The sequence below is a fragment of the Eurosta solidaginis genome, chromosome 1 (assembly GCF_040869045.1).
Source record: "Eurosta solidaginis isolate ZX-2024a chromosome 1, ASM4086904v1, whole genome shotgun sequence".
NCBI lineage: Eukaryota > Metazoa > Arthropoda > Insecta > Diptera > Tephritidae > Eurosta > Eurosta solidaginis.
The window spans coordinates 44137627-45129594 of NC_090319.1; the positions used below are offsets into that span (position 1 = coordinate 44137627).

At 36.9% G+C, this 991968-nt stretch overlaps 9 protein-coding genes, 3 long non-coding RNA genes, 1 other non-coding gene and 2 pseudogenes across 25 annotated transcripts; 7 read left to right on the forward strand and 8 right to left on the reverse strand.

The window, feature by feature from the left end:
* The first annotated feature begins 12317 nt into the window (after window positions 1–12317).
* Pif1A (PFTAIRE-interacting factor 1A) lies at window positions 12318–476013 on the forward strand. Of its 4 annotated transcripts, XM_067788427.1 has the most exons (15): window positions 33194–34212; window positions 39716–39806; window positions 81791–83145; window positions 87194–87449; window positions 101695–101808; window positions 121102–121413; window positions 380412–380996; window positions 381090–381191; window positions 396072–396206; window positions 396274–396426; window positions 453009–453200; window positions 453259–453459; window positions 455175–457265; window positions 459319–459423; window positions 475827–476013. In XM_067788427.1, the coding sequence occupies exons 3-15, from the start codon at window positions 82334–82336 to the stop codon at window positions 475878–475880; spliced, it is 5112 nt and encodes a 1703-aa protein (XP_067644528.1). In that variant the 5' UTR covers window positions 33194–34212; window positions 39716–39806; window positions 81791–82333; the 3' UTR covers window positions 475881–476013. The 4 variants fall into 4 exon arrangements, with proteins under 4 accessions (XP_067644520.1, XP_067644528.1, XP_067644509.1 ...); XM_067788419.1 differs by lacking the exons at window positions 33194–34212; window positions 39716–39806 and adding an exon at window positions 12318–12875; XM_067788408.1 differs by lacking the exon at window positions 39716–39806.
* Ir85a (Ionotropic receptor 85a) lies at window positions 90932–125414 on the reverse strand. Of its 2 annotated transcripts, none has more exons than XM_067788584.1 (2): window positions 125324–125414; window positions 90932–92637 (listed from the first exon to the last, which is right to left on the reverse strand). In XM_067788584.1, coding segments are annotated over exons 1-2 (1698 nt in total). In that variant the 5' UTR covers window positions 125326–125414; the 3' UTR covers window positions 90932–90941. The 2 variants fall into 2 exon arrangements, with proteins under 2 accessions (XP_067644685.1, XP_067644680.1); XM_067788579.1 differs by lacking the exon at window positions 125324–125414 and adding an exon at window positions 125145–125275.
* Window positions 108516–109307, forward strand: LOC137252635 (uncharacterized). Its single transcript, XR_010953640.1, has 3 exons — window positions 108516–108652; window positions 108730–108907; window positions 108969–109307. It is a non-coding gene; the product is annotated as an uncharacterized lncRNA (long non-coding RNA).
* On the forward strand, window positions 459431–461165 carry LOC137252619 (uncharacterized). The gene is made up of 2 exons (XM_067788615.1): window positions 459431–460461; window positions 460561–461165. Exons 1-2 carry the CDS (start codon window positions 459655–459657, stop codon window positions 460720–460722), a joined length of 969 nt encoding a protein of 322 aa, XP_067644716.1. The 5' UTR covers window positions 459431–459654; the 3' UTR covers window positions 460723–461165.
* LOC137237930 (uncharacterized) lies at window positions 464413–468756 on the forward strand. 2 transcript variants are annotated; one of them, XM_067762444.1, is made up of 3 exons: window positions 464413–465715; window positions 465787–468056; window positions 468124–468261. In XM_067762444.1, exons 1-3 carry the CDS (start codon window positions 464944–464946, stop codon window positions 468127–468129), a joined length of 3048 nt encoding a protein of 1015 aa, XP_067618545.1. In that variant the 5' UTR covers window positions 464413–464943; the 3' UTR covers window positions 468130–468261. The 2 variants fall into 2 exon arrangements, with proteins under 2 accessions (XP_067618545.1, XP_067618456.1); XM_067762355.1 differs by having other exon boundaries at window positions 465787–468756.
* A 2065-nt stretch (window positions 476014–478078) lies between the features above and the next one.
* On the forward strand, window positions 478079–483215 carry Pif1B (PFTAIRE-interacting factor 1B). The gene is made up of 3 exons (XM_067788625.1): window positions 478079–478419; window positions 481251–481388; window positions 481454–483215. Exons 1-3 carry the CDS (start codon window positions 478369–478371, stop codon window positions 481754–481756), a joined length of 492 nt encoding a protein of 163 aa, XP_067644726.1. The 5' UTR covers window positions 478079–478368; the 3' UTR covers window positions 481757–483215.
* A 3979-nt stretch (window positions 483216–487194) lies between these two features.
* js (jiangshi) lies at window positions 487195–760365 on the reverse strand. 6 transcript variants are annotated; one of them, XM_067788525.1, is made up of 7 exons: window positions 760201–760365; window positions 752465–752828; window positions 602553–602867; window positions 499653–499754; window positions 499433–499583; window positions 493437–493558; window positions 487195–493340 (listed from the first exon to the last, which is right to left on the reverse strand). In XM_067788525.1, exons 3-7 carry the CDS (start codon window positions 602640–602642, stop codon window positions 491631–491633), a joined length of 2175 nt encoding a protein of 724 aa, XP_067644626.1. In that variant the 5' UTR covers window positions 602643–602867; window positions 752465–752828; window positions 760201–760365; the 3' UTR covers window positions 487195–491630. The 6 variants fall into 6 exon arrangements, with proteins under 6 accessions (XP_067644626.1, XP_067644635.1, XP_067644646.1 ...); XM_067788534.1 differs by having other exon boundaries at window positions 760187–760365; XM_067788545.1 differs by having other exon boundaries at window positions 752465–752690; window positions 760201–760211.
* LOC137252630 (uncharacterized) lies at window positions 530112–542349 on the reverse strand. Of its 3 annotated transcripts, none has more exons than XR_010953636.1 (3): window positions 542303–542349; window positions 531029–531451; window positions 530112–530969 (listed from the first exon to the last, which is right to left on the reverse strand). It is a non-coding gene; the product is annotated as an uncharacterized lncRNA (long non-coding RNA). The 3 variants fall into 3 exon arrangements; XR_010953637.1 differs by lacking the exon at window positions 542303–542349 and adding an exon at window positions 540084–540192; XR_010953635.1 differs by lacking the exon at window positions 542303–542349 and adding an exon at window positions 531531–532145.
* TRNAK-UUU (transfer RNA lysine (anticodon UUU)) lies at window positions 615894–615966 on the reverse strand. Its single transcript has one exon. It is a non-coding gene; the product is annotated as a tRNA-Lys (tRNA).
* Window positions 760366–778214: 17849 nt separating the features above from the next.
* Window positions 778215–779425, reverse strand: LOC137238016 (trypsin delta-like). Its single transcript, XM_067762562.1, has 2 exons — window positions 778650–779425; window positions 778215–778446 (listed from the first exon to the last, which is right to left on the reverse strand). Exons 1-2 carry the CDS (start codon window positions 779411–779413, stop codon window positions 778380–778382), a joined length of 831 nt encoding a protein of 276 aa, XP_067618663.1. The 5' UTR covers window positions 779414–779425; the 3' UTR covers window positions 778215–778379.
* A 6414-nt stretch (window positions 779426–785839) lies between these two features.
* LOC137238067 (uncharacterized) lies at window positions 785840–789205 on the reverse strand. Its single transcript, XR_010949098.1, has 3 exons — window positions 789049–789205; window positions 786253–786519; window positions 785840–786188 (listed from the first exon to the last, which is right to left on the reverse strand). It is a non-coding gene; the product is annotated as an uncharacterized lncRNA (long non-coding RNA).
* A 98182-nt stretch (window positions 789206–887387) lies between these two features.
* Window positions 887388–891056, reverse strand: LOC137238107 (uncharacterized). Its single transcript, XM_067762766.1, has 3 exons — window positions 890236–891056; window positions 889994–890154; window positions 887388–887650 (listed from the first exon to the last, which is right to left on the reverse strand). Exons 1-3 carry the CDS (start codon window positions 890901–890903, stop codon window positions 887496–887498), a joined length of 984 nt encoding a protein of 327 aa, XP_067618867.1. The 5' UTR covers window positions 890904–891056; the 3' UTR covers window positions 887388–887495.
* A 4499-nt stretch (window positions 891057–895555) lies between these two features.
* On the forward strand, window positions 895556–896295 carry LOC137236505 (uncharacterized; annotated as a pseudogene).
* Window positions 896296–899031: 2736 nt separating this feature from the next.
* LOC137236508 (uncharacterized) lies at window positions 899032–899769 on the forward strand (annotated as a pseudogene).
* A 45855-nt stretch (window positions 899770–945624) lies between these two features.
* On the reverse strand, window positions 945625–966565 carry bumpel (brother of rumpel). Its single transcript, XM_067788662.1, has 9 exons — window positions 965924–966565; window positions 954403–954468; window positions 954227–954346; window positions 954015–954169; window positions 951922–952171; window positions 951450–951830; window positions 946518–946705; window positions 946249–946441; window positions 945625–946180 (listed from the first exon to the last, which is right to left on the reverse strand). Exons 1-9 carry the CDS (start codon window positions 966281–966283, stop codon window positions 946118–946120), a joined length of 1776 nt encoding a protein of 591 aa, XP_067644763.1. The 5' UTR covers window positions 966284–966565; the 3' UTR covers window positions 945625–946117.
* Between the last annotated feature and the right edge of the window lie 25403 nt (window positions 966566–991968).

Below are 991968 nucleotides of genomic sequence, written 5' to 3' on the forward strand. Positions count from 1 at the left end.
GTTGTTGTTATAACAGTGCTTCGCCCCATCCAATAGGTGTGACCGATCACAAATTGTCATGAATATCCCCTAACGGGAGTCCAAGGAAACTTGTTGTTTGAACAAGTGTGGAACATAAGGAGAAGGGTGTTACAGGCGTTGGTTCCACATTACAATTGAAAAGATGGTTGGTGTCATGTGGGGACACATTGCAAGCAGGACATATGTCGGGGTTGTTTTTGGTTAGGTAAGAGTTTAACCTGTTACAGTATCCAAATAGAAGTTGAGCTAGAGTGACTCGCGTTTCCCTAGGGAGTGTGCGTTCCTCTTCTGCAAGTTTAGGGTATTGTTCTTTGAGTACAGGATTCACCGGGCAATTCCTGACGTATAGGTCCGACGCCTGTTTGTGGAGTGCACTGAGTGCACTGTTTTTTGGCTTTATACGGCTGTGTTCTCAGGTGCCGTATTTCCCCATAATGTTTACGGAGATTGCTCCTTAAGCCCCTGGGCGGTGTTGGCTCATCAACCAGCTGTCTGTTGGGATGCCCAGATTTCTGGATATTCAACAGGAACTGTTTGGTTAGCATTTCATTTCTCTCCCTGATGGGGAGTATTTTGTGTCGTATTCATTTGTTATATTGTAGTTTATAATTGCGAGAAATGTTAGAAAAGTCGCCAACGACTGGGGAAAAAATTTCACTTACAAAGTGTGCCAGCACTTTTAGCCCACAATTCACACACATAAGATTGTGCATTCACGAGTTCAAAATTGCTTCGATCTGCGCATTAACGTCACACTTTACTTCTTCAGCGAATGAAAGAAAGAGAGAAAAAAACAAGAGCTAAAGGAAAATGACGTAAAAATTGCCTTTAAAATCGTGTTTACATGCACAGTGCGCCACCTTCTATAATGCCATCATGCTCTTAGCCAAAGCAAATGTCAAATTCTTCTTCTTATGCTTTGCTTGCAACAAAAGTTGTAAGTTGGCTATTTTTTCATGTCAGATGGCGCCAGTGTTGCTCAATCTACCGTTCTCCATAAAAATACGCGCAATCTACTCATAATGCATACGATTGAGTTAAACACATCTATATATAAAATGCTTATGTGACGGGGCTTTTAATGGTAGTGGTATTCACGGCATTGGACGTCTTCAGCAAACACAACTGTTGAGGGGTTCTTGAGTTATAACTCTGAACGCTTAAACAAATAAATGCAAGGCACGATAGCCTCCGAATAGAGGGGCTCGGCCTTAAATTTGCGTTAATTTTTCCTACCAATTGAGACACTTTTCATGGCGGAAATACATTCTGAGTGGTTCGCAAGTCAAAGGCGAGAAGCGAGTCCGCTTTTTTCAACTCAAAAGAAATTAACACGCTTTTATTAGAACAATTAGGACTGTGATATAAACTGTAAGATTTAATAATTTAGGTGTAAAATTTAATGGTAAAAACATGTAATATGTATATGTAATATAATTATGTACAATATGGAATTTTTGGCGGCCATCGTGGAGTGATGGTAGCGTACTCCGCCTACCACAACGTGTGACCTGGGTTCACACCCCGGAAAAAGCAAAATCAAAATTTTAGAAATAAGGGTTTTCAATTAGAAGAAAATTTTTATAAGCGGGGTCGCCCCTCGGTAGTGTTTGGCAAGTGCTCCGAGTGTATTTCTGCCATGAAAAGCTCTCAGTGAAAACTCATCTGCCTTGCACATGACGTTCGGAGTCGGCATAAAACATATAGGTCCCGTCCGGCCAATTTGTAGGGAAAATCAAGAGTTGCGCGACGCAAATTGCAAGAGAAGCTCGGCCTTAGATCTCTTCGGTGGTTATCGTGCCTTACATTGTTATTTTTATTTAATTATTTAGGTGTAAAGTTTTAATGTTAAAAATATATAATTATGTACAATATGGAATTTTTTTGTCGCAGACGAAGAAGCCTAATTATCGTTAAAGGTTACAATGAACTTATAAAGTGTTATATTTCTTTACAGTCAATTTATTTTTTACTTTTTAGTTAATTTTATTCACCAATAATAAAAGCTTATTTTTAAAAAAGTTGTTTTTTCTTTAATTTTATTTTGACTTTTTAGTTAATTTTATTAACCAATATAAAAAAATTTATTTTTAAAAAAAGTTTTTTTTTCTTAATTTTTTTTTTTACTTTTTAGTTCGTTTTATTAACAGGTAATAAAAGCGTGTTCTTAGAACTTCTTAAATTTAATTTAAATATCAATTTTTTTTAATTTTTAGTAGGATAAAATATTGTTTAAGTTAATTGTGTAATCTTTACTTAGTTATTTGTAACATTCCTCATCCTATCTATTTCTTTTAATGCATCATCATTACAAGGTTTATTCGAAGTCAACTTTGAACAGTCAAGTTCTTCGATTCGAAGACCTGCTAAAGACCTAACTTGGCCTAAAGCCACATAAGCTTGTCCAGCAGCAATTTGCAACCTAGATAAATAACAGCATGATCTACAGCAGTTCCTTCATTTTGTGCAAAGTTAAGCCCACGACAAGACAATCGGGAGCATTCTCCTTTCAGCTGTGCCGTGATTAAATTTAGAAGGAAATTGAACTGATTTAGGCTGTATTATGCGAACGCCATCGTTACCAAAGTCTACGAGAACCGATGGTATATCGTTATGATATAGTTGAGCACGTCTGTAATATGGCCATATAATTTCAGTGATGTGACCTATTGCTCCATTTACAAGTCCCTTAGCAACGTCAACGTTAGATCTCAACATAACTTTAGCAGCAACAAATAATTCCAGTTCTTTTGGAGACATCTTGTTTTGATAATGTCTGAGTGTATTATATTATTAACATCTATCTGATAATTGTTTTTTGTTCCATCAATTAATTGATCTTGCTAATAATCAGTTATCAGCTGAGTGAAAGAAATTGTGCTTTTGAAACGATACGTTGAGCCAACTGTCAACAACCAATCGATAAAAACGTTGAGTGAAGAGAGCGGTAAATTTTTATGCTCACTAATTTGTCATAAAGTTGCACCAGTGCGTTCCAAGAAGTTATCACTAATCAACTTTGGCAGCAGTTGTGCTTTTGGAATGCTTTGTTCAACTCATTCAAATGAATTTGTATATATGTACATACACATGTTCACGTGTTCTTGCAACAACAAAACGTTAAATACATACATACATACATATGAATATACAGATTTTCGAGAAAACATATCGTGTGTGTAATGTGGCCTCACTTCGGATATCAGCATCTTCGGTTGTCCGCGGTCTGCGGTTGAAAACCGTGCGCAAACTATTTAACCAAGCGAGGCGCACGGGAAACTGGGAGCAATACACAGCGAATCTAACAGCATATAACAAAGAAATTAGAAAAGCTAAAAGAAAGAGCTTCAGGAAATTTTGTGAGGGTATTTCGGAGGTTCCAGAGGCGGCAAGGCTCCACAAAGCCCTAGCCAAGGACCAAAGGGAGACACGACTATCAATTAAGCTCCCTGATGGAACCTACTCAAGGACTGAGGAAGAAAGAGCACGTGCCCTGCTTGCAGCTCATTTCCCGGACGCATCCTCGGATACCTCAACGGAGGAGGCTCGAGAAGGGAGACCAACACCCACAGATTGGAACCTCGCTAAAGAACTCTTCAACGATGGCACAGTTAAGTGGGCAGTAAAGTCTTTCCAGAGCTACAAGTATCCGGGAGTGGATGGTATATATCCAGCCTTTCTGCAGCAGGGCGAGGAATTGATCCCACACCTGGTCAGGATTATGAGGGATAGCCTCGCACTGGCATACATCCCGACGATGTGGAGAAGAGCAAAAGTGGTCTTTATACCTAAGGTGGCTAAAAAGGACTACTCCAGTCCTAAGTCCTTTAGGCCTATAAGCCTGACATCCTTTGCTCTCAAAGCAATGGAGAAGATTGTAGACCATGAGATTATATCAAAGGCTCTCGTTAGAGTGCCACTACATAAAGATCAGCATGCATACAGAACAGGCAGGTCGACAGAAACTGCACTGTATCAGCTGTCCACAGAAATCCAAAGTGCGCTCGAGTGCGGGGAGATAACTCTATGCGCATTTTTGGACATAGAGGGGGCTTTCGACAACACGATACACGAAAGTGTGAATCGGGTACTCGAGAGAAGAGAGATACAGCGTCCAATCCGTATGTGGATAAACGCCTTATTGCGCACGAGGATTGCCGAAACCTCAAGTGGGGACGGTACAGTAGAGATTAAAACAACGAAAGGATGTCCACAAGGGGGCGTCCTGTCACCCCTGCTGTGGGGTTAAGCATCAACCCTAACAAGACATCCATTGTGCCCTTTACCAGGAAAAGGAAACTGGAAGGGATTAGGCAAATCACAATGGATGGAGTACAGATGGAGTACACGTCTGAGGTGAAATACTTGGGAGTCACGTTTGACTCTAAGCTCTTATGGAAGAAACACGTCGACAACACCATATCAAAGGCTACAAGAGCAATAATGGTGTGCAGACGTATTGCAGGAAGATCCTGGGGATGCAGCCCAAAGATCCTAAGATGGATGTACACTATGATAGTGAGACCTATCATAATGTACGGAGCAGTTGCGTGGGCATCAAGAACAACCATGGTGACCGTACAAAAATCGCTCACGAAGCTTCAACGCTTAGCGTGTGTCTGCATTACGGGAGCCATGCGAACATGCCCGACGGCAGCAATAGAAGTGTTGCTTGAGTTAACGCCTCTACATATAATAATTGAGCAGGCAGCCAGGAGTACTTTAGTAAACATAGCTAAAGAGGGATGTGGAAGAGGCAAAGTGATACAGTCACGGAGCATGGCGAAGCTGCAGGAGCAGATTCCACTTATCCAACTTCCCAGAGATGATACGAGGAAGATAATTAAGTTTGAGAAGCGCTTCAAAATAGAGCTGGGGAACAAATGTACGTGGGACACCTCCAGGATTGAAGCGCTTCACCAGGAACACACTATAATATGGTACACCGATGGCTCGAAGACACCGGAGGGCATAGAAGCGGGGATCTTCGGGCCCCGTCCAAAATATCCCTACCACTCGGAAAATATCCGAGCATCTTCCAGGCCGAAGTTGTTGCCATAAGCCGGTGTGCAGAGATAAATTTACAGCGGGGATATACCAACGAGAAAATCGTTATACTCAGCGACAGTCAGGCTGCACTCAAGGCATTAGCTTCGGTTGAGATCAAATCATCAACAGTCCTTGAGTGCGTGGAGAGGTTAAACAATCTAGGAGTCAACAACACCATCCGTCTGGCATGGGTACCTGGACACAGAGGAGTGGATGGTAACGAGCGAGCCGACGAGCTTGCCAAGTTGGCAGCGGCCGGAAAGCCAATAGGACCCGAGCCTATGGTGCCAATAGGGTCACATACAATAAGGGAGGACTTTATACAAAAGGAGGCGTGCCTCAGAGAACAACACTGGCGCGAGAGTTCAGGACTTCGGCAGGCAAAGGCACTAATAGGAGGGTACAACTCGAAGCGATATAAGGCTATGATTAACCTCCCAAAAAGTAGCCTTAGGATTGTAACAGGTATACTCACAGGTCACTGTAGGCTAAAGAGCCACATGCATAAATTGCGCATATCAGCTAGTAGCCTCTGTCGCTTCTGTGATGTCGAAGATGAGTCTGCAGAACACATCCTGAAGGAATGTGAGGCAGTCGCGAGACGAAGACTTAGAATCCTAGGATCATCCAAACTAGGAAATAGTCACATACACTATCTGAAGCCGGGAACCATTCTGGATTTTCTCAGGGAACTCGGCTTGGATGAAGTGTTGTAAAGAGAATTGAGGGCACAATAGACCAATAGGTCGTAGTGCTTAACCTCACAACATCTATCTATCTATCTATCTATCTTCGGTTGTCAGATTTTTCGCGTTCAACGCTAACGCGGTGTCAGGATGAAAATCTCAACCAAATTACTCATACGAATCGCTACGTTTAAATAACCCTGACTGAGTACACGATTTTTTTATATCTTGATCCGAATATATTGGGGCATATTCATAATGGAAATAAAATGTAACTAAGTTAGTTGAAGCATTTTTGACAGATAGCACATATAAAGTTGTGTCAAACAGTGCTAACTAACTTAAAATCATATTTTATTGTGACTTTACCTATCAAACAAAATCAAGTGCGCAGAAAAGTATGCAACATTGAGTCACACCAGCCTTCTACGTTCGTTGTATACACAAACAAAGCGAAGTTACCTCGTTCTTGAGCCGCTGTTGGTTATTCACCACCCCTCTAAACAAAGGACTTATGCGGCAATTACCCACCGACGTGTGCCGTACGTACGGACGTTGGTCGTACGAAACACATTTGACCGAACCCTCAAGCCCGTACGAATCAATGTGTGCGTCTGTGTACATGTACATAAGATATTTGTGTGTGTATTGTTTACAGATAAGCACTGTTGCCATTGTCCATTTTGCATGCATGCTTATGGAAACATCAACTTTTTCCAATTTAATTTTTGATGTTGCAAAAGGCTGGTCAAAAATTAGCGCACAAAAGTTTACTAGGCAACTCTGTCTAGTGAGAGAGCGATCAGCTGACACGTTCATACGGAAAAAATCAAAATTGTTTTGATTTCTACGTTCCGGGCTACGTACGTACGGGCGTTGCACGTCGGTAAGTTTTCGTTTACATTGCACACTCATAAGATAGGTCGTGTCAGCTGACACGTTTTTTCTACGTACGTTCGTGAGTAACCACGGCTTTAAGCGGGAGTCATTGGTGCCGTATGTCGTATCGCTATAGTCGTATCCCTAACGTAATCAGCTGTTTATCGTTACGACGGTAAACCAAAAACCAATTGGTTGGCTACGATACGGCTTTATCGGTAACCGTTCGGTAACCTTTTAACAGCTGATTCGACCAACCTTATGCGAATCAATGCAATCGATTATTGGTGCCGCTAAGGTCGTAACCGTATCGTAGCCAACCAATTGGTTTTTTGTTTACCGTCGTAACGATAAACAGCTCGTTACGTTAGGGATACGACTACAGCGATACGACAAATGGCACCAATGACTCCAGCTTTAGGCTTTTATTCCCTTGTGAACACAAATCTTTACCGATAACTTTGTTATCGATTAATTTATCGAATTCTCGCAAAGTAATATTGCATTGTCATCGGAGTTATACATGTGTGCAAAATTTCCAATCAATCGGACACCGGGAAGTGTATCAAATTTAACTTGCAAGATTTGATTACAGACAACAGCCAAGTGAAAGCAAATAAAGCTTATAAAAAGGACCAAATAGCAAAAAAGGACCAATTAATGATCATATGCGAAGTCTTTAGGATGCTTCACTTCTATTGCGCAAGGAAGGTTTACCTCCTTTCGTTTACCGAAAATTTTTCATAAAAGCAGTCAGGCTATGTTGATCTGGCCGGTTAATAAAGACCTCACATAGACTGAATGTGTCCATAGTGTTACCAGAACGGAAGAACCCAAATCAGGTGCCGGAACTCATGTTATAGAATAACTGCACCCTCTTGGCAAATACTAGCAGTTTTCTGCGACCAAGCTTAATTGCTGTCTCAAGATCTGGCAACTCTACCGCCCCTAATAGCTGGAGCCTTGACCTGGCGAGCGCAGGACATGAACACAGAACGTCTTCAACCGTTTCTTTCTGCAGCTCACACTTCCTGCTCTTGCTGTTACTGACGAGGCCTAACTTCAAAGCATGTGCCACCAGAAGGCAGTGTCCAGTCAGTATGCCCATCGTGAACCTTAAGTCTTCTCTCTTCAGTTATATGAACCACTTTATGAGTCTTATATCTTAGGCTTTTGCAGCCCCTCGCTTTTGTCTACGGCTTTCCTGCTTGATGGATTATATGCAACTCCTGTCTCCTTTTATGTTCTCCCAAACGGATTGGGACATCTAAGCGAGTGCTACACCCTCCTTTGCCAACTTATCGACCTTTTCGTTACCTTCTATCTCTTTATGACCGGGAACCCAGTAAAGATGTATGCTCCGGCCTGAGCGATGTTTTTCCAATGCTTATTTGCATTCCATAATACTTCTTGATGAAGTACTGTGTGAGATTATTGCCTTAATCACAGATTGAGTATCAATATATTGTAACGAATTTAGTGCAATTTCCCTTATTTGCAACCTACTACTAACGTTCGAATCACTAAACTGTTGAATAAATAACTCCACTATTCAATAATGCGAAATGGCCTTATTTAAAGTACTTCACAATAACACTTCTACTTCTCGACAGATAGCGTGCTTAAATCAAACTGATTGCCATGCCTCAGCTGGTGTTGCCTTTATACTCTTCGATTTCCTCGTTTGCATATTTCTAGGCGTTTCTAGAATTTACTATTTGTTTATCAGCTATAAAATTACCAGCTATACTTATTTCTGGGCCAACACAGTAAACAGCAGACCCAACGCCTTCCATTAATTTGGAGCCATCCGTATACACGTGTATAGTATGTTCTGCCATTTTTGCGCCCTGACACAAACACTCCGGTCCAATTGTGGCCCCAAGATCGCTTTCGAAGCTCAGGCTCGGGACCATATTTTCCGTTTGACGGATATCAGATCGCGCTATACTGCTGTGGCCATAAGGCCTGCACTCAAGCTGCCCCCCGGCCTAAAACCTTGTTGCAGTTGATAACGCGATCTTTTTGGGCGTTAGGTCTGTAGGCGGGATGTGTGGAATGCATGCAATGCTGCTTTCGGGGTAGTTTTTAAGGCTCCCGTTATGCTAATCCATGGATAGGTGAGGTTAACAATTGATTTGGAGGACTAAATCATTGCGCTGGAAACCTCTTTTTTCTTTCGCCGCACAAATTTCTAATAACACTATGAGAGGTCCTTACGGCCCGACCAGTTCCACCCAATCTATTCTAGGACCGACACATGTTTGCCAAGAAGCTTCTCATGGCAGACATACACTCGCCAGCGTTGCCAGACCATTACAAAGGGCGAGAATAATGGCGTTTTCTTTTTTGGCAAAAGTATTTTTGTACGCCGCGCAAGGGTGTTCTATTCTAAAAAGCAGGTAACGCCTTTACGGGGTATTTCGTTCTTTTGTGAAATTTGTTGCCTGCTCGCAACGCAAGCGTTACAATTTTACCTTGCATAAAATGGCGGAGTAGCTGTGCATCTCTGCTAAACCAGTTCGTGACAATTTATTTTCGTAACTTCACAAATTTTTAGCGAAGAAAATTGAAATGAAGGAAATAATTGCTAATGAATTTTTATTATCATTGACAGCGCGTTTGTGAAAATCAGCTAATTCACGGGCTATCCATTTATATTCTTTACATGCACTATAAATGTTGAAAATTTTCTGGGGTAAGAGTAAGGGCCAATTAAACTTCCTTAACCTTAACGCCATAGTCGTAACCATACCCATATTCATACACATCTCCATTGTGATCGATTAATGGTGCCATAACCTTAAACAGCTGACATTTTCATACAAATGGGGAATACGCAAAAAATTACAAACATATTCCACAACAAGTAAGGAAGGTTAAGTTCGGGTGTAACCAAACATTACATACTCAGTTGAGAGCTATGGTGACAACATAAGGGAAAATAACCATGTAGGAAAATGAACCGAGGGAAACCCTGGAATGTGTTTGTATGACATGTCTATCAAATGAAAGGCACTAAAGAGTATTTTATGAGGGAGTGGGCCATAGTTCTATAGGTGGACGCCATTTAGGGATATCGCCATAAAGGTGGATCAGGGTTGACTCTAGAATTTGTTTGCACGATATGGGTATCAAATGAAAGGTGATAATGAGTATTTCAAAAGGGAGTAATCCTTAGTTCCATAGGTGGACGCCGTTTCGAGATATCGCCATAAAGGTGGACCAGGGGTGACTCTAGAATGTGTTTGTACGATATTGGTATCAAATTAAAGGTATTAATGAGAGTTTTAAAAGGGAGTGGTGGTAGTTGTATATGTGAAGGCGTTTTCCAGATATCGACCAAAATGTGAACCAGGGTAACCCAGAACATCATCTGTTGGATACCGCTAATTTATTTATATATGTAATACCTGCCACGATTTCAAGGGTTTTTTATTTCGCCCTGCAGAACTTTTTCATTTTCTTCTACTTAATATGGTAGGTGTCACAACCATTTTACAATAAGCCAATCCAATTACCATGTTTCATCCCTTTTTTCGTATTTGGTATAGAATTATGGCATTTTTTTCATTTTTCGTAATTTTCGATATCGAAAAAGTGGGCGTGGTCATAGTCGGATTTCGTTCATTTTTTATACCAAGATAAAGTGCGTTCAGATAAGTACGTGAACTAAGTTCAGTAAAGATATGCCGATTTTTGCTCTAGTTATCGTGTTAACGGCCATGCGGAGGGACAGACGGACGACTGTGTATAAAAACTGGGCGTGGCTTCAACCGATTTCGCCCGTTTTCACAGAAAACAGTTAACGTCATAAAATCTATGCCCCTACCAAATTTCAAAAGGATTGGTAAATTTTTGTTCGACTTATGGCATTAAAAGTATCCTAGACAAATTAAATGAAAAAGGGCGGAGCCACGCCCATTTTGAAATTTTTTTTATTTTTGTATTTTGTTGCACCATATCATTACTGGAGTTGAATGTTGACATAATTTACTTATATACTGTAAAGATGTTAAATTTTTTGTTAAAATTTTACTTAAAAAATTTTTTTTTTAAAAGTGGGTGTGGTCCTTCTCCGATTTTGCTAATTTTTATTAAGCGTACATATAGTAATTGAGGTAACGTTGCTGCCAAATTTCATCATGATATCTTCAACGACTGCCAAATTACAGCTTGCAAAATTTTTAAAATACCTTCTTTTAAAAGTTTTTCCTAATTTTCTATTCTGCGTCATAAGTTCAACTCACCTACCAAATTTCATCGCTTTATCTGTCTTTGGTAATGAATCATTGCACTTTTTCGGTTTTTCGAAATTTTCGATATCGAAAAAGTGGACGTGGTTATAGTCCGATATCGTTCATTTTAAATAGCGATCTGAGATGAGTGCTCAGGAACCTACATACCAAATTTCATCAAGATACCTCAAAATGTACTCAAGTTGTCGTGTTAACGACGGACGGACGGACGGACATGGCTCAATCAAATTTTTTTTCGATCCTGATGATTTTGATATATGGAAGTCTATATCTATCTTGATTCCTTTATACCTGTACAACTAACCGTTATGCAATCAAAGTTAATATACTCTGTGAGCTCTGCTCAACTGAGTATAAAAAATAAGTCCCTTAGTCAAAACGTATCCAAAACAATAAATAAAATATACAAAAAGTTAATAAATTCACCAACTCAAATATTTTTAGGTTATGGATATGTCGAAAAACCAAAAACCAATTGGTTGGCTATGGTATGGTTATGGCTTTAGCGTTATAGTATGGCACCATTAATCGATTACATTGATTTCCATAAGGTTGGTTCGATCAGCTGTTTTATCTGGTTATGGATAAGTGAGAATTAATTGGCCCTTAACTCTATTAAGGCTTTACCATTTACTTAGGCAACAATTTATTTCAGAAAAGAAAACGCTATAAGATAAAGTAGAATACTAGTCTAAAAATAAAACCAAAAATCAGGAACGAAGTTATAACTTTGCAAATTTTCACATAATTTCGCAAAATTAATTGCTTTGTCGTTTTGCTTGCTGTGCTCTAAGCAATTACAAACAAATTTTTAGGAAATTGTTGTTTTTCACTGATTGGGTGTCGAATTGAAGTGCCGGCAGTCACCGTGTACAAACAAAACATACTTACAAGCGCCACCTCTCACCGCGGGATCTTACTAATACCCAACGTATGTATACATTGCGATCATTTACATGTATGTGTGTATGTATGTATGAAGTCATCGTCATTTTGACTGACTGCATTTGAATGCGTACAACATGTCGTATGAGTAACACTATTTTTAGCTGAAACAATTTCTAAGATAATAAAAACAATCAAAAGTGAGGACAGCGGTGATGCGTACGTATAGAGCCATTACAAACACACACAAACTTACATCATATGTAATACAATTATAAACATACAAAATTTTGTATAAGAAAAGTGTGTTTTGATATTGTTGTGCTGCATTTTTTTGTGGAGCCCAAAAGAGCAATGAAAAGAGAAGTACAAATGTATTTTGTGAAAGTGAGGTAAGACGGGGAGTACACAGAGCAGCCACAAGTGGACATGGACATTTTCGAATGACTTTAGTTTGCCCACATAACTCGAGCGAGGTAGTTGATGATGAGATTTTAAAAAATTATGAAGGGAAAAGGGCAAAAAATGTAGTGAAGCGATATTTGAAGAAAATTCAGGTATTTCAAATCGTCGAAAAAAAATACAAAATTCTAAATCTAATTCGGCGAAAGTGAATTGGAAACTTAGATGAGAAAGTAAAAAAATTCACGAGATATGCAAAGCATCCTTAAAATAGTTTTAAAGATATTTATTTGCAAACTTCGAGAGTAACACAAATGAATTGCAATGAATTTTAATTAATTTTTTTTAATGTGTAAATGGATTTTGTAAAATAGTTGAAGAAAGCTGTGTCAGTCCGTTGAAAGTGTTTTTGCGTTAAAGTTATGGAAATCGTTGCATGCGAAGAAGTGAGTTTTTTTTTATTGATATGAAGTGATTTGTTTGAAAAAGATTGTAAAGTGGTAATTGGAGGAATCTATTCCATTGTTTCATGTGCGAAGAGACTTATATAACTGTACAAATGTTGCAAATTTTTTAATATCCTAAGTGAAAACTTTAAATACAAAGAAAAAAAAAAGAGAGAGAAAAAAGACTGGAAAAATAAACATTAATTTCAAGAATCGAAACATATTAACGACAAAAATATACATTTTTGGTAAGTAATTTTTTCACCTTTTTTGTGTGCGCATAATTTTAAGGCCACTGTACTGATATACAAGAAATTTCCAATATTTCATATTTCATATTTATTTGTTTGTTTACTCCCTTAGCACATTAAGACGCTGAGTCTTTTTTTGTACGTTTTACATATAAATTACAGAGTTTACTGATATTAGAATATAAAGTAACTTAAATTAGAAGAAACCTCACGAGCGAGGCAGAGCGGGATGTAAGAGACATCCCTATGAAAAATGATTTGCAACTGCCGCCTTAAAGCATCTATCTGATTTAATACATTTAATTGACATTGGCAATGAGTTCCATAGTCGCACAGCACTAACAAAGAACAATCTAGACCCCGGTAGAGATACAAATCGTGGTACTACAATATTATTAGTACGGGAATATGTTACAAAGCTGAGTTTTTCATAAAGATAGCCGGGTTTCTGGTACCTAATAATTTTGAACAAAAAAAAAATTACGTTCCTAGTCTGAAGGTAATTTTCCAAGCTCCTTCCATGAATATTTTTTGTGTAGATGGAGATGTGATCAAACTTTCTCTTACCGTATATAAACCTCGCAGCATTATTCAGAGCTAGGTTTAATTTCCTATTGGATTCTGAGTCAAGATCTCCATATACAAGTTCGAAATAGGTGAATTGTGGGAAAACGAGAGCCTTTACTAGTTTAATTTTTGTGTTAACTGGAAGATAAGAACAGCCAAGCCACAACCTACTAAGAACATAATATATTTTCGAGACAGCAAAATTAATGTGGTTTATGCAAGTAAGCCGGGAGTTCATCCTAAACCCAAGATTAGTCACAGCCGGAAGAAAAGGTATTTTGGTTTCATCCAGTACTATAGATGGCAATTCATTTAAGTCATGGGAGTTGAAGGATATTGGCAGGACTTGTGTTTTTGCCGGATTTAGGCTAAGTCCATTCACCTAGGCCCAATCTGATATAGCTTTTAGGTCATCATTCATTCTACATACTAAATCTTCGCATAGACCAATAGGACGCGAAAGGTAGATCTGAGTGTCATCCGCATACAAGTGTATATATGTATTTTGGCAACAGCTGACAATGTTATTTATAACAAGTAAGGAAGGCTAAGTTCGGGTGTAACCGAACATTACATACTCAGTTGAGAGCTATGGAGACAAAATAAGGGAAAATCACCATGTAGGAAAATGAACCTAGGGTAACCCTGGAATGTGTTGTTTGTACGATATGGGTATCAAATGAAAGGTGTTAATGAGTATTTTAAAAGGGAGTGGGCCTTAGCTCTATAGGTGGACGCCTTTTCGGGATATCGTTATAAAGGTGGACCAGGGGTGACTCTAGAATGCGTTTGTACAATATGGGTGTCAAACGAAAGGTGTTAATGAGTCTTTTAAAAGGGAGTGGACCTTAGTTCTATGGGTGGACACCTTTTCGAGATATTGCCATAAAGGTGGACCAGGGGTGACTCTAGAATTTGTTTGTACGATATGGGTATCAAATGAAAGGTGTTCATTAGTATTTTAAAAGGGAGTGGGCCTTAGCTCTGTAGGTGGACGCCTTTTCGGGATATCGTTATAAAGGTGGACCAGTGGTGACTCTAGAATGCGTTTGTACAATATGGGTGTCAAACGAAAGGTGTTAATGAGTATTTTAAAAGGGAGTGGGCCTTAGCTCTATAGGTGGACGCCTTTTCGGGATATCGTTATAAAGGTGGACCAGGGGTGACTCTAGAATGCGTTTGTACAATATGGGTGTCAAACGAAAGGTGTTAATGAGTCTTTTAAAAGGGAGTGGACCTTAGTTCTATGGGTGGACACCTTTTCGAGATATTGCCATAAAGGTGGACCAGGGGTGACTCTAGAATTTGTTTGTGCGATATGGGTATCAAATGAAAGGTGTTAATAAATATTTTAAAAGGGCGTGGGCTTTAGTTCTATAGGTGGACGCCTTTTCGAGATATCGCCATAAAGGTGGACCAGGGGTGACTCTATAATTTGTTTGTACGATATGGGTATCAAAAGAAAGGTGTTAATGAGTTTTTTAAAAGGGCTTTGGCCTCAGTTCTATAGGTGGACGCCTTTTCAAGATATCGCCATAAAGGTGGACCAGGGGGGACTCTAGAATTTGTTTGTACAATATGGGTATCAAATGAAAGGTGTTAATGAGTATTTTAAAAGGGAGTGGGCCTTAGTTCTATAGGTGGACGCCTTTTCGAGATATGGCCATAAAGGTGGACCAGGGGTGACTCTAGAATTTGTTTGTACGATATGGGTATCAAATGAAAGTGTTAATGAGTATTTTAAAAGGGAGTCGGCCTTAGCTCTATAGGTGGACGCCTTTTCGGGATATCGTTATAAAGGTGGACCAGGGGTGACTTTAGAATGCGTTTGTACAATATGGGTGTCAAACGAAAAGTGTTAATGAGTATTTTAAAAGGGAGTGGGCCTTAGTTCTATAGGTGGACGCCTTTTCGAGATATGGCCATAAAGGTGGACCAGGGGTGACTCTAGAATTTGTTTGTACGATATGGGTATCAAATGAAAGGTGTTAATGAGTATTTTAAGAGGGAGTGGGCCTTAGTTCTATGGGTGGACGCCTTTTCGAGATATGGCCATAAAGGTGGACCAGGTGTGACTCTAGAATTTGTTTGTACGATATGAGTATCAAATGAAAGGTGTTAATGAGTATTTTAAGAGGGAGTGGGCCTTAGTTCTATGGGTGGACGCCTTTTCGAGATATCGCCATAAAGGTGGACCAGGGGTGACTCTAGAATTTGTTTGTACGATATGGGTATCAAATGAAAGGTGTTAATTAGTATTTTAAAATGGCGTGGGCCTTAGTTCTATAGGTGGACGCCTTTTCGAGATATGGCCATAAAGGTGGACCAGGGGTGACTCTAGAATTTGTTTGTACGATATGGGTATCAAATGAAAGGAGTTAATGAGGATTTTAAAAGGGAGTGGGCCTTAGTTTTATAGACGGACGGCTTTTCGAGATATCACCATAAAGGTGGACCAGGGGTGATTCTAGAATTTGTTCGTACGATATGGGTATCAAATGAAAGGTGTTAATGAGTATTTTAAAAGGGAGTGGGTCTTAGCTCTACAGGTGGACGCCTTTTCGGGATATCGTTATAAAGGTGGACCAGGGGTGACTCTAGAATGCGTTTGTACAATATGGGTGTCAAACGAAAGGTGTTAATGAGTGTTTTAAAAGGGAGTGGGCCTTAGTTCTGTGGGTGGACGCCTTTTCGAGATATTGCCATAAAGGTGGACCAGGGGTGACTCTAGAATTTGTTTGTACGATATGGGTATCAAATAAAAGGTGTTAATGAGTATTTTAAAAGGGAGTGGGCCTTAGTTCTATAGGTGGACGCCTTTTCGAGATATCGCCATAAAGGTGGGCCAGGGGTGACTCTAGAATTTGTTTGTACGATATGGGTATCAAATGAAAGGTGTTAATGAGTATTTTAAAAGGAAGTGGGCCTTAGTTTTATAGGTGGGCGCCTTTTCGAGATATCGCCATAAAGGTGGACCAGGGATGACTCTAGAATTTGTTTGTACGATATGGGTGTCAAATTAAAGGTATTAATAAGAATTTTAAAAGTTGTTGTGGTAGTTGTATATGTGAAGGCGTTTTCGAGATTTCGAACAAAATGTGGAACAGGGTGACCCAGAACATCATCTGTCGGGTACCGCTAATTTATTTATATATGTAATACCACGAACAGTATTCCTGCCAGGATTCCAAAGGCTTTGGATTTCGCCCTGCAGAACTTTTTCATTTTCTTCTCCTTAATATGGTAGGTGTCACACCCATTTCACAAAGTTTTTTTCTAAAGTTATATTTTGCGTCAATACTTACTTACTTACTTAATTGGCGCTTAACCGTCTAAACGGTTATGGCTGTCCAACAAGGCGCGCCAGTCGCTCCTTCGCTCCGCCAACCGGCGCCAATTGGTCACAACAAGGGATTTTAAATCGTTTTCCACCTGGTCCTTCCAACGGAGTGGGGGCCGCCCTCTACCTCTGCTTCCATAGGCGGGTTCCGATAGAAACACTTTCTTGGCCGGAGCATCATCTTTCATTCGCATAACATGGCCTAGCCAGCGCAGCCGCTGCGTTTTAATTCGCTGGACTATGTTGATGTCTGCGTATAGCTCGTACAGCTCATCATTAAATCTTCTTCGGTACTCGCCATCGCCAACGCGTAGAGGTCCATAAATCTTTCGAAGAACTTTTCTCTCGAACACTCCCAAAGCCGCTTCATCTGCTGTTGTCATGGTCCATGCTTCTGCCCCATATAGCAGGACGGGTACGATAAGTGACTTGTAGAGTATGATTTTCGTTCGCCGAGAGAGGACTTTACTTTTCAATTGCCTACCTAGTCCAAAGTAGCATTTATTGGCAAGATTGATTCTTCGCTGGATTTCAGTGCTGATGCTGTTGCTAATGTTGATGCTGGTTCCCAAATAAACGAAGTCTTTTACTATTTCGAAATTATGGCTGCCAACAGTAGCGTGGTTGCCAAGGCGCATATGCGCTGACTCTTTGCTCGATGACAGCAGGTACTTCGTTTTGTCCTCATTCACCATCAAACCCATCTTTACCGCTTCTTTTTCCAGCTTGGAGTAAGCAGAACTACAACTTTTTTCGTATTTGGTATAGAATTATGGCATTTTTTTCATTTTTCGTAATTTTCGAAATCGAAAAAGTGGGTGTGGTCATAGTCGGATTTCGGCCATTTTTTATACCAATACAAAGAGTGTTCAAATAATTATGTGAACTGAGTTTAGTAAAGATATATCGATTTTTGCTCAAGTTATCGTGTTAAGGGCCGAGCGGAAGGACAGACGATCTACTGTGTATAAAAACTGGGCGTGGCTTCAACCGATTTCGCTCTTTTTCACAGAAAACAGTTACCGTTCTAGAATCTAAGCGCCTGCCAAATTTCACAAGGATTGGTAAATATTTGTTCGACTTATGGCATTAAATGTATCCTAGACAAATCAAATGAAAAAGGGCGGAGCCACGCCCATTTTGAAATTTTCTTTTGTTTTTGTGTTTTGTTGCACCATATCATTACTGGAGTTGAATGTTGACATAATTTACTTATATACTGTAAAGATATTAAATTTTTTGTAAAAATTTCACTTAAAAAAAAAATTTTTTTTAAGTAGGCGTGGCCCCTCTCCGATTTTGCTAATTTTTATTAAGCATACATATAGTAATACAAGTAACGTTCCTGCCAAATTTCATCATGATATCTTGAACGACTGCCAAATTACAGCTTGCAAAATTTCTAAATTACCTTCTTTTAAAAGTGGGTGGTGCCACGCCCATTGTCCAAAATTTTACTTAGTTTCTATTCTGCGTCATAAGTTCAACCCACCTACCAAGTTTCATCGCTTTATCCGTCTTTGGTAATGAATTATCGCACTTTTTCGATTTTTCGAAATTTTCGATATCGAAACAGTGGGCGTGGTTATAGTCCGATATCGTTCATTTTAAATAGCGATCTGAGATGAGTGCCCAGGAACCTACATACCAAATTTCGTCAAGATACCTCAAAATTTACTCAAGTTATCGTGTTAACGGACGGACATGGCTCAATCAAATTTTTTTTCGATACTGATAATTTTGATATATGGAAGTCTATATCTATCTCGATTCCTTTATACCTGTACAACCAACCGTTATCCAACCAAAGTTAATATACTCTGTGAGCTCTGTTCAACTGAGTATAAAAATAGTTAATAAAATGGGGCCTAGGATAGAACCTTGAGGCACACCAGAAGATACTACGCTCCGTTGCGATGTTATTGTCACACACAGTCTGCTGTAACCTATCTGAAAGATGACTCCTAATTAATTTTATAGACGTTGTGTCGAATCCAAAATAATGTTGTAATTTAAGTAATAAAATCTTATGGTTGACAGTGTCGAACGCTTTCAAAAATTTAAGAGGGCTAATATCGTTACCATTTTATTTTCAAAAGCAGGACGGATATCATCTGTTACTTTAAGTAGTGCAGTGGAGCAGCTGCGCCCAAACCTAAAGCCAGATTTGTACTCAGATAAAAGGTTATACTTCTTTAGGTGCAACACTACTTGGCATGAGATTAACTTTTCGAAGACTTTCGACAGTGATGACAAGATACTGATAGGTCTGTAATTTCCTGGGGAGTCATACGCATTTCCTTTTGCGGTCGGAGTGACATTTGATACTTTCCACTGTGAAGGAAAGGTAGATGACGCTAAAATAAAATTAAAAATATGCGTGAGGAAAGCGCACAAGGCTGAATTAGCTTTAAAAAGCGTAGATTAATACCGTCCACACCAACAGCATTTGATTTGATGGCGTAAAGGTACCTAACTTCATCCTCTTGGGTTACTGAATTAAAAGTAAACTCTACAGAACGATGGCATACGAGATCTTCATTTATTTCATACAATGACTCGTGTCCATCCGTTCTATTCATCCCGATAAAGTAACAGTTCATATCGTCTGCGTCAATCGTACATGTTACTCTGTCTTTTACGCCAACTCCTAGTGACTTAAGGTTTTTCCATAAGTTTTCAGTGGAAATACCATCAGCAAATTTGTTCTTAAAATATAACGATTTAGCTTGGCGAATTTTCGTCGTTGTCTTGTTTCGCAAACTACTATATGCGCTCCACCGTTCCCGAGTAGGATTACGCTTCCAGTACTTGTACGTTTTTTCTCGATCCTTAATGAGGTTTAAAATGGGTTTAGTGAACCACGGCTTTCTGCTATCGGTGATTATTATACACCGAGTAGGTACATATTTTTCGAATAAGCTTGTAACCATTGTTGTGAAATAACTTATTTTTTCATCAACACTTGGGAGGAACCAGCAGAAAGTCCAATCCATTGTACTAGCTGCACTTACTAAGGCAGGCATATTTATATTCTTAAAATCACGAAAAGTCAAGTTGGTCATTTGACGCGCCTTATTAAACATAATATCGTAACACAAAAATATCAATTCATGATCTGAAACACCTGCCAAAGGAAATTGATCAATGTGGTTTACTTTATCAACATCACTGACACCAAAAATATCTAACATGGATGGTTTGTTTTGATATGCAAAACGGGTAGCATATTTATTCACGATCGAAATGCCTACACTATTTAAGCTATTTTGTAGACTTTTGGATTTATTATCCTCATTTAAAATATCAATGTTAAAATCTCCGCATACAATGAAATGAACATAATTAACACATAGTTCATTAATTTTTGCAAATATTGACGTTAAGTCATTATATTATTTTCACACAGACGGCTTATTGAATAATAAAGTCAATTTTCTACATTAAGACGATTATTGAGCTCAATCTTCCCTACAAAATTCGAATCTATTATTATTTCATTAGTAGCTAATCGAATGCCTAATGAAGTCAAAAGCACAATGCAACTCTGTTGGTAGCGTTCCGCTTCCGTTCCCGCTTCTTAGTTTTTGGTGTGGTCAGTGCTTAAAAATGTCATTTGTCAAAGCAAATGTCATTGTCTGCATGGCGGAACGGTACAAGGTGGCCGCATCGAACAGCTGATTATAACCTTTTTTATTTGATTTGATACATCAACTACCGCCGCAGTACGATTTTGACATTTGTCCATCGAATTTACAAGTACATGGAATTTTTGTTGTTTGTAGGTATGCTACTCCTTGCTTCCACCTTGTATCGTTCCGCCATGATTGTCTGTCTCATCCTTCATACTAATCGAGCAGTTACTTCTGTGTGAAAGCAAAAAATTTAGGATTTCATTAGCAGGTGAAATGAGATCATTAAGTTTCTGTATGAAAACAGTATTAGACTTATGCGGGTTGTAAATACAAGCAACTGTGCACTTATAAGTATTATCGCTGAATTCAACGAACATACATTCAACAACATCAGTACAAGTGGACACATGTAAAACTTTACACTTTAGCTTGGACTTAAAATAAATAGTTATACCGCCACCTCTGCACCCAGTAGACCTGTCATTTCTCAAGAGGGAAAAGTCGCAAAGAGCATACCCTGAATTCGGGATATCTGCTTTAAACCAGGTCTCAGTTACACAAACCACATCAATTTCCGTTTTATTAAATATATGACTCAAATAGTCGAGTTTGGCCACCGTCACACTACGAGCATTAAAATGACAGATATTTAAACCTCGGTGATAATCGCATACTAACTTAAGTGCCACCCTAAGACTTTCCTTGCAGGGAAATACACACAGATGGCTGTTGCGCATTTATTATTTACTTCTCTAACCCATCTAACCAAGGTTAGGTTAGATTGAACTGCCCGGTCAATAAAGACCTCACATAACTAAACTGAATGTGTCCATAGTGTTACCAGAATTCGTATGACAACCAAACGGAAGAACCCCCAATCAGGTGCCAGGACTTAGTTACAGAATAAAGCCGTCCTCTTGATAAATATTAGAAGCTTTCTAGGTCCTCTAGCTTAATTGCTGCCTCGAGATTTGGTAACTCTGCCGCCCTTCATAGCTGGAGCCTTGATCTGTAGAGCGTAGGACAAGAACATATATCTTGCTCAAACGTCCTACACCTGCTGTAACTGACGAGGCATAACTTATAAGCATGTGACTCTAGAAGGCAGTGTCCAGTTAGTATACTTGTAAGTCTTAAGCCTTCTCTCTTCAGAGATATGAGCCATTTTGTGAATCCAATATCGTAGGCTTTGTGTATGATCTTAGAAATTTTGTCCACGCCTCTCCTACATGATGGATCATATGCAACGCTTTACCTTCTATCGACTTGTGACCGGGAACCCAGTAAAGATGTATGAACCGGCCTCAACGTGGAGGGAAGAATGAAGAAGGCATCGACGGTACTTTATGTATGTAAAAGAATGCTGGGGTGTACTTGTGGCTTATCACCCTCTCTCTCTCATTGGGTATTTTCAGCGATTGTAAGCTTATCCTATAAACGCAAAAAAGAGCCTTCGAGTGTCCTGAAAACCACCCCTATGGCTGCACTGTATGCCATTCTATATGCTCAACCTGTTGACCCGATGGCAAAAAACCTAGCGCTAACAACTGCAATGAGGCTAAGTGCTTTGTAGCAGTTTGAACGCCGATCATACGGCCATATTAGTATAGCGTCATCAAATACAGGACGAACAGACTACCTGATTTCGTATGTGCGCTTCGCAAAGGCTCTTAAAGCTACAATAGAGGGGGATGGTTGGCGCTAGGGTTCCCAAATGGCGGACGCGTGTACACCGATGATTCCAAAATAGTGGAAGGAGTAGGGTCTACTGTATACTGTGCTGATCCGGAAAGAAACAGATCCTACATGCTGCCAGATCACTGCAACGTTTTTCAGGCGGATGTAGTAGCCGTAATCAAAGCAGTAGAAACACTGTACAAAAATAGCTTAAACTGCAGCCGTGACAACTTTTATATTGACAGCCAAGCAGCAATTAAGGCAATAATCTCGTATAGCACAGCATCTAAATGCGTGTTAGTGTATAAGCAGTCTCTGGAGAGAATCGGGACAGGGAGAAGAATACATCTATATTGGGTCCCAAGGCATATGGGAATAGATGGGAATGAAACAGCAGATGAACCAGCTAAAAAGGTCGCATCCCTTGAAGCTTGCTTCGTAGACGCCCCAATTAGACTGGGCGAGATTAAGCGAAGGCGAGAGGTGCACATACTCGACCAAGTGGGAAAGGCGTGGGTCAAGCGCGGGACTGTAAAGTGTCGAAGATTATATGTAGGTCTCACAACCTTAGACTAACCAAGTTACGCCTGTCATTAAAAAGAGAGGACTTTAGACTCATAACTTTTGGGTATTGTGACTAGACACTTCCGGCTGCCTTTAAATTAGGCTTGGTCAGTGATAGCAGATGTAGGATTGTTTTTTGGAGAAGGAAACGATCCGCCACGTGTTGTAATTGCGCCCGGCGCTTGCCACGCTATGACTCTGGCTATTAAGAGTTATACTGCTGTCAGATATAGAAGCAGTAAGTGGCACAGGTCCTAGTATTTTAAAGCATAGGTACTGGTTTTGATAGGGTTTTTAAGTTTGGTTAAACACACTTCTGGTAAGACTACGGACGGACGGGGTGGAGCACAGGATCGCTTAGAAGGTACAATACGGTCATCTAAAATAGCTCCCGAGATGTTCGGGATAGTACCTTAATGGTGCTTGTTACCGGGATGTACCGGATTTATATCCGGCAAAGGACCATCAACATCGATAACACTCTGCAAAATCCTTGAAGCAATTGCTTTATCACTACAACAACAACATAAATAAACGTTGCTAACCACGTACAGGGCCGGCCGCTTGTGTGCGACGCGTCACTAGTTTTGTCGCCTGGCCTTTAAAACACGCACTGCAAAAGACTACAGGCTTTACAGATGCTGCACTCAGAACTACTTTCTTATGACCCCTAAACATCATCTACATAGTGAGGCAAATGTGCTCAACATTAAAGAACATAATGAAAGGCTGAACAGAAAGATTTTGCTTAGTTGTCACAATCTTGCCTACACAGCCGTTTGATCTAGATAAGATTAAGGAGGCCCTAAGCAAAATCCACACAGAATCGGTAAACGCCATTGCTAGGTCGCACTCTATTGTCAATATACACTATCCCACTTCGTTCTGGATACTGTAACAGGTTAAACTCTAACCTTGTAAGATTCCACCCCGACATAGTACGTAATGTTTGTCCTGCAGGAGATGTGTCCCCACATCATACCAACCATCTTTTCAGCTGTCTTGCCTCTAACAGCAACTTCCCTATGATCCACCTTTGTTGAAATTGATAGTTTCCTTGTACTCCCGTTAGAGCACTTTGATGACAATTTGTGATTGGTCGCACCAACAACAACAACAGAGATGGCACAAACAAAATTGTGAGCAAAAAAAATATCCATAAAAAAATTTTCGGGGAAACGCATTTTTTATTTGGCCACCCTAATACATATAATAGCAGGTGTGCGTACATATTTCAAAATTCATTCGAATAAAAAATTAAATTTTGTGGTCGCACGCGTTTGTAACCCAATTTTATATTTTCATAATTTACTATGCAATACAACTTGTCGGTGTAAATTATTTTCGTAACATGAATTTTAAAAAATATGGTATTTTCCTGCATCTTTATGTATTAACGAATGTAAGCTGCTCAACTCAGGTAAGATCATACATTTTAGGTGTAAGAAGAATGACATCTTTACATATGCCAGTACCGAAGAATCATCATTTTAATATTTGGATATTTTCATGTATTGACATATTCTTGTTAAGGTACAGTACATCCAGTCAGAGGCAGTGAGTTCTTGTTCGATATTCGTGCATCGCTATTCGCACCTTAGCTCCGTCATCAACCATGTGCGAGCATTTCTTTTGTTCTCAGAGACTTTTTTGTTTCAGCCTTAAATCAGTTTTTAAAATTGGTACCTTCTATGATCATCTATCAAGGTGACTCCTATTCGTGGAATTCCTTTAACCTGGTGTTGAAAATACGAAAGAGCCAAGGACTTAGTCTATCTGTGAGCCATACCCTGCAAAAGTCATCAGTACTCCATGTATGCATGTATGGGGTACTCGCTATGGACCAACCGAGTGCTCCAAAATTAACCACAATTCATACAAAAACAAGTAAGAAAGGCTAAGTTCGGGTGTAACCGAACATTACATACACAGCTGAGAGCTATGGAGACAAAATAAGGGAAAATCACCATATAGGAAAATGAACCAAGGGTAACCCTGGAATGTGTTTGTATGACATGCGTATCAAATGGAAGGTATTAAATAGTATTTTAAGAGGGAGTGGATCATAGTTCTATAGGTGGACGCCATTTAGGAATATCGCCATAAAGGTGGACCAGGGCTGACTCTAGAATTTGTTTGTACGATATGGGTACCAAACGAAAGTTGTTAATGAGTGTTTTAAAGGGCGTGGGCCTTTGTTCTATAGGTGGATGCTTTTTCGAGATATCGCCATAAAGGTGGACCAGGGGTGACTCTATAATGTGTTTGTACAATATGGGTATCAAATGAAAAGTGTTAATGAGTATTTTAAAAGGGAGTGGGACTTAGTTCTATAGGTGGACGCCTTTGCGAGATATCGTTATAAAGGTGGACCAGGGTTGACTCTATAATGCGTTTGTACAATATCGGTATCAAACGAAAGTTGATAATGAGTATTTTAAAAGGGGGTGGGCCTTACTTCTATAGGTGGACGCCTTATTATTAATGAGGGTTTTAAAAGGGAGTGGTGGTAGTTGTATATGTGAAGGCGTTTTCGAGATATTGACCAAAATGTGGACCAGGGTGACCCAAAACATCATCTGCGGGTACCGCTAATTTATTTATATATGTCATACCACGAACAGTATTCCTGCCAAGATTCTAAGGGCTTTTGATTTCGCCTTGCAGAACTTTTTCATTTTCTTCTACTTAATATGGTAGGTGCCACACACATTTTACAAAGTTTTTTTTTCCAAAGTTATATTTTGCGTCAATAAACCAATCCAATTACCATGTTTCATCTCTTTTTTCGTATTTTGTATAGAAATAAGGCATTTTTTTCATTTTTCGTAATTTTCGATATCAAAAAAGTGTGCGTGGTCATAGTCGGATTTCGGTCATTTTTTATACCAATACAAAGTGAGTTCAGATAAGTATGTGAACTAAGTTTAGTAAAGATATATCGATTTTTGGTCAAGTTATCATGTTAAGGGCAGAGCGGAAGGACAGACGGTAGACTGTGTATAAAAACTGGGCGTGGATTCAACCGCTTTCGCCATTTTTCACAGAAAACTGTTATCGTCCTAGAATCTAAGCCCTTAACAAATTTCACAAGGATTGGTAAATTTTTGTTCGACTTATGGCATTAAATGTATCCTAGACAAATGAAATGAAAAAGGGCGGAGCCACACCCATTTTGAAAATTTCTTTTATTTTTGTATTTTGTTGCACCATATCATTAGTGAAGTTGAATGTTGACATATTTTACTTATATACTGTAAAGATATTAAATTTTTTGTTAAAATTTGACTTATTATCGCACTTTTTCGGTTTTTCGATATCGAAAAAGTGGGCGTGGTTATAGTCCAATATTGTTCATTTTAAATAGCGATCTGAGATGAGTGCCCAGGAACCTACATACCAAGTTTCAGCATGATACCTCAAGATTTACTCAAGTTATCGTGTTAACGGACGGACGGACGGACGGATGGACAAGATGTACAAACAACCGTTATCCAATAAAAGTTATAAAATATGGTATGAGTATAAAAATATGGTCTTTTCCTCTATCTTTATGTATTAACGAATGTAAGCTGCTCAACTCAGGTAAGATCATAAATTTAAGGTGTAAGAAGAATGACATCTTTACATATGCCAGTACCGAAGAATCATCATTTTAGTATTTGGATATTTTCATGTATTGGCATATTCTTGATAAGGTACAGTACAGCCAGTCAGAGGCAGTGAGTTCTTGTTCGATATTCGTGCATCGCTATTCGCACCTTAGCTCCGTCATCTACCATGTGCGAGCATTTCTTATGTTATCAGAGACTTTTTTGTTTCAGCCTTAAATAAGTTTTTAAATTTATACCTTCTGTGATCATCTATAAAGGTGACTCCTGTTCGTGGAATTTCTTTAGCTTGGTGCTGGAAATTCGAAACAGCCGAGGACTTAGTCTGTCTGTGAACCAGAGTAAAAGTGCAGCAGAGAATCATTGCTACCGACTACTGTTACTGTGGACTGACTAAGCAGGTAAAAGGAGAAGTTTTCTCCATACGAACAGTAATAACGCTCTGTAAGTGTCGTCTGACAAGAAAAGATGGAATAGCACTTGAAGTGTTTGAAAATAAAACCTTTCAGAAACTTTATACTGATGTCTGTGGCATGTATAGAGTGAAGTGTATTGATGAGCAGGACGAGTTTTATGAAGATATGAATACTGTTAGACTATGCAATGCGAATATTTTAAAAACTCCAGCTGCCCGCATACCTCTACTAAGCTAGTTAGAGAGGAAGGCTCGAACCACTTGGTGCTCCCAACTGGAGAAAGTTATTGTGAAGCAGAAACGATTAGCGAAATAGCCAAAATGCCCTAAGGTGGCTAGGCGCATACATACATAAACTAAAAAGCCATAGAGTCATGCCGGTAGAAATGCAAAATGACCGGCTGTTCGAAGCATCGAACACATTTATAAATAATCGTCTAGGAAATTAAAAGAATTTCGACGGTATGCACCCAAAGCTTTGCGTATGCCATGGTAACCAACGATGGGTAGCATTGCGACTACATCGATGCACACACAAACATATGTAACAGTGACTGCCAGTAGAAATGGTACATACAGTTTTTATTTACTTTTACATATTGTGAAGAATATCAGCATCACTAAGCTGTTAGTTAATAATCACGCAACAACTAAAACATGAAGCAGCCACTCTTATGTACAAGGCAACGAAGAGATACCTCACACAGAGATGTAGTCATCAGCGAAGTAGTTACTCACACATACACACGCATATATGGGAGAGGCGTGTACTACAGATATACATGTATATATATAGCTGGTAACTAACCAAGCATGTGCTACAACTGTTCGCGAAATTACTAGACTTTAGGAGAAATGGGTGAAAGAGGAAATCAGTTTTGATTTAACCGTCCTGTGCATAGATGGGTACACGGGTACCTTTTGCATATTCAAAAGCCATTTTTAAATAATCTACAAATAGAAACGAGTTAACATTTTGTGGCATCGTATGGGAGTAAGTTTTCTACAAAAAGGAGAGAAAATATTTTCAAATATAATTTCATAAAGATGATTTTTTTAATAAATTAGTTTTTTATTACTAGTTCTCATGGCAGGGATACCCAGGTACCACTCGTTCTCACGGTTTTACGTAATCTACAAATAGAAACATGTTAAAATTTTGTGGCATCCTATGGGAATAAGTTTTCTGCAAAAAGGAGAGAAAATTTTTTCAAATATACTTTCATAAAGATGGTTTTATAATAAATTAGTTTTTTATTGCTAGTTCTCATGGCTGAGATACCCAGGTACCACTAGTAGTTCTCACGTATGAACTGCCTTGCCATGCGAACTAAGAAGAAAAATTATTCATGAACAGGACGGTTAAACACGCTATTGGTTGTGAAGTATAATTGTGAAGTACTACCCCCAAAGTACTATAAATTAAGACCAGTTTGCAATACTGAATATTGGAGTGATTTGTGCAACAGTTTAGCGATTCGAACGTTAGCAGAAGGTTTGAAACAAGCGGAATTTCCCTAAATTCGTTACAATATTCTGACTCGCAGTGAATGGAAATTATTTCAGTTCGGTCTTCACTAAAGCATTAAAAAATATTGAGACAGTTGCAATTTTTTATAACAATTGACAGTCACCGGGAGCCAGCATAAGGGCGTTAACTGAAATATAAAATTATAGCAAGCCTTCGAATACCCAGTTTTTTAGCTCGTGCAGTTTTATATAACAAAGTGTAAACTTGAAATCGTTTCTAGTTACTGTTGATTTTTGAAAACAATTTTGACAATAGGAAAAATTACAAAGGAAGAAAATAAATAATAATATTTTGAATAATAAAGTAAAAAGAAATAAAGTAAAGAGGCCTAAAGGCCCAAGCACATTCGACGTTAGCGTTTTGGATCTTACGCTGCGTTAACAGCTGACTTGGAACACATACGTCTACATAGCTATATTCCAAATCAACAAACAACACAACGGAAACACCAAAGTAACGCAAAGAGAATTCAAAAACTTACCTTTTGCTATCGTAGTCAGTCAATTTCCTTGCGGTCTTCTAATTTTAACTGGATTCAATTTACAAAAATATTTCTCTTTTTAAACTAAAAAATTTGTAAATGTAAGTATTACAAATCAAAACTTGAGCAAAAGTTGAATGTGTTCGGGCCTTAATTTGGGAAAAATACAAAATTATATACCCGAATGTTGGCTATCACACTTTCATTAAAAAATGTACAAAAATGTCAATGTTTGTACTTATATTAATGGAATATTACATCATCTCAGGTGTCAGTTCGAAAAGTCTTTATCTGAGAATATTTTTCCAAGACACCCAATTTCAGAATTTGTTTCAAAAACTTTTATCTCGGAACTTTTTTCTTAAACGCCCTAGCTAATGGCAAAATGTATTGACGATTAAGAAAATTGGATTCAAGGGGTTGATAAGCGCAAAAAAAAGCTTTATAGCTTCACAGCTCCACAAATTGTCTACCTGAACTACCCTAGGGGAATCATGCTAAAAATGTCAATAAATCATGCATATAACTATGTGGCAGGCTAGGTTCTTATTGATAAAGTAGTAAAAAGCTTTTTATACTATTACTAGAAGACCCGACAGACGTTGTTCTGCCCTAAATTTGGCCTATCTGCATACATTTTAATGAGCTTTTTCCGTCAAACTCTGCCCTCCCGCCCTCTTCACTTTTTCCTAATCCTTTTACTCACTCCCCCCTCCGTCTTTTTCGCTTCATCTATCTCCATCTTCGTCTCATTCTATCTCTTTCTCAGTCTACTTCTCTCTTTTCTCTTCTCTCAAGTTCTTCTCATTCTTCTTCATCCCTTATTGCCTGCCCAGAGGGTGGTATGTATTTTGTTCCAGTCCCAGTCCCAGTCCTACTCCGAGTCTCAGTCCCAGTCCGTCTCTGGTCTACTTCCCGGAAAAAATGACCGTAAATACTAATATTACTAATATAGGCAAATTTATATACCAAATTTCAGGCAAATCGAATAGAACGTATGTAAATAGGTATGTTTGAACAAAATCGACCGACGCATCTCTTCAAACACCGGCGACCAACTAACATACATTTTAGCCTTTCTTTTAATATATATAGATTTTTATTTTTCACACTTCACTATAATATTAAAACGAAATGCAGATATTTGTTGCTTTTGAAATTCGACTTAAAAATTGCACATGGATGCTATACTTGATATCATTCGCTATAATATTTTTTATTGATAAGCACGTTGTTTCATTAAACACCAACCAATTATACGGAAGTATATCCGCACCACCTGAAAATGTGATTGCCGGTGCGTATACGTAACATTTTATTATTACGTATAAACAAATAAAAAAATTTGCAATAAAATAACATTGCGACTATAAACTGAGATATAACCTATCCTATATTTTAAGTTATATCAAACTACAAACGGGAGCAAAACAAGTTCAAAATCGGTACAGTAGTTTAGGAGTGCATTGGCCCCAAACATAGTGACACGCGTTTTTTATATATTAAGATGAAAGTCGTATACCAGGTTTTCACGTTAGTTTGGATTACCCTCATATTAAAGTACGTTTTGAGCAGAAGTCTTCGTGAAGGAAATGATATGGCTGATGAGCTGGCACTTTGAAGATCAGCATAGCTTTGAACTAGCGTATCGCGAAGCTAGCGCTATTATTACTGCTTGGCTATCAGAAAATATATGTAGACTTTGCCAATCATGCTACGAGCCTCGAAAGATATACAGGCTTGCCAAATCTAGAGTGCTGCTTGAAACACACTAAATATGATGGCAGTTTCAACATAGAAGCCGGGTATAAGGCTTTCATTATAAAATAAAAAAGTTATTGGTATTGATAGAATTACTGTCCGCTCCTCTTCCCCGAAAAAAAAAATTTAAATAAAAATAATTTTTTTTAAATTCGCATTTTTCGAAATGCACTCATTCTTTAAACAAAAAAATTGTATGTGCTATCACTGCGTTGTTGTTGCAGCGGCGCTTCCCCCCATTCAATATCTTCTAACGGGATTTCGAGGAAACTTGCAGTTTCAACAGTGTTGTACCAGGGAAATAAGGATGTTACATGCGTTGGTTCCATTGGTTGGTGTCATGTGGGCACACGTTACCTTTTGTATTTCGGGGTTGATTCTGGATAAGAACGAGTTTAATTTATAATATTATCTAGATCAAAGTTAAGATTGAGTGAAGTGCGCCTTCCTGTGGTGGTTGCTTTCCTCAACTGCGAGCTCCGGGTATTTGTGTTTAAGTAGGGGGTTCACCGGTAATCCCTGGCATAGTAGTCCAACGCTATTTTTGGATGTCTCTGATGGACTTTTCATTATTTTTTTCTTCATACGGCTGAATTTTTAAGTGCAGGATTTCTTCATATTGCTTACGAAGATAATTTCTTAAGTTCTTCGGAGGCGGGCCGTCTTAAATGAATGCTCGGTATTCCGCAAAAACTGTTTGTTCAGCATTTAATTTCTCTCCTTTAAGGTGACCACCGTGGTGTGATGGTAGCGTGCTCCGCCTGCCACACCGTATGGTGTATGGGTTCGCACCCCGGGCAAAGCAACACCAAATTTTAGAAATAAGGTTTTTCAATTAGAATACAATTTTTCTAAGCGGGGTCGCCCCTTGGCAGTGTTTAGCAAGCGCTCCGAGTGTATTTCTGCCATGAAAAGCTCTCAGTGAAAACTCATCTGCCTAGAAGATGCCGTTCGGAGTCGGCATAAAACATGTAGGTCCCGTCCGGCCAATTTGTAGGGAAAATCAAGAATAGCACGACGCAAATTGGAAGAGAAGCTCGGCCTTAGATCTCTTCGGAGGTTATCGCGCCTTACATTTTTTTAATTTTTTTAAGGTGAGTATACTCGCCTCATTGTGTGGATGATGTTCTGAAGAGATAAGAAAACATCCTGTGGCAGTTTTGAGTGCGGTGTTAAGTATATTCCAGTGCGTTTCTTTTAGGCTCGACAACCATGTTGGGGACGCGTAGCATGCAAGCAGCCGACCAAATGCTTTATAAGTAGTTGTGAGGGTTTTTTTATATCTTTACCCCAAGTGCGGCAAGAAAATTGAGGATTTTGTTATGGCTCTGCATTTTAGGTACGATTGTGGCTGAATGATTTTTGGGTGTAAGGCAGTCGGTAGCGTATTGTCAGCTTTCGCCAGGTGAAAACCCTCATTAAATTTGTTGCGTATATCCCACAAATTGTTTATGACTTAATTTTCATTCAGGTATTTGGGAATGAACTATCGTACGTTTTAAGTTTTTCTAAATGTACGATATCGATTTAGCCTAGCTTCAATACCAATCTTTTCTGTGTGCAGATAAGCTACTCGAACATGACTCAATCGAATTCTTCGACTCTGATAATTTTTATATGTATAAGTTTATGGTTATTAGATATTATCATGTTATTACAATCCACTGCACAAATACAGTTAGTTATAAAAATATAGTAAGCAATTTTCTTTTTGTGAGAGGGCTAAAAAATGCCTAATCCACGATAATTGCTACCATCGCAGCAACCGTGTGTCCGTAGACAACCAACCCCAGTTTTGGAACCGTCGCCAGCCCCGGTACCTCTTTCGCATTACTTCAGGGTGGCGTTCCATATTTCTCAATTTTTAAGAGCCTACCATTGTCCCCGCATCCAGGTTTCCGCTATTTGCTCTGAGTGTCGATTTAATTGCCACTGCTTCGCCTACTTCGCATTTCTCTATGCTCCCTCTCAGCATCCATCAGGCGTGTCATGACTATAAATGCCATTTTGCTCACTGCAATCCAGCATTCCTTCCTATTGTACATATGTGATACTAAATTTCTCGTGGTAGGTTACTCGTCAAAAACTCTATGCAACGTGAGTCTTTCCTCGTGAAAACGGGGGCAATGGAACATGACGTTTTGTGCTTTTTCTAACTCCTTGGTACACCTTGGGCAAAAAGAATTTTCCTCTATCCTACGCTTACATAAATACTCTTTGAAACCGCCATGCCCACTCAGTATCTGCGTGAGATGGTAGTTCAGTTCGCCGTGCTTCCGCTTATTCCATTGAGCTACGTCCCAAACTAACTTGAAGGTCCAACGCCCTTTACTCGAGGCCTCCCACCGCTCTTGCCACTTAGCTATTAAGCAATTAAATGTCCCACTTTGCCTTAGATACACTGTATGTAGGCGCCCTAGAACAGTGTAAGTAGACAACCAACCACCAACCGGCAGTCTCAACAATTTAAAGCTTTGTATGGCATATATACATACATAAATTCATATGTTTATTATTGACTTTTACGCTTATCGCTTCATACTCGCTACTCGCTCGTCATTTGCGTGCAAGTTAAAGAGCAATTAGCAAAACACAAACGAAAGCAAACGTCAGCTGTACACATACATATGTAGTAGGCATATGGCAAAAGCGTTCGAAAGCGATGACGCTGACAAAAAACTTGCGAACACTACAAGCTGCTAACTATTTAGTCGCTAGCGTGTAAAGCTCAACCGGCTGAGTTAGTCAATCGGTGTCCGACCGAAACGAAAGATCTCACAACACATTGGTCAAAGAGAAATATTCTACTAAAAATTCATAAATATTTTAGATTTTCTGATAAAAAGCACTAGTTTTAATTAAGTAAATTGAGAAAAGAAATGCGAAACAAAGAAACAAACGAAGCGATTTTTTCTTGGAAAAAATTAAGAAAAAATCGAAAATATTGAAAATAATAAGGAAATCAACTAAACTTTGAGACTTGAAATATAACGAATTGAAAAACGAAATCAATTGATAAACTAAACGAACTATTGCAACTTTAACCTAACTAAGTAAAACGAAAAAAAAGTTCTAGGCCCTAACGGTATTTATAGTAAACGTCAACATAAAAATGTCATTTGTAAGGAATTAAGAAGTCAAAAAAAAGGACTTAGTTAACAATATAAAACTTTTCTAAATTGAACGAGAAGAATAAGCGAGTAAATACCTAATAACTAACATTTGGAAAAATAGTATTAGAAAACCCTATAAAACAGTGTTAATTTGTGAAAACACATACATATAAAAGTGTTGAAATCATTTGTATCCTGTCTATAAATTGTATGTGTAAAATATTGCGACTCATTGGCTAATTTTACAAAGTGACGTCACTTCCGTTTTTCATACGAGTAGAGAAGTGTTGAATAAATCGGTTGTAGATATTTGTATATACGTAGAATTTTTCGTACACTGTAAAAAATTACTGCACTACAATTAAATAAAAATTGAAATAAAGTAAACTTAGCAACGTAAGCGAATTAAATGTGATTTGTGTGCAAATTTTATATGAGGAATTAAGATTTGAAAAAATTCCAAAGCGAAAAAGGACAAACTGATAAAGGCCAAGGCTACATAAATGTACGCGAATAAAAGCGTATGGTAATATACATAAGTGCCTAAATTTCCACAAACGAATGGAGTGTAAACGTAACTCAAGAAACGCAGAGTTGCATAGGAATGGCAAAATAAGCCTGAGGATTTAAAAAGAGTTGGTATGTACTAAAGTTCAAATAAAGCTTCCTTCTTTTTTAAATCAAAAGTACCTGGGCGACCGAGTTTTACTTCGAGTATGCCGCATAACATACTTTTTTCTACATGTCATCATTAATCAAACTCTACTTTTTTATATGTACATATATTATATATTTTACTTACCAATATTTGATTTCCTTAAAAATCGATTTCAAAAAGATATCAACCACTAACCGCAAAATGAACTGGAATGAAAAATTTGAAATGGGTAATTCCAGCCTATAGTATAAGGGATTGTTATGACAATTAGTGAAATCGAGAACCAAGTTATTTAGGTCGAGTATCTTCATGCGCCGAATTATTAATTTCAAAAATTTTTTTTAGTTATACACTATGAAAGTCTCACAATTTTATTACAATCCAAAAACTTGTAAATTTCACGTATGACAACTATCAGTTATGACAACCATCAGTTAGTTTAATTAAATGTCAAATTACTTCCCTAAGCGCCATCTGTTGGTAAGTAGTTAGATGTCGTTTTCAAACTGAACATATCGCTCATTTACTTCAATAGTGTCATAACTCAAAAAACACAATTTTCCAGGAGAGCCATTCAAAGATTTTAACTGCCATATTTTGCGCATATAAAGGCATATTTTCATTTTTATAGCACGTGGCAAATTGTTAACGGATCACAAAGATTTGTTTTATACAACATTGATCATGATATTGGGTACGTCTTTATGTTATTAACTCAAAAGTAATATTTTTTGAGTTATGACACCATTGAAGTAAATGAGCGTTATGCCTCTAGTGTTCAACGGTAGCAAATTACCATGGTGAGATATCCTTTGCTATGGTGAGAAATCTTTCTAATAGTAATCTGTGAGTAATTGCAATTATTCATTTCATTATTGCCAAAAATATGCATTTAAATATATTTTGCTAGAATTTGCCACGGTGCCTTGATATTGCATTTCAATTTTATTAACGTGTGTGAAATTATGAAAATTAAGTCGAATCATGTGTAAGATTTTTTTACTAAGATTTTTAACTTTAATGTTCTCCTTTAAAGCTTTAATAGAATATGAGTATGTAGAGTACTATTTCGCCTAATTACCCAAACCCTACATGGCAACCCAACTCAAAAATTTCCCTGTTGTAATGCGGAGGGAAATACCTACCGTTTGATACCCATATCGGCATATCTAATGCAATTTTTTAAATTTAGAATAGGTGGCAACCCTAAATGGCAACCCAACTCCAAAATGTCCCTATTGTAATGCGGAGTGAAATACCTTTCGTTTGATACTCATATCGGGATATATAATGCAATTTTTTTTTAATTTCGAATACGTGGCAACCTCGTGAAATATTCTGAGTGGCAACACCTAGGTAGAAAGTCTTAGAAGGTGACACATTATCTCTTAGCCAAATTTCATTTAAATCGGTTGAGCCGTTCCCGAGATCGTTCGGCTAAACAAATATACAAGAATTGCTCGTTTAAATTTATAAGATGAGCCGTTCCCGAGATCGGTCGGCTTTTCAAATATACACGAATTGCTCGTTTAAAGTTATAAGATAAACGTAGCAGTGCTTTGTAGCAATGTTATTGACATAAACTTTGTATGGATCATTCCATGTCGCAACGCGCAATCTTTCGAATCTATTTCCGTAAATATTTGGATACATTTCGGTCAAAACTACATTTTCACCACATAATTTTGTAAATTTTTTTTGCTACAGATTGAATAATCTTATAGACTAGACATGAGAAATATCTGTGTGTTGAGAATGTAATAAAGATAACAGAAAAAGAGGCTTGGTACTGCGTACGTCTAGAAAACTAATGTTTTCAAGTTAACTAGAGCTCTCCTATAAGCTGAACAGAGGCAACTTTACCATAAACAAGTAACTTCGTTCGTTTATATATCACGTTTACAAATGCCATAATCTACAATAAATCCACATAAGTTAATCTGACCTTTATGTGTCCCATCCCTAAAACCATATTATTAACTGTCAAATTTTCATATTTCTCTTATATTTCGTGCTTCCATTTCAACACGACACACTAAAGATGCTTCCAAAAAAAAAAAAAAATCGAAATCTCTAAAATTTGGTCACAATTACCGAAACTATTACAGAAAAATTCATAAGAGAAATCTAGTTATTTAATAACGGATTAGCAGTTAAGTATGAAAATGAATATAGCCTCGTTATATGTAAAATAGGTCTAAAAAGAGCTTCATCAACTTCTTATCGATAACATTCGATAACGACAAGCTATTGTTTTATTATCGGCTTATTATTGAAAGCAAAATTATTGTCGAGTTATCGGTTTTCTATCGGCTTGATATCGAAGGTGGAACAGATTTGTAATCGTGTTTCAACAATTTCATAACACACCGATGAGTGGTCGATAATAAACCGATAACATATTGGTAGCACTCCGATAATAAATCGATGACTTTTCGATATCAAATCAATAATTCAGTTACCACAAATCGATAACTTTTCCATTACAAATTGATGACTTCGGTAACAAATCAATAATATGCCGTTTAGAAAATGGCAATACTCCAAAAAAATTGATAGCATTTTCATTACATATTAATACATTTTCGATAAATATTGATTAACTTCGAAAACAACTTTTCGAAAAAAAAATCAATAAGCAACGCTCAATTTTGCATAACAAACCTCGTCGATAAAATATCAGATAGCCTTTGTTATCATTAATAAATTTAAAAGACTTCGTCTAGACTTAGCCGATAATGCACCTACATATTGTGACGAATACTAACAACACTAAGGGATACTATCATCTCTAAGCCGATGCTAAGCAGTGACTTGTATGCACATAACCAAATTAATCATTATGTCTACACATATGTCCATGCAAGCAGCGGAGAGTAACGCACAAACACATGCATATATCTGAGATACTCACAAAAGTAGGCAATTATTTGTGCAAGTATCGCTGATATATACCCGCGGATATGAGAAGCTATACACGTGCATCTATAGTTATAATTTTATAGCTGGTGACTAAGTGAATTCTGGAAACGCCTAAAAGTATGGAACGAGGAAATCGAAGACTATAAAAGAGCGCAATCTGATTTAAGCACGCTATCTGTCGAGCAGTAGAAGTGTTATTGTGAAGTACTTTAATAAAGGCCATTTTGCATTATTGAATAGTGGAGTTATTTATTCAACAGTTTAGTGATTCGAATGTTAGTAGGAAGTTGCAAATAAGAGGAATTGCACTAAATTCGTTACAATATGTAAACAGACTGATAACTCGTCGATATGAAATGGGTGCCACTTCCATAACCCGTAGATAACAAACCCATAACTCATAGATAACAAACCATTAATACTTCGATAACAAATTGATAGCATGCCATCCAGTTTTGGTTTCAGCTTCGGTTTTAGCTTCTAATCTTTCCGTTCCTCACCAATTTTTTTCCCTTTCTTTTACTTTTCTTTGTTCTCCTTTCTTTTCTTTTTCTACATTTGTTGTCGGATTTCGCTCATATCTCTACTATACCAAGTACATTGTTTCTACATTATCCTACAGTGAAGAGACTATACTTACGCGTAAATTCGGTATTTTTCCCCATACAGCATACCAATATCACCAGACTCTATGTCTACACCGCATACTAAGCTTAGATTTCACATTCCCCCATATAACGTAACACTTCCAAAGACTATTCTTACGCTAACCTACCTTACGTTTGCATTCTTAATTCCCCCAGACCGTTAGCAAAGATGTTTGCAGACCAAACATTTTTGGGAAAGTCTATAAATAACCAGGGGACTGCCAGCTCGTACCCTATGATAGACAACTCTATCTAGTAAAAATTTAGCCAGGTCTTTGGTATATAATATTTGGGGTCCTATAGTTGAAGAACATGCGTTTCCATGCCACACTTTTATTGTCTTATTTATTTAGTCGCATTAAAATCATCTTGATCCACAAATGATAAACAAAAAAAGTCGGGTTAGAGAGCTTATAAAAAGGACCCAGTAAAACGCCGATAGGCAATTTAAGGTAAAGGTCTCAATGAATCCGACCTACCAAAACATCTTCATTATCCCTGTCAGAGAAAAATTGTAGGAACGGTTTTCAATCAATAAATTTGATACACTTGGTTTCAATGTATTGATAAGCTTGTTCCAAAAACTGTTTTGCTAAAGCAGCATGGAAACATTCCCTAACGTAGGGATCTTTTAATATGTCAGACTATGGCCAAAAAAAGATGGAACCGCTAAATTAAACAGTATACTTATGCTATTTTGAAATGGCCGAGATGGTCGGGCTAGTACCTTAATGTTACCGCAACGTACCGGAACTGCATCTCTACTCGCTCATCATACCTGTCCTGATGTTTGAGAGAAGAGATCTCCGGATGATTTATGGTGCTGCCCGTGATGCCTATGGCGAGTTTCGAAAGAGGTATAATGATGAGTTGTATGAGCTTTACGCAGATATGCAGAGAATAAAAACGCAAATGCTTCGCAGGCTTATTCATGTTATGCGAATGGACAAAGACGCTCCAGCGAAGAGAGCATTTCAGTTGACACAGCAGTTTGAAAGCAGCGGATGGGTGAGACCTCCACTGTGTTGGGAGAGGCAGGTGGAGGAAGACTTGACCTCCCTTGGTACTCCCAATTGCCGGCAGCTATGGCGAAACGGGGATAGCTGGCATGACTTGTAACGAAACGGACAAAATCGCTTAAGCGGTTGAGCGCAAATTAATGTTGATGATCTTTATGCTAAATGTTTTTTATCAATACATTCGAAAAGCTTTGGTGTGTCATAAAATTTTGCAAATGCTTCTAGTTCACAATGCACCACCACTAGCATAAGAAGCTTCCGGATTTCAAGTTCTAATTATATAAACAGAGGGTTCGCGCATGAAATCGAGCATAGGCAAATCAACTGAAGATCTCGCTTGTACTAGAATTGACTCATTATTGCATTTTGGGCCGAATTTTTTACAGTGTGTTCATTAATTTTTCAATTTATTTATGCTGCATATAAACGCTACAGTGTAGTGTGCAATAATTCATATTACTATTCAAATAATTTATATATGGGGTATTCCATCCCATTTCGACCAATTTTGAACCCGACCCCTTTAGAATTGGCTGAAAGTTTTTCTTCTTTTTCTAGCTTACGAAAGACGTTTTTCAGAATTTTTTCAAATTTTTTCATCCAACTCAAAAAAAGTTATGAATTTAAAAAAAACACCGTTTTTGTTTTCAAAATGCTATAACTTTTTCAAAAACAGTTTTTCGAGATTTTTCGAATTTCCCATTTTTTTTTCTCATAAAAAACTTCAATCAATTCTGCAATCATCCCCACTAATCCCGGAGTGGGCCGATTTTTGTTTATATTTTTTTTTTATTTAATTGAAAAAATTTTTTTCAAAAATATAATTTTTTTATCAATTTTGTTTATATAACAAAAAAATGTAAGAAAATGATTTTTGAGTATTCTTTTCTTTTTAGTCTATTGAAGAACGTCCATTGCTTCAAGCGGATTTAAACTGCTTAGTTGCTTGGTGCAACGCGAATTCAATGCCGCTGAACATCAATAAATGTAAGTTCATGTGCCTCTCTCGGAGATCTTTGCCAGCAGCCTCTTACGTTATTGATAATTTTTGTCTTGCATCAGTAAATTATTTTGTTGACTTGGGAGTCACGATGGATGCTAAACTTAGTTTCAACCTTCATATTATGACTACTGCCAATAAGGCTAGAGGTGCTCTATCATTCGTGAAGAGATGGTCTAAAGAATTTAGTGACCCTTATGTGGGATATGGATCAGTAGTCTGGAATCCACGAAAAAACACGTGCAATAAGATTTATGTGGGCACAACCAAAGCAAAATTAAAAACTCGACTGTCACAACACAAATCTGATTATAAACAATGTAATTATACTAACAACCATAAAACAGCTCTCATGGCCCACTGTGCCAGCAGTTATCACAGTCCGAACTTCGACGACGCTTAAGTTATTGAGAAAGGAGAGAAATGGAAGAAGAGGTACACATTAGAAATGTTACATATCATTAACACACCTTCAAACATACGAATTAACTACAAAACAGATATTGATAATACTGCACAGTCATACAGACACTTGTTGACAAAAAATAAACAGTATAATACTCCACGCCAGAGAGTGTAAAAGTGAAATAAATGTATGTAATTAGTTTTTTTAAAGAAAACTTATTGTTATTTGTGATATATTGTTTCATTATAATTTTCATGTTGTTTTTTATTGTTAATAGTTACCCTGAGGACGATTACCGAAGGTAATCGAAATATATCGGTTATTCAAGAACTTCTTGTGTTTTATTACACCTGACCTCGAGCCAGCTTAACTCACAGTTAAAAAAAAAATGGCGAAATTCGAAATATCTCGAAAAACTGAAAAATTAAAAAAAAATTTTTTTTTTATTTTTTTGTATTTTTTACGAAAAGTACATTTAAAAACAAATAAAAAAAAAAAAGATCGCAACCGGTCAATTTTTGAAAAAGTTATAGCATTTTGAAAACAAAAACTTTTTTTAAAAATTCATAACTTTTTTTGAGTTGGATGAAAAAGTTTGAAAAAATTCTGAAAAACGTCTTTCGTAAGCTAGAAAAAGAAGAAAAACTTTCAGCCAATTCTTAAGGGGTCGGGTTCAAAATTGGTCGAAATGGGATGGAATACCCCATATATAGTCCATTGTTATGTTGAGGAAGGAATTTTATACTTAGTAAATTGTCATAATTTGGATGATACCGAAGGAATGCCTTATGTGCATTGCGTATGTACATTGTACATTTGTTTCAGTGGTGCACAATGTCGGCACAACTTCGAATACAAACACGGATAATGAATGAGTACGCATTTCGCGCATGAGATGTTTATTGTTTGAACTACAAGCTTAAACTGATTGACTGTTTGCTCTACTTACGCCTGGTTTTCCAGGCAGCGTTAAACTCTAGTCAACTTTAACTGTAGTTTAAACGCGCACTGAAAAACCGGGAATTAATTCCTGCCGCAGCGCTCACACGGCATGTAAGTGAACTCCGAAACTCTAAGAAGCTCTCGAGTGCACCACTGATATGTTTATACATATATGAAAATGCTTCAACCTACTGCACAGTTTGCCTCTTTAATTGAGATATGTACTAACATAGATACATATGTATACATATTTTAAAATTGTGCATACAATACAAAAAGTTGTAAAATTTGATGATCCTAATAAATACAAATTACTCATACGCCTACGCACACATCTAATCTCTTTAACTAGTAATATATTTGTAACTAAAAGTTAGTTTGAATATAATATTCTTAAGTACAATGAATACTTTGAAATCATCTGAATCCACTTATTAAAAAAAAGTGCATACATATATAAATAATTTGTTGATAATGTTTTGCATGTTATGTAGAGGTTGACTTCGTTAATAATGAGCACTGCTATCACTGGCTTGGCATTTATTTAATAATCTATATTCAAAAGTAAATAGAAAACAAGTAAGGACGGGACTTCATACCTTTCATGAATGGGGCTGAGCAATAATCTTATCCCGTTCGTAATATCCAAATAATCGGCCGTATAAGATATGGAATATATAGTGAACAGATGTACGTACATACCTAAGCGATTTTTAAGATAAATATAAAATAAACAAGTAAGGAAGTCTAAGTTCGGGTGAAACCGAATATTACATACCCAGCTGTACATTTGAAATGCTGTTGTTGTTTGTTTTGTGTGCTTAATAGTGTTACAAAGCTGCGCAATAATGCATATACATATGGTTCTATTGTGAACTAATTTTTCTTCGAGTTATGGCTTCCGAAACATAGAAATCTGCTTAGTCATAAAAGGGGCGGTGCCACGGCCATTTTAAAAATTTGAAGTTTTTCCTATTTATTGTTATAAATCCACTTGGGAAATGAAATACTATTGATATAAAGCAAAGATATAGCTTATTTTATTCGTCCACGACCCTTTTAAAAATCTTTTATATAAAAGTGGGCGTGGTCCTTAACCTATTTCGTTAATTTTTCTTCAAAGCATTCCTTATAGTAAAGGCAACCTCTGCCGAATTTTATTACGATAGGTTCAAAGATTTTTGATTTATGATTAATAATATTTGTAAAATTGATTTTATCACAAGTGGGCGGTGCCGCGCCCATTTTAAACATTTTTTTTAATATCAGTCCCCACGTCAAATTTCAACATTCTAGGTGTATTATTTACTAAATAATCAGGTTTTTGTGTTTTCCAAAATTTTATATATGTAAAAAGTGGGCGTGGTTATCATCCGATTTCGTTCATTTTCAATACCAATCCATTCTGCGTCCAGATAACCTCATGTACCAAATTTGGTGAAGATATCTCAATATTTACTCAAGTTATCGTGTTAACGGACAGACGCGCGAATGGACGGACGGACATGGCTCAATCAAATTTTTTATCTGTGCTGATGATTTTGATTTTTGGAAGTCTATATCTATCTCGATTCCTTTATACCTGTACAACCAACCGTTATCCAATCAAAGTTATAATACCCTGTGTACCAAAAAATAAATGTAAGGCGCGATAACCTCCGTAGAGATCTAAGGCCGAGCTTCTCTTCCAATTTGCGTCGTGCTCCTCTTGATTTTCCCTACAAATTGGCCGGACGGGACCTACATATTTTATGCCGACTCCGAACGGCATCTGCAAGGCAGATGAGTTTTCACTGAGAGCTTTTCAAGGCAGAAATAGACCCGGAGCGCTTGCCAAACACTGCCGAGGGGCCACCCCGCTTAGAAAAATGTTCTTCTAATTGAAAAACTTTATTTCTAAAATTTTGATGTTGCTTTGCCCGGGGTGCGAACCCAGGGCATACGGTGTGATAGGCGCAGCACGCTACTATCGCACCACGGTGGCCGCCAAGCTGGGTATAAAAATAGGTAGGTAGTTTGCGTGAGAATGCAAAGATCCACGTTTTTGTGGTCTGCATGAAATAGCTATGAAAATGAATCATTTATCCTAACAATGTATAACGTAAACGTAAGTATTTGATGAAATTTGAAGATTTTAGCCGTTAAAAAGGGGGCAGAAATTACGAAAAGTTTCTTATCTGAACAATCGGTTGTATGAGATATATACTATATATACCACCGATCTCTCTCTTTTTCAGACAAAAATATTTGCAATATACGAAAGCATATGGTGAAGTTTGAAGCTTTAATCTGATAAATTGAGGAAGATATGACAAAAAACCAATTTTTTGAAAAATCGGTTGTATGGGGAATATATGCTATAGTGGCCCGATCCGGGCGGTTTCGACAAATGTCTAATCGGACACCTAAATATACCCGCTTAACAAATTTTATCAATATATGTAAAAGATTGAGGGACTAGTTTACAAACAGACAGACGGACAAGATTAAATCAACTAAGCTTTTCATCCTGATCATTTCGGTATACTTATTGGTGGGTCTATCTATTTTCCTTTAAGGACTTACAATTTTGGGATTCGTGACGAAGTTAATATACCACTTCATTTTCATGGAAGGTATAATTAGGGTATTTATTTATCGATAGGTGACACTGAAATCCATAAGAGTCGTTTCTTTTAACCGATTTTTATCAAAGTTCAAGTATAAGTTCACGTCTTGACAAGAAACATTTTGACTAAAATTTTTACCATATCATTGTTCTCAAAAGGGTTGAAACAGGAGGCAGACTTAGAGATGTAAACAGAGGAAAATAAAAAGGTAAGGGAAAAATAATAGAGGAAGCAGGAGAGATATATAAAAAGGAGACCGAGAGCAAAGAGAAATACACAGTAAGAGAATAGTGAAGTATAAGAATGAGAGAGGGGAACTCAATGAAACTCTTTTAAAAACTTCACTGAAAAGGCAAAGTCCGGACAGAGCAACGTAAATCTGAAATTTGATTTGATCAAACGAGTTTGAAATAAATTCGTTTTGTTTAGTTGATTTACCGATAGCATGTGGATAATTTATGTGTATTGCAATGGCTTTCTAGTTTCGGCGTAGTGTTATTATCATAATTTCCGAACGTATACAAAAAACCACCTGCATATTATATACATTCATAACAGGCAGACACATTCACACCAAGACCAAACCAATTTCGACAAGAAATTACGAAACATCTTTCCAATAAACATCGATTTGAAATATCTATTTGATAGATTAAGTTGACGGAACTATAAATCGTTGGTCCCATTGAAAACTAACACGTTCCAAATTCCCATAGAAGACTAGCACATTTGGTTGTTCGTGTGGAAAACTAGCAGTTTTCTGTGGTTCGAACGAACTAAGCTAGTCTTCCATGCGATCAACGGACTGTGTTACTTTTCAACGCGAAGAAAAGTGTTATTCTATGGAACCGGCGAAACACAGCATAAAAAATCGCTTTGAAAACGATTTTTTCAATCAATGTATATTGGAAAGAGTTTTTGTAATTTCTTGTCAAATTTGGTTCATCGTGTCATCGCACAGTGTTTCGTGTAGAACAAGCTAGCTGGACAAAAACAAATTTCTTATTCCAAGAAAAGTGTGATGAGAAATGAAAGAAAACAAACAAAATAACGGGATTTTTGCTTTTTTTTTTTGATATTTTTGCTCATATATATTGAGTAATTGAAGTAAGAAGGCAGGAGTGGCCGTAAAATGCATTGATTAATTTGCAAAATTCTTGTTGAATATTAAGATTCATATTTCTTTTAAGTGAACACTTTTACGTAATTTTTTTGATGGATTCTAAGCTCGAAGGTAAGTAAAATTTTTTAATAGTAATTCTTTCGCAATAAGAGTATTTTCAATATATTTAACATTCCGTTATTAAGAAGAAAAGGTATTTTTTTTCTATATTTTTAACTTTAGGAATAAAAAAGTTACATACATCCGCCGACATCCGGGCTTAATTTTACATTTGTTATAGTCGCAAGTATTCTCTAATAGTCGAAAGAAAAAACCATTGCGAATTCTTTGCACATCTATTTTTAATTTTTTTTTTTTTTAGATTTAGTTATCTCTACATATCAAATAGGATGTATGTACGTATCAGCTCCGACGAGATATTTGAACCTTTAAAGCTGATCTACAAACGGCAAAACCAATTCCCTGGTACAGGGAACAAACACGTAGCCATAAAACATACAAAAATAAACGCCCAAGGTCAACAAGATCACACCAAAAGCAAAAAGGCGAAGATCATTGACTTCAACCTGCCACAACCTACCGCACCAGTCACCAAGGCATAAAAACAGGTACATACAATGGATTGATGAAGATAAACCAAAACCAGGTTTCGGCAATACCAATGACGGCAACACTGCTCGTGGGTTTTTCGAAAATTCTGAGGATAGTGCTGAGATTACGGGTTTGGATGTAACGCTCATCAAAAGATTCGACACTCTCCTTCGCGCATTAGCATCTGGGTACAATATAAATATCCAAAAATTTGAAAAGTTTGCGGTCCAGACTAAAAAACTATACATAGATCTCTATCCATGGTTTAATATGCCTGCTACAGTTCATAAATTCTTAGTGCATAGTACTGATATTATAAAATCAGCAATTTTACCTATTGGTCAACTCTCCGAGGCACCACAGGAAACCCGTAACAAAGATTTGAGATGATTCAGGGCTGAAAACACACAAAAGCAGTCGCGTGAAGCCACGAATAGAGATCTTATGCATATGTTGCTTATAACATCGGATCCTTTAGTTAACAGTTTTAGGGAGATACCTAAGAAAAAATTTAAAAGTCTGACTTCAGAAGTCTTAAATTTACTGACCCCCGATAATGTTGAGGGGTCAATAAATACCCCAGTTGTTTCAAGCTTTCACAGTAGTGTTGCTGATGTTCATGACTATTCCACAAGTGACTCATCCAATGAAAGTGATGATAGCGAATAATAACATAATTATAAAAGATAACCTACCCTATAACTTTTTGTTGGATCAGGTTTTATTTAATTTAAATCTATTGTCTTTTCTACTTTGTATTATACTTTACTTTTAAGTTGTAATAAGTTATTTTCACATAATTAATTTAATTATTTACATTGTTATTATTATTATTGTAATTCACTTTTACATTCCTGACTGGTACTATAAAATAATTCTGTAAAAATTGTAGTGCCAGGATAAATACTCAAATAAATACAAAATATGTATGTACATATGTACAGTCACTCACATAAATAAGTAGACACCCCTTTTTGGACAATTCTTACAATTTTCGCTTTCGCAAATTTATTTTTACTAATCTCCCATAAGAAAATTTGTCACGATCTATAACAAAAACTAAATTATATTTAAAAAATTCGACGAATTTTCATAAAAAATTTTAATTTTTTTTTTTCAGAATTTTTAGAATTTTTTGGAGTATTAAGATTTGTATTCCATTCAATTTAAGTACAATAAAGTAATATTCTTAAGTCCTTTAAATTTTTTTGGATCTATGTCACTTATTCACATGAGTTACTGTATATGAAATAAGCAAATGTATGCATATGAAGTAAAATTTTGGAAAAAAAAAGAACATATGGCTGAAAAAAATGACGTAGTTGTAATAAATGACTGCATATGAAACGGAAAATCTCATAAAATAATTTTGTCCAGCTAGCTTGTTCTACACGAAACACTGTGCATCGTTAGGGCAATTTTTCGTTCTAGGTTCGTAATACGTTTTACGATCAGTAACTGCAAACCATTTTCACTCACCGATAACTATGCAACTGTTAAACTATTTCTAAAAATTATAATAAGTTATGCATCCAAAGAATACTTTTTGTTGTTGCTGTTTTAGAGATAAGAATACTCCCCGAAGGCCTTGGCGAGTGTTACCGATGTTGATGGTCCTTTGCTGGATGCAGATCCGGTACGTTCCAGTAAAAAGCACCATTGAGGCATAAGCCCGACCATCTCGGGAACGATTTAGTATGACCACATGAGACTTTCAAGGTCATACCGCCCTCCCACATACTACATACATGAGGAACTTGGGGTCACTAGAGCCTCGGCTGTTAAAGTAACAGGATTCGGGTAGATGAGGTTGACAATTGGGTTGGAGAAGCTGGCAAACCTTGAAAGTGTTGCGCTACACATTGAACGCTTGAATCAATTTGGGGATCCAAAGAGTACTCGTTGACGCTAGTTCGCATATGTAAGTCATTCATTCGATCAACCATTTCAGAGCTACTTTTATTTTAAAAATGAGTTTCGATCACGGGTCGTAAAACGTAGCACGGGCCCCCATCTGTTTTTATGATTTTTATACAAAATAAAGGGGCACGCTTCTCATATGCGAGTACATACAAATATAGGTGTAAGGATGTGTAAGTCTTTGAAAGTAAATACTCGCACTATAATTAATTATATATATTTGCATTACCCATTCATCACCTAATTTGGAGCAAAGTAAAAATAATTATAATATGGAGTCTAGTATGGCATCTATTTGCCATACAAAATGCTCTTGATGCGCTAAGCAACTGATGAGATTTTTGTCTACAAAAATTACCGCCAAGCAAATTGCAACAAATTAATACCTAAATATATGCACATACATATGTACATTTTTTTGTATATATAAATGCTGCTTAGGTGCATGTATCGCAACCAAGAATGCCTGCATGTTACACTGGATCACAAATTCCAATTTTTTTTCTGCACCAGAGACGCCATTATGAAATTCCTATGTAAAATCACCCCCTGATTCCATAAAATCAAGATTATATTTAATTCTATGGTTTTTGAGATATTTACGAATTACCGTTTATCAAAAAAAAAAAAAAAATTGGGTCCACATATACATATCTGAAAAATGAATTGAGCAATTCCAAAACGGGTTGAAGCTTTTAAAAGGTAATAAAATTTTCTATAAACTGTGCATAAAACACTTTTTGCTAGACCCTGCAGATTCAAAGATAACGAACAATCATTACGGATTTTTCCAATTTTTTTTTGTAAAAATATAAAAAAATTGTACTTTGCGAGGAAGGATCTCGAAAACTTTTTATTTTTTTGCAGAGTTTTTTTCCTATCTAAGCCCTGTTTTATTACAAAAAAATTAAGCTTTCATTCAACAAAATCGAATATATCCATTTAATACTTAAGTACCCTACTGGTACAGTATTCGCTAACTAATTGATATACGAATACTAACACATATGTACCAGTAGGGTACTTAAGTATTAAATGGATATATTTACTTGAATGCTTATAACTTTTGTACTAGTTCATCGATTTTGTTGAATGAAAGCTTATTTTTTTCGTAATAAAACAGAACTTAGAGAGAGAAAAAAATCTGAAAAAAAATAAAAAGTTTTCGAGATCCTTCCTTATATTTACAAAAAAAAAAAAAATTGAAAAAATCCGTAATGATTGTTCGTTATCTTTGAATCTGCAAGGCCTAGCAAAAAGTGTTGTATGAACAGTTTATAGAAAATTACCTTTTTTTACCTTTATTGCCTTTTAAAAGTTTCAAACCGTTTTAGAATTTCTCAATTATTTCTTGAGATATATATGATTTAGTGGACCCAATATTTTTTTTTGAAAAACAGCTTATTCGTAAATATCTCAAGAACCATAGAATTAAAAATAACCTTGATTTTCGGAATCAGGGGGTTTTTTACATAGGAATTTCATAATGGCGTCTCTGGTGCATTTTGGCTGTAAACCAGTGTTATTTGAGAGTAATTTTCAACAGTTTTGGTTTCTGGAACACTGCTAAGTGGCTTGCATCAACAAGTGCAGATGCCGAAGCAATGCACTAAAAATAAATAAGATGGAAAAATCATCAGTGATTGCAAAGTGTGTAAAAATAATAAAAAAAAAAAAATGGAAATAATACAAATCTACGTATGTGTGAAAAGATAACGGGCTTGCACTTTGAAACGATGCAACAGCAACATTTGTGTGAAAAACATTTTTCAGTTAATCGCTCAGACAAAGTGTCGACGCGTTCAATGAAAGACAAATTTAAATCTTTTAAAATGCACTTACTGAGAAAAATCGCATGTAAAAGAAAAAGATTTTGTTGACGGATACCTAGGCGAAAAAATGTTTAAGCATCAAGATACCAATACGCTCTGCAAAATATACAACTAATTTTGGATGAGTCCGCGATAAGTCGCAAAGGAATATACGACTATAGCCACTTGCAATATTTTTATATGGTTTGGAGTGGTCTCGTTTGTTTGAGCATATCCTATGGAGACCAATCGTACCTGTTTATGCCTGAACTGGTAGTGTCGAACTGGTTCTTCTTTTAACTTAAAGGGGTCTTGTCTTTATACCCCTACGGTTAGTGACGTATAAGTGCTCTTTGTACAGTTTGGGTACTGTCGGACAAGTTCTTTTCTACGCCTACGGATACGGTCAGACCAACCCTCTTTCTACTAGTACGGTAATTCTTACTCTTTTGTAATTTTTTTTAACCCTATTTAAATATTTAATTTAGTATTTTAGGCTACTCATTATTCTTAAATAATTCGTTTCAATTCTAAATTTTTTTTATTTTACACATTTCGTTCCCGACGCTTTTACGTTTCTTAAAATTGGCTACATAATTTTCAAATTTAGTAGTCCGAACTGTACTCATTCCCAAGCATTCTTTGAAAAACGTGAATTGTACTTCAAAATAGTCAATTGCATCAAAAGAAGTTATTCAGAAGTTGTTTCTGAAGTTAGATTAGGTTGAACTAGCCGGTCTATGAGCACCTAACATAGACTGAACGAATCCGTAGTGTTTGTTTCTGGAGTATAATTAACGCTTTCTGAAATACAATACACAATATAAGGTTTCTGAAATTAAATTGACTACACTGAAGTACATTTTACCACTTCTGAAGTACATTTCATTATTCTGAAATCTAATTTACCACTTTTTCCAGGGTGTTTCGTATGAATGCATATTTTGTATGGATGTATGTACATATGTGAACTACCTACAATATTTTATGACAATACCTGAGAGTTAGTCGGCTACCGTGGTGTGATGGTAGCGTGCTCCGCGTACCACACCGTATGTCCTGGGTTCACACCCCAAACACATCAAAATTTTAGAAATAAAATTTTTCAATTAGAAGAAAATTTTTCTAAGCGGGGCCGCCCCTCGGCAGTGTTTGGCAAGCCCTCCGGGTGTATTTCTGCCATGAAAAGCTCTCAGTGAAAACTCATCTGCCTTGCAGATGCCGTTCGTAGTCGGCATAAGAGAAGCTCGATTCATATTATCAATAGTTTACAGCCAACTTGCTGCACATCTGTTATACCTAAAGCTTAAATTACAAATATACCTAAAAACATCACGTCGGTGTGAAAAAAATCAATTAAATAAATTTATCCATTAACATAATGTCGCATCACCGAGCTGCCCTAAATGAGGTCAATTAATATTAATTTTCTATTGGTCATAAATTTTATATTCCCTATATAAATTATTTATGTGCATTAGGGTGGGTCGATTTCTATGGACGGAAGTTAACCGATATCGCGCCATCGATTTTTCGATAGGATTTGGGATCAGGAAAAAAAGTTCCACTACGCATACCCAAAAAATAATTTTCGAGCTTGCGAAATTCCATTTTTTTGACTTTTTTCGACTTTGATTTTTAAGGCTTTTTTCATGACCTACTAAAAAAATTTTCATTTGAAAATTTAGTGAAAGATAGTTCGACTAATTTTGATATAACAAGTATGTCGATACAAAACAATTGAAATGCCATCGGACTGAGTGGGAAACATTTTGGTAGTGAGTACAAAAACAAAATTGTAGTTCCATAGCACAATATGCTATCAAATATCGATTTTTTTGCCGAAAAGCTAATAAGTTATTATCGAAAAGCCACCCATATATAACAGAAAGCGGTAAAAGCCTAAAATGAAGAAGCTCAGTTCTTTTTATGGTTACTGTCAGGGTGAGAGGTACGTAAGGAAGAAGTGTGGCAGCTAAGAAGATATTTGCTCTTTTAACGGTTTGTAACCAATGAAGAATGAGTTTGTTGCTCAATATTGGGGTTTTGAGGCAGGAATTCTGAAAACGCGACACAACACAACTTGTGAAACTGCGCCACTGCTTACATCTGAAATGGACTGGTTTTGCTTTATATTCACAAAATTGAGCAGCTACATATATGTGATGACGCGATTCACCTCCCACATGTGCACATAAATATGTACTTGTCAGATTGAATTCGATATGGACCGTTTCGCAATATATTAAGCTTTTTGTCTGCATTATGGAAATTATTTAGATTGCTCGTAAGCAAATATGACGATTATTTTATTATATTTGACATCCAGTATGTGAGTTGAGTGCTCTGGATTTCAATTCATATTCGCATCTAGTCAAGCGGTCGCAAACCTCCACGTAATTTGATGGATTTCCGAATAGAAAGAAATAGAGTAATCGACAAGTCCACACACATTTATAGTTGTTTAGCAGATCTATACAGTTTTGAGTTTATTATTTTAACCTATGGGGCTAGCATTTCCTTTATTTCAATTATTGCATTCGCATTCACAAAGTGTTATGATCTTTCAGAATTTGTTCAAAGTACTTCGTTGATTTTTATTGTATCTTGTAAAAATAATTTGTCAGCAAAATTATAAAACTAATGCATTGAAGTTTTAATACAACAACAAAGAGATGATATATGTAATCATGTGTGTATAAATATACACGTTCCATATAGTGATGAATAAATTGTATGATTCACAAAACATGCCGGCGACTTTGCATGGACTCTAAACACGCACGATCTAGTTTTTCTTCTCATCACACAACGAAAGTGAGCATCTTTTCTGCCATCACACATCAGACCATATTTTAAGTCACAAAATTAGTCAAAACAAAAAATAACACGAAATTCAAAGAATACTTATATAAGGGGTATTCCATCCCATTTCGACAAATTTTGAACCCGACCCCTTTAGAATTGGCTGAAAGTTTTTCTTCTTTTTCTAGCTTACGAAAAACGTTTTTCAGAATTTTTTCAAATTATTTCATCCAACTCAAAAAAAGTTATGAATTAAAAAAAAACACCGTTTTTGTTTTCAAAATGATATAACTTTTTCAAAAATTGACCGTTTGGGATCTTTTTTTTTTTAAATTTGTTTCTAAATGTACTTTTCGGAAAAAATACCAAAAAATTTTTAAAGTTTTTTTTTTAAATTTTTCAGTTTTTCGAGATTTTTCGAATTTCGCCATTTTTTTACTCATAAAAAACTTCAATCAATTCTGCAATCATCCCCACTAATCCCGGAGTGGGCCGATTTTTTTTATATTTTTTTTATTTAATTGAAAAAAAAAATTTTCAATCAATTTTATTTATATAACAAAAAAATGTAAGAAATGATTTTTAAGTATTATTTTCTTTATATATTATGGTAATATTATGGTAATGGTAAATATTATGGTAATGGTCATTAATCCTGGTTATTTTAATCGTAGATTACCATAATATATAAAGAAAAGAATACTTAAAAATTATTTTCTTACATTTTTTTGTTATATAAATAAAATTGATAAAAAAATGTTTATTTATGAAAATTTTTTTTTTCAATTAAATAAAAAAAAATATAAAAAAATCGGCCCACTCCGGGATTAGTGGGGATGATTGCAGAATTGATTGAAGTTTTTTATGAAAAAAAAAGGGCGAAATTCGAAAAATCTCGAAAAACTGAAAAATTAAAAAAAAAACTTTAAAAATTTTTTTGTATTTTTTCCGAAAAGTACATTTAAAACCAAATTTAAAAAAAAAAAAAAGATCCCAAACGGTCAATTTTGGAAAAGTTATAGCATTTTGAAAACAAAAACGGTGTTTTTTTTTAAATTCATAACTTTTTTTGAGTTGGATGAAAAAATTTGAAAAAATTCTGAAAAACGTCTTTCGTAAGCTAGAAAAAGAAGAAAAACTTTCAGCCAATTCTAAAGGGGTCGGATTCAAAATTGGTCGAAATGGGATGGAATACCCCATAAATATTCGCTAATTTGCTAATATACTCACTAAACGTTATTGGGTCATTCCATGTTAGGTTGCTCAATTAAGAAATGGAAAATGGGAGCTATATTTGTTCAAACTTCTACATCATAAGCAATTGAATGTCTTTAGCTAGATCTATTACTCATCATCGCCATTAATTGTAGCAGCAGGTCAAGCTCGTTACCCCTTTCTCGCGATAGGTGTTGGGGGCACTAAAGAACATCAAGTTTTCCTCGAGTAACCTCTCCCAAACTTGTCCCTTGTTGAGGGCACTGAGGGACATCAAGTCTTCCTCGAGTAACCTCTCCAAAACTCAGTGAATGCTTTTGCTTTCTTCTGATACTAAGCACAGGTGTGGATAGGAATAATTTCTGTGCTGGGGCGCGTATTTGACATGTTCCGGTTACCGAAGTGTTTGGACTTTTATTCGTAGCAATATGTTCCTAGTTATCTATTATGCAGTGTTTGAACAGCGTGACGGATAGTCTTTGCTTTCAGGTGCTTTGTTATTTTTATCTGGAATATTAAAAGAAGCGGTAAAGATGGGTTTGATGGTGAATGAGGGCAAAACGAAGTACCTGCTGTCATCGACAACAGCAGGTGAAGCGGCTTTGGGAGTGTTCGAGAGAAAAGTTCTTCGAAAGATTTATGGACCTCTATGCAAGTTCCGAAGAAGATTTACTGATGAGATATACGAGCTATACGCAGACATCCACATAGTCCAGCGAATTAAAACGCAGCGGCTGCGCTGGCCAGGCCATGTTATGTGAATGAAAGATGATGATCCGGCCAAGAAAGTGTTTATATCGGAACCCGCCTATGGAACCAGAGGTAGAGGGCGGCCCCCACTCCGTTGGAACGACCAGGTGGAAGACGATTTAAACTCCCTTGGTGTGACCAATTGGCGCCGGTTGGCGGAGCGAAGGAGCGACTGGCGCGCCTTGTTAAGTACGTAATTAAGTAAGTAATATTAATATAACTTTGTCGAAAATAGCCTGATGCCAGAAGAGGTACTCGTCATTTTCCCACTATCTTGAAATCAGGATAAACATTCTCTATTTAACTTACGCATGCTTTGTAAATTGTTTGCCAGATCGTCATTCCTGCAAGAGTCTAGCCCGGTTTTAAAACCTTACTTCCGGAATGTCGTAGAATTTTTAGGCATTATTTTTATCAGTCCGTATCTAAGGCACTTGGAACTGACGCCGTTGACAAACTTTCAACGTATTACTGCTCACAGACGCCGTTGCGGTATGGACGTACATATATTGACTGTCACAAAGTAATGATTCAAGTCAATATTTGGGCACCATTAAGCAGGCTCATACAGTACACTAAGGCTATGCCCGAAGTCAATCACGCCGCGTTCAATTAAGTCTCTTGATACTCGACCAGGAGACAGCAAAGTGGCTTGACTTATCCGTTTCTGCTGAATGCAGGTGTAGTGAATCAACCATAAGCTTTTGGGAGATGACTCCGAATTCTGCTTCCTTCTTTATGTCCACTGCGGCAGACCTCGCAGAGCTTTATTACCGTTATGTCACTCCCGAAAAACCATAATACGGTCATAAAGCTTCGTCCTACCGCGTCTACTGATTATGTGGCCTCACATGGGCCGCAAAAAGAAGTTATCGTACTGCAGGTTAGCATGTAGCCAATTCAATATGTTGCTTTCACCAATACTGCTCAGGCGGTCCGACCCAGGACTAGTATAACTCACGGCAAATGCATATGAAGTCTCAGTCATCATAATTGATAAATGGCTGCCAAAACTAGTTATCTGATGCTGCAGGATCTTCAGGAGGTAAATACCGAGAAATATGACCAACGCTGGGACAACGTCGATCTTGGCTGATACTTTTTACTTCCATTATATTACGTCGGTTGAATGTTTGTCCGCTTTTCATACAAATCTTGCAATCGATTTTTAAGTAACTTCTCATTGAGCTACAAACGTGAAATTATACACATAGGTTAGAACACCGTGACAAAGCAACAAAAGGAAAAAATCCGTTAGGTGGCGCACGGATCGAAATAATTATATACGAATTTGAAAATTTTCAAACCAGCTTTTAAGTACAAACATGAAACCTTTGAAATCGGGTTTTAAGTAGCTTCTCGATGAGCTAGATACTTGAAATTTCTAACTTAATTCAGAGGTCGACAGTCGATGAACGATACAAAAAGATTCGCTAGGGGACGCATGGGATGAGATATTTAGATAAATCTAACGGAACTGAGGGAATTTTGGGATTGATTTTTATGTAAGTTCTCATTGAGCTATAAGCGTAAAACTTAACAGATAGGTTAAAAAAAAAATAAATGTAAGGCGCGATAACCTCCGAAGAGATCTAAGGCCGAGCTTCTCTTCCAATTTGCGTCGTGCTCCTCTTGATTTTTCCCTACAAATTGGCCGGACGGGACCTACATATTTTATGCCGACTCCGAACGGCATCTGCAAGGCAGATGAGTTTTCACTGAAAGCTTTTCATGGCAGAAATACAATCGGAGCGCTTGCCAGACACTGCCGAGGGGCGACCCCGCTTAGAAAAATTTTCTTCTAATTGAAAAATCTTATTTCTAAAATTTTGATGTTGCTTTGCCCGGGAGTTGAACCCAGGGCATACGGTGTGATAGGCGGAGCACGCTACCATCACACCACGGTGGCCGCCAACAGATAGGTTACGACACCGATAAAATGTAAGAAAAGGAGAAAATAAAAATAAAATAAAAAATAAAATAAATAAATTTTAAGCACTTCCTTTATATAAATGGACAAAAATCAGCGAAACATTAATTCTTATATAAAGACTTTGATTTTTAATTTTGGACATAGAAAATATTTATGTGAAGTAAAAATATAGAAGTGGAGCGCAATTGATTGACTAATAATATCTCCTTTCCAACCAACTTTCCAATCCAAGTAATGTGCGCTCCACTTTTATATTTTTACTTCTCTTAAATATTTTGCAATTTCTATGTCAAAATTTAAAAATCAAAGTTTAGCAAGAATACATCTTTATATAAGGAGACATCTGTCGCTGATTTTTGTCCATTTATATTAGTACTTACGATTTCTCCAACATGTTCGAGAAGAGATTTCTCGCGAGTCTCGCTTTCTCGCGAAATTCTCGAATCTCGAATTACTCGTAAGGCTCGCGAGCTTCTCGACATTCAAGTTAATCGATTCACTGGCTGTTTTATATAGAGCTTACAATTTCTTCTGGAGCACAAGCAGCAAAACCAAAAGTAGAAAACCCCGAAATGTATAGAATATTGCCAATACAGCGACTGAATTGAAAGTCGAGAAGATCGCGAGTATTACGAATAACACGCAAGAAGCCGTGTTCTTCATGTCTCCTTGAAAAATAAAATATTGCGAAGGCCGAGCTTGTCCAAAAATTATATGTATAATAAATATCTTTTGAGTTAAATGTCATTGAAGCACTATAATCAAAACAAAAAAGTCACAAGTAAAAAAAACCAAGTGTATAAATCAGGCATGCTTAACGAACGAAACGATATCATTTCGTTACGATAATCAACGTTAATAAACGAAACGAAGTCATTTCGTTTCGTTTATTAACGTTAAGAACGACAAATTAACGTTAATTTGACGATCTTAACGTTAATAAACGAAACGAAGTGACTTCGTTTCGTTTATTAGCGTTGATTATCGTAACGAAATGATATCGTTTCGTTCGTTAAGCATGCCTGGTATAAATACTGTCCATACCGCGATTAAGTAAGAATGTCAAGAAGCTCGCGAGATTTACGAGTACTTCGAGACACGGAAATCTCACGAGAAGTCGAGTTCTTGATTTCTCGGGTTTCGTAAATCTCGCTTGTGTTCGAGAAGAAATCGTAAGCTCTAATTTATATAAAGGAAGGGCTTAAAAAATGTTTATTTGTTTTTATTTTTTATATTGTAACGAATGTTAGCAGCACTGACCGATGCTATCGTCTCTAAGCCGATGCTAAGCAGTGACGTGAATTCACATCCATAGATCAATCATTATGTATCTACATAAACGAAACAATAATTGCGTCTACACATATGTACCATGTATGTATACGAGCAGCGGAGAGTCAATGGACAAACACATGCATATATCTGAGATACTCCTATAAGTATGCAATGAGAAAAACTATAAAATTGTGCAATTGTTGTTACAGCTGAGAAGTTTGAGAGCTGCTGGACTAGTAGATTCTGGAAACGCCTAGAAGATGCGAAGGTTGAAATAAAAGAGTATAAAAGGCGGCAATTGTAGAGGCGCTGGAATTCAGTTTGATTTGAGGTTTCGATTAAGACGATATCTAGCGAGCAATAGCAGTATTATTTTGAAAGTCAGTTTCATTTAAGCTATCAGTTTGGTTATTAAGCCAGCTAATTGCAAAGTATAAGTGTTATTGTGAAGTACTTTAATAAAGGCCATTTTTCCATTATTCAATATTGGAGTTATTTATTCAACAGTTTAGTGATACGAACTTAGCAAAAAGGCAAATAAATAAGAGGATTTGCAAGTAAATTCGTTACAATATGTTTTTAAAAATTTTTTGGATATAAGTTCTATCGTTATCGAATTTTCAGTTCATTGTGAATAAAATAATTCGTACCAAAATTTATGTATGTTGGAAAGGAACGATTCCATTAATTTGTCTATTTATTATGGACTAACCCAATAGGTTACATTAAGTGTATATGGACATATGTATGTATGTGTGTACACTTGTGACTAACACAAACCATCATCATCATAAATACGGAGGCGCGAAAATTTAGGTCAAAGATTTTCCAAATGTTTGAGCATTCATTTCAACGAAACTTTCAAACTGTTGGCCCCTTCATGGAATGTCGAACACATCGTTCGCACCCGCTTCACATTATATATGTACATATGTAAAATACATATATATACAAATAATGCTTAAGTGTTTATTTTTATATTAGGAAAACATTAAATACTTGAATTATGATTGCCAGTGTCAAGCAGCAAGTTTGATGCGTAAAACAAACATACAAACATACATAGATATGTAAATATGTTAGGGTAAAGTTAAGATGCCCTCCCAAATTAGAAGTGTCAGGCATGAGTGTGTTGTTGAAAAATTTATTTGAAAATAAACAAAGTTAATCCAAATTAGTATTGAACTGCACATTTTGTATACCCTGCTGTGTTTTGTTGTGTGCGCTTTTGAAGTGATTTTGTTTGAAATGTTAGAAGACTCGGTATATGAGGCACACCTGGGCATAACAAAATGCATTTAACCAAATGTGTTTATTGTTTTATTTTCCGTCACATAAATCAGTACATCAACAACAATAAATAGAAAAAAAGCACTAAATCTTGACTAGAAATATAAAGAACACACTTAAATTGCTTCGTTCTTGTACTTCTTTGTACTCCCTTCTCAACCAATTAAATTCTGATTGTTTATAGGGGCCAGTAATTTTTTTTTTCTTCATAATCCAAATATTTCTGAACAAAAATAGGCACAGCGCATAAAAATTATGTTTGACGTGTGCCGACAGGCATTCCTGTAGTAGGAGCATTTACAAATATGCTGTAGAATGAGGGGTAAGTTGCGCTAAGGGAGTGCCAAGAAATTCTATTGTTCTATGGTGTTTGCCTCACAAACTTTTTAGGTTAAAGTGCCTAATTATTTTGTCGAAAATTTTCCTACAGTGCATGCACTTATATATTTTTATACTCAGCTGAGCAGAGCTCACAGAGTATATTAACTTTGTTCGCATAACGGTAACCCGTAATGGCATAAACTAGTCGAGATAGATATAGACTTCTATATATTAAAATGATCTGGGTGAAAAAAGAAATTCATTTAGCCATGTCCGTCCGTCTGTCCGTCTGTCCGTCCGTCTTTAAACACGATAACTTGAGTAAATTTTGAGGTATCTTGATAAAATTTGGTATATAGGTTCCTGGGCGCTCATCTCAGATCGCTATTTAAAATGATCGAAATCGGACTACAACCACGCCCACTTTTTCGATATCGAAAATTTCGAAAAACCGAAATGGTGCGATAATTCATTACCAAAAACGGATAAAGCGATGAAGCTTGGTCGGTGCGTTGACCTTATGACGCAAAATAGAAAATTAGAAAAATTTTGAACAATGGGCGTGGCACCGCCCACTTTTAAAAGAAGGTAATTTAAAAGTTTTGCAAGCTGTAATTTGGCAGCCGTTGAAGATATCATGTTGAAATTTGGTAAGCACGTTACTCCTATTACTATATGTGTGCTAAATAAAAATTAGCGAAATCGGATGCCGAACACATCCACTTTTAAAAAAAATTTTGTTTAAAGTCAAATTTTAACAAATAATTTAATATCTTTACAGTATAAAAGTAAATTATGTCAACATTCGACTCCAGTAATGATATGGTGCAACAAAATGCAAAGATAAAATAAAATTTCAAAATGGGCGTAACTCCGCCCTTTTTCATTTAATTCGTCTAGAATACTTTTAATGCCATAAGTCGAACAAAACAATCCTTGTGAAATTTGGTAGGGACATAGATTCTATGACGATAACTGCTATCTGTGAAAATGGGCGAAATCGGTTGAAGCGATGCCCAGTTTTTATACACAGTCGACCGTCTGTCCTTCCGCTCGGCCGTTAACACGATAACTTGAGCAAAAATCAATATATCTTTACTAAACTTAGTTCACGTACTTATCTGAAGTCACTTTATATTTGTATAAAATATGGCCGAAATCCGACTATGACCACGCCCACTTTTCCGATATCGAAAATTACGAAAAATGAAAAAAAAATGCCATAATTCTGTACCAAATATGAAAAAAGAGATGAAACATGGTAATTGGATTGGTTTTTTTACGCAAAATATAACTTTAGAAAAGACTTTATAAAATGGGTGTGACACCTACCATATTAAGTAGAAGAAAATGAAAAAGTTCTGCAGGGCGAAATCAAAAGCCCTTGGAATCTTGGCAGGAATGCTGTTCGTGGTATGACATATATAAATAAATTAGCGATACCCGACAGAATATGTTCTGGGTCACCCTGGTCCACATTTTGGTCGATATCTCGAAAACGCCTTTACATATACAACTAAGGGCTACTCCCTTTTAAAACCCTCATTAATACTTTTAATTTGATACCCATATCGTACAAACACATTCTAGAGTCACCCCTGGTCCATCCTTATTGCGATATCTCGAAAAGGCGTCCACCTATAGAACTAAGGCCCACTACGTTTTAAATAATCATTAACACCTTTCATTTGATACACATGTCATACAAACACATTCCAGGGTTACCCTAGGTTCATTTTGCTAAATGGTGATTTTCCCTTATTTTGCCTCCAAAGCTCTCAGCTGAGTATGTAATGTTCGGTTACACCCGAACTTAACCTTCCTTACTTGTTTTTATTGCTCTTATTTTTTGTAAGTGAATTACCAATTTGTTTACTTATTGAATCCCACAATTTGTAATGCCTCAATACTCTGTTTTATGTTAATTTCAATTGTCTGTTGAATTTTTGTTTGTTTCCAATGTTGTGCAAGCCCATTTCCTTTTAAGTGTCTTATGAAACCTTGAAAATCTATAAGTGATGGCGTTAAAAGATATTTCAGTGTTTTAAATTTTAAGAACTTGATTTGATTTTGTAAGAGATAATAGATCAAGCCCTTGAGTACACAAATACAAACACGAAAAACTGAAGTAATTTCTGCTAAGTAAATTTATTCTATGAATAAAATCTTTTCGATATTTTGCAATTGATAGGCGGATTTAGAAAAAGTATATTGAATAAACATAAGTTTCTGTTTTCACTGATTCCACGGTTTATTTCTGTATCAGGGACGTAACAGTTATAAGAGAAAGGAAATAATGAGCTTATTTAACCATAAAGAATGATTGGATCGTTTTATTAACCGATATCTCGCCATCGATTTTTTGATAGGATTTGGGCTCAGGAAAAAAAGTTCCACTACGCGTACCCAAAAAAATAATTTTCGAGCCTGCAAAAAAAAAATGGCGAAAGGGTGAATTTTTCGACCAAAACACTCCCCAAAACCCAAAAAATATTTTTTTTTTAAAAACTGTTATCGCCAACGTTTTTACAACAATTTTTTTGAAAAAAAAAATATTTTTTGGGTTTTGGGGAGTGTTTTGGTCGAAAAATTCACCCTTTCGTCACTTTTTTTGCAGTCTCGAAAATTATTTTTTTGGGTATGCGTAGTAGAACTTTTTTTCCCTAAGCTCAAATCCTATCGAAAAATTGGTGGCGCGATATCGGTTAACTTTCGTCCATACAAATCGACCCAGGTTAATATTCACCCTTATTATGGTTGTCAACGTCAGCCATCACTTCGTATCGTCATCGACATCACGTCGTATCGACATCAACGTCATGTCAATACGAAATGGGTATTTACTTAAACAATGTATGGACGTTGATGTGTTATCGATAGTTTTATAGAAAAAGTATGATCCCTGTACTTTTGACAATTATGGATTTACAATTTGTTCAGTGGTTATTTGGTTATTTGGTAATTAGTGTAAAATTTGTGATTTAAAATATTTTTGTTGGTTATTTTTACTATTTTCTGAAATTAAATTAAAAATAAATAAATAACGTGTACTTGTAAGAATATATACATAAAGCTTATTTCAGCAATGTAATAGTCGAATGCCGTATTGCTGCGCTTTTCGTCACCAAAAACTATGTTGACAAATTTTGCGTCACGTCACGTCAACACAACTTCAATATTGTTTTAGCCGATACCAAAAAAGCATCAACACCTGTCAATAGCTATCGACTTTGACAACGTCGATACCAATTCATGAGCATCGACACTAATTTTCTCACTATTGACAACCATAATAGGGGTGATTGACATATTGGTTGTCAGAAACAATTATCAAGATAACTTTTTTATTTAGGTTACGATAACCATTATAACAACAAAAAGTTGATTGTGACAGCAGATAACCATTATGGTAACCAAAATGTGTACTTAGGTTATAAATAACCATTATAATAACCAAATTAAACATTAAACTTAACATTTCTTTTTTTGGTTATTAAAATTTAGACAAGCTTATACCTAGACTTCAAGAAAGCTTTGAAGTTAGTACATTTTCTACATTAAAAAATAAAGACAGGTTAATTCTTGAAAATTCTAAATATGAAGCTTTGGCTTCTGCGCCTCAAGCATTGACGAAGACCTTTCAGCCATTTGGCTCAGATGAAGAAGCAGAAAAAGTGGGTCTTGCGACGAATGACGGCAAACCGGAATAGCTACTGCCATCTGCACATTCACGACTTGGCAACCATGCGAGTGGAAGATATAAAATCGAAACTCGCTAAACATTCGCTGTAAGATATGGGTATTAATCAATTCTCTTCTATGAAGTTCTTGTCTTGCGAACCGCACTAGACACTACTTCCACGGTCTAAAGTGGCTTCCGCTATAAGGGATGCGGTAAATGGGATTCCATCAAAGCACTAAACTCTGGAAAAGTGAGTTCGGGGCCTCAAAAGCAGTGATTTTCTGAAAAAATTTATTCGGATGTCCCTATGAATTGTGCCTCTTATATTTTTGGCCGGAGTATGCACTTGTTCTCTACTTCTGGACAAGTGGGCCTCGAGTCTGCTGCATTGACTACCTCGTGTAAGATGACGACGTGACTAGAGGGTTAATACGACACTGTCCAATGAAAGTATATGCAGTGCATTGCAATATCGTTCACATCCCCATTTTTGTTCGCTTTAGGCAGGATGACAAGCTGCGTACCAAATTTCAATCAACTTCTTTGAGCGGATTTCGAGATTGTAGTCATTACTGGAGTAACTCAAATCGAGCCTAGCTCCAAAGAAAGAAGCTTAATTTGCTGCCAAAAGCAAGTCAATGAATAGTAAGGACACAGTAGACAATATCTGCTTTCAACCCCGTTTCGTAATCCTCACATATAAGTCGCATTTGATATTTTGAAGTTGAAGGTAAAACATGCACGTTGTATTGATACTCATAACCCGGGCTGTTAAAAATTAAATGTACACCGAGATTTTTATTGTGTCAATTTGTTAGTGTAAATTTGAATATCATACCGAAGTGTCTTCATATGGAAATGCTTTTTTTGTGTACTTTCATATGAGATTCAGGCACTTTCTTATGAATCGATTCTATATGTGAGGGCATATGGGAGTGCTATGAAATTTTTTGTTTTATATTCACAATGTGAATTTGTATCTGCTCCTATTCTTCAGGAAGATCCATAATGAATTTTGGTTGCGATAATAGTTACAAATTCCCTGTAAATAATTAAGGTTGTTTCCTGCAACCTTTTCAGACATATTAAAAAATAACCATTCTTTCCCCTCCCTGGTTTATATTGGGTGCAACATACAACTGACTAGCGATATCCTTACAACGTTTTTCCTTTAGATCAGGTCAATAAATTTTGTTGAGTCAACTGTCAAATTCATTAATAACTAAAGTGTGCCCAGATTCAGTCACTACAGACGGCATTATACCCTGCTTTCCTTTCTATTCCTTTCTTCTCCTTTTTCTTGCCTTTCATATAAGAATGGCTGCCAATTGTTCCGCTCTGGATCCATTTAGCACCAGTTTGGAGGTAGTCATTAAAGCTGTAGTGCTAAACTGGCGCTTTGCGTGGATCTCTCCAATATTCGCTGATATTACACACTTAACAATACAAACTTAATATGATTAAAAGTTTCACATAAAAGTAACTTTGTTACTAGACAGATAATGTCGATGCACCACAAACACTTCGTACTATACAAATATATTCGTAATAATGAACACGCAGCGTTTAAGTGCCATTTCTTTGTAACATCCTGACCACATGTAATCAACCATTGTTTACTCTTGGCTTTCATTCGCACTGCTTGACATAACAAAGAATTTGAGCGTTTCATTGTGTAATGTCAGAAATGCGAATAAAGAATGAGTACAAACCTAATTTCTTTTAGAAAAAGGCACAAAATAAAAAATGTATGTTAGTATAAACAACGAAAGTATATAGAAATTTCAATATTTCGCCGGTGTTCAAATAGCAAATTTTTTTTTAGAACTATGCGTGTGCAGTAGTTTGGTATATATGTATGTATGTATGTGCTGCTACCCTGCAGTCAAACCAACCAAGTCGTATACTAGAAGAATATTAGTTTGCCAAAATTTTCAACTAGTTAGAGTTCTATCTTTTTCCATATTAGCAACTGGTATTTTTAATAAAGCAATGTCCTACGAAATATCAATAGCCTCAGCACCATACCTGTTGACAAACTACCCTGCAAAATATCGTGCGATATATCCCTAAAGAGAGCGGTCTGCGATTGATCTCTTTTGTCCACACTGGGGTATAATTGATCCCCTATATTCCTTTTTGTGTATATTTGGCATCAGTCGGTTTGAAATTTATGTAGCCAATTAAAAAAAAAAAACAATAAAAAACAAACTGCAATGAAATGAATAAAACAAAAAGTTTAAATGTGATTGAATTATTTAAGAAATATGCGGTGTTCTATACCGAACCTAAAATACTACTATATGTTCCATTATCGTAATATTTGTTTTGTTTTCATTATTCTACAACACCAATATGAAAAAAGAAATAAGAATACTGTATTAGAGTTTAAACAATTGTAAAACCCGTAAGAAATTCCGTACTGCTAGAAAGATGACTTGTCCGACAGTACTCATAGGCGAACAAAAGAGACTGGTGTGAATCTGGCTGTAGAGGCACGAAGAGAATATGTCCGACACTACCCGTATGGATACAAAAAGAGCCTGTCGGACACTTCCCATAGGCATACAAAGAGGAAGTGTCCAACATTACAAAACGGATCTGTCCGACAGTACCCGTAGGGATATAAAGAGGACCAGTCCGACACTACCCTTTCAGGTATAAACAGGTACAATTGATCTCTCCATAGGACATGCTCAAACAAAAGGGACCCCTCCAACCCATATAAAGAGATCAGAACTGGCTATAGTTGCACACCCCTTTGAGACTCATCCCGGATTCATCCTAGACTAGTCGCAGTTTTTGCAGAGTAGTCATTATATACATAAAAATCGCACCAGATGCGATACTATTCAGTATATGCATCAGGGTTATACCAATTAACATACTAGTCAGCCTCTGTCCCAGCATGATATTAGATTTCATACCAGTTATTCAACATATCCTACCAATTGAGCAAAAGCTTTCTCTTTGGCATTTCATTATGCCCTTTTAAGTCGGGCACTTTCACCTGACAATGTAGGTGGTGTTCAGGGGTCATGAGAAAACATCTCGTGGTAGTTCTGGGTACAGTTGTTTGGTACTCCTGCAGCCTTTTTCTGTGGGAGTTTTTGCTTTGTAAGTTGTACTTCCGGCAAAAGAGTTGGAGAATTTTCGTGCTTTAAAAGTAAAAGTACTGCCTAGCGTTACACTTAAGATCTTTGAGTGACCGACAGTCTCGAAAGCTTAACGCCATCGACGTGTGTGTCCAATATTTGCGTTCACTGTTCATTCTACTTCTTAAATAGTGCGGCCGTGAGCTTAATCGGCCACAGTTTCAGATTGCGCGAGGTGAAAGAACAGAAAGACTGGGTAAATAGCTGTTTATTTTGGAAATTTATTCGTCTATTGAGCGGCCTGTTGCCATTATCGTGTAGTCGTTGGTATAGGAAATTTAGGTCCATATTTTTAGACAAGGGGGAAGGGTTGCACCTTCTATGTCTTTGAATGTTGTGCTGTGGTTGACTGTGTCAAACAGGTCTAGTGCTACAACCACCGCTTTGTGATGGAGCTTTGGGTGGTTCAGTGCGCAATATACGTGGGTGTTTCTTCATTTTACGGAAGCCATGCTGATGTCTGGCTAGCCGAAGACTTGCGTTTAAATCAGGGACAAAGAAAGGGTGCCAACATTTCTATACTAGCTAAAGGAATGAAAGCGGTAGACTCCACTCACCATCGTTAGCTGGGTTTCCAGCCTTTGATAGTGGGATTATCCTTGCCACTCTTCATTGTTAAGGAATAACAAAGGCTAAGACGGTAAGTAGAAAACATGCTTTTGGTAGTTGATGCCCTTATGCACAAGGTATTTCAGCAACAGCAGAGCCATTTCGTCTGGGTCTATTTTATTGGCTTCTTTAATCTGCAGAAGTAACGGTTAGGTGCTATGTGCTAGTGTTTGTGTTTTGTGTGCTCGTTGATTTCTACGACATCTAGCCTTGTTAACTTAAGTATGCTTTGCGAATTGTCGACCGAAATTACTCGCGCATTTCATCGAGTCCGACAGACAAAATTCTTGTCAATGAGCTATTCAAAACCTAGCCAGTATTAATAACCCCACAAATTTCTAATCAATTAGCTATTCAAATACCAACCAGTATGAATAACTGCACAAAACTCTAGTCAATCAACTAGAATGTTTGCTGACTACTTTGGCTTTTAACTGTAGGGATAGTTTCGCCTTCTTTGCGAAAAAATTTCATTCAATTCAGATGAAATACATTTACTTAATTTTTTTTTTTTGCAAAATTATAAGTGACCACTGCGTTGCAGCGGTTTATGAGCGACCAGTTGCCGGCTAATGTGTTGTAGACGTGGAATTAACTTTTTCGAAGTATAAACTTTAGGACGGGTCTATTTCGTTTGCGACATCATTTTCAATGAGATAGGTTTCATATAAATTTCTTTGACAAAAGGGTTCATTGATCTCAGAGTTTAACGTCAATTTCGAATCTGATCCCTGAGTAAGTGAAAATGTTTGGAAGACTTTCTTCCACATGTGTAATATAAATCGGTATTCTTGAACGTTTGGAGCCACAGTATTAAGGTTCCAAAATAAAAAAATAGGACCACGTTATTTAAATACACGTTGACTATTACCTTAGTAGCCCAAAAAATTCTTTTTTACAATAGATGGCTACCGAGCAATATAAAGACCCGAGTAGCTAATCATGTTCTAGTACAATTTTTTCCCAAAATTTTCTGCAGTATCAGAATCTTCTATTGACCCATCCTAATAAAGGTAGACACGTGTTTACGTAAAGGCATAACATTTATGAGCTTTATTGCTGTAGATGTATATACATATACATATGCGAGTAATGGTTGGTGGACGTCAAGGACATTAACTAAATGTTTGCAACCAAGGTGTGATTGTATTACCCCAAAAGGATTGGGTGAGGTCATTTAGCCTGATTTTAGAAAAAGGTGTGTTATTACCTACTAAGTAAATTGGTAGTAATAAAAATGTTAAAAAGTGAAAGGATGTAGTTTTACCGGGTGAATATGGGTAGGTATGAACAAATATAAAAGAGTGTAATGCGATATTTACTTACAAAAGTGGCTTCTGTTTTTGGTGTCCTGTAGCTTATTTTAGGTTTAATCATTTAAAATTTGCTTTAATTTACTGTGCTAGAGTTGATCTGACAATAATCAGGCAGAAAATGAAGTCATATCGAAGTTAGCAAAGCAAAAGAAAATAAAGTAAAAGAAAGGAAAGGGCGGCGTGTTACCAATTTGTTATCGACGTGTTTGTTTTCGATGAGTAATCAGTCTGTTATCGCAGCTTATGGCCGTGTTATACATTTCTTATCGACGAGTTATGGATTTGTTATTCGGCATTATCGAAAAGCCAAAGAAGATCTATCGAATTGTTAAATTTTCTATCAACAACTAAAGTTAACAATGTGACAATGTTTTTTTTCATTGACGAGCTTTCAGTTTATTATCGAAAATTATCATCGACAAGTTATCGATATGGTATCAAAGGGTTATCGATCTGTTATCGAAAATTTAGCGATATGTAATCGAAAATATATCGATTATATATCAAACAATTATCGATATGTTATCAAACGGTTATCGATGTGTTATCCAAAAATTATAGATATTGTAACGAACTTAGGGGAACTCCGCTTATTTTACACCTTCTGCAAACGTTCGAATCGCTAAATTGTCGAATAAATAAGTCCACTATTCAGTAATTTAAATTGGTCTTTATTAGATTACCTTGGGAGTGGTGCATTTATACTTCACTTCACAACTGATAGCGTGTTTAAATCAAACTGATTACTGACTACGCAGCTTGTGCTACTTTTATACTCGCTGTTGCCTTGTCCGCATATTTCTCCAAAGGTCTAATAACTTCGAGAACTTCATGCTTGGTTACCAGCCATATACGTACATGTATATTTGTAGTTTACAATCTCTCGCATAGCCATATGCGTGTGTATATGTCAGTACTACTTCGGCTGATGAGTACATGTGTTTGTGCGTATCTCTCCGTTGCCTTGTATGTATGCGAGTAAATGATGATTGATTTGTTTACGTACACAGGAGTGACAGCTTGCTTTATTTAATAACCTTAGTAATGTGAGTATTAGCTAGTGATGCTAATATTCGTCACACTGCCCTCCACCTAAGTCTGATCGCCCCGATCAGACAAATATCTCGATCTAACCGCTGCTAACCTCTCCAGATGAACCACCCTTCTATTTCTTCGTTTCCCAATGGTTTGTATGGGGTAGATGACATCACTGATCCTCTTGGCAACTCTGCACGGGCCTTCCCAACTGCACCAAAATTTGGATGGAACACCTTTGCGCCGGTGAGGGTTGTATTGTGGTGCCAAATCTCCCTCCAGGAAACCTACCGAATTATTGTTCTCGTCGTACCTGTGTTTCGTCTTACTACTCGTTATCCTGGTTCGTTCCCTCACACTATCTTGTTTGGCCAATGAACTACTTCGCAGATATTGATCTTGGCAGTTTGTCTTTGCATATCAGTATCGTCTTGACGGTTCACAACAGTAGTGCGCCCTGGCTTGAAACCACGCTTGCATTCTTTTTGGGAAATTCTTTCCTTCGTTTTAGTGCGTCCATTTGGGTTTGTCAATGCCAGTGTTTCTCTCGCAGGTATCTTGATTTTGCTTTGTTTGGCCCATTCTTTCCACCAACCTTTGTCCGATCTACTACCTTTGACTTTGGTCGTCTTTGTCGCATCGCCTCCACCAACACTCGCTTACTGCTGAACCCTTTCTCCAAACTGAAGTCAAGTGGCACATCCTTGTTATTATAGCGCATAATCCTTCTCTGCATATCGATGCTGATATGATGGTCAACTAAGAAGTTCACTACCAATATGACTTCATCATGATACGTTTAAGATTAATTGGAAACCTAATTCGTTTCTTGTTTACATAGCGTCAAGCGTTTCTGGGCAAGTGATATGTGGCTTCCAGTGATCATCTGCCATAAGCTTTTTCGGTAAAGGTAGATAGATGGAGCCAGCATTTGCATGTGAAAAGAGGAGAAGCGATGCTAATCAACTGTGTTAACTCCTCCCTCAGTTATGGGCAGCACGGTTCTCAGATACACCACTATGGCCAGGGATACCTGTGATGCACACCGAGGTCAGTTTGTTAAGCGAGAGCTTGTAATCTGTTGCTACATACCTTTGATGTAGTAGCCCAACCTTGAAGATATTTAAAGACTGTTTGAAAGTCAGAGCAAACTGTCAAGAACATTGGATTTTAGGAAAGCAGTCATCGAAGAATTATGGACCTGTCAGAGATTTGAGAAGAAAGTATGTAAGGCTTATAACCCGGAAGTCTATTTAGTATGAAGAGTGAAGACTATATTCTGCCTCGGTCCATCTATATTAATAAATAGCAACTCAATATAATTGGCAGTCATAATAAACCGCAAAAATGAAGGAGATATACATTAATATTTTCTTAAAAGTGTACATGCCTCGCATGTATAAATATTTTATTTATTTATGTGTACATTTCGGCCACCACCGTAGTGTGATGGTAGCCTGCTCCGCCTGCCAAACCGAAGATCCTGGGTTCACGCCCGCGCAAAGCAAAATCAAAATTTTAGAAACATGTTTTTCCAAGCAGGGTCGCCTTTTGGCAGTGTTTGGCAAGCAGTTCGAGTGTATTTCTGCCATGAAAAGCTCTCAGTGTAAACTCATCTGACTTGCCGTTGCCGTGCGTAGTCGGCTTAAAACAAGTAGGTCCCCGTCCCGCCAATTTGTAGAAAAAATTAAAAGGAGCACGACTCAAATTGGAAGGGAAGCTCGGCCTAAAATCTATTCGGAGGTTATCGCGCCTTATATTTATTTATATATTTCTGCACATTCATGTCGACAACCCCTTTCATTGAAAATTCCGCACGAAGTTCATAGCGGGTGATGTTTGCGCTGCCAGTTTCTCAATAAGAAAATTGTATCAATTAAGAAAGCTTTCATGTAGACTGCCAAAATTTATGTATGCATTATATTATATATGTACATATACATAAATATATATTTTTTAAATAAAAATATAGTATTTTTGTTGCATTCTATCTCTTTGCTGCCTTATGGTCCATCAAGCTAGAGATTTTTATTTAGATTTTGGGCAAAATTAAATCATTAGCCTTGGCAAAAGCAATGATCTTGCAAAATTAAAAGAAGAAACAAACAAACAGAAAGTCTTACACATACATACAAACAACGTCAATTGAAAAATAAATGGTTGGGAATCGATAAGTTAAATCTTGGCAAAATATCACAGTCAAAACAATTGATGGAGTTCTAATAGAATGGCCAAAAAGCTTTTGGTGCCTGGCCTTACTTCTATAAGGAATATATGTAAGTTAGTATGGCGTATTTCTTATAATAATCCTTGCTTTTCTGTAATTTTTTGAAGGGAACTATTATAAGCCGTTGGATAGAGCAAACAACTTCATTTTGAGTCCTATGGATCAAATAAAATCAGGCTTACATAAGACCTTATTGTAAGATACTAGTAGCTATATAAGGACCTTTTATTTAAGGCTTATATTTACTTACTTACTTAATTGGCGCTTAACCGTTTAAACGGTTATAAAATAAAATAAATGTAAGGCGCGATAACCTCCGAAGAGATCTAAGGCCGAGCTTCTCTTCCAATTTGCGTCGTGCTCCTCTTGATTTTCCCTACAAATTGGCCGGACGGGACCTACATGTTTTATGCCGACTCCGAACGGCATCTGCAAGGCAGATGAGTTTTCACTGAGAGCTTTTTATGGCAGAAATACACTCGGAGCGCTTGCCAGTCACTGCCGAGGGGCGACCTCACTTAGAAAAATTTTCTTCTAATTGAAAAACCTTAATTCTAAAATTTTGATGTTGCTTTGCCCGGGAGTTGAACCCAGGGCATACGGTGTGATAGGCGGAGCACGCTACCATCACACAACGGTTATGGCCGTCCAAAAAGGCGCGCCAGTCCTTTCTTCGCTCCGCTAATTGCGACAGATTCGTATCATCAAGGGAGTTTAAATTAGAGATGCCACGAATAGTGAATTGGCCGAATACCGAATATTCGGCAACGCTGTCGGCCGAAGCGCCGAATTTCAGGCCGCCGAATATTCGGCACGAAATACATGCTTGTCGGGGCGAGTTAGTTATGATGAATCTTAGTTGTGATGAATCTAGTAGTACCGATGACGATTCTTCTCCAGTTCATAAGAAAAGAAACTTGAATGAAAATGATAGGACTACTGTAACACACGACAGTTTCTGGAACTGCTTTGAGGAAGTCGCTACAGATAATATGGAAGTGCTAATGATGAGGAGAACGTGGAGAAGAATGCTGTCGCAAACGAGTTGGATTTTTATTTGAAAACAGTTCGCCTAGATCGGAAGGCCGATCCTTACAAGTGGTGGTTAGTAAACGAAAAACAATACCCAAAGCTTTCGAAATTTGCTAAAGTTTATCTTTCTTCTGCTGGAAATAGCATGTATAGTGAGAGGTTATTTTCTGAGGCTGGTAATATTTACGATGAAAAGCGTAATCGTTTGCTACCCAAAAATACTGAAAAGCTTGTTTTATCCATCATAACTTACCACTGATGAATTTTAAATACTAAAGTGTTGTAATTTGGAAATAAATACATAATTTTGAGTAATATAACGTGTCTTTTTTACATGATTTGGTATTCGGTATTCGGCCGAATAGTACGTATTATTCGGCCAAATACCGAATAGCAAAAAAAGTGGCCGAATAGTTGCCGAATATTCGTGACAACTCTAGTTTAAATCGTCTTCCACCTAATTATTCGAGTGGAGTGGGCGCCGCCCCCTTCCTCTGCTTCCATAGGCATAGATCGAAATACTTTCTTAGCCGGAGCGTCATTCGCATAATATGGCCTATACAGGGTGGCTGCTGCGTTTTAATTCGCTGGACTATGTTGATGTCTGCGTAAAGCTCGTACAGCTCATCATTAAATCTTTTTCGATTGGGTAAGGCTTATATCCTACTAAGAATCAGGCTTACATAATAAGATAATACATCGAGCATAGGACTTATAAAAAGATGTCCTTTATTTACACCTCTACTGTAGTAGTAGTACTTCACAATTACAATACTCTCGTACTTCACTAATTGGGAGTTAAAATCAAACTGAGTCATTATTCCTCATATACCCTCAGTTGTCTCGTTTGCCTATTTCTCCCAGAGACTAGAATTTTCGCGAACAGCCTTCTCAAACAGCTGCTTATTTATTTCTACTTTATGTATCTGATATTCACTTTTGTCTTCTAGTTGTGTGCGTGTATATGTGTGAGTAATAACTTATGCCCTTGTGTGATGACTACTGTGTGTATGTGAAATAATCTCTTCGTTCTTAGCTTCTCTGTTTGCATGTATGTGTGGTTGCTTACTTTGCTGTTGTTATGCAGTTATTTTAATAGCAGCATAGTGATGTATAGAACTGCTAATATTCGCGACAAACTTTTTGTTATACAGGATGACTCCTAGCTTGTGGCTCGGCCAGGCCAGAAAGCGTACACCCGTCATAAAAATATTATCTTCAAATATTAATTTTCTAAATGTCATTTCCTGGATTTCGTTTGGAGTCGGTTATAACACGTAGCTCCCTCCAATGTGTAGGAATGATAAAAATGCACTATATAAAAAAACTTGAAATAAAGCTTCTAAGACAGTGAGAAATATAGAATATACGTCTTCTATAAGGCCGGAAGAAAGAGCTAAAAGACTGCCAAAATTTATCGACTAGAGTTAGGTTATATTTATCATGTATCCTTCAAGTTTGGACAACATTTTTTTATATTTTTTGTTTTACCTTAGGGATAAGTGTTATTTTTAGCATAACTAAGCCTTTTTTGGGGTATTCCGATTATTTTGCACTTTCTACTAACGTTCAGTATTGCAAAATGGTCTCTATTTATACTACTTTGAGAGTAGTACTTCACAATTATACTTCACAGCTAACTGATTCGTTATTCCTCAGCTTGTGCTGCTTTTATACTCTATGTTGCCTCTTTCGCATATTTCTCCTAAGGCCTAGACTTTTCACGACATTGCCTTCTGGAACAGTTGTATCTCATACTTGGTTATTTAGCTATATGCGTGTGTATGTGTGAGTAAAAACTTCTGCTCTTAGCTGCCGGCTACATATATGTATGTGAAATAATGTCTCTGCTTCAAGCTGCTGGTTATGTCTATGGAATATTCTCTATTGCTTTGTACATAAGTGTGGCTGCTTGCTTTGATGTGTACATGTGCATAAGTATGGCCGCTTGCTGTTTTTGTTTTTGTGATTATTTGATAACAGCATAGTAATGCTAACAGTCGCCACAATATATTATTTTTACTTTATTCTAAGGGTTATCTGTCAGCAATGAAACCAGTATTCCTTATTGCCTACAAAAGCTTATGCCAGGTTTTGCTGGGTTTAGCTACTACAACAAATTGCCACAGATATAATGATAAATTTATGTACTAACATAAGCAAAACGAATGAGTTATTAAAGAACAAACAAAAAATAATTATCACCTTTCGCTTAAGTCGACTTAAGTTGTTTTATTTATGACAACACATTTTTTGCGTTTTATGCATTATTGATTCCCTCCCAAAGATTCACCTTTGCAAAAACATGCGTTTTACTTTTAAAATTTTCTTTCTTGCATTTAATTTAATATTTCATTTTGCTTACAAGCTTTCTTCATTTACAGAATTTTTTTGATGGTGAAATGATTTCGTTTGCTTTGGAAAAATTAAATTTTCAGTATGTGCGTGAATCAGTAATAGCTCGTTGCTTTCGGGAAAACTTTGTAGAATTTTTTAAGAAAAAATTGCATTTGTTAATGTTTCAGAAAGCTAATCAGTATCTCACTGAGCTTTACGGTGACTATAATACTTAGATTTAAATGATGCTGATAAATAATATTGCTATGAAATAGACATCAATAAAACATAAATTACCTCGTAAATTCGAGAAAAAAGTTCGCGTAATTGATATTAAAGTATATACACACACTAATACTAAGCGGAAACTATTCTAGTTGCATTAATTGTCAGATGGGATGACTGCATTGAAATCCTTAATGACGTGGGAGACGAAAAGAAGATTTCGTTAGGACGGTTTCCCGGACATCAGGAAAATTAAGGTAATGAACATGCAGATTACCCAGCCAATCAGGGTGTTACAGCAGCATTCTATAGCCCAGAGTCCTTCTGTGGACTCACAAAAGGCCATAAGTAACTGGGAAACAAAACAATTCAGACGTCACTGGGTTGACTGCCCAGGGCGAGTACAGGCCAAACTCGTTCATACTCCCGGCAACGAAAGATCAGGCAAACTCATTAATCTAAGCAGGGAGGACCTACAAACTTTCACTTGTTACTATACGGGACACTATAGTCTACGATATTACGTAACTAAGTTCAATCTATCCGATACACACATGTTTTAGTTTCTGTGAGGATGAAACGCCGGTTCTCATTCTCTGCGAATGTGTCGCTCTGGCTAGGCAGAGACACTCCGATCTAAATGGTGTGACTCTTAATCCCCTTGTGATATGGAGTAAAAACCCTGAAGAGGTACTTAGATACATTAAATGCCTCAACATACAAAATTAGGCTGAAAGGCTATGTACCATAGATCAATACAATGGTCGAAGTGCTTCCAATCCTAATAATAATAATAATACAAATAATTGTCAGATGGGGTAAGCTTTACTAAGAAAAAAACTATCACTAGGTTTCTGTATGAAATCTTCCAAAAAGCATCGAATTACCCATATTCAAAACATAACCTCCGAAGAGATTTTCATGTCGAGCTTCTCTTCTAATTTGCGTTGTGCTCCTTTTAGTTTTTCCTATTAAAAAAAATATTGGGACGGGATCTACGTGCTTTATGTTGACTACGAACGGCATCTGCAAGGCAGATCAGTTTTCACTGAGAGATTTTCATGGCAGAAATACACTCGGAGTGCTTGCCAAACACTGCTCAGGGACGACCCTGCTTAGACATATTTTCTACTAATTGAGAAAACTTGTTTCTAGAATTTTGATGTTGCTTTGCCGGGGGGTGAACATAAGATCTTCGTTGAGGTAGGCGGCCGCCAAAACGTGACGTTGGCCCAAACTGTTACTTGAATGTTTATAATTATATCGAACATTCTATGGAAAATGCTTCATTTTCGCCGTTTTTTGAATTACTTATTAATTTTCAATGCCACTATATTTTAAATATATTAGATCTCAACGCACTCAAGAGGAAAAATGTAAAACTAGTACGTCTGTAGAAAAAAAAAACATGGTGTAGAGAAGAAAGAAAATAAAATTGTATCAACTGCGCATTCCTGCATTTTAAATAGCTGAAAAACTTCAGAATGTTCTTTTCTGGAATAAGACTAGAACGTTGAATGTTGTCATATTAAATAGTTCCTGACATGGTCAGCCTTATACCCTAATGGTGCTTCTTACCGGAACATACCTTATGAGATTTTCGTTGAGATTCTACGTATAATCTGCTAGGGTAAACTTATTAAACTCCCCATAATTGCTAGTCAAAAGGAAATGCTTGGAATTGTATTTACATATGAATAAATTACTAAATGGCTCGGTCTGTAGCCCATTCCTACTGAGCGAAGTTAGCTTTTATGTTCCTTCCCACCCTTCAAGACATTTCAAACCTGTTTACCTAAAACACTGTAGAACAAATTTTTAATTAAAAGACCCCTTCCGCTGTTTGTGTTTAAATTACAACTCCCACATTTGATATGTCGCACTCGCTTTTTAGCATTAAAGAATCTGTTCTTTCCTCTCTTAATCGCAACTAATTGTATTCCTTAACATATTCAATTCAATTTCTACTGATTCTATACATCTTTATAATTACTTCCTTATAATATTACTATTGTAATATTTAATTTCCCTAGCTGATGAGGTTCCCTCTGTAGCTGAGCAGTCTTAGATCTCGACGGCTAACGAACCATTGCCTTTAAATGACTTGGCTTGAACTGGACTAACATGGTTTCATTGGACCACGTGAGGGCCGTGCGTTGTCACAACGTCCATTAAAAAGATCATCAACATAAATAACACTTCCTAAAATCTTCGGGGGGTGCCTTTTTTTAGTTTCAAATATAGTCGTACTGGGATATTTAAATTATTTTTACATCTTTGAATGTATGTGACGATACGATATATCTAACTGCTCGTAAATCAATCAACTTTAATGGTTTTCCTGAGCCAACTCAGATCGACATTGAAACAGTTTTGACAGAATGTTCAATATGGTGGCGCATAGCGCCGGCTATCTTCAGCGGGTGTTAGAAAGAGATACAGAATGAGACCACGATAGTCAATTAAAAATCAGGTGATCGGTTCTATTTGTAATTTTTACGTCTATGCAGAAGCTATCACACTTATCCACAATGCTTCTGTATTTGAAAAGAAAATAAATACATACAGTAAATTTAAAAAAAAAACTAAACTAAGTATAACAATATATATGCATATTAGGGCGGGTCGATTTGTGGGGAGGCAAAAAAATCGCCCATTGCTCTGTGAAAATCATATTCTAGGGATCAAAATAAGAAACTTTGCCGAAGGAACCATACCACTAAAACGAACGAACTTTTGGATAGGGTCAAATTTTGAAAAATCCCACTTTGACCCATTTAGAGTGCTCCAATCGAGTCCAAATGTATGACCGACCCCCACTAACTTTGAAGGCCCGACCCACCGATGCCAGTGGCACACCCCTGGAACCCCCTGGGGTTTCGTTCATACATTTGGACTCGATGGAGCACTCTAAATGGGTCAAAGTGGGATTTTTCAAAATTTAACCGTTCGATCCAAATTGGGGGGGGGGGGGCATCAGAATTCGTTTTAGAGGTATGGTTCCTTCGGCAAAGTTTCTTATTTTGATCCCTAGAATACGACTTTCACAGGGCAATGAGCGATTTTTAAATCGACCCGCCCTAATGCATATGTGATAAAATAGCTTTTTTTGGTTGTCTTTTTCTTCACCAATCAACAAAACATATACAAGATTAAAAGCGTTTAAAATGTCCATGCATGCTAGTTCAGGGATTATCTTCACAAACATCCCTAGCACTAAGAGACTGCATATTAATAACGTCACGTCACATCAACAATCTTGAATATAGATTTATGATTTTGAAGCTAATGTGCTTTATTCAGCCGTTGAAATTGAGTTCCGAGTACATTGATTTTTTTGTATGTATAACAGAAACTAATTAATGTAAAGCATTAGACTCCCCTTTCATTCCAGTACATTCACACATATATGTAAATGTATACCTTATACTATTTTGCTAGCTCAAGTTGTTTACTTCTTCCTCTATCTCCCCCAATTATCAAAATTCTATAATAGTCATAAATAGTTTATTAATAACGGCATCAATATGTAGCCGCCAATCAGACTGTCATTGTGTTGAGACAACAACTTTATTTAGTGTAGATATGTTCATGTTGTTCAACTTCAATTGGGTTAATAATTGAGAAAGTATTTGTAACAATAGGATTTGGCCAATAAGTTTCTTTAAGCAATAGGTCCTGGCGAAAACTACAGTAAAGTTCAAATCTTAATATTCCCTTTAGTACAACTATGCATGTCACATAAATTTTGTATTTTAAGCAAAAAAATTATGCTAAAATCGAAAACGATGAACTTTCAGAATATGCTTATTGTTGTTGTAGCAGTGCTCATATATGAACATTGCCCCTTCGACAAAGTTATTCCAATATTGACATTCTGTATAACATAAACGCTACCACTTATGTAAATATTTACAAACTAAATATTGATTTGCATTGATATAATGACATAATAAACAAATACAAACCCCCATATATATTGACCGTTGAAAGCGAATAGGTAATCGACCGCCACATGGTTAAAATGAATACCTACAAGTGCTGTTGTGACCCTTCACCATTCACGTCTGAAAGAGTGGCAAGTGATGGATACATATTACATACGCCAAAGAACGTGCTTCTCTGTATATGATAAAAATAGCGTCTCATTTGTAAGTTTTTTTATTTGGTGGCTGGTTCAACAAATTATTAGGCACTTTTTCTTGCTAACTAGTTCGATTTTGTATTGCATCGAAATCAAAATTTGTGTGAACTTTTTGATTCTCACACCTTAGAAATTTTTATTTTTTTTAACATCTTGCACTTAGTTTACTTTTGTAAAGTGCAAGCAATTCAAATAATAGCAAATACCAAAACTGGCTTAACAGTGATCACTTTTTTGATGTGATCATCAGATGTGATGTGATCATCATATGATCATTACATTTTGTTAAATATTGTTGCCTATTTTTAGGCGGCGACCAATGCGAAGTAATAACAGAGTCGAAACAGTCACATTAGTACGTGTGTGTGTAAGTTACATTCATGTAAAAGATTGTGCGTATATACCCTACAGCGGACTTGGAGGCCATTGTCGCCTTGTGCATTAGTTACGGTACTAGTTTTGGGGATTCATATGCTCAGGGTAGAAATATTCCAGACAAAAACCGATATTGAGAAATGCTTTTGGTAGTTAAATAATTTACATTTAAACATTATTCTTTTCAAGTAGTATTTTATAAGCCAAACAATCACGACTTCCTTCTTCCGTCTACGAGTTCCGATCGTGCTCAATTTAACTTGCATTGCGCTCGTATGGCTCTGCTGGCAGTGTTCATAGATTTCCGGAAGTGTTAGCTATTTTTCATCTTCATCAGGTCGCTCCCGGAAATAAGTACCACTAAGGCACCAGCCCGATCATTGCGGGAGTTAATTGAAATTAGCATGTTGAACCTTCAACCCCCTCCTTCCGTGAGGAACCAGCGGTAAAAGGAGCCTTGTCTGCCAAGTAAACAAAATTCGTCACGGGTGTATGAGGTTAGCAATTGGGTTGGAGAAGGTATAAATTGCGTTGGCGACCCCTTGACAAGGTAGCGCAAAAAAACTCATCGCATCCCTTGAAGTTTTCATCGTACCGGTTGATTCTTCGAACTCATCGAAAACATATATATGTCGCTGCACTGGTATTGAGATCCATCAAATAAACAACTTTTCAATGAAAACTAAAGTTACAAGGCATATGACTAGAACTCTTGTTGGCGACTAAGGCAAACGGCGACTAGAAGACTTTGATATTCGAATTGTACGTGAAAATGCCAAGAAATAGATCCTCGATGCATGACTCTATAGCAAATTTGAAGCCCTAGTCACCGCCAACAACCTGTCTCCTTAATTTGAGAAATATTACGAACCCCTTTTAAGATAGCGAGACTTCTGACGCTTTATGCTATTTTCTGAACATTATAATATTTTGTAGAATAGAATACCTGGGACACATTTGTCTATCTATATCCGCAACGGAGTTCAACCTATGGAACAAAAAGCTAACCGATATCTTTTTTTTTGGGATTTTGAAACTAATTGCGTAAACGTCAGACCGATGAGGTAGATTAAGCGGTAATGCCTTGAAAAAATACTCAATCACTGAGATTAGCTTAGAGTAAATGCCACATTGCAAGCAGAGGAGGATATTTACGTTGGGTGGTACATTTTGATACCACCGAAAGAGCTAATGGCCCTCTTCCTTTATATGTACAAAAAGTTTGGCCAATTGGTACATCTAGTGTTCCTGGGACGCATATCACCAGAGGCTAGTTCGCTTACCAGTCCATTGCGATCTTCGATGAAGAATTTCGGCCTTGAAGGAGTTTGATTGTTGTTTGAGTTTGTAAACAAATGGCAGTGGCTCTCGGACTCGTAGATAGCAGTAAAGAAGCATATTTTATGGCTGCTAGCTCCGCCTCAAAAACGCTGCATTGGCTCGACAGCCTTATACTAAAGAAGCACAAATTCCCTGGTCATAACACCATTAAGTTTCGAGCACTTCGAGACGGATGGAGTGAGCCCAGATACTTAATAGAGATATTAACCCATGCCTGGGATTGTGCCTAGATTTGCTGGAATAAATATATCTGATGTCTTACGAACGTTCAGTCTGACTGCATTACAACTCGCATGAACTTTACCTTACAGGTTTATCGAGAGAAAGTTGAGCATAATGTCCTTGTATTTATAGAGTAGAACTCTCTTGATATAAGCATTGCGGTTGACCGTTGCACTGCGATCATCTAGCAGAATGTGATACATCGCACGATTGCTGGGAAAAAATCCGTAGTGTCATATAGTAAGATTGAGCTAACTAAAATTAATTAATACAAGGCGCCGAGCTTCTCTTCCAATTTGCGTAGTGCTCCTTTTAATTTTTTCTACAAATTGGCGAAACGGGACCTACATGTTTTACGTCGACTCCGAATGGCGCCTGAGTTTTCACTGAATGGCAGATGAGTTTTCACTGAAGAGCTTTTTATCGCAGATATACACTCGGAGTGCTTTTCAAACCACTGCCGAAAGCGACCCCGCTTAGAAAAACTTGTTTCTAATTGAAAGAACTTGTAAATTAATTTTTGATGTTGCTTTACCCGGGGCTCGAAAACAGGATCTTCGGTGGGGTAGGCAGATCATGCTACGACCAACTCACCGTTTTTCCGTCGTCTTAAATAACTGAACATAACCTATAATGAAAGTTTTAGTCTCATAAGTTTGGAGAAGTCTTTGCCGAATTCACTTTGGAACCGCTTCCAGTGACTCATTCTTTATGAGCAATAATACTTTACAGCGTAAGCAATGACTTGGCAACGAGTCCCTTTCAGTTTCAATGGGAGGGTTAAATGTTAGATTCCAAGAGGGGATAACACATCTCCTTAAGGGAAGCTCTAGATACGAGGGTTTTTGTTGTGGATTGCAAAGAGACATTTTTAAATGCTCTCTCTATATCGAGAAAGAAGTCCATAGTTAAGTCCTTAAAGGAAATCGCTTTGTCCATTTTTGTTGGGATAGCGAGGACAGCATGGTTATAAGCCATGCGTAGTGAGACCTAGCACATCCGGAAATCTCTTTGGGGGTTTCTGAAAAAATGACGTAAAGTTTATCGGCGTCAGTGATCCACTAAACTTTTTTGGCATGCTTACTTATATTCGCTTTACTTGAATGTTTGTATGTATTTAACTCTAGTTTTATGTACCAAATAATGAAAATAAAATTTTACGTATGCGAACCTGTACCCGTCTTTTCAGGTGGTACGGATATGTTTGCGTGTAATTGGCTGACTATGCTAGAAATAAGGTAACAAAAATTCATAATTTAATTTGTTTTCTCTATTTACAGATAAAACGAGTACAAGAAATCCCAAGAAGTGCCATTAAGAATACTTAGCTACATACAAACATCATACGAGAGAGATCAAAGAGAGCGAACGTAACGGATTAATTGAATATCTATAAATTATTTTTTTACATTAAAAAGAAGGAAACGGGCAAAATATATATGTAAGAATAAAAAATCGATATTTTTCGATAACACATGACTTATATGAGCTCTAAGGATTGATCATTGAATTAGAAACACTCGCGTCGCTCTCTCCCTATACAAAGAGAAATAAGACACATATTCACGCCTTTGATGAATAAAAACGCATTGCACCTAGAAAATTAATTGAAAGCTTACGCTGAATAAAGCAGCAGTATTTACAGTAATTGGAACCAAGTAAGAGAAACAAAGAGTTTCACGAGCAACTTTCGAACTGGTCGGACCTACCATTTAATTTAAGAAATTAATATATAACATAAAAAAACAACGAAATTCATACAAAAAAATTTTGTATGAATGCAAAAAATATAAACAAAATTTAAAGAATAAAAAAAAAAAAAAATGGCAGATAGTAAATATACTACAGCAAAAACGACCTCTAGCAGTGTGTTAGATGGAAATAACGATAAAAAATTTAGTACACAACAAACACAAGCCAATGCGTGCCAGTTGCCCGGTAACGCGGCTAGTGCCATTAACACTCACACATCATCACCACCTGCCAAGAATGTGCAAATACTCACAAAGCTTGCAAATAGTTTGAGCGAAAGCTATCAACTTGTCAAGCAACGTCAACAAAAATATAATGAATTAAGCACCAAAATGGGTGCAACAGATGATCCAAAGCTTCTAAGCTACTATACACAACAAGACTGTGAAGATTCCAATGCTGGCGAGTGGCAAGAAGTAAAGAATAAATTGAAACGTAAAAAGAAATTATCAACATCGCTCACCTCCGTCTCGGATTCGGTGAATCAAGAGAAACGTACACGCATTGAAGGTATTCAATTAAATTGTCGTGGAAAATTACATTTGAATGGACTGCAAAGTGCGCAAATGACACAAAACGTAAGCGTGACGCAACGCAACGAACGCTGGAATGGCTCAAAAGTGTCCACAGCTTCGAGTACCTTAGTTGCAGTTTCGAATAAAGAAAAACAAAACTCGTGCAGCACAGCGCCACAATCAATGGGTAGTGCTGGTACAACACCAAACGTAACGACAGCAGCGCCACCACCACGTCTCAAACGCAAACTGCAAGAAAATGTGCAAACAATACAAAAGCTCAATGCACTCACTGAGCAATTGAGATTGGAAATCAATGAGCTAAAGTCAAATTTGACAACTGAACGTGGCGCTGTGCGGGTATTGCGGTAAGTATTGACATATTATAAGACAACGTTGAAGAAACCCTGCAAGAAAAAGAGTGCTGAAATAGTTATCGAGCGGTAAATTTATGATTATTGCAAAGCAGAAAGACAGTTTATTCCCGTAGCTAGAGGAAAGATTATATTTAAGCAAATGATATCGTAGGTTCTATTATACAGTCTAATATCTGGTATAGACCTTTAAACTCAAGAGATTGCTAGAGTAAGGTTTGCTTATATTTTATATTTCACTTTTAGTTTGCCTTTACTCTGCTATCAAACTGCCCATTTCTTTTTCGGGACTCGAGCTGTCAGAACGATCCCTGCACACTGACAGCCCAAAAATTCCTCAGGCCGATTAAAATATTTTGACTTTAATCATATCACATCAAACATAACACCATCTGTGTCCCGTTCACTATCACGCTTACCAATAATGGCAATTCAATCACAGATCTGCTATAGTAAGGACCAATGCCCTTGAGATTTGTGTTGCGGCCTTTTCAAAGTGCAAGAAGCGCACATATGGAAGAGTAAACATATAGTTGACTGCTCCCGCGATTTTTGAAGAATATGTGTGATAAATGATCTGTGTTTGTGATTGACACAGCCAAATTTTATCAATGCCATGAGCAAATTATCATTTTTTTAAATCACGGTTGCCAATAATTAAAGTCATAGACCTAGCACTTCCTTTCCTCACAGCAGAACATAAAGCTGCGACAATATGAATCAAAGAGTACGTGATTTATGCTGCTATCTTCTGTGAGATATCCCAGTAACCTACGTGACAGTGCGTCTGCATAGTTCCTTATCTTGCAATTTACATCTAGCAGCAAGTAGCAGTAAAAATCTGGATTAGTCAATTCATACTGTCGAAAATAAGTGCTCTACACTGACGAGGGCGTGACTGTGAATTGCGATTTTGGCTAAATTGCTTTTCTATTACTATTCAGTCATAGTCACAAAAGTCGCTGTGACTGCAAAGGGTTGGTGTCGAAATTCTGTATATACAAAATTCTAAAAACCAAATTCTGCTTTCTAAATTCTGTATTACAAAATTCTGTATTTAAATATAATGTTAACAATGTTAAAGAGGTCATGTAATTATTTTGAAAAAGTGCGCCATGCACAGTAATTCTACGTAGAACACTTTCCTGCATAGGCGGCCTTCTTGTCCTTCTCCGTATGTCACCCTTCTGCGTAGGCGGCCTTCGGCCGCACTTTAAAAAAAGAAGTACCGGTTACGCCATGCCATGATTCCGGAATTTTGACTTCCAGAATTAAACATGCAGAATTTTGAAAAAGCAGAATTTTAAAAAGCAGAATTTGTTTGCAACTTACAGAATTTTGTCACCCAGAATTTTGTAGTGTTCTTTGGTAGTGTTAAAGGGACTTCAAAAACAAACCCCTGAAGAGATTCAGTCATGCGCTTGAAACGGAGAAGGTTTAGGGATCTAAAAAGAGATTACTGGATGATCTACCTCACACGAGTATAGCCGAAATCTTCAATGAAGGCTGAAGGGATTTCCACTTTTTAAACTCCGAAAGGACCTACGAAAACATACCCTTGATCATGCACTTGAGAGAGAGAGAATGTTCAGGGATCTATAAGAATGGATGGATGTTCTACTTCACACAACGATAGCGGAAGTCTTCATTGACCTTGGAAGAGACTTCGAAAACACACCCCTGTATAAATTTAGTCATGCGCTTGAGAGGTAGAATGTTCAAGGACCTATCAGAAAAAGGATGAATTATCTACTACGTACAAGCGTTGTCGAAGCTCTAAACTACCATCAAGCAACGGAGTCTTTAATTAGAAACATGCCAGGGAAGGTAGGGAGCACTCTAGACGATATAACCCAAACAGCGCCAAGGCTGAAGAAAGATGTACTTGCCGAGCTAGGCAAGAATATTAACTCGAGTAGGACGGTCAAGGTTCCTTTGGAGAGAACAAGTTCCATAAAAGAAATTATAGCAATTGCCTTGTAAGCAGTAATGCTTAAGTCGATATTATCCTTCCTTTTTTCCTATATATTTGTTTGGCCTATAGTTTTATTTCCGACGCCTTATTTTATCTTATAGGACGAGTCTTGTCACATTAAAGTTTGCAGATATGCACATACAATGCAATAGGCCGAATACCAACCATGATTTTTTGTGGGTCATGGCCGACTTATAGGTAGTAGACTCATATTTTGTAAAAAATCTGTTCTCTTCTTAGTCTTTATTGATGTGGAATTAACGCTTAACTCCTTTATCGAGTCCAGTTTTTGATTATGTTGACATTTTACATGACAAGTTTTCGTGATGGAGTAGTTCAAGTTTCTGCCATCTTCCTTGGATTTTATCTCCTTCTTTAGCTGTTACTACTCTTAAGTTAGCAGTTGCCGATATTGAAGAAGGGCGACGTGGAGGTGTGAATATTAAAATACCTGGGATTTAGTTATTTTCAACTACTTACGTGCATTCAATGGTCTAGTTTTTTTTTCCTGACATGTAGGCCCATGCTGTTGATATTGATGCACTTATTACAGCCGTTGGTTATTCTTTTGGTCTACCGAAGGCGACAAAACTTTTGGCATTATCGCTGTGCATCGTTCAGAGAACATCCTTGCTTTCATGAGGACAGGGAATAAATAGCCTCGTGTTTGTCTTTTACAACCAGCTTTCGGGTAACTTAGCGAATGCAGATTTCAGTCTCAGTTCTCTTCAGGCACGTTAATGACTCATCTATGTATCCACTGAAGATTCCTTCAGACCGCAGCAGAAACTGAGTTACACTGAAAGAAATGGTGCTAGTAAAATCAACAAATCGGTTCTGTTGTTCTTGACTTAACGGAGATTCGGTGAAATTGATCGAATTATGGTTAATTCGACCGAGTTCTTTGTCAAGCGAACAAATTAGTTTAGTCATTTCAACAGAAGAGAAATTGTCGCTCTTAAGTTAACAAAATTCTGTAAAATTGACAGATTCCTAATCAATCTAACTGATTTTTTTGTTAACACAACTGATCTCACTGATCATTTCAACAGCGATCAACAGTCAATACATGAGCAAATCTCAAAGAGAATTTTACGCTTACTGCGCTCTCTACTTTGTACTTATGTATGCTTTGTACTATATGTATGCACATATTTACGCATGTATATGGCGGCCGCCGTGGTGTGATGGTACATAGGTACTTTCGTACAAAGCTGTCGCAACAACTTTTTTTGTTCATTTGACTACTAAAACGGTCAATTACGAATCAACGATTTGTGCGCAGTTGATTCAACATCTTGTTGCGATGAATAAAAATTTACAGAAATTTCGGTTGAATTGACCCGTATTTCGGTTGACAAGGCGCGCCAGTCGCTCCTTCGCTCCGCCAACCGGCGCCAATTGGTCACACCAAGGGAGTTAAAATCGTTTTCCACCTGGTACTTCCAACGGAGTGGGGGCCGCCCTCTACCTCTGCTTCCATAGGTGGGTTCCGATAGAAACACTTTTTTGGCCGGAGCATCATCATTCGCATAACATGGCCTAGCCAGCGCAGCCGCTGCGTTTTAATTCGCAGGACTATGTTGATGCCTGCGTATAGCTCGTACAGCTCATCATCAAATCTTCTTCGGTACTCGACATCGCCAACACGTAGAGGTCCATAAATCTTTCGAAGAACTTTTCTCTCGAACACTCCCAAAGCCGCTTCATCTGCTGTTGTCATGGTCCATGCTTCTGCCCCATATAGCAGGACGGGTACTATAAGTGACTTGTAGAGTATGATTTTCGTTCGCCGAGAGAGGACTTTACTTTTCAATTGCCTACCCAGTCCAAAGTGGCATTTATTGGCAAGATTAATTCTTCGCTGGATTCCAGTGCTGATGTTGTTGCTAGTGTTGATGCTGGTTCCCATACCTTTAGATCCTACTATATTATACCAAAATATATCAAAGCTATTATTAGACGCATCTCCCTCCACTGCTAATACAGGACTTCTCCAACGAATTTCTTGCAGGGAGCTCTTTTATATTCTCATATAAAACCACTAATCTCTTTTCTGTTTTATAGTGCGCAAAATGAATCAGAGACACGCAAATGGAAAAATGAAGTTAAGCGCCTACAAAATGCCTTAGAGCTTTTGAAGAAGAGTAACAATACAACGCCTGCGGGTGCCATAAAGAAACCAATAGAAGTTGGTAATGAGAATCTGCCAAATGCTTCCACAACTGCTAATAATTTAATTATGAATCAAGAAGTACAAAGATTGACCAATGAAGTTATTGCGCTTAAGGAAGCGAATAGAGCTTTAGAAGAAAAGAAAATGGTAAGTGAAAATCTTGTTATAACAGCATGCGTTTTGTTTCTGAGTTAACTGCATGGGTTTATCAAAGCTTTTGTTTGTTATTTTGTTTTTGAGTCGGATTAATAATTTAAAGGAAGGCGCTTTATATCAAGAACATATACGTTTGACGTATTACGCCAGCTGTATGCATAAACAATTTCTCTGACGACGAGATTCCATAGTAGTTCAGAAAACTCATCTTGTAATGATTCCATGAATCCCACGAATTGAGAAAATATTTTCATGAAAACTTCATTTCTATTCTAATTATTTTAAATATACCAGAGCATCTGCGTCCAAGCGGCAAAAGAGGGTCCAAAGTGAAGATAACGACTTTTCCTGAGCAACGAAGGAGACTTGGCCTTGTGAAACTTCTCGCCGCGCTGCCTGAGAGTCTTTTGATCAATGCACTCGGGGTCGTATTAGTCGCATTACCACCGAAAGCGAGTATTGATCCTATATGCCGAATGCAGCACTGTCTGTATATTCGAAACAGTATCTTGTGGCAGCCAGTGAGCTTTCGAGAAATGGCTAAAGCTAGGTGGTAGCTGCCATGGTAGCTGCCTTCTGTATATTTTACAGTCACTCTGAAAAAATAATAGATAGTAGTTACACTGTGAAACATATGCTCCTAATTGATAGACAGCGCAGGGGATGAACCTGACTATGACAAACAGACTCACTCGAAATAACACTGTAAGTCGATCGGGAGAACACTGTGAGTCAATTGAAGTCTTAAATTACAAATAAAGACTCGGAAAGGTCCTTGCCAAAAATCATTCAAATAAAAGCTCGATCCACAATATTAAGTATAGCCAGGGGTAGAAACGGTTTAGGGCATCAGGGAATCCTAAGTGTCAGGTTGGGTTGGAGAAGGTATTTTTGGGAAAAACTGGACCTTGGCTGCTTTTGCCAATCTAAAAAGACTTTAACGTGAAAACTTACGGGAGAGAATCCCTCATTGCTAGAGCTTGGAAGAAAGATCCAATAAGGAATTAGATCTGGTCCCTATTCTTAACGAATATAAATACGCAAGTACGTTGAAGATTGAGACTAACGCTGACGATGACCATTTTTGATTTCTATTCGCCTTCCCTTCCATAATGAGGGGACTCATGCAACAAACCATATCCACTCCTTCTTCCCCTCTCCTTCAGTTACCATATATTTTTTTCAAATAGATCTATCTTTGATCCAGGTGCTCCCAGTAATAGTTTGCATAAAAACAAACCGCATATATAGGAATAATTTATCGAAATGATCAGTCCCTCGTGCATTTCCAGGAGAAAAGGCCTCCTAAATAATAACATAGGTAAAAGTCTACTTAAGCGCCGAATTTCAAGAGATTGGAGTCATAAATAATATATTTTATAGATCACTATCTGACCCATTTCCCGGACAAAAGAATTTTCTATAAAAGCTACTTAAGTATAACCTTTTAAGTAAATCGGATATAAAATTTCGGTGATGTCACAAACGATGCGCAACATATGTTGTTGAAAGGGCTGCAAGCCAAGCTACGCCTACCACATCGAAGACCCTGGGTTCACGTAGGTTAGATTAGGTTCAAGTGGCTGCTGTCCACATCGGAGCGACACACTTAGGCCTTTCTAGGCCCATTGTGAAACCACACGGCTAACTAAGCGTCGTGTACTGACCTAAGCTATATTAGTCAGATCTACTAGAAGCATCTTGCCCATGAAACGTTGCCTTTTCCTACAGAGCGCTGGACATTCGCAAAGTAGATACCTAATAGCTTCAGGCTCTTCTTCGTTGCCGCAGCTTCTACAATAATCATTAAATGGAGCGCCAATCCTTTCCGCATGTGGTCCAATACAAACGTGATCAGTGAGAAGACATACGACTAGGTGAGATCCCTCTTACGGAGGGTGAGAAGTTCTCGTGATCTCTTCTCAATCCATTCAGCCTATGTGAGTTTTGCCGTGTGGCATCTATCATGATGCTTTCACTTGGCTCCGACTTCCATCAGTAGAGCCTCCTTTATCTTGAGCTTACAGGTGGAGAGCGGCATGCCCAACCGCTTCCAGGATGGCGAAAGTGGAAGGGAGGTACCCTTTCTTGCAAGCTCATCCGCCATCTCATTACCTGGTATGCCCTTATGTCGCGGAACCCATACCAGATACAGAGTAAACTATTCAGCCATCACGTTAAGTGATCTGCGACAGCCTACTGCAGTTTCAAAATTAGTTGTGACAGAGTCAAGGGCTTTCAGTGCTGCTTGACTGTCTAAGAAAATATAAATGTGCTTCTGAGAGACTGAGACTGGGTTCACGTAAGCAACATAAAAATTTTAGAAATAAGTTTTTTCAATTAGTAGAAAGTTTTCCTAAGCGACGTCGCCCCGCGACAGTGATTTGGCACACACTCCGCGTGTATTTCTGCTATGAAAAGCTTCGCAGTGCAAACTCATCTGCGTTGCAGTTGCCGTTCGGAGTCGGCATAAAACATGACACCTACATCCCGCTAATTTGTAGGAGAAACTAAAAGGAGCACGACACAAATTGGAAGAGAAGCTCGGACTTAAGTCTCTTCGGAGGTTATCGTGCCTTTTATTTATTAAAAAAATATTTTTATTTTACTATGAAAAAAATTCTCTTATATAAATTTTGGGCAGACGTATGTCATTTAAAGACTGGTATTGAAAAGAACGGGCCAAGTAGGTCTTGGTGTTTTGCTCTAAGAAAGTTAGGGTTTTAAATTTTATATATTTCAGAGATAAAGAGGCTAATTGATATGCTTCTTTTTATACTCAGCTGAGCAGAGCTCAAAGAGTATATTAACTTTGTTTTTATTGATATTGTGACGTATATTAGCAACATTAAGGGATACTATGATCTCTAAACCAATACAAAGCAGTGACTTGTATGCACATCAACAAATCAATCATTATGTCTATACATATATCCATACAAGCAGCGGAGAGCAACGCACAAACACATGCATATATCTGAGATACTCCCAAAAGTAGGCAATCACATATACACGCGCATAGGCTATGCGAGAAGCTATAATAATCGTGCATCTGTAGATATAGCTAAGAAATTTATAGCTGGTAAACGATTAGTAAATCCTAGAAATAGAAACGCTTAAAAGTATGCGAACGAGACATTAAAGTGTATAAAAGGAGTTAAAGTTGAGAAAGCAGTATTCAGTTTGATTTAAGCACGCTATCTGTTGAGAAGTAGAAGTGTTATCGTGAAAGTAGTCTAATAAAGACCATTTTGCATGATTGAATATTGGATTTATTTATTCAGCAGTTTAGCGATACGAACGTTAGTAGAAGGTGTGAAATAAGCGGAATATCCCAAATTCGTTACAATATGCTTCTTGTTATACTCAGCTGATCAGATCTCACAGAGTATATTAACTTTGTTTTTATTGATTTCAATGCAATAGCATAACGAGAAGTGTTTTATTTATTCTATTGATACATACAACAACAATTTTGCACATTTAAAAAATCTTTCCATAGATTTTATGCATACATTCCGTAAACTTATTGATTGTACGACCTAGAGACGGACAATTGAAAATTTCCCAAACAAAAGCCACAAAGGCCATTGTTAGACCTATAAACAGCAAACCAAAAGCTGCTTGAAAATGAGCCAACTTAAGCACTACCGGATCTTCATCATTAATCGGATTTCGTACGTTCTTCTTACCGGACTCCAAGAATTCTGCATTTATCATACTCTCCCAATGAGTTAAGAAACCAAATTCAAGCGTACTACGCACCAAATTGTTAATGAAACCCAAATATGGTGAACCCAGCGGTACAATGTAGACGGAATGAAATGGCACCAAACAATCGGGCATGACGTGAAAGAGAGGACGGCCCTTTGACGAGTGCCTACGTGCATTCGCTGCAAATAAAGCAAAATGATATTTCTGTACATAAGCATACGACAAATTGGTATTCTTAATTTTTTCCACAATATTTTCATCATATTCAACCTGCAATTTTCTTTTTAGTGCAACTTCATATGGATTTGTGTTATTCAAATATAAATCCAAGTGTTTCTTATGACGCGCATAAGCCATTATTGTATAAGGTGATACGGCAAGATCTTGTATCGTATTTATATCCTCATTATATTTGCGAAAAACGAGACTACTTGTTAGATTGCCCTTGAAAGCATTACAAATCAACATACCATAGAACAGCCAAAAAAATAGAAAAATACGTAAAGATATACGTTTGGGTATGCGTGATGAAGCCATAGTTAATGTTGTGGCATAAAGTTGCAGCAAATCAAATTCTCGCTTAGATAAACGTAAATGTACTAAATTACAAAATGTATATGCCAGTGGTATCGATAAGAGTACCGTTAACCAAACTGCTAACGTAAACGAACGAAATAAATTCCAAAATATTGATGCTAATTCAGCTTTTGGTACCAAAACGCATAGATCATTACGTCCAAGCAACGACGTATATTCCACTTTTCCCTCAAATGATTTCACAGCCAAAAAACGTGTATTTATTGCTAAATCATCAATTTCCTGTGTAATCTCTTGTACACAAATATCCGATTGTAACGAAAAATCACCAAAACTACTAACACGATGTATAACACGCGTAGCATTTAAACGTTCTGCTATAAATCTTGACATTAATCCATCAGCGCCCTTTACAATTTGTTCATTGCAGTTATTTGTCATAGTTGGTATTAAACCATTGGCACCAAGCACAATTTGATTAGTACAATCATTATCGAATATAGCACGCACTTCATCGTGGTACATGCACATACGTAATGGTTTACCGCCCATATTTGGTATATTCCTTGGAAAGAGTTGTGCTTGATTTGGCAATTTATCACCCTCTAATAATGATAGTTTTATAAGAAAATCATTATTGAATGGATTGTACCGGTAGATGTTTAGCTCTCCGTCACGATGAAACATTATAACAATATTAAGAAACCAAAGTTTCCAAAATTTTTTGAAAGCTCGTTGCAACCATGCATCGTTGAGATTAGCCGAGTTCACGACAAGCATAATTATGTAAGATAAATGTTTGGCACGTGATCTCTTTCGTAGGATTGAGAGATCAATTTGTTGTGAGATATCATGAAAGATCATTATCAAATGCATTAATACACCGTCGTTTTGTATGACTTCTAGTGGTGCGGTTTTGCGGCTGTTCCTGTTGAGCAAAATAAAATGCATTACATTATATAATTTACTATTAATAAGCTCTCGCTCGTTTTATTCTACTCGTTGTTGTAAAAATGTATTATTTAAAGAAAGGTGTGAGGACCAAGTATTCTTGAAGTTCGGTGTGTAAGCAAAATGGTTTTAAATTAACTATGGCTCGCACAGCGCACGGTGGGGTATTTGATCAATTTAGCTGACCAAAAGTAGATTTTTCAAAATATTCCAATTTTTTTTATGCTCAGCGTGCTTTGAACACAGAGTGTATTAACTTTGATTGGATAACGGTTGGTTGTACAGGTATAAAGGAATCGAGACATATATCAAAATCATGAGTATCGAAAAAAAATTTGATTGAGCCATGTCCCTCTGTCCGTCTGTCCGTTAACGCGATAACTTGAGTAAATATTGAAATATCTTCACCAAATTTGGTACATGAGTTTATCTGGACCCATAATAGATTAGTATTGAAAATTAGCGAAAACGAATGATAACCACGCCCACTTTTTATATATAAAACATTTTGGAAAATACAAAAAACCTGATTATTTAGTAAATAATACACCTAGAATGTTAAAATTTGACGTGTGGACTGATATTGAGACTCTTGATACAAATTTAAAAAAAATTGTTAAAATGGGCGTGGCACCACCCACTTGTGATAAAATCAATTTTACAAATATTATTAATCATAAATCAAAAATCGTTAAACCTATCGTAACAAAATTCGGCCGAGAGTTTGTCTTTACTGTAAGGAATGATTTGAAGAAAAATTAACGGAATCGGCTAAGGACCACGCCCACTTTTATACAAAAGATTTTAAAAGGGTCTTGGACGAATAAAATAAGATATATCTTTGCAAAAAAGAGCTTCGTATCCATGGTATTTCATTTCCCAAGTGGATTCATAACAATAAATAGCAAAAACTTGAAATTTAAAAAAATGGGCGTGGCACAGCCCCTTTTATGACTAAGCAATTTTCTATCTTTCGGGAGCCATAATTCGAAGAAAAATTTACAAAGCGTAACAAAATTGGGCACACATATTTTTCTTATAGCAGGAAATATTTTTAGAAAAAATGGGCGGGATGTTAAAGACCACGGCAACTTAGATATAAAACAAATTTAAAAGGTTTAAAAGGGTCGTAGACTAGAATAATAACCTATAACTTAGCAAAAAATAGTTTTGAATCAATGATATTTCACTTATCAAGTTTTACTGTAAGAGGAAGTGGGGAGACATTTTTCTTTTAAACGGGCGGTGCCACGTGTTATGTAGAAAAGTAATTTATCTGAAATGAAATGTACAATTGAAGCTCACGATAAGTATGTAATGTTCGGTTACACCAGAACTTAGACACCTTTACTTGGCGTTCCTAGATGTCCACTGAATATTAGTATACATACCCCAAAACCTATCTGCAACGTCAACGATCTAACCGCGCACATGCAAAGTTGTATAAAAATTGTGTGCAGTGGATTAAAAAGAAATATACCTTTCTAACCTAAATACTTGTTCACTTGTTTAGCCTTAATCACATCTAGTTACATTTTCTTTTAGGACAGGTAAATGTGGTTTTAATTCATATGGTAACGAATATTAGCAACACTAAGGGGTACTGTCATCTCTAAGCCGATGCTAAGCAGTGACGTGTATGCACATCAATAATTCAATGATTATGTCTACACATATGTACGTACACGCAGCGGAGAAGCAACGCACAAACACATGCGCATGAGCTGTGAGAGAAGCTATAAAAATTCTGCATCTGTAGTTATAGCTGAGAAACTTATAGCAGATAACCACCTAGTAGATTCTAGAACAGAACCGCCTAGAAATGTCAACGAGGAAACCAAACACTATAAAAGGCAGCATCAGTAGAGGCGCGACAATCAGTTGAATTTAAGACGCTAGCTAGCGAGCAATAGCAGTATTATTTTGAAAATCAATTTGATTTAAGCAAACTATTGGTTGTGAAGTATCAGTGTTATTGTGGAGTACTTTAATAAAGGCCATTTTGCATTATTCAATATTGGAGTTATTTGTTCAACAGTTTAGTGAATCGAAGTTAGCAGAAGGTTGCAAATAAGAGGATTTGCAGTAAATTCGTAACAATATGTTAGATTTTTTATATCGAATATTTTAAACTGAGTTATTCTACTTGTAATGCTACTGCTTTTAAATTTTAAATTTTTTAAAAATCTTGCAAACAAAAAGGTATATCTTTTTTTCATGGCATATCACATCAGGAATTTTTTCATAGTTTAATAAGAACGGCTGCGCATACCCGCGATTTTTTGAGTGGTAAGAGACTGTCGTGAACACTGCAGAGCTGTATGTTAGCTGACTTATCTTGCTTTGTTGATTTTCCGACAGGGTGGATAAATGATGTATATTGGAACGATTTTCCGTCATCCCTTGTCAAATTTGGTTTTGAGACAAACCAGTTTCGGCGTTGTGCCATCATAAGTGTCGATCTTCGTTCTCGACACTGTATGTTAGTCTTTATCCTTGGTATCCGATGTATCCAACAGTACGAACAATTCTAATTCATGGCACAATTGTTATTGAAAATTCTTTATTGCCTATCGACCAATTATCAGAAGAAGCCAGTGAAGTAAGGAACAAACATTTTCGACTTTATCGTGATAGTTTTGCAAGAAAACGTTCAAGAACTTCTTGCAACTTCGATGTAAGGAACAGATTGCTCTTAAGTTCGGATCTTTTTTTCACGGGAAGGAGGCCCCCAATAAAAAAAAACATCAATGCCATTGTCAAACGAGACTTGTTGTTTTTGTTGTAGCAGTGTCAAAAGAGAGTCAAGGGATGCTGCTTTCTGCTGAACTTTTTTTCATAGAAATTGAATATGACGAAGACGACATTTTGATTGATACTAATGATGAATAATTGAATCATGAATTTACTATCAAATACTTCTTTTTCTTTTTTTCGAGAAAGTTGTGGATATATGAGGTTAAAACCCTACCTAAAAATTTATTTATTGGAAAGCGGGAGCGGAATACCTTTCCTTTGATACCCTTATTGGCATATCTCATGCAATTTTTTTTAACTTAAAAAAGGTGGCAACCTTGCGAAAACATCCACAATGGCAATACCTAGGTGAAAAGTCTTAAATTGTAATACTATATCGATGTTCCAAATTTGATTCAAATCGGTTAAGCCGTTTCCAAGATGGTAGTGAATATACAAAATATATAAAAGAAGGTGTGGTGGCAGCCTTAAGTGGCAACCCTACTTAAAAATGTCAATAGAAATGCGGAGTAAAATACTTTTCGTTTGATACCCATATTGACATATCTCATGCAATGCCAAAAATTGCCTCGGATCCATCCGAAAACGGGGGCCCGTTGTTTCCATTCATAGCAATGAAGTGAGACAACCCTTTTTTGAACGGAAATAACTGCTGTTTCAATTTTGGTCAGCTAGATTGATCAAATACCCCACCGTGCAGCGGTTGAATTCAAACAGGGGCAACTTAACCAGAAACAAATAATTTCTAGGGTTACGAAAAAACCTACTTCATAGTTGTATTTTTATTAAAATTTCTACTCGGCGGAATTAGTTGATATCTCTTTTACAATTATTAAGCGGTCTAGCAATGCATACTCATTTCAAAGAAGAGTTCCTGCATATTTGTCACGGGTGGGACAAACTTTGTCGTTGAATAAGTCCTTAACAACTTCAAAGAAATCAAAGCTGTATTATTTCTTTATTTAAAACGAGTTTCTAACATTGTATAACAATATGAAATAAGAGAAGAACTTGCAAAATTTACAACAACAACTTTTGACTTTTTTTGTAACTGGTGGGACAAAGCTAAACATATTCGGTAGATCTAATAAACTTAATATATATAAATTTCGTGTTACGTTGTTTTTATCCGATGCACTCCTAAGCTACTAAACAGATTTCAATCAAATTTTGACACCGTGTGCAATTTGATCAAAGAAAGATAGGATAGCGTTCCTGTGAAATTTCCAGGGACCGATCTATTCAAACAAATTCTAATTACGGTTCGATTTGCCTGAAATTTGGTTTAAAGGTTGCCCTATGCCTAGATTAGTATTTACGATACTTTCTTCCGGGAAGGGCCAGGGATCAATCTTTTCGAACAAATTCTATTCTTGGTTCGATTTACCTGAAATTGGGTAGCCCTTTGCATAGATTAGTATTTTTGACACTTTTTTCGGGAAATAGAGCAGGGGCCGACTTGGACTAGAACTGGGACTGCGACTGCGACTGGGACTTACACTAGCACTGGGATTGTGACTGGAACTGGGACTGGGATTGGGACTGGGAATGGGACTGGGACTGGGACTGGGACTGGGACTGGGACTGGGACTGGGACTGGGACTGGGACTGGGACTGGGACTGGGACTGGGACTGGGACTGGGACTGGGACTGGGACTGGGACTGGGACTGGGATTGGGACTGGGATTGAGACTTGGACTTGGGGTGGGACTGGAGAAGAACAAAAAGAAATAGAGAGAAGGGAAAAGATGAAAGGAGAAAGAGATAGAGTTAGAAGAAGATAGAGGGATATGGATAGATGGAGCGGAAAAGACGAAGGGGGAGAAAGAGACGCAAAAAAGAGAAGGGGAGAGGGAAGAGTGAATAAAGAGATAAGGAAAAGGGGGGGGGGGGGAGGGGAAGGGAGAGTAAGAAGTAAAAACTGCTCAAAAGCTGTGCAGATAGACCAAAGCTAGGGCAGAGCAACGTTTGCCGGGTTTGCTAGTAAGAATATGTGGCGTATGTTATTTTGTATTTTAATCAGCTCTATAAAACAATGATAAGTTAAAACTGCAGTTTTTCAATCTTTACTTTAACTGAAGTTTAAGCTGAGCTTAAGCGGCCGACCTGGCAGGGTTAAACTCTAGTTAACCTATCGGGGATTTGCGTTCGTTCGAAATGGCGTCGAGTATACCCAACAAACATTTGGGCTTGAGTGCCATTAGAGCTCATGTTGATCACTAGCATACCTCAAAATCACAAGAGTTGTTAGAAAACAGTGGGGCAACTTGAGAACCATATCGTACTCAGCAAAAGAGGGAATTTTTTATAAAGCGATAAACGCTATTACACAAGTTGCAAAATTGTAGTTTCCAGCTTGTGGTTTTTTGACTGGACGCAAGTAAGATTCCTATACTAAAGTATTTTCACGAAAACAAAAAAAAAATATATATAAATATATTTTTGATAAATTACGCTTCGTTATTGCTATCAATCAGGTGTTTATTTCCTACAATAAATAGCTGTCGGCTTTCATGGTACCAGCTTGGAGATTTTTCAACTCTACCTCAACTCGATATCCAATGTAGGATATCAACTGGAGAAAGGTGTTGAATATTCATTTGAAAAATGTACATTTCTCAAAATCTCTCAAAGGTGGAATAATAATTTGAAAATGCTAATGACGTTGGTGATCAACTCGAGAACTATAAATTTTATAAAGTTTCTGAAAGGTTGGATAGTGATTGGAGAATGAAGTTGGATATGAACAAAGGTTGAATAATAATTTGAAAATGCTAATGACGTTGGTGATCAAATCAAGAACTAAAAATTTTACAAAATTTCTCAAAGGTTGGATAGTGGAGAATGAAGTTGGATATCAACTTGAGAACTGTCTGTTTAACTAGATAATGATGTTGGATATCACCTCCGGAACTTGATATATATTTCGCAGTAGAAATATCTTTTAAATATTTGTTGGGTAAGCAAATTCCAGCTGTTGTCGTATCTACAAATTATCTAGATAATAAAAATCCAATGTTGCCGTACAAAAAAGCCTACCCCAAAGGTAGCCTTAAACTGTGACAAAAAAGCTGCTCACTAGTTTAACTGGAGTTTAAATTGGACTAGAGTTTAAGCAAACTTAGCTTAAGCTTAGCTTAACCAACTAATGGAAAACCGTGCCTAAGAGGAAAAAAGGTAATGAAAATGCATTTAAAGAATAAATTTAATAATTTTGGGTTGATTGCAGGTTTTTACAACTTTTGTTTCCACACAGACTCAAGTTTTTTGAGAAAAATTATCTCCACACCAAGGTTCATTTTCTCATGGAACCTCCGAGATTTAATGAAAATTTCCAATAAATATTTTAGAAAAAAATAGTTTTCCACTAAAAAAACTTTCTCGCCAATTACACACCTCAATGTTACATATGATGTACCACAATCACTTAAACGCCGTAATATTTCACCCGAATACCCCGATGAAGTTTTATTTTCGAAATACACATACACCAATTTCGTATGAAATCCGCACAAAATTGAGCCCGCATCCTCAATTACAGGCATCTTAATAATCGACCTGCATGGCAGTAGACGACCTTCAACTGAAAATGCAAGACCGCATAACGCCAAAGAAATGCAAGCGATTTGAAGCAAAATTGTTATTGACATTCTGACAAGGACGTGTGAAATGAAGCACAACAACTGTTGACACTTACTTGGTGGTCGATTGTTTTTATAGATGGATAGGACATCCAAAAAGTTGCATACGTACTTAGTGACATGTATATACATTTAGAGAACAGCGTAATGCATTAATGGACGGTTTTTTTAAACAAAATATAAAGTAAATACATCACATTTGATGACAGCTAATATTATGATTAATTTCATTAATGTAATCCATTTATAGCGCATTTGACAGTTGATGTTGTTATTATTTTCATATAACATATATAATTTTCAAACCTTTCAATGTAAGAATTGCAACCATGTCATGCTGTACTGAAATTGGCGCTGAATGGCAAATGTTGTTGCTTCATAGATAATTACAATAATTTTGTTTGTTTTTGAGCATGGATGGGTTAGATAAAAAATATTGTGTCACTTAGTGTTAATTAAAGTTTTGTAATTGAATAAAAGTTTTCGATTGACCTCGTTCTATTCAGCCTGGTTGGGACGGACAGCGCGTTGAAGTTTACGCAAATAGGAAACTGTTCTGATCACAATTTCCCAGGGGGCCGAGGAAGCCGATTATTTTGCATGCGATTCAAGTATATTTTTGGTAACCAATAAACCGCACGAGTTGCAGCTGTCGTTGATAGCGGGTACTACTCTGATGCTGAGGGACTCTGCTTAATACAAATGAGTAGTTTTGGAAAGGAAACTATACTAGAGGGAAAACGCTCAAGAGCGTGTAAAGAAAGCAGCGTTGGCAATGTAAAGCTTTCGAGGAGCTGTTGCGCGAATGTGAGGACTATCGCCGTGTATTAACATGTGGTTATACACTGCTGTGGTTAGGCCAATCTCTTAGGTACTAAACCATATCCAGAAGGTACAAAAAGTGCTCTATTCTGCGTGGGGGGAGGGCTCTGCGTACTACCTCTGTGGAAGCGCTGGACACTGTTTTTATTGTCTTGCCAATAGATATAATGGCCAAGCAATGCGCGGCCTATTCTGCTATGCGGCTGCGAAGCTATCCGGGTAGAAAGGCAATGTGGATGGCCATGTAATCATTTTTAAGAATCTGGATTAGCCCTTCTAAGAACATTGCGCACCGAATATCTTTTTTGATATGAAGTACGATGTGTTCATCCTGAATGTTGGTTAAAGAAGCCACCGGACTTGGCAGCTCCAAACTGCATAAAAAGGTGGGAAGCCTATCCAAAACTTGCAGCATTTTTCAAGCAGAGGTTGCTGCAATTAACGAAACCGAGAAAGGCTGTTCACGGCTGTAATAAAATTTTTATATATTTTGACAGCCAGGCTGCACTAAAGGCGTTTGAATTGATTACTTGTAGGTACAGGACAGTAGAAGGGCGCGAATCTCTTAACGAGATTACTGAGCAAATTTTCCTAAGTCTGGTATAGGTGCATGGACACTCGTATATACCGGGCACTGGACACTCGTATATACAGCTCAGTCATAATTACGAAGGGCCTCTCCGAGTCGTTCGAAACTAAACGAGGTTTTAGACAGGGCGACCCTCTATCGTGCGATTTCTTTAAATTGATGATGGAGAGAATTGTACTAACTGCAGAACTTAACCACTCTGAAACAGTGTTATATAAAAGTATAGCGATATCATCGGCCAGAAAACCCGTGTCGTAAGTTTTGCTTACTGAAAACTGGAAAAAGAAGCGGTAAAGATGGGTTTGATGGTGAATGAAGGCAAAATGAAGTACCTGTTGTCATCGATCAAAGAGTCAGCGCATATGCGCCTTGGCAACCCCCCTATTGCTGGTAGCCATAATTTCGAAATTGTAAAAGACTTCGTTTATTTCGGAACCAGCATTAACACTAATGAAAACAACAGCTCTGAAATCTAACGAGAATCAGTTTTGCCAATAAATGCTACTTTGGACTAGGTAGGCAATTGAAAAGTAAAATCATCTCTCGGCAAACGAAAATCATGCTCTAAAAGTCACTTATCGTACCAGTCCTCATATATGGTGCATAAACTTGGACCATGACAACATCGGATGAAGCGGCTCTGGGAGTGTTCGAGAGAAAAGTTCTTCGAAATATTTATGGACGTCTACGCATTGGCGATGGCGAGTACCGAAGAAACATTAATTATGAGCTGTACGAGCTTTATGCAGACATCAAAAAAGTTCACCGAATTAAAACGCAGCGCCTGCGTTGGCTAGGCCATGTTATGCGAACGAAAGATGACCCTCCGGCTAAGAAAGTTATTTTATCGGAATCCGCTTATGGAAGCAGTGGAAGAGAGAGGGCGGCCCCACTCCGATGGAAGGAACAGGTGGAGCGCGATTTAAAATCTCTTGGTGTGATCAATCGGCGCCAGTTTGCAGAGCGAAGAAGCGACTGGCGCACCTTGTTGGACGGCGATAACCGTTTAAATGGTTAAGCGGCTACTAAGTAAGTAAATAACTAACTTGCATGTTACCCTCAATTTTTGTTGTTCTGTTCTTGAAAATTGTTCTATAAACAGAACTGTTTTACGCCAGCTAACATTGTTTACAAAGCTGTAAGTGTTGTTTCTTGTTCGCAATTTCATTGCTAAATTTTTCAAAGGTTAAATATTGAAATATCGAAAATCACAAAATAATTGCAGATCAATTGCGACGCTGATAGACGTAAAGCAGCTGATATGCGCACAGTGAAGGATTCCTATGAAATCCGATTGACTCAATTAACTAAATCTGCCAAAAATGAAATTTCACGACTGGTAAGTTTTACGAGGAAGATAAATCTATAAATCTTATAAAATAAAGTCGCTAAATGCCATTTATGCACATAACTTCACACAGAATGTTCCGATTTTAAAACGGTTTTTTGCATTTGAAAGCTTAGCAGCGTGAGATGGTACAGTTAATATAATTTGAAGGTATATATTATAGGGGCGTGAGAAATTGCCAAAATGTAGTAAAAAATCATAAAATTTTTGTTTACACAGCTATAACTCATAAACGGAAGGATGAATTTGAAAAATTCTACTTTTCAGTAAAACTTTGAAATATTTACATTCGTTCTGCATCAAAAAATACTTGATTCCTTCCTTATATCAGCCAAATTGTTTAAACAAAAATAACATTTTTACCAAAAAAATCGTATGTGTGATTGTTCGGTGTCAACTGTGCGAGCAAATTACTTTTGAGTGAGACAGTATGCGACACATACGTATATACACATAGCATTCGCTGCGTTATTTAACTTCGGCCGTAGGTTTATAGGTATGTTTGTGTTTTCATATCAGCTTGACATACATATGTATGTAATAATAAATGGTTAAGAATGCATACATCTCTCGAAAAACACTCTTTCGTTAAAAATATTGAACATTTCCTTAAAATTCTTAAACAAAAGTTTTATTTTTTGGTATTTTTTATGTATCACTATCACTACGTATTATAAAACAGAGTCGCTTGTTCTGTCCCTATGTCCCTTTGAATGCTCAAACCTTTGAAAATAAGCAACGGATTTTGATGCGCTTTTTTTTAGTAGATAGAATGATTGAAGAGGAAGGTTTATATGTATAATAACATCCATTAAATAGTGGAGAAATTCTGTTATTTTTGAAGTTTCTAATGTGATGTATATATATAAAAGAAAGTGGTGTTAGTTACACTATTTATAACTCAAGAACGGATGAACAGATTTGGCTGAAAATTAGTGGAGGGGCAGCTTAGAACCAGGAGACAGACATAGGATACTTTTTATCCCGTTCTGTCTAGGGTCTTGAAATCAAAACGTGGACTTGGGTAATCCTGGGATATGTTTGTCCAAATAGGTATCAAATGGAAGCTGTTTATGAGTACTTTGACACTGGGTATTTTTCGTACCCGCGGGTGACTAGGTTCTCGAGATATAGGCCAAAACGTGGACGCGGGTGCTCCTAGAATGTGTTTATAGAATATGGATAACAAATGAAAGCTATTGATGATAGCTTTACTACAGGGAAGTTTTCATACCTATTGGTGACTATGGTCTCGAAATATAGGCCAACTCGTGGACCGGGGTAACACTAGGATGTGGTTTTACATTATGTGTATCAAATTGAAGCTGTTGATGTGTGCTTTAGTACAAAGTAATCTTTATACCCCTGGGTGACTAGGGTCTCGAAATATAGGCCAAAACCTGGACCCGGATACCCCTAGAATGTGTCTGTAATATGGATATGAAATGAAAGCTGTTGCTGAGAGCTTTAAAGTAGTTTTCATTGTGATATTCGATTTAGTCGCATCAACCTGGAAAAACTGATAAATATGCATGCGAAGCCGAAATAAAGACATGAATTAATAATACCCACATACCTATTTACATACGTCCTATTCAGTTTGCCTGAAATTTGGTATATAAATTTGCCTATATTAGTATTTACGATCCTTTTTTTCCGGGAAGTAGACCAGAGTCGGGTTGGGACTGGGATTAGGACTGGGACAAGGGCTGAGACTCGGAGTGGGACTGGGACTCGGAATGGGACTGGAACAAAATACATACCACCCTCTGGGATTGGCAATAAGGGATGAAGAAGAATGGGAAAAACTTCAGAGAAGAGAAAAGAGGGCAGGAGACTGACAAAGATATAGAGTGAGACGAAGATAGGGATAGATGAAGCGAAAAAGACGGAGAAAGGAGAGATTAAAAGGATTAAGAAAAAGTGAAGAGGGGGGGGAGGGCAGTGCTAGACGGAAAAGCTTATTAAAATGTATCAGATAGACCAAATTTAGGGCAGAACAAAGTCTGACGGGTCTGCTAGTTAAATATAAGCATAAAAGATATATTCCTTCTATAGAAATAGAATATTTCAAAGAGCATCAAAAGCCTAGACTGTTGAGTTACCTCATTTCAGATCAAGGAGCGTCTTATGTACTCACTTAACATTTGATGTTGGTATGATCATCAGTGAGTCATATTTTAAATGACAGCTTAAGTTAGATTAGCAAGCCATGCACTATGAATGAATAAATGAATGAAATAATTTTATGATACAAAGAATGTGGCTTCAAAAAATTGGTTACTCTTTTTTTATTTAATCATAGCCTCCGGTAAGGCACAAGCATTCTTTGGATGTGGAAGGCTGCAGTGAATTTTCGATATATTTGAGTAGCTGCAGGCGATTTTGTGTTGTTTGCTATAATTTTGTAATTGCATGTGATATGCTTTGAGCCGTTGCAGCCGGAAGTGGGTTGGAAAGCGAAAATTTTAATTTACTCTGCGCGACTGCAATTGATATTGAAATATAAAACTTCGCATACTATTTTATAATGAATGCAATGAAGGAAGACATCAAATTTCGTTATTGACCATGCTCTTGGCCAAAGTACTAAATCAATTGGAATAATAAAAATATTTGAAATTTTAATGTATATTTTAAGAGCGTACTAATAAAACCTAGAGATTATAAACTTTTTGTTTTCGAGTTATACCCAAACAGAGAATTGGTATCGCAGAGGAGGGAGAGATTTTAAACAAGAGTTAGGAAGTATAGCTAATCATAGAGATAAAAAACTTAGTGCCTATAACTTGAATGATTTTAGTTCAGTATTTCACTAAACAAACGGTTTGCTATTTGTTAATATAACCAGCAGTTAGGTAAGGTTGAACTGGCCAGTCCGTGAAGACCTCACATAGATTGAATCAGTCCGTAGTGTTACCAGAAGGTGGTTTAAAGATCAAATTGAAAAACCTTATCAGAAACCAGGACTTTTGTTAATAAATAATTCCGTGCTCTTGGAAAATACTAGAAGCTTCTGGGACCTATGCCACTTGCTGCTTCTAGATCTGAAAGTTGTATCACTCCTAATATCTGAAGCCTTAGCATGACAAGCCCAGGGCACGAACCCAAAACGTGCTCGATCGTTTCCTTCAACCCACACTTCTCACATCTTCTGCTGAACAAGCTTAATTTAAAGGCATGTAAGGCCAGAAGGCAGTGCCCAATCAGAATACCCGCCATGAGACAACAGTCCTCTCTTTTTAATGATAGAAGTACCTTTTTTAGTCTGAGGTTGTAAGACCTGCAAATGATCTTCGACATTTTGCAGCCCCGCGCTTGGGTGCACGCTTTTCCCGCTTGGTCGATCATATGCAACTCTTGTCTTATCTTAATCTCGCCCAATCTAATTTGGAAGGCTATGGAGCACGCTTCGTTCGTTCCACGATCGGTAACGTCTCAGGCTATTAATAGTAGACACAAAATCTATCTAAAATGCAATGATCGCCTATAATCAAGAGAGCTTATATCCGATACCTTATCCAAATTTAAATTCTTCCTAGCCTTAATTATTGTGAGGAAATACTTAGGTTTTAGTTAAAACATATTTTGGGCGATATCTCCGATGCCTGTTGAGATATTGAAATAAAGCCCGGTCTAAATAAAGGCTCTGGCTAAGAATCGATGATCATTTCATAAGCGCGGTAGCATTAATCTTAAAATCTTATTAGCGCAAAATCGTACCAAAGTAAAGTATATTGACTTTATATATATCATAACATTATGATATTACCAGGGTCTGTAAGTAATGGTCATTCCTAACAAATTTAACCAATAAAATCATACTAAGTCTTGATTTTGTATTTTTGGAACCATGCAGGGATTCTTTCCATACCATTTTCCATCTTAAATTTTAGGATGATTTTTGTAATTATGTTGGTATAATTAGAGATTTATATTTTGAGATCACTTCGGGATTACATTCGGTACTTTTTCGGAATTATTTGACCAATTATTTCGGAATAGCTTAGAGACAATTTCGACTAATAATTTCGGGATTATTTTAAGATCATTTTGGAATAATTTCAGTTATCCGGGGTTAGTTCTAAATAAATTCGGGACTATTTTCGCGAATGTTTCGGAATGACTTAGGGACTATTTTGGAAATATTATGACATTTTTCGGAGAAATTCCTGTGTATTAATTAGATGATCTGTTTATTATCGGCGAAATATCAGCCCATTATTGTTTTGTTATCAACGTGTTATCGATAAGAAGCGATGTTAAAGAGCTATCGTTTTATTTTGGGTTTATTATCGATAGCAAAATTATCGCCAATCGCTTTGATATAAACTTGTTATCGCTTAATTATCGGGCTGTTATTGGTCGACTTGTTGTAGACGCACTATCAATGTAAAATTTGTAGTTTTATCGTTATCTGTCCGTTGACAACAAATCGATAGCTTTCCGATAGCAAGTTTAAAACAAATCTATTCATTTTAGAGAAGAAATGATAGCTTTTCGATAAGAAGTCAATAAAGTTTTTATAACAAATCGATAACTCGTCTATACTTCGCCGATAAAACGCTGATAACAAACTTCTAAGAGGAGATAACAAATTGATAAAATGTCTTGCCTCCCCGCTCCTTTTCCTTCGCCTGCCGTATTTGTGCAACTTATAAGAATTCACAGATATGGTATTCGTTTACGGAAACTCTGTAAGCTAACACACATGTTTGTAAGTACATACGTCTTAACAGAACGCGATTTATGTATATACTTTCAGTAATTTCTGGCTGACGGACCAAACCTATTATTTAGCTGAGAGAACCCGAAACCAGCAAAACCGATATTTTACAATTATTTAAAGAGTGAATAATAAATAACTGTTTTAATTGAAAATGTTCCTGGCAAAACCCCTGTGAGATTTTTTTTATTTTAGGGATATTGGTTAAGAAGGTCCGGACAATTCAACTCGTACCTATAGGTATAAGTGTAGCATTCCGTAACACACCCAAAATGACATTGAGCATCTGATCAGATACCCTTTTAAATAAAATCAGCTAGAATGACTTTCCTACTGACACCATCAAGTCGAAACATCTACACCTGTTTCAGTTTATATTTAGATAGTTCCAATCCATATTCACAAAATTACAGTTAATATTCGGAAAGTTACAATTCATATTCAGAAATTTGATTCCATATTCAAAAAGTTAATATTCATACTGACTGAGCTGCAATTCATATTCGGAACTCCATTTCATATTCAGAAAGTTGCAATTGATATTCAGAAAGTTACAATTGATATTCAGAAAGTTACAATTGATATTCAGAAAGTTACAATTGATATTCAGAAAGTTACAATTGTTATTCAGAAAGTAACAAGGCATTTTTAAAATTTTCATTTAATATTCAAAAACTTGCAATTCACATTCAAAAAATTTCAACTGATAATCGGAAAGTTATAATTGATATTAAGAAAGTTGCAATTCATATTAGAGCTTACGATTTCTTCTCGAACACAAGCGCGATTTTCGAGACCCAGAAATCGAGAACTCTACTTCTCGTGAGATTCTCGTGTCTCGAGTACTCGTAAATCTCGCGAGCTTCTAGACATTCTTACTTAATCGCTGAATGGACAGTATTTATACACTTGTTTTTTTTTTTTTTTTACTTGTGACTCTTTTGTTGATTATATAACATTATTTATATTGCTTCAATGACATTTAACTCGAAACATATTTGTTATACATATGATTTTTTTTGCAATATTTTATTTTTCAACGAGACATCAAGAACACGGCTTCTCGTGAGATTCTCGAATCTCGAATTACTCGTAAGGCTCGCGAGATTCTCGAATTTCTCGTAACGCTCGCGAGATTCTCGAATCTCGAATTACCTGTAATACTCGCGACCTTACGAGTAATTTGAGATTCAAGAATGTCGCGAGAAGGCGAGACTCGCTAGAAATCTCTTCTGGAACACGTTTGAGAAATCGTAAGCTCTATTCATATTCAGAAAGTTTCACTATGTAGCAAGTGCACTACGTCTGGGACCATATTCCCCAATGTTGAACATAGTAAAGGCATAATGGTCTAAAATAAAGTCCACTATCCCTATCTAACTTAGATTTATTTCAAATCACACAGTTTCCCACGGTGGTCCGCCATGTTCAGATCATTAAGAACCTGCATCCAATTCGAATTACTCTATGTCTAACAACCTATTGAATGTAAGATGTAAAAAAGCACTTCAATATATTCTGAATATGAATTGTAACTTTCTGAATATCCATTGAAACCGTCTGAATTGTAATTTTCTGAACATAAATGTAATTTTATGACTATTAATTGTAAGTTTGTGAATATTAAATGGGACTTCTGAATACGAATTGTAACTTTCTGAATATCAATCGCAATTTTCTGAATATCTATTACAACTTTCTGAATATGAAGTGGAAGTTCTGAATATTAACTGGAATTTTCTGAATAAGAAATGAAATTGTGAATATGAATATTAAACGAAAAAGGTGTGGTAACTTCAAAGTTTTTGATGAAAGTTCATGAACTAACGTGTGAGCTGAGAAGGGCAAAGTTTTTTTTATAACTATAATGTAAAGGCAACCACAATGCAGATGCTAATCAGAAGGGCACATCAGCATTTTGTATATGGCCCCTATTATGAGCATCTTTCGATCTTCGATGTTCGTTGGCTATCGAACATCGAAAATCGAATTAGAAGTTGGTATTATGACACCTCATCTCTGTCGAAATTTTCGTTGTGTACCGAATTTTGTAGCGAATAGAAATTTGTTGTCGACGCTGTATCGAACAGAAAAAGAATTGTTTAAAATGTAAGTTTTTTGTATTTATGTTCTAATTTTTTACTACCTAGTAGTAATTTTAAAATATTTGAATTAAAATTATATAGGTCCAAGGTCGTGAGTACAAAACAACAGCTTGAAAGACTGGTTTCAATTATGGAAAAAAATTCCCATATAGCAAAATGAACTTGCACAAAGGTTCAGGTGACAAAAAAGTGGGATGATATAACAGTGGAGCTGAACTGTTTAGGGCCACCAGTAAGAACGACGGAAAAGTGGATTAAGGTGAACTAGAGAACCATAGAAGTCAATTCTGTATAATACAACTTTATTTTTGTCGTCTCAGGTGTGGGCTGACATGAAGTCAAAAACAAAAACAAAAATGTCGGAGAACATAGTGGAATACCGTGCAACTGGTGGTGGACCAAACAGGTTAAATATCTTTACGCATTCAGAAGAGTCTATAATGGGTTTGTTATGTCTTCAGACCAGTGTAGATCCACCTGGACAAGAGCATGGCCTTAGTACTAATGCGAATGAAGAATGTGAAGATATAATTGTGGAGCGATTATATAGTGATAACTTAGAATCGGATGAGAATTTGGAAGTAAGTGGACAAAGTGGTGCACCTGATGAGGAGAGGCCACGAAAAGCAAATCGAAAAAGTGCAGCAAAAACGATAGGCTCAAACTATTGCAATAGCAGATAGCAAATCAAAAAAATGTTTAAGAAGAGATGCTGAAAACATTGGAAGAGATCAAAAAAAGTGCTCTGGAGACAGAAAAGTATGCGAAGATAACGTATAGCTTGGAGTACTATTATAAACGTGATTTTTTGAAATTGAAACAGGAAAAGCTGGAGTTGTATAAAAGCCAAATGAAAAAATAAGGCCATCACAAATTTATGCTTTAAGTGCTGAACAATACCTGATTTTTTTTTTAAACAAACATATGAAACTGAAGTGATATTTTTTATACCAAATTTATAACAAAATTTAAGACTGTATTATGAAAACTGAAAATCTTTAGCTTTTAAGAACCATAATGAATTTACCAAATATTTTTTTATATATATACATATATATGAATTTTTTATTTCAATAAAATGAAGTATCTATAAAACTCGCAATATTTAGTTTCTGATTTCTTCTGCTTCCGAGTTGGTTGTGGATTCAATTTCGGCGAATGGGATATCATGGTCGTCCTCTTCATTAGATAACTCTTCTACAGAAATTTGTATTGTGCAAAGCCGCACACACGTTTATAATTTGTATTGCTTTTTCTGGTGTGTAGTGAAGGGCTCCTGCTGTTCCAAATGTGATTTTAAGGCAGACATATTGAACACACAAGAATCACGTGTTGCTCCAGGATATTTTGCATTTATATATCGTATAGTCATAGAATGGTCACAAACCTAAAAAATATTTGTATAAAGATGTAAACTTATGTATTTACAACCTGAAACTAATATCAAAATGGTATACTTACAATCATAGCATTAATGCTGTAGAATCCTTTTCTGTTGTAATATAAATTCTGTAATTCTTTTTTGGGAGCAACAATTTTAATGTGTGTGCCATCAACACAGCCAATAATCCCTGGAATTCTGCTAACATTATAGAAATGCAACTTTGATTGATGTAGCTCAGCCTCCTCATAATTGAATTTTATCCATCTTTCACAAATAAAATTTTCCAAGACATTCAACACCTCTGTTAGAACCACAGACACATTCGGCTGGGCAAGTACGAATGCATTTTCATTTCCAATGCTCAGTTGGTAGGATCCCCGAGCACAAAATCGGAGAACTGTTGCATATTTTAGAATATTAGGAATATGCTTGGCTCTTGTGCATTGCTGAAGCAGTTCATCTGTACTGGACAACAAGTCCATGAACGCTTCTTTGGACAGTCTGAAGTTTTGAATAAATCTATAAACAAAACTTATAATTTCAACAATTTAACAACTTATTTAGAAAGCTACACTTACGTGGTGGAATTCATTTTCAAAGTATTTGAAGCATCCCTCACGCGTCTTCTATTTCTGGCTAGCTCCAGTAAGCTTTTCTCTTCATCTGACGAATCATCAAACCACAATTCCGTCGTATTCATACTTTTATTTTCAATATTTGCATTTAATAACTAGTTCTGCTTTTGTCTATTTATTTTATTTTATTTGACAGCTGAAGGAAATGTGCTATTGTGAACTTTTGAATTTATCGAAATTCACAATAATGCTTGCCTTCATCGAACGTGCGTCATAATACCGAATGAAAATTCGTTCGATCAGCTCTTTCGACCACAGTCGGGTTAGGGGGGGTCAGAATATACCCGCGGTAGGTATGCCTGTCGTAAGAGGCGACTAAAATACCAGATTCAAGGGGCTGTGTAGCGCAACCCTGCAGGTTGCCAGCGCAACATATAGCTTCTCCAAACCCAATTGTCAACCTCACCTATCCGCGGCGAATCCTGTTTCACTAACAGACGTGGCTCTGGCGACCCTAAGCTCCTTATGGAACTTGGGGTTGGGGAGGGAGGGGATGGCCTGAAGGTTTAATGTGGCCACATAAATCGTTCCCGAGATGGTCGGGCCAGCACCTTAATGGTGCTGTGGTACCGGAGCGTACCGGATCTGTATCCGGCAAAGGACCATCACATCGATAACACTCCCCAAAGCCTTCGGGGAGCAACCTTATCGCTACAACAACAACAACAACAACATCGAAAGATGCTCATAATAGGGGCCTATATTTGACAGCCAAAGTTCAATATTTTATCTTAAGGACTATTATTAATGTCAGATTACGTACAATTGCCACCTATCCATGCCTGACAATAATAAGTCACAACAAGTTCTCACATTGATTGGTTATTAAATTTATGAGTTGTTTGATCAAAAGCTTCAAACAACATACAGTGGCACAGCAAAAAGGAGTATGGAAGGTAGTAGATTGGTGATGTGGAATTATTTATTTATTTTCCAAAGAGTATTTCCTGCGAAGTATTTATAGATTACTTTTTTACAATAAAGCTACAAACTAGTGTTAGATTTTGTAATATTTTCTACTATGACCAAGACAGTTCTTATTGAAAAATACCTCTTGATAAACTTTAATCTACACCACTGCTCATTTACATTCATAGTGCCTCTTTGACTGCACCCATTCACACTGCCTGCGTTGATTTATTACCACGTATTCAACAAGTGTTAGCCGCAGGCCAATTTAAAATCTGTTCAAAATTGCAAAGTTGGCCGCCAAAGTTTTTGGGGGGTTATTAGCTTGCTTGAATGTTCCGCACGCTATTTGCACTACACTGAAAGAAAAATACTGGTAAAATCAACCGAAATATGGGTCAATTCAACCGAAATTTCTGTCAATTTTTATCCATTGCAACAAGATGTTGAATCAACTGCGCACAAATCGTTGATTCGTCATTGACCGTTATAGTAGCAAATGAATACAAAAAGTTGTTGCGACAGCTTTGTACGCAAGTACCTATGTTGCGGCATTTGCAAGGCAGATGAGTTTTCACTGAGATCTTTTCATGGCAGAAATACACTCGGAGTGCTTGCCGAATAGTGCCGAGAGGCGACCCCGCTTTGGAAAATTTTCTTCTAATTGAAAAAACTTATTTCTAAAATTTTTATGTTGCTTTGCTCGGCGTGTGAACCCAGGGGGTCTTCGGTGTGACAGGCGGAGCACGCTACCATCACACCACGGCAGTCGCCATATACATACGTAAATATGTGCATACATATAGTAAACAGCATACATAAGTACAAAGTAGAGAGCGCCGTGAGCGTAAAATTCTTTTTGAAATTTGCTCATGTATTGACTGTTGATCGCTGTTGAAATGACCAGTGAGATCAGTTGTGTTAACAAAAAAATCAGTTAGATTGATTGGGAATCTGTCAATTTTACAGAATTTTGTTAACTTAAGAGCGACAATTTCTCTTCTGTTGAAATGACTAAACTAATTTGTTCGCTAGACAAAGAACTCGGTCGAATTAACCATAATTCGATCAATTTCACCGAATCTCCGTTAAGTCAAGAACAACAGAACCGATTTGTTGATTTTGCTAGCACCATTTCGTTCAGTGTACTTAATTCTTTTATTTTGAAAGCAGCTATTTGGTTAAACGTTCTTGTTGCGTGGTATGCTGGTTTTGTTTTTTTGTTTTTGTAGATATATACTATTATATGACCATTGAGAATTTTTTTTAAATACGCACTCACCAGTCGCCGGCAGCTGTGCGTTTATGCAATTAAAATGGGAAAAAAGTGAAAAAAGTAAAACGTGCAAAAATTTTGAAAGAAAATTTCTTCCCACGAATTTTGAGTGCCATTCATAAATGCAATGTAGAGTGAGTAATGCCTAAACCTTTTGTGCGTGTTTACGGCTTAAGAAAAGTGAGTTTGAAAAAAAAAATGTTGTTGTTTTGCATAAATTGTTAATAGCTCAGAGAACGGTTTCTATAAGATCAAGTAACAAATGCGGAGTGCGAATGAGAATCGCTTCCAATAATGACTAAAGTGCCTTCCTGCCATGTTCCAGCAGTGATTTTGTGGATGATTGTTAGCAGCGGCCGCAATTACATGTCCTGAACCGTATACACTGAGACCATTGTTATGTTGTCCGTACTGAAATTACTTACAAAAAAAACCTTAATCTACCTCTGTAGCAGAACATAAAACTTTGGTCAAATCATGCTTAGACCGCAGAATGCTGAAAAAAACTCTATTAGAGGCTGCCTTAGCATACTGAAGGTTTGACCAAAAATAATGCCCCTTTTACGGTATACAACTCAACTTAGTTTGGTTGTAATTAAAACAACTCAACTTTCAGACAACTCAACTCCTGTTTGGTATTACAAATTACAACTTATTTCAGTTGAAGTTGAATTGATGTTGCCAACCTAGGAAAGTGATGATTTCACAGATAAATGAACAGCTGATCAATTTGTGGCGGAAATTTATACTGTTTTCACACAGATACTTAATGATCTCATTTCAGCTTCTAATGAAATCGTAAATTGTTTGCTTTCACACAGAAGCAACTGCTAGATTAGTATGAAGGATGAAATGTCAAGCGAATAAAATGACAACGCTATATGACAGACAATCATGGCGGAACGATACAAGGTGGCAGCATGGTGACATACCTACAAACATAAAAAAATTCCATGTACTTGTAAATTAGATGGACAAATGTCAAAATCGTACTGCGTCTGTAGTTGATGTATCAAATCAAATAAAAAAGGTTATAATCAGCTGTTCGATGCGGCCACCTTATATCGTTCCGCCATGTAGACAATGACATTTACTTTGACAAATGACATTTTTAAGCACTGAACACACACCACTAAGAAGCGGAAACGGAAGCGGAACGCTGCCAACAGAGTTGCATTGTGCTTTTGACTTCATTAGGCATTCGATTAGCTATAATTAAATAATTATAGATTCGAATTTTGTAGGGAAGATTGAGCTCAATAAGCGTCTTAATGTAGAAAACTGCCTTTATTATTCAATAAGCCGTCTGTGTGAAAACAGTATTAAGCATTTGCAAAAGTGATTTTGTTATGACAAGATGTTATATTGTTACGAATGTTAGCAACACTAAAGGGTACTGCCATCTCTACGCCGATGCTAAGCAGTGACGTGAATGCACATCAATAATTTAATCATTTTGTCTACACCTATGTACGCACACGCAGCGGAGAAGAGATGCACAAACACATGCAGATATCTTATCTGAGATGCTCCTAGAGGTATGCAATTATAATTGTGGAAGTGTCGCTCACACATACAAGCGCATGGGGTATGAGAGAAGCTATAAAAATTATACATCTAATTATACATCTAACTAACTAGTAAGTTCTGGAATTAGAAAAGCCTAGAAATATGCAATGAGGAAATCAGACAGTATAAAAAGGCGACAACAGTAGAGGTGAGAACCAGTTTCACTTAAGCTATTAGTCAGTTTGGTTATTAAGCAAGGTAGTCGAAAAGTATAAGTGTTATTGTGAAGTACTTTAATAAAGGCCATTTTTCCATTATTCAATATTGGAGTTATTTATTCAACAGTTTAGTGATTCGAACTTAGCAGAAGGTTGCAAATAAGAGGATTTGCAGTAAATTCGTTACAATTTGTGTCAGAAGAGGAATTGTTGAATAAATTCTGGAGATTTCAAATAAAACTTGGACATGCCAAAGTTAAGTGAATTGAAGATCCAGCAACTGAAGAAGGAGTTGGAGAGCCGTCGATTGAATACCACCGGCATTAAACTAGAACTTCAGGAACGACTACGACAGGCAATGGAATTAGAAGGAATTGACGTGGAAGAGTGTGAATTTCATCTTGATGGCGAGGAAACAACAAAAACGGAAGAAACACCACAGACAGTTACGAGCACAGACTTGAACATGATTTTAGCTGCAATATCTGCTCAAACAATGACAATGTCATATCAACTGGAAGAACAGAAGACAGGTATGGCATCACAACTGGAGGAGAACCGTATAACATCGAACATTGAAGAACAAGAAAAGCGTATATCCGAAATGTCGGCGCAAATTTCAGCACAGATATCATCGCAGATCTCTGCCCAACTGGAAGAGCAAGAAGGACGTATTTCCTGAAAGTTGGAGGCGCAAGATACAAAAATTTTACAGTTTGAAAAAAAATCGGGGCCGAGGTGGATGCTTTGAGAGGGCTTATTGAGCTGTTGCAACTAAATCGCCCAGCAGTTTCAACGAGTAATACAAAGGTAAAAACACCATCCTTTGACGGTTATGTTCCTTTCTAGGTCTTTAAGCTACAGTTTGATTAGACCGCGGCAGTGAACAACAGGAATGCGGAAGATAAAGTTGCTGCACTCTTCGTAGCATTGAAAGGACCAGCTACCGAAATCTTACAGACTATTCCATAGTACGAACGGAGCAGTTATGACGCATTGATGGCTGCTGTGGAACGGCGATACGGAAGCGAACACAGGACACAGATATTTCAAATAGAATTGCAAAACCGTTACCAAAAAGCTAATGAGACTCTGCAAGAGTTTGCTTCTGATGTTGAAAGGTTGGCTCATTTGGCAAATGCGGACGTACCCGTGGAATACACCGAGAGGGTAAAAATCCAGAGTTTTATAAATGGCATACGGGACGTCGAAACGAAGCGAGCGACATATGCAAACCCAAAACCCACATTCGCAGAAACGGTATCCCATGCACTGATTCAGGAAACAGCGTCGCTTCTGTGTAAGCCAGTTTTCAAAGCACGCCGTGTGGAAGTAGAAAGGCCAGAGTGGGTAGACGCAATATTAGAGGCGCTGAAAGGATCGCAACAGCGGAGTGAAAGAGTTATTAAATGCTTCAAATGCGGAAAGCCCGATCACATTGCACGTCATTGCGATCTTGGTCCTGGTAGTTCCAACTTGGGTGCCCGTAAACGCAAAGCCGGAGGAGATGAGCAAGAGCTTGCCAGATTTAAAAATCGAGAGCTAGCTCCAGCTATTGAATGTCCTGTGATATCTGTGGCGCAAATTGGAAGGAAATCAAGCTGTCTTACCGTCAGAGGGAATGTGGATGGCAAGGAGCGTGTACTGACTGTAGATACGAGCATCTCATTCCTTGATTCGATCTGATTTAGTCAACAGGACAGTAAAACCGTTACCTGGAGCAAGGTTCCGTACGGTCACAGGCGAGTAGAACCAAGTCCAGAAGTGATATGTGAAGTCCTAATTGGGAAGGTCATGGTTCTACACAAATTCGTTGTGGCGGAGATCGTTGATGAAGTCATATTGTGAGTGGACTACTACGAAGTAGAGTGTGAAGGAACGAACCAGGGTATAGAGTAGTACGATGAAACACAGGTACGATGAGAACAATAATTCGAAAGGTTTCTTGGCGGGAGATTTGGTACTGTTATACAACCCTCACCGGCGGAAAGGTGTTCCATCCAAATTTCGGTGCAGTTGGGAAGGCCCGTCCAAAGTTGTCAAAAGGATCAGTGACACCATCTACCGCATACAAACAATTGGGGTGGTTCATTTGGAGATGCTAGCAGCGTTTAGATCGAGAGATTTGTCTGATCGGGACGATCAGACTTAGGTGGAGGGCAGTGTTACGAATGTTGGCGGAACTAAGGGGTGCTGCCATCTCTATGCCGATGCTAAGCAGTGACGTGAATGCACATCAATAATTTAATCATTTTGTCTACACCTATGTACGTACACGCAGCGGAGAAGAGATGCACAAACACATGCAGATATCTTATCTGAAATGCTCCTAAAGGTATGTAATTATAATTGTGGAAGTGTCGCTCACACATACAAGCGCATGGGGTATGAAAGAAGCCATACAAATTATACGTCTGTAGTTGTAGCTGAGAAATTTATAACTAAATAGTAAGTTCTGGAATTAGAAAATCCTAGAAATATGCAACGAGGAAATCAGACAGTATAAAAAGGCGACAACAATAGAGGCGAGAATCAGTTTCATTTCAGCTATCAGTCAGTTTGGTTATTTAGCAAGCTAGTTGCAAAGTATAAGTGTTATTGTAAAGTACCTTAATAAAGGCCATTTTTCCATTATTCAATATTGGAGTTATTTATTCGACAATTTAGTGATTCGAAATTAGCAGAAGGTTGCAAATAAGAGGATTTGCAATAAATTCGTTACAATATGATATGAAATCTATTTTATAATGGCGAAAATGTTGGTGATTGACATGTCGCGAATACAGAAAACATTCGCGTGATCATTGCAATCCCTTGGGAACTACCTAGCTCCAAGTGAGAAAATGTTTAATTGAGAAATGATGAGTTCAAATGAAGTTATTTTGCAGATTTGAAAGGAAGCATTTTGCTCATTACTAAGCAAAATTAAGGACCATTCCCGTAAACGCGTTCGAGGGAAAGCTTTACCCCTATTTTAAATTTATGCGCCACACTCAGACTCCTTGCTGATGGCAGCTATCAAAAATGCTGTGGAAATGATTTTGGTGTTGGACTGGTTTTAGATATTATTGAGGAGCATATGTGTGCGAAGTTGATTAAAACCCAAACAGCAAAAATTGTATTTTACTCTAAAACAGGATTCCCGGGAGTAGTGATTAGTATCGATGGGACTCACGTTCGCATAATTTCACCTATATTGGCTGCATCCGAACTGCGGCCAGCCTCTTCCAACTTCAGAATGTCGTTCCATAAAGTCAAAAAGTTATTCAATGTAATCCTTCGTTTAAACGTTGTTTTTTCTATAAATGTGTACAAAATTGTTGATTATTGTTTGATTAAAAAAGGTTTAACTACCGGCTTTAAATTGTTTTTTTTTTTTTTGGTAACGTGTTATGAGCCTGTGCACCTTCTAACTTTTATCAGAGGTGTAATCAAAAGACGCGTTTCTATCTCCGTTTTTAGGATTCGAAAGCGCAAATTAAAAATTTTATTTCTGTCGAAAAATATTTACAAAAACCCACAAAATGGCCCGAGAGAGTCCCAAATATGAGACGCGATCCACAGTTTTTTTGCACAGAACATCTTTCTGCGTTGGCGGCCTTTGGCCGCGATTGGAAAAATAACCCTGGGTGGGTCCAACGCCTTTCTGCAATAGTGTGTACAAAAAATCTGGCAAAATACCAACTTTGAAAATTTTTGTTAAAAATTAGGTGGTGAACCGTACGTTACATTTTTTCAAAACAACTGCAAAATTGTATGAGACAACTGCTAGTAATCAGTTGTAAGATTTTGACGTCTTTGACAACTACACCACAACAAGGTTGTAAACGGTAATGCAACAAAAAGTTGTTAGACTAGACAACTCAACCGACATTTTTTTTTGAAAGGTTGAGTTGTAATCTGTAATACCAAATTGCGAAATTTCAATCCAACCAGAGTTGAGTTGTAAACGGTAATAGGGGCATAAATATCATCAGCAATGCTCAACAGCTCACAACATCGGAGGCTAGAAGCTGCTCTTCGTTGCGCTATCAAGCAAGTGACCATAACTGCCAGTGACAGATGTCTTAGCTTAAGTAAAATCAACAATTATTTCACTGTCCGAGTTCATGGAGCCTACCTCTTTAGGGTACTCTTTATGTACTTCTTAAACAGTTTTCGATCATCTGTTTCTTGCTAAAATTGTTTTTCTATGGCTGCATAGCAGAGTTTAGAGGGATGACTGTCATATCTATTTAAGCCGTAACTGGCGCTAATTGGTAGTAAAAATAGAGATATAATCTTTCTTAGTCTGTTTCTGTCAACTCAATGGAGGGGTTCACTTTCTCTTATGCCAAATTTGGCTGTCAATGGGAATACTCTCAAAACCAGAAAAAGTCTCGAAATTTTGATGATGATATCGGAAGTAGTTTAGAAACAATCTGGAATAACTCAAAAATATGTTTGAATAAACTCCAAAATGGTTATTCCAAAACAACCCGGAACCAGTTTCAAAATCCTCAAAAATGATCCAGAAAATAATCCAGAAATAGTGTGGAAGAGACGATCCTGATATGATCTGAAAAATAAACAAGAAGTGGTGCCGTAATGGTAGTAATGTAGGCCATAAATTATTCCAAAATATTCCAAAATTGCTCTTGAAAATATTCCTCAAAAAACCGTAATTGGTGCAGATGCTACCAAAAACAATGGCTAAATAGTCTCGAAAAAATTTTGAAAGTAATATCCCGAAGAAAAACGAGAAACAGCTCGGTAAGTTTATTAAAAAATCCTGAGAACAATTTAAAAATGACTAAGAAGCTATCACGAAATATGAAGAAGGGAAATCCCGAAATGTACCGGAGACAGCTCCAAAAGGTTTCCGAAATGTTTTCGTAAATAATTCTTGAAATATTCCTCTTAATAACACTGCGGAGCTATAGAAACTTATAATCATTTTGGGATTGCCCAGATTATTTGATAGCAAATTTGATTACTTTGTATTGTGATTGTAAAATGTACAATCTACAATCAACTATTGCAATTAAATTTCATTGCTTTTTTTGTTCGTCGTTTGCAACCTAATTATAATGAATTTAGAGAAGCAATCAATTATTATGATTGCAATCACCACGGTGCGCTAACCGCCATTCTGGTACTGTATTCATTAAAATAGATGTTACAAAAAACCAAAATGGTTGTTTTTTTTTTGATTGATTCCATTTTTACAATTAATAAAGCCAAGATATGCTTGCAGTCAATGATTGTCGCCGAGAAAATAAATGATTGTAGCAGAAAAGTGATTGCACTGACAATTATAAATGATTGTAAATTGTAATTTTTTGTACAATCACTGATTGCTCAAAGACCAGAACTTGTCCAGATGTTGCCAAAAAACAATAACAAATTGGTGTCGAATTATTCTTGAAAATATAATCCCACATTTGATTAAAATCTAATGTGATTGCAATCTTTGCTCTACTTTTTGCTTGCAATCAAATTTGAGTGCAATTGAATGTAACCCAGGAATATTCCGAATAAAGTTTCTAAAGTAATTCCGAAATGGTCCCGAAATGATGCGAAAGTGATGAGAAAAACGTTTCGAGGACATTTGAGAGGACATTTGATTCGAGCACCAATTCCAAATGATCCTGTAACTGTTCTAAATTTATTGCGAAACCAATTTCGAAATGATCCTGTAATAATTCGGGAATAGTTATGTATGATTGAATGTATATTGCAAATTTTATACAATCAATGATTGCACATTCAACGGTTGCACTAAAATACTCAGAAGTGATTGTAGATTATAATTTTTACAATTATAATCACATTTTATTTAAATCATAATGATAAAACTCGAATATGGTTGCAATATTTATTGTACTTTTTGCTTGTAATTAAATTTTATTGCAATATTTTACAGCTCTGTAACCCTGAAATATTCCGACTAAAGTTTCTAAAGTAATTCCGAAATGGTCCCGAAATGATGCGAAACCAATTTCGAAATGATCCTGAAATGATTGGGGAATAGTTATGTATGATTAAATTTAAATTTTATACAATCAATGATTGCACATTCAACAATTGCAATAAAATACTCAGAAGTGATTGCAGATTATAATTTTTACAATTATATAAACACAATCCATTTTATTTTAATCATGATGATTAAAATCAAATATGATTGCAATATTTATTGTACTTTTTGCTTGCAATCAAATTTAATTGCAATACTTTACAGCTCTGTAACCCTGAAATATTCCGAATAAAGTTTCCAAAGTAATTACAAAATAGTCCCGAAATGATGCGGACTCGATCCGGCAAAGGATTTCGGAATAATCTTTCAATAGTCCCACATTGATTGTGCAAACAATTCCTAAATGATCGTGAAATGATTTGGGAATAGTTCCAACATATGGGGAATATTTCATACATTTTATACTCATGCGAATAACTTTAAAGCAAAATTTCTTAAGATTCAGAATTTTTTAAAATTTTTTTGTAAATAAATTTTATTTAATTTTTTTGAAAAACTTACAGCTGGAGGAAATAAAAACCAAAGAACGTAGTATTGGGCAACTTAAAAAAGAACTACAATCACAACAAAAACGGCCACAAAGCCAAATTGAGGTGAAAAGCAGAAATGCAACGATAAATCAACAAACGACTAATAAAACGACGAAACCAAAGAAAACTAACAATAAAAGTAATATTAAGGCAAATAAAATTAATACAACCAACAATACCAGATTGAATGAAACAACAACAATAAACGCATCAACCTCTGTTTTGACGCAAAAGACGGAGGACAGCAAGGACATAACACGTGATGAGACTCAAAATCCAAATGAGGTGAGTGAAAATACTTATTTCTTTACATATTATTAAAACTTCAAAAGCAAAAGCACAAAAACATTTTTTGTTTCACACATTCTTATGCTAAATTTTTCAAAACAATGATTTTCTTCAACATATTTTAAGATAAACGGTAAAACTAATTTTTACGACGTAAAATAAAAAAAAAGAAAAATCAAAACGCTAATCATATGTTAATTTTATAGAAACAAAAGTCAAACAGTTTTGCGCTGGCATTCTTTTATTTACTTCACGCGTTAAAGTGCTAATTTTTTTGAAATTTTTATAAACCATTTCAATGCCTGAGGTGAGCAACGAATTAATGCTGACAATTACAGCTTGATTAGCATAATCTTCAATTAAAGTTAAAACTACACTATACCAGTTAGTACTTAGATTTTACGGAAGAAAGGAGTAAGAATACATCAAGTTAGATTAAAAAAAAGGAAGACTTAAGAAATGAACTTGATTTTTTATACGCTTTACATGTGAAAAACTAAAAGAAAATTTCAGTCCTTTATTCTATACATATTATTTATGTAACGCATTCTGGGAAATTACTGATAATTGTACACCTTCTGTTAACGTTCGAAGCGCTGAACTGCCGAATAAATAACTCAAATATTCAGTATAGCAATATCGCCTTTATTTAGAACTTTACTGTTGTAGTACTTCACAATTACAATACTCGCGCACTTCTCTAATAGCGTGTTAAAATCATTCCGATTGACTCTTCCTCAGGTTGTGCTCCTTTTGTACTCTCCGTTGCCCCGTTCGTCTTCTTCTACTAGGGTCCAGACTTTTCACGAATAGCCTTCTAGAACAGCTGCTTATTTATTTCTCTTTTATGTATCTTATTTATTTATTTATTTTATTACATTTGTCTTCTAAAATTATGTTCGTGTGTTTGTGTGAGTAATAAATTCTGCTCCCAGGCGATGGCTACATGTGTGTATGTGAAATAATCTCTTCGCTGTTATCCTCGTTGTTTGCATGGGTGTGTGGTTGCTTACTTTGCTGTTGTTGTGTATTTATTTACTAGCAGCACAGTGACGCATCGAAATTGCTAACATTCACCACATTTACAATTTATGCACTAATTAAATATAGTATAAAGCCTTTTCTCAAATATGATTTTATACACTTTTGGGGTTAAAAAAAATGTAAACAGGCAAGCACAGTGTTGACAATCATTAAAATTTTTAGCATTTCGTCAAAATTAATGTATTCCACAATGTTTGATTTCACTACTTCTTCTTTCTTTGCAAAATCATTAGATTCTATGTATATATTTTACATTTGTTTGATTTTTTTTGCTACGACAGCTCTCAGTTTAATACTTATCTTCAGCATTATACATTTTGTTTGCTAATCAGGCGTGACGCAAAAATAACTGTAGTTTTAAAGCTTTTTAATTAATAAATAGCTATAAAATTATCATTTCTTATAGAGTAGAATTCATAGTATATAATGCTTATCATTTCTTCATTGTAGAGGGTCGTCAAAAAGAAAGTCATCGTTAAAAAATATTAAAGATAGCTTTAAAATTTACACTAAGTTATGATGTTCATAGATTGCTCTAAATTTTTTAGACAACCTAAAATTCTCCGACGCGTTAAAATCAAATATGGAAAAAACATTTTTGCTTGATTAAAATCAAATTTTTCAAATAATTCGATCAAATTTTCCAAACAACAACAGCGTTAGTTGTCATTTTTAGAGATCCTTCTCCTTTGTATAACTGACATACACAACTATTGCCATGTTTCCACAAACTCATAAGACGCTTTACATGATTTTGAATAATTTAAAAACTCATTTATAAAGGATTTTTAAAGCACAGGGACAGTTTTTGATTCCAGAACATACTCTAAAATAATTCTAAAGCCATCAAAAAACAAACATAGATGAATACGAGGAAGCATTCCGAAAAGAGTCCCTACGGAATAGTTTCGAGCTTACCTATATATAATCGTGAAATAATTCAAATAAAGTGCAGCCATTATTCCACACCAGTCCCAAACCATACCGAAATAGTCCTAGAATGATCTTGAAACTATCGCTAGATATTAAAGAAATTATCACAAAAATATTCCCGCTATGGTCCCGAAAAAGTTCAGCAATAACCCAGAAAATATTTCCCATTAAGCTTAAAAAAAGCCCTAAATGATTTGGGTACGATTATTAATTGTATTAAAGTGCTCCCAAAAATATCCCCATTTAGTTCTGATGGGATCCCGAAGTGATCCAGTAAACAATCCCAAAATGGTACGAAAATAATTCCTAAGGGTTCCTAGAAACATTACTAAGCGCTTCTAAAGCTGTTCCGAGTACACTGAAGACAATTATATATTAATCATAAAATAGGATCCAAGATAAACTGAAATGGTCCGGAAAAGTTTCCGTACGAGTTCCAAAATTTAACGTGAAATAGGTGCGCATGCGTCTTTAAATAATCCGCAAGGAGTTTTGAACTCAATTCGGAAATGGTCCCATAATGAGCAGAAAATTTAAAAATTCAGAGAATTTAAAAAATCATTTATAAACAAATTTTGAAGCCACCTTGGAAGTTTCTGACGCGTAAACATATTTTTCCACGGTATGGGTGAATACAAAATGTATGCGCAAGGTAAGTGTAGAAGAAGGCGTAGTGTTTGGAAGTTGTATCTGAAATGGCGGAATACAGCGAGTAAGCGTAAGTGTAGTCACTGCACTGTAGCGTTATGTGGGAACAATGTTTCGTATATTTGATATTGGCGCAGTTAGAGAGCAAGTACTGGGAAATGACCAAAGTTAGAAAAACAAATCGATGATATCTGTATAATTGCTTTTGTTATTGATATTAGAGAAAAATTACAAAGTTTACAAGCGGCTATGGCTATTAGGACATGTTTCTGAATTTCACTTCTTAATCAGCTAGCTTTTCGTGAGCTGAGTATCGAACTCGAAATCTCCAACATTCATACTTTATAATAGTGTAAACACAGATGACTTTATCCACTCAGCCATAAGAATGCCCGCTGCTCGCTTTGCAATTGGTCTCTAAGTGTGGCCTTTTTGTTGCTAATCCTTTATTCACCATTTATGTATATACTTATTCTATATACTTTTAATCCTAATTGTGTGGAATAATTATAGGCGCGCTACAAGAGCTTTGGTTTATAGCATTGCTTTTATAAGCAGCACTTCGGCTGTTTATTATTTATCAATATTATTATCTGTATTTAATAAGCGAGACATGGCGTTTGTAAACTTTTTAATTTTCCTCTTATATCAATAACACATCGATGATAAATAAAAGAGAAAGTGAAACGAAAAGGGAGAAGAAGAAAATGTAAGGAAGATGAATAAGAAGAGAATGAAAGATAGCAATATAATAAAAAACAAGTAAGGACGGGACTGTCTTTGGCTGTGCCGAAGACTTCATACCTTTCATGAATGGGGCTGAACAATAATCTTGTCCCATTCGTAATCTCCAAATAGTGCGCTGTATAAGATAAGAAACAAATAGTGAACAGATGTACATACCTAAACGATTTTAAGATAAATATAAAAAAATGGCAAAAAACCCAGAACAGAACTGTTTAAGGGATCAGACAATGAACCAGATATATATCAGGATCACAGCGTTGTTGTTGCATTTGAATGTTAAATTTCTATCCGTATCTGGTTCACGCGCCATTGGAACGTGACTTGTATGAGTCACTTGTACTTTTTCACACATTTACCTATTCATTAAATTCTAAGTTGATAGCATACGAGTGCAGTAAACTTAGTGTGTAGTCATAGACGCCGATCATTCCACAAAAATTTAATTACAAATCATTGTTCAATAAACTTTCGGGCCGATAAGAAGATCACATATTTTACGAGACTTTTCCGAATATTATTACATACACACGCTTACATTAATTCTTTGGAATGATGAGAAGTTATCGCTGCTTAGTCATTTTTGTTAAGCCATTGACTTTTTTTTGTAATTCTAAGTTTGAAGACATTTTTGCTCCATTTACATATTTCTACCAACGCGGTTAAGTGGATTCTAATCAAGATGTAATTTACAAATGACTGCATGCTGATGTTTTCGTAGTATGTAAATACCTTTACTGTAGAGACCTACAGCAACGCTGATCGTTTAGCTGTGGAGAATCACGGCCGCGTCGCAATGAACCTTTCTATACCCAGCGTGCTTTGCAAACAGAGTATATTAACTTTGATTGGATAACGGTTGGTTGTACAGGTATAAAGGAATCGATATAGGTTTTAGACTTCCATATATCAAAATCGTCAGCATCGAAAAAAAATTTGATTGAGCCATGTCCGTCCGTTCGCCTGTTAACACGATAACTTGAGTAAATTTTTAGATATCTTCACCAAATTTGGTGCACGACTTATCTGGACCCAGAATAGATTGGTATTGAAAACGAGCGAAATCTGATGATAACCACGCCCAATTTTTATACTCAGTTGAGCAGAGCTCACAGAGTATAATAACTTTGATTGGATAACGGTTGGTTGTACAGGTATAAAGGATTCGAGATAGATATATACTTCCATATATCAAAATCATCAGTATCGAAAAAAAATTTGATTGAGCCATGTCCGTCCGTCCGTTAACACGATAACTTGAGTAAATTTTGAGGTATCTTAATGAAATTTGGTACGTAGGTTTCTGGGCACTCATCTCAGATCGCTATTTAAAATGAAGGAAATTAGACTATAACCCACTTTTTCGATATCGAAAATTCCGAAAAACACAAAAAGTGCGATAATGCATTATCAAAGATGGACAAAGCGATGAAACTTGGTAGGTGAGTTGAACTTATGACGCAGAATAGAAAATTATAAAATTTTGGACAATGGGCGTGGCACCGCCCACTTTTAGATTAAGGTAACTTAAAAGTTTTGCAAGCTGTAAATTGGCAGCTGTTGAAGATATCATGTTGAAATTTGGCAGGAACGTTACTCCTGTTACTATATGTATGCTTAATAAAAATTAGCAAAATCGAAGAACGTCCACGCCCACTTTTAAAAAAATTTTTTAAAACAAATTTTAACAAAAAATTTAATATATTTACAGTATATAAGTAAATTATGTCACCATTCAACTCCAGTAATGATATGGTGCAACAAAATATAAAAATAAAAGAAAATTTCAAAATGGGGGTGGATCCGCCCGTTGTCATTTAATTTGTCTAGGATACTTTTAATGCCATAAGTCGAACAAAAATTTACCAATCCTTGTGAAATTTGGTAGGGGCTTAGATGCTAGTACGATAACTGTTTTCTGTGAAAATGGGAGAAATCGGTTGAAGCCACGCCCAGTTTTTATACACAGTCGACTGTCTGTCCTTCCGCTCGGCCGTTAACACGATAACTTGAGCAAAAATCGATGTATGTTTATTAAACTTAGTTCACGTACTTACCTGAACTCACTTTATCTTGGTATAAAAAATGGCCGAAATCCGACTATGACCACGCCCACTTTTTCGATTTCGAAAATTACGAAAAATTAAAAAAATTCCATAATTCTATACCAAATACGAAAAAGGGATGAAACATGGTAATTGGATTGGTTTATTGACGCAAAATATAACTTTCGAAAAAACTTTGTAAAATAGGTGTGACACCTACCATATTAAGTAGAAGAAAATGAAAAACTTCTGCAGGGCGAAATCAAAAGCCCTTGGAATCTTGGCAGGAATACTATTCGTGGTATGACATATATAAATAAATTAGCGGTACCCGACAGAAGATGTTCTGGGTCACCCTGATCCACATTTTCGAAATCTCGAAAACGCCTTCACATATACAACTAAGGGCTACTCCCTTTTAAAACCCTCATTAATACTTTTAATTTGACACCCATATCGTACAAACAAATTCTAGAGTCAGCCCTGGTCCACCTTTATGGCGATATCCCCAAATGGCGTCCACCCGTACAACTATGGCCTACTCCCTCTTTAAATACTCTTTAACACCTTTTATTTGATACACATGTCATACAAACACATTCCAGGGTTACCCTAGGTTCATTTTGCTAAATGGTGATTTTCCCTTATTTTGTCTCCAAAGCTCTCAGCTGAGTATTTAATGTTCGGTTACACCCGAACTTAGCCTTCCTTACTTGTTTTTACTTTTTGTTCCTTTATCACTGTGGCTTAACCTGTCTCTGAGGTTTCATGTTTGTAGCTCAATGAGAAGTTACTTTAAAATCGATCTCAAAACAACAAATTTCCAAATTATTATCTAAATATTTCGATCCGTGCGCCACCTAGCGGAATTTTTTTCTCCTTTTCTTAAATTTTCTCGGCGTCTTATCCTATCTGTGAAGTCTTACAGTTGTAGCTCAAAGAGAACTTACATAAAAATCAATCCCAAAATTCTCTCCGTTCCGTTTAATTTTTCTAAATATCTCAGTCCGTGCGCCCCCTAGCGAAACTTTTTGTATCGTGTCATCGGCTGTCATCAACCTCTGATTTAAGTTTGAAATTTCAAGTCTCTAGCTCATCGAGAAGTTACTTAAAAGGTGATTTGAAAAATTTCAAATTCTTATCTAATTATTTCGATCCCTGCACCACCTAACGGATTTTTTTCCTTTTGTTGCATTGTCACGGTGTTCTAACCTATGTGTAAAGTTTCAAGGTTGTAGCTCAATGAGAACCCTACAAGAAACGCTGATAGTTTTACTAATACACTCACACTTGTAATTGACAATGCTGATCCTGCGATGACGTAAACATTGATACTCAAATTTATGAATGTTCCTTTGTTCGCTCACGCATGTCCGCATGTTCCCAACGACAGCCTATAATCATGAAAAAGGACTGAAACTGGGAAGGCTTCGGACACCTGGTACAGAACAAAAGAACATACAGCAGATACCATAATGCATGTGAGAGAGACACATAATTCTCAACGGAATTTTATGTATGCGAGAACAGATTATCCGATTTAATCATGTTGTCACTACTGACTGTCATATGACAATCAAATGATTATCACGGTTGTTTTGTTATTTTTTAAATTCCGCCATTTTCAACCGACGAAAACCATATAAAAAATAAGTTTAAAAGATGAAAGCTCCATGCTAAAAGAAAAAAAAAAATCGAAAATAATATTAAAAAATACCAAAAGCTGGCGGAATGTGTGGGGCGCACTCAAAAAATTGATACGCGAAAAATAATAGTGGTTAGTGGTGATTCACTTTTAAATGTGTTTCCGCATGAGGAAAGCGCTCTTCTGTTGTTTTGTTATTTTCTGAATTTAAATTGAACATTTTGAACTCGAATTCTTATAAAACTATTTATTTTAAACAAATAAGAAACACGTATGCTTTTATCACGTACAAAATTAAAAACGTAATGAAATAAAGTAAATAAAAAGCAAAAAGCATTGTTTCATTTTTGGCGGAATATAACAATGGTCATTTATGATAGTATAACAGTCAAACCTGATATCTACAATAAACTATCATTTATGACACTTTTTGATAGTTAGAGTGTCAGCACTGATCCAGGAAAAGGAATGAGAGTGAGCAGTAATGCTATATACTTAATCAGTAGGCCATGTTGGTGTATAAGAAGGATACAAAAACTCACACGTACACAGTTGTTTACATCACATTTGCGCAAGCCCCCTTAAGTTTGTGATAGAAAGTTCGTATGAGGCGCTGATCGTTAGGTTGACATTGCTGACAATCAGATGATAGTCATATGATAGTCAGTGTTCTTGTAGGGAAGTTACCTAAAAATCGATTGCAAGATTTCTATGAAGAGCGGACCAACATTCAACCGACCTAATATTAAAGAAGTAAAAAAGGAACGAGAACTAGTTTCATTCCTGAGGTATATAGATTTTGCTTGGGTCAGAACTTAGTCTTTTTATACTATACAATAGCCGTGTTTGTTTTTACATGTATATACATCTACATTTGCGGGCAAAAAAAAAAACGCTTATCATCACTTAGATGATGCCTTACCCATCTAGCGGCAATTACCGAAGACTCACGACAGTGGTAAATAACTCAGTACAAAACGGGTTGTACCGAATAGCGGAGACACGAACCTCTGTTGGTCATAGTGTGTAACCTATAGCTGAATCGATTGCGATGAATAGTGGACACACGCACATTTTTTGGTCATAGACGTGGGGAATAATGTAGAGATAAAATGGAGAGATACATTTCAGTTGCAACCGAATTATTAGCTGTATTTTTTACATCTATATACATATGCACTTAAACTTTATATGGACTGCCAAGTGCATAACTGTATCTTCACTACTGAAATTGCTGCGCAAAAAATTATACTCCTAAATTTCAATACGTATTATACTCAGATGCAACTGGAATGTGTGTTTATGTTTTACCTCTACACTACCTCTATTTTTTACCTCTACAAATGGTGTGTGTCCACTATTCACCACAACCGATTCAGCTTTAGGTTAGTCACTATGGTGCGTGTCTCCGCTATTCGGCAGAACCCGTTCTGAAGCTAGTTCTATAACCACTGGCTAGATGGGTATCCTAAACATTATCTAAGTGATGAAAAGGTTTTTTTAAGCGCAAATGTAGATGTACATACATGTAGATGTGTATACAATGTATACTATACATGCAACAATTTCATTAGTGTAGAAGAAGTTAGGAGTCCATATAAAGTTTAAGTGCATATGTATATACATGTAAAAACAAACACTGCTAATATGTACATATATTTTCTTGAACTCATTTACAAATAACTACTGCTTTGTTTACCGTCTTTTACTGGTGGGAACGGAGATGATTGATGCGTAGAATTTGAACAGAAATACATATATATATACATATGTATATATTTACGTAAATATTTACAACTGCAGTGAATTCATCCCAGTAGACTTTTTGCATCAATTTCAATATTTGCTTATAAATATTTGTACAATGTGTACATATATTTTTAAAATATTTACTCATTAGTCAATGGTCATGGAAGGTAACTGAAATACAATCAATTGTATTAAATATATTTCTGAAGTGCGCTTTGTTCAAAACTTATACATACATATGTATGTATGTACACATGTATGTATATCATAAAATTGAAATCGCATACAAGTTAATGCTCTAGGAAGCATGTAAAAACCTATAAAACATGGAAGGCATCATCCGGTCGCAAAAATCCTCAACCAGATAAATAATTTTGCATCTAAATGCAACAACGAGGATTTGAACCAGATAGCCTAGATTGAACTGGCCCATCAATAAACACCTCAAAACAGTGTGCTGGCTTAACTAACATCAAAATACTTAAGAAATGTTTTGTAAAACCTGCTCAGCCCTCGGCTGTGGTTTACTAAGCTATTTGAGGTATTCCCACTAGGGCATGGTGCGGGTTGCCATTGACTTCACAATATGAAATAGCTAATTTGTCATTTTTAGAGAAAGCTGCCTTTTTGTTGTTGTATGTGTGATAAAGATACTCCACGAAGGTTTTGGGGAGTGTTATCGATGTTGATGGTCCTTTGCAGATATATATTCAGTAAGGTCCTGGTTACAAGCAGCATTTAGGTAACAGCCCGATCATCTCAGGAACGATTGATAAGGACAGATTCAACCTTCTATGCCATACCGCCTCTCATCCCTAGTTCCATAAGGAGCTTGGGGTTGCCAAAGCCTCGCCTGCTAAATATGCTTCTGATACTTTCATATTTGTTGCACGATTCCCCTCGCTTAGGTGAGGCTGACAATTGGTTTGCGGAATCTCTGAAGCTTTGTATTGCGCTTTTCAACCCCTTGAATCTCAAATTTTTTTTATCGGGACGCACGAACGCTATTCCAAAAGTTGCACGCACGAGTTATTCGCATTAAAAATAGTCGGAGAGATCAACTCAACCGAATGTGCAATGCTCAACCTCCGCCCGGAGGAACCATCTCAATGATAACGGTAACCTCTTCTCCTTTTTCCACGAGAAATTTCTTATGCTTTATTGACAGGTCAGGGGCAAGCGAACAAATAATTTTAATATTCCGCATAGCGTATTTGACTTCTGATTCGGTAGCTTTGGTACAAGCATACATACTCTAAAAGAACTCTTTGTATTGTCCAAAGCATAAAGTCTATGTAAAGAAGGCAATAAGAAGTTGCACAACAAAAAGGCATGGCTTTGCGGAAGGTGTTTCTTGTTAGTTCAATCATCGCAGGTGTGAGGTTCCATAATTACTCCCGGGAGAAAAGCCGCTGAAGATATCAACAAGGTATAGTCGAAACAGCTTGTCCAATCTGATGTCATGTTGTTTAAATTTTTCCCAAATTATTAAATGAAAAAGTTCCTCCCAGCAAAAAGTTCAGAAATAATAATAATAAGAACAAGTAAGGAAAGTTAAGTTCGGGAGTAACCGAACATTACATACTCAGTTGAGAGCTATGGTGACAACATAAAGAAACTCGCCATGTAGGAAAATGAACCTGGGTAACCCTGGAATGTGGTTGTATGACATGTGTATCAAATGGAAGGTATTAAAGAGTATTTTAAGAGAGAGTAGGCCATAGTTCTATGGATGGACGCCATTTAGGGATATCGCCATAAAGGTGGACCAGGGCTGACTCTAGAATGTGTTTGTACGATATGGGTATCAAATGAAAGGTGTTAATGAGTATTTTGAAAAGGAGTGATCCTTAGTTCCCTAGGTGGACGCCGTTTCGAGATATCGCCATAAAGGTGGACCAGGGGTGTCTCTAGTTGTACGATATGGGAATCAAATGAAAGGTGTTACTGAGCATTTTAAGAGGGAGTGGGCATTAGGTCCATAGGTGGACGCCTTTTCGAGATATCGCCATTAGGGTGGGCCAGGGTGACTCTAGAATGTGTTTGTACGATATGGGTATCAAATGAAAGGTGGTAGAACGTATTTTAAAAGGGAGTAATCCTTAATTCTATAGGTGGACGCCTTTTCGATATATCGCCATAAAGGTGGACCAAGGGTGACTCTAGAATGTTTGTACGATATGGGTATCAAACGAAAGGTGTTACTGAGCATTTTAAGAGGGAGTGGGCATTAGGTCTATAGGTGGACGCCTTTTCGAGATATCGCCATTAGGGTGGGCCAGGGGTGACTCTAGAATGTGTTTGTACGATATGGGTATCAAACGAAAGGTGTTACTGAGCATTTTAAGAGGGAGTGGGCATGAGGTCTATAGGTGGACGCCTTTTCGAGATATCATCATTAGGGTGGGCCAGGGGTGACTCTAGAATGTGTTTGTACGATATGGGTATCAAACGAAAGGTGTTACTGGGCATTTTAAGAGGGAGTGGGCATTAGGTCTATAGGTGGACGCTTTTCGAAATGTCGCCATTAGGGTGGGCCAGGGGTGACTCTAGAATGTGTTTGTATGATATGGGTATCAAATGAAAGATGGTAATGAGTATTTTAAAAGGGAGTAATCCTTAGTTCTATAGGTGGACGCCTTTTCGAGATATCGCCATAAAGGTGGACCAAGGCTGACTCTAGAATGTTTGTACGATATGGGTATCAAAAGAAAGGTGTTACTGAGCATTTTAAGAGGGAGTGGGCATGAGGTCTATAGGTGGACGCCTTTTCGAGATATCGTCATTAGGGTGGGCCAGGGGTGACTCTAGAATGTGTTTGTACGATATGGGTATCAAACGAAAGGTGTTTCTGGGCATTTTAAGAGGGAGTGGGCATTAGGTCTATAGGTGGACGCCTTTTCGAGATATCGCCATCAGGGTGGGGCAGGGGTGACTCTAGAATGTTTGTACGATATGGGTATCAAACGAAAACTGTTACTGAGCATTTTAAAAGGGAGTGGGCATTAGGTCTATAGGTGGACGCTTTTCGAGATATCGCCATTAGGGTGGGCCAGGGGTGACTCTAGAATGTGTTTGTACGATATGGGTATCAAATGAAAGGTGGTAATGAGTATTTTAAAAGGGAGTAATCCTTAGTTCTATAGGTGGACGCCTTTTCGATATATCGCCATAAAGGTGGACCAAGGGTGACTCTAGAATGTTTGTACGATATGGGTATCAAACGAAAGGTGTTACTGAGCATTTTAAGAGGGAGTGGGCATTAGGTCTATAGGTGGACGCCTTTTTGAGATATCGCCATTAGGGTGGGCCAGGGGTGACTCTAGAATGTTTGTACGATATGGGTATCAAACGAAAGGTGTTACTGAGCATTTTAAGAGGGAGTGGGCATTAGGTCCATAGGTGGACGCCTTTTCGAGATATCGTCATTAGGGTGGGCCAGGGTGACTCTAGAATGTGTTTGTACGATATGGGTATCAAATGAAAGGTGGTAGAACGTATTTTAAAAGGGAGTAATCCTTAGTTCTATAGGTGGACGCCTTTTCGAGATATCGGCATAAAGGTGGACCAAGGGTGACTCTAGAATGTTTGTACGATATGGGTATCAAACGAAAGGTGTTACTGAGCATTTTAAGAGGGAGTGGGCATTAGGTCTATAGGTGGACGCCTTTTCGAGATATCGCCATTAGGGTGGGCCAGGGATGACTCTAGAATGTTTGTACGATATGGGTATCAAACGAAAGGTGTTACTGAGCATTTTAAGAGGGAGTGGGCATTAGGTCTATAGGTGGACGCCTTTTCGAGATATCGCCATTAGGGTGGGCCAGGGGTGACTCTAGAATGTTTGTACGATATGGATATCAAACGAAAGGTGTTACTGAGCATTTTAAGAGGGAGTGGACATTAGGTCTATAGGTGGACGCCTTTTCGAGATATCGCCATTAGGGTGGGCCAGGGGTGACTCTAGAATGTGTTTGTACGATATGGATATCAAATTAAAGGTATTAATGAGGGTTTTAAAAGCGAGTGGCCCTTAGATGTATATGTGAAGGCGTTCTCGCGATATCGACCAAAATGTGGACCAGGTGATCCAGAAAATCATCTGTCGGGTACTGCTAATTTATTTATATATGCAATACCACTAACAGTATTCCTGCCAAGATTCCAAGGGCTGTTGATTTCGCCTTGTAGAACTTTTCCATTTTCTTCTACTTAATATGGTAGGTGTCACACCCATTTTACAAAGTTTTTTCCAAAGTTATGTTTTGCGTCAATAAACCAATCCAGTTACCACGTTTCATCCCTTTTTTCGTATTTGGTATGGAATTATGGCATTTTTTTCATTTTTCGTAATTTTCGATATCGATAAAGTGGGCGTGGTTATGGTCGGATTTCGGCCATTTTGTATACCAAGATAAAGTGAGTTCAGGTAAGTACGTGGGCTAAGTTTAGTAAAGATATATCGGTTTTTGCTCAAGTTATTGTGTTAACGGCCGAGCGGAAGGACAGACGGTGGACTGTGTATAAAAACTGGGCGTGTCTTCCACCGATTTCGCACATTTTCACAGAGAACAGTTACCGTCATAGAATCTATGCTCCTACCAAATTTGAGAAGGATTGGTAAATTTTTGTTCGACTTATGGCATTAAAATTATTCTAGAGAAACTAAATGAAAATGGGCGGAGCCACGCCCATTTTGAAATTTTCTTTTATTTTTGTATTTTGTTGCATCATGTCATTACTGGAATTGAATTTTGACTTAATTTACTTATATACAGTAAAGATATTAAATTTTTTGTTAAAATTTGAATTTAACAAAATTTTTTTTTAAAAAGTGGGCGTGTTCTTCATCCAATTTTGCTAATTTTTATTTAGCACATATTGAGTAATAGTAGTAACGTTCCTGCCAAATTTCATCATGATATCTTCAACGACTGCCAAATTACAGCTTGCAAAACTTTTAAATTACCTTCTTGTAAACGTGGGCGGTGCCACGCCCATTGTCCAAAATCTTACTAATTTTCTATTCTTCGTCATAACGTGAACCCATTTACCAAGTTTCATCGCTTTAACCGCCTTTGGCAATGAGTTATCGCACTTTTTCGATTTTTCGAAATTTTCGATATCGAAAAAGTGGGCGTGGTTATAGTCCGATATCGTTCATTTTAAATAGCGATCTGAGATGAGTGCTCAGGAACCTACATACCAAATTTCATCAAGATACCTCAAAATTTACTCAAGTTATCGTGTTAACGGACGGACGGACGGACGGACGGACGGACATGGCTCAATCAAATTTTTTTTGGATCCTGATTATTTTGATATATGGAAGTCTATATCTATCTCGATTCCTTTATATATGTACAACCAACCGTTATCCAATCAAACTTAATATACTCTGTGAGCTCTGCTCAACTGAGTATAAAAATACAGACAAGCAATAGAACGTTGAAAGCTATGACTGTGCACTGAGTTTACAGGACGCAACGACTGAGAACTTCTTGTAGAAATATCTAAATGCGAGTTCCAACGTGATTTGGACTTGATGTCACGATGTTGAACCTTAATCCTCTCTTTTCTAATCACAATTTATGATTACCTCAATCTAAGCAGATCACTTGTATATGTATGATTTTATAGATCTATTCATATACATATGTACATATTTAGTCTACAAAAAGCAATTGTCAACTAAATAATGTTTCTCTAGTCTATCCGGCACACAACAACAAAAACAAATTTTCAAGAACGGTGCTCTGTTGATCAAGTTTATAAAAGCATGGATTTAACACACATACAAAGACAAAAAAACTCTTTTGTGGGGAACACTGACCTAACGAAAGGTGACAAAGCAGATAATTACAAAGACACAATAAAAAATTGTACAGAATTATTGTGTAGGAAGTAAAGGGTTAATTAATAACCTACATACCCGCATGTAGGTATATGTTATAGTTTTATGATCGCTTGAATACGTTGTGACTGAAAAAAAAAAAAACATTAAAAAACCTTTAGAAACGCATTAAATTGAAAATTCTTAATCTTAAAATAATCTATTTTTTTTTATTGAATGACCGCAAGACACACGATCAACAAGGTGGCACGACAATATGCTAAGAACGCAGTAGGGATTCGTCACCCACACGCCAAAGAGTAGAGTTAAAAGAAGAGCAATTCATGCGAAGTGATAATAAAATTAAAGAAAAAACTTTTTTAAAAATAAGCTTTTATTATTGTTTAATAAAATTAACTAAAAAGTAAACAATAAATTGACTCTAAAGAAATATAACACTTTATAAGTTCATTGTAAGGTTTAACGATAATTAGGCTTTTTCGTCTGCGACAAACAAATTCTATATTGTACATAATTATATATTTTTAACATTAAAACTTTACACCTAAATTATTAAACCTTACAGTTTATATCACAGTTCTAATTGTTCTAATAAAAAACTTGTTGAATTTTGATGGTATATTTAAGAACATTTAGGATCTCCTTTTCTTGCTATCGCAATGTAACACGCTTTTATTAGAACAATTAGGACTGTGATATAAACTGTAAGGTTTAATAATTTAGGTGTAAAGTTTTAATGTTAAAAATATATAATTATGTACAATATAGAATTCTTTTGTCGCAGACGAAAAAGCCTAATTATCGTTAAAGCTTACAATGAACTTATAAAGTGTTATATTTCTTTAGAGTCAATTTATTGTTTACTTTTTAGTTAATTTTATTAACCAATAATAAAAGCTTATTTTTAAAAAAGTTTTTGCTTTAATTTTATTTTTTACTTTTTAGTTCGTTTTATTAACAAGTAATAGAAGCTTATTCTCAGAAAAGCCTTTTTCTTAAATTTAATTTAAATAGGAATTTTTTTTAAATTTTTAGTAGGGTAAAATATTGTTTAAATTAGTTACGTAATCTTTACTTAGTTATTTGTAACGTTTCTCATTCTATCCATTTCTTTTAATGCATCAACTTACTTTTTAGTTAATTTTATTAACCAATAATAAAAGCTTATTTTTAAAAGTTTTTTTCTTTAATTTTATTTTTTTCTTTAATTTTATTATATCATAATCCGAATATATTGGGGCATATTCATAATCGAAATAAAATGTGACTAAGTAGTTGAAGCATTTTTGACAGAGAGCGCATATAAAATTGTGTCAAACAGTGTTAAATAACTTAACTTTGCCTATGCCGCGTTCAGTTTACTACTACTTATTGCAGATCTCTCATCTGTGGGTTAAATCTGTTTTAAAATAAAATTAATACTTTCGCTTAGCTAAAATTCCATCGCCAAAAATTTGTAAAACAAAATCAAGTGCGCAGAAAAGTATGCAACACTTACCGATAACAGCCTAACGGCGATATACTATTTTCACACAGACGGCTTATTGAATAATAAAGGCAGTTTTCTACATTAAGACGCTTATTGAGCTCAATCTTCCCTACAAAATTCAAATCTATAATTATTTCATTAGTAGCTAATCGAATGCCTAATGAAGTCAAAAGCACAATGCAACTCTGTTGGCCGCGTTCCGCTTCTTAGTTTTTGGTGTGTTCAGTGCTTAAAAATGCCATTTGTCAAAGCAAATGTCATTGTCTGCATGGCGGAACGATACAAGGTGGCCGCATCGAACAGCTGATTATAACCTTTTTTATTTGATTTGATACATCAACTACCGGCGCAGTACGATTTTGACATTTGTCCATCGAATTTACAAGTACATGGAATTTTTTTTGTTGTAGGTATGTCACCATGCTCCCACTTTGTATCTTTCCGCCATGATTGTCTGTCTCATCCTTCATACTAATCGAGCAGTTACTTCTGTGTGAAAGCAAAAAATTTACGATTTCATTAGCAGGTGAAATGAGATCATTAAGTTTCTGTGTGAAAACAGTATTAGCGTTCGTTGTATCACAGAATTTTTACACTTTGAAAATGACGGCTGTTGTTTGCAAGGTTGCATTCCTTTGAGTCTTCGTTTTCACCATCTGGATTAACAAAGTCATGAGCCTGGACATTCGTGCAATTTTAGTGATGTAAATTGCATGGCGCCAGCGCCAATGCGGTGCCAGCTCAATGGTAGCTCATTGACGAAATGACTCCAATCGAATTTTTGACGCTACTTAGTAGTGAGTGCGTAGTACATTTCACTTGCGCTATTGAGTGAAACGACTTTTGTGTGTCAGGCACGAGTTTGGTGTTATTGGCGCTACTGGCAATGATGACACTAAGCTGATACCCCCAGCGGGTTGGGGGGGTCAGAATATACCCGCGGTAGGTATGCCTGTCGTAAGAGGGGACTAAAATACCAGATTCAAGGGGCTGTGTAGCGCAACGCTGCAGGTTGCCAGCGCAACATATAGCTTCTCCAAACCCAATTGTCAACCTCACCTATCCGCGGCGAATCCTGTTTCACTAACAGACGAGGCTCTGGCGACCCTAAGCTCCTTATGGAACTTGGGGTTGGGGAGGGAGGGGATGGCCTGAAGGTTTAATGTGGCCACATAAATCGTTCCCGAGATGGTCGGGCCAGCACCTTAATGGTGCTGTGGTACCGGAGCGTACCGGATCTTTATCCGGCAAGGGACCATCACATCGATAACACTCCCCAAAGCCTTCGGGGAGCAACATAATCGCTACAACAACAACAACAACAACACTGAACTGATGGCGGTAGCGCTGGTAGTTCAGCTTTTGAATCAGAGAAAGAATTGATGACCCGTGCAAATTATTATGGCTTTGGCCGTGTAAATTATTTTGTTGTATTTGCACCAAATAAATGCTGCGGACATAACAACCGGAGTCATTTTTGAGTTGTATATTTTAAATTTAATGCACAATTAATATGGGTGTGTTTGAGCGGCCAAATAATAACAGTAGTATTGCTAAAGTGCTGCTAAGTTGATGGAATGTCGCTAATTTCCTAGCGATGATCAATAGATTGTCAATATTTCGTTCAACGGACACGCGAAATTGCCACATCTGCTCAAATTTTCAAAGTTTTTCCATTCTTGATTTAACTTAAGCTGTTATGCCAATATTTTTCAGCCAGCTTTTTTCAAATAGGTGATTTTTCCAAAAGCAAAATAAATTACAGAAAAGATACAGAGTTAAACAGCCTTAAAACTATGTTGGTTATACACAGAAATACAACAGAGGGTTGTGTCTCCGCTTTTCGCAAGCGTTGAGATTCACCACGAGTGACACGCGTGATTCACCACGTCCAAGTATCACAATCCACGGATAGGTACCGCCGGGTTTGTATGGGACTTAGGCTGTTATGCCAAAGTAAATACAAATCTTTACCGATAACTGTGTTATCGATTAATTTAGCGAATTCTAACAAAGTAATATTGCATTGTCATCGGAGCTATACATGTGTGCAAAATTTCAGCTCAATCGGACACCGGGAAGTGTATCAAATTTAACTTGCAAGATTCCATTACAGACAACAAAAGTGAAACTAAAAAAAAGCTTATAATTATAATAAAAATACCGTCGGACTCTAAGCCGCATAATGCATACAAAAATCATGTGTGGGTGCGCATATAAGAAACATTTGTTGAATATAGACTGTGTCCCGAAGTGCTTTCGTTTATTATTTTGACATATATTAGATTCTTTGCTTAACTTTTTCATAGGATTGCTAGGGGAGTGGCAGCTCATGTTGGTAATAAGATCTGCCTAAATTGGGAGTTAATTATCTGCTCACTAACAAATTTATCCCCGTGGACTTTAAGAACAATATTTCCCTATTTATGCCCTTCGAGTTGTTCCACAGTCTAAGTGTAAAATCTTCCAAAGATTTTCGATCATTTTGCGGTTTTGCGTTCTTCGAAGTTATTTCAGTGTTTTTCTGCTTTCGTGATTGCATCGGGGTTGGTTTCGTTTTTAAAAATACCTTGGGTCTCGTTTTTTTTTAATTTTTTCAGTTTTGTTCCGGTTTCGGTTCTAGTTTTGGAAAGCAGTATGGCTTCGGTTTTGGATTCATTCTCGTTTGATAAACTTGATTTCAGATGCGTTCTTAAAAGCTACTACTGTTTCGGTATTTCAAATTATTTCGGTTTAGTTCTGTTCTTGATCTAAAAAATTATTTCGGTTTCGTTCAGGTTTCGGGTCGTTATTCAAATTATTTTTGTAGAATACTTTTTTACATTAATTTGAGTTGGCTTTTGGTTTCGTTGTTAGATATAATCTATGTGCCTACTAATTGGACATACTAACTCCACATTAAGACAGACATCTGTATTAGATGACATGGCAAGGAAACTATATTCAGTTGTTGACCAAGAACACAATACATAATATCCTAAGAGGGAGTAGTGGTAGTAGGTTTTAGACGAAGGGAGTATTTCGAGGAGGGTAAAACTCCGCGGATTCATAAAAAATCAATAACAATCTATTACTGTATGTGGAGGCTTTTATTTTATCTAAGTACCTCTTCAGGCTTTTTATTTCATATACCGAGGGAGGTGGCGTGACTCTTAACCTAGATGGGAGAGTTTCTACCTTGCCAGAGCCGCACATTTAACTACAGTGTCCCGTAAAGTACTCAATGAAAGTTCGAAGGTCCTCTCTGCTTAGACTAATGAGTTTCGCTAATACTCTCGTTGCTGCATAGGTAGTAAATGCACTGTTGTCTGAACAGCTTTGCATCCCAGCTGATGTGCCTCCCTTAAAGTGTGACTTTGTGTGTTCACAGAAGGACTCTGGTCCTTAGAATGCTGCTATAGCACCCTGCTTGGCTAGATAGTCGGGCTGTTCATTACCTGCATGTCTCATCATAACAAAACTTTGTTTTTGTGGGAGGCAACTGGAGTCCTGAAACTGTTGTGCAAAACTGCAAGGCTGCCTGACTATCCAATATAATATCCGAGGGTCAATCCGCAGTATTTACTTCGTGATGCTTATAGAGTCTTCCAAAGGGAAAGTAATGCCGTATAAAGTGCAGATTGATTATATCTTAAATTTAAGCCCCTGTGGCATCAACAGAGTATCTCACCGTCTATCTATACCTTACGGCAGTTTCGAAGCGAACAATATTTTTGTTACGACGGTAAGGCAAGGCACGGTAATGGGGTAGGATAAACTCGCGGACTTAGAAAACAACTGCGGTAAGGCATGCGTGTTATTAAAGCTGACTAAAATCATCATACCTAATGGTTCCAGGGGTAAAAAAAATCACCCCACCATCCCGGAGTGTACCAAATTCATATCAAGACAAGAGCTTCCAAAATTAGTAACACCTCCCTAAACTTTTCTAAGAAAATATTGTTTGCGTTAAAATAAGAATAACAACTATAACGAGGAGGACGTCATTGTACGACCACCATTTGGTTGATAATCTGAGGCAAATCGAGAAATACACCCTTGCTTCATAGTAGTGGGTATGAGTGTGCGATCTTCTTGTATGGAAGAAGAACAAACCTAAATCTCAAACGATAAAAATGTGAGAGTATTTATTGGCTTCATTACAAGATATTTGGCTAACGCATTAATGCTTCGACGTTGAACAGACCTGCAAGTTGCCTCTGCAGAAGCTGCCAGGCTAAGAAGGATGAAGTTGTGTTTCGTGACTTTCGTTGCCAATGATCTAACTGCAGAAAAAGTTTCTCATATAACTGAGCACTTGTTTTTTCTATAACTTATTGGAGGCAAGGGGACTTCTCGCTTCCTCATCATCATCTTCAGCTTCCTCTTGTTCTTTTATCGATAGAGATAATCAAAGGGTTTGGCGAGTGTTATCGATGTTTTTGGTGCTTGGCCAAAATAGATCCGGTAAAGAACCAGGTCATCCCGCCCGAGGTTGAAAATTGCATTAGGGAAGCTGTAAAGCTTTGTATTGCGCTTAGCAACCCCTTGAATGATTGAGTAGGGAATATTTGGTTGGGCCAATGTGCCTCCATTCACTGTTCGTTGACTACTTTTATTTCTATGGTCAAAAGAAGTCGCCAAGTGATAATGTGGGAATTTTCCATGCACACCCTCTCAAACAAATCTAACTTTAGCTTGATAAAGAACGCATAAATTGTACTTCAAGTGAGATCTTCTAGATATCAATCAATAAAAAACCCGAAAGCACTTCCATATAATAAGTACAATGGCCCTCAAACTTGCATTAAAATAGCAACTTACACACTGTGCATATGAAATGCTTACACCAATGCCAGCGGTCCAAGTAATTGAAGAAGATGCGACTACTGCTGCTGGAAATGATGAATGAACTTAGCTTAGTTGCAAGAAAGAGCGTAGCTAACTTGAGGGTGTAGTAAACTTGTCTAATGCGGTAATGAGTTTTGGAGCACAGTACAACGTCGTATGTTATGGAATCTTTAATGGGCGAAAAGGTAATTTACCGTTACTAGATTGAAAATGCGTTAACGATATTTTAACTTTGCTTCACTTCCATTTGTTTAAACTATGAGCGGCTTATTAGTAAATTTATAATAATAAAAATGTTTCACATCGAACATGCAACCAACCAACATGTTTGATGTATGAACTGATAAAAAAAGAGCCGGCTTTCCATAGCAGGTATTGCACATGTATTGTATGTTATCTTTTGTTTTTGTTGTATTGCCACCGCTTAACTTGGCCAACCTGCCTTTTAGCTGTGCGCAAAGTGCATTAACATACATTCACACATACATATATACGAGTGTTCATTGTAAAAAGTAATAGCTCCGACACATAAGCAGTTTTTCAAATAGATGAGTTTAACACATGCTTATGCATTAAGCTGCATACATGCAGACGTTGGTGCTTTATCGGTAACCTTATAACAGCTGATTCGACCAATCTTATTGGAATCAATGCAATCGATTATTGGTGCCGCTAAGGTCGTAGCCGTATCGTAGCCAACCAATTGGTTTTTGGTTTACCGTCGTAACGATAAACAGCTGATTACGTTAGGGATACGACTACAGCGATACGACATACGGCACCAATGACTCCCGCTTTATGAGTATATTGCACATATTTTTAAGGGTGTTGGCACACTTTGCAATTGAAATAATTTTTCCCACTGGTTGGTAAATTTTCTAACATTTTTCGCAATTAAAAACTATAATATAACAATCGATTACGATACAAAATATGTCAGCAAGTATTTTTTTTGTGTAGGGAGAATTTTTATAACAGTGCTTCGCGAAATTTTGTATGAGAATGGGCAAGGCGTAATAAACTTAAATTGCGAAGTCTGAAGTTCCTTCATATTTACAAACGCAACATCTTGGTTGATTGTGGCGATGTTATTGGAATGCATAAGCTTGTGTTAAACGCATCTATATGGAAAATGTCATTGTGTCACGGCCTTAAAGTTTCAGCTAAGTGCTGCGAGTCAACTGCAGACTGAGGAAGACTTTTCAGTTGGTGCCTGCTTGTGTTTGTAGAAAAAGTGGAAGAAAACAGAAAATTGAAAAAAAAGTGAGAGAAACGTGTTTAAGCCATCATACGAATTGCTTTTATGAGTCAGTTAATAGCAAAAATGCTCAGCTCTCGCATGCGACGAATATTTGGGTTGCGTCAGTTTAGTTTGTGTGATGTTCAGGTGCGCATGCTTGACAGTGTGACGCGCGTGTTTACTAACGATGCTAATTTGTTTTTTTTTTTTTAATGAATTACTAATTAGAAGCAATAATGAAAAATTTTTGAAAAAAATATGAAATACTAAATGTAAAAAATTAGTTACGACAACTCGAATGTGAAAAAATTTTATTAAAAAAATATTAAGTGATAATTTTTATAAACAGAGAAATTAGTGCACTGAAAAATAAGTGTAAAGCAATGCATAAAAAATGCATTCAAACAAATTATTTGAAAGTTTATAAATACCAAATCACTGTACAATTTCAATATTTTGGAATCCATATATTTGGTTTTCGGAAAGAAAAAAATTTGATAAATCAAAATTCATAATAACAAAGATTATTATTCAAGGAATTAAAACAACAGCAAACAGTATTGTGTCCAGCATTCATCCACAGCATAACGTTTATATGTACATATGTGGAAACATTTTAAATTAAAAAGTGAATGTGCTTGTATGTTTTTTGAAATTTAATATACCCGCTTTACTCAAACATATCTACATATGTATATTTGTTTGGTCAAACGGTCACTTCTACAGATTATTTACTAATGAAACCTGCACAAACAGCAAAACTAATGAAGTTGCAAACAACAACAAAAATGCGCTAACCAGCAAAAAATAAAAGTGAAAAAAAGCAAAATAAGTGATGCGATAATTAAATAAAGTAAAAGAAGCAGAAAATGTTAAAAGCATATAAATGCAACCCCTTTCTTTAAGACAATTTAATTTAGCTCGCTCGTGGTTACAATACATACACACATATATACAGAGTGCTTAAGTTCTCAGTTGATCCCTGTAGGGTACTTGAGTGTAATTAAAATTATATTTATACATACATAATCAGAAATAACACCACGGCAATTTACAAATAAAATACTTTCGAAGTATCAGTTTCGAAATAGCTCAAAAGCAGTTGTGTAAGTTGATAGTAAAAGTTTTGTAATTTCAAAAAAAAAAAAACACACACATTTGTACTAATTTAAAATATAACTCCTGAACAAAATTTGTTTTCTGGATAAAAATTTATTTCTAGAAAAAGTAATTTATTTTCGAAATCGAAAAAAGGCGAAGAATTCGATATAGCAAAATATTTTTTTTTCTCATTTTCAAAACTGAAATTACTTTTTATAAAATATCTTTAAAAAACGTAAAAGAGGCTTAAAATTTATTAAAAATTTGGGAAAAACTTTAAACAACATGACATCAGGACGTACAAGGTGACAGCTGTTTCAATTATACCTTGAAAATCTCTTCAAAGCCTTTTCTCCCGGGAGTGGGATTTGAACCCGCACTCCCACGATGGTTGAAGTGTTACAAACGCATTCAGCCACGTCATGTTTTACATTGAAAGAAAAATACTGGTACAAACAACCGAAATACGGTCAGTTCAACTGAAATTTCGGTCAATTTTTATCCATCGCAACAAGGTGTTGAATTGACCGCGCTTAGAAAAATTTGCTTCTAATTGAAAAACCTTATTTCTCAAATTTTGATGTTGCTTTGCCCGGGGTGTGAACCCAGGGCATACGGTGTAATCGACGGAGCACGCTACCATCACGCCACGGCAGCCGCCATATACATACGTAAATATGTGCAATGCACATTGTGCATACATATACTACACAGCATACATAAGTACAAAGTAGAGAGCGCAGTGAGCGTAAAATTCTCTTTGAAATTTGCTCATGTATTGACTGTTGATCGCAGTTGAAATGACCAGTGAGATCAGTTGTTTTAACAAAAAAATCAGTTAGATTGATTAGGAATCTGTCAATTTTACAGAATTTTGTTAACTGAAGAGCGACAATCTCTCTTCTGTTGAAATAGCTACACTAATTTGTTCGCTTGACAAAGAACTCGGTCGAATTAGCCATAATTCGATCAATTTCACGGAATCTCCGTTAAGTCAGGAACAACCGAACCGATCTGGTGATTTTACTAGCACCATTTCTTTCAGTGTAGTTGTTGTAAACTTTATCCCAATTGACTTCTTTGCATATTTGATTATTTTGCATATTACATACTTTGTATACAATCATGTGTTAAAGTTATATTTGTTGGTAAGGCGGTTTCAAAGAAACTGGTATTATTTTTGCTTTTGTTCTATTTATAGAACTACACTGAATTAACCAATGTTGTATATTTGTATGAATTAAGCGTGGGTTGCCCTTATTGCTTTTTAAATATATGAAAACATTTATTTGAAGCAATTTTTAATTTTCATAATTTATTTAATAATTTGGGAAACATTTAGTTTTTTGAAAAAAATTCGTTTTGAGAAAAAAATTTTTTTTTGACATCGAAAAAAAATCTTGTTTTTTTTTCATTTTCAAAACGGAAAATTTTTATTTAAAAATTTCTCTTATTTTTTTTTCTTTAAACAAAAAGTGAAGAATTCGATATCGAAAAAAAAATATTATTTATATATACAGAGTGCATAAATTCCGATTTGGTCCCTGTAGGATACTTAAGTTTAATAGAAATAATTGCTGTACCCAAGTATAAGTATAATAAGTATATTAACAAATATGCAACTTTCGAAGGACACACCAGTTTCGAAATAGCGCAAAAGCAGTTACGTAAGTTGACAGTAAAATTTTTGCAATTAAAATACAAGGAAATTTTATTAGTTTAAAATATAATTCCTGGATATAATTAGCTTCCTGAATAAAATTTATTGCTACAAAAAATAAGAATTTTTTTCTTTTTATTTTCAAAACAAAATTTTTTATTTAAACCTTTTTTTTCTTGAAAAAAATCGAATTTTTTTCTCATTGCCAAAACTTAAAATTTTTTCTATAAAATTTTCTTAAAAATAGTCTTAAAATTTGTTTCCTGGATAAAAATTCCTTTCTAGGAAAACATATTTCTTACGACAACGAAAATTATTTTAAATTATTTTGTTTTTTTTAAACTGAAATTTTTATTTCAAAATTAATTTTTTATTTCTATTTTTTTTGCTAAGAAAAAGTAGAATATTCCATATCGAAAAAAAATTTGTTTTTCTTCTCATATCTAAAACTAAAATTTTTAATTATAATTTTTTTTTTTTAAATAAAAAATAAGCGAAAATATTTGAAATTTAAATGGCAGAGCGCAAGAAAAGCTACCGTAAACAGCTATAAACATTATCTTTTTCATACCCAGCTGTACTTGTAAGCAGCGTTTTAGACCTTTAATCAGTATAATCAAGATTTAAGAATAAATAAGAATATCTTTCAGTCACTGAGGTAAATGAACACCCTTTTAAGAGAGAAATTTGGTTTAAGGACACAAATTTGGTCCGTGCACCGCGTTCTATATAACTTGGCCATAAATAATTACGAGACCAAACAGCGGCATTTCTTTATGAAAGACTCAGTTTATCATACATCCAAAGTATTGATGAGAAACTAAAGAAATTGTCAGTTGTTCTTGCATTTACATGAAAAATTGTTTATCTGGGTCCGCATCATTACCACCGGTTGACAAGGAGCAGTGAATTTTTTGTCGTTTTTAAAAAAAGTTATGTTAGATAATCGTTAAAATTGTTATTAATTTTTATTATTATTCCCACGACTTTTAATAACTTTTCATATTTCAACTAAGTACATAATCATCCATCATCATTTTTACAATTAATTAGTTCATACCAAAGTACTACGCATCCCTGCAGGGTTAATAATTATTCTTACTTTCATTTTTTTGTTGCTAATTTTGCTTTATCGATACTGTACTTCTTCCAAACTGAAATTCGACACCCTTAAACTAATTTCGCTTTGTTAAGCACCGCTCCACTGGTAGACTTGCTCGTTGTTGCAATCTGGATGGCCACAAAAACTCGCGCAACAACCAATGAAGCGTTAAATGTGGCCACACAGCAGCGAGATTTTTAAAATCGGTCAAACACAATTTGTTAGGTTTCGTGAGTTAGTTAGTAAGTAGTGAATAATGAAATGGGTAGAAAACAAATTTAAGCCACTTGTTTGGGTTTAATGATTGGATGCAATATCTGATTGCTGACTGATTTTAAAAATGGGAATAACAGACGTTTTAGCGCATCAGTGAACCCTAGTGCTGCACTTAGGAATGTAATTTAGCTTTTGTTGTTTTACATCGCAAATACTAATTATTTTATTCTGTTTTAACAGAGTTGCTCAACCCTTATATACTTATAGCACTTTTGTTTTTACAAATTCCCACTTTGAATATAAAAACAAAATTCATAGCGCTCCCATATGCTCTCACATATAAATTCGATTCATATGAAAGTACCTGAATTTCATATGAAAGTGCAAAGAAAAAGCACTTCCATACGAAGCCAAGGCACTTCGGTATGATAATCAAATTTACACTAACAAATTAGCACCCACAAATTATTCAAAAATAATGTAGCACTGAGAAAAATTTGAATTAAATTTTTTAAACATTTAAAATACTCAAAAAAGTTTGAGTGTATATCTACACTGTGATTTGCAGCTCAATTTTTGAACAGCCCTTTGTTTTAAATTTCTTATTTTGATATTTTATTATGAAATTTTCTCAAAAATAACACTGGTCAACACAGGATCTGTTGCATGGGATGTTATGCATGATTATTCAAGTACTTTTTATCTTTATTCTGAATGTAGAAGTCGTTTTATATACTCAGCTGAGCAGAGCTCACAGAGTATATTAACTTTGTTTGCATAACGGTAATCCGTAACGGCATAAACTAATCGAGATAGATATAGACTTCTATATATCAAAATGATCTGGGCGAAAAAAGAAATTCATTTAGCCATGTCCGTCCGTCCGTTCGTCCGTCCGCAAACACGATAACTTGAGTAAAGTTTGAGGTATCTTGATGAAATTTGGAGTGTAGGTTCCTGGGCACCCATCTCAGATCGCTGTTTAAAATGAACGAAATCGGACCATAACCCCGCCCACTTTTTCGATATCGTAAATTTCGAAAAACCGAAAAAGTGCGATAATTCATTACCAAAGACGGCTAAAGCGATGAAACTTGGTAGGTACGTTGACTTTGTGACGCAGAATAGAAAATTAGTAAAATTTGGGACAATGGGCGTGGCATCGCCCACTTTTAAAAGAAGATAATTTCAAAGTTTAGCAAGCTGTAATTTGGCAGTCGTTGAAGATATCATGATGAAATTTGGCATGAACGTTATTCCTATTACTATATGTGTGCTAAAGAAAAATCAGCAAAATCGGATTATGAACCCGCCCACTTTTTAAAATAAATTTTTTAAAAGTCAAATTTTAACAAAAAATTTAATATCTTTACAGTATAAAAGTAAATTATGTCAACATTCGACTCCAGTAATGATATGGTGCAACGAAATACAAAGATAAAAGAAAATTTCAAAATGGGCGTAACTCCGCCCTTTTTCCTTTAATTCGCCTAGAATACTTTTAATGCCATAAGTCGAACAAAAATTTACCAATCCTTGTAAAATTTTTTAGGGACATAGATTCTATGACGATAACTGTTTTCTGTGAAAATGGGCGAAATCGGTTGAAGCCACGCCCATTTTTTATTCGCAGTCGACCGTCTGTCCTTCCGCTCGGCCGATAACACGATAACTTGCGCAGAAAACGATATATCGTAACTAAACTTAGTTCACATAATTATGTAAAGACACTTTATCTTGGTATAAAAAATGGCCGAAATCCGACTATGACCACGCCCACCTTTTCGATATCGAAAATTACGAAAAATGAAAAAAATGCCATAATCCTATACAAATTACGAAAAAAGGGATGAAAGATGGTAATTGGATTGGTTTATTGACGCAAAATATAACTTTAGAAAAAACTTTGTAAAATGGGTGTAACACCTACCATATTAAGAAGAAGAAAATGAAAAAGGTCTGCAGGGCGAAATCAAAAGCCCTTGGAATCTTGGCACTGTTCGTGGTATGATATATTTAAATAAATTTGCGGGTCCCGACAGAAGATGTTCTAGATAACCCTGGTCCACATTTTGGTCGATATCTCGAAAACGCCTTCACATATACAACTAAGGGCTACTTCCTTTTAAAACCCTCATTAATACTTTTAATTTGATAACCATATCGTACAAACATATTCTAGAGTCACCCCTGGTCCACCCCTATTGCGATATCTCGAAAAGACGTCCACTTTTAGAACTAAGGCCCACTACGTTTTAAATAATCATAAACACCTTTCATTTGATACACATGTCATACAAACACATTCCAGGGTTACCCTAGGTTCATTTTGCTAAATGGTGATTTTCCCCTATTTTGTCTCCAAAGCTCTCAGGTGAGTATGTAATGTTCGGTTACACCCGAACTTAGTCTTCCTTACTTGTTTTCAGCAAATTTCGTTTTATAATTTTTTTTTTTTAATAAGTAAACTCTATTATCAATTACAGTGAGTTAAATTCTCTCTTAAGTAATTTTGTTTTATGAGATGTTTCAGGAGCACTACTTTGAATGCTCTAGCAGTAATCGGCCAACATATGCGCTTTCCACTGGCGTTGATATCGCTCTTCCATAGTGCGGAGGTCATGGTGAAACGCTCAGCATGCTCTTCACTAAAAGAGACTACATTGTCAGGAAAACGGTCCAGATGGTTATGGATAAAGTACATCTTCATACTCATATTTACACGCAGCTGTTCCTAAAAGTTTTTTGTAACCCAATCGAACTCGTTCCATGCAAATTTTTCAAGTGCTTTATGCGGCTAGTGAACTCCGGATGACAAGTTAGTTTTCTAATCCGTGCGTCATTGAAAATCGCAGCTTTCACCTTTTCAGAACTCAGCTATGAAAATGATTTAGAAATGTATTTAGAACATTCACTTCTTTCGGCTAAGGCCTTTACATATTTTTTCATAAGACCAAATTTGATATGCAGAGGAGGTAATATTATACGGCGTCTGGGTACTAATGGGGTCAGTAGGTTGAAATATATCAATTTAGGGTGATTTCTGCTTATCATTTTTGTTATGTTTACTATCGCTGTGATGGTGCGATGGCTCACGCCATATTACAGTAGTTTGGAACCTCAAATGAAGTCGTTTTTTATTTGCCCATAGGCGTAATAACTCAACACTCATGTGCTATGTGGTGCTAGTACTAGTAGGTACTAGTGTGGTCGCCTGGTCTTAAAATCACATACTGAAAAAGGCTGCAGGCCCGTCAAAATGTTACAAGAAGAACTGCCACGGGATGTCTCCTTATGATCTCTGAACAGCACATATATAGCGAGGCCAAAGAGCTCAATATTAAAGTGCACAACGAAATACTGAACAGAGAGTTTTTGCTAAGCTGTCACAAACCAAGACACCATAGCAAACAATTGCTTGCTCTAGCCCCGCCTCCAGTGGGGTAAAGGTAACATCTCCGTAAGCTCTATGTTGAGATCCGGCACCTGCCAACACAGCCTTTTGATCCAGACAAGCATACGGAAGCCCTAGGCAAAATTCACAGAATCGATAAACACCTTTGCCAGGACGCAGCCGGTGAACACTGTTATCAATATACAATATCCTAATTTTGCAAACGAATAAAGCACATGACCGACACGAGTCACCCTTGCCCAACTTCGTACTGGATACTGTAACAGGTTAAACTCTTACTTGTCCAGAATCAAAACTGACATTTGTAATATATATCCTGCAAGCGATGTGTCAATACACGACAACAAACAATTATGCAATTGTAATGTGGAAGTTACGCCTCTAACACCCTATGGTCCGCCCCTGTTGAAACTGCCAGTCCTTGGACAGTCGTTAGTGGACAACTTGTGAGTGGTCGTGCCCATTGAATGGGTCGAAGCGGTGTTAAAACAAAATCAGCTCAATACAACTTGTACATGTGAAACTTGGAATCCAGGGATTGTTATTAGTTTCATACAGGGAACCGATTAAGTCCATATAAGCTCCATTCGCTAGGTCTGCCGCATTAAAATGAAATCCCATAGTTACAAATATACGCACCAAAAATAAAACAAAGATTGTATGGATTATTTACACACATTCTCCTTAATAAACTCATAACAACAGGTACTACACCTACTATGGTAATATGTCAACCGAGAGGTGTTTTTTTGAATGATGCCCACATTTCAAAAATTCGAGTTGCTAGAAGAAATCTGAGGGCAGATTTGAAATCCACAAATTGGTGAGAAACAAAAGAAGAACTCCATGCGACAGTAAAAATGTGCTATTTTGTCTACCAGCGTAATGAATCCCCTTTTCATTAGCAAGCAACATTCAATTTTCCCTTTCGTATATACGCAGCAAACTTGGCAAGTGCGATTTATGTCTTCCTGTTTTTAAATTCACCTGATCCTCTGTGAGATCATATATTGTATATTACATAAATGTTTGTTTTTGAACTCATAAGCGAATTTATTTTATTTGTATGCGTTTTGCGTGTGAAACGCATTGAAATTCAATTCACACATTTCCTTTTCTGCGTTTGTTTCGCTTCTTGCTCTGCACTTTAAATGATTCCTTTCAGGAGAGTAGTGCAGGATGAACAGTGCTTGGATATTTTGATATATTTTTAGTATTTTGTTGTATATGAAGACGGATGACTTGTTAATTTGTATATGTATGTATGTACGTTATTTTGGTATAATTTTCATTAACGTCAGCCTTTTGGTTCCGATTCAGACTCATACATTGGGTAATTAAAAAATTTAACTATCTTGTCATTTTACACGAAAAAACTAAGTTTGAAGTGTCGAAGTCGAGCTCGTTGGCCTTCGAATTTAGATATTAAAAACAACACAGTACAAAGAAAAAGAATTTTTTTTGCAAAACGCAATCATAGTATTTTTATAAAGTGGACTTCGTTTCATTCATTTACAACGAACGTGCTTTTAGTCCAACAAATCTGAGTTATTATACTCAGCTGAGCAGAACTCACAGAGTATATTAACTTTGTTCGCATAACGGTAATCCGTAACGGCATAAACTAATCGAGATAGATATAGACTTCTATATATCAAAATGATCTGGCGAAAAAAGAAATTCATTTAGCCATGTCCGTCCGTAAAAACGATAACTTGAGTAAATTTCGAGTTATCTTGATGAAATTTGATATGTAGATTCCTGGGCACTCATCTCAGATCGCTGTTTAATATGAACGATATCGGACTATAACCACGCCCACTTTTTCGATATCGAAAATTTCGAAAAACCGAAAAAGTGCGATAATTCATTACCAAAGACCGTTAAAGCGATGAAATTTGGTAGGTGGGTTGACCTTGTGACGCAGAATAGAAAACTAGTAAAATTTTGGACAATAGGCGTGGCACCACCCACTTTTAAAAGAAGGTAATTTCAAAGTTTTGCAAGCTGTAATTTTGCAGTCGTTGAAGATATCATGATGGGCATTTGGCAGGAACGTTACTCCTATTACTATATGTCTGCTTAATAAAAATTAGCAAAATCGGAGAACGACCACGCCCACTTTTAAAAATTTTTTTTTTTAAATTCAAATTTTAAAAGAAAAGTTAATATCTTTACAGTATATAAGTAAATTATGTCAACATTCAACTCCAGTAATGATATGGTGCAACAAAATACAAAACTAAAAGAAAATTTCAAAATGGGCGTGGCTCCGCCCTTTTTCATTTAATTCGTCTAGAATACTTTTAATGCCATAAATCGAACAAAAATGTACAAATTCTTTTGAGATTTAGTAGGGGCATAGATTTTCTGACGTTAACTGTTTTCTGTGAAAATAGGCGAAATCGGTTTGAAGCCACGCCCAGTTTTTATACACAGTCGTCCGTCTGTCCTTCCGCTCGGACATATAAAAAATGGCCGAAAACGAGTATGACCACGCCCACTTTTTCGATATCGAAAATTACGAAAAATGAAAAAAATGCCATAATTCTATACCAAATATGAAAAAAAGAGATGAAACATGGTAATTGGATTGGTTTATTGACGCAAAATATAACTTTAGAAAAAACTTTGTAAAATGGGTGTGACACCTACCATATAAAGTAGAAAAAACTGAAAAAAGTTATGTAGGGCGAAATCAAACGCTCTTGGAATCTTGGCAGGAATACTGTTCCTGGTATTATTTAATTTGATACCCATATCGTACAAACACATTCTAGTGTCACCTCTGGTGCACCCTTATGGCGATATCTCTAAAAGGCGTCCACCTATAGAACTAAGGCCCACTCCCTTTCAAAATACTCATTAACACCTTTCATTTGATACCCATATCGTATAAACACATTCTAATGTCACCTCTGGTTCACCCTTATGCCGATATCTAAAAAAGGCGTCCACCTATAGAACTAAGGCCCACTCCCTTTTAAAATACTCATTAACATCTTTTATTTGATACCCATATCGTACAACACATTTTCTAGAGTCCACCTTAAAGCGATATACTGAAATGGCGTCCACCTATAGAACTATGGCCCACTCCCTCTTAAAATACTATTTAATACCTTCCATTTGATACGGATGTCATACAAACACATTCCAGGGTTACCCTAGGTTAATTTTGCTAAATGGTGATTTTCCCTTATTTTGTCTCCAAAGCTCTCAGCTGAGTATGTAATGTTCGGTTACACCCGAACTTAGCCTTCCTTACTTGTTTTTTATTTGCAATCAAAGGTTAAGGCGGTGACACAATGACATTTTTCATATAGATGCGTTTAACACAAGCTTATGCATTCCAATAATATCGTCACAATCAACCAAGATGTTGCGTTTGTAAATATGAAGGAACTTCAGACTTGGCAATTGAATTTTATTACGCCTTGCCCATTCACATACAAAATTTCGCGAAGCACTGTTGTAAACATTCTCCCTATACAACAAAAATACTTGCTGACATATTTTGTATCGTAATCGATTGTTATATTGCAGTTTTCAATTGGGAAAAATGTTAGAAAAGTTACCAACGAGTGCGAAAAATAATTTCACTTGCAAAGTGTGCCAACACCCTTAGCCAAAGCAAATGTCAAATTCTTTTTCTTATGATTTGCTTGGAACAAAATTGGGGAGTTGGCTACTTTTCAATACCAGAAGGCGCCAGTGTCGCTCATTCTACCGTTCTCCATAAAAATACGTGCAATCTACTCACAATACATAAGCTTGTGTTAAACTCATCTACATATATGAAAAACTGCTTATGTGTCGGACCTATTAGGGTGTAAGCGAGAAGCGTTGCTACGTGATAAACACAGAAAGCTAAAGACATAGTTAAAAGCCTCCTCGATTTCTAGGAAAACACCTAGAGTAAACTTTTCGTGTTCAAGGCAGCCTTCTATTTGCTTTACAATCGAATGGAGAGCCGTAACCTTATCCGTGTTCCAAGACCTCGGAGTATAGCTAAACCTAAGGCAGTTAGTGTAAATGATGGCTAACTAGCGGCAGGAAATCCCTTCTTAAATCTAGCGAAGGACTGTTACTTCATCTTCCTAAATCTTCCCCAAGTGTAGGGGGTGATATAGGGGCATCAACAACAATTAGAAGAAGACAAAAAATAAAAATTATAACAACAAAAATGGTATATATGTACAAAACTAGTTATTGCAACTATAATAACAAGTACAGAATACCGGACCCGTGCGCATCTTGTGCAACCAATATAAAAGCCTCTTATCAAATATGAACAGAAATCAGCTGTTCTATCAATCAATTAAAACTTACAGCTTGTGCTGCTATCTCACGTTTGGGAGCAACTGCCGGTAATGCAGTGCAAATATTCACAATAGTGCCATAGTACAAATATATTGCTTTGTGCGCTCACAATCGTTTATTTTTAACGAATCATTTTAATAAAATATAGCTAAACAAAAGCACTATTACCCAAAGCTCGCTAATAGCCCGAATCTCCATCTTTACACCCCAAACTGTATTTATAGATTTGGATTCCAAATAAGATCGAAAAAGAGACCCGTACATAAAAACAGCAATTAGAAATAATATATACGATATTAGCTTCACATGCAACTCTCTAGGCTAGTAGCCGCATCTAGCGGCAATTAGCGGCAGTGGTTAAATAAGTTGCTACAAAACGAGTTGTGCTTAATAGCGGACGCACGAACCTCTGTGCTACGGTGCTATCAACATCAAATATCTAAGTGGATTGTAGATACCAAAACTAAATATTTAAAAGCGTGTTTTTTTTTATTTTTTAAAACTATATTGGTATTATTATTTTAAGTTATGTTGTGATATAAGTTATGTTTTGATAACTCGATGTCGATGATATCATCTTCCATTAGCTTTCTACGTTACGTCAGACGCAAACGCAGTACTTGCACTTGTGCTGAGGAGTCCCAACTCACGGTATTTCTCGATTGATTCTTTCCAGTCTGTTAAGTGATCTTTCTCACTCGGTTGTCCGTCTCATTTGATTCTTACTTTCGGTAAAGTATTCTTGCCCCAAAGGCTTTTGATCTCTATTTAACTGTCAGGATTTTTAGATGCTGAATATCATGATTTTTGGTTTAGCCTGAAATACTCTGCAATGACTTGAAAGGTAACAGTGAGTGAAGGTCAATGATGCCCACGCAATGGTTCGATGGCTATCTGTTATCTACAACAACAAACTTTGGCTCCTTTTAGCTTACAACAAATAAATAAATCGATTTGCAAACGGCACAAGAGTTGATCGATACTCATTCGCTGATGATCACTGTGAAACTTATGAATAAGTGGTACGACTCCGAACTAGCGAGTCTGCACAAATATAAATGCAATCTATACAAAATAGCCCAAAGAACAGGTGAATGGAACGAATACAACCTTCCTAAGTGCAGGTATAAACGTCTTATAAAGATTAAACAGGCCAAGTATATGGAACAAAGAATCACACATAATGTTGGGGATAGTAAAGCAATGTGGAAGCATTTGTAGTAAAGCATATGTATGTCAAAAGAAAATAATGGAATAAATAAAATATTGATAAGCGACCAACTTTTTACTAATGAGAATGAAATAGCCCAGTCGTACAGTAATTATTTCATCAACGGTATAGTCGAAATCAGCTCGAATATTCCAGTTAAAAACAACAGCGTAGCACTTTCGGCTGTTCAAAATGGCACTCTTACCTCAAAATTTCAGAAGGTATCTGCAAGCGATATACTAGAAATAGTTAGTAAATTCAGAAATAAAATTGGAGGGAAAAAATTTATAACAGAAGAAGTCATAAGGGACTCTATAACTTACACGGGTTACTTTTATACTCAAATAGTAAATGAAAGTCTAGACAAAAGGGTAGTTCCTAACCTATGGAAAAATTCAATTGTGATACCAATAGAGAAAGTCAAGAATACTATAAGAGCTGATGAGATAAGACCAATTAACACGTTAGCGTGTGATGAAAAGTTATTGGAAACTGTAGTTAAAAACCAGCTAGTGAAGTACCTAGATGATAATAAAATTATTATACCGCAGGTTTTCGGAAAAAACATTCTTGTGAAAGTGCCTTGAATCTTGTTTTAGCTAACTGGAAAGAAGATCTGAGCAGAAATAAACATATAATAGCTGTATTCCTAGACTTAAAACGTGCTTTTGAGACTATCGATCAAAATTTATTGCTAAAAAATTTTATAGCATAGGTGTTACTGAAACTAAGTGGTTCTAAGACTTTATTATGAAGAGAAGTCAAAGAACTGTAATTGGATCATCCCTGTCAGAAAAAAGGGAGGTGCCTGTTTAATATTTATATAACCAATTCTCTAAAGTACTGTGATATTAAACTCTTTGCTGACGATACATAGTTGATGCTTAGTGGATATAATATCACTGAAAACGCTTAGGAAACGCTATGACACACCTATCAGAATATCGTCGCCGCTCTAAATTGGCTAAGCATTAAACAGATACTGTTTTATCATACGATGGATTTTATTAGAACCATAAAGCAGGCAACTTACCTGATTATTTGAAAAGTATGTTCATTCCGTAAATACAAGAAGAAGGTATGATTTTACTTTAACAGCTTATAGAACAGAAGCAGACAAATGTAATTTGTACTATAAAGGACTATAATTTTACAATGAATTACCAAATGAAGTAAAATCTAGTAACATAAGGGAACTTAAACACAAATTGTACAATTACTGTAGAACACTGCCATTCTGGTGCAAGGTGGGCAAACTTTGGAATCACCAAAATCATTGCATACATCCCGAGTACTCTACGCTGGCAATAGGAAGCTTTCCCACGTATGCAAAAAGTAGCCGAAGCTCATACTGTAACGCATCACTCAACTTAATAAGTGCATCGCCGTTCAGATGTTGCCTACGCACTTTAAATACGTTAACAGCGTCAGATACAAATGGTACAATCCTTGCGTTGGTGTAATTCGTCTGCTACCTATCTCTCATATAAATTTAAATCTTTACATATAAAAATCACGTGTCACAATGTTTGTCCGCGATGGACTCCTAAACTACTGAACCGATTTTGAACTTGTTTTGCACCCCATGTGTATTTTGATCTAACTTGAAATATAGGGTAGGTTATATCTCAGTTTATAATCACAATATCATTTTATTACAATTTTGTTTAAATGTTTATATGTATTAATAAAATGTTACGTATACGCACCTGCACTCATATTTTCAGGTGGTACTTCCATGTAATTGGTTGGTGTTTAATTAAACAACGTGCTTATCAATAAAAAATATTATAACGAAAGATATCAAGTATAGCACATCACAAGGCCCGTCAAGATGGGGGGGGGGGGGGGGGGGAGGGGAATGGGGGATCACCCCCGGGCGCGGGGTTTCTGAGGTGGCCCTCGGCTTAGAGGTACTAAGACATTTTTTTTAATTCAGGAGAGTCTTTAGGTTTTCAATTTGCAATTTTTAAGCCGAATTTCAAAAGCAAAGAATATCTGCATTGCGTTTTAATATTATAGTGAAGTGTGAAAAATACAAATCTATATATATAAAAAGAAAACCTAAAATGTGTGTTAGTTGTCCGCCGGTGTTTGAAGAGATGCGTCAGTCGATTTTGTTCAAGCTTTCACACAAGTTGCGTATACCTCATGTCATACCATTCTTATTACATAGCTTTTGCGATCGACGTACAGGGTCTACAGATATAGTCTGAAAAATGGAACCGGGTACCCCTAGAATGTGTGGGTAATATGGATATCAAACGAAAGCCGTTGCTGAGTTGTTAAAGTAATTTTCATTGTGATATTCAATTTAGTCGCATCAACCTGGCAAAACTGATAAATATGCATGCGAAGCCGAAATAAGGCCATGAATTAATAATACCCACATACTTATTTACATACGTCCTATTCGATTTGCCTGAAATTTGGTATATAAATTTGCTTATATTAGTATTTACGATCCTTTTTTCCAGGAAGTAGACCAGAGACGGACTGGGACTGGGATTAGGACTAGGACTGGGACTGAGAATAGGAGTGGGACTGGGACTGGGACTAGAACAAAATACATACCACCGTGTTAGACAGGCAATAAGGTCCCCCAGCGGGTTAGGGGATCTGAATATACCCGCGGTAGGTATGCCTGTCGTAAGAGGCGGCTAAAATACCAGATTCAATGGGCTGGGTAGCGCAACCTATCAGGTTGCCAGCGCAATATATAGCTTCTCCAAACCCAATTGTCAACCTTACCTATCCACGGCGAATCCTGTTTCACTAACAGATGAGGCTCTGGCGACCCCAAGCTCCTCATGGAACTTGGAGGCGGGGAGGGAGGAAATGGCCTGAAGGTTTAATGTGGCCACATAAATCGTTCCCGAGATGGTCGGGCTGCACCTTAATAGTGCTGTGGTACCGGAGCATACCGGATCTGTATCCGGCAAAGGACCATCACATCGATAACACTCCCCAAAGCATTCGGGGAGCAACCTTATCGCTACAACAACAACAACAACAGGCAATAAGGGATGAAGAAGAATGAGAAGAACTTGAGAGAAGAGAACAGATAGAAGGAAGAAAGGGAAGAAGATGGAGATAGATGAAGCGAAAAAGACGGAGGGAGGGGTGAATAAAAGGATTAGGAAAAAGTGAAGAGGTGGGGAGTTAGACGGAAAAAGCTTATTAAAATGTATGCATATAGGCCAAATTTAGAGCAGAACAACGTCTGCCGGGTCTGTTAGTTAGATTATATATTAATTACTATATATAGATATAAGCTAGGCTTAATATAAGCTGTAAGAAGAAATAAATAAATAATAAATGATCAGTCATTGTTGTCAATGCGTCATTGATAATCATCCTATTCAACACACATGACATCGCATACGAATTTCTAACTGTGTGATAATCTCAGAAATGCTGTTGCATATTTTCAGATGTTTGTAGTAAATCAGAATTGTCTAATTCGTCATTGCTATTTTCCAGGCAATTACAAATTTTAATTAGCATTTTGCTAATTCGAAAAATTTACTTAAAGTACATACCTACATATGTGCTTATTTGCTGTACGCATATAATTGCGCATACATACATAAGTATATAAATAGATATAACTCTTTAACTATATACAAATGTAAAAATTAAATTAGCGAATCCATAATAGAGTGTGAGAATATATTATTATGATACAGCCACCGGTGTACTCTAATTATAGAGTTAAGTTTAAAGTGTTCATACAAACAAACAAACAAAAAAAAAAAAAAACAAACAAATGTAGATACATCGCACACACCTCCTAACCTTCATATGTATACATGCGATTTATAAAAGGCCCGCAGCTAAACTCGCTAAAACAGCATTCAAACACAATGTTTTCATAGATATCCAAGGTATCTAAGGGTGTGTGCGCGTATGTGTTGATGCGAGTGATTCACGCGGAGGTGCAAATCTTTACTGCTAAATCATTCACATTTGCATTATTCATTGCTCTTGATTTTTAAGTCATAGCAGGAGCGGAAAGTAGTATCTACTCAGTGTTATGTGGGTCGTCTGCCTTTTTTGCAAAAGATATGAGCACATACAGAGATGCATACATTTACACACATACACACATACAGGGCTAACTATAAATACATCTGATTATACAAAGAAATCGCGACTGAAGACGGCTAGATTAATATCTTGGCAGGTGTGTAGAATTATTGCAAGCAATGAAAAGTAAATGTAATGCAATATTTTTGCGTGAAAGTGGCTCATAAATGCATGTATACTTATAGTGTGTCACAGTGTAAATCGTATTGTACACTAAAGGGTTATTAATAGCTGTGTTTTTTACATCTATATGGGGTATTGCATCCCATTTCGACCAATTTTGAACCCGACCCCTTTAGAATTGGCTGAAAGTTTTTCTTCTTTTTCTAGCTTACGAAAGTTGTTTTTCAGTAGTTTTTCAAATTTTTTCATCCAACTCAAAAAAAGTTATGAATTTAAAAAAAAAAACCGTTTTTGTTTTCAAAATGCTATAAATTTTTCAAAAATTGACCGTTTGGGATCATTTTTTTTTAAATATGTTTTTAAATGTACTTTTCGGAAAAAATACAAAAAAAATTTTAAAGTTTTTTTTTCAATTAAATAAAAAAAAAAAATTCTCGGCCCACTCGGGGATTAGTGGGGATGATTGCAGAATTGATTGATGTTTTTTATGAGAAAAAAAGGGTGAAATTCGAAAAATCTCGAAAAACTGAAAAATTACAAAAAAAAAAAACTAAAAATGTTTTTGAATTTTTTTCGAAAAGTACATTTAAAACCAAATTAAAAAAAAAAAGATCCCAAACGGTCAATTTTTGAACAAGTTATAGCATTTTGAAAACAAAAACGGGGTTTTTTTTAAAAATTCATAACTTTTTTTGAGTTGGATGGAAAAATTTGAAAAACTTCTGAAAAACGTCTTTCGTAAGCTAGAAAAAGAAGAAACACTTTCAGCCAATTCTAAAGGGGTCGGGTTCAAAATTGGTCGAAATGGGATGGAATACCCCATATACATATGCACTTAAACTTTATATGGACTGCCAAGTGCGTAACTTTATCTACACTTCTGAAATTGCTGTGCAGAAAATTACTATCTAAAGGTCAATACGTATTATACTCAGATGCAACTGAAATGTGTGTCTTTGTTTTACCTCTACATATGCTGTGTGTTCACTATTCACTCCAACCGATTGAGCTATAGGTTGTACACTATGGCCAACAGAGGTGCATGTCTCCGCTATTCGGTGCAACCCGTTCTGTAGCTAGTTATTTAACCACTGCTGCTAGATGGGTCTCCTAAACATTATCTAAGGGATGGTACGCGTTTTTTTACCCGCAAATGTAGATATATATACATGTAAAAAACACCGCTAATAACTGGTTAAGAAGTACACAAGCGCATTTCTTCTTACATTGACTATCAACAATTGGCTTGAGCTTTCATTTGTACAATTGCCTCGCGCTCAAAACTTGATTTAGAACATGTAGCAGGAATATTTTTTTATGCTTATGATGACGGTAGAACTTTTGAGGCTGAATAAATCTGCCAAAATCTAACCATAAGGCCTTATTTGGAAAAGTTAAAAAAAAAACTTATGTTTATATTGTTCGCCAGTGAAAATGTACCTTCCACAAGATGCGACCTAATGCCCAAGCAATGTGCGTCCCTTTCTGCTCTGCGGCTGCGAGAGTTATCCGGCTGGAGAGACAATGTGGATGGCCGACATCCTTAAGAATCTGGATTCGCCTTCGTCGGACTATTGCGCTCTGACTGTCTTTTTCGATATTAAGTACGAGGTTGTTATCCCGGACAGGGATTATTGGTTGAAGGAATGCTCCAAACTGGATTATAAGGTGGGTAGCGGTGTCTTTGCACCTCAATTAAGGTGGAATCTATCCTTTAGCTTACCCGATCATTGCAGTGTATTTCAGGCGGTAGTGGCTGCTATTGAATCCTGCTACCACACTAAGCTCGTGTGGCCTGAATGGAATGCGGGATGCTCGCGAAGTCTCCTTCTTCTTGAAAGTTTGAACATATCCCTGGTGGTTGGACTTACAACCGGCCAAATAGCAATCGTGAGTCATGCACAATGGCTGGGTGTTCCCTATAATGATTACTGCAAGAGCTGAAAAGACGAAGAGCAGATAGAAATCGTCAAGCATTTTCTGTGCGGCTGTCCAAATCCTAAATCAAAGCAGCTCGAAGAATTTACTATTTTCCCCTAAAACTATCGGATCCCCTCAGCAGGCTTTTACCGGTGAGTCGCTTATATAGTTTTAATATATGGGAATACTTTGAGTGCCTAAGCACTTTTATTCTGTTTCTATTTGTCTTGGTTAAGATCCTCGATGTGTGGCTGTATTTTCTCAGTTGCAGTGATTTTTATGCGTGATTGTGAATGAACAGTGATAGCAAAGAATAAGCTTTAAATCGTTATTTACAATTACCTGTACTTACAATCGCAATGACAGACACGCTGAAAAGTGTCCTCAGAGCGGTAAAAATTAGCTTCGACCATTATGAATCATGGCATCTATTGCTAGATGTCGCAGTAAACTGCTACGTTGCCGGTTATGCCAGCGCCCATACATCGAGCATCGAATATTATCGTATTAAATATGTGTGTTAGGGCGTCTGCATATTCGCCAACCTAGAAGTTTACCGCATGACATCTCGCGTTACTTATCACTGCACAGATCACATACTCACTGTTAACTTCTTCGCAAATAACACATGTCTGCACGAATTTTTCTTTTTTAATAGCAGAGTAATACCGATGTAAAGGTACTTTTCAACTTCAGATTCGTGGTCAGCGCACACAAATTTATGGGAAATCGTAAATAATAATAATATATTATGGATCCAGTGGGTACGCGTTGTCCCTAGTTCACATATTTCATTAATCCGATACACAATTTCGGAGCTATTGTGATTTAAAAGACCGCACTCGATCACGGATCGTATGTTACGATTCGGCCACAGATCTTACTGTTGGCGAAGTTTGTATTAATCAAAATACCAAATTTGTGAAAATTGGCTTAATTTATCGCTAATCTAGGACAATGCGAAATTTGAGCGACTGCTCGCGCTCTCCGCGCTATAACCCGGAATGTGGAAAATTTCATGATGTTAAACTTCGCACTGAGCGCAGACGTACCAAGCCATAGGAAGCGAGCTATTTGCCAAAAACTTGAAAACTTAAACGCAATTCATTGCGTATTTTTAAGTTTTTATTAAATTGTGAGACTTACCTCTTTTTTACCTAAAATGATTGTCTCATTTTGCTTGTGAAATACTGCATGCTTGCTTTGTTGTGGGTGAATTGTTGGCACTTCGCATGCAACACTGCGTATACGAGATGTTCACAATAGAAGTAGTTTAAAAAAAAATTGTTGTAGGTACATAAATAGTTTTTTTTTTGCAACATCTCACTATAAGAGCCGCTGCTGACATCATTGCAGTGATTTTCTCTGTATATGCGTTATGATACATCTGAGTTTAAGTCTATTATGAAGTCAAAAGCTAAAGAAATCTGAAATGGATATAAACATTTAAGTATGTTTTATTTAATAATCATACATTACGAGAACATACTTACATTCAATTCTCCCACCACATCCTCTCATAGGTACACGCACATACATACAAAGATAATTATTTAGATTCTAGCGTAACTGGCAGACGTTTTCCTGCATTGTTTTTGAAAAGTGGACTTCCCTTCCCGCTATCACTCTTTAAATCATCGAATAGACTACAAAAACTTCACTACTTTTTCTTAACTTTTTCCTTATTACTCCTGTGCTTTCCATAATCCCTTAATCACCATTTGCGTCACTCTCATTCCCATTACGGAGATATCGCGAATTTACACTTTTTTCCACTCTCACTCCTACTGCCACTCCCACGGCCTCTACCGCACCTATTTAATTTACTACATATATAGAATCTATTTATAGAATCAACTATGTACCAAATAATGCAAACCCTCTTCAAATAATTACGGAGATATAGCGAATCAAAATATTTGTTTCACTCGCACTCTCATTCCCCCTACCACACGCGCTTCAACTCCCAAGCCAACTAATTCTACTCCTTTCACCTGAATATCCTCATGTTTAGAATTTATATATCAAATATTGTATACAAATTTAAGATAATTACATAACTATAGCGAATTAAGATTTTTATTTCATTTCTACCTCTCCTACCGAAATAACCACATATCTCACCCACTCCTACCTCCACTTTCACATATTTGTTAATAGGGGCTGACAACGCTCACTTTTCCAAAATTGTGTATAGCCAGAAAAGTATCGGATGACAACGTGAACCTATTGTGAAACTTTTGTTCAGATCCGATGAGTACTTTGGACGCTCATAGGTCACACACACGTCCGTTTTTATACTCAGCGTGATTTTCTTTGGTAACAGAACGGTTGGTTGTACAGGTATAAAGGAATCCAGATAGATATAGACTTCCATATATCAAAATCATCAGTATCGGAAAAAAATTGTATTAAGCCATATACGTCCGTCCTTTCTTCCGTATGTCAGTTTGCCAGGCCACCTGTCCATCTGTTAACACGATAACTTAAGCAAATATTCAGATATCTTAACCAAATTCGGGGTATACGAGGTTATCTGGACCCAAAACAGATTCGTATTGAAAATGAGTAAAATCGGTAAAATGATAACCATGCCCTCCTTTCATATATATAACATTTTGGTAAACACAAAAAACCTAATTTTTTAGTAAATAATTCACCTAGAATGTTGAAATTTGATGCGTGGACTGCTATTAGAACTCTTGATAAATATTTGAAAACATTTTTGGAAATGGGCTTGGCACCGCCCACTTGTGATAAAATCGATTTTACAAATATTTTGTATTAATCATAAATCAAAAACCGTTAAACTTATCATAATGAAATTCGGCAGAGAGCTTGCCTTTGCTATGACGAATGCTTTGAAGAAAAATTAACGATGTCAGTTAAGGACGAAGCCCACTTTTACATACACATTTTTTAAAGGGGTCGTTGACGAATAAAATCACCTATATCTTTGCAAAGAAGAGCTTTTAGCAATTATATTTCTTTTCACAAGTGGAATTATAACAAAAAAATAGGAAAAAATTCAAATTTTTGAAAATGGGCGTGGCACCACCCCTTTTATGACTAAGCAATTTTCTATGTTTCGGGAGGCATAACTTGAAGAAAGATTACCGGATCTTAATAAAATTGGTTACACATATTTTCCTTATAACAGTAAATACGTGTAGTAAAAATGGACGCGATCGGTTAAATACTACGCCCTCTTTTATGTATAAAGGACGTTTAAATGGGTGGTAGACTAGAAGAATAAGCTATACCTTAGAGAAAAAGAGTATTGTATCAATGGTATTTCGCTTACCAAGTTTTATTATAAGAGGAAATTGCGAGACATTTTGTTTTTCAAATGGGCGGTGCCACGTGTTATGATAGCTGAAATGAACTGTACAACTGAAGCTCACGCTGAGTATATAATGTTCGGTTACACCCGAACTTAGACACCCTTACTTGTTATTTACATATATGATATCCGCTATTCACTGTAACAATATACAAATTTTCAAACAATCTAATACTAATATTGTCAACATAAATAAATTCTACAAAAATGCAAATTGCTTTTTTTGTTTTCATGAATGGCAGCGGTGCGTGAAGTGGCTTTCAGCATTTGCAATAGCAGAACATTAAATAGTTCCGTGTCAGACCTGTTTAGATTGTTGATGGTGCTCGAAATAAAGTTGAACCTTTTTAGTTTGGCATTAATATAAACAATTAATGTTTTAGAATGAAAAAATTATTTTAGTTTATTTTTTATTTGTATGTGGCGTCCTCAGTGGTGTGGTTGTACCGTGGTAGGCTAACCACACCAAGGCCCGAAGTTTAAGTCACGGGCAAAGCAAAATCGCAATTTATAAACAAGTTTTTTCAATTAGGAAAAACTTTTTGTGAGCGGGTTCATCCCACGGCAGTCCTATGGCGAACACACTGAGTGTAAGTACTCAGCTGCCGTTCGGAGTCGGCATTAACCTGTAGGTCGCGTCTCGTCGATTTTTAAGAAAAATTATAAAGAGCACGACGCGAATCGAAAAAGAAGCTCAGTATATATTTTTTATTTATTTATGTGTATGTATGTATGCATATGCAAACTTAGCAAATAATTTTCCGCGCTATGCAAATAATTTATAACAAAAATTTATGCGCGGGTGCTTTTTAGGAAGTTTGCGTTATATAACTTATTTTTCGTTATACGAGCCGGATCCGTGCGCATCCTGCGCAACAAATATAAAAGTATCATATCAAATACCAACAGAAATCAGCTGTACTATCAATCAAACATCTATAAATGGCATGCACTTGCGCTGCCATCTGACGAATGCTAGCAACTGCCGGTAATGCAGTGTTAGTTCTAATCAAATATTCACAATAGTGCCATAGTAGAAATAGATTCCTTTGTGTGCTCACAAGCGTTTATTTTTAAACAAATTATTTTAATAAAATATAGCTAAACAAAAGCACTACGACTAATAATGCCCAAATCTCGCTAATAGCACGAATCCCCATCTTTACAACCTAAACTTTATTTATAGATTTGGATTCAAAATTAGTGCGAAAAAGGGACCTGTACATAAAAACAGCAATTGGAAATAATGTATAAGATTCGAACTAGTGTCACCCACAGTTTTATATAAAAACAAAGTAGTTGTCAAATACCTTTCCAATGTTTGTTAAAGTTGTGAGCCCTGTGAAAAAACAAACCACTATCAAATTGATTCACTTAAGATATTCGAAGTAGGTATCGAACTCGCGCACTTGGACATGTAGAACACACACTCATCCACTGCAAATTAGAGGTTCATTGAATAAACACAACACTTGCGAATGTTGCGTGCTGTGTGATGCTTTCGGCTTTCAATTTGTATTGTTTACTTATGCGCTTAATAATTTATCTGCTGTTTTTTTTTTTTTTTTTTTGTTTTGAACTCGTTTTCGGATTTGTTTTCCATAAATAATATCATTTTTATAACCAGCACTTCTTTGCAAGTGATTTAGCAAATAAAATATTTTCTGCTGCACGTTATTTGTGATATGCGGCCAGTAGTATTAAGTTGGCTGTTTAATAATTCGGAAGCTTTACGCTTAATATTTCTAGCTTACTTACTAAATTGGCGCTAAATCGTTTAAACCCGTTTATGCCCGGGCAACAAGTCGCGTCAGTCTCTTCTTCGTTGGGCTAACTGGCGCCAATTGGTCACACATAGGAAATTTAAATCGCTTTGTACCTGATTCTTCAAGCGGAGTGGGGGCCGCGCTCTTTTTCTACTTCCGTTGGCGGGTTTCAATAAGAACACTTTCTTTTATCTATCATTTGATGTTTGCGTAAAGCGCGCACAGCTCATCAGTAAATCTTCTTCGGTACTCACCGTCGCCAACGCATAGATGTCCGTAAATTTATTGAAGAACTTTTCTCTGCAACACTCACAGAGTCGCCTTATTGTGCTCTATGTTAGGAAGAGTGCGATAAGTGACTTATAGGGCATGAAATGGATGTGTTTGCTAATTGGATCCAAATGGAGCCAAAAGTGATGTTGTGAGCTACAAGAGCTATTGCTATCCTTGCTAGAGATCGTGATGCAAAAACGAAGTAAAATGAGTCAAAGTTTTCAAGTCTTACTTTCTTACTCAATAGGCCCTTAACCATTTAAATGGTTATAGCCGTCCAACAAGGGGCGCCAGTCGCTTCTTCGCTCTGCCATGTGTTTGGTATAAATGAAGATGCTATAAACAGATTACATATATGGAGTACTTTATGTGGGAGAGTTAGAGGCCATGGAAGTGGCAGTAAGAGTGAGAGTGGAACAAAAGTGTAAATTTGCGACATGTCCGTAATTATTTGAAGCGCGTATAAAATATTTGGTTTATAGATTAAATATATGAGGTAATTTGGTGGATGAGGTGTAGGCTGTGGAAATGGGGTGATCGTGTGAAGGAAACAAACATTTTTATTAAATTTTTGAACGGGGTATCTAATATTTGATATGTGTATGCATTTAATATATGACGTAATTTACAACGTAGAGATAGAGAGTGAAAGAGGAAGTAAGAGTAGGAATGGTAATGAGAGAGGGAATGGGAATGAGAGTGGGAGTAGGTACACGAGTAGGGGTGGAAGTGGGAATGGGCTTGAAAGTGATAGGAAGATAAAGATCGAGAGGGAGTGGAGATAAAGTTAATAACGAGAGGACAGGAAAAAACAGGAGAAATAGAAGAAAAAGTGCAGAAGTTGTAGTGATGGGGGGAAGGTAAGTGCACTTTTCAAATACATGACAGGAAAACGCCTGCCAGATACGCTAGTAAAAGACAAAAATTATGCACAATTTGTATGCAACAAACAAAAAAACAAACAGTCTTCGAAAAAAAAATTTTTTTTTTAATCTATAAGAATTTCGAGAGACTGATTGGGATACTAAACTCCATACTCATAATAATTCAGTGAACTCCAAATGAAAAGCTTGAAATTTTCGTAACATTTTCACTACTTTTCGAACTTTTCGAAAAGGTTTTTGAGATTGGTTTCCATAATTTATGTTACAAATTTCATAATAATTTTTTCTTCGAATATAAAATTAAAAGAAAATGAGTGTTTTGATGAAATTTGATTGAAAATTGTCAGTGTTATTTTTCTATTCACTACACTGAAAGAAATGGTGCTAGTAAAATCAACAAATAGGTTCTGTTGTTCTTGACTTAACGGAGATTCGGTGAAATTGATCGAATTATGGTTAAGTCGACCGATTTCTTTGTCAAGCGAACAAATTAGTTAGTAATTTCAACAGAAGAGAAATGGTAGCTCGTAAGTTAACAAAATTTTGTAAAATTTACAGATTCCTAATCAATCTAACTGATTTTTTTGTTAACACTACTGATCTCACTGGTTATTTCAACAGCGATCAACAGTCAATACATGAGCAAATTTCAAAGAGAATTTTACGCTCACTGCGCTCTCTACTTTGTACTTATGACGATAATGCCACTTGTTAAAAAAAAAACACCAAATTAAGAAAACCTTCAAATCGAAAAAACGCACAAAATGGGAAAACAATGAAAAACTAGTTTTTCAGTTATCAATACAAAACGAAAAAACCCTTTTTTGAATTTACTGTGCAATTATAGACAAAAAAAAGTTTGAGTTGTTTTGGAATCGTTTCAACTTAATGTGTTACGAAAATTAAACTTGTAAAGTTACTCCAGTGGTGAATTACCTTCCTGCGATTTGATTCTTTACTTTTCTATAACTTACAAGTTCTCTTTTTAAAATGTTACGTCAAACATTTACAATATAAGTTTTGTTCGAAACAATCAAATGTGGCAACTACATGCGAGAGAAGAAATTGAGAATGAGCTGAGCTGCAACTGAAAGAATTGAGAATCAGTTTTGTGACTACTATTTTCATTTCTATATTCATATTTATGTATATGTAGCAAGCATGCGTATTTATGTATTCACATATTTACGTATTTATATGACGGCCGCCATGGTGTGATGTTAGCGTGCTCCGCCTACCACACCGAAGACCCTGGGTTCACACCCCGGGAAAAGCAGCATCAAAATTTTTCTGCCATGAAATGCTCTCAGTGAAAACTCATATGCCTTACAGATGCCGTTCGGAGTCGGCATAAAACAAGCAGGTCGCGTCCCGCCAATTTGTAAGAAAAATTAAAAAGGAGCACGACGCAAATTGGAAGAGAAGTTCGGCCTAAAATCTCTTCGGAGGTTATCGCGCCTTACATTTATTTATTTATATGGCAACATAGGTACTTTCATACAAAGCTGTCGTAACAACTTTTTTTGTTCATTTGACTACTAAAATGGTCAATTACGAATCAACGATTTGTGCGCAGTTGATCCAACATCTTGTTGCGATGGATAAAAATTGACAGAAATTTCGGTTGAATTGACCCATATTTCGGTTGATTTTACCAGTTTTTTTCTTTCAGTGTACTGTATTTTAACAATTTTGTGCAAATATTAAAAATTCACTATAAGAGTTGGCTTATATAAATCAATCATAAACAAAATTGCACGGATTGAATGCATTAAGTCACAACCTTAACAGCATTTACAACTACAAATGTAATTAGCTTGCCAATGTGGTAGAAAAATACTAAAATAAAAACGTAAAAAGTAAACAAAAAGTAAAAGTCTAGAAACCGAAAAAAAAATTTTTAAAACTGCACCAAACTGACGCAAGAAAAACTATAACACCAACAATCACAAAAAAATCCAACAACTATGCACGTGCTGACGCTTAAATAAAAACATTACGCAAAAAAAATTAAGCGCAGCAAATTATATTTAAATAAAGAAATAAAATGAAAATAAGTTACAAACAAACATAAAACAAGTAAGAAAGTCTAAGTTCGGGTGAAATGAAGTTTTTTAGAGCAAACAGTCGAAGCTAAGAAACAAATTTGTATGCCAAATTTCGTTCGTACAAGGTCCCAAATTGGATCAGGCCTAAGTTAGGAGGTATGATCCTACAGGAGAAACCTTGCCAAAGTATCTACGAGTCATCCTAGACAGTAAGCTGTCATGGAACCTCAAAGTGGAGGAGAGGGTGAAGAAGGCTTCAGCGACACTTTATGCATGTAAAAGAATGCTGGGGTGTTCGTAGGGCTTATCGCCCTCTCTTTCTCATTGGGTTTTTACAGCGATTGTAAGCCCTATCCTATACTATGGAGTCCTTGTTTGGTGGAAAGCCACACAAAAAGCAACCTACCTAAAAAAATTAGAGGGAGTATGCAGACTATCAATGGTTAGCATTACGGGAGCCCTGAAAACAACCCCGACAGCTGCACTGTATGCCATTCTGCACATTCCACCTGTAGACCTGGTAGCAAAGAACATAGCGTTAACAACTGCAACCAGGCTCGGTGCCTCGGGGCAGCTTCAGCGCCGACCTTACGGCCATAGTAGTATAGCGTCATCAATCACAAGACGAACAGACTACCTGATTCCCTATCTGCGCTTCGAGGGTGATCTTGAGGCTACAATAGAGGTGGACGGTTGGCGCAAGGCTGCTCAAATGGCGAACGAGGCGATACATGTGTACACATATGGTTCGAAAGTAGTGGAAGGAGTAGGGTCTGAATTTGCTGCCATCGTGTTAAATTTTATATTGACAGTCAAGCAACAATTTAGGCAATAATCGAACACCACCACATCTAAACGCGTGTTAGAGTGTAAGCAGTCCCTGGAGAGAATCGGGACAAGGAGAAGCATACATCTATATTGGGTCCCAGGGCATATGGGAATAGATGGGAATGAAAAAGCGGATGATCTCGCTAAAAAGGGCGGATCCCTTGAAGCTTGCTCCGCATACGTCCTAATTAGATTGGGCGAAATTAAGCGAAGGCGGGAGGTGCACATGATCGAATAAGCAGGAAAGGCGTGGGTTCAAGCTCGGGGCTGTAAAGTGTAGAAAATTATGTGCAGGTCTTACAACCTTAGACTAACAAAGTTGCTTATATCATTAAAAAAAAGAGGACTGTAGACTCATGACGAGTATTCTGACTGGACACTGCCTTCTGGCGGCACATGCCTTTAAGTTAGGCTTGGTCAGTGATAGCAGATGTAGGAAGTGCGGGCTGGAGGAGGAAACGATCGAGCACGTTCTGTGCTCTTGCCCTGCGCTTGCCAGGCTAAGGCTACAGCTATAAGGAGTGATACAGCTGTCAGATCTAGAAGCAGGAAGTGGCTTAAATCCTAGGAAACTTCTAGTATTTGCCAAGAGGACGGCGTTATTTTATAACATAGGTCCTGGTTTTTGATAGGGTTTTTCAGTTTAGTCGTTAAAACAAACTTCTGGTAACACTACGGACTTATTCAATCTATGTGAGGTCCTCATGGACCGGCCAGTTCAACCTAACCTAAGCTTCATTCGGATTGGGAGATTTTTATTTATTTTATTTATTTAGTTGAGTCTTTGAATTTATTGATTCTTACAGACTATATCATGCAACTTTTAATTAGCTTCATCCTAAGAAAAATAAGATCTTACTTTGTTAATTAAGGCAGATATAAGATGCCCGATTTCAGAACTCCCTCGATTGGAGAGGTACCGTTGTTATTTTCCGATGGGGCTAAATATTTGGGGATTGTTTTGGACAAGAAACTGTCCTGGAGACCCAATGTGGAAGATAGGGCCATTAAGGCCGCGGTTGCCTTGTGCTGCTGCAGAGGGCTATCGAAAAGAGAGGGGGACGCTCGCCAGGAGTAGAACACTGGCTTTGTGAGATGTTGGTCAAACCGATTCTGCTATATGGGGTGCTGGACTCATGGAAAGCATTGGACATGGCGAGCACATCCAAAATGTTAGTGTCAGTGCAACGGACGGCGCTGATCGGTATCAGTGGCGATCTCAGAATAACACCTACCTTGGCACTGAACGTCATGCTGAACATATATCCAGTAGATATTGCGGGAAAGGCGGCCGCGTCCTGGTCGTTGGTCAGGCTTGATGATAAGGGCTTTGGGCTTTCTGACTTCGGACACTCTAACCTTCTTACCAGTTTCGACTTTATCCCGGACAGTACGGATTATTGTATGCCGATAACTGCTCCCTATACAACCTTCATCCCAGCCATTCCACCGAGAGAGGAGTGGGGAAGAGGAATTATCTGCGGCATGGGACCGGTTAACTTGTTCACGGATGGGTCGAAGTTGAACGGAAAGGTGGGGGGGGGGGTCTTTTGTCGAGAGCTAAAATTAAGCCGCAAGTTTAAGTTGGCTGATCAGTGCAGTGTATTCCAAACGGAAGTTGCTGCGATTAAGGATGCGGTGGATGAAATGCTATCCAGCGCTACTATGGTTAGGGAATTTAACATCTACTCTGATAGCCAAGCGGCTGTCAAGGCCTTGAGCTCAACTACAGTGCGATCGAAAGTGGCCTGGGAGTGCCTGACCTCGCTTGCGATTGCATCGAATTATTTTATAATTAAGATTATCTAGGTCCCGGGCCTCGAGCAGCTCAGCAAACGTTGGGCGGACACCACGTCTTGCAGGGTAGCAGGATATTTCTGGCCGAAAGTGGATGGCAGGAGGTCTGCTGAAATAATTGGTTTCACTAAGGCTCACCTATCAATGGTCGTTGGGGTTTTGACAGGGCACTGTCCCATGGGTATCCATGCGGTACGTCTCAACGTACTGGAAACTCCATCCTGCTGCAGCTGTATGGAGGATGATGAGGTGCAATCACCAAATCACTTTATGATTGATTGTCCAGCTTTTGCCAGAATAAGGCGAAAGTACTTTGGGCGCGACTCACTTGGATCTCCCGAGGATTTATCCAAAGTTGAGATCGGTGCCATTTGGAGCTTTATGTTTGCTACCCAACGATACTCTAAGTATCTAGATCTAAGTCACCGTTATTTTTGTCATATGTGGTATCACAACGGACCTTCGTGTTGCCCAAGTCAGCTTTCCTTATCAGGGGAGCTACCACCTAACCTAACCTAGCCTTGTTAATTAAGGCAGCGTAAGGAAAAGTGTATTCAGCACCTGAGGAGTTAAAAAACATATTCAGATCAGCGCAAGCCCTAGACATAGAACCATTTACACCATACATAGTTCTGGAAAATCCAATTTTTAAGGGTTCAAACCGTCGGAGGGTTCTGCATTGTACATTTAACTTAATTATATCAAGAATTGATGGACAATCAATGGTCCCTGAAATTATGCCAATGACAAATGAGCAAGATAGAATGGATCGCCTATTTGCAAGCGTGTTTAGTTCAATTAAAAGGAATCGAGATTCATACGAAGGCATTGGTTCAGAAAAGTTTAAAGATCGAAGAGCAAATCGTAAATGTACTTCTTGATCACGCTCAAGTCCATTAGAGAAGCCAATTTAGTAGGGTATCCATATGACAGCCGCATACTCCATCCTCGATCTGACAAAGGCACAATATTGTGATTTCATAGTGTAGGGGCTAGTGAATCTGGAACAGTTACGCAAGCATTGCGTAAGATCGAGTTATGACATAGTTTACATGCGTAGTGGAATTAAATTTAGTTTCAAAACACACACCTAAGTTTTTGATTTCTTCAACATTATTAAGGTCTGATTGCATACGTTCAGAGTCACCAAAACTATTTATAACAGCAAACACTTTTAGATCATCCGCATACAACAGATATTCCGCAAACGAGAAGCATGAGCCAATGTCATTTATAAAAAGTCTAAAGCGGAGAGGTCCTAGTATACTACCTTGTGGGACTCCTGAGGATGCAACGAAGGGGCGGGATGTGGTATTATCAACGTCTACGACACAACGCCTGTTGGATAAGTAAAATTTAATCCAGATAAAAAAAGTAGAGTGAAAACCCATAGCAGCCAGCTTCAATAAAATTATTCTGTGAGAAACTTTGTCGAATGCCTTCGAGAAGTCAGTATAAATTGTATCAACTTGAAATCTATTCTGAGAAGCAGAAATACAGTATTCACTAAACACTGTTAGGTTGCTTACAGTTGAGCGATTTGGTATGAAACTATATTGGTTATAGTGATTTGTTGGACTTATTACATTAAAAGTATTGGAAAGAGTAACAAAAAGGGGCGACCCACGCCTATTTTCAAAATTTCTTTAAGTTTTGTTCTTAGCTCAACCATGCCAGTACTGAGGTAGAATATCAGTCAAATGTATTTAAATAGCATAGTGTTATTGCAAACTTTGTTCAGGTTAGACTTTTAGGAAAAGTTGGCGTGGTCTTCAACCGATTTTGATTATTCTCATTTAGTCTATATATTATGACAAGGTTAGTGTCTCTGCCAAATGTCAATGTAGTAGGTTAGGTTAGGTTAAGAGGGCGTGCGTGGGTATTACCCACACTTCCACTCGGAGTGTGAGTGTCCTCAGTAAGTGCAGGGTGGCGGCACATTCCTTTAACACCATTACCTCCTAGTGGTCCCCAATGAACCACTTGTTTTCCCTGATGGACCCAAGAAGAAGCGAGACGTACACCTTCCCAACCTTTGTCTGAGCCTTCTTCTTTGAAGAGCCGGACATCGGCAGAGAAAGTAGTTGATCGACTCTTCCTCCTCATCCTGACAGATTATGCAGAGGGAGCTTGTTGGTATTCGCCACCGTCGGAGCATTGGTGCGATAGCACAATGATCTGTGATGACACCCGTAAGTACCCTCACCGCAGATTTCGGAAGGAAGCCGGTGCTTTTCCTATCAAAGCATGGCAATAAGGACCTTGAGACCTCGAACTCAACCATTTTGGTCCATAGCAAGTCCGTTGCCCTGTTCTCATATTCCTCGATTATCCCCAGGAGATAACTCAGAGGTGGTCGAATGGAGCTTTCCAGCTCACTTATGTCCAAATAGGCACCTTTCCTAGCCATCTCATCTGGGAGTCCATTCCCTTCAATACCTCTGTGCCCAGGAACCCAGCAAAGGGAGACATTGAGATAACTTATAGAAGCCAGAGAGGCTCTAAACCTCCTCACGATATCCGATTTTATCATGTAGTATCTTTATCAGCGGCCATCGTGTTGTGATGGTAGCGTGCTCCGCCTGCCACACCGAATGCCCTGGGTTCACGCCCCGGGCAAAGCAGCATCAACATTTTAGAAATAAGGTTTTTCAATTAGAAGAAAATTTTTCGAAGCTGGGTCGCCCCTTGGCATTATTTGGCAAACACTCCGAGTGTATATCTGCCATGAAAAGCTCTCAGTGAAAACTCATCTGCCTCGCAGTCGGCATCGGAATAAAACAAGTAGGTCCCGTCCCGCCAATTTGTAGGAAAAATTAAAAAACAAGCAAGACGCAAATTGGAAGCGAAGCTCGGCCTAAAATCTCTTCGGAGGTTATCGCGCCTTACATTTATTTATTTATCTTTATCAGCTTTTGATTTATGGCTTGTTAGACTTCCAAATTTGCATCTTCTAAATGTGGGTTGTGGTGCCACATCCATGTTCCAAAACTTTTGGAATTTATGTTTGACGGTATTCATTTTTGAATTATCGCATTGTTTCCGTTTTTATAAATTTTAGATATCAAAGAAGTGGGTGTGGCTATCGTCTGATCTCACTAGTTTTCAATACCAATCTATTCAGGGTCCAGATAAGCTCGTATACCGCATTTAGTGAAGTTATCTCAATATTTGCTCAGGTTATCGTGTTAACGGATGGACAGACAGACGGGCGGACATGGATTAATCAAATTTTTTTTCGATACTGATGATTTTGATATATACCTGTATTACCAACCGTTATCCAATGAATGCCCTGTGTACAAGTGCAGCTGGGTATAAAAATAGCTAAAACAAGTAAGGAAGGCTAAGTTCGGGTATAACCGAACATTACATACTCAGCTGAGAGCTTTGGAGACAAAATAAGGGAAAATCACCATTTAGAAAAATGAACCTAGCGTAACCCTGGAATGTGTTTGTATGACATGGTTTTCAAATGAAAGGTGTTAATGATTATTTAAAACGTAGTGGACCTTAATTCTATAGGTGGACGCCTTTTCGAGATATCGCAATAGGGGTGGACCAGGGGTGACTCTAGAATGTGTTTGTATGATATGGGTATCAAATTAAAAGTATTAATGAGAGTTTTAAAAGGGAGTAGCCCTTAGTTGTATATGTGAAGGCGTTTTCGATATATAGACCAAAATGTGGACCAGGGTGACCCAGACATCTTCTGTCGGGTACCGCTAATTTATTTATATATGCCATACCATGAAGAGTATTCCTGCCAAGATTCCAAGGGCTTTTGATTTCGCCCTACAGAACTTTTTCATTTCCTTCTACTTAATATGGTAGGTGTCACACCTATTTTACAAAGTTTTTTCTTAAGTTATAGTTTGCGTCAATAAACCAATCCAATTACCATGTTTCATCTCTTTTTCATATTTGGTACAGCATTATGGCATTTTTCTCATTTTTCGTAATTTTCGATATCGGAAAAGTGGGCGTGGTCATATCAGGATTTCTGCCATATTTTATAACAAGATAAAGTGACGTCAGATAAGTACGTGAACTAAGTTTAGTTAAGATATATCGTTTTTTGCCCAGGTTATCATGTTAACGGCCGAGCGGAAGGACACGCGGTCCACTGTGTATAAAAACTGGGCGTGGCTTCAACCGATTTCGCCCATTTTCACAGAAAACAGTTATCGTCATAGAATCTATGTCCCTATCAAATTTCACAAGAATTGGTAAATTTTTGTTCGACTTATGGCATTAAAAGTATTCTAGACGAATCCGATTTCGCTAATTTTTATTTAGCATACATATAGTAATAGGAGTAACGTGCCTACCAAATTTCATTCTGATATCTTCAACGACTGCCAAATTACAGCTTGCACAACTTTTAAATTACCTTCTTTTAAAAGGGAGCGGTGCCACGCCCATTGTCCAAAATTTTTCTAATTTTCTATTTTGCGTCATAAGGTCAAAGCACCTACCATGTTTCATCGCTTTATCCGTCTTTGGTAATGAATTATCGCACTTTTTCGGTTTTTCGAAATTTTCGATATCGAAAAAGTGGGCGTGGTTGTAGTCCGATTTTGTTCATTTTAAATAGCGATCTGATATGAGCGCCCAGGAACCTACATACCAAATTTCATCAAGAAACCTCAAAATTTACGCAAGTTATCGTGTTTAAAGACGGACGGACAGACAGACGGACGGACGGATATGGCTAAATGAATTTCTTTTTCACCCAGATCATTTTGATATATAGAAGTCTATATATATCTCGATTAGTTTATGCCGTTGCGGATTACCGTTATGCGAACAAAGTTAATATACTCTGTGAGCTCTGCTCAGCTGAGTATAAAAAAATGAGCACCCACTGAGGTCAGTCAGAAAAAAATTTAAATAGCCAATGTTATTTTAAAAGTATTTAAACAAGCAAAATGAAGTATGCATATATATATGTATGTATGGATAAATAGTTTTTGTTTTTTTTTTTGTTTTTGCTACGCAGCCATAGAAAGTAAAGCCTAAATGAGTTTAAGCAGAATGTGGCCTATTTATAAATGTTTGTATGTAAATACTTAAAAGAGTGTTTAACAAAAATTGGAGTAATTACTTTAAATAAGTAGACTAACAAACATACTTATCTACATATGTGTGCAAAAAAAGGGTATCACCTTTAAGTACGTATAAAAAGCTGCTAATGCACTTAATTCCAAATAATGTATAACAGCACTTTGAACTAATTACAACAAAAGAAAAAAAAGCATTAACATTGTCACCTATAGCCGCATTGTCATTAAAACTAACAACAACGACAACATAATAAAAAAAACGCACCACCATCTTTGCACTTCTTCATCAACGCTACGCATTGCAAGGTGAAAACATTCAGTATCAAGTCTAAAAATTTGCATCTTAATCGTTTGACAACAAAATCATCACTTAGCATTTATAACTCAAAATTCAGCAACAAAAAAAAAGGCGTCTAACAAGATCAGCAAAATAGTTCGAGACTTAGCATTTTTTGTGCAGCATCTTTGCATGCGCTAATGATGATTAGAAACAATTTTCACAGTTCAGCTGAATTTATTAGTTGACAATTGAGCGAGAGAGATTTGAGTTTGTCTTTTGTCTGCAATGTTTTTTGTGGAGATAATCACAACTTATTTCATACAAAAAATCTGGAGCAAATAATTTCATCGATTTCTCTTGCGGTTTAGTTTTTTTGTTTGTAAATTTTCATAGAAATGTTGTTTCTACAAATGGATTTAGATGCCCATCGTTCGGAAATAAAGGTGAGTGTCAAACAATGTACACAACGCATACCTAGATTAATAGAGAGCTAACTCAAAAATCTGAGATTTTGAGGTTAAGACGACCTCTGGGCCTCCGAATTCAATATCTACCGAGATGTGCAGTCGGTTTACTAACACCTGCACTAATAAGCGGGAAAATACTTTCTAAAAAAATTTAATTGCACATAGTTTCTTGTTAGCGTTTTTTAAACACTGTGTTATTTTAAGTTGATCAAAGTTCTGATCTAGGCGTGCGATTTGTACTTTGGAATAAAAAAATGTAGTTATCTAAATTTAGTAATATGAATAGAATATTAACGCCCCGATTTTGAGCGTTACCGGTAAAATAGTACCCAGAACATTATGTAACCGAATATCGTTACCAGTTCTTTTATCCGCGATTCTGGCCCAAGTGGTAACGCTGTCATCACCGAAAAACTCACCAGCGTCTGTGGAGAAATTTGAAAGGTAATTTTCTTCGTTTTCACGGTTGCCACTTTGGTCCATTTGGACCAAAAATGGTCCCTTCGAACCCCATTTGGTCCGCTCGTCCCTTTTCTTCAATTTTGGTCCCTTTTAGGCAGTAGCCACGATTGGTACTTTTCTTTCTTTTTCACTTAGGTAAACATTCACAATATTGCCCAAAAATTCGCCACACTTACGTTAGCCCCCATATAATTTTGAATTTACTTCAATGGAACTCTCACCATAAAAAATTGCTCAGTGAATAAAATGCACCAGAACAATAACATTTCATCTAGGATATAATTTATGCCGGGCATTAAAAAAAAAGTGTTGGCAAACACATTGTCGTTAATTGTTGATGAAATAACCGACTAATCAAAAAAAAAAAAAAACTCTTGTCTTATAATAATATTAATAATGGCTAGATATTTCGATCGATTATACAACACTATGTAAAATATATAAAATAAAAATTGTTTCTCGCCTAACATAGCTTATAGCGAGCACTCTGCCGTGAGCCTAACATTTTCAAAACTTATACAAAGAAATTCTATGCATTACTTCTCGTTTGGCACATTGATATTTAAATCTTTCTCACCCAGCTCAATGAGTTCAAGAAATTTGAGGACTATTGTGGTGTAAAGCCACGCAAGGTAATTGAAAACTAAGTATCTTGGCGCAAGAAATATTTTAACTCGAAGACATAACGAAGCAAATGCAAAAGAGATTTGATTTCGGAAGAAATGTTTTGTATGAAATTATTCCCGTAGGTGCTAGCAGAACCCGTGAGGCCTGGGATTAAAACTCGCACTTACTGAAATTAGGTTCTGTAAAGTTTAAACCTTAAGGGAAAAAGTAAGCATCTATAAAAATAGCACTAACAAAATTGCCTAGTTTTATTTATAATTTACTGAGTTTTCCACATACATAGTTCGGCAGCACCAGAACGCAATTTTTGAACCGTTTCTTACTAAAATCTAACTGCACTATACATTTTATTTCATTGCAATCAACAAAATAATGCTAGAACCAAGAGCTTTGTGACCAAAACTAGGTTCACAACGTTTGGTTGGTGAAAGACATAGACTTGTCCTTTGTCAAATTATAGTACCATTTTTGGTTGCATGCACATATATTTGTTTGTTCAGCTTGAATTAAAGGAAAGTCTTCACAATATTTAGTAAAATTTTATATGGAAACATCCTAAAATTTTATATTTTATACTAATAAAATAAAACAAAAATTTGGTCCTTTCTTTCGATAAATTTTGGTCCCAATGGAAAACGTGGTGTGGCAACCGTGTTCGCTTCACCGAAAATTTCTCACTTGCAGATACGAGGTTAACGAATAAACGGGACGATGTGTATATGCATATTATGCATGATAAGTTTCTACATAGGTATATTGTAATCCATTCTGTGAAAGTGCATAATGTAAACAAATATGTATAGCAAGAGGCAACCCTTTTTTACTATTATCTTTACATATTTGCGCTTACAATTCTTTATTTTTCAGTTTTGCATTTTTCTAAACAACAGCTGTTGTGTGGTTATTTCGATGTAACCACCTACTTTTGTGCGTAAAAAATTATCCGGCTACTTTCGCGGGTAGAATACCAAAATGGTGTAAAAGTTACCACATGATTTCGTTACCTTGGTGAAGAATGTTGTTACCACACTAGAATCGGGGCGTAAGACTCATGCTAAGAATGGTAAAACTTTTTAAGCTAAATTCTGGTACAAATTCGCTTACGAAATTTTATGACGGAAATTCAGAGAAAACGAATTCTTTATTCTATGTGAAGAGAGGTCGAGTCAGGACTCTGTACAAATATTTATGAAATTTCATAGTATTTTTATGTGGTTACTCATCACAGCACTGGCCATGAGTAGTTTGAGAAGTGTGGGCAGTGCAACGCTCCCTCTTAAGATAAATTTTAAATTCGTCTAAACCTGTTTTGAGCATTTTTTTCCTAAGTATAATGTTCGCTGCACTAAAAAAAAACTTTCTTTGGACATGAAAAATGTGAGTGATTTTTCCCCATACATATTTCTTTTCTTAATTTGATATACAAATAAGAGTTAGAGAGAGAATGAGAATCGTAACGGGAAAAGAGGAGGAGAAATGAGATGGAAAGAGACAGGCTGTTGCAGAAATTTTTTTAAATATATACGAACACATGTTCGTGCTGATGAAACTCCGCTTGGTCGTCTCTTCTTCGTAGTCATGGCGGGAAGTGTGAACAGATGTACCGCTTTTGCGAAATATTTCCTTGTTGTGTTTGGTATTGTATTAAGTTTGGACCGATGTTTGTAACGTTGAGAAATATAGAAGATAGACTCGCCATTAAGTATACCGAATTGATCAGGGCGATGAACTGAGTTGATATAGCCATGTCCGTCTGTCCATCCGTCCGTCTGTTCGTTTGCCTCTTTGAACGCAAACTAGTCCCTCAAATTTTGAGATATCTCAATGAAATTTGGCACAAGGATGTATTTTTGTATTATATTAGACATTTGTCGGATCCGGTAGGATCAAACCACTATAACATATATCTCCCATACAACCAATCGTTTAGATAAGACGATTTTGGTTATTCCTGCCGCAATTTAAAAAGTATAAACATGAAACTAGGTGATATATATTCTAATATATCATAGAAGATATCCTGAAAAAATCACTTTAATCGGAGCTATATATAATATATATCCCATACAACCGATCGTTCAGATAGAAAGATTTTTGGCAATTTCTCCCTTAATTTCCAATATAAAAACCTTAAACCTGGTGATATTTATTCTAATATATCGTAGAAGATTTCATCAAAAAATTATTTCGATCGGAGCTATATATAATATATATCCCATACAACCGATCGCTCAGATAAGGGGGTTTTTTGCCATTTTTTATTTTATATTTATCTTAAAAATCGTTTAGGTATATACATCTATATATTTCTTATCTTATAGATCTGATTATTTGAAGATTACGAACGGGATAAGATTATTGTTCAGCCCCATTCATGAAAGGTATGAAGTCTTCGGCACAGCCGAAGACAGTCCCGTCCTTACTTGTTTAGTTTTAGTTCAGTTTGTTCAGTCCAACTGTAATTTTTTGAACGTCGATTGTAACTTTCTGAACTCCAATTGTAATTTTCTTAACTTCAATTGAAATTCAGGAAGTTTTCTGATTTTCAGTTGAAAGTTCTGAGCTTCAACAGCAATTTTCTGAACTTAAACCTTTTATCCGATTTGATTGAGGGTTGATAAGAAAATAGCTTACTCTGTAAGTCGTTTGAGGAAAGTTGAAAAAATCTTTACTATGGTGCGATTCACTTGAAATTTGGTACGTTTTTGACATATTGGACCCGGTAGCTTTTTTTAGAACTCGTAACTTTATCGAAAACTAAACATTTTTGAGTAAGGATACATTTTTCGAATTTTTACATTTCTGTTAGCCTGTTGTTTTTTTAGAGCTGTTCAGTTTAATCTGTAACTACAAAAATGTTCTAAGTGTAAGCTTTTATTTCAAATTGATCCCAAAACAAGTGAACTGCCAAACATTTTGGAAAGCCGTTTCATTTACGAAGCAATTGCCAATTTGTGTTAGTTGCCTTACTTCATCTTGTATATAAAATTCTCGTTTCGTTGAACTCTTTTGTCCTTAAATTTTTTTATGAGACAGCAATTAAATATACATACAACCCTCTGCCACTGGAACTGGGACTAGGACTGGGAATAAAGGATAGAGAAGAATAAAAAGAGTTACAGAGAAAAAAAGAGCGAAGGAGAAAGAGACAGAGAAAATGATAGAGTTAGATGAAGGAAGAGGGATTGGGAAAGATGGAGGGAGCAGGAGAGGCAGTTAGAGAGAAAAGAAGGGATGGAAAACACGGAGAGGGAGAAAGAGACACAGAGAGAAGAGTGAATTAAAGGGTAAAGAAAAGGGGGAGAGTGGTGAGGGAGATCAAGAGGTAAAAATTTCTTAAAATATATGCAGATAGACCAAAGATAATGCAGAACAACGTCTGCTAGTATACATATATAAATTCTGAATATTAAGTAGAGTTTACGATTTCTTCTTAAAATTTTCGCTTATGTTTGTTAAGAAATCGCAAGCTCTATATAATATTGGCAATATATTTCGAGAGTCGCAAGAAGTCGATATTGGTGAAAATATTCTTCTGGAAAAGATAGTTCGCCCTTTTATTAAAACCATGCGTTTGGGATGAAAAACAGAATATTTAGAGCTAGAAAAATAAAAAGATTCATCTTATCCTAGATTTTTTCCTCGGATAATTTTTCGAGGCGAACTTTTTGGACCATCGTTCAAAAGTTTTTCGAAGTTTAACAAATTTTATGATAGGTCCTTGTGCAACAATTTAAAGCATTCTCGGACAACAGCCGCCAAATTTCTCTCTTCCAGTCTTTATTTCCTGATCATTTTTGGAGAGAGGAATCTGTACAAAATAAAGCCACAAAACCTTCATATTTGAATAACAATAAAAATGCCCATCAAACTCTTTTTTTCTTGCATTAAATTGTAAAAAGTTAGAATGCTGCCTAATTAAGTTGGATTTGTTTTTTTTTTTTTTTGCGTGCGAAATATTTTTTTTCTTTTGATGTATCGACTAATTACTATGCCACACGCTCACACTCATAGAAATTTTTAGATACAAACAAAAAAGAAAATGTAAAAAATTTTTATTTATGCGTTGTTGTTACTATTCGTTTTGATTGGCAAATTATTTGCATTTTTGATTATTTATTGACACATTTTAATACAAGCCTCGTGTATGTGTGTTTGTATATATTATGGGTTAGATGACTTGGTATGGGTGACCGCAATCCTAACTAATGAAGAAAATGAAAGTTTAAATTTAGGGCTTTAGGGCGTATATTTTTATTTTTAACTACGAAATTTGCTTAATTAAGTGATTCGTTAATTTGTTGCAAAATCAGTGTCATCAATTAAATACCAACACCTATAAACGCATAAATATCTGTATAATCAATCATCGGAGGTCGTTATAGCGAATCTCTATATATAAATGTGAAAGTCTGTACCTACGGGGTCGGAGCATTAAGCCTTAACCTTATACAGTTCTAATTATGCCCTCAAAACGGTAATAGGCATGTTTTTCTTCACAACAAAAGTCGGGAAGTAGACCAGTGCCGACCTATTCTCAGTATATAGTGTACGATGTGATTTGCTTAAAATTCAGTATATGCGTACGACTAGCTCGTTATTTGAGAAATTTTTCTTTCCGGGAAGTGAACCAGAGACCGACTTATTGCTATATTTAAATGTGAAAGTATGTATGGGGTCGGAGCATCGCGCCTAAACCACATCATCGAATAATGCGAAAATATACACAGCCTCAGCACAGTAATAGGCATGGTTTTTTTCCCAACAAATATTGGGAAGTGGACCAGGGGCCGACCTTCTCTAAGTATAATAGTATACGGTGCGTTTGCTTGAAACTCAATACATGGGTACTTCCGTGACTTGCTCATTAATTGAGAAATGTTTCTTTCCGGAAGTGGTCCAGGAACCGGCTTACCCAAAATACTCGTTTTTTAGCGAGTTATTGAACCACTGCTGCGAGTCTTCAATAATTGTCGCTAGATGGATCTAACTCTCCTTTGCGCGCCTAGCCGAAAAAATGTTGATTGTTTATATAGCCGAGCGATTGTATTCAAGTTAAATTTGTGTGAAGCTAAATATGTACTTGCGTATTTACATACATACAACATTATTCTTAAGTATACTATACAGTTATAAAAATGCATCTTTTTACTTGTGTCGAAAAGTGCGACCATGTCTTGATCTTTCATTTTTGTATTATGAGCATATGCTTTTGACCCGCTTTCATCAAGTATATGGTTAAGGGCATATACATATCTACATACACAGGCGCTATACCTTGGTATATTTATATGAACATAGCATACCTACTTATTTTATATATAAGTGTTATTGAAAAAAAAGCAATAATTCAGTCTCATATATCTACCTAATAGTTTTGATTTGATACGCTCTTCATTTCTCACCAAAACTTTGATCAACCTGTGATTTGACCTAAATGCTGTTAAGCCCACACTCTACTAAAAGCGTTTTTGGAACAAAAAAGAAATTAAAAAAAAAAAAGAAATTACTTATCAAAATAATGAACAAAATATTTCAATAGCACTTTTTAACCGTAATGGGCAAATGGTCAGTGGTGAATGTGTAGGCTCAATCTTGAACAGTTATTTACAATGTGCCATCTTTGCGTTACCGTTTGGTAACGTTTACATTCACCGCTTGATGAAGTGCTTGCTTTTGTAATTAACGGTCTCTTAACCTACAATCTTTATACATATGTACACTGAAAGAAATGGTCCTAGTAAAATCAACAACTCGGTTCTGTTGTTCTTGACTTAACGGAGATTCGGTGAAATTGATCGAATTATCGTTAATTCGACCGAGTTCTTTGTCAAGCGAAGAAATTAGTTTAGGCATTTCAACAGAAGATAAATTGGTGCTCTTAAGTTAACAAAATTCTATAAAATTGACAGATTCCTAATCAATCTAACTAATTTTTTTGTTAACACAACTGATCTCACTGGTCATTTCAACAGCGATCAACAGTCAATACATGAGCAAATTTCAAGGAGAATTTTACGGTCACTGCGCTCTCTACTTTGTACTTATGTATGCTGGGTACTATATGTATATGTATATTTACGTATGTATATGACGGCCGCCGTGGTGTGATGGCAGCTTGCTCCGCCTACCACACCGAAGACCCTGGGTTCACACACCGGGCAAAGCAACATAAAAATTTTTGAAATAAGGTTTTTCAATTAGAAGAAAATTTTCTAATCGGGGTCGGCCCTCCGCACTGTTCGGCAAGCACTCTGAGTGTATTTCTGCTATGAAAAGATCTCAGTGAAAACTCATCTGCCTTGCAAATGCCGCAACATAGGTAGATACTTTCGTACAAAGCTGTCGCGACAACTTTTTTGTAGGAAAAATCAAAAGGAGCACGACGCAAATTGAAAGAGAAGCTCGGCCTAAGATCTGTTCGGAGGTTATCGCGCCTTACATTGTTTTTATAAGCAATCCGTTCACCTTGCAAGACAAAGCGAATCTTGCTTATATTGGTCGTATGCCCAAAGTCAGTCCACGCTTTTTTTCGCTAGCCCACCTTTGGAAAACAAATTATTGGGCACAAAATTTTAAGCTACAAAATTCCCAAATTTTAAAATAAGTTCGGCCTTAATCTCCTGGCATCAAATGTCGGGTTGAAAGTCAACGCGGATAAGACGGATATAGTCTTGTTTACAGAGAGGTACAAGGTCCCGAATTGGATCAGGCCTAAGTTAGAAGGGGTGACCCTACAGGAGAAACCTTGCCAAAGTATCTACGAGTCATCCTAGACAGTAAGCTGGCATGGAAGCTCAACGTGGAGGAGAGGGTGAAGAAGGCTTCAACGGCACTTCATGCATGTAAAAGGTTGCTGGGGTGTACGTGGGGCTTATCGCCCTCTCTTTCTCATTGGGTTTTTACAGCGATTGTAAGCCCTATCTTATACTACGGAGTTCTTGTTTGGTGGAAAGCCACACAAAAAGCAACCTACCTCAAAAATTAGAGGGGTATGCAAACTATCAATGCTTAGCATTACGGGAGCCCTGAAAACAACCCCGACAGCTGCACTGTATGCAATTCTGCACATTCCACCTGTAGACCTGGTAGCAAAGAACATAGCGTCAACAACTGCAGCCAGGCTCGGTGCCTCGGGGCAGCTTGAACGTCGACCATACGGCCATAGTAGTATATCGTCATCAATCAAAAGACGAACATACTACCTGATTCCCTATCTGCGCTTCGAGGGCGATCTTAAGGCCACAACAGAGGTGGACGGTTGGCGCAAGGGTGCCCAAATGGCGGACGAGGCGATACATGTGTGCACAGATGGTTCCAAAGTAGTGGAAGGAGTAGGGTGCTGATCCGGAAATAAACAGATCCTACAGGCTGCTGGTTTACTGTAGCGTTTTCAAAGCGGAAATAGTAGCCGTACCCAAAGCAGTAGAAACCCTGGAAGAAAATAGGCCAAGCTGCAATCGCGTTAACTTTTATATTGACAGTCAAGCAGCAATTAAGGCAATAATCTCGCACACCACAGCATCTAAATGCGTGTTAGATTGTAAGCTGTCCCTGGAGAGAATCGGGACAGGGAGAAGCATACATCTATATTGGATCCCAGGGCATATGAGAATAGATGTGAATGAGAAAGCGGATGAACTAGCTACAAAGAGCGCATCCCTTGAAGCTTACCCAGTAGACGTCCCAATTAGACTGGGCGAAATTAAGCGAAGGCGAGAGGTGCACATGATCGACCAAGCAGGAAAGGCGTGGGTTCAAGGGCGTGGCTGTAAAGTGTCGAAGATTATGTGCAGGTCTTACAACCTAAGACTAACAAAGTTGCTTCTATCATTAAAAAGAGAGGACTGTAGACTCACGACGGATATTCTGACTGGACACTGCCTTCTGGCGTCACATGCCTTTAAATTAGGCTTGGTCAGTGATAGCAGATGTAGGAAGTGCGGGTTGGAGGAGGAAACGATCGAGCACGTTCTGTGCTCTTGCCCTGCGCTTGCCAGGCTAAGACTCCAGCTATTTGGAGTGATACAGCTGTCAGATCTAGAAGCAGCAAGCGGCTTAAATCCTAGGAAGCTTCTAGTATTTGCCAAGAGGACGGAGATATTTTATAACATAGGTCCTGGTTTTTGACAGGGTTTTTCAGTTTGGACGTTAAAAGACTTATTCAGTCTATGTGAGGTCCTCATGGACCGGCCAGTTCAACCTAACCTAACCTAATCTGCTGGGAGGTAGATAATGCTAAGTATTTTTATTGGATTTTTAATTAAAACAAGTAAAGGTGTCTAAGTTCGGGTGTAACCGAACATTATATACTCAGCGTGAGCTTCAATTGTACATTTCATTTCAGATAAATTACTTTTCTACATAACACATGGCACCGCCCTTTTAGAACAAAAAATGTCTCCCCATTTCCTCTTACAATAAAATTTGGAAAGTGAAATATCATTGAATCAAAACTATTTTTTGCTAAGTTATAGGTTATTATTCTAGTCTAAGACCCTTTTAAACCTTTTAAACTTGTTTTATATCTCAGTTGCCGTAGTCTTTAACCGATCCCGTCCATTTTTACTAGAAATATTTTCTGCTATAAGGAAAATACGTGTACCCAATTTTGTTACGATATGTAAATTTCTTTTCGAGTTATAGCTCCCGAAACATTGAAAATTGCTTAGACAAAAAAGGGGCGGTGCCCCACCCATAATTTCTAATTTAAAGTTTTTCCTATTTATTGTTATAAATCCACTTGGGAAATGAAATACCATTGTTATAAAACTCTTTTTTGCAAAGCTATAGCTTATTTTATTCGTCAACGACCCTTTCAAAAATCTATTATATAAAAGTGGGCGTGGTCCTTAACCGATTTCGTTAATTTTTCTTCAAAGCATTCCCTACGGTAAAGGTAACCTCCCTACCGAATTTTGTTACGATAGGTTTAACGATTATATTTATGATTAATAATATTTGTAAAATTGATTTTATCGCAAGTGGGCGGTGCCAATTTTAAAATTTTTTTTGAATTTTTCAATATCAGTCCACACGTCAAATTTCAACATTCTAGGTGTATTATTTACTAAATTGTCAGTTTTTTTGTGTTTTCAAAAATGTTATATATATAAAAAGTGGGCGTGGTTATCATCCGATTTCGCTCATTTTCAATACCAATCTATTCTGGGTCTAGATAAGCACGTGTACCAAATTTGGTGAAGATATATCAATATATCCTCAAGTTTTCGTGTTAACGGGCAGACGGACGGACGGTCGGACATGGCTCAATCAAATTTTGTTTCGATACTGATGATTTTGATATATGGAAGTCTATATCTATCTCGATTCCTTAATACCTGTACAACCAACCGTTATCCAATTAAAGTTACTCTACTCTGTGTGCAAAGCACGCTGAGTATAAAAATAACCAGAAGCTTGACTTACATAACTGATATATCGCACATAGTTTACCACATATAACTTACATAATTTTTCCCATTTGTTTAACATATTGCCATTGATATTTACATACATTGATTTTATTCATACATATGTACACCACAGCAGGTAATTCCTTTCAATCTGATGTACTTTTGAAGTTAATAACTTCCCGCGCCTTTTACAATTGCTTTCTAAGCATATGACCTTTGTTAAATACACGGTTACTTAATCTATTTTTGATAGTTGTAAAAGTCATGCTGATTTTTAAGTTTAGCGGTGCTTTGTGTTTTTATTTTTTAATTATTTTGAAATTTAATGCCATTAATTCATTACAAAATAAGCGGGTTTCACAAAAAACTTCTTCATTTCTTCATAAAATATCTCGTTAAGATATCAAAAGCTTATAATCGATCGACATGAATTGAGCTTAAATATTATTAATAGATTAATTACGAATTGGGTGTGGCATGCAAAACATTAAATGACAAGTGCTTGAACCTGAGGTGTTATTTGCGAAAAACCTATAATGAATATGAATGGAGAGAATGACTTTACAAAACTAATTTGGTATTGAGCGGACCTTTGAGAACGTGCGTTTCTTAATTGCAAGAAATATTGTCTTTGAACTTTTAACAACTTCCTGTCCAATGAGTCATATGTGACCCACAGGAGCGTATTGAAATAAGTTCATGAGTCACATGTGACTCATTTCTTTATACAAGTTAAAGACGCTTTCTTGGTATGAACGTTTCATTATATATTTGTGAATTCTATGTGAGCGTATATCAAAAGACCTAAACTTTAGGAAAATGAAAGAAAATTTCGAAGTTTTTTTTCTGATACCTTTTTCTCATTTTCTTCAATTTTTGTATATACTTCCAACTTCAATTAAACAAAAAAGCATACTAATACACGCTTTTGACATTTATATATCAACTTACCGTTATTGTGATTCGAAAACTTAAATTATTTCTTATGGTCCTATATGTTCACATGTGACTCATTGAACGTGGTAAACAAAATTGTTTTTGCTACGTTCAGGAGTCACATTTGACTCACAAAATAAAATAACCAAAATAAGGTAAATATATGTCAAATTATTTATAAAAATAATATTTTATAATATATTGTAACGAATTTTAGTTGCATTCCTCTTATTTCAAATCTTCTGCTAACGTCCGAATCACTAAACTGTTGAATAAATAACTCCAATATTGAATAATGCAAAAAAACGGTCTTTATTAGACTACTTGAAAATAACACTTATACTTCGCAACTGATAGCTTGCTTAAATCAAACTGACTCGTCGTGCCTCAACTATTGCTGCTTTTATACTGTTTGGTTTCTTTGGCATATTTCTAGGAGGTTCTATTTCTAGAATTGACTAGTTAGTTACCAGCTATAAAACTACTTTTATAGCTTCTCATATGCGTGTGTATATGTGAGTGATACTTGCACAAATTATTGCCTACTTTTGAGCGCATCTCATGTAAGATATATGCATGTGTTTGTGCGTTTTCTCTCCGCTGCGTGTACGTACATAGGTGTAGACATAATGATTGATTTGTTGATGTGCATACAAGTCACTGCTTAGTATTGGCTTCGAGATGATGGTATCCCTTAGCGTTGCTAATATTCGTCACAATATATTCATATTATTCAATTAAGCAATACAAAATATAATGGGCGTGGGGCATTCCCAAAGCGCGTTGTATGGGGACAGGGAAGTTGTTAAATACTGCGAAGAGGTTTTATATGTCTCGTGAGAAATTTGATGAACATTACTCTCTAAACTTATGCAAAAAAGGAATTATGTAGCAACGTTACATTAACAGAAGTTAAACTTCTTAAATTTAGAATAAGTGAAATTCAATATGATAGACAAATAGAGAGAGAGAGAGATAGAGAGAGAGAGAGAGTAAGAGAGAGAGAGAGTGAAAAATAATAATACAAATTTTGTGTTCCAAAATTAAGTGTACTTCGTTAATTATCAATATTTATTTCTAAACTCTCCGGTCGATCTGTTGTCAATTCGGCTTTTAAGTCTAAGTGAGGTTCAGTTCACAAAACCTCTTTCAAACAGGTTTAATAAAATTTGACCCACCTTAAAATCTTTTAAACAAATAATTTTCTTTATAAGAGCAGAGAGGATTCTGTCGACCAGTAGACTACCAAGAGGCTGTCGGAAGGCTTACAAAAAGCTGTTGTACCTTCGAAGTTTTTTGAGAATACAAATGCAATTGTGGTTTCTTGAAATTAATTAAATGGAATTATGATTTTTTCAAGTCAAGTAAAATTTTTTTCAAATCAAATGAAATTTTTTTCAAATCAATTGAAACTTGATATTTTTTTCAAGTCAAATGAAATTTTTTAAATTCAAATGAAACTTTTTTCAAATTGAATGAAACTTGTTTCATGTCAAGTGAATTTTTTTTCTAGTGGAATACATCTTTTTTCAAATCAAAAGATACTTTTTACTAGTAAAATGAATATTCTTAGGTGAAATAAAATTTTTTTAAATCAAATGTAAATGAAACTTTTTTCTAGCCAAATAAAATTTCCTTAAGTAGAATGAAATTATTTTACAAAAAAAAAAAAACTAATTTCAAAAAAAAAAAAAATGAAACGTTTTTAAATAAAATAAAATTGTTTTCAAATCGAATAAATCCTTTTTCAAGTCAAGCGAGTTTTTTTTTAATCAAATACAATTTTTTTAAGTCAAATAAAACGTTTTCAAATCAAATGAAACTTTTTTCTAGTGAAATGAAATTTTTTTAAACAAATAAAACTTTTAAAACCAACTGATTTTTTTTTTTTCAAATCGAATGGAATATATTTTCCAATCAAATGAACGGGCCGGAAAGGGAAAAATTCGTATAATGATACTTCTTCCTGGTATTCGTATACTACCTGTCCTTGGAAAACTTCCAATAATTAATGATGAGACTTAATGAGACCTATTGGTTCCGCTCAGCATTTTACATCAACAAAAACCGGTCATATCTCGAGACTTGGCATGAGGTAATGTCAGCTCGGCAATTGCATGGTTTACACGTGGCTTCCCAGAAGTAGGCTACATGTGATCAACAGAGTTCTATATCCCTATTAGCGTCTACCTCCGCCTGCTAAGTACCAGTTTGGACTCAGAGAGGACCCTTTCCGGCTAGGAACGAGTTGAAACAATAGCCGACGAGGTATGGGAATCTTACTGTTAAACTCTCTAAAACTTAACGAGTTGTTTAGCGGCGGCCCCTGCTTGGAAGAGGCTGCGGTATTCAAAATTTTCCGCAACCCCGAGTTTTTGACCTCGTCTTCCTCATCACATGCCTCATTCGATAGTTTTTCAATTGCTGAGCGTAATTTCACCCTATATCGATTGCTTTTTGAAAAAAGCCTTATTTTAGAATTTGTTTCGGAAATGATCTGCCTCAGAATAAGGTTGAAAAAAAAATTTAAGATAGGAACACATTCTGAGTTAGAGCGTTTTCAAAAAATATTTCCACGTAAGGCATTTTTGAACTGTAGCCTGTATTGGATGATATTCCATTCAGCAAGCGATATGAAGTGTAAAGCTGACAGACAGCTGTGCTAGAAATAAAGTCTGTTCAGTAAGAATACTGCAATGTCTACCGTTCACAAGTTTTCGAAAAATTTTCAGGCCAATTCTTTATCAATCTAAATCGTGTTTCTCGTAATAAATTTTACTTCAAAATTGAGTCTCTCAATAATTACTTGGCAATATTGTCAGCTAAATACATACTTATAAATACTTTTTTCCTCCAAGCATTTTTTCCGAATTTTACCTAAACGAAACCCTCTTATATCATAAAATTTCACATGGTGCTTATAATGCTTTCAACAAACAATTGAAACTTGCTTTAAAAAGCTAGTAGTGATGTTAAGCGTTATGTTGATATGATCAACAATACAATACTAAATAAACACCAAAGCATCGCTCAAGTCACCTTTTTTTGTGCACTGCATTTGGCTTTGTACATCATAAGTGTACATAATTGGTACGCATGCGCTCTCACACTTGCGACACTTACCTCTTATTTTCACATTTTAACCGAATCTCTAGCTGCATCTAAGACGCGTCTTTAAACTTTCCTTTTCTATTAAACTGCAGTGTGAAAAGTGTGAAAGATTTTTATAAATTGATTTTCAAGTAGTTTTGCTGCTTTCGTTTTCAGTTGTTCACACATTCATAAGGTGGTATGAATGCCTGGTATAGGCATACATACATTCATATGTAGATGAACGCACCAGAGATCTGCTTTGAGTACTAATAAAATTAGTGCACTTAGTCATGAGCCAAGAAATTTTGTCTAAATGTGAACTTAGTCAAGTACAGACAAATACTATGAGTGATTAGCACATAAAATAGAAAATACATACGAGTGCCCCGTAACACATATGTCTCATACATATATGACATTAGTTGCTTTTTTTCCAAGCGAGCTTGAAAAAAACGCTTCCACTATCTAAACAGTTTCATTGTGGCAAAACCATACAAATGGTGGAAGTTTATCAGCTAATTGTTACCTTTTTTAGCTGCTATGACATTTCTACTTCTAGCGCAGTATGTTTTTGACACTCAACCAGAGAATTACAAAAACAAAATACATGAAATGCGTGTGTTTGTTTGTATGTATGGCACCCTGCCGCCACGTTGTTACTTTGTTATTTTTGTTTATCTGCACATTCGTATGTTGATTTCATTCGCTCGTTCACAATAGTGCCCTATTTTTGAATATGCAACACTATACAACACTATCTATCAGGTCAAAAATTACCTAAGCGGTTTCAATTGAAACCGCTTAGCCAACTCAATTTGATGTCATAGTCGTCAGTAGCACGTTGATTTCGTGTGTAATACACTGTATACTTCGTTTATCATCGGCTTTACTTCGGTGCTGTATTGAATTTAGTTTCATGTACATCGTTGTGTTGCTAACGTGAGGAGACTGATATGATTTTATAAAATGAAATTACACTGTTAGTCTTACTTATTCCAATTAGTGTTTTCGTATAATACAGTTGACTTTCTTGCTCAATAAGACAATTGAGTACTGAACTGCTTCGTGGCTTATGAGCGGTTATTCATTTTACGAAGCATGACTATGTAAATGTGTTTTAGTTGATATAAGTGCTTGATGATCTTTGTTTGCATACGCACTAATACTAATTTTTTGGTTAGTCCACTAATAACCTTAAAAGATGAATAATTGCAGCTCACTGGAACGCACTGCGAGCCGGACATACAAGTCATAATAAACAGAAAATATTATGTTCACGGATAGATTCAGATAGACAATATTTAAGCATGTCCATGTGGCTGCTGACGGGAAGCCGAAAATACTTTCATAAGTTTCAGTGATATGCTTAAACGAGTTGTAAAGATTAACTCTTGTCCAGTCCACACCTTTTCCTACCTTATTTCAAAAAAGGGCAAATGAATTTATGAAATCGGCAAAGGTATTAAGTATGGGCCAACTGTTTTTCAAAAAGATAGAAAATTAAAAAAAACATATTTCTGACATACATTTGCAATTTCATCAATTCAAACAATTCAAACACTTCACATGGAAAGCCCCATATCTGAGGGAGCACAGCTGAGTATATACTGTTTGACTTCGACAGAACTTAAGCTTCCTTCTTTGTTTTCTGCTCAATTCAAAATAAATGTACGAACTCATTTAAAAACAATACAAAGTTGCTTCGCAATTGGTAATAAACCCGAAATACTCACTTGGGTCGAGTATTCTTGATACCTTTTACTGAGTATGAGTACTAGAATCGATAATCTGATACGAAATCCATCCCTTTCCCCAGTGGGTTAGGGAACTTAGAATATACCCGTGACAGGTATGCCTATCCTAGGAAGCGACTAAAATACCAAATATCAAAATCATCAGTGTCGAAAAAAAAATTTGATTGAGCCATATCCGTCCGTCCGTCCATCCGTCTGTCCGTTAACACGATAACTTGAGTAAATATTGAGATATTTTCACCAAATTTGGTACACGAGCTTATCTGGACCGAGAATAGATTTGTGTTGAAAATGAGCGAAATCGGATGATAACCACGGCCACTTTATATATATAACATCTTGGAAAATACAAAAAACCTGATTATTTTGTAAATAATACACCTAGAATGTTAAAATTTGACGTGTGGACTATTATTGAGACTCTTGATAAACATTTGGAAAAATTGTTTAAAATGGGCGTAGCTCCGCCCACTTGTGATAAAATAAATTTTACAAATATTATTAATCATAAATCAAAAATCTTTAAACCTATCGTAACAAAATTCGGCAGAGAGGTTGCCTTTACTATAAGGAATGCTTTGAAGAAAAATTTACGAAATAGGTTAAGGACCACGCCCACTTCTATATAAAAGATTTTTAAAAGGGTCGTGGACGAATAAAATAAGATATATCTTTGCAAAAAAAGGGCTTTATATCAATGGTATTTCATTTCCCAAGTGGGTTTATAACAATAAACAGGAAAAACTTCAAATTTAAAAAAAATGGACGTGGCACCGCAGCTTTTATGACTAAGCAATTTTCTATGTTTCGGGAGCCATAACTCGAAGAAAAATTATGGGATCGTAACTAAATTGGGTACACTGATATTTCCTATAGCGGGAAATATTTCTAAAAAAAATGGACGAGATCGGTTAAAGACCACGCCCACTATCGTAGACTAGAATAATAAGCTATAAATTAGCAAAAAATTGCTTTGAATCAATGATATTTCATTTATCAAGTTTTATTGTAAGAGGAAATGGCATTTTTTTTAAACGGGCGGTGCCACGTGCTATGTAAACTGAAAGAAAAAGACTGGTAAAATCAACTGAAATACGGGTCAATTTAACCGAAATTTATGTAGACTTTTATCCATCGCAACAAGATGTTGAATCAACTGCGCACAAATCGTTGATTTGTAATTGACCGTTTTAGTAGTCAAATGAACAAAAAAAAAGTTGCTGCGGCAGCTTTGTATGAAATTTCCTATGCTGCGGCATTTGCAAGGCAGATGAGTTTTCACTGAGATATTTTCATGGCAGAAATGCACTCGGAGTGCTTGCCGAACAGTGCCGAGGGGCGACCACGCTTAGAAAATTTTCTTCTAATTGAAAAACCTTATTTCTAAAATTTTTATGTTGCTTTGCCCGGGGTGTGAACCCAGGGTCTTCGGTGTGGTAGGCGGAGCACGCTACCAATACACCACGGCGATCGCCATATACATACGTAAATATGTGCATACATATAGTACACAGCATACATAAGTACAAAGTAGAGGCGCAGTGAGCGTAAAATTCTCTTTGAAATTTGCTCATGTATTGACTGTTGATCGCTATTGAAACGACCAGTGAGATCAGTTGTGTTAAAAAAAAATCAGTTAGGTTGATTAGGAATCTGTCAATTTTACAGAATTTTGTTAACTTAAGAGCGACAATTTCTCTTCTGTTGAAATGACTAAACTAATTTGTTCGCTTGACAAAGAACTCGGTCGAATTAACCATAATTCGATCAATTTCACCGAATCTCCGTTAAGTCAGGAATAACAGAACCGATTTTTTGATTTTACTAGCACCATTTCTTTCAGTGTATAAAAGTAATTTATGTGCAATTGAAGCTCACGCTGAATACATAATGTTCGGTTACACCCGAACTTAGACACCTTTACTTGTTTTTGATTCATACCCAGCCAGCATTTTTTGAAAATTTTGATCAAAAAATATTTAAATATCATACCCCAAGATGATTAAAAACGTTCAAATTTAAAAGCATTTTCTGTTCGAAAATTAACGTATCGTCGGGAGAAAAATGTACCATAAATGTGATTATTCTTGAATAATCATTTATGATTCCTATTTCGAAACGCTTTGTATTCATATTTGTTATCATTGTAAAATTGAGCTTTAATAGTTTTAGAGTAAAATTTGACTGCTTTTCGCAGTCATATTCGTGAATATATTTCAATCGTTTTGGTTGAGATTTTTGAATCATTTTTGAATGCCATTATAATGCATTTATTCTTCATATCTCATTCAAAATAAGATACTACATAATAATCTTATTTCATGGGGGGAAGAAAGCATGCGAAAGTGAGCTATTCAGCTAACTCGAAAACAAACTTGACCGATACCTGCGACTACAACTTCCAACATCAGCATTACCGTCTGCATCTTAAAATACGGATACGATACGGGATGTTGAAGCCGTATCACGGTATGTCAAGATAGTTTCACTTACCTGGCGTTCAAATAGCTCACAACCTATGTATTGACCAATCATTATGTATTTTCTGGGAAGCTGAAGGGGAGAAATGGTTGGGGAAATCTTCGCTCACGAGCAGCATTACATTATTTTTGTCTTGAAGAATATATTTTGCATAAATAATAAAATGTTTATATAATTTTTCTTAGCTTCATGGTTGAAAAAGTGTGTGCACATGAAAAAAATAAAATTTTTAATGAAAAGTAAAATTTCAACAAGTATAAAATTCATTATTCAGTCAACAAATATATTCATAAAAGGTTCAGAAATGAAAAACGATTATAAATTTTTGATCACCTAAAGTAAACACATTTGATTCAGATATGATTCCAAAATGTGATTGAAAAACTATACCCACTCAGCATTTAGGTGATTCAATTTTGAATTTCCCTACATATCAGTACAATTTGATTACTCTTTCTGACTAAATAATGAGTTATCATACAAGTCTACAAAAGAAATAATCAAATATGAATACTTTTAATGATCAAAAACTGAATATTGTTTTTCAATCACATTTTTTAATAATATTTGAATCAAATGTGTTTACTTTAGGTGATCAAAAATTTTTCAGTCAGCTTTCTGAATCTTTTCCGACTATCTTTGTTGACTAAACAATAAGTTTTATACTTGTTAAAATTTTACTTTTCATTGAAAATCTTATTTGTTCACGTGCACACATTTTTTCAATCATGAAGTTAGAAAAAATATATAAAATTTTTTTTATTTATACAAATGATATTGTAAATGGTGCTCATAACCCAAGATGTCCCCAATCATTTCTCCGCCTTCGGCTTTCAAGAAAATACATAATGGTTGGACAATACAAAGTTTGTGAGCTATTTGAACCCCAGATAAGTGAAACTCTCTTGACATACATACCTGAATACGGCTTCAACATCCAGTACCTTATCGTTTTTTAAGATATTGACGATCATAACTGATGTTGGATGTTGTAGTCGCAGGTGTATATCGGTCTAGTTTGTTTGCAAGTGACATGTAGTACAAATAGCTCACTTCCGCATGCTTTCTTCCCCTGATGAAATATGATTATCATGTAGTATCTTATTTTGTATGAGATATGAAGAATAAATCATGATAATCGTATTCAAAATAGATTCAAAAATCTCAACCAAAGCGATTGAAATATGTATTCGTTATGTTCAGAAAATGACCGTGAAAAGCAGTCAAATATTACTCTAAAACAGTTAAGGTTCAATTTTACAATGATATCAAATATAAATAAAAAGTGTTTCGAAACATGAATCAAAAATGAATATTCAAGAATAATCACATTTATGGTACATTTTTCTCCCGACGATACATAAATTTTCGAATAGAAAATACCTTTAAATTTGAACGTTTTTAATCATCTTGGGGTATGATATTTGAATATTTTATGATCAAAAATTTCAAAAAATGCTGGCTGGGTATTCAGTTATTGATCATCAAAGGTAAGCATATTTGATTATTATTTTTGTTGGTTTTTATGAAATATTAAAATTTAGTCATTAAAGGACTTCAAAAATGATTCCAAAAAGTGATCGAAAAATGCTTTTTAGTTTTTCATCACCAAAAGTATTAATTTTTGATTATTTCTTTTGTTTAATTGTATGATAACTCATTATTTAGTCAGAAAGAGTAATCAAATTGTATTGATATGTAGGGAAATTCAAAATTGAATCACCTAAATGCTGAGTGGGATATATGCACGTTACCACTATAGCTGTTTCCTTCCTTTCGGCGCGCTTGTATATGTTTAGCTATCCTTAACGATGTCATTCCTACGTTGTTGTTGTTGTTGTTGCAGCAGCATCTATCATTAGTAACGGAGTTGGAATTGCATAGAGTTGCAGGAATACTCGATAACATTCACTACAATAGCTGTATTTTTTTTACCTGCATATACAACTGCATTTGCGGGTGAAGAAAATGCTTATCATTACTTAGATAATGTTTAGGAGACCCATCTAGCGGTAATTATTGAAGACTGCGGCAGTGGGAAATTACTCGCTACAAAACGTGTTGTTCTGAAAAGTGGAGACACGCACCGCTGTTTGTCATACTGTATAACCTATAGCTGAATCGGTTGCAATGAATCGTGGACGTACACATTCAATGGAGAGACGAAATTCAATTGTAACTAAGTATTGTGCATAAAATAATTTTATCCCTTTCGTAATCTCCAAATAATCGGATGTATAAGATAAGAAATATATAGTGAAAAGATGTACATACCTAAACGATTTTTAAGATAAATATAAATTAAAAATGGCAAAAACCCCCTTATCTGAACGATCGGTTGTATGGGATATATATTATATATAGCTCCGATCGAAATGATTTTTAAAATCTTCTATGATATATTAGAATAAATATTACCAAGTTTAACGTTTTTATATCGGAAATTAAGGGAGAAATTGCCAAAAATCTTTCTATCTGAACGATCGGTTGTATGGGATATATACAATATATAGCTCCGACCAAAGTGATTTTTTCAAAAAATTTTCTATGATATATTAAAATATATATCACCGAGTTTCATATTTATACTTTCTAAATTGCGGCTGGAATGACCAAAATCGCGTTATCTGAACGATCGGTTGTATGGGAGATATATGTTATAGTGGTCCGATCCTACCGGATCCGACAAATGTCTAATAAAATACAAAAATACATCCTTGTGCCAAATTTCATTGCGATATCTCATAATTCGAGGGACTAGTTTGCGTTTAAACAGACAGACGGGCGGACGGACCGACAGACGGACGTGGCTATATCAACTCAGTTCGTCGCCGTGATCAATTCGGTATACTTAATGGTGAGTCTATATTTTATATTTCTCAACGTTACAAACATCGGACCAAAGTTAATACACCATTTCATGTTTATGAAAGGTATAATAACGCAAGACAGCATCAGTGAATGTGCGCATGCGTAATCGTTGCTTTAATTGAAATAAAATTATTCCAAACCGACAACGAAACAATTTTATGATTAAACACATGAAAAAAGATATTGTCAAAGTGGCATAAAAAATTTTATTTACCAACAACTATAAAATCTGCAACAACGTTTTTGTTTGTGTCGTACACGATCGTTTTGTTGGATTGCACACTTGCTACAACTGTTGCAAGTTGCAAGTTCAAATTGTGTGCTTTTTTTTGTTCTCCAATTCTTGTCGCCATTACTGCCGTTGTTCGCATTGTTAATTCATACCATACATACCATTTGAGAGAGTCCATGAGTAGCGATTTCGAATACAAATACCAGCTACAAAATTCACTTTCAGCTAAGATGGCTGAATTTCAGTCATAGCACAATGATGAACCTAACAAATAAATGCACACATATCTACATACATATATGTGAAGATAACTAAAATGCATGAACGGTATATTTAAACATTATTTATGCACACATGATTACACCCAACTGTTGACTTTGTAAATGCTTTCGATTTCAGGCAGATTAAAAAACACAATCGCTTATTTGTTCAAAAAAAAAAATAAAAAATAAGCGGCACAAAACTTATTTATCGCAAACAAAGAAGGAGAAAATTTCAATTGTAAATGCATGTAGACATTAGAGTGCTGCGTTTTTCTTCTAATGGTTTCATTTGTGCGATCTTAAATTCGAATACGTCAAAATTGGTAGGCATGCAGACGTTGCTCATACGTCAAGGCAAACCAACACCCAATACAGAAAATATTTCAATCGATTACAGTTGAATAAGCTGAACAAACCCTGCAAAAATCGTTGGACCATATGGTCCACTGGAGTGCTTACCATTATACTCCACTGTAATGCAGCAATGGACACACACGAACATATTGTATGCCGATCATTGCTCGTTTTAGCGATTGTAATCACTACACGATGTTTATTGGACTGTGGGTACTCCATGGATTACTCTGATGTTGGAGTATATGGTCCAGTCCTGGGAACTCGCAATGTTAATTGAACCATATTTTTTGCATGAATTGTGGTTAATTTAGGAGCACTCGGTTGGTCCATAGCGAGTACTCCATACATACATGCATAGAGTACTCGCGATTTTTGCAGGGTAGTAAATACAAATAAAAGAACAAGAAAACATTATTTTATTTATTTCTTATTTCAAAATAAACAAAAGCTTTAAATATATGCTTTGATTTATAAAAAAAAAACAGGCGTGTACCAGGTACTGGTAAAGTTCGATGTTTAAATGCAAACATCTAGAGAACCAATGTTTTTTGGGTAGTAGACCTCGCCCAGGGATTGAAGTTTAACCACATCAGAGTTAACTTACGCAAAAGAAAACAACTTTGGGCTTCTTGCTAAGAGTTTCTCCGGCTTCTTATCGGTAACAACCGATACCGACAAGTCATTGTTCTATTATCGGCTTATTATCGTGGAGTTGTTGGTTCCCCTCAAACATTGTCGGAGGGTTCATAACTTAGGATTCCGACATGAGTCCGCAATATGTGAAAAATATAATAAAATTTTGAGCAAATGAAAATTATTAAACTAGGCAGCTTTGGAAGAGAAATTCAAAAATTTTCATTTCAGACATTTAATTTTAAATAAAAATTAAATTAAAATGGACTTGACATGATGAAATGATTATTCGGGTGTTCGTATTCTGCTGAAGTTTTCCAATATTCTGACAAGTTTAGCATGCATATTTGAGAGGGTTGTCTATCATATAGAGCTGCCTTTGAGTTCTACTACGATCGGAGTAAATTTTACTATACCTTTAGAAATATAATAACTACATAACCCGCTACTAGAATTGTTTAGCCAAAAGGATTAACGTAACTTTGTGCTTCCCAAAAGAACATAGAAAAAATTTTGCAGTAAATTAATTTTTCGGAGAAATTTGTACGAAAAATGAAGCAGTCAAAATTTAATACTTTTGTAATACAAGTAAATACTGGATAATCGATGTACCGAAAAAGTGAGGTTATGTTGTTGACATCACCTTTGTAATTACATCATGGGATTTGATTTCAATAAGCGATGTAAAAGCTGATTGCTTTTGTGATGACTTCGGGTTTCTCTTTTGTATTGGCATTAATGCTTTGCCTTTTTTGCCGGTGAAAGTTTCTGCATCTCATCGAAGTAAGCATTTTGGATATTTTGGCTAATAGAGGCTAAGGATACTTGGGAGCAAATCTTGTTTTCAAACAGGTTTGGGAATCATTCGCAATTCTAATATCAAATAAATGCCATTTACCTACAGCGTATAAAGCTTGGAAGATTCATATATGGCTCTGAAAACCGTCTTAAAATAGTCTCGTTAGAGTGTAGAATATGATAAGTTTATGAGATCAATTCGTGTCATATATGGCTCACATTCAGTCTATTAAGATATGTATATGAAATAAGGCTCATATCGGACGACCATAGCAAGAAGGGAAATACATTCATTTCGCTCTCAAAAATGAGCTCATAATGAGCATAAACGATTCGAGTTAGGACTCCTTTCTGACTCTTTTCTGGCTCCGAATGTTTGCTGGGTTTATTGTAGAGGAGTCATCGGCTTCTCATTGGTTTCTTATTGGCGGGCTAGAGATGTGTCGTCCATTTTACTGAAGTTTTGTCGGTATCGTTTTCATAAAAAAACCTATAAGTCGTCGAGAACAAATCGATAACACGTCGATAACAAGTATATAACACTTCGACAAAACATCGATAACAAAGCAATATAAAATCTATACATTTTCGCTAGCAAATCGATAATTTTTTTAATAAAATTAAGTAATTCATATTTTCTCTATAATAAATCGATAACTTTTCGATAAATCGTAGGTAAAAGCTCGATAGCAGATCTGTAACATGATAAAAAGCGAGGACTGCTTTATAACTCGTTGATAACAGCCTACATACATATATTATAAGATTCCCTTATATTAAAACATTTGCAGAGCGGTCAGTTAAGTTTTAAACTTAGAGTTGAATTTACATTTCATTTACATACAATTTTGAAAAATTTTTTTAAACAACTCTGAGCTAAAAAAAAAAACTTGCCGTTCTGCAAGTGGGCCTGATTTTATTTAATTTTCGACTAGTGCCAAAACGAAATTGCTTCGCTCAAAACAAGACGCACCCTAATGTGCATATAAAATGAGCGACAGGGCGCTATAAATGTGATTGCTATTATGCGTTTATGTTAAAATGCTATCTATTGTATTTTTCTGACGTAGCGATATTTATAAGTCTTTGCACACTTACATATTGCTTTGTATAGAAAAATGTTATATATGTGAAATTTTCACTTTTACTTTCGCGGCGACAATATAATCCCAAATATTATTAGAATTTTTATAAGCAGTTTTTTTTCAAATACTAATATTAATTAATATGTATGTATATCAACAAACCTGCATAATGCGTATCTGTACATATGAGTGTATATGTATGTATATTAAGCTGGGTCGATTTATTAACCTATATTGCGCCATAGATTTTTCGATAGGTTTTGGGCTCAGGAAAAAAAAGTTCCACTAAGCATACCCAAAAAAATAACTTTCGAGACTGCAAAATTTAAGTTTTTTGACTTTTTTTCTTTGATTTTTAAGGTTTTTCTTTCATGACCTACTTAAAAAATTTTCATTTAATTTTAAAATTTTCATGTATACCCTGTCCGACTCAAAATTGTCTGCTAAAAACTTTGGCGATAACAGTTTTTTGAAAAAAAAAAAAAAAATATTGTTTGGGTTTTGGGAGTATTTTGGTGAAAAAATTTATTTTTCGCCATTTTTTTTAAGGCTATCTTCAGAAACGTGCAAAAGTGTTGCCGATGAAAACGAATTTGTCTCATAGTTCCTACCCCATTTAAAATTATGCGATAAAAACATTGGCATTAACAGTTTAAAAAAAAAATTTTTTTTTTTTTTTTGGTTTTTGGGACTTGGTTTGGGCGAAATCGATTTTTTTCATTTTCAAGGCTCCAAATCATTTTTTATGTATATGTTTCCGTTAGACCCACCAATAAGTCCAAATTGATCGAGGGATGAGCTAAGTTGATCCTGACGATTTTTTCAGACAACCATCTATGCCCAAGCTAAGCTTGTGGTAAAATTTGATGTTGCTAGCTGTTAAAATGAGGCAGAAATGGGGCAGAAATTACCAAAACCCTCTTATTGAACAATCGATTGTATGGGAGGTATATGCTATAGTGGTCCGATCCAATCGATTCCGACAAATGTCAAATCCCCCGTCAAAATATGCGTGCTTACCAAATTTCATCAAGATACCTCAAAAATTGAGGGACTAGTTTGCGTTCAAACAAACGGACAGACGGACATAGCTGAATCAACTTAGCTCGTCCCTTGATCATTTTGGTATACTTATTGGTGGGTCTAACGGAAACATATACATAAAAAATGATTTGGAGCCTTGAAAATGAAAAAAATCGATTTCGACCAAAACAAGTCCCAAAAACAAAAAAAAATGTTTTTTTTTAAAACTGTTAATGCCAACGTTTTTATCGCATAATTTTAAGTGGGGTAGGAACTATGAGACAAATTCGTTTTCATCGGCAACACTTTTGCACGTTTCTGAAGACAATACATTTTTTCACCAAAATACTCCTCAAAACCCAAAAAAAAAATTTTTTTCAAAAAACTGTTATCGCCAAAGTTTTTAGCGGACAATTTTGAGTCGGACAGGGTATACATGAAAATTTTTAAATCAAATGAAAATTTTTTAGGTAGGTCATGAGAAAACCTTAAAAATCAAAGACAAAAAAGGCAAAAAAGTCAAATTTTGCAGGCTCGAAAATTATTTTTTAGGGTATGCTTAGTGAAACTTTTTTTCCTGACCCCAAAACCTATCAAAAAATCGATGGCGCGATATGGGTTAACTTTCGTCCATGCAAATCAATGTAGATACCCTGCAGCGAAAACGACCGAACTAGCTCAAAAGGCAACTCAAAGGGTCTGCATAGGGGGAAGTTACTATTCCGTAAGATATCCCGATGTTTGAAGTGCCGGCTGAAAGCACTGCGTGTGTACAGAATTAGAACTAGTACTGTCTTCTAATGCGATAGTTTTGCACTAGTTCTGAACTAGTGTGATTCGGTGCAGGGTAGTTATGAATGATCAATTCTATACTATATAGATCGGCAATCATAAGAAATGAAAAGTTGAAAAAGGCTGTCCCTATCTTTTAAGCTGATGTTGAGAGAGTCTAGGAAAAAAGTTAATTGATCCTTGTAAGTAAAACCTAATTGCTACTATAAAACACTGTTCGTCTGAATTTACAGAGATCAATAATTTTTGTTCCTGAACATGCTCAATACTAACTTAAAGTTTTTGATTTACATTCGATTTTTGAGGTAATCAGAAAGAAATATGAGGCTATTTATGTCAAAATAACGACTAATCAGTTTTACGGTTCAGTAATAGTAAAAACAAGTAAGGAAGGCTAAGTTGAGGTGTAACCGAACATTACATACTCAGCTGGCAAATTACAGCTTGCAACACTTTTAAATTACCTTTTTTTTTTAAGTGGGCGGTGTCACGTCCATTGTCCAAAATTTTACTAATTTTCTATTCTGCGTCATAAGGTCAACCCACCTACCAAGTTTCATCGCTCTATCAGTCTTTGGTAATGAATTATCGCACTTTTTCGGTTTTTCGAAAATTTCGATATCGAAAAAGTGGGCGTCGTTATAGCCCGATTTCGTTTATTTTAAATAATGATCTGAGATGAGTGCTTAGTTACTTACATACCAAATTTTATTAAGATACCTCAAAATATACTCAAGTTATCGTGTTTAGGGACGGACGGACGGACATGGCTAAATTCATTTTTTTTGCACCCAGATCATTTTGATATATATATGGGGGATTCTCCGCGAGCTTACAGTTTTGTGTCTTTTCGAAGTTTGAAATATATTGTTACGAATTTAGTGAAATTCCGCTTATTTCACACCTTCTACTAACGTTCGTATCGCTAAATTTTTGAATAAATAACTCTAATATTCAGTTATGCAAAATGGTCTTTATTAGACTACTGTCACAATAATACTTCTACTTCTCGACATATAGCGTGCTTCAATCAAACTAATTCGTCGTGCTTCAGCTGGTGCTGCTTTTATACTCTTTGGTTTCCTCGCTAACATATTTCTAGGCGTTTCTATTTCTAGAATTTGCTACTTGTTTACCAGCTATAAAATTACCAGCTATAACTACAGATGCACGTTATAGCTTCTCATATGCGCGTGTATATGTGAGTGATACTTCCACAGATGACTGCCTACTTTTGGGAGTATCTCAGATATATGCATGTGTTTGTGCGTTGCTCTCCGACATAATGATTGATTTGTTGATGTGCATACAAATCACTGCCTAGTATTGGCTTAGAGATGATAATATCCCTTAGTGTTGCTAATATTCGTCACAATATTAAAGCATTTTCTATGAATTAATTGAGTTAAAATTATGTTTATTTTAAAGTTTCATGTTGAATTTTATTGACTGGTCATCAGTTTTGTGCAGTTATAGTTCATAATACCCTACAAATGTCACAACCGTGGCATGTCCACAACCACGTTTTTCATAACATTTTAGGCGGTAACTTTTTTAATCTTTAATTACTTGAGTAATAAACTGTCATTATATTAAATACTTGACTTAAACTGCAATATTAAATGTTGTTTTAATGATAACATTTCTCTTTTCGCTTTGTAATTTGATTTTGAAAAGTGTCCATGAGTTTTTGAGTAAAAAATTTTATACAAATCGTTAGGTTGGTACTGCTTTATTGCACACTGGCTTGTGACATGTGAGTGTGAATTTTGATCAGCAAGTGTCCCCGCATATTTCCATGTTAACCTTTGCAGTCTTAAAATAACTAATATCCATTTTTAAACACTGAAGAACTGGAAAAAAGGTACGTTTCAAAAAATCGTGTCACAACCGTCGCACTTGTATCTTTGTAGTTTTAAGTTAAGTACCGTCTATTGTACCATTTTTCTTTAAAGTTTGCTGACATAACCTTAAAATTTTTCTGAAAATCTTGCGAGTCATACTAGCTTTTTTAATGAGCAACTTATTGTTAAACTGTCACAATCGTGGCGGGTTTCAGTATCAGGAACAGAAATTAATAGATGTAGCTCGTCCACTTTGGGAATGTTTCTTAGCTATAAAAACTCATAGAAAAATGATTGAAAATATTTGAAAATCGAATATTTTTTTCCCAAAATTTTGGGTTAGTAAAACTGAGAGCTCGCGGAGAATCGCCCATATGCCGTTACGGGGTACCGTTATGCGAACAAAATCAACAGGTCATCACTGTTTGGTAACTTAAAGAAGTTCCTTTTTTCGAAGAATGCTTGCATTAGGGACAAACTGCAAACAATTCGATGTATGACGCACATTTTAACTGCTTACTTATAAATAAAAAATATGAAAGGCGCGATGACCTCCGAAGAGATTTTAGGCTGAGCTTTTCTTCCAATTTGCGCCGTGCTCCTTTTTAATTTTTCCTACAAATTAGCGGAACGGGACCTACATGTTAAATGCCGACTCCACACAGCATCTGCAAAGCAAATGAGTTTTCCCTGAGAGCTTGTCATGGCAGAAATACACTCGGAGTGCTTGCCAAACACCGCCGAGGGGCGATCCCGCTTAGACAAATTTGATGTTGCTTTTCCCGGGGTGTGAACAATAATTTTTTATCATTATTATTATGTTGACACGTTTTCTTTTTTTCTTCTCTTCTTATTTAAAAATTTTTTTAATCAAGAAAAAACTTATCATAACAATAATAATGATAAAAAAATTATTGTTAGGCCTTGAGTTCGATTCGAACCTGCTACCTTACAAATCAATAGACCGATAAAACAACAACCTTTATTTCGCTATAATTTTTTAACATTGAAAGCTTCTTCTTTGTGAAGGCAAAATTATTTTTTTTTTATTTTGCTTTGTACATTTGTACAATTTTTTGCTTCAAAATTTGCATTTCGCAAATTTAAGCAACTTCAAGGCCTTTATAAGCTTTGCATGAAATTATTCATTAATTTCTCATTTTCCCTAAATGGGAGAATATAAATGCAGCACGAATATCAATTAGCAGTATTTGAATTTTAAGCTATGCCATACATTTTAAGCATTTTTTAAATTCCCCAAAAAAGTATTAGTCAGGGTTTTAGCACTGGCGCTATACGGTTTAAGTAATGACAAAGGTCGATATGTAGTAGATGGATTACTTGGGTAGATTACACGGGTCAACACAAAATTTGACTTTGACTCCAAAGCATTAAATTTCAATTCTTAAGTCGTAAATTGACGAAAAAAAATAGTATATGGCATCAAAAAGTTTGCTTTCCTATTTAGGAAACCACTTGAACGAAATTTTTCAAAATCTGTCGTTTTAATTTTTACTTGAAAATGAAGAAATTCAAATAAATATTTTTATTAAGTTTTAATATAGAAATAACTTACAAAAAAGTGGAAAATTATTTAAAAGTGTACACTTTTCCTTTTTCTTTTATGTTCATAGGTACTATCCCAAAACCCAATTATACACCCCTATTCTGCATTTCGATTAAGTTCCCGTTCTACGCTCCGCCTTAATCGAAGTTGGGTATTCTGCATTACGAAGGAATCGTAATGAGAAGAGGAAGAGCAAATGATTTTTCGAAATCAGCTGTTTGTACGGAATGTGTGAACATTGGAACAAAAAAATTAAAGAAAATTTGTAAAAAACACTGAAAAAGTTTATATTTTATTATCCACACCATTTTGTACAAAAAAAAAGCAATAGAATATATTGCCGAAGTGTTATCTTTTTTTGAGTGAAGTGCTTTCATAATCGTATGTGTGTTCTTGTCGTTCTTTTGACCAATTCCCTGCCATGGCCACCTAGTTTTATTAAAACGGATTCCTGCACGAATGTAGTTGACATTTTCTGAATTTTAGGGATGCTAATTTCATTGCACTGGACTAAAATACTTCATGAAGATTTATTTATTCTTTCCGCAAGGATTGTTTACGTTTTCGCTTCACCTTCCTCTACTCCGGCAGCTTGCTTTGGCATGTAACTGGACCCAACGAACAGACACAAATTATAGCTGTCTATTATACTGGAGCCAATAGCCGTGGCAATATTTGTGGAGCTGGAAAGCAACGTATACGAAAATGGCCAGGCGAGAATGGAAAGGCAAATATTGCGAGATTTGTGTAATCCATTTGAGATGAGTGACGAATTGTAAGAAATTGAACTTAAAAGTGGTAAAGTTTAATGACTTATTTTCTTATTTAGGTTCAAAAAAAAAAAAACTTTCGACTTAATAAGGATGCTTTCAAATATGTGTTAGACACTTTTGCGGGGTAAATACGTCCAAGAACTTCGACATCGACATGTTGGTTTCGGCCTGGAAACATATAAAAAGCAATTATCATCAAGCCTTTTACGTTTCTTACATTTTTGTTAAAATTCTGTTATAAATTAATAAAAAAATAAAAAGAACTAATTTTTCCGCCAACAAATTTGCAAACTTAGAAAAACGGAATTACGATCGAAATACAGAATACACAAAATCGAACGACTCGAAGTTGGATCGAAAGAGATTGGAACACAGAATACCAAAATTGCCAAATCGAAAAAATTCCAATCCAAGTCGAAATGCAGAATAGGGCTGATAGTCTCTCATCATGTTTTCATTATATTGGCCTTGATAACGTTGTTCGAAGAAGAGCCTAAAAGCTCTGATTTACTTTTTGGTAAATTTAAATCTCTAATCAAATCATTAAAATCTTCAGTAGTGACGAAAGGATGTTTTGGTTGTTCTGGTGTTGGTAAAAACTAAGAACTAAGAGATGAGTCACTTCTCTGCGATAATTTTTTCGGTGGCTCTGGTACTGGTCGTGTCAGATCGTGTGGGACTGGAGCAGAAGAAGATTCAAGATCAGGATATTCGATAGGTTTAGCATTTTTACCTCTACGTCTTTTACTCGGATTCACAATGCAAAAGTAGCAGTGTTTAATGTGGTTTTTTGTTTCTCGCCAGATTCTTGGTATTGACAATTTCAAAGATCTTTTCTCACCTCAATACCAACCTAAAATATAGGAGGAAAAATCAATATATGTATTTTATTTAACTTACTATTTAAATAAAATTTTCTTACCTCCCAGACCTCTTTTACAATAACTACAAGCAACATGTGGAGTCCACATTTTAGGTTATTCTAGATTTGTACAAAACACCTGATAGTTGTTTAGTTATCACTCTAGCGCCATGAGTATTGTTATTATAACTATTACGAAAGCAAACTTTATACCGAAAAAAAGGTATTTTCTTTTCGTTTTTGCTTATAATAAAACAGAAAATCATGAAATAAACTTTAGGACAAAAATTAAAAAATTATTTCGTTAATAAGTATGCCAATTTTAAAAGCGACAAAAACAACACAAATTCAAGAGTATGATCAGTGAGAAACCAACCAAGAAGCTATCGTGAGCACCGTTCGTTAGTGCGAATTCAATTATTACTCTATTGGTATTTTCATATATTTCCATCAACATATACAAATGGCTAACTGTTTTGCTCGCTTGGTGGTTTGTATAATTTTGATCACTACTTTGTGTTATTTCGCTGTCATTTACCAGTGAATTTCTAATATACAGCCCAATTCTAAATATTCCCTCGCAAGTTCGTTCTCGCCGATTTTTTAATCACGCGGGAAAATTCCTCCAATTCTTTTCATCTAGGGAGAATAATAATTGAGGAACAGGAATTCGAATTATCGAAGTCAGCTGTTTTGCCAAATGACACACACAAATCTGCTGTAGTTGCCTTCTTCCTTTCTGTCCAGTTCAACTACTCTTTCATCATACGCTAAATCTCTTTAACCTTTGTGTCAATACAAGTTTTTACAACGCCTTCCTAAGACGAAGCAAATTCGGGCATGCGCACACAATTCACACGCTAAGAAGGTGTGAAATATAAAATTTCGATTTCATGGAAACACTACCACCGTTTTCTTCAGTAATACATTTTTTCAGAAGTTTTTGTAAAAAATACATTTATTGACAAGTAATAAATTTGGAAATATCAGTTCTGTACTCAGCATATGGTAATTTTTCACATAAAGAACAGTTTCTCTAGTTGAACACCGTTTTATAGAAGGGAACAAATTCCCCATGTGCATTCCTACGTCGTCCACTTTTATCTGTGTTGATATCTCCACAGGTAATACAAAGCAAGATAAGTCGGAAATACCGTTACTTGATGGCACCTGATTCAAATTAATTTTTGCTGAATCATGGCTTTGATTCCATTTTTTGTGCCAAATGCTAAGGGCTATTTTGATGTAGGACGTTTCTTTGAATATTCGCCTAGTATTTCGTGCATGCTATCCACATCTCCATTGTTAGAGTTGAAATATTGATCTATCTCTGCTTTATTTTATATAACAGAAACCTCCTTTTCATAATAAATTGTGGACAAACGAATTACGTTCTTCTTTTTCTGGCACGTAGAAGCATACGATGACATCGTCATGAAATCCGAACTCGTGAGTGGACTTCACGATTCGTTGACGGCAAAAACTCTGTTGAGATATATAACTTATTTTTACTTAGGGTAGCGACAAGGCCTAGGCTCCATTTCATAAGTTCTTTGGATAGATTTAAAGAAGTAAACAAGTTGTGTGTAAAGACTGTTCGTCCAGGATTTTTGTAAAATTGCCCTGATTGATCACCCGGTATACAACGCACCCTAAAAAGGATAACTAGCTGTCGCAAGATTCTACATATTTGAAATGGGCTTTTTCTCTAAATATCTCTATCGCTGCCCTGTTCAAAGCTTAAAGTTTTCTCGATCCTTTGATCACGTTATTCAATTTTTTTCTTTATGTTGCATTGTCATGGGGTTCTGAAATATGTTATTTGGTTTAATGTTCTAGCTCTACGGAAAGCTTCTCAAATAGCTGTCGAAAGATTACACATATTGAAAATGTACTTTCCAAATATCTTGATTCCTGTGCCATCTAGAAAACTTTTTTATACTAAATATTCCAACCTAATAAAGTCCGAAGCTTCGTTCAAAGTTTCAAGGCTCTAGCTTATAGGGACGTTGCTTAAAACTCGAAAGCGAAATTTCCAAGTTGGGATGATTTTTTGAATTTTCACGATCCTAAGTATTAAGAAAAGGGGTTTCAGTCAAAAATGCCTGCCATGCCCATGCAAATATTCCAAATAATTATTTTGTTTTTGCAAATTATAGCAGTGGTAGCCTAATGGTAGGGCTGCGGTGTTAGAAATTTGACGACTCTAGCTCGAATTTCACTCGGTAAGAATATAATTTCTAATTTAACAAGAAAGGAAGGCTAAGTTCGGGTCTAACAGAACATTACATACTCAGCTGCCAAATTACAGCTTGCAAAACTTTTAAAATACCTTCTATTAAAACTGGGCGGTACCATGCCCACTGTCCAAAATTTTACTATTTTTCTATTCTCCGTCATAAGGTCAACTCACCTACCAAGTTTCATCGCTTTATATGTCTTTGGTAATGAATTATCGCACGTTTTCGGTTTTTCGAAATCTTCGATATCGAAAAAGTGGTCGCGGTTATAGTCCGATTTCGTTCATTTTAAATAGCGATTTGAGATGAGTGCCCAGGAACTGACATACCAAATTTCGTTAAGATACCTAAAAACTTACTCAAAGTAATCGTGTTTACGGACAGACGGACGGACATTGCTAAATGAATTTCTCATCATATAGAGTTTTATATCTATCTCGATTAGTTTACGCCATTACGGGGTACCGTTATGCGAACAAAATTAATATGCTCTGTGAGCTCTGCCCAGCTGAGTATAAAAAAACAAATATATCTGTAGAGATTGCTCAGAATAAGAGGAATGGGAGAAGGCAAACACTCGCAAGGAATTTTTGTTTAGAATGGGGCTAATTTTATATGCATTTGCGAATTTAGAATATTAAGTTAAATATCTTTCTAAGATAGTGATGTCATTTTAAAAATATTTTCTCTTTTTTTCATTTCAGGTAAGCAATTTAAACACAATTCTTAATATAGATCTATGAAATGATAAGTCGCACATATGTAAGTATGAACATGGATAAAAGCCATGCATTTATTTTCTCTTTTGGTTTGTGTCACTTTTTAAGTTATACAAGTCATTGTACTTGAAATAACATTTGAAGTTAAAAACTTTTGCAAACCACTTTGCTTACTTATACTTCAAATCAAGCGTACCTACAAATATAATAGTTATTATAAACATGAACGTCGCCACACCAAAAATTTTACAACTTATATAAAGCTTGTTTCAAAGGTTTTTGCATGACACCAGCAATAAGAAGCGGGAAATAGTTAAGTACGACGATCCCCATATGTATGTATTATATCTAATTTTGCAGTACAGATGCCACCCAAAGTGCAATTTTTTATGACAGCAAGACATATGACGGACACGAAATATTAAGTAGAATTTACATAAGGAATTATTATCTTATTTTTAAATTTTGCACAGAGATAATGTATCACCATCTAAGACTTTCTACCTAGGTGTTGCCACTCATAATATTTCACAATGTTGCCACCTATTCGAAATTTTAAAAAAATTGCATGTGATATGCCGATATGGGTATTAAACGAAAGGTATTTCACTGCGCTACATGTCTGTCTCCTAATCGAAATACTCGCAATCAGATCGATCACGTTGTTATAGACGGACGGCATGCCTCCAGTGTTTTAGATGTGCGCACGACCCGAGGACATAACATCGACTCGGACCATTATCTCGTTGCAGCCAAAATACGCACCCGCCTCAACGCGGCTAAAACCAAGGAACAAAAAACACAAGGAAAGCTAGACGTCGAAAAGCTTCAATCACAACAGACTGCGAATGATTTCGCAACTCGACTCTCACACCTGCTCTCTGAGAGCACAACTCATCCTGCAGGAATACAGGAGCAGTGGGAGCATATCTCCAAAGCACTTCGTACTGCCGCCGAGGAAAAAAAACAACGGCCACGAAAAAACAACTGGTACGATGAAGAATGCCGCGTTGCAACCGAAAGAAAAGGCGCTGCCTACAGGGCTACGTTAAAAGCGAGCGCGACAAGAGGAGTGTGTGAACGCTATCGTGAGTTGAAAAGGGAAGCGAGACGCATTTTCAGGAAGAAAAAAGCAGAAGCAGAAAGGCGTGAGTGCGAGGAGCTTGAGCTGCTAGCCACCAGTAATAACGCCCGAAAATTCTACCAACAAATACGGCGACAGACGGAAGGTTTTAAGACCGAGGCAAACTCCTGTAGGAATCAAAACGGCGACCTTGTAACTGATGTCCAGAGAGTGCTTAGATTATGGAGGGAATACTTCTCTGCTCTCCTAAATGGAGGCAGCAATTCACCGCGCAGAGATGACGAACCCGATCCCGCAATCGATGATGATGGGATATATGTCCCCACGCCCGATTATGACGAAGTTAGAATAGCAATAACCAGATTGAAAAACAACAAGGCCGTGGGCGCTGATGGATTGCCTGCGGAGCTATTCAAGCACGGCGGCGAAGAGTTAGTAAGGCGCATGCAGCAGCTTCTTAGCAAAATATGGGCGGACGAGTGCATGCCCGACGGTTGGAATCTAAGTGTTCTTTGCCCAGTCCACAAGAACGGGGATACTGCAAAATGCACCAACTATCGTGGAATCAGCCTTCTTAATATCGCATATAAGGTCCTTTCAAGATTGGACCTTATCAGTGTGCTACCATCGACCAGATTTTCACAATGCGCCAAATCTTGGAAAAAACCCGTGAAAAGAGAATCGACACACATCACCTCTTCGCCGACTTTAAAGCCGCCTTCGACAGCACGAAAAGGAGCAGCCTATATGCCGCTATGTCTTAATTTGGTTTCCCCGCAAAACTTATACGGCTGTGCAAAATGACGTTGAGCAACACCATCAGCTCAGTCAGAATTGGGAAGGACCTCTCCGAGCCGTTCGAAACTAAACGAGGTTTCAGACAGGGTGACCCCCTATCATGCGATTTCTTTAATTTGATGCTGGAGAAAATTATACTAGCTGCAGAACTTAACCGCACTGGAACAATATACTATAAAAGCGTGCAATTACTGGCATTTGCTGATGACACTGATATCATCGGCCTAAACACCCGCGCTGTTAGTTCTGCTTACTTCAAACTGGAAAAAGAAGCGGTAAAGATGGGTTTGATGGTGAATAAGGACAAAACGAAGTACCTGCTGTCATCCAGCAAAGAGTCAGCGCATATGCGCCTTGGCAACCACGCTACTGTTGGCAGCCATAATTTCGAAATAGTAAAAGACTTCGTTTATTTGGGAACCAGCGTCAACACTAGCAACAACATCAGCACTGAAATACACCGAAGAATAAATCTTGCCAATAAATGCTACTTTGGACTAGGTAGGCAATTGAAAAGTAAAGTCCTCTCTCGGCGAACGAAAATCATACTCTACAAGTCACTTATCGTACCCGTGCTGCTATATGGGGCAGAAGCATGGACCATGACAACAGCAGATGAAGCGGCTTTGGGAGTGTTCGAGAGAAAAGTTCTTCGAAAGATTTGTGGACCTCTACGCGTTGGCGATGGCGAGGTCCGAAGAAGATTTAATGATGAGCTGTACGAGCTATACGCAGACACCAACATAGTCCAGCTAATTAAAACGCAGCGGCTGCGCTGGCTAGGCCATGTTATGCGAATGAAAGATGATGCTCCGGCCAAGAAAGTGTTTCTATCGGAACCCGCCTATGGAAGCAGAGGTAGAGGGCGGCCCCCACTCCGTTGGAAGGACCAGGTGGAAAACGATTTAAACTCCCTTGGTGTGACCAATTGGCGCCGGTTGGCGGAGCGAAGGAGCGACTGGCGCGCCTTGTTTAGACGTTAAGCGCCAATTAAGTAAGTAAGTAAGTATTTCACTGCGCATTACAGCAGGAACATTTATGAGTAGGGTTGCCGTTTAGGGTTGCCACCTTTTCGAAATTAAAAAAAATTGCTTAAGATATGCCGATATGGGTATCAAACGAAAGGAATTTCACTCCCCATTAAAATAGGGACATTTTTGAGTAGGATTGCCATTTAGGGTTGCCACCCTTTCGAAATTAAAAAAAAAATTGCATGAGATATGCCGATATGGGTATTAAACGAAAGGTATTTCACTCCGCATTACAATAGGGTCATTTTTGAGCAGGGTTGCCATTTGGGGTTGCCACCTATTGGAAATTAAAAAAAAAATTGCATAAGATATGCCGATATGGGTATTAAACGAAAGGTATTTCACTCCACATTACAATAGGGACATTTTTGGTTAGGGTTGCCATTAAGGGTTGCTATCTATTCGAAATTAAAAAAAATTCCATGACATATGCCGATATGGGTACCAACCGAAAGGTGTTTCACTCCGCATTGCAATAGGGACATTTTTGAGCAGGGTTGCCATTTAGGGTTGGGGTAGTTAGACGAAATATTACTCTACTTACTCATATTCTATTAAAGCTTTAAAGGAGAACATCAAAGTTAAAAATCTTCGTAAAAAATCTTACACATGATTCGAATTAATTTTAAATAATTTTCTTTTAAATGAATAATTGCAATTTCTCACAGATTACTATTAGAAAGATTTCTCGGCACAACGAAACGTTGCCGAGTAAAGCTCGGTCGCCCAGGTACTATGAGTATAATGAATTACATGGATTATAAATATCTTAGTATAAGGTTGTTTGGCGACATAAGTGGAGCTGTTTCTTTAGTACTTCTTTTTTGTAGTCGCTTACATCATTTTTGGCTGTGTACCTAGTGATGTGTGTAAAGATGCACTTGACCTGGAATGAGCGATTGTTTGCTTTTGGTTACAATTGTCAAATTACGAAATACCTTTAGTATACATGATAGAGAAAACTTACAGAACGTGAATTTTGTAGTAAACACTCGCAGCTAGTAAAATTGTACCACATAATAAATAAAGATAATAAACAAGAGCTACTTGCGATCTTTATTATTATTCATATTCACATATTTTTTTTTCCTGATCACGGATTAAAGTGTGTGGCTGGTGGTAGTTTGTCAATTCTTTTTCGTAAGCTACAACTTTTGTTTATCAATCGAACACACTATTTAATCAGATAAATCAGTCTATATTATCTCCTTTCATTCATACATTTCGCATGAAATAGTTGAAATCGATTAGTAACCACGCCTATTTTATCTATTTGAAAACAGCTCCAAACATACAATCTGCGATATTTTAGTGTCTTTAGATACAATACTGCCTGGATATAGCTTGCCGATAACTAATGCGATTATCTTTCCAGATATGTAAATGAAATTTAATACATTTCTACTGCTATAGTTTTAGTAGCCGAATTGATAATTATTGGTTCATATTGCTTTATATAATTTTTTTTTTGTTATTGATATTAAAAAATTTACGCATTTATAAATCCAGTGTCACTAATCAAGTTTTGTTGAACGCGCCGAAAAATATTCTACGTAATTTTTGATTAAAAACATATAGTATGTATGTATGTAACAAAGTGGTATATTGTGAATAGCAACAAAAAGGTAAACGTTGTAGACAAATCACAAAGCGGGTGGGTGGTATAAAATAGCTACGATACCTTTTCATCTTAGATGTACTTTGGATGCATGCTACATTATAGACTCGCACCAACACCTAGACCAGGAGAAAAGTATGCCCTGTAATGTGACATCTTCCAAAGCAAAATTTTGTTTCTTAAATTCGTTACTTCGTGGTATGTATCACTTGAATTAATCTATGCACAACAGGGTATATAATTTTTAATATTTCTAAACTAGTTACCAATCGCAGTGACAAAAAACTCTTTACTTGCCTAAAAGAAATACTTGACTTGAAAGTGTCAAGAATGTTAAAGATAATGGAATGCAAATGGGATAACAATGACATTTTATATTTACCGTCAATCATTTTGCACTTGCGTTGTCATTTTTACCAGCCGCAAAGAACGCTTTTAAATTTTTCGAGAAAATTTTTTGCACCTTCGAAGGGGTTATTAGTCAAATAAAGCAAGCCGTTTCTTCATTTTCTTATAGTGAAAATATTGTTAAGGGCTTCGAAAAAGTTAGCCTGTAATAATGAAAACTTTTCAAAAAATATTGGCAGGTGCCCCATTGCAATTTGTTTGAAGCAAGATTTCTAGAGAACGACTGGAGGTTTACGACTTTGTGAAGGACGAGAACTGTGGTGAAGCTTTGGGAAGCGAGATGTTGATAATTGACAACTGAATTGACTGTACCTGTATTTAATACCACCTTTCCTCAGACGAGCAATTAGCTCCGATAATACACCAGTACCTTATCTGCGACAGTATGAATCGTTTCATCTGTGATTTCTGCTGCTAGATTGCGTCAAGCTGCTAACAATGGCAGTTGCATGAACGCCTATATAGCAGTCTACTGCGACATCTAGCAGCAAGAGCAGCTTAGGTCTGTACTGCGATTTCGATCATATTGCCCGTCTAGAGGTGATATATCAAACGTGCATTCTGTCAACTTTTGCGTGCCGTGTGTTTTAGCTGTGAGTTCATGTGGCTTCAGTTTGACCATAGTTTTATCAAAAATTACCGTGAATATTTGAAATATTTCTCTTAATAGGTGTACCAAAATTCATAACAATTGGTCGATTCTTCTTGGAGTTATACACCTCCCAAAATTCAGTTTGATAAGATGTCGCCTAAAAACATTTTTTTGCTTATTTGTAGCCTTCTGTTTTCATTTAAAATCCTTTTAAAAATCTTGATTATAAAAGTAGGTGTGCGATCTCGCAAATTTCAACAAGAATTATTTGGATATATTACAGTTCGATCGCTATCCCTATTCATATTCTTATTGTCATTCCTAGGCCTATTCATATGCCTGTATCTATTCTTAGTCCTCTTCCTATTCTTATTTCTATTTTATTCCTGTTCCTATTCCATATTTTATTCCTACTCCTATTCTTATTCCAATTCCTGTCACCACTTCAGTTCTTATTCCTAGTGCTATTCCAATTCCAGTTCCTCTTCATCTCCCTTCCCTCTTCTTTCTCCTCATTTCGACTGCTGAGTGAAATCTCACCCTATCTCGGCGGATATTTCGAAAACGCCCTATCTAAACAACGCTCTATCTGAATAACGCGCTATTTCAGAATTTTTTTTCAAAAGCGTCCTAACTCAGAGCTCAGTTGAAGAATGTCCTATTCAAGAATTTGTTTAAAAAACGCCCTATCTGAGCTTAATGTCGATACATTTTGATATTAGCTGGGACGTTTACGAAACAAATTCTGAGATAGGGCTTTCTTTAACCGATTTCTGAAGTAGGGCGTTTTTTAAACAAATTCTAAAATAGGATGTTTTTGAAAAATATTTCCAGATAGTGCGTTTTCGAACTGAGAGCTGGGATAGGGTTATATTCACCTCAGCCTCATTGGTATCTCAATATGAAATACTAAGTAGCTAAGTAATGCGAATAACACGGATCTATGCCGATTTACAGTTTTTTCTAAACCTTTTTCTTTGGAAGCGCGTTAAGGGCTACTCATACGACAATAAATAATTTCGGTTTAGGTGTGAACGTGCTTTAAGTAAACTCTCTTAACTTACACCTTACCTATGTTTGCATGTGTATGTATATATATCGTTATTTAAACATTTAAATTTTACGACAATTTTAGGAAATATCATGAGCAACTTCTCTGACAACCAGGCTGTAAAATTGATTGACAATTGTACTACATATAAAGTTGTCAAAATTTCCAAAATCACATATCCAAAACCAACATAAATCTTTCAAAACTCGCCTTCTAACCACAAATTAGTGCGCAGCTGCAGTTGTCTTCAGTTCAAGCAATGTGCGCCGGTCTAAACTTGTTGTGTGGCGTTAGCTTACATCACTAGTATTATCGTAACATTTAGCGATGTCTGCTGCTCTTGTAGTTTTTTTCCCCTCTCAAACAGACATTTGCCAGGTCCCATAGTTGTGTCAATGCAAATTTATGTGACAAGTTGCTGCGGCTGCCGTGATTGCTCGTAAATGCTATTGGGTTTGCCGCTTTGGAGGTTCAATACTCGCGATTCGTTTTGGCCAGCGTTTTTGCGGCTTGAATAGACTTCGACTTTGGAGCACTTGGCTCTTCAATTGTTTTGCGAGTCTTTTTTTTCATTCAAATCGAGTGAACAGCGTGTGAAACACTTAGCTGCTGATAAACTTATGCGCCGCGTATGCACTCAAAGTAGTTCTACGGGTTGTCAGCCCCACTGATTGACCGTTGTGGTCATTTCGTAATGCAGTGCACGCATATGCGTCAATTGTAAATCCGTAATGCTAGGCTACGACTTTTACAAGTAAATGCAAAAAAAAACTTTATATAAATAAACCGAAAACTTATGTGCGTGCCACTTAGACTCGTTCCCGTTGCGCATGCGTGTTAGCCGGCGCGCTTTTACAATTTATTCAAATAAGCTGACTACAATCATTAGTTGCAATAAAACGAGTAACCAATAAAAAAAGTATTTGTTAAATTTTTGCAATTTTATAGGTAAATAAAAAGCAACAATAACAAGTTTAAAACTTGAGTTGGCGCGGTGGTATAAATACCGCAAAAGCGTTGACAACAAATAGGTAAAACCGTGGGAGTCTTTCTGCCGTTACAGTTTGCAATCGACTCATGGCCCAGCTGCATTTGTTTGTGTTTATGGTTGTTATGTCATAGGCGCGATCTTGATCTTGTTGTTGTTTGTTGTTACTAAGGATATTGTTACACTTCCTCTGAGTGGTTATATACAACGAAGCTTTTTATTTTTTTTTTTTGTTTTTATCCTCCTACGCGTTTCGGTATATTTTGTACCTTCCTCCGGGAGATCTGCTTTTTTGATTATCAAAACATAAAGTAATTAAATAAAAATACATAGAGAAAAGCAGGAAAGTCCGAGTGATAGAGAGAAGAAATCATACATGCAGAGAGAACAGTGAAAAAATAGCGGCAAAGAGGAACAAAGAGACGGACCGAGAAAAGAAGTCCAATGATATTTATATAGAGAACTAGAGATCAATACGAAGGGGATTAGAGAGATAGAAGTAAAAACCGGAGGAGGAGAAGGAAAACAGGCAAGAAAATAGGTTTAGTATTACTCGATGTTACGGAAGTGTAGGGAGATATAGAAAAATAGAGAGATATAGTCAGGAAGTGAGTGGGAGGGAGCGAGTGATTAAATATCGCTACTTGCTCAACCCGAGCACTGAAGGTTATACTACAAAATGTATATCTATTGGTTGTATGCCAGAGATGGTTTTGCCGGCTCGATGTCAAATATTGACTTTATAATAAAAACAACAAAGTTTTTAATTTTGTGTTCCGATATATTTCGATTACAACTTCGGTAATCATCATCAAGGGAAATTTTGTTTTACACGTGCGTTCTGTTTGACGCGGAGCTTTCTATGTATGGATAAAATAAAAAATAAACAAATGTAAGGCGCGATAACCTCCGAAGGGATTTTAAGGCCGAGCTTCTCTTCCAATTGCGTTCGTTAGGAGAACGTTATCTGCAAAGCATATGAGTTTTCACTTAGACACTTTTCTTAGCAGAAATACACTCGGAGGGCTTGCCAAACACTGCTGAGAGGCTTCCTCCCTTAAAAATATGTTCTTCTAATTAAAAAAACTTGTTTCTAAAATTTTGATGCTGCTTTACCCGGGACGTGAACACAGGATCTTCAGCGTCGTAGGCGAAGGACGCTACCATCACACCACAGCGGCCGCCAATTGTATGGATAGTTAAGAAAATTTTTACGCACTCATTGTACTTATGTAATTCTAATTATGTAGCTCTTTTTCATCTAGTAAGCCAAACAGTTGTCCATGTTAAGCTGTGAGTGCCGTAGGCTAATTCGGATACCCATAAGATTCATATTGCTTCGAAGGGCTTAGGACGACTGTCTTGCCCACGAATATTTTATCAGAATCCTCTTAGCAAATCTGTAACTGAAAGTTCGCCGTCCAAGCGACAATACTCGCTTTTCCAATGGGTAAGAAAATAAAAGCCTGACCCTTTCGATTGCTCAGTTTTTATGACCTTTAATTTTTTCAGGGTAAGTGGGGGTTAATGCTTCTATAAATATTTTAGCAGAGTGACGCACTATCGAGACTAATTGACGTACTGGTGATAGGTCTGTAATGTTTTGAGAATTTGTAAGGTCAGTATAAGCTTCAGTCTATCCTACAAACCTTCTTAGTTTACCAACTGATGTTATAATAAATTTGACATTCATATCTAATCAACTAAGAGCTAGACGAATCGACAATCTACGGGTTAACCTCAACTTATTTATTCTTCTAGAAGATGGGAGCACAACTTATAGGTTGAACAATCGTCTTCCTGAAATATCTTACCTTACGACTTAAGCTCTGGATGAGTTTTAATTCTTGCAGAAGTGCCGGCCTTCTACATATATGTGAGATATTTATCTCTATCGTGTCTCCCAACTTTTTATTAATAATCCACTTACCATGGTGCGGTTCCAGTCTAGAGAAGATAAATCGAACTTGTATAGTACAAGAAATATCTTTGATTAAGCAGATATTTTGACTGAAATTCCTTTATACTATGTCTACACGGTATTAAAGTTAAGCCGATCTCGGTAGTATGATTTCGTGGTTTACATTCCTGTCCACACGATTATGCTTCTTCTTTTGCATAATTTCAAATGACATTTGTTTTCGCTTATTTTCCCACAGCCGAATTAAAAAATTCAAGATAAACATATGTTTTTGAAATTTGATCGATTATTTTGTGTAAATTGTAATCGACCACAGATTGATTTTGGTGCCGTAGAGACATAGTATTACAGTCTTTCGATGTAACTTTGGATCAATATGGGCTATCTCCCAGAGAGTCGGCGTTAAGTTACTGGGCGCATTGTAGGATGTTCCCTCGTAAGCTTTTAAGTAGAGGTAGAGGTTAATACGAGAGAAGAGGGAATCCGGGACCATTACAAAAATAAAGTGAGAAAACGAGAGAGAGAGAAAAGAAGCGCATGCTCTTGTTGTAGATTTCTTCAAAATTCAAGTATAACTTTGCATGCAAACAAAATTCCGAACAGAACTACGTCCTTCTGGTCTGCTACAGCTTACAGAAGTAAATATCTCTTTTTCAACAAAGATTCCTCTTATACGGAGCGTTATCGCACACCAAAGGTAATTGTTTAAACGGTTCGCCTGTTCGCCTTTGCCAACGTTCAACAAGTTATCTTACCCAAACAGTGGATGTACTTATTCTAAACGAACGCTTCTGTAGTTCGCTCGACGCCACTACAGACGCTGTTATCACGCAGACTTACAGCCTCCTTCTGTTCGGCGAACGAGACGCTTAACAAACGATATCTGCGTTGACGATATCGTCTGCCAATGGTACTCTGAAGCCGACGTTTTCGTTTAACGTCCAGCTTTACGTCATTCGTCAACTGCACAAAAGTAATTGTTAAATTTGTTTCCGTCTTTTGTTTATGTTATTATCGCTTTCACAACAGCTGTTCGTGACAGAGAACGCCGAGATAACGTAAGAGGCAGCTGTTATCGTTTTGATTTTTGCTTTGTCTGTCGTATTGCTAATCGTGCTAAAAACCGACAAACGATGATGGTTTTGGAGACGATAGCGTCAAAGGTAATGCGGACCATTAGCCAATATTGCATATTATAATCAAAAACGGTGCTTTCACATATTCAGTTTATGCTTTCTCATTTACACCTGGCCAGTCTCATTTCCATATAATGTATTCGCATTTACATCTGACGCTTTCTTATTTTCATATGGCTATATGTTGCATTCTCATTTACTGCTGACTATTCTCATATTCAAAAGACGCTTTCGCATTGACAATTGACAATTCTCATTTCCATATGATGCTTTCGCCTTTACATTTGACGCTTTCTAATTAACAATTGATTTGTCTTATTTAAAAATGAAACATCTTATTTCTAACTAACGTTTACAAGTAACTATTCCCATTTTTATATGAAGCTCTCTCAATTACAATTGCCCATTGTTGTTTTCATGTTACGCTTTTTCATTTGCAACTGAAAATAGTAGGGCGAGTTAAACAGTCTCACTTTAGCTTGTAGTCACTGTATGAATGCATGTGGGAAATAGTCCATTTAAAGTGTCAGCCTCTGATGCGATTAGTGAGTTGATTGCTTTGTTACATTCACGCGGGCGAGATTATGTCAGCTGTCAAATTATTAGTTTAGCGATATTTTGTAATAAAGGCGAGACAAACACTCAAAGTAAGCGTCTTAAAGTCAATCACCGTTAAATCTAGACAAATCACTTTTGCCGTTGGGAGTAAACTGAATAAAATACTATATTTAAAATACAAACGTGCATTATGTTTTGTTGTTGCCCAGCTTAGTTGAAAGTGTTGACTTGCACCTTAAATTTAATTTGTGTATGCCTGTATGTATGCGTGTAGCATAATAGACACTTTGTGGCATACAACACTCCATATAAATTCACTCACAAACGCCTCACTTTCTTTCGCATTCATAACAAACAATTAAACATAACTTTTTCTATAACTTTTTTCTATTGCGTACAAATCTGTGATTAGCAATAAGTAAAATATGCATAAATGATCTATGTATGTATACATGTGTGGGCATTTAGCAAAAATTGAGCAATAATTACACCGTTTACTAATATGTTGCACGTTACTGCCAATTTTGGCTGCGCGGCTTGTTTGAAAGAAGAAACCACAAAATATAACAACAATGTAAGTAAGTTGTATGCTTGTAAGCAAATATTTGAAAAATTGCTATTTTATGTAAATATTTAGCTTTCGCAATGTTTATGCTAAGCTTTATGATAATAACAATAATAATAGAAATTGTTCGCCTTCGTACAAAGTGCGTACGAAAAAAAAATAATAATCAAAAACAAAAATTTAAAAGTATATTTGTGCATCTTATGTAAAGAAATATTTATGCTCACAAAAGCAAATACTTTCCTGTATTTATGCATTTTGCGGGTATTTTATGCAAATATTGTGATACTATGTATTTCATTTTATTACTTTATGACAATGCAAAAGTGAGGGTTTCCTTTTAATTTCTACTGACTTTGCAGTATTTTCATTTTTTATTTGCCACAATCTTGGTTATTTCCTTTATAATTTATTGCACCAGTAGTAAAGTAGTATGCAATGAAAATGCGTGGGAAAAAAATTATGCATAGGTTTGAAGCCTATCTTTACAGGTTTAAATTGGGAACTACACTGAAAGAAAAAGTCTGGTAAAATCAACCGAAATTTCTGTTAATTTTTATCCATCGCAACAAGATGTTGAGTCAGCTGCGCATAAATCATTGATTCGTAATTGACCGCTTTAGTAGTCAAAACAAGTTGTTGCGACAGCTTTGTATGAAAGTACCTGTGTTGCCATATACATAAATAAATAAATAAATGTAAGGCGCGATAACCTCCGAAGAGATCTAAGGCCGAGCTTCTCTTCCAATTTGCGTCGTGCTCCTCTTGATTTTCCCTACAAATTGGCCGGACGGGACCTACATATTTTATGCCGACTCCGAACGGCATCTGCAAGGCGGATGAGTTTTCAGTGAAAGCTTTTCATGGCAGAAATACACCCGGAGCGCTTGCCAAACACTGCCGAGGGGCGAACCCGCTTAGAAAAATTTTCTTCTAATTGAAAAATCTTATTTCTAAAATTTTGAATTTGCTTTGCCCGGGCTGCGAACCCAGGGCATACGGTGTGGCAGGCGGAGCACGCAACCATCACACCACGGTGACACTTACTAGCCGAACGTCAATTGGGCTTACATCAAATATGTTGGCACACATTAAATATTATACATTTTATTATTTTGTTTTGTTAAACGCACTTTCACCAAATTTTATATTTTATAATTTATTTAATTTATAGTTTTGAACTTCGCTTTGACAATAGAAATGAAAGTAGTAGTCAGAAAACAAAAGTTTCTTTCAGTTGCAACTCAGCTCATTCTCAATTTCTTCTCACGTATGTAGTTGCCACACTTGATTGTTTCGAACAGAACTTCTATAACTGTTTGACATAACGTTTTAAATAGAGAACTTGTAAGTTATAGATAAGTAAAGAATCAATTCGCTAGAAGGTAATTCACCACTGGAGTAGCTTTACAAGTTTAATTTTCGTAACACTTTAAGTTGAAACGATTCCAAAACAACTCAAACTTTTATGTTGTCGGAAACATTAATATTAAAAAAGGATGTTTTTTATTATCTTATTAAATTCATTCGCATTAGTGAAAATTCGTAATAGCTTGAACAAAATGTTACTAACTTTGGAAAAATCCTGTTCGTTCAAACAAAACTTCTGCAACAAGAGGGCGCAATTTTGCATTTCGCTTGGCGGATGAGTTGCAAAATTTTACCCGATAAATAGTTGCCCCGCTGTTGTTTTCCCAAAATGTGTGCTTTTTCGATTTGGTGGTTTTCTTATTTTGGCATTTTTTTTTTTAACAAGTGGCACCATCGTCATAAGTACAAAGTAGAGAGCACAGTGAGCGTAAAATTCTCTTTGAAATTTGCTCATGTATTGACTGTTGATCGCTGTTGAAATGACCAGTGAGATCAGTTGTGTTAACAGAAAAATCAGTTAGATTGACCAGGAATCTGTTAATTTTACAGAATTTTGTTAACTTAAGAGCGACAATTTCTCTTCTGTTGAAATGACTAAACTAATTTGTTCGTTTGACAAAGAACTCGGTCGAATTAACCGTAATTCGATCAATTTCACCGAATCTCCGTTAAGTCAAGAACAACAGAACCGAATTGTTGATTTTACTAGCACCATTTCTTTCAGTGTATGTTGAATGTGGGAGCTTCTCATTTTCAATTGTGCCTCTATAGATGTGATTTGTGTCTCGGGGTGCAAATATTTATGAAAATTCTAGAAAGCAATTTATCATGAAACTGATATCGAATGAGAAAGGTAGTATTGATTTGTAAGCACAAAAATTATGGTTAGGCTAAAGGACTAAAGCAGCGTACAAGAAAATACCAATGTGAAATTTTTACCCAATTTCATCAGCTACATGTTTTTTTATGATTTAAAATTGCAGAAAAAACGTTCATGAGATTTGTTACTTAAATTATGCAAATAGGTTTCAAAAACGTTTTCGAAAAAATTCGAAAATTCAAAAAAATTTTACGAAAATTTCGAATTTTTAATTTAGTAAAAACTTCCTTAATTTTGTAACTGAAACTATACAAACCCATCTCAAAAACGCTCAAGAAAATTGTACAAAAATATCTAACTTTTTATTAAAAAATTTTACATTTAAATGGGGTTTGCAGTCTTGTAGCCCAATAAGTTTTAGTCCAACAACGTACAAGTACTAACTCTCTCAAAAGATTGCTTTGAAATTTAAATTTTTTAAAGCAATGTAAAATGAAATATCTATAGAAATTTTCAAAAAAAGAGTTTTATGAACCTACTAGGAGACCTGGCAAAGGTTTTTCTGTCCTAACTTTGGTCTAACTGCATAACTTTTAAAAAGATTTTACCACTTAATCTCCCTTTCCCTTTTATTCACTCCTTTCTCTGTGTCTCTTCCTTCCTATCCGTCTTTTTCATCCCCTTTTTCTCCTTAGCTCCCTCTCCTTCGCTCTTCCCCGCTCCATTTATGCCTATCTCTCTATCGTCATCTCTTCCTTTCCCTCGTTTTTCTTCTATCTTATTCTCTTTATTCTTATCCATCCCTTATTCCTACTGCCACTGCTTGAAATGATCCCGAAAACTATTCCAAAATAATCAGCAAATAGTGCTATGACGGTCCGGAACACAATATAGAAATGACCTCAAAATCATACTGAAAACAATCCCAAACGATGCCGAAAATATCTCAAAAAGTTTTCTGGAATAGCCGCTAACTGATCCAGAAAGAGTCCTGATAGAATCCCAAAAACATACCATACGCAAATCATGGCGAATGCCATCCGGAAACTATCCCAAAATAGTATTACAGTTATTTTGAACATAATAAAAGGATAACTATTAAATTCTGCAAATTTGAGCAATTATATTTACAGTCCTAATGTGACATCAACAGATGATGTGACATCAACAGATGTTGTGATAGCTGATGAGACATCAACTGATATATAATTTTGGTGAGAGAAGCAAATCCGATCTTACTTCCAGCATCCTCTTTCTCGATATTATTTCATTCGGCCATGTTTGAAATGGTTTATAGAAAATTACATTTCTCATTTGAAAAATATAGATAATTCTACAATGGAAATGCACGTCTAAGTTTTAGAATGCAATCAAAGCTTAATTGGCAGCGAGAAATATTTTGTACCGCAGATTGCGCGACCTCTAAACTGCTAACGGATATACTAATACAAGCTAGAAACACATTACTCTTGTTGATAGGAAAACTTCATAAAACTGTTGTAAATTTAATGATGTTGTTATCGTACCAAATCACTCCAAACCAAAACATTCACTTTAACTGATTCGATGTATTTCGGAATATTCCATTGAATGGTTTTTATGCAATTGCTGTTTTTGCGAAAAAAGCAGACACTTAAGTAATGAAGTTCACAAAAATCGGAAATAATTATCCATAATGTTGAAATTTGATACAACAATTCAATTTTATATCTATGGGATATAAAAATTTGACAGTGGTCAAAATAAAGGATCGACCTGCATCTCAACATTTCTTTATAGCCGGCTGCTCATTCAAAAGTGCAATCGCCCGACAAACAAATAAATGCAAGACTCAAAGGCGCCTCACACCAACACACTGCATATATATATGCCGATTATTTGCTAGACATTAAGTGAAATAACAATTTCTTTACAAGTCAAAGTCACAAGTTCAACAGCAAAGTCTCGATGTCTGCCAAAGTGCAACACATTCGTAATTGCGGTAAAGATGATTGCTCAGAGCAATATTACAAGCAATTTTTTAGCGTTTTTTTATTGTTGAGTAAAATGTAGCTATGAATAAGTACAAATATGAAGACAAAGAGTAGTAGGTATATGAGCATTAGGGTGATCCTTAAAATGAGAATCAGTAATATTAAAGTCAAAGATATCATACATCATACATGTTATAAAATAAAATCGCTAAATACATATTTAACATATTGACTCTTCACAGAAAGCTTAGCTGGGTGAGATGTTTGTGGTCATAACCAATAATCGTTTAAGTACGGTGTAAAATGATAGGACTTAGGCAAATTGATTCAAGAGGTGGTGTAGCGCAACCCTTTCAAGGGGTCGCCAGCGCAATATATAGCTGCTCCAACCCAATTGTGAACCTTACCTACCCGTGACCAATCATGTTTCTTTAACAGCTGAGGCTCTGGCGACCGAAAGTTCGTCATGTATCTAGCGGGTGGGAGGGCGTTATGGCTCAGAAGGTTTCAAGTGGTCATATGAAATCATTCCCTAGATAGTCGGGCCACTCCTTTAATGGTGATTGTTACTGGAACGTACTGGATCTGTATATGGAAAGGGAAAATCAGTATTGATAACACACCCCAAGGCATTGGGGGAGTGTCTTTATCGCTACAACAACAACAATATACATATAATAACCTATATAATAACATGCAACATATATAATAACATGCGACTTAGGCGATTATTGTTTATGACCATCGAAATGTAGTTATTTTTATTAAAATGGGAAGGAATGCATAAGAGGCGAGTGACAATTACTCAAAATGTAGTGAAAAATTTAAAATTTGTTGTTTGCAGAGTTATAAATCAAAAATTAATCGCTATAATGAACAATTTATTTTTTGCAATAAATCTTTGACCGCTATTTTATAAATAAATCAATAAATCTTTGAAATATTTACTTGCGTTCTGCATCGGAAAAATATCTGATTTCCAACTATGCTGAAACCAAACTACACTTCACATTCAAAGACGTGTACTATTATTATTATTATTATCAGTACTGCTCAAAGTTTTCTATATTGAAGTGCAAATCACAATACATGTGCAAAATTGGGTGCAGTGCACTAACGCCCGAGGAAATAACGCACCCGGTCGTTATTGCAATGCACCACAAAATTGTTCAAAAGCTCAAAAGTTTTAATATCTCGATTCGTTAAAACATTTTGTAAATCGCTATATCATCACAATACTCAAGAGCAAATTTACTTAGTTCTCAAAATCTAGCATAACAACTACACTCAGCACGGGTCGATATTTATTTCAATTGTTGTTGTAATTTTTCTTACGTTACGTGAACTATTACCGGAGTTACAGCTTCGGCATCGTGGTAAAAAACTGAGTGTAAAAAGGGCGACGCTACGCCCATTTCTTAAAATTTTGAATCGATGTTGCTGGTGACCCAAATGTTAGTCCAAATACAGTATTTGAACGAATTTGCTCATTAATATCTAATCTAGGTCGATGCAATCGATGCAAAGTTTCAGCAACTGCTTGTGCCTTAACTTAGAAATGGTTGAAAACACGAAAAAGTACTTCAGGCTGAACTTGTGTAGAATTCCATGATAATAAACTTCGAACTGATCGCGAAGCTCCAGAAAGACATAGGAAGCGAGATATTTGCGAAGTACCGAATTTTGCGACCTCGGGTATCAAACATCGCAAGACACGCACATGCGACTTATCAAGACTTTTGAAACCATTAACATATTAACAAATTAAAAGCGTGTGCAAGTTTCCAAGTCTTATCTCAAATTCAATTTTGAATACAAATTTTTTTCAGTGCCATAATATTTTTTAATAATTTTTGATTGTCAATTTGTTAGTGTAAATTTATTTTTTACACCGAAGTGCTCTTTCATCATATGCTTTTGCCTTGCACTTACATATGAAAATCAAAAGTTTCAATATGAACTTTATTTATATGTGAAATGTTATTTTTGTATCTGTACCTTTGATTCAGGGCTAAACGAAAACAAAAGTGCTACAAGTTATAGGGGTTGAGCAGCTCTGATTATTATTATTGTTATTATTATTATTAGTCTTCGATGTACTGCGACCTTTATTTAGATCTATTTTGCTGGACGTTTTAGCCTATGACTGTATGTCCGATGTCCAATATATTCAAGTACCTCTTCAGGCTTTTTACTCCATATCACGAAGGGATTCAGAGTCACCCCACCTAGACTCTATGCCTTGCCAGAGCGATGCACTCGCAGAGAATGTGAACCAGCTATTCATCCTCCAGCTCACGAAAACGACATACTTATGCACCGGATAGATTCAACTTACTTAGGTGATATCGAAGACTACAGTGTCCCGCATAGTATAGAGTGAGAGTTCGTAGACGCTCTCGGCTTTGATTGGCGAGTTTGGCTACTCCCTCGCGTTGCTGAGAGTATAAAAAATTTGGCCTGTTTTTGCCGTGGGAATTCAATCTAGTGTTGTCTAAACTGCTTTGTTTAACACTTACTTATGTTCGTGTGCCCCTTTTCACTCCACAGAGAAGCTCTGAGTCATAGAATGCTGCTAAATCACCCCTGCTTGGCTAGGTTGTCTGCCTGTTCATTACCTACAGTTCCTGATGCCCGTAAAAGCGTCCTAATAAAACCTTGTTTTTGGCTCGCAAGTCACTTAGGACTTCAGTCCATTCATCCACTATTTTAAAGGTAATTGTGTACGACTGCAAGACACGTAAGGCTGCTTGGATATAAGACAGATTGAGGATACTCTTCGAAGATAAGTCTCTTCATAGACATTCCCTACCGCAAATTACGATTAAAGCGATTTCTGCTGAAAAATAGGGGGTGGTATCCCATTTGTATCGGTTTCTTGAAGTTCGACCCATAGATGCGGCGTACTAAGATAGTTCCAATTTCGAAAGCCAATATCTATGTTTTGTATTCCAAATTCAACAAAGGGGAAATTATTATTATTATTATGATATACCTACTGGAACACTGAAAGAAAAAGACTGTTAAAATCAACCGAAATATGGGTCAATTCAACCGAAATTTCTGTAAACTTTTATCCGTCGCAACAAGATGTTGAATCAACTGCGCACAAATCGTTGATTCATAATTGACGGTTTTAGTAGTCAAATGAACAAAAAAAGTTTTTGCGGCAGCTTTATAAAAGGTACCTCTGTTGCGGCATTTGCAAGGCAGATCAGTTTTCACTGAGATATTTTCATGGCAGAAATACACACGGAGTGCTTGCCGAATAGTGCCGAGGGGCGACTCCGCTTAGGAAAATTTTCTTCTAATTCAAAACCCTTATTTCCAAAATTTTTATGTTGCTTTGCCCAAGGTGTGAACCCAGGGCCTTCGGTGTGGTAGGCGGAGCACTCTACCATCGCACCACCGCGGCCGCCATATACATACGTAATTATGTGCATACATATAGTGCACAGCATACATAAGTACAAAGTAGAGAGCGCAGTGAGCGTAAAATTCTTTTTGAAATTTGCTCATGTATTGACTGTTGATCGCTGTTGAAATGACCAGTAAGATCAGTTGTGTTAACAGAAAAATCAGTTAGATTGACTAGGAATCTGTCAATTTTACAGAATTTTGATAACTTATGTGCGACAATTTCTTTTCTGTTGAAATGGCTAAACTAATTTGTTCGCTTCACAAAGAACTCGGTCGAATTAACCATAATTCGATCAATTTCACCGAATCTCCGTTAAGTCAAGAACAACAGAACCGATTTGTTAATTTTAGTAGCACCATTTCTTTCAGTGAAAAGTAGTGACGATTCACTGTTTTACACTGGAGAGGAGCACTAGTGTTGCCACCTTCGGCTCAAGGGGAAATAACTTTTTCACTTTTGGATTAATCCCTTCAAAAATATTGGTTTAGTCCAATTCACACTGGAGTATGGTATATCATTATTTCTTTTGATTTTTAAAGGACCATCTTAATATGCAAACATATATACCTCATTGCAACCAGATATGTTGTTGTAGGATTTTATTGGCATTGTACAGCAAAAAAGTTGCATCAGCTGTGTTGATTATTTTTGGCATAACTGGATGCGCACTACACTCTCCGTTTACATTTCAGTTCGGAGCAGTTGCTGTTGTTATTTTTATGGCACTTGTTTGTATTTTTATGATTTGTATATGACTTTAAGCGCTGCATCTCCCTCTTATTTTTTTTTTGTTGCTATGCTTCATTGATTGTAAAACATAAAATGAGCGAAAAGTAAAAGTTGCAACAGTTCGTTGCAGGTTACAAACGTGAATTTTTTCATATGCAACATCGCTTGCCAATTTCAATTTGTAAATGCTCTTGTCGTATGTTTGTAATTAAATGTAATTGCTAAGGTGACCGATGCAACGGTTCAAAAGTTTGAAAAAAAAAAAAAAAAACACAAATGGTAATACAAATGAAAACTCATATTGTTAATTGAAATTGTTTGAATTTTCTAATAAGGCAAGAAAATCAGTCAAAGGCTAGAATTAACTCGATACTTACTTTCGTTGCCAATGTTTTATGTTTTACGATGAAAGTAAAAGTAAATGTGATATATGTACATCAAAATTATTTGGCGCTTAACCGCCTTAATGGTACCAAGTGAGGTCAAGTCTTCCTCCACCTGCCCTGCCAAGTTAGTGGTGGTTTTCCGCTTATTCTGCTTCCAAGCTGCGTTGTCGACTGAAATACTTTCTTGACCGGAGCTTCTTCATCAATTGGCATAACATTACCTAGCCATTGAAGCCTTTGTTTTTTATTCGCTGCACTATCGTCATATCTGCTCAAAGCTCATCATTATACCTCCTACGATACTCGCCATCAGCATCACGGACAGCCCCACAAATCCTTCTGACAACTTATCTTTCGAACACTCTAAGAGCCATCGCATCTCCTCACACCGTTCATGATTGCGAGCTATATATCAAGACAGGTATGATGAGCGACTTGTAGATCCTGATTTTTGTTGATGAATTGCCACTCAGTTCTAAGTAGCACTTGTTGGCAATAGTTATTCTCCGTTTGATTTCTAAGCTGATATTGTTTTTGCTGTTAATGCTGGTTCCCAAATCGATGAAATCCTTCACAGTCTTGAATTCATATCCGTCAACAGTGACGTGGCTACCAAAGCGCGTATACGCCGATTCTTTCTTAGATGACAGCAAGTATTTCGTCTTTACATCATTTACACCAAGACCCACTTTTTATACTTACGGAGCTTACAGCGTTTTTGTTCCAAATCCAAAATCTTATGACTTACCTTAAGCTAAAATAAAACAAGTAAGGACGGCATTGTCTTCGGCTGTGCCGAAGACTTCATACATTTCATGTATGAGGCTGAACAATAATCTTATCCCGTTCGTAATCTCCAAATAATCGGATGTATAAGATAAGAAATATATAGTGAACAGATGTACATACCTAAACGATTTTTAAGATAAATATAAAATAAAAAATGGCAAAAAACCCCTTTATCTGAACGATCGGTTGTATGGGATATATATTATATATAGCTCCGATCGCAATGATTTTTTCATGAAATCTTCTATGATATATTAGAATAAATCTCACCAAGTTTAACGTTTTTATATTGGAAATTAAGGGAGAAATGGATAAAAATCTTTCTATCTGAACGATCGGTTGTATGGGATATATACTATATATAGCTCCGATCAAAGTGATTTTTTCAGAAAATCTTCTATGGTATATTAAAATATATATCACAGAGTTTCACGTTTACACTTTCTAAATTAAGGGAGAAATGGCCAAAAATCTTTCTATCTGAACGATCGGTTGTATGGGATATAACTATATATAGCTCCGTTAAAAGTGATTTTTTCATGAAATTTTCTATGACATATTAGAATATATATCACCTAGTTTCACGTTTATACTTTCTAAGTTGCGGCAGGAATGACCAAAATCGTCTTATCTGAACGATCGGTTGCATGGGAGATATATGTTATAGTGGTCCGCTCCTACCGGATCCGACAAATGTCTAATATAATACAAAAATACATCCTTGTGCCAAATTTCGTTGAGATATCTCAAAATTTGAGGGACTAGTTTGTGTTCAAACCGACAGACGGACGGACAGACCGACGGACGGACAGACGGACATGGCTATATCAACTCAGTTCGTCGCCCTGATCAATTCGGTATACTTAATGGTGAGTCTATCTTCTATATTTCTCATCGTTACAAACATCGGACCAAAGTTAATATACCATTTCATGTTCATGAAAGGTATAAAAAGGCTTTCGTAAACTTCTTTAAAGCCTCAATAAAATGCTATGGTTCTTAATTTTATATAAACCCCTTATTCACAAGACATATAATCTCGGGCAAACTCCTGTAAGAACAAAACGGCGAACTTCTAAGTGATGTCCAGAGCATACTTAGATTATGCAGCGAACACCTCTCTGCTCTCCTAAATTTAGTCAGCAATCTACTACAGAGATGGCGAACCTGATCCCGCCCGCGGCGAGGAGTTGGTAAGGCGTATGCATCAGCTTCTTGCAAAATATGTTCGAATGAGTGCATGCCTGGCGATTGGAATCTAAGTGTTCATTGCCCAGTCCTCAAGAATGGGGATCGTGCAAACTGCGCCAACTATCGCAGAATCAACTTTCTTAATATCGCATATAAGGTCCTGTAAAGTGTATAATGTGAAAGATTGAAGCCCACCGTAAATCGGCTGATTGGACCTTATCAGTGCGGCTGAGTTGACACCCACCACTGCTTTCAACAGCACGAAAAGGAGCTGCTTATGTGCAGCTATGTCTAGATTTGGTTTCCCCGGCTGTGCAAAATGACATTGAGTAACACCATTAGCTCAATGAAAATTGGAAAGCACCTCTCCGAGCCGTTCGAATCTGAACGAGGTTTCAGACAGGGTGACCCTACCGTGCGTTTCCTTTAATTTGATGCTGCAGAAAATTGCACTAGGTGCAGAACTTCATCGCCCTTGAACAATATTCTATAAAAGCCTAAGTATTCTATCAAAATGGCAACATTGGTATCATCGGCCTGAACTCCTTCTGCAACAGGTTCTGTTCTGAATAAGTTTGTTGACTCCAAACTGTAAAAAGAAGCGGAAAATATGAGTTTGGTTGTGAATGCGGACAAAACGAAGTACTTGCTTTCATTGAGCAGTCAGCGCATTTGCGCCTTAGCAAATACGCTTCTGCTGGCAGATGTTATTTCGAAATAGCGAACGACTTCGTTTAAAATATTCAAAGAAATAGCAACAAAAAGAACGCAATGTGCTACCTCTGCACCATTTTCACCAAAATCACGTTAGCCGAGATAGTGGTCGGTATTCAAAGGAACAGCTATCGAAAGATTAATTTCCTACAATGATCAAACATATTTTTATTGAAGTGTAAAGTAAAATACTGTGACGAATATTAACAACACTAAGGGATACTATCATCTCGAAGCCGATACTAAGCAGTCACTTGCATCTACATAAACGAATCAATAAATATGTCTACACATATGTAAGTACACACAGCGGAGAGAAACGCACAAACAAATGAATATATAATCTGAGATGCTCACAAAAGTAGGCAATCATTTGTGCAAGTATCACTCACATATACACGCACATATTAGTAGCTATAACGTGCATCTGTAGTTATAGCTGGTAATTTTATAGCTGGTAACTAAGTTAAATTCTAGAAACGCCTAGAAGTATGCGAACGAGGAAATCGAAGAGTATAAAAGAGCAAGCTGAGCAATCATGGAATCAGTTTGATTTAAGCACGCTATCTGTTGAGAAGTAGAAGTGTTATTGTGATAGTAGTCTAATAAAGACCATTTTGCATTATTGAATATTGAAGTTATTTATTCAACAGTTTAGTGATCCGAGGTTGCAAATAAGCGGAATTTCCCTAAATTCGCTACAACACATTTCTTTTAATATCCATATTGGCATATCGCTCAAAAGTAAAATAGTTGGTAGCTTTGTCAGGACTTTTTCAGGTGCAACGCCTGGGTAAAAGGTCATAACAAGTGATATCTTTATGTAACTCCCTAAGTGCACCACAACACATAGAATGAATTGAAATTATTATAATTGAAATGCAGCATTATTTGAAAGTATAGCAACATGTTTCAATGTTTCCTCAGAGCTCACTTGATGCTCTTTATTTCCGACCCAAGAATGCTTTATATGTATTCAAATTATTAGTACTGATATTACATCCTCTACTTGAGGAAGAATACCGATTGCATGCAATTAAAGCACAATTAAGAAAAGCAGTCATCTTCTGTAACCAATATTTTTATTCATACATACATACATACGTCCATGTATGAAAGTTACTTGACTGCATTTCACTTTAGACATTGGCCAAAGGGCAAGTCAGCAGGAAGACAACTAACTCGCTGAACAATCTTTAACTGCACTTGCATAATTGAATCACATACCAAATATTACAACGTCACACCTGAGCTTGCGTGAGCCATAAAGAAAGGGAGTTGCACGCATATTAACAATTTTATTCATTTGCCGCATTGACCAAAACCGCACCCAATTTAAATATTACTTTGAAATTTAAACAAACCAAATTTAATGCAATAATTTATAAGCAAGCAAATCATAATCATACAATTTATGAATTGTTTATTTCTTTATGTTGTAAGAAAATATATTTTTGTGTGCCCGTGAACATGTTTGACATACCAAATTAAATATATGCGCTTATGCGCGGCATTTACTGCACGTGCGCTTGCGCAAAGGCCCTCCAGTAATCGTCGTACTTATCTTAGGTGAATGATGGAATGTCAGATTGGTATGTTGATAAAACCCGTCGTCAATCGTCATGTTGTATACTTAGTCAAGCTCATATGCAAATTACGTAAATGCATGGTGCATCGAATTTTAATTTTTATTAAAATGAATTTGACGAAAAAGGGCGGCAAAAATATCGAATTAATGACTAATGAATGAATTTTAATTATGAATTCGAAATTTTGATTTGATTAAGCATTGATAATAAAAAGTGTAATAAAATCATTGATCTATTCGATATAGGTAAGGTTAGGTTGAACTGGTTGATCCACGAGGACCTCGCATGGACTGAATTAATCCGTAGTGTTATCAGAAGTTTAACAACCAAACTAAAAAACCCTATCAAAGCCAGGACCTATGTAATAAAATAACTCCGTCCTCTTGGCAAATACTAGTAGCCTTCCAGGACCTATGCAACTTGCTGTTTCTAGATCTGACAGCTGTATCACTTCTAATAGCTGGAGTTTTAGCTTGGCCAAAACCGGGCACGCGCACAAAACATGCTCAATCGTTTCCTCCTCCAAACCGCACTTACTACATCTGCTATCACTGACCAAACCTAATTTAAAGACACGTGACGCCAGAAGGCAGTGTCTAGTCAGAATACCCGTCATGAGTCTACAGCTCTCTCTTTGTAATGTTAGGAGTAACTTTGTTAGTTTAAGGTTGTAAGACCTATACATGATTTTCGACACTCTATAGCCCCGCGCTTGGGTCCACACCTTTCCCGCTTGGTGATCATGTGCAAATCAAGCCTTCTCTTAATTTCGCCTAATCTGATTGGGACATTTAGGGAGCAAGATTCAATATTACACCCCAATATTACATGCTGTGCTATGTACTTTTTCCACTACTTTGGAACCATCGGTATACACATGTATCACATCGTCCGCCATTTGGGCACCCTTGCGCCAACTATCCATAACTATTGTGGCTCTAATATAGCTGTTGAAGCGCAGGTATGGAATAAGGTAGTCTGTTCGTCCTGTAATTTACGACGCTATACTACTATGGCCGTATGGTCTGCACTCAAGCTGCCCCTGAGCTTTGTTACAGTCTTTAAAGATATGTTCTTAGTTACAAGGTCGACAGGAGAAATGTGCAGATTTTCATCCGTTCTTGATCTTACAATACCGCCAAAAATTTGGAAAAACCATTATGTCAGTTCAAATATGGACTCAAAATTATCTTAAAACGGGATCGTCTCGGCTTAAGTGTTTTAAGCACATCTCTTATATAAAATTGTTTCACAACTTTTTCTTCTTTGTGGCTGCTGTGGGATGGTGGTAGCGTCCTTGCCTACTACACCAAAAATCTTGCTTTCTAAGTCCGGGGAGAGGAACATCAAATTGTTTTAGAAAAAGATTTTCTGGGGCAGTTGTTTGGCAATACTCAGAGAGTATTTCATGTACAGTGAAACCTCCTTTGGGGAACACTCTCCGTCGTTTGTCCGCCAAAGAATGGTGCCTGCTTAAGGATGCTATCCAATTTAAATTTTTTTAGTATATCTATTACTCAGAAGTTTCTATTTTAAAGACACATTTTTATATTATTCTGCTCTACAAAGTACGTATGCCTGTGTTTTAGCGAAGATCTTGTAATCATAGTACAGGTGTCTTACAGGCGAAAATGACAGCCGCGACCTAAGCAGCAGAGATGTTGGAAGAAAACTGCGCAAACTGCAGTTGCGTCAACTTTTACATAGACAATTAGTGGGTCATTAAGGCTATAGTCTTGCATAGCATCCAGAAGTGTATTAGAGTTATTTACACCCTAGGCAAATTTGGAACATAGAGATGCTTATAATCATCATAGGGTCACAGTCATATTGCCATAAATGATGACAAAACGACAAACAAACTAGGAAAGGAAACAAAAGCTGCACCTGATCAAACAAGCAGGAAAGGAGGGTAATCAAGCTTAGAGCAGCGAATTGTCCACAATCGCGCCAAATAAAATTTTTTGGCCAAGATGCAAAAAGGGGGATGGGTCCTAGAAAACTTCTATTATTTGCCAAGAGGATGTAGTTATAGATCCTGATTCTTAAATAATATTTATCTAATGAAAAATTTATCTTATTCGGGTAATTTCCATTTCTCCATCTCCATCAAGCAATGTTTGAGTGTATCAAAGGAATGTTTCGACGGCTTATTATAAATACTAGATACACTTATATTCTCATCGTTTCGTTGTGTTGATTTTGCGATAGGGTGGATAACTGATGTTACTTGCATCGATTTCCCGTCATTCCCTGTGAAATTTGGTTTGAAGACAAACCGATTTTGGCGTTGCGCCATTATCAGTGTAATTTTTCGTTCTGATAAAAATTATCTGGGTGCCAGTGCATAAGGATATAACTGGCCACAGTCAGGCTGATTTCTTGAACCGGGCAGGTATTGGCGAACTTAACGTGTCTGCCAAGAGAGAAGAACAGAACAAAAAACGACACTGATGGTGACGCAACGCCGCTGAGACCAGTTTGTCTCCAAACCTAATTTGACAGCGGATGACGGAAAACCGTTCCAATATACAAATATTTTCACACTTTGTCTGCTTACAAGAAGTTAGCTTTCCATCGAAGAGAGGTTTTTGGTTAATTTTTAATGATAACAGGTTCGTGCTCTCTCAGTAGAGATTGTTCGTCCAATTTTATAGCATAAAACTGTCCGGGGCCAGGCAAGAGAGTGTCAGCCTAATTGGCAAAAGGCAATTTGTTCTAAAAATTGTACATGAAACTTGGTGAATGAAAGACTGTCCTGCTAAGGGTGGTGTCCGCTAAATAAAGCTGTCCGTTAAGAGAGGTTTCTATGCATTTACATACATAGATCTCTACAATCAGTTTTTCCGAGTCACTTCGGTACTTAGAACCGTCTGCCTTACGCTCATTTTATCTGGTAGTAAATAGTACAGCTATTATAAATGAAGCACAGTTGTTATTGCTGAAGATATTGGTCTGAATATGGACTTTGGTTGTTTTTAGCTACTCCTTTTCATCTTCATAAGTAATTAAGGTGCATTTATAAAATTCGCAAATGTGACTTATTATTGTTGGTGATGGAGGATAACGTCTACCAAATACATTAATGTTATGAAATGAAAAAAAAAAAATTGCAGCTAAAATTTACAAAATTTACAAATACCAGCATCATATCTCCAACTCAAATTAACAATAAATTCGAAACCGAAAATCTTAAAACTTAAAGCTCCTTATCTCGCTTAATTTGGCGTAATTCATCATCTCTGTAGTATTGTGAAAAAAAAATAAAAAATACACAACTTTCACTATAATGAAGTAATGAAAAGTCGTGTATGCCCATAAATACCAACAACAATTAAAGCAACCAGCTTATGCTTTTGATAAACAAATTATAAATTATTCGCTATACACGCAGAGGAGCATTATCGGTCAGCTAGTCGGTGAGAGGCGCATCTTTACAGGAAAAAAACTCATTTTAATATCTACGCCACACGCAAATCTTGTGTTTTGGAAGGCAGAAAATACATAAAAATTGAAAGTATAAAAATATTTTTATATTGATGCAAAATACATGCAAGAAGTTTAGGGTGCACATACTTTTTAGTAAATTTTTAATTTTGCTCAAGGTATTCACAGAAATATTTGTTTACCTAGGAAAATAACAAATATGAAAATTCGAATCAACTGATCTAAACTTTAACTTGGGCCTTTATTACATGGAGTGGACTTTTCGACATCACTGTGAATGTTGGTGTTTTTATACTCAGTTGAGCAGAGCTCACAGAGTATATTAAATTTGATTGGATAATGGTTGGTTGTACAGGTATAAAGGTATCGAGATAGATATAGACTTCCATATATCAAAGTCATCAGGATCGAAAAAAAATTTGATTGAGCCATTTCCGTCCGTCCGTCCGTCCGTTAACAGATAACTTGAGTAAATTTTGAGGTATCTTGATGAAATTTGGTATGTAGGTTCCTGAGCACTCATCTCAGATCGCTATTTAAAATGAACGATATCGGACTATAACCACGCCCACTTTTTCGATATCGAAAATTTCGAAAAACCGAAAAAGTGCAATAATTCACTACCAAAGACAGATAAAGCGATGAAACTTGGTAGGTGAGTTGAACTTATGACGCAGAATAGAAAATTAGTAAAATTTTGGACAATGGGCGTGGAACCGCCCACTTTTAAAAGAAGGCAATTTAAAATTTTGCAAGCTGTAATTTGGCAGTCGTTGAAGATATCATGATGAAATTTGGCAGGAACGTTACTCCTATTACTATATGTACGCTTAATAAAAATTAGCAAAATCGGAGAAGAACCACGCCCACTTTAAAAAAAAATGTTTTTAAAGTAAAATTTTAACAAAAAATTTAATATCTTTACAGTATATAAGTAAATTATGTCAACATTCAACTCCAGTAATTATATTGTGCAACAAAATACAAAAATAAAAGAAAATTTCAAAATGGGCGCGGCTCCGCCCTTTTTCATTAATTTTGTCTAGGATACTTTTAATGCCATAAGTCGAACAAATTTTTACCAATACTTTTGAAATTCGGTACGGGCATAGATTTTATGACGTTAACTGTTTTCTGTGAAAATGTGCACAATCGGTTGAAGCTACGCCCACATTTTATACACAGTCGTCCGTCTGTCCTTCCGCATGTCCGTTAACACGATAACTTGGGCAAAAATCGACATATTTTTACTGAACTTAGTTCACATACTTACCTGAACTCACTTTATCTTGGCATATAAAATGAACGAAATCCGACCATGACCACGCCCACTTTTTCGAAATCGAAAATTACGAAAAAAATGCCATAATTCTATACCAAATACGAAAAAAGGGATGAAACATGGTAATTGGATTGGTTTATTGACGCGAAATATAACTTTAGGAGAAACTTTGTAAAATGGGTGTGACATCTACCATATTAAGTAGAAGAAAATGAAAAAGTTCTGCAGGGCGAAATAAAAACCCTTGAAATCTCGGCAGGTATTACATATATAAATAAATTAGCGGTATCCAACAGATGATGCTCTGGCTCACCCTGGTCCATATTTTGGTCGATATCTGGAAAACGCCTTCACATATACAACTACCACCACTCCCTTTTAAAACTCTCATTAATACCTTTAATTTGATACCAAAATCGTACAAACACATTCTAGAGTCACCCCTGGTCCACCTTTATGGCTATATCTCGAAAAGGCGTCCACCTATAGAACGAAGGCCCACTCCCTTTTAAAAATACTCATTAACACCTTTCATTTGATACCTATATCGTACAAACAAAGTCTAGAGTCACCCCTGATCCACCTTTATGGCGATATTTTGAAAAGACGTCCACCTATAGAACTAATACTGTTTTCACACAGACGGCTTATTGAATAATAAAGGCAGTTTTCTACATTAAGGCGCTTATTGAGCTCAATCTTCCCTACAAAATTCGAATCTATTATTATTTCATTAGTAGCTAATCGAATGCCTAATGAAGTCAAAAGCACAATGCAACTCTGTTGGCAGCGTTCCGCTTCCGTTTCCGCTTCTTAGTTTTCAAAGAAAATGTCATTGTCTGCATGGCGGAATGATACAAGGTGGCCGCATCGAACAGCTGATTATAACCTTTTTTATTTGATTTGATACATCAACTACCGGCGCAGTACGATTTTGACATTTGTCCATTGAATTTACAAGTACATGGAATTTTGTTTGTTTGTAGGTATGTCACCATGCTCCCACCTTGTATCGTTACGCCATGATTGTCTGTCTCATTCTTCATAGTAATCGAGCAGTTACTTCTGTGTGAAAGCAAAAAATTTACGATTTCATTAGCAGGTGAAATGAGATCATTAAGTTTCTGTGTGAAAACAGTATAAGGCCCACTCCCTTTTAAAATACTCATTAACACCTTTCATTTGATACCCATATTGTACAAACGCATTCTAGAGTCACCCCTGGTCCACCTTTATGGCGATATCTCGAAAAGGCGACCACCTATACAACTACCACCACTTCCTTTTAAAACCCTCATTAATACCTTTAATTTGATACCCATATCGTACAAACAAATTCTAGGGTCACCCCCTATCGCCTTTATGGCGATATTTCGAAACGGCGTCCACCTATGGAACTAAGGAGGACTTCCTTTTAAAATACTCATTAACACCTTTCTTTTGATACCCATATTGTACAAACAAATTCTAGGGTCTTCCCTGTCCACCTTTACGGAGATATCTCGAAATGGCGTCCACCTATAGAACTTTGGCCCACTGCCTAATAAAATACTCTTTAATGCCTTTCATTTGATACACATGTCATACAAACACATTGCAGGGTTACCTTAGGTTAATTTTGCTAAATGGTGAGTTTCCCTTATTTTGTTTCCAAAGCTCTCAGCTGAGTATGTAATGTTCGGTTACACCCGAACTTAACCTTCCTTACTTGTTTGAATGTCACTTTTGACTTTTGTAAATTTTGCCACCTGCCAACTTGAAATTTCCGCGTGATATTTGGAAGCCACTGTATTTTCCAATTTATAAGTTTATTGAACTGAAGGCAAAATCGGTGGTCATTGATTTAATAACACTACTTCGTTATCTGACTGTAATATCACTTTTTATCGGCTGTCAGTTCGCAAACACCCTAGCTCAGGAAATCCTATCTCAACATTGTTTTCGAAAACTGCTCAAAATTTTGTGAGTACATGATGAACAAAGGCTGTCCATGATTCTGAATATGGTGTTTTTTAACCGAATTCTGTAATTGAACGCTTTTGAATGAGACCAGAATCTCAGAACCAGACGTTCTTTAAAAAATTCTTAAATCTGGCATTTAGAACTATATATATATATATATATATGATCTCTTTCGCTATCTTAATCAGGCCCACCATAGTATACAGCAGCGAACAATAAAATAGCAGTGGCAATTTTTTTCAAATTTCGTCAATTGAATTCTTCTCTTTTTTTTGCCATTTTAAACAATAATTTCTAGGTATTCCATAACGGGAACTCAGCAACCAATCTGAAAAACATTTTCGAGGTCATTTGAAAATTTTGAAAAAACTTAAGCTGTTAACACAATGCGAAATAAACTCTACGAACTTCGCCTAGTCAAAAATAGTATCCCGGTAATTATATGAAGGTGAACACAATGAAAGCGAAGAGCGAAATTAGCGACGGCATTTTGCTATGATAGATTTATTTCTATCTAAACGTCACTTTCGATACAGCTCTTAACATTTTGGGCGTGTTCTAGCAGTCAAGTGCTAAAGCTGAAAAGATTTAATTGCTTCCATCTTTATTTCTATTTATGGTCACTCTGAATAAAAAGCGTCAGAAAACTTCGGGCCGGTATTATATTTTGAGTAGGTGAAATATCTGCGCGTAATTTCAGAAATGTCAGCGCCCGGTGCGACGAGCAACGCCGTCTCTCAGCTTTATACGAAAACTTCGAATTTTTTATTTGAAGGGTGTTTCAGATTTTTCTCTATATAAAAAGAAATGTACACAAATTTTTGAGGAAAATTAAAAAAAAAAAAATTGTCGAAAATCAGTGCGAATTTTGAGAGACTTATAACATTTATTTTTTAAGATTAAAATTTTTTAGAACTACAAAACTGCTCAAAAGTTCGAAGTTTTCGTAAAATTTTCTCTAACTTTCGAATTTTTGGAAAAGGTTGTAGAGATTGGTCACCATAATAATTGGTAGACTCTACATAGTTCCAGTTAAAAAAAATCATAGAAAAGAAAGAAGAGTTTAATTTCCGAAATTTGATAAAATTGCCTCTGCTACTTTTCTGTTCGCTGCTGTAAATATATGCTCATAAATGCAAATTAATAACTTTTTTGATTCGTGTTGAAAGCTCCAACAAATGCACCGCGCTCTACTAGTTGTACTGATGACATTTACACGCCAAAACGACACGAAGCTGAACAGAGCTCACAGAGTATATTAATTTTGTTCGCATAACGGTACCCCGTAAAGCATAAGCTTTCTGGGCGAAAAAAGAAATTCATTTAGCCATGTCCATCCGTCCGTCCGTCTGTCCGTAAACACGATAACTTTTGTAAATTTTGAGGTATCTTAATGAAATTTGGTACGTAAGTTCCTGGGAACTTATCTCAGATCGATATTTAAAATGAACGAAAGCGGACTATAACCACGCCCACTTTTTCGATATCGAAAATTTCGAAAAACCGAAAAAGTGCGATAATTCGTTACCAAAGACGGATAAAGCGATAAAGCTTGGTGGGTGGGTTGACCTTATGACGCAGAATGGAAAATTAGTAAAATTTTGGACAATGGGCGTGGCACCGCCCACTTTTGAAAGAATATAAAATAAAAGTTTTGCAAGCTGTAATTTGGCAGTTCGGTTACACCCGAACTTAGCCTTCCTTGCTAGTTTTGTGATAAGGATGACTTGATTTCTGTCAGGCAGACTATTATAATTAATTTCGCTTTTACCAAAAATGTCATATCATCGCGCTTTATTTGTCTGCATAAACTTGATATATAATAATTACATCTTCGAATCACTAAACTGTTGAATAAATAACTCCACTATTCAATAATGCAAAATGGTCTTTATTAAATTACTTTCAAAAATAACACTTCTACTGCTCGACAGGTGGAATGCTTAAATCAAACTGATTGTCGTGCCTCTACTGTTGCTGCCTTTTATACTCTGTGATTTCTCGTTCGCATATTTCTAGGCGCTTCCAGGATTTACTTAGTTACTGCTATAAAATTTTAACTACAGATGCACGTGTATAGCTTCTCATATGCGTGTGTATATCTGAGTAACACTTCCACAGATAATTGCCCACTTTTGGAAGCATCTCAGATAAGATATATGCATGTGTTTGTGCGTCTCTTCTCCGCTGCTCGTGTGGACATATGGGTAGATATAATGATTGAGTTATTGATGTGCATACGAGTCACTGCTTAGTATCGGCTTAGAGATGATAGTACCCCTTAGTGATGCTAGTATTCGTCACATTATTTTATTTAGCCACATACATACTTACCCGCTAGTTTAAAAGTGCTTATGACCCCTTATTAAGTAAAGCAGCTGCCAAACAGGCACTAGAAACCTACTTTGATCAAACCTGTTGCAGTGTTTAACTAACACCTAGATACCATACACACATATATATCACATCTGTGGCTGCAAGTGCAATTGTTGCAATAGCCGTTAATAAATGCCGTCACTCAACTCATTGCGTTCAACAGGCAATTCATCAAAAGTTAACGGCAGGAAAATATCAAAAAGCAATTATTGCGTAAAGTTATTAATGCACTAACTTTAAATAGACAAACCAATGCATAAATATTTATAAAGCCAGAAAAACTAAAAAAAAAAAAAATTGCAAACAAAATTACAAAAAAAAAAAAAACAAACGTTTAAACATAAATGAATTAATGAATGAATAAAATGACTACATGAATGAATGAATTGAAAACAAGGCGTTGACTACAACGGCAACAATAACAATTAAGTTGAAAATGCATCTGATCTACTAACATCGTTTAGAAGTGCTAAGTGAGCCAGCTACAAAGCGATAGTTAACGAGTAGCATGTGGCAGGTGCAATTAAAAGTTGAATGAAATTATTGACAACAATTAAATTACAAGGTGTTGCAATCGGCAAATATTTTTTAAAGCTTAGTAGAATTCTTGAGCGTTTTTATATGAAATATTCACCCATTCGTTAATCGAGTGCGAGTACCAAACTTCCGGCATCATAAAAACTGCATAGGATATTTTGGCCATTCCGTATCAAATCACTCGAGCTTCACCTGTTTTGCGATGACTGATGGCAATCAGTGAGATCAAGCTTTTCTCCACCTGTTCTTGCCAACTCCACTGAGCTCTCCTTCTTCCTCTGGTTTGAATTACTGTTTACAATGGAAATACATTCTGAGCCAAAACATCCTATTTCATTTTAAAAGCATCACCGAGTTATTATTCGATGCAATATGTTCCGCGCTTGATACACAGCGTTGTCATAACGGATAGAACCACAAGTATACTGGAAAACATTTCTCTTCAATACTCCAAGGTCATCTTCATTCAATAGAGCGGGTTTAGGGTACGTTTTTACTAAAGCGAAGAATTGTGAGAACTGTCTAATTTTGTCTTGTTAATTTTCCGTCATCCCTTGTCAAATTTGGGTTGAAGACAAACTGGTTTCGGCGTTGTGCTATCTTCAGTGTCATTTTTCGTTCTGAAGATGACATAACGCCGAAACCGGTTTGTGTCCAAACCAAATTTGACAAGGAATGACGGAAAATGGATCTTATATATACTAATTCGGAGCACAATTGAAGAGAAATTAAACAAAATGAGAGTTTCCACCTAATCGGAACCATTTGGGTATCATTTTTGGGAGTATTTCGTAATTGCACTATTGCGGAGTTTTTTTTTGCGTGACCATTTTGGAAATATTTCGGTATAATTGCGGAGATCTATTCGTGACTACTTCATCGTAGTTTGGGGAAGTTTTCTTGAAAATTTCCGGATATGCTTCTTTTGTTTACTTCGGAACTATTTCCAGATTATTTCCAGCCTATTTTGGGATTGCTTCGGAAATATTTAAAGACAGTTTTGGAACTATTTTGTGATTATGCGGGACTTTTTTAAGATTATTTCAGGACTGCTTAACTATAAATAATTTTGGGTTTCTACATTATAGGCTCTTATACCCACCGAGTTCCTCCGCTTGGGGAACTAAGAAAAATAAGAGAAATGTGCTGTTATGTAACATGGGATACATGGTTAGGTGGTAGCCTACTTAATAATAATATTATTCATATAAGATGTTAATGAGCCTTAATTTTGCAACCATAATAAATAAATAAAATAAATGTAAGGCGCGATAATCTCCGAAGAGTTCTAAGGCCGAGCTTCTCTTCCAAGTTGCGTCGTGCGCCTCTTGATTTTCCCCACAAATTGGCCGGACGGGACCTACATGATTTTATGCCGACTCCGAACGGCATCTGCAAGGCAGATGCGTTTTCACTGAGAGCTTTTCATGGCAGAAATACACCCGGAGCGCTTGCCAAACACTGCCGAGGGGCGACCCCGCTTAGAAAAATATTTTCTAATTGAAAAACCTTATTTCTAAAATTTTTGATGTTGCTTTACCCGGGGTTTGAACCCAGGGCATCCGGTGTGGTAGGCGGAGCACGCTACCATCACACCACGGTGGCCACCATAATAACAGATCTAATTATTTTACACAAATGGCAGCCTTGTAAATTTTTTAAGTGCTACCACCTATGTAGGTAGATTTTCTAAGAACTTATTATGTAACTCTAATTCAATATTTAATCAAAATTGGTGTAGGAATTTTCGTGGGAGGGAAGGCAAGATGAAGACATGTAGGTCTTAAAGCCTTAGACTAAAAAGGTTACTCCTATCATCAAAAAGATAGGACTGTAGACTAATGACGGGTATTCTTGGTCGGTGACAGCAGATGTGGGAAGTGGGGATTGTAAGGAGAAACGATCGAGCACGTTTTGTGCTCGTGCCCTGCGCTTGTCCGGCTAAGATTCCAGCTATTGGGAGTGATACAGCTGTCAGATCTTTTGAGTAAGTGGTAGCCTTGTGTAGCACTCCCAGTGGCAAAGAAATAGGTCATACGATTTTTATAAAAACAATTTTTGGAAAAGATTACTGAGTCAAAAATGATATAACTAGCATATGGCAGAGATATATTCAGTATAAACATGACAGGCCAAAATCCATACATATATAAAGACATTAACTCAAACCTTGATTTGCAGAAAAAGTTGAATGAATCAAATTATTTATTTTTCGATTTCGTCAGCCCAAATCATATTATTATATGACATAAGTGGCAGGCGTTTGTCTACCCTGACTTAAGCCATTTTGTTTTTTTTTTAAAGTTAGGTATATTCTTTTTTTGATCACCTAGTATATTTATAGCTCTTTGCTGTTCTTTAAATGCATTTACTGTTACTTTATTTATTTGTCGCCGTCATCTGATGTACCGGCCAGTGCAATCCAACATAATCAGCTGATTGGTTGCGTGATCACAAAATTAATTATTCTTCCTGATTTCGTATTTATTTATTTGTAATTGACAACATTTTTCTGAATGATTTTCTAATATTTATCTTGTATTCACATAAATCTGTATGTTTGTTTATAAATATTTATATATATTAAAATTGCAACATATCATAGCGGCAATTATCACTAAATACAATCATCTGTTGTCAAACATATGTTTGTTAGATGATTGGAAATGGGACAAAACAGCAGTGATAAATGTTGTTATTTCTCACTGATATAATTGATATCAATACATAGAAAAAAAATGCTGAGCATTAAGCGTTTTCGAAGAGAGCGAAAATCGGCACTGATGATGGCACAACGCCGAAACCGGTTTGTCTCGAAACCAAATTTGACAAGGGATGACGGAAAATCGTTCCAATATACATCATTTATCCACCGTTGGAAAATCAAAAAAAAAGAATGAAAGAAGAATTATAGTAAACACGGCAAAGAATTTTGTTAGAAGAGTTCTCTCTATTAGCGACGCATGTTGCCACGAAGAAAATGTTGCCCTGAAAAGCAAATATTAATAACGATTTCTCTCCATCTTTAATCAATAGCTACATAAGAGATTTTTACGCTAAAGCGAATACTACTGAGATCAGAAAGGATGACAAGAAAATATTCAAGACAGCCGCATACATTCCAGGCTTGTCCAACAGACTGAAATATTCAAATATGTATGACCGGGAGAGGTTCCAAATAGCTTTTACGTACGACAACACTCTACGACAAATATACAGCAACATGAAAAGCAGGATTGAAAAATACGGGAAATCCAACGTAATATACCAAATTAATTACAATGGTGACTGGTCCCACTTATGCAACAAAGTAAGTATACATATGTGGGGACAACTAAATCTAAACTTAAGACAATGATTTCCGGACATATGTCGAATATCAAAAACAGAAATAATTTGAACGACAACAAAACAGCCTTAACACATCATTGTAGCGCTACGGGACATTGTCCATATTTAGACAATGTGACACCAAGAGAAGCAATATAATAAGAGATATATACTTGAAATGCTTCATATTATCAATATAAGCTGAAACAAAAAAGCTGTTTGAGAGTAATTTGTCAGTTAATGTCCCACCAATATTTGTATTATAATGTTAGACAACAACAGTTTACCTGTATCTGACTTATGTACATTTATATGTATGCTGAGCGCGACTTACAGTTGGAGAAATTTGTACATGTTTTCAAAATTTTTTTATATTTACGGTATTTATTTGTTTACATTATGTTGTTTATATTCGTTTCATGTGTAATCTTTTAAAATGAGTCGATCAAGCACAGCCAAGAGTGTATTGGTGTTATAGTGACGTATGTCAAATGCACTTTTTGATGTTTTTATTGTTTTTAACCTTTATAGACCTGGCGGCCACCGTGGTGTGATGGTAGCGTGCTCCGCCTATTACACCGTATGCCCTGGGTTCGCACCCCGGGCAAAGCAACATCAAAATTTTAGAAATAAGGGTTTTCAATTAGAAGAAAAATTTTCTAAGCGGGGTCGCGCCTCGGCAGTGTTTGGCAAGCGCTCCGGGTGTATTTCTGCCATGAAAAGCTCTCAATGAAAACTCATCTGCCTTGCAGATGCCGCTCGGAGTCGGCATAAAACATGTAGGTCCCCTCCGGCCAATTTGTACGGAAAATCAAGAGGAGTACGACGCAAATTGGAAGAGAAGCTCGGCCTTAGATCTCTTCGGAGGTTATCGCGCCTTACATTTATTTATTTATTTAGTCCTGAAGATGATCTCAGATTGAGGTCTAAATATCGATCAATTAATAAACAAATATATTTATTGAAACACATAAAATATTTGGTTTTTATTTATGCGTGGCTTTGAGCTCGAAAAATTGAATAAAAAAACAAAAAATGATCTTGTGGCGAAAGCAAAATGCAGTAGGTGATAGAACATGGGTAAGTTATCTAACCTATCCATCATCTGACTCCCGGAGCATTGCTCTACCCTCGGAAGCTGTGACTCATCTGTAGGAATTTCTAAACTCGGAAGGCTGAAGTCTGACCTTTCCAATGTTGGGCAGACACAACATTCTGCAGAATAGTGAGATTCTTACAGATTCTTACTGTCGGAAGAGAACGCCACGACATATGTATGCTGAAACCAGTTGACTCAAAAAAGTCCTTTTTTGTTTTTGGGATTGAGTTTTTGAGGAACCAATTTCCAATGTGATTCGTTTCGGTGTGTCGCAATAGACTGGGAAGATCTTCATTCTGCAGCTGCATGCATGAAGATGAGTTGGAATCATGTTTTTGTTATTATTTTATAGCGATGAGGGTTTTGGGGAATGTTATCGATGTTGATGGTTCTTTGCCGGATATAGATCCGCTGCACTGAAAAAAATGGTGCTAGTAAAATCAACAAATCGTTTCTGTTGTTATTGACTTAAGGGAGTTTCGGTGAAATTGATGGAATTAATTCGACCGAGTTCTTTGTCAAACGAAAAAATTAGTTTAGTTATTTCAACAGAAGAGAAATTGTCGCTCTTAAGTTAACAAAATTCTGTAAAATTGACAGACTCCTGGTAAATCTAACTGAATTTTCTGTTAACACAACTGATCTCACTGGTAATTTCAACATCGATCAACAGTCAATACATGAGCAAATTTCAAAGAGAATTTTACGCTCACGGCGCTCTCTATTTTGTACTTATGATGATGGTGCCACTTGTTTAAAAGAAAAATACCAAAATAAGAAAAAATCGGAAAAACACACAAAATGGAAAACAACAAAAACTAGTTTTTCAGTTATCAATACAAAACGAAAAACCCTTTTTTGAATTTACTGTGCAAAAAATTATGAGATACCGGGACACCTATTTAACGGGTACAATTTTGCAACTTCTTCTCCAAGCGAAATGCAAAATTACGCCCTCTTGCTTCAAAAGTTTTGTTTGAACGAACATGATTTTTCCAAAGTTAGTAACATTTTGTTAAAGTTTTTACGAATTTTCACTCACGCGAACGAGTTTAATAAGATAATAAACAAGTAAGGAAGGCTAAGTTCGGGTGTAACCGAACATAACATACTCAGTTGAGAGCTATGGAGACAAAATAAGGAAAATCAATCTGGGGTAACCCTGGAATGTGGTTGTATAACATGTGTATCAAATGAAAGGTATTAAAGAGTATTTTAAGAGAGAGTAGGCCATAGTTCTATGGATGAACGCCATTTAGGGATATCGCCATAAAGGTAGACCAGGGCTGACTCTAGAATTTGTTTGTACGATATGGGTATCAAATGAAAGGTGTTACTGAGCATTTTAAGAGGGAGTGGGCCTTAGGTCTATCGGTGGACGCCTTTTCGAGATGTCCCCATTAAGGTGGACCAGGGGTGATTCTATAATGTGTCTGTACGATATGGGTATCAAATGAAAGCTGTTAATGAGTATTTTGAAAAGGAGTGATCCTTAGTTCCATAGGTGGACGCCGTTTCGAGATATCGCCATAAAGGTGGACCAGGGGTGTCTCTAGAATGTGTTTGTACGATATGGGAATCAAATGAAAGGTGTTACTGAGCATTTTAAGAGGGAGTGGGCATTAGGTCTATAGGTGGACGCCTTTTCGAGATATCGCCATTAGGGTGGGCCAGGGGTGACTCTAGAATGTTTGTACGGTATGGGTATCAAACGAAAGGTGTTACTGAGCATTTTAAGAGGGAGTGGGCATGAGGTCTATAGGTGGACGCCTTTTCGAGATATCGTCATTAGGGTGGGCCAGGGGTGACTCTAGAATGTGTTTGTACGATATGTGCATCAAACGAAAGGTGTTACTGAGCATTTTAAGAGGGAGTGGGCATTAGGTCTATAGGTGGACGCCCTTTCGAGATATCGCCATTAGGGTGGGCCAGGGGTGACTCTAGAATGTTTGTACGATATGGGTATCAAACGAAAGGTGTTACTGAGCATTTTAAGATGGAGTGGGCATTAGGTCGATAGGTGGACGCCTTTTCGAGATATCGCCATTAGGGTGGGCCAGGGGTGACTCTAGAATGTGTTTGTACGATATGGGTATCAAATGAAAGGTGGTAAGGAGTATTTTAAAAGGGAGTAATCCTTAGTTCTATAGGTGGACGCCTTTTCGAGATATCGCCATAAAGGTGGGCCAAGGGTGACTCTAGAATGTTTGTACGATATGGGTATCAAACGAAAGGTGTTACTGAGCATTTTAAGAGGGAGTGGGCATTAGGTCTATAGGTGGACGCCTTTTCGAGATATCGCCATTAGGGTGGGCCAGGGTGACTCTAGAATGTGTTTGTACGATATGGGTATCAAATGAAAGGTGGTAATGATTATTTTAAAAGGGAGTAATCCTTAGTTCTATAGGTGGACGCCTTTTCGAGATATCGCCATAAAGCTGGAACAAGGGTGACTCTAGAATGTTTGTACGGTATGGGTATCAAACGAAAGGTGTTACTGAGCATTTTAAGAGGGAGTGGGCATTAGGTCTATAGGTGGACGCCTTTTCGAGATATCGCCATTAGGGTGGGCCAGGGTGACTCTAGAATGTTTGTACGGTATGGGTATCAAACGAAAGGTGTTACTGAGCATTTTAAGAGGGAGTGGGCATTAGGTCTATAATTGGACGCCTTTTCGAGATATCGCCATTAGGGTGGGCCAGGGGTGACTCTAGAATGTTTGTACGATATGGGTATCAAACGAAAGGTGTTACTGAGCATTTTAAGAGGGAGGGGGCATTAGGTCTATAGGTGGACGCCTTTTCGAGATATCGCCATTAGGGTGGGACAGGGGTGACTGTGGTATGTTTTTGTACGATATGGATATCAAATTAAAGGTATTAATGAGGGTTTTAAAAGCGAGTGGCCCTTAGATGTATATGTGAAGGCGTTCTCGCGATATGGACCAAAATGTGGACCAGGTGATCCAGAAAATCATCTGTCGGGTACTGCTAATTTATTTATATATGCAATACCACTAACAGTATTCCTGCCAAGATTCCAAGGGCTGTTGATTTCGCCTTGCAGAACTTTTTCATTTTCTTCTACTTAATATGGTAGGTGTCACACCCATTTTACAAAGTTTTTTCCAAAGTTATATTTTGCGTCAATAAACCAATCCAGTTACCATGTTTCATCCCTTTTTTCGTATTTGGTATAGAATTATGGCATTTTTTTCCTTTTTCGTAATTTTCGATATCGATAAAGTGGGCGTGGTTATGGTCAGATTTCGGCCATTTTTTATACCAAGAAAAAGTGAGCTCAGGTAAGTACGTGGGCTAAGTTTAGTAAAGATATATCGGATTTTGCTCAAGTTATTGTGTTAATGGCCGAGCGGAAGGACAGACGGTGGACTGTGTATAAAAACTGGGCGTGGCTTCCACCGATTTCGCCCATTTTCACAGAGAACAGTTACCGTCATAGAATCTATGCTCCTACCAAATTTGAGAAGGATTGGTAAATTTTTGTTCGACTTATGGCAATAAAAGTATTCTAGACAAACTAAATGAAAATGGGCGGAGCCACGCCCATTTTGAAATTTTCTTTTATTTTTGTATTTTGTTGCATCATATCATTACTGGAGTTGAATTTTGACTTAATTTACTTATATACAGTAAAGATATTAAATTTTTTGTTAAAATTTGAATTTAAAAAAATTTTTTTTTAAAAAGTGGGCGTGTTCTTCATCCAATTTTGCTAATTTTTATTTAGCACATATAGAGTAATAGTAGTAACGTTCGTGCCAAATTTCATCATGATATCTTCAACGACTGCCAAATTACAGCTTGCAAAACTTTTAAATTACCTTCTTGTAAAAGTGGGCGGTGATTTCATCAAGATACCTCAAAATTTACTCAAGTTATCGTGTTAACGGACGGACGGACGGACGGACGGACGGACGGACGGACGGACATGGCTCAATCAAATTTTTTTTCGATCCTGATTATTTTGATATATGGAAGTCTATATCTATCTCGATTCCTTTATATATGTACAACCAACCGTTATCCAATCAAACTTAATATACTCTGTGAGCTCTGCTCAACTGAGTATAAAAACATCCTTTTTCCGACAACATAAAAGTTTGAGTTGTTTTGGAATCGTTTCAACTTAAAAAAGTGTTACGAAAATTAAACTTGCCGAATTACATGTAAAGTTACTCCAGTGGTGAATTACCTTCTAGCGATTTGATTCTTTACTTTTCTATAACTTACAAATTCTCTATTTAAAATGTTATGTCAAACATTTATACAAGTATTGTTCGAAACAATCAAGTGTGGCAACTACATGCGAGAGAAGAAATTGAGAATGAGCTGAGCTGCAACTGAAAGAATTGAGAATCAGTTTTGTGACAACTATTTTCTTTTATATTTGCAAAGCGAAGTTCAAAACTATAAATTAAATAAATGATAAAATATAAAATTTGGTGAAAGTGCGTTTAATAAAACAAAATAATAAAGTGTATGTCCGGCCAATTTGTAGGGAAAATCAAGAGGAGCACGACGCAAATTGGGAGAGAAGCTCGGCCATAGATCTCTTCTGAGGTTATCGCGCCTTACCTTTATTTATTTATTTATGTATATGGCAACATACGTACTTTCGTACAAAGCTGTCGCAACAACTTTTTTGTTCATTTGACTACTAAAACGGTCAATTACGAATCAAGGATTTGTGCGCAGTTGATTCAACATCTTTTTGCGATGTATAAAAATTAAAGAAATTTCGGTTGAATTGACTCGTATTTCGGTTGATTTTACCACTATTTTTTTTTCAGTGTACGTTCCCGTAACAGGCACTATTAAGGTACAACAACACTTTTGCTACTACAAAATCGCAAACTTTAAAGTGAGTTCGATCAATTTCCGGAAGGCCTTTATATACTCAAAATATATACGAAAATCGTTCAGAAAAAAGTTAATTCAAAGTAACGAAATCGCTTATTACGATAATCTTATCATAATTAGAGTGTAGTGAGAGACAGAGCAAGAAGATGACAAACGTAATTCGCTTCAAGTTATAACTGCGGCTTAAAATAATGCCCGTTTTTGCTATTTGTTGAACTTTAAACATTTTTTGTATAATAAAGCAAATGTTCGCACAATAATTATTAATTAGATTGTGTTAGCTTCCTTTGTGGTTAGGCCCTGAGTTATGTACTTATATAAATTGCGATTTATAAAACTGAATATACAATAAATCGTAATTGGCCATAATTCAAAGTTATCGAACAGATGATGTTGGTGCACCAAATCGCCAACGAAAGTGAACATTTTTCATTTTTGCACTCGTAGTTGTGCAGTTTTGCTATGAAAGAGAAAACCTGTTGCCAAAAAAGTAAGCAAAGCAGAATATCAACCAACCAAGCAGCAGGTGAACAACCAGAAATTGGGGAAAGTTCTGGTATCTTTCTTGTAATATCTCAACAGCGGACGGAAAGCATTAAACAAGTAAAAGATGCAGAGCCATAATTAAGGACAAAACAAAACAAGTAAGGAAGGCTAAATTCGGGTGTAACCGAACATTACATACTCAGCTGAGAGCTATGGAGACAAAATAAAGGAAAATCATCATGTAGGAAAATGAACCTAGGGTAACCATGGAATGTGTTTGTATGACATGTGTATCAAATGGAAGGTATTAAAGAGAATTTTAAGAGCCATTTAGGGATATCGCCATAAATGTGGACCAGGGGTGACTCTAGAATTTGTTTGTACGATATGGGTATCAAATGAAAGGTGTTAATGAGTATTTTAAAAGGGAGTGGTGGTAGTTGTATATGTGAAGGCTTTTTCGAGATATTGACCAAAATGTGGACCAGGGTGACCCAGAACATCATCTGTGGGATACCGCTGATTTATTTATATTTGTAATACCACGTCAGTATTCCTGCCAAGATTCCAAGGGCTTTTGATTTCGCCCTGCAGAACTTTTTCATTTTCTTCTACTTAATATGGTAGGTGTTACACCCATTTTGCAAAGCGTTTTCTAAAGTTATATTTTGCGTCAATAAACCCATCCAATTACCATGTTTCATCCCTTTTTTCGTATTTGGTATAGAATTATGGCATTTTTTTCAATTTTCGTAACTTTCGATACCGAAAAGTGGGCGTGGTCATAGTCGGATTTCGGCCATTTTTTACAACAATATAAAGTGAGTTCATATAAGTACGTGAACTGAGTTTAGTAAAGATATACCGATTTTTGCTCAAGTTATCGTGTTAAGGGCTGAGCGGAAGGACAGACGGTCGACTGTGTACAAAAACTGGACGTGGCTTCAACCGATTTCGCCCTTTTTCACAAAAACCAGTTACCGCCCCAGAATCTAAGCCCCTACCAAATTTCACAAGGATTGGTAAATTTTTGTTCGACTTATGGCATTAAAAGTATCCTAGAAAAATTAAATGAATAAAATTAAAGAAAAAAAACTTTTTTAAAAATAAGCTTTTATTATTTTGGTTAATAAAATTAACTAAAAAGTAAACAATAAATTGACTCTAAAGAAATATAACACTTTATAAGTTCATTGTAAGCTTAAACGATAATTAGGCTTTTTCGTCTGCGACAAAAAAATTCTATATTGTACATAATTATATATTTTTAACATTAAAACTTTACGCCTAAATTATTAAATCTTACAGTTTATATCACAGTCCTAATTGTTCTAATAAAAAACGTGTTAAATTTTGATGGTATAATTAAGAATATTTAGGATCTCCTTTTCTTGCTATCGCAATGTAACACGCTTTTATTAGAACAATTAGGACTGTGATATAAACTGTAAGATTTAATAATTTAGGTGTAAAGTTTTAATGTTAAAAATATATAATTATGTACAATATAGAATTTTTTTGTCGCAGACGAAAAAGCCTAATTATCGTTTAAGCTTACAATGAACTTATAAAGTGTTATATTTCTTTAGAGTCAATTTATTGTTTACTTTTTAGTTAATTTTATTAACCAAAATAATAAAAGCTTATTTTTAAAAAAGTTTTTTTTTCTTTAATTTTATTTTTTACTTTTTAGTTCGTTTTATTAACAAGTAATAGAAGCTTGTTCTTATAAAAGCTTTAAATATAAGTATAGGGGGTGAAACAAAAACACATATATCAGTTTCATCTGCGTATAATGCGTATTGGAATTTATTAGTACACATTTTATGCGCAGCAACTTCAGAGGTGTATTTAAAGTTTAAAGTATTGAAGTCATGAGCCTGGGCATTCGCGCAATTTAGTGATGTAAATTGCATGGCGCCAGCGCCAATGCGGTGCCAGCTCAATGGTAGCTCATTGACGAAATTACTCCAAGCGAATTTTTGACGCTTCTTAGTAGTGAGTGCGTAGACATTTTACTTGCGCTATTGAGTGAAACGACTTTTGTGTGTCGGGCACGAGTTTGGTGTTATTGGCGCTACTGGCAGTGATGACACTGAGCTGTTGACGGTAGCGCTGGTAGTTCAGATTTTGAATCAGAGAAAGAATTGATGACCCGTGTGAATTATTATGGCTTTGGCCGTGTAAATTATTATGGTGTATTTGTATATTTTAGATTTAATGCACAATTAATATTTGTGTGTTTGAGCGGCCAAATAATAACAGTAGTATTGCTAAAGTGCTGCTTAGTTGATGGAATGTCGCTAATTTCTTAGCGATGATCAGCAGATTGTCAATATTTCGTTCAACGGACGCGCGAAATTGCCACATCTGCTCAAATTTTCCAAAGATTTTCCATTCTTGAATTAACTTAAGCTGTTATGCCAATATTTTTCAGCCAGCTTTTTTCAAATAGGTAATTTTTCCAAAAGCAAAATAAATTACAGAAAAGATAACAGGGTTAAACAGCCTTAAAAATTCAGCTATGTTGGTTATACACAGAAATACAACAGAGGGTTGTGTCTCCGCTTTTCGCAAGCGATGAGATTCACCACGCGTGACCCGTGATTCACCACGTCCAAATATCACAATCCACGGATAGGTACCGGCGTGTTTGTATGGGACTTAGGCTGTTATGCCAAAGTAAATACAAATCTTTACCGATAACTGTGTTATCGATTAATTTATCGAATTCTAACAAAGTAATATTGCATTGTCATCGGAGTTATACATGTGTGCAAAATTTCAGTTCAATCGGACACCGGGAAGTGTATCAAATTTAACTTGCAAGATTCCATTACAGACAACAAAAGTGAAAGTAAATAAAAGCTTATAATTATAAAAAGGCGGACCCACGCCCATTTTGAAATTTTCTTTTATTTTTTTATTTTGTTACACCATATCATTACTGGAGTCGAAAGTTGACATAATTTACTTATATACTGTAAAGATATTAAATTTTTTGTTAAAATTTGACTTTAAAAAAATTTCGTTCTCCGATTTTGCGAATTTTTATTAAGCATACATATAGTAATAGGAGTAACGTTCCTGCCAAATTTCATCATGATATCTTCAACGACCGCCAAATTAGAGCTTGCAAAACTTTTAAATTACCTTCTTTAAAAAGTGGGCGGTGCCGCGCCCATTGTCCAAAATTTTACTAATTTTCTATTCTGCGTCATAAGCTAAACTCACCTACCAAGTTTCATCGCTTTATCCGTCTTTGGTAATGAATTATCGCACTTTTTCGGTTTTTCGAAATTTTCGATACCGAAAAAGTGGGCGTGGTTATAGTCCAATATCGTTCATTTTAAATAGCGGTCTGAGATGAGTGCCCAGGAACCTACATACCAAATTTCATCAAGATACCTCAAAATTTACTCAAGGTATCATGTTAACGGACAGACGGGCGGACGGACATGGCTTAATCAAATTTTTTTTCGATAGTGATGATTTTGATATACGGAGCCTATATCTATCTCGATTCCTTTATACCTGTACAACCTACCGTTATCCAATCAAAGTTAATATACTCTGTGAGCTCTGCTCAACTGAGTATAAATATAAAATAAAGGTGAAAATACCCAAAAATTCTTTCTATTATTTGCAAGTAAATTTGTTCATTTGATTACTTTCACTTTTCGTTTTAACAAAACATTTAAACCAAAAAAAAAACCAATTAGCTGTTTTTGGTCCACCGAAAAAGATGTATGCGCAGAGATTTGTCTCTTTCAGGTGCTTGCGTTTTGATTATGTTAGGTTGGATCAGTGTGCTTGGCCTGCAAAAAATGCGATTAGTCTAGGCTGAGTCCGGAATGAGTTGAAAAGGAGTATGCGACTGATGCCAGTTTTGATCTCTTTGTATGCGTTGAATTGTTCCCTTTTGTTTGAGCATGTCCTATGGAGAGACTAATTGCACTCACTTGTACCCGAACATGAACGATAGGACCAATCCCCTTTGTACCCATATGGGAACGAATGCATACTAATCCTTTTTCTCATCAAGACTTGTTAGTTTTCGTATGGTATGAGATTATGTACATTTTAAATGCAATATTAAAACTTACAAAAGATTGTTAAATACATCTAAGTAAGTGAGCCGCCAACTCATTCCAAGAGATATTGGTCCACGATAAACGAATATAGCTCCAAGTCATTTGGGTTCGGTATAGGGCTCCGAATTTTTCTTAAATAATTAGAATCAATCACCTATAATCTCATTTATTTTACTCACTCCACTGCCGTTTTTTTATGTTTCTTAAAATTAGCTACATTCATTTCAAACAGACTAGTCCCAACTATACCCTAAAGGGAATAGGAGGGATCAAATATGTCCCAATGTAGACATAAGAGATCAATCTGCGCCCACTCTCTTTAGGGATTAATCGCACGATTTTTTGCTGCGGTGGTTTGTTTTTGGGTGCAAGTATTAACCTTCCGAAGACGCGCTGGGTTGTGAGCAGCCCATAGAACACGGTTGGTCTCTTAATCAATGTCCCACTATTGATTAATAACTACTACTCTAGACCTTAAGCTCCAAGCTTTAGAAAAGCGATTCATAAGGTAAATGTAAGTATAAACTTAAGGTGTGTTGTTGCTAAGTTGGATGGTGAAATACAGAATGTAAGCGTAAGCGTAGTCACTACACTGTAGCTCAATGTGGAAACAAAACTGAAAGCGGTACCGTAACCGGATGACATATTATCAATTTGTTATCGAAAATTTAACGGTTCGTTATTGATGTATTGTCGGCAAGGTACGGGCGAATTATCGATGTGCTATCGAAGCGTTATCAACTTGCTCTTCATAACAAAAACTACCGATGAGTTATCGATTTTTAACAACGGGTTATCGGTTTGTTATCGAAAAATTATCGGTTTGTTCTCGAAAAGTTACGATTTATTATCGAAAATTTATTGATTTTTTATTAAAAAATTATCGTTTTGTTATTGAAAAGTTATCAAAGTGTTTGTCGATTTGTTATCGCTTTGCCATCGAAAAGTTATCGATTATTTATGAATTGATATGGATATTTTATCAAAAATGTATCGATTTGTTATCTCGCTTCAGTTGAATTATGCTCTTGAAGAAAAACGTGTCTCAATACGTTTTCGATTCTATCTCTGCTGGTTTAATGCTTATATGTACTTCCCCACAACGATTGCAGCTGGCCCTGCAATGCATCGATAAGCGCTTTATGGGAATGCACACTTTTCTATTATGAAGTCTTTCGCCGCTAGATAGTACTTTCCTTAATAAAGTTTTGAAAATGATTTTTTTTGAATAGATATATGATTTTCTATTTTCTGTATGAAAATGAACACAGAAAACACCATTTGGGTGAGTGCAAATGACTTTGAGAGTAACAAAAGTGATTCAAGGGGTTGAGAAGCGCTATACAAAGCTTTATGGCTTCAAAGCTTCCGCAGCCCAATTGTCAACTTCACCTAAGCGAGAGGGACCCTGTTACAAATATGAATGTATCATACACATATTCAGCATGCGAGTTTCTGGCAACCACAAGTTCCCCATAATACTATGAGGTGGGGAGAACGTTATTGCCTAGAAGGTTTAATGTGGTCATATTAATCGTTCTCGAGATGGTCGGGCTAGTAGCTTAATGGTGTTTTGTTACCGGAACGTACCGGATCTATATCCGGCAAAGGACAATCAATATCGATAACTCTCCCCAAAGCCTTCGTTTTAAGTGTAAAGATTGTAGCACATCTTGGAAAATTTCTAACTTATATTCATTCACCAGCTTATTAAATTGCCAATTGCCTGCAGCGATGATGAGTGAGAGCTGAGATAATGTATTGTGTTTAGTTTGAAAAAGCTGCAATGGAAAGAAGAATTGCACTGAAGATAGAGCCGCCCCGAAACTAGTTCGTATCTATACCAAATCTAACAAGGAGCTACGTAAATTCTTTGCAATAAACCTTAGTTTTAAAAGTCGTTTCCTTTAAAATAAAATGAGAGTATTTTACCTTGAGGTCAATAGTCAGCTTCCGCTTCTGTAAACGGCTCAAAAACCACCACCCTTCGGTCGGACCCAATGCTCGTCAATTTAATCAAATTCTTAATTATGCTCAATTCCTATAGAAACATTAGCACTTGAACAAGAGCATATTTCAGCATATGTTCAGAATTTTTTCATACGTCTCTTTCTTTTAAATTTATTCCCCGGAATGGTTGTCTGATTAATATTTATTGGAGCTTAAAAGTATTGCTGTCAATGCGTAGCTTAAAAATTGCAAGTTACATTTAGGCCCGGTTTATATAAGCTTAAACTGAGTTTGCTTAAAACCTAGTCAAATTTAAACTTTAGTTAAACTACAGAGCAGTTTTTCAGTCACAGTTTAAGGCCCGCTTTGTTTTTTTATTATCTAGATAATGTTTAGATACGGCAACAGCTGGATTATGTTTACCAATGAAACATTAAAAAGTTATTTCTTAAATCTTAGAGAAATATATATCTAGTTCTGGAGTTGAAATCCAACATAGTTCTCTAATTATGCTTTAATCTGATGATGTATATTGAAACGATTTTCCGTCATCCCTTGTCAAATTTGGTTTCGAGACGAACCGGTTTCGGCGTTGTGCCTCATCAGTGTAGATTGAAAATGGAGTGTCGAGAACGAAAATCGACATTGAAGATGGCACAATGCCGAAACCGGTTTGTCTTGAAACCAAATTTTGACAAGAGATTGCGAAAAATTCTTTCAATATACATCATCCTGTCGGAAAATTAGCAAAACAAAATAAGTCTTTAATCTGATATTTCGCAAGTAGATATCCAACATCATTAGAGACTGATGTTCCTTGTTCCGTGTAACTTCCAACTTTGGAGAAACTTTGCAAAGTTTATATATCTCGATTTGATCTCCAAAGTCATTCTCAAATTATTCAACAGCCTTGGAGAAATATATAGTTCTCAAATTAACATCCAGTTGATATCTTACATTGGATATAGACTTGAGGTGGCCTTGAAAAAAAATGTCTCCAAGGTGATACTACAAAAGCCAACAGCGGTTTATTGTGAGAACTGCAACCAGGAGAAATGAAGCGTTATTTATTAAAAATTAATTAAACAAATTTTATTTTATTTTCGTAAAAATACAGTAGTGCTGGAATTTGAGTCCAATTAGAGAACCACACTTGAGTACAAATTTAGAAATATCTCTTTTTGAGCTGAAGTAACAGAATTTTTTGCTTTAGGAAAAATTGCCCTTTTTGCGAAGAACGCTGTGATTCTCAACATAAGCCTAATGGTACTGAAGTCCAAACGCTTGTTGGACTTCAGTATCATTAGGCTTATGTCGACGTCATTGCGAACGAACGCAAATAACTGATTGGTTAACTAGACTTCAACCCTGCCAGGTCGGCCGCTTAAGCTCAGCTTAAAGGCCGTGGCACAATGAAATTTTTCATATACGTAGATGCGAATAACATAAGCCTATTCATCCCAGTAACATCGCCACAATCAACCAAGATGTTGCTTTTATAAATATGAAGGAACTTCAGACTTGGCAATTGAAGTTTATTTCGCCCTGCCCATTCACATACAAAATTTCGCGAAGCACTGTTATAAACATTCTCGCTATACAACAAAAACAATCGCTACCATATTTTGTGTCGCATTCATTTGTTATATTGTAGTTTTTAATTGCGAAAAATGTTAGAAAAGTTACCATCGAGTGCGAAAAATAATTTCACTTGCAGAGTGTGCCAGTAGCCTTAGCCAAAGCAAATGTCAAATTATTCTTCTTATGATTTGCTTGCAACAAAAGTTGGTAGTTGGCTACTTTTTCATGTCAGATGTCGTCAGTGTCGCGCGATCTGTCGTTCTCTATAAAAATACGTGCAACATCATGCATAAGCGTGGGTTAAACTCATATATATGAAAAACTGCTTATGTGACGGAGCGATAAACTTCAGTTAAACTGCAAAATAAATTTAATCGTAGTTTAACTGACAAACTAACTGGAGCCTTAGTGCTAAAACTACTGTAATTCATCAAGTTTTGAAATTTTTTCTGAGTATGAGCGAAAAAACCCACATCTCAAGTTACTATCAATAAATAATGTACGATTGTCCACCATTGAATAAGCAGATTACATCAAACAATACAATCAGCTACCGGCTAGCGACAACCGCTAAACCTCAATTGGGCAACTTATACGAGTATGCAGCTTGAAGCAGATAATGAATGAACACCTGAATAACAACTGCCGATAGTCCACTTTGCGATCTTTGTTTTAGAGAAGAAAAACAAGTATATCTATAATATTTGCTAAAAGTAGGTTGAAGTGTTTTATATACAAATATATGAATATATTCTTCTTTTGTGATGTAGGCAACACAAACTAACCGTTACTGATCTTCAAGCGTTAAAATATACTTAGTACGTGATATATATTCATATATAGTAGACATGTAACCATATATTGCACATTGAAATTGATATCATCAATTATGTGAAAATTTCGCAACAACAAATATAAATTTTGGTTTTTCTTCTGCGCTTGTTCTTATACAGTGAAAGAAAATGACTGGTAAAATCAACCGAAATACCGGTCAAATCAACCGAAATTTCTGTCAATTTTTATCCATCGCAACAAGATGTTTAATCAACTGCGCACAAATCAGTGATTCGTAATTGACCGTTTTAGTAGTCAAATGAACAAAAAAAGTTGTTGCGACAACTTTGTACGAAAGTACCTATGTTGCGGCATTTGCAAGGCAGATGAGTTTGCACCGAGATCTTTTCATGTCAGAAATACACTCGGAGTGATTGCCGAACAGTTCCGAGTGATCCCGCTTGGGAACATTTTCTTCTAATTGAAAAACCTTATTTCTAAAATGTTTATGTTGCTTTGCCCGGGATGTGAACCCAGGGTCTTCGGTGTGGTAGGCGGAGCACGCTACCATCACACCACGGCGGCCGCCATACACATACGTAAATATGTGCATACATATAGTACACAGCATATATAAGTATAAAGTAGAGAGCGCAGTGAGCGTAAAATTCTCTTTGAAATTTGCTCATGTATTGACTGTTGATCGCTGTTGAAATGACCAGTGAGATCAGTTGTGTTAACAAAAAAAAAAAAACAGTTAGATTGGTTAGGAATCTGTCAATTTTACAGAATTTTGTTAACTTAAGAGCAACAATTCCTCTTCTGTTGAAATAACTAAACTAATTTGTTCGTTTGACAGAGAACTCGGTCGAATTAACCATAATTCGATCAATTTCATCGAATCCCCGATAAGTCAAGAACAACAGAACCGGTTTGTTGATTTTACTAGCACCATTTCTTTCAGTGTATTAAATTTGTTATCTCTTGATCACGTTCTTTTCTGTAAATGCAGAGCAAGCAGAAAATTTTGTGTAGGTTTTTGTTTTTTCAAATTTGTTTTGCAATATTCGTTAACAAGTTTGGTTGACAATTAGACCACAGATCACAGCAGCCAATAAAGTGTCTCGATTTAGCTTGAAAGGGTCATTTCGCCGAAGCTTTATTGCATAGCTGTGTGGTTTCGTTTTAAGAGCAGTAGCAATATTATTAAATTGAATAAAATTGCAACCGCAGCAAGTGAATGTATTCAAAATGTGTTATACAGATGTATATATGCAGACAGGTATGTATGTGTTAATATCTTTTTATGGAAGTTGGGTTTTGAGGAAGCAGGGTTAATTACAAGAAGTATCTTTTTGCTAGATTTTTGAAAGACAATGCATTTTAACAATCCCTCTATAGTCACTTTCATTAATTAAATCTTATTTGGGCACAGAATTGTTAACCTATTTAACGGGTAAATAAATAAACACTTGGAGCGATTTGTTTTCGAGAATATTTAGGCCGGGCTTTGCTTCCAAATTACGTCGCACTCCTTTAATTAAAATTTTCCGGAAAACAAGTGGAAAGGGACATACATGTTTTATGTCGACACCGTATGACAGCTGTAAGGAATATGCACTTTCACTGGGTAGCTTTTCATTGCCGAAGTAAACTCGGCATGTTTGCAAAAGCACTTACATTTTTTTATACTCAGCTGAGCAGAGCTCGCAAAGTATATTAACTTTGTTCGCATAACGGTAATCCGTAACGGCATAAACTAATCGAGATAGATATAGACTTCTATATATCAAAATGATCTGGGCGAAGAAAGAAATTCATTTAGCCATGTCCGTCCGTCCGTCCGTCTGTCCGTAAACACGATAACTTGAGTAAACGTTGAGGTATCTTTATGAAATTTTGTATGTAGGCTCCTGGACCCTCATCTCAGATCGCTATTTAAAATGAACGAAGTCGGACTACAACCACGCCCAGTGTCAAAAGTGTCATTACCAAAGACGGATAAAGCAATAAAACTTGGTAGGTGCATTGACCTTATGACGCAAAATATAAAATTAGTAAAATTTTGGACAAGGGGCGTGGCACCGCCCACTTTTAAAAGAAGGTAATTTAAAAGTTTTGTTAGCTGTAATTTGGCAGTCGTTGAAGCTATCATGATGAAATTTGGCAGGAACGTTACACCTATTACTATATGTATGCCTAATAAAAATTAGCAAAATCGGAGAACGACCACGCCCACATTAAAAAAATTTTTTTTTAAGTAAAATTTTAACAAAAAATTGAACATCTTTACAGTATATAAGTAAATTATGTCAGCATTCAACTCCAGTAATGATATGGTGCAACAAAAATAAAAGAAAATTTCAAAATGGGCGTGGCGCCGCTCTTTTTCATTTAATTCGTCTAGAATACTTTTAATGCCATAAGTCGAACAAAAATTTACCAATCCTTGTGAAATTTTGTATAGGCATATATTTTATGACGATAACGGTTTCCTGTGGAAATGGGCGAAATCGGTTAAAGCCACGCCCAGTTTTTATACACATTCGACCGTCTGTCCTTCCGCTCGGCCGTTAACATGATAACTTGAGCAAAAATCGATATATCTTTACTAAACTCAGTTCACGTACTAATCTGAACTTACTTTGTATTGGTATAAAAAAGCGCCGAAATCTGGCTAAGACCACGCCCACTTTTCCGATATCGAAAATTACGAAAAATGAAAAAAATGCCATAATTATATGCCAAATACGAAAAAAGGGATGAAACATGGTAATTGGATTGGTTTTTTGACGCAAAATATAACACTGGAAAAAACTTTGTAAAACGGGTGTGATACCTCCCATATTAAGTAGAATAAAATGAAAAAGTTCTGCAGGGCGAAATCAAAAGCCCTTGGAATCTTGGCAGGAATACTGTTCGTGGTATGGTATATATAAATAAATTAGCGGTACCCGACAGAAGATGTTCTGGGTCACCCTGGTCCACATTTTGGTCGATATCTCGAAAACGCCTTCACATATACAACTAAGGGCCAGTCCCTTTTAAAACCCTCATTAATACCTTTAATTTGATATCGATATCGTACAAACACATTCTCGAGTCACCCCTGGTCCAACTTAATGGCGATATACCGAAATAGCGTCCACCTATAGAACTATGGCCCACTCCCCTTTAAAATACTCTTTAATACCTTCCATTTCATACCCATGTCATACAAACACATTCCAAGGTTACCCTTTTCCTACATGGTTATTTTCCCTTATTTTGTCTCCAAAGCTCTCAGCTGAGTATGAACTGTTCGGTTACACCCGAAATTAGCCTTCCTTAGTTGTTTTCATTAAAACTTTTTTCTAAATTTTTGATGTTGGTTTACTCGGGACTTGAACTCGGTACATTCGGTGTACACTAGACGGAGCGCGCTATCACCACACCACGGCGCCCAACAATTTAAGGCTATTTAGCAGATAGAGTGAATCTTAAGAAAAAATGGAAGTAAGATTTTTCTATCCATTGGTAGTTTCAAGAGTGACAAAAAACAGGGTTTCAATAATAATCAACATCAATAAAACCACAAATTGAATTAAACAATACTCGTAAATACACAACTATGAACCACTAACGCACTACTGGTTGTACAAGGATGGCCAGCACTGTTTGCAGCAGCTTCACATTGTTACTTATATTTTTATACGTATTTTGTCAATTTATGGTACAGTATGCATCCACAATTATAACGTTATGCTATGAACAAGGTTTTTTAAAGACTTATGCAGTATTTTTTTTCAATACAACTGTCGTCAATACTATAATCAGTCTTAAGTCGTATTTAAATATATCAATAGCATGGGCCATCAGTAAGAAGCATCAACATGGTGTGTTGGTTGCGTGCTCCACTTACTATGCCGAAAGTAGTTGGAATAAGTCCAAGGCAAAGCAACATCAAAATATTAGAAAACTCCATTTTTTAATTGGAAAACCAATTTTTCTAAGCGAGGTCGCCCCTCGGCAGTGATCAGTGAAAATTTAGCACATCTCATATACATAAGCTTCTTAATTGTTTTTTTTTTTTAAATACTCAGCGTGCTTTGCACACAAAGTACATTAACTTTGATTGGATAACGGTTGGTTGTACAGGTATAAAGGAATCGAGATAGAAATGGACTTCCATATATCAAATTTATCAGTATCGAAACAAAATTTGATTGAGCCATGTCGTTCCGTCCGTCCGTCCGCCCGTTAGCACGATAACTTGAGTAACTATTAAGATATCTTCACCAAATTTGATACACTAGCTTATCTGGAGGCAGAATAGATTGGTATTGCAAATGAGCGAAATCGGATGATAAACACGGCCACTTTTTATATATATAAAATTTTGGAAAACACAAAAAACCTGATAATGTAGTAAATAATACACTTAGAATGTTGAAATTTGACATGTGGACTCATATTGAGACTCTTGATAAAAATTTGGAAACAATTTTTTAAATGGGCGTGACACCGCCCGCTTGTGATAAAATCAATTTTACAAATATTATTAATCATAAATCAAAAATCGTTAAACCTATCGTAATAAAATTCAGCAGAGAGGTTGCCTTTACTATAAGGAATGCTTTGAAGAAAAATTTACGAAATCGGTTAAGGACCACTCCCACTTTTATATGAAAGATTTTTAAATGCCTCGTGGACGAATAAAATAAGATATATCTTTGCAAAAAAGGGCTTTATATCAATGGTATTTCATTTCCCAAGTGGATTTATAACAGTAAATAGGAAAAACTTCAAACTTAAAAAAATGGGCGTGGCACCGCCCCTTTTGCGACTAAGAAATTTTCTATGCTTCGGGAGCCATAACTCGAAGAAAAATTTACATATCGTAACAAAATTGGGTACACATATTTTTCTTATAGCAGGAAATATATCTAGAAAAAATGGACGGGATGGGTTAAACACCACGGCAACTTAGATATAAAACAAGTTTAATAGGGTCGTAGACTAGAATAATAAGCTAGAACTTAGCAAAAATAGTTTAGAATCAATGATATTTCACTTTCCAAATTTTATTGTAAGAGGAAATGGGGAGACATTTTTTTTTAACGGGCGGTGCCACGTGTTATGTAGAAAAGTAATTTATCTTAAATGAAATGTACAATTGAAGCTCACGATGAGTATATAATGTTCGGTTACACTCGAACTTAGCCTTGCTTACTTGTTTATTATTATGTTTTTTATATTGTTAAAAGTGCACTCTCTCTTTTACTTGCTAAGTAAAGTAGATATTTCCTTACACCAGACTGACCACCAATGCCGGTGGCGATAACAATCATCAAATATATAAATAAAATTCAATTTTTTATTGCTAACCATTTGTGCGCCTACTTCCGTTTTTTGATCCAATACTTACAAATGTCATATTATAAAATTGTTTTTTTACTCCCATAGGTGCAATCGAATTGGAGTTTGGTAATATTATGGTTATGGAATTGATATTTGTGAATTGATATGCATCATTAGATACCTATGTCTAAATTTCCTGATTGAAAATGCATTTATGTACTTATATATAAATCGCTGGCTTTATGAGCAAACGTCCACTAAGTCCACTTTTTATGAAAATTAAGATTTAAATGCAGAAGGGGAACAAAAGCCCATTTACAAACAAATAGGGAACAGAAATGCCATTTTTATTTGCTTTTACGAAGTTATATGCAAATGTGCTATGTCAAAAACATTTTTTTTTAAATAAGAAAACATACTATTTCTAGGAAAAAACTACTTCATGCGGTTAATTTGGTGAAATTAAAAAAAAATATTTGTTATTTTACCTTCAAATATTAATGATAGAGTTGTTTTTATGTTTTTGTTGTTTTAGTAACTGTACTTCCTTCCATTAACCTATAACTTGAAATTCTCGTCGGATCTTCTTGCAGCAACCAAAGAAAAGCAGCTGCCTCAACACTGGGTTTAAAAGATGATTTGCGTCATGTAAGAACGCTTTACATACAGGAAATTTGTATATATGTACCTAAGCCGAAGTTAAGTTCTGATCAGTACGAATTGAACCAGTAGCTTACACATGTTGAAGATATCCTAAAGTGAAAAGTGTCCCTGTGGAAATCTTATTAACTTTTATTGACCTAGAAGGCGGGTCTGCATCAAGAAATTGTCCGCTTAGATGTCAGTTTAGCAGTAGCTGTCTATTCAGCATTACTTACATTATGCTCTTAAATCTGAGGACAGTAGTGCTTGCTGAAACAGAGACTGATATCGAACAGAACACCTGATATTTTTGGGTGGCTGATAGTCGCAGAGCAATCGACTTGGACGACCAATGTTTTCGTCATTTTTGTAGATTTATTAATGAGAGATACAGTGGCTTTCTCGTTATATGTAAACTAGATCTAAGTCCATATTAACATAATGAGAAAAAGTGCTAAGTTGCAAATGTGCTTTAAAGTCTGAAACAAATTTATTTTGAAATATTCTATTATTTGGTACTTTGAATATTAGCATTTCGATACATCACTATGTTGCTAGTAAATAAATGCATAACAGCATTAAAGCTAACAGCCACACATCTATGTAAACATCAAAGCTAAAAGCGAAGAGAATATTTCACATACATACACGTAGTCAGCAGCTAAGAGCGAATAAGAAAGAGAAACAGTCACACATCAAGTAATTATCAGCTGAGAGCGAAGACGACATAACTCACACATATACATGTATATAGCAAAATAAGCAACTATGAGATACTACTGTTCGAGAAGACTGTTCGTAAAAAGTTTGGACCATAGGATAAATAGGCGTACGAGGCAACAGAGAGTATATAAAAGCAAAGCTGAGGAATTATCAATCAGTTGGATTTTAACATGCTAAAGGGAAATACTCGATTATTTTGAATGTGAAGTACTACTACCAAAGTGGTGTTATCAATAAAGAACATTTTGCTATACTAAATATTTGAGTTATTTATTTGGCAGTTCAGAAAGTGCAGTATAACGAAGGCTTCCCAAAACTCGTTACAATATATACTGAGAAAAGGAACTGCATTTTTACAATTAAAAAGATATTTACAATAGAAAAAGTTAGCAGGTTTCTTGTCTCTACTGCAAAATTTAAAAAAACGGACTTAGCACGTTTGTTCACGAAGCGAGCGATATGGTTTTAATATGTTTCCTCTAAAACAAGTTCAGCTAAGTGAGAAACGGAATAAATTGTAAGTTTTATTTGGTTGGATAACGCATCAGTATATAAAAATCTGTTAATATATCTGTTAACATAAATGTACATAATCATAAATATTCACACAATTTTCTACTTCCCAAAATTAAAATTTCAATTAAACTTCCTCTTATGAAAAATTTTACTTTATTTTTCACATTTATAAACGTCACTTATGAAAAGTCATCCCAAAGGTTACTGTCCTTCCGTCCACTGAACTCAAATTTCACAAAAATGTACACACAATTTTACTCAATCGGCAAAACAATTCATTTAATTATATAGATTGAGTTAATGCGTAACAATTATTCTGCATCCACCCGTTTTAGTTATTCAGGAGACCAACCAAATTAAAATGAGCGTTCAACGCTCCCTGAACAAATATTTTCACGTGTCTTTGTCTGCCAAGAAATATTTATAAAAAACTTGCAAAAAGTTCAATTCTATTTAAATTGCGCCTGAAGGTACCCTGTAGGAATTTAAGAATTTACTTTAACGCACTTAGGATAAAATCAAGTAGGAAAAACCAAGTTCGTGTGGAGCTCAGAACTATATATGTTTCGCCAAATTAAATAGTTTATAATTTTTTCATTTTCTTTTTTAGTTCCCGGTGTCCACGGAAGATGAGATAGCTTTTGGATGGGTTGAAAGAAAAGGCTAGGTTAGGTTGAACTGGCCGGTCCATGAGGACCTCACATAGACTGAATGAGTCCGTAGTGTTACCAGAAGTTTGTTTTAACGACCAAACCCTATCAAAAACCAGGATCTATGTTATAAAATAACTCCGTCCTCTTGGCTTCCTAGGATTTAAGCCACTTGCTGCTTCTAGATCTGACAGCTGTACCACACCTATTAGCTGAAGTCTTAGCCTGGCAAGCGCAGGGCAAGAGCACAGAACGGGCTCGATCGTTTCCTCCCCCAACCCCCAATTCCTACATCTGCACTTCTATCACTGACCAAGCCTAATTTAAAGGCATGTGACGCCAGAAGGTAGTGTCCAGTCAGAATACCCGTCATGAGTCTACAGCCCTCTATTTTTAATGATAGAGAAACTTTGTTAGTCTAAGGTTGTAAGACCTACAAATAATCTTCGATGCTTTACAGCCCCGCGCTTGAACCCACGCCTTTCCCGCTTGGTCGATCATCTGCACCTCTCGATTTCGCTTACCCTCGCCCAGTCTAATTGGAACGTCTACGGAGCAAGTTTCAAGGAATTCGCCCTTTTTAGCTAGTTCATCCGCTTTTTCATTCCCATCTATTCCCATATGCCCTGGGAGCCAAAATGGATGTATGCTTCTCCATGTTCCGACTCTCTCCAGGGACTGCTTACACTGTAACACGCATTTAGATGCTGTGCTATGCGGATTATTGCCTTAATTGCTGTTTGACTGTCAATATAAAAGTTATCACGGTTGCAGCTCAAGCTACTCTCTTCCAGAGTTTCTACTGCTTTGGTTACGGCTAATATTTCCGCATGGAAAATGCAACAGTAATCCAGCAGCCTGTAGGATCTGTTTATTTCCGGATCAGCACAGTATACCGCAGACCCTACTCCTTCCGCTGCTTTGGAAGCATCTGTATACACATGTATCGCCTCGTCCGCCATTTGATCTCCCTTGCGCCAACGATCCACCTCAATTGTGGCCTTCAGATTTCCCTAAAAGCGCAGATAAGGAATCAAGTAGTCTGTTCGTCTTGTGATTGATGACGCTATACTACTATGGCCGTATGGTCGGCGCTCAAGCTGCCCCGATGCACCGAGCCTGGTTGCAGTTGTTAACACTATGTTCTTTGCTACCAGGTCTACAGGTGGAATGTGCAGAATGGCATACACTGCAGCCAGCGAGGTTGTTTTCAGGGCTCCCGTAATGCTAAGCATTGATAATATGCATACCCCCTCTAATTTTTTGAGGTTGGCTGATTTTTGTTTGGCTTTCCACCAAACAAGAACTGCATAGTATAGAATAGGCCTTACAATCGCTGTAAAAACCCAATGAGAAAGAGAGGGCGATAAGCCCCACGTACACCCCAGCATTATTTTTCATGCATAAAGTGCCGTTGAAGCTTTCTTCATCCTCTTTGTGCAAAGTTTCTCCTGTAGGGTCACCCCTCCTACCTTAGGCCTGGTCCAATTTGGGACCTATTACCTCTTTGTAAACAAGACTATATCCGTCCTCTCCGCGTTGACTTCCAACCCGACATTGGATGCCCAGGTATGAATATCCCAAAGCGCCCGATCCATCAAAGAGCTAATCGTTGGAAGCCACTTTCCACTTATGACGATTGCATCGTCATCTTCGTAAGCCGTAAGTTTTACGGGCCCCTCATCGAGTCGCCTGAGCAGTTGGTTGATAACCAGCGTCCACAGCAGAGGTGATAGCACCCCTACCTGTGGCGTGCCCCTGTTTACTGATTTCGTGGCTTCGTACAATCCCCATTGTGATGTAATCTTCCTGCAATTTAACATGCAGTCGATCCATCTGGTTAATCCTGGAAGTACTTTAATGTAATTAAGACCATCCATATTCGCTTATTTAGAAACATTATTGAAAGCCCCGGCAATGTCCAAGAAGACTCCTAGAGCATATTCCTTATATTCCACTGCTTTCTCAATGCTTATTACCACCCTATGCAATGCGGTGTCTACTGACTTGCCTTTGGTGTATGCATGTTGTGTTGCGGAGAGCAGCTTTTCATCTACGTTGGACTTTATGTACACATCTATCAGCCTCTCAAAGGTTTTGGTGCTCCCAATCGGCTTCAGTCATCGCGAAACTTATTACGAAACGTCAAAATCACCTCGGCGGATAAGAGGCAGTTAACTCACCTGCTTCCCGAGAACCCCCAACTCTTTCCTCCACCAAGGCGGTTTTTCTTTACCCCAGGAACTGCCCAGTGCACGGAATTTATTTTATGCTTTTACCATCAAGTCTAATATGTAAAAATATCAATCCGTTGGTTCCTTCCGTTGCGCTAGATTTTCTAAAGCATTTTTCCTTGCTCACCCTCTGAGGAAGATGATACGTCACGAGCCCTCTAATCACAGCTTGAAGTATCACGTTCCAAACTCAATGCACATGGCCAATCACCTATATCCTTTATCGGCTATATTTAAAGTTGTTCATAGGACTTAAATTTTATTAGGGATTTGCGTTCTATACACCAACTTAAGCCGAGAAAAGCTTCTCAGTGAAAACTCATCTGCCTTGCAGATGCCGTTCGTAGTCGGCATAAAGCGCGTAGGTCCCATCCCGCCACATGATGCTAAGAATCTTTCTTCCTACAGATGTTCACCTGACGGTATACATTGGACTATAGGGATTTATATGTTCGAATTCACGCCACAGTCAACAGTTTTTATTTGCCGCGTCATTCGTCCCCTCAGGGAAAGCCAGAGTAGCATAGTTGCTTCCTTTGGGCCTGTGTGAGATAGCATATCGTTGTTAACATACCGCCACTTTTCCCGTCCTCATTCAAGTCGCAGCCCGCAAGGTTATTGCTTTTGTAGTAGTTCTCAGTTGCAACTTCTCTATCGTTAAGCTTTAGACCCACATGTTTTGTCAATACGGCTAGCCTGCCAGTTGTCTTGGGACTGGTTTCTTTGCTCCACTTAAAAGCAACTTTACGTCTTAAGCTGTCCTTTGCCTTTTTCATTTCGCCCTTATCTTCCCATTCTTCATTTCGTTTACATTATCATATGTTTCTCGCTGCAAAGATCTTCTGCCTCAAAGGCCTTTTCCAAGCGTTCGAGAGAACCTTATTATTCTCTCCGAGTCGTAGTCTTTTTTCCACTTTTTCTCTGTTCGCACTCCTGTGCGCTCGTTAGCTTACCGCCGCCGTCGCTATCCTAGTCTGACCCATTGCTTGTTCCGATATCATTTTGCCTGGCTTGCGAATCTATTTTCTCTCTCCGCTCCTCGTTAACTATTACTGAGTAATTATACTTGACCGTACGATTTCCTGCCCAACCAGGCTCAGAGGCCTGTTATTACATGTAGCAAATAATAACCATCTTTGACAGCAGCGCGAACGCATTTTCCCACATGCTGGAAATCATACAATAGGCACGATTAATTCCTATTAAAAGGACAAAAGTAGTTTTGTGAATTTTATTCTTCTATTTAAGAGACTCTTCTTGGTGGTCGCCGTGGTGTGATGGTAGCGTGCTCCCCATCAAAATTTAGAATACAGCTTTCCAAGCGTGGTCGCTCCGCGGAAGTGATTTGGCGGCTGAGTGTATTTCTGCTATAAAAAGCTTCTCAGTGAAAATTTATCTGCCTTGCATATGCCGTTCGAAGTCAGCATAGAATATGTGGGTCTCGTCCCGCCAATTAAGGGCAGATTAAAAAAGAGCACCACGCAAATTGGAAGAGAAGCTTGGCCTAGATCTCTTCAGATGTAAATTGCGCCAAGTATTTATTTTTTGGTTTACCGTGTAGGTGCTGCTTCGGCCGATATATTAATAAAGAGAAAACCAAAAGTTTTCACTTTTTCCCTCTATGCATTTCGGCGCTTTCGCGTCATCATCAGGAAGGTCTACATTTTTTAAAAAAAACAGAAACATGAAAACACAAAATGAAATGTAAGAATACAGCACAATCAATAGATATAAAAATTAACATTTAGAACTTTACTCACATTAATTTGATTAATTTTTTATTTAAATGGATTCAAATATATTCAATACAGCATTGGATAAACTTTCCTACAAGGTTTTATTTGAAAAGTCATGCCAATGAAAGTTATATCTCCATACATTGTTGCTATTGTGCTAAAACTACATATTTACAATCAACAACAATTATAAATATGCTATTGTTGTAATAACTTTTACGAAACATGTCTAGAATATTTAATTGATAGAGAAGTATAAAAAGAGCCATAAAATAAAAATAATTACAGGAGAGCATACAAATAAAAAAAGAATAATAGAAAATCAAATTAAAATCACCTCAAAGACCAACAATTGGTATCCCACCTTATACTTCTTCTATTATTGTTCATCGATTTTTGTTTGAAAACATGTACATAGATATGCTTAACAGCACCAAATTATGTATCACCTCCAATCGATCTACCAACGCATAAAAAACGTGCTGCGCATGCGCAAAGTATTTCAAGCAATTACTTGTTTCTCTGTCAGTTAGATTTTTGTGTTAAAACCACATTTAGAGTTATGCTTTTTCGTTCATTTCAGAGATTCGAATCTTTCGTTCTTTTTCTGATGAACGAACAAGTTGTTCTTTTTGTTCATCCGTTCTTTTTTTTTTCAAGCAAATTTGTTCACTGCTGCTCGCACCCGCGAAAAAGCCAACAAGTATAGATGGGGGTGTGTATGCAGCAATGCTTTATGTAGGTATATTTAAATGTGTTATGAATAAATAAGTTAATATATATATGTATAATTAACTTCAAAAAAAGTTAAAAATTTCCGAAGATCCAGGAAATTGAGAGAGTACAGACACAAATTGTACATATTGTTACGAACATTAGCAACACTAAGGGGTACTGTCATCTCTAAGCAGATGCTAAACAGTGATATGTATGCACATCAATAATTCAACCATTATGTCTACACATATGTACGTACACGCAGCGGAGAAGCAACGCACAAACACATGCAGATATCTTATCTGAGATATGCAATTATAATTGTGGAAGTGTCGCTCACAAATACACGCGCATGTGAGAGAAGCTATAAAGATTGTGCTTTTGTAGTTATAGCTGAGAAACTTATAGCAGATAACCAACTAGTAGATTCTAGTTTTCATAAATAGTCCATACATATATATGGTTGTAGCCAATGCGAATCCATACAAGGTGGTGGCAAAGCGTATTCAACCAATTCGCTGTGCAAAAGAATGTCAAGTCAAAAGAAAATTTTCATTGATTTCGATTAACTGACATATTGTTGTACAAGGCTTTGTATACAAAATTATCAAGAAGAAGCAATCAGCTATTGGGATAATACCACCTCTTCTGAATTCGCCTTGGTTATAGCAGTGCCACACACAAAGATGACCATACATATCTTTAGTGTAAGTGGCATCATCGACATTCGTGCTTACTGTGAATTTCTGCATATGTATGTATGAATTTACAATGTTCGCGAACGAGAAGAGAAAAAAGAATAACATTAGATAAAACGAACTAAAAGAACAAATGAACTGAAAGAACAAATAGAACCGAAATCGAAGATCTAGTTCACTTGTTCAGTTGAGAGACCCGGTTAATTGAACAAGTTCAGAACGAAACGAGCCAACTCTAACCACATTGTACATACATATTTATATGTTACATACATGCCGTCAAGTGCCTATATATCGTGTTTAATTTGAGAGGCCAATCTTTTTTTCATGATTTCGTTAATTCTAGTTTTTTGCCTTTTTTAACATTTGATGCATGTTCTTGATAAAAGTGTTGAATAGCTTTCTTCTTAAAAGAATTTAAATTTATTTCTGCTTACATTTTATTATATTTTTTTTTTCGTGCTTATACTGACAAATACATTTTTATATATTTTACCATTTATTACAGTTATCTTTTCGTAACGAGAATTCGTTACGCAGGTTTTTTACTAAAATAATTAATGTGTTTGTTTTAAAGACAATGGCGTCAGCACGTGTTTCGCATAAAATTGTCGGGTAGGGACCAGTCGAGGGCTAGTTGAAGGAACTGTTGGCAATTAGTGCAATTGGCACCATTTTAATGAACTTTACACGGGAACCATTTTTACTAAGATGTTGTTAAATTTTCGACTTTCAACTTACGTAATTTCGACTAGAAAATGGACCACCTGCTGTCATTTATGAAGCATTTAGATATTTCTTTGACGTCCCAAAGCATTGACAAACCCATAGTTGTGTGCCTGATATTTGCTAGAAGCCAACATATATACACGCATATGACTAGAACATAAACGTGAATATCAGATATAATAATGAGAAATAAATACGCAGCTGTTCTAGAAGGCTGTTCCTGGTAACCGAGAGTATAAAAGCAGCGCATGCTGTGGAATAATGACTTAGTTTGATTTGAACACGCTATTAGTGAATTCCGCGAGTATTTTAATTGTGAAGTTGTTGTTGATGTTGTCGCAGCAGTGCTTCGCCCCATCCAATAGGCGCGACCGAGCACAAATTTTCATCAATATCCTCTAGCCGGAGTCCAAGGAAACTTGCAGTTTCAACAGGGGTGGACATAGTGAGAGGGGTATTAGAGGAGTTGGTTCCACATTACAATTGAAGAGATAGTTGGTGTCACGTAGGGACACATTGCTAATACGAAGTTCTACTACTACAGTAGAGTTTTAAATAAAAGACATATTGCTATACTGACTATTTGAGTTATTTAATCGACAATTCAGCGGTTCGAACATTAAAAAAGCTGCAAAATAATTAAGAATTTTCTTAAATTCGTTACAATATTTACTTTCACTGTATGAACAAAAAGGAATATAACTCGATATTTCTTCTCGGGTCGCTCCTGATAGTAAGCGTACGAATCGGTATATAACCACTATATAATTTCATTTAGAAATATGTCACGGCAAGAACACTTGCTTTTATGTTGAGTGCGCAACGTCGGATGGGAGCTCGGTAAATGATTGATCTAATGAAGTAAAAACAATTACAGTTGAAATTATAGGTTACAGCTATAGTCATTGTTATGGTTATGGTTAAGGCTAGGGTTACATATACTGTTAAGGTTACGGTTGTGCTTATGGTTATGACTATGCTCTGCCCACATTTATGGCTACGTTATGGTAATTGTTACGGTATGGTTATGCTGCCACCAGACGCAAAGTTTACCAGGTTTTATGGTTGTACATTGGAGAGTTTAAAGAATATGCGGACGTCCAAAACCTAATTCTTAAAATTTAAGTGGATTAACATATCGAAGTCGAAGTTGTGGGAATATGCGGCGTTATTCTTGACCCCTATTAGGGCTATAGTCATACATTTTTTTTTGCTGTTTTGAGTTTGGCACATTGACAGCAACCGCGTACGTTATTTTTATGGCTACAGGCAACAGTATTCACATTCTACTTATCAAATTTTTCGGCCGATTCGTATCGATTTGTATCCATCGGAACTGCGTTGTTATAAAACTACCAGCAGGGAGAAGTGGTCATCAGACTTTCATTTGCCGAAACTGTTTCTAAGAAAGCTCATAAGATAATGAATTCGACACCTTAATTAAAATTATTTTCACAACCACGGAAGGATTGAGGAAGTTAGGAGGTGCGGAAGTGTAGTGTGTATGAGATACATACATATGTACAGTGAAACCTCCCTTTGGCGGACACTCACCGTCGGCTGATTTTTGTCTGGCCAAGAGATGTGTCCGGTTATGGGAGGGGGTAGCTATTTTGTGAATTTTTGAATTTTTAACTAATTAAATGCTTACCAATTGCTCATTTAAATAAAATATATTCATTAGATTGCTCACACAAGATTTGTGTTTATTAATTCCAAAATTCATACACATGCATACATATCTCATATAAAGTAATAACAAAAATAAAAATAAATAATTCCACATTTTTTGTTTAGTTATTTAAAAAACTGGGAAATTGTCGATTGACGTAAATTTTGTTGTTTCTTTACAAGGAAAAATATGCAATCTCTAATTTTTGCAGCAAATAGCAACCAGGTCTTCGCTGCCAAATCTTTTCAAATTTGAAATAGCCCCCAAAGCAATTTCGTTTGAGTTAGTTTAGCTTCTTCGTGAATGCTCTCAGTATCAATATCATAAATCGTTTCAAAACTTTCAGCCATTACAACGTCCAGTTCTAACTCAGAGCTCTCGGGCCACAAATTATTATCAATTCCTACGAAGTCATCGCAACTTGAGTGACTAGACCCTCCAAGGGTTTTTGATAATTCCCAAATAGAAGCAAGCGCTGATAACGGCAAATCATCTTCGGGTTCGAATTCAGCTGGAACATTGTTATTTTTGTCAAAACCTGCTTTCTGGAAGCAATTTTTCGCGGTTTCCGGTTGAACCTTCGCCCATGATCCTTTCATAAAATGTATTGCTTCAAAACATTTATAGTTTTGTTTGGCGAACCTGTCTATATGCTAACCAAGATATTTTTTCGACAATAAATTTTAAAATTTTGGATAATTCCTTGGTTAAAAGGTTGGCAAACTGACGTCGTGTTACTGGGAAGAAAATTTACCTTAACATTTTTCAAACTCTTATCACGGGAAACAAGATTCCGCGTTGTCAAGAAATAATAGTACTTTTCTATTTTGCAACTGAACTTTTTTGTTAAAATCTGTCAACCACTGTGACATCACCCCACGGGTCATCTATGTCTTCTTATTTGAACACCAATGTCAATTGATGCAAATGCTCTCGGCCGTGCAGCTTTCCCAATAACAAGTGGTGTTTCTTTCTCTCCTGCCAAATTAGCACAAAATAGGACAGTCAGACGCTCTTTCGAAAGTTTGCCTCCTCGACATACCTCATTTTTTAGAGCCAACGTTTTGTTTGGCAAAGCTTTAAAGAAAGGGCCTGTCTCATCAGCGTTATAAATATCCCTGGGGCCATATCCAATTAGCATTGATGGTAGTTTTTCCAAAAATTGCTTGACATCTTGCATATCAACAGCAGCACTTTCACCACAAATGTGCCGAAAATTTATTTTATGTCTGTTTCGCCATTTTTGTTACCAGCCGTTAGAGGCTACAAAATTATTTACACCCTGTTTTAAAGCGATATCTCTAGCCTTTTCCTGAATTATTGGCCCGGATATTGGAACATTTTGGCCTCGGGACCTACAAAACCACTCGTAACACATCTCGTAAATTTTTTTTCCATCTACTTTCATAAAGGATCTTCTACTTCGAATATTGCTTCCATCCATCTATTTCGCTCGGATACCTTCTTTATTTTTAACGATGTGCGCAGCTGGGGTTTTTCCAATTTTAAACCTTAAAACAGATTATATAAGAACTCTGTACATAATTAAGTAGATTTTCTTTTTCATTGAAAACTGTTTTTGCACTCCGAATATAAATTTAAACGATGGTTTTTTTTAGTAAAACTTCCCTTTTGGTTAATGCTCGTGCGGACAAATTGTTTTCCTCACTAGCGTTTATGATTGCACTTTTTTCTTTGAAACTCACATTCGACCGATTCGACCGCGACATTGTTTTACGTTTTTTCACTTTCACTGAACACACTTAACTGAGCAAACCAAACTAAGCATGTGCCTTACAAAATATTTTCAACAAACACGGGAATCCCCTATTTTTATTTACTCACATCGTATGTTTGTACACAACCACTACGACGTTTTTTAAAAGTCGGTATAATTGTAACGAACGTTTTGCATTGTTATGTATGTAAAGTTTTATCCGCTAAAGGGGAGTTCGCGTCCGCTTAATAAAGGGTTTTGGTCTAATTTTATGACAAATGACTGTCCGCGTAGGCCAAGAAAGTGTCCGGATAAGAGAGGGGCACTTGTTCTGAAAAATGCACTTAAAACTTGGTGCATAAAAAAATGTTCGCCCAAGGGAGGTGTCCGGTTATTAGAGGTGTCCATTAGGAGAGGTTTCTCTGTATATGATTGTTTATATCAAATTATAATAATCTCGAATCTCATTACGTAACTCATGCCATGATATGCACGAAAGGGCGATCACATGCTGTAACATATGAAATTTAATCACCGTTATACCACCACGTGGCTCTCAGAGTTACTGGTTTGGTCAATGTGTTGTACTGTGTGCATGTGTGCATATTTGAAATTGGCTCATATTAATTTTACTCATAAAGTTACTAATAAAATTTGCATTGCCACTACACTGCATTTAACAGTTATCGGCGCCGGCGTCCTACATTTGCATATGCACGTACTTATGGCTTTTATTAAAACAAAATATATATATATATAGCTAAAGTACCACACAGCAATTGAACCTGATTTCACTGTAGAAGATAGCTGCGACCGGATATTAATCTTTAAAATTAACCGCAAGCTATTATTTTTAGCGTTACATTGCCTTAAAGAAAAATTAAATAAAAACATCCGGCACTCGTAATATTAGCAAATAGTATCTGTAAATAAGGAGGTAAGCAGTTTTAAGTTCGGTTGAAAACAAATATAATATACTCAGTTGTTCTGTTATAGTATTAAAATCGAGCGAGGATTTTGCTATTTGAGCGGGTTTCTAAGAACATTATTTCTATTTTTTTTTTATCCATAGAGCTTCGATAAAGGTTATGCGTTCAACGTGTACTGCCATCAGCAGTGCCCCGTTATTATTCTGATTAACGGATCTAAGGGGAGATGATTGAAATTGATAGTATATCTTGTTTAGTTCTCGTTTATGCGAGGCCCTTTCGTAAAAGTTTTAAATAATTTGTTCTGCCTTGAAGATCTTTTGGACGCTGCTTGACTGCAGCAGTAAATTGCTACAGGCGTATGCTTCATGGATAATAGGCATCGATTAGGCCGCTAGTTCTGCCTGAAAGATCCTAAAATTGTTCAGTAGGCTAATACTAAAGGTGTACGAGAGATATTTTGAATAGGTACCACTGTTCACATTGCTATTAAATTTGCAGCCATTCATGAGTACTGCTGTGTATTCTGCTATCATCCCTTTCGTGTTGCTACGGGATTCTAATAAAGAAATTGTTGTCTAAACGAACGTTCTCAGAAAACTGGTATGCTCATATCTGATGTCGCTCCAGCGCTGCACTGCATTCAGTCTAACAGCATTACAACTCGCCTGGAGCTTTAAGTGCAGGTTTCTTGAGAGGAGCTTCAGTATAGCCTATGTGAATATGATGGGTAGTGTCCCGGATAAGAGCATTGTGGCTGATTGTTGCACTCTAGTCATACTAACCGCTGTTTCTTTCCGACTGCCGACTGATAAACCGTAATGCTTTAAAATAAGATGGGTTTGACGACCGCGGTGTACAACTAACGCATATCGTGTTTAACCTAAAATCCCATGTTTAATTGCCTACGACTTCTTGACAGACGTAGAGGGCAGTTCTGGCCTTTGTGGATACGTCCACGACATGATTGTTGCAGTTCAATTTACTGTCTAAAAGAACTCCTAGGTATTTGAGATCTGAAAATATTTTCCAGTTGTTTTTTGAGCGATGTCATCGGAGTAAGTGATAATTTGGCAACCGGTTTTTCTAGCTTCAATAAATTCTTAGGTAGAGGGAGATATGATGCAGCTCCTTAGGGAGTGGCTCTGCACGTGCGCCATTTTATGGAAGAATCTCCTAGACATAGTAGGATAGTTCTTCACTTTAGAAGTTTTCTCAGGAATTTCAAAATTATTACCCTAACCAACTTCATGTTCAATAAGGACGCGACAACGACTTGCGGGAGGACATTATTAAACGCTCCCTCTAAGTTTTAGTGGTGAAAGCGTAGAGTGCTATCACGACGGATTGAAAAGTTTTTCTGTTTACATGCTATTCCTGATAAGCGCATCCAGCAACACTTCCAGGGTTTTAAGGAGAAAGAACGTGAGTCTCATCGGCCTGAAATTTTTAGACTTTGTGTGCAAAGTCCACCTTTCTTTGTCTCAGTCCATGTGTAGGTATTATCGATTCCTTTTCTTGCTTATTATCACTGCTCCTACTGCGGGCTCTTGAACTTTTATGATTTTGAATGGATTTAACTATAGAAGCTAGTTCCTCAACTTTGATGGTTAAAGCCGAAACATCTTCAACCAATTTGTTTAATGTATTAGGCGATGACGAACGGTGGCCTTGTTTTATTTAAAAAAAACAATGCGCAACAATTTTATAAAAGTAGATAAAGTTGCACACTTGGCAGTCCATATAAAGTTTAATTGCATATGTATATACATGTAGAAAAAAACACAGCTAAGCACAAGTGAGCATAAGAATATAAAAATTAATATGTATTTTTCTTCTAGCAGTGCGACGAATTTTGCGTAACCGAACGTGGCAAGCCAAAATCTTTGCTACAAATAAAAAATAAAGCAACAGCTGCTTAAACCCCTTCTATATGAGTATTTGGTAGCCAATGCCTTGCCGTCTGTCGACGAGCTATAATTAAACTTTAAATTATTTTTTTCTTTCTACATAGTATTTTTAGCAGAATTTACTGTGACAAGAGGCGCGTGCCAATTTCCGCTGAAGGTGTGTTCAGCTTAAAATTTTAGTGGCAATGTGCAAGACACATGCACATGTACATATATACCAGCAAATGTTGTAAAAATTACAAAAAAAATTTGGTTTTCATTTGTATAGTGTCCCCCTAGACAGAAACTTACTTTTGTGTGCTTTAGGGCACACCCTAACAATCAAATATGTTGATGGTGTTTTGCGTCTATTTCGGCAACCCTTTTTGTTATACATATTTGAAAAATATTAAGTTTCCCCACAGTTTTGCATTTTGATATCTCCCCCTACGTCAAGGTGTCGTCCAAGTAAACATTTCATGCATTTCATTGTTGCATACATTTTTAATTAGATTTACCCGCACGCGGCATTTCTCGTAAATATAGAATGTGTCAACAAACTTAATAGGACAAATTAATAATTTAAAGATTAAACAGCTTTGTAAAACAGAGAAAGAAAAAGGGGATGGGAAAGGAGAAAAAAAGGGGGAGGAGCGAAAAAGTAGTTAACGAGGAAAGTGGAAGACAGGGATAGAGAAAAGGGGAAAAGGGAGGCATTATAAAAGAGAAAGGGATAACAAATTGGCGGTCGTCGTGGTGGAGTGGAAGTGCGGAAGTGGTGATGCTTCGTTGACAATGTTGCTCAAATGGTGGCTTCGTTATACTGTACCCCAAATTTTCTCCAAGGTGTATATATCCCCAGCTTAGAAATCAAACGGGGTATAACTCTTTCCAACAAGTGCATGGGGAGGCTCCGGCCAAGAAAGTACTTCAGTCGACACCGCACTTTGGAAGCACACAGTTGCGAGAGGTAGGTGGAGGAGGACTTGACCTCCCATGGTGCTCCAAATCGCTGTCAGTTACCGCGAAACAGGGAAAACTGACATGATTTGTTAGGAAACCACCAAAACCGCTAAGACGGTTAAGCTCCAATTCATGATGGATGATGATGATGGCGTATAAGTTGAGATATTTTTGATATATGGTGCTCAGATCTATGCACACTTATAATTACTACCAATACGTTACTTGCGGGAGATGCAGTGAAATAACTCCCATGAAATAACTCCCAATGAAATAAGTCCCAATAAAAATGAAATAACTCCCAACTGTAATAAATGAAATAACTCCAAAAAAAAAAAAAAATTAAATAACTCCTAAATGAAATAAGTCCCAAAAAATGAAATAAATCCCAAATCAAAATTTGAAATGGTATCTTTATACAATGAGACTTGAAAAATACAGCAAACTATTATGTACATATGTAAAAGTTACAATTGAATAATGTCGTCGAAGTAAACGTAATTTATTTAAAAAAATTGCATTTTTTTTTATGAAATTAACATAATTTATTAAAAGTAAAAAATAAAAGGAACAAATCTGCGTAGAACACATTTCTGCACAGGCGGCCTTCGGCCGCGCTTATAAAAAATAACCCTGGGCTACGCCATGCCAAGGCGGTAGCCACGGTTATACCACACACCCGGACTTGGCATGGCGTAGCCCAGGGCAATTTTTTATAAGCGCGGCCGAAGGCCGCCTATGCAGAAAGGTGTTCTGCGCAGAATTACTGTGCATCGCGCGATTTTTTATTCCAAATTTTCTATTTTTTTGTAAAATAAATAAATAGAGTTGAATGAAAAAGGTCAATTTTTCCACTTGGTACTATTTAAAAATGTTTCATTCGTTGGAACAATTTAAAGCATCTGGTACCACCAAGCAAGCAGTGAATTAGATAAAATGCTGTATGCTTGTGATACGCAAATTTAAACAAATGAAAATAGTTGATTGTGGTTTTGTAAACATTATAAAGTGTACTTATGTATAAAATTCTTCTGAAAGTGTTCGTATGTAGATAAAAAGTGATAGGTATACCATGGTAAATTTAACTACTAATTACTAGTAAATTGTTAATAACAATTAAAAATTACTTGTTGATTCTCGTCGGGGAACTCCCTGAGAACCTATGTGCAAAATTTCAAAGTACAAACTCCTTTGGTTTACGAATAAAACCAATTGGTCCCTTATAGCCGACCCATTGAAACTGTTAGAAGAACGTCAAAGTTTGATAAAATTGTATAAAATGAAATAACTCCCAACAAAAATGAAATAACTCCCAATGCCTGAATTACAAACAATGAAGTAAGTCCCAATAAAAATGAAATAACTCCCAAAGAAATTTTATTGGGGATTATTTCAGTAGTGAGTTATTTCATTATGAAATTATTACCAGCAAAATTTTTGAAATAAGTCCCAATGAATTGGGAGCTATTTCATAATGAAATAAGTCCCAATTTGTATGGAAAATATTTGGGAGTTTTTCATTTTTTTGTTGGGAGTTATTGCATTTGGGAGTTATTTCACTGCACCCTTGCGGTAGTGTTGACACTCCGTTGATTGTGTTAGTGGTCATATCTTCGTAACCACTGCTGTCATACGAAATGCAGATCAACACTTAGTTGCGACCCTAAGATTATAACTGGATAGCCTTGTAACGGCTTTCTTATGAGCGTAAGAGAGAGAAGAGAGGGAAGGGTTTTTTCTTCGTTATCTCTTTCACGTGAGAAAAATTTATTTAAATGAGTCAAGAAGTCCAACGCTTCCTTTATATATAGTAGGCCTTCATATCCATGTTTCAAATTATTAACAACAATATTTGCCATCTTACATACATTATTTCCATTGGATTAAGAAAAAAATACCTGAAAAACTTTCTGAACTTAAATTGTAATTTCCTGAACTTGAACGTAATTTTTTGAGTTTGTTTAAGTGACTTAAACTATGAAAATTTTTCGTTCGTTTGTTTCATTAGCCATTGAGTGTGCTTGTAATTCTCAACTGGTTAGTGAAATATTCTAAAGACATAGTTAAAATTTTTATCCCAAAGCGGGGTTTTTCAAAGCAAAACAAGGTGGCTCAACCCGCAGCGAATACCTTGGAGCCCCCAGTGCTCGCCCCAATGAATACATACAAGGTGCAACAGGCGCATAGCGACCTCTCTCTAAACAAAATAATATGCCGCCCAATGAAATAACAAATAATATAATAACAAAAAAACTATTCGCCTGTCGAATCACCAAGGCTTAGACAGAGTTTGAATTGTAATTTCCTAAACTTTAATTATAATTTTCTGAACTTTAATTGAAAATTCTGAAAATGAATTTAACTTTCTGAACTTTAACTGTAAATTTATGAATTTAAATTGGACTTTCTGAATTTGAATTGTAATTTTCTGAACTTGAGTTGGAAACTCTCAACTTGTGCTATAAATTTCTGAATTTAAAATGGAAAAGGTGTAGAAAGAAGCGTTATTTTGATTTATAAGAACCACCGTAATATATATACGTAGGGTTTTCCAACAATGAGCAACTTTGCAATGAGAAATTTTCTTTGCGTTTCTTCACCACTTACAAAATATTTTGTTGCCCTGGGTTATCAATTACTTGAACTAACAGTATTTCCGCTTATAATTAATTTATATGCTGCAGCATTTATTGTTGCATTTTTAATTGCATTTCCTTCACATCATGGTGGCATCTTTCCATGACTAACTTTTCACCTCAAGTGTCCAATACTCTCACTTCTTCTATACACTCGAGCGCACAGCAAACACTGCTAACCTACATAGGCAATGCATACAAAGTATAAGTTTATTATGTATTTTTTGTTTTTGTATTTTCTTATTTTGTTGCAAACACCTTTCATATCAAAAAAAAAAAAAAAAGCTAAACAGCAACAACGCATCTAAACAGCTGGCTAGCATCGTTTTACGCCAAAAGCAGCCAAAGTAGAAATTAAAAAAAAAAAAAAAACAGCGCGCTTGTAATTTATAAACTAGCATTCACATTATAATAAAACTTAAAAAAATTTCTTACAAAAACAAAAAGAATTTGGCAAAAGAAGTTACTAACGATGAAAATTAGCACAAACAATTTTCCTTTTGATGCTGTTGACCATTTAAGGTGGCAACAAATAGTTGTCGCTCGCTGTTGTTGTTGTAGCTGCTTTTTTGCTCATTTGCCTTAGCGGAACAGTGGAACAAACTCAACCATGCGAGAAATTTGTGTAGAACTCTGACACTCCTAGGAAACGAACTGACGCACATACTTAGTGATTTGCTTTTTTTTGTTTATATTTGGTTTGTTTATACCAACTCAATTAAAATAAGTTGAGGTTTCTTTAAATTACGATAAGCAGTGTAATTTTGTATTGCAAGTGGGCTTGGCTCTTTGTAGTATTCATGCATGGCTAAGTGGCGGAAAATGTATTTATGGTATTATACTTAATATGTTGTTGTTGTAAACATATAATACGAAGTGACCCATTACACATTCTTAATGGAAATATCTGCCAGATCAAAGCAACATAATTCTATCTTATAATACAATAAACACAAAAAATAGTACGCTCTCGAGTCGAATTTGAGACGAAGTCGTGGAAGTAGGGTTAACCGGATGTATAGTTTCGGACTCATGTAAATTTTTCAGACTTTTTTATTTGACCGTATTTGTTCTATGTACTTCAAGCGACGCATCCTTTGTACTTTCATTTCCATTGTGAAATTTCATAAAAATTTAAATAATATTTTTTAATAAATTTTAATAAATGGCTTACATAATAGGCATGACAAGTTTGCAAAAGAGCTAAAAGCTCTATTCACCAATGAGTCTCGAAATTTCGAATGACCAGCGAACAAGAGCAAGTTCATATAAGAAAGTGGAGGGCAGAGAAAGGCAAAGATTAGAAGTCAAGACTGAGGCCGCTAACATAACCGGACGTTGAGCCAGCAATTTCTGATAGAAGTGTAAACGACTGGTTTTCGATGAAGGTTGAACTGAGCAGTTCGTGAGAACCTCACATATACTGAATTAGTCGCATTGTTTTTGTAATTGATGAGTTATCGGTTTGTTTTCGACGGGTTGTTATCGTGTTATAATTTTTTTTCCAAAGTGTTATAAATTTTGTATCGATAATAAAGGCTATCAATTTTTTATCAACTATTCACCATCAAATAATTATCGATGTGTTATCGAAAATTGATCGAGTTAGTTATTTTGAAAATTTGTCGATTATTTATCGAAAAGTTATAGATAATTTATAAGAAAGTTATCGATTTACTATTGGTATGTAAACAGGTATGTACCAATTTTTTTATCAGAGTTGTAACACTTTGTTATAGGCGTGCTATCGATTTTTTATAGAAAACCTATCGAGTTTAGATCAAAAATCGCGGATTTGTTATTTAAAAGTTATCAATTACTTATCGGAGCATTATCAGTGTGTTATCGGATCGTTATCGATTTGCATTCAGCATTTTATTGTTTTGTTATTGTTATCTGAGTTTGGAGTCCTGTGCTACACGCTTCAACCATTTCTAATAGTATTATCGATTTTGGGTAATGAAAATCTAAAATTTAAATTTCACTTTATTGAGTCTCCAAAAAGTAGTCTTAACTTTGAACCCAGTCTGACACCTTTAAGCGTTTGAGTGTTACTGACTGAAAGGATGAGGCTGGAACAAATAGTTTATTTGATTTATAAGCACCAGCTTTATAATAATATTGTGCAAATATTTCTAAAAATTGTTCCACAATACAAAAATTATGAGTCATTTTCTATCATCCGAAGCTCTCTTCGAATTACGGGTTCCTTTATTTATTTACTCATTCATTCAGTCTAAAAAGTACAGGCTTTCTTACAGACTAATTAAAAATAGAAAAGAGTTCAAGCTTAAACTTAAATAAGCTATTATTTAAAATTAAGAATACTGCTATATCGATTTGCTACATGTATAGTCTTGGATATAGGCTCATTTAGTTCGTTGTATGAGTTGCTTCTATAAATAGTCTAATATTCCGTAGATAACGCTGAGGAATATACGGAATGAATAAGTTGGATATATCGGAACAGCTGATTTTAGAGTTTATAACATTATAGGAAAACGTGAGTGAGAAACAAGTTCTTCTGTCACACAAAACCTGAAGACCGAGCAATTTCCGCCTGGTAGTGTACGATGGGAGACCATCGGACCAATGAATCAAACGTAATGCAATATTTGTAAAAATTTGTTGAACTCTCTCAATTTTGTGCGAGTTAGCTTCATAAAATGGATTCCATATTATTGAGCACTATTCCAGACGGCTTCTTACCAATGAGGTATAAAGTGCCTTCAATGTCATAGGGTCCTTAAAATCTTTTGTGTTACGTGTGATAAATCCAACCATTGCAAAAGACTTCGAGACAGTGAAATCAATGTGACTTGAAAAGGAAAGTTTAGGGTCAAAAATCACACCCAGATCTTTAATCTCATGACAGCGATTCAGAGATCTGTCATTTAGTTTATAATTAAAATATGTTGCGGTTGTCTTTTTAGAATATGAAATAATACAACATTTTTTTGTGTTTAGGAGCAAGTTATTGTTTGAGCACCATTCGGCAAAAGAATTGAGATCGGATTGTAAGTTTAAGTGGTCGGAAGTATCACGGACTATTAGAAAAAGCTTGATGTCGTCTGCAAATATTAGAAATTTAGCGAACTTGAATTGCTGAGGCAGAAAATTAGGAATATTAAAGGACCGCAATGGGTACCCTGAGTGATTTCTGACCAGGCGTTGATAAGCAAGGATGACATATCGGCTCCAAATGACACATATAGCATCCTGTTTTCCAAAAAACTTGAGAAGAATTTTAACAGGTTACCATTGATACTGTACATCGCCAGCTTGTGTAGCAGTATAGAATGATCAACCTTGTCAAACGCTTTAGAAGAAGTCCGTATAAATAACATCAAGTTGCTCTTGTCTCTCAAAAGAACCGACAATTTGATTGGTGACTAATGCTAAATTAGTGGAAGTGGACCTTCCAGGAAAGAATCCATGCTGCCACTCAACTATAGCATTACCGATCTAATTGAATAGTTTACCATGCAATATATGATCGAATACTTTGGCCAGAATACTCTGCTTAACAATCGGTCTGTAGTTGCATATATCATTGCGGCTACCAGATTTGTATACGGGATTTATGGAGCATAATTTCCATGAGTCTAAAAAACTTCCATTGCTCGGGCATTCTCGAAAGAGAAGCGCCAGAGACTCTGCAATGGTGTTCGAACATATTTTAAAGAATAACTGAGAAAATTCCTCAATATCTGATTTTTTGCTACTTGGCAGCTTAGAGATCGACAGAAGAACATCATCTGCAGTAATATCAAAAGAAGAAATTTGAGATTGGTATCCAGAGTGAAATACCGGAATTGGTGAAGAGGTAAACTTTGAACATACCTTCTGAAATAATTTGGCAAACAAGTTGCACGTATCTTGCGTATTTATTGAGACTTCGTCATTATACTCCATGATCATGGGGAAGCCATTAGTCTGTCTCTTGGAATTTATAACCGACCAAAAACTAGACGGATTTGTTTTCAATTTCGATTCAAGTTTAATCATATATTGCTTGAACAAAAAAATATTTAAAAATATGTTGCTGACTATCGCTCGTGGGCGTTAGGGGGTATACCAACTTTCTAATTTCCTATTTGAATTCTTGTGAAAAGACCAGCAACACATATTTCCTATAGGGTAATTTGTATGCATTCGAGAACTTCCTTAGGCAATGGAAATTGTGATAAGACATTGAGCAACTCAGTGAATCTGTAAATTTAAATTTATTGCATATTAAATGCGTCAGACGAACCAGCTTCGGCCTGCTGCGACGACTATGACAAAAGTGGTTTTAGCAAGCCATGGGCGGTGTAAATTTACATATCGCAATGCCCACAGGCTATGCTAACTTGTTGTATGACTATGTAAAGGTAATGATTGAGCGAACATCGCCTGACTGACCGACAGACTGACTAAGCAAGAGGACGACTTGGTGATGGAAAACAAATTTCTATTTCAGACTAAACAAGAACTTTCGTTGCGCAAAATAAGGCTTCAAAAATAAAAGGAAAGCGAATGTGTTGAATAGCGGCTACTCAACTAGGCTTAAAAACAGCTAACAAAGTGGTTTGAGCTTAAATTAACTGCAAACGCAGTAGCTAGAATATACTAAGCTGGTTTGTTAGATTATCGAGTATCATTTATCTACTTACTTGATGTTGCCATTGGGGAAGTTACAATTTTCCTGTGATGATTTCTTGAAAATTGGCAGCACGCAGTAGGTTAGTAAAACCAAAATTGGCCAATAATGCAATTGAAATTACCGTTACCGTTAGCATTGTCGGTACACTTGTTGGCTGTGCTTTTACTGCTTCGTTAATGTGATTGGAGAAAATTCTGTTGAGTTTTCATTGATTCTTCAATGATTACCGTAAATGGTTGTTGGCACTTATTTATTGTTGTTGTATTTTTTGTTGTTGGTATTGGTGCGTTTGTATGGTAACTGATTGTCAATGAGTTGACAACTTGAAGAGTGAAATTGAGCCAGTTACTGTTGATTTCCGTAAGTTGCCTTATGCATTAAATCCTGCAATTGCGCTTTCTAGAGTTGTTAAGTCGAGAGAATGATCTTATTTAGAATAGTTTAAAGTGAAATTTATTTTTAGTACTGTTTTATAAAACTTTTTAGAATACCAAAACATTTGCCCACCACGCTCGCTTAGCTGGGGTAAGTAGTTTATCGAAGGGTTTTAGCAGGGCTTGTTCTTTCGCCATTACTTTGCAAAAAAGGTGCTCCTCTCTTTGCCCTCAAGGAATTCAGCCTAGGCTACTGGTGCGGGTCGCCGCCCACGATTAGTTCTTAGGGCTGGGTATTGTTACCAAAAATTGGCTGAATTTTTTGATATCAGGTCAAATGCATGTTGTCCTCTTTGTCAACGAAACAATTTTTTTCCAATGTTAGCTTTTTTAGGAGTAAAACTGTATTTATTTTATTATTTGGATTGAAATATCGCTATCAAAGCTATCGAAACTATCGCACACGCATATAGACCGCTCAACATATTGTAGCGAATTCTGGGGATTTCTGATAATTATGCACCTTCTGCTAAAGTTCGAATCGATGAACTCTCGATTAAATAACTTCAATATTCAGCATTGCAAAATGGTCTTTATTTAGACTCCTTTGGGAGTAGTACTTCACAATTATACTTCACAACTAATAGCGTGTTTAAATCAAACTAATTCCTGATTCCTCAGCTTGCGCTGCTTTTATACTCTCGGTTTCCTCGTTCACCCATTTCTCCTAAGGTCTAGCCATTTCGCGAAAATGTGTTCGAGAACAATTGTATCACATGATTGTTTACCAGCTATATACATTTATATATGTAGTTTATGCTTTTCTACTAGCCATATGCGTGTGTATATGTGAGTATCAACTTCTGCTCTTAGCTGATGACTACATAAGTGTATGTGAGATTATCTTCGTCGCCTTCTATGTAAGTTTGGCTACTTGCTGTTTTTGTTGTTGTGATTATTTACTAACATGAGAAGACGAGCCACTTGGCCAGAATGGGCTCTAAACAGGCATTTCTAGACGCGCCACCAGTTATCTTGCTCCCTCCTTGGGCAATCAAAGCCACGGTCAGACACTTTGCTAGCTGTGCTAATATAGGAACACTTGAGTTCTTCACATATTTGTAAATCGTGAAGATGCAAACTATGTATGTAGATTAAAAGAAACATGAAAAGGGTACAATGGATGGTGTGCAGTCTGAGCGCTGTAAAAGAACAAAGGTCCATTGGGAGTCTGTAGGAAGTCGATCTGGAGTCTTTGGGGATTATCTAAAGAAGCATTTTGGTACTCCGCCATATAGGAATCCCTAAAGGATTATATTCCTCAATTGATTTCGTAACGCACCTTTCTTTATCAGTTATGAATTTTTTGGGAGTCTCCCTAAGAGGATTAATTCTAACGGGGTCCCTTACAGACGTCTCTAATTAGCACGTAATATGCTAACACAGGGTTATTGCGCTATACATTAAACTATTTATTTGTTTGATGAAAAAGGTGACAGGAATTAAATATACTTGCCGGGTCCGCTTATAACATATAAACCTCTTCCTAGAAATCTCGTAAAAATATTCTCCCATTCAAAAATTATAGATTGGCAGATGACATCATTCAAATATTTAAGCTGATATACATATTTAAAATGACCTGTCATGATATCCCAATATATTAAATTGAATTTTATTTTTATTTCAGGTGAGTTGATAATGCTATGTACCACAATATTTGTTAGTGTAAGTATAATTCTAATTTTATAAAATGTGTAGTACTGCAGAAAATATGAACTAAATTAAATGAAAGGTTATCATGGCGAATTACCGAGTTGTTGTCAACAGAAATAGTTGCGCTATTACTTATCGACAAGTTATCGGCTTGTTATCGAAAATTATAAACTTGCCATCGACAAGTAACATTTTAGAAAAGTTATCGATTAGGAAAACTGACACAGTTCGTCATTTGCGTTAAAGCCTAGCACAGTTCGTTGTTCCCGTGGAAATCTAGTTTATAGAAATCACGGTAGTCTTCCACGCGAAGAATAGAAAAGTGTTGTGCTTCCATGGGACCAAGGATATCATATCGTCTACTATAGTACTATCGACTTTTAGAAAATAAAAAATCTAATTTCAATTTTTTGAGCCTCCGTAGAGAAATCCTAATTGGAAAAAATCGCCATAGATGATTACAATTTATTTATTAATTTGGGAAAAAATTAACAACGTGACAGCTGTTTCGATTATACCTTGTAAATCTCTTCAAAGCTCCGTCCTCTCGGCAAATACTAAAGGTTTTCTAGGACCTATCTTAATCTGGCACCTCTATCGCCACATATAGCTGGAGACTTGACCAAGCGAATGCAAGACACGAACGCAAAACGTGCTCAAGCATTTCTTCCTGCAACTCGCACTCGCTACACTTGCTATTACTGACGTGGCCTAACTTGTAAACATGTGATTACAGAAGGCAGTGCCCAGTTAGTGTGCTCATCGGATCTTTCGTAAGTCTTCTTTCTCCCTTCAGTGATATGAGCCACTTTAAGAGTCGAATATCGTAGGCTTTGAATATGATCTTTGAAATTTAGCAGCCCCGCACTTACATCCATGCCTTTCCTGTTTGATAGATCATACACAACTTCTGTCTCCTTTTGATTTCTTGCAAACGTATTGTGATATTGTGATGCATTCCAGTACACTTACATTCTTCAAGGCTATAATTTCCACCTGAAAGACGCTGCAGTAATCTGGCAGCGTGTAGGAACTACTTATTTCTGCATGGGTACAGTAAACAGCAGCCTCAACCCCTTCCGTTAATTTGGAACCATCCGTATACACGTGTATAGTACGTTCTGGCATTGCTGCACCCTGGAGCCAACTCTCCGGATCAATTTTGCCCCAATATATCTTTCGAAGCTAAGGCACGGGACCGTATATTACGTGTGCCCTATTTTAGATGGCGCTATACTTCTATGGCCATAAGGCCTTCATTTAGGTCTGCACGTGGGATATGCAGAATGGCATGCAATGCTACTGTTGAGCTAGTTTTTAGGATTCCCGTTATGCTAATCATTGATACTCTGCATACCCACTCAAGTTTTTTGGTAGATAAAAGCAACAAATTGTGAAAAAATATTAATTTTTTTTTTTCAAATTTCGCATTATTAATTTTAAGAAATGCTTACTTGCGAAAATTTGCTTGACCAACATTTAAACTTCGCTTGTAATCGAATTTAATTACAAACGACCTAAAATAGAAATATGTTTAAATACATATATATATGCTTGTCCGTTATGTCACACATCATTAGTGGTAAATTCTGTTGCTGTGAAGCTTAACCCTTTAGCTGCTAGTGTATCAACAGTAACCGGCTTAAAAAGTTATCCCATGAGCAAGAGATTTACAAAATATAGTCGAAACAGCTGTCACCTGTCCGTCCTGATGTTCCGTTGTTTAAATTTTTCCAAATATCTAATAAATGTTAGTCAGCTCCTGCGAGCGATAAAAATTATACCCGGAACTGTGCTGCAGATACAAATTCATAATTTCAGACATCTACCCGTATACCACGTGATACATTAGCTCCCCCGGAAAGTTGTTTATAAAATCACCGCTGTTAAAGTGGCACACAGACAACGACTTTTATTGTGATCACTTGTGAAACACTGACAGCCAACGTGTTAAGCTAACGAGTGTGCCAGTCATCAATAAGGGGGCACGTGTTAATGTGGCAAGTGTTGTTATTAGACAAGCAACAACAAATTTTAGGCTACAACATATATCTGATTGAATGAATGAGTGATTGATGCAATGATTGAATAACGAATGGCTTGAATGCATAGGTCATTGAGCTGCACACAGCATGGCTTAGATTGGACAAAATCTATAAACGGAGCGACTATCTAAAAGCATTTGGTTCCTGCACTACCAATTTGAGTGAGTTGTTACATGTGTTTGCACACATGCTGTGCGTATTTATTTATTGCGGAAAATACTCATTTGCTCAAAATCTAATGAGTCAAAAATAAATATTGCAAAAAATATTGATAAATTTACGCACGCGCCAAATATCGTAATGGCACTTCCATTTTTTGCTTAAAAACGCTTGCAAGATTATCTGCGACAAGAAAAGTTGTTGTAACATTTAAGATTTGTCGCACGCAACTTTGGATATTTTCAGTATTTTGTATGCTGTGATGATTGGTGCATAGGTAATTGACAATTTCACTTTTATGAAGATTTTGGTATTGTAAAAAAAGTTATTGGACAATTCACAAAAGTGTCGTATTCATATGAAATTTTTAAATTTGGTTTCTTTGGTTTCCAATAAAAAATTTGATTGAAGCATAGCACATACGACGAATAGGAGACCTTGTGAATTGACTTTATGTTTTACAAAATACTTTTGTATTAAATAGTAGTTCTTGTAAGGTTTTCACATTTAAATGAGATAAATCAGAATTTGATACGAAGGTAAATCTCTTATGAATATGTGGGATTTTGTGAGTTTATGACAATATGATTTTATGCCTGCATGATGTTATAAGGATTAAAAATCTGAAAAGTTGATTTCACTTTTTTAATGCAATTATTTAATTTTGTAATCTGTAATCTTGCAACTATGTTTTATGATTTTATGACTACAAAGATTAGTTAAAATAAATTGATTAGTTTCCTGGCTATATATCCCATAAGAATTGAAAAGTTAATTATATCGGTATTTGCTTCTACTATTTTGATTGCTTTTTTTTAATTATTTAATTTCATAATATGTGATCTTTCATTTTAGTTTTATAATATTTATGATTACAAATATTAATTAAAATAAATTAAGTAGTTTTCTCGTTTTACGATGTCATACGTATTGAAAAATAAATTTTCTTATTTGATCACTTTGAATGTGACAGGAAGACTTTGGAAACATAATGACTAAACATTCTATGATTTGTTGTTGTTTTAGCTTTTAGCACTAATATTTATGATTTAATGCTTGCATAATTCATAGATTTTTTATTTTAAGAACTTGTGACATAATTTAATCTTTATACAAAATCTATATTAATTTTTTTTATACATTTCTTAGTGTGCTTTTTTCACTCATAATCTTTATGATTACTATGAAATAATTATGATTTAAGACTATGATCCATTGATTTTAATACGTAATCTACGCTTTCTTAATAACTAAAATTGGCAAGTGATTAACGATTAACTATATCAAAATAATAAGTTATTACCTTTTTGCACTCCTGATTGACTACTGAAGATTTATGTATAATCGTAATTTAGTTTGTTGAATTATAAATCACTTTTGCTAAGTTATAGCTATTTGAAAGCTAACGTTTAAAAATTAGTAATTAATGATCTGAGTATAATAATTGATGGATAATTATAAGTCATAATTATATTGATTAATGAATAATTATTAGTCATGAGTGTATTAATTAATGGTTAAAAGATGATGGATAATTATTAGTGCGGTCTAATTCATGATTATTAATTATTTATTAATTACACAACCCTAAGGGAAAAATTGTGCCGCGGACAAGTGATATCAAGAATAATGAATTTTAAAAGTTAGCACTTGTTTTTTTTATTGTTGTTTTTTTTGTAGAATCATTGGCGCCGCTGAACTCAGAATTTAAAAACTAAAATTATAATCTAAGGAAAGTTACAAATTCATTCAAAAACTGAGTTAACACTACAAACAAGAGCTAACTTTTGAAATTTTTTCTCGGATTCGAGTTCAGCAGATCGAAATATCTGAAACTTGATATATATTTTCCATCGTACATGAAACGCACTCTGATTCCACTTGCGCCATTTAACTAATGTTTGATTGTCCATATCTTGTGACTCATGATCAATTTTAATTAATGATTTGAATAAATTTATGAACTAATTATTATTAAAAAATTATGATTAAAATCTTACCACCAATGATTAGTAATGACTTTTAAATAGATGTTCAATATTTTTAAAATTAGAGTTCATGAAATTTATTAAATATTTTGGGGAAAAAATTAAGCAACGCGACATCAGGACAGACAAAGTGGTATACTTGTTAAACTAATCAAAGTATTTTCTCCAGGGAATGGGAAAACAGCTGTCGCCTTGTCCATTAAGCAGAAAAGTACTCCCCTGGTTAACTAAAAAAAATTTCACATTTATTTGCATATCATTAAATGTTTTCAATATGGCACCCACTTCCACTTTAAAAATATATAAGCCAATAGAGAGGAAGGGAATGTTTTTATAAGAACGTCATTAAATGAGGGCAGTTAACAGAAAGTTCAATTTTGATTTGCCATGGAACTTTGAGAGGATCTTACCTGAGTCCCTCGGAGAGCTTTGTGCTTAATTTATGCCAAATTGATAGCAATATGTTCGGTAAAGGAATGGCAATAAAGCCAGAGTAATAAGGAAGAATTTTAGAGTGACAAAATTAGAGATCAAGTGACACGGACAGCGGATGAGGTTTGCCAATACGTGGTATTTAACATTCATGTCAGTGCTAGACAAAAATTTGTTTTTTAGTACAAAACGCAAAAGAAAAATAAACAATTTGTAATTATAACGTTTGAAAAAGTTTACAGAATTTTAACGTTTGCATAAATTAGGCAGCGTTTTTAGGCAAAAACAAATTATTCCTGTGCAACTATCGGACAATGTGCAAAGTTGAAGTTGGTAAAAAATACCGTTGCTGAACTAGCGTAACATGCGCTTACTGCTCTTTTATCTAACTTTGTAAGTTTACAGGTACCGTGATAGAAATCAAGTATAAGTTATAGATTAAGTGGCGCCGTAATAGCTTTCTCACGCCCAATGACGGTACATTCATACATAATATACATACGTACATACTTATCTATATGAGTTAACAACCTTTATCCCGTTGTTATAATTCTCTCACTCTGCTTTGGTGTGCGGAGTTGCCATAGATTACGATTTAAGCTGCAGTCATTGGTGCCGTATGTCGTATCGCTGTATCCGTATCCCTAACGTAATCAGCTGTTTATCGTTACGACGGTAAACCAAAACCCAATTGGTTGGCTACGATACGGTTACGACCTTAGCGGCACCAATAATCGATTGCATTGATTCTCATAAGGTTGGTCGAATCAGCTGTTATGAGGTTACCGATGCGGTTACCGATAAAGCACCAATGTCTCCAGCTTTACCCAACAAATGAAGAGCTTTTCAGATATTACTAGATAATGTTTAGGGGACCCATCTAGTGGCAATGATTGAAGACTCGCGGCAACAGTAGTTAAATAACTCGCTACAAAACAGGTTGTGCTCAACAGCGGATGCATGAACCTCTGTTGGCCATAAGGTATAACCTATAGCTGGTTCAGTTGCGATGAATCGTGCACACACAAACTTTTCGGTCATAGAAGTGGAGAATAGTGTAAGGATGAAATGGAGAGACACATTTCAGTTGCAACAGAGTGTAATGCATACCGAAATTCGCAGTATTAATTTTCTGCGCAACAATTTCATAAGTGTATATAATAACCTGGGTCGATTTGTATGGACGAAAGTTAACTGATATCGCGCCATCGATTTTCCGATAGGATTTGGGATCAGGAAAAAACAAGTTCCACTACGCATACCCAAAAAAATAATTTTCGAGCCTGCGAACGTTTTTACAACAGTTTAAAAAAAAAATATTTTTTGGGTTTTGGGGAGTGTCTTGGACGAAAAATTTACCTATCGCCATTTTTTTTTTGTTCGCAGGCTGGAAAATTATTTGTATGGGTATGCGAAGTGGAACTGTTTTTTTTCCAGAGTGCAATCCTATAGAAAAATCGATGGCGCGATATCGGTAAATAAATCGACCCAGTCTAGTATATATAGTTACCGTTTAAACGGTTAAGCGCCAATTAAGTAAGATAATGTTATGCACTTGGCAGTGCATATAAAGTTTAAGTGCATGTGTATATACATCTAAAAAAAACACTCAGCTATTGCAACAGTCATTAAACGAAGATTTTTTATTTCTTAAATATTTTAAGCAATTTTTTTTTTTAATTTTAATTTATTATATGTGACCCGGCCTATGAAAAGGTGGCTTATGACTCAAAAAATAAATTGCGAGAACAAGCTGTTAGAGATAAACAATGCATTTCTTCAGTTTCTTAGTAGTAGGAGTTTTTTTTTGAGTCATAAGCCACCTTTTCATAGGCCGGGTCACATATATTGTAACGATTTTAGGAAATTCCGCTTATTTTACACCTTCTACTAATGTTCATATCGCTAAACTGTTGAATAAAACACTCCAATACTCTGTATGACAAAATGATCTTTATTAGACTGCTTTGAAAGTACTTCACAATTAAAACTTCACTTCACAACTGATAGCGTGTTCAAATCAAAGTGATTGATTAGGCCTCAGCTTGTACTGCTTTTATACTCTTCGGTATCCTCGTTCGCATATTTCTAGGCGTTTCTCCTTTTAGAATTTACTAGTTCGCTGAAGATTGCATACTTTTGTGAGTATCTCAAATATATGCATGTGAATTTGTAGTTTTTAGTCTCTCGCAAAGCCATATGCTTGTATATATGGGAGTAATAATGATTGAATACTTTTGTGAGTAGGCTAGATATATGCACGTGTTTGTGCGTATCTCCCCGCTGCTGTATGTACATATGTGTAGGATTATTTACTTTGTAAAATATGCTTTAATTTTGTAAATTATTTTTATGTTATTTTACTTTTAATGTTATTTCACAATGAAAATTTTCAAATCAGTTATTTTGGAATTGTTAAAATGTGAAAATATTTAATTTGAATATAAAACAAATTTTTAATAAAAATATAGTTTAACACTATATTATTTGGCGATTCTACCAACGGACCTAAATTTATTTTAGTCTATTAGTGATTTATTTGCAAATACTACCAATTTTATACATCGAAATATCACAGATGTTATTACGGATTCAAGTGCCTTATTATATAATAATGAAGATATTGACTTGAGGACTGCGAATTTGTAAGATACCGATATAACTAAATTTAAAGCGTTACAATATTCATTATATTCGACAAGTTTTATTGAAGTTTTGTGTGCTATTTTGTTTTTCCTAACTGCAATATATATTATAAATGATAAACGGCGCGCTATGCAAGCAACATTTAGCAATGTAACAAATCGCGATTGAAATGCATTTCCAATTAATTATACAAACAAAAGAAATAAATAAATTTTTTGGCACTTAACCAACCATTAAGCCAGTCCGGTCAACCTATAAACAAATCAAGATTAAAATCAAATCCCGCACGCTCTACTGCACATGTTTGTTAGCGAGGATATATTATTATAAATGCAAAAAAAAATATGACTAAAAATAATAGTTTTTACAATAACTAATTATATTTTAGTAGTAATACACACACTATATAAATATATATTTAAAATGAATAATTTAAAGATAACATCATGTGTACCTCATATAAGTGAATGTTTTCATTCCTAAACATTTAATAATATATATATATATATATATACACAAATTGGAAATTTAAATCATTATAAACATCAAACTATCATATACAAAAGAAAATTCATGTATAATTAACTAAGGGAATGTGTACCCAAAAAAATACTTATTTATATTCATAAAAAGAAGTTTGTTTCTTCAATCTTTTGTTACATAATGAAATTAAAACTTTATCTAAACAAAATAAGTACATTTAGAATAATAATGTTACATTATTTAAAAATTTATATTAATTAGTTTAAAACAATAGTCAATTTATTATTTATATTATTTATGTATACGCTTTCTCTAGTTTATAATCAAAAACATATATCATTAACACATTTAAGAAATTTTACAACAACAGATATACAAACTTCACAATACAAGTAAATTCATATTTAACAAACCAAAGAGCAAAGAAATAACTTTAAATATTTAAAATCAAACTAATTACTATAATCAATTTTAAAAAAATCTTAAAAGATTTCTTAAAATAATTTTTGTTGACATATATCAATTCTTTCATATTGAAATTAAAATCATATGACAATTTCATATCTACTTCAAACGAATAACGGAATCAACTTTTCATTGCTTATCAACAACTTGGACATACATTGTGCAGAGTACAATTATATATTGAACATATATTCTGCATAATATAAGTTTTTAATTTTTGAATGATTGTGCACACAAAGTTGCCTTCTACTATCATTCAACCTCATTCTATTTTCTTCAAAAACATAATTATAATTGACAATATTTTACAAACAGCTATTAAGTTATTTTTAACCTCAAAAACATAACAATGACAACACCTACCGAAAATTAAAAAGCAAAATAAGCTATCAAGTACATCGAAACATCAAAAGATTGAGTACTTACAACAATACCAAAAATACATTTCTCAAAATTCTGACAATTAAAAAATAAAAATACAATATAACTACAATACAAAATTCAAACATTTTTCAAACTACAACACAAAATTCTTACAGTAATCAATATACACTGTAAACTAACATTTAAAAAATAAATTTTTCGTTTCACTGGAGGGTTATCTACTTTGTAAAATATACTTTAATTTTGTAAATTATTTTTATGTTATTTTACTTTTAATGTTATTTCAAAATGAAAATTTTCAAATCAGTTATTTTTGAATTGTTAAAATGTGAAAATATTTAATTTGAATATAAAATAAATTTTTAATAAAAATATTGTTTAACGCTATATAATATCTGTAGATATAATGATTGATTTGTTTATGTACAGACAAATGACTGCTTAGTATTGGCTTAGAGATGATAGTATCCCTTAGTGTTGCTAATACTCATCACAATATATTGGAAAAAGTTGAAACAATGCGACATCAGGACGGAAAAGATTCCGATTAAACCTTATACATCTCTTCAAAGCTCTTTCTCCCGCAAGTTTGACTCGGCTCGAACTCCTGCGTTGCGTAATATATTTACAAACATTGCTCGACCAAAGCCATGTTTTGTTGTTGTAAAACTTTTTCCCAACTACCTTCAGCTGCATTAATTTATGCGTATCGAGCATAGTTTGTAAAGAAATCTATGCTTTTTGTTTTGGGCATACAGTTAATGAACAGATTTTGCATTATGCTTTTTAAGATTCTTAGATTTCCACAAAAGATAGAAAAAAATTGATTAAAAATAAAATTTTTATTAAAAGATATTACAAATCTTTTTTGACGAAAAAACCGTTACATTCTCCTTGGTCCTAATTTGTGAAAAAAAGGTCTATGTTATTAACAGTTAAATTCAATAAGACATATGCAGTGACTATTAGATATATTTAGGTGTGACAATGAAAGCCATCTCTCGTTTAAAGTTTCACCAAACCAGGTCGAGCCGGGGCAGATCACAAATATACAAATTAGAGGAAAGTATGAAAATTATGTGAAGAAGAAATTTGAAGCTCCGCTCTCTGGGTTTTTTTCAAAGAGAAATGTTAATGAGAAATGGTAACAAACACTACAAACTAGATAACAGGTTAACTTAAGACTAGTTTCACAATTTTAAAATAATATTTACAGAGTTTGGCAAGCACTACGAGTATATTTCTGCAATGAAAAGCTCTCAGTGAAAACTCATCTGCCTCGCAGATGCCGTTCGGAGTCGGCATAAAACAAGTAGGTCCCGTCCCGCCAATTTGTAGGAAAAATTAAAAAGGAGCACGATGCAAATTGTAAGAGAAGCTCGGCCTAAAATCTCTTCGGAGGTTATCGCGCTTTACATTTATTTTTATTTTATTTACAGAGATAAGTAATAAGTCTCAATACGTACCTTAAACAGAGACCTTGGTATGGAAAAATCCAGATCAAGGCGTCTGGATAGGCGATTAAATTTTACAAGTCCTCTTTGAAGACGTGCAAAGCTGAAGTAATTCGAACGCAGCGCTTCAAACACGGAATGCGCGATAAAAGCGGAGTGCTCTGTTAGGGTCGTTCAACTATCCAAGAAATTCTAAAACGTCAATGGCGCTGGATATTATGTCAAAGAATAAACATTAAGTTTTAAACAAAAACACCTGACTTCAAGTGGAAAGACATTGACATTAAGCATGCATCTATCATTATAAGGTGGAAGAGGACTATCAAAGTGTAGGGGTTGAAGAGGAATCGTATGAATTCGCGTTAGACGCTTTCAAGAGAAGTGTATATCGGATTCCTGATAAATGAGGCATACTCTAGCTGTGAACGCACTAAGGCATTGTTCAGGATTTTCCTAGTATATGCGTCATTGAAATGCTTCGCATTTAGTTGCCAATTGCAAAGTTAATTAATACTTAGGGAATGTCGAAATCACCTCAAAATTTGCCTCAAATGAAAAATCTTAAATTTAGCGACTTGAGACTTAATTAAAGAATCAGTTGTAAATATACTTTATAACCAAATTAATGATAACTTTTGGTTAACACACATATTTTTTGAAATTCTTTAATAAAAACATGGAGACCATAATTTGATTTACTGTGCTTTCCGTTTGGCCTATTAATGTGGCTGAAAAGCTATCTTTCTAACCGGACCCAAAAAGTCCTGTTCAAGTGCAATCTCTCGAAATCGTTTGGAGTTTCCTTCGGTGTACCTCAGGAAGTCATCTAGGCCCTTTGCTCTTTAACCTATTCATAAACGACTTGCCACAGATAATATTACATTCCCATATTATAGCATATGCGGATGATGTAAAACTTTGCTACACTTACTGTCCTACCGATATGAGTTCCTTGGATCATCTTCAGGCCGACTTAGACTCGTTCCATTGTTGGTGCACAACAAATTTACTAGCTTTAAATTGCTCTAAATATAAGCATATAACATTTCGCCGAGTGAAACCAGTTTTGAAGCCCTATGTAATAGACGGTAACCCTTTGGAGCGTATATCTATTGTAAATGATCTAGGTGTTATTTTTGATCTGAAACTGAGTTTCAACATGCATATTTCATCTATTGCCAACAAAGCGTTGGGAGTAATTGTTAAAAGATTGGCTAAAGAGTTCGATGATCCGTATCTCATTAAGATTCTTTACACATCGCTGGTCCGTACAATACTCAAGTATTGCTCATGCGTTTGGTGCCTTGCTTTTCAAAATCATATAAAGCGCCTTGAGTCAGTTCAAAAGCAATTATTGATATTCGCTTTAAGTGGCCTTAACTGGGACTCAAGTCTCCACCTTCCACCATACAGAAATAGACTTCTTCTTATTAGCTTACCCACTCTGGAAAACCAGAGAATATTACTGGGGGTATTGTTCATCCCTAAGCTGATTATTGGAGAAATTGATTCTGCTGACCTTCTCAGCCGATTGGTTTTGTTAGTTCCTCCTAGGGTTTCCAGACCCTACGTTCCTTTTTATTTACCCCTTTGTCGTCGAAACTTTGCTAAAAATAATCCTCTGCTTATCTGGTGCTCGCACTACAATGACTTGTAAAGCTGTATCAGTCTTGAATGTACTTTTGCCACTATACGTAATGCAATACTCGCCTATCTAAACTAAGAGATACAAGCTAATTTATTTTTTAAAAGTGGGAATTATTTTTTCTTCCGTAGAAAACAGGCACGATATCGTATAATGATGGATTGGATACATCGGTACTTCAACTGGTTCGCGCGTTCCCCCTACTGGGCATTCGGCTCCTTTACGAGCACGTCGCGTCGGCCCCCTTATGGGCACCAAGCTCCTTTCTGAGCACCTCGCTTAAGCTCCCTTCTCAGCTCCTCACGATGATCCGCCACTGGGACACTTATATTAATCTTATATATACTATATACATATTATACTTAAAATTTTTAGCAGTCGACCGCTTTGTTTTAGAGTCAACTATATTTTTAAATAAATAAATAAATCAATAAATAAATAAATATATAAATAGGACCACTCACATAGTTGTCTGATGAAGCAATCTTTACAACTAAATGATTGCTAGCACCTCACTTAGTAAACGAAACCACTTCATATGCCCCCACGTTGGGCGCTGTTTATTCTTCGTTTGTACTTTTTCGAGAGAACAACAGTTAGACAATTCGAAAAGGCTTAAGCTTATTGAGAGACAACAATGAAATTAGCATTTCTCAAAGTATGGGAAAGTAAGTGGCTTGAAATAAAAATGTACCTTTAACGAGTATGTATATTTGTAGAAGTAGAGTATTTAGACGTTTCAAGAAGGTTTAACGCTAAAACAGGAAAAAGAGCAGCTTTATAAACATATAAATATGTGTGAGAAAAAAACATTTGTTTTAGAAGCTATTTTCATCTTCGGAAATTTCGCTTAAGAGATGCACTCTGCAATCAATATTATTGCGCCCTACGTTGGGCGCCCTTGTAACCTCAATTTGCACTTTGAAATCAACACGGAGTAATCATTTCGGAAAAGATTCAACTCATTTCATAGCAGCAGAGAAAATGACGTTTGGCAACGCTATTATTTCATCTTTTCTAGCAGTCTAGCCAATTTGTTTTGCTCTGATAGCAGCTACAAAAATCACATGTGTGTACAATGTAAATACATACATACATATTTAGATACATACACGCATACACAATCTTACAGATGATCACTAAAGCCTCAAGCTACATGCATGCATTGTAAGAAGTAGCCAATAAGCTAAACCGACATCTTTACGATACACGAGTAAATATTATTTTGCCCTCTATAGTGAAAAATTATTGAAAAAATATAACAACACACAACATAGTAACTTCTGCTTCATTTAACGTTAATTTTGTTTTCATCTTCCTTCTTTTTGTATTAAATTTTCTTTTATGTTGCCTGAAAATTTTGCTAGCTTTGTATGCTGCTACTTCCAGTAGTAGTTGGGCAGTTGGGCGTGTATTTCAAGCGTTTGGGAAGCGTTTCAGATGATTGACTATGCGAAAGGTGGCTATTAATGGGCTTAAATGACTTTGCATACATATGTATATGTATGCACGTATGTAAACTATTGCATGAAAGGTCAATGCTTTCTCTTGAACCAACAATCGATTTTTTTTTTGAAAATTTGTTTTCGTGTTTCTGTGTATTTCTTTTTCAAGTTTGTAAAAATATTAATTTTAAATTTTTTTACATTTGTATACACATAGAGATAAAAGGGACTTTACACTGGCTATTTTTAGTTTGAGGGCTAGCTCGTCGGCTTGCTTGCTTGACTCGAACATAATAGTTGCTGGTGGCATGCCGCAGAGCGTAACTGAGAGGCTGCATTAAGGCGTACATTTGTATGTTACATCTATTAGGGGCGTTGCAGTAGATTTGTTGATGGTTGATGTTTCCTATAAAGTTCATTGATTATTTTAGATTTAGATTAATTAGTGAACAAATTATAATGCCAGATTACAATGCGCTACGTATTCATGCATGTTAATTGTTACTGCTTAGCCGAAACTACTTAGTTTATGATGACATTTCTAAAACAATTTTGAATTTTTTTTCCAGCAAAAAAGTAGTCTAAGCTACTGACTCATTCTGTTCAAAGAAACAGTGACCAACTTGATCACGCCATGTTCACGTCGCTTTTTATAGTAATACAAGCGATAGTTGAGGGAAAAGAGAAAAATAATTTGTTGAAACTGAAGAAGATCATCCACAAACTTTGCATTTTTACATTGTTTCGGACTAAAATTCTAAAGGAAATCACACAAAAAGTCATAAAAAATAAATGCGAAATAACTCCGGATCCGATGAATTTGTAGCATTGAATTACTCTTTATGAATACATTTTTTTTTATCTGATCCTTTTCGGTACACTGTTTAAAATTTTGGTTTAAATCTAAAATTGTTTGTTTGGTAAATATATGACCAAACTCCCTTTGGTTTTAAATGCAGGCTTTGCAATGTTTAGAACTACACCATTTCCAGTTGTAAATGAGAAAGTATCAGATACAAATGCGAAGCCGTCATATGGAAATGAGAATAGTCACTTGTAAATGAGAAAACTGTAAATGAAATTTCGAAAGCGTCAATTGTAATTGAGAATAGTCAGTTGTAAATGAGAATAGGATAGGATAGGTTAGGTGGTAGCTGCCCTGATAAGGATAGCTCACTTGGACAACACGAAGGTCCGTTGTGATACCACATACACCAAAAATAACGGTGACCTAGATCCAGCTACTTAGAGAATCGTTGGGTAGCAACGATAAAGCTCCGAATGATACCGATCTCAACTTTGGATATATCCTCGGGAGATCCAAGTGAGTCGCGACCGAAGTACTTTCGCCTAATTCTGGCAAAAGCTGGACAATCAAGCATAAAGTGATTTGGTGATTCCACCTCATCAACCTCCATACAGCTGCAGCAGGATGGAGTTTCCAGTATATTGAGACGTACCGCATGGATACCCATGGGACAGTGCCCTGTCAAAACCCCAATGACCATTGATAGGTGAGCCTTAGTGAACCCAATTATTTCAGCAGATCTCCTGCCATCCACTTTCGGCCAGAAAGATCTTGCTACCCTGCAAGACGTGGTATCCGCCCAACGTTTGCTGAGCTGATTCGAGGCCCAGCTATGGAGGAGCAATCCACAGGTGGCCAGCGGGATCCCGAAGTCCCTACAGCCATCTTCATCCGGTTCAGTTGTACCGATGCGGGCTAAGAGATATGCTTGACAGTTACCCGGGATATCACTATGGCCCGGGACCCAGATAATCTTAATTGTAAAATAACTCGATGCAATCGCAAGCGAGGTCAGGCACTCCCAGACCACCCTCGATCGCACTGTAGTTGAGCTCAAGGCCTTAATAGCCGATTGGCTATCAGAGTAGATGTTAAATTCCCTAACCGTGGTAGCACTGGATAGCATTCCATCCACCGCATCCTTAATCGCAGCAATTTCCGCTTGGAATACACTGCAGTGATCAGCCAACTTAAACTTGCGGCTTAAATTTAGCTCTTGACAAAAGACCCCCCCCCCCCCCCCCCACCAACCTTTCCATCCAGCTTTGACCCATCCGTGAACAAGTTAACCGGTCCCATGCCCCAGATAATTCCTCTTCCCCAATCCTCTCTCTCTGGAATAACTGGGGTGAAGGTTGTATAGGGAGCTGTTATCGGCATACAGTAGTCCGTTCTGTCCGGGATGAAGTCGAAACTGGTAAGAAGGCTAGAGTGTCCGCGGTCAGAAAGTCTATATCCCATATCACGAAGCCTGACCAACGACCTTGCCGCGGCCGCCTTTCCCGCAATATCTACTGGGTATATGTTCAGCATGACGTTCAGTGCCAAGGTAGGCGTTGTTCTGAGAGCGCCACTGATACCGATCAGCGCCGTCCGTTGCACTGACACTAACATTTTGGAGGTGCTCGCCGTGTCCAGTGCTTTCCACCAGACCAGCACCCCATATAGCAGAATCGGTTTGACCACCATCTCATAAAGCCAGTGTACTATTCTTGGCGAGAGTCCCCATCTCTTTCCGATAGCTCCTCTGCAGCAGTACAAGGCAATGGCGGCGTTCCTGGCCCGATCTTCCACATTGGGTCTCCAGGACAGTTTCTTGTCCAAAACAATCCCCAAATATTTAACCCTATCAGAAAGTACCAACGGTGCCCCTCCAATCGAGGGAGTTCTGAAATCGGGCACCTTATATCTTCTTGTGAAAAGGACCAATTCCGTTTTTCCCGGGTTGACCGCCAATCCACATGATTCAGCCCACCTAGCCACAGTATCCAGGTAGCCCTGAAGAACATCGCGAAGGGCGCCCAGAAATTTGCCTCTGACCAGGATAGCGAGGTCATCTACATAGGCAACCACCCGACAACCATTGGCTTCCAGCTCCACAAGAAGCTCGTTGACTACCACAACCCAGAGGAGAGGAGATAGGACACCCCCCTGTGGCGTGCCCCTGCACACCTTCCTCTTAATTATGGCCCCTCCCCACTCCGCTGCGACAATTCTGCCGCATAGAAGTTTGCTAATAAATTCAACCAGAGCCGCCTCGACTCCTAAACCCACCAGAGCTCTTTCGATTGACCCCGGTAAGACATTGTTAAAAGCTCCCTCGATGTCTAGAAAGGCACCCAGAGCATACTCTTTGTGTTCTAGGGACCCCTCTATTTGCTTTACAATCGAATGGAGAGCCGTTTCCGTCGATCTGCCCTTGCAGTACGCATGTTGTGAAGCCGACAGTAACCCCCGAGGTATCCTTTCCCGTAGGTACAGGTCAATCAACCGCTTAAACGTCTTAAGAAGAAACGACGAGAGACTGATTGGCCTGAAATCCTTAGGTGATACATGAGAGCTTCTGCCGGCCTTCGGAATGAAAATAACCCTAACCGTGTGCCAAGACTTCGGGATATAGTTAAGCCTGAGGCAGTTAGTATATATGATGGCCAACCAGCGGCAGAATAGTAAATTGTAAATACGAAAGCGTCATTTGCAAACGAGATTAGTCAATTGTAAATTCGAAAGGGGCACATGGAAATGCGAATAGTCACTTGTAAATGAGAAGGCGTCATTTGAAAATTAGAAAGCGTCAGGTGTAAATGCGAATAGTTAATTACAAATGCGAAAGCGTCATATGGAAATGAGAATAGTCACTTGTAAATGAGAAAGCATCAAATGAAAATGCGAAAGCTCATTTTTAATTGAGAATACGTCATGTGGAAATGAGAATAGTCACTTGTAAATGAGAAAGCATCTAATGAAAATGCGAAAGCCTCATTTTAATACGTACTCAATTACAAATAAAAAAGTATCACTTGAAAATGCGAAAGCTTCATATGGAAATGCTTTTAGGATGGTATTTAACCCCTATTTACTTCACTAAAATAATTATTAATAAGGATTTGTTGATTATTCCCAATGTGTCCCTCGGACTGCGGACTCCTTATGCATTTTTTGAAGAGAATTCCAAGTTGTTGTTGTTGTTGTAGCGATAAGGACACTCACCGAAGGCCTTGGGGAGTGTTATCGATGTGGATGGTCCTTTGCCGTATGCAGATCCGGTACGTTCTGGTAACAAGCGCCAAAAAGGTACTAGTCCGACCGTCTCGGGAACGATTTGGTATGACCACATGCAACCTTCTTGGCTATCCCGCCCTCCTATCCCCTAGATCCATCAGGAGTTCGGGGTCGCCGGTCGGCTGTTAATGAAACAGTATTCGCTACGGGTAGGTGAGGTTGACAACTGGGTTGGAGAAGCTACATATATATTGCGCTGGCAACCCCTTGAGAGGGTTGTGCTAAACAACCCCATGAATCAATTTGGTATTTTAATCGCCTCTTACGACAGGCATACCTAACGCGGGTATATTCTAAGCCGTCTAACCCGCTGGGGCGAGAAGTCCAAGTTCTTGTACAGTGGTGGGAAATGGGCAATGACAGGGAACCATTACATTATACTTTTACATAAAATTGACAAATTTTATTCTTAATAAAAAAATAAGTTTTTCGAATTTTTATTTAATGCTTTCTCATTCAAAATTTACTTACTTTTCTCATTCCTATATAACGCTTTCGCATTTACAATTGACTATTCTCATTTCCATATGACGCTTTCGCATTTTTAATTGATACTTTCTTATTTATAATTGACTACATATTCTCAGTTTCAAATTACGCTTTCGCATTTTATTTAATGCTTTCTCATTTACAAGTGAGTATTCTCATTTACATATGACGCTTTCGCATTTGCAATTGACTATTCTCATTTACAAGTGACTATTCTCAATTACAATTTAAGCTTTCTAAATTTGAGATAATGCTTTCTCATTTACAAGTGACTGTTCTCTTTTCTATGTGAAGTTTTCGCATTTACAATTGACTAGTCTCATTTCCAAATTACGCTTTCGCATTTACAATCCACTATTCTCATTTGCAACTCACTATTATCAATAACAAATGACGCTTTCGCATTTACAGTTGACTATTCTTATTTACAAGTGAATATTCTCATATCGGATTGGTGCTTTCGCATTTACAATTGACTATTATCAATTCCATATAACGCTTTCGCATTTACATTTGACGCTTTCTAATTTATAATTGATTAATCTCATTTACAATTTACAAATCTTATTTTCAAATTACGCCTTCTCATTTTCAAGTAACTATTCTCATTTTCAAATGACGTTTTCTCATTTTAAAGTAAATATTCTCGTTTCCACCGTGGTGTGATGGTAGCGTGCTCCGCCTATCACACCGTATACCCGGGCAAAGCAACATCAAAATTTTAGAAATAAGATTTTTCAATTAGAAGAAAATTTTTCTAAGCGGGGTCGCCCCTCGGCAGTGTTTGGCAAGCACTCCGGGTGTATTTCTGCCATGAAAAGCTCTCAGTGAAAACTCATCTGCTTTGCAGATGCCGTTCGGAGTCGGCATAAAACATGTAGGTCCCGTCCGGCCAATTTGTAGGGAAAATCAAGAGGAGCACGACGCAAATTGGAAGAGAAGCTCGGCCTTAGATCTCTTCGGAGGTTATCGCGCCTTACATTTATTTTTTTTTTTTATTCTCGTTTCCAAATGACCCTTTATCATTTACAACTGGAAGTGGTGTAAGCGAGCTTATATGACTGTTTTTGAATTCAAATATTTTGGCTTAGACTTAAGTCCAGAAAATTCCTGTTTTTCAAACTACTCTTCAAATATAAACCCAGATATATTAAAAATTATATTTATACTCTCATAGTTTTTAATATAGACCAAAAAAAGTTTAAAAACGCGGTACGGCTAAAACTTTTTGTGTTTTAATTGTAAAATTTTCATTGAAAATTATATTCTTCAAGTGTCTGGACTAAAATTAAAACTAAGATATCTCAGAAATTGCTTAAAATTGTTTAGTGGTTATAAGAGTAGTACATAAAAGCCTAAAATCAGCAGTAAAGTTAGCTAAGTTTAAAAAATAAACTAAAAATGTTGACCGTGTAGCTTTAATGGAGTATATTTGGACTTATATAGCAGTCAATTTTATTGGGCAGGTATGAGATTATTTTTAAAAACTTGTAACTTCAACACACCCAAACTTGTTTTGAATAATAATCATACAACCCTTAATGTTCTGTTTTTAGTTCCACAAGTATGCTAATTTTTAAAGACTTCTAACATAAACAGAAATAATCAAGAAATTTATAGCTCTTGAAACCTTTTCAACGATAATCACCATCCATTGTATACCTTCAGTAATTTTCAGTATTTACGTAAATTGCAAATATTTGCATAAAAATTATTTTGTAAATATTTTCAAAGTTCATTTGCATATTTGTGCAAACCCATTGAGGGTTTGTTTCAGTTTATTTTTTTCACGCGACAAATATAAAGACTTCAATTGTAATTTTAGATACCAAAAGTTTAAGATAATATTTTTTTCACTGCAAAACGTTTACTTCAAAGGTTAAGTTATAACATTTATTTTAATTTATTTGCATGGCAAGAAAATATTGGTTGGAAATGAATATCTGGTGAGTTTCAATTGTTTTTTTATTTCGCTCTTATTTTTGATGGTTTTTTGTTGCCGGTTTCTTCAGCTGCATTTAATTAACAGCAGCGAACAGAAAAATATCAATGGCGGTTTTAAAAAAAAAAAATTTGTCAATTTATTTCAATCTTTTTTAATTTGGATATTTTTTTCATAAATTCGAAAAAATTTTACGAAAATTTCGAACTTTTTATTTGGTGTTCTCTCAATTTTTTTGAGTACGCAGTTTTGTGAGAGGGAAGACGATGCAGAAAGTACATTAGCTCAGCTAGAGCAGAGAAGACAAGTATGAATAGGGAAACAGAGCGGAAAGGTACAAAGTAAGGAGAGGAGCTAGTAGCGCTACAAACGTAGCCTAAACTGGTGAATAGGGAAGTGTGAAAATCATAGCATATATCGCTTAAATCTCGCTCTCTGTGCTACTAAAAATATTATAAAAATAAAAAAAATTTAAATACTTGGCGCGATCAACCTCCTAAAAGACTAAGACCGAGCTTCTTTTCTAATTTGCTTAGTGGCTCTTTTAATTTTCCTCACAAATTGGCGGGATGAGACCTACATGTTTTATGCCCACTCCTAACGGTATCTGCAAGACAGATGAATTTTCACTGAGAAGCTTTTCAAAGCGGAAATACACTGTTGTTGTTGTTGTTTGTAGCGATAAGGTTGCTCCCCGAAGGCTTTGGGGAGTGTTATAGATATAATGGTCCTTTGCCGGATACAGATCCGGTACGCTCCGGTACCACAGCACCATTAAGGTGCTAGCCCGACCATTTCGGGAACGATTTATGCGGCCACATTAAACCTTCAGGCCATTCCCTCCCTCCCCACCCTCAAGTTCCATGAGGAGCTTGGGGTCGCCAGAGCCTTGTCTGTTAGTGAAACTGGATTCGCCGCGGATAGGTGAGGTTGACAATTGGGTTTGGAGAAGCTATATATTGCGCTGGCAACCTGAAGGGTTGCGCTACACAGCCCCTTGAATCTGGTATTTGAGTCGCCTCTTACGACAGGCATACCTACCGCGGGAATATTCTGACCCCCTAACCCGTTGGGGTACGGAAATACACTCGTAGTATTTGATAAATCACTTGCGATTAGAAAACCCTTTTTCTAATTGAAAAAACTGATATTTAAATTTTTAATGTTACTTTCCCGGGAGTTATATACAGGACCCTCGGTGTGCTAGGCGCTGCACGCTACCATCACACTACAACGGCCACTAAATCATATTATATTTCAGTTATATTGAGAGAAGTTTAAAACCCTTTGGCATAGCCACGGAAAGTCTTCTCTTTAGTTTTTTTGTTTTTTTAAATTTTCATTGTTCCAAATTTTTGGAATTTTTTTTTCGTTATGTTTTTTGTTCACTTAACTATTTGCTTTATAATAATTTAGTTCGCTTTGATTTTTGCGATGCCTTAAACATTTTCGCTCACCTGAATGCATTTTATAATTTATTTACTTTCACTCTTTTCGGTAACTTGTTATCTCTTTGCTGCAACAGTTGTCAAAAATATGAAAAAATGGCAAAGAAAACAAAGACGACTTCTGCGACTTGGCTGCCATTTATCATTCGGCTAGTACGGTTGGTGAACTTTTGGCTCAAAAGTAAAACTTTTAGCTGAAAATACTTCCAAATTCTCCTGGGATGGATAAAAATAATTGAAAAAATTTGAGAAAAACATTGCTCGAATATATGAAAAGTTGTTTACAAGGCGGTAGTCGTGGTGTGGCGGTAGCGTAAGTACTCGCCTACCTTCGGTGTGCTCCTAGGTTCAAGAACAGGGAAAAGCAAACATTTATATCTTAAGAAAAAATGTTTACGATAAGAAATAATTTTTATAAGCAGGATCACTTCTTGGCAGTGGTTTGCCAAACACTTTGTATAGTGCATTTGCAGACGCTAATCGGGATCGACATAAAACATGCCGGTCCCATGCACTAAATTTGTAAAGAAAATTTTAAAGGAGCACGACGGAAATTGAAAGAAACACTTCACATTAATCTCTTCGAAGGTATATCGTGCTTTGTATTTATTTTTGTAGTTTTTATACAATAATTACGTTATTTTATTAAAAACCAATAAATTATACGCAAACATATTCGTATCACCTGAAAAGACGGGTACATGTGCGTATATGTAACATTTGCTTTTATTTGGTGCATACAAAAGTTACAAACACACAAACATACAAGTGAAGCTGTGATAGGCGTGTTCAAAATTAAAATTCGTAGTCATTCTATAGAGATTTCTTCAATTTGAGTGCAGTTTAGATTAGGCTGAGCTGGCTGGTACATGAGGACCCCACATAGACTAAATGCGTCCGTAGTATTACCAGAAGGTTGCCTAACGACCAAACTGAAAAACCATATCAAAAACTAGGACCTCTGTTATAAAATAACTCCGTCATCTTGGCAAATACTAAAAGCTTTCTAAGACCTATGCTACTTGCTGCTTCTAGATTTGACAGCTGTATCACTCCTAATAGCTGAAGTTTTTGCCCGGACGTGCTCGATCGTTTCCTCCTCCAATCCGTACTTCCTAATCTGCTATCACTGGCCAAGCCTAATTTAAAGATATATGACGTTAGAAGGCAGTGTCCAGTCAGAATACCCGTCATAAATCAACAGTCCTCTCTTTTTGAGTTAAAAAAACAACTGTGTTAGTCTAAGGTTGTAAGTCCTACACATAATCTGCAAAACTTAACAGCCCCGTACTTGGACCCACACCTTTCCCACCTGGTCGATCATGTACACGGCTCGCCTTCTTTAAATCTCGCGCAATCTAATTGGGGCATCTTCGGAGGAAGCTTGAAGGAATGCGACCTTTTTAGGTATTTCATACGCTCTTTCATTCCCATCTATTGCCATATGCCCTGGGTAATTGGCTTCCACACTCTTAGATGCTATGCTATGCGAAATTATTTCATAAATTGATGCTTAGCTGCCAATATTAAAGTTGGCACGCCTACAGTTTAAGCTTCTTTCTTCCATTGTTTCTACTGCTTTAGTTACGGCTACTATTTCCGCCTGAAAATCGCTACAATGATCTAGCAGCTTTTAGGATCTGTTTATTTCCGTATCAGCACAGTATACCGCAGACCCTACTCCTTGCACTACTTTGGGCACCCCAACCATCCACCTCTATTGTGGCTCTAAGAGTCCTTTCGAAGCATAGATACGGAATGAGGTAGACTGTTCGTCCTGTAATTGATGACGCTATACTACTATGGCCGTATGGTCGGCGCTCAAGCTGCACCGAGGCACTCAGCCGCGTTCTATGTATGTTCTTTAATCCAAGTCTACAAGTGGAATGTGCAGAATGGCATACAGTGCAGCCGTCAGGGTTGATATCAGGTCTCTCGTAATGCTATGCATTGATAGCTTGACACCACCTCTAATTTTTTGAGGTAGGTTCTTTTTTGTCTTGGCTGTTCAACAAACAAATACTCCATAGTATAGGATACGGTTTACAATCACTGTAAATACCCAATGAGAGAGAGAGAGAGGGCGATAAGCCCTACGTACACCCCAGCATTATTATAGATGCATAAAGTGCCGTCGAGGCCTTCTTTACTCTCTCCTTCACGTTGAGCTTCCACGACAACTTACTGAGTACAGGAATGACTAGAGAAACTTTCTACGCTCAAATCGCCTAAACGATAAATGTGGTTCTTGCTCTGTCATAAAGCGCCGTAGTGCAAGTTTCGTTGATGCGGCTTGCAGGTTCGGTTTCATCATGCCGCTTACAACTTAGCAATGAGCATCTATTCCTTCATTAATATCTGCAACAAAATCAACTTTTCGTCAATGCTTGAGGTTATTCGAAATTTTTATCATCTTTTAAATAATATTTTTAATTAATCTTCCAATGCTTATGTATGTATGTATGTAATGCTGATATGGGGAAATACTTTATATGTAATATCAGACTTACTACATTTGTAGTGATGCAACCATTTAAAATCAACCCAACTTTTGTGGATGTTGCTTCAATGTAGGAAATTACAAATTAAATGAATAAAAAAATTGCATTCAACCAATTTTAGTAATGAATCTCTTCATTAAATCCAACAAGCAGGTAATATGGAATCGGCTAAAACGTAATACCTTGTTTAGCCGGTATTATTTTTATTTATGTAGTTTTCTGTATATTTTTGTTATTGTTTTTCAATTGATTACTGCTAGCAAGTAAATCATCTAAATTAATCTTAGATTTGTTGTGGATTACAAAATCACATTTACAACAGAAGGGAATTGTTGTCGGTGCTGCTACAGAAATTATTGCAAACACCTTAATAATATGGGATAAAAAAAAACACAAGTAAGGACGAAACTGTCGTCGGCTGTGCCGAAAATCTCATGCCTTTCGTGAATGGAGCTGAACATGAATATGTGTTAAAATTTCAAAATTTTATAAAATATCAACAATCAGTTGTATGGGGTGTATATTATATATACGATCGATCCTAACGATTTTTTCGTACAAAAATATATGTTAAAATGAGGAACAAATTACTTTAAACCGCTTATCTAAATAATCGGTTGTATGGTATATATTTTATATATATGGCCGATCTTGACAATTTTTTCAGACAACAATGTATGCCCTTTATGTACTCATCTGAAATTTCAATTTTCTAGATAATAAAAGGCGACCGTCGTGGTGTCCGCCTACCACACAGATGATCATAAAAATTTTCGAAACAAGTTTTTTCAATTAGATGAAAATTTTCCTAAGCGGAGTGTATTTCTGCCATGAAAAGCTTCTCAGCGAAAACTCATCTGCCTTGCAGATGCCGTTCGGCGTCGGCTCTAAAACAAGTACGTCCCATCCCGACAATTTGTAGGAAAAACTTACAAGGAGCACGACGCAAATTGGAAGAGGAGCTCGGCCCAAAATCTCTTCGAGGGTTATCGCGCCTTACATTTAATTGTTGTATTTTAGGTAATAAAATGAGGAAGACTTGAACTCTCTTTTTCGAAATACCGGTTGTATGGAGGATATATACTATAGTGGTCCGATCCGACCGGTTCCGAAATATGAATAATCTGATACTCAAATATATCTCACTTACTTACTTAATTGGGCGCTTAGCCGTTTAAAATGTTATGGCCGTCCAAAAAAATGCGCCAGTCGTTTGTTCGCTCTGCCAACTGGCACCAATTGGTTACACCAAAGGAATTTAAATCGTTTTCCACCTGGTCCACTCAGCGGAGTGGGGGCTTCCTCTGCTTCCATAGGTGGGTTCCGATAGAATTAATTTCTTAGTCGGAACGTTTTAATTCGCTGGACTATGTTGATGTCTGCGTAAAGCTCGCACAGATCATTATTAAACATTCTTCGATACTCGCCATCGCCAACGCAAATATATCAGCTCACCAAATTTCATCAAGATATTTCAAAATTGAGGGACAATTTTGCCTTCAAACAGACAAACATACGAACAGACGGACATGGTTTAATCAACTCAGCTTATTATCCTAATTATTTTGGTTTACTTATTGGTCTATCTCTTCTCATTTGTGGACTTACAATTTTGAGATTCATAAAAAACTTAATATATCATTTCATTTTCATGAAAGGTCTAAAAACAAACAAGTCTGCTACTGATTATGTATTCATGTATGTGTAAGTCCATGCATATAATAATATATTTAACTAGATTTAAAACCCATAGAAAGTATTTTAAATCAGAGTGCATACCAAAAAAAAAAAAAAACTCATAACTTTACATGGTATTGGCGGCTTTGGCAAATAATCGCAGTACTTTTACTATGGAAAGTGAAAATATTTACGAAATATTCAACAACAACAATAGTAAATGTAACAAACTTTTAAGACAAACACTGGCAAGGGCTTTGTTGCTTTGAACTTTTAGTAAACGATACATAATCAATTTAGGTTTTACATAAACTTTGTTGTTTTTTTTTTTTGTTTTTGCCAAAAATGTGTATCTTTGTTTTTGTAGTGCACGTGTGCATGGTTTGGCTGCTGTGTGCCGCCTTTTCAATGTTAAGCTGACATTGCATGCAACCTGCGGTTGGTCGTGCATTTCCAAATGTGTTTTAGATACTTGAGAAATCTACTCAATACCATCAGTGGCGTGCTATGTCTGAGGGAAGCGGGGCTGCTGAATGCAGAAAATCTTAGATTTGTATTATGCAAGAAATTTGCGGAAAATGGCAATGTTCTGGTGCAGTTGAACTTATTCCCTAAATTAGCCATTATTTGAAAAATACATTTTAGTGAGTCATAACTCTTGACTAATACCGTCCCACTTCCATGCCCTCTATCTCTCTCTGTCCCTCCCTAGCGTTGCCTTCACCGTCCCTCTTCTTATTCCTCTTAACTTCGCTCATCTTCCCATCTCCTATCAGGCATCAATGGTACGATTTTTGGAATAGGTTGGCCCAACTCGATTTTCCCGATAGAAAATTATGTCAAATATTAACATATACAAAAAACTACCAAAGTACGTAACAAACTAATCGCACCATAAATAAAGTTTTTTTTTGAGAAAAGCATGGTTTCTGGTTCACTTCGTGGTAATAAAAGTTTCTCAGATATGAATCTATTGAAACAGGTATACCTGTCTCGCGCTTTCTACGAATTTATCCCGAAAAACCAAAATCTACGGACTAGTTTTGAAGAGCTTATGTGGCATACGTACTAATTTCGTAAATATATAGATAAGACATTGGTTCAGTAGGTTAAGTTAGGTTGAACTGGCCGTTCAATAAAGATCTCACATAGACTGAATGTGTAAATAATGTCAGCAGAATTTGTTTGACGACCAAACGGAAGAACCCCAATCAGGTGCCAGGACTTATGTTATAGAATAACTCCGTCCTCTTGGCAAATATAAGAAGTTTTCTAGTATCTAGGTTGATTGCTGCCTAAAGATGTGGCAACTCTGCCGCCCCGAATAGCTGGAAACTTGACCTGGCGAGCGCAGGATACGAAAACAGAGCGTGATCAACCGTTTCTTCCTGCAGCTCGCTCTTTCTATATCTGCTGTTACTGACGAGGCCTAACTTAAAAGCATGTGACGTCAGAAGGCAGTATCCAGTTTGTATGCTCACCATGAGACTTAAGTCTTCTCTCTTCAGAGATATGAGTCACTTTGTGAGTATAATATCGTGGGCTTTGTACATCATTTTTAGAAATTTTGCTGGATGGATTATATACAACTCCTTTCTCTCAAACGGATTGCGACGTCTGTCGTCGACTCAGCGAGTGTTGCACCCTCCTTTGCCAACTAAGCGGCCTTTTTCAGTATAGATGTATGGTACGGCCTGAGCAAAGTTTCTCCAATGCTTCTTTGTATTTTAGAACTCTTCTTGATGACGTAGTGTGTAAGATTATTGCCTTAGTCGCCACGTGACTATCAATACATATATTTACGCGACTACAGCTTAAGCAAGCTTCCTTCAGAATTTCTGCTGATTTCTTCACAGCTCTATTTTCCACCTGAAAAACGCTGCAGTAATCTCGCCTGTAAGGTCTACTTATTTTTGGATCGACACAGTAAACAGCAGACCCGACTCCTTCCGTTATCTTGGAGCCATCGTTCCTGTCTTGAAAGAAGCTGCCGCGAAGTGCACACAAAGAGGGTAGTAAGAGGCGTGTAAGTTTGAAATAAACTGATTGAATATTGTGTTATAGGAGATTAGTGGACCGTTCGACCCTATACGAAATAAAAAAAATTGCAAAAGACCAACCCGAGACCTGAACCTTATGATGTAAAGCTCTCGAAAGCATTTTTATATCCATATAAATATCGCATTAAATGTTTTAAAATTTTAACTTGATTATTTTGTATCCTATTTTTTAAAAGGATATACTTTTATTTTAATCTTGGGAAGCTTAATAGCTCTCTCTAATATCATTTTGAGTTTTGTAGTCAGAAAGAGTTTGGATTTTCAAGGAGGGAATAAGTCTATTTGAGCCTACTGCATTAACGTGTGCATCTAATGGTCCAAAATCTGGCGGTATTCTCTCATATGCTGTGCTGCAGAAAGTGTGGTTGATATAGGATAAAGGACACACCGTCGATGGAGGCTCTAAATTCGCTTAGCGTTACCCAGGCAGGATTAAAATATAGGCGGAAGCCACAAGTGAATACTGAAGATTGAAGTAAATCCATCATCATTAATCTTTCTCAGAACCCAGAAAGGTTTGCTTGGTAATTCCTAGCCGTAGAGCCTTCTCTAGCACTGTCGAAGGGTCAAGCGTCAGATATGTATGTATGAAACTTGAATTTTATCTACCCTTACCTTAAACGCGTAGTCCTCGACTTCGAAGACAATAACAGTAGATAAAGTTGAAATAGGAATTTAACAAGTAGAAATTATTTTATTTTCTTTGGGCAAGAAAATTTTTGTAATCTATATATATAACAAGTAAGGAAGGTTAAGTTCGGGTGTAACCGAACATTACATACTCAGTTGAGAGCTATGGTGACAACATAAGGGAAAATAACCATGTAGGAAAATGAACCGAGGGAAACCCTGGAATGTGTTTGTATGACATGTGTATCAAATGAAAGGCATTAAAGAGTATTTTATGAGGGAGTGGGCCATAGTTCTATAGGTTGACGCCATTTAGGGATATAGCCATAAAGGTGGATCAGGGTTGACTCTAGAATGCGTTTGTACGATATGGGTATCAAATGAAAGGTATTAATGAGTATTTTAAAAGGGCGTGGACCTAAGTTCTATAGATGGACGCCTTTTCGAGATATCGCCGTAAAGATGGACCAGGGGTGACTCTAAAATGCGTTTGTACGATATGGGTATCAAATGAAAGGTGTTAATGAGCATTTTAAAAGGGAGTAATCCTTAGTTCCATAGGTGGACGCCGTTTCGAGATATCGCCATAAACGTGGACCAGGGGTGACCCTAGAATTTGTTTGCACAATATGGGCATCAAACGAAAGGTGTTAATGAGTATTTTAAAAGGGAGTGAGCCTTAGTTCTATAGGTGGACGCCGTTTCGAGATATCGCCATAAAGGTGGACCAGGGGTGACTCTAGAATTCGTTTGTGCAATATGGGTATCAAACGAAAGGAGTTAATGAGTATTTTAAGAGGGAGTAGGCCTTAGTTCTATAGGTGGACGCATTTTCGAGGTATCGCAATAAAGGTGGACCAGGGGTGACTCTAGACTTTGTTTGTACGATATGGGTATGAAATGAAAGGTGTTAATGAGTATTTTTAAAAGGGAGTGGGCCTTCGTTTTATAGGTGTTCGCCTTTTCGAGATATCGCCATAAAGGTGGACCAGGGGTGGTTTTAGAATTTGTTTGTATGATATGGGTATCAAATGAAAGGTGTTAATGATTATTTTAAAAGGGCGTGGGGCTTAGTTCTATAGGGTGACCCCTTTTCGAGATATCGCCATAAAGGTGGACCAGGGGTGACTCTAGAATTCGCTTGTGCAATATGGGTATCAAACGAAAGGAGTTAATTAGTATTTTAAGAGGGAGTGGGTCTTAGTTCTATAGGTGGACGCCTTTTCGAGATATCGCCATAAAGATGGACCAGGTGTGACTCTAGAATGCGTTTGTACGATATGGGTATCAAATGAAAGGTGTTAATGAGTATTTTAAAAGGGAGTAATCCTTAGTTTCATATGTGGACGCCGTTTCGAGATATCGCCATAAAGGTGGGCCAGGGGTGACTCTAGAATTTGTTTGTGCAATATGGGTATCAAACGAAAGGAGTTAATGAGTATTTTCAGAGGGAGTGGGCCTTTCTGGACCAGGGGTGACTCTAGACTTTGTTTGTACGATATGGGTATCAAATGAAAGGTGTTAATGAGTATTTTTAAAAGGGAGTGGGCCTTCGTTCTATAGGTGTTCGCCTTTTCAAAATATCGCCATAAAGGTGGACCAGGGGTGACTCTAGAATGTGTTTGTACGATATGGGCATCAAATTAAAGGTATTAATGAGGCTTCTAAAAGGGAGTGGTGGTAGTTGTATATGTGAAGGCGTTTTCCAGATATCGACCAAAATGTGGACCAGGGTGACCCAGAACATCATCTGTTGGATACCGCTAATTTATTTATATATATAATACCACGAACAGTGTTCTTGCCAAGATTTTAAGGGTTTTTTATTTCGCCCTGCAGAACTTTTTCATTTTCTTCTACTTAATATGGTAGGTGTCACAACCATTTTATAAAGTTTTTCTAAAGTTATATTTCGCGTCAATAAAACAATCCAATTACCTTAACATATTTCATCCCTTTTTTCGTATTTGGTATAGAATTATGGCATTTTTTTCATTTTTCGTAATTTTCGATATCGAAAAAGTGGGCGTGGTCATAGTCGGATTTCGTTCATTTTTCATACCAAGATAAAGTGAGTTCAGATAAGTACGTGAACTGAGTTTAGTAAAGATATATCGATTTTTGCTCAAGTTATCGTGTTAACGGCCATGCGGAAGGACAGACGGACGACTGTGTATAAAAACTGGGCGTGACATCAACCGATTTCGCTCATTTTCACAGAAAACAGTTAGCGCCATAAAATCTATGCCCCTACCAAATTTCAAAGGGATTGGTTAATTTTTGTTCGACTTATGGCGTTAAAAGTATCCTAGACAAATTAAATGAAAAAGGGCGGAGCCACGCCCATTTTTAAATTTTATTTTATTTTTGTATTTTGTTGCACCATATCATTACTGGAGTTGAATCTTGACATAATTTACTTATATACTGTAAAGATATTAAATTTTTTGTTAAAATTTTACTTTAAAAAAAAATTTTTTTTAAAAGTGGGCGTGGTCCCTCTCCGATTTTGCTAATTTTTATTAAGCGTACATATAGTAATAAGAGTAACGTTCCTGCAAAATTTCATCATGATATCTTCAACGACTGCCAAATTACAGCTTGCAAAACTTTTAAATTACCTTCTTTTAAAAGTGGGCGGTGCCACGCCCATTGTCCAAAATTTTACTAATTTTCTATTTTGCGTCATAAGTTCAACTCATCTACCAAGTTTCGTCGCTTTATCGGTCTTTTGTAATGAATTATCGCACTTTTTCCGTTTATCGAAATTTTCGATATCGAAAAAGTGGGCGTGGTTATAGTCCGATATCGTTCATTTAAAATAGCGATCTGAGATGAGTGCTCAGGAACCTACATACCAAATTTCATCAAGATACATCAAAATTTACTCAAGTTATCGTGTTAACGGACGGACGGACGGACATGGCTCAATCAAATTTTTTTTCGATCCTGATTATTTTGATATATGGAAGTCTATATCTATCTCGATTCCTTTATATATGTACAACCAACCGTTATCCAATCAAACTTAATATACTCTGTGAGCTCTGCTCAACTGAGTATAAAAATCAAATTCTGTGTGTGTATTACCTATGGAAACGTATTTCTCACACTTCAATCATCACCAAATTTTGGCTCTAGGTTCCTTCGATCAAGACGAAAGTTTTTCATATTTCGGAATTAAGAATTTCCAATTTAAATGTTTTTGTTTTTTGGCTATGCGAACGAACTATCTTAGCTCCCAAAAATGATCATGTTAACAAAATCAATGATCGCATTCAAAACCAATTTCTTGGTAAAGCGACGAAACAGAAATCGATCGACACAGTTACAGATGAAGATAAAATTGTGAATTATTCAAATGAATTTCTATACTCCTTACAACCAAAAGGAATGCCTGCGCATATATCAACTTTGAAAATTGGCTTACCAATCATGCTTCTTCGGAATTTAAACCCACCAAAATTGTGCAATGGGACCAGAGTTTGCATTTAGAAATTAATGCCTAATGTAATCGAAGCAACAATCATCAGCGGTGAAAGCAATGGTGAAGATGTACTCATACCACGAATCCCAATGATTCCTACAGATTTGCCATTTAATTTTAAGCACTTACAGTTTCCTGTACGCCTTGCTTTTGTCATTACAATCAACAAAGCACTGGGAAAATCGCTTACTGTTGCAGGGTTAAATTTATAGAGTCCGTGCTTTTCCCATGTCCAGCTATATGTTGCTTGCTCTAGAGTTGGAACACCAACAAATTTTTTTTATCTTTGCACCGAACGAATAAACCAAAACTATTGTGTACCCACATGCATTGCAATAAGATACAAGAATAAAATGTTTCAACAGAAAATTTCACCAAATATGCGTACAAAATTCAATTCAATTTACAGAACAATAAATTAAATTATCAACAAAAAAAAAAAAAAAACAGAAAAAATAACGCAACATTCATTCGATCTCGGGTGTTGCACGTACGCTGGGTAAAGCTTACCCAGCAAACACAGTTTCTAACGTTAGAGAAATATTGTAGCTTTGCATTAGAATTCTAATGTAGTTCTCTAATGCATTTCGAATTGAAAAATAGGTTAGAGAACTAGGTTAGAATTTAACTGTGAAACGATTCCAATAACACTAAAAATGCGATGTTATGATTATAGTCACAGTTATCGATTATTTGCACGATATGATCAGTCATCCTTGTTGTGTGGAAGTTGTGTGGAAATATTATAAGCTGCGAAAGAAGTTTATTTTATTTATAATAATAAATACTAGTAAGTGAAAATGGATCAAAAAAAGTTAAAAAGGGAAAGCGAGCAGATTATTGAAGTGCTGTTTAAATGGCATGAAGAAAATGCTTCCTCATCCGTACCTCAAACCAATGGCGAGCTCAATCCTGGGGAAATAAGTGGAAGCGAAAATTTTAACACAATAACTAGTACTGAAAACTGTGAAACATGATAGGATTTTGAATTATTTTTATTTTGTTATAATTTATAAGCTTATAACCAAATAAAAGTATTTGATATAATGAAACAATGAAAATTTCGCTGATTTTAAATAACTGAACTTAATTGCGCATCAATTCAAAATTCTCATTAGAAACCCATTAGCAATTGACGCTAGCGTTCGATTAGAATTCTAACCCTTTTCTCGATATCGAGAACGAAGTCCCCTTTTTGTCGAGAACGCTATAATTTGCGACAGTTTCGCAAATCGTCCTCTAACCTTTTACCTTAGAGAAATATATTAGAATTTGAAATGTTGTTGGGTATTAATTAAATTTTTACACACAAATAGTGCAGAAAATTTCACGAATAAATCAACCCAAATATGTTATCAGTGCAATTGCAATATTCACATGTAAACATACACGTTTGCATAAATGTTTCCGTTTGATAACCCACATTAAGACTATCATTTCCTTAATCAAAATGACATTCGTACTTGGCAAAGAAAATTGAGGCAAACAAAAAATGTTCAATGTCACAAAGTGGAACAAGTCAATGTCAGCAAATATTTTGATGGCTACTGAAGCGGTTGATGCCAAAATTACAAACACATATGTACATACATACACATGTAGACATAGCAACTAAAATAATAATTAGATTTTATACGAGTTGAGTTTGCGCACAATTGAAATAGCAAAATACCAATTTGGTGGAGCTCTTAAGGCGTTCAATTTACAAGCAGCCACATTTGTGGTTAGCAACTTAAATTGTTGAATAGATGCACACATGTAACATACATTGGTGTTAACAAACATTATAACGGAAGTATATACAGATATTTATACAAAAGCATGCAATATTTTTTGGTTACATGCACGCGAAGCCATGGGTTTTTGAAGCACCTCCACTGTTTTTACGCCTACTGTTTTTTGTTTAATCAAAATCAAATCTAAAATTCGCCCGCCTTGCAGAATCAGAAGCAAAATATTTTCGTTTGTAATTTAGTTTCCGTTTTAATAATAAGCCTCGCTCAAATTTCTTTTTTTTTTTCTTTCAAACATCAAAATGTAAAGTTTCTTTGCAACAACTATCCGCTAACACTCTAAAAATATGTGGATCTAAACCATGAAATAACTCGTTCGAGGTCGCTGTCAATATTTCTGTTATTACAAATACACTTTGGCTTAATCAATATTGTAACGACTTTACTGCAATTCCTCTTATTTGCAACCTTCTACTAAAGTTCGAATCACTAAACTGTTGAATAAATAACTCCACTATTCAATAGTGCCAAATGGCCTTTATTAAAGTACTTTACAATAACACTTATACTTCGCAACTGATAGCTTGCTTAAATCAAACTGATTGTCGTGCCTCCACTGTTGCTGCTTTTTATACTGTTTGGTTTCCTCGTTGACATATTTCTAGGCGCTTCTATTTCTAGAATTTACTAGTTAGTTATCAGCTATAAAATTACCAACTATACCTACGTTTATAGCTTCTCATATGCGCGTGTATATGTGAGTGATACTTGCACAGTTATAGCTTCTCATATGCGCGTGTATATGTGTATGATAATTGCACAAATGATTGCATACTTTCGGGCGTATCTCAGATATATGCATGTGGTTGTGCATTGCTCTCCGCTGCTTGTATGGACATAATGATTAATTTGGTTATGTGCATACGAGGCACTGCTCAGTATTGGCTTAGAGATGATAGTATCCCTTAGTGTTGCTAATATTCGTCACAATATAGTACAAGATCCGGTTTTGCCACCCCTGTGGATGCTGTAGCACTACAGGACTCAACACCTCTACCTTTTATAATTACATCCTCCGGTATTTTCAGTTTTCTACAGCCTTCGTTAACTTTGGCATTAGTCACCTATCTATGCGATCAGAGTCCTCTAATATATTTGACACCGATCACCATTCATATTAATGGAAAGGGTTGGGTCTGATTTTACTGCGTCGATCCAGAAATAAGTGGATCCCACAGGCTGCCCGATTACTGCAGCGTCTTTCGAGTGGAAATTACAGCCGTAAAAAAAGAAGCAAATGCTCTTGAGGAAGCGTGCTTAAGCTGCAGCCGTGTCAATATATATATATATGATAAATTGATAGTCAGGCAGGAGTTGTATCTCTTCCATCAAGCTGGAAAGGCATGGACAAAAGCGCCGGGCTGCAAAAGTTCTAAGATGTGCAAAGATATTCGACTCACAAAGTGTCTCTAATCCCTGAGGAGAGAAGAGTTAAAGCTATTGAAGGGCATACCAACTGAACACTGCCTTCTGCCGTCATAAACTTAGATGTTGGGACTGGTCAGTAACAGCAGATGTAGGAAGTGCGAGCTGCGGGAAAAAACGGGTGATCAGGTTCTGTGTTCGTGTCTTGCGCTCGCCACGTCAAAGGTCCAGTTATAAGGGGCGGAAAAGTTGCCAGATCTCGAGGTAGCAATTAAGGTAGGTCCTGGACAACTTCTAATATTTTACAAGAGGACGGAATTATTCTATAACTGGACCAGCACTAGGATCAGTATTGCATTCGGAGGTTTTTCCGTTACGAACCCAAAGAGGCTTCAAGCGTAAGAAAAATGTTCTATAAATCAGTTCGATGCTACTTCGCCGAATCTCGTAAACAATTTTTACTTCGGCTTAAGAATGCACCATCTAATAGTCTTAAAGGCGTTTATGTTCAGCTGTAAAAATTCGCTTTTTATTTTAAGTAATTTCGATAAAACTTCATTACTGTACGTTTTTTGTTTGCAAACGACCAAGCCAATGGATGGACTTTAAACTGCATGGACCTTAAACTACGTTTCCACTGATGGCAAAATAATAGAAAGGACATAACGAATATTACTCTGGCAGTAAGTCTATGATCCAACCCACGTTATCCTAATACAAGTTAGCACTTTGTGGGCTTCTTACATATTTCGTCGGTGTGCCTATTCCAAATCAGTTTATCCTAATACAAGTTAGCACTTTGTGGGCTTCTTACATATTTCGTCGGTGTGCCTATTCCAAATCAGTTTACTGTCAAAAGGGACGTCGATGTATTTCACTTCACTGAAGAGGTCACGCTGAACTCCATTTAGTACAGTTTATGGGAGCTATTTAAAAAAATTTAAGTTGAGTTACCGATAACTAAAATAACGCTAGATTGAATGGTCGTCCATGTAAAATCGCCACATTTACACCCGGAGACATTTCCATCTATTGTGAATGACCTCAGTGAGTGACAAGTGGGAACACATTCTATTGAGAAGATAACTCGGTATTAAAAGGGTTCTGTAGAGTAACCCTTTCAAGGGATTTCCAGCAGAATTTATAACTATTCCAACCCAATTGTCAAACTTACCTACTTGTGGCGAAGCCTCTTTATTGAGAAGGCGAGGCGCTAATTGCACAAACTCTTCACAGAAGGAGAAGGTGCGATGACCTCCAAGATTAAATACATATGCTCATTATTAAATCGTTGCCGAAATAGGCGATCTAGTAACCTATTGGTTCTATTTTTCGTAACGTACCCGATTAATATCAGGCAAAGGCACATAAACTTCGATAAAACTCCCTAAAGGAACAAGTATAAGAAGAAGAAGAAAAAGGAAATCACCATTAAGTTTCTAATTAATCAAAGAAATAGTAGAAGAATATCCACCTTCTTTACAATTGCCAAGCTATCCAAAAGTCTAGCTCTCATATTTCGGAGATCTACACATCGGCAGAGAATGTCATGTATCGTCTTTTCTTTCTTCGAATCATTACAGCATATGCAAAGATGACTTTTTTAAACGCGCCAACACCTGAGCTGCGGTGCGATAGAAAATGACACGTGCTACCACCCACAACAGCACCTGCTGTTTTTTTAATATAGGTTGATATATGATAAGCGTAGGCAACTATTTATCTACCTGAAATTTTATCATTGTGACCTAGAGCTCACAGAGCTTTATAACAAAATAAACAGCTATCTCCCTAATCTCTCTAGTTCCTTCGCCTCGCGAAACTTGACATAGTCACCGACTAGATCATCGGCAACCTTATTTACAACATGGACGCGCCAAATGTAGACCATTTTGAACATCCACGTCGATGGCACCACGCTACCGACTGTCGTGTGTGTGACGTTCCATCAGGATCTACATTTTGGAGAGCATGCATCTGCAATTGTACCGAAAATCCAGAGCCGCAATAAAATCTTCAAATCTCTCGCCGGCAGAACTTGGGGTAAAGATAAAGAAATGCTCATCACCACTTACAAAGCAATTGACCGGCCGATTGCGTGCTACGCGTCCCCGATATGTTCGCCAAGCCTAAAAGTTTCTCACTTGAAGAAAATACAGGCCTGCCAAAATACTGCCGTCAGAACAGCTACGCTGAACACCAACTACATAACTCCCCGTCAGGGAGAGAAATGAAATGCTAACCAAACAGTTTCAATTGAATACCCAGAAACCTGGGTATCCCAACAAACATCTCATTGACGAGGCTACACCGCCAAGGTCCTTAAGGGGTCATCTCCGTAAGCATTATGAGAAAATACGGCACATGAGAACACAGCCGGATGAAGTAAAAAAGCACAAGCAGGTCTTCAGTGATATCCACAAACAGGTTTCGGACCTGTTTCCCATAATTTTGAACACATACCAAATCACAGTTGACGTCACGGGAGCATTGAGCTGCGACAATATCAAAAAATATACCTGCATAGCGGTATCAACTGCTACTTTGTCGCAGTTTCATTAATTCGCCCTGTTGTAGCTAATTGCTCTGCTGTGGTAGGAGTTTTATTCATAGCAAGTTTGTTACTCTGATTGGACACACATCGATCTTTTTAGAACTTAATAGAAGTGGCCGAATTGTTTTGTGGCTATCTCGGAACGTTAAGTGTCCATATAGTCTGTAATATAAAGGGAAAAATTTGCCGTGTCTGGTAATCCACCACAAAATGAAACACTAAGATGCCCCAGTGAGGTTCGTCTTCACTCAATATTTTGTGACTGAAATTCAGTAACTGACGAAAAATTTTACTTGAAGAAAGCCTCTGGAAGCCAATCTTATGTTGATATCGTCTTCCAGGTTTATAGTAATGGTCCTCACCTGACTGAGCAAATATAAATGAAGGTAATGTGAACATGGTATGATTCTGTCCACAAAAACGTGCAACACATTCAACGAATAAATTGTTTGTCCATTGCTTGCCGATTGTCAACATAACCAGCCAAACAACACGCCAAACAATGCCAATAACAATGAACACAAAAACTTAACTGCAAGAACATCGAAATGCACTTGAACTCGTTAATGAACTTTACTTGGGTTGTGCAGCAGCGCCAAAGGCCATGCAACGTTTTGACCGCGTAAAGGGTCATAACGAATTTAAAGCGCGGCTTAAAATTTAGCCGATTTGGTATGTTTTTTCGTTGCTTTTACAAAACTTTGATTTGGCGGCAGCTTTAGGGCACGCATACAACAATTTTAAGACATTTGTTGCGGTCTCTTTTATTGCTGTTATACACTACAGCTCTGTTGTTGTTGTTGACTTGTTTTTGGTTACTTAGCCTTACAACTCTAGAGTAAAAAAAAGAAAATTGTCTGTGACCGCAAGATAAATTGAACTAGTAACCAAAGAGGTTGAAATAATGAAAATTTGTAGGCAAAGTTTTACATTTAAAAGTAGTGCAGGCAACAGCGCATGCGCAAAACTGCATGCAGCATAGTTTTCTATTTTTATTTTTTAACTTTTACTGGTTTTAATTTTTGGTTCGTAGCAAATTGTTAATTCATAAGAAATGCACGGTTTTGTAGTTATTGTTTTTGTTTTTTTTTTTTTTTTGTGTTTTAACTCAGGTACTAATTTTATCAGGCGACGAGCCTAGGCAATTTTTAAGTGTGAGAAATATAATTTAGTTTTTTGGTTTTTTGTTTATTGTCAGGAAATGCATAGCTGCTTATTACTATAACTATAACACTTCCGCAGCCACATTACCTTACAGCTCCGTTTCATGGATTTGCACCTGAAATTCAATTCACCATCTTTTGTGCGCATGCGCGACGCGCAGAATGAGTTCAGTGGCTTTCTGTTGAAAAGCGTCACAATTCTTTGCAGCTCAATGCAACGTACTAACATATTCTGCATCTGTGAGATGAATATGATTATAAGACATGATACACGATTAAAGAAAACGAATGTGCGCTTAAGATATGGTTTTGAATGTCATAGTCAGGCGCGCAGAGAGCCCAGTTAACAACTTCTTATCTACACTTATTCGTAGATTTATTCTTCTTTTAATCGAGTTGCAAAATATAACATTGTAGAATAAATGAAAAATGTTCATGCTCCTGTGATTTTGCCACAAACATTGCAGATCGCAATTGTATATCGCAGTGAGGGTTTAATAGAAATTACCGTGACTAACTGACTTCGGCAACATCTAAATCTCGTACGCAATCACGCCTTCCAAAAACGGGCATGTTGCTGTTGTAGCGATAAGGAAAACCCCCGAAGGTCTGGAGGAGTATTATCGATGGTCCTTTGCCGGATGCAGATCCGGTACTAGCGCGACCATCTCGGGAATGATTTGGTATGACAACATGAAACCTTCTAGGTCATAACGCCCTTTCACCCCTAGATACATTGGGGAATTGGGGTTGACAAAGTCTCGGCTGTTAAAGGAACATGATTTGCCAAGGGAAGGTGAGGTTGAGAATTGGGTTGGAGAAGCTATATATTGTGCTGGCCAAACAATCCCTTGAATCAGTTTGGTATTTTAGTCGCCTGCTACGACGGATCTAATCGCTGCTCACATCATAGCCAATTAGCCCGTGATCCGATAATATCAATCGATGAATCCGTGATTTATATTACCTTCTTCTGCTAGATGTCACAGTAAATCCCTACATAGAGGTCCTTTCTCGCCCTTTCTGCGATATGGATGCCCGCCCTTAAAGAGAGCACTTATCTCTAATACTGTCTGTGCTGCGAAAGTGATTTTTAACCTAATTTGAACTCTTCGTTACATGGGGATATAACCTAGGCTGAATGAGCCAAGACTATGAAAATAGTTTATGTTCTTCTTGCCGTCAAAAGAGAATGATTATGAAATGTCTCATTTTTGGAACCTTTTGACTTTTTTAGAGCCTGTGACTCTTCGCTAACACTTACTTTTTTGAAACCGGTCTGATAAATTTGTAAGAGGTGTTTTTCTTTTATTTTTTTATGAACTAGAACTTTTTGGACCGATACCTTTTTGAACCTTTGACTTTTCCCGGGAATTTTAACTTTGCGGAAATCGGTTGCCGTTTGGGAACCAGTGACTTTTGCGCTATGAATATCATTTATGAGATGATGCATTATTTGAAACTTGTTTGGATCTAGTACCTATTTATACCTTTCATGAACATGAAATGGTATATTAACTTTGGTCCGATTTTTGTAACGTTGAGAAATATAGAAGATAGACTCACTACTAAGTATACTGAATTGATAAGGGCGACGAACTGAGTTGATATAGCCATGTCCTTCTGTCCGTCCGTCTGTTCGTCTGTCTGTTTGAACGCAAACTAGTCCCTCAAATTTTGAGATATCTCAATGAAATTTGGCACAAGGATGTATTTTTGTATTATATTAGACATTTGTCGGATCCGGTAAGATCGGACCACTATAACATATATCTCCCATACAACCGATCGTTCAGATAAGACGATTTTGGCCATTCCTGCCGCAATTTAGAAAGTATAAAGGTGAAACTCGGTGACATATATTCTAATATATCATAGAAGGTATCTTGAAAAAATAACTTTGATCGGAGCTATATATAGTATATATCCCATACAACCGATTGTTCAGATAGAAAGGTTTTTGGCAATTTCTCCCTTAATTTCCAATATAAAAACATTAAACTTGGTGATATTTATTCTAATATACCATAGTAGATTTCATGAAAAAATCATTTCGAGCTATATATAATATATATCCCATACAACCGATCGTTCAGATAAGAGGGTTTTTTGCCATTTTTTATTTTATATTTATCTTAAAAATTTGTTTAGTTTTGCTGTTGTCGTTCTTTGCGTGGCCTTCTGCCACCAAACTAGGGAAGCATAGGTGACTATTGGCCTTACAACTTTATTAAATGTTCAGTATACCATTGTTGGAGATATTCCCATGTTTTGCCGTAGAGTCGAGTACAGGCGAAGAAAGCTCTTGTTGCATCTAAATGAGCATTCCCCGTGAGGGCTCTATCCAGTGTGACCCCTATATATTTTGCCTCCATTGAGAATTTTATTTTAGTTCCACCCAGGGATGGTTCCTGGGATGGATGATTTCTTTCTTCGGGTGAAAGGCAAGAGGACAGTTTTGTTAGGATTGATAGACAGTTCTTTGGTACCGCACCACTTCTCTACGATGCGAAGGCTTAATACATAAAAATTATCACGAATTAATCGAAAACAAAATCCAAAAACCACGTGAGCTACATATCTTGGGAACCATCCAACACAATCTGTTGTATGATAAAGCCTTTTATTATTGCATATGGTTTACTGGGTTTCTTTAGCAACTTTATACAACGTCTCTCACTGCGCGTATTTTGTCGTAGAAAAAACCTCTACTTCAATGGTATCCATAAACCACTAAATCAACAATGTCCAAGTATTTTGTTGCTTTCTACACCTTTGATTATTTGTATTTCCATTGCTCATCTACGCGTCAACAATATGAAACTTTGCAACCATATGGCTGCTTTTTGTGGCTTTTGCTGTTTGCTAAGTTAAGTTAGTAAAGTAAACCGCAACTAAACCCTTTGTTGACTACTCATAGATACGAACCAAGCTATATGTAAAAGAACTGAATCTAAAAAAAAAATGCTTAGAATAGAATGAATCCAAGTACAATAAATCTTATTCATTTAAATAAAAAAAATAAATGTAAGGCGCGATAACCTCCGAAGGGATCTAAGGCCAAGCTTCTCTTCCAATATGCGTCGTGCTCCTCTTGATTTTCCCTACAAATTGGCGGAACGGAACCTACATATTTTATGCCGACACCGAACGGCATCTGCGAGGCAGGTGAGTTTTCACTGAGACCTTTTAATGGCAGAAATACACCCGGAGCGCTTGCCAAACACTGCCGAGGGCGATACCGCTTAGAAAAATTTTCTTCTAATTGAAAAACCTTATTTCTAAAATTTTGATGTTGCTTTGGCCGGGGACGCGAACCCAGGGCATACGGTGTGATAGGCGTTTATAAGTACTACAGAGTTTACGTATGCGACTACATATTTATGTATAGAAAGGTACTTAAGTAGATCTTGCATTAGACACAGCGGCAAAAATAAAACGTAATCAAACTCGTTCGCTATGGCACAGAAACGCCTGCCGTGAATTACTTCACCAGCTGACTCCCGGTATTCAAGCACCATATGAGGAATGTCAAAGAAAGCTAGAAAAGTTCTCAGACTTATTGAGAGTATATCGAATGTGTCAGTGTACGTATAAACATACCCAGTCGGACTATTATAGCCTTGAAAAAGTATCTTTACAGTTCTTTGAGAGTAATTAGTTGGTTTAGTTGTCCATTTTGTATGCGCTGATTTCAATCAGGCTAGTTGGGAAATAAAATTTAATTAATGTGTTTGGCGATGTTTGGAAAAACCTGTTTGCACAAATAATCTTTAAATTTTAAAATAGTTTCATTAAGTTGAATTACTTCGTTAGTTTTACCTGTTCAACGTTGTTGAACAATGATTGAAAATCACAGTCAGTATAAATTACTTTATGTTGATACAAAGTCGCGGTGGGATATATTAGCATAGTTTGATACAGCTGATACCTTTAAAACGACTAATAATCAATTTATTTGCAAAAATATTTGAGTCTTAGTTAAATAAGCAAATTTATAAGATTTAAGTTGTATTATCTCATTGCTTGAATATTCGTAATTTCTTTATTATTTATTACAATTTGATTACTTTCAATGTTACAATTTAATGGTCTGACTTATTGATTTCTCAATTAATGATTACAAATTGTTCTAAATATTTTAATTTGTACAAAACTTCTGCTTGGCGACTTAAAATCAATTTTGATAAGCTTTAAATGATTTGTAATTAAGTAATTTTTGAAAATTATATAATGATTTAACTTTTGAAAATCAGCCGGTTATTTGGCTTTTGAAAATTAATTAACTAAAAAGCAAAACTTATATTATCTAACTAATTGATTGTTTGCAATATTTTAGCGCATATCTACAGTCATAAGATTACTTTTTTAATTTCATCACTTTTATTCTCTTGACTTGTTGCTTAGAGATTAGAAATCATAATCAATATAAGTTATGTGAATTTTAATCTCTTGAGGTCTGGATAGAACGATAATTCAAAAAATAATTCAAAAAAATAATTAACTATTTAATATCAAAACTGAATAGTTGTTTAAATCGAATTGGATAACATGTTTAAATGACTATTCACAATAAATTGATTTTTTGTTTGTTTATATAAAAATATTTATTGCAACTAGTTGCTTATTGGTCCATTAATGTACAGAAATAATTTTAAATGCAACCGCCAAACTCAATTTAATAATTTTATATAAATTTATTTTCCTTAAATATTGAGTGACTAGTGACTGACTCACCTATTTGGCGCAACAAATTGATTAATTATTTTTTAAGTTGAACTGATTTATACCTGATAGTAGAACCGTGCTATTATTTGATTATTTACAAATTACAAATTTTTAACTGCACGATTAAATTAGTTATTTCAACAATTTTTTATCATTTTCAACTCTATTATTCTTAATAATTCATTCCTTTTTTTATATTTTTTCATTTTTTCACATTCAGTTAGGCTTACATTTTACAAATTTCGAAATATTGAACTGATTTTTAACTCAACTATTTGGCACAACGAATTCATTGAAAATTTTAAAAATTGGATTGAATATGGCATAAAAATTGAATGTCATAAGTGTTTGATTATTTGAAAATTATGTGTATATTTTTAGCGGCACGATTAAAATAACTAAATCAACTATTTTTGATTATTTTAAATTACATGATTTATATAATTAATTCGTTAGTTTAAACTAGTTACTCAACGTTTAAATTATTGAATTAATTACTTACTTCCTTATTTGGCTGTATACATTTTTTGATTATTTTACTAGTTGCATTGATTGAGTCTTCAGAATTTGATTTATGATTGTTTGATTATTTGTAAAAAAAATAAAATTTTAGCTGCATGATTAAAATGACAAATTCAATTATTTTGGATTATTTTAAATTTAATGAAAAATAAATAAATTTATTATTCAATTCGATTGATAATTTAAAATGCTTAAAACAATGATTAAGATATTGCAGTTAATGTTTAAATAAGCGTAAAGGAATTAAAACTATTTCAAAACAGCTTCAACCGATTAATCAAATTCAAATTAATAAGCAAAAAAGCAAAAGCGTTAAAAATAAATAAAAATAACGAGATGATTGAAATAGTTTGTAAATAATTAAATAAAAATGTATGAAAAAAATTATGACTATTAAATTAAAAAATCACAATTTATTAAAATTGATTAAATAATTTAAAAAATCAATTCTTAAAATAACTTCAGCATAATAAAAGTCAAAATTAAATAAATGAGTAAAATAAATAAATAATAATATATATTACTAGAATGTCTTTAATCGTTTAATTATTTCAGCACAATTCTAAAATTTATATCTTATTTCAATTATTAATATTTTTTGCTCGGTTATAGTGAAAAACAGTCATTAAAATTTTAAATAATTCTTTTATTTAAATAAAATTGATTACCTTATTATTTCAATAATTAATCACAAAAGTTACATATTCCAATAAATTGATGATTACACATATTTATGAATTTTAAGCAGTCTTGCAGTTTTTGTGTTTTTTTTTTTTTTGTTAGCTATCAAAAATAATATCGTATATTGAATTTTAATGGTAAGAAAAAGTTATCATATTTAATTTTTATTCTACAACTAAAAATCTACATAAATATTATTGAATTTAAATAATCGTTCCTACCAATTAAATATGCATTAGAAATTACTCGACTTCCTTACTGGGTATTTACCTATATTTAGAATAATGTTCATACACACATCTGCAGTTAGAAGCTTATTGGAAATTTTAACTACACCGCAGTTGAAATAAATACTGGTATGAAGTAGAAATACCTGGAACTACGGATACAGATTTGCGGTTATGACTTAATTTACTTAAACCAATCTTGCGCTGTGCAAAGGCATAATCATGTATTATGAACCTCTACTGATTTTTGTTTTTGTTCACTTGAAGTGTTGCTCTTAAACAAGCGTATCTGATACTAACAAATGGTCATGTACATATGTGCATAGGCGCTTTACTAAGAGCGCACGCGCAACAGTTCGCTGACTTCCAGCAGCATGAATGAGTGGTTAAACGCAGTTGAGATTGCAATTTGTACATATGATGCTTCCGGGTTGAAGTGAATTATGGAACTGCATTTAGAATAGATTGTTTTGTTTCTATCGATTTTTTCGATAAAATTGAGAAGGGGAGGTGGAGCGAACATAAACTCTTCTCCTCTAGAGCACAAAATCTCACAACATCCAAGATAGGTATGTGTAAGTGAAAAGGGAATATGCGTAGTGTATGTCTTCTTCAGCACTTTTTCTATAGAAATCTCAAAATAAAGATTTTTCCGCAGGCTTCTCATATCATTTTGAGTTCTATTTACACTAAAAGGTCACGAAGGGCAGAGTCTTGGGATATTTACATATGTAGTTTGTTAAAAGAGCAATAAAGCAAAAGGAGAAATCTGTGCGTAAACATAAACCAAATGAAAATAGCAAAAAAATTAGCTAAAAGAGGAAAAATAAGAATAAAGATAATTATCATAACGACTGAGATAATGGTGATGATGGTAATGTTGCTACTGACTGACAAAACAGAAGCGCTTTAGACCTGTGGCATCTCTGAAATGTATGACACCGTTGGTTCTAAATTAACGGAAGGTGTCGAGTCCGCTGCTTACTGTGTCGATCCAGAAATAAATAGATCTTACAGGCTTGTAGATTACTACAGCGTCTTTCGGGTGGAAATTATAGCCTTCAAGATAGCAGCCGACATTTTTTTAGGAAACATGCTTATAATCTCACACAGTACTTCGTCAGGAAGCATTCGAAGAACTTCGCTAAGGCCGTACCATACATCTTTACTGGGTTCACGATCACAAAGAGATAGAAGGTACCGAAAAATCCGATGTGTTTGAAAAGGAAGGTAAATATGATCCATAAAGCAGGAAGGGCGTGGGCAAACGCACGGACTGCAAAATTTCTAAGATCATGTGCAAAGCTAATATATTAGATACACAAAGCGACTCATATCTTTGAAGAGAGAAGACCTGAGACATATGATGGGCATACTAAGTGGACATTGCCTTCTGGCGTCACATATGTCACAAACTTCTAGCTGCTAACCACCTACAAATCAACTGGCCGCCCACTCATGTGCTACCCGTCACCAGCCTGTTCGCCTGATCTAAATAAACATGCTGGAAGAGGCTGTAGGCTTGCCAAACTGCTGGACTCAAAACTGCCACTGGGATGTTTTCTTGATACCCCTGAACATTATCTACATAGTGAGCTCAACATTAAGGAGATTAACGAAGTGCTGAATAGACAGTTTTTTGCTAAATTGTCACAAAGCGGGACACCATAGCAAATAACTGCTTGATCTATCCCCGCGTGCAGGTGGAATAAAGAAACATCTCCGTAAGCACTTTGTTGATATCGGGCACCTGCCTATGCAGCCTTTTAATCCATACAAGCATAAAGATGCTCTACAGCTAATCCACACAGAATCGATAAACACCTTCGCTAGGTCGCACCTCGTGAACCCCGTTTTCAGTATAAATTATCCCACCCTTGCACAAGAAGAAAGCAGAAGAAGAAAACAGTCAACTTGGCCCAATATTTTTCTATATGCTCCAGTTTAAACCCTTTCTTGTTCAGAGTTGATATCAACATTCGTAATATATGTCCTGCTTGTGATGTGCCCCACATGACACCAACCATCTCTTCAATTCTAATGTGGATCCTATGCCCTTAACAGCAACTTCCCTATGGTCCATTCCTTTTGAAACTGCTTGTTTCCTTTGGAATACCCTTACAGGACTTTGATGACATTTTATGAGTGGTAAGACCTTTTGAATGAAGCGAAACACTGTTAAAAGAACAACAACAATCAATCGAGGCATGTGCATCAGAATAGGAAACTTGAACACAGGAACCTAGGTGTAGTATGCGCAGCCCCACACCAAGGAAGCTCAATAACATATCGCTAACTTTTTGATAACAAATCGGTAACTTTTCGAAAACATATCGATAATGCTTTATAGCAAATCGATAATTTTTCTACAATAAATCGATAGTATTCCGATAACAAATCGACACCACGCCGATAACGAGTTTGTAACCTCGGATAACAAATCGATATGTTTTCGATACATATTCGACTACTTTTCAGTAATAAATCGATCACTTTTCGAACCGATATCTCGTCGATAAAAGAGCGATAACTCCTTGGTAAGCTTTTTGATCTATAGCTAATATATAAAACTTCGGTAGTAAGTTGATAACTCGCCTATACTTCATCGAAAACACTGGATATAGGTTAGGTTGAAGTGGCTACCCGAGGGCACACTTAAGCCAGTGATATCAGACCCGCTGTGATACCTCGAAAACACGTCATTACCTTTGCTCTTCGAACCATTTTGAGGAGCTGACAAAGGCTACCAGGTCCTTGACGTAATGCTCCACAACATGGCTCAGAGTATCTAGAAATGGCGCACCCATAAAGCGCTGCCGCGCACGACTTAGTGTCAGTCAGTTGCAGATGATGTGAGCCAGTGTTTCCTTCTCCTTATACTCCTTACAACTACTGCAGCATCTGGCAGCCAGGCCACACTAAAAGCTTCTAAATATTCTACTTGCGCAGCAACAGAATTGCTTGATGTATGGTTGGGCAGCAGGAACGCAGAGATGGTCATATTACTCAGCTGGAATTTGCTAGGTCGCTTAATTCATTCTATACTTTGGCTCTGGGTATGTACGTTATTATATCTATTACGGGTTGGTTATGTGAGTTCACTACCCTAAATTCATGCCGGCGCTATTTACAAGTTCAACGTTATCATTTGGCATTTCAATTTAAAATGGCGCACAACTTTCGAATATCTCCGCGGTGTAACACCTTCGTTTTTACATAATCAACGATCTTTATGTGACATGCAACAAGTGTCATTCCACACCAATGCATGTAATACAAAATTTTAAATGTCCACACCTATCTATCCTACTGGGCGCCCACTAAGTGAAATTGTTTAATTAAAGTTGGCAACGAAAAACATAAAAATAAATGCGAGGCTACTTGATGAGATGCTGGGGAGGGGCGTATGCCTGTCTATTATTTATGTAGTGCTGTTTTGCATTCACAACTACTCATGACCATACACTGAAAGAAATGGTGGTAGTAAAATCAACAAATCGGTTCTGTTGTTCTTGACTTAACGGATATTCGGTGAAATTGATCGATTTATGGTTAATTCGACCGATTTCTTTGTAAAGCGAACAAATTAGTTTAGTCATTTCAACAGATGAGAAATTGTAGCTCTTAAGTTAACAAAATTTTTTAAAATTGACAGATTCCTAATCAATCTAATTGATTTTTCTGTTAACACAACTGATCTTACAGGTCATTTCAACGGTGATCAAATGCCAATGCATGAGCAAACTTCAAAGAGAATTTTACGCTCACTGCGCTCTCTACATTGTACTTATGACGATGGTGCCACTTGTTAATCAAAAAACACCAAAATAAGAGAACCATCAATTCGAAAAAACACACAAAATGGGAAAACAACAAAAAACTAGTTTTTCAGTTATCAATACAAAACGTTTACTGTGCAAAAAATTTTGAGATACCGGGACACCTATTTATCGTGTACAATTTTGCAACTTCTCATCCAAGCGAAAAGGAAAATTGCGCCCTCTTGTTGCAAAAGTTTTGCTTGAACGAACAGGATTTTTCCAAAGTTAGTAACATTTTGTTAAAGTTTTTACGAATTTTCACTCACGCGAAGGAATCTAATAAGGTAATAAGAAAAAAATCCTTTTTTATTTCCGACAAAATAAAAGTTTGAGTTGTTTTGGAATCGTTTCAACTTAAAGTGTTACGAAAATTAAACTTGCCGAATTACATGTAAAGTTACTCCAGTGGTGAATTACCTTCCTGCGATTTGATTCTTTACTTTTCTATAACTTACAAGTTCTCTTTTTAAAATGTTTCGTCAAACATTTATACTACAAGTTTTGTTCGAAACAATCAAGTGTGGCAACTACATGCGAGAGAAGAAATTGAGATTGAGCTGAGCTGCAACTGAAAGAATTGAGAATCAGTTTTGTGACTACTAGTAGGTCCCGTCCCGCTAATTTGTAAGAAAAATTAAAAAGTAGCACGACGCAAATTGGAAGAGAAGTTCGGCCGAAAATCTCTTCGGAGATTATCGCGCCTTACATACATTTATTTACATATTTATATGGCAACATAGGTACTTTCATACAAAGCTGTCGCAACAACTTTTTTTGTTCATTTGACTACTAAAACGGTCAATTACGAATCAACGATTTGTGCGCAGTTGATTCAACATCTTGTATTTCGGTTGATTTAACCAGTCTTTTTCTTTCAGTGTACATAAACATGTAACAAAAATAGCGCTAGTCTCTATCACTGATCGAGTGCCGTCAAGTGCTAAAGAAAGCCGCTGTGACACACCCCTCTTTTCTGCACTATCACATTCGAATGCACTTTATCAACGTTTGTTTACCATTTAATAAATACCTGCAGCATTCACCGCCATCACTACCGCCACCATCATTCAAACATCACCAGCAATAGATTGCAGTTTTAACAATCCTGCCTGCTATGCGCCCAAATGCTTCCGTCCTTTTCGCTTTTTGCCAATTATTATTTACTTTGTACAAAATTTTGTTGTCATTTGCTACTGAATGTTGGCCGTAGGTTTGACTGTCGCCTTCCTCAATAATGCTTGTACATAAATATTTGTCGACAATGCACTCAATGCACATGTTTGTTTGTTTACATTTTTCTTTTACTGCTTTACAAATGCTATTGTTGTTGTTTTGTGTGTGTTTTTATTTTTCTAAGGAAAGTCAGTTTGTTGACTTTTGCCGCACAGCCACTTTCCACTTCGACCATTGCGCTGTGTTTTAATGGCCGTTGGGAATTTTTGCGTATTTGCAACTTGTTATTTTAACAACAGCAACAACTAAAAAAATATGCTGCCTATGACACACATTTCAGTGCATCTTTAATTTAGCAGGAATTTTGTTTTTCCATGTGCTGACATCGCTTGTAGCGATTTCACTGTGTCAGTGGGAAAGGTTAAAGTTGCGAATTTTTAAAAAATTATTAAATGCGCATACCCAAAACTTGTGGTGCTCGTCTCGTTTTGATATTGTCATCATTGATAAGCGCTATTTACAGTTTCCGCAACTCAATTGTCAACCTCACGTACATATTTAGCAGGAGTGGCTCTGGGTACCCCAAGTTTCTCATGAATTTAGGGGTTCGGGGGCGGGATGTTGTAAAATGTTTAATGCGGTCATATTAAATCCTTCCCAAGATGGTCGGCCACCGTGGTGTGATGGTAGCGTGCTCCGCCTACCACACCGTATACCCTGGGTTCGCACCCCGGGCAAAGCAACATCAAAATTTAAGAAATAAGGTTTTTTAATTAGAAGAAAATTTTTCTAAGCGGGGTCGCCCCTCGGCAGTGTTTGGAAAGCGCTCCGGGTGTATTTCTGCCATGAAAAGCTCTCAGTGAAAATTCATCTGCCTTGCAGATGCCGTTCGGAATCGGCATAAAACATGTAGGCCCCGTCCGGCCAATTTGTAGGGAAAATTAAGAGGAGCACGACGCAAATTGGAAGAGAAGCTCGGCCTTAGATTTCTTCGGAGGTTATCGCGCCTTACATTTATTTTTTTTTATTTATATGGTCGGGTTATTACCTTAATGGTACTTGTTGCCGAAATGTACCGGATCTAAATCCGGCAAAATACCATCAACCTCGATAACATCTCCAAAACCTTCGGAAAGTGTTTTATTTTATTACAACAACAGCAACAACAACAACATACTAATTAAATGGCGAGTAGGTGATTTTAGCCTATATGTAGCAAGCTACGTCCATCATTTCTGCCTACTCAGTAGAGGTAGTTCTTCTTCTGCCTAATTTGGGTGTCGAAAGGAGTACTTTGCTGAAAAAGGAAATAAATAAAACCAATATAATGGAGAAGAAGATTAGTTATAGCAAATCCTGCGCAACCCCGTAAGCGTCCCCAAAGTCACCCCGAAATTACTCCGAAATTGATTTCGAAATAACACCCAAATGATTTCGAAATAACACCCAAATGATCCACAAGCTACAGCAAATTGATCCCGAAGTGTCCTCCAAATGACTCCGGTAGAACCCCACAATACTTCCAAAAAACAATTCTGAAAATGACTCAAAATGAGCCCGATGTGGTCTCCAAAAGAACCTCAATTTACACCGAGGGAACTTCGTAGGAGTGATCCCAAAATGATTTTTTAGAAAATTATTTAAACAAAATTTCAAATTATTGCATTCAAAATTAATCTGTACAAGGTGATGTCAGAGCGAATTCAATCCCATTCGTCATGCAAAATAATGGCAAGACAAAAGAAATACTGACAAGGCGTTATATAGAAAATAGTCAAGAAGAAGCAATCAGCTGTTGGGATAACAAAACCAGGTACTGAATTCGCCTTGTTTTGAATGATTGGAAAATTGTTAAGAAAATAACTTAAAGAAAGTGTCAAATGGCCCGTAAGGCGAGGCTACACAAGGTGATATCAAAGCGAATTCAATTCAATTCGCCGTGTAGAAGAACGTCAAGCAGAAGGAAATGTTTATTGATTTCGATTAACTGACAAGGCTTTGTATGAAAAATAATCCAGAAGAAGCAATCAGCTGTTGGGTTAACAACACCGAGTGCTTTGAAAATTTTTAGAAAATAATTTAAACGAAATGTCAAATAGTTGGATACAAGACGAATCTATACAATGTTATATCAAAGCGAATTCAATCCAATTCGCCGTGCAGAAGAATGTCAACTCATACGGAAATTTTTATTTATTTCGATTTACTGCCAAGGCATTGCATGGAAAGTAATCAAGGAGAAGCAATCAGCTGTTGTGATAACAACACTTGGAACTAAATGCGTCTAAGTTGCATGAATAGAGTTGTCGCGTGTAGATGAAATTAATATTCATGTGTTTTGTGTGTGTGCGTGGTTCTTGTGACTTTATTTCTTAAGATTTATAGATACAAATAAACAATTCAGCTTTAACGGCTCGTTGCAAACTAAGTACTAGGCCTCGTATCACTTAAATTTTGTTTCGCGATTATGCAGACCCCAATTCACATTAAGTATATAATTACATAAGCAGATGGTTACATATAAATATACATATGTACATACAATTGCACGCATTTATTGCTATGGTATGTCTTACCATTTTATTACAGTTTAAATATTAAGGTCAAATAACATGAATGCTAAGTTAACGACGACAGTTTAACAGACAGTTTAACAGTCCAAGAACGGCAAGCAAGCCGATTTGTGCTAAGCTAAGTGGCCAACAAACAAGTCAATTGTCAATTCATAAAATAGTTGAATGAATGCATTCGGTGTTAGCAATAAAATGCACATATATACATACATACATATATATATGATAAAAGTGGCGAATGAGAGGCAATTGCGCTAACGAAAAATAAAGAAATGCCACATTCACTTAACAACACCAACAACAAATCAATGCCTGCAAATGAAAATTTTGCGATAGCTTGTAGGAGTGTAAAAATTGCTGAAAGAAAAAAATTTAGCAAATTTAGCACAATGACATTAAAGTGTGCTAAATTGTAATTGTCTCTTTATTAACTGACGCTCTTATAGTTGCTTTATCACTTTTTTTATTGATGTGCCGATATAAATTTGTAGATGTGGGATTTAGACATATTTCTTTCGTTTGCTCTTTCGCTTATTATTTCGTATCGTTCCTGAAATCAATTCGTGCTTTATTGAGTAATTTAAAATAATTTAGTGTTAACAAGACGTTACATCACTTAATTGAAGAATTCCCAGCACTTGTGTAGTAAAGTCTCTTAAAACCCAATTTCAGGTTCGTTTCTTAAGTCTTTAGTTGTAATGTAGGGTTGAGGGTTGAATGTTTCAAAATAAAAGTGGTTTGAAAAAAAAGGCCAAAATTGCACGCTTATAAGCACAACGCACTAAAAATTTAAAGACTTAGATAAGTATATAACATATAAGTATTGTTTTCAAAATTTACGAACAAACGCACAAAGCGCTCATGCTTTATGTTAAAATGTTTGCGGTCATCGTGTTGTGATGGTAACGTGCTTCACCTACCACACCGAAGGTTCTGGGTTCAAGTCCAGGACAAAGCTACATCAAAGGTTTTTAAAAAAAGATTTTTTCATTGAGAAGGGCCCTTCATCAGTGGTTTGGCAAACACTCCGATTGTATTTCTGTTATGAAAAGCTTCTTACTCATTCATCTGCCTTGCAGATGCTGTTCAAATCGGCATGTAAGAAAAATAAAAAGGAACACGACGCAAATTGGAAGGATGCTCGACTTGAATCTCCTCGGAGATAAATCGAACCAAGCATTTTTTTCTTTACTAATCTGTTTCGTTTATTACTGTTCTAAGTTTATTTTAAAATATTTAATGTCTGCTCTTTGGAATGATGTGCTGTAAAATCCTTATACATATGTATGTACTATATACAAACTATATGACTTTTCGCACATTATTATTTTAAGAAGGTTTTTAGAATATAGGTACTTTCCTAAGTCGAATACTTTTTCGGACCGGTTTTTTTTAACTGGGTACTTTTTTTAAAGCTGTATACTTTTTTTGAACTGAATACTTTTTATAAAAGTGCATTTTTTAAGATTCGTTACATTTCAGAGTCGGGTCGTTCTTTAGAACCTGGTTACCTCATTTTGAGGGGGTATGCAGACTATCGATGCTTAGCATTACGAGAGCCCTGAAAACAACCCCGACGGCTGCACTGTATACCATTCTGCACTTTACACCTGTAGGCCTGGTAGCAAAGAACATAGCATTAACAACTGCAACCAGGCTCTGTGCCTCAGGGGAGCTTGAGCGCCGATCATATGGCTATAGAAGTATAGCGTCATCAATCACAAGAAGAACAGACTACCTGATTCCCTATCTGCGCTTCGAGGGGAACTTACGACCACAATGAGGTGGACGGTTGGCGCAATGGTGCGCAAATGGCGGACGAGGCGATACATGTGTACACAGATGGTTCCAAAGTAGTGGAAGGAGTAGGGTCTGCGGTATACTGTGCTGATCCGGAAATAATCAGATCCTACAGGCTGCCGGATTACTTTAGCGTTTTCCAAGCGGAAATATTAGCCGTAACCAAAGCACTAGAAACCCTGGATGAGAATAGCCTAAGCTGCAACCGTGTTAACTTTTATATTGACAGTCAAGCAGCAATTAAGGCAATAATCTCACATAGCACAGCATGTAAATACGGGTTGGAGTGTAAGCAATCTCTGGAGAGAATCGGGAAAGGGAGAAGCATACATCTATATTGGGTCCCAGGGCACATGCGATTAGATGGGAATGAAAAAGCGGATGAACTAGCTAAAAAGGGCGCATCCCTTGAGGATTGCTCCGTAGAGGTCCCAATTGGACTGGGCGAAATTAAGCGAAGGCCAGAGGTGCACATGATCGACCAAGCAGGAAAGGCGTGGGTTCAAGTGCGGGGCTGTAAAGTGTGGAAGATTATGTGTAGGTCTTACAACCTTAGAATAACAAAGTTGCTTTTTCTGTGCTTGTGCCCTGCACTTGCCAGGCTAAGACTCCAGCTATTAGGAGTGATGCAGCTGTCAGATCTAGAAGCAGCAAGTGGCTTAAGTCCTAGGAAGCTTCTAGTATTTGCCAAGAGAACGGACTTATTTTATAACATAGGTCCTGGTTTTTGATAGGGGTTTTCAGTTTGGTCGTTAAAACAAACTTCTGGTAACACTACGGACCAAATCAGTCTATGTGAGGTCCTCATGGATTTGGGAAAAATTTAAACAACGTGACATCAGGACAGATAAGGCAACAGCTGTTGAGATTATTTGCGAATCTCGTCAAAGACCTTTCTCCAGAGAGTGGGATTTGAACCCACACTTCTACGATGGTTGAAGTGTTACAAGCGCATTCAGCCACGTCATGCCATACTTGTTGTAAACTTTATCCCAGTTGCCTTCCTTGCATATTTTATTCTTTGCACAGTACATACTTTGTATGTAATCGTGTGTTAAATTTATGCTTTTTGTTGGTGGCGGTTTCAAAGAAACTGGCGTTTTTTCTTTTGTTCTATTTATACCAATGTTGTCTAAGCTGTGTGAATTAAGTGGGGATTGCTCTCATTGCTTCTAGGGGTAGTTTTTTAGAACCGCGTACTTTTAAGAACTGGGTTCTTTCTTAGATGTGAATATGTTTTTAGAGAGTGTACTTTTAAAAACCAGGTACGTTTTTTAGAATCGGGTTCCTTGTTGAACAGGATACTTTTAAGAGCCGGGTACTTAGGAACTGGGTACTTTTTTAGAACCGGGTAGTTTCTTAAGACCGCGTACGTTTTTAGAGCCGGGTACTTTTTGAACCAAGTTTGCTGTCTGTCTTGTTTAGAACCGAACAAAGAGAGTCACAAAACGCACTTAAAGTGGTGCAATATACCAACAGTAAAAAGCCGCCATCTATTAGTCCAAAGGAGATTTAAGTTAAAGGTAATATAAGCCTGTTAGAAATGTTTTGTTGGATTTTTTACGAAAAGTTGTGGGATATGTAGTTGTTTACTATTGCAACTAGTATTGGGAAATTTCGGATATATATTTACCTTCTGTTAACGTTCGAAGTGTGGCATATATTCAGTGTGAAAAATTTGTTTTTATTTGGTACTTCATAATTACAATTATGGCGAACTTCACTAATAGCGTGTTTAAATGAAACTGATTGATTATCGCTTGCACTGCGCTGCCTTTATACTCTCAGTAAGCCTATTTCTCCTAAGGTCTAGACTTTTCACGAACATGCCTTCTGGAACTCTCTTCACTTTTTTCAATAACTAATTTCAATTTTTTTTAAACTTATTTATTTAAATACACTAGTCCAAATAAATCTTAAACTGATTACATCATAACGTCAAACATATTTTAAACATACATCAAGTTGTTGAAATCGAAAAGTGAAAACGTCAGCAAACAAATATGGATATCATAACTAAAAGTAGAAGTGGCAATTGTGGGTGTATGTAGGCAATTATTATTAGCATTTGAAGGCAGCAGTAATGGTAGTAGAAATCGTTAAAAATGTCTAGCTAATAAAAAACAAACTGCTACGTTTATTAATTTTCTTAGGAGTTACATAAAATAAACTCGTCTCAGCAGCCTTTTAAGGCGACACAGAAAAACTAAAAACCAGCGCAAGGTTATACACAGCTTAGTCAGATAAGCTTATTTAGAGATTAAATAAAATAAATGAAAGGCGCGATATCCTCCGAAAAATTTAAGGCCGAGCCTCTCTTCTAACTTGCGTCGGGCTCCTTTTAATTATACTCAATTGAGCAGAGCTCACAGAGTATATTAACTTTGTTCGCATAACGGTAATCCACAACGGCATAAACTAATCGAGATAGATATAGACTTCTATATATCAAAATGATCTGGGCGAAAAAAGAAATTAATTTAGCCATGTCCGTCCATTCGTCCGTCCGTCTGTCCGTAAACACGATAACTTGAGTAAATTTTGAGGTATCTTGATGAAATTTGATATGTAGGTTCCCGAGCACCCATCTCAGATCGCTATTTAAAATGAACGAAATCGGACCATAACCACGCCCACTTTTACGATATCGAAAATTTCGAAAAACCGAAAAAGTGTGATAATTCATTACCAAAAACGGCTAAAGTGATGAAACTTGGTAGGTGCGTTGATCTTATTACACAGAATAGAAAACTAGTCAAATTTTGGACAATAGGCGTGGGACCGCCCACTTTTAAAAGAAGGTAATTTCAAAGTTTTGCAAGCTGCAATTTGGCAGTCGTTGAAGATATCATGATGAAATTTGGCAGAAACGTTACTCCTATTACTATATGTGGGAAAGGAAAAATTAGCAAAATCGGATTACGAACACGCCCACTTTAAAAAAAAATTTGTTTAAAAGTCAAATTTTAACAAAAAATTTAATATATTTACAGTATATAAGTAAATTATTTCAAGATTCAACTCCAGTAATGATATGGTACAACAATATACAAAACTAAAAGAAAATTTCAAAATGGGCGTGGCTCCGCCCTTTTTCATTTAATTCGTCTAGAATACTTTTAATGCCATAAATCGAACAAAATTTTACCAATCCTTTTGAAATTTGGTAGGGGCATAGATTTTATGACGTTAACTGTTTTCTGTGAAAAAGGGCGAAACCGGTTGAAGCCACGCCCAGTTTTTATACACAGTCGTCCGTCTGTTCTTCCGCTCGGCCGTTAACACGATAACTTGAGCAAAACTTGATATATCTTTACTAAACTTACTTCACGTACTTATCTGAACCTACTTTATCCTCGTATGGAAAATGAGCGAAATCCGGCTGTGACCACGCCCACTTTTTCGATATCGAAAATTACGAAAAATGAAAAAAAAAATGCCATAATTCTATACCGTATTGAAAAAAGAGATGAAACATGGTAATTGGATTAGTTTATTGACGCAAAATATAACTTTAGATAACACTTTGTAAAATGGGTGTGACACCTACCATATTAAATAGAAGAAAATGACAAAAGTTCTGCAGGGCGAAATCAAACGCCCTTTGAATCTTGACAGGAATACTCTTCCTGGTATTACATATATTATTACAATATATAATTTTAGCGGTACCCGACAGATGATGTTCTGGGTCACCCTGGTCCACATTTTGATCGATATCTCTAAAACGCCTTCACATATACAACTAAGGGCCACTCCCTTTTAAAACCCTCATTAATACCTTTAATTTGATACCCATATCGTACAACACATATTCTAGAGTCAGCCCTGGTCCACCTATATGGCGATATCTTGAAATGGCGTCCACCTATAGAACTATGGCGCATTCCCTTCTAAAATACTCTTTAATACCTTCCATTTGATACACATGTCATACAAACATATTGCAGGGTTACCCTAGGTTAATTTTGCTAAATGGTGCTTTTCCCTTATTTTGTCTCCAAAGCTCTCAGCTGAGTATGTAATGTTCGGTTACACCCGAACTTAGCCTTCCTTATTTGTTTTTTCTACAAATTGGCGAGACAGGACCTACTTGTTTTATGCCGACCCCGAACGGCATCTGCAAGGCAAATAGTTTTCACTGCGAGCGTTTCATGGCAGAACTACACTCGGAGTGCTTGCCAAACACTACCGAGGGGCGACGCCGCTTAGAAAAATTTTCTTCTAATTGAAAAACTTGCTTCTTAAATTTTGATGTTGCTTTTCCCGCGGTGTGAACCCAGGATCTTCGGTGCGTATGGCAGAGCGTGCTAACGTCACACCACGGCGTCCGCAATTTAGAGATTACTGAATATAACTGAATATAAAATTTTGATTAACAAAAATGGGTGCGTGTACTTATATACGTTCGTGAGAAGTTATACTTTTTTGGCTTCATTAAAAATAGCTTTTAACTGTACATAAATAATTAATTACAATAAAATAAGAAAAGGACGGGAAAAAGATAGTTAACAAAGTCTATATAGTTCACTTTGAGTTTGAAAAATTCAACAAGTAAATTTTTATTTTCTTACGTTCGCGAATTAATCGAACTTTAGTAGAATTGAAGCTGATGGTGGCACAACAGCGAAGCGGTTTTTCTTGAAACCAAATTTGAAAAGGGATGACGGAATGTTTTCTAATATACATCAATTAATCCAATGTTTTTATTTTTAAATTATATCCACTGTCATAGTATGTTCCGGTAATGACTGAATTGGAATTTTAGTTATCAGTGGCTTATGATAAAAAGGGCTACGTTTATAACAGATTTCAAGTAAACCGAACCATGAATGGAATTTTTTCAAAACGACCGGTATCTGATCCACTTATGTAAAAAAAAGTTTCGTAAATACTAATCTAAGCAAAGAGCTACGTATATACCAAATTTCAGGCAAATCGAGCAGTGACTATAATTTGTTCGAATAGATCGGTCCCTGGTCCAGTTCAACGAAAAACTTTTTAACGAAAGAGTATTTTTAAAGATATTTATGTATTCTTAATCATTAGCAACATAAACCCGCATAAATTTTGTATGTGCATCAAGTTGATATGAAATGAAAAAACAGACGTAAAAACCCATACTTACCTTATAAATGCACTCCCGAAGTTTAATAACGCTAGCGAATGCCGGCTGTTTTCACCATTCGATCTAATTCAACATGTTTATTTGTGACGCATAATGTGATGTGGTGAAAGTCCCACTCAAAGCAAGTTAACTCGTACAATTCACAACGAACTATAAGGAGCACTGCATTTTTAACCTGTTCTTTTTGTGTTAAATTTTTTTTAAGATATCACTCTCATCATTTTTTCATAACGCGCCTAAAAACTATAGCTTAAAAAAAATAGCAAAACTAATATGCATTTTCCCAAATTTAGCCAATATTTCATTGAAGCTAAACGGGGGGAAAATGGAATGTCAATGTCACAAATCTTAGCATATAGAAGCAAAGCACCTTGCTTTGCAATGAAGCATACTACGTGTAACCTGAAAGTATGTGACATCTTATAAACGGAATCGCATTTCACAATATTTGATGACTCCTCCTTGAAGAGCAGAACCTCTTTGCAGCAGAACTGCTCCATATTCTCTTACTCCGGGAAGGCATCGAATCTAATCCGGGTCCGTCTCCTGACCCCGGTCCTGAGAAATGGTTTTGCTGCATCTGCCGGAAAAGAATCTTTTTAGGACGGTCATACTCTGTTCAGTGTGTCTGGTGCAAGGGATGGTTGCATCGGACAGGTTGTTCTGGGCTTGATCCCAAAACCCGACGTCCACGTAACTTTTATAAATCTTTTGTGGCTCCTTGCTGTTCACGCCCAAGGGCGCCCCGTAGTATACGTCTAAGCGCCCCCCCACTACCTTCCAGCAGCCCCGCTGCTCAGCAAGCCACAACAAGTACCCGCTGCTGCTCGCGCCCCACGGATCCAACAACTCAAACAGCTGGGACGCCCAGTCCTAGGGCCACAACAGCAATTGCGTCGTGGCCTTCCCCAACCCAGGCGTAGTCACCCGTCACTTACCCCCAGAGTGGCGACGTCTCCCCTTATGCACTTCAGAATTCTGCAGTTAAACTGTAATGTACTAACTGGGAAGATTACGGAGATAGTCGATTTCATGAAGCGGCACAACATCCGCATTGCTGCGATTCAAGAGACTAAACTCACAGCAAGATCTGCATTGGAGACCTGCTCTGGGTATAACGTCCACAGGAAAGACCGCGAAAGCGGAAATGGAGGCGGTCTCACGTTTATCATACACCACTCTGTGCAATATTGTATATTTGATCCTGGCATCGACCGCAGGGACAATGTCTTAGAAAGTCAAGGCCTATCTGTCCGGTCAGGTGATGCAAACCTAGAAATCATCAACATCTACATCCCTCCTGCCACCTGTTGCCCCAGTGGATACCGCCCTAATATCAGGGCCTTACTCACTGGCAACAATCCCATCATGATCTATGGCATTTAAACTTGGGGGCGGACAGTAGGGGTGAGATGTTGGCGGATCAAATAGAAGAAACGACGTTCTGCACAATAAACGGAGACGCCCCCACACGTATGGTAGGAAGCTGTCACAGCTCGCCAGATATCTCAATCGTGAGCGCAGAAATCGTAAGCTGCGTCAACTGGCAGCCGATGGTAACATTGGCATCCGACCACCTGCCCATACTTATTTCGCTTGAGCGTAACGCCGACTTCATCGTCACTGGAAAACGCACTTTCATAAACTTCAAAAAAGGAAAGTGGGAAGAACATAAATCCTTCACAGACAGCCGCCTAGCTGCCCTCCCTATCCCGACTGATGCCCGCCAAGGGGAGCGTGCCTTCCGTAAGGTCATTAAATCCGCCTCGGCACATTTCATTCCCGCCGGGAGAATTCCCGAAATCCGGCCCCACTTCCCGGCGGAGGCCGCAAACTTAGCGAGAGAACGTGACTTTATAAGACAGCTTGACCCAGGCGACCCCCAAATAAGGGATATAAATCAACGCATCAGATTGCTTGTAGATGAACACAAGCGGGCGAAATGGGAGGAGCACCTAAGAGGTTGTAACCTCTCTACCGGTGTGGGTAAACTTTGGTCCACCATAAAGTCCCTATCGAATCCGACTAAGCACAAACACAAATTTTCCATCGCCTTTGGCGACAAAGTGCTGTCGGACGCGAAAAAATGCGCGAGCGCTTTCTGCCGGCAATATATAATGCATCCTACGGTCGACAAAAATAGACGAAGAGCCAATAGACGCGCACATAAACACAAATTCAGCGCGTCACCAATCACCATCACCGCTAAAGAGGTTGAGGACGCCATTGGTCGTGCTAAACCATCCAAAGCAGTGGGCCCAGACGGCATAGCCATGCCGATGCTTAAAAACCTAGGGAAAGAGGGGTTCAAATATTTAGCATATGTCTTCAATCTGTCTCTTTCCACCTTTGTCATACCTGAGAAATGGAAAATGGCCAAGGTGGTCTCGCTACTAAAGCCTGGGAAACCAGCTAACATAGGTGAGTCGTATCGTCCGATATCTCTCCTATCGCCAGTGGCAAAGATGCTTGAAGCCATTCTGCTCCCTTATTTCCAAGCAAATATGCAGCTAGCCCCTCATCAGCATGGCTTCAGAAAACTCCATTGCACTACCACCGCGCTGAATGCCATTAGCACCCAGATAAATTGAGGTTTAAATCAGTACCCCCACCATAGAACAGTACTCGTAGCGCTAGACCTATCAAAAGCTTTTGATACGGTCAACCATGGCTCGTTACTGCAGGACCTGGAAGGGTCTACCCTTCCCCCATGTCTTAAAAGGTGGACCGCAAATTATCTGGGTGGTCGGCAGGCATCGGTGCAATTTAGAAACGAAACATCAAAACCAAGGAGAATTAAACAGGGGTGCTACAGGGTGGTGTCCTATCCCCACTTTTGTTTAATTTCTACATATCTAAGCTACCTTCACCACCGGAAGGAGTCACAATCGTTTCCTACGCCGATGACTGCACAATAATGGCCACAGGCCCAGGCCCAAAGATCGATGCGCTATGCAATAAAATAAACGGCTACCTCCCTGATCTCTCCAGTTTTTTCGCCTCGCGAAACCTGGCATTATCACCGAATAATCTTCCGCGACCTTATTTACAACATGGACGCCCAAAATGTCGACCATTTTGAACATCCACGTCAATGGCACTACGCTACCGACTGTCCGACACCCCAAAATCTTGGGTGTGACGTTTGATCAGGATCTACATTTTGGTGAGCACGCAGCCGCAATTGTCCGAGAATTCAGAGCCGTAACAAACTCCTCAAATCCCTCGCTGGCAGTACTTGGGGAAAAGATAAAGAATCGCTCATGACTACATACAAAGCAATTAGCCAGCCGATTACGTGGTACGCGTCACCCATATGGTCGCCAAGCCTAAAAATCACCCACTGGAAGAAACTACAGGCCTGCCAAAATACTGCTCTCAGAATCGCCACGGGCTGTCTTCTTATGTCCCCAGAACACCATCTGCATAATGAGGCGAGAACACTCCCCATCAGGGAGAGAAATGAGATGCTGACCAAACAGTTCCTGTTGAATACCCAGAAACCTGGGCATCCCAACAGACATCTGATTGATGAACCAGCCCCGCCTAGGGTCTTAAGGGGTCATCTCCGTAAGCATTTTGAGGAAATACGGCACCTTAGAACCCAGCCGTATGAAGTGAAAAAACACAAGCAGGTCCTTGGTGAACTCCATAACCAGGCTTCGGACCTTTATGCCGGGAATTGCCCGGTGAATCCAGTACTTAACGAATATTATCCAAAACTTGCGGAAGAGGAACGCATACTCCCCAGGGAAACGCGAGTCACTCTTGCTCAACTTCGTTCTGGATACTGTAACAGGTTAAACTCTTACCTATCCAGAATCAACACTGATATACCAAATGTATGCCCCGCTTGCAATGTGTCCCCACATGACACCAACCATCTCTTCAATTGTAATGTGGAACCAACGCCTCTAACACCCCTTTCCTTATGGTCCACCCCTGTTGAAACGGCAAGTTTCCTTGAACTCCCGTTAGAGGATATTGATGACAATTTGTGATCGGTCGCGGCTATTAGGTGGGGCGAGCATTGCTACAACAACAACAACAAAACTTTAAGTAATACACCTTATTTTCTGGTTCCGGTAGAAAGAGTGCATAAACTGGTGGTGTCTTTAAAAAATTATTGCTTAAGGAGTCAGCAAATCTATTCCTAGTAACTTTCGTGATACCTGGCGAATAAAGAAGAATGAGTGCGTTATATTGTAAAGCCTTGGCTGCGATTGCTGATCGTTATTGCGTTTTTTGAAAAGCAGGTCATGACCGTCTAATTTAGACCTTCCTCAATGAGAGCAGCATCGCCGATGATGCCTGACAAAGTTATGTAATAAAAAGTGCTTATGTTCAATTCGCATAAAGTGCATTCTTTTACAACCCTGTCAAAGATGCTGTTTACTTGTTTTAAAATTGCTGATCGCGGTAAGTATATATAATAAGGCATTGCATATCCGTATTGCAGTTTTTTTATTTCCGTATAGCGAATCAATCCCGTCATAGGACGAGCTTAGTAAAAAAGAAAAGGGAAATAAATTATCATTGGCATGTGAAGATTTGGCCTCCATATGAATATTATTATATGTATTTATTCACAAATAATATTTTCATCTGACTTTTTCACTCAACATTGGCACACAATTGCCGTCTCATTACGAATGCGTTTTCCTCATTTCTTTAAAATTTTCTTTAGTCATTATTATGTGTTTATACTTTCATTGAATTTGGGTGTGTTTGTAGGTATGCTTGTAGGTATGTCTGTGCTAAGGCAGACTTCCTCTTCAGCTGCATCTGAAGATGTTTATATTCCACTCATGATATGGAGCAATTTTATGTGAGAAAATTTTTACTGATGGCTACGTCTTAAATTAAATTATCTACAACCTACACTTGATCCTATTTATATATATCGTGCACACGGTTGTATTAAAATAAACGTAAGTATGTTTGTATGGCAAGCACTAAGTGCAGTGAGATTTAGTGCAGCTCTAGAAATCCGCATTTAATCAAATTTTATGCTCTCGTATGTAATAGGCTAATAGAACTGCATAAATACGTTTAAGTTGTACATTTTTGAAATCCAATGAAGGTTAAAAAAAAAATAAATGTAAGGCGCGATAACCTCCGAAGAGATCTAAGGCCGAGCTTCTCTTCCAATTTGCGTCGTGCTCCTCTTGATTTTCCCTACAAATTGGCCGGACGGGACCTACATGTTTTATGCCGACTCCGAACGGCATTTGCAAGGCAGATGAGTTTTCACTGAGAGCTTTTCATGGCAGAAATACACCCGAAGCGCTTGCCAAACACTACCGAGGGGCGACCCCGCTTAGAAAAATTTTCTTCTAATTAAAAAACCTTATTTCTAAAATTTTGATGTTGCTTTGCCCGGAGTGCGAACCCAGGGCATACGGTGTACTAGGCGGAGCACGCTACCATCACACCACGGTGGCCGCCGATAGCAAGAATAATTTAAAAGCATATGACACTAGAAGTCTGTGGCCAGTCAGAATACCAGTCATGAGTCTACAGTCCTCTCTTTCCAATGAAAGGAGTCACTTCGTATATAGCGTGCTTTGCATACAGAGTATATTTACTTTGATTGGATAAGAGTTGGTTGTACAGGTATGAAGGAATCGAGATAGATATAGACTTCCATTTATCAAAATCATCAGTATCGAAAAAGAATTAGATTGAGCCATATCCGTCCGTCCATCCCTCCATCCATCGTTAAACCTATCGTAACAAAATTCGGCAGAGAGGTTGCCTTTACTATAAGGAATGCTTTGAAGAAAAATTTACGAAATCGGTTAAGGACCACGCCCACTTTTATATAAAAGATTTTTAAAAGGGTCGTGGACGAATAAAATACGAAAAATCTTTGCAAAAAAGAGCTTTTTTTCAATGGCATTTCATTACCCAAGTGGATTTACAACAGCAAATAGGAAAAAACTTCGAATCCTAAAAAACGGGCGTGGCACCGCCCCTTTTATGACTAAGAAATTTTCTATGTTTCGGGAGCCATAACTCGAAGAAAAATTAACGGATCGTAATAAAATTGGGTACACAAATTTTCCCTATAGTTTTCAGAAAAAATGGACGAGATCGGTTAAAAACCACGCCCACCTTTATATAAATGATTTCTAAAAGGGTCGTGGACGAAAATGATAAGCTATATCTTAGCGATAAAGAGCTTTGTATAAATAGAATTTTACTTTCTACATTGAATTATAACACTAAATTAGAAAACACAAACATTTTTGAAAATGGGCGTGGCACCGCCCCTTTTACGACTAAGCAATTTTCTATGTTTCGGGAGTCATAATTCGAAGGTTAGGTTAGGTTGAACTGGCCGGTCCATGAGGACCTCACATTGACTGAATAAGTTCGTAGTGTTACCAGAAGTTTGTTTTAACGACCAAACTGAAAAACCCTATCAAAAACCAGGACCTATGTTATAAAATAACCTCGTTCTCTTGGCAAATACTAGAAGCTTCCTAGGACTTAAGCCACTTGCTGCTTCTAGATCTGACAGCTGTATCACTCCTAATAGCTGGAGTCTTAGCCTGGCAAGTGCAGGGCGCGAGCACAGAAAAAGCAACTTTGTTAGTCTAAGGTTGTAAGACCTGCACATAATCTTCGACACTTTATAGCCCCGCGCTTGAACCCACGCCTTTTCTGCTTGGTCGATCATGCGCACTTCTCGCCTTTGCTTAATTTCGCCCAGTCTAATTGGGACGTCTACTGGGCAAGTTTCAAGGGATGCGCCCTTTTTAGCTAGTTCATCCGCTTTTTCATTCGCATCTATACCCATATGCTCTGGGACCCAATATAGATGTATGCTTCTCCCTGTCCCGATTTTCTCCAGAATCTGCTTACACTCTAACACGCATTTCGATGCTGTGCTATGCGAGATTATTGCCTTACTTGCTGCTTGACTGTCAATATAAAAGTTAACACGATTGCAGCTTGGGCTACTTTCTTCCAGGGTTTCTACTGCTTTGGTTACGGCTACTATTTCCGCTTGGAAAACGCTACAGTAATCCGGCAGCCTGTAGGATCTGTTTATTTCCGGATCAGCACAGTATAGCACATACCCTACTCCTTCCACTACTTTGGAACCATCTGTGTACACATGTATCGCCTCGTCCGCCATTTGAGAACCTTTGCGCCAACCTTACACCTCTATTGTGGCCTTAAGATCGCCCTCGAAGCGCAGATAGGGAATCAGGTAGTCTGTTCGTCTTGTGATTGATGACGCTATACTACTATGGCCGTATGGTCGGCGCTCAAGCTGCACCGAGGGACCGAGCCTGGTTTCAGTTGTTAACGCTATGTTCTCTGCTACCAGGTCTACCGTTGGAATGTGCAGAATGGTATACAGTGCAGCTGTCGGGGTGGTTTTCAGGGCTCCCGTAATGCTAATCATTGATAGTCTGCATACCCCTCTAATTTTTTGAGGTAGGTTGCTTTTTGTTGGGCTTTCCACCAAACAAGAACTCCATAGTATAGAATAGGGCTTACAATCGCTGTCAAAACCCAATGAGAAAGAGAGGGCGATAAGCCCCACGTACACCCCAGCATTCTTTTAGATGCTTAAAGTGCCGTTGAAGCCTTCTTCACACTCTCCTCCACGTTGAGCCTCCATGACAGTTTACTGTTTAGGATGATTCCTAGATACTTTGTGCAAGGTTTCTTCTGTAGGGTTACCCCTCCTAACTTAGGCCTGATCCAATTTGGGACCTTGTACCTCTTTGTAAACAAGACCATATCCGTCTTATCCGCATTGACTTTCAACCCGACACTTGATGCCCAGGTATGAATATCCCGAAGCGCCCGATCCATCAAAGAGCCATAACTCGAAGAAAAATTAACAAATCGTAGTGGAATTTTGTACACATATTTTCCTTATTTTTCTAGTAAAAATGGACGGGATGGGTTAAACACCGCGGCAACTTAGATGTAAAACAAATTTAAGATTTAAAGTAGTAGCAAAAGGCTTACATTGTCTTACAAGCACATTGGCATTGAGTTTACCCTAAAATTAATGTAATTCTTATGCACAAATATTTTCCCATAAACTTAGTACCCACACTTGTTTTGTAACATTTCAAGTACAGTTTTTAATGCAGTCATAACAAATCTAAAACAACGTACTTATACTTATCGCAATGACCTTAAACCTTTTATCAAAACTATTAACTAGAAACTGCTTAACAACTAAACTAACAAAAAGTGCAAAATCATCAGATCATTATTCTGTGCTATCGAATCTCAATATAATTAATCTGTATGCTTATATAATAATGCATTTAATCTAAGGACTTATTGTAATTAATTTTAATATAAAGGTATCAATATGTCTGTATGTAAGTGTGTATATTTTTACACAAAAGTACATCTTGAAGCAGATTTGTAAATGGTTTGTAGAAACAAAACACTAAGCTCAGAGCTTAGAAAAAATGTCAAGGTCATATGCTGTTAAGCATCGCCGTCAAGCAAATCATCGACATGGTAAATGCTCACTTAACATAAATTTTTGATTATTATTGCAACAACGAATAGATTTGTATGCATTTTATTGATGATAGGCATAGAAGCATTTAAATTCAAATAAGCAATAGTAATTCAAGATATTAAAAAATAAATGCAAATTACAAAAATAAAACAAACAATTAAGGAAGGCTAAGTTCGGGTGTAACCGAACATTACATACTCAGCCGAGAACTTGGAGACAAAATAAGGAAAAATTACCATGTCGGAAAATCAACCTAGGGTAACCCTTGAATGTGTTTGTATGACATGGGTATGAAATGGAAGGTATTAAAGAGTATTTTAAGAGGGAGTGGGCCATAGTTATACAGGTGGACGCCAATTCGGTATATCGCCATTAAGGTGGACCAGGGGTGATTATAATTTGTTTGTACGATATGGGTATCAAATGAAAAATGTTAATGAGTATTTTAAAAGGGAGTGGCCCTTAGTTCTATAGGAGGACGCCTTTTCGAGATATCGCCATAAAGGTGGACATGTGGTGACTTGAGAATGTGTTTGTACGATATGGGTATTAAATTAAAGGTATTAATGAGGGTTTTAAAAGGGAGTGGCTCTTAGTTTTATATGTGAAGGCGTGTGCGAGATATCGACCAAAATGTGCACCAGGGTGACCCAGAACATCATCTGTCGGGTACCGCTAATTTATTTATACATGTAATACCACGTCAGTATTCCTGCCAAGATTCCAAAGGCTTTTGATTTCGCCCTGAAAAATTTTTTCACTTTCTTCTACTTAATATGGTAGGTGTCACACCCATTTTACAAAGTGTTTTCTAAAGTTATATTTTGCGTCAATAGACCAATACAATTTCCATGTTTCGTCCCTTTTTTAATATTTGGTATAGAATTATGGAATTTTTTTAATTTTTCGTAATTTTCGATATCGAAAATGTGGGCGTGGTCATAGTCGGATTTCGGCCATTTTTTATACCAAGATAAAGTGGGATCCGATAGTACGTGAACTAAGTTTAGTAAAGATATGTCGGTTTTTGCTCAAGTTATCGTGTTAACGGCAGAGCGGTAGGAGAGACGGCCGACTATGTATAAAATCTGGGCGTGGCTTCAGCCGATTTCGCCCTTTTTCACAGAAAACAGTTATCTTCCTAGACTCTTACCAAATTTCACAAGGATTGGTAAATTTTTGTTCGACTTATGGCATTAAAAGTATTCTAGACAAATTAAATGAAAAAGGGCGGAGCCACGCCCATTTTGAAATTTTCATTTATTTTTGTATTTGGTTATACCATATTATTACTGGAGTCGAATGTTGACATAATTTACTTTTATACTGTAAAGATATTAATTTTTTTGTTAAAATTTGACTTAAAAATTTTTTTTTTAAAAGTGGGCGTGTTCGTAATCCGATTTTGCTAATTTTTATTAACGATACATATAGTAATAGGGGTAACGTTCCTGCCAAATTTCATCGTGATATCTTCAACGACTGCCAAATTACAGCTTGCAAAACTTTTAAATTACCTTCTTTTAAAAGTTGGCGGTGCCACGCCCACTGTCCAAAATTGTACTAACTTTCTATTCTGCGTCATAAGTTAAATCCACCTACCAACTTTCATCGCCTATCCGTCTTTGGTAATGAATTATCGCACTTTTTCGGTTTTACGAAATTTTCGATATCGAAAAAGTGGGCGTGGTTATGGTCCGATTTCGTTCGTTTTAAATAGCGATCTGAGATGAGTACCCAGGAACCTACATACAAAATTTCGTCAAGATACCCCGAAATTTACTTAAGTTATCGTGTTAACGGACAGACGGACGGACGGACGGACATGGCCAAATGAATTTCTTTTTTCACCGAGATCATTTTGATATATAGAAGTCTATATCTATCTCGATTAGTTTATGCCGTTACGGATTACCGTTATACGAACAAAGTTAATATACTCTGTGAGCTTTGCTCAGCTGAGTATAAAAACAATAGCAAAATGAGGTGCGTAGATAATAATTAGAAGAAAGGTTGTGGTCTAAGAATATGGCTTATTTATATTGAACTAAACATTTTTATGAAACTAGACTACCCCACAATTCTTACGCAGAATACCGCAAATTTAACTTCAGCATTAGAAACCAAGCGTCACATGCTTTAAAGTAAGCCCTCTTCAGTCACAGAAAATTCCAGAAATGCAAGCTGTAGGAAAAAGCAGTTAAACATGCTCTGTGTTTTTGTTCTACACCCGTGTGGCTGGGACCTTGACTAGAGGCGGCAGAGTAACCAGATCTCAAAAAAGTACTGCTATCAAGTTTTGAAAAAGCATATGAGGGAGATTCTTGTAAGCATTTATGTTTTTCAAGACTATTGAGTAACTTAATAACATAATATAATTTCTCTATTGAAGTTTCATTATTGGTCTTTTTTTCAACTCAGCCATAACTTAAACGGAAACCATTACCTAATCGTCGATCAGATCTTCACGATGAGCCAGATCCTGGAAAAGACTCACGATACTCACCATACTTTTTGTCGACTTCAAAACAGCATAAAACTCTACCAAATGACGTTGAGTAAGATCACCACCTCCGTAAAAATTGTGAGGGACCTCTCTGAACTATTAGTTACCAAAGGGGGCTTCACACAAGGGACCCCCTTCGTGCGAATTCCTCAAAATAATACTGGAGAAGATAATTCCAGCAACAGAACTTAACCGTAATGGCACAATCTATTTTTAAGAGCATACAATTACTGGCGTATGCTGACGGTATTCATATTATTTTCTTTGACAAACGGGCTGTGAGTACTGCCTTCTCGGGATTAGATAAAGAAACAAAAAAGTGGGTATTGCATTAAATGAGGACAAAATACTTGAAGTACTTGCTTTCATTCAAGAAAGAGTCGGCGTAATCGCGCCTTGGCTGCCGCGTCACTGTTGAAATCGAAACTGTGAAGAATTTCATCTATTTGGAAGCCAACATTAATAGCAAAAACAATGTCAGCTTAAAAATTAAACAGAGAATAACTTGAGCCAACAAGTGCTACTTTGAACTGCGTAGGCAATTGAAAAGTAAAGTTCTCTCTCGACGAACAAAAATCACGCTTTACAAGTCGCATCTCATAACAGTCCTGATGTATGGCTCGGAATCATGGACGGTGTCGAGAGAAGATGAATTGAATCTTGTTGTGTTTGAGAGAATTTTTCTTTCGCGGAATATTTATTGTCCTGTCCGTGATGCCGAAAGCGTGTATCGAAGGAGGTACAATAATAAGTTTATGGGCTTTACCCACATATGACAATAGTGCTGTGAATAAAAACCCAAAAGCTTAGCTGGCTAGATCTTGTTATGCGAATAGACGAAGTCGCTCTGGCCAAGATAATATTTCAGGCAACAGCGCAGTTTGTAAGTAGAGGAAGAGAAAGATCTGCACTGAGCTGGAGACGCAGGTAGAGGAATACTTGACCTCCCTTGGTGCTCCCAATTGGCGTAAGTTATAGCGAAACAGAAGATAGCTGGCGTGACTTGTTACGAAACGACAAAACCGCTGAGGTGCGTAAGCACGAATTAATGATGATTATTACCGTAATCGTAACCAAAATCTGAACTGATAATAACCGTAACCGGAACCAAAATCTGAACTGTACCAATTACCGTATCTTTAACCTGATACATTTTAGTAACATTTTGCTCAACGTAATCATATACTTTACCGTAACCTTATATATTTTCGTTAGATTATACGTAGCCAAACCATACTCTAATAATAACCATTTATGTAACTGTTACTATAACCTTTATCATAACCATAACTTAAATCGCAACTGGAGCCGTTACTGTATCCTTATCTGTAACCATTACCGTAACCGATCCTTTCACCGAAATTATTAACCAAGGTGTAATCATTATGGTAACCTTAGCCTTATACGTTACCATAACCTTATCTTATCGTTACCTTGGATCCTAACCCTATTTTTAACCGTAACATTATACGTAATCAGAACCTTATACGTAAACATAACCCTATACCAAACCGTAAACTTATATGTACCCAAAACCCTGCCCGGAATCGTAACCATTTATGTAATTGTAACAATATATATATATAAATAACTCACAACCATAAACTAACTCTTAGCGGGAGCAGTTACCATAACTTACCAGTACTGTAACCTTAACTGCAGCCGATCCCGTGGCCGAAATTATTACCTGCCAACCGTAACTTCATACGTTACCGTAATCTTAAACATAACCGTAACCATAAACGTTACCGTAACCTAAGATATATCCGTAACCTTATACTTAACCGTACCCATATACGTGATCGTCAACTTGTACGTAGCCACAATCCTCTATGTAACCATGGCTTTTACGCAGTGCATTCCTAATCGTAATTGCAACCGCAACGATAACTGTAGCCCTAATAATAACCGTAACCGCAACTGTAACGGCAACCATAACCGTGGCTATAACCGTTACCCTTAACTGCAAAATAAAATGCCTTCTCCCCCCGGAATTGGTTATGGCAGCTTATTCCCAGAGACTACTGAAAGAAGGCTTTTTGTATTTGAAAAATTTAATTTCTTAAAATATAATTTTTACGTAGTAATTTTTTTGTGCAGATTTCATAATTTTGCACCGTAACGAAAAACCAACCAAAACTAAGTTCGGGTGTAACCGAACATTTCATACTCAGCTGAGAGCTTTGGAGACAAAATAAGGGAAAATCACCATTTAGCAAAATGAACCTAGGGTAACCCTGGAATGTGTTTGTATGACATGTGTATCAAATGAAAGGTGTTAATGATTATTTAAAACGTAGTGGCTTTAGTTCTATATGTGGACGCCGTTTCGAGATATCGCAATAAGGGTGGACCAGGGGTGACTAGAATGTGTTTGTACGACATGGGTATCAAATTAAAAGTATTAATGAGGCTTTTAAAAGGGAGTGGCCCTTAGTTGTATATATGAAGGCGTTTTCAAGATATCGACCAAAATGTGAACCAGGGTGACCCAGAACATCATCTGTCGGGTACCGCTAATTTATTTATATATGTAATACCACGAACAGTATTCCTGCCAAGACTCCAAGGGCTTTTGATTTCGCCCTGCAGAACTTTTTCATTTTCTTCTACTTAATATGGTAGGTGTCACACCCATTTTACAAAGTTTTATCTAAAGTTATATTTTGCGTCAATAAACGAATCCCGTTACCATGTTTCGTCCCTTTTTTCATATTTGGTATAGAATTATGGACTTTTTTTAATTTTTCGTAATTTTCGATATCGAAAAAGTGGGCGTGGTCATATTCGGATTTCGGCCATTTTTTATATCAAGATAAAGTGGGTTCAGATAGTACGTGAACTAAGTTTAGTAAAGATATGTCGGTTTTTGCTCAAGTTATCATGTTAATGGGCGAGCGGAAGGACAGACTGTCGACTGTGTATAAAAACCTGGTGTGGATTCAACCGATTTCGTCCATTTTCACAGAAAACAGTTACCGTCATAGAAGCTATGTCCCTACCAAATTTCACAATGATTGGTAAATTTTTGTTCGACTTATGGCATTAAAAGTATTCTAGACGAATTAAATGAATAAGGGCGGAGTTACGCCCATTTTGAAATTTTCTTTTATCTTTGTATTTTGTTGCACCATATCATTACTGGAGTCGAATGTTGACATAATTTACTTTTATACTGTAAAGATATTAATTTTTTTGTTAAAATTTGACTTTAAAAAATTTTTTTTTTAAAAGTGGTCGTTTTCGTCATCCGATTTTGTTAATTTTTATTTAGTACACATATAGTAATAGGAGTAACGTGCCTACCAAATTTCATCATGATATCTTCAACGACTGCCAAATTACAGCTTGCAAAACTTTTAAATTACCTTCTTTTAAAAGTGGGCGGTGCCACGCCCATTGTCCAAAATTTTTATAATTTTCTATTTTGTGTCATAAGGTCAACCCACATACCAAGTTTCGTCGCTTTATCCGTCTTTGGTAATGAATTATCGCACTTTTTCGGTTTTTCGAAATTTTCGATATCGAAAAAGTTGGCGTGGTTGTAGTCCGATTTCGTTCATTTTAAATATCGATCTGAGATGAGCGCCCAGGAATATACGTACCAAATTTCATCAAGATACCTCAAAATTTACTCAAGTTATCGTGTTTACAGACGGACGGACAGACGGACGGACGGACATGTCTAAATGAATTTCTTTTTTCACCCAGATCATTTTGATGTATAGAAGTCTATATCTATCTCGATTAGTTTATGCCGTTACGGATTATCGTTATGCGAACAAAGTTAATATACTCTGTGAGCTCTGCTCAACTGAGTATAACAACACAAAACCATACAACTTGCAACAAACACTAAAATAAACACAATTATATGTACAAATTTGATAGATACACGAATTGGCACTGAATTAACATACATTTTGACTATTTTGCATATTTTGCATGCAATTTTTTACAACAAAAAATATTGCACTTTTTGTTGTTGCAGACACCTTTACATGCAAGAAACTGCCCAAATAGATTTATTGTTTCAAATCGTTTACTTGCGGCTATTGTAAGTTGCATGTGCAACATGTTGCTATCTGTATGTTTGTGTTGTTGTTTTTTCTTTTTTGTTGGACGTTGTAGAATTTTGCTGTCTGCTGTCAATCACAAACAAAAGCCCAAAACATATTCGATACATACATATGTACCAACATTTGGACAAGAAAGGCAAAAACAAAGAGGCAAACTACATATATTTGGATGTATGTCTTTCTGTAAGTGCATTATTTCCTCGCTTGTGTGTTTATTGGAAATAAAAATTCAAAACTGCGTGGGCGCAAATGTACATTCGTAGATGTGTGTATGCGTATTAACATGAATAACCGTAACTTTTCAGCTAATAACGTAAATATCCGTGTGCACAGTTTAAGGAAAGAAAAACCCTGAGTACTCACATCATGCAACATGACTAAATGCGGATATGTGGCAACAAGTCACACATCGTCAATCACACACGCTTATATACCATTTGAATACACTTATGAGTTTTAGAAAATCTTTGCGTTAAAGAAAACTTATTGCAACAACAGCAACAACATCAAAATAGCAACCAGTCAAATCTTGTATTTACAACTCAATCATCGTTTCAAGAGTCAGCCGTCAGCAGCCAGTCGTGGAATGAATGAAGTCTAAGATTGCTGGAATTGTGGGAGCCATTCTAAGTATTAGTGGGCGTATTGCCACATTGATTTCCTATTTTATGAAATTTTTACGCTGCTGTTGTTTTAAACTGCATATAATTTTTTGTTTTTTAGTATTTATAATCCCACTGATTTTTCTTCTTCTTCTTTTTTTTGCATTTGAGCGCTGAAACATGCTGTATTAAGCAATTTCGTTCGATTGATTTATTTTACTATTGATCGATTGAACTCTGCAGAAATGTTACCAAATAGCTGTCAGCGCACGTGTTTTAATTTATGCAATAGCTAAACTATATACTACGTACTATAATGCACAAAAGCACACAAGATTGGGTCGAAAAAAAAGCTGCAAAAGTTCGCACCTAAACTTGCAGTGAGGTTCTTGGAAGCATTTATACAAATTTTTTTTAGCTTCTTACATATACTGCCGAAATTCGTTTTTGTTGTAAGCTGGTTATTTGGTTTATGATATTGTAAGAAATTTACTGCAAATCACTAAACTGTTGAATAAATAACACCACTATTCGATAATTCAAAATGGCCTTTATTAAAGTTCTTCACAATAATAACACTGCTACTGCTCGACAGATGGAATGCGTAAATCAAACTGATTGCAGCGCCTCTACTGTTGCTGCCTCTTATACTCTTTGATTTCCTCGTTGCATCTTCTAGGCGCTTCCAGAATTTACTTAGTAACTGCTATAAAATTATAACTACAGATGCACGTTTATAGCTTTTCATATGCGCGTGTATTTGTGAGCGACACTTCCACAATTATAATTGCATACTTTTGGGAGCATCGCAGATAAGATATCTGCATGTGTTTGTGTGTTGCTTCTCCGCTGCGTGTACGTACATATGTGTAGACATAATGATTGAATTGGTGATGTGCATCAATTCACTGCTTAGCATCGGCTTAGAGATGATGGTATCCCTTAGTGCTGCTAATATTCGTTATAATATTTAAATCTGATATGTCATAGTTTTTGTCTTGCGAATTTCTTAAATTCCTTTTAATGTAAAGTTCTGAAGTCGCTTACCTATAGTTGTGTCTGCTAAACCAATTTTTGCCTCTTAACCCTTTCGATCCGAACGGAGCCTATGTGTCCCTTTCATATCTTTCAGGATGCCGAGCCTGGAAATTGAGTAGTTTATGGTATTCTTAACGGTATGGAAAGGATTCCGTTATTTGGCATTTAATGGTAAACACGTTCTCTTTAGTTGAAATAAGAACGCAAGTTTGGACGCGAATTTTGTAAGTGATGCTGTTTTTGCGAGTTTTCGTGGTTATTGAGTTTTAAAATCAACCAAAAGTATATCAATTCTTTGAGCTAGTGTTTTCTTTATACACTGAGGTATGTAGTCATCAGATTTTCTGTTTATTTCAAAAACTGTTAGCATTTTTATCTTACTGGGATGTATGTGTCCCATCAGTATTCATGATGGGCTCAAAGTATCCCAGACAGAACTGAATATGCCCATTTCTTAGAAATATATCAGAATGTGTTGATATTGTTGTATACTTCTGTATAGACTTAATATGCCAAGAAACTTGATTGAGATGAAATTGTTAATATGTTGGAGTCATCTAGTGAGGATGCCGATTTTTCAGACGGCAGTAGTGAAAACTTTGAGCCTTCTGCGAAACTCCAAAGCAAAGTACAAAAATATAGAGCTCACATATATTGGACAAAATAAATCGTAATTGGTTGAATAATAATTATGCCATATAATCATTTGCCATCTGTAAGGCACTATTCGTCAAATCAAATCTTTTACCGATTATTGATGATAACAGTGGGCAATTGTTGGGTAATCAGTTCTCAACTTGGGCGGAGACAAAATCCACTCATAGAATTCATGATAGTTCTGATAGCCGAAAGGAAGGAGAGAGCAGCTGCTCGTCGAAGTGGCATGTCTGGGAGAAAAAGTAAATTAGCCGCAGTTCACCTAACTTTTCCAATTCCTAAGCGAAGGCGTAGCACAGTCGGTGCGGAACAAAATAAGGAGAGGAGAACCAAGACGATATGCGAAGAATGCGAAATTCCTCTCTGCAAGATTGCTTCCCACCTTATACAAAATCCCAACCCCTCCCACTCACCCTTTTTTCAAGAATTTCATCTCGATGTGATAGAATGTTTTTACTGTAACGATTGAACACCTTTAACAAGTTCTGTTTACCTCACAGGCTTTTCGGATCGAAAGGGTTAAAGTATGTATTTCTTTTCACCAAACTTAACCTAAAAGGCCACTAAGGGTTGATAAGTGCAATACAAAGCTTCATGGCTTCTGAGCTTTCGCAACCCAATAGTCAACCTCAACTAAGCGGGGGGAATCCTGTTACAAATATGAACGTATCATACACATATTTAGCAGGCGAGGCTCTGGCGACCTAAGTTCCTCATAGAACTAGGTGGTGGAGGGTGGCATGGTCTAGAAGGTTTAATATGTTAATGTTAATCGTTCCTTGGATGGTCGGGCTAGTACCTTAATGGTGCTTTGTTACCAGAACGTACAAGATCTATATCCGGCAAAGTACCATGTCCATCGATAACACTCCCCAAAACCTTTGTGGAGTGTCTTTATCCTTAATATAACAATAACAATATAGAGCTTCTCAAGCCACAAGTATTTAAAAATAGGATGTCAAAGAACAGAGTAACTACAAAAAAAAAACAAAGAAACAGTCAAACACAAGCTTCAAATTTAGCGGCAGATGTTTGCAACTTTCTTATTTCTTAAGGGGTTCAACCCTGACTAATGCACATGTATATATTAATACATACATATATACTTTTCATCTCATCATCTTTACATTAAAACCTTCCTTGTACTTAAGTACTTGCACGGCGAAACAATTGTAATGAAACAATTTCAAAAATTTAATTTGAAAATCTATTCTGAATATCCCAAATTTCCTGTTAGGCCAAGCTTCTACTCCAATCTGTCGTGTGTAACTTTTAATTTTTATCTACAAATGATAATCTTCCCTCCCAAGTCGGATGGGCGAAAATAACACAGAATATTATATAATTGGCTTCGCGTGGAGCTGAAACGTCGTTTTGGTGGTATATTGGGAGAGATCAGCAGCATAAAAAGATTGCTTTATGATAAACTATATACCCTAGTAGGCTTCCAGTTATAGAGGATGCTATCATCAACAAAAATACTAATGACAACATCAAATATAACAACCCACGTCCTTGTGTGAGTATATTTCACAGTTTAAGTTAAAGCGCGGTACGGGTTCTCAATCGAGCTATTAAGACATGTCAACAGGCTCGTTTTATGTAATCTCTGTCAAGTTATCACTTTTGCTTTCACCACCGGAAGTGCAACAGAATCAGCTATACGGCCCAGGGAGTATAAATACTCCAACGTTAGTCAGTATAGTATAGTGATATCCTAAGCTGGCTGCCTGATGTGCACTCCACATAGTAAATTTATTTTGAATGTAAACAACAGACACTACAAATCCTTGGTCGAATAAACGAAGGGCAGTTGACTTGCGAATCACTCAATCACACTTTTTGCCATTGCAGAACTTAAGTGGAGTTTGTTCGTGGCAATTCTTGTAAACAACACTGAACCAACCCACTTTACCTGTTCTTCTAGTACTCTTTTGGATATTTTTTTGGTAAACATGCGTCTAAAGTGCTTTTGTATGATCAGATTTCAATTCCGAATTTCTCCAAACACGACCTGATATTCTTAACGTACGATTTTCAATTTGTTAGAGCCATTTCGTCTTATTCATATCGTGATTTTAATAACATACAGTACCAACAACTCGATGCAGCCGTTAATGAAATTAACTGGAGGTCTATTTATCAACTGGCGTCTGCCAATGACCAAATCAACTTCATTCAGAAAAACATAAGTATTCTCTTTGACCAATTTGTCCCTCTTGTAACAAAACCTACTAAATCTGGAAGACGCCCGTGGTTTAACGCCTATATTCAGAAATTAATTGAAAGACGTAATAGAGCGTACTCGGTTTGGAAGAAGACAAAGTCAGAAAGTGCCTTCACTAACTATAAGACTTTGAGAAGAGACGTTACTAGAAGTATTAAGAATCATAAACGAAAATACTACGAAAACCTATTCAGTACAGCTATTGGCTCTCAACAAACCTGGAGGCAGATTCGTAATATAGGAAGCACTAACAGAAGTACGATCACACATGATAATATAAATATAAATGCCAATGAATTGAACCGAGAGTTCGTTAGCTTGCTTTGCAATCAGAGTAATGCAAACTACTCTCGCTATAGTGCTAGTTCTGATTTCTCTTTTTCCGGTTTTGGTTTTCAGTGTGTTGATGACTGCGACGTTGTCGATTCTATACTGTCAGTAAAATCATTTGCCGTCGGCCTTGATGGCGTTCATCCAAAATTTGTTAAATGCCTATTGCTAAAAATTCTACCATACCTCACTTATGCTTTCAATACAGTTTTAACCACGGCGGTCTTTCCAAAATGCTGGAAAGAGGCGAAAATTATTCCCATTCCAAAGCCCAAAGGTGATTTTAGGCCTATCTCTATTTTGCCATTTCTGTCAAAAGTGTTCGAACGTATAGTGAATCGGCAGATAAACTCGTTCGTAAATAGTAACTCCCCAATTAGTCCGTACCAATCTGGTTTCAGGAAAAATAGAAGCTGTATCACTGTGATATTAAATGTCTCGGATGATATAAGGCAGAATATGGACCATGATCGTGTTACCTTTCTTGCTCTTTTGGATCACTCGAAGGCATTTGACTCGGTCGATCATGCATTACTTTGTTTTAAGCTTAAGCACCTTTTTAGATTTTCTAATCCAGCTGTAGATCTAATCAAGTCGTACCTCAATGAGAGATCCCAATCAGTAAGTGTGGGTAGTTTTATGTCTAACCTATTGCCTGTAACTAAAGGTGTTCCGCAAGGATCTATACTTGGTCCTTTACTTTTCGTGTTATATATAAACGACCTACCAAATGTTCTTAAGCACAGCAATGTTCACATATATGCAGATGACGTTCAAATATATCTAAGTAGTCCATTCGCATCCATTGAAACTTGCATACGCAATCTGAACGTCGATCTATGCCTATTAAAGGAATGGGCTAGTGATAGTGGACTATTCTTAAACCCCAGTAAATCGCAGTGCATCGCTATCTATAAGAAACACTTTGACCTTAACCGCTATCCCAAAGTAATGCTTAACAACACTGCGATATGCTGTGAAAATATGCTGTGTTCTACTAGATGATCTACTAAAGTTCAGGTCCGTAGCACTCCTACAAAGGATTCTGGTAAATAAGGAACCCTTAAATCTTAGTGAACATCTAAAATTCGCAAGATCAGTGCGCTCCTTACAAATACTGCATTTGGCATTCAACTCACGAACGTCTGAGCGTCAATTTTTTGTTTCTGCGGTTCGTCTTTGGTACACATTACCGATGGAGATTAGAAGTATCAAGGGAACATTGCCCTTTAAAATAGAACCATTGCGTTATTTTGTTCAACAAATTTAAATATTTTAAAATGTGATCCTTTCTTTCTATAAACTTTCCACACTTTCCTACACCTATTTTTCTTTATCTTTTTTCTACTACCTATTGCCCTTACAACCTCATCAATCCTTCTTACTATTAAAATTTAAACTATTTAAAATTTTTTAAACACACTTTGTATCTACGTATATTTATTTTCTTAAGTCCAATTGTCAAACACTGTAAATAAAACTTATGGTTGTTGTGTTTGATTACTAAAATAAATAAATAAATTATGTGCGTAGTCTTAAAAATTATAAAACTTTATCACTAAATGTAGCAGAAAAGAACAAGCCACTTTTTTCAAGTAAAGCTAAATATAGAGTTCGTTTTAAAGGAAATTGCATCCCAATCCTTTCAGTTGTGTTCCAGATTTGTCTTTCCAAAATTTAACACTTTGATTTGTAAAACGTGTAGACTATATCCGTGGTGTGTATTTCTGCCATAAAAAGCTTCTTAGTGAATTCCTAGTGAAAACTCATTTCCCTTAGAGCTGCCGTTTATAGAAGCATGACGCAAATTAGAGGAGAAGCTCTAAATATCACAAACTACCGAAAACTGTTTTTTTTTTTGCTTCATAAGGGTCATTATGAAGTATTTTGACCAAATATTTCCAGGCAAAAGTACATCAAAATTCTGCCATGTGCGCTAGTTGGGCCCGATATTTCCAGCTGGCTTAGACCTAGTTTACATATAACGAGATTATCTTCATTTTCGTACCTAATTCCTAATTGTTAATTATACAACTGCATTTCCCATATAATTTTTCCCCTCGATAATCGGTAATTATGAACAAATTTTAGAGCAGCAGATTTGTTTTCATAGAAAAAGTTGCACCTCTAGAATGTAATCTCTAATTGGAAGCACAAAATAAAAGGGAAACGTAAAAATTGGACTGAAAATAATATAGTTCCTGGGAATGGAGTATATGTAAACGCGTAGATTATCTGTTGAAGATTTATTGTAGATTAAGGATGTGTAAACATGGTCTTAGCTTCGATCCAACCAACGAAACATGCGAAACTTGAGTGATTAAAAATGCAGTTTTCCTTCAGATATGGGGATTTCCCTACAAACACTGCTCTTGACCGATTTTGATTATGTTCACTCAGTCTATATAATTTCGCAATGATGGTGTCTCTGCCAAATTGCAATGTAATAGCTTTAACGAATTTTCATTTACGGATTGTTAAACTTCCAAATTTTCTTCTACTAAAAGTGGGTGGTGTCACGCCCATAATCCAACATTTTTTTGGAATTTAGGTTTTGCATTATAAAACCCATCCAGCTACCAAATTTCATCAGCTTAACAGTATTCGTTTTTGAATTATCTCATTTTTTCTATTTTTCTAAATTTTCGATATCGAAAAAGTGGACGTGGTTATCGCCCGATTTCGCTCATTTTCATTACCAATCTATTCTGGGTCCAGGTAAGCTCATGTACCAAATTTGGTGAAGATATCGCAATATTTACTCAAGTTATCGTGTTAACGGACAGACGGACGGACGGAAGGGCGGATGGACATGGCACAATCAAATTTTTTTCGATACTGATGATTTTGATATATGGAAGCCTAAATCTATCCTAATACCTTTACAACCAATTGTTATCCAATCAAAGTTATAATACCCTGTGTACAAGTACAGCTGGGTATAAAAACATGGAGCAAAGAGCAAAAGCGCATAGTGCTATGTATCGTCCAGTATCATCTTCAATGGTAGCAATTCATTTATTTATGTAATCAGAAATTGATTTATGCGATCTGAAAGTACACTGCTGCAGATTTTTAGTGATCAGTCTTTTTGTAATTTCCTGTCAACACATTTGATTCTCTAAAAATTGGTCGTAATGAAACAAGTTCATTAGTGCTATAAATTCTTCATTAATATGACATTATAAAATGCCTTCGATAAATGAATGATGATTATTTGCATAAATTATAATATTAAGCCCCTCCCTTGCATACTTTAAGATTCTTCACAAAGCTTTGAGGGATTTACCTGAGGTATGATTAATTGTAAATTTCGTATATAATTTTTATTAATTTCGCGTCTTTTTTGTAGCCGAGATGGCATTCTTGAAAAAAAAATGAGAAAAAAATAATAATTGATAATCATAAGAACTATATATGTATGTATATGAAGGCATAAATGCATAAAGACGAAGACAATGAGATAGGTTTGGTAAGGTTTAGCTGGACGTTCAATAAAGACCTCACATATACTGAATGTGTCCATAGTGTTACCAGACTTCGTTTGAAGACCAAACGAAAACACCCCACCTAGGTGCCAGTACTGTTATAGAGTAACTCCGTCTTCTTGTCGAATACTGAAGGATTAGCTTAATAGCTGTCTCGATATCTGGCAAGTATGCTGCCCGTAGTGCTCAACCTTTGCTTACTGCAGCTCGAACTTCCTACATACATACATAATAAACATGTGACGACAGAAGACAGTGTAGACTTAGAGATATAAGCAACTTTGTCAGTCTAGCGTTGTAAGATTTGCAAATGATCTTAGAAACTCCGAAGCTCCAAGCTTCTGTCCATGCAACTTCTGTATCCTTTTAATTTCCACCAAACAAAAATTGGTTTGTTAAGATTTGCTCAAAAATCGGTTTTCAATCTTTCACTTCCAGATATATAAATAGCTCCTGAAATATTTACTGCTTTACATAACTTCCATATTCTATTTTCAATCACAACTTCTTTACTTATTTTTTTTTCTCTCTCATTTTTCAGGTGAAAAAACTCAAGGACATTGAGCTAATCAATAATACAAAAAATCTACAAATAAGTAATAACAAAACGATAACGCCAACGATAGGCGTAACAAATGACAAGCTAACTGCCGCTATTACAGCAGCAACAGCAACAACAACAACCACAAAAATAACAAACCAAATACTCAATCAAGCGCAAAGCAATCTCAAATCAACGAAACCATTACAACAAAGTGTTAGACTTAATTTAAATGTAAATGTCGATAATGAACAAATTCATAATAATAATACTCATATAACGTCATCAATCAAATCATCAACAACAACAACACCACTTAATGAAAATTGTAATAATTTACTAAAAACAACAACACTATGCGCGCCATTAACACAAACGCAAGATGTAAGAGAGCAGTTGGCGCAGACGTATGACACGGAAAATTTACTAAAAATAACAACAACAAATATAACTGCAACAAAACCGACATTAATAACAAAAACGACAAACAATATGTGTACAACAACAATAGCGACAGCAACAACAACAGCAACAGCGCAAACAGTTGAAACAAATGAACGACATCATGACGAACAAACAAAAGCGGTAAGTCTATTGCATAGAGAATGCGTGAGTGAAAAAAACAAAACTAAATACAAATTTTACTTTACTTTATTATTCTGCTATTTTTACACACAGGACAATAATTCTGATGCTGATTCAGCTCTTTCATCAGCGCCGTCATCCATCAGCCCACAACCGCCACCAACTGGGCTCGATACAGCCGATATCTGGCAAATGGTGAGTATTGCATGTGTGCTTTTGAACTGTTTAAGATTTTTACGTTTCAAATACTTGAATGCATTCAAAAAGCGTAATCAAAAAGTTAACGAATAAACAAGTTTTAATATTGTTAGTATATGAGCGAAAACAATAAAACAAGTTTGGCGCTTAAGTCTATTGTTTGCGTAGCCCGTAGTAAATACCCTGCAGTCAAAACCAGTTGTATAATAGAAGAATACTAGTTTGTCAAAATTCCCAACTGATTAGAGTTCTGTCTTTTTTCCATATAGGCATCTGACATTTTTAACATGGTGATGTCCTACGAAATATCAATTGCCAGTCTCTGCATTAGCATCATACGTGTTAGCAAACTAATCATTATATCCACCACAATCGTACCAGATGTCATACTACTCAGTATCTGTATCAGGGTCATACCATTTAACATTCTACTCAGCCTCTGCTTCAGCATTATACCAGTATAAATACCAATATCATACCAATTGGCATACTAGATAGTTTATGCAACAGTATGCTGATAAGAGCGTTCACCCGAACCGACCAAGTGAAGATATTTACAGACTCAGTGAGGATTAGGCTTAGAGCCTCCTTATGTTTATCTGGATCAAATGGCTGAGTTGGGAGGCGGGGCTAGATCAAGCAGTTAATTGATGGAATTCCCCGCCTTGTCAGCAAAAAACTCCCTTAAGTTAGTATTTGGCACTCCTGTAGCCTTTTAAATTGTGTTACTTTTAAGTCAAGCGACCAAACCGGTAACGCGTATCAGATAAGCAGTCGAATAGTTGCTTTGTAAGTATGGCTTTGAACTTTAATTAGATACGATTTCGGAGGTATGCTCCTTGAAGGTGAGAGTATTATCTAACATCACTTCTTAGATCTTTGGGAAACTGATAGTCGGTAGCGTAACGCCATCGACGTGAATGTCCAATATTTGCGGCATCTCTTCCTTAAATATCTTAAACAGAGTGGCCATGGACTTGTCAATAGTTTTAGATCGCGCGAGGTGAAAATAATAGAAAGAATGGGTAGATACCTATTTATTTTGGAAATTAATTCCTGAGGAGCCAAGCCCAGTTGCCATTATCGTGCAGTCGTCGGCATAGGATACGTTGGTATCTCATTCTGGTGGTGAAGGGAGCTTTGAAATGTATAGGTAGGTTGAACTGGCCGGTCCATGAGGACCTCACATAGACTGATTGAGTCCGTAGTGTTACCAGAAGTTTGTTTTAACGACCAAACTGAAAAACCCTATCAAAAACCAGGACCTATGTTATAAAATAACTCCGTCCTCTTGGCAAATACTAGAAGCTTCCTAGGATTTAAGCCACTTGCTGCTTCTAGATCTGACAGCTGTATCACTCCTAATAGCTGGAGTCTTAGCCTGGCAAGTGCAGGGCACGAGCACAGAACGTGCTCGATCGTTTCCTCCTCCAACCCGCACTTCCTACACCTGCTATCACTGACCAAGCCTAATTTAAAGGCATGTGACGCCAGAAGGCAGTGTCCAGTCAGAATACCCGTCATGAGCCTACAGTCCTCTCTTTTTAATGATAGAAGCAACTGTGTTAGTCTAAGGTTGTAAGACCTACACATAATCTTCGACACTTTACAGCCCCGCGCTTGAACCTACGCCTTTTCTGCTTGGTCGATCATGTCCACCTCTCGCCTTCGCTTAATCTCGCCCAATCTAATTGGGACGTCTACGGAGTAAGCTTCAAGGGATGCGCCCTTTTTAGCTAATTCGTCCGCTTTTTCATTCCCATCTATTCCCATATGCCCTGGGACCCAATATAGATGTATGCTTCTCCCTGTCCCGATTCTCTCCAGAGACTGCTTACACTCTAACACGCATTTAGATGCTGTGCTATGCGAGATTATTGCCTTAATTGCTGCTTGACTGTCAATATAAAAGTTAACACGGTTGCACCTTAAGCTATTCTCTTCCAGGGTTTCTACTGCTTTGGTTACGGCTAATATTTCCGCTTGGAAAACGCTACAGTAATCCGGCAGCCTGTAGGATCTGCTTAATTCCGGATCAGCGCAGTATACCGCAGACCCTACTCCTTCCACTATTTTGGAACCATCGGTGTACACATGTATCGCCTCGTCCGCCATTTGCGCACCCTTGCGCCAACCGTCCACCTCTATTGTGGCCTTAAGATCTCCCTCAAAGTGCAGGTAGGGAATCATGTAGTCTGTTCGTCTTGTGACTGAGGACGCTATACTACTATGGCCATATGGTCGGCGCTCAAGCTGCCCCGAAGCACCGAGCCTGGTTGCGGTCGTTAATGCTTTGTTCTTTGCTACCAGGTCTACAGGTGGAATGTGCAGAATGGCATACAGTGCAGCCGTCGGGGTTGTTTTCAGGGCTCCCGTAATGCAAAGCATCGATAGTCTGCATACCCCCTCTAATTTTTTGAGGTATGTTGTTTTTTGTGTGGCCTTCCACCAAACAAGAACTCCATAGTATAGAATAGGGCTTACAATCGCTGTAAAAACCTAATGAGAAAGAGAGGGCGATAGGCCCCACGTACATCCCAGCATTCTTTTACATGCATAGAGTGCCGTTGAGGCCTTCTTGACCCTCTCCTCCACGTTGAGCTTCCATGACAGCTTACTGTCTAGGATAATTCCTAGATATTTTGTGCAAGGTTTCTCCTGTAAGGTCACCGCTCCTAACTTAGGCCTGGTCCAATTTGGGACCTTGTACCTCTTTGTAAACAAGACCATATCCGTCTTCTCCGCATTGACTTTCAGCCCGACATTAGATGCCCAGGTATGAATATCCCGAAGCGCCCGATCCATCAAAGAACTAATCGTTGGAAGGCATTTTCCACTTATGACAATTGCAACGTCATCTGCGTAAGCCGTAAGTTTTACGGGTCCCTCATCGAATTGCCTGAGCAGTTGGTTGATGACCAGTGTCCACAGCAGAGGTGATAGCACCCCTCCCTGCGGCGTGCCCCTGTCCACTGATTTCGTGGCCTCGTACAATCCCCATTGTGATGTAATCTTTCTGCAATTTAACATGCAGCCGATCCATCTGATTAAGGCAGGATGTACTTTAATGTAATTAAGACCATCCATAATCGCCCATTTTGCAACATTATTGAAAGCCCCGGCAATGTCCAAGAAGACTCCTAGAGCATACTCCTTATATTCCAGGGATTTCTCTATGCTTATTACCACCCTATGCAATGCGGTGTCTACCGACTTGCCTTTGGTGTACGCATGCTGTGTTGTGGAGAGCAGCTTTCCATCCACGTTGGACTTTATGTACACATCTATCAGCCTCTCAAAGGTTTTGAGCAGAAATGATGTTAAGCTAATGGGTCTATAGTCTTTGGGATACACGTGACCGATCTTCCCCGCCTTTGGTAGAAAAGCTACACGAGCAGTTCTCCAAGAGTGCGGAACATGATTCAGTCTTATGCACCCATCGAATATTATTTTAAGCCATTCCACGACCGCCCTGCCTGAGAATTGTAGCATGGCCGGGAATATACCATCTGGGCCCGGCGATTTAAACTTAGAAAACGTCTTCACTGCCCACTCGATCTTGGTATCGGTCACCAAGCCCGGCACCACTAGCTACGTGATCGAAGTGTGAGTGATGTCTGCTGGTTCTTCTAAACCGTCTCCCGATGGGAAATGTGTATCGAGAAGCACCTCAAGGGATTCCTCACTATCACGTGACCATTCCCCGTTCTCTTTCTTTATTAGTCCCTGGACTATGTTTCCCTTTGCTAGGACTTTTTTCAACCGTGCTGTTTCACTGGAGCACTCTATGTCCGTACAGAAACTTTTCCATGAGTTTCTCTTCGCCCTGGTAATTTCACGCTTGTAGATCCTCAGTAGATCCCTGTACTCGTCCCGACACGCTTCGCTTTCCGCGGTCTTTGCGAGTTTAAACATTTCTTTTACCTGTCTTCTTAGAAGACTCAGCTCATTGCTCCACCATGGCGGCTTTGCTTTTCCTCTGAATCTTCTTAGAGGGCAAGCTCTGTTATACGCATTCATAAGCGTCCTTGTTAGGAATTCATTCGACTCCTCCAGTTCCTCTACATTAGCAACCTCTTTGGGTTGTCCCAGTTTCGTTTCTACATGTTTCTGGAATTTAGTCCAATTCGTTGCCCTAGGGTTTCTAAAGGTTCCTCCCTTCTCTACCCTCTTTAGTGGGATGCTGAAGCTTATATACGCATGGTCGGAGAAGGATGGTCAATCGAGAACCATCCAATCATACCTTGATATATCACGCTCGGAGCTCAATGTAATATCCAGAACATTGCTGGATGTTGGACCAATATATGTAGGAACATTTCCCCTGTTGGCTATCTGCAAATTGGTTTGCAGGATGTAACAAAATAGAGATTCGCCTCTCTCGTTCGTATCTGCTCCTCCCCACGCATTGTGGTGCGCATTTGCATCTGCGCCTATGACCAACCGCCCTTTGCGCCCTTCCTCCTGTACTAGCCTTTTGCACTCCATCGGTGGAACCTCCGCAGCATGGGCCATGTAGCAGGACGCCAGGATAAATGCCTGCTTATTCTTTTGCTCAACGGCCACCGCTACGAGATCCTCGGTGGTGTAATTAGGCAGCATATATGAATGCAGCTGTTTCCTTACCATTACTACAGCTCGCACCCGTCCTTCCGTTTGTGCGTAGTAAACGCCAAACCCGCGCGCGCTAAGTCCAGAAACCTTTCCTCCCGATGAGAGCCACGGCTCCTGGATCAGCGCCACGTCAAACGAACCCTCCTCAAGGGTTAGGAGGAGTTCGCTCGACGCCACTTTACTGTGTTGGAGGTTTATCTGTAGGACTCGCAGCACCATTGGGCTGTTTGTCCCCCTCCAGCACCTTCGTCTTGACGTCGTCGTCCTCCTCTTGCCCTTTTGGTTTAGAGTATTCGAGGCCCCCTTCAGCCCCTCGTGAATGTTGTGCCGTGTGTTCCTCTGTGCGAGTCACAGCACCATTTAGCGGTTGGTCCTCTTCTAGCACGTTCGTGGTGACGTCGGGGACCTCCACCTGTCTTTTTTCCCTTAGGCTTCTGAGGTCCTTTTCGACTTCGCCCACTTCCAGCGTATTAGGATTTTTATCCTCGGGACTTCTTTTCCTGAGTCGCATGTAAATTTTGCCTGTGCCAAAGGACATTTTGCCAAGCTGCGTGTACAGAATATCCTCCGCCTGCTTGTTTATTTGGAAGATGTAGAACTGACCATCCTCGGTAGGCCGAGATACAGTAAGTACCTTCCAATCCTGTGTCGGTATGTTCGGATTCTGATGCTGCAGAAGTCGCAGTGTATCCTCCGACTTCATCACGCATGGTATCCATACCTTAACTTTTGGTACCGTGGGGATTTGCGCTTTATCCACCACCTCAAACCGCGCGTTCGTGCCTTGCCTTTGGAGGTTTGGAACGACTTCCTCCAGCCACCGCAAGCTCGCGATGTTGTCGCACGCTATCGTCTTCACACCATTATACCATCCCCCCGAATCAAAGGTTGGAAGGGGCTTACTTGGTTGTTCCCGCATCATCTTAAGCATTAAGCTAATAAGCTCCCTTTCCACAGATCTCCACCTTTCAGTAGTCATTTGTCCGAACGGACTGCTACGATCAACCAGCGCCACAGTCAGTGACTGCTTTGCCACATCACTCATCTTCTCGGGAAAAGCAGGAGTCTTAGTGTTATCTCCCTTTAGAACCTCCGAGAACACCGGAGTCTTCGCGTTAACTCCCTTTAGCGCCTCCGAGAAAGCCGGAGTCTTAGCGTTATCTCCCTTTGGCTTATCTCCTACTTTCGTAGTTGGAACTTCCCTCTGACTGGCAGCTTTCGAGGTAGTTGCTACCTCGCTATTGGAACCCATCTGTCTTACAGCTACAGGACTGGGTCCTTTCTGCCTCTTGAAAGCAGGCTTGTCGCCTTCTGCCGAACGTTGCCTCTTCATTCTGCCATTCGACGCTTCTTCCTCCTCGTACCGGTTGCAGAACCGAGGGTTTCTCGCAGCAAACCTTTTGAACTGCCTTCGACCTACTTCTACCGCTTCATGGGCCCATTCCAAGCGCTCGATCTCCACTTCTGTTGGGTCGACCACTGCTCCCAAGCGTTGTACAATTCTTAGTGCTGCACGGTACTGCGAGAGAGCTCTTTTACTTCCTCTGCTCCGTACCCTTCTCCACTCTTCTACTCCGTTTTCATTTGTGTGCTTCTCCAACACGGAGTTCATTGAATCAGCACTACTCTCGCTCCCCGAGTCCGACGCATCGCTTAATTCGTATTTGTCGTCCTTGGATTGCGACTCAGTCCTCCTCTTTACATCCTCCTTATTACATTCAGGTAATGAGTTGTTCATCTTGGTCGTACGACCACCTGCCCGACAAGGCGGGCTCAGCGGTCCAGTATTATATACTGAAATGTATAAGTTAAATAGAATTGGGGATAGGACACCACACTGCATCACCCTTTGTTTAATGCCCCTAGGTTTCTAGGTTTCAGTATTAAATTTAACCGACGCTTGTTGGCTACCTAGAGAGTTTGCGGTCCATCTTTTAGACAAGGAGTGAACCTTCTTTGTCTGGAAGAAGTGCGCGGTGGTTGACTGTATCATATGTTTTCGACAGGTCAAGTGCCACGATGGGTATTACTGACGATAAGCGGTGTGATAGCGATATGCATTTTATAGGAGCCATGCTGATGGCTGCTTAACCGAAGACTTGCGTTTAAAATGAAAAAAGCAGAATGGTTTCCAACGTCTTGGCTACTGACTAAAGGAAGGATAACGACTCACCATCGTTAGCTGGACTTCTAGGCTTTGGTAGTGGAATTGTCAGTTTAATTCTCATTACTCTGCAATGGAAAAGCCAAACACGAAAGTAGAAAACATGCGTCACGTAGGTGATGTCGTTATGCTCAAGGTGTTCTAGAATTGGCACAGCTATTCGGCTTGGTCCTATTGATTTGAAGGTTTGGCCTTTTTAATGGCTGCATTAACCAGCAGAAGTCCTGACAAAAAAAAAAATTCGACGGAAAAAATTTTTGCTAATGAACCATTCAAATACTAACTAGTATGAATAACCCCACACAATTATAGTCAATGAACTAGAATGTTTGACTGCTTTGTATTTTGACTGCAGGGTATGAGTAGTGTACGAGTAGAGGTAAAAGCAGATAGCACATGACGTATAAATATATATAAAAATGATACTGCTTTTTTGACTTGTTCTTTTAACAATTTGAGTATTTTTTTTTTGCATTGTTTTTATTATTGATGCGTTTGGCTGCGTTCTTTTTTCCGCGATGACAATGCAAATCTGCGACAAATGATATACTCCATGTAACTAAAAATCCAGCTAGAACTCTAAAGCGCAATTTTTTTCCTATTTTTATCATCTAAAACAGTGGTCGATATTCGCGTTCAAGCAAACAATTTATTTTATAATATATGTGTGTCACACATACAAATGGTGAAATACCAAAAGGAAGATCACTAGCAAACAAACCATCAATCGAGCATGATTGTTGTTCCTTTCTGCATATTTTTAGTGACGAGCCGCATTGTAGTTTGTTTGCTACTAAGCTATTTGTATATTTCGCCCAAGCATAGGTGTGAGTAGCCAATATTCTCATAGCTAATTTGACGTGCCGATACATAGACACCCAGATTTTCCAAAAAGGCGCTTTCGAAGGATCTTAGACTAGTTCTAGCTCGAACCAGGAATACAAAAAGAAAATGCTCAGGAGTATCCCTAGAAGTTTAATCCTTACAGCATCTAAAGGGTAACTTAGCAGAATACCGATATTTTCATACCACATGTGTGCTTATCGCACAGCTAGCTATTCACAACACCGCTATAAGTTTATGGATTTGCACATGATCGTAGAAGTTTTGCAGCCCCGTATTTCTGTCTACGCTTTTTCTGCCTGATGCATCACATGGGAAGTCTACCGTCGATTTAGCGAGTGCTGCATCCTTTTTTGCCAATTCATCGGCCTTTTCGTTACCTTTTTCCCCTTTATGACCGGGGACTTTGTAAAGATGTATGGTTCGGTCAAAGCAAAATTTGTTTAATGCTTCTTTGAATTGCAGGACACTTCTTAATAAAGTGTTGTGTGAGATTATTGACATAGTCGCCGCCTGACTGTCAATATATATCCGTGACCACAAGCAATAGTCGCCTAAGTCCTATGTGAAAGTATAGAGCGATTAATGCAGCCTGTAGGACCGACTTATTTCTGGTTCAACACAGTAAACACGTGTATAGTATGTTCTGCCATTTGTGTACCTGGCACCAACCCTACGGCTCAATTTTTATACCAAGATCTATTTCAAAGCTCAGACAGGGAACCATATATTCCGTTTGCCCGATAATAGAGTGGCTCTATACTGCTGCGGCCATACGTCAGGCACTCATTCTGACCCGATGCCTTAAGCCTTGTTGCAGCTGCTAAAGCGATGCTTTTCGGTTATTGGGTCGGGGTAGTTTTAGGGCTGCTTATGCTAATCATTGATAATCTGACACCCCCTTAAGTGTTTTGGTATACGTACTTTCTTGTGTGGCTCTCCACCAAACAAGAAGCTCATTGTAAAGTATGGGTTTGACCTAAATATCCAATAAGAGAGTTTGGGTGATAGGCTCCACGTGCATCCTAGCATTCTCTTGCATGCATACAAATCCGCAGAGGCTTTCTGCGCTCTCTTTTTCACATGGAGTTTCCACGAAAATTGACTATCAAGTACGATACTTTGTGCTAAAGTTTTGTTGTAGGATTATCCCTCCCAGCTTAGGTTTAGTCCAAAACGGGACCTTATACTTCCTAGTAAATTGTACTAGATGGTTTTTTCCGCGTTGGTGGCTAACCCCACTATTGATGCCCAAGCACGTAGGATCTCGAAGTGCCTGATTCCTCAGATAGTTAATTGTTGCAAGGCATCTGCCGCTTATGTTGACTGAAACCTCATCTGCATAAGTTCCACTGATGCTCTGTTGAACCGCCTATGCAATAAGTTGATACCCAGCGTCCACAGCTCTGGTGCTAACACCCTACCCTGCTTCTTTTTTCGGTTTATAGATTTTATTGCCTCGCATAGACCCCATCTCTGTAAAGAAAATAAGCGCCCAAAATATGTGACCAATATAAAGGAAGTGAAAACTTAATTATAGCAGGAATACTTAGAAAAGGCTTAGAAATTCTTTGCAAAGTATAATGGAAGTAGTTGTCGTATTTTCTGTACTGATGTTGGATTGAAAATAAAAAAAATTCATAATATAATTATTATATGTGACCCAGTCTATAAAAAGGTGGCTTATGACTCAAAAACAATTTTTGCACTTTTTTTCTGGTTTCGATAGTTTTTGAGACGCTCTTTCACGTTGTGAAAACTAGAAAGTCCTAACTTGCTTAGAAGTGTACTAAAATGTAGAGAAAGGAGAGCACAAATGAAAGACGATGAAGCCTTTGGTTCCTTCGATGGCACTTTGGTGGCTGGTGAAGCATATTCAGATTTTTTTGATAGCATTTTTTTCGATGGCAATGGAGCCAAAATATCGGTCAGAAACTGGTTTGCGCTTTGCCTGTTGGGCATGACTGTTCATAATGCAAAAGAAAAACTACTAAACAACTGAAGAAATGCATTGTTTATCTTTAACAGCTGTTCCTTGCAATTTATTTTTTGAATCATAAGCCACCTTTTCATAGGCCGGTTCACATATTATTACTAATACACGTTTTTTCTTCGACTTCAAAGAGTTTCATGCACCATGTACAAGGTTTTCAATATTTTTCGAGATATCTAAAGGGCTATGATATGTACCTAATTAAAGCTCAAACTATGCGTCTCTTCGTTGTTCTCTACAATGCAAACGAAAAATGTTGAGTTCTTCTGGCATTTCATTACAACTTAAGTGTAACAAAGAAACCTTACAGCGAACGTAACGACTTTGCAGGTTTTTTTTAGTTTTTAGTAGGCTGCGGGACTAGAACCACGAAGGTATAGCTCTATGGCGTCGCCGACATATGCTGACAAATGAAATAAACACGCCATACTTACTCAGCAAAAAAGTTGAACCTTATATAAGGCTTATTTCATTTGGGCAAAAGTTTTATGGTATCAGGAATATTAGTTGTATTTCGTATTTATTATAATACTCCTTAATTTTCTGTGTTTATGTCAGCAGGCATGAGGATTATCCGAAAGATAGCAATATGTATAAGAGCTATGTAATTTAGGGCTTGCAAAAGAAATTATTATAAACCATTAGTCAGAATATAATCACCTTATTATAAGGTACTGCTTGCTGCATTAGAGCCTTTCATATAAGGCTTGTAGCCCATTAAAAATTAGTCTTATATAACGCGTTATAAAAAGGTAATACATCGAGTACAATAACCTGATAAGAATGTAACGAAATTTGGGAAATTCCTGATTATTTCGCGTACTTCACTAATAGCGTTTTTAAAACAAACTGACTAGTTATTCCTCAGCATGTGCTGCTTTTATGCTCTCTGTTACCTCGTTCGCATATTTTCCCTAAGGTCTAGAGCCTAGACGTTTAACAAACATGCCTTCTAGAACATGCTTGGTTATTTAGCTATATATGTACATGTATATCTGTAGTTTATGTTTATCTTCTAGCTATATGCGTCTGTATGTGTGAGTAAAAACTACTGCTCTTAGCTGCCGGCTAAAAATCTTATATTTTATTTGTAATTGCTGTTTTTATGTGCAGGTCCCTTTTTCGCTCTTATTTGGAATCCAAATCTATAAATAAAGTTTTGGTTGTAAAGATGGAGATTCGTGCGAACTTTGGGCATTATTGATCGTAGTTCTTTGTTTAGCTATATTTTATTAAAATAATTTGTTAAAAATAAACGATTGTGAGCACACAAAGAAATCTATTTGTACTATGGCACTATTGTGAATATTTAATTAGAACTAACACTGCATTATCGGCAGTTGCTAACATTCGCCAGATGGTAGAGCAAGCGCATGTAAGTTTTTATTGATAGATGATTGATTGATGGAACAGCTGATTTCTGTTGATATTTGATATGAGATTTTTATATTTGTCGTGCCAAATGCGCACGGGCATAGTACAGGTCTACAAGTAGGATATGTAGCAGCGCGCACACACACAGCCACGCTCACCTGATAAAATGCTTGTTCTTGTTCGTTTTTTGTGGATACTATTTGGCACTGTTGTACTTCTTAGGTCCAAGAAAAGTGTAGTAGCTGCTAACGAAAACTGCGTAAAATTTTTGTTGTAAAATTACAAAGAAATATCCTTATTTACTTTCAAGCGAGCACTTAATTACATCTCTCTTTAAAATCCATATGTTTTGGACAATTTTAATTAACAAATTGTGATACTTTATTACCAGGGACGATAGCTAAATCACGACCAAAACCGTCGGGGGAGGTATTAATAGACGCGTTTTTGCCTCGCTTCCAATAATTCAAATACTTTTCGCCTTTGGACTATCGATAACGGGACAAAACGCGTCTTTTTATTTCTCTTTCCACTTTTTTGAACGGGTTATTGCAGTCGACCTCGAATTCAAATGTTTTTCGCGAAAAACTTTCGAACGGTAGAAAAACATGGCACCCGTGTTTGTATTCTTAATACTGCAATAACTAGGCGTCCTCAGCTACCCCAAATCAAGACGTTTGCATAATTTTCTGTAGGACCCATTTAGGTGCACTACATTTTCATTCTAAATTCGTTCAAAAAAATTTACCATCACAGGAACCCATATCTGATATTCCGCTCCTTTTTTTGTTTTCCTGCGTCGCTTTCCACGACAGCAACCCCGGTAATTTTCACACTTCGTTCAGTTTCCACGCAGGTTCCACAATAATTTGACACTGGCCGAAGTGTCAAACGGCAGTGTGTTAGAAAGAGAAAGGAATTGTTTCCTTCTCACACATATCATACTTGTAAACCTGTAATATGCGCACGGGTCCGGCTAGTGTATATGTTTATGAAATATTGTCTTCGCGGTCAGCTTTTATGTTTACATGTACAAAGGTGTGGCTGCTTGCTTTATTGTTGTTGTGCATTTATTTAGTAGCAGCATAGTGATGAACCGAAATTCTAATATTCGCCACAATAAGGTTTATGAAGCAGGTAGCATAAGGAATGATTTGCCATAAAAATATTACGGAAATTTATCGACTAGAGATGTGCTCTATTTATCATGTTTCTTTAAATTTAGGCAACATTTATTATTTACATTTTGGTTTACCTTAGGGATAAAGCTTATTTGTAGCATAAAATAAGGTGTTACAATAATGCGTATGGTGTACCTTTTTACCTTATTCTAAGGTTTATCTGTCAGGAGCGAAACCAGTGCTCCTTATTCTTTACCGCTTATGGCAGTTTTGCGGGGTATATACTTATATACATACAAGCAGACTAGAGGTTTACGCCGATCACTTTATCGGCGGCGGCGGAGGCGGCGTACACTGTATTATATACCGGCAGCGCCGGCGTAGGCCGGTGTTCTTACTTTAAAAAGCTTGATTTTTCTATTTAAAAAAACAGTACTTAGGAAAGGTTTTGTTTATATGTATTTAAGGAAATCAACGTGTTGGTCATTTCGGAAAGATCCGGGGTTTTTGCCTCAATATCTCGCAGTTCAAAAATTTCTAGGAGCAGCTCCTTGCGGAGGGATTGTCCCTCGTTCACTTACTCCAGATAGGCTTCGAACTAAACACCGGTCTTTGGAATTGGTAGTGCTGCGTCTGCGGACACACACATTTGTCTGCATATCCCTCCTAATAATCGTCGCGAACACAATTTCTTTAAATCATTTGTGGCGGTCACGCACAAAGGCGACTTACGGTTGATATTAATGGTCTATTAATACTCATGACTCCCGCGGCACAGGAAGCCTCCAGTTTTTTCGGCTGTTTTCAAGAGCTACAATCCCCGATGTGCGAACAGTAGCAATTCCGACCACCAGTCGCTACCGCGCTACCAGTCGCTACTCACACCATATGTCAGCACAGAAGCTATAGGACTGCGAGTTCGAACTCATAACTTCGTCGACGTAATTTTCCTAGAAGCTCTAGGTGTGGCTCCGAAGACTTTCCAACGGATGTTTTTGTAGCGCTATGCTGCCCAGCTACATCAGAGAAACACCTTGAAACGTTAGGGAGTGACTATTCGGCCAAGGATGTCGTCATTGCGTAGTGGGTGAAAATCGTATAATCCTCGGCGCATCTACATAACTAAAATTTTACAAGGACCCTGGATAAAATTTTTAAAATGTAGACCAAAGTTTGCAGGCGTTCATGTTCACATCATTGATTTCAATAGTCTTCGTTAAATCAAAACGATATTTTAGAATGAAAGTCGACCGATTTTAAGTTGAAAGATTTTTACTGCTGTTTTCCGGCCTTATGATCTAAGAGCTCATTATGGATGACCGCGTAGCTTTAGTTTTCAGACTAGTTCGACTGTCCACTACGTTAGGGTAGTAGCACACACGGTCATTAGTTCGACTGTCTTGGGGAAGCTTTTGCTCCACCACTTTGGGTGTTCTTGCGAAGGAAGCCCCACCTAGTAAATACATATATGTGCCTACGTATTCACATTTGTAAAAGGAGCCGTAACGTGTAGGTGATATTTAAACTTGGTTGATAGGCTATAATCAATGTGATTCACTACAAGGAACTAGTTTTGAATAGTGCCGCCAACTTTATGTCAAACCGGGAGACTTGGGTGTTGAAGGATGAAGTGTGAAAATTAAAATTAACATTTCAGACGCTATTGTATAGTTTCCCAAATAAACAGCAAATTTTTGAATGTAAGCCCAAATGATTTTTCAAAGCCTTCTCACACGTACATATATCCCCAACTTAAGTATGAGGTAAGAATCATTTCAAAAGGGTGTTTATGCCCCTAGAACTTACTAAAGGATTTTGCATCACTGACTTCGCTTATTCTTTCAGCCAATCGCAATATACAATTTTTTAAAAAATCGGCACCTTTTTTGCTTTTTTTTAACAACTTGAGGACAATTTGAAAACAATTTGAAACGCCTTGGGTAATTTTATTTGAATTCATTGTTCATTATTTTTTGGAAAAAATATGCAAAGTGAGCATATCAATTTATTATATAACTTTTCTTTTAGTGTTTTGTTTTAATAACTTGGTGAATTGGGTGATGAAAAGTCGGTGTAAGCTGACATCGAAAACGCCTGTTTTTTTAAATAACTTTTGAACAGTTAGGAAGTATTAAAATTCGCAATTAGTTTCTTATAACTGGCAGTGATGCGCATCCCTTGATACCACTTTCGACCATATTCGACCAATTTTCGACATGAACAATAAATTGTCTAAATAGTATTAAACGAGTAGAAAATATAGTAACGCGCCGGACGCCGCCGCCGCCGCGCCGATATATTTGGCATTCGGCGGCGGCGTGCGAAAAACGACCCTAATCGGCGGCGTATATCTCTAATGCAGACATACCCAGATATATATGCCCTTGTCTGTGGCCAATCGTACTTACAGCACCACTCAAACCCATTGGCCTAACGTGTGTGTGGCAAACATAAAGTTAATGGCGATTTTTATGGGCGCTCGTTAATGAACCTGCGATGTTGTAAAAGGGGTTGAATTTGAACCAAGTGCGCAATAAAACCGTAAAAGAGGTTTTGCAAAGTCACACATTAAAACGTGCATGTAGACACAAAAATCGCGACAAACTCCAAACAAAACCACGTCGACATGCTCTTATGTATGTAACTCGCAACCAATTTCAATATTTTACGTGATTTACAGATTAAGCCTTAACTCACTATAAATGCTTGGGTACATGTTGCGCAAAGCTTCGTTCAAATTTATTTTTTGGTTTCTTACGATTTTTCAGATTCGTACCTACAGCACTGATTTACAAAAACTACAAAAGGACAATGAAATCTTGCAACAAGAGAATGAACATTTGCATGCGGAGCTTAATTTGGCCAAAGAGCAAATTTTGGATGATGAAAAGTCTAGCATGGAGGTAATTGTATAGTTTTTGTTAGCGACTATAAGTTAGTGCATAGCTCACTTTGACATATCCATTGCAGATAAACAACAATGCAAAATTACAACAACTAATAGCACGTATAAAGCAGCTAGAAGAGCGTGAATATCAGCTAAATACAGAAGCAGATGAGTTGAGGGAACAAAATGAATTATTGGAATTCCGCATACTCGAGTTAGAGGAAACAAACGATAAGGTAAGTTGTGGAGTTTGTTATTTGCGCCTAAGAGTAGGCAACATTTCAATAGGCAACACACATGTGTTAACTTAGCGCCTCACAGCAGGCTGCAGATATTGATATGACAAGTTATTGTTAACAGCGAGCGCTAGCTATGTTAATAGAAACTGTTATCTACAGCGTTGTACAGATAAATGTCATGAACAGAAAAAACGTTGGTAGTGCAAGCCAAATACACGTCATGGAAAAACGAATAAATTTAAAAAATTTGGAATTTGATGATATAAAATTGACTGTGAAAATAAAATTAAATAAAATAAAATTAAATTTAATTCAATTAAATTAAACTAATATAAATTGATTTAATTTATCTAAATAAAACTAAATTAAATTAAATCAAGTTAAATTATAAAATAAAATAAAGTAAAATTAAAAATTTAATAACCTGAACTAAAACAAATTAGAAACAATTAAATTAAATTAAAAATTCAAATAAATAAAACAAAATGCAACGGAATGAAATAAAATAAAATTGGAGACCAATTGCAAAGTGAACAGTGGGGCATTCATATGGCTAAGTGGTTAAAGGCATCTGCCTTTACACTGGTATGAATGTTGGAGATTCGAGTTCAATACTCAGCACCCGAAAAGCTAGCTGATGAAGAAGTGAAATTCAGAAACCTGTCCTAGTAATCGTCGCCGTTTGTAAACTTTGCAATTTTTCTCTAATATCAAAACCAAAACAATTGTATAAAGCAATATAAACAAGTCTCGCTAATTAAAATACAAAATTGGGTAAAATAAAATAGAATTAAATTAAACTCAAGAAAAAACAAATAAACTAAAATAATATAAAGAAAAAAATAAAATATAATAACATATAACATAATAAAATAAAAAAGAAAAGAAAAATTAAGTAAAATAAACAAAAAATTAAATAAAATATTAATACAAATATATACATATAAAATAAAATAAAACAAAATAAAATAAATTAAAATAAGACAGAATAATAAAAGTAAAAATAAAAAAATAAATAAATAAAATAAAAAAAAAAAATAAAATAAGATAAAATATAATAAAATAAAATCTAAAAAAACTTAAAATTTTATAAAAGGAACTAAAGTAAACTGAAAACAAATAAATTGAGTTAAATTAAATTAGAAAATAAAATTGGGTAAAATAAAATATAATGAAATTTAACTAAAGAAAAAATAATAATATACAAAAATTGAAGAAAAAAATAAAATAAAGCAATATATAAAAAAAATTAAATATAATATAGTATAATATCACATAACTTAATAAAATAAAAAATTTTAAATATCTTGAAACAAAACAAAATAAAATAAAAGAAAATACAAATAAAATAAAATAAAACAAAATAAAATAAAATAATAATAATAATAATAAACTTCAACTCACCGAAAAGCGACGAGCGATACAGAAGGCTGTGATTTTATCGACAAGCTCTATAGTTAGGAAATTCTTAAGCATACTCTAATCTACGATGAATTATATAAATTTAAAAACCTGATACATATGTAGTTATTTATAGAAAATCTGACCAAAAGCTGTATAACCAAACCAATGTAACTAGTTAATAGAATTAAATAGCATTAAGTATCTTGTTGTTTATAACCGATATTTAATGTAAAAGAGAGAGACAATTTTAAGTAACTAAAAATAAAATAAAATATAATAAAATAACTTAAAATAAATAAAATAAAAAAATAAAATAAAACAATAAAATAAAACAAAAACAAAAAAAATATATAATAAGAAAAATAAAATAAAAAACGTAATAAAATAAAATAAAATAAAATAGAATAAAATAAAATAAAATGAAAAAAATAAAATAAAATTAAAAAAAAAACAAAATAATATAAATTAAAATGAAATATAATAAAATACCATAAAATAAAATAGAAATAGAAATAAATGTTGTATTGGCCTAGTGAGTTTTAAGATCGTGGGTTCGAATCGAACTCAAGGCCTTAACAATGATTTTTCATCATTATAATTCTTGCGATATAGAACAGCCGCGCAAAAGCGTACCTGATGAAGAAGTTTGGTTTGAGAATGGTGTCATAAAATTAAATTCAAGAATATGTCATTAAATATAACCATAATCAGATCACCTACAGTCAAAGCGAGTTCGTAGCGTGAGTCTTTTGTTTGCACACTAATGGCGTATTGTTCCAAAATTGCACGTGGTTGAATGACTAATAAATTTTTTTTTATTTTCGACAGCAAAAAAAAGTAAATAAGAATTTCAACCAAAATATTTTTCATTCATGCACTCATACGGGCACACGCAAATAAATGTGACTTTCAGTATTTCCTATGTAGCACCAACTTAGCGGAGTGTCACCTTTACGCTCATGTTTGGTATTAAATTGTTTCCCCCTCTAAGTACTTACAAGGTATAGTATTTCTAAATTTATCGCCCGTACTTGTAAATGGTGTAATGGTAGCGTGCTCGGGCTACCACACCGAAAATTCCGAGTTCACAATACGAGAAAAGCAACATCAAAATTTTAGAAACAAATTTTTTCAATTAGAAGAAAACCTTTCTAAGCGGGGTCGCCCCTCGGCGGGGTTTGGCAAGCACTTCGAGTGTATTTCTGCTATGAAAAGCTCTCAGTGAAAACTCATCTGCCTTACAGATGCCGTTCGGAGTCGCCATAAAACAAGTAGGTCCCGTCACGCCAATTTGTAGGAAAAATTAAAATGGACACCACGCAAATTGGAAGAGAAGTTCGGCCTATAATCTCATAGAAGGTTATTGGGGCGTACACTTATTTACTTTCAAGTTTACTTTTAACATATTTGTTTGAAATTTGAATGCTTTCGGCACTTTTAGCGGCACCGACACGACATCATGTCGACCAATTTTGTTACCAACAAAACTTTAAGCCATGTAATGCAATGAATGAATTCAGTGACGTCGTCTAAAATAGCTCTATATTGAATTGAGTCATTCTCCATGCAGCTGCAGCAGTGAATGGCAACTGTCATTGCAGGCTGTCAATTGACAAAGCTACAATTTGTCTATGACATTGACCAGCAGTGGAGTATTTATGTTATAACAAAAGCTGTCATTCACTGAATTTTGCTGCCAAATTGATTGTGTGCTTTGATTTCTTTGCCATTTTGAATGAATGACGACCATTTTCCAACACATTATCATTTTAATCGTAGAACGCGTACTGAATTAATTGAGAAGTGACATTTGCATGCACAGCGCTCTTGTTGTCTGCTTGTCACTTGCGTGAATGATTGTCGAGCACTAATTTGGTTATTGCTGAGAAGTATGCGTATTACTGCAGGTTCATGGCAAATCACATACTTACTTATAATAAAGTTACATATTTTCGTTGCCGCGGTAAAAGCTGCCCATACAGTTTTGAACACAAAATGATAATTGTGAACAGATGATAAAGGAAAGAATATCAGCAACTTTCCATTGAAGAGAGTAAAAAGACGGTAAAAGGAGGCTGTTGGCTTATATAGTTAGCTTACAAAGTAGATGATAGCGCAAAGCACCGACAACTCCACTCTATGTACGGGGAGAACGATGGTTGGAAACGGTTAAGTGGCAGATGAAGCCGGCGCAAACGGTAAGGTCATTCATAAGCGACTGAGCATAGAATATAAACTGAACAGTACCGCATTGATATATGTATGTAGTACAGCTATTGAGCGACAATAGTTGAACAACACCTGGGTGTATCAATGGTGAATACAATGCAGATAATCCGAAAGTTATAGGGACTTGAAAGGGACTAGAACTGAGCAAATGAGAAGTCCTGATATATCAGCACCACTATTCTACTGACTGAGTGTAACAGAGCGAGGGATTGTAAGGATGGCTATGCACAACCAACCTCACCTACACAAGGCGAGTCATGCTGCAAATATAAATGTATACAAACGTATACATATTTTAACTAGTTAGGCGAAACTTTTTTGATCCCAAGCATCTTACGCTGGAGGTGTGGGATAACTAAGATGTTTTGAAACAATCATATTGTATCGTTTCAATATTGTTATACTAAGTATGTATCTGTATACAGTAGAAGACAAATTCGCATATTTACAAAGGTTTGCCCTGATATTTGTTTATCTACGTAACTTCCCTGTTGTTGTTGTAGCGACAAGGCCACTTCCCAAAAAAGAGTGTTATCGAGTTGATGATCCTTTTCCGGATGCAGATCCGGTACGTTACGGTACCAAGCCCGACCATGTCGGGAACGATTTCTTATGACCACATGTGACCTCCTCGGCAGCACGAACATCCTAAACTGCTGTCATTGACGAGTTGATGTGCGACTGACGCCAGCAGTATCCAGTTAGTGTGCCCATCAAAAGTCATAATTCTACTCTCTTAGTGATATGAGCAACTTTGTAGGTCTAATATCGGAGGAACTGCACATGATGTAAGAAATTTTGAAATCCCGAGATTCTATCCACGCTTATCATACTTGGTGGATCATATGCGACTCCTATTCTCCTCAATGCTTGTTTGCTTTTCAGAACACTTCTTGATGAGATTATTGCTTTAATGGCTGCCTGGTTATAAATTAAGATATTGTCACCACTGCAGCTTGAGTACACTTCCTTCGGAATTTCTTCTCTTTCTTCACGGCTACAATTTCCTACTGAAACACCCTACAGTGATCTGACGGCCAGCAGAATTTAATTATCTCTGGCTCGATATATTGAACAGCAGACCTGTCCACTTCCGTTAAATTGGAACCAGCGGTATTCGCGTGTAGTTATAGTTTATTCCCCTGATTCCGCACTCCCTTTTCGCGCTATTTTGTGGCCCCAAGACCTCTTTCGAAGCCTAACAACTGGACCATGTGGTCTGTTTGCCCTGTCTTAGATGGCACTATACTGCTCTGAATATGCAGCCTGCATTCAAACTGAGCTGGGTGCCTAAGCCTTGTTGCAATTGTTAACGGTATATTCTCGGTCATTTGTTCTGCCGGCGGGATGTGCATAATGGCATGAAATGCTGCTGTCGGGGTTTCCTTGGGGCCACCTTTTATGTTAATCATTACTAATCTTCATAGCCCTTACAGTTTTTTGGTATACGTACATATTTGTGCGACCTTCCATGAAATAAAAACTCTCTCGTCAGGTATGGGTTTGCCAATTATCGTAAATATCCAATAGAGAGTGCGGACGATAGGCCCCACGTACATCCTTGCATCAGCTTGCATGCATACACTGTCGTGGACACTTTCTTCGCTATCTTTTCCACATGAATTTACATGACAACTTACTATCTAGTATCTTTTCTTGTAGGGCTACACCTCCCAACTTAGTCCTAGTCCAATTTGGTGCCATTCGGCTTTCTCCATGTTGGATTCTTAGCCGACTCCGGATTTTCAGATATTTATGTACATCCCGAAGTGCTGGCTCCATCATAGAGCTGATTTTTGGTAGACATTTGATGACTGGAATGTCAACTACTTACACCGTGAGTGAGACTCCGTCGAATCGCCTAAGTAACTGGTTGGTTACTGAAACTGAATGTACTTACTTCATTTACGAAAGTTATAAGTATAATATTATAATACGAGCCGGACCCGTGCGCATCTTGCGCAACAAATATTAAAGTCTCATATCAAATAAAATCAGCTGTTCTATCAATCAAACATCTATAAACTTACATGCGCTTGTGTTGCCATCTGGCGAATGTTAGCAACTGCCGGTAATGCAGTGTTAATTCTAATCAAATATTCACAATAGTGCCATAGTACAAATAAATTTCTTTGTGCGCTCACAATCGTTTATTTTTGACAAATTATTTTAATAAAATATAGCTAAAGAAACTCACTACGACCAATAATGCCCAATGCTCGCTAATAGCACGAATCGACATCGTTACAACCAAAATTTTATTTATAGCTTTGGATTCCAAATAAGAGCGAAAAAGGGACCTGTACATAAAAACAGCAATTAGAAATAATATATACGATCTTAAAGCGATATACTGCAGCCGAGAGTAAGGTGGAGTTTCTGTTCCAATGCTAGTTTCTAAAGATTTCTTAAAAATTGTTGATTTAACCTCTCCCGTGACTTGAATTTGCATCTATCATATACTATCCTCATACCAAGGCACCCGCCCTACTAAAGGTATATTGCCACATAAATGGAAACATATATCTAATCGTAATTCTTGACACGAACATATGTCTAAGTGCTTTAAAAAGCTAACTTATTAGAGATCGATAGAACGTTTTGCGCATTCACAAAGTTTATAAGCAAAAAAAAATCATCAGCCTATTTGAACCACAAAATTCGCCACATGCCTAACAAAGACATGAAAAATTTTCGTGGAATTAAACTTTTCTACATTTTTTTTTTTGCTTCATACCTTAGAATTAATAATTAAATTAAGCACATTAATAAATCACTCAAGCGGAATCTGTTTGTGAGTGTAATGAGAGCATCATAAAATACTCAACGCGCCTTGAAGTCTACAATTTTTTTGAATCGCTCGTACGAAAGCGGAATATAGCAAAGGTGCCATCAATTGGCGAGCTCTCAAGTGCTTGACTCACATTTGCACATACTCATGCACTTATGATGAACTAAATGCACGTGGGTTTGTGTTAGGCTAAAAATCGTAAATCGAGTAAATAGTTTTGGAGTTCGTGTACAATTGTGCAGTTTGTGTGGGTTAATGGCATGCCAAGTTTGCTGCTTAATTCTTTTGTTTGCGTGACACAATCAAGCGAAGATTCACATTGAGGTACTAATATTATAAAGTTTATATTATTTTATAAAAAACAACCAAATTTGTACAAAACATATTCAATGAAAGAAATGGTGCTAGTAAAATCAACAAATCGGTTCTGTTGTTCTTGACTTAACGGAGAAATTGATCGAATTACGGTTAATTCGACCGAGTTCTTTGTCAAGCGAACAAATTAGTTTAGTCATTTCAACAGAAGAGAAATTGTCATTCTTAAGTTAACAAAATTTTGTAAAATTGACAGATTCCTAATCAATCTAACTGATTTTTCTGTTAACACAACTGATCTTACAGGTCATTTCAACGGCCATCAACTGTCAATACATGAGCAAATTTCAAAGAGAATTTTACGCTCACTGCGCTCTCTACTTTGTAATTATGATGACGATGCCACTTGTTAAAAAAAACACCAAAATAAGAAAACCATCAAATCGAAAAAACACACAAAATGGGAAAACAACAAAAAACTAGTTTTTCAGTTATCAATACAATACGAAAAAACCCTTTTTTGAATTCACTGTGCAAAAAATTATGAGATACCGGGACACCAATATATAAGGGTACAATTTTGTAACTTCTCGTGCAAGCGAAATACAAAATTGCGCCCTCCTGTTGCAAAAGCTTTGCTTGAACGAACAGGATTTTTCCAAAGTTAGTAACATTTTGTTCAAGTTTTTATGAATTTTTACTCACGCGAACGAATCTAATAAGATAATAAACAAGTAAGGAAGGTTAAGTTCGGGTGTAACCGAACATTACATACTCAGTTGAGAGCTATGGTGACAACATAATGGAAAATAACCATGTAGGAAAATGAACCGAGGGAAACCCTGGAATATGTTTGTATGACATGTGTATCAAATGAAAGGCATTAAAGAGTATTTTATGAGGGAGTGGGCCATAGTTCTATAGGTGGACGCCATTTAGGGATATAGCCATAAAGGTGGATCAGGGTTGACTCTAGAATGCGTTTGTACGATATGGGTATCAAATGAAAGGTGTTAATGAGTATTTTAAAAGGGAGTAATCCTTAGTTCCATAGGTGGACGCCGTTTCGAGATATCGCCATAAAGGTGGACCAGGGGTGACTCTAGAATGTGTTTGTACGATATGGGTATCAAATTATAGGTATTAATGAGGGCTTTAAAAGGGAGTGGTGGTTGTTGTATAGGTGGTCGCCTTTTCGAGATATCGCCATAAAGGTGGACCAGGGGTGACTCTAGAATGCGTTTGTACGATATGGGTATCAAATGAAAGGTGTTAATGAGTATTTTAAAAGGGAGTAATCCTTAGTTCCATAGATGGTCGACTTTTCGAGATATCGCCATAAAGGTGGACCAGGGGTGACTCTAGAATGCGTTTGTACGATTTGGGTGTCAAATGAAAGGTGTTAATGAGTATTTTAAAAGGGAGTAGTCCTTAGTTCCATTGGTGGACGCCGTTTCGAGATATCGCCATAAAGGTGGACCAGGGGTGACCCGAGAATTTGTTTGTACAATATGGGTATCAAAAGAAAGGTGCTAATGAGTATTTTTAAAGGGAGTAATCCTTAGTTTCATAGGTGGACGCCGTTTCGAGATATCGCCATAAAAGTGGACCAGGGGTGACCCTAGAATTTGTTTGTACAATATGGGTATCAAAAGGAAGGTGTTAATGAGTATTTTAAAAGTGAGTGTTCTATAGGTGTACGCCTTTTCGAGGTATCGCAATAAAGGTGGACCAGGGGTGACTCTAGACTTTGTTTGTACGATATGGGTATCAAATGAAAGATGTTAATGAGTATTTTTAAAAGGGAGTGGGCCTTCGTTCTATAGGTGGATGCCGTTTCGAAATATCGCCATAAAGGTGGACCAGGGTTGACTCTAGAATGTGTTTGTACGATATGGGTATCAAATTAAAGGTATTAATGAGGGTTTTAAAAGGGAATGATGGTTGTTGTATAGGTGGTCGCGTTTTCGAGATATCGCCATAAAGGTGGACCAGGGGTGACTCTAGAATGCGTTTGTACGATATGGGTATCAAATGAAAGGTGTTAATGAGTATTTTAAAAGGGAGTAATCCTTAGTTCCATAGGTGGACACCGTTTCGAGATATCGCCATAAAGGTGGACCAGGGGTGACCCTAGAACTTGTATCACGATGGCATATCTACTTACGTTTGTCAGAGTTCCGAATAATTAATTAGACGCACGCTAGTTTATTTAATGTTAAATGAAGAAAGTATGATTATTAGAAATAATGAATATACACTTTAATGTAATTTAAGTGAATTATGATTTTGTTAAATACGACGTTTCGTTCTGAAGGTTCGAGACAGACTGCTTCGTCTCGCTCATTTCATTTCTCTCTTCAAATCGTCTTTTACTTAGTTAGAGTTGCCTTGTCGGCTGACAATTCGGCCTTTCCTGACTCCAAATCGACCTCGATTTGATCAGGGTCGTCGTCGTCGTCGTCGTATTCGTCGAGCTCGGGTGCACTGTGACACCAGGGCTTTATTTTGTCGGTACTAAATATTGAGCAGAATTTGCGATTTGTTATTTTTATACCAGGAATATCTTCTATGAGGTATCGGTCGTTTCCCAAGCTTCGGGTAATAACGTATGGACCGCGAAACTTGGGTTCCAGCTTTCTCGATTCGCCAGTTGCTGCTGGCTCGTTCTCAATAACAACGAGGTTACCTTCAGTGTATGTTGTCGGAGTACGGTGCTTATCGTCGAACCTACGTTTCCATTTTTCTCGTTCGTGGTTAATATTTTCAAGGGCTTGTTGCCGTTTTTCGTCGATTGGTAGCGGATTCGGATTATCGGTTGTATCGTGAATAGCTCCAATTAGCTTATTTTGTACGATATCGCGGAGACGAAAATTAAAAATTAGTTCGTTCGGCGAATAACCTGACGTATCGTTGCGTTGTGAGTTGACTGACCATTGCACGTTTCGTAGATGACAATCCCACTTCTGATATTATCACGATGGCATATCTACTTACGTTTGTCAGAGTTCCGAATAATTAATTAGACGCACGCTAGTTTATTTAATGTTAAATGAAGAAAGTATGATTATTAGAAATAATGAATATACACTTTAATGTAATTTAAGTGAATTATGATTTTGTTAAATACGACGTTTCGTTCTGAAGGTTCGAGACAGACTGCTTCGTCTCGCTCATTTCATTTCTCTCTTCAAATCGTCTTTTACTTAGTTAGAGTTGCCATGTCGGCTGACACTTGTTTGTATAATATGGGAATCAAATGAAAGGTGTTAATGAGTATTTTAAAAGGGCGTGGGACTTAGTTCTATAGGTGGACGCCTTTTCGAGATATCGCCATAAAGGTGGACCAGGGGTGACTCTAGAATAAGTTTGTACGATATGGGTATCAAATTAAAGGTATTAATGAGAGTTTTAAAAGGGAGTGGTGGTAGTTGTATATGTGAAGGCATTTTCCAGATATCGACCAAAATGTGGACCAGGGTGACCCAGAACATCATCTGTTGGATACCGGTAATTTATTTATATATGTACCTGCCAAGATTTTAAGGGTTTTTTATTTCGCCCTGCAGAACTTTTTCATTTTCTTCTACTTAATATGGTAGGTGTCACAACCATTTTATAAAGTTTTCTCTAAAGTTATATTTCGCGTCAATAAAACAATCCAATTACCTTACCATGTTTCATCCCTTTTTTCGTATTTGGTATACAATTATGGCATTTTTTTCATTTTTCGTAATTTTCGATATCGAAAAAGTTGACGTGGTCATAGTTTTCATACCAAGATAAAGTGAGTTCAAGTAAGCATGTGAACTAAGTTCAGTAAAGATATGCCAATTTTTGCTCAAGTTATCGTGTTAACAGCCATGCGGAAGGACAGACGGACGACTGTGTATAAAAACTGGGCGTGGCATCAATGGATTGCGCCCATTTTCACAGAAAACAATTAACGTCATTAAATCTATACCCCTACCAAATTTCAAAAGGATTGGTTTGTTTTTGTTAGAATTATGGCGTTAAAAGTATCCTAGACAAATTAAATTAAAAAGGGCGGAGCCACGCCCATTTTGAAATTTTCTTTTATTTTTGTATTTTGTTGCACCACATCATTACTGGAGTTGAATGTCGACATAATTTACTTATATACTGTAAAGATATTAAATTTTTTGTTAAAATTTTACTTTAAAAAAAATTTTTTTTTAAAAGTAGGCGTGGTCCTTCTTCGATTTTGCTAATTTTTATTAAGCGTACATATAGTAATTGCAGTAACGTTCTTGCCAAAGTTCATCATGATATCTTCAACGACTGCCAAATTACAGCTTGCAAAACTTCTAAATTACCTTCTTTTAAAAGTGGGCGGTGCCATGCCCATTGCCCAAAATTTTACTAATTTTCTATTCTGCGTCATATGTTCAACTCATCTGCCAAGTTTCGTCGCTTTATCTGTCTTTTGTAATGAATTATCGCACTTTTTCGGTTTTTCGAAATTTTCGATATCGAAAAAGTGGGCGTGGTTATAGTCCGATATCGTTCATTTTAAATAGTGATCTGAGATGAGTGCTCAGGAATCTACGTACCAAATTTCATCAAGATACCTCGAAATTCACTCAAGTTATCGTGTTAACGGACGGACGGACGGACATGGCTCAATCAAATTTTTTTTCGATCCTGATTATTTTGATATATGGAAGTCTATATCTATCTCGATTCCTTTATATATGTACAACCAACCGTTATCCAATCAAACTCAATATACTCTGTGAGCTCTGCTCAACTGAGTATAAAAAAAACATTCTTTTTTAATGTTGATGTTTCCGACAAAATAAAAGTTTGACTTGTTTTGGAATCATTTCAACTGAAAGTGTTAAAAAATTAAACTTGACGAATTACATGTAAAGTTACTCCAGTGGTGAATTATCTTCCTGCGATTTGATTCTTTACTTTTCTATAACCTACAAATTCTCTATTTAAAATGTTATGTCAAACATTTATACAAGTATTGTTCGAAACAATCAAGTGTGGCAACTACATGCGAGAGAAGAAATTGAGAATGAGCTGAGCTGCAACCGAAAGAATTTTGAATCAGTTTTGCGACTACTATTTTCATTTCTATATTCATATGTATGTATATGTAGCAGGCATGCGTATTTTTGTATTCACATATTTATGTACGTATTTATATGGCGGCCGCCGTGGTATGATGGTAGCGTGATCCTCCCGAAAAAGCAGCATCAAAATTTTAGAAACAAGCTTTTTCAATTAGAAGAACCATTTTCTAAGCAGAGTCGCCCGCGGCAGTGTTCGGAAAGCATTCCGAGTGTATTTTAGCCAAAAAATGCTCTCAGTGAAAACTCATATGCCTTGCAGATGCCGTTCGGAGTCGGCATAAAAGGAGTAGGTCGTGTTCCGCCAATTTGTAAGAAAAATTAAAAAGGAGCACGACACAAATTGGAAGTGAAGTTCGGCCTAAAATCTCGTCGGAGTTTATCGCGCCTTACATTTTATTTATTTAACATATATACTTTCTTACAACATAGATGCTTTCATACAAAGCTGTCGCAACAACTTTTTTTGGTCATTTGACTACTAAAACGGTCAATTACGAATCAACGATTTGTGCGCAGTAGATGCCACATCCTGTTGGAACGGATAAAAATTGACAGAAATTTCGGTTGAATTGACCCGTATTTCGATTGATTTTAACAGTAGTTGGCTTTCAGTGTTTCTGTATGTTAAATGAATAGCGAAATATTTTAAATCATGAGGAAAATGTTTGCCTGCAAAAGTTGTCTTTTCCTTGCTTTCGCTGCTTTAAATCATAATTTGTTTATTTGCAGGCCAAAAGTTAAACTGCTTTCAGATATTTGCCAAACTAGTCACGACTTATAGCAGCAGAAAATACTTCAAGCCTGTGAAATATAAGCGATAATACTTTGCAAATAATGTGTGTATTTGACATTAAAAGATATAAAGAGTGGGAACATCTTAACTTACTATTTCAGTTGCTTTTGAGCTGCATTGAGCCTTGAGCAGTTTCTTTCGGCAGTTCAATATAAAAGCGTAGTTTCTAAATGTTGACGAAATTTTTGTTTCTTTTTTATGAAAAATTGCAACAAAATACACCACAAATGACAAATGTGGTTAGGAAATTTACACAAAAGTTGTCCAATCAAGCGGTTAATGAACCTTCTTTCAATTGCTGTACAAAAAACTTTAACAAATATCACAAAACATATTTTGGTCGATACATACAAGCAAATGTATATACAACATGTACAGAAAAACGTGCCTCTTAAACAATACTAAAAAATACAATTAACCTAGTAAAATTGTAGGTGGAAACAAATACGTTAAAAATTGTTAAAATTTTTTTTGCGTCTGACTCTATTGCCTCTAAAAGCATATGAATGTACGCAACTCCTTTGTCATTCTTAGTTTTTTGTTGGCTTTGTATATTTATATTATTAGAAAAATATTTATGATTCTCGACAAGCAGCGCCAACACTGTACCTCAATACGCAAAAAAAAATATCTAAAACGAAGTACAAATTTAAAGTACAAGAGGGCTACGGGTAGTATAAGCGTACAAATACATGGCGCCATAAAAGTATATGAGTGTATGCTCAAAGCCATAGTAGTAAACACTAAATTCACACTTGGAGAATGGGGAGAAAAGATCTTAAAGGAATTCGTTTGCAAATCTTAAATATCAAGCCCTACCAGCAACTTTAGTTTAACAAACAAATATTTAGTTTTAGAGCAGAAGGTTTTCAAGGTGCGACCCAATGTTTGTAAGAGTAGAAATTCCAAGATAAATGCGAGTGACTATCTCACCTCTTGCTTAGTAATATAATGTTAACTTTTCTTTGAAATTATGCCACTTGAAACTATGTTGTATCACCTTAATCACCTCCCCCAGCGGATCAGAGGGCTTAGAATATACCCGCGGCAGGTATGCCTGTTGTAAGAGGCGAGCAAAATACCAAATTGATTCAAGGGGTTGTGTAGCGCAACCCTTTCAAGGTGTTGCTACGCAAAATATAGTTTCTCAAACCCAATTGTCAGCCTCACCCACACGCGGCAAGCCCTTGTGCTTTAACAGCCGACGCTCTGGCGACACCGAGTTCCTCACGGATCTAGGGGGTGGGCGGGCTGGATGGCCTTGAAGGTTTCATGTGGCCATACTAAATCTTTCCCGAGATGGCCGGGCTGGTGCCTTAATGGTGCTTGTTACCGGAACGTAACGGATCTGCATCCGGCAAAGGACCATCAACATCGATAACACTCCTTCGAGGAGTGTCATTATCGCAACAGCAACATCAAAAACAACGACCTTAAACACCTGTTCAAATGTTTCCATACTTTTCCAAACTAAAGCCCTCTTAATAAACAGGACCTATGTTAAAACAAGTAAGGAAGGTTAAGCTCGGATGTAACCGAACATTACAAACTCAGTTGAGAGCTATGGTGACAACATAAGGGAAAATAACCATGTAGGAAAATGAACCGAGGGTAATCATGGAATGTGTTTGTATGACATGTGTATCAAATGAAAGGTATTAAAGAGTATTTTATGAGGTAGTCGGCCATAGTTCTATAGGTGGACGCCATTTAGGGATATCGCCATAAAGGTGGATCAGGGTTGACTCTAGAATTTGTTTGTACGATATGGGTATCAAATGGAAGGGTCTAATGAGCATTTTAAAAGGGGTAGGCCTTAGTTCTATAGGTGGACGCATTTTCGAGATATCGCCATAAAGGTGAACCAGGGGTGACTCTAGAATGTGTTTGTACGATATGGGTATCAAATGGAAGGGTCTAGTGAGTATTTCAAAAGGGCGTGGGGCTTAGTTCTATAGGTGGACGCCTTTTCGAGATATCGCCATAAAGGTGGACCAGGGGTGATTCTAGAATGTGTTTGTACGATATGGGCATCAAATTAAAGGTATTAATGAGGGTTTTAAAAGGGAGTAGTTGTAGTTGTATAGGTGGTCGCCTTTTTGAGATATCGGCATAAAGGTGGACCAGGGGTGACTCTAGAATGCGTTTGTACAATATGGGTATCAAATGAAAGGTGTTAATGAGTATTTTAAATGGGGGTGATCCTTAGTTCCAGAGGTGGACGCCGTTTCGAGATATCGCCATAAAGGTGGACCCGGGGTGACCCTAGAATTTGTTTGTACGATATGGGTATCAAATGGAAGGGTCTAATGAGCATTTTAAAAGGGTAGGCCTTAGTTCTATAGGTGGACGCATTTTCGAGATATCGCCATAAAGGTGAACCAGGGGTGACTCTAGAATGTGTTTGTACGATATGGGTATCAAACGAAAGGTGTTAATGAGTATTTCAAAAGGGCGTGGGGCTTAGTTCTATAGGTGGACGCCTTTTCGAGATATCGCCATAAAGGTGGACCAGGGGTGACTCTAGAAAGCGTTTGTACGATATGGGTATCAAATTAAAGGTATTAATGAGGGTTTTAAAAGGGAGTAGTTGTAGTTGTATAGGTGGTCGCCTTTTTGAGATATCGGCATAAAGGTGGACCAGGGGTGACTCTAGAATGCGTTTGTACAATATGGGTATCAAATGAAAGGTGTTAATGAGTATTTTAAATGGGGGTGATCCTTAGTTCCAGAGGTGGACGCCGTTTCGAGATATCGCCATAAAGGTGGACCCGGGGTGACCCTAGAATTTGTTTGTACGATATGGGTATCAAATGGAAGGGTCTAATGAGCATTTTAAAAGGGGTAGGCCTTAGTTCTATAGGTGGACGCATTTTCGAGATATCGCCATAAAGGTGAACCAGGGGTGACTCTAGAATGTGTTTGTACGATATGGGTATCAAACGAAAGGTGTTAATGAGTATTTCAAAAGGGCGTGGGGCTTAGTTCTATAGGTGGACGCCTTTTCGAGATATCGCCATAAAGGTGGACCAGGGGTGATTCTAGAATGTGTTTGTACGATATGGGCATCAAATTAAAGGTATTAATGAGGCTTCTAAAAGGGAGTGGTGGTAGTTGTATATGTGAAGACGTTTTCCAGATATCGACCAAAATGTGGACCAGGGTGACCCAGAACATCATCTGTTGGATACCGCTAATTTATTTATATATATAATACCACGAACAGTGTTCTTGCCAAGATTTCAAGGGTTTTTTATTTCGCCCTGCAGAACTTTTTCATTTAATTCTACTTAATATGGTAAGTGTCACACCCATTTTACAAAGTTTTTTTCTAAAGTTATATTTTGCGTCAACAAACCAATCCAAATACCATGTTTCATCCCTTTTTTCGTATTTGGTATAGAATTATGGCATTTTTTTTGTTTTTGGTAATTTTCGATATCGAAAAAGTGGGCGTGGTCATATTCTGATTTCGGCCATTTTTTATACCAATACAAAGTGAGTTCAGATAAGTACGTGAACTGAGTTTAGTAAAGATATATCGATTTTTGCTCAAGTTATCATGTTAACGGCCGAGTGGAGGGACAGACGGTCGACTGTGTATAAAAACAGGGCGTGGCTTCAACCGATTTCGCCCTTTTTCACATAAATAAGTTACTGTCCCAGAATCTAAGCCCCCACCAAATTTCACAAGGATTGGTAAATTTTTGTTCGACTTATGGCATTAAAAGTATCCTAGACAAATTAAATGAAAAAAGGCGGAGCTACGCCCATTTTGAAATTTTCTTTTATTTTTGCATTTTGTTGCACCATATCATTACTGGAGTTGAATGTTGACATAATTTACTTATATACTGCAAAGATATTAAATTTTTTGTTAAAATTTGACTTAAAAAAAATTTTTTTTTTAAAGTGGGCGTGGTCGTTCTCCGATTTCGCTAATTTTTATTAAGCATACATATAGTAACAGGAGTAACGTTCCTGCCAAATTTCATCATAATATCTTCAACGACTGCAAAATTACAGCTTGCAAAAGTTTTAAATTACCTTCTTTTAAAAGTGGGCGGTGCCACGCCCATTGTCCAAAATTTTACTAATTTTCTATTCTGCGTCATATGTTCAACTCACCTACTAAGTTTCATCGCTTTATCCGTCTTTGGTAATGAATTATCGCACTTTTTCGGTTTTTCGAAATTTTCGATATCGAAAAAGTGGCCGTGGTTATAGTCCGATATTGTTCATTTTAAATAGCGATCTGAGATGAGTGCTTAGGAGATACCAAATTTCATAAAGATACCTCAAAATTTACTCAAGTTATCGTGTTAATGGACAGACGGACGGACGGACGGACATAGCTCAATCAAAATTTTTTTCGATCCTGATGATTTTGATATATGGAAGTCTATATCTATCTCGATTCCTTTATACCTGTACAACCAACCGTTATCCAATCAAAGTTAATATACTCTGTGAGCTCTGCTCAACTGAGTATAAAAAGACAAAAGGTGTTCGTCTAGAAGGCTAATGTTTTTTAGTTAAGTGCGCAAGTTAAACCATAGCTATACCATAAATAACAAGTTTCGGTCTTTTTGAGAAGAACATTGTCGGCTTCCTATTATTAACAACCGATACCGACTGATTATTATTTTCCTATCGGCTCACTATCTACAGCGAATTCTTATAGTTGATCGATCTATTTCGCCTTGTTATTGTGAAATCATCGGCTTCCTATTGATTTCTTATCAGCTTGTTAGAAGAAGGGTTCCAGATGTACCATCAATTTTATTGTTATATCGGTATCAGTTTCATAACAAACAGATGAGTCGTCGATAACAAATCGATAACAATATGTTAACAGAAGCTATTAAAACGTTATATATTTGTTACAAAAAAGTTACCGATTTGTCATAGAAAAATTACCGATTTCTTATCACAATGGAAACAATTTTTTTAACAAATATATAATTTTTTAATAACTTCTCAAAAAAATATCGATAACTTTATATATACTTTATTGAGAATTTTTCGAATATGAACTGATAACTTTTTGATTGCAAATCTCAAAATTTGTCATAACGTTTCGATAAAAATAAAAAATATCGTTACAAAATCGATAACTTTTAGATAAAACATCGATGAATTTTCCATATTAATACATTTTTGATAACAAATAGATAAATTTTTGATATCATATCGATAACTTTTCCTTTAATAATTGATAGCTTTTCGATAACAAGTCATTAACTTTTTCGATAACAAACCAGTAGCTCGTCGCTTAAAATTCACTAACTAATTTTTAACTTTTGTTAACGTTAGCAAATTTATATAACTCTAACTCTCTACGATAACTTAAATATAACTAACTGATAACTCGTCGTAAAGAAATGGATGAGGCAACCATAACCCGTCAATAGCAACTCGATAACTCATCCATACCAAACCGCTAACAGGTCAATAACAAAGTTAAACGCGCCTTGCCTTAGTTTTCTGTTCGATTTCTTCCTTTTAAACCTCACCACATACATACATATATTTTTCCCACATTAAGCTTATATTCTATATTCACGCATATTGTGAGCACACATACTAACACATTAAAAATATTTATGTCTACTTTTCAAATACCAGAAGTGTTCTAGGATTCACTTTACTTGCTGCTTTCCGATCAGAAAATTGTACCATTCCAAATATCTGGAGCCATAGTCTGGCAATCATCGATCTTTTCTTAATACTGCACTCCCTCCATTTTTGGTAACTTTGTTAGTCTAATGACATAGGACTAGCACATGTTCGTCGACACTGTAGGAACTCGTTTGCTGCCGCGCATTTCTTTCTTGGTTGAACATGTACTGATTTTGCTCCTTTTTGTCTCGTATAATCTAACTGAGACGTCTATCATACATATTTCAAGGGTTACACACTGTTTTGTGAACTCATCCGCTCTTTCGCTATCATCTACGCTTTCATGAAAGGGCATCCAACATAGATAACATTTTTTCCATTGGCGATCAACCCGATGTCAGCTGCCCAGGAATGAAACGTTATCTGTGTATACCATAAGTCCTTAACTTTCGCCGATCTATTCGAAATCGTGTATACCGCTATAGATCCTGAGAAACAGGGATACGTGTTTTCTACAATCAAGCTAACGCTTAAAGAGTACATCTACCGTGAAGTCTACGATAGATAGCTGAATACCTCAGGGTGCTATCTCTGTCGCTTACTATCAAAGAACCTCTTTGCACCCCGTACGCAAATGTACTTATCAACTTGTTGTTTTGTTATCGCTAATTGGTAAGTCTACAACGTATTCGTTCCCTCTGTCGGTTCTTTTAGGTATGTCCTGCGGTGCGTTGTTTATTGCACGGCTCCTTGGAATATTTTCTGTTTCAATATCAGCTGGTTTTCAAATATGTTTAACATAAGACTTTTGTACGGTCTATGAGGAAGTTTGGGTATGTTTTGTTTGCAAATATTTGAGTTGCAAAGTTGGACTCTGGTGCGCTTATAAGTTTTTCGTAGAAAGTGAAACTTCAAAAAAGAATAGTTCGTGAAAAAAATGTTTAAGGCGATTCAAACCTAAACCGCATAATCACGTTCGAACAGTTGTTGTGAAGTCAAGAAAACTTAAAAAAACTTAAGTACCCCCTAATACATACATATTACTAGTAAAGCACAAAAAATCTGTTACTTTTAATAGAATTTAAAAGACAAACAAACCTATGTTTTTTTTTTTGCTCTGCATGCGGTGCAAATATCGGCAATATTTTGACAAAAAAATAACAGCAAACGAGAAATAAAACCAAAAAACAACAAACACGAAAGACGATCAGGTAAAAAATAAGCGCGCGAAACTCGCATAGTAGATGTAAACAACGAGTTGAAGAAATGCTAAAACTTACCATAAAACACGTTTAGCAACATTTGTTGCATTTGTCATAAAAAATAATAAATTAAAATAACCACACATTAACATCAAAAACACCCAAAACAAAATGCGCAAGCACTCAAAACAAATACAAAGCTGCTCAATAAAACTACTCAACAAATTTTGACAAACTTTAGTCTCCAAGAATAAAATAGGCCTTTCTTAAAGTGATATTTTCTCCTGATTCCGAATATGTCACGAAAATTCCCATTTTTGCAGAACACTACTTCATATAGGTAGGGCAACAATTTGTATTTTTCATTTTTTCGTTTTAAACTGTTGAATTATGCATAATTCCCATAAAAATTTCTTGCCTTCACCTCCCTTAAGTACCTTCAGTAGTTTGGCCACTATTCCAAAAAACGTTCAAAAAATGTTGAAAAAAAAAACGAAACTTTTTACAAAATTTCAGATTTAACCACTTTAAAATCGGAAAAATTCTGTTGACGAAAAAAAGTTAGCCCTCGTATGTTGTACGCAATTTAATTACGAAAATTTTAAGCATACCAGTACAACAATCAGACATGGCGTTGAGACTATAGCCCCGTTAACTTGCAAGCGTCTATCCTACAATTTTTTATAGAGACAATTTTTATTCAAACTACGTTTTTATTGTTTTATAACGTTTTATTATAGACATATGTTTGCACGTTAAACTGTATTCAATTGAGTAATATGAGTATAAATGAGCCATTCAGTAAAAAACAGCAACGACAACAACATTAAATACATACATATCTACATCTAAAAACGTCAAATTGAGCTATTTTACCGTGGTGGTCTATAGTGAGCGACATGGGTACTTTTAACTACCCGTTTATAATTTTCTGGATTTGTCTCCCGTATTGTTGTCCAGTAATAATCTTCCATCATTTCTTCATTCCAAAAACCTTGGTAACACTTTTCAAAAATCATGAGATCTTTGTATACCTTTCACCCTGTTCATCACTTTCAGCACCTAAGTTTGCAGGAAAATTATCCAAATGTGAATTCAAAAAATGCATTTTGAGGGATATGTTGCATTTCATAGCACTGTAGTTTTTCAACAAGGCTTTGGCCATCTATCTATAGTTGGGATCTTTGTTGTTGCCAAGAAATCCACTAACGACTTGCTTAAAGCTGTCCCAAGCCGCTGCTTCTACTGATGATAAATGATTCGCGAAATTTTCATCTTTCACCAACTTTCTAATTTGCGGACCTACAAATATACCTTCTTTTAATTTGGCTTGAGTTATTTTAGGGAAAAATTTCGTTAGGTACTGTAAGGATGGCGCGTCCTTATTTAAAGCCTTTACAAAATATTTCATTAATCCTAATTTGATGTGAAGTGCTGGCAAAATAACTCGTTCGGGATTTACTAACGGCGGGTTTGCGATATTGAAGGCACCTGGTTCGTACTCAGCTCTTGGTGGCCAGTTTTTCTGAATATTATGGGTTTCTCTAGCACGGCTGTCCCAAAGACAGGGAAAACAGCAATATTTAGTGAAACCTCCTTGAATTCCTGGAATTATAGCTACAACCTGGGATGTATTTCATATACTATTTATTTTAAATTGTACCACCGAATCTGCTTACCTTTAAGTCCGCACAAATTTTCCAATTAAATTGTTTATATTGAATGAGCTCATGTAAATTGGATATGCTTAAATAAGTTTCTTTAGTATTCTCAGAATGTGCCACTGGTATTGACGGTAACGAATTTCCTTTATGGAGTAATGCTGCTTTTAAACTATGCTTTGAGCTGTCTATAAACAAGCGCCAATCATCCACTTTATTTTCTAATTTTAGTGCTTCAAATAAACCTTGAACATCATTGCAGTAGCAAATATTTTCACTTTTAGTCTATTTCGAAATTTGGAAGTACTTGTCGAAGGGCCCAGGCTGCCCCATTGCTGCAAACGAGATCCTAGAACTTCGCTATCAAATTTCGATAATTTCAAATCTCTGGCCAAGTCATTATGTTCGGCTTGTGAGACTCGATGTGGGATCTCTCCTTCTTCTTCACTGTGTGAATTATCTGCTTCGGAGTCACTTTCGCTTGAGGCTTCAAAACTTATAGGCGGCCTAGGTATGGGTAAGGTTTGGTCATGTAGTTTTGGTTTTTTAGCTGATGCCACATTTGGGTAACTTATTAATTTCCTCTTTTTCTCGTTTTACCTTTAAGGTCTATCACGCAAAAATAGCACTGGTCGTTGTTAAAGGGTTCAGTTCACATCATTGGAACACCAAACTTCATGTTATGACCTTTACCCGATACCCATCTCATTAAAGTTAATCTACAGGAAGCGCAAATAAAATGAGGTGTTCAAGATTTATCGAGATTTTTTCACGGAAACCGAAATAATAATGACAGAATTAGTTATTTTCCGAGCTGAGTTTCCGAAAATATAATGTCCGCAAATAAAGCAAAAATCATCCGGATTATTTTTACATTTAAAATCTCTTTTGTAACAAGCCATTTCGTAAACACATCTACCGATATAGTAGGTGTAAATTTGCACTACAATTTGCAAAACAAAATTTACAACAAACAGTAGTGACAATTAAATACTTGATGTCTTTTTAAATTTATTATTTATAAGGTAGAGTGACCAAATGAAATGTCTCGCCAATTTTATCAAAGTAATACTAAAATTTTAGGATAGACGCTTGCAAGTTAACGGAGCTGTAGTCTCAACGGCACGTCCGATTGTTGTACTGGTGTGCTTAAAATTTTCGCAGTTAAATTACCTACAACATAGGAGGGCTAACTTTTTTTCCTCCATAGAATTTTTCCGATTTTGAAGTGGTTAAATCTTATATTTTGTAAAAAACTTCTTTTTTTTTCAAAAAATTTTTTCAACGTTTTTTGGCATAGTGAACTACTGAAGATACTGAGAGGAGGTGAAGGCAAGAAATGTTTACGGGAATTAGTATAATGTACAATTCAACAGTTTGAAACGAAAAAATTAAAACTCTAAATTTTTGCCCTACCTATATGAAGTAGTGTTCTGCAAAAATGGGAATTTTCATATTTTCGCCAATATCTCGGAATCTAGATCTGCCACAGGTAAATGGAAGACATATTCGGAATCAGGAGATAATTTTACTTTATGAAAAGCCTATTTTATTTTTGGAAATTTTTTTTGTCGAGTAGTGTAATTATATTGATCGGAAAAGTGGCAAGTGGGTGCAGCAATAAAAATAAAAAAACAAATGTGCTACCCTAACACGATTTTGGTGAATCACGTTTGAACTTTGCTCAAACGCCAATTTACTCAAGTTAACATATGCTCAAACCACACTACATACAAATTGTTGAAAACGTAAACACCTAGAGTGTGCTAAACACCTGAAGTGACTTGCACTCACTCAGTCGTGTTTGACGCGAATTTAGTTCACCATTGGAAGCGTTGAACTGCGCATGCGCTACATGCTTCGCGTATCAGAAAATATAATTTTTGTCAAATAAACGCATTTGTACAAGAGTTCTTAAAACGTTTTAAATCAATGGCGATTTTTAGACTATATGTTGAGTGTTTCGAGCGTCGAAGAAAGGCTTGGACTTTCGTTACGTGGAATAAACGTGAAAAGTCCACAGAGATAAAATTTGTAAAATATATATATTAAAAATAATTGATTGTGAAAAAAGAATGAATAGCACTTAGTATTTTAGAGCTTTCATATCTTATCATATTTTACAAATAGATCAAAAATATTAAAAAAAAAAAGTTGATAACTAAAATAAAGTGTGATACAGTTTATGAGTGAAACAGTTTTGTAGCAACTGTAGTGAAAAATTGACGGTGTAAATGGAACTTTTTGTTTACTACTTGCTTGATAGAATATACTATCTCATAAGGGTGCGCAATTGTGTGCATCAGCAAAGTGTGACAGTAAGTCATTAAGGTGGCCGTTCAGCTCAATGTGTCATAAGGGAGCGGCTATTGAAATTTGCTGCTTTCAAAGTAAGAAACGTGCAATGACAGTTCAATGAAAAGAAACTTTTAAAAGAAGTTGAAAATGGCAGAAAAAAATATAAAATATATTTACTTATAATATAAGCAAAAAAAATTTAAGAAGTAACAAATTAAACTAATCAAAACTGAGAATCGAAGCTAATAACAAAACAATACCAAATACGAATGATGTAGTAAAAGGGGTGCCTGCAAAATTTTTGAACTTAAATTTAAAACTAAAAATTTTGAAATTTAAAATTTGATTTTGAAAATAAATAATTAAAAGAAGATCATTTCAAATAAAAATATTATTACAAAATATAAAAAAAAAATAAAATTATTTAATAAAGGATTTTAAAAATTGCAAAACAAAATTTAAAAAGAACAACTAAGCGTAAGAAGCGGCCACCGTGGTGTGATGGTAGCGTGCTCCGCCTACCACACCGTAGGCCCTGGGTTCACACCCCGGGCAAAGCAACATCAAAATTTTAGAAATAAGATTTTTCAATTAGAAGAAATTTTTTCTTAGCGAGGTCGCCCCTCGGCAGTGTTTGGCAAGCGCTCCGGGTGTATTTCTGCCATGAAAAGCTCTCAGTGAAAACTCATCTGCCTTACAGATGCCGTTCGGAGTCGGCATAAAACATGTAGGCCCAATTTGTAGGGAAAATCAAGAGGAGCAGGACGCAAATTGGAAGAGAAGCTCGGCCTTAGATCTCTTCGGAGGTTATCGCGCCTTACATTTATTATTTATTTATAATTTAACTATAACTTAAGAAACTCTAATTAAAACTTAAAAATTTAAAATATTTACTGAATTTGAGAATCTTAAAACCTTAACTTAAAAATGAAAGTTGTGGAATAAAAGTAAAAAAATTTAACTATAGAGAAGAGAAAACACTAAAAATTAAAAAAAAAACGGAATACTGAAAATTTTTAAATTAAAAGCATTAATTTTATAGTAGATAGTTGCAATGTAACATATAATGAATTATTCAAAAAATGAATTTTGTGATATGTGTCTAGTATTTTAAATTCAACTTAAACCTTAAAACCTAAAAGTTTAAAACAAAAAAAATTAAAAGTTAGAATAACCACTTAAAGTAAAAATTCATCAAATACAGTCTTTTAATATAAAAAGAAAAAAATTTATGGGGAGAATAAATATTAAACTTTATACTCATATTTAATTTGGTATAGAAAAACATCTTGATACATAAAACTGAAATAGTAAGTTGATTGCTAAAATTGTAATAGAAACCAACCAAAACTAAAAAAAATTAACGCTTAAAGCTTAGAAAAAGTTATATTAAAATTTAAAACAAATTTAGCAACCCTAAAAGAATATAAAGTCAGATTATCAAAATATAGTAATTGTATAATATATTGTTGTTTTCGAATATAGTAATTGTACATTAAGCAAAAATATCAAACAAACATTTCTCGTTAAATATTCAAAATTTAACAAATGAAAACTATTTAGACCCAAAAAAATTAAAGCAAAAGTATTCAAAATTATACAAAAAATGTAAACCTTACATAAACCCAAGTAAAAAAATTATTTTAAATAAATAGGACTAAGATAAGAGGACTAAAAAAATTAAAACCAATAACAGATAAAGTTCGTTGCAAATAGAAACCAAGATCACGATTAATCGCAGTGAAAGAAACATAAATAAAAATAAAATATAAACAAAGAACTAAGAAACTAAAAAAAAAAAACATTATATAGTAAAAGTTAAAGTTGTTAACAAAAAATTCAAACATGAAATGGAAAATAATAAAACCAAAAAAAAAAATATTTCTAAAAAAAGTAAAATTCAAAAATTCTTGATTAAAATTTAAACTAAATAATAAAAAAAAAATGAAAAAAAAAAATAAAACTTTCAAACTTAAAAGTGTAAACAAAAATAATAAAAACTAAAAAAATATTTTTTTTTTAAATTGCGATTATAAAAGCCAAAATAATTCAAAAGTAGAAAATAAAATTCATAAATTAATAATTTTTATTTAAACAAAATAATAAAAAATAAACGAAAAATTTAAAATGCAACAAAAACAATAGCATAAATAAAAATTAAAATTTCCAACTGGAAGTTATAAACTAAAATTAAAAGAGCTTAAAATTTTTTTTTTAAATCGCGATTATACAGTTACTAAAATAATTCAAAAGTAAAACTAAAAATTTTTTAACTAACACTTTAACTAAATAATAAATACAAAAAAAAAATCGAAAACTTTATTTAAAAAACAAAAAATTTTAAAGCTAAAGTTGTAAAGCCATATGCAAAAGAAAAAAAAATTCAAAACACTGGAAAAAATTATTATAAATTAATAGATAAAGTTTAAGAAATAAACTTAAAATGAAAAAAACATAAAGATTTAAAACCAAAAGTCAATACTTGAAATAAAAAAGACTAATCTTTGAATCACGATTATAAAAAATGTAATATAAGTATTAGAAAATAAAATCCAAAACTTTTAAATAAAATTTAATAAAAAAAAACAAATTCAAAACATTCAATTAAAAACATTATATTAAAAGTTGAAGAGTAAATAAAAATTTTATAATTAAAAAAAAACTTAATTTTTTGAATACATATATACAAGTAAAAAGTACCTCCGAACAGAATTTAGGCCGAGCTTCTCATCCAGATGACTTTTCACCATGGCAGAAATACACTTGGAGTATGTGTCAAACCACTGCCGAGGGGCGGCACCGCTCAGAACACTTTTTTATAATTGATAAAACTTGTTTTTAATTTTTTGACGTTGCTTTATACGGGAGTTGATACCAGGATATTCGATGTGCTAGGCGAAGCACGCTACCTCCACACACCGGTGGCCGCCATATTTACAAATTTTTATCAACTAAAAACGGCTGTAGTTAAAGTAAAAATTAAGACCCATTTTGTCAAGTAAATTTAGAAGCATTATCTATCCGGAAGGTATATTTTAAAGTTCACGTGAGAAAACAGCCTCTAAAGCTATATAAAATCTTATTTATGTATATGTACACTGAAAGAAATGGAGCTAGTAAAATCAACAAATCTGTTCTGTTGTTCTTGACTTAACGGAGTTTCGGTGAAATTGATCGAATTATGGTTAATTCTACCGAGTTCTTTGTCAAGCGAACAAATTAGTTTAGTTATTTCAACAGAAGAGAAAATGTCGCTCTTAAGTTAACAAAATTCTGTAAAATTGAAAGATTCCTTATCAATCTAACTGATTTTTCTGTTAACACAACTGATCTCACTGGTCATTTCAACAGCGATCAACAGTCAATGCATGAGCAAATTTCAAAGAGAATTTTACGCTCACTGCTCTCTCTACTTTGTACTTATAACGACGGTGCCACTTGTTAAAAAAAACACCAAAATAAGAAAACCACCAAATCGAAAAAAAACACAAAATGGGAATACAACAAAAAACTAGTTTTTTCAGTTATCAATACAAAACGAAAAACCCTTTTTTGAATTTACTGAGCAAAAAATTATGAGATACTGGGACACCTATTTATCGGGCACAATTTTGCAACTTCTCCGCCAAGCGAAATGCAAAATTGCGCCCTCTTGTTGCAAAAGTTTTGTTTGAATGAACAGGATTCTTCCAAAGTTAGTAACATTTTGTTCAAGTTTTTACGAACTTTCACTCACGCGAACGAATCTAATAAGATAATAAAAAACATCCTTTTTAATGGTGATGTTTACGACAACATAAAAGTTTGAGTTGTTTGGAATCGTTTCAACTTAAAGTGTTACGAAAATTAAACTTGCCGAATTACATGTGAAGTTACTCCAATGGTGAATTACCTTCTTTCGATTTGAGTTTTTACTTTTCTATAACTTACAAGTTCTCTATTTAAAATGTTATGACAAGTATTTATACTACAAGTTTTGTTCGAAACAATCAAGTGTGGCAACTACTTGCGAGAGAAGAAACTGAGAATGAGCTGAGCTGCAACTGAAAGAATTGAGAATCAGTTTTGTGACTACTATTTTCATTTCTATTTGCAAAGCGAAGTTCAAAACTATAAATTAAATAAATTATAAAATATAAAATTTGGTGAAAGTGCGTTTAATAAAACAAATTAATAAAGTGTATAATGTTTAAAGTGTGCCAGCATATTTTATGCCCAATTGAAATTCGGTTAGTGAGTGCGTACATATGTATGTATATGTAGAAAGCATGTGTATATATGTATCTACATATTTTCGTATGTATGTATATGGCAGCATAGGTACTTTCGTTCAAAGCTGTCGCAACAACTCTTTTTGTTCATTTGACTACTAAAACGGTCAATTACGAATCAACGATTTGTGCGCAGTTGATTCAACATCTTGTTGCGATGGATACAAATTGACAGAAATTTCGGTTGAGTTGACCCGTATTTCGATTCATTTTACCAGTATTTTTCTTTCAGTGCAAGCATTTGAAAGAAAGAAAAAAATTTTAGACTAGAAATCAAAAATATCAACTTGGAACTTAATAATAACATCTTAAAAAAACTTAATGCTAAAATCCATGCAAAATCTTTTGTACTACAAAAAAAAAATTTAATTGAACAAGAAATTTAGTGCAAAAAACCAATATGAATAAAAAATTTCATTCATCAATTTAATTTCGAATAGAACAGAAGCAAAAATTTAAAATTTTAAAATTAAGAAAAACTGAAAACTGAAATACAACTCTTAAATTTAAATTGAAAATTATCGAAGGTCGCAACACTTCGCTTATCAAAATAAATATTTTTTTCTCTGTTTTGCCTACCTACAGTTTGTCGCAACATTCTGCTGAAAATGAAAAAAACAATAAAACAAACATTTTTTATACAGAATTTTAGATCTTGTCACAAGTACAAGAAATAAAAAAGTTTAATTTTAAGCAAAAAATAAACTGAGAGAAAATGTAAAAGCCAAATACAATATAAAGCAAATAAAGTGAGAACTCAATAAAAACTAAAAATCTACAAGTCATTCGGGAACCCACTACACATCATACCTTCGGCAAACCTTCAAGCAAACTTTTTTCGTCAATTGAAAAAATTGCATTGCAAGGATTAGCAAATTGGTTTAAAATCAATACTGGTTCCTATAATTCAAACAACCTACCATTCGAAAACGGAAAATTACGTCAGCTAATTGAATTTCAGTGATCTGCTGAAATCACAAAATAGCAACAAAAAAATCCACCTAAAATAATTGTTACCCACAACGCGAACTGTATATCATTCAACCAAGAAAAAACTCAGTTACATCTTCCCAAATTGAAAGCTATTTGCATATTTTTACAAACATACATTTGTACCTCGTATGAAATAAAAAAAATTTTATTCCAACAAATACTTTTTAAATGAAATGCATAAAAATAAAAATAATAATTAAGTAAAAAAGAACATCGCTAATTGCAAAGCAGTAAAATCCCAATATTTATTTAAGTTCAATTGTGAAAGAATCTCTTTTTTGTGTTTCGTGTTAAATAACTTGAACCGCTCACGCAAATTCAAAACCAACAATATTAATTAGGGAGTCATCCCAAGAGCCACAATGCTTTGCGATGATGACTTCATTTGCTTAGTAAGTTGACACTACTACTTTAGATATTTCGTACTTTAAGTAATTCAGACTTTTCTCACAAAAAACACCATCATTTTAAATGATGTATACTGGAATGATTTTCCGTCATCCCTTGTCAAATTTGGTTTCCGTATCGTAGATATAAAATTTAAACAGAGAGTTTCTTTGTGAATCGAACTGCGAAACTAGCTCATATTTTCTCGACTTTAAAGTATTACGAATATAGATTTTTTGATGTACTAAGCCAAAAGATAGCAATTTCACAATCACATCATAAATATTATCTTCATATTATAAGTCATACTACTGAACCTATTTCCTTAAAAAATCGTTAATGTCGACCTATAGAGTTAGTTACTTGAGTTAGAAGCTAGCCCGTCCATTTTTGAAATATTTAAGAACTTAGTTTAAAATTGGTTACGAGCTGGACCCGTGCGCATCTTGCGCAACAAATATAAAAGTCTCTTAACAAATATCAACAGAAATCAGCTGTTCTGTCAATCAAATATCTATAAACTTATATATATACATATTATATATATATTGTATACATCTATATACTAACATACACTCGCGCTGCCATCTGGCGAATGTTAGCAACTGCCGGTAATGCAGTGTTAGTTCTAATCAAATATTCACAATAGTGCCATAGTATAAGTAGATTTCTTTGTGTGCTCACAATCGTTTGTCTTTAACAAATCTATATATGTGACCCACCTTTTCATAGACCGGGTCACATATATAAAATCTAAATTATGTATGTATGTAGGTATAGATCGATTTGCGTCCTAAACGGATCGACAGATCACAACCAAATTAGCACAACCCACTAGAAACCTTCCAAGGATGGTCGTAGGCTAAAAATAATATCGATATATAAAAGGGGCGTGGCATCTCCATTAAATAAAATTTATCATACTACATATCTCTGGACGTATCCACATCTTCTATCTATATATATATATATATATATATAAAGGTGAAATTATGAATGTTTGTATGTAGGTATAAATCGGGTTGCGCCCTAAACGGATCGGCCGATCACAACTAAGTTTGAATCACCCACTAGAAACCTTCCAAATATGGTCAAAGGCTAAACATAACTTCAATATAAATAAAATAATAAAAAAAAATTGTTAAGTTAAACGGTTTTATTGAAAACAATACTTACATGAAGTAATAATAATACGAAAAGCTAGAAAATAATTAGGTAGGTCCTAGGTAGTAGTCATCACACTCCTTGTCAATCTAGGGCGTTGATCGGACAATTAAATAAAAGCGTTGGGAGCGGGAAATTTCTAAAAATGTGAGGCGTAGCATAACCTGATTAAGGTTCAGTTGGTTTTACTTATGACTATCAATAGAAATATGACGCGTCCAACGCTTTTATTTAATTGTCTGATCAACGCCCTATATGATATGGAGTGTGATGACTAGTACCTAGGACCTACCTAATTATTTTCTAGCTTTTCGTATTATTATTACTTCATGTAAGTATTGTTTTCAATAAAACCGTTTAACTTAAACATTTTTTTTTTTAATTATTTTATTTTAAATTTTTTAGTCTTTATTTAATTGCCTATTATTTCTCATTCTATTTAGTTCATTTAGTGACTCATTATTACAAGAACTCTTTCCTGACAATTTGTTACAATCTAAGTCGGATGCTTGTCCCTCCTCCAACTCCAAAATATTTTGATGTCACTTCTACCGAACTGTATGCAATATTTGTTCCAAATATGAGTCAAATCGGCATCATAGGTCGCTTTCTATTCCTGTATCTATGTATTATGTGTTCCAAATATGGGCCAAATCGGTCCACAAATAAGATTTTTGTGAATATCTCGATCCATGCGCCACCTAGCGGCGATTTTTTTCTTATTATTGCATTGTCATCGGGTTCTGAACTATATTCCAAGTTTCAAGCTTGTAGCTTATTGGGAAGTTACTTAAATTTCAATTACAAAATTCGTTCACAACGGCCGTGCATGCGGCCATGCGGCCGTGTGGCCTGCCTGTCAAGTCAAGCTAAGTAAAACCGTTTAAAAAGGGGGTGGCGCCTACCATACAAAAGGAATGTTTGAAACAGCATAACTCTGGAAATATTCATGCAAGGACATAGAAATCCAGTAATTAGTTAAATTCGTTCAATCCCTAACACCACTAAGAAAATAAGGGGTGGGTAAGAAGGGTCGTGGCACCTGCCATACAAATGGAGTAATAAAAATTGGTAAGGAGCTATATGACGTTAAGTCCTAACAGCACCAGTAATATATGGAATTGAAAAAAAATAACAAGACAAAAGTGACTTTAAGAACTATGGCTGCCTTAAAAACTTTGGTTATTTCAACACGTAAAATTTGATTGCAGAGTTGGGTATTGCTGTTATTCTTTTAGTATTCTTTTGTGTTATCTTTAGGGTTGGTATTTTTGGATACGCCTGGAGGAACCGGAAAAAAACATTTCTCTTTAATTTGATTAATTGATGTAAGAGCAAAAAGATAAATCACTATTGCAGTTACTTTCTCAGATACCGCGGATACCCTTTGTGTGGTGGACGTACAACTCCGCATTTAAATGACCACTGTCTGCAAACATCTGATACACCGATGTGCGACATAAGCAAACGGCCAGGCCAAAGTGAGGGTGTGCGATATGTGCACCATGACTCATAAACAGTCGCTGCAAGTTTTAGACCAAACCCCTAAGTATTTAAGGTCTAATCACCATCCAAAAGGTAGTGCTTTCCAGTCACTTGCTAGAACAGCCGCAGTTGAAGTAAAAACGTGCTCTTTCGTCTATAGACGGCCTTACGTACAAAAATGTACTCTCTTTAGAAATATGAGAGGGCAATATGGCGGAAATACTTCAGCAGCAGCTTTTGCTAAACAACTTCTTCAAATTAATTATGGCAAAATTCCTACTTCCCATAGCCTGCATATTTTTATAGAAACGTGTGGTAAAACCTACGGGCAAAAGCTAGTTATTTTAATAAAATATAGCTCAAAAAAAGCACTACGACTAATAATGTCCAAAGCTCGCTAATAGCACGAATCCCCATCACCAAAACTTATTTATAGATTTGGATTCCAAATAAGAGCGGAAAAGGGGCCTGTACATAAAAACAACAATAAGAAATAATATATAAGATTAGTGATTCAAGGTTCTATTCGAGCTCAAGCCCGGAACAATAATTTTTTTTCAAATGATAATTATTGTTATTTTCTAATTTTTCTGTGATTGAAAAATTGTATTTTTTTTTTTTGGAATAGTAAGTAGAAATTTTTTCAGACAACCTGCCATAGCCGCGCAGATAGATCCATTTCGAAGGGTGCTAAGCCTTCATCATCAGTACGCTTTAGGCACGCTGCGCCTAACCATTTAGCTAAATGGCTTACTTAGTACCCTTCGAAATGGATCTATCTGCACAGCTATGGCAGGTTGTCTGGAAAAATTTCTACTTACTATTCCAAAAACAAAATACAATTTTTCAATTATAGAAAAATTAAAAAATAACAATAATTATCATTTGAAAAAAAATTATTGTTCTGGGATTGAGCTAGAATCGAACCTTGAATCATTTGTCAATAGGTCGATAAAAACAAAACAATCAGGCCTGTTCTGGATTCCGATTCCGATCAATTTTTTCGGAATCGAAATGGATTGGTGTTCTCAATTTCGATTCCGACCAAAAATTATCGGTTTGAAAAGTATTGCCTCTGAGCAGTCGGAATGAAAATTAATTGGCAGATTATACACAAATGTTGCGATATTTGTCTTTCAAATAATTTTTTTTAAATTCTTCATTTTATTTGGAAGAGTTGTGTGTATTTTTTGTTTAAATTTGAGTTAAATTGGCATAATAAATCTTTCTTTAAAAACTTCTATCAAGAAATCTATTAGGCAAACAAATCGATGCTGATCGAAATGAAGTCGACCTGTTCTGAATTCCGATCCAGCGCATTTTTACGATTCGCACGCACAATAGCACGTATTCTTGCGTCTGCGCATCAAAAACCATATCTGCAGGCATTTTTTAATTAAAATAAAATTTTATGATACTTAAACCAAAACACATAAACAAAAACCGCTGATTAAACTGGTTGCCGAATCGGAATGAAAACGATTCGAAATCGAATTCGAATCGATTTTTTACAATCGGAATTGAGAACACCAAATAGAAACCGAGTCCAAATCAATGTCGTTTTACTTTTCATTCCGAGTCGGAATTCAGAACAGTCCTGAATATAAGATTAGTTACTTCAAAATTTGTTACACTATGCACAGCATAGCTAAGAAGGAACGCAGATGCGGTAGTGTAGCGGTTAGAAGTGTTATTGGGTGAACCGTAAATCAACTGCCTCTCGTTTAGTCGGCTAATGAATTGTTTGTCGTTCTGTTGACTTCATCAAGGTACAAGCCCAGAGCGATTTCATTGCTGTTATCCACATCGATAGGAGGCCAACTGACGAATATAATGGCCACTATAACACCCCTAGCATATATTTTCAATACAAAGCTCATTTAATACGATATTGAGACATGGGATGATAACTAATCAAAACTGGATGAAGATAGGAGTTTCTACATAAAAGGCAGTGTACTTACGCGCGTGGCAACGGCTGGCACAATTTTGGCCAGCTAGCGTATGTATAAATTAGAACCAGAACAAATTTCTAAAATGTGAGAGAAATAAAGGTCTATTTACTCCAGAATTTCTCCTTTTTAACTTACATGACCTTCCAGATATTTTATTTGTTTACAATGTCACTACCCTCCTATGGTCTGTGTGGATTAGTGTCATGGAATCAGGTATTCACACAGTACGATTTTCAATCAACTCTACACAAATTTATATTGGCGCTTAGCAATTAAGATCATAGAAGAAATTTGCGTATACAATGTTCTCAATATGACACCAATAGCACAGGTGAAGTTATTGTATAAGGCAAAGCACCCACGCTTCTTTTTGAAAAAGTTACAAAGTATTTGACGCAAATAAACAAATAATAATAATACACACGATTTGCCATTTTTGTAAAATTAAGCTTGTTTCAAGCAAACAAATAAACTTCAGTTTGTTTACTACGGAATACCAGTGAGCTTTTCAATATTCCTATGACTAATGCAGTCAAACCTTATAATATATGAAAATTTAAATCTTGGTAGTACTTTAAACGGTTACTTTATAGTGATCTGTGAATTGAAAGTGCCATGAAATTGGTTATCGAATATAAATTACTGATGCGTTATTCATATCGGCAACAATATCACGAGAGACTAAATTCTATCAAATGCAAATTTATTGGATGTTACCTACTTATCTCATAACTCTCTGTAAATTATTTGAAGCTTTGAATACTCAATATCGGTATTATAGTATCGAATAGAAAATATCGATAAAAGTATCGTGGCTTTAAGCATTGTTGAGTAGATACAAGCCCTATCAGATGCTTTATCAGTTAATGGATACAAACGAAATCAGAAAACCAAAATCGTCGTATACGTAAAATGAATAAAACAGAACGAGGGAAAACAAGAAGGTAAAGCAAATGTGAAGAAGAGGGAAAAACCAGCAAAAGTAATAAAAGAAATAGGAAGTAACGTTTACACATGCACTAATCGGCAATAAGACAGTATTACTTAATTAGGAGTTCACATAGGTCCTATCTCTAGGAATTTAACTATTTGCTGTCAACTTTTAGCGTTACGCTTTTATTTCGTGCCTCTAGATATCTATAGAATGGTTTTGTGTCTAAGAAAACATCGGTATCTCTAAAATTTGTTTATATTAACCGATTATCGAGAAATCTAGTTAGTGGTAGCGTGGTCCGCCTAGCACAACGGGGGTGCTGGGTTCAACTCCCGGCCAATGTTACATCAAAATTTATAAAATAGTTTTTTGAAATGGAACAAAAATTTTTATAATCGTGGTCGGCCCCCGGCATGGATTGAGCAAACACTCCGAGTGTATTTCTGCAGTGAAAAGATTATCAACAAAAATTCAACTTCCTTGCATATGCCGTTCGAAATCTGCATAAAACATACCAATTTGTAGGGAAAATTAAAATGGAGCGCGACGCAAATTATAAGAGACGCTCGGCCTAAAATCCTTTCGGAGGCTATCGTACCTTACATTTTTTTATTTTATTTTGGGTTAGTTTTGTTTTTATTTTCCCTAATATTTTAGAATAATTTCGGAACCCCTGCGGGATCGCTGTCAGTATCTATTTGACAGTTTTTCGTCATATTTTCAGGACCTTTTCGGAACCATTAATTAATTATTTTGAACGCCTTCTGGAATCCTTTTAAGAGAATATCTGGGCTGTTTCAAGATAATATCGAGAATATCTTCCCAAATACTGAGTGATAATTTTGGGGATTAATCTAGACTGCTATCGCAATCAATTTGGGAGTATTTCGTAATAGTTTCAATACTATTTCTGAGCTACTTAATAACGATTTTCGACTGCTTTTGGGATCTTTTGATATAATTTCGCGACCACTTCGAGATAATTTCGGGAATATTTATGCTCTTATTTCTTCTTAATTTCGGGACCACCACTGTATAGTTGCTGGGATCAATTTGGGATAATGTTGGGAGCACAATAGATAATTCAGACAAGATACTTATCTCGGCAATGCATAATTTCAACAAGATAAATTACGGACATAAAATGCCGTCAAAACTATCCACCAAATATGAATATCACTTAGAAATCACTTCATCTTTGACCGATTGGTATAGCGACTGTTGAATGGAATGTCACCCTATCTCGGCTGCCCCATCAAATTCTGAAATAAGGCGTATTATTTAATATTTTAACGAATTTAGTGCAATTCCGCTTATTCCAAATCTTCTGCTAACGTTCGAATCACTAAACTGTTGAATAAATAACTCCAATATTGAATAATGCAAAAATGGTCTTTATTAGACTACTTGAAAATAACACTTATACTTCGCAACTGATAGCTTGCTTAAATCAAACTGATTGGTCGTGCCTCAACTGTTGCTGTTTTTATACTGTTCGGTTTCCTCGTTGCATATTTCTAGGCTTTTCTATTTCTAGAATTTACTAGTTAGTCACCAGCTATAAAATTACCAACTATAACTACGTTTATAGGTTCTCATATGCGCGTGTATATGTGAGTGATACTTGCACAAATTATTGCCTACTTTTGGGAGTATCTCAGATATATGCATGTGTTTGTGCGTTTCTCGCCGCTGCTTGTATGGGCATATGTATAGACATAATGATAGATTTATTGATGTGCATACAAGTCACTGCTTAGTATTGGCTTAGAGATGATAGTATCCCTAAGTGTTGCTAATATTCGTCACAATATTATCAAACTGGTAGCGGAGATAGGTTGACATTAAAAAGAAAATTTGCCAGGATTGTTGTAGTTCTTCTGATTGGTAATAGTTCTTCATTTAATTTATTTAAAAGCCAATGTTTCACCTTTTCACAACTCTTTTGTTTGACTACGTGAATTATAATTAAAAATAGCAAAACAAACTTAAACGCCACTATAGAATTATTTGCTACCCAGCTTTTCGGGGCACACAAGGTAACGAGTAGCCATAAATAGTGACTTGGACATATTATTTTCCATATACATTGTTACCTCTTGTGGCACAAATGGTGATTTCGTCTGCAAATCAAAGTAGTACTCCCAACTACAGTCATTGAATTTTCATATTTAATAAAACTGACATGAACCGAGTTAAATTAATTATAAATTGAAATGTGTGGCAACAATTTTTTAAATGCGTTTTGTATTTTACTTTGTAATTTTTATTTTAATTTTAATTTATCATAATTTATAAATCATTGACATAACTGACAGCAACGTATGGCTCAGTTACTTTTATTTTATACCCAGCTGTACTTGTACACAGGGTATTTGATTGGATAACGGTTGGTTGTACAGTAGGCCGGGTCGATTTGTAAAATTGCTTGTGTTGTTTTTTTAAGCCACCACAAGACACAGCAAGTAGAATTGAAATTGCCCCTACCCAAAAGTTCGACCCAAAGGGGGGGGGGGGGGGGGGGGGGACATCAGAATTCGTTTTAGAGGTATGGTTCCTTCGGCAAAGTTTCTTATTTTGATCCCTAGAATACGATTTTCACAGAGCAATGAGCGATTTTTAAATCGACCCGCCCTATTATACAGGTATAAAGGAATCGAGATAGATATAGACTTCCATATATCAAAATCATCATTATCGAAATAAAATTTGATTGAGCCATGCCCGTCCGTCCGTACGTCTGTCCGTTAACACGATAACTTGAGTAGATATTGAGATATCTTCACCAAATTTGGTACACGAGCTTATCTGGACGCAGAATAGATTAGTATTGAAAATGAGCGAAATCGGATGATAACCACGCCCACTTTTTATATATATAACATTTTGGAAAACACAAAAAACCTGATTATTTAGTAAATAATACACCTAGAATGTTGAAATTTGACGTGTGGGCTGATATTGAGACACTTGATACAAATTTGAAAAATTTTTTTAAATGGCGTGGCACCGTCCACTTATGATTAAATCAATTTTACAAATATTATTAATCATAAATCAAAAATCGTGAAACCTATCTTAACAAAATTCGACAGAGAGGTTGCCTTTACTATAAGGAATGCTTTGAAGAAAAACTAATGAAATCGGTTAAGGACTATGCCCACTTTTATATAAAAGATTTTTTAAAGGACGAATAAAATAAGCTATATCTTTGCAAAAAAAGAGCTTTATAACAATAGTATTGCATTTTCCAAGTGAATTTCTAACAATAATTAGGAAAAATTTAAAATTTTAGAAAATGGGCGGGGTACCCGCCCCTTTTATGACTAAGCAGTTTTCTATGTTTCGGGATCCATAACTCGAAGAAAAATTAGTTCAGGATAGAACCATATACATACAAACAGCAACAGCATTTCAAGTGTACAGCTGGGTAAGTAATGTTCGGTTTTACACGAACTTAGACTCTCTTACTTGTTTTTTTTTTTTTTATCATACGGACCGTTGCACTTTTCAAATACGAAAAAAGGTGGGTTGTTTGATACGTCGTCTGATTGTTCATAGCCGTCTTAATGACCTTTGCATTTCATTAACTACACTTTAGCTACTTTGTTTAGTTAAGTTTTTGCGAAATTGATATGTTCTATTTTTTATAATTTTGATATTGATTTATTTCACTGCTAAGCAAACTTAACTTTGTTGCAAAAATCAGCGACTTAAATGGTCATAAATTAGTTAGCCGCGCATATTCGTTTCATTCAATTGACGTTTTGACAGTAGAAAATCAGTTTCAAGTTTAAGTTTTTCTCATGCATTGATTGACGATAACTGGTAAATGAAATATTGTTGTTTAGTGTGCAGTTGTGGAGAAAAAATATGTATATATATTAGATAGGGTCGATTTATTAACCGATATCGCGCCATCGATTTTTCGATAGGATTTGGGCTCAGCAAAAAAAAAGTTCCACTACGCATACCCAAAAAAATAATTTTCGAGCCTGCGAAATTTAATTATACTCAGCTGAACAGAGCTCACAGAGTATATTAACTTTTTTCGCATAACGGCAATCCGTAACGACATAAACTAATCGAGATAGATATAGACTTCTATATTTCAAAATGATCTGGGCGAAAAAAGACATTCATTTAGCCATGTCCGCCCGTCCGTCCGTCCGTCCGTAAACACGATAACTTGAGTAAATTTTGAGGTATCTTGATTAAATTTGGAACGTAGGTTCCTGGGCGCTAATCTCAGATCGTTATTTAAAATGAACGAAATCGGACTACAAGCACGCCCACTTTTTCGATATCGAAAATTTCGAAAAACCGAAAAAGTGCGATAATTCATTACTAAAGACGGATAAAGCGATGAAACTTGGTAGGTGGGTTGACCTTATGACGCAGAATAGAAAATTAGTAAAATTTTGGACAATGTGCGTGGCACCGCCCACTTTTAAAATAAGGTAATTTAAAGGTTTTTCAAGCTGTAATTTGGCAGTCGTTCAAGATATCATCATGAAGTTTGGCAGAAACGTTACTCATATTACTATTTGTGTGCTAAATAAAAACTAACAAAATCGGAGAAGGACCACGCCCACTTAAAAGAACAGTATATAAGTATATTGTGCCAACATTCAACTCCAGTAATGATATGGTGGAACAAAATACAAAAATAAAAGAAAATTTCAAAACGGGCGAGGCTCCCTCCTTTTTCATTCAATTCGTGTGGAATACTTTTAATGCCATAAGTCGAACAAAAATTTACCAATCCTTGTGAAATTTGGTAGGGGCATAGATTCTATGACGATAACTGTTTTATGTGAAAATGGGCGAAATCGGTTGAAGACACGCCCAGTTTTTACACACAGTCGACCGCCTGTCCTTCCGCTTGGCCGTTAAAATAATAACTTGAGCAAAAATCGATATATATTTACTAAACTTAGTTCACGTACTTATCTGTACTCACTTTATCTTGGTATAAAAAATGGCCGAAACCGGACTATAGCCACGCCCACTTTTTCGATATCTATAATTAAGAAAAATGAAAAAAAAAAAATGCCATAATTCTATATCAAATATGAAAAAAGGAATGAAACATGTTAATTGGATTGGTTTATTGGCGCAAAATATAAGTTTAGAAAAAACTTTGTAAAATGGGTGTGACACCTACCATATTAAGTAGAAGATAATGAAAAAGTTATGCAGGGCGAAATCAAAAGCCCTTGGAATCTTGCAGGAATACTGTTCTTGGTATTATATATATAAATAAATTAGCGGTACCCAACAGATGATGTTCTGGGTCACCCTGGTCCAAATTTTTGTCGATATCTCGAAAACGCCTTCACATATACAACTAAGGGCCACTCCCTTTTAGAACCCTCATTAATATCTTTATTTGATACCCATATCGTACCCCTGGTCCACCTTTATGGTGATATCTCGAAAAGGCATCCAGCTATAGAACTAAGGCCCACTACGTTTTAAATAATCATTAACACCTTTCACTTGATATCCATATACTACAAACGCATTCTAGTCACCCCTGGTCCACCTTTATGGCGATATCCCGAAATGGCGTCCATCTATAGAACTATGGCGCACTCCCTTTTAAAATGCTCTTTAATACCTTCCATTTGATACCCATGTCATACAAACACATCCTAGGGTTACCCTAGGTTCATTTTCCTAAATGGTGATTTTCCCTTATTTTGTCTCCAAAGCTCTCAGCTGAGTATGTAATGTTCGGTTACTTAGCCTTCCTTACTTGTTTTTTTTTTTTTTTTTTTTGTACTTTTTTTCGACTTTGATTTTTAAGGATTTTTCATGACCTACTAAAAAATTTTTCATATGTATACCCTACCCGGCCCCAAAATGTCCGCTAAAAACGTTGGCGATAACAGTTTCTGAAAAAAAAAAATATTTTTCAAGGTCAGAACCTTAAAAATCAAAGTCGAAAAAAAGTAAAAAAATGAAATTTTGCAGGCTCGAAAATTATTTTTTTGGTTATGCGTAGTGGAACTTTTTTTCCTGAGCTCAAATGCTATCGAAAAATCGAGAGCGCGATATCGGTTAACTTTCGTCCATACAAATCGACCCACCCTAATATACATTCCCTGCGTATCGTACTAGTTCCGAAGTATCACTATATTCTTATCCTGTTCCCTTGTAGTGCTTTCCCCTGAAACTTCTAACATTGCGATGGCAACTGTCCCACCTTGCAGACATTTTGAACTCGTTATTGACTGTATCAGTCATAGGTGGTTCTAAAATATTTGCTACCTGTGACTAATAATAATTTAAATTCATTTAGCTCAAACCTAAGCACCGTTGGTACGTGTGAGGCTACCAACTGTCCCGCTCGGCATCCGATAAGCACAAGTTTTCGAAATGTTTTTTCATTCTCATTCTGGACAACAAAAAATTTTTGTTTCCGGATGAGTAGACACTTTCAAATAAAAATCATTCAAGTAATTAAAACGAAATTCGGCGAATGAATTACTGTTGCAATAAGAAACGTGTCTGGGAAAAATTTACGAGATCGGTTAAGGACTACGCCCACTTTTATATAAAAGATTTTTAAAGATTTCTTAAATCAAAATAATTGGTAAAACCTAAACAAAAAGTTACTAAATTTCAGTGCTACCTTCCTTCTGAAGTATCATTATATGAAAAAGTTAGAAAATAAAAAAAATTGGAAATGGGCCCCATTTTTGACCAAGGATTCTTCACCGTTTCTGGAGCCAGAACTCGAAGAACTGCCGTATCGTAGGGAATTATAGTATGCATGTTTCTTTTATCATAACAAATATAACTTGTAAGAATCAGCTAAATCAGTTAATAATCCCGCCCACTTTAGATAATACTAAGCGTCGCAGAACTGGGGCTAAATGAGCAACCGACAAAAGCTCACAGCTGGATATAAAATGTTCCGCGACAACCGAACTTAAATGCCCCTACTTGGTTTATCTGAATTTTGATTTATTTATATTGGAAAATGAAAGCACTATTCCATCACGAGGTTTTCGGCGGTGTTCATGGACTCCTACGGGATTCGTTGAGGATCACTTCAGAATATTCTGAGGACCCATAACTTTTTAGTACAGGAAACTCCATACTGTTTTGTAATTTATTTGAAACATTGGAGTGACTTTGACAACAAACTATAAAAAAGTCGCGACTTTTTCGTAATAATGTCGGTGCTGATTCGAGATCAATACGGATATTTGCGGGGTCATCACAGGTCTCCTACGTGGCCATTGCGGAAGAATTTCCAATGTTATTTCGGGAACCTTATATTTTTGAACCATTTTGAGGCGCGGGATTACTCAGAGCTATTTAGAAATTATGTATATCAGGAAGAGTTCGGAACGGTTCGGTATTTCTTTAGGACTTTTCCAGAATACACTTGGGAGTATTTTATGACTTTTTCGTTACTATTTCGGGATTATTAATGATCATTTCGAAATTATTTCCCACTGGGACATCTCGGACTCAAGTAAGTAAGGTGGATTGGTTTAGTTCTATATATGTATGTCAGAACTTCTTTGGGACTTTTTCGGGACCATGCCGGGAATATCGGTACTATTTCTGAACTATATTCTAACTCATTTCGGAACTGTTTACTGAAGATAAACTATAATTTTTCCAGACAAACTATTCAGTGCATTAATATTGTGTGGTAAATATCTAAATATTTGTATATGCGTTTCTACGGGACAGCAAAAATAACTGGATTTTGTGGTTAAATTTCAACAAAATTAATAATATTTTAAAAGTCGAAGTATACATTTGATAGCACTTTTGTCAAGGTTTGTAAAAAAAGCAAAAGAATTTAAATAATTTTATTATAGAGAAAGTCATAGTGTAAAAATTTAATTGTTTGTGCGGTACATTAGTGGACATATACGAAATTCCGCTGTTAAATTTTTATTTTCTCATATCCATTATAAAAAAAATTTGCAGTGGTTAACTAATTGTTGATGTTTATTTTTTTAATTATCTCCGTAAAGAATCAGTCTATTTCCAGAATTGAAATTTCAGAATTTTTTAAACTATTTAATGTGGAGGAATACAAAGATCGAGCCGGACCCGTGCACATCTTGCGCAACCAATATAAAAGTCTCTTGTCAAATATCAACAGAAATCAGCTGTTCTATTAATCAATTAAAATTGGAGCTTGCGCTGCCATCTGGCATATGGTAGCAACTGTCGGTAATGCAGTGCAAATATTCACAATAGTGCCATAGTACAAATAGATTTCTTTGTGTAGGTAAACAAAAGCATTACGACCAAAATTGCCCAAAGCTCGCTAGTAGCCCGAATCTTTACAACTAAAATTTTATTAATAGATTTAGATTCCAAATAAGAGCGAAAAAGGGACTGTTACATAAAAACGGCACTTAGAAATAACATATATGATTGTTGCCGAGAAAACTAGGGTTGCTACTTATTTGATTTTATAACTTGTTTCGTTATTTTGACACACCAATTTTATTATTATTTTATTTTATTTTTGCAAACGTTTTTTAAATTTAATTTTAAATTCTCCTTAGTACGTTGAGGTGTTATATATCTATTTCAAAATATTGTGATTAAAAATTGATAATGGGAGCAATGCAGAAATTGATGGATATTTACGATTTTCCATGAAAGACTCGCATTATAGTTGCAGCATCTACATATTTCAAACATAATTTGGGGACCATTTTGATATCAATGATTAAACTAAACTTTCTGCGTGTAACGAAAGTGCAAGAAAAAAGAAAAAATGGAAGAAGGTGGGAAAAACGAATAGAATAATAATCCAAAATTTGTCGGCTCGACCAACGTCAATGACTTATGGAACACCAAAGTCATGAATCCCATCATTTTGCCAAATGCACAACTGAGTATAAAATTTTTTGTATATTTAGCTTAACACGAGCTTAAATTTGTTTACTTGTTCTCTGCATGTTTCGGAATTAATTACATTTTGAAATTAACAATACTTGTTATGCGAATTATACACAGGTTTAATTTATTTTATTTGCCACTTATTACAAATTTGTTTACTAATTAAATTTTTTGTCATTACAATCAGCAATTAAAAATATAATGTAGCCATTAGATGTACAAATTTCGCTTAAGAGGTGAAATTTTGCAAAAACTCAAAACACATTTCTCATAACAAAATAAATAGACTTTGTAATAAACTAGAAACGCCACAAAGCCTCGGCCTTTTTTGTTAGCTTTAACCTAGATTATGTAAAATACGAGAAGAAATCATACCATACCTAGTTGGTAGTCCGGGTTTCTCCCATTAAATCGATGTTATAGTAAAGCGCTGTAAAACACTTTAACATCAAATAAAAACAAGTAACGAAGGCTAAGTTCGGGTGTAACCGAACATTACACACTCAGCTTAGAGCTATGGAGACAAAATAAGGGAGAATCACCATGTAGGAAAATGAACGCAGGGTAACCCTGGAATGTGTTTGTATGAAATGTGTATCAAATGGAAGGTATTAGAGAGTATTTTAAGAGGGAGTAGGCCATAGTTCTATGGGTGGACGTTATTTAGGGATATCACGATAAAGGTGGACCAGGGCTGACTCTAGAATTTGTTTGTACGATATGGGTATCAAATGAAAAGTGTTAATGGGTATTTTAAAAGGGAGTGGCGGTAGCTGTATATGTGAAGGCGTTTTCCAGATATTTACCAAAATGTGGACCAGGGTGACCCAGAACATCATCTGTCGGTTACCGCTAATTTATTTATATATGTAATACCAAGAACAGTATTCCTGCCAAGATTCCAAGGCTTTTGATTTCACCCTGCAGAACTTTTTCATTTTCTTCTACTTAATGTGGTAGGTGTCACACCCATTTTGCAAAGCTTTTTTCTAAAGTTATATTTTGCGTCAATAAACCAATCCAATTACCATGTTTCATCCATTTTTTCGTATTTGGTATAGAATTATGGCATTTTTTTAATTTTACTTAATTTTCGATATCGAAAAAGTGGGCGTGGTCATAGTCGGAATTCGGGCATTTTTTACGCCAATGCAAAGTGAGTTCAGATAAGCACGTGAACTGACTTTAATAAAGATATATCGATTTTTGCTCAAGTTATCGTGTTAACGGACGAGGAAGGACAGTCGGTCGACTGTGTATAAAAACTGGGCGTGGCTTCAACAGATTTCGCCCTTTTTCACAGAAAACAGTTATCGTCCTAGAATCTAAGCCGCTACCAAATTTCACAAGGATTAGTAAATTTTTGTTCGTTTTTGTTCGACTTATGGCATTAAAAGTATCCTAGACAAATTAAATGAAAAAGGGCGGACCTTCGCCCATTTTGAAATTTTCTTTTATTTTTGTATTTTATTGCACCATATCATTATTGGAGTTGAATGTTGACATAATTTACTTATATACTGAAAAGGTATTACATTTTTGTTAAAATTTGACTTAAAAAAAAAAAAACTTTTTTAAAGTGGGCGTGGTCGTTCTCCGATTTTGCTAATTTTTATTCAGCATATATTTAGTAATAGGAGTAACGTTCCTGCCAAATTTCATCATGATATCTTCAACGACTGCCAAATTACAGCAAAACTTTTGAATTGACTTCTTTTAAAAGTGGGCGGTGCCACGCCCATCCAAAATTTTACGAATTTTCTATTTTGCATTATAAGTTCAACTCACCTACCAAGTTTCATCGCTTTATCCGTCTTTGGTAATGAGTTATCGCACTTTTTCGGTTTTTCGAAATTTTCGATATTGAAAAAGTGGGCGTGGTTATATTCCGATATTGTTCATTTTAAATAACGATCTGAGATGAGTGCCCAGGAACCTACGTACCAAGATACCTCAAAATTTACTCAAGTTATCGTGTTAACGGACAGACGGACGGACGAACATGGCTCAATCAAATTTTTTTTCGATACTGATGATTTTGATATATAGAAATCTATATCTATCTCCTTTATACCTGTACAACCAACCGTTATCCAATCAAAGTTAATATACTCTGTGAGCTCTGCTCAACTGACTATAAACACATTACAGCTTTACAGGCGTAAAATGTGATTTATTTCTTAAACTTCGTTATTCAATACCTACGTTTTTTTATTAATTAACAAAACCACAATAATAAATTCAAAGACATACATTGACAACACACAAATCAGACCCAAGAAATGATGAATAAATAAAACAACAACATTAACCGTTAAGGTGTTAGTACAACTTTGGGATATCCTTAGAAATAATTAAGTACTCCGCAAATCATAAATTGAGAAAATATCAGTAATGAAAGTGAACGAAAAATTACACTGAAGATGTCCCCTGAATGTTTTCAAACCAAATTTAATGAGGGATGATGGAAAATCATGTCAACATACAGAAGAGAACACGAAAATATAAGTGCCAAATTTGATCAAATTTCGTCACTTAAGTTCTTCTGTTTTTATTTTCGAAAATTTAAAATAAAAACTGCTATTTATAGCTGAAACCAAGGTGAATCCATACCAGGTGGTGCCAAAGCGAATTCAATCAATCCGCCGTGCCGAAAAATGTCAAGTGAAAAGAAAATTTTCATTGATTCCGATTAACTGACATGTTGTAGTACAAGACGTTGTATGGAAAATAATCAAGAAGAAGCAATCAGGTGTTGGGATAACAACACCTGATAATGAATTCGCCTTGGCTGAAACAATGAAAATCGATCTCAAAAATGTTTTCAAGAAAGTTCGGAATATTGTGGATAAAACAATTGTGATATCTTATGCGCCAACCGCCTGACAAGATCTTCAAGATGGTAACTTTTTAGCGTTTTGATAGGATGTCAATATGGCGCCGCACAGAGCCTGCTATTTTCAGCTGGTGATGGAAAGAGATACAGAATGAGATAGTAAATTTAAAATCAGGTAATCGGTTGCTTTTGTAATTTTGATGGCTATGCAGTAGTTATCAGTAGTTGTCTTACCAACAATGGTTCGGAAACTCGAGAAAAATTTACTGCAATTTTGAACTTTTCATTTAAAGTTTTTTGAATGTTTTGTTTTGTCTTTTGAGAATACAGAAGAATTCGTGATAGATATAAAATTTCTTATTTCAAAATTATCTGCATCGAAAAGGGCTTCGATTGGTGCAACTCCATTCGTCCGTCCGTTAACACAGCCCTTTGAATAAAAATTGAAATATCTTTATGAAATTTTATATACTGCACCCAGAATAGATTGGTATTGAAAGTGTGCGATATCGAATATTTCGAAACAAGCAAAAAAAGTCGATACTTCATTACCAAAGACCAATAAATTGATAAAACTTGATGAGGTGGTTGACTTTATGGCACAAAGAAGAAATGTAACAACATTTTTGAACATGGGTGTGCCTTTGTATTATGTTAAACGCATACAACATATCATTTGACGGTTGCTCTTGCCTTCTTTTCTTGAACTATCGTTAGAATCGTGAAGGCAAAATGGTTGCAAGACTAAGTGTACCTAAGTCTAATGTTAGCAAGAATGCAATATATTTTCGTTTTTTAACTAAATAAAACTGACATTTTATTCAGAAGTAATAAAATGAAGCAAAGTACAGGAATTAAAAATTCTTGAAAATGGGCGTGGCTCGCCTCCGTTATTTTATTTCTCTGTAATACTTGTTATATTATAAATCGAACAAAACTCGACCAAGCCCTACGAAGTTTTTGTTATAGCATCATTCTTATAACAATCACAGGTTCTTGTAAAAAATGGACAAAATCAGTTGACAACGAGGCCCACTTTTTATACCTAGCCTTCAGCCGGTCTTTCCGTCCGTCCGTTTACACGATAACTGTAGAAAAACTGAGTTATGTTAACCAAAACAAGTACACGAGCTTATCGTAATTTACAACATTTTGGTATTGCAAATGAACGGAATCAGATTGTAATCACGTAAATTTTTTCGATATCGAAAATTTCGAAAAATGATAAAACAGGCACAATGCATTAACCCATACTAATAAAGTAGTGAAACTTGGCGTGTGGATTTATATTTTGACGCAAAATAGATATTTAGTAAAGTTTTGGAAAATCGGCATGGCACTGCTTTGCAAGTTGGCAGAGGTATGGTTCTTGGTCGTTTATATAGATCTAAACAAAATCGGTTGAGGACCATGCCCACTTTTTTAAAAACCAATGTTAAAATGTCAGATCTTAACATTTTTTTTGTTTTTTGTTTTTTTTATGGTACGTATGTAACTACATTATCAGTAGTTACGTTGTAAGGCTATGTATGAAAATTAAAAAAATAGTTTTATATTTTACTTTAACGAGATTATCTTCAATTTTTAGGGGCTTATCTTCATTCTCGAAATTAACTACTAATCGCTTATTATAAAACTAGATTTCCCATATAAATTTTTCTCCTCGATAATCCGTAGTTATGAGAAAATTTTAGAGATGCGAATTTTTTTCACAGACAAAGTTTCACCTCTAGAGTGTAATCTCTAATTGGAAGCACAAAATAATCTAGTTCCCAGGGATGGAGCATATGTAGACCCGTATATTATCTATTGAAGATTTAATGTAGATTAAGCCATGTTACCAATTACCAAATTATCAGCTTCCGAAAGGATACTGATTTGGACATGTCCATCCCTCCGTCCATTTCTTAACACGTTAAGAAAGTTATTGATTATTTATGTTACCAGAAATGTGTTGGCAAGGCATCGATTTGTTTTCAAAAAGTTATCAAGAATTTGATAAGTTATCAAAAAGCCGAAATCGAAAAGCTATTGACTCGTTATCTGCGTGTTAACAATTTTTATCATCGTGTTATCGGTAAGTTATGAAACAGATACCGATAAAGTTTCAATATAAAATGGATGACACATCTGTAACCAAGGGCCCATATTACGTGTTACTATAAGTGGCTGAAAACCATTTTCACGCAAGAGATAACTATGCAACTGTCACACTATTTCTAAAAATTAGTATAAGTTTTGGATCTAACGAGGACTATTTTTCGCTAGCTCACATATGCCATTAATCCGATTCACAATTTCAGAGCTATTGCGATTTAAAAAATGAGTTTTCATCACGGATCATAACACGTAATACGGGCCCAAATATAAGAAGCCGATAAGGCAGCAATTAGAAGACGATAGAGATGACAAGCCGATAACAAACCAATAACCTCTGGAAAATTATTCACTCTCGATAATGAGCCGATAATAAAACAATAACTAACTCCAGCGGGTTAGGGGGCTTATAATATACCCGCGGCAGGTATGCCTGTCGTAAGTGGCGACTAAAATGCCAAATTGATTCAAGGGTTGTGTAGCGCAACAGTTTAAAGGGGTTTTCAGCGCAATATACAGCTTCTCCAACCCAATTGTCAACCTCACCTACCCGTGGCGAATCCCGTTTCTTTAACAGTCGAGGCTCTGGCGACCCCAAATTCCGAATGCATCTAGGAGGTGGGAGGGCGTTATGGGTTAGAAGGTTTAATGTCGTCATACCAAATCGTTAACGAGATGATCGGACTAGTACATTAATTGTGCTGGTTGCTGGAACGTACCGGATCTGCATCCGGCAAAGGACCATCAACATCGATAACACTCCCCAAGGCCTTCGGGGAGTGTCCTTATCGCTACAACAACAACAACGACAATAACTTGCCGGTATCGGTTTTTACAGATAATAAGCTTACGAAGATCTTAAAAATCCCTCTGCATTTTTAAGCCCCACTACTTTTTTAAACGCTTGCTGTGTATCTACAGCAAATAAAATATTTAACGCAGCTAATTAAAAAGCAATTAAAGTGCATTCATCGTTAATGTTTATAATATTTTATTTTATTGAATTCGTTGTATATGTTTAACAGCAACCAGCAATTAAGTACAACCCACAGTTGTATACGGTAGCAGCTAGCGGCTACAACCGCTAATGCGACCAACCGCTAATGATGAACACTAATAGCGCCTCTTTATTTGGCAATAAAATAATTGTTGCATTGCCAAGTTATTTAGCTATTTGTATTTATTCTTTTATAGATGGCGTGCTGCCCCACCAACCAACAAACTGCAACTTAAAGCCGCGGCACAATGAAAACTTTCATATATATGCGTTTAACACATGCTTATGCATTCCAGTAACATCGCCATAACCAATCAAGATGTTGCGTTTATAAATATGAAGGAACTTCAGACTTGGCAATTGAAGTTTATTTCGCCTTGCCCATTCACATACAAAATTTCGCGCAGCACTATTATAAGCATTCTCTCTATACAACAAAAGTACTTGCTAATATATGTATTTTGTGAAACTGCTTCATTTGTTATGTTGCAGTTTTTAATTGTGAAAAATGTTAGAAAAGTTACCAACGAGTGGGAAAAATAAAAGCAAATGTCAAATTCTTCTTCTTATGCTTTGTTTGCAACAAAAGTTGCAAGTTGGCTACTTTTTCATGCCAGATGGCGCCAGTGTCGCTCAATCTAACGTTCTCCATAAAAATACGTGCAGCCTACTCATAATGAATAAGATTGAGTTCAACGCATCTATATGAAAAACTGCTTAAGTGACGGGGCTTTTATTCGCTGCTGCAGTTTAATGCTTCACAATTTTTTTTGCCGTTACATTTTTATTCTTCGCGGCTTCAAAATTTTAAAATGCGCTTAGGTGCACGTCCAGCACGCTATGCAGTTTGTTATTGTTTTACATTACTTTGGTTTTGGTTTATAAATATTTCATCTAATTGAACTTCTGTTTAGTTCGCATGCTTTGCAAGGTTGGTTAGTTGGTTGGTTGGTCGAACGGTTCGCTTTTTTAATTGATTTTCAACTCGAATGATTTTTGAGGTTTGCAAATAGAAGCACTTGTAGATTTCTTTTGGTTAGGCTCTGAAAATTACGATTAGTAGTAATTTGTTCGAAGTTCAAAAGTAGAGGAGAAAAAATGGGAGCAATGTCTTTAATTTTGCAATAAATCAATACAACTTCAAGATAATGGCAAATTCGCACGACATTGAGATAAAGCTACATTACAAGTAATACTCATTTGCGGGCAAGCGTTTTTGCAAGAGTTTCTTTCCCCTAATCAAAGAAAGGCAGAATTCAGCACAATATAAATTTTCCGAAATTCGGTTCATGGGCACCAAGCCATTTACGCCTTGCTAGGCCGCTGTGCGCAAAATGACTTGAGAGTCCGCCTTAGTCTATTACATGTAATTACCACAGTTCGGTTCCAGGATATATAACTGTTCCGCAACTACTCCCATCGGACAGTACCATGTTAAACCACCAATCGTCATAGAGATACAAGCTTTTTTCATTTTGTCTTATTTTTTTCCGACAGAGTGGATTATTTATATGTATTGGAATGATTTACCATCATACCTTGACAAATTTGGTTTGGGAATAAACCGGTTTCGGCGTTGTGCCATCTTCAGTGTCGAAACGATATCTTTCGTTCTCCCACTGAAGATGGCACAACGCCGAAACCGGTTTGTCAGCGAACCAAATTTGACAGGGCATGATGGGCAATCATTCCAATATAAATAAATACATGCTTTAGCGAACCATTAGTGTCCGTTAGCTGAGTTGTTGGCGTCAAAAATCCTCCAGAATTATCTAGACTCCTGCGAGAGGTATTATCAGACTAACACTTGCTTGGATAATAGTTTGCATACCTGTCCAAAGAAAGAGTATAAATGGCTAGTGGAAGTTAAAAGCCCTGTTGTTATTGTTTTTGTAGCGAAAAGGACACTCCCCGAAGGCCTTGGGGAGTGTTATCGAAGTTGATGGTCCTTTGCCGGGTGCAAATCCGGTACGTTTCGGTAACAAGCACCATTAAGATACTAGCCCGACAATATCGGGAACGATTTGGTATGACCACATGCAACCTTCTAGGCCATACTGCCTTCCTACCTTTGGATCCATGAGAAATTTGGGGTGGCAAGAGCCTCGGGTGTTAAAGAAACAGGATTTACCACGTGTAGGTGAGATTCACAATTGGGTTGGAGAAGCTATGTATATTGCGCTGGCAACCCCTTGAAAGGGTTGCACTACACAACCCCATTTAACCGTCTAAACGGTTAATGCCGTCCAACAAGGCGCGCCAGTCGCTCCTTCGCTCCGCCAACCGGCGCCAATTGGTCACACCAAGGGAGTTTAAATCGTTTTCCACCTGGTCCTTCCAACGGAGTGGGGGTCGCCCTCTACCTCTGCTTCCATAGGCGGGTTCCGATAGAAACACTTTCTTGGCCGGAGCATCATCTTTCATTCGCATAACATGGCCTAGCCAGCGCAGCCGCTGCGTTTTAATTCGCTTGACTATGTTGATGTCTGCGTATAGCTCGTACAGCTCATCATTAAATCTTCTTCGGTACTCGCCATCGCCAACGCGTAGAGGTCCATAAATCTTTCGAAGAACTTTTCTCTCGAACACTCCCAAAGCCGCTTCATCTGCTGTTGTCATGGTCCATGCTTCTGCCCCATATAGCAGGACGGGTACGATAAGTGACTTGTAGAGTATGATTTTCGTTCGCCGAGAGAGGACTTTACTTTTCAATTGCCTACCTAGTCCAAAGTAGCATTTATTGGCAAGATTGATTCTTCGCTGGATTTCAGTGCTGATGTTGTTGCTAATGTTGATGCTGGTTCCCAAATAAACGAAGTCTTTTACTATTTCGAAATTATGGCTGCCAACAGTAGCGTGGTTGCCAAGGCGCATATGCGCTGACTCTTTGCTCGATGACAGCAGGTACTTCGTTTTGTCCTCATTCACCATCAAACCCATCTTTACCGCTTCTTTTCCCAGCTTGGAGTAAGCAGAACTAACAGCGCGGGTGTTTAGGCCGATGATATCAATGTCATCAGCATATGCCAGTAATTGCACGCTTTTATAGTATATTGTTCCAGTGCGGTTAAGTTCTGCAGCTAGTATAATTTTCTCCAGCATCAAATTAAAGAAATCGCACGATAGGGGGTCACCCTGTCTGAAACCTCGTTTAGTTTCGAACGGCTCGGAGAGGTCCTTCCCAATTCTGACTGAGCTGATGGTGTTGCTCAACGTCATTTTGCACAGCCGTATAAGTTTTGCGGGGAAACCAAATTCAGACATAGCGGCATATAGGCAGCTCCTTTTCGTGCTGTCGAAGGCGGCTTTAAAGTCGACGAAGAGGTGATGTGTGTCGATTCTCTTTTCACGGGTTTTTTCCAAGATTTGGCGCATTGTGAAAATCTGGTCGATGGTAGATTTACCAGGTCTGAAGCCGCACTGATAAGGTCCAATCAGCCGGTTCACGGTGGGCTTCAATCTTTCGCACAATACACTTGAAAGGACCTTATATGTGATATTAAGAAGGTTGATTCCACGATAGTTGGTGCATTTTGCAGTATCTCCCTTCTTGTGGACTGGGCAAAGAACACTTAGATTCCAACCGTCGGGCATGCTTTCGTCCGCCCATATTTTGCTAAGAAGCTGCTGCATGCGCCTTACCAACTCCTCGCCGCCGAACTTGAATAGCTCCGCAGGCAATCCATCAGCGCCCACGGCCTTGTTGTTTTTCAATCTGGTTATTGCTATTCTAACTTCGTCATAATCGGGCGGGGGGACATATATTCCATCATCATCGATTGCGGGATCGGGTTCTTCATCTCTGCGCGGTGAATTGCTGCCTCCATTTAGGAGGGCAGAGAAGTGTTCCCTCCATAATCTAAGCACTCTCTGGACATCAGTTACAAGGTCGCCGTTTTCATTCCTACAGGAGTTTGCCCCGGTCTTAAAACCTTCCGTCTGTCGCCGTATTTTTTGGTAGAATTTTCGGGCGTTATTCCTGGTGGCTAGCAGCTCAAGCTCCTCGCACTCACGCCTTTCTGCTTCTGCTTTTTTCTTCCTGAAAAGGCGTCTCGCTTCCCTTTTCAACTCACGATAGCGTTCACACACTCCTCTTGTCGCGCTCGCTTTTAACGTAGCCCTGTAGGCAGCGTCTTTTCTTTCGGTTGCAACGCGGCATTCTTCATCATACCAGTTGTTTTTTCGTGGCCGCCGGTAACCAATTTTTTCCTCGGCGGCAGTATGAAGTGCTTTGGAGATATGCTCCCACTGCTCCTGTATTCCTTCAGGATGAGTTGTGCCCTCAGAGAGCAGGTGTGAGAGTCGAGTTGCGAAATCATTGGCAGTCTGTTGTGATTGAAGCTTTTCGACAGACATACCTGCCGCGGATATATTCTAAGCCCCCCTAACCCGCTGTGGTTCAAAATGATCATTATTAACATTAATATCCCAGATCCAAACACCAGTTAAAACGGATGTCATTATACTCTTCAACCCTGATGATAGTGATCCCACACTTGACCTATGCAACCAACAGCGCGGCTAAGTACTCCTCGACGATCGTGAATCGCATTGTAATGGGGAAATCTTTAAGATATCTGTGTATCATCTCTAACCTCTAAACAGTAATACCCATCTCATCCCAACCTCCTTTATGAATTGTCGTCATTTTTAAACAAGTACACTGAACAACTGCTCCAAAAGGGTTTTTTCCACCCCCTCAATTTTGAACTATGAGCTAAGTTGAATCGCTTTTACTACTGATGAAGTTGAAGCCGGTGAGAATGCAGGTTGATCATAGTTCACGAGCCACACTTTAGTGGCGGGTGCAACCATTTTGCCAGCAATGTCAACAGAGGATTACTTGTTAACATATTATCAGCTTTGCTACCATATCATACAGGCAGTAGAGGAAGCCAATCAAATCTTTTTTTTTTTTTTTTTTTTTTATTTGCCACTGCATTCGCAAGCGTCGAATGGCAAGGTGCTAATGAGAGCCCTTAAAATGCCAGGTTGTCTTAATTTTATTCAAAGTCAATTTATCGTTTCATTTCACCATGTTCCTCCGTTATTCACAGTAGCTTCGTTATTCAATTCCATTATTTCCCGAAATGCTATTTTTTTGGTTTTTAAATGGCACCACGCCAGGCACAAACTTCATAGTAATTTGGTTTTTTAATGGCACCACGCCAGGCAACAAATCAGTAACATGTATTTCATGATCCGATATGTGGCTTGTTGCCATATTTTTTCCACTGGCCCTTTATGTTTCGTTACGTATATAAAGAGCGTTTGGTTTTTAAATGGCACCACGCCAGATTTTAATTTTCACTGATTCCTGTTACGAGTGCAAAAAACTACCCTAACTCCAGGTCAGGGAAGGATTGCATCTCCCAACTCCGCCAAAACGCCAGAATGGAGCACGGAAGCCAACCTTTAGGCCTATTTTAATTTTCAGCTCAATCAGAAAAGTCCAAAAATATTGCAGTTGAACCGAGGATGACACTGCACGTCCACACAGCCGAAAAGTCAAGAACGGAAAGCAATCAAATCTTTCTTAACTGCCTTTTGTCAGTCAAGAAGCATTCGATACACTTTCAGACGGTACCTGTGGTACTCACTCAAAAAATTTGGTCTGAAGGCGCCGCAATAGGCTATGATGTGCAAATCGAAGGCTGATGTACAAATTGAACGCCTTTCTCTTCTCACTGTCGATTTGTTATCCTCTTGAAGAAAATAAGATGCGACTGCTAACCCCAAGCATCTTTTGAAGACCAGTTGGGCAAAGCTAGTTAAGTTTCGAAGAGGCTAAGAAATTGTTGTCGGGCTGGTATCAGAAGGTACTAACACCAGTGCACGCCAAATTGATATCAGGAAAATAACTGCGCTTACCGCTAGTACTTCCTTGAGTTAGGAATGCATTGCAATAACAACTGTGAAGAAAATAATAATAGTTATTAGAAGAGACATAATTAAAATCGATTCATCCGAAATACGAGCTATGGAAATCTTAAAAAAAGACCGTTATCTCGTGAAGATAGTTGCTTAGTGTCCTAAGAGGAGAGCAGCAATGAGTGATCGGTCTTTAAACTAAAGCTAACAGTCCTGTACCCGAACTACTCCTATGACCTTACATAAAGAAAAGAAAATAGCACTATAGCAGGCACCTTGTCGTTGATGTGAGAGCTCTTAGCCGAACATTATAGAGCTCGACTATCGGACTGAGCGGTTAGAGCCTGCATCTACGTCGTTTCTCTTAATATGAGGGCGGCCAAGAACTACCAACCTCCAAATCAACGGTTTTATACGGACCGGCTGTTTTTGGACGGAGCCTTTCCGATATCGGACCGTCTCGGGAAGTAACGGAGGCTTACCACAGTGGCACTGCTGAGGTCGACAGATTTTTATCCCCACATTTAACACAGACCGCTGAGTCCGTCTTTTGTCGGGCAGTTGGTCGTAGGACCAAGATGAACTCATGAACTTTAAAACAAAAGAAGGATAAAAAGGAAAATATAGCGTCGCAAGCCGGGAATGATAAACACCCTACCAGCGTTAATTCGGACGCGGATAGCGAGAAAAGTTTGCAGTCAGTGCGCTCATTAAAGAACAACATCCTCCAAGGAATCCTAGGATGTATTGCACTCACAGCCTGGGAGCATATCATGGGGCACGGGGAAAATTTATATGTGCCTAAGAGAGAGCAGAACAATAATCGCAATACGATTTCTGACTACCGGAGTGATTAAAGTCAGTTTTGAGCTTACAAAAGTTATTTTTTTTTTGGGCTGAAAAATTATTCCACGAAGGTTTTGGAGAGATCTCGGGTGGGGCAGCCCTGCCATATAGGTATCCAGCTTCTCGACTGATGGTAGCACGCCTGTCGGACGAAACAAATCGAACCGTAGCGGCGTCTTTTCCCTAAAAGACATAAAGTAACAAGTAAACAGAGAAAAAGAGATCGTTTTAATATTCTCATATAGGTTTTAAAAAGGAACCCATAAATGGTGTTTATCTGACAATACTTTTTAAGGCCTGTACTTCGTGAAACAATGAGGCAACCATCTAGTTTAGGAAAAACCAGAGCTTAGTTTTATTATTTTTATAATTTCTAAAATTAAGATAACAATAAACGATTGAGTTACCAACAATAATATCGTTTTCTATTTTAGTGGTCTTTGCAGAGCCATACAACAAATTCAACAACATCAAACACAGCCACACTACCCACAGTAAAGAACGTTTGGGCTAATCATGAGGATCCAATGCAAATGATATTTGGAAAATGTGGAAACGTTGAGGGTAATATGGACTCGGGTATCACATCGCCTCATAGTCCGCGTAATGCGGAAGATGAAAATAACGTAAGTTTGAAGATTAGCTTTCTCAAAATATTTGTTTCATTTTCTCATGTGCACACAGCTAATGGATCCAGCCAATGAAGAGTTACGACGACGTATAACCCAAATGTTGAAAAAGCCTTCACTCGATAGTGAGGACAAACATTGTTTACAACAACTCATACAATTAGTACAACATTTAGATTTGATGTCACAACGTAGCGAACCCAACTCACTGAATACGGCCTCGTGTTCGAGTGATGAGGCCAATAGTTTGGATATGGTGAGTATACAAAATTGTGGGACTGGGAGTGAAGTTTTTTGAAGAAATGTTTCGTTTCGAATGCCTTGAAGATTTCAGTTAGAGCTAGAGCTTTCAAAGAGGTCGTGGTAAGACAAAGTGGCCTACAGCGTGCTTTTTTAAGCGCTGTCCAAAGCTTATTTGTGTCCACAAATAAATAATGCACATCTTATAATAATAATAGATCTACGAATCCTTAAGGTTTGACATCATCCTCCCTATGCAGCACTGAGAAAAAATGATACCGTGATAACTGAAGCACGCTCTGAACGTCGGTTAACAGGTCACTATTATCATTAGTGTAGAAATTTTCCCCGATCTTTCAATCGTCATCCGACGGATTTTCGAGTAGAATTTTCTACATTATTCCTATCAGTCATGACCTGAAGCTCCTCATTTCTTTATTTCTAGTAGGCGTATCGCTTCCTTTTCGCATCAACATGGGTGCATTCCATATACCACGCGTTTGGGAATGATCCTTTTTTCGACGTTTTGCAATATTTCTCTTTTCTTTTTTGTCTCTGTGGGCAATTTACTCACTTCAAAGATTTGTGACTATCTTGGCTGTAACAAGGTAGTGTTCCGAGTAGATATTAGGATCTTGTAGGGTGCACACATCCGGATATTGATGCTATACCTGCCGTCAGTCACAAAGACGAAGAGATCAATTTATCACTGAGGACCTGTTTGTGTTCTTGTTATATATATATACGGCTATGTTCTCAGGTGTCATATCTACTCATAATGCTTGCGGAGATTACTTCTCCCCCTGGGAGGCGGGCCCTTTTCAATCAGATGTCTGTTGGGATAAAGAGGTTTCCGGGTATTCAACAGAAACTGTTCGTTCAGCATTCCAGGTTTTCAGTGATATCCACAAAAAGGCGTTGAACCTCTATGTCAGGAATTGACCAACGAACGGTGTTATTAAAAATAAATACACTGAACTGAAGAAAGGCCTAACTCGCAGAACAGGAAAGCATTCTCCGCGCGTCACTCTAACAGTGCCTCTTATCGTTAAGGAAAGCAGTACGCTGATTGCGAATAAAAAGCATCAAATCCGAGGATCAGTAAAGCTCCACTTCATTATCTTTTGCAGAACCTTCAGACCACCCTCAAGTGGAGGTGGTACTGTCTGATGGGCTAAGTACATCCGCAACCCCGACCACAAATTAGCGATCGAATTTGGACCCTTCTGTGTATAGTGAAATTAGGCCCTTCTTATAAACTCCTAGAACTCGGTTGAAGAACTCCCTATTCAAAATATTTTCCAAAAACGCTCTAGAGCATAAAATTCATAATATGTTAAGCTAAGATGGCGCCTTTTTGACAAAAATCATAGTTAGGCCCTTCTTCAGTCGAATTCTGAGCAGGCGTTCATGAAACAACTTCTGAAATAGAATTTTTAGAAAATGGAGAAATATTTTATTTTTGAAACCGACAGCCAAGATACGGAGATATTCCACTCAAGTGTTCATATGATGTGGTGACCGAAATAACACCGTCCCATTCTGACTTTGAGCTACTGTTGTCATAAGAAACTATGAAAATAGAAACTGGAAAATAGTTTAAAAACATTTGAAATTTATTTCAGTCACAAAATAAAAATACAATTTCTCTCAAATTTAAATTGCGCGTATTTTTTACTAATCCTTAATTTTTAACTTTAATTTTCCCCACACAATAAAAACAAATTAAAGGTAAAATCGCGTATATCGGACTATAGTTCAGCATCATCGCCATCAAGTGCGCGTTCAATATACGAAGCCAGCCAAAACAGCAATCAAAACTCCAAAGCGCTAACAAAACCTTCCATAACTGCCACTTCGCTTTCAAGCACTGCAGCACGAATTGTTGCTACTGTCTCACCCTATAATAGTTCACCGCAACATCACAGTGGGAGCAATCACCTCGTGCCTACAAATACACCAACCGAATCGCCACGCAAATCACGACAATCTTGGCAAAGTAACAGCTTCAGCGAGAGCGGCGTATTCGTTGAATCGGATTTCCTGAGCGACGGCGGTGAGAGTAACGCTTGCACACAAACCGATTTTGAAGAGGAAAGTGTTGCACAAGTTGCGCGTGATTTCTGCAACGAATTACAAAAACTACAACGCAACGATCACACATACAAAGTAGGCGCCAGCAATAGAGTATCTGCCTCGTATACGCCAAGCAGTGCGCAATACTCACCAAATTTAGGCGAGCAAAAGCGTTTGCAGTATTACAAAGAACGTTTAGCGTTACTCGAGAGTAAGGTGCTGATATACGAGAGTTCGGGTGATTTGCAAACCAAACGTTTGGCTGATCGTTTGCAGCGCGAAATTCTATTAGAAAAGGAGCTAAAAGAGCTGCGCGATCGCGTCGAATTCTTGGAGACTGAAAATTTAAAGCTCGAAGAGGAAAAGTGTGAATTTGAGGAAGCTGAAAACGATACGCGCTTACGGCTGCAACGCCTAGAGGTAGAGTTGGAAATATTAAGCCAACGCAATCTCGAATTGGAAATGTCCAGAGAGGCACTAAGTGCGAAGTATAAAGAGTGTCGTTCTGAATGTTTGAATTTACGTGACGATCTTGCGGCTAGCGAACAGCAGATACGCCACATTGACGAAGATAAGCAGAAAGCCAAAGAGAATCTAGAAATATTTCATAGTTTGTTGCCATTATTATTGACCTATCACACAACGCAGTCGCTAACGCAACTGGCGCATAATACCAACTACAGCAAAAATACGATACAAATAGTAACGCCAAGAAAAAGAGAAAACGTGCAACAAAAGCATTGTGCGGATAACGTTGCCGAGAGTAGTAAAATGGGTAACGTGGTACCCATTACAGAGCATATGGATGATGCAATGCCCGGTTGTGCAGGTGGAGGTAATCAATATAACCGTGCAACCTACAACTGCGCAGCACAATTTTGCAATAATGAGGCAACTGAAATGTCTACCTGTATGTGCCAGTACCTGAAAGAAGAAGTTAAATGCTTGCGAAATCAGATTAAAGATCTCAATTCGCGTCATTACGAGGCCATGGAGTCCGCAGACACGCATTGGGTAGAACTCGAGCGTCAATATAAAGATCGCGAAGAGGCATATCGCGCCAAAGAGTGTAGCTTGAAATCGAAAATACAAAAACTACAAGATTGTTTGCGTGATGATGCGCGCGCTGCAAATGAGAAAATCTGTCAACTCGAAGAGGCTGAGTGTGATTTGAAGAATTGTTTGGTGCGCGTATCTAAGGAACATCGCGATTTAATGGATGAGCATGAATTTCTCAATTGTGAATATGAGCGCGTGAAAGAGCAATTAGACTCTCTCATACAACAGCAGAAACCCACAGTGGATCAACTCGAACAAGAGAAGAAACGTAATAAAGTGTTGACTGATGAAGTGAGTTTCATGCGTAAATTACAACAGGAGACGGAGACGTGCAATTTGGCTGAAATGGAGTCACTGCAAGGCCAATTGTTCGAATTGAAGAAAGAGTTCTTGCACATTGAAGTAACCAATAGCGAGCTAAAAGAGGAAGTTGTAACGCTGGAACAACAAATTGAAAAATTGCAAAGTAACGAAAAGGAATGCGAAGATAAAATACGCGTACTACAAGATGAAGTGAAAAGTAAGGAGGAAATGGTGCTGAAATTGGAGAAACGTTTGGAACGCTCTGAAGGCTATAGTTTGGCGCAAGAACTTAGCGGCAGTCCTTCGAAACGTTTCAAACGTGAAGATGTCAGGGACCTTAAAACGGCTAGCGTGGGCTTGGGAAATGCACTGCGCAATTTTAAGGTAATACAAACTAATTTTAACTATTTATCAGTAGTAATTATTGATTATTAATTGTAATGATTGCATGCATTGATTATTTGGTTTATATTGTACTTAATAATCATAAGTGGCTGTTTATTTAATTAGAAATCATGTAAACGAGAAGTAATCCTAATTACTGACCATTAAACGGAATAGTCAATTTAATTTTTTTGTTTCGCTATGTGGAAAGAGAAGGTGCTTTATTCACGACTTATTTTATTGCACTCAATTACAATTACAAGTAATCGAGAAATAATCTTGATTATTGACCTTAAAAAAAATAATCAGTTTTAACTTTTCTTTTGTTACGTGGAAAGAGAAAATGCTTTATTCACCAACCGGATAGATAGACCCCAATACTACACTTTCTATAAACGAGTGAGAAACTTTCTTCCCTCTTGAAGGGCTGGCCACTAATACCAAACCTCACACGGCCCCAAAACTTCTCCGTAACTGAAACCGCACTAGCATTACATTAGCCTCGAAATCGCGCTACGTGACTTATTTGGGCTAGGCATACATCTAACCATTTCGCGAGGTGCATATTTCATACGTATCTGCTGAACAAATCTCATAAGTAACTTACGCAGTCCGTCTTAGGAATGACTCTGCTCGTTGTTTTGAGAAATGCTTCCATTCGAAAAAAGTATGACGTACCACGTCTGTGAGTCAACAGTATTAACGAAAGTAGACCTGTTCAGTTAGAAATTGGTTAAAACAGAAATCGAGGTCTTTTTTGGCCGCTTCAACCAAGGGGACTAATTCGCTAATTCATTTTTCCGCAGCATTGGGACTGCATGGCTGCTTCCTGCGCTGGATCAATTCCTTTCACGCCTGCATGGCAGCAACATGTCTGGCGGAGGTACTTGCTTTTCTTTCCTCATAGAGGAAGTGTAACGGTATTGCCATAGCAACGATCAGGGCGACATCTACGGACATCGCCCTCACGCGATTCGTGTACCGGATTTGCACCATTCTTCAGATTTGCAGATTTCTGCACCATATAGTATATGAGAACATCGGTGCCCTTCGTAAACCTCCGTATTCGGCGGTTACCTACATGTGTGAGGGCAGCGACTGAAGTTCGGCAAAGCAAATTGTCAGCTATCGCTTGTACTTCGAACAGTAAATATCCCATGCGTGAATTTATGCTCAAATCATTTTCTTGTACATACGAATTACTAGCTCCGTCGTCGATGTGCACTTCTAACTCAGATTCTCTATGATGTGCATAGTCTTCCCGCAGGCCAGTTGAGTACTGTGAGCTCACCATCCAGCCTCACCTGAAGCGTGTCTCTACTTTTTGAGCAAATCCGTCACATTGAAGATGGGGAGAAGTCGTCTCCTCGTTAAGATCACCATATCCAATCGAAGAACGTGGTCATTCATTTACCTTTTTACACTGCGCATCATAAAATTAAGTTATTTCTTGGTTCTGTGCTGTTATAGCTGAAGCCACATAATCTACATAGCATTCTAACAATTATCTCTGGGCTGCTTCGCCTGCTATCCTCGCCTTTCGCGCCATGACTTTTTCATTCGTGGGCTGACTCTATTTTAGGTAGTTCCTTTATATGTCAAGTGGGCAGGCGGGTACATTGTATTAGTGTTTCAGCATGAGGTGTATGTCTTACTCTGTTGAAGGAATTTTCGACGTCCAGCGCAACCTATGATTTCTTCTTGGCCTAGAAGGTTCAATGTGGTCATAACAAATCATTTCCGAGATGGTCGTGCTTGTACCTTAATGGTGCTGGCTACCGGAACGTACCGGATCTAAATTCAGCAAAGGACCATCAACACCGATAACACTCGGGGACTGTCTTTATCGCTATAACAACAACTACAGCATGCCAAAGTTGAATTTTATATTTTCCCTGCTACGTGTTTCGATTATCTTACGCTTTTCCGGGGATTCCTATATTATAATTTTAAAAAGAATTTATCAACAACAAACATAAATAAAATTAAGTTGCATGAAATTTTCCACTTACATTATTCCATTAAATTATTATACATATGTATGTTTCTGCAGGAATGTGAAGCAAGTCTGCCATCTCATCAGCAATTCTCAAGTGTAGCGCGTGATGTTAAACGTTTGGCCGATAGTCTACTGCATGGCGATGCTACTGATGATGAGGTAAGCATTAATTTAGAAGTAAAAATAGAGAACACTGAAGAAGCGGGAGGAGAAGTAGTCGGGGAAGAACCCACAACTACTGATTTAGAGGTTAAGCAAGAGGCGGAAGAGCCCGTTGATACGGAAAACAAGCCTCCAGACGTACCTGAGTTAGATTTTAAAGAAGAGCCAGAGGAAGTGGGTGATGATGAGCCAACATCACCGCCACCCGAACAAGAGTTAACTGTAGCAATGGCTTTTATGCCACAATTTCTTTTTGATGAGTGCCTTAGACCCTTATTTTGGCCCACTAAACAAAACGCCAAGTCACTCAAGCCTAGTAGTACTATATCTGAGGTACCTTCCGAGATGCGTATGCTAACGTCAGGACAACTTTGTGACACATCTAGAACTAACGAAACAATTAAACGCTTAACACTAGCGAGTAGTCAGCGGCATCGTAAAGGTCGTTTAAAACGTCGTTCTCTACACACACGCGTACGTCGTATTGTATCGTGTTTCAGCTCACGTCGTCCCATACGCTTTCACGATGTTAACGACATTGAATTTAGTCAATCGGAAATTTTACAACGCGTTGAAAGTTTTCATTCTCTCCGCGAAGAATTGAATGAACCCACAGATATCGATAGCAATCGTATAGATGCATGCACTGGCACTGAAATCGATATGCGCGATGAAGAAACCGAAACTGATGGCGCATGCCTTGAAAGGAAAGAGAGTAGTGTACAAGTAGATGATGAAATGAATCCCGAACGTATACTCGATTGTGTACCATCGCAGACGCGTATATTTTTGAATATGCTTAAAACGTCTGTAGAGCAAAATACCAGCGAATTGATAGAGTTTAATAAGAATCTTTTGAAACGTTGGGAAGCGGATAAAGATTTTCGTGATGGTTTAGAAATATTACAAACATATTCCATATTTGATATAAGCAATAACAACGAGCAAGTGTCCGCAAGAAATTATGAACATTTTGTAAATGCAATGTCATGTTTGCATGTGCTGGAAGAGCTCTTCAAACCACTCAAAGTGCCGGTGCGTATTTTGTCTCATTATATACAAACATACAAATATGTATCACACACATATTGAAATCTGTCTTGCATTAATTAATGACTGATTATTTATACATAGATTATGCAACAAATCGAAGATCATATTAATGAACAACTCATGAATTTCCATACAAATCGCATGGAATCGGAATTCTATTGTACCGTCTATTATCCAGTTAAAAGAGAAATGAGTCAAGATATAACAAACCATTACGAAAATCTCATGGCAAATTCAATGTGAATGTGAATGGGTGTTAATGTGAAAGTGAATACTCCTATTTTGTGACTAATTTAAAAATTGTATGAAATTTGTTTATATAACTATGCGATATGAAGTATATTTTTATAAATATTTTACTATGTACAATTGTCGTATACGAAACCAGTGAGTATCCTGTATATGCTTGTAAAGCATTGGACAGAACAGCTTTGATGAAAATACAATAAAAAAACATCAAGAAAGAAATTTTTATTGACAAGTACAATTTTCTCCCACATTAAGTGGCTCCGAAATCAGAGTACCCGATCAAATGAACCTTGAATCTAGATTAACGAAATAACTATTCTACACGTACATATAAATATATATGTAGATACGATAAAAGACAATTTGGAGCAGTGGTCGCCAAAATTGAAATTGTCTGATTTAGTAAGAGAAAATTCAACGTAGTGATAGTGGCTTAATCGTTGATTAACGAGCAACAAGACAAGGCAAAACGTATGCACGCATCTTAGAGCTCAAGAAAAAACTCGTAAAGATGCTACAAAAATATTATTTTATTAGTAAACGAAATCGAATAATAATGTGTGTGAAGTAAGCGCAAATACTTATTTTACTAGCTGACGACCTCTGATCGTGAGCTTCTCTACAAAAACATCACTTTGAAAAGCACAATGCTTAGAGAAAACACATATGTTATATGAATAATTATGCAAACTATAGCTCAACAAACCGAAGAAACCCCTACCGCAAAAACAATTTTGGAACCTTAATCAGGGGACCTAAAGTCATACATTTTAGATAAATTTTTTAAACTAACTCTAAGTTATGAAAATAACTTCCTGTTTGGAGCTTTCAGCAGTATTTACCGATTAGCAGTTAAGTACGAAAATGAAGATAGTCGCATTTATGCAAACTTGGTCTTAAGCCGTTCTCGTCCTCTGCTTCCATGTATGGGTTCCCATATGTACACCTCCTTGGCCAGATCATCATATATCATTTGCATAACATGGCCTAGCGAGTCTAGTTACATAATAAGGCAACGGGTCTCCCTCGGCGAATGGAAATTAAGTGAACGTTACCTACATCAGATGAGACCAACGTAGGCGTTTTCTCGAGAAAAAATCTTCGATATATTTATGCCAACCTGAGCGATGATGTGCGAATGAAAGTAGATCCTGTGACCGAGATACAAATAGCGGTTGAAGCAAATGGAATATCACCCTATCTCAACTGCCAGGTCAGAAACGCTCTCAAAATTTGTTTGAAGAAACCCTTTATGATTCCTTTGTAAAAAAAATGGCCTATGTCAAAAATTTCCTAAAAAAATGCCCTATCTCAGAATTTGGTTAAAAACACCCTATCTCATAATTCTTATTAAAAAAAAAAATTCTGAGAAAGGCATTATTTAAAAATAATTTTGATCCAAGGCGTTTTCTTTACAGATGCCTCAGATGTGGGGTTCTCGAAAAGGCAGCCCTCATCGCGTGATAGACCTAAGACCGCGTTTACACATACAGTAATCTACAATTAATCCTCAATAGATAACACAGGCCGACAAAATGAGACCGATTTTTTTGACCATAAACCAGACCATACTTTCCTAAAGGTTTTCGATGCGCTGAATTCAAATCTGGACTCACAATTGCTCTATCACGTCAGGATTTTGAGATATCCTAACCTAAATGTGCAAAAAACACCATTTTTGCATATTTTTGAGGTTATATATAAACGACCGTTTTTTTTTTTAAAGCACACATAGGATATATCAAAATCCTGACGTGATAGAGCAATTCTGCGTCCAGATTTGAATTCAGCGCATCGAAAACCTTTAGGAAAGTATGGTCTGGTTTATGGTCAAATTTCTTGTCTGCCTGTGTAATCTTCACGTTTACATAAGCTTCCAATTAGAGATTACACTCTAGATTTCTGTGAAAAAAATCGGCATCTCTAAAATTTGTTTATAACAACCGATTATCCAAGGGAAAAATTTATATGAAAATCTAGTTAATTAACGGTTAGGAGTTAGAACACGTTTAGATATACCTTAATCTACAATACATCGTCAGTAGATAATCTACGCGTTTACATATGTTCCATCCCTAGGAACTAGATTATTTTCTGTCAAATGTTCGCTTTTCTCTCTTATTTTGTGCTCCCAATTAGAGATTACACTCTGGAGGTGGAACTTTTTCTATGCAAAAAAAAAATCCGCATCTCTAAAATTTGTTTTTAATTGCCAATTATCGAATGGAAACATTTTGTAGGGGAAATCTAGTTATATAATTAACTATTAGGAGTCAAATACGGAAATGGAAATAATCTCGTTATATGTAAACTCGGTGTGGTTGCTGTAGCAGTGCTTCGCCCCATCCAATGGGTGCGAACAATCACAAATTGTTATGAATGGGAGTCCAAGGAAACTTGCTGTTTCAACTGGGGTGGACCATAATGAGAGGGGTGTTAGAGGCGTTGGTTCCACAATATAGTTGAAGAGATGGTTGGTGTCATGTGGGGACACATTGCAAGCAGGACATATATTTTGTATGTCGGGGTTGATTCTGGATAGGTAAGAGTTTAACCTGTTACATTACCCAGATCAAAGTTGAGTTATAGTGACGCGTATTTCCCTAGAGAGAGTGCGTTCCTCCTCTGCTAGTGTTGGGTATTGTTCTTTAAGTACTGGATTCGCCGGGCAATTCCTAGCATAGAGGCCCGACGCCTGATGTAGGTAAACTCGGTCTTACTACTTGGTTTATAAAATGACAAAAAATGACAAACCAGCTGCATTATACTATGCAAATAATAAAATTAAACAAGTAAGGAAGGCTAAGTTCGGGTGTAACCGAACATTACATACTCAGCTGAGAGCTTTGGAGACAAAATAAGGGAAAAAACCATGTAGGAAAATGAACCTAGGGTAACCCCGGTATGTGTTTGTATGACATGGGTATCAAATGGAAGGTGTTAATGAGTATTTTAAAAGGGAGTACCCTAAGTTGTATATGCGAAGGCGTTTTCGAGATATCGACCAAAATGTGGACCAGGGTGACCCAGAGCATCATCTGTCGGGTACCGCTAATTTATTTATATATGTAATACCACGAACAGTATTCCTGCCATGATTCCAAGGGCTTTCGATCTTGCCAAATTTCACAAGGATTGGTAAATTTTTGTTCGACTTATGGCATTAAAAGTATTCTAGACGAATTAAATGAAAAAGGGCGGTGCCACGCCCATTTTGAAATTTTCTTACTTTTTTTTATTTTGTTGCACCATATCATTACTGGAGTTGATTGTTGACACAATTTACTTATATACTGCAAAGATATTATATTTTTTGTTAAAATTTGACTTAAACATTTTTTTTTTTTAAAGTGGGCGTGTTCGTCATCCGATTTTGCTAATTTTTTTTAGCGCACATATAGTGATAGGAGTAACGTTCCTGCCAAATTTTATCACGATATCTTCAACGACTGCCAAATCACAGCTTGCAAAACTTTTAAACTACCTTCTTTTAAAAGTGGGCGGTGCCACGCCCATTTTCCAAAATTTTACTAATTTTATATTCTGCGTCATAAGGTCAACCCATCTACCAAGTTTCATCGCTTTATCTGTCTTGCGTAATGAATTATCGCACATTTTCGGTTTTTCGAAATTTTCGATATCGAAGAAGTGGGCGTGGTTATAGTCCGATTTCGTTCATTTTAAATTGCGATCTGAGATGAGTGCCCAGGAACATACCAAATTTCATTAAGATACCTCAAAATTTTCGCACGGATAATTTTGATATATAGAAGTCTATATCTATCTCGATTAGTTTATGCCGTTACGGATTACCGTTATGCAAACAAAATTAATATACTCTGTGAGCGTTGCTCAGCTGAGTATAAAAATGTTCCGTATACGCAACGGTATCAGTCTTTTCAAATGGTTGGTTTTTAATAAAAGACCTGCTTGTTCGTTATGCGATCGCTTGATGGGTTTCTCTGTCTCGAAAGCTACAACTTTTTTACATTAATTTGTACCGTAACAAATATATCTAAATCTACATCGCTATATTGAACAGTTTGGAGTTTTTAAAATGAACACTTTTACAATTTTCCCAGTCGTCAAACCGAAAAGGAAGAAATAAATTCTATTTCTATAATTTTCATTTAAAACAATTTTCTGTAAGTCAAAATTCTCTGTAAAACAAAAAAAGATTGGGAAAAAATTAAATATTTGGCAAAAAATTGCACAATGGATGGAGAGAGGAGGGCATGTACGCGAGCAACATGTGGCAGTAAAGGCAGGTGCACACACATAAATAGGGCAGCAAATCGAACGCCGCCGGCGATGTCAACTGCAAGACCGGGAGCGGCGCCAATTAAGCCAGTGGTCTCACCACATCTGGGCTGTGGCATGACATCTACACAGATATTATATGTGGAACCAAACTTCTCGGAAACTCCTAGTGAGTATGATATCTTCTATGATTGTTATAGCGATGATGAAATAAATCAAACAAACAATATTGCTATTAATGCTGTTATATCAACAAGCAAGAGTGGTAGTGGGCCAGTGGCCTCGACACCACCGCGTTGTAAAGATTCGAAAATGTTTCGTGATGCGTTAAAACAAGTTATTGTGAATGCGCAAGCACTCCTTGTCGAATTCGAAAGTGGTGGACGTGGGGCGCGTAGAGGTTGCGGTTCGCGTTGTCGTTGTGATGTGCGCAATATAAAACCACAAACGCGTATTCTACAATTAGAGGTTACAGCAAAAGTTGCCGGCAATAAATCAACACCAACGCCAAATATACGAATTGATCCGATAACATTTACAATACCATTAAAGCTACATTTACAAGGAAATGGAAACCAAAGTCAACAACATATAGCCTACACACCGTCACAACTGTCATATGAAGGACGTAGACAGGAGCGTGACCATGGCGTGCCATGTATGTACAATTCAATAGAACCCATACGTACAGCTATTATTACCGGAACACGCCCACAAGCTGTGAATTGTAAGGCGGCATAACAAAATAAAAATATTTTTTTTAATACATAATTCATATAAAATTCTTTTTTTCTGTAGGTGCATCGATGGAAGGACCTGGACCAGACTTTGATTTGCATGCAGCTTTTCTGCAAAGAATGGCTGGCTTACTACCTGGTCAACTACAATTTCCTATTCCAGGCGTTCAGGAGTTCAGCATACCCATGCCACCGCAAAGTCAAGTTGGAACATCGAAAGTACAAATACAAGCCCACGCACCAGCACCGTTGCCGTATCTAGATGTTAGGAAGTCACAATCGAAACCGGATGTTGATGCAGTCTGCTCGCGGAGTAAGCATCAAGCGCCTGCATCTGGCCCATTCACAACACCATCTCATGCGCCAGTTAACAAATCATCTATGCCGTCTGTGACCAATGTGAAATCAGAAACAGAAAGCCGAGGGCTTTGCGTATTATGTGGAAAAAGAGGTGAATGTGCATGTAAAATTTGCTCCAAAGGAATGTTATTGCCGCCGTCGACAACCAAACAAACCGAGCCACCAATGGCGCCTCAGAAGAAAGGCGCATGTGGAAAAGCTTCAGATAAACTTGAGGATGATTATCCCACAATATCACTCGTAGTGCTTGTACCACCACAGCAAAAAGAAGAAGATTCAAAGGGTTTTTCAGGAGGCCCGTGCGGCATGTGCATGCGCGGCGGCAAAGCAGCACCACCTCCACCTCCACCACTAGAGGAACCATTAATTAAAGTGAAAGGACCATGTGGCAAGTGTACGAAAATTGATAACAAATCAATAGAACAAACACAAAAAATGTCAACACCAAACGTACCATCAGCTCCCAAGCAACCAGGCGGTTCTTGTGGTGTATGCTCGTTAATTCGTGTACCACCAAGAATGCAGCAGTCGAAACGGTTTGAAGACGATGTTGAAGGAAAACGTTGCAAAATGTGTGCAAGAAATGTAGAGCCACCAGCTAAGTTGGTTAACGGTTTATGTGGAGATTGCTCAGTGAAGGCAGCAGCAGCAGAGCAAGTACCACCAATGGAAGCGGCATCCGTGCCTAGTGGAATTTGTTCAATGACCGTGCAAAAAGGTCCGTTTGGAGTTCGTGGTGCAGAAACTTTTCCAATGGCTGCTAAAAAAGAGCCATGCGACATTTGTTCCAAAGGCGCGCCTCCACCTTCAGTAGTGGGAAAACCTTCATGCGCTATATGTTCCAAAGACGCAACTACGCCCATAACAATACAGAAAGCACCATGTGCAAAATTTGGAAAAATTGCAGCTCCATCGGCTGCGGATATAGAAGGACCATGTGGTGTATGTGGACGAGGTACAGCACCTTCAGTAACAGAAGCGAAATGTCCATGTGGTAAATGCGGGCCTGGTGTAGCCCCATCGAATGCGGATATAAAAGTACCATGTGGAGTATGTGGACGTGATCCACCACCACCAAAAGCAACAGAAGTGAAAGGTCCATGTAGGATATGCGGACGTGGCCCAGAAGCATCTGAGATAATTATAAAGGGACCTTGTGGAGTGTGTTCAAAAGTCTCTACACCAGCCCTAAAGGACAAGAAAAGTCCCTGTATCGTATGCTCTAGAGGTGCAGCACCACCGCCATTAGTAGAAAAGGGTCCCTGTGGTATATGTTCTCGGAGTGCAGCACCAGCCTCAAAACCAGTTATAGAAAAAGGACCCTGTGGTATATGTACTAGGAGTGTCGCAACTCCACCTCCACTGCCGGAAAAAGGTCCATGCGGCATATGCTCGAGAGTTGCAGCTGCACCAGCAACTGCTGACATAGCACCCTGTGAAATAAAAACATCTTCATCAGCCCCATCGGTTATGAGTATGCACAAGCAACCCTGTGATATTTGTTCACGTGCTGCTGAACCCCAAAAACAAGAAGCACCAAAAACTCCATGTAATATATGTAAAAAGGAACCAGTTGCGGTTTCACCCGAACTTTGTCACATATGTAAAAGAGTACGCACAGCACAACCAGAGATACCTATAAGAGAGCCGTGTGATATTTGTAGCAAATTAGCAGGATCAAGCTTTGAACATACACAAGCAGTGCCATCAGCAGTCGTAGAGCATCCAATTGGCGCTCAACCATGTGGAAAATACGGTGCTGTTGGTGCACAAGATTTAAACCAAACTGCGCCATCTAAAGTCGCAACGTCCTCGAATACCAATCGAACTTGTGGAAAATGTTTCTTACCCATACGTCCCACGCCGGCAACTCAAGCGTCACCGTGTCTTAGCCATACACAACCTTCAACACCATCAACAACTTGTGGCACTTGTTTGACTTCACAACCACCATCGCCACCACCAACACCAGTAAATGATTATACTTGCGATACATGCTTAATTTCAAAACCAAAGGAAGTTTGTTCTTGTTTTCCAGAAATAGGACCCAAATACTACAAAGCTTTACCCCAGCACAAAGACATCCATATTTGTTCACCATGTCGTTACGATCCAAGTCCACTTATCGACGAAGATGGTAAAGTATTTTGTCCAAAGAATTGTGGTTGCTGTTTATGCCCTTGGCGTAAACGTCCCACCGATAGTCAAACCGATCGGATCAAACATGAAAAAATTAAGGTATGCAAATGTTGTGCAAAAGGTTCGATATTTATGGATTATACATCGCGTGCCAAATGCAGTAATACATCCTATTTTGATTGTTGTCCTTGTCGTGAGAGAGCTGAGGCAAAATATTTGGAAATGTTCGGTGTAGAAATGTGGACTCCCAATGAAGAGTTGCGTGAGAAAGTTCGCGGTGAACCAGTTCGTTTGGAAGATGTTGTTGAATACACACGTGCGAGTACTACAATGTAGCTGTCATTTTTTAGTATACTTTTAGGGGTTTTCGAGGCTTTTTATAATATCGAAGGTAATCCTAGTCCATTGCAGAATAAAAAAATTAAGTTAACTATAATAAAAAGTAAAACGTAATAATAATATTAAATTAATTGATAATTGTAAATTATGAGTATAATAAAAAGCGCACAGAATGAGAATCTTGAACTTGAAACTTGGTATGTTTTTATTTAGTATAGTAACAACTTATAATGCTGTCTATTGTTAGTGTAGTATATATTGGCTGGTGCTAGAACCAACTTTGACAAACTTTGAAACAAAAACTACATTGAATTTGACACCTCACATTTGTTGATTTGCATTCTTACTCTTGCATATTTGCATGTGCTTATGCCTCCAAATGCAAGTTTGTATGACAAGTGAGTAAGTATTACGGTACGCTTACACAGCCACCGATTTTGACCGCTCGATGCCGGTCGTAATCGTCCGATGAATATAAACACATGTATTGAGATAAGCGTGTATACATTTCAACCGATCACCGAATTGTTGTCGGCCGTTGTCGTTTTCCACTGCCGATAAATTCGGCCGTGTTCAATTTTATCGTCCGATTCTGTTTATTAAATTGCGTGTATTTACTGTAAAAAAATAATTATTTGTGCGATGGACTGAAATATTAATTAATTGTGTTAAAACAGGCGCCCTTTTTGAGATAAGCACATAAGCATAAACGCAAGTGTATTTTTTTGCGAAAAAGTAAAATGTAAGAAAACAAGTAAGGAAGGCTAAGTTCGGGTGTAACCGAACATTACATACTCAGTTGAGAGCTATGGAGACAAAATAAGGAAAATCACCATGTAGGAAAATGAACCTAGGGTAACCCTGGAATGTGGTTGTATGACATGTGTATCAAATGGAAGGTATTAAAGAGTATTTTAAGAGAGAGTAGGCCATAGTTCTATGGATGGACGCCATTTAGGGATATCGCCATAAAGGTGGACCAGGGCTGACTCTAGAATTTGTTTGTACGATATGGGTATCAAATGAAAGGTGTTACTGAGCATTTTAAGAGGGAGTGGGCCTTAGGTCTATCGGTGGACGCCTTTTCGAGATATCGCCATTAAGGTGGACCAGGGGTGACTCTAGAATGTGTTTGTACGATATGGGTATCAAATGAAAGGTGGTAATGAGTATTTTAAAAGGGAATGGGCTTTAGTTCTATAGGTGAACGCCTTTTCGAGAAATCGCCATAAAGGTGGACCATGGGTGACTCTAGAATATGTTTGTATGATATGGGTATCAAATGAAATATGTTAATGAGTATTTTGAAAAGGAGTGATCCTTAGTTCCATAGGTGGACGCCGTTTCGAGATATCGCCATAAAGGTGGACCAGGGGTGTCTCTAGAATGTGTCTGTACGATATGGGAATCAAATGAAAGGTGTTACTGAGCATTTTAAGAGGGAGTGGGCATTAGGTCTATAGGTGGACGCCTTTTCGAGATATCGCCATTAGGGTGGGCCAGGGGTGACTCTAGAATGTTTGTACGATATGGGTATAAAACGAAAGGTGTTACTGAGCATTTTAAGAGGGAGTGGGCATTAGGTCTATAGGTGGACGCCTTTTCAAGATATCGCCATTAGGGTGGGCCAGGGTGACTCTAGAATGTGTTTGTACGATATGCGTATCAAATGAAAGGTGGTAATGAGTATTTTAAAAGGGAGTAATCCTTAGTTCTATAGGTGGATGGCTTTTCGAGATATCGCCATAAAGGTGGACCAAGGGTGACTCTGGAATGTTTGTACGATATGGGTATCAAACGAAAGGTGTTACTGAGCATTTCAAGAGGGAGTGGGCATTAGGTCTATAGGTGGACGCATTTTCGAGATATCGCCATTAGGGTGGGCCAGGGGTGACTCTAGAATGTTTGTACGATATGGGTATCAAACGAAAGGTGTTACTGACCATTTTAAGAGGGAGTGGGCATTAGGTCTATAGGTGTACGCCTTTTCGAGATATCGCCATTAGGGTGGGCCAGGGTGACTCTAGAATGTGTTTGTACGATATGGGTATCAAATGAAAGGTGGTAATGAGTATTTTAAAAGGGAGTAATCCTTAGTTCTTCTATAGGTGGACGCCTTTTCGAGATATCGCCATAAAGGTGGACCAAGGGTGACTCTAGAATGTTTGTACGATATGGGTATCAAACGAAAGGTGTTACTGAGCATTTTCATAGGGAGTGGGCATTAGGTCTATAGGTGGACGCATTTTCGAGATATCGCCATTAGGGTGGGCCAGGGGTGACTCTAGAATGTTTGTACGATATGGGTATCAAACGAAAGGTGTTACTTACGGAAGGACAGACGGTGGACTGTGTATAAAAACTGGGCGTGGCTTCCACCGATTTCGCCCTTTTTCACAGAGTATAGTTACCGTCATAGAATCTATGCCCCTACCAAATTTGAGAAGGATTGGTAAATTTTTGTTCGACTTATGGCATTAAAAGTATTCTAGACAAACTAAATGAAAATGGGCGGAGCCACGCCCATTTTGAAATTTTCTTTTATTTTTGTATTTTGTTGCATCATATCATTACTGGGGTTGAATTTTGACTTAATTTACTTATATACAGTAAAGATATAAAATTTTTTGTTAAAATTTGAATTTAAAAAAATTTTTTTTTAAAAGATATCGCCATTAGGGTGGGCCAGGGTGACTCTAGAATGTGTTTGTACGATATGCGTATCAAATGAAAGGTGGTAATGAGTATTTTAAAAGGGAGTAATCCTTAGTTCTATAGGTGGATGGCTTTTCGAGATATCGCCATAAAGGTGGACCAAGGGTGACTCTGGAATGTTTGTACGATATGGGTATCAAACGAAATGTGTTACTGACCATTTTAAGAGGGAGTGGGCATTAGGTCTATAGGTGTACGCCTTTTCGAGATATCGCCATTAGGGTGGGCCAGGGTGACTCTAGAATGTGTTTGTACGATATGGGTATCAAATGAAAGGTGGTAATGAGTATTTTAAAAGGGAGTAATCCTTAGTTCTTCTATAGGTGGACGCCTTTTCGAGATATCGCCATAAAGGTGGACCAAGGGTGACTCTAGAATGTTTGTACGATATGGGTATCAAACGAAAGGTGTTACTGAGCATTTCAAGAGGGAGTGGGCATTAGGTCTATAGGTGGACGCATTTTCGAGATATCGCCATTAGGGTGGGCCAGGGGTGACTCTAGAATGTTTGTACGATATGGGTATCAAACGAAAGGTGTTACTGACCATTTTAAGAGGGAGTGGGCATTAGGTCTATAGGTGTACGCCTTTTCGAGATATCGCCATTAGGGTGGGCCAGGGTGACTCTAGAATGTGTTTGTACGATATGGGTATCAAATGAAAGGTGGTAATGAGTATTTTAAAAGGGAGTAATCCTTAGTTCTTCTATAGGTGGACGCCTTTTCGAGATATCGCCATAAAGGTGGACCAAGGGTGACTCTAGAATGTTTGTACGATATGGGTATCAAACGAAAGGTGTTACTGAGCATTTTCAGAGGGAGTGGGCATTAGGTCTATAGGTGGACGCATTTTCGAGATATCGCCATTAGGGTGGGCCAGGGGTGACTCTAGAATGTTTGTACGATATGGGTATCAAACGAAAGGTGTTACTGAGCATTTTAAGAGGGAGTGGACATTAGGTCTACAGGTGGACGCCTTTTCGAGATATCGCCATTAGGGTGGGCCAGGGGTGACTCTAGAATGTTTGTACGATATGGGTATCAAACGAAAGGTGTTACTGAGCATTTTAAGAGGGAGTAGGCATTAGGTCTATAGGTGGACGCCTTTTCGAGATATCGCCATTAGGGTGGGCCAGGGGTGACTCTAGAATGTGTTTGTACGATATGGATATCAAATTAAAGGTATTAATGAGGGTTTTAAAAGCGAGTGGCCCTTAGATGTATATGTGAAGGCGTTCTCGCGATATCGACCAAAATGTGGACCAGGTGATCCAGAAAATCATCTGTCGGGTACTGCTAATTTATTTATATATGCAATACCACTAACAGTATTCCTACCAAGATTCCATGGGCTGTTGATTTCGCCTTGTAGAACTTTTTCATTTTCTTCTACTTAATATGGTAGGTGTCACACCCATTTTACAAAGTTTTTTCTAAAGTTATATTTTGCGTCAATAAACCAATCCAGTTACCATGTTTCATCCCTTTTTTCGTATTTGGTATAGAATTATGGCATTTTTTTCATTTTTCGTAATTTTCGATATCGATAAAGTGGGCGTGGTTATGGTCGGATTTCGGCCATTTTTTATAACAAGATAAAGTGAGTTCAGATAAGTACGTGAGCTAAGTTTAGTAAAGATATATCGGTTTTTGCTCAAGTTATTGTGTTAACGGCCGAGCGGAAGGACAGACGGTGGACTGTGTATAAAAACTGGGCGTGGCTTCCACCGATTTCGCCCTTTTTCACAGAGTATAGTTACCGTCATAGAATCTATGCCCCTACCAAATTTGAGAAGGATTGGTAAATTTTTGTTCGACTTATGGCATTAAAAGTATTCTAGACAAACTAAATGAAAATGGGCGGAGCCACGCCCATTTTGAAATTTTCTTTTATTTTTGTATTTTGTTGCATCATATCATTACTGGGGTTGAATTTTGACTTAATTTACTTATATACAGTAAAGATATAAAATTTTTTGTTAAAATTTGAATTTAAAAAAATTTTTTTTTAAAAAGTGGGCGTGTTCTTCATCCAATTTTGCTAATTTTTATTTGGCACGTATATAATAATAGTAGTAACGTTCCTGCCAAATTTCATCATAATATCTTCAACGACTACATTATAGGTAGGTCCTAGGTACAAGTCATCACACTCCTCATCAATCTAGCCCGTTGATCAGACAATTAAATAAAATTATCTATTGATAAAATTTCTATTGATAGTCATAAGTAAGACCAACTGAACCTTAATCAAGTTATGCTATGCCTCACATTTTTAGAAATTTCACGCGCCAACTCTTTTATTGAATTGTTTGACCAACGCCCTAGATTGATGAGGAGTGTGATGACTAGTACCTAGGACCTACCTAATTATTTTCTAGCTTTTAGTATTATTATTACTTTATGTAAATATTGTTTTAAGTAAAACCGTTCGACTTAAAATTTGTTGTATGTTTGTTTAATGGTGTGTTCAGTTTATACTTATATTTAAGAATTCATGATTCATTCATTCATTCATCAATTATTATGTTTTCTAAGAGATACTGAAACAACATTACAAAATTGCCTGATGATTATGTTGGCGGTTTTCGAAATGGTTCCATAGCAATATGCCAGTAAATGTTTCATTCTTTTCAGTTTCTCTTAGAAAACATAATAATTGAAAATTCAATTATTATAAGCCGGTGTTAAGGTCATGAATTCTTAAAATTTTTTTTTTGTATTATTTTATTAATAATTTTTTTCGATCAATGTTGGATTTGAATTGCATGAGAAAAATTTTATACCCAAAATCTTCTTCGGTCGAAGGTTGACAACTGTTTACATTATTCAATTACAAAATCAATATTTGGTTGATTTCGGCACTTGATCTCATGTTACAAAATTTGAAGGCAGCCAACTTTTGAATCATATTTTTTCAATCCCACACAGGTTTGATCAATTTTACAATCAATTTCAGTTGCATGAAAATGATTAATAAAAATAAATGTAAGGCGCGATAACCTCGGAAGAGATCTCAGGCCGAGCTTCTCTTCCAATTTGCGTCATGCTCCTATTGATTTTCCCTACAAATCGGCCGGACGGGACCTACATGTTATATGCCGACTCCGAACGGCATCTGCAAGGAAGATGAGTTTTCACTGAGAGCTTTTCATGGCAGAAATACACCCGGAGCGCTTGCCAAACACTGCCGAGCGGCGACCCCGCTTAGAAAAATTCTAATTGAAAAACCTTGTTGTATATATTATGTATTATATTATGAAAATGATTGTTAACAAAATATCGACTCGCTCGTTCATATTGATCGCAATGTTTTGTAAATTATTTTAATCGATTGATTTTAACTTTAAGTAAAAGGATGTTTACATTGATCCATTTCTAATTAAATTTCGGATTGATTTTGAAGCTTGAATGGTGCAAACGGACATGCAATAATTGCATGCAACTATTGAATCAATTCAATATGCTGCGATTACTGCATTTGTTTACATTTGTATACTCATAAATCCCCCTTTATTCTGTTCAGACGACGCTTGTGAATAATTTGGAATTTCCTTTTTTCTACAATTTGTACTTAAAATTTTTGTATAGTGACTTAGTTCTTTCAAATAAATTACCAAACAAAATTGATCTATTTAAACGGCTGAACCAAGCGTATACCAATCAATTGCCTTCATGCAACGAAATTGATAGCGAATTTGATCAATATCAACAATTTTATTACCTGTGTTGTATGGCAATTATCCGGTTTCAAAATCAACAAAAAATTGATTTAAAAGTTGATCAATCAAAAATGTTTTCGACTTTCTATCGAAGGAGATAAAGTACATAGCAACCTTTATCTACAATAAAACATCAATAGATAATCTACGCGTTTGCATATGTTCCATCCCTGACAACTAGATTATTTTCTTTCAAATTTTTATTTTGTGGTTCCAATTAGAGATTACACTCTCTTTCTATGAAAACAAATCTGCATCTCTAAAATTTATTCATAATTACCGATTATCGAGGGGAAAAATTTATGTGGGAAATCTAGTTATGTAATTAACGATTAGGAGTTAAGTACAAAAATGAAGATAATTTCGTTATATGAAAACTAGGTCTTAGATAAAGATTTTAAGTAAAATATTTAAATTATAAGCTATCGGAATTGAAAACGGCAAAGTCACGATTTTTTATGGATTTTCCTTTGCTGATTGATCACAATTCTCCTCAGGCTCTTAGGTTCCTTATGGCATTTGTATATTAAGTTATCTGAATACTTTGGAGAGTTTTCTAAACATGAATTAAATAAAAAATAAAAGCGTACACATTTTTTTTTTTCACCCCCAATCTATGGTGGAATCACTCCAAATCGACGACAAACAAATTTCAAAAATTTTTTCTCTACAATTTTTTTATATTTCATTTGACACGGATAAGCGGACGAAATTTAAAAAATTCAAAATTATTGAACTAATTCGAAGATTTTGTCAAAATATTTTGTGTTCTCTAATTTGCGGTTTTCGGCAATTTGTCTATTGTATTTTACCATTTTTGTTTACAGGCACTGCAGAAAAGTGCTCCCAAACTGATACTCACCGAAATAACCCGGATCTAAGTAGTGCCGCTCAAACCATTAAATTACGTATAGAACCACATGCGCAATACGGTACAATGTCCTGCATTAATTATCCATCCAATTATCGTGTTATTATGGACACCAATGGACCTGCAAACCCACCCAACAACAACAAAAACAATAACGCCAATGCCAGTTGCAATACACAGCCGCCAACAGTGCCAGTACAACAGTTATCACCCGTGCAATATTCATGTCAACGTGGTTATCAACAACAACGACAACAGCAACAAAACCAGCATCTACAGCAGCAAACGCAAAAGCCGCAGCAACAACAGCAGCAGCAGCAGCAGCAACAACAAAATCTACAACGGCAACAGCATCAACATCAATCGATGCAATATCAGCAGGCACAGTATCAGCAACAACAGCAACAAGCTTTGCAACTAATACAAGAAAAGCAACAGCAGCAGTCTTTGTACCAACAACAGCAAGCTTTACAGCAACATCAAACTTTCTACCAACAACAACAATTTTTGCACCAACAGCAACAACAAGAGCAATCGTTGCATCGACAGCAACAGCATCAACAAGAATCGCAAGCCAACACACAACAGCTTCCCGAACCATTAACAACTAGTTTACTTGACCAGCCCACGGAAAACACGTCGAGCAATAGTAAATCAAGTTCACCAGTCTCTCAAACCTCACAACCCTCCCAAACCTCGCAAGCATCCCAAACCTCGCAAGCTGCGAGCGCCCCATTCACGGCACCCTACATTAAAAACTATTTTACTCGCTCTACATCCGAATCGGGTGGTCAATTGAGTTGTCGTTGTCCATTCGAAATTTCGATCTCCTCAGCACATACACCAGCACTGCCATCCTATGAAATACGCTTGCCTAGCGGCATGGCAGCTATGTGCATACCCGGCAAAAGTTCTGCAAGTGATGAAGAGTTCTACTCCCTGAGCTCGGCATCTTCGGAACGAGACGATTGTGCCGTACCCTTAACCGGAAACAAGTCGAAAGGTGGTAACACAAAGGGCGCAAAAAATGGTTTTGTAGATTGTGAATGTTCAACGCCGACTCCAGAGAAAAAACCTACCAATTCGCCGCCACGTAATGTCGCAATACTACAACTCTTGCGTGAGGTCGTACAATTAATCACTAAGGCAGAAGAGAATGGTAGTGGATGTGGCTGTGGGGTGGAAAAACAAGCAAAAATACGCAATATTGGTGCACTGGGCGAGGAGAAAGCAGCTGCAGATAATGGACCATTCAGTTCGGGCATTAAAATAACTTTCACTCCCAGTCGTAAGGGTACAAGTCCATCCGCTTCCAAAACTCAAACAGAACTGTCTGAATGCCAACAACAGACAATAGCACAACCTGTCAACATTCCACTACAATTGCCATGTAATCTCATCATCACACCAAACCTATTAACCTGTGCACCATGTGGCACTTGTGGAGGACAAATACCAAATGCACCACAAAAACCACAAAAACAGAAATTACCAATTCCAAACCGGCCTGAGCTGACAGAAAAATGTATCACGGCGAAACAAGAAATGTTACTTGCTCCGCCCAAGAGCCCATGTGAACCAACGAAAAAAATGTCATGTAGTTGTATTGGCGATCTAGAACTGATTGAAGAGATAGCGACATTTGCTTTAATTGCTGATACGAAAAAGTGTGGCGAACCATCTAGTCCGCCATGCGACACTTCTAATCGTTATGACGCAGGTACAGCTTACGAAGGTACTTCGGAACAGTGTGGCAGACCCTGCCCCGAAGAATGTATATGCAATCAGCCGTGTCTGTGTCCAGTACATGGTCTTTACTTACCACCAAGTGGACGTGACATAGACTCATCTACGCCACATGACTGTTCACAAACCATCGATGAAGAAGAAGTATGTGATTGTATTGAGGCTGAGGATACTGGTATTATTACGGAGCCAAGCCAAACTCAATGTTCTACAGCGCCATCAGGCACCACCAATGCTACGAAGAAAAGCGAGGGTAGCGAATGTTGGTGCTGTCATTGTCAAGCGATGCGTGAAAAACAAAATTGCTTGACACTTGCTACATCGGAGCAGGCGCGCGATCAAAGTAGTTGCAGTGAGCTGGTAAGTTTGTAGTATTGTAGTTTATTAATTTGTTGTAGTTTATAATTAATTAAATATAGAACTCATGAAAGGAACGAGCAGCGTTCATTAAATTCGTGTGAACTGGTCTAAGTTATTGCCGGACACTCGGATACTGATTGCAATTTTTGCCGGCTGATGCTCGATAGAGCGCACAGGAAAGGAGGCGGATGCCAACTACCCGATAACCGTCGATTTTCCTTGTGTCATCTTGCCAAGCAATCAGCAAAAATCAATCCGTAACCGAGATCAAATTTCTGTCAGCGTCAATGGACACTCCACAAAAAAACTGACTGCAATTAATTTCATGACGGATCCTAAATATTCGTATAACGCTTCATCTTTTATAGAAATTCTTTATCGACTCAATTATAATGGATTTGGATGCAATGGAAAAGGCGCGACGCAAGAAGCAAGCCGAACAGGTAATACGTTCGATAGTCGGGAGTAAAAAGTGTGGTCGGTATTTTGCAATTTCAAAAATGTTTATTGATGAGAGCGTGTTTGAGCTTTGAGCGAAATTTCAACTCAAATCTTGGTTAAATTGCAGCTGGTTCGTTAATTGCTTTGACACGCTCGCTTCACTATGTACAAGAGCCGACCTCTGCGACAAAACTCTTTTAAACACACTCTATTGAATGAATATGTTCACAATGGCTCTCAAGCATAAAAATCCAGCATTTGCTCAGACTCAATTCTTTAAGAAAACTTCCCAGCCATTGCTAGCTTTTTATGCACGACGTCCGATATCGCAAGTGCCGGTTAAGATTCGGTATAACTCAGGAAAAGATTGATGAACACACTATCTAAGGATGTGTGGATCAAAAACGTCCCACCTCCGTCGTCTACTAAATTAGTTTCTTAATCGACCGATCTAAATGAAAATCTAAGTTGCTTTCAGCTGTGCAATGCCAGCTTTCAACTAAGTTATGAGAGATAGATCGTTCTTCAAAAAGGTTTTGAGAAAAGTAATTCTTTAACTGCTAGCTTGTATATAGAACAGAATATTCGAACCTATTATTTAAAATAAAAATTTTCGGGAATTCATTGGCTAGTAGTAATTTGGAATCAAACCCTTCCTAATTAAGGCCCTATCTCATGGTAGCACAAGAATTTATACAATTATTGCTGTGATCATCATTAAAGGTGTGCCTGTAGAACGGTCAAATCGGTTACTGTATATCTATTATGGGTGTAAATCCCTATAACTTAGTTACACAATCTTAACGTCAAATAACACATCAAATATTCCTTTTGCCAATTATCCTCCTCTTTATTGCAGCTCTCACACTCCAGGTCTTTAATCGATTAATACGATGTTTCTTTTTCCCTTCGTCCACATATTTTTCTAGTATCAATTCCCTTCTTTCTTGTCTATTTTTGTCTGTACGTTATTCCAGCTCTCCACTGAATTTTTCTAAAATTCTTTCAAATCTTCGAATTTGACGCGTTGAGCCGCTTAACTTGAGCGCCATATTTTATCTCTATTTGTTACACGAAATCCGCTGTGCGATGTATTGCTGCATCTCTCTTTCATGTTACGTCGCATAATGGGAACTGGTATGAGAAGCTTCTGAGATATTACTAACAAGCAGATAGCGATGAGCTTCTGGGTAGCGTATAATTCCATGCTCGAAACTGAAGTAAAACGTATCTGAAAGGTTTTGCATGGATGAAATTCAGAGCTATTTCTCTAGAAGTTATGAAGGCCCTGAAATGTTTTTATGTCTACTAATGCGCCTGCCTCTGAGGTCTGTTATACGGAGAAAAAAACTAGATGATGCTTCATCGAAAACAAATATCCGTGGACCGAAATTCAAGAAATTGGTATCAGAAACGAAAAACAATCATCAGGCAACTGCTCTACAAGCCTTGTAGTTTTACCTAGCTTCTGGTGTGATTGAGTCACAAAGGCAATATCTACACATCCCGACATCGAAAAATTCAAACTTATAAAATATGCATTAGAGGTTATTGGTTCATATAGATTTGATCAAATTCAAAATAGTTTCGAAATCATTCTGGGTTCATTTAGGAACTATCTGCACATCCTTTCGCTCTTTTCACCGGGTAGCTTTAAAGTCAACTTTTTGCTGTTTCAGGACCACTACGTACGGGACTACTACGCGATCATTTTTGTACCATTGCGAGAAAACTGTATGATAATTTTTTGAATAAAATATCAATCGAGATTACACCGTAGTAGCTCCGAGATGGTTCCGAAACATACATATATCGGTTGCGAACTCGAGAACGCCCTATCTCAGAATATTTGAAGGTTTTTCAAAAAGACCTTATCGCATAATTTGTTTCAAAACGCTCTATCTCAGAGTTCTGCCACCTCATAAATTTTCTATCCAACGTCAATATGTATTGAAAATTTTTCTCAGATAGGACGTTTCTGAATCGGCGTGTTTGATATTCCACCCATCAGGTCTTACTAAAGGCTAGAATGGATCAGAAATTGATCGCTCAGAGTTTATCATAATTCCGTCCATTTGAAATCATCAACATATTGTGAATTACCAGTAACCAGACAGAAAGGAACCATAACACTCCTCCGCAAAGCAGGACGGTTTCGGTTATACCTTGTAGATATCGCCAAAACCCTTTCTACTGCGAAGGGTGATTCAGTTCCTGCTATTATAATCCTACTTGATCCTATGATACTTTTTGGGTTTACAAACAAACTTCTAAGTAGTATGGTTACTGGAGACCACTCTATATTCTGGAATCTTGCGCCTTGCAAGAGTCTTAAAAATTGTTCAAAATATGCAATGCTCATTCTAAGACAAGGCTTATTTTTGGAATATTAAGGCACGTTTACGAATCTTCTCGAAATTTTCGGAGTGTTTAAATTTCCACAAAGTTTATTGTATTTCTTTTCTGAAAAAAATTTTACGCTCATTATTATTTTTGAATTAGAACACTTGGCTGTCTGCTAGTAGTGTGAATGTAATGGTGCCCCTTATCTTATTTTGTGGCAAATATTTCGTGAAGAGAACACACAAACTTACAAGAGAGCTGAGAAGAACCGAAAGGCGTTATTATTTTCATAAAATATAACGCCATGAGTTAATGTTATCTAGGGCGTAAGGTTGTTAAACAACGGAAACTGTTTCAAGTTGAAACTGTGTATCTTGGCACATAAGTGGAAACTAACTGTACATTTTTAAGAAACATTTCACATATAACCTAATTTCGATTTAATATATTTTTATAAGGCAAAATAATCTTCTTTTAAAATTTTGTTTAGAATACAACACCAACACGAGCACGAGTATGCCCTCGTCAAAGCTTCCCCGTTACAATCACTGAAGTTTCCGAATTGGGCGCTTCCTCACTCTACGTTAAGTGGGTAATCCACGATTGTTGCGGTATTGGCGGCTATGAGGTATAGTTTTTTTTTCTAACAAAACTGTTATCTAAACTTTTCAAACTTGTTACGAATTCTTCCAGATCTACGTCGATGGTTACTTGACAAATCGTTATTTCCACTGCAATCACGAGGCGGCTGTTATTTGTGATGTGGATGTGACGCGACCACATAAGGTCGTGTTAGTTGCGCAGCCGAAACAAACCGATTACAATTGTGGCGATAGCATGGATAATAACGGTGGTAGAGAATTGATGCGTAAAGCGGATGCTGATAAAATGGATAAAAATGTGCCGGTGTCGGCATTATGGATGCCGAGTATATATTTGTATGATCCATGCGATATGAAGAGTGTACCAGCTATAAATCGGGGAACGGGCTATTAGATAATATGAACTGAAACTTTGGGGTACTGTTTTGAGAGCGCGAGAAAAAAATTTCAGGTAGATGTAAGAAAATTTTAAATTTTGATTCAACGCAATTTGACGGCACCCCTGTGGCATATGCTGAATACTCAGCGCGGAGTAGGTCAAATTATAAATGCGATAAAAACATCTGCATATTAAATTAAAACAAAAAAATTTGGGGGAAAATGTAAAAAAAAATTTTAAATCTCAATTAAAATTTAACCTTAAATCGAAACACATAAAAATGCTAGTCAAATAAAATTAAAAGTTAATATACTAAAAAACAAACAAAAATCACAAAACCACAATTGGGCGCAAATCATATAAGTAAACAAATAAGAAATTACGGTTGATAGAATTAGAGGTCTAAGAAAAGCAAAAATCATAAAATGAGCGAAGAAAGCCAGAAATGCCTACTATAAATGCATAGGAAAAACGCATTTGCAAAAACAGAACTTAACAAACAAAAAATACTAAAATTACAAGTTCTAAATAAAAAAAAAACTAGGTTATGTACGATAATGAAAGTTCCTAACTCAGATTTGATACATAAAATGCATACATTTAAAACTAAAACAAAAAGTAAAAATTGTCAAGTAAAAAAAAAACTCGAATGTTGAAATTCGAATGCTTTTAGTAGCAAATTTGTGTAAAAGGCGAGCATTGTTGGGAGACTTTCATAATTTGTCAAATCATTTGTGTCCTTTAACGATTACTTTTTTAATCCTTATGTAAAGCGTTGTTTAAATATTTTGAACTTATCTGTGTTTGTATGTATATATGTACGACGTGTATATGGGTAGGCGTCACATGCGCATACAATATCAGATGAGCGTTCAGAACCAATTAAATTGTGTATGTTTTAATAAATGTATGTGTACGTCTTGATAAAATAAAATGTAAATGTTAGTTGAAATTAAAAAAAGTGCCTTAAAATTTAATTACAAATTTGTATAAAAAGGAAGTAGAAGAAGAAGAGGAAGAGGAAAGAGAAGACGACAGAAGAAATGAAAAGCTACACAAAAAATTAAAAAAAAAAGAATACGCATAAAAGAATAATGAACATTAACATAAATTAAATTTCATTTATATTATTTTATACAACAAAAAAAAAAAATAATTTTTTTTTTAATCACACGTTTTATTTAATAAAATATTTTTTTAGAACAACAGTTTTATAAAGCGAAGTATTTGATGTATATTACATTTACATAAACAAAACACACAAAAAAATTAAAAACTTAATTCACAATTTTTGCTAATTTAGTTTATTTTGCACACACATAATTTAAGTTTTTTTAATATAAAAATTTATTTGCATATATTTTTAAGTTTGTAAATAATTAATTTTTGAATTGTTTTCTTTTAACGCAGAATAGAAGCAGAAAATAATTCTTAAATTTTTCTTTTCGAAAAATTTTTAAATTAGTTTTTTTTTTTAAATAAAAAAATATATATTTTCTTCTTAACACGAAGGTGCCTTAACATATATGCATAAAAAAACCTCAAAAACACGAAGACAATGCGTCCTAACTTGTAAATGCCTCGTTAACTTGAATAGATTATACCGAGTTTAAATGACATTCACGAGCTTTAGTGAATCGCCCTATTTTTTTTTTTCGTGTTTTTGATTAAAAATTTAATACTGTGTTGCCATTTTCCGCATTTTCGCTATATGTGCTCTCTTTTCATGTGTTGTAAATACATATTCATATTTATAATCTTTCAAATACTCATACTTAAAAAAAAGAAGAAAAAAATTAAAAAAAAAAATGTATTGCATTGTTATCTACATGAACTTTTTTTGTCTTTACATTTAAATTATGTTTGCTAATGCATTTCGTATATGGTAACATACCTAACTAATATACAAACATATGAAAAAACATATTTTGCATACATCTTTTAGAAAATGTACGCAGAATTGTATTACAAAAAAAAAAAAAAAAAAAAACAATTGAAAAAAAAGTCAATGCTAGCTAATGTCTTCAACACATGTAGAAACTCCTATATTTTTAAATAAATAAAAAAATTCTCTAGCGTATGTTTTTGCATGTTACCAATACATACACATTAAAAGTTTTACCATTTATATGAAAAAAAAAATTATACAAAAAATGCAAATACATATTATGAATTTTGCATATATGAAAAAAATGTTTTAATAAACTATTAACTACCTTAATATGAAACATAAATTTTTTGTTATTCTACATACTTACAAAATAGGAACGTTATAGGGCGCAGCTATTTTAAAGCTAGAGTTTAGCTTATACTAGTTATTTCGCATATGGGTTCCTGAGGGCAGATGAACTTGCAAAGTCTTGCTAGATGCTACGGAAGCTGTGGAAATGCATCTTCCACTAACTTCAATTGAAACTAACAGAATTTTGGGAAATTCTTATTATCTTCTCATTTTCTGTTAACGTTCGAATCTCTCAACTGACAAATAAATAACTCAAATATTCAGTATAACCAAACTACTCTTGGAGAGTACTTCACGATTGCAATTATGGCGTACTTCACTAAAGCGTGTTAAAGTCAAACTGATTGATTGTCGCTCGCACCGTTCTGCTCTTATACTCTCAGTTAGCTTCGTTGACCTATTTCTCCTAAGGTCTAGACTTTTCACGAACATGCCTTCTGGAAAAGTTGTGCAACATACTTGGTTGTTTAGCTATATACATATATATCTGTAGTTTAAGTTTTTCTAGATACATGCGTGTGTATGTGTGAGTAACAGCTTCTGCTCTTAGCTGATGTTAACGTGATGTGTGACTGTTTCTTTTTCTTCTTCGCTCTTATCTGCTGACTACAATGAGTATATGGAATAATAAGCTGCTGGTTATGTGTGTGAAATATTCTTCGTTGCCCTATATTGTCTTCGTGTTTATTTTTTATCAGCATAGTGGTGTTAGAAATGCTAATATTCGCTACAATATATATCAGTTTCCAGGAGATAGAGGTCACCAGCTGATACTGAAAACAGTGAACCTGCTAAATATGACAATAGATCACTGCGAAAATCTCGACACATTGGCTGCTTGGCCTACGTGCTGAGAAAATGGGAGACCCTTTCAAAATTTTAACATTTCCGGGAGCTGCGGCAACGTGGGCGGCAGCAAGGAAACAGTTCCTCACTACCTATGCAAATACCCAGCTCTAGCACACACTAGGTTTCCAACTGAGAGCAGTTATATGCTGCCGCGGCGTCAGAACGTTACATTTGGTTTGACCGCAGTACCCAATAAGCCCTCCTAGAAACAGGAGCAATCGATTCCAGGACTAAAAGGCGGCCCGTGCGCTACTTGCGATTTGGGTAGCACAGCAACTAACCAACCAGCAGGACCCTTTTGGATTTTCGCAGACATAAGTATGTAAGTAGATACCTTATACTAAACTTCTTACCGGAAAACATAGCAAAAATGTGTCTCAATCGTGACTATCGATGGTTTAGATGCTTTAACAAATGCTTTCTTATAGTAACTTTTAATATTAATAATGCTTCCACACAGCTAGTTATTCAAAAACTTTGGGTGTGTGGAACTCTTACCTGAAAACGGGTTTTCGCAGCTTTTTCAAAAACCGCCTGCTAAAATACGACGCAACAGTTGGATCAAAAAAGGTTATTTTTTCAGGTGGTGTCCCCAAGCGTGTGTGCGTCTTCTCACAAATGTTATGTACGACGGATTGTTGCTGTTAACTGGCTTACGGTACTAATAATTACATTCCTGCTCTATAGAGATGCAGACCACAGGCAGCCAGCATGACATCAAGTTCCTCACAGCCTACCGCAAGTGGTTCAGTTCAACCCATGTGATCTGAGTGATACCGGTGACAGTTGTCAGGGATACTGGAATAGCTCGATATACAGATTCTCGAAGAAATAAGTCTGTTGAAGCTTGGATCATTGTTGAATCAGCTCCTCATCTAAAACTTCTCAATTTTGGAAGAATGTATTAGGGAGAAGCATTTAAGTCCATAGATGTTGGCCAATGGAAAATGTTCAGGGAAACTATTAGAGAGAGTCGAAGCAAAGCCAGTGTTCATACCAAAGTATTGTTTAGAAAATTATGACATGGCGTACATTTGAAGAGAACACAAATAATGTAACAGAAGTAAGTTTCTTTAAAAAAACAATTTTCCAGAACAAATTGACCATATCTCGGCTGCCGTTTCAAAAAATGTTCTAACTCAGAAAACGCTTATATAACGCTCTATTGCAGAATATGTTTCAAAAACGTCCTATTTCAGAATATGTTTGAAGAACGCCTTAGCTCACAATTTGTTTCATAACCGACCTAGCTAAGGTAAAAATGTGTTGAATATGAGCTCAGTTAGGGTGGGTTTAAGAAAAATACTGCGAGGACGTTCTTCAACCAAATTCTGAGATGGGGCGTTATACAAAAATTTTATGAGATAGGGCGTTGTCGAAACGGTAGCCGAGATAAGGTAATATACCACTCAGCAATAGAAACTCACATGTTTTACAAGACTTGTATTTTTGTTAAAAGGGTCCATTGTGGAACAGCACTATACAAAAATTTGTCAACTGTAGTCAATATGTTCAAATCAAAAAATGTATGTATAAACAAGTACATATTTGAAAATTTAGCATTTATTATTATAACTACATTAGAACTATGCATTTAAAGTACTTAAACTTATCTGCATACAAATAGTTGAAACAAAAGCATAGCACAACATAGCATGTGTTTCTGATGTTGTATCTCATAATAAGGAACCAATTTATAAATATTTACAAGTATTCCACACTATTGGGCAAAGTGAAAAACGTTCAGATCAACGGTATTTCAGTGCTACTTTGAACACCAGTAAAAGTTGATTAAAGTTTTAACCCTCCCAAGTCGGCCACTTAAGCTGGGAAAGAGAGTATTAAAATGGCAAGGTTAAGCTCTAGTTAACTTAAGCCGGAGTTTAAACTCAACCTGAAAAATCGGGCAGAAGTTAAAAATTAATTAGTTGAAATCTTTGAAAATTTAAAAAAAGTACTAGGCACTAAATACGGCCGACCTTACTTCCAATTTGCGTCCAGCGACTTTTTAATATTGTTCACCAACTTGCTGGGCTCGACGTATATGTTTTATGCCGACTCAGGCGACATCTCAAAGTATATTCGTTTTCGCTCAAAGAACTTTCATTGCAGAAATGCACTGGGAGTGTTTTCAAACAAATGCATAGTGGCGACCCGGATGCACATTTTTTTTCCACTTAAGCTAAAATTTGAAATAACAATGATGGAAGTACAGCAAACTGGATGTACTATAATATAGATATACCATATTCTGAGTTATATATAAAAAATCTTTTACATGCTGTATTTTTACGTTACTTAAATAATGAATTTGCGATATGTAGTTACGATTTCTTAAACTACCTATTTACATTTTTTATAATATAATATAATATAATAATTGTTTTCTTAGTTACGAAGCAGAATGAATATTCAAAAAATTAAATAATAACACTGTGCAACAAAATTCTTTTTTGTAATCGGCAGTGGCAATAGACTGAAAGCGTTTGCTTATGTTTACTGTTATTATTACGATGATTTTAAATTAATAAGTATGTCATTTCCAAACATATGTTCATATCTCAACCTAAGTTTCTCCCCACCAAAACTTACCAAAACTAAAATACCACCATGGAAACTTCACAGCAAGATATTGTGACGAATATTAGCAACACTAAGGGATACTATCATCTCTAAGCCGATACTGAGCAGTGACTTGTATGCACATAACCAAATTAATTATTATGTCAACACATATGTCCATACAAGCAGCGGAGAGCAACGCACAAACACATGCATATATGTGAGATACTCCGAAAAGTAGGCAATAATTTGGGCAAGTATCACTCACATATACACGCGCATATGAGAAGCTATACACGTGCATCTGTAGTTATAATTTTATAGCTGGTAACTCAGTAAATTCTGGTAACACCTAGAAGCATGGAACGAGGAAATCGAAGAGCGCAATCTGAGCTACCAGCAATGAGTTTGTTTTAAGCACGCTATCTGTCGAGAAGTAGTAGTATTGTGAAGTACTTGAATAAAGGTCATTTTGCATTATTGAATAGTAGAGTTATTTATTCAACAGATTGTTGATTCGAACGTTAGTAGAAGGTTGCAAGTAAGAGGAATTTCAGTAAAGTCGTTACACTATTTATCAACGAGCTGACACTCCCATGTAAGGACAGTTCATCGCAATCGGCCTTTCAAAAACTATATACAAGCATCGTTTCTCCACTGAAACAGGAAGGTTGGAAATTTCTTTTTACTGATGGATCCAAACAAAATGTGGGCATCTCATTTGCTGTGACGGACGTTAACGCAGGCCCACGGCTTACTATCTCAGTATGCAAACATATTTGACGCTGAACTACAGGGATTACTTTCTGCACTACAACTAGCACAGACAGTAAATCAGTATTTACAGCTACAAAAAAGTTCCAATTAAGAGAGGGCCCCTCCAACAGCTACTTATGAGTATGTCACCGGAAATAAAATTGATGTGGATCCATCTCATTCAGGTATCCCGGGTAATGAACAAGCGGACCAAGCTGCAAAATCCACTTTTAAAGACTGTCTTCATTTCCATATGCCATTTAGTGTAAAATCAATAAAAAAACTACTTTTCTAACGCTCTACATAAAAGTCTTAAAGATGAATGGTCAACCTACAGACACCCATACAAAGTTATAAACCCCCTCGGTGTTTCGATCAAACTGCCAACTAACACATCTACTTGGGCGAACAAATATTTTGTACACCTTAGACTAGGCCATACACTTATAACTCATGAACACCTTCTTCAATCAACATCTCAGCCCATATGCCATTATTGTAACAACTACAACCTAACTATTCAAGACATTCTAGTAGATTTCCCAGCTCTGCACGCTCATCGCATTCAATCGTTTCAGGGACAAAATCCACTCCAATTTATCCTTCCGAATCCTTCAGAAACAAATGTAAATCTAATTGGAAAATTCTTAAAACGCATTAATATATTTCACTTAATTTAAATATTTGCAATTAGATACGTACACATAAACATAGTATTATAGATTATGACTAAGCCGATAGCCTTGGTAACTTGTGTTTTCGAGTTATTTTATAATTTTAATTGTGGATAACTAATAAATAATAATATTAATAAATTAATAGGATGAGTCATGAAAGATGAAAGGTTCAATTCGAAATACAAAAATCTATATTCGGTTTTACTAACCATGAAATCTTCGATCCTGAGTACTCCTTTAGCAGGGCTTCTTTTGACCATCGACAACTGCAAAACATTTTCTACACAAATATTGGCGGGTAGAAGAAAAGTAAAGTCCTCACTTATACCCGTCCTGCTATATGGTGCAGAAGCATGAACCATGACAACATTCGATGAAGCGGCTCTGGGAGTGTTCGAGAGAAAAGATCTTCGAAAGATTTGTGGCGCTCTACGAGTTGGCGACGGCGAAATAAAATGATAGGCTGTATGAGCTCTACGCAGACATCAACATAGCTCAGTGGATTAAAACGCAGTGGCTACGCTGGCTAGGCCATTTTATGCGAATTAAAGACGACGCTCTGGCTAATAAAATGTTTCTATCGGAACCCGCCTATGGAAGCAGAGGAAGAGGGCGGTCCCCACTTCGCTGGAAGGGCCAGGTGGAAAACGATTTAAACTCCCTTGGTGTGCTCAATTGGCGCCGCCAGTTGGCCAAGCGAAGAAGCGACTGGCGCGCCTTGTTCGACGGTCATAACCGTTTAAACGGTTAAACTCCAATTAAGTAAGTAAGTAAGAAGAAATTAAACCTTGTACATATGTAAATACTAAGGCGTCGAGTTCCGAACATCTTTTGCAATCCGCTGGTTTCGGTATTTAGAAAAGCACTCCCAGGAAAACGGGACTTTTCAGGATTATCCAGAGGCTGATATTTTTAAATATTGATTCAATAATAATAATATATAGCGTATACGTATATAAGTAGTATAACAAAAACATGTATTTCAATCCGATGCTTTAAAAAACTTCTAATCAAATCTTATAAACAAATTAAAAATTAGTAAAGGGGCTCAGTAATTTATGTATTTGTAGCTGAAAATGTTAAATGGTGTATGCCCAATAATGCGGCTAATATCTTATATCGAATATAATACTCGGGTGTCATCCTCATTAAACATTCATGGCTTCAATAATACAAATAGGCAGAACAGAACACTAGCTGGCAACATGGAACGGGGCACGTTTTTAGCGCAATACTTTAGAACAGTATAAAAAAATTTACTTTTAAGGCTTGTTACCTTCAAAGTTGTAAAAAATTCCAATCATTTCGACGTACAATCATCGGTGCCCCTGCTCTGTTGATTGCAATCAAATTTGTTTACTTATTTTGTTTTTGTAAAATTTACAATATCAATTTACAGTTAAATATTGCAATCAAATTTGGTTACTTTCATGTTACAGTCTGCAATTAACTTGACTGTAAACACTGCGCTTGCAATCAACATGATTGACTCAGAGTACACCAGCCCCGCAGTGGGATAAACGTCATTTGGTTCGTATTCATTCAAACAAACTTTACAAAATAATCAAAACGATTGTATTTTTGAGATTAATTGCAATACCAATGGTTGTAGCCGAGACACACTTGCAATCAATTTATGATTGACACAAGAAAGTGTTGCAGTCAAATGCATTCAAAAGATTATAGATTGTATTTTTTATACAAGCGATCATTGTACAAACAACAACTGTAAACAAAGCTTGACTGCAACCAAATACTCAGAATTGGATATAGATTGCAATATTGATTGCAGCTTATGATTTATTTCAAATTTGATTACCCAACGAGGTAAAACTGTTTTTCATCAAAAAATATCTTATGATGTTATATCGCCGTTTCTTAAGAAGATTAAAACGTTTCAATATTCACGTGAAAAACAAAACAGTTCGTTATTTGCATAGAAGGCTAATACTGTTTTCACATAGAAACTTAATGATCTCATTTCACCTGCTAATGAAATCGTAAATTTTTTGCTTTCACACAGAAGTAACTGCTCGATTAGTATGAAGGATGAGACAGACAATCATGGCGGAACGATACAAGGTGGGAGCATGGTGACATACCTACAAACAAAAAAAATTCCATGTACTTGTAAATTCGATGGACAAATGTCAAAATCGTACTGCGCCGGTAGTTGATGTATCAAATCGAATAAAAAAGGTTATAATCAGCTGTTCCATGCGGCCACCTTGTATCGTTCCGCCATGCAGACAATGACATTTGCTTTGACAAATGACATTTTTAAGCACTGAACACACCAAAAACTAAGAAGCGGAAACGGAAGCGGAACGCTGCCAACAGAGTTGCATTGTACTTTTGACTTCATTAGGCATTCGATTAGCTACTAATGAAATAATAATAGATTCGAATTTTGCAGGGAGGATTGAGCTTAATAAGCGTCTTAATGTAGAAAACTCACTTTATTATTCAATAAGCCGTCTGTGTGAAAATACTATAACTCATTTCGCTTATTCGCCTCGAAAACGAAAACGATTAAACATGCTACTCTTCCACGCAACTAACGAACTGTGCTAAACTTGGCGAGTACTTTTACTATCTTCGTATATATCATTTTGTTGCACAGTGTTATAAGCTAAGTTTTCAGAAAAATACAAAAGTAAGGCTGCAATTAAACTAAATAAAAATTTACTGTGCTATCTATTGTCTTACATTGCATTGTAAATTTTATATATTAACTCGTTTAAATACTAAATTCTCGTTTTAATCTACATATAAAAAAAATATTCAAAACTCCGCACGTCTATCAACGTATGCATGGCTCACATGTGCCTGGCTTTACAAAGGCCGGATGACATTCAGGACATTTTGGATTTTCACCAAACCAATGTTTATGCTTCTCTGCTTCTTCGTCTTCTCCATTGTCATCATGCTCTGGTATCTTTAATTGAAATGAGTTATAGGTATCTGTAGACAGGTAACCGGTGCGACCATTCGGTTCCAAAGGAAATAAATATTCAGGCACCGAGTAATCTTTACGTAATTGTGTAATATCTGATGTTAGTGTAGCCACTGTATCTGAACGATCGGTTGCTACAGCACTACTCGTTGCCGCTGTGGATATAGGCTTTTCAGCATTTACACGATGTACGCTATTTGGTTGGCCGGTCTCTTTTATAGAACGTGAAATATGCGTACGCGTAGCTGGACTGCTCTCAGTTGATGTGTTCACTACAAACTGTGTTTGCTCAAACATGTTCGAGTTGCTGCTTGCGCCAGTTATCGTATTATAATCGATTATTAATTCAGGATATTCACGTCCATCCACACCTATTGGTGGATCCAATTTTGGTGGCTCGAGGCCATTTGAGGGCACTTTCCATTCATAATAGATTGGTGGACCCTGTGTTGTGGCGATATCGTGTTGTACATATTCTTGGAATGGCGGTAAAAGCTCTTTAGATGGCGTCTTGACATCGCTGCGTGAGGATGCGTTGGTTGTATTCGTGAAGGAGGTGGGTAAAAGTAACTGATTTGTTTTTGGAACGCTGTAGTCAAAAGGTGAACTCTCCAAATTCTGTGTTACAATTGTGGTCTGCGGACTCGGTGTGGGTGATTTAAAACCTTGAGCTGGTGTTGGTGTGCGTCCGTCTTTTGTATTTACATTGAAACCATTTTGAATCAAATTATTTTGACTACGTCCACCGGAATTTGGTGCTTCTGTAGTAAAACTGCCAATTGGTGCGGTGAAAGGTTTGCCTGCTAGAGTAGTGGGACGGTTGGGTGGTGCCACTGGTGTGGTCGTTGCAGATTTGATAAACGCAGGTGATGAGGTAAATGGTGTAGCAGCTGAAGCTCGTAGCGGTGTTTGAGTACTCAGCGTATCGTTTTCATTATAAATCGGGTAAACGAATGGTGGCTCATAAAATTTCGATGGAATTTTTACAGGTAAGCTTGTCGTTACTGCTTGCGTCGTCGCTATGGTGGATGTGTATGTAGTTGTTGCTATGGTGGTAGTAGTAACTGTAGGCGCAGTTGAAGGTACAATGCTATAAGTCACTTTGTTTAACCTATTTTCAGCTTTGCCACTCGGTTGCTCAGCAGAATTGAAATCAGCTGATGTATTGTAACGTGTACTGTGACTTGTACCCAAATCATCATACTCGTTGGACTGATGACGCTGATGTAAAGCTGCGCTATTCAAACGATTGATTTGTTGTTTACGTGTTGCGGTTGTGCTGGTTGCAGCGGCAGTCACTTTTGGTCGTACGCGTGTTACCGTTGTTCTGGGTGGCGGCTGTGGTGTTGTCTTTGGTGGTATAAAACGCACATTTTCGCTGGCGCTTGGTAAATTGGTGTCATCCGCGGTTTGCGCTTCATATGCCGGCGGAAGTATGTTGCGACTAGGTGGCGGAATTTTCCAGTGTTGTTGACCTGGTTGCGCAATATTATTTGATTTATCTTGTGCTTTCTCTGTGTTGAGATCCTGTATTTGATTTTGCGTTGCGGAAAGTTGCTGTGGAGTAAGCAAGAAAGATAAGGATTGGACAATTTATTTAGGAAGTCTTAAAATCTTAAGAAAATACAAGCAAATTTTTGTCTTCGTACATACCTTATATTGATTTCTGAAAGATTCTCCTGAGTAGTCTGGTGCATAAGGACGATCGAGTAGGTCAGGACGTGGCGTACGTAGGCTAGTTTCCTCATCGTTTACAAAAGGTTTGTCACGTTGACCTAGAAAGGAAAACAGGACGGGAAATAAATACCAATCAATAAGTGCCTATAAGTTAAAACAACAACTGGCCATGTTAGAATAGGAATCGTGCTAGCCTACATGCAAGAAGGTGTTAGGTTAGGTAAGGTTCAAGTGGCTGCCTCCGCTGTCCAAGCGGAGACTCACGTAGGCCGTTGTGGCCCGTTGTGCTACCACGCGGGGGGTCCCTATTTCTAATTTCCCTACATCCGAAGAATGTTTAGACCCCAGTGAGGCTAAACCAGCGCGTTTGCCTGATGAAACGCAAGATGTCGTTTGTGTGTGCAGATTCAAGCTCCGCAAGACCCTCAAAGGAGTGCCTGTGGAGGCATCGGTACCTCGTTTCTGACAGTGCGGGACAGTGGCACAGATAGTGATCTACGCTTTCTATCTCCTCTTCGTCCCTACAGCTGCGGCAGAAGTCATTTGTTTGTAGGCCCATATAGGCACCATGAGTGCCTATGAGACAGTGACCTGTGAGAAAGCACACTAGTGGGCTTATAGAGATACGGTTTAACATTATCACCGATTGCAATCTCTTTTCATCCAGCTTAGACCGGATTTGCTTGGATATTCTACATATAGGTTCTATGGCCCATCTGGCGTTTGCTTGATGCATGAATAGAGATCGCAAGCAGTGCTTGCAGGTGTTTAGAGGAGGGCTGGTCCAAGCAGCGGAGGTTATTGTTTGTAGATTGGTGCCTTCCCTAGCTAGCTCGTCCGCGGCGCAGTTTCCTGAAATGTCACAGTGGCCAGGAACCCATTTAATGCTCAGGTTGCATTTTTCAGCTAGCTTGTTGAGGGTTTCCCTGCACTTCAACGCCACTAGTGACGAGGTGTTGCTGCATTGCAGGGATTTTATGGCAGCCTGACTGTCCGATAAAATTGAAATAGAATTGGTCACCTGCAGGTTAGCACGATAGAGGGCTGCTTTCTTGATAGCTATAAGTTCAGCCTGAAAAACACTGAAGGTTTCTGGGACCTGCTTCAGGATCCGGGTGTGGCCAAACCTGCAGTCCCTCCATGGCTCGATGGCGTTGAGCCTTGCCGCGTTGTAGGAGGCACAGTATTTTCCATACTAATCAGTGGGGAGAAAGAATAATATGGTTTCAAGAGCTTTGGTGGGAGTGGAGGGAAGGGCACCGCTATTAAGCATTGGCGTCATCCTCTGCACTCTGGTTACTTTGCTCTTGTTAGATTCGATATCTAGTGCCGTCCACCATACGGTGACGGCGTAGAAGATTATTGGTCTCACCACTGCCGTGTAGATCCAATGGACGATGCGTGGCTGGAGACACCACCTTTTTCCTATTTTCGACTTGCAAACGTAGAGAGCCATTGTGGCTTTCTGGGGGTGTTACTTGAACTGAAACTCTGCTTAACATCCGAATCCGGGGAATCTGTTTATAAATATATAATCCTTATACCCAAAACCAAAAACTTTAGTCATTGTTTAAGGAGCTAAGGAAAGCTCTACAGTTTATCGGTAATTTTTTTCTAGGAAGATCTCGGATGGGTGGCAACAAACAGAAAACTTTTTCGAAAACCTGCAAGCCTGCCTGTACGGCTCATGAATATTCTCCAAAGAAATCCATCCCTTGGAAGTATATGAGCGGGTGTAAATGGTGGTTGCGTAGTGACGAATCAATGAAACATCTGGCAGTCATTTTCCTGATGTCAGATGGCCTGCAGACCTCTCCGTGCCTTGCCGCCTACTATTGGCTCCGTTGGAAAATCAGTAATTCTACTGTGATGATATTGACTCTATCAAGTCTTTCAAGTTTCCTGGACTAATTGATTTTATTCCTGCGCAACTTCAACGTTTTTTGGTCTGTCTTCATTTAAACCAAGATTCAAACCTAAGATTGTGTCTTATTCTTATAGCTGATTAGAACTCTCGATTATTTCCCAAGGCCTTCAGGAAAATCGGTTTTTATTGGTTTCTCTTGAAAACTTTGAAGAACCTGATTGATCTATATATTCGTGAAAAGTTCTTTCGGGAGGTTACTATAGGCAACGCATCATGCGTTTTCTGCACAAATAGAGGGATCCTTATGCCAGTAAAACGCACCTTAGATTAGAATGTATTGCTAACATAGATGAGGTTTCGTGGTACATGCTCTCTGACATAGAAAACCTTAACCTTCCTTCCAACTTATACACTATCTATTGCAGGACAGACTACTATATGCGAAAAACCTGCCTTCCTTTTCCGGCTTCAGCAATTTCATTCAATCGAGATATAGAAAGGGACAAACTGGACTACAGCACTGGTTCAGATATAGATGAAATTTGGAGAACAAGGTTGATGGCGCGGTTTTTTGTGAGGAACTCGATGTAAGACGCAAGTTCAAGGGGCTCGATCACTTCAATGTATTCCAAGTGGAAATCGTCTCTATTAGGGTTGCGGGAGATAGTATGAATTGTTAAAGTATTTACCACCTACTCGGACAGCGAAGTTGCAATTAAGGGCCTGAGCTCGACTGCTGTGCAATCGAATGTAGTGCCTCGCCTCGCTTTCGATTGCCTCGAATCATTTTAAAACTGGTATGACCTCGGAACCGGAACAAAGTAAAAGCCCGAACGTGGTGAGCTGTATGATGTTTGAAATTCAGTTCGGCACTTGTAATCGGCTCTTGTATAGATGGGCCTCGAATAGCGAAAAATGGACGGAAAGCTGTTGTCAATGTCATTTGTTTCACCTTTGCCGATTGCGCCTCTGACGCGTCGCTATTCAATTGAAGTCGTTGCGTTACGCCCCAATGTACTGGAAAATCCTTCCAGTGATTCCAAGAATAATCTAAGCAGTTTCAGTGGTACCTATACTACTGGACGTTTAACCCAACCTAACCCAGTGCAAGTTTGAAACAAATTCTGGCTGAAATGGGGCGTTTCCATATGTTTCTTGACTGTCAGAATAAATTGTCTCGGATGAATGATTTTTAATTTCTAGTTATCGATCGGCCTCTTTTAGAGCTTTAAGTTTCCCATGAAAAGCAGCGAAACATTTCCAATTTTATTTTGGATACATGCGAGGGTATCCATAGACCTCGGGATCATAATAGAGATGTCGCCCTATTCGTGCCACTCTAAGTGGTTTTAATTGAGCTTTTGTTGTCGTAAGAGATGTTCGTAGTAAATTTTCGGGAATGGTTGCCCAAAATGCTGAATGCAAAACATTTTCATTTTTATTTTGAATACATGCGAGGATAACCGTAGACTTCGGGTTCAGAACTAACAACGTGGTCGAAGTTTCCCGTATGTGTCTAATGGGAAGAAGTTGAGTAATACTTTCCGTTCCCAAATTCAAGCCAACATGATGTAAATATGTATGTATTAGGCCGGGTCGATTTGTGGGTAGGCAAACAAATCGCCCATTGCTCTATGAAAATCATATTCTAGGGATCAAAATAAGAAACTTTGCCGAAGGAACCATATCTCTAAAACGAATTCTGATGTCCCCCAATTTCGGTCGAACTTTTGGGTAGGGGCAAATTTTGAAAAATCCCACTTTGACCCATTTAAAGTGCTCAAATCGAGTCCAAATGTATGACCGACCCCCACTAACTTTGGAGGCCCGACCCACCGATGCCAGTGGCACACCCCCTGGAACCCCCCTGGGGGTTCACCATACAAACATTTCAAAAAATCGCCGGTTTTGCATTTTGCATTAAAAAATCAGCTAAATGGCTATGTTTTTTTCTTTTTTTTTATTTATTTATTTATAAAAATATTTATTATTTATTTATATTAATATCTATTTTTTCCCTTAAGAAATTTATTTGGTCACAACATATGTAAATGAAAAAATTAATTTAAGTGAGTTATAGAAAAGAAACTAAAAAAATTATTGTTTGAAGTCTTTTTTACTTTCAAGTCTGGGCAATTTCGCACGGCTCTCTAATGTCGTCGCCATAACAGCCTCTACATTTTCCGGTATAACCCGTTTGGAAACGCTAGCTAGCAATTGAACATGTCGTTCCGTTCCTTGTATGTGTAATGGAATTTTTGGATCATTAAACGGTGGATCATCTTGATTTAAATATTCTCTCAATGTATCGTACGGAATGCTTCGCGCGAATGGTGGTTCAAATACGATATTTATATCATTCAACTTGATCATAACTTGATTATAACTTGTGCAATTAAAGTTTATACTTGGTTTTTTATAAACTCTACGTTCCATTGGCTCGTCAACATCGGTTCGATAGCGTATAATTTTCTTGATGGCACAGTCGCGCTTTTCTTTGCTATCATCAAACAACATTGATAACAAGATATTTTCCGAATGCGCATAATATGAATTATCTTTAATTACTTGATTGACAATTTTGCGTAAACGAGGTTCTAGAAATCGTGACCAACCAATGAACTTGAAAAATAATGCACTGCCGTACACGACAGAGCTGTTGATATTGAAGTACATTGGCACATAACATTTAATTATAAATTCAACCAGAATACTTAAATTTGCATCTTGATTTTCCGTTGTCACATATAATCGCAATAATCTAGCGGCCTTGGTGAGCCACCGAGAATGTACAATTTTCCCTGGTCTGATGTTAGCCAGATCCACCGGAACCACGCCGCTAGAAATTGCATGGACCATGTCGTATAAGTACTTCGAATCGGTGGAAAATTCAATTTTTTCTGAAGCAGGGGGCACATTTTGCAACTCAATTTTCTGGAAGCCGTCCACCACCTGAAAAAATATAATAATAAAATAATTAAAAATGGTTGACAATTATAATAAATGAGTGATAGCAATTACTTACCGGAAGAGTTTCACAAGTTTCGATTTGACGGCTCAGTTTTCCGGTTGCCGATCTTGGTCCAGTGCTGGTTGATTTATCCAAAGCTTCAAACAAATGCCGAAACGGAAGTTCGTTGAAGTGTAGAAGGCAAACGAACCAATGTAATGGTCTTTTTAACAGCAATTCGAATCGTCGTATAATTGCACCGTGTGGGCCAGTGTTTGTTGGTTCACCGTCAGTGCATATTCCAATTAGTGCATCCAGTGATATATTTTTATCGTCGAAAAACCCATTAATTTGGTTGTTTTGTATTCAGCGGTTTCATGTTCCAGTCTTACGTAACCAATCAATTCAGAATTGGGTTCTCTCAAAATAACAAGATGAGGTTCTTTTACCATCCTAGTATGATACTTCTCATCAATTTTATCTATCGTTAAAGTATATCTTTTCTGCCATCGAATGAAAACGCTAACAAATTGGTATCATCTAACCGGTTGCGAAGCACTTCTTGTCTGCATTTCTCTTTTTCTGCGAACTTTCTACTTATCCATGATGAGATGTTTCCCATGCTTATCTGCAATTTATACCCTGTCAGGCGCACCAAATCTATAACTCACTTAAATTAATTTTTTCATTTACATATGTTTTGACTAAATAAATTTCTTAAGAGAAAAAATAGATATTATTATAAATAAATAATAAATATTAATATAAATAAATAAATAAAAATAAAGAAAAAACATAGCCATTTAGCTGATTTTTTCATGTAAAATGCAAAACCGGCGATTTTTTGAAGTATTTTTATGGTGAACCCCCAGGGGGGTTCCAGGGGGTGTGCCACTGGCGTCGGTGGGTCGGGCCTCCAAAGTTAGTGGGGGTTGGTCATACATTTGGACTCGATTGGAGCACTCTAAATGGGTCAAAGTGGGATTTTTCAAAAGTTCGACCCAAATTGGGGGACACCACAATTCGTTTTAGAGGTATGCTTCCTTTGGCAAAGTTTCTTATTTTTATCCCTAGAATACGATTTTCACAGAGCAATGAGCGATTTTTAAATCGACCTGCCCTAGTATACATGCATATCTGTGCTTTTTTACTCACCAATTAATAGATTAGCTGCATAATTGCTTTCTGCTCGCGAACAATTCACCATATACCAATGATCGCAAATCAACATACGCTGTTGAAAGAGTGTAGTATTGGGACAAGAATAGCTGAATTGGCGTCCCAAGCCATCACACATGTGATATACCTAGAAGGATAGCATAGATTAAGGTATTTGCATTTGTTTTTGGCTTGGCTTTTGAATAAGTTATGGTACCTGACATCCGGTTTCAATATCTGCATAGTAACCTGACGGACGTCCAGAGCACGAGAATGATGTCTTTTCATATACGCGATGCGCGCCAATGGCATTTTCACTCTGTAAATAAATTAAATATAAATTGGTTTCTTAAATTATTGTTCAATCGATGTAGAAAATGAGCAATTTTTTTAGTAAGTTGTATGACTTAAAAGGCGCTAATAATAAAATAAGTAATGAGGAGAAAGCTAAGACAATTCATCACTTCCGTTACAGATACTGCAGATGGAGTGAGTCATATGTCTTTATTTATGGTTCTCATTGGGAACTTTCCAGATCCTGACAGACATTTTACGAATGAGTTAACATGCAAAAGATCGACATATGTAAACAAAAGTTGATTGCATCGATCGAACGAACAAATCGCGTAGTTTTTTACATTTTCAAACCCAAAAATAACACCCTTTATTTCGCGGAAGATATGCTTACATCAAATAAACCTTCTGTTGACAACACCATGTTAATAGCGTAAGAATGCAATGCATCATATGTATGCAAAATTGCATTGCTATGCCAAAAACGAGCACCTAGCACAAAAAACAACTTGTTGCTCAACAGTCATACAGAGGCCACAAAACAGTTAGGCTTGATGTGAGAGCAGCGTTGCCAGAGAAAGCAGTTTTCAGTCTTCAATTTTTATGAAAAAATTGTTCAATTTTAGGGAATCTTGCAGGTTCTGACAAAGTTCCATATATCATAGGTACTCTTTCATCACATCTATCCAAAAAGGCTCATACCCCATCGTACCTACCGATATTAACGCGTGGTTATACCATGTCAAGTAACCTGTCAGCAATTCTGTCTAAGCAATGAGAGCAGATACCTCTGACCGCGACTACGATGGCCGAAGGAGGAGTTGCTATAAGTATTGCTAGCCAAGGAATATTTGATCAGAGCACTTCCTGGTTAAAGACTTGTCATCGCATCCTAAGGCACCGTTGTGTGGTTTGGCAATAATACTAAGCCACAACATACTATGCCGAATCTGGTTTGAAGTAAATAAGGCTAGCCAATGCCTTGCTAGAGTAGCTTGTCTGTCACTGTAGACTTTAAGATATCTACTTTTCTCCTTACTTACTTAAGAAGTCCTCACTTTTGCGGTTTCGAATAGCTCAGTCTAAATGACAGAAACATATTCTACTAGGAGAAGAAGAAGCTCGTGACCATTTTATCCAACAAATATCCTTGCGCTTGGCACAAAGTCAGTTTTAGATCCATCAGTAAAACTGCTCAATGTTCGAGCCCGCCTTTGCTAATTGAGATTAAGCCAATATTGGCAAAAGTGGCATGAAACCCAGTGGCATTAAAGAGATGTGGTTATTATTATTATATCGCACCCGGTGCAATATCCATCCCGTCTCATACCGTTCTTGGCCTACACTTACAACATCTACCAACCTCAAAGTAGCCGTGATCCGAGCTGTGCAAATAGAAAAAACGCGGCATTACCACCACCTAGCTTCAATAGCAACATGTTTTTAGTGGCATTAACGTATTCGTGGATGACTCTAAGACTTCTCAACTCAATTTTCCACTTCACCTAACCGAGGTGAATCCGGTTACCGATATTAATTTATTCATCGGCGAGCCTCTGGCGACCTCAAGTTTGTCATGAAGTTAGAGGGTGGAGGGCGAAATCGCCTAGAATTTTTAATGCAGTGATACTAAAGGATTTCCGAGATGTTTCGGCTCTTAATGGTGATTGGTACCCCGTCTTACCAGATCGATATCCGGCAAAGGCCATCAACATCAATAACACTGCACAAAAACTTCGGGGAGTGTCTATCACTATAAGAAGAAGAACGATTGCTTTACGATTGGTGATGATGTAGGAAAAGAATCCTTTCAGCGGGCCTGGTAACGATCAGTACAGCGAGCGTAAATCAGGCAAAGGTATAGGTAATCAAGGGATCTCACTAGAAACTGTTTTCTTGGCGTCACATCGTATGATATCTTTTGCATCTCTACTGCAGACTGTCCATATTTACGGTAAGCAAGTCCTCAATGAGCTATGTCAATATCTGGAACTAAATAAGCCTCTCAGTCCACCGTTTCTTAATAATCTTGTGATAGAATCTCATCTCGAAATAAAAATTTTTCTTAATTAAATACTTCCCTGAAGTGGTTTGATCTAAGGTAACTGACACTACTCATTCAGTCTATGTAAGGTACTCATGGACCGGCCAGTTCAACCTGGTACAATAAGGAATGGAGACCTTATAATGCAGCACAAGGGATCATATCTATCATATCAGCGCTCGTTCTAAAACAATGTAGGCTGTTAGGAGCCGAGGTATCTTTTAGTATACCTAAAAGTCTTAATTATTAAGATTATTTAGTACAATCTTTGAAAAAATAAGAGATCTGCATTTCAAAATTTATTGTCTTAAACAATTTTTATTTCGAACATAAATCTGGCAACGCTGAGTGCGCCAAAAAAAGAGATGCAATGATGGAAAATATAGGTGCATGCAAATTTATGTATGTATGTACATATACTATTCGTAACCAAATTTATAACGCGGAAAATGTGTGCACTTTGTAATCTTAGCTTTTGTGGGTCGTGAGTACAACGCAGCCAGAAGAATTAAAGCTTGACGCGAAGAGTGCTTCGGTGGAGGTTACAATGTGTCAGAATGATGTTCATGACAAGTGGTAATAAACTTAAGTTGTCTACTTTTTGTCAGACAACTGTTGTTGTGTGTGTGTGTGTGTGTGTGTTTATCTTGCTGATGGTGCATAACATATTTTGCGGTGATTTTGTCACTATTGCGTCTTGTTGTCATTTGTTCTTGCACATCAATTGTTTAGTTACTGCGCATCCGGAAAATAATGGATTCTCTGCAACAGTTTTTAAACTAGTTGGCTCGTTTTATAATCAAGATGTCGCTCTGGTAAGACCATTGACAAACAATATCAAGATCTATTGATTCTTTGCTCCTATTATAAACGGAAAGCGCTCTCTTCTAAACTTTACAAGATAATATATACGTCGAGGAAGAAACAATTTAGAAAACAATTTAGAGAGCTCCTCAACATCGGTTCATGATTGCTTTTAATAATCTTAAATAAATGTAATTTCTTTACACAGGACCTTTCAAAGCATATCCAAGACCTACCTTATATGCTTAGATTTCCATAAGCTCTCCTAATGTCATCAAACAAAAAAATGTGGAATTAAGAGTGCCCTAATGGGAAGGGATCAGCCGCTTCTCAGTTCGTAGAATGATCGAATGCTCAACTGGCAGTAAGTTGCCTTATCCTTTTAATACATCTCCTGTCTAAATGCTTTTAAGACAGATGTGTTCGCAGAAACTTTCTCTGCCTTGAAGTCGATTAAGGGGCTAAGTAGTTCTGTACATTTTCCTCGCTTTCGCGTTACTTTTAAGTACTAACTTTCGTTACTCCCTTGATAGGGAATATATGTCTAAGTATTTTCAATGGTATACCCTGCCTTAGCTACAAACTGGTATGGGGACTTAGAGCCAAGGTTGCTTACAAGAATTACGGGATCTTTGCTGCCCTTTCTGCCTTATGGAAAATTAGCCGACTTTTCAATTTCTACGCAGCAGGCACGGCTTTAATAGGATCAGCTATAAGGCTTTAAAGACAGAGGTGCTCACAATAAGTACTGACCCTTTCGGGGTTGAGGAGGTTGTGTGCATCTACACCACTTTCAATACGATCATGTGAAAAGCTTGTGAGGGAAAAGTGTTCACAGAAGGTAATGGCACTTTAATGTAGTTTCTGCCCACGAGAATTATAGGACATTTAACCATGTTATTTTTGCCCATCCAAGCTTCTCTTAAATCAGATGACGGGTCATTTGTTTGCTGTAGGTTTCGCATTGTACTACCTCTGCTAGTTTGAGATGAGACGACAGAGAAATTTCTATGCGTCTGCGCCACTTTGCTAGGATCAGGTATAGAAATATTTGTACCCAGGTTTTCGAAGTTTGTCCTGGATTCTAACTGCCATTTCTACCTTGCGAAAGATGGGACGGCTCAGTAGTTATTTTACGTCTGCCTTGCAGGATCAGGTATGGAGATTTGAGGAGATATCATCGCAGTTAGCTCTCTCGTTTTACTGTAAATTCGAGTCTTTCGGCAGGGCTATATATGAGACGCTACTGATTAATGTATCAGTATTCAAACACATGTTTACATAGCTAGATTAAAGATCCAAAGTGCGAAAGAGAATTTGTAAATACATTTCTGTTGGTTTAACAACTTCTTGGCATTAAACTTTCAAACATGTATCGTACCTTCATCGTTGCACAGAGGCGTACGAGTGTTTTGGCCACGGCAAGATAGTGTTACCCGACGATATTGAACGGTACAGAGATAGAGCTCTACCTCTCATATATTGATCGAGTTGGCTGCTCCTTTTCTGCTTAGACTACAACCATTGGCTTGGCTGATGTGTTTAGCGGTGATACCAGTCAGTCTCTTCCGTTTGGAGATAAAATGTCGTAGAGACTGAATTTTCCGAACATTGTATAAAGGGATCTGCGCTTGTTAATTCTGACGTTCAAAGTTAGCCACTGCATTGTTTTGCAGTCAGTTGGTTTCCGCTCCAAGTGATCCGATCCAAGGACTTACTTACTTCAGACTACGTTGTCATCTCCAAAACTATCCAATGACAAAAATTGGTTGAAGAAGAGAAGAAGTATCTATTGTCCCAGGGGTAACTTCCAGAAAAACTCGTGAATAACAAAGCACGGCTTCAACCGCCGTTCAGCTACAAATTTTTCTTATACATTTACTAAGCCCTGCTTATTTGCGCTCGCACACACATACATAAATATTTCCATAAATAAATACCAAATAGCGAATTAAGCTTGACTTGAATATGAAAACTTACGCTGCAAATTTTTTTTTGAATAATTGTCCATCTCACGTGTCTGTAAAATGTGAAATACAGCTTTAGCCATATCAACTTCAAGTCATTTAAGTGAGCTTTCTGTTGTATCCGTTGTAGGTTGGGCAACGCGAATGTATCTTAACATGATAGGCATTGCATTTCATTACAGCATATTACACGCTGTCACGTTGTATGAATTCATTTTGCACTGAGCTCTTCAAAAAAAATTTTTTTAGTTGTGTCATGTAATTTCATTTAACAATGAACTGTCCGTCATTACATTCCGGCGTTTTTGCATGTGTTTTTTTTTTTTTTGTTGATACAAACATATTTACATATGGGCCAATAACAGAAAAGTGACGTCAAAAAGATTGGTTATAGATCTACCCTAATAATCCTAAAATATTCTTGAAGCTACCTTGAAATACTTCTGAAACAATATCTAGAAATGTTTTGGAAAAAACACCTGAGATAATTTTGAAGATATTACCAACTTAGACAGTATATATTAAATGTATTCCGGAAATATCTAGAACTAAGGCCGAAAAGATATGAACAAACAATAAAAACAATTTCTTTAACTAAGTAAATCAGCTGCTGTGATGTGACGGTAGAATCCTCGCCTACCACATCAAAGTCTTGGGCTCAGTAAAAGAAATTTCACTAACAAAGTAGCTCGAATCCCCAAGAAGCAAATAAAAACTGCTTTTGACCAGGGAACATTTTCCAAATTCTTTTCACAAAACATTATTTACTTTCTTCTTTATTTGGATGGTTGAGTGCCGACCTTCCTTCGTAGACATCTACACATGAATTCACTTCCAATTCTGTGTCAATGAACTCTTCTTTTGTTGCTGAAACACTTCACCACACACCTTAGCTTTTGGTGTAAATGGGATCAGCGCTCTATTTAGCACATCAAATCATGCGCGTTGTTGTTGCACCTTATCTTACTTACTCACTTACTTAATTGGCGCTTAACCGTGTAAACGGTTATGGCCTTCCAACAAGGCGCGCCAGTCGCTTCTTCTCTCCGCCAACCAGCGCCAGTTGGTCACACCAAAGGAGTTAAACTTGTTTTCCACCTGGTCCTTCCAGCGGAGTGGGGGCGACCTTTACCTCTGCTTCCATAGGCGGATTCCGATAGAAACACCTTCTTTCATTCGCATAACATGGCCTAACCAGCGCAGCCGCTGCGTTTTATTCATTAGACTATGTTGATGTCTACGTAGAGCTCGTACAGCTCATCGTTGCACCTCATCAGCTTAACTCCATTTTAAACTCTGTTGGATACAAGAAGAGCGGAGCAGTGTGCATAACACAAGGCAAGGAAAGGCCGTGGTGATTTTTTTTAGCTATTTAAGTAGCTCACTACTTCCGATAGCTTGCCTCCAAATATCCTTGGATAGCCATTGAACATCAGTTTCGTAGTGAACTAATGTGATAAAGCGACAACCCATCTACGTTACTCCCACATAATCGGTTTAAGAACTACTGAAATGCCCCAGTTCATTTTCAGCATCTGACTATCAAAAGGTTCGACTGCAAGCGGGCGTTTGCCTTGGAACAATCGGCTCACTAAGCAAACGTGTAAGCAATACTGTCATCCGCGTTGAGCGGATTGAAATTGGGACACGCCACCTAAATCCACACAGTTAATCGCGACATCCTATTTATAACATCAATGATTCTCCTTTCTGCAAATATCCACCTTTCTGCAGCCATCGGCCGAAATGTATTGCTACGATCAGTTAGTATCACAGATAGGGACTGTTTCAACTTGTCTCTCATAATCTCGTGGAAATTTAGAATTACAATTTCCCTATGGCTTTCGGATAAAGCCGTGGCTTTGACATGAACTTCCTTTGGCTTGTCAAACACATCACCTTAACTCATTTCTATTCTTGACACTCTCTACTATAGTCCCTATATTCTTTTAGCTTTAAATGTAGATGTCATGTGAATGCGAGTAGTCTAATTCTCGACATCCGCACCTTTTAAAAGCAGACTTGTCGATTTTAGCAGAGTCAGTCAGCCCGAAGCATCTTTTCTCTGAAACAGGTTGTGTTTTCGACGATTTCTCACGGCAAAATTTGTGTCAGTGAAGTTTCTACCTTCTGCTTTTGGCGGCTTGCAGACCCGTGCTAAGCGCTCACTACTCTGGTCGGTTGGGTCGACAATGACAAATCTTCCTTTTTTCCTCTGCTTTGTAACTCCTCTACCCTGTTTACTTGCCGATTCAATAACTCTCCGCCCTCTAAGTTCAGTTCATCGCTTGTAATTTAATATCTGCCTGAACTTGCGAAGTCACTCTCTCTCCCACTTCATCCTTATTTATTCTTTTAAAGCATCCGACTTGGCCGTATGGCTGTCTTCCCACAATGTTGGTTCAACGGTCCAATTTTACGTATGAAGATAAATAACTCCTTTGTGTGCTTAAGGCCACTTCGCAGCACTGCCTCGTATCTGCAAGGTTACGTTCAATTACAGCTGAATATTTTCAGTGGGTTCGCAGAACACCCTAGATTGAGGAGGTTGGCAAATCTTGGCCATCGACATCGCTTGGCCATTCTATGCCATCCAGTCACATATGCAGAAACTGCGGAATTCGGTCAAGTCTTCACATTAACGATAAGGCAAATGCCTTAACAAGTGAGATATGTACTCACACCAGTAGTTTGGTCTAAAAGTCTTACTAAAACATTGCGTGGCAACACAACTCGTTTCCTGGAAGAATTTTTAAATGTCAAGCAGTCAATTTTGCTTCCCATATCAACAAGATATTTGTTTTGACAACTGACAATTATTTATTTGTTAACAAAGCAAGTGGCAGTATGGCGGCCGCCGTGGTGTGGTGGTTGCATGCTCCGCCTACCACACCGAAGATCCTAGGTTCAAGCCCCGGGAAAAGCAATATCAAAATTTTAGAAACAAATTTTTTCATTTAAAATGACACGTTGGAATTTGATGATTTCACTAAACTTGTGTGTGAATTTGTTTACAAATTCTCGAAAATTTTTATAAAAAATAAACTTTTTTATTTCACTTTTTCCACATAAGATGGAGTTACCCATCTGTAGCTTTACACGTATTTATTTATTCTTTAAATTTATCACGCCTTTTGTTTACAACTCATTAATATGCACTTTTCCATTGCTTGACCAATGCGGCTTTTCAAATTTCATGATTGGCGAGGTATTTGCAAAATTATAGAAATAAACGATGAGTGGAAGATTTTAGAGAATGAGAAACGTGAGAGCTTTATAATTGTGTGAATTTCAGTATTTAGCTTTGGCAACTGAAATTTAATAACTCCAATATACAATCTAAATAATTTTCAACTTACAAAATCCATTTTTTTACTGAAATAAATAATCGAAAAGTTTGGTGTTGATGTCACTTCTGATGGTTTATATTAAAACATCTGTGGTTGCATTATAAGAATTGAACAACGCAATGCCACCTACTGTTCTCAGTGCGTCTTGAGCCAAGCCCCTGGAAATTCCTCTAATATCAATGTATAAGAATACAAATACGAATGACAAGCAATAAAATTCACAGCTGAGAAAACAATTTGAAAGATGTAACCTTGAACTTACTACTCGTTGGATATTACTGAATTACATAAATTTAATCGTTAAGCAGTTGATATTGATTTTCTTGCTAGCAGTTTTTTCAGGGACCCAAAATGTTATTTCTTTTACAATAAAAATCCCTCAGAAAAACTTATTTTCGGACTTTAAATATTTTACTCTGAAAGAAATTATTACATCCGAACTTTTATTTTATAAGTCCGAAAATAAAAGTTAAGTCCGGGTTTTTATTTTTTTATGAACAGAATAAAATTCCGACCCTATAACTCTGGAACGGCTCATCCATATGAAACGAGTTTGTTTCATACAGAATCCTTCCTGTATTAACAAAAAGCTGTGTATCAAATTTCTAGGAAATATCCTGGGGAAATAACTGGATCAAATTTTGTGACGAAAAAAAGGTGCAATTTTTTTATGGAAATGTAGAACTATAGTACTTGAGTCAGGGATGCTGAACCCCTATACACTTGTAACACTTTTGTTTTTGTTTTGCCCTGAAGAATAGGTACAGATATAAATTCACACTTTGTATATAAAAAGAAACTTTTTTCATAACACTCGCATTTGCCCTCACATGTAAATTCGATTCACATGAAAGTGCTTTTTCTTTGCACTTTCATATGAAGCCAAGGTACTTCGGTATGATATTCAAATTTACACTAACAAATTGAAAAAAAAAAAAATTTTTTCACAATTATTGTAGCACTGAGAAAAAATTTAATTCAAAATTTATTCATTAAGAGGCCATCAAAATTCATTAAACATTTAAAATACATTTTTTATTTAAATTTATAAATGTTTCAGTGTACATATAATTTTGTATATGTATTGTGATTTGCACTTCAATATAAAATTTTTCGAACAGCCCTGATTATGAGAGTTGGTTTTAGTTTTTCTATTACAATTTTCTGGTATTAGTAACAAAAACTTTCAAATGACCATATACGTTTCAAATCTACACCTTTTTCAGTTTATAATCAGAAAGTGTGCAATTCATATTCAGGAAATTTCAACTGATATTGAGAGAGTTACAGTTGGTATTCAGCATACTGCATTCATATTCAGAATTTACATTTCATATTCGGAAACTGATAACTAATATTCAGAAAATTACAGTTCATTTTCAGAAAATTTCGGTGTAAATTTTATGTTGCGTACGTTGAATCAAAGCGGTCGACGTGGTATATTGGTAGCGTTCCCCGCCTACCACAATGATGTTCTGTATTGCTTATATGGTCCCCATTCATTGTAAAAATGTGTATTAAACAAGCGAGTTGCTGTTAACGAGTACTCCAATGGACTATGTAGCCAGCGTACTAGGTGTGGGACCATATTCCCCAATGTTGAACCCAGTAAAGGCAATATGGTCTAATATAAAGTCCATTGCAGCTATCCTCCTCATCTCTTTCTGCGTCTCCCTCTCTCTATTCACCTCTTTCTCCCAAACCTCCTATACTTACTCTCTTACTCTCGCTGCCGTGACCTTCAAGATTGTTAAGAGCCTGCATTCATTTCTAAGTACTCAATGTATAACAGTTAATTGAATGCAAACTATAAAAAGGTACTTTAAAATATTTCTGAATATCAATTGCAACTTTCTTAATATCAATTGTAGTTTTCTGAATATTAACCGGAAATACTGAATATTAACTGGAATTTTCTGAATATCAATGGTAATTTTCTAAATACGAAATGAGATTCTGAATATGAATTGCAATTTTCTGAATATCAATTACAATTTTCAGAATATGAAATGGAAATTTTGAATATGAATTGTGACATACTGAATATCAATTGTAATATTCTGAATATGAATCGGATTTTCTGAATATGAATTGTAATTTTCTGAATATGAAATGGAAATTCCGAATATTAACTGGAATTTTCTGAATATCAATTGCAATTTTCTGAATATGAAATGGAAATTTTGAATATGAATTGTGACATTCTGAGTATCAATCGTAACATTCTGAATATGAATCGGATTTTCTGAATATGAATTCTAACTTTCTGAATATGAAATTGGAAATTTTGAATATAAATTGTAATTTTCTGCATATGAACAGCAACTTTCTTAAAACGGATTGTAGTTTTCTGGATATGAAATAGAAATTCCATATATGAATTGTAATTTTCTGAATATCAATTTTAATTCTGAACATGAATTCTAACATTCTGAATATCAATTGTAACTTTTTAAATATGAATTGTAATTTTCTGAATATGGATTGCAACTTTCTGAATAAAAAATGAAAAAGGTGTAGGCATTTACAAGAAGCTGTTTGGAAAAAATTCGTTTCATTTGGATGAGTCGTCCCACGGTTACAGGGCCGGACTTTTATTCTGTCTGTGTGTAAAGTCCGGAGTTTTTTTTTCCGACTTAAAAAATAAAAGTCCGGATTTTATTTTTATTTGAGAATTGTTTTGAAATAGGTCCCAAAATTTAAATGGATGCATAACTCGTGTGGAAGTCCGCCTAGGAAAATTTTGTGACCCGAAATTTTTCGAATTAAAAAAAGAAAAACCCATTATAATGGGTCCTTGTTTTTTTGTTTTGCATAATGCTGTTATTGGGGCGTCGCGTCGTTTAAAAGAGGAAAGAGTTGGCGCCCCTTACCGCATATTTTGCAGATTTAAATTTAATAGAGTACATATAATTAAGATATCGATTTTTAAAAATGAAAAAATTGTATTACAGACCCGAAAAGTATGCATACGAATTTTCTCTTTAATATCCGTACTAGATATATTTGCAGGAATAGAACAAAAATCGAGACCCTCTAAGTATAAGCTTCATATTTAAAGGCGTTATTTTAAAAATGTTTGTTTCGTATGGGCATCGACCCAAGCTAGAAATGGTTTTGATTTGTTATTAAGTTCGTGTTCTACATTTCAACCCTCAACATTTATCTTATCACATTTGTATAGTTTGATTGATTAAAAATATTAATTTTATAAGATACATAAGTATGTATCTATTACCCTATGTACACAAGTATGTCTGTTAAAAATACGATATACATATGTTGATTATGGTCCGTGATTTCACAGATTGTTCAAATAAATAAATTGTTGTTATTATAGCAAAGTGTTTACTACTCCGTTGCATTTTGGTGTCAACGACATGCTACAAGGCAGATACGTACATTAGGATGGGTCGATTTGTATGGACGACAGTTAACCGATATCGCGCCATCGATTTTCCGATAGGATTTGAGCTCAGGAAAAAAGTTCCAATGCGCATACCCAAAAAAATAATTTAATTTTTTTTACTTTTTTCCATTTTGATTTTTAAGGTTTTTTTTTTCATGACCTACTAAGAAAATTTTCTTATATATACCCTGTCCGACCCAAAAATGTCCGCTAAAAAAGTTGTCGATAACAGTTTTTTGAAAAGAAAAAAATATATATATATTAACTAGACTAAATCCGCGGCTCCGCTCGCGAAATTTTTTTTCAAGTTCCATCACAGCAATATGCCTATGTTTCTTCCAGGAATGCCTAGAAGCACTATGCAAAATTTCATGGCATTCCATGTTGTGGTTCAAAAGTTATAAGTGCACAAAATAGATAGAATTTACTCATTCAGGTTAGGTTGAACTGGCCGGTCAATAAAGACCTATTACCAGAACTTGTTTGACGACCAAAAAGAGGTATCAGAACTTGTGTTTTAAAATAATTCCGTCCTCTTGGCGACTGCCAGAAATTTTAGGGAGCCTGGCTTAATTGTTGCTTCGAGAACTGACAAATCTGCCATCACTAGTAGCTAAACCCTTGATCTCGCGAACGAAGGACATACATTTCTTCCCGCACTTCCTACATCTGCTATTACTGACGAGGCCTAATTTATATGCATGCGACTCCGGAAGGAAGTGTACAGTTATTATGCTCATCATGAGCATTAAGCTTTCCTTCTTTAGAGATGTGTACAATTTTGTAAGTCTGTAATCATAAGATTTGCACATGATCTTACATATTTTGCAGCCCCACTCTTCTGTTCACGCCCTTTCTGCTTGACGGATCACATAGCAACTGCTATGTTGTTTTGATTTCTCCCAACGGTTTGGGACGCCAAACGTCGATTCATAGAGTTCAGCATCCTCCTCTACCAAATTATCAGCCTTTTCGTTATCTTATATACCTTTGTGATCGGGAACCCAGTCCCAGAAGTGTGTCGAATGCTTATCTGCATTCCAGGTCACGTCTTGATGAAGAACTGTACGAAATGATTGTCTTAGTGTCCCTCTCACTATGCAAATACATTAATATATGGACGCGAATTCGGCTTATGCACGCACCATGGAGAACTTGTGCTACTTCCTTCATGGCTACAATTTACGCCTAGCTACAAATTTCACTCAACGGCGGCCAAGGCTCAAGCCCGGCGATGAAGATAATTTTATTTAGTTATTTCTTTTTTTTAAATTAATCAATTCAGTTTCTACTAGAACTTACGATTTCTTCTCGAACACAAGCGAGATTTTCGAGACCCTAGAAATCGAGAACCCGACTTCTCGCGAGATTCTCGTGTCTCGAAGTACTCGTAAATCTCGCGAGCTTCTCGACATTATTACTTAATCGCTGCATGGACTGTATTAATACACTTGATTTTTTTTACTTGTGACTTTTTTGTTGATTATATTGCTTCAATGACATTTAACTCAAAACATATTTATTATACATATAATTTTAATCGCAATATTTTATTTTTCAACGAGACATCAAGAAGACGGCTTCTTGCCAGATTCTCGAATCCCGAATTACTTGTAAGGCTCGCGTGATGCTTATGTGCTATAATTGATATCATTCGCTATAATATTTTTATTGATAAGCAGGTTGTTTAATTAAACACCAACCAATTACAGGGAAGTACATCCGCACCACCTGAAAATATGAGTGCCACTGCGTATACGTAACATTTTATTATTACGTATAAACAAATAAAAAATGCAATAAAATAATAGTGCGACTATAAACTGAGATATAACCTATCCTATCTCTGAAGTTAGATCAAACTACACACGGTGTGCAAAACAAATTCAAAATCGGTTCAGCAGTTTAGGGGTCCATCGCGGACAAAAATGTTGCGACACGTGTTTTTTTTATATTAAGATGACAGCTCAGTTACGCACGCATGCATCCTTATTTCGGTTAGGGCAAAATACGCCGGTTGCTTGCGTGCGCCAAGAAAACGCAGTGCGGTTTTATTAGGTTGGTTTGTTACAGCAATTAAGTTTATGTCGAGAAGCTCGCGAGATTTACGAGTACTTCGAGACACGAGAATCTCGCGAGAAGTCGAGTTTTCGATTTCTCGGGTCTCGAAAATCTCGCTTGTGTTCGAGAAAATTTCATAAGCTCTACTCGCGAGTCTTACGAGTAATTCGAGATTCGAGATTATCGCGAGCCTTACGAGTAATTCGGGATTCCAGAATCTCGCCAGCCCTACGAGTAATTCGAGAATCTCGCGAGAAGGCGAGACTCGCGAGAAATTTCTTCTCGAACATGTTCGAGAAATCGTAAGCTCTAGTTTCTACTCAAAAACTTTTTTTTTAATTTTTTATTTTTCCCACATACTCTATACTTAATTTCTGTCTTTTTATTGTATTCATTTTATTGTTGTTGGATTTTGAAATATTTCATTGAAAATTGTAAAAATTTCATAGTCCAAGGTGGTGTTAGTGCGATATCTTACAAACAGTCTAATTAAAACTGAGAACTGGTTACCAAAACAGCAATTGCCATTCGTAAGAATATGGTCAGTGGAAAGATAGTGCCCAGAGTAGCAAATGGTGATACGAAAGATTGTTATCTTTCCAAAGACTGTTTTTGGGTAAAAGACCATTGTCAAAGATGCTCTACTAATGATGAGCAATATCGCTTTTAGGGAAAAATGCAAATTGTACAACGAATAAAGGCTGAAAGGCTTCTCTGGCTAAATGACGTTTTAGATGAAAAACTTAAGACCCTAAAAGAAACAGAGAAAAGAGGATGCATGAGATATCCTTACTGAGATCCGAGGCACAGATGCAGAAATACTCCATTCCTTTTGGTGCTGCCAATTAGTGCCAGAATTGCCTAGGCCGTTAAACGCCAACTTATGATGATGATTCAATGGTCCATCGTGACTTGAAAATTATTTTTAGATTTCATTAACAGAAAAAACTCCCAGCTTAACATTTTTGAATTCACGAAATAGTTCATTAACCTGCCCTCTTTAGCCAAGTACCTATCAAGCGGCCCTGGTAAACAAATACCGTACGCATATTATTGATCTGGCGTTATGTAAAGTTGACGCGTTATTATTAAAATTTTTCTTCGATAAACTTGACCATTTCAATCTGTGATGCGTTTTTGCAAAAGGTAAACAACAAATGACGAGTCAGCGAATTATAATTAATTACAAATGTTAACAAACAATAGTCATAAGAGGTTTTATTTGAGTTTATTAATGATCTTTAGGTTCTAAAATTAAGTGGACATGTTTGATGATCAGAGTTCACAAATCTTAAATGCATCACAGCCATAGTTACATAGATATGTTTATGTATATGTAGTGGTATCATCATTTGCAAATGTGGAAAAATGATTTTTTTCCCCTACGCATTAACTTGACTTTCACACCTGTTTAATTGCCCGTTTTATGTTTGCATTATTTGTAAGAATTACATTTTTATGGCCTTTAAAGAATGAACAATCTATGCAATCATTTAAAGAAGAGTAAATTCTAGAAGAATTTAATATTGTATACCCAGTTGTTCTAAACATTATTCAGTATAGCTTTATTTTCGGTTGTAAGAGGTCATGCAAAAAACGCCAACAGCAAAACAAAGCAAACTGCATCGACTAGTTTGCATTGGCATAACGGGTGCGATGAGAACGGCCCCTGCTGATGCACTTAATGCTTTAGTGGGAATACCTCCCTTCCCTATTCTGATAGAGAAAGAGGGAACATATGCGCACTAAGACTTCCAAATATTTCGTAGTTAAAGCCAGGAAATATGATAGGACATATGAAAGTAATAAGAAAATTCATAGCAAATCCCACATTACAACTGCGTGACGTAATGTACCCTAAGCCCAGAATCTCGCGGAGCTTTGAAGTGTCTATTGTGGGCAGGACCCACCGGGAAACTGGGAATCCCTATAATTAACCTGACTTAGAGGTCTGCTTCACAGATGAATCGAAATTCGATGACGGAAGAACGGGAGTTGGCATCTATGGGCCGAACTTCAATAAATCGATATTTCAGGCAGAAATCCATGCAATAGAAGTCTGTGGTAGAGAATGTCTGCGGAGAGGCTCAACATCTAAGAGCATCTACATTATGTCGGACAGCCAGGCGGCCCTGCGTGCTTAGCAATCCTATACAGTTACACTTTAGCTAGTGGATGACTGCACTGAAATCCTTAGTGACCTGGGAGCCAAAACCAAGGGTTTGTTAAGATGGGTCCCCGGACATCACGGACATGAAGGTAATGAACATGCAGATTACCTAGCAAAGCAGGGTGCTACAGCAGCATTGTTTGGTCCAGAGCCCTTTTGTGGACTTCCAAAGGACACACCAGGGAAACTATAAGTAACTGGGAAACTAAACAATTTAGGCGTCACTGGATTAACTGCCCAGGGCAAAGGCTGGCCAAACTGTTTATTAAAGTGGTCTTAAAAATTTCTTTTCCGCAAAAAGACTGTACCGCCCCCACACATTCATCCTTTGTATGTAAGTAATAAATATCAAAACTCCGACCAGATTAGACCAGCTTAAGGCGTGGAACATTCTCACTGAAAATGCCTAAACCGTTTCTTTTTTTAATTTTCGAGAATAATGCCCGACAAAATCTTATAAAAAGTTGTAAATATGCTGTTTTACTTATAGTATATTTATAACACGAAAATGGCAAAGGAAAACAATTTTTGTAAATGGGTGTGGCACTTCAAGCATTTTCCAACCTTTCGGGAGACCAGTTGACATATCAAGCCAAAATTTGGTACGCATTCATACTATTTTATACAAAATTTTTTTATAATAAAGGATCATAGATCAATATAAAAACATTATCTTTGCGAAAATTATCTTTATATCAATTGTATTTTAATTTTAAAATACCATTATAACAAAAAATTTAAGAAACTAAAATATTTGAAATGGTTTCTTTCACCCCTCTTTTTGGACCATTCATTATTCTGCGTTTAGATAGCCATTACTGGAAGAAGAATTGAAACATTGTGAAGAAAGTCTGTATTATTTTTTATAAATATGAATATTTCTAATAAAATCGGCCAAAATACATTTAATAAACATACCCCTTTTGACAACACTAAGTATCTAAAAACCGAAACTAAATGATCTCTACAACAGCCCTCTACTTCTACTTAATTGGCGCTTATCCGCTTAAACGCTTATGTCCGTCCAACTAGGCGCGCCAATAGCTTCATCGCTCCGCCAACTGGCGCCAATTGGTCACACCAATGGAGTTTAAATCGTTTTCCAGCTGGTCTTTCCTGCGGAGTGGGGGCCGCCCTATTCCTCTGCTTTCATAGGACTGTTCCGATAACAATACTTGCTTAGTCGGAGCGTCATCTTTCATTCATGGGACTATGTTGATGTCTGCGTAAAGCTCGTACAGTCTCATCTGACTTGTAGAGCATGATTTTCGTTTGCCGAGAGAGGACTTTACTTTTCAATTGCCTACCTAGTCCAAAGTAACATTTATTGGCAATAGTGTTTCTCCGCGGGATTTCAGAGCTGATGTTGTTGCTTGTGTTAATGCTGGTTCCCAAATAAACAAAGTCTTTTACTATTTCGAAATTATGGCTGCCAACAGTTGCGTGGTTTCCAAGGCGCAAATGTGCTGTCTCTTTGCTCGATGACAGCAGGTACCACATTTTGTCCTCATTTATCATCAAATCCATCAATTTGTTACTTTCTTGTCTTTAGTTTTGCAACGCTGCCTTTAATAAACATACCTTTTCAAAAATATATGCCTTAAGCGGTATGTTTTAAATGAAAACAACGCCGGCATCTGCCTATCACAACTCATTTGTACAAAAATATCACGACCTCTGTTTTTCCAGTCTCCCAATGTTCCAGAGCATTCCCGTGAGAACCGAGCGCGATGCGGAGCCAGGAAACTCACTGGATGATGGCTTATATGTGTGAAGTGAGAAAGTTGGATCAAAAATAGAAATAAATGGCGTTAAGAATTAACCTGATGCAAATGAGTGGTTTTCTTAAATTAATGGAGAACCATAACACAGTTTTAACAAACATGGAAGAAAAACAAGAAAGGTTGCCTAGGTTCGAATGTAAACGAACGTCATATACCCAGCTAGAAATCTATCGTACAGTTGTTTTGGGTTAGGTTTATTGGACCTAAGTATCAGCGAAGGAGGGGTGTTTATTTATTGAATTTGAGTCTTTTATAAGAAGTATTCCTCTTTGTACAGGAAATAAGTGTAAAGAGTTTCTTCGCAGTAGATCAATTCTTCTTCATTGCTCAAAAGAGGTTGCTTTTTAAAGATGTTTCAGATACCACAGTCGGTCTTCGAGTTATGGCTGCAGAAACGGTAGCCAATACATGATCAAATAAGAGGCGATGCCACGCCCGTTTCCAAAAATTGTTGCCATTCATTTAATTGTTATAAATACACTTTAGAAGACAAATAGCGGATTAACAACTTTTTATAAGGTTTTGTCGTGTTTGGGCTCTCGAAAATAACAAAATACCCGAATCTAGGCATTTCCAATGGAAATGTGCCACGAATTAACCTTAAGTTATTTACCCAAGAGTTTGGAAATTAATAACCTACATACAAAGGAATAATTTGAGAGGCGGTACCGTTTTTTCATAAACTTTTATTTCTTTCATACAAAATATGTCCAGTCTACTGTTTATACTCCCAGCAACGAAAGTATCAGGCAAACTCATTAATCTAAGCAGGGAAGACCTAAGAACTCTCACTGGGTACTATACGGGACACTGTAGTTACAATATTATCTTAGCAAGTTAAATCTATCCGATACCCAAATTTGTCGTTTCTGTGACCTGTAGGGTGAAACGCCGGTTCAAATTCTCAGCGAATTTGTCGCTCTGGCTAGCAGAGACTCTCCAATCTAGGTGGTGTGACTCTTAATCTCTATGTGATATGGAGTAAAAAGCCTGAACTTAGGTAGAGCAAAAGCCCCCAGATACAAAATTAGGCTAAAAGGGCATGCACAATAGATCTGCACAAAGGTCGCAGTGCTTCCAGGCATAGTATTAATAATATTGTTACGAATATTAGTGACACAAATTGATACTCTACATAAACGAATCAATCATTATGTCTACACATATGTACGTACACTCAGCGGAGAGAGAAACACATGCATATATCTTATCTGAGATGCTCACAAAAGTAGGCAATCATTTATGCAAGTATAACTCACATATACACACGCATATGAAAAGCTATAACGTGCATCTGTAGTTATAGCTGGTCATTTTATAGCTGGTAAACAAATAGTAAAGTCTAGAAACGCCTAGAAATATGCAAACGAGGAAACCGTAGAGTATAAAAGCAACACCAGCTGAGGCAGCGCAATCAGTTTTGATTTAAGCACGCTATCTGTTGAGAAGTAGAAGTGTTATTATGAAAGTAGTCTAATAAAGAACATTTTGCATTATTGAATATTGGAGTTATTTATTCAAGAGTTTAGTGATTCCAACGTTAGCAGAAGGTTGTAAATAAGAGGAATTGCACTTAATTCGTGACAATATTATGAGCTTTTGTTTACTAGCAGCTTTTGTTTTTGTAACTTAGAGCTTCTTACAAGTTCAGTGATACCCGAAATTGTGTCGATAAATCTGCTCACCAATACCTCAGGTATCGAATGTGAGAATGTGCGAGCAGAAATAGTTGGTCCTAATATATTGAATAAATGAGTAGTTATACTCATAGTCGCGGTCAAAATAGTAGGTGTAGATATCTACATATAGTCTTGGACGTAGTCGTAAGCTTAAAATGTGTAAGCGTATCGGCGTAAGTGTAATAGCGTGAGCGTAAAATAGTATAAACGTTGTTGTCAAGATAAGGCAACTACACATGTATCTGCCTCAAATAATTTTTCAATGCAAGAATTAAACTTAAACATTTTGCAAACATCTTAGCTTAACAGGGTATACATTTTTTTTAACTTAATAATTCAAAAGCGATGCAATCAACAAAAGGGATTTTACAATCAAAAGCTTAAAGAATTAAGTCGTTTTCGTAGTTATTATTATTAATTAAGCATTTAATGAAACATTTGACACTGAAACGTTGTCAACGACTCTTAACTAATTACCATTTGTATTTATGGAGATTTTAGGAATAACGAGACAAGTAATTTGTTTGTTGTTGGCGGTACGTGTTCATAAATCAATTAGTCAAAGTTTGGAATGCATTTTTTCAATTTACATACATTGGTGTGTGTTATTTTCAAGAAAAATAACTTTTTATCGGGTATATACCAAACAGCTTTAAGTGTAGGTACTCTATCTAATAGCCTCACGAGAAAATGTTGTTTTCGAAGCGCTAGAACTAAAATCTGCCTTGTTTGTTAAAAACTCATCAAAAAAAAGAAACTAATATCTATCAATTGTTTTTGTTTTTATCGGCCTATTGATAAATGATTCGAGGTTCGATTCGAGCTCAAGGCCAGAACAATAATTTTTTTCTAATGATAATTATTGTAACAAAATACAATTTTTCAAATTTAGAAAAATTAAAAAATAACAATAATTATCATTAGAAAAAAATTATTGTTCTGGTTTTGAGCCCGAATCGAACCTCGAATCACTAATATCTATCAGTCGCTTTATTTTCATCCCTGAGCTCTAAATAATAAATTTGCTCGATATGAGATTTATGTAATTAATTTATGTTTTGCGAGTTCATCCTAAGACCACGTTAACATATGCCCTTATCTGCAATAAATCCAAAATTGTTAATATTGGCCTTCGCATAAGTCCTCTCCCTAAAAATTAGACTATTAGCTTCCAAAAATTACCTGTATTCATAAATAACCGAAATTACCTGTATTCATAAATAACCGATCAAAAAATTATTTATCTTTTATTCAGCATTAAAATAAATGTTGCCCAACTCTGGCTAAAAATCTGTTGTATAGTATTTTAAATTTAAATTTATGTAAGCCCTTAAAGGGTCATGTTAGGTTGAAGTGGCTGGCGCCGAAGCATACATAAGCTAGTGTGAGGAGCACGTTGTGATACCACAAAAATATACCATTACCTCTCCTATTCGAAGCATTTCGAAGATCTGACAAAGGCTACTCAGTCCTTGATGTCATACTCCATGACCTTATGCAGATTATCCAGAAAAGAAGCTCTGGCAACACTTAACGCAAGTCCGTTGCACATAAAGTGATCCACCGTTTCCTTCTATTCGTCGTCCTTATAACACCTACACATCGACGACGATGCCTGCCCAGTATGTCTGAAAGAGAGTTGGAGGTCTCGGTTCTTTGAATATATTCCTCCTCCAACTGTCAACAGCAAAGCACCTACCCGACGCCACTCAATCATCCTTGAGGGGAATGTACACCATAAAATTGTTGTCCGCAACTGCTGGGGTCACACAGAAGTCGGTGTTTTGAAGAAGAAACCTATAATTGTGTATGCTAGAGTGTTCTATGCTTTTTGTGCACCAACTGAAAGATTGTTTTAAGCTAACGTTGTCCTCCCTTATAGCACCACTTATGCTGATCACACTTGATTTGCGCACTCGCAGTCCAAGTCAATATAGGTTTGGCGCCTTTCTCAGGGTCATACACCAATATCGGTCGTATAAGCGGAGTACGAATGCATCTACATAACTGTGGCAATTTGAAAAAAAAAAAAACAACTTAATTCGAGTTATGATAAAAGTGATAATCTGGCTTAATAACAGAAATCCGTTACAGATCTCCCTGTTTTACTTACTCATAGCCCTAGCACCTAATGGCTGCTACAAAACATAGGAAGTTACAATGGTGAATTTTGGCTAGCTTTTCAGATAAAGGTCTATGTATCGTCATTATCCTAACTCGAATTAGGTTGTTTTTTCAAATTGCCACAGATATTTTGGGAATTACTTCCCCTATCTTTTGCCAATGAATCTTACCTTTTACATGTGTATAATGCAAAATTAAGGGGAAGCTATCACATTTTATATATTTTCCAAATAAATTGTCAACTTCTTCTACCCGTGGCGAACTCTAATTATAAACCGAACGGAGCCTCTGGCGACCCCAAGTTTTCCACGGAAAGATGGAAGTGGGAACAGCTAGAAGGATCAACGTATTCATATCAAGTCATTCCCGTGATGCGTGAGCTATTACTTTAATCATGCTATTTTTCCCAAACGTACCGCATCAATGTCCGATAAAGGACTGTCTAAAAAAATACTAAGTGCGATTTACCTTCAAAGAAGATTCATGCCAAGCTTCTCTTCCAATTGGAGTCCTGCTTCTTTTTAATTTTTCCTACAAATTGTTGGGATCTTCATATCTTATGTTAACTCCGAGCGGCAGCTGCAAAGCAAATGAATTTATACTGAGAAGCTTTTCAAAGCAGAAATACATTCCGAGTGTTTGCGAAACCACTCCCAAGAGGCGACAATGCTTAGAAAAACTTTTTTCTTATTGAAACAATTTTTTTTTTTAATTTTTAATGTTGCTTTACTCGGTACTTTAACCCAGATCCTTCGGTGTTAAAGGACAAGCATGCTCCCACAACCCAATTGCGGGTTATGGAATACATCATCCGTTCGCAAAGATCCTGAGCCAAATAAATAATTTTTCATATAAATGCAACATAAACGATTTGAGCCAGATAAATCCACATAGAACGGTTCAATTTGTGAGCCAGAGCCCGTGAGAATTGAGCGTAATACGGAGCTAGAAAACTAGAAAACTCACTTTATTATGGCTGGCGTCACCAACAACCCGACTATGTTTGCATAACGCGCCGACAATCGTGCCGATATCAAGTTAACATTGTACCGATAATGCTCCAGCACCACGCCGATTACATGCTGATACAAGGCGATGAAGTGCAACGAGTATGCCGGAAGCGGGTCGTAAGCACGGTTGCCACTTTGGGTCCATTTGGACCAAAATTGGTCCCTTCCGACCCCATTTGGTCCGCTGTTCCCTTTTTTCAATTCTGGTCCTTTTTAGGCAGTAGCCACGGTTTTGGTGCTTTTGTTCCTTTTTCACTGAGGTTAAAATTCACAACTCTTTCTACTTACTTACATATGTATATGGAAATCTTAAAAAATCAATAAAATGGAGCAGAACAATGGTATTTCATAGGACATATTTTAGGCGAGGCATTAATAAGAAAAGTGATGGATCTAAGGGCAAACACATTACACGGACTTATCAGAAAAATATCTTGTCTTAGTATCCAGATATTTCGATCGGTTATCAAACACTTTTCGTGATAGATTTTTTTCACTAGTTGACCTAAGAAATTTTTTCTCAAATGCACGTGTGCCTCTAACTTGAAAAATAAGTAAAATAATGAAACTAATTGGTTTTATGTTTGGTAATACACTCAAAATTTTTTACAAAGAAATCATATGTAAAAATTTCAGGAGTATTGTGGTGTTAAGGCACGCCGAATACTTGAAAACTAAGTAGCTTGGCATAAGAAATATTTTAACTGTAAGTAAGGCAGGAATTCTTCTGGAAAGGGGTAACTTTATAAATTAATAAGGAATCGAGATTGAACAAATTTACTTTTATATTCAGATTTTGAAGCAAATGTAAAAAAGAATTGATTTCGAAAGAAGTATTTTGTGTTTTATTCTCGTAGATACCGAACCCCATAAACTTCAATAAAAATGCTGTTAACTAATTTCTAGTACCTACTTAAATCGCTTAGGTAGCTCGAATTCCATTAGGAATCCTGCTATTGATGGTAATATTGTTCTTCAGAGTCTTCAATCTTTGAAGCCCACCTTTTCTCCGGGACCGGACGGTGTTCCTAGTTGCGTGCTTAGGTAATGCGCCGAAAACATATATGAGCCTATTTTAAAATTATTTGAGCTATCTCTGGGATCTGCGTCATTCCCGGCACTTTGGAAACAGTCTTTTATTATACCCTGCACAAAAAAGGTAGTAGGTCAAAAGTTGAAAACTACAGGGGTATTGCTAAACTTTCAGTCATTCCTAAAGTCTTTGAACATATTGTTACCATTCAACTCCAATATCAGTGTTCTAGTCTTTTATATCCATGCCAACATGGTTTTATTCGTCAAATGTCAACTACTACAAATTTGCTTGTATTCACCTCTATAGTTAATGAACAAGAAAACGGACGTCATCTACACGGAGTTCAGCAAAGCAATTAATACCGTCAACCATGAGTTACTTATTCATAAGCTTGATTTACTGGGCTTTCCGTTTCACCTATTAATGTGGCTGAAAACCTATATTTCTAACCGGACCCAAAAAGTTCTGTTCAAGTGCAATCTGTCGGAATCGTTCGAAGTTTCCTCCTGCGTACCCCAGGGAAGTCATCTAGACCCTTTGCTCTTTCCCTTTTCATTAATGACTTGCCACAGACAATATTATATTCCCATACTATAATGTATGCGGATGATTTAAAACTTTGCTACACTTACTGTCCTACCGATTTGAATTCCTTGGATTTTCTTCAGGCCGACTTGGACTCGTTCCAATGTTGGTGCACAACAAATTTACTAGTTTTGAATTGCTCTAAATGTAAGCATATGACATTTCACCTAGTGAAGCCAGCATTGAAATCTTATGTAATAGATGGTACGCCTTTGGAGCGTATATCTATTGCAAATGATCTAGGTGCCATTTTTGATCCGAAATTGCAGTTTAACATGCATATTTCATCTATTGCCAACAAAGCGTTGGGTTTACTGGGATTTTTTAAAAGATGGGCTAAAAATGTCGATGATCCGTACCTCACTAAGGTTCTTTACACATCGCTGGTTCGGCCAATACTCGAGTATTGCTCATGCGTTTGGTCCCCTGTTTCTCAAAAGCATATAAAGCGTCTTGAGTCAGTTCAAAAGCAATTTTTGATATTTGCATTGCGCGGCCTTAATTGGGACTCAAGTCTCCACCTTCCTCCATACAGAAGTAGACTTCTTCTTATTAACTTACCCACTCTGGAAAATCGGAGAATATTATTAGGGGTATTGTTCATCCATAAACTCAGAGATACAAGCTAATTTAATTTGCCGGCATTTTATTCCTTCCATAAAAAACAGGAACTATCTCGCTTAAGGATGGAGGAACATTTATCAACATGTATCATTAAGAAGGAACAAGACAGTACTGTGTTGATTGGAAATTGGTGCATTCCAACAACGTAAAAAACATGCTTTTTCATGAGTCACTGACCGAAATCGTATGCATTCCGGCAGTATAATCTTATGGGTCAGGTATCGAGCTGATTGGAATCCGGTGCATTCCAACAACACAGGTCATGCTACTTTTGTATGCCTTGTGATGGCGTATCCTCATTACACTACTCTTAGCACTGCCGGATTCCCATGACATGCTGATTGGAATCTTGTTGCATTCCAACAGGAAGATTGGAATCCACTGAATTCCGAAATCATGCTGAGCGGAATCTGATGCATTCCGCCAGTATAAGATTTCGGCATAAGATCTTATTTCTGCTCATATTTCTTATTATTATTATATTCTGAAATTAAAGAGTAATGTTCATTAATATATATTTTTTTTGTAATATAACATTGTTGAAATCTCGATATATCCTAAATTTTATCTTTTGAGTTGTATATTTATATATCTTTTATATTATGCAGTCGACCATAGTTTGTCGTCTACTTTAAATAATAAATAAATAAATAAATAAATAAATAAATGTAATCAGGTACCGTTATTGCACAGTTGAATCTTTTAGGACGTTTGATTTTTAATCTGAAGCCTGGGGCTAGATTCAGTAAATGTTAGTTGTTCAAAAATCACACTTACTAAATCTAGGCTTTGGTATGAAATTTCAACGTTCAGGGGAAAAAGTAAGCATCATTTATCATTTACTGAGTTTGCTCATAGTTCGGCTACACCAAAACGTAAATTTATGAGCCTTTTCTTATTAAAACCTAATTGTGCTATACATTTTATTTCTTTCCAATTAACAACATAATGCTGAAACTAAGAGCTTTGTCAGCAAAACTACATTCAAAACATAAAGTTAGTGAAGGCATAGACTTATCTTAGATATTTGAAAATATGATAACTAAAAGTATTGTTTTTGTTTGTGCAGTTTGAATTAAGTCTCCTATTCGCTACGTTTATTACAATTTTGTATAGGAAATCATGGTAACAACCTGAAATTTTATATTTAACAACGACTACGACACTTTTGTGAATTGCTTGTATCACAATTAAATAAAACAAAAATTTGGTCCTTTTTTCTGAGATTTGGTCCTTTTTTTCGATGAATTTTGGTCCCAAATGAAAAATGGTGTGGTAACCGTGGCTGTAAGGTAATCTTCATTTTATTTCATTCCATTCAGTAATTTAATATAATTGATTTAATGCGTAAATTACGCAAAATGAATTACAGTCCACGGCGTATTTTACTAAGATTTAAGAAATTAGAATGGCAACAAAGAATTTAATCAAAGCACACATACATACATACATATATACTTAGGTTAATGCATTTGAAAATGATATGCAAATTTGAAACAATTGCACAGAAAATAGAGAATATAACTTAAACGAAAAAAAAAGCTTTAAGAATTATGATAAGTGAAGTTGTTGACATTTTAACAGCTGAAATTAGCAAATTAAATCACGAAATTATTGCTGTATCTGATCAAAAATTTTAAATATATACAAACATCGATATGTATGTTCATCAACATCAATATTGTACTCACAACGTAACATTAGCATAATTTTTCTTTTTTGCCTAACCACTTTAAATATTTATTTCCAACAACAAACATTCATCACTAAGTTGCGATGGGCAATTAAGCACCAGTAATTTATCGTTCACTTAGCATGTCGGTGAATGCAACAAAAACTTTATGACTGAGCCGAGGCGCACTTTGTGAAAGTGAAGGGACTCAGAAAGGTGTGTGGCATTTGACATTTTTTTTTTTGGCATTCGAAGAATTATGAAGTTTTAAATTTTTTATTATATTTGCATTTGTGGCATAAGACCGTTGCATAAAAAAGCCTTAAGCTGCAGACATTGGAGCGTTATCGGTAACCGTATCGGTAACCTTACACTGAAAGAAAAAGACTGGTAAAATCAACCGAAATACGGGTCAATTCAACCGAAATTTCTGTAAATTTTTATCCATCGCAACAAGATGTTGAATCAACTCCGCACAAATCGTTGATTCGTAATTAACCGTTTTAGTAGTCAAATGAACAAACAAGTTGTTGGGACAGCTTTGTAAGAAAGTACCTATGTTGCGGCATTTGCAAGGCAGATGAGTTTTCACTGAGACCTTTTCATGGCAGAAATACACTCGGAGTGCTTGCCGAAAAGTGCCGAGGGGCGAAACCGCTTAGGAAAATTTTCTTCCAATTGAAAAACCTTATTTCTAAAATTTTTATGTTGCTTTGACCGGGTTGTGAACCCAGGGTCTTCGGTTTGGTAGGCGGAGCACGCTACCACCACACTACGGCGGCCGCCATATATATACGTAAATATGTGTATACATATAATACACTGCATACATAAGTAGAAAGTAGAGAGCGCAGTGAGCATAAAATTCTCTTTAAAATTTGCTCATGTATTGACTGTTGATCGCTGTTTAAATGACCAGTGAGATCAGTTGTTTTAACAAAAAAATCAGATTTATTAGGAATCTGTCTATTTTAGAGAATTTTGTTAACATAAGAGCGACAATTTCTCTTCTATTGAAATGACTAAACTAATTTCTTCGCTTGACAAAGTATTTGGTCGAATTAACCATAATTCGATCAATTTCACCGAATCTCCGTTAAGTCAAGAATAAAAGAACCGATTTGTTGATTTTACTAGCACCATTTCTTTTAGTATATAACAGCTGATTCGACCAACCTTATGGGAATCAATGTAATCAATTATTTGTGCCATAGCATAACGCTAAGGTCGTAACCGTATCGTAGCCAACCAATTGGTTTTTGGTTTTTCGCCATATCCATAACCTAAAAATATTTGAGTTGGTGAATTTAATAACTTTTTGTATATTTTATTCATTGTTTTGCATACGTTATGACTAGGAGACTTATTTTTTGCGGAATATGTTTGTAATTTTTTGCGTTTTCTTCATTTTTATGAAATTTTCACGATTTTTAGGTTAAGGCACCATTAATCGATAACAATGAATCGTATAGGGTTAAGTTAGGGATACGACTACAGTGATACGACAAACGGCACCAATGACTCCGCTTTTATTTTTACTTTCAATTTAGATTTAATAGGTAATAAGCTCCAGTATATATAGAACTATCTTTTTGCTTTTACGAAAAACTATTTTTGCTTAAGACTCCTGATAGCCAGAGATCGCAAATAACAGTTTCTAAAACCGGCATTTCTATTAAGAACAGTTATTTTATGACCGCTCTTGGTACTACTTTGGTGGAATTCACTTACTTTTAACGATGCGATTTTTCGAGATTTTAACTTAGGTTTTTTCGATTACGATAACTATTGTGTTATTCACTAACTCAGCTCTAACATGGCTAACGAGGTGACCATTATTAGCCACGTTTTTTTTTGTTTTGCTAGCTAGTGGAAATACAGCGCTAAGTAAGTTAGCAAATTGCATGGAAAGCAAGAACACAAAAGGAGCGAACTCAGTTGGCTGAATTCGTTTAAGGAACAGTCGACCAAAAACGGCACTATTGTCTGCGGGTAAGGGGGTAAGAATATACCCGGGGTAGGTATGCCTGTCGTAAGAGGCGACTAAAATACCAGATTCAAGGGGTGTGTAGCGCAAACCTTCAGGTTGCCAGCGCAATATATAGCTTCTCCAAACCTTATTGTCGACCTCACCTATCCTCGGCGAATCCTGTTTCACTAACAGACGAGGCTCTGGCGACCCCAAGCTCCTCATGGAACTTGGGGGTGGGGAGTGAGGTGATGGCCTGAAGGTTTAATGTGGCCACATAAATCGTTCCCGAGATGGTCGGGCTAGCACCTTAATGGTGCTGTGGTACCGGAGCGTACCGGATCTGTATCCGGCAAAGGACCATCACATCGACAACACTCCCAAAGCCTTCGGGGAGCAACCTTATCGCTACAACAACAACAACAACAACAACAACAACAACAAGGGAATGAAATGTACTTATTTCGATGGGCCATATCTGTTTGTTCAGCTAATTAAAAAAAAAAAAACAAGTAAGGGTGTCTAAGTTTGGGCGTAACCGAATATTATATACTCAGTGTGAGTTTGAATTTTACAGCTTATTTCAGATAAATTACTTTTTCAATTTTGTTACGAGGGATTTATTTTTTTAGGAGTGGCACCTCCCATTAAAAAAATTTCTCCTAATTTCATCTTGCAATAAAACTTGGTAAGTGAAATATCTTTGATACAAAACTATCTTTCGCTTAGATATAGCTTTTTATTCTAGTCTACGACCCTTTCATATAAAAGTGTGCGTGTTCCTTAATCGCTCCCGTCCATTTTTACTAGAAATATTTACTGCTCTAAGAAAAATATGTATGTGTACCCACTCTTATTATGGTCCGTTAATTTTTCTTCGAGTCATGGGTCCCGAAACATGGAAATTTGGTTGGTCCTTTTTCTTGTTATAATTTCGCTCGGGAAATGAAACCATTGATATAAAGCTCTGCTTTGCAAAGATATAGCTTATTTTCTTCATCCACGACCCTTTTAAACATCTTCACCGATTACGTAAAGTTTTCTTCTAAGCATTCTTTATAGTAAAGGCAACCTCTCTGTCGAATTTTGTTATGATAGGTTTAAAGGTTTTGGATTTATGATTAATAATATTTGTAAAATTGATTTTAAGACAAATGGGCGGTGCCACGCCCTTTTCCAAAATCTTTTATTTATTTTCATCAAGTGTCTTAATATCAGTCCACATATCAAATTTCAACTATATAGATGAATTATTTACTAAATAATCAGGTTTTATGCGTTTTCCAAAATGTTATATATGTAAAAAGTGGGCGTGGTTACCATCCAATTTCGTTCATTTTTAATAGCGATGGGAGATGAGCGCCAAGAGACCCATATACCAAATTTGGGTCTATGAAATAACTCCCACGAAATAAGTCCCACTTTTAAAAGCGAAATAAGTCCCACCAAAATGAAATGATTTAAAAATTTACTTGAAATGAAATAACTCCCACTCAAAATGAAATAACTCCCCCTTGAATAATATATTTCTTAAATGAAATAAGTCCCACTTTCATAAACGAAATAAGTCCCACTTTTTCACTGTTTAATGCGATTTCAAATAAGAAGTATTTGGCTCTTCGAAAAAAAAAACACACGTCGAATAATATGAATAATCAAAGCAGAGAAATAATAAAGAATAATCGTATGCAAGCTTGCAGAAGGCTTCTTAATGGAATGGATATTACGAATTTTTATAGAGTTCCAGAATTTATTATTAATTCTTTTTTCGGTCAAGGAACGTATAGAGAACGCCTACTAGTAACAACGTTTGGATTCGTAAATGGATTAAGTACAGATCAATTGTTCTTATTATTAAGATGGAAACCGTTTCGGAAGGACCATCCGATTAAAATTATCGACCTTTATAAATGGCTTGAAGATCCAGTGCATGGTAGACGGTATTATAGTTTTAACATGGCATTGGGATTAGTTGTATTTTGTAATGGTGATATTAGAAAACATGGAACACGAATTCCAAATTCCTACTAAAAATATAATAAAACACATACATACGTAATTAATCAACAATTTTTTTAATATTGTTTTTGCAGTAGTTAAGTTCGGTACCAATTTGTACACATTTCTTTAAAGTTTTTTTATTATAGTAAGTATAAAGTAGTTTATAACAAAAAAAGGAGAGCCATGAGAGATAAGGACAAAAAATTATGGTTGTCCCTTTTACGAAACGTCCAATATATAACTTTTTGCATAAGAAAAAAATGAGAAATAAAGCCATAATGGCCTTATATTTCACGGCTCTATCGCACCCCTCCATAAAAAAATCATTTATTTATCAGATAAATATTTGAAAGGTTTCATGAACTTCTGCACGACAGTATGGACATACTAGTTTACTGGTTTGATCAATTTTGTGAGTTTGCATAGTAAGACAGCATTCACTGCAAATTTTCAAGTGCTTACAAGGAAAAAATAAGATATTTGGCTGCTTTATGAAACAAACCACACACTTATTATTATTAATTGTATTCTGGTTGGTTTCAATATGGTTTAACGACTCGTCTTCAATGTCCTCTTCCAAATATGATAATTCTTCAAAAAGATATTCATCAGGCTCCATTTGTACAATTAAATTATTTTTTGATAACACCAGTTGGTCAAGGAATTTTGAAGGAGTTGTAGTACCTTGTAAGAGATCATTCTTGAATTTCGAAATCATATCTGCTTTCAAAACACAGGACTTTTAATACGCGTTTTTCCCACACTACCATTGGTATTCAGCAATAGTTCAAATTTTCTTAATTTTTCAAATTCTTGCATCTGTAAAAATGCTACAAATTTGAAAAAAGTAGCCTTCTTTGGAATGCTTTTTCCTATGACGCCATTGTAAGCTTCTATTGCAGACGTAGTGCGGATTTCAGAATCGAAAACTGAAAAGTTATGTGGACCGATCTGTAATAATGCAATCATAACATCTTTTTGTAAATATTCTGTAAAAGGGAATATTGTACCTTTTGCATCCATTGATTCTCAAAATATTTTATAAATGATTTGAATCTATCTAAAGCGTTAAATTTTCCTAAATCTTCGGTTAGTAGTTGGAAGCTATCCGAAATGTGCATTTCAGGTAATAATGGAAGAGATAGAAATTTGTGATAAATTCTAGACGCTTCTTTATTTTGCCGAATATATTGAGCGAGCCTTTTGTCCTTCATGGTTATGAATCGACGCAATGCCTGGCAATAATGGAACCAGCAACCAAACATTTTTGAATCAGGGCAACTTTTTTCAATTGCGCTTCTCAATCCAGTTTCATAATCTGTTATAAAAGGTGCTTGTGACAAATCAATAATGCTCCTTTGTATATAACTAAATAAATGCTGATATGATTTTAGAGACTTTTTGGTCATCAGTACGAAAAGAAAGGGGAATACCTAAAATAGAAAAAATAATAAATATATACATATGTATACATAATATAAATCATATATAGTTATGAATGAAATTAATTACCGAACCAAAGTATTCACAATGTAAGATTAATAGTTGTTTAAAGCTTCCTAGAGGAAGTACAGAAAAAGTACCATCAATTAAAATGTTTCTTTTCGAATTAACAGGAATGCATTCTTTCATCAGTTCAACAGTTCTTTCGGAACAAAAAACGCAATATGCAAAGTCTTCTTCTTGGAAGCATATGTTGAAAAACTGCCATTGTTTATTTCCATTTAATTTGGAATAACCGAATTTATCATTAACTGCTGCGTCTTGGAAAACTTCCTCACTTCTGCCGGTGTTTTGGGAGAATTTTTAAAATTTTTATATGCAATATACTGCAAACTCCGCTGTATTTTATTAAAGACAATATTTTTGCTTTCGTAATTGATATTAGAGAAAAATTGTAAGTTTACAAACGGCGATGGTTACTAGTATAAAGCAATATGAGCAAAGCTCGCTAATTAAATACATATGATCATAATTTTGCTTTCGTTTTGATTTCTGTAAAGACTTTATTAAGTACTTACTTAATAAATAATAATTATCATGTGTGTGGTACTTACTCCATGCTAGTACTCACAAAAATATTGCGAATACTTCCAGCGCAATTGTTTTCAGTTGGCTTTTCATTAAGACGTGCGCATTTTGTTTTTACATTATTTAAAATTTTTAGTTCTTTGTACAGAGCCTCTTGATTATCGTGATTGTGCGCTTTATAATTTTTTGCTTAATGCACTCGCTGCCAAATAACATTATTCGTGATGGACAATCCTTTACATAACAAACATAAAAATGTTTTTCTAATTTAGTGCACTTTTTAATATATAATTGTTTCTCAAAAAAAATATAAAGAACCTTGCTGTTACTCCTCTTCCCTGCAATTATTTCGTATGTCACACTCATGTTCACTATTGAAATTCACAAACTTAACTAATCAATATAATGATAAGGTCTTGTAAACTAGCACACTTAACAACAAATTTGAAACAATACCATTCATTTCGTAAAGAGCAAGAAATAACGGAACTTTTCGAAAGCATATTCTACAATATAATAAATTTTTTTTAAAAAGCAACAAAAAGAACATTATGAAATTCAATAAGAAACAACGTGAAGAGCAACAAATAACGGCATTTAGGGGTATGAAATAACTCCCACTTAACAAGACGAATTTATTCCCATTCAAAACGAAATAAGTCCCACTTATAAAAACGCGTAACGAAATAACTCCCACGAAATAAGTCCTACTTTTAAAAACGCAATAACTCCCACTTTCAAAATAGCAATCTTTGGTGGGACTTATTTCGTTTTTAAAAGTGGGACTTATTTCGTGGAAGTTATTTCATAGACCCCCAAATTTCAATATGTTATTCTCAATATTTACTCAAGTTATCGTGTGCGCCGACAGACGGACGGACAGATGGACGGACGGATGGACGCACATGGCTAAATCAATTCCTTTTTCCATCCTGGGCATTTTAATATAAGGAAGTCTATATTTAACTCGATTCGTTTATGCCATTACGATCAACCGTTATATTACTAAAGTTAATATACTCTGTGTGCAAAGCACACTGAGTATAACAATATTGACCCTGTATAGCTTTAACTTAAATTGATATGTATTTTTGTTATTTCAAATATGAACTCTTGAATAAAAAGTTGTTTGTTTATTTTTTTTTTTTTTTCACACGACTTAGGTATTAAAAGTGCCTACAAAATTAATCTCGGTGTAGTTTATACTTAAAAAGTGGTAGAAAAAGTTTTAAACTAAAATGAATACACGTAATCAATTCGCGCTGCTGTTTGTCCTGCTTAGCTGTTTTTTGACACATACGAATGCGCAATATCGAGTTATAAACGGCTGTAATATACAAATAGAGCAAAGCCCACATTCTGTAGCAATATTTGGTGATGGTTACTATAGTTGCGTTGGCTCCTTAGTCAATATGAACTCTGTGGTTACAGCTGCGCATTGCGTAAAAGATAAAGATGTGCGAAATCTCGTCGTTGTAGCTGGTGTAACTGACTTATTTGAAATATACAGAGGGGGAGGAGGGCAATGTCGCAGAGTGCAGCATATACATCAAGATTGTGATTATGATCCACAAACAAAATTTATGGATGTAGCTGTGGTTAAAGTGGATAGATCCTTTGATGAGACTAGTGCAGTAAAATCAATATCACTTTGCGATGATCGATTAGTACCGGGCACGACGTTGCAAGTTAGTGGATGGGGTAGAATATCTACAACTAGTGCGGTTCATTCTTATCCTCTCCAAACTAAGCATTTGGATATAGTAGACACGCAACAATGTAAGACTGAATATGAAATGGTCGTATCGATAAATATAGCAGAAACGATTATTTGTGCTGGATGTGGTGGAGAAGATGTGTGTAATGGAGATTCTGGAGCAGGAGGCGTTCTGAATAGACGACTTTGTGCGGTGGTACAAGGTGGTTGTGAGGACCCCTTTTTGCCGGATTTATATACAGATGTAACAAATTCAATAGTTCGAGACTTTATAATATCCAAGATGTAACTTAAGAGTGTTGTAATAAACTGACTGTTTAGTGGAATATCACCCTAACTCAACTGAACGCAGAATTTCGAAACATATTGAAATAAGTCGTTTTCGAAACGGCAGTTGAGATATTGTGATATTCCGCTCAGCAGACTAAATGGCGTTATTTTTTCTGGTATCTTATACAAATAAATTATTATAATTGTGAGTAAATAAATAATTTTTATTGTATGCAATTAAAGTGTGACACATGAAATGACTTAATTTGTGATACCAAACTTGGATTCCTCGTGTATGAATAAATCATGAGATAAAAAAAGTTGTGAACTAACTATTTTAAGGCCCCAAAAAACTCAGTGAAAAACAGCTGATCCAACGAATTCTTATAACATTACCATAGCCAACCAATTAGTTTTTGATTTTCCGCCATATCCATAATCTATAAATTTTTGCGTTGGCGAATTTATTCACAATTTTTGGGGTTGTATTTTTCGTTTTGAAATTTTTTTGCATTTTCTGTTTTATGAAGTTATAATATTTCTTAAGTTAAGGCACCAATAATCGTTGCCAATATACATTTATTTATTTATTTATTTATTTAATTAATTCAGTCTTAAAATACATGCTTTCTTTCAGACTAGTTAAAAATAGAAAACAATTCAAGCTTAAACTTATATAAGCTGTTATTAAAATTAAGAACACTACTGCATCGATTTGCTAGATATATAGTCCTAGTTGTAGGTTCACTCATAGTGTAACGAATTTAGGAAAAAATCCGCTTATTTTACACCTCCTGCAAATGTTCGAATCGCTAAATTGTTGAATAAATAACTCCAATATTCAGTAATGCAAAATGGTCTTTTTTAGATTACTTTGGAAATACTTCACAATAACACTTATACTTCGAAACCAATAGCGTGCTTAAATCAAACTGGTTACTGACTACTCAGCTTTCGCTGCTTTTATACTCTCTGTTGCATCGTTGACCCATTTATCCTAAGGTCTAGTATCTTCGAGAACTTCATGCTTCGTTACCAGCCATATATGAACATTAGAGTGGTCTTAAAAATTTGTTTTCCGCAAAAAGACTGTACGGTCTTTGCGAAAAATATCTTCATATCAATCGTATTTTACTTTCAAAATACCATTATAACAAAAAATTTTAGAAATAAAATATTTAAAATGGGTGTTGCCTACCTAGTCCAAATTAGCATTTAATGGCAAGATTGATTCTTCGCTCGATTTCAGAGCTGATGTTGTTGCTTGCGTTAATGCTGGTTCCCAAATAAACGAACTCTTTTACTATTTGGAAATTATGGCTGCCAAAAGTAGCGTAGTTTCCTAGGCGCAAATGCGCTGACTCTTTGCTCGACGCCAGCAGGTACTTCATGTTGTCTTCATTCACCATGAAACCCATCAATTTGTTAATTTCTTGTCTTTAGTTTGGCAACATGGCTTTAATAAACCTACCTTTTCAAAAATAGATGTCGCTGCTAGGCCTCTAGCCGTATGTTTTAAATGAAACACAACGGCGACATCTGCCTTTCATAACCAATTTTTACAAAAATAACACCTCTGTTTTTCCAGTCTCCCAATGATCCAGAGCATTCCCGTGAGAACTGATCGGGATACGGAGCTAGAAACACACTGCATGATGGCTAATTTGTGTGAAGTGAGGAAGTTGGATCAAAAAGAGAAATAAATACCGTTAAGAATCGACCTGAAGCAAATAAGTTTTTTTTATTGATGATGGCTAATTTGTGTGAAGTGAGGAAGTTGGATCAAAAAGCGAAATAAATGCCGTTAAGAATCGACCTGAAGCAAATAAGTTTTTTTTTATTGATGGAGAACTGTAAAACAGTTTTAACAAACATGGAAGAAGAACAAGAAAGGTTGTCTAAGTTCGGATGTAAACGAACATCATATATTCAGCTAGAGATCTATCGCACAGTTCTTTTAGTTCAGTTTCTTGGCCCTAAGTATTATCGAAAGAGGGGTATTTATTTAATGATTTTGAGTCTTTATACGAAGTATTCCTCTTTGTAAGGAAATAAGTGTAAAGGGTTTCTGCCCCATTTAAAAATGTTTAAGTTACGTCAATCGGTCTTCGAGTTATGGCTCCAGAAACCGTAGCCAATGCATGATCAAATAAGAGGTGGTGCCACGCCCGTTTCAAAAAATTGCTATCATTCATTTAATCGTTATAAATACACTTTAGAAGAGAAGTAGCGTATTAACAACTTTTTATAACGTCTTGTTGGGCTTGGCTCTCGAAAATAACAAAAAACCCCATTCTGGGCATTTTCAATGGAAATGTGCGGCGCCTTAACCTTAAGTTATCTCCCCAAGAGTTTGGAAATTAATTACTTATATACAAAGGAATAATTTGAGGGGCGGTACCGCCTTTTTAAAAACTTTTATTTTTTTCATACAAAATATGTCCAGCCTAATATACGTGTATCAGGAGTGGCAACTTGCTTTATTGTTGTTGTGCCTTTATTTAATAACCTTAGAGATGTTAGTATCAGTTAGTGATGCTAATATTCGTCACAATAGCATAATTCGTTTTATGAGTTATTTCGATAAATAATCTGTTATGCCGAAGATCACGCAGTGGAATATGTGGAATGAACAAATTAGATAAATCAGAGCAATTTATGCTCAAGTTTATTACATTATAGGCAAGCATGAGTGAGATACAAGTTCTTCTATCGGGCAAAGGCTAAAGACCAAGCAATTTGCACCTGCTGGTATACGATGGGAGCCGTCTGGCCAGTGAAGCATACGTAAAGCAATTTTCGAAAAAAATTTTGAACTCTCTCAATTTTATAGGAGTAAGATTCATAGAAAGGATTCCATACTATTGAACAATATTCAAGGCGACTTCTAACCAAGGAGATATAAAGTGCACTCAACGTCATAGGGTCCTTAAAGTCAATGGTGTTTCGTCTAATGAACCCAACCATTACAAAAGACTTTGCAACATGAAGCCAATATGACAGAAAAAAGAGAGTTTGGAGTCAAAAATTACACCCAAATCTTTAATCTCTTGACAACGGTTAAAAGATTTAGCATTTAGTTTGTCGTTAAAATATGTGTCAGTTGTCTTTTTGGAATACGACACAACGCAGCATTTGTTTGTGTTTAAAAATAAATTATTGTCTGCGCATCAACCGGCAATATAGTCCAGATCAGATTGCAATTTAGTGCAGTCAGAGCAATTACGAATCGTCAGAAATAGTTTGACATCGTCTAGCAAACATCAAACATTTTGCGAATTTGAATTACTGGGGAAAATCATTAAAAAAAATTAAGAATAATAGAGAGCCACAATGGATACCCTGCGGAATACCTTAACAAGCGTTAATATGTAGAGATGACTCGGCTCCAATTGCCACATAGAGATTTCTGTTCTATAGAAAACTCGTGAAGAATTTCAACAAGTTTCCATTGATTCCATACTTGGCTAACTTACGTACAAGAATAGTATGATCAACTTTGTCAAATGCTTTCGAGAAGTCAGTGTATATGACGTCGAGTTGCTCAGAGCACCCACTATTGGATTAGTAACTAAAGCTAAATTTGTGGAAGTAGACCTACCTGGAAAAATCCATGCTGTCACTCCACTCTAGCCTTGCCTACGTAATCGAACAATTTACGTTGAAGTACGTGGTCGAATAATTTGCCAGAGTACTCTGTTTAACAACCGGTCTGAAGTTGCAAATGTCATTACGGTTACCAGACTTAAATATGGGATTTATGGAGTATAATTTCCACGAGCCAAAAAAAAAAATTCCGCTGTTCAAGCAATTTCTATTTCTAGGGCCCTCGGTGAATTTACAAAATTTTTCGTAGTCTTGATCTTGATTTCGCACTCTCGAGATCGTGTTTTAGTGCTAAATTAGATTCATATTATGTACAATTTCAACTTTAATATGTATCTACAATTAAGATTCTGATATGTAAATGCTAGTCTGTAAGATTATTGCAATCATAAACCTAATAATAAACTGAACAGAACTGAACTGAAAACATAGTTCTGCAATGGTGTTTGCGCATATTTTTAAAAATATCGGATACAACCCCTCAGTATCTGATTTTGCACTACTTGTCAATTTAGAGATTGACATAAGAACATCATCTGCGGTAACAATGAAATTGGAAATTTGGAATTGGTATCCAGAGTGAAATATAGGATCAGGTGAAGAGGTAAACTTTGAGCAAACTTTTTGGAATGATTTAGCAAATAAGTTGCAGGCATTCTGTGGATTACTGGACTCTTCGCCATCATACACCATGGTCGTTGGAAAGCCATTGGTTTTTCTTTTGAAATATAATAACCGACCAGAAACTGGACGGATTTTAATTTAGTTTTGATTCGAGTTTAAGCATATTGTTTCTAAAATAGACACTTATTATGTCAACCGAATTGCTTTTTAAGTCTTATATAGTTAAGCCGATCAATTTCTTTACAGCTTTTCCTATGTTTTTTAAAAGCTTTTTTTCCTATTTTTAAGATTATTTAGTTTTAGATTAAACCAGGGTGGCCTATTCAATAAAACCTTAATTTTTAGAGGTACGAAACTCGAAAGGGCTAGTAAAAGCCTCCTCCTAAAAATTTCATATATGATAAATTTCCTATGGGAGGCCTCCGGGTTTCCGGATAAGTTAAGAAAGGTCCAATCAGAAGCTAAGAAGAACTCGTTTATCGCCACACGATCGGCCTTGAAATAATTATATTCCAATGTAGATTCGGCTGGTTTTTTATAAAAATCATAAAAATCAGCCAAAGCACTATGGTGAAAACTATTTTCGAAAATTAGAAATGGACACCCAAAGCATGATATTTTGAAATCAGCAGATCCAAAAACGAGATTTGGAACCTACCATTCTTATTTGGTTGAGCGTTATATTGTTTCAGACCGTATGAAAATAAGGTACTAACAACGAGCATACCGATGTCGGATTTAATATTTGAAGGTAAGGTATTATAATCATTAGACCAAGATATATTACTTAAATTGAAATCGCCTAAATATATAATTTCATCAGACGGATGAGCATTATTGCCAACTCGACTTAAATTACACTGGATCACAAATTCCAATTTTTTTCTGCACCAGAGACGCAATTTGAAATTCCTATCAAACTTAACTGGGGTATTTAAGTATTAAATGGATATATTTACTTGAATGCTTATAACTTTTGTATTAGTTAATCGATTTTGTTGAATGAAAGCTTATTTTTTTTTGTTATAAAACAGAGCTTAGAGAGAAAAAAATAAATCTGCAAAAAAAAAAATAAAAAAGTTTTCGAGATCCTTCCTCGCAAAGTACAATTTTTTTTGTTTTTACAAAAAAAATTCGCAATGATTGTTCGTTATCTTTGAATATACAGGGCCTAGCAAAAAGTATGTTGTAAGTGTTGTATGCACAGTTTATAGAAAATTGTATTGCCTTTTAAAAGCTTCAAACCGTTTTCGAATTGCTCAATTCCTTCTTGAGATATATATGATTAAGTGGACCAAAATTTTTTTTTTTTGGAAAAACCCGTTATTCGTAAATATCTCAAAAACGTTACCATAGAATTAAAAACAACCTTGATTTTCATATGAATTTGATTTTACATAGGAATTTCATAATGACGTCTCTGATGCTTTTGGGCTGTAAACCAGTGTTATCTATATGCTTCTGATACATAGCAATAACACTACTTGGTGGAATGTAGGACAAAAGAAAAATTATTTGTTTATTACTAGTAACCGTAACGCATATACAGATTTGTTCCATGACACTATTATTATAATCAATATCGATTTGTCTACTACATAGATCAGATCTAAACGCAATTAGGACACCACCACCCTTTTCAAGCCCGGTTGCTTTAGAGCAACGATCATTACGATATACATAATAATAACTACCGAAAAAGCATTAGATGAAAGATTTTGGGTCAACCAAGTCTCCGTCAAAGCAATTATATCATGTTATTCATGTGAAATGACATTACTACATAATTGCGATGATTTCGTACGCATTCCACTTACATTCTGATAGTAAAGCGTATATTTAGATTTATATTAGACGATTTCCGAAGAACTGGTTTTTGCCGAAACCGAAAAGGGCACACAGCTACACCAGCAGGCCATAGCTCAGGTTTGAGCATACTGTTGAACCAGGATTCGGGAACACCAAGTTTAAAGGTGATTCGTTTTAATGATTCTACGGCAGTAACATTCCTAATAAGCCTGTGGCATGAAAGCAACCCTTTCTGTATCCCAGAGTGTTTAGTAACATAGTCAATTATATTATTTTCCGTGACTGATGGCAAAAAAGAACCAATATACAGTCACTTAGTTTTGGTGGCAACACAAAGTTCAGAGTTAGCATTTGAGCCAACAATGCTTATCTTTATCTTTAGTTTTATTTTTGCAACAGCTACCTTCTGATGAGCTGGTTGCACATCATTGTCGTTGGTAGTCTTCTCGATACAAGAATCAGCAGTTTTGGTACTTTCTACATCACTGTGACTGTTATTAACGTTTACAATAACAACAATTGTATCAGCTGGTTCGTCAATTTTCAAAGGCGACGTGAAATTATTGTTGCCAGTGAGAACAGGAGTTTGTACAAGTGGGCGATCACAATTCTTATTTGCATCGATATTCTTATTTGTTATCTTACAAACAGAAGCATAATAAAGCAAACGTTTATCTATGGTTAAGTGAAAATAAGTTTACGAATTGGGTGTTATGAATACGGCAAGTTTTATAGGATTTTACTTTGGCAATAGGTGTCGTTGGATGTCGCACTGATCGAGCCATTTAGAGAACCCTAGGAAAGCGGTACCGCTATTTACCTCCAAGGTAATGTAAGCCTAAACATCGCTTCCAATTTGCGCTGTGCTTCTTTTTAGTTTCTCCTACAAATTGGAGGGATGGGACCTAATGTATAATACTGACAGAAATATACTCGAAGTGTTTGCAAAAGCACTGCTTAGGGGCGAACCCGCTTAGAAGAACTTCATTTCCAATTAAAACAAATTTTTTTTTCTAAGTTGTTGATATTCCTTTGCGAGGGACTTAAACTCAAGACCTTTAATAGGTTTTGCCGAGTACGCTACCACCATCCCAGCAAACACAGTACACTCAGAGAAAAAATCGTTCTAAAACGAATGAAACAAGTTCGAAATTAAGAACATTCTTTAACAAAAGACTGTTTATTACGTTTTTTCTTAACTCATTTGGACTATAGTTTTCCACGCAATCCATTCAGAGTTGATGCCGAATAATCCCGAAATGACTCTGGCGGGATTCCGAACGAATCCCGAAAATCATCCAGAAATGATCCGGAAGGATCCGCAAATGATCCGGAAATAGTCCCAAAAAGGTCCAGAAATTACCCCGACGGGATTCCAAAAACTATCCAGAAATTAATACAGGCAGGGTCCCGAAAATTATGCAGAAATTATTCCGGAAGGGTCCACAAATGATCCAGAAATAGTCCCGCAATGACGTTGACATGATCCAGGGCGGATCTCGGAAATGATCCAGAAACGATCCCTGAAGGGACCCAAATGATTCCGAAATAGTCCCGAAGAAGTCCCGAAATGACCCTGACAGGATCACGAACGGCTCCCAAAATTGCCCTAACGGAAGTCCATTCAGAAATGATGCAGGTAGGGTCCCTAAGTTATCCCGACATAGTCCAGAAAAAGTCCCGAAATTACACCGACGGGATTCCGGACGGATCCTGAAAACCATCCAGACATGATCCCGGAAGGGTACCAAAACGATCCCGAAATAGTCCCGAAGAAGTTCCGAAATGATCGTGACGGGATCCCGGACGGATCCGAAAACCATACAGAAATGATGCCTGAAGGGTCCCCAAATGATCCTGAAATAGCGCGCCAAGTTCTGATCTAGTGTAAAAATTTACAGCTTAAGTTTCCTGGTTGGCTCCGAACCGGACCGAACATTTAGATGTTTCTTCTAGTGCGATATTATCTCTTTTTTCGAGAGTTCCGAACTGGTGAAAAAATGTGGGAAAATACCCAGAGTCGAAGCTCCTTAAAGCTGGTCGGAGTTTTTGTTTGTTTTTTGTTGGTTGCCTATTTATCAAATATATGTATGTCAAAAATTAAATATACAAATTCAAACTGTCGATTTTTTTATAAGTGGCGAAAATCTAGTTATCACGAACTAGTACTTATTTGACACTTTATGTCTAATACCGAACCAGAAATTTGTATCAGAGCCTTAGTTACTTTTTATTATTTCCGCTATATAATTGTTCAGTCGAATGAAGAGAGCAATTAGTGCACACTGACAAACGTTATGCAAGACATTTGAACATACAAATTGGCAAATCCAAAAATCTGGTTTTTTTAGCATTCGAATAGGTACATTAATGAGTTCCGCGGAAATGTATTTCGACACGTGTTTTCCTATATTTTATTTTGATTTCAGCGAGCACTTCTTTGAAATATGAAGAACTTATTCAAATATTCTAAGAAAATTTTGACACAAAAGATTTGGCTTGTTTTTTCTCTAAGGTCTAAGGACTGTTCCGGAAAAGGTATCTCTGAAATAGAAAAAATAATTATTTCAATTAAAGGTCTGATTAATATTGCGGGGCTTGTTTCAGCTTGTTTCATTTCAACAAAAAATGGTAATGTCCTTGTTCCCGAAACAGCCATAAGGCTAAATTAAACGGCTATTAAGTGAAATTTAATAATTTTACACAAGTTAATTGACAACTGAAAGTGCTTATGAGGCCAATTGCACTTACGATATTACATATAGTTACTTAAAAATCTATATCAAAATTCAAAATTTTTCAAAATCTCATCTAAATATTTCGATCCGTGCACCACATAATGGATTTTTTTCACTTTTTGTTCCTTTGTCAGGGCGTCTAAACCCTTATGTGAAGCTTCACGTTTGTATATCAACGAAAAATTACTTAAAAATCGTTTACAAGATTTGTATTGAAAATGCGGACAAACATTCAACCGACCTAATATAAGGGAAATAAAAATTAAATATCAAATAAAAAGATGATAAAAAAATTTTAAGGACTAGCCTTCTATAAATGGACCAAATAATAGAAGGCAATTTTTCTTTTAATACAGACATGGTCTTGTTGAATTTTGACAAAAAACTTTAACAATAGCTCTTATAAAAGAATTTTGGGACTTAAAACTGTAAAGGTGGAGCGCAATATTTCAATTTAAGGCAAACAATGTACTTGGGATTAACTAATTGATTATTTAAAATTTAAACAAAGCTATTGTTAAAGTTTTTTAGTCAAAATTCAACAAGACCATGTCTGTATTAAAGGAAAAATTGCCCTCTATTTGTTAGTTCATTTATATAAAGGTAGTCCTTAACATTTTTTTATCATCTTTTTATTTTCAATTTTTTAGTACTGCCTACAAAAAGGCAATTGCAACTTTGATAAGTAATTTAAGTAATTCCTAAGTGAAAATTCTTATCTATATTTATTTGTTCAAAATAGCAAGATTTAAGAGAATTAGTGGAATTTTCGCTGACAACACTGGCGAAAACAACAGAACTCAACCTCGCATCATAACAGGAGAATTCCACCTCGTTTGTCAGCTACTTAATTTGCACAGCTGAAAATCGTGGTGAAATTCGCATACGCCTGAAGGGCTAAGTGAAAGCCGCGTACGCCTAAAAGTATGCAAGGACGTTCATTGAGTTGGGCCTTCAACGAGGTGGAATTCTACAACACCTGCAACACTTAGGAGGCTAGCCATGAAGGTATGGCCTTATCTTCTAAATAGTTCGACTTGCGCGTTACGTAGCTCAAATTTTTTGATCAAACATTGCACTGTCACCGAGTTTAAAACTACATATATTTCAGGTTTCAAGTCTCTAGATATCCAGGAAGTTAGTTAAAAATCGATTGCAAGATTCCCAATTTAACACTAGTTTTCTCAATATCTCGATGCATGTACCACCTAGCGTTATTTTTTTGATAAAATATTGCATTGTCACCAGGTTCTGACTTACGGCCCAAATTTCATGTCTCTAGCTCATCGGGAAGTTACTCGAAAATTCCATCGCAAGATTCCCCCGTTTTTAAAGGATTTGCAGTTATCTTGACCAGCGCGCCACCTAGCGGAACTTTGTTTTCTATAATTTATATTGTCACTAGGCCTCTAACTAAGTGCCAAGTTTCAAGTCTCTAGGTAACCGGGAAGTTAGTTAAAAATTGATTGAAAGATTCCCAAATTAAAATTTATTTTCTTACTATCTCGATCCGCGTGCCACCCAGCGGGTTTTTTTGATCACGTGTTGCATTGTCACAGGGTTCTGACCCACGGCCCAAGTTTTAAGTCTCTAGGTCACCGGTAAGTTATTCAAAAATCGATCGCAAGATTCCCCTCGTTTTTCAGGGATTTATTGTTATCTCAATTAACACGCCACCTACCGGAACTTTGTTTTCTATAAATTGTATTGTCACCGGGTCTCGAACTATGTGCTAAGTTACAAGTCTCTAGGCAATCGGGAAGTAAGTTAGAAATGGATTGAAAGATTCCCAAATTAAAATTAATTTTCCTAATATCTCGATCCATGCGCCACCTAGCGAAATTTTTTTGATCAAATATTTCATTGTCACAGGGTTCTGACTAACCGCCCAAGTTTCAAGTCTCTAGCTAACCGGAAAGTTACTTCAGGGATTTTTGTTTATCTCGATTCGTATGCCACCTGGCCGCATTTTGTTTTCCACGAATTGTAGTGCCATCCACTCGCAAATTATGTGCTAAGTTTAAAGTCTCTGGATCACCGAAAGGTTAGTTAAAAGTCGATCGCAAAATTTCCAGTTTAAAATTTATTTTCTGTATATCTCGATCCGTGCGCCACCTAGCGGATTTCTTTCCACTTGCATTGTAATGTCTCTCAGATCTGAACTATGTTCCAAGTATCAAGTGTCTAGCTCAACTTGAAGTTACAGAAAAAGGCTTTTCCGTGGGTCTACAATTCGTATGGAAATGAGGGGACAAACATGAAAGCGACTTAATATAAAGGTAAAAAAATGGAAGTTTTCTATGCCTAAATTCAAATGAATGAAGAAAAATGTTTGTGCTTTAAGCTGAAGCTGAAAATATTTTTACTACCAGGGCCCATATCGTGTTATACGATCACGTATCGAAAAGCAATTTCGCTCAAACGATAAATATGAATCCGTGAAAGGATTCGTAAGATCTAATTAGTACTGGTAGCCACCATTTCAGATATGTATTTTCCTAATCCGATTAACCATTTCACAGCTATTGTGATTTAAAAAATGGATTTCTACGGCTGATCGTATAACACGATACGGGCCCAGCTTTTAAATTATAGTGAAACATTTTTCAGCTTCACTACCACAACACTCTTTGCATTACAGGCTGGTGCGTTAATGCACTACCCCCATCTCTGAAAAATACGGTTATTGTACACATAAAATTATAAACACGATTCAACTGTGCAAATAAAAACAATTGCAAAGAAATTCTTTTTTGAAAAAGATCTCTTGTATAGCTTTAACTTAAATGTATATGTTCGTTTGTTATATAAAATTCCTGAAATCTTGAATAAAAAGTTGTTTGTTTATTTCTTAATCAAATGACTCAATTAGGTATAAAAAGCGCCCACCAAATTAATCTCGGTGCACTTTATACTTAAAAAGTTATAGAAAAATTGTAAACTAAAATGAATCAACGCAATCAATTCGCGCTGCTGTTTGTCCTGCTTACCTGTTTTTGACACATACGAATGAGCAATATCGCGTTATAAATGGCCAAAATATAGGAATAGAGAAAAGCCCACATTCGGTAGCAATATTACGTGAAGCCGTCTATATATGCAGTGGTTCCTTAGTCAATATGAACTCTGTGTTTACAGTTGCGCATTGTGTATTAACGGAAAAACAGGATAAACTTGTCCTTGTAGCTGGTATTGCCGATTTAAATCAAGGAGGAAGTGAGCAACATCGCTAAGTGGAGTTTATACATCATGATTATACTTATGATCCACAAACAAAATGTATGGATATAGCTGTTGTTAAAGTGGATAGCTCCTTTGAAGAGATAATTGCAGTAAAATCAATATCACTTTGCGTGGATCGATTAGTACCGGGCACGACGTTGCAAGTTAGTGGATGGGGTTGGATATCTAAAACTAGTAGGGGTGATTCTAAACATCTCAAAACTAAGAATTTGGATATAGTAGACACGCAAGAATGTAAGGCGGCATATGCGAGGGTCTATTCGTTATCTTTAGCAGAAACAATTATTTGTGCTGCATGTGGTGGTGTGTGGTTTGGAGATTCTGGAGCAGCAGGCGTTCTGAATGGACGACTTTGTGCGGTGGTACAAGGTGGTTATGCGGACCCAAATTTGCCGGATAGATATACAGATGTAACAAATGCAAGAGTTCGAGACTTTATAATATCCAAGATGTAACTTAAGAGTGTTATTATAAATTTACTGTTTAGTGCAATATCACCCGAACTCGACTGAACGCAGAATTTCGAAACATTTTGAGATAGGGAGTTTTCAAAACAACAACAGTTTAGATATGGTGACATTCCGCTCAGCAGTCGAAATGGTGATATTTTTTTCTTGCATCATGTAAAATAAAATATTATGATTGTGAATAAATAAATATTGTTTATTGTTGAAAGTGTGAAACATGTAATGGCTTAAGTTGTGAGACCAAACTTTTATTATTATTATATTACACGAGGGATGAATAGATCATGAGATAAAAAAAGTTGCAAAATAATAACTTTAAGGCCCTAATAAACTCAGTGAAAAACAGCTGATCCAACGAATTATATGAAACTCTATCTAAGCGGTTATTGAACGATACCATGGCCAACCAATTTTTGTTTGGTTTTCCACCATATCCGTAATCTATAAATTTTTGCATTGGCGAATTTATTCACATTTTTGGGGGTGGTATTTTCGTTTTGAAATTGTTTGTATTTACGATTTGGACGTTATGAATATGGTAAGTTTTCCAGGGCCTTTAAAGAGGCGATATTTTACCAAAATAGGATTTTACTTTGCGAAAAGGTGTTTTTGGATGTCGAACTGATCGAGCTATTTATAACACCCTTGGAAAGCTGTGCGGCTATTTAAAAAAAATACTACGTTTTACATCCAAGAAAATGTAAGCCTAAACTTCGTTTCCACTTTTCGTTGTGCTTAGAAGAACTTGTTTTCCAATTAAAACAACTTTTTTCTAAGTTGTTGATGTTGCCTTGCGAGGGACTTTAACCCAAGACCTTCATTGTGTTTTGCGGAACACGCTAGCACCATCCCAGCAAACACAGTACACTCAGAAAAACTATGCTAGTTTTCCGCGCCATTAATGAACTGTGCTAGTTTTTTACGTGAAAAACAGAAAAGTGTTAGTCTTCCATGGAACCGACTATATAATCTTCCATTTGCTTAAATGGATTTCTTCCCACGACTGCAGCTACATATGTGCCGCCCAGATTAATTTCAATCATTAAATTGTGGCAGAAAAAAGGCAAGACCATTAGCAAATAATTATACCGTTCATGAAAATGAAATGGTATATTAACTTTGTCACGAATCCCAAAATTTTAAGTCATTAAAGGAAAATAGATAGACCCACAATTAAGCACACCGAAATAATCAGGATGAAGAGCTCAGTTTATTTAGCCATGTCCGTCTGTCCGTCTGTTTGTTTGAATGCAAACTAGTCCCACAATTTTTGAGATATCTTGATAAAATTTGGTGAGCGGGTATATTTAGGTGTCCGATTATACATTTGTCGGAAACGGCCGGATCGGACCACTATAGCATATATCTCCCATATAACCGATTTTTCGGAAAAGACTATTTTTGTCGTATCTTCCTCAATTTATCAGATTGAAGCTTCAAACTTCACCATATGCTTTCGTATATTGCACATATTATTGTCTGAAAAAATGGATGAGAGCGGTAGTATATATAACATATATCTCCCACAACCGATTGTTCAGATAAGAAGCTTTTCGTAATTACAGCATTGTTCCTAATTTCTGGAAAATATCTGCAATAGTACCTGTGGAAAAAGTTAAAAATACAGTGAAGCCGGAAGAGCTACGTGCAATCAATACGTTACCTGAAGATGAAAAAATAATGGAAACAGTGGTTAAAAATCAACTAGTAGCATACTTAGAAAAACACGATGTAATTATACTTGAGCAATTTAGGTTTAGGAAAAGTCATTCTTGTGAAACAGTACTGAATATGGTAATTGTAGAATGGAAAGAGGATATAACTGACAAAAAGGTTGTGTTATCGGTCTCCCTAAACTTAAAACGGGCTTTCGAAGCAATTGATTGACAGATTCTGTTGGATGTCATGTTTAAAATTGGTATAAGGGAAAAGAGTTGGAATGGTTCCGAAGTTACTTGAGCAACAGGAAGCAAAGAAAGATAATTGGAAATTCAATTTCATCGGTTGTTGATGTAAACATTGGCCTACCGCAAGGCTCAGTACGGGACCAATATTGTTTACAATATACATTAACTATATTAAATCAGGTTTATTGCACAATTCGCCTATTTGCGGATGATGCATTGATTACCATAAGTGACAGAAATGCGGATTGTGCTATGTCAAAGATGCAAGAGGATTTGGAAACCTTGTACAAATGGCTGTGCCTAAGAAAGTTGAAAGTAAATGTGGATAAAAACAAGTTTATGGTATTTTCGAAAAACCTAAGTACCACTGTTGTCAATTACCCAAGCAATCTTGAAAATAAGGAACATAAAAAATTCAAAGAGTCGACAAATTGAAGTATTTAGGAGTCTTGATTGATATGAACTTGAGCTTTGGAGAACATATAAGTAATTTAGAAGCTAAAATTGCAAAGAAAATAGGCTTCATGTACCGAACATGTAAATATATTAACCAACGTCATAAAATATTAGTATACAGTCCGACCATTGAACTACATTTTATCTACTGTCCTACAATTCTACTACAGTGTACTCTCTCCTAACGGACACCTCTCTTAAGCGGACACTTCTCATAAACGGACAATTTTTTCAGTACCAAAAAAATCCTTAAGCATTTTTTAAGTTTTTCCCTTTTGAGCGGACAACCCTCCCATAACAGGACGCGGACACTTGCTTTTTACCCCAAAGGGCTTTTTAATTTCCCATAACCGGACAGCTTACAACACTTTTTTTTCATTTACTCTTTACCATATTCGTACAGCTGTTGCTTGTTCACTAATACGTGCATGGATGTAGGGGAATCCCCTAAATACGAAGAACCTGTTTTCAATACAGTAATAAACATAAAAATGTATGTACTTATTGCATACACGTAGTTAGTATGTATCTTCTTGTGTGTGTACGTACGTGAATCGCAATGCCTAAAGTAGTGTTGAGTATTAAAGACAAAGTTAATATCATTGAAATTCATAAGAAAGAAAAACTAAGTGTACGAGAGTTGGCAAAAAAATGTAAGATCAGCAAAACGCAAGCTGCTGGCATTATCAAAAACAAAGATCAAATTTTAAGTTTGTGGCACACTGACGTCAACCCGGAAAAAAAAGGAGTCTGCTGAAGCCCAAAGATCTTAGTTCCTCTGTCAGGCACACTTATAAGGAGCAAAGCTAAAGAAATTGCAGTGAGACTCAATTACGACGATTTTAGTGCATCATCCGGGTGGCTGGAGAGGTTCAAAAAACGTCACAACATTACTTTCCGTACAATTATTTTGAATACTTTGTACACAAAACTTTATTCTTTAATTTATGAACAAAGCCTTATGAACCTCCTAACTCAGTCTTATTTGTATGTATTAATATTCTTGTTTTGGAAATAAAACTGTTTAAACATTCATCAATAACACGTTTCTCATAAGCGGACACCTCTCATAAGTGGACAAATTTAGCAGTCTCTTAGGTGTCCGTTTAAGAGAGAGTACACTGTATTAGCAAATGACACACAGATAAAACAAACTTAAAATACAGCAAAACAAGGCAATGCGATTAATTTTAAAATGTTGGAATAGAACACCTAGAAATACAATGTTAAATATAGTTACGAATATTAGCAAAACTAAGGAGTGCTGATATCACTAAGCCGCTAAACAGTGATATCATACACATTCATAGATCAATCATTATGTATCTACATAAACGAAACAATAATTGCGTCTACACATATGTACCATGTACGTATACGAGCAGCTGAGAAGCAAGGCACAACTACATGCATATATCTGAGATACTCCTGAAAGTATGCAATGAGAGAAGCTATAAAATCGTGCAATTGTAGTTACAGCTGCGAAATTTGAGAGCTCTTGGACCACTAGTACATTCTGGAAATGGAAGGGCCTAGAAGATGCGAACGTTGAAGTCAGAGAGTATAAAAGGCAGCAAATGTAGAGGCACTCGAATTCAGTTTGATTTGAGCTATCAAGCAGTTTCGATTAAGACGCTATCTAGCGAGCCATAGCAGTATTATTTTGAAAGTCAGTTTAATTTAAGCTATCAGTTTGGTTATTAAGCCAGCTAGTTGTAAAATATAAGTGTTATTGTGAAGTACTTTAAAAAAGGGCATTTTTCCATTATTCAATATTGGAGTTATTTATTCAACAGTTTAGTGATACGAACTTAGCAAAAGGGCAAATAAGAGGATTTGGAAGCAAATTCGTTACAATTGGTGTCAGAAGTGGGATTGTTGAATAAATTCCGAAGGTTGGGAATACAACTTGGACATGGCAAAGTTGAGTGAATTGACGATCCAGCAACTGAAGGAGGAGTTGGAAGTCCGTGGATTGGCTACTTTTGGCGATAAATCCCAGCTACAAAAACGACTAAGTGTAGCTGTGGTATTTGAAGGAATCTTCAATGCTGAGGAGTATGTCTTTCATTATGATAGCGACAAAACAACAACAAAAATGGAAGAAAAAAACGAAACACCGCAGACAGTGACGAGCACAATATCTGTACAAACATCGACAATAGCATCTAAGCTGGAGTCACAGGAGGCAAGCATTTCAGAAATGGCGTCGCAAATGTCATCTCAATTGGAAGAACAGAAGACATATATGTCATCTCAACGGGAAGCGCAAGGGGCACGTATATCTGGAATGTCGACAAAAATTTCGGAACAGGTATCTTCGCAGATCTTTGCGAAACTGGAAGAGCACGATGCAAAAATTTTACAACTCGAGGACAAAATTGATGCCGAGTTAGAAGCGTTGAAAGGTCTTATGCAACAGTACAACTAAATCGCCCAGCTGTTCCAGTGAGCAATCCGAAGGTAAAAACAAGAGCGAGTCAAATGTAAAGATCGAGAACTTACCCAGCTATTGAATGTCGTGTGATACCTATCTCGCAAACTGGAAGGAAATCGAGCAGTCTTACCGTCAAAGGAAATGTGGATGGCAAGGAGCGTGTACTGACTATAGATACAGGCGCATCTTATTCCTTGATCCGATCTGATTTGGTCAACAGGAAAGTAAAGCCATTACCTGGAGCAAGATTGCGTACGATTACTGGCGAGTATAACCAAGTCCAGGGAGAAGTGGTATGTGAAGTCTTAATTGGGGAGGTCATGGTTCTACACAAATTCGTTGTGGCGGAGATGGTTGATGAAGTCATATTGGGAGTGGACTTCTTAGTTGACCATGACATCAGGATCGATATGCCAAGAAAGATTATGCGCTATGGGAACCAGGATGTGCCACTTAACTTCAGTTTGGAAGAAGGGTTCAGCAGGTATCGAGTGCTGGTGAAAGAGATTGGACAAAAACCGCAAAAGTCAAAAGCAGCAGATCGGGCAAGGGTTGATGGAACGAATGGGCCAAACAAATCAAAACCGAAGGTACCTGCGAGAGAAACACTGGCATTGACAAAACCTAATGGACGCAAAAAACCGAAGCAACGAATTTTCCAGAGAGAATGTGAGGGTAGTTTCAAGCCAGATCGCACTACTGTTGTGAAACGTGGGAACGATACTGATTATGTGAAGCCAATCCGTCAAGCGCAAGCTCTACGAAGTAGTTCATTGGCCCAGCAACAGAGTGCGCGGGAGCGATCCAGGATAATGAGTAGTAAGATGAAACGCAGGTACGAAATAGGAAAATAAATCGGAAGGTTTCCGAGAGGGAAATTTGGTATTGCTATACAACCTTCACCGGCGGAAAGGTGTTCCATCCAAATATCGGTGCAGTTGGGAAGGCCCGTACAGAGTTGTGAAGACGATCAGTGATGTCATCTACCGCATACAAGCAATTGGAAAATCAAGAAATAGAAGAGTGGTACATTTGGCGATGCTAGCAGCGTTTAGATCGAGAGATGGAGGGCAGTGTTACGAATATTAGGAAAACTAAAGCTGGAGACATTGGTGCTTTATCGGTAACCGTATCGGTAACCTTTTAACAGCTGATTCGACCAACCTTATGAGAATCAATGCAATCAGTTATTGGTGCCGCTAAGGTCGCAACCGTATCGTAGCCAACCAATTGGGTTTTGGTTTACCGTCGTAACGATAAACAGCTGATTACGTTAGGGATACGGATACAGCGATACGACATACGGCATCAATAACTCCGGCTATATGATTACTGATTATGTGAAGCCAATCCGTCAAGCGCAAGCTCTACGAAGTAGTTCATTGGCCCAGCAACAGAGTGAGCGGGAGCGATCCAGGATAATGAGTAGTAAAATGAAACGCAGGTACGACAAGGAAAATAAATCGGAAGGTTTCCGAGAGGGAAATTTGGTATTGCTATACAACCCTCACCGGCGCAAAGGTGTTCCATCCAAATATCGGTGCAGTTGGGAAGGCCCGTACAGAGTTGTGAAGACGATCAGTGATGTCATCTACCGCATACAAGCAATTGGGGAAATCAAGAAATAGAAGAGTGGTACATTTGGCGATGCTAGCAGCGTTTAGATCGAGAGATGGAGGGCAGTGTTACGAATATTAGGAAAACTAAAGCTGGAGACATTGGTGCTTTATCGGTAACCGTATCGGTAACCTTTTAACAGCTGATTCGACCAACCTTATGAGAATCAATGCAATCAATTATTGGTGCCGCTAAGGTCGCCACCGTATCGTAGCCAACCAATTGGGTTTTGGTTTACCGTCGTAACGATAAACAGCTGATTACGTTAGGGATACGGATACAGCGATACGACATACGGCACCAATAACTACGGCTTAAGGGGTGCTGCTATCTCTAAGCCGATGCTAAACAGCGATATCATACACATCCATAGATCAATCATTATGTATCTACATAAACGAAACAATAATTGCGTCTACACATATTTACTATGTACGTATACGAGCAGCTGAGAAGCAAGGCACAACTACATGCATATATCTGAGATACTCCTGAAAGTATGCAATGAGAGAAGCTATAAAATCGTGCAATTGTAGTTACAGCTGAGAAATTTGAGAGCTCATAGACCACTAGTAAATTCTGGAAATGCAAGCGCCTAGAAAATGCGAACGTTGAAATCAGAGAGTATAAAAGGCAGCAAATGTAGAGGCGCTGGAATTCCGTTTGATTTGAGCTATCAAGCAGTTTGGATTAAAACGCTATCTAGCGAGCCATAGCAGTATTATTTTGAAAGTCAGTTTAATTTAAGCTATCAGTTTGGTTATCAAGCCAACAAGTTGTAAAGTATAAGTGTTATTGTGAAGTACTTTAATAAAGGCCATTTTTCCATTATTCAATATTGGAGTTATTTATTCAACAGTTTAGTGATGCGAACTTAGCAAAAGGGCAAATAAGGGGATTTGCAAGCAAATTCGCTACAATATGTTAAATTGGCTTTGTATAAAACAGTGCATAGGTTACCTTACATTGGAATTTATTCATCATGTGAAATTAGGAATACTTCAGAAGTATCTGGGCAACAAAATACATTTTAATCACGAGATTCACAACTATGAAACTAGAAGCAATAAAAATATAAGACTGCCTAGGGTAAGAACTAAGTTCGCTAAGAAGACTTTAGAATATATAGGTTATAAAATGTATAATGAATTACCAAATGAGATAAAAGGCTTTGAAAATATTAATATGTTTAAAGAAAAATTATTTTTATACTTTAAATCACTAAATTTGTAATGAACTTTTTCTTTTTTAATATAAACTACGTCTTAAAGACCGTGAATAATTAAACAAACAAAAAATTTAAATTACTGCCCCATTTTAAGAGGTAGAGGCTTCAAATTTCACCGAATGCTTACGTATAGAGCATTCATTGTTGTCGGAAACATTTGTATAGATCGGTAATATATATAGTTTATATCTCATACAACCGATTGTACAGATAAGAAACTTTTCGTAACTTCTGCCCCATTTAAACAGCTAGAAGCTTCAAATTTGACCAAATGCCTACGTATATAGCATATATTGTTCTCTGAAAAATTATAGAGATCGGTGGTATATATAGAATATACCCCATGTAAACTCTCATTTTCCTCTTTTTTACGACTATAGCCTTCAAATTTCATCAAATACTTACACTTACATCATATATTGTTGAAATAAGTTATTCGTGGTCATATTTTTTACATGCAGACCACAAAAAAAGTGAAACTTTGCATCCTTACACAAAGTACCTAACTATTTTTTTATCTTATATTTACATATCCCAAAAATCGCATCTTTTCACTATATATTTCTTATCTTCTAAAGCCGATTATTTGGATATTACGAATGGGATAAGATTATTGTTCAGCCCCATTACTGAAAGGTATGAAGTCTTCGTCACAGCCGAAGACAGTCCCGTCCTTACTTGTTAATATTCACTTTAAAACCATTTGCTTTTTAGCCTCTTTATTTTCAGTGCAATAAAACTGGAGAGGTTGAGCAGAGGTGGTAAGCAAATCTCTGCCCCATCACGTTTATAAAGTTCTTTATGGATGCGGGTGCCAGTTTATACAGTGGAATTTAATAGAAACAAAAAATACTAGTTTGAAAATCAATTATAAAGTTAATGTGTTACTAAAGAAAGATAATTCATTCTCCATTTGTTATGAAATGCTTGAATAAAATATATAATTAAAGTTAATATGCAAAACTATGTATTAAAAAAATGGCATATCAAAACTCAACATATATACTTACACAAGTGACTGGATTGGAATTTACTTATTATTTGATAATATATGCTTGTAAAATCTAATACGGAAGTCAGGAATTTCACAAACGATAGCATCATGCAGGAAATTTTAGTTTATTCACAAAGACTTGATAATATATTTCTCACGATTTTCTTACGTAACGTGAAATGGAAAAGGGCATAACGTTGCATCTTAAGAGGTGATAAATAGTTAATTTTCAGCAGGCAAAATTTTCACACCTTCAAAAAATATTTCTCGTCCCTGAGTGTCATTAGCCGAGTTCATTCATATATATAAGGAAATATTCGAAGCTAGAAGTATAATGGCTTTGCGATGAAGATTGATATAAGGTGCTTGGAAGCATTTTTCTGACAACGAAAAGAGTAAAGGAAAATATTTGTCTTCTCTGCCAAATGTAAGAAAATGTGGCGAAATCCTATCCAATATAGTTAGAAGCCTCTGATAGTCTGTGGCTTACTCAAAGACGTCACCACCGTTGATATCCATTACTCCGTAAAATTCGCGCACTAACCCAGCACAACTTCGATCTGGACACTGCAATCGGTTGAAAATGCCTTGAGTGATCGAGCCTATTGATCGGGGTGAAGCAATTTTTACAACAACAGCAATTAAAAGCGTCAGTATAAGGATGGGATTCAAGGTGTTGTTAAGGGCAATACAAAACTTTATAACTTTACAGCTTCTCTAAACTAATTGTCAACCTCCCCTACTTGTTACAAATACAAATTTTTCATACGCATATTTAGCAGGCGATGCTCTGGCGACCCATGTTCGTCATAGAATTAAATGATGGTGCGGGATTGCCTACGAACTCCAAAGTGGTCATGTTAAATCGTTTCCGCGATGGTCGGGCTAATACCTTAAGGATGCATATTTGTTTGTTTGTCGTTTTATACTATTTTCACACACACGGCTTATTGAATAATAAAGGCAGTTTTCTACATTAAGGCTCTTATGAGCTCAATCTTCCCTACAAAATTCGAATCTATAATTATTTCGTTAGTGACTAATCGAATGCCTAATGAAATCAAAAGCCCAATGCAACTCTGTTGGCAGCGTTCAGTTTCTTAGTTTTTGGTGTATTCAGTGCCAAAAAATGTCATTTGTCAAAGTAAATGTCATTGTCTTCATATAGCATTGTCATTTTATTCGCTTGACATTTCATCCTTCATACTAATCGAGCAACTACTTCTGTGTGAAAGCAAAAAATTTACGATTTCATTAGAAGGTGAAATGAGATCATTCAGTTTCTGTGTGAAAACAGTATTAAATTGCTTCCATTCATTTATTTGAATGAAAGACTACCTTGGCCTGGCTTACTTAGAAGCTATAACGCCATAACTAATTCTTGTTTTATGAAATCTTTCAGATGTCTAGCTAAGTTTCTTTAACAGAAGTTTGATGTCTTCAGATTGCTGTACAGTTGCTCCACAAACACACAGGTAATACACTAAGGCCAGAACCATGTGTGTTGGTTTCTGCGTAATTGGTGCCACTATATATTTAGATATATTCTGATTTGATGGTTTACTCCAAGTACGATAAATGCTTTTAATACAAACTTTGGTCCCTTCGATTCCCGCACTCTGTCCGCCATTTTATTCTCAAGCACATGAATAGCGTCCTTTTATAGCACGCATTTGAGTTGTGGGGAAAAACGAACTTGACGCGACGACGTTACAAAACGAAGTGAGGATGCATATTTTCGTAACGTGGTAAACATGTGGGTCCCGTCCCTCCAATTTGTAGGAAAAATTAAAACGAGCACGACGCAAATTGAAAGAGATGATCGGCCTAAAATCTCTTCGGTGGTTACCACGCCCTGCAACAACAACAACAACTTCTAATTGTCGGCTTCTTCCTGGCGGGTTAAAGATGTGGACCGATTTAAAATTTCATTTTTATCGGCAACCGTTACATAACAAATCGATAGCACGGCGATAACTAATTGGTAGCTATCGAATAAAAGAAATCGATAACTTTTCGACGTCAAATCAATCGATATTTGATAACAAATCAAATAATTTATCAACAATTTTTGTTGTTATATCAGCCTACTGACTTGTAAGATTGCGGGTTCGAGCTCAAAGTCTAACAATAAATATTTTATCTTATTATTGTTATGATAGATTGTTTCTTAAATGAAATTTTTGTTTAAATTTGAACAGAATAAAGATATTATGAAGATAAACAAACAAGCACTGTGATAGCTGATATAGCAGCGGCGCCTAAACGTTGCCGCTGAAGGAATTTAGCAGTTCCCGAAATGGATCTATACAACAAGCTTTGGCAGTTGTCTAAATTGTTTCTTTATTCTATTCTAAGTTAAACAAATTTTTAATTTAAGAAAAAATGTATCATAACGATAATAAAATAAAATAATTATTGTTAGGCCTTCATTCGATTCGAAGCCGTGATAAATAATTTATCGATAACAAACCGATAAAACGCTGTTAAAAAATTGGCAATACTCCGATACGGCAATAACAAATTGAAAATCCATAACTTCTTGATAACATACTGAAACGTTTTGGATAACAAATCGATAACTAATTGATAACAAATCTATAGTTCGTTTAAAACAACTCGTTAACTTTTTCAAAAACAAGTCAATAACTTTTCGATAGATAATCGATCATTTTTCGATAGATAAAAAATCAGTAATATTGATTTACTTTGTTAACAATTGCAAATTCCTAACTCGTCTATACCCCGTCGATAACATACCAGTAACAAACGTTAGCTCATCGATAACCATCCGTTAACAATTCGGTAAAATAGTGATAGCACGCCGTACGGCCTTTACGGCCGCTTCGATTTTGGTTTCCGTTGTACTAGAGATATACGTCGCTATCGATTTTCGTCCTTTGTCAAAAATATCGGCGCGTCGGCGGCGGCGTTTGGCGCGTTACCATATTTCCAACTCATTTACGACTGTCTAGGATATTTATTGTTCATTTCGAAAATTGGTCCAATATGGTCGAAAGGGGTATGTAGGCGCCATTTGCCATGATCAACAATAAGCCAGCATTAATGCTAATCGTCAAAACTGTGCCACGAGAGTCATGACTATTAGCAGATAATTGGTAGGAACCGTAAGTCGCCTTTACGTGTGACCAGCATGGAGCCACAAATGATTTAAAAAAATCGTGCCGACGACGAGTATTAGAGTTAGCCAGAACGTCTTCTTCGGTGAAACTACGCTACAAAAGTGTGACCATTTTAAGTATTTCTCCCTCCCTCCTCAAGCAGCTAGTACTGAAATTTTTTTAATGAGTCACGAGATTCTGAGGCAAAAACCCCGGTCGAAACGTTGATTTCCTTAAACATATATAAAGAAAACATTTCCAAAAATTATTTTTTTAAATTTTCGTATTACAAGCCTCCCATCCTCATCTACAACTTTATGATATTAGTAGTATGTTTCCATATTCATTAGTTGTGGCTTTGAAGTACAGCCATTTAGTGCAGAGATTTACGCCGATAAATTTGTCGGCGCGCCGGCCCCTCCTCCACCGCCGGTATATAATAGAGCCTACGCCGCCTCCGCAAATAAAGTGATAGGCGTAAACCTCTACTTTATACCCCTTCCTTCTTTTGATTTAAAACAACATCGCTTTAACTCCTTTTACGCCACTAATAATTCGGTGTTGTTTTCTAATATCTCACTAAATTGATTTATTGGAAGCCACATATCATGGTGGAATCACCAGGTGACGTAAATAAAAAAAGACAGAAGATGTACGCTATCTGAAACGGTAGTGATGTATTTTCGTCGGTCAGAAGAGGGTAACATTTTTACCCGCTTTGAAAAAATAGGAGTAGAAGAATAAATACCTTGTTATGAAAGCCATTACCGAAATTGGTTTTTTCAACATATCAGTGTAGATTTGGCAAATATCCGTGTACCTGTAATTCTGTCACAGCTACTGAAATATCACAGTACATTTCAGCGGCAGCTTACAAGGAATATTCGTGACTGATTGCCTGTGAGAGCATTATTTCCCGTTACCAATCACAGACTCAAACATAAGTCTCTCATCACTGGAACAAATCGCTTCTATGTTATGAACCAATACAATGAGCAAGTTACTTAAGCTGCGACTGAATAACAGTAGATGTCCCAAAAAATAACGCAGAGTTTATTACTCGCAACACAATTCGCAGGAAAAATATAAAACTAATTTTTGTTGGCGGTATTTGTTTTGCTGTGACTGAGAGGTCACAATCACAGATAAAATTATTCCTCAAAAATCACGGGATCGGCCAACATTATATCCATTATATCAGTGCCACCTAACCCCAATGCAAAATTAAATACAAAGGACTAGTGCGAGTCAACATTACATTTAGGATTGAATAAAAATAAAAAATTCAATTTGGCCACGTTAACTGACCTCAATTTCAAATGCAATTGAAACCTTCATTGAAAACCCGGTCATAAAAGAAACATGTGTTATTATATAAAGTACATATTTGCGTCAGTTATTTAGTTGAACTTTGCTGCCTTTGGAAGAATTTAATGGGTTTCGGGTTCGATGAAAAGTTTTACAGTCACACTTGGAAGTGATCGTGACAGTCTTAAATGTATTTCCGTCCCTTAAAATTCATTGACATATTCATCTGCTTTATTGATTTGTCGGTGAGAGTCGAGATTAAAACATTTGCTCTTCTAATATATAAAAACAAATTTAATCAGAAGATGTCTTAAAAATGCATGACAGTTGAATTCATGATGTATTACGTATGTTACTAAGTTATTATTACCAAAATATATCAGGGGTAGACTAGCCCAGCTGCATTCGGGCTAGAACCATAAGATACTGTTCCGAAGCGAGATGGATTCATATATTCTAAATTACAGTCCTTAAGTGTAACATTCCTCTCATCTTAGTGTTCTGAGTTTTAGGGCCAAACAGCAGTAGTGAGTTACAATTTTTTGTATATTTAGAATACCACTGTTTAGGCGAAGGTTTTGAAAATAAGGTACAATACGACAATTTTGGGGTTCTTGTTGGAATGAGAAAAACATTATTCTTCGAAAGCCTTCAGTAGTACTGTACAGGGGAATATCCTTGGTTGAATATGACGTGAAGAGTTTGAATGACGTGAATAGTTTGTTTTAACAAAGACCTGTTTCCATTTTTTTGGAAAAAATTAAACATATGTATATAATGATAATATCAAAAATATGGAAGTATTAGTTTAGCACGGCCTTACTTATGGAAGCCAACATCAAAGATACTCTAAATGACGAATTTATGTAATTAAATCCAGTAAAGGTCCATCGATATTCACCTAATAGTTTGTAAAAAAGGACTAAGGTGACACATTTTACTCCTGAAAAATGCAAAAAGCAACACTTTTTCGGGGACAACATTGGTGATAGCCGAATGACAGAACCATGGTTCAACTATGTACAGGTTGGCTCATCTATAAAGCAACAAAATATGTCTGTTCAAATTGTCAAAATCATGTGTTGGCGTTGGTGCGAATGGTATGGAATGAAAAACATAAAACTTAGCAGTTTTTGTATGTGTAAGTAAAATGTTGCCAACGTGTTGGTTTCATTTTAAGTTTGCCATCTCCTTTTGACAATCCCTTCGACCATGCAATGACATAAATAAAATCAGCTGATGAGATGAGCCAACCTGTACATAATTGAACCTTGGACAGAACAAAGAAGAATTTAGAGCGAGACAATTGGCGGCTTAATTCACCTGGTTATTCCACATGGCCACATATCAGTTTTTCAATCGATTTTGTTTTAAAATACTAGTTTTGCAAATAAAATTTAATCTCAGCTATGAAGATAGATTGGACTCGCCTAGTAAATACAAAAAGTAATTAATTCAAACGAAATCAAAATTAATTTTTTGTTAATGCTCAATGAATTGAAAAGAAGCTTGGAACATCGCGTGACGTAAAATCAAAAAAACCAACTTTTAGAAGATAATTAAATTTAAAAAATAACAAATTTTTTACTTGTCAATTAAACAGTTAAGTTAATCCATTTGATTTTTTAATTTGTACTTTTTTTACTAAAATCGTTTAAAACGCGTGGCAATGGTTTATCAGCTGACACCTACTTCCATTTCCCTGACAATCCGCCCACAAATAATTAATGACACTCGTATTTTTTTGCTCATTTAGAATTAAAAAATCGTCATTAGCTGGTGCTTCAAAACCAATAATTGCGGTATTCATTAACCTGTATATGGGGTATTCCATCCCATTTCGACCAATTTTGAACCCGATCCCTTTAGAATTGGCTGAAAGTTTTTCTTCTTTTTCTAGCTTACGAAAGACGTTTTTCAGAATTTTTTCCAATTTTTTCATCCAACTCAAAAAAAGTAATGAATTTAAAAAAAAAAACGGTGTTTTTTTCAAAATGCTATAACTTTTTCAAAAATTTACCGTTTGGGATCTTTTTTTTTTATATTGGTTTTTAAATGTACTTTTCGGAAAAAATACAAAAAAATTTAAAAAAAATTTTTTTTTCAATTAAATAAAAAATAATAATAATAATAATCGGCCCACTCCGGGATTAGTGGGGATGATTGCAGAATTGATTGAAGTTTTTTACTAGAAAAAAAATGGGGAAATTCGAAAAATCTCGAAAAACTGAAAAATTACAAAAAAAAAAAACTTTAAAAATGTTTTTGTATTTTTTCCGAAAAGTACATTTAAAAACAAATTAAAAAAAAAAAAAAGATCCCAAACGGTCAATTTTTGAAAAAGTTATAGCATTTTGAAAACAAAAACGGTGTTTTTATAAAAATTCATAACTTTTTTTGAGTTGGATGAAAAAATTCTGAAAAACGTCTTTCGTAAGCTAGAAAAAGAAGAAAAACTTTCAGCCAATTCTAAAGGGATCGGGTTCAAAATTGGTCGAAATGGGATGGAATACCCCATATATAAATGCTATAACACTTAATAAGTAGCTAGAACAGAACTTTAGCCGCTTTAGTATTATGGCAGTAAGAACAATAAAGAAAGACATAAAACAAAAAATACTCAACTAACTACTGGTTAAAGTTAATGCAGCAGATGTACGAAAAATGATTGGGCTTCTACTGTAGTTAGAATATTTACTGAAATTGAGATATTACTTAGATAGAGACGAGTACCGCCAGGTAATGGGTATTGACAAAAAAAAACAGCCATATTGTGTAAAGCAGTGGTGGCCAAACCAATACAGTCACATCTCATTTAAATTAGTTTCTCTGCACTGTTTAGCAAAACATTCTCAGAAAATTTGTAAAAGAGTATTGGAGTGTAGGTGTGGGGCCTATCACACTAACTCTCTCATTACGTATCTATTTACTATGATTACGAAGCCTGTCTGTATTAAAAATCAATGCAAAACTACTAATTATCAAATGGCGGTCAGCAGCTTCGCAAAGATAGGGAAGAATGTCTCCGCGCCATACGAAACCAAACGGGTTATCACAAAAGGTAATCCTTTATCGTCCGACTTCTCTTCCAATTTCCGTCGCGCTCCTTTTAATTTTTCCTACAAATTGGTGGAAAGGGATCTACATGTTTTATGCCGACTGCGAACGTCATCTGCAAGCCACTGAAAAGGTTTTTATGGCAGAAATACACTCGGAGTGTTTGATAAATCACCGCTGAAGGGCCACCTCGCTTAGAAAAACTTTCTTTTAATTGAAAAAACTGGTTTCTCAAATTTTGATTTTGCTTTCCCCGGGACGTGAACCCAGGATCTCCGGTGCTGGTGTACGGTGGTGATTTTGATATCATGAAGGCCTTCGTCCATCGAGGATCCAGCTTTAACAACGAAAATAATGTCAGCTTATATATTTAACGGAGAAAACCATTTGCTTAAAAGTGCTACTTTGGTCTAAGAAGAGTAAAGTCCTCCGTCGACGAAGTAAAATCGTGTTAACCACTGCAATGTGACTAAGTGCCTCGGAATAGCTTGAGCGCCATTGTATGTTACTGGTAATACTGTGTGAACGGACTACTTGATCCCGTGCCTGCGTTTCGTTTGGGTGGTTAAGAGGTGGCAGAAGAGAATTGGCAAACGAGGCGAAAGTCGTGCAAGGGGTAGAGGCTGTGGTATACTGTGCTCATCTGGAAAAGCAGATGCCAAAACCACTTTACTTTGTGTGTGGAGCAGAACAATGTATATTTTCAAACACTCTATATTGTTCGACTTCACCGGTGAAAATAATTAAGATACATCAAGCTAAATGGCTGCGATGTGATGGAAATTGACGTAACTAGACCGATCATGTTGCGATAGATGGGGACGACATGTCTACAGTGGTACAGTGGATCTGGTAAAATATCTAGTTTTGAACTAGAAGAATAATATTAATCAGAATCATTAGTAGATCACCTTCAATCTCTATTGTATGCTTCCAACTGTATTACCTTTTCAATAGTTCTGAAGAAGACATTTATATCACTAGTAAATGAATTCCTACAGGGTATACCTTTGAAAGCACAAGTCAAAGGGGCGGAATGCAAAAGCAGTTAAGGCAGATCCTGCCTGCCAAAAAAATAGTAGCAGAATGACACGAATGGTTGTGTAGTGTAACCCCTTCACGGAGTTGCCAGTGCAATTTATAGCTTCTCCGACCCAACTGTCAACGCCAACTACAGGAGGCGAATGCTATTCCAAATATGAAACTTAAAGCCAAGCGCTCTTTTACTTTTTTCCTACAAAATGCCGGGACGGGATTTAAATGTTTTATGACGACTCCGAAAGGCAGCTGCAAGTCAGATGAACTCTCGCTGAGAAGATTTTCATGGCAGATTATCATGCTGAACCACTGCCGAAGGGCGACTTCTAAAAAACCTTTTTTCCGATTGAATATTTTTTGTGTCTTTGCACGGGTTTTGAACCCAGGACCATCGGTGTGGGAGGCCGACCGGTCTCCATCCACACCATGGGTGAACGTAGCTTATCCATATTTAGTAAGAGAGGCTTTTGTGACCCAACTTCGTCTCGAAAAGGGAGAGTGGCTTCTATTTCCAAAACGTACAGGATCAATACCCGACAAAAGACCGTCAGCGTCGATAATACTTATCAAAACCTTCGGGGAGTGTCTTTATCCCCAAAATGTGCGTCGAAAGCGAACTTTTCCATCACCGGGAGGAATTCTTATAGAAACACGCGACGATGTAACACATGTCTAGAGGGTGCTCTTGAACAAAGTCAGCAGTGAAGCGCCCAGTGCATATACTAATCCCGATCCCACAATCTGATAATGGATTGCGACAAACTGCGCCAACTCTCGTTGAATGAATGATTTTAGCATTGCAAATAAGTGCCTGTGAAGCATTTTATGTGAAAGATTGAAAGCTTACCGTGGACCTTTGAAAGTTTCGAAAAAGTCCATGAAAAAAGGAATATGTCGCTTTGACCGAATTTTGTTTCTACGCAGGTCAGTGAAAATGTGGAAGGACCGCTTCGAGCCGATCAAAACTAAAAGTAGAAAGTCATTGTTATATTACGTTGCTTTAGAAACTTCAAAGCGCACCACCACGACCAAAGCGTGTATGTAAGTCAGGCATTAGATTTCCTACTTTAAAACTAATTTGTAATAAATCTTGCAAAATCCAGAAATAAGATTTGGCGCGAATTTTCAGCACGAAATTTGACACGAGTAACAGATGTCTGATACTATCCCAACGTCTTGGCAGAAGAAAGTTCTTGGACTAGGCAATTGACTACCAAAATTAGTCGGGAATTAAACAAAATACTTCAGTATGTACTCGTAGTTAGTCGTGTCGGAACACAACTTTTTTCAAGACATTATAGCAATAACACAAAAGATATTGGTTCGGCCCTCACTGCTCTTAACATTTGCAACAAAAAAAAATAAAAGACCTATAATTACAAGAGCTTACGGTGTCTAACTAATAATGTACCTACATGGTGGGATATTGTGTTGCATGTAGTCAACAACAATAAGACAAGCCAAAACATAATAAGAATCAATTGCTGGTTTTTGCTGAGAATCATTGGTACACTTGTACCAAGTATTCTTGACCACAATAGTAGACAAACTGAATTGCTGTAGCAGAAAATTTGACAAAGAACTTCGAAGCTGCAGCCCAAGTTATTCTATGAATGCCTGAATAATGTAAGTTCAACTCTGTTTGTTAGTTAAACTACACTTAAACTTATTCTTATACTAAGTTTACTTTAACTGAAGTTTAAGCTGAGCTTAAGCGATCGATCTGACAGGGTAAAACTCTAGTTGACCTATCAGCTAATTGCGTTCTTTCGCAATGTCGTCGAACATACCCAACAGGAATTTATGCTTGAGTATCATTAGAGCTCATGTTGATAATTGGCATACTTACATATAAAATCTCAAGAGTTGTTTCGAAATAGTCGCTCAACTTGATTATCAAGTAGAGTTCTCAGCAAAAAATGGATTTTTTATAAAGCAAAAAATGCTGGTACTTAAATTGTTGAAAAAATGTGGTTCTCAAACTGGACTCAAATATAAGATTTTAATACTACAGTATTTTCAAGAAAATAAAATAAAACGTACAATTTACATATATTTAATTGATAACGTTTAATTACTGTAACCAACCGGGTGTTTATTTCCCACAGTAAACAGCTATTTGCTTTTGGTGATACCCCCTTGGCAAACATTTTTTTTCAATTCCACCTCTACTCGATATCGAACGTAAGAAATGAACTGGAGAAATGTGTTGGATATTCATTTGAGAACTGTACATTTCTCAAAGGGTGTACAATAATATGAGATTGACTTTGAAGGGCAACTATAAATTTTACAAAATATGTATCTCAAAGGATGGAAAGTGATTGGAGAATAATGTTGGATATTAACTTAAGAACTATCAGGTTTAAGAATAATTAGAGAATGATATTGTATATGAACTCAAGAGCTATATATCCCTCCGATAGTTTTTGGCGTCTGGCCAGACGAGAAGGCTTTATTTTCGTGAATAACTTTTACCCACCCGATCATGAAAATCTTTAGTGCATTTTTAAGTTTAGAGGCTGTCTTTATAATAATTTTTTGTACCAAAGTTGATTATGTCACATTTTAGCGTTGTCGTCTGGCTAGACCAACATATTTTAAAGCCTATAAGAGCTCATAGCTCGTATTCATTTCAAAATTTATCAATAAAAATTCAAATTTATATCTGGGTAATCCTAGTGTGCGATAAGTTTTCTTCAAAATTTAAATAAAAATTAAAATATTTGTGGATAAAGTTCAAAGTGTAAAATTTCGTCTGGCCAGACGACAACGCTAATATGTGTTGAATTTATTCACCGCTAATCGGAGGGATATATATATATATATGTATGTAAACAAAATCCAGCTGTTGTATCTACAAATTATCTAGACAACAAAATACAAATGCTGCCGGACCAGAAAAGCCTACCCCAAAGGCGGCCTTAAACTGTGACTGAAAATCTACTCAGTATTTTAACTGCAGTTTAAATTAGGCTTAAATTTAAGCAAATTTAGTTCAAGCTTAGCTTAATCAACTACTGAAAAACTGGGCCTTAATATAAAACTAGCGAGGCAACTCCTTCATATTGGGCTTAAATCCTACATAGAATCGAAGAGAATTAGCTCAAAAATCACTAAAGTAATTTCATACTTTTTTCAGCTTTCGAAATTTAACACCAACCGATCCATAAAACGAATTTAATTAAAGCTCCACAGCTTACTAAGAAAATTCTTGATAACTTGCTTCTTTTAGCCTTTTTCTGGTTGATCGCTATTCATATCTCGGTATGTGATGTGCAACGCTAAGCAAAGAAGTACTTAAATGAAATTAATCAACAAAGAGGAAATTCCAAATCAGATGTATGTACAAGAAAAAAAAATATTGTTTTAAACAAAATTTATATAAAAGCGGAAGACTTATACTAAAATAGCCAAAACAGCCGTAAGCCGTAAGTATTAAAATAGTTAAAAAAGTAATCATTGCGCGCTAATGCTCTAACTAGTCGTAAAGCTGCTAAATAAAATTCTCAGGGTTTTTAGTATAATGTGTTAGAGATTTAATTTAATTTATAAATCAAAAACGAACAAACAAATAATAATGATTAATCATATTAGACCAGAGTTGCTAAGGGGCTTAGTAGAAGAGGCATTTAAGTTTCGATAATTTAAGAAAATATTATACAATTAAGCTTAGGCACTAAGTAAAGGCTTATAAATATTTGAAACACGATATCATTCAATTTAAATGCAAACTAATAATCAAGAACATTTTTAATTACCAGTTAAGAAGATAAACTTTTATTTGAGTTCTTACAAAACTTATAAATGTGTGTAAATAAATTTAGTGAGCCATATAAGATTGTATCAGCATTTTTTTTTAATAGCGCTGGATGCGTATATGACAACATGTGGTTTCAATTTAGAGGTACTGTCTGGAATGATGGCAAGATCAATGTCCATATTTGGGGTCAAGACATCCCACTTAACTTAAAATTACTGATTCAAGACGGAGTAAGTTGACTCTGCTATACGCTAGAAGGAGATTGGTGGAAAAACTTGGGGTTGGTCCATTTTGTTTAGTTGATTTTCCAACAGAATGATTAATTGATGTAAATTGAATGATTTTCCTTCATCTCTTGTCAAATTTGGTCTTGAGACAAACCGGTTTCTTCTTCAATTTTCTGCTTTCAGAACGAAGCAACGTCTCGAAACCAAATTTGATAAGGATTGAAGAAAAATTAGTCCAATATACATCAATCTCATCAATATGTGTTCCTCAATTCAAGAACCTTCGACAATTATCTGGATATGGGAAGTTAAGGACACAAAGTGTAATATGGTTGGTGGTTATTCAATTATTTTACCCAAACAGATCAGTTGATCAAAAATAACTCCACCTTTTTGGACTTTTATATTTAAATATAAAGAAATTTGTTAAAATGCGTATTAATAAGCCAAAGGTACCTTTTAAAGTTATCGGTTTGATATCCATTTGTAATCGGCGCGATATCGACGAAGTGTCGACTAGTTCACAATTTCTTTTCTAAAAGTCACCGACGAAAATGTATATGGGGTATTCCATCCCATTTCGACCAATATTGAACACGACCCCTTTAGAATAGGCTGAAAGTTTTTCTTCTTTTTCTAGCTTACGAAAGACGTTTTTCAGAAATTTTTTAAATTTTTTCATCCAACTCAAAAAAAGTTATGAATTAAAAAAAAAACACCGTTTTTTTTTTCAAAATGCTATAACTTTTTCAAAAATTGACCGTTTGGGATCTTTTTTTTTTTAAATTTTTTTTAAATGTACTTTTCGAAAAAATACAAAAAATTTTTAAAGTTTTTTTTCAATTAAATAAAAAAAAAAAAAAAAAAAAAATCGGCCCACTCCGGGATTAGTGAGGATGATTACACAATTGATTGCAGTTTTTATGAGAAAAAAAAAAAAAGGTTTTTCCTAATCGGTTCATTTAATTTCCTTATCCCTTTCATTCTTCCCGCTATTTCTCTTAATCTTCCCGCTCTTGTTCTTATCCAGGGCTAACTCTCCTTATTGCTCTTAATCTTCTCCTTATTCTTAAACTTCCTGTTAACCTCTTTTTACTACTTCGTCTCAAACCATTACCCTTATTCTTACTTTCACTCTCACACTCCCTCTTCCTCTTGTTCTTTTTACTTTTCCGACCGCCCTCCGACTTTCTATACATTTTCTTCCCATTTCCATTGTTTTCTCCTCTCTTTTTTTCATGTCCCCGTTTCCAATCTGAAGATATTCCCAGTTTGGTTTTTTCCGCACATTACATTACTTACGTAGTAAAAAAGTAGCAAATTAGTAGTATAAATTTTCACTCCTAGTACTTTAAAATTCGTGATCGCACTATGAGGGCCTTCAAATTTTTGCTGTTGCATTACTGTCTTCACGTGTCTGGTTTTATTGCGTCAAGTTTAACTATTTTAAGCAAAAGGTTAACAATGTTTCAAATATCTATTTGTTTTTGAAAGGTTACAGATTTTTTACAGAAAAATTATCGATCTGGTATCGATTACTATAGTTTTTCGATAACTTTCCGATAACTACTCGATAACTTGCCGATAAAAAATTAATGTTTTTCTATTTGATAAAAAGTCGATATATCTTCTACAACAAATCTATAAGTTTACGATACAAAAGGAATAACTTTTGATTTTTTATCGCAAATACATCAATCTGTTATTGAAAAGCTAAGAAATGTTTATCGAAAAGATTTCAGTTTACTATAGACTTGTCATCGATAGCTCGTTAACATTTTGACAAAAAACCGACAACTTTCCGATAAATATTCGTGAACAAATAGATAACTAGTTAATAACAAATCGAAATTTTTTCGATAAGGAATCGGTGTCATTTCGATAATTATTAAATTTTTCGATTAACACGCCGACAACAAACCGATAATAATTATATTCAATAACTTTTCCCACTCATAAATGAATTTCTCCGAGCTCTACCAAAACGGTAAAAAAGTAAACCTGAAGTTATCACGAAATAATCGCTAAAAATTATCTCGAAAGGGCTCTGCAAAGATACCATAATGTTTCCGTAATGAACTCAAAATAGTACCGCATAGCCTCCAGTACCTAATTAAAATAGATTTAGTTCAATGACAAGAAACTTTGTCATCTAGTAAGTCATGTTTGAATGATTTATGTCTTCTTCTTATGATTTGATTTATCATCCTTTTTTTTATTTTTTTAGGTCACATGCAATTCGAGCTCCACGCGCAAAAAACCCTAGCTGTTAAACCTTTGTTAGACCTCTGGCAGTTTGACCTGTTGTCTATCTTTTCGCTGCTCTCATTTATACGTAAATACATAAAAACACTAACAGTTGCTCCTATTGCTATTTATATTTGGTGGTAGATAAATATTTTTTGTTGTTTAATGGCCCTTAACCTTAATACTAAAAATTTGATTATGACCTACAGTAGTTTTACATGAACTCACTCACACGACATAGAAAAACAAACAAACAATTGTTCTTGCAATATTTGTAAGATCCCATACAGAGTACAGTTGGGGTGCGAGATCACATTTGAGTGTAAAACAGCAAGAAAACTTATCAAATTACTCACAATCAAAAGTTTATTTGTTAATTGTTGCAAAAATAAGAAGTAAATAATAAGAATATTTAAGAATTTGCAACAACTACGATAGCTGTGTCTACAATAACAACAATATCACTTATGTCAGCTAAAAACATATCTAAATGAACTATAATAAATTAATGAGTTCCGCGCCCCAGGGCCACTTAGCTTGACTCTACGTAAGTTCAATTCAATGCACCTTTTATTAAAGTCAACTACATATGTTAGTAAATTCTATGATGAGAATGTATATGTATTTATGTCAGGAGCGTAGTCAGGTGGGGGTAAAGGGGGGCATCATGCACCGGGCGCAACTCATAGGGGGCTACAAATGCCCGCAAAGCAGAACTTCCTGGATAATTCGTATTTTTTTTTATAACTTATTTCTGGAAAATATTGAAATCTGGAGAAAGTTTTCTGTACTAAAAAATGCATGCATATATCTGGAACACTTGCGACAGGTTGTGGAATAATTAAAAGCATATATCACTGTCAAAAGTGAATCTGAAACACGAAGGAGCGCCAGAATACAAGCGGATAGCTTTATCGCCGATGGGCTAGAGAATGTAGTAGAACACTTAGAACAATTAGCAGAGAACACTAACACCACAAGTGACAAGTGCGATTCGGAAACGAAATATCAAAGCCAAGAAGAATTAAACAAGGGGTGCCTCAGGGTGGTGTCCTATCCCCACTTTTGTTAATTTTTACATATCAAAATTACATTCGTCACCAGAAGGAGTTGCTATCGTTTCTTACGCCGATGACTGCACAATAATGGCCCAAGGATCGATGAGCTTTGCAACAGAATAAACAGCTACCTCCCTGATCTCTCCAGTGTTTTCGCCTCGCGTAACCTAGCATTATCACCGACTAAATCATCCGCGACCCTATTTACAACTTGGACGTCCCAAATGTCGACCATTTTGAACATCCACGTCGATGGCACTACGCTACCGACTGTCCTACACCCCAAAACCTTGGGTGTGACGTTTGATAAGGATCTACATTTTGGTGAGCACGCAGCGGCAATTGTTCCGAAAATCCAGAGCCGTAATAAAATCCTCAAATCCCTTGCTGGCAGTACTTGGAAAAAACACAAACAAACGCTCATTACCACATACTAGGCAATTGGCCAGCCGTTTGCGTGTTACGCGTCCCCTATATGGTCCCCAAGCCTAAAAACTACCCACTGGAAGAAGCTACAGGCCTGCCAAAATACTGTGCTCAGAACAGCCACGGGCTGTCTTCCCAGAACACCATCTACATAATGAGGCGAGAATACTTCCCATCAAGGAGAGAAATGAGATGCTAACCAAACAGTTCCTGTTGAATACCCAGAAACCTGGGCATCCCAACAGACATCTGATTGATGAGCCAGCACTGCCTTAAGGAGTCATCTCCGTAAGCATTTTGAGGAAATACGGCACCTGAGAACTCAGCCGTGTGAAGCAAAAAAACACAAGCAGGTCCTTGGTGAACTCAACGAACAGGCGTCGGACCTTTATGCCAGGAATTGCCCGGTGAATCCAGTACTTGGGGAACAGTACCCAAAACTTGCGGAAGAGGAACGCATACACCCCAGGGAAACGCGAGTCACTCTGGCTCAACTTCGTTCTGGATACTGTAACAGGTTAAACTTTTACATATCCAGAATCAACCCCGACATACAAAATGTATGCCCCGCTTGAAATGTGTCCCCACATGACGCCAACCATCTCTTTAATTGTAATGTGGAACCAACGCCTCTAACACCCCTTTCATTATGGTCCACCCCTGTCGAAACAGCAAGATTCCTTGGACTCCCGTTCGAGGATATTGATGACAATTTGTGATCGGTCGCAGCTATTAGGTGGGGCGAAACATTGCTACAACAACAACAACAACCACAAGTGACACCAGAAGTGAAGCTACAATTCTACTGCAAAATATGTATACAAAATTTTAGTTTCATAACATTGTTTCATTTCTGGTATGAAATCTTAAGGAGGATTGATCATATGCAGCTTTTATTACAAAATCCGGTGATGAATTTTAGAGAAGCGTATCATGATCTTAAATCATTAGCGAATGAACTATCCGAAATTCGAGACACTCTCCGTGAATACGCAATAGAAAACGGGAAGTCGCTTTGTGAAAAATGTGATATTGGTACAGTAAAACTTGTAAGAAGGTGCCGCAAAATGGCCAGAGAATCGCCTAGAGAAAACAACAAGAAATACGTACAAGATTTACACGACTAAGTGACCTTAACTTTAAATTTTGATTTCTCCTAGACGTTGGAAATTTGTTAAACAAGAATAATAACGACTTAGAAAGAAATTGTAAGAACTTGGGTGAATTTTATAATACAGGTTTCAATGGAACAGAACTTTTTATCGAAATATGGGACCGCAAAATATTACTTCGCAATAGAAAAGAAATTGAACCTAAAACGCGTTAGAATTACTTTTATAATCTCGTATGGATAAGATGTTTTTCCAAACTTGCGAGTGGCACTTCAGATACTCTTGACTATATCAGTATCAAATAGCGCCAAAAATATATTTCGGCCCGGGCGCAAGAAAACCTCATTACGCCACTCTTTTATATACATACATGTGTTTATAACATGAATTTTCGCTTGATAAAAAAATAAATAAAACTTATTAACTTTTTTAGAAAAATAACGTACAAATAAATTTGCGTCATAAAACAACTAGAGAGCAGATCGAAAAACATGAATTTGGCAACTGAACTCCCGATAACGGTCCATTTATTCGTTTAAATAAGTTTCTTCAATATTTATTAGTTACAGCCATGACGCAATAAAACCAGACAGGTGAAGTAGTATAACCACAAAAGTTTGACGGCACTCATAATCCGGCTATGAACTATAAAGCAGTAGGGGAAGGACTTTTTTACAACCATAGTAATGAATGGGCGGAAAAAATCGAAAGAAAAGAGGGGAAATGGAAAGAAAATGTAAGGGAAGTTGGAGGGAGGGCGGAAAACACCGTTCTAAAATCCAGCACCACCGGCCTCAATTCAAGCTCTTCATAGTCTTACTTTTTTGTTCTTGAAAAACGAACGACCTGTTCTCTAAACAACAACCTTGATCTTGAACTGACAACCATTTTCTTGAAAAGAGGACGGCTGGTATTAAAATATGAGCAAATGTTCTATTAGTGAGAACGATGTTCTTAAATTAAGTTCAAGAAAAAAGAAACGGTTTAATTCGTGTGCACTAGAGATATACGCCACGGATTTTGGTCGTTTTTCGCACGCTGGCGTCCGGCGCGTTACTATATTTTCTACTCGTTTAAGACTGTTTATTACTAATTGCGAAATTTAACTCTTTCAAAAATTATTTAAAATAAGTAAGCAGGGCTAAGTTCGGGTGTAACCGAACATTACATACTCAGCTGAGAGCTTTGGAGACAAATGTTGGAGATATTAAATTTTTTGTTAAAATTTTACTTAAATTTTTTTTTTTAAGTGGGCGTGTTCGTCTTCCGATTTTGCTAATTTTTATTTAGAACACATATAGTAATAGGAGTAACGTTCCTGCCAAATTTCATCATGATATCTTCAACGACTGCATAATTACAGCTTACAAAACTTTAAAATTACCTTTTTTAAAAGTGGGCGGTGCCACGCTCATTCTCCAAAATTTTACTAATGTGCTATTCTGCGTCATAAGTTCAACCCCCCTACCAAGTTTCATCGCTTTATCCGTCTTTGGTAATGAATTATCGCAATTTTCCGGTTTTTCGAAATTTTCGATATCGAAAAGGTGGGCGTGGTTATAGTCCGATTTTGTTCATTTTAAATAACGATCTGAGATGAGTGCCCAGCGACTTACATACCAAATGTCATTAAGATACCTCAAAATTTAATCAAGTTATCGTGTTTACGGACAGACGGACGGACATGGCTAAATGAATTTCTTTTTCCGCCCAGATCATTTTGATATATATATATGTCTACATCTATCTCGATTAGTTTATGCCGTTACGGGGTACCGTTATACGAACAAAATTAGTATACTCTGTGAGCTCCGCTCAGCTGAGTATAAAAATAAAAGCACAATAATTGAGTCCCAATGAAACCTGATCCAGATACCGATAAAAATTTAAATACAACAACAATGCTGTGATTCTGATATCCCTGATCAATTTCGTATCAACAGGAAAATGTTTGACAACATACACGCTTTACTTGGCAGCACTTACAGACATTGCACTAGGGCATCCTATATTTAACAAATGTTTTTCACTTGACAACCCATACATTTTCACTTTAAGTCTGAAAACAAATTATTAAGGCCTTAAAATAATTGCATTATATTCATTTTAAATCATGACAGAAAAAGTATATATGAAGGGCTTAGAACCAAAAGGATCTAAGTAACATCGACGTTGAATTGAGATAATTAAGGTTAATGTAAATTACTTATTGTAAATTCTGGGTAAATGCGTTTGAAATGATTCCTGTCTAAATGAATGCAGGTTAGTCAACTAATTCAAAGGATGTTTACTGCAGATGGAAAATAACTGTAAATTTCCAAAAATCATTGCAAAAATTTCCAAAAATTGTTGCAATAAAATTTCGAACGTTGATTGCTCGGCCAAAAGAACATGTAGAATTTTTTCGAGTATGCAATTTTGTAGCCCGTTTAATTTTAGTATAATAAAGTGCTAAACTTAAGTTCGTAGAATGTATCGCTGATTTTTGGCAATTTTTTTTTTTTTCTTACGAGGATAAGGACTATTTTCCATATAAAAAAAATTACGTTAAAAAATTCTTATGGGGTATAACTCAAGAAAAAAATTGCCAAAAATTAGGGAAATTTTTTACAAAACTAAGATTAATTTACTTACTGGCTTCAAAACTGCATACTTGAAAAAATTCTGCATGTTCTTTTGGCCGAGCAATTAAATTTTATTGCTTGGAGGAGTGCACTTAGATCCTTTTGGCTCCAATCATTAATGCAATAAAATTTAGTACGTTTTTGGACTGGCAAATATATGGCACTAAAATGTCCAAAATGGCTTGGATAGCATTGTCAACAAATATACACTATATTAAATATACAAATATGGGTATAACTCAATTTAAAAACAAGTAAGGAAGGTTAAGTTCGGCTGTAACCGAACATTACATACTCAGTTGAGAGCTATGGTGACAACATAGGGGAAAATAACCATGTAGGAAAATGAACCGAGGTAAACCCTGAAATGTGTTTGTATGACATGTGTATCAAATGAAAGGCATTAAAGAGTATTTTATGAGGGAGTGGGCCATAGTTCTATAGGTGGACGCCATTTAGGAATATCGCCATAAAGGTGGATCAGGGTTGACTCTAGAATTTGTTTGCAGGATATGGGTATCAAAAGAAAGGTATTAATGAGGGTTTTAACCTTCATGTGCCCGGGATATAAAACTTACGTACACGGTCGGAAGTCTACATTTGTAGCAAGTATGTAACTGCATGTAAAACCACGATAATGTTTAGATAAAAATACTTGTATGGTGATTATTTGACGTGTACGTGTGTAGCAACGATTTTATTTAAAAATATTGAATTCAGGTAATAGTTTTAAGCCAAAAAATGTATAAGTTTTCAGGAACTGAACAGCATTTTCGCAAAGTATATGTTTCGGCATGACCATCGCACACTACTTTTTTACACCAACTACAGATTTTGCGTGTACTTTTACGATTTCACAGTGTTGACAACGGGGATATGCTGGTTGTTTATCGCTGGAAATATCAGATAAAATGGATAAATCACCTTCAGAGTGGCAGCAAAGGAACCGTCTAGTGCCATTTCGATAGCTTTACGTGTTTGGATGTGTCCCACCACCCGCGGAACTTTAGAGAGTTGTTCCATTGCTGGCATAAAAAGCTGCTTGGACGAGCTCCGCAAGAACTTTCGCCGCGCATCTGTACGACGGTCATATGGATTAGTTTCCTAGTAAATTATGAATGGTGCAAGTTCAATTATACATATCTAGCATGTTATAAAACATGGCCAAGGGCAATGCAAAGTTTCGCGTTTCGTTGAATATGCAGAAAGCATTTTATCCATTCCGTCGACGCCTCCTTTGTTTGTATTGTAATAAAGGATATATTGTGAGCTTGTTTTTATTCTCAACTACAATTGAATCTGTCAAAGGTGTACTGGAAAGTATAATGGATGCTCTGCCTTTTTGGGGACGTAAGATACCAAGGAAAACTTTCCATCGAGAAACCCGAAAATGTTAGGCTCTTCTGCTCGATTGCGGTCAGCCTTCATTTCATTTGGTACAAAAGTCTTATTTTGGCGAACAGTACAAAGAAGAGCAAGACCTTTGGACATTGAATACTTACCCAAGTTTAGCGATAAGAAAAAATTGTCACAAATTATAGTCCTTCCTGTGTTCTCCCAATGGAATACAAACCTTTGCACAACACCTTCTCCTACGTTGGTTGCTCGATTAGTATTTGAGTTCTTTCCCATATATATCTCAATTTTGAGTGGATAGGACGATTCATATAATATTTTGTATATATTTTATATAATGACTACAAATGTAGACTACCGGCTGCAAGATGAAGTTTTTTTCAAATAGGGCCTGGGGGTCAGGCAAATAATAGTTCCAGTGATATTATGATCTTAATCGACTCAGAATTGATAATTAGGAAGCTACTGAAAACCTCGGGCATTGTTGTTTCGGAACTTTTTGTTTTATTTGACTTTTTTCTCCAAATTGCTACAAATGTAAAATACCGGGCACATGAAGGTTAAAAGGGAGTGGTGGTAGTTGTATAGGTGGTCGCCTTTTCGATATATAGCCATGAAGGTGGACCAGGGGTGACTTTAGAATGCGTTTGTACAATATTTATCAAATGAAAGGTTTTAATTAGTATTTTAAAAGGGAGTGGGCCTTAGTTCTATAGGTGGAAGCCATTTCGAAATGTCGCCATAAAGGTATTAATGAGAGTTTTAAAAGGAAGTGGTGGTAGTTGTATATGTGAAGGCGTTTTCCAGATATCGACCAAAATGTGGACCAGGGTGACCCAGAACATCATCTGTTGGATACCGCTAATTTATTATACTCAGTTGAGCAGAGCTCACAGAGTATATTAACTTTGATTGGATAACGGTTGGTTGTACAGGTATAAAGGAATCGAGATAGATATAGACTTCCATATATCAAAATCATCAGTATCGAAAAAAAATTTCATTGAGCCATGTCCGTCCGTCCGTCCGTCTGTCCCTTAACACGATAACTTGAGTAAATTTCGAGGTATCTTGATGAAATTTGGTATGTAGGTTCCTGGGCACTCATCTCAGATCGCTATTTAAAATGAACGAAATTGGACCATAACCACGCCCACTTTTTTGATATCGAAAATTTCGAAAAATCGAAAAAGTGCGATAATTCATTACCAAACACGGATAAAGCGATGAAACTTGGTAGGTGGGTTGAACTTATGACGCAGAATAGAAAACTAGTAAAATTTTGGACAACGGGACTGGCACCGCCCACTTTTAAAAGAGTGTATTGTCAAAGTTTTGCAAGCTGTAATTTGGCAGTCGTTGGATAACATGATGAAATTTGGCAGGAACGTTACTTCTATTACTATATATGTACTAAATAAAAATTAGCAAAATCGGAGTACGAACACGCCCACTTTTAAAAAAGAAATTTTTTAAAGTCAAATTTAAACAAAAATTTAATATCTTTACAGTATATAAGTAAATTATGTCAGCATTCAACTCCAGTAATGAAATGGGTCAACAAAATAAAAATATAAAAGAAAATTTCAAAATGGGCGTGTCTCCGCCCTTTTTCATTTAATTTGTCTAGAATACTTTTATTGCCATAAATTAAACAAAAATTTACCAATCCATCTGAAATTTGGTAGGGGCATAGACTCTATGACGATAACTGTTTTCTGTGAAAATGGGCGAAATCGGTTTAAGCCACGCCCATTTTTATACACAGTCGACCGTCTGTCCTTAGGCTCGGCCATTAACACGATAACTTGAGCAAAAACCGATATATCTTTACAAAACTTAGTTCACGTACTTATCTGAACTCGCTTTATCTTGCTTGAAAAAAATGCCATAATTCTATACCAAATATGAAAAAAGGGATGAAACATGGTAATTGGATTGGTCTATTGACGCAAAATATAACTTTAGAAAAAACTTTGTAAAACGGGTGTGACACCTACCATATTAAGTAGAAGAAAATGAAAAAGGGCTGCAGGGCGAAATCAAAACCCCTTGCAATTTTGGCAGAAATACTGTTCGTGGTATTACATATATAAATAAATTAGCAGTACCCGACAGATTATGTTCTGGGTCACCCTGATCCACATTTTGTTCGATATCTCGAAAACGCCTTCACATATATACTTAAGGGCCACTCCCTTTTAAAACCCTCATTAATTCCTTTAATTTGGTACACATATCGTACAAACGCATTCTAGAGTCACCCCTGGTCCACCTTTATGGCGATATTTCGAAAAGGCATCCCCCTATAGAACTAAGACCCACTCCCTTTTAAAATACTCATGAACACCTTTCATTTGATACCCATATCGTACAAACACATTCTACAGTCACCCCTGGCCCACGTTTATGGCGATATCCAGAAAAGGCTTCCACCTATAGAACTAAGGACCACTCCCTGTTAAAATACTCATTAACAACTTTCATTTGACACCCATATCGTACAAACGCATTCTAGAGTCACCCCTGGTCCACGTTTATGGCGATATCTCGAAAAGGCGGCCACCTATAGAACTAAGGCCCACACCTTTTTAAATAATCATTAATCCATTTCATTTGATACCCATGTCATACAAACACATTCCAGGGTTACCCTAGGTTCACTTTCCTCCATGGTGATTTTCCCTTTTTTGTCTCCAAAGTTCTCAGCTGAGTATGTAATGTTCGGTTACATCCGAACTTAGCCTTCCTTACTTGTTTATATATGTAATGCCTGCCAAGATTTCAAGGGTTTTTTATTTCGCCCTGCAGAACTTTTTCATTTTCTTCTACTTAATATGGTAGGTGTCACACCTATTTTACAAAGTTTTTTTCTAACGTTATATTTCGCGTCAATAAACCAATCCAATTACCATGTTTCATCCCTTTTTTAGTATTTGGTATAGAATTATGGCATTTTTTTCATTTTTCGTAATTTTCGATATGGAAAAAGTGGGCGTGGTCATAGTCGGAATTCGTTCATTTTTTATACCAAGATAAAGTGAGTTCAGATAAGTACGTGAACTAAGTTCAGTAAAGATATGTCGATTTTTGCTCAAGTTATCGTGTTAACGGCCGAGCGGAAGGACAGACGGACGACTGTGTATAAAAACTGGGCGTGGCTTCAACCGTTTTCGCCCATTTTCACAGAAAACAGTTAGCGTCATAAAATCTATGCCCCTACCAAATTTCAAAAGGATTGGTAAATTTTTGTTCGACTTATGGCATTAAAAGTATCCTAGACAAATTAAATGAAAAAGGGAGGAGCCACGCCCATTTTGAAAGTTTCTTTTATTTTTGTATTTTGTGGCACCATATCATTACTGGAGTTGAATGTTGACATAATTTACTTATATACTGCAAAGATATTAAATTAAAGTGGGCGTGGTCCTTCTCCGATTTTGCTAATTTTTATTAAGCGTGCATATAGTAATAGGAGTAATGTTCCTGCCAAATTTCATCATGATATCTTCAACGACTGCCAAATTACAACTTGCAAAATTTTTAAATTACCTTCTTTTAAAAGTGGGCGGTTCCACGCCCATTATCCAAAATTTTACTAATTTTCTATTCTGCGTCATAAGTTCAACTCACCTGCCAAGCTTTATCGCTTTATCTGTCTTTGGTAATGAATTATCGCACTTTTTCGTATTTTCGAAATTTTCGATATCGAAAAAGTGGGCGTGGTTATAGTCCGATATCGTTCATTTTAAATAGCGATCTGAGAGGAGTGCTCAGGAACCTATATACCAAATTTCATCAAGATACATCAAAATTTACTCAAGTTATCGTGTTAACGAACGAAGGGACGGACATGGCTCAATAAAATTTTTTTTCGATCCTGATAATTTTGATATATGGAAGTCTAAATATATCTCGATTCATTTATACCTGTCCATCCAACCGTTATCCAATCAACCTCAATATACTCTGTGAGCTCTGCTCAACTGAGTATAAAAAATGTCACTTAGATCCTTTTGGTTCTGAGCCCTTCATATATTTTAATTAAGAAAAACATGAACATAACAAAATGTGTAATTACTTTTTGTACAAATCTCCTAAACGAAGTAAATTTGTTAATATCAGCCATGGGACGATAGTTTTTTACATCAAAACTCTTTTTTTTAGTTAATCTCCCGACATTTTCGATGTGTTTGTTAACATTAGTGCTATATGGAAAATATATCGCATTTGTGACACGGTTTAAAGAACGATTTAAATAATAATACTTGTTATAAGCCTGATAATTTGTTTTAAATTTTTAAGCAAAATTTTATGGAGCGATTCGGGGGCAAAAAGTTTGAAAATAAAAGGCAGCCTATTATGTGTACACATCAGTTGAGCGCTGCCAACGATCATAGTACAAATCTGGATCGTTCCAATGGGATTTGATCGGGATCCAAAGCTGGATGGCTCAATTTTCACGTCCTAAATAATTCCACTCTTAACTTTTCTTTATTTTATGAGTCTTCCAAGCTGTAAATAAAAAGGCGGATGATATATAACAATCTCACGAAATTACAAAGCTTTCAATTTCATATTTTAAACCACATTGTTATTGTTGTTTTGGCCTATATAATCATACTAATCTAAAACTGCCCACATTTGGTTAGCAAACACCGGAAAATGAAATTTCGCAAAATGAACATTTTTTACGCTTTTTTTTGCTTTAATTTATTCCATCAGCCGTGATGATGTACAGTATTTGGTCATATTGGAAACGTGTTGAAAAGAGCAAAGTAATACATATGAAATTAAAGTTTTTATTTTCTGAACTGGTAAATTAATGCAAGGTAGAAGATAAAACAAGTAAGGAAGGCTAAGTTCGGGTGTAACCGAATATTACATACTCAGCTGAGAGCTTTGGAGATAAAATAAGGGAAAATCACAATGTAGGAAAATGAACCGAGGGTAACCCTGGAATGTGTTTGTATGACATGTGTATCAAATGGAAGGTATTAAAGAATATTTTAAGAGGGAGTGGGCCATAGTTCTATAGGTGGACGCCATTTAGGGATATCGCTATAAAGGTGGAACAGGGCTGACTCTAGAATTTGTTTGTACGATATGGGTATCAAATGAAAGGTGTTAATGAGTATTTAAAAAGAGAGTGGCTTTAATTATATAGGTTGACACCTTTTCGAGATATCGCCATAAAGGTGTACCAGGGGTGACTCAAGAATGTGTTTGTACGATATGGGTATCAAATGGAAGGTATTAAAGAGTATTTTAAAACGGAGTGGGCCGTAGTTCTATAGGTAGACGCCTTTTCGAGATATCGCCAAAAAGGTGGACCAGGGGTGACTATAGAAGGTGTTTGTACGATATGGATATCATATGAAAAGTGTTAATTAGTATTTTAAAAAGGCGTGGGCTTAGTTCTATAGGTGGACGCCTTTTCGAGATATCGCCATAAAGGTGGACCAGGGGTGACTCTGCAATTTGTTTGTACGAGGATGTATTAATGAGGATTTTAAAAGGGAGTGGCTCTTAGTAGTATATGTGAAGACGTTTTCGAGATATCGACCAAACTTTGGACCAGAGTGACCCAGAATCACCATATTTCATCCTTTTTTCGTATTTGGTATAGAATTATGGCATTTTTTTCATTTTTCGAAATTTTCGATATCGAAAAAGTGGGCGTGGTCATAATCAGGTTTCGCCCATTTTTAATACCAAGATAAAGTGAGTCGAGATAAGTACGTGAAGTAAGTTTAGTAAAGATGTATCGATTTTTGCTCAAGTTATCGTGTTAACATCCAAGAGGAAGGGCAGACGGTCGACTGTGTATAAAAACTAGGCGTGGCTTGAACCGATTTCACCCCTTTTCACAGAAAACAGTTATCGCCATAGAAGCTATGCCCTTACCAAATTTCACAAGGATTGTTAAATTTTTGTTCGACTTTTGCATTAAAAGTGATCTAGACAAATTAAATGAAAAAGGGCGGAGCCACGCCCATTTTGAAATTTTCTTTTATTTTTGTATTTTGTTGCACCATATCCATGGTTCAATTATATGGTTGGCTCATCTGTAAAGCAACAAAATATGTCTGGTCAAATTGTCAAAATATGTGTATTGGTGTTGGTGCGAATGGTATGGAAAGGAAACATAAAACTTAGCAGTTTTTGTTCAGTTTGGCAATCCGTTCGGCCATGCAATGAAATAAATAAAATCAGCTGATGAGATGAGCCAACCATATAATTGAACCATGACCATATCATTACTGGAGTTGAATGTTGACATAATTTACTTATATACTGTAAAGATATTAAATTTTTTGTTAAAATTTTACTTAAACAATTTTTTTTTTTCGATTTTGTAAATTTTTATTTGGCACACATATAGTAATAGGAGTCAGGTTCCTGCCAATTTTCATCATGATATCTTCAACGACTGCCAAATTACCGCTTGCAAAGCTTTTGAATTACCTTCTTTTAAAAGTAGGTGGTGACACGCCCATTGTCCAAAATTTTACAAATTTTCTATTCTTCGTCATAAGGTAGTTTTGTCGGTCTTCGGTAATGAATTATCGCACTTTTTCGGTTTTTCGAAATTTTCGATATCGAAAAAGTGGGCGCGGTTATCGTCCGATTTCGTTCATTTTAAATATCGATCTGAGATGAGTGCCCAGAAGCTTACATACCAAATTTCATTAAGATACCTCAAAATTTACTTAAGTTATCGTGTTTACGGACGGATTGACATGGCTAAATGAATTTCTTTTTTCGCCCAGATCATTTGGATATATAGAAGTCTATATCTATCTCGATTAGTTTATGCCGTTACGGATTACCGTTATGTGAGCTCTGCTCAGCTGAGTATAAAAAATATTTTAAAACCATAATGCGACAAACTAATCCCTTTGTTTATGACAGAAGTGGATGCATGACACATCTACGGAAGAGCACACTGAAGCCCTTTTTAATAATTTTTACTTTGCTTTTATTAGCTTGGGTTGTATATATGTATGTACGTTTGTTTGTATGTATGTAACGGAATCTTTAAGCATCATTTTCACAAATTCGCTAACTTCCAGAAGTTTTATTAATTTAAAACTTTGCGCACTTATAAAGGAACGATGGCAATGCAATAATTTTAAAGTGATGTAAAATAAGGTCAATTGACACTTTTTAGAATGGCCATTAGGTTAATCGAAACTTTTCACACGTATAAAGGCTCGATGACAATGCAATAATGTGTTGGTGGGGTGACACAAGGTACTTTTATAGCTTATCGGACATGAGGACAATTGACCTTATTACCACTTTTAATGGTTATAAGTTTGATTGAAACTTTGCACACGTATCAAAAACCTATGACAATGCAATAATTTAAAGGTGAGGTGACATAAAATTAACAGAAATAAAGTCAGTTGAACTTATGACCACCTCAAATGGCCAATAGTTATGAAATTTTGCGCACGTAGCAAAGGCCTCATTTCAATCCATCATAAGGTCAATTGGCCATTTAAAGTCGCCATAGAGTCAATTGACTTTAGGGCCCTTCAAAATTTACTGTAGTGACTATTTATAAAATTTTCGTTTCTTTCCATATTTTTACTGAAGTGAGACGCACACGAAAGCAATAACGCTCAGCAGGTTCAATTTTACATTAATTTGTACTAACTTTTTTTACTCGACTTCTCATTGGAGTCAAATAAGAATATAGAAAAATTAGCGCCGCGGATTTTTTATTCCAACTTCTGAGCGTACTGGAAAACATGGAAATTTACAAACAAAATGCGTCGAATTAAAAAATTAAAAATAAATAATAGTTAAAAAAAAAACTAAAATAAACTATGCTTTTATAGCTTACCGAACTAAAAATTAGAAAATAATTTTTAATCACAAAGATTTTATGTTAAATAAGTAGAAGGTGGAATAATTCACCGAAAATAATATACTCAAAATAAAATACCTATAATAAAATTTTAGTTATTCACAGAATTATAAAATTTACCGTTTCCTAATCTTTTTTTCACATAGTTTTGACAGTTTTTCTTTCATTCACCACGCTTTGACTCTTCCTTAACAACATATTAGGGCGTTGAGAAAATTAAATCAGATTTATCTTGCCGACAAATTTATTTGGCAGATAGGTAATCCGCATTTTAACGGGTAGTCTGCAAATAGGTCCTTAATTTTTCGACTTAATCTATCAACATTCCAGATGTAAAACTTTTAGAGGCTTGAAAAGTGTTGAATTGGAAACGCATACCCTTTATTTTGCTCAAGCTAGCTTGATTTCTTATTAACCGTCTTTAAAAAATTTATAGACTCTAGAGCCTCCTTATACTAGAAGCTAAAATGTATTATATTTAAATGGAAAAAAAATTTACCGAATATTCGAGTCAGATTATGATATCTCTATAAAGAGGTACGCTTTTTCAAAATGTCCATTTTCAAACACGTGGAAGCATTCAACCAAAAGTTTCTTTGGTTTATTTGTACTATAATGGAAGTCTAACAAAAAACTTCTGTTAATGTTTTCACACTTAGCAACTAAGTAAATTAAAAAACCACAAAATTTTATTTCTGCTTGACGCACTAAATAAAGCAAATATTTACTTATATAATAGAAAGTTGGATTAGAATTAGCCTCAAATATCAAAACAGTTAAGCAAATACTAAAACTTTTAATTGTTATGAACTCCGGTTCTGTTGTTTTAACAACACAGCAATTAATTATGTTTAATATAAAAAGTTGTTTTTTTTTCTGCTATTAAAACAACAAACAGATTAAATGGAGGAAGTGGCTTATCTATCAACTCAAACATGAGAACTGAGGTGACATAAAGTTAACGGACAAAAGGTCAATTGAAATTATGAGCACCCCAAATGGCCGTAGATTTAAACATTGCACACGCATCAATAATCAATTGATGGGGTGACATAAGGTCAACGGACCTAAGGTCAGTTAACTTTATTACCACTTCAAAGGGGCCATTTGAATTGGTCATAAGGTCAATTGACCATTTAAAGTCGTCATAGAGTCAACAGCTTTTTTTTACTCGACTTCCCATTGGAGTCAGATAAGAATATAGGAAAATTAGCGCCGCGAAATTTTTTATTCCCACATCTGAGCGTACTGGAAAACATGGAAATTTACAAATAATATACGTCGAATTAAAAGTAAATAATAATTTAAAAAAAAACTAAAATAAACTATGCTTTTATAGCTTACCGACCTAAAAAGAAGTAAGGAAGGCTAAGTTCGGGCGTAACCGAACATTACATACTAGCTGAGAGTTTTGGAGACAAAATAAGGGAAAATCAACAAGTAGAAAAATGAACCTAATGTAACCCTGGAATGCGTTTGTATGACATGGGCAAAGAGGAAAAACATAATAAGAGACGTCACTCGTTACTTTGTTTTTTTTTGAACGAGGTGTGCATAAAAATTAATTATCTTTCCAAAAATAACATTTGCATAGGGTGCCTACACGGCATGGATAAATGCGAGACAATTAAAAATGTCCCTCACAGAAAACATTAGACATCAATTTTTTTAATTTCCAGCGAGTGAATCGCCTCTCGTAGCAGACTGGTGGCTCTTATTTATTTATGCTCTTTGACATGAGTATCAAATGGAAGGTACTAAAGAGTATTTTAAAAGGGAGTGAGCCATAGTTCTATAGGTGGACGCCTTTTCGTGATATCGCCATAAAGGTGGACCAGGGGCGACTCAAGAATGTGATTGTACGATATGGGTATCAAATGAAAGGTGTTAATGAGTATTTAAAAAGTGAGTGGCCTTCGTTCTATAGGTGGAAGCCATTTCGGGATATCGCCATAAAGGTGGACAAGGGGTGACTCTAGAATTAGTTTGTACGATATGGGTGTCAAATGAAAAGTGTTAAAGAGTATTTTAAAAGGGAGTGGTGGTAGTTGTGTATGTGAAGGCGTTTTCGGTATATCGACCAAAATGTGTACCAGGGTGACACAGAACATCATCTGTCGATTACCGCTAATTTATTTATGTATGTAATACCACGAACAGTATTCCTGCCACGGTTCCAAGGGCTTTTAGTTTCGCCCTGCAGAACTTTTTTATGTTCTTCTACTTAATATGTTAGGTGTCTCACCCATTTTAAAAAGTTTTTTCTAAAGTTATATTTTGCGTCAATAAACCAATCCAATTACCATGTGTCATCCTTTTTTCATATTTGGTATAGAATTATGGCATTTTTTCATGTTTCGCAATTTTCGATATCGAAAAAGTTGGCGTGGTTATAGTCGGATTTCGGCCATTTTGTGTACCAAGATAAAGAGAGTTCAAATAAATACGTAGACTAAGCTTAGTATAGATATATCGGTTTTTGCTCAAGTTATCGTCTTAACGGCCGAGCGGAAGGACAGACGCTCGACTGTGTATAAAAACTGGGCGTGTCTTCAACCGATTTCGCCCATTTTCACAGCAAACAATTACCGTCATAGATTCTATACTCCTACCAAATTTCACAAGGATTGGTTAATTTTTGTTCGACTTATGGCATTAAAAGTATTCTAGATAAATGAAATGAAAAAGGGCGGAGCCATGCCCATTTTGAAATTTTCTTTTATTTTTGTATTTTGTTGCACAATATAATTACTGTAGTTGAATGTTGACATAATTTACTTATATACTGTAAAGATAATCAATTTTATGTTAAAATTTTAATTTAAAAAAAATTGTTTTTTAAGAGTGGGCGTGTTCTTCATCCTATTTAGCTAATTTTTATTTAGCACATATATAGTAATAGTAGTAACGTTCCTGCCAAATTTCATCATTTTATCTTCAACGACTGTCAAATTACGGCTTTCAAAACTTTCAAATTACCTTCTTTCAAAAGTGGGCGTTACCACGCCCATTGTTCAAAACTTTACTAACTTTCTATTCTACGTCACAAGGTCAAACCACCTACCAAGTTTCATCGCTTTATCCGTCATTGGTAATGAATTATCGCACTTTTTGAATTTTTCGAAATTTTCGATATCGAAAAAGTGGGCGTGGTTATAGTCCGATTCCGTTCATTTTAAGTACCGACCTGAGATGAGTGCCCAGGAACTTACATACAAAATTTCATCAAGATACCTCAAAATTTACTCAAGTTATCGTGTTTACGGACGGACGGACGAACGGACGGACATGGCTAAATAAATTTCTTTTTTCGCCCAGATCATTTTGATATATAGAAGTCTATATCTATCTCGATTAGTTTATGCCATTACGGATTGCCGTTATGCGAACAAAGTTAATATACTCTGTGATCTCTGCTCAGCTGACGCACTAAACAGCTTGACGCACTGAATAAAGCAAATATTTACTGATAAAATCGAAAGTTGGATTAAAATTAGCCTTAAGCCTCAAAACTATTAAGCAAATACTAAAATTTTAAATTGTTATGAACGCCAGTAGTGTTATTTTAACAACAATTAAACAGTAATTAATTATGGTTAAAACTAAAAGCTTGTTTTTTTTCTGATATTAAAAGAACAAACAGATTTATAGGAGGAAGTGGCTTATTTATCAACTCAAATTTGAGAACTAAACGCTTAAACTAATTGAGAGACTTAAAATGGATTAATAAAGTATGGATTAATCTCAGCTTACAATTCTGTAGACATAAAGGTAATACCATGATACAAATATTACAAAGTAAAACCGGTGAGAGGCAAATGACGTTTAAAAATTTTTTTAATTCTCACTGCTCTCACATTTTTATTTTTGTACCCAGCTGTACTTGTACACAACTTGTAACTTAGATTGGATAACGGTTGGTTGTACAGGTATAAAGGAATCAAGATAGATATGTCCATATATCAAAATCATCAGTATCGAAACAAAATTTGATTGAGCCATGTCCGACCGTCCGTCTGTCTGCCCGTTAACATGAAAACTTGAGGATATATTGAGATAACTTCACAAATTTGGTACACGTGCTTATCTGGAACCAGAATAGATTGGTATTGAAAATGAGCGAAATCGGATGATAACCACGCCCACTTTTTATATGTATAACATTTTGGAAAACACAAAAAACCTGATTATTTAGTAAATAATACACATAGAATGTTGAAATTTGACGTGTGGACTGATTTTGAGACTCTTGATAATACCTTGAAAAATTTGTGATAAAATCAATTTTACAAATATTATTAATCATATATGCATATAATGCATTAGACAGAAAAAAAATTTTAAACAGATAACTTTATAAGCAGGCTAACGTGAATAGCCCACATATTTCATTTTCTCCTTGCGGACGGGGCCGCGGGTAAAGGCTAGTATATAAATAAATTAACGGTACCCGACAGATGATGTTCTTACCATGGTCCACATTTTGGTCGATATCTCGAAAACTATGAAGGCGTGGGCTAAGGGCCACTTCCTTTTAAGACCCTCATTAAAACTTTTAGTTTGGTACCCATATCATACAAACATATTATAGAGTCAGCCCTGGTCCACCTTTATGACGATATCTCGAAAAGGTGTCCACCTGGAGAACTAAGGACCACTCCTTTTTAAAATACTCATTAACACCTTTCATTTGATGCCCACATCGTACCAACACATTCTAGAGTCACCCCTGTCCCACCTCTATGGCGATATATCGAAAAGGCGTGCACCAATAGCACTATGGCCCACTCCATTTTAAAATACTCTCTAATACCTTCCATTTGATACACATGTCATACAAACACATTCCAAGGTTACCCTAGATCCATTTTCCTACATGGTGATTTTATTTTGGCTCCAAAGCTCTCAGTTGAGTATGTAATGTTCGGTTACACACCCGAACTTAGCCTTCCTTACTTGTCTTTATTCGTATTCTTTGTACTTTATCTCCCCTTCTGCGCGATTTTCCGTCGACTTCTTTCGGGGTTATTTTTTTTACCTCCTCCTCCTTTTCTATATCTGAATAACTCCTACTTCTATTTCCAGACCTTTAGCGTTTGTTTGAATTTTTTCCTCCGCTGTTCTATATCCTTTCTTCTGTATTCTTATTTTAACTTATGTACCCCAACTCCTTTCCTTCCCTTCTTCTCTCTCCTCCTTTTGCTTTTATTCGTATTTTCTTCTCTTTTCCCTTTTCATATCTGAATAGCTCGTACTTCTTTTCCCATTCCCTTTGCGTTCATTTGAATTTTTTCCTCCGATTTCCTGTATCCTTTCTTCCTTTATTTGTGTTTTCTTCTGCTTTCCTCTTTCTAAGTTTTTATTCTCGTTTTGTTTGCCGGCTTTCTTCCCTCTTTTTCTTTGGTCTTTTCCAATCTTCCTTAATTTTTTTTTCTCCTCTCACTACCCTTTTAAATATATGCATAATATTATTAATCATAAATCAGTCGTTAAACCTATCGTAACAAAATTCGGCATAGAGGCTTTTTTATAAGCAGGGCTCCTCAACCCCTTTGTTTTTGTTTTGCCCTGAATCATAGGCACAGATAGAAATTGACACTTCAAATATAAAAAAATTTTCATAGCACTCCCGTATGCCCTCACATATAATTTCGAATCATATGAAAATGCTCGAATTTCTTATGAAAGTGCCAAGAAAAAGCAATCCCGTATGAAGCTCAGGCACAAGTGTATCATAAACAAATGAACCAAGATCTGGCATTCCGGAATTGTTGTATTTGTAATCGAATTTCAAAAAAAAGTTTGATGACGTAGCGCTTTTGAAGTTTTTCGATTTATTATATTTCTCTCATATTTCGCTGCCAGTGTTCGGAATATTTAAAACTATTACCTGAGTTAACGACAACGCCGGAAAAAAATTAAATTTTCGGAGTATATTTTTTCTTCGTTTTTGAAAGCGGGCGAATAACTGATATGAAATTGTTTTGGTGGCTTGGCAATCCCTTCGATTGTGTTTTTGTCATGAAATTTTTCTGAGCAAAAACTTTATCTGCCTTATCAGATGCACATGGATTCAGCCTAAACCGTGTAGGATGACTAATTAGTGCTCCCATAAGCACACCAAATTCTGGAAGAAAAGTGGGCTCTATCTCCCCGGATATTTATCGAGATTCCTGTAGGGACGATAATGGCGACCTGGTAGCTGACGTACAGAGTGTGGGGGAAGACGAAACCGATACCCCGATTTCTGGTGATGAAAAACACTCTCCGACATCCAACTATGGCGAAGTGAGAATGTCAATATCACGGCTAAAAAATCCCAAGGTGCCAAGTAATGACGCGATACCTACCGGGCTGTTCGAACATGGAGGCGAAGAGTTGGTATAAGATAAAGAATTAAAAAAAAAGTGGGTCTTGCACTAAATGTGGATAAGACGAAATACTTGCTGTCATCGTGGCCTTTGTAGCCACGTCACTGTTGACGGATCTAAATTCGAGACTGTGAAGGATTTCGTCTATTTGCGAAGCAGCATTAAAATCAAAAACAATGTCGGCCTAGAAATCAAACGGAGTATAACTCCTGCCAACAAGTGCTTTAAGCAATTGAAAAGTAAAGTTCTCTCTCGACGAACAAAATTCTCGCTATACAAGTCACTCATCATACCTGTCCTGATGTATGGCTTGGAATCATGGAAGGTGTCGAGAGGAGATGAGATGTCTGTTGGAATATTCGAAAGAAAAGTTCTACGGAAGATTTATAGCCCGATCAGTGATGTCGACGGCGAGTATAGAGGATGTATAATGATGAGCTATATGAGCTGTTAGCAGATACATATGACAATAGTGCAGCGAATAAAAACAGAAAGCTTCGCTAGCTAGGTCATATTATGCGGATGAACGAATTCGCTCCGGCAGTTTGTAAACAGAGGAAAGAGAAGGCCTACACTGAGTTGGGAGAGACAGTTGGAGGAAGCTTTAACCTCGCTTGATGCTCCCAATTGGCGACTGTTATCGCAAACAGGGTTAGCTGACCCAGGGCCGGATTAACCCTCAACGCGGCCGTAGACAACCACCAATTTGAGGGCCCTTTTTCACGTCCGTTCCCTTCTTTATTCGATTAAAAAATACAAACTTATATCTTTCATAAAAATTGTATTGTCAAAATGCAATAATATTAATAAAATTACTCTAAGCTCTATTCTAACAATCCGTGCAAAAACACCCGTTGCAAATCTGCTGTTTCACTTTGCAATGACTTACTCACTGAACGCATAGCAGTCAAAATAGAGTGTCATAAAATCAACATGAAACCAATATCGAATTCATTGCCTTTTATTCATATTCATATTCATATTCATATTTATTGAGTCAATGGCAGAATCCTTACTGACTTGATTTACAAGTTTGCAAATTAACTTAAAACTAAATAACTAAAATTAATTCAAGGATGAGATAAATTTTCTCGATAGTAAAACTCAATCCGTAACTTAAACAAAGGCCTGGGCAATGCAAAGTCAAGATTTAGCATTCTAGAAATTTTATTAAACTCTTCGAGACCTCTTGTGAGAGTGGCAAAGCTAAGGTTCTCAGAACTTCGCCGTAGAATATATTATGAGAGCGTAGAGATCTACTAGGAACTAGAAAATTTAACTGCCCTAACGGAGCTGAGCAATCAATAGTACCAGAGATAATATCGTAAATAAACATTAAATGTTGTACTGAACATCTGACATGCAGTGGCATAACATTTATAAGCATGCAGCTGTTTATATAAGGTGGTAGGGGATTAACAAAATGAAGGGGTAGGAGGGCGAATCGGATGAATTTACGTCGAACCCTTTCAATTCTAGCAGAGTATGTGCTGTAAATGGGATTCCATATGATAGAGGCGTGCTCTAATTTAGATCGCACTAATGAATTATACAATATACTCCTAGTGTATGGGTCCTTAAAATCCTTCGCATAACGCCGTAAAAAAGCTAAATTAGCATACGTTTTTGGTATAAGATAGTTAACATGGTTAACGAAAGTGAACGAAGAGTCGAAAATGACACCAAGATCACGAAATTCTTTGACCGAGGCAAGAGATGTATTAGCGATATAGTATGTTGACGTAAGCGCACTTGTAGATCTAGAAAACGTGATATGCCAACATTTGCTACTGTTAAGTCTCAGATGATTATTAAAATCCCACACATTAAGAGCATCCAAATCTCTCTGTAGGAGCAATGCATCAGATATAGAGGTGATACGCCTAAACAGTTTTAAATCATCTACATAAAGTAAATAATTTGAATGCTTTAAATATAAGCCGACGTCATTAGTAAAGATAACAAATAAGATTTAACCGAGAATACTACCTTGTGGCACCCCAGAGGTTGCCAAGAACTCATACGACCTCATATTCTCGATTTCAACAAATAAAATTCGGTTTGTCAGGTATGACTTTAACCATGACAGAAAAGCTGAATGGAAACCATTGTACTCAAGTTTCTGAAGAAGTATTTTGTGGGACACTGTATCAAACGCCTTAGAGAAATCTGTATATATAGTATCAACTTGATACCCATCCTTAAAAGCAGAAACACAGTATTGCGAAAAAACAGCTAAGTTTGTCACTGTTCAACGACACGCAACAAACCCATGCTGACATGGATCGATTATTCCTTTAATAGCAAAAGCCAACTTCTCCTTCACTACTTTCTCAAACAGTTTTGAACAGGTTGATAGTTTTTATTCGCAATACACGTCACGTTGTTTACAGCCGTTTCTCGCAATTTCTTTTTTGAGTTATAAGCCATCTTTTCATAGGCCGGGTCACATATAATGTCTGCATAATGGCAAAAAAATCGACTGCACAACAACAGCACTTCACAGCATGCTCTCCAACCAAATTAAGGGAATGCGCGGCACAAGGAACATAGATCGCATTCTCATTCAAACTCAATATCTTGCTTGCACACCTTTATACTTCCCGGGAATGTGTAATGAGTTTCCATATTATTGTACTCTACAATTTTGAATATCTAAACCACAGTCTTCAGTAAGAAACTTTAAAGTTTGATTCGCTAGACTTTCACCAGTATGACCGTCCAACCAAAGAAAAGTTGTAAACCTTTTTTATTATTCAATATAATCTCCTTTCACTTCGATACACTTGTTTGCACGCTCATACAATTTGTCAAATAAGGCGGAAATGTCCTCTTTAGGAACCTTGTCTAGTTTGTCGGTCGTCTCCTTTTGAATGCGGTCAGTTGAATTTGAATTTTGGTAGGATTTACAGATCACGTCCGGGCACATACGAACGATGTATTCGCGTCATTTCATCCAATCGTAACTTGCAAACAATCAGCTTATTATACGTATGCTATGAAAACTTCAACCAAAAGATATTAGGTAGTAATAATATTTACTATTAGGAAGTAAGAAAATACTCCGATTGGAATAGCACTGGGTCCATAATGAAACATGTTGTCAAAAGCGTAACGTCACGCCGAGAAAATTTATTTCCCAGCCAACTATGATTTTTTTGCTCTTTCATTTTTTAATGCGGGATCTGTTTATTGGTTCATGCTTGTGTATGATGAAAAAAAATTACACTAACAATTTGACAACTAAAAATTATTCAAAAATATGATAGCACTGAAAAATATTTGTAATCAAAATTGATTTATAAATAAAATTAAAATAATTGTTTTTGTTTTATCGGCCTATTGATAAAGGATTCAAGGTTCAAAACGAGCTCAAGGTCAGAACAATAATTTTTTGTAATGATTATTGTTTTTTTTTTAATTTTTCTATAATTGAAAATTTTTATTTTGTTTTTGGAATAGTAAGTAGAACATTTTTCAGACAACCTGCCATAGCTTTGCAGATAGAGCCATTTCGAAGGGTGCTAAGCCTTCATCATCAGTACGCCTTATGCACGCTCCGCTAACCATTTAGCTATACAGCGGTGTTTGGTTTGACTGATAAATTGCTACTTCTATTCCTCTTTACCAACTATATTTGATCAGCGTTGCGCCATCTGTTGCAAGACACTGATAATGTTGGATTTGTTTATTGTCAATTACTTTGTTTGACATTTAACTTAGCCACGAGTATACTCCACTTGGCGCATACAATCTGGCATCATAATCAGCGTTGAAATTTATTTTTAAATAAATGTCAATTTGTATGACAAAATGTCAAAATAAAATGGAAACAAACAAATGGCAACTCAAAATGTAAACGTCACTTAGAACTTACATAGAAAATCAAAATTCAACAAACTTCTAAGTCAAGTTAAGTGTTGCTAAGTTTTGAGTAATCAGTAACATGCAATGTTCATTTAACAGAACTGTAAGTGACAGTTCTCAGGCCGAGTCAAGTCTATGCTAAGTATCAGTAATGGGCCCTTAAGGCCTACTGATGATGAAGGCTTAGCACCCTTCGAAATGGATCTATCTGTGCAGGTATGGCAGGTTGTCTGAAAATTTTTCTACTTACTATTCCAAAAACAAAATACAGTTTTTCAATTATACAAAAATTTAAAAAAAAGAACAATAATCATTACAAAAAATTATTGCTCTGGCCTTGAGCTCGTTTCGACCTTTGAATCCTAAAACTAAAATATATAACTGACCTCTGCGGTCTGAAATATATGGGACATATGACCAAAGACTATAAGCAAAATTGTACCAAAAGAAAAGGAGCCTCGTCTAACTTCATATGATAATAGTTAATTATCCCCAAGGGAAGTCAGTAACTAGTGATACAAATTTCTGGTTCGGAACTAGACCTAGAGTGCCAAATAAGTACTATTTTGTTAGTAGCTATATTTGAAATTATAAAATCGACAGTTGGGATTTTTATATTTCATGTTTAACATATATTTAAAAATAGGCCACCAACAAAAGTACTGCTACCAGCTTTAACAAGCTATGACTACATATGAGTATGCCTTTTTTTCAACACTATTCCACCAGTTCGGAACTATCGAAAAATGCGATAATATCATACTAGAAGCAACATGTAGAATTTCGCTCCGGTTCGGGGCCAACGAAATATTACCAAGAAAGAACTAGATATCAGCTGTAAAATTTTACACTAGTTCGTAACTTTCCAAAGGGTGCCAATAAAGAACTAGTTCTGAAGTGGAAATTTGTATATATTTGCGGGGACAATTTGCATCGCCAAAGACCTCGCAATGTTAAATTCGCCAGTTGCAAGCTTGCAAAAGAGATAGATGGCGAACTATTAGTGGTTCAGAATGCAAAAGAAGTGCACTATTTTTGAACTAGAGATTCTCTTACGGTGTAGTTTCTGTGATTTTTTATTTTATTTCGGTATATTATTTTTCGTGGTTATGAGACATTTTTAGACTGAATGTGGGAGGAACCATTAAGTAACCCTGCCTATCATTTACTTGTTAAACATTTTATTAAATTCAGGTGATATTTCAGCACCTCAGTAATCTCTTTTGCTAATATATGTAAATTTTAAGACAAATTTAAAACAAACCGCGCTGAGCCCTCTAATTAAGCATTTCAAAAGTTATCAAACTCAATTTCTAATGCAACATTCGCGGCAATCTCGACATTCACTTTTAGTATGATTATTGAAAAGCAAATTACGATGATATATACATATAAAATATGGTACCACAAAAACTGAGGCATAAGTCAATGTAATTTTTCGCAACTTTCAGAATCAAGTTTATTGGCTTTTGAATGTTGACGATATAACTATTTACGTAATATTTTAAGCAAACTTTTTGTAACTTAATGCTTTGAAGAAAAATTAACGAAATTGGTTAAGGACCACGCCCACTTTTATATAAACGATTTTTAAAAGGGTCGTGGGCGAATAAAATAAGCTATATCTTTGCAAAATAGAGCTTTGTATCAGTGGTATTTCATTTCCCAGGAAAAACTTCAAATTTAAAAAATGGGCGTGGCACCGCCCCTTTTATGACTAAGCAATTTTCTATGTTTCGGGATCCATAACTCGAAGAAAAATTAGCTCATAATAGAACCATATGTATATGTATTATTGCGCAGCCTTGTAACACTATTAAGCACACAAAACAAACAAAAACAGCATTTCAAGTGTACAGCTGGGTATGCAGTGTTCGGCTTCACGAACTTAGACTTCCTTACTTGTTTTATTTTGGTTTTGTTTTCATAACAGAAATATAATAAACTGTAATACATTTGGTAATTCTATACGACAGCATGATACTCTTAATAATACACGTCCAAAAATATCAAGAGGTGTATCAAAAGACGCGTTTTGGATCCAGGATCGCGAATCCGAAGGTAAACAATTTTGTTGCGGTTGTTGTAATTTTGATGATTTTGTGGTACCGTCAAGAAAATTGTGAACATAAGTATTTTGCGCAGATATAGTTTTGGTCTCCAAACCGGTGTTGGACCCACTCAAGGTAATTTTTTATAAGCGCGACCAAAGGCCGCCAATACAGAAAGGTGTTCTGCGCAAAAATACTATGGATCCCACCCTGTTTCGGAGCACTCCGGGATAATTTTTCGGTTTTCGTTAATATCTGTTGAACGATCTAAAATTTTTATTTTCCGCCTTCGGGTTATTGTTGTCGAGGTCAATACGAGTCTTTTGACATGTCTCTCGGTATTTTTGGACGCGTATTACCAGTATCATGCTGTCGTATAGAATTACCATATATTTTTGCGTTCTAACATTAATATTAGGATATTTTATCCAAAACGCAATTTTTTATTGGTGGAAATAATTTTTTTTTGGTGGGAAAGAAATCTAAACGGTCAACCGCATTCCAGAAGTTTCAATTCAAAAATTTTATAGTGGTTTCCCGCAAAAAGACGCATCAGGCCACAATCTTCCTCTGAGGAATTTTCTTCACCGAAAATTTGGTGTGATATATGTATATCCGACGAGATTAAGGTCTAGCTTTCCATCCGATTCGAAGGCTACGTATCGTGTATTCGTTTTTCTACGAACTGGTTCACCTAAATACATGTTTTGTACCGACCCAAAACTTTATCTTCTAAGGCGGACGAACTTTTGGTGCCAAGGTAATGCCGAGGGAAAATCAATACAAATTATACAAATTTTCTTAAATATTTTTGATGGATAGGCCAACACACTAGCTCTACACCACGGCGGCAGACTTTGGCCGCTCAGTCGGTAAATTCAGCATCCACGAACTTTCATACCCGAACTGGAAGATGATGTTTAGCTAAGCTGCGAAGAGCTACAGCGTATTTCCTGGCGTTGGGAAGTTATGGGAAGATCTCTACTGGGTTCGGAGAAGAAGGTGGGGGAATACTTTGATCTCTATTGGTGCCCCCTGTTGGCGTCAGTTATCGTGAAACAGGGTTAGCTGGAGTGACTTGTTACGCAACGAGCAACGGTTAAGCGCCAATTAAAAAATGTATCTTCCAACCGCGTCGAAAAGGGCCAAAGCAAACCAAAGAATACCTCCAAGATCATTTTTTTCCGCAGTAGTGAGGACACTTGAAGCTGCTGATCTCTTATAAAGTGAAGTTTCAGCATATTTAAGGGTTAAAGACGTATCAACCTAGTGAAGAAGGATGAATGAAAAATCAATACCACCCCTATCCAACATTCGCTTCTTAATTAGAAGAGGTTAAGAATTAAAGTCTTCTCTTTTGTCCCTTTGCAAAAATAGGACGTGTTGAGGCATCCAATATATTAGTAACTCATTTTTTGCCATATACATAAAACCCGATTTCAAAATTTTCGAAATATTTTTTCACTTATTTCATAAGCATATTATTTTTTTGGCATTTAAAAAAAGTGAAAAATGTCAAACCAAAATTCTTTTTTTTTGTTTTCTTTGGTTTGGCATTTAAACAAAATTTAAGGAAGTGATTTTAAAATTTGTTTAAAAATCATAAAAGAGAGAATGGTTTTACCTTCTAATGTTTTTATCATGGGTAATGCTCATTGTGGATAAGACAAGTGTGATAACTTCTGCATAGATGTCAAAATTACAAATAAATTGGATCACCTGATTTTTTATTACCTATCGCTGTCCCATTCTGTATCTCTTTCTATCACCCGTTGAAGATAGCAGGCGCTATGCGCCGCCATGTTAACACCCTGTCAAAACGCTGCCAAAACGTTTAAAAGTAGCCATATTTAACATTCTCTCAGGCAGCTGACGGACAAGATATCACACTTGTTTTATCCATAATGGTAATACTACTGAGTTAACAAATTAAAATTTCATTATAAACCTACATACGGATATAGAAGATACTATATATAAAAGCAGCCAGCAAACATTCAAAGTCAAAAAGTGTCATAAAAGACACGTAGATCGGAACTTTTGCTTTCATTATGAGCTTATATAATGTTAATTTACCTTATGAGGATTTGAATTGGCTACAAGGTCAATTGACCATTTAAAGTCATCATAGAGTCAATTGACTTTAGGCCCTTCAAAATTTAGTGTAGTGACCATTTCGGGAAATAAAACCATAACCATATTTTTACTGAAGTATGGCGCACACAAGCAATAAAGCTCTGCAGGATCAATTTTACATTAATTTGCGACGGCTTTTTTTACTCGACTTCCCATTGGAGTCAAATAAGAATATAGGAAAATTAGCGTCACGGAATTTTTTATTCCAAATTTTCTCCAGGCGCAAACTTCAATCAGTCAAGGTCTGTCATGCACAAGTAAACATGGAAATTTACAAACAATATACGTCGAATTAAAAAATTAAAAATAAATAATAGTTTAAAAAAAACTTAAATAAACTATGCTATTATAGCTTACCGAACTAAAATTAGAAAATAGTTTTTAATCACAAAGATTTTATTTTACATAAGTAGAAAGTGGAATAATTTAACGAAAATAATATACCCAAATAAAATTACCTACAGTTTTGCCAGCTTTTCTTTCATTCACCGCGCTTTGACTCTTCCTCAACAATATATCAAATATTTAACAGGGCGTTGATAAAATGAAATCGGATTTATCTTCCCGACAAATTTATTTGGCAGATGGTAATCCGCATTTTAATATGTAGTCTAGAAAATAGTCCTTAATTTTTCGACTTAATCTATCAGCATTCCAGGTGTACAATTTTTAGAGGATTGAAAAGAGTTGAGTTGGAAACGCATACCCTTTATTTTGCTCAAGCTGGCCTGATTTCTTATTAACCGTCTTTAAAAAATTTATAAAATCTAGAGCCTCCTTATACTAGAAGCTAAAATGTATTATATTTATATGGAAAACAATTTAACGAATATTTGAGCCGGATTATGATATCTCTATAAAGAAATACTCTTTTTCAAAATGTACGTTTTCAAACACGTGGAAGCATTTAATCAAAAGTTTATTTGGTTTATTTGTACTATAATGGAATTCTAACGAAAGTGTCTATTAATGTTTTTATATGGAAGTCTAACAAAAGGTGTCAATTAATGTTTGCACACTTAGCAAATAAGTAAATTTAAAAAAGAAAAAATTGTATTTTTGCTTGACGCACTAAATAAAGCAAATATTTACTGATAAAATGGAAAGTTGGATTAGAATTAGCCTTAAATCTCAAAACAATTAAGCGAATACTAAAATTTTTAATTGTTATGAACGCCGGTAGTGTTATTTTAACAACAATTAAACAGTAATTAGTTATGGTTAAAACTAAAAAGTTGTTTTTTTTTCTGATATAAAAGAACAAACAGATTAAAAGGAGGAAGTGGCTTATCTATCAACTCAGATTTGAGAACTAAAAGCTTAAGTTAATTGGGACTTAAAATCGATTAATTTAATTCGGATTAATCTTAGCATCTACATCTGTAGACATAAAGGTAATACTACTGAGTTAACAAATTAGAATTTCATTATAAACCTACATGCAGATATAGAAGGTATATATAAAAGCAGCCAGCAAACATTCACAGCCAAAAAAGGGTCATAAAAGACACCAAGATCGTAGTGATTGCACTCATTATGAGCTTATATAAGAGTACGAAATCAGCGCATTTCTCTTCTTGCAATGATCTTCCAGTATGAACTTTATTTCATACATTATGTCTGAAAAGGAGTCCGATCAGACTCCCACAATGCTCATAAACAGATCATAATTTGCTTTTTTATGACTCTTTTCGAAGTCATTTATGTACTTTATATTGGTGATTAGAATTGGCCAGAGCAAGGCGAATTTTGGACGCATGGCATTAAAAATGGGGAAGCATATTCTTCATATTGGTCACTAAACAAGAATTTCGGAGAAAGCCCATAAAAGTAGGCCATACTTACGTCACCTATAATTAAAGACAAAGAGGGCTCTACACACCAACCAGAGCATATTACTGAGGCAGTTTTGTGGTGGCTATGAAAAAAGCACGAAATACTTACATACATTGTTAAAATACCCATCTTAATTTAAAAAATTTGAGAGAAGTGTCCAGGCCAATTTCAATCGCAACACGTTTAAAGATCTCCCACCGGGTTAGGGGTTGTAATATACCTGCGGCGGTATGCCTGCCGTAAAAAGTGACTAAAATACCAAATAGATTCAAGGGGTTATGTAGCGCAACCCTTTCAAAGGGTTGCCAGCGCAATATATAGCTTCTTAAACCCAATTGTCAACCTCACCTATACGTGGTGAATTCTGTTTCATTACCAGCCGAGGCTCTGGCGACCCCGAACTCCTCATGGATCTAGGGGATGGGAGTGCGGTATGTCATAACAAATTGTTCCGGAGATCTTCGGGAAGTGTCCTTATCGCTATAGCAACACGTTAAAACAATGATTTTATTCAAATTTAATATGAAAGCATGATTCAGTCACTAGAGGTTTGCTCGGCTGACAAATTTGTTGACAATTGCAGCCATTTTGCTCCCAAATCGAATTGACATCCATTAACTGTGTTGCTTCTTTGCTATTTTTCGAAATATAATAGCAGTAGAAATAGGAAGCAATCAGTTTACAAATACCCGATAAGTACTGAGCGGCTATAACTACTGAACTCCTTAGAACAATTTTTTTAATTTTATGATGAATTTATTAACTAGGCCATTATCTATTAGTGTGGCCGAACATAGGTAATTTTATGAAAAGTACGGAACAACTGTATGAAAACTTAAACGGAAAAGAGCTTTCCAAATTTTCAGAATAAAAAAGGTAGATACTCCCTGTGAAGCAGAACCACACAAAAGCATAACTCTTCTCTCAAAGTCCAGGACGGAATATACAGTTCTAAGACAATAAGCCATTTTCTTTTATTTTTTTGTCGGTTCATTGCGGCTGCTGCGTGAGTATCACCTTATGTCGCGAAATCGTACTATCTTCAAATATTTTTCAATTATTTCCCATTTCAGGAATTGTCACAAAATATTCAGATAGGTAGTTTTTGAAACATATGTTGAGGTAGTGTGTTTTTGAATAAAATTCTGACGTACAGCGTTCTTCAAACAATTTCTGAAAGAATGACCAAACCAACATAACTCTTTATCAATTTACGAAATATTTAGTACAAAATGAATTAAAAAAATAATAAATGTGAGGCGCGATAACCTCCGAAGAGATCTAAGGCCGAGAGTCTCTTCCAATTTTCGTCGTGCTCTTCTTGATTTTCCCTACAAATTCGCCGGACTACGAACGGCATCTGCAAGGCAGATGAGTTTTCACTGAGAGCTTTTCATGGCAGAAATACACTCGGAGCGCTTGCCAAACACTGCCGAGGGGCGACACCGCTTAGAAAAATTTTCTTCTAATTGAAAAGCCTTATTTCTAAAATTTTGATGCTGCTTTGCCCGGGGTGTGAACCCAGGGCATACGGTGTGGTAGGCGGAGCACGCTACCATCACACCACGGTGGCGGAAACCTGTTGGCATTTACAAATTTATTATCACTACTAATATACTATTAAAGGTACTTTTCTACTACAATTTTCGCTGAACGGAATTGAACTATTCCCCGTTTTCCTTACTTCGTAAAAGCAACCCGTCCAGATTCTTAAGTTTGTGGAGTGTCAAAGCTCAATCATTGGCGAACAAATCTCTATATGCTCATATTTTTGAGGCTCATATTTATCAAATATTTCGGGCCCATATCGGATTCATAATTTATGTGCCCTCCGAGAATGTTTGAGGGGCAGAATATGTGCAATGCATAGTATACATTTATATGTAGTACCTATATATGGTTTCCGACTCACCTGACTTTCGATGCCCGTCAACAAATAACTGCAGCAAATAAACGAAGAAATTAGCACTACTGACCAATTTAGCCAATTATGCCTCCGCATTTTTAACAATTTTCTTTATTTTGGTTTGTTTGTAATATTCTACCAGAGTGTGATTTTTAATTACCGTAATTTGTTAGTGCAAACGAGCTAACAAAAAGTTTCAAAATTCCGTGGTAGGTACCCAATAGATATTTTATTTGTAGGTAAGTTTACACTGTCGTAGAATTACAACTTGTAGTTAGCAATAATATTCCGGAAAATTAATTTGTTACGCAATTTCCATAACTGTAATCAAAAATAAAAATTAATTGAGATCATTAATAAGCATGGAAATAAATTTTAATAGGTACTTTTATTATAATTTAAGCTAAAGAATTGTATAAATAAACATACATACATAAATTTACGCCTTCCTATGTGCATACACATATGTAGAGGGTTTTGCAATTAGGACGTGTTGACAAATGGCAGCTTGTGGTTGAGATTTTGGGGCCTTCCATTGAGTTATCGAGCTCTGGCTCACGATCGAATCTCATTGGGACGATCTGGATCAACTTTGTAAGAGCTGGTAGCACTAATATAAAACATCTGTTTTTTGGTGGTGGTTGTCCACATTCCCTTTTCCCTAACAGTGAAATTTATTTTATTAACGTTTAAATAGTTTCACACGTAAACAAACTATTTATTTTCCTTACATTTTTTTCAAGTTGTAAACTCTTTCCGTGTTTTTGTTTTTAAATATGGCGAAATCTTTTATGTTTACACATATGTACACATATTTATTTCAGTGCTACCAACTCAAAAGTGGTTAGCTGTCAAAAAATCGACTAAAGAAAACAACACGAACAGAACTGCTATACGGATCAGAAATTGAACCAGATAAATATCAGGATCACAACGTTGTTTTTGCATTTGCATGTTAAATTTCTCTCCGTATCTGGTTCAAGCGTCATTGGAAAGTTAATTGTATATATTATACAGTGACATTATCCTATACTTTCGGATATACATACATACATATTGTGAGGAATATTAGCAACACTAAGGGATACTATCATCTCTAAGCCGATACTAAGCAGTCACTTGTATGTAAACAAATCAATCATTATGTCTACACATATGTATATACACACAACGGAGAGATACGCACAAACACAAGCATATATGTGAGATACTGACAAAAGTATGCAATCATCGGTGGAAGTATTACTCACATATACACGCGCATATGGCTATGCGAGAGGCTATAAATGTGCATCTGTAGTTTATAGCTAGTAAGTTTATAGCTGGTAACTAATAGCGTTTTCTTTTCTGAAATTGAAATTGCTGCCTAAGTAAATGGTAAAGCCTTAATAGAGTTACACGTACCCCAGAATATTGTCAACAGTTATAGTGCATACAAAGAACATTTCAACTCACCATATTCACTCATATCACAAAGCACACAAAAAGTTTGCGCATTGCGCATGTAAACATTAGATCAGCTCTTTTTTATGGGCAATTCTTACGTCATTTTGTTTTAGCTCTTGTTTTTTTCTCCCTTTCTTTCATTCACTCAAACAGTCAACTGTGACGTAGATGCGCAGAACGAAGCTATCTGGGTAGGTGATTTGTGTACTCATATTAACACAGTATATGTGAAACTTAAGAGCGAACTGAGAGTTTCACACAGTTGCACTGCCACACCGCCATTTTTTACAGGGTAAAAGTGTAACGCTTTTGCGTTGCGACCAGGCAAAAATTTTCACAAAAGAACGAAATACCGCGTAAAGGCGATGCCTGTTTTTTAGAATAGAACAACAACCCTTGCGCGGCGTACAAAAGCCATAACACTATAGCCAGAAAAGAAAACGGCATAAGTAGTGAATTTTAGAAGAAGAAACGCCTAGAAGTATGCGAACGAGACAGCAGAGAGTATAAAAGGAGCAAAAGTTACTTACCTTTCGCAATCAGTTCGATTTAAGCACGCTATCAGTTGCGAAGTATAAGTGTTATTGTGAAATATTTTCAAAGTAGTATAATAAAGACCATTTTGCATTATTGAATATTGGAGTTATTTCTTCAACAGTTTAGCGATACGAACGTTAGTAGAAGATTACAAATAAGCGGAATTTCCCTAAATTCATTACAATTGGTGTCAGAAGAGGAATTGTTGAATAAATTCCGAAGATTGGGAATACAACTTGGACATGGCAAAGTTGAGTGAATTGACGATCCAGCAACTGAAAGAGGAGTTGGAATTCCGTGGATTGGCTACTATTGGCAATAAAACCCAGTTACAAAGACGACTAAGTGTTGCTATGGTATTTGAAGGAATCAATGCTGACCAGCATGTCTTTTATTCTGATAACGACAAAACAACAACAAAAATGGAAGAAAAAAACGAAACACCGCAGACAGTGACGACCACAATATCTGCACAAACATCGACAATGGCATCTCAGCTGGAGTCGCAGGAGGCACGCATTTCAGAAATGGCGTCGCGAATGTCATCTCAATTGGAAGAACACAAGACATATATGTCATTTCAACTGAAAGCGCAAGAGGCACGTATATCTGGAATGTCGAGACAAATTTCGGAACAGGTATCATCGCAGCTCTTTGCGAAACTGGAAGAGCAGGATGCAAAAATTTTACAACTCGAGGACAAAATTGATGCCGAGATATAAGCGTTGAAAGGTCTTATGCAACAGTTACAACTAAATCGCCCAGCTGTTCCAGCGAGCAATCCGCAGGTAAGAACTCCATCTTTTAACGGCTCTGTTCCTTTCCAAGTTTCAATTTGAGAAGACGTTAGCAGTGAACAACTGGAATGCTGAAGATCTTACAGAATATTCCAGAGTACGAACGGAGCAATTATGAAGCATTGATGGCCGCTATCGAGAGACGTTATGGAAGCGAGCATAGAAAACAGATATACCAAAAAGCGAATGAGACTTTGCAGGAGTTTGCATCGGATGTTGAAAGATTGGCTCATCTTGCAATTATAGATATTGCCAAACGTTATTATAGGTACATAAATTTAATTATAGATTGGTATTGTTTAACGCTAGCAATGCATTAATACACGACATAGTGTATTTAAACAACAACATAGTTTATTTGAGGATAAGTAATAAATAAGGGCCGCTTTAACCTTCTTCAGTTAAGTTAGATTTTACCTGTAACAAAGCAATCTATCAGATAGCTTCATTTGATGCTTTCGTTTTCACCAAAACAGGGTGGCCAGCTCCCGGTTAAATCAATAATTGTAAATATTTTCCAGAACAAACCAGAAAAATATTTTGTGAATACACGAAAACTATTCAAAATCAGAGAACGTACCAATAACAATAGAGAACCGCCAACAGAACGAAACGGTAAACCATCAAATCGCAGGGATGGTAATTCACCATTGGGGAAATGTGGCATCAAATTCGTCAATTCTAACGCTAGAAAGATATTATTTTGATATAATAACCACACTTTCACAATTTTTTAACCTTTTTAATTACTTTTTTGTGAAATTTCAATGAAAACACAGCGTTTTCTTCAGGTAGGTAATGTAGTGAATTACCTGCCACCAGTTTGACAATTTCTATTGCTGTCCATCGACGTCTATTTTTAAAATGCTGACTTTAGTTTACACTGTTTGCTTGCACTTAACTGAGACTCGAAGCTTCAGTTAGCATGGAGAAACGAAAAGTTCATTATTTTAAAAATAAGTGACTAACTGAAGATGGTGTAAACGGCCCTAAGACAGTATCCATAATTGCCTAATAAGGATGGTTATCACCATCTTTGATTAACGCTAACTGACACTTTATTTGACAGAAATAGTTCGGTGACCTTTCAGATAAAGTTCCAGTTAGCGTTAACTGGAGAAAGTGAAAACGAACCTGAAAGAGTAACCCGTGTAAAATGAAATCCTCCAAGGAAAGCTGCTTCTTGTGAGGATTTTAGCTAGCTAGAAATCGTTAGTTAGAATGTGTGTATGTACTCCTTTGAATATGGCATTACCAAAGATTTCTTTTTGCATTATCTTAAGTATGTTTTCTAATGCAACACCACTGACAGAAAAAGGCTGGTAAAACAACCAAATTACGAGTCAATATCAACCGATAATTCTGCCAAATTGATCCATCGCAAACAGCTGTTGAATCAACTTCGCACAAACTCTTGATCGGTTCAACTGTCGAACCCGCAAACAAAAAGTTCATTCAATTAAACCACAGATCTGCTAAAAAAAAAAGACACACACACACTACAATACAACGGAGCGATCTCCGCTTGGGCCCACTTGCAGAACTGCAAGTTAATTTTTTAACTCAGATTCAATCTCACATCAGGGGTTAAACTCATACATATTTGAAAAAAAATTGTTTAACTCTGAGCTCAAAAAAAAATAACTATTGATGTTGTTTTTTCCAAGCATCGAGCCCAGGATTTTTTGGTGTGGTAGGCGTAGCGCGCTACCATCGCACCACGGCGGTCGCCTAAATCTCTAGAATGAAAAATGACACTGAAGTTGGCACAACGCCGAAACCGATTTTTGTCTCCAAACCAAATTTAAGAAGAGATGACAGAAAATCGTTCCAATAAACATCCATTGAAAACTGCTTATCAGAAAAACATAACAATAACTTAGTTCAGGTAAAAACTACTTTACACCTTTCTATCCATATTGCAATTTTTCCAATGAAGAAGATATGTAAAGTATATTAAACGCGGAATTCTAATCGGATATTTTCGCCATTGTATTGCCATTGGGTTCTCAACTTCGTATGAGGTATCAAGTCTTTATCCCAATGGAAAGTCTCTCAGAAGTTGATCGCACAATGCTCCGATCCTTATAAATTATTTAACTACTAAAACTTTTTTTTATTTATTTATCTAAAAAAAATTTTGTAATATAAATTTTTAATAGGGCCTAAGCCATGTTCAAAATCTCATGTCTCTAATTTATCGGAAAGTTTCTTAGAACTCATTCGCCAAACTCTCAATTTCGCACGATTTTTTTAAATATCACGATAGGTGGCACTGGGCCTAGCTAAAGTTTTTTCCCTCATGTTGCAGTTTCACGTTTCTAGCTCAGTAGTCAGTTTCTCAAAAATCGATTGCAAGGTTTCCCAATTTTGTGTTAAAATTTTCAGGTTTTCTCAGGTAGTGAGATATCTTTACCATCAGAATTTTCAACCGAAGGGCCATTTTTTACATTTTTACCAAAAATTGTTTTTTCTCTTAAGTATTTTAGACTCACTGGAATGGAAAGATTCAAAGATTTCAATATCTTTCAATATCTTTTAAGCGATCAAACTAACAAAGAAGAAACAAGTAAGGAAGGCTAAGTTCGAGTGTAACAGCACATTACGTACTCAGCTGAGAGCTTTGGAGGCAAAATAAGGGAAAATCAACATGTTAGAAAATGAACCTAGGGCAACCCTGGAATGCGTTTGTACGATATGGGTATCAAATGAAAGGTGGTAATGAGTACTTTAAAATGGAGTGGGCCTTGGTTCTATAGGTGTATGACTTTTCGAGGTATCGCCATAAAGGTGGACCAGGGGTGACTCTAGAATGTGTTTGTACGATATGGGATCAAATTAAAGGTATTAATGAGTGTTTTAAAAGGGAGTGGCCCTTAGTTGTATATGTGAAGGCGTTTTCGACATATCGACCAAAATGTGGACCAGGGTGACCCAGAACATCATCTGTCGGGTACCGCTACTTTATGTATATACTAGCAGACCCGGCAGATGTTGTTCTGTCCTAAATTAGTCTATCTGCATATATTTTAATAAGCTTTTTCCGTCTAACTCTGCCCTTCCCTCTCTAAACTTTTTCATAATCTCTACTCTTTTTCATAATCTTTGTATTCACTGCTCCCTCCGTATTTTTCGCTTCATCTATCTCCATCTTCGTCTCATTCTATCTCTTTCTCACTCTCCTTCTCTCTTTTCTCTTCTCTCAAGTGTTTCTCTTCTTCTTTATCTCTTATTGCCAGTCCCAGAGGGTGGTATGTATTTTGTTCCAGCCCCATTCCGAGTCTCAGTCACAGTCCCATTCCTAGTCTCAGTCTAAGTCCCAGCCCTAGTCCTAATCTCAGTTCCAGTCCGTCTCTGGTCTAATTCCCGGAAAAAAGCATCGTAAATACTATATAGGCAAATTTGTATACCAAATTTCAGGCAAATCGAATAGGACGTATGTAAATAGAGATGTGTGTATTATTAATTCATGTTTTTATTTCGGCTTCGCATGCATATTGTGACGAATATTAGGAACACTAAGTGATACTATCATCTCTAAGCCGATACTAAGCATTCACTTGTATGTACATAAACAAATCAATCATTATGTCTACACATATGTACATTCCAGCAGCGGAGAGATGCTCACAAAAGTATGCAATCATCAGCGAAGTATTTTTCACACATACACATGCATATATCTGAGATGCTCACAAAAGTAGGTAATCATTTGTGCAAGTATCACTCACATATACACGCGCATATGAGAAGCTATAAACGTGTATCTGTAGTTTATAGCTGGTGAGTTTGTAGCTGGTAAACAAGCAGTAAATTCTAGAAACGCCTAGAAATATGCAAACGAGGAAACCGAAGAGTATTAAAGCAAAACCATCTGAAGCATGGAATCAGTTTGATTGAAGCGAGCTATTGGTTGTGAAGTATCAGTGTTATTGTGAAGTACATTAATAAAGGCCATTTTACATTATTGAATATTAGAGTTATTTATTCAACAGTTTAGCGATACGAACGTTAGCAGAAGATTTGGAATAAGCGGAATTGCACTAAATTCGGTACAATATTTATCAGTTTTGCCAGGTTGATGCGACTAAATCGAATATCACAATGAAAAGTAGTCTAAAGTTCTCAGCAACAGCTTTCGCTTGATATCCATAATACAAACACATTCTACGAGTATCCGAGTCCATGTTTTGGCCAATATTTCGAGAGCCCTAGTCACCTACCGGTGTAAAACTTACTCCGTACTAAAGCACACATCAACAGCTTTCATTTGATATCCATAATACACACACATTCTACGGGTATCCGAGTCCATGTTTTGGCCTATATCTCGAGACCCTACACTCAGAGAAAAAATCGTTCTAAAACGAACGAAACAAGTTCAAAATTAAGAACATTCGTTGACAAAAGTCTGTTAAGTACGTTTTTTCTTAACTGCACTACTTGTGCTTAAAATAAGACTTTTCGTTCTCACGCTTCGAGAACGACTTGTGGTCGATTTAACAGTTTTCGTTCTCAATTCAAGAACGGTTTGGGCTTGCTAATTGATGGGACGGGAAAGTATTTTTTTCAATAAGTAGCCATTTATTTTTTATTAATAATAATTTTTTCGTCATAAATAAAAAATATTTATAACAAAAAAATTTTTATTACAGTCCAAAAATTTAAGAAAAAATGCATAATATGCATTATTCTTATGTTTCTCTTATTAAGAAATTATTCTTATTTGAAAATGAAATCTGCATATATACTTAAAACATTTCATAACAAGTTTGAGAATTATCTGTGCATAAGTGAATGGAAAAATAATTGAACGAAAAATAAAAGTTAAAAAATTGCTTTAAAAAATTTTATAGTTTGACGGTGATCGAACTCGCGCCACGCGATTGCAACCACATCATCATAACCGCTGGGCCACTACAACTGTTTGAAAGGTTGCGCCAAATGTTGTATTTAAAATTGTAGCACACACGAATTTTACCGTTTCTTTTTACTTGAACTTAATTTAATAACATTGTTCTTAATTTAAGAACATTGTTCTCATTAATAGAACATTTGTTCATGTTTTAAGACCAGCCGTTCTCTTTTCAAGAAAATGGTTGTCAGTTCAAGAACAAGGTTGTTGTTTTGAGAACAGGTCGGTCGTGTTTCAAGAACAAAAAAGTAAGAACATGAAAATCTTGAATTGAGTCCGGTGGTGCTGGATTTTAGAACGGGGTTTTTCTCTGAGTGTAGTTACCTAGCGGTGTAAAACTTTCTATGTACTAAAGCACACATCAACAGCTTTCATTTGATATCCATAATACACACACATTTTACGGGTATCCGAGTTCATGTTTTGGCCTATATCTCGTTACCTTGATCCACGTGTTGGCCTATATCTCGAGACCCTAGTCACCGATAAGTATGAAAACTACCCTGTACTGAAGCACTCATCAGCAGCTTCAATTTGATATCCATAATGTAAAAACACTATCAAAGCGTTCACGGGCCCACGTTTTGGCCTATATCTCGAGACCTTAGTTACCCAGGGGTATGAAAATTACCCTCTACTAAAGCACTCATCAACAGCTTCCATTTGATATCCATATTCTATAAACACATTCTAGGGGTACCCTTTCCCATGTTTTGGCCTATATCTCGAGACCCTGTACGTTGATCGCAACCAAACCTATATGCAAACCACGGCGTGAGGTATACGCAACTTATGTGAAAGTTTGAACAAAATCGACCGTATAGTTTTTGCTTCTATAAGCCTCACACAAACGGACATTAATTTTTATATATATAAGAAGAAGAAGATGTAATACCACGAACAATATTCCTGCCATGAGTCCAAGGGCTTTTGATTTCGTTCTGCAGAACTTTTTCATTTTCTTCTACTTAATATGGTAGATGTCACACCCATTTTACAAAGTTTTTTCTAAAGCTATATTTTGCGGCAATAAACCAATCCCATCACCATGTTTCATCCGTATTTGATATAGAATTATGGCATTTTTTCATTTTTCGAAATTTTCGATATCGAAAAAGTGGGCGTGGTCATAGTCAGATTTCGCCTATTTTTAATACCAAGATAAAGCGAGTTCAGACAAGTTCGTGAACTAAGTTTAGTAAATATATATCGATTTTTGCTCAAGTTATCATGTCAACGGCCGAGCAGAAGGACAGACGATCGACTGTGTATAAAAACTAGGCGTGGCTTCAACCGATTTCGCCCATTTTTGCAGAAAACAGTTATCGCCATAGAAGCTATGCCCTTACCAAATTTCACAGGGAGTGGTAAATTTTTGTTCGATTTATGGCATTAAAAGTATTCTATAAAAATTAAATAAAAAAGGGCGGAGCCACGCCCATTTTGAAATTTTATTTTATTTTTGTATTTTGTTGCATCATATCATTACTGGAGTTGAATGTTGACATAATTTGCTTATATATTGTAAAGATATATTTTTTGTTAAAATTTGGCTTTTAAAATTTTTTTTAAAAAGTGGGCGTGGTCTTTTTCCAATTTTGCTAATTTTTATTAACACATATAGTAATAGGAGTAATGTTCCTACCAAATTTCATCATAATATCTTCAACGACTACCAAATTTCAGTTTGCAAAACTTTTAAATTACCTTCTTTTAAAATTGGGCGGTGCCACGCCCATTTTCCAAAATTTTACTAATTTTCTATTCTGCGTCATAAGGTCAACGCCCCTACTAAGTTTCCTAGCTTTTTCTGTCTTTGGTAATGAATTATCCCACTTTTCCGGTTTTTCGAAATTTTCGTTATCGAAAAAGGATCGTGGTTATAGTCCGAATTCGTTCATTTTAAACATCGGGTTTACGGACAGACGGACGGACATGGCTAAATTAATTTCTTTTTTCGCCCAGATCATTTTGATATATAGAAGTCTATATCTATCTCGATTAGTTTATGCCGTTACGGGGTGCCGTTATGCGAACAAAATTAATATACTCTGTGAGCTCTGCTCAGATGAGTATAAAAATAACTGATTCACGCACGATGCATACGACTTCTTTACTAAATCTTTGTAAATTTGATCGCTTACTAGATATTGCAATCTTTGAATTGTATGTCTCACAATTGGTAAAATTTTCCGAACTTTTCGATTCCGGTCAGAAAAACGCAAGTCACAGTACAAAAATTTCGGTATAACTTTTCGTTTGGTAAGAATGTCAAAACAAAGTAAAAAAATCTATATCTTTTCCAATCTTTGAGAATCGTTTTGTTGTCACGGGGCTATCTTTAGCTTCGGAAATAAAGGGGACGTGTATACTTTTCGAACTTGGCATATATGTTCCATCGCGGAACCCATACAAGTTGGCAGCAGGGTGACATACATACATATCAACCTACATACATACACATTCCATTAGCATATTTTGGTTTTTTCAATGATTTTATGTCAAACTCGTACTGCGTCAGAAGTTGCAATGTCAAATCAGATAATGAAGTACAATCAACTAATTTTTATCCAATCTTCCTAAGATGAAAAAAACGAAAGCAATCGACCGAGCTGTGATGAGTGACAATCGGCTCACATGCGAGCTTTGAACACCGATTTCTCAAAAAGTTGTATGAAGCCCAAAAAATATATATCATCGGTCCATTTGCGAAACCATCTATCGAAAAATTGCAAAACCACCTAAAACCAACATGTGGCAAACTTGAAATCTCTTAGCCCTTAGCTTAGTGCATCCAGCTGCATCCAAAAAAATCATTAACGTTCATATTTGAAAATCAATTTTGTAGCCTAACCGTTAAATTGAATTTGGACTTCAAAATTCACTTACAATCTAAATGTTCTAACATATTTAGAAAAATTCTAAAGAAGAGGATGTAAAAAAGGTTTTTGCCTGTCCTAAAAAATTCAAATGCCGACTTATTTTGTTTTGTTTCAAATTCAAATGCCATCAGATTTTGTAGTTGGTTGATATGTGGTTTTAAAAAGGCATCGACGATATAATATTATGTTGGCCTTGGTTCCAGGAGTACGTGGACCATGTACTGAAACGTAATTTTGTATCAGTCTTGATGATTGCTGCCTTCGAAACATTATTCCAAAAATAACACTGGCTTACAGCCAAAATTCACCAGAGACACCATTATGAGATATGTAAAATCACACCCTGATTTCGAAATTCAAGGTTATTTTTAATTCTATGGTAACGTTTTTCAGATATTTAGGAATAACGGTTTTTCAAATAAAAAAAAAAAAATCGGTCCAATCATATACTATATCTCAAGAACGAAATGAGAAATTCCAAAAAGTTTTAAAGCTTTTAAAAGGTAATAAAATTTTCTATAAACTGTGCATACAACACTTTTTGCTAGGCCCAGCAGATTCAAAGATACCGAACAATCATTACGGATTTTTTCCATTTTTTTTGTAAAGATATAAAAAATGTGTATTTTGGGAAGAAGGATCTCGAAAACTTTTTATTTTTTTGCAGATTTGTTTTTTTCTCTCTAAGCTCTGTTTTGTTAGAAAAAAAAGCTTTCATTCAACAAAATCGATGAACTAATACAAAAGTTATAAGCATTCATGTAAATATTCCCATTTAATACTTAAGTACCCTACTGGTACATATGGGTTAGTATTCGTATATCAGTTAGCTAGCGAATAATAACACATATGTACCAGTACGGTACTTAAGTATTAAATGGATATATTTACTTGAATGCTTATAACTTTTGTATTAGTCTATCGATTTTGTTGAATGAAAGCTTATCTTTTTTTGTAATAAAACAGAGCTTAGAGAGAAAAAAAAATCTGCAAAAAAATAAAAAGTTTTCGAGATCCTTCCTCGTAAAATACAAATTTTTTTTTATTTTTACAAAAAAATGCAAAAAATCCGTAATGATTGTTTGTTATCTTTGAATCTGTAGGGCCTAGCAAAAAGTGTTGTATGTACAGTTTATAACAAATTGTATTACCTTTTAAAAGCTTTAAACTATTTTAGAATTGCTCAGTTCGTTCTTGAGATATAGTAGTAGTAATTTGTTTTATTAAACAGAATCTTGTTTTTTACAAAGTTGATTACAATATAAAATTTTTTTTTTAAACTAAATTTTGGCGTAATGCCGTCGTTTTATAGATACTTGGAATAAGTTTTTCTGTACACTATATAATAAAATATTTCTTAAATATAAGTTTCAGAATATCTCTTCTAAAATTTGCTTCCTATATTTTAATGTTGATTTAACGTACTGATTCAATGTGATCCAGTTTTTACCACTTAGGTATTCATTAATCTCTTGGTGTGTTAATAAACTTTTTATAATATTCTATATTCCACCACCGGCCACCGTGGTGTGATGGTAGCGTGCTCCGCCTATCACACCGTATGCCCTGGGTTCAACTCCCGGGCAAAGCAACATCAAAATTTTAGAAATAAGATTTTTCAATTAGAAGAAAATTTTTCTAAGCGGGGTCGCCCCTCGGCAGTGTCTGGCAAGCGCTCCGATTGTATTTCTGCCATGAAAAGCTCTCAGTGAAAACTCATCTGCCTTGCAGATGCCGTTCGGAGTCGGCATAAAACATGTAGGTCCCGTCCGGCCAATTTATAGGGAAAAATCAAGAGGAGCACGACGCAAATTGGAAGAGAAGCTCGGCCTTAGATCTCTTCGGAGGTTATCGCGCCTTACATTTATTTTTTTTTTATATTCCATAAGTACGGGAGAAGTACCCAGAAAGTGCAAAATGTTTTCTTCGTTTCCTGATTTGCAAATTGGACAGCGATTATCTGGATGCTCAAGATGAGGTTCATAATTTAGTTTCAATTGTTCTCCTCTTACGCGAACGAAATTGCTGATCGCATATATGCTAAATTCATCTCTAAAATAATTAAGCTCACAAAGATTATGTTCGTGGACGGGGTAAGTTCGTCTTACTTTGCTAGCTTGAGCTTTTAACAGAAAATGTTCCCTTTTCACTGAGATATATATGATTAAGTGGACCCAATTTTTTTTTTTTTTGAAAAAACCGTATTCGTTATTGATTTTCGGAATCAGGGGGTGATTTTACATAGGAATTGCATAATGGCGTCTCTGGTGCAGAAAAAAATTAGAATTTGTGATCCAGTGTAATTGGAAATAAAACCTGCTGATTTGCTTTTCTGCGCTCGGATAATAAGATAGTTTAGCTCAACTAATGAAACCTTCAAGTTTCCTATACGTTGAAAAAAAAAAAATGATGGTACATTTGTTCAAGGTAATACCCGATTTCTAAAAAATCCAAAATCCAAATAAAAACTAAACAGAAATTGTGGGTATGCTTTTCGAAACTAATACTCACCGGCTTGCCTGAAGCCTTTTCTATACACAACAAAACGAATCAGATTCTTTACACCCTTACGCCAACCACAAGCTGCTCTTATAAACTGACTTAATTTCACCTACCTACGAAAAATTTAAATTGCATGCCAGACGATAATATTTTATTATATATGTAAATGTAAAATTTTTTTAAGTATAAATATTCTTTAAATACAAACTGCATCAAGTTATATTAAATTAATAAATAATAATAAAAAATAAAAAAAAAATTTTGGGTACGCCCGAGCAGGGACTTGAACCCTGGACCCTTGGATTAAAAGTCCAATGCTCTACCGACTGAGCTACCCGGGCACTTAATATTGCAATGGCTAATGCGCTTGTTGAGCGTTAGCAAGCGTGTATGGATTTCAGCAGCATGTATGTATAGTGATTTCGCTCTTTCGCCTTTAGTTGAAAAATGTGTGTGTTTGTAACGATAGAGAATGTTGATAATGCTTTTCGCCGCAATAAACATGTTGTGTCAACATTCTTGGAGAATAGCAATGCAATAGATATGAAATGTTCGAATTGTGTATTGACTGTTAGAGCAGGGGTGTGTAGGAAAGAGTAAAGAAATGTTAAGTTTATTTTTAATAGCAATAAACAAACTATAAGTACAGATTTATTGTAGCAATATAAACAGGTACATATGCATGTACATATATATACGAATCAAAGTTGATTCGGTCCATTGGACATTGCTCTGAATTGACTTTTTTGTGGCGTAGGTACCTAAATTCTTTCAAATTTGATTGATAGATAGTGAAAATATATGTAAATAAGTATATTACCTATATGAAGTGGGAAATATATGTAAAAATTTTTCCGCTAGTTGGCTCGGGGTCGCGATATTTTTTAAAGCCTTGTTTCGACTTTCTGCCTAAAAAACTCGGCTCGAACTTACATACATATGTGTAAAAATGAGCTAGCCAAAGGTTGATGATCCGACGGAAATCAAAAATTTTGCGTCTGTCAAGAGATATTTGCAAATAAAATGAAAATTTCCATGTGGTTGTTGTAATTTTGATGATTTGGTGTACCCACAAAAAAACTGTGAATAGAAGTGTTTTGCGCTGATTTCATTTTGATCTCCAAACCGGCGCGCCGCGGCGTTGGACCCACCCAGGGTGATTTTAAATAAGCGCTGCCCAAGACCGCCAATGCAGAACGGTATTCTGCGCAAAATTACTAGATATATGTAGATACCAACCCGGTCCGGAGGCATTTTTCGGTTTTTCATGAATATCTTTTAATAGACGCAAAATTTTATTTCCGTTTTCGTGTTCATGATCCTGGATCCTAAACGAGTGTATTGATAAATCCTCTCGATATTTTTATTCAAATTAATCAAATGTATTAATCGATTTTTTATAGGGGCCAGTAAATTGCTTAGTCCCGGACCCGGATTTTGTTTAAATGTGAGGGCATATGGGAGTGCTATGAACATTTTTTTTATATTCAAATTGTGAGTTTGTGTCTGTACCTACTCTTCAGGGCAAAACAAAAACAAAAGTGCTATAAGTGTATAGGGGTTGGGCAGCTCTGATAAATTATGATCAATAAATATGTTTTATTTTTTCGTTGGCATTAAAAGTTGTAATTTTAATAGTATTTAGAGTAGATATTATTGATTCCTTTGCTTTATTATTATTAAGCTGGTAGAGACAACTTTGTCCATCTACAACAAAGCAGGTCAGCAATCTCTTTCAAAAAAAAAAAGCTGACACCTATTGACTATGTTTTTAATAAACTGTTTATCCCAATTCAGTCGAATTTTCCACCGAAATGTACCAAGGTCACTTATCGAGCAAAGCCTTCAAACTTTAATCTGCTATGTTTTGCATAATTTAGGATAATATGCCGGCTTATAAGCAGCTCGTTTTTGGGCTATCTACTGTTGCATTGCTGAAAATTTGGCCGAATAGGTTCGTTTACAGTTTGGTTCAGCTTTTGCAATACACTAGGCCATTTAGGTTCATCAAAAACTCGCCTTGGTTACCACGTTAATGTTGGTTTACATAATTTCGAAAAACTAAAGGGCTTTATCTGGTAAATGGCCTAAGTAGGCAATTTAAAAGTAAAGTCCCTCTGCATTCGACGCGCCTTGATCACCCATAGATCAGTATTATCAGGTACCATATAGGAAAACCCCCCAAGCTACCTGGCTTTGTCCTAATCAAAAATCCCTTATATGCTTCAATGAATCCTCCCATTATTTGCTTAGCTTGGCCTGCTATTCGTATTTGGCACAATTCACAAGAGCATACATTTATATAGTAACCTACACATTTTTTTGGTAATTAAATATTTCGCCACATTCTTATGTCCGCTGCAAAGAAAAATCGTTTCCAAAGAAGTTGTCAAGAGGACAGGGCCGTACCGGAGGTCGTGAGAGCCCTTGGGCAAAATTCACAGGAGGCCCTTTTTCTCAAAAAAAAAAAAGAGGTTATATGACACAGAAGGTTTTGTTTGTTGGATATTTTTATATTATGTTGCATACATAGTTTCTTTACATACATACTTTTTGACAGCCATATTGTCGTACTATTTGTGTTACAAAAAAATAAATATTCTTATATCACTACATTTGAATAGTAAATTAGTGATTAATACTCAATGTAAAACCTTCGAAACATTATAACTTCAAATCTTCTTGCACATATTGTGAGTTCCTTGTGTCTCTCATTCTAGAAAAGTTTTTTTCTACTTTTCATACTCGTAAAATCATCGATTGTTCTTAAAAATCAATTTTCCGAGCTCTTTCATTTTCAATAGATAGGACTGCCAGTCCACTTAATCGTTTATTACTCATCGAGCTTCGCAAATAATTTTTGATCAAGTTTAATTTTGAAAACAATCGTTCAGCGGTGACAGTTGTTGCTGGGATGGTCAAGAACAGTATGCTAGCAGTATAAACATCTGAAAAATTTTATATCAATGAACTGTTTTCAATTGCAAGAAAATCTGCCAGCTCTTTGATTGTTTTCATTTGACTTAGTTTTCAAGTTTTTCTAAGTGTACGCCTTGAGTGAAAATGAAGAACTGTAATGAGAGTTTCATATCATACAAGGTTCTAGCTAGCGTACTGTATGAAAGACTGGTATATCTAATATCGGCCAGATCTTCATAATGTGGCAGATCCTAGAGAAGACTCACGACAAGAGAATCGGAACTCACCATCTCTTTGTCGCCTTTAAAGCAGCCTATGACAGCGCGAAAAGAAGTATAATAAGCGAGCCGAGAGTTCTGCCTTCTTTGGATAAGATAAGAGGCGGCAAATGAGGACAAAACTTACGCTCTACAAGTAGGCTCTTTCAGTGCTCGAGAGAAAAGTTCACCGAAAGATTTATGGTTTGGTCTGTGATGCCTATGGCGAGTATCGAAGTAATATAATGTTCATCTGCATATATGAAGATAACGGAGCGCTGGCTAAGTCATTCTTATACACGAAAGCGCTACGGCAAAGAAAGTATTTTAGTTGACACCGTAGTGTGGAAGAAGAGAAAGGGGGAGACCTACACTGAGTTGGAAGTGGTAGGTGGAAAAAGACTTGAACTCCCTTGATGCTCCCACACAGCGTCAGTTATGGCGAAACTTGTTACGAAACGGCCTAAATTGCTCAGACGTCAATAAATGATGATGATGATGGGCATATCATTTCATTAATTTAACGTTCTATATTTGGCGAGTTTATTTTTGAAGCTGCCAGTGAAATATATTCCGTGGTCCATCATAAAAACAACTTTCCTTGCATTGTTTTTCGCGCACCCTAATACCCAGACATATGTATGCATATGGATATTCTTTACATGAAATGTGATACCTTCCTGAAAAACCAATTAGAAGCGTCAACGACTTTGGAAACATATTTTTTTCATCTCAATTCCCTATGGCGTGAAAAATAACTTTTGTCTTGAATCATATATAACTAGTGGAAAGATGTGACTAGTGAATTATGTGGATACCAAACACTTGTTTTTGCCATAACCAAAGAAGACAAGCACATACCTCCAATTAGCTACTAATACCGGGGAATAACCTACAGCGAAACTAATCATAAATACATGAATATTTTTTTGGTGCCTCTGTATAAACAAAGCCAAAATATATAGTTAGAAGTACATAGTTATATGATTTAAGCAGGCTGACTTGTTGACATACAAAAATTACATATATGTAAGTGTGTAGATAAGTACATGCAGGCAGGAAGTTATAAAAGTTCGATAAAATGCAGCGTTCGCATATATACCAGTGTCTTTCCGACAGAGTGGGATCGAGTACGATTCCAATTCATAGGGGCTCTCGATTGAAATAGGCTTCGGATTTGGGTTCTGGCTCTTTGGAGATATATAAAACTCGATGACTGACTTACAGATAGGACGCCTTTCGCCTCTCACTTTCAATTTCCTGCTTTCTTTCACGTTTAGTGGCAACAGCTTTCAGCAGTGGAGATTGAGGTACCAAATTTACAGCAAAGAAATAGTTGTATGAAGATGTTTTCTCATTGCGGTCAACCCGAGAAAATGTTTTCGCAAAAAAATGCTTCGTTTCACCAGAGGCTAGTCATAACAAGTCAACATTGATCATACAACTCTGGAAAGAGTATATACTAGCGCTCTTGAAAATATTTGAATAATTCGATTAAAGAGTATTCGATTTTAGATTTCTTTCTAGGAATAGGCCTAATCTATTATTAAATAATAATGAAAATAATTACGACTTCATATGTATATCTTATGTTCAAAGAAGCCTAAGGTGCTAAAAGTGAGAAAAAATAAGTAATTTAGGTTAAATGTTTAAGCCGTTTGAGAAATCAGCTGCTGAACTATGTGGGTATAAATGACTATGGAAGTACTCTAAAAGAGTTCCCGAAAACATCACGAAATGACCAAAAATTTAATCCGAAATGACCACTTAAGAGTTCCGAAATATTCTGCAAAGATAAGCAGAAAAAATGGGTAAAATTACCCTGGAAGTATCTTAAAATAGTCCTCAAGTTCGTCATGAAATGCTCATAAAATGATTTCCAAATGACCCCGAAATAGTCTCAAAAACCATCCCGAAACTATCATGAAGTGATCCCTAAATGACATGGGGAGAATCCTGAAATAACCACAACTTGAACTCGACATGACTCTGAACGAACCACGAATTGTCCCCATATTATCTCGAAGCAACCTCAAAACCATCTCGAAATTACCCGGAAGTGATCCTGCAATGCCCCAACAAAACTCCGAGGTAGTCCCCAACATCATCAGGAATAGCAAATATATATAATATTGAAAAATATTGAATTTTTATGTTTAAAGTTTACCTATGTATATTTCAACAATCGAATTATTGTTTAGCAGCAATTATTTGAATAACAACAATCTTTTCAATAATTTACGATCTACGATTATTCGTTTTAACTAATAGAATTCTGAAAATCGAATATTAAAGCATTCGAATATTTGATTGAAGGAATATCATGAGCCAATTTGTAGGGAAAATCAAGAGGAGCACGACGCAAATTGGAAGAGAAGCTCGGCCTTAGATCTCTTCGGAGGTTATCGCACCTTACATTTATTTATTTTGTTTATTTTTAATATCATATCATACATATATACCTCAGTGCATTTATCGAACTTTTCTTATTCCCCCTCTAAAGCACAATCATCCATACAAATTTCGCGCGCTTTATCGGAGTAAGCATATTTGATATTTCGTCAGACGGTGCGTGTGCGCATTGGCAGCAAATCAAACAAATTATTGAATCAAAATTAGTTAACATTAAGTGCTGGACATTAAACCCAGCAAAAATTAAGAATTATTACTATGCATAAGAAAAAAAAACCCCAAACTAGTATTGTAAAAATAATAAGCGGGAGGTAAGTTCGATTAAGATGGCGCTATTAAAAAGAACTAGCTGCGTTGTCGCAATGCACAAAGAAGACGAGTTATGATCGATGCACAATTAGCTGAGGAAGAATGCTTGTAGAAGCTTTGCAGTGGCTGGTTCGGAGATTTGGCTACTAATGATTTAAGACGACACTCGCCATCGGTCAAGAGGCCATGTCGGAAGATGTTGTTTGAATGTTAATTACATGGCAAAGAATGTCAGTATGTTGTAATAACTGGATTAAAATTTTTTTTTTGATTAAGACAAACAGTTAAGGCATTAAGGATTTGATTTTAGATAAATAAAAAGTATTTTATTAAAGTGGGTGGCAATTTCATAACAAGTTTAATGCAGAGTATAGATTTGTTGCTCATATTCATATGTAGAGCATTCCATGGTTTTTAAGGGAGCGCAAATATGGTATGGTACATGTCCAAACATAAATGGAGAAGTGCATACTTGTATCACGGTTTATTAAAATAACGCAAAAGACAAGTAAGGGAGGCTAAGTTCGGGTGTAACCGCACATTAAATACTCAGCTGCCAAATTACAGCTTGCAAAACTTTTAAATTACCTTCTTTTAAAAATGGGCAGTGCCCCACCCATTGTCCAAAATTTTATTAATTTTCTATTCTGCCTCATAAGGTCAACTCACCTACCAAGTTTCATCGCTTTATCCGTCTTTGGTAATGAATTATCGATTTTTTTTGGTTTTTCGAAATTTTCGATATCGAAAAAGTGGGCGTGGTTATAGTCCGATTTCGTTCATTTTAAATGGCGATCTGAGATGAGTGCCCAGAAACCACCAAAGTTCATTAAGATACCTCAAAATTTACTCAAGTTATCGTGCTTACGGACAGACGGACGGACGGAAGTACGGAGATGGCTAAATGAATTTCTTTTTTCGCCCAGATCATTTTGATTTTGTGACGAATATTAGTGACACTAAGTAATACTCACATCACTAGTCTGATGGTAAGTAAATGAAGTCACAACAACAATAAAGCAGACAGTCACTTGTATCTACATAAACGAATCAATCATTATGTCTACACATATGTACGTACACGCAGCAGAGAAGCAACGCACAACCACATGCATATATCTGAGATACTCCCGAAAGTATGCAATGAGAGAAGCTATAAAATCGTGCACCTGTAGTTACAGCTGAGTAATTTTATAGGTGATAACTAACTAGTAAGTTCTGGAAATAGAAGCGCCTAGAAATATATCAACGAGGAAACCGCACAGTATAAAAGCAGCGACAGTGGAGGCACGACAATCAGTTTGATTTAAGCAAGCTATTAGTTGCGAAGTAGCAGTGTTATTGTGAAGTACTTTAATAAAGACCATTTTTTCCATTATTCAATATTGGAGTTATTTATTCAACAGTTTAGTGATTCGAACATTAGTAGAAGGTTGCAAATAAGAGTAATTTCCGTAAATTCATTACAATATATAGGAGTCTATATCTATCTCGATTAGTTTTAGCCTGTACGGGGTACCGTTATGGGAACAATTTAACATACTCTATGAGCTCTGCTCAGCTGAGAATAAAAAATCAAATAAACTTGGGAAAAAAGAAAAAGTGGGAAAAGAAGAGGAAAGCAAAGAAGTCAAAGTAATTAATAACAATTATTCCATCTTATTTTAAAATAATAAATGAGTTTCAAATAAATATTAAATAGAAAATTCGCTACTGAGTTTTTAAATATAACTATGTTTAACGAGATGGAAAATATAAAACGACTATTCTTAAAAGTATGCAAAAAGTGTTCATTGTTCGAAAAAAGGCAGCTATAAAAAAAGTAACAACAAAAATTTATTTTCCTCCTCATTTTAATAAGTCTTTTTGTAGACATAAAATGAATAATAAAATTTTTTGGCGAAACTTTTAAGCCCGCTCTAAAGTTTGTGTCAAAATGTATAAACATAAGTTATTCCGCAAGAAATCACTTCTTTGTTGGGCATTAATAGCCATTTTTAATTAAATGTTTTTTCATTTATGAACAAACACTTGTTACGCAAAACTTTGTGATTTTAATTTGAATGCAAAATAATGATTTTGATTTTGCGCGAAAATATCTAATTACATAAATAAGTTTAAAGGTCGTAGGTACAATAAAACACAATGTTTAAAATTGCATTGGTTTTTAATTTGTCGATATTTCGGCTTCAATCTGAAGCCATCTTCATGACTGCTGGTAAACTTACTTACTTACTTACCTAATTGGCGCTTAACCGTCTAAACGGTTATGGCCGTCCAACAAGGCGCGCCAGTCGCTCCTTCGCTCCGCCAACCGGCGCCAATTGGTCACACCAAGGGAGTTTAAATCGTTTTTCACCTGGTCCTTCCAACGGAGTGGGGGCCGCCCTCTACCTCTGCTTCCATAGGCGGGTTCCGATAGAAACACTTTCTTGGCCGGATCATCATCTTTCATTCGCATAACATGGCCTAGCCAGCGCAGCTGCTGCGTTTTAATTCGCTGGACTATGTTGATGTCTGCGTATAGCTCGTACAGCTTATCATTAAATCTTCTTCGGTACTCGCCATCGCGTAGAGGTCCATAAATCTTTCGAAGAACTTTTCTCTCGAACACTCCCAAAGCCGCTTCATCTGCTGTTGTCATGGTCCATGCTTCTGCCCCATATAGCAGGACGGGTACGATAAGTGACTTGTAGAGTATGATTTTGGCTGAAACCGAACATTACATACCCAGCTGTACACTTGAAATGCTGTTGTTGTTTGTTTTGTTTGATTAATAGTGTTACAAGGCTGCGCAATTTTACATATATATATGGTTCTATTCTGAACTAATTTTTCTTCGAGTCATGGCTCCCCAAACATAGAAAATTGCTTAGTCATAAAAGGGGCGGTGCCACGCCCATTTTTTTAAATTTGAAGTGTTTCCTATTTATTGTTATAAATCCACTTGGGAAATGAAATACCATTGATATAAAGCTCTTTTTTCCAAAGATATGGCTTATTTTATTCGTCCACGCCCCTTTTAAAAATCTTTTATATAAAAGTGGGCGTGGTCCTTAACCGATTTTTCTTCAAAGCATTTCTTATAGTAAAGGTAACCTCTCTGCCGAATTTTGTTACGATAGGTTTAACGATGTTTGATTTATGATTAATAATATTTGTAAAATTGATTTAATCACAAGTGGGCGGTGTCACGCCCATTTTAAACAAATTTTCAAATTTTTATCAAGAGTCTCAATATCAGTCCACACGTCAAATTTCAACATTCTAGGTGAATTATTTACTAAATAATAAGGATTTTTCGTTTTCCAAAATGTTATATATATAACAAGTAAGGAAGGCTAAGTTCGGGTGTAACCGAACATTACATACTCAGCTGAGAGCTTTGGAGACAAAATAAAGGGAAATCACCATGTAGGAAAATGAACCCAGGGTAACCCTGGAATGTGTTTGTATGACATGTGTATCAAATGGAAGGTACTAAAGAGTATTTTAAGAGGGAGTGTGCCATAGTTCTATAGGTGGACGCCTTTTCGAGATATCGCCACAAAGGTGGACCAGGGTTGACTCTATAATGTGTTTGTACGATATGGGTATCAAATGAAAGGTGTTAAAGAGTATTTTAAAAGGGAGTGGGCCTTAGTTCTATAGGTGGGCGCCTTTTCAAGATATCGCCATAAAGGTAGACCAGGGTTGACTCTATAATGCGTTTGTACGACAAGGGTATCAAATGAAAGGTGTTAATGAGTATTTTAAAAGGAGTGGGCCTTAGTTCTATAGGTGGATGCCTTTTCGAGATATCGCCATAAAGGTGGACGAGGGGTGACTCTAGAATGCGTTTGTACGACAAGGGAATCAAATGAAAGGTGTTAATGAGTATTTTACAAGGGAATGGGCCTTAGTTCTATTGGTGGACGCCTTTTCGAGATATCGTCATAAAGGTAGACCAGGGTTGACGCTATAATGTGTTTGTACGATATGGGTATCAAATGAAAGGTGTTAATGAGTATTTTACAAGGAATGGGGCCTTAGTTCTATTGGTGAACGCCTTTTCGAGATATCGCCATAAAGGTAGACCAGGGTTGACTCTATAATGCGTTTGTACGACAAGGGTATCAAATGAAAGGTGTTAATGAGTATTTTAAAAGGAGTGGGCCTTAGTTCTATAGGTGGATGCCTTTTCGAGATATCGCCATAAAGGTGGACCAGGTGTGACCCTAGAATGCGTTTGTACGTTATGGGAATCAAATGAAAGGTGTTGATGGGAATCAAATGAAAGGTGGTAATCAAGTGAAAGGTATTAATGAGGGTTTTAAAAGGGAGTGGCCCTTAGTTGTATATGTGAAGGCGTTTTCGAGATATTGACCAAATGTGGACCAGGATGACCCAGAACATCATATGTCGAGTACCGCTAATTTATTTATATGTGTAATACCAGGAACAGTACTCCTGCCATGATTCCAAGGGCTTTTGATTTCGCTCTGCAGAACTTTTTCATTTTCTTCAACTTAATATGGTAGGTGTCACACCTATTTTACAAAGTTTTTTCTAAACTTATATTTTGCGTTAAAAAACCAATCCAATCACCATGTTTCATCCGTATTTGGTATAGAATTATGGCATTTTTTCATTTTTCGAAATTTTCGATATCGAAAAAGTGGGCGTGGCTATAGTCAGATTTCGTTCATTTTAAACAGCGATTTAAGATAAGTAGCCAGGAACGTACATACCAAATTTCATCAAGAGACCTCAAAATTTATTCAAGTTATCATGTTAACGGACAAACGGACGGACGGACATAGGTGGACGCCCATATCATTTTGATATAGAGAAGCCTATATCTATCTCGATTAGTTTATGCCGTTACGGATTACCGTTATGCGAACAAAATTAATATACTGTGTGAGCTCTGTTCATAAAAAAATAAAATATATGTAAGGCGCGATAACCTCCGAAGAGATTTTACGCCGAGCTTCTCTTCTAATTTGCGTCGTGCTCCTCTTTATTTTTCCTACAAATTGGCGGGACGGAATCTACTTGTTTAATGCCGACTGCAAACGGCATCTGCAAAGCTGATGAATTTTCACTGAGAGCTTTTCATGGCAGAAATACACTCGGAGTACTTGCCAAACACTGCCGAGGGGCGACCCCGCTTAGAAAAATTGTCTTCTAATTGAAAAAACTTGTTTCTAAAATTCTGATATTGCTTTACCGATGGCGTGAACCCAGGATCTTCGGAGTGGATGACGGAGCACGCTACCATCACACAACGGCGGCCTCCTAGATCTGTTCAGCTCTGTTCAGCTGAGTATAAAAAGTTGGCGTGGTTATCATCCGATTTCGCTCATTTTCAATACCAGTCTATTCTGGGTCCAGATAAGCTCGTGTACCAAATGTGGTGAAAATATCTCAATATTTACTCAAGTTATCGTGTTAACGGACAGACGGACGGACGGACGGATATGGTTCAATCAAATTTTTTTTCGATACTGATGGTTTTGATATATGGAAGTCTATATCTATCTCGATTCCTTTATATCTGTACAACCAACCTTTATGCAATCAAAGTTATAATACCCTGTGTAAAAGTACAGCTGGGTATACATTTGAAGTACCGCAAGTGTAAACAAAAATATAGGGATACGAACAATAGAACAAAAATATAACGCCATTCAACATTATGATGTGGTGATCTTAAATATGCTGCTAGCGGATTAATTTCTGAACGCTGCTTTCCTTCATTTTCGGCGTGTGACTTGCATTTTGTGCTGTTGTTGCTTGTGCATATGCGATTGGTCTGTGTCATTTTTAAAATAAATTCTCTTATAGGCATGGTTTAATTATTAAAGGTTATCCATGTAGCCTTAGACCACCCTGTGCTATTCACATTTCAAACTCCCAAGTCGCTCCTAAAAATGAAAAATGTTATTTATTTTTAAACTCCTTTCTGAATATTTAACAAAACTTTAAAACGGTACTAAAGTTGTACTTTTCAGGGAAAAATGTTAATTGGGTACACTTTTTTAGTTTGATAGTTTATTTTGATAACATTCGTGAAAAATTTTATAATTTTTGGGTAAATTACAGATAAAAGGGCAATATTGTAACAATGTTGAGTACTTCAACCTTGTAATTATTTTGCAGATGCCACAAATAGGAGCAAATCCTGGTGCTGCCTCTATGGTAAAGACCCACAAGTAAAGAACGAGGTGCTGTTTTGATGCACTTTCTTGCTGCTGGTCAAAACGTTGTTCGACGCTCGTTTCAAAACATTTGGCTCGGCCGTTTTAACTTCCAGATCTCATTTACGGAGTACTAAGCAACTTCCGGATATTCCGGCCGTGTCTAACCGCCGATGAAACCTAGCATATACTCAAGTTGGGCATAGCTTAAGGCAGTGCGTGACTGTTTCTTTGCAGCTCTCCTCGACGCAGCTCATGCCAATGCTGTAAAAAGGGATCTCCGTTCTTTCTTCATACAGGCCAGTTGCCAGTGGCCAGTGATTGTGCCAATGATCCTAAATATTTATTTTCTTAGATGATGCATCTCCACCACCTACACTGCATCCATCGGTGCCTGTTGCGTAGTTAGCTGCAGCCTAAGACAACCTCTTGCAGCTGCTGACGATCTTAGACGAAGTGATGGTAAGTGCTCAGGTGTGTTATACAAATTTTTTTTTAAAGCTTTTGAAACGTATTTCTCTTCGAATATAGTTACAGGATAAGACCACAGGACTTCTGCTTGGAAGATACTATCAGAGTTTCAAAGACGGTCTGACAGTGACAGCTAAAATTGCTGAGAAGATTTCAGCTCCTAAACCGCAGTCCATATATCTATCTTAGTATTTATCTAAGACGCGTTATGCACACCATAATTTTCCTTCAGTGTTAAATGTGACTCAACAGGTTGTTTTTTACGGCCACGTTCTCTAACAAAGCAATTGGCTAAAGCTTTATCAATCGTCATGTGAAAAAGGGGATTTCATTTTTCGCCCGTCTCCACTTCTTTTTAAAAACAACCATGAGTGCGGAGTGTCACATTTTTAAAAAAGCGACATGCGAAACCTTACGTAGGATTTCTAATCCTTTGGAGTTCTGTCCTTTGTATTGCTGGAAATATGTCTCAATGTATGTGAACGCTATTTGGACCTTTTATTTGTCATATAAATCCGATCTCTTGATCCTCTCTGATATTCTTGGGACATATGTAGGTTACCGCTTTGTATATTTGTTATTTGCTTCTTCGGTTTCTCGTTCATTAGTTGCTCTGAAATAGAAATTTCGGAGCAGTTTATTGACCAATCTACTTGGAAACTCATTTTTCTCTAGAGTTTTTTTGATGATAGTAATATTCTTCGTTTGATACATTCTGTCGCTTATTGTAACTACTCGTTCTCTGAAGCTTTTGGCGGTATTTATTATTGTAATTTTTTTATGTTTTGAATAAAAGTTAATTAGTCTTGCCGAAGCTGTGGGTTTTCTGTACCAGTCAATATATAATTTGTTGTTTCTCCTGTTTATAAAAGTGCCCAAGTACGGTAGTTGACAATCTTTCTCCACCCGTATTGTAAATTTAATGCTTTTGCTATAGCTGTTGGGTTCAGTGAGTACGCTTCCAATTTCTTCCGTTTTTACAATGGTAAATAAGTCATCTACATACTTTGTAAGTAGGCGCGGTTTCTAGTAGCTTCCGCCTCGTATCTTCTAAGCAACTCCTTCATGACAATGTCAGCTATGACTGGGGAGGCTGGTGAGCCCATGGGCATTCCTGTACGCTGTTCATATATCTTTCCCTTTAGGCAGAATTTCACTACGGATGTATCTTCTTTTATGTCATCCCACTTCACAGTTATGATTTCAAAGGCTAAATCTACCGGGATGCTTGGGAACAAGGAGACTACATCCAAGGAAACTAGGCTTTCATCATCATAAATCTATACGCCATTGGGATTTCTCTTAAATTATTTTGAGTCCTTAATGTTGTATATAGAAGAAGTAGTGATATTTTTGAGTACTCTGAAGACATATTTACAGAGGCTATATGACGTGGAGTTGATGGATCAACAAATAGGTCGCAGTGGTATACCTTCTTTATGAATTTTTGGTAGATAGATTCTGGGTGTAATAGCTTTTTTACACAGTAGGCTGTTCTTTTCTTGGGTATCTATGGCACCGCTGTTGAACATTCTTTGCACAATCCCATTGTTGTTTTGTCTTGGAGTTTGTTCGTCGGATCGCGTTTCAAAACTATGTAGGTAGAGAGGTAGTTAGAGATGTATTCATTTTTGTCTATCACAGCTGTAACGTTGCCCTTGTCTTCTTTGAGTAAAAGTAATTGTTTGTTGTGTTTGAACGATGGTTTTGTCTCTTCCACGGTTTTGCGTGTGAATTTGCCTCGTGTGGAAATCTTTAGATGATCATGTATCAGTTGCTACTTCTTGTGATTTCTTATCTTTCACCGTTTGTATGTATAATGTTTTCACCGCCTGTTATAAACTTAAATGGTGGGAATTTCTTGCTATCGGACGACAGCATATTTTAAATTAAAAACCAATGCAATTTTAAACATTGTGTTTTATTTTACCTACGGTCTTTAAGCTCATAAAAATTACCGAAAATGTTACATAAATAATACAGTTTTTTTTTTACAACTGATATTTTTGAAGAAACTTAAATGCTTTACTTATTTGAAACTATAAATATTGTATTGAAATAACTTTTAATATAAAATAATTTAAATTTTTATTTCTCATAATTATAATTTAATTAAAGCATGAAAAAAATCAGAAAGGCGGGATTTGTGGGCTGAACTTGGTTTACTAGATGACGCGAAGAAGGTTTTACATGTAAAAATGGAATATCTCTAACGCACAATAAAGTCCCAAATTGAAGGACATATGTAGCCCAAAACTATTAAATTTCAAAAAAGGGGACTTATTCCATGCCCAATTTTAAAAGCGAAGTCGTATTTCCAGCATAGGAACTATCGCCTTTACACAGAAAGTCCTAAAAAAAATTAGTTCTGGCGAATATTTTTACAAGGTGAAATAGAAAAATTTCAATAGCGAAATAACAAAAAATCGCACAAAAATAGCTTCGAAAAAAAAGGCAGGCGCGATAACCTTCCAAGAGATTTTAGGCCCAGCTTCTCTTCAAATTTCCGTCGTGCTCCTGTTAATGTTTTCTACAAATTGGCAGGACGAGACCTAGTACATGTTTTATGCAGACTCCGAGCAGCAACTGCAAGGCAGATGAGAAGCTTTTCATGACAGAAATGCACTTGGAGGAGTGCTTGCCAGAAAAATGTTCTTGTAATTGAAAAAACTTGTTTCTAAAATTTTGATGTTGCTTTGCCCGGGGCATGAACCCAGGATCCTCGGTGTGGTAGGCGGAGCAAGCTACGATCACACTACGGCGGCCGCTGATAATAAATAAAACAATAAAAACTCCATAACTAACCGATGGCTGGTCAATATCGGTTGTTTTTTATCATAAACAGAAAAAAAGTTAATGATTCATTCATTCATTTATGATTCTTTCAGTTTGTTCAGAAACTATATCCAAAAACTTAAAAATATTCGCGGCATGTTTCCGAAGAAGTAACAAAGTGGTGCCAAAGCGTTTCTGAAATAATTTCGTAAATAATTCTAAAATTACATTGCAACCAATCCTCAAAATAGTTCAGAAATGATTCTGATATAATAATTTAGCAGTATAAAATCACTAAACTAGGCCGAAGAAACCCAGCTGTTCCCTTCAGGGTCCTGATATCAGTCCGAGGAGGCTTAGTAGCGAGCTTGGTGTAAGGGAAGAAGAAATAAGGGTGTTATGGAAGATTATAGATCAACAAAATAAATTAGATCAAATCTGATCCCATATATTGTAGAATATAAAAAGCTGTAACGTTTAAATAAAATTCCAAGTTCGAAATACCAAATTTGCACTACAGCATCTTGAATACAAAAACAAAAAAAAAAGCACAATTAATCATTCAAAATGTAAACGAATTTACGATTCGGCACAAGCGTACTAAGTAAGAAAATCCACAAACCAACCCCAAACAAACAAATCAGCAGATAAGTTTGCAATCATCACAGTAGCAATGCGTTGCTTAAAGCCTCTGTTGCGTTTCGGTTGCTGTTATTTGTTTTTCCATTAGCACACGATAACAGTAGATAGTAGTAAAGGCCGATACGACAGTTCAACGCATTAAACCCGAATATACGATGTACATAAACCAACCGTGTTCCGTCACCTTTCATTACCTTCAGACATCTACATATGCAAACTTGACATCTGGTGGCGACAAGTGGAGGAGGTGTCAAGAGAACAGCTTTTCTGTTAGCCACTGGCAACTAAATGCACAATGACTTGAGTGGTTAAGTGGCCTCGCACAAAATGTGACTACTGATGAGCGAAGCTTTTGAATCGCATTCGATTGTTGCATATGTTCTTACTGTTCTTACCACAACAAGTTCTTATTCTAAGCGAAGCAGCATTGCAAATTTGGCAATATGCTTTTGAGAATTTGCACTTTTAGTTGTTGCAATAAAACTTTACAAATAACTGAATCAACTGAATATTGGGAACACCAACGCATCGCAGTTTAGTGTAAATATTCGTAGCAGAGTTTTTATCAGCTAAAATGATGACAAGGCCAACAAGATGAGCAATCAAATCAGAGCTTCATTTATGGTGATGACGACAACGCATCATAAAAAAATGTCCATTTAAGTCGCAATCACTTGCGATATTTTTTTTTATGAGCATTTTAAATATTCGCATGGATATTGGCCGATCGATCGATTTTTGGCGATCATAGTTGGGCATAATGCACTATAATTGGTAAGAATGTCAGCAGAGTTTAGATGATATGAAATATAAGCTAAAAAATTAATGACAGTGCTCTAAAACAAGGGTGCTCAGGGAACGCAGGCAAACGACAACAACGTTAATAAAAAGTACAACAACTTCCTTCTCGGAATAACAACAACTAATTCTTACAAAATTGGGCTTATCTACTTATCTAGTAGTGCTTTTTTATATCCGTTGTTTGAAGCAATGTTATATATTACGTCAATCTCTCTGTTATATGCTTCTTGTGTAAGAGATGTTCTTTCAAGTCTATGTACCAAATGCCTTAATGTAGCATTTTTATGCTGTTGGGGGTGATTTGAGGTGTTATATATTATTGTGTCGGTGGCCGTTGGCTTTATATATATGTCGTAGTTAAATCTTTTGGCAACTTTAACAATGTTTATCATGAGGTCTAGATAGTTGATTCCTCCGTCTTTTTCGGTTTCCATTGTGAATTTTATATTCCCGTGCTGCTGTTGAGGTACTATAGTACAAGCTCTTCGTTATTAGTAGTTAAAACGCATATTATGTCTTCCACGTATCTAGCATAAAATACCACGCCTAATTTGGACTTCAGCTCCTGTATGTACTTTTCTTCCAGATTTTCCCTAAACAATCCCATAGGAACACAAAGAAGGTCAAACGACAGTAATTACTCAGCCACACAAATCGATAAGTAAAAACCACCCTCGGTTCTGAATGAACACACAGCACATACACACAAATATGCACAAGCATCAATTTTGACAATACCTGCTCATGTACCTACGAACTATAAATACAAGACAAACGATAACAACAGATCAGATCGAAAATCGACACAGATGATGGCACAACGCCGAAACCGGTTTGTCTCGAAACCAAGTTTGACAAGTGATGACGGAAAATCGTTCCAATAAACATCACATCATTTATCCACTCTGTCGGAATATCAACAAAACAAAATAAGTTGGTATCTGTATCTTTCATTTATTTAAGATTTAACTAATTTGTCAAATTTTGGAGTTTATAAGGTGAATAACTTTTTGATTTTGACGAAAGCATATAAAATGAAAATGTTTATGGTGGTACATACATATATCAACGATACAGACATAGGTATATATAATCTTTCTTACTCACAATTAATCGTCAAAAGGTGAATGATCTATATTTGTGCATAAACGGTAATGTATTCTTTTCTTATGCCGGTAAAGTGTGTGAAGGTCATTAATTAATTGTCAAGAAAGGGAACTTGTAGGAGTATTATTTTAACCCTAGACGGTCATCCTTCGTCAATAAGACTACGCACGATCTTATTTTCACTGTAAATATGTTTTTATTGTCCGTGTTGATCTCCGATTTCGTACAGCGATAGTCGGTTGTTTACTCTCTTTGAATGCACGCATACAGAGGAGCACGCAAATCGTAAATAGATTTTTTTTCGGTTTTGTTTTATGGCGTAGTCAAATTGACGAAGGATGACGTTTATGTAACTTTCAGGTTTTTGTGGTAAATTTTTCATGATCGACTAGTGACTTATTTCGTTTGCCACGACTACTAAGCAACTGTTAAATGATGAGGAAATAGAGAAGTTTCTCTCCTCGATCGATGACGATGAGTCGGAAAACGAAACTAGTGAATTAAGTCTTGACACAGAAGTAGATCAAGACGAATGCACCTAAAATAGAAGCTCGTCAGGTGGAGGAATTAGTGTGGATCTATGCGATAATGCTGATAATTCAAGCTCTTCAGATGAAGAAACTGAGGTGGATGAAGACGAAGTTTCCCTTAATATTTTAAAATCAAATTTTTATATTATATCATGCTCTAAAGTAATAGGAACAGGTTGCCATTATGCCAATTTTTACTCGCCTTATAAATAGTAGTTTAGATGACAGACTTAATATGCCAACTATTACCACTACGATAAGAAATGACATACTAAATTTACGTCCTCACCCTGCACAAATCGATCTAAAAATATGATACAGGCAACAGAAACTAAAAAACGGAAGATTTGTGCCATGCGTCCTTCTTCCAAACGAAGAATAACGAAGGTGGTATAAGCAAAGTGCCATAAACACCTATGTGGAAAGTATAAAGTTGATGTTTGTGCCTCCTGTCTTATCTGAGGTTAGAACTTTAAATGTTGCTTTTCCTATTTAAGTTTAATTATTTAGTTTTAAGAAACTTAAAGACTTGTATGAGAATTCCTGCCACAAATTGTGATTTTTTATTTTTTAAAAGTCAATCCCTTAAAGTTTTGGCCAATTGATAGACGACTGTAAATTATTAATTTTAGTTAAAATAATATAAGTTTTTCTTTTTATTTTTGACTTAAATTAAAAAAGTAAAACAAAACGCGTTCATTATTTCTACTCACACCCTTCTGAAAATGGGTTTAAAATAGGTCGTCGTCATAATGACGAAGGATGACGTTAATGTACAAAAAATAAGTATGACCGTCTAGGGTTAAAAATCTTGTATTGCATGATGCTGAGAGTAGAATGGTAAACAAAGTTTGTACATTTTGTTTTCTTATTAATTTTTTATATTTCAACATACGGCCTGCTACCTTGCGCCTTTTTTTTCCTATGAATTGGCGGGACGGGATATACATACTTGTTTGTAAGGCAGACGAATTTTCACTGCAGCATTTTTCTGATTGGAAAAACATTTTTATAAAATTTCGATGTTACATTGATCGGGAGTTGAACCCACGATCTTCGGTGTAGGTTGCACGCAGTTTTTCTTCTGCTAAAACAACTAAACAAATTCGTTTTCTTGACAAAAAAAAACTCAGTCGAATAAACATGCAATCAATTTTACCGAACGTCTGTCAATTCAAGAACAACAAGTCTGATTTGTCGCCTTAACGAGCTTCATTTCGGCCGCAGTGGTGTGATGGTAGCGTGCTCTGCCTACACCGAGGAGCCTGGGTTCACACTCCGCGCAAAGGAACATTAAAACTTTAGAAACATGTTTTTCTATGCTGGGTCGCCCTTCGGCAGTGAATAGCGAGCCCTCCGAGGGTATTTCTGCCATGAAAAGTTCTCAGTAAAAACTCATTTTCCTTGCAGACAATAATGTCCCGTCCCGCCAGGTTAGGTTTAGTCCCGCCAATTCATAGAAAAAAAAAATTAAAAGGAACACGACGCAAATTGGTCTAAAGTTTTCTTTACTGAGGAATCTTCATTACCCATTATTAATTTTCTTCTGAAAACAAGCCGCCTTTGACCGGTTTCCCTTTAGTTCTTTTGTACAATTCTGATACGTGCAATTCACGGTTAAATGTTTAAAAAATCTGAAACTTTTTTTTAAAGCAGAGCCTGCAGACGTTGTTGTGACACAACTTTGGGTTATCTGCATACCATTTTCAAAAGTATTCTTCTCTTACACCCCGTCCTCTCCCTCTCTCTCAATCATTTCCTCTTTCTTTTATTTCTTCCTCCCTCTACCTTTCTCTTCTCATCTTTGTATATTTCTGGTATTCTCCGTCTTTTTCTCAATTTTCTTCTCTATCTCTCCGTTTCTTTATAGCACCCTCTCTTCCCCCTCCGTAGCCACCATATTTCTTTATCTTCTGTAGTCCCACCTCTTTCTCAGTCTCTTGCTCCCTCTCCCTTCTTGTACGAAAAGATAAGCAGCTCTCTAATGGATCAGGCACTTCGGGATGTACATGCCTGGGTGTCTGGTATTGGGTTAGCCGCCAACGCAGAAAAACCCGATCTAGTATTATTTACAAGGAAATATAAGCTCCCTATTTGGACTGAGCCTAAGCACAAAATATCTAGAAGTCATACTATATGGAAAGTTGTCGTGGAAATTACAGGTTGAGGAGAGAGTGGAGAAAGCCTCCGCGGCACTGTATGCAGATACTAAGAATACAGAGGATACTAAAGTGCATGTGGGCATATCACCGAAACTCTCCCGTTCAGTACTTACGGCAATTGTCTAACCCATACTTAACTTAAAAATAAAAAAAAATAAAAAAATGTAAGGCGCGATAACCTCCGAAGAGATCTAAGGCCGAGCTTCTCTTCGACACCGCTTAGAAAAATTTTCTTCTAATTGAAAAACCTTATTTCTAAAATTTTGATGTTGCTTTGCCCGAGGTGTGAACCCAGGGCATACGGTGTGGTAGGCGGAGCACGCTACCATCACACCACACCAAAAAACTTGAGGAGATATGCAGGGAATCCATGATTAGTATAACGGGCGTCTTAAAAACAGCGCCGACAGCACCATTGCATGCCATTTTACACATCCCGCCTGCAGATCTCATGGCCAAAAATATTGCGTTAGCCACTGCAACAATGTTTAAGGCCTCGGGCAGATCTAGCGCAGGCCGTATGGCCATAGCAGTATAGCGCCATCTAGTATCATGCAACGTAATATACGGCCCGGTGCCGGAGCTTCGAAAGAGATCTGGGGCCACGATTGAACTGGTGGGTTGACGTCAGGGTGAGGAAATGGCAGAAAATACTATACACGCACACACTGATGGTTGCAAAATAAGGGAGCGGGTCAGGTCTGCTGTTTGCGAGCCAATTCAGAAATAAGTAGATCCTCAGGCTGCCAGATTACTGTAGCTTCTTCTTCTGTTAAGAAAGCAGCAACAATTCTGAAGGAAGTGTATTTAAGTTGCAGTCGCGTCAATCCTATCTTAATCTATATATATAAAATTCAAATTATGTATGTATGTATGTATGTAGATATAGATCGAGTTGCGTCCTAAACGGATCGACCGATCACAACCAAATTTGCACAACCCACTAGAAACCTTCCAAGGATGGTCTTAAGCTAAAAATAATATCGATATATAAAAGGGGCGTTGCACCTCTCATGCAAAATTAATATTTGGTACTATATAACTCCGAAGGTATTCATGTAAGAACATTGAAGTTCGGTAAGAAGTTATATGACGTTAAACCCTAACACCCCCAGGAAAATGTGGGGTGGGGGTAAAGGGCGTGGCTCCTCCCATATAAATGGAGTTTATCATACTGCATATCTCTGGATGTAGTAATGATAGGATAATGAAAATTGGTAAGGAGTTATATGAGATTAAGTCAAAACACCTCCAGTAAAATGTGGAACCGGGGAAAAGAGGGTGTGGCACCTTCCCTACAAATGGGATTTTTCAGAACTATGGCTGCCGTACAAACTTAGGTTATTATAACAGCTAAAGTTTGACTACAGATTTGTTTGACTGTTATTCCTTTTGGATGTTTAATAATCACCCCTATTCTGCATTTCGATTACGTCCCCGTTCTACGCTCCGCTTTAATCGAAGTTTGGTATTCTGCATTACGACGGAATCGTAAAGAGAAGAGGAAGAGCAAATGATTTTTCGAAATCAGCTGTTGGTACGGAATGTGTGAACATTGGAACAAAATAAATTAAAGAAAATTTGTATAAGACGCTGAAAAACGTTTATATTTTATTATCCACGCCATTTTGTACAAAAAAAAGCAATAGAATATATTGCCGCAGTGTTATATTTTTTTGAGTGAAGTGCTTTCATAATTGTAAATGTGTCTTTGTCGTTCTTTTGGCCAATTCGCTGCCGTGGCCACCGAGTTTTGTTAAACGGATTCCTGCACGAATATAGTTAACATTTTCTAAATTTTAAGGATGCTTATTTCATTGCACTGGCCTAAAGTACTTTATAAAGGTTTATTTATTCTTTCCGCAAGGATTGTTTACGTTTTCGCTCCACCTTCCTCTACGCCGGCAGCTTGCTTTGGCATATAACTGGACCCAACGAACAGACACAAACTATAGCTGTCTATTATAATGGAATCAATAGCCGCGGCATTATTTATGGAGTTGGAAAGCAACGCATACGAAAATTGCCAGGCGAGAATGGAAAGGCAAATATTGCGAGATTTGTGTAATCCATTTAAGATGAGTGACGAATTGTAAGAAATCGAACTTAAAATTGGTAAAGTTAAAGACTTATTTTCTTATTTAGGTTCAAAAAAAACTTTCGACTTAACAAGGATGCTTTCAAGTATGTGTTAGATACGTTTGCGGGGCAAATACGTCCAAGGACTTCGACATCGACATGTTGTTTTTGACCTGGAAACATATAAAAAAACAATCATCATCAAGCCTTCTACGTTTCTTAACAAGTTTTACTTACATTTTTGTTAAAATTCTATTATAAATTAATAAAAAAAATAAAAAGAAAATATTTTTCCGCCAACTAATTTGCAACTTAGAAAAACGGAACTACGATCGATATGCAGAATACAAAAAATCGAACGATTCGAAGTTGGATCGAAAGAGATTGGAACACAGAATACCAAAATTGCCAAATCGAAAAAATTCCAATTCAAGTCGAAATGCAGAATAGGGCTGAATATTCCGCCGTTAAAATTTTTTGTTAACTTCAGTCTGTCCACATCTTCTATCTATATATATATAAAGTTAGTGTTTGTATGTAGGTATAAATCGGGTTTAAGAAAAGAGGGTGGCACCTACCATACAAATGGAATAATAAAAATTGGTAAGAAGTTATATAACGTTAAGTCGTAACAGTAATATATGGAATTGAAAAAAAAAACAAGACAAGTGGGACTTTCAGAACTATTTTAACACGTAAACAAGACAAATGGGACTTTCAGAACTATGGGTGCCTTAAAAACTTAGCTTATTTCAACACGTAAAGTTTGATTGCAGAGTTGGGTTTGGCTTTTGTTCCTATAGTATTCTTTTATGTTATCTTTAGGGTTGGTATTTTTTGATACGCCTGGAGGAACCGGAAAAAAGCATTTCTCTTTAATTTGATTAACTGATGTAAGAGCAAAAAGATAAACCACTATGACAGTTGCTTTCTTAGATACCGCGGATACCCTTTGTGTAGTGGGCGTACAACTCCGCATTTAAATGGTCACTGCCTGCAAACATCTGATACACCGATGTGCGACATAAGCAAACGGTCAGGCCAAAGTGAGGGTGTGCGATGTGGGCGAAAACACTTCAGCAGCAGCTTTTGCTAAACAACTTCTTGAAACTTCATGAAATTCAGATTTAATTTCTTTTCCCGCAAGTTTTTGGGAAATTATGACATCACCTGAAGCTTTAATAGCTAATGTTTCTTCCAAATATTGAATCTATCTTTACAAACTATAAATGGCTTTGAGGAAAGGCATTTTAGGTACCTTAAAATGAGGATGTCAATATCACTAGAACCGAGACAACTTATCACTCTATTAACACCGTCGTGGAAGAGTCCCAAGCTGTCCATATCCGATTGAGTTTATTAACACTTTTGAGGCATCAGAAATTTCTCCTCATCGATTTATCCTTAAAAAGGGCACATAATATCATAATATTTATGTTCCTTATTTCGATTCTCAACGCTTATGTAGTGGGACAAGGCTTTTCATCACAAAACTCTTACGAATGCATTGAAGCAATTAATTTTATCGGAAAATTTCGAGAACAAAAAAGTTTAAAACCAAGGATTCCATTGATATCGATATATTTGTCTTTTCAATTTTAAATGCCTCAAATTTCCTATCAATGAAGCTCAAGGACGATCATTAGCTGCGAATCAAGGGATTGATGAGCGCAATACAAACCTTCATAGATTCAGAACTTCTGCAACTTAATTGTCAACCTCACCTACGCGAGGGGAATCCTGTTCCAAATATGACTATATCATACAACGACAGTCATTAGCCGTAGCGGAAGTCAATCTTACAAAATCATGTTTTACCCATGGCCAGTTACACGTAGCTTGCAAATTTTTATAGAAACGTGGTGTAAAACCCGCGGGCATAAGCTAGTCAAATATATATTATAAATGGGAAAGTTTGGATGTTTAGATGTTTGGATGTTTGAATGTCCAGACGTTTGACTTTGTGAATCAATTACGCAAGAACGGCTATACGGATTTTGATGAAATTTGGGACACAGAAAGGTAATAGTCTATAAGGATCCATTTGCTAGTTGTTTATGAATAGGGGGGGGGGGGGGGGGCTCCCTAGGAACGGTAATAATTTAATTATATTTTTTCGTCTTTTTGACTGAATCACGCCAGAACGGCTACACGGATTTTGATGAAATTTGGAACACAGAAAGATAATAGTCTACTGGCTGAAGAACTTAAAAAAATCGAAAGGGGGGGGGGGGATTACTTTTTAATAATTTTTACACATTATATGTAACTTTAAGTATATTGACCTTCACAAATATTTCACACTCAATGGGTCAAATAAGTCAAGAGCTTACAAAGTGAGTAGTCTCTCTACCCCCCGCCCTATCATCCCTTGGTGCAAAATCTATAAATTGTTAAAACTCGAAATAAATTTTTTCCTAAATCAATAATTTTTAGTATCTGGCTCATACAGATGGAGATCTAACAATTGGAAAAACGATCAGTGGTGCCCTCCGTCTCCTTCCGCCTTCCTTTTTTAATTTGCTGAACGCGCTAACAAAAAAAAAAAAATTCGAAATATAGAATTTCGAACTTCGAAAACCGATTGGAGGCTAACTTCGAAAAACGGAGACACTACTTTGTCTCCATAAGCCTCAATCTCTACAAAAAAGTGGGTTTGGTCCAAAACCTATAAAAAAAAGTGGATTTTGTAGCATAGTGTTATTGGTGCCTTAACCTAAAAAATGCAATAACTTCATAAAATAGAAAATGCAAAAAGTTTCAAAACGAAAAATACAACTCCCCAAAAGTGTAAATAAACTCACCAACGCAAAGATTAAGGATATGGCGGAAAACCGAAAAACTAATTGGTTGGCTATGGTATCGATATGACTAAGACGTTATTCAATGGCTTCAACAACGCATAGATTGACTTCCATGGAATTCATTGGATCAGCTGTTTTACACGGAGTTTTCCAGGGCCTTAAAGTAGTTATTTCGCAACTTTTTTTTACTCATGATCCATTCATACACGAGGGATCAAAGTTTGATCTCACAACTTACTTAATTTCATGCTTCACACTTTCGTTGCATACAATAACAAATATTTATTTACTCATAATAATACTAATTTATTTTTACATGATACAAGAAAAAAAAATATCACCTATTAGACTGCTGAGCTGAATATCACCATATCTCAACTGCTGTTTCGCAAACGTCTTATCTCAAAATGTTTCGGAATTCTGCGTTCAGTCGAGCTGGGCGATATTCCACTCAACAGTCAATTTATAACTACATTCTTCAGTTCTTCATCTTGGATGTTATAAAGTTCCGAACTCTTGTATTTGTTACATCTGTAAATAAATTCGGCAAATTGGAGTCGAAACAACCACCTTGTACCACCGCACAAAGTCGTCTATTCAAAACGCCTGCTGCACCAGAATCTCTAATACACACATCTTCTCCACAACGTCCAGCACACATGATTGTTTCTACTAAAGAAAACGAGCAGACATTCTCATATGCAGTCTTACATTCTTGTGTGTTTGCTATATCCAAATACTTAGATTGGAGATGACTATAGTGAACCGTATTAGTTTCAGATATCACACCCCATCCACTAACTTGCATCGTCATGCCCGGTGTTAATTGATAATCGCAAAGTAATATTGGTTTTACTGCGTCATTCTCATCAAAGCATCTATCCACTTTGATCACAGCTACATCCATAAATTCTGTTTGTGGATCATATCCATCATAATGTATAAAGTCCACAAAGCGACGTTGCCCACTTCCTTTGTTTAATTGACTTAAATCGGTAACACCAGCTACAACGAGGAGGTCATCATATTCTTCATTTACTACGCAATGCGCAACTGTAACCACAGATTTCATATTGACTATTGAACCAACGCAGCTAAAGTAACCATCATTAATTATTGCTACCGTATGTGGGCTTTCCTCTATTTCTATCTTAAAGCCGTTTACAACTCTATATTGCGCATTCGTATGTGTCAAAAAACAGTTAATCAAGACAAACAGCAGTGCGTATTGATTGTGTGGATTCATTTTAGTTTAGTTTAGAACTGTTTCTACCACTTTTTATTTTAAGTATAAACTACACCGAGATAATTTTGTGGGCGATATTTATACCTATTTGAATCATTTGAATAAAAAATAAACAAAAAACTTTTTATTCAAGATTCCAGATATTTTAATTAACATACATACATATGCTTTACTTTTTCAAAAGAAAATTTCCTTGTAATTGTTTTTATTTTTTTTAATTGCACAGTTGAATTGTTCTTATAATTCAATGTGTACAATGCGTTTTTCAGAGATGGGGGTAGTGCCTTCACTCACAGTTGAATGGTAATGCAAAGAGTATCTGTCTCACTCAGCTATAGTGGTAGTGAAGCTGAAAAATGTTTCACTAAAATTTAAAAGCAGGGCCCGTTTCGCGTTAAATGATCAGTCATCGCAATCTATTTTTTAAATCACAATAGCTTTGAAATGGATAATCAGATTAGGAAAATATGTGAAATGGTGGCTAACAGTACTCATTATATACCTTATTATCATTTTTACGATTCATATTTATCGTTTGAGTGAAATTGCTTTTCGATACATGATCGCATAACACGATACGGGCCCTGGTAGTAAAAATATTTTCAGCTTCAGCTTAAAGCACAAACATTTTTCTTCATGGATTTGAATTTAGGCATAGACAAGTTCCATTTTTTGATATTTTATTTTTATTTCTTTTATATTAGGTTGTTGTTGTTGTTGTTGTTGTAGCGATGAGGTTGCTCACCGAAGACTTTGGGGAGTGTTATCGATGTGATGGTCCTTTGCCGGATACAGATCCGGTACGCTCCGGTACCATAGCACCATTAAGCTGTTAGCCCGACCATCTCGGCAACGATTTATGTGGCCACATTAAGCCTTCAGGCATTCCCTCCCTCCCCACCCCCAAGTTCCATGAGCAGCTAAAGTCAAATTTTTTATCTTTAAAATTTTACTACCAAATCCAATTTCATTAAACATTTAAAATTTAAATTCATTTAAATAATTTTATTGTAACCCATTTCTACTTCAATATAAGCTACACCTTGATCTGATATAAATTTAAATACAAATTATTGAAAATTATTATTCTAATAAAATATTCTAATAACGACGATATATAAACTGAAAACTAATTTAAGTGAGGTACATCGTGGATTATCGATTATAGAACAGGTTCCTCTGAATAGACTAAAATACCGCCAAATTTTTTAAGTTTCAAGAACATAACTAATACTACCTTAATGAAAAACAATTACATTTTTTATAATAGGGTATCTAATCCTAGTTTAATAATAAAATTTTTAAGACAAATAAAATCAATTTAAAAACTATTATAAATTTAAAATTTCACTTAATAAATTTATACATATTTTTAACTTATATCTTTCATCGAAAAATTGTTATTTGCATTATTTGTATAACCGCGGATGCTGGCACAAATTTAACCAATACTAAATAAAATTACTAATTCCAATTTTAATTGATTAATAAAACTAATTACTGAGAATAAAATTTAAATTATCAATTATTAAAATAAATAATAATACACGCAAAAATTTACATATAAAATAAATTTATAACAAAAAATAAGCTAAAATAAAACTTTTAATAGATTTATAAAAAATATGAAAATGAATAATAAATATTAAATTCAAATAATAAAAATAATTAATTTTAATAATAAAAATATAAATTATAAAAATTATTAATAATTTTAAAATTTTTAATATTATAAATTAACTAATAATTATCAAATTAATAATTTAATATAGTAATTTACCCCCTAGGCCACAGCCTCGTCTGTTAGTGAAACAGGATTCGCCGCGGATAGAAGAGGTTGACAATTGGGTTTGGAGAAGCTATATATTGCGCTGACAACCTGAAGGGTTGCGTTGCACAGCCCCTTGAATCTGGTATTTTATTCGCCTCTTACAACAGGCATACCTGTAGCATATATTACGTCGGTTGAATGTTTATCCGCATTTTCAATACAAATCTTGCAATCGATTTTTAAGTAACTTCTCGTTAGGCTAAAAACGTGAAGCTACACATATAGTTTTAGACACCGTGACAAAGGAACAAAAAGTAAAAACAAATCCGTTAGATGGTGCACGGATCGAAATTTTTAGATCAGGATTTTGAAAAAATTTGAATTTTGATATATTTAGATTTTTAAGTAACTGACATACACTCATATATCGTAAGTTCAATTGGTCTTATAAGCACTTTCAGTGGTCAATTAACTGAGCAAAATTTTTAAATTTCACTTAATAGCCGTATAGAATAATTTGATTTGACCTTATGACTGTTTCGGGAACAAGGCCATAACCATTTTTTGTTGAAATGAAACAAGCTGAAACAAGCCCCGTAATATTAATCAGACCTTTAATTGAAATACTTCTTTTTTCTATTTCAGAGATACCGTTTCCGGAATAGTTCTTAGACCAAATTAGCGAAAAACACGCCAAATCTTTTGTTTCAATATTTTGTTAGATTATTTGTAAAAGGTTCTTCGTATTTCAAAGATGTACTCGCTGGGCTTATGTTTTCGCTGAAATCAAAATAAAATATAGGAAAAGAAATGTCGAAAAACATTTCCGCGGAACTCATTAATGTACCTATTCGAATACTAAATCAAACAGATTCTTAGATATGCCAACTTGTATATTCAAATGTCTTGCAAAACGTTTGTCAGTGTGCACTAATTGCTCTATTCAGTCGACTGAACAAATACATATATAGCGGAAATAATAAAAATGAACTATAACCCTGAAGGTAAGTCGGTATCTAGTAATAGAAATTTCTGGTTTGGAACTATACCTAAAGTGGCAAATAAGTACTAGTTCGTTGGAAGCTAGATTTTCGCCAGTTATAATATCGACAGTTTGAATTTTTATATTTCATTTTTGACATATATTTGCTAAACAGACAACCAACAAGAAACACACAAAAACTCCAGAGATAAAATCGCACTTGAAGGAACATGTAAATTTTCGGTCCGGTTCGGAGCCAACGAAATTGTACCAAGAAATGTAAGCTGTAAATTTTTACGCAAGGTCGGAACTATCGAAAAAAGCCAATAAAGAACTCGCTCTGAAGTGGACATTTTTGTCTAGTTCAGAACTAGTGAAAAGGTAGTGTAGCGGGGATAGTTTCCAGTGCCTAGGACATAGCCAAGCTATTTGAAAACATGTAAACGATATAGATGGCGAACTAGTGATGGTTCCGAAAGCACTAGAAGCGCTCTAGCTTTGAACTATAGATTTTGCATACAGGGAAGTAACACCGCGGCCGCCGTGGCGTGATGGTAGCGTGCTCCGCCTACCATACCGAAGATCATGGGTTCAAGCCACGGACAAAGCAATATCCAAACTTATGATCTTTTTCTTTACCTTTTTAAACTCAGCTTTGTTTGCACACAGAGTATATTAACTTTGGTAACATAACAGTTGATCGTAACGGCATAAACGAATCGAGATAAATCCCCCAGCGAGTTAGGGGGTCAGAATATACCCGCTGTAGGCATGCCTGTCGTAAGAAGCGACTGAAATACCAGATTCAAGGGGCTGTGTAGCGCAACCCTTCAGGTTGCCAGCGTAATATATCGTTTCTCCAAACCTAATTGTCAACTTCACCGATCCGCGGCGAATCCTGTTTCACTAACAAACGAGGCTCTGGTGACCCCAAGCTCCTCATGGAAGTTGAGGGTGGGAAGGGAGGGATGGGCTGAAGATTTAATGTGGCCACATAAATCGTTCCCGAGATGGTGGGGCTAGCACCTTAATGGTGCTGTGTTACCGGAGCGTACCGGATCTGTATCCGGAAAAGGACCATCACATCGATAACACTTCCCAAAGCCTACGGTGAGCCACCTTATCGCTACAACAACAACAATCGAGATAAATATAGACTCCCATATATCCAAATGCTCAGGATGGAAAAGGGAATTGGTTTAGCCATCCGTCCGTCCATCTGTCCGTAAATGAGTAAATATTGAGAATAAAATATTGAAATTTGGTATATGAATTTGTTGGCGCCCATCTCCCATCGCTATTAAAAATGAGGGAAGTTAGATGGTAAGCACGCCCACTTTTAAAATACATATATAACATTTTGGAGAACACGTAAATCCTGATTATTTAGATTGTTGAAGTTTGATGTGTGGAATTTGAAAGAGGGAGTGGCACCGCCCACTTCTCTTAAAATCAATTTTACAAATATTATTAATCATAAATCTAAAACCGTTAAAACTATCATTACAAAATTCGACAGAGAGGTTGTCTTTATTATAAAGAATGCTTCGAAGAAAAATTAACGAATCGTGATAAGAGTGGGTACACATACTTTCCTTAGGGCAGGAAATATTTCGAGTAAAATGGACGGAATCGGATAAAGACCATACCCACTTTTATATAAAACAAGTTTAAAAGGGTCGTAGACTAGAATAGTAAGCTATAACTTAGCGAAAAATAGTTTTGTCTCAATGATATTTCACTTACCAAGATTTATTGCAGGAGGAAATTAGGAGGCATTTTTTAACGCGCGGTGCCACGCCTAAAAAATAAATCCCTCGTAACAAATTTCGAAAAAGTGATTTATCTGAAATAAGCTGTACAATTCAAACTCACACTGAGTATATAATATTCGGTTGTACCCAAACTTAGACACCCTTACTTGTCAGACACCCACCATGTCAGCTGAGCAGAGCTCACAGAGTATATTAACTTTGATTGGATAACGGTTGGTTGGACAGGTATAAAGGAACCGAGATAGATATAGACTTCCATATTTCAAAATCATCAGTATCGAAAAAAAATTCGATGGAGCCATGTCCGTCCGTCCGTCCATCCGTCTGCCCGTTAACACGATAACTTGAGTAAATTTTGAGGTATCTTGATAAAATTTGGTATGTAGGTTCCCGGGTACTCATCTCAGATCTCTATTTAAAATAAACGATTTCGAAAAACCGAAAAGTGCGATAATTCATTACCAAAGACGGGTAAAGCGATGAAACTTGGTAGGTGAGTTGAACTTGTGAAGCATAATAGAAAATTAGTAAAATTTTGGACAATGGGCGTGGCACCGCCCACTTTTAAAAGAAGATAATTTAAAAGTTTTGCAAGCTGTAATTTGGCAGTCTTTATAGATATCATGATAAAATTTGGCAGGAACGTTACTCCTATTCTATATGTATGCTTAATAAAAATTAGCAAAATCGGAGAACGACCATGCCCACTTTAAAAAAATTTTTTTGAAAGTCAAATTTTAACAAAAAATTTTATATCTTTACAGTATATAAGTAACTTATGTCAACATTCGACCCCAGTAATGATATGGTGCAATAAAATACAAAAATAAAAGAAAATTTCAAAATGGGCGTGGCTCCGCCCTCTTTCATTTAATCTTGTCTAATTCTCTAGGAATTTTTAATGCCATAAGTAGAACAAAAATTTACCAATCCTTGTGAAATTTGGTAGGGACTTAGATTCTAGGACGATAACTTTTTTCTGTGAAAAAGTGCGAAATCGGTTGAAGCAACGCCCAGTTTTTATACGCAGTCGACCGTCTGTCCCTCCGCTCGGCCCTTAACACGATAAATTGAGCAAAAATCGATATATCCTTACTAAACTCAGTTCAGTGTATTGGTATAAAAAATGGCCGAAATCCGACTATGACCACGCCCACTTTTCCTATATCGAAAATTACGAAACATGAAAAAGATGCCATAATTATATACCAAATATAAAAAAAGGGATGAAACATTGTAATTGGATTGGTTTATTGACGCAAAATATAACTTTAACTTGATACCCATATCGTACAAACACATATTAGAGTCACCCCTGGTCCACCTTTATGGCGATATCTCGAAAAGGCGTCCACCTGTAGAACTAAGGCCCACTCCCTTTTAAAATACTCATTAACACCTTTCATTTGATACCCATATCGTACAGACAAATTATAGAGTCAGCCCTGGTCCACCTTTATGGCGATATCTCGAAAAGGCGCCCACCTATAGAACTAAGGCCCACTCCCTTTTAAAATACTCATTAACACCTTTCATTTGATACACGTGTCATACAAACACATTCCAGGGTTACCCTAGGTTCATTTTCCTATATGGTGATTTTCCCTTATTTTGTCTCCATAGCTCTCAGCTGAGTATGTAATGTTCGGTTACACCCGAACTTAGCCTTCCTTACTTGTGTTTGTTTATTTTTAATTAGCTGAAGCAGATATTGCTCCATCAAAGTAACAAATTATATTTTAAACACAATGGTGCATAATCATAGTCGACTAAAAATAAGTTTTAAATATTGTTTCAGCTTTTTTGACAGATAGCTCATGGAAATTTTGTCAAAAAGCTGCAACTAAATATAAAACCTGTGCCATCGATTAATGGTGCCTTAACCTAAAAATCGTGAGAATTACATAAAAATGAAGAAAACGAAAAAAATTACAAACATATTCCACAAAAAAAAGTCTCTTAGTCATAACTTATCCAAAACAATAAATAAAATCTTCAAAAAAAAAAATTATTAAATTCACCAACTCAAATATTTTTAGGTTATGGATATGGCGAGAAACCAAAAAACAATTGGTTGGCTATGGTATGGTAGAGCTGCATAAGTATCGATATTCGACTTACTCGATATTTTCGATATTTAAGAGGGAGGGTATCGATATATCGCAAGGTATATCGAATTTTTTTATAGTGAAAAGCGCTTACTCAATTTAAAAGCAATATCAGGTATATATCAGACATTTATGTACATACAATATATAGATGTATATATATATGTAATATAGTCTTCATAACTTCGAAACTATCATAAAACACATTCTGCAAAGTTGTCCGCGATGGTAGCTTATACAGCGAAACGAGGGTATATACAAAGTTACAACACCCTTTGTCATCCACTATGGGAAAAGGTCGAACGTATGCGGTGACTAAACCCTAGTATGATGCTGTCAAAAGCCTTTTTACGTGATGACGGATCTTCATATGTATTTTTCGTATAAAAATCAATCTTATTTGGCGAGCTATGTGAATCTAAATTTGCAGTTGTATGCGATCGTTCTAGATGGTGAAACAAATTGGACGTATTAGCACTAGTTTTATAACATTTTTTGCAATAGTGGCATATTGCAAAATTATTACTGATTTTGTCAAAATGGATACATATACGAATACATGTATATATGTGTATATAATATGAAAAAAAATATGGTACTTTTCACATTGAACTTTTGTAAGAATTTTTCATTATTTAGAGCCACCAACTTGTTAGTTATTCATCTAAAATAAACACAAATCTGACATAATGTATGTAATTTTATTTATTCATGTTTTATTTGTCTTACCAAAGTTTTAGGAGCTGGTAATTCTGCCACTTGAAAAGGGAATAAGATATGGGAATACAGTACTCGATATTTAGAAAAAAACATCGATAATCGCACCATGAACCTAGTACTCGATATATCGATAGTTTTTTATTTATTTATTATTTAAAGTCGACGACAAACTATGGTCAACTGCATAATATAAAAGATATATAAATATACAACTCAAAAGATAAAATTTAAGATATATCGAGATTTCAACAATGTTATATTACAAACAAAGATATATTAATGCACATTACACTTTAATTTCAGAATATAATAATAATAAGAAATATGAGCAGAAATAAGATCTTATACCGAGATTTTATACTGGCGGAATGCATCAGATCCCGCTCAGCATGATTTCGGAATGCAGTGGATTCCAATCTTGTTGTTGGAATGCAACAAGATTCCAATCAGCATGTCATGGGAATCCGGCAGTGCTAAGAGTAGTGTAATGAGGATACGCCATCACAAGGCATAAAAAAGTAACATGACCTGTGTTGTTGGAATGCACCGGATTCCAATCAGCTCGATGCCTGACCCATAAGATTATACTGCCGGAATGCATACGATTCCGGTCAGTGACTCATGAAAAACATGTTTTTTACGTTGTTGGAATGCACCAGATTCCAATCAACACAGTACTGTCTTGTTCCTTCTTAATGATACATGTTGATAAATGTACCTCCATCCTTAAACGAGATAGTTCCTGTTTTTTATGGAAGAAATAAATGCCGGCAAATTAAATTAAATTAGCTTGTATCTCTTAAATTAGATAGGCAAGTATTGCATTACGTATACTGGCAAAAGTACATTCAAGTCTGATACAGCTATACAAGTTATTGTAGTGCGCGCACCAGATAAGAAGAGGATTATTTTTAGCAAAGTTTCGTTGACAAAAGGGTAAATAAAAAGGAACGTAGTGTTTGGATACTCTAGGGAGAACCGCAAAACACAGGCGGCTGAGAAGGTCCGCAGAATCAATTTCTCCAAAAATGAGCAAATGGATGAACAATACCCCCAGTAATATTCTCCGATTTTCCAGAGTGGATAAGTTAATAAGAAGAAGTCTACTTCTGTATGCAGGAAGGTGGAGACTTCAGTCCCAATTAAGGCCGCGCAATGCGAATATCAAAAATTGCTTTTGAACTGACTCAAGATGCTTTATATGCTTTTGAGATACAGGGGACCAAACGCATGAGCAATACTCGAGTATTGGACGAACCAGCGATGTGTAAAGAACCTTAGTGAGGTACGGATCATCGAAATTTTTAGCCCATCTTTTAAAAAATCCCAGTAAATCCAACGCTTTGTTGGCAATAGATGAAATATGCATGTTAAAATTCAATTTCGGATCAAAAAGGACATCTAGATCATTTGCAATAGATATATGCTCCAAAGGCGTACCATCTATTACATAAGGTTTAAAGCTAGTAAATTTGTTGTCCACCAACATTGGAACGAGTCCAAGTCGCCCTGAAGAATATTCAAGGAACTCAAATCGGTAGGACAGTAAGTGTAGCAAAGTTTTATATCATTCGCATATATTATAGTATGGGAATATAATATTGTCTGTGGCAAGTCATTAATGAAAAGGGCAAAGAGCAAAGGGCCTAGATGACTTCCCTGTGGTACACCGGAAGAAACTCCCAACTATATCGAGAGTACTTAAAATAAGCGATAAAATATATCACAAGAAAAACATTGCTATCATCAAGGCAACCCTGGAACAAAATGAATTTCCTAGAGAGCTAGTTAACAATCTGATCCGAAACTTTTATAAGACAATCTCGCAAGAAAGTACTAGCAATAGAAATGCAAAAATATACAAATCTGTCACATATATTCCAGGAATAGCAGAGAGGATAAAAGATCTAATTTATACGACCGGGAAAAGTATCAAATCTCTTTCTCATATAGCAACACACTGAGACAAATTTACAGCAATATCAAAGACCGAATCCCGAAATATGAGAGATCCGACATAATTTACCAAATTCCATGCAATGGCGACGGGTCCAACGTATGCAAAAAGGTATATGTTGGGACAACTAAACAAAAATTAAAGACAAGGATTTCCGGACACAGCTCTAACATCAAGTTAAGGAACAATGTCTCGGACAATAAGACTGCCTTGTCATCCCATTGCAATGATGCTGGACATTTCCCTGATTTTGAAAATGTCGTCATTCTGGACAAGGAAAAGTTTTATAAGAAGCGTTTTATTTTAGAAATGCTACATATTATGAACACCCCTAATGAGAAGCGAATGAATTATAAATCTGACACAGAAAGCTGTGCGCACGTCCATCGAAATTTAGTGCTGAAACAACAACAACATACAATGTGAGTTCAACATACGACGGCGTATATCCCGCTACCCACATATTTGGCGACAAGAACAAAATAGCAAGAAGATGATTTGGAAATTTTTTCTTATTGTTTATTGTTACATATATTGTTAATTTTGTTTATACTTGCCTGTACATGCTTTAAGAAAATTTGTTTATACTTACTGTACTTTAATTTTGTTTACCTTTTCTCCTGTTTTGTCTTTGTTCATTCATCTGTTCGAACATATGATCAGTCGATCAAGTACATTCATTTGTGTAAGTTGTATTTGTTTATGAAATATGCCCATATGTAAAATATCCACCTGCTATTTTTATGTTTGCCTAATATTTGTTATTATATTTTGTGTGTTTTTTTAGTCCTGATGATGGTTTCAGATTGAAACCGAAATATCGACCAATTATATAAATTATAATACCACAAAATACATGGTGTTTTATTTAGCCTTGCGGCCTTGAGCTCAATAATTAACCAGAAAGTTAAAATAAACTTATAAGGCTATTAACAAAACACAAAAATAACTATATTAATTAATTATTATGAGAAATACAAATAAACAAAAAAATTTCAGAAATTTCCTTATAAAAAATAAAAGGAACTAAATTCAAGAAAGTAAACTCTTTATATAAAGAATTGTTCAGTTGTTTCAACAACTTGCCTACAAAACGGGCAAAAAATTAAAGTATGGTTTTTTTTGTGACTCTCGGCCATCCTTTCAAAGCACGGGCCGCATATTTTGCTATGTCTACATGGTTTTATAATAGTATCTTTTTTATTAGTAAAGCATACTTCACAAATAATGTCCTTAGCTACAGTTGCGACCTCGTCCTCAGGTTAATTTTCTTCCTCTTCTTCGTCCTTGCAAATGGAAAGTTCCAAATTTTCAAGAATCCCACTCCATTTATTTGTGACAGTTTTTAAAATCATATTTACATCAATTTTTTTGGAGTTTAGCTTTTTCATAGTATAGATATCTATTACATTATGGCTATTTCTAGACTTCTTTCTCGGTCTATCGAACACGTTCAAAGCACCATCTAATACTTGTTTCAGCTGTGTATATTTTTGTAGTTCGTCATCTCTACTACGCAGAAGGGCATCACCGTGGCGGTAGCCACGGTTATACCACACACCCGGACTTGGCATGGCGTAGCCCAGGGTTATTTTTTATAAGCGCGGCCGAAGGCCGCCAACGCATAAAGGTGTTCTCCGCAAAAATGGTTTTTATGTTCCTTTCGACTAAAATTTATATGAGACTTAAGATCATTTTGAAATTATGGCTTTATGTCCGTTTGGATTTTCCCCAAAAATATGATATGATAGCAATTTTCTGATTATTTCAAGATGCAGCTAATACTTACATGGTTTTCGTGTCCGATGTATATAATAAGCAGTTACTTATATCCACACCGTGGAACAACCGCAAAGGTAGCGTCGATTAAATAATGACGCTCGGTGAAATGCTTTTGAATGAGATCGCCCATAGGCGCTGAGTAAAAAACGGTGTACGCAAAATCAAGTTCAATCACCGTAGTTTGATAAAACTTTTGTTTCTCAACACTTTTACACAACACCTTACACATCGAATTCCTTTATATTGTTTGTGTTTTCAAACAGCGATATAAACTCCTGTGGAGTTTGTGGTACAGGTGGAATTGCCTTCGCTTTATTGAGAAAAATACTCCTTTTAACACTTGCATAGGTTATGCCATTAGAGGAATCGACATCCCTTCCCTCTTCTTCATTGTAAATATTTCTAAGCCGGTTGGTATCTAAAGTCGGCTGGGAAGCGCTGCTCTTTAGATTCGACAACACTTGAAATTTTTTTTCTAGGGCTTCTTGATTACAATCATGGTCGTGGACGCTTTTTCGCATTATGCAATCATTCGTTAATTGGTCAATATCCAAAGAGGCATGACACCCCTTTTGGTAACACTGATAGCGTTTGTAGATATTTTTTTTAGTTTTCCACGTCGTTTTGTAGGTATAAATTTGTTTCTCACACTCGATATAAATAAGCTTACTATTTTTTCGCGCACCCGAGATATATACATATTTTATGGCGTCCATTTCGTTCACACTAAATTTTTCAACTGATTCAGAACTTTCATTCCCTTCAAAGTAAAATATCTATATTCCTAACTGTAAAGACCGGTTCTTATGGGATTATGACTTTTTTCTACTTTGGATTATGACACCGCATGAGGAGTATCATAATCCCAAGTAAAAAAAAAAGTAAAAAAACTTTGGTTTATGACACTGCATGGGGAGTGTCATAATCCCAATTTTTTTACTTGGGAATATGCCACTTGGGATTATGACATGTCACCGATCCCAGAGATAGCTCAAATAATTTTAAAATAGGCTCATACATGTTTTCGGCGCAGTACCTAAGCACGCAACTAGGAACACCGTCCGGTCCCGGAGAAAAGGTGGGCTTCAAAGACTGAAGACTCTGAAAAACAATATTACCATCAATAGCAGGATTCCTAATGGAATTCGAGCTATCTAAGCGATATTGATATTGGCCAGAATGAAAACCACTGGATGAATACGTGGACTTAAAGAACTCAGAAAATATTTCAGCAACGTCGTCATCAGTGCAAGCTTTTTTACATCCAAAGATTAATGAGGAAGGATACCCAGAAGTTTTCCGCTTTGAATTTACGAAACTGTAAAACTTTTTTGGATTTAAAAAAAAAATGTGCTTTACAGCAACTCAAGTAATTTTTATAACAAATCTGATTAAGGCGGTGAAATTTAAAACAGGCTATTAGATATTTAGAGAGGTCTGCAGATGCTCCAGATTTCTAGAATCTCTTATAAAGCCTAGATTTAATGACATTAAGTCTGATAAGTTGCCTTGAAAACCAAGGGGGCTTATCCGAACATAGGGTATAGCGAGTAGGAATGCAGGTATCAAAGAAGCCATCAAGCGTACTGTAAAATATAGAGATTGCCGAATCGACATCAGTGCAAGCATAGAGATCCGACCAATCGTGGGAAGCCAACATATAATTGAGCATAATCAAATTCGCTTTGTAGAAGCATCTAGATCGGGGCCGAGACTGTACTTGAATCCTACGGGGTAGGCTGATATCAAGTGATATCTTTAGCGTAGGGTGAAGAGGGTCTCCTGGAAGGGATAAAGGTGGGATTTGCGTAAGGGCAGTACCCACCGAGCCATCCACAAATACTAAATCCAGCATTTTATTTCCACTATTTGGAACATTGTTAATCTGTAAAAGAGATGAGTCTAACAAGCAATTGAGAAACTCATGTTGAGCAGTGGGATTTAAAAAGTTTGAATCACTAATATTAACCCAACTAGTTGTTGGCAAATTAAATTCACCAACAACAACAAGTCTATCGTTATCTCCCAACTGCGAATGCAAATCGCAGATGGCCGAGCTATGACTAGCATAAACATCCATATCCGAACGAGGTGGTATATACGAACAACAAACAATTACGCTATAGCTACCGAATGAAAGTCTAACTGCTATGAATTCGATATGAGAGATATTGTCCAGCGAAATCAACTCAGATTATAGGTTAGATTCAACAGCAATAAGGACACCTCCCGCTCTAGAGATGCGATCACGGCGATAAACAGCATATTTATTTGAAAAAACCTCAGAATTGTAATTATCAGGCTTTAGCCAGGTCTCCGTAAAAGCTAAAACTTGTGCAGAAAAGTTGAAATAATTAAGGAAGAATGGAACAAGTTTTGATCGTAAACCACGAACATTTTGGTAATTAATGAGAAGACGGGACAGATCAGTAATTACCTTTGTGTTGTTATTACTGTGTTCGTCATACCGTTTTTTGGCTGTAATAAAACAGGATCGGCCCTCGCCTTTCTTGTGAACAAGTGAACCACAGTATGCTTAGACCAAAAAGGGGAATCAAGTACCTTATCGATATATTCATCTGAATGAGATATTTTAAATAAGGAGATGTCTCTCTCATATTTAAAGCTAAATTTATACACATTGATGTTACTAGTGAGCGCAACACCAAGTTTAGAGCAAACGTAATAAGCAATATCATTTTCGGTAAGTGAGGAGTGTAATCGAGACACAAAGCGCACCAAAGAGCTATGAAGGTGCGGTGAAGTACTATTTTTTCAGGTACACTTGTATCGCTAGCAACAACCCCGGTATCGGTAACTGTTTTTGTTGGAGCTAAAGATACCGGTGGAGGTGTAGCATGAATTGGGGAGACCAGCGAAATCAACATTGGTGACGTAGAACAAACAGCCGCAAAGGTACCACTATTAGTTCGTGCATCATTTACTTTGCCAGAGATTGTCTCACTAGAAGTCTAGACAGAGCCTTGTGGAGATTCCTGAGCTGCATTGTTCATTATGTCTTTGGCAAGCCTGTTCGTATCAGTCAACGCGGTTGAAGGGACATTCGTAGGAAGACTGCTTTGCCCCTGACTCGAAGACAAGCTGGAATCATTGTTGGGCATACATTTCTTACGTTTTGGGGATTCAGATATCAATTTCAATTTTTTAAAGTGAGCTTCCATCGTTTTGAATCTTTCGTTAAGGTCACGAAAGCCAATAAAAATGTTGTTGAACTTTTTCTGAGTTTGCCTCATAAAAGCTCGTATGTCATTTTCTACGGAACGACAATCATGACATGTCCAGTTCAGTCCAATTTGGTTAGATATTAGGTCAACCACCCGACCACCTATGTGAGAGAAATCGGCACAGATAACATGAGCCATATTATAACAGAGCCAACAACAAACATAAGTATCACCACGGGAAATTTTCTTTTGATTGGTGCACTTCTTGACACAGCAATCCAACATAATTGCAAAGTTAAACAAACCCAAAAGAAAAATAGGCAAAAGAAACTATAAGTATAGGATAAATTAAACACTTGTTCAAAAAATATGGACGAGAGTTATTTTTGAGCACTGGATGCGAATCGCAAGACAGCGTATAGCTAGCATCACAATTGCCCTCTTTCAGTGAGTTTTACAGCTGCGGCTCACGCTCAATCCTCACGGGAATGCTCTGAATCATTGAGGGACTTGAGAAGCAGATGTCGTGAAATTTTCGCACACGTGATAGGCAGATGTCGCCGCCGTTTTTCATTTAACTCATACGGCGAAAGGCTAAGCAGCGCCATCTATTTTTGAAAAAGTAGGTATATTAAAGGCCGCGTTGCCAACCTAAAAAGAAGTAGTTAACAAATTATCTGGCTCACAAATTGAACCAGACTTCTATCTGGATTTATCTGGCTCAAATCGTTGTTGTTGCATTTACATGCAAAATTATTTATCTGGCTCAGGATTTTGCCACCGAATGATAGCTAATGACTTGCTTATAGCAGCTACCAACAAAAAGGTATGGCAGTTATCACAAATTTTTGTGAAAATCTATTATCTATGAACATACAGACTGAATGTTAAAATTGCACAAAAAGCCAATATGTATATTGCACTGTGTAAAGATTTAATACGAAATTAAACTTATAAACTGTTTTCAATTACATTAATGAATATTCATAAAAGATAAAACTTGTTTACAAAGTAACAGGAATCACAATTCGAAGAGCGATCAAAAACACGTCCGCGAACGGCAAGGTTACCAGATCAATTTATATCGATACTTTTGCAGCTCTATGGTATGGTTATGGTGTTAGCGTAATGGTATGCACCATTAATCGATTACATTGATTTCACTAAGGTAGGTTAGATCAGCTGTTTTATCTGGTTATGGTTATATGGTTATAAGCCATCATTAATTGGCCCCTAAGACCCTTTTAAATTTATTTTATATAAAATTAGGCGTGGTCTTTAACCGATACCGTCCATTTTTAGAAGAAATATTTTCTGCTATAAGGAAAATATGTGTACCCAATTTTGTTACGATATGTAAATTTTTCTTCGAGTTATGGCTCCCGAAACATAGAAAATTGCTTAGTCATAAAAGGGGCGGTGCCACGCCCATTTTTTTAAATTTGAAGTTTTTCCTATTTGTTGTTATAAATCCACTTGGAAAATGAAATACCATTGACATAAAGCTCTTTTTTGTAAAGATATGGCTTATTTTATTCGTCCACGACCCTTTTAAAAATCTTTTATATAAAAGTGGGCGTGGCCCTTAACCGATTTCGTTAATTTTTATTCAAAGCATTCCTTATAGTAAAGGCAACCTCCGCCGAATTTTGTTACGATAGGTTTAACTGTTTTTCATTTATGATTAATAATATTTGTAAAATTGATTTTATCACAAGTGGGCGGTAGCACGCCCATTTTAAAAAAATTTTCCAAATTTTTATCAAGAGTCTCAATATCAGCACACATGTCAAATTTCAACATTCTAGGTGTATCATTTACTAAATTATCAGGTTTTTTGTGTTTTCCAAAATTCTATATATATATAAAAAGTGGGCGTGTTTATCTCCGATTACGCTCATTTTCAATACCAATCTATTCTGGATCCAGGTAAGCGCGTGGTGAATATATGTCAATATTTACTCAATTTATCGTGTTAACGGACAGACGGACGGACGGACATGGCTCATCAAATTTTTTTTGAATACTGATGATTTTGATATATGGAAGTCTATATTTTTCTCGATTCCTATATACCGTTATCCAATCAAAGTTAATATACTCTGTGTGCAAGGTACGCTGAGTATAAAAATGCAGATGACATATATAACTGCGTATGGTATGTACATTTCCATAAGCTTGCAGTTTAAATTTTTGACAGCACACGTCCGCCGGGTTGTTAAAAACATTGATTGAAACAAGTAAGGAAGGCTAAGTTCGGGTGTAACCAAACATTACATAGTCAGCTGAGAGCTTTGGAGACCAAATAAGGGAAAATGACCATGTAGGAAAATGAACCTAAGGTAACCCTGGAATGTGTTTGTAAGACATTGGTATCAAATGGAAGGTATTAAAGAGTATTTTAAAAGGGAGTGGGCCATAGTTCTCTAGGTGGACGCCATTTCGGGATATCGCCATAAAGGTGGAACAGGGGTGACTCTAGAATTTGTTTGTACGATATGGGTATCAAACGAAAGGTGTTAATGAGTATTTCAAATGGAAGTGGGCTTTAGTTCTATAGGTGGACGCCTTTTCGAGATATCGCCATAAAGGTGGACAAGGGGTAACTCTAGAATGTGTTTGTACGATAGGGGTATAGGTGTTAATGAGTATTTCAAATGAAAGTGGGCCTTAGTTCTATAGGTGGATGCCTTTTCGAGATATCGCCATAAAGGTGGAACAGGGGTGACTCTAGAATTTGTTTGTACGATATGGGTATCAAACGAAAGGTGTTAATGAGTATTTCAAATGGGAATGGGCCTTAGTTCTATAGATGGACGCCTTTTCGAGATATCGCCATAAAGGTGGACCAGGGGTGACTCTAGAATGTGTTTGTACGATATGGGTATCAAACGAAAGGCGTTAATGAGTATTTCAAATGGAAGTGGGCCTTAGTTCTATAGGTGGACGACTTTTCGAGATATCGCCATAAAGGTGGACAAGGGGTGACTCTGGAATGTGTTTGTACGATAGGGGTATCAAATTAAAGGTATTAATGAGGGTTTTAAGAGGGAGTGACCCTTAGTTGTACATGTGAAGGCGTTTTCGAGATATCGACCAAAATGTGGACCAGGGTGACCCAGAATATCATCTGTCGGGTACCGCTAATTTATTTATATATGTAATACCACGAACAGTATTCCTGCCAATATTCCAGGGGCTTTTGATTCCACCCTGCAGAACTTTTTCATTTTGTTCTACTTAATATGGTAGGTGTCACACCCATTTGACAAAGTTTATTCTAAAGTTATATTTTGCGCCAATCGAATTACAATGTTTCGTTACTTTTTTCATATTTTGTATAGAATTATGGCATTTTTTTTTTTTCATTTTTCGTAATATTCGATATCGAAAAAGCGGGCGTGGTCATAGTCGGATTTCGGCCGTTTTTTATTCCATGATAAAGTGAGTTCAGATAAGTACGTGAACCAATTTTAATAAAGATATATCGATTTTTGCTCAAGTTATCTTGTTAACGGCCGAGCGGAAGGACAGACGGTCGACTGTGTATAAAAACTGGGCGTGGCTGCAACCGATTTCGCCCACTTTCACAGGAAACAATTATCGTCACAGAGTCTATGCTCCTACGAGATTTCACAAGGATTGGTTAATTTTTGTTTGACTTATGGCATTAAACATATTCTAGACAAATTAAATGAAAAAGGGCGGAGCCACGCCCATTTTGAAATTTTATTTTATTTTTGTATATTGTTGCACCATATCATTACTGGAGGTGAATGTTGACATAATTTACTTATATACTGTAAAGATAATAAATTTTTTGTTAAAATTTGACTTCTAAAAATTTTTTTTTAAAGTGGGCGTGTTCTTCATCCGATTTTGCTAATTTTTATTTAGCACATATAAAGTAACAGTAGTAACGTTCCTGCCAAATTTCATCATGTTATCTTCAACAACTGCCAAATTACGGCTTGCAAATCTTTCAAATTACCCTCTTTCAAATGTGGGCGGTGCCACGCCCATTGTCCAAAACTTTACTAATTTTCTATTCTATGTCATAAGATCAACCCACCTACCAAGTTTTATCGCTTTATCCGTCTTTGGTAATGAATTATCGTACTTTTTGAATTTTTCGAAATTTTCAATATCGAATAAGTGGGCGTGGTTATAGTCCGATTTCGTTCATTTTAAATAGCTAGCTGAGATGAGTGCCCAGGAACCTACATACCAAATTTCATCAATTTACCTGAAAATTTACTCAAGTTATCGTGTTAACGGACGGACGGACGGACATAGATGAATGAATTTATTTTTTCGCCCAGATCATTTTGATATATAGAAGTCTATATATATCTCGATTAGTTTATGCCGTTACGGATTGCCGTTATGCAAACAAAGTTAATATACTCTGTCAGCTTTGCTCAGCTGAGTATAAAAACTAAAATTTAGCAAATATTGTGCTAATTAGTAATTAATAAAATAGTAATTAATAAAATAATTAAATCTACGCAATATATATCCGAAGAAACTTGGGTGGATCTTTCTTCCCATTTGCGTCGTAATTCTTTAAATTTTTTCTACAAATTGATCAATTTTTGTTCAGAAGCTTTTCATGTATTTTAATCCTGAAACCCTAAGAAAACGTCTAGAGAATCCTCGCCGCACCACACTTTTGGCATTCTTCAATCTATGTCAAGAAGACAGCTTTGCTCGAAAGCTCCTATGCAATGATGTACCGTTCTACTACACATTCAATAAGTGAATAGAATGACCTCGGAAGAACTTCCAAATGTTTATCGCGATAACTCCCTGGGTCGAGTATACGCAGTTAGAAGAACGGCATGCACACAGTCAAAGGAACGTCATCATATACATATTAAAACGGTATTCAACATTCTACATATCGAGAAGCTTGCTCTGCGCTCAGAAATCAATTCTGGATGGTTTTTGAAATCCGTTTGGGATTCCGTCTGGGTCATTTCGGGAGATTTGCGGGACAATGTAAGGATCGGTTTGGGGCCCATCCGGGATCATATTTGGATAGCTTTCAGGATCCCTCCGGGATTCCGTCGAGGTACTTTCATAGCATTATGTCAGGATCATTTCCGGACTTTTTCTGGACTATGTCAGGGTTATTTCGGGAATTTTACGGGGCCGTTTCTAGATGGTTTTCGGGATCCCATCAATGCCATTTCGGGATTATTACGGGATTATTTGGGGACCATTCCGGCATCAGTTCTAGATGGTTTCGGAATCCAGTCAGGGTCATTTTGGGAATATTACGGAATCATTGACGGACCCTTCAGGCATCATTTCTGGATGGTTTTTGGATCCTTCCTGGATCATTTCTGGACTATGTCGGTATCGTTTTGGGACCCTTCCAGGATAATTTGTGAATGGTTTTCGGGATCCGTCCGGGATGCCGTCAAGGTAATGTCGGAACTATTTCGGGATAATTTGATTACCTTTCCGGCATCAACTTGGAATAGATTGCGTGAAAAACTAGCACGTTTCAATTGTTCGTTGTTCCACGCGGTTCCAAACAAACATATTATCGTTCCATGGAAAATTTAAACGTGCTAGTCTTGCAATTAACAGAAAGCTCAAACAAGCACAATTTTCGGTCGCGTTCTGCACCTTTACCGCAGAGAAGAAGAAAGAAAGATTGCAAAATTGTGGCCTTTTGCTAAAAAGGGCTAAACTGATCAAAGGCGACCAGCGGACCAAACCGGGTTGGAAAGAATCATTTTTGGTCCAAATAAGTTAGGAAAAAAAGTACTAAACAGTAATTTGTTAACGAAAGTTCTTAATTTTGAACTTTTTTCATTCGTGAACGATTTTTTCTCTAAGTGTACCTTGTTTTCTGGAATGGTCATTTGAAGGTTTGGCTTAAGGTCCCTCGCAAAATCAACAACTTGGAAAAAAAGTTGTTTTAATTGGAAAACAAGTTCTTCTAAGAGGGATCGCCCTAAGCAGTGGTTTTGCAAACACTCCGAGTGTAATTCTGTCGGCATAATACATTAGGTCCCGTCTTTCCAATTTGTAGAAGAAACTAAAAAAACGCACAACGCAAATTGGAACCGATATTTAGGCTTACATTTCCTTGGAAGTAAAATGCGCCAACCATTATTTGTTTTTTTTTTTTAGATAGAGGCACCGCTTTCCGAGGGGTTTCGAAATAGCTCGATTAGTGCGACATCCAACGGCACCTATTGCCAAAATAAAATCCTATTTTGGTAAAATATCGCCTCTTTAAAGGTCTGCCATATTCATAACCCCCAATTCGTAAACACATTTTCACTTAATCATAGATAAATGTAGATATATTGGCATCGCTTTTTGGGGCCTTAACCAAGAAAATGTAATAACTTCATAAAATAGAAAATACAAAACAATTTCAAAACGGAACATACAATCCCCCAAAAATGGGAATAAATTCGCCAACGAAAAAATATATAGATTATGGATTTGGCGAAAAACCAAAAACTAATTCTTTGGCTATGGTATCGTTATGACTAAGGTGTTATTCAATGGCTTCAATAACCGCTTAGATTGACTTCCATAGAATTCGTTCGCTGATCGTTTTACACGGAATTATCCAGGGCCTTAAATGAGTTACTTCGCATTTTTTTTTATCTCATGATCTATTCATACACGACGGATCAAAGTTTGGTCTCACAACTTAAGTCATTTAATGCTTCACAATTTCATTGCATACACTAAAAAAAATATTTATTTATTCATAATCATAATAATTTATTTTTACATGATACAAGGAAAAAAAAAATCATCTATTAGACTGCTGAGCGGAATATCACCATATCTCAACTGCTGTTTCGAAAGCGTCTTATCTCAAAATATTTTGGAATTCGGTGTTCAGTCGAGTTAGGGTGATATTCCACTCAATAGTCAATTTATAACAACATCCTTCAGTTCTTCATCTTGGATACTATAAATTTTCGAACTTTTGCATTTGTTACATCTGTATATAAAATTGGAAAATTGGGTTCCTCTAGACCACCTGATACCACCGCACAAAGTCGTCCATTCACAACACCTGCTGCTCCAGAATCTCCAGATAACACATCTTCTCCATAACGTCCAGCACACGTGATTGTTTCTACTAAACAACACTGATATATGGTGTTACATTCTTGCTTGTCAACTATTTTCAAATCCTTACTTTGGAGATTTCTACTATGTCGCGTACTAGTTAAAGATTTCACACCCCATCCACTAACTTGCATCGACATGTCCTTTAGTAATTTACAATTGCAAAGTGATATTGATTTTACTGCATTAATCTCTAAAAAGGGTATAACCACTTTAATCACAGCTATATCCATATATCTCTTTGGTTCATCAAAATCATCATCAATATGTATAAATTCCACATGGCGAATTTGCCCCATTTCTCTGTTTGTTTGATATACATCGGTAAGACCAGCTAAAACGAGGAGGTCATCATATTCTTCCGTTATTACGCAATGTGCAGCTGTAACCACAGACCTCACATTGACTATGGAACCAGTGCAACAATAGACACCATCACTTAATATTGCTACTGAATGTGGGCTTTGCTCTATATCTATATCTTGGCCATTTATAATGCGAAATTGAGCATTCGTATGTGTCAAAAAATAGATCAACAAGACAAACAGCAGCGCGGATTGATTTCGTTGATTCATTTTTGTTGAAAACTTATTCTACCACTTTTTAAGTATAAACTACACCGAGATTAATTTTGTGGGCGCTATTTATACCTAATTCAGTCCTGCGAATAAAAAATAAACAAACAACTTTCTTTTAAAGATTCCAGGAATTTTATATAACAAAGGTACATATAAATTTAAGTTGAAGCTATACAAGAGATCTTATTTTTTTTAAATTAGTTGAACAAACAAATTTTGCTCTATAATATAACAAATTAAAAGTATTCATCATTCATATTCCAGCGAAATGAAATGAGCGCCGCTTTGACAAAAAATTTTGCTATACTTTTTCAAAAGAGAATTCCTTTGTAACTGTTTTATTTGCACAGCTGAATTGTGTTTATAATTTTATGTGTACAATAACCGTATTTTTCAAAGATGGGGGTAGTGCATTAACGCACCAGCCTTCACTCACAGTTGAACTGTAATGCAAATAGTGTCAGCCTCACTCAGCTGTTGTGGTAGTGAAGCTGAAAAATGTTTCACTAAAACTTAAAAGCAGTGCCCGTATCGTGTTATACCATCAGTCGTAGAAATCCATTTTTTAATTAACACGCTTTTATTAGCTTGGCCTGTATGTAACGGAGGGTGGGCCGTGTGTAGAAGTTCACGAAAGTGGGGAAAGCTTCTGACCGCCATTCACCTGGGAATGGCCAGAGCGATTCTTTTGCATGCGGTTCAAGCAGCTCACTACTGCCGGTCGCTTGCGGCCAAGTATCCTCTGGGTAGCCGCTAAACGGAGAAGGCGACAACCTGGCTAGGCCACTCTGACATAATCGGTTTAAGGGCTAGCCGGGGGAGATCTCATCGGCAGCGTCTGTACACCTCTAGGTGCGGCTGCAAGCGGGCGTCTGTCTTGGAGCAAGCGGCTCGCTATATAAACGTGCCAAGTAATATTTTCGCCCCCGCCGAGCGGGTTGTGCGTTGGGCTTGGGACCCGCCACGTAAAACCATACTCCAATGAAATATAACAACAAGCCTCGGATAAATACACTCTCTATTGATGACGACCATGGCAAACGTTTGAAGGACAATGAATTAAGGGCATGCACCTGGAACGTCCGCTCCCTGAATGGGATTGGTGCAGATGCCCGGCTGATTGATGTCCTCGTCAATGCAAAATCTGACATCACCGCTATCCAAGAAATGCGTTGGACGAAGCAAGGAAGAAAGAAGATCAAAAATTGTGACATATATTGGAGTGGCCATACGAATAAGCGCAGTTTCGGCGTCGAATTCGTGGTGGGAGAGAGACTTTGTCGCGAAGTGCTGGCGTTCACGCCTGTGGACGAGCGTCTCGCCGCTGTCCGAATAAAAGCAAAATTTTTTAATATATCATTCATCTGCGCCCATGCGCCGACAGAGGAGAAAGACGATGAGGTGAAGGACGCTTTTTATGAACAATTAGAACGCACATACGAGCGCTGCCCCCGTCATGATATAAAAGTCGTGCTTAGCGACTTTAAAGCCAGGGTGGGCAAAGAAGGTGTTTTTTGCCCTACAGTCGGAAAGTTCAGCCTACACAATGAAACTTCTCCTAACGGACTGAGGCTGGTTGACTTTGCCGGTGCTCGAAATATGGTCATATCCAGCATGAGGTTCATGCATAAAAAGATATATCAAGCTACATGGCTGTCTCCTGATCGAAATACTCGCAATCAGATCGATCACGTTGCGATAGACGGACGTCATGCCTCCAGTGTTTTAGATGTGAGCACCATCCGAGGACCTAACATCGACTCGGACCATTATCTCGTTTCAGCCAAAATACGCACCCGCCTCAACGCGGCTAAAACCAAGGAACAAAAAACACAAGGAAAGCTAGACGTCCTCACGACGCTAGAGGCTTCAATCAAAACAGACTGCCAATGATTTCGCAACTCGACTCTCAATCCTGCTCTCTGAGAGCGCAACTCATCCTGAAGGAATACAGGAGCAGTGGGAGCATATCTCCAAAGCACTTCGCACTGCCGCCGAGGAAAAAATTGAAAAGGGAAGCGAGACGCCTTTTCATGAAGAAAAAAACAGAAGCAGAAAGGCGTGAGTGCGAGGAGCTTGAGCTGCTAGCCACCAGGAATAACGCCCGAAAATTTTACCAAAAAATACGGCGACAGACGGAAGATTTTAAGACCGGGGCAAACTCCTGTAGGAATGAAAACGGCGACCTTGTAACTGATATCCAGAAAGTGCTTAGATTATGGAGGGAATACTTCTCTGCTCTCCTAAATGGAGGCAGCAATTCACCGCGCAGAGATGAAGTACCCGATCCCGCAATCGATGATGATGGAATATATGTCCCCCCGCCCGATTATGACGAAGTTAGAATAGCAATAACCAGATTGAAAAACAACAAGGCAGTGAGCGCTGATGGATTGTCTGTGGAGCTATTCAAGTTCGGTGGCGAGGAGTTGGTAAGGCGCATGCAGCAGCTTCTTAGCAAAATATGGGGGAACGACAGCATGCCCGACGGTTGGAATCTAAGTGTTCTTTGCCCAGTCCACAAGAAGGGGGGTACTGCAAAATGCACCAACTATCGTGGAATCAGCCTTCTTAATATCGCATATAAGGTCCTTTCAAGTGTATTGTGCGAAAGATTGAAGCCCACCGTGAACCGGCTGATTGGACCTTATCAGTGCGGCTTCAGACCTGGTAAATCTACCATCGACCAGATTTTCACAATGCGCCAAATCTTTGAAAAAACCCGTGAAAAGAGAATCGACACACATCACCTCTTCGTCGACTTTAAAGCCGCCTTCGACAGCACGAAAAGGAGCTGTCTATATGCCGCTATGTCTGAATTTGGTTTCCCCGCAAAACTTATACGGCTGTGCAAAATGACGTTGAGCAACACCATCAGCTCAGTCAGAATTAGGAAGGACCTCTCCGAGCCGTTCGAAACTGAACGAGGTTTCAGACAGGGTGACCCCCTATCATGCGATTTCTTTAATTTGATGCTGGAGAAAATTATACTAGCTGCAGAACTTAACCGCACTGGAACAATATACTATAAAAACGTGCAATTACTGGCATATGCTGATGGCATTGATATCATTGGCCTAAACACCCACGCTATTAGTTCTGCTTACTCCAAACTGGAAAAAGAAGCGGTAAAGATGGGTTTGATGGTGAATGAGGACAAAACGAAGTACCTGCTGTCATCGAGCAAAGAGTCAGCGCATACGCGCCTTGGCAACCACGCTACTGTTGACAGCCATAATTTCGAAATAGTAAAAGACTTAGTTTATTTGGAACCAGCATCAACACTAGCAACAACATCAGCACTGAAATCCAGCGAATAATCAATCTTGCCAATAAATGCTACTTTGGACTAGGTAGGCAATTGAAAAGTAAAGTCCTCTCTCGGCGAACGAAAATCATACTCTACAAGTCACTTATCGTACCCGTCCTGCTATATGTGGCAGAAGCATGGACCATGACAACAGCAGACGAAGCGGCTTTGGGAGTATTCGAGAGAAAAGTTCTTCGAAAATGTATGGACCTCTACGCGTTGGCGATGGCGAGTACCGAAGAAGATTTAATGATGAGCTGTTTGAGCTATACGCAGACATCCACATAGTCCAACGAATTAAAACCCAGCGTCGGCGTTGGCTAGGCCATGTTATGCGAATGAAAGTGATGCTCCGGCCAAGAAAGTGTTTCTATCGGAACCCGCCTATGGAAGCAGAGGTAGAGGGCGGCCCCACTCCGTTGGAAGAACCAGGTGGAAAACGATTTAAACTCCCTTGGTGTGACCAATTGGCGCCGGTTGGCGGAGCGAAGGAGCGACTGGCGCGCCTTGTTGGACGGCCATAACCGTTTAGACGGTTAAGCGCCAATTAAGTAAGTATGTATCGGAATCTTTGAGCTTAATTTTCACCGGTTTCTAGAAGTCTGATTAATTTGAAACTTTGCATACCTATCAGGGACCAACGACAATGCATTAATGTGGTGGTGTGGTGACATAAGGTCATCGGCCATAAGGTCAATTGGCCTTATTACCACTTTGAATGGCCATAGGTTTGATTGAAACTTTGCACACGTATCAAGGTGATGGTGCGGTGACATAAGGTCAACCGCCATAAGGTCAATTGGTCTTATTACCACTTTGAATGGCCATAAGTTTGATTGAAACTTTGCACACGTATCAAGGCTCGATGACAATGCATTAATGTGATGGTGTGGTGAAATAAGGTCAACGACCATAAGGTCAATTGGCCTTATTACCACTTTGAATGGCCATAAGTTTGATTGAAACTTTGCATACGTATCAAGGCTCGATGACAATGCAATAATGTGATGGTGGGGTGACATAAGGTTAACGGACATAAGGTCAATTGAACTTATGATCACCCCAAATGACCATAGATTTGAAACTTTTCACATAATGCGAAAAACGCACTCCTTTATTAATGATAGAAGTGGATGCATGGCACATCTACGAAAGAGCATCCTGGAGCCCTTTTCAACACACTTGTATTAGCTTGGCCTGTCTCTATCTATGTAGCTATGTATCCATGTATGTATGTAACGGAATCTGGAGTGGAGGCGAGAGCCCCGGCAATGCAGAGCTCGGAACTCCGTTGCACCTTTTGAAGCATTTTAAGATAGGTACTTTTAGCTAGTGCAGGCCACCATGTATTGGAGTGTCATATCGTTTTTTGAGGATGAACCGCATACCTTTATTTTGCTTCACCTGTAGTTTTGTAATGCTCGAGTCAGCTAACGTAAATAAAATTGTAGGGCAATATATGAAGTGCGGTTCTACAATAGACCTATAGACCATTATTTTGTAATATTTGCTCACGCGCTTGCGCGTTCGGAACATAAATCCAATTTTTTTTGATATTTTTGCCTCTATATATTTCAGATGCCCATCGAACTTGAGTTTCTCATCAATTATTACTCCTAGGTATTTCATTTCACCAACTCTTTGTATAGTAATATTTGTCATTTTTAGGGTAATATTGCCTTTTGTTATTTTTCTCCTCATGATCATCTATTTTGTTTTTTCAATATTTAGTTTTAACTTATTTTGGCACAACCACTTATATATAGCATCCAAATCCGCTTACATTTTGGACACAGCTTCTATCTCCGTTGGGCAGCTTATTGTCAATAATGCATCATCTGCGAAAAGTCGTATGTTGCAATGGCTAAGACAGTTTTTAATATCGTTTATGTAAATAGTGAACAAAATTGCTGTAAGTACAGATCCCTGCGGTAGACCTATTTCAATATCAATTTCGGGCGACTGTGCATTTCTGATTACTGTTTTTTGTTTTCTTCCAGTAAGATAGCTTTTAAACCAATCAAGAGCCGTATTTCGTACTCCTATTCATTTTAGCTTTCTCAAAAGGTTAACCCTGTCAATTGTTTCGAATGCTCTTTTTAGGTCTAGGAAGACCGAAACTGTTATTAGTTTTTATACTCAGTTGAGCAGAGCTCACAGAGTATATTAACTTTGATTGCATAACGGTTGGTTGTACAGGTATAAAGGAATCGAGACAGATATAGACTTCCATATATCAAAATCATCAGTATCGAAAAAAAAATTCGATTGAGCCATGTCCGTCCGTCCGTCCGTCTGTCCGTTAACACGATAACTTGAGTAAATTTTGAGGTATCTTGATGAAATTTGGTATGTAGGTTCCTGGGCACTCATCTCAGACCGCTATTTAAAATGAACGATATCGGACAATAACCACGTCCACTTTTTCGATATCGAAAATTTCGAAAAATCGAAAAAGTGCGATAATTCATTACCAAATACGCGTTAAGCGATGAAACTTGGTAGGTGAGTTGAGCTTATGACGCAGAATAGAAAACTAGTAAAATTTTGGACGTGGCACCGCCCACTTTTAAATGAAGGTAATTTAGAAGTTTTGCAAGCTGTAATTTGGCAGGCGTTGAAGATATCATGATGAAATTTGGCAGGAACGTTACTCTTATTACTTTGTATCTGCTTAATAAAAATTAGCAAAATCGGAGAACTTTTAAAATTTTTTTTTTTTTAATTCAAATTTTAAAAGAAAAGTTAATATCTTTACAGCATATAAATAAATTATGCCAACATTCAACTCCAGTAATGATATGGTGCAACAAAATACAAAAATAAAAGAAAATTTCAAAATGAGCGTGGCTCCGCCCTTTTTCATTTAATTTGTCTAGGATACTGTTAATGCCATAAGTCGAACAAAAATTAACCAATCCCTGTGAAATTTGGTAGAGGCTTAGCTCCTAGGACGATAACTGTTTTCTGTGAAAAAGGGCGAAATCGGTTGAAGCCACGCCCAGTTTTTATACACAGTCGACCGCCTGTCCTTCCGCTCGGCCGTTAACACGATAACTTGAGCACAAATCGATATATCTTTACTAAACTCAGTTCACGTACTTATCTGAACTCACTTTATATTGGTGTAAAAAACGGCCGAAATCCGACCATGACCACGCCCACTTTTTCAATACCGAAAATTACGAAAAATGAAAAAAATTCCATAATTATATACGATATACGAAAAAAGGAATGAAACATGGTAATTGTATTGGTATATTGACGCAAAATATAACTTTAGAAAAAAACTTGGTAAAATGGGTGTGACACCTACCATATTAAGTAGAAGAAAATGAAAAAGTTTTGCAGGGCGCAATCAAAAGCCCTTGGAATCTTGGAAGGAATACTGTACGTGGTATTACTTATATAAATAAATTAGCGGTACCCGACAAATGATGTTCTGGATCACCGTGGTCCACATTTTGGTAGATATCTCGAAAACACCTTCACATATACAACTAAGGGCCACTCCCTTTTAAAACCCTCATTGATACCTTTAATTTGATACCCATATCGTACAAACACATTCTAGAGTCACCCCTGGTCCACGTTTATGGCGATATCTCGAAAAGGCGTCCACATATATAACTAAGGCCCACTCCTTTTTAAAATACTCATTAACACCTTTCATTTGATACCCATATCGTACAAAAAAATTCTAGAGTCACCCCTGGCCCACCTTTATGGCGATATCTCGAAAGGGCTTCCACTATAGAACTAAGGGCCACTCCCTTTTAAAATACTCATTAACACCTTTCATTTGATACCCATATCGTACAAAAAAATTCTAGAGTCACCCCTGGCCCACCTTTATGGAGATATCTCGAAAAGGCGTCCACCTATAGAACTAAGACCCACGCCCTTTTAAAATACTCATTAACACCTTTCGTTTGATACCCATATCGTACAAACAAATTCTAGAGTCACCCTTGGTCCACGTTTATGGCGATATCTCGAAAAGGCGTCCAGATATAGAACTAAGGCCCACGCCCTCTTAAAATACTCATTAGCACCTTTCATTTGATACCCATATTGTACAAACAAATTCTAGAGTCACCCTTGGTCCATCTTTATGGCGATATCTCGAAAAGGCGTACATCTATAGAACTTAGGCCCACGCTCTTTTAAAATACTCATTAATACCTTTTATTTGATACCCATATCGTACAAAATAAATTCTAGAGTCACCCCTGGTCCACCTTTATGGCGATATCTCGAAAAGACGTCCACCTATAGAACTAAGGCCCACGCCCTTTTAAAATACTCATTAACACCTTTTATTTGATACCCATATCGTACAAACAAATTCTAGAGTCACCCCTGTTCCACCTTTATGGCGATATCTCGAAAGGGCATCCACTTATAGAACTAAGGCCCACTCCCTTTTAAAATACTCATTAACACCTTTCATTTGATACCCATATCGTACAAATTCTAAAGTCACCCCTAGTCTACCTTTATGGAGATATCTCGAAAAGGCGTCCACCAATAGATCTAAGACCCACGCCCTTTTAAAATACTCAATAACACCTTTTATTTGATACCCATATCGTACAAACAAATTCTAGTGTCACCCCTGGTCCACCTTTATGGCGATATCTCGAAAAGGCGTACACCTATAGAACATAGGCCCACTCCCTTTTAAAATTATCATTAACACATTTCATTTGATACCCATATCGTACAAACAAATTCTCGAGTCAGGCTTGGTCCACCTTTATGGCGATATCCCTAAATGGCGTCCATCTATAGATCTATGGCCCACTTCCTCTTAAAATACTCTTTAATACCTTCCATTTGATACACATGTCATACAAACACATTCCAGGGTTACCCTAGGTTCCTTTTACAACATGGTGATTTCCCTTACTTTGTCTCCACAGCTCTCAACTGAGTATGTAATGTTCGGTTACATCCGAACTTAGCCTTCCTTACTTGTTTTGACATGGCTTCTTTCCATTCCGTTATTTCCAAGTTTAGGCCAGTTTCACAAGAGTGTTTAGACCTGAAGCCCGATTGCTCATGTTTATAATTTTCTGATTGTTTAGGTACCCTAGAAGCTGGTCCTTCACGATTTTCTCTACAATTTTTTCATCGCTGGCCATCGTATTAATGGGCCGTAATTCCTCCGGTTTTTCCGTCCCTTTGACTTTTTCAACTGGTACAACTGTTGAGATTTTCCAACTTGTCGGAAAGACACCTTTTTTAACGCTTTCATTGATAATACACATATATGCGAATCCTAAGTATTCCATACTGTTTTTAAATACACCTTCAGATACCAGTTTTTTTCCTCCGTACTTATTTTTTAAAGTCGCACTTGTTCTCATGAGCTGCTCCACTTTTATTTGTTTAAATTTAAATACACTTCTAATACTATCCTCTGGGGTTTCATCTGGTGTAGTTGTATCAATATTATTGCAAATTGTTCTTATGCTCTCGACGAAGTAAAGGTTTAGTTGGCTTGCAATTTCATAGTCTTGTTCAATGATCATATTATTTATAACGGGAGCGTAACGTTTGCCTGTTTTAGAAAATTCTACCTCGCAAAATCCTGCAAAATGTTAAAAAATCCTGCATAGGTAAAATCCTGGTTTTCTAAAATTTTGCTTTACCAAAATCCTGGTTTTCCAAAATTCTGCTTTTGCTAAATTCCGGCTTGATAAATTCTGCTTTTAGTGTACTTACCCTTTAGATAAACTTTCTGAACAACGAAATGAACCGACATACGCAGCGAAAGTATTCAAACTCATACACAGCGATTTTAGAAATCAAAAAAACTTTATTCGTAATATGTTTATATATGCATGTGTGTATGTATGTAAAAATTTTAGGCTAGTAAATTGAAATATTTTTTGCAACCCTTCAAATAACTTGGTTGATTTAATTCATTCCTTTTTTTAATAACTCTTCGCAGTTGCTTGTTTTTTTTAATTATGTTTCTTTTCTTTCCTATTATTTCTCCATTTTCCCTTCTTTGTATTTGAGATTTCGCATAAATAAGCACCTTTTGTAAATTTTATACGAGTTTATAAAATTGTGAGGTACTTTCACCTACAATGACCTTTAGTCTACAATGTATAACAGTATTTTTAGTTCCAGCAATTCGTCAATGAACATGTGTACATACATACATATGTATGTTCATATGGGTGGAATAATAAAATAAAAATAATGTGTACACAGTGTTGTATTTAAATGTAATATAAAAAATGTTAAAGTGGACATGTCATTACTTTGAAAAGTGCGCACTTTTCAAAGTAACGACATGTCCACTTTAACATTTTTATACTCAGTTGAGCAGAGCTCACAGAGTATATTAAGTTTGATTGGATAACGGTTGGTTGTACATATATAAAGGAATCGAGATAGATATAGACTTTCATACATCAAAATAATCAGGATCGAAAAAAAATTTGATTGAGCCATGTCCGTCCGTCCGTCCGTCCGTCCGTTAACACGATAACTTGAGTAAATTTTGAGGTATCTTGATGAAATTTGGTATGTAGGTTCTATCTAGGTCTATCTAGAGTCACCCCTGGTCCACCTTTATGGCGATATTTCGAAAAGGCGAACACCTAAAGAACGAAGGCCCACTCCCTTTTAAAAATCCTCATTAACACCTTTCATTTGATACACATATCGTACAAACAAAGTCTAGAGTCACCCCTGGTCCAGAAAGGCCCACTCCCTCTTAAAATACTCTTTAACCCCTTTCGTTTGATACCCATATTGCACAAACGAATTCTAGAGTCACCCCCGGTCCACCTTTATGGCCATATCTCGAAAAGGGGTCCACCTATAGAACTAAGCCCCACGCCCTTTTAAAATAATCATTAACACCTTTTATTTGATACCCATATCATACAAACAAATTCTAAAGTCACCCCTGGTCCATCTTTACGGCGATATCTCGAAAAGGCGTCCATCTATAGAACTTAGGTCCACGCCCTTTTAAAATACTCATTAATGCCTTTCATTTGATACACATGTCATACAAACACATTCCAGGGTTTCCCTCGGTTCATTTTCCTACATGGTTATTTTCCCTTATGTTGTCACCATAGCTCTCAACTGAGTATGTAATGTTCGGTTACACCCGAACTTAACCTTCCTTACTTGTTTATACTCAGTTGAGCAGAGCTCACAGAGTATATTAAGTTTGATTGGATAACGGTTGGTTGTACATATATATAGGAATCGAGATAGATATAGACTTCCATATATCAAAATAATCAGGATCGAAAAAAAATTTGATTGAGCCATGTCCCTCCGTCCGTCCGTCCGTCCGTTAACACGATAACTTGAGTAAATTTTGAGGTATCTTGATAAAATTTGGTATGTAGGTTCCTGAGCACTTATCTCAGATCGCTATTTAAAATGAACGATATCGGACTATAACCACACCCACTTTTTCGATATCGAAAATTTCGAAAAACCGAAAAAGTGCGATAATTCATTACAAAAGACCGATAAAGAGACGAAACTTGGTAGATGAGTTGAACTTATGACGCAAAATAGAAAATTAGTAAAATCTTGGACAATGGGCGTGGCACCGCCCACTTTTAAAAGAAGGTAATTTAAATATTTTGCAAGCTGTAATTTGGCAGTCGTTGAAGACATCATGATGAAATTTGGCAGGAACGTTACTCTTATTACTATATGTACGCTTAATAAAAATTAGCAAAATCGGAGAAGGACCACGCCCACTTTTAAAAAAAATGTTTTTTAAAGTAAAATTTTAACAAAAAATTTAATATCTTTACAGTATATAAGTAAATTATGTCAAGATTCAACTCCAGTAATGATATGGTGCAACAAAATACAAAACTAAAAAAAAATTTTAAAATGGGCGTGGCTCCGCCCTTTTTCATTTAATTTGTCTAGGATACTTTTAACGCCATAAGTCGAACAAAAATTAACCAATCCTTTTGAAATTTGGTAGGGGCATAGATTTTATGGCGTTAACTGTTTTCTGTGAAAATGGGCGAAATTGGTTGATGTCACGCCCAGTTTTTATACACAGTCGTCCGTCTGTCCTTCCGCATGGCCGTTAACACGATAACTTGAGCAAAAATCGATATATCTTTACTAAACTCAGTTCACGTACTTATCTCAACTCAGTTTATCTTGGCATGAAAAATGAACGAAATCCGACTATGATCACGCCCACTTTTTCGATATCGAAAATTACGAAAAATGAAAAAAAATGCTATAATTCTATACCAAATACGAAAAAAGGGATGAAATATGGTAAGGTAATTGGATTGCTTTATTGACGCGAAATATAACTTTAGAAAAAACTTTATAAAATGGTTGTGACACCTACCATATTAAGTAGAAGAAAATGAAAAAGTTCTGCAGGGCGAAATAAAAAACCCTTAAAATCTTGGCAGGTATTACATATATAAATAAATTAGCGGTATCCAACAGATGATGTTCTGGGTCACCCTGGTCCACATTTTGGTCGATATCTGGAAAACGCCTTCACATATACAGCTACCACCACTCCCTTTTAAAACTCTCATTAATACCTTTAATTTGATACCCATATCGTACAAACTCATTCTAGAGTCACCCCTGGTCCACCTTTATGGCGATATTTCGAAAAGGCGAACACCTATAGAACGAAGGCCCACTCCCTTTTAAAAATACTCATTAACACCTTTCATTTGATACCCATATCGCACAAACGAATTCTAGAGTCACCCCTGGCCCACCTTTATGGCGATATCTCGAAACGGCGTCCACCTATGGAACTAAGGATTACTCCCTTTTAAAATACTCATTAACACCTTTCATTTGATACCCATATCGTACAAACGCATTCTAGAGTCACACCTGGTCCATCTTTATGGCGATATCTCGAAAAGGCGTCCACCTACAGAACTAAGGCCCACTCCCTCTTAAAATACTCATTAACTCCTTTCGTTTGATACCCATATTGCACAAACGAATTCTAGAGTCACCCCTGGTCCACCTTTATGGCGATATCTCGAAAAGGGGTCCACCTATAGAACTAAGCCCCACGCCCTTTTAAAATAATCATTAGCACCTTTCATTTGATACCCATATCATACAAACAAATTCTAAAGTCACCCCTGGTCCACCTTTATGGTGATATCTCGAAAAGGCGAACACCTATAAAACGAAGGCCCACTCCCTTTTAAAAATACTCATTAACACCTTTCGTTTGATACCCATATCGTACAAACAAAGTCTAGAGTCACCCCTGGTCCACCTTTATTGCGATACCTCGAAAATGCGTCCACCTATAGAATTAAGGCCCACTCCCTCTTAAAATACTCATTAACTCCTTTCGTTTGATACCCATATTGCACAAACGAATTCTAGAGTCACCCCTGGTCTACCTTTATGGCGATATCTCGAAAAGGGGTCCACCTATAGAACTAAGCCCCACGCCCTTTTAAAATAATCATTAACACCTTTCATTTGATACCCATATCATACAAACAAATTCTAAAGTCACCCCTGGTCCACCTTTATGGCGATATCTCGAAAAGGCGAACACCTATAAAACGAAGGCCCACTCCCTTTTAAAATGCTCATTAACACCTTTCATTTGATACCCATATCGTACAAACGCATTCTAGAGACACCCCTGGTCCATCTTTACGGCGATATCTCGAAAAAGCGTCCATCTATAGAACTTAGGTCCACGCCCTTTTAAAATACTATTTAATACCTTTCATTTGATACCCATATCGTACAAACGTATTCTAGAGTCAACCCTGATCCACCTTTATGGCTATATCCCTAAATGGCGTCCACCTATAGAACTATGGCGCACTCCCTCATAAAATACTCTTTAATATCTTCCATTTGATACATACATACAAACATATTACAGGGTTTCCCTCGGTTCATTACCCTACATGGTTATTTTCCTTTATGTTGTCACCATAGCTCTCAAGTGAGTATGTAATGTTCGGTTACACCCGAACTTAACCTTCCTTACTTGTTATATTACATTTAAATACAGAATTTTCTAATTCGGGATTCTGAGAAGCAGAATTTTAAAAAATCAGGATTTTAAAAAAGCAGGTTTTTAAAAAAGCAGGATTTTAAAAAAACCGGATTTTAAAAAGCAGGATTTTGCTTTCGGGATTTTGCAAAAACAGGATTTCGTTACCAACCCATTTACAACGATGCGTTTTATTTGCGATGCGTCCCTGTTCAAGTTTATGGCATCTTTTAGACATTTCCACATTAGTCTTTGATTATTGTAATTTGCCGCTATTTTATTTTCCATAAATTGTTTCTTTTTTATTTTAATTAATTTCTTATAGTGCCGTTTTGTATGATTAAAATTGTCCCATTCATTTGTATTTTTCGCAATCTTGAAAAGCTCATATTTTAATTTGTTAAGTTCAGTTTTGTACTCGTTTATCGTAGGTAAGCATTCCCATTATATCACACAAGATAGAATTTATTGCTTGAACTTTAGCTTCCATGAAGTTGTAATTTCTAAGTAGAGCTATTAGATTTTCTTTTGTATAGTTATTTCAACACACGCGAAGTTCGTATATTCTCATTGTATGCCTTTTTTGAACAGGCAGATTGAAGCAGATGGTTTCGTGGTCAGATATTCTTTGGTTTTCCATATCTTTTATTTCAATTTCATCACTATTACTATAAAGTAGGTCTATTCTAGTTTGCGACGTTTCAGTTACTCTTGTATTGAAATTAATTAGTTGGTGCATTGACGTTGTCGCGAATGTATGGAATAGCTGGTTTGTGTATGTTGACTGAAGATTTACATTTATGTTAAGTCGCCAATTACGACATTATTTTCATTTTCACTAAAATATTCTTCCAGTATCTCTCCGATATATTTTATAAACTCAGCATCACTTGAATTTGGAGAGTGGTAAACTAAACCAATTTGCCATTTAATCGTATTATTGAGCGTTTTTACACAATACACCATAAGTTGTTATTTATACTGTTATTGTAAACTACTTTACATTCGATCGCTTTATGAGTATATATTAGGACACCACCTGTATGTCGGCTATGTGAATCACATCTAATATGATTATAGCCAACTATATTTATTTCTGATTCACTTATATTCAATGTGATATGGGTCTCGGCACATAAAATAATATTTGCCATTTCTTCTTCAATCATTCTTTGTACTTCATTTTTGTTGGACGTAATGCTATTGGTATTGAGGTATATACATTTTATATATGTTTTATTTTTATTTTGTTGCTTTTTTTTACTTTTAAATTAATATCTTCATTATCATTTAATTGCTAATACCCGAGTCTTTGTTTTTTTTATTTGTAACTTATTTACATAACATGGACACTATCTGTCAAATGTATCATGATTAATGTCTATTTGCAAATTCAACTTTTCTTTTTCCTTCATGCAATTTAAGCACTTTTTTAACGGAGTTTCATTACATGTTTTGGAGCTATGTTTCCCATGACGTTTATGGCACGTTTCATCGTTTTTGCAGTCTGAGGCTCTATGATCGAATCCTTTGCATTTGCAGCACATCAGTACGCTTATCGCATCATACACTCTCAATCTTTCCCATCCAATGTTTATATGCTCAGCAGCAAGGATCTTAGTAAAACCTTCTTTATCAATTTCTATAATTACATCTTGCACCGTTGTGTTACTTCGTTTTCTCTCAATTTTTTTAACAATTTTTAGGGAACTATTGCTTATATTTGTATTTTGTTTTTTTATTGTGTCAATTAGCATACTTGCAATTCAAGCCAGTGGCCACAAAACTTGGACAGTGGCTTTAAACTCTTTTTAATTGAAAATTATTTTCTATTTTTTAGTTCGGTTTACTAGAAAAGCGTGTTTTTTTAGTTTTTTTAAACTATTATTTATTTTAAATCACAATAGCTGTGAAATGGTTAATCGGATTCGGAAAATATGTGAAATGGTGGCTACCAGTACTCATTATATATCTTACTAGCAAACCCGGCAGACGTTGTTCTGCCCTAAATTTGGTATATCTGCATACATTTTAATAAGCTTTTTCCGTCTAAATCTGCCCTCGCCCCTCTACACTTTTTCCTAACCTTTATATTCACTCCTCCTTACGTATTTTTCGCTTCATCTATCTCCATCTTCATCTCATTCTATCTCTTTCTCAGTCTCCTTCTCTCTTTTCTCTTCTCTCAAGTTTTTCTCATTCTTCTTCATATCTTATTGCCAGCCCCAGAGGGTGGTATGTATTTTGTTCCAGTCCCATTCCGAGTCTCAGTCCCAGTCCCACTCCGAGTCTCAGTCTCAGTCCCAGTCCTAATCCCAGTCCCAGTCCGTCTCTGGTCTACTTCCCGGAAAAAAGCATCGTAAATACTAATATAGGCAAATTTATATACCAAATATCAGGCAAATCGAATATGACGTATGTATGTAAATAGATATGTGGGTATAATTAATTCATGAATTTATTTCGGATTCGCATGCATATTTGTCAGTTTTGCCAGGTTGATGCGGCTAAATCAAATATCACAATGAAAATTACTTAAAAGCTCTCAGCAACAGCTTTCATTTGATATCCAAAATACACACACATTCTAGGAGTATCCGGGTCCATGATTTGTCCTATATCTCGAGACCCTAGTCACCAATATGTATGAAAACTACCCTGTACTAAATCACTCATCAACAGCTTTCATTTGATATCCATATTGTATAAACACATTCTAGGGGTGCCCGGGTCCACGTTTTGGCCTATATCTCGAGACCCTAGTCACCAATAGGTATGAAAACTACCCTGTACTAAAGCACTCATCAACAGCTTTCATTTGATATCCATATTGTATAAACACATTCTAGGGGTGCCCGGGTCCAAGTTTTGGCCTATATCTCGAAACCCTAGTCACTCAGGGGTACGAAAAATACCCAGTGTCAAAGTACTCATAAACAGCTTCCATTTGATACCCATATATGTACAAACACTTCCTGAGTTACCCGGGTCCATGTTTTGGCCTATATCTCGAGACCCTAGTCATCCGGTATCAAAGTACTCATTATATAAACCTTCCCCGTGGAAAAATACACATATATACCAATTTTCATAATAATCGCTCCAGTAGTTTTTGAGTTAATCGATGACATACATACAAACATACGTTTTTATATATATAGATATATGGCTAAACCGATTTGGGATTTCAAAATCAACTAACCATCATCTCTCCTTCCTGTATCTTTCCTAAAAATTTCATGGCAATCTTTCTATCCGTTCTCGGGTTATGGAGTGACAATCAAAATGTACACTTCTTTTTATATATATAGATTAGCAAACCCGGCAGACGTTGTCCTGCCCTAAATTTGGCCCATCTGCATACATTTTAATAAGCCTTTTCCGTCTAACTTTGCTAACAGCTGCATTCATATATGCTGCCTAATTACATCACTGAGGACCTCGTAGCGGTGGCCGTTGAGCAAAAGAATAAGCAGGCATTTATCCTGGCGTCCTGCTACATGACCCATGCTGCGGAGGTTCCACCGATGAAGTGCAAAAGGCTAGTACAGGTGGAAGGGCGCAAAGGGCGGTTGGTCATAGGCGCAGATGCAAATGCGCACCACAATGCGTGGGGAGGAGCAGATACGAACGAGAGAGGCGAATCTCTATTTTGTTACATCCTGCAAACCAATTTGCAGATAGCCAACAGGTGAAATGTCCCTACATACATTGGTCCAACATCCAGCAATGTTCTGGATATTACATTGAGCTCCGAGCGTGATATATCAAGGTATTTTTGGATGGTTCTTGATAGACCATCCTTCTCCGACTATGCGTATATCAGCTTCAGCATCCCCCTAAAGAGGGTAGAGAAGGGAGGAACCTTTAGAAACCCTAGGTCAACGAACTGGATTGAATTCCAGAAACATGTAGAAACAAAACTGGGATAAGCCAAAGATGTTGCCAATGTGGAGGAACTGGAGGAGTCGAATGAATTCTTAACAAGGACGCTTATGACTTCGTATAACAAAGCTTGCCCTCTAAGAAGATTCAGAGGAAAAACAAGCCGCCATGGTGGCGCAATGAGCTGAGTCTTCTAAGAAGACAGTTAAAAGAAATGTTTACGCTGGCAAAGACCGCGGAAAGCGCAGCGTGTCGGGACGAGTACAGGGATATACTAAGGATCTACAAGCTTGAAATTTCCAGGGCAAAGAGAATCTCATGGAAAAGTTTTTGTACGGTTATAGAGTGCCCCAGCGAAACAGCACGGTTGAAAAAAGTCCTAGCAAGGGGAAACATAGTCCAGGGACTAGTAAAGAAAGAGAACGGGGAATGGTCACGTAATAGTGAGGAATCCCTTGAGGTGCTTCTCGACACACATTTGCCATCGGGAGACGGTTTGGAAGAGCCAGCAGACATCACTCAAACTTCGATCACGGAACTAGTAGTGCCGGGCTTGGTGACCGATACCAAGATCGAGTGGGCAGTGAAGACGTTTTCTAAGGTTAAATCGCCGGGCACAGGTGGTATATTCACGGCCATGCTACAAGTCTCAAGTAGGGCGGTCGTGGAAAGGCTTAAAATAACCTTCGATGGGTGCATAAGACTGAATTATGTACCGCACTCTTGGAGAACTTCTCGTGTAGCTTTTCTACCAAAGGCGGGGAAGATCGGTCACGTGTATCCCAAAGACTATAGGCCCATTAGCTTAACATCATTTCAGCTCAAAACCTTTGAGAGGCTGATAGATGTGTACATAAAGTCCAACGTGGATGAAAAGCTGCTCTCGACAACACAGCATGCGTACACCAAAGGCAAGTCGGTAGACACCGCATTGCAAAGGGTGGTAATAAGCATAGAGAAATCCCTGGAATATAAGGAGTATGCTCTAGGAGTCTTCTTGGACATTGCCGGGGCTTTCAATAATGTTGCAACATGGGTGATTATGGATGGTCTTAATTACATTAAAGTACATCCTGCCTTAATCAGATGGATAGGCTGCATGCTAAATTGCAGAAAGATTACATCACAATGGGGGTTGTACGAGGCCACGAAATCAGTGGACAGGGGCACGCCGCAGGGAGGGGTGCTATCACCTCTGCTGTGGACGCTGGTCCACTGCTCAGGCGATACGATGAGGGACCCGTAAAACTTACGGCTTACGCAGATGACGTTGCAATTTTCATAAGTGGAAAGTACCTTCCAACGATTAGTTCTTTGATGGATCGGGCGCTTCGGGATATTCATACCTGCGCATCTAATGTCGGGTTGAAAGTCAATGCGGAGAAGACGGATATGGTCTTGTTTACAAAGAGGTACCAGGTCCCAAATTGGACCAGGCCTAAGTTAGGAGGGGTGACCTTACAGGAGAAACCTTGCACAAAATATCTATGAATCATCCTAGACAGTAAGCAGTCATGGAAGCGCAACGTTGAGGAGAGGGTCAAGAAGGCCTCAACGGCACTCTATGCATGTAAAAGAATGCTGGCGTGTACATGCGACTTATCGCCCTCTCTTTCTCATTCGGTTTTTACAGCGATTGTAAGCCCTATTCTATACTATGGAGTTCTTGGTTGGTGGAAAAAACAACATACCTAAAAAAATTAGAGGGGATATGCAGATTATCGATGCTTAGCATTATGGGAGCCCTGAAAAGAACCCCGTCGGCTGCACTGTATGCCATTCTGCACATTTTACCTGTAGACCTGGTATCAAAGAACATAGCATTAACAACCGCAACCAGGCACGGTACCTCGGGGCAACTTGAGCGCTGACCATATGGCCATAGTAGTATAGCGTCATCAATCACAAGACGAACAGACTACCTGATTCCCTATCTGCCCTTCGAGGGAGATCTTAAGGCCACAATAGAGGTGGACGGTTGACGCAAGGGTGCGCAAATGGCGGACGAGGCGATACATGTGTACACAGATGGTTCCAAAGTAGTGGAAGGAGTAGGGTCTGCGGTATACTGTGCTGATTCGGAAATAAACAGATCCTACAGGCTGCCGGATTACTGTAGCATTTTCCAAGCGGAAATATTAGCCGTAACCAAAGCATTGGAAGAGAATAGCTTAAGCTGCAACCGTATTAACTTTTATATTGACAGCCAAGCAGCAATTAAGGCAATAATCTCGCATAGCACAGCATCTAAATGCGTGTTAGAGTGTAAGCAGTCTTTGGAGAGAATCGGGACAGGGAGAAGCATATGTACATCTATACTGGGTCCCAGGGCATATGGGAATATATGGGAATGAAAAAGCGGACGAACTAGCTATAAAGGGCGCATCCCTTAAAGCTTGCTCCGTAGATGTCCCAATTAGACTGGGCAAGATTAAGCGAAGGCGAGAGGTGCACATGATCGACCAAGCGGGAAAGGCGTGTGTTCAAGCGCGGAGCTGTAAAGTTTCGAAGATTATGTGTAGGTCTTACAACCTTAGACTAACAAAGTTGCTTTTATCATTAAAAAGAGAGGACTGTAGACTCATGACGGGTATTCTGACTGGATACTGCCTTCTGGGGTCACATGCCTTTAAATTAGGCTTGGTCAGTGATAGCAGATGTAGGAAGTGCGGGCTGGAGGAGGAAACGATCGAGCACGTTCTGTGCTCGTGCCCTGCACTTGCCGGGCTAAGACTCCAGCTATTAGGAGTGATACAGTAGTCAGATATAGAAACAGCAAGTGGCTTAAGTCCTAGGAAGCTTCTAGTATTTGCCAAGAGGACGGAGTTATTTCGTAACATAGATCCTGTCTTTGATAGGGTTTTTCAGTTTGGTCATTAAAGCAAACTTCTGGTAACACTACGGACTCAATCAGTCTATGAGAGGTCCTCATGGACCGGCCAGTTCAACCTAACCTAACCTTTCCGCAAGAGCTTTCATTTAATATCCATATTACCCAAACATTCTAGGGGTATCCGGGTCCACGTTTTGACCTATATCTTGAGACCCTAGTCACCAAGCCGTATAATATATTACTCTGTACTAAAGTACTCATCAACAGCTTTCATTTGATATCCATATTATATAAACACATTCTAGGGGTACCCGGGTCCACGTTTGAACAAAATCGACCGACGCATCTCTCCAACCACCGGCGACCAACTAACAGAACATTTTAGCCTTTCCTTTTATATATATAGATTTTTATTTTTCACACTTCACTATAATATTAAAACGAAGTGCAGATATTCGTTGCTTTTGAAATTCGGCTTTGAAATCGGATTGCAACTGGAACAACTAAAGACTCTCCTGAATTAAAAAACATGTCTTAGTACTTCTAAATCGCGGGCCTCCTCAGAAACCCCGGGTCCTTTGGTAAACAAAAATTCAAAATCGGTTCAGTAGTTTAGGGGTCCATCGCGGACAAACAATGTGACAAGTGACTTTTATATATAAAGATTATAATTTTTACGAATCCGTTCACGGATTCATATCTATCGTTTGAGTGAAATTACTTTTCGATACGTGATTGTATACCACGGTACGGGCCCTCTGGTAGTAAAAATATTTTCAACTTCAGCTTGATGCACAAAAATTTGTCTTCACCCACTTGAATTTAGGCATAGAAAACTTTAATTTTTTGATATTTTATTTTTATTTCCTTTATATTAGGTCGGTTGAATGTTTGTCCGCATTTTCAATAAAAATCTCGCAATCGATTTTTAAGTAACTTTTCATTAGGCTACAAACGTGAAGCTTCAAATATAGGTTTAGACATCCTGACAAAGGAACAAATTAGAGAAAAAACACCTCAAATCTTTTTTTTCAAATTTTTCTTAGAATATTTGAATAAGTTTTCCATATTTCAAAGAAGTACTCTTGGGTACTCAGAAGTACTAGTTCGTTGGAAGCTAGATTTTCGCCAGTTATAAAATCGACAGTTTGGATTTTTATATTTCATTTTTGACATATATTTGCTAAACAGGCAACCAACAAAAAACAAACAAAAACTCCGACCAGCTTTAAGGAGCTTCGACTCTGGGTATTTTCCAACATTTTCTCACCAGCTCGGAACTATCGAAAACAGAGATAATATCGCACTTGAAGGAACATGTAAATTTTCGGTCCGGTTCGCAGCCAACGAATAGTACCAAAAAATGTTAGCTGTAAATTTTTACACAAGGCCTCGAAAATAAAGAACTCGTTCTAAAGTGGACATTTTTTATCTAGGTCGGAACTAGTGAAATGGTAGTGTACCGGGGACAATTTCCACTGCCTAGGACATACCCAGGCTAAGTTCGCCATTTGAAAACATGTAAACGATAGAGATGGCGAACAAGTGGTGGTTCGGAAAGTACCAGAAGCGCACTAGTTTTGAACTAGAGATTTTACATACAGGGATGGAATACCGCGGCCGCCGTGGTGTGGTGGTAGTGTGCTCCGCCTACCATACCGAAGATCTTGGGTTCGGTCCTCGGGCAAAGCAATATCCAAACTTATGTTCCGTTTTCTTTACCTTTTTATACCCAGCGTACTTTGCACATATAGTATATTAACTTTGGTAACATAACGGTTGATCGCAAAGGCATAAACGAGTCAAGATAAATATAGACTTCGATATATCAAAATGATTAGGATGGAAAAAGGAATTGATTTAACCATATTCTTCCATCCGTCCTTCCATCTGTCCGTCCGTCTGTCGGTGCGCACGATATCTTGAGTTAATATCGAGAATAAAATATTGAAATTTGGTATATGGTTTCCTTGGCGCTCATCTCCCATTGCTATTAAAAATGAACGAAATTGGATGGTAACCACGGCCACTTTTTACATATATAACATTTTGGAAAACACATAAAACCTGATTATTTAAATTGTTGAAATTTGATGTGTGGACTGATATTAAGACTCTTGATAAAAATTAAAATAAACATTTTTGAAAAGGGGCGTGGCACCGCCCACTTGTGTTAAAATAAATTTTACAAATATTATTAATCATAAATCAAAAACCGCTAAACCTATCTTAACAAAATTCGACAACCTCTGTCTATATATTAAACAATGCTTCGAAGAAAAATGTATGAAAGCGGTGAAGTACCACACCCACTTTTATATCAAAACTTTTGAAATGGGTCGTGGACGAAGAAAATAAGCTATATCTTTGCAAAACAGAACTCTTTATCAATGGGTTCCATTTGGAAAGCGGAATTATAAAAATTCTCTATGTTTCGGCACCCATAACTCGAAGAAAAATTAACGGCTCGTAATAAGAGTAAGTACACATATTTTCCTTAGAGCTGGAAATATTTCTAGTAAAAATGGACGGGATCGGTTAAATACCTCGGCAGTTTAGATATAAAACAAGTTTAAAAGGGTCGTAGACTAGAATAATAAAATATAACTTAGCAAAAATAGTTTTTTCTCAATGATATTTCACTTAACAAGTTTTATTGTAAGAGGAAATTAGGAGAATTTTTTTTTTAACGGATGGTGCCACGCTCTAATTTTGATCAAGCATTACAAAATATTTCTAGAGCCTAAAAAAATAAATCCCTCGTAACAAAATTCGAAAATGGAATTTATCTCAAATGAACTGTACAATTGAAGCTCACGCTGAGTATATAATATTCGGTTACACCCAAACTTAGACACCCTTACTTGTTTTTGTTTATTTTAATTAGCTGAACAAACAGATATGGCTCCATCAAAATAACAAATTAAGTTGTAAACACAATAATGGCGCATAATCATAGTCAAATAAAAATGTGTTTTAAATATAGTTTTAGCTTTTTTGACACATAGCTCATGGAAAATTTTGTCAAAAAACTGCAACTAAATTTAAAACCTATTTTATTTTGACTATGTCAATGGGCCAATGTCGCTTACTAAAAACACAATACCGGGCGCTTTTTTACAAAGTTGCCACAAAGAGAAATAAAGATGAAAAAAATTAAAAGTGATTAAATTCTTTGCTTTAGCACTTGAATGCTAAAACACGCCCAAAATGAGACTTATTTTTTGTGAAATATGTTTGTAATTTTTTGCGTTTTCTTAATTTTTATGAAATTTTCACCATTTTTAGGATAACGCACCATTAATCGATCTCATTTGAGATGGTTATGGATATGGGTATGGTTACGACTACGGCGTTAGGGTTAAGGAAGTTTAATTAGCCCTTTATGTACGTTTCCGTAAGCTTGCATGAGTTTAAATTTTTGACAGCACACGTACGCCGGTTTGTTGAAAACATTGATTGAAAAAACTAAAATTTAGCAAATGTTTGTGCTAATTACCTTTTGATATTTAATCTCTACATATAATAAAGTTGTAACAGGCCGATGTCTGCACTTTGAAGATATAAAAGAACAAGTAAGGAAGGCTAAGTTCGGGTGTAACCGAATATTGCATACTCAGCTGAGAGCTTTGGAGACAAAATAAGGGATAATCACCATATACGAAAATTAACCTAGTAACCATGGAATGTCTTTGTATGACATGGGTATCAAATGGAAGGTATTAAAGATTATTTTAAAAGGGGAGTGGGCCTTAGTTCTACAGGTGGACGACCTTTTCGAGATATCGCCTTAAAGTGTACTAGAATGTGTTTGTACGATATGGGTATCAAATGGAAGGTGTTAATGAGTATTTTAAAAGGGAGTCAGCCTTAGTTCTATAGGTGTAGACCTTTTCGAGACAACTTCATAAAGGTGGACCAGGGGTGACTTTAGAATGCGTTTGTACGATATGGGTATCAAATTAAAGGTATTAATGAGGGTTTTAAAAGGGAGTGGCCCTTAGTTGTATATTTGAAGGCCTTTTCGAGATATCGACCAAAATGTGTCGCGTACCGCTAATTTATTTATATAGTACTAGCCTTTACCCGCGGCCCCGTCCGCAAGGAGAAAATAAAATATATGTGCTATTCACGTTAGCCTGCTTATCAAGTTGTCTGTTTAAAAATTTTTTCTGTCAATGTATTTTATTTTTTAATACAGTAAAAAAAAGAACTAACTGAGCTGATGGGCACGCTTACATGAATAGTACAATACACTTTTTTCGAATTAAAAAAAATACATTTTGTTTCTAAGTTAAATTAATTGATATGACAGGGGTGAAAGAATTACTACTCATAGAACAAAGGAGTGAAACTGCAATTAGCTAAAACCAAAAAGAAGTTTTTAAATGAAAGCAGTGTTGCTTTTTCGGGTATTTAGTTGGTTAAAATATTACAAAAATTTTAATTATAGTTGTAATAGTTCGTTACAGGATTCATTTAAAAATAGAACGAAAAAGCTGTGATATATTAAAGATAAAACATACAGAATTTTAATTACGAATAATTTGCGGTAAATCCACGGCCATGTGTGCTGGTTTCGAAGAGACCTAAAATGATCCCGGAAGTGTCCCTAAATGACACCAAATAGTCACGAAATGATGCCGACGGGATCCTGGACAAATCTCGAAAACTATCCAGAAATGATGCCGGCAGGGTCCCAAAATAATCCCGAAGTAGTCACGAAAAGTCCCGAAATGACGCTGACGGGATCCCGGACGGATCCCGAAAACCATCCAGATTTGATTCCTGAACGGTCCGCAAATGATCCCGATATAGTCCGAAAAAGTCCCGAAAAAACTCTGACGGGATCCCGGACAAATCCCGAAAATCGCCCAGAAATTATCCCGGAGGAGTCCCAAAATGATTCCGAAATAGTAGTCACGAAAAAGGCCCGAAATGACCCTGACGGGATTCCGAAAACCATCCAGAAATGACTCTGGAGGGATCCCCAAATGATCCCGGAAAAGTCCACAAACCATCCAGAATTGATCTCTGAAGGTTCCGCAAATGGCCCGAAATAGTCCCGAAAGTCACGAAAAACTCACACCCATCCCGAAAATCGTGAAGAAATTATCCTGGAAGGGTCCCAAAATTACCCCGAAATAACTCCGACGTGATCCCGGACAGATCCCGAAAATCATCCAGAACTGAGCTCTGAAACGTCCGCAAATAATCCAGAAATAGTCCGGAAAAAGTCCCGAAAAAACTCCGTCGGGATCCCGGACAGATCCCGAAAATCACCCAGAAATTATGCCGGAGGGGTCCCAAAATGATTCCGAAATAGTCCCGAAAAAGTCCCGAAATGACCTTGAGGGGATCCCAGACCGATACCGAAAACCATCCAGAATTGATCTCTAAAGGGTCCGCAATTTATCCCAGATAAAGTCGCGAAAAAACTACGAAGGGATCCCGAACAGATCCCGAAAATCATAGTGAAATTATCCCGGAAGGGTCCCAAAATGATCCCGAAATAGTCCCGAAAAGGCGCGAAATAACCCCGACGGGATCCCGGACGGATCCCGAAAACCACCCAGAAATGATCTTTAAGGGCAACTGACCCCGAAATAGTCGTGAAAAAGTCCCGAAATTACCCCGACGGGATCCCTAAAACCATCCAGAAATTATCCCTGAAGGATCCCCAAATGATCCAAGAACAGTCTCGAAATTCCCTGACATTTTCCCGAAAAAGTAAAAAAATAAACCCGACGGGATCTCGGACAGATCCCGAAAATGATCCAGAAATGATGCCGGAAGGGACCCCAAATGATCCCGAAAAATTCCCGAAATTCCCCCGATGGGATCCCGGACGGATCCCGGATCATCCAGAAATGATGCCGGTTGGTACCCCAAAATGATCCCGAAATAGGCCAGAAATGACCCCGTCGGGATCCCGGACGGATCCCCAAAAGTATACAGAAATGATGCTGGAAGGTGAAATGATCCCCTTAAAGAAAGATGAAAAATGAAATGATCCCCTTATAGTTCCGAAATGATCCTGACGGGATTCCCAAGGGATCCCGGAAACTATCCAGAAATGATGCCGGAAAGGTTCCCAAGTTATCCCCAAATAGTCCCGAAATTACCCTGACGGTATCCCGGACGGATACCGAAAACCATCTAGAAAAGTGGCCGGAAGATACCCCAAATGATCCCGAAAAAGTCCTGAAATGATCCAGACGGGATCCCGGACGAATCCCGAAAACTATCCATCTAGGTACCCCAAATGATTCCGAAATAGTCCCGAAATGACCCCGCCGGGATCACGGGCGGATCCCGAAAAAGTCCTGAAATGACTCCGACGGGATCCCGTACGGATCCCGAAAATCATCCAGAAATGATGAAGGTAGGTACCCAAATGATCCCGAAATAGTCCCGAAATGATTCCGACGGGATCCCGGACGGATCCCGAAAACCAACCAGAAATGATGCCGGTAGATACCCCAAATGGTCCCGATATGACCCCGTCGGGATCCCGAACGGATCCCTAAAACTATCCAGAAATGATGCCGGAAAGGTCCCCAAATAACCCCCTAATGGTCCCGAAATTACGCCGACGGAATCCCGGACGGATCCGGAAACCATACAGAAATGATGCCGGAGGAGACCCCAAATGATCCCGCTAAAGTCCCAAAATGACCCCGACAGGGTCCCGGACGGATCCCGTAAACCATCCCGAAATGATGCCGGAAGAGACCCCAAATGATACCGCAAAAGTCCCAAAATGACCCCGACAGGATCCCGGACGGATCTCGTAAACCATCCAGAAATGATGCCGGAAGAGACCCCAAATGATCCCGCAAAAGTCCCAAAATGACCCCGACAGGATCCCGGACGGATCTCGTAAACCATCCAGAAATGATGCCGGAAGAGACCCCAAATGATCCCGCAAAAGTCCCAAAATGACCCCGACAGGAACCCGGACGGATCCCGAAAACCATCCAGAAATGATGCCGGAAGAGACCCCAAATAATCCCGCAAAAGTCCCAAAATGACCCCGACAGGATCCCGGACGAATCCCGAAAACCATCCAGAAATGATGCCGGAATGGACCCCAAATGGTCCCGAAATGACACCGACGGGATCCCGGACGGATACCGAAAACCATCCAGAAATGATGCCGGCAGGTACCCCAAATTATCCCGAAATAGTCCCGAAATGACCCTGACGGGATCGGGGACGGATCCCGAAAACCATCCAGAAATGATGCCGATAGGGTCCCCAAATGATCCTGTATTAGTCGAGAAAAAATTCCGAAATGACTCCGACGGGATCCCGGACGGATCACGAAAACCATCTAGAATTGATACCGGAAGGTACCCCAAATGATGCCGAAATAGTCCCGAAATGACATCGACGGGATCCCGGACGGATCCCGAAAACCATCCAGAAATGATGCCGGAGGAGACCCCAAATGATCCCGCTAAAGTCCCAAAATGACCACGACAGGGTCCCGGACGGATCCCGTAAACCATCCAGAAATGATGCCGGAAGAGACCCCAAATGATCCCGCAAAAGTCCCAAAATGACCCCGACAGGATCCCGGACGGATCCCGTAAACCATCCAGAAATGATGCCGGAAGAGACCCCAAATGATCCCGCAAAAGTCCCAAAATGACCCCGACAGGATCCCGGACGGATCCCGTAAACCATCCAGAAATGATGCCGGAAGAGACCCCAAATGATCCCGCAAAAGTCCCAAAATGACCCCGACAGGATCCCGGACGGATCCCGTAAACCATCCAGAAATGATGCCGGAAGAGACCCCAAATGATCCCGCAAAAGTCCCAAAATGACCCCGACAGGATCCCGGACGGATCCCGTAAACCATCCAGAAATGATGCCGGAAGAGACGCCAAATGATCCCGCAAAAGTCCCAAAATGACCCCGACAGGATCCCGGACGGATCCCGTAAACCATCCAGAAATGATGCCGGAAGAGACCCCAAATGATCCCGCAAAAGTCCCAAAATGACCCCGACAGGATCCCGGACGGATCCCGTAAACCATCCAGAAATGATGCCGGAGGAGACCCCAAATGATCCCGCAAAAGTCTCAAAATGACCCCGACAGGATCCCGGACGGATCCCGAAAACCATCCAGAAATGATGCTGGAAGAGACCCCAAATGATACCGCAAAAATCCCAAAATGACCCCGACAGGATCCCGGACGGATCCCGTAAACCATCCAGAAATGATGCCGGAAGAGACCCCAAATGATCCTGCAAAAGTCCCAAAATGACGCCGACGGGATTCCGGACGGATCCCGTAAACCATCCAGAAATGATGCCGAAAGGTTCCCCAAATGATCCTGTATTAGTCGAGAAAAAGTTCCGAAATGACCCCGAAGGGATCCCGGATGGATCCCGAAAACCATCTAGAAATGATGCCGGAAGGTACTCCAAATGATGCCGTAATAGTCCCGAAATGACATCGACGGGATCCCGGACGGATCCCGTAAACCATCCAGAAATGATGCTGGAAGAGACCCCAAATGATCCCGCAAAAATCCCAAAATGACCCCGACAGGATCCCGGACGGATCCCGTAAACCATCCAGAGATGATGCCGGAGGAGACCCCAAATGATCCCGCTAAAGTCCCAAAATAACCCCGACAGGGTCCCGAACGGATCCCGTAAACCATCCAGAAATGATGCCGGAAGAGACCCCAAATGATACCGCAAAAGTCCCAAAATGACCTCGACAGGGTCCCGGACGGATCCCGAAAACCATCCAGAAATGATGCCGGAAGAGACCCCAAATGATCCCGCAAAAGTCCCAAAATGACCCCGACAGGATCCCGGACGGATCCCGAAAACCATCCAGAAATGATGCCGGAATGGACCCCAAATGGTCCCGAAATGACACCGACGGGATCCCGGACGGATACCTAAAACCATCCAGAAATGATGCAGGCAGGTACCCCAAATTATCCCGAAATAGTCCCGAAATGACCCTGACGTGATCGCGGACGGATCTCGAAAACCATGCAGAAATGATGCCGGAAGATACCCCTAATGATCCCGAAATAGCCCCGAAATGGTCCCGACGGGATCCCGGACGGATCCCTAAAACCATCCAGGAATGATTACGGAAAGGACCCAAACTGACCCCGAAAAAGTCCCGTAATGATCCCGGAAACCATCAAGAATTTATCTCTTAAAGGTACGCAAATGATCCCGAAAGTACCCCGACGGGATCCCGGACGGATCCCGAAAACCATTCAGAAATGATGCCGGAAGGGTCCCCAAGTGATCGCGAAATAGTCCCGAAATGATTCCGGAATAGTCCCGAAAATGTCCCAAAATAACCCCGACGGGATCCCGGACGGATCCAGAAAACTATACAGAAATGATCCCGGAAGGGTCCCAAAATGATCCCGAAATAGTCCCGAAAAAGTCCCGAAATTACCCCGGCGTAATCCCGGACCGATCCCGAAAACCATCCAGAAATGATCCCGGAGGGTCTCGATATGACCCTTACGGGATTACAAATAAGGTGAAGCTAATTATAAAACCATGTTAATAAGGCAGCAGGCGCATTGGATCGAATAAAAAGTTACATAGAAACATACAGGTAAAGCTAATAAAAGCGTGCTAATAAAAACAATTGATGGAGGGCGGTTGGCGGGAGTAGAGGAGAGGACCACTGATCGTTCCTCCAAAATTGTCTAGATCTCGTTCTGTATGTACCAGATACCAAAAACTATTGATTTAGGAGAAAATTTATATTGAGTTATAACAATTTATAGATTTTACACCAGAGGGGGAGATAAAGGAAGGGGGCGGGCGGAGGGTGTCACTGCTTACTTTGTAAGCCCTCGACTTATTTGACCCCTTGAGTCTGTGATATTGGTGAAGGCCAGTATACGTAAAGTTATAATGTGTAAAAATTATTGAAAAATAATTTCTCGAAGGGGTCGTGGGACCCCACCCCTCTTTCCATGTTCGAAAAAAATTTCGCTAGTATACTACTGTCTGTGTCCCAAATTTCATCAAAATCCGTGTAGCCATTCTGGCGTGATTCAGTCGCAAAGACGAAAAAATATAATAATTAAATTATAACTGTTCCTAGGGGGCGGGGACCACGCCCCTTTTCAAAAATATATAGTTAGTAGATCCTCCTAGACTATTGGCTATGTGTGTGCAAAATTTCATCCAAATCGGTCCAGCCGTTCTTGCGTGATTGAGTCACAAAGACAAACGTCTGGACAAACATCCAAACATCCAAACATCCAAACATCTTCACATCCAAACTTTGCCATTTATAATATAATATTAGATTCCTGCCAAGATTCCAAGGGCTTTTGATTTCGCCCTGCAAAACTTTTTCATTTTCTTCTACTTAATATGGTAGGTGTCACACCCATTTTACAAAGTTTTTTTCTAAAGTTATATTTTGCGTCAATAAACCAATCCAATTACCATGTTTCATCCCTTTTTTCGTATTTGGTATAGAATTATGGCATTTTTTTCATTTTTCGTAATTTTCGATATCAACAATGTAGGCGTGGTCATAGTCGGATTTCGGCCATTTTTTATACCAAGATAAAGTGAGTTCAGATAAGTACGTGAACTAAGTTTAGTAAAGATATATCGAGTTTTGCTCAAGTTATCGTGTTAACGGCCGAGCGGAAGGACATACGGTCTACTGTCTATAAAAACTGGGTGTGGCCTCGACCGATTTCGCCCATTTTCACAGAAAACAGTTATCGTCATAGAACCTATGCCCCTACCAAGTTTCACAAGGATTGGTAAATTTTTGTTCGACTTATGGCATTAAAAGTATTCTAGACAAAATCAATGATAAAGGGCGGAGCCACGCCCATTTTCAAATTTTCCTTTATTTTTGTATTTTTTTGTACATATCATTACTGGAGTTGAATGTTGACATAATTTACTTATATACTGTAAGGATATTGAATTTTTTTCTAAAATTTGACTTTTAAAAAAATTTTTTTTAAAAAGTGGGCGTGTTCATCATCCGATTTTTTATTTGGCTTACATATAGTAATGTGAGTAGCGTTCCTACCAAATTTCATCATGACAACTTAAACGACTGCCAAATTACAGCTTGCAAAACTTTTAAATTACCTTCTTTTAAAAGTGGGCGGTGCCACGCCCATTCTCCAAAATTTTACTAACTTTCTATTTTCCGTTAAAAGGTTAACCCACCTACCAAGTTTCGTCGCTTTATCCGTCTTTAATAATGAATTATCGCACTTTTTCGGTTTTTCGAAATTTTCGATATCGAAAAAGTGGGCGTGTTTGTGGTCCGATTTCGTTCATTTTAAATAGCGATCTGAGATGAGTGCCCAGGAATCTACATACCAAATTTCATCAAGATACCTTAAAATTTACTCAAGTTATCGTGTTAACGGACAGACGGACGGACGGACGGACGGACGGACATGGCTCAATCAATTTTTTTCGATACTGATGTTTTTAATATATGGAAGTCTATATCTATCTCGATTCCTTTATACCTGTACAACCAACCGTTATCCAATCAAAGTTAATATACTCTGTGAGCTCTGCTCAACTGAGTATACAAATTGATGCCAGGGGTGGGTTATTATTAGAGCAAATGAGTCCAAATCAACATTTTTCCTGTCTGTTTGTCTGTATGTTTTACCGGGATTCACTTTAGTTTACGGTATATGTTTTGATCCAGTAGGACCCGGGTAACCCTAGATTGTGTTTGCACAGTATGGATAACAAATGAAAGCTCCTGACGAGGCTTAAAACCCCTTTCCGAGATGTAGACGAAAAAGTGGATCAGGGTATCAAAAAAGATATTGACGGGGGTATTAACGCTTTACATCTTATATTTCAATATCTTACTTTCTTCAAAAAATATTCACCAAAATGGGAGCCAGAGGTAACCCTAGAACGTGTTTTGACAATATTGGCATAAGACGAAAGGCATGAGGAAGTGCTTTTGCATTGGGTTGTTTTCAATGCAATGTTCTAATTAATAATTAATAAAATCTACGCAATATATATCCAAGGAGACTGTGGTGGGTCTTTGTTCCCATTTGCGTCGTACTAAAGACAAATTAATTTTTGTTGGGAAGCTTTTCATGTATTTTAATCCTGAAAACCTAAGAAAACGTCTAGAAAATCCTCGCCGCACCACACTTTTGGCATTTTCCAATCTATGTCAAGAAGGCAGCTTTGCTCGAAAGCTCCTATACAATGAGGTACGTACTACACATTCAATAAGGAAATAGGAGACTAGGTCAGCCTGTGGAATGAATTCCAAATGTTCATCGCGATAACTCCTTTGGCCGAGTATACGCAGTCAGAAGAACGACATGCACACAATCAGATGAACGACAGACAGCACATACATATTTAAACGGCATTCACCATTTTCGCAGCCAGTTGGATTATGGGAGAAGTTCCACCGGCAACAATCGGAAGATTTTCTTTACGATGCTAGGCGCGCTGGAGAAGACTGTGTGGCAAATTCTGATGAGTGTATGATAAATCGATGTCTTTTTTCACTGCAGGGTCTTGTTGTCTCAGTTAGTGGCAATTCTTTGAGGCATTGGACTTCCAGAGCCACAAGAGATTATTGAAGTTCAACATCGTTTCTGTATGGTTCTCGTGATCCGTCCTGGATCCCGTCGGCTTTATTTCGGGACTTTTTCGGGATAATTTGACGACTATTCTGGAATCATTTCTGGATAGTTTTCGGGGTCCGTCCGGGATCCCGTCGGTGTAATTTCAGGATCATTTGTGGACCCTTCAGAGATCAATTCTGGATGTTATTCCGGATCCACCTGGGATCCCGTTGGGGTCTTTTCAACACTTTTGCGGGATCATTTGGGGACCCTTCAGGTATCATTTCTGTATAGTGTTCAGATCCGTCCGGGATCCCGTCAGGGTCATTTCGGAACTTTTTCTGGACTATTTCGGGATCATTTGGAGCCTTTCCGGTATCATTTCTGGATGGTTTACGGGGGATGATTTTCGAGATCTGGTCGAGATCCCGTCAGGGTCATTTCGGGACCATTTCGGTTTCATTTGGGGACCCTTCAGGGATCATTTCGGCATGGTTTTCAGTATCCGTCCGGATCCCGTCTAAGTAATTACGTGAATTTTTCTAGACTATTTTAGCAGTCATTTCTGGATACGTCCGGGAGCCCGTCAAAGTCATTTCGAAATTTTTTCAGGACTATTTCGGGATCAGTTGGGCACCCTTCAGGGATCATTTCTGTGCGGCTCTCTGAATCAGTCTTGAATCGCATCATTGTCATTTCGGAACTTTTTTAGGACTATTCCGGGACCTTTTGGAAACCCTTCCGGGAGCATATCTGCATAGTTTTCGGAAACCGTCCACGATACCGTCGTGGTCATTTCGTAACTTCTTTGAATAATTTCGGGATCATTTTGGGACCCTATCAGGTTATCAGCTCATTTAGTAATTTTTTTTCTACTTTTATATAAAAGAAAATATATTAGACAGAAAAAAATATTTTAACAGATAACTTGGTAAGCAGGCTAACACGAGTAGTTCATATATTTCATTTTCTCCTTGCGGACGGCCTGCTGGTATAGGCTAGTATATGTATATATTGATAATTAGTCGGCTATTAAGGCAATAATGAGAAATGTCCTGGAATGGAAAGAAGCATTGTAGAAAGTTCGCTCAGGCCGGACCACACATCTGTACTGGGTTCTTGTGCATAATGAAATAGAAGGTAACGAAAAGGTCGATGATAGGGAAAAGGAGGATAGGGCTCGCCAAATCGACGCTAAGCATCTCCATCCGTTTGGGAGAAAAAGAGACAAGAGTTACATATGATCCATAAAGCAGGAAAGGCGCGGACAGAAGCGCGGGCCTGAAAAGTTTTTAAGGTCATGTGCAATTCCACGATATTAGACTCACAGAGTGGTTAATTTCTTTGAACAGAGAAGAGTTAAGACTCACGATGGGCATGCTAAATGGATACTGCCTTCTGGTGTCACATGTTTATAAGTTAGGCCTCGTCAGTAACAGCAGATATAGAAATTGCGAGCTGCAGGAAAAAACGGTTGAGCACATTCCGTGTACTCATCCTGATAATTTCCGATAGTTGTAGCACAACAAATGCTATCTACATTGCAATATAATGTGGCTCACAGCTTCGATTTCCCCTCAATACTAACCGACAAAGATATTGAAGTCCCCGAGTTAGACTGTACTTTAGGGGTATCCACACTGGTAATAGAATGTGATGTGATGTAAGCTTTAGGCAATTTTGCTAACACCTTCGCAGAAACTCATTAGTTAGACAATGCCTACTAATTTTAACAAATTATTGCTTAATAGACAACAAAAGTCATACGTCTTAGCAAAACTGTGTACAAATGACTAAGTTCATGGAAATTTGGCCTTTAGCTGAAAGAAATAAAGGAAATCAGCACCTAATCGAAGACAATACAAATTGGCAACAAAAGTTAACGTGATTAAGTTTTGCAAAATTTAGCTATTAAAGTGCGACAATGAGTATTTCGGCAATTTTCCACTCAATGGCAAAATTGAGCAATCGAACTTAGCAAAAACTAATTTCAAAAAAAAAAAGTTTAAAAAAATTTACAAAAAAGTGGAAATAATGTGTATGAGGCAAATGTCTTCCTTAGTCGCTGATAGACAATAAATTACTTATTTTATAACTACATGAAATGTGCATTGCGGTTTTATTCGGTTTATTTTAATATGAATTTTTTTTCATTTTAAAGTGAAAATCTCTTTGTTGGCATTTAGGGTCAAATAGCAGACTGTTTTTGGTCTGAAGATGTTGGGGGATATGCTTAATTTAACCGCGCTATAAATGGATCTGCAAAATGTATTCAACCTTTTATTTGTGTGCTTAGCACCGTCAAATTTTAGTCAGTCATGCGCGCTCAATCTAACTAAATGTGAAATGAATTGCATGAATGATTTGAAAAGAGGGAAATGAAATCGGATTGAGTGCCACAATCAAAAACGAGCCAATAAATTGAAACGAAAAATACATTTAATTAAAGTTTTAAGTTAGCTCTACATAGTGAAATATGCAACACAAAGATGACAGCAACAACGGAGATTGATGGTGAAGCGTTTGAGCGAAGTTAACCATCCACGGGATTTAGGCACAGCAGTAAGCAGCACATTCACAGGCGATACAATGATATCGACACTTTATGCATACAGTGGAGTGTACAATTTTTAAGAGATTACACAAACTTTAACTTAAATATCAAACTTTTTCTTAAAATTGATCGACGCCTGCAATATCAACAAAGCCTTTTGCATTATATCATCAATTAGAATATTCCCAAGGTTCCGCATGCCTAAATCCACAGTTCGAGGTAGTCATCATAAACATTGCCGCAATGTGAGAGATATATCGTAAAAGTGATAGTTTCCGGAACATACCTGAACAATATCTGGTAAAAGTCTTTATCGGTACAAGAGGAAGAAGAAGAACAAATAAAGGTGTCTAAATTCGGGTGTAATCGAACATTATACACTCAGCGTGAGTTTCAATTGTACAGTTCAATTCAGATAAATTACTTTTTCAAATTTGGTACAAGGGATTTAGTTTTTTTTGAGGCTCTAGGAATGACTTGTAATACTTGATGGGAATAGGGGCCTGACATTGCGCATTAAAAAAAATGTCTCCGAATTTCCTCTTAAAATAAAACTTACTAAGTGAAATTTCATTCATACAAAACTGTTTTTCACTAGGATATAGCTTATTATTCTAGTCTATGACCCTTTTAAACATCTTTTATATATAAAAATTGGCATGTTCTTTAACCGATTTTGGAAATATTTCCTGCTATTAGGAAAATATGTGCACCCAATCTTATTACGTTTCGTTAATTTTTTTTTCGAATTATGGCTCCCAAAACATAGAAAATTGCTTGGTCAAAAAAGGGACGGTATCACGCCCATTTTCACAAATTTTAATTTTTTGCTTTTTCTTGTTATAATTCGACTAGCGAAATGAAACACCATTAATATAAAGCTCTTTTTTGCTTTCTCTGCCTTCCGTAGGAACAACAACTCGACCATCCCGCTTAGTTCCATTGGATTTGACGGAAATTTAATTTTATATGAGACCTTTCTAAGTTTAATCGTAAATTGCTGCAAGAGGCCACCAAACTAAGGCGAGATGGCAAGGTGCGGGGAGTATTTACTCTTAATGGAGTTGTTTATGTGCGATATGAAATTGGTTCTCCCCCTATGAAGATTTGCTGTGAAGATGACTTGGTGCGATTTCGCTGACATTGAACATTTGTTTATATTTATGTTGTTATGTATGTTATTCTTTTTACGTATAGATGCTTGATCTGTATTTGAGAACTCACTGATAGATATTATTTGTGTGTCAGAAACTTGGTTTGATGCTGGCTAAGTGAGGTGCTAGCTAGCAGAAACAACTGTAGCTTGTTACGTAATGACCGGTCTGAAAGAAGAGTTGGAGGGGTTGCAATATATTGCATATGAAACGGCTGCACAAGTCCACTGGAAGTGGCACTGAGTTTCTTTTTGCTGAAATATCAGGAGAAAACTTTAAAACCCTTTTGTCTTGTGTATATAACCCCCATAAATACATTAATTTGAACCCGTTTTTATGTTGTGTCCTCATTCCTAGGTGAATATGACATTATTATTATATGTGGAGATTTTAATGTCAATATTCTTGTACGTGATAGCTATAGTATTAATTTTTTGATGTCATTGCCAGCATGGGACTGTCCCTTGTCAATACGACTGTGCCAACAAAATACGTTTGATCAAATATCCTTTATAGCTGACCATGATCAATTTTTTTGCTGCTTAGATATAAACAGAGATCGTAGTCATCTAAGCTGTTGCTTTACCTATCGTGACTTCCGCAACGTAAACGAAGCTGACCTTTTTTCTGATCTTAGTATTATTGACTGGAGCTTATGCTGGATTCTTGAAACTATTGACGAAAAACTTGATTTTCTTCTAAGTGTCCTTAAATCTGTTTTTGACAAATATGTGCCTGTACGTGAAGTCTCTGTTAAGTGCTCGTCTTGGCTTACGAAGAATGTTCAAATTGCTATCAAAGAGAGAAATAGGTTGCATTCTACGTGGAGAAGAAGACCTACGCAGGAAAACTGGCAAGCCTTTAAATTTTATAGAAATAGGGCTACATATATAATAAGGCGAGAGAAACGCAAGTATTATGGTTCCAAGCTGAATACAGCACTCCCTACTATCGTCCTGTGGCGCAATATTAAAAAGTTACAAGTTTATAGCAAGGAAAAGGTGGAATGTGCTTACTCCCCTGATGTGGTAAACAATACGTTCCTTTCAAGTAGCACGTCATGTGTTGCAATTCCTCCGCTTGTACCCAGTGAAGCTAGTTGTTTCCGAGGACCGCAGTTTGAATTTTCTACAGTCTCTGAGTATGATGTGGGAGGGTGTGTATTCAAAATACACTCCAATGCCGTAGGCGAGGATGGGCTGCCGATTAGGTTCATTAAACTGGTTTTACCATATATTGGTGGAACCCTAACCCACATCATAAATCAAGCCATTACCACATCTTGCTTTCCTAGTCTGTGGAAAGTGGCAACTGATTTACCTGTAGCTAAACAAAGAGGTGCTAGCTCTCAGTCTGATTTTCGTCCGATTAGTGTCCTGCCAGCCCTTTCGAAGGTTTTTGAAACAATAATGCATGATCAGATTTCTAGAGATATTAATGGGCATAATCTACTTTCCCCCTTCCAGTCAGGCTTTAGAAAAAATCATAGCTGTGCAACTGCAATGCTTAAGATCTTGGATGATCTGAGGACTCCTTTTGACGATAATCATTTAACGTTGTTATGTCTGCTTCATTTCTCCAAGGCATTTGATTCGGTCAATCATACGCTCTTATCCAGCAAGCTGAAATTTTACTTTGGGTTTAGTAATCATGCTCTGAGCTTAATGAATAGTTACTTAACATTCAGATACAAGCGTGTTCGCATTGGTTCTGAGATGTCACAACTGAAAGAGCTGACTATGGGAGTACCTCAGGGATCCATTCTTGGCCCTTTGATTTTCAGCCTCTTTCTTAATGATATTTTTGGAGTGTGTCAATATGTGAGATTTCATGCATATGCGGAATATATCCAGCTCTATTTATCTGACTCGTTCAAGCAAGTTGACCGTCTTTGCTGTCACATCAATGATGGCTTGTCAATGATATACAAATGGGCGACTGAAAATGGTTTGTTACTAAATTGTGATAAGTCCTTTTTGATACCTATCAGCAAAAATCTTGGGTCACTTGACATACGAGTACATATAAATAATGTGAACCTCCAAGTTGTTGATAAAATCAAGAACCTAGGATTTATAATAAATTCTAAGCTTTCGTGCAAAGACCATATAAATTCGGTTGTCAGCAAGGTGTATCTAACCCTACGCAATCTGCGGCAGTCTAGTCTATATGCCCCTAGTAGCACAAGGCGTCAACTTGCTTTGCAACTCCTTTTGCCTATAATAACGTCTTCTGAGCTGATATATAGTAAGCTGGATTCTCACTCCGCGCATAAGGTTGAAGTCCTGTATAATAACATCACGCGTTATGTATATGGTGTGTCCAGGTTCGATCATATTTCCCCCTGGAGACACCGTCTCCTTGGTTGTGGCATCTTAAATTATTTGAAGGCAAGGAATTGCATATTTTTATAAAAAACTCATGAAGTCGGCCACGCCGAACTATTTGCATACAAAATTAGTTTTTACTAGGTCAGCTCGTCAAAGTGACTTAATTGTACCACAATTTAACTCGGTAACATCAGCAAGACTTTTTTTCGTCAACACTATCTGTCTTTGGAACTCCATTCCGTCAAGTATAAGGAATAAGTTAAACAAAAGCTATTTTAAACAAACGCTTTATGCATATTTCAGTAGCCTTACTCCAGGAACATAGAAGAATGGCCAGCTATCTTTTTTTGTTGAAACCGTCAGTTGTAGTTTAAAATTTTATTTTATAACTATTCATTTTTTTTAACTCTAACTTTTACTTTTTAATTTTTATAAATCGCAAGCTTTATTTTAATGTAAATTTGTTTATGAATGCTGTTATGCTATAAAAGATTTAAGAATCTTATTGTACTGATATATATTGAAATAAATGCAATACAATACAATACAATATAGCTTTTCAAATATCTTGTATATAAAAGTGGGAATGGTTCTCAACCGATTTCTATACTTTTTCTTCGAAGCAGTCTTTATAGTAAAGGCAATCTCTTTGTCGAATTTTGTTATGATAGGTTTAAGAGTTTTTGATTTACATATGTTTAATAATATTTTTAAAATTGATTTTATCACAACTGGGCGGTGCCACGCCTGTTTTCAAAACATTTTTCAAAGTTTTATCAATATCAGTCCAACCGTCAAATTTCAACATTCTAGGTGTAATATTTACTTAATAATCAGGTTGTTTGTATTTTCCAAAAGTTGATATATGTAAAAAGTGGGTGTGGTTATGATGCGATTTCGCTCATTTTCAACACTAATCTATTCTATGGGTCCCAGATAAGCCCATACACCGAATTTGGTGAAGACATCTCAATATTTGCTCAAGTTATCGTGTTAACGTGCGGACAGACGGACGAACATTCTTAATCAAATTTTTTTTCGATACCGATGATTTTGATATAAAAAAGTCTATATCTATTTCGATTTCTTTATACCTGTACATCCAACCGTTATCCAATCAAAGTTAATGTACTCTGTGTGCAAAGTATGCTGAGTAGAAAAAGGTAAAAAAGGTGAGCTTATAATCTGGTAGGGAAGGCCGATTCGAGATCCAAATACTTTTACTTTGTTCTAGCAAAAGCTACCTAGTAAATCATGAAGTTACCAGTTGATCTTACTTCATTACCCTTTACGTCGCTGAAGTAGACAAAGATTTCCACCATGCTAAGACGTACTGCTGGGATTCCAATTGCACTGCTATCACCATTTTTAGATGCGCCTAATTGAAATCAGGGTCGCCGTGGTGTGATTGTAACATGCTATGCCATCCACGCCGAAGATCCTGGGTTCACACCCCAGGTAAAGCAACATCAAAATTTTAGAAACAAGTTTTTTCAATTAGAAGAAAATTTTTCTAAACGGAGTCGCCCCTCGGCAGTGTTTGGCAAGCACTCCGAGTGTATTTCGGCCATTGAAAGCTCTCACTGAAAACTCATCTTCCTAGCAGATACCGTTCGGAGTCGGCATAAAACAAGTAGGTCCCGTCCCGCCAAATTTGTAGGAAAAATCAAGAGGAGCAAAACGCAAATTGGAAGAGAAGCTCGACCTAAAACCTCCTCGGAGGTTATCACGCCTTACAATTCTATTTTTTGTTGAAATCTGCGATTTTCGCTGCTACCATTCGCTTACATACCCAGCATTTTCTGGGCTTCTTTGAGGAAAATACCACAAATTGAGTTCTATCCTTGTGCACTAAGAGATCTGCGTGGAATACGTCTATAGTCCTGAACTTATGCGTTCTACCCCATATGATGGAAATGGTTTCAGAACCCTTTAACAATGCCAGTGTACATCCCTTCGCATGAGTCCCTACTGATCTCTTCCTTCTAGCATTATAGCTCAGCGTAGGGTTTTCACGTTGGAACATTCATATTCGGCCACCAGGTTTAATACTTCACCAGAGCTACATCGCCCTCTTTGATTAATTGTCTTGTTATTATAGACTTTTAATAGAATTTTTTGCTATTTCAATTCAGTTTGGCCTTGATTACGTTTAAGGGTTTGGTAACGTTAACTTTTTTAATTCCTTTTCCGTTTATGTTTATGCTTATTTTCCAACTTCAAATTTCGAATACAGTGTTGGGCTTACTACCAGCTTGGACGCTTGGCTCTATAGTTTGGTGCAAAATCGAAACTTAATTCGAAACTGAACCTCAAATTGAGACCAGTGCTATAACCTAACGTTCCCCGGAAAGCAGAGCTATAATTTATGCTAAAGCTGTAACTAAAACATATTTCTCCACCGAACAAAAAACTTTCCGAGAAGTCAAAATCGGGATTGAGGGCGCAACCTACCAAAACTGCAACCGAAACAAAATTCGGTACTCAATTCGAATTCAATGTGAGTCGGTCCTGATCTTGTCTGCGGTTTTCTTAAAACCTTTTGGCAATAAATCGATAACATTTTGACAAAACAAACAAATTGATAAGGCGCCGATAACAAACTTGTAGCACCCCGATAAAAGACAGTTAACATATCGAAAGCTTTTCAAAAAATAATCAATACTTTTTCAATAATAAGTCAAGAACTTTTCGATGGCAAGCCAATAAAAATAAATAAAATAAATGTAAGGCGCGATAACCTCCGAAGAGATCTAAGTTAAACGGTTTTATTGAAAACAATACTTACATGAAGTAATAATAATACTAAAAGCTAGAAAATAATTAGATAGGTCCTAGGTACTAATCATCACACTCCTCATCAATCTAGGGCGTTGATCAGATAATTAAATAAAAGCGTTGGAGGCCTGAAATTTCTAAAAATGTGATTACGTCCAACGCTACCGGCGATCTTTTTTTCACAGGTATCTTTCTATTCTCGTATTTATTATGTGTTCCAAATATGGACCAAATCGGACCACAAATACAATTTTTGTGAATATCTCGATCCTTGCCCCACCTAGCGGCAATTTTTTTCTTATTATTGCATTGTCATGGGGTTATGAACTATATTCCAAATTTCAAGCTTGTAGCTTATCGGGAAGTTACTTAAATTTCAATTACAAAATTCGTGCCAGCCATCCAACCAGCCAGCCTGTCAAGTCAACCTAAATAAAACCGTTTAAAAAGATAGGAAATAACAGGCCTCATTTCGTTTTTTAGGTTTTCCGACAGGGTGAATAATTGTTGTATATTGAATTGATTTTCCGTCATCCCTTGTCAAATTTGGATTGAAACCGAAGGAAAATTCGTTCCGATTTACATCAAAAGAGTAGGATTGGCAAGGTTGATTAAACAAAAAATATATATAAGGCGCGATAACCTCCGAAGAGATTTTAAGCCCAGCTTCTCTTCTAATTAGCGTCGTGCTCCTTTTAAATTTTTCCTACAAATTGGCGTGAAGGGACCTACTTGTTTTATGCTGACTACGAACGCCATCTGTAAGGCAGATGAGTTTTCACTGAGAACTTTTCATGGCAGAAATACACTCGGAGTGATTGCCAAACACTACCGAAGGGCGACATAGTTTAGAAACATTTTATTCTAATTGAAAAAACTTGTTTCCAAAATTTTGATGTTTCTTTGCCCGCGGCGGGAACCCAGGATCTGCGGTGTGGTAGGCGTAGCACGATACCATCACACCACGAAGGCTGCCCGGTAAGGTTCATTGGTACCAAAAATACTGGTGGAGGCAGGACGGTTTGTGGTGCCAAAATCACTAAATGACTAAAGGATCCCATTAATTCATCCTGTAGATACCAACAATCGATCTGTTTCCACCAATGGTTTGGCATCAGCTAATCACTGGTCGTTTTACCGTACGACCCTTAACCAATAACCTTCAACCATTCAGCAGTTCCGCTGTTCAGCCAACAATGGTAACGTAGGCATTGATCAACCACTTTATTGCCGTATATTCATATGTAATGCAATTTAGACCATTTCTTCTCTCTGGATTCCCTGAATGCTATTCCAGTCTTCGGCTATACCTATGGAATATTTTGTTTTAAATTTGACATAGAAAATGGATTTCAAAGCCGCCTATTGGGATTTTTACAGTTTTACTATTCTAAACTTTACCAACATTTCTTTGATAGAATTTTTCTCCTCACTGTACAAACCCACATTTTATTATTTATAAGTAGAAAAAAGAAATAAAAATCAGTAAGGACGGGACTGTCTTCGGCTGTGCCCAAGACTGCATACCTCTCATAAATGGGGCTGAACAATAACCTTATCCCATTTGTAATATCCAAATAATCGGCTGTAGAAGATAAGAAATATATAGTGAACAGATGTACATACCTAAGCGGTTTTTAGACAAATATAAAATAAACAAGTAAGGAAGGCTAAGTTCGGGTGTAACCGAACATTACATACTCAGTTGAGAGCTATGGAGACAAAATAAGGGAAAATCACCATGTAGGAAAATGAACCGAGGGAAACCCTGGAATGTGTTTGTATGACATGTGTATCAAATGGAAGGTATTAAAGAGTATTTTAAGAGGGAGTAGGCCATAGTTCTATAGGTGGACACCCTTTCGAGATATCGCCATAAAGGTGGACCAGGGGTGACTCTAGAATTTGTTTGTACGATAAGGGTATCAAACGAAAGGTGTAAATGAGTGTTTTAAAAGGGAGTGGGCCTTAGTTCTATGGGTTGACGCCTTTTCGAGATATTGCCATAACGGTGGACCAGGGGTGACTCTAGAATTTGTTTGTACGATATGTGTACCCAATAAAAGGTGCTAATGAGTATTTTAAAGGGGAGTGGGCCTTAGTTCTATAGGTGGACGCCTTTTCGGGATATCGTTATAAAGGTGGACCAGGGGTGACTCTAGAATGCGTTTGTACAATAAGGGTATCAAACGAAAGGTGTTAATGAGTGTTTTAAAAGGGAGTGGGCCTTAGTTCTATGGGTTGACGCCTTTTCGAGATATTGCCATAACGGTGGACCAGGGGTGACTCTAGAATTTGTTTGTACGATATGGGTACCCAATAAAAGGTGTTAATGAGTATTTTAAAGGGGAGTGGGCCTTATTTCTATAGGTGGACGCCTTTTCGGGATATCGTTATAAAGGTGGACCAGGGGTGACTCTAGAATGCGTTTGTACAATAAGGGTATCAAACGAAAGGTGTTAATGAGTGTTTTAAAAGGGAGTGGGCCTTAGTTCTATGGGTTGACGCCTATGGGTGGACCAGGGGTTACTCTAGAATTAATTTGTACAATTTGGGTATCAAATGAAAGGTGTCAATGAGTATTTTAAAAGTGGGTGGGCCTTAGTTCTATGGGTGGACGCCTTTTCGAGATATCGCCATAAAGGTGACTCTAGAATTTGTTTGTAAGATATGGGTACCAAATAAAAGGTGTTAATGAGTATTTTAAAAGGGAGTGGGCCTTAGTTCTATGGGTGGACGCCTTTTCGAGATATTGCCATAAAGGTGGACCAGGGGTGACTCTAGAATGCGTTTGTACAATATGGGTATCAAACGAAAGGTGTTAATGAGTATTTTAAAAGAGAGTGGGCCTTAGTTCTATAGGTGGACGCCTTTTCGGGATATCGTTATAAAGGTGGACCAGGGGTGACTCTAGAATGCGTTTGTACAATAAGGGTATCAAACGAAAGGTGTTAATGAGTATTTTAAAAGGAAGTGGGCCTTAGTTCTATAGGTGGACGCCTTTTCGGGATATCGTTATAAAGGTGGACCAGGGGTGACTCTAGAATGCGTTTGTACAATAAGGGTATCAAACGAAAGGTGTTAATGAGTGTTTAAAAGGGAGTGGGCCTTAGTTCTATGGGTTGACTCCTTTTCGAGATATTGCCATAACGGTGGACCAGGGGTGACTCTAGAATGCGTTTGTACAATATGGGTATCAAACGAAAGGTGTTAATGAGTATTTTAAAAGGGAGTGGGCCTTAGTTCTATAGGTGGACGCCTTTTCGGGATATCGTTATAAAGGTGGACCAGGGGTGACTCTAGAATGCGTTTGTACCATAAGGGTATCAAACGAAAGGTGTTAATGAGTATTTTAAAAGGGAGTGGCCTTAGTTCAATGGGTGGACGCCTTTTCGAGATATTGCCATAAAGTTTGTTTGTACGATATGGGTACCAAATAAAAGGTGTTAATGAGTATTTTAAAAGGGAGTGGGCCTTAGTTCTATAGGTGGACGCCTTTTCGGGATATCGTTATAAAGGTGGACCAGGGGTGACTCTAGAATGCGTTTGTACCATAAGGGTATCAAACGAAAGGTGTTAATGAGTATTTTAAAAGGGAGTGGCCTTAGTTCAATGGGTGGACGCCTTTTCGAGATATTGCCATAAAGTTTGTTTGTACGATATGGGTACCAAATAAAAGGTGTTAATGAGTATTTTAAAAGGGAGTGGGCCTTAGTTCTATGGGTGGACGCCTTTTCGAGATATGGCCATAAAGGTGGACCAGGGGGACTTTAGAATTTTTTTACGATATTGGTATCAAACGAAAGGTGATAATGAGTATTTTAAAAGGGAGTGGGCCTTAGTTCTGTAGGTGGACGCCTTTTCGATATATCGCCATAAAGGTGGACCAGGGGTGACTCTATAATGTGTTTGTACAATATGGGTGTCAAATTAAAGGTATTAATAAGAATTTTAAAAGGGTTGGTGGTAGTTGTATATGTGAAAGCGTTTTCGAGATATCGACCAAAATGTGGACCAGGGTGACCCAGAACATCATCTGTCGGGTACCGATAATTTATTTATATATGTAATACCACGAACAGTATTCCTGCCACGATTCCAAGGGCTTTTGATTTCGCCCTGCAGAACTTTTTCATTTTCTTTTACTTAATATGGTAGGTGTCACACCTATTTTACAAAGTTTTTTTCTAAAGTTATATTTTGCGTCAATAAACCAATCCAATTACCATGTTTCAACCCTTTTTTCGTATTTGGTATATAATTATGGGACTTTTTTCATTTTTCGTAATTTTCGATATCGAAAAAGTGGGCGTGGTCATTGTCAGATTTCGTCCATTTTTTATACGAATAGAAAGTGTGTTCAGATAATTATGTGAATTGCGTTTAGTAAAGATATATCGATTTTTGCTCAAATTATCGTGTTAATGGCCGAGCGGAAGGACAGACGGTCGACTGTGCATAAAAACTGGGCGTGGCTTCAACCGATTTCGCCGTTTTTCACAGAAAACAGTTATCGTTCTAGAGTCTAAGCCGCTACCAAATTTCACAACGATTGGTAAATTTTTGTTCGACTTATGGCATTAAAAGTATTCTAGACGAATTAAATGAAAAAAGGCGGAGTTACGCCCATTTCGAAATTTTCTTTTATTTTTGTGTTTTGTTGCACCATATCATTACTGGAGTTGAATGTTGACATAATTTACTTATATACTGTAATGATATTAAATTTTTTGTAAAAATTTCACTTTAAAAAAAATTTTTTTTTAAAGTGGGCGTGGTCGTTTTTCTAATTTTTATTAAGCATACATATAGTAATAGGAGTAACGTTCCTGCCAAATTTCATCATGATATCTTCAACGACTGCCAAATTACAGCTTGCAAAACTTCTAAATTACCTTCTTTTAAAAGTGGGCGGTGCCACGCCCATTGTCCAAAATTTTACAGTTTTTCTATTCCGCGTCATAAGTTCAACTCACCTACCAAGTTTCATCGCTTTATCCCTCTTTGGTAATGAATTATCGCAATTTTTCGATTTTTCGAAATTTTCGATATCGAAAAAGTGGGCTGGTTATAATCCGATATCGTTCATTTTAAATAGCGATCTAAGATGAGTGCCCAGGAATCTACATACCAAATTTCGCCAAGATATCTCAAAATTTATTCAAGTTATCGTGTTAACGGACAGACGGATGGACGGACGGACGGCCATGGCTTAAACAAATTTTTTTTCGATACTGATGATTTTGATATATGGAAGTCTATATCTATCTCGATTCCTTTATACCTGTACAACTAACCGTTATCCAATCAAAGTTAATATACTCTGCGAGCTCTGCTCAACTGAGTATAAAAATAAAAATAGGTTATAGGGGACATATGCTATATATACGACCGATCTCTATAATTTTTCAGACAACAATATTTGCTATATACGAAAATATATGGTGAACTTTGAAGGTTATAGCTGTCAAAATGGGGCAGAATTTACGAACCATCAATTGTATGGGATATATACTATATATACGACCGATCTATAAAATGTTTTCAGATAACAATGAATGCCCTATACGTAAGCGTTAGGTGAAATTTGAAGCTTCTAGCTGTTAAAATGGGGCAGAAATTACGAAAAGTTTCTTATCTGGACAATCGATTGTATGGGATATATACTACATATACGACCGATCTATATAATTTTTTCAAATAACAATAAATGCCCTATACGTGAGCATTCGGTGAAATTTGAAGCTTCTAGCTGTTAAAATGGGACAGAAATTACGAAATGTTTCTTAACTGAACAATCGATTGCATGGGATATATACCATATATACGACCGATATATAAAATTTTTTCAGATAAAAATGAATGCCCTATACGTGAGCATTCGGTGAAATTTTAAACCTCTAGCTTTTAAAATGGGGCAGTAATTACGAAAAGTTTCTTATCTGGACAATCGATTGTATGGGATATATACTACATATACGACCGATCTATATAATTTTTTCAGATAACAATAAATGCCCTATACGTGAGCATTCGGTGAAATTTTAAACCTCTAGCTTTTAAAATGGGGCAGTAATTACGAAAAGTTTCTTATCTGGACAATCGATTGTATGGGATATATACTACATATACGACCGATCTATATAATTTTTTCAGATAACAATAAATGCCCTATACGTGAGCATTCGGTGAAATTTTAAACCTCTAGCTTTTAAAATGGGGCAGTAATTACGAAAAGTTTCTTATCTGGACAATCGATTGTATGGGATATATACTACATATACGACCGATCTATATAATTTTTTCAGATAACAATAAATGCCCTATACGTGAGCATTCGGTGAAATTTTAAACCTCTAGCTTTTAAAATGGGGCAGTAATTACGAAAAGTTTCTTATCTGGACAATCGTTTGTGGGGGATATATGCTATATACACTACCGATCACATCCATTTTTTCTGACAACAATAAGAGCAAGATACGGAAGCTTGTGGTGAAGTTTGAAGCTTCAATCTGTTAAATTGAGGAAGATATAAAAAAAAACCTCTTTTTTGAAAAATCGGTTATATGGGGTATATATGCTATAGTGGTCCGATCGGGCCGGTTCCGACAAATATCTAATCGGACACTTAAATATACTCTCTCACAAAATTTCATCAAGATATCTCAAAAATTGAGGGACTAGTTTGCATACAAAAAAGACATACGCTATATCAAATCATCCTGATCATTCCGGTATACTAATTGGTGAGTCTATATCTTCTCCTTTAAGGACTTAGAATTTTGAGATCCGTGACAAATTTAATATACCATTTCATTTTCATGAAAGGTATAAAAAGCGGTGGCGGCCACCGTGGTGTGATGGTAGCGTGCTCCGCCTACCACACCGTATGCCCTGGGTTCATACCCCGGGCAAAGCAACATCAAAATTTTAGAAATAAGGTTTTTCAATTAGAAGAAAATTTTTCTAAGCGGGGTCGCCCCTCGGCAGTGTTTGGCAAGCGCTCCGGGTGTATTTCTGCCATGAAAAGCTCTCAGTGAAAACTCATCTGCCTTGCAGATGCCGTTCGGGACGGCATAAAATCATGTAGGTCCCATCCGGCCAATTTGTAGGGAAAATCGAGAGGAGCACGACGCAAATTGGAAGAGAAGCTTGGCCTTAGATCTCTTCGGAGGTTATCGCACCTTACATTTATTTATTTTTATAAAAAGCGAATTGTTGATTTTAGCTGCATGATGCTCGATCTGCTTGAACTTATGCACTCGCTTGTCAGACTCAGACGATTGTTTGGCTGCTCGTATGTGTAAATCTACTTAGATTGCTTCATATTTGCAGCCGCCATAGCAAATAAGTTTATTAATTGCTAAGCGGAATTCGTAATAAATTTCTTAAATTTATGGTAGTTGGTTATTGGCTATGCCTAGGGTGAATGGCAATAAAATGTGAAGAAAACTAAGTAAGAAAAGTTGCGAATTAATTTACGTTTTCTAAAATGTTAGACACATTAAATGTGATAAAACTATACTAGAAAGGTATTTGGAAGTAGTAGAAAAATTTTAAAGTAGCTATCTTAATGCTTGCAATTCGTTTTCATTTCTTATTGTGCTACCTCTGCTGATCTGCACTCAGAGTGCACCTTAAAACGCCGCACCTATGATTATATGAAGCGCACCTACATATTTACGTATATTCACTGAAAGAAATGGTGCTTGTAAAATCAACAAATCTGCTCTGTTGTTCTCGACTTAACGGAGATTCGAATAAATTAGTTTAGTCATTTCAACAGAAGAGAAATTGGCGCTCTTAAGTTAACAAAATTCTGTAAAATTGACAGATTCCTAATCAGTCTAACTGATTTTCTGTTAACACAACTGATCTCACTGGCCATTTCAACAGCGATCAACAGTCAATACATGAGCAATGTTCAAAGAGAATTTTACGCTCACTGCGCTCTCTACTTTGTACTTATGACGATGGTGCCACTTGTTTAAAAGAAATACCAATTCGAAAAGCACAAAAAATGCGAAAACAACAAAAAACTAGTTTTTCAGTTATCAATACAAAACCCTTTTTTGAATTTACTGTGCAAAAAATTATGAGATACCGGGACACCTATTTATCGGGTACAATTTTGCAACTTCTCCTCCAAGCGAAATGCAAAATTTCGCCTTCTTGCTGCAAAAGTTTTGTTTGAACGAACAGGATTTTTCCAGAGTTAATAACATTTTGTTCAAGTTTTTACGAACTTTCACTCACGCGAACGAATCTAATAAGATAATAAAAAAACATCCTTTTTTAATGTTGATGTTTCTGGCGACATAAAAGTTTGAGTTGTTTTGGATTCGTTTCATCTTAAAGTGTTACGAAAATTAAACATGCCGAATTACATGTAAAGTTACCCTAGTGGTGAATTACCTTCAAGCGATTTGATTCTTTTCTGTTCTATAACTTACAAGTTCTTTATTTAAAATGTTATGTCAAACATTTATACTAAACGTTTTGTTCGAAACAATCAAGTGTGGCAACTACATGCGAGAGAAGAAATTGAAAATGAGCTGAGCTGCAACTGAAATTGAGAAACAGTTTCGTGACTACTATTTTCATTTCCCTTTGCCAAGCGAAGTTCAAAACTATAAATAAAATAAATTATAAAATATAAAATTTGGTGAAAGTGCGTTTAATAAAACAAATAATAAAGTTTATAATGTTTAATGTGTGCCAGAATATTTTTTAGTAAGTGCGTACATATATATGTATATGTAGCAAGCATGCGTATTTATGTATTCACATATTTACGTATGTATGTATATGGCCAACGTGGTGTGATGGTAGCGGGGTTCGTACCCCGGGTAAAGCAACATCAAAATTTTAGAAATAAGGTTTTTCAATTAGAAGAAAATTTCTCTAAGCGGGGTCGCCCCTCGGTAGTGTTTGGCAAGCGCTCCGAGTGTATTTCTGCCATGAAAAGCTCTCAGTGAAAACTCATTTGCCTTGCAGATGCGGTTCGGAGTCGGCATAAAACATGTAGGTCCCGTCCGGCCAATTTGTAGAGAGCGCGAAGCAAATTGGAAGAGAAGCTCGGCCATAGATCTTTTCGGAGTTTATCGCGCTTTACATTTATTTATTTATGTATATGGCAACATAGGTACTTTCGTACAAAGCTGTCGCAACAACTTTTTTGTTCATTTGACTACTTAAACGGTCAATTACGAATCAACGATTTGTGCTCAGTTGATTCAACATCTTGTTGCGATGGATAAAAATTAACAGAAATTTCGGTTGAATTGACCCGTATTTCGGTTGATTTTACCATTCTTATTTTTCAGTGTTCGCATATGTCGACTGATGACCACTGCAACTTTTATATGTACGTATGTAAGCATTCTTATATCCAAACATTCTTAACTCTCAAATGCAGCAAATTTTCGCACAAGTTAATTCATTCATTTGTATGTTAATATGCTGTGGCGGCACTGAAAAACAAGTTTCTTGCTTAACTCTTTTGTTTTTTATTTGTGATGCGCTCACATGCAGAGCGTGGAATTCTAAATTTCGCATCTTTCAGAAAAACACGCAAAAAACCAAGCAGAGCACATTTACACAAAATTTAATCAGGTGTATCTTTGTTGTTGATGGTACACATTACGTCAGCAACAGAAAGAATTTGTATTGGATATGGGGCACGGCATATTGCGGTGTATTTTCAGTACATGTCGTGAGCATGTACATTAAGGTGGCCCATATTTTCCAAAAATATTCTAGATCTCAACCCCAAGAAACCTTGAAATAGCCCTAAAATATGTACGTATGTGCAAATTTTAGGCCAATCAAAACAGATTTAGAGGTTGGCCAAGGAGCTTGAAATAGTAACAAGTAAGGATGTCTAAATTCGAGTGTAACGAACATTATATACTCAGCGTGAGATTCAATTGTACAGCTCATTTTGGATAAATAACATTTTCGAATTTCAATAAAATTTTTTGAAGGGGTTTATTGTATTTTGAGGCTCCAGAAATGTTGTGTAATTCTTGATCGGATTAGGAAAGTGGCACCGCGCATTAAACAAATTTCTCCCAATTTCCTCTTATAATAAAACTTGGAGAGTGAAATATCATTGATACAATACTATTTTTCGCTAAGATATAGTTTTATATTTCTTTTGTATAAAATTAGGCGTGGTCTTCAACCGATTCAGCCCCTTTTTAGTAGAACTATTTCCTGCTATAAAGAAAGTATGTGTACCCAATTTTTTTACGATATGTTAATTTTTCTTCGGGTCATGGCTCCCATAAAAGGAGCAGTGCCACGCCCACGAAGCATTCCCTATAGTAAAGGAAAGCTCTCTGCTGAATTTTGTTATGATAGGTTTAACGGTTATTGATTTATGATTAATAATACATACTTGTATAATTGATTTTATCATAAGGGGGCGGTGCCACGCCCATTTTCAAAAATGTTTTAAAATTTTTACCAAGAGTCACAATATTACTCCACACATCAATTTCAACCTTTTTTGTGTTTTCCAAAATGGCTTAATCAAATTTTTTTTAGATACTGATGATGTTGATATATGAAAGTCTATATCTACCTCGATTACTCATTCAGTTATTGTGGACGCAATTTTTCTCTCTTGTCATCAAATTGTTAAAGATAGATAGATAATAGAAGAAGTGCTAAGATTTCAACTGCGTGGAAAAATTTTAATTTTTGGCAATAAATTTTTAGAAATTTTTCGTGGACGCAGTTTTGTAGCTCATCCAATTTGACTTGAAAGGCGTGTAAGTTTCAAAATGCTATCGACTTATGTCTAAAGGTGCAAAGATCTGCACTATTATGCATAAGCGGAGCCATCCGCACAACGCCAGCGGAGGTTATGAATGTAATACTGAACCTACTACCCATAGATGTAGTAGGCATTAAATATGCAGCATGTGCAGCTATCAGGCTGAGGAAACTGACCACATGGTCGCACTGCAAACATACTGAAATTCTCGACAGATTATGCATACCAGAATGGACAAATTTCTGCAAACCACATACCAACTTTAACAAGGGATACGAGATATTAATCCCTGAGAGGGAACAGTGGGCGAATAACTCTGATTGGCCGACTAACAGCATTCAAATCTACACATATGGATCTAAACTGGATAACAGGGTCGGGGGGGGGGGGGGGGGGGGGTGTGTATTCGGAACGATTGGGGATACAAGATGCTGTGGACTGCCTTAGGGAGAAGGCAGTCTCTCAGAAACACATTTATATTTTCTCAGACAGTCAGGCAGCACTGAAAGCCCTTGACTCTGTCACAGCTAATTCTGAAACTGTAGTAGGCTGTCGCAGATCACTTAACGTGATGGCTGAACAGTTTACTCTGCATCTGGTATGGGTTCCGGGGCATAAGGGCATACCAGGTAATGAGATGGCGGATGAGCTTGCAAGAAAGGGTACATCCCTTCCACTTTCGCCAGCCTGGAAGAGGTTGGGCATGCCGCTCTCCACCTGCAAGCTCAAGATAAAGGAGGCTCTACTGATGGAATCGTGCCATGTGGAAGCATCATGATAGATGCCACACGGCAAAACTCACATGGTCGAAATGGAATGAGAAGAGATCGCGAGAGCTTCTCACCCTCCGTAAGAGGGATATTTCATTAGTTGTAGGTCTTATTACGTGTCATGTTTGTATTGGACCGCATGCGGAAAGGATTGGCGCTCCATTTAATGATTATTGTAGAAGCTGCGGCAACGAAGAAGAACCTGAAACTGTTAGGCATCTACTCAACGTTTTATGGGCAAGATGTTTCTTGTAGATCTGACTGATATAGCTGAGGTCAATACACGACGCTTAGTTAGCTTTATAAACTCAACGGAGTGGTTTGATTAGTGTGCCGCTCCAATGTGGACGGCAGCCACTTGAACCTAACCTAACCTAACCTATGTCTAATTTTGAGAATGTTCTTTTCTTTGTGATGGTTGCTGGTTGTTGTTGTTATAGCATTGCTTCGCCCCATCCAATAGGTGCGAACACTCAAAAATTGTCATCAATATCCTCTAGCGTGAGTCCGAATTTACAGTTTAACAGAGGTGGACCAGAGTGAGAGGCGTGTTAGAGGCATTGGTTTCACATTGCAATTAAAAAGATGGTTGATGTCATGTGGTGACACGTGGCAAGCGGGACATACATTATGTATGTCGTGGTTGATTCTCGATTGGTAAGAGTTTAGCGTTTTACAGTATCCAGATCGAGGTTGAGCTAGAGCGACGCACGTTTCCCTAGGGAGAATGCTTTCCTCTTATGCGAGTTCAGGGTATTTACCTTTAAGAGCGGGGTTCGCCGGGCAATTCCCGGCATAGAGGTCCGACACCTTTTTGTGGATATAACTGACGACCTGTTTGTGTTTTTCTTCTACATACTTACTTTTCTCATAATGGTTGCGAAGATGACTTCTTAAGCCGCTTGGAGGCAGGCCCCTCCAAACAGATGTCTGTCTGGATGCCCAGGTACTCAACAGAAACTGTTTGTTCAGTATTTTATTTCTCTCTCTTATGGAAAGTACTCTCGTCTCACTGTGTTGGTGTATATAAAAATTGCTTTGAAAAGGAGTACACGTTTCTAGAATAAAGGAATATGAACACCTGAAATGTTCAAAACTCGTCCTTTTTAAGTGATTCAGTGTTCTTTGCGCTACCTTTAAATCATTATAAACTGGCTTAAGACTTTGTATGCATTCGTTTTTGCGCTATTTGCATTTTTATAGAGGGTGAGATCGAAAATCCAAACACTTATTTTTTTCCATACAATGAAGGGACACCCTAATGTACATGTGTGTTTTATGTATAAGGTAATATGCGCCCACACAAATTTTAAAATCTGAGTAACTTTTTAAATGTTAAAGAATTCTTATATATTTTCGGTTTAAAACTACATTTTCATTGGCCTCAAATGTATACTTTCAAATGAGTCATTTGAAAGCGTTTACATTGTTCTCATTCGCATCTCGCTTAACTTTCCCTGCAAGACTTGAGTAATCAGAACTGCTCAACTCCTTTCTCCAACATGGTGGCCTCTGAATCTTCTTAGGGCACAAGTTTTGTTGTACTCAGCTATAAACGTCTTTGATAGAAATTTATTGTGTTTCTTCAGTTCTTCTATAGCGGCAACTTCTTTTGGTTATACCAGTTTTGTTTCTAAAATTTTCTGGATGTTTTGCCCCAGTTCGTCAACCTAGAATTTCTAAAGGTTCCTAATTACTCTACCCTCTTTAGGCGATGCTGAAGCGGATTATGATACGTCGCTTACCCATTGTGTTGGACTTTATTGACGGGCCAGTTCAACTTAACCTAATGCATTGTGTTCTTGCCGGTTTTTTTTTAGCGAGAAATGTTAAAATCGCGTGTGGATCACACATGTGGATTGCATTTGAAGGCCGAAAGCTATGAAATGTGATCAAATGAATCATTGGGTGCTGTGTAAATGTGATATTAGAGTCGGTTAAATTTTATTTTTATCATACTCTCCAATTTAACTACTTTTTTATATGAGGTATATTGAAACGATTTTTCGTTATACCTTGTCAAATTTAGTTTGCATACAAACCGGTTCAGTTTCATTTTTTGAACGAAATTTTCAATATACATCAATTATCCGCCCTGTCGGAAAATGAACAAAACAAAACGTATCACTTTCTTATATATTAATATTTGTTTTGAATCCTTTCACTAATTTATAGTTACTCCATGATGAACGAGAAATTTAAGCTTGGAGTAAACTTCAAATCTAATGTAAAGGCCATCTTCACAATCCCTTATCAATTTATAATTTCTGATCCGAATGCCCGATAAGCCGACTGCACAAGTCATATATAATACGGCAAGATCAACTTGCCGGTTTATTCGAAGCAAGTCCATGAAGAAGGTGTTTTGCCTCGAACGAGAACACTTTTTTTTTTGTTTTGATGACAAAAAATGTACATGTTTTAAAAACTATGATCTGTAGGCATGTTTCTGGAATGTTTGGAACTGCATATATCAATATACCGATGCCCGGCTGGTTGATGTCACGTAAACGCAAAAAATCAGACAACATCGTTATACAAGTACATGGAAAGCAATTGAAGGGTCAAGGCATCTACCACGGAAGCTTAGAATACGAAACTGTTGCTATGGTGTTGAATTTGTTATGAGAAATAAACTTCGCCGCGATGCGCAAGAAATCGAGCTTATTCAACGTAGCGTACTAGAAGGTTTAATGTGGTCATATTAATCGTTCTCGTGATGGTCGGGCAGTACTTTAATGGTGCTTGTTAGCGGAACGTATCAGATCTATATCCGGCGAATGATCATCAACATCGATGACACTCCCCGAAACCTTCGTGGAGTGTGTTTGCCGTTAATACAACAACAACGACATGAACCATCTGCAAGCAATAATGTATAAAGCTAAAATTTTAACAGATTATCTTTTTGAACTTCCTGAACAATATTTTTTTTTTATACCAAAAGAAAACAATTTCGCTTTTGACGTTCCCTGATATGCATAATGTCTTACCGTCTAATATGGTGTTAACAAACAATGGAAAAAATTGAGTAACTGCACCCCTTTTGTAATAGAAATTATGTAGAAGTGCTAAAATATACAACTGTGTACTATACTAATTTAACATGGACTTCTTTGGCCTCGCGAAAACTGGCATTATCACCGACTAAATCCTCCGCGACCTTATTTACAACATGGACGTCCCCAATGTCGACTATTTTGAACATCTACGTCGATGGCACTACGCTACCGACTGTTCTACACCCCAACATCTTGGATGTGACGTTTGATCAGGATCTACATTTTGGCGCGCATGCAGCCGCAATTGTACCGAAAATCCAGAGTCGTAATAAAATCCTCAAATCCCTTGCTGGCAGTACTTGGGGAAAAGACAAAGGAACGCTTATTACTACATACAAAGCAATTGGCCAGTCGATTGCATGCTACGCGTCTCCTATATGGTCGCCAAGCCTAAAAGCTACTCACTGGAAAAAGCTACAGGCCTGCCACAATACTGCTCTCAGAACCGCCACGGGCTGTCTTCTTATATCCCCAGAACACCATCTACATAATGAGGCGAGAATACTTCCCATCAGGGAGAGAAATGAGATGCTAACCAAATAGTTCCTGTTGAATACCCAGAAACCTGGACAACCCAACAGACATCTGATTGATGAGCCAACAACGCCTAGGGGCGTAATAAGCCATCTCCGTAAGCAGTATGAGGAAATACGGCACCTGAAAACTCAGCCGTATGAAGCAAAAAAATACAAGCAGGTCCTCAGTGAACTCCACAAACAGGCGTCGGACCTTTATGCCAGGAATTGCCCGGTGAATCCAGTACTCAAAGAACAGTACCCAAAACTTGCGGAACAGGAAGACATACTCCCCAGGGAAACGCGAGTCACTCTAGCTCAACTTCGTTCGGGATACTGTAACAGGTTAAACTCTTACCTATCCAGAATCAACCCCGACATACAAAATGTATGCCCCGCTTGCAATGTGTCCCCACATGGCACCAACCATCTATTTAATTGTAATGTGGAACCAACGCCTTTAACACCCCTTTCATTATGGTCCACCCCTGTTGAAACAGCAAGTTTCCTTGGACTCCCGTTTGAGGAGATTGATGACAATTTGCGATTAGGTGGGGCGAAGCACTGCTACAACAACAACAACAACATGAACTTCTTTGTTTGTTATCATTGCGCTTGCTTAAGTACACTTAAGTCCGCTTTTCTATTTATTTGGTATTTCATAACATTTGGAAACATGACGTATGAACTTGCATTTTTATTATCTTTTGTGTTCATTTTACATCGCTTCCTCAATATTTTGTTGGTGATAAACAAAGGAAAATATCTGCATTGTGTTAATACATATTATTTTAAAACATTTGCGAACGGTAAAATTACCAAACAAAAAACGTAGGGCTGAAACACAAGCTGCAGAGGAAAGCCTCTTAAGACGTAAGCTTTTGTTATTTTAACATTTTGACGATAAACATTTTTACGTAATTTATATAAAGGCGATTTGTAACATTTTAATAAAATAATAATTACAGCTTTTGCATTTAAAACACTGAAAAGGCATGAAAAAAGGGTAACTCATCTATAATAATGGGCTGTTGCAACATATTTCCTAAACAACGATTCTGAATTAGCGCTGCTGTTTTTATACCTTTCATGGAAATGGAATGATATACCAACTTTGTCACGAATCTCTAACTTGTAAGTCCTTAAAGGAAAATAGATAGACCCACCAATAAGTATACCGAAAAGATCAGGATGAAGAGCTGAGTTGATTTAGCCTTGTCCGTCTGTCCGTCTGTCGGTTTGTATGTAAACTAATCCCTCAATTTTTGAGATACCTTGATAAAATTTGGTGAGTGGGTATATTTAGGTATGCGATTAGACATTTGTCAGAACCGGTCGGATGGGACTACTATAGCATATATCCCCCATACAACCGATTTTTCAGATTTTTTCCATATCTTCCTCAATTTATCAGACTGAAGCTTCAAACTTCACAATATGCTTTCGTACATATTGTTGGCTGAAAAAATGGATGAGATCGGTCGTACATATAGCATATAGCTCCCAGAACCGATTGTTCAGATAAGAACTTTTCGTAATTATTGCCCTAAATGCTTATATGTATATAGCATATATTGTTGACTAAGAAAATCATAGAAATCGGTGCTATATATATTATATACTCTATATAAACTCTCATTTATACCCCCCTTTTAATGCCTAGAAGCTTCAAATTTCATCAAATACTTACGCCTACGTCATAAATTGTTGATATAAGTGATTCATGGTCATACCTTTTTCATGCAGACCACAAAAACGTGAAACTTTGCATCCCCACACAAAGTACCTACCAATTTTTAAACGCTTGTAATTAAAATTTAAGTAACTTCCCGATAAGCTACAAGCTTGAAACTTGGAATAGAGTTCAGAACCCGGTGATAATGCAATAATAAGAAAAAAACTCCGATAGGTGGCGCATGGATCGAAATATTTCAAAAAATCGTATTTGTGATCCGATTTGTCTCATATTTGGAACATATATAAATACATAGATGGTTGAATAGAAAGCGACCTATGAAAAAAATCGCTGCTAGGTGGCGCAGGTATCGAGATATTAAAAAAATCGCATTTGTGCTGCGATTAAGATCATATTTGGAACACATATTACATACGGGAATAAAAAGCGCTCTGTGAAAAAAGCTCCCGCTAGGTGGCGCAAGAATCGAGATATTAAAAAAAATACTCATATTTGCTGTCCGATTTGGCTCATATTTGGAACAAATTGTAAATACAGTCCGGTAGAGGTGACAACAAAATACTTTGGAGCTGGAGGAGGGATAAGCATACGAGGCGCCGAGTAGAAGAGAGTCTTTGGAAGGATTATGTATTGAGGACCTAGATTGTAACAAATTGTCAGGAAATAATCAGTCACTAATTGAACTAAATACAATGAGAAATAATAGGCACTTAAATAAAGACTAAAAACTTGAAAATAAAATAATTAAATAAAAAATTTTAGTTGAAAACAATACTTACACTGAAAGAAAAAGACTGGTAAAATCAACCGAAATACGCGTCAATTCAACCGAAATATCTGTTAATTTTTATCCATCGCAACAAGATGTTGAATCAACTGCGCACAAAGCGTTTATTCATAATTGACCGTTTTAGTAGTCAAATGAACAAAAAAAGTTGTTGCGACAGCTTTGTACGAAAGTACCTATGTTGCCATATAAATAAATAAATGTAAGGCGCGATACCTCCGAACAGATCTAAGGTCGAGCTTTTCTTCCTATTTGCGTCGTGCTCCTCTTGATTTTCCCTACAAATTGGCCGGATGGGACTTACGTGTTTTATGCCTAGTCCGAACGGCATCTGCGAGCCAGATGAGTTTTCACTGAGAGCTTTTCATGGCAGAAATATACTCGGAGCGCTTGCCAAACACTGCCGAGGGGCGTCCCCGCTTAGAAAAATATTCTTCTAATTGAAAAACGTTATTTCTAAAATTTTGATGTTGCTTTGCCCGGGGTGCGAACGCAGGGCATACGGTGTGGCAGGCGGTGCACGCTACCATCACACCACGGTGGCTCTTACTAACCGAACGTCAATTCGGCTTACATCAAATATGCTGGCACACATTAAACATTATAAATTTTATTATTTTGTTTTATTAAACGCACTTTCACCAAATTTTATATTTTATAATTTATTTAGTTTACAGTTTTGAACTTCGTTTTGCAAATAGAAATGAAATTAATTCTCTGACCTAATGACCTTAAAATCACTGTATATATCGTTGGTGCGTAGTCTTTTAGACGATTGCTGCATTATTTGGAGTCCATACTTCAAAATTCACTCTCACAAAATAGAAGGAGTGCAAAAAATGTTTACCAAGTTTGGTTTAAGTAAACTTAATTGGCATGACGGCGTGCCTAGTTATCTGGGAAGGCGTAAACTGTTAGAATTGACAAGCTTATCGGACATAAGGAGATATCAATAATGTTCATATATAACATCATCAATGTTAAGTTAATTGTACTCAAATCTATGAGTCAATAAATTTTAACCATACAGCGCGTGAACTTAGACAGGTGAGACCTTTTACTGCTCCTGCGCATATATCTACCTACGCATGTAATGAGCCAATATCGAATTGCATTCGATTATGCAACACACATTCGGAGGCTCTTGATTTTAGTTTGAGTGTAAGATTATCCGTAGACCAAGAAATAAATAAATAAATAAAATAGTAGTCACAAAACTGATTCTCAATTCTTTCGGTTGCAGCTCGGCTCATTCTCAATTTCTTCTCTCGCATGTAGTTGCCACACTTGATTGTTTCGAACAAAACTTGTATAAATGTTTGACATAACATTTTAAATAGAGAACTTGTAAGTTATAGAAAAGTAAAGAATCAAATCGCTAGAAGGTAATTCACCACTCGGGTAACTTTACATGTAATTCGGCAAGTTTAATATTCGTAACACTATTTCGCTTGGAGGGGAAGTTGCAAAATTGTACCCATAAATAGGTGTCCCGGTATCTCATAATTTTTTGCACAGTAAATTCAAAAAAGGGTTTTTCGTTTTGTATTGATAACTGAAAACCCATTTTTTGTTGTTTTCCCATTTTGTGTGTTTTTTCGATTTGGTGGTTTTCTAATTTTGGTATTTTTTTTTTAAACAAGTGGCACCATCGTCATAAGTAAAAAGTAGAGAGCACAGTGAGCGTAAAGTTCTCTTTGACATTTGCTCATGTATTGACTGGTAATCTCTGTTGAAATGACCAATGAGATCAGTTGTGTTAACAGAAAAATCAGTTAGATTGACCAGGTATCTGTCAATTTTACAGAATTTTGTTAACTTACGAGCGAAAATTTCTCTTCTGCTGAAATGACAAAGAATTTCGTTTGACAAAGAATTCGGTCGAATTAATCTTAATTCGATCAATTTCACCGAATCTCCGAACCGATTTGTTGATTTTACTAGCACCATTTCTTTCAGTGTACATTAAGTAATATTAACACTAAAAGCTAGAAAATTATAAGGTAGGTACTGTTCATCACACTCCTCACCGTCCTAGATTGGTGACGCGTCCAGTGCTTTTATTTAATTGTCTGACCAACGCCCTAGATTGATAAGGAGTGTGATGACTAGTACCTAGGACCAACCTAATTATTTTCTAACTTTTAGTATTATTATAACTTAATGTAAGTGTTGTTTTCAAGAAAACCGTTTAACTTAAACATTTTTTTTATTATTTTATGTTATATGATTTTTAATAATCGGGGATTGCCCATATTGCTTTTTTTTTTTTTTTTTGTTTTTTTTTTAAATGTATGAAAACATTTATTTGAAGCAATTTTTTAATTTTATAATTTATTTAATAATTTGGGAAACATTTTTTTTTTAAACAACGTGACATCAGGACGGACAAGGCGACAGCTGTTTCGATTATACCTTGTAAATCTCTTCAAAGCCTTTTCTCCCGGGAGTGGGAGTCGAACTCGCACCCCTACGATAGTTGAAATGGTTGTAAACGCATTCAGCTACGTCATGCCTGTTGTGAAGTCTTTCCCAATTGCCTTCTTTTTGCATATTTTAATCTTTTACACATTGCATACTTCGTATGCAATTATGTGTTAAAGCTATGCTTGGTACGGCGGTTTTCAAAGAAACTTTGGTTTTGTTGCTGTTTTTCGTTCTATTTATAGAACTACAACGAATTAACCAATTTTGTCTGTTTGTATGATTTTTAATAATCGGGGATTGCCCATATTGCTTTTTTTTTTTTTTTTGTTTTTTTTTTAAATGTATGAAAACATTTATTTGAAGCAATTTTTTAATTTTATAATTTATTTAATAATTTGGGAAAAATTTAAACAACGTGACATCAGGACGGACAAGGCGACAGCTGTTTCGATTATACCTTGTAAATCTCTTCAAAGCCTTTTCTCCCGGGAGTGGGAGTCGAACTCGCACCCCTACGATAGTTGAAATGGTTGTAAACGCATTCAGCTACGTCATGCCTGTTGTGAAGTCTTTCCCAATTGCCTTCTTTTTGCATATTTTAATCTTTTACACATTGCATACTTCGTATGCAATTATGTGTTAAAGCTATGCTTGGTACGGCGGTTTTCAAAGAAACTTTGGTTTTGTTGCTGTTTTTCGTTCTATTTATAGAACTACAACGAATTAACCAATTTTGTCTGTTTGTATGATTTTTAATAATCGGGGATTGCCCATATTGCTTTTTTTTTTTTTTTTTTTTTTTTTTTTAAATGTATGAAAACATTTATTTGAAGCAATTTTTTAATTTTATAATTTATTTAATAATTTGGGAAAAATTTAAACAACGTGACATCAGGACGGACAAGGCGACAGCTGTTTCGATTATACCTTGTAAATCTCTTCAAAGCCTTTTCTCCCGGGAGTGGGAGTCGAACTCGCACCCCTACGATAGTTGAAATGGTTGTAAACGCATTCAGCTACGTCATGCCTGTTGTGAAGTCTTTCCCAATTGCCTTCTTTTTGCATATTTTAATCTTTTACACATTGCATACTTCGTATGCAATTATGTGTTAAAGCTATGCTTGGTACGGCGGTTTTCAAAGAAACTTTGGTTTTGTTGCTGTTTTTCGTTCTATTTATAGAACTACAACGAATTAACCAATTTTGTCTGTTTGTATGATTTTTAATAATCGGGGATTGCCCATATTGCTTTTTTTTTTTTTTTTTTTTTTTTTTTTAATGTATGAAAACATTTATTTGAAGCAATTTTTTAATTTTATAATTTATTTAATAATTTGGGAAAAATTTAAACAACGTGACATCAGGACGGACAAGGCGACAGCTGTTTCGATTATACCTTGTAAATCTCTTCAAAGCCTTTTCTCCCGGGAGTGGGAGTCGAACTCGCACCCCTACGATAGTTGAAATGGTTGTAAACGCATTCAGCTACGTCATGCCTGTTGTGAAGTCTTTCCCAATTGCCTTCTTTTTGCATATTTTAATCTTTTACACATTGCATACTTCGTATGCAATTATGTGTTAAAGCTATGCTTGGTACGGCGGTTTTCAAAGAAACTTTGGTTTTGTTGCTGTTTTTCGTTCTATTTATAGAACTACAACGAATTAACCAATTTTGTCTGTTTGTATGATTTTTAATAATCGGGGATTGCCCATATTGCTTTTTTTTTTTTTTTTTTTTTTTTTTTTAAATGTATGAAAACATTTATTTGAAGCAATTTTTTAATTTTATAATTTATTTAATAATTTGGGAAAAATTTAAACAACGTGACATCAGGACGGACAAGGCGACAGCTGTTTCGATTATACCTTGTAAATCTCTTCAAAGCCTTTTCTCCCGGGAGTGGGAGTCGAACTCGCACCCCTACGATAGTTGAAATGGTTGTAAACGCATTCAGCTACGTCATGCCTGTTGTGAAGTCTTTCCCAATTGCCTTCTTTTTGCATATTTTAATCTTTTACACATTGCATACTTCGTATGCAATTATGTGTTAAAGCTATGCTTGGTACGGCGGTTTTCAAAGAAACTTTGGTTTTGTTGCTGTTTTTCGTTCTATTTATAGAACTACAACGAATTAACCAATTTTGTCTGTTTGTATGATTTTTAATAATCGGGGATTGCCCATATTGCTTTTTTTTTTTTTTTTTTTTAAATGTATGAAAACATTTATTTGAAGCAATTTTTTAATTTTATAATTTATTTAATAATTTGGGAAAAATTTAAACAACGTGACATCAGGACGGACAAGGCGACAGCTGTTTCGATTATACCTTGTAAATCTCTTCAAAGCCTTTTCTCCCGGGAGTGGGAGTCGAACTCGCACCCCTACGATAGTTGAAATGGTTGTAAACGCATTCAGCTACGTCATGCCTGTTGTGAAGTCTTTCCCAATTGCCTTCTTTTTGCATATTTTAATCTTTTACACATTGCATACTTCGTATGCAATTATGTGTTAAAGCTATGCTTGGTACGGCGGTTTTCAAAGAAACTTTGGTTTTGTTGCTGTTTTTCGTTCTATTTATAGAACTACAACGAATTAACCAATTTTGTCTGTTTGTATGATTTTTAATAATCGGGGATTGCCCATATTGCTTTTTTTTTTTTTTTTTTTTTTTTTTTTAAATGTATGAAAACATTTATTTGAAGCAATTTTTTAATTTTATAATTTATTTAATAATTTGGGAAAAATTTAAACAACGTGACATCAGGACGGACAAGGCGACAGCTGTTTCGATTATACCTTGTAAATCTCTTCAAAGCCTTTTCTCCCGGGAGTGGGAGTCGAACTCGCACCCCTACGATAGTTGAAATGGTTGTAAACGCATTCAGCTACGTCATGCCTGTTGTGAAGTCTTTCCCAATTGCCTTCTTTTTGCATATTTTAATCTTTTACACATTGCATACTTCGTAAATTGCTTCAAATAAATGTTTTCATACATTTAAAAAAAAAAAAAAAAAAAAAAAAAAAAGCAATATGGGCAATCCCCGATTATTAAAAATCATACAAACAGACAAAATTGGTTAATTCGTTGTAGTTCTATAAATAGAACGAAAAACAGCAACAAAACCAAAGTTTCTTTGAAAACCGCCGTACCAAGCATAGCTTTAACACATAATTGCATACGAAGTATGCAATGTGTAAAAGATTAAAATATGCAAAAAGAAGGCAATTGGGAAAGACTTCACAACAGGCATGACGTAGCTGAATGCGTTTACAACCATTTCAACTATCGTAGGGGTGCGAGTTCGACTCCCACTCCCGGGAGAAAAGGCTTTGAAGAGATTTACAAGGTATAATCGAAACAGCTGTCGCCTTGTCCGTCCTGATGTCACGTTGTTTAAATTTTTCCCAAATTATTAAATAAATTTTATTTTATAGTTATCTTAAAAATCGCTTAGATGTGTACATCTGTTCACTATATATTTCTTATCTTATACATCCGATTATTTGGATATTACTAACGGGATAAGATTATTGTTCAGTCCCCGTCACAGCCGATGACAGTCCCGTCATTACTTGTTTATACTGCATTTGCAGCAAATATTTTGTTTTACTGGAATATATTTGTATGCATCATACTTCATGAAATGTTCCACAGCTTTTTATTTCATGCAAAAATTTTAGTGTGTCGTGAAATTGGAGAAGCTATCAAAATGGGCAACGATCGGCGGCATAAATTGAAATTTTAGAAATTCAAGCGTCATCAATAAGATTTGTCCTTCATGCGATTTCCAAGCTTGGGAATATTTTCCTATCACAAATAATTTTTAGCCAAAGGTGCGAATTACGGTTGGCATAACTTTAATGGCGGGTTTATTATGTATGTAATAATTGTTTTAAAGTAAAACTTGTAAGCAACAAAGTTTAATGTTTAATTGAAAAATAACAAATTTTTTAAGTTAATTATGCATATAAAAGTGAAGGCGTGATTAATAACGTTGAGTTACAGCATTTATGTGTGAATGTATTTAAGATGTAAAATTAAGAGCGGGACTGTCTTTCACTGTGCTTATCATTGCGTTGAGTATGTCAGTTGTAGTGCAAGAATGTTGTCGTCATTGTTGTTGTTATAGCGATAAAGATACTCGATACTCAGCGAAGGCTTCGGGGAGTATTATCGATGTTGATGAGCCTTTACCGAATATAGATCCGGTAACGAGCACCATTAAGGTACAAGCCCCGACCCTCTTGGGAAGGATTAAATATGACCACATTGTACCTTCTAAGCCATCCCGATCCTCACCTCCTTATTCCATGAGGAACTTGGGGTTGCCAGAGCTTCGCTTGCTGAATTTTTGTATGATGCATTCATATTTTTAACAGGGTTTCCCTTGGGTAGGTGCGCTCGACAATTTAGTTGCAGAACTTGTGAAACTAATTAGCTTTTATTGCTTTTATCAACCCCTTGAATCTCTCATGGTATGTTGTATTGGTATTCTATAAGGGGGGAATACACATTATAAGCGTAAGTGTAGTCGCTCCACAGTAGCGTAATGTGGGAACAATGTACGTGGTAGAGATGATCTGAGCGAAATCAGACTGCAAAGAACAAATAGGCAAAGAAAGACAGTGAAAGGAAAGGAAAGGAAAGGAAGAAAGCAAAGAAAATGTTTATTATAGGTGTATTCTCAACTATTTATGAGCGAATTATCATTCTGTTATCGAAGTCTTATACATTGGCTATCGATAAAAATGGTTGTCGGTGAGTTATAGATTTTTAATAAATGATTAATGGGCTTTTTCCGAAAAGTTACTTATTATTAATCTAAAAGTTATTCACAAGTTATCGGAGTGCTACCAATTTTTTAACGGCGTGTAATCGATTATTTTCCAAAAGTTATCGATTAATTATAAAAAGGTTATCGATTCGTTATGGAAAAGTAATCGATATGCTTTCAAAAATGTATCGCTATGTTATCAAACTTAGCTAATTGCTATCGGATTTTACCAATTTATTAAGTTCGTATAAATCGAAGTCTAAGAATTTCGGAAAAATGTGCAATGCCACCTCCCGACTCCTTTGTAACCGTTTTTGATACTCGTTTGTTTGTTCTAAATCAGTAATATTTTGTAGGCAGTGGCTCATTGGGGATTGTTTTGAGGTTTATTTCGGTACTATCTTTGGATAAATTCGGGACTAACTGCGGATGGTTTCGGTATCATTTCGAAATTATTTTGGAATAATTTTAGTTATTATTTAAGGGATGGTTTCAGGACTATATATAAATTAGTTTGGGACTATCTTCAGAGTATTTCAGGTTTTTTTTTTTTCGTTCAACTTTCGCTACTATTTCGCTCGTTTTATTTGTCCATCATTCACGCTACTAATTCCATCTATCTATCTGCTAAATATCATTCGCTTTCCATGCAAATTTTACTATGCTTAGTTATACATTTTTGCATATGATTATTCAAATTTCATAATACGTGTGTTTATAATTAAAATGCTCACTCACACAGCATATGTTCGAAACCTAATTAGTTTTAAGTCACTTCTCAACATCATCTAACAACCACTTGCTGTGATGGAAACTAGATTATAAGTACAAATGTTCAATTCAGGTAATAATTCGAAAAGCAGTCAAAAATCCAAAAGCAAAAATAAACGATCTAGCATAAATTATATTATATTGAATTATAATGATGGAACGGGCGCTTCGAGATATTCATACCTGGGCATCTAATGTCGGGTTGAAAGTCAATGCGGAGAAGACGGATATGGTCTTATCTACAAAGAGGTACAAGGTCCCAAATTGGACCAGGCCTAAGTTAGGAGGGGTGACCTTACAGGAGAAACCTTGCACAAAATATCTAGGAATCATCTTAGACAATAATTTGTCATGAAAGCGCAACGTGGAGAAGAGGGTGAAGAAGGCCTCAACGGCACTCTATGCATGTAAAAGAATGCTGGGATGTACGTGGGGCTTATCGCTCTCTCTTTCCCATTGGGTTTTTACAGCAAATGGCGGACGAGGCGATACATGTGTACACAGATGGGTCCAAAGTAGTGGCAGGAGTAGGGTCTGCAGTATACTGTGCTAATCCGGAAATAAGCAGATTCTACAGGCTGCCCGATTACTGTAGCGTTTTCTAAGCGGAAATATTAGTCGTAACCAAAGCAGTAGAAACCCCGGAAGAGAATAGCTTAAGCTGCAACCATGTTAACTCTTATATTGACAGTCAAGCAGCAAATAATAGCACAGCATCTAAATGCGTGTTAGAGTGTAAGCAGTCTCTGGAAAGAATCGGGACAGTGAGAAGCATACATCTATATTGGGTCCCAGGGCATATGGGAATAGATGGGAATGAAAAATCGGACGAACTAGCTAAAAAGGGCGCATCCCTTGAAGCTTGCTCCGTAGACGTCCCAATTAGACTGGGCGAGATTAAGCGAAGGCGAGAGGTGCACATGATCGACCAAGCAGGAAAGGTGTGGGTTCAAGCGTGGGGCTGTAAAGTGTCGAAGAGTATGTGGAGGTTTTACAACCTTAGACTAACAAAGTTGCTTCTATCATTAAAAAGAGGGGACCGTAGACTCATGACGGGTATTCTGACTTGACACTGCCTTCTGGCGCCACATGCCTTTAAATTGGGCTTGGTCAGTGATAGCAGATGTAGGAAGTGCGGGTTGGGGTAGGAAACGATCTAGCACGTTCTGCGCTCGTGCCCTGCACTTGCCAGACTAAGATTTCAGCTATTAGGAGTGATACAGCTGTCAGATCTAGAAGCAGCAAGTGGTTTAAGTCCAAGGAAGCTTCTAGTAGTTATTTTATAACATAGGTCCTGGTTTTTGATAGGGTTTTTCAGTTTGGTCGTTAAAACAAATTTATGGTAACACTACGGACTCGATCAGTCTATGTGAGTTCCTCATGGACCGCCGGTACTGCACTAAAACTTCAAAAATATACATACATACATACATACAAATTAAACGCACACCCAGTTAATATATTAGACCCCCACCACTGGAAAGCCATAATAAAATTCTGCAGTAACATTAGCTAGTCATCGAAAAATACATTGTAGAAACAATTTAAATATTTTTGAAAATTATTTACTATGAAGACACAAAATTGATGATTACTTTCAGACTAATAACTTTCGCTTTTGTTATTACTCAAAACTAATTACATAAGCGTGTTAAATTTGTTGCCCGTTTTACATTATTCTTTTTGTTTTTTTAGATGTGCTTGCGAATTTTTTTATAAATTTATTTTTTTTTTTGGACTTTTTTGCAACTTGCTTTGGTTTAATGACCCTTTTAACTTAAGCGCAAAGCTTTGAAAAAAATCTGAAAACAATAGGAAGTCAAGCCAGCTTTAGGAATTGTGAAGTTTATTAACAATAAAAAGCGGCAAAACAAAAGAAATTTGTAGTGAAAATAAAGGAGTGGAAAGTACTTAACTGACAGAAAAGATGAAGCAAAGAGGGTGGGGAGACGTATATCACGTTCGTTCAAAAAACACACATTTAAGTGTTAAAAGCTTAAAAGGTATTTTTAAATCTTATAAAGGTTTATAGCTTTGTGTTTTATAAAAACCAAATCCCTTTCCGTACAAAATCTTCAAATATGCATTTTGGAGCATCACATATGTATATCTTGTTTGAGTTTTCGGAAAGCATTCTATCTATTTATGCAGCGCCCTATTGAGACTCCTCCTGCCATGGCTAGACAAACTTGAATGGAGAGTCAGAGCTCAGCAGTGAACTCAAAATTAACATTTAGCCAGAAACGACGATAGAATTGGAAATGAGTTTTATACGCTCAGATTATGAATGATGAAACCAGCAACCGCAAATGAAGACGTAGTACAGTAGTCTGTCTTGCTGAGGATAAACTAAAAGCCGGTAAATAATGGGAAGGACAGAATAGTCGCATACGTAAATATTTCTTCTCTCACAGTTTACTGTAGGCCGGATTAACAAGTAGGCAGAATAGGCAGTTGAAAAGGACTTCTAAAATTTTCTTACAAACATAAAATTTTAGAGAGTGAAAGAAAAATATAAGCAGGGCCCGTATTACGTGTTACAATTCGTGATCGAAACAAATTTTTTTAAATCACAATAGGTCTGAAATAGTGGATCGGATTATTGGCGAACTAGCGACAAATAGTATTCGTTAGATCCATAACTTATTAAAATTTTTAGAAATAGTTTTTTGACAGTTGCATAGGTATCGCTTGAGTGAAAATGGTTTTCGTCACTGATGCGTAACACGTAATACGAGCCCAGAACTGAAAATAAAATTTACTCAAATAAATAATACTCAAGACCGCATTCAAAAGGCGAAGACCGACGAACTAGACAAGGTTCCTAAAAAGGATATTTCCGACCAATTTGACAAATTATATTAGCGTGCAAATAAGTGCATCGAAGTACGTGAAGAGTAAGTGTGTAAGTCATTGCAAAGTGAAAAAGCAGATTTGCAAACGCATGCTTTTTTGTACGGATCGTTAAAAGAGAGTATGTTTTAATTCCGTGAAAAGTTGAATGATTTCGAGGAAAAACAAAACAATTATTCCCTGGTATTGGTTATATAAAAATCGTAAAATGTACTTTTCGTAGAAAAAAACAACCTAATGACGGAAACGCTCCAGAAGTAGAAGGTTTCCTCGAAATTATCGACAATCTTCACAGTGAAAGTATATGGAAGTTTCAGAGAGATTTGCATTTCTCATTAACTTTTCTCTAAGTGATGGATACCTCCACGAATCTTTAAATAACTTAGTTATTTTTATTCTAGAGATTTGGAAGAATTTTTCATTGAAATGAAACAATTCCAAAGTTGCGTGAACTCCAGATACACTGATGCATAAAACACTAATACAGTCATTTATATAAAATTCTAATGATAGATCAATTAGCCAATGTATTTCCTAACACAGAAATAGCTCTTCTGATTTTTTTAACATTAATGATCACAAATTGTTCTACCGAACGATCCATCTCGCCATTAAAAAGAATCAAAGCTGGTGAAAGAGCTACAACAGATTTATTGAACAAAATCGATATAGATGATATAATTTTTCCGAAAACAAATGTAGAAAATGACATGTTTAAAATGTAGATAGTAATTTTATTGATATTAATACATTGTGACAATCAAATTTTTTTGAAAGATATAAGTTTGTATTTTTTAACCGAAAAAAGAACGGAACGGACGTGAAAAAAGGGCCCCCAAATTGATGGTTGCCTAGGGCCCGTTGAGTGTTAATCCGGCCCTGGTTTACTGTCAAGAATATTCCCGTAATAATTCCTCATAAATATACCCAGCTGAGTTTTTTGACCTACACCAGCGAAAAGAAAAATAGCAGTGACATTTTTTTTTTAATTTTTACAATAAAACTCTTTTTTTATTTTCGACATTTAAATAAAAATCTTCTTTGAATTTTGTAATAGAAACTATGTAAAGCATTCTCGAAAACGTTTCACGATTCGAAATTCCAATAAATTTTCAGAAAACTTCGAATATTTTATTAGTAGTTCTCCGACTTTTTTTTAGAATACAATTCTGACGATCAATCAATTTTAGTCTAACAAAGTACAAGCTATAGGTCTATTACAATTTGTATTTATTTTTACATTTTTTTTTGAAGGGTGTTTCAAATTTCTTTTCATATAAATATATTTTATAATTTTTATACTTTCTTTTAACACTTTCTGAAGAGGAAAATCTAAAACAAATTTAGGAAAAAAATTTTCCAAAATCAATGCCAATTTCGAGAGACCTACTATTTGTACTTTGTTGGACCAAAATTGATGGGTCTACAAAATTGCATACTCCAAAAAAATTCACAAAACCCCTAATAAAAAGTTCGAAATTGTGGAAAAATTTTCACAAATTTTTGAATCTTTTCGCAAACATTTTTAAGATTGGTTTCACAGTTTCAATTACACAGTTCTTAAAAGCTTCTTCCTAGAAAATTCAAAATAATAAAAGAAGAAACTAATAAAAATTACCAGTACCATTTTTCCGTTCGCTGCTGTAGGTACCCCCATAAAACTTTCCTTAGAACTTTTCCCCTGACATGGATTGCCAGATCACTGGAAACCACTTGGAAGGTCCTACCTACTAGATCTTATAGTGGATCATTTACGACCATAGAAGTGGATTAGAATTCCCCCCGTTAAGGGGACTTCTCATATTGCTCTAAGTCATCGCTCGACCTCCATTTGCAGTGTCTGTTCCGCCACACAGCAGCCTTCTGGTAAATTCTAACAGTGTTGATTCAACTCCCAGTGGTAAAGGCCACTGACATTGCTGAATTCGCCTCCTCTGTCCAGAAATTCGCACAGCACAAATTCTTTGCTTTTGTGTGACCCCCTCAACCAATTTTATCCCCTAGTGAAAAGCTATATCCAGCGTGTTGTTTCTTACGTAACACAGACAGACATAAATGTGGGTTTTTCTGCATCAGTCAATCCCTAAAAATCCCTGAAGTTGAACAAAAGTTATGCTAATGGCCGTGAAGATCTGTATAGCGTTAAACAGTGAATAGCTCATACAAGCTGATTTTGCCCTAAAAGGTCTTGTTAGTATTCCGCTTAGGCCGGCAATGAAACAGATTCCTGGGAAGGGGCACTGTGGCTATTATAAACATCAGAAACTTAAGGTAAAACTCACCGATCATCGCGCGACTTCCATCCTCCCCGAACAACTAATGAAGCAGGAGAGAAACCTTCCAAGACTCACGAATTCATGACACACTTCCGGGAACCTCTCTCGGCTATCCTATTTAAAAAAATTCAGAAGCCCAACCCTACCTAATACAGCTCCCAGTCCGGGGTCAGATTACTCCTGCTGATATTGTTGGAGAACCACCTAATTGAAGTTCTGAAGTTGTAATATCTTCCTACAGAGGATTTCCTGAATAGCATTAAATGTTCAGTGGGCATATTGAACTAATCCAAAACGGTTTGTACAGGATATCATGTCAAAAGTTTCCACAGATGACAACCATATAACTCTCAATTGGTTCGTGTGGAATTCCAAAAAATATTTTGATGGGATGAGCCTCCAAAAGAGACAACTGTGTGTACACGTGGTAAACGAAGGAGTGGTCAGGGGCAACACTCTGCCTCTTCCCTAATTTAGTTAAGATAATAAAATTACTATGATAAAAACACGTCTGATTGTTTGGCTACGAGGTAACGGATCTTATATGTACACTAGGGTGGTTGCAAGGTATATGGTAAATTTTAATTTTTATTCTATCATTCGGGGCATCCTCCTAAAATATACCAATAGATGAGAAAATGATTATTTCAAAGTTTTAGGCCAATCCGATAATGTTAACAAGTGCCTCATTGAGGTCAAAGTTAGGAAAAACTGCGATTTTTCAGAAAAGATTTTAGTGTTTCGTCAGTAAAAGCGAAACCATTTATGCCAGGAACTTCACTCGTATATCATTGGGTATGTAATTTTATTGATATTGTAACAAATTTTGAATAAATAACTCCAGTATTTAATAATGCAAAATGGTCTTTACTAGACTACTTTAACAACACTTATACTTAGCAACTGATAGCGTGCCTAAATCAAACTGATTTGTCGTGCCTTAGCTGGTGCCGCTTTCATACTCTTCGGTTTCCTTGTTGGCATATTTCTAGGCATTTCTATTTCTAGAATTTGCTACTTGTTTACAAGTTATAAACTCACCAGCTATAAACTACAGATGCACGTTTATAGCTTCACATATGCGCGTGTATTAGTGAGTGATACTTGCACAAATGATTGCCTACTTTTGTAGGCATCTCAGATATATGCATATGTATGTCTGAGAAGTACTTTGCTGATGATTGCATACTTTTGTGAGCATCTCTCCGCTGCTGGCATGTATATATGTGTAGACATAATGATTGATTTGTTTATGTACATACAAGTTACTGCTTAGTATCGGCTTAGAGATGATAGTATCCCTTAGTGTTGCTAATATTCGTCACAGTATTAATTTTGATCTTAACAATATTTTTTAAAAGGTTATTTTTAGCATTACTTTGCATTTATTCGATTATCTTAATCTTAATGCGGCCACCCTGATCGGATAAATGCCAAATACAGTTAAAAATATTACAAATAAAATTACCTATCGAATGATATACGAGTGAAGTTCCTGGCTAAATGGTTTTGCTTTTACTGACGAAACACTAAAATTTTTTCTGAAAAATCGCCGTTTGAATGAGGCAGTTGTTAATATTATCTGATTGGCCTGAAACTTTGCAATAATCATTTTCTAATCTATTGGCCTATTTTAAGGAGGATGCCCCGAAAGATAGAACAAAAATTAAAATTCACAATATACCTTGTAACCACCCTAATGCACACGCTCAAAGAAGCTGAATGGGCAATAAGCTTACTATGTGATAAGTCAGTAATAGTTGGATAAAATTATTAAGGATTACCAATGGAAAAAAGATCATATTGCAACAACAATACCCCATGCCCAGTGTGCGCCAACTTCCCCAACATATTGATCTGAACTTCAATACCAAAAAAAGTTCTAGAATAAACTATTTATTTTTTGACCTAGTTTACAAAATCGTGAAAGATGGCAAATTGGGTGGCCTGTCATTTCCTAAATAGGCCCACAAAACACTGCAATAAGTTTTGAAAATTAAAAAACTTTTAACTGAATGATTTTTATATAATTAAAAAAAGGTAATTAAAAATACTCCCCCTCCCTTCCCGTAAGCATGCTACGCCCTTGGCTTGAATAACACTTTATAATTGCATTGAACTAATTTTCTTATCGGCATCTTTATTGTGTTATAGGGATTATGAGGTAATGCTAAACTTTCATTTACAGGCAAACTAATTGAACACATTTTTTTGTTTATTTATTTTCAGTACAAACCACAGTGGACAAAGCATTTCTTTCATTATTATATTACAATTTGATTTTACAGCTACGCTGCTCCCATTTCTTTGTTTCGATTTTCATTTCATTCAAAACCTTTGTTGTGAGATTATTCCACAGATTTGTCATGGATCAAAGCCTTTTTGGTTTATAGCAGATTATCACAATTTTGTTTAATACTTTGTTTTAAATTTTGACTCAAATTTCTTATCTCTACACCCGCACGTATGTGTTTTGTAGTGATTTTATTTTTCAAAGTCACGGAAGTATGTATTAAAATTTCAATTATGATTTCACCAACTGTAGGGCGTATTTGATTCACATTAAAAATGTAAATGCGTGCCCGTTTTCTATTTGTGTGTATTTGTTTCTGTAGTTTGTTCTTGGTATTGGTTTAAAATATCATTAATATTAAAAAAAGCGGAACTAAACTTAGTTCGCTAAGCAAATAAAACAATAAGAATGAACTGCTGAGAATAAGCCAAGCGAATATTAGTTGATAACAAAAAGTTCGTTGCTTGAGTCTTTTGAAATATTTCACCTTACAAGATGTTAATGCACCCAACTATATATTTTTTTTTTTTTTTTGTATACTCAGTTGAGCAGAGCTCACAGAGTATATTAAGTTTGATTGGATAACGGTTGGTTGTACATATATAAAGGAATCGAGATAGATATAGACTTCCATATATCAAAATAATCAGGATCGAAAAAAAATTTGATTGAGCCATGTCCGTCCGTCCGTCCGTCCATCCGTCCGCCCGTTAACACGATAACTTGAGTAAATTTTGAGGTAACTTGATGAAGTTTGGTACGTAGGTTCCTGAGCACGCTATTAAAAATGAACGATATCGGACTATAACCACGCCCACTTTTTCGATATCGAAAATTTCGTAAAACCGAAAAAGTGCGATAATTCATTACCAAAGACAGATAAAGCGACGAAACTTGGTAGATGAGTTGAATTTATGACGCAGAATAGAAAATTAGTAAAATTTTGGACAATGGGCGTGGCACCGCCCACTTTTAAAAGAAGGTAATTTATAATTTTTGCAAGCTGTAATTTGTCAGTCGTTGAAGATATCATGATGAAATTTGGCAGGGACGTTACTCCTTTGACTATATGTGCGCCTAATAAAAATTAGCAAAATCGGAGAAGGACCACGCCCACTTTTAAAAAAAAATTTTTTTTAAAGTAAAATTTTAACAAAAAATTTAATATCTTTACAGTACATAAGTAAATTATGTCAACATTCAACTCCAGTAATGACATGGTGCAACAAAATACAAAAATAAAAGAAAATTTCAAAATGGGCGTGGCTTCGCCATTTTTCATTTAATTTGTCTAGGATACTTTTAACGCCATAAGTCGAACAAAAATTAACCAATCCTTTTGAGATTTGGTAGGGGCATAGATTTTATGATGCTAACTGTTTTCTGTGAAAACGGGCGAAATCGGTTGATGCCACGCCCAGTTTTTATACACAGTCGTCCGTCTGTCCTTCCGCATGGCCGTTAACACGATAACTTGAGTAAATTTTGAGGTAACTTGATGAAATTTGGTATGTAGGTTCCTGAGCACTCATCTCAGATCACTGTTTAAAATGAACAATATCGGACTATAACCACGCCCACTTTTTCGATATCGAAAATTTCGTAAAACCGAAAAAGTGCGATAATTCATTACCAAAGACAGATAAAGCGACGAAACTTGGTAGATGAGTTGAATTTATGACGCAGAATAGAAAACTAGTAAAATTTTGGACAATGGGCGTGGCACCGCCCACTTTTAAAAGAAGATAATTTAAAAAAAAAATTGGATTGGTTTATTGACACGAAATATAACTTTAGAAAAAACTTTATAAAATGGTTGTGACACCTACCATCTTAAGTAGAATAAAATGAAAAAGTTCCGCAGGGCGAAATAAAAGACCCTTAAAATCTTGGCAGGTATTACATATACAAATAAATTAGCGGTATCCAACAGATGATGTTCTGTCACCCTGGTCCACATTTTGGTCGCGATCTGGAAAACGCCTTCACATATACAACTACCACCACTCCCTTTTAAAACTCTCATTAATACCTTTAATTTGATACCCATATCGTACAAACACATTCTAGAGTCACCCTGGTCCACCTTTATGGCGATATTTCGAAACGGCGTCCACCTATAGAACTAAGGCCCACTCCCTTTTAAAATACTCATTAACACCTTTCTTTTGACCCATATTGTACAAACAAATTCTAGGGTCACCCCTGGTCCACCTTTATGGCGATATCTCGAAACGGCGTCCACCTATGGAACTAAGGATTACTCCCTTTTAAAATACTCATTAACACCTTTCTTTTGATACCCATATTGTACAAACAAATTCTAGGGTCACCCCTGGTCCACCTTTATGGCGGTATCTCGAAACGGCGTCCACTTATGGAACTAAGGATTACTCCCTTTTAAAATACTCATTAATACCTTTAATTTGATACCCATATCGTACAAACACATTCTAGAGTCACCCTGGTCCACCTTTATGGCGATATTTCGAAACGGCGTCCACCTATAGAACTAAGGCCCACTCCCTTTTAAAATACTCATTAACACCTTTCTTTTGACCCATATTGTACAAACAAATTCTAGGGTCACCCCTGGTCCACCTTTATGGCGATATCACGAAACGGCGTCCACCTATGGAACTAAGGATTACTCCCTTTTAAAATACTCATTAACATCTTTCGTTTGATACCCATATTTTACAAACGCATTCTAGGGTCACACCTGGTCCACCTTTATGGCGATATCTCGAAACGGCGTGCACCTGTGGAACTAAGCATCACTCCCTTTTAAAATACTCATTAACACCTTTCTTTTGATAGCAGTATTGTACAAACAAATTCTAGGGTCACACCTGGTCCACCTTTGTGGCGATATCTCGAAACGGCGTCTACCTGTGGAACTAAGGATTACTCCCTTTTAAAATACTCATTAACACCTTTCATTTGATACCCATGTCGTACAAACGCATTCTAGAGTCACCCCTGGTCCACCTTTATGGCGATATCTCGAAAAGGCGACCACCTATACAACTACCACCACTCCCTTTTAAAACCCTCCTTAATACCTTTAATTTGATACCCATATCGTACAAACAAATTCTAGGGTCACCCCTGATCCACCTTTATGGCTATATCTCGAAACGGCGTCCACCTATGGAACTAAGGATTACTCCCTTTTAAAATACTCATTAACACCTTTCATTTGATACCCATATCGTACAAACGCATTCTAGAGTCAATCTGATCCACCTTTATGGCTATATCTCAAAAAGGCGACCACTTATACAACTACCACCACTCTCTTTTAAAACCCTCATTAATACCTTTAATTTGATACCCATATCGTACAAACAAATTCTAGGGTCACACCTGGTCCACCTTTATGGCGATATCTCGAAACGGCGTCCACCTGTGGAACTAAGCATCACTCCCTTTTAAAACACTCATTAACACCTTTCTTTTGATACCTATATTGTACAAACAAATTCTAGGGTCACCCCTGGTCCACCTTTATGGCGGTATCTCGAAACGGCGTCCACCTATGGAACTAAGGATTACTCCTTTTTAAAATACTCATTAACACCTTTCATTTGATGCCCATATCGTACAAACGCATTCTAGAGTCAACCTGATCCACCTTTATGGCTATATCCCTAAATGGCGTCCACCTATAGAACTATGGCCCACTCCCTCATAAAATACTCTTTAATGCCTTTCATTTGATACACATGTCATACAAACACATTCCAGGGTTTCCCTCGGTTCATTTTCCTACATGGTTATTTTCCCTTATGTTGTCACCATAGCTCTCAACTGAGTATGTAATGTTCGGTTACACCCGAACTTAACCTTCCTTACTTGTTTAAATAAAATTTCTGCGGAAAAATTGTAACGGCCCAAAAGAACTGATAAAGTATTTTTTTTATGGAAACATATCTAAGTTACGCATAAGAACCATTCTAGGCTGTGTGACTGAGAAATATTCCCACCCAAAAATTAACAAGAGGCCGGCAGAAACCACAGAGTTTAGTAAAGGTTGGGAGAGAGTAGCACCTTTATTAGTCAACTAGCTTAATTCTAAACAAAGCCGCTATATCGGATTATGTTGAGTCGGCTCTTTATCCCTCAAATTAAATGTGATAGAACATGTCTTAAATGGATTTCGCTATCACAGAATTAAAGTTTCTTGCGGGCTGTGTAGCTGCTGAACTAGTTTGCATACCAGGTATAACCATAATACCAGACAGTTCTTCTTTTTTTTCAACTTAAACGTGAGGAGTTTGCCAGGAGCGTCAACCATGGTGTAGCGATAGCGTATACGACTACCACAAAGAAGGTTCGGTTTTTAGAAAAAATTTTAATTAGAAACATCTCAGTGAAAATTGCGCAGTGTAAACTGCTTGCAGGTGCCATTCAGAGTCGCACAAAACATAAAAATTTGTAGGAAAATTTACGAATTAGGATGACGCAAGTTTCAAAAGAGCTTTTTTATACTCAGCGTGCTTTGCACACAGAGTATATTATCTTTGATTGGATAACGGTTGGTTGTAAAGGTATAAAGGAATCGAGATAGATATACACTTCATATATCAAAATCATCAGTGTCGAAAAAAAAATTAGATTGAGCCATGTCCGTCCGTCCGTCCGTCTGTCCTTTAACACGATAACTTGAGTAAATATCGAGATATCTTCACCAAATTTGGCACACGCGCTTACCTAGACCCAGGATAGATTGGTAATGAAAATGAGCGAAATCTGATGATAACCACGCCCACTTTTTATATATATAACATTTTGGAAAACACAAAAAACCTGATTATTTAATAAATAATTTACCTAGAAAGTTGAAATTGGACGTGAGGACTGATAATAATAATAATAATAATAAACCCAACGGATTAATACCCTCCAAAGCCCGCCCAACCGACACGAGGGGCACATCCGCATGACGCACGGATTTGTTTCTGTTTTTGCCGAGTTGTTGATAGGCGGAGGTTTGTTAAGCGTCGAGATCTAAAACTGCTCAGCTGCAGAATAAAAATCATCAGCTGAGTATTATACACATAACAGTAGAAAATTATACATATAGTAAATTGTTAAATAAGTTAAGGATTTAGCATATAAAGATTTTTATTTTTTATTTTTATTTTTATTTTGTTACGAGTTAAGATAGGATAGGACAGTTTTCCTTATAGTAAAAAGTGAATCCGTTATATCAAATGAATTCGAGTGAGAGTTAAAATCATAACACAAACACCGGAAAGGTTCATTTAATTCGAAATTAGTTCTACACTGCCTCAAAAGAAGAGGTTTGTAATGTCTTGACGCTCGTGATGGGACATTGAAGTTTACTTCGTCCAAAAGAAAGGGGCTAGAAATTAGTCCATTCAGTAGTTTAGCCATAAATAATACGCCTAGCATTTCTCTACGGCTAGCGAGAGTTGGAAGATTGATAAGCCTTAACCGACTATTATAAGGTGGAAGATTATATGCAGAGTCCCAATGAAAATTCCTTAAAGAAAAAAGTAAAAATTGCTTCTGTATTGACTCAAGCCTATCTGCATGAACTTGATATCGTGGATTCCAGACTAGTGATCCATATTCTAGTATCGGTCTAACTAATGTGGTAAAAAGGGCTTTGGTTACATAAGGGTCACTAAATTCTTTAGACCATCTCTTCACGAATGATAGAACACCTCTAGCCTTATTGGCAATAGTCATAATATGAAGGTTGAAACTAAGTTTAGCATCCATCGTGACTCCCAAGTCAACAAAATAATTTACTGATGCAAGACAAAAATTATCAATTACGTAAGAGGCTGCTGGCAAAGATCTCCGAGAGAGGCACATGAACTTACATTTATTGATGTTCAGCGGCATTGAGTTCGCGTTGCACCAAGCAACTAAGCAGTTTAAATCTGCTTGAAGCAATGGACGTTCTTCAATAGACTCATAAGACCTAAAAAGTCTTACATCATCAGCATACATTAAAATTTTGGAATATTTTATTATGGTACAGATATCATTAATAAATAGCAAGAACAGAATTGGACCGAGATGACTGCCTTGTGTGACGCCAGAGGGAACATTAACGACCTCTGAAAGAGTATTTTTAAAAATTACTTGTTGCGTTCTACCGCAGAGATAAGAAGATATCCACTGAGTGAGACCTGGTTGGAAACCAAGACGATCCAGCTTGTGGATAAGCAAGGAATGGGAAACTTTGTCAAAAGTTTTACTGAAATCAGTGTAAATAACATCGGTGTGAAGATTTTCTCTAAATCCATTAGAAACATGCGTTGTGAATTCAAGTAGGTTGGTAATGGTAGATTTGCCTCTACAGAATCCATGTTGAGAGTCTGCAATCAATGCAGAAATGGAAAATGTTAGCTGATTAGTAACAATGGCTTCAAACACCTTTGGAATGGTAGACAATTTTGCAATTCCTCGATAATTTTCTACACATGACCTACTGCCGTTTTTGTGGAGGGGTATTAGAAAAGATTCCTTCCAAGCAGAAGGAAAAACCCCATGTTTTAGGGACATGTTGAATAAATCAGTTAGGGGCAGATAAATGTGTTCTGCACATCTTTTGAGAAAACATGTGGGAATTAGATCAGGACCGTATTTATAAGATTCCTTCAAAGAAGTTAAATATGTAAGAACCTTTTCTGGAGATATTGATGGAATATTAATTGCGTTAAGTGAGTAAAGTTGATACGGGTATTCACTAGACAAAGAAATTAATTCAGCGGAATAGTTAGATTTGAAAAATTGTGCAAATAAGTTAGCAATAACTTGATCGTCGCTAAAGAAATCATCACGGTATTTCATACCAGAAGGAAAGCCTTTAACCCTACGTTTAGAGTTCACGAAATTATAGAAAGCTTTCGGATTGCAAGTTATTTTCTTTTTCATGGCACAGAGATAGGTATTGTAACACTTTTTATTTAATTCAAAATATTTATGACGCAATATAGAGTACTTCAAATAGTCGGAGTGTGACCCCGTCTTCTTGTACAACTTGAAGGAACGCGATTTTTTGTTTTTTAAAGATTTCAGTTCTTTGGTGTACCATATTTGGACTAGTTCAGTGAAAACACGTTTACGCTTAGGTACATGTCTTTCCAGAATAGCGTGAATGACGGCGTTGAAGTCAGAAACGTTTTTGTCAATATCTGCACCGTATTTGGGCCAAACTATTGTAGATAAAATTTGGTTGAGTTTATTAAAATTAGCCTTCGCGAATTCGAATCTAAAACTAGAGTCGTTTTCTGTGATAGTGCAACTCCGAGAACTTTCTTCCAATTCGTAAACTATTTCCAGCGAAGGATGGTAAGGATCCTCAGGTACAGAAAGAGGTTCACCTCTCCTAAGAATGGATTTTGATGTATCATCAACATATACCAGATCAAGTACCCTCCCGTACATGTTTGGAACTATATTTATCTGTCTTAGGCAAAGTTCAGTTATTTCAGTTAAAAAGTCGATGCTGGAGAATTTTGAAGAAACCGGTACAATACCATGGTCGGATGTGGTCCTTGATACGTGCGGAAGATTAAAATCACCCAAGACAATTACCGAGTCAATAGGCTTCAACATTGAACTGATATCTTTCAGTAACGAAATATGGTTCATATACACCGAGGGATCTGAAGATGGTGGGATATAGCAAATGGCAATATAGGTAAAACCTATTCCCAGCTGGATTCTAATACACTTAAATTCCGTAGCTTCAATAACAGGTAAATTTACCTCAGCGGAAGGTATAGAAGAATGTACCGCGAGCAAAACTCCACCTCCAACTCTGTTCAAGCGGTCATTTCTATATATTTGGTAATCATTGCAAAGAATCTCCGAATTAAAAATATGAGGCTTTACCCAAGTTTCAGTAAAAGCGATAATATTGTAATTACAGTTAAATGATCTCAAGTATAGTTCAGTTAGTTTTGTGTTTAGCCTCTTACATTTTGATAAAATATATTAAGGACAGGTTTAATATTTAGTTTTTTGCAGCATTATTGGTTTGAGGAACGGTAGCAAGATTACGAATATTAACGTTGCGTCTATGCTCGAATTCACGCACAAAGGCTCCGGGTGGCCAAAATGAATTATTCAAAATTGTTTCAAAATGTTGCGCTGATACGTCAATCCTAAATGACGAAATGTCCCTAGGATAATTAAAATTAAATTTACGAATAGACACATTTTCAGATTTAAGTTTACTTATGATGTACGACTTCAGGTCCTCTTCTGTAGTGTCTCTCTCGAATCTGGAGACGAAAATCGACTTTTTAATCGGGACAGTAATCAATCTACCAGCCGGCGGTTCAGATTCCGCAGTGGGGTTTTGGGGAACCTGGTTCCTTTTTGTGGAGGGTACAGTAGATACAGCTGAATGAGCATTCGATGTCCATGGTTGAACTGCTAAGGGACTCGGAGAGGACAGATTTATCAATTCAATAGTTGGGGGTGGAACATCTGGAGGTGAGGGAACTTTTGGATCAGCATCCATAGTCGGAGCTGGAAGGGAAACATCGATAGACCTACGATTATTATCCGGAATGTTCACATTTGAATGTTTGAAAGACTTAAATAAGCTTTCATAATGCTTAAACTTCTCGGATAAAGCGGAAATCTCTCTACCTATTTCAGAAAAACCATCTTATATATTGACACTTTTGATAAAAATTTGTAAAAAAAATTTTCGAATGGGCGTGGCACCGCCCACTTGTGATAAAATCAATTTTACAAATATTATTAATCATAAATCAAAACTCGTTAAACCTATCGTAACAAAATTCGGCAGAGAGTTTGCTTTTACTATAAGGAATACTTTGAAGAAAAATTAACTAAATCGGTTTAAAGACCACGCCCACTTTTATATAAAAGATTTTTAAAAGGGTCGTGGGCGAATAAAATAAGCTATATCTTTGCAATAAAGAGCTTTATATCAATAACATTTCATTTCCAAAGTGGATTTATAAATAAATAGGAAAAATTTCAAATTTAAAAAAATGGGCGTGGCACCGCCCCTTTTATGACTTTTCTATGTTTCGGGAGCCATAAGTCGAAGAAAAATTAACGGATCGTAATAAAATTGGGTAAACAAATTTTCCCTATAGTAGAAAATATTTCTATTAAAAATAGACGGGATCGGTTAAAGACTACGGCAACTTAGATATAAGACAAATTTAAAAGGTTTGTAGAATAGAATAATAAGCTATAATTTAGCAAAAGAATAGTTTCGAATCAATGATATTTCACTTATGAAGTTTTATTGTAATAGGAAATGGGGAGACATTTTTTTTTTAAACGGGCGATGCCACGTGTTATGTAGAAAAGTAATTTATCTGAAATGAAATGTGCAATTGAAGCTCACGCTGAGTATACAATGTTCGGTTGCATGGATTATTTTTCCCATGAGCGTACATATGTCTCACTAAGACAAATTCTCGGCAAATTTTAAGTGCCAGTACTATAGTGTACTATACTGTACAGTACCGTAATGAACTTAACTGAACTGTATCGTGATACTTTGTACTGTATCTTACTCCTTTTTTACCGAACTCTACTATTCTACATCGATCTGTACCGTACTGTACTGTTCTGCGTCGAACTGTACTATTCTACACTGGACTGTAATGAACTGTGTCGTATGGAATATAACGAACTGGACTTTAACCTTTTATAATGAACTTCACTGTATAGTATCTCAAATGGTTGCAGTTGATCTTGGGAAACTGGCGCCATAAGCAGCATACACCACGATAAAATATTGTGGGTTATTCAATCATTCGAAAAATTCGTTTCGTAACAAATCACGCCAGCTATCCTTGTTTCGCAATTACTTATGTCAATTGTGAGCACCAATGGAGGTCAAATCTACCTCCAACTGTGTCGCCCAACTCCGTGGAATTCGCGCCCTTCCCCTGCTTCCAAACTGTAGTGCCGACTGTAATACTTTCTCGGCCGGTGCGTTTTCGTCCATTCACAGAACTTAACAACACCAGCGCAGACTTTATACTTTCATTTGCTGCACTCCTCCGGCTGCACCCGCCAGATATCAGCACCAACCCTCCATAGTTTACTGACAAGCCAAGCAGTCACACTCTCACGCACTTCATCTCTTGGTAAGGAAAGCAGCTGCCCGCCCAACACTGGAAGTCGTGCTGGTGTGTGTGTGTATTTTAAATAAACACTTAAATACTGTGCTATGATTCAGTGATTTGTGGGACCTATATTTGTCCCTAGTTAGCATGAGCGCTACTTCAACCTTCAACAAAATCCACCTTATTAGTGTCTTATTTCGATCGATAGTTCACAAATGACATATCTCATATTTTTATTAAAAAAAATCCTTTGTTTAAAGCACTTAAGGAACACCTTATCCAGGAATTTGTTTTAGCATGCCCTGCCTCAGAGTTTAGTGGAAAAACTCGCTACCTCTGCATTTTTTTCATATTTTCAGCTGAAAATGCATGGAATTAAGAGTTAGGGTCGTTCTTAAAACAAATTTTAATACAGGTCGTTATTTAAAAAAGTTTTAAACTCGAAATTTTTGAAAAATTGTGAATTTGGACCTCTTTTAAACAAGTTCATATGAAGCCCGCTTATCTGTGGTTTGCTGAGATGAGGCATTCATATATTTAAGTAGCGATATGTAGTTACATATATTTACTAACAAAGGGATAAGTAAGAGGCACAGTGAAGCGGTTTCAGTTCTGCTCTTTCTCTCTTCATTTATTTGGAGCAAAGTCGGATAGGTTGCAGCTGTGGCTGATTCCAAAGTTAATTGATCATTTTAGAATGCTATGTTAACGCAAAAGTGATGTAACCACACACTAAAAGAAGTGCAAAAGTGACTCATATTGCAATGATTTTTCTTTATCCCTTGTTAGCACGAAAATCTACACTGATGATGGCGCAACGCCGAAATTGGCTTGCCTTCAAACCAAAGTAGACAAGAGGTGACGGAAAATCGTTCCAATATAATTACCCTGCCGGAAAAACAACACAACAAAACGAATCAATTGCAAAACAACAACAACTGTGTTTTTTTGCATGCATGTACATATGCACTTAAGCTTTATATGTACTGCTAAATGCTTTTCTTTATCTACACATTTGAAATTGTTGCGCAAAAAATTGGTACTGCTAAATTTCAGTATGTATTATACTCAGTTGCAACTGAAATATGTCTCTCCATTTCTTTTTCTACACTATTCTCCACTACTATGACCGAAAAGTGTGCGTGTCTACAATACATGGCAACCGATTCAGCTATAGGCAGTGCCGCAGAGAGCCGAGCCGGGCCCCTGGGATAGTTCGCGTTCACGGGCCCCCTAAAAAATAAACTCAATCCAGTAAAAAAATAACATAATATATATACATTTTTCAAATCACATTTTCAATTTTATTTCATATAAAATAAGATTAACTGGAGCACTTACATAAATGAAATGTTAGATTTCATTGTGTGATTGCTTACATTAACTTTTTCTAAATATGTACATTTTAAGAGCTTGAATCAGACATGGAAAACCTTCCGTGCTTTTTGATCTGCGTATATGGAAATTACCGATTCAAAACTAATACTGCGAGCAAGGCTGGACTCCAACGCTAATGTTCCAAGCCTTGTCAAGCGATTTTGGCTCATAGTAGAACGTAAAAAATTTTTCACGCGAGACAATACACTAAAAGAACGCTCCCCTTCAGCCACACTGTCGGGAAGTGTGCAAAATATTCTTAATGCTATGCAGATGTTAGGAAATAATAATTCCATCTTCAAGTCATGAAATTTGTTCAGAAGTTGAAATGGTGGCAGCGATTCACATCCCAAATTTGCTAGGTGGATGGCTTTGAGATGAATGATTTCATCTATTAGATTCGTAGAATATCGATGCCATAAATCATGCAGAATGCCGCTGCCTTTTCTCTGAGCTGTTCTTCCGTCATATCCTGATACTTCCACAAAAAACTAAATTTAATCACAACGTCGTGTCATGTTACCAATCAAGCAGTCCAAAAGAACGTAAAAAACTTGCTGTTTGAATTGAGTTTCCGAATCACACTCAGGAGATTCGCCAGGTAATTCATCGAACTGGCGCTTTCTTGTCTTCCTTCTTTTCTCAGCGAAGGTATTCATAACTCCTATACTCCCTGCCAGAACCTTACATTCTTGAAACATGATCGACCATTGATCCCTGAACTTCTTCAACTCATCAATGACCTATGTGAGCTTATCCACGGCATACTCATATGTTTGCACAAATTTGCGCTTCGCAAAACAAGTCAAGTGTACTAATTTTTTCAAACTAACGCTCTAGTTTATTATCAGCCTGTATTTACAGATGTCGCTGGCTTTTTACAAAAATAAAATAGCAATACGACCAAACCGATAGGGACATAGTTATAATAGAAATAAAATGTGATTTTAAGTTAGTTGAAGCATTTGTGACAGATAGCGCTTATAAAATTGTGTCAAAAACGTTTATCTAACTTAAAATCACATTTTATTTTGACTATGATTATGCCCCAGAGTATTTGATTGGATGCTTATGATTGTAGTTTAGTGATTTTCAATTTTAAAACAATTTTTTGTAGCTACAAAATATGTATGTATCTATGAAATCCTAATTAGAGTACTGTCAATACTGCTTTGCCTTACCGGGCCCCCAAAAACCTTCCGGCCCCCAGGGAAATTGCCCTGGTTGCCCCCCCCCCTCTCCGCGGCCCTGACTATAGGTAATATACTATGACCAAGGGGGGTGCGTGCATCCGCTATTAAGCACAATACGTTTTGTAACGAGTTATTTAACCACTGCCACGTATCTTCAATAATTGCCGCTAGATGGGTCTCCAAAATATTATCTAAGTGATGATAAATTTTTTTTTTAACGCAAAGATAGTAGATGTATATTAGGGCGGGTCGATTTAAAAATCGCTCATTGCTCTGTGAAAATCGTATTCTAGGGATCAAAATAAGAAACTTTGCCGAAGGAACCATACCTCTAAAACGAATTCTGATGTCCCCCCCTTTGGGTCAAACTTTTGGGTAGATGCAATTTCAATTCTACCTGCTGTGTCTTGTGGTGGCTTAAAAAAAAAACAACACAAGCAATTTTACGACATGCAAATGCATCACAGTGATGCCTTGGTTCCAAAAGGGGGTTATAAAAACGCTAATTTCTAATAATTTTTTTTAACTTCTTTTCTATTACTAAGTTAAATTCATTTTTTCATTTACATATGTTCTGACTAAATAAATTTCCAAAGAGAAAAATAAACTCCAAAAGGAAAAAACATAGGCATTTCAAAGTGGGATTTTTCAAAATTTGCCCCTACGACCCAAAGGGGGGGGGGGGGGACATCAGAATTCGTTTTAGAGGTATGGTTCCTTCGGCAAAGTTTCTTATTTTGATCCCTAGAATATGATTTTCACAGAGCAATGGGCGATTTTTTTGCCTCCCCACAAATCGATCGGCCTAATGTATATACATGTAAAAATAAAACACGGCTCAATCTACACTATTGCAATGAGAGCTCGTGATGTAAGTAAGTAAGAACCGTAACAAACATAAATTGTCAGTTACACCATTTATGCGTTCATAGCCTTATAAAAACAGGAAAAGGTTAAAATTTCATAATTAACAGACTACGAAATATATTTTCTTGCTACTCACCTTGCTCTCCGCGTTAATTGCTGATTTTTCAGTCTATGCGCACCAAAAATTTGAAGTTTTTGAAATGAAAAGTTTAACTCAAAAAAAAAAAAAAAAAAAAAAACTTGATTTGCTTTTACTTGGTTATATAATTGCTTTATATTCACAAGGGTTTGTATATCCAACAATTTGTTCACAGACACATTTTTTAAACAATTAAATTTACTAGATTCGCTGTAACAGAAATCTTAAAAATTCATGTTTTAAAGTTCATTGTTTTAATTTTTTAGAATTTTTTGTAATTATTAACACATTTTGATTTTGCAAACCAAAAGTATATATGTAAGAACATACACATGTATTTTTATTTAATTGTGAGAAGATGCTAAAAAAGAAAAAAAAAAAACGTTGTCGTGGGCACGGTCAAAATAACAAAAAATTTACACAATACATAAATGGCAAAGAAAACAATACAAGTGAGAAAATACGTATATGAAAGAACGTTTTTGCAAACTTTAAGAAATTCCAAAATTCCAAATTCGTATGCTTTAAAAAAACCAGAATCCTATATTAAATAAATTATTATTTGTTAACAAAGAAATAACGTAATACAAAATAGCAATGCGAATAATGGTGATATCATAAACTTAGGTTAGTTTAGGTTGAACTTGCTGGTCAAAAATATCTCACATAGACTGAATTTGGACACAGTGATACCAGAATTTGTTTTAGGAACAAACGGAAGAACCCAAATTATCGACTCAACTTATCGCAACTATGCCACCTCTCATAACTGGGGCCTTGGCCTGGCGAGCGCAGGACACGAATACAGAACGTGCTAAACCATTTCTTCCTACAGCTCGCACTTCCTACAGCTAATGTTACTGACGAGACCTAACTTATAAACATGTGACGATAGAAGGCAGTGTCCAGTTAGTATGCCCATCGTCAGCCTTAAGTCTTCTCTCTTCAGAGATATGAACCACATTGTGAGTCTAATATAGTAGGCTTTGCACATGATTTTAGAAACTTTTCAGCCACGCGCTTTCATGCATGCCTTTCTTGCTTGATGGATCATATTCAACTCTTGCCTTCTTTTAATTTCTCCCAAACGGATTGGCACATCTATTCAGTCATTTCAGTGAGTGTTGCACTCTCCTTTGCCAACACATCGACCTTTTCGTTACCTTCAATCCCTTAATGACCGCGAACCCAGTATAGATGTATGGTCCAGCCGAAGCAAAGTCTCTCTAATGATTATTTGCATTCCGGAACACCTCTTGATGACTGTACTGTGTGAGATGAGTAATCTGGCAGCCTGTAGGATCTACTTATTTATGGATCGACGCAGTAAACAACAGACCCGACCCACTCAATTAATCATAAACTTGTTTTATGAAATTTATTTTGCTTAGTAACAATCAAAACGAGTTAAAACAAGTAAGGAAAGTTAAGTTCGGGTGTAACCGAACATTACATACTCAGTTGAGAGCTATGGTAACAACATAAGGGAAAATAACCATGTCGGAAAATGAACCGAGGAAAATCCTGGAATGTGTTTGTATGACATGTGTATCAAATGAAAGGCATTAAAGAGTATTTTATGAGGGAGTGTGCCATAGTGTGCCATTTAGGGATATCGCCATAAAGGTGGATCAGGGTTGACTCTAGAATTTGTTTGTACGATATGGGTATCAAATGATTGGTGTTAATGAGTATTTTAAAAGGGAGTGATCCTGAGTTCCATAGGTGGACGCCGTTTCGAGATAAAGGTGGACCAGGGGTGGCCCTAGAATTTGTTTGTACGGGGGTTTGTATGGGTATCAAATTAAAAGTATTAATGAGGGTTTTAAAAGAGAGTGGTGGTTGTTGTATAGGTGATCGCCTTTTCGAGATATCGGCATAAAGGTGGACCAGGGGTGACTCTAGAATGCATTTGTACGATATGTTTGTACGATATGGGTATCAAATGAAAGGTGTTAATGAGTATTTTTAAAAGGGACTTGGTCTTCGTTCTACAGGTGATCACCTTTTCGAGATATCGCAATAAAGGTCGACCAGGGGTGACTCTAGAATATGTTTGTATGATATTGGTATCAAATGAAATGTGTTAATGAGTATTTTAAAAGAGCGTGGGGCTTAGTTCTATAGGTGGACGCCTTTTCGAGATATCGCCATAAAGGTGGACCAGGGGTGACTCTAAAATGTGTTTGTACGATATTGGTATCAAATTAAAGGTATTAATGAGAGTTTTAAAAGGGAGTGGTGGTAGTTGTGTATGTGAAGGCGTTTTCCAGATATCGACCAAAATGTGGACCAGGGTGACCCAGAACATCATCTGTTGGATACATGTAACACCTGCCAAGATTTCAAGGGTTTTTTATTTCGCCCTGCAGAACTTTTTCATTTTCTTCTACTTAATACAGTAGGTGTCACACCCATTTTACAAAGTTTTTTCTAAAGTTATATTTCGCGTCAATAAATCAATCCAATTACCTTACCATGTTTCATCCCTTTTTTCGTGTTTGGTATAGAATTATGGCATTTTTTTCATTTTCGTAATTTTCGATATCGAAAAAGTGGGCGTGGTCATAGTCGGATTTCGTTAATTTATACCAAGGTAAAGTGAGTTCAGATAAGTACGTGAACTAAGTTCAGTAAAGATATGTCGATTTTTGCTCAAGTTATCCTGTTAACGGCCATTCGGAAGGACATACGGACGACTGTGTATAAAAACTGGGCGTGGCATTGCCCATTTTCACAGAAGACAGTTATCGTCCTAGAATCTAAGCCTCTACCAAATTTCCCAAGGATTGGTAAATTTTTGTTCGACTTATGGCATTAAAAGTATCCTAGACAAATTAAGTGAAAAAGGGCGGAGCCACGCCCATTTTGAAAATTTCTTTTATTTTTGTATTTTGTTGCACCATATCATTATTGGAGTTGAATGTTGACATAATGTACTTATATACTGTAAAGATGTTACATTTTTTGTTAAAATTTTACTTTAAAAAAAATTTTTTTTAAAGTGGGCGTGGTCATTCTCCGATTTTGCTAATTTTTATTAGGCGTACATACAGTAATAGGAGTAACGTTGCTGCCAAATTTCATCATGATATCTTCAACGACTGCCAAATTACAGCTTGCAAACTCTTTTAATTTACCTTCTTTTAAAAGTGGGCGGTGCCACGCCCATTGTCCAAAATTTTACTAATTTTCTATTCTGCGTCATAAGTTCAACTCACCTACCAAGTTTCATCGCTTTATCTGTCTTTGGTAATGATTTATCGCACTTTTTCGGTTTTTCGAAATTTTCGATATCGAAAAAGTGGGCGTGGTTATAGTCCGATATCGTTCATTTTAAATAGCGATCTGAGATGAGTACTCAGGAACCTACATACCAAATTTCATCAAGATGCCTCAAAAATTGCTCAAGGTATCGTATTAACGGACGGACGGACGGACGGACATGACTCAATCAAATTTTTTTTCGATCCTGATGATTTTCATATATGGAAGTCTATATCTATCTCGATTCCTTTATGCCTGTACAACCAACCGTTATCCAATCAAACTTAATATAATCTGTGAGCTCCGCTCAACTGAGTATAAAAATTACGAACACAAAGCAAGAGGGATTAGATAAAATGATCTATACTCAGCTTAAGAATAACCTCATCCAAAATTTAAAACACCACTTAGAGCTAATAAAAATGGACACAGAAAGCAACTAATTTTTGTGGGAAAGTCTTTCGTAGATCGATTACTTTGTAAATCGCTATTTTTGCAGTTATTTTTCTTTTTTCGTGTGCAGTGGTTAAGGTGCAAAAGATCACAACGTGCGCATGCGCGTCGTCTCTGAACCCAAAGCTGCTATTTTATAAAAAAAAAATAGAGACCAAAAAAAAAAACCACTCTAGCATAAATGCTAGCAATAAAACAACAGCAGAGTTAGCAACTCTAACACGAGCGCATAACGCTGAAGACGCCACCGCAATGTTAATGGGGAGCGTTATGGTTTCGGTTTTTGGTTATTCAGCTGTAAGGCCAAAAATTATACCCAGTGACAAAAGCGCGAATACTGTCGATGCCAGTGTTATTATTATTCTTTTTTTAATAATTAATTAAAAATAATTTTTAAGTGCCGAGCAAATTCTTTAAAATTTTTAATAAAAAATTCCTAAAATTTCTAAATTTTTCAAATTGTTAGCTTATCTAGAATTATTTTCATTTTGTGAATTATTCAGTTTCACAAAACATTAGTTCACTTTTCTTTAAAAAATGTGCCGAACAATATTCACAATCTTCTATACGGGCATCCATATCTTTAAAATACTTAAAAACTAAAATTAACTTTTATGTATATTTTAAGCTACGCAGATCTATTGTGTTGGGTGCAAATATTGGTAAAAATTTAAGAGTTTAAGAATTTTTCAAACTAAAACAAAACAAGTAAGGACGGGACTGTCTTCGGCTGTGCCGAAGACTTCATACCTTTCATGAATGGGGCTGCACAATAATCTTATCCCGTTCGTAATCTCCAAATAATCGGATGTATAAGATAAGAAATATATAGTGAACAGATGTACATACCTAAACGATTTTTAAGATAAATATAAAATAAAAATGGCAAAAAACCCCCTTATCTGAACGACCGGTTGTATTGGAGATATATGTTATAGTAGTCCGATCCTACCGGATCTGAAAAATGTCTAATATAATCCAAAAATACATCCTTGTGCCAAATTTCATTGAGATATCTCAAAATTTGAGGGACTAGTTTGCGTTCAAACAGACAGACGGACGGACGGACAGACGGACATGGCTATATCAACTCAGTTCGTCGCCCTGATCAATTCGGTATACTTAATGGTGAGTCTACCTTCTATATTTCTCAACGTTACAAACATCGGACCAAAGTTAATATACCATTTCATGTTCAAGAAAGGTATACAAATTGTAGTATCTCCTTTGCTTGTGTATAAATAGGAGGTACATTTCCTTATAAATAAAATCACAGAAAATGGACACTTAAAACAACTTTTTGAAATTTGTTTGTAAAAATTAAAAATTTTAAGATTTGAAAAATATCAAAAAGTGTTTAATTTAAATAATTTAATAACACTCCTTGGAATCACCTCTGGATTTGTATAACAAAAATCAGAAAAAGTGTGTGAACCACAAATTTTTTGGAATCGCCCTAGGATCTTTAGTAATAAATAATGCCATCCAACGGAAAGCACAGTAAAGACATACTTGAAATTTCCGGAGTTAAAAAAAAAGTTTTTAATTTAGAAAATAATTTTTTACAATAATTTAAAATATGATGTTCTGAAAATAGTTGCGAAACTCTAAGATATTAAAAAAAAATTTGTAACTTTTGTATTTATTAATAAACTTTACGAACAACTCTACTGCAGAGAAATGGAAATTAAAAGAATTCAAATTTTAAAGTAAATATTCGATTTGCAATGTTAGGTAAGTCCAATGAAATTTCTTTAAGAACTAAAAAATAAGAAGTTTTTAAGTGCCAAATTTTTTTGTAACAGCTCTTGAAGTTTTAAATTCTCTTTATTTAGCATTCTGTAAGAAAACAGACTTAAAAATGTCTTCTAAAATATTTTATTTAAAAACTTTTTTTCGTAAAATCACAAATAAGAAACTTGGCATAGAAGGTACATTTTTCTATCAAAAAGAGTACATAATTCAAGCGTGAAAAATGTTTTGAAAATTGATCAGGGCGACGAACTGAGTTGATATAGCCATGTCCGTCTGTCCGTCCGTCTGTCTGTTTTAACGCAAAATAGTCCCTCAAATTTTGAGATATCTCAATGAAATTTTGCACAACGATGTATTTTTATATTATATTACATATTTGTCGGTTCCGGTAGGATCAGACCACTATAACATATGTCCCCCATACAACCGATCGTTAAGATAGAAAGATTTTTGGCAATTCATCCTTAATTTCCAATAAAAAAAACGCTAAACTTGGTGATATATATTTTAATATATCATAGAAGATTTCCTGTAAAAATCATTTCGATCGGAGCTATATATAATATATATCCCATACAACCGATCTTTCAGATAAAGGGGGTTCTTTGCCATTTTTTATTTTATATTTATCTTAAAAATCGTTTAGGTATGTACATCTGTTCATGAAAGGTATCAAGTCTTCGGTACAGCCGAAGACAGTCCCGTCCTTACTTGTTTTAAATTTAAATAGCTTTATTTAACATTGTTTTTAATTTGAAAACTTCACACATTTCTTATGCTGGTTATGACTTTTGAGTTGAAAAAAATATTTTGAATTGGAGGATATTTTTTTTAATAAACCTTTTCTTCGAAAAACACTGGGCAGCATTTTTTACCGCAGAATAAAGTATAATAAAAATACTGCAAAAAAAAATGCAAATTTTTGTATTGAATTTTCTGGACTAATAGAGAAATATTTTATTTAGTAAACAAAATTTTCAAAAAAAAAAAAGAATTTAAGAAATTAATTTTAACTATTTAAGTTGTAAAAATGCTGGTTTTACAAATAAATATGACACTTGCGAAATAAAAATTACAAAAGAATGCCTACATAACAATTTTTTTTTAATTTCCAAAATTTTATTCAACATTGTTTTTATTTCAAATACTTTTCCCTTTTTTATATTAGTTATGATTTTTTAGTTGAAAAAAACAAAAAATATTTTGAATTTGAAAGAGGTTTTTTTAAATAAACATTTTCTTCGAATATTGCTGGTAAATTTTTTTATCGCAGAATAAAAAAAAAAAAAAATTTAAAAAAAAATATGCCAAATTTTTTACTAAATTTTATGGATTAATAATTAAATAGTTTCTTTAGTAAACAAAATTTTTAAATTAAAAATACCAAAAAAATTAAGGAAATCTATTTTAACAAATTTAGTTATATATGACACTCTCGAAATAAAAAATCACAAAACAAATATCCACGCAGCATTTTTTTTAAATTGAAAAATTTTATTTAACATTGTTTTTTGTTTTAAAAACGTTTCCTCTTTTCTTATATTAGTTATGATTTTTTTAGTTGAACAAAAATATTTTGAATTTGAATTTTTTTTGCATTTTACTTAATAAATAAATTTTGCTAGTTTTCTCTTGTTAATTTTTGGGTTTATTTTAAAAAAAGTTCAGGGATATTTATATAGAAACATTGCAAGTATTTGTCGCTAGGTGTAGGTATAGTTCATTTTATAATATTTATTGTTGTTGCTGCTCTAAAGCTATTTAATATTTCTGTGGCGCTATGTACATATATAGTGGGCGCATCAATCATTATTGCCAAAGAAAACTTGTTAGCATTAGCACAAAAATGCGATTTTTCATATTTATTTATTTCCATAATAGGGAGCAACACAATAACAAAAAAATCATAAACTCAGTACAATTGTACGTGCAACTTGTGTGTCATTACTGCAAAAGCATTTGAGCGATACAGATGAATTTATGTCAGTAAAGCACACAATTTGTGCATTGTCTAAGATAAAATGTGATTTATATATATTTTTTAGTTTTCAAATCGGTTTATATTATGGTGAAGACACTTCTTTTATACTTTTCAAAACTCTTGTCAAAAAAAACTTATGCTCGCTCATTTAATAAGATATACACACAATAACATAGTTTTGAGTACACAAAATTTATTTCATACTCAAAAATCTGCAAATAATTAATTTGCTTTGAAAATCTTAATTAACTTCGCAATTTTACCACTTTCCACGTACCGTGACTGTAAAAACCGCACAACTGTTCCTTTCGAAGTTAAATGAAGAACTGAAAATTCATTCATGCACATTTGGGCATAAAAATTCAAAAAGCTTTAGCACTACAAGCAGCGACATACCAGCAAAACACCCAGCATGAGCATATGTTGATTGGTGCACTCACAAACACATACGCACACTAGGTCATGAAGATGCTACTGGCATTAAAATCTTCTGAGCAACAATCACAGCAAAGCAATCAACAACGTTTGTACGAAGCAGCGTCGATGAACCCGATAGCGTCTTGTGGCAGCCAGCATACTACATATATGACCAAAAGCAGACTCACCTTAGTCAACAAATTAGGTAAAAAAAAGGTGGCAGCAAGATTGGCAGCAATTGTAGCTGTTAGTGAGCAATCAACAAAACAGCAACGAATTTGTTTACCCACACTTGTATGCTGAGAAAGGTTGCTGATGAGTTATACACTTTGTTGCTAGAGCGGTAGAAATGTATTAAGATATATTGTAAATTGAGAGAAAGAGTCAATGCTGTAGAGATAGAGAATTGTTTTGGAGACTTAAGCCGGCAGAGCGCATCTTTGTTTGGCATGCTTGCTGTTTTGAATTCAGAAAAGAAGTTCGTTTCTTAAATCTTTTGTTTCGACAACGAAATAAGGGCAAAGGGATGGTGGCTCTTTTGCTGTGAAGAAATATGTGTACAATCGTCTGCGTACATCCCATGTGAGCTGTTTTTTTTTTTTGTTTTTTTTTTTTTGATTACCAATCTAACGGTGCATTGTACGGAACTGTATTGACCACCTCGACACCGCCAAGAATGTGCGTCGTCCCCTCTCTTACTGAGACTAAATAAGATCCCTGCAAAAATCGCGAGTACTCCATGCATGCATGTATGGAGTACTGGCTATGGACCAACCGATTACCACAAAATTAACCACAATTCATACAAAAAATATGGTCCAATCAACATTGCGATGTCCTAGGACTGGACCATATAATCCAGCTCTGCATTACATCAGAGTAATCCATGGAGTACCCACAGACCAATAAACATCGTGTATTGATTACAATCTTTAAAAACGAGCAATGATCGGCTTACATTATGTTCGTGTAGAAACATGAGTTGGTCCATTGCTACAATACAGTGGAGTATAATGGTAAGTACTCCAATGGACCACATGATCCAACGATTTTTGCAGGGATTGGATGGCAAACGTTGACGACAAAGCTATAACAAAATTCGGAAAATGTCTTCAAACTTGAGCCCGCATGGATTCTACAATATATATATATATATATATATATATATATATATATATATATAAGAAGGCTATAACTGCCCTCTACGCCTTTAACGCAGCCGTGGGTATCGTTACTCTTTCTAGACAACAAGTTTTCAATTAGAATTTAACCTGCGGGTAAGGAAGGCTTAGATTATGCCCGCGGCAGATATGCCTGTCGTAAAATACAACTCAAATCCAGTTCCTGGGTTTTTTGTAAGTTCTGGAGTCTGCCACGTAAAACCGTCTTCCAATGAAACATACAAATAAGAAGCCTCGGATGAGCATTATTTTTGCAGATGTCGTCAACGACAAACGCCTAGCGGGCTATGATTTTAAAGACCATAATTTGAGGGCATGAATCTGAAATATACGAACTCGTTTAGGGAAAGTAAAGACGTCTGGCAGTTAGTTGATGTCTTTGTTAAGGCAAAGGCCGATATAAATGTCAAACACGAAGCACGATGGATGGGACAAGGCAGATAGACGATAGGCCCTGCGATGTCTACAACAGAGGCCATGTAAACACATGCGCAATTCAGCGATTCTCATCACGGGGAAGTTTTTCAATATAACGTTTATATTCCGTGACCGCCGTGGTGAGATGGTAGCGTGCTCCGCCATCCACACCGAACACAGAATGGGTTCTCGCCCAGGGAGGAGCAACATCAAAATTTTACAAACAAATTTTTTTAATTAGAAGAAAATTTTTATAAACGGGGTCGCCGCTCGCCAAGTGTTTGGCAAGCACTACGTTCGTAGTCGGCATTAAACAATTAAGTCCTGTACCGCCAATTTGTAGGAGAAATTAAAAGGATCACGACGCAAATTGGAGAGAACCCCGGCCTAAAACCTCTTCGGAGGTTGTCTCGCCCTACACTTTATTTTTTGTTTATAAGCGCTTTCGCACCAATAAACGATACGGACGAAAAGCATAAGGTTGGGGTATTTCGTCCCGCAGTCGGAAAAGATAGCATCCACGATTTAACATCTCGCTACGGGTTAAGCCTGATTAACTTCGCCACAGCTCGAAAGCTACTTGGCTGTCTCCTGATCGAAGAACACGAAGCCAAATCGATGACGTCGTTATCGACGGCAGGTATTGCTCCAGTATCTTGGATGTGCACACTCTTCGAGGTCGAAATATTGACGTGAGACAGGGAGGCGTACAAGTATTTTAACATAATGATGGAGAAGATGATTATCGCAGCAAAATTGAATGTGATGGCGCTATTTATTATAAGATCGTACAATTGGTGGATATAGGTCCAAAACTGTAAGGACTTCGTCTATTTCCGAACCAGGATTATAGGCGAGAACAATGCCAGCTAAAAATCAAACGAAGAATAACTCTAGACTGAGTAAGTAATTGAAAAGTAAATTCCCCTCAATTTACTCGTCATACATATCCCATTGTATAACTTGGAATCATGGACGGTGTCGATAGAATATGAGATGGCTTGAAGAAAAGTTTTTCGGAAGATTTATGATGATGTCCATGATGCCGACGGTGAGTATCGAAAGAGGTATAATTAAGACCTGTATGAGAGTCACATAGATATGAAGATAGTGCAGCAAATAAAGCCTCAAAGGCTTTGTCAAGTTATGTAAGTTTGAGAAGACGCTCCGGCCAAGAAATGATTTCATTTGACACCGCCATTTGCAAGTAGAGGAAGGGGAAGATCTCCATTGAGTTGAGAGCGACGGGTGAAGGAAGACATAACGTCCCTTGGTGCTTCCAATGGGCATCAATTATAGCAAAGTAGAGTTAGTCTTGACTTGTGACAAAACGGCCAGAAACGTTTAGGTGGCTTAGTGCCTATCAATGATGATGACATTTTGTATCCTACACCAATTTGGCAGGCGAGGTTCGAGCGACCCCAAGTTCCTCATGAAATTATTGGGTTAGAGGGTTCAATGTTCCAGATCTATATCTTGCTAAGGACCTTCAACGTCGATAGCAATCCCCAAAACCTTCGGCAGTGTCCTTTTCGCTACAACAACAACAAAATGCCCTGCATGCTTTCGCTACATACTCACACATATAACGACTTCTCCAAAACCGTACTGTATACAAAGATGTGTTCCCTTAAGTATCGTCAAGTTAGGTTAGGTAGAAGTGGCTGCCCGAGCGCACATTTAGGCCAGTGATGTAAGGCTCGTTGTGAAACCACAAAAATACACCATTGCCTTTCCTCTTCGAACCATTTTGATGACCTGATGAAAGCTACTAGGTCCTTGATGTCATGCTCCACAACCTGGCTAAGATTATCTAGAAATGCAGCACCCATGTGAAGTGTACACGGTTCTATTGAGCCATCTCTTGAAGATATCGGCGACAGTTTAGTGTTAGTTCGGAATTTAACGAGTAAGAGCCAAGAGATTTTATGGCAGCCTGGCTGTCGCTGAAAATTAAGATTTGTTTGCCGACAATATGTGTTCCTATCCTAACTGCTTCCATGGTGGCTCGATAACCACCTACATCCAGCTAGATCGTCGAGTACTCTGTGGGAATATTCCTGGAATTAAACATTAAAGACTTTCGAGGTGCTTTTAGCTTATCTACATAGAACGCTAACGTTTTTCCGTCATTTTATGCAGGAAAAGTACTTAAGTATTTGTATATTCAAGCATACTAGGTATATACAGATGCTTTTATGCACGGCGGCCGCCGTGGTGTGATGGTAGCGTGCCCTGTCTACTACACCGATGATCCTGGGCTCACGCCCCGGGCAAAGCATCATTAAAATAGTATAAACAAGTCTTTAACTCAGAAGAAAATTTCCTAAGCTCTATTTGGCAAGCACTTCTAGTGCATTTCTGAAAAGCATCTTAGTGAAAACTCATCTGTCTTGCAAATGCCGTTCGGAGTCGGCATAAGACAAGTAGGTTCCATTCCGCCTGTTTGTAGTCAAATTTAAAAGGAGCACATCGGAAATTGGACTAGAAACTCGGCCTAAAATCACTTCGGAAATTATGATGCCTTTCTTTGTTTTTTTTTTTATGCAGCGCTTGCGAGATAACGGGGCTAATTGGCGGACGATGAAAAAAGGTAATAAAATACGAGTTGAAGTCTCTTTAACCTCTCAAGTCAAATGTCTCAATTTCATTCAGTTTTGCGTAAATGATAAACTTTCCTTTTTTTGGAGAAGTAAGTAAGTAAGTAGCGAATTCAGATTTTGTTTCCCTTTGTTTCCAACCTTTGGATTACACTGAAAGAAACGGTGCTAGTAAAATCAACAAATCGTTTCTGTTGTTCTTGACTTAACGGAGATTCGGTGGAATTGATCGAATTATGGTTAATTCGACCGAGTTCTTTGTCAAGCGAACAAATTAGTTTAGTCATTTCAACAGAAGACAAATTTTCGCTCTTAAGTTAACAAAATTTTATAAAATTGACAGATTCCTAATCAATCTAACTGATTTTTCTGTTAACACAACTGATCTTACAGGTCATTTCAACGCCGATCAACTGTCAATACATGAGAAAATTTCAAAGAGAATTTTACTCTCACTGCGCTCTCTACTTTGTACTTATGACGATGGTGCCACTTGTTAAAAAAGACACCAAAATAAGAAAACCATCAAATCGAAAAAACACACAAAATGGGAAAACAACAAAAAAATAGTTTTTCTGTTATCAATAGAAAACGAAAAAAACCCTTTTTTGAATTTACTGTGCAAAAAATTATGAGATACCGGGACACCTATTTATCGAATAAAAATTTTCAACTTTTCGTCCAAGCGAAATGCAAAATTGCGCCCTCTTGTTGCAAAAGTTTTGCTTGAATGAGAGGATTTTTCCAAAATTAGTAACATTTTGTTCAAGTTTTTATGAATTTTCACTCACGCGAACGAATTTAAAAAGATAATAAAAAAAACATCCTTTTTTAATGTTGCTTTTTCCGACAAAATAAAAGTTTGAGTTGTTTTGGAATCGTTTCAACTTAAAGTGTTACGAAAATTAAACTTGACGAATTACATGTAAAGTTACTCCAGTGGTGAATTACTTTCCTGCGATTTGATTCTTTACTTTTCTATAACTTACAAGTTCTCTTTTTACAATGTTACGTCAATCATTTATACTAGAAGTTTTGTTCGAAATAATCAAGTGTGGCAACTACATGCGAGGGAAGAAATTGAGAATGAGCTGAGCTGCAACTGAAAGAATTGAGAATCAGTTTTGTGACTACTATTTTCATTTCTATATTCATAAATAACATTGATAAACAAGCTTTTTCAATTAGAAGAAACATTTTCTACCCGGAGTTGCCCCTCAGCAGTGTTCGGCAAGCACTCCGCGAGTGTATTTCTGGCATGAAATGCTCTAAGTGAAAACTCATATGCCTTGCAGATGCCGTTCGGAGTCGGCATAAAACAAGTAGGTCGCGTCCAGCCAATTTGTAAGAAAAATTAAAAAGGCGCACGTCGCAAATTGGAAGGAGAAGTTCGGCCTAAAATCTCTTAAATTTATTTATTTGTATGGCAACATAGATACTTTCATACGAAGCTGTGGCAACAACTTTTTTTGTTCATTTGACTACTAAAACGGTCAATTACGAATCAACGATTTGTGCGCAATTGATTCAACATCTTGTTGCGATGGATAAAAATTAACAGAAATTTCGGTTGAATTAACCCGTTTTTCGGTTGATTTTACCAGTCTTTTTCTTTCAGTGTATTAAAATTAGGAAAAAATATTGGTTGAATTGTCATGTATATCGGCTGATTTTACCAGTCTTTTTCTTTCAGTGTATAAGTTTTTTGTTTTTGTGTTTTTTATTTTTTATTTTTCATGCGCAACTGAAAAGTGACCGCTGAACGTCGCTTTAGCTGATGTTTTTGTGACTCGTCAATGCAATTTTTTTCGGCTGATCACTAGCCTTTAGTTGGTTTTGTTGCTGCTAATTATAAATGAGGCTGGATTGATAGAAATTGAGGTGAAGAATTAAATTTAAAATTTAAATTTAAATTTAAACATGCTTTTGAAAGAACCGAAATTATATGAGCCAAACCAATAATGGGGTTGGCATAAGATGCTGATGTACGATGTTACACATGAAGGTTTAAATGTACCAATCAATATGTTTAAATAATTAAAATTTGCAATTGTTTATACATACATATTGTGTGGATTTAACATTTCAATTGAGTTCATGAAGTGCGTGCCTTATGAACATCTTTTCAATTGATTAATTTACTTTCAAGGTCACTGTCGACTTTATTGCTGTTCATCGATGCTGCTACCGAAGGAGAATGTACTCAACAAAAAATATCATTGATTTGACATTTTTCGAATGACATGATTAATTGTTGGTGGTGGCATACCTTTTTTTAATACATATTAATCGGCATTTTTTTTGACTACTCTTAATACATACACATATGACAAAAAATCAGTAAAACCAATAAAAAGGATGGTTTTCGATCACGGATTGTAACAAACGATATGGGACCAGCGCTTTACTTGGGTTACAAAATTTACTAGTATATTTTCAATAACACCGCCGGAATCTCTATTAAGTAAGACACAACCGCACCAAACTCCAACTTGCTCTGCATACAGGCGTGTCATTTGGTGGCCTCGCTCTCTGAACTATAGAAATTATCGAGACGGGGAGCAAAAAAAACTTCCTTTCACTTCCCAAGAACAATATGGGAGTTATTGTTATTAATTCTTTATTCCTCCGAAACGAGATGGGAGAGTTATGAAAAGCCCCCTGAAAACCTAACAAAATAATAATATAGGAGCTTTTATTAATATCGAATTTTCCTCTTAATAGTAAATAAAGCGGTTTTGTAAACTCATCCCTTAAATCTACAGGTTTTTTTAATTTGATGTACATTTCGCAAGTCGTACAACATTTTAGAAAGTTCCAGCAATTATCCTACTAAATTCAGAAATTATATAAATAGTTCTAATTGTATACAACTAGCGTAACCGAAAGACTTTTACGTGCATGAACATTTGGTTTGACGAAAGTTTGAATTTGGTTCTCGCTTCCCGCTTTTTTTCTCTATCTTATCCTCGTTTACTACTTATTCCGTTTGTCTGCATAAACCTCTCATTCTTCTTCTCTCCCCGCTCCCTCACCAGCTTACATTGCCACTTCCTCTCCTTTCAATTCCCACTCTTACCACTTCCACTACCACTTCCATTCGCACTCCCACTCTAACTACCACTATCACTACCACTCCTACTCTCGCTCTTATCCAAAATATCATCAAATTCGGTTGAGAATTTTGGGCACCGTTGGGACATATATCTATTTTTATTTCTAGGATTAAAAGGCAATATTTTAGCTTACTTAACTTATTTAACTTAAACTCAGATTTTGAAAAATAAAAACGCAAAAAAAATCCCTCGTTAGGATGTGTGGGAAAGCCACATATATATGTATGTAGAACCTCAAAAAGGGAGGAGTGGAATCCCGTACTCGCAATCCGTACTCCCTCATTAGTCAACCCGGGCTACTCAAGGCGTCAGTATGATGCAACTGCCTAAATTTCGGTACCTCATATTCTTAAGGATTGGACATTCGTACAGGAGATGGGTGATCCTTCCTATGCAACCCCTTGGTTGCAGCTCCTATACTTGTAGTTGAAGAGGGTTCCCATTATTACAGCATGTAGGCCGAATGTTCAGTGTCTTGTAATATGTACATGTTATCCTTTTTTTTCCAAAACAAATTTAATAAATCCTCTATTATTTTTAGGTTGTAGTTCAGTTAAATTTGTTTATATCTGAGTCTATAGAGTACCAATTTGATATAGCTGTTTTCTTGAGACATAAATGGTAAGTCCATCACCTTAAACGCTGCTTGGCTCTCTGAGTATATTTATACCTCCCGATCACTTACAGAATTCCTCAATATGAAGCAAGAGGCCCATCTCTATTCCTGGTCCGTTTGAATGATACTAGCTGAGTTTAGCAGGCATATGAAGAGTGCGATTTTATACCAAAGAAGCCCTCTGTACCAATACCAAAGTCCATTTGGGAACTATCAATGTAGAGTGAGATGACACCTTCCTTATATACTATGTCGGCAGACCACCGCATTCTCGAGGGTAGCCTTAACTCAAAGTTGCTTTCAAAATTAAATGTAGGCCAAAAATTATCTGTTGTAGAATGAACATCGGGTTGCCTTCTTTGGATACCGCTGTGGCTATACTGCTTCTCGTTGCAGCCTATAGACTTCCAAAGTCTGATAGACGAGCCAATAGTAAAACTTATGAGAAAGTTCCGTGGCGGGCGGTTAAGGATAAGATTTAACGCATCCTTTGTTCATGACCTTTGCCCCTGAATAGGCAGCCCATTGTACTTTGTTCACTTTCTCAATGTGGTATTGCTTGTCCAGGGCTGGCTACCATAATATCAATCAATACGAAAAGGGGTATATTATGACAGCTTTGTAACGCCAGATCATATGTTTTGGTCTAAGGCTCCAGTTTCTGCCACACTCAGAGAAAAACTCCGTTCTAAAACCCCGCACCACCGGACTTAATTCAAGCTTTTTGTGTTCTTACTTTTTTGTTCTTGAAAAACGAACGACCTGTTCTCAAAACAACAACCTTGTTCTTGAACTGACAACGATTTTCTTGAAAAGAGAAAAAAGACACGGCATAATTCGCGTGCACTACAATGTTAACTACAACATTTGGCACAAAATATTAAGAAGTTGTAGCGGCCCAGGGGCTGCGGTTGCGATCCTGTGGCGCGAGTTCGATCACCGTAAAACTCTGAAGTTTTTTAAAACAAGTTTTTTATATTCTATTTTATTAACTCTTATTTTTCGTTCAGTTCCGTTCGCATATGCACAGGTAATTCTCAAACTTGTTATGAAATATTTTAAATATGTATTCAGATTGCATCATCAAATAAGAAGAATTTCTCAATGAGAGAAATTTATGAAAAGTTTCATATTATGCGTTTCTTCTAATCTTTTCGGTTTTAGTAATAGTTTTATTGTTATTAAAAAATTTTTTTTAATGACAAAAAAATAATTTATTAATAAAAAAAAAAAAAAATAAATGGTACCTTCCAACTCCCACCAATGATCAAGCACAAACCGTTCTTGAATTGAGACCGAAAACTGTTAAATCGATTACGTTGGCCGACCCCATGATTTTTGAGGAACAATGTTATCTGTGATTGTGGCCTCTCAGTCACAGCGGCTTTTAACCGTGACTGTGACTGAAAAAAAAAATTTCACGCCAACAGGAATCAGTTTTATATTTTTCCCTGCGGATTGTGTTGCGAATAATAAACTCCGCGTAATTTTTTGGGACATCTACTGTTATTCAGTCGCAGCTTAATTAACTTCCTCATTGTATTGGTTCATAGCATAGAAGCGATTTGTTCCTGTGATGAGAGCTAGGTTTGAGTCTGTGATTTGAAGGTAACGTTTTACAACACGGTCCACCACCTAATTTTTATCAAAAATTATCAAAGGTGGTATCGAAAGCCGCGTCTCGACCTCCGTTTTAGAATCCGAAAGCGAAAATTTAAATTTTTATGTCTCAAATGATATAAGGAAAAAATCGATTCAAATTTTCATGTGGTTATTGTTTTTTTTGGCAGATTTGTTGCACACATACACACACTAATGCAAAAAAGTGTTCTGCGTGCATTTAGTTTTGATTCCCAAACCGGTGTCGGACCCACCCAGGGTAACTTTTTATAAGCGCGGCCGAAGGCTGCCAACGCAGAAAGATGTTCTATGCAAAAAACTATGGATCGGGCCCCATATTTCGGACCCTCTAGGGGTCATTTTACGGTTTTTTTAAATAACTTTCGACAGCAATAAAATTTTTGATTTTCGCTTTCGGATTCATAAAACGGAGGCCGAGACGCGTCTTTCCACCTTTGATAATTGTTGATAAAAATTAGGTGGTGCACAGTCTTGTAAAACGTTACCGATTGGTAGCGGGAAATAATGCTGTCACAGGCAATCATTCACGAATATTCCTTGTAAGCTGTCGCTGAAATGTATGTGATTTTTAGTAGCTGTGACAAAATCACAGGTACATAAATATTTGCCAACTCTATAAATCGACCACAGAGCGTTCTCGAAGAGTGCGAACGTAAATCTTAAATCAAGCCCAAATAGTGCTTGATATGAGCACAGAAGATGCACACATCAATACCAAAGTGGCCGCAAAATACGAAAGGTGTGCTTGGAAAAACTGTTCTTAAAACAAGCCTATGGGTCACGAGTTAAAAAAAAACGTACTTAACAGACTTTTATCAACGAATGTTCTTAATTTTGAACTTGTTTCGTTCGTTTTAGAACGATTTCTTCTCTGAGTGCAGTTATTCTCTACTCTACACTGCTGTCAACATTGACTTTCTAGTTGCTTGTTGCCTACTTCGACTCGAAGGTACTTTGCCCTCGTTTAGAACGAGATCTCTGTGCCAAGGCCGTGGGCGCTGATGGATTGCCTGCGGAGCTATTCAAGTACGGCGGCGAGGAGTTGGTAAGATGCATGCAGCAGCTTCTTCGCAAAATATGGGCGGACGAGTGCATGCCCGACGATTGGAATCTAAGTGTTCTTTGCCCAGTCCACAAGAAGGGGGATACTGCAAAATGCACCAACTATCGTGGAATCAGCGTTCTTAATATCGCATATACGGTCCTTTCAAGTGTATTGTGTGAAAGATTGAAGCCCACCGTGAACCGGCTGATTGGACCTTATCAGTGCGGCTTCAGACCTGGTAAATCTACCACCGACCAGATTTTCACAATGCGCCAAATCTTGGAAAAACTCCGTGAAAAGAGAATCGACAAACATCACCTCTTCGTCGATTTTAAAGCCGCCTTCGACAGCACGAGAAGGAGCTGCCTATATGCCGCTATGTCTGAATTTGGTTTCCCCGCAAAACTTATACGACTGTACAAAAAGATGATGAGCAACACCATCAGCTCAGTCAGAATTGAGAAGGACTTCTCCGAGCCGTTCGAAAATAAACGAGGTTTCGGACAGGGTGACCCCCTATCGTGCGATTTCTTTAATTTGATGCTGGAGAAAATTATACTAGCTGCAAAACTTTACCGCACTTCAATATTCTATAAAAGCGTGCAATTACTGGCATATGCTGATGACATTGATATCATCGGCCTAAACACCCGCACTGTTAGTTCTGCTTACTCCAAACTGGAAAAAGGAGCACCTGCTGAAGTACCTGCTGTCATCGAGCAAAGAGTCAGCGCATACGCGCCTTGGCAACCATATTTTCGAAATAGTAAAAGACTTCGTTTATCTGGGAACCAGCATCAACACTAGCAACAACATCATCACTGAAATCCAGCGAAGAATCGATCTTGCCAATAAATGCTACTTTGGACTAGGTAGGCAATTGAAAAGTAAAGTCCTTTCTCGATGAACGAAAATCATACTCTACAAGTCACTTATCGTACCCGTGCCGCTATATGTGGTAGAAGCATGGACCATGACAACAGCAGATGAAGCGGCTTTGGGAGTGTTCGAGAGAAAAGTTCTTCGAAAGATGAATGGACCTCTACGCGTTAGCGATGGCGAGTACCGAAGAAGATTTAATGATGAGCTGTACGAGCTATACGCAGACATCAACATAGTCCAGCGAATTAAAACGCAGCGGCTGCGCTGGCTAGGCCATGTTATACGATTGAGAGATGATGCTCCGGCCAAGAAAGTGTTTCTCTCGGAACCCGCCTATAGAAGCAGTGATATAGGAAGGCCCACACTCCGTTAAAAGGACCAGGTGGAAAACGATTTAATCTCTCTTGATCTGACCAATTGGCGCCGGTTGGCGGAGCGAAGATGCGACTGGCGCGCCCTGCTGGACGGCCATAACCGTTTAGACGGTTAAGCGCCAATTAAGTAAGTAAGTATTAGTTCTGCCTTGCTTGGGTTAACATTGGGCCGCTCAATTCGGTCCGGGTATGTAACCTGTTAAGCGCAGGACTTCGCTTAACGTTGTGGAAAAAGCCCCCCGAACTGCGATGCGAACGCTGTCTACATCAGCTACTATTTTATGAAGCTCGTGTTGTATCTCGTTTAGTTCCACGACCCAGTGTGGACACAACACCACCCTCGGGGGTTCTTTTCTCATGTTTCGGGTCGTTGTCACCGCGCCCATGTCTACTTATATAGTTCTGTCCTCCAGCATTGATTTCGGCGATCTAAAAATGTGATTGTCCACTACAGCTCTTTATAGGGCTTTGATAATATCGCTGTTATTCTATGTTATTGAATGCACCCTCTAAGTATAGGCAGACTGATAGGGTGTAATGTTTGTAGTGGTGTGATTTGAAAAGTTTTGCCCTGTAATTGTTGACCTAAGCATAAAGGATGTGAGGTTCATTGCTCTGTAGTGCTTTGAATTTCCGTGCGTTTATCGGTCCTCATTGATTACATTTGTTTTTCTCCGGCTTTGTGGAATATTGACCAGTGTGATACATGCTCTGTACACCTTTTCCAGCCAGAGGACTATTTAGTCACCAAGCCAAGCACCACCGCGGTAAAACTTCTAAGCCAGGGGATTTAAATGGAAAAAAACTATAAACCGCGATACTTATTTAATCACAGTCTTTTAGCAAGTCCAGATATTCCGCTGAGAGCGCCTACAGGGAGGCTCTTTTTTCGGTTGAATGATCGCATCCAGGGAAGTGTGTATTCATGACAGTTTTCAGGAAGTCCTCGGCTTAGTAGTTTACAGGCAGGAGATGTTAGAGTTAGAGTCGCCTATCTTCGTTTTTTTACCCAACGTCGGAGCAGATTCAGCCTTAGCAGTAAACAAGATGAAAACTTGAAAAACTCAACAAGAGGGGAGTACCATGGAACTACGATGCGAAACCCTTATAGCAATCTTGGTATTCCACATAATTAAATTTCTGGCTCTAGCTAGAACACGTTTTAGACTCTTCGAAACTCCAGATCTCCCTTCTGTAACCGTGTCGGCCTACAAAGGAACTGCCTTCTAAATACCTACGTATGTGTGTATAAATATTATCACTATGCTGTCACATTTTAAAATTTTTGTAGACCAAGATGAGAGCATCATCAAGCAAAAATCTAGAGAATTGGTTTAATGTTATAACATGAAATGTTAAGAAAAAAAAAACAAGTAAGGACGGGACTGTCTTCGACTGTGCCGAAGACTTCATACCTTTCGTGAATGGGGTTGAACAATAATCTTATCCCGTTCATAATCTCCAAATAATCGGATGTATAAGATAAGAAATATATAGTGAAGAGATTACATACCTAAACGATTTTCAAGATAAATATAAAATAAACAAGTAAGGAAGGTTAAGTTCGGGTGTAACCGAACATTACATACTCAGTTGAGAGCTATGGTGACAACATAAGGGAAAATAACCATGTAGGAAAATGAACCGAGGGAAACCCTGGAATGTGTTTGTATGTATGTATCAAATGGAAGATATTAAAGAGTATTTTATGAGGGAGTGCGCCATAGTTCTATAGGTGGACGCCATTTAGGGATATAGCCATAAAGGTGGATCAGGGTTGACTCTAGAATGCGTTTGTACGATATGGGTATCAAATGAAAGGTATTAATGAGTATTTTAAAAGGGCGTGGACCTAAGCTCTATAGATGGACGCCTTTTCGAGATATCGCCGTAAAGATGGACCAGGGGTGATTCTAGAATGCGTTTGCACAATATGGGCATCAAACGAAAGGTGTTAATGAGTATTTTAAAAGGGAGTGGGCCTTAGTTCTATAGGTGGACGCCGTTTCGAGATATCGTCATAAAGGTGGACCAGGGGTGACTCTAGAATGCGTTTGTACGATATGGGTATCAAATGAAAGGTGTTAATGAGTATTTTAAAAGGGAGTAATCCTTAGTTCCATAGGTGGACGCCGTTTCAAGATATCGCCATAAAGCTGGACCAGGGGTGACCCTAGAATTTGTTTGTACAATATGGGCATCAAACGAATGGTGTTAATGAGTATTTTAAAAGGGAGTGGCCTTAGTTCTATAGGTGGATGCCGTTTCGAAATATCGCCACAAAAGTGGACCAGGGGTGACCCTAGAATGTGTTTGTACGATATGGATATCAAATTAAAGGTATTAATGAGGATTTTAAAAGGGAGTGGTGGTTGTTGTATAGGTGGTCGCCTTTTCGAAATATCGCCATAAAGGTGGACCAGGGGTGACTCTAGAATGCGTTTGTACGATATGGATATCAAATTAAAGGTATTAATGAGTATTTTAAAAGGGAGTAATCCTTAGTTCCATAGGTGGACGCCGTTTCGAGATATCGCCATAAAGGTGGACCAGGGGTGACCCTAGAATTTGTTTGTACAATATGGGTATCAAAAGAAAGCTGTTAATGAATATTTGAAAAGGGAGTAATCCTTAGTTCCATAGGTGGACGCCGTTTCGAGATATCGCCATAAAGGTGGACCAGGGGTGACCCTAGAATGTGTTTGTACGATATGGATATCAAATTAAAGGTATTAATGAGGGTTTTAAAAGGGAGTGGTGGTTGTTGTATAGGTGGTCGCATTTTCGAGATATCGCCATAAAGGTGGAACAGGGGTGCCCTAGAATTTGTTTGTACAATATGGGCATCAAAAGAAAGGTGATAATGAGTATTTTAAAAGGGAGTATTCCTTAGTTCCATAGGTGGACGCCGTTTCGAGATATCTCCATAAAGGTGAAGCAGGGGTGACCCTAGAATTTGTTTGTACAATATGGGTATCAAAAGAAAGGTGTTAATGAGTATTTTAAAAGGGTGTGGGGCTTAGTTCTATAGGTGGACGCCTTTTCGAGATATCGCCATAAAGGTGGACCATGGGTGACTCTAGAATGAGTTTGTACGATATGGGTATCAAATTAAAGGTATTAATGAGAGTTTTAAAAGGGAGTGGTGGCAGTTGTTTATGTGAAGGCGTTTTCCAGATATCGACCAAAATGTGGACTAGGGTGACCCAGAACATTATCGGTTGGATACCGCTAATTTATTTATATATGTAATACCTGGCAAGATTTTAAGGGTGTTTTATTTCGCCCTGCAGAACTTTTTCATTTTCTTCTACTTAATATGGTAGGTGTCACAACCATTTTATAAAGTTTTTTCTAAAGTTATATTTCGCGTCAATAAAACAATCCACTTACCATGTTTCATCTCTTTTTTCGTATTTGGTATAGAATTATGGCATTTTTTCATTTTTCGCAATTTTCGATATCGAAAAAGTGGGCGTGGTCATAGTCGGATTTCGTTCATTTTTCATACCAAGGTAAAGTGGGTTCAGATAAGTACGTGAACTGAGTTTAGTAAAGATATATCGATTTTTGCTCAAGTTATCGTGTTAACGGCCATGCGGAAGGACAGACGTACGACTGTGTATAAAAACTGGGCGTGGCATCAACCGATTTCGCCCATTTTCACAGAAAACAGTTAACGCCATAAAATCTATGCCCCTACCAAATTTCAAAAGGATTGGTTAATTTTTGTTCGATTTATGGCATTAAAAGTATCCTAGAAAAATTAAATGAAAAAGGGCGGAGCCACGCCCATTTTTAAATTTTCTTTTATTTTTGTATTTTGTTGCACCATATCATTACTGGAGTTGAATCTTGACATAATTTACTTATATACTGTAAAGATATTAAATTTTTTGTTAAAATTTTACTTTAAAAAAATTTTTTTTTTAAAAGTGGGCGTGGTCCTTCTCCGATTTTGCTAATTTTTATTAACCGTACATACAGTAATAAGAGTAACGTTCCTGCCAAATTTCATCATGATATCTTCAACGACTGCCAAATTACAGCTTGCAAAATTTTAAATTACCTTCTTTAAAGAGTGGGCGGTGCCACGCCCATTGTCCAAAATTTTACTAATTTTATATTTTGCGTCACAAGTTCAACTCATCTACCAAGTTTCGTCGCTTTATCGGTCTTTTGTAATGAATTATCGCACTTTTTCGGTTTTTCGAAATTTTCGATATCGAAAAAGTGGGCGTGGTTATAGTCCGATATCGTTCATTTTAAATAGCGATCTGAGGTGAGTGCTCAGTAACCTACATACCAAATTTCTTCAAGATACCTCAAAATTTACTCAAGTTATCGTGTTAACGGACGGACATGGCTCAATCAAATTTTTTTTCGATCCTGATTATTTTGATATATGGAAGTCTATATCTATCTCGATTCCTTTATATATGTACAACCAACCGTTATCCAATCAAACTTAATATACTCTGTGAGCTCTGCTCAACTGAGTATAAAAATGGCAAAAAACCCCCTTATCTGAACGATCGGTTGTATGGGATATATATTATATATAGCTCCGATCGAAATGATTTTTACAGGAAATCTTCTATGATATATTAGAATAAATATCACCGAGTTTCACGTTTATACTTTCTAAATTGCGGCAGGAATGACGAAAATCGTCATATCTGAACGATCGGTTGTAAGGGAGATATATGTTATAGTGGCCCGATCCTACCGGATCCGACAAATGTCTAATATAATACAAAAATACATCCTTGTGCCAAATTTCATTGAGATATTTCAAAATTTGAGGGACTAGTTCGCGTTCAAACAGACAGACGGACGGAAAGACGGACATGGCTATATCAACTCAGTTCGTCGCCCTGATCAATTCGGTATACTTAATGGTGAGTCTATCTTCTATATTTCTCAACGTTACAAACACCAGACCAAAGTTAATATACCATTTCATGTTCATGAAAGGTATAATAACAAACTGTTATCCACTTCTTACCTGCATATTTGAACTCATTGTACGTAAATGTTATAGCGTGCATACATACATGCACACATGTATTTATATAAGATTAAAAATGCCAGTCTTCTATTATATTCTATTCTTTTATATCGCAACTGAAGCAAGCTTAGCCGAATTTAGGTTGTAGTAAAACCGGTAGGAAATTGTTTGCATAGAAAAAGTTTTGATAAATAAAAAAAAAAAAAAATAAATTAAGAAAAAAAAAGCTTACATACTTAAAACAAAATGCGACAAAAAACTTTTTGCGCTTCGTTGAGTTATAGCGGCCCAAATTCCAGTCAAATACAATATTTGAAAGATATTTGTGAAGTACTAATTTCGCAACCCTGGGTCCCGAACATCTCAAGACGCGCACATGTAACCTAGCACGGCTTTTAATACCATAAATACAATATCAACATATGAAAATTCCAAGTCTTATCTCAAAATCCGAAGTCAAAGCCTTAAATGTCTTGAGTAATTGTAATTTTCTTAATGAATCAATTTTGAATACAAATGTTTTTCGGTGCCATAATATTTTTGAATAATTTTTAGTTATTTGTGTATATGTTAAAGTAAATTTGTATTATGTGCTCGTTCATCATATGAAAGTGCTTTTGCTTTGCACTTGTATATGAAAAACAATATTAATCCAAACTTAAAAATAACTCGTACCGCTTTTTATTTGGAAAGTGCATAGTGCAGCAAATTATACAGTTACTTAAAAATCGATCACAAAATTTGAAATTTCCAAATTCTTATCTAATTATTTCGATCCGTGCGCCACCTAATGGTGTTTTTTTACTACTTGCTGCATTGTCCCGGTGTCTTAACTTATATGTGAAGTTACACGTTTTTACGTCAATGAGAAGTTACATAAAAAGTTGATCGTAAGATTTGTATTGAAAATGTGGACAAACATTCAACCGACCTAATATAAAGGTAATAAAAATATTCCTTTACTCAAAATTATAAAAATTTATTGGTACATGATACAAGTAATAATAATATATATAGTTTCAAAAAACTAAAAAACACGCTTTTCAATATTTAGTTTTAGTATTTACAATCCGCTTAGATATTTGATGTCGATAGCACCGTAGCACAGAGGCTCGCATCTCCTCTTTTAAGCACAACTCCTTTTGTAGCGAGTTATTTAACCACTGCCGCGAGTCTTCAATAATTGCCGCTGGATGGGTCTCACTCTCCTTTGCGCGCCTAGCCTAGAGAGTTAGAAACAAGCATACATACAAGTGAAACTAATATAGGCGAATTAAAAATATCATCATTTCGACTGCTGAGTGCAATATGACCATATCTCAATTGCTGTTTCGAAAACGCCCTATCTTAAAATGTTTCGAAATTCGGCGCTCAGTCGAGTAAGGGTGATATTCCACTTAACAGTCAATTTATAATACACATTTACATCGTGGTTTTTATAAAGTGTTGAACTCTTGGATTTGTTACATTCGTATATAAACCCGGTAAATTGTCGTACCCACAAATACCTTGTGCCACCGCACAAAGTCGTCCATTCAGAACGCCTGCTGCTCCAGAATCTCCAAGACACATATCTGCTCCACTACATCCAGCACACATGATTGTTTCAGCTAAAAATACCGGATGCCGTAAATTCGCATACGAATTCCGACATCGTTGCGTGTTTGTTATTTGCACAGACTTGGTTTTGAGAAGAGGAGAAGTAGTTCTACTGTTTAGTTCTAACGAACCCCATCCACTAATTTGCATCCTTAAGCCCGGTACTAATGGATCATTGCAAAGTAATATTGTTTGTACTGTATCACACCGTTGAAAGGGTATATACACTTTAACCATAGCTACATCCATAAATCGTGTTTGTGGATCATAATCAGGATCATGATATGTATTCTCCACATCGCGTTGTTGCCCTCTTCCTGTGTTTATTGCACGTATATCGGTTACACCAGCTAGAACGACGAGATTCCGCGAATCTCTATTTATTACGCAATGCGCAGCTGTAACCACGAATTTAGTGCTGACTAAGGAACCAACGCATCTATAGCCACCTTTGTGAAATATTGCCACCGAATGTGGGCTTTCCTCTACATTTATATCTTGACCATTTATAATACGAAATTGCGCATTCGTATAGGTCAAAATCCAGCTAAGTAAGACAAACAGCAACGCGAAATAATTGCGTAGATTCATTTTAGTTCACAATTTTTGCTACCACTTTTAAAGTATAAAATACACCAAGATAAATTTTTTGGGCGCTATTTATACCTAATTGTGCATAAAAATAAACAAACTTTTTATTCAAGCTTCCAGGAATTTGATATAACAAAAGTACATCATTTAAGTTAAAGCTGTACACGAAATCGTTTTTTTTTTTTTTTGCTTAATTAGTTGAACAAACAGATTTTGCTCTATAAAATAACAATTTAAAAGTAGTCATTCATATTCTAGCGAAATGAAACGACGCACAGTGGCGCCTTTTGAGTTTTTTCTGTGCAAAAATCATAACTTTTGAACCAATGAAGATATTTTAAAAATTTAAAATGCAAATGAAAGCTAATTATTTGAAGTATTGTGTGAAAGCTCAGAATGTCACAGATACAGGGTGCTTCAAAAAAATTCGTCAAATTCGATTATTTTTAGAAAAGTGCAAAAACAAAATGCCCTTCAAAAAACGCGAGTACTCTATAAATAATGTAAGGAATACTCCTTTGGGAGTATAGGACTGCTCCAAATCTAATCTGTATTCATACAAAAAATGTGCTCCAATTAACATTGCGATGTCCTAGGAGAGGAGTAGGTGATCCCACTCTCGCTTTGTTTGTCAGTATTCCATAGAGTACATACGTGAGAGTACTTTCCAAAGTACTTTCACTGTAGTACCCCATGGAGCACCCACAGAGGATCATATGCCAAAGTACTAATGAGAAATTGTGTCGGAAAGAATTATATAAGTGAATTTAATTTAAAATGAAAGTAAATGAAGAGGAGCAATACAACTTTTATATTTTATACTACGAATATTCTTATGTTATTTAGCATTTGCGTGAATAAAGAAACTAATATAATATGTATACATAAAACCAGTGCGCTGTTCGATCGTCATCGTGTCGTAATCACTGTCGTTAAAAAACGAGCTATGATCGGCTGATGGTGGTCCGCAAACGCAATGCAAAGGAGTATTGTTAGAGTACTCAAACATGAAGAAAATGGAACACGTAATCCAACAGTTTTTGCAGGGTGTTTTTAGTAAAAAATAAAAAAAAAAATGAGATTTGTTTTATAATGACGTATTTAAGACTAAAAGATAGTGTGGCACTGCCCACTTATGATAAAAAGTTGTATCTAAGTAGTCACGTAATCAATAACTACCAAAACCTATAGACGTATTGTTTCTTTTAAATGGCAATACTCTCATAAAACTCAAATGTCCGTTTTTGGTGCCACAATAACATGGTGCTCCAAAATTCATCGCAAAATTTTACATGTTTTTTTTTTTTAATTTACAAACCAAATATGTATTTTATTAATAACTAAAAGTTATTGAAAGTGGTTCAATGAAATTTTATTTGAGCTTAAGATTAAACGGGTTGTAAAAAATGTAAAAAGTGAAGTTGCAGCTGGACGCAGGTAGACTTTATGAATTTCGGTAACTGAATATTTCACAAATAACAACTGCTAATTTGACGGAGCACATATTTTAACATTTTTTTTTTCCATCAAAGCTTTAAAAAGGGCCTAAAAATAGGCATTTCGAAAAACAGGTATATCCGCCAACTTTTAGCAAAAAAAAAAAAAACAATTTTTTTTGTTTCAATCCTAAATTAAATTATCTTTAATTGCTATACAAGAAAACGACAACCGGCCGCCTTATTTACTCACAACACCATTTTAAATACAACGAAAAAGAAGAAAAATTTAAAATTTTTCCCAATGTTGAAAATTGGTCAACTTTGAGCGGCTCTACCTGGTAAACTAGAATGTGAAAAAACAGTTATATATTCTTGATCGCTGGAAAATTCTCTATTAGAAACATGCATTAGATTTAGCGAACGCTCTCATGATTTTTTTGATTTTTGCCATGCTTTAACGGTAGAGGCGCCACTGTGCGACGGCCGCTTTGACAAAAAATGTTCCTATAACTTTTCAAAAGAAAATTTCCTTGTTTTTATTTGCACAGTTGAATTATGTTTATAATTTTATGTGTACAATGAGCGTATTTTTCAGTGATGGGGAGTGCATTAACGCACCAGCCTTCACTCACAGTTGAATGGTAATGCAAAGAGTATCAGCCTCACTCAGCTGTTGTGGTAGTGTTTCACTAAAATTTAAAGAAGAATATGTTAGGTTGAACTAGCCGGTCCAAGAGTACCTCACATACTGACTGATTGAGTCCGTAGTGGTACCAGAAGTTTGTTTTAACGACCAAACTGAAAAACCCTATCAAAAACCAGGACCTATGTTATAAAATAACTCCGTCCTCTTGGCACATACTAGAAGCTTCCTAGGACTTAAACCACTTGCTGCTTCTAGATCTAACAGCTGTAATAGCTGGAGTCTTAGCCTGGCAAGTGCAGGGCACGAGCACAGAACGTGCTCGATCTTTTCCTCCTCCAACCCACACTTCCTACATCTGCTATCACTGACCAAGCCTAATTTAAAGGCATGTAACGTCAGAAGGCAGTGTCCAGTCAGAATACCCATCATGAGTCTACAGTCTCCTGTTTTTAATGATAGAAGTAACATTGTTATTCTAAGGTTGTAAGACCTACACATAATCTTCGATAAGTTAACTCCTGGCAGAAAACTTTCCAATCTAAGTAATATGCGCTCCAGTTTTATATTTCTATTTTCCATAAATATTACAATTTCTATGTCAAAATTTTATAATCAAAGATCAGCAAGAATATGTCTTTATATAAGGACAAATTTTGCCCATTTATATAAAGGAAATCCTTAAAATTAGTTCATATATGCCAAGCTTGGATTGCTACAAGTGAGTATGTGGATGAAGTTCCAAGATTGTAACTCAATGGGAAGTCTCTTGAAAATTGATCACAAGATCCCCCCTTTCCATACGATTTTTTCCATATCCCAATTCGTCCACCCCTATCGAAACTTTTTGTTATGGGTTTTATACTGTCATGGGCCTCTGAATAGAGTTTGGAATTTCAAGTCTCTAACTCACCGAGAAGTTACTTAAAAATCGATCTCAAAATTCCAAATGTCCAAATTCTTATCTACATATTTCGAACCGTGCGCAACCTAATGGAATTTTTTTCTACTTTTGTTGCAATGCCTCTTAACCTCATTGTGTCTTAACCTCTCATTTATATAAAGGAAATGCTTAACATTTTTTTATTTTTTACTTTTTAGTTCAATGTAGGTGGAGAAGAGTAGTGCCTTATTTATTACAAATTGAAAAACTTACAATTATTAATTCACATTCGTTTTGTTTTTAATTAATGCATTCAGTGCTTGTATGTATACAACAGTGGTCACCAAAATTGAAAGAGTGGCTGTGTTAGTAAGACTAAAATCATCGTAGTGGCAGTGGTGTAGTTCTTGATAAAAAGCAATGAGTTCGGACATATGCACCAGTGTTTGTTAACACTCAAAAAGTAATTAGTAAATATGCCATACAAATGCCATTTTATTGCTTGAGTCTAATACTATGTACAAACACACACCAAATTGGCAATTTGTACAATTTGGGCAATTTATTACGCAATTTATCATATAATAAATTGCCAGTTTACAAAAAAAAAAGCGTAATAAATTGTTTCAAACTGAAAATGCAACCTTGTAAAGTGTGTTTATTAAGTAGATTTAAACGTTAGTTTTACGCATGGCTCAACTATATGGTTGGCTCATCTCATCAGCTGATTTTATTTTTTTTCTTTTCACTGGAGTAGTGATTGTCAAAAGAAGATGGTAAACTCAAAATGAAACCAACACATTGAACACATTAGTTACGTTCCATTGAGACTTGAGCGAGATGCGGATAGAAATTTAACATGCAAATGCAACAACAACGTTGTGATCCTGATACTTATCTGGTTCAATTTCTGATCCGTATAGCAGTTCTGTTCGTTTCGTTTTCTGTAGTAGATTTTTTGACAGCTAACCACTTTTGAATTGGTAGCAATCATGGCTCAACTATATGGTTGGCTCATCTCTACAGCAATAATATACCTTTGTTCACATTGCCAAAATTAGCGTGATGGTGTTAGACGCATGGAATGGAATGAAAACATAAAACTTAGCAGCTTTTGTGTGTAGTAAGAAAATGTTGTAAATTCGTTGGTTTCTTTTTAAGTTTGCCATCTCCTTCTGACAATCCCTACTCCAGTAAAATGAAAAAAATAAAATCAGGTGGTGAGATGAGCCAACCATATAGCACTGAACTAAATATGTGTACATTTGTGTATACATAAAAGATCTCGCCATATTTAAAAGCAAGAACACTGAAAGAGTAAACAACTTGAAGATGATGTAAGGAAAATAAACAGTTTGCTTACGTGCGAAACTATTTAAATGGTAATAATTCTATCAGTATCTTAAAATTTTGTGTACGTTTCTTCTTATTTTCTACAAAACAGATGTTTTATATTAGTGCTGCCAGCTCTCATAAAGTTGATCTAGATCATTCCAATGAGATTTGAGCCAGAGCCAGAGCTCGATAAACCAATGGAACGGCCCTATTTTCTTACAACGCACAAAAATTTCCAAGTTTTGTGTTCTCATTCCATTCCATTCGCCTAATACCAACATGCATATTTTGACAGTCTGAACAAAGGTATGTTGTTGCTGTAGAGATGAGCCAACCAGGTATCAAATTACTATTGTGTAATCTAAATTGGTTTGTATGAACACCACTCAATTTAAATCGAAATTGCCGCAATTTAGTTTTCGAAAAGTTTAAAGAAAATAAATTGTTAACATTAAACCATTAAAACTTTCTGCGCATGAGCGTTTGTTTGCAAAATATATTTTTTGAAATGCGCAAATAAACATTAAGCTCTTCCGATGTAGCTACTCTGCTTTTTCAAAGCTAAACTACTAAACGAAAGAGAATAAGAATATTTTTGAAGTGAGCGCGAATAATTCTTTCACTTGCTGTTCACGACTGGTATACAATATCCGCCATCCAGTAAGTTTTACAGTTTCGGATCACGCTCAATTCTCACGGGAATGGTCCAGATCATCGTTGTGAGAGTTGGCAGCACTACTTAAAACGTCATTTTTGTTGTAAGAAGAAGAAAAGTAAACAAACCGATGTAAATAAAGCGTTGTGAAAAATTAAACGAAAAATTGTGCTGGATTTGTTTGAAGTAAGTTTGCACATTTTTTATACTCGTTGCTGTTTCTTAGTAAGTTTTTTCCTTCATGTCTATCATTTGAATATATTGCAGTTTATATATGAATCGAATTTGGAGTCGGCAAATACTAGCGGATTTACTGAATTCATTTGCAAGCACTTTTTAAAATAAAGAGAAACATGTTCCAAATGAAATTTTTTTGCACGCAATTGAAGGTTACACAGATCAGGACTTTAGAAATCAATGAATCGGTCCGGTAAGAATTTCACATCGTTTAACCCTTCTTACACTTATAAAAATATTTGTTTTACCATTTTGTAGAACGGTATGATACAACCGCATTTTATTCTAACAAGGAACATGGAGGACTTTGCAAGGTTGGAGCGGCAAAAGAGATATATATGCTTTTGTGCTAAATGGCATATACCAGTAAGTTTCGCGAAATAGCTAATCGTTTCAAAATGGCTGAGTCAACTGAATGGAGAGTAATAACATTGGACATTGTCAATTTGCCATGAGTATGTTCAGAGGCCTTCTCTGTCCGAAGCAAGTGACAATATACGCAAGTTTAATGCCAAGAAAAGCATTCCAAATGTGATTGGTTGCATCGACTGCCTGCATATCAAAATTTAAGCCCCACTGTCAAACAAGGAAGCGTATTTCATCGGAATCATTTTTATAGCCTGCTATTGCAAGCTTTTGTAGACGCTGATAAAATGTTTATAGACATATTCGCTGCTGAACCGGGCTCGTTACATGACAGCCGAGTTTTGAGGCGATCAAGTTTATACCAACGAACGTTAGATGATATGACATCCACTTTTCCATTCAACTCATGTTTGCTTGGAGACTGAGCTTACGCGAATAACGAACGGTTGATAAGTCTATTTCGAGACAATGGATTTTTAACATCAGTGCGAAGGCAATTCATTTATTTACATTCAACAAGAATTGTCATTGAAAATGCTTTTAGATTATTGAAAATGAGATTTAGACGACTGCTTCATTTCACTGAAAATACAGACCTGCTATCGATCGTTCGGATTGTAAACAACACGCATGCGCAAAGGAATGCAGCTGCTTCTGGAAGTAGGAGTAATATTGTTCTACAAAACCTAATCGATACAAATGTTATTAACAGGCCGTCGTAGCTTATACTTACTTATCTTTGTACTTAGCTTTCTACTTCTCAATACTTGTCAAACTGAAATTTTCTTCATAATAAAAATTTAATTGGATTTAAGCTCATATCAATCATATATAATCATTTCTTTATTTTTTGTTGCTTCAGGTAAAGTAAAAAACACTAACATCAAATTCAGATACAGGGGTAAGAAAATTCGTCTATTATATTTCTTAAATCTTATATGCCCTTACTAAATTTTAAAATTTTGCCGAGAGCATCTCCACCATCTTTGGTTGACTCTGTTATAAGATACAAATATAACAAGAAGAAATTATTTATAAAATTAGTAAATATCTATCGTGGGTTAACATCAAACTCGCCAATACTACTTGGCTTTCCAAATCCATCAGCACATTCTCCATAGCATGTGTTTTCCTCTTAATTTTGCCAAACTCTTCCTTCCTTGCAAGGTATGCATTTGGAGAAGCCCTTGTCTCCTCTCTAGACCAAATTCTTGTCACTAAAATATGTAAGAGTTTATATTTTTGTTAAGATTTTATAAATTGTATCTTTGTTATACATACATTTTACTAATGTTTTCCATTTTATCCTTTCTGGTTGTACAAATTGCTTTTAAATATGACTGAAAAATTGTTTATGCATGCATCAAACTGACAGTTCTACCTGTCAAAACAGCTAGTGCTGCCAAATGAACATCGAAAAGCCTCTTAAACAAACCTGCTCAGCTATTGAACCAGACTTCTATCTGGATTTATCTGGTTCAAATCGTTGTTGTTGCATTTACATGCAAAATTATTTATCTGGCTCAGGATCTTTGCCACCGGATGATGCTTAATATAATACATATCACAGAAATACGTCAAGCTACATTAATTTTTAAGCTACTTGAAAATTATTTATATATGATGTGGCAGGAACGTTACTCCTATTACTTAATGTATGCTTAATAAAAATTTGCAAAATCGGAGAAAGACCACGCCCACTGCTAAAAAAATTTTTTTTTAAGTCAAATTTTAACAAAAAATTTAATATCTTTACAGTATATAAGTAAATTATGTCAAGATTGAACTCCAGTAATGATATGGTGCAACAAAATGCAAAAATAAAAGCAAATTTCAAAATGGGCGTGGCTCCGCCCTTTTTCATTTAATTTGTCTAGGATACTTTTAATGCCACAAGTCGAACAAACATTTACCAATCCTTGTGAAATTTGGTAGGGGCATAGATTCTGGGACTATAACTTATTTATGTGAAAAAGGCGAAATCGGTTGAAGCCACGCCCAGTTTTTACACACAGTCGACCGTCTGTCCTTCCGCTCGGCCGTTTACACGATAACTTGAGCAAAAATCGATATATCTTTACTAAACTTAATTCACGTACTTATCTGAACTCACTTTGTATTGGTATACAAAATGGCCGAAATTCGACTATGACCACGCCCACTTTTTTCATATCGAAAATAACGAAAAATTAAAAAAATGACATAATTCTATGCCAAATACGAAAAAAGGGATGAAACATGGTAAGTGGATTGGTTTGTTGACGCAAAATATAACTTTAGATAAAAACTTTGTAAAATGGGTGTGACACCTACCATATTAAGCAGAATAAAATGGAAAAGTTCTGCAGGCTGAAATAAAAAGCCTTGAAATCGTGGCAGGAATACTTTTTGTGGTATTATATATATAAATAAATTAGCGGTATCCAATAGATGATGTTCTGGGTCACCCCGGTCCACATTTTGGTCGATATCTGGAAAACGCCTTCACATATGCAACTACCACCACTCCCTTTTAAAAGCCTCATTAATACCTTTAATTTAATACCCATATCGTACAAACACATTCTAGAGTCACCCCTGGTCCACCTTTATGGCGATATCTCGAAAAGGCGTCCACCTATAGAACTAAGCCCCACGCCGTTTTAAAATACTCATTAACACCTTTCGTTTGATACCCATATTGTAAAAACGCATTCTAGAGTCACCCCTGGTCCACCTTTATGGCGATATCACGAAAAGGCGTCCACCTATAGAACTAAGCCCCACGCCCTTTTAAAATACTCATTAACACCTTTCGTTTGATACCCATATCGTACAAACAAATTCTAGGGTCACGCCTGGTCCACCTTTATGACGATATCTCGAAAAGGCGTCCACTTATAGAACTAAGGCCCACGCCCCTTTTAAAATACTCATTAACTCGTTTGATACCCATATTGTACAAACGCATTCTAGAGTCACCCCTGGTCCACCTTTATGGCGATATCTCGAAAAGGCGCAGGGATGTTTGGAATCGCTGGGAATGTAACATACAAAAGATGTATAACCCTGGAGAGTTCGCCACAGTCGATAAACAATTGGTTACATTTCGCGGACGTTGTCCTTTCAAACAATATATCCCATCGAAGCCTGGAAAATACGGAATTAAAATTTGGGCCTTGTGCGATAGCCAAACAAGTTTTGCATGGTCGCTGCAGGTTTATACAGGTAAAGATCGAAATTGTAAGCCTGAGAAAGAGCAAGGGCGTCGTGTTGTACTCGATCTGGTGAAGGATATACAAGGTCGTACTATCACGTGCGATAATTTTTTTACACCTCACGAGTTGGGAATAGAGCTTTTGAAATGCAAGATGATCCTAGTTGGTACGGTTCGAAAGAATAAAACGTTTTTGCCTGTGGAAATTACAAAGCTAAAAAATAAACCGGAAAATTATTAACATTTCTTTTTTGATAACAAGAACAAAACCACATTATTTGGATATGTGCCTAAAAAGAATCGAGCTGTATATCTACTCAGTACTCTTCACAATAATGTTGAAATCAATCCCAACACTGAAAATCCTGAAATCATAGACTTTTACAATAAAACCAAATCCGGGTTGACATACTAGACCAAGTTATCAAGACATACTCCTGCAAGAGAAGGACAAATCGGTGGCCACAGTCCTTGTTTTACAATATGCTAGATATAAGTGCATACAATGCTTTTGTAATTTTTAGAGAAATAAACCCTGAATGGAACAAAAATAAAAAATTTAAACGCCGTTTGTTCCTAGAAGAGCTCGAAAACGAACTTACTTTTCAGGAAATATCGTGAAGATCTATACTTCCTCGAAGCAGTGCAGCCAAAATGGTCATAATAAACACTCAAAAAACAGCAGCAACTACTGAAAAGACTCCGAAACCTACAAATCTAAAACGTGGTCGTTACTTTATATGTCCAAGTCGATCAAATAGTACGAAATATAGCAGTAAATGTGGAAGCTGCGAAAAATTTATTTGTAAGACTCATTCTGAAGCATCTATCTTATGTACTAGTTGCTTAAAATCACCCTAAGAACATCTTTTCGTACTTACTTAACTCAATTTTATTATTTATTGAATAAAAATATACTTTAAATCTTGAAATAAAATCAAAATCTATTCATTCCTCCGTTGGGCAAAATTGACCCACTTATGTCACGTACGTAAATTTTTTGAATACAGGATAAGTGTTAATAAATGTACACGAAAAACTAAGTCGTAGTCTTTTATTTATTTGGAAATAAAGGCAAGTAAAAATACAACTTTCAGCAGGGAACAAGGCCATTAATATTTTTATTTGAAATGAAACCAGCTGAAAGAAGCTCCGCAATACTAATGATACCTTTAATTGAAATACTTATTTTTTCTCTTTCGGAGATACCGTTTCTTCCAGAACGTTCTTTGTCCAAAATAGAGAAAAAAAACGCCAAACTTTTTGTTTGAAATTTTTCTTAGAATATTTGTATAGGAGTGGCGAAAAATATTTCCACGGAACTCATTAATGTACCTATTCGAATGCCAAAAATAGATTTGCCAACTTGTATATTCAAATGTCGTGCACAACGTTTGTCAGTGTGCCCTAATTGCTCTCTTCATTCGACTGAACAAATATATAGCGGAAATAATAAAAAGTAACTATAACCCTGAAGGGAAGTCGGTATCTCTTGTTCGGAACTCCTAAAGTGCCAACTAAGTACTACTCCGTTGGTAGCTATAATTTGGCCAGTTATAAAATCGAGAGTTTGAATTTTTAAACGGCTTTATTTAGCTTGACTCTGTGTAGCGGCCGGTCGGCCGTTGTTTAGGATTTTTGTAATTAAAATTTAAGTAACTTCCCGATAAGCTGCAAGCTTGAAACTTGGAATATAGTTCAGAGCCCGATGATAATAAGAAAAAACTCTGGTGGCGCATGGATCGAAATATTTCAAAAAATCGTATTTGTGGTCCGATTTGGATCATATTTGGAACACATAACACACAATCCGGGAGAAGTGACGTCAAAATACTTTGGAGTTCGAGGAGGGACAAGCAGACGTGGCGAGTTGAGTGAGTTGAGTAGAGCCTTTGGAAGGATTATGTATTGAGGACTTAGATTGTAGCAAATTGTCAAGACAGAGTCCTTGTAATAATGAGTTACTAAATGAACTAAATAGAATGAGAAATAATAGGTAATTAAACAAAGACTAAAAACTTCAAAATAAAATAATTAAAAACAATTTTTTAAGTTAAACGGTTTTATTGAAAAATATAATTACAATAAGCAATAACATCCGGACCCATGCGCATCTTGCGCAACGAATTATATCAAATACTAGAAGACCCAGCAGACGTTGTCCTGTACAAAAATGGCCTATCTGCATACATTTTAATAAGCTTTTTCCGTTTTAATCTGCCCTTCCCCCTCTTCACTTCTTCCTAATCCTTTTATTCACTCCTTCCTCAGTCTTTTTCGCTTCATCTATCTTCATCTTCGTCTCATTCTATCACTTTCTCAATCTCCTTCTCCTTATCTTTTTTCTCTTCTCTCAATTTCTTCTTATTCTTCTGCATCCCTTATTGCCTTTCCCAGAGGGTGGTATGTATTTTATTCCAGTCCCAGTCCCACTCCGAGTCTCAGTCCCAGTCCTAGTCCTAATCCCAGTCCCAGTCCGTCTCGGGATAATATATTACTCTGTACTAAAGCACTCATCAACAGCTTTCATTTGATATCCATATTCTATAAACACATTCTAGGGTTACCCATTTCCACTTTTGGCCTTTATCTCGAGACCCAAGTCACCCAGGGGTATGAAAATTACCCTCTACTAAAGCACTCATCGACAGCTTTCATTTGATATCCATATTCTATAAACACTCTAGGGGTACCCGGGTCCACGTTTTGGCCTATATCTCTAGACCCTAGTCACTCGGGGGTATGAAAATTACCCTCTACTAAAGCACTCATCAACAGCTTTCATTTGATATCCATATTCTATAAACACATTCTTGGGGTACCCGGGTCCACGTTTTGCCCTATATCTCGAGACCCAAGTCACCCAGGGGTATGAAAATTACCCTCTACTAAAGCACTCATTAACAGCTTTCATTTGATATCCATATTCTATAAACACACTCTAGGGGTACACGGGTCCACGTTTTGGCCTATATCTCGAGACCCTAGTCACCCAGTCACATATCCTATATTTCAAGTTAGAGCAAAATACACACGGGGTGCAAAACAAATTCAAAATCGTTTCAGTAGTTTAGGAGTCCATTGGCCTCAATTGTGTGACACGTGTTTTTTATATATTAAGAAGAAAGATATACAGATACCCATATTGTAAAAACGCATTCTAGAGTCACCCCTGGTCCATCTTTATATCGATATCTCGAAAAGGCGTCCACCTATAGAACTAAGCCCCACGCCCTTTTAAAATACTCATTAACACCTTTCGTTTGATACCCATATTGTACAAACGCATTCTAGAGTCACCCCTTGTCCACCTTTATGGCGATATCTCGAAAAGGCGTCCACCTATAGAACTAAGGCCCACGCCCCTTTTAAAATACTCATTAACTCGTTTGATACCCATATTGTACAAACGCATTATAGAGTCACCCTTGGGCCACCTTTATGCCGATATCTCGAAATGGCGACCACCTATACAACTACAACCACTCCCTTTTAAAACCCTCATTAATACCTTTAATTTGATACCCATAGCGTACAAACACATTCTAGAGTCACCCCTGGTCCACCTTTATGGCGATATCTCGAAAAGGCGTCCACCTATAGAACTAAGGCCCACGCCCTTTTAAAATACCCATTAACACCTTTCGTTTCATACCCATATTGTACAAACGCATTCTAGAGTCCCCCTGGTCTACCTATATGGCGATATCTCGAAAAGGCGTCCACCTATAGAACTATGGCCCACTCCCTCATAAAATACTCTTTAATACCTTTCATTTGATACACATGTCATACAGACACATTCCAGCGTTACCCTCGGTTCATTTTCCTTCATGATTATTTTCCCTTATGTTGTCACCATAGCTCTCAACTGAGTATGTAATGTCCGGTTACACCCGAAATTAACCTTCCTTACTTGTTTCAGTTGAATTCACTTCAGTTTTAACCATCAACTAAGACGCATTAATAAATGTACACGAAAAACACGAAAAAAGTCGTAGTCTTTTATTTATTTGGAAATAAAGGCAAGTAAAAATACAACTTTCAGCAGGGAACAAGGCCATTAATATTTTTATTTGAAATGAAACCAGCTGAAAGAAGCTCCGCAATACTAATGATACCTTTAACTGAAATACTTATTTTTTCTATTTCGGAGATACCGTTTCTTCCGGAACGTTCTTTGTCCAAAATAGAGAAAAAAAACGCCAAACTTTTTGTTTGAAATTTTTCTTAGAATATTTGTATAGGAGTGGCGAAAAATATTTCCACGGAACTCATTAATGTACCTATTCGAATGCCAAAAATAGATTTGCCAACTTGTATATTCAAATGTCGTGCACAACGTTTGTCAGTGTGCCCTAATTGCTCTCTTCATTCGACTGAACAAATATATAGCGGAAATAATAAAAAGTAACTATAACCCTGAAGGGAAGTCGGTATCTCCTGTTCGGAACTCCTAAAGTGCCAACTAAGTACTACTCCGTTGGTAGCTATAAATTGGCCAGTTATAAAATCGACAGTTTGAATTTTAAACGGCTTTATTTAGCTTGACTCTGTGTAGCGGCCGGTCGGCCGTTGTTTAGGATTTTTGTAATTAAAATTTAAGTAACTTCCCGATAAGCTGCAAGCTTGAAACTTGGAATATAGTTCAGAGCCCGATGATAATAAGAAAAAACTCTGGTGGCGCATGGATCGAAATATTTCAAAAAATCGTATTTGTGGTCCGATTTGGATCATATTTGGAACACATAACACACAATCCGGGAGAAGTGACGTCAAAATACTTTGGAGTTCGAGGAGGGACAAGCAGACGTGGCGAGTTGAGTGAGTTGAGTAGAGCCTTTGGAAGGATTATGTATTGAGGACTTAGATTGTAGCAAATTGTCAAGACAGAGTCCTTGTAATAATGAGTTACTAAATGAACTAAATAGAATGAGAAATAATAGGTAATTAAACAAAGACTAAAAACTTCAAAATAAAATAATTAAAAACAATTTTTTAAGTTAAACGGTTTTATTGAAAAATATAATTACAATAAGCAATAACATCCGGACCCATGCGCATCTTGCGCAACGAATTATATCAAATACTAGAAGACCCAGCAGACGTTGTCCTGTACAAAAATGGCCTATCTGCATACATTTTAATAAGCTTTTTCCGTTTTAATCTGCCCTTCCCCCTCTTCACTTCTTCCTAATCCTTTTATTCACTCCTTCCTCAGTCTTTTTCGCTTCATCTATCTTCATCTTCGTCTCATTCTATCACTCTCTCAATCTCCTTCTCCTTATCTTTTTTCTCTTCTCTCAATTTCTTCTTATTCTTCTGCATCCCTTATTGCCTTTCCCAGAGGGTGGTATGTATTTTATTCCAGTCCCAGTCCCAGTCCCACTCCGAGTCTCAGTCCCAGTCCTAGTCCTAATCCCAGTCCCAGTCCGTCTCGGGATAATATATTACTCTGTACTAAAGCACTCATCAACAGCTTTCATTTGATATCCATATTCTATTAACACATTCTAGGGTTACCCATTTCCACGTTTTGGCCTTTATCTCGAGACCCAAGTCACCCAGGGGTATGAAAATTACCCTCTACTAAAGCACTCATCGACCGCTTTCATTTGATATCCATATTCTATAAACACTCTAGGGGTACCCGGCTCCACGGTTTGGCCTATATCTCTAGACCCTAGTCACTCGTGGGTATGAAAATTACCCTCTACTAAAGCACTCATCAACAGCTTTCATTTGATATCCATATTCTATAAAAACATTCTTGGGGTACCCGGGTCCACGTTTTGCCCTATATCTCGAGACCCAAGTTACCCAGGGATATGAAAATTACCCTCTACTAAAGCACTCATTAGCAGCTTTCATTTGATATCCATATTCTATAAACACACTCTAGGGGTACCCGGGTCCACGTTTTGGCCTATATCTCGAGACCCTAGTCACCCAGTCACATATCCTATATTTCAAGCTAGAGCAAAATACACACGGGGTGCAAAACAAATTCAAAATCGGTTCAGTAGTTTAGGAGTCCATTGGCCTCAATTGTATGACACGTGTTTTTTTATATATTAAGAAGAAAGATATACAGAAATCATCTGTCATCTGGCGAATGTTAGAAACTGCTGGTAATGCAGTGCTAGTTCCAATCAAATATTCACAATAGTGTCATAGTACAAATATATTTCTTTGTGTGCCCACAATCGTTTATTTTTAACAAATTATTTTAATAAAATATAGCTAAAAAAAGTACTACGACTGATAATGCCCAAAGCTCGCTAATAGCATGACTCCCCATCTTTACAACCAAAACTTTATTTATAGATTTGGATTCCAAATAAGAGCGAAAAAGGGACCTGTACATAAAAACAGCAATTAGAAATAATACATAACATAATACTTAAAACTAGGAAACAATTAGGTAGGTCCCAGGTATTAGTCATCACTCTCCTTATCAATATAGGGCGTTCATCAGACAATTAAATAAAAGCTTTGGGCGTGTGATGACTAGTACCTAGGACCTACCTAATTGTTTTCTAGCTTTTAGTATTATTATTACTTAATGTAAATATTGTTTTCAATAAAACCATTTAACTAAAAAAATTTTTTTGTTATTTTATTATATATCATATTTAACATATATTTGAGAAACAGCCAACGAAAATAAAAACCTCCGACCAGCTTTAAGGAGATTCGGCTATAAGTATTTTCCCACACTTTCTCACCAGTTCGGAACTAGAAGAAACATGTACATTATCGGTCCGGTTCGGAGCCAATGAAATAGTATCAAGAAATATAAGCTTTAAATTTTTACACAAGGTCGGAACTGTTGACAAAAGCCAATAAAGAACTCTTTCTAAATTGAAAATTTGTATCTAGTTCGGAACTAATGAAGAGCTTATGTAGCGGGTACAATTTCCCCTGCCTAGGACATAGCCAAGCTAAGTTCGCGAATTGAAAACATTTAAACGATATAGATGGCGAACTAGTGGTGGTTCGGAAAGCACTAGAAGTGCACTAGTTTTGAACTAGAGATTTTACATGCAGGGAAGTAACACCGCGGGCGCCGTGTTGTGGTGGTAGCATTACCATACCTAAGATCCTGGGTTCGACCTCCGGGCAAAGCTATATCAAAACTTTTGAACAAAGTTTTTAATTTGGAAAACAAGTTTTTCTAAGCGGGGTCGCATTTCGGCAGTATTTGCCAAATACTGCGGGTGTATTTCTGCCATTAAAAGCTTCTCAAAGAAAACTCATCTGCCTTGCAGATGCCGTTCGGATGCGGCGTAAAACATGTAGGTCCCGTCCCCTTAGGTTAGGTTAGGTTGAACTGGCCGGTCAATAAGACCTCACATAGACTGAATGTGTCCATATTGTTATCAGAGTTTGTTTGACGACCAAACGTAAGAACCCCAATCAGATGCCAGCACTTATGTTATAGAATAACTCCGTCCTATTAGCAAATACTAGAAGTTTTCTAGTACCTAGCTTAATTGAGACCTTGAGACCTGGTAACTTTGCCACCCGTCATTGCTGAAGCCTTGACCTGGCGAGCGTAGGGCATGAACACAGAATGTGCTCAACCGTTTCTTCCTGCACTTCGCACTGGCTACATCTGCTGTTACTGACGAGGTCTAACTTATAAGCATGTGACGCCAGAAGGCAGAGTCCAGTTAGTATGCCCATCGTGAGCCTAATGATTATCTCTTCAGAGATATAAGCTACTTTTTGCGTCTAATATCATAGGCTTTGCACGAGATCTTATACATTTTGCAGCCCCGCGCTTCTGTCCACGCCTTACTTGCTTGATGGATCATATGCAACCCTATGTCTCCTTTTGCTTTCTCACTAACATGTTGGGTCGTTTACTTTCGATTCAGCGAGTGTTACATTATATCCGAAAATGTCCGAGAACCCAGTACAGATGTATTATCCGGCCTGAGCGAATTTTTACCATCCCTTCTTCCTCCAGAATTGTTGCTGCGTTCTTCACTGCTATAATTTCCGCCTGAAAGACGCTGCAGAAATGTGGCAGCCTGTAGGATCTACTTATTTCTGGATCGATACAATAAACAGCAGACGGGACCGGAGTGGTTAATTTGGAGCCATCGGTTTGCACGTGAATAGTATATTGTGCCATTTCTGCATTCTGGCGCCAACCCTCCGGCTATATTGTGGCCGCCAGAACTCTTTCGAAGCTCAGGCACGGAACCATATACCCCGTTGCCATAAATAATCAACGAGAGAGTTTGAGTGATAGGCCCCACGTACATCATAGCATCCAAATAAGGACGTTATACTTCCTAGTAAAAAAATAATAGATCAGTTTTTTTCACGTTACGGGTTAACTCAACCCTAGATGCACAGGCATGTACCTACCGATTATTGTTAGGCATCTGCCGATTATGATGATTGAAACGTCATCTGCATATGCCGCAAGTTTGACTGGGCCTCCGTCGAGCTGCCTAAGCAATAGGTTGGTGATCACAGCATTGGTGATAAAACAGCATTGGTGATAAAACCCTACCAGCTGTTTACAGATTCCGTGGCTTCGCATCGACCCTATTGCGACGTGATCATTCTGCAGCTTAACATGGAGCCGATCCAATTTTTTAGGGCCGGATGAACTTCAATCGAGTTGAGACTGTCCATGATTGTTCGTTTCGAGACATTGTTTAAAGCTCCGGCAATGCGCAGGGAGACACGTGCGGCATATTCCTAGTGTTCCAGAGCCTTCTCCATATTCATGACGACCCTATGCAAATGCAGTATCGACTGACTTTCCTTTGGTGTAAACATGTTGTGCTGAAGAGAATAATTTCTCATTCATATTTGATTCTATATACACATCTATTCATTTCTTTTGGGCTTTGAACAGAAAAGCTCTTATATATTATTTCTAATAGCTGTTTTTATGTACAGGTCCCTTTTTCGCTCTTATTTGTATGCTATTGTTTAGCTATATTTTTTTTAATAATTTGTTAAAAATAAACTATTGTGAGCACACAAAGAAATCTATTTGTACTGTGGCACTATTGTGAAAATATGATTAGAACGAACACTGCATTACCGGCAGTTGCTAACATTCGCCAGATGGCAGCACAAGCGCATGTAAGTTTACAGTTTTTGATTGATGGAACAGCTGAATTCTGTTGATATTTGATATGAGACTTTTATATTTGTTGCGCAAGATGCGCATGGATCCGGCTCGTGTCAAACTAATAGACATGTAGATTTTCGGACGCAGATGACTGGTTTTTTCCGCTTTCGGTAAGAAAACTACTCGAGCTGCGGGATGTGGTTCAGTTGTATGCAACCCTCAAAGATAATTCTAAGCCATTGTGCAATCGTTCCATCGGTCATCTGCAGCATAGCAATAAATATAATATAGCAGCGGCACCTAAACGTTGCCGATGAAGGAATTTAGCAATTCCAGAAATGGATATATACAACGTGATATGGCAGTTGTCTAAATTTTTTCTTTCTTTTATTATAATGTAAGCAATTTTTCATTTAAGAAAAAAATTATCATAACAATAATAAGCTGAACTAATTATTAATACGCCTTGAGCTCGATTCGAACCCGCGGTCATACTTTTGAATATCTAAAAGTTTTTCGCTAAAGACAGCAAAGCGTTAACACTCCCGAATCAGTAAGGTTGCTTTTACGAAGCATGGAAACGGGAGTAATTCAATCCCCTTGAGCGAAAGCTTTAGTAAATAAGTACCTAAACAGTATGTTACTTGCATTACTGTTCCGGTGTTGGAGGAACAGTGTATAGAAATCCACAAAGTGGGGAAAGCTTCTGGCCACCATTCACCAGGGAATTGCCAAAGCAATTCTTTTCCATGCGGTTCAAACAGCTCAGTTCTTCCGGCCACTTGGCTCCAAGTATCCCCAAGTATACGTTTAATGGTGAGCTAATGTGAGCAGGCGACAACCTGGCTAGGGCACTCCTATATAGTGGGTTTAAGCGCTAGCTGGGGTATTTTATCGGCAGAGTCCGACCCACATAAGGTGCGACTACAAGTTAGCGTCGGCCTTTGATCAAGCGACTCGCTTTACAAACGTGTATAGTAATATTATCATCCCCGCTGAGAGGGTTGTGCCCTGGGCTTGGTACACGTGACCACACTTCAAAAGAAAAAACAAGCCTCGGATAATAAGCCAACAGTTTACTGATGACGCGCCTTGCAAACGTTTAAAGTTCTATGATTTAAGGGTATTCCATTAATCGAGTATTAGATTTTAGATTTTTGTACGATTGTAAATCGAATTTCACTTAAGTTTTGCATACTTTCACAAGCTTTAAAAAATTAAATGTTTTTTTGCCGTCTGAGCAAGAGTCCCCTACCCAAAAGGCATCGAATCTCTGTAAATCTGTGACACAGATATCAATTCTACACTCAGAAAAAATGTTTGCTTACGTTTGGCGAATAAAAATCTGGCTTAGAAGTACAGTGACAGTCTATAGTAAGACCGTTCTATGGAAAATCGTTAACCGACTCCGAACGACATTTGCAGAACAATCTATCCATTGGGAAGTTTGTCGTTATTAAAAACAAATTACTTCCCCCAAATGAATGGCGATTAGGCCGCATCCAGAAGATCTATCAGGGTTCAGACAGAAAAATGCGAATGGTCGACATACGAACTCAACAGGAAATTCTAACTAGACCTATCGTTAAACTATGTCCGCTTCCTGTTCAATCAGATATACAACTTACGAAAAGCTGACAGCCATACATATCATTTCTATTTATACACCTAGCCATAAGTTTATCGAGATCTTTTACTAAAGTTCATCTCAATCGTTTCTGGTCGCCGTAGTTCTGACTCCTCCGTCTTGCCCACAACGAAATTAAGATGTGCACCTCTGCCTTGTGTGCTATAGGTTCCAGTCACTGTATGTAGTTCAGTGCAATGGTGTTGGAGGAGCGCTGGGAAAGAGTGCTCCATTTCAAGTACTGCCCCAACTGTTTGGATCGTACCCACAGCCGTATGTGAGATTGTACATTCGAGAGCAAATATAAGGTCTGCAATCAATGACATCACACCACTTTGCGTCGCCCCACCATCGTCGAAGAGGAAGTCGCTAAACAAGGTGTAACAATCCCGAACCCACGACATGTGATCGAAATCGAACCCGCCATCTCGATGCTCCAGAAAGTGCGATCAAAATTTGCACCAGTGCAACGGAGCCGGCGTTTTTAAATGACTTACGCTCACTTAAAGTCCTCGCGTGAAATGCGTTCATGCACCCATGCATCCTTGCAAAAATTTCTTTACAAGCATCCGAGCTGTAATTTCAAATGCGACATTGGAATTTCCTAAAGTGTTGCAAAGTATATAGTATCTTTAAAAATTATTTTTCGACCTCTTTCAACAAAAACCAACGTCGAAGACACATCAGAGTCAACGAAGTCCGAGACGACAAAAGCCATCAGATTTTTATTCAGCGTCTGCCAGGGTACCGCTATTTTATTTATATATGTAATACCATGAACAGTATTCCTGCCAAGATTCCAAGGGCTTTTGATTTCGCCCTGCAGAACTTTTCCATTTTCTTCTACTTAATATGGTAGGTGTCACACCCATTTTCCATTTTTTTCTAAAGTTATATTTTGGGTCAATAAACCGATCCAATTACCATGTTTCATCTCTCCTTTCATATTTGGTAAATCGCTATTTAAAATGAACGAAATCGGACTATAAACACGCCCACTTTTTCGATATCGAAAATTTGGAAAAAACCGAAAAATAATTCGATAATTCATTACCAAAGACGGATAAAGCGATGAAACTTGGTGGGTGGGTTGACCTTATGACGCAGAATAGAAAATTAGTAAAACTTTGGAAAATAGGCGTGGCACCGCGCACTTTTAAAAGAAGGTAATTTAAAAGTTTTGCAAGCTGTAATTGGCAGTGGTTGAAGATATCACGATGAAATTTGGCAGGAACGTTACCCCCATTACTATATATGTTCTAAATAAAAATTAGCAAGATCGTCAAAATTAAGTCAAATTTTAACAAAAAAAATTTAATATCTTTATAGTATATACATAAGTAAATAAGGGCCACTCGCTTTTAGAACCTTAATTAATACCTTTAATTTGATACCCATATCGTACAAACACATTATAGAGCCACCCCTGTAGTGGAATTCACCAACTTTTTTAACCACATTTGCCATCGCTTTATTTGCGAATCGACAAATATAACGATTTCGTTATTCAGCAACTATTTTGTATCGATATTTGTTTATGGACGATCAGTGATGTTGTTAAATAAACGGCAAGTAAATTGGCTGGGTTAAAAATTACGAAAATCGGAAGTTTATTTAAATACTTTCAAACACGAAAAGCTGCTTTATTTATAAATCAAATGGCATTATTACTATTTTTGTTGACACCATTTTATTTTAATGTGAGAAATTGGTTATGTCGAGAAATATGAAATTAATACCGCATTTACTTACCTTTTGTTAAAATATGTAAAAACTTGCACAATTGAAAGCAGTTATTATACGGATTTAATTTATTTTTGGCATACCTTTTGTGCGTTTCGCCTTTTTTAGGTTTCGTTAAGCTGTACTGCCACCGAAATTTAAATGTCATTTATTTCGAGTCGTTAAAACTAAGTTAGTGAATAGTACAATCGAGAAGGCAAGCGACAAAATTGTTAATTAAAATCTCGACAAATCGCCTCGTTATAAGTTAGTGAATTCCACTACTGATCCGCCTTTATGGCGATATCTAGAAAAGGCGTCCACCTATAAAACTAAGGTCCACTCCCTTTTAAAATACTCTTTGATATCTTTCATTTGATACCCATGTCATATAAACACATTCCAGGGTTAGCCTATGTTCATTTTCCTACATGGTGATTTTCCCTTATTTGATAAAGGATGAAGGAAAATCGTTCCAAAAAACGTCACCCTTGGTCCACAATTTCGGACTCTTATCGTACTCATAATTCAGAGCGATTTGAAAATATTTCATGGGTGATTTAAAAAAAATGATAAAGAAATGCCTTCAAATTTAACCAAATTTTCATATTTAAAAAGATATTTAAATAAAATGAATCGATAGCTGAAGAAAGATAGCAAAGGCAAGTTGCTCCACTTTTTGGTATTACCATTTTAATTCACTTAAATTCATGAATTTGAACATTTCTTTAGTTGTACAGTTTTAACTTTCATCTTTGAAGTTTTGATTTACTCTAAATATAATTTGTTACATAGACAATTAAATAAAGACTAATGGATTTTACGCGCGCAACGATTTTATTTAATTGTCTGATCAACGCCCTAAATTGATGAGGAGTATGATAACTAGTACCTAGGACCTACATAATTATTTTCTAGTTTTAGTATTATTATTACTTCATGCAAGTATTGTTTTCAATAAAACCGTTGTACTTAAAATTTTTTTTTAATTATTTTTTTTTTCAAGTTTTTAGTCTTTATTTAATTGCCTATTATTTCTCATTATTACACAGACTCTTTGCTGACATTTTGTTACAATCTAAGGCCTCACGACATAATCCTTCCAAAGACTTTAACTCCGAAGTATTTTGATGTCACTTCTACCGCACTGTATGTAATATTTGTTCCGAATATGAGCCAAATCGGCCCAAATACGATTTATTTAAATATCTCGATCTTTGAGTCACCTGGCGGCGGTTTTTTTTCATATGTCGTTTTCTATTCTTGCATATATTATGTGTTCCAAATATGAGCCAAATCGAACCACAAATACGATTTTTGTGAATATCTCGATCCTTGCGCAACCTAGCGGCGATTTTTTTCATAGGTCCCTTTCTATTCATGTATGTATTATGTGTTCCAAATATGAGCCAAATCGGACCACAAATACGATTTTTGTGAATATCTCGATCCTTGCGCCACTTAGCGACGATTTTTTTTCATATGTCGCTTTCGAAGTATGAGTCTAATCGGAGCACAAATACGATTTCTTTGAATAACTTGATACCAGCGCCACCTAGCAGCGGTTTTTATAAGTCGTTTTTTATTCATGTATGTATTATGTATTCCAAATACGAGGTAAATCGGACTAAAAATACGATTTTTTTGAATATCTTGATCCTTGCGCCACCTAGCGGCGATTTTTTAGGTCGCTTTCTATTCATGTATGTATTATGTATTCCATATATCAGCCAAATCGGACCACAAATACGATTTTTTGAAATATTTCAATCCAGGCGCCACCTATCGGAGTTTTTTCTTCTTATTATTGCATTGTCATCGGGTCCTGAACTATATTCCAGGTTTCAAGCTTTGTTATAGTAACGCATCTTCGGTGGAAGCAGTAAGGAAGGCGGTCGGCATGATGTGTTGGTGCACAGTGGCTAGTCATTGTCGGCTGGGGCGGGTCCTTGCCAACCTTACTGTTCCTGCGCCATAAACAGAAAAAAAGTTCCTATCATGCCTATCAAAACTAAAAGCTGTCATATTCAAAAAAACCTGACAGAAGCGCAGAGACCGACTCAAAACGCTTATCAATACAAAATAAAACAACATCCGGCCGAACCGGATGTCACGGACAGACCGTTAAAACATTCAAAATTTAAAATTCAAAAAAAAATAAATCTAACGCAAAAAACATTACCGAACCGGACACGGCCGGTTACTAACGCTGAAAATCAAACTCAAAAAGGAAACGGCTGAAAAATAAAAATACAAATGAAAGGGCCGAATATATAGAGGGTGTTGTTGCGACGCCCGGTGCTTATACCCACCCTCAAAATCCATGGCCACCGACGCACCTATTTTTCGGTGGCCCCTTACCTGATTCCCTAAGTGCCCTCTAAATAAATGGCGAGGCCAGCATTCCCATTTTAAATACTTATTTATTTATAATTCATTTCTACTAACGTATGTATGCAACAAAAAAATTAAGATAGTGCAGGTTTCTTAACAAGGGCTACAGCATTGTGGAACTACGATAGCTATTTACACTATGAAAATGTAGGTAAGAGTGTGTTGTGTATAAAGTGAGAGAAAAAAAAATGATCCAACAGTTCACACTCTATTGGGCCGAAATCGAAACGAAATCTAATAGGAATACTTAAGTCTGGCTAAGTTTGTTCTGTTGGGGTTCTTTTCTTTTCTCTTACTTTTGCTCGTAATTTTTCAAATTATACAATTATTTATGTCTCCCCTTTTTTTTTTTTTGATAATCGTTATAAACGCTATGTGTGAGAAAAATATGTGATTAAATGTACTTATGTATTGTAAATATACTACCTACAAATACAATGTAAGAATTTGGTTGAATTTTTTTTTTTCCATTCACAGAACATATTTTAAGAATATAAAGTTTGGATACAAGTTTCGATATTTGGGGTTCTCATACAAAATTATTATGTGGTTGTAGTAGAACTTAATTTTGAGTGTAACAAAATATCAATTTGGTATAATGCGCATAGTATAATGATACTAATATCTAATATGTACTAAGAAAAGCGGTTACAAAAGCAATAAAGAGGAAATTGCGATAGCAATATGTATTACGTGCACGTATATTACTTTCGTCTTGTTGTTCGAAAGATATTGCCCGCAATAGGGATTCAATTTTTTTTGCGACAAAAGTTGAAATCCTTTTAGCCAATTTGTGCATAATCGACGAATGGCTGCTGTCGCAAAAAAAATTGTCTTTAACTTTATGGTTGAGCTCCAGAAATGGAACGCTAAAACTTTTCAAATGATACAGACCGCTCTTTCTTATGACTAAAAACTTATCGAACTAACTTCAATCATTTTGAAGCAAGAAAAAATATCATTAAAATGAAGAAAAGGAGATGTAAGCTCCTTGTTGTATAGCTAACAATTTCGAGTATTCAATAATACAATTTGACAAAAAAAACCGACCCGTGTCAAATAGTTCAACCGGACTGAATAAAAACCTCTAAGTACCACTTAGAAGTTTCTTTAACTACCCTGCAAAAACGCTCTCGTCATTCCACGTCATTGGACTAGCTATTTTACAGTCATAGGTTATATTCATAATCACATTTGCATGGGCGTGGGTAAGTTTTATGACCAAATTTTTTTGTAGGGTTATTATTTTGAAGTTTATACATGGCTGGTACTTACATGGCCGCCAGAGTACGTACCGTGGGCCTCTGCCGGCGTGGTTACTGGTGATGCTGATTTTGCTGGTGAAGTTGACGCTGTTGTTGGTTGTGGTGCGCGGTCTTGGGCGCGCTGTGTTGGTACTGTTGGTGGTTGTTGCGCTCTGGTCCGAGGTGATCGGGTGAACCGGGTGGCAATAAAACTTCGTGTTGACTTTTACGACCTGGATGACTTGGGGTTAATTTTGGCGTTCGTTGTATTACGCTGCAGCGTACTGCTGGGAGGAGGCCGTTGTATTAAGGATCTTCTAGCAATTCGCTTGTGCCTGTACTACTATGAAATTGGTATGTGAATTCGGACTTGTCGATGCTGTCGTATCAGCAAGATTCGTTAAATGGTTCTTAAAAGTTCTTTTTGGGTCCGCAGGAAATTGCAAAAACGAAGATTCCAACCTGTTCAATACTAGTGAAAAGCTTCGCCACAATTAGAAGGCGTAAAACTATTAACGAAAATTATTTTGCCAGTCTGCTGACCGGGCAGTTGGTTGATAAGTACGTGGGACTCAGTTAAACAGCAAGCAGTGTGCAATTAATAGGAGCACCTTACAATTCCGCATTGGTGGTTTTCACTGCTGCCGCCTTTATATGTCGCTTCTCTTCCTTTTTTTTTGTGAATGCAGCTCTTCTCTATACAATTTAATGTTTCCTTGTCTTCTTCGTTTTTTTAAGCCCGTAAACGCATGGCTAACTTTTCTTTTCTCGTTCTTTAACAACTTTTCGCCTTATTTTTACTTTTCATGCCGGAAACTCGTGGCAAATTTTTTTCGTTAGTGATCGCCGGTCTTTCTTTCTTGTTTTTCGATACTTTTGTATCGCAACTTTCGCCCCATCACCAGTCACTAGGTGTGTTCGCACGAAAACGCTCCCAAGTGGACCGTAACCGTAGACCATAACAGCAGACCGTAACAGCTTGTAGCTTATCGGGAAGTTACTTAAATTTTAATTACAAAAATTCGTTCACAACAGCCGGCCGCTACACAGAGTCAAGCTAAATAAAGCCGTTTAAAAAGGTGGAGCCATGGACATTTTTTTTATTTTGAACCGATGTTTCTAGCGCCCCAAATGCCAGTCAAATACAATATTTGAAAGAGTTCGCTTCATTAATATATAAACTACAAAGTTTCTGCAACTGCTCGCACCTTAACTCAGAAATGATTGAGAACACGAAAAATTACTTCAGGCTGTGCCTGTGGAGAATTTCATGATGTTCAACTTCGAACTGAGGGCTAAACTCAAGCAAGATAAAGAAAGCGAGATACTTGTGAAGTCCTAATTTCGCAACCCGAGTTCCGATCATCTCAAGACACGCACATGCAACTTATTATGGCTTTTAATACCATCGGCATAATGTCAAGATAAAGACGTATGAAAATTCAAAGTCTTATCTCAAACCCCGAGGTCAAACCCTAAAATGGCTGCAGTAATCTAGATTTTCTTAATGAATCAATTTTGAATAAACATTTTTTTCAGTGCAATATTATTTTTGAATAATTTTTAGTTGTTTATTTGTTAGTTTGTTGTTGTTAATTTGTTTTTTATACCGAAGTGATCCTTCACCATATGAAGGTGCTTTTGTTTTGCTCTTACATATGAAAAACAATATTAATTCAAACTTAACAAGTAAGGAAGGTTAAGTTCGGGTGTAACCGAACATTACATACTCAGTTGAGAGCTATGGTGACAACATAAGGGAAAATAAGCATGTAGGAAAATGAACCGCGGGAAACCCTGGAATGTGTTTGTATGACATGTGTATCAAATGAAAGGCATTAAAGAGTATTTTATGAGGGAGTGGGCCATAGTTCTATAGGTGGATGCCATTTAGGGATATAGCCATAAAGGTGGATCAGGGTTGACTCTAGAATGCGTTTGTACGATATGGGTATCAAATTAAAGCTATTAATGAGGGTTTTAAAAGGGAGTGGTGGTTGTTGTATAGGTGGTCGCCTTTTCGAGATATCGCCATAAAGGTGGACCAGGGGTGACTCTAGAATGCGTTTGTACGATATGGGTATCAAATGAAAGGCGTTAATAAGTATTTTAAAAGGGAGTAATCCTTAGTTCCATAGGTGGACGCCGTTTCGAGATATCGCCATAAAGGTGGACCTGGGGTGACCCTAGAATTTGTTTGTACAATATGGGTATCAAAAGAAAGGTGTTAATAAGTATTTTAAAATGGAGTAATCCTTAGTCCCATAGGTGGACGCCGTTTCGAGATATCGCCATAAAGGTGGACCAGGGGTGACCCTAGAATTTGTTTGTACAATATGGGCACCAAACGAAAGGTGTTAATGAGTATTTTAAAGGGAGTGGGCCTTAGTTCATAGGTGGACGTCGTTTCGAAATATCGCCATAAAGGTGGACCAGGGGTGACTCTAGAATGTGTTTGTACGATATGGGTATCAAATTAAAGGTATTAATGAGGGTTTTAAAAGGGAGTGGTGGTTGTTGTATAGGTGGTCGCATTTTCGAAATATCGCCATAAAGGTGGACCAGGGGTGACTCTAGAATTTGTTTGTACGATATGGGTATCAAATTAAAGGTATAAATGAGGGTTTTAAAAGGAAGTGGTGGTTGTTGTATAGGTGGTCACATTTTCGAAATAGCGCCATAAAGGTGGACCAGGGGTGACTCTAGAATTTGTTTGTACAATATGGGTATCAAACGAAAGGTGTTAATGAGTATTTTAAAAGAGAGTGGGCCTTAGTTCTATAGGTAGACGCCTTTTCGAGATATCGCCATAAAGGTGGGCCAGGGGTGACTCTAGAATTCGTTTGTGCAATATGGGTATCAAACGAAAGGAGTTAATGAGTATTTTAAAAGAGAGTGGGCCTTAGTTCTATAGGTGGACGCCTTTTCGAGATATCGCCATAAAGGTGGACCAGGGGTGACTCTAGAATGAGTTTGTACGATATGGGTATGAAATTAAAGGTATTAATGAGAGTTTAAAAAGGAGTGGTGGTAGTTGTAGATGTGAAGGCGTTTTCCAGATATCGGCCAAAATGTGGAACAGGGTGACCCAGAACATCATCTGTTGGATACCGTTAATTTATTTATTTATGTAATACCTGGCAAGATTTTAAGGGTTTTTTATTTCGCCCTGCAGAACTTTTTCATTTTCTTCTACTTAATATGGTATGTGTCACAACCATTTTATAAAGTTTTTTCTAAAGTTATATTTCGCTTCAATAAAACAATCCAATTACCTTACCATGTTTCATCCCTTTTTGCGTATTTGGTATAGAATTATGGCATTTTTTCCATTTTTCGTAATTTTCGATATCGAAAAAGTGGGCGTGGTCATAGTCGGATTTCGTTCATCTTTCATACCAAGATAAAGTGAGTTCAAGTAAGCACGTGAACTAAGTTCATTAAAGATATGTCGATTTTTGCTCAAGTTATCGTGTTAACGGCCATGCGGAAGGACAGACGGACGACTGTGTATAAAAACTGGCCGTGGCATCAACCGATTTCGCCCATTTTCGCAGAAAAGAGTTAACGTCATAAAATCTATGCCCCTACCAAATTTCAAAAGGACTGGTTAATTTTTGTTCGACTTATGGCGTTAAAAGTATCCTAGACAAATTAAATGAAAAAGGGCGGAGCCACGCCCATTTTGAAATTTTCTTTTATTTTTGTATTTTGTTGCACTATATCATTACTGGAGTTGAATGTTGACATAATTTACTTATATATTGTAAAGATATTAAATTTTTTGTTAAAATTTTACTTTAAAAAAAAATTTTGTTTAAAGTGGGCGTGGTCCTTCTCCGATTTTATATATCTTTGGTCCGACTCAACCACGGCACTTGGCTGGATCAGATGCGATCCCGGCAACCTGAAAGAGTTTGTGTGCAACAGGGTAACTCAAATCCATGAAATCACGTCTAATGAACAGTGGAGATATGTGCGCACAGATGACAATCCAGCTGACTGCGCATCGAGGGGAATATCACCGAATCAGCTAATAAACCATACACTCTGGTGGACTGGTCCACCATGGCTACGCTTACCTAAAGACGGATGGCCACAACTGCATCCAGGAATTCCTAATACACTACCAGAAACTAAATCTGTTAAAGTGCTAAACACGCAACCGGCTGATGTTTCCATTCTCGAAAGGTATTCGGATCTTGATAAGGTGCTTGTTATAACGGCCTGGTGTCAGCGTTTCATTGCTATTACTATTGGGTGGCCACACTCCACAACACCATACTGCCTATGGACTGAACGCTATGCCGTGCTGAAATCATGGATCAAACGAGTACAGCAAGAAGAGTATACCATTGAAGTGGGACAGCTACGTGCAAGCAAGAGCATAGAGAAAAGAGCAAACTGGTTAGCCTAGATCCCTTTCTGGACTCAGAAGGTGTATTACGTGTTGGTGGGCGGCTTAAAAACGCTGATTTATCATTAAACGAGCGACACCCAATGATTTTACCAAAAAACAGCAGCTTAACTGTTTTACTCATTAAACATGCACACAAACAATTACTCCACGCTGGAATGCAAGCGACACTGAGCCACATCAGACGACGATTCTGGGTGATAAACGGCCGCGATGCAGTCAAAGGTATAATCAGGAATTGCCTGCCTTGTTTCCGACAGTCCTGTAAACCACAGACGCAGCTGATGGGCCAATTACCCGCTCCTAGATGCAATATTTCCGTACCATTTGGGCACACCGGTGTGGACTACGCAGGTCCATTTCATATCCGTACTACCAAGGGTTGAGGGCATCGTGCATACAAAGGATATGTAGTCGTACTGGTCTGTCTAGCAACAAAGGCCTGCCATCTAGAGCTTGTCAGCGACATAACAACCGAAGCATTTATCGCTGCGCTGAACCGATTCATTGCTACGAGGGGACTCTGCACCGACATGTACAGCGATAATGGTACCACCTTCATAGGCGCAAACACCCTTTTTGTCAGCGAACGAAAGGCTCTGCAAGCACAACTTAGAGCAGCTGCATCATACACATCGCGTCGCGAAATTAATTGGCACTTTATACCACCTGCTGCATGAAGGTGCATCTGAAGCGAGTAGTTGGGACCACTACATTGACATTTGAGGAGTTTTACACAGTCTTAAAACAAATCGAGGCCTGTTTGAATTCGCGGCCATTAACTGCCATAACCGACGATCCCAACGATCTCACGGTGTTGACTCCGGGCCACTTTTTAATCAGCAGAGCCTTAACCAGCAACCCAGAGGCGTGTTCGCTCAACGCCAAGATGACTCACGTAAGCATGTGGAAACAATTAACACAAATGTACCACGATTTCTGGGCTCGGTGGTCGAGCGAATATTTACAAATGGCAGCACCAACAAAGTGAAATAGCCATCGGACAACTCGTGTTGATACGAGATGAACGGTTGCCACCTACGCAATGGCCCTTGGGTAGAATAGTGGATATCCATCCGGGGTCAGACGGCATCGCTCGAGTCGCTACTGTCAAAACAAAATCAACCACCCTTAAACGACCAATCACCAAACTCTCGATCTTACCTATTGCAAATAGTATAGCAGCTGTGGGCGGTCTGTGTTAACATGATTTCGTCCCAGTTTCGGACGAGGTGGGCGGAATGTTAAGTATTTGAAGTCACACGGCAACCCTATCAGCCCTTGGCATTCTTGCTTGTTTTCCTTTGTGCTACTATTTGCTACTTCTCAAACTGCACTTATAAACTTATGTATAAAACAATAACCTTAGCTGTATCCTATATGAACCTATGTATATACGCACATACATATATATGTATGTGGACAACTATGTACTGGAGATTTGCAAATAAAATTATTATACGGAGAGGCGTGAATCAGAGAAGACGTTCCTTTTTCTTTACTCGTTAACAATTGCAAATATAAAAAGCATCTGCAAGCTACCCATCCGGGTGAGTGGCAGACCTGTTAAATTTGAATTAGCATTAGTAATCAATTAATTAGATGCCTATTTTAATGGCCAATGATTATTTCAATTGTTTTCCGTAAAAAGCAATTACTAATTGATTACCATTAGAAAAAAATCAAAAAAAAATCATGACTTTTTCCGATTATTGAAAAAAAATCAAAAAAATCAAAAATAATCAAAAGTAATCAAAAAGGGCCTTTTGATTGCTTTTGATTATTTTTGATTTTTTCGATTTTTTTTGATTTTTTTTTGATTTTTTTGATTTTTTTTTTGATTTTTTTTGATTATTTTTAATTATTTTTCTGCTTTGTTGAAAGAAAAATTCTCGTTTGTTGCATGCACGGAATAATTTCTACATACAAGTACATTTTAGGATGCAATATTAAATCGTAACCGCTTATCGAGGCAAATATATACATGCACCATATAGGATAAGTATATACACGTGCATAATTTGCTACACTCATTATCAAAAATAATAACGTTATGGTTCATCCTTAAGTAAAGCCAATTTTGTTTTGTATACAAAAGTAATATATCCACTATTTTGGATTACGTTATGGCTATGCACTGATTGTTTTGTACATACCAGAACATTGGAGGATGTACCGGTATATCGTGAGCGCTTATGCTCATACAATAGGTATGAGTAATACTACTTAGGTTGATAGATTCACTTCCAACTGGAGCGACCCTCTAAGTTGTCATTTATCATCATGATTAGCTGTCTAACCGAAGGTTGTTATGTCCCAGATAAATTTATTAACAGATGTCCATGTACATTAGATTAAAGTTTCTTTTTATTTCCTTTTGATTACGTCTAGGATATTTCCTATAAAATCTTAAGTTTTGCATAGTGAACCATATTTTTAGTATTAACCACGGAAATTACAGAAAAGTGAGGTTTCGTACTAATCTAATGTACATGTTCAATGGTACAGTTAGGAAATGTAAGCTGTGGTAATTTCATGTTATTTTTTATTAATTTTATATATATGTGTTTTTGTAAACATAAAAATTGCATAAATTGATGTTTTAAAAGGAAGTAGTGATGTTATGAAATGTGTATCTAATTAATAATTATTTGAATCAATTACAAATTTTTTCATTAAATTAACATTGCCAAAAATAACGATATTTCGATGGAAATTAAAACTTAAAAGAAAGTAAACTAACAAACAAAACAAAACTGACAAATTACCGTTCGCGCACAACAATGTTTTTTTTATAAAACTTTTTACTGAATAATTTTATTTCTATTAGTTTTTCCTTTATATACATAAACTTTTACGAAAAATCCCAAGCACATTTGTTTGCCTATTATACAGTATTTTTCAACATGGTTGCATATTTTACAAGGAATATATATATATATATATATATATATATATGTGTTAAAAGTCTATAACAGCGGCCGACTGTTAATACGCATCCTAAAAGACTCAGCTTGATCTCAGTATTAATAATCCGAAGGCGGAAAACAAAAATTTTGAGTCGTTCAAAGGATATTAAGGAAACAAATTTATAACAAAGCTCTCTAAATGGGACGAAGAACACTCATATAATGGCGATGATATGAAACCAATACTACTTAATAAAGCGGACAATATGATAACCTTTGATTACAAAACAATCAGTGCATTGCCATAACGTAATCCAAAATAGTGGATATATTAATTTTGTATACAAAACAAAATTGGCATTACTTAAGGACTTATTATTTTATACAATGGGTGTAGCAAATTATGCACGTGTATATACTTATCCTATATGGTGCATGTATGTATATATTTGCCTCGATAAGCGGTTACGATTTAATATTGCATCCTAAATGTACTTGTATGTAGAAATTATTCCGTGCATGCAACAAACGAGAATTTTTCTTTCAACAAAGCAGAAAAATAATTAAAAATAATCAAAAAAAATCAAAAAAAAATCAAAAAAAATCCAAAAAAATCGAAAAAATCAAACATAATCAAAAGTAATCAAAAGGGCCTTTTTTGATTACTTTTGATTATTTTTGATTTTTTTGATTTTTTTTCAATAATCGGAAAAAATCATATTTTTTTTTGATTATTTTTTTTAATTAATTGAAAAGTAATCATTAAAAATAGAAAATAATTGCAAGTAATCATTAAATGGCGTTTAAAGAAAATAATCAATGGAACGGCTAATGATTACCATTAGTAATCATTGTTTAACAGGTCTGGTGAGTGGTAATCATATACTAAAGAGGAAGTTGCATTTATTGTGTCACACAAAAAATCAAAAAGAGAGGAGCCAACTTGCAGCCAAATCCAGGACACGTTACCGAACCTGCTGAAGAGAAAAAGCGAAAATTTTTACGCATATGGCGGGCACCGTGGGGTGATGGTAGCCTGCTCCGCCTACCACACCGTATGCCCTGGGTTCACACCCCGGGCAAAGCAACATCAAAATTTTAGAAATAAGGTTTTTCAGTTAGTGTTTGGCAAGCGCTCCGGGTGTATTTCTGCCATGAAAAGCTCTCAGTGAAAACTCATCTACCTTGCAGATGCCGTTCAGAGTCGGCATAAAACATGTAGGTCCCGTCCGGCCGATTTTTAGGGAAAATCAAGAGGAGCACGACGCAAATTGGAAGAGAAGCTCGGCCTTACATCTCTTCGGAGGTTATCGCGCCTTACATTTATTTTTTTATTTTTTTTACGCAGATGACAATCCAATAGCCGAGAAAATAGACAAGTCAATCATGGATCTTATTTTAGTGGATATGCATCCTTATAACATGGTCGAAGGTAGCGCGTTTAAAAGATTGCCTATTGGTGATCCATCAGTTCCAAGCAAATATCGACTAAAAAGCGAAAAGGTTTTTCGTACGACGTTAATGCCACAAACTTACAAAAAAGTCAAAGATAAAGTGATTGAACTTTTAGCATCAGCAAAGTGGTTGAGCTTTACGACGGATATATGGAGTAATCCCACAAAGGCTTACTCACTACTAAGTTTCACTGCACATTTTGTCCAAGGGCCATGCAGGCTAAAAGTGATATTGACAGCTAGCGTATTAGACAAAGATCACACCGCAGAAAATATTTTTCTGGATTAAACAGTGTTATTGAAGAGAATAATATCACTTCGAAAATCCATATTGCAGTATCTGACAATGCACCTAATATGATAGCGGCGGTAAAGTTAGGCGGAGTGAAGTGGCTGGGGTGCACTGCACATACTTTACAACTTGTCATCGAAGATGGTGTGCTAAAAAGGGGAAATATAAAAGAGTTGACTAAAAAATGTCGTAAAATAGTGGGTCATTTCACAGGATGTGAACAGGCGCGCCGCTACTTAGAAGAATTTCAAGACACCGTTGGTTTGCCAAACCATGCCTTAATTCAAGACGTTCCTTGCAGGTGGAACAGCACCTATTTAATGCTTAAACGGTTATATAACCAAAAGGCTGCCATTAACCTATACGTATCCGAACGAGGGTTTGAAGAGGTTTTGACAGCAAGTGAATGGAAAACGGCTTGTAATTTAGTTAAAGCATTAAAGCCTTTTTATCAGGCAACACTGGATTTGTCTTATGACTCAGCAGGGATGCACCTTAACGTTAAGCTAATCGTTTATCAAAAAATTTCCACCGTTTCCGTTGAAACACTTCGAAATATTATCGATAAAGAAAATATCAAGATAAATTGTATCTCGTTTTTAACCGAAACGAAAAGCTTTCGTTAACGTTAAAAACGTTAACAAAAACGTGATACTTTATGTTTGAATTGTGCTGGCAATGCTATAGCCATGGTGAAGCCGTAAGGTGGTAACAACGAGCGCACATACACACACAAACTCCATGTAATTTGTTTGTGTAATTCGTTGGTGGTAATGTCAAAAATACTCTGAGAAATGTTCGTACTGTCAAAATTCATGAGAAAAGTTGCAATCAGCTTGGCTAATACTTTCACCTTTAATGACTCCGCCATCAATCAGCTTTGCCAGCATAGTTTGAAATTAATAATCAATATAAACGATTTGATTTCGTTTTGATATGGCAGAAAACGAAACGAAATCATTTCGTTAATTTGACGTTCTTAACAAACTCATTTCGTTTCGTTTATTAACGTTAATTATCGTAACGAAATGATATCGGTTCGTTGGTTAAGCATGCCTGATGTAATTCTATCATAATTCCATTGATTGCTATGCTGCAGGGAAAACTTGAGCGCAGCGATGATGATGGAACTGAAATTTCTACTCTAAAACACAGCTTAAAATCTTCATTGCTAAGGCGTTTCGCTTTTACTAAAACAAATCCAGAGCTGCTTATTTCTACTTTACTTGATCCTCGTTTTAAGCAGAAATATTTTTCAGCTGTGGAAATTAATACGTGTGAAGCTATATTAAATTAACAATCTGGTTCATTCGAAGAAGAGAACCGAAATCAAGTTGTTCCACTTTATAGGAGCTTGAGTGTTAACCACAATGATAACCTGTGGGACTCTCACGATTGCGGCATGCTAACGCAAGAACTACGATTAGACGAAGGCTGTTCCATTTTCAAAAAACAGTTTGACTCGTATCTCTCTGAACCAATCGTTCCCCGCGATAGCAATATTTTCGTATATTGGCACCAAAGTTCATATTTGAGCCTTACAGAATCTGCAAAGAAATATCTTTCTGCACCTCCAACAAGCGCTGCAAGTGAGCAGCTTTTCAGTGCTGCAGGTGAGCTTTATAGCGATAGGCGCTCAAACTTGCTTGGAGAAAACGCTAATAAACTCCTTTTTTTACATTATAATATAAAATTGTTTGATTTTGATTATTAACTATAAACTGTTTTGCCTGCTTAGCAAATGAATTTGGTAAATGTTATCTTTTTAACTACGGTGACCTTTATAATTAAAAGAGAGCTTTTTATTTTTACTACTATAAATACAAGTAGAAATACAATTTCGAATAAAATACAAACATAGGTTTAATATTTTTATTTTTCAATGAACATGAAATGTATAGTTCCACCTCTAAATACAATGTTCGTACAAGTGAAATATAGTGATACTATCTTTATGCATAGTAATACATAAAACAAGGAATATATTCTTTAAGGTTTTTGAGTTTATTTTATATTTTTCCGAATTTATTTATAATAAAAAAATTAAAATATTCTAATACAAGTATAATTTTTGATGATCGGCATCGGCATCTGCCGATTATTTACCCATGGGCCGATTAATCGGCATCGGCTAAAAATTGAGCATCGGTCGGACACTACGGACAAACATTCAACCGACCTAATATAAAGGTAATAAAAATATTCCTTTACTCAAAATTATAAAAATTTATTGGTACATGATACAAGTAATAATAATATATATAGTTTCAAAAAACTAAAAAACACGCTTTTCAATATTTAGTTTTAGTATTTACAATCCGCTTAGATATTTGATGTCGATAGCACCGTAGCACAGAGGCTCGTGTCTCCTCTTTTAAGCACAACTCCTTTTGTAGCGAGTTATTTAACCACTGCCGCGAGTCTTCAATAATTGCCGCTGGATGGGTCTCACTCTCCTTTGCGCGCCTAGCCTAGAAACAAGCATACATACAAGTGAAACTAATATAGGTGAATTAAAAAATATCATTTCGACTGCTGAGTGCAATATGACCATATCTCAATTGCTGTTTCGAAAACGCCCTATCTTAAAATGTTTCGAAATTCGGCGCTCAATCGAGTAAGGGTGATATTCCACTTAACAGTCAATTTATAATACACATTTACATCGTGGTTGTTATAAAGTGTCGAACTCCTGGATTTGTTACATCTACATATAAACCCGGCAAATTGTCGTACCCACAAATACCTTGGGCCACCGCACAAAGTCGTCCATTCAGAACGCCTGCTGCTCCAGAATCTCCAGGACACATATCTGCTCCACTACATCCAGCACACATGATTGTTTCAGCTAAAAATATCGGATGCCGTAAAATCGCATACGAATTCTGACATCGTTGCGTGTTTATTATTTGCACGGCCTTGGTTTTGAGAAGAGGAGAAGTTGTTCTACTGTTTAGTTCTAAGGAACCCCATCCACTAATTTGCATCCTTAAGCCCGGTACTAATGGATCATTGCAAAGTAATATTGTTTGTACTGTATCACACCGTTGAAAGGGTATATACACTTTAACCATAGCTACATCCATAAATCGTGTTTGTGGATCATAATCAGGATCATGATATGTTTTCTCCACATCGCGTTGTTGCCCTCTTCCTGTGTTTATTGCACGTATGTCGTTTACACCAGCTAGAACGACGAGATTCCACGAATCTTTATTTATTACGCAATGCGCAACTGTAACCACGAATTTAGTACTGACTAAAGAACCAACGCAACTATAGCCACCTTTATGAAATATTGCCACCGAATGTGGGCTTTCCTCTATATTTATATCTTGACCATTTATAATACGAAATTGCGCATTCGTATAGATCAAAATCCAGCTTGGCAGGACAAATAGCAGCGCGAGATAATTGCGTAGATTCATTTTAGTTCACAACTTTTGCTACCACTTTTAAAGTATAAAATACACCGAGATAAATTTTGTGGGCGCTATTTATACATAATTGAGTCGTGTACATAAAAATAAACAAACTTTTTATTCAAGATTCTTAATTTAAGTTAAAGCTATACAAGAGATTTTGTGTTTTTTAATTAGTTTAACAAACAGATTTTACTCTATAAATAAGAAATTAAATGTATTCATTCTCATTCCAGCGAAATGAAATGAGCGCCACTTTGACAAAATAAAATTTCCTTGTAATTGTTTTTATTTGCACAGTTGAATTGTGTTTATAATTTTATGTGTACAATGACCGTATTTTTCAGAGATGGGGGTAGTGCATTAATGCACCAGACTTCACTCACAGTTAGTGATAGAACGATACGAGTACTGAGTGAGTAATATCGATACTTTTCCAAAAACAAGCAAGGAAGGCTAAGTTCGGGTGTAACTGAACATTACATACTCAGCTGAGAGCTATGGAGACAAAATAAGGGAAAATCTTACTTACTTACTTAATTGACGCTTAACCGTCTAAACGGTTATGGCCGTCCAACATGGCGCGTCAGTCGCTCCTTCGCTCCGCCAACCGGCGCCAATTGGCCACACCAAGGGAGTTTAAATCGTTTTCCACCTGGTCCTTCCAACGGAGTGGGGGCCGTCCTCTACCTCTGCTTCTTGGCCGCATCATCTTTCATTCGCATAACATGGCCTAGCCAGCGCAGCCGCTGCATTTTAATTCGCTGGACTATGTTGATGTCTGCGTATAGCTCGTACAGCTCATCATTAAATCTTCTTCGGTACTCGCCATCGCCAACGCGTAGAGGTCCATAAATCTTTCGAAGAACTTTTCTCTCGAACACTCCCAAAGCTGCTTCATCTGCTGTTGTCATGGTCCATGCTTCTGCCCCATATAGCTGGACGGGTACCATAAGTGACTTGTAGAGTATGATTTTCGTTTGCCGAGAGAGGACTTTACTTTTCAATTGCCTACCTAGTCGAAAGTAGCATTTATTGGCAAGATTGATTCTTCGCTGGATTTCAGTGCTGATGTTGTTGCAAGTGTTGATGCTGGTTCCCAAATAAACGAAGTCTTTTACTATTTCGAAATTATGGCTGCCAACAGTAGCGTGGTTGCCAAGGCGCGTATGCGCTGACTCTTTGCTGGATGACAGCAGGTACTTCGTTTTGTCCTCATTCACCATCAAACCCATCTTTACCGCTTCTTTTTCCAGTTTGGAGTAAGCAGAACTAACAGCGCGGGTGTTTAGGCCGATGATATCAATGTCATCAGTATATGCCAGTAATTGCACGCTTTTATAGTATATTGTTCCAGTGCGATTAAGTTCTGCAGCTAGTATAATTTTCTCCAACATCAAATTAAAGAAATCGCACGATAGGGGGTCACCCTGTCTGAAACCTCGTTTAGTTTCGAACGGCCCGGAGAGGTCCTTCCCAATTCTAACTGAGCTGATGGTGTTGCTCAACGTCAATTTGCACAGCCGTATAAGTTTTGCGGGGAAACCAAATTCAGACATAGCGGCATATAGGCAGCTCCTTTTCGTGCTGTCGAAGGCGGCTTTAAAGTCGACGAAGAGGTGAAGTGTGTCGATTCTATTTTCACGGGTTTTTTCCAAGAGTTGGCGCATTGTGAAAATCTGTTCGATGGTAGATTTACCAGGTCTGAAGCCGCACTGATAAGGTCCAATCAGCCGGTTCACGGTGGGCTTCAATCTCTCGCACAATACACTTGAAAGGACCTTATATGCGATATTAAGAAGGCTGATTCCACGATAGTTGGTGCATTTTGCAGTATCCCCCTTCTTGTGGACTGAGCAAAGAACACTTAGATTCCAACCGTCGGTCATGCACTCGTCCGCCCATATTTTGCTAAGAGGCTGCTGCATGCGCCTTACCAACTCCTCGCCGCCGTACTTGAATAGCTCCGCGGGCAATCCATCAGCGCCCACGGTCTTGTTGTTTTTCAATCTGGTTATTGCTAATCTAACTTCGGCATAATCGGGCGGGGGACATATAGTCCATCATCATCGATTGCGGGATCGGGTTCTTCATTTCTGCGCGCTGAATTGCTGCCTTCATTTATGCAGATATGCTGTCACTGCTCCTGTATTCCTTCAGGATGAGTTGTGCTCTCAGAGAGCAGGAGTGAGAGTCGAGTTGCGAAATCATTGGCAGTCTGTTGTGATTGAAGCCTTTCGACGTCTAGCTTTCCTTGTGTTGTTCGTTCCTTGATTTTAGCCGCGTTGAGGCGGGTGCGTATTTTGGTCCGAGTCGATGTTAGGTCATCGGATCGTGCGCACATCTAAAACACTGGAGGCATGCCGTCCGTCTATCACAACGTGATCGATCTGATTGCGAGTATTTCGATCAGGATACAGCCATGTAGCTTGATGCATCTTTTTATGCATGAACCTCGTGCTGGATATGACCATGTTTCCAGCACCGGCAAAGTCAATCAGCCTCAGTCCGTTAGGAGAAGTTTCATTGTGTAGGCTAAACTTTCCGACTGTAGGGCCAAAAACATATTCTTTGCCCACCCTGGCGTAAAAGTCGCCAAGCAGCGCTCGTATGTGCGTTCTAATTGTTCATAAAAAGTGTCCTCATCACCACCTGTTCACCTCATCGTCTTTCTCCTCTGTCGGCGCATGGGCGCAGATGAATGATATATTAAAAAATTTTGCTTTTATTCGGATAGCGGCGAGACGCTCATGCACAGGCGTGAACGCCAGCACTTGGCGACAAAGTCTCTCTCCCACCACGAATCCGACGCCGAAACTGCGCTTATTCGTATGGCCACTGCAATTGATGTCACAATTTTTGATCTTCTTTCTTCCTTGCTTCGTCCAACGCATTTCTTGGATGGCGGTGATGTCAGATTTTGCTTTGACGAGGACATCAACCAGCCGTGCATCTGCACCAATCCCATTCAGGGAGCGGAAATCCCAGGTACATGCCCTCAATTCATTGTCTTTCAAACGTTTGCCATGGTCGTCATCAATAGATAGTGTATTTATCCGAGGCTTGTTGTTATATTTCATTGGAGTATGGTTTTACGTGGCGGGTCCCAAGCCCAGCGCACAAACCGCTCAGCGGGGGTGTAAATATTACTTGCACGTTTATATAGCGAGTCGCTTGCTCCAAGACAGATCCCCGCTAGCAGCCGCACCTAGAGGTGTACAGACGCTGCCGATGAGGTCTCCCCCGGATAGCCCTTAAACCGATTATGTCAGAGTGGCCTAGCCAAGTTGTCGCCTTCTCACATTAGCTCATAAGGGAAAATCACCACGTAGGAAAATGAACCTAGGGTAACCCTGGAATGTGTTCGTATGACATGTGTATCAAATGGAAGGTATTAAAGATCATTTTAAGAGGGAGTGGGCCATAGTTCTATAGAAGGACGCCTTTTCGAGATATCGCCATACAGGTGGACCATGGGTGACTATAGAATTGGTTTGTACGAAATGGGTATCAAATGAAAGGTGTTAATGAGTATTTTAAAAGGGCGTGGGCCTTAGTTCTATAAGTGGACGCCTTTTCAAGATATCGCCATAAAGGTGGACAAGGGGTGACTCTATAATTTGTTTGTACGATATGGGTATCAAATGAAAGGTTTTAATGAGTATTTTAAAAGGGTGTGGGCCTTAGTTCTATAGGTGGACACCTTTTCGAGATAGCGCCATAAAGGTGGGACAGGGGTGACTATAGAATTTGTTTGTACGATATGGGTATCAAATGAAAGGTTTTAATTAGTATTTTAAAAGGGCGTGGGCCTTATAGGTGGACGCCTTTTCGAGATATCGCCATAAAGGTGGACCAGGGGTGAGTCTAGAATTTGTTTGTACGATATGGGTATCAAATGAAAGTTGTTATGTGTATTTTAAAAGGGCGTGGGCCTTAGTTCTATAGGTGGACGCCTTTTCGAGATATCGCCATAAAGGTGGACCAGGGGTGGCTCTAGAATTTGTTTGTACGATATGGGTATCAAATGAAAGGTGTTAATGAGTATTTTAAAAGCGCGAGGGCCTTAGTTCTATAGATGGACGCCTTTTCGAGATATTGCCATAAAGGTGGACCAGGGGTGACTCTAGAATTTGTTTTTACGATATGGGTATCAAATGAAAGGTGTTAATGAGTATTTTAAAAGCGCGTGGGCCTTAGTTCTATAGGTGGAAACCTTTTCGAGATATCGCCATAAAGGTGGACCAGGGGTGACTCTAGAATTTGTTTGTACGATATGGGTATCAAATGAAAGGTGTTAATGAGTATTTTAAAAGGGCGTGGCCTTAGTTCTATAGGTCGACGCCTTTTCGAGATATCGCCATAAAGGTGGACCTGGGGTGACACTAGAATTTGTTTGTACGATATGGGTATCAAATGAAAGGTTTTAATTAGTCTTTTAAAAGGGCGTGGGCCTTAGTTCTATAGGTGGACGCCTTTTCGAGATATCGCCATAAAGGTGGACCAGGGGTGACTCTAGAACTTGTTTGTACGATATGGGTATCAAATGAAAGGTGTTAATGAGTATTTTAAAAGGGCATGGGCCTTAGTTCTATAGGTGGACGCCTTTTCGAGATATCGCCATAAAGGTGGACCAGGGGTGGCTCTATAATTTGTTTGTACGATATGGGTATCAAATGAAAGGTGTTAATGAGTATTTTAAAAGTGCGTGGGTCTTAGTTCTAAAGCTGGACACCTTTTAGAGATATCGCCATAAAGGTGGAACAGGGGTGACTCTATAATTTGTTTGTACGATATGGGTATTTTAAAGGGCGCGGGCCTTAGTTCTATAGGTGGACGCCTTTTCTAGATATCGCCATAAAGGTGGACCAGGGGTGACTCTAGAATTTGTTTGTACGATATGGGTATCAAATGAAAGGTTTTAATGAGTATTTTAATAGGGCGTTGGCCTTAGTTCTATAGGTGGCCGCCTTTTCGAGATATCGCCATAAAGGTGGACCAGGAGTGACTCTAGAATTTGTTTGTACGATATGGGTATCAAAAGAAAGGTTTTAATGAGTATTTTAAAAGGGCGTGGGCCCTAGTTCTATAGGTGGACGCCTTTTCGAGTTATCGCCATAAAAGTGGACCAGGGGTGACTCTAGAATTTGTTTGTACGATATGGGTATCAAATGAAAGTGTGAAAGTGAAATAAGTGTTTTAAAAGGGCGTGGGCCCTAGTTCTATAGGTGGACGCCTTTTCGAGTTATCGCCATAAAAGTGGACCAGGGGTGACTCTAGAATTTGTCTGTACGATATGCCTATCAAATGAAAGGTGCTAATGAGTATTTTAAAAGGGCGCTGGCCTTAGTTCTTTAGGTAGACGCCTTTTCGAGATATCGCCAGAAAGGTGGACCAGGGGTAACTCTAGAATTTGTTTGTACGATATGGGTATCAAATGAAAGTGTGAAAGTGAAATAAGTGTTTTAAAAGGGCGTGGGCCCTAGTTCTATAGGTGGACGCCTTTTCGAGTTATCGCCATAAAAGTGGACCAGGGGTGACTCTAGAATTTGTCTGTACGATATGCCTATCAAATGAAAGGTGCTAATGAGTATTTTAAAAGGGCGTGGGCCTTAGTTCTATAGGTGGACGCCTTTTCGAGATATCGCCATAAAAGTGGACCAGGGGTGACTCTAGAATTTGTTTGTACGATATGGGTATCAAATGAAAGTGTGAAAGTGAAATAAGTGTTTTAAAAGGGCGTGGGCCCTAGTTCTATAGGTGGACGCCTTTTCGAGTTATCGCCATAAAAGTGGACCAGGGGTGACTCTAGAATTTGTCTGTACGATATGCCTATCAAATGAAAGGTGCTAATGAGTATTTTAAAAGGGCGTGGGCCTTAGTTCTATAGGTGGATGCCTTTTCGAGATATTGTCATAAAGGTGAACCAGGGCTGCCTCTAGAATTTGTTTGTACAATATGGGTGTTAAATGAAAGTGGTTATGTGTATTTTAAAAGGGCGTGGGCCTTAGTTCTATAGGTGGACACCTTTTCGAGATATCGCCATAAAGGTGGAGCAGGCGTGACTCTAGAAATGGTTTGTACGATATGGGTATCAAATGAAAGGTGTTAATGTGTATTTTAAAAGGGCGTGGGCCTTAGTTCTATAGATGGACGCCTTTTCGAGATATCGTCATAAAGGTGGACCAGGGGTGCCTCTAGAATTTGTTTGTACGATATGGGTATCAAATGATAGATGTTAGTTAGTATTTTAAAAGGGCGTGGGCCTTAGTTCTATAGGTGGATGCCTTTTCGAGATATTGTCATAAAGGTGAACCAGGGCTGCCTCTAGAATTTGTTTGTACAATATGGGTGTTAAATGAAAGTGGTTATGTGTATTTTAAAAGGGCGTGGGCCTTAGTTCTATAGGTGGACACCTTTTCGAGATATCGCCATAAAGGTGGAGCAGGCGTGACTCTAGAAATGGTTTGTACGATATGGGTATCAAATGAAAGGTGTTAATGTGTATTTTAAAAGGGCGTGGGCCTTAGTTCTATAGATGGACGCCTTTTCGAGATATCGCCATAAAGGTGGACCAGGAGTGACTCTAGAATTTGTTTGTACGATATGGGTATCAAAAGAAAGGTTTTAATGAGTATTTTAAAAGGGCGTGGGCCCTAGTTCTATAGGTGGACGCCTTTTCGAGTTATCGCCATAAAAGTGGACCAGGGGTGACTCTAGAATTTGTTTGTACGATATGGGAATCAAATGAAAGGTTTTAATGAGTATATTAAAAGGGCGTGGGCCTTAGTTCTATAGGTGGACGCCTTTTCGAGATATCGCCATAAAAGTGGACCAGGGGTGACTCTAGAATTTGTTTGTACGATATGCCTATCAAATGAAAGGTGCTAATGAGTATTTTAAAAGGGCGTGGGCCTTAGTTCTATAGGTGGACGTCTTTTCGAGATATCGTCATAAAGGTGGACCAGGGGTGCCTCTAGAATTTGTTTGTACGATATGGGTATCAAATGATAGATGTTAGTTAGTATTTTAAAAGGGCGTGGGCCTTAGTTCTATAGGTGGATGCCTTTTCGAGATATTGTCATAAAGGTGAACCAGGGCTGCCTCTAGAATTTGTTTGTACAATATGGGTGTCAAATGAAAGTTGTTATGTGTATTTTAAAAGGGCGTGGGCCTTAGTTCTATGGATGGACGCCTTTTCGAGATATCGTCATAAAGGTGGACCAGGGGTGACTCTATAATGTGTTTGTACGATATGGGTATCAAATTAAAGGTATTAATGAGGATTTTAAAAGGGAGTCGTGTTAGTTGTATGTGTGAAGGCGTTTTCCAGATATCGACCAAAATGTGGACCAGGGTGACCCAGAACATCATCTGTTGGATACCGCTAATTTAATTATATATGTCATACCACGAACAGTATTCCTGCCATTATTCCAAGGGCTTTTGATTTCCCGCAGCAAAACTTTTTCGTTTTCTTCTAATTAATAATGTAGGTGTCACACCCATTTTAAAAAGTTTTTTTCTAAAGTTATATTTTGCGTCAATAAACCAATCTAATTACAATGTTTCATTCCTTTTTTCGTATTTGGTATAGAATTATGGCATTTTTTTCATTTTTCGTAATTTTCGATATCGAAAAAGTGGGCGTGGTCATAGTCGCATTTCGGCCATTTTTTATACCAATACAAAGTGAGTTCAGATAAGTTCGTGAACTGAGTTTAGTAAAGATATATCGATTTTGCTCAAGTTATCATGTTAAGGGCCGAGCGGAAGGACAGACGGTCGACTGTGTATAAAAACTGGGCTTTGCTTCAACCGATTTCGCCATTTTTCACAGAAAAAAGTTATCGTCCTAGAATCTAAGTTCATACCAAATTTCTCAAGGATTGGTAAATTTTTGTTCGACTTATGGCATTAAAGTTATCTTAGACAAATTTAATGAAAAAGGGCGGATCCACGCCCATTATGAAATTTTCTTTTATTTTTGTATTTTATTGCACCATATCATTACTGCAGTCGAATGTTGACATAATTTTCTTATATACTGTAAATATATTAAATTTTTTGTTAAAATTTGACTTAAAAAAACATTTTTTTTAAGTGGGCGTGGTCATTCTGCGATTTTGCTAATTTTTATTAAGCATACATATAGTAATAGGAGTAACGTTCCTGCCAAATTTCATCATGATATCTTCAACGACTGGCAAATTACAGCTTGCAAAACTTTTAAATTACCTTCTTTTAAAAGTGGGCGGTGCCACGCCCATTGTCCGAAATTTTACTAATTTTCTATTTTACGTCATAAGTTCAACTCACCTACCAAGTTGCATCGCTTTATCCGTCTTTGGTAATGAATTATCGCACTTTTCGGTTTTTCGAAATTTTCGATATCGAAAAAGCGGGCGTGGTCCGATATCGTTCATTTTAAATAGCGATCTGAGATGAGTGCCCAGGAACCTACATACCAAATTTCATCAAGATCAAAATTTACTCAAGTTATCGTGTTAAAGGACAGACGGAAGAACGGACGGACGGACATGGCTCAATCAAATTTTTTTTCGATACTGATGATTTTGATTTATGGAAGTCTATATCTATCTCGATTCCTTTATACCTGTAAAACCAACCGTTATCCAATCAAAGTTAATATACTCTGTGAGTTCTGCTCAACTGAGTATAATACTGAGTAAAGTATCGATACTTTATCTCGATAATTTTGCAATAGATTTTTAAGTAACTTTTCATTGGGCTACAAACGTGAAACTTCACATATAGGTTATGACACCGAGACAATGCAACAAAAGTAGAAACAAATCCGTTAGGTGGCGCACGTTTCGAAATAATTAAATAAGAATTTGGAATTTTGAGATCGGTTTTCAAGTAACTTCTCGGTGACTTGACACTTGAAATTTAAAACTTTATTCAGAGACCGATGACAGTACAGAACGCACAACAAAATGTTTCGATAGGGGTGCACGAATTGGAATATTAGGAAAAATCGTACGGAACGGGGGGAATTTTGCTTAGAATATTTGCATAAGTTCTTCGTATTTCAAGGAGGTTCTCGTTGGGCTTATGTTTTCGCTGACATCAAAATAAAATATAGGAAAAGAAGTGTTGAAAACCATTTCCGCGGAACTCATTAATGTACCTATTCGAATGCTCAAAAAACAGATTCTTAGATTTGACAACTAGTATATTCAAATGTCTTGCACAACGTTTGTCAGTGTGCACTAATTGATCTCTTCATTCGACTGAACAAGTATATAACGACAATAATAAAAAGTAACTATAACCCTCGGTACTAGTGATAAAAATTTTTGGTTCGGAATTAGACCTAAAGTGGCAGATAAGTACTAGTTCGTTAGTAGTTTTATTTTCGCCAGTTATAAAATCGACAGTTTGAATTTTTATATTTCATGTTTAACATATATTTGAGAAACAGGCAACCAAGAAAAAAACTCCGACCAGCTTTCAGGAGCTTCGACTATGAGTGTCTTCCCACACTTTCTCACCAGTTCGGAGCTATCGAAAAAAAGAGTTAATATCGTATTAGAAGAAACATGTAAATTTCGGTCCTGTGCGGACCCAACGAAATAGTACCAAGAAATGTAAGCTGTAAATTTTTACACTAAGCCGGATCAAATGAAAGGTGTTAATGAGTATTTTAAAAGGGCGTGGGCCTTAGTTCTATAGGTAGACGCCTTTTCGAGATATCGCCATAAAGGTGGACCAGGGGTGACTCTAGAATTTGTTTGTACGATATGGGTGTCAAATGAAAGTTGTTATGTGTATTTTAAAAGGGCGTGGGCCTTAGTTCTACAGGTGGACGCCTTTTCGAGATATCGCCATAAAGGTGGACCAGGGGTGACTCTAGAATTTGTTTGTACGATATGGGTATAAAATGAAAGGTGTTAATGTGTATTTTAAAAGGGCGTGGGCCTTAGTTCTATAGGTAGACGCCTTTTCGAGATATCGCCATAAAGGTGGACCAGGGGTGACTCTAGAATTTGTTTGTACGATATGGGTGTCAAATGAAAGTTGTTATGTGTATTTTAAAAGGGCGTGGGCCTTAGTTCTATAGGTGGACGCCTTTTCGAGATAACGCCATAAAGGTGGACCAGGGGTGACTCTAGAATTTGTTTGTACGATATGGGTATCAAATGAAGGGTGTTAATGAGTATTTTAAAAGGGCGTGGGCCTTAGTTCTATAGGTAGACGCCTTTTCGAGATATCGCCATAAAGTTGGACCAGGGGTGACTCTAGAATTTGTTTGTACGATATGGGTGTCAAATGAAAGTTGTTATGTGTATTTTAAAAGGGCGTGGGCCTTAGTTCTATAGGTGGACGCCTTTTCGAGATATCGCCATAAAGGTGGACCAGGGGTGACTCTAGAATTTGTTTGTACGATATGGGTATCAAATGAAGGGTGTTAATGAGTATTTTAAAAGGGCGTGGGCCTTAGTTCTATAGGTAGACGCCTTTTCGAGATATCGCCATAAAGTTGGACCAGGGGTGACTCTAGAATTTGTTTGTACGATATGGGTGTCAAATGAAAGTTGTTATGTGTATTTTAAAAGGGCGTGTGCCTTAGTTCTACAGGTGGCCGCCTTTTCGAGATATCGCCCTAAAGGTGGACCAGGGGTGACTCTAGAATTTGTTTGTACGATATGTGTATCAAATGAAAGGTGTTAATGAGTATTTTAAAAGGGCGTGGGCCTTAGTTCTATAGGTGGACGCCTTTTCGAGATATCGCCATAAAGGTGGACCACCGGTGACACTAGAATTTGTTTGTACGATAAGGGTATCAAATGAAAGTTGTTATGTGTATTTTAAAAGGGCGTGGGCCTTAGTTCTATAGGTGGACACCTTTTCCAGATATCGCCATAAAGGTGGACCAGGGGTGACTCTAGAATTTGTTTGTACGATATGGGTGTCAAATGAAAGGTGTTAATGTGTACTTTAAAAGGGCGTGGGCCTTATAAGTGGACGCCTTTTCGAGATATCGCCATAAAGGTGGACCAGGGGTGACACTAAAATTTGTTTGTACGATATGGGTATCAAATGAAAGTTGTTATGTGTATTTTAAAAGGGCGTGGGCCTTAGTTCTATAGGTGGACGCCTTTTCGTGATATCGCCATAAAGGTGGACCAGGGGTGACTCTAGAATTTGTTTGTACGATATGGGTGTCAAATGAAAGTTGTTATGTGTATTTTAAAAGGGCGTGGGCCTTAGTTCTATAGGTGGACGCCTTTTCGAGATATCGCCATAAAGGGGGACCAGGGGTGACTCTAGAATTTGTTTGTACGATATGGGTATCAAATGAAAGGTGTTAATGTGTATTTTAAAAGGGCGTGGGCCTTAGTTCTATAGGTAGTCGCCTTTTCGAGATATCGCCATAAAGGTGGACCAGGGGTGACTCTGGAATTTGTTTGTACGATATGGGTGTCAAATGAAAGTTGTTATGTGTATTTTAAAAGGGCGTGGGCCTTAGCTCTATAGGTGGACGCCTTTTCGAGATAACCCCATAAAGGTGGACCCGGGGTGACTCTAGAATTTGTTTGTACGATATGGGTATCAAATGAAAGGTGTTAATGAGTATTTTAAAAGGGCGTGGGCCTTAGTTCTATAGGTAGACGCCTTTTCGATATATCGCCATAAAGGTGGACCAGGGGTGACTCTAGAATTTGTTTGTACGATATGGGTATCAAATGAAAGGTGTTAATGTGTATTTTAAAAGGGCGTGGGCCTTAGTTCTATAGGTAGAAGCCTTTTCGAGATATCGCCATAAAGGTGGACCAGGGGTGACTCTGGAATTTGTTTGTACGATATGGGTGTCAAATGAAAGTTGTTATGTGTATTTTAAAAGGGCGTGGGCCTTAGCTCTATAGGTGGACGCCTTTTCGAGATAACGCCATAAAGGTGGACCCGGGGTGACTCTAGAATTTGTTTGTACGATATGGGTATCAAATGAAAGGTGTTAATGAGTATTTTAAAAGGGCGTGGGCCTTAGTTCTATAGGTAGACGCCTTTTCGAGATATCGCCATAAAGGTGGACCAGGGGTGACTCTAGAATTTGTTTGTACGATATGGGTGTCAAATGAAAGTTGTTATGTGTATTTTAAAAGGGCGTGGGCCTTAGCTCTATAGGTGGACGCCTTTTCGAGATAACGCCATAAAGGTGGAACAGGGGTGACTCTAGAATTTGTTTGTACGATATGGGTATCAAATGAAAGGTGTTAATGTGTATTTTAAAAGGGCGTGGGCCTTAGTTCTATAGGTAGACGCCTTTTCGAGATATCGCCATAAAGGTGGACCAGGGGTGACTCTAGAATTTGTTTGTACGATATGGGTGTCAAATGAAAGTTGTTATGTGTATTTTAAAAGGGCGTGGGCCTTAGTTCTATAGGTGGACGCCTTTTCGAGATATCGCCATAAAGGTGGACCAGGGGTGACTCTAGAATTTGTTTGTACGATATGGGTGTCAAATGAAAGTAGTTATGTGTATTTTAAAAGGGCGTGGGCCTTAGCTCTATAGGTGGACGCCTTTTCGAGATAACGCCATAAAGGTGGACCAGGGGTGACTCTAGAATTTGTTTGTACGATATGGGTATCAAATGAAAGGTGTTAATGAGTATTTTAAAAGGGCGTGGGCCTTAGTTCTATAGGTGGAAACCTTTTCGAGATATCGCCATAAAGGTAGACCAGGGGTGACTCTAGAATTTGTTTGTACGATATGGGTATCAAATGAAAGGTGTTAATGAGTATTTTAAAAGGGCGTGGGCCATAGTTCTATAGGTGGACGCCTTTCCGAGATATCGCCATAAAGGTGGACCAGGGGTGGCACTAGAATTTGTTTGTACGATATGGGTATCAAATGAAAGGTGTTAATGAGTATTTTAAAAGGGCGTGGGCCTTAGTTCTATAGGTGGAAACCTTTTCGAGATATCGCCATAAAGGTAGACCAGGGGTGACTCTAGAATTTGTTTGTACGATATGGGTATCAAATGAAAGGTGTTAATGAGTATTTTATAAGGGCGTGGGCCTTAGTTCTATAGGTAGACGCCTTTTCGAGATATCGCCATAAAGGCGGACCAGGGGTGGCACTAGAATTTGTTTGTACGATATGGGTATCAAATGAAAGGTTTTAATTAGTATTTTAAAAGGGCGTGGGCCTTATAGGTGGACGCCTTTTCGAGATATCGCCATAAAGGTGGACCAGGGGTGACTCTAGAATTTGTTTGTACGACATGGGTATCAAATGAAAGGTGTTAATGAGTATTTTAAAAGGGCGTGGGCCATAGTTCTATAGGTGGACGCCTTTCCGAGATATCGCCATAAAGGTGGACCAGGGTGACTCTAGAATTTGTTTGTACGATATGCCTATCAAATGAAAGGTGTTAATGAGTATTTTAAAAGGGCGCTGGCCTTAGTTCTATAGGTGGACACCTTTTCGAGATATCGCCATAAAGGTGGACCAGGGTGACTCTAGAAATGGTTTGTACGATATGGGTATCAAATGAAAGGTGTTAATGTGTATTTTAAAAGGGCGTGCGCCTTAGTTCTATAGGTAGACGCCTTTTCGAGATATCGCCATAAAGGTGGACCAGGGGTGACTCTAGAATTTGTTTGTACGATATGGGTGTCAAATGAAAGTTGTTATGTGTATTTTAAAAGGGCGTGGGCCTTAGTTCTATAGGTGGACGCCTTTTCGAGATATCGCCATAAAGGTGGACCAGGGGTGACTCTAGAATTTGTTTGTACGATATGGGTGTCAAATGAAAGTTGTTATGTGTATTTTAAAAGGGCGTGGGCCTTAGCTCTATAGGTGGACGCCTTTTCGAGATAACGCCATAAAGGTGGACCAGGGGTGACTCTAGAATTTGTTTGTACGATATGGGTATCAAATGAAAGGTGTTAATGTGTATTTTAAAAGGGCGTGGGCCTTAGTTCTATAGGTGGAAACCTTTTCGAGATATCGCCATAAAGGTAGACCAGGGGTGACTCTAGAATTTGTTTGTACGATATGGGTATCAAATGAAAGGTGTTAATGTGTATTTTAAAAGGGCGTGGGCCTTAGTTCTATAGGTAGGCGCCTTTTCGAGATATCGCCATAAAGGTGGACCAGGGGTGACACTAGAATTTGTTTGTACGATATGGGTATCAAATGAAAGGTTTTAATTAGTATTTTAAAAGGGCGTGGGCCTTATAGGTGGACGCCTTTTCGAGATATCGCCATAAAGGTGGACCAGGGGTGACTCTAGAATTTGTTTGTACGATATGGGTATCAAATGAAAGGTGTTAATGAGTATTTTAAAAGGGCGTGGGCCTTAGTTCTATAGGTAGACGCCTTTTCGAGATATCGCCATAAAGGTGGACCAGGGGTGACACTAGAATCTGTTTGTACGATATGGGTATCAAAAGAAAGGTTTTAATTAGTATTTTAAAAGGGCGTGGGCCTTATAGGTGGACGCCTTTTCGAGATATCGCCATAAAGGTGGACCAGGGGTGACTCGAGAATTTGTTTGTACGATATGGGTATCAAATGAAAGGTGTTAATGTGTATTTTAAAAGGGCGTGGGCCTTAGTTCTATAGGTGAAACCTTTTCGAGATATCGCCATAAAGGTAGACCAGGGGTGACTCTAGAATTTGTTTGTACGATATGGGTATCAAATGAAAGGTGTTAATGTGTATTTTAAAAGGGTGTGGGCCTTAGTTCTATAGGTAGACGCCTTTTCGAGATATCGCCATAAAGGTGGACCAGGGGTGACACTAGAATTTGTTTGTACGATATGGGTATCAAATGAAAGGTTTTAGTTAGTATTTTAAAAGGGCGTGGGCCTTATAGGTGGACGCATTTTCGAGATATCGCCATAAAGGTGGACCAGGGGTGACTCTAGAATTTGTTTGTACGATATGGGTATCAAATGAAAGGTGTTAATGAGTATTTTAAAAGGGCGTGGGCCTTAGTTCTATAGGTAGACGCCTTTTCGAGATATCGCCATAAAGGTGGACCAGGGGTGACACTAGAATTTGTTTGTACGATATGGGTATCAAATGAAAGGTTTTAAATAGTATTTTAAAAGGGCGTGGGCCTTATAGGTGGACGCCTTTTCGAGATATCGCCATAAAGGTGGACCAGGGGTGACTCTAGAATTTGTTTGTACGATATGGGTATCAAATGAAAGGTGTTAATGTGTATTTTAAAAGGGCGTGGGCCTTAGTTCTATAGGTGGAAACCTTTTCGAGATATCGCCATAAAGGTAGACCAGGGGTGACTCTAGAATTTGTTTGTACGATATGGGTATCAAATGAAAGGTGTTAATGTGTATTTTAAAAGGGCGTGGGCCTTAGTTCTATAGGTAGACGCCTTTTCGAGATATCGCCATAAAGGTGGACCAGGGGTGACACTAGAATTTGTTTGTACGATATGGGTATCAAATGAAAGGTTTTAATTAGTATTTTAAAAGGGCGTGGGCCTTATAGGTGGACGCCTTTTCGAGATATCGCCATAAAGGTGGACCAGGGGTGACTCTAGAGTTTGTTTGTACGATATGGGTATCAAATGAAAGGTGTTAATGTGTATTTTAAAAGGGCGTGGGCCTTAGTTCTATAGGTAGACGCCTTTTCGAGATATCGCCATAAAGGTGGACCAGGGGTGACACTAGAATTTGTTTGTACGATATGGGTATCAAATGAAAGGTTTTAATTAGTATTTTAAAAGGGCGTGGGCCTTATAGGTGGACGCCTTTTCGAGATATCGCCATAAAGGTGGACCAGGGGTGACTCTAGAATTTGTTTGTACGATATGGGTATCAAATGAAAGGTGTTAATGAGTATTTTAAAAGGGCGTGGGCCTTAGTTCTATAGGTAGACGCCTTTTCGAGATATCGCCATAAAGGTGGACCAGGGGTGACACTAGAATTTGTTTGTACGATATGGGTATCAAATGAAAGGTTTTAATTAGTATTTTAAAAGGGCGTGGGCCTTATAGGTGGACGCCTTTTCGAGATATCGCCATAAAGGTGGACCAGGGGTGACTCTAGAATTTGTTTGTACGATATGGGTATCAAATGAAAGGTGTTAATGAGTATTTTAAAAGGGCGTGGGCCTTAGTTCTATAGGTAGACGCCTTTTCGAGATATCGCCATAAAGGTGGACCAGGGGTGACACTAGAATTTGTTTGTACGATATGGGTATCAAATGAAAGGTTTTAATTAGTATTTTAAAAGGGCGTGTGCCTTATAGGTGGACTACTTTTCGAGATATCGCCATAAAGGTGGACCAGGGTGACTCTACAATTTGTTTGTACGATATGCCTATCAAATGAAAGGTGCTAATGAGTATTTTAAAAGGGCGCTGGCCTTAGTTCTATAGGTGGACACCTTTTCGAGATATCGCCATAAAGGTAGACCAGCGGTGACTCTAGAATTTGTTTGTACGATATGGGTATCAAATGAAAGGTGTTAATGTGTATTTTAAAAGGGCGTGGGCCTTAGTTCTATAGGTAGACGCCTTTTCGAGATATCGCCATAAAGGTAGACCAGGGGTGACACTAGAATTTGTTTGTACGATATGGGTATCAAATGAAAGGTTTTAATTAGTATTTTAAAAGGGCGTGGGCCTTATAGGTGGACGCCTTTTCGAGATATCGCCATAAAGGTGGACCAGGGGTGATTCTAGAATTTGTTTGTACGATATGGGTATCAAATGAAAGGTGTTAATGAGTATTTTAAAAGGGCGCTGGCCATAGTTCTATATGTGGACGCCTTTTCGAGATATCGCCATAAAGGTGGACCAGGGTGACTCTAGAATTTGTTTGTACGATATGCCTATCAAATGAAAGGTGTTAATGAGTATTTTAAAAGGGCGTGGGCCATAGTTCTATATGTGGACGCCTTTTCGAGATATCGCCATAAAGGTGGACCAGGGTGACTCTAGAATTTGTTTGTACGATATGCCTATCAAATGAAAGGTGTTAATGAGTATTTTAAAAGGGCGCTGGCCTTAGTTCTATAGGTGGACACCTTTTCGAGATATCGCCATAAAAGTGGACCAGGGTGACTCTAGAAATGGTTTGTACGATATGGGTATCAAATGAAAGGTGTTAATGTGTATTTTAAAAGGGCGTGGGCCTTAGTTCTATAGGTAGACGCCTTTTCGAGATATCGCCATAAGGGTGGACCAGGGGTGACTCTAGAATTTGTTTGTACGATATGGGTATCAAATGAAAGGTGTTAATGAGTATTTTAAAAGGACGTGGGCCTTAGTTCTATAGGTGGACGCCTTTTCGAGATATCGCCATAAAGGTGGACCAGGGGTGACACTAGAATTTGTTTGTACGATATGGGTATCAAATGAAAGGTTTTATGTGTATTTTAAAAGGGCGCGGGCCTTAGTTCTATAGGTGGACGCCTTTTCGAGATATCGCCATAAAGGTAGACCAGGGGTGGCTCTAGAATTTGTTTGTACGATATGGGTATCAAATGAAAGGTGTTAATGAGTATTTTAAAAGGGCGTGGACCTTAGTTCTACAGGTGGACGCCTTTTCGAGATATCGCCATAAAGGTGGACCAGGGGTGACTCTAGAATTTGTTTGTACGATATGGGTATCAAACGAAAGGTGTTAATGAGTATTTTAAAAGGGCGTGGGCCTTAGTTTTATAGGTGGACGCCTTTTCGAGATATCGCCATAAAGGTGGACCAGGGGTGACACTAGAATTTGTTTGTACGATATGGGTATCAAATGAAAGTTGTTATGTGTATTTTAAAAGGGCGTGGGCCTTAGTTCTATAGGTGGACGCCTTTTCGAGATATCGCCATAAAGGTGGACCAGGGGTGACTCTAGAATTTGTTTGTACGATATGGGTGTCAAATGAAAGTTGTTATGTGTATTTTAAAAGGGCGTGGGCCTTAGTTCTATAGGTGGACGCCTTTTCGAGATATCGCCATAAAGGTGGACCAGGGGTGACTCTAGAATTTGTTTGTACGATATGGGTATCAAATGAAAGGTGTTAATGTGTATTTTAAAAGGGCGTGGGCCTTAGTTCTATAGGTAGACGCCTTTTCGAGATATCGCCATAAAGGTGGACCAGGGGTGACTCTAGAATTTGTTTGTACGATATGGGTATCAAATGAAAGGTGTTAATGAGTATTTTAAAAGGGCGTGGGCCTTAGTTCTATAGGTGGGCACCTTTTCGAGATATCGCCATAAAGGTGGACCAGGGGTGACTCTAGAAATGGTTTGTACGATATGGGTATCAAATGAAGGTGTTAATGTGTATTTTAAAAGGGCGTGGACCTTAGTTCTATAGGCAGACTCCTTTTCGAGATATCGCCATAAGGGTGGACCAGGGGTGACTCTAGAATTTGTTTGTACGATATGGGTATCAAATGAAAGGTGTTAATGAGTATTTTAAAAGGGCGTGGGCCTTAGATCTATAGGTAGACGCCTTTTCGAGATATCGCCATAAAGGTGGACCAGGGGTGACACTAGAATTTGTTTGTACGATATGGGTATCAAATGAAAGGTTTTAATTAGTATTTTAAAAGGACGTGGGCCTTAGTTCTATAGGTGGACACCTTTTCGAGATATCGCCATAAAGGTGGACCAGGGGTGACTCTAGAATTTGTTTGTACGATATGGGTATCAAATGAAAGGTGTTAATGAGTAGTTTAAAAGGGCCTGGCCCTGAGTTCTATAGGTGGACGCCTTTTCGAGATATCGCCATAAAGCTGGACCAGGGGTGCTCTAGAATTTGTTTGTACGATATGGGTATCAAAAGAATGGTTTTAATGAGTATTTTAAAAGGGCGTTGGCCTTAGTTCTATAGGTGGACGCCTTTTCGAGATATCGCCATAAAGGTGGACCAGGTGTAACTCTAGAATTTGTTTGTACGATACGGGTATCAAATGAAAGGTTTTAATGAGTATTTTAATAGGGCGTTGGCCTTAGTTCTATAGGTGGGCACCTTTTCGAGATATCGCCATAAAGGTGGACCAGGGGTGACTCTAGAATTTGACTGTACGATATGGGTATCAAATGAAAGGTGTTAATGAGTAGTTTAAAAGTGCCTGGCCCTTAGTTCTATAGGTGGACGCCTTTTCGAGATATCGCCATAAAGCTGGAACAGGGGTGCTCTAGAATTTGTTTGTTCGATATGGGTATCAAATGAAAGGTTTTAATGAGTATTTTAAAAGGGCGTGGGCCCTAGTTCTATAGGTGGACGCCTTTTCGAGATATCGCCAGAAAGGTGGACCAGGGGTAACTCTAGAATTTGTTTGTACGATATGGGTATCAAATGAAAGTGTGAAAGTGAAATAAGTGTTTTAAAAGGGCGTGGGCCTTGGTTCTATAGGTGAACGCCTTTTCGAGATATCGCCATAAAGGTGGACCAGGGGTGACTCTAGAATTTGTTTGTACGATATGGGAATCAAATGAAAGGTTTTAATGAGTATATAAAAAGGGCGTGGGCCTTAGTTCTATAGGTGGACGCCTTTTCGAGATATCGCCATAAAGGTGGACCAGGTGTAACTCTAGAATTTGTTTGTACGATATGGGTATCAAATTAAAAGGATTAATGAGTATTTTAAAAGGGAGTGGGCCTTAGTTTTATGGGTGGACGCCTTTTCGAGATATCGCCATAAAAGTGGACCAGGGGTGACTCTAGAATTTGTTTGTACGATATGGGTATCAAATGAAAGGTGTAAATGAGTAGTTTAAAAGGGCCTGGCCCTTAGTTCTATAGGTGGACGCCTTTTCGAGATATCGCCATAAAGGTGGACCAGGGGTGCTCTAGAATTTGTTTGTACGATATGGGTATTAAAAGAATGGTTTTAATGAGTATTTTAAAAGGGCGAGGGCCCTAGTTCTATAGGTGGACGCCTTTTCGAGTTATCGCCATAAAGGTGGACCAGGGGCGACTGTATAATTTGTTTGTACGATATGGGTATCAAATGAAAGGTGTTAATTAGTATTTTAAAAGGGCGCTGGCCTTTGTTCTATAGGTAGACGCCTTTTCGAGATATCGCCAGAAAGGTGGACCAGTGGTAACTCTAGAATTTGTTTGTACGATATGGGTATCAAATAAAAGTGTGAAAGTGAAATAAGTGTTTTAAAAGGGCGTGGGCCTTGGTTCTATAGGTGAACGCCTTTTCGAGATATCGCCATAAAGGTGGACCAGGGGTGACTCTAGAATTTGTCTGTACGATATGGGAATCAAATGAGAGATTCTAATGAGTATATTAAAAGGGCGTGGGCCTTAGTTCTATAGGTGGACGCCTTTTCGAGATATCGCCATAAAAGTGGACCAGGGGTGACTCTAGAATTTGTTTGTACGATATGCCTATCAAATGAAAGGTGTTAATGAGTATTTTAAAAGGGCGTGGGCCTTAGTTCTATAGGTGGACGCCTTTTCGAGATATCGCCATAAAGGTGGACAACGGGTGACTCTAGAATTTGTTTGTACGATATGGGTATCAAATGAAAGGTTTTAGTTAGTATTTTAAAAGGGCGTGGGCCTTAGTTCTATAGGTGGACGCCTTTTCGAGATATCGTCATAAATGTGAACCAGGGGTAACTCTAGAATTTGCTTGTACGATATGGGTATCAAATTAAAATTATTAATGAGTATTTTAAAAGGGAGTGGGCCTTAGTTGTATAGATGGACGCCTTTTCGAGATATCGCCATAAAGGTGGACCAGGGGTGACTCTATAATGTGTTTGTACGATATGGGTATCAAATTAAATTTATTAATGAGGATTTTAAAAGGGAGTCGTGTTAGTTGTATATGTGAATACGTTTTTTAGATATCGACCAAAATGTGGACCAGGGTGACCCAGAACATCATCTGTTGGATACCGCTAATTTAATTATATATGTCATACCACGAACAGTATTCCTGCCATTATTCCAAGGGCTTTTGATTTCCCCCAGCAAAACTTTTTCGTTTTCTTCTAATTAATAATGTAGGTGTCACACCCATTTTAAAAAGTTTTTTTCTAAAGTTATATTTTGCGTCAATAAACCAATCTAATTACAATGTTTCATTCCTTTTTTCGTATTTGGTATAGAATTATGGCATTTTTTTCATTTTTCGTAATTTTCGATATCGAAAAAGTGGGCGTGGTCATAGTCGCATTTCGGCCATTTTTTATACCAATACAAAGTGAGTTCAGATAAGTTCGTGAACTGAGTTTAGTAAAGATATATCGATTTTGCTCAAGTTATCGTGTTAAGGGCCGAGCGGAAGGACAGACGGTCGACTGTGTATAAAAACTGGGCGTTGCTTCAACCGATTTCGCCCTTTTTCACAGAAAAAAGTTATCGTCCTAGAATCTAAGTTCATACCAAATTTCTCAAGGATTGGTAAATTTTTGTTCGACTTATGGCATTAAAAGAATCTTACACAAATTTAATGAAAAAGGGCGGATCCACGCCCATTATGAAATTTTCTTTTATTTTTGTATTTTATTGCACCATATCATTACTGCAGTCGAATGTTGACATAATTTTCTTATATACTGTAAATATATTAAATTTTTTGTTAAAATTTGACTTAAAAAAACATTTTTTTTAAGTGGGCGTGGTCATTCTGCGATTTTGCTAATTTTTATTAAGCATACATATATTAATAGGAGTAACGTTCCTGCCAAATTTCATCATGATATCTTCAACTACTGGCAAATTACAGCTTGCAAAACTTTTAAATTACCTTCTTTTAAAAGTGGGCGGTGCCACGCCCATTGTCCGGAATTTTACTAATTTTCTATTTTACGTCATAAGTTCAACTCACCTACCAAGTTGCATCGCTTTATCCGTCTTTGGTAATGAATTATCGCACTTTTCGGTTTTTCGAAATTTTCGATATCGAAAAAGCGGGCGTGGTCCGATATCGTTCATTTTAAATAGCGATCTGAGATGAGTGCCCAAGAACATACATACCAAATTTCATCAAGATGAAAATTTACTCAAGTTATCGTGTTAACGGATAGACGGAAGGACGGACGGACGGACATGGCTCAATCAAATTTTTTTTCGATACTGATGATTTTGATATATGGAAGTCTATATCTATCTCGATTCCTTTATACCTGTAAAACCAACCGTTATCCAATCAAAGTTAATATACTCTGTGAGCTCTGCTCAACTGAGTATAATACTGAGTAAAGTATCGATACTTTATCTCGATAATTTTGCAATAGATTTTTAAGTAACTTTTCATTGGGCTACAAACGTGAAACTTCACATATAGGTTAAGACACCGAGACAATGCAACAAAAGTAGAAAAAAACCCGTTAGGTGGCGCACGTTTCGAAATAATTAGATAAGAATTTGGAATTTTGAGATCGATTTTCAAGTAACTTCTCGGTGACTTGACACTTGAAATTTAAAACTTTATTCAGAGACCGTTGACAGTACAGAACGCACAACAAAATGTTTCGATAGGGGTGCACGAATTGGAATATTAGGAAAAATCGTACGGAACGGGGGGAATTTTGCTTAGAATATTTGCATAAGTTCTTCATATTTCAAAGAGGTTCTCGTTGGGCTTATGTTTTCGCTGACATCAAAATAAAATATAGGAAAAGAAGTGTTGAAAACCATTTCCGCGGAACTCATTAATGTACCTATTCGAATGCTAAAAAACAGATCCTTAGATTTGACAACTTGTATTTGACACTAGAATTTGTTTGTACGATATGGGTATCAAATGAAAGTTGTTATGTGTATTTTAAAACGGCGTGGGCCTTAGTTCTATAGGTGGACGCCTTTTCGAGATATCGCCATAAAGGTGGACCAGGGGTGACTCTAGAATTTGTTTGTACGATATGGGTGTCAAATGAAAGGTGTTAATGAGTATTTTAAAAGGGCGTGGGCCTTAGTTCTATAGGTAGACGCCTTTTCGAGATATCGCCATAAAGGTGGACCAGGGGTGACTCTAGAATATGTTTGTACGATATGGGTGTCAAATGAAAGTTGTTATGTGTATTTTAAAAGGGCGTGGGCCTTAGTTCTATAGGTGGACGCCTTTTCGAGATATCGCCATAAAGGTGGACCAGGGGTGACTCTAGAATTTGTTTGTACGATATGGGTATCAAATGAAAGGTGTTAATGAGTATTTTAAAAGGGCGTGGGCCTTAGTTCTATAGGTGGACGCCTTTTCGAGATATCGCCATAAAGGTGGACTACCGGTGAGACTGGAATTTGATTGTACGATATGGGTATCAAATGAAAGGTTTTATTTAGTATTTTAAAAGGGCGTGGGCCTTATAGGTGGACGCCTTTTCGAGATATCGCCATAAAGGTGGAGCAGAGGTGACACTAGAATTTGTTTGTACGATATGGGTATCAAATGAAAGGTGTTAATGAGTATTTTAAAAGGGAGTGGGCCTTAGTTCTATAGGTGGACGCCTTTTCGAGATATCGCCATAAAGGTGGACCAGGGGTGACTCTAGAATTTGTTTGTACGATATGGGTATCAAATGAAAGGTGTTAATGAGTATTTTAAAAGGGCGTGGGCCTTAGTTCTATAGGTGGACGCCTTTTCGAGATATCGCCATAAAGGTGGACTACCGGTGAGACTGGAATTTGTTTGTAGGATATGGGTATCAAATGAAAGTTGTTATGTGTATTTTAAAAGGGCGTGGGCCTTAGTTCTATAGGTGGACGCCTTTTCGAGATATCGCCATAAAGGTGGACCAGGGGTGACTCTAGAATATGTTTGTACGATATGGGTGTCAAATGAAAGTTGTTATGTGTATTTTAAAAGGGCGTGGGCCTTAGTTCTATAGGTGGACGCCTTTTCGAGATATCGCCATAAAGGTGGACCAGGGGTGACTCTAGAATTTGTTTGTACGATATGGGTATCAAATGAAAGTTGTTATGTGTATTTTAAAAGGGCGTGGGCCTTAGTTCTATAGGTGGACGCCTTTTCGAGATATCGCCATAAAGGTGGACCAGGGGTGACTCTAGAATTTGTTTGTACGATATGGGTATCAAATGAAAGGTGTTAATGAGTATTTTAAAAGGGCGTGCGCCTTAGTTCTATAGGTGGCCGCCTTTTCGAGATATCGCCATAAAGGTGGACCAGGGTGACTCTAGAATTTGTTTGTACGATATGGGTATCAAATGAAAGGTGTTAATGAGTATTTTAAAAGGGAGTGGGCCTTAGTTCTATAGGTGGACACCTTTTCGAGATATCGCCATAAAGGTGGACCAGAGGTGACACTAGAATTTGTTTGTAGGATATGGGTATCAAATGAAAGTTGTTATGTGTATTTTAAAAGGGCGTGGGCCTTAGTTCTATAGGTGGACGCCTTTTCGAGATATCGCCATAAAGGTGGACCAGGGGTGACTCTAGAATTTGTTTGTACGATATGGGTATCAAATGAAAGGTGTTAATGAGTATTTTAAAAGGGCGTGCGCCTTAGTTCTATAGGTGGACGTCTTTTCGAGATATCGCCATAAAGGTGGACCAGGGGTGACTCTAGAATTTGTTTGTACGATATGGGTGTCAAATGAAAGGTGTTAATGAGTATTTTAAAAGGGCGTGGGCCTTAGTTCTATAGGTAGACGCCTTTTCGAGATATCGCCATAAAGGTGGACCAGGGGTGACTCTAGAATATGTTTGTACGATATGGGTGTCAAATGAAAGTTGTTATGTGTATTTTAAAAGGGCGTGGGCCTTAGTTCTATAGGTGGACGCCTTTTCGAGATATCGCCATAAAGGTGGACCAGGGGTGACTCTAGAATTTGTTTGTACGATATGGGTATCAAATGAAAGGTGTTAATGAGTATTTTAAAAGGGCGTGGGCCTTAGTTCTATAGGTGGACGCCTTTTCGAGATATCGCCATAAAGGTGGACTACCGGTGAGACTGGAATTTGATTGTACGATATGGGTATCAAATGAAAGGTTTTATTTAGTATTTTAAAAGGGCGTGGGCCTTATAGGTGGACGCCTTTTCGAGATATCGCCATAAAGGTGGAGCAGAGGTGACACTAGAATTTGTTTGTACGATATGGGTATCAAATGAAAGGTGTTAATGAGTATTTTAAAAGGGAGTGGGCCTTAGTTCTATAGGTGGACGCCTTTTCGAGATATCGCCATAAAGGTGGACCAGGGGTGACTCTAGAATTTGTTTGTACGATATGGGTATCAAATGAAAGGTGTTAATGAGTATTTTAAAAGGGCGTGGGCCTTAGTTCTATAGGTGGACGCCTTTTCGAGATATCGCCATAAAGGTGGACTACCGGTGAGACTGGAATTTGTTTGTAGGATATGGGTATCAAATGAAAGTTGTTATGTGTATTTTAAAAGGGCGTGGGCCTTAGTTCTATAGGTGGACGCCTTTTCGAGATATCGCCATAAAGGTGGACCAGGGGTGACTCTAGAATATGTTTGTACGATATGGGTGTCAAATGAAAGTTGTTATGTGTATTTTAAAAGGGCGTGGGCCTTAGTTCTATAGGTGGACGCCTTTTCGAGATATCGCCATAAAGGTGGACCAGGGGTGACTCTAGAATTTGTTTGTACGATATGGGTATCAAATGAAAGTTGTTATGTGTATTTTAAAAGGGCGTGGGCCTTAGTTCTATAGGTGGACGCCTTTTCGAGATATCGCCATAAAGGTGGACCAGGGGTGACTCTAGAATTTGTTTGTACGATATGGGTATCAAATGAAAGGTGTTAATGAGTATTTTAAAAGGGCGTGCGCCTTAGTTCTATAGGTGGCCGCCTTTTCGAGATATCGCCATAAAGGTGGACCAGGGTGACTCTAGAATTTGTTTGTACGATATGGGTATCAAATGAAAGGTGTTAATGAGTATTTTAAAAGGGAGTGGGCCTTAGTTCTATAGGTGGACACCTTTTCGAGATATCGCCATAAAGGTGGACCAGAGGTGACACTAGAATTTGTTTGTAGGATATGGGTATCAAATGAAAGTTGTTATGTGTATTTTAAAAGGGCGTGGGCCTTAGTTCTATAGGTGGACGCCTTTTCGAGATATCGCCATAAAGGTGGACCAGGGGTGACTCTAGAATTTGTTTGTACGATATGGGTATCAAATGAAAGGTGTTAATGAGTATTTTAAAAGGGCGTGCGCCTTAGTTCTATAGGTGGACGTCTTTTCGAGATATCGCCATAAAGGTGGACCAGGATGACTCTAGAATTTGTTTGTACGATATGGGTATCAAATGAAAGGTGTTAATGAGTATTTTAAAAGGGCGTGGGCCTTAGTTCTATAGGTGGACACCTTTTCAAGATATCGCCATAAAGGTGGACCAGGGGTGACACTAGAATTTGTTTGTACGATATGGGTATCAAATGAAAGTTGTTATGTGTATTTTAAAAGGGCGTGGGCCTTAGTTCTATAGGTGGACGCCTTTTCGAGATATCGCCATAAAGGTGGACCAGGGGTGACTCTAGAATTTGTTTGTACGATATGCATATCAAATGAAAGGTGTTAATGAGTATTTTAAAAGGGCGTGGGCCTTAGTTCTATAGGTGGACGCCTTTTCGAGATATCGCCATAAAGGTGGACCTGGGATGACACTTGAATTTGTTTGTACGATATGGGTATCAAATGAAAGGTTTTAATTAGTATTTTAAAAGAGCGTGGGCCTTATTTCTATAGGTAGACGCCTTTTCGAGATATCGCCATAAAGGTGGACCAGGGGTGACTCTAGAATTTGTTTGTACGATATGGGTATCAAATGAAAGGTGTTAATGAGTATTTTAAAAGGGCGTGGCCTTAGTTCTATAGGGCGACGCCTTTTCGAGATATCGCCATAAAGGTGGACCTGGGGTGACACTAGAATTTGTTTGTACGATATGGGTATCAAATGAAAGGTTTTAATTAGTATTTTAAAAGGGCGTGGGCCTTAGTTCTATAGGTGGACGCCTTTTCGAGATATCGCCATAAAGGTGGACCAGGTGTGACTCTAGAATTTGTTTGTACGATATGGGTAACAAATGAAAGGTGTTAATGAGTATTTTAAAAGGGCGTGGGCCTTAGTTCTATAGGTGGAGGCCTTTTCGAGATATCACCATAAAGGTGGACCAGGGGTGACACTAGAATTTGTTTGTACGATACGGGTATCAAATAAAAGGTGTTAATGAGTATTTTAAAAGGGCGTGGGCCTTAGTTCTATAGGTGGACACCTTTTCAAGATATCGCCATAAAGGTGGACCAGGGGTGACACTAGAATTTGTTTGTAGGATATGGGTATCAAATGAAAGTTGTTATGTGTATTTTAAAAGGGCGTGGGCCTTAGTTCTATAGGTGGACGCCTTTTCGAGATATCGCCATAAAGGTGGACCAGGGGTGACTCTAGAATTTGTTTGTACGATATGCGTATCAAATGAAAGGTGTTAATGAGTATTTTAAAAGGGCGTGGGCCTTAGTTCTATAGGTGGACGCCTTTTCGAGATATCGCCATAAAGGTGGACCTGGGGTGACACTAGAATTTGTTTGTACGATATGGGTATCAAATGAAACGTTTTAATTAGTACTTTGAAAGAGCGTGGGCCTTATTTCTATAGGTAGACGCCTTTTCGAGATATCGCCATAAAGGTGGACCAGGGGTGACTCTAGAATTTGTTTGTACGATATGGGTATCAAATGAAAGGTGTTAATGAGTATTTTAAAAGGGCGTGGCCTTAGTTCTATAGGGCGACGCCTTTTCGAGATATCGCCATAAAGGTGGACCTAGGGTGACACTAGAATTTGTTTGTACGATATGGGTATCAAATGAAAGGTTCTAATTAGTATTTTAAAAGGGCGTGGGCCTTAGTTCTATAGGTGGACGCCTTTTCGAGATATCGCCATAAAGGTGGACCAGGTGTGACTCTAGAATTTGTTTGTACGATATGGGTAACAAATGAAAGGTGTAATTGAGTATTTTAAAAGGGCGTGGGCCTTAGTTCTATAGATGGAGGCCTTTTCGAGATATCACCATAAAGGTGGACCAGGGGTGACACTAGAATTTGTTTGTACGATACGGGTATCAAATAAAAGGTGTTAAGCAGTATTTTAAAAGGGCGTGGGCCTTATAGGTGGACGCCTTTTCGAGATATCGCCATAAAGGTGGACCAGGGGCGACTCTAGAATTTGTTTGTACGATATGGATATCAAATGAAAGGTGTTAATGAGTATTTTAAAAGGGCGTGGGTTTTAGTTCTAAAGCTGAACACCTTTTCGAGATATCGCCATAAAGGTGGAACAGAGGTGACTCTATAATTTGTTTGTACGATATGGGTATTTTAAAAGGGCGCGGGCCTAAGTTCTATAGGTGGACGCCTTTTCGAGTTATCGCCATAAAGGTGGACCAGGGGTGACTCTAGAATTTGTTTGTACGATATGGGTATCAAATGAAAGGTTTTAATGAGTATTTTTATAGGGCGTTGGCCTTAGTTCTATAGGGACGCCTTTTCAAGATATCGCCATAAAGGTGGACCAGGAGTGATTCTAGAATTTGTTTGTACGATATGGGTAACACATGAAAGGTGTTAATGAGTATTTTAAAAGGGCGTGGGCCTTAGTTCTATAGGTGGACGCCTTTTCGAGATATCACCATAAAGGTGGACCAGGGGTGACACTAGAATTTGTTTTTACGATACGGGTATCAAATGAAAGGTGTTAAGTAGTATTTTAAAAGGGCGTGGGCCTTATAGGTGGACGCCTTTTCGAGATATCGCCATAAAAGTGGACCAGGGGCGACTCCAGAATTTGTTTGTACGATATGGGTATCAAATGAAAGGTGTTAACGAGTATTTTAAAAGGGCGTTGGTCTTAGTTCTAAAGCTGAACACCTTTTCGAGATATCGCCATAAAGGTGGAACAGGGGTGACTCTATAATTTGTTTGTACGATATGGGTATTTTAAAAGGGCGCGGGCCTTAGTTCTATAGGTGGACGCCTTTTCGAGTTATCGCCATAAAGGTGGACCAGGGGTGACTATAGAATTTGTTTGTACGATATGGGTATCAAATGAAAGGTTTTAATGAGTATTTTTATAGGGCGTTGGCCTTAGTTCTATAGGTGGACGCCTTTTCGAGATATCGCCATAAAGCTGGACCAGGGGTGCTCTAGAATTTGTTTGTACGATATGGGTATCAAAAGAATGGTTTTAATGAGTATTTTAAAAGGGCGTGGGCCCTAGTTCTATAGGTGGGCGCCTTTGCGAGTTATCGCCATAAAGGTGGACCAGGGGTGCCTCTAGAATTTGTTTGTACGATATGGGTATCAAATTAAAATTATTAATGAGTATTTTAAAAGGGAGTGGGCCTTAGTTGTATAGGTGGACGCCTTTTCGAGATATCGCCATAAAAGTGGACCAGGGGTGACTCTAGAATTTGTTTGTACGATATGGGAATCATATGAAAGGTTTTAATGAGTATATTAAAAGGGCGTGGGCCTTAGTTCTATAGGTGGACGCCTTTTCGAGATATCGCCATAAAGGTGGACCAGGGGTGACTCTATAATGTGTTTGTACGATATGGGTATCAAATGAAAGGTTTTAATGAGTATTTTAAAAGGGCGTTGGTCTTAGTTCTAAAGCTGAACACCTTTTCGAGATATCGCCATAAAGGTGGAACAGGGGTGACTCTATAATTTGTTTGTACGATATGGGTATTTTTAAAGGGCGCGGGCCTTAGTTCTATAGGTGGACGCCTTTTCGAGTTATCGCCATAAAGGTGGACCAGGGGTGACTATAGAATTTGTTTGTACGATATGGGTATCAAATGAAAGGTTTTAATGAGTATTTTTATAGGGCGTTGGCCTTAGTTCTATAGGTGGACGCCTTTTCGAGATATCGCCATAAAGCTGGACCAGGGGTGCTCTAGAATTTGTTTGTACGATATGGGTATCAAAAGAATGGTTTTAATGAGTATATTAAAAGGGCGTGGGCCTTAGTTCTATAGGTGGACGCCTTTTCGAGATATCGCCATAAAGGTGGACCAGGGGTGACTCTAGAATTTGTTTGTACGATATGGGTATCAAATGAAAGGTTTTAGTTAGTATTTTAAAAGGTCGTGGGCCTTAGTTCTATAGGTGGACGCCTTTTCGAGATATCGTCATAAAGGTGGACCAGGGGTGCCTCTAGAATTTGTTTGTACGATATGCGTATCAAATGATAGGTGTTAGTTAGTATTTTAAAAGGGCGTGGGCCTTAGTTCTATAGGTGGACGCCTTTTCGAGATATCGTCATAAAGGTGAACCAGGGGTAACTCTAGAATTTTCTTGTACGATATGGGTATCAAATTAAAATTATTAATGAGTATTTTAAAAGCGAGTGGGCCTTAGTTGTATAGGTGGACGCCTTTTCGAGATATCGCCATAAAGGTGGACCAGAGGTGACTCTGTAATGTGTTTGTACGATATGGGTATCAAATTAAAGGTATTAATCAGGATTTTAAAAGGGAGTCGTGTTAGTTGTATATGTGAAGGCGTTTTCCAGATATCGACCAAAATGTAGACCAGGGTGACCCAGAACATCATCTGTTGGATACCGCTAATTTAATTATATATGTCATACCACGAGCAGTATTCCTGCCATTATTCCAAGGGCTTTTGATTTCCCCCAGCAAAACTTTTTCGTTTTCTTCTAATTAATAATGTAGGTGTCACACCCATTTTAAAAAGTTTTTTTCTAAAGTTATATTTTGCGTCAATAAACCAATCTAATTACAAAATTTCATTCCTTTTTTCGTATTTGGTGTAGAATTATGGCATTTTTTTCATTTTTCGTAATTTTCGATATCAAAAAAGTGGGCGTGGTCATAGTCGCATTTCGGCTTTTTTTTATACCAATACAAAGTGAGTTCAGATAAGTTCGTGAACTGAGTTTAGTAAAGATATATCGATTTTGCTCAAGTTATCGTGTTAAGGGCCGAGCGGAAGGACAGACGGTCGACTGTGTATAAAAACTGGGCGTTGCTTCAACCGATTTCGCCCTTTTTCACAGAAAAAAGTTATCGTCCTAGAATCTAAGTTCATACCAAATTTCTCAAGGATTGATAAAGTTTTGTGTTGGACTTATGGCATTAAAAGTATCTTAGATAAATTTAATGAAAAAGGGCGGAGCCACGCCCATTATGAAATTTTCTTTTATTTTTGTATTTTATTGCACCATATCATTACTGGTGTTGAATGTTGACATAATTTACTTATATACTGTAAAGATATAAAATTTTTTGTTAAAATTTGACTTAAAAAAACATTTTTTTAAAGTGGGCGTGGTCATTCTGCGATTTTGCTAATTTTTATTAAGCATACATATAGTAATAGGAGTAACGTTCGTGCCAAATTTCATCATGATATCTTCAACGACTGGCAAATTACAGCTTGCAAAACTTTTAAATTACCTTCTTTTAAAAGTGGGCGGTGCCACGCCCATTGTCCGAAATTTTACTAATTTTCTATTTTACGTCATAAGTTCAACTCACCTACCAAGTTGCATCGCTTTATCCGTCATTGGTAATGAATTATCGCACTTTTCGGTTTTTCGAAATTTTCGATATCGATCTGCGATGAGTGCCCAGGAACCTACATACCAAATTTCATGAAGATAAAAATTTACTCAAGTTATCGTGTTAACGGACAGATGGAAGGACGGACGGACGGACATGACTCGATCAAATTTTTTTTCGATACTGATGATTTTGATATATGGAAGTCTATATCTATCTCGATTCCTTTATACCTGTAAAACCAACCGTTATCCAATCAAAGTTAATATACTCTGTGAGCTCTGCTCAACTGAGTATAATACTGAATAAAGTATCGATACTTTATATCGATAATTTTCCAATAGATTTTTAAGTAACTTTTCATTGGGCTACAAACGTGAAACTTCACATATAGGTTAAGACACCGAGACAATGCAACAAAAGTAGAAAAAAATCCGTTAGGTGGCGCACGTTTCGAAATAATTAGATAAGAATTTGGAATTTTGAGATCGGTTTTCAAGTAACTTCTCGGTGACTTGAGACTTGAAATTTAAAACTTTATTCAGAGGCCGATGACAGTACAGAACGCACAACAAAATGTTTCGATAGGGGTGCACGAATTGGAATATTAGGAAAAATCGTACGGAACGGGGGGAATTTTGCTTAGAATATTTGCATAAGTTCTTCATATTTCAAAGAGGTTCTCGTTGGGCTTATGTTTTCGCTGACATCAAAATAAAATATAGGAAAAGAAGTGTTGAAAACCATTTCCGCGGAACTCATTAATGTACCTATTCGAATGCTAAAAAAACAGATTCTTAGATTTGACAACTAGTATATTCAAATGTCTTGCACAACGTTTGTCAGTGTGCACTAATTGATCTCTTCATTCGACTGAACAAGTATATAACGACAATAATAAAAAGTAACTATAACCCTCGGTACTAGTGATACAAATTTTTGGTTCGGAATTAGACCTAAAGTGGCAGATAAGTACTAGTTCGTTAGTAGTTTTATTTTCGCCAGTTATAAAATCGACAGTTTGAATTTTTATATTTCATGTTTAACATATATTTGAGAAACAGGCAACCAAGAAAAAAACTCCGACCAGCTTTAAGGAACTTCGACTATGAATGTCTTCCCACACTTTCTCACCAGTTCGGAGCTATCGAAAAAAAGAGTTAATATCGCATTAGAAGAAACATGTAAATTTTCGGTCCTGTGCGGACCCAACGAAATAGTACCAAGAAATGTAAGCAGTAAATTTTTACACTAAGCCGGAACTATCGAAAAAAAATTATAAAGAAATCGTTCTAAAGTGAGAATTTTTATCTGGTGAAAAGGTAGTGTAGCGGGGACAATTTTTACTGCCTAGAATATAGCCAAGCTAAGTCCGCCAGTTGAAAACATGTAAACGATATAGATGGCGAACTAGTGGTGGTTCGAAAAGCCTTAGATTAATTTTCAAGTGGATACTTACATATTGCACAAAAAAAATTGTCCCATCTTGCTTGGTTCAAGAGATATGCACAATAATCGCTTTAGTCGTTTATCGATAAACCGATTAACCCTCGTAGCGCCTGAACCGTTAACGATAGAACATTGAATCAACTTGTGGATTAATGTACACATGGGTACCTACCATGTGCAAAAACAAAATCGATTACATCTTGCTTGGTTCAAGAGATATGAACACTCATCGGTTTTTAATAAGAACTGATCGCTTCACCCATCAACAGGAGCGTTCCATTGAGTTATTGAGCTCTGGCTCACGATAAAATCTCATTGGAACGATCTGGGTCAACTTTATGAGAGCTAGAAGCACTAATATAAAGCATCTGTTTTGTTGAAAATAAGAAGGAGAAACGTACACAAAAATTGAATATACTGATAGAATTATTATCATTTAAAAATTTCGCACGTGAACAAACTATTTATTTTCGTTAAATTTTCTTCAAGTTGTTTACTCTTTCCGTGTTTTTGCTTTTAAATATGGCGAAAACTTTATGTATACATATATGTACACATATTTATTTCAATGCACCATGGTTCAACTCAATGGTTGGGTCATCTCATCACCTGATTTCATTTTTTTCATTTCAATGGAGTAGGGAATGTCAGAAGGAGATGGCAAACTCAAAATGAAACCAACACATTTACAACATTTTCTTACTACACACAAAAGCTGCTAAGTTTTATGTTTTCATTCCATTTCATTCGTCTAACTCCAACACGCTGATTTTGACAATCTGAACAAAGGTATGTTGTTGCTGTAGAGATGAGCCAACCATAGAGTTGAGCCATGAGTGCTACCAACTCAGAAGTGGTTAGCTGTCAAAAAATCTACTACGGAAAACGAAACGAACAGAATTGCTATATAGATCAGAAATTGAACCAGATAAATATCAGGAGCACAACGTTGTTGTTGCATTTGCATGTTAAATATCTATCCGTACCTGGTTCAGGCGTCATGGGAACGTAACTAATATGACGTAGAAATTGAACCATTATAAATAGAAAATTGACGCACCTCCGCAGTATTTGGGAAACTCTCTGCCATAAAAACCTTCTCAATGAAAACTCATCTGCCTTGCAGATGCCTTTCGGAGTTGGCACAAAATAATTTGTAAGAAAAATTAAAAGGAGCACGACACAAATTGGAAGAGAAGCTTGGCCTAAAATCTCTTCGGAGGTTAACGCGCGATACGTTACGAAGTAGATAATCATATAAAATTCTAGCAGTGATGCCTTATAAATGACGGAAAGGTCTCGTAAATTATTGCATTATCACAGATTATATTTCGTTTTGAAATAATATTTATTTTTTACAGGAGTATTAGTCGCGGTCAGAAGAAGTAGTGCGTTGAATTACATTACAGTAGAGCTTACGATTTCTAGAACTTGTTCGAGAAGAGATTTCTTGCGAGTCTCGCCTTCTCACGAGATTGTTTTATAGCTTAAGTTTTCTTTTGGAGCACAAGCGAAAATTTCCACAAAACCACAACTAAAAAACACCGAAATGTATAGAATACTGCCATGGCAGCGATTGAATTGAAAGTAGAGAAGCTCGCGAGTATTACGAGTATTTCGAGATTCGAGAATCTCGCAAGTATTTCGAGTTTCGAGAATCTCGCGAAAAGCCGTATTCTCGATGTCTCGTTAAAAATATAAAATATTGTGAACAAAATGATATATATACTAAAAATTTGTTTTGAGCTAAATGTCATTGAAAAGCAATATAATAAAAAAAATTCACAAGTAAAACAAGTAAGGAAGGTTAAGTTCGGGTGTAACCGATCATTACATACTCAGTTGAGAGCTATGGTGACAACATAAGGGAAAATAACCATGCAGGAAAATGAACCGAGGGAAACCCTGGAATGTGTTTGTATGACATGTGTATCAAATGAAATGCATTAAAGAGTATTTTATGAGGGAGTGGGCCATAGTTCTATAGATGGACGCCATTTAGGGATATCGCCATAAAGGTGGATCAGGATTGACTCTAGAATTTGTTTGTATGATATGGGTATCAAGAGACAGGTGTTAATGAGTATTTTAAAAGGGAGTAATCCTTAGTTCCATAGGTGGACGCCGTTTCGAAATATCGCCATAAAGGTGGACCAGGGATGACTCCAGAATGTGTTTGTACGATATGGGTATCAAACGAAAGGTGTTAATGAGTATTTTAAAAGGGAGTGGGCCTTATTTCTATAGGGGGACGCCGTTTCGAAATATCGCCATAAAGGTGGACCAGGGATGACTCCAGAATGTGTTTGTACGATATGGGTATCAAATGAAAGGTGTTAATGAGTATTTTTAAAAGGGAGTGGGCCTTCGTTCTATAGGTGGTCGCCTTTTCGAGATATCGCCATAAAGGTGGACCAGGGGTTACTCTAGAATGCGTTTGTACGATATTGGTATCAAATTAAAGGTATTATTGAGAGTTTTAAAATGGAATGGTGGTAGTTGTATATGTTAAGGCGTTTTCCAGATATCGACCAAAATGTGGACCAGGGTGACCCAGAACATCATCTGTTGGATACCGCTAATTTATTTATATACATATGTAATACCTGCCAAGATTTCAAGGGTTTTTTATTTGCCCTGCAGAACTTTTTCATTTTCTTTTACTTAATATGGTAGGTGTCACAACCATTTTACAAAGTTTTTTCTAAATTTATATTTCGCGTCAATAAACCAATTCAATTACCTTACCATGTTTCATCCCTTTTTTCGTATTTGGTATAGAATTATGGCATTGTTTTCATTTTTCGTAATTTTCGATATCGAAAAAGTGGGCGTGGTCATAGTCGGATTTCGTTCATTTTTTATACCAAGATAAAGTGAGTTCAGATAAGTACGTGAACTAAGTTCAGTAAAGATATGTGGATTTTTGCTCAAGTTATCGTGTTAACGGCCATGCGGAAGGACAGACAGAAGACTGTGTATAAAAACTGGGCGTGGCTTCAAACCGATTTCGCCCATTTTCACAGAAAACAATTAACGTCATAAAATCTAAGCCCGTACCAAATTTCAAAAGGATTGGTAAATTTTTGCTCGAATTATGGCATTAAAAGTATCCTAGACAAATTAAATGAAAAAGGGCGGAGCCCAGTCCGTTTTGAAATTTTCTTTTATTTTTATATTTTGTTGCACCATATCATTATTGGAGTTGAATGTTGACATAATTTACTTATATGCTGTAAAGATATTAAATTTTTTGTTAAAATTTTACTTTAAAAAAAAATTTTTTTTAAAGTGGGAGTGGACCTTCTCCGATTTCGCTAATTTTTATGAAGCGTACATATAATAATTGTAGTAACGTTCCTGCCAAATTTCATCACCATATCTTCAACGACTGCCAAATTACAGCTTGCAAAATTTTAAATTACCTTCTTTTAAAAGTGGGCGGTGCCACGCCCATTGCCCAAAATTTTACGAATTTTCTATTTTGCGTCATAAGTTCAACTCAACTACCAAGTTTCATCGCTTTATCTGTCTTTGGTAATGAATTATTGTACTCGGTTTTTCGAAATTTTCGATATCGAAAAAGTGGGAGTGGTTATAGCCCGATATTGTTCATTTTAAATAGCGATCTGAGATGAGTGCTCAGGAACCTACATACCAAATTTCATCAAGATACCTGAAAGTTTACTCAAGTTATCGTGTTAACGGACGGACGGACGGACATGGCTCAATCAAATTTTTTTTCGATCCTGTGATTTTGATATATGGAAGTCTATATCTGTCTCGATTCCTTTATACCTGTACAACCAACCGTTATCCAATCAAACTTAATATACTCTGTGAGCTCTGCTCAACTGAGTATAAAAACCAGGTGTATAAATACTGTCCATAGAGCAATTAAGTTTATGTCGAGAAGCTCGCGAGACTTACGAGTACTGCGAGACACGAGAATCTGGCGAGAAGTCGAGTTCTCGATTTCTCGGGTCTCGAAAATCTCGCTTGTTTTCGAGAAGAAATCGTAATCTCTACATTACAGTACATTTCTTTAAATGACAGTTATTGCAAAAAAATTGTAATGTCATCATCGGACAAATAGGGTGACGAACAGGCCGGTACAGCTTAAGCGATGAAACGCTTGAAAAACTGTTACTTGTAAAGCTTAACTGATAAGCTCTTGTTCACTTTGTTATGTTCAAAAATAAAATTTTTGTTACATTTGTTTTAAATTTTATAGTTTTTTTCACTGAAAAATAAAAAATAAATAATATTTGTTAAAAATTATTTTCAATCTCTGGTTCACACATCAAATTTCAACGTGCCGAACATCTCAAGACGCGCACATGCACCTTATCATGGCTTTTAATACCATAAACACATTGTCAAGATAAAGACGGATGAAAATTCCGAGTCTTATCTCAAATTCCGAGGTCAAAGCTTTAAATGGATGGAGTAATTTAAATTTTCTTAATGAAACAATTTTGAATACAAATTTTTTTCAGTCCCATAATATTTTTAAATAATTTTTAGTTGTTAATTTGCTTGTGTAAAATTTGTTTTTATACCGAAGTACTCGTTCATCATATGAAAGTGCTTTTTCTTTGCACTTTCATATGAAAATCAAAAACTTCCATATGAATTTTATTTATTTATATGTGAGGGCATATGAGAGCTTTGTTTATGGGGTTGAGTTAGGTTAAACTAGCTGGTCAAAAAAGACCTCACATGGGTTGAATGTGTAAATAGTGTTACATCCAAACGGCAGAGCCCCAATCAGGTGGCAGGAATTATGGTATAGAATAACATCGCCCTCTTGGCAAATGCTAGAAGATTTCTATGCTCAATTGCTGTTTCGATATCTGGCAACTCTGTCACCCCAATAACTGAAGCCTTGACCTAGCGAGCGCAGGGCACTAAAACAGAACGTGCTCAATCGTTTCTTCCTGCACAGGCATCTTCTTCTGAAAGCTATACAACGTGAAATTAATTGAAATATCTCATTCTGCAATGTCACTTTCTCCTTTTAAAAGTAAGTCATTTTCCCTAATAAGACTTCGGTTGCGAAGTTGTATAGTTTTGATTGATTTCAGAATAATACAAAAAATCAAATTTTCTTCCAATTATGCGAATCAAATACGGCTGCCTTAATTATTTCCCTACTGCTGTGCGATTCAAATTAACTATGTACACTAGGGCGGGTCGATTTAAAGATCGCTCATTGCTATGTCAAAATCGTATTCTAGGGATCAAAATAAGAAACTTTGCCGAAGGAACCATACCTCTAAAACGAATTCGGATGTCTCCCCCCCCCTCCTTTGGGTCGAACTTTTGGGTAGAGGCAATTTCAATTCTACCTGCTGTGTCTTGTGGTGGCTTAAAAAAACAACACAAGCAATTTTACGATCTGCAATTGTGTCACAGTGATGCCTTGGTTTTAAAAGGGGGTTGTAAAAACGCTAATTTCTAATAATTTTTTTTAATTTCTTTTTTCTATTACTAAGTTAAATTCATTTTTTCATTTACATATGTTCTGACTAAATAAATTTCTAAAGAGAAAAATAAGCTCCAAAAAGAAAAAATATAGACATTTCAAAGTGGGATTTTTCAAAATTTGCCCCTAGGACCCAAGGGGGGGGGGGGGGGCATCAGAATTCGTTTTAGAGGTATGGTTCCTTGGGCAAAGTTTCTTATTTTGATCCCTAGAATATGATTTTCACAGAGCAATGGGCGATTTTTTTGCCTCCCCACAAATCGACCCGGCCTAATGTACACAGATTACCAAATGCAATGAATATGATTTTCATACGAATACATATGCCGGCATACATATATTAAAAGGTACATTCAAGTAGTATACAACAATGCATTAAGGTTTTTAAGCTGAAAAACTATACCCAGTTGCATATTTGAATACCAAAATGAGGCCAAATTTATTGCAGACTAGCAGACTCGGCAGACGTTGTACTGCCCTACCGTGATCTTCCTGCATAACTTTAAAGAATTTTTTACCTCCCTCCATCTCTTCCCCTTTTCTTTATCCTTTTATTCAGTCCGTCACTGCCTTTCACTTTCTTAGCATCTTTTTCCCCCTCTGCTATTTCCCCTCATTTCTTTTCCGCTCCATCCATCTCTCTATCTTTGTCCCACTTTATCTCTTCCTCAGTCTTTTTCTACTTCCCTGTTTTCTCTGGTTTATTTTTATTTGTTTCTATCCCTTATTCGCAATCCCAGTTCCCCAGTAATCTACGCACAATTTACCATTTTCAGGCAAATCGAACCATGAATAGAATTCGATCAAATAGGGTTCCCGGTATTCTTCTTGAAAGGAAACTTCACAGGAAAACTCTCCGGGTTGCTGCGAAGCTATGCTGCAAATTTTAATAAAATTGGCGGACTAGTTTCGGGGTCCATGAGCTGTATATAAACACACATCCTTCTTCATATATGTACATATATCGAAGATAAGGTATGCACGTTCCTGGTCTTGTGTCTTCAGACAAACCTATGAACATTTCAAAAGAAAGGCTGTGAAAATTTGTACACAAATGAACGTGTGAGACAAGTTACGTTTTGATATTCTATCCAAACTGCTGCCTGTCGAGCTAGCCGATTGGTAAACTCGATCACAAGCGAGAATTTCGAGACTGAGAGAGGAAATCAGAGATTAAGTTGACTGTCGAGAAGCATAAAACATCCCATTGAATCTTCTGCTCAACTATATTAAAGCTAATCTAAATATTGCTGTTAAGATAGTGGTGTCTCTTATCACTCCGAGGCTAAGAGTAAAGGATAAGAGCATCTCTTCTCGCCTTAAAACTTAAAACGGAGTTTTGGATAAAGTTTTAAAGGTTTTGACTAAGAGATTTGAAGAGCAAAGAGGCACTTAAACTCTGAGCTTAAGAAAAGTGCTGTATGCTGCAGATGCTTCATTGTATTAAGGTATGCATTAGGATCGTACGACATAAATACATCCCTGGCAATTTGCATGTGAATCCCTTGAGCCGAGCCAGCATATACGAACGAAAGTAGTGGGCAGTTAAGATCTTGGAACTTCGGTGATAAGTTTGCAGTTTGCTCTTTAACAGGTTAGTGTAGGGACAACTAGGAAAAATCTAAATAACACAGCCTTTTGCTAGATGGTGAGATATATATTCAAATGTTTAATACCTTTCATGAAAATGAAGTACTATATTAAGTTTGGTCAGAATCTGGAAATTGTTAGTCCTTAAAGAAAAGTAGATAACCCCCAAAAATTATACCGAAATAATCAGGATGACGGGCTTAGTTGGTTAAGCCATATTCGTCTGTTTGTCCGCTTGTATGTCTGTCTGCTTGAGCGCAAACTACTCTCTTAATTTTCCAAATATCTTTATGCTACTTGCTGGAAGATGGTGGCCATCACTGGATATTACCCTATGGCTTCACACTGCTATGGCTAGACCAGCGGCTGCGAGAGTTATCCGGCTGGAGAGACAATGTGGATGGCTATGCAGCCATCCTTAAGATTCTGGATTCGCCTTCATAGCACTATTGCACTCCAACTGAATTTTTCGATATTGAGTACGAGGCTGTAATCCCGGATAGAGATTATTGGTTGAAGGAGCCGCCGGTGCTGAGCGATAGGCTGTAGATATATACCGATGGCTCCAAACTGTATAAAAAGGGGGTAGCGGGTCTTTGCATCTCAACTAGGGTGGAATCTATCCTTTAGCCTACACGATCATTGCAGCATCTTTCAGGCGGAGGTGCTTGCTATAAATAAAGCCGTTGATCACCTGAGAAATGCTGTTCACGGCTATAACCAAATTTGTATTTAATCTGACAGCCAGGCTGCACTAAAAGCACTTGGATCGGTCACATTTAAGTCCAGGACAGTAGAGAAGTGCGACACATTTCTTACCGAGATCGCTGAGCAAACTTCCCTCAGTCTGGTATGGGTGCCTGGACACTCGGATATGCCGGGCAATGAGATGGCTGACGAACTTGCAAGAGGGGCACATCCGTTCCGCTTTCGTCGTCCTGGAAGGCATCCGGGATGCCGCTCGCTACCTGTAAGCTCACTTTGAAAGGGATTTTCCTTAGGGAAGTGGATGGAGCAATCCTGCTACCACACTATGCTCGTGTGTTCTGAATGAGATGCGAGACGCATAAGAAGTCTCCTTCTTCTTAGAAGGGGGGGGGGGGGGGGGGGTCATATCTCTGGTGGTTGGACTTATAACCAGCCACATAGCAATCGCGAAGTATGCAGAACGGCTGGGTGCTCCCTATAATGATTACTGCAGGAGCTGCAAAGACGAAGAGGAGATAGAAACAGTCCAGCATTTTCTGTGTGATTTTCCTGTCCTTTGACGCAAGAGGACGAAGTCTCTGGGGTCTCCTTCCTTTGACGATCTTTCACTGAAAAAAATCGTGCTAATAAAATCAACAAATCGGTTCTGTTGTTCTTGACTTAACGAAGATTCGGTGAAATTGATCGAATTAAGGTTAATTCGACAGAGTTTTTTGTCAAGCGAACAAATTAGTTTAGTCATTTCAACAGAAGAGAAATTGGCGCTCTTAAGATAACAAGATTCTGTAAAATTGACAGATTCCTAATCAATATAACTGATTTTTTTGTTAACACAACTGATCTCACTGGTCATTTCAACAGCGATCAACCGTCAATACATGAGCAAATTTCAAAGAGAATTTTACGCTCACTGCGCTTTCTACTTTGTACTTATGTATGCTGTGTACTATATGTATGCACATATTTACGTATGTATATGGCGTCCGCCGTGGTGTGATGGTAGCGTGCTCCGCCTACCACACCGAAGACCCTGGGTTCACACCCCGGGCAACATAAAAATTTTAGAAATAAGGTTTTTCAATTAGAAGAAAATTTTCCTAAGCGGGGTCGCCCCTCGGCACTGTTCGGCAAGCACTCCGCGTGTATTTCTGCCATGAAAAGATCTCAGTGAAAACCCATCTGCCTTGCAAATGCCTCAACATAGGTACTTTCGTACAAAGCTGTCGCAACAACTTTTTTTGTTCATTTGACTACTAAAACTGTCAATTACGAATCAACGATTTGTACGCAATTGATTCAACATCTTGTTGCGATGGATAAAAATTTACAGAAATTTCGGTTGAATTACCCGTATTTCGGTTGATTTTGCCAGTCTTTTTCTTTCAGTGTTGTAATCTGGCAAAGATTGACGTTTGCTGAGTAGGGTAGAGATTCACGTGGTATCACAATGGGCCCTTTTTGGGCCTAAGTGCACTGGTGCTCGCACCGGTGGCCACTCTAGCCTAACCCTACCTATGCTACTTGCTGCTTCTAGATCTGAAAGTTGTGTCACTCCTAACAGCTGGAGTGTTGGAATTGTGAGCGCATGGCACGAGCACAAGGCGTGCTCGATCGGTTACTCCTCCAACCCTCACTTCATACATCTGCTATTCCTTACTTAGTCTTATATAAAAGCAGCAAGGCAATGTCCAGTCAGAGTACACGTCATGAGTCTACAGTCCTCAGCAGAATTTCATGTTATCGAACAAATGGACAAGTTCAAAATCTAGTCCATCTAAACTGGAGTTAAAGCTCATACCGAAGAACCGAAACTTACTGGAGAACAGTCGTGTTACTGGTTTACAAATAGAATTCTTGAACAACCTGGTATACAAACGTTTTAGAGAATACAGCGACCCAGCTGAAAAGTGTGTAGACCAAAAAAACGTTTAAGTTGAAGATGCAACCGCAAAATGCTTCTCATACTAGCTAACTACCCGATATTATTTGATGGAGCGCATGAGCGGCGCTATGTTAAACGTTATTTGTTTTGCCCAGTCTCATCCTATTGCCACCCGTACTAAATATTGCCTCAGCTCCATTGACATCGGCGCATTAGTTGCGCAAATGCACGGCATCAAACGGAGAACACAAAGCATTACATCCAACATTATAAACATTATCATTGTCTATCACAACACTGGCAGCTACACTACAAGTCTATTGCGAATGCTCGCGGCAAATTTAGCCCTTTTTTGCTAGCGGCTATTGCACTACGAGTAAGTAGAAGTACCAACATATTGCGGATGCAGCTGCTGTACACTCACTGCTGATGACGGCTACTGACACATTTCTGGGTTATTGGTTTTTTTGCTGTTCATGTTGATGATGATGCTGCTTCCAATATACCAACATCCCAAAGTACAGTGTTGATGAATATAATAGCAGTATGAATTGTTTTTGAAAACTGTGTTGTTCCTCGGTGTTTGGTAGTGAGTAACCTGACAACTGAATATTATTCCTCGTAGTGGATTATGCGCAGGGCTTAGGACGCACTAGGCACATAACATCGCATTCCAATGAAAATCACACAAAATTCTCGTATTGCTTTAAACTACATTTGAGCGAACGTTTCTTTACTATATCATCTCCTTAAAGGCACATTCTTTCATTTGATTCGTGCACCTATTCCCCTACAGATTGAAATAACGATAAGGAGAAGGATGCACCCTACCAGCTGCTGTTGGTGGACTCAACGCCAGGTTGATGAAAAGGTGTGTATATCCCCCACAGTCCGAAAGTTCTACTACGCTAATCCCCAAAACATAGTATTATTCAAGTTTGAACGAAGAAATACCTACCAAGCTAACAGCCTGTTTCCAGATGAAAAAACGCTCAATCAGGACGTATTCGACGGTAGGCCGTTGGCATGCCTCCAGTGTCTAAGATGTGGATTCTGCTCCAGGCCACAACAACGACTTGAATCACTCTCTTGTCGCACCCGTTTCTGCCCTGCATGGCGTTCAGCAAAAAACACAAGTGTAAATAGATATAGAAAATTTGAAATAGCAACGGACCACTCATGACTGCTCTCTGAGCACAAATGAACACAACGAAATGCTTGAGCAGCCTCCACTACTCTCTAGAGCCCTTAATACCGCTGAGAAACAAATTGCTTATCGGCTCCTTATTGCTCATAATACGATAAAGAATGCAGCGCTGCAACCGAAAGAGAGAACCGTGGCTAAAGAGCCACATTCAGACTTAATCCAATGAGAAAAGTATGAGAAAACCTTCCATGAGATGAAAAAGGAGACAATATATATAACCTTAGTGCTTCTGTAAAACCGAAAATGGTGACCTGGTAGCCGATAGCTAGAGTACTTTTACTATGCAAGGGATACTTGCCTGCACTCAACCAGGAAAGATGCCGATTCGGATTTCATAATCGATGACAACAGAATTCATTTTCCACACTCAACTTTGACCAGGTTCTAATTGCAATATCCAGATTTAAAAAACAAATCAATGAATTCTGATGACCTGCCTGTGGAGCTTTTCCAATACGATGGCGAGGAGTTGGTAAAGCGCATTCGCTTACCTCTTTTCAGAATAAAGTCGTACGTGTGCATGCCTGGCTTTAATCTTAGAATTGTTCGCACAGTTACCAAGCTACGAATAAGACTGAGTCCTTTCTTTTAGTACTGGATTTGAATCTAAGAATTTTTCGCCTAATTTAGCTCTACAAAGGCCTGAGCAGTTAAGCATGTAGCGCCTGGATGTTTCCACTTTATCATCTTTAATGCAGCGCAAGCAGAAAGGATTTTCCAATATACATAGCATCGCTAGGAAAGTGCCTTGGTGAATCCAGCGAGAGCAGCAAACCATCTGCCGTACACTTCCTGGCAGAATAAGCGCATTATCCAGCAACAGGAATTGTCTACCTGTGTGCTCAGTTATGGAAGTGCATCTATAGTAAATAAAAATACAAATGGTCAGTCGAACTCCGAATACCCCACATCCCACCAAATGCAGTTCGTAGGGAGCTGTGCATGTCAATAGATAAGCATTATATTTTCCTTCGACATTGCTATAACGATAGGCCCAGATGTTACTAAAATTTAAAATGTTTGTGGCAATCGAAAGCACTTTGACGGGTTCCAAGACCTCCTTCTATCACAACACCCTATTGAGCTCAGAGCCTTAATTTCCGCTAACCTCTCCGTAAGATATAAAATTCCTTAACCATTGTAGATTTTGGGAGCATCATTTTCAACGCAATCTTTATTACATATACGCGGCTTACATCGATCCCCTGTAAAAAACCCATTACCCACTTTTATTTCCAACTTCATTCTATCCACCACGCGCTAAATTAGTCCCTCACCCCTTACCTCTCTTGAGGAATGAAAGTAGTGATGGCACGCACTAATCGTTTCTGCCCGTAATAAATCCTAAGCTGATAAGATTGTAGGATTGTCCAAAATCCGAAAGTTTATTGTCCATATCATAAAGCCTGATCAGGGTCACAGCTACTTTTCCACAATATTCATATAGGTTCGGCAGGGAAATAAGAGCCAAGGTTAGTGTTGATGTAAAGCAGCTTTGTTCGTTACACTGGCGTCGACAGTGCTAAAATTGTAAAGTGTAGCAGACAAGCCATAGGAGTGTATCGGCTTGACCATCACCATATCTAAAAGCCTGTGTAGGACGCTTAGTGGGAGCCATCAGCTTTTGCCAACAGCCTTCCTACAATAGTGCGCGCGACCAAGTGTTGATCTCTGCTCCTCAAAAATGTTTATATTGTATTGCAAATCACAATATATATAAAATTATATATACACTAGGGTGGGTCGATTTTTATGGACGAAAGTTAACCGATATCGTGCCATTGATTTTTCGATAGGATTTGGGCTCAGGAAAAAAATTTCCACTACGCATACCCAAAAAATTATTTTCCAACCTGCGAAATTTCATTTTTAGACTTTTGTTCGACTTTGATTTTTAAGGATTTTTTCATGACCTACTAAAAAAATGTTCATATGTATACCCTGTCCGACCCAAAAATTTCCGCTAAAAACGTTGTGGATAACAGTTGTTTGAAAAAAAGAGAGATATGAAAAAATGAAAATTTTACAATCAAGTGAAAATTTTTTAGTATGTCTTGAAAAAAATCCTTAAAAATCAAAGTCGAAAAAAGTAAAAAAAAAAATGAAATTTCGAAGGATCGAAAATTTTGTTTTTGGGTATGAGTAGTGCAACTTTTTTCCTGAGCACAAATCCTATCGAAAAATCGATGACGCGATATCGGCATATAAATCGACCCAGTCTTATATACACTGACACTTTTTTAAATTGAAAAAAAAAAAAGATATCTATATTATTTTAAATGTATAAAGAAGTTTGATGGACCCCCTAACCGTCCTGTGTATAGATGGGTACCCGGGTACCTTTTGCATATTCAAAAGCCATTTTTAAATAATCCACAAGTAGAAATGAGTTAAAATTTTGTGGCATCGTATGGGAATAAGTTTTCTACAAAAATGAGAGAAAATTTTTTCAAATATAATTTCATAAATATGGTTTTTCATTACTAAAATTAGTTTTTAATTACTAGTTCTCATGGCTGGGATACCCAGGTACCACTAGTAGTTATCCCGTATGAACTGCCTTAAATAAAAATTTTTCTCAGTGCTTCAATATTTTTGAAAAATTTTTTGTTGTCAGTTTTTTCGAGTAATTTTGAATATCATGCCTAAGTGAGAAGTGCGTTTTCTTTACACTTTCATATGAAATTCAGGCACTTTCTTATGCAGAGCTCAACCCCTATACACTTATAGCAATTTTGTTTTTGGTTTGACCTGAAGAATAGGCACAGATACAAATTCACACTTTGAATATACAAAAAATTCCATAGCGCTCCCATATGCCCTCACATATAAATTCGATTCATATGAAACTCACATAGAAATTCGATTCATTTGCCTGAAGTGCAAAAAAAAAGCACTTCCATATGATGCCAAGGCACTTTGGTATGATACTCAAATTTACTCTAACAAATTGACATCAAAAAGCTGTTCATAAATATTGTAGTACTGAGAAAAATTTGAATTCAAATATTATTCATTAAGGGGACAATCAAAATTCTTTAAACATTTAAAATAATTTTTTTTTGTCATTGTAAAAAAGTTTCATTGTATGTATATGTTTTGTGATTTGCTCCTCAATATAAAAATTTTTGAACAGCCTTATTGATATGAACCAAATTTATATGTGTGGGCTTATGGGAGTGCTATGTATTTTGTTCCAGTCCCATTCCGAGTCTCAGTCCTAGTCCCACTCCGAGTCTCAGTCTCAGTCCCAGTCCTATTCCTAATCCCAGTCCCAGTCCGTCGCTGGTATACTTCTCGGAAAAAAGCATCATAAATACTAATATAGGCAAATTTATATACGAAATTTCAGGCAAATCGAATAGGACGTATGTAAATAGGTATGTGGGTTTTATTAATTCTTGTCTTTAATTCGGCTTCGCATGCATATTTATCAGTTTTTCCAGGTTGATGCGCCTAAATCGAATATCACAATGAACTTTAGAGCTCTCAGCAACAGCTTTCATTTGATATCCATAATACACACACATTCTAGGGGTATCCGGGTCCATGTTTTGGCCTATATCTCGAGACCCTAGTCACTCAGCGGTGTAAAACTTACTCTGTATTATAGAACACATCAACAGCTTCAATTTGTCCATGTTTTGGCCTATATCTCGAGACCGTAGTCACCCAGCGGTGTAAAACTTTCTCCGTACTAAAGCATGCATCAACAACTTCAATTTGATACCCATAATGTAAAAACACATTCTAGGTGTATCCGGGTCCAAGTTTTGGGCTATATCTCGAGACCCTAGCCTCCCAGTTGTATGAAAGTTATCCTGCACTATAGCATTCATCAACAGCTTTCATTTGATATCCACATTGTATAAACACATTCTAAGGGTACCCGGGTCCAAATTTTGGGCTATATCTCGAGACCCTAGCCTCCCAGTTGTATGAAAGTTATCCTGCACTATAGCACTCATCAACAGCTTTCATTTGATATCCATATTGTATAAACACATTCTAAGGGTACCCGGGTCCACGTTTTGATCTCAAGACCCTAGGCACGTAGCGATAAAAAAGGTAGACGTTGGCCGATTTTTAGACCTACCCAATATGCTCACAAAATTTCATGACAATCGGTTCAGCCGTTTCGGAGGAGTTAAGCCTCTAAAACCGTGACAGGAGAATTTTATATATTAGATATCTGTGCCTATTCTTCAGGGCAAAACAAAAACAAAAGTGCTATGTATAAGTATTATAGTGTTAACTACTTTGTACTCTTTACTTTAATTTTTAAAATAATTTTTAATTGAGTTTTCGTGTTAACTTAAAATTTTTGAATAACTTCAAAAAAGAAAATTCGAATTAGTTGGAAAATATCTAAACTAAAAAATAAACAAAAATTAATTTTTATAATTAAAATCAAAACAAAGCTCTGGTCTTGAGTTTAAGTATTTCAAATTAAGTCATTTTATATATTTGATTACTCTAAGAGACTCTCCGGAACGAAATAACGTTAGTAGTGCTATTATATTGCACAACACTGTTCTACCGTATGGGTACATGTTTTTGAACGAACAAAATAACACAGTCAATATTGGTGGTAGCTTAAATTAGTTTCGTGAGTATTTAAAGCAGGTCAAAAGTAGAGAAACTAAAACAAAACAAAATCGGTCGGAAAGATAAAACTAAGTAAAAGTAAGAAAACAAATTTTCCATGGCACATGAAATTATAGCCAAATCAAAGGTAGTTGAACAACGTTAGGAGTTGTATTGGCGCAGTGGGTGTTGCGCTATGCTGAATCCGGTGTCTTTTTCAAACGTCTACTATAATAGTAGTTGTTTTTGTATCATTCATTGTATGAATGTGCATAAAGTTTCTAGCTCACAGTTTGGTTTTGTTTGCTATTATGAATTTGATCAATTTGTTTAGATTCGTTACGATTCTCACATATTTCGAATTTCATGTTGGCATATCATTTGGCTTGAAAGCAAAAACAAAAAAATATGAATTAATTAAATACAATAGCGTTAATTTGTGTGCAGCTCATTAAACGGCGTTTTTCTTCATCATCTTCATTAAATTTAATGTATATTTCAACATTTTTCATTTGTTTGTGGCTTCTCTTTTGACACTTCCATTTCCTTTAGCAAATTGGATCTAAGACTGACCTGTTTATGAGCGCGGTTTATGAATAAATTAGGGGGAAAAAATTTGACCCAACATTTTTTTTTAATATTTACAATAAGGTGCTTAATATTTCCGCGCTAAGCGTGCCTAATGTCCTTTATTTTTAGCCAACCTGGTAATGGAAATAAAATTCTGTCAGCATAGTCTAAAAAGGATCGCGAAAAGAACTTGAAAAACAGTTTATAGTGACTCCAAAAACAAACATTAATACAGTCCCAAAATGATGCCGATATAACCCCAAAACTGGTCTTAAAATAGGCGCAATATGATCTTTCAACAAACTCCGGAGCTATAAGGAAATAATCCTAAATTGAACTCAAACTCAGTTCGAATTTATGAGATTTTGAACAATCAGCGGTTGGTGTTGTAAATCATTACTACGGTGACGTTATCCGTGGTCGGCAACAATTGAGCAAACACTGGCGGGAGTAGCCGAGTAAAAGGGAAGATCGACGTCACAACGTGGCATAGTGGGCAAGTAATATCGGGACAGCAAGTGGGGGAGGCTTAGTTATAGCTAGAGTATCGTCTACGGTAGAGACATCTTTCGGTGGGATGGTCATCTAAAAAGAGCTTTCACAGATTCAGTTTAGTGCTGGCTTACTCGCCGAAACGGCTGCCTCTATAGGAGTATTTTGCAAAAAGGTGCTAGAATGCGGAGTAAGTGGAGCGAAAGTGCACCCAAAAGGCATAGCATTCGCTCTTTGGGCACATATGTATATCATAAGGCAGCCATCCCACCCACCTTAATTAACGGTCGCAGCCAGAGCTCGGTGAATGGGGTCGTGTGATTATAATGCAGCGCGTCCTCAACCCCCACTCACCTTCAAGTTGCTGTCCCTCGTTTTTGCTATCACAGGGTGTCCCATGCCGTTACTGTGGCTCCCTCCACTGAGCTAGCCAGCGGGAGACGACACCAAAAGACTTACTTGCGGGAACGCAAATTTCAAAGCATTGGAATGATCTAGAACAAAGAAGATCAAACTATTACGCGCATGTGGCTGCTTTAGTGAGCTCTCACATTTATAGCCTCACATATTAATTGTAAAAGCTCTTTTGCATGTTCCAAAATTGGTTTGTTTATATATTTATATACATATATATAGTACTTACTGTTTTTGAGTGATCTAATGTTCCTCCATAGATACAATTGTTATTTTGAAACCCAAAATTTTTAGGCATCAGGTTGTTTGTGTATAGCGAAGCATTTTCCGTCTAATTCTGCCCTCTCCCTCTTCACATTTTCCTAATCCTTTTATTCACCTCTCCCTCCGTATTTTTCGCTTCATATATCTCCATCTTCCTCTCATTCTATCTATTTCTCAGTCTTCTTCTCTCTTTTCTCTTCTCTCAAGTTCTTCTCCTTCTTCTTCATCCCTTATTGCCTGTCCCAGAGGGTGGTATGTATTTTGTTCTAGTCCTAGTCCCAGTCCCACTCCGAGTCTCAGTTCTGCGGTTGTTGTCATTTTTAAATTATTACTAACGCTATTGTGCGAGTATGTCATAGCTAATTAAATTTTGCTTATCAGCTTCCTCTGCTTCTTACAGTTGTACGTACGTATGTATGTAGGTATGCAATTGTTGAAAGTTGTTATTAAATGTTTATCTCTGATTTTTTCTATTGTTGGTTATTGTTGCTGTATCCTTGGTATTATATTATTATTTTTATTTTTTATTCAATATGCGCACTTTTCAATGTTTAGCGTTTATATTAATGCTTAATTTTTAAATATCACACACAATAAAATCAACGTTAATTAGCGTTTTTTTATTTTTAAATCCTTTTTTAAACTTCGTAGTTAATATCTTTTTTTTTATTTATTGAGGGCGATCCTTTTCAATTGTATTTTCCTTAGGAAATTCAATGTGCTCCTGATTTCTTGTAGCTGATCTTCCTCGTTAAAATATATAATTGGAACAGTGTGCGGGTAGCAAAATGTCGTCGTTGCTACTCCTATTTTTCTCTGATTGGATTCCGTGAGCAAGCACCCGCTTTTCCGTTCTTCCAATTTCAAACTCACAAATCCTTTCTTACTGCTAGTAAGCCTGCTCCTCTATCCTTCCTTAAACCTGCTCTTATTCTCTTCTATGCTTTCTTCCTTATTTACATATACATACATATAATCATTTATATATATGTATATATATATATTATGTATTAACATATACATACATATATGTATTATATTTAATTTTGTTTTATATTGTTAATCAGTCTGTTGATTTTTCTTTTTTGTTTTCAGCTTGCCTTAGCTACTTTACTCATTAGCTTACGCTTCTTCGTCTTCTTCGTATTCTTGTCCTTCTGTGTGATCCTTGTTCGCTTCGTGGAGGGCTATGGCGGTACATCTATTGGTGGCCCTAAAAAAGAACGAAATAAAAGTTAAAATTTAATTTTTTTTTCATACTAAAATTTTTATTAAAGTCCAAATAAAAAGTAAATAATTAAAAACAAGTAAGGAAGGTTAAGTTCGGGTGTAACCGAACATTACATACTCAGTTGAGAGCTATCGTGGCAACATAAGGGAAAATAACCATGTAGGAAAATGAACCGAGGGTAACCCTGGAATGTGTTTGTATGACATGTGTATCAAATGAAAGGTGTTAATGAGTATTTTCAAAAGGAGTGGGCCTTAGTTCTATATGTGGAGGCCTTTTCGAGATATCGTCATAAACGTGGACCAGGGGTGACTCTAGAATGTGTTTGTATGATATGGGTATCAAATTAAAGATATTAATGAGGATTTTAAAAGGGAGTGGCCCTTAGTTGTAAGGTGTTAATGAGTATTTTAAAAGAGCGTGGGCCTTAGTTTTATAGGTGGACGCCTTTTCGAGATATCGCCGTAAAGGTGGACCAGAGGTGACTCTAGAATTTGTTTGTACGATATGGGTATCAAATGAAAGGTGTTAATGATTATTTTAAAAGGGAGTGGGCCTTAGTTCCATAGGTGGATGCCTTTTCGAGATATCGCCATAAAGGTGGGCCAGGGGTGACTCTAGAATTTGTTTGTACGATATGGGTATCAAATGAAAGGTGTTAATGATTATTTTAAAAGGGAGTGGGCCTTAGTTCCATAGGTGGATGCCTTTTCGAGATATCGCCATAAAGGTGGGCCAGGGGTGACTCTAGAATTTTTTTGTACGATATGGGTATCAAATGAAAGGTGTTAATGAGTATTTTCAAAAGGAGTGGGCCTTAGTTCTATATGTGGACACCTTTTCGAGATATCGCCATAAACGTGGACCAGGGGTGACTCTAGAATGTGTTTGTTTGATATGGGTATCAAATTAAAGGTATTAATGAGGGTTTTAAAAGGGAGTGGCCCTTAGTTGTATATGTGAAGGCGTTTTCGAGATATCGACCAAAATGTGGACCAGGGTGATCCAGAACTTCATCTGTCGGGTACCGCTAATTTATTTATATATGTAATACCACGAACAGTATTCCTTCCAATATTCCAAGAGCTTTTGATTTCGCCCTGCAAAACTTTATCCTTTTCTTCTACTTAATATGGTAGGTGTCACACCCATTTTACCAAGTTTTTTTCTAAAGTTATATTTTGCGTCCATATTGGCGGCCACCGTGGTGTGATGGTAGCGTGCTCCGCCTACCACACCATATGCCCTGGGTTCGAACCCCGGGCAAAGCAACATCAAAATTTTAGAAATAAGGTTTTTAAATTAGAAGAAAATTTTTCTAAACGGGGTCGCCCCTCGGCAGTGTTTCGCAAGCGCTCCGGGTGTATTTCTGCCATGAAAAGCTCTCAGTGAAAACTCATCTGCCTTGCAGATGCCGTTCGGAGTCGGCATAAAACATGTAGGTCCCAATTTGTAGGGAAAATCAAGAAGAGCACGACGCAACTTGGAAGAGAAGCTCGGCCTTAGATCTCTTCGGAGGTTATCGCGCCTTACATTTATTTTTTTTTATATTTTGCGTCAATAGACCAATACAATTACCACGTTTCCTCCCTTTTTTCGTATTTGGTATATAATTATTTCAATTTTCGTAATTTTCGATATCGAAAAAGTGGGCGTGGTCATAGTCGGATTTCAGACATTTTTTACACCAACATAAAGTGAGTTCAGATAAGTACGTGAACTGAGTTTAGTAAAGATATATCAATTTTTGCTCAAGTTATAGTGTCAAAGGCCGAGCGGGAGGACAGACGGTCGACTGTGTATAAAAACTGGGCGAAGCTTCAACCGATTTCGCCCTTTTTCACAGAAAACAGTTATCGTCCTAGAATCTAAGCCTCTTCCAAATTTCACAAGGATTGGGAAATTTTTGTTCGACTTATGGCATTAAAAGTATCCTAGACAAATTAAATGAAAAAGGGCGGAGCCACCCCCATTTTGAAATTTTCTTTTATTTTTGTATTTTGTTACACCATATCATTACTGGAGTTGAATGTTGGCATAATTTACTTATATACTCTAAAGATATTAACTTTTCTTTTAAAATTCGAATTTAAAAAAAATTTTTTTAAAAAGTGGGCGTGGTCGTTCTCCGATTTTGCTAATTTTTAGTAAGCAGACATATAGTAGTAAGTGCAACGTTCCAGCCAAATTTCATCATGATATCTTCAACGATTGCCAAATAACAGCTTCCAAAACTTCTAAATTACCTTCTTTTAAAAGTGGGCGGTGCCACGCCCATTGTCCAAAATTTTACCATTTTTCTATTTTGCGTCATAAGTTCAACTAACTTACCAAGTTTCATCGCTTAATCCGTATTTGGTAATGAATTATCGCACTTTTTCGATTTTTCGAAATTTTCGATATCGAAAAAGTGGGTGTGGTTATTGTCCGATATCGTTCATTTTAAATAGCGATCTGAGATGAGTGCCCAGGAACTTACATACCAAATTTCATCAAGATACCTCAAAATTTACTCAAGTTATCGTGTTAACGGACAGACAGACGGACGGACGGACGGACGGACGGACGGACATGGCTCAATCGAATTTTTTTTCGATACTGATGATTTTGATATATGGAAATCTATATATATCTCGATTCCTTTATACCTGTACAACCAACCGTTATCCAATCAAAGTTAGTATACTCTGTGAGCTCTGCTCAACTGAGTATAAAAAGGAACAATTGTGAGAAGCCACATAAAAACGTATAATTGCACGTCACTGTTGGTTTTTTAACGTGCATACGTGACCACTAAATATGCAATCCAACTCAATTATGATTTGTCAACGAAAATGTTTCAGAAACAAACTATCAAATGTCAATAATATCAATTTAAAACGTATATTACTATCGGATTGGAATATTCATGCAGGGAGCCAAAAGCGTTAAAGTTTATCTACTCTTCTGAAATTGCTGCGCATAAAATTAGTACTCCTAAATTTCAATACGCATTATACTCAGATTATTTATTAGTCTACAAATTTAACAATTAATCAGACTAAATATAGTTACGGATTGCAGATAAATTACAGAAGCACACAAATTGAACAAAATTATATTATAAAATATGTATATATTATTAAATTAGTTGTCGGGATGGACTGTGATGCCGAGCAACGGAAATTGATTAATAGTGCTGTCGGAATGGACTTGATTTCGAGCAGCTGATGTATATTTGACACACAACAAGTAGGGCTGCGATGTGTGGGAGGTTGGAAAGGACGTGATTCCAAGCCAGCCGCCCGAAGTTACAGGAGCTGGTGATAAGACGTGATTTCGACCAGCTGATGTGTCTATTATGAGCATTTTTCGATCTTCGATCTTCGCTGGCTATCAAACAACGAAAATCGAATTAAAAACTAGTATTATGACATCTAATCTCTGTCGAAGTTTTCGTTGTGTATCTAATTTTGAAGCGAATAGAAATTTGTTGTCGACGCTGTATCGAATAAGAGGGAAATTGTTTGAAATATAAGTTTTTTTTTTGTGATTTTCCGGTCAATTTATTTATAACATTCACTAATGCTTACTTAGGCTCTTTTGACCATTAGCGTTTGGTGCAAATAAAAACAACTTACTTCACCATTCCAACCCGACGTTTCGTTAGTCTCTCTAGCGAATTTAGGGTCTATTACTGATACTTAGCATAGACTTGACTTGACTTGAGAACTGTCACTTACAGTTCTGTTAAATGAACATTGCATGTTACTGATTACTCAAAACTTAGCAACACTTAGCTTGACTTAGAAGTCTGTTGAATTTTGATTTTCTATGTAAGTTCTAAGTGACGTTTACATTTTGGGATGCGATTTCTTTGTTTCCATTTCATTTTGACATTTTGTCATACAAATTGACATTTATTGATTATGATGCCAGTTTGTATGCGCTAAGTGGAGTATAATCGTGGCTAAGTTGCCAAGTTTACGTCAAGTCAAGTCAAGTCTATGCTATGCCGATTCAGCTATGTATATGTTCCCTGCAAAAATCGCGAGTACTCCATGCATGCATGTATGAAGTACTCGCTATGAACCAACCGAGTACTCCAAAATTAACCACAATTCATACAAAAAATATGGTCCAATTAACATTGCTATGTGCTAGGACTAGACCATATACTCCAGCTCCGCATTACATCAGAGTAAGCCATGGAGTACCCACAGTCCAATAAGCATCGTGTATTGATTACAGTCGTTAAAAATGAGCAATGATCGACTTACAATATGTCCGTGTAGAAACATGAATTGGTCCATTGCTGGATTACAGTGTAGTATTAAGTACTCCAGTGGACCACATGATCCAACGATTTTTGCAGGGATTATACACTATGGCCACCAGAGGTTTGTTTCTGCGATATTTTCGGTACAGCATGTGTTTATTTATTTATTTATTTATTATCTACCGGACATAGTCCTCACAGATATGTAACAACTTAAACAAAAATTATCGAAGTAGAAAAATATATGGTACCATTTATAAATACAATGACATTATAACAAAAATTTTTGTAAAAAATTCGCTACGGCTTTCGCAGTCTCGGTCTCGGTCCTAGTCCTAATCCCAGTCGGTCTCTGGTCTACTTCCCGGAAAAAAGGATCGCAAATACTAATATAGGCAAATTTACATACCAAATTTCAGGCAAATCGAACAGGACGTATGTAAATAGGTATGTGGGTATTATTAATTCATGTCTTTATTTCGGCTTCGCATGCATATTTATCAGTTTTACCAAGTTGATGCGACTAAATCGAATATCACAATGATATTTCTTTAGAGCTATCAACAACAGCTTTCATTTGATATCCAATTTACCCACATATTCTAGGGGTATCCGGGTCCACGTTTTGGCCTATATCTCGAGACCCTAGTCACCCAGCGTTATAATATATTACCCTCTACTAAAGCACTCATCAACAGCTTTCATTTGTTATCCATATATTATAAACACATTCTAGGGGTACCCCGGTCCACGTTTTGGCCTATATCTCGAGACCCTGTACGTCGATCGCAACCAAACCTATGTAGAAACTATCCGCGTAAGGTATACGCAACTTGTGTGAAAGTTTGAACAAAATCGACCGACGCATCTCTTCAAACACCGGCGAGCAACTAACACACATTTTAGCCTTTCTTTTTATATATGTGACCCGGCCTATGAAAAGGTGGCTTTTGACTCAAAAAAGAAATTTTGAGAAACAGCTGTTAAAGATAAAAAATGCATTTCTTCAGTTTCTTAGTAGTTTTTCTTTTGCATTCTGCAACAGTCATGCCCAAAAGCAAAGCACAAACCAGTTTCTGACCGTTATTTTGGCTCCATTGCCATCGAAAAAAATGCTATCAAAAAAATCTGAGGATGCTTCACCAGCCACCAGAGTGGCATCGAAGGAACCAAAGGCTTCATCGTCTTTCATTTGTGCTCTTCTTTCTCTACATTTTTAGTACACTTCTAAGCAAGGTAGGACTTTCTAGTTTTCACCACGTGAAAGAGCGTCTCAAAAATTATCGAAACCAGAAAAAAAGTGGAAAATCCTCTGCGCCAAAACTCACGCTCAAGATTTTGTGGTCGGAGTATTAATAGCCATTCCCTTCCTTAAATATGCATGTCGGAATACACAGTTCAAGTCACTAGCATAGCCACACAATACAAAGTATCTAAATCTAGAGTACAACCTCCTGCTAGCTATAGAAAAAATTCAAAAACAATTGATTAGTACATTGAAAAAAAAGGTATATATTTACTTTTATGCTACTACATCTTATCTTAAGCATAAATTAATCGTACCTACCTACACCAATAGATGCTCCTTAATATATAATTTGAATCAATTTACTCGCGCACTGCTAATGAATTATCTGCAAAACCTACACTTTTGAGCAAATAAGCACTTTCAACCCAGGCACTGATTTGGCATTGAAAGTTTCGTAAATAGAAAGGATTTATTTGCCACAAAAATGAAGTGAGTGATCGAAAGGTAGAGCCGGTCGTACTATCGATCACGCGCGCACTATTATTGAATGAAACAGTGGGAAAATAGGCCAAACAAAAACTTATTGTTTATATATGGATGTGTTTAATATGAAACTCTTAAAGGTGATTAAGTTCGGGTGTAACTGAACATTATATACTCAGCGTGAGTTTCAATTGTACAGTTCATTGCAGATAAATTACTGTTCTAATCCTATATAAAAGTGAGCATCTTTTATATAAAAGTTGGGGTGGTGCTTAACCGATGTCGTCCATTTTTTCTAGAAATATTTCCTACCACAAAGAAAGTATGTATTTCCAATTTTTTTTACGATATGTTAGTTTTTCTTTGAGTTATGGCTCCCGAAACATAAAAAAGTTGCTTAGTCAAAAAAGGGGCGGTGCTACGCCCATTGTAATTTTTTTATTATTTCCAAATTTTTTGTTAGAATTACATTTAGAATGCAAATACCATTAATATTAAGCTTTTTCGAAACTTTATAGCTTATTCTATTCATCCAAGACCCTTTTAAAAATCTTTTATATAAAAGAGGGCGTCGTCCTCAACCGATTCGTTAGTTTTCCTTCGAACCAATTCTTATAGTAAAGGCAACCGCTCTGCCCAAGCCGTTGAGCCTAGGGTTTATGATTAATAATGTTTGTAAAAGTGATATTATCACAAAAGACGCGGCGCCACGCCCATTTAAAAAATTTTTTTTTTTAATTCTTATCAAGAGTTTGTAGTTCACACTTCAAATTTCAACAAATTAGGTTTATTATTTTCTAAATAATCAGGTTTTTTGTGTTTTCCAAAACGTTATATGTTGTATAAAAAGTGGGCGTGGTTATCACCGATTTTACTCATTTTAAATAGCGATCATCTGCTATCGCCAAGGAACCCATATACCAAATTTCAATAAGATATCTCAATATTCACTAAAGTTATCGTGTGTACAGACAGAAGGACGGACGGACATGACTAAATCAATTACTTTTTATAAGCTTTTATTTATTTTCACTTGGCAGTTGTCTGTAATCAAATTTTGCAAGTTAAATTTGATACGCTTCCCAGTGTCCGATTGAGCTGAAATTTTGCACACATGTATAACTCCGATGACAATGCAATATTACTGTGCGATAATTCGATAAATTAATCGATAACAGAGTTATCGGTAAAGATTTGTATTCACAAGGGAATAAAAGCCTAAGTCCTCAAATGCCCCCTATTTCCCCCCCCCCCCCCTCCCGTAAATCCACGCCTGTTTAATTAGAGGGACTTTTTCGATGTCTGAAAGAGTTCATATTACTTACTTAATTGGCGCTAAACCGTCTAAACGGTTATGGCCGTCCAACAAGGCGCGCCAGTCGCTCCTTCGCTCCGCCAACCGGCGCCAATTGGTCACACCAAGGGATTTTAAATCGTTTTCCACCTGGTCCTTCCAACGGAGTGGGGGCCGCCCTCTACCTCTGCTTCCATAGGCGGGTTCCGATAGAAACACTTTCTTGGCCGGAGAATCATCTTTCATTCGCATAACATGGCCTAGCCAGCGCAGCCGCTGCGTTTTAATTCGCTGGACTATGTTGATGTCTGCGTATAGCTCGTACAGCTCATCATTAAATCTTCTTCGGTACTCGCCATCGCCAACGCGTAGAGGTCCATAAATCTTTCGAAGAACTTACCTCTCGAACACTCCCAAAGCCGCTTCATCTGCTGTTGTCATGGTCCATGCTTCTGCCCCATATAGCAGGACGGGTACGATAAGTGACTTGTAGAGTATGATTTTCGTTCGCCGAGAGAGGACTTTACTGTTCAATTGCCTACCTAGTCCAAAGTAGCATTTATTGGCAAGATTGATTCTTCGCTGGATTTCAGTGCTGATGCTGTTGCTAATGTTGATGCTGGTTCCCAAATAAACGAAGTCTTTTACTATTTCGAAATTATGGCTGCCAACAGTAGCGTGGTTGCCAAGGCGCATATGCGCTGACTCTTTGCTCGATGACAGCAGGTACTTCGTTTTGTCCTCATTCACCATCAAACCCATCTTTACCGCTTCTTTTTCCAGCTTGGAGTAAGCAGAACTAACAGCGCGGGTGTTTAGGCCGATGATATCAATGTCATCAGCATATGCCAATAATTGCACGCTTTTATAGTATATTGTTCCAGTGCGGTTAAGTTCTGCAGCTAGTATAATTTTCTCCAGCATCAAATTAAAGAAATCGCACGATAGGGGGTCACCCTGTCTGAAACCTCGTTTAGTTTCGAACGGCTCGGAGAGGTCCTTCCCAATTCTGACTGAGCTGATGGTGTTGCTCAACGTCATTTTGCACAGCCGTATAAGTTTTGCGGGGAAACCAAATTCAGACATAGCGGCATATAGGCAGCTCCTTTTCGTGCTGTCGAAGGCGGCTTTAAAGTCGACGAAGAGGTGATGTGTGTCGATTCTCTTTTCACGGGTTTTTTCCAAGATTTGGCGCATTGTGAAAATCTGGTCGATGGTAGATTTACCAGGTCTGAAGCCGCACTGATAAGGTCCAATCAGCCGGTTCACGGTGGGCTTCAATCTTTCGCACAATACACTTGAAAGGACCTTATATGCGATATTAAGAAGGCTGATTCCACGATAGTTGGTGCATTTTGCAGTATCCCCCTTCTTGTGGACTGGGCAAAGAACACTTAGATTCCAACCGTCGGGCGTGCTTTCGTCCGCCCATATTTTGCTAAGAAGCTGCTGCATGCGCCTTACCAACTCCTCGCCGCCGAACTTGAATAGCTCCGCAGGCAATCCATCAGCGCCCACGGCCTTGTTGTTTTTGAATCTGGTTATTACTATTCTAACTTCGTCATAATCGGGCGGGGGGACATATATTCCATCATCATCGATTGCGGGATCGGGTTCTTCATCTCTGCGCGGTGAATTGCTGCCTCCATTTAGGAGAGCAGAGAAGTGTTCCCTCCATAATCTAAGCACTCTCTGGACATCAGTTACAAGGTCGCCGTTTTCATTCCTACAGGAGTTTGCCCCGGTCTTAAAACCTTCCGTCTGTCGCCGTATTTTTTGGTAGAATTTTCGGGCGTTATTCCTGGTGGCTAGCAGCTCAAGCTCCTCGCACTCACGCCTTTCTGCTTCTGCTTTTTTCTTCCTGAAAAGGCGTCTCGCTTCCCTTTTCAACTCACGATAGCGTTCACACACTCCTCTTGTCGCGCTCGCTTTTAACGTAGCCCTGTAGGCGGCGTCTTTTCTTTCGGTTGCAACGCGGCATTCTTCATCATACCAATTGTTTTTTCGTGGCCGCCGGTAACCAATTTTTTCCTCGGCGGCAGTATGAAGTGCTTTGGAGATATGCTCCCACTGCTCCTGTATTCCTTCAGGATGAGTTGTGCCCTCAGAGAGCAGGTGTGAGAGTCGAGTTGCGAAATCATTGGCAGTCTGTTGTGATTGAAGCTTTTCGACGTCTAGCTTTCCTTGTGTTTTTTGTTCCTTGTTTTTAGCCGCGTTGAGGCGGGTGAGAATTTTGGCTGCAACGAGATAATGGTCCGAATCGATGTTAGGTCCTCGGATCGTTCGCACATCTAAAACACTGGAGGCATGCCGTCCGTCTATCACAACGTGATATATCTGATTGCGAGTATTTCGATCAGGAGACAGCCATGTAGCTTGATGTATCTTTTTATGCATGAACCTCGTGCTTGTTATGACCATGTTTCGAGCACCGGCAAAGTCAATCAGCCTCAGTCCGTTAGGAGAAGTTTCATTGTGTAGGCTGAACTTTCCGACTGTAGGGCCAAAAACACCTTCTTTGCCCACCCTGGCGTTAAAGTCGCCAAGCACGACTTTTATATCATGACGGGGGCAGCGCTCGTATGTGCGTTCTAATTGTTCATAAAAAGTGTCTTTCACCTCATCGTCTTTCTCCTCTGTCGGCGCATGGGCGCAGATGAATGATGTATTAAAAAATTTTGCTTTTATTCGAATAGCGGCGAGAGGCTCGTCCACAGGCGTGAACGCCAGCACTTGGCGACAAAGTCTCTCTCCCACCACGAATCCGACGCCGAAACTGCGCTTATTCGCATGGCCACTCCAATATATGTCACAATTTTTGATCTTCTTTCTTCCTTGCTTCGTCCAACGCATTTCTTGGATGGCGGTGATGTCAGATTTTGCTTTGACGAGGACATCAACCAGCCGGGCATCTGCACCAATCCCATTCAGGGAGCGGACGTTCCAGGTGCATGCCCTCAATTCATTGTCCTTCAAACGTTTGCCATGGTCGGCATCAATAGAGAGTGTATTTATCCGAGGCTTGTTGTTATATTTCATTGGATTATGGTTTTACGTGGCGGGTCCCAAGCCCAGCGCACAACCCGCTCAGCGGGGGTGAAAATATTACTTGGCACGTTTATATAGCGAGCCGCTTGCTCCAAGACAGACGCCCGCTTGCAGCCGCACCTAGAGGTGTACAGACGCTGCCGATGAAATCTCCCCCGGCTAGCCCTTAAACCGATTATGTCAGAGTGGCCTAGCCAGGTTGTCGCCTTCTCACATTAGCTCACCGCTAAACGGGTGTTTAGCGGCTACCCAGAGGATACTTGGCCGCAAGCGACCGGCAGTAGTGAGCTGCTTGAACCGCATGCAAAAGAATCGCTCTGGCCATTCCCAGGTGAATGGCGGTCAGAAGCTTTCCCCACTTTCGTGGACTTCTACACACGGCCCCACCCTCCTAGAAAGAGTTCATATACCTCATCATTAAAACTTCTTCGATCCTCGCCATCGCTAAGGCGTTGAGATCTGTAAATATTTCAAAAGACTTTTCTCTCGAACACTACCAGAACTGCCTCATCTGATGTTGTCATGGTCCATGTTTCTGTATCATATATCATGAATTAAGTTTTTCGAGATGAGGACTTTACTTTTCAATTACCTTCCTAGTCCAAAGTAGTATTTATTGGCAAGATTGATTCTTTGCTGGATGTCATAGCTGGTGTTGGTATTTGAGCCAACAGTGGCATGGTTTCCAAGCCGCAAATGCACTGACTCTGTGCTTGATGACAGCAGGTACTTCGTTTTGTTGTAATTCACCATCAAACCCATCTTTTCCACTTCTTTTTCCAGTTTGGAGTAAGAGGAACTAACGGCACGGGTGGCGCGATGATATCAATGCCATCAGCATATGCCAGTAATTGCACGCTTTTATAGAATATTGTTCCAGAGCGCTTACGTTCTACAGCTAGTATAATTTTCTCCAGAATCAAATTAAAGTAATCGCGCTATGGGGGATCACCTTGTCTGAAACCTCTAAACGTTTCGAACGGCTCGCAGAGGTTCTTCCCAATTCTTACTAAGCTGATGGTGTTGCTCAACGTCAATTTGCACAGCCGTATAAGTTTTGCGGGGAAACCAAACTAAGACAAAGCGACATATAGTAGGTCCTTTTCGTGCTGACGAAGGCGGCTTTAAATAGGATAAAGAGGTGATGTGTGTCAATCTTTCGCACAATGCGCTTGACAGAACTATATATGCGGTATTAAGAAGGATAAGTCCTTGTAGCGCAATTTACATGATCCGCTTTCTTGTGGACTAAGCAAATAACACTTATATTCCAATCGTCAGCCATACACTCGTGTGATTATATTTTTCAAAGAAGCTGATGCACTCGTCTTACCAAACCCTCGCCGCCACATTTGAATAGCACCGCAGACAATCCATCAGCGACCGCGGCCTTGTTGATGTTTAATCTGGTTTTCGTTATTCTTAAATTGTCATAATCAGTGTGTGGGGCACATTAATTCCGTCATCATCGATTGCGGGATCGGGTTCATTATCCCTAGGCGGCACATCTATGTCTCCATAATCTAAGTACTATCTTGATATCGGTTACAAGTTCGCTGTTTTTGTTTCAACAGGAGCTTGATACGGACCATCCGTCTGCCGCAGAAGTTTGTTTGTAAAATTGCGAGGCATTTTTCTTGGTAACAGCTGTTTTTCCTTTTTCCTCGACGGCGGTAAGAAGTGCCTTTGAGATATGCTCCCACTGCTCTCGCATTCAGTCGGGTTGACTTGTGCTCTCAGAGAGCAGGTAGATGAGTTAAGTGGGCGAAATCAGAAGCAGTATGTGGCGTTTTAGCCTTCCCCGGTCCTGTCTTGGTTCCTAGCGTTTAACCTAGCAGAGGCGGGCACGCATTTTGGCTACGACGGGATAGTGATCCTAGTCGAAGTTTGGTCCTCGGATTGTGCGCACATCTAAAACACTGCAGGCATGCCGTCCGTCAATTTAAACTACGACAAATATTTCGAACCAATGGAATGCTGACTCACAAGATGATTGGATAAAAGTTACACATTAAGTTGGAACTAATATTTCATAAAAAAATCAATATTGGTTGGCACGTTTTTTATGTTTTCGCTCAAAACTCATAATTATCAAACATGAACTTATAACTATAAACTGAAAGAGAACAACTTAATTTCCTAATATTAAAGCGATTATATTTGTATAGTTCCCCCTCCACAACGCTGTCCTCAGTCAGCAGGACATTTGGATTTTAAATAATTAAGTGTTTCAAATTCAAACAAATTTAGAAACTCAGAAACAAGATGCAATCGTCTTGCACTTACGTAGGGGGGGGAGGCGATTGAAGTGCATAAGCTTTTAAGCTTTAGATTAGCTTTTTTGATTTTATAATGAAAATTTTCACTTTCACACATGATTTTGAGCGCAACATTTCGTGACATGGTGAATGAAATCTGTATGTGGCTGCATTATGCAACTTGCAACATATTGGCTGATATTTTTTTTTCTTATTCAACAGTTGTAGTTACATATTTGTTGTTTGTTTGTTGTACCTACTAATCGTGCTACATTATCTACTTGATTTTACCTACATTTCGATGGATGTACTTGATTTATGTAACAATTGATTATCAAATAATCTAACAATTAAGGCTTAGGAAGTAAATACAATAAGTCGTTAAACTAAGCAAAAAATCGATATAAATGAGCTGAAGTTGTAAGTCTAAACCGGCAGATTTTCTAAGTTAAATTAGTATTTGGCATCTACATTATTTAGGACAGCGATGCGGACCTGCGTGCCTTGCAAACCTACACAGTTACATCTAAGCTAGTGGATGACTGAAATCATTATTGACGTAGGAGCCAAAAACAAAGTTTTGTTAGGATGGGTTCCTGGATATCAGGGACATTAAGGTAATGAACATGCAGATTACCTAGCAACGTCGGATTAACTGCCTAGGGCAAAGACAGGCCAAACTATATATACTTCTGGCAACGAAAATATCAGCCAAACTCATTAATACAAGTAGGGAGGACCTAAGAACTCTCACTGAGTACCATACGGGATGGTGTGGTGTACGATATCACCTAAGTAAGTTAAATCTATCCCATACCCAAATTTGTCGTTCCTGTGAGCTGGATGTTGAAAACCCGTTTCACATTCCATGCGAATGCATCGCTCTGGTTTGGCAGAGACTCTCCCATCTAGGTGGTGTGACTATTAATACCTATGTGATATGGAGTAAAAAGCCGGAATAGGTACTTAGATAAATCAAAAGCCTCCAGATACAAAATTAAGCTGAAAGGTCATGCACAATAGATCTGCGCAAAGGTCGCTGTACTTCCAGGCCTAGTAGTAACAAGTAAGGAAGGCTAAGTTCGGGTGTAGCTACTCAGTTGAGAGCTATGGAGACAAAATAAGGGAAAATCATCATGTAGGAAAATGAACCTAGGGTAACCCTGGAATGTGTTGTTTGTACGATATGGGTATCAAATGGAAGGTGTTAATGAGTATTTTAAAAGGGAGGGGGCCTTAGTTCTATAGGTGGGCCTTTTCGAGATATCGCCATAAAGGTGGACCAGGGGTGACTCTAGAATTTGTTTGTACGATACGGGTATGAAAAGAAAGGGGTTAATGAGTTTTTTAAAAGGGCGTTGGGCTCAGTTCTATAGGTGGACGCCTTTTCGAGATATCGCCATAAAGGTGGACCAGGGGTGACTGTAGAATTTGTTTGTACGATATGGGTATCAAATGAAAGGTGTTAAAGTGTATTTTAAAAGGGAGTGGGCCTTAGTTCTATAGGTGGTCGCATTTTCGAGATATCGCCATAAAGGTGGACCAGGGGTCACACTAGAATTTGTTTGTAAGATATGGGTATCAAATGAAGGGTGTTAATGAGTGTTTTAAAAGGGAGTGGGCCTTAGTTCGAGATATCGCCATAAAGGTGGACCAGGGATGACTCTAGAATTTGTTTGTACGATATGGGTATCAAATAAAAGGTGTTAATGAGTATTTTAAAAGGGAGTGGGCCTTAGTTCTATAGGTGGTCGCCTTTTCGAGATATCGCCATAAAGGTGGACCAGGGGTCACACTAGAATTTGTTTATACGATATGGGTATCAAATGAAAGGTGTTAATGAGTACTTTAAAAGGGAGTGGGCCTTAGTTCTATAGGTGGACGCCTTTTCGAGATATCGCCATAAAGGTGGACCAGGGATGACTCTAGAATGCGGTATCAAACGAAAGGTGTTAATGAGTATTTTAAAAGGCAGTGGGCCTTAGTTCTATGGGTGGACGGCTTTTCAAAATATCGATATAAAGGTGGACCAGGGATGACTCTAGAATTTGTTTGTACGATATGGGTATCAAATGAAAGGCGTTAATGAGTATTTTAAAAGGGAGTGGGCCTTAGTTCTATAGGTGGACGCCTTTTCGGGATATCGTTATAAAGGTGGACCAGGTTTGACTCTAGAATGCGTTTGTACATTATGAGTGTCAAACGAAAGGTGATAATGAGTATTTTAAAAGGGAGTGGGCCTTAGTTCTATAGGTGGACGCCTTTTCGATATATCGCCATAAAGGTGGACCAGGGGTGACTCTATAATGTGTTTGTACAATATGGGTGTCAAATTAAAGGTATTAATAAGAATTTTAAAAGGGAGTTGTGGTAGTTGTATATGTGAAGGCGTTTTCGAGATTTCGACCAAAATGTGGACCAGGGTGACCCAGAACATCATCTGTCGGGTATCGCTAATTTATTTATATATGTAATACAACGAACAGTATTCCTGCCATGATTCCAAAGGCTTTCGATTTCGCCCTGCAGGACTTTTTCATTTCCTTCTACTTAATATGGTAGGTGTCACACCCATTTTACAAAGTTTTTTTCTAAAGTTATATTTTGCGTCAATAAACCAATGCAATTACCATGTTTCATCCCTTTTTTTCGTATTTGGTATAGAATTATGGCATTTTTTTCATTTTTCGTAATTTTCGAAATCGAAAAAGTGGGCCTGGTCTTTAACGGATTTCGGCCATTTTTTATACGAATACAGTGTGTTCAGATAATTATGTGAACTGAGTTTAGTAAAGATATATCCATTTTTGCTCAAGTTATTGTGTTAACGGCCGAGCGGAAGGACAGACGATCTACTGTGTATAAAAACTGGGCGTGGCTTCAAACGACTTCGCCCTTTTTCACAGAAAAGATTTATTGTCCTAGAATCTAAGCGCCTACCAAATTTCACAAGGATTGGTAAATATTTGTTCGACTTATGGCATTAAATGTATCATAGAAATTTTCTTTTGTTTTTATATTTTGTTGCACCATATCATTACTGGAGTTGAATGTTGACATAATTTACTTATATACTGTAAAGATATTAAATTTTTTGTAAAAATTTCACTTTAAAAAAATTTTTTTTTATAAAGTGGGCGTGTTCGTTCTCCGATTTTGCTAATTTTTATTAAGCATACATATAGTAATACAAGTAACGTTCCTGCCAAATTTCATCATGATATCTTCAACGACTGCCAAATTACAGCTTGCAAAACTTCTAAATTACCTTCTTTTAAAAGAGGGCGGTGCCACGCCCATTGTCCAAAACTTTACTTATTTTCTATTCTGCGTCATACGGTCAACCCACCTAGCAAGTTTCATCGCTGTATCCTTCTTTGGTAATGAACTATCGCACTTTTCCGATTTTTCGAAATTTTCGATATCGAAAAAGTGGGCGTGGTTATAGTCCGATATCGTTCATTTTAAATAGCGATCTGAGATGAGTGCCCAGGAACCTACATACCAAATTTCGTTAAGATACCTCAAAATTTACTCAAGTTATCGTGTTAACGGACAGACGGACGGACGGACGGACGGACATGGCTTCATCAAATTTTTTTCGATACTGATGATTTTGATATATGGAAGTCTATATCTATCTCGATTCCTTTATACCTGTACAACCAACAGTTATCCAACCAAAGTTAATATACTCTGTGAGCTCTGCTCAACTGAGTATAAAAATAATATAGCTTTGGCAGTTTTACCAGCAAACTCATTGGACTAAAACGAAACCCACTGTCTTTAACTAGTGGTGCTCTGCTCTTATTTGCGTAGATGAATTGGTCTTTGTCAAGAAAAGGTTGAAGAAACATTCATTAAGTTCATGAGGCTCATCGAACGGAATTATTGAGACTTTAGGGGGATAAAAACATAATTTTGGCTGCTTTTAGCTCTCAATTGACAAAGATGCCCCCTCAATCGTGGTACAGACGGAGCCGTTTGTTCAGCATTTAGTTTCGTTATTCAACGTTAAACATTTCCGCCTTGCTGTACAGGTGGAGTTTGTACATCATATTGAGATGGCTGTTACTGAGTCCATGGGGTATTTGTAAGTCAAAAACTTATACTGGCGGCTCGTAATAAAATTTCAGATTGCTTTAAATGTCTGACCATACTTTGGACTGGTAAGGCAATTGAAAATTGGTGAAGAGAAAAACTGGTCGGAAGATTTACGGACCCCTAGGTTTAAGCGACTGTGAATACCGAAGAAAAATTAATTATGAACTCATTCACGCAAATATAAAATGTGCTACGGTTTAAAAGATATTCTTTGGCTGTGCGTATTCATACGCAATTTTTTTAATCTCTGAAGGATGACCACTTCCATATCCTTTTTGTGTAACCCACTTATGAAAGCTAAAGAAACAAGAAGACTCCACTCCGCTGAATGAATCAGGTAGTGTTTTCTATGAGCACTAGCTCATCGATAGAGTGAATGCGAAAATACTTGAACATCAAAACAATGTAAAAGGTTTAACCGCGATTTTTGTAAGTTTTCAAGGAGTTTTCGTTCCTAAATTGAGCTACGCCTGTCACACAATCGGATTAAAAAATACTTTCCACGGACGAACAAGGAAATCTATATGTCCCATATACCAGTGCTCAAATAGGCTCAGAGTTATAACGAAGTATAATAACGGTTCTTATGGAGAGGAGGGACGGGGAGGGCTGAAGGCATTGCTATCTTGTCCACATCAAATGTGCCATCAAATTCTTATGTCAAGGCTCTGCTCTATGCTCTGTTCATGTTTAGTGCGGGAGCAGTGGCAGAGCACATTTTTCGATGCTACTGCTACTCTGGAGTAACAAATGCAAACACTGTACAATAAGCTATCCCCATTCCGAACATACCGCTTACCTTTCCCGAATTGCCCCAACCGAAATTGTAAAGTTTAACACCTTATGACGGACGTAGGAGGCGCAATTCTCACAAGACGTCCCATGAACTTAAAAACTTAGTTCTCGAAATGTTTAAGTCAATTGGATTTTGGAAAACTGCATATTCCTTCATACTGATGATTTGCTATAGTATAATCTTGAATCAATTCAAGTCCAAGTCTAGATTAGTTGTGGCATTCGTTTCTGTTGTTTAAGAAATTTAGCTTCCACATTTTACTACATTTCAATCTACAGAACACACGCACCAAATTGTATTGGTCGAGATCCAATACGATAAAAAAATAAATGTAAGGCGCGATAACATGCGAAGAGATTTTAGACCGAGCTACTCTTCCAATTTGCATCGTGCTCCTTTTTAATTTTTCCTACAAATTTGCGGGACGGGACCTACTTTGTTTTATGCCGACTCCGAACAGCATCTGCAAGGCAGATCAGCTTTCATTGAGAGCTTTTCATGGCAGAAATACACTCGGAGTATGCCAAACACTGCCGAGGGGAGGCCCCGCTTAGAAAAATATTATTCTAATTGAAAAACCTTATTTCTAAAATTTTTATGTTGCTTTACCTTGGGCGTGAACCCAGGATCTTCGGTGGAAATGGTGTATCATTGCCCAATCTCCCGAAATTGTTGGACTTCTATTTATACGATTCATATACTTTAGTCAAGGTCAATATACTTAAAGTTATAATGACTAGTAATACTTAAAAAGTGATGCTTTCAAAGGGAAGTAAAAATGCCATTAGAAAATTGCTACAAGATCTTCCAGACCAGTGATTTAAAATGCTATTCTAATATAAAGATTTTTTTTTAGATATTGTTCCGGCTCTGACCATGAACAGAGCAAAGAGGAGAGACGTAACATACGAAGTGATAACATTTCTTAGGCTCCGCTATGAGCTACGAGTACGTTGTGTTTTACGGCTGAGAAATAGAATTAAATTCATTGTTTTACTATTGCTCCACTTTAAAAAGTATAACATTCGGAGCTTTTATTCTGCTATTTGCTTCGCTCGCAAACATGGCGTAAAGCCTAAGCATTGCCATCAAATTCTTATGGCAAGGCTCTGCTCTATGCTCTGTTCATGTTTAGTGCGGGAGCAGTGGCAGAGCACATTTTTCGATGCTACTGCTACTCTGGAGTAACAAATGCAAACACTGTACAATAAGCTATCCCCATTCCGAACATACCGCTTACCTTTCCCGAATTGCTCCAACCGAAATTGTAAAGTTTAACACCTTATGACGGACGTAGGAGGCGCAATTCTCACAAGACGTCCCCTGAACTTAAAAACTTAGTTCTCAAAATGTTTAAGTCAATTGGATTTTGGAAAACTGCATATTCCTTCATACTGATGATTTGCTATAGTATAATCTTGAGTCAATTCAAGTCCAAGTCTAGATTAGTTGTGGCATTCGTTTCTGTTGTTTAAGAAATTTAGCTTCCACGATTGCTCTCCACATACAGTTTTGCAGTTTTGCATTTTTTTATTTTGTAAGCATTTATAATACATATGAATGTCATTTTCAAGATCTAATCGATCTGTGTTTAAATAACAATTTAGTTATTTTATTTGGTACAAAATATTTTTCGTTAAAACTAAAATTGAATTGAATTAGCTAAAAGTGTAAAAAATAAATTTAAAACACGCAATTATATGAAATACAAAAAAGCTTGGCGATTTAAAACAGATCAAAATATATGTATTAAGTAATGAATGGTAATAGGGTTTTATCACCTTAGTAAAGATGGAACAGATAATATTTCTGTCACTTGGGCAATTAACGAATGTGTCAAATTTATTGAAGCAAAAAAGCTTTCTTCTGACAGCCCGACTTCGGCGTTCGACATTTAGTTGGTCAATTCCGCAGCAGCTGCTTGTTGTTGAAATTCATTGAGAATACGACTTTGTGGTATATCAGTTTCAACGCGACTACCTACTACATCCGTTGCAGAGACAGGCTGATGTTCTTGATCGAAAAATATATCGATAATGATGCGGACACCTAGAATGGGAAAGATTATTTATAGTATATATTAAAAACCAGTCGCTGTTGTTGTTATTGTAGCGATAAGCACACTCCCAAAGGTTGTAGGGAGTGTTATCAATGTTGATGATCATTTGTCGGAAATAGATACGATACGTTCCGGTCGCAAGCACCACTAAGGTACTAGCCCGACCAACTCGGGAACGATTCATTATGACCACATGTAACCTTCGAGGCCTTACCGCCCTCCCATCCCCTAGATCCATTAGGAACTTAGGGTCGCCAGAGTCTCGGCTGTTTAAGAAACAGCAATCGAGCTTGACAATTGGGTTGGAGAAACTATAAATTACGCTGGCAATCCCTTGAAAAAATTGCGCTACACAACCCCTTAAATCAGTTTGGTATTCTAATTGCTTCTTACGACAGGCATACCTATCGCGGGGTATAAAAAAACCAGCGAAAGATATGCTTTGCTTCTGCTCCGTCTTTGAATATGTATAGAGCATAAAGCAGAGCCGTGACACAAAAAAGTGATAGCATTTATTATGCTCTGCTACAAGCTACTTCGTGTTTGAGAGCGGAGCAAATATCAGAATATAAACTCCAAACGAAGTGCTATTTGTAGTTGAGAGAGATAAAAAAAAATAATGTATTGCTATTGGCTCTGTTGGGTATTGTAATGAAGAAATTTGTCTTTGCGCAATGCAGCAACTCAGCGATCATTCCCTCACATGGGTACCGGATAAGCAGGCGAAGGCCGGTGCTTCATTAGACAAGCAGTCGCGGTACATCGACCGACTGCTTTTCAAAATTGGTACTCTACAGACTCATGTAGGATCATCAAAACAGTTTGGCATGACTACAAGCATGAGAAAAACAGAGAATTTACTAAAATTGTCTAGGAAAAAAATATGTAGGATGACAGCTATAATCACAGGATACTGGCCATTTGGCCCACACAGAAAGAATGGGAATAACCTTCAACGAATAGTGTACGAGGTTGAGCCAAAAGGATATAAGGAAACGGTCTCTTATTTCCTCTACGAGTGTCGAGCTCTGTCTAACATCAGGTACCGAACTCTGTGCGGTTTTGTGCTGTACGATTTAAGAGAGGTATCAAAATGCTCCATAAATGTCATCAACAGGTTTATTGAACTAACAAAATGGTTGGCGTAAAAAAGCTCACTGTATAACAGGTTAATACACATGATAACTTATTGGTTCCAAGAGAAAGTGTATAAAAATGGCACCTAGAGCGCTACTTGGGCCCGGTTACGTCGGCTAGGCAGCACAGCAATCAACCAACCAACACCACGACCCCACATTCTGACATTCTCTCTGGCACCAGCGCACCAATTGAGTCACCTTAGATCCATCATTGGTTACTTTGCGCCTTTGCTAGACAGCACATATCGCAACTAACCAACGGTTGCCTAGAAATCTCTGCTGCCACTCAATTGCTTTAACTGGTATGTCTCAAGTCAGCTTACATTCGTTTGTATTGCGCTGCTCAGTCGACTATCACTTCACGGCCATAGCTCAACTGCCGCTCATCAGCTATCCTGTATCCGCCAGCCCCAGCTACTCAACTATTAAAATAGTCAAATGCGCTTCAATTGAAAGGAAGGGTTAGGTTGGGTCGTCCTCGCCAATTTAAAGTAGGTTTGGAAACAACCGCGCAGAGATATCCACCTCATCATCAATGCCAGTGATCTCCGCCTGAAAGGCGCTATAGTGATCGGGTGGCCTAAATTTGCGGTTGACGTAAATCTAATGGCAGGTTTATAGCATTCGTAATGTAGCATCATTTAATTACATGGCGATTAACCGACATTTCTTAATAAGTCTCGCCAACATTCATGCCGTAGGACAAAACGATAAATCTTCCGGAGAAATTTGCTCTCAAACACTCTAAGAGCCATTTATCGACACCGTCCAAGATTCCGGGCCAATCATCTGGTCAGTTATGACGAGAGCTTGTAGAACCAAAATATTTTTTCTTCCAGAAAGGACTTCACTTTTCAATTGTTAGCCCGGTCCAAAGTAGCGTTTCTTGGCAGGAGGGTATCATCCCTTCATTTAAAATTGTTCACGCCTCGCCTTTTATTTTGTTTCATGAATTTGAATTAAGATACATATTGTGTAACATGGATTCTGGTTCTGGTTATGTTACCGGAAATTTGGTTTGCGAAACCAACATACCGCAAAACCAAAGCATTGCGAAATGGTTCGCGTTACAGAACATCTTTGGATTTTTTGTGACTTCACTCTCATGGTTTGGAAACATTGCTTCAAAATGCCAATGGGTCTAACGTTCCAACAACATCCATAACCTCCACCCATCTGTCGTCTCCAACTTACCCGCAGCAGTTTTAGCAATAGTTGTTTTACTCTGATAAGAAGTCTCCATTGGGTGCAAATTAGCCTCTTCAATACCTTCAGTGGCTTCTGAAGTACTCACATCAGTTGTTGGCAGCGCCTGTAAGCTACTTGAAACGCCATTAAGATCGCGCATTGGCGATCTACGCATTTCATGAAATTTGCATACATTAAGAGAAAAAAACCAATTACCAACAATACTTTACACCAAGTCTTTCACCAACCTCGAAGTACGCCTGGTATGATCGGCTACATAAATATTTTCGCTATCACTCAATGAGGCATGACGTCGTTCACGTAACATGTAATCATCATCCTCATCCACAATGGAATCCGCTTTCTTCTGCATCACAAAACTATTATCGCTCAACTTGCAGTTGCTTTTACTTTTATTGTTATTGTTGCGATCACCACTGTGAGTATTATGGCTATTGCCCTTTTTGTGTTGATGTGTTTGCATTGATTTGTTGTTGGCGGTGATGTCCTCTTGCGTTCGTGCCACATATTGACGTAATGGAAATCGATTTGTTGTTGTTGTAGCTGATTGAGTATCAAATTTATTCATACCAAAATATGCCGATTTCATAGCAGCTAAATTATGTTTTGGTTGTTTTTGTTGTTGCAATTGCTGTTGTTTTTGTTGTAATGGTGAACTAAGCGCACTAGCATCTTTATTGCCCAATTTGGCGACTGTGTCATAGCGCCTAATCATGTCACGCACGCTAACTGGCGATTGTAATTCCGTGTCGTCGGAGGCAGCAGCGAATATAGCATTGAAGGAACTCGATGAATTGTGGCTTAAAAGATCATCATCATCGAAGCTGGTGGAGCGCGTTTTTTGCAAACGTTTTAAATTTGAATTTCGTTTTGTTGTTGTATTGGTGAGATCCATTTAAAGGCGGACGTCTTTTTTTCGTTTCAATGAAATTTAAATATATACAAATATGAATTTTTTTTCTCTTGGACTAAAAAGGAAATGCAAATATTTTTTCCAAAATCAAATTTTCCAGTCTTCAATGTAAAAAATGGGACAAACATGAAAAATATTTATAAATGTGAATTTGTGATTTATTTTTGAGGTTTACACCCTTTTTTGTTTTTTTTTTTATCTGCAATTTTTTTATTTTGTCCGCCTCCTTTTCAAAAATTTATAATTTTTTTACTTTCCTATTTTTTGAGTGGAATATTGAAAGCACTCAAGTATACATATTAGGGTGGCACAGAATAAGTACGAGATTGGGTTAGGTTAAGAGGGCGTGCGCGGGTATTACCCACACTTTCACTCTGAGACATTTTTGTCCATTGTGAGTGCCCTCAGTAAGTGCTGGGTGGCAGCACATTCGTTTAACCCCAATACCTCCTAATGGTCCACAGCGAACCACTTGCTTTCCCTGATGAACCCAAGAAGAATCGAGAGGTCCACCTTCCCAACCTCTGTCGAAGAACCGTGAGCCCAGAAATCTGAACTTTTTTCTTTGAAGCGCCAGACATCGGCAGAGAAAGTGTTGGATTGACTTCTCTTCCTCCTCATCCTGACAACTTCTGTATAGGGAGCTTCTTGGTATTCACCACCGTCGGAGCACAATTACCTGTGATGACACCCATAAGTACCCTCACAGCAGATTTGTTCAGTTTGAGAAGGAAGCTGGTGCCTTTCCTATCCAAGCATGACCATAAGGTCCTTAAGACTTCGCAGTCAACCCTTTTTTGTCCATAGCAAGTCCATTGCCCTGTTCTCATATTCCTCGATTCTCCCCAGGAAATAACTCAGCGACGGTCGGACGGAGCTGTACACCTGACTTATGAGAACTAAGCAATTTTATTTTCTTTTTTTTTATGAGGTGGGTTTTTCTCCAAAAAGAAGTTAAGCATTTTCATGTGGTGATTGGGTTGCACACTGAAAAAAGTAGCTCAGTTTCGATCTACAAAACGATGCTGAACCCACACAGGGTAGTTTTTTTGCAAGCGCGGTCTGAGATCGCCAATGCAAGCAGATGCTCTGCATAAAGATATTACGGATCCCACCACTGGTTTCGGAGGGGTCCAGGAGCATTTTTCGATTTTTTGAGAACATCATTTTAATTTACGATTTTTAATTAAGAGCATGGTTCCATGGGAATCATGCGTCTTTTGGCTCCCGATTTAGACTTATATGAAACTGTCACGCTACCATATATGTATATGTACATCATTACCGAGCTTCGTTGGCGCCTTATCAGCAACAATCGATATCGAGAAATTATTGTTTTATTATCGGCATATTTATCGGCGAAATTATAGTCGAGTTATCGGCTCTTTTTGGTTTCTTATAGGCTCGTCAGCGACGGGTAACAGATGTGTCATCGATTTTATATTGAAGTTCTATCAATTCGATACAAAACTTATAACACACCGATAACCAATTAGTGATATCCGAAAACAAATCGATAACTTTTAAATAATCTATCGATAGCAAAACCTTAACTTTTCAAAAACAAGTATAGAACTTACTGATAACAAATTTATATATTTTCGATATCAAGTTGGTAAAACGCCAATAACAAATCGATAACTTTCGATAACAAATTGGTAGCAGGCCGATAGAAATAGATCATTTTTCGATAACAAATCGCTAAATATTTCATAATTTATCGCTAACTTTTCGATAAAAAATAGATTACTACTCTTTATTAAACCGCTCGAATTGAATTTTCGATAACTTTTGAACAATTAATCGATAAAAAATCTGTGACATTTCGATAAAAAATCTGGAACTTTCTGATAACAATTCGATAACGTTCCATATCAAATTGGTCACCCACCGATAGTAAATCGAAAACTTTTCGAGATTTAATCGCTAAATGTTTAATAATTTATTGATAATATTTCGAGAAATAGTCGATAGCTTTTCGATACTTAACCGATAATATTTCGATAGCGATTCGATAACTTTCCTATAGCGATTAAATAACTTCGCGATCGATAAATAACCCATAAATCGTCGACAAAATCGATAACTCATCCGTAACCTAACCATAAACCAATAATTTGTAAAGCGTTTTTAAATATATAAAATGTTATTTCGATATTGCTTTGAAAAATACTTATTGGTAAATGACTTTTGTGAAAAATATATTGTTTTAAAGTTCAGTTTGTGAAAAACTGCATAGAGAGATGCTCTTCAATAATATTGTAACGAATTTAGTGCAATTCCGCTTATTTGCAACCTTCTGCTAACGTTCGAATCACTAAGCTGTTGAATAAATAACTCTAATATTCAATAATGCAAAATGGTCTTTATTAGACTACAATAACACTTCTACTTCTCAACAGATAGCGTACTTAAATCAAACTGAATGCCATGCCTCAGCTGGTGTTGCTTTTATACTCTTCGGTTTCCTCGTTTGCATATTTCTAGAATTTACTATTTGTTTACCAGCTATAAACTCACCAGCTATAACTACAGATGCACTATTATAGCTTCTCGCATTGCCATATGCGCGTGTATATGTGAGTGATACTTCCACCGATGATTGCCTACTTTTGGGAGTATCTCAGATATATGCATGTGTTTGTGAGTTTCTCTTCGCTGCTTGTATGGACATATGTGTAGACATAATGATTAATTTGTTTACGTACATACAAGTGTGGCAGCTTGCTTTATTGTTGTTGTGGCTTTATTTACTTAGATTCAGATTAGTGATGTGAGTATCACTTAGTGTCACTAATATTCGTCACAATATTAATTTACAACAACTAAGGCATGACGTGGCTGAATGCGTTTGTAACAATTCAACCATCGTAGGATTGCGGGTTCAAATTCCACTCGCGGGAGAAAAGGCTTTGAAGAAGTTTACAAGGTATAATCGCCTTGTCGGTCCTGATGTCACGTTGTTAAAATTTTTTCCCAAATTATTAAATAAATTACAGGACTTAGTCCTCTTTTAAATTCGTTTATACTTCATTGCTAACACACCAATATGCCACCGATAGCTAATCGATAACAAACGGTTAACACTTCGATAACAATTGATTCCTCTCCCTTCTTTTTCGCTTTTCTTTCCTTTCCCTTCCCTTCTTTTTAAAAATTGCAATATAAACATTTTTACCTCTTTGCTGAGTATATCTTCAAAAGTGAAGATGTGTTAACATAATTAAGAAATGTTATAGGCGCGCCTAAGAATTTGTGTACTTAGAAATTTTTTTTAAACTTATCTACAAAACACGCACATGAACATGAAGTATGACTTAAGATAATTTGTATGACATACATTGGCGCACATTGTTTCATCCACACTAAAACACTTACGTAAGAGCCAGCAGTAGCAAAAATAAAAATGCAACATTAACTACAACTTAAAATTGCTTATTCTACCTGCAATTATTTCTCAAAAACAACCATCAACCAACTCAAGTAGTCAAATTAGTTTCGGTCGAACTGGGCACACGAACCGCTGATGGTACCTGCTGGCATATCTACTCCTATATAAACAACTGTTGTTGCACATGCAATATTACAAAAGTGTTGAAAACCTTATGCCATTGAAGTGTAATGAGGCAATCTTTGTATAAAAAAATTGGACTTTTTTAATAAGACAGTTAGACAAACATATGTTTTACTGCTTTTCAATTGTTAACAAGCCCTTTTAACCACTTTAAGACATATTTACAATAAATAACAATTTCAATTACTACCATTCAATGGCCTAGCAAAGAGGGGTGGCGGGGGCGGTCCGCACCGGGTGTCAACTTTTTTGGGGTGACACCGACCTGGTGTCTCAACAACAAACAACAATTTCTTTTTCTAGGACTCCCCCACTAGCTCTAGCTTAGCTCTATGTGTAAATCGGCGATTCCCGCAAAAGAGTCTGACGCTCATCATGCAAAATGCCACTGTGTGTCATGGGGGATTCACCGTCCCATACTCGCGATCTTTGACGTCTCAGTTGCAAAATTTCTCATTTGTTTCGTGAAGTGTGTTGTGTTTTCATGGCGTGAATTGTTAAACGTGTATTATTCTGTAGTGATAGATAATAAAAAGAAAAAAATATATATATTTTTTTTTTTTTGTGAAGATTTAAAAGATTGGTTGATTCATATCGAATATTTTACTGGTAAGATAATTTTATAATTAAATTTTATATTGCTTAACTAGTTTATGAGAAAATACTCTCACATTATAGACCATAACAACTGGCTTTTTGTTTTAGTCTAAGAAATAAACACCAATTGAAAAATGCCCCGAGGAGTTGCTATATCCAAAAGAAAAAGTAGATTTAAGCAAAAGAACGCCAAACAGGCTAGATTGGATGTAGCTCAGAGTATGTCTAGATCGATTTTTAAATATGTTACAAAAACTGATGGCAGCCCAAGTTCATCAAAAGAAATTTATTTTCACCTTGATACAAATGCAAGTGATGATTTAGATAATATCAGCTCATCTTCAGGAAGCAACATTGACGGTATAGAATTAATTAATACAAACGAAGAAGATGCTGAATATAATAGTAGCAGTACTATTATTGCTACCAATGAACCATTTCCTCAATTAAATGATGTGTCATAATGGTTTACAATGTGCGCATTGAAATAATAAAAAATGAGAGTGAATATTTCCAAAACAAAGAAGGACCATTTGCTACTGTTTCTAGACACGGAACCAAAATAAAAAGTGACGCTCCTCATCTCTCAAAAGATTGGTTTTATAAAATTATGCCCAATGGTAAAAAAAATCCTACGGTCATGGATGGTTTATTCTATCAGCTCTAATAGCCTGTACTGTTTCTGCTGTCGTTTATTTGCTGTGGCCAATAATACCAATGCGTGGACATTTACGAGTGGATTTAAAAAGTGGTGTAAAATAAATCCAAAAGTAGCTGACCACGAATGTTCAAATGAACATCTAGAAAATCTTGAGAAAAGGAAAACTTTAGAAATGAGACTAAAATTTAATAAAACAATAGATGATGCAGCTTTGCAATTGATGGATATAGAAAAACAGAAGTGGAAGCATCTTTTGACTAGATTACTGGATATAACTTTATTTCTGGCTAAAAAAAACTTGGCGTTTCATGTACATGATGAAGGACAAGACTCTTAAAATAAAGGCAATTTTTTGGATTTAGTAAAACTATTGTCAAAGTATGATGTAGTTTTGAAAGAACACACGTGATGAAATTGGAGGAAGATAAAGCTTCAAAAGTATTATATTTTTACCAGATATACAGAATGAATTATTTAATGTTCTATCAAGAATAAGAATGGGATTTTACAGAATCTCTTCTAATCTTATGAATTGTTCATGACGGGTTGCTTGTCCATAGCTTCATGTAAGAGAAGTTTCAGTAAATTAAAATTAATAAGAAACTATTTGCGGGCAACAATTACCCAGTCGCGGCTTAGCAATATTGGTAATACAAAATATAAATTTCGATGAAGTAATTGCTGAGTTTGCAGCTCTCAAAGCAATTGTATAACAGTTCCTTTTCTGTCTTAGTTATTATTGTGTTTTGTTATTTCTTCAATATTATAATTAATAAATGATCCATGACCTTTATCATATACAATTTATTGCTTTTTACTTTCGATGAGGTGACACCACCAACTTCCGCACCGGGTGCCACCCAAGTTAGCTACGCCACTGCTACCATTTACAAATACTACTCACTTACAAGTCCAAAATTTACATATGTCCATGGTTTATGCACTGCATTATAATGACACCTAAGTAACACCTTTGATTAAGGGTTGCCACTTAGTCTTGGCATTCACAAGTGTTGCAATAGCACCACTCCTCAAAGTATGTACTTCGAAAATAAAAGCACCGTATATAGTAGTAAGCGCATATCTGTAAGTTTATGCATAAGATATTCATGATTCTTAAAAAGTGTGGAAAATTGCATAAGTGTTGTGTGATAATAATGACAAGTGACCTTGAAAACCTTGTTGCACTAACGAGAATCTCGTTAGCACTCATCAAGTTGGAAGTTTATTTGAATTAGTAGTAAAAAAATCCTTAAATACATCACACGTATGTATGTACGTAATGGGTAAGTCGCAAAAAAGTTATGTCAAGAAGTTAAAAATAAATTTTGATTTATTGTTTTCTTTTCAGAAATATACATTCTAAAAGCCATTATGAAATGAATCAATGTGGATAAGACAAGTGTGATAACTTCTGCATATACGTCAAAATTACTAATAGAATGGATCACCTGATTTTCAAAGTGACTATCGTGCTCTCATCCTATATCTCTTTCTAACACCCGCTGCAGATAAGCGACCGTATGCGGCGCCATATTGAACATCCTGTCAAAACGTTGCCAAAATGCCAAAAAGTAGACATCTTGGACATCCTGTCATTTGACGGATAAGATATCACACTTTTTTATCCACAATGAAATGAATATTCATGTGTTCTCAACACGTTGACGTTTTACCTTATTCTGACAAATTCGGCATGCATATTTTACATGGTTATCTGTCATACAGAATAGCCTTTGAGTTCTACTACGATCGGAATAGATTTTACTATACATTTAGGAATGTTATAATTATATAAGCCGCTACTATAATTGTTTAGCCAAAAATATTAACGTAACTTGGTGTTCCCCAAAAGAATATAGAAAACATTTAGCAGAAAACAAATTTTTTGGGGAATTTTGTACAAAAAATTAAGCAATGAAAATTTAATACTTATGTAATACAAATAAAACTGGAAAATAGAGCTACCGCAAAAGTGAGGTTATGTTGTTGACATCACCTTTATTATTACATCATGCTAAAAGTTTATCAAATGTGGTGACAGAGCGTCTTATACTGTGTTTATTTGAGTCTTTAAATTTACAGACTAGCCTAATATTAAGAGTAGAAAGATCTTAAATGACTAATTAGGGTTACATACAAAGAAGTGCAGTCAACATCTGAAGAACTGAAAAAAAATTGATATCCGTACAATCCCTCGCAATAGGCGCGTTTATCGCATAGTTGGTCCTTGCAAAACTAATTTTAAAGGTCTCAAAGTGCCGCAAATTTCTGCAGGGAACATTGAACTAAATTTTCCCAGGAGCGATGGACAATCTACAGCTCCAGATATTAAGCCACGAGCACGATTTAGTTCAATTAAAAGACATCTCGATTCATATGATGGTAAAGGATCAGAAAAATTCAAAGAATGGAGACCAAAACGTAAAAATAACTTTTTGAACTCTCTCGATACGATTAGAGGGACCAGTATGGTAGGCTCTCCAAATTATAGCAGCATACTCCAGTCTCGATTTACATTTCTTTTTCTAGGATTCCCCCACTAGCACTAGCTTAGCTCTATGTATAAATCGGCGATTCCCACAAAAGAGTCTGACGCTCATCATGCAAAATGCCACTGTGTGTCATGGGGCATTTCCCTTCCCATAATCGCGATCTTTGACGTCTCAGTTGCAAAATTTCTCATTTATTTCGTGAAGTGTGTTGTGATTTAATGGCGTGAATTGTCAAACGTGTATTATTCTGTAGTGATAGATAATAAAAAGAAAAAAAATATTTTTTTGTGAAGATTTAAAAGATTGGTTGATTCATATCGAATATTTTACAGGTAAGATAATTTTATATTTGAATTTTATATTGCTTAACTAGTTTATGGGAAAATAGTCTCACATTATAGACCATAACAACTGGCTGTTTGTTTTAGTGTAAGAAATAAACACCAATTGAAAAATGCCCCGGGGAGTGCATACGTCCAAAAGAAAAAGTGGATTTCAGCAAAGGAACGCCAAACAGGCTAGATTGGATGTAGCTCAGAGTATGTCTAGATCGATTTTTAAATATGTTACAAAAACTGATGGCAGCCCAAGTTCATCAAAAGAAATTTATTTTCACCTTGATACAAATGCAAGTGATGATTTAGATAATATCAGCTCATCTTCAGGAAGCAACATTGACGGTATAGAATTAATTAATACAAACGAAGAAGATGCTGAATATAATAGTAGCAGTACTATTATTGCTACCAATGAACCATTTCCTCAATTAAATGATGTGTCATAATGGTTTACAATGTGCGCATTGAAATAATAAAAAATGAGAGTGAATATTTCCAAAACAAAGAAGGACCATTTGCTACTGTGTCTAGACACGGAACCAATATAAAAGGTGACGCTCCTCATCTCTCAAAAGATTGGTTTTATAAAATTATGCCTAATGGTGAAAAAATCCTACGATCGTGGATGGTTTATTCTATCAGCTCCAATAGCATGTATTGTTTCTGCTGTCGTTTATTTGCTGTGGCCAATAATACCAATGCGGGAACATTTACGACTGGATTTCAAAAGTGGTGAAAAATAAAACCAAAAGTAGCTGACCACGAATGTTCAAATGAACATCTAGAAAATCTTGAGAAAAGGAAAAGTTTAGAAATGAGACTAAAATTTAATAAAACAATAGGTGATGCAGCTTTGCAATTGATGGATATAGAAAAACAGAAGTGGAAGCATCTTTTGACTAGATTACTGGATATAACTTTATTTCTGGCTAAAAAAACTTGGCGTTTCTAGTACATGATGAAGGACAAGACTCTAAAAATAAGGGCTATTTTTTGGATTTAGTAAAACTATTGTCAAAGTATGATGTAGTTTTGAAAGAACACACGTGATGAAATTGGAGGAAGATAAAGCTTCAAAAGTATTATATTTTTACCAGATATACAGAATGAATTATTTAATATTCTATCAAGAATAAGAATGGGATTTTACAGAATCTCTTCTAATCTTATGAATTGTTCATGACGGGTTGCGTGTCCATAGCTTCATGTTAGAGAAGTTTCAGTAAATTAAAATTAATAAAAAAATATATATTTGCGGACAATAATGACCCAATCGCGGCTTAGCAATCTTGGTATATTAGACATCGAACACGAGGTAATACAAAATATAAATTTCGATGAAGTAATTGCTGAGTTTGCAGCTGTCAAAGCAATTGTATAACAATTCCTTTAGTTATTATTGTTATTATTGTTATTATTGTGTTTTTTTATTTCTTCAATATTATAATTAATAAATGATCCATAACCTTTATCATATACAATTTATTGCTTTTTACTTTCGATGAGGTGACACCACTAAAATCCGCACCGGGTGCCACCCAAGTTAGCTACGCCACTGCTACCATTTAAAAATACTACTCACTTACAAGTCCAAAATTTACATATAACCGTGGTTTATGCACTGCATTATAATGACACCTAAGTAACACCTTCGATTAAGGGTTGCCACTTAGTCTTGACATTCACAAGTGTTGCAAGAACAGCACTCCTCAAAGTATGTACTTCGAAAATAAAAGCACCGTCTACTATATAAGCGCATATCTGTAAGTTTATGCATAAGATATTCATGATTCTTAAAAAGTGTGGAAAATTGCATAAGTGTTGTGTGATAATAATGACAAGTTACCTTGAAAACCTTGTTGCACTAACGAGAATCTCGTTAGCACTCATCAAGTTGGAAGTTGATTTGAATTAGTAGTAAAAAAATCCTTAAATACATCACTCGTATGTATGTACGCAATGGGTAAGTCGCAAAAAAGTTATGTCAAGATGTTAAAAATAAATTTTGATTTATCGTTTTCTTTTCAGAAATATACATTCTAAAAATTCAATTATTAAATGAATCATTGTGGATAAGACAAGTGTGATAACTTCTGCATATACGTAAAAAATTACAAATAGAATGGATCACCTGTTTTCAAAGTGACTATCGTGCTCTCATCCTATATCTTTTTCTAACACCCGCTGCAGATAAGCGACCGTATGCGGCGCCATATTGAACATCCTATCAAAACGTTGCCAAAATGCTAAAAAGTAGACATCTTGGACATCCTGTCATTTGACGGATAAGATATCACACTTGTTTTATCCACAATGAAATGAATATTCATGTGTTCTCAACACGTTGACGTTTTACCTTATTCTGACAAATTCGGCATGCATATTTTACATGGTTGTCTGTCATACAGAATTGCCTTTGAGTTCTACTACAATCTACGGTACTGTTATAATTATATAAGCCGCTACTATAATTGTTTAGCCAAAAATATTAACGTAACTTGGTGTTCCCCAAAAGAATATAGAAAACATTTAGCAGAAAACAAATTTTTTGGGGAATTTTGTACAAAAAATTAAGCAATGAAAATTTAATACTTATGTAATACAAATAAAACTGGAAAATAGAGCTACCGCAAAAGTGAGGTTATGTTGTTGACATCACCTTTATTATTACATCATGCTAAAAGTTTATCAAATGTGGTGACAGAGCGTCTTATACTGTGTTTATTTGAGTCTTTAAATTTACAGACTAGCCTAATATTAAGAGTAGAAAGATCTTAAATGACTAATTAGGGTTACATACAAAGAAGTGCAGTCAACATCTGAAGAACTGAAAAAAAATTGATATCCGTACAATCCCTCGCAATAGGCGCGTTTATCGCATAGTTGGTCCTTGCAAAACTAATTTTAAAGGTCTCAAAGTGCCGCAAATTTCTGCAGGGAACATTGAACTAAATTTTCCCAGGAGCGATGGACAATCTACAGCTCCAGATATTAAGCCACGAGCACGATTTAGTTCAATTAAAAGACATCTCGATTCATATGATGGTAAAGGATCAGAAAAATTCAAAGAATGGAGACCAAAACGTAAAAATAACTTTTTGAACTCTCTCGATACGATTAGAGGGACCAGTATGGTAGGCTCTCCAAATTATAGCAGCATACTCCAGTCTCGATCTGACAAAATAGCAATATAGAGACTTGAGGGTGTGAGAGTGAAAGTAGAACAATTTCTACGAATGAACGCTAGCATGGCATAAGACCGAGTAATACCGTAATTGACTTGGTTAGCGAAACCAAATTTAGAGTCAAAAAATACACCCAAGTCTTTAATTTCCTCTACGGATTCCAGGGCACAGCCCGCAATAATATATGAAGTCCGTAGAACATTAGCCGATTTCGAAAAAGTTACATGGAAACACTTTGATGTTTAGGGTAAGACGATTTAAACCACACCAGTTTTCAACATCAAGGAGGTCTGATTGCAGCCGTACAGAGTCACGAGTGCTTTTTATGGTGGCGAATATTTTCAAATCGTCTGCATACAACAAGTATTCCGCAAAAGTGAAGCATGAGCCGATATCATTTATAAATAAAATTGAAAATAGAGGCCCTAGAACACTTCCTTGCGGGACCCCAGAGGAAGGAATGAAGGACTGGGACGTGGCGTTGTCTATATCAACAATACAATGTCTATTTGAAAGATACGACTCAATCCACATCAAAAATGTGGAATGAAACCGCAATGCAAGAAGCTTAGCCAAGAGTATCTGGTGCGAAACCTTGTCGAAAACCTTTGAAAGTCAGTGTATATTGTATCAACTTGCAATCTATTATGAAAATCGGAAATGCGGTATTCAGAAAAAATAGATAAGTTACTAAAATTGGACCGTTTTGAAACGAATCCGTGCTGATTGTTCGAAAGTAGGCCGTTTACTGCAAAGTATATTTTATCATTTACTATAATCTCAAAAAGTTGTGATACAGTGAGAGCTTCGACATAAGCCTATAACTACGAACATCATTTTTGTTACCACTCTTGAATATCGGAGAAATTGAAGTTAGCTTCCAGTCATCCACAAATACCCCAGTGGCCAGTGAGTTGTTGAAGATAATTGTAAGAGGCTCAGCCAAACACAAACAGTTTTTCAACAAAATGACCGAAAGACCATCTGAGTCCGTCTTAGTAGACGGCTTAAGCTTTCCAATGCCATTCACAACATCCGTAACGGAAACACGCAAAGATCCAAAATTGAGCGCTGAGTTGCTCATGGAAGGAAAACTCGAGTGCCTGGTTCAAAATTAGAACAAAAAAAATTGGCAAATAGATTCGCAGCATCAACAGCATTATTTGCAGATTTGTCGTTGAAAAACACATTACTAGGGATAGATGAGCAGGCCTTTTTGACTTTATGAAACGCCAAAACGCCTTTGAGTTCGACATTATATTACTCTTAAAGCTCAGAACATAATTTCTGTACAAAAACCTCTTCAACCATTGGATGCCTTTAAATCATTTTGAAATTTTGAGTAGCGCGCCGAATCTCCAGTTCTTTTATATTGTTTTAAGATTTGCACTTAACATTCCTCAGATGTTTTATCCTCTTAGTATGCCAAGGCGTCTTATATGATCTTTTTCTATAAATTGGGATATGCTTCAAGCACAACTCATGAACCTTATTTTTGAAAATATGAAAACAAGATGTGACATCATTATAGCGGAATGAATCACACCAATCAATGCTAAATAGTACTTCATTAAGATACGACATATCGCAAGCACTATAGTTGGAATTCGTTTCCGGCTTATTTTGCCTGAAAATGTGGTTTAGTTATTAGGAAGCCTTCCCCTGCGATTTGAGATACTTCTTCTTTAAACTGTTTATATATTTCCGATATTTTCTCCATACAAAATTTCTTCACAAATCTACTTTTATGCACGTTCGTTACTTAATAATTGCATGTAGGGGGGGGGGGGGGGGGGGGGGGGGGTTCATTAAACCCTAGATGTGCTAATTAAATTAAAAAATACTAAGAAAATAAAGCTTTAAAATTAAAATGAATTACATCGACAACCCCGTCTTCTACATAACTCCAAACGCCATATAAAAGCCTGAAAGTGTAATATACATGCCACTTGCCGCTCCCAACTCAGTGGAAGTCTTCTCCCTCCACTGCTTCCAAACTACGGTGTTGACTGAAATACTTTATTGGTCAAAGCGTCTTCGGCCATTCGCATAACATGACCTAGTCAGCGAAGCCTTTCAGTTTTTATTCACTGCACTGTCGTCATATCTGCGTAAAGCTCATACAGTTCATCATTAAACCTCCTTTGATACTCGCAGTCGGCATCACGGACAGGACCATAAATCGTCCCGAAAACTTTTTTCGTGAACACTGCATGAGCAACCTCATTTTCTCTGCACACCGTCCATGATTCCGAACCATACATTAGGACAGGCTTGATGAGCAGCTTGTAAAAAAAAATTCGTAATAGTCCCGCACTTTTATTTGTCAACAGTGACGTGGTTGCCAAGACGCGAATACACCAATGCTTTCTTGGATGACAGCAAGTACCTCGTCTTGTCCTCATTTACCGCAAGACCCACTTTTTTTGTCTAATCCTTAGAAGGCCGAATTCACACCGCATTTGTTTAGACCTATAATATAAATATCATTAGAAGCTTATAGTAAAAAAAGGACTATATCGACTGAATATCGCCCTATCGCAGCTGCAGTTTCAAAAACGTCCTATCAGAGTTGAGGGTGTTTATGAAAAAAGTTCTAAGATAGGGCGCTATTAAATCGAATTCTGAAGTAGGGAGTTTTTAAAATAAATAGGGCGTTATTCAAACGTTTCCTGAGACAGAGCATTTTCGAAACAGCAGCCGAGATTGGGTGATATTTCACTCAACTGTCGATATAAAGATATCACATGTTAATATTGGCATAAATTAAGCCTACCTTTTGAGGGTTGTGATTGTGCTTTCAAACGGTGAAGTATGTAGATTTTTAATTTAATTAGACATTTATGTTAGAATATATTGAAAATGATAAGACCCAAAATGAAAAGTCTGATTAGATATTCAGACTCAGCGTTCTGGTGACCTTCCGAAAAGTATAAAATCTTTTCTGGATTAGTGGTATGTTGTCCAAAAGTGATCGATTTGCTCTCGAAAATCTATCGATTTGCTAAAACAAGAATCGATGTTTTATCAGAAAAGTTCATATGTTATCGAAAAGCTGTAAATTTTTTATCGAGAATTTATCGATTATTTATGGAAAAGTTATGGAGAAGTAATCAAAAAATGTACGAAAAGTTGTCGAGTTCTTATCGGAGTGTAAGCAGTTTTGTATCGGCTTGTTATAGGAAAGTTATCAATTTGTTACCGACTTTTTGCCGGAATTTGATCGACCAGATATCTAAAATTTATCGGTTTTTTATCAAAAAATCATCGATATGTTATCATAAACTCGATTTTTCATCGAAAAGCTATCGAATATGTATCGAAAAACTGTATAGATAGCTATTAAAAAGTTTTCTCGATGTTATCGATATTTATCAAATATTTATGGATTTGTTATCGAAAAGTTATTAATTCTTATCGGAGTGGAACCAATTCGTTTTCAGCGTTTACTAATTTTTTCGACCATTAATCGGTTTGTTTTGAGGAGATGATCAAAATTGCTCTCACACTGTTCTAAATAAATAAATAAAAAAAAGATGATAAAAAGATTTTAAGGACTACCTTTATATAAATGGACCAAAAAATAAAGGGCAATTTTTCCTTTAATTCAGACATAGTCTTGCTGAATTTTGACTAAAAACTTTAACAATAGCTCTTGTAAAAGAATTTTGGGATTTAAAACTATAAAGGTGGAGCGCAACCTTTCAATTTAAGGGAAACCATGTACTTGGGATTAACTAATTGATTATTCAAAATTTAAGCACACGCTCTACCTTTATAATTTTAAATCCCAAAATTCTTTTACAAGAGCTATTGTTAAAGTTTTTAGTCAAAATTCAGCAAGACTATGTCTGAATTAAAGGAAAAATTGCCTTTTATTTTTTGGTCCATTTATATAAAGGTAGTCCTTAAAATTTTTGTATCATCTTTTTATTTTCACTCTTTTAGTGCTGCCTACAAAAAAGCATTTGGAATTTTGGCTTCTGACTCACGGCCCAAATTTCGAGTCTCTCTCACCGGGAAGTTAGTTAAAAATGGATTGAAAGATTCCCAAATCAAAATTAATTCTCTCAATATCTCGATCCATGCGCCATCTAGTGAAATATTGTTGATCAAATATTGCATTGTCACCTGGTTCTGACTCACGGCCCAAGTTTCAGCTCTCTAGCTCATCGGAAAATTACATAAAAATCGATCGCAAGATTCCCTGCGTTTTTTCAGGAATTTTTGTTTATCTCGATGCGTCTGCCACCTGGCGGCATTTTATTCTCCACGAATTTTAGCGCCATCGATTCACAAACTATGTGCTAAGCTTCAAGTCTCTGGATCACCAAGAAGTTAGTTGAAAGTCGATCGCAAAATTTCCATTTGATTTCGAATTCAAAACACATTGCTAGCATTTTCTATTAGCAATATAGGAGTATTACATATATGTTTAATTGTATATTTCCGCTTAAATTAATTACTACTTTATTTATAAATAATATAAGCGTGTTAAAAAAACAGCCTTCTGCCAATCATTATTATGAATTTTCAATCAAACTGTCAAACCTTCAACAAAATATCAAAAAATTAAATGCATTGAAGATGCGTACGATTATAATATTATAATTATTAGCTAATAGATTTGACTTATAAAATTAATCAAAACAAATATTTTTTTTTTATTTCGTACATAAAACATATACTACATATTATTATTTAATGACAGGTATTATAAACATAAAACGTTTGTATGCTACGGCTTTTGTTCTTGAAAATGTTTCACTTATGGCTTATGGTTTTTGACATGTTTGCTGCAAATGATTATTAATGTCACATTTGATTTTGAGTTTTATTCTATTTGATTGCTTCTGGAAATTCATTTTATTGAGCATTGTTTACCAATGCTAATGTATGCATATGTGTGTGAATGTTAGTATTTTTATAACTTTATATTAAGTCGCTTTCACGTTTGTCCCCTAATTTCCATACGAATTTTTGACCTACGGAAAAGTCTTTTTCGGTAACTTCCCGTTGAACTAGACACTTGATACTTAGAGCATAGTTCAGATATGGGAGACATTACAATGCAAGTGAAAAAAAATCGCTAGGTGGCGCACCGGTCGAGATATACAGAAAATTTATTTTAAAATGGAAATTTTGTGATCGACTTTTAACTAACTTCTCGGTGATCCAGAGACTTGAATTTAGCGCATAGTTTGCGAGTCGATGGCACTACAATTCGTGGAAAACAAAATGCCGCCAGGTGGCAGACAAATCGAGATAAACGAAAATACCTGAAAATCCCTGAAAAAACGCAGGGAATCTTGCGATCGATTTTTAAGTAACTTCCCGGTGAGCTAGAGACCTGAAGCTTGGGCCGTGAGTCAGAACCCGGTGACAATGCAATATTTAATCAAAAAAAATTCGCTAGGTGGCGCATGGATCGAGATATTAAGAAAATTAGTTTTGATTTGGGAATCTTTCAATCCATTTTTAGGGTCTACCACGTTATCCCCAAAATCAAAATCCCCAAACTCATAATCCCCAACACAAAATCCTCATTTTATGTGTGAAATAAATTCAAATTAGGTTTAAAATCGCCACGACTAAAAAATACTAATAATCCATACTAACTTTCTGCATAGGCGGCCTTCGGCCGCGCTTATAGATAATAACCCTGGGTGGCTACCGCCACGGTGATGTGTTTCTGCGTAGTACACGCTTCTGTTAGCTTGTTCGAATTAGAGCGACTAGCAGTCCTATATATGTATTGCCAAAACGTGAATATATAGTTATACACACATAAATATGAATGAAAGAGGAAAGAGATATTGCTATTTTTTACACGGTCATAATGTTTATCATAGCACTGGGATTTTGTGTTTGGGGATTTTGATTTTGGGGATTTTAAATTTGGGGATTATGGGTTTGGGCAGTTTTTTCTTTGGGGATTTTGTGTTTGGGTATTTTTTTTTTTTTTTTGGGGATTTCGTGGCACTCCCCCATTTTTAACTAACTTCCCAGTGACCTAGAGACTTGAAGCTTGGCACACACTTCCGAGATTGGTGACAATACTACTTACAGAAAACAAAATCCCCTAGGTGGCGCGCTAAGTGAGATAACTACAAATCCTTGAAAAACGAGGGCATCTTGCAATTGATTTTTTAGTAACTTCCCGGTGAGCTGGAGATATGAAATTTGAGCCGTGAGTCAGAACCCGGTAACAATGCAATATTTTATCAAAAAAAATTCGCTAGATGGCGCATGGATCGAGATATTAAGAAAATTAATTTTGATTTGGGAATCTTTCAATCTATTTTAACTAACTTCCTCGATACATAGAAAATTTTAACTTAGCACATAGTTTGGGAGTCGATGGCACTTCAATTCGTGGAAAGCAAAAAGCCGCCAGGTGGCAGACGAATCGAGATAAACGAAAATCCCTGAAAAACGCAGGGAATCTTGCGATCGATTTTTAACAAACTTCCCGCTGACCTAGAGACTTGAAGCTTGGCACACATTTCGAGACTGGGTGACAATACAATTTGTAGAAAACAAAGTTCCGCTAGATGGCGTGCTAATTGAGATAACTACAAATACCTGAAAAACGAGGGGAAATTTGCGATCAATTTTTGAGTAACTTGCCGGTGACCTAGAGACTTGGAACTTGGGCCGTGGGTCAGAACCCGGTGACAATGCAACATTTGATCAAAAGAAAAAATTCGCTAGGTGGCGTACGCGGATCGAGATGGTAAGAAAACAAATTTTAATTTGGGAATCTTTCAATCCATATTTAACTAACTTCCAGGTCACCTAGAGACTTGAAACCTGGCACTTATTTATAGGCCTGGTGACAATACAACTTATAGAAAACAAAGTTCCGCTAGGTGACGTGCTAGTCAAGATAACTGCAAAACCTTTAAAAACGGGGGTAATCTTGCGATCGATTTTTAAGAAATTCCCGGTGAGCTAGAGACCTGAAACTTGGACCGTCAGTCAGAACCCGGTGGCAATGCAATATTTGATAAAAAAAACTTCGCTTGGTGATGCATGGATCGAGATATTAAGAGAATTAATTTTGATTTAGGAATCTTTCAATCCATTTTTAACTAACTTCCCGTTTACCTAGAGACTTGAAACTAGGCACTTTGTTAGAGGCCTAGTGATAATACAACTTATAGAAAGCAAATTTCCGCTAGATGGCGCGCTAGTCAAGATAACTGCAAATCCTTGAAAAACGAGGGGAATGTTGCTATCGATTTTTAAGTAACTTCCCGGTGAGCTAGAGACTTGAAACTTGGGCCGTGAGTCAGAACCCAAAATTCCAAATGCCTTTTCGTAGGCAGCACTAAAAAAGTGAAAATAAAAAGATGATAAAAAATTTTAAGGACTACCTGTATATAAATGGACCAAAAAATAGAAGGCAATTTTTCCTTTAATATAGACATAATCTTGTTGAATTTTGACTAAAAAACTTTAACAATAGCTCTTGTAAACGAATTTTTGGACTTAAAATTATAAAGGTAGAGTGCGTGCTTAAATTTTAAATAATTTAGTTAATCCCAAGTACATGGTTTACCTTAAATTGAAAGATTGCGCTGCACATTTATAGTTTTAAATCCCAAAATTCTTTTACGAGAGCTATTGTTAAAGTTTTTTAGTCAAAATTCAACAAAATTATGTCTATATTAAAGGAAAAATTGCCTTCTACTTTTTGGTCCATTTATATAAAGATAGTCCTTAAAATTTTTTTATCATCTTTTTATTTTATACTCAGCGTGTTTTGCACACAGAGTATATTAACTGTGGTAACATAACGGTTGATCTTAACGGCATAAACGTATTGAGATAAATAATATATCAAAATGCTCAGAATGAAAAAAAGGTATTGATTAACCATATCCGCCCGTTCGGCCGTCCATCTGTCTTGAATATATATTGAGATATCTTATTTGAATTTGGTATATGAATTTTATGGCACTCATCTCCCATCGCTATTTAAAATGAGCAAAAGCGATGATAACCACGCCCAATTCTTATACATATATATAACATTTTGGAAAACATTAAAATCTGATTATTTAGTAAATAATACACTCAGAATGTTGAAATTTGATCTAGGGAATTTGTACTAGAAATATTTCTTGTTATGAGCCTAACATGTGTATCGAATTTTGTTACGAACGATTTTTATTTAATTTTTTTTTTTGAGGCTCTAGAAATGTTGCGTAATGCTTGATGGAAAAAGTGGCGTAGCACCGTCTATTTAAAAAAAAATGGCTCCCAATTTACTCCTCCAATAAAACTTGGTAAGTGAAATATCATTGATACAAAACTATTGTATGGTGTTATCGACAGACAAGTTGTTGAAATGTTATCAACAGGCTATAAATTTGCTGTCGATAACATGCCGATAGTAATGATATTTTTTAACGATTGAGTTTTAGAGTTGCTATCGAAAAGTTATCGTTCTGCTATGATAAATACATCGATTTCTTTTCGAAAAGTTACAGATTTATTTTTCGACATGTTTTCGATAACAACAACATTTCCATAGCAAATATCTTTTATATCAAATCGATATTTTTTCGATAGCAAACCAATAACTTTTCCATATGAAGTCGATGACCTTTCGGTATCAACTATTTCTTTTTGATACCAATAGGACATTTATAACAAAGCTATACTTTTTTGACAACAAATCGATATTTTATCGATTACAAAGCAAAAATGTTTTGATAACAAGCGATGATAGCCTTCGATAACACATAGACCCTTTATTGAAAAACAAATCGATAACCTTTGGATAGCAAATCGATAACTTTTCGTTGCTCAACCGTTAGCTTTTCGGTAACAGTTGTTGTTTGTAACAAGCTCGACACGTGGATCTCAAACCAAAAACATGCCGATAGCAATCCAATAAAAATAGCCTGATAACTATTCGTAGTTATATAGGAATTCTTCCGAAATATGCCAAAATTATTGGAAAATAGTTCTTAAACTATTCCGAAACAGTCGTTAAAATAACCCTAAAATTATCAAGAAATGTCTTCGGAATGATCTAAAATGCCGAAAGCTTGCGATATTATCCCCAAATAGTTGTACAAATAGTCCCGAAATATTCGCTAGCAATTTGCAAATTGAGCTCGAAATAGTACCTAATAAATAAATAAATATAAGGCGCGATAACCTCCGAAGAGATTTCTCTTCAAATTTCCGACGTGCTCCTTTTAATTTATCCTACAAATTGGCGGGATGGGACATACTTGTTTTATGCCGACTGCGAACGGCATCTGCATGGCAGATGAGTTTTCACTGCGAAGCTTTTCATGGCAGAAATACACCCGGAGCGCATGGCAAACACTGTCGAGGGGCGACCCCGCTTGAAAATTTTTAATCTAATTGAAAAAATTTGTTTCTAAAATTTTGATGTTGCTTTTCCTGGGGCGTGAACCCAGGATCTGCGGTGTGGTAGGCGGAGCACGCTACCATCACACCACGGCGGCCGCCGATAATATAAACTTGAAAAACCAAAACTAATCCCGAAATTATCACAAAATAGTCCCGGAATGATCGCAACATTACTAAAAAAGCAGTAAATTTAAGTATTCCAAAAGCATCCCAAATTACTAATTCTATCTAATATTAATTCTAACAGAGCAATGAGAGCATTGCCATCCTCGTACCCTACTTGGGTTGGAAAATAACAGTTTTAAAAAAACCGTTCACAATAAATGACACTAAACGCCCTCAGACATAATGAAAAAACATTCGAAAATAAAAAATTGTGCTGTGATAAACCGAAAAAAATCAAAAGTTTGCATATCGTACTGGAAAACCCCGTATGCTTGGAAATCGGTTGTTGTTATCCGTGATAAACCGATATGTTTTTACTTTTTAACGGTTAATTACATTCTTTGGATATAACATTTCCCCTCATCGCCCTCACAATTTTAGCCTAAACCATAAAGATTACAATGTTTTTTTTTTTGCTCAGCACAGTTTTTATATTGATATGCTTGTTAAGTCGCAGATATAAAAATCGCTTAGCTTTTTAATAGTCGCAATGCGTGCGCAAATCATTATTGCCGCAAGGGGAGTACTTAAATATTTTCATATTGGTGGCATCCAAGAGATGTGGCATTACTCTTTGTTTTAACAATATTATGTGTGTGGGTGTTTGTTGTATGCATTATCTTGAGGTGCGCCAATTTAAGCTTTGTAATGTTAAAATGTTGAACCGCAGACATCAGCATTGCAATGAAGGTCGATTTTTATGTCAAACGTTAGTGCGGTTTATTGGTTTTATATTGGTAATACAAACCCCTTTTATTTCTGCGGAGGTTTCTTATGGCTGATTCCGACAACTTTGCCATTGTACCTACTTGATTGCACCAAAATGGTTTTGTTCGTGAAAGACGCGCTCCTACTTAAGTACCAACAAACACACTTACTTACATTTATATGACATAATGGCATTGATTTAACAGCACTTTAGCCTGTGAAGATTACGAACATGATATCATTTGCTTTTGCATCAATTTAAATTGGAGCTTTTTACTTGATAGGCCATTATAAATAAAAAAAATGATACTTTAACTCTGCAAGAAATTTGTGATTTCGAAAACAAATTAATAAAAAAATTACGTTATTTCATTTTCGTGATATCCTATGATATTAGATTTTACTAAAAAAAAAATCGCAAGAACAAGCAGATTCTGTATGGAATGACATCACCTTCACGGAATTGGATTTGTTTACTACCTTGTTTATATTTCCCCTATGAGGATGCGAGCACAGTTCGCGAAAAGGTTCCCGAAACCGATATTTTTAATTAAAACAGTTATTGAATGAACGCTCTTCAAATAAATGTTAAATGTTAGTACTGCTGGTTTCGGTTTCTCACAGAAAGGGCCGTGTTGCAAGCAAAATAAAGGGAATAGTCACTGAACGAGAATAACCGATTACCGATTAAATCAAGAAAGAAAGGGATAGAAAATGAAAACATTCGTTATCGACGACTTATCGGATTTTCATCGGCGCTTCATGGGCAGGTTATACCTTTGTTATTGGTCTGTTATCAATTTGTTATCGGCGGGGAATAAGCGGGCTAGCGATTTGTTATCGAATAGTTATATATTTGTAATGGATAGCAAACATTATTTAACCGATAAACATTGGAAAAATTTCGATTTTCTATCATCGAAAAATTATCGATTTTCTATCAAAAATATATCGCTTTGCTACTGAAACGTTATCGGATTCCTATTGAAAAAAATATCTTTTTGCTATCGAAAAAATATCGACTTACTATGAAAATGTATGGATATTTTATCGACAAAATATCGACTTGCTATCGAAAATTTATCGATATTTTATTGAAGAAATGTCACCCTGTTATCGAGAAAGTGCCAGCACAATTTTTTCGAAAAAATATTCATTTCTTACAATTATTAGGCGAACAAATCGGTGTTTTTTCGATAAATTTTCGATAACATATCAAGATTTCTTCGATAACAATTCTATAACTTTTCGATAATAACCCGATTACATGTTGGTGAGTCCTCATAACTTTTTGTTAAGAGTTGTTATCAATAACAAATCAACATCACGTCGATAATATGCCGATAATAATAACAATCCCCATACTTTTCGAATTCATAAATGAGTTTTTCCTAACCCTACTTAGTGATTCCAAAATATTCGCGAAATGATCATAAAATAGTTGCTAACCTTATCCCAAAATTATTTCGAAATAACAAGAAGATCCCAAAACGATCTCAAAATACACCGGACATAGTCCCAAAATAGTCCCGAAATGAACGCTCCTTTCCAAAATTATCTCAAAATAGTTCCTAAAAAATTCTACATAGACCGGAAATGAACTCTAAATAGTCCCGGAATGATCCCAAAAATATACGATGGGGACCTAGTATGGTGCTTCTAGTTTAAACTTTGTAGAATAACAACTATTTGTAAACCCTTATGCTAAGTTTACATTATCACAGCAGAAGAAAGATCTACCATTCCCGAAGCCTATTTCGATCGCAAAATAACAGTTTAAAAAAACCTTGGGCAATAATTCACACTACACGATCTTCGTGATAGTGAGAAAACATTTGAAAATAAAAATTAATCACTGAGAAAGAGCGAAAAAGTTCAAAAAGAAATACATCGCACTGGCAGCACTTTTTTGTTTTTGGATATCTGTTGTTATCCGTGATAAACCGAATTTTCTTTTCTGGTTAAACGATCCCTTTAAGTTAATTAATTTCTTAAGCTTAAGCACAATTCACGTGACATTAACTATACATTTGTTATCGTAAGAAAAAGTTCATAATGCCAGGAGTGAAGGTCGTAAAGACAAATCGATCCAAGTTTGGCAGATGTTTTACAGTTGGTTCAAGAGTACCTACATATTACCTTTTTTTTGACATTCTAAATACAGATTTTTGGGTAACTGTTAAAGAAACAAATGGGTGCAGAACAAGCAGATAGTTAATCAGTAAGCACGTGACAGTTGCAAGAAATAAAGCAAAATAAATATGTATGATTGGAACGTCAGCAGATGGAGAACTGAAAATAAGCAAATGCACACTTACATAAGTATATGTATAAAAAATGTATATATGGAACAGTTACCAATATTCAATATCATCAGTACTTGGCACAGAAAGTATGTAGTCCACACCGCTGGCGAGAGACTAAAACTAAAAGCCCAGTCATTTTAATATAGATGCGTTTAACTCAATCGTATGGATTATGAGTATGTTGCACGTATTTTTATTGAGAACGGGAGATTGAGCGACACTGGCGCCATCCGACATGAAAAAGTAGCCAACTCCCAACTTTTGTTGCAAGCGAAGCATGAGAAAAAGAATTTGACATTTGCTTTGGCTAAGGGAGCTTTCACACTTTGCAAGTGAAATTATTTTTCCCACTCGTTGGTAACTTGTCTAAGAACTTTCACAGTTAAGAACTGCAATATGTATAACAAATGAATACGACACAAAATATGTTAGCAAGTATTTTTTTTTTGTATAGAGAAAATGTGTATAATAGTGCTGCGCGAAATTTTGTATGTGAGTGGGCAAGGCGAAATAAACTTCAATTGCCAAGTCTGAAGTTTCTTCCTATTTACAAACGCAATATCTTGGTTGATTGTTGCCATGTTCCTGGCAAGCATAAGACGCATCTATATGAAAAACTTCATTAAGTCTCGGCCATAAGCCAACCGATAAATCAAATCACCGAATTTTCGGTGGCTTGAGATAATGCGAGAGCGGTCTAGCTTTCAACGCTCACTACACCGTGCAACACAATCTCAACGTATTAGACAACGACCGTTCTTCAAAACGTGAAAGTGTAATATAAGTGCATAATTCTCGGTGATTTTGACGTACACCCTAAGTCAGCGACTACAATTTGCCACCAGTCGGAGAAAGGACCTTGCAGAACAAAGAGATGATATGGCAACTAGTGCGATAAATGGAGATGAACCTATTATAGTATAGCAAATTTTCAAAGTTAGCCGGACACCTCCATCGCAACCACAGGGCTTACAAACCGGGTTGGCTGACGATCGATACTGACATGGGCATGTAACCACCTACCCACACTTTCTACTCTAGACCGACCAGCCAATTTCATAACCTGTAAACTTCGTACCCACATTGCATTTAAAAAAGAGCGCATTTGCTGATCTTCCCATTCCTTCTAATGATCAACAGAGTGACAACAACAAGGCTACAATTCGGCTTCGATTTCCACCAAACAAGTTGGAGTCATAACCAAATTTGCCAGGTGAAGCTATAGCCGTAGTGAGAGAACACAAGTTTGTGCGACGGATAAGCCCGCAAAATCCTCAAATGAGTAAGCTTGGTGCGGAGATCAGATTGCTTGTAGCATCTTAAGACTGTAAACTGGTAAATCCCGGCTCACCATGAAGGCCTTGTTAAGCCAGTTGAAATATAGCTACATAATATCAATAGCTTCTGCTGATAAAGACCACGACCACACAGTTTCACGAAGTAACACGAAATCTATAACACCTAGAAGAGAAAAATATATTTAACGCATATTCTCCCCGCGTTTTTCCCCCTACTGCTGTATCATTCCTGAAAAATGAAAATAGGCAAAGGTCGTACCGCTAATAAAGCCTAGGAAACCAACTCACCGGGGAATTATATCGATAAATTTATTTTCCTTAGCCAGTAGCGGTGACACATGAGGCAATTGTCCTTGTCTACTATACAGTGAACCGCGCGCAGGTAAATCATCTGTATGACTTTCATACAAAGCACATCATAACTTCCACGCTTAATGTTATAAACACAAATATAAAGATCAATTCAGTTAAAAAAAACCATACCCCCGGGCAGGGCTTGTGGTGGTCAAAAGCCTTTGACACGATTAAACATGGTACCCTAGTCAAACGCGTAGAGGAGTGATATCTCCTAGGTGTGCCGTTAAACAGGATGTCCTCAGGTTGGTGCCACAGCTCCACTTTGCTAACCAGAAGGGGTCAACATAGTTTCTGAAAGATTAGCATTAATTTCACTTGCCTCTCCAGTTGCTTCATCTTCCTTAACTTTTCATTGTCACTGACTAAATCCACAGCCATATTCTTCATGACGTATGAACAATAATTGGCCATCGACATTGAGGCATGGCGTTATCATACATGCTTCCGCAATCGCTTGGAAAGTACGAAGTCGCAACAAAACAACTCGCTTGCTTGGCAGCACTTGGGAAAAGAGAAAGAGGAAACACCTATGATATATAAACTAATTTTTGGGACATCGCTAACTTTCAGTACACACCTGTTTTTGGCTTATCACTCACTTCCACATCAGTTGTTGAAAAATCTGACTTGCAGCTTTCGAGGTAGTTACTACCTCTCTACTAAAGTCCATCTGTCCCACATCTTTACACTTTCTGCCTTGTCTATGCGCTGGATCCTTTCTGTCTCTTCAAAGTAGGGTTATCTCTTCAGTCGTATGATGCCACTTCATTCTACTAAAAATATTCTGGAGCCCCTAGCTTCTTCCTCCTTGACCGATTGCAGTACTCAGGATTTCTCGAAGCCAAACTCTTGAACAGCCTTCGATCTACTTCTACCGCTTGATGTGCCCATTCCAAGCGCTTACTCGCTGTTGAGTCTATCACTGTTTCCAAGCGTCGGACAATTCTGAGTGCTGCGCGGTATCGCATAACATCCCCTGGATTAGAGTGCACCATGGCAGCTCTTGGTGACTGATATCCCACCAGCTCATGGAACAGCGTAGATGCAAGCCCCTAAACCGATCAACCACATTGCCTATTTATTCTTCATTTTTTTGAATAGACATCAACCGATTCTTAATTTTCGTTCAAACCTAAGGCAAGCGCAGTAAACCCCTTACCCCCTACGTCCTCTGCACACGTTTCGTTTCAGCTAATGACTCTTATGATTTATTACACTATTAGGTGTCACAATTTATGCTGCAGAATCAGAGTAACAAAGCCGCAAGTGAGTGAATTAACATAAATTAACAAATATAAAACAAAAAATAAAAATGGCAATTAAATAAAATATGCAAAAAATATACTAAAAACATATTCAAGGTCACTTAAAAGTGACGTAAACGGAATTCCAGTCGAATACAAATCTCTACAGAATAAAAATTATTTACGCATGCGCATGAAAACCCTCAATTGCCCTATCAGCGCTATTGTCCAGCATTGACCTTAGTATTGCTACGATTCGTTCATGGCTGTAACTAAATGAAAAGAAAAATGCAATAACTAAAACAAATATAAAAATCAACAGGAATTAACGCTGTCTTTTTTTATGCGACGCAGCCAACAATGATGAACTTGTTCTGAATTATAAAGTTGACACTGAAATTTTTAACACTTCAACAAAATCTTTAAAATGTAAATCGTGGGCGCATCTGTTGTATTTACATACAAATGTACAATAAGCGGGCACGATCAGCATCACTTGAGAAATACCCTGCAGTTAAACCAACTAGTTGTACACTAGTTGAATACTAGTTTGCCAAAAATCCCAACTAGTATGAGTTCTGTCTTTTTTAAACGGTTTTATTTAGCTTGAGTTGATGGCCGCATGCATGGCTGCACGGCCGTTGTGAACGAATCTTGTAATTGAAATTTAAGTAACTTCCCGATAAGCTACAAGCATGAAACTAGGAATATAGTTCAGAACCCGATGACAATGCAATAATAAGAAAAAAAATCGCCGCTAGGTGGCGCATGGATCGAGATATTCGCAAAAATCGTATTTGTGGACCGATTTGGGTCATATTTGGAACACTTAATACATACAAGAATAGAAATCGACCTGTGAAAAAAAACGCCGCTAGGTGGCTCATGGATCGAGATATTCACAAAAATCGTATTTGCGGCCCGATTTGGCTCATATTTGGAACACATAATACATACAAGAATTGAAAGCGACCTATCAAAAAAATCGCCGCTAGGTGGCGGAAGGATCGAGATATTCACAAAAATCATATTTGTGGTCCAATTTTGCCCATATTTGGAACACATAATACATAGATACATGAATAGAAAGCGACCTATGATGCCCTATTTGGCTCATATTTGGAACAAATATTGCATACAGTCCGTTTGAAGTGACATCAAAATATTTTGGAGTTGGAGGAGGGACAAGCATACGTGGCGCAGAGTCGAGTAAAGTCTTTGGAAGGATTATGCATTGAGGGCTTAGGTTGTAACAAATTTTCAGGAAAGAGTCCTTGTAATAATGATTCACTAAATGAACTAAATAGAATGAGAAATAATAGGCAATTAAATAAAGACTAAAAACTTGAAAATAAAATAATTTAAAAAAATTTTTTAAGTTAAACGGTTTTATTGAAAACAATACTTACATGAAGTAATAATAATACGAAAAGCTAGAAAATAATTAGGTCGGTCCTAGGTACTAGTCATCAGACTCCTTATCAATCTATGGCGTTGATCAGACAATTAAATAAAAGCGTTGGGCGCGTGAAATTTCTAAAAATGTGACTGATTAAGGTTCAGTTAGTTTTACTTATGGCTATCAGTAGAAATATGAAATTTATGTTATTCATTATATTTCATATATATAAAAGGTATGTATATATATACATATGTATATAACTTTAAAATTTATCACTTCAATACATTATACTTTGGAATAAATTTTAATAAAAATACGTACATATATATGAAAACTAAAAAGTAACGGAATAACACACGAATGTGACGCAATCTCAAGACGCAGGGCTTTATGGGTTCACCATGGCCAGAACATTCCCAATTTAAATCCCTCAATCCAAGAGAGCTGCTGGGGTTCATCATGGAAGTCGGATGGGATGAGGTGCTGACCAAAGGTCACAGTGCAATCCTCAATAAATTATATATCTATCTAACGGAGAAGGAACGAACCAGTAGTGGTTGACTGTGTAAAAACAGGCCAAGCTGCCCTAGCGCCGTTTTGTTATGAGTGTTAATGGAGTTCAGAATGGTGGTAGTGATATGCACTTTACGGAAGTCATGGTTATGGCTGGATAACCGAACAATTTCATTTAATTGAGGGAATCATAACGGCTTTAAACGTTTTCGTTATTGACTAAAGGGATAATATCGGTAGATACTGGCTGGATTCTGGTCTTTCTCTGTTATTCTGTAAAGGCATAGGCTTTTAACGACAAGTAGTAAAAATGTCCTAGGCTACTGATGCCCTTATGGCCAAGGTATTTTGGCATCGGTATAGGTCTTCCGTCTGGGACTATTGATATGGAAGGCTTGGCCTTTTCAATAACTTCTTTAACCTCTGTTGAGGTAACGGTGAGGGTTGACTCGTCATGCTTGTGTTTATGTGCCCGTTGATTTGGACGATATCTAGCACTGTCAACTGAAGTATGCATTGCAAATTGGCTACAGAAAGCACTCGCGCATTTCCTCGAGCCCACAGACGAAATTCTAGTCAAATGAATTATTTAAATACTAACGAGTATTAATAACACCACAAATTATAGTCAATGAACTATTCCAAAGCTGACTAGTATGAATAAACCCACAAAATTCTAGTCAATGAACTAGAATGCTTGCTGACTAGTTTAGCTTTTGACTGCTGGGTATTTGCTCAATACAATATAAATGACCATTTTGCATGTAAAAACAATTGTCATTTTGCCCGCATTTATTTACTCATTTACACGCAAACTTCTTTTGCTTACACAATCGCGGAGCTTTTGAGCATTTAATATGGCAAAATTGTAATGATCACGCATTCCATGTAGTACTCATGTTGTTGATGTTTTATTGTATATTCATAGTTATGTTGTACTAGCAAAGGTCAAACTAATAAATTTAATTTTAAGTTTAAGGAAGACGGCGAACCCATTAGAACAGAATATTAAATTGTCAACTTATTGTAAATAATTTGCAAATAATTAGTGGTAACTTCTTTATTGTGGCTCGAAAAGGGAAGAAGTATGTAAATGCGTATTTATATCTACAGCTTGAGAACGAAAATTTTCAATAGGCAACGAACTTAACGAATTTTCGAATTAAAGTTAAATATCACCATAATAAGGTTAATAACAAATAAATAATCTAAATTAACAAATGAGGAAGTCTAAGGCACCAAAAATAATGGCTTACAGAAATTTGCCTACCCATACCACGGCTATATGCGTCTTGTACAAATGAATGAGTTCATAGTGCTACCAAAATTTTGCTGAACCACCAAACTGAAAACCTTATCAGAAGCCAAAACCTGTGTTACAAAATAACCCCATCCTCTTGGCAAATACTAGAAGCTTTATGTGATATATACTACTTGCTGCTTTTAGATCTGATAGCTGTCCTACTCATAATAGCTGGAGTTTTAGCCTTCCGAGCGCAGAATACTAGCAAAGAATGTGCTCGATCATTTTTTTTTTCTATGCTGTACTTCCTACATTTGCTATCATGGACAAAGCCTAATTGAAAAGCATGTGACGCCAGGAGTCAATGTCCAGTCAGAATAGCTATCATGAACCTACAGTCCCTTATTTTCATTGATATGAGTTACTTAGTTAATCTAAGTTTGTAAGACCTGCACCTAATATTCGAAACATTGCAGCCCGCGCTTGATTCCACACCTTTTCTGTATAGTGGATCATGTGCAGCTCTCATCTTCTTTTCATATTTCTTTATTCAGTCTATGATTTACAGTAATCTTACAGACTATATTAAACCTTTTAATATCGCTCAATCTGATTGGAACGTCCACGAGCTGCGAGCGATGCGCCCTAATTAGATGGCTCATCCGCTTTTTCATTTTCACCTATTCCCATAAGCCCAGGGACCAAAAACTTTCATAGCTACTACTTCCAAAAGAAAAGAAAAGAAAAGAAAAGAAAAGAAAAGAAAAGAAAAGAAAAGAAAAGAAAAGAAAAGAAAAGAAAAGAAAAGAAAAGAAAAGAAAAGAAAAGAAAAGAAAAGAAAAGAAAGAAAGAAAGAAGAGAAAATAACAGATAAGAAAGGAAAGGAAAGAAAAGAAAAGAAAAGAAAAGAAAAGAAAAGAAAAGAAAAGAAAAGAAAAGAAAAGAAAAGAAAAGAAAAGAAAAGAAAAGAAAAGAAAAGAAAAGAAAAGAAAATAAAAGAAAAGAAAAGAAAAGAAAAGAAAAGAAAAGAAAGAAAGAAAGAAGAGAAAATAAAAGATAAGAAGGAAAGGAAAGGAAAGGATAGGAAAGGAAAATATAGGAAAGGAAAAGATAGGAAAATATAGGAAAGGGAAGGAAAGGAAAGGAAAGCATAGGAAAGGAAAAGATAAGAAAGGAAAATATAGGAAAGGAAAGGAAAGGAAAGGAAAGGAAGAAAAGGAAAGGATAGGAAAAGAAAAGATAAGAAAGGAAAAGATAGGAAAGGAAAGGAAAGGAAAGGAAAGGTAAGGAAAGGAAAGGAAAGGAAGTGAAAGGAATGGAAAGGAAAGGAAGGGAAAGGAAAGGAAAGGAAAGGAAAAGATAGGAAAGGAAAGGTAAGGAAAGGAAAGGAAATGAAGTGAAAGGAATGGAAAGGAAAGGAATGGAAAGGAAAGTAAAGGAAAGGAAAGGAAAGGAATGGAAAGGAAAGGAAAGGAAAGGAAAGGAAAGGAGAGGAGAGGAAGGAATGGAAAGGAAAGGAAAGTAAAATAAAGGAAAGGAAAAGAATATAATAGAAAAGGAAATGAGATGAAAACGAATGCAATGGACTGTCGAAAAATAGAAACAAAAAAAAAAGGAAAAGGAAAGGTTGAAGACCGAATCTGTAATTTGAAATAGGACCGCATCGAAACTTAAACTGAAATTACACAGGAACCAGGACATTAACCAAAATCAGAAGTTTAAACGGTACCGAACCACCAACCGAACTAAAATTAGACACAAGCCGTGACCTGATCTGGAGCTAGAAACGAAACTGAAGCAGTTAGTTGCTGTTACCGTTTACGATGTTGATTTAGTGACTACCCGTAAGATCCGCTATCCAGCCACGTTTCTCAGAATATTTTCTGATACTAGTGTTATATCATAGACCGAGTATCCAAAATCTGATCGAAGATTTGTCAAGGTTGTGCTGAAGTTTTAAATAATCAATCCAAGCGGGGTAGCCATTTTTAGCACTAACTTCCCCCTGGAATCAGTCTGGGCTATTCGCCATTTGATAGCACCCGCATTGAAATCTCCAGCAACGAACAAGCTTCCAGTTTAGTCACGCATATTGTTTTCTAGTAGTTCTAGTTTATCTTTGAACAGTAGAAATGGATCATTCGAGGGCAGGTAGCAACTCACTAATGTGGTTTGTTATACAGTTACCTGTGCGTAGTTATTTCCGACTACAATCCGGGTGGAAGCAGTACCTCTTACGCCTACGTGCCTAAACCCTCTAGGGTTTGCTAAGGAATCGGAACAAAAGCCGAAACCTGAATCAAAAAAAAAGTGTTGAATCCGTTGCCAAAACTGAATCCGTAACCATACCAACCATGAAACCGAGCCCTCAACCAAAACCGGATACTGAACAGATTCGAATTCTGAAGCGAAACCAGCATCGAAATCGGCACCGAGTTTTTATTTTATCTTGTCTTACTAGCTAAGTGCTGTGCTACTGGGGAAGACATTTGCTCTAGAAATATGTAATTATCCTCCGTCACTCGATCAGGTTCAGCAGGGTCCGCTGGCTTCGTGATTATGCTGCAACTTCCACTCAGTTCTTGTTACAATTATCGACCGATTCTACAATTTCTGTTGTTCTGTGTAGTTCCAGTAGGCATTTCAAATCGCAGCTTAAAGTTTTTAAGGCTTTTACTTCCCCCGCAGCTCGACTTAAATGAGATCGTCGTGCTACCGTTTTGGTTTTACAGCTACAATATCTAAGCACCAAAGCCCCTTATACTATGGTGGCTATGGAGTGAGAGCTGAAATTCGGAGCAGAGTCTCCGCGTATATGTAAAGAGTAATCGCCATAAGAAGCATCTATTGCTATATAAAAACTCATTAACCCCCTCTGTGTTCAGTCCGTCACCGTTATCCCCCATCGCCGTCAGTATATAAAAAAGGCTTAGGATAAACTTCATATCGTAAGAGGCAACTAAAATTTAAGGGCCAGCAATTTCGGGCTAGTACCACAACTTCTAGAATCGACCTGCTCTGTATTCATATCTGGTAAAGGACCGCTTATATCCGCAATATTTCTTTAACATTCGCAAAATGTTTTGTGCTTACCACAACAATCATCACTCAAGCACAGACACTATCTATACTGACGTTCTGCTTCCTACTCATTATCCGTAACACAGTATTACAACACAACTGTTGTCCAACTGTTGCTGCTCAGATGATATATATTAACTTCTACGATTCTTGGTCGGTCGAAGACCATCTGTTTGATATTGCCCAGTTTTGCTGAAAACTAACGTTATGCAGCTAAAAATAAATGTTAACAAGTAAGGAAGGCTAAGTCCGGGTGTAACCGAACATTACATAACCAGCTGAGTGATATGGAGACAAAATAAGGGAAAATCACCAAGTAGGAAAATGAACCTAGGGTAACCCTGGGATAAGTTTGTACAACTTGTGTATCAAATGGAAGGTATTAAAGAGTATTGTAAGAGGGAGTGGGGAATAGTTCTATAGGTGGACACCTTTTCGAGATATCGCCATAAAGGTGGACCAAGGTATTATTGTGGGTTTTAAAAGGGAGTAGTGGTAGTTGTATATGTGAAGGCGTTTTCGAGATATCGACCAAAATGTGGACCAGGGTGACCCAGAACATCATCTGTCGGGTACCGCTAATTTATTTATATATTTAATACCAGGAACAGTATTCCTGCCAAGATACCAAAGGCTTTTGATTTCGCCCTGCAGAACTTTTTCATTTTCTTCTACTTAATATGGTAGGTGTCACACCCATTTTACAAAGTTTTTTTCGAAAGTTATATTTCGCGTCAATAAACCAATCCAATTACCATGTTTCATCCCTTTTTTCGTATTTGGTATAGAAGTATGGCATTTTTTTCATTTTTCGTAATTTCCGACATCGAAAAAGTGGGCGTGGTCATAGTCGGATTTCGGTCATTTTTTATACCAATACAAAGTGAGTTCAGATAAGTACGTGAACTGAGTTTAGTAAAGATATATCGATTTTTTCTCAAGTTATCGTGTTAAAGGCCGATCGGAAGAACAGACGGTCGACTGTTTACAAAAACCGGGCGTGGCTTCAACTGATTTCGCCCTTTTTCACAGAAAAAATTATCGTCCTAGAATCTAAGCCCCTGCTAAATTTCACAAGGATTGGTAAATTTTTCGAATTATGGCATTAAAAGTATCCTAGACAAATTAAATGAAAAAGGGCGGAGCCACGCCCATTTTGAAATTTTCTTTTATTTTTGTATTTTGCTGCACCATATCATTACTGGAGTTGAATGTTGATATAATTTACTTATATACTGTAAAGTTATTAAATTTTTTGTTAAAATTTTACTTTAAAAATTTTTTTTTTAAAAGTGGGGTGGTCGTTCTCCGATTTTGCTAATTTTTATTAAGCATACATTATGATATCTTCAACGACTGCCCAATTACAGCTTGCAAAACTTTTAAATTACCTTATTTTAAAAGTGGGCGGTGCCACGCCCATTGACCAAAATTTTACTAATTTTCTATTCTGCGTCATAAGTTCAACTCACCTACCAAGTTTCATCGCTTTATCCGTCTTTGTTAATGAATTATCGGTTTTTCGAAATTTTCGATATCGAAAAAGTGGGCGATATTGTTCATTTTAAATAGCGATCTGAATATATATACCAAATTTCAACAAGATACCTCAATAATTACTGAAGTTATCGTGTTAACGGACGGACGGACGGACATGGCTCAATCAAATTTTTTTTCGATACTGATGATTTTGATATATGGAAGTCTATATCTATCTCGATTCCTTTATACCTGTACAACCAACCGTTATCCAATCAAAGTTAATATACTCTGTGAGCTCTGCTCAACTGAGTTATAAAAAGGAGCTTGGCCCGAATTAGTACAGAAGCTCAGCGGAGGTAAATCGTGCCAAATATCTATATATGTATCTTTATGTAAACCTGAGACTTTCGGTATGGTAGGCAATCACACAACCCTTTTTAATTTCAGTAGTTTTTTTGGTTTTTTGCATTTTTTAATGCTATTATTTGCATATCGTTGAAAAATTAATTAATTTTTAATGTTTTCACTATTTATGAGGCGTCATGGCGTTTTTAATTTTCAGTCTTTTTCTCTCTTTTGTTTTTGTACGTCTCGTATTCGCAATTAATTTTGAATAATCCAATCATTTCTTAACTCGCCCACAATTCACTGAATCAATTATGCCGCGATCCAATTGAGGTTGACCGCTCTCACATCGTCTTAAATTGATTTTTGATACGCAATTCGCAGATATTCATACAGCCATACAATTTTTTATATTATTTCGCGGTCATATGTTCAAGTAGCGATTTCCAATCATTAAACTCATGCGCGGCTAAGTCATACATACATATTTATTCCCACACGTTCGCGCAAAATCACCTTTTTTTACATATTTACATATCGAACGTGCCGCAATTGGCCAGCTTGGGCCACGCTTAATCACAGATTGTCATCATTCATATTTCGCATCATAAATTAGTGTGCTTGTTTTTGGTGAAGATCAAAAGAGTGAAGATAAGAATGTTGTACACACTTAAATACATATATTTGCTTCACTTCCGATGAGGTACAGATTTTATACAATTTAGTTGCCGATGCTAGAGCGTCCCTTAATTTGGTTGTTAGGTTGTTATTGAAATTTCATTTTATTTTAATTTGCATTTTCACATTTGAAAAAAAAACCTCAATATTTTCTATCAAAAAGTTCGTTCGCTCGGATTAAAAAAAAAAAAATAAAATAAATGTAAGGCGCGATAACCTCCGAAGAGATCTAAGGCCGAGCTTCTCTTCCAATTTGCGTCGTGCTCCTCTTGATTTTCCCTACAAATTGGCCGGACGGGACTTATGTCGACTCCGAACAGCATCTGCAAGGCAGATGTGTTTTCACTGAAAGCTTTTCATGGCAGAAATACATCCGGAGCGCTTGCCAAACACTGCCGAGGGGCGACCCCGCTTAGAAAAATTTTCTTCTAATTGAAAAACCTTATTTCTAAAATTGTTGATGTGGCTTTGCCCGGGGTGTTAACCCAGGGAATACGGTGTGGAAGGCGGAGCACGTTACCATCACACCACGGTGACCGCCATGGTTCGCTCGGATTAGATAAAAAAAACATATTTTATGGTGAAAGAAAGCTAAAGTTCGTTTTCGAAGTCTTTTGATTTTAGTCAGATAAGAAAAAACCACGCAAAAAAGGAGATTAAGTTCATTGGTTGATTTCTTTGATTTCAGTTGCCGAAAGTCTTATACTGTTTTCACACAGAAACTTAATTATCTCATTTCACCTTCTAATGAAATCGTAAATTTTTGCTTTCACACAGAAGTAACTGCTCGATTAGTATGAAGGATGAAATGTCAAGCGAATAAAATGACAATGATATATGACAGAAAATGACATTTACTTTGACAAATGACATTTTTAAGCACTGAATACACCAAAAACTAAGAAACTGTACACTCGCAACAGAGTTGCATTGTGCTTTTGACTTCATTAGGCATTCGATTAGTCACTAATGAAATAATTATAGATTCGAATTTTGTAGGGAAGATTGAGCTCAATAAGCGCCTTAATATAAAATTGACTTTATTATTCAATAAGCCGTTTGTGTGAAAACAGTATAGGCCTGCCCGTAAATTTAATAAGCGAATTTTTGTATTTCTTGGTTTTCTGTTTTTATTCGTTATACTTCATTACGGACGACAAAAAAATTTCAAATGAATATAAAAATAAACATTAAAGTGTAATGGATTATAACACCTACCTTGGCACTGAATGTCTTGCTGAACATACATCCAGTAGATATCGCGGGAAAGGCAGCCGCGGACCGGTCGTTGGTCAGGCTTCGTGATATGGGCTTTGGGCTTTCTGACTTACCAGTTTCGACTTTATCCCGGACAGGACGGACTATTGTATGCCGATAACTGCGAGAGAGGAGTGGATTGGTCGAAGTGGGATGGAAAGGTTGGTGAGGGGTCTTTTGTTAAGAGCTAAATGTAAGCCGCAGGTTTAAGTTGGCTGATCACTGCAGTGTATTCCAAGCGGAAGTTGCTGCGATTAAGGTTGCGGTGGATAAAATGCTATCCAGTGCTACTACGGTCAGGGAATTTAACATCTACTCTGATAGCCAAGCGGCTGTCAAGGCGTTGAGTTCAACTACAGTGCCATCGAGGGTGGTCTGGAAGTGCCTGACCTCGCTTGCGATTGCATCGAACTATTTTATAATTAAGATTATCTGGGTCCCGGACCATAGTGATATCCCGGGTAACTGTCAAGCGGATCTCCTAGCCCGCAGCGGTACAACTGAACCGGATGAAGATGGCTATAGTGATTTCGGGATTCCCCTGGCCACCTGCGGTTTGCTCCACAATAGCTGGGCCTCGAATCAGCTCAGCAAACGTGGGGCGGACACCACCTCTTGCAGGGTAGCAAAATCTTTCTGACCGAAAATGGATGGCGGAGGTCTGCCGAAATAATTGGGTTCACTAAGGCTCCTATCAATGGTCATTAGGGTTTTGACAGGGCACTGTCCCATGGGTATCCATGCGGTACGTCTCAATATCCTGCTGCTGCTGTATGGAGGACGATGAGGTGGAATCACCAAATCACTTTATGCTTAATTGCCCAGCTTTTGCCAGAACTAGGCGAAAGTACTTCGTCGCGACTCACTTGGATCTCCCGAGGATTTATCCAAGGTTGAGATCAGTATCATTAGGAACTTTATCGTTACTACCCAACGATTCTCTAAGTAGCTAGATCTACGTAACCGTTATTTTTGCTTTAATGTGGTATCACAACGAACCTTCGTGTTGTCCAAGTGAACTTTCCTTATCAGGGCAGCTACCAACCAACCTACCTTTACATATGATGGATTATGGAGTGCTGATATATCTGTCGTCTGGTATAAAAGCATCGTTTCGCTTGGATACATCTCAATATCACGAAATAAGGGCAATACCACTTTTATTATGAAAGCGCACATTTCCTACTGGCTTCAGGTGAATCCGTTTCTCTTCGCTTCTCCTCTAAACGGTGGAGCGTCTTACTAATGCGAAAGAATTTTGAACGAAGGCTACTATCGACATTGAATCAGGCCTTATGTAAAATAAGGCAAGGCAATTTTAAGAACAGATCTGGTTAAAAAAGAAGTCAAAACTGGTCTGTTTGTTCTAATTATTATACTTATATGGGTACTGTCCAGTTAATTGTATTTGAACCACATTAGATATACCACGAGGTGGTTCTCTTTATTATATTTTGTAGTTGCTTACCAGCCACCAGTTGCTGAAAAGCAGTAGTCTATGCAGATTCCCTGACATCCCTGGTCAGTGGACATTTTCGTTTACCTAGCATGAATTTTTGCGAGTCACTTTTATAAGAACCGTGGTACCTGTCTTCACTCGGTTGGGTGTACTCCTACTCGCGCTGCCTGATACTTGTAACAATGTGGGAATTATACTGGATATGAACTTTTTTTCGAAGAGACTTTATGTGGAGGAGAACACTATGAAACATTCTTTACTAACCGACCAGTTAAACCTTATGTGGAGATGGGATCATTAAATACTTGTGGAGTTATTGACATGAGTGTACGCGGCTGAAAAACAGATACACTAAAATATTAAAATTTTGCTTAGTTTTCAATTAGATGTCACCGTAAGTTAAATATGCGTGAAACTATCGCGGAATCGCAAAGTGATAGGCACGAAATTATCCTAAATTCTAAATGACGGGGAAAATATTTCGAAATGAACCCAGCAGCAACCCACAAATGATCCCGAAACAATAACTCTGAATGGCTCTGGAATGTTTCCAAAAAAGCCCGATTTGATCTCCAGGTTGTGCTGAGAATAATTACGCAACAATTCCATAATGCTGTCAAAAAAAAAGTGCTGGGGAAAATTCCGTAATAGTTCCGAAACTATCCCGAAACAGTCCCAGTGAAACTTTCAAAATTATCTCAAAACAACACCGAAATATCTGTGACCCTTTTCAAATGGTTATGCGCTAACAAACTAAGTTAGTAAAATCGTGTAATAATCCCTGCGTTTTGATCCGGTAATAGTCTCCAAATAATCATGAGAGTAATTCAGAAATTGTGTGAAATTAATTTATTTTAAACCCAGCTGCTGTTGTGTGGTTGTATCATGGCCTACCACACGGAAGATCCGAAGTTCAAGTCCCGGTTGAAACAAAATCAAAATTTCGAAATATGTTTTTTCAATTGGAAAAGAGGTTTTCCAAGAGGGGTCACCTTTCGGCAGTGATTTTGCAAACACGACGGGTGTATACCTGCCATGAGAAGCTTCTCAGTGAAAACTCGTTTGCCTTGTAGATGCGATTTGGAGTAGCCGTAAAATGGCGTAAATATTAAAAGGAAAACGACGCAAAATGAAAGAGATTCTCGGCCTAAAATCTCATCGAATGCAATTGCGCATTGTATTTATTTATTTATTTTATTCGACTAACTCCTTGCCTGTTAGTCTATAGGTTCGTCTTGTACCCTGCTCCGACTTCCGATTTCTATAAATCAAATCCTATTCCGGTTCCGGTAAAGTCAAGTTAGTTCCACCCTCATAACAAACATATGTTAGCTAGTTGCTAAAATCATGTATCAACAAATATAAAAACATGACTTTGTTTCTAGTTTCAAGCGCCCAAATTGCCTTGAAATGCAATTTTTACCACATACGCCCATTTCTAAAATCGCTTACGCATTCTGGTTAACTAATAATTTTTGGTTTTGATTAATATTTAAAAATCCACCCATGAGCTGACTAATTTACATAAATCTACATGAAATAACACTTTTAACTATTTAATATTAGATGCATTTAGCATTGTTTTAATTTCTTGTTAACATAATTGAAATTAATTTTTGTTGTTGTTTAATTTCTAGTTTCATATTTTTATTTATGTTTGTTTGCTGTATTAACACATCATTTACAAATGAGTTCATTATACTACATGCAAGCTAAAATTATTTACTTTTACATGCACTGTGTTGTTGTCTTCATCATTTTGTTTATTTCGCTTGTTTATCGTTTTGTTCTACCACTAAAATTTATGTTGCTTTTATTGTGGTTCCCGTATACTTAAGCAATTTTTTCGCATTAAAATCAATGCAGATGAGCAAAGCTGAGCCAACTTTTGTTGTTTTGTTATACCCAGCTGTACTTGTACACAGGGTATTATAACTTTGATTGCACAACGGTTGGTTGTACAAGTATAAAAGAATAGAGATAGATATAGATTATCAAAACTAACAGTATCGAAAAAAGATTTGATAAAGCCATGTTCGTCCGTCTGTACGTCCTTTCACACCATAATTTAAAACAAGTAAGGAAGGTTAAGTTCGGGTGTAAGCGAACATTACATACTCAGTTGAGAGCTATGGTGACAACATAAGGGAAAATAACCATGTAGGAAAATGAACTGAGGGAAACCCTGGAATGTGTTTGTATGACATGTGTATCAAATGGAAGGTATTAAAGAGTATTTTAAGAGGGAGTGGGCCATAGTTCTATAGGTGGACGCCATTTAGGGATATCGCCATAAAGGTGGATCAGGATTGACTCTAGAATTTGTTTGTATGATATGGGTATCAAGAGACAGGTGTTAATGAGTATTTTAAAAGGGAGTAATCCTTAGTTCCATAGGTGGACGCCGTTTCGAGATATCTCCATAAAGGTGAACCAGGGGTGATCCTAGAATTTGTTTGTATAATATGGGTATCAAAGGAAAGGTGTTAATGAGTATTTTAAAAGGGAGTGATCCTTAGTTCCATAGGTGGACGCCGTTTCGAGATATCTCCATAAAGGTGGACCAGGGGTAATCCTAGCATTTGTTTGTACAATATGGGCATCAAAAGAAAGGTGTTAATGAGTATTTTAAAAGGGAGTGATCCTTAGTTCTATAGGTGGACGTCGTTTCGAGATATCTCCATAAAGGTGGACCAGGGGTGATCCTAGAATTTGTTTATACAATATGGATATCTAAAGAAAGGTGTTAATGAGTATTTTAAAAGAGAGTAATCCTTAGTTCCATAGGTTGACGTCGTTTCGAGATATCTCCATAAAGGTGGACCAGGGGTGATCCTAGAATTTGTTTGTACAATATGGGTATCAAAAGAAAGGTGTTAATGAGTATTTTAAAAGGGAGTGATCCTTAGTTCCATAGGTGGATGCCGTTTCGAGATATCGCCATAAAGGTGGACCATGTGTGACTCTAGAATGTGTTTGTACGATATGGGTATCAAACGAAAGGTGTTAATGAGTATTTTAAAAGGGAGTGGGCCTTAGTTCTATAGGTGGACGCCGTTTCGAGATATGTCCATAAAGGTGGACCAGGGGTGACCCTAGAATTTATTTGTACAATATGGGTATCAAAAGAAAGGTGTTAATGAGTATTTTAAAAAGGAGTGATCCTTAGTTCCATAGGTGGACGCCGTTTCGAGATATCTCCATAAAGGTGGACCATGGGTGACCCTAGAATTTGTTTGTACAATATGGGTATCAAAAGAAAGGTGTTAATGAGTATTTTAAAAGGGAGTGATCCTTAGTTCCATAGGTGGACGCCGTTTCAAGATATCTCCATAAAGGTGGACCAGGGGTGACCCTAGAATTTGTTTGTACAATATGGGTATCAAAAGAAAGGTGTTAATGAGTATTTTAAAAGGGAGTGATCCTTAGTTCCATAGGTGGACGCCGTTTCGAGATATCTCCATAAAGGTGGACCAGGGGTGACCCTAGAATTTGTTTGTACAATATGGGTATCAAAAGAAAGGTGTTAATGAGTATTTTAAAAGATAGTAATCCTTAGTTCCATAGGTGGACGCCGTTTCGAGATATCTCCATAAAGGTGGACCAGGGGTGACCCTAGAATTTGTTTGTACAATATGGGTATCAAAAGAAAGGTGTTAATGAGTATTTTAAAAGGGAGTGATCCTTAGTTCCATAGGTGGACGCCGTTTCGAGATATCTCCATAAAGGTGGACCAGGGGTGATCCTAGAATTTGTTTGTACAATATGGGTATCAAAAGAAAGGTGTTAATGAGTATTTTAAAAGAGAGTAATCCTTAGTTCCATAGGTGGACGCCGTTTCGAGATACCTCCATAAAGGTGGACCAGGGGTGACCCTAGAATTTTTTTGTACAATATGGGTATCAAAAGAAAGGTGTTAATGAGTATTTTAAAAGGAAGTGATCCTTAGTTCAATAGGTGGACGCCGTTTCGAGATATCGCCATAAAGGTGGACCAGGGGTGACTCTAGAATATGTTTGTACAATATGGGTATCAAACGAAAAGTGTTAATGAGTATTTTAAAAGGGAGTGGGCCTTAGTTCTATAGGTGGACGCCGTTTCGAAATATCGCCATAAAAGTGGACCAGGGGTGACTCTAGAATGTGTTTGTAGGATATGGGTATCAAATTAAAGGTATTAATGAGGGTTTTAAAAGGGAGTGGTGGTAGTTGTATATGTGAAGGCGTTTTCCAGATATCGACCAAAATGTGGACCAGGGTGACCCAGAACATCATCTGTTGGATACCGCTAATTTATTTATATATGTAAAACCTGCCAAGATTTCAAGGGTTTTTTATTTCGCCCTGCAGAACTTTTTCATTTTCTTCTACTTAATATGGTAGGTGTCACAACCATTTTACAAAGTTTTTTCTAAAGATATATTTCGCGTCAATAAACCAATCCAATTACCATGTTTCATCCCTTTTTTTTGTATTTGGTATAGAATTATGGAATTTTTTTCATTTTTCGTAATTTTCGATATCGAAAAAGTGGGCGTGGTCGGATTTCGTCCATTTTTTATACCAAGATAAAGTGAGTTCATATAAGTACGTGAACTAAGTTCAGTAAAGATATGTCTATTTTTGCTCAAGTTATCGTGTTAACGGCCATGCGGAAGGACAGACGGACGACTGTGTATAAGAACTGGGCGTGGCTTAAACCGATTTCGCCCATTTTCACAGAAAACAGTTAGCGTCATAAAATATATTTCAAAAGGATTGGTAAATTTTTGTTCGACTTATGGCATTAAAAGTATCCTAGACAAATTAAATGAAAAAGGTCGGAGCCACACCCATTTTGAAATGTCCTTTTATTTTTGTATTTTGTTGCACCATGTCATTACTGGAGTTGAATGTTGACATAATTTACTTATATACTGTAAAGATATTAAATTTTTTGTTAAAATTTTACTTTAAAAAAAAATTTTTTTAAAGTGGGCGTGGTCCTTCTCCGATTTGGCTAATTTTTATTTAGCGTACATATAGTAATAGGAGTAACGTTCCTGCCAAATTTCATCATGATATCTTCAACAACTGCCAAATTACAGTTTGCAAAATTTTAAATTACCTTCTTTTAAAAGTGGGCGGTGCCACGCCGATTGTCCAAAATTGTACTAATTTTCTATTCTGCGTCATAAGTTCAACTCACCTACCAAGTTTCATCACTTTATCTGTCTTTGGTAAGGAATTATTGCACTTTTTCGGTTTTTCGAAATTTTCGATATCGAAAAAGTGGTGGTGGTTATAGTCCAATATCGTTCGTTTTAAACAGCGATCTGAGATGTGTGCTCAGGAATATACATACCAAATTTCATCAAGATACCTCAAAATTTACTCAAGTTATCGGGTTAATGGACGGACGGACGGACATGGCTCAATCTAATTTTTTTTCGATCCTATCTATATCTATCTCGATTCCTTTATACCTGTACAACCAACCGTTATCCAATCAAACTTAATATACTCTGTGAGCTCTGCTCAACTGAGTATAAAAATATTGAGATATCTTCACCAAATTCCGTATACGGGCTTAAGGGCCAATTAATGGTAACTTATCCATAACCAGATAAAACAGTTTATTGAACCAACATTGTGGAAATCAATGTAATCGATTAATGGTGCCATACCGTAACGCTAAAGCCATAACCATAACATAGCCAACCAATTTGTTTTTGATTTTTCGCCATATCCATAACCTAAAAATATTTGATTTGATGAATTTATTAACTTTTTGTATATTTTATTTATTGTTTTGGATACGTTTTTACTAAGAGACTTGTTGTTTGTGGAATATGTTTGTAATTTTTTGCGTTTTCCTCATTTTTATGAAAATGTCAGCTGTTAAAGTAATGGCACAATTAATCTATCAAAATGGAAATGGTTATGGGTATGGTTACGACTATGGCGTTAGTGTTAAGGAAGTTTAACTGGCCCTTTATCTGGACTCACAATAGATTGGTATTGAAAATGACCGAAATCGGACAATAACCATGCCTACTTTTTCGATATCTAAAATAAACACCCCCAATTTTTCTATATCGAAAATTTAGAAAAATGAAAGGTGGATTGGTTTTATGACGTAAAACATAAATTCAAAAACATGTTGGAATATTGGCGTGGCACCACCCACATTTAGAAGAAGAAAATTTGGAATTTTTACAAGCCGTAAATCAAAAACCGTTAAAGATATTGCATTGAAATTTGGCAAAGACACCATCCTTGCCAAATATACAGACTGAGTGAACATAATCAAAATCGGTTAAAGACCACGCCCACCTCCTTTCCTAAAGGTCTAACCTTAAAAAAGTTTGCAATAACTCCATGGTATTGAACTACATTTGACCGATATCCTATCTCAGAAGTGGTATAGTTGAGCTAAGAACAAAACTTAAACAAATTTCGAAAATGAGCGTGGCCTGCCCCGTTTTTTTATACTCAGAGTGCTTTGCACACAGAGTATATTAACTTTGATTAGATAACGGTTGGTTGTACAGGTATAAAGGAATCGAGATAGATATAGACTTCTTCCATATATCAAAATCATCAGTATCGAAAACAAATTTGATTGAACCATGTCCGTCCGTCCGTCCGTCCGTCTGCCCGTTAACACGATAACTTGAGTAAATATTAAGATATTTTCACCAAATTTGGTACGCGAGGACCCAGAATAGACCGGTATTGAAAATGAGCGAAATCGGATGATAACCACGCCCACTTTTTATATATATAACATTTTGGAAAACACAAAAAATCTGATTATTTAGTAAATAATACACCTAGAATATTGAAATTTGAGGTGTGGACTGATATTGAGACTCTTGTTAAAAATATGAAAAAAAATTTTTAAATGGGCGCTACACCGCCCACTTGTGATTAAATCAATTTTACAAATATTATTAATCATAAATCAAAAATCGTTAAACCTATCGTAGCAAACTTCCGCAGAGAGGTTGCCTTTACTATAAGGAATGCTTTGAAGAAAAATTTACGAAATCGGTTAAGGACCACGCCCACTGCTATAAAAGATTTTTAAAAGGGTCGTGGACGAATAAAATAAGCTATCTATATCTTTACAAAGAAGAGCTTTATATCAATGCTATTTCATTTCCCAAGTGGATTTATAACAGTAAATAGGAAAAACTTCAAATTAAAAAAAATGTCCGTGGCACCGCCCCTTTTATGATTAAGCAACTTTCTGTAGCCATAACTCGAAGAAAAAAATTAACATATCGTAATGAAATTGTGTACACATATTTTCCTTATAGCAGAAAATATTTCTAGTAAAAATGGACGGGATCGGTGAAAAGTGACGCCCACTTTTATATAAAATATTTTTAAAAGGGTCGTAGACGAAAATAATAATAATAATAATAATAATTTCCAATGTTTCGGAAGCCATAACTCGAAGAAAAATTACAAGAAATGGGAAAAAATTGAAATCAGGCACTGCCTCTTTCTGACAATGCATTTCCCAACGTTTCTGGAGTCACAACTCGACGAAAAATTTGGTGCACATGTATGCCTTTTAACAGGAAATTTTTTCAGTAAAAATTGATTAAATCGGCTAAATGTTGTTGTTGTTGTTGTAGCAGTGCTTCGCCCCACCTAATAGGTGCGACCGATCACAAATTGTCATCAATATCCTCTAACGGGAGTCCAAGGAAACTTGCTGTTTCAAGGAGGAGGTGGACCATAATGAAAGGGGTGTTAGGGATGTTGGTTCCACATTACAATTAAAGAGATGGTTTGTGTCATGTGGAGACATTGCATATGTCGGGGTTGATTCTGGATAGGTAAGAGTTTAGCCTGTTGCAGTATCCAGAACGAAGTTTAGCTAGAGTGACTCTCGTTTCCCTGGGGAGTATGCGCTCCTCTTCCGCAAGTTTTGGGTACTGTTCTTTGAGTACTGGATTCACCGGGCAATTCCTGGCATAAAGGTCCGACGCCTATTTGTGGAGTTCACTGAGGGCCTGCTTGTATTTTTTTGCTTCCTACGGCTGAGTTCTCAGGTGCCGTATTTCCTCATAATGTTTACGGATATGACTCCTTAAGCCCCTAGGCGGTGTTGGCTCATCAATCAGATGTCTGTTGGGATGCCCAGTTTTCTGGGTATTCAACAGGAACTGTTTGGTTAGCATCTTATTTCTCTCCCTGATGGGGAGTATTCTCGCCTCATTATGTAGATGGTGTTCTGGGGACATAAGAAGACAGCCCGTGGCGGTTCTGAGCGCAGTATTTTGGCAAGCCTGTAGCTTCTTCCAGAGGGTAGTTTTTAGGCTTGGCGACCATATAGGGGACGCGCAGCACGCGAACGGCTGGCCAATTGCTTTGTATGTGGTAATGAGCGTTTCTTTGTCTTTTTTTCCAAAGTACTGCCAGCAAGGGATTTGAGGATTTTATTACGGCTCTGGATTTTCGGAACAATTGCGGCTGCATGCTCACCAAAATGTAGATCCTGATCAAACGTCACACCCAAGATTTCGGGGTGCAGGACAGACGGTAGCGTAGTGCCAGTAGGGAAATCCCCATATCTGAAGAAAAACTGCATTATTACCTGCTCAAGGTCATTGGTGTTCGCCTCTGCATCCTTTTTTCTTCTTTTAAACGAAAATTAGTTCAGAATGGAACGATATATATGTATATGTATTATTTAGCAGCTTTGTAACACTATTAAGCACACAAAACAAACAACAACAGCATTTCAAGTGTACAGCTGGGTATGCAATGTTCGGTTCACCCGAACATAGACCTTCTTACTTGTTATACTCAGTTGAGCAGAGCTCACAGAGTATATTAAGTTTGATTGGATAACGGTTGGTTGTACAGGTATAAAGGAATCGAGATAGATATAGACTTCCATATATCAAAATCATCAGGATCGAAAAAAATTTGATTGGGCCATGTCCGTCCGTCCGTCCGTCCGTTAACACGATAACTTAAGTAAATTTTGAGGTATCTTGATGAAATTTGGTATGTAGGTTCCTGAGCACTCATCTCAGATCGCTGTTTAAAATGAACGATATCGGACTATAACCACACCCACTTTTTCGATATTGAAAATTTCGAAAAACCGAAAAAGTGCAATAATTCATTACCAAAGACAGATAAAGCGATGAAACTTGGTAGGTGAGTTGAACTTATAACGCAGAATAGAAAATTAGTACAATTTTGGACAATCGGCGTGGCACCGCCCACTTTTAAAAGAAGGTAATTTAAAATTTTGCAAGCTGTAATTTGGCAGTCGTTGAAGATAAATAAAAATAAATGTAAGGCGCGATAACCTCCGAAGAGATCTAAGGCCGAGCTTCTCTTCCAATTTGCGTCGTGCTCCTCTTGATTTTCCCTACAAATTGGCCGGAGGGGACCTACATGTTTTATGCCGACTCCGAACGGCATCTGCAAGGCAGATGAGTTTTCACTGAGAGCTTTTCATGGCAGAAATACACCCGGAGCGCTTGCCAAACACTGCCGAGGGGCGACCCCGCTTAGAAAAATTTTCTTCTAATTGAAAAACCTTATTTCTAAAATTTTGATGTTGCTTTGCCCGGGAGTTGAACCCAGGGCATACGATGTGATAGGCGGAGCACGCTACCATCACACCACGGTGGCCGCAGTCGTTGAAGATATCATGATGAAATTTGGCAGGAACGTTACTCCTATTACTATATGTACGCTCAATAAAAATTAGCAAAATAGGAGAAGGACCGCGCCCACTTTTAAAAAAAATTTTTTTTAAAAGTAAAATTTTAACAAAAAATTTAATATCTTTACAGTATATAAGTAAATTATGTCAACATTCAACCCTAGTAACGATATGGTGCAACAAAATACAAAAAATAAAGAAAATTTCAAAATGGGCGTGGCTCCGCCATTTTTCATTTAGTTTGTCTAGAATATTTTTAATGCCATAAGTCGAACAAAAATTTCCCAATCCTTTTGAAATTTGGTAGGGGCATAGATTTTATGACGTTAACTGTTTTCTGTGAAAATGAGCAAAATCGGTTTAAGCAACGCCCAGTTTTTATACACAGTCATCCGTCTGTCCTTCCGCATGGCCGTTAACACGATAAAAAAAAAAAATAAATGTAAGGCGCGATAACCTCCGAAGAGATCTAAGGCCGAGCTTCTCTTCCAATTTGCGTCGTGCTCCTCTTGATTTTTCCCTACAAATTGGCCGGACGGGACCTACATGTTTTATGCCGACTCCGAACGGCATCTGCAAGGCAGATGAGTTTTCACTGAGAGCTTTTCATGGCAGAAATACAATCGGAGCGCTTGCCAGACACTGCCGAGGGGCGACCCCGCTTAGAAAAATTTTCTTCTAAATGAAAAATCTTATTTATAAAATTTTGATGTTGCTTTGCCCGGGAATTGAACCCAGGGCATACGGTGTGATAGGCGGAGCACGCTACCATCACACCACGGTGGCGCGTTAACACGATAACTTGAGCAAAAATCGACATATCTTTACTGAACTTAGTTCACGTACTTATCTGAACTCACTTTATCTTAGTATAAAAAATGAACAAATCCGACTATGACGACGTCCACTTTTTCGATATCGAAAATTACGAAAAATTAAAAAAATGCCATAATTATATACCAAATACGAAAAAAGGGATGAAACATGGTAATTGGATTGGTTTATTGACGCGAAATATAACTCTAGAAAAAACTTTGTAAAACTGTTGTGACACCTACCATATTAAGTAGAAGAAAATGAAAAAGTTCTGCCGGGCGAAATAAAACACCATTGAAATCTTTGCAGGTATTACATATATAAATAAATTAGCGGTATCCAACAGATGATGTTCTGGGTCACCCTGTTCCACATTTTGGTCGATATCTGGAAAAGGCGACCACCTATACAATTACCACCACTCCCTTTTAAAACCCTCATTAATACCTTTAATTTGATACACATGTCATACAAACACATTCCAGGGTTTCCCTCGGTTCATTTTCCTACATGGTTATTTTCCCTTATGTTGTCACCATAGCTCTCAACTGAGTATGTAATGTTCGGTTACACCCGAACTTAACCTTCCTTAGTTGTTTTTCTTATGTTATTGCCTTGTTAAGTGTTGTTGGTTAGTTTGTTGTCGAAAAATAGTAGTATAATTGTAGTATTATGTTTCCGTGAGAAAATGTTCAAATTTATTTTGTACTTAAATTATATTTATTAACCATTTGAAGTGAGCAATAAATAGTGTGCTCATACTTAACTGAAAATTGTTGCCAAGTTAGCGTGATTAACAAAATTTATTTAATTAGTGTCATAAGCTATAATTACGGTGACCATATTTTTTTATTGAAAATCTGAGAAGTATTTCACTAAAATTGTACAAAGTTTAATGTTTCCGTGGTTTGAACAATCTGAATAAATTGAACAATACCGCACTTCTGACAACTCAGTTTTAATTTTTCTCAGCGACATTGGGGCAAAAAAGATATTGGCCACAACAGCCTCGCATTTTGTTCTAGCATATGCATAACTCTGATCAAAGCAAACTTTTATTAATTTCGTAGTGCAATCATTGGATCTAAATGAGTCGTTCCCTCGTGTAACGCATTCTGCCTCTCCTTAGAGCTGAAATGTGTACGCCTTACAAACATATTTAAGGAGTGGCTGCAGAATGGAGAAACGTCAGCACGTTTATGTTTTGCAGTCTGAAGGTGCTGATATATATAGCCGATTTTCCACTATTTGTAATGGACAAATATAAGAACATTTAAGACAGCGCAAGGCCTTTGTAGTAACTAAGCTTTTAATAAAAGGAAATTCCATCTCAAGCTCGCTATTGAAGTGACACTTTCTCTTTGGTGGCATGTTCCTAAATAAAAGAATTGTTAGTTTCAGAAATCATTTTTGATTGTATTATAAAATTTTACCCAAGTAAAATTGCTAGTTTACATCAATTTATGTATGTATGCATTAAATATGTATATACTTACTTTTCGGAATGTGTTGTTAAAAGCTGATTTCCAAAGATAAATGTTTTAGCGTGTCTTGTTTCTTAAATGAGGTTGATCGTAGGCCGAAGTCGCCCGAATATGTTCTTTCTGTTAGGTTGCTTATAGTCAATTGTAAAAATAGTTCGTGCTTGTGGTCATTAAAGCCATGAAAACAGGTTGCAAAAGAACACGCTTATTGTGTGAGTAAACAGTTGTTCGAAACAGAGGTATATTAGAGTTGTTTTTAAAGTCCCGCGCTGCATACGCGTTCATGTGACCGTGACGAATTTTTCGATAGGAACGTATTTACAAGCACATTGCAATTCTCCTTTGGACAGCTTAAACTATTTTAAAGGCCATTTTTGAGTAATTTAAAGGGCAGCTTCTAAAATAAAGTACAAAATCTGTCCTTTATTTTGGTAAAAATTGTAAAGGACAGAAGCGTAAAATAAAGGGCTGTCCTTTGAAGTAAAGGACGGATGGTCAGCGTAGCTATAATCCAGCATAGTGTTTTCTCGATTTGCTATTGAAGCTTTATTAGCTTCCTTTATGTGTTTGTATGTATGTTACACCCTTTTGTAACAAAGAAGAAAACAAAAAGATGTTACCTGTACGCACCGATACCCGTCTTTTCAGGTGGTACGCATGTGTTAGCGTGTAATTGGTTGGTTATTAATAAAAGAAAACAGTTTGCTTATCGATTTTTTTTTTTGGTCTACATTCTGCCATATTTGCTTCTCGTGGGGGCACCTCTAAATGTTCGTCGCTCACAAACAAAGGATGTGTATATCAACCAGTCAGAATGCCCATTGTGAGTCTGAAATCCCCTCTTTTAAATGATGACAGTAAGTTTGTGAATCTCAGGTTGTTAGACCTACAGATGATCTGCGGCATTTTACAGCCCCTCGGTTGTTTCCGCCCTTTCCTGCCTGCCTTCAATCTCACCCAATCTGATTGGAACTTTTACGGTACATGCGTCGCGCGATCCGCCCTGTTTAGCTAGCTCACTCGCTCTTTCATTTCCATCTATTCTCATATGTCCTTGGAACAAACATAAATGTATATTTCTCCCTATCCCGACTCTTTCCAGCGATTGCTAACACATTTACATACTTTTAGACACTGTGCTATGAGAGATTAAAGCTTTGATTGCCACTTAGCTGTCAATGTACAAATTGACTCGGCTGCAGATTTAGCTATTTTCCTCCAGGGTTCTTGTTGCTTTAGTCACGCCTACTTCCTCCGCCTGAAAACGCAACAGTAATCTAGCAGCTTGTGGTATTCGTTTATTTATGGATCTGCGCAATATACTGCTGTTACTTTGGAACTATCGGCATACACATGTATCGCCTAGTCTGCCGTTTGAGCACCCTCCGCCTCTATTGTGGCTCTAAGGGACCCGTCGAAGCACAGGTAGGGAACTAGGTTTTCTACTCGTCTACAATTTTATGACGCTGTACTACTATAACCGTATTGTCTGCGCCCAAGCTGCCGCGAAGTATCGAGTCTCGTTGCAATTGTTAACGATATTCTAACGAATTTACTGAAATTCAGCTTATTTGCAACCTTCTGCTAACGTTGGAATCACTAAACTGTTGAATAAATAACTCCAATATTCAATAACGCAAAATGGTCTTAATTAACACTTCTACTTCTCAACTGATAGCGTGCTTAAATCAAACTGATTCGTCGTGCCACAGCTGGTGCTGTTTTATACTTTCTGGTTTCCTCATTGACATATTTCTAGGTGTTTCTATTTCTAGAATTTGCTACTTGTTTACCAGCTATAACATAACTACAGATGCACGTTATAGCTTCTCATATGCGCGTGCATATGTGAGTGATACTTCCACCGATGATTACCTACTTTTGGGAGTATCTCAGATATATGCATGTGTTTGTGCTCTCCGCTGATTGTATGGACATATGTATAGACATAATGATTGACTTGGTGATGTGCATACAAATCACTGCTTAGTATTGGCTTAGAGATGATAGTATCCCTTAGCGTTGCTAATATTCGTCACAATATATCCTTCTGCACCCGCCAGTGTTGTTTTCAGCGCTATTGTATACTAAGCATATAATATAAAATTTTGAGTTACTTTTTTTCTTGAGTATTATTGGCTGCTGAATTTTTTTATTTCCCTTTTTGTGGTAGAGAACTTTTTGTCGGAAACAGTCTCTTTGGGCACCTAATGCCAATCTTTTCCAGACACGCATCAAATAGCAGCTTCAACATAATTTAAATTAGGTGAATCATTTCCTCTCAACCAAAAAAAAAAACCAATTGATTTAGTCAGCTTCTGTCTGTGCATAACTACATTCCAATTAACAATTTATTTACTTTTTGTAAGTTTGAAATGCTACACACAAATTGTGTATAACTCAATATTTTCACAAGGCGTGGGTGCTGATGGAATCTGCAACCTGCAGCCACTACAAAATATTGCAATAGCAAATACTTCAATGACAGCATTGCACCAACTATTGACCCTCAAAACGGCACACAAAATGTTAGAAAAATTAAAACAAAAATCACTAAACAACGCATTGGCAATGACAATTTAACTTACATATGTAGACGATTTCATCGCCAAACGGTTCGTGTGCCCTTAGTAAGTGTGAATGACGTTAACATCAATGACGTTTGACACTTTTGTGACAACAACTGTTACTTACCGCCCTCTTATACAATGTATTGCTTCTGCTACTATCAATTGATTTGAAATATTATTGAAAGAAGGCTCAGGCGCATGATTCAATCATGATTGAATCATGACTCAAGTGTTAAATTAATGCGTGAATGACGCCTTAGACTGGAAATTTGTCTATGCTATGCCTTAAGCATTCGCGTTAATATCGCAATCAGAGGTCTTAAAGAGTAATTATTGGGATTAATTGGAGACCTAACACGGTGGTCATTTATTATAGGCTGAGTTTGTTGGGATACATCACATTTCGATGCCAGTGCATATGACACTAAATTTCATTCAAGGGGATTCAAGGGGTTGTGTAGCGCAATATATAGCTTCTCCAACCCAATTGTCAACCTCACCTTCGAGCGGCGAATCCCGTTTCACTAACAGATGAGGCTCTGGCGACCCCAAGCTCCTCATGGAACTTGGGGGTGGGGAGGGAGGGATGGCCTGAAGGTTTAATGTGGCCATATAAATCGTTCCCGAGATGGTCGAGCCAGTACCTTAATGGTGCTGTGTTACCGGAGCGTATCGGATCTGTATCCGACAAAGGACCATCACATCGATAACACTCCCCAAAGCCTTCGGGGAGTAACTAATCGCTACAACAACAACAACAACAACAACACTAAATTTCTCGGTGAATGTAGAGACTTGCCACTGTACACAAATCACTAACGGGATACACCGACAGGTCACGGGATCCAAGGGGTTGTGTAGCGCAATATATAGCTTCTCCAACCCAATTGTCAACCTCACCTTCGAGCGGCGAATCCCGTTTCACTAACAGACAAGGCTCTGGCGACCCCAAGCTCCTCATGGAACTTGGGGGTGAGGAGGGAGGGATGGCCTGAAGGTTTAATGTGGCCATATAAATCGTACCCGAGATGGTCGGGCCAGCACCTTAATGGTGCTGTGTTACCGGAGCGTATCGGATCTGTATCCGACAAAGGACCATCACATCGATAACACTCCCCAAAGCCTTCGTGGAGTAACCTAATCGCTACAACAACAACAACCGACAGGTCATTTCCTTTTGCGACTGTCTAGAATCTATTTCTACCTTTGATGAATGTTTCCTGTTCTGATTAGCATTGATCGCTGTTTGATCAGATCCATAATGACTGTTTCTTCGCCCTGATAGACGCTACGATACCTAGGCAGACTTAGATTTAAGCAGAGCGAAATAATTTCCGAGTATGTAGCAATTCATTTAAGTTCTAGAATAAATAGATACGGTTGTTACAGCATAATCTGGGTTGAACTGGGTTGATTCTAATAGCATTTTAACTCGTAAAGAGTGTACCATGAAAGCGTCACGTGAGCAGATTGAGCACAACTTCCCTTGTATTTTTGGGTGTGGAGCAGTTTCCCTGATAGATGCTTACCAGCTGACCGTTGACTCCGGTCATCTTGTATACTCTGTTGTACGTTTTTTCAAGAGAGAAGCCGATTTCCGAATTCTTCAGCGACAAGTTTGTACCTGTCTCTTCAACTGCCAGGAAAGAAGCTGCCACACCTCTTTGGGATGCTTCTGAATAAGTTTTGTGCTATACAAGTTTTGTGCGTATAGGGGTATATATTTATGGACTTGCGCGTCTTTTTGGGTTTGAATACCATATTTGCTTAGATGTATATTTTCAGAATGTCACAAAATATGAGACGAGTTTTATAGGTACCCAAAATGGGACAAAGGAATCCTTTTTAATATAATTTATGTGTTCTCTTTCTTTAAAGCTTAGTAATTCAGCGCATAAAAAGTTCAACAGAATCCTTTTTTTATGTTGTTGTTGTTGTAGCGATAAGGACACCCCCCGAAGGCCTTGAAGAGTATTATACAAGTTGATGGTTCTTTGCCGGTAGATGGTTCTTTGCCGGTTGCAGATCCGGTGCGTTCCGAATATGACCACATGAAACCTTCAAGGCCATACCGCCTTCCCACCCCTTAAATCCATGAGGAACTTGAGGTCCCCAGAACCTCGGCTGTGAAAGAAACAGGATTCGCTATGAATGGGTGAGGTTGACAATTGGGTTGGAGAAGCTATATATTGCGCTGGCAACCTCTTAAAAGGATTGCGCCACACAACCCTTTGAATCAATTTGGTATTTTAGTCGTCTCTTGCGACAGCCATACCTGTCGCGGGTATATTCTAAGCTCCCTAACCCGCTGGGGTTATCCTTACTTTCTAAACAAGCTTAGCGATAGACTTTAAATAAAAAGATGCGCTTTATGTATTTTCTAATATTATTTTAGGTAAGATCATCTTGTCATACCCTCGAATGCAGAAAGATCATCCTATAACGGTTGACGATTCGAAAACACTCAAATATTTTTCAAGGAAAGCCTTAGCTGTGAATATTAATCAAAAAAGCTCCATATTAGTACTTGTTTGAAGGTGGTTGTAGCTCAGAGTTCGATTTAAAGTGGTTCTCTCTCAGAGTTGGTCTAAGAAATGTCCGTATCTGCTGCGCATTTATTAAAGCTAGATTGAGCTAAGGCTTTCCATTGCAAATGTCGAGAGGGCGCACATTTTAGTCAAATTCTTAGTTAGAATAAAAAAAAAACGTCACACTTTTTTTCAAAATATTGTTTAAGGTAAAGATTTTCCGAACTGTCACACTAGATATGGTGATCTTTGGCTCAGCAGGCGGTATGCTATTTGTTTTCTTAAAACACTAACAAAAATATACTCAGAATCCATTGTAAAACATTTATTTGCTCACAGCGCCACCTCATCGTCACGCACTTTCATCTTCGTTGGAATGTCGCTACTAAAAATATGCTATTGAAACAAAGAAAAAATCATTAATTCTTGTTAACAAAGTATCTTTATAAAGAAAATCAACTTACATTTGTTTTAAAATAGTCTTCATTTTCGTTTCGTACATACTTCCTTATACAAGGAGCCAATAATGCAGTATCCACCTTTTTGGCGTCTTGAGCGCCGGCAATGCTCGAATATATTAGCGAAGTGAGCACCGTAGCTAAAGTACCCAAAAATGTGAACCACATATACGAAACGCGGTATAATGGAAATATTTCGCTTTTATAAAAAATAAAATAAAGGAAAGATCAACTAATTGATAATTTTAAAGAAAATATATAATTACTATACTCACTCTGCAGTGGTATAAGTCGAGTTCATACTACTTTGTTGCAAACCCGTTCGATCAAATAGATAATCACATTGACCGACTGTTATTGGTTTTGTTTGATATTTTATAGCGCCCGAAGCAATGGCCCATTGTGCGTTCAAGCTTATCCATGACATGGTAATAACGCCCACAATGCCACCAGTTAAAGCGCTCTTCAAATTAGAAATAAAATAAAAACCAGTTAAATAAATATGTCTAATTAAGTGAGGGACTGATAGAAGTTCGGTGAGTTGCTTGTTGTATGCTACTGTTTTTGGTACTTTTAACCCAGATAACCCTGATGTACTATATGTAGTACACCAATTTCATGTCGATTCACGCACGCGCCCGATGGCCAGGAAATAATGGGGATGTATTTTTGCATGCAGTAGAAATTGCGCAACACCGTTAGTAAGTGTTTACAGTCCCTCAGTGAGAGAAGTGCTCGTTGTCTTATTCAGAAAATTACTAATTTTGAAAAATGCAAAAGTATAACATATAATTTCAAAAGTGAGTTAAAATTTATATCATAAAATTTAAAATATATATATTTTTATTAAAAAATTAAAGAGAAATAAACGAGTTTTTAAATGTGTAAAATTATAGTTAAATACACTGAAAATTAATTAGTAGTAAAAATGAGCAAATATTAGTGTACTACATATAGTACATTAGGAAGATAGGTGTCTACGAGATCTATTTTTTTGCAGGGGGCTCTGGCTTCATGAGGTTGTTGTTTTGTTGGAAGATGGTGAAGAAAACACTGGCGACATCGATGAAGTGGTGTTGTTTCCTCCAGTTAATGCAAACGACGAAGATTCTGGTCCTGAGGAATCGCCAGCAGAAATAAAATTTTAGTGCAGCCGGGCCTGAAAGCTCATCGGATGAGTCGGACCATAATATACCGTTATATATGTAGAACAACCACATTTGATTTACATGTATAACTCTAACATGGGAGGAGTGGAACGTTCTGACCAAAATATAAGCTTGTATAGAACTTCAATGAGGGGCAAATGGTACCTGCCTTTTCTAGCCCACTGCATTGATATGGCGCTCCAAAACGCTTGGAACGGGGCGGAAGTTTTGACCAACTGAGGTTCAGGCGTGCAGTGGTTACCATGTTGCTGACTGCCCATCGAAAGCAATCAACCTACCAAAAGGCCATCCAAGTTGCCCTAAATAAGCCGAGATTCGCAATGACCGTATGTATCACCTTGTAGAGCCACAGGAAAAACAAACCCGATGTGGATATTGCCATCAAAAAACCACTACAAGATGTGTAAAATGCAATATTGGAGTACATACAAAGTGTTTTGTAAACTTCCATTCCAATAAATAAAAATATGTTTTTATCCCTTATATTCCTAATGTACTATATATAGAACACCTCCAAAATAATAAAAAAAAAAAAAAATGTGTTAAAAAAAGTATCAGAGTCTCCTTCTATAGCGGTTTTAAACAGACATTTCCAAAAAAAATCTAAAGTTTTCGCCTGAGTAACTTTTAGGGTTATCTGGGTTAATTGGAATCAAGTTCAGTACTTATAGAAACTTATTCTTATTCATTTTTGAGAAAGAATACATAACTACACAAGGTCGTGGTTGCTGGAATATAAAATAAGCTATCTGGACCTGATAGGAGGTATTGATAAAGTTTCTTATAAATTTAACTGTGTTATGCACAAAACCTAATCTCACAGAGACAATAACAGTGCTTTTTTTACATGTTATACGTGTACGTTTATGGGTAAAAAAACTCGTATCGTCATTTAGATAATGTTTAGGAGATCAATTTCGCGGCAACTAGCTACAGAACATGTTGTGCCGAAAAGCGGAGACATACATCTCTGATGGTCATAGTGTATAACCTATAGCTGAATCGGTTGCGGTGAACAGTGGACACGAACCATTTGTAGAGGTAATACATAGAGGTGAAACATAGACCCAACACAGGACCCAACTTTGCGAATGCAATGTATGGTCGAAAATAACTGTCCCCAAGCAAATATCAATAGAAAATCAAGCAATCAAGCAAAAGGCCGATGACTGAACTTGCTTGAAACCATAAAGGTCTAAAACCAAAACATTCTACGGCAGAAGTGTAAATGAACAAACAAATAATAACTCTGGCGATATATGCGAATATTTGAAGCTGGTTTACCCACTCACGCGGGTTACAAGAAACAAACACGAAACAGTTGGGGAACAGTTGCGAAACAGAAGCAACCAACGCACAAAATAAATCAATGAACTAAAATTACTGATTTCTACATGCTTCAACTAAGCGTACAAGCTACTCATGGGCAAAACTCAACCCTATTTCCGGATGTACACAAAATCTTTTTATAACACACACCCATAACCAACAATACCTGCATATGAACCTCAGAAATTTAAATGCAAGACTATTCAATATAATAAAAACGTATCAGGAAAAAAATTACGCTGAATATTTCACAACACCGAAACCGATTTACCTCAATTTGAAAAGAGATAACGGAAACCCCTTCTATATACATCAACAAGCTTCTGAAATGTACATTATTCATTAGCATCTTTGAAAACTGGGATACGATCCCCAGTACTGTTGGAAAAGCCAGAACGAATATTGGCACGCCAAAACTGGTTATCTTAAGATCAAAGTTGAAAAGGGATGTCGGAACATTTCTCTAGCTAGCTTTTGGGAAACTGGGATACGAAGCTCAGTACCTACAATCATACTGGTGCTGAAGCGAGGTACAAACTACAAATACAAAACTATAAAAACATGATAACGAACGTGCCCAAACGATTAAAAATAAAAAAGCCGAACCGGTTTAGCTTGCCTATAAATATGAAAAGGTATGGAAACTAGGATTTGAACCTTATTACCTATAATCATACTCGTATATAACCCAGGGGCTTCCATCCCCTGAGCTATGTAACGGTTCCGCTGCTAAGTGCGCTTTACAGAACTGTAAGAATGCACCTCTACACTCAGAGAAAAATGCCGTTCTAAAATCCAGCACCACCGGACTCAATTCAAGCTTTTCATGTTCTTACTTTTTTGTTCTTGAAAAACGAACGACCTGTGCTCAAAAGAACAACCTTGTTCTTGAACTGACAACCGTTTTCTTGAAAAGAGAACGGCTGGTCTTAAAATATGAACAAATATTCCATTAATGAGAACAATATTCTTAAATTAAGAACAATGTTCTTAAATTAAGTTTAAGAAAAAAGAAACGGTACAATTCGTGTGCACTACAATGATAAATACAACATTTGGCATAAGCTATAAAGAAGTTGTAGTGGCCCAGCGGCTATGATGTTGCGTTTGCGATCGTATGGCGCGAGTTCGATAGCCGTCAAACTCTGAAGTTTTTTAAAAAAAAATTTTATATTTTTTTTTTAACTCTTATTTTTCGCTCCGTTCCATTGACATATGCACAGGTAGTTCTCAACCTTGTTATGAAATGTTTTAAATATATATTCAAATTACATCATCAAATAATAAAAATGTCTCGATAAGAGAACTATATGAAAAACTGCATATTATGCGTTTTTTCAAACCTTTTGGAGATTTAATAATAATCTGTTGTTATTAATATTTTTATTAATGACAACAAATTATTTATTAATAAAAAAAAAAATAAATTAATGGGTACTACTTGAAAAAATTACCTTCCCACTCCCCCCAAAGGTCAAGCACAAACCGTTCTAGAATTGAGAGCGAAAAATGTTAAATCGACCACAAATTTTTCTCGAAGCGTGAGAACGCAAAATCTTAAATCAAGCCCAAATAGTGCTTGAAATATCACAGAAGGTTCACACATCAATACCAAATTGGTCATAAAATACGAACGGTGTGCTTGCAAAAACCGTTCCTAAAACAAGCCCATCGGTCACGAGTTTAGAAAAAACGTACTTAACAGACTTTTGTCAACGAATGTTCTTAGTTTTGAACGTGTTTCGTTCGTTTTAGAACGATTTTTTCTCTGAGTGTACTCTTTGTAAACATAGGTTCCAATTTTCTTTTTAGTATTCGGCCGGAAATTGGGGCTGTGTTTTTCATATTAATATGAGATCACCGAATCGTGCATACAGTCGAAACATAACGTTCATCTATAGCATCATGGCCCATCTGGCATGTTTTACCTTTGGGGTACAGCAATGTAGCTTGTGCTATCATTCGAAATCTATTACGTAAACTCACGTCCTGAAGTATGAATTATACTTTCTTTGCTCTTGATATTATTTTATATCACAGGGGGCAGCGCGGAGCAACGGCTTTACTTGTCCCATCCATCGCATTTCTTAAATGATGGTTATATCAGCTTTTTCATTCACAAGGATGTCAGTTCAACGACCGGAGGGTGTTTCTACCAGGACATTAAGGAACGTGATTTTATTTGGCGCATCCCAATCCCATTGCATAATTTGTGCTGCAAGCTGACGTCTACTTAAACGCTGCTCATGATTTACAAACAATGCCACTAAAATGCACAAGGGTAAGAGTTAACAGCGATTAGAACGGAGTGGCTCTGCTAGATTGTCCCTTCTCACTTTAAATAGCTATCAAATTAATTTTTCTTTTTGTTCTCCTCTAAACCATTAAGAGAGTCATGAAAGTTGTATCTTAATTTTTCTTCTTGTAATCATAAAGATACTCCTGCGGGGTTTATGAAATGCTCTCGATCAGGATGGTCGTTTGGTGGATATTGATTGACGATTTGATATGAACACTTCTTTTCATCCAGCAGATATCTTTGAGGCCTACTATATTTAGTATTTATACCATTTGAACTCATAACCGAGGTTTCATTAAGAAATAAGCTTTACCTTACTTTTAAATTCACGGAAACTTTTTTTGTGGAAAACGAACTTTAGTTAGTCTCTGTCGCTAACTTCTATGTATGTCTTAACAAAATTTACTTACATTCCCATTAATCCACGGCATGAAAATACCCATAGTGAATATACCAAATAGTGGACCATTCGTTACAGCTTCCAAACTCATCGTCAACTGCAGCACTGTACCCATATGCTCGACTATATAGACCAAACATACACACATAACTCCCATACCCACCACAACCGATTTCATGATCCAATTCATCGCTGATTCTGATAATGGCTGCTTTACAAATGGTTTCACGAAGTCCTCCAACACCACAGCCGACATTGAATTCAAGCATGTAGAAAGTGAACTTAAAGCGGCGCTAAAAACGCCAGCAATGAAGAGGCCAGTTAAACCCGGATAATCACCTAAGGTGTCCATAACAAAGAGAGGCAAAAGTTGATCGCGTGCTTTTGCAAGCTGCAAACAAAAAAAAACGTTATTATATAAAAAGCATTTGAAAATTTGAAGTGTATGCGAATGTATGCCTTGAAGCATAGTCTTTACTAACCTTGGTCGTGAGCGGATCACAATTTTTGTAAGTGGCATAAATTAGCAAACCATTATAACCGCAGAGTGCCATCATAATCAATACACCACAACAAAATAAGATCAAAGCCATACGCGCTGAGCGCAATGTCGGTAAGGCAAGATAACGTTGAATCATATTTTGTGAAACGGCGTTAGTTTGAGTCCAATAGAAGATGCCACCGACTAATTGGGTCCATAGTGTATGACGTACTGTAGGATTGATGTCTAAGCTGTGAAAAGGGAAAATAATTTTAGTTTGGTCAATAGCTTAAACTTCCGAATAGAAATGATTTTTGCGCAAGTATTTTTTATACCTTTCATGAAAATGAAATTGTATATTAATTTCGTCACGAAACCCAAAATTGTAAGTCCTTAAAGGCAAATAGATAGACCCACCATTAAGTATACCGAAATAATCAGGATGAAGAGCTGAGTTGATTTAGCCGTCCGTCTGTCTGTTTGTATGCAAACTAGTCCCTCAATTTTTGAGATATCTTGATAAAATTTGGTGAGCGGGTGCATTTGGGTGTCCGATTAGACATTTGTCGGAACCGGCCGGATCGGACCACTATAGCATATATCCTCCATACAACCGATTTTTCAGAAAAAGAGGATTTTTGTCATATCTTACTCAATTTAACAGATTGAAGCTTCAAACTTCACAGTATAATCTCGTATATTGCTCGTATTGTTGCCTGAAAAAATTTATGAGATCGGTCGTATATATAGTATATATCCCCCACAACCGATTGTTCATATAAGAAACTTTTCGTAATTACTAGGCTTCAAATTTCAACGAATGCTTACGTATATAGCATATATTGTTGTCTGAAAAAATCATAAAGATCGGTGGTATATATAGTATATACATATATGGTGGTATATATAGTATATATATATATTTTCGAAATTTTAGCCCCATTTTAGAAGTTTCAAATTTCACCGAATGCTTACGTATATAGCATATACAGTTGTGTCAAAAAATCATAGAGATCGGTGATATATATAATATATATGATGGTATATATAGTATATATATAGTATATATATATATTTTTTTGGGATTTCGGCCCCATTTTAACAGGTAGAAGCTTTAAATTTAACCAAATGCTTACGTATACACCATATATTGATGTCTGAAAAAATGATTGAAATCGGTGGTATACATAGTATATATCTCATACAACCGATTGTTCAGATAAGAAACTTTGCGCAATTTCTGCCTCGTTTTAACAGCTAGAAGCTTCAAATTTCACCACATGCTTACGTATATAGCATATATTTTTGTCTGAAAAAATCATAGAGATCGGTGGTATATATAGTATATATCTCATACAACCGATTGTTCAGATAAAAAACTTTGCGCAAGTTCTTCCCCATTTTAACAGCTAGAAGCTTCAAATTTCACCAAATGCTTACGTGTATAGCATATATTGTTGTCTGAAAAAATCATTGAGATCGGTGGTATATATAGTATAAATCTCATACAACCGATTGTTCAGATAAGAAACTTTGCGCAATTTCTGCCCCATTTTAACAGGTAGAAGCTTAAAATTTCCCCAAATGCTTACGAATATAGCATGTATTGTTGTCTGAAAAAATCATAGAGATCGGTGGTATATATATTATATACCACATATAAACTGTAATTTTTGCCCCTTTGAAGCTTCAAAATTCATCAAATTTCATCAAATAGTTAAGTTTACGTCATATATTGTTGAAATACGTCATAGTTTTTACACGCAGACCACAAAAAACCTGAAACCTTGCATCCTCACACAAAGTATCTACCTGTTTTTTATTTTATATTTATCTTAAAAATCGTTTAGGTATGTAGATCTGTTCACTATATATTTCTTATCTTATTCATCCAATTATTCGGAGATTACGAACGGGATAAGATTATTGTTCAGCCCCATTCATGAAACGTATGAAGTCTTCGGCACAGCCGAAGACAGTCCCGTTCTTACTTGTTCTTTATTCAAGTTAGAATCATTCTTCCGCCTTAAATAATGGCTTGCCATATAAAATATGTAGAGTCGTATCAAATTATTATGTTTGAAATGCACTCACATTGGCCTTTCAATACGTCCAGAATCCCAGGCATTTTGTAGTACCACACCAGCACCACCAACATCATGACTTCCCTTAATAGCCACCAGTACTAGTGCACCTACCATTGAAAATGTTTGTACTACATCTGTCCAGACAACAGCTCTAATGCCACCCTAAAGAGATTGGGTAAAGCATATCAAGTTGTATGTTTAAATCATATTAGAACTCACCAGACTTGTATAAAAGATACATATAAGACAGACAATCGGTGTGATAGTGTGGACGGCGACTCCGGTAACTTGGTTAAAAGCTAAGGCTGGCACATAAATCACAATGGGTAAATAGGCGATCTAAATAGAATGAAAACAATTTTGTATATTATACATTTTTTATTAGTTTTTCTTACATTCATTATCGCAAACATCACAGACCCATACATCCGCAGACGACGATCGAAACGGCTCTCTAAATACTGTAAGACAAATGTATGGAAAGTTTTTACTAAATAAAATAAACGAAAATGGATAAGGTATGTTAAAAAATGTAAATGATATTAATGATGACTTCAAGTAATATATGAAAAATACATCCAGACCTATAGTTTTAGAGATAGGATGCGTACGCAATGGCGCGGTCCACAACAGTCTAAACAGACCAACAACAAACAGATCGACTAGGTAGAGTAGCACCACAAATTCTTTGAATTGCGTTCGCTGTGCCATAACGCACTTTTAAAGCAAACTATACAATATTGTTACGAATATTAGCAAAACTGAGGAGTGCTGCCATCTCCAGGCCGATGCTAAGCAGTGACGTGAATTCACATCAATAATTCAATCATTATGTATCTACATAAACGAATCAATAATTGCGTCTACACATATGTACACATTCCGACGAGCAACATTTACATACAAGGCAGCGAGAGATGAGATGTCACACACCGATGAATTTACTTATACGCTTATGTGTGTGCGGGAGACTGTAAACTACAAACACATGCATATATCTTATCTGAGTTGTCACAAGAGAGAGCAATAATTTGTGCACGTAGTTGTGGCTGGCGATTTTGTAGCCGAAACAACTAGTAAGTTCTGGAAATCGAAGAGCCTAGAAGTATGCAGCGTAAACTATAAAAGCGGGGCAAGCGAGTAAGAAGTAATTCAGTTTGATTTGGGTTGTCAAGCAGTTGCGATTAAGACGATATCTAGCAATAGCAGTATTATTTTGAATAGTAGAGTTTCATTGAGCTATCAATCAGTGTGGTTATTAAGCAAGCTATTCGTTGCACAGTTTGAGTGTTATTGTGAAGTACTTTAATAAAGGCCATTTTGCATTATTACAAATTGGAGTTATTTATTCAACAGTTTAGTGATTCGAACTTAGCAGAGGATTACAAATAAGAGGATTTGCAAGTATATTCGTTACAATTGGTGTCAGAAGAGGAATTGTTGAATAAATTCCAAAGGACAACAAGGACATGGCAAAGTTCAGTGAATTGAAGATCCAGCAACTAAAGAAGGAGTTGGAGACCCGTGGATTGAATGCAAGCGGCGTTAAACTTGAACTTCAGGCACGGCTACGAGAGGCAATGGAAGCAGAAGGAATTGATGTGGAAGAGCATGTCTTTCATCTTGATGGCGAGGAGACAACAAAAATTGAAGAGAAAAACGAAACATCGCAAACGGTTACCAGCACAGACTTGAACGTGATATTGGCTGCAATATCTGCACAAACGTCGACAGTAACATCGAAAATTGAAGCACAAGAAACGCGAATGTCAGAAATGTCGACACAGATTACATCCAAGATGGAAACGCAATTGGAAGAACAGAAGACATATATGGCATCCCAACTGGAATCGCAGGAGACACGCATAACATCAAAGATGGAAGAACAGAAGACATATATGGCATCCCAACTGGAATCGCAGGAGACACGCATAACATCAAAGATGGAAGAACAAGAAGATCGCTTATCATTACAGGTGGCACAAATGTCTTCACAGTTAGAAGCACAGGAAGCAAGGGTAACATCAAAGCTGGAAGCGCAGGATGCAAAAATCGCTCAATTTCAGGCAGAAGTCGATGATTTGAAGGGTCGTATGGAGCAGTTACAATTAAATCGTCCAGCAGTTTCAGCGAGTAATCCAAAGGTAAAAACACCATCCTTTGACGGTTCTGTTCCTTTCCAGGTCTTTAAACTACAGTTTGAGAAGACCGCAGCAGTGAACAACTGGAATGTGGAAGATAAAGTTGCCGCGCTCTTCGTAGCATTGAAAGGCCAGCTGCCGAAACCTTACAGACTATTCCAGAGTACGAACGGAACAGTTATGACGCATTGATGGCTGCTGTAGAACGGCGATACGGAAGCGAACACAGGAAACAGATATTTCAAATAGAATTGCAAAGCCGCTACCAAAAAGCTAACGAGACTTTGCAGGAGTTTGCTTCGGACATTGAAAGATTGGCTCATCTTGCAAATGCGGATGCACCCGTGGAATACACTGAAAGGGTAAAAATTCAGAGCTTTATAAATGGCATACGGGACGCCGAAACAAAGCGAGCTACATACGCAAACCCAAAGCCAACATTTGCAGAAACGGTGTCACAAGCTCTGATTCAGGAAACAGCGTCACTTCTGTGTAAGCCAGTTTTCAAAGCACGCCGTGTGGAAGTAAAAAGGCCAGAGTGGGTAGACACAATTTTGGAAGCACTGAAGGGATCTCAACAGAAGAACGCCGGAGTTATTAAATGTTTCAAGTGCGGCAACCCAGGTCACATTGCACGTCATTGCGATCTTGGTCCTAATAGTTCCAACAATGTGGGTGGCCGTAAACGCAAAGCTGGCGGAAATGAGCAAGAGCGTGTCGAATGTAAAGAACGAAAACTTGTCCCGGCTGTTGACTGTCCTGTGATATCTGTGTCGCAAATTGGAAGGAAATCAAGCAGTCTTACCGTCAGAGGGAATGTGGATGGTAAAGAGCGTGTACTGACTGTAGATACGGGGCATCTCATTCCTTGATTCGATCTGATTTGGTCTACAGGAGAGTAAAGTCATTACCTGGAGCAAGGTTGCGTACGGTCGCAGGCGAATATAATCAAGTCCAAGGCGAAGTGGTATGTGAGGTATTAATTGGAAAAGTCATGGTCCTACACAAATTCGTTGTGGCGGAGATCGTTGATGAAGTCATATTGGGAGTGGACTTCTTGGTTGACCATGACGTCAGGATCGATATGCGGAGAAAAATTATGCGCTATAAGAACCAGGACATACCACTTAACTTTAGTTTGGAAAAAGGGTTCAGCAGTAATCGGGTACTGGTGGAAAAGACTCGACAAAGACCACGAAAGTCAAAGGCAAAGGTTGATAGATCGAATGGGCCAAATAAATTAAAATCAAAAGTACCTGCGAGAGAAACACTGGCATTGACAAAACCTAAAAGACGCAGGAAAACGAAGCAACGAATTTCCGAGAAAGACTGCGAGGGTAGTTTCAAGCCGGAGCGCACTACTGTTGTGAAATGTGGGAACGATACCGATTATGCAAAGCAAATCCGTCCGGCGCAAGCTCTACGAAGTGGTTCATTGACCAAACAACAGAGTGTGAAGGAACGGCCCAGGGTAATGAGTAGTGAGATGAAACACTGGTATGACAAGAACTTTAATTCGGAAGGTTTCTTGGCGGGAGATTTGTTAATGTTAAACAATTCTCACCTGCGGAAAGGTGTTCCAGCCAAATTTCGGTGCAGTTGGGAAGGCCCGTACAAAGTTGTGAAGAAGATCAGTGCTACCATCTACCGCATACAAACCACTGGGAAACCACGGATTTGAAGAGTGGTACATTTGGAGATGCTAGCGGCGTTTAGATTGGGAGATTTGTCTGATTGGGACGATCAGACTTAGGTGGAGGGCAGTGTTACGAATATTAGCAAAACTGAGGAGTGCTGCCATCTCCAGGCCGATGCTAAGCAGTGACGTGAATTCACATCAATAATTCAATCATTATGTATCTACATAAACGAATCAATAATTGCGTCTACACATATGTACACATTCCGACGAGCAACATTTACATACAAGGCAGCGAGAGATGAGATGTCACACACCGATGAATTTGCTTATACGCTTATGTGTGTGCGGGAGACTGTAAACTACAAACACATGCATATATCTTATCTGAGTTGTCACAAGAGAGAGCAATAATTTGTGCACGTAGTTGTGGCTGGCGATTTTGTAGCCGAAACAACTAGTAAGTTCTGGAAATCGAAGAGCCTAGAAGTATGCAGCGTAAACTATAAAAGCGGGGCAAGCGAGTAAGAAGTAATTCAGTTTGATTTGAGTTGTCAAGCAGTTGCGATTAAGACGATATCTAGCAATAGCAGTATTATTTTGAATAGTAGAGTTTCATTGAGCTATCAATCAGTGTGGTTATTAAGCAAGCTATTCGTTGCACAGTTTGAGTGTTATTGTGAAGTACTTTAATAAAGGCCATTTTGCATTATTACAAATTGGAGTTATTTATTCAACAGTTTAGTGGTTCGAACTTAGCAGAGGATTACAAATAAGAGGATTTGCAAGTATATTCGTTACAATATTGATAGATACCCATTCACTGCTGCTGTTTGTTGTGAACTCGTAACTGGCCCAGACATATCATGAATAGACGAAGTATCACATCGCCTACATATATAGAATGATATGTGTCTTGCTAAAACAACACATTCTTAGAGAATATGAAATGGCATCTCATCGTCTAGTTCGTACAGCGAAAGGTTTGTGTATCGGAGAAATGTATCTTACTTAAGTAATAGCGTAGACTACACTGTATACAATATAGTAGCCAAGGAGAGTCCAAAGATCCTCTCTCTCTCTCTCTCTATAATAAAGACTTGGCTTATACCTTTTGAATTTTGCTTTCGCTACGGTGATTCCAGAGTGTAAGCATAAGGCAAGTATAAGCGTAAGTGTAGTGTTGGGAAGTAGTATGTTATATGGCGGAATATATTATGTAAGTGGGATTGGTATGATCTATAGGGGAATACAGGATATAAGCGTAAGTCGACTGATGTGTGGAGTATCACCCTTTCGTGGCTGCCGTTTCAAAAACGTCCTAGCCCCGTAAATTTTTGAAAAACGCCCTATTTCAGAATTTGTTTCAAAAAGTTCTATTTCAGAACGCTATATTTTGTTTTATCGAGGAGTTATCGATTTATTTTCAAAAAGTTGTCGACTAATAATTGAAAAGTTATCGATAAATTTTCCAAAAGTTATCGCTTTGTGAGAAAATTTTTTTTTATATTTTATTGTAAACTTAACGATTTACTATTGAAAAGTCATGGATTACCTACTTACTTAATTGGCGCTTAACCGTTGAAACCGTTACGAACGTCTAACAAGTTGAGCTCGTCGTTTCTTCGCCATGCTAACTGGCGCCAATGGTAATACCAAGGAATTTAAATCGTTCTTCCCATTATTGTCATTCCTGCGTAATGGAAGCTCTGATTCCATAGGCGGGCTCCGGTAAGAATACTTTTTTAGCCAGAGCATCATCTAGCCGCTGTGTCTTAATTCACTGGACTATGTTGATGTTCGAGTAAAGCATCGGCGCTTCAGTGCATTTTTCGAAGAACTTTCCTGTCAAACACTCCCAGAGCCGCCTCATCAAATTTTGTCAGTGTACATGCTTTTGTGCCAAATATCATAAGTAACTTTTAAAGCAAAATTTTTGTTAATCCAAAATAGCATTTATTGGTAAGAGTGATTTATCCCTGAAAGTCGTTAAGTTATCGATTTGTTATCGAAAACTAATCCTCTTATTATGGAAAAGTATTCGATTTTTTTTATCTAAAAGTTATAGGTATGTTATCATTTAATTTGCTATCGAAAAGCTATCGATTGGAATATTATCAATTTCGAAAATTATAGAAAAGTTATATATTTACCATCGGAAGGTTATCGATTATTTATATAAAATGTATGGGCATTTTATCATAAATCTAGCGATAAGCTATCAAAGAGTCATTGACTTGTTATGGATTTAATATCGAAAAATTTTAGATTATTTATCTAAAATATATCGATATGTTATCATAAAGTTATAGATTTTTTATCATCAACTTATCATTTACTATCGTAAAAATGCCGACTATTCATCGATTAGGTATCCGATTATTATACACTTTTTATCCGCGTGTTACAGATTTAATAAAATAAACTTGCCGATTATCTATGGAAAATTTATTAGTTTGTCATCAAAAATTTATATATTTCTTATCGTAAAGTTATTGATTTCTTGCCGAAAACTTATAAATTTTTTTATGTTATTAGCATTTGTTAACGAAAAGTCATTGATTTGTGATCGGAGTGTTCCCAATTTCATCGCTTGTTATCGAAGACTCTTCTATGAAACTGATACCGATAAGACTTCAATATAAAAACGATATCGGTGGTTATCGATAAGAAACGGACGAAGCTCTCCTCAAATAGCCTGAAGTAATTTGTTTCTGGCAAAGTGGTGTAACTTTAGCCCCTGGAAGATATCTACCTAATTTAAAAACACTAGTTTTCTAGATATGTACTCTTATGTACCGACCAGAATTCGGCTTCAAGTATTTACTTTCCCAGTTAATAATGATTTTCTTTTTGTGCGCTTTTCTAAGTCAACAGAAAGCGTCTGACCATAAACTGAATTATTTTCTTCTTCAACTTCTGTTATCCTGTTCAAAATAGCCCTGGTGTTGGCTTCCAGACCCATATATGAGCTTAGAAGTATTTTTAAAAGACTGGAAAGGTAACCCCACAAGAAAAATACAGCGCAAAATATCTAAGAATCGTATTAGATAGAAAGTTGTCATGGAAACTTCATGTGGAAAAGATAGTCGAAAGCAGGCTCCGCGGCACTATAGGCATGCAATACGATGCATGCGGGGCCTGTCAGTCAAACTCTCTTATTGGGGTTTTACGGCAATTGTCAAGCCCATACTTTACTATAGTGTCCTTGTTTGGCCACAAAAAAAATACGTACCTATACCAAAAGGGGGAATGCAGATTATCAGGCCGTATAGCCATAGCAGGATAGCGCCATTTGATATCGGGAAAACAGAATATATGGACCAGTGCATGAGCCTCGAAAGAGACCTGGGTGCCACAATTGAGCCGGAGGGTTGGCGCCAAGGTGCAGAAATGGCAGAATATACTATGCACGTATATACCGATGGTTCCAAAATAACGGAAGGGGTCGGGTCTGCTGTTTACAAATAAGTTGATCATACAGGCAGCGTCTTTCAGGCGGATAGTGTCCTGGAATGCAAATAAGAATTAAAAAAAACCTCGCTCAAGCCAGACCATACATCTGTATTAGGTGCCCGGTCATAAGAGGATAGAAGGTAGCGAAGGCCGATGGATTGGAAAAGCTCGCTAAATCGACACGGTATACGTCCCAATCTGTTTTGGAGAAATCCAAAGGAGACAGGAGTTGCATATCCATCAAAAAGGAAAGACATACACAGAAGCGCGGGGCTGCGAAATTTCTAATATCATGTGCAAACTCTACGATTTTAGACTCACTCATATTCTGAAGAGAGAAAACTTGAGGCTGGTGATAGGCATACAAACTGGATACTGATTTTTAGCGTCATATTCTTGTAACTTAGGCCTCGTGAGTAACAGCAGATGCAGGAAGTGCGAGCTGCAGAAACAAATGGTTGAGCACGTTATATGTTGGTGTCCTGCGCTCGCCAGATCATAGCTCCAGGTAGGGGTGGCAGAGTTCCCAAATCTGAAAGCGCCAATAAAGGAAGGTCCTAGAAAACGTTAAGTATTTGCAAAGAAGACGAAGTTATTCGATAACATAAGTTCTGACACCTGGTTGGGGTTTCTCGGTTTGGTCGTAAAAAAAAATTCTGGTTACACTATGGATACATTCAATCTATGTGAGGTCTTTGTTGACCGGCCAGGTCAACCTAACCTAAACCTTCTCTACCACAAATTTTTATTTAGTGGACGTTAGAGTAGCATCCCATTAGTATAGATTTATCGAAGTTTGATCGTCGTCCCATCGATATTGGGCACGTTCTGTCGCTTTAGCAATAACGTGCCCCTGAAGATATAAAAAAGTTCAGGTTTTAAGCTGACAGAATGAGGGAATATATTGACAGACCTGATTCCCAGAATAGTCGTCACTGCACATCACTAATGCTCGTCTGCATGCCTGCTGGTTTAAACACCGCGCGTAATTTGAATTCAATTAAAGAGATTACACACCTACTTATTTAGTTAGAGCACATTAAATTAATATATATTGTAACGAATTTACTTGCAAATCCTCTTATTTGCAATCCTCTGCTAAGTTCGAATCACTAAACTGTTGAATAAATAACTCCAATATTGAATAATGGAAAAATGGCCTTTATTAAAGTACTTCACAATACCACTTATACTTTGCTACTCGCTTGCTTAATAACCAAACTGATTGATAACTCAAATTAAACTGAATTCTTCTTACTCGCCTGCCCCGCTTTTATAGTTTACGCTGCATACTTCTAGGCTCTTCCATTTCCAGAACTTACCAACTATGTATATCCGTGTGTGTATAGTTCTCATATAGTTTCTACTTGTTTACAATTGTCTACTTTTTAGCGCTTCTCAGATGTACATATGTGAGTTTGTAGTTTACAGTCTCCCGCACACATAAGCGTATAAGCAAATTCATCTGTGTGTGACATCTCATCTCTCGCTGCCTTGTATGTAAATGTTGCTCGTCGGAATGTGTACATATGTGTAGACGCAATTATTGATTCGTTTATGTAGATACATAATGATTGAATTATTGATGTGAATTCACGTCACTGCTTAGCATCGGCCTGGAGATGGCAGCACTCCTTAGTTTTGCTAATATTCGTAACAATATATATGTATCATTGTATACGCCAAGTGTCGGCAAAAATGTTGTGTGGATGTATTAGTGAGAGCGCTTTGATCGCACGAACCAATTGATTCACTGATCATTCGCTTGTAAAACTGCAACGGCTAAGCACGCAATAAATAATAAATTATTGATGCGCACAATGGCAAGCGAATATTTTATGTTGAACAACGCCTTTGGGCAAATTCAATGGGGTTTATGCTACAAAACATTTTCAGCGACGTATGTAAAGAACATCAAACGACATTTTGAAAGTTCGCATAAAAACTTAAATAAGTTGAATGCAACAAAAAAATTAAAACTTTTTGAGGAGAGTTGCATTTTTTCATATTAAATTAATTCATATTAATAAAATGTATTTACGTAAATACGTGCATACATTTTTCGCTGCGCAACTAGCGATACCAACACTCGATGTTGACACGCCAACTGCTCATTGCAGACTGAACCATTCACTAAACAAAGAGCGCAGGCTATCTGTGTGAGCTGCTCACCATCTTAAGATGTATGAAACGCCGATGCCTGGTATACGCCGTCTATGCCAGTGTTGTATAAGTCCGCACGTCATAGCAAATAGACGAAATGTTTAAAAGTACTAACCATACATATATGTATCTGTGTGCGAAGGTTAATTATGCTTTTGTCGTTTTATGAATGAAAAATCTCAACATGTTACCTCGTAACGGTTCTATTTAAAATGGTACATAATAGAAGCACGTGCAAGTAAATTTCTCTTATAGAGAAAGAAGACATGCATGGTTGGATATAATAAGACAATTCATAGAAAATCCTTTACTGGAACTAAATAATGCAATGTCTCCTATACACAGAATCCCTCTTTCACTCTTTGAAATAGCTATTGTGAAATAAGCGATTTCGCCAACATAAAAGCCATATACTGATCCTTTGCAGAGGTTTGGTACCTGGATGAGTCTATGACAGCTGGCATCTATAGATCAAAGAATATCACCCAAAAAGCAGTATCCAGTTGGTATGCCTATTGTGAACTTTTAATCTTCTATCTTCAGAGATAAAAGTGAGTCTAAAATCGTAGAATTTGCACATGATCCTAGAAATTTCGCAACCCCGCGCTTCTGCACATGCTTTTCCTTTTTGGTGGATGATATGCAATTCCTGTCTCCTTTTAATTTCTCGCAAACGGATTGGGACATTCACGGTGTCGATTTAACGAGTGCTGCGCCCTCCTTTGCCAACCCATCGACCTTTTCATTACCTTCTGTCCTTTTATGACCGGGTACCCAGTACAGATGTATCGTCCGGCCTGAGCGAAGTTTTTTAAATACTTCTGGATGGACATGCACATTACCCTAAATGTGAGAATTGACGTGGCTACACTTCCACCTGAAAGACTACTGTGATCTGACAGCGTATGCGATCAGCTTATTACCATATGAGCACAGAAAATCACAGCATCTACCCGTTTCATTAGTTTGGTATACACGTGTGTAACATATTTCGCCACTTCCGCGCCCTTGTTAGATTACGCTTTACTACTTTGTCCGTACGTAATTCGTTCAAGCCGTCCCCATGCATAAAGTCTTAACCTTAATGAATGCTATGTTCTTCGCCATTAAGTCTCCTGGTGAACTATGCTCCGTGAAATATGCAATCAGATATGGCAGGCGAGTAACTGTGAATGCTTTATTTAGTTCCTTCACTCCGAACTTCCAAGCCAAATTTCTGTCTAGAATGAATCCTTAATATTTTTTTCTATATTTTTCGTACAGGGTTAACCCTCTTAGCATATGTCTAGTCCAACTCGAGACTGTATACGTGCAAGTGAACAGAACCAGATCCATCGCATTGATGGTCACACCCATTTCAATATCTATCACGAAGCCCCCGCGCCATTAGGGAGCAGGGCTTATCTTCTTATTATTACAGAAACGTCATTTACGTGAGCAATAAATTTGATGGGTCCCTCTTCCAGTCGCTTTAGCAGAGGTGATAGTACACCGCCTTGAAAGGCGCCCTTTTACCTGATTTCAATTCAGCTTGTTAAGGCGAGATGTACGTTAATAAGGAACCATAAGCCGCTTAAAGAAAATTTTTAAAGCTTCATCAATATCAAGGAAATAAATTAAGGCACACACCTTGTAGTACAGGGCTTTCTCACGGCCACTTTTTCGATATCGAAAATTTCGAAAATTCGAAAAAGTGCGATAGTTCATTACCAAAGACGGATAAAGCGATGAAACTTGGCAGGTGGGTTGACCTTATGACCCAAAATAGAAAACTAGTAAAATTTTGGACAATGGGCGTGGCACCGTCCACTTTAGAAGAATGTAATTTAAAAGTTTTGCAAGCTATTATTTGGCAGCTGAGTATGTAATGTTAGGTTACACCCGGACTTAGCCTTCCTTACTTAAATTTCTACCGACTTGCCTTTGGTATACTCGTGCTGAGTTTAATAAATGCCTTTTTTTTCATCTTCGACTTTACATGCACATCCAATAGCCTATCAAGGGTTTCGAGCAGGAAATATTTAAGCCTAAGGGCTAGTAATCGTTGGTAAGAGCACGATGCAAACCATCCAAGAAGATGGCGGCAGATGACTCAGTCTTATGCGGCCACCAACTAATATCTTTAGCCATTCCTTGATAAGTTTTTTCGACATTTGTAGCATGGCAGGGAGTATTTCGCCTCGCTCGGCAATTTAAACCTGGAAAACGTTTTAACCGCCAAAGCCTGGCTCTTATCGCTTCGAGTTCGAAATGTAAGTAAAGTCTATCGGGACCTACGATTAATATCGAGATGGAAAAGTGCATCGATAAGCTCCTGACAGCGTCCCAATTATACTTCTTTCATTTTCTGACACCTAGATAGGACCTTCCTTAGTTTTGCCAAGGCATTTGGTATTTGCACAGACGTTTTTTGATGAGACTAACTTTGCACTATTAATTAAGCCTTTTTAGATCCTCACCCATTCTACCAAAATGATTTTAATAATAAGGATTCTTATACACAATTAATACACTTACCTCATATGTCGATGTGATATTCAAATTATAAAATACGGGCAGGTAAAATACGCCCATCACCACACCCATTGATAAAACACCAAGAGCTACATACAAATATTGAATACCATAGGAATAGACTTCTGTTGGCAAACCTAAAAGCGTGATTCCAGATATAAAGCTGGCGACCAGAGACAACGCTATAGGAAATACCAACATATTACGGCCACCCATTAGATAGTCGGCCTCGGAATGACTGCGCTTTATGAAACCAAAATAGATACCAATCATTATGCAGACCACAAACATGGCTATAAAGACGCTGTAGTCGGGCCATGAGAAGCGTTGCAATTTGGCAATTATTTGATCGACGTTTTCCATTTTGGGTTTTTTCTTTTTGTTTAAAGGAGGGGGTATTTCAATATCCACTGACAAGAGCGCCTTTTTAAACCAGGCGAGTTGTTGAGTTTTTTACGCACCGATCCCGTTTTAATATATCTCTTGTCGTGATATATAAAGCGAATGAAGAGTTGAAAACTATTTTGTGCATATATATATATTATTTTTTAATTTTCACTGCGCGTTACAAATTCACTAATCTCTATTATTCTAAGCCGCATTCCGCGTTCAAGCGCTCTCACAATTCACATATGCACTTTTCACAATTTTTACGTACACTGAGTTTCCCAAAAGTAGCTTCCCTGTCATTTTAGTATCACTTTATTAAATTATGCATATTGGTATCTTTATCGGCATTGAAAGTAATAATCATGATAAAAAAAAAGGTTTACTGCAACATACGAGGGTTGTAAAGTAAGTTTCGCGACTTGGAAAAACAATCGTCGGCAAGTGAACTCTATACTGCATTCGATAAATTGGATAATTTTGTTCTAAACGTAAGCACGAAGCCTCAGATCTAGAGAAATGTTTGACCCTACTACTGCATAGAGATTGGATGGGTTTCTCAAAGAAGTTATGACGTATCTGATCATAAAATTAACCAGTCAGCAATATTAAACTTGGTTAATTGCAAGGAGATACAAAACTACACAGGTTTTCGGACTGAATCGACGCTCTTAACTCTGTGCTCCTTTTGAATTTTCCTACAAATTGACAGGACGGGAACTACGTTTTTTACGCCGACTCCGTACGGCATCTACAAGGCAGATGAGTTATCACTGAAAAGCATTCCATGGCAGCAATATACCCGTAGTGTTTGCCAAATCACCGCCGAGGGGCGAATCCGCTTAGAAACACATTTTTTTTCTAATTCAAAAAACGTATTACTGAATTTTTGGTGTTGCTTTGTCTGGTAGGCGGAGCACGCTAACACCATACCACGGCGCCCGCCGCAGTTCCTAATTCTTAGTATTACAATCGTCATCATATGCGTTTTGTCAGTCCATTGACTGAGAATCTTTTAAAACTTTTTTTCCTTCGTCTTGTATATTTGCAGGAATGGTGAGATTCAGCCGTGCTTCATAATGCATGAGGCAGGCTCTAGCATATGAGTTGTCGCCTTTCAGGTGCAGAATATAAAGTACCATTCGAGGGAGGAATGGCTTAAACAGTTTTAGGTTTAGACCATGGGTCTTTAAATGAAAACAGCATTGTGCTATAAAGTGCAGACCCCTGGTTTAGACAGTGGTAGAAACATTTCAGTAAGTCCTCTGCTATGCAAGTTTCTTTTTATTGATGTAAGTATATGGTGCATCCGGCGGCCACCGTGGTGTGATGGTAGCGTGCTCCGCCTACCACACCATATGCCCTGGGTTCACACCCCGGGCAAAGGAACATCAAAATTTTAGAAATAAGGTTTTTCAATTAGAAGACATCTTTTCTAAGCGGGGTCGCCCCTCGGCAGTGTTTGGCAAGCGCTCCGGGTGTATTTCTGCCATGAAAAGCTCTCAGTGGAAACTCATCTGCCTTGCAGATGCCGTTCGGAGTCGGCATAAAACATGTAGGTCCCGTCCGGCCAATTTGTAAGGAAAATCAAGAGGAGCACGACGCAAATTGGAAGCGAAGCTCGGCCTTAGATCTCTTCGGAGGTTATCGCGCCTTACATTTATTTATTATATGATGCATCCACACCGTCTCAACCATTGCATCTACCTGCGTGTTGTCTTCAACGTTTTTTGTGACCATGAGAATGGTGTTTAAGAAGTTTTCTTGTCAGAGGAAGAAAACATCTTCCATGCCATAGTTTATTTCTGCCCATTGGTGTAGATCGAGATTGTTTTACTTCACACGCCATCTCTTTATCAGTCCTTATTGGGGGCACCTCATCTTTTATAACTTCTGTAAAGACTATTACTTACTTACTTAATTGGGGTTTAAACCTTTAAATGATTATGGCCGTCCAACGCGGTGCGCCAGTCGCTTCTTCACTGGGTTAACTGGCACCAATTTGTCACACCAAGGGAATTTAAGTCGTTTTTCACCTGGTCCTTGCAGCGGAGTGAGGACCACCCTCTTTCTCTGCTTCCATAGGCGGGCTACGGTAAGAATACTTTTTTAGCCGAAGCATAATCTATCATTCGCATAACATGGCATAGCCAGAGTAGCTGTTGCGTTTTAATTCGCTGGACTATGTTGATGTCTGTGGAAAGCTCCTGCAGTTTACCATTAAATTTTCTGCGGTACTCGCTGTCGCCAACGCGTGGAAGCCCCGTAAAACTTTTCTCTCAAACACTCCCCCCTCACATCTGATGTTGTCATAAGACATGCTTCTGCGCCATATAGTAGGACGGGTACGACAATTAACTTGTAGAGCATGATTTTCATTTTCCGAGAGAGGGTTTTTACATTTCAAGTGCCTACCTAGTCCAAAGTAGCATTCTTTGGCAAGAGCGATTCTGCGCTGGATTTCAGACCTAAGGTTTTTTTTTTTGTTATTTTAATATTGTATTGTTTGTACTTACTGACTCCCTGGTTCTTTTAGTGTTTTCTAAGCGGTGGTGGATGTCATAGAAAGAGAAACATAACAATCTTTGTTAAATCCAGCCTGCCTGAAAGGTTAGAACCCAATGTGATAAAATAGGAAACCGTAGGGAGCTTTCAAGCCTATCAAGATCTTTGCGATTTTTCAAGCTCGCTATAAAAAAAGAAAGAACTACCTTCTCAAGTTAAACAAATCCATGTTGTGTTTCATCATAGGTAAGTTTTTATGGATATTTATACGGTATCGTATAAGTTCAATCTGCAGGATCTGACAATATTAGGAGAGAGGAGTCGATTTTGCCGATGTCCAGAATCCAGCCGCAAGTTTTTTCGATAGTATGGCTTAAGTAAGGAAAGTAAATTCAAAATGTTGAAAAGTCAGTAACTAAATGAAGATGATTTTAAAAAAAAGACCTGTTTGTACGAATGTGCCTCCTCCGGCAGTCCCTGAGATCATTCACAATGACCAAACATTTATGAGGAAGAAAGTAAGGAAAGTTTCCATGCATGCCCTCTAAATAGAATTAAAAAAAATATAAGGCGCGATAACCTCCGAAGATATTCAAGGACGAGCTTCTCTTCCAATTTGCGTCGTGCTCCTCTCTTATTTTTTTCCCAAAATTGGCGGAATGGGTCCTATTTGTTTTATTCCTACTCCGAACGGCATCTGCAAGGCAGATGAGCTTTCACTGAGAGCTGCCGAGGGGCTGACCTCGCTTAGAAAAATTTTCTTCTAATTGAAAAAACTTGTCTCTAAAATGTTTGATGTTGCTTTGCCCGGGGCGTGAACCCAGGATCTTCGGTTTGGTAGACGGAGCACGCTACCATCACACCACGGTGGCCGGCATGCCCTCTAAAACTGACCTAAAAGTCGGTGAGACCACTCCGGCATACACATGCGTAGTTAACCACAGTTAAGCTTGAATTCAAAAATTACAACCCTATACCCAAAAACTTCGTAACACCCCTCGTAAGCATTCCCTTTTGCGCTGATATTAAATTCAATTTGGATAAAGCTCTGCATCTCACCAACACCATTATGAATCTGCAATCATTAGGAGACCAAGCAAATACCACATAAATGTCATATATGTAACTAACGATGGGGCACGAAATCGTGGTAATTTACATGCATACATAGACAGATATGCAATGTATGTATGTATGTACATATGTTTGTATACCTTTCGCCTATTTACACCAATATCACTCATCTGGTTGAAATTATGTTGATAAATTAGGGGTCATCTAAAGATTTTATTTTTAAATTTGCAACGGCTGAGTAATCATGCACGTCTGTACTAGAGTGATGTGCTGAAATGTTTTGAATATTGCAGGTTTACAAGACAAAGCTGACAAATAAGTTTCACGAAAAATGATTGCCCTCAGCTTGCAGCGACTAATCCATAGAGCCGCGCTAAGTTGCTAAAGGAAGCTTGTTAACCATTGACCATCGGATGTGCTGTCACTTTAAAATTGTAATCCATAAATAGTTTTGTGCAAACCTCGGCCCTAAGTGTGGCAAAGTCAATATAAGCAGAGTAACGCTAAGAAGTAGAGATACACGCCGCCGATAAACGTCGCCGCCGCCGCCGATTTTGGTCGTTTTTCGCACGCCGAATGTCAAAAATATCGGCGAGGCGGCGGCGTCCGGCGCGTTACTATATTTTCTACTCGTTTAAGACTGTTTAGGCCATTTATTGTTCATGTCGAAAATTGGTCGGTATCAACGGCAATCACTGCCGGTTATAAGAAACTAATTGCGAAATTTAACTCTTTCTAATTGTTTGAAAGTTATTTAACCCGTCAATTCGCAGTGTCACCTGTAGGTGACAGATTTTTAAACATTTTTTTTGACCAGCTGGCAATTCGGTTTGTCATCCTAATATTATTGAAATGTAGAGGGCGCTTTGTAGTTTCTAACACACAACACTAGGTATGCGTTATCTGTCAAAACCGTTAACTTGTTTCGCGCGAACTTGGAGTTTTCTTGCTTTTTGTGATTTGTTACGATATAAATTGATATAAAAATGCTCAGACCGTAAGTATTGATTTTTTTCTTATTGCATGTGATAAATAAATAAATAAAGTATATTATACATGCATTATGGTATAAAAATAGTGCATACTATGTTTATTACATAGCTCAAAACATGTGGTGTCACCTGGGGGTGACACTGGGCATTGTATGAACATTTTTTATTGTTTATGGTACTTGCGGAAGTGAGATTTTAGTGCTTGTTTTCGTCTCGTAGATTGACCTTGGATGAAATTATCGAAGAGTTGAATGCCGAAGAAGACCTAGGGGATATTATTATATTTCCTCCTGATGATGGCGCGTTAGCAGACGAATACAGCGGTGATGAAAACGATGCTGATATTCTCCATCTTCCTAGTCGCATACTTCCGTCTCAAGTAGAAATATAAAATATACATCGTGTATCTGGAAAAAAATGCCAGGAAGAAGAGGGAGAGGAAAACGACGTTCCGGCACCGAAAAAGAAGAAAAAAGAAATCACGGTAAAGAACTGGCGAACCACCACTTCTTTTACTTCGTGCGGCAAAGGAGACTGTGATGAAAAATTTTTTATAAAATTCCAGCAAAACATGACTGCTGTTGAGTGTTTCGAATTGCTGTATAGTGATGAAATCATAAAACTCATTGGAAATATGAGCAATATGTATGCTTTACAGAGAAATCACACGCTCAATGTAAAATCCGAAGACGTAAGAGTATACATGGCAATATTGCTACTTACCTGATACTTGCGACCAAAATATTTGAGAATGTTCTGGGAAGTGAGTAGTGACACCAACAATATGCTGGTATCTGCAAGCATGCGGCGAAATAGATTTTTCGAGATTCAGCAATATCTTCATCTTTGTGACAGTACGTCTTTACCGCCCAACGATAAATTTGCGAAAGTTCGCGAGTATTTCACAAAATTGAACGGAAATTTCTGTAGGAATTTTGAAAAAGCAGGTACATCACATATTTCCTTTGATGAAAATATAGTACGAGTGACGTAAGGTCTGCCGGTGAAGCCGAAGAACACAAAGAAATGGACTGCTCCCAGCGACGATTCGGACATTGTCACCAACGTACACGGAAAATGTGTTCGAAGTGTAATATCGGTTCGCACGTAAAGTGTTGGTACATTTCCCATTATCAATGAAGCGTTTTATTTACTGCATAGTTCCGTAAGTCATTGAATTGTTTGCTTGTTTATAAATAAATATTTTAATAAAAAAAATAAGGTTTGCTTCAATAGATATAAAAGAAAAATATGTTCAAATATATTACACAATGCCCAGTGTCACCTGTAGGTGACCTCCCCCTTAAAAAAAGGTGAGGTTAGCTATACAAATTTTATGTTTTTTTTTTTTTTATGTATAACTATTTCATTCAATTGTGGCGCTTTCGATGTCAGCTTAACACGCACTTTGCATCACCCAATTCACCAAGTTATTAAAACAAAACATTAAAAGAAAAGTTATATAATAAATTTATATGCTCACTTTGCATATTTTTTCAAAAAATTAATAATAAACAATGAATTCAAATAAAATTACCCAAGGCGAACAGTTTTCAAATTGTCCTCAAGTTGTTAAAAAAAAGCAAGTTAACCAAAAAAGGTGCCGATTTTTTAAAGAATTTTATATTTCGATTGGCTGAAAGAATAAGCGAAATCAGTGATGTAGAATGTTTAGTAGGTTCTAGGGGCATAAACACTCCTTTGAAATGATTCTTACCTCATACTTAAGTTGTACGTATGAGAAGGGTTTGAAAAATCACTTGGGCTTACATTCAAACATCTGTTGTTTATTTGCGAAACTATACAATAGCGTCTGAAATGTTAATTTTGATTTTCACACTTCCTCCTTCAACACCCAAGTCTCCCGGTTTGACATTTCCTAAAGTTGGCGCTCCTATCCAAAACTAGTTTCTTGGAGTGAATCACATTGATTATAGCCTATCAACCAAGTTTAAATATCACCTGCACGTTACGGCTCCTTTTACAAAAGTGAATACGTAGACACATATATTTACCAGGTGAGGCTTTGGCTTCGCAAGAACACCCAAAGTTGTGGAGCAAAAGCTTCCCCAAGACAGTCGAACTAATGACCATGTGTTCTACTACCCTAACGTAGTGGAGAGTCGATGCGCTCTTATACCATAAGGCCGGAAAACCGCAGTTGATAATCTTTCAACTTAAAATCGGTCGCCTTTCATTCTAAAATATCGTTTTGATTTAACGAAGACTATTGAAATCAACGTTGTGAACACAAACTTTGGTCTACATTTTAAAAATTTTATCCAGGGTCCTTGTAAAATTTTAATTATTTAGATGCGCCGAGGATTATCCGATTTTCACCCATGAATTACGCAATCACATCCACTTAGACTGCTTATGATTTCGAGGGCGGCATCCTTGGCCGAATAGTCACTCCCTAACTTTCATGGTGTTTCTCTGGTGTAGCTCGGCAGCATAGCACGACAAGAACATCCGTTTAAAATATTTAGCACAAGTCTTCGGAGCTACATCTAGATCTTCTAGGAAAGTGACATCGACGAAGGTACATATAAGTTCGAAGTCGCAGGCCTATAGCTTCTGTGCTGGCATATGGTGTGAGGGTCAGGAGGCATGGTAGCGACTGTTCGCACATCGGGAATTGTAGCTCGAAAAAACTGGCTCGTGTGCGTGACCGCCAAGGAGCCACAAATGATTAAAAGAAATTGTGTTCGCGACGATTATTAGTAGTTAACCCCAGGTGAAACTGAGCTTTGCACGAGATATGCAAACAAAATTGTGACAAATTAAATGGGGTTAAACTGAAATGACAGCCCTTGGTGGGACAATCGCGAGTCGCTCCGATACATAGAACCTGCCTTGGGAAGCGAACCGCCGACTTCATCGTCACCGAAAACCGCAACTTCATAAACTTTAAAAAAGAAAGTGGGATGAGTACAAATCCTTTACAGACAATCGCTTTGCTGCCCTCCCTATCCCGACTGATGCTGGCCAAGAGGAACGTGCTTTCCGCAAGGTCATTGAATCCGCCTCGGCTCGTTTTATTCCCACCTGAAGAATTCCCGAAATCCGGCCTCATTTCCCGGCGGAGGTCGGAAATTTAGCGAAAGAACGCGACCTTATAAGACAGGTCGATCGCGTCGACCCCCAAATAAGGGATATAAACCAGCGCATCAGATTGCTTGTGAATGAACACAAGCGGGAGAAATGGGAGGAGCATTTAAGGGATTGCAACCTCTCTGCCGGTGTGCGTAAGCTTTGGCAGCAGTACCAATTCCAAAGACCGGGGTCTGGAGTAAGTGAACGGGGGCAATCCCTCTGCGTGGAGCTATATTATTTTTTTAAATAGAAAAATCAAGTTTGTTACAGTAAGAACACCGGCGTACGCCGGCGCGCCACCCACGCCGCCGCCGCCGATAAAGAAATCGCCGTAAACCTCTACTACGAAGTATAAGAATAAATTATTGGATATTTAGTTGTACTTATATGTATATGTACATATAAATATAATAGCGCTGATATAAATAACTCTGTATAGCTAAGTTTTAATCCTATTGAGCTGTTAAGCATTTGGTGTCATCCGGCTACTACAGGCTGGCATAAGGTTATGTAGTAAGTAACGTAGGAAGTATATTAGTGGGTCAAGCCTTTCTCTATACTATGCGAGCACAAATTTCCACTAACTAACGTAAGATGTAGGAGGCTAGAAGAGCGATAATTATACAGGGTGACTCCACATTTCGTATAGTGAACGAACTGTAGACGTTCTCCTACTACGGAATCAGTCAGCAATACTGTTCTCGCCATCAATAGGACTGGCGAGGAGAATCTCTTAGCTTCTGATAGCAAATAGTTAGTATAGAAGAGAAAGCGTTAGTACAGAAGAAATCTGATGTGGTTCCTCAGATAAATCTTCAGCAAGTTAAGGAGTGTTCTCCATTAGCACTCTTTCCGTGTCCACCGGTACATGCAGCTCTTTCTTATAATGGCAATAAAATCTCGTATAAAATTCACAAATGAATTATGTGGCAATTTCACAGTAGCAATCGGAAAGAATATCTAAAAAAAAAACTACTTATGGCGGAAGCGATGCTTTTCGAAACTGCTCTGGATTCCGTGGCAGATGAGTGCATTCTCCCACAAAATAGTGCATTTCTTTACTGCTACCAATGAAAAACGTGGTGCGATACACTTCACGACCTATGAGCTTCCAGTAGGCGGCTCTTCCATAAGGCCAAAAGCAGTAAACTACCCTCCAACTAACGGCACCATAACGTGGACTGAGGCATTTTTTAATGTGATATTACGAGGGAGCAGCGTTACTGCTGGGTAAGCAACTGCGAAAACGTGCAAGGGTTTTTTGAGTTATCGAGGCTGAAGAGGATCCTGTTTCGTTGGGCCACATGATATGTGTATGCAAGTTGGGTGATAACCCCTTAGATTTCTAAAGAACACTTTTTCGGATGTCCCGGCTGCGCAGGAATCTACAAGCGACTACTGGCATGTGAAAAACACCATCAGTCCCCCTTGGGGAAAGCCAACTTGTAGCGGTAATATTTTTGAGCACTGCAAAGTGGAGAGCCTGTGGTAGTATAGCGGATAAACACCAGGCGCATCTGCCCCCAAGCCTTTCCGAATCCTTTTTAAAGATAGAAGTTGACATCAAGGAGGAGATTTAAGACATTGGTAAGAAAATGACTGCATGCGCTGATGGCTCGAACATGGAAAAGGAACTAGGTCTAGGCTAGTTAATTTGGTAATCTTCGCGGTTCCTGGCTAAGCCCTCGATAGGCTCGTTCCACATCTAGATAAATATCACCTAGGCTTCATGGTATAACTTCATCCAGGGCAACATAAACTCATACCCCGAACGGGTAGTTGTGAAACACACGTGGTTGTAGTGAATGTGCATTTCCGACGAATTTTGATTCAGGTAATTAAACGCAGGCTAGGACTGGTTAATAGTAACTGGGTTTCAGCTTCTGCTGACCTACGGAAGGCCTATGCAAGCAAAGTCGACATTATAAGCAATTCAATTTGGCCAAACCAATCTGCTTGTCCTAACCTGAGGTTGACAACCCATCCATCAACACCTCAGCAAAGGCCACACCTTTGTTTCTATGGAAACAGCAGAGATTTACATACACATATTAGTTAATAAGTGAAGAGTCTAGCACCCTCACTCAATGTAAATGAGGTCATAGCACAAATGTACCACAATTTAGATGGCACAAACGAGTGTCTGCGCCGGCATTTATTTAATCAGTGATGTTTGTGTCATAATTGGCCGTACTTTTTGAGCTGAGTGAGCACAGAATTGTATGTAAATTTCAAGAGAACATCCGGGTTTGTTTGTGAAATTATGTACACACACAAATCAATTGGAAACTTTCGAGGTCATTCCAAATCTCTTCATGTTAGGTTTTAATACTTTCTTTTTTTTATTTTTATGTTGGCGCTTGATATGGACTCAGTGTGCTGACTATTGAGGTATTATTTGAAATTGTTTAGGGAGTGGATTAAGTCTAAGTACACGCCACCGTTTCGGGGGTTTGATTATACCTGCGGTAAAGCAATCATGTGGAAAAGGCGATTACTCAACTCGAGGTAAACTTCAGGCTCTTTACTGTCTTTCCTACATTTTCCGTTTGTCATCTTAAAAATGAATAACTCAACACCATTTCATAGCTCTGGGCATTTTATGGTTACAGAAGGCCCGAAAGGCCAGTAGTACGATGGGGAATGGCCGCTTGTCACGTGAGAGAAGGACTCTTCTTTTCGTACAACTCTGCGTACCGTCCTTAGCAATGCGTGGATATGTGAGAAGCATCTCGAAGCAAATAGAGACGAGAAACGATTAGCTAAAAGAAATAAATATGAGGTCGAATCATTCTTGACAATTGAAAAGTAAAGTCCTTTTGCCGCTTCAGTTATCGCTTTAAAGGATTTAATGGCGCTACTGATTTTAAACGACCTACGTAATGTGAGCTGTTAGTATAGCGTGCTCCGACTACTACGCCAAATTTAAAAAAATTAGAAAAGGGTATTTTCAATTAGATAAAAAAGTTATTCAAAACGGGGTTGCCCCTCGGCAGGGGTTTGGAAAACACTCCGAGTAAATTTGCAGGTGCCTTTCGGAGTCGTCATAGAAAAAGTAAAAAAGGAACACGACGCAAATTGGAAGAGCTCGGCCTAAATCTCCTAAAGAATCACTTGCGTTTCTTTCTTTCATCACTTCTCTCTTTCCTCAATCCTTCCACTTCCTCTCTCTCCACTTTTTTCACCTCCACTCTTTCTGCCTTCCCCTCACTCTATTATTATACCTCGTTATCCTCCCCTCGCTCTATCCCGGTCTCTCTCCACCTCTTTCTCTCTCTCTCTCTCTACCTCTCTCTCTACCTCTTTCTATATATCTCTTCCCTCTTACTTCTACCTCACTCTCTACGACTTTTTAGTATAGATCGCTCCCTGGTCTAACTTAGCCTAATAAAAGTGCCACCTTTGTCTTTGGATTTTTGTAAATTAAATAAGTATTACAACTCTTCGAAGTACTGCTCTGTCTGCAAAATCCTGGGTCCTATCTGCGACCATAAAATAATCTCGAGTCACGCCGAACATATCCCGAAATAGTACAGTATATATGTAAATCGATTTCCAATAATCCCGAACTAAAAATCATACCAAAAGCACTCCCATCTTATACGAAAAAAAAAGTTTGAAAATTAACTACATTCTCATACCGAAATCTTCAGAAAATAGTTCCGTATCGAAACTGTTTCGAAATCATCACTTTTTTGTAAATTTCCGAATTATGAATCTCAATTCACTGATATTCAACAGACAGTTGGCGGATACAAAAGAAACTTATTTTATCCCAAATAGTTTTTGACAAAACCCCTTTTACTTTCTCAATGATTAGCCTAACTGAGGCCCTAAAAAGTACTCCATCAGCATTACATGCCATTCACAACATCCCGCCTCCAGACCTAATGGCTTAAGGCCTCGTGGGCCTTGTGTGAAAGCCTTATGGCCATAGCAGCATAGCGCCATCTAATATCTGGCAAACGGAATATATGGTCCTATGCCTCGAGTCCTGGTCCTAGCTTCGAAAGACATCTTGGGGCCACAAATGAGCCGGAGGGCTGGTGCCAGGGTGCAGATATGCAGAAAATACTATTCGTGTGTATAAGGATGCTTCCAAATTAACGGAAGGGGTCGGGTATGCTGAGTCGATCCATAAATAAGTATATCCTACAGACTGCCGTATTACTGCAGTATTTTACAGGCGGAAATTATAGTCATGAATAAAGCAGCAGAAATTCGACTTAAGCTGCGGTCGCGTTAATATAGATATTGTTAGTCAGGCGGCGATTGAGGCAATAAGCTCTTAAAGTACTTCACCAAAAAGTGTTCTGGAATGCAAGAAAGCTTGGAAAAAACTTCGTTCAGGCCGGAACATACATATAGGCTGGGGTGCCGGTCATAAAGTGAAAGAAGGTAATGAAAAGAGGGTGCAAAACTCGCTGAAACTACAATAGACGCCCCATACGATTGGAAGAAATTAAAAGAAGACAGGAGCTGCATAAATTCCATCAAGCGGAAAGCTCGCGGCTGTAAATTTTCTAAGATCATTTTCAAAGCCTACGATATTAGACTCATAAAGTGGCTCATAACTCTCAAGAGAGAAGACTTAAGGCTCACGATGGGCATACTTGCTGGGTACTGCCTTCTGGCGTCACATGCTTATAAGTCTAAGGTATCGTCAATAGCAGCAGGTGTAAGGAGTGCGAGCGCAGGAAGTAACGGTTGAGCACGTTCTGTGTTCATGTACTGCGCTGGCCAAGGTCAAGGCTCCAGTTATTAACAGATGGGAATGAAAAAGCGGACGAACTAGCTAAAAAGGGCGCATCCCTTGAAGCTTGCTCCGTAGACGTCCCAATTAGATTGGGCGAGATGAAGCGAAGGCGAGAGGTGCACATGATCAACCAAGTGGGAAAGGCGTGGGTTCAGGCGCGGGGCTGTAAAGTATCGAAGATTATGTGTAGGTCTTACAACCTTAGACTAACACAGCTGCTTCTATCATTAAAAAGAGAGGACTGTAGACTCATGACGGGTATTCTGACTGAACACTGCCTTCTGGCGTCACATGCCTTTAAATTAGGCTTGGTCAGTAATAGCAGATGTAGGAAGTGCGGGTTGGAGGAGGGAACGATCGAGCACGTTCTGTGCTCATGCCCTGCATTTGCCAGGCTAAGACTCTAGCTATTAGGAGTGATACAGCTGTCAGATCTAGAAGCAGCAAGTGGCTTAAATCAAAAAAAAAAAAGTGGCTTAAATCCTAGGAAGCTTCTAGTATTTGCCAAGAGGATGAAGTTATTTTATAACATAGGTCCTGGTTTTTGATAGGATTTTTCAGTTTGGTCGTTAAAACAAACTTCTGGTAACACTACGGACTCAATCAGTCTATGTGAGGCCCTCATGGACCGGCCAGTTCAACCTACCTACCTACCTGCCAAGAGGACGGAGTTATTCTATAACATCAGTCCTGATACCTGATTGGGGTTCTACCGTTTGGTCGTCAAACAAATTCTGGTAAGACTAAGGACACATTCATTCTATGTGGGGTCTTTATTTCCCGGCAAGTTCAACCCAAGTTTAGCTCTCCCTTTTGTATTACCTTATCCTCTTGCGAAAAACCTTCATAGGTACTTCTGTGGAAAAGATTTTCCTTTCAGCACATAATCATTATTTTAATAATGTCAAATGCAAATTCATACAATGAATGCACTTGCTCTCTAATAAATTCGAATCAAGTTTATAGTAAATGCGTTTATTCTTACAACGATCGAGATTTAGAATGTATGCATATTGTCTTCAAGATTACAAATACGCTCGAGTCCGCGTAGAATAACTTAAATGGTGCTCTGAGGTATGGGTGAGACGGTGAACTTGATTTGGTTGATTGATGTTAATTTGCCGAGATTTGCGTAAGTAATAAAGAAACTGCGTAAATATGGTTCTGAATAAATTCAACGAAAATTTGCGTGGCCTTGAAATTTATCCTTTTTATTTGATTTTAGTAAATTACACAGTGCTACAAAAAACAAATTCAAAACACTTTTCAAGTGACCTAGTGTACGTTGTAGGTCTTGATGAGTTTGTTTGATAATGTGTTTCAAAATTGCCTAACACCCCCAAATTTTCAAGTTTTTGTCTAAAAACCGTTTTTCGTGTACTGCGCGCACTCTAACAATCATAACGTCGCCACGCTCTAACCGATTTTCGATCGCTTTACGGTTTCGGAAAGAAAAAGATTCATGCTTTATACATATATGCTGATATACATATATTTGTTTATAGTTTATGAAAAAATTGTGTAATTTTCCAAAAGTTACCTAAGATTTACCATTTTTTCCCCCGTTGTTCACAGTTTGACGTCTTTTATATGTAACATATCATAAAAAAATTATGTTTTTACATTCATTCTCAAAGAACTATATATCCAAAGAAAGAAAAGTCTTGGTTTATCAAAATCGGTCGATAAATGTTTAAGTTACGGGGCTTATCTATAGTAAACAAGAAATTTAATAAAAACAAGTAAGGAAAGCTAAGTTCGGGTGTAACCGAACATTATATATTCAGCTGAGAGCTTTGGAGACAAAATAAGGGAAAATCACCATTTAGCAAAATGAACCTAGGATAACCCTGGAATGTGTTTGTATGACATGTAACAAACAAATGAAAGGTGTTAATGATTATTTAAAACGTAGTGGGCATTAGTTCTATAGGTGGAGGCCTTTTCGAGATATCGCAATAAGGGTGGACCAGGGGTGACTCTAGAATGTGTTTGTACGATATGGGTATCAAATTAAAAGTATTAATGAGGGTTTTAAAAGGGAGTAGCCCTTAGTTGTATATGTAAAGGCGTTTTCGAGATATCGACCAAAATGTGGACCAGGGTGATCCAGAACATCATCTGTTGGGTACCGCTAATTTATTTATATATGTAATACCACGAACAGTATTCCTGCCAAGATTCCAAGGGCTTTTGATTTCGCCCTGCAGAACTTTTTAATTTTCTTCTACTTAATATGGTAAGTGTCACACCCATTTTACAATTTTTTTTTTTTAAGTTATATTTTGCATTGATAAACCAATCCAATTACCATGTTTCATCCCTTTTTTCGGATTTGGTGTATAATTATGGCATTTTATTAATTTTTTGTAATTTTCGAAATCGAAAAAGTGGGCGTGGTCATAGTCGGATTTCGGCCATATTTTATAACAAGATAAAGTGACTTCAGATAAGTACGTGAACTAAGTTTAGTTAAGATAATATCGTTTTTTGCGCAAGTTATCGTGTTAACGGCCGAGCGGAAGGACAGACGGTCGACTGTGTATAAAAACTGGGGGTGGCTTCAACCGATTTTGCCCATTTTCACAGAAAACAGTTATCGTCATAGAATCTATGTTCCTACCAAATTTCACAAGGATTGGTAAATTTTTGTTCGACTTATGGCATTAAAAATATTCTAGACGAATTAAATGAAAAAGGGCGGAGTTACAACCAGCTTGAAAATTTCTTTTATCTTTGCATTTTGTTGCACCATATCATTACTGGGGTCGAATGTTGACGTAGTTCATTTATAGACTGTAAAGATATTAAATTTTTTGTTAAAATTTGACTTTAAAAAAAATTTTTTTTAAGTGGGCGTGGTCCTTTTCCGATTTTGCTAATTTTTATTAAGCATACATATAGTAATAGGAGTAACGTGCCTACCAAATTTCATCATGATATCTTCAACGACTGCCAAAACTTTTAAATTACCTTCTTTTAAAAGTGGGCGGTGCCACGCCCATTGTCCAAAATTTTTCTAATTTTCTATTTTGCGTATAAGGTCAACGCACCTACCAAGTGTCATCGCTTTATCCGTCTTTGGTAATGAATTATCGCACTTTTTCGGTTTTTCGAAATTTTCGATACCGAAAAAGTGGGCGTGGTTGTAGTCCGATTTCGTTCATTTTAAATAGCGATCTGAGATGAGCGCCCAAGAACCTACATACCAAATTTCATCAAGTAACCTCAAAATTTACTCAAGTTATCGTGTTTACAGACGGACGGACGGACGGACATGGCTAAATGAATTTCTTTTTTCACCCAGATCATTTTGATATATAGAAGTCTATATCTATCTCGATTAGTTTATGCCGTTACGGATTACCGTTATGCGAACAAAGTTAATATACTCTGTGAGCTCTGCTCAGCTGAGTATAAAAATTCTATCAATGGTCTGTACTCTGTTAGTTGCTGTGAATCACATGTATAAATTGAAAATATTTTCATACCTTCCTTGATTTATGCGTCATTTAGTTTTGGAAACACGGCTTTCAAGTGCAATAAAGCCTCGCTGTTTTTGTCAAGTCGTTTGACAAACTGCTTCATGTAGCCCAACTTGAGGTGTAGCGGTGGCAAAATAACTTTATCGTTCTGAACGAGTGGAATGTTAACTAAGTTTTTTTTTCTTCCTATTTCGAGTGTTTTCCTACACGGCCATTCACTGATTTTGAAATTATCTTTTCCTCGACTGCCCATTCGCACAGATAACAAGGATATTTTGTGTATCCTCCTTGCATTCCGAAAAGAATTGTCAGAAATTTCAAATCACAAAAAATTGGCCATTGAAGCTTATCATAATCTATGGAGTGTAAAATTTTCTTCATTGTCGCATATGTTTCTTTCATATTGGTAGCGTATGCTATTGGAGCCACCGAAAATCGGTTGAAGCAAGACGACGTTATAATCTCGCGACATAATCACGTTAATCCCTTCAGATCACAATAGACGATTATATTGCACAATTTGCTCGGACATCACCAACTGATCCGAATGAATGGCACTGCTATCGGCCACTAAGGAAAGCCATCCCCCCCCCCCCCCCCCCACATTTAAATACGAAAGAGTTTTGCAGTTGCTTGAGAAACTATAATAACGAGGTTGATTGATAACTACTATGATTATTTGTTTAAGTATGATATTTTTTTCACTAATGATGCTGGTTTGCAATTAACAACCAATGTTGCCACCTTTTTAAGGAAAATTATCCAATTCCCTCAAAATAATTTGAGAAATTATTTTAAGAAAATTTTTGAATTTTTAAGCCACCGAACTCGAAATTGTTTGGTAAATGGAACAAATATTCTCGGTGTATCTATAAATCTTATAAAATAAAATCGTTCTAATAGAAATCAATATACTTACCTACGTTCTGCTTTTATGAAAAAAGTTGATTTCTTTCTATTAAAACCAAAATTCTTTTAACAAAAATTACATGTTTTCAGTAGTTCGTGTGTGTTCGCTATCAACCAAACGTTTAAACGTTGCATACATGGATTTTTAACAAAAAATTAGCTTATAGGGTAAAAAGGATCTCCGCAATATAACAGAATAAAATGTGAGAATTTTCGGAATTAATACTTTTTAATTGCTCAGAAAATTTTTTATTGAAAGATTTTTTTTTGTGAATATATTATTATTTCACTGGAATAAGGGAAAAATGTGAAACTATGGTTGGTAAATACAAAATAATCCCACACTTCGCTCAGCCGATTACGAGGTACTTAGCACACTACATTTCTGGATAGTGGAGACGGAGAGGGTTAGAGAGTCACAGACATAGCAGGAAAGCAAAGGGGAGGAGTGAATAAGTATAAGAGGAAAGGAAGAGGGGGAGAGAGATGGGGACGGAGTAATAGAAAGAACCTACTTAAAACTCGTACAGATAGAACAAAGTTGGGCAGTCTGCCGCGAATATAAGTTTAAATGTAAAATTGTTTACGCATAGGGCCAGGTTTCTGAACACCTCTATAAATGGAGATAATTTTCCTTAATAAGAAAAAAAAAACTGTTGGATGCCCTACTCACACTTATGGCGTTTCCTTTCTGAAAATAATGCCACGCTGTTGTTTCTTTGCCTCTCTCTCCCGAATTTGTGTACTCCTTTCAGAAAAAATGTTCCGCTGAATATGAAAAGGGGTCTTACTATCTACAAAAGGAGCCATTTTGCATAGCGCTAGGAGTCTCAAAAAGTTTTCCTAAGTGACACGAAGAAGGTTGCGAAAACTATCGAAATAAAGTCAAAAAGGAGTCAGAAAAAGTTAAGTAAACCCTCAGGAAAGGAACTGTAACAAATTTCAAAACTACTAAGAAGGGCCGTAAAATGCTTCAGATTGAACTCAGTTTCATATCCGATTATTTTTTCTGTTTCGCATGCTTAGTTAGAACGACAACAACAGATAAGAACGAAAAACGACACTGATTATGACACAACGCCAAAACCAGTTTGTCTCGAAACCAAATTTGACAAGGGGTGACGGAAAATCGTTCCAATATACATCACTTAGGTAGAAAGCTCTATTTCTCCGAACAATTCTCGTTGGGAATGCGGGTGAGAATGAGAGTGGGAGTGAAAGGATAGAGAGAATGAAAGAAAAACAAGTAAGGACGGGACTGTATAATGTATAATGTATAATGTATTTATTTATTACGGCTTTCCTAAGCCTAACTTAAATCTATTTTACATGTTTATAATTGTCTTCTGGACTATGCAATCTAGAATAGTTACATCTATGTCCTACCTTGCAGTACTATGGATGGGAGACTTCCAGATCATGCGAACAAAGCGTTGTGATTATGCAGTATGTAGGCATTTTACGCATGTTAGTAAAGCGCGAAGGCAACATCTGCACGGCGATGCACTGAGTTAATCGAGTGATGCGTTTCAGTATGTGCTTCGGCAACCTTTTTTGTATGCGCACAAGAACTTGGAAGTCTTGGCGCTACACAGCAGTATAGTTTCGCTGCACTTCTATCGATGCTATGGAAGTCCGCCTGTCCAGCACTAAATTGGTAGTGTTCTGCAATAATTGTACAATTTTTGTTTAAATTTATTAGAATGACATGATTTAATATCAATCGGTAGTTCATTATATGATTTAAGACCTTTATAATACAGATTACATTTGTCTGCTTCAGTTTTATAAGCCGGCAGATTAAAATCATTTTTATTACGAGTATTTACAGAGTGCACATCTTTTACATATTTTATATTAGTCCTCAAATACGCAGGCAAAGTTCCTTCTATTATGTTTTTAATAAATTTTATGGTATAATAAAAAAGTTGCTGTCTAATGCTAAGCCAATTAAGAGAGCATAGCATGTCTCTGATAGGTGTGTCATACCGTTTTTTGAGAATGAATCTCATAGCGCGGTTCTGTTGCTTTTGTAGCTTGTATATCTGACTATCTCGCAAGATGAAAAATATAGTCGGGCAATAAATAAAATTAGGTTCGATTATAGATCTGTAGACGATGATTTTATACCTTCTATTTAAATATTTGCAGGTTCGTTGTGTAAAATATAACTTTTTCGCTATTTTTCCTACCGTATAATCCACGTGCTCGTTGAAATTCAGCTTATCATCTATTTTTATTCCCAAGTATTTTATAATGCTGACTTTTTCAATTAGTTCGTTATTTATATTTAAGTTTTGTAGCTCATTGTTTTGAAAATCGCGTCTAGATATAGCCATAAATTTCGTTTTATTGACATTCACTTTTAGTCTGTTTACGCATAACCAACCATATACGCTGTTAAGATCTTCTTGTAGCTTAGCATATATTTCAGTAATATTGTTCCCACTTATCATCAGCAATGTATCATCAGCAAACAATTTTATTTCACAGTGCTTAATGGAGCTAGTTATATCATTAATATATATATTGAACATTATGGGTGCCAGCACAGACCCTTGAGGTAGACCAACAGGTACCTCCCTTTTATCCGATACGGACGTTCCAATCACTGTTCTTTGGTATCTGTTAATTAGGAAGTCTTGAAACCATTTTAGTTCTATACCAGAAACGCCAATGCAAGAAAGCTTTTTCAGCATTAATTTTTGGTCGATCGTCTCGAACGCACGCTTTAAATCCAAAAACACAGCTAATATGTGTTTTTTCCTGCTTAAGTCTTCTTTCCAGTTAGCTAAAACCAAATTCAAAGCACTTTCACATGAATGTTTTTTTCGAAAACCAGATTGTTGAGGTATAATAATTACATTATCTTCTAAATATTTTACCAGCTGATTTTTTACCACTGTTTCCAAAATTTTTTCATCACATTGTAACGTGTTAATAGGTCTTATCTCCTCAGCTTTGATGGTATTTTTCACTTTTTCTAATGGCACAACTATAGAAGATTTCCATAAACTAGGAACGAGACCTTTATCTAAGCTCTCATTAACAAGCTGAGAATAGAAAAAACCTGTATACGTTATGGAATCTTTAACGACTCCTTCCGACACAAGTTTCTTCCCTCCAATTTTATTTTTAATCTTACTTACTATATCAACTATCTCTGAAGTGGAAACTTTCTGAAACTTAAAAACATTACGGCCATTTTGCTCATCTATAGTACCTTCATTACTAAAAGAAGTAGGAATATTCATGCTAATCTCCAATATACTATCAATGAAATAGTCATTCAAAGACTGCGCTATTTCATTTTCCTCTGTGTAGAGTTGGTGGTTTATTTTATTCTTGTGCCGAAGACTTCATACCTTTCATAAATGGGGCTGAACAATAATCTTATCCCGTTCATTATATCCAAATAATCGGATGTATAAGATAAGAAATATATAGTGAACAGATGTACATATGTAAACGATTTTTAAGATAAATATAAAATAAAAAATGGCAAAAAACCCCCTTATCTGAACGATCGGTTGTATGGGATATATATTATATATAGCTCTGATCGAAATGATTTTTACAGGAAATCTTCTATGATATATTAGAATATATATCACCAAGTTTCACGTTTTTATATTGGAAACTTAGGGAGAAATGGCCAAAAATTTTTCTATCTGAACGATCGGTTGTATGGGATAGGTATATACTATATACATATAGCTCCGATCAAAGTGATTTTTCAGGAAATCTTCTATGATATATTAGAATAAATATCACCAAGTTTAGCATTTTTATATTGGAAACTAAGCGAGAAATGGCCAAAAATCTTTCTACATGAACGATCGGTTGTATGGGATATATATTAAATATAGCTCCGATAGAAATGGTTTTTTTATGAAATCTTTTATGATATATTAGAATAATTATCACCAAGTTTCAAGTTTTTATATTGGAAATTAAGGGAGAAATTGCCAAAAATCTTTCTATCTGAATGATCGGTTGTATGGGATATATACTATATATAGCTCCGATCAAAGTGATTTTTTCAGAAAATCTTCTATGGTATATTAAAATATATATCACCGAGTTTCACGTTTATACTTTCTAAATTAAGGGAGAAATGGCCAAAAATCTTTCTATCTGAACAATCGGTTGTATGAGATATAACAATATATAGCTCCGATCAAAGTGATTTCTTCAGGATATCTTCTATGATATATTAGAACATATATCACCCAGTTTCACGTTTATACTTCTAAATTGCGGCAGGAATGACCAAAATCGTCTTATCTGAACGATCGGTTGTAGGGGAGATATATGTTATAGTGGTCCGATCCTACCGGATCCGACAAATGTCTAATATAATACAAAAATACATCCTTGCGCCAAATTTCATTGAGATATCTCAAAAATTGAAGGACTAGTTTGCGTTCAAACAGACAGACGGACGGACGGACAGACGGACATGGCTAGATCAACTCAGTTCGTCGCCCTGATCAATTCGGTATACTTAATGGTGAGTCTATCTTCTGTATTTCAATAAATCTTAACATCTGGATTTTGAGCCATCAACATCGCTTCACCTTTTAATAAATTTGTATTGCGGCAATTAAAAATTGCACAAATATAACATACATTGTTTCGTCGTACGTATAGATAAATGTCGCATGTTAAATTCAACAACTTTTGGGAAAATGCGATTGCAGCTTGGAAAACCAATTTCTTAAGAACATGTTCTAAGAAGCTCTTGCTAGTTTTATCCTAAGTTTTTAATTTATATAAGGATATGTCGTGAACCTGAAAAAATATTGTCTTCCTTTTCCTCGACGTCATACTCATCCCCTTCCGTCTTCCTCACATCCCTCCTTCTATTCCACTTCTTGCTCTTTTCCCTCTCTCCTTCTTTATGTTTAGCATACCTCTACTTTTCTCTAAGTAGTTCCCTATCTCTACTCCCAAAAATCTACCTCCACCTTCAACTATATTGAAACTTCTATTTAAGATGTCTTAAATTAGTTGCTCTATTTGTCCCAATTTTGAAATACGAGTTTAGTTTATCCCAGCGCCAGCTTGATGATCATTTCAAGTAGTATTTCATCAATTACGTAGAAGTTATGTATGAAATTACCAAGTCTTTGGCACACAGGATCGCCGTGTGCTGTGTGTGTGACCACTACGAGTTGACTGCACATTGCTTAGTGCAATGGACGCCATTGATAACACAGGTCAACAAAAAAATTTTGTACATGGGTTTTGCCTTATATATTCTAATTCTATGTTCAATTCTATAAAAAAAAATGCAATTACGAATCAAAAATATTTGGTTTTGTAGAAGTTATAGCGATTTGAAAATTTTGCATTTTTACACCAGGCTAATGTAAGTCCTTTCGCGCTATTTCGGTCGATATAGGGCGGCGGGCAGCTACCTGATGCAGCGATGCATCGAAAAAAGATCTACTTAAAACACAACATACTCATCTTAAAAAAAATAATAATAATATGGCTGAGAAACAGTAAAAAGAAGATAAAAGGTCCCAGATACACATGATTTTAGGTAGATTTGGCAATTCGTTAAGTACATATTAAGGAACTCATCGAAACTTTTACTGACGGATTGGCAGGCCTAGCAATAGAGCATGCAAGCTACCTGATAGCGTTTTTGTAAGTAAAATTTTTTTTAAGAAGCTGTAGTTTCTTGGGTCACTCGTTGTGAGCGACACTATGTTTTTGCATATCACAGAGGAATGATGTCTTCGAGAATTTGTAAACGAGCGGCTAATTCGTTTTGCTATATATGTGGCGAATGTATTAAAAGAAGACAAAAAAAGTTTGATTTAACTAAAAATACAAGGATTTGCGAGACCTACCTAGCCTACTTCGGTCTACCTGTTAAAAACCAGGACAAAAAATGGGATCCACATCTTTCAAGTAACTCTTGCAGAAGCATTCTGGAACGTAAGTTTATTTTCTCTTTTTTATTGTACTAACTGTTTCATATATATATGCATATATCTACATATATATAATTGCATAATAACTGAAATTGTTATGAAATGCTTTACGTTTTATTATAGTTTGGTACCAGGGTGAGAAAAGAGCCATGAAGTTCGCAGTGCCGAGGATTTGGAGGGAACCGAGTAATCATGACACTGATTGCTATTTTTGTGTAGTGAAACCACTGAAACGGAAACGTTTAAGGAAAACAATATATCCGAAACTACCATCGACATCCGCTCCAGTACCACATTCGGAACAAAATCCTGTACCTGATCGACCTGTGTTGGAAAAGCAACTATTCCCTCAAGGCAGCTTTCAAACACCGAGTTCATCTGCATCCGCACATTCCGAATTTATTCCTTAATTTGAACCAGGAATACCACATCTCATCAACTCTGAAGATCTCAATGATTTAATAAGAGACTTAAATATATCAAAAGACAAAGCAGAGTTATTAGCATCGCGGCTTAAACAACGAAATTTTCTTACTTCTGACGTTCGAATATCTCGGCAAAGAAAGCGTCATGAAAAATTTTCTTGTAAGGAAGATGGACTCTGTTTTTGCTATTACGTGAAAAGTTTATTTGATGCAATTGGTATTCCTTTTAATACAAATGAATGGCGCCTCTTTATCGACAGCTCAACAAAAATTCTAAAAGCAGTTCTACTACACAATGGGAACAAATTTCCATCTATTCCACTGGCACATTCCATACATCTCAAAGAAAATTTTGACAGTATTAAAATGATATTAACTGCAATCAAATATACGAAATACAAGTGGGAAGTTATTGGAGACTTCAAGATGGTTTGTTTTTTTACTAGAATCCAAGGTGGATATACCAAACACTCATGTTATCTTTGCCTATGGGATAGCAGAAATGATGCCGCCCACTATCGCCAAAAACATTGGCCTGAACGTACTGAGTATGGAGTGGGAAGATTTATTATTAAACATGAAGCAATTGTCGATCCTAAAGATTATTGATGCCGCCATTGCATATTAAATTGGGCCTTATTAAACAATTTGTGAAGGCTCTTAATATTGAGTCTAAAGCTATCAAATATTTGCAGACTTTTTTTCCAAAGCTGTCAGATCCGAAAATTAAAGCTGGAATTTTTGTTGGCCCTCAAATAAAAAAAAATTATGAACTGCGATATTTTCCCGGACCTACTCAGCAATGAGGAGAAACTAGCGTGGAACAGTTTTAAGGCAGTAGTTCATGGCTTTCTTGGAAATCATAGGGATGAAAATTATGATGAGCTGATAACTGGCATGATTACGAATTTTTCCGCCATCGGATGTAGAATGTCGCTAAAGATGCACATGTTACATTTACATCTGGATAAATTCAAAGATAATATGGGATCTTATTCAGAAGAACATGGAGTTTGAGAAACGCTACCAAGGCCAGTATATGGAAAGCATGATGGGGGACCATATTTGGACGTTAATAATAGTAAATGTTACCGAATATGGCAGGAAAAGCAGGAAAAAGCATTTTTAAATATTTAGACTGTATTCTAAAACTAAATTTATAAGAATAAATCTTAAATTGGTTTTTACTATACTAGAATAAATCAAATCTATGTCAAATTTTGATGAATTTTCATGTTTTTCGTTTTTCTCATTTTTTTCGAACAAAACCAAATCAAAAACTTTTTTATGTTCATATTCTTATTTCTGGGTGCAAAAGCAATACAAAAAATATACGCACGATCCATGTACAAAAATGTTGTTGACCAGTGTAATGAACCGGAGAATTGGCTCACGGCGAATTAGATTTTCCTTCTCAATCGAAAGTAGAACCACCAAATCGTGTGTTCATACATATGTATAGGTATACATACATATGTAAAGAAGCATTAAAAATATTATGTGGCTTGCTAAATTTGTTTTGGCGGTATTTCCCAATCACTCATTTGGCAGGCACATAAACCGAATAATAAATAAATATTCACGTTCTTGGTGAGTGGATAGATTTTTGTAGTGGTAGCTCATTTAAACAGCTCTATAATAATCTAGCTGGGATACATATTCAACCTTCATTGCAATAATTGACATCAATTGAGAGCATCGAGATTAAGTCTTCCTCCACCTGTTTTAACAAAACTTTGTGGTCTGATCTTTTAATGTTTCCAAGTTCGATTGCCAAAAGAAATGCGTCTTCAAAAGCGTAGAATATGCACAGCTAAGTAATGCCAAATCTAAGCAGGTTGTCCTCCGTGCAACCTAAGACGTGAGAAACGCTTTCAATAGCGGGATATGAGCAGACATGCAAAGCAGCGATTTCAGATATCAAACCACAAAAGTTCGGCGGACCCTAAAAGCCACATGAAGAGCAGCACAGGGATTTATTCTTGGTACTTACCTAAAAAGGGCGCATCCCTTGAAGCTTGCTCCGTAGAGGTCCCAATTAGACTGGGCGAGATTAAGCGAATGCGAGAGGTGCACATGATCGACCAAGCGGGAAAGGCGTGGGTTCAAGCACCGGTCTGTAAATTGTCGAAGATTATGTGTAGGTCTTACAACCTTAGACTAAAAAAGTTGCTTCTATCATTAAAAAGAGAGGCCTGTAGGTATACTCATGACGGATATTCTGACTGAACACTGTCTTCTGGCGTCACATGCCTTTAAGTTAGGCTTGGTCAGTGATAGCATATGTAGGAAGTGCGGGTTGGAGGAGGAAACGATCGAACACGTTCTGTACTCGTGCCCTGCACATGCCAGGCTAAGATTCCAGCTATTAAGAGTGCTACAGCTGTCAGATCTAGAAGCAGCAAGTGGCTTAAGTCCTAGGAAGCTTCTAGTATTTGCCAAGAGGACGGAGTTATTTTATAACATAGGTC

Bases quoted from the DNA above. Each gene is read 5' to 3' on its own strand.
- Pif1A (XM_067788419.1), top strand. From the start codon at position 82,334: ATGGCAGATAGTAAATATACTACAGCAAAAACGACCTCTAGCAGTGTG. The intron at 87,450-101,694 runs GTAAGTGAAAAT...AAATAATTGCAG, and splicing joins CTTTAGAAGAAAAGAAAATG to ATCAATTGCGACGCTGATAG. The intron at 380,997-381,089 runs GTAAGTCTATTG...TTTTACACACAG, and splicing joins ATGACGAACAAACAAAAGCG to GACAATAATTCTGATGCTGA.
- LOC137252619 (XM_067788615.1), top strand. From the start codon at position 459,655: ATGGCTTTTATGCCACAATTTCTTTTTGATGAGTGCCTTAGACCCTTA. The intron at 460,462-460,560 runs GTGCGTATTTTG...ATTTATACATAG, and splicing joins TCAAACCACTCAAAGTGCCG to ATTATGCAACAAATCGAAGA.
- LOC137237930 (XM_067762355.1), top strand. From the start codon at position 464,944: ATGGATGGAGAGAGGAGGGCATGTACGCGAGCAACATGTGGCAGTAAA. The intron at 465,716-465,786 runs GTAAGGCGGCAT...TTTTTTCTGTAG, and splicing joins ACGCCCACAAGCTGTGAATT to GTGCATCGATGGAAGGACCT.
- Pif1B (XM_067788625.1), top strand. From the start codon at position 478,369: ATGGATTTGGATGCAATGGAAAAGGCGCGACGCAAGAAGCAAGCCGAA. The intron at 478,420-481,250 runs GTAATACGTTCG...AATTTTGTTTAG, and splicing joins GCAAGAAGCAAGCCGAACAG to AATACAACACCAACACGAGC. The intron at 481,389-481,453 runs GTATAGTTTTTT...GAATTCTTCCAG, and splicing joins GCGGTATTGGCGGCTATGAG to ATCTACGTCGATGGTTACTT.
- js (XM_067788568.1), bottom strand. From the start codon at position 602,642: ATGCGGAGGCATAATTGGCTAAATTGGTCAGTAGTGCTAATTTCTTCG. The intron at 499,755-602,552 runs GTGAGTCGGAAA...ATTTATTTACAG, and splicing joins TGACGGGCATCGAAAGTCAG to AGTGAAAATGCCATTGGCGC. The intron at 493,559-499,432 runs GTGAGTAAAAAA...TTTCCTTTCTAG, and splicing joins TGCAGCTAATCTATTAATTG to GTCAACGTGACAAACCTTTT.
- LOC137238016 (XM_067762562.1), bottom strand. From the start codon at position 779,413: ATGAATCTACGCAATTATTTCGCGTTGCTGTTTGTCTTACTTAGCTGG. The intron at 778,447-778,649 runs GTAAATGTGTAT...CTAACTCTCTAG, and splicing joins CACTTTATAAAAACCACGAT to GCTAGGCGCGCAAAGGAGAG.
- LOC137238107 (XM_067762766.1), bottom strand. From the start codon at position 890,903: ATGGATCTCACCAATACAACAACAAAACGAAATTCAAATTTAAAACGT. The intron at 890,155-890,235 runs GTTGGTGAAAGA...TGAAATGCGTAG, and splicing joins CATACCAGGCGTACTTCGAG to ATCGCCAATGCGCGATCTTA. The intron at 887,651-889,993 runs GTAAGTTGGAGA...TTCCCATTCTAG, and splicing joins TATTGCTAAAACTGCTGCGG to GTGTCCGCATCATTATCGAT.
- bumpel (XM_067788662.1), bottom strand. From the start codon at position 966,283: ATGGAAAACGTCGATCAAATAATTGCCAAATTGCAACGCTTCTCATGG. The intron at 954,469-965,923 runs GTAAGTGTATTA...TTTGTCTTACAG, and splicing joins ATATCACATCGACATATGAG to TATTTAGAGAGCCGTTTCGA. The intron at 952,172-954,014 runs GTGAGTGCATTT...CCCTTTTCACAG, and splicing joins GGACGTATTGAAAGGCCAAT to CTTAGACATCAATCCTACAG.